The following is a 1,132,923-nucleotide window of genomic DNA, read 5'->3' as shown; positions in this document are numbered from 1 at the left end:
TGTAGATAAGAAACTGACAGCAGAATTCATCAAAGGGAAAAAAAAACCCAGATAAGTTAGACTTCACCAAAATTACAAGCCTTCGCTCTGGGAAAGACACAGTTAAGAGAAAGAGAAGAGAAGCTACAGATTTCCGATTACAAATCTGACGAGGACTCATATGGAGAACAGGTCAAAAACTGGCCAAAGAAACAAACCAAAGACAATGAACCCATTTAAAATCAAGAAAAGAAACCCAGTTCCAAAAGGAAATAAGGACTAGCACACAAACGTGAGCAAGCAGGCCATACGACAGACAGACGAGCGTGCCAAGACGCCGGGCGTGGCGGGGCCCCATGGTGCTGGGCGCCGTGGCCCAGGACATCACCCCAGCGGAGCACGCGCCCGCCTGTGCGTCCTCACCCCGGCGGAGCACGCGCCCGCCTGTGCGTCCTCACCCCGGCGGAGCACGCGCCCGCCTGTGCGTCCTCACCCCGGCGGAGCACGCGCCCGCCTGTGCGTCCTGGAGCAGCTGAGGACGCAGCAGTGTCTGTGAGTGGCTCTGCGTGGAGGGCACTTTCCAAGGCACGTCTGGGACTAAGGTGAGCGGGCCCTGCCTCTTCCCTGCCTGCTGACCTGGGACAGTCGCTACCCGGTCGGTGCCAGCCTCTAAGCGGCCGCCCAGGTTAATGCCCCCTGAGCAGGCACCAGGTGGCCGGCCGTTCTGCGCCGACCCTGTATACAGTCGTCTCGTTCCTCCTCACACAGACTCGGTGGGCTGGATGCTCACGTACCCTCCGGCGGGTGAGATGGCTGAGCTCAGAAAGGGGCAGCTGGCCCGATGGCCCAAACGTGACTTCTGGGCTGTGCTCGCACCCCGTCCTGTGCCGAGCTGGACTGAACCCTGCCCTGCAGCCTCCCTGCCCCGGATACACAATCTGCCTGGGATCCCAGACCCCTATAGGGCAGAGCTCAGCCCCGAAAGAGCCACCTACCAGGACGGGGGCTCTATGTGTGGGGCTGGAGGGTTGTCCCGGGTCCAAGTCTGTTGGAAGACGGGTACCCACAGGCGGACACTCCTCAACTCAGACTTCAGGTGTGGTCACTGATGGTGGCTGTGGGACCCACCCGACACACGGGGGCCCCAGTCTGGGAGTGGAGCGGGAAACCTTCTGGGATGGCCGGTGGGTGAGAAGCGTCCGTCTGGTGGGTCAGGGCTCAGAACGGTGACCCACCCTGCGGGACCCTCCCTCTGGCCTGTCGTCTAGGGGCACAGCCCTCCCTTTGTCCTGAGAATGTTCCGGGACGGACGGTCCCTCTGGGGGTTCTCCAGGACCAGGTCTCCAGAGCTCAGCCGTCCCCTCTTGGTGGCCTGGGAAAACAGAGCCATGTCTCCTGACGTGCTCAGAAGTGTGGAATCCACTGTCCCTCCAGCCGAGGACATGGTGGCCACCAACACAGAGGCTGGTTTAGGGCCAAATAGACCATCCTTGTCCCCAAACCAAAACCCCTTCCTGCTTGGCTGGTGTCATTCTTTAAGCTGGTTCACGGAGGGGCCAGGGTGAGTTACGATGTGAGGAGAATGGAACAGTCTGGAGCAGGGGTCCTCAAACTTTTTAAACAGGGGGACAGTTCACTGTCCCTCAGACCGTTGGAGGGCCGGACTATAGCTTAAAAAAAACTATGAACAAATTCCTATGCACACTGCACATATCTTATTTTAAAGTAAAAAAACAAACAGGCAAAAACACTCACATGTGGACCATGAGCCATAGTTTGAGGACTCCTGGTCTGGAGATTTGAGCACCCCGTGGTGCGGCTCACTTCCTTAGGTGGAGTCCATCCTGCCCTTCCCGCCAACCCTCTGGGCCCCCCGGAAGCCCTGGCACAGACCTGGGACTGCTGTGTCTGGGGGCAGCGGCTGGTTACCGCCGGGGGTGTGTGAGAGGCAGACAGGGACACGCAGAGACAGGGAGATGTCTCCCGAGACCACGCTCAGACTCCTGGTGGCCGGAGACCCCCACAGAGGAAAACACGAGAGTCCGTGGATGGTCCTGGCAACACCGAGGCCTCCACTGTCCCCCATGGCTCCCAAGAGGGCTCGGTGGTCTGAAGCCCGAGCGATTTCTCCAGGACCAGACTCTCTGGGGCAGGCCCACCTCCCGCACAGGCGGTTCCTGTGCTGGCCCCAAAGGAAAGAGCCAGGTGTCTGCCCCTTCTCTTTCCGACCCCATTTGCCCAGGGCTTTCAGGGTCCTCTCACCTGCCCTGTCCATCACTTCTTCCCACACTGCCACTGCTCGGTCACGGAACCCACCGTCGTCTCCCTGCGTGCTGGACTTGGGTCTGACGTCTCCATGGGGACTCCCGCTGCCTAAGTCCCGCAACTTCTGTGTATGGGACTCTCCAAGTAGCCAACACATATTCTCTGTCCCCTCCCCAGCCTCACCCACCCCAGCATCCTCATCCAATTATCCATGGAGCGACTTGTGCCATCTGCAGGAGGGCTACACGGCACGGAGAGACAGGACACAAAAGTCTGAAATGGGGCCGCTGCTGAAGCCAGCAGCCTCACGGCTCCTCATAGGAGTGGCCTGGGTCCAAGGATGGGCATACCACAACAAAGGTGGCTTAAACAACACGGTTGTTTTTATTTTGATTTTTTGCTTTTTACTCGCATTCCATATCTGTTGCAGGATATACTGTAACTTAGGGACCCAGGCTGATGGAACAGCTGCCGCCTTCAACAGTGCTGGTCAGAGCAGGAAGGAGGCTCTGGAAGGCCTCAAACCAGCAAATAAGGCCCCGCCGGGCCCCCCGCTCAGAACTCATCGTTCGGAACTATTCCCACGGCCCTATCCACGTGCAGTCTTACCGAGTTCCAAGTTGTCAACTAGCGCGCATAACCAGCAGGAAATGGATTTGAGGTGCTACGGCAGAATCAGGGAACACGGGGGAGGCGTTCATCGGGTGTGGGACATCAAGGGAGGGGCAGGAGTCAGTCACAGGAACAGCTCACACCCACCTCGGCATGCCAAACGCACCCTGAGTGCTCTACACGGAGTGGCTGCGTGAAGCCTCACAAAGCCCACGAGGAGGTGACATGGTCACCTTTACCACTATGCGTCAGCAAACTATGGCCAGGGCCCAAATCCCACCTGACACCTATTTGTGGATGGTCCACGAGACGAGAACGGTTTTACATTGTAAGCGGTTGGGGAAAAAACCCAAAGAAGACTATTTTGTGATATGATACATTATATGAAATTCAAATTTCATCCCATAAATAAGGTTTTAGTGGAACACAGCCATGCCGTTTGTCGCGTGTGGTCTGTGGCTGCTTTCTGCTACGGTGGTAGAACGTTCTGGGCCGAAGCTGCCGGGAGCTGGTCTGGACTGGACGCACCCATGACGCAGAACAGGAGGAAAACCCCCTGGCTGGGGCCCTCACACATGCGCAGGGAGCCCTGGGCTCTCCCTGGGGTGCCCTCAGGCTGCCTTGTCCTTTGAGTGACATGTGTCGGCCAGACGCTCGGAGGGCTTCCCAGCAGCGGGGGGACAGGCTGCTGCTCATCTCAGCTCTCAGGCCGGGCGAGAGGCTTCCTGGACTCTGAACAAGCTCTGGGCCTGATGCCAGGGGACAGTCCCCTCTCCAGGAAGGAGGCTGGTCCTCTCGGTGTTGGGGGCTTAGGACAGAGCCCGGGGCCCCTCGGCAACCTGCACACAGCAGGGAGGAATGCACAGCCTCTCGCTGGCCGAGCTGTGGTGCTGACTTCACTGATGGGCCACTGCCCGACCAATGGAGGGACATTGTCCTGCAACTGGAGGGACACTGCCCTGGTGACTGTCCTACACTGGAGGGACACTGCCCCGTCACTGAAAGGACACTGCTGTCAGTGATGACTGTCCTATAGTGGAGGGACACTGCCCTGTCACCGGAAGGACACTGCTTTGTCAGTAGTGACTGTCCTATAGTGGAGGGACACTGTCCTGTAACTGGTGACTGTCCCACACTGGAGGGACACTGCCCTGTCACTGGAGGGACACTGCTGTCACTGATAACTGTCCTATACTGGAGGGACACTGTCCTGTAACTGGTGACTGCCCTGTCACTGGAGGGACACTGCCCTGTCACTGGAGGGACACTGCCCTGTCACTGATGACTGTCCTATAGTGGAGGGACACTGCCCTGTAATTGGTGACTGTCCTACACTGGAGGGACACTGCCCTGTCACTGAAGGGACACTGCCCTGTAACTGGTGACTGTCCTATACTGGAGGGACACTGTCCTGTCACTGGAGGGAAACTGCCCTGTAACTGGTGATTGTCCTACACTGGAGGGACACTGCCCTGTCACTGAAGGGACACTGCCCTGTAACTGGTGACTGTCCTATACTGGAGGGACACTGCCCTGTCACTGGAGGGACACTGCCCTGTCACTGAAGGGACACTGCCCTGTCACTGATGACTGTCCTATAGTGGAGGGACACTGCCCTGTAACTGGTGACTGTCCTACACTGGAGGGACACTGCCCTGTCACTGAAGGGACACTGCCCTGTAACTGGTGACTGTCCTACACTGGAGGGACACTGCCCTGTCACTGGAAGGACACTGCTTTGTCACTGATGACTGTCCTATACTGGAGGGACACTTCCCTGTCACTGGAGGGACACTGCCCTGTAACTGGTGACTGTCCTACACTGGAGGGACACTGCCCTGTCACTGATATCCTATACTGGAAGGACACTGCCCTGTCACTGGAAGGACACTGCTTTGTCAGTAGTGACTGTCCTATAGTGGAGGGACACTGTCCTGTAACTGGTGACTGTCCTATACTGGAGGGACACTGCCCTGTCACTGGAAGGACACTGCTTTGTCAGTAGTGACTGTCCTATAGTGGAGGGACACTGCCCTGTAACGGTGACTGTCCTATACTGGAGGGACACTGCCCCGTCACTGGAGGGACACTGCCCTGTCACTGGAGGGACACTGTCCTGCAACTGGACACTGTCCTACATTGGAGGGACACCGCCCTGTCACTGGAGAGACACTGCTGTCACTGATGACTGTCCTATAGTGGCAGGACACTGCCCTGTCACTGGTGACTGTCCTATACTGGAGGGACACTGCCCCGTCACTGGAGGGACACTGTCCTGTAACTGGGCACTGTCCTATACCGGGGAGACATTGCCCCTGTCACTGGTGACTGTCCTACACTGGAGGGACGCTGCCCTGTCACTGGAGGGACACTGCCCCGTCACTGGAGGGACACTGTCCTGTAACTGGGTACTGTCTATACTGGGGAGACATTGCCCCTGTCACTGGTGACTGTCCTACACTGGAGAGACGCTGCCCTGTCACTGGAGGGACACTGCCCCGTCACTGGAGGGACACTGTCCTGTAACTGGGCACTGTCCTATACTGGGGAGACATTGCCCCTGTCACTGGTGACTGTCCTACACTGGAGGGACGCTGCCCTCTAACTGGGGACACTTCCCTATTACTGGGGGGCACTACTGGAGGGTGCACGTGGGTGGGAGGACAGGGCTCCTCCCTCCGTTTTCTGCTCCGGAAAACCCCTCTGGCCTGGAGGCTGCTGTCCTTGCTCCGGCTGCAAAGATGCAGCCCGCCGCGCCTGGAGGCTCCTGCTCGCCCAGCGGCTTCCCGTCGAGCCACCGCTGTGGCACGGGCGGGGAAAGCACACGCCGCACGGGAAGGCTTAGAAGTCGCATGAGATTTATTGCAGCCTCTTCCTAAGGAATCGTTAATGGAATGAAAAGATCCCTCTCCCTCGAAATGGAAAGCAAAGCTTGCGGGACGCGCCGCGCTGGATGGGATCGGCAGAGGTCCTCGCTGTGGCTGCGGTCGACGCCGACAAGGTGACCTGGGGTCCTCGAGGAGAGGGGGCGTCCGGGCAGCATCGACCCTCAGTCCCCTGCCAGGCACCGCCGCTCTGCCGCCTCCAGCTGCAGAACCTGGAGAGAGAAGCCCGGACACCACGGTCCGTGCGCGGACTCTCGGCAGCCGAAACACGCCAGGGGGGTGGAGCGCCCCGGGGCCGGAAAAGCAGGCTGTCGAGGCGTCTCCCCAGGGCCCGCGGGCGTGTGGGCTGGAGAAGGCCGAGGGGGCCGAGTCTCGTCACGGGCTCGGTGGTCACTGCAGACGCCGGGGCGCAGGTGTTTCCGCCTTTACCTGCGTGTGCATCTCACGTCTCCACCTGTCCTTTTCCAGGCCACACAGCCTCCGGACCCCCTGCCCGGTCTGGAGAACCACTCTTGCTTGACTCACCTGGTTTTCTATGCACCGAAACTGCCACGGCCAGCCGGTGTTGTACAGAAACGGGCGCAGGTCGAACCTGTTGTCGTCGGGACTGTAGTTCTCGGCGTGGTAGGCGGGCGTGAGCGTGGTCATCTTGTGTCTGTTCATGGCGTACTTGGAGAAAAACCGCTTCACTTTGTCGGCCACCTGGAGGGCGCGCAACGCACGGGCTTCGAGTTAGCAAAGCTGGAAGGGCCACGGCTAGAGTTTGGACGCTGCAGCAGGCAAGCCAGCGGCTGACAGGTGACACCCCCGAGTGTGACCTTCCCCAGCGGGAGTGGGGAACGCCAGTGCCCAGTCCAGGGGGCTGTGGAGCCACAACACCGAGGACTCCCTGACTCCAACCCCATGGCACACTGGCTGCTTCAGGAGATCCGTGGCGAGCCCACAGAGTCATTTTGTGAGGCTTCTGGGAGGTCCCGTGGGACCACCCTGTCTGTGGGCTTCGGCCCTGGTGAGACCCACAACTAACAGAAAAGCCATACTACTCTGACCTTGAACTTGAAGTTTGGGTTCTGCCCGCAAAAAGAGGAGAGGGGCTTGTTTCATGTCCTGCTGCCCTGGGGTGGCTGAGCCACCGCAGGGCAAACCGATGACCCGAGCTGGTAGGGAGGAGAACTGGACAGTGTTATTGAGAGGGACAGTTTCATTCTGTGAGGGTCACGTGGTATTTACTTGCCCCCACAAGTCAGATGGAGCCCTGCAAAGGCGACTGCACCTGACGGGTCCCCCTCTGTGAATCGTCACCCGTGGCTCACCTGTCGTGGGGAGCAGATGTCACTCCACAAGGTGAGGAGTTTGCAGAACATGCTGTAGGGCCCCGCCTTGGCGACCTTCCGGAGTCTCCCAAACACCGAGAGCTCCTCGTATGTCATCCCCATGTCCTCCTGCAGAGGACAAAAACCCATGGCACAGGGTGACCCCACGTTGGGGCAGGAGGAGAGCTTAGAGCTTCTACCGGAGATGGGAACCCGGGACCCGGGGGCGAGCCTTCCCCAGAGAGATAGGAGCTGCTGCTCAGCCTGTTTCCCCAGCACTGATCGGCCAAGAAGGATGTGACAGTCCAGAAAAAGTGACCAAGAGCTAGACATTTGGTTTTGAGGACTGCACTTGGGTGACCTTAACCCCCGGAAGCTGTGACTGTGATGTTATTTGGAGAAAGAGTCTTTGCAGATGTAATTCAGTTAAAGATCTTGAGAGGTGATGACTCTGGATGCACAGCGGGCCCTAAATCCAGGGACAGACGTCCCTAGAAGGGGTAAGAGGAGAGACAGGAGAAGCCCACGGGAAGACAGACACAGAGACTGGAGCGTGGTGGCCACTGGCCAAGGAGCACTTGGAGCCACCAGAAGATGGAACAGACGGAAGGAGCCTCCCGTGGAGCCTTGGGGGGACCACAACCGGCCAACACCGTGATCTCATGTTTCTGGCCTCCAGAAGGGTGGAGAAGACAGTCCTGTTGCTTTAAGCCATCCAGCTTGTGGCCATTTGCCACGGCAGCCCCGGGTGAGGCTCGGCATGCTGAGCAGCCGGATCCTGCCCCCGCCCTCCCAGCCCGCTCCCTGGCTGTGTGGAGGGTCAGAGAAGAAGGAACAGGGCTCACTGAAATCTGGGCCATGCAGAAGGCCCCAAGACGCCACTGGCGTGACAGTGCCAGGCCACCAACTCCTCCAGCAGGGCTCAGGAGAGTCAATTTCACCTTGAGGCTTACAAAACCCAGACCCATCTCCACTTTCAATACCTGCTCTGATTCCCTCTCGATTCCCTCAAACCCCTGAACCCTCACACCAGACGCAGAGCTAGAGCTGTCATCGGAGATGACACTGCCAGAGCCACCATCAGAGACATGGCCAGGCCATTATCAAGGCAGACGTGAATGCTGGCATTTGGGATCCACAGCAGTGTGGCCCTTACCTCCAACCAGGGTGTGCAGGACCCTCCGTGACGTGGCCCCTGCCCCACGCCCCCATCCTCCCCACTCGGATGTAGCCGCCCTGGCCTTCTCTCAGTCCTTGGCTCATCCTGAACCCTGTCTAAGGGACGCTGCCACTCCCGGCCATCTCTCTCTATTGTGTCTCCCTGTCTCTTTTGTTTGCAGCACTCCTCATGGTTACACTCTTCTTCTCTGGGCCCTCCAGGGGACTCTACGATTTTAAGAGCAGTGGCCACACCTGTCCTGTTCACAGTGGAGTCCCTGGCACCGGACAGGTTTGGGAACACGAAGCTGCTTTACTGGTTTCTTTTGTGTGAAGTGAATATCTTCTAGTGTAACATTTTAATTTCTCCAATTCAACGATAACGGCTGGAGTCTTCACTACCCCACTTGCAGTGATGGATAGAACTAGACGGAACGTTAAGGAGGCAACAGAAGATCTGGTCGAGGCTGCAAACCAGCGAGACCCAACAGACACTGCAGAACTCCCCGCCCAGCGGCAGCGAACACACGTTCTTGTCAAGCGCACACGGGGCGTTCTCCTGGACAGGCCACGTGCTGGGCCCTGAAGGAAGCCTCAGAAAACTTTAAAGCTTTGAAGTCATACAAAGTAGGCACTCTAACCACAAGGGGATACAACTAGAAAGTCAATAACAGAAAGAAATTTCAGAAATTCACAAACATGGAAATTGAGCAGTGCACTCCTAAATAACCAATGGATCAAAGAAGAAATCGCAAGAGGAATCAGAAAAGACTCTGGTGAGTGAAATGAAGACACAGCACCCAAAAACACGGATGCAGGGAGAGGCTCGCTAGGAGGGAAATTAATAGCTGCAAACACCTATGTTAACAAAGAAAAAATGATCTCGGATCAATAACCTAACCTTCCACCTTCAGATGCTGGGAAAAGAAGAGCAAACTAGACATAAAGCAAATAGAAGGAAGAAAATAACAGAGATTTGAGGGGAATTAAAGAAATGGGGCATACAATAATAAAAGAGGAAATCAACAAAACTAAAAATTGTTCTTTGAAAAGATCAAAAGAGGCCGGGCGTGGTGGCTCACACCTGTAATCCTACCACTCTGGGAGGCTGAGGCAGGTGGATCATTTGAGCTTAGGAGTTCAAGACCAACCTGAGCAAGAGCGAGACTCTGTCTCTACTAAAAATAGAAAGAAATTAGCTGAACAACTAAAAATATATAGAAAAAATTAGCCAGGCATGGTGGCGCATGCCTGTAGTCCCAGCTACTTGGGAGGCTGAGGCAGGAGGATCGCTTGAGCCCAGGAATCTGAGGTTGCTGTGAGCTAGGCTGATGCCACAGCACTCTAGTCTAGGCAACAGAATGTGATACTGTCTCAAAAAAAATAAATAAATAAAAAGTAAAAGAAAAGATCAAAAGAAAAACCTATCCATCCATTCACCCTATTGGTTCTTTCTGGAAAATGCTAACTAACACAGACACAAACTGATTGAGGAGGAAATGTGAACAGGCCTTTAACAAGAGGTTGGATTAAAAATGAAGACACTTCTCACAAAGAAAAGCCCAGGTCAGATGGCTTCCCATGAACTCTATCAAAATTGTATAGAACAATACCAATTCTTCACAAACGCTCCAAAGCACAGAAGAGGAGGGAACACTTCCTAACTCTTTCTACCAGGCCAGTATCTCCTTGATATCCAATCAGACAAAGACATCACAAGGAAAAGAAACTACGGATCGATATCCCTTGTGAATACAATCCTCAACAGAATACCAGCAAACCAAAGCCAGCAATATACGAAAAGGATTATACACCAAGACCAACAGGGAGTTATCCCAGGAATGCAAGGCTGGTTTAACATCCGGAAATTGTAGAAAGAGCATTTGACAAGATCCAACACCCTTTTATGATAAAAGCACTCAAAAAACTAGGAATAGAAGGAAACTTCATGAACAATATAAAGGACATGTATGAGAAATCTGCAGCTAACATCACACTTGCTAGGGAAAAAAACTGTACCTTTCCCCACTAACATCAGGAACAATTCAAGGATATCCCCTCTCATGGCTTCTATTCCATATTGTACTAAAGGTTCTAGCCTGGGAGATTAGGCAAGAAAAGGAAATAAAAGGCATCCAGATTGGAAAGGAAGAAGTAGAATTACCTCTATTTGCAGATGGCACGATCTGGTAAACAGAAAATCTTAAGGAATCCACTAAAAAGCTATTAGAACTAATAAATGAGCTCAAGAGAGCTATGGGGAATAAAAGCAACATATAAAAATCAATTGTGTCTCTATACACTAGCGATGAACAACCCCAAAATGAAATTAAGAAAAGCATTTCGTTTATAGTACTATCAATAAGAATAAAATACTTTAAAATAAATTTAACAAAAGAAGTACAAACTTATATTCAGAAAACTAGAAAACACTGTTGAAAAACACTAAAGGAGAGTTAAATAAATAAGAAGACATCCCATGTTCATGGTTCAGCAGACTTAATATTATCAAGATGGTAAACCCTGCCCCAACTGATCTACAGGTTCAATGCAATGCCCATCAAAATTCAAGCTGTTTTTGTTTTTTGCAAAAATTAACAAGCTGATCTCAAAATTCACATGGAAATCCAAGAGATCTAGAGTACCCAAAATTATCCTGAGAAAGAACAAAGTTGGAGGACTCATAGTTCCGGATTTTAAAACTTCCTACAAAATTATAGTAATCAGGGTAGCATGGTACTGGCATAAGGAAAAACACGCAGATCAAGGTAATGGAGTCCAGAAATAAACCCTACGTTTACAAGAAAGGTGACAAGATAATTCTAGGGGAGAAAGAATAGTCTTTTCAACAAAAGGTGCTGGGTCATTTGGATATGCACATGCAAAAGAATGATGTCGGACCCTTTTCTCACACCATACATAAAAGTTAACTCACCTAGATTATAGACTTTCTAAATCTAAGGACTAAAAGTATAAAACTCTTGGAAGAAAATAGAGCAGTAAGCCTTTGTGACATAAGGAGGCTGGAGGGCCATGTGTCTTATGATAAAGGGCAATGGCCACTCCAGCACCTGCTGAGCTACAAACCACAGCTGTGGCCCTGATCACCACGGGCCAGTGTGAAATGGAGAAGTCAAGAGAATTCTTCTCTGAGGTCACTCAAGCTCCTGGAGAGACTCCCCTCCTGCTAGCCAGGGACCTGTATTTCTCAGCTCGCCATCCGCTCTCCCTTCCCACCTGCCTCACCCCCGCTTTCCCGGGCCCCAACCAGAAGAAAGCTGGATCGAGGTGTCACAGGTTGACAATGCGACGGACGCGGAAGCCTGAGCACCAGGCCAGGAGCCCAGCAGTAGAGCACAGTTCCGCAGGGCAGAAAGGAGGCAGGAAGGGGGCACCACCACCATGCAGAGGTGGGCAGGAGAAGAACAGGGACCACGAGAAGGCCACCACCATTACCTCGTCAGTCTGGGACACGTGTCCGTCAGCCAAGGGCTCCAGCTCTGCGGTGGCCGGTGCTGACAGGATGCTGCAGCCAAGACACACAGAGGTCAGTCACTGCAGCTGCTAACGTGCTCGTGAGCTGTGGGAGAGAATCCCCAAACCACCTGTCCCAAGCCCGCTGGCCACTTTGTCCTGTTCACCACCAGCAGAGCCACGCCGAGGGGCGTCCTAACCTGAGACTGGGAGGCACAGCACAGGGACACCCCAGCCTTACCTGGGGCTAGATAATTCCCTGAAGTTGGGACCGTAAGTGTCCTGTGCGCTGTGGGACAGTCAGGAGTGTCCTTGGCCTCTATCTCTACTGGAGGCCAGTAACAGACCCCATGTGAAACTAAATGTCTCCAGACATTGCCCAATGTCCCCTGGGGACACAAATCACCCAGGAAGGACAAAGAGGAGAAAGGACATTCCTACTACAGGAAGTGATGCAAGCAAAGGCTAGGAAAGCTCTGGGCATTACTCAATTCACTCGCTGCTAAAGTCCACGACGCTCTGCTAAGATGGACCACGCCACCACGTCGGACTTCCCCGTTAGGACGGCGGGAGGAGGGAGGCCAGGGCAGGAGGGCGGCAGCAGCTCCCTGTCTGGCCAGTTCCTGGGGGCTGTGGAAGCACCCCCAGGAAGAAGGGGGTGGCCTGGTCACGGGACTGCAAGTACCCAGCCTGGCTCAGGGGCAGGGCTGTCTTCATCGGGTGGTAGGGAGCTCCGAGGGTGGCCAAGCAGGGACAAAGGTGGCCGGGCTGTGCTGGGAGAGGGACCCGGAGCCCTGGAGCACGGCCCGGGCGCACTCACCCCCGGAGGGCGGGAAGCTGGAAGCGCTCGACGCACAGCTGCACGAAGGCTCTGAGGTCCGTCTTGCTGATGCCGCCTATGGGGTTGATGTCCGCGCTGGAGCAGTCGTACTTGGTCAGGTAGCCGAGGAGGCTGCAGCAGGACAGAGAGCACACGGGCCCGAGGGCTGCAGGTTCCGCCATCCCTGGCCATCCCAGAACCGGCTCCCTCTATGAGCCCGGGAGCCACGGTCCTGGCAGACTTGAGGGTCTGGGGAAGTCTGGTACGGGGAGCAGACCGCAGAGCGGGAGGGGCGCAGATGACTGTGGAGAGGGGCTGGGGCAGAGGAGACGCCCGGGCGGGGAAGTGGGTTCGGGAGTCTGCAGCGTCCAGCTGGAGCAGCCTGTCTGGAAGGCGGGGCCTGGTGAGCGGAGCCGAGGCACAGACGTCCCAAGGGGGAGGGAGGACCCTGGTGCACGTGGACACTCAGCCTGGGCAGCACCAGGGCCCCTCTCCTCCCTGTCAGCTCTAACTCCGTGGTCGGCAGAAGAATGCCCCCCAGAGACGCCCCTGTCCTGGTCCCCAGAACCTGAGAGATTGCCACCTCTCGGGGCAACTGGGTCCAGGTGAGTGCTGGGATGGGGACATGATCCCGGATTGCAGGGGGGCCCGAAATGCAATCACAGGGTCCTCAGAAATGGAAGAGGGGGTGAGAGGTGAGGGTCAGAGGAAAGGCCCGGAGATGCAGCACTGCTGGCTGTGCAGACGGACGAGGGGCCATGGGCCACAGAAGGCAGGGCCGCCAGAAGCCGGACCAGCAGGAAGCAGATGCTCCCTGGGGCCTCCAGAAGGACCCAGCCCGGCCCACACTGTCGCTGGAGCCCAGTGAGCGCCCAGGTGGACGTCCGTCCTACAGAGCCGTGGTGCTGCTCGAGCCACAGGCTTTGTCGTCATTTGTCACGGCAGCCACAGGAACCCCCCACCTCTTCTGGGGACCCTGCCCTAAGCACCTCACCCTGCCACAGCTGCATGGTGGTGCAGGCCCCTGGATCCCTGCCCATCACCTCCACGCCAGGTGCCCCCATCACCTCCATGGTGACTCTCGGCTGGGCCCCCCACTGCCTGGTCCCCTCGTTGGTGCCCTTGGCCTTGCAAGGCCTTCTGGGCTGGTCCCTGCCCATCTCACCAGGCACGATCCTCCCACCCCAAACTCACACGGCAACGCCTCCTCACCCCTCCTGACGCTCACCATGGAGCAGTGCCTGGGCGTGAGGCCCTCAGGGCCAGCCGGCGCTGCGTCCAGGCGTGAGTGTGGCCGGACGGCACCCTCCTTTATACACCCCGGGGACCCCCATGGTCCTGCTCCGAGTGCCCCCTCCCAGCACCACCATTCAAGTGAAGACCCTGGACAGGTAGAAGCCACAACTGAATTACAGTTAGAATCAGAAGCAATGAAGAAAACAGAATTAGAAGAAATGGTTTTGAAAACCAACACCACAAACCTGAGATTCTACCCCAGAATGTAAAGGAAGAGAAGGCGTGGCTGGGATCGGTGGGGAGAGAGCAGAGGGTGGGAAGGCAGCCGGGACAGAAACAGCCGGGACAGAGAAGGCAAAATTAACACATGGGAGAATAAGTTTCCTCGACTGCAGGTAGACCTCTGTCTGTTGATGAGGAACGCTGAGCAGCAAGAAGTGATGAAAGAGATGAACACCTAGGTCTGTTTATTTTCTAAATAGACACCTAGAAACCTTGAGGCTCCCAGAACCCGACCCCACCGTGGGAAAAATTTTAAATACCAGAAAACAATGGACAAGAGTTGTGAGGGGAAAATGTCACAACAATATAATTTGATAACAGGTCAAATTCTTGTTCATCTACAAAAGCAAAACCAAACAAAAGATCAATATTCTTGCCTATGCCAGAGCTTAAAATATACACCAACCATCACACCCTTCCTGAAAAATCAGTTCCTTACAAAAGCAATGCAGGCAACAGAAAAACAATGAAAAGTAACGAAATATACATGGGGAAGGTGGGAGTTTTTTTTTCTTCCAGGTATAGAGTGTTTATTTCAAATTATTGTCATCAGAAAAACAAAATAAGGTTTAAATGTCAAAAATAAGATTTAAAAGAGAACACATTCGCAGACATGCAAAGATGTAGAAAGATTAAGACACTCATGCCATAGATAAAGGGAGGGACTGATGGAAAGAAGGAAGGAGGGAGACAGGAAGGGAAGCATGGACAGATGGATAGATGGATGGACAGGTAGGTGGATGGATGTACAGGTGGACAGATGGGTAGATGGATAGACAGGTGGGTGAATCGATGGACAGGTGGACAGATGGGTGGATGGATGGACAGGTAGATGGACGAGTGGAAGGATGGACAGGTGGGTGGATGGATGGACAGGTGGGTGGATGGACAAGTGGACAGATGGGTGGAAGAATGAACACATGGGTGGACAGATTGACAGGTAGACAGATGGGTGGATGAATGGATGGCTCAACTGATGGATGGATGGATGCAGAGATAAGTGGATGAATAAATGACAGATGGAGTATCTGAAATCCCTCAGCTAATAACGGAGCAGCTGGGAAGAGTGAGGAGAAGAGCTGAGAGGAGCAGAGGCTCACCTACGGGAAACGGGGAGCCCAAGCCTGGGAAAGAAGTGCTAACAGCCTCCACCGCTGGGCTTGAAGGGCAGCTTGAATTTTATCTGGAAAACAACAGGGAGTCTGAATTTCTTTAACAGGGAAGCAGTATGAGAAAGGCAGTATTCTCAGTTCACATGGAAAACGAACTCTCTGGTTTAGAGGTGAAATCTAGGTGTGGAGACATGAGCTGAGACGCCGAGGAGAGGCCAGGAGAAAGGGCCTGAGCGTGGAGCCGGGGCGGGGGCCGGCCGCAGGGCACAGTGTGGCTGCGGAACCCCAGGGCCGGGTGGAACTGCGCAGCCCTGGGGCGGGGGTGGGGGGGCAGCCATGCACGACGCTGATCCAATCCGCCACTCTCGTCATTAAGAAATTTTGGAGGCATGATGCTGCCCTGGGTACCACATTTGCCACGTGAGACCCAGGAGGACAGGAATCTCCTCCCCACGTCTCTCCCAGACACCACGAGAGTCACGAATCACCGCCTCCCGCAGCAAGTCGCCCTCAGGGATTCCCGACGCCCAGGAGCCCGCCACCGCCTGCCACCGCACCGCGCTCACCTCTCATCCACGTTGGCGGATCCCAGCACGAGGAGCCCACCGCGGACGCCCCGAGACCAGAGGCTCAGCTGAGCAAACAGGTAGGCGAGGACCATCCTTATCCGGGCCTGGACAACACGAGGGGGACATGAAGGGTGACCCTGGCCAGGCCACGAAGCCCCGTGGCCAGTGTCTCCAGCCCCGCCCCCCGCGGGGACGGTGGCCCGGGCGGAGGCACCTGCACGTTCTGCAACGCCAGGTTCTCCCTGCTGCTTCCTCCGTGAGCCGCAAACAGGGGCCTTTTCCCCGTCACCAGGCTGAAGATGCCCACGACGGCCCTCACGGCTGGGTCGATGCTGAGGCCGAGGTGGTGGCTGGGAGGAGAAGGGTGAGCGTGAGGGCGACGTGTGTGTGCGTGTGTGCGTGCTCGAGTGTGTGTGTGCAAGTGTGTGCACAGAAACACACGACAGGACACCGCGGCGACCACGTTACGGTGTGCGGTGCAGCGGTGGTCAGCACATTCACGTTGTACCGCCATCGCCACTAGCTGGTCCAGAACTTTCTCATCGCCCCGAAGGAAATCCCGTGCCCTTTAGCAGTGTCTCCCCATCCTCTCCTCCTCCAGCGTCCCACAAGCGCTAATTACTTTCTGTCCCTGGGGATGTGCCTGGTGGGACATTTCACAGGGAGGAAGCACACGCTGTGTGGCCTTTTGTGACTGGCTCCCTTCGCCAGCATGATTTCTGCAAGGTCCACGCGTGTTGCTGAGCGTGGCGTTGCGTCACTCCCTTTTATGGCCAAGTAATATTCCGTTGTGTGGACGGACCACAGCCATCCACTCATCAGCTGACGCACACTTGGGTTTCCACCTTTTGGCAATCGGGAATAACGCTGCCACGGACATTCCTGTGCGAGCACCTGTCGGGTCCTTGCTTTCGATTTCTTTGGGTGCGTATCTAGAAGCGGAATTGAGGGGCTGGGGCAGCTTTTAGCTGAGCTCATCCAGTAGAACAGGCGGTTCCTCCTCATTTCCTCCTAAGAGGCATTATGAATGGAAAATTGCAGAAGGAACTTAGCGTCCCTTCTCTGGAAACAAGCCCTCTCGCCACCGTCCTCATATAGAGACCTGCCCCGTGGAAAAGGCAGCTGGGCATGAGGCACACTGCCGCCGACCTGCTGAGCACCCAGGGAGCACATGCCACCTGCCGCCTGCACCTGGGGTGCACGATGACAAAAAGAAGGGTGGAAATCCTAGACACAGTCCAAGACTTGGGGGTTGGGAGGACCGACGTATAGTTCCCCCGAGATCTGCCTCAGACCAAGAGAAAGTAGAAACCTGCTCAGCTCCTAGACGCACATTCAAACACAAATGCAGTCACAGGTGGAGTTTTCGGCCGCTCTGATCTTTGTCATAGCAGCCTGCCCGTGCCCAAAGCCAGGGACCAGCTCTACCTTCCAATCTGCTGGGCCAACTCTCTGGCCCTGTCGCGAGTCTCCTGGGAGGAGTTCTCGCTGGCCATGTAGCAGGTTGTCAGTACGCGTCCACAGAGCTCTCGGGGGTCCTCGGGGGTGTAGCTGATCTCGTTCACGATGGTCTGGACATCAGCCAGCACTTCCTGATCTGAAACCACCAGGACAGAAGGGATAGAAGCTACAGGCCATGTGCGAGGTGCCTGCATGGCTCCATCCCAGGTTACAGCCCCAGGTGCATGCATAGCTCCACCCCAGGTGCCTACACAGCTCCATCCCAGGTTACAGCCCCAGGTGCATGCATAGCTCCTCCCCAGGAGCCTGCATGGCTCCATCCCAGGTTGCAGCCCCAGGTGCCTGCACGGCTCCATCCCAGGTTACAGCCCCAGGTGCATGTATAGCTCCACCCCAGGAGCCTGCATGGCTCCATCCCAGGTTACAGCCCCAGGTGCATGCATAGCTCCTCCCCAGGAGCCTGCATGGCTCCATCCCAGGTTACAGCCCCAGGTGCATGCATAGCTCCACCCCAGGTGCCTGCCGGCTCTATCCCAGGTTGCAGCCCCAGGTGCCTGCACGGCTCCATCCCAGGTTACAGCCCCAGGTGCATGCATAGCTCCTCCCCAGGAGCCTGCATGGCTCCATCCCAGGTTACAGCCCCAGGTGCATGCATAGCTCCTCCCCAGGTGCCTACACAGCTCCATCCCAGGTTGCAGCCCCAGGTGTCTGCACGGCTCCATCCCCATTTTTGTGCTGCACCCACTAAGGCCATGCTCAAAGTCAGAATGGAGAGGGGAGGATTTCCATCTCCCAAGCCTGTGTTCTTTCCACTGGGCCACACTGTGGACAGGGCAGCAGGTGTATGCAGCTCTGGAGACAGAGCCACCTCAGATCAAAGCTCCAGGAGGAGGCTTTGATGGCCTTGCCGCCCCAGGACCTGGGCATGCTGCCGTGACATGCTGAGCTTGGCCACAGCCTCCCCCAGCCACGAGGCCCATGAGCTAGGTTTCGCCTCTGCCCTCTCCTGGGCTCCCCCCTCCCTTCCTGGGGCCCTCTGGTGTCACCTACTTCCACTCTTCACAGCCTGGCAGACCTGGTGGCACATGGAGTAGACGAGGCAGGCGGTGGCCGCGCTATCCACCCCTCCACTCAGGGGCAGGAAAAACCCCGCCTGGAATGGGGCAGCCAAACACCAGTGAGCAGAGCCATGGGGAGCGCCGTGCCCACAAAGATCAGCCCAGCTCCGCCCGACAGACCTCGGTGAGGCGCCCATGGAAATGCACGTGGGTGTCGGCGCCTTGAGGGGAGGCGGGGAGAACACCCACACCTGCCACAACGAATGGGCTTTCCGGAGGGAAAAGAGACCCTTTGCTCTGGGCGTGTCTAAGGCTGACTCTCCGCCAGGGAATCATGGACACACAGGATGACACCGGATGAGAGGTGGCACCAGGTGACACTCGCATTAAAAACTCACTGGCCTGCCCGAGAATCAAACCGACCCGTAGAACAAGCAAACTGAGCCGGCGGGAAACTGGGCAACTCACCTGTTGGCTTCGTCTTAAAAAATCCCAGAGCCAGCAGGCGGGTCCCAGGCTGCGGGGCAACGGGAGCGCTGAGTCGGAGGCGGCCGGCCTTGTCCCCGGCGCGCCTGACCAGGCCCCAGGCTCTGTTTATAGCACTTCATGAAGTGACGAATTTTAGTTCTACGAGTAACCCTGGGGGTAGGTGCTACCTGAGACACAGAGGGACAGCACCCTGGGGCGCAAGGTCGAGGCACAAGGCAGCAGCAGAGCTGGGGGCGAACCCAGGCAGTCTGGCCGCAGCCTCCTCCTGGCCTGGTGTCCACCCCCGGGCGGGTTCTGAAAACCCACCGCAGAGCCCTGTGAGGCCCCCGCCCCTCCTGGAGCCGGGAGCCGCACACCTTATCTCCTCCTCGGGACTGTGGTACTTCCACGCGACGGGCTCGGAGACTGGCTCCAGCAGGTCCTCGTGGCACGAGAGGGCGAAGTCCACCTTCACGCGGGGATAGGGATTCACCCGGGTGGCCTGTTGATGGAGATTCATGACAAAATGCCATCCCTGGGCTGCGGAAACCCTCGAGGTCCCTGGGGCTGATGGAAGAGCAGGGCCCGCCAGGCCCTGAGCAGCGCGCAGCACAGCCACGGCCCGGAGGACGGCCAGAACCAGCGACGGCGGTAACAAGTGTTGGCGAGGGTGTGGAGGGACCGTGCCCTCCTATGCCGCTGGGCGGGGCGGTGCACAACGGTGCCGCCTGCTGGGAACCAGTCTGGTGGCTCCTCAAAAGGCTAAACACAAGTCACCACAAGACCCAGCGATTCCACTCCTGGACAGACACACCCAAGGGAAATGAAAACAGGCGTCCATTCAAAAACCGGTACATGGGCCGGGCGCGGTGGCTCAAGCCTGTAATCCTAGCACTGTTGGGAGGCCAAGGTGGGAGGATTGCTTGATGCCAGGAGTTCAAAACCAGCCTGAGCAAGAGTGAGATCCCATCTCTATAAAAACCTAGAACAATTAGCCGGGCACTGTGGCGCATGCCTGTACTCCCAGCTCCTCAGGAGGCCGAGGCAGGAGGATCACTTGAGCTCAGGAGTTTGAGGCTGCTGTGAGCTAGGCTGACACCACTGCACTCTAGTCCTAGTGAGTGAGACCCTGTCTCCAAAAAAACAAAAAACAAAAAACAGGTTCATGGCAGCACTATTTAGAACAGACAAAAAATGGAGACACTCCAATTTTCTGCCCATGGGTGACTGGATGAACAAACATTCCGTTCAATGGAATATTATTTGACAGTACAAGGGAAGGAATCACTGACACACGCTACAACATGGATGAACCCTAACAACAGCATGCTAAGTGAGGAAAACCAGGCACGGATGACCACACACTACTATGTCTCACGTGGGCAACTACAAAAAGTGCTCACCGCCAGGTTTCGAGATGAGATCTCTGCCCGGTAGCTCCTGACGTCCTCCAAATCCAGCGTGGCCGTCAGGACTTCCTGGTCAAGGAAATTTCAAAGAGAAACCGTGATTTCCCGTGTTTGCTACTCCCGTGTGTAATGCGATCACTGTCACAGGTGTTGCATGTGAACGAGTCACACCTTCTAAAGCGGGGGCTGAAGACCTGTGGATCATTAGGGGCCCAGGGACAGGGGACAGACAGCGCTGTTGCCAACCCAAAGCCCTTCCCCTGCTGCTGCCACCGGATCTCCACAGCATCCAGACACTTGTCAGTGATAAGTAATTACTGCACCAGATGGAAGTCTGTCAGTGTCTGCCAGGGCCTTCTGGGGAATCTTTTCTCTTATTAAAAAGACACACAGGGAGCAAGGGCCTCTTTCCTGCCTCTGAGCATAACTGTAAAGATGAGATGGCTGGAGCTGCTGCAGCCATCCTGGTACCACAAGGAAAGGCAACCTGAGAATGACGCCAACCTACAGGAAGGTGGAACCCTAGAGGAGTGACCCTCCTACTCACATCGACACTGGGGCAGGACTCAAAATTACTTTTTGTTGTATCAGTGCAACTAAAATTTATTTCCATTTTTGGTAATAATAGCCCTCTTTTCCTTTATGTTTCAAAAAAAACAAAAGTGAGAGCCATACAAATCTCTCCAAGGATTTTTTCACCTATTGTCTCTTCTTTGAAGGAAATTAATATCCAACGTGATAAAATACATTGGAGAAAGTCTGCCCCTACGGTAACACGCATCTTGAGAGGTAGGTGGAGAGTGCGTGCTTTCATCAGCTTCTCAAAGGAATCTGTGGCCCCAACAAGGTCATGAGCCCCCTTCCAGGGGTGGCTCAGTTGCCGGTGAGGATCATGCAGTTGTGATTCTTGGCTTTGTCCTCTTTGTCACCTGTCCAATCCCTGACCCCTCACATCCCTGTGCGACCTCGGCACATAGTGGCACCTCCCAACTGTAACAGCTCTGCTGGGTCCGTCCCTCAGCCTGCCGGCCATCGCGTGTTCAGAGAGTCCCCAGAACAAGGCCTCGCCCACTGGAGCGTGCCCCGGTCAGGGGGCAGTGCGGGGTGACCCCGCCTCCCACAGCCCTGGGCTGTTCAGTCTGTGCCTGTGCCTCCCGCCCGCCCCCGTGGCCCTGCGTGGCAGGAGTCCCCCCAAGGCTGAGCGCACATGCGACTGGCAAACTGCCGTCACCCTCATCTGTCCAGTGCCGTGTGACCTGTGCCGTGTGACCTGTGCCGTGGGTCCGGCCATGCCCGGAACCCTAGGACGGGCATTCCTCCCTCCCCAGTGAGGTGCAGAGGCGGTGACCAAAGCAGACGTGGCCCGGGGCAGCGGGGGCGCCGCCAACGCCCGCTCCTTACCACGCTGTCCAGAGAGAACTGGGAGCCCTGAGCAAAGACGCTCCCGTTCATTGCTATCATGGCGCAGCCGTCGTAGTACAGCCGGTCCCCGTCACAGCCCTTCTGGTTGGCCAGCAGGTAAATCCCACCGTTCTGGAAGAGGCAGAGGCGACGGGGAAGTGCCAGCCGTGGTCCGTCCCCCTCACCTGCCACTGGCCACACGCGGGAAACTTGGCCATGCCGGCCAGGCCGTCTTCAGAGTTTCTCCCCGTCCCCCACCCCACTGTGACATCACCAACGCCCCACCCAAACGAGGCGCACACGCAGGGCAACACAGAGCCGCGGCTGCGGCGTGCTGGGCCTTCCCAGGCACCAGGCGTTAGGTAACGTCTCCTTTTGGTTCGTCACCACCCTACAAGGAGGGCCCTGTCATCTCCGTTAGACACGATGAGATTCAGAGAAGCCAAATCTGTGCCAACGAAGCCGAGATTCAAACCCAGCTTGGCTGCGTCCACACCCGCCTCGTGAACAACTAGACGGCACCCCCTGTCACCATGTCTCACTGCCCAACACAGCAGCAAACACACGGGCATTTCCTATGCCCCACCTCTGCCCCCCAATGGACAAGTGGCCCGTTCTGGTTCCTGGTCACAGTGGAGACGGCGACAGGGCCCACTTCACAGGGCAGCCGTGCGGGTATAAACCAGGCCGTGCAAGGGGAGCCCCAGGAGGGCAGTCAGGGCGTGCTTGTTGAGCACAGGATGTAACTGCAAGCAGGAATGTCCATCACGCACGAGCCCAGCCCCGCACCAGGCGCTGAGGGCTTGGGAATGCTCAGCACGAAGCCCCCACCCCATGGCTCACGCTCCAGCAGCCTGGCCCGACACCCACCTTGGTGGTGGCCATGGTCACCAGGTCCACCCTGGCGTGGGCTTTGCGCAGCACGTGGTGACTGCCCGAGGCGTTGGTCACGATCTCCACGCCGTCCAGGCCCATGTCGATGTGTGGGCTGCGGGCAGAGGCAGGTGCGGGGAAGAGACCACTGGGCTCCTCCAACCCCCTCCCGGCAGCCGTTCACTCTGCCACAGCATCTCCACGGCCGTGGCCCCAGGACATCAGCAAAGCCCAGGTCCTCCAGCTGGCCCGTGTGAGCGGGACCCGCACGGCACGGGGGAGCGGGCTGACCTGTGGGGCGTCCAGAGCTCCTCGCAGATCTCGCTCCCGATGCAGGTGTCCTGGGTGGCCAGCACGGCGTCTCCGAAGGGCACCGTTTCCTGCCGTCAGGAGGCGAGAGAGCACAGACTCACTGGGCACGCACTGACCTGGGGCCCCAGACGCCCTCAGAGCCTCTCGTGAGGCTGTCACTGTGCTCCAAACCCTAACTCGTATCCTTCCTCCACCTGAACATTCCCGGGCCAGGTGGCCCGGTCCTGGCTGCCCCTGCTCGCTGATACCTAAGGGCTTCCGGTCACACGGTCCATGAGCCACAGGCCCTGCTCTGAACTACCACGGAGCTGACGATGGCTGCGACAAACTGTGACTTAGCTGTGAGGTATCTGTGCCTGGGCACGAACCTCCATCTTCATCATCATGAATAATAATAGCTCTCATTTATCAAGTGCTTCTTTATGCAACACAGAGCTCAGCACTTTTTCTGCTCTCTCGACAGCATTACTAGGTAGCCGCCTCTTCCCTATTTGCAGAAATGACAGTGACAAAAGGTCACCCAACTCCTGAGTGGCAGGGCCAGAGGCAGAGTGCAGGTATGTCCGTCTCCAAGAGGCATATTCACACACCAAGAGTGGTGGGGGCTTCTGGGGCAGGGACAGAGCCTTCTCCTGGGGGTGCCATGTGGGCCTAACGAGGCACTGGAATTAGGGGGCGCAAACGGGGCAGCATCAGGGTGCGACAGCCTGCTTAATACACATACTGACACCTCTCGCACGTGCCAGCGGGAGCCCAACCTGGCTACCTCTCTCAGTGCCAAGGTCACAGTGCCGTGTTGCTTCACTCAGCCAAGAAATCCCCTGGTTGGCCTCGAACAATCCCCAGAGCTCTCGGTTGGGGCTCCTCGACAGGTGTGAATTCAACTCCCTTTATGGACAAGGACAGGAACTAAGAGGCAAGCCTGTACCCTTTCCACCAACAAAGCCACTGTTCGCTTGTGGCCACAAGGAAGGCCCTCAGCCCAGGGCCACAGCACTCAGCCCACCTGTGGGCAGGGCCGGAATCCTGCCTCTGTCTGCCGCCCGCTGCGAGTGAATGGAGCCCCGGGATGTATCCGCGACTCGGACTGTCTCTGCTGCAGCAGTGACGGCTGTCCTTGCTGTACCTCTTGAAACCCCCCTTGAACCTTAATCTCCATTCGACCCGGGGCCAATTCGTGCAAGCTGAGCCTCGATCGACCAGACTAAGCAGAATCGCTCATCTGCGGTCTGCACCTTCACGTCAGTTTCGAGGGTCGCCAGCAGCATGGTTTTCGGTACGACAGGTCGGGAGACGCGCTCCACTCTCCTTGCTGTCTCTCCCGGCCACAGGGCTGCAGCTGAGACGTGCGTTCCACTCACGCACGCACACCTTGTGTTCTGGGTCGTGAAGATGTCACACCGTGTGCACTGCTGTGGTCCCAGCCAGAGAAGCTTCCAGGTCCCCTGGCAGAGAGTCAGTCCCTTCCCCAAATGTCACCTGGCCATCCCTGGCTGCCAACACAGAAGGCCCCGAGCCCAAGCTGTCCCTTCCGCGTGCCCCTCTCAGGGATTCGGAACTGGTACCGCACCTGACCTGGCTCCTGGTGGAGGCAACCTGAGCCCAAGCGCCTGCGGCAGACACTGCCGGCCAGGTGGGCGAGGGGCACAGGAAGACCCCACGGCAATGAGGGAACGGGCTGGTGCCCGGTTAGAGTCGGGCGGGGGTGTGAGACCCTGTGGCTCCGGCCCACCGATCCCTGCCCCCCTGCTGTTAGAAAGACTCGGTGAGTCCCTGTAACAAAGGATGCCGCATTCATTACATCCCTATGACATATCCTCCCCACCTTTTTATTTTGGGGGTTTATGTTAAAAGAACCACATCGCATGGTGAGGTTGGTAACAGGTGCTGAGATCAGGAGCCCGCAGAGAAAGGAGCCCAGAGGGGCCCTGAGTGAGGAGCAGGCTGGGGGGGTGCCCTCCTCCCCAGGGGGGTACGGGGCCTCACCCGGGCTCAGGCCTTAGACCCGCCCCCACCAAGGGGAACAGAGTGGGGCCAGAGAAGTCCAGCTGGCCGTGGGGTAGCCTCGCAGGCCGCTCAGGCGCCAAGAGGCAGAACCGCCCCAGGCCACCGCTGCCCCCAGAGCAGGCTGCGGACAAAGCGTGAGAAGGAGCCTTCGTGTAGGGCGCAGGCCCCTCGCCACGAGCTGCAGGCTGGGGCAGGTCACTGGACCCCCTGTGCCTGCGGAATGAAAACAATGCCTGCTGCTTTGGGGACTAAGTCAATTCGAGGAGCTGCTGGAAATGTCCCCGGCGTCTACCTGCCTCGCTCAACTCCCTCTCTGCAGCGCCCCTTCCAGAGCCCTTGAGAGCCATGATCAGTGGAACCGAGACCTGGTGCTACAGGCCGGGTGTGCAGCCCACACCTGCGCTGAAGACCTCGGCACCGCACCAGGCGACTCACTGGGAAACGGGGCCGGCACAGAGGTTCCCACGTTTAAATGAGGTCGGCAGGGTGGGCCATGATCCCGTCTGGCCGGGGGCCTTCAGAAAAGGTCAGGACACGGACATGCAGAGGGGTGGCCGGTGAGGGCGAGGGGAGAAGGCGGCCGTCCGCAAGGCAAGGGAGAGGCCGCAGGGGGAACCAGCCCTGCCCACACCTTCGTCTCCGACCTCTGGCCCCCAAACCGAGAGGAAATAAACGTCTGCTGTGTGAGCAGACTGCGGCACGTTGAGACGGCAGCCACGGTGACCTGGCACACCTAGCAGCTAGAACGGAAGGTCAGGCAGGAGCCAGGGGGCTCAGGGGACACCCTCTGTGCTCTCGACCCCCACCACAGGGAGAAGTGGATGGGACAGGGCCTCACCGCCCACTCCACCCCTGCCCCAGCAGCTTCTGCGGGGGGCGGGGTGGGGGAGGACAGACAGGGCCCCCGGAGAAGGCTGCAAGGCCAGAGACCTTGGACCAGCCAGCCGGGGGCAGGACAGGGGGCCAGGAAGGTCCCTAGTGCTGGGTGTTCACAGAGTGGACACACAAGTCTCCCCTTAGTCACCCTAAACCTAACCCTAACCCACTGGGAAAATAAACAACCTAAACTCGGCTTCTCGGGCAACCCCTTTCCAACGGGAGACAGCCTGCGAGGACGGGGCAGGGGACACCCCTGCAGGCCCCACCAGGAGTGGCACTGAGGAACCCAGGGCCAGGGACATTCTCCCCACAGGCAGAGGCTGGGACACAGACGGCCAGCCGGGGAGCTCATGCCATGTCCAAGGTTTGTCATTCTTTCCTTTGTTCGCTTGCTCGACCAGTGTCCACTGGCACCAGGAGGGTCCCCGCAGGTCAGTGGGAAATGGCAGAAACCCGGCCGCTGCCCAGGGGCTTCCTGCCAGCCAGGGAGGGGGACGCAGAGTCGTAAGTCAGCGGGTGCTCTCACGTAAGGTGACACAGGCCGCTGGGGCCGAGAAGGAAGACAAGGCAGGTGGGGGGTGTCTTAGAGGGGGTGACGGGAGAGGCTCAGTCACTCGGCACAGGCCCCGATGACACCCAAGGAGGTCCAAGGGAGTTTCTGTAACTGCCCCCTCCTTCTCCACTCCAGAGCTGGGACTAGGCTGTCACCCTGGGGTCTCGAGCTAAGGTGGCCGCCCTGGTGCCAGTGCCCGGGAACACCAGCATTCCCGGTAGCTCAGGGGTGGGATGTCACCCTCAGGACAGTCGCCTCTGGAGCCACCTCCGTCTTGTGATCACATGGTGACAGCTGCTGACCGCAGGGGAGTCAGCCATGCCCTCCACCCCCAGCCACGGGGCGGTGGCCGGAATGGGGACACCAGGGTCCCTTCCCTAGTAATTTAAAGTTGGGAATAGGACATTTGGCTCTCACTGTAGGTAACCTTTCAATCTGGGAACTGTGAGCGCTGAGGGTGGGGAAGGCCACCTGCTGCCACGTGAGGGAAATAGAGAGGAGGAACCAGTCTTTAATACCTGTCCGAGATTTCAGGAAACACCTGAGGCTCAGCCAGTCTCTGGAGCAACTACCAAAGCAGACATTCCTCTAGAGATATCGGGACAGGCCAGGCCTCATAAACCCTAAAATAACTCTCATCATACCTTACTTGCTGTAAAACATATAGCTTAAAACCCTAAATGCTTTAACCAAGACCCCCAAGAGGTTATTTGAGATCTATAGTATCTCCCTGGTATAAGTTTCTAAATGGGAATGGGTATGAATTTCCCTGTTAAATCAGAAAAACATTTTACCTATTCACCCTCATTCCCATAATCTCCTCTATCTGCCTCCCATACTCCTTCTCTCTTCAATCCTAAAACCTTCTCCTGGTTCCCTACAAATCTCACCAATTGCCCTAATAGTCTGACTCAGAGCAGGATAAAATAAAGGCCACTAAGTAAAACAATTCTACTGTGAATATTCTCTGAGGCGCCCCCTTTCCAAGACACCTCTATTATAAGGTCCTCACCAAATATGCCCTGCAGAAATATTTGCCTAACAATGCCTCAACAAGATTACTGAGGGGGTCTGATCAGTTAGGATACTGCGTGACAATAGATATTGGTGATGACAAGGTTAGACAATTTCCAGGATGTGATGGAAGAACCCAGCTGTCCCCTGTGTAAACCACTGCAGCACAAGCTGCCCGAACGACCACCAGCTCTGTGCGTGTGGCTGGACACCCTCGTCCAGCACCAACCACACCGATAGTGCCGTTAAAGAACTATTTATGGGAGTCAGTTGGTAGACAGAAGTCCCCGACAGTACAAATTCCACCCTAAGGCAAGGGCACCTCTAAAAAGCCTCATAAGATACCCAGACAAGGGCATACTTGGGCATGACCTCTGCTCACCCCATAATCATTTGGGACACCTGTGGTTCTAGGTTGACTCCATTTATCCAAAATTTGCAGATGCCTTTAACTTGCAATGGCAACAACATTCCTGGTAGACACACAAAAACTAGCCAATCAAAAGACTAAAACGTGACCTCGTTAGAGAAATTAGAACTGGGCTAGGTATATTGAGACAAGCAAATTCACTGCTAATGAAGAGAGACATTCTTTAGAAAAGAAATCCCTCTCAAAAATAGGCCACGTAGACGGAATACTATTCCAAAAAGAAAAAAAAAAAGAGATTAAAAAACTATGCTAAAAGATATAACATAACACTCATCAAATGAATAAAAGAGACCAGACAAGCCATAACAACACACTCCTAAATCCAAAGATGAGAACATTTATCTAACCCAACAAAGGGCTCTTGTCCACACTATTACAAATGAAATCTAAGAAAGCTGTAAAACAATGGCCTGCAATGCTCAGTGCTAAGACATGATATAAGGATCTGTATAAAAAAATACATGGTCCCCCAAATTTATAAAAAATTTTAGATGGCAAATGTAACCTCAGACATTATATTCTTGAAGCTCAAATGCCTAACTATAGAAAATATTCTACAGTTCAACTAACAGACATTAGGACCACAATAAATAGTAGGAAGACAGTCCCCAAGAAAAGCAGATGGGCTATTCTAGCTAATAAAACACAAGCACCCTATCTCCTTCTCAGATAGTAAATATACAAAATGGAAGGGGTTATGTCCTCAAACCATTTAAACACCTGATTTCTCCCAAATTTGACGTCAAATATGCACTGTCATGGGACATAACAATTAATGTATGAAAAGGGGCCATTTTGGAGGGATAATAAAACAACACTATAAAATTATTTGATTTCTCTTGTAACAACACTTCTTTTTCTCTCCCAAATACTAGTATATGATACAACACAAGGTGGTGGAAAAAATAGATTTGTCAGCTATAAACAGGTCCTATGACAATTTAAAGTCCAGATATTTCTCAAATTTGATTTATACCTTCAAGATGTTATACCTGTATAGACCAATTGCCCCTCCCCCCAATTAAATTTGTTAGATTCTAATTTGGTGTTGGTCTTCCAATCCTCAAATAAGATTCACTATAAGGTCCAAATGACCATTGATAAAAAGGATAAACACATTGTAAGTCTGATTAAAAAATACGACAGTAGGCCGGGCGTGGTGGCTCATGCCTGTAATCCTAGCACTCTGGGAGGCCAAGGCGGGTGGACTGCTTGAGGTCAGGAGTTCAAAACCAGCCTGAGCAAGAGTGAGACCCCGTCTCTACTATAAATAGAAAGAAATTAATTGGCCAACTAATATATATAGAAAAAAATTAGTTGGGCATGGTGGCACATGCCTGTAGTCCCAGCTACTCAGGAGGCTGAGGCAGCAGGATTGCTTGAGCCCAGGAGTTTGAGGTTGCTGTGAGCTAGGCTGACGCCACAGCACTCACCCTAGGCTGGGCAACAAAGTGAGACTCTGTCTCAAAAAAAAACCAAACAAACAAACAAAAAAAACGACGGTGCACACAAGAGATTTTCCAGCTACTTGGGTTGTTTACTACCTTCTGAGTCTACCTATAACTTTCTTAACACCTAATCTTCACTAATTTTAGTGAAGTGACATTTTATACAGTGACATTTATCACTGTATTACCATTATATTAATATATCTCTTATAAATACTATGTCAGATTAAACAAAAAGATACAATTGAAGACCCAGATCATGATACCTCATAGAATAGAGCTGATCCCAGATGTTTTTTCAGACTAAACCCAAGGCCTGACTCTCGCTGGCCCCTTAAACAACTATTAAATCAATCAAACCATGTCCTTCCCCTAAGATCCGACATTACTCGCTATTATTAAAACCCACCTGATGCCCAGATACACAGCTCTGGGAATGAGCCCTCCTGGCACCTGAGCCCTCCTGCTGGCTGCGCATGCAACCCTAGGATGACCTTGGCCAAGGGGGAACTGAAGACTGAACTCTGACCTTTTTTTTTCTTTTGCCCAAATTCCTTTCTAAGAAGCCTGGTGAACCACACCTACAAATGATAAAAATCTCCTTAAATGGGCTTTATTAACCTGGTATAATGTGGCTTACTTTCCCACCTCATTCTGGTATAATAATCACATGACAGATAAAAGACTCCCTGATCTTAACTCGGACATTCCTTTCTATGACTTTAGGTCTTAGACAAAACTTAACTCTTTCAACCAATTACTAACTAAAAAAAAAATCTCTAAAACCCACCTATGACCTATAAGCCATAAAACGTCCCTCCTTTTCAGACCCCACCAATCTATACTCTCCATATATTGATTTCTTTATGGTTTTACCTGTAACTCCTGTCTCCATAAATATGCAAAACCAAACTATATAACCCGGCCTGCCTCACATACACTTTCCTAAGACCTCTTGAGACTCTATTGCCCGGGCTGCAGTCACAAACACGCAAAGAAACTTCCTTAATGTGTTTTACAGAGTTTGGGTCTTTCCGTCGACAGGTTCCTGCCCCCCCCCCCCCCACGGTCCGCCATCGGCCTGGAATAGCAATGCTCGACTGAAAAACGGTTTTACACCCGAGGACTCACCTGCTTCGTGAGGTCCTGTATCATCCGAGGGAGGAAATACTCCTCTATCTGCCTGGAAAGGAAGCACACAGATCTGAGAATGGCCATCTCAGGAACGACGGCATCTAAAGGCAAACAGAAATCAAACTCCAAAGCTTCAAATCGACGCATCAGCGCAGGAACTGCCCACTGTCCACATCATGCGGTAAACTACGACTCTAAGGGAAGAAGAGCACGATGGAGGCTGGATGAGACCCCCGTGCATCTGGCTGCCTGACACCACGGGGCCTCGGGCTCTCCTAGGTCCTGCCGCCCCTGCTTCCCCGACAGCTGGTGTGCAGCTTCTCTGACACACCTGTCGCAGGGGGATTTGCCGAAAACAGGCCACGCTTCCCTACAGGGAAATTACTGAACCAGAATCTTGGGCCCACATTAAATTAATTTCTTCTCCTGAGTCTCTTTAGGCTACACAGGTAGAGAAAATTCCAACACCTGCGGTTCCAAACTTCTGGGCAACATTCCTCCCTCCCCACCAAGCGCCGGTGGAGCCAGGCACGGCGTCCAGCCTTCCCTCCGTGCAGCAGGGCCGTGTCTCGGCCTCTCTTTTACCGCGGATAGAGCCCTCTGAAGACCAGCCTTATGGGGGTGTCTTCTTTCGGATCCACACTTTGGGTGGTCTTTGGGCCTTGCCCCCGTCCCTCCCCACCCACACTTCCAGGAAGTTGTCAACACTAAAGCTGAAGGTCTCCAGGTTTAGAAAGACCCCCAGGGAAAAGCCAGCTGTGCACTCACTTATCTCCCAGGGTACCTGGTTTCGCTTTGTTTTTAGGCTCAATTTATTCCACACTTCCATGCCAGCTCAGTGGTGCATACTTGGAAATGGGAACACATGCCGACACTCTATATCTAGCACGTTAATGGTGTGAGGGTCATCCAGGGACCTGAACTGCCGAATGTCCAGAAAAAGTGAAGCCGCAAAGGGGCAAACAGCAGACAAGGGTCGCCGATGGTTCTGTCTGAACGACGGGAAGTGAACTGCTAGGGTGGCGAGACACACCCTTTCCACCTCTGTTGGCAGACAGCACTAGACTACAACCTCAGCGCCCGCCAGTCACAATGAGCGGCGAGCTCGCTCACCCTGCGGAGACCCTGAGCAGTCCAGGTCAGGCAGCACCAGGTTCTAGAGGTGGGTTGGAAGTAGCTGATACCTGGACATCTCCCCATCGCTGCACGCCAGCCCACCAGAGACTACAGTCTGCACCAGGGAGACGCTGGCGCCAGTACACCAGGCTGGGGAGAGCGGGTAGGGAAGGGGGTCTCAAGGCTGAAGATCAGGGTGTGTATTAAGTTAAAAGTCCAAGTAGCTGAGTATGGACGCTCAGCCCAAGAGATCCAAAGATAGCTTTTTCTGGAGAAATTAAAAAGCAAAGATTTACGCTATATTCACCTCGACACATGCTAAAAAGACATTTGATAGACTCAACATTCATTCTCAGTTCATTGAGAAAAGCCCAAAATAAAAGCAGCTAGAGATAGACATAAATCCGAAACCTAACACAGAAACAGAAAGAGCCTTCCAAGTCAAGTCAGGAAAAAGACAAAACTGCTCAAAGAATTTTGTTCTAGAAATGATGGAGAACATCGTTCTAGGAATGTTGGCCAGTATAAACTAAGAAAATGAACTGAGAGGGGTAAACATTGGAAAGGAAAAGTAAAACTGGTTGCTCATTATATAATTTCCACTTGAAAGAAAAACCAAGAAAATCTACAGAATATTAATACTACGATACGATAAAAGAATTTATTAAGGTAGTCGATTTTAAAAGCAACACACAAAAATTAAAAGCTTTCCTACATAAAGACATTAACCCCTTAAAAAATATAATGTTAAGATCTATTTGCAATATCAACAGCAATAAACAAGTAGAGATAACTGTAATAAAAATATAGAGCACGGTTCCTTAACCGTGATTTTGGGTGATTTTGCCCCTCCAGGAGATATCTGGTAATGTCTGGGGACATTTGGGTTGTGGCATGGGTGGGCACCTACGGGGGACCAGGGATATTGCTAAACACCTCACGGTGCACAGGACGCCCCCCTCTCCCATAACAAAGAATGACCCACCCCCACGTGCACACTGGGCTGGAGGTGAGAAGCCCTGATACACACGATCATTCAAGATGGAAGTGACACTTCCCTCAAAGCGACTGCCAATCGCTGACTGATGACTGGGAGAGTTTGTGATCTGTGATGGATTCAGCTGCAATTTAATCAGCAGCACCAAGACAGTCACGTCCAAATGACAGGCACCAGGGGCCAGGAACCTGCTCTGGTGGTCCCGTGTGTCTCCTCTCATGGTGTGGGACCCAGGCTACATGCAGTGAAAATGCTTAATAAACAGCCGAGGAGCAGCCAGAAATCACACTCCCGTGCACCTGCGACTCACCGACTCCTGCACCACGGGGTGAACCAGCGCAGCTCGCGGTAGTTGGCTTCGTTGGCCAAGGCCATCTTGGGTCTGATGAGCAGGATCCTCCTGCAGGCAGGGGACAGGGTGGCCCACACCGAGCTCCTGAGAGGCATGTGCCACTGCCAGTGGCCACCACCATCAAAGGACCAGGTGATGCCACACAGAGATAGCTCAGAAATGGGGCCTTGAGCAAATCTCTTTGCCTCTCTGGGCTTCAGCTTTCTGTCTGCAAAATGGGTCCCCACGGCTCCATCCACCCCTGACTGTTGACGATGACAGCAGCTCAGACCCATAGGTGTACACCTTGCTGGCAGCTGAAGACAGGTCTGTAAGGAGACCTTGTTCACCTAGACTGGCTTCTAGGCAACAAGGGCCTACGTTCCCAAACCCCACCCTCTGGGCGTCTCTTTGCAAAATCTGATGATGCCTGTGGTGGCTGATGAGACCCAGAGAGGCAAAGTCACTCGAATCACCTGCCTGGTACATCGGTCCTTGCTAAGAGCTGAGTATTTCTAGAAGGAGCCTCCTGGCCAAGGGCTCCCAGGGCATCAGCAGAGGTCCCCCCAGCCCTCCAGCTAACAGCCAGGGAGAGGCACACCTGTCACCTTCAGGGGCAGGGGGACACTTACCTGTTGAGAAATATCACTCTGCAGTTGTAGCGGACATTTCGGTGCATCACAGGCCTGCAGGGGAAAGGGCAGGTGCATACCTGTCTGCCCTGCTAGAGCTAAAACTCTAGAATCAACCATCCCAATTTAATATGCAGCTTCCTCAGACACTTTAAGGGAACAGCAAGGCTCTTGTGTGGCATTCTCAAATCAAACTTAAAAATAAGCCAAATGGTTCTTCTACCCAGTGGCATGGACTCTGGGACTGGAAGACATTCTTCTCAATTAAGAGCAAAGTCATCTGCCCTCAGGGCCCCTCCCACTCTTCCTGGACCATTTTCAGGCCTTCCATGGCTGCCACCTCTCTGCCCACAGCTTGGCTGCTCCTCACCTTTCCCCTCCTAACCGCCTAGTGTGCCAGCCGCCTGCCCTGGTCCCCTCCCCTGCACCTCTCCCGCCTGAGCTCTCCTGCTCACGGCCTGGCCCATCACGGGCTCCTGGGTTGGCGGCGCAGGCCCAGGCGTGGAACAAATCAAATTTATCCACTGCTCTGATTGTCCCCTTCCTAGACATGATGCTTCGAGATCATGTCACCTCCCTGACAACCTGGTATCTCCCACCTGCAGATGAGGGGACCCACGCTTGAGCCTGGCCCAGAGTGAACGACAGGAGGCCCGGGGCAGAGTGCAGCAGGCACGGGGAAAGACAACTCTTCCAGGAGCACTGGGGGATGCACGGCCAGAGAGCAGTGAGGACAGCACGCCCAGGGATGTGCTTAAACACATCCATGGGGGAAAGAAAACCTGGGACCCAGTGTAGACTACACAGTCAGGTTGCTAGGGTTCAGATCCCAGCTTTTCCACTGGCTAAGGAGCCCTGGCCTCAATTCTTCCCCCAAAAAATAGGGATTAAAGGGCACCACCCCCGCCCAACCCCTAGTCCTGCCCCAGCACACGACAGCCATCGTGAGCGGCTGGATCCACACGGCTTCCATACCTTGCCAGACCAGAACCCATCGCAGGACAAACACAACCACGCTCTCCTTTGTACAAAGTGTGCACAGAGTGTGAGAGAAACAGATATTTTAAAGAAAACACAGACCCTCGGTAAATATCTGCTCTCTAACTGAAGTAAGCCATTTGAACAAAACCAGAAACAAACAGAAACTAAAGATCACAGGGAGTTTCACTGCATAAACACTTTAAAGCTTAACACATACAACGAATTTCAGTAGCAAACAACACACAAGGAAAAATAATTTTAGCCTACAGAGCAACGGGTTAATATCTTTCCTATATAAAGAACTCTTCAAATAAATTAGACACAAACAATTGTAGACAAAAGAAAAGGCAACTCTCAAATGCGTTAGAAAGGACTAACAAACAGAAAAAAATGTTCAACTCCATAAACTATAAAAGCAAATAAATAATAGAGTGTTGGTTTTTTTTTCAATTATCCACCACTCTAAGATTTTTTTCTATGTATGTAGTTTGTAAAAGCTAACCCCACGTCGGCCAGTGCTAAGGACAGGAGGCGAACCTCCAAGCGCAGAGGGACTCAGCACCCTTTTCCTGGAGGATCGTTTGGAAAAAGAATTCAAATGGAAGACATTGATGACATTATAATTCTTGTTTTGTCCGATGGAGCTTCAAAAGAAAAATATCCTCAAATACGAGTGTTACCATTTTAAGGGTAAAAACTGGAAAAATAAAAACAGGATTATAAGTTCCAAGCCAGCAGACTTGGAAGTTTGAACCAAAATAAACAAAAGGCAAAAGAAAACCAGTAACAGAAGCTAATGAGTAGGAAACTTATTAAAAGGACCAGAACAGTCTGTGTGTTTGGCTGAACCATCCATGGCTCCCCCAAAGATGTCCATTTCCCAATTGCTGGGGCCTGTGAATATGGGACCTTATGTGGCAAAAGGCACTTTGCAGGTGGAGGAACCTAAGGACCTGGAGAGGGGAGATGACCCTGGACAATCGGGGCAGCCCAGTGTGACCACAGGGTCCTTATGAGGGCAGGGCGGGAGGAAGAGACCTGCAGACAGAAACGCACGGGCCGAGGGGCTGGCCAAGGTGAGGATGCAGGTCCCCTCAGCGCCTCTGGAAGGAGCGAGACTTCCTGTTGACCCACTGACCTCTTGGCTTGACCTTCAGAACCACCCGATAAAAAGTCTGTGTAGCTTTCGTGTTTGTGGTAATTTGTCACAGCAGCAACAGAAAACTAATACAGTCAACCCTCATCGATGTGACCACATTGGATTAAAAATCCCATCTAGGGGATTTTAGCAGGGAAGAGACCCTACTGAACAAACGTCACGGCAAGATGAACACGAAGTGGCAGGACAGTACCCGCAAGGCAAATGTTAAGAAAAAGCAAGCGAAGGTGCCACCCCCACACCAGACAACGTGGAGCTGAAGGACAGGAAATGGACACGGTGTAAGGCCCAGCGGCAGGGCCCTGGCTACACACAGTGTGGCGCAGACCCACACCAGAACAGCGCGTGCAAGTCCTGCCGGGGAACCTACGCCCCGGGAACCAGGTGGTCGAGCAGATGCGGAGGACGTGGAACCGTCCCTGAGACTCGCCGTGAAAGAACAAAGCTCTCTGCGTGCAACGTGCAACGGGCTGAGCCCTGAGCCCCCATTTGTGCAAAGTGTGCTCAGGAGCGTCCAAAGACTGCTTCCGGGAGCTGCCTCCGTGGGGGGGAGTCGGGGAGGGGGCTGAGAGAGGAACAAAACCCACTTCTCCAACACCCGGCTTCTGCGTCTCTGGACACCCGCACCTTCCACACCCGAGCGCAGGACGGCGCCGGAGCGATCTCGCCCTCGCGCTCGCCTTGCTTCTGAGCTTGCCCTTCCGCACGCTCACGCTGCCACTTACATCCCCACGTCGCAGATGATGTCCTGAGTGACAGGCGAGTCCAGAAGGGCCGCCAGGACTTGAAATGAATGCAACAGGGTGTCAGACTCGTAATAATGATCCCAACATCCGTAGCCACTGCAAGAGAGCACAGGCAGGTGAGGCCCACACTCGACCCAGGTAGCCGGGGAGGGAGGGCGAGGCCTGTGGGCCAGACAAGTTGGAAAGTGTGGGGGATAGGCGGGGGCCGGGTATCAATTCTATTGGGCAGCCAGAGTTAGAAGCACTCTGCAACCAACAACATATTTCACCACTACCTGCCTGTGTGTGTGTCTGTTCTCACCATATTTCCAGCTCTGGTCCAAGCCTGTACCTTGCCCCTCTGCTTTTGGCAATTTCGATACCTATATGCACAGACAGAGAAAGAAGGGGGAGGGGACAATTTCAGCACCTACAATACGTTCAAAGGCAGAGGCTACAGTAGGTATGATTAAAAAACAAATCAAAACACCCTGTGACCTCCCTGCCCCGATGCAGCCAGTCCTCCTGTTGATAGCCCGGCAGCAGAGGACACACCTGTACACACCTGCTTATGCCTGCAGGAAATGAGAAACAGGGAGGACTTGCAGGTCCGACCCTTAGCACCACGGAGGAGGTGGAGGAAGAGGAAAAAAATCACACCCTGGTAGTTTATTAACAAGTAAATGGCCAAGATCATCTAGAGGAAAAGGCCAAGGCGTGAAGGATTACAACCCTGCAGGGGTAGCAGTGTCACGGTTTGGGTGGCAGCTTCCAACATGCAGTCTAGGGAGGAGAGGCCACCCAGCTTCGCTTCACACCACCCTGATTTGCTCTGAGCTCTGGTGAGATGAAAGTGGGTTGATATTTAAAAAAGAAAAAAAAAAAGATGAAGGACCAAGGCACATGGCTGATAAGAGTCCAGCACTTGAGGTACTCTGTTCATTTGTGCTGGCAAACACTCTTGCAATAAGCAGCCCAGCGCCAGACAACATGGGGTGACTGCACCTGCAGTTTGCCCATGGCAGCCCCAGTTTAGGTATGGGTATAATAGTCTGACCTTTCACTCTCCAAGGTGAGCCGATATGAACCATAATTAAATGGTGATGCCTCAACAACCACACTCTGGTCTGTAAGCTGGCAGCTAGCTCACCCCTCATTCTACTTCCCTCTGGGATGCCTCCTCCCAGTCCCACCCACCAGCAAGGCGCTGGGAGACTAGAGACCATCCAGTCTCTGGTCTCTGCACGACAGCCTCGCCGGTGGTCAGCCATCGGTCCAAACACCTCTGAGATTGGCAGTTCCGCCCCAGCTATGCCACGTGGGACCCCGACGTATCTGAAGACAGGTGCGTCCTCGGCCCTCCCACCTCCACCTCCAGACTTTTCCTACCCGTGCCTTATATACCGCATGTCCCCAGAAACTGTAAACACCCCTGGGCACTTGCCACGGCCGTGGTCATTTTCCATTATCTTATCTGACCCCACGCCCACAGCTCCGAGTTTCTGCAGGTAAGGCTGTGCAGGTGCCAGCGGCAAGCCGCGGCCTGGCCAGAGTGGGCGCTCGCCACCGCCCGCCCCGAGACCCACTCACTCTTTAAAATCCTTTGCAAATTGCCCTCGAAGTCCAGGGCCCACTGGTTGAGCGCGCAGGTGGCCACGGTCACCTTCCGGCCCATCCTGGCCGCGGCCTCCCGGACAGGAGGAAGGTCGGAAGATGGTCGGCCCAGCGGCACTCCAAGCGAGGAGAGTAGCCAGTCCCTGGACCTTCCGGGTCGCCCCGCTGTCGCCCCGCCCGTCCGGGGATCGCCCCGCCCTCGCCCCGCCCACCCGGCGAGACGGACCCCGCGATCGCGGCTGCGCATGCGCAGCGAGGGCCCCACACCGCTTACAGCCGCTGACCCTTGCCCGCGCGCAGGTGGAGAAGGCCCCGCCCACCCCCTTCTTTTTATTTCACATCCTCTCGGCACAGCCAGCTTAGACATCTTTTATTTTCGTGCACCGGAAAGCCTTCCAGATACACCAAAGGAATAAAGCGACAGACAAAGAACACTTCTGCTCTACCTGCCCGGCAGCGGGCAGAAATCATTAGCCCTAGGGCCAAAAATGTGCTGATGCAACTTGAATTTTGTCCCCTGTGGTAAGACAGCCATTCTTTTAATTATTTTTCTGCAGTCTGGTATTTGATTGTAGGAATAAAACACAGTGCATCCATCCAATAACGGTTGGGCCTTGAAGTGATTAGCAGCGCTTTGCCAACACGTGGGCACACACCCGCACACCGCTATTTCCGTTCCTGCGGGGTTCGCCTTCCTTGGTGGCCGCCTTGCCAGTTTCTCCAGCAGCCTTGCGGAGCAGTAGGCTACGCGCATGCTCAGCCTTACTAACTATTGCCAAATCTCTTCTCAAGGCACTTGCAGCGACTCTCTACCATCAGTTTCTTGGGGGGTGGGGGAGTTGTTTTTTTTTTTCATCTTTCATCTGTAGTCTACCCAGGGTAGGAATCCATTTTCCCATACGAATAAGGAGCTGTCTCGCCAACCTGCTAGAGCAATTCATCCTTCTTCTCTGTTATACATATGCTTGTTTTCACATTTTAATCACTTTTTCCCTGTCTATAACGTAACGCTTGTTCATGACAACACAATTTGAAAACTCCAGTAAAGCACAAGAACATTATATGTGTTAATTTATTTAATTTTCACATCCTCCCCTTCTGGTAGTTTCCATCCCTACTCCCCACCCCAAAATCCACAGGGCTGCCCCTATTCCTTCAGGTCTTTGCTCAAATACCTCCTGCCAACAATGGCTGATTCCAGCCCTGGTGCAGAGAACACGAGGATCCTGGAACATTTGGTTATCTCAGAAAGTAAGTATGTTCTCAAAAAATGATGGGGACATGCCACTTGAAAAAAGGAGCCAGTTTGAAGGGAGTCCCACTGGCCAAATAATAAGACAACACAGTACAGGATCAGAACTGAGCAAGTTAAAAAAACTTCTGTAGTCCATATCAATAAAAATGAATAAAAGAGGAATTTTTTACAGAAGAAGGCTGGCTGACAAATAATACTTTATTAACAGATGTTGAAGGAATGATGAAATTAGAAAATTGACACTTTGCACCAAGAAGTAAGTGATTCAGGTGGGAGTCCTCATTAAATGGTAGGTCACTGGGTGACAGGTTGTTTGGGAGCATCATATTTATACAGTCTCAAAGTATTGCTTCACCAATTACTCATGAATCACAATAGGAAAAATGGAGACTTCTGGCAGAAACCACCCCACGATCAAACTTATCAACAATAGGACGAAGTGACATCGTGCTGCCTCCTGACATGATGCCCTGAACACACAACATGCTGGAGGCCAAAAAGAAAAACGCATAACCTAAATGCGTGGTGTGGTTCCTGATTGGGTCCTGCGGCTTTAAAAAGGGCCACCAAGGGCATTTACTGGGACAATTGTGGGAAACTGGAGATGGGTATTAGAGAATAGTTTTGAATTGGTGTTCAGTTTCCAGAGTGTGGTCATTTTATTTTGGTAACATAGGAGAATGTCCTTGGTGTTAGGAGACGATGTTAAAGTATTTAGGAGGGGGGTATATTATATCATGGTATCTGCAGCTAATGCGTGGTTCATGGGGGTAAAAAAGGGAAAGAGAAAAATACACACGTATGGAGAGAGAGAGGTAGAGCTACGGAGGGGTTAATGAAATGGGGCAAACTGTTCATAGCAGCTGAGTCTAGGCCTGGGTGTTTACTGTATGTCCAACTTGTTCGTATGCTGGACATTTTCAAAATAAAAAGTTGCAGGGGAAAAAAAAATGTCTCCATGAGGGTAGCAAAGATGTGCAGACCAGATCCCTCTGCCAGTAAGGCCTGTTGCCAGGGCTGCTGGGAGTGTAATCAGCAGACACCTGGGCTGCCCACCCCTCCAGGGGCTGCCTCGCCCAAAGTCCTGTCTCTGCAAGGGTGGCCCTTGTCCAGTGACTGATGGAGGCAGGAACATATGGCTGGCCATCCCGGTCCAACAGCTCTCAGGGGCTCCCTCATCACTGGACTGTCCCCAGGGGCTGGGCCGAAGGCCTTGCCTGCACTGTGGCTCAGCTTCTCTCTTGGCTCTATCCTGAGTCTTCCCCTCCCGCCCCTGCACAATAAGCACCCTACCCTAAACTCTGTCTCAGCGTCACTTCCGGGCCCAGCCTGTGACTGTCTCCTAGCAGCGAGCCTTCCCTGCACCTCTAAATAAAGCTGGCGCCTGCCACACTGGGGTCTTCTCATCCTGCATCGTTGTTCTCCATTCCGCTTGTCACCTTCGGACACCCTGAGTGTTTACTTAAGTGCTTACTGAGGATTCCCTTTCCCCCAGAACGTGAGCCCCAAGGCAGGCATTTTGTCTGTGTGCTCATCGCTGTGCACCCAGTGCCTAGAACAGCACCTGACACTCCAGGTGCTCAATACCTGTGTGTTGCGCGCCCCTGAAGCCCCAAGTGCACGGGAGGAAACTGAGGCATCAGGCGGCCCACCCCCTCCCAGTATATGGATGAGCGTGGCGCCTCCCCCTCCGCCGTCTGGTCCCGCGTGTCCTCAGCCCTCGCCCTCCCAAGCCCCCGCACGCAAGAGGAGCCCGGCCCTCCGGGAGTCCGCGGGGGAGGAGGAGGGACCCTGCTCGGGGCAGGGGGCGGGAGGGCGAGGAGGCGGGGTGGGCCGGGCCGTCAATCTCGCGCAGGTCGCCGCCGAGTGGCTCCTGCGATGGGCCCGGAGTCAGCTCAGGCGCCTCGGCCAATCGCCGCGCCCAGGGCGGCCGGGCGCGCAGGGCCCGCCTGTGATTGGCCGCCGACCGCTCATCGCGTCAGGCCGGGGGCGGGGCTTCAGGGAGGCCACCAGCGGCGGTGGCCCGGGGCGCGTCTCGGCGGAGCTCTGCGTGGCGCGCAGGTGGAGGGGACGCAGGTGAGGGAGACTCAGGTGAGGGGGATGCAGGTAGGGGTGTCGGGGGGCGGGGAGGCGCGCACAGGTGAGGTGGGGAACAGGTGCTCAGAGGGGCAGGGGGCGCGTGCGCAGGTAACCGGCCGAAGTGTGTGCGGGGCGGGGGGTGGGGTGGGAAGGGACGCGTTCACTTTGGGGCTGGAGACAGCGCTCAGGTGAGGAGGGAGCGCGTAGGTGGAGAAGGTCCCCCTCCTCTCCATGAAGAGCAGCTGGTGCTCAGGTGAGGCGTGGTTAGAGGTGTAGGGGCGCCGGTTGGCCCACCCCGAGATGGCCCTTCAGGCTGCCATGTTCCCGCGGCCGGGTGGGTCGGCTCCTAGCTCCCGGCTCCTGGATGGAGTTTGGGTTTGCAGAAATTACCCCTCTTCTCGCCTAGAAGCTGGGAGCAGGTGGTAAAGTTGAATTGCTTTAGTAGGACTGCATCAGGAGGCCGGGCTCCATGCGCAGTGGGAAGTGCAGCGAGGCCCACAGAGGCGTTCTCAGCCTCCCAGGCCCCCAGGCTAAGGATCAGGGTTGGCCAGACAGCAGAAATTCCACACTGACCTGGTTTCTTTTGAGTAAAAGTTTGCACTTGGCAACTGTGACTCTCTGTCCTGAGCGAGCAGGGGTGGCAGCAGGCAGGATAGTACATCATTCCACCTGCAGGACACCTTTCCCTTGAAAAACCAGGGTGATTGACAAGGCGAAGCACAACTAACACTTGGAATACTTATAACAAAACTTTGTGAAGCTGCTTTTATTTAAAAAAAAAAAAAGGTAGATTTATGCAGTAGGTTTCATAGTACAAGCTGGCAACAAGGTGTGACAAAAATCAAGAAGTTAAAGTGCAAAAGAAGTTGGATTCGAACCGATTTTCGAAAAGAAATAGAGGGAGAGTGGATGTATATTCTATAGTAACTCATGGAACAATCTAGAAGAAGACACATCAAAGTTTCATGACTCCTGGGCACGGATAGGAGTTAGGAGAATAGGACCTTTTCTTTTTCACATTTGACTTTTAAACTTTGTGTTTCAATGAGCATACACTTGGTGACTTCAGAGCAGAAGCCCTGTAGCTTCAGTCAAAACCTGAGTTTACCTTTTAGAATCAGGGTCTCTGGGTATTTCCTTCCACCTTGGGGCTCATGGCTATTTCTAGAGGCCTCAGAAGCTGCCACTCCCCAGCAGGAACCCCCCGCCCCCCCCCAAAGGTGAGCCAGGCCCCAGAGTCAGGTCAGAGCTCTCCAGCTCCAGGTGCTTGAAGGGGCCACTTCATAAAGGGAGCAGCCCTTGCATTTAGCAAATGAGGCTCTGGAATAACGTGAGAGCTGAGTGGCCACAGAGCCTTTGGGGGCAGTGGGTAGAAACGCTGCAAGTAAACCCAAGGATCACCCCAAAGGCTGGCCTCACCATGCCTTGGGTATTGGTAACCGTACCCTGGTTAAAGCCACCAATGTTCCCAGAATTATGGCTCTTAGGACTCTAAGAGCTGTATAAAAACCTTTTTTTTTTTTGAGACACAGTCTTGATTTGTTGCCCAGGCTAAAGTGCTGTGGCATCAGCCTAGCTCACTGCAACCTCAAACTCATGGGCTTAATAAGCAATCCTCCTCCTGCCTTGGCCTCCTGACTAGCTGGGACTACAGGCACTCACCACCATGCTTGGCTAATTTTTTTTCTATTTTTTAGTAGAGACAGGGCCTCATTCTTGCTCAGCCTGGTCTCCAACTCCTCAGCTCAAGTGTTCCTCCCACCTAAGCCTCCCCGAGTTTTAGGATTACAGGTGTGAGTCACTGCACCTGTGCATGGCCAATTTGTTATTGTTCTATTTAGTTATTTTACTATACAAGTACATGTGTAATGGAAAAAGTAAGGAAAAATAGAGGGGAAAACACCTATACAAAGACACCTATACACACCTATATAAAGTTTTGGTGTGTAGCCTTTTTAATAGTCTTTTTAATGATACAGTATATTGCAACTCGCCCTTTTGTTGTGACACATCAGAGACTTCTTCCTTGTTGGTACACACAGAACAAACTTGTTCTTTTTTACGGTTGCTGAGTATTATGTGTAGGCGTATCATTATTTATCTGATTTTTCTGACTGATAGTCATTGGGTTGTTTCCATTATTTTGCAAGTGTACGCAGCAAATTGCCATGGAATTTCTTTCGTCTGTGCATTTGCACAGCCCTCAGAGTATTTGCCAGGATAAATTCCTATAAGGACCTGCTGGGTCAACTCCTAGGTCTCCCTGGCCTCTAGAAGTGTCCTCACACCAGGAGGGCAGCTCCTCTCTCCCTCACTGACTCTGACTTGTGTCGTTCTTCTTCATCTCAAAATCCAGTTGGGGGCATGTCTCTATTTTTCAGTCTCTGCCACTCTTAGGACTAACACACTTCTAAAATGGACTCCCCACTGTTCCCATGACGTTCCAACTAAATCTGTTCGTCTGTATAAGATCCTTAGACTAGTACTCCACATGGCACTCAAAAGTTAGCACATGTCATCATTATTCCAAATTCCATCCCACAGCCTCCCAAGGGTGTCACAGAAGGTGGAGTTCCCACAGACGTGGCTCTGCCCCTAGGTCAGAGTGAGCTTACTACCATAGCAGCAGGACCTTCTCTGTCCTTATCCTCATCTGTGAAATGGGCGAACAGGTGCTAACTCTCCAGGGTCGGTGTGAGAATCCAGGGAGGTAACTTGCGTTTGGCCCTTGGGAGATGCTAAATAGAGCTGTCTGTGACAGGCTGTGTCATGCAGTGATGGCCCCAACAATAGCTCATGTCCTGATACCTTGCCGCTCCCCCAGCAAGAAGTGGGGTCTGAGCCCCTTCCCTCGAATGACGGGGTGCCGTGACCAGTGGGATCTGGTGGGAGCCATGTTACGTGCCTGCTGAGGCCAGGTCAGAGAAGGTGACACAGCTTCTGCCTTGTTTTTGGAACCCTCACTGGGACCCTCCTTGTAAATACTTGGATGGCCTTGAGGCCATCGTGCTGTGAGGAAGCCCAAACCCCGGGAAGAGGGAGCCTCAGCAGTGCTCAGCGGCTGGTCCCCAGCATGAGACCACCCGGCTGCCCAGGTCGTAGCTGCCTAGCCTTCTCTTCCCAAATCCTGACCCGCAGAAGCCACGAGGTGACAAAAAGACTTGTGGTTTTAAGCCACCGAGTTCAGGGGCGATTTGCTGTGCATTTGGTGCTCTCTGGCCCAGCACTGCAGGCCGTTGGGGCCCGTTGGTTTTGCAGCCTTCTCTGCCTGTCTGAGTCTCCTCTGGGTGAGCCCCGCTGAGCCCTGGCTAGTGCTGATGGCAGCGTGGCACACTCAGGTGAACACTCGGGCTCCAGTGTGGCTCTGCGCCCTTGGCACAGGTTACCGCATTGACTCCTCATGCGGCACAGTGGGTGGCGAGGTTACTTTGCAGTGAGGGAACTAAGGCTCAGCAAGTGTCAGTGACCGCTCAAGGTCCCATGCCTCAAATAGGAACTCGTAGCCTTTGGTGGTGACCCATGGGGACTTCTGGGCACTCCCCATGCCGGCCGCCACCAGCCGTGCCACAGTGCTGGGTCGCTGCTGCATCCCCGAATTACTAAACCCTGGAGGTGCCAGAAACCTGCCACAGGGTCCAGTCATCCCCGGACCCCTTGGCTTGGGTCTGTGGGGCCTGGAAACCAGTCCAGGGGGCTGAGCGGGCTGCTGGGCGCCCCACCCATTTCCCTGGCTCCTATTCCCCCAGGTGAGGGCGCAACCGCCTTTATCCGTCTTCAACCACCGTCATCCTCACGGGCATCAAGACAGGCAGGAAGGTCAGCAAAGCCCCAGGGACTCCGGCCCGGAGCCCAGGTTGTTCTCTGGGCTGCTCTGAGTCCTTGGGCTCTCTCTGGCTCCGAATGTGCAAGCTCTAGGGGGCTTCATTCGGGCTGAGGCATTCCAGACACACGTGGCTGCCTGTGGTCAGTGTGCAAAGAAAACCCTCTGGGTTCGTTGCCGCTCGTCGGGTCTGATCCGCGTATGACCTAAAGGCCCATGGGCAAGCGCGGCCTGCGTGGAGACCCCGTCCCGTGCCAGCCGTGGGAGTTGAGTCCTTACTGATTGCCAGGTGCTGAGCCCCGCGGAGAAGCTGCGATGCGGGTGCCTTTCAGGGCGCATGCGCACACAGACACGCACGCCCACGCGGGGCCCCTTCCGATTCTGGGCTCCCGGGCGCGAGCTGTGGCTCGCTCGATTCCAGCGGGGGCTTTGTCTGCCGTCCACCCTGAGCTGTCCTTTCCCTGAGGGTTTCCCTCTTGGTGTCCCTGCAGGACCGTGCTCAGCGTGTGCGGAAGCCGCGCGGCGTGCTGGAGCGCGCAGTGCAGACGGGGCCAGCTCGGGAAGGAAAGCGTCCGCCCCGCCGTGAGGCCACTGGACCCGAGGTAAGCGTGGCGCAGCGCCCGTGGTCCCCGGCACAGGCTGTGACTTTTCAGCTTTGAAAAAGTAGGAGCAAACTGGTGCATCCGCTCTCGAGCGCGGGCTGCGTCTCAGGAGTAGAATGCAGTGCAGCCGGAGCACCTGCCGCCTCCCTCCCGCGCCTGCCGCCAGGGCCTGCTCACCTGCCCATCGCAAGATTCACTGCTTGTGACGGAGGACCCGACTCCTGGGCGATGAGCTCTGTGATAAGCAGGAAATAGTAACTTTAATCCCTGGAAGATACTCTTTTCCTCGTTGGCCACATTCTCCACTTGGCTTTTCCATGCTGTTCTGAGGCCACGCATTCCCTGGCTGTTTGCAGTCCTCCGGCTGGCAGATAGGAGGGGTGACGCTGGTTACAGGCATTGCCTCCGCGGGGCTTGGCTGTGACTTGGGCCAGAAGAAGGCCAGCCCCCTCTGCCTCACTGTCCTGTAAGGCAGGTGTGAGTGAGCATGGGTGCTGCAGACGGGCACAGTCAGCGTGGCTCAACTCTCTCCCTCCTTCTGACGGTGGAAGCCGGGGATGTTGCCGCTCAGCAAGAAGCAATCTGAGAGCCTCGGGGAAGGATCTGGAAAGCGAGCTGCCCTGGCCAGGTGGCTGCGATCCCCACATTGTTTAGGGTGTAAAATACTTCTCAGGGGCAGTTTTTTTTCCCATCTGCTTCAAGTCTGCAAATATGAGTAGATTGACTGCCGGGTGCCGGGCTCTGTATTTGGTGTTCGGGGCTGTAGACAGGTGTGGTCCCTGCCCCTCGAGAACTCTCCACCTTGCCTTGTACCTCACAGGCTCTTCATAAACTAACCTGTGCTGAGACTCCAGCTCTTACACTACACAATGAAAATGTCTTTCATCATGGAAATTTGTTAAATGAATGTAAATTTTTATTGAAGTAATAGATGCTCGTCACATTTTTAAAAAAATCAGAATGTAAAAAGGTTTGCCAGAAAAGTTCTTCACCGCATCCTACATCCGGCTTCCCAGCAGCAAAGACCTTTCATTCTTTTAGCTATGTTCGTGGTGGTGTTTGTATCTGCTTATTTCTAAGCAATTTGCTTTTAACACACCCAACTTTGCAATTTTCCTTCTGCACATCTAGTAGTCAATCAATAGCCAGAGTTGATGTTGATGAACCAAGTAATGTCCTATAATTATGGTTTCTTTTTTCCCCTCGGATGACTTTTTGTTTTTCCTGGAGTTAATGGGTTCCTCACTTTTTCCACTTGGTGAGGTTTCTGCATATCTGTTGTTAATTTTTTCTGGGTGCTCTGGCAGAGCTGCCACACATACCAATTGCTCTGCCCACTCAAACACAATGGAATTCATTTTACCTCCACTCCTCCCTCGCCACTCATCCTGTCCCCATGTGGGCTGGTTCCCAGCGGGTCCTCGGGCACAGCTGTCATCCTGGGACTCACCCTTGTCCTTTTGCTGGTCGTCCCTTTAGCAGTTCTCTGGGATCCCCACTTTCCTGGACCTCATGTCATCTTCTTTAAATAACAGTTCCCTTGGAATAGACTTTACTTCTAGGCTGGAAATAAGGCTTCCGTTAGAATGTTGAAGTTCTTCATCATTGTCTTCTAGGATTCATCTTGCCATTGAGCAGTCCAGGGCTACCAGGACTCTTTTTTTTGAGACAGAGTCTCGCTTTGTTGCCCAGGCTAGAGTGAGTGCCATGGCGTCAGCCTAGCTCACAGCAACCTCAAACTCCTGGGCTCAAGCAATCCTCCTGCCTCAGCCTCCCGAGTAGCTGGGACTACAGGCATGTGCAACCAGGCCCAGCTAATTTTTTCTCTATATATTAGTTGGCCAATTAATTTCTTTGTATTTATGGTAGAGACGGGGTCTCGCTCTTGCTCAGGCTGGTTTTGAACTCCTGACCTCGAGCGATCCGCCCACGTCGGCCTCCCAGAGTGCTAGGATTACAGGCGTGAGCCACCGCGCCCGGCCTACCAAGACTCTTAATCCTGGTTTTTCTTTGAAAGCCTTTTAGATCTTTTTTTTTTTTATCGCTGTTATTTTAAAGTTTCACAGTTATGAACTTGTTCTAGAAGTGAGGGTGTCGCTACTTCCCCAAAATTAAAGCATGTAGAGCAGATGTGGGTACCTAGAGAAATTCTCTTTCCTCCCCCTGTTTTGTAGGGTAATTATTGAGCACCCCATATGGGCCACTGCTCTAGGCCCTGGTAGTGAGCAATGCAGGGGACACAGGACTCCTGCCCTTGGGTGCCTGTATCCTAATGGAGGGGGGCCAGGGAAGCAGACTATACCTATGTACAGAAATCAATAAAATCATCCTACATGGTGAAGAGAGTTATTAAGAAAATAAACTGCTGGGTGGAGTGTAAGCCTTTGCAGGGAAGCTGGGGAGCAGCCACTTTAAATTGCCTTGGAGGGAAGGTCTCCCAAAGAGGGGACATTTTCCATGATCCCTGAACAAGGACATACAATCGTGTTCCAAGCAGAGGAAGTAACAGGTCCCATGAACGAGGGTATGGATATGGACTTTAAGGGCAACCGGTTCTGTCTCACTGCCCTGGGGGTGGGATGTTATTGTCAGGGCTCACATGAACGAGGTGAACTATATTCAAGGAGAAATAAAGGTCCCCGGGTTCCTGAGCAGATGGGACGAAGGGAGAATGGTGTGCGGGAGTGGGGGAGGGGAGCTGGTCTGCACTGTAAGAGGTGTGGCTGTTCTGCTGCCCGCTAGAGAATGAAATGAGACCAGCAAGAGCAGGTGTAGGAAGGCCAGGTGGGAGGTGGTTGCAGATTCCAGGAGGGAGTCGAAGGTGGAACCTGCTGTTGGGGACAGGTACTGGGAAGGTGTGCTCAGGAGGCCAGGCCCCTGAGCAGTGGTGGATGCACAGGGGGAGGTGGTGTCTGTTCTTTGTGGAACAAGCTGAGCAAGGTTTCTCCTTCCTGCAGGGCCCGATGGCTGCAAAATCCCAGCCCAACGCTCCCAAAACCAAGAGCCCGGCCAGCGTCACCAATGGCAGGGCTGCGTCTCAAGGGCAGTGGGGCCGTGCCTGGTAAGGATTTGCCTGTTTTCCCAGTTGGAAAATACAGTGGGCTCTTAGAGGTCTCCAGCCTTGGGGATTTTATGGACCCAAAGGAATGAATGACCTATTAAAAACTTTTTTTTTATTGTCAAGTCTAACGGAAGGTAAGCAGTTTTCTACTTTATAGAGTAAGGAATTTAAAAAAAGAAAAACGAGGAAGCACTGTCCCCAAACAATATAGGAGGGATATGGACTTACGGGCAACTGGTTCTGTCCCAGGGCCCTGGGGGTGGGACGTTGTTGCCATAGAGCGATAGAATTTGGTGTGGGTGAGGGTCTTCCTTGGCCTGGCCGTGGGGAAGCCGCCGGCCTTGGTGGTCGTGAAGGGCCCTCCTGCGTCCACGTCCCGGGCCCCGGGCTTGCCGTGGGCACCCACAGGTCATCGGGCTGCCCGCCAGTCTCGGTGGCGCAGGCACGGTGGGTGGGTGGCTTCCTCGGCAGCAGGAGGGCTTGGCGCTGAGAGCTGTGCCTTCTCTCATGAGGTGCCGGTGGGCTCGGACAACGGGTCCCACCTGCGAGGCCATCTCGGAGCCCCTGCGTGGGGTCGGGGGGCGAGTGGGCCCCAAGTGACTGCCTGCGCCTGTCCCCGCAGGGAGGTGGATTGGTTTTCCTTGGTGAGCGTCATCTTCCTGCTGCTCTTCGCGCCCATCATCGTGTACTACTTCGTCATGGCCTGTGACCAGTACAGCTGCGCTCTGACTGCCCCCGTGGTGGACATCGCCACCGGCCGTGCTCGGCTCGCAGACATCTGGGCCAAGACCCCGCCCATGACAAAGAAAGCGGCCCAGCTCTATGCCCTGTGGGTCACCTTGCAGGTCAGCACCTCGTCCTTGTGGTCCCAGCCTCGAGCTGGGACAGTCCCTGCCGTGTGTCTGTCTGGGGCGTGGGGTCCTGACTCAGGTTGACTTACAGGTTCCAGGACTCAGCAGGGTATTACTTAGATGTAAGTAGCAGATGAAGGGCAGGAAGCACCTGTCGGCATCCGTGTCCCCCACACCTTGGGGAGTGCCTGGATGAGGTTCCAGGGAGTGCCCAGCCTCGCATGAACAGGCTGAGGATGGGGGTGAGAGCCGGCGGGAGGGCGCGGCCCGGCCCAGAGAAGCCCTGTGCACAGCAGGAGGCAAGTCTTGCACTAGCCTGTGGGGACGAGCGTCCCACCCTCGAAAGGCACGCTCTCAGTGGCCAGAGACACTGCTGGGCAAAGCCAAGGCCTGCATTTCCCAACAGGCTGTGGCGCAGTCCTGGGCAAGGACATCTTCGCTCTGCTCCCCTCCCCTGCCAGCCTCCCTGCACAGAGGAAGTGCCCCAGGCAGGGGCTGTTTTCACAATAAACTTGGCAAATGCAGCCGTGTTGCTCATTGTCTGAACCCTGGATGAAGTTTCCAGGGAATGGTGCCAGGAGAAGGCAGGCAGGCCCCGGCTTCCCTCCCAGGGGGAAGGCTTGAGCCATTATTTGCTGTTTCTCCCCAGGGTCCAAGATTTTGGGCTTCAGAATCCGCCACAGTTCAGGTCTCTTAGTCCCTTTGGGGGGAAAAAATGACAGGGGCAGCTGAATCACAATAACCGAAAGGTTACGTGGCTTTGGCTCAGAAAAAGAAAGAAGAAAAAATAAAAAAATAATAAAAAATACAATAGCCCGAAAGTGGCAGCTCCCCTCTGTCCGTCCACGGATGGTGGGTACGCAGCGTGCGGTCTGCCCCCCGTGGGTGCTGTTTGGCAGGAAGCAGGAGCGAAGTTCTGATACATGCTACGGGTGGAGGAAGCTGGAAAGTACTGCGCCCAGCGAGTGAGTGGTCCTAAGGGACCACACACCGTGTGGCTCCATTTATATGAGAAGCCCAGAGTGGGCAACTCCACAGAGACGGGGGAGCAGTGGTCATCAGGGGCTGCAGGGAGGGGGACTTTGGGGTGACTTTGAATGGGAACGGGCTTCCCTTTTGCAGGGACCACAAAGTTCTGGAATTGAGGTAGTGGCAATGGTTGCACAACCTTGTGACTGCACCAAATGCTGCTGAATTGTGCACTTTGAAAGGGTGGATTTTGTGGTATGTTAGCCATATCTCAGTTTTTAAATACCTCCCTCCCCCAGTGAAAAGTGACTGGGAAGGACTCGTGTGCTCTCCTGAGGGGGTGAGCGGGGCTGGGGTGAAGGGGTGTGGGGTGTGGGTGGAGGGACACTTTGGTGCCTTGGCTGGTAGATGAGCTTCCTGTTCAGGAATCCATTCAAAGCCCCAGTTGACCTGCAGTCTGCGCTCCCAGGAGCAATAATCTCTTCCGAGTAAGGCCATGATTCCAGCCTGAGCTAGAGGGAGACCCCATCTCTATTAAACATAGAAAAATTAGCCGGGCATGGTGGCGCATGCCTGTAGTCCCAGTTACCTGGGAGGCTGAGGCAGGAGAATCATCTGAGCCCAGGAGTTTGAGGTTGCTGTGAGCTAGGCTGATGCCACGGCACTCTAGCCCAGGCAACAGAGTGAGACTCTGTCTCAAAAAAAAAAAACAAAAAAAAAAAACCACAATTAGGATTTCTCAAGTTCATGCTATATCATAAGACGGGTGTGCCCTCCAGGTCGTGGGCAATTTTGCATAACATTCTTTGTTGCAGGTGCTTTTGTACATGTGGCTTCCTGACTTCTGCCATAAGTTTGTGCCTGGCTATGTAGGGGGAGTCCAGGAGGGGGCCGTGACGCCTTCAGGTAACCCCCCACCTGCCCTCCCGGGCTTCCCTCTGGGCTGCTATGCCCCTCCCTTCAGCCCAGGGGCTGCCCGCCCTGTGGCCACTTCTGTCCCAAGGCCTCTAGCAAAATAAAAATGAGTTTTGCATGGAGATTTTTCAAAGCACCAGGCCTCAAAAGGATTGAGGGCAGCCGGGGCCGTCCGAGGCACAAGGCTAAACATCACTTTGCTCCTTAAAGAGGGGACTGATGGGCCAGAGCCCGTTCTCCAGTCCCACAGCAGGTGATGTGGCCGGCTCATGGAGCAGTGGCCCGAAGGACTGCCACACCCAGCCCCAGCGCCGCCCACGTCTGCGGGGAGGCCTCATCAGCGCATCCCATCGCTGAGAACCCGAAAAGAGCCCAGCTTCATGCTGTGTGGGGTGCAGACTGGAAGCTCACGCCGTCTCTGCCTGCAGAGAGCTCCTGGTCTAGTGGGGAACAGAGAGGCTCTCCGACAATTGCAAAGGGAGTGTGGGGTACCACAGGCATCTCACCTGCTTCTGCCACTTGGCCCCAACCTCCCTAACCAACCGCAGACCTGTCACTCCACCTGTGGTCACTTAAGAAGACTCAGTGCCCAGAAAATAGTCAAGTCCTTTCCCTCTTCTGGGGACTCAGCCAGTGGTGTGAGGGGCGCTACCGGCCTTTTGACCCAGGATCTGGGATTGCTGCAGACACTGACCGGCCTCTTCAGGGACGGCGCTGGGGCCCTGGGCAAGGGTCTGAGCAGCCCCAAAGGTCCCGAAAGCGAGTCACACTTTGATTTCTACGTCTGCCCTCCGCAGGGGTTGTGAACAAGTACGAAATCAATGGCCTGCAAGCCTGGCTCATCACGCACCTCCTCTGGTTCGCCGGCGCCCACCTCCTGTCCTGGTTCCCGCCCACCATCATCTTCGACAACTGGATACCGCTGCTGTGGTGCGCCAACATCCTCGGCTACGCCGTGTCCACCTTCGCAATGATCAAGAGCTACTTCTTCCCCACCAGTACCAAAGACTGGTACGTTCCTAGCAGAGGCCACGCTGGACACGCAAAGTGCCGTTCTTGCTCCTTGCCCGCCTCTGCTGCCTCGGATGGGAGGCTCGGAAGCTGCGGAGGAGGAGGGGAATGGAGCTTGTTTGGCCCTGGGGATCATCCTAAGTGTCTGGTGGCTTCTCTGGCCTTAGGAAGAATGTAGCTGACAGTGGCCGTCATGTGAGCAGGAAAGCTGGAAGGACAACTGCTGGCTCAGGGCAAAGGCAGCCCATTGCCTCTTTGGAGTAGCAAGTGTAACCTGAAACAGTCTTAGCGAAGAGTCTTGTTGTCTTAGCAACTTTAACATAATAGCTTCCAGGAGAGCCCTGCTGGTCAGTACCTATTCTCATGGACCTTGGGCTGAACGGTGGTTAGACATTCATCTATCCACCTATCCACCTGCCCATCCATTCATCCATTCACACACCCACCCAGTTGTCTACCCAACCATCCACCTGCCTGCCCATCCATCCACCCACCCACCCATCCATCCATCCATCCATCCATCCATCCATCCATCCATCCATCCATCCATCCATCCATCCATCCATCCATCCACACACTCACCTAGCCGTCTACCTACCCATCCACCTGCCCATCCATCCATCCATTCACACACCTACCTAGCTGTCTACCCAACCATCCACCTGCCTGTCCATCGACATGTTTGGTGGGGTTCTCTTGTGGACAGCTGCAGGCAGTGGGGCTTACGTTTAGTCTGGGAGACCCAAACAAAGCATGTTTCCTCTAACCATTATGCGTAGGCTCTTGGGGAACGTCTTTGGAGGATGATACTGTCTACCTTGTGTGTCATCAAGTAACGAGGCTGGCCTATGGCTCATGGAAGTCACTCTCACTGCCTTGCAATCACATCAGCTGTTTTAGACTGTGTTTGGCTGCTTTCTGTTTAGCCTAACTGAAGGAACTGGACTCGAAAATAGGATTTTCTAACCCAGAAATCCCTGTGTATGCACAGCAAGCACACGGCTTTGGGAAGGGTGCGTTTTTTCATCCTCTACTTAGGCATAATTTATAACATCACTTGCCCATGAGGGGCCCAAATGCCTGAGTTGACTTTATACCATGTGCTCGGGCTTCAGCAGCACGCCCAGTCCAACGGAGCCAGCTCTGAGCTCCCCTGCGCCGCGCGCCGGCGCCTGGAGTCTCCCGCCCTTCCCGGAGCAGAGCGGCCGTGTGGCTACCGATGTCTCTGCTCAGCTGTAGCCAGACAGAAAGTGAGAGTAACTTTGGGTGTTGGGGAGCCAGCCGGTCTGAAGCCGCATGGGTCCTGGCAGCTCACCGCAAGCCTCGCCTAGGCCGTCTCACGTAACCGGTCGGGACCCCAGGCCTGTGCCGAGCACCCGCTAAGCAAGGCGGGCTGTGTGTTGGGAGATGTGCTTATCTGCTAAAGGTATCTTTTCTTTATATTTTTAGCAAATTCACAAGCAATTTCTTTTACAACTACATGATGGGCATTGAGCTTAACCCCCGGATTGGGAAGTGGTTTGACTTCAAGTTGTTCTTCAACGGACGCCCCGGGATTGTGGCTTGGACCCTCATCAACCTGTCCTTTGCGGCTAAGCAGCAGGAGCTCTACGGCCAAGTGACCAACTCCATGGTCTTGGTCAACGTCCTGCAGGTACCCGTCGTGACCAAAGAAGGCGGGAGCGCTGACACCTGCCGGGCCCTGAGAAAATCCAAAGCCAGAGAGTGAATCCATTGCCTTTCAAAGGGTCAGCCGCCCTTCCTGGGAGTCTTGGGCAGCAGGGCAGCGGGGACGTGGCGGGAGAGGCCATCGCTGCAAGCCTGGCGCTGCGCCAGCCAGGGGTTGGGGGGGAGGAAGCAGGTGCCGCACAGCCTGGCCCGGCCCGGGAAGGTCTCCCTTTTGGGGATGGCACTCGGGGGAGGGTCTGGGGGTGAGTGGGCATTAACCAGGTATGGTGGAGGCAAGAGGGGTGCTCCAGGGAGAAGGAACAGCCTGTGCAGAGTCCCTGTAGTAGGCGGCGATGGCAAGTTGGAAACTGAGGAACGTCCCAGGTCCTGAGCAGAGAATGTTCGGGAGCTCGGAGCCAGGTGGGGCCGGAGATAGATAAGGCCGTGTCATCCGGGCTCCGTAGGCCTCATGGCATTTTTAGTCTTTACCTTAAAAGCAGCAAGGCCCTGCACACGTGTGCTGGGCAGGGGTGGGGGGTGGCGGGGATCAGGTGTGTTTCGAAGGGCCCCACAGGAGCTGAGGGGAGAGCCGGCTGGAAGGGCCCCGAGTGGGTGAGGAAGGCCAGTCAGGAGTCCTGGACGTCGCTGGGGTGGGGTGGGCAAGAGGGCAGCACTGGATGGGGTGAATGCACCCCTTCCTCATGCAGGCACCGTTCCAGGCCCCGAGAGCCTGGGCTGGATGTGACCCCAGGGCCCTGGGCTTGGGGGGAGTAAGGACAAAGACTCCTTTACTCCCCCATCCCACCCCCATCCCCCAGGCGTGGCAGGAAGCTACCGTCCTTGCTCCAGGAGAGCCGGGGTCGGTCAGTGGCTGCCCTGTCTTGCAGGCCATCTACGTGCTGGACTACTTCTGGAACGAAGCCTGGTACCTGAAAACCATGGACATCTGCCACGACCACTTTGGGTGGTACCTGGGCTGGGGCGACTGCGTCTGGCTGCCGTACCTTTACACGCTGCAGGTGAGGAGGGGCAGGGCGGGTGGGGAGCCCCTCCAGGACATGGGGACCGGTCCAGCAAGGCGTTCTGCAGCTCAGTCCACAGGCCTGCCCCGGGGGCACCCTGGGAAACAGCCCGAGTGCTGGGTTTGCAGCCCAGTAGGCCACCGGCCCGCCCAGAGCAGCCCTGCTGTGATCTGGGGTGTGCTGTGCTCCCGCGTGTGGCAGCCGCTCGGGGACCCTGACGGATGCCACCAGCTCGATTCACAAGTGAGGAGGCCCGAGACAGAACACGGCCGAGGGCACTGGCCTCTGGCAGCATGGCGGGGCTGTGCAGGAGGGGAGAGAACCGTGTGGACAGGCTCTGTCACTGTTTGGGACGTGGCTGGTGAGGCGTGGGGTGTCACGGCGTGTCTGTGGGTGACGGCGGCTCGGGCTGAGGACATGGAGCTGACCGCCTGCCCGGAGACGGGGAAGAGCCCCGGGCGCCAGCCCCACACTCGCACCACCTGCAGGTCCTCAGGGGCCCTCGAGGTCCACCTGGACCCCTTTCCCCACCTGGCTGGCTGCAGGCCGCTGGGTCCCCGGTTCTGTGGGCTGCGTTTCCCGGGCGCGTGAAACCGTGGCAGCAGGTCTCGCGTGTATAGCTCTTGCTGTGTACGTGTAGTATGTATGCACATTTCCCCATGCTATTAGCACATATGTATTAGGGTTCTCCAGAGAAGGAGAATCAAGGGGGGTGGTGTGTGTGTGTGTGTGCATGAGAGAGAGGTTTGCGCTCAGGTGGTTGTGGGGCCTGGCGAGTCCAAACTCTCCGGGGCAGCCGGAGGCCCAGGTAAGAGCTGATGTAGCGGTGTGTCGGGATACCGTCTTTGGGCAGAATTCCCTCTTTCGGGGGAGTTGGCCTTTTAAGGCCTTCAACTGATTTGGCGCGGCCCACCCACATTGCGGAGGGCGCCTGCTCTACTCAGTCTACTGATTTAAAGGTTCATCTCATCTGAAAAAACACCTTTACAACAAGTCATGTTTGACTAAATATCTGGGCCCCGTGGCCTAGCCACGTTGACACACAAAACTGACCATCACAACATCGTTTTCAAATTATGTTTCTTATGCGTTTTACATTCACACAATACACGATGTGAGTGGATATGCCTATACACGTACTTAGGTAGGTGGGCAGGTGGATTCACTCATTTGAGGCCCACAACAGCCGTCGAGGTAGGTGCTTTTACAGAGGAGGAAACCGAGGCACGGCATGTGTCAGAGACAGAGCCAGGCTTTGACCCCACACCGCCACGCTGCTGCCCGCCCCCCGGTGAGGCACCGCGTGACGCCCCCCTCTTGCCCCCCAGGGTCTGTACTTGGTCTACCACCCCGTGCAGCTCTCAACCGCCCACGCCGCGGGCGTCCTGCTGCTGGGCCTGCTGGGCTACTACATCTTCCGCATGGCCAACCACCAGAAGGACCTGTTCCGGCGCACGGACGGCCGCTGCCTCATCTGGGGCAGGAAGCCCAAGGCCATCGAGTGCTCGTACACGTCTGCCGACGGGCAGAAGCACCACAGCAAGCTGCTGGTGTCGGGCTTCTGGGGCATGGCCCGCCACTTCAACTACACGGGCGACCTGATGGGCAGCCTGGCCTACTGCCTGGCCTGCGGGGGCGGCCACCTGCTGCCCTACTTCTACGTCATCTACATGGCCGTCCTGCTGGTCCACCGCTGCCTGCGGGACGAGCACCGCTGCGCCAGCAAGTACGGCAAGGACTGGGAGCGCTACACCGCCGCAGTGCCCTGCCGCCTGCTGCCCGGGGTCTTCTGAGGCAGCTGTCTGTCCCCAGCCTTCATGGCACCAGGGATGCGTTTCGTGGAGCCGGGGAGCGGCTGTCGACACAGATGATACAGATGGAAGAAGCTTCGTCACTCGCCCGCTGCTGTGTCCCCCGCTCCCTGTGCCTAAGTTTCATGGAAAACTATTTCTCCCAGACAGGGGCCGGGGGCCGGGGGGCGGGGGAGGGCGTGTGACGGAGCTCTGTGGCCTGGTCTGCAGGTACGGGTACTGGTCTGCAGCCTGCGGGTTGGGGACCGCAGTTCTAAGGGAGGAGTCCCTGGGGGGCTGTAGAGAGCCAGGTCCATGGGGGCTGGCATCCCAGCTCCACCCGCTGGTGAGCCTCAGTTTACTCATCTGTGATAGAAAGAGCTTGGCACTTGGCAGGTGTCTATAAGCAATGGTGCTCTTTCCTTTCCCTTGTCCAGAGGGGACTTCTGAGAGTTTACACCAACTGCTTTTGCCAGCAGAAGTGACTTTCTCTGTTCAGTGTCCCGAGGGCAGGAGGATGACCTGCAGTTTCTTTGTATTGAGAGCCCAGGCTGCTCCACTGCCTAGACAGACTGGTGTCTGACACTTAACAGGGCGTCTTCCAGCTCCCTGCGATTAGGACTGCACTTATTCTTGCTAAATAAAAATTGAAATGGGATATATAACTGGTGCACCAGTTATCAATGTATTGCCTTTAGCAGGCAGGGCCCTGATAAGGTTTCTCTTTTGCAGCCCGCACAGTGTTAAATTGGCCAGTAGAGGGCGCTGGCGGGGCGGTGCAGGAGGGAGGGGATTCTTGCTCCTTACAGCTCAGCTGCCAGAAGTGTGGTGTGGGGACCTCCAGGGGTCTGGGTGGAGATCTGGGCAGGGTCGTAGCCCCCACTGTGGCCTTTCTGGTGTTAGACAGGTGGGTTCTGGTCCCCCCCCCCTCGAGCCCCGCCCGGCAGCCGCGGCCTGCCTGTCCCCCGCAGGGCCGCCTCCTGCTCGCCAGTGCCGTGCACAGGCTCTGGCTCCGGCTGCCCAGCGAGCCCCACTGCCTAGGGGCTCCCACGCCTTCCCACGAGATGGTCTGATCCCAGGCTCGGGGAGGCGACCCCCTCACATTTTTGCTTGCCTGGGAGCCTCTCCGTCAAACCCAGGGATTCTGTAAAGCTCTTTTTAAACGTTAGTCTTCTGGTAGAGTTAATCTTTACATTAAACTTTTGTGTGAAAATAAATGACTCTGCGGTTTCTGTCTCCTGACTGGTACACGAGGGCTCCGGTGCCCAAGAAGCATGTGGTTAGGTACGTGGGTGCAGCATCCGATGTTTGGGGTGTAGCATCTGATGTCGGGGGCCACCCTTCCGCCTCCCCTACATCAGCCCTTTGCTGGGGCCAATTTTGGGCTGGGTGTGGAGTCGCCAAAGGGGGGAAGCCCAGCTTGGCCACCTGCCCTCAGCAGTGAACAGAGCAGCCAGAAGGATGGCGCCAGGCTTGTCTTTCTCCCGCAGAGACCAGTGAGTGAGACCGGCAGTGAGCCCGGGCCTGCGCCCAGGGCAGGGAGGCAGAGCTTGGGGTGGCTGGGCTGCCTCAGCTCAGGCCTGCTGTCCCCCACCTCCACCGGGGCTGACTTAGAGCCTCAGTTTCCAGACACTGGGGCCCGCCCCTGCCCAGGTGAGAATGTGGGCCCCAGGGAATGCCAGCCAGCCCGGGGACCACTGTCCCGGGTGGCGCTGAGCAGAGTCGACCCCTCCTTTTCTTCCCAGACGTTGAGCAAATTAATTTTATGGAGGCTGGGCGTGGAGCCTGTCAGCTCGGATCTGGGGCCCCTGCTGGCCCTTGAATTCTACCTCCACGGTTTGACAGCTGTGTGGCCTCGAAGAGGTGGCCTACCCTCCTTGTGCCTCAGTGTCCTCATTTGAAAACTGAGGGTGATTATTGTCTTCCTGCTTTGATGGGAGAAGGATGCATGCAAGGGAGAGCTTGCCTGCAAGGGAGAGCTCAAGGTTCAAGCCCTGAGCCTGCTACTCTCCATTGGCTGAGGCTCTTTTCTTTGGTTTGCTTTTTCTTTTGGCCTCTCTGAGCAGGGCTGAAGGCCTCTCTTTTGTGAGTGTGTGCCGTGGCTGTGGCAGTTGCCTCCCACTGGCCCCCAGACCGTCTGCCTCTGCTGAGACTCAGGTGAAGCCCCTTTCTCCCTTCGCAGGAGAGAACAGGCTGAGCCCGGGAGCCAAGCTCAGACAGTGCCAGCCTCGGCCATTCAAAACTCTCCACGAAGCCACAGCCCCCGGACCTCTGGGAAGCCGGCCCAGCCCTCCGCCTCCTTCCAAGGTCCCATCCAAGGTGAAAGGCAGCTCGGATCTCATGGCCGTGGGGCACGTCACTGCTCTCTGATAAGGGGAAGGTTATCAGGCACAGACAGGGCCAGAACAGGGACCATTGTCCTCAGGAGGTTACAACTGATGCGTCCCACCCTCTCCTACCTCAGCTTTGCGACACAGTGCAAGGCCTGTCTCCCAGAACCCAGCCCACTGGCTCCAGCAATGTGCGTGAAATGTCACTTCCAAACCTGCTTTCTGGTCCGCAGTTAATAATCAATTGCAGGCACTATCTCCGACGGTAGAGCTGATCGTCTCGGGAACCAGAGGCCCAGGGTCTGAAGCAACTCGCCCCAGATGATGCAGCTAGCAAACCCAGGAGTCAGTTCTAACCTTGCCACTCGGGATGGGGAAGGGAGGTGTTGGCGGAAGGGTGTAGTTTCAGTTAGACAGGAGGACGCAGTTTTTGAGATCAATTGCATGGCGTGGCGACCACAGTTGATGTATTATACATTTCAAAATTGCTAAGAGTAGATTTTAAATGTCCTCAGCACAAGAAAGTAAGGAAGGGAGGTGAGGATGTGTCAATTAGGTTGATTCTGCCATTCCACAATGTGTACACGTTTCAGACCTCACACTGTGCCCCATAAATATTATTTGTCAATTAAAAATAAAACTTACGAATGACTGATGAAGATCTGAAAACTGCTCAATTTCTCCACTAGAGGAATGAACATGGACATCACGTGATCCTCTGTCTTGACGACATGTCACACTGGCAGCTTTATCACAATAGCGGCGCCTGGCATGGCCGAGGTTAGCAAGAGGCCGGCGACCCCTGGCCAGCTCGGAGGGTACGGACAGTGCAGGCCTTCTGGAAGCAACCTCAGCACGTACCTGCAGACACTCAGGAGACAAATACTCTTTGCTCCATTAATTCAGCTCAAGAAATTGCCTGAGAAATTCAACGAAGGAGAAATACATTTGCCAATAAGGACGTTCATGCAAGTCTACTTAATACTAGTTAATAATAAAGTTATTCAAATGAAGCATATCCAGGAATGAAGGGCACACGCCAAAAGTTAGCACTGCCGATAGCTGCGCGGCGAGGCAATAGGTGGTCAGTGTTGTTTGTGTTTCTGTGTTTTTCATTTTATTTATTTTTCAGTGACGACTCTGCAGGAGTGTATCACAGGTTAGGAATGCTCATACTACCAGAGAGATGACAGGCATTTGCTTTTAATAAAGCAGACCTTCCCATCCTAGGCAGGCCAAAGAGAAAGGGCCATTCTGGCTGGCAGGACGGTTTCCACACAGGCTTTCGTGCCACTGAGGGCCGGGTGGCCTTGGCCTCACTGCTGTCATCTGCTGGGACAACTATTCCAAGAGGGAGGCCAAGCCGTGGGTCAATCCGCTTCTGCTCAGAGCATCCGCCTGGTGGAGGGCTCTGTGGGACGTGGTGTCGTTCGCCAGTTAGGCCAGGCCACGCCCAGCCAGATTTTCTGGTTAAGGGGCCTAATTCAGTAGAACGTTATGTGCAAAATTTAGGTCCAAGTCCACCCACATGTCTCTTTTATTGGGATGGGCAGGTGGTTCTCCCTGAATGCCTTCTCTGCCCGTGGACCCACCTCCCCCTCTTACCAAACTCTGATCTCCAAATCTGTCAGGAGATATTTAACACATGAACTGCCGTGTGAGTTGTATTTAACTCACATCAGTTTTGAGCCCGAGGTCTCATGAAGCATGTGAAGAATTAATTCTCCAAAACAAATTCAATAAGTGTGTCATGAGTCACATACAACTCACGACATGCAGTATAAAAATGGATTCTAGTGCCGTGTGAGTTGCATATAACTCACACACAGAACACAATAAAAAATAACAAATTTTTCATTAAATTAGAAAGGATCATTTTGTCAATTGATCAATTAGAAAGGATCAAACTTTTGCTTCTTTTGCCTCCAATGCATCTACAGCCCGGAGAATACTGCCTGCCACGTGCTAGCAGCTAAGTCTCTCCCAGCTCCTGCTGTGTGCCCGGCACAGCTAGGAGGACGTCATGTGCACTAACTTATCCTCATAATGATTCCATGTGGTAAGTAACGCTATTATCACCCCCATGTTATAGATGGAGAAACTGGAGCCCAAATCCGTAATAGTGGAACTTGCCCAGGGTTACAGTTAACAAACTTCAGACCTGGGACTCATACTCTACCTAGCCCTTCACCACCCTCTCCATGCCTGTCTGGCAGATCTCAGTAGGCTCTTAAGTACCTAGAAAAAGCTGTGACATGGGGTTGGGCCGAATGCATAGCTCTCCAAGGAGGCTTCTCAGACTGTGGATTGCAGCCCATCCATGGGTCATGAAACCTTCCCTAGAAGGGTAGGGTTATGAACTATCCATCACCGTGTTGTAAGTTACCCCCGCAAGATGCTGGCCAGGGCTGCAGTCTCACCCAAAGTTTGGACTGGGGCTGAAGGGTCCACTTCCAAGGTAGCGGCTCATATATTTGGCAAATTGGTGCCTCAGCTTCTCCCATGTGGCCCCTCCACAGAGTTGCTTGAGTGACCTTGCAACATGGCGGCTGGCTGCCCCTGGCACAAGTGATCCCAGAGACACAAGGCAGAAGTGCGGTGTGTCCTATGCCTCGGCTTGGAAGTCACGCTCCGTCATTTTTATTGTGTTCTTTTGGTTACACCGGTTGACACTATTCATCACTCCTTGTAGCTCCTGCCTGGCTTCTGCCCTTCCAGCTTAGCACCTAGATAATTCTCTATGAACATTGCTGGATGAAGTGAAGACAAAGGAATTGCATGAGTACGAGAGCATGGCAAGAGGGGCCGGGATGTGGGAGGCTGGCATGAGATACGGAGAAGCCTCCAGAACCCTCGATGTCTTCTGTTTCTGGGCCTAAGATGCTCCCAGTCTGATTATGAAGATGCAGTGGGCTCAGCTGCATGTGAAGGAACATTGCAAAGTTTAAAACACGAGTCAGAAGTGGGAGATTTTCATGATAATGTCCGTGGAGGCAGCGTGGGGGAGGCCGGCGGGACCCACAGGGAGGGGTGTGGCGCTGCTGAGACCGTCCAGGAGGCAGGGCCAGGGGGCACCTTGTTTGTTTTCTGCATGGCACTTTTTTCATATTAATTTTTATAATATGTAATATGCCCAGGGACCACCGTTGTGGACATTTATCCCAGAGAAATGGAAACTTAAGCTCATACAAAAACCTGTATAAGAGCACTCACAGCAACTTTATTCACAGCTGCCAAAAGCAGGGGACAGCTGAGAAGTCTGCCGGGGGCAAATGGCCATCCATGCCACGGCCCCTACCTGGCAGTACGAGGAATGCACCGTCGGCACGCACGCAGCTTAGATGAATCCTTTGGGAATTCTGTCCAGTGCAACGATAAATCCCCAAAGCTCACATGCTGTATGAGGCCATCTCTCCAGAGTTCATCTCTCTGAAATTCTTGGAGTAAAATTATACAGCTGCAGAACAGATTGGAGGTCACCAGGAGTTTAGGGCAAGGGCGAGGTGGAGGAGCGGGAGGAGGGGTCACTATAAAAGGGCAGCGTGAGGGACCCTGGTGGTGACGTCCTGTGGCTTCGCTCTGGTGGTGGACATAAGGCTGGTGGCGGCCCCCTCCTCTCCCTAGATCACAAAAGAAAAGGCTCACGAGACCAGACCCGCCAAGCACAAACTGCCAGGCCCTGCAGAGAGGAGCCACGCCCAGTTGTCCACCCGGATGAGAACATTTTGGCTTCTGGGTTCCGCAAATACCGCCAGCCCCTCCTATTTTTCAATGACCACCAAAGTTCGCCCCAGCTCTTCCCGCCTAAAGTCCCTAGCCCAGCCTATAGGGTATAAAAGGCCGCACCCCCTTCAAACAGAGGCGACTTCTGGGGTCCCCTTCTCTTGGGGCCCCAGAACCTCGTCCGGGAGCACTAAATAAAGCTATGTTGTTTGGCTCCACTCTCTCTCTCTCTGTGTTTGTCTTTTCTATTCGCCACCGCCGAAAAACCTTACAGTGGATACATGAACCTGCACATGTGGCAAAATTGCATGGACTTAAGCACACACAAGTGCAAGAAAAATCGGGGAACTGTTATCTTAATAAACCTGATGGATTGTATCAATGTCAGCATCCTTGGTGTTGTGCTATAGTTTTGCGAGGTGTTGCTATTGGAGGAAACTGAGCAAAGGGGTGCGTAGGATCTCTCCATGTTACTTTTTTAATTTTTTGAGACAGAGTCTGGCTCTGTTGCCAGGGCTAGAGTGCCCTGGCATCAGCCTAGCTCACAGCAACCTCCAACTCCTGGGCTCAAGCAATCCTCCTGCCTCAGCCTCCCGAATAGCTGGGACTACAGGCATGCGCCACCATGCTGGGCTAATTTTTTCTATATATATATTTTTTAGTTGTCCAGATAATTTCTTTCTATTTTTAGTAGAGATGGGGTCTCACTCTTACTCAGGCTGGTCTCGAACTCCTGACCTTGAGCAATCCTCCCACCTAGGCCTCCCAGAATGCCAGGATTACAGGCATGAGCCACTGGGCCTGGCCCCGTGTTACTTCTTATAAAATATATATGGAGATGCTAGTATTTCAAAATGAAAAGCCAATGAATGAAATAGGTAATGTGTCACATGGCCTCCCCTGGTCCCCAGCCAACCAGTTCCCCTCCCCAGTGCCAGCCACAGCCACCAGCTTCTCATGTGTCCCATCTAGAGATATTCTGTGTCTGTTCAGGCCTGTGGGTAAATTTGTTTTGGAAACATGAATGGCAGCTTACCAGATACACCGTTCTGAGACTTCCTCTCTGCTCTTGAAAACACATCTTTGTCATTCCCTACCAGTTGACTACCCTATTTTTTTTAGAACTTCATACTATGCCATCATCATATGGATGCACTTAACCTAATTATTAATCACTAGTCCTCTACTGATTTGCATAACTGGTTCCCCATGTTTTTCAGGCTTTTGCACAGGACACTGCAATGCACAGCCTTGAACATGAGCCATTTTGCACATGGCAGGGTGTAGCCGTGGGGACATTCCTACCGGTGGGATGCTTGGCCATAGGCCCCACCTTGCCCTGGGAATCCGAGTATATTCCGAGGCACAGAGGGCCATGGGGGTGTCCTCCCTGCAGCTCGCTGTGTCCCTGTGCAGGGGCCCAGCCCAGGGGCTTCTGCAGACGCCTTTGCTGCCCCCCAGGGTCATGTCCAAGGCTCAGTGGGAACGCAACTGCTCTGGTTTCCACTCACCCTCCATAGCAGGTGCCTAATCTGGAGGCCAAGTCTGTGATGCAACAATACTTTCTCAAGACAGAGTGGAGGAGTTCACATCCGATTACAGAAAAGAAAAGGAACATGCAATCCAAATGCCTCCCACGGCCTCCTCACTTATCAAAGTGCGCAGCCTCCAAGTGTGCTCAGGGCCAGCCGAAGTGAGCAAGGCCACAGGGAAACCGGCTGCACAATTAGAGCTGCCGTTAGAGCTAAATATCATAAGGGACCCTGCAGCCGAAATCCCTTGCCACAGAGCTCGGGGGTCGATGTCTTGATGACATTGGCCGTGGAGACCCCTGACATCAGGAATTTTATTTGGGCTTAAATCGGTGGGAGCTGCCCAGGGATGAGAGGTCAGCAGGGTCTGAGTTTCAGCCCATCTCGTGGGTGATGAGGTGCCTTGGAGAAGGTTTTGGGAGAAGGCCCGGGGAAGAGCAAGCTGAGACGCAGGGGAGGTGACATTGTCGGGCCCCAGCCAGCTCCAGGCTGAGATGTCAGGCCCGGGGAGGAGACGGACACGCCATGACCTTGAAGAAGCTGTTCTTGCCAGACGGGAGGATGGCAGTACTGCTTCTGGGCCCAGACCCCGGGAGGTGAGGCCCGAGGGTTTGTTCATGGCAGGTTTCACATGTGGGCGCCGTGCCGGTCTTGGGAAGGAGGCAGCAGCATCCTCCTGTGGCCAAACCCCGAGGCCTTCCGAACACCGCTCTGGGGTCAGCCCTGGAGGATGAGAGCCGCCTGTGAGCTCACGTGTGCACCCTGCCCCCACGCACTCAGGAATGAGCACGGGGTCCGGGTGGTAGGCGCAGTGCCCAGCGTCCGCATTCGTGTGGGTGGAAGCTCAGGTCAGCCCCATGCAAACGTCTGCCGTTCCCACCCGTGCCCAGAAACACCTTCCTCCTCCGAACAAAGGCCGGCAGGCCAGGGAGCGACACAGGCCAAGGTCACTGCACCCTGGAGAGAGGCGCCCGGCAGTGGAGCTGTCACTGCCTTGGCAAAAGCTGCTCAATTCTGGCGAGTTCTTGGTCTTTCTGACCTGAGGCCTCCAGGGCTCTCCCCGTGGGAGGGGCAGGGGCTTGACGGAGTTCACTTCCAGCTACCAGAGACTTGTTCTTCCAAGTAAGGAACGGCCCAGGCGTCTCTGGACCTGCCGTCCCCTGGGGCGTTTCCACCTGCTAGCTGTGCGGCTCTGGGAGAGCAGCAGCCTGCGGCTCTTAGCTCTGTCGCCAGCAGCCAGCAGAGAGGGCGCGGCCGTGCCAGGGGAGCCGACGTGTGCAAAGTGAGGGGCGCAGACCTTGGTGTACTCAGTGACGCGAGTGGGGAATGGTATCACGATTAGCTCCCAGCATTCACACCGAGAAGGATCAGAAAAGGGAGCAAGGGAGACCCCCCCGCCCCACCCCAACAGTTGGGCCGTACCCGGCAGCCAGCGGCAGAGCAGCGAAAGCCCTTGTCCGTGTTCCGTGTTCCTGTACCCGGTGAGACACGTCATTGCCAACAGTCTGCCTCCACTCACTCACAGGTAATAAAGTCGCACGCGTGTGGGGTGCACCAGTGTGCGGGCCATTTGCTGCGTGACTCACCTCCGTCGTCACCTACATCACAAGCATTCTCCGGGAGAAGGAGGCTGGCAGGTGGGAAAGTGATTCAGGTTACAGGGGCGACAGAGGACACAGCAAGACGCAGACGAGGCCTGCTCGCTCCAGGGAACACACTTTTTAAGCCCGACCCTGATCTGCCTCTCCTGTAGTTCCCACAAGGGGAGAAAAAGAAAAGGAAAAATAAATTCTGAGTGCAAACTAGAAATATATATGGCGCCTGGTTTTCCCATACTGAAATTCGGCATCTCCACTCTGAGCTGCCCTTGAGCCCGTCCACACCCAACCGGCGTTGTCGCTTCAGCCACAGTGCTGGGCCGTCCGGCACGCTTGGGTGACCTGCAGCTTGCTCTGTCCCTGCCTGGTCCCGGCCAGACCACCTGGGCCCTCCTGCCACAGCCTGTGCGTGTGCGGCCACTCCTCCTGCTCCCCCACCGCACTCCCAGCGCCTTCCCCTGCGCAGGGCTGAGGGCAGCCACGCCCCGTAGTTCAAGCTCGTTCTCCACCACCCAGGCCTTGGGTCCTCTGTTGTCCTCGGCAGAACAGATCCCCGGAGGGTCACATGCTCCATGACAACCGTAAAGGTGGATATGGAAAAGCTAGAAGCACGAACATAAAAACAAAAAGTCACGTTCTGGGGCCATTTTAGGCAAGACTGATGTCCCTGCACAGGGTGAGGCCCCTGAGGTCACAGCTGTGTCACAGCACAGTGTGATTGTTGTGCAAAGTGATGGCCCCGAGCCACCAAGGACAGGTGACCATACACCCAGCGTCTGCGCACAGGAGGGCAGAAAGGTTTGTAACCCCCTTTAGAGACGGCGGTGTGTCTAAGAACGCCGGGCTCTGCAAAGCGTTTGTTGACCGGGTAGTTCGGCCACATGGAAGGGTCTGTTCCCTAATGAACAACAGGAAGGGCATGCGCTGCCTTGCAGGGGTTTCACACGGTCGGGTCAGTAGCTTCGGTAGCTGTGGTTTGGCCTAGATGTTTTCACTGCTTAATTACAGTCTTTGGGATTCTTTTTTTCTTTTTAATAGGAAGTAAGAATGTCCTGAGCGAGACCAGCACTTGCTGAATCAATGCAAACTCCTTGAGCACCGAGCTGACACAGGCTACATCTCTCCCTGGGGACACAGGTAAGAGGAGGGTGGCCGCTTCCCAGGTGTTGGGAGCAACACATGCAAGGTGAGCGCTGGGAGTTCTAAGTGTCTCCTGAGTTCAAGTTCACGGTTTATGCTTTCTCTTTTTTTTTGTATTTTTTTTTTTTTTTTGAGATAGAGTTTTGTTTTGTTGCCCAGGCTAGAGTGAGTGCCGTGGTGTCAGCCCAGCTCACAGCAGCCTCAAACTCCTAGGTTCAAGTGATCCTCCTGCCTCAGCCTCCCGAGTAGCTGGGACTACAGGCGAGTGCTACCACGCCCGGCTATATGTTTTCTATTTTCAGTAGAGACGGGGTCTCGCTCTTGCTCAGGCTGGCTTCGAACTCCTGACCTTGAGCAATCTGCCCGCCTCGGCCTCCCAGAGTGCTAGGATTACAGGCGTGAGCCACCGCGCCCGGCCTGTGCTTTCTCTTGATGTTTCTTTTTACCTCTTCCTCCAGCTGTTAAAAAGACTGTTTTTTCTAGATGGAAATTGAACCAAATTAGTTCCATGATCTCCTTCGATTTTAAAAGCGCCTGGAATTCAATGGCTTCCGTAGGTGTGTACACACATGCAGGTTTCAAAGTCCCAGAGTCAGGGACTCCTGGGCAGAAGGCTTGGGACAGGCCTGGCTTTCTGGAACACGTGTAAACACAGACTGGGACGTCCACAGCTCAGCCAAGGCTACGTTTGTGGAGAAGGCTCAACCCTGCACTGCTCGTGGCTGCTGGGAATGGAAGTTATGTTGGAATCTTCTTCTAGATATATATTCCACATTCACAAGCATTTGCATTTGTCACCAGCGACACAAACCAGGTGCCACCGGTGGAAATGAGGAGAGCCCAGGTCAAGGTGTAAGTCCTGGGCTGAGCAGGAGTGTAACCAGGTCGAGATTTCGCCTACACGCTCTCTCCTCTCCCCTCCTGCCCGGCCGGAGTTCCTCGTTGGCGTCCTCCACAGCACACAGATTTGGCCTCCGGAGTCAGCAGGAGACGCAGGTGAAGGTGCAGGTGGGACCTGCGATCAGTTTACGCCCAGCACAGAGGGGCCGTCCGTGCCACGACGACCACCTTTCGTCCTGGATGGCGGGCTCAGTAGGAGAAGACACACACGCACACGTATGTAAGAAGCTGTTTTGGGTAGAAAATGCTAGTAACTGGTATGCCTTACTGTCCTAACTGAAAATATTGATGCTAGACCTCTCCAACTTAGAAAATATCAAGAATCTTTTCTGGCCGGAAATAATGTCTGACACGTGGTGGGTACGCAACAATTGTTTGAATGAATGAATGAATGAGTGGAAAATCAAATCCAAACAGGAAGCTTCTTTGCAGGCTAAGTCACCGTGATGGGTGTCTCTGTCGACACACTCAGCCAGGAGTGGGAAGACTCTTTCAAAAAAGGGCCCAGTTGTAAATATCTTAGGCTTTGTGGGCCAGGACGTCTCTGTTGCAACTACCCAACTCTGCTATGTGCTGAGAAAGCAGCGACAGATAATATGTAAACAACGGGTGTGTTCCAATAAAACTTTATTTACTGAAACAGACGGCAGGCCAGATTTGCCAAGTGAGCCATGGTTTGCCAACCCTGCCCTGGACGGACTCACTGCTCCTACGGGACAGACTATAGGTCTTCATAGCCTCGTAGGACCCAGAACTGGATGTTTTAATTAAGTATATACGTATTAAAACTGCCTCTCCCTTTACTATGTTTACTAATAACTCCCTTTATGATGTTATAGGAACTTATTAAAATGTTGTAATATTATTACGTACTATGTTAGGGGTAAGTTTAAAGGCGGGAAGTACCAACTTTGCTTCAGAAGGAACAGTACATGAAAGCAACTTTCTTCCTGGAACCTGAATTTGAGACAGATGCGTGAGAATTGCGTTCTACTGAACAGCCACAAGAGGGCACCAGCACACACAAGAAATTAAACTGCTTTGCAGAAAAAGAGAGTCTCAAATCTAAAATCTAGAGTCTCAAAGGTGTATATCATTGCTGGGCTGTGTCGCACACACCCTTGGAATACAGGAGACTTCAGAAGGCTTTGCATTTTTGGCATGTGCATGTATCACTCACGCAAATAAATACTTAGTTCTAAATATCTGTGTGTGAGTGGCATCAAAGGAGAACAAACTGCTGTCCTTTCAATCTAAATTACTTAAATAATTGGCCAACATTTGCTTGGGGGACGGGCTGAGTGCTATGCGGGAGAAGAAGGGAGCTCAGCCTCACCCAGATGCCCCCAGAATTCAGTTCTGGCCCCATCTGCACATCCCGCCACGTCCTGGAGAGAAAGATGTCACTGTCCTCACAGGACAGTTTTCTGCCGTGTGCGGCTATTCGAGCACATCCCACAGCTCACATGAACACACATCCATACAGCGGAACCGGGACTACTATACAGCAGTGAAAAATGAATCACAGCTACGTGCATCCACGTGGGTGACCCTCCAGAGGACGAGTGAAATGAGCAGGTCGCTATAGAAACACACGGGGTGATTATTCCATTTGCAGAAATCTCAGAATCAGGCAAAACCAAACAATATCTACTTTAGGGGTATGTGCAGCCGTGGTAAAACTGCAGCGGAGAGCAGGAGCACCGTGAGCTCAAACTTCGGCGTGCTGGGCGCCCTTGGGAGGGAGGGAGATCCGGCCCGTGGGGGTGCACAGAGGTGCGGATAATCTCGGCGGGTTATTAACTTATTTATTAAAACAAACAGTCGTCGCTACCGTGTGGGTTTACGCTACATATATCTTGTTATATGTCACAATAAAATAGTATACGATTAAAAAACGAATAATCCCTTCCCCGTGTGTGTCTCAGGGTGCAGTGCTCCGTGGCAAGGAGGAGCAGCTTAGATCTGGGGCATCTCTAGCTCTGCCCATTAGGGTTTGCAGGATGGTTTTTAAAAGCTGTAAGGGAGAATGAGCTGCAAAGGCTCATCCCAGCCCAAAGAACGGCACTTTGTGCAGAAATCAGACTTCTTGATTGAATCAGAGGCACGATAGCCAACAGCTGTGGTGACAGAAACAGGGCTGTTGGGTCCAGAACACAGCCACCGAAGGCAGAGGACCCTCCCGGGGGCACTTGATCCTGTGGGACGTCCCTGCACCGCTGGGCCACTCCCAGGACTCTCGGTCTGTGGGAGGCCCACTGGAGATGCCCCACGGGGGGTAAAGGTTTGTACCTGCCTCACCACTACCCACGGCTCCCTGAGCAGGAGCCCTTCCAGCTCTGCACCTGCCGGCCTGCAGGGAGCATTAGTAAACGCTCGGCCCCCGCTCAGCAAAGCCTGGCCTTTCACCTCTCAGACATAGGACCTGCCCCAATTTTACCAGGACTGAGGGGTTTGGGGGACATGGTTCCTTCAGTGTTAAAACTGGGAAAGAAACAGGCAAAACCGAGATGAGCTGGTTATTGCACCCAGACGTCAGCACTCACATATAAGGGCTTGGGTCTTTTGCAGTTGATTTTACATCATAAGAGCACTCCACTCCAAACCTTCTCTTGTACACCTTTTGTGAACATTGAATTTATTTTGGAGGGGCCAGGAAGGAAGGCTGGGTGTCATCCCCACTGCCCTCCGGAGCCTCCTGCCTGGAGGGGCTTCTGGGGGCTGCAAGGGTTTGCTGAGCGACAGCCAGTCTCCCACCTCGCCAGGGGCAGATGAACTCAGGACAGTAAGACTCGAAGGCAGTGATCACTCCCCAAAAGGCTGGGAGTCAGAAAAAAGAAATTGCTTTTTTTTTTTTTTTTTTTTTTTGAGACAGAGTCTTGTTTTCTTGCCTAGGCTAAAGTGAGTGCCGTGGCGTCAGCCTAGCTCACAGCAACCTCAAACTCCTGGGCTCAAGCGATCCTCCTGCCTCAGCCTCCCGAGTAGCTGGGACTACAGGCACAAGCCACCATGCCCAACTGATGTATATATATATATATATATATATATATATATTAGTTGGCCAATTAATTTCTTTCTATTTTTATGGTAGAGATGGGGTCTCGCTCAGGCTGGTTTTGAACTCCTGACCTTGAGCAATCCGCCCGCCTCGGCCTCCCAGAGTGCTAGGATTACAAGCGTGAGCCACCGCGCCCGGCAAGAAATTGCTTTTTAGACCAGAGAATCAACAACCACAGCAGGTTTCTGTACCCAGGGATGGTTGTTTCTTGTTGTCTCACCTGGAAGCAGTGGTGTGGGAAGCCCCCACAGGGCTCCTCAAACTAAGATTGCGGGACCCCACCCCCAGTGCTTCCAATTCAGCTGATCTGGGATGAGGACCGAGGACTGCATTTTCAACAAGTGAAGCTAATTCTGCTGGTCCCGGGGACCACACTTGGAGAACTGTTGTCATGTGTCAAGAGTGTTAACTCTAGATGATGGGTTGCCAAACTTTTCCCGTAAGGGGTGAGAGGCTCTGTGGGCCACATGTTCTCAATGTGTCAGCCGTGCCGTGGCGGGCAAGAGCAGCCACAGACAGTATGTAAACGAGCGAGTGTGGCTGTGTCCCAGTGAAACTTTGTTTACAAATTCATTGGGCCAGATTTAGCTTCTGGGCGTAGCTTGCCCAATCTCTGGTTTAGACCATTGCAGTGAGACTTTCAGTAGTCTCCTTAGCTGCTCTGTGTTTGCTGCCTTTGTACTCATGAGTGAGCAGATGACTTTGAGCCGGTTGAAAGCAGGTGGTGGAGGTCTGGGAAGGACCGTTTATTCAGAGCACAGAGGCAGTGTAGCGGAGTGTATCAGTCAGCTTTTGCTACATAACAACCATCCCCAGGCTTCATGGCTTACGACAACCACCATCTTATCATATTAATACCAGTCTATTGGCCAGCTGAGGCTTTCTTCTGGTCTCTCTGGACTGTCTCCTACATCCAGGGTCACCCAGCAGGTCACCTGGAGGTGGATTATCCGAGATGGCCTCACTCACATGTCTAGCAGGTGGCCGGCTGTTGGCTGCGCACATCAGTTCTCTTCCACCCGGCCTCCTCTTTTCCAAGAGGCTCGCTCCGGCTCTCAGCCTGGTGGTCTTAGCGTAGCAAGAGAGGAACTGCAGCTCCTCCTGTGACGACATTCAGAGCTCACACAGGGTCACCTTCATCCCATTTTATTGGTCAAAGGGGTCACAGGGCCAGCTGTGACCCAAATTTAAGAGTGGGAAAATAGGTTCCACTTGGTAATAGGAAAAGCTGCAAGGAATTTCTGGCTGTTTGCAATTTACTGCTCAGATGGAAAGGTAGGATAGGGAATTAGGCTGCTTGGCACTGGGTTTTAGCTCCAGGTCTCACCAACTGGAGATCTCGCTGCATCTCCCCGTGCCTGTTTCCCCACTGAAAAAAATGAGACTGACAATTTCTTACCTTGAAGAGCTGCTGGGAGGCCTAACTGGGTTAACCCAGAACGGTGTCTGGCACAAGCAAGTCCTCCCCACGTGGCTGCTGGTATTAATGTCCCAGTGAACCCCCACGGATGGGACAGCCCTGAGGGCATAGGAATTGAGGACGCGCAAGACCACTGGGATGTCCTTCCACACGCGGGTCCAAGGACAGCTCCGCCCTCCCCCACTCTGGGCTTTTGCTTATCTGCGCCCCAGTCTGGAACCTGTTACGGTCTTCCAAGGTCAACAGGTCAACTCACAGTGTTGCCTCCTTTTTACAGCCCTTATCACATTGAATTAAAGGGATTTCATTTTTTTTTTTTCAGTTGTATTTCTCCTGTGATCTGGGAATCGCAGAAACAGAGTCTTGCGCAGGGTCCGCAGTGGTGCCTTTGGGAACATCTAGTTGCAGCCCCTTTAAATCGGCTGGGGTGTGTCTCTCCCTGTTTTCCATCAGGGGCGCTGGAAGCCAGCCAGCACGACTTCTCAGTGAAGGAAGGACTTTTACCAGGAGGTATAGACAGGGCACATTCTGTTTCCTGACAGCTTTTTGTGGTCTCTCTTCTGGGATCTCGCCTCGCTCAACTCCGAGTATCATTTGCTTAAGAAGAACACACGACAGCCACATTGTATCAGTCCTATCTGTATCACATGAGAAAAACAAATCCTGCCCTGAGGGCATCAGTGATATTCAGGCTCTGTGGGGTGAGAGGGAGGAGAGTGGGGGAGTCCCCCAACTGCGTCTCCATGAACTTGGAGAGATGCAAGAACTTGCTTAAGTACTGTAATGAGATGTATTTCAATACACGCTTGCAGGAAAAGATTGTGTTTTGTTGTAAAAGGGTGCCAAGATTGTAGAAAGTTGGCAAAGGCAGCGGACAGATACATCTCTCCTTCTGTAAGGAACATTTTGAGATAGATTCCTTGCTAGCAAATGGATTAGGTGAAGACAGTTGTCTGAACTGAGAGAGGTATAAGAGAGGCAAGGATAGAAATGACTACATCCGTCTATCCGTCTACCTACCCATCCACCCACCCATTCATCCATCCACCCACCCATTCATCCATCCACCCATCCATCTATCCTTCCATCCACCTACCCATCTACCTGCTCATCCATCCATCCATCCATCCATCCATCCATCCATCCATCCATCCACCTACCCATCTACCTGCTCATCCATCCATCCATCCATCCATCCATCCATCCATCCATCCATCCACCTACCCATCTACCTGCTCATCCATCCATCCATCCATCCATCCATCCATCCATCCATCCATCCACCTACCCATCTACCTGCTCATCCATCCATCCATCCATCCATCCATCCATCCATCCATCCACCTACCCATCTACCTGCTCATCCATCCATCCATCCATCCATCCATCCATCCATCCATCCACCTACCCATCTACCTGCTCATCCATCCATCCATCCATCCATCCATCCACCAACCCATCTACCTGCTCATCCATCCATCCATCCATCTATCCATCCATCCACCTACCCATCTACCTGCTCATCCATCCATCCATCCATCCATCCATCCACCTACCCATCTACCTGCTCATCCATCCATCCATCCATCCATCCATCCATCCATCCATCCATCCACCTACCCATCTACCTGCTCATCCATCCATCCATCCATCCATCCATCCATCCATCCATCCACCAACCCATCTACCTGCTCATCCATCCATCCATCCATCCATCCATCTATCCATCCATCCACCTACCCATCTACCTGCTCATCCATCCATCCATCCATCCATCCATCCATCCATCCATCCATCCACCAACCCATCTACCTGCTCATCCATCCATCCATCCATCCATCTATCCATCCATCCACCTACCCATCTACCTGCTCATCCATCCATCCATCCATCCATCCATCCATCCATCCACCTACCCATCTACCTGCTCATCCATCCATCCATCCATCCATCCATCCATCCATCCATCCATCCACCCATCTACCTGCTCATCCATCCATCCATCCATCCATCCATCCATCCATCCACCTACCCATCTACCTGCTCATCCATCCATCCATCCATCCATCCATCCATCCATCCATCCACCAACCCATCTACCTGCTCATCCATCCATCCATCCATCCATCCATCCATCCATCCATCTATCCATCCATCCACCTACCCATCTACCTGCTCATCCATCCATCCATCCATCCATCCACCTACCCATCTACCTGCTCATCCATCCATCCATCCATCCATGCATGCATGTAGCCATCCATCTACCCACCTATCCATCCTGGGCTCATAAAACTCTTTACAAATACTTCAGCTTACCTAACACATTTCCCAAGTCTAAGCCCCTCCAGCATTCCCTACACACACAAACACACACACTCTCACATATTCCAAACTCTCCCATTTGTGAAATTCAAATTACTCCAAGTATCCTAGGGATAACTCCTTGATGTTACTATAATCACCCCTTAGGCACATAGAGCACTGTAGGGTTTACAAAACACGAGCCTTCACATTAACTCTCTTCTCTGCAGCCGCACGACTCAGGCAGGCACAGGACCCATCAGACAGACCGGAGTCACGGGCGGGAAGAACTTCCCCCTCGCAGCCGTGGGTGGTGAGGTGTCAGGCGTGAAGTGAAGGGAACCGGACCCTGTCAGGGGATGACCCGGACATACTGGTCTTTCTGACTTTTGTCTTCTTGTGTTGGAGTGGTTTAGAAGAAATGCTTTTGGATAAAAATAAGGTGAAACAATGATAGCGTCACATCCATTGCGATGGTTGCGGTGAGGAAATTATTTCGGGGACTTGGAAAATCTGGTTCTAACTGTTTAAACCCTTGGAACTGCCCTCGCACCTGGCTTTGACCGGTCTGTGCCACGAAGGCCCCTCCCTCCCCACCAGTGGCTCCCACCAGAACCGCGGTGCACACCCCCCGCCCTGGGGAGTGGCTGGGCCCTCTGCCTGTTGCCAGGGTGAAGGAGACGCCACTCAGCCCAGCATGTCATGAAGGGGACAGAATGAGGAGGGAGTGTGACGGCCGAGTGTGACCACTGGGTGCCATATTCCAATTACTCGTCAGCCTCATAAACAACGCACTGCAGGGTTGGCCACTCTGTCTCATTTTCTCATGGCTGAATACCTGCTGATTGATCGTGAGCACCGAGGATCTCAAACCCAGATGCCTGCAGGAGCCGTGGGAGCAGCACAGAGGAGCAAAGTAGCGGCCGCTGCCTGGGAATCTGCAGCCTGTCCACCGGGGACACCTTGACACGGCTCCAGCCACGCTGCCACGGGACAGCCGAGTCCTGTGCTGTGGCTCCTGAGTAAACCAGGGATGGACTGATGGATGGATCGATTGATTTCTAATAAGAAATCATCTCATGCTTGAACGTCGAGCACAAAAAAAATCAAATTTGTTCCAGACAAGGGAAACAAGGCTATAGGCCAGATTCAACCCAAAGGCAGCCAGGTGGTCCTCCCTGCCCCTGAGAGATTGTTCCGGTCCAGCGGGCCTCCTCGCCGGGCCCTGGGGACTTTGGATTGCATCCTTCGTTCCCAGAATGTTCATTTCTCGGCTCAGAGCCCTGACCGCAGAGAGCCGGGCGTCATGAGCAGCGTAGTTGCTCAGAGAACAGCCTTTCCGGGTCAAATCCACACGGACTGATCTCCATGCCCTGGCCCTCTGTCTGCCTGTGCCACTGGTCAGTGCAAAGCCCGCCTCAGTTGGTCTCTCTGTCTCTCGTGCGTCAGGGCTCATCCGCTTTGGTGGCTGTGCTGCCTTCGTGGGCCCCAAGTCAGGGCGTCTGGCTCCTTTGGCAGCAGAGTCCCTTCCTTCCTGTAGCCCAGGCTGAAAGTGGGTCCCCCTGAGCTGCTCCAACCACTTCCTGTGTCACGGCATTAAACTTCCCTCCCCACCCCCGGAAAACTAGCTAGTAGGGATGATTGTTTAGAGACTTAACATGTAATAGCTTATTGGTGACATTCATAAAATTTCCAATTCATAATTCATTAAATAATGAGTAGTCGTTTATTGAACACGTACTATGTGCCAGGCATGGCGCTTACTTAATTCATTATTCACGTTTTATGGAGGAGATGGCTAACACTTGTCAGCGTGGAATTACTTGCCCAGGAGTTTAACCCAGGCCTGCCAGACTGGAAGACCCGTGTCCTTTCTGACCAGTCTGCACTGTATCTCCGCTTAACAGCCGATTCTGCGGCCACGTACGGTTGACTCTGCACCTGGTTCGAATCTCACTGGTCTCTTGGTTGTCTCTACGCTCAGCAATAGTCATGCTGCGGAAATATAGGTTAACCTTGAATCATCTCAATAACTTCACTTTATTTTCTTAAAATAATTTCACTTTCAATTTGCAAATATCGAGAGCCCGAGAGGTAGCGTGCCAGGCAGCGGCTGCAAGTCAGCTGTGGAAGAAGGTCCCATCCCCACTCCCAGGCGCCTGGCCCGGGCCCCACCGGCTCCCGCCTGGGCAGGTGGGGAGGGTGGCGATGTTGCTGGCCTCTGTGCACGTGCCGATGAGAACGAGACGAGGCAGAGCCACAGAGGCTCAGGGCAGGCAGGTGCGAGGTGCGGGTTCAGCACGCCCCCAAACCCTGTGCTGGAGCTGAGTCCTGCGCTTGCTGGAACCTCAGGTGGGGTGAGACGGGCGCGGCCTGTCAAAGCCTGGCGCGGCCTTGTCCGGGGGTCCTCCAAAGTGGTTCTCCTAACGGATGCAGAGGCGTCAGGTGCCCCGTGTAGTAGAAGACGACAAAGGCGGCGCACGCGTGCTGGGAGAGGATGGCGGTTCTGGGGACTCCACAGCTGATGGTCACGACAACTTCTGGCGAGGTGGAAACGCCATCCTTGAGAATTGCACTTCACAGAAGCTTCGAACGTGAGGAAAAAAAGATGGTGGCAAATCACACATTTGACAAGGGTCTAGAATGCAGAATTCATAAAGAGCTCTTGGGCCGGGCGAGGTGGCTCACACCTGTAATCCTACCACTCTGGAGGGCCGAGGTGGGAGGATCCCTTGAGGTCAGGAGTTTGAAGCCAGCCTGGGCAAGAGCGAGATCCTGTCTCTACTGAAAATAGAAAGCATATAGCCGGGTGTGATAGCACTCGCCTGTCGTCCTAGCTACTCGGGAGGCTGAGGCAGGAGGATTGCTTGAACCCAGGAGTTTGAGGCTGCAGGGAGCTGGGATCACGCCACTGTACTTCAGCATGGGTGACAGAGTGAGACCTTGTCTCTAAAAAAAAAACAAAAAAAAAAAACAATGCTTCCACACAATACTGAATAACATGAGACTGTCTATAAGGCTCAATTGAAAAGTCTAATACAAAACCGTAAGTACCGTACATATTACATGTAATGAATATAATGTGTGCATGTGGTAAGCAGCAACACTACACCTTGGCCCCTCCTAGAATCGTGGCCCAAACATGGCAAAGGCCGTCTATGATTGCAGGACTTGGGAAGGGTTCTGCTTTTTCTCACAGTTTTCTCTATTTTCTGCAACGAACATGTAGTCTTTCTCCCTCCAAAGAACTTAAAGTTGCTTTTAAAATGAAGAAAACACTTGTCATGGTAAATATTTAACGAAAACACGGTATTCAAAAGAGAAAATGGACTCATTCATTTCGAGGGTAATTGACTTTTTAAAAATTTATATATCACATCAAAATCGGTTGGAAATAGAGACACCAAAATGTCGCAGGGACAGCCGTGGGGGTCGGTGGCGATTGTGAAGCCCTTTATGTTTCCCCTTGTTTCCCAAACTTGCAAAAGTGTGGAAAGGTTCTCTCGAAGCAAAGCAGAGGGAGAAGAGTTTGCCCGGGGAGGGGGGCCCGCGGAGCCTCCCAGGCGGGCTGGGCGCTGGGAACCGGCACTGGCCGGGCCCACAGGCGTGCAGACCACCAGGGCCCCAGCTCTACGGGGCCCTCCTGCCAGCCCTGCCCAAAGCCCCTTTCTCGATGGCTGGGAAGGGGCTACTCCAGATTCAGATGAGGCCCGTGGAGCTGGAAACAGGTGGAGGCAAAAACCTTAGCCCAGGGCCCCCCATGGCCCCCTCTCCAAGGCCGCCGAGTGCAAACGGTGGTCGTTGGAAAGAACCTCTTCCAGCGACCTGCCCGTGACCTGCCCGCAGAATCCAGAGCGTGGCTCCCCCTCGCTCTGCCAGCTCAGGCTGTGGGGAAGCCACCCACGCCGCCCTGGGAGCCCTGAGCTTGGTGCCTGGCACCATGCTCGCCCTGGGGGCCAGCGCCCTGCCGGCGGCTCGGGTAACCGTGTGGTCTCCCCACAGCCTGCTGCGGGATGGACAGTGTGCCCCTCATCTGTGACTACGGCTCAGGCTTCAGCAAGGTGGGGTTTGCAGGAATGGACGGCCCGGCGGGCGTGTTCCCAACTGTCATCGGGCTACTTCGGCATGATGTGAGTGACCTGGGGGGGGATCCTTGGGTGCTGCTCAGCCCCTCCCCCACCACTGGGCGGGTCACAGGGCTGGCCATGGGAGCGGGTGGCCGGTGTGAGCGTGCATCGGGGTCAGGGGGCGTCTGGCTTGGCGACACACAGGTGGCCAGGCCCGCCCAGGGGGTCTGGGTGCGAGGAGGGGTGGGCCAAGGACTCTGCGTTTCTAGCCACTCTCGGGTGTGCCCCTCTGAGACGCACAGACCACTGACTCAGCTGGAGCAGGCCGCTACACAAGTCCGTAAGTGGACCAGCTGTCAATAATAAATCACACTGCCCATCGATGACCTTTGCTCCTCCCACTTTTTGGAGAGGCGTGGACACAGAGAGGTAGAAGCCCGCCTTTCAGATAACAGAACCCATTAGAACTAAGTGGCGACTGACACTCTGCCTCTGTGACTCGAAGACAACAGGGCGGGCGGGGACTGGGGCACCTGCCTGGCCCAAGAGGGCAGGCTCTGGCATGCGGGCGAGTGGACCCAGTGTGGCCGGATCTTCCTATTTTTCAAGAGAATTTAGAAATCCAGATTGTTTTTATTGTGGCAAAATGCACATAACATAAAGTTGACCATCTTAACCACTGTTGGGTGCACAGTTCAGTGGCGTTAAGTATATTCATGTTGTTGTGTAACCGTCAGCACCATCCAGAACATTCCATCTTCCCAAACCGAAGCTCTGCCTCTATCAGACGCTAGCTCCCCACCCCCTTCCCCAGCCCCTGGCAACACCCTCGCAGAGTAATCGTAGCGGGACAAGTTAGCCCTCCAGGGAGGTGCTGTGGCCCCCTTCCCCCGGAATAGGAGCACCAGCTCCAAGCGGTAACTCCCCCAATCTGCCGAGGGGGCAGAGCTCACAGCCCACGCTACAGATCATGGAACCCCTCCTGGGAAGTCACATTCATCTGTGACAGGGAGCAGCGTGGTGACATTGGGGGATCTCCACGTCACCGGATCCCGCGGTCATCACTCCTGGGCTTTGAAGAACTCGGAGCAAATTACCGGCACGTTTCTAATGACCCAGGTTAAACTGCCATCCGTACCTGAGGCCTGACACCCAGGCCTGTGACAGAAGGTGACAATCCCTGTCTCCCTAAGTGGATAAACTGCACAAGGATCTTTGGAAGCCAGCCCATTTCTTCCTCGCTGTCCGAGTGGCAGGGACTGCAGCTGGGACGGCCCTAGCGGGTGCCTGCGCCCAGACTGGCTGGCCAGCACGTTGCTTGGAGATCCCAGGGCTCGGTGGTCAAGAGCTGGGGCTATTGGGCCAGGGAGACGCAGGTTCCAATATCAGCGCTGCCACTTAGACGCGCGTGGCTCTGGGCAAGCGTGCCCTCATGGCAAAGGTGTCTTCCTTTGCATGATGGGACTAACCAAAGTATGCATCTCCTAGGTCTGGCTGGAAGGTTAAATGAGATGGCAACTGTATGTTTAGAACAGTTTCCGGCCCAAACGGAGTGTTTAACGGTGATGAAAATGATGACAGTGATGGATACGTTAATTTCCTGTGGCTGCCGTAGGAAGACAAACCAGGTGGCCTATAACAACAGAAATGCATCCCCTCACGGTGCTGGAGACTAGAAGTGCAGGTGTCAGCAGGTCCCCGCTCCCTCCGAAGGATCCTTCCTGCCTCTTCCAGCTCCCGGGACCTCAGTCCTTCCTTGGCGGCCTCCGTCTTCACGTGACCCTCTCTTTTCCTTCTCTCTCTAATCTCCCCCTTATAAGGACACCTGCCTTGAATTTAGGCCCACCTGGGTAAGCCAAGATGCTCTCATCTAAAGAGTCCTAACTTGATCACGCGTTCCAAGACCGATTATCCAAATAGAGTCCAGGCGGGCACAGCCTTTGGGCGGCCACCGCCCAGCCACTGCAGTCACACGAGGGCCTCCGTCTCAGCTCCCCCCTGCCCCCAGGGCCTGTGTCTGCCCGGAGCACGAGTTCGCTTAGGGAGGGCGCGTGGAGGGGCCTTTGCTGAGGGTGACGCTCTCCCCTCTCTCGCAGTCCAGCCCGCACGGGCCTGGGCCAGCAGAGGGGCCAGGCCATTCTCAGGAAGGAGCTCAGTGCTACCACTGGGCACAGAGACCAAGACTCGGGCTGTAAGGCACGGAGCACGGAGCACTGTGGAACTTGCTCCCGGCCCCGCCCTGGGCCCGCCAAGCAGTGGTCTCTGGCACGGAGGCGGGGGGGGGGGGGGGGGGGGGAGCAGCAAGCTGGAGTGGAGCGAGCTTTCCGGGTCATTTTGACGCATCCAGTTCACGCCAATGGTGGATCTGCGCCTGTCACTGCGGCTCTGGGGCCCACGCCACTTTGCAGGTGAGGAAGGAGGCTGAGGCCCAGAGGAGGCGGGACACCTGCAGAGGGGGCAGCTAGGGAAGCCAGCGCTCACAACTTCGGTCCCTGAGTCCCGCCTCGGGTGGCTTCTGGGTCGCTCTGCAAACTCTTTCTGTTAGAGACCCGAGTGCACCGGCCATCAGTTCTGCAGGCCACACGGTCTCTGCTGCAGCTACCGACCCTGCTGCTGTCCCACGAAAGCAGCCAGAGACACTGCGTGTGTCTGTCGGGGCTGTCCAGAGACACAGAGCCCGTGTGATGTGTGTGTCCGTGGAGGGGGAGGTTTATTGTAAGAGCTTGGCTCACGTGACTGTGGAGGCTGCAAGTCCAAACTCTGCCCAGCAGGCAGGCGGGAGCCACAGGGAAGAGCTGATGCCGGATTCCTCCCTCCCCGGGGGAACCGCAGTCTTGTCTCTTAAAGGCCTTCAACTGATTGGGCGAGGCCCACCACATTATGTAGGGCATCTGCTCTGCTCAAAGTCAGCCTATTTAAATGTTAATCACAGCTGAAAAAGAAAAATATCTTCACAGAAACATCTAGGCTGATGTTTGGCCAAAGAAGTCCGTGCCAGGGCCCAGCCAAGTTGGCACACAAACTTAACCACCACGGTACATGGACAAATCAATGTGGCTGTGTTCTAATCGAACTTCATTTGGAGGACAAATGAAATTTGAACTCTTTCAAGTATTATAAAATTGGATTCTTCTTTTGACCTTTTTTTCTCAACCAATTAAAAAATGTAAAAAGCATTCTTAGATCCTGGGCTGTGCACGAAGGTGCGGACCTGGCCCGTGGGCTGCGGTTTGCTCGTCCCGGTGTGGGGGTGGACCCCTGCACCCGCCTCCTGCCCCTCCCACGCAGACTCCAGCTCCGTCCCACAGGCCCCTGAGTCCCGCCTCGGGTGGCTTCTGGGTCACTCTGCAAACTCTTTCTGTTAGAGACCCGAGTGCACCAGCAGGCCCTCCACCGGCTCTGGGGCCCCTCGGAGCCCCTTGGTCTACAGTCCGCCCCCCACCCATGGGTCCCCACCCCAGCAGGGGGCTGCTGCCTGCGGTTCTACTCTCTGGAGTGCCTCAGCCCGCCTTGCGCCTTGCACGCCCTTTCAAACTCCCAGCCCTGCGATCAACTCCCTGCATTCAATCCCTCTGTCGAAATGTGGCATCTCTTTTCCTGATGGCTACGGGCATTGGTTGCGATGTCAAAACTTAATATGGGTCGTGCTACGAAAACATTCTATAGCCCCAGGGGGAAAGAAAAGACACACGTTAACTGTACCCAGAGTGGCCCACAGGAAGCAGAGCAGGTCACCTACACGGTGAAACACAAGAAAAATCAAATTCCTCACCAGAATAAAATGAGTGACCAAGATGAAGTATAAGAACAGCAGACCGACTAGCTGAACCACACAGATTGGGGCTGTCGGTTGGGTTTGGTTTTTCCATGAGACACTCGCCTGCCAGCCCCGTGGGCTTAGGGACTGGGCCCTGGGAGGCTGGCAGTAAGTTCCTGTGTCTGAGAGAGGTCCCGTTTCCTTCCAGACCTAAGCTCCACGGCCCCCGCCCAAGTGCTCCGTGCAGCGCCCTTCACTTCCCAAGTCCCTGAGCCCCAGGCATGGGGACCCAGGCTGTCCCTCGGGGCCCCTCCCACCCCCCGTCCAGGGCTTCAGTCCAGCAGCCAGGATGGCCGAGAGACCCTGAGTCCCTCGGCCCCTTCTCACGGAGCACAGCCACTCTGACCCGCCGGCCCCCGGCGACGGGACACCACGCCAAGAACCATCTGCCTCACTGTTTCAGGCAGCGACTTCAAACCAGGACGGCTTTGCTCCCTCCACAGCCCCGCAATTGTCCTTTGTCCCCCAGCCGCTCACATTCAGATTTGGGTGGCCGAGAAACGCCAGGGGCGGCGGCAGCAGCGACAGTCCTTCACGTCGCTGTGTCCTCGAGTTTACGGAATGTGTCCCCGTCAGTCGGCTCATTTCACGTGATCCCCAACAGCGCCGCGGCCAGGGACGAGGCCACCGTCCCGTTTGACAGAGAAGGGGGCGCAGGCGCAGGGAGGGCCGGCAACCGCCCGAGCTCCAACAGCTTGTGCTTCTCGCCCCAACTCCAATTCTCTTCTGCCGAAAAAGACACTCTGCTAAGGCAGGGAAGGTCGCGGGGTGCCGGGGCCACCTCCAGAGCCGGCCCTGGTCTGGCCGCACAGCTTGTCCCTGCACCTGGCACCCTGCGAGTGCCTCCCTAGACCGCGCGGTGGCCGGGGACAGCCCCACCCGGGGACAGCCCCACCCGCCCCTCGCTCCTGCACCCAGGCTCGAGATTGGACGGCAGCCTGGCAGCTCTGCTGGCCGCGTCCGGCCCTTCCCTAACAACACCCTCGCGCCTTCGTCCTGGCTGGCGCCTGTGTCCCGGGGGCCCCGAGTGACACCGAGCCAACTGGAATGAACAGATTAATCTGCCATGGAGGCAGCCGGGTGTATCTTCCTAGAAGCTAGCGGCACCCGACCGCACTGCAGACCCTTTCCCTGTCACTCCTCCCCAGCAGATGTGGAGGGCGGCGCCTCTCTCCACACCTCTCCTTCCTCCACAGCCTCTCCCGCCCCTCAGTTTCCCCGTCCGCGCAGTGGGCGAGAGGGGTGTCCTAGCAGTGAGGCCTCAGGTGACGTGCTGACGCCTCTTACGGCCAACTGTGAAATGGCCCACAGGGTTCCAGGCGGTCGTGGGTGCCCACGCGGTGACGGGAGCCTCCCCACGGCCACCGCGGCCACCGCAGCCCGCCAGCCACACTCACTGTGCGCCCACGGACGAAGCCACGTGTAGGCGGGTCCGGACCCCCCCTCCCTGCTGCTCCTAAGAGCGGACCTGTCCCGGCCTGTGTTTTCCAGAAGGTGCTGGTGGGTGTGGAGAAGGAGGACTGCTTCATCGGGGACGAGGTCCAGAAGACACGAGAGAAGGTCAACCTGCTATACCCCATGTCTGGGGCCACCGTCACCAACTGGGACCACCTGGAAAAGGTGGGCCCGGCGTCTGCGGGAGGGACCCGCTCCTACGAGGCGGGTGTGATCGTCCCTCCCACAGGCCCTGTCCTGGGGGTCAGGGGGTGACGGTTAAGGAGTCCTCAGTCCCAAGTAGTCAGCAGTGACACACTTGGGCCTCTGTCACTAACGCAAGGCTCTGACAAGGCCTGTGTGCACGCGGGCAGGCCGTGCGCTGCCTGGAGGGTGCCCATGTGAGTTACCATGGCCTCGTCCGGGGCTGCAGTGACAGGGACCGCAGGCTGGCAGCGCACACAGCAGCCTCCGTCTTCGGACGGCACCTCTGTGCACACTCCCCGCTTGACGAGGACGCCGGTCACACTGGATTAGGACACACCCTGCCCCCACTCCTGCCGGGGTCCCGCCCCCCTCCCCCCCCCGTCTGGGGGTCATGTCAGTCCCTCCATCAGACCACGAGGGACTCTGAAAACCACTGGGCCCGTCTCCACCGGCCCCACTTCCCAGCTCCAGGCTGGAGCACAATCGGAGGTCACCTGTCTTGCCCAAAGTCACACTCTGCCTCCCCAGCGGCCTCCTCAGGTCAGGGCTTCCCTAGCTGTGACTCGGGCTGCAAATGCTGTTCATAATATTGCCTTGTCAAATAAGTGGCATAACGTAAATAAATAAGATAAAACCCTGCCCTTTGTAGAAGGCCCTGGTCCCCGGGGATGCTCACCTGCGTCCCTGTCTCCCCCCAGATCTGGCATCACTCCTTCTACGAGGTGCTGCGTGTCGCCCCGGAGCAGCACCCTGTGCTGGTGACGGAGCCGCCGCTAAACACAACGTCCAACAAAGAGAAGATGACGCAGGTACGGGGAGGTGGGGCCGGGGATGGGGGGTCGGCTTCTGGTCTACCCGAGTGTCGGTGTTGGAGCTGCCTCGGGCCGACCTTCTCTCTGCTCAGCAAGGCGAAGATGAAGATGAGAGGCAACGCCAAGGATGACCGTGCTGCTGCTGGGGGCTCGCCGGGGGCCGGGCACTGGCCGGGCATTGATGCGAATGATCCCACTTAGGCCCACGACCCGGCTCCCTCGGGCAGGGTGACTATTGGCCCCTCTGTGCAGGGCAGGGGTTGGAGCTTACGTGGTTTGGCTGAGGTCACAGGGCGAGCCCCCGGTAGACTCGCCTAGCCCCCCGTGGTCTGGCTCTGTGGCTCTGCTCTCAGCCGCCATCCTCCATGGGGGTCTGATTCTGATTTAAAACTCCCGAGTCTCTTCTCTGAGGCTGGCCCTGGGCCCGCCCGCCAGGAGGGAGGTGGGGCGTGTGTGACTGGGCTGCCCTGGATCGAACCGGATGGCAGAGCCCATCCAGACAGGTGGAGAAAGGAGCTTGCGGGGTCCTCCTCGGGGCTGGAGTGGCGGCCCGGAGTGGGGGGTGTGTGCTTCGGGAGCCGCCGCTGGCCACCCACGTTCCCATTACATCATTAGGCTGTTCCTAATGAGGACGCCGATGAGCTAATTAAGTAGGCAGCAAGGTTCGGCCACCTGGCCCAGAGCCCCTGGGGCTCAGCAGTGTGTCCTGCAGTGAGCAGTGACCCCGGGGGCGGGCCCAGGGCTCAGGGCACCACCTGCTCCCAGGAGAGGCCCGCGCCATGGCCCAGAAACCCCAGCCCCGTCCCCCACAGCCAGGTGCAAGATCCCACCTGCGGCGGCCTGTGCACCTGGATCCCAAGGCAGACAGCCTTGAGGAAGGAGGGGCTTCTGCAGGCAAAGGGGACAGCCGGCTACCGGCGCCGTGCAGAAGGAAGGCCACCTCGCAGCAGGAACAGGGGCATTCTCGCACCTGTGGCCCTGCCTTGACCTCCCCATCCTGCATGCCCTCCCAGCAGGCCTCCCTTCCCTGGCCAACCACCAGGGCTCCCCCAGGACCTCGAGCGGACTGAGGGGTGCAGGGCCGGTTTCCTCCCTGTAGTCAGTCTGCATCACAGCAGGGTTGGGGGGCCGTGCTCCAGGAGACGCCACTGCTGGGAGCGGCCCAGAGTACAGGGAAGGGCCTGGCCTGGCATTAGGACCCTGGAACCCCCAGCTCTGCCAGCACGTGTGACTTGGACAGATGACCTTTCCTTGCTGTGCCTCAGTTTCCTCAGTTACCCTGAGAAGGGTAACAACAGTACCTCCGTGGTGGTTGTGGAGAGGACAAAGTGTGTTAATCCCGGTAGTAGCAGGAATGCTTAGGGCACACAGAGCATCCAGCAAATGCAGTCACTTACAGTTCCCTGGCCTCAGTGTTCTCATCTTTAAAATGGGAGTTGGACCTCAGGAACCCTGAAGACCCCTCTGAGCCCTGTGACCTTCCAGCCCTGCCCGTAGTAGGCTAGTGAAACCGAGGTTGGTTCTTGTCTTTGTGTTTTTTGAGGGGAGGGACCTCCGGTTCAATCACAAAACCTGCCCTCCCACCTAGAGGTCATGCCCCCTCCTCCACTGGGACCCAAATTCCAGGGGCACGGAGAGAGGCGCAGACTCAGAGGTGCTGCGACGTGGGCTGCCCGCCCACGCTGTCTGGCAGTGCTTTGTGCCCCTGGAGCCTCCCACGCCTCACCTGCGCGTCCGTCCACCTGTGCACACACGCCGTGGGGTTCCCAGCACGGGGATCTTGCAAGCGCAGCTACCATGAATAAGCGTGAGCTAGTCTTAGTATGGACCTGCGTCTCCATTTCTCCGGGTAAAGACCCAAGCCCACCTGAATGCCACCCCCTGGAAACAGGCTAGCAATGCGTGTTATGAGCAGCGTGCGCAGTGGTGTAACCAGCCATGTGTAATGTTGTTTTGTAAGAACGCTGTCGTGGCCCAGTTCTCAGGCCCTGGTTGGGGCCGGTCAGTCCTCTTCCTGGGCAGCTGGTTAAGCCCACACTCCACCGTGCGCCTGCCCTAATCGTCCTGGGGCCAGGTACCGGACAACCAAGGGCACAGCCTCTGTGCCCAGGAGCCCATAAAATGATTCAGGCGAGACAGTCCACAGGGAGCCCCCCAAACCAACCCGACCCACCCCTGCTGGCCACACCCGAGCTGCCCAACTCAGTTCCCGGAGCAAACCCCTGAGCGGCGCTGCCCACAGCCTCCTTGTCCAGAGCTGCACACAACAGGCCTGCCCTTTACCTGTCCCGGTGACAGCGTGTTCGGTCCACCGTCAAAAGAACCTGCAAGTCCTGCAGAACGCAGCCCCCCCATCTTGCAGGCTGGTCACTCACTTCCCTGGCCAGCTGTAGGGACTCACTGCATGCCTGGAGGCTGCCAGCCCGTGTTCTCACCCCAGCTCTGCCACCTGCTCGCATTCCTGTCCCCTGGTCTCCTGTGTGGACAAAACAGCACAACCCCAGGAGGGTCCACCATGGACAGGAAAGCCAGGTTGTGTCTCACTTGTTCACTGCTCTGCCCTGGTATACAGTTGGCATCCAGTAGATACTTCTTCTTCTTCTTCTTCTTTTTTCTTTTTATCTATTTGTTCATTTAATATTTTTTAATTTATTTTCTTGCTCTGTTGCCCAGGCTGGAGTACAGTGGTGCAATCATAGCTCACTGAGGCCTTGAACTCCTGGGCTCAAGCGATCCTCCTGCCTCAGCCTCCTGAGTAGCTGGGACTACAGGCACGAGCCACTACACGGAGCTAATTTTCAAAATTTTTTTGTAGAGATGGGGTCTCACTATGTTGCCCGGGCTTGTCTTGAACTCCTGGTCTCAAGTGATCCTCCCACGTCAGCCTCCCAAAGTGCTGGGATCACAGGCGTGAGCCACCGCACCTGGCCCAGTAGATATTTCTTGAGCAAAGGAGGTCTCTGGCATGCAGCTAACACACGACCAAGTTATGTCTGTTATTGTTGTGTCTGTTATTTTGGAACAAGGACGTCATCCCGAGTCAAAACGTCGGACTTCTGTTGAGTCTCCTTGCCACCACGAGGGCAGAAAGGAACGCGCATGCAGCGAGGAGAACAAAACGTCCGCGAGGCCGTGTCATGCCCTAAGCTAATCCAAGTGTCCCCGCAGTCCCAGGAGGTAGCTGGGAAGGGTGCGAGCCCATTTTAGAGACCGAGAAACTGAGAGCGTCCCGGAGCCGGTTAGGGCAGAGCTGGCACGAGGAGGGCCATGCTTCTGAGCCCCGGGGTCTGGATCTCTCTGGGGCGGGTGGGCCTCTGGTTGCCTGGAGGATTAAGGAGCATCCCACCCCTCCTCTGTCTGCCGGCCTGGCCAGCAGGGATCGCTGATGTTTCTCCGTAGATCCTGTTCGAGACCTTCAACATACCCGCCCTGTACATAGCCAACCAAGCAGTCCTTTCTTTGTACGCCTCCGGCCAGACCTCCGGTGAGTGGCCCCACGCAGCCCTGCTCTTTCCAGCCCACCCGCCCCGCCCCTCCCGCTGCCTGGTGACACCCCTCTATGGTAGGAGCCCACTCCCTGTCCCCACCGAGGGGTCATAACAGGAGAGAAAGGACCACAGAACCCACACGATCCAGCTCCTTCCTCACCTGCTTCCCTTTTTACTCCTCTGGGTTAAACAGCTCACTCTCAGACGTTAAAGATTTGTCAAACTCATTTTTTTCTTTTCCTTTTTTTTTTTTTTTTTTTTGAGACAGAGTCTCCCTTTGTTGCCCAGGCTAGAGTGAGTGCCGTGGCTCACAGCAACCTCAAACTCCTGGGCTCAAGCCATCCTCCTGCCTCAGCCTCCCAGGTAGCTGGGACTACAGGCATGCGCCACCATGCCCGGCTAATTTTTTTCTATGTATATTAGTTGGCCAATTAATTTCTTTCTATTTATAGTAGAGACAGGGTCTCGCTCTTGCTCAGGCTGGTTTCGAACTCCTGACCTCGAGCTATCCGCCCGCCTTGGCCTCCCAGAGTGCTAGGATTACAGGCGTGAGCCACCGCGCCCGGCCTCATTTTTTTCTTAACAGCTTTATCGAGGTGTAATTGACATACACTAAACTGCATGTGTTTAGGGTGCACAACCTGATAGTTTTGCACACAGATACGCTCATGAAACCTTCACCACAACCAAGATAATGAACATAACCACCACCCCTAAAAGTTCCCCACCCTCTGCCCCACCAGCCTGTCCCCAGATAGCCACTGCTCTGTCCCTACAGATGAGTGTGCATTTGCTAGAATTCTGCATAAGTAGAATCATAAAGTATGTACTCTTTCCGTGTACTCTTTTTCACTCGGCATAGTTACGTGGAGATTCATCCGTGTTACTGTTTGAATCCATAGTTCATTTTTTATTGCTGAGTAGTATTCCACTATGCGAATGCATCCTGTTTTGCTTATTCACCCACATGGGGTCTATTATAAACAACCGACTGGGAAAATTCGTGTACAGTACAAGTCTTCATATAGATAGATGACTTTATTTTGGGGGGGGTAAATACCTAGAAATGACGGGGTCATAATGATCAGTGTACATTTAACTTTTAAAAAATCTGGCAAACTAGCTGCCGAAGTGGTTACACCATTTTGCATGCCCACCAGCCACGTGGGAGGGTCTGGTTCCTCCACATATTTGCCAACACTTGGCGTGGTCGGTCTTTTAATTTTAGCCATTCTAACAGGTGCACGTTGTACCTCATTGTGATTTGGGTTCGCACTCCCCTAAGAACCAGTGATGCTGAACATTTTTCATGTGTGTGTTTGCCATTCTTAGACCTGCTACAGTGAAGTACTTGTTCAAATGTTTTGCCCAATTTTTTAAGGAGTTGTTCATCTTTGTGTTCTGAGGATGCTTTTTATGTCCTGGGCACAAGTGTTTCATCAGGTGTATGTTTCGCAGACATTTGCTCCCTGTCTGTGGCCTCCGTTTTCACTCCCCTCACAGTGTGTTTTGTGGAGCCGAAGCTTGTAATTCCCGTGAAGTCCCATTTACCAATTTGGTTTTTGTGTGTGTGAATCATGCTTTTGGCATCACATTTAAGAAATATATGCCGACCCAAAAGGCTTTGTGCTATATTTTCTTCTAGGAGTTTTATAGATTTTAATTTTATATTCAGTTCTATGGTCCATTTTGAATAAATTTTTGTGTATGCAATAAAGTATAAATGAAGTATGTGTGTGGGAGGGGGCAAGGGGAAAATATCCTATTGTTCCCACACTATTTATTGAAGAGACTACCTGTGCTTCATTGAATTGCCTTTGCACATTTTTGAAAATCAGTTGTCCATTTGAGTAGGTGTATGTATTTCTGTGCTCACTATCCTGTTGCGTTAATCTATTTGTCTGATCTATTTGCCTAATCCATCTAATCTATTTGTCTATAGGTTGATGTCACATTGTCTTAATTATTGAAGCTTTATAAAAAGTCTTGAAGTAATATAATGTTAATGCTACCACCACTTCAGTCTCCTGTTTCTGAAAATGTTTTGGCCATTCTAGGTCCTTTGCATTTCCATATGAATGGTAAAATCAGTCTGTCAATTCCTTTAAAAAAAAAAAAACTTCTTTAGGTTTTGATTGAAATTGTTTTGAATGTATAGATCAATTTGGTGAGAACTGACATCTTGAAAATACTTAGTCTTGATCCAATGAATATGGTATATCTGTTAGGTCTTCCTTTATTTTCCTTGGTAATGTTTTATAGTTTGTAGTGCACTGGTCTAGCATCTCTCTTTTTGTCAGATTTCTCTCTAAGTGTTTCCTACATTTTGATGCTATTGTAAGTAGTATTTTTATTTCAATTTCTGATTGTTCATTGCTATCATAGAAATATAATTGATTTTTTGTATATTGATAGCACTCCAACTAAACTCATTTATCAGTGCTAGTAGAATTTTTGTAGATTTCATGCCGTTTACTACTTAGGCAATTGTATTTTTTATAAATAAAGAAAATTTTTCTTCATTATTTCCAAATGGGGTGCTTTTCATTGTTTTTCCTTGCCCGGTTGCACTGGCTGGACCCCTCCTTAGCATGGCAGTGAGAAGAGGAGGTGAGCACAGACATTTTTGTCTTGTTCCTGATCTTAGAGGGAGATCATTCGGTCTTCAGCATTAGCATTAGGTGCTACGGTTGCTGTAGGTTTTTCACAGATGCCCCTTATCAATTTGAAGAGGTTATCTTGTATTCTTAGTTTGCTGAGAATGGTTTTTTTTTTTTTAATCAGGAATGTTGGATTTTGTCAAATACATTTTCCGCATCTGTTGATACGATCACATGGATTGTCTTTTACTTCTTTAATATGGTGAATTACATAGAGTGGTACAGCAACCTTGCATTCTGGAGCAAAACCCACTTGTTCATCATGTATTATCCTTTTCGTATGTCGTCGGATCCACTTTGCTAAAATTCTGTTTGGAGTTTCGTGTCTGCGTTGGTGAGCGGTCATGGCCTACCGTTTCCTTTTCTCGTAGCGTCCCATCTCTCAGGGATGGCTAAGCGTTGTTGCCTCATGTCCCTTATCTTGAAGGTAGACGTCGTCCTCTCTTTCACTTGTTTCAGGTGGGAGGGGACGCTCCCCATTGTGCAGCTCAGCCGGAAGCGGAGTCCTCCTGGGGCACAGGGGGCCCTCGTTTAGACTCACGGTTCTGGCTTGTTAGACGTCAACAGGTGAAGGGCGCCAACCACCCGGACTCCTGCTCAGTCCGGACGGCTCCAGAGGCTCCTGTGTCACACAAAGTGCGGCCCTGCATTCCCATCACGCTGCATCCTTGGGACTGGCGCGAAGAGAGCTAGTTCGGCTTGCCAGCTAGAACGCGCACCTGCTCCACTGCACGCACACTCTCCAGACACTCGGTGCCTGCCCGGGAACCCCAGTGTCCACATCCACGCACAGAGTTCTTTAGGGAAAAAGTGTTAAGATCGTGAGATTCTTCTTCTTTTACTTCTCTGGCAACTACTGCTAATTCCTGCATGTCCTGGTTTAATAAGAAAGCCTGCAGGCTCCTCTCCAAAAGAGTCGGCCCTTTCTTCTAGCCTAGCACACTCCCCTCGGAGGAGGAAACTCACTCCTGAGACCCTCCGCCTTCTCCTCCAAGTATTGCCCCCTCCACCTGCTCTTCTTGCAGACCCAGTGCTTTGTAAGGGATGCCATTCACCCTGCGCTGTGATGCCAGCGTGTTCTCTTATCTAGGAACAACTATCGAATCTGGAGAAGGAGTTACGTACTCCGTGCCCATCGTTGATGGCTGTCCTTTGCACCAGTCGATCTTCCAGGTGGATGTGGCCGGCCAAGACCTAACCTTATACCTCTGCAAACTCTTGGCGGACAATGGGCACCTTTTGGTGGGCACAGGTAGGCAATTGCCATTCTTGCCCAGGTACACTAATCCCTGGGGCACAATATCCTTCTTTGCTTGTTCAACTTACAGCCGTCAGTGTGGAAAGCTGAGGCTACTTGACTTTTATCCAAGTTCTAAAAGCAACCCTATCTATATAGAGGGACATTTCATGGGCTGTTGACAAGGGCAATGATGATGATGTTGATGGTGGTGGTGATGGTGATGACTATAATGATGATGGTGGTGATGGTGATGATGGTGATGGTGATGGTGATGATAGTGATGGTGGTGATGGTGATGACTATAATGATGATGGTGATGATGGTGATGGTGATGATGGTGATGGTGATGATAGTGATGGTGGTGATGGTGATGACTATAATGATGATGGTGATGATGGTGATGGTGATGATGGTGATGGTGATGATAGTGATGGTGGTGATGGTGATGATGGTGATAGTGGTGATGGTGGTGATGGTAGTGATGGTAATGATGGTGATGATAGTGATGATGATGGTGGTGATGATAGTGATGATAATGGTGGTGATGGTGGTGATGGTGGTGATGGTGGTGATGATGGTGATGGTGGTGATGGTGGTGATGGTGATGGTGGTAGTGATGGTGGTGATGGTGATGATGGTGATGATGGTGATGGTGGTGATGATAGTGATGATGATGGTGGTGATGGTGGTGATGGTGATGACAGTGATGATGATGGTGGTGATGATAGTGATGATAATAGTGGTGATGGTGGTGGTGGTGATGATGGTGATGATGGTGATGGTGGTGATGGTGATGGTGGTAGTGATGGTGGTGATGGTGATGATGGTGATGATGATGGTGGTGATGATAGTGATGATGATGGTGGTGATGGTGATGATGGTGATGATGATGGTGGTGATGATAGTGATGATGATGGTGGTGATGGTAATGATGGCGATGATGATGATGATGATGATGATGGTGATGACGATGAAGAGCTAAGCTTTATAGAGAACTTACCCTATTCGAGGTATTGGGCCAAGTAAACATTTCCCATATATTCTATCATTTCTTCTTGATATAATCCTAATAGAAGAAACAGTCATTTCCATCGCAAGAAGCGGCTTAGAAAGGTGAGGACATCTGGCCGACATCCCAGAAGCAGTAGGTTTAGCAGCTGGGATGTGAACTCAAGGGCACCAGATGAGGCGATGCCTGTCCCACTTCTCACCCAGTTCCTGGACTAGACCCCAGCCTGTGTAACCTGCGGGGCTCCCACTCCCAACAAGCCCAGGATTCTGTGTTGGCTGTTTGGTCTTCCCAGGCAAGAGGTCTGTGTCAAAAACAAGCAAAATGGGGACCCTAAAGAATAACAGGTATTAGAGGAAAGGTGAGGGTTGACCGGGACAAGGTCAAAGCACATTATGGACACCTCACACTCAGCGAGATCTTTATGTGCCTTACCTTCTCTCATTCTTACAACAGGCCCGTGAGTGAGAATTAATCTCATTATTGTAGAGGAGGAAGGGGAAGTGTAAGAGGATAATGTAGTTGCCTAAAGCCAGGAATTTGGTAAATGGCAGAGATGGGATTTGAACCCATATTTGTCTCACCAAAGTCCCAGCTACGTGAAAAAAGGAAAACTTTCAGGGAATGTAGCATCCCAGAGCCAGGGAGAGGGAAGGGAGTGATTAACAGCCTCCATTGGTGGAGGGAAAGGGGTCAGGAAAGGACTAAAGAGTGTCCCCAGGGTCTTGAAACTTGGGGGACAGAGCAGCCCCAGGCGAGCGCAGGTGAAGCGGAGCGAGCGAAGGTAGAAGCCAGACATCAGTGGGCTGGAGAGCAGGTGGATTTCAGGTGAGCAGTGCCGGGAGTTCCCTGTGGTCCATGCTCAGAAACAGTGGCCGACAAAACCATAACACCGAAAGACACAGCTAGGTTTAAAACCTGTTGTCAGCCACCCAGAACGGGGAGGGGCAAAACCTTCCAGAGATTTCTAGGTGAGGTGCTGCGGGCAATTTCCTAGAGCAGCGGGCCGCTGTGAGCGGTCAGTGGGTGAGAGAGTTGAGTCTGACTGTCCAGCCCCTGAGACACACGCCACGTCCAGTAGCATCTCAGTTTACAAACGCTGAACCGTCCGAGCCCTCTCGTCTTAGTTCAGGACATCCCCATCCTACTGTTTTCTCCTGCAAACTGGGGCCTCCACGCCCGGCCCAGATCAAGAGAAACTGGACAATGGGACGAAATAGAAACAGCAGCTGCCACGGTGCCATCCCGTCCCGGCCGAGAACTCAGCTCTTTCCTACCGTGTCCCACTTGTCACTTCTCCTGTGCTCTACAGGTGACCGGGAGTGGGTCCGGGACATGAAGGAGAACTGCTGCTACGTGGCCTTGGACTTCGACAAGGAGAAGATGAAGACCGACTCGCCTTCCCACCAACAGAAGTACCAGCTGCCCGACGGCCAGGAGATCACCCTGGGGCAGGAGCGCTTCCTCTGCCCCGAGGTGCTCTTCCAGACGGACCTCGTAGGTGAGTCCGCGGGAGGGGACAGAAATGAGCCCAGACGGGGCGGTGGAGCTGCTGCGAGGAAGAAGGGATAAGGGCTGCCAGGAGCGGATTCTGGTTTGAGCAGCAAATTTGAAATGGGCAGGCGCTCATTTCGAAAGCTCCTTTGATATCAGCCACTACTTACTAAGCACCTACTGTATGCCTGCTGCTTTTCTGACCACTGCAGGTAAGTGAGATCCTTGCATCCTTCCCCAAATCTTGTATTATCCCTTTTTACAAAGGAGAAAACTCACTGATGAGTAGTAAATCATTTTCAAATGTGATTAAGTCCCACACCAGACTGCTCATCTCCCCAAACTCTCCTAAGGTATTGTTTGTACTCTGCCTACATGCAACATAATTTGAAATATAAAAATGAAGACAATTGAAACAGGAAAGTAACAACCCTAGATTGGGAAGGAGGCTTAAAAATGTGGCTGACCCAGAGATTTTTAAATGAAAGTTGAGTTGACTGAACTCTCCGGCAGAACAGGAACAATGACAGACCATAGAGCCCCTATGCATTGGGAAAATGACATCTGCTGGGAAGTCATGGAAAACCAGATATTGCCTGGAAACAAATTCTTAAAGTATAATACTTTGTCACATTCACAAGGGACAAAGGGGAATTCAGCCTGGGGAAGGAGCCATGTCCCCAGGATGAGGACCTGGTAAGCACATGGCACCTGTGCGAGTTAGCTGGGTGGGTTGTCGTTTTCCCCGTTAGACTGTGCAGGGGACGCCGTGGCCTTAAAAACCAGGCATGTGCACGAAAACTATCCAGGGGATGAATGGAGAAGTAACGGAAGTCCTTCGCTCACCCAGCCCCAGATCCACGGCTCTCGAGGACATCCCTGCCGGCCCGTCCCCAACACCCCCCGTGGTTAGGTCACCGGGCAGGTTTTCCCCGGAGATGAGCACATGGAGGCACTGACAGGCGCCACCTCCCCTCCCGAAGCTCACAGCGTAGGACGGGAAACAACACGGCACACGCGTCTTTTCAGGGCTGTTCTTATTATACTTGAGTTGATCTGTGTGGTCAATTGACTCAAGGAAATGAATCAGGGTCGTTTTTCAAAGGCCACCTGAGCGAGGACGCTGCCTCTACAGAAATCCTTTCATAAAATAACTGACACCAAGGCATGAAACATTAATAATTGTCCGTAACATTGGAATACGGATTCTCTGGGGTGGGAGAGGAGAATTAATATTTATTTCTTTGGTCTCGAGAGGTCGAGTCCTGCAATGGGGCTGGCAGTCCACGCACTTACCGTGTTGACACGCCAGGGGCCTTGCAGTGCTGACGTTGTCCGCTGCCCCGCTGCACTCGGAGCCACCTGAGACCAGGGATTGGGGGGGTCCCACCAGCCCAGCACCCTCAGGGGGCAGGAGGAGCCGGGGCACAGCCCACCTCTGGCCTCCAAAGCTCTTTCTCTCTCTGTCCATCCCCACAGGGAAAAACACCCTTGGCATCCACATGATGGCCTTCCGGAGTGTCAGCTCCTGCAAGCCCACCCTCTGGAAGGTCCTCTTCAATAACATGCTATTGTCTGGAGGGACTGGCTCCTGCTCCGGCCTGGGCTGCCGGATGCAGAGAGAACTATCTGGCCTGGTGTCGCCTGGGTTATCCGTGAAGGTAAGGTCCTGCCAACCCCTCCTCGGGGGGCTCCCGAGTGCATTCCACAGGTATTTCTAGAATGCCTCAGATGTGCTTGGCATGGTGCCTGGCGCTTGGGAAGCATCAATAAACAAAAGGATCAATAATCCTTGGGGCGTTGGTTCTAGCGGGGGGAGGAAGCAGTAAGCCGTACAGGTGAGCACGGCGTGGCGGTGAGGCCACGTGGGAGGGGGTGTGAGCCGTGGGGGGAGGCGCGGCCAGGGAGGGAGGGGGCAGGGTTGGGGTGCTCAGTGCAGGGCGCTCAGAGTGGGTCTTGTCCAGCAGGTGGCAGTGGGTACATACTTGGGGTGAGGGTGAGCGGGGTGGATGTCTGGGAGGCGCGTCCAGGCAGGGCAACAGCTGTTCGGGACCAGGGCCTTGCTTCCTGGAGGAAGGGCAAGGAAGGGCCGCTGGGGCAGCGTGAGCGAGGGCTTAGAAGCTGCGTGAGGTGGAGACCCCCGGAAGGTTTGGGCAGTGGAGGGACACGATGCAGGCGGGCCCTGGAGGACAGCTCAGGTTCCACGCGGAGCATGGCTGGCAGGAGGTTGGGACCGTCTGGATGTGGCTGGCTGGGGGCAGGAGGGACGGGGCCACCCCCACTCCCAGCTGAGCTCAGCAGCTGCCCCAGTCTCTTCTGGGTGACTAACAGTGTTTTGCCCCTCGGGGGGCCCGCACCAAGAGTTGTCCCCCACGTGCCTCCCCTTCTCTGGCCTGCTCTCCGCCTGCCTCTGCCACTGCTGGCTCTCCGGGGGCAGGAGCTGCACGGCGTCCCTTGTCCAGCCGGACCTGAATCCTTCCCGTCTCACCAGCTGGCCCTTGAGCTGGCTACAAGCTCCGTTGACCAACCTCGTGGTGCTCTGTGTGGTGATCTGCTGCTGCTGGCCGGGCAGGCCCCAGCCTCCTTGGCCTGTCGGCCACAGTCCTGCGCCGCCCTGTGCAGCCCACGTGGCCCAGGGCTTCTCTCCCTGTCTCTAGACCTGTCTTGGCCACTGTCATTGTCCTCATTGCCATTGTCTCCTCTGCTTCTGCCACCCAGCTCTGGAAGAGACACTCTGCGAGGCGACTTCCCCCAGGGTCCAGAACCAGGAGGCACGGACTCGCTCCCTTGGCCCCCAGAGCCCCCGACTTCTCTGGAGGATTCTTTCATCCTCCACCCTCAAGCCACCTGGGGTTTCAGGCCGGCTGCAGGCAGGGCCCTCCCGGAGAGGACTCTCTGGCTCACGTCCTTGGTGCGCCCCCCGGCCCTGCTGAGATGCCCCACCCGCCTGGCGGTGTTCCCTGACGCTTCCCTCCCACTCCTTACAGTGTCCACTGCATTTGCAGACCAGGGTGACACGTGAAAGTGACCACACGGCAACGATCCTTGCTCCAGAGAATTGTCACCCCTCCCGTCTTCCCTCTCTCGGGTCTTCGGCTCTCGTCACGCGTTCTGTTTCTGGTTTTCCTCCCCTCGGCTCCCCAGGTCTCTCAAGGCTTTTATGCGCCATGAACTTTTGCTAAATCGGAGTGGAAGGCCACTGCTTAGCCCAGTATGGAAAACGAACCAGAACTGAATATCGTACTTCTGTAAGTTTCTCGACCACATCACAAAGGGGAATTCTTGGGCCAGCTTTGTCCACCCAGCGTGTGGCCGGGTGTGTATTGGTCCAAGCTGGTGGAGGGTACCTTTGGTCCTCAAGGTACCCTCCACCACCCCCAGCTGCCCCAGTAAAACCTGCTTTATACGGAGCCTGCTAGTAACACCTGTTGCCTGTAACTCTGTTGTGATTTAGCTTCTCTGCCTACTTTCTCTCCTGTCTGACCCATCTCTGGAAGAGGTAGGGAGGTGGATTCACCTGTAATCATCCATAAAGCTCATTAAATTGTTCACCTAAAGAAGGGAAGATTTCTCTCCCTCAGGCGGATGAGCCCATCCACCTTGAGGGAACAGCGCGTTCTAACGGGGCCAACTTTTCAAATAATTGTTTCTCCCAACAACCTAAACCACACTGTGATGAATGTTCTTGAGCAAAAATTGTGGCCATTATATCCTCTTATCTCTTTAGAGTAGTTCCCCCACCTTAGAATCCATTTCTAGAGGTGGATTTTCAGAGCCAGAAACTCACGCACAATTTGAGGCTTTTTGAACATCGGGGCCAGGTTGCCCGTGGAAACATCCGGCCTCTCGTCACATCCCGGTGGGGGTGAGACGGCTCCGGACCCCCGTTCATGCCAGCACGGGACCAGCATCTTTAAATCCCATTTGCCAACCTGAGAAATGGGGGCCGGCGGAAGGTTTGTTGTTCTTTTCTGTTTTTATTTAAAACATGTTTTGAAGAAAAGCTAGACCAGAGGCTCCCGGGCGCCTGGCGTCGGCTGGCTACTTCTCTACCTCATGTACGGACCCTACACATGTTTTCCCCCCTTTCTATTTTTCTTAAAACTCTTCCTTTCTGTTTTTCTTAAAACTGTAGTGACAAATCTCTTAATCAATACCAGCAAGCAGTTTCCAAGCCAAGCCCAGTTCTGTGGTGCAACAGAGCTGCTGGGCACAGGGCCAGGGGTCTGAGAACTCGTCTGCCCCACGCACAACCACTTGGCCCTGGAGCTTGGGTTTTCCAAATCCCGGTTCAGAGCTGTGTCCCTGCAGGTCACCGGGTGATGCGTCTGCCTCCCTACGTCTCAGAATGACGCACACATTCTGCTCTTATATGCCCAGCACCTTAAGAAAAGTGAGTCAATGGGCAAGAACGGCAACTGTCTGACCTTGAGCGAGTGACCTTAACCTTCCTGAACCTCTGCGCCCCTGAGGGACAAACGGGTGTAGAGACTTTGGCCTCCTCCCAGCCCAGAGATGACCTGACTTGGTGTGAGAAAGGCTGCTCTCTCTCCTCGAATGGAAGCCGGAAGAAATATATACTTATAGATTTTGGCATAAAAAGAAGAGCCAAGCAGAAGTGAGAGAAAGCCTTCAAAGCTCCACAACATGACGCAGAAGGAATTTCTCCAGGGTATCTGATTATCGGCCATTGACTGATTTTGCTTAGCTCTGTTTTCTAATTTTTCTACAGAATACAATATATGTGTAAAATGTGTCATTACTTTTTTAAATGCCAAGAGTACAAGTCTTCTCTGCTCCTGTTCATTCTATCTGCTAGTTCAAAGCCGCAGGAAGTAGGTGCGGACTGCTCGACATCTCTAATGGGAAATAATGAATTGTGTTTGCCAGGAGGGGAAGCAACTGCCCTCAAAGTTCTCTCAGGGTGGACATTTTGCCACCCCAGTTTAGAGTAGCATTTTGATCTCGGTTTCTTCCCTTTTCCCCACCCCCTTCCCCCTCCCTCCCCTCCCCTCCCCCACTCTCCTTTGCCCTCTGCCTCCTCAACCCCATCCAGGTGTCCACCTGCCAGTATTCCCTCTACGGCGCTTGGGTGGGCGGTTCCATCCTGTGCTCGATATCTAGCTTCAAGGACATGTGGGTCACCAGAAGTGAGTACGAGGACATGGGCTCCTCTGTCGCCAGTAGAAGAAGCTTCTGATCTCTGCCATCGTGGACCCCAAGGCCTGTGCCGCCAACACCAGCTCCAGGCTGAGCCTCAGCTCGGCGACCCGATCAGAGCTCAGAACCAACTCAGATGCCAGGCCCCTTCCAACCCCCAGGTTCAATAAAAAGGTCAATAAAGGACGGACTCTGCCTCTTTGTCTGGGCAGGGCTGGCAGCAGTGTCCCAGGGCCCTCGCGGCATTAACGCAGGGCGGTGAGGGAGAGGGGATTCCCACCCCTCCCCGTGTGCTAGTCAGGAGGGCGGCGCTAGGCTGCAGTAACAAACATCCCCCAAATCTCAGTGTCACAGACCAAAAGTGTCCTTGTCACTCATGCCACGCGTCCATGGAAGGTCGGGCAGGTGCTCCGTCCCGCACCATCCACACTCGGAATCCTCTGACAGAGCAGACGCCACCTGGAACTTTGCCATTCGCTGTGGATGAGCGTAAGAGTGCCCTGGTGGGTCTTACCTTGGGAACTAAATGCGTCAGCCCCAAAGGGACACGTGGCACATCCCACAGTGAATTAGCCAGAACAAGTCACACAGCTCCACCCAGCTACACGTGGCCGGGAAGTGGCATCTCGCCATAGGCCCGACACACCCACGTGGGCAGAAGGGCGTGGACATTCTAGCTGCGCAAGAGCACCGTTGGGGGAGTCCAGAGCAACGCCGTGCCGAGGGCGTAGTGTGTAGTGTCCTGCAATTAATTCACTCCTCGTGACGCTGTGTGGGACTGGTTCTGTGAAAGCCAATCTCAAGACGGACGCAGGGACCAAACAAAGACAAGAAGGGTTAGTTAACTGGATGGAGGTTAGTTAGGTAGTAACAGGCGGTTTGAATCCATAAATAACATCTAGTGAGAGTGCTGGGGATAAGCCGGAGAGAACTAAGGAGAGAAAGTAACCAAACAACAGAGAAGTTCCCCAAACTGCAGATACACACATTTTTGGGGAGGAGGGGCCGGAGGCAGCCGCGCAGAGCAATGGAAGATTCCCGCATGCAGACTCTGTCTCATGAAATGTCAGAACATTAAAAATAAAGAATAAATTCTGGAGGCTTTGAGAAAAAAAAACAACAAAAACAGGTTACCTATAAAGTAGAGTCACCAGAAAAAAATCCAGCATGCCTAGTTAAATTTTAATTTCAGCAGTATAACAAATAAATGTGTAGGGTAAGCACAGCCAATACTGCACGAATCTTGCTAAATACAGCAGCCTGGCTACAAAGGAAACAGCCTCCAGTTGCATCGGAATTCTCGTCTGCAGAATTGTTGTAGAGGACAAGGGAGTAAAACCATAAAGATGAGAGGAAGGATTATTTCCCACTTAAAATCCCATACCTAGTACAACAGGTTGAAACGTTAGGAAAAAAATTATTCGAGGAAAGGCAAAGGGTCCAGAAACTTACTATCTACAAGCTCTCTCTTAAAAAATAGATCAAAGACTATTTGCAAGATGAATAAACAAACAAACCAAGGAAAACAAACAGCAGTGAGTAAAGAAGCCAGACCAAACTCAGAGTTAAATCTGAATAATTATTGATATAGAATTTTATTAAAAAATTAGTAACACTATGGAACAAAAAAATCTCAGATGATCTCAAAATTGGGGTGGGGGAAGGTGAGAGAGGAGGGAATGAGGAAGGAAGTGAAATCATGGAAAATACAGGCATTGATGAACTCTAGACACTTAAAGAAAAGAGCAAGTTAGATGTGTCATTTCTCATTAAGGACAGAGGGACAGTGTCCCATGCAGACCCAGTCCGCACCCCCAGGTTCTGCTCAGACTTTCCTCAGGGTGAAATGTTGGCACACATGATCTTCCTGGACCCACCACCTGGCCCAGGTGGCTCGGGTAGGGGAAGGTACCATTCTAGCAGCCATTGCTGTATTCCAAAGTAACATTTTTTTATTTTTTTTATCAATGGAATGTCATTATAGTTGTCAAACATTGGGTTTTTCCCCCCAGTCATTTGGGCGTTTCTAAATTTTTTTTCTGGCCTGAAAACAAGTATCATTATTTTAATAAATTTGGAAGTGTTGGCAAAGTTCCTTGTCATTATCATTCCGTTAGCCACTCACCAGGACGGAGTAGACAATAAACCTCTCACTCCACTGACCTGCGGGCTGAAGACCACACAGACATGCATCTTCTTGATAAGTAATTTCACTTCCGATAGCGGTAGTTAAATATATAAATCAGGATACTTTTAAGGTGGCAAACCTCTATGTAAGGCATTTGTTACTTATCAGTGGACAACAGACTCTAAATGACAGGAGCCTAATCTAAAGTGTTGATATTCCCTATGCATTAAGCTGTACATTTTTTAAAAAAACAACTTAAGTGTAACCACTGGGAAAACAGCAATGCGTGGGACATTCACAAAATGAAATTACGTAATTTATAAAAACGTAAAAGAACTATGGTGCTTGGTAAAACTGAAGAACAGAAAAAGAAAAGTAAAATGAAATTACGAAGGAAATTAGTGGAAGAGTGTACGCCAGAAAAGCGAGAACAAAGATAATCAGATGTGAAATAAACAGGATCAAAGCAAAATCATGTTAAAACATCAACGAGATTTCATTCGTGCAGGGGAGAGGCCGACCCTTGAGAACGCACGTCATGAATCTTCGCCGCTCGGGTGCAGAAGCTGCAGGACACGGCAGGCAAAGGGAGCAATTACCTGGAGCCCATGGGAACTCCTTCAAATTGGGATGAACGCGAGCGAATCAAACCCTTCCGACTTGCCCTCCCGCCAACGCCCTGCTCCCCCCCCCCATGTCCTGTGTCATTCGAGGCAAGGCCACTCGCTCTCTCTGCTGCCCAGCCAGACCCTCCAGGTGACCGAGCGCCGAGTGAGCTGCAGAACACAGGCGAGATCACGTCGCTCCCCGGCGGGAACCCCCAGCGGACCCACAGTGGGGTTGGCTCACACCACGAGGACAGCCGCCATCAGGAAACCGGAATGCAAGTGCCGGCGAGGACCAGGAGGCGCCAGAACCCTTGTGCCCTCCTGGCGGGAATGTAAAATGGTGCATGCAGCCCCTGCGGAAAACAGCGAGGCGGTTCCTCAAAAGATTAAACATAGAAAAAGTGCCGTATGATCCAGCATTTCCACTTCCGGGTGTACACCCAAAAGAACCGCGCGCAGGGTCTCCAAGAGATATCGGCGTAACAACGGCAAACAATGATGCCATTATCCCCAGCCCTAACGAGAGCACAACTTGCCTTATGGCGGCCCTAAGTGCCCCACATAGGCCGCTTCCCTCAGTCCTGACCCCGAGGGCAGCAGAAGAGGCGCGATGGTTACCCCGTCCCAGGGGACACCAGGGGGAGCGCTCAGGGCCACGCGGCTGAGCAAGTGTGGAGCCGGGGCTCGGCCTGGGCTGCTCCAGAAGTAGCCAGGGCCATCTGGACAGCGACAGACCAGTGTGAGCGACAGCCCAGCTTGCCGGCGGCGGGGCGGGAAGAGCAGGGTGAGACGAGGGCTGTCGGCTTGGCCGGAAGCAGTTGTTGGGAAAAGGATCCCTGTTTATCTCCCAGTAAGTTAACAGTCCTCAGTAACTGGCGTGCGCACACGAGCCCGGAAACCTGGCTTGCCTGGTTTCTCCAAAGGAGCGTGATAATCGGCATTCGGCAAGTGATTTACACTAACCGCTCCACGGTGAGTTTCTTCTATTAAAAACACAACAATTAGTGATCTTAATAGTCCATTACGCTTAATCAGATGCCAAAAATTGCTTCATTAAAAGCCAATTGAGAGATTTGGGTAAATAACCATAAGCCCAATCCCCGATGGCTTTTCCGTTCTGGAGAGCTGGTCTCACAGTTGGCTGAGTTTCCAACCCCAGCCCAAGGTGTAGCCGCCAGGGGCAGCCCAGGCCCCAGGGATGATCATTGCTCACGAGGTCATTTTGACCCAGGTCTCAGATTTGGGGCTCATTGCGCCCCAGCCTGTGCCGCAGCAGGGAAGGAGGGTGTAGAAGGGCTTGCTGGGGCCCCTCTGCCACCCCGGGGCTTCCTGACCCACTGTGGTTGCAGCTGGTCCATGCTGGCTGCCCAGAAGCACAGAGGCAAGGCCACAGGTGACCCAGGGCTACACGGGCTGACAGCACCAACCCCGGTGTCTGGATGGGTAGACGCATGAGCGGGGGGCTGAGCACAGCGGGCTCCTCCGTGTCTGAGGGAAGGAAGCAGCGAGTGAGTGGAGCAGTGAGCCAGGGCCGCCGTGACACCTGTGCGCACCTGTGCTCAGACCAGCCCTGGACTGGGAGGCTCTGCCACCATGGGTCGTTCGGTGCCTGTGGGGCCTGGCTCCCTCCCCATCGGGGCAGCCCCAGACCTCTCCTGGCTCCCTGGGCCTCCCCATGGCCTCCTGCCCCCCTCCTCCCTTCGTGCCTGTCTCCAGTGCTCCTGAGGAGAAGGTCCTGCTCGCCTGGGCCCCTGGGCCTCAGGGCAATGCCACACCCTCAGCCCAGCCGCGTGAGGCCGAAAAGCCCTGAGCCCTTGGGAGCAGCAGCCGTGGTCCACACCCACTGCAGGGACACAGCTCCCGAAGTTCCATGAGCCACCCTTCGGGGTCAGGACACACAAACACGTGGCAGAGGGGAGCCCCTCTCCCCAGCAGGGTCTGGGAGCAGAGAGCACAAAGCAGCTGCCACCACAGAGAAGCATCTTAAAATCTCGTGTCTTCTCTTTAAAATGCAGATTAGTCTGCACAACACAGCTGTTTGTTTTACAGTAAAGTGTTTTAAACCGCTCACCAATTAGGTTATCTAACTCTTCCCCTGAAAGAAGGGTTGGAGGGAATTGATGTTCCAGGAAACTGTGCCCCATTGTCCTGTGTGTCCAGGCATCTGGCTTCTGCCAGGTGCCACCAGGGCAAGCGTCTCCCCATCTGGGCACAGCAAGGGCGCAGGGTCTCCTCATGGCCCCTCCAAGTCGGACACACAATGACTGACATCTAATTTATGCTCATCGTATGGTTTCAAACTCCAAATCAGGCAGAGGTGTTTGTGCTGGTGCAGGTGGCAGAGGGAGATGGGGCGATGCCATTTGGAATTGCAGGGGGGTTTGTTTGAGAGTTTGGGGGAACACCTGGCAGCAGATTGGACAACTGGCACCAGTCCGGGTGGCCTGGAATATCCTGGGCATGTCTGCATGATCCTTGCCTTTCTCCTCACTTCTCTCCCTGTCCCGGGACACGCGGGGATCAGGGAGCAGCCCCCGCCCGCCCACACTGTTGGAGAAAGTTGTCAGCGGCCCATTCTCCCCGGGAAAGACAAAGCGGCCACTCTGGCCACGCGAACAGGCTCGACCGCGCCAGCTGTGCCCAAGCCGGGCTGAGCACGAGCCGCCGGGGGCCAGCGGGCCCAGCTGAAGCTTTGCTTTTCTTTTGCGCGGGGCTGATTGGGCCCTGAATGAGGGTGCAGTGAGCTCCCGGAGAAGCGGGTGCAGCATTAAGGCACATTTTACCAAGAGGATTAATTGCAGGCCACCCGCTTGTTCTCCTCGGCACTTTCCACGGTTTTCTGTGAGGCGGAAACTTCCTCCTCCTCCCTACAGACCCGGTGCTGCAGAGGTGAGGGCGGCGCTGGGCATGGAGGGGCCCTCGTGGGAGGGGAGCGGTTAGACAGGGAGCCCACAGTGCAGGGAGGGGACCCAGTGCAGGGAGGAGCACCGTGCCAAGAGCGTCAGGCTAAGGAGCATCAGGCCAGGATCGTGGACACAGAGAGCCCCAGCTGGGAGCACTCACTGCCCCAGGAGCACCAGGTTGGGAGCACCGAGGGTTGTCTGCGAGGCTGGAGCTCTTTCCCGTGGGCCCTCGTGGGGCCAGGCCTGCTGCTCCACCTCGCAGCCCTTGGTCTGGGTGTCTGAGGAAGCCTTGGTCCTGCCAGGCAGCAGGCTCGGCTGAGACAGCACAGCCCCACGGCCCCATGGCCCCACGGCCCCATGACCCCGTCCCAGCCGGGGGACCACGGGGGCCGGAAGTCAGTGCTGCCGGCCTGGTTCAGCACCGCTGCGCATGCCTGGCCCCGTGGGGCTCTTCTGGGCTGTGCTGCCACAGCCGTGTTGCACTTTGCCAGCACAGGTTAGGAACAAAGCGGTGGAGTGAGGCTGACTGTATCCCAATCGTGCCAACTTTTGGTCCCAGGACGTATTACTGCATAGCAGATTGCCCCACAACGTAGCAGCTGGAAATGTTTGTTAGTCGCCGTTTCTGTGGGTCTGAATTCAGGGCAGTGGTGAGGGTCTCTGCCGAGGAGGATTCCAAGCCCCAAAGGCTGGCGGCACCTGCAGATGGGGAGCCCGATCGCCACACGGAAGGCAGGCTGCTGACGCCTGAGAGCAGAGATTTGGGGGTCGCGTGTCCCAGCAGTGAAGCTGCCCTGACAGATCTGCTATGTCCCCTCCTCCAGGAAGCCTCCTGGGACTGCCCCCACGGTAGGCAGGGAGTGGGAGTCTCCCTGACCTTTGTCCTCGGTGCAGGGGACAGGCACCAGGTGACAGGCACCAGGCCTCGCTGTGGCTCTTCTTTGGGAGGCAGCTGAGGTGCAGACTGCAAGCAGCACAGCACGAGCCCAGCCTCTGCAGGCCTGGGTCTGGCTCCTGGCCCTGCCACATGCCTGTCCTTTGAGCCTCAGGTTCCCCATCTGTGAAACGTGCAGGAGGGTCCCTTTGGTGAGGGTCCATGTGGTGACAGGTGTGAGAGGTGGGTTGTCACCTGCCCAGAACTCTGAATGCAGGGGTGAGGGAGCAGAGCCCACACCTGATCCTGCCTCTGCCTGCAGAGGTGTCATCCAGGTGTGCTTTATGGCACCTGCACCCCTGCAGGGGGTCTCTCCCTCCGCAGTGAGCCTCCCACTGGGGTCTGGGCCCCTCCCTCGGCCCCCAAGGTTTGGCATCGGCCAGTCGATGTTGCCCTGACACAGGTTGGCGGGTCGGGCCCCTCGTCCTGACTGTGAAGCTGGAGACGGTTCTGCAAGGGGCAGCCAGCCTGTGCCCCACCACCCCGAGGAGGGGGTGGGTCTGCGTGAGCTCCTGCGTTTGGGACGGAGGGGGCTGCCCTCATGCATCCCTGTGGAAGATCCTGAGGTCAGAGCGCCAGGCAGGGGCGTGGAGAAGAGTGGAGGCTGGGCTGGGAGTCCCCAGACGGGGCTCAGCACACAGGACACCCGCAGGTCACCAGCCAGGCCGCTTGGGCCAGAGGCTCTGCCTTGCCAGGGCTGGGTCTCCCAGCCTTGCAGTGAGGCCCGCGGGGAAGGATGCTGGGAGCCGTCAGCGTTGCCCTCAGGAGCGCGCGGTAGCCGTGTGGCGCGGCTGCTGCTGTCACCTGGCACGCAGCAAACTTTGCTGAGCACCTGCTAAGCACTGGGTGCTCCACCCGTACGGGTTCCCTCCATCCTGCCCAGACCCTTCCAGTAGAATCTCATCATTCGAACTGTTTCAGGGTAAATTCTGGTTCCGTGGAGGACCCTGCTGGAGGCAGCAAGTGGAACCGGTCACGTTTGCACTTCGCGATGACTTCCCGCCCCCCCCTTGAGGTCCGGAGGTACAGGAAGCTGCGCCAGGCGCGAGCCACGGACGGTGTTAGTCCTGCTTTGTGGGTCTGGTCAGCGTTCTAGGAACAGGACACCGGAAGGGCACAAACCAGCAAGTTCAGCACACTCTGCTGCCCAGAATGTTCCGGTAGCTTGGGATTTTCCTCCAAAACGAGCAGGGGAGAGTTGCTCGCTTCCCCGAACACTGGACATCATTCATTTCCTAGCAGGAAACCCACGACCCCACAGCCCACACCCTCCCGCCTGGCCCTGGCCCTGGCCCCGGCCCCGGCCCAGCCCCGTCACCTGCCGCCCAGCAGAAGCCCTGACCACGTGGTGGGCGGGGACCGGGCCCGGGGGCGGGAGGGCTCACTCAGGAAGGCAGGCCGAGCTCCGGAGCAGCCTGCGAACCATTTCTGGCGTCCCATGTCCGGGCCGGGGCCACTCTGGGGCCTGGAGCACAGGTACTTCCAGTCCGGTGTGACGGTCCGAAGCCGGGAGCCCTTTCTGGATAGAGAAGGTGAAGATTCTGTCACAGGCCAGGGAGCAGCCATCCCGCCTTCGACCCGTGGCTTCTCCTGCTGAGAGGCGGGACGCTGAGGACCTGAGCCCCTGGACCCTCGGCTTTCCCACCTGCAAGCTGGGGACGAGGTCAAGAGGTCAAGCCTGTTGAACGCCCAGCAGGGCCTCTGGTTCTTGGGGAGAGCCTGGGGGGAGGGGGAGGTCAGCATGTGGGTTTCTTTCCTTCTTCTCTGGGAGAGAGAATCCGCCACCCCAGTCAGCAATCCCCGATGCTCACATGCGCCCCCGGCGGTGAGCCATCGGCGATGATGATGATGATGATGATGATGATGATGATGATGATGATGATGATGGTGGCGGTGGTGGCGGCAAAGCTTCATGATGCGGGTGCTGACTTTATCTGTTGTGCGAATCCAGGCGGGGCAGACACCCAGGCTGGAGCCGGGAGGAGGCGGCTCTCTCCGCACGTGCGCTGGTGGTGCTGAGTCCGTCCATCATGCCCTCGGCACTGCCAGTGAAGGCACAGCGACACCAACGAGGACAGGAGGGACATACGGGTGGTGGGAGGAGACCCAGGCTGGCCTGGCTGTTGGGGCCGCGAGCGCAAGTCACTCCCACCCTGACCTCTGGGCACCTGGGGCAGGTCTGGGGCCTCCCTGGGACTCAGTTTCCCCAGGTACAAGTGAGGCCGATAGACTTGATCTCCTAGACCTCATTCTGTGTTCACAGAATGTCTCTACGAGACTTAGGAGTCAGGCACAAAACCCCAAAGGCGGTGGGGCTGTATTCGGCAGGTAGGAGCAAGCCCTGTTGGCCAAGGCTGGGGGACAGCCAAGGCTGGGGGGTCCGCACCTCCCCCAGGGTGCAGGGCACTGTCTCCCCAATCCGGCCCGACCCTATGGAGAGCAGGACAGAACCATAAATGGGGACAGAGTCTGAGAGGACAACAGCGAGGCCAGGTCCAAGGAGGACCACGTGGAGGGTGGGAAATACCAGGAATCGGACAGGGCTGTCCCAGGTCCCAGAGCTGCTCTGCACGTGGCAGGGTCCAGCCATCCAGAGCACAAGCACGTTCGGCCAGGGCCAGCCCAGGGCATGGGGATGCGGGGCAGACTGGAAGCCAAAACCGTGTTCTCTGAACGATGAATGAATGCGTGAGATGCTGTGACTGAAGCAGCAGGAAGACAGAGTCTGGAGTGGGGCGAAGGCAGGCAAGGCTCCGTGTCATAGTGTCATCATGCAAACTAGAAGATGACACCCCTGAAAGACACTGTGCTCCCCCCATTGGAAAACAGTCATCAGTTTGCCTAAAGCCTCGGTGACAGCAATGTCACAGTGCAACACTCAAGTCTCACAATCATCTTCAGGAGGCCTCCTCCTCGTGCTGTCCTCAAGTCATCAGTCCTGCCTTTCCAGAGAGAAAAGCCCAAAAGGCCGGAGGGAGGAAGGGCCAAGGCCGGGCCACATCTGCTCAGCCGGGCTGGCCAGGGCCTGCTGGATGCCGAGCAGCTGCGTCGACAGCTGGGCCTCAGCCCAGGACAGCAGAGGCCAAGCCTCCTGCCTCGGCCCTGGCTGGGATGGCCAGACATGGGCTCTGCAACGGCCCTCCCTGCCCCAGCCGGGCCTGGCTGGGACACAGAGCTTTGGGCCTCCCGGATTGGAGGGCCTGAGCCAGCGGGGTCCCCAGGACAGGAAGGAGGCTCAGGAAAGGCAGTGAGTGGGCGGCACATGTGGGTGGAGAGAGAGGCACGTTTGCCCAGAGCCAACACTCGGCCCCGCCACGTCCAGATGGCATGGCTTTGAACTTAGCCTCTGACCTGTGTCCTCATTGACGGACTGCAGACAACAGGACCACCCTGCCAGGCTGCAGGAATGAGGGACACGTATAGAATGTGCACCATGGGGGCCCTTGGCCACAGCAGCTCTTGCTGCCATGGCAGGGCCCAGGCCTCGGGCACAGCGCTGTGATGGCCCCGCCAGTCCTGGAGCCCACGGCCCACCCCTGCCTGCTCTCTCAGCCCCTGCCACGGCTGGGCCTGTCCTCTGAGACCTGGGCCAGAGCAGGGGCCTGGCCTCACACCTCCCGAGGCCAGCTCTGACGGCCCTGCTTTTCAGACACTCAGACCACCTCAACTCCACGAGGACCTGGGGCCCAGGGGCCCCAAGATCTCCTAGCTACTGAGGACGTGGAGGCAGACGGGACAGTCTGAGCCTTGTCCCAGCCTCTCCTCCCGGTCACGGCCATCTGCAGCCAAGAGCCGGAGGGCACTTTGTGATTCTGAACAGCTCAGCGACGTCGGGGGCACCATCTGTCCCTGCCCGTCCACGGGGAAGCTTCTCGGGCAGCAAGGCGGGGCCGTCCAGCTGGCCCTCCCTCTCCGGGGACAACCTCAACATCAGCCTGCTAGGGCCGGCGCCCTGGGGAACTTCCCAAATAACTCCAGCAGCTGCCTTGGGGCCTCTGGGAGGACCTGCAGGCTCAGACTGGTCTTTGTTTTAAAAGACAGAGGTTTTAACTATTGAAAGGGGGTGCACACACCCCCACCTCCCTAGCCTGCCTCCTCTGCTGGGCTGTTGAGCCAGCTTCAGGCCAAGCCTCAGGAGGATCTCGGGCTGGGCTCCCTGCAGTCCCTGCGGCCTTGGTGGCTTTTGGCAGGGCCCCACGTGACTGGCTCAGGCGATGCAGGCACGGGTGCGGGGGGACAGGCTCCTGGCAAGCTCACCCAGCTGCTCCAAACCCGCCCATGGAGTCAGAATTTCTTCTCGTCATGCTCCGGGCTCAGCTAAGATTAACCTGCAACAACCACACTTCTGAGCCTCCCTGAGCACATTTCCTGGGAAACAGCAGCTGGGTGTGTTTATGTCTCCTTCAGTAAAGTCATCATCCTCCGTGGTCTGGAGGTCAAGCCCTTCCTCCACCTGGACGGGTGGCCTTATGCTTTACTCTGTGACCCTCTTCCCCAACCCGACGTGGAGATACCTGTGCTGTCCGGGTACGACAGAGCTTGAGGTCCCCTGGGGTGAAGCAGGAGGCCCTGGGGCACCCTGGGAAGACGGTGAGCATCAGCTGACACTGACATGGCTTCCAACTGTGGACTCACTCACTAATTTACTTATTCATTCACTCATTCACTCACTCATTCAACCAGCACCTACTGAGAACCCTCCGGAAACATGGAATCGTATGCCACGGAGCTTGAATGTAGTGGGAGCGGCAGGCAGTCTAGTCCTGGGTTGCATATTTGCTGAGTTATTTTAATGGGAGAAAACCAAAATTTCATATGGTTCATACCACTGTTATTTTAGTTATTCTGTTATGTTAATGAAGCCAAAGCTTATGCTAAATGAAACAATGGCTAACATTCATTGATGGCTTATTTTGTACCAGATGCTCTTCTAAGAACTTGACATGCATTGATTCTTTTAATCTATGTTAGTATTATTTTAATACCTAATCTACTTCAATATATTCATCCCCATTTTACAGATGAATAAGTTGAGGCCCAGAGAGGTTAAGCAACTTGCCCAAGATCGCGCAGTGGCAGAGCCCAGGCTCTCAAAGATGACATTAAACCAAGCTGCTCAGGAGCTAGAAATTTCTCTTGTTTATGTCTTGTAAACTCTGTTCCCTTTTGGTTTTAAATGTAACACTGTGGAGTCTTGCACTAAAACTTATTAGGAGGACTTATATTTTTATGATAACTTCTGGGTGATACCTTAAAACAATTTTTTTTCTTCTGTCCTTAACCCTCCTGAGTTTACTCTCCAAAGATCTAGGATTGATCTCCTCCTACCCTGGTGTTTGCAATGCACAGAGCAGGCTCCAAGCTCCCTCCTCCAGAGAATCTCCAAACCTCAAGGTCAGGGAATGCCCACTCACTGAAAGCCCGCCAGGCCCCGAGTGCCGACCAAAGGGTCTCCAGGGTTCCCAGCCCAGCCGCACCTCAACTGCATCAGCCCCCCACCCACCTCCTTCCCGCCTGGGAAAGCTGACTGTCCAGAACCCCCTCCACCAGGGAGTGGCAGTTCCAAATGCACAGCAGTGCTGCCGTGTTCAAGCATGAGCTGAATTCCCTTTATTTAAACTGGATTCCTCATCTTCTCACATCCCCAGTCTCGCCGATAACTAAGGAGAGCTCCATCTGGTCCACCCTAGAAATCTCTTTCGTGCAAATACTAAGTCATGTCAAAGCCAGACTTGCTGTTGGTGTCACGTCCCCTCCCTCAGGTCTGACCTCCTCTTGGGGCACGGTACCTACTGGCTCATCCATTTCCCACAATAATCCTGCAGTGGGAAAATGGGAGGGGCCTCCGCACAGGCCAGGGGGGCAGGGCTGCTGAGGATCTGGTTCCAGAACTCAGGACTTGCAACCCTACCACGTGCTTGGGCAGGTGTGCCGGGTGGTGGGGAGGGGGGTCACCCAGGGAGCAAGGGCTGGCTGCAGGAGGTCAGTGGCTGCCCACAGCCTCCCCGGACCTCCCTGGAACACGGCAGAGTCGAGGTTGGGTGGAAGGGGGGGCACAGGATGGACAGGCAAGAGATTTGACAGAGTTAGAGAGTTGACAATAAATCAGTGATCTGATGGATGGATGGATGGATGGATGGATGGGTAGATAGATAGATGATGGATAGACAGATGGACAGGTGGATAAATAGATTAATGATGGATAGATGGAAGGATAGATAGATGATAGGTGGATGGATGGAGGATAGTAGATGATGGATGAATAGATAGGGCTGACAGATGAATGAATGGATGGATAGGTAGCTAACAGACGGACAGACGGATGGGTGGGTAGATAGATGAGAGGTGAATAGACAGACAGGAGACATGCTAGGAGACAGATAGAGAAGCTGTGCAGGGACCACCATGGCCCCAGGCTCCTCCTCCCACCACTGCCCTTTCTGCAGACTCGGGTGTTCTTGCCGAGTTTCCCCAGGGCGAAGCTTGTCCCCATGACTGTGATGACAAGGCACCTTCCGGAAAAGTTGTGCTCACTGATGATCACTCCCTCCCGCCCAGGCTGGGACTCGTGGTGAGCAGGAGCTAAGCAGACAAGTCCCACTGCAGGCGTCTGTGCGGCGGCTGCCCTGCCCGGGGTCTAGGCTGCCCAGGCCCGGGCTTGGGGACAGGTCACGCCAGAATGGCATCTGCCAGCTACTCTTGTCCCAGCCCTACTGCTGTGTGACCTGGGGCTGATGTCCAACCTCTCTGAACCTCAGCTGTGCCCCAGCCACCAGCTCCCAGTGTGCCGCCAGAACAAAAGCGAACAAACACACTGTAAACTGCTAGTGTCTGATAAATTAGGGGATGTTCATCATTACTCCTCCCAAGACCAGTTATAAGAACCGTGGCAGTGATGATGGTGACTCACAGTAGGGATGATGGTGGTGGGGTAACGATGATGTTAACAACATCGGTGGTGTCTCCCGTTACTGACCGTGCCGATGGTGAGGGGCTGGGCCGAGTCTGCTCTGCACCGTTTCATTCCACCCCCGATGCAGGGCGTAAGTATCGGAGCCGGAACTTGGCCCTGGGGCTGCCGGTCTCCAGAACTGGGTCTTCCTTCATCACTGCACCTGTCTTCCTCCCTGTCCCAATGGCCCCAGCAGGCTGAAGTCCAGCACAAGACTCCCAGCCCCAGGGAAGCCAGCCTGGAGAGCCTGCCGTCCCGCCCCACGCTTGGGATTGGCTGCCTCGCCCCAGACAACCTGGCAGGCTGCAGGTGGCCACCTGCCGTGTGGACTACGGAGCTCTCCCCTCCAGCCTCTCCAGCCAGCTACAGCCCTGGCTCCATCCTCGGGAGTGGTCCCACCTGGGGGTGACACAGAGCCACAGAGAGCAGACAGGTGGCCAGGAGGGCAGGGGCAGAGGAGCGGATAGGAAGGGCCCCGGGGGCCACATGCACGCTTCTGCCCTGGGGGAGCTTGGCTCTCATCCATGCTGGGGCATCTTCCTCCTGGTTCCCACGTTCCCAGCACCTGGGGGAAGCTTCCTCTTTGCCAGGGACCACCCACCTCAGCCCGGAGTGGAGCCTCACACCCAGGTTCCAAAGCTGCCTGCCCGGCGTGTTCTCCCGGAGGGCTGGCCGCCACTCTGGCCTTAGAGAGCCCTGGCCTCTGGGCCGCAGCTGTGGACGCCCACTGGGAGCCGGAGCGGCAAAGGGCCATTCTGAGACGGAGAAGCAAGTGTGACTTTGGAAGCCATGTGCTGCGGCAGCCTGGGGCAGGTGGCCGTCCTAGTGCCCCGACCCTGGTGGCCTCCAGTTGGCTTCCCACCAAGCACAGCCTCCACTTTGTGACCCAGGCCATATCTCTGTTGCCTGGTCAGCCCCAGCCCCCACAGGCCCCCGGACGGTCCCACTGGCTCCCTGGGTCAGCCCTCGTGTCCATTCCCGGGGACCAGAGGGTGCCACGGAGAAGCCCTGTCCTTGCCACTGCCAGGCTGGGCATGCTGCCTTTGGGAGGGAAGCAGAAACGACTGGCCCCCGGGGTTGCGGCCCAGGACTGGCCGACCTGCCTCGGCCACAAGGCTGGACCCCACCCCACCCCACCCCACCCCACCCCACCCCACCCCACCCCATCCGCCGCGTTGCTGGGCGGGGCCTGCCCCTCACAGGCCTGGACGGCGCCCCGCTCTGCAGCTCCTCCCCGCAGCTGAAGGTAGAGCCAGGCGACGTAGAGCGGAGTCACCATGATTAATTGGTGAACACGGCTCGTCCCAGAATCGGAGAGGAAATGGGTCACCCTTGGAGGTCTTACCAAGAGCATGCACATGTCACCTCTGGGGCTGCACGTGTCACCAGCCAATGGGGAGAAGCTTCCGGAAGGTGTCAGGAAGCAGGTGACTGAACGAGAATCAGCCCAAGACCAAAGAATGGTGATCATGGCAGACTAAACCGCCAGGCACCGTTAGCAATGGCATTAGGGGCAAAGCCAAAATATTCTCTCTGGTTCGCTGTGTCCGCAGGACCCACACCTTGAGCAGTCTAAGCACACTGTCGGCCTGCGAACAACGCGGCGCCAGGGCCAGCATCCACCCAGCCCACGCGCACAGCCGCAAATCTACACGTTCCTTTTGACTCCCCCAAAACTTAGCTGCTAAGAGCCCGCTGTTGACCAGAAGCCTCGCCGACAACACAAACAGCCGGCTAACACGCACTGTGCCTATGTGGGAGGACAACGCAAAGCACCTGTCCCTGACACCCTGCCGCCAGGATCGGGGCGTCCCGGCGTGGACTGGGCTGTAGCGAGCGTGGGTAAGCCTTCGCCCTGACTCCCTTCAGCCCTCCGCATGGCAGGGGCCTCAAGGGCAGGAAGGGGACTTAGGGGCCATTCAATCTGAGCCCTTAGCCAAGCCTCGAAAGCCCCTATCACATCCCCAAGTTGCCATCCAAGCACCACTTGGTTGCCACCAGCCACGGGCGGCTCTCTCATTCCCAAGGCAGCCACGCCATCTTGGGAGAGCTGCTGGGAGCCTGACGTGAAGGAAAATGAAGTGCTCTGGGAGCGAGGCAGAGATTTCTCATTACACGTTCAAAGCTAGGAAAGAAGGCGCTTTTATTTTTCCAAGCATACCTATGCATGTATAAGAAAACTCTGCATTTTTTGTTGTATTCAATAACTTCTCATAGAAGCCAACCAAGCCTCCTTCTCCCGAGACCCCGGAATGAGGCCATTGCCCCAGCCTGCCTCGCGGAACTGGGCAGCGCCGAGGGCCCCTCGCGCGGGCGTGGGCAGAGCGTCCAGTCGTGTTGGAGGTGGCGACAGGCGCCGTCCCGGACCCAGGGGCCCCACCGGGCAATCTGGGCCGGCCCGACCGCTCACACGCCACTATTTTGAGAAACGGGGACATCGAGAATAGAAAGGCCCTAATTCCCAGCTCCTCTCCGAGCTGGGTAATCAGCGAAGGCAGTGGCTCCTATTCTTATTCCTATTCCTATTCACAATGGGAGCTTTTCTTAAGTGCTTCACAGTCTTTGAAGATAAAACAAAAATTGGCTAAATTGTCTTTGACAATGGAACAGAAGGTACCGGCAGCCTTGGAGGGCTGCAGGGCGAGGCTGGCGCTGAGGGGCAGAGACGGTCTCACGGCATTGTTGGCAGAAAGGGAGCTCGGCATTGTTGGCAGAAAGGGAGCTCGTTTGGGGAAATTCTGGGAGAAATGACTGAGATCAAACATGTTTTGACTTGTTCTTAATCAACAATGCCCCAAACCAAGGCAGAGTTTTTTTTTGTTTGAGATAAGTGATCAATATCGGAAAGCCAAAAGTTTTGCTAGTTGTATGATTCAGGATGTTTCTGAGATCTTTTCTCCTTATCGCAAACACTTCCCGGGAGACTTGTTTTCGGCCAAGGATAGATGCACATGGAGGTAACCATGGCCAAATGAAAGGCGTTTGCCAAAACCTACAGGAAGGAAGAGCCTCCTTTGTCCTTTATTCCTGATTTCTGAGAGCACCATCAGGGTCGAGGCTGCTTCTGAAGCTCAGTCACCACAGCATGCTGGAAGGATATCAAACACCGCTCGTGAAATATTTATCAAATACGGGCTTTGGGCAGAGAATCGTGATGGAGGTTGCCTTGGCTTTTGACAGCTCGAGCCCCCGAGAGGAACGGCTGTAAAACCACATCAGGCCGTGCAAGGCCACAAGCAGGCAGGCGGCAGCTCAAACAACAGGGCCAGCTTCGTTGCAGCAGTGTGTACAGCTAGCAGTACAGCCCTTGTTACAGCTCTTATTCATTTGACCAGGAAAGAACCGAGTGGCACACGGAGAACAGCCTTTATTCTTCCACAGCAGGCTCAGCACCCCTAGCACTAGAGCTCTCTTCATGTCTTCAGATGTTCTTCCCTTCCTGCCCTTCTGCCCCTGCTTTTATACCCTTGGTAGGGCTCAAGAAGCATCCAATCAACTATAAGCTTTAACATCCAATCAGCAACAAGCTTTAACATCCAATCAACAACAAGCTTTAACATCCAATCAACAACAAGCTTTAACATCCAATCAAAAACAGTGGGATTCAAAAATTACCCAATCAGGATCACGCAAACAGCGTGGCTGGAAATAGGCAGCGGCACGTGGGCCTGGGGGTATTCTGGCACGCGGGGGTCCTGGCGGCATGCGGGGTTCTGGGGCAGCTGTGTGCCTCTAACTAGCCATGCGCAGCACTGGCCCCCGGGGAGGCAGCAATTGGCCTCGGCCCAGTGCCCGACATTTTCCGCATCAGCCAGACGTGGGAAGGGGCAGAGCCCCACTGCCGTGGGGAGAGGACCTAAGATCTCTGTGGGCAGGGCGGAGATGGGCAGGTGGCAAGTGCGTGCAGCAAGTGTGAGTGAGGGTCAGAGGAGGCTGTGACCGGCCACTCCCTGGCATTGCTCAGAAAGTTACCTATTTGTGCCAGAGCAGAGCTTACTGTGTGGAAAACTATTGCAAAAGTGAAAGAACAAGGCAGAGGTGAGGAGGTACGCTGAGCATAGCGCCCATGGGGTCTGCATACTGAATGGGGACCCCCACACACCCACAGACCTCTGTTCCCATCCCGTCCACGGGACTAGTCTCGGAGAGCAAAGATCCAGACAGAAGCAAGTGGCCGGAGGGTTCCCGGAAGAAAGGGGAAAAAAAATGGAACCAAGGCGAATCTGGGAAAACTGTGCAGAGAGGTTTCTGGGGAGACTTAGCCATGGGAAAATATAAAAAGTAAACAACTTGAAAAAAAAAAGAGCAAGTATTAATTTAAGGAAAAATAAAAGATTACATAAGGAAAAAAAAACCCCTTAGTTATATTTGACTCAAAAGTAAATAATTTTCCTACTTGCAGTAACATAAATACTGAATAATGACTTGTCCGAAATCTGGGAAGCTACTAACTGGAGAGGACTGGGGAAGGAGACGCTTGTTGAAAGACAGGGAAATTCCATTTTGCAGCAGTCGTCCAAGATTGATGAATTAAGAGATTATAAAAAAGCAATATATTGTTTAAAAACACAGATGAGGAAAATATTAAAGACTTAAGAGCATGGAAGAAGCCGGGTGTCGTGGAAGTGGGGCCAGCCGTTTATCCCTAGGAGTCCTCAGGCGCTATTAGACACACGTGTGTATACGCGAACATGCACAGACACGTGTGTGTGCGCGAGTCCTACCTCGATTTTCAAAAAGACTGAAATGAGAAAGAAAAAGATGGACCCCGTGCCCCCAGGAGGGCAGTGTGGTGAGGGCGGGAGTGTGGCGGCTGGCATGGTGCTTGCAGGGCACCTCGGGCAGAGCCGGCGACGCCTCCGGAGGGGAGAACGCCGTGTCTAAATCCTCCTTCTTCCTTGAGCTTTCAGAAGAAACCAGAGGCTGGGGAGACCCAGGGGTCGCTGGAGATTTGGGCTCACACTTTTGTCTCCGTGTTGCCGTCTTAGCTGGGACCCGGTCACTCGGCCCACGGACACCTTTGCCGCCACCGGCGGCCACCAGGGGCTTGTCAGCTGCTGTCTCGGCCTCCTCTGGCACCTGCCTGCCGTTGCCTGCGTTTCGTCCACTCTCCGCGCCGGCTGCGGTGAACCACGGTAACTTGCACGTCACACGGGTGACTCTGGGTACCTGCTCAGGAGAGAGAGACGGCACGGAGACCTGTTCTCTTTTTGCAGCCTCCTCTCTCGTACGCTCCACGCCTGGCTGCTGCCCACTGGCCTGGGGTCCTTGTCCCCTGGGCCGCTCTCAGGCCCGTCCCCACCATCCTACTCCCGAGAGTACAAGGCCTGGCTCAGTCCCTGGCAGTGGGTCCGGATCCTTCTGAGTGACCGGTCTTGCTTCTGCTCAGCCCTGACTCGCTGCTGGGGGGAACCAGGGACCCCAAGCCTGAGCCTTGGATGGATTCAGGGCCGGACAAGGGTGATCACTGCCTGTGGCGGCAGCTGCACCCCAAACGTCGTCCTTGCTTAAACCTGGAGGATGACCTGGAGTCCCCGTGGCAGGATATTTACTGGGGGGTGCAGCCCCTGCTGCTGCTGTTGGTTCTTCTGAAAACCACAAAAGCAAAAGCAGCACTCTTTTATTTCCCACTTGCCTCTACCTCTGCTCTTCCTGAAAATCCAGCCCCACGCCAAGTTCAAAGGCAGCACGGCCACAGTCACAGCCCTGGCCAGAGTCACAGCCCCTCGGGGGGCTGCGGTAGGGCCAGAGAGCTGGGGTTTTGCCGCCACCCACATGCCTGTCTGATTCCCAGCTCATGAAACTCCTGGGGCCTCAGTTGCCCCCGTGGGAATGAAAGTGGGCATGAAACCCACTCCCACAGCGTGTGTTGGGAGAGGATCCGCCAAGCGCGAGTGCCAAGAGGGGACAAGTCAGGAAGGCGGCCAGGGGCCCCTCCCCGCACACACCAGCCCCAGCCTCCCACACTCCATCCTTTCCTCTTCTTCTTCCTCCCTCCTTTTCTCTTGGCCTCTTCCCCCCTCTAAGGTCATCCTCGGTATGATCTTTAATTCTCAGAGGTAACTGCACAGGCAAAATCTCACATTTACACAACACAGTGCTCCACCTGGGGGAGGCACGAAGGTGTTTGCTAACACGTTTTCTCTCGCAGAAGGTGTAGCTGCTGCTGCTACAGGAGCAAAGGCTCTGGAGCCCCGCTTGAGGGTGAGAGTCCTGCTGTGCCCCTTAATAGCTGTGAGCCCCAGTGACTTGTTCTGAGCTGGCATGTGGCTTAACAGCTCCAGGTAGGGGTGGGGAGGAGCAGGGGGGAGGGAAGCAGGGCAGGAAGGGGACCTGGGACCCAGGACCTGGAGGGTGGAGGCAGCAGGGTGTTGGGAGCAGAGAAACCCTGGCCTGGAGCCTAGAAAGTTGTTGCAGCCTTTGGGGGCAGGCGCCGACATCCCAGGTCCAGAGAATGCATGCTTGGGAAGAGCGGTGGTATGCGTGCTATTGCACTGTCTGAAACGAGTTCTGCTTTGATAATAAGGGGTTTTGCTTTGATGCTGACCCCTCTCCCACGGGGTAGGTGGCTTGTGGCCACTTACATTAGAGTTTGTCAAGGGAAGAAGCAAGTTCCTGGGGGTGGCCTCACAGGAACCCACCGAGAGAGCACTGTGGGGCTCTGAGAGTTTTCCTTCTCAGCCCTGCTCTGCGCTCAAGCCCTGGAGGATTTTGTGGCTGAACTCCCCGAAGGTGTCTGTCTCACTGTCGCCAACGTTCTGCCTTCTCTGGAGCCCCCTCCAAGCTGAGGTTCTTCCTGCCCGTCCACCAAGGCCACCATTGTCAATGTCCCTCCAAGCTGAGGTTCTTCCTGCCCATCCACCAAGGCCACCATTGTCAATGTCCCTCCAAGCTGAGGTTCTTCCTGCCCATCCACCAAGGCCACCATTGTCAATGTCCCTCCAAGCTGAGGTTCTTCCTGCCCATCCACCAAGGCCACCCTTGTCAACGTCCCCATGACTACCACATTGGCAGATCCGGGAGTCACTTCCCATCTTCCTTCTCTGCACCTTGGACACAGCTGCTCACTTCTTTTTCTGGAAAGAGTGTAACCCTATGAGTTCCAAGATGCCCTAGTCTCCTCTGTCAGGAAAGCTTGGGGAAGACTTTAAAGTGGGAAGAACCAAAAACTCAAGCAGATTTACTGGCATCCCCATCCAGTGCACCCCGGGTGCTCTCTCTCTCTCTCTCTCTCTTTCTTGCAACTACTTTGTAAGTTGTAGAAAAACCGAGAACAACGCAGAGGGCACCTGTCTATGGAGGTGCAAATGACCTGTGTCTGCTGGAATGCAACTAGTGACTGTCCCATGGTGAAATTGTCCTGCATCTGCTTGGAAATGCATTTCTGGATTCCTCGGTGTGTCCAGGATGGTGGGTCTGTGAATCCTCCCTTAAACTGACGTCTGACTGAGTCCCTCATTGGTTACTGAGTTAAATAGAAGCTTAGGGACCCATTTTATGTTTGTACGAGAGTCTTGATTGTGCTTTCCGGGAACATTCTTCTTTAGTGCCTCTCTTTGCACCCACCTTCCAAGTCATTCCTTCTCTGCCGTCTTGCCCCCCCCCTTGTCCCCAGCTTTAAATGTGGCCTCAGTCTTGTCCTCAGATCTCCACGCTGCTCCAGCAGCCGCCTCGCCAGGTGATCCGGTCCAGCCTACTGGCTTAAAGATCACCCACATGTCAAAGACCCTCAAACTCGCGTGTCCAGCCCCGTCCTCCACCGTGGACCCAGACTAGTAAGTCCAATCTCCTCGACGAGTCTGTTCCGTGTCTAGCAGGCATCTTCAAATGGACGCGTCCAAAATACAGTGTGGGGTTCACACTTTCCACACCCTCAAATCTGTTCTGCCCCCATGGCACCTTCCTTGACACCCCTGGGCCCAAGCTACCATCGGCTCTCACCCGGTGTCTTCCTAATTAGACTCCGATGTCCACTGTCACTCCCCCACCCAGGCTACTCTCTGACTGTTGGCCAGTGTGGGCTTTTTGAAGCACAGATTGGACTTTTCTCTGTCCTGCTTAAACCACCCTGGCTTCCTTTCCAGCTCACATTGCAACTCAAACTGCTGGGCCAGCTGCCTCTCCACCCTCCTCCCTGCATTCCTCCCCTCACTCCCTGTGCTCAGTCACACCGGCCTGCCTGCTCCTTCCCACCTCAGGCCTTTGCCCTTTCTGTTCCCTCTACTGGACATGCTCTTCCCCCAGATATCTGTGCGGTGACTGTCCTCACTTTCCTCAGGGCTCAGCTCCAATGTCACCCACTGGAAGATGCTTTTCTCTACCTCCCTCTGCAAAAGAGCATCTTCCATCATGCCCTAACCCCTCTCCTTGGTGTGCTTTTCTTCAGAGCATTTGTCATCAGCTGAGATCACATTACAACTTACTGCATTTTTAGCGTCCTCTTGTCCACTGGAATGTCCCTCCGCTTTGTCCATCGCTGTGTATCCAGAGTCTACAAAAGTTCTGGCCGGAGTCAATAAACATTTATTAGGTGATTGATCACTTTCCCTACATGCAACAGCTCTCTCCCAGGTAGGTACAAATATAAGTTATGATATAAATATAAAGGTGGGATTCAAAAAACAAAATAAAACCCTGCAAGAAAATGAAGAGAGTATGAGCAAAATCACAAGGGCAAGAAAAGTCTATGATTCAATGCACTTGTCTGTCTGTGTGCAATTGGGCAAGTCTCTTTCCAAGGCCTACCGTGTGCCGGGCACCGTAATGGAGCTGGGATACACAGAGGAATAAGACCTAGCCCGTGAGAAACTCCATGTAGGGAGGGGAGTTTGGTATGCGGACAACTGACAATCAAGGCATTGCTGCTCTGTAGAGGCACCATGCAGGGAAGAGTGGAAACACAAGGTCAGTTCAACTTGGGAAAGTCAGGATGGGCTTCCCAGAGGAGAAGTGACTGAGTCTTGAAGAACAGACAAGAGTTTGATAGGCAGATTATGAACAAGAAACAATTTGAGGGAGGAAAATGTCCTTTTACAGGATTACAGTAGTTGCTGAGAGGATGCTGTATCAGTCAGCATCATCAAGGTGATGCTGCAGTAACAAACATCCCCCAAGTCCCTAGGGTTTAAAACAACACCAGATTATTTCCTGCTGAAGCTGTATGTATATGACGTGTCAGCAGGCAGCAGGGACAGTGAGCAGGGTGGCTCTGTGCATAGTAGTTCCTCGGGGCCCAGGTTTAGGGAGCAGCTGCCGTGCAAAGGGAGAGAGAGCTATGGAGAGTCATATGCCATTCTGGCATTTTAAATGTCTCACCTTCTTCTCACTGCAATCCCTTGATCAGAACTTTTACCCTGTTTCCCACTCCCTGCAAAGGAGACAGAACAGGACATCCTGCCATGTTCGTGGCAAGAGGAAAACCACAAGACTAGCCAGCAAGCAGTTCCAGGGACCACGACTGGAGTACAGCAGATGCTAACGGCACCTGCCCAACACCATCCTTCTGCAGCAGGAACCTAGCAAAATTGAGGTTGGCTGCAGCCCAGCTAAGAAGCTGTATTCCCAGCCGGCACCGCTGCAAGGTGTTGCCGAGCAGCAGAGCTGTGAATGGGGTGTAAGTGGATGCTGCTAGGTGGAGTTTCTGGGAAAGTGGCTGAAAGGGGCTGACCGGCCAGCAAGCTTCCCCAGCTCCCTGCCTGGGATGTGTATCTGTTCTAGAAGTGGAACACGAAGCCAACCGGTGGCAAGCACACCAATGAAACCTGCACACTTGGGTGGCCAAGTCACCCCTAGGATGTGCCGTGCACCCCCCTCCCTCAGACCGGACCGTGCGCCTTGCACTTCTTGTTATGCAGGGGGAGCAGCCCTCTCCCTTGTTTAAGCCAGTGCCTCCCAAACTAGAGTGTGCATGAGAATTCCCAGGAAACCCAGATTCCCAGCCCCAACACCCCGAGATCCCTATTTGTGGGCCTGGGCCGGGATCAGGGATTTCTTTCCTCATAAGCTCCCAGGGGCTGCCGCTGACCCCAGACCACACTTTGAGCGGCAAAGTCACTGCTGGGGGGAGGGGCCAGGAGAGGAAACCGAAGGTCCTGGAACATCCCGTGAGTCGTGGATATGACCCAGTTAACCGATGCGCTCTCCAGGGGCAGGGCCAGGTCTCACCATCCACGTGCTCACCTCCCGCGGCTCGTCTCCACGACCCACCAAGTCCACACCGTACTCCAGCCCTTCCCAACACCGCCCGTCACGGGATGGGACGGCATTCTTTGCTCTCGGTGATTCACGAAGCCCACCGTGTGCTGTGCCCGCCGCAGGCCTGGGATCTCCTGACAAGCTCCCGCGTGATGCAACGCTGTTGACCACAGGCCACACGTGGGCTCTCCTGGGGCCAAGGGCTTCCCCTCCCCTCCCCAGCACGAAAGCGGGGGCCGACAGCAGCTCGTGCCCCTCTCTGGTGCCAGGTGCCGACAGGTGGGAGCAAAGGCGGGTGCTGTCAGGAGAAGCCCCCCCAGCCCGTGCCGCCGCCAGCCCTCCCACACGCGGGATCTGTCCACTCCCGCTGGGATGACTCACAGCAGTTTCTCGAGTGAATTTCTCAAAGGAAACAGCTCAGGGCCACCTCATCTCCTCCTCTAAATCGCAGCACCCCTGCACTCTTTACGGGCGTCCTGACCCAGGACGCTTCGAGGAGGCGGCCGCCCCGCTGGGCACCAGCTGGCCGATGGGGGCCTGCAGATGGGGCACCCCTGTCCTGCTAACTGGAGGGTGCAGCCTCAGCTTCCTGTTGGGGAAAACAGCACAGACCCTTGGGCCTGACAGCACAGGTCCTGGACCCTGTGGGGTCTCAGGAAACGGCTGCACCCCCCCAGGCGGGTGGGGAGCACCTGGGAGGAGATGCCCAGGCAGGGGGGAGGAGGAGCAGGCTCAGCCTCAGGGATGGGTGGGCACGGGACTCCCCCGTCCTGGCCAGGAGCAGCAGCCCCCACACAGCTGGGACATTTGTAGATCTGTAGAACGGGACAGTGAGCTTCAAGGGAAGGGGCTGGGAGGGGGGAGGGGAGAGCAAGTGGAACCGGAGGGAGGAGGAGGAGGAAGAACGGGCAGGCCCCACTTGTCCTGCGTCTGTGTCTGGTAGACTGCAGTAGCCCAGCAGGAAGGCCGATTTCCTATCCTTATTTTACGGAAAAGGGGACTGAGGCTTAAGGGCAGGCCACCCAGTCCTGACAGGCAGTGCTCAAACTGGGGCTCCACCAAAACGCAAGCTCAGAACCCACAGAACCCGAGGAGGCAGGGGACGAGGAGGCCACGGGTGGGTGGGGCAGGGGGGCAGGGGAGCAGGTGCGCAGGGCTCAGGTTCCCAGCCCTGCAGAGGAGCAGGCGGGCCGGAGGGCTGGGGGGTGGAGACGGGAGTGCAGTGGCCCCTGGGCTTCCGCGGGGGTCCTCAGGGTGACGTGGCTGCTGTCCCGAAATGGAGGGTGTGGGGACGCTGGGAGAAGGACGGGGCAGGCCCAGGTGTGAGCGTGCTCGGTCAGGAACGCGGACTGCAGACCTGGAAGAGACACCCTGGCTGGGGGTCTGCACAGGGAAGAGGGCGCCAGGAGCGACAGCATCTGAATGAGTGGAAGGATAGATATGCGAAGAGGGACAAGCAGAGAGTGACCTTCGACCTTCGACCTTTGTGGTCGGAGCTGCCAGAAAAGAGAATCTCTGGGAGGAGCAGGACAGGAAGTAGGGGGATGGGAGCTCTTCCGGAAGCTCGGGCTTCTCCTCTCCCCTCCCTTCCCTCTGTCTGTCCCCCCTGGCTGGAGGTCAGTGTAGTCGTCTGCTAGGGCTGCCGTGACAGCATAGACGGAGCCTTAAATAACAGAATTATTTTCTCTCCTTTCAGGGGTGACCACTCTCCTTGGCGTGTAGACGGCCGTCTCCTCCCTGTGTCCTCACACGGTCGTCCCTCTGTGTGTGTCTGTGTCCCAGCCTCCTCTTCCGATAAGGGCCCCAGTCCTACCGGATTATGCCCACTCTAGTGACCTCATTGTAACCTAATAGCCTCGGCAAAGACCCCACCTCGAGACCCAGTCACATCCTGAGGTGCTGGAGGGTAGGGCATCGTCGTGGGAATTTAGGGGGGACACAATTCAGCCTGTCCCCCAGTTGCAGCTTGAACTTGAGCTCTAATTTAGCGTCGGTCTGAACACCCTGTATTCTTCCAGCTCTGGGATTTTTGGTGACATTATCACATCGCCCACCCAACTCCTGAAGTTCTCCACTGGGATGTCCCACGCACCCCTCCAGGACCGGGGAGCTGTCCCTGACCCCTCCTCCCTTGCCCAGGCCCCTCGTTTCTTGCCTGCACCTGCACGGTTGCGGCTGCGACTCCCCTAGTGGGTCTCCCGGCCCCTCTAGAATCCCTCCCTCCCACCCCCCACACCGTAGCCTCTTGCAAACGCGGATTGACTCTCGCCACTGTCTTCCTCAAAGCCTCTGGCGCCTCCCCACTGCTCTTTGGGCAAAGACCAAATCTCAGAGCCTGGCCAGCAGGGTCCCCAGGCACTGGCCTCTCAAGCCGCATTTTGAGTGACCGACTGTGTATGTAGTCATACTCTGTCCCTGTCGGTCATCTTTTCCATCTGTTGAATGCCCCAAGCCATCTCCCTCATTACAGATTTGGCAAACGCTGTTGCTTCCTCCTGGGGTGTCCTCCCCCCATCCCCCGCACCTGCGGGGTCAGCCTGGAGCAACTTCACCGAGAAGCTTCTGTGCTCCCTCATCTAACCCGCAGGCTCACCTATGCACGGAGCACCTGCTCCACTGCAGACAGCGTTGTGGTGGTTGCCATGGAGCGGCCCAAGACCGACATGGCTCTGATAGGGGAAGACGGGTAACAGACGGGTAGATAAAACACACACACCAATGTCTGGTGCTGCTGTGCAGAGGGAGGCCACTCTCGGAGGAAGTGGTCTTTTCGCTGAGACCTACATGACAAGAAGGAGCCAGGCATCCGAAAACCAGGGAAGAGCACCCCAGGTGCAGGGAGCAGCTTGTGCAAAGGCCCTGAGGTGGGGAGGAGTGTGGTGTGTTGCAGAATCAAGGAAAGTACAATTACTGGAGCCAGTGGCAACAGGGCAAAGTGTGTCCCCAGGGAGGATGGAAACTGAAGCCTGCAGGGTTTGTCAGCCCAAGCCAAGAGTCTACAGTTTATGCCATTGTAGAGTTTTAAGTAAAGATGGGATGTGATATGGTTCATGCAGTTAAAAGGTCACTCTGGCTGTCCTAAGGAGAAGAGAGTATCAACAGGGAAGAGGAAGGCAAGAAGACCCATCAGGAGGTGACTGTAGAAGCCCCAAAGGAGAGTGGACAGTGACCAGGACTCAGGTGACTGAGTAAAGCTGGGGAACAGGCACACACTAGTCTATGTTTTAAAATTCTGTTTAAGACCAGGTATGGTGGCTCGCACCTGTGACCCTGGCACTTTGGGAGGCTGAGGCAGGAGGATCACTTGTTGCCCAGGAGTTTGAGGCTGCAGTGGGCTATGATGATGCCATTGCATTCAAGCCTGGGCAACAGAGTGAGACCCTGTCTCAAAAAAAAAAAAAATTGATTTAAGAGAACTTGCTGAGGCTGAATAAAGGTGGCAAGAGGAAGGGGCTCAGGACAACTCTGGAAGTTTGACCTGAGCATCTCGGTGGACCATGCTGAGAGGGGGAAGGCTGGGCCAGGGCGGGGACCAGGCTCGGGTGGACAGGGGGCAGGACGGAGCACTGCTCTGCAGCCGGCGGTGCTGGAGCTGCCCGGTGCCCCGACGTGCACACGGAGCTGACCGTTTCTGTCGCACACGGGCTGTATGTGACCTCCTGCCTCAGGCGCACCCCTGCGCCTGACTGTGACCTGCACACTGGGACTCCTGTCTCTCCTGTCCCCAGTCACCCCAGCGGCCCAGCACCCAGAAGCCCCGGCACATGCTGGTGCGGGGCGAGTGTTGTGGCCGCACGTCCGTGAAGGACAGCAGAAGACAGACGCAAGGGACCCTGGCGCTCGTCCACAGCAGGAAGTCGGCAGCCCTTGGGCAACTTGCTGCCTCGGCTTCCCCCAGAGGCACCTTCAACACCAACTACAACGGGAACTCCTTTTGGAATGATCGTCTACGTGTTCTATGACTAATTCTAAGAAAGCAGCATCCCAGAGCCCGGCATCCCAGGCAGCTACAATATTCACCCCAAATCGCCCTCCAGGACAACTCAGCCCCAGCCAGCACCGCATCCGCCTGGCACAGGAGCTGCAGCCCCGGGGAGGGCGAGGGACGAGGACGTGGATCCTCTTCGCTCCCAGACACATCCGTCCCACAAATGCCTCAAACCACAGCCACGAATCCCGCTTTGAGTCGCCAGCTCTTGGCGCTCGGGAGAAAGCCACGTGGGTAGCTGCTCCCTCTCTGTCACCTGGGCCTCGGTTGTCCTCCTGGCTACAGGTGACCCACGAGGCTGCATCAGGCTCTGCCCCCTACCCCCGCCTATTCTGGGCAGCTCGATTCGGGGAATGGTCCCCGTCACCCTTCCTGGGCGATGCACTGGGACTCACGAGAGGCTCCCGTGTCTGTCTGGGCGGGAAGACCAGGATGCCAGGACTTGTTAAGCGAATGTGTTTCCTCTTTGGAGGATGGCCGTCCCTGCCAGCTCCCCGCCTGGACGGAGCGAGCCCGTAATGGGCCTCCGCTGAGCTCCGGCCAAGCAACGGGAGGGCCGGAGGACCGAGAAACATGCTCTTTTGAAAGTGAAAATGAACCATAATGACCCAGAAGTGTGTTTGTGCTTCGTTCCAGACTCCTGGTGGTGGGATACGTGAGAGCGCTTTCAATTTTGTTATTGAGACGCCGCTGATGCGGGAACATGCTGTGTGGGGCGTGCTCTCCAGCGCTGCGAAAGTGGCTTGTCTTAATAAGCCCTGGAGCTGATGCGAGAGGCGTGCTGGGGCGCGTTGCAGAAAAGCCATTTGGCTGGCGGCAGAGCGCCCCCAAAGCGAAGCAGACGCGGGGTACAGAAGTCAGGGGACGGGTTCCAGAAGAGACCAGGGTGCGAGGCGGCCAGACTGACCACACGCAAGTGCAGGATGCCTCGTTACATTGGAATCCCAGATAAACAACCAATAATTTTTAGGTATGAGTATGTCCAAATGGTGCAGAAGACACACTTATACTAAAATAAATACCAATAATCGGCTGCTTATCTGGGATTCCAGCGTAACTGGGCATCCTGTGACATCCGGCAACCCGACCTGGGAGCAAAGCCCTCCGTGCAGGGTCTTACGTAGGTTTGACGTATTGTTTCTGAAGGTTGACTTTTTGTTTCTGCAAAATTTAACCTCTAGGCAGAAAGGAGATTAGTTTAGCAAGTAGTTTGACAAGTGATTCACGGGACAGCCTCACAGCCGGGCCCCTTCAGCCCTCTATGCACAGGGCACTGCAGCTGCTCCAGGGCCACTCCTTTGTCTTTACCAAACCCTGCGGGGTAGGGATTCTTGTCCCGTTTCAACGATGACTGTGTAAAGCTCAGATGATGGCAAGAATCACCCAAGTCCACACAGCATATCAGCCAAGTTTCCTTCCTTGTCGGCAAGAGAAAAATGGGTTCTGTCTAGTATAAGCAGAAAAGAAATTTATGAGAAGAATAAAGGGCAGCGCACGACATTGCAGGAAGGGAGGGAAAACGCTGCTCTGAAGCTCTGCAGACAGAGCTGCAGAACCGGCCAGGGGAGGGGGCTGCAGACACCGGCACTGCAGGGCCCCAACATGGTCCCTCCCCTGGTCCCAGCCTCCTATCTCCACGGTTCTGAGCCATGGTTCAGGGCAGACGTCTGATTGGACAAGTCAAGAGCGGGGCATCTGATTGTGCCCGAAGTTTAGGGCAGGTGCATCTGATTGGTCAAAAAGTTCAGGGAAAGAACATCTGATTGGCCAAATTATTCCAGGAGGGCGCATCAGATTGCCCGAGTCAGGCCACTCTCCCATGCCTGCGTCCAGGAAGGCCGGGCAGGCCGAAGGGCCGGCGCTTGGGGATTCTGCCGTGGAAGGGCGGGTTCTCCTCGCCAAGGCGTCAGAGGGCAGGTGGTGGAGAAAAGCAACAGCAGCGGCCAACGTCGTCTGTCCTCAGCTGCGAGCCAGGGGCGGGAATCCGAAGTGAGCCCAGGTTGGCCCAAGTCCAAGCTCTTGTTCTTCCCCTCCCCCGCCAGCCTCTGCAAACCCAGCTCTGGCTGAGCCTGTCGCGCTACGAGGCCGGAGCTCGGATGGCAGAGCACACCTCGGAGAATGCCGCCGTGAGATGAATAAATTAGCTTCAAAACATGTCCGCCATGACGACAGTCTCCTCGGTGTGGCTCCGACCCCGGTGCTGCTCTAAGTCCCAAAGCCGTCCGTTCCCACGACGATCCTCGTTGTCCCTGCCAATCAGTCGGTGGCACAGATAATCGCTGCGGCCGCATGCTCCGGTTGCCAGGACGATCCCGTGTGACACCTGTTGCCCAGTGTCATCGTTGACAGCGCCCGTCCTCGTCCTCACGGCCGCGCGGGGTGGGTGCAGTTAGTCCCCCGCGGAGGGGGAGAGGACGGCTCAGAGACGAGGAGCAAGACAGGGCGATTGCACGAGAGAGTGCCTGGAGGCGGCCTTCCTCCTGATCTTTATTCTCGTTTGTACATCAGTATTTCCTGTGTTATTTTTCCCCAGAAACATAAATCAAGATTAATAAAATAGACGTCTTGGCCTCTGGCCTCTTGGCCACGGTCACATCTTCCTGGCCGGGTTCCTGTGGCCCAGGGTAAGCCCAGGTGGTTTCCTGCAGTGTTCCCCGCACGGCAACACCTTCCCGTCAACTCTGCCTGGCAGCAGCGCCAGGAGGCAGCTAGAGCTGACGCCCGATGGCTAGTGACGGCGTTCCCCCAGCCCCACGACAGGTAAGCACAGAGCCACCTCCAGCGCCCAGAACTCTCCAGGACCGCCCTCCAACCTCTGGGTTCTGTTTCGAGTCGGGAACACAGAGGCTTTGCAGCGTCCAGGTGTGCAGCTGGTGTGCAGCTTAGCAGATGAACTGCAAGCTCTGGGCCATCAACCATGGCTGCCCCAAACCTAGGCTGCATTAACAGGAGTATGATGTCCAGGACAAGGGAGGGGAGAGCATCAGACCCCAGAAGGGAGGTGGAGTTCTAGGAATGGATCCCGAAGAAGTGGCCGCAGGAGCACCTGAAGGCAGGGGCCGTGCAGGGTGGAGAAGAATTGCCTCGTGGGGGAGTGGAAGCCGCTTTCTCCTGGGGAGCGTTCCCCGTGAGGGGTGACTCGGCCCGCCCTGCACACCCTAGATGGCCAAGCTGCAGGCCGGCGGTCGTGTCGGCGTAGCAACCGCTCCCATGCACTGGGCACTTGCCGTGTGCCCGGCTCAGAGACGACCACTGTGCTCAGCCACCTTCTGAAGGCCGCGGCCTCCCCAGGCTGGAAGTCCTGCCCCCTCGCCACCCCCGCCCGCAGAGGCCTGGGGAGTGTCTGGGACTCACCCGCGTCATGCCTCCAGAGCCTGGAGTCCCCTCTGGCTCAGGCCTGGTCCGTGCTCCGAGCCACACATGCTTCTCTGCGCACAGAACCTTCTGGCACTGAAGCAGCCGGTCTCTCATCCCGGCAGCTGACGGGTTGCACCGTTCACCCGCCGCGTGTTATGGTCCCTGGGGTGACCAAGGAGGTGACCAGCCCCACCCTGCTTGTGCCGCTTCCGGGTTGTCTCGGGAAGCAGCGAGTGCCCGGAGGAGGATGAGGGCTGCTCCGCAGAGGCCGATGATGGCAGTGACTGGGGACAGGGATTTGCGCAGCCTGCAGGGCCTTGGCACAGGTGGCTTCTCTGAGCCACTTCCACATGGGGACCCTCTGAGAAGCTTCTAGAGAACAAAAGAGCTCCCATTTCCCAGCCAAGGACAGGCCCGCAGGTGGGTGCACAGAGGTGCTGCGCCTCGCTGAGACCCGTCTGTGGTTGTCCTTCAGCAGCGCAGCCCGGGAGGCCGAGTGGCTCAGGGAGGCTGGCTGATGGCAGGTGAGAGAGCAGGGCCAGCAGGTGGAGGCCAGGCAGGAGGGGACTCGGCGCCTAGGGCCCCACTCAGGGGCTCAGCCCAGCACAGGCCTGGAAATGGCATCCTCCCCTCTCAGCCCAGCAGGGCAGGGACGGGTGGGGGTGCCGTTCTCCCCCTCCGTCCCTGCCCAGCCCGAGCCCTCTGCCCCTGCCCCTGCCCCGCATGTGTGGGTCCTGCTGGGGCCTTGCAGCCATCGGGCTCCAGTGGCTGTCTCACATGTGGGAGAAAACAAGGAAGGAACTTCCTTTGGGACATAGTGCTGGTCGGTAACTCTGAAAGGACCGAACCCCAGGTCTGATCCCCCAACCAGCCCTCTGTCCAGTGCCACGGTGACGCCCCCTCCCCATCCCTTTTTCCCTGCATTTACTGAGCACTTGCTGCATGCTGGGCCCTGGGTGAGATTCTGTGAGCATCGTTCCTTGAGTTTCCCAACTGCTCTCTGTATAGATGGTCTGAATCCCACCTCCACCATAATGGGGCGGGGGTGGGGTGGGTGCTGAGGTTGGGGAAAATCTGTAACATGCCCCAGGAGGCAGAGCTAGGAATAAGTGAAGACTGCATGTGTCCCCAATCCCAAGTCAGACTGCAGAGCCTGGCTCCCCCACCACCCTGCCCTGGGTGGCTCCTGTATCCACGAGCAAGCATCATGCAAGGAAACACCCACCTTTAAGAGCAAAAAGAGCCAGCAAGAGGAGTCGAATCAGCCCCTTGGTGGTCTGGCCAGGTGCGGTTGGCCTGGTGAATTAACCTTCTGAGGAGGCTTCCTGTATTGCAGAAGCCAGAAAGCTAAAAACTACATTTCCCACATGCCCCTGCAGGGTGGGTCCTGCATGCAAATTAGGCACTGCATACAAATGAATTCCTCCAATCATATGCCTGGGTGAGCCTTGGGCACTCACATTTCTGTGATGAGCACAACCGTGGGGATGTTGGGTGTTTAGTGCTAGGTGGCTGGCCCCTGGATCACAGCCCCATGGAAGTTTCTGGAAGTCATCTCTTCCCAAGGGCAGCCTCCTGATCCCCATCATCCTGCTTATGGCCAGAATTTCCTGGAGACCAGCCCAGGACTTCAACCCTAGCCAGTCCAACGTTCCCTGTCTTAAACCCTAACTCTAGAATGGTAGCTAACTTGGCTGACAAACATGGTAAATTTCATTATAGGCAGAAAGGAGACAAATGTTCAAATTATGCCCATTTTACAGATGAGGGTACTGAGGCACAGAAAGGATAATCAACCCAGAGTCCTGCCAAAGTCCCTCATGGTGCTGAGACTCCTGTCCTGCCTCTTAGCTCTGGGCAGGAAAGGGGTTTGGTGCAGACACAGAGTAAAATGTACGTGTTAACCTTTGGACCCTCCCACTCTTGCATCCCATAGTTTCCTTCCCCGAGGAGCTTTCCATCAACTCTCAGTCCAGTCAACAGTGCACTTCCATTGTTGAATCCTACAATGCTACTAGGTAATAGGATTCATGTCATTTGTAGGAAATAAATTTTAAAATGCAGGAAAATAAAAACCAATTGTTTTGAGTTGATTATGCAACTTGTGATCCATTGTAATAGATGCATATGATATGCAGATTTATGCACATGCTTCTGAATGTGAAATTGCATAATCTCATATCTTGCCCTTCTAAATCTCTTTGACAAAATGCAGGCTTTGCATCGGGGTGTGTTTGGACACCAAATTGAGCTTGAATAAAGAGATTACAGAAAAGGGAACCTCTGGCCCATCATTTTCTGCCTCATTTCAGCTACAATTTCATGGCTCTATCTTCAGGATCAAGCCAAAATGCTTTTAATGGCCTTAATGCAGGCTAAGAGTCCAGGAAGCACCGGATCGTCCCACCTGCAGCTGTGGCCCTGATGACCAAGGCCCAGGGTGCCCATCAGGTCTGACTCTGCCCAAGCTCCCACTGGGCAATGAGCCTAAAAAGGCTGAGCCTCCCTGTCCCATGCTGGGGTGTTTCCCATTAGGGAGCCGGGGAGAGGAGTAGGCAGGGATGCTTGGCGTGACGGCCCAGCATGTGCACAGAACCCAGTGCCTCCCGGGGCGTGGGCTGGGAAGAGGCCACTCTCTCTGCTCCAGTGTCCCCAGGCTGAGTTGAAACCAGGCAGGAGAGAAGCAGGGCCTCTCATCTGCTAGCCACCCAGCAACAGCCTTGGACCTGCAGGCCTCCAAGGGCGGTGCTGGGGACCCACCTACGGCCCCTTGTAGGAAAAGGGCTCCCCTCCAGGGTTAGGGCGGGAAGCAGGAGGCAGCCAGGCGAGTGAGCCCCGCCCCTCCTTCTATAGGGGGAGAGCCCCACCAGGGCGGGGTGGCCTGCCCAGGTGTGCGGGGCTGGCCTGGAAGCTGGCCCCCAACTCTGCACCCAGGCTCCGTCCCTGCTGCCACCTGCCTGTTCCTTCACAGAGATTTGGGTTCTTCCCCTTCCCCGCCTCAGGTGCCCCAGGCAGCAACTGCCGGTGACTGACCGTCCCTGCAGTCCCCTGTGGCAGGTCCTGGCACTCTTGCTGTTTGTCCTTTCTGGCCACACCCAGCCCTTTCCTGAAGGCCCCTATCCAGGTGAGAGGGACAGCCGCAGGGAGCCCTGGTTCTAGGACACCAGCCCTCGCCAGGGACCCAGGAGCCCCGTTAGGTGCCCATGTCTGCCAGCCCCCTGCGGGTCCCTGGGTACCTCAGTTTCCTGAAAGCCGGAGCAGCTTTTCTCTACAGTTATATCAGAGGTGTGAGCCTTTTGAGGATCGTGAAACCCTTGAGAATCCGATGAAAGGAACTGACCCTCTTCCCAGGAACGAGAAAATCTGCATTAGCATAAAGACCCTCTTCCCAGGAACAAGAAAATCTGCATTGGCATAAAGAGTAGACAGAAGGTGGCGGGGGGGAGGGGTCCCAGGCCACCTCCACCAGACTTTGCTCAGGGAATGAGAGCCTGGGGTGGCCTGGCCCGTGACCGCTCCCCTGTGACTGACCCTGCAAGCCAGGAGCAGGTGGTGGTGGGGGAGGAAACGGAGGAGAAGGAAATCTGCAGGTAGCAGAGCCTTGGAAGGAGACCATCGAGGTGCCTCACCTGCCGCTGCTCCCTCCCCAGGTGAGAACTGCACCTGCCTCCCCAGGGAGACTCACTGGGGCTCTGCAACAGGGAGGGGACATCCCTCCTTCTGGCCTGAGCGAGGTGGCAGGTGACAGGGGAGTTGCTCTGCAAAAGCTGCCTCCATGCTCCGCCCTCAGCACCGGTGAGAGATCCAGAGCGGGCGTTATCATGTCCGACTGCCCGAGGACAGGCAAAATCCCCACCCTGCCATCTTCGATGGTTTCCAATGCTGTGGTGCTCAGCTTCACGATCAAATATTCCATTTTGTTTACACATGCAATATTCCTTTGGCCATTGGTGGCTGTTTTGGAAATTAGATTTCTCATTAGCATTTTCCAGATTTAAAAGCACTTCATTATGAAGCAGAGCAAGCGTGGAATGGAGATGTATGTGCATGGCAATAAGATGTCGCCGTCAGCAGTGTGTCCTTTCGGGGGTTCGCCCTCCTCCCTCTGCTGCGGCACCTGGCGCTGCCCCCCTCCAACTGTCAGCGTGGGGTGGTGAAGGGTTGTTTGAGGGAGGTGAACGGAGACACTAGGCTGCACACCTGAAAGAGGAGGGGTGGGGACGTGCTCCTGGCCACACTGTGCAGCCAGAGAATCAAGAGGCCAGCTCACCTGTGGTCGTCATTTTAGAGTTCCATGTAGCACTTTGGAAGTGCTTAAGTAATTAACACAAATCTGCAGGCTATGTCATGCATGACGACCCCTCTCAGAGGAGCTACCACTCGACAAACTTCCATCCATCCCTGCCACATGCCGGCATTCTTCCAGGCGTCTGGAGCACATTGAGGTCGCAGGGGCTAAGATCCCTGTCCGAATAACCCTGATACGTAGGGCTATTACCCGACCAGTAGGTAAGTTAACAAGGAATAGCTGCACCGCCAAAAGGAGATGACACTCAGGGGACCCAGTGTGAGTGTTCAGGTGCAGATGCCACGTTTGAATACAGTGGTCCCCTTGTTCTGAAGGTGACACGTGAGCTGTGGCGTGAGGTGGCAGTGGGGGACCAGGAAGCATTCACACTGGGGTTCGCCTTCACAGCAGAATTATCAGAGTCCACGGACACGTTTGCTGGGGCGTGACAGTGGGAGGGTGGCGAGTTTCCATCTGAGCAACTGACTGCTCGGTCGGAAGTGCCACCGCCCAGGACAGGGGCGTCGGTCAGGTGCTGAGCCAGGTCCCGTGGAGATGGCAGGCGGGTCTGCACAGTGGGAGTGTGGGGCCACCTCTGGGGGCAATGAGCCACGGGCTGGGTGACAGTGCCAGGAAGCAACTGCCCTTAGATCTAGAGAAAAGGCCATGTCCAAACGGGCTGCTCGGCTTTAAGAGGAAGCAAGAAGGGGAGGCACCTTGATGGCTACGGGGGAGACCAGGATGGCGTGGTGTCCTGGGGGCCGACCACGAAGGGGCTAGCCAGGACATCTTCCTGGGCCAGCGAGATGAGGAGTGACTGGGCATTTGGCGATGCTGCGGCCACTCGCTGGCTCAGAAACATGGTCTAGGTCATGCATCCGGGCAGTGGGGTCTGTGGGGTCTGCAGTGGACGCCTGTCCCCGAGGTGAGCTGAGGTTCAGAGCCCTGGGCGGTTCCTCGTTCACCATGGTCAGGATGGAACAGGTGAGACCAGCCTGACATGCACAAGGGCACAAGGCTGTCCCTTCGCTGGGTGCAGAAATGCAGCCCCAGGAGTGGTGCCCTGGGGGACATAGGTGCAATTCTACAAGGTGCCACCTGTGCCAGGTAGAGGGGAGGTTGCACTGAGTCTCCTGGGGACAGGGAGGAGGCCTCACTGCTGGCTTTGTGTCTGCACTGCTCTTGTCTGGGTCCTGGAGCTGACTGAGCCACCAGGGAGCAGGGACCAGGGGCAGGGACATTCCAAGTTTGGAAGCCAGAGGCCGGAAAAACAGGCCAAATCTATGTCGCAGGTGGGTCCTCAGATGTTTTCTGTTTCCCTGCATCATATGGACCAGCCAGAGCAGGAATAAGGGGTGGACCTGTGACCATCTATCTGCACTTTGGCCCCAGCCCTTAAAGGAGACGCCCCCACCCCTAAATGCGGTAGTTTGGGAGAGGAAAGCAGGGTGTCACCATCCTGTGGCTTGTGCCCAAGACGCCCACATCCACGTCGACCCCATGGACTGTGGAGTTGCACAGGACCGAGAGGTGGTCACACTTCTCCAAGCCTCGGGGCTTGCACACGCCATGCTGGGCAGGCAGCTCATTGCCTCTTGGGCGTTGTCACTGGGCCACAAGCAGGACGGCCACCTGAGTCGGCCCACGACCCTCCACTGCGTCTGCTTCTCAGGTGCCCCACATCCTCATAATCGCGACAAGCAGAAGCCCAGACCAAAGTGCAGCCGAGCCCTGCTGGGCGCCCCGCGGGAGGACAAGCCTTGCTTTAATAAAGGAGCAAGTCACCAAGAAGCCACAGCGACCTTTCCCCAGGGCCCACGTCGGACATGGCGGGAGAGCCGTGGACTCGTGCTGTGGCCGGCTCCTCCCTGGGTCTGGGTCTCCAAGGGGAACCAGCCTCTGGCGTGGCGGGGAATCTAGGAGTGGGCTGTGCTCTTGTCACCTCCAAGGGGCCCTGGGCAGGCAGTGCTGCGGATTTGCGATTTGATGGGGCTGAAACCCAGAACAGCCTCACACTCAGCAGGGAGACGGCTCCTTCCTGGCCCTTCACAGCTCCGTGAACTCAATTTGCCAAGCTCTCCCAGCAAGAGGGGAGCTTCCTGCGGAGCTGGCCCTGGCGGAAGCCTGCGGCTCCCCCGCCACCCCTCTGCAGGCGCTGGGGGGGGGGGCTCCGGCAGCAGAGGTCCCAGGACGAGGCTCATTCTGGGGACAGATGAGGACGGGCCTAATGGATTGAGAGCTGCCTCCCCAAAGCCTGGTGTCCTGTGTGCCTGGTCCCTTCCTGGTCCAGTGGGGTGCGGGCGCAGGCTGGCTGCCCCTGGGCCCTGGGAAAATGGGCACAGAGTTGCAATCCCTCTGCATTCCTTCGCCAGGCCTGCTGTGACAGAACACCACACACGGGTGGCTTACACAGCAGACATTTATTGGCTTCCCGTCCTGGAGGCTGGAAGTCTGAGACCAAAGTGTCGCAGGGCTGGGTCTCCCGAGGCCTCTCTCCTTGGCTTGCAGATGGCCACCTTCTCCCTGTGTCCTCTTACGCTTGTCCCCCTGTGCATGGCTGTGTCCTAACCTCCTCTTCTGATAAGGACCTGGTGCTGTGGGATTAGGGCCCACCGTCGTGAGCAGAGCCGGCCCTGTGTCCTGCTGCAGCCGCTGCTGACCGTGATGTTCCTCACACTCCGGCCTGGGATTCGGATGAAGCGGTTGGTAAAAACAAAGCAATGTCTACTGCTCCTCAAGCTGCCCGGATGGTGTCCGACAGAGGCCAATCCAGGCACGGAAGCAGGAGGTCCTTTAAAATCCTCCACAGGATGACTCAAGTTTATGCTCTAGTCTCAGACCTCTGGCCTGGGGCCTTTCCTGGGAGGTGGCAGCTGTGAGTGGTCCTGCCTCCAGGAAGCCTTGCCGTAAGGAACCTGGAACAGGCTACCTGGGGGGGGGGGGCAGCTGGGATAGGCCAAGGGCGTTGGATGGAGCAGAGACAGAGCTCCAATTGGAGAATGGGCTCAGTGTCAGCCTCTCTAGCCAAGGAATTGTCCCCTCCAGGCAGGTGGGAGCTAATTATGCTCAGAAGCAAACCTACCGTCCGGAATCGATCTGCTAACTCGACAGCAGTCGCCCATGTCAGATGTGTCCAATCTGTGTGACTGGGCTCACATGAAAACCAATTAAAAACTTCATAACCTTGAGGTCAGCGCCTTGCTTCTGGCCCTGTCACTACGATGAGTTTGCATCTCAGACTGTGATTTCTCCCAGAGAGGTTGCCATTTGCTGCAGCAGTGAGTACGCAGGTGAGAAAGGGGAGAGATGGCCTTCCACACAGAGAGCTGGCCTGGGATGCCCTGGGTCACCCCACGATGGTCCCACTGGATGACCAAGTGAGAGTGCTACACCCTGAGCTTCCTGGGCACAAGGCCTGCCCGTGTCTGATGTCACCTCTGGCTCCGCGGAGGACCCAGGAGCTGGGCATCAGTACACACCTGTGTAGCAAGCTCAGCACTCAGCCTGGCTCATAGAGTGTCCCGTGACCAAGAGATGGCACAATTTCTGCTTCAAAGACAGGGAAACTGAGGCATAGAGGTTAAGTGACATTTCCCAGGCAAGGTGGGAAAGTGGTGGATTCTAACTTTGAAGCCCACACTCTTCCACTTCAACCTTCTGCAGGGACACGATTACCCTGTACCCACCAACCTTCCCGTGATCAATGATGGAGAGCTGCCACGTGCTGAGTGCGAATCGGGCTCTTGCACAGTGATCTCACCTAAGCCGCTCTGCAAACAGAGGGTCACTGCAGACGAGGACGCTGAGGCTGAGAGAGGCTGTGGGTTTGCTGCAGGCGGGGTGCCTCGGGGTAGGAGAGGGGAGGTGCAGGCACAAGGAATGCCGAACCCCCCAATCCCAGCATGACCACTCACAAGCGTGGGTGTAAGGGTGCCTCATGATTTTGTCTCTCCTCACTTACTCTGCCTTGTGATAACTCCTCGTAGAATAAGAGGGGAAGGTGTTGGAGAAACAACAGTGAACACACGGCGGTCCCTGCCCATGTGGGACTTGGAGCTAAGATGGGAAGAAGAGGTGGCAGATGTTAGTGAGAGGCACTCACAGGGTCAGCACTGGTGCAGTCTCGTCCTGAGCACCCGGTATTCTTTTTTTTTTTTTTTTTTTTTTTTTTTTTTTTTTGAGACAGAGTCTCACTTTGTTGTCCAGGCTAGAGTGAGTGCCGTGGCATCAGCCTTGCTCACAGCAACCTCAAACTCCTGGGCTCAAGCGATCCTCCTGCCTCAGCCTCCCGAGTAGCTGGGACTACAGGCATGCGCCACCATGCCCGGCTAATTTTTTATATATATATCAGTTGGCCAATTAATTTCTTTCTATTTATAGTAGAGACGGGGTCTCGCTCTTGCTCAGGCTGGTATTGAACTCCTGACCTTGAGCAATCCGCCCGCCTCGGCCTCCCAAGAGCTAGGATTACAGGCGTGAGCCACAGCGCCCGGCCCCGGTATTCTTTAATTAGCAATATTATCATCAGCTTTTATCGCATACGTCTTAACATATGTTAAGGAGCATGTTCTGAATATTAATATTTATAGAACACTTGCATGCACAGAACCAGGCTTAGGAGGTTTAGTCTGAAGCCCATTTCTTCCTGCAGTGACCATCCCGGGGCTGATTAAGCAGCTGCAGATGTGGTGTCATTGCAGATGGTCGCAGGTGCACTGGTTTCCTCGCCGTATGGCTGGAGCTGGGATAAATACAGCAAGAGACAAGGACAGGCAATGATCAGAGGGACCACGGGCTTCCGCCCCAGCACAGGGCTGCCAGGGAATGAAGCCTCAGACCTTCTCCTCCCCTCCCATGGGTAAGGGTGCAGGGTTTTGGGTCAAAGCCCAACTTACCACTTACTCTGTGACCTTGAACAGGTTACTTAAGGTGACCTGTGCTTATGCTTCAGTTTCTGTGAAAAAGGGCAGTAATCATACCAACTTCCTGGGATTTTGATGCCAGCTATGGGTGCAGGAAGCTCAGGACATGGCACTCTTGCTTGGTCGTCCAGTGGGACCATGGCGGGGTGACCTGGGCCATCCTTCAGCTCCTTGTGTTGACAGCTTCTGGTGAGTCTTTGGCCCCAGAGCCCACGGAAGGTCATCTCTCCCCTTTCTTACCTGTGGACCGACTGCTACAGCAAATTGCAACCACTGTGGAAGAAATTACAAGTCTAATATATAAACTCATCACAGTGACAGGGCTAGAAGCAAGGCAGTGACCTCAAGGTTATGAAGTTTTTAATTGGTTTTCATGTGAGCCCAGTCACACAGATTGGTCATGTCTGATGTGGGTGATGGTTGTCAAGTTAGACGATCGATTTGGGAGGATGTGTCTGCTTCTGAGAGTAACGTGAGTGCCTGGCCACCCAGTTAGCGCCATCCTCACATTTGCCACACCAGTGACAATTCTCTCTGAAGTTGTTGGAGACAAAAGCGATGACAGCAAACTCATTCTCCCAAAGCAAAGGGTGCTGGAGTTTTAAAAATTTCTTTGTTTATTTTCAGATTTACTGGAAAAGAATACAATATAAATCATGTCAGCACCTGTGTCTGGCTGAGTCTTAGTCCCTCCCTCCTAGAATGCAGGTGGGCTTCAGACTAAACCTCCTAAGCCTGGTTCTGTGCATGCAAGTGCTCTATAAATATTAATATTCAGAACATGCTCCTTAACATATGTGTCAGGTAGGTGTGGCTGGTCAACCAGCTCTCTCAGGGAAAGTAGCAGAGGTGTAGCATTGGCCATGAGGCATGGAAAAGCCCAGTCTGAAGAGACAAAGAAGTTATCAGAGCAAAACTCAAATATGACACAGGTGTTAGAATTATCACCCAGGGAATTTAACAATAATTAATCTGTTAAAGGATCTAATGGAAAAAGTAGATGACATACAAAAACAGATGGGTAATGTAAACACAGCGCTGGGAACTCTAAGAACCAACTAAAAAGAAGTGCTAGAAATAGTAATAATAATTAAAAAAGAAAATGCCTCCATTGGATTTATCAGCACACTTGACACAGCCCAGGAAAGAATCTGAGCTTGCAGATAGAGCAATAGAAACTTCTCAAAATGAAATCCAAAGAGAAAAAAGGATTGAAAAGAACAGAATATAGGAGAGCTGCAGGGCAATATCAAAGATATCACACACATGTAACTGGAGTACTAGAAAAATACGAAAGAATAGAGAAGAGAAATATCTGGGAAATATTATAATGGGAAAGAACTTTCCAGAGTTGTTGAGAAACACTAAGTACATAGGCAGAAAGCTCAGAGAACACCAAACATGATAAATACCCACACACACACACAGAACACACACACACACACACACGCATATCACGTTAAAACTGCAGAAAACCAAAGACAAAGAGAAGTTCTTGGAAGAAGCCAGAGGAATGAGACCTGCCTCCTATAGGGGAATGAGGATAAAACTTACAGTGACTTCTCACCAGAAACCATGCAAGCAAGAAGAGAGTGCTGTCAACCATTTCAAGTTGAAATTTAAAAACCACGAAAATACAAGAATTCTATATCTAGAAAAATTATCCTTTAAAAGCAAAGGAAAAATAAAGACTTTCTCAAAGGGGATGGGGGGGGGGGACATGAAGGAATTTATCCTCAGCAGACCGGGTCTTCGGGCAGAAGGAAAATGGTATCATTAAAGATGTGGGTCTACAAAAAGAAAGGAAGAGCATCAAAGAAGGAATAAGTGAAAGTAAAATAAAATCTTTTATTTTTCTTATTTTTAATTGACCCAAGAGATAACTGTTTCCTTAAAGCAATACTAGTAACAGTGTATTGGGTTACTGTTCTCTCTAAGGAGGAGGGGCTGGGACAGGGGTTTATACTAAATGGATTGGCCAAGTATGCATATTCAACAGGTTATAGGAGGGGCTATGAATATTCATGAAGATGGCCCTGATGCATGCATATTGAACAAACATGTTACATATGACCCCTGTCCAATCTGGGGTGGAGACTTAACATTTAAATGTGTGACAATTAGGCCATAGGTCTGTTCAGGACACAAAGACACTCAAGTGTGCCTACTCTCTAAAACTGGCCAGAATCAGTCTGTGGCCAGTGGGTGGTCTTACCAAGAGAAAGTTCCTGAAGTCAGTCTCTTGTCCAACTGGAGTTTTGGCTCGTGGAGCAGGCGGGGAGGGTCTGCAGCAGTAGATGAGCTGCCCTTGTTTTAACCTTGCTTGCCTCGAGGCCGGCATGTTTAGCAGCTAGAGAAAAAGAAAAACCCCGGGGCAGTTAGAATGTAGGGCATTCTTGAAGGGCAGAGGTGCGTGACCTGACTCCTGCTGGCATTGGGTCCTGTTTGTAATTCGGTATCTTATGCCACAAAGGGTCCCTCTGTCAGTCTTATGAGCTCTGTTGTAACATGAATGCTGGTCAGTTGTTGTGCCTACACCCCCAAAAGGGAGGGGTGTGACTAGGTGTGTCCAACCTTCCCTCCCATCATGGCCAGGAAATCAGTTTTAAAGTTTCTCTGGGGTTCCCGTGGCCTGGAGGGGGTCCATTCCGTCAGCTGTGGGCTTAGAATTTTATTTGTAGTTCACGATGCTCGCTGAAAACAGCAAGTAGGAAAACCAAGAAAATTTTAAAGAAGAAAATACCCATCACGTATCAATGCAGTGGATTTTTTGTTTTAAGCAATCCTTAAATCCAGTGCAATTTTATATTCCTTTTTTTTGACCCAGGGCAGAGTGAACGACTGGTGGCACAGATCCACAGTGCCCCACGGACCGTGGCATGGCACAAGGGCATTTAAGATGTGTGTGGCTCGAGGCCAGCGTCATCTTGAATGGCCTGGTCAGAGAAGGCCTTCTTCCCACCAGGGTGTGGATTGGGTCGAGGCCAGTTCCCAGGATGGGAGTGGCTCCCAGCCAGCTCATGACATTCCAGAAGTAGCTTCTCAAAATGAGAATTGGGAGCAGGTTTAGGGAGGGGGCCCAGGCAGCCTGAGGGTTGGAAGAGACCTCTAGCCCCCTCACAGGGTCTCAGCTTTCTTTAGTCCCTTTCAAGTCCCACCGTGTGGACAAAGGAAGATCATAAATCCCAAAGGCTGGAGCGAGGGGGCAGCCACCAGAAGGCTGGGAACGGAGGCTCTGGGCCAGAGAGGCCCATGAACACGGGAGATGCTCACCCAGCTAACTCCTGCTGTGTGCCTGGCCCCGGGCACACGGAGATGGTACACGCCGGCCCTGCTTTGGAAAACAAACAAAAACAAAGCCCGTAATAGCATCTACTGGAGGGAGTACCGCCTTTCTTTGTGACAGCCTTTTGATACTCAGTACCTATTACTTACCATCCCAATAAACCCAAAGAGTATTCATATCCCTGTTAGGAAACCCAAGGCTCAGAAAGTTCCAGAACAGGCACAAGGTCCCACAGAAGGTCAGTGCAGACCCCTCGAGAGTCCAGGATGTTGGGCTGTTTCCAGCGTTCCTTGCAGCTGTGATTCTCAACGGGGCTGTCTCTGTCCTCCAGGGGACTGGGCGTTGTCAGGAGATGTCTTCCATTGTCACAATTGGGTGTTGTCACCAGCATTGAGTGTGTCAGTGGGCCCGGGATGCTGCTGAGCCTCCTATCACACCCCGGGTACCCCCTACAAAGCATTATCTGGCCCCAAAAGTCCGTAGCGCTGATTGAGAAACCGTTCTGCAGCCTCACTGCTGCTGAGCAGCGTCTTTGAGAGCTTGAGGGCTGCTGAGCAGCACTGGAAAAGGCACAGGGAGAAGGAGGGCCTTTCTGGGCCTGGCATCGATTTTTGGGGGGTGCCGTATGAGCATCGTTACCCAGCAGGCTCCGGCTGGAGAGACGCAGAGCCGCTGTTCCTGCTGCAGCCCAGGAGCAGCCTGGCACCTTGCTCGAGAGTGCCCGGCACGGCCCGTGGCCGAGATGGGGGCCGGGCCAGAGTGGGTTTGGGGGTGCAGCTGAGTCCTCCTCGCAGGGCTCAGCGAGGGCGATCAGCAATTCACTGCTGTGGGGGGCTGAAGTGTGTCCCCGCCACAAAAGATATGTCCGTGTCCTACCCCTGGAACCTGTGAATGTGACCTTATCTGGGGAAAAGGTTTCTGCAGGTGTAATTAAGGATGTCAAGATGAGATTGCCCTGGATCACCACCCTGGGCCAGTGTCCAAATGAGAGACAGAAGAGGAGAACACACAGAGACACGGGAAGGCCATGTGAGGACGGAGGCAGAGACCGGAGTGACGCATCTACAAGCCGGGCAATGCCAGGGCTGCTTGCCACCACCAGAAGCTGGGAGAAAGGCAGGGGACAGACTCCCCCTCTGAGCCGCAAGCAGGAGCCAACCGTTGACTGCAGACCGCAGGCCCCCGAACTGAGGGAGAATGCATTTCTGTTGTTTTAACTCACCCATGTGTGGCATAAAGCCCCAGAAAACTAGTACAACTGTCTTGGCCTTTTGGTTTCAGATCCTTAAAGGGAAACTGCCCAGGGTACCATGGATTCCAAGACATTGACAAGAATCTTTGATCTGGGATGCCAGGGCCCGGATCACAGAGCCTTTCTAGCACCTGTGGGGTCTCCAGGCACATCACGCAGGGCGAGCAACGTGCAGAACAGCCGGCACGGAATTCGTAAGAAGGCCTTCCCGTGAAGTCGAAACAGATGCTTGCAGGTGAAAAGAAGAGTTGTTTTATGTAGTGCCTTTCCCTGCTCATTTGGACTATGATCATAGTGACAATCTGATAAAGAGATGTCCATATATTTATATATTATATATATATATATGCACAATAATTCCTGACGTTTTTGTTGTGCATTTTGGCTGTTCACAAAGCACTTCTACACTGTCAGGCAGGCACTACCCGACAGCGCAGACGGGGAGACTGAGGCCCAGCAACCAGGTCAGTCCTTTGAGACTCCTACTGCAAAGAGCATGAGACCCAACTCAGAGGGCTTCAGAGACGGTGGCTTTTGCGGCTGGAAGCACAGAGCAGGGCGCTGGAGGGGGAGGTGTCACTCTGCACCCTATTAACCCTTCCCTTGGATTCCCCCAGCTCTGCCCACTCTGCTTCTCAGCTCTGTCCTTGATCTGGGGACCTTCCTCCCTGGGCACAAGGTGACAGCTGAGTTTCTGCACTTCCTTCCTTTTTTTCTAGCCTTTTTATTTATTATTATTATTATTATTATTTTTTTTTTTTTGAGACAGTCTTGCTCTGTCGTCCAGGCTGGAGTGCCATGGCATCATCATAGCTCCCTGTAACCTCAGACTCCTGGGCTCAAGCGATCCTCCTGCCTCAGCTTCCCAAGCAGCTGGGACTACTGGTGCATGCCATGATGCCCGGCAAATCTTTTTATTCTTTAGTAGAGATGGGATCTCGCTCTTGCTCAGGCTGGTCTCGAACTCCTGAGCTCAGGTGATCCTCCCACCTTGGCCTCTCAGAGCGTTAGGATTACAGGCAAGAGCCACTGCGCCCGGCCTGCACTTCCTTTCTTATACCCAACTTCAAGCGAGCGCAACGCTTGTTGTCACACAGGGCCCATGCTTAGAAGGGCCCAGTCTTGGTTTAATGTCCTGCTGTTGCCATCTTAACATTCTTAGTAATGTATCTTTGAACTTGGTGTGTTATAACTGAAGTCCGTGGGATGGTGGAGCTTCTCTGTGACCGGAGACTGGAGCAGTTTGTGTGTGCACCATCCCGTACTGTCCCCCTGCAGTGTTTGTGACCCCCCTATGAGCACAGAACTCTCCCACAATGCCTGGGAGCTATGCTAGGCTCAAAGAGAGTGCAGGTCAGAGTCCTGTGTCCACAAACGAGTGAGCGTGGCACGGCCTAGAGAACTCGGTTTCCACTTAAGCCAGAACTTACCTCAAATGCAAAGGGAAGACAAGGGCCTGCTAAGAACAGGAACAACAAAGAAATCTGTCTTAGTTTGAGCCGCTGCAATAAAACGCCACTTACCGAGGGCCTCACACAGCAGACATTTATTGTCTCACATTCCGGAGGCTGGAAGTCCAAGATGAAGGTGTCCCAGGGCTGGTTCCTCCCGAGGCCTCCCTCCTTGGCTAGTAGACAGCCACCTTCTCCCTGTGTCCTCACGTGGTCAGGCCTCTGTGTGTGTCTGCATCCTAATCTCATTTTAAAAGGACTCTAGTCCTGTGGGGTTAGGGCCCACCCCGAAGACCTCATTTTTACATAATTACCTCCTTAAAGTCCATATCTCCAAATACAGTCGCAAGCTGAGGTCTTGGGAATTAGGGGAATGTGGAGGAGTGGGGCACAGCTCAGCCCATAACAGAACCATATCACATTCTTTCTTACCCATGTAACTTCCCTGTGTGAGCCAGTCATTTGTGCTGAAAATTATGACACAGAAGGAAAGGAAAAGTCCTTCCTTACCCACCGGTACGTGGCAGGTCGAGAGTCTAGACTGTGAGCATACTGAGGAGTAAAATAAAAACAGTTGATTTAGTTTTGTCTTATAAGAACAAAAGACATATGTGGGTGTGAGCTATAAAATACAAACTGTGTAACCTCTGCAATTCCGCACTTGAGTGTGACACTCTTATATGTGCATTTAAAACCAACATCACAGGGTATAAAGGTGAAGGGGAAATTCATGCTAATAATTTGAATTTAGATTTTTTTCTTTACTTAGAACAATATTAAAGTGAAAGTTAAAAAATACTACAAGGGGTCCAGAGAGAAAACGAGGAAATAAAGAACAAGTTTTATCTTTGAGTGCCTTTAATGGCACTTTATTCTTGCTTTTTACACAGGAGGCTCTGCATTTTCATTTTGAACTGGGCAAAATCATCAGGTAGCCCGCCTTGCTGGGCCTGACCAAGCACTGGCTCAAATTCCTAGGCACACCCTGATTGGATCATCTCCAGACCAATCGCTGCAGGAGAGAGTGGATGCCTTGTGATGATTGGTGTAGGTCTGGGTCATGTGCCCTGTGCTGACCAATCACGGAGGGGATCCTTGCCAGAGCCCACCCTGAGCTGGGGGCAGGGCCAGTCCCTCCCACCCCAGGTCTGCGTGGTGGAGGGGAGGTTCCCAGAAAGATGTAGCTGCTATTGGGAGAAGGAAGACGGGGTGGACTCTGGGTAGACAGCCAGTCCATATCCACTCTGTGGTTTTCTAAGGCCTTGGCCTACAGAAAGAGGCACTATTAAGATGCCAGCTGTGTACCTGGCCTCACTCTGTGGACAGGCTGTATTTGACTCACCATAATGGCCGGACTTGATGGCACAGAGCAGTACCTAATTATGGAGTTTTACTAAGACCCTACTTTTTCCTTCTAGATGATTCTACAGGTCAGCCTTATTCTCATTCCAAATAAGTGCATCAGTCCTCCACTGCGGCATCAATTTACCCAGCTTGGTGGGAGAAGGCGTATACACAAAGGCTGCATTATAATTTCCCCAGCGGATATTTTGGGGCCTGCTGAAGTTGGCTGCGTAGCAGAAAGGACCCCAGAGCTGCTGGTGAATAACAGGCCGGCGCACTGGACAAGCACCAAGTCGCTAAGCACTCCAATAGTGCGCTTCAGGAATTAGTCAATAATGACCCAAAATTACCCATTTGCCAGATAATGGGCCTGCACAAAGCGGGAAGGGGGCTGATTTCCAACAACCTGCTCCTTAACCAGAGTGAGAGGTGGGGCCTGTCGGGGTGAGGGGAGAGAGAGGGGCTGCCCCTACTCTCACTCCGGCATCCTCTGGTTACCTCGAGGGGTGGTCAGTGAGCCCCTGTTGCAGGCCGGGGCGCACAGAGGGAGGGGAGCCCCCCACCAGGTCCTTCCTCATCCCTGCTTCAGGGATGTTCCTGCTGGTTGTGTAACCTGGACCTTGAAGAGGAAGGGCTGGGACTGGCTCGGCTCCCCAGGGCCCTGCACGGACCCTACAGACCTGCGCCGTGGCAGCAGCCGGCAACAGGATAAAAGATGGCTCTGGTCCCTGTGAAGCCAGAGCAGATGACCAAGAGCTTGGTTTGATTAAGATAAAAATGTAGGTATAATTAAATTCTGAGCTCTATTTAAACCCCTAGGACCATGGGGCAGAAGATGCTGGCAGTGTTTTGAGGGGCGGGTGCCGATGTAGGCTCTAGGGCAGAAAGGACTGGGTTTGGATCCTGGACCTGCTGCCTGCCAGCTCCTTCCACCCCACAGACAGAGAGGCTGAGACTTGGGGGCCAGTTCTCCCCACCCCACAGGGGAGACTGAGGCAGAGGGGCCAGGTCACCCCAACCCCATAGGGGAGAAGGCCGATGCTCAGGGACCAGATGGGCCCACCGCACAGGTGGGGAGAGTGGTGCTGGCGAACAGACCACAGGGCAGCATCTCACAACTCGTGGGTGCTCCGCTTGCACGAGGCTATGCTCAGAGCGCTGCACCGTGGGTGACAGCCAAGGGGTGCATCCCCGGGCCACCAGCCCACCTCCCCCACCCAGAGGGAAAAGGTGCTGGTTTCAAAACACAACTGCAAATTCTTCAGCACTCTCCCACCAAGAGGTGGAGCCTAATTTCCATCCTCCGTGACTCACTTCTAACAAACAGAACGTGGCAAATGCCATGCTGCACGACTTCGTAGGCTAGATCCTAAGACGTGACAGGGCTCGTGCTGGCGCACGCTCCACTTCCTCTTGGAACCCGCTGCCGAGCCTCGGGGAAGCCCAGGCCCCGAGCAGGAGACTCGTGTTGGAGTCCCGGCCAGCAGCCCCAGCCAACAGCCAGCAGCACCTGCTGCCAGCCAAGGGAGGGAGAGAGCCTTCCACGTGACCACAGCGAAGCCACCATCCGGGACTGCAACCACCGGAGGGCCCCTAGAGCAGCCCGGCCACCCCCAGTCATGTGAAAAATGGAAACATACATGGTCTTGTTGCTTTAAAGCCACTATGTTCTGGGGTGGTTTGTTGCTAGAACACAGAACAGAGTTCCGACACGACTCGCCAGGTCCCAGGGGCCCAGCCTGCAGCCCTGTGGGGGCCCAAACATATAAAAAGTGGTCTCCATCCAATCACCTTCTTCACATCTCTTGCATCTGCCCTGCAACAGCTTTCATAAATGCCACGTCAATGCGCCACCTTCAACATTTTGCTGTAAAGGCGTCACCTTAAAAATGTGTTCACCATGCAGCAGGCAGGTGGGGAGGGACTGCCCGGGGGTGGTGGCTCCCTCCCAGAATGGGCCGCCCTCCCTGCACTCCTTCCCTCCCTGCGTTTTTATTTGCACACAAGAAAGCCAAGGCAGGGTCTTTTCCAGGCGTCGGTTCATAGCGCTGCACGGAAGTTCAAATTATGCAATTGCCACCTCATTCTTGGCTGCCGCTACCAGGGGAATTGTGTGCCGCAGACAGGGGCTATTAAGTTGTCTCCTCGGAATGCATCTCCCCGAACCCGGGCCTGGCTCCCATTCTTCCCGGGGTGGCTTCGCCGTGTCACGGGGCACGCTCCTTTGTTTCCAGTGGGTGGGAATCCCACGCTTCCCTGACACCCCCTGTCCCCACCCCCACCAGAGCCGTTTGGTGTCACTTTCATGTTCTCTAGTCTCCTGGTCCCTCCTCATTCTTTCACTGAAAAAGAACATTCTGGATAATTCTCAGCACTGCTCTCCTGCATCTGAGGCCATGCGTTGATTCATTCTGGGGCCAGCCCTGGTGGGGGAACAGTGATGTTTTCGCCAGTGTCCCAAGAGCCCTAAGTACCTGGGGCATGTAGGGTGCAAAGACCCACAGTCCTCCCATCTGCTCGCTTTGCCTGAACGTCCTCCCTCTCGGAGGCAGGCACTGGTCAACCTCTACCCAGGTTGCCCTGGCAGTGAGCCAGCTGGGGCCACTGCAGGAGTGACACTATGTCTTTAAGCTGCCAAAGCCACCAAGGCCGGCTAACCGATGGAGGGAGGTGCCCAAACCCAGGCCTCTAGGGCATGGGGGGCTTTTGCTCACTCTCACTCTCAGTGGTCCCCAAGCACCTCTCTGGCCCTGTGATTTCCCTGCCATGGGGAAGCCCTGGGGACATGGAGCCCTGGGGACACCCTCTGACGCAGCCTGGCAGAGGTAGGACTTGCCACAGCAAATGGCGTCATGCTGAAAGGCTGAGAGCAGACGCCCAGGAAAAATTTCTCTCTCTGTTCTCTAAGAAAACGCACACGGCCCCCAAGAATGCTTCTCTCCAGGAAAGACCGCGATGCAGATACAGTCTAAATCTTCATTCCTGCATTTTCTCTAAAACCTTCAGTAAATCTGCACGGTCAGCACCTGTGTCTTTCATTTCCCTGGTGGCAGCTGGGCCTCACTTTCCCAGGGTCGCGTTAGAAACCGCCCCTGCCTCCCTCCCGGGTCATCAGACATCAGCCGTCTCCAGGGCCCCGCCGCCTTCTGGAAGGCGGGGGCCACTTGCCTGGATGCCGGGAGAGCTTGAGAGGCTGTTTTCCTGCCTCTCTCGGGTCCCTAGGAACCTGAGCTTATGCAACATGTTCTTTTGGGTGGAAAAAAAGAAAAATCCTCATCGATCACCAAGTCTGGGTGGTAGAACAGGCAGAATTGCGAAACAGAACATTTTTTATGGTTTTATCTGCCCTATGTGGCCACTTCTCCCTCTTTGTTCTGGAGTTTTCCTGTTGTGATAGACAGCATGCACATTTCTAAGCCTTGCTCTGTTCTCCAGAAATGCCCCCCCCCTCCGGTTTGTGCCAGCCAGGGCCGACTCTGGACAGGAACTCCCCGTACCTGGTTTCTCCTTGCTCGTCGCAGCCCGGTGGAGTTCTCAGGGCTGCGGGAACCAGGGGAGCACCAACCGGGGGCTACACAGCAGACATGCGCTGGTCTCACAGTCCTGGGAGATCCTTCTCGACTCTCCCCACTCCGGGGTGGTGGCCGGCAATCCTGGGTGTCCCCGGCTCGTAGACGCATCGCCCTGTCTCTGCCCCCGTCCTCCCTTCATCTCTGCTCTGTGTCCCTCCCTCACTTCCGTTCTAAGGACGCCTGTCGCTGTATTGGTGGCCCACTCTCATCCAGAATAATCGCACCCTCGATTTAATTACGCCTGCAAAGAGTCTTTTCCCAAATACAGGCACGTGCATGGATTCTGGGTGGACACATCCTTTTGGGGGGGGGGCCTTTGAGGCAGATTCTCTTATCACCCCCACTGAATTGATGACAAACCAAACACGTTTAGAGACAGCCATGCTGGGGGAGGCCACGCTCGAGGCCCACCTTCCTCACTCCCTGAGTTCCCCCCCAGCTCATGTTCCTGCCAGGGCCCCACACACCGTCCTGCGTCAAGTCCCTCAATGCCACGTGCTGAGCTCTGAGTTCCGGACGAGCCTGGAGGGTGCCACCAGCATGCCAAGCAGCCAGCCCCCCGCTGCCGCTGGCCTGTGCCCCTTCTCCCTCCTCTCTCACCTCCGGCCCTGTGGATCTCGTCCCCGCCAGGGCTTTCAGTATGGCCTCTGCTGACACACTCACTCCGTGTCCTGCAGCTGTACCCGGAGTCTCATCCTCCTCTGATGTGTAACAAGCCCGCGGGTGAAACTACAGTTGATCCTTGAACAACACAGGGGTTGGGGGCGCCAACCCCCCACTCGCAGTTGAAAACCCATGTGTGACTTTTCGCTCCCCCAAAACGTAACTACTAATAGCCTACCGTGGACTGGAAGTCTTAGCGGTAACATAAACGGTAGATTGACGCATATTTTGTGTTATACCTACTATACACTGTATTCTTACAATAAAGTAAGCTAGAGAAAAGAAAATGTTATCAAAAATCATAAGGATGAGAAAACACATTTACTCCTCGTTAAGTGGGAGTGCGTGGTCACCCGGGTCTTCATCTTCACCGTCTACACGCGGGGTAGGCTGAGGAGGAGGAGGAGGCGGGGGAGGGTCGGTCTTGCTGTCTCAGGACTGGCTGAGGCAGAAAATTCACATCTAAGTGGACCCGCACAGCTTGGACCTGTGATGTTCAAGGTCAACCGTACTCCTTCGTTTTCATCGCGACCCTGCTCCTTCTGCCGTCTACCTGTCCAGGAACTGGCAGCCCCAACCTGTTGCTTCCAAAGCCTCCACCCCTTGAAGCCGAACTTGACCCCTTTCTCCCTCCACCTGCATTCTCTAAGCACCTGTCGACAGCAGATTCTGAGGCTCCATCCTCGAACATCCTCCTAATTCTCACCCCTTGCCCTAGATCCCCTCACCGGAGGCCTCCCTGCCCCCTGCTTCTCAGAGTCCAGCCCCAGGCCTTTGCCCAGCTGGTCCCTGTGCCTGGATGAGCTGTCGCTTTATCCAGTGATAATTCCAACGTCCAATCAGGCAGGACTTGACCATGACGTCCGTGTATAAGGAGGGACATGACGGGTCCTTGGAGCAGAACTGCCTATTGCTGAGATTTTGAAGCCAAAGTCTGGGGCTCTGGCCTTGCCCTTGTCTACACAGAAACCTGCAACTCCTGTCTGGGAAGGGGAAGCAGATGGCAGTGCGGGTGGCCACATCCCTCCTAGGAGAGGGACACCATTGGTCTGACCCCTCTGGCCTCTGATCCAACGAGAAACAATACCCATGCTTCTGATTTGCTACCTCTTCTCACATCTCTCTCCATAGTAAGCTTGCCAGAGAATGATTTTTTTTTTTTTTAGTATACGTATGTCCCAAGTATGGCCAAGGATATACTTATACTAAAAAGATTTATCCATTGTTTACTTGAAATTCATATTTGACTGTGCATGCTGCATTTGAAAAAATATCATCGATAGTTCATCTCTTTTTTTTAGAGCAGTTTTAGGTTCACAGCAAAATTGAATGAAAAGGAAAGAGCGTTCCCACACACCCACTGCGCCCACTCGGCTCTCCCATTACCAACATCCCCACCGGAGCGGTGCATTTGTTACAAATGATGAACCTACAGTGCCTCGTCACGATCGTCCAAAGTCCAGAGTTTGCATTAGGGCTTACTCTAGGTGTTGTATATTCAGTGGATTTTGTCAAATGTATAATGACACGTACCCACCATCGCAGTATCCTGCAGAATGGTTTCACTGCCCCCAAATCCCCTGTGCTCCACCTGTTCCTCCCTCCCTCCCCCAGCCTGTGGCAACCACTGAACTTTTTACTGTCTTCGTGGGTTTTTCTTTTCCAAAATGTCATGGAGTTGGAATCTTACAGTGTTGTGTAGCCTTTCCAGGCTGGCTTATTTAACTTAGTAATATGCATTTAAGATTCTGTTACTGAGATAACTGGGTTTTCCCCAAAGGTGGGATCTTTCCAGTCGGTGTGGCGGAGCCAGTGCCGGAAGCTGGAAGCCCTGATAGGCAGGGCAGGCGTGTCCGACCGCCCAGGAGTGGAGAAGTGGGCGCGTGGCTCACAACTGACTATGGGGGGTTAAAATATAGGATTTCTTTTAATGCAGGGGTTGGGTATTAAAAGCAGAGGGTGGAATATTCATGTCTTTTCTGGGAATGGGAGGAGAATTTCTCAGAACCGGAACACCAGCTTCTCCTTGTCCTTTCATGGTCTCTTCCGGTTGTTACCATGTGTTTGTCAACCGTCAGGGCGCCGGTGGGAGTGTCTTTTTAGCATGGACATTAGATTATAATGACGTTAGGGGTTTCTAGGGCCAAGTGGACCGTAATCTTAGATCCTGCCATTTCACCAGTTCTGACCAGTCAGGGCACGAGGGTCCCAGGCATCCTGCTCCTTAGAGAGAAGGGGGTTAGGCAGGCAGAGTTGGGGGGCAGGGGCAGTGCTGAGCCATGTTAGGTAGAGTTGGGGGATAGGGGGCAGTCCTCAGCCTTGTTAGGTATAGTTGGGGGGCAGGGGACAGTCCTCAGCCCTGTTAGGCAGAGTTAGGGGGCAGGGGACAGTCCTCAGCCCTGTTAGGCAGAGTTGGGAGGCAGGGGGCAGTGCTCAGCCCTGTTAGGCAGAGTTGGGGGGCAGAGGGCAGTCCTCAGCTCTGTTAGGCAGAGTTGGGGGGCAGGGGGGCAGTGCTCAGCCCTGTTAGGTAGAGTTGGGGGGCAGAGGGCAGTCCTCAGCTCTGTTAGGCAGAGTTGGGGGGCAGAGGGCAGTCCTCAGCCTTGTTAGGTAGAGTTGGGGGGCAGGGGCAGTGCTCAGCCATGTTAGGTAGAGTTGGGGGGCAGGGGCAGTGCTCAGCCATGTTAGGTAGAGTTGGGGGGCAGGGGCAGTGCTCAGCCATGTTAGGTAGAGTTGGGGGGCAGGAGGCAGTCCTCAGCCCTGTTAGGCAGAGTTGGGGGGCAGGGGGCAGTGCTCAGCCCTGTTAGGCAGAGTTGGGGTGCAGGGGCAGTCCTCAGTCCTGTTAGGCAGAGTTGGGGTGCAGGGGGCAGTGCTCAGCCCTGTTAGGCAGAGTTGGGGGACAGGGGGCAGTGCTCAGCCATGTTAGGCAGAGTTGGGGGACAGGGGGCAGTGCTCAGCCATGTTAGGCAGAGTTGGGGGGCAGGGGACAGTCCTCAGCCCTGCTAGGCAGAGTTGGGGGGCAGGGGCAGTCCTCAGCCCTGTTAGGCAGAGTTGGGGGGCAGGGGGCAGTGCTCAGCCCTGTTAGGCAGAGTTGGGGTGCAGGGGGCAGTCCTGAGCCCTGTTAGGCAGAATTGGGGGGCAGGGGGCAGTGCTCAGCCCTGTTAGGTAGAGTTGGGGCATAGGGGGCAGTGCTCAGCCCTGTTAGGCAGAGCTGGGGGGCAGGGGGCAGTGCTCAGCCCTGTTAGGCAGAGTTGGGGGACAGGGGGCAGTGCTCAGCCCTGTTAGGCAGAGCTGGGGGGCAGGGGGCAGTGCTCAGCCCTGTTAGGCAGAGTTGGGGGACAGGGGGCAGTGCTCAGCTCTGTTAGGCAGAGCTGGGGGACAGGGGGCAGTGCTCAGCCCTGTTAGGCAGAGTTGGGGGACAGGGGGCAGTGCTCAGCCCTGTTAGGCAGAGTTGGGGTGCAGGGGGCAGTGCTCAGCCCTGTTAGGCAGAGTTGGGGGACAGGGGGCAGTGCTCAGCCCTGTTAGGCAGAGTTGGGGGGCAGGGGACAGTCCTCAGCCCTGTTAGGCAGAGTTAGGGGGCAGGGGGCAGTGCTCAGCCCTGTTAGGCAGAATTGGGGGGCAGGGGGCAGTCATCAGCCCTGTTAGGCAGAGTTGGGGGACAGGGGGCAGTGCTCAGCCCTGTTAGGCAGAGTTGGGGTGCAGGGGACAGTCCTCAGCCCTGTTAGGCAGAGTTGGGGTGCAGGGGCAGTGCTCAGCCATGTGGGCAGTGCTAGAGGGGGAGGTCAAAGGCTCAGTTCCACGGGCATCACACCTGGTTCCTCCAGGCCTTTTCAAGGCTTATAGCTCATTTCTTTTTATTGCTGAATAATATTCCACAGTCTGGATGTACCACAGTTTATCTTTCTGCTCTGCTGGACAACAACTCGGTTGCTTCCAAGTTTGGTCAATTATGAATAAAGCTGCTATAAACACCTGTGTGCAGATGTTTGTGTGGACATAAGTTTTAACTCATTCGAGTAAACACCAGCACTTAACACCAGAGTGCGCAGTTGCTGGTTCCTGCAGTAAGAGTGTGCTTAGTGTCCTAAGAAGCCGCCAAACAGCCTCCCACGGTGGCCGCGCCACTGCGCATTCCCGCTGGCGGTGAACAAGAGCACTGCGGCTCCACGTCCTCACGGGATGTGGTGTCACCAGGGTGTTGGATTTCGACCATTCTAATAGGCGTGCAGTGCGTCTCATCGCGACCATTCTAACAGGTGTGTGATGCGTCTCATCACGACCATTCTAACAGGCGTGCAGTGCGTGTCATCACGACCATTCTAACAGGTGTGCAGTGTGTCTCATCACGACCATTCTAACAGGCGTGCAGTGCGTCTCATTGCGACCATTCTAACAGGCGTGCAGTGCGTCTCATTGTTCTTGTAATTTGCCGTTTCCTGGTGACATGTGATGTGGAGCATCTCTTTGTGTCTTGCACGTTTATGTGCCGAGTCTGGCAGCCCTCGCCACAGAAAAGGCCACCAGCAACCACGTTGCCCTGAAACGGTCTGTTTCCACATTTGCCCGGCCCGCCAGGCTGGACTTCCTGAGGCAGGGCCCGGCGTCTCCTTCTTGTCTGCGTCTGGGCAGAGAGGGCGTCGTCTGGGTTTCCAAGCCACACGTGTCTACCCGCCAGCCAGCTGTGTGCCGCAGGACACCACCGCCAGGGTGGCCTCCTCCCTGCCCTTTACACGGTCACTTGGCATTTGTGTCCAGAGAAATGGCTCCACGTCCTAACAATGACAAGGAGGTAATCCGCCAAAGAAGCGTCTCGTGGTTTGTGGCTAAAACTTCAATCTAGAATCCACTTGTGGCATCCCCCGTCCCGGAGAGCAGCCCCGGGCGGCGCCTCTCGCTCATCAGCAGTGGAAGGCACAGCTGCGCCGGCCACTGAGTGCGCGTTGAAAGAGCACAGGCTCTCTCCAGCTGGCAGCTCTACCAGGGCAATAAAAGTGACGCCAGGAATTGGATGCAAGGGCTGCAGACAGCTGTGTCCGTTGCCACCAGGCCCAGACTCGGGGCTCCCTTCTGTGGCTGCATCCCGAAGGCCACATGCCACGCTCACCACGCTGTGCCACAGCGACGGAATAGAGAGTGCGTGGGAGGACCGGCAGGGCCAGACCTGGCCTTCGCATGCACCTGGAAAGCCCCTGCTGCCACAGCCTGATTTTAGTTGGAAGTGACCAATTTTGTTCCTATTTAAGTGACAAAAGGCAGAATTTTTTTTTTTTTTTTTTGAGACAGAGTCTCAGTCTATTGTCTAGGCTAGAGTCCCGTGGCGTCAGCCTAGTTCACAGCAACCTCCAACTCCTGGGCTCAAGTGATCCTCCTGCCTCAGCCTCCCAAGCAGCTGGGACTACAGGCGTGCACAACCATCCCCGGCTAATTTTTTCTGTATATTTTGAGTTGTCCAGCTCATTTCTTTCTATTTTTTGTAGAGACGGGGTCTCGCTCTTGCTCAGGCTGGTCTCAAACTCCTGACCTTGAGGGATCCTCTCACCTCAGCCTCCCAGAGTGCTAGGATTGCAGGCGTGAGCCACCGCACCCCGCCAGGATTGTTCTTTAAGGCATAACCCGTAAAGGGGAAAAGCCAACCCCAACAGGCAATTCACAGAGGGGAGAATGCAAATGAAGCAGACAGCAATGAGAACCGCTCAAACCCAGGAACAATCAGAGAAATGCAAAGTAAGACGCATGAATTCCCTGCACACCCACCAGGTCTGCAAGAGAGAGCCTGCGACGCGCTGGCAAGATGGCGGGAAGCAGAGCCTTCGGGACTGCGTGGGCGGGAGACCCGGCCCCTGCCTGCCTGGGGAGGCTCCCACAGGGCTTTCTGGGGGGCCGCAGCCTGCAGTCAGGCTCGGGAATGCAGGCCCAAGAGGGGCTCTCCTGCGTCCCTCCAGAAGGGCACCCCGCACCCATCCAGCACTGTTTGTGGGAGTGAGGGCAGCCCAGAGCCCAGCAGTCGATGACTGGGTTAGCCAAACATCACGGAATTGGAACCCTTGTGCATTGCTGGTGAACAGTGCAGCCCCTGCGGAAAACAGTGTGGCCGCTCTTAAAAAAAATTAAACAAAGAATTACCATACGATCCAGCAACTCCATTTCTGGGCACATACCCCAAAGAATTGAAAGCAGGGTCTCTAATAGGAATTTGTATACCTATGTTCATAGAAGCATCACTAGCTCCAACAGCCAAGAGGTAGAGACAGCCCAAGTGCCCATTAATAGATGAATAGCAGATAAGCAAAATGTGGTCTATACAAACAGTGGAACATGATCCAGCCTCAAAAAGGAAGGAAATTCTGACACCTGCCACAATGTGGGTGATCCCCGAGGACACTGAGCAGGGTGAAATCTGCCAGACACAGAAGGACAAATACTGCGTGATTCCACTTATATGAGGTCCCTGGAGCCAGTCAAGTTCATAGGGACACAAAGTGGAGTGGGGGAGCCAGGGGCTGGGGGAGGGGGAGAGGGAGTTTGTGAGTAGTGGGGACGGAGTTTCAGTTTGGGAAGGTGGGAAAGTTCTGGAGATGGATGGCGGTGATGGCTGTGCTACAATGTGAATGTGCTCAACGCCAACGAACTGTACACTCAAAAATGGCTAAGAGGGTCTATTTTATGGTCTGTATATTTTACCATAATTTTTTAAAATCCTGACAACAACAAAACAACTTTGAGAGAAAAAAGTACAAAACCGAGTGGGCTCTGGGGCACAACAGCGTCTACCCCAAACGCTCATGGAAAACAGCGTCTGTGTTCTGCAAGGAGGTGCATGCATCAAACCTCCTGAACAGGAGGGGAAGGGACTGGAGTTGAGGGTGGCAGCAGGGGCCCTGCACAGTGGAGGGAGGAGGGAAGAGCTCGGTCCATGCACCCCCGGGGCCCCAAGATAAAGGAAAAACCAAGAGTCAGCCACAGGCCGGGCTGGGAGGAAGGGAGGGAGCGACCCAGGCCTGGGTGGACCCAGGGCATGCTGAGTGCTCCCTGCCCTGAGCAGCCACGGCAGATAGGGCCCATCAGGGCCACAGGTCACTGCTTTGTCATCAGTCACTGTCACGCCTGCACCGGGGTCTCTGTCTCACACTCGCTCTCGAGCCTGCGGATCCTGCTCGGGGCTCAGAACACATGTGCACGCAGACGGCTGTTGGCTTTGGCCGCCTGAAGTCTGCTGTTTTTTTTTTTTTTTTTCTCTAGAAAGAGCACCCAGTCCTTCCTAGAAAATCAGGCTGCCCTGCCTCCTTCCACACTTATGTCCCCAGAGGGCTCACCCCTCCCCGGCAGCAGAAAAAGGCAAGTGACCGCAGCTTGGCCTAGCCGAGCACCTGCTCGCCCTAGCAGGGGTTGGTTCGCACATCAGCACACAGCCAGGCCCATGGTGGTCAGTGTGGGAGTGGGCCTCACGTTCCGGAACGTTGCCGAAAGCATTGGCAAAGAGAGGTGCTCTTTCGGCTGAGTCCAAGTCCACAGGCGGGAGAAGACGGGCGTCCTGGCTCGAAGACAGCCAGGCGGAGGGAAGGGTTCTTTCTCACACAGCCTTTTTGTCCGTTCAGGCCCTTACCTGATTGGACGGGCCCCCCACCCACAACAACACGGAGACGCTCTCTCCTGGCCCGTCCGTAGCTCGCCCCATCCAGAAACGCCCTCACAAACACATGCAGAAGAGTGTGTGACCAAATGCCTGGGCGCCCTGTGGCCCCGTCAAGGTGACACATAAAATTCCCCACCACACACGGTGAGACCACCGACCACAGAATTAAAGAGACGCGCCCGCTCTCTCTGCCAGAGCAGCACCCGCGCCAGGGCGAGGTCTCAGGCCGTCCCGCGTCCCCACTCCCGTTCTCCCTCCCTCCTGTCTGCGTTCCCAGGCCCTGCATTCCTGCGCAGACCTCTCCGGCCAGTGGGGTCTTTCTCATGGACGCGGGCTGGCATCTCCGAACAATCCTGCCCTCTGTTTTATTGTTTGTTGGGTAAACGAGCTGGATTATGAAGGACAACCTTCTTCCTGATTCTTCCTCCACACAACCAACCCGACCAGCCCGGCCTGTTCCGAAGCCTGGCGGCTGGCACCCCGACAGCTTCCTGGGGCCCCTCCTCCAGACACAAGCCTCCGACAGGCTCCCAGCTCCCCTCTCCACAGGTGGCCGTCCCTTCCCTCAGCTGCCCCCTCTTCCCGCTTGATAGGTGATGTCGGAAAGTCCCGTAAGAAGCCCGTTTTGTCCCACCTGTACGGAGCGGGCCTATTCAGCACCCGGCCACTGTGCCAGGCGCGTGCCTGCTCCCAGGACGCAGGGACACGGAGGCAGGGAGGCAGGGCTCCTCTCTGAGTCTAATCAGGGAGAGAACCCGCCAGGTAAGGTCAGCACCCAAAGTCAACACCACGGTGGGAGCAAAGGGGGCTGCTTGGAGCCCAGGGGACAGAAATGTCACCCGGCCTCAGGAAAGACAGTCTGTCCCATTGGAGCCCCGAGGACCCTCCAGGGTTAGAATTGCGCAGGAAAAGTGGGGGCATCCCTAGCAGAGGACAAAGACAGGATGCTCCGGGCATATTTGGCTCCCGTGGGGCACTGGGCACAGGCCACGGACTGTCCTAAGCTTGAGGCAAACACCTGGAGGGAGGTAGGGCCACACGGACAACCTTCCCTGCCATCGTGAGGCACGTGCGGTTTGTTCTGCAGACGGGGAGGGGTCCTCGGCGTGCTCAGAAGCGAGACCTCCTCTCCTCACCCCAACGGACCTGAAGCAGCCCTGTGTTCCTGGAAGACCACAGTCCGGGAGGCATCCTGAGTTCTCCGGAAGCCACTCCCACCCCTGCTGTCGGGCCCAGCTGCCATGATTTGGAGAAAAGCGATTGAACGTGGAGACCAGGAGCTGCGTGCGCCCGGCTGTCTCTGTGAAGACAGCTCCTAGCAGACCCCGGAGCCCAAGGGCGCGCGAAGAGCCACCAGGTTGTCACAGCGGCGAAGGTAAACCCGGTTTCCCAACCGCTGCGTTCCAAAGGCCCTGCCACCGTGCGAGAGACAAAGGTGTTGTGTTCTGGCTGCCAGAGTAACGCTCCCTTTCTCACCCTGTGGGCAGAGGGAACAAAGAGCTGATTGAGGATTCGGGATTCCTGCTCCCTGAGCTCTCCCGTGCATCTTCCTCAAGGTGCAATTGGACCGCAGGACCCGGCGGGGATAATGGCATGATTGCTGGGTCTCAAGCTAAACCTAAAAATGTGCGCTGTCATCCGCGAGACGGCCCCCCAGGCGCAGAGCCCAACCCCGAGGGTGGCCTGGGAGAGGTGGGCTTTGATTTAAGAACCTTGCGTCTCTTCAATTTTCTTGAGTGTTTTTGTGGCTGGAACCCAGGGAGTGATAACCTCGGGAGGAAAATAATGTATGAATTTTTGGTATTTTAAAATGAACCATATCCGAGTCATACTTCCTTTTGGGGTCAGGTTGAAAGCCAAGCCCCAAGGTCACCTCAAGGTCCCTGTTACCCACAGGTAACATGACTTGTAGGCTCTGTCTGATGTTTCCTCCTTCATCCCACAGGCCTGGGGCCATTGCCTAAAACGCAGAGGCCGTTTTCACTCGGTCTTTTGTGTCTCTAAGGACTTTAGCCCAGTTGAAGTGTCCTTTCCACGGATAGTGTTATCAAGTTCACCTGACAGCTGGGGTCAGTTCCAGCGGCCCGGGGAGGGAGCAGCCAGGTGTGCGCAGGAAGCCGGGCTGTAGGTTTCCCTCCTTTTCCTCTGTGTAGTATCAGGCTCACGCCTGCGGGGCCCACTCAGTGCTAAACAGTTCTGGGAAATAAATGTTACTGCCCCCGGGTTGTCAGAGTGGGGACAGGCTCGGAGAAGTGGAGTGAATGACCCAACATCCTGCAGCCAGCAACTGGCAGGGCTGAGATTTCATTGTTCTACAACTTTACTGATATATAATTGACGTATAATAAACTGCCCGCGTTTAAAGTGTACAGTTTCATAAGTTTTGACGTATCTGCCTACCGAGGTTGTCTGACCTCAGCACTGTGGGCATTTGGGGCCGGATGATTCTTTGTCCTGGGGGCTGTGTCCCAAACTGCAGGATGCTAAGCCGCATCCGTGGCCCCTACCCTCTAGATGCCGGGAGCAACCCCCCAGATCTGACGACAAAAATGTCTGCCAACATTATCAAGCAGTCTCTGAGGAGCAAAATCCATCCCCAGCTGGGAACTGCTAGCGTGCACCACAATCAAGCGATGAATACGTCCATCAACCCCCAGTATTCTCACGTCCCCAGCAACACCCCCAGACGACTGCCGGTCTGTTTTCTGTCAGTATAGGTTTTGCTCGAATTTTCTAGCGTGTGTTTTCTACACAGCATGTGTATCTGGGGGCGTCTGGGTTTCACTAAGCATCGTTGCTTTGAGATGGACCCAGATCGCTGCACGTTTCAACAGCTGTTCCTTTGTGTCGCTGAGTTGTCCTCGTGGCACGGACGGACCTTGCTTTACTTCACCTGTTGATGGACTTTTGGGTTGTTAGCAGTTTGGGGCTAAGATGAGCAAAGCTGTTACAGACATCCATGCACGAGTCTCTTTGTGGACATGTGCTTTAGTTCCCCCTGGGCAGGTTGCTGGCGGTGAGATGGCTAGGGCACACGGAAAAGGGGTGTTTACCTTTATGGGACACTGCCACACTGTGCCCCAAAGTGGCGCATGGCTTCTGACTCCAGGTTCAGTTCTCTCTGGTTCCCACTCAGTGGTTTTCCAGATCCAGAGACCAGGAGGAGGAGAAGGCAGACCAGGTGGGTGGGATTCCTGGGTAAGGGAAGACTTGGGATCATTTAGAAAATGCAAAAAGAGGAGTGGAAAAGGAGAGAAGGGAGCACCAGACCCCACCCACCCAACGGGGGTCCTCGCCGCCCAGCCGGGCGTGGCTGCCCTGCCTGAACCCCTACCCCTTATCCCACCCTTCTTACCTCTCACACCCTAAATGCTAACACCTCTCTCCTGGGAACCTGGGGCCTCTCTTGGCCCCAGGACTGGTCACATTCCATGGAAATGGTAGTCAATTTCGAAGCTTTAATTCTTTCAAACCAGCAGGGATGCTCCACTGGAAAAAGAACTCCCCTCTTCCTGGGAAACTTCCTTCTACACATCAGCGTTCACAGGGCTGCTTTATGTGTTGACTGCTTTAGTGTCAAATTCTATTCAACTTTTTCCCCTTGGTTGCATCTATGCATAACATACTTGGATCATACAAATCAACTTCCAAAAAATCTGTCAATTTATTTGTTCTCCATACACATGGCTTCAGATCTTAACTGCAAATTCTGCTAAAATGGAAGTATTTTGAATCTACAGGGCAGGTCTGGAAGGGCTGGAGAACTGGTCAGAATCTTTATGAAATTTTTTCCTTTCTTTAAAATCGTTTAATAAAGATTTAAAGAGTGATCTCATGACATACTGTATAATCCTGAATTCTTGCATTTAAATCAGACTTCTTTTCCAAAGCTAAATATAAACCTTTCAACTAGGTAAACAAATAAATAAGACTACAAAGACCTTTTCTTATTTCTAGAAATGTGAGGATTAAATTTTAATCCATAATTTTAATGAGAAACAGATTAGCTCTATGTAATACATGAAGAATTTACCCTGGATAGAATATTATTTTAGGTCATTATGATTTTTGACTCAGAGATTGGTTAAACTTTAGGTTTTTGGCTAGCTGATGAATCAGAATCACTTGAAAATCTGGCTGTTAGAGAGCATTTCTTTTTTTTTTTTTTAAATGTGGCTTTTTTTGTTTGTTTTACTTTATTTTTTTATTTCAGCATATTATGGGGGTACAAATGTTAAGGTTACGTATATTGCCCATGCCCCCCCTTCGAGTCAGAGCTTCAAGCGTGACCATCCCCCAGACGGTGCACATCTCACTCACTATGTATGTATATGCCCATCCCCTCCTCCCCCTCCCATCTGCCTGACACCTGGGATAAATGTTATTCCTATATGCCCACTTAGGTGTTGATCAGTTAATATCAATTTGCTGGTGAGTACATGTGGTGCTTGTTTTTCCATTCTTTGGATACTTCACTTAGTAGAATGGGTTCCAGCTCTATCCATGAAAATACAAGGGGTGCTATATCACCATTGTTTCTTAAAGCTGAATAGTATAGGCCGGGCGCGGTGGCTCACGCCTGTAATCTTAGCTCTTGGGAGGCCGAGGCGGGCGGATTGCTCAAGGTCAGGAGTTCAAAACCAGCCTGAGCAAGAGCGAGACCCCGTCTCTACTATAAATAGAAAGAAATTAATTGGCCAACTGATATATATATAAAAAAATTAGCCGGGCATGGTGGCGCATGCCTGTAGTCCCAGCTACTCGGGAGGCTGAGGCAGAAGGATCGCTCGAGCCCAGGAGTTTGAGGTTGCTGTGAGCTAGGCTGACGCCACGGCACTCACTCTAGCCTGGACAACAAAGTGAGACTCTGTCTCAAAAAAAAAAAAAAAAAAAAAAGCTGAATAGTATAGACAGCATTTCTAGAACAATGCAAACTGTCATCTCTGATAAGGCCAGAATGGGAGAAATACTTTTTTCATCGGATATCTATTTTATAGTGTCTGAATTTTTTTTTACCATTTGTGTAATAATGTTATTATTTTAAAAGAATGCAAAACATGATTTGTGAAGAATCACCCATAATTCCCAATATTAAGGGACAAATATTGTTAACCTTTTAGCATGTATTTTCACGGGTGAATTTTTATGTGTTTATGTATGTTATGTATGCATGTATGTGATGTTATGAATAAGTGTATAATAGCAAAAGCATTGTCAAACCAGTCGCTTTTCAATCTATTAACAAACATATTAGAGACATAGCCCTGCATTAATAATATACAAACGTATCTCTTTGGGCTCAATTCCAGACCACTACAATAAGACGGATGTTGCAATAGAGTGTGTCATGTGATTTTTTTTTTTTGGTTTTACAACATAAAAGTTATGTTTACACTATTCTGTAACCTGTTAAGTGAACAGTAGCATTCTCTCTGAAAAATGGATATACCTTAATTAGAAAATGCTTTATTGCTAAAAAATGCTAATGATCACGGCCATCAGGGAGTCATAATAATCTCTTTGCTGGGGCAGGGTCTTGCCTGATGTTGTTGGCTGCCGACTGATCAGGGAGGAGGTTACTGAAGGCTGGGGTGGCTGCGGCAGTTACTTTAGTTAAGACAGTGATAGAGTTTGCTGCATCAGCTGGCTCTTCCTTTCATGAAAGATTTCTCTGTAGCATGTTTGATGGCCTTTTGCCCACAGTAAAACTTCTTTTACAATTGGAGTCGGTTCTCTCACACCCTGCCACCGCTTTATCAATTCAGTAATATGTAGTATTCCAAATCCTTTGCTGTCATTTTGTCAATGTCCATAGCGTCTTCACCAGGAGGAGATTCCATCCCCAGAAACCACTCTCTTTGCTCATCCGTAAGAAGCAACTCCTCATCCATTCAAGTTTGAGGATGAGGTTGCAGCAATTCAGTCACACAAGGTTTTCAAGTGACTTTGCCCAGATCCATCAGAGGAATCACTATCTATGGCAGCTATACCTTTACAAAATGTATTTCTTAGATAATAAGACTTGGAAGTCAAAATGACTCTTTGATCCATGGGCTAAAAAGGATGACGTGTTAGCAGGCATGGAAACAACATCAATCTCCTTATACATCTCCATCAGAGTTCTTGGATGACCATGTGCATCTTTTTCGGAGCTCTTGGATTATCAGTGAGCAGCAGTAATATTTTGAAAGGAATCTTTTTTTTTTTTTTTCTGAGCAGTAGATCTCAACAGTGGGCATGAAATATTCAGCAAACCACGCTGTAAACAGACGTGCTGTCATCCAGGCTTGGTTGTTCCATTTCTAAGAGCACAGGCAGAGTAGATTGAGCATAATTCTGAAGGGCGCTAGTGTTTTCAGAATGGTAAATGAGCATTGGCTCCAACTTAAAGTCACCAGCTGCATTAGCCCCTAGCAAGAGAGTCGACCTGTCCTTGAAGCTTTGAAGTCAGGCATTGCGTTCTCCTCTCCAGCTATGAAAGTCCTAGATAGTATTGTCTTCCAGTAAAAGGTAGTCTTTCATCTGCATTGAAAATCTGTTGTTTCACATAGTCACCTTCATCAGTGATCTTAGTTAAATCTGGATAACTCGCTGCGGCTTCTCCATCAGCACTCGCAGCTTCGCCTTGCACTGGCATGTTCTGGAGGCGGCTTCTCTCCTTAAACCTCATGGACCAACCTCTGCCACCGTCAGACTTTCTTCTGCAGCTTCCTCACCTCCCTCTGCTTCACAGAACTGAAGAGAGCGAGGGCCTTGCTCTGGGTTAGGCTTTGGCTTAAGGGAATGTCGTGGCCGGTTTGATCTTCGGTCCAGATCTCTCAAACTCTCTCCATGTCAGCGATAAGGCTGTTTCACTTTCTTATCATTCGAGTGTTCACTGGAGTAGCACTTCTACTTTCCTCCAAGAGCTTCTCCTTTGCATTCATGTGACTCCTGCTTTCACTTGGATACTTAGAGGCCATGGTAGGGATATTAACTGGCCTAATTTCGGTATCATTGTGTCTCAGGGAATAGTGAGGAGAGGGAGAGAGACGGGAAGGGCTGGTCAGTGGAGCAGGCAGAAGACACACACATTTATTGATAAAGTTCACTGCCTTATGCGGACACGGCACACGGTGCCCCAAAACAATTACAATGGTAACGTCAGAGAGCACTGATCGCAAATCACCAGAACAGATTTAATAATAATGGAAAAGTTGGAAATATTGTGGGAATCACCAAAACATGAGGCAGACATAGGAAGTGAGCACTGGCTGTTGGAAACAAGAGTGTCCATTTATCCCACTGAATTCTCACCAAAGGCTGATGACATATTTGTCTGCATGATCCCCATTTCAGAAAGGAGAAAACAGAGGCTTAGAAGATTATGTTACTCGTCCCATGTCACACAGTGCTGGGTAACAGGCAGGACTCAAATTCAGGTCTCTTTGATGTGAAGCCCATGCTTTTCAACAGTGTAGACTCCAATGCTAGTGTTTCAGGAGTGTGTGTGTGTGTGTGTGTGTGGTTCTAATACTCTCCTCCTTATGGACATGGGAGGACAGGGACCATGTGCTCTCAGGGAGCAGGAATCACCCATGTCAGTGCCCTCCCTCCACTGGTGGCGGCTGTCACCAAGTGCCAGTCCCTGGGAAATCGTTCCCGCCTTTCTACGTAAAACGCGGCCTCGCTGTCAGCATTGCTGAGCCCAGTCCATCCTACTTCTGCTTCTCCTTGCCTCCTGAGCAGGGAAGGAACGTGCATTTCCCACCCCCTTGCGCTTAGGCACGGCCACGTGGCTTTCCTCAGCAAGGAGGCTGAGGGGAAGTGGACGCGTCACTTCCCGGTGGACTCGTTTAAGAGCTGGCTGGCGGGCGATTCTCGTTGCTCCCTCTTCCTGTGCTATGACAGTTTTGGAGGCACAGGGAGGACAGCTGCTCTGGAGAGTCACCCTGGTCCCCAGTGGTGGGGAAGAAATAAACCTTGTTACGTTGAGCCACCTGCAGTCGGGAGATGTTTGTTACCACGGCACACCCCAGCCCACGCGGGCTGGTACAGGTCTCCTCTGGCTGCGCCCTGCGCCTCTCCTGTCTCCTCTTTGGGAGGCGACCGTGAGCCAGCCTGCGGTATTCTGCACTCTGACTGTGGCAGCCCCGTCTCTGCCCTTGCTGGTGCAGGGCGGGTCTGTGCCGTGAGACGCACAGCAGAATCCCCGGACCGCACCAACAGCTGCCCCACCGGCCGTCTGACCCAGCAGGAGGGGGCCCTCTGTGCAGATGACGTGTTGCATCTGTACCCACGTGTGAGACTTTGTGTGTGAAGCCCTGGCCTTTAATGGGCCGCTGTGGGACCTGCCTGTCAAGCCACTGCAATCCAATTAGCTCCAGCCTCCTCCTCTAATTATCACCAGCACTTTACCGCAATTGGTTTTGCAGGCTGTTTTACGGCTCTTAGCAGTTATTAATCCCAAGACACAGAGAGAGGTCATGTTAAAAATAAGGCCACCAGAGTGCTGAGATGAAGTCTTTGGAAGCAAGGCAGAGCTCCACATGGAACCGTCTTTCGTGGTGCCACCGTCAGACGCACACGTGGCAGCCCCACCCCTCCCCCACGGCGCACATCACGCCCCAGCTGCGAGAGGAAGTAGCCATCCTCCTCCTGCCATCCTCCTCCCGCCGCTGGGAAGCTTCTTAAGCCAGACACAGCCGGCTAGCACTTTTATTTCCTGACCATGCCTTCGGTGTAACTTGCTATTTTTGAGAACACATGTGGCAACAAAAACTCATGCCCACAGATGTCTATGAGGCTATCTAAGCTCTCAGTACAGAATTAAAATTAAAACAAAAAGGTTTTAGGTATGGAATTAATCTGTATTTAGTCGTTATTAAGATTATTTATTTCATATTCCACAGTTGTCTTTGCATCTTTATCCTGCCTTTATTGAGGCCTAATTCTTTTTTTTTTCCCTCTGTGCCTTTTATAGCAGCAAAATATGGTCACCCCTTGGCCCAATAACACACTTAGGGAAACTCAGCAGCGGTGCTCACGTTTAGTGGCACTCGGCAAAGGCACAGAGAGAAGCTGGGGACAAGTCACTCCGTGAGAGACTGTGGTTAGAGTTCTTTGTAATGTGCGGTCCGTAATTAAGTTATTACTGGGCCAATTAACCTTTAATGCAAAGGGCCTGTAACACAAAGCCTTGTTTAATCACTGCTAGTTGGGGAGGGTCTGCAGGCTGACTACCCCCAGGGTTAAGCCGGAACCCCTCCTCTGTCTCCAGCGCCCACCTGCTGGGCTGGGAAGAGCTCAGCTGCCTGTCTGTTCACCCTCCAGCCAACGCGGCAGCCGCGGTCTCCACGCTGGCCACGTGTCACCGCTTCCCGGACACGTCCCACGGCCACGTGCACTCCCTTTGAAACAACCCTCAGTGTTCCTGCCCCAGCCCAAGGGACTCGGGCTCCCAAGGGACGTGCCCAGGTGGCCCACGGGAAACCTCCCCACACAGGCACCACCAGCGTTTGCTCTTTGGTCCAGCCGAGAGGACAATGACCTTTTCCTACGGCAGTGGGCACGGGAAAGGTGCTATCCTCCCTTCACTTGCAGAATTTTCATTGAAACGGGCCATTCCTGTGGAGGTGACCAGAACACAGCCCGGTGGCTTCCGGAGTATGCCAGGACGTCTGGGCGGGGCAGATGGTAGTTTCACATCAGCACAAGTGGGGGGAGATTTTGTGCTTGTTCTCAGGTTTCTGAAACTTCCTTTAAAATCAGTCTTAAGTGTTGTAACCCCTCCGTACCTGCCACCGAAATTCTTGAATCTGAGCGAGTACTTGGAACGCAACACGGTCGGGGCCACCGACCTTGCGGCATTGAAACTGAACCCGCATCCCCACCCCAGCGTTCCATGGCTGTTCCTCTCCCCAACAGGAGCCATGCGGGGGGGTTGAATCCGACTTCCAGGGGCCCTTTCTTGATATGAGGTGGCCCCCACGCCACCTCCGGCCTTCTGTTTCCAGATAAAACGTCTCCAGTTCTCTCCACCAGTCCTGATAAGAGCAGCAGCTGACGTTTGCTGGGCATTTACTTGGTGGTGGGCTCTGTGCTAAGCCGGCTCTGTGTGAGATTTCATTTACGCTCATTTCGTAAAACCCCGTGAAACACATGCGATCGCCGTGTGTTTGTCCAACAAGGAATGTGGGGCTGGGCACACCCGTCTGAGCCCCCCAACATCTTGGGCTGGTGCAAAAGGCGGTGCAGGCATCAGAGAGAGGGCCAGGGGCGCCAGGTCACCGCTCGGCCTGAGCCGGGTCTGCGTTCCACTGCAGCGGCCGGGCCAGCGGCCACACGCAGGCGGGTCCCACTCTGGGTGGACCAGACATTTGAGACGTTCTTCCGCCGGCCAGGCTTGCACATGTACAAGGACAGCATAGTTTTGTGTTTGTCTCCTTGAGGGCGTGCAGGTGGGGTGGTTTTAAGGTCCGCAAAGTTGCAAGGGCACAATTACCACCAGTGAGGGTCTAAACTGGAGAAATTCTGGAATCCAGGAAGCCTGGCTCAGCCCTCCCCCTCCTCCTGCTCCCAAACCCGGGCTTATCCCCAACCCCCACCTCAGAAATGCGGCTGGAATAAAATCGGATGGGGGTTGAGACAGGGCTTGTGCTTTTTGCTTATTTTTAGAGTCTGTCTTGACAAAAATTCGTTATCCTGTTACGCATTATTTTAATAATAGTTAGCAACGTAACTGTTAGTTAATAATAAATAAGTGATAATATAATTATACCAATGACTAAATTAGAATTAAAATGAAAAAGCCTGACTATAGCATCACATTTGCAGTCCTATAATATCGCCCGTAGTGGGGACAACGTAGTGGGACAATGAAGGGGTCACCTGGTGATGGGGGTACCCTCTCATGCTGCCCCCAGTCTGCGTGTGACACAGGAAGAGACAGGGACTGAGAGAGGTGAGGGGAGCCCAGACCACCTAGATAATATCGGGCCCAGGCGGCCACCAGGGGCGGGCAGAGGGGCAGGATTTGTGGTTTGCAAACGGCTCCAGCAGAGAAGACGCTGGTGGGTCCGGAGCTTGGGGAGTCCCTGCTCTCCAACTCCTGATCTTGTGCCTGGGGGCAGGGGCCTGCCCTAGGTGGGCAGGGGGTGGTTATGGCACTCCTGGGGCACAGTGGGGCTGTGGCCAAGCTTAGAGAAAAGGGGGAGCAGGACCCCATGTTCTGGGGATCCCTGCTGGCTCCCATCTGTACAGCCCCAGAAATGGCCTCTGGTCTTAGGTCACCAGGCCCAGCCCCAGCCAGAGGGCAGAGAAGGGGCCGAGTAGGGGCTGCACCTGCTTTCTTAAAACATGGCAAATCCCGCTCTGAACCCCGTAGTTAAGTACCGTACATTCTGCTCTCTAAAGAAAGGAAAGTTTAGTCGCCTTAGGAAAATGATCCCCTTGTTACGCTTTGCATTGGGCCTACGGCTAGATTCCTGCAAGGAATTAGAGGCTTAAGGAACCCCCACCTCGGGGAGGCTGGCTGTGGGAGAAGGTCTCCGTCTCCTTGTCGGAAAAAAAAAAACCAGGCAGATAATTTACCACTTGCAATTCTCTTTTGACTTTTATGTTACTTATTCCATCTAGAATTAATTTCCTTAACTCTGACCCAGGAAGGGCGAAGGAAGGCTTTTTCAAAGTGGGAAACTTACCAAGTGGCTCCACACGCTTGCCAGACAGCGGCAATAGACCAGATTCATCGCTTTATCGATCATGTGCGTAAAAAAAAAAAAAAAAAAAGACAGAAAGAAAACCTCATATTGCCTTTAGAGAAGTCAACGCATAGGAGGCGACTCTTCTAACGGAACCGGCTATACAGATTTGGATAAATTCAACTGCTGTGCTTCCAGAGAGATCTTTCAGGCAGTGCGTCGTGACCCTGTGCACGTGTTGCCCGTGAGAGTCTGGCCCGCCCTGGCACTGCCTCCTGCCACCCCCCACACAGCGTCCAGCACTGTCTTCTTCGCAGGGGAAGCAGGAGCGCTCGCCTTCTTTCTGCGTCGCCCCGTTCTGCGCTCCCAGGCCGGGATGTGTGTGCAGCGCGGCCCGCCACCTCCACGGTGCTGGGCACGCCAGTGTCCCTAGGAGCAGCTCCACCGTGTTTCTTACGCTGGATGGATCTGGAGACCTGGACTCAAGATCCAACACTGGCTGACTCCAGTCCGCAAACATCAAGGGTGGGGTGTTGGGCTCAGGAAACACCATCCAGGTAAAATACAGCACCCCCTTCCCCCGGGGATTTGCAGCCCTGCCTGGGGGAGCAAGTGCTGCTGAGGGTGGAGGGTCCTACCTGGGTGGGGCCACAGGAGAGCCAGCAGCAGGACTGGAAGGTTCTCTGAAGGGAGCTGAGGTGCGGAGCTCATCTACCCTGAAAGGATGAGGAGGGAGCGGGGCTGAGAAGGTAGAGACGTCCACGGGACAGGTTTACCCGGAGGAGGGGTCTGGACCTGACCTGGAGGGGATGGACACCAGCCAGGAGTGAAAGCAGGTGCAGTTTGGGGCTAGACCAAGCCCTGGTGAGGGCGGGAGAGCGAGGGGCAGGGGTAGAGTCACAATTAGCCAGAGACGATGCAGGGCAGGACGCAGAGACACGCTGGCCCCAAGGCAGGTAGAGGAGGCTGGCCCTGCGGGACTGGAGATGTGAGGGCCTGGGCGGGAACAGGGTGCAGGACGCCTCCTGGCGGGACACTCGGCAGAGGATGCGGAGCAGATGTGGGCCTGGACAAGGCCACGGAGGAGCACTGGGGAGTGAGAAAAGGGAGAGGCCAGGGACGGAGCTGGGGTGGCTCCAGTGTTTGAGGGTGACCCACAGAAGGGTGCTCAAGGTGGGCGGGGGTCAGACAGGCAGGAGACCCAGGACGCACTGGAAACTACTGTCGTGGAAGGCGTGGGTGTGCATGCTTAGGGAGCAAGGAGGCAGCCACGCAGACGCCATTGAGGAAACCGCCCCCTGGGAAATCTCTCTTGGTTGATCAAACGGATGTCGCTGCGCCAGGCACATCCAGCTTTGCTCTGCGATGGCATCTCCGCAACGGCAAAAGTATTTCCGGATCCCGATAGGGCACATCCCTTTCTGGGCAGTGTTAGGATTGCACATGTCACAGTAACATGTGGAAGAAGGGTGTCACAGCTCTCTGTGTGCACGGACGCCCGTGAGAAGCATGTACACGCGCACTGTTTCGTACATGGAATCGGACCATACATGACAGTTGAAGTTGCACTTTTGCCACTCTATTAGGGATCGGGACCATCTATTTTGGGTCTATAAATTTAGATCAGGCCGGGCGTGGTGGCTCACGCCTGTAATCCTAGCACTTTGGGAGGCCGAGGCGGGCGGATTGCTCAAGATCTGGAGTTCGAAACCAGCCTGAGCGAGACCCCGTCTCTACCAAAAATAGAAATAAATTAATTGACGAACTAAAAATATATATACAAAAAATTAGCCGGGCATGGTGGTGCATGCCTGTAGTCCCAGCTACTTGGGAGGCTGAGGCAGTAGGATCGCTGAGCCCCGGAGATTGAGGTTGCTGTGAGCCAGGCTGACGCCATGGCACTCACTCTAGCCTGGGCAACAAAGTGAAACTCTGTCTCAAAAAAAAAAAAAAAAAAAAAAAAAAAAAAAAAAAAAAATTTAGATCATTTCTGCATTTTTATCAGCTGCATAGTATTCCATGTTATATGTGTGCCAAATTTTATCTGTGCCGAGCATTTATATTTGTGAGATTAATCCATGTTTCGAGCTTAATGCATGTGCTGTATAGCAATAGTGCATTCTCTGTGTTGCCATGAGTACGGCATGATTCATTCATTCATACCACTGCTGGCAGGCCTCTGGGTGCTCTGCTAGCCAGGGTTCTCCAGAGAAACACAACCAATGGGAGACTTTATATATATTAATATATACAAAGTGTCCCCAAAGGCTCCAGACAAAGGAAACATTTTGTAATGAATTATTTTGTAAATAAAGGTACATTTAGCTACAATTTCGCATTTTCCCTATGTATGGTGATTTTGGGGGCACTCTGTACACACACACACACACACACACACACACACACACACATATGCATGTACACATACAGACACGGAGAGAGAGGGGGCGGGATTTCTCAGGGGACTTGCCTTACCCGACTCTGGTGGCTGACAGTCCCACAGTCTGCCCTGTGCGAGCTGGATGGAGAACCAGGAGAGCTGGTAGCCTGGTCCAGTCCAAGTCCAAAGGCCTCCGCGCCAGGGGAGCCCACAGTGTCACTCTCAGTCTGAGGCCAAAGAAGAGGGGTGTCGCAGCCCCAGAAGAGAGAGTGACTTTTCCCAAGCAGCCATTCTAACAGGTGTGCTGTTTTCATTTACATTTCCCTAGTGGGAGCAGATGTGGAGGTCTTTTCACCGGATTCTTTGCCATCTGTCTATCTTCTTTGGTGAGGAGGCTGTCCGAATCTTTTGCCCGTTTTTTTTTTTTAAATTGGCTAGTTGTTTGTTTTCTTATTGATGATTTTTGAGAGCTTTTGAGTACTGTAGATCCAAGCCCTTTGTCAGATATGTGATTTGCAAGTATTTCCTCCTAGTCTGTGTCTTGGTTTTTCCTTCCTTTTATGCTATGTCTTTCAAAGAGGAAAAGTTTTAAACTTTGATGAAGCCCAATTTATCAACTTTTTTCTTTTATGAATCATGCTTTTGTTGTCATAACTAAGGACTCTTTGCCTAACTCAAGGACAAAAAAGATTCTCTTTCTTTTAAAAGTTTTATAGCTTTAAATATGATTTTTTTTTTTTTTTTGAGACAGAGTGTCGCTTTGTAGCCCAGGCTAGAGTGAGTGCTGTGGCATCAGCCTAGCTCACAGCAACCTCAAACTCCTGGGCTCAAGCAATCCTCCTGCCTCAGCCTCCCAAGTAGCTGGGACTACAGGCATGCACCACCATGCCCGGCTGATTTTTTCTATGTATATCAGTTGGCCAATTAATTTCTTTCTATTTATAGTAGAGACGGGCTCTCGCTCCTGCTCAGAGCTGGTTTTGAACTCCAGACCTCGAGCAATCCGCCCGCCTCGGCCTCCCAGAGTGCTAGGATTACAGGTGTGAGCTACCGCGCCCGGCCTTTAAATATGTTTAACAGATCCTCTCACACCCATCTTGCTTGATTTCATTTCTTTGGTGGTTGTTATATACGAGGTCCCAATTCACATGTGGTCAGACTTCATCTTTTCCTGTAGAATGTCTGACATGCTTAGAAAGGCCTTCCAGCTTTCTCCACCCCAAGAAATAAGAATAATCATCTGCGGCTTTTCTCTAATGTTTTATTTTACATCTAATGGTTAAATCTTTAATTCATCTGAAATTTATTTTGCTATGAGAAGTGGGTTAGAGATTTAGCGATATTTTTCAAAAATTGCTAGGCCTGTATTGCATTATTTATTTTGAACAGTCCTATTTTATTTATACATTTTTAAAAGCACACTTATGATAAATTCCCTCTTAGATTTCTTCCCCTCCTTCCCGCCCTTCCTTCCTTTCTTAGTTCGTTTGCTAAAAGCATATGGAGCACGTAGCAAGTGCCAGGCTCTGTGTGTGCTACAGGTCAAGGTGAGCAGGAGAAAGCTGAAACTTAGTGACTGGCAAGACCCTCCGAAACACACGGCACCAGCACACAGATCATATTTTAGCTGTGTTGTAAACGATGAATAATAGATAGTCAAAGAGGCGTGGTGATGTTACCTTCCCAACGGAGGGGTTCATTTGCTTGGCGGATATTAAGTCGACACAGCCACATCGGTTATAGCAAGGGGGTTTGTCACTTGGTACAGGTAGGAGCACACTGGAGACAGTTCCCAAACAGGGTGTCCCGGAACAAGGGGGCTGGGCTGCTTTTATAAGCATAGGGTAATGAGGTGTGATCCTATTGGATCTTGTAACAAAGTGATGCTGAGAAGCGTGATCTGACTGGGCCCTGCCGTGGGTAATGCCAGGGCTTGATCTGATCGGATCCTGGATCCTGACATCTGAGGTCTGCTTCTTAATTCAGTCCCCACTCCTCCATCCAGGGACAGAGGTTCCACCCATGCATGGTTGCACACTTGGTTCGTCTGGGCATGCCTGACCTTCAGCTTGGGGATCTATGGCAACCAGAAAACTCACAACTTTGTTACATAAAAGTAGAGCCAGATTGGTCTGGTGTGGTCACGGTGGGAATGGAAAAATGTGGAGGAAAGAGAAAGCCTAGTGTAGCAAACACTTGAAAGAAGATCATTATGTGTAGTGTGCAGGTCGTTGTTAGGTTAGTTTTATTTCTGTATTGGTTGATTGCTTTATCAGTCTATACTTATGCCCATAACACTTGGTAATTATTGTAGCTTTCTGGTATATTTAAGTTTGAATAGAGCAGTTTCTTTTTTACTAGTCTTTTAAAAGGTTTTTCTTGTTATTTTAAAGTCAATTTTTATTGCAGTCTAGCATATCTGTAACAAATGCATAAATCATAAGTGCACAGCTGGATGGATTGTCCCAAAGTGAACACATCCATGTGAGCAGACCCAGGTCAAGACACAGAACATTTCAGCATATAGACATTTCCCCCAGGCTCCCTCCTAGTCCCAAATTCCAACACTACAGACCGTGCCTGCCTGTCACTCAGCTTTGTATAAATGGAATTATATAGTGTTTTCCCCTGAAGCACACGGCACTAGCTTGCAGATCATAATTATAACATGTGTATAATATGTTGTGCTTCTTTCACTCAACATGGCAATTGTGAGATTAATGCATGCTTTTGCATGGAGCAATAGTTCATGCATCTTTATTACTGACTGGTATTCCATTCGTTTATTAATTCGTATCACTGTTGATGAACCTTTGGGTGGTGGTTTGGTACTTTCAGGCTGCTATTACAAAATACCATGGACTGGGTGGTTTGAACAACAAACGTTTATTTCTTACACTTTTGGAGGCTGGGGAATCTGAGAGCAAGGTGCTGGCAGATTTGGTGTCTGGTGAGGACCCGCTTCCTGGTTCACAGATGACACCTTCCCACTGTGTCCCCTTCCCGAGGAAGAGAGCGGAAGCAGGCTCTCTCCAGATTCTTATAAGGGCACCGATCCCATTCATGGAGGCTCCATCCTCCTGACCTCATTTAATCCTGATTACCTCCCAAAGACCCCACCTCGTAATACCATCACATTAGGGGTAGGATTTCAACATATAAATTTGGAGGGGACATCAATACTCAGTCCATAACAGGTGTTTCCAGTTTTGCCACATAATGAATGCCATGTGTCTTTATAATGCACCCATACACACATTCCTCGGGAGTGCGCCGCTCAGAATAGAGCTGCTGCGTCATAGTAGATACTGCCGAACAATTTTCCAAAGTGGATGTGTCGATTGGCACTCCCCCAGCAGGGCGTGGGTGCGCCTATGGCCCCACGTCACGTCCAGCGCTCGATATGGACTGCCTTCTCTATTTTAGCCAACTAGACTCGAAGGTCGTCTCATTGTCAACTTATTTGGCATGTCCTCGGATGACTAGTGAAATTGAGTACCTTCGCACACACGTGCAGGCCATCTGACAGCCTCTTTTGTGAGCTACTTGTTCAAGCCTTTCACCCATTTTATTGGTTTGTCTCTGTCTTTTCTACTTATTCTTTTATATATTCTACATACAAACATACTGCATTTTGAATGTTTATCCCTTCAGATAAACTGCATGTTAAGCTCTAAAAAAAAAAAAAAAAAAAAAAAAAAAAAATTCCCGCCATGATTTTGTTCAGGATTGCGTTGAACTTGATGCTGTTTTGAGAAGTCGTGCCCTGACAGTAGCGAGTCTCTCTATTCGAGAACAGCAAGGTCAGCGGGACTTATGTAAGTAAATAAGCAAGTGAGAAGCGCCACTTCTCGCAGGGTGTGGTTCTGAGTAGATTACATAGGTCTGCTCTTTTTAACTCTCTCGGCAACACTGTACTGCTTGTATTCCCATGTTGGGTACCGAAATTGAGAAAAAGTGAGGACAGGAAACTTGCCTAAGTTCACCCAGTTAGTAAGTATGTGGGAGAGCTGGGATTTGAAACCACACAGTTTGGCTTACCAGTCCCTGTTCTTACGCAGCCCTGCGCTAGTTCTTTGTTCATTTTACCTCTCTTTCTTTTCCCCAATAGAGTCTATAGTTTTTTTTTTTCTTATAATTTTAGCAAAGCTCTCATTATGTTTGTCTTGGCATGTTTTTCCCCCTTGTTCTGTTGATACTAGGAACGGTATTGTTTTTCTTCTTGTTTCCAACTGGCTGCTGTTCATATGTAGGAAAGCTACTGGTTTCAAACAGACTCCTTGCTAAACTCTTCCATGAGGCTGCAGTTTCAGTGTATATCCTTTTAGATTTTTCATCAGGAAAATCATAATGCTTCCCCAAATGGTAAATTTTCCCCGATCGCATTGACTAGCACTGTAGGGAAATGGTAAGTAGTGGTAATGCTACCAGGTGCACATTTATTGTTCCTGAATTAAATGAGAATGATTCAGTATTTCATACTGAACATAGCGCTGGCTTTGGTTTGATATATACAACCGAATAATACTAAAATATTTTCAAATGATTCCTTCTTTTGCCAAGAAATTTTGTTTGATCAAACATATTTCCTAATAGATTTGCTGATATTGGAACATTCTGGCATTATTGGAATAAACCTCACTTGGCCACGGTGTGTCGTTTTTTGTAAAGCTCTGCTGTGTTCTGTCTGTTGATCATTTTAAAGATTTTGCTATTTTGTTTGCTTGTCAAACAAAGCCCAAGGGTGTATGAGTTGGTTATAATGCCTCAGCCTCCGGAGTTGCTGGGACTATAGGTGCATACCACCACTCCTGGCTAGTATTTAAAAAAAAATTTTTTTTTTTTGTAGTAATGGGGGTGGGTCTCACAGTTTTTCCCAGGCTGGTCTTGAACTCCTGGCCTCAAGTGATCCTCCCTGCCTTGGCCTCCCAAAGTCCTGTGATTGCAGGTGTGAGCCACCAGATTGGGCCAAAAGATGGTTTTTTCTATAGTGGTTCCCCCCATCCACGGGTTCACTTTCCATATGGCTTCAGTTATCTGGGGTCACTTGTGGAATGAAAATATTAACTGGAACATTTCAGAAGTAAATAATTATTAAATTTTAAACCGTGTGCTGTTCTGAGGAGTGCGATGACATCTCAGGCCATCCTGCTCTTTCTATCCCACCTTTGTCCAGTGTGTCCACACTGCATGTGTCACATGCCTGTTAGTAGCATCTGGGTTACCAGGAAAAACATAGGATTTTTTTTATTATTATGAAGGATAATTTAAATATTATTAATTAATAATAATTATTAAGGATAACTTTAATTATTAATTAATAATAATTATTAATGTTATTAAGGATAACTTTAATTATTATTAAGGATTATTATACAAGATTCAGTACTACCCAAAGTTCTGAGCATCGTGGGACTGCTGTATTATTTTGGGTTTCTTCAAAAGCTTTGCCAGAAGCAAGGACTTGGATGGAGGCTGCTGCCCTTGAGAGTTGGCCCCAGGAAGTGGAAGTGAGAGAGGAGAAAGCAGACCCAGAAGGAGGAAATCCCCACATAAAGGTGCTTTGTCCAGGTCTCTGCTGTAAGCAAGTGAGGCTCCAAAGGAACTTCTTAGAACCGCAGAATGTGCCCTAGCAGGATGGCTCACCTGCCTGGTGGAGGCTGGGCACCTCCCTCTCCCAGCCTCCAGCTCTGCTTCCACCAGGATTAGCAGTTGCCCCTGGGGGCACTCACCTTGGCCTCTCTACAGGCTGCGCCACTCCAGGGGGCTGGGGAAGCAGCCTCCTGCACCTCCTGTGGCCCCCAGGCCCCGCTGCCTCCCCTCCTGCCCACTGCCCCCCACATCCACTCTGGTCCAGCAGGAAAGGCTGCAGACCAGCCCCTCTTATCATCTCAGATTCCGAGAAAAATGAACTCTCCCTCCACTTTCCCGGTTAGCAGCCCTGACACTTATGTTCAAAGTCCCAGGGGGCTTTTCTAACAAATCCATGGAAAATAAACTCATGGAAAATTAATAGAGAGTAATAAAAGTCCACGTTAAGATGCAGAGGTGAAACATGGGAGGCACTTCTGCACGGGAGTTGGGGGGTTTGTAAAATCTGGGTCTATTTATATCACCAGGGTTATGTGACTGAACTAGTAGTTGTCAGGAAATCATGGAGAAATGAGTGAATTTTCCAATATTTGATGTGTGAGGGAACACGGGGCAGGGGGGGCGCATGGACCTCTTCCTGTAATGGAAAGTAAGTAGAAAAAATGGCAAAAACATGAGAATCTGGCAAGGATGTGGGATTGGGGCAGCCTTGCTGACCGGAGCAACGACTTATACCTGTGCACACTTAACCTTACCTGGCCTCACCTGTGCATGCCGGCCTGCCTTTTTGTGGCTCTGACCTTACATCCTTGAGCAAGCTGCACCCTCTCCTGGGTCCTCAGCATCCCACCTGTAAGATAGGGGTTGGGTTAGCTCGCTCCCACCTGGGCAGACGCAGCGCCCTGCTCAGAAGAAGTGCTGGCCCCCAACAAACATGCCCCGACCCCGGGAGCTTCCCTGTGGGAGACAGACAGGGACAGCTGCTCAGCGCAATGAGCATCTGGGTTAATCTAAGCTGCGAAATATTTATAATGCTTTCCCCAGGACAGAAAGGGTGGTTATGTCTCACATCCCTAACGGTGTACTGTGTCCCAGTTTCTAGTTCTCTGTAAAATAGTTACTCTTTCCAGAAAGCCCTAGCATGCTCAGGAGTGCGCAGGGGGGCCGTCCTTGTCCGTGGTGACTGACGGCTGCATGCTTCAGGGTTTACAAGAAAAAAGAAAAGACCGTCCAATGGAAGCGTCATCTCTTCCTGCAAGCTCACTGAACTTCTCCTTTCGCATCACCAGGCGTGTCTGGGGAACCCAGGGGATCCTGGGGAAGGCAGCTCACAGAAACAAAGACAGGGGAGTCCTGAATCCAAGAAGCAAAAAGGATTCTGCCTCCTCTCCCTAAACTGAAACTAAAACAAGGTGCTCAGTGATGTGCACAGGTAAGGTCCGCCGGAAAGAGGAATGCCGAAAGAAGCCCTGCTTCAGAGAAGCAACGACTTCGTGTTGCTTAGGGGGGCCAGGGAGAAGGTCCCCCCACCTGGAATACCTTCTCTGGGCATTCAAGTGTGGATAAAGGCACAGCTGCAGTTTTCTGATCCCAAACCTTTTCATAAGAGCACTTTCTGTTTGCTTTTATTTTTAATTGATATATAATAATTGTATGTATCCGTGGGGCCCAGTGCGATATTTTGATACATGTAAACAATGTATAAGGATCAAATCAGGGTGCTTAGCATGTCCACCACCTTGAACCGCCATAATTTCTTTGTATCAGGATGACAAGAAGTCTTTAAAGATTTGAAGGATGTTGTTTAATCCGAGAACAAGGCTGAACTGGATGTCTCTAAACAGACACAAAGAAACTGGGACATAAGCAGGATACTGTCCTTAAAATGCCAACTGATGGGGAGCTCACAGAGCACTCTTGTTGGCCAACAAACAGATCAGAGGGACCGGAGGCGGTGGCCTAAGCGGTGTTCACTTGGGTGGACAGGCTGGCGGAGGCCTGGGTCCCGAGGGAAGGGTTTCTTGGAGACAGCAGAATGGCACTGGCACTTACACCTTCTTCGAGGACAGCAGGGAAGTGCTCACAGCTGACTTCTGCCCGGCTGCCTCCTTTGCTATCTGCAGTGATGGTTCTAGAAATCAGGGAAGGAGCATTAGGCAGGCAGGAATCTGGTCAGAGGAGGGTAACAACTTGGGGATGGGTCTTCGAGCTGGGTTTGCAGGGCAAACACACCACTTTAGCTTAGCTGACATGCTTTCTTTGGGCTGCGGGGTACCGACAGAAGTTATGGGAAGGTAGAGACCCCCCCTTCACTCCTTGTAATTCACATCTGGGACCTGCCACTGGCAAACCCACAGGGTGTCAGGATGTTCTCTGGCCACCCCTCCCAGGACCCCCGGCTTCCAAGTCAAAGAAACTGTGCCCGCCAGGTCCTGCCAGGGCTTCTTTCTCCCTGTTGCAGGGATTCTTATCTGTTTCCTTGATTCCTTCAGAAAATATTTTATCCAGTCTCATGCTCAAGGATGCAGAGGAGAGAAAGAAGTTTGCATATGGCAGCTGCCCTCAAGGAGTTACAATATTTACTCTGTGTGTGTCCTGAAATATTCACGCCCCAAACACAACTTTTTTTTTTTTAACCTAAGTGGTTTTAAAGATTTCTTTGAAATGTGGGACAATTATGCAAGCAGAAAAAAAAAAAGTATCTAGAGCAAATATTTAACTTTGCCTTTCGTATGTTGAAGCCATCAGCCCATGCAGATCTCTCAGGCATGTCCTATAAGATTGACTTAAAATATATATATGTGTGTATGTATATATTCTTCATGCAGGTGGGAACACAGATTGGGCGTTTGCTTCGTGTCTGGCTCCAGGGTTCTGGAGGCAGTTGGCCCACATCACCTCCTGGACACCGGTGTTTGTCCCCCGTCCCACCTCCCCGCCCCTTTCCGTGCACCCCCTGCAGACTGCAGATCCTGTTGGCAGGAAACACACTCCTTTCGCAGAGGATCAGAAAACTCAGGACACAGAGACCTCAGCAGATTACTCAGAGGCACACAGTTTGTACGTGGTGGGATTACTGGTGAATTATTAGGGTCTTGAGAAAAGTCACTAGCCGATGGCTCATACATCATTGGGCACGAGGAAATCGCCCAAGCCACAGCTGGGAGCTGGCACCTGCCTCCTTCCCTCCCCCCGCCCGCCCCCCGTGCTCCGGACAGGCCCCTTGGGGCTTTGGCAAACCTAGCAATTCCCCAGTCCCAGATAATAAAAGGATTCCTGGCAGTCTCCAGAGGGTGCCTTTTCGCCTGTAGGATTCACTCGAGCAGTTGGCTTTTATGCCCCCCACTTGCCCCCACCCCCAAATCTCACCTGGGCTTGGAGGGCAGCTGGGGGAGACACAATTTTGCTCGCCCCGGGGTGGAAGGCCCCCTGGAGGCCTGGGAAGCAGGTGTGGGCGTATTACCCAGGTACAAAGTTTTCATTTGCTGTGCAAACATTTTGAAGTGCAGTTGGTCACTGTATTTCCGAATCCTATTAAAATACTCTGGGGTGGGAGCCAGCTGCGTTCGGGATAATCGTGCAGAATGAACAAGGCTTTACCAAATTAAAGGACTTTCTCGTCCACTGGGTTTCACGTGGTGGGGGCTGGGGGAGGGAGCCGCGCAGCGGGGCGGGGCGGAGGCGGCCCTGGGCACCCGCGGTCTCCCGGGGTTGCCACAACAGACCCCACACGCCGTGCCACGGTCACAGCCGCGAGCCGGAGCGCGCTGGGGGCGACGCACCCGGGCGGGGCCCAGAGATCCTGGGCGAATTGCCCGCACGCGCCCCTTCTGCGGCGAGAGAACCCCTCCCCCACGCTCGCCGGTCCGCGGGGCGGGGCCGGCCCCTCCCCCTCCCCACACCTGAGCGGCGGCGGCTCCCGCGCTCGGGCAGGGCTGGGCACGGCGCCGCTCGGGTTCCCGCGGCCCAGCCAGGTGCGCGCGGACGCCGGCGCTCCCTAGGGGCTCGGGCCCGCCCCCGATTCGCCGAGCGGCCGCCCGAACCAGGTGAGGCGGCGGCAGGGGGCGAGGGGCGCGGGGCGCTGCGGGCGCGGGGCGGGGACGGCTGGGGCACCCCCTGCGGGCCCGGAGGGACAGTAGGTGGCCCCCCGGACACCCGACCCTGGTCCCGGACGGCATTTTGGGTGCGTCTGGATTCCGGGAGCACCAACTACCAGGTAAGCGCAGTCCTGGACCCATAGTGGATGGGGGTGGGGCGGGGTGAGGAGCGGGATCCGCGGGTCCAGGTGGGGGTCGATCCTCTGAGGACGACCTTCCCCCTCCCCCAACAGCTTTCTTCCAGGACGGGGGCCGGTTTTAAAAGCTCTGCAGGCGGCGTGGGCACAGGGCGCAGGAGCACCCCAGTCATCCCCGCGCAAGGACCCTAGACACCTCTAGCGCCTCTGCCCCTTCCCCTGGGCAGCGCAGGTGGACCAGTCTCGTGCCCCGCCGGGGTCTCCTTGCGCCGAGTCGCCGTCCGGCAGCCCGAGGACTCGGGCCAGCGAGCCCGGCTGAGCCGCCAGCGCCGGGCCGCCAGGGGGCGCGCGGGAGGCGGGGACACGCGCCGCTGTCGCTCGGTCCCCGGGGAGCCCCTGCGGTCACTGTGGCCCCGCGCCCCCATCCAGGCGCGCGCGGCTGCGGCACTGTCTCGGGGAGGCCGGGGCCGGCGCACCCGGTGCGGCCCGGAGGTGGCGGGTCGGGCGCCCGGGTCTCCGGGGGTCGCGCGGAGCCCCCGCCGGGTGCCCGACCCCTGCTCGCCGTGCCCACCAGCTGGGGTAGGGGGGCCCGGCGGGCGCAGCCCTGCCGCCACTGCCCGTGAATTATGCAGGAGGCTGGCACCGGCGCGCCGGAGTTGCTCAAGTTTCCCTGGCAACTTTCACCCGGACATCCCTCCTCCCGGCGGCGGGGCAGCTCCGCCCGCGCAGCCCGCTGCCCGGGCGCCTCCACCGGGCGGCCTGGGCGCTGCGCGCAGGGCGCGGGGAGCGCTCGCGTAGACGCCGACCGGACCGCGCAGTCTCCAGCTGGGCTGGGGCTACCGGACTGAGCGAGCAGGTGCGACCACCGCGGCAGGCTTCGCCGCCCGGGTTCGGTGTGAGGGGAGGGACTCGGTGGACCTCTCTGCTGGGGTTCGGGGGTTCGAGGTCGGAGCTGGACCTCGCCGCCGGGATTCGGGGGTGCGGCGTCGCAGCTGGACCTCGCCGCCAGGGTTCGGAAGGTGCGGGGGCCGCGGTGGACCTCGCCGCCGGGGTTTGGGGTGTGCGGGGTCGGAGCTGCACCTCGCCGCCCGGGTTCGGGAGGTGCGGGGTCGGAGCTGGACCTCGCCGCCGGGGTTTGGGGGGTGCGGGGTCGGAGCTGCACCTCGCCGCCCGGGTTCGGGAGGTGCGGGGTCGGAGCTGGACCTCGCCGCCGGGGTTCGGGGTGTGCGGGGTCGGAGCTGCACCTCGCAGCCTCCAGGCGGGTCTGCGCGGGGACACTCTGCCCCGGGTGGGCGCGCGGGCGAGGTCCGCATTTCCGTGGGGCTGGGGGCGCCCGGCGGGGGAGAAGCTGGGGCTGGTGACTGTGGGTTTTCGCCGCCGAGCTTTTAAGGGGCCCGGGACGGCTCAATCCCCGAGAAGGCGCTTGGACCCTGCAGGTGGGGGTTCAGGCAGAAGTACGCGGGGCCTGGGGGCTGGCAGCTGCGAGCACGGTCCTGCGAGTCCTCGGAGGACATCCAAAAATAAAGTGGTTTCTGCTTGGAGATCCGAGGTAGTAAATTGGGTAGTTGCGTGACCTCTTTTTCGTTTGAAACTCAAGTTCGAACGTTAATGAGGCCAATCAACTAATTAAGTTAAGCTTCAGGAGACAGGCAATTTGGGAAGTCCCCCGTTGGGGGGGGTGGTTTGCTCTCTACCTGGGATTTGACCCCTGACTTGGCCGAGGGGACCAGGGTTCTAAGCCTGGGGAAATGGCTTCAGCTTGGGTCCAGTCCATGATTAGTGACTAGCCCCGCTCCCCGGAGGCAACTGCTTTTGGAGACCGGGAGTTTACAACCACTTGTAGGCGACAGGTGTGGCTCTGGCCAGGTTGAGCCTTCGTTTGCCTGTGGGGAGCAGAGTGAGGCGGAGACTGCGCTGGGTTCAGTGTTAATTTAGGGGAGAGAATCTGCCACGTGGCAGCTGTCAGGGGGTGGGGTGATGGCTGTGGGTTTTTACCCCAAGGAGGTCAGTGTCCTTAGAAGAGGGCTCGAGGGAGACCCTTGCGTTGATAGGAATTTGCTGTTCTAACGGTGCCTGGGTGTTAAAACTCCTGGGGAGCAATGTTCCAAAGACTGGAGATTGCGTCATCATGCTGAGGAATTTGTTGGTTTCCGAGCAGGAAGAATTGGATGGGAAGCTGGTGCTACTTTGGGCCCCTGTGGATGGAGACTGGGATCCAGGTGTCAAAGGAATTCTGTGGATAAGGTGGCTTTGCCTGTAAAGGCAATCCCGGTGGGCACTGTGGAAAGCACTTGCCTGCTTTTAGCAAATTAGGTCCCATGGTGGGGCGTGGTGAGGGGGTGTCTATGCTTCACAGAACCACTGGGTAAGTTTCCAGGAGATTGCCATTCATGCATTTTTTTTTAAATTCAGAAGGTGCTTTGGGTTGTGTGCCCAGCCCCATGCTGGCATTTGGGGCGGGGAGCCCTGTGCAGGTGATTTGGTCCAGGCCTGGGGGCTATCCAGGAGGCTGGACCACCAAAGGGCTGAGGTCGGGTGTGAGCAGAGCTGCCCGAGGAGCCCAGAGGCATCCGGACGGCACTGCTTTTATATCTTGTCAGCGATGAGGAAAAACACAGAGGAAAAAGCGTGAAAGTAAGACAAACATGGCAGGACTTGACCAATGTACAGGAAAAGCCTCCTAAAAATGGACTTTTATGGGACAACAGTTCTTTAGCAATACTTGCTCTGTTTCCAAATATGTAGTAGAGGTCTGGTGTCCCTGGCGGACAGGGTGAGCAGTGGGGCCTATTCCAGAGTGGGGCTCAGTTTGGGAGTGGGTGCGGGGGCTCAAGCATGTGCCTCCTACTCAGAAAGAAGGATGTGCCTCCCGATTGGATGCCAGCTCCTGACCTCTCGTTTGTCTGGAATTCCAGTCTCCCGCTTGTCAACTTAAGGCCCAGGGAGGGAATGTTTAGGATCTTCCTTCATCCAGGTGACCTCTAGCAAATTTCCTGACCCTCTGTCTGCACAGACTGGGGAGGGGAGGGGAGCTTCAAACACAGGCCTGTCTTTTTTCACCTTGGGGCCCCCTGCCCTTCCCCTGGGCTCTGGGAGAATGAACCTGTTGAAAGAATGCGTGCAGACTGAGTGAAGGGCTTGGAGCCTGGAACCCTGCCCTGGGCTGGGTGACCTTGGTGACCTGGCTGTTGTATCTGACCCGCCTACCTAAAACGAGAGGCCTGCCATTCTCTGCTGGGCAGAGGTGATCTAGGGTATGTTTGGTTTTCTGTGCATGTTGCATAAAAACGAGCTCCACAGTCATCAAAGGCCTGCTGCCGCCTGCTGGGCCTGGACTGGCTGTAGGTTGCAGCCCCAGGGAGCTTCCAGGTTAGTGGGAGGAAGAGGAGTGACTGGACAGTTAGTGCACGGTGCCACAGGGTTTGTGAAAGAGGTGACCACCGGGTGCTGCCCCCAACCCTGGGTGGAGGGAGGGGGAGATATAAAACACCTGGAAGAGGGCCGAGGGGTTTGAATGCCCCTGGGACTGAACATAGGCCCTTGGCAGAATAACCTACTTCTTGTTCCAAGGGTGGGGACACAGCCCCCACAATAGTCACAATAGTAGCAGCAACAGCAATACTCCAAGTGTTTCCTTTTGGTTGGTGGTAGTGACACACTCTCGCTCTATATCCCCTCTTGGAGTCTTACTCCCATTTCACAGATCAGGAGCCTGAGGCTCAGAGGAGTGAAGCCACTTGCCTTAGGACACCCAGCTAGTGGAGGGGTGGAGGAGCTGGGATTGCACCCCAGGCAGCATTGGGGGGCCCAGCCCTTCATCCCCACACTTGCCGTGGCTCAATGCACGTCACCCAGCTGGAAAGAGCAACCAGGTGGCAGTTAGAAAATTAGCCAGAATTCTCGTTCCTGTGGTGTGGGACAGAGCTACAGTCAGTGGGTGAAAACTGACCTCTCTGATGAGACTTCTTGATGGGATGCGCACTTCGCCGTTGCTGCTGTTGAAATCATAGTCAGGGGACGGTTTGATTTCATTGGCTCTAGTGTAAGGCTGACGTCCGTCTTTGGGAAGAGGATGACTCGACACGTGCCTTCTTCTTTTTTTTTTTTCTATATGATTTTTTAAAAAATTTATTTATTTTTTTATTTCGGCATATTATGGGGGTACAAATTTTAAGGTTTCAATAAATGCCCTTCCCTCCCTCCCCCCACAAGTCTGAGTCTCCAGCATGACCATCCCCCAGATGGTGCACATCTCACTCATTTTGTATGTATATATCCACCCCCCTCCCCCCTCCCACCTGCCCAATACCCTATTACTGTAGCACCTATGTGTCCACTTAGGTGCTGCTCAGTTAATACCAGTTTGCCGGTGAGTATATGTGGTGCTTGTTTTTCCATTCTTGGGACATGTGCCTTCTTTCCACTCGGAGTTTCCAGTCTTCGTAGGGTGGGGGAAGATGTGCCCACACCCAATACCCAGAACCCGCCCTGGGTGTAGGGACGGCTGCCTGGGTCACTCTGGATGTACGTGATCCAGGGACAGGTCAGCTGCGGCACAGGTCACTTCCTGGGAGATTAAGCTCTTAAAAGCCTGCTGGGCCACCAGGAGTTTGTGAGCAGCAGCAGTGCTGTGCTGGGCTCCCTGATTGGCTGCCAGATGTCAGTGCAGAGCGGGGGACTGGCACCCGCAGAGGACCAGAGATGGCGTTTGCAAGTTGTCCTTGTTGGGTACGGCAGCTCCTCTGGGGGTGGCTCCGGGAAGGGTGTGCTGGCTACATTAGGCCACAGACTCCTGATCCGAGTTCGCAGGTTCTGAGTGCTGGGCCCAGGGGTGCAGAGGGCCCGGGCCCACCCCCCAGAGAATCTCATGTGGCAGGAAATGCAGGACTGGGGTTCTCCAGAGAGAGTTTGCCCTGAGGAGTTCTGGGAGCACATTTTGAGAAACACTCAAGTTCTTAGGAGGAGGAACAGCTGGGGAAAGTCCTGGGTTGCTTAGCTTAAAAAGGCTTCAGCTGGGAGACTGTCTGGGCGGCATCCATGGGGGGTTGTCATTGCACACCTACCACGGCCCTGGGTAGGGCTGGGCTGGGCCAGGTCTCTTCCAAAACATTTTTTCCCTCTCTCTAAAAGTGTTATTTTTAAAAGACTGTATGTTCTTTTACATAGTCCTTGCAACATTTTCTCATGAAAAATTGAAATATCCAGCAAAGCTGAGAGAATTACACAGTGGATTTCTTTATCCTCACTTACAGATTCTGCCATTAATCATTTACTAGCCTTCTTGCGCATTTTTAAGTCAACATCTAAAATTTTTCTTCATAGGTTTAAATATTTGCAAAGGATGCAGTACCTCCTCTGTGAAGTAGATATCGACATTTTAAAAGTAACCATTGCCCAACGCTTTAACTCTCCACTGGGATACAACGCACCGTGCTGCCCATTTTTCGCGGAAAAAGACATAAATGAGCTTTAGGAAATTCTCATTGTTCTTTTCCTGAATTTGTACAGCCACTCTTCCCAAAGAATTTTATCCTAATGTAATAGACTTGTATGCCCATGAGTCGTTTATTAATTAATCTAGCATACTTCTCTGCAAGAAAAATATACATAATTGACTTTTATAGAAATTTCCTGTGACTTCAAGTTGCTAATTATTTTTTTTTAAAAATTACGTCTGAATTGAAAAAGCTGTAGAGTCATTGCTGGGGCACAGTTGATCAAAAACTAGAAATATTAGAGATTTGTAGAAATGGTTTTAAGGGAATTACCGAAGAAGACAGTGGGTGTTTTTGGTGTTTAACTAAAGCCATAGTTGAATTACCCCCCTTTTATTTGGTATTAGGAGGTCCCATCACCTGGGTTGTGCACGCCCCCAGCTTCACTCTGGGGGTTTCAGACGTGGGGCCAGCCCCATGGCTGTGCTCCGGTCGGGCAGCTCAACGCCACGGGCCACTGGGCTGACGCTTCCCCGGCCGGCGGTGCGGAGCCCCTGACAGCCCCAGGATTGCACTCCCGGGATGTTTACCAGGGCTGGGCGTGGGCAGGTGTAGGATTCGGGGCCGTGGTTAAGCAACGAGTTTTCTCTTGAACACGGAGTCCGAGTAACGCTGGGAATGGAATTCCTGCAGACTGTCCTGGCAAGGCCTGGCCTGTGCCGCTCCTAATTCCCCAAACACAGGGACACCGCAGTGCCACCTTCTGGGTTCCAGAGAGCTCCAGGGCTCACTTGCTTCCCTAGGGCAACCGCGTGGTCACCAGGGCTTTGGAATCAGGAAACACTGCCGGCTGCTGAAGGAATAGGAAGGCTGTCCTGGCACTTTCTGTCCTGCAGCGCCTGCCTCGGGCTTGTTTTGGTTCTTTGGCGTCTCCGTGGGGAACGTCCGGGCTAAGCAACTCGGGCTTGGTGGTAATTGGGACTGTTCTGTCTCTTTTGAGTCTGCCTGTTTGTGACAAGGCTCTTTGAGCTGCAGGAGACGGACACCCACTTCAGACTACGCTAAGGGGGTGGCAGGGCTGTGCATTTCGGGAACATGGGGTGGGGGGGCAGCCCTGGACCCCACGGCCAGCTACACGCTCAGCTTGTTTCAAAGCTCCCAGCGCCTAGTCTAAGGCGGCGGTGGCGCGGGGACCACCTTCCCCGAGACGAAGTTTCCCATCCCTGGTGGGACTCAGGGGATGTGCCCAGCCACGGGCATGTCCACGGGTAGCTGGGGCCAGGGTGTCGGGGGCGCTCCTCCTCAGGGGAGGCAGGGTCACCGAGGCCCAAAGGGGCCCACAGAGCTGTCTCCCTCCATCCCTCCCCCTCAGTGGGATCCCAGTGACTTGGCAGCGTGAAAATCACAGTGATGGTGAGTATCTGGGCCACGCTGGTCCCCGAGTGCTTTCCAAGCACATACACACGCCACCCTCCCCACAGCCCGGAGAGGGGGCGCGGTGTCGTTGCCCCATTTTCCAGGCGGGTAAACCAGGGCGGAGTTGTTGGCTGGACTTACTGAGGGTGGTGTGGCCGAGCTGGGACCCACGCCGGGCAGCCGCCCCACCGCCGTGCAGAATAGCGGAGCCGTCCCTTCCCGTCTCCTCGCCAGCTCCTGCGTGGCACGCCGGTTTATCTGTCACTTTCACGGAAAGCAGACGGGATAGCATGTGGTTCTCAGACTTTAGGCCTGAAGGGCCCCTTTACTCTCTTAGGAGAGTGTTTAAGGACTCAGCTTTTTGTTTATGTGCATCGATGGATATTTATCCCATGAGAAATTAAAAGGATGAATTTAAAAATATTAAAATCGTTGACCAGAAAGCTTAGTCAAAGAAATAATGGCTGAAAACTTACAAATCTGGGGAAGGAAATGGGCATATAGATACTGGAGCCCAAAGAATGTTCAAAGATGAACCCCAGCAAATCCACAGCAAGATACGCTGTAACCAGATTGTGTTAGGTATGCGGATGTGACCAAAAGCTAAATTGATGGCAGTGCCAGGGAGCCAGACAGTTGCTTTGCCGACGCTGGAAGGCAGGAAGGCTGTTTTCAGGTATCTGCGAGGATGTTTCGGAGAAGGCTCACAGGACAGAGGTGGCGTTGATGGAGGCTAGGCCCAGCGAAGCAAAGGCTACCTTCTGGAAGAAATTTCCGGCGGCTCTCAAATAAATGCTAGAGTGGGCTTCCTCGTAGAGATGGGCCGTAGGGTGCAGAGAAGGGAGCCGTGGGTGGACGATCCCTCTGGGCCTTGGCCCGACAGCCCCCAGCACGTGGCCTTTCTGTCACTCTTGCTCTGTGACCCGCCGTCCAGAGAGGGCAGATGGTGCCACTATTCATAACCACAAGATGGGGACCTGGGGCTCAGAGGGGGGAGTTGGCTTGCCCAAGGTCTTGCTGGCAGACAAGGCAGGATCAGCTGTCTGGGACAGGGTGGTGGAGCCACGGTGACCTCCTGGGCCATGGACCATGAGAAGCTCCCGTCTTACCAGGTGCTTGACACCTCCCTGCACTCGAGCAAGGCCCAGGCGGGCAGGGATCTTGTCCGTCCCATTCATCGGGATGTTCCCAGTGCCTGGAGCAGCGCCCGGCACTCACCAAGCGCTGAGAAACGCGAATGTGCCGACGCTGCCTTTGGCTCTTTAGAAATGTCTGTACGCCACGGTTTTATTGGGGTTTCATTTCTGTACATGCACATCACCTATTTGAAGAGTACAATTGTGTGGGTTTTGGTATAACACAGTCACAGAGTTGTGCAGCTATCACCGCACTCACTCTCAGAACATCTTCATCACCCCAAGAAGAAATCACATACCTGTGAGCAGTTACTCCCCCTCTCCCAGCCCCTGGCAACCGCTGATTACTTTCTGTCTGTGTGGCTTTGCTTGCTCTGGACACGTCACATAAATGGGACCATGCACGGCGTGGGCTTTTGTGACTGGCTTCTCTCACTTGATATGTTTCCAGTGTTCATCCGTGTTGTGTGTATCAGTACTACTTTGCTTTTTATTCCATTGTACGGCTCCGTCACATTTTATTTATCCTGTCATCAGTTGACGAACCTAAGGTTTTTTCCACCACTATTTGGCTGTTACACATCATGCTACTGTGAACGTTCACTTACAGGTCTTTGTGTGGACGTGTGTTTTCATCTCTCTGGAGTATTAACACAGGATTAGGATAGCTGGGTCAGGTGCTCTGTTTCACCTTTGAGGAACCGCCACACGGCTGTCCAACCTGGGTGGACCATTTTACAGTCCCACCAGCAGTGTTTGAGGATGCTAATTTCTGCACGTTCTCACCAATACTTGCTAGTATCTGTCCTTTTGATAAAAGCCGTCCTCGAGGTGTGTGGAGTGATATCTTATGGTGTTTGGGATTTGTATTTCTCTCATGGCTAATGATATGGAACATCTTTTCAGGCGCTTATTCAAGATTTGTACATCTTCCTTGGAGAAATGTCTGTCGCTGATTTTTTAATTGGGTTATTTGTCTTTTTATTAAGATGTGAGAGTTCTTTATATGTTATTAGAGAAAGTCCCTTGTCAGATACACAATTTGATAGTATTTCCTCTCATTCTGTCATCTTTTTCACTTTGTTGATGGTGTCCTTGGAAGTATGAAAGTTTTAAATTTTGATGAAGTCTGTGTTTTCTTTTGTTGCTTGTGCTTTTGGTGTCAGATCTAAGAAGGGTTTGCATAACTGAAGGGCATTTACACCTATGTTCTCTTGTAAGCATTTTATAGTATATTAGATCTTACATTTGGGTGGATGATCCATTGTGAATTACTTCTTGTGTATGGTTTGAGGAAGGGGTTCAATGTCATTATTTTGCATGTGGTTTCTGTATCCAAATGCCATTTGCTGAATAAACTATACTTCCCCATTGAATTGTCTTGGTGCCCTTGTTGAAAATCAGTTAACCAGAGAAACATGGGATCGTTTCCAGACCTTCAGGTCTAGTCTTTTGATCTGTCTGTCCATCTTATGCCACTTTGTGTTGTTTACCGTTGCTTTGTAGTGCGTTTTGAAATCAGGAAGCGTGAGTCCTCCAACTTTGTTCTTTTTTTTAAATGTCATTTTGACATTTAACATAATGTATGTTATGACATTTTGACATACTCTGGGTCAAAATGACATTTTGACATACTCTGGGTCCCTTGAATTTCCATGTGAATTTCAGGATCAGCTTATCAATTTCTAGAACGAAGCCATCTGGGGATTGTTTTCAATCTGCAGATCATTTTGATGGAGATTTTTTTTTTTTGGAAACAGAGTCTGGCTCTGTTGCCCAGGCTACAGGGCTGTGGTGTCAGCTTAGCTCACAGCAACCTCCAGCTCCTGGGCTCAAATGATCCTCCTGCCTCAGCCTCCCAAGTGGCTGGGACTACAGGCATGTGCCACCATGCCCGGCTAACTTTATATATATATTTTTTTTAGTTGTCCAGATAATTTCTTTCTATTTTTCAGTAGAGATGGGGGGGAGGGTCTTGCTCTTGCTCAGGCTGGTCTCGAACTCCTGACCTCATGCAGTCCTCCTGCCTTGGCCTCTGAGAGCACCAGGATTACAGGTGTGAGCCACTGTGCCCGGCCCATTTTGGAGAATATTGCCATCTTCACAGTATCGAGTCTCTGATCTGTGAGCATGAGACATTTTTCAATTTAATTAGGTCTTTTTATTTCTTCAAAAATGTTTTCTAGTTTTCTGATTTTAAATTTTGCACTTTTGTTTAATTTATTCTAAAGCATTTAATTTTAATGCTATTATCAATGAAATTGTTTTCTTAATTCCATTTTAAACTTGTTCATTGCTAGTGTACAGAGATACAATTAATATTTGTATGTTTATCTTACATCTTTCTGAACTTGTTTATTGGTTCTAATGATTTTTAGTGGATTCTGTAGGATTTTCTATGTACAAGAGTATGTTATTTGCTATAGATATAATTTTACTTTTTCCTTTCCAATCTTGATGTCTTTTAGTTCATTGTCTTGCCTAACTGCCCTGGCTATAACCTCTAGTGCCATGTTGAATAGAAGTGGTGAGATGGGACATCTCTGCCTTGTTCCTGATCTTAGGGGCAAGCTTTCATTTCAGTCTTTCACTATTAAGTATGACGCTAGCTATGGGCTCTTTATCATTTTGAGTTCACTTGTATTCCTATTCTGTTGAGCGTTTTTGATGATGAAATGGTGCTCAATTTTGTCAAATGCTTTTTCTGCATCTATAGAGATGGTTAGCTGCTCTCTGCATCTATAGAGATGGTTAGCTGCTCTCTGCATCTATAGAGATGGTTAGCTGCTCTTTGTCCTTTATTCTATTAATATATCACATTAATTGATTTTTAGATGCTAGGCAAATCTTTCATTCTTGGGATGAATCCCACTTAGTTATGGTTTATAATCATTTTTATAGGTTTCTGGATTCAGTTTGTTAGTATTTATTGAGGATTTTTGCATCTATGCTCGTAACTGCTATCAGTCTGTAATTTTCTTGAGGAGATTGGTTTTGGTATCAAGGTAATATTGGCCTCATAAAATGACTTGAGAAGTATTCTCTCCCATTTTTCTGAAAAGTTTGTGCAGAATTGGCATTACATTTTCTTTAAATACTAGGTAAAATTCACTAATGAGGCCATCTGGGCCTGAGCTTTTCTTTGTGGGAATTTTTAAGATTATTAATTTGGTCTCTACTTGTTATAGATCTATTTAGATTTTCTCTTCTTGAGTCAAATTTGCTAATTTCTTACCAGAAATTTTCCCATTTCAGCTAAGTTTGATTTATTTCCGTGCAGTTCATAGTACTCTCTTACCTTTTTGATTTGGTAAATTGGTAGTAATGTTACTTCTTTCATTTTTTTCATTCCTGAGTTTGGTAATTTTTGTCTTCCCTTTTTTTTCTTGATTAGTCTAGCTAAAGTTTGTCAATTTCATTGACATTTCCAAGTAACCAACTTCTGGTTTCATTGATTTTATTTATTGTTTTTCTCTATTCTAGATTTCATTAACTTTAACCCCAACCTTTGTTATTTCCTTCTTTCTATTGCTTAGTTTTAGTTGCTGCTCTTTTTCTACTTTAGTAAGGTAGATTTTGGTTATTGATTCGAGATTTTTCTTCTTTTTAATGTATACATTTACAGATACACATTTCCTTTTAAGTACTGCATGAGTTGTATTCCATAAGTTTTGATACGTTTTGTCTTCTTTTTCACCCATTTCTAAGTGTTTCCTAATTTCTCTGTGATTTGTTCTCTGATTCTTTGGCTGTTTAGACTTGTTTAATTTCTACACATTTATGCATTCCTAAGATTTTTGATATTGATTTCTAATTTCAGTCCTTCATAGTGGGAGAACATTTTTATTTGGTATAGTTTATTCCTTTATACATTTTTTAAAAACATTTCAGAATATCATAGGGGTACAAATGGTTATAGGAATTGCTTTTGCACAGTTTGAGTCAAGTTATAAGCATGTCCATCCCCCACATGGTGTGCACTGTATTTGTTAGCCTGGCATGTGGTCTCTCCTAGGGAAGTGCACTTGAGAAGGCTGTGTGTCCTGCTGCCTTTGAACTCCTGACCTTGAGCAATCCGCCCGCCTCAGCCTCCCAGAGTGCTAGGATTACAGGCGTGAGCCGCCACGCCCGGCCTGTCCTGCTGTCTTTGGATGAGTGTCCTGTGGATGTCTGTTAGATTGCTCTAGGCCAGGGGTCCTCAAACTTTTAAAACAGGGGGCCAGTTCACTGTCCCTCAGACCGTTGGAGGGCCGGACTATAATTTAAAAAAAACCTATGAACAAATTCCTATGCACACTGCACATATCTTATTTTGAAGTAAAAAAACAAACGGGCAGAAACACCCGCATGTGACCCGCAGGCCAAAGTTTGAGGACGCCTGGTCTAGGCTCTTGGGGGTACAACAGTGATCCAGACAGACCAGTATTCCTGCCCTCGTAGGGCTGACACCCTAGCCAGGGTTGACGATAATTAGGAGAGATCAGAAAGAAGCAGGTACATACACAGTGTATGGAGCAAAGGAGAGCCTGGGGGGGGGGGAGGCTGGAGTACAGGTGGCTGCAGCGTTACGCAGGGTGGTCCAAGTGGGCTTTGTCGAGAAAGTGGTACTTGAGCAAAGACTTGAAGGAGGTGAGGGAAGCCATAAATGATGAATGAGGAATTTAGTGGAAATTGATGTGAAAGCACATTTTTTTTTTCACTGAAGATTTAAAAAATTGTGCTAAAATACCTATAATATAAAAGGCTACCCTTTTAACCATTGTTAGGTGTCCAGTTCAGTGGCTGTAGTTACATTCATATCATACAACCCACTGCCATCCACCTCCAGAACTCCTTCCTCTTGCAAAACGGAAGCTCCATCCCCATTAAACACTAACTGCTCCTCCCCCAGCCCGGGCAGCCACATGCAGTATTATTCTTTCTGTAACTGGCTTGATTCACTCAGCGTGTCGTCCTCAGGCATCATCTGTGTTGTAACATGTGTCAGAATTTTTCGTTTTTAAGGCTGAACGATATTCCATTGTGTTGATAGACCACATTTTGTTCATTTTTCTGTCAATGGACACTTGAGGTGCTCCCACCTTTTTTGTTTTTATTTCAGGGTGTTATGAGGGTACAAACATTTTGGTTATATTTTATGTCTTTGCCTCACCCAAGGGGAGGGTTCGAGGCATGCCCTTCCCCTCTACAAGGCTCACCGAGTCCTTTAGTTGTGAGTTTACTCATCTAAACCCCCCTAATCCCTGGAGAGTATCACCCACCTTTTTGCTGTTGTGGATAAAGTTGCTGTGAACATGGGCATAGACATGTCTCGGGTCCCTGCTTTTAGCACTAACGCAGCGCCCAGTCCCGTCTGTCTTGGGTTCCAAAGCGAGGTCTCCTGCCCACTCGCCCCATGCCCAGCCGCTTTCCCATGGAAGGAGCCCCCCGCCTTTCTTCTTGGGTCTCGGGACAAACAAGGGTGACCCCAAATGTGGGGGAAATTGTGGGGCGTGAGCCTTCCCCATGTCCAGTGTCCACCAGTGGGGCAAGGTGTGGCTCCCTGGGAACTGGGGGGGTGCGTCCCACCGTTGTGGGCTCATTTGAGGTGGGACTGGCCTGAAGACAGCACTGGCCACAGAAAGCAGGGCACAGAGTGTCTCCTGCAACACGGAGCTCATCGACTAGTTAGATGCCTTCTGATCTCCTCCTGATCTTGGACACGGGCTGGTTGTGCAGCGTGTTGTTTACGGATCTCATGTGCAGTCTCTGTTGGTCCAGTGGGGCGGGGCAGCCTGTGTGCGGCAGGGGGAGGGGGCATCAGGGCACTTCCTGTTACTTGGGAGCTTTGTCTTTATAGCACCTTGATTAATAGCTACTTAAAAGAGTCCACACTGAGTTGATCATGTGGCTCAAGTTTATACACTGTAACCACTGAGTCTATTTCATGGAAGGGTTAACCCCATTTCTCCCATCTCCTCCTGTGGACGGCGGGCTGTTTTCATCGTCTTGCTCTTTCAGACGGGGGCCCTGCAGGGAACACTCGTCCTGCAGGGCCAGCACTTCCCTGGGTGTGTTGTCCGGGGAGAGGTTGCCCCCTGTGCCTTCCGCGTGCACAGGTCTAGCGTGCTCGGGTGTTCTCACAATCTCTCCGGGGGGTTGTACCAAGTTATCCTCCCACCTGCTTCGAGTAGGAGCTCCCTGTGCCCCTCACCTGTAGCTAGATTTGGTGTCGTCTGATATTCACCAGTCTGATGGGTGGGGAAGGGTGTTTCATTTTAACTTGCATTTTGTCTGATTCCTAGAGAGTGTGTCTAGCAGTTCGTCGGCCGCTCAGCTTTCTGCTTTCTGGATGTGCCCATCTTTACGACGGGTCCTAGTCTGCTTCTTACTGATCTGTAGATGTTCCTTATATATTCTGGATGTGACTTTGGCCTGACTGTACTTTTGCTTGCAGTGAGTAGCCTTTTGCTATGCAGAAGTTTTACATTTGGATGTGGTCAAATTAATTGTGTGTGTGTGTGATTTAGCGTCTGGAAATCATTCCTACCCCATTGCCCTAAGGTGCTCTCCTGCATTATCTTCTAATAATTTTAATGTTTTGCTTTTCATTTTTGTTGTTGTTGTTTGATCCGTCTGGAGTTAGTATTTGTGCCTCGTGTAAGGCAGACGTCCAATTTATCCCCTGCACGCGGTGACTGGCCTGCCTTCTCCTGCCTGGTCCATCCTAGATCCACCCGGCTTTCAATTTGGGGTGGGTTCGGGCTCTCTCTTCTCCCCTGTTGGTTTACCGATCCCACCTCTCAGTCCACACTGTTTATTCGCAATTGCTTTAAAATAAGCTTTGATACCAGGCGGGTACCATCCTCTAAACTGCAAACAGCTGTGCCCCAAACTACTCCGGTTGGTGTTAAAGGAGCCAGCTTAGAAGGATTGGTTAGCGCAGGGTTGATCCCCAGTGTGGGAGAAATTGTGGGGCGCGGCCCTTCCCCACATCCAACCAGCACGTGGCAGCAAGATGAGGGGACCAGCACCTGGCCTCAGACGAGGGAACCCCGGCGCAGGGCAAGTGGTTCGGCGCGGTGGCCACTAGGCACGTGTGGGTATAGAGCGCCCGGAATGTGGCTGGTGCCGCATATTGAAATGCTAATATTTTGTGTATTAGGGGTTACGTAAAATATAGTATGAAAATTAATTTCAGCTGTGTCTTTGTAGTTCATTTTTTAAATGTGGCTACTAGGAAATTTAAAATAATATTTGGTCTCATGGATTCTTCACGGTTTCTGTCTGGGAGGAGGTATATTTTTAAGGTCCATTTTACAGAAGGGGAAGCTGAGCTCCAGAGAGGTGCATTGACTGGGGCTTTGAGCCTAATGGGTGCATTACGTATTTTACCGGAACAGAAAGGAACAGGAGCATTTTGTCCCCCTTCCCCCCAGCGAGGCCCCCTCCTGGTGTGCCCAGCGGCCCCTACTGAAGCCCTGTGGGCCTCTGCGAACAAGACCACTGTGTAAGGCTCAGTAGCCTCTTCCCTGTCAATGAAATGTGCACCCTGTGACTCTGCATTTGACTAGCCACTCTCCCAGCATCCTCTGGGGCAGGTTGAGGCAGCTTGGGAGGGCCAGGGAGGACGCAGAGGTCCAGCTTTTCAATTCTTCTGCTGATGGACTCGAACAGCCCCAGAACCTGGACTGCGCCTTTGTCTCCACAGAGAGGAGTGTCACCATGCTCCAGCCCGGTATTCTCTAGGCTGTGGTGGAAGGTGAGCTGCCTGGAGAATTTTGCCCTGGAATCTTTGGGCTTTGGGGAATGTTTAGATTCATTCCTTCTTAACTGCATGCTGCATGTCCTGTAAGTAGATGGGGCATTGCAGTTGGCCGCTAGCACTGCCAACATAACTGCTGTGTGACCTCGGGCAAGCCAGTTGATCTCTCTGGGCCTTGGTTTCCTCATCCTTATAATGTGGATAATAACATATCTCAGGTGACTGAACATTGAATAATTTATATGCGGTTGAGACTATGGTAAGCATCCACATAATGTTGACTGCTCTTATGGTCTTTGTTGGTGATACATGCGTTGTCTGTGTAGATACGTGTGCCACATGTGGATTATTGAGTTCGTAAGGTCCCTGTCCTGTCAGGGACCTGACCTGATACAGGCAGAGCAGGGGATGCTGGGAACCAGGTGTGCGTCCTGGCCCTCACCTGTTCTCTCAGGCCCGAGGTCCATGGTGTGCCTGTTCAGGGGCTCAGGGTGACGTGACGGGGTATCTGGTGGCACCCCTGCATCCATCTATTGCCTTTGCAGGGGACATGGGTGGCTTTGGCGCTGATCCCACGTGTGCAGGAATGGGGAGCAGTGAGTGTGCGGCACAGGGAGCGTCCCGTAGGAAGGGCCCCGTCCCCTGGGACTCCAGGTGGCCGGGCTGCTCCTTCCGTCTGTCACCTGAGCCTGGGCGGTGGAGTGTGTTATGCCGTGTCGGCTTCCTTGGCCCTCGCTGGCTTTTCCTGGCATGGGTGCTCTTTTGTTCATTTGAAATTTTATGCTGCCATCTTTTATTGACGAGGAGGGGCCCGGGAGGTGGAGATGGAATGTTCGCTGGAGGTATTGATTCAGCATCGTGGTCGGGGGCTGGGCCTTTGGTGTTAGACACACCAGGGTTAACCCCTGCTGTGCCGATACTGCCTCTGCACAGCGCTGCGGGACCTTGGGCAAGTTACTTGGGCCTTCACTGCTCCGACCCGGCTTGCTGATCTCCCGGAGGGAGATAAGGACACCACCTTACAAGTAGCTATTAAACTGAGGGTTGCATTTGTTAACCGTTGCTGCACAACAGACCACCCCAAAACCAAGGGTAAAAACATCGACTATTTATTTCTGGCCAGATAGTAAATATTTGTGCCCGGCGTGCCATATGCTGTCTCTCCTCCTCTGCTGTGATAGCACAAAAGCAGTCAAAGGCAATGTGTAAATGAATGGACATAGCTGCGTTCCGATAAAACTTTATTTACAAAAACAGGCTTGGGCCAGGTTTGGCCCGTGGGCAGTAATTTGCCAACCCTGATTTATACAGCTCATAGTTCTGCAAGCTGGCTGTTTGAGTAGGGCTCCGTTGGCTGGCCCAGGCTTGGTCACCTGATGGCTGCCGAGAACAGCAGGAGGGCAGGCTGCAGAGTGCCACAGGTCTCCCGTCTCTGCTTGCGGCACGACCGCTGTTGTCCCTTTGGTCTTGTCAACATGGCCAGAGGGAACAGAATTACCTGGTCCAGGGCGGTTGTGGGAGAAGACTTACCAAGACGGGACATCCAGGGAGGCACAGGCTGACTGGATCCGTCACTTGACAGCCCGCCAGGATTCCGGCGCAGTCTCGCCTATGCTAAGTCCTTCCCCGCGGCTGGCCTCGTGGCGGGTTCAGAAAGATCACGCTGGACAGTGGAGTCTCCGTGTTGGGCTTGGATGCTGCAGTGTTTTGATTTTGTTCCTGAACAGTTTTTCAGGGTAACTGTTACTAAGCCAATTTCAGCCCCTGCTGTTGCCCTCTCTGGTCACCGAGCTGGGGGCAGGGAGATGAGGAGCCCTGCTGTGGGTCCCAGGCCCACGGTGACCGTCCCTCTCGGTCCTGCCCGAGGAGCAGAGGAGTTAGGGCCGCTGGTCCATGGTGACTGTCCCTCTTGGTCCTGCCCGAGGAGCAGAGGAGTTGGGGCCGCTGGTCCACGGTGACTGTCCCTCTTGGTCCTGCCCGAGGAGCAGAGGAGTCTGGCCGTCGCCTGGTCCTGGCTGTGCCACCAGCACTTGCTGGTCTGGCCTCAGTTTCCTTATAGGAAGATGGGAAGATCCAATAAACTCATATTTCTTGGCGCACAGGCTTCAGGGATGGCGTAGACGGCATGATGGCACATGTGTGGGGGCAGCGTGTGCCCGTGTACGATGGGCCACCCCGGCAGGCTGTGTCACGTGGGCCTCCGGAGGTGGCTTTTGACCAAAGCGGAAGATCAGAGGCCTTTCCCTCCCCTCTGCGTGCCCAGAAATGTTGGCCTTTTGCCCTGGTGTCAGTTTTTTTCCCCTCACTCCATGAAGTGGATTCTGAACCTTTGTGAGCTATTCAGAATATGTTTTTTTATGGAGGCCTAACATTGACAGAACATGAAATTAACTGTTTTAAAGTGCACAATTCAGCGGCATTTGGTATATTCACCTCATGGTGCAGCCGCCACCCCAGGCTAATTGACTCCGAGAGTTCCAGGCTTCACCCCAACAGGAAGCCCCAGGCCCGCCAGCAGTCGCTCTGTCTCCCCACCCCCAGCCCCTGGCAGCCGCTTTCTGTCTCTGTGGACTTGCCCGTGCCGGCCACGTCACATCAGTGGGGTCCTACGGCATGGGCCCCGGGGCGTCTGGCGGCTTTCACGCAGCATCGTGTTTTCCAGGATGGGAGGAACACACACGTTTGTCTTTACTCTCATGCTTCTGACACCGGACGCCAGCCGGGTGTCCTCTGATTCCATTTGATTCTGAGCCTGTCTACCTGGAGATGGCGTCAGTTCCCGCAGGTGAAGTGTTCAGTCCCACGAGACTGCCCCAATTCGGGTGCTGATTGCAAGTCCCCTATCTCCTGCCTTCTGACCGATCAGCTGTAAATCGGCCCCCCCACCCCCCCTGGATTCAGTAGTTTGCTAGGTGGCTCTCAGAACTCAGGAAGACACTCTACCTAGGTTTACTGGCGCATTAGAAAGGAAATTATAAACGATGCAGGTGACCAGCCAGATGAAGTACTGTGTGGGGCGAGGTCCAGAAGGGTCCTGAGCACAGGCGTTTCTGTCCCCGTGGGGCTGGGGTGCGCCACCCCCCTGCACGTGGGTGTTCCCACCCGCTGGGAGGCTCATCAACCCTCCTGTGTGTGAGTTTTCCTTTAATACGAAGCTTAACGTCCAGCGCTCCCTGCACCCCGTCTTTCCCAGAGGCCGGTGGCTTGGCCTTTCTGGTGACCAGCCCCATCCCAAAGCTGTCCAGGGGCCTCACCGCAAGTCACCTCGTCAGCATAAGCTCCGGTGGGATCGGAGGGGCTCACTCCTACCACTCACGAAGTTCCAAGGGTTTTCGGCTCTCTGTGCCGGGAACCAGGGACAAAGCCAGTGTGTTTCTTGTTATATTGATACCACAAAGGACAGTCCACATTGTAGCGTGTTTCGGTTCTTTATCTCTTTTTATGGCTGAATAACATTCTGTTGTGTGCACAGACCGTGCATGTCCTTCCGTCTGTGGATGGACCTTTTTGCTTGTTCCCACTCTCGGGCTGTTGTGAGTGGTGCCGCCGTGAGCATTCCTGCGCAAGTTCTTGAACGTTTGTTTTCTTTTGAGAGAGTTGGGTTCTCAGCCTGCAGCCCGGGCCACTCCAGCTGCCTTTCTGGACAACGGAGGGTGTTGATGTTTCCTCTGTTAGTGGGGTGCCCGTGGGGGTGGCAGAGCCCACCAGGCATGCTCATTTAATCCCCAGGGCTCCGGGGGTGAGCACGGCCATTCATTCCCTTTACAGAAGAGGATGCAGAATTCGCTGGAATCTGCAGACACTGCTAAGGGGCAGAGCCGGGCTGCAGTCAGGCAGGCTGGCTGCAGAAACTGTGCTCTTGCCCTGACTTCTGGCAAAGGGCCCCGAGGCTCGGGCAGGCTGGGTCTGGCTGGGTCTGGCCAGCACGTGCAGACAGACCTCCTTGCTAAGAGCCCAGAACGCGGGGGACCACTCCGTGCCTGGGATGTTTTCTTAGGGTTGCCGAGCTGTTTCAGAATGCTTCGTAGTTATGATTTCAATCTCTGCAAGAGTGATGAGCCCTTCTAAAAATAGAGACGGATATCTGAAGGCTAACCTTTTAAAATAGTTCAATAATTTAGCTATTCTCTGTTGGGGGAGGAGCATTGCTCTTCAGTGGACGCCGTTAGCATTTCCTAGAACGAGTCACCGACTTCTTACACGATTTATTGAGATGCAATTCACACACCGTTGTGACTTGCCCTTCTAAAGCATGCAACACGGTGTCTTGTAGTGTAATTCACTGGCTTGTGCAGCCATCAGAATTGATTTTGGAGCAGTTTCATCCCCCCGCCCCCCAGACAAACCCGTAACCGTCAGCGGCGCTTCCTGGTCCCGTCTCCCCTCTCTGCCCAGCCCTGGCAGCCGCTGCGCTGCTTTCAGAACCGGCCAGCTCTGAGCATTTCTCATAAAACGCGAGAGGAGTTCATTTGTGACCGGCGTCTCTCCCTTGGCGTAGCGCCGCCAGGGTTCGTCCGTGTTGTGGCGTGTGTCAGCGCTTCGGTGTTTTGGTGGCTGAGTAATACTCCACTGTGTGGCTAGACCACGCCGCGTCTCATTCATCAGCAGGTGGACGCGTGGGCAGCGCTGCCTTTTGGCTACTGTGAATACTGCGGCCGCGGACACGCGCGCATGCATCGCTGTGTGGACGTGTGGTTTGTGGTTTTAGGTGTATGAGTGGAATTGCTGGCCCATGGTGCACCTCTGTGAAATGTTCTTTTTGTTTGTTTGTTAGTTTGTTTTCCACCGTGTATTTTTAACAATAACCTTTTTACAGTTAACCCTTGGACAATGTAGAGGTTAGGGACACCAACCCCTCACACAGCCAAAAGCCCATGCATATTTCGACTCTTCCACAACTTAACAGCTAGTACCTTGCTGTTGACTGGAAGTCTTACCGATGACATGCACAGTTAACTCGTGTTTTGTATGTCACATGTGTTATATACTATATTCTTACAATAAACTAAGCTAGAGGAAAGACTGCTATTAAGAAAATCGTAAGGAAGAGAAAATATGTTAATTTTTACTATTTATTGAGTGGCAGTGGGCTGTCATAAAGGCCTTCATGCTCATCGTCTTCACGTTGGGTAGGCTGAGGAGGAGGAAGAGGAGGGGTTGGTCTTGCTGTCTCAGGGGTGGTGGAGGCAGAAGGAAGCCCATGTATATATATACATCAGTGGACCTGTGAGGTTCAAACTCGTGTTATTCAAGGTCAACTATATTTTTAAGATCATTGCAGTTGTAAGAAGTAATACAGAGGTGTTCCCTGCACCGTGGACCTAGTTTGCCCAGTAATAGTATCTTGGAAGACCATGCTATGGTAGCACAAGCAGGATACTAACACCAATACAGTCAAAATACAAATATCGCCATCAACACGAGCATTCCTCATGTTACCTTTTATAGCCACACACACTTCCTTCCACCACCACTAGCTCCTTAAGCCCTGGTACTCATCTCTTCTCCATTTCTGTAACTTTGTCATTTTGGTAGTGATAGAGAAATGGAATTGCACAGGAAATAACCTTTTGGAATTGGCTGTTTTTCCCCCCCTCAGTGTAACTCTCTAGAGATTCCTCTGGGCTGTTGCGTATCAGTATTTCCTTCCTTTTTGTTGCCGAGTAGTATTCTATCTCATGGTGTGTATGTGTCAGTTTGTTTAACCATTCACCTGTTGAAGGCCATATGGGTGGTTTGCAGGTTTTGGCTGTTACAAATAAAGCTGCTATAAACATTAGTGTATAGGTTTTCGTGTGAACATAAGTCTTCGTTTCTCTGGGATAAATGCCCAGGAGTGCAATTTTTGAGTCACGTGGGAGTTACATGTTTAGATTTCTAAGGGACTGCTACGCTGTTTTCCAGGGAGGCTGAACCATTTTGTGTTTCCACTAGCAATGTCTGAATGATCTAGATTCTCTGTCTTCTCACCAGCAATTAGTGGGACTACTTTTCATTTTAGCTGTTTTGATAGGTGTGCAGTCATGTCTTGTTTTAATTTGCGTTTATTTAATAGCTAATATGTTGGACACCTTTTCATGTGCTCATTTGCCACCTGTATATTCTTTTTTTGTAAAATGTTTTTATCTTTTGCCTGTGTTTTCATTGGATTGTTGTTTGTTTTTTATTGTTGAGTTTTGAGAGTTTTTTTTTTTTTTTTTTTTGAGACAGAGTCTCACTTTGTTGCCCAGGCTAGAGTGAGTGCCGTGGCGTCAGCCTGGCTCACAGCAACCTCAATCTCTAGGGCTCAGCGATCCTTCTGCCTCAGCCTCCCGAGTAGCTGGGACTACAGGCATGCGCCACCATGCCCGGCTAATTTTTTGTATATATATTTTTAGTTAGTCAATTAATTTCTTTCTATTTATAGTAGAGACGGGGTCTCGCTCAGGCTGGTTTCGAACTCCTGACCTTGAGCAATCCGCCCACCTCGGCCTCCCAAAGTGCTAGGATTACAGGCGTGAGCCACCGCGCCCGGCCTGAGAGTTTTCAATATAGTCTAGACACAGATCCTTTGTTAGACAGTGGTTTGCAAACACTTTCTCTCACTCTGTGGTTTGTGTTTTTATCCTCTTCACAGGGTCTTTCATGGAACAAAAGTTTTGAATTTTGATGCGAGATTCTATTCATCAAGTTTTCTGTTTGTGGTTTTCGATTTTGGCATCGAGTCTCAGATCTTGTTGCCTGTCACTAGATCCTGAAGATTTTCTCCTATTTTCTTTCTAAAAGTTCTATATTTCACATTTAAGTTCATGGTTCATTTTTAGTTAGTTTTTGTGTAAGGCATCAAGCCTAGGGTGATGTTCATTATTTTGCAAATGGTTATCCAGTTGCTCCAGCACCATTTGTTGAAGAGAGACGGTCCTTCCTTCACTGAATTGCTTCTGCACCTCTGTCCAAAATCAGCTGGGCTTATTCGCGTGTGCGCGCGTGTGCGTGGGCATGCGTGCATATGTACACGTGTGCTTTCTGTAGGCCCTCTGTTGAGTTCTATTGCCATGTCCCTGTTCCTCCACCAGAACCACACCCTCTTGATTACCGTGTAATCTTGAAATTGGGAACACTGATTGCTCTCACTTTATTCTTCCTTTGCAAGTTGTTTTGGTGATTCTAGTTCCTTTGCCTTTCCATGTGTATTTTGGAATAATCTTGTCTATGTCTACAAAAAGTTTAGCTGGAATTTTGGCTGGAATTGTGTTCAACCTGTGTGTCAGTTTGGTAAGAGTTGGCATCCTGTGTTGAATCTTCCAATCCATGAACAGGGCACATCTCTCCATATATTTAGATTTTCTTAGATTTATTTCAGCAGCATCGTGTGGATTTTAGCATCCAGTTCCTGTCCATGTTTTGTTAGGTTTACATGTAAATATTCCATTTTTTTGAGCAAGCATAAGCGATATTGTGTCCGCATGTTCATTGCTGATCTACGGGAATACAATCGACTTTAGTATGTCGATCTGATGGTCTTGTGACCTTGCTGGACTCATTTATTATTTCTGGGAGGGTTTTCTTTTTCTTTTTCTTTTTTTTTTTTTGCAGATTCCTTGTGAAATAAAATAACTTTCAGTTATTGTATTTTTTACTCTTATCATTTCCATTTGGCGGTTCTTTATATCTTTGACTTCTTTGCTGAGATTTCGTTTTCTTGCTGAGGGTTTCTGTTTTCTTCGTCCGTTTCCGGCGTGTTTGTAATTGCTCACGGCATTTTTATCACAGTGGCCTTCAGCTCGTCAGATAAGGTTCTAACCTCTTTGTCACCTCGTGTTGGCGTTCAGTGACACCTTTTTAAAGTTTGAGATCTTCCTGACTCTTGGTACGAGGAGTGACTTTATATCCAAATGTGGGCATTTTCGTATTGCCTCATGAGACTCTGGATCTTATTGAAACCTTTCTTTAGCCAACTTGGTCTGATGCCAGGTGGGGGTAGAAGTGCAGGTTCCCCAAATGGCCCCCATTGATGTCCAAGTGGGGAGCTCCTTGTTATTGCTGGGGGGGGGGCGGGAGTCTGGCTCCCTGCAGGTCCCCATCAACACTGGGGGGGGTGTTATCACTGGGCAGTCCCCACTCTGCACCCGTCTTCCTGGCTCAGACCAGTGTGGTGAGGTCGTACCTTGTTACTGCCTGGGGGCCAAGGAGATCCAGCCCCCCACGCTGCCTGCACTAATCGGGGTAAAGGGGGGATTTGCTACTGCCTGGTGGGATGAACGTCCCAGTTTCCTCCTCCGACACATTTGACACGGCCCTGGCAGGGATTGGGTGCCTGGTCACAGCCACACGAGGTGGAGACCTAGGCTGTCAATTCAGCCTTTTCTGCTGGGGCCACTTTCCTGGTCCTTCGACTAAAAGCACACACTCCTGGTGTGGTTTTTCCCCTGGTCCCGTTGGTGTTTGGGCTCCTGGTGTGGTTTTTCCCCTGGTCCTGTTGGTGTTTGGGCTCCTGGTGTGGTTTTTCCCCTGGTCCTGTTGGTGTTTGGGCTCCTGGTGTGGTTTTTCCCCTGGTCCCGTTGGTGTTTGGGCTCCTGGTGTGGTTTTTCCCCTGGTCCCGTTGGTGTTTGGGCCACTTCTGGGGTGTACGAGGCAAGAGGAAAACCCAGAGACCTCACGCCACGTGCCCCGCTGCTCTGCCGCCTCCCGTCCACCTCGCAGGGTCTTTCGTTTGTTTTGTGTACAACGCCCCGGTGTCCGGCCGTACTTCGTGTGAGGAACAGGGAGAAGTGCGTCTGCTCCATTTGCCTGGAAGCAGAACTGCAGTGCATGGTTTTTAGCTCAGAAAAATCAGGATGTACACGGAGTTTTAACAGGTGCCTCTCGACGGCCTCTGTCTGACCACGTCTGGTCTTGTCTCCTCTCAGGTCCGGAAGTGCCTCCTGTTGCCCTGGCCTGGCCCGCCCGAGCGCAGACCATTCCTGTTCCAGGAGGCCTTTCTGCGGGGCTCCTCTGGTGAGTGAGGGCGCTTTCCTTGTCCTTGTGACCTGTGGTCCGCCTCGCCCGCTTTGTGCCGTGGTCAGGGGACAGTTAGTTCCTGTGGCCAGGCCCCATATGCTCGTGTTTGGGTGGGGAGAGGGTGGAGGGACTTGTCCTTGGTGCTGGGGAAACAGAGCTGCCCGTTGGTGCAGCTAGTGGGACCTTGAGGGGACTTCATGGCATGGCGGCTCAAGACCCTAGCTCTGGCTCTGGTCTCTGCTCTGAGGTGCCGGAGCTGCCGTGCCCACGCTGGACCCGGGCAGGGGGGCTGCAGCAGATGAGTGGTGGAGCCACTTGAAGCTCCTGCCCACCGTTTGCACACGGACCAGGTTGCATTTGTTGGCGCCTGGGTGTGCTCTGCAGGGTCCAGTTCACTCTATGCTGCTGCATGCCTTTTATTGAGCACCTACTGTGTGCCTCACTGGCATCATTTCATCTGCAATACGTGCCTGCAATCAGCATTTGCCGAATATCTCATCAGTGCCCACCCTTCTCACCACCCACTCTGTGCAGAAGGTGACATTGTCACCGTTTTCAGGTGAGGAAACAGGCTCCCAGCAGCTCGATACTCATGCACGTGTGTGTTGAGTGGCTGGATCCGACCTGGCTGACAGCCCGGGCTCTTCCCGGTGCGGGACGCCGCCTCTCAGCATGGCCTCGTGTGCCGGGACCATGGCGGCAGACACCGTGGCCCAGATTCCTGGGCAGTCTCTCAGCCCCGTTTTTTCATTTTCAACTGCCCTTGAGGCTCTTTCAGACACTTGCTCCTGATTATCCTTGGTGAAGTCTTCCTGCCGTGGAAATGCTCATGTCTGTGTATGTGCTGACTGTGTATCTGGGTTTGCCCTCCGTGGGCCTGCATGCCCTGGGGATAATTGTACACGAGGCAGGCAGGCAGGGGCGAAGGTCAGAGCTGCTGCCCCAGGGCCACCCTGGTGCTGGTCACCCTGGGCGTTGGGGGCATCTCCTGTCCCACCACCTACCAGCCCCATCTGAAGTCTAGTTCGGGTCCTCTCCTTCCCCCTGTTCAAGCCCTTTTCTGCACCCCAGGTTCCCCCAAGTCTCTGAGCTCTCTCTACCCTCTGCTGTCTCCCGGATCCCGTGTGGGCAGGTGTTCTCCTTGGAGGGGATGCTGGCGGGGCTCCTGCTACCCCAGCTGTCCCGGCTGAGCGGGCAGAGCCTGCCTGCCACGTGCTCTCATATCTCCGGCCAGTGCTAGGTGCCGGTCCCTTGTTAGGAACCTCCTGGCTTGACACACGATTCCTGTTCATCGTGGCCCTCGATCAAAGATGGCACATGGGTGTATATGGGAACGTGTGACCCTAGTGGACAAGGTGGCCCGCCCCTTTATTCTAGAGGAAGGAGCAGGTTCAGAGAGGGGAGGAGATTTGTCTGTGTCCACCGAGGGGAGGGAAGGAGCGAGTGTCCAGCAGGCACTAGAACTGCAGGTGCTGTCAGCAATCGACGGCCTTTGACCTCCTTTGAGCCTGGACTTGGGACTTGCTGTTTGTTCCCAGCTGGTGGTGGGACACAGAGCTCAGAGTCCCTGCGGCGGTGACTGTTTCTGCACCTGGAAGAGCACCTGCATCCAGCCTCCCGGGCCTCTCCGTTGGGGCCCAGCCCGTCCCACCTGCTCTGCTGGCTTCATGAGTAAGGACACTTGGCCGCTTGGTCTGGTCTTTCGCTTGTCACCACGGTGGGGTCCCTGATAACAACACTTGCTGTGCTGCTCTGTTGCTCTTGAAATCTGTTGTCAGGGTGGGGCCTCGGGCGAGTTCCTAGGGAACTGCTGTCGGGCGCGCTTGGTTCGGAGTGTCGTCCCTGTGACGGCCGTCTCTGCCCTGAAAGCGGCAGGAGGAAGGGAAAAGCGGGTCTGGGCAGCTCGCGAAGGCTGGGCGTGAGTTTATTTTAGTTTTGGTTTTCTGGGCAGCACCTCTTTGGGCCGCACAGTCGGCGATCTCAGGAAAGGGGGTGGTGTCCACTGGGAAGATAAGTTCCCCAAGGAGCTGCCCAGGGCCTCCTGGCTTGAGGACGGACGGTGGCTTTTGTGGTGGGGGGTCATTCTCTGGGGTGCTGAGGCTCTGGGAGCCCCGGCGGTGAAGACTGGAGACAGAGATGCCGGCTGGGCGAGGTCTCTCTGGGCCCCGTTCCTCCCCTCAGCTGCTTCTCCTGCACGCGCAGGTGTCCCGGTGTGGCCCCAGGGGGAGCCACCAAGGTCCTGCTCCTCAGGGTCTGCCCAATGTGCTGAGGCCGCCGTCCACCACGTCCGGCCCCCTACCAAGGCTGCAGCGTCATTTTACAGTGGATCCTGCATTTCAGACCTTGTGTGCTGATCGCCTCCCACCGCCACTCAGGAAAAATGGAAAATTACCCTTGAGGGGTAGTTCAGTTGGTAGGCGGGATGTCGCGAATTAGCGGCATGAGGGTTCTTCTGTGGAGTGACGGAATTGATGACAGTGTTGCACATTCTCAATGATGGTTCGAGACGTTAGATTAGGTGAATTGGAGGATCTGGCTTTCTTGTTCTTTGTTATTGTCTCCAATTATTTATTCCACTTGCAGTGGGTGTAATCAGAGACCCCCAGCCGATTAATCAGGCAGCACAAGAGGATTTCAGGGGCCTTAGGTGACCTTCCGGGCGGTGATGCTGATGACTGCAGGGAGGGGTCTGCAGGGAGGAGGACTCTGCCCCCCACGCAACCCCCCCCCCCCGTGCGGGCACCCACGCATGTCATTGTCTCCAAACCCGGTGCAAGACCTTCACAGTCAGAGATCGGCAGCGTGCGGCTTGAGGGTCAAATCCTGCCCGTTGCCTGTTTTTGTAAATACAATTTTGGGTTTCTTTTTATTGTGGTAAAACACATATAACATAAAATTTACTGTTTTAGCCATTTTTACGCGTGCAGCTCAGTAGTCGTTAGCACATTCACTTGTCGGACAGCCATCGCCACCACCCACCCCCAGAATTGTTTCATCCTCCCAGACTGAAACTCTGTCCCCGGTGAACACACCAACTCCCCGTTTCTGGAACCCACCCCCGGCACCCACCGGGCTACCTTCTGCGTGTGTGGGTTGGGCTGCCATGGGGGCCTCGTGCGGGTGGACTCATACGGTGTTTATCCTCCAGGTCTGGCTTGTTTCAGTCAGTCGCTGCCTTCAGGGGGATCCGTGTTGTGGCACGTGTCAGAACGCCATTTCTTTTCTAGGCTAATACTCCATCCCACAGGTAGACCCCGTTTTGCTCGTTCATTCGTCTGGTGGTGGACGCTTGGGTCGCTGCCACCTTTTGGCTACAGTGAGTACTGCTGTTACGAACGTGGGTGTGCAAATACCTCCTCAGGTCTCTGCTTTCATTTCTTTTGGGTGTATACCCAGAAGTAGGATTGCTGGATTATATGGTAACTGCTTAACTTTTTGAGGACCTGCATACTGTTTGCCACCGTGGTGGCACCATTCTACACTGCCACCCACAGTGCACAAGGGGGCCAGTTTCTCTGTCCTCAGCAGTACCTGTTTTCTGCTTTTTTGTTTGTTTTTTATATTTGCCATCCTAGTAGGTGTGAAATAGTATCTCAGTGTAGTTTTGGTTTGCATTTTTCTTATGATTAGTCATTGGGAGCATTTTTTCATGTACTTATCAGCCATTTGGATATCTTTTTTGTAGAAATACCTATTTAGGTTCTTTGCCCGTTTTTGAATTGGGCTGTTTGTTATTTTGTTGGTGGGCCGTATGGGTTCTTTATATATTCTTGATAATTAATCCTCAGTCAGATGTGTGATTTGCAGATATCTTCTGCCAATCTGGGTTGCCTCTTGTAAATAAAGCTTTATTGGCACACAGTGGTGCTCATGCTCTTGTAAATAAAGCTTTATTGGTACACAGCTACATTCATCCATTCCATATTGTCTGTGACATTGTCTATGACAGGGTTGATTCCTTGTGACAGAGACCATGTGGTCTGCAAAGGTGAAGGTAGTTACTGGCTGGCCTTTTGCAGAAAGGTTTGCCGACTCCTGTCCTAAAAGATCTCAGTACGTCAGAGTGCTGAGAACCCGGCGTCTTTTCTCCCATCTGATTCTGAGAAATTGCTCCCTCTTCATCTGGCTCCTCCAAATCTCAGGGCTCAGAGCATCCTGCGTGGTGGTGTCCACGTGCAGCTCGTCCAAAGAGTCTGGGTTAAGCTCTGCGACTTTCTTTTGTGATGTCCGTGTAGGATGCTGGCCACATATGGGGTTGCACAGACGCCATCCTCTCTGGGTGCCCTGCAGAGAAGGCTACTGTGGGGGCTCCTCCCTGCTGGGGGTTGCAGAAGAGGGAGGCATTTAGGCACAGTCTCTAGCGATGCTGGAAGAACAAGGCTTGGTTGTTTGACAAAATAGTGAGTTTGGGGCTTTCTTCCTAGATAGTTATGCCTCGTGCTCTGGTTATACCTGTACCGTAACGTGATCTGATTCAGGCGGTCATTGGCTTCTCATGTGATCCATTCTCTTCAAGAGATCTTGGAGTGCATGGAGATCAGGCCCCAGGGGTGCTGTGTGATTAGCACAGGTGGTTGGTGAGTGGGTGGCGATACTCGAGCCAGGCCCTGCCCCCACCACCAATAACTATTAAATAAAAGCACACATGCAAACAGCCTTATTGAGATATGATTCCCATGGTATACACTTCACCTGTTTGCAGAGCATACAGTCCAGTGGTTTCAGTATGCTCATGTGTTGCTTAACAATGGGGATACTGAGAAACGCATCTTTAGGCAACTTCTGCGTCGTGTGAACGTCCCAGAGTGCGGTGCACAGACCTACATGCTACAGCCCGCTGCACACCTGGGCTCTCTGCGTAGCCTGTGCCCCTCGGCTGCACACCTGCACGGCATCGAACTGTGCCGGATACTCTAGGGGATTGTGACACTGTGGCATGCATTTGTGCATCTAAACATAGCTAGACATAGAAAAAGTCCAGTAAAAATGTGGTTTAAGAGATAAAAAACGGTATACCTGTATAGGCACTTCCCATGCATGGAGCTTGCAGGACTGGAAGTTGCGCGGGTGAGTGGTGAGTGGTTGTGAAGGCCTCGGACATCACTGCGCACCACCGTAGACTCTGCAGACGCTGTGCTCTTGGCCTGTACTAGATTTATTAAAACACTTTCCTTCTTCAATAGTAAATCAACCTTTTGACCTTAGCCTACTGTAACTTTTTTACCTTACAAACTTTAAAATTTCCAAAAATTTGACTGCTGCAATAACACTTAGCTTAAAACACAAACACATTGTTAGCTGTACAAAAGTATTTTTCTTCATGTCCTTATTCTATAAGCTTATTTCTAATTTCAATTTTTTAAACTTTTTTTTCCTTTTTAAACTTTTCTTTTTTTAAAAAAGAGCTAAGACACGCTCACACACACTAGCCCAGGCCTACAGAGGGTCAGGCCCATCCCTGTCACTGTCTTCCCCTTTGCGTCTTGTCCCACTGGGAGGGCTTCAGGGGCGGTAACCTGCAAGGAGCTGTCCTCTGTGACAACACGCTGAGTTCTGGATACTTCCTGAAGGAGCCGCCTGAGGCTGCTTATATATATAGTTAACTTTTTTTTTTTATTAAGTAGGAGGAGAACACTCTAAGGATAACAACTGTAGTAAACACAGCAACCAGTAACATAGTCGTTTATTATCATTACCAGGTATTACCTCCTGTACATATGCACAATGCTGTCCCCCGGGGGGCTCTTGTTGGGGCTGGGGCGCCCCCATTTATAGCCGTGTGTGCCAGAGGTTGAGCTGGAGGGGGCTGCTCATCTATGTCATCATCTCTTTGCTGCTTCTGTGCCTTATTTGTACCCACGGGACTTTATGGAAGTCCGTGCCATAGAAAGATTTCATTGCTTACATCGCCTGAGAGCAGGGTGTGGCACACCACGTGGGGCCGCAGGGAAGTCCCGAGTTAGGGCAGGAGGCAGAGCAGGGCTGGGTGGAAGCTGAGACGGAGCCTTTATGGGGCTTTCTGCAGCAGAGACAGGGCTGGGCACGGGAGTTCGGGATCGGGCGGCGTGAGCAGTCCTGGTGGGCTTGGGCCAATGGGGCAGCCTCCGGTTGCCTGGTGCCCGGCCACGGGCTGCTTTAGGGTGTTGGGGGGTGTTGGCTTGGTGCATGGGAGTTGGGGGGTGGGCGCTGGCTTGCGCATGAGAGAGGTGTGCTCCCCAGTACTCCGCTTACTGTCATTGGGAGTTACCCAGCCTTTGGGAGTTACCCAGCCTTTGGGAGTTACCCAGCCTTTGGGAGTTACCCAGCCCTGGGAGGGGTGGGCTCTCTCCCGGGCTGTGAGGTCCCCCAAGACGTCACAACATCACAAGACACAGAAAATGCAAACATGACTGATACCGTGTGCTTACCGCAAAGCTGCTCCCCCGTGGGTGGGAGGTGGCAGGCTCACCGGAGCCGGCGAGGGCAGGCGGCAGGTTTGTGGAGGGAAGCACAGGCGGCGGCTGGGTGTGTCCGCGGGGCGTCTGCCCGCGGGGCGTCTGCCCACGTGGCGTCGGATCCGAGAACAGAGACTTCCAGCTGAGAAAGGCTGTTTAGGTCTCGTGCCCCGTGTGGTTCCATGGATGATCAAAGAAGAAATTCTCAGGCCAGGAGTTGATGCCTTCCTCTTGCCTGTGTGGTGCTGACATCTCTGTTTTAAGGGAAAATGGTCACCTCTTTGATTCAGAAATCTACCCCTGGGAGTTTACCCCGAAAGAAGAGTAGTAAGGTGCAGTCGTGTGCGTGAAGACATGGTGTTACCCAGGGCCGTGAAAGACGGGAGCGAGCTGTGTTTCCTGGTTCGAGGGATGGAGGAATGAGGGAACATGGTGTTTACGGAGTGGCACACGAGGCCGCTGTTCAGAGTCTCGGCCGTGCCGCTCCCGGCCGTGCTGGGAGGCCTGCAGTGCAGCGAGTGAACGGGACGGAACCCGAGGGTCCAGCTGTGAGGGGATGGCCTGGGTGGTCCCTGCTCCTGCAGGGGTGAGTGGGAGCCGGGAGACACCTGATTCTGCATTCGTTGATTCCTGCACGAGCTCCTTCACCATGGACCCGCCAGCATCTCAGGTGTCGTCCTTGCCTGGCGGGGCGGGGCGTGGGTGCATGAGTATGAGAAATCACAGCAGAGTGTGGAGATGAGAGGACGGCGCCCCGGGAGGCCTGTGTGCCTCTGTGCATGTGTGTGTCTGTGTGTGTTATGTCCGTGGGTGTCTGTGCAGGTCCATGTGTCTGTAGATTGCATGTGAATGTCTGAGTGTGTCTGTGTCTACATGTGTGTTGATGTGTGCGTCTGCCTATCTGTGCGCGGGAGTGCGAGAGACAACATAACCACCTGGGGACCTTCCTCAGGAGGAGGCGTCTTAGGCAGTTCCCAAAGCAACACTTCAGGGCCTGGAAGAGCCTCATAGCCAGAGGCCGGAGTGTCTGCAGAGCTCCTTGCTGCCTGGAAGGGCTCAGAACGTGGACTTTTTCCTGGGGCAGGGGAGCCATTGATGATATTTAATGCAGAGGAGGGCGGGATGAGCTCCGGGTTTGAGCAGCACCCCACCGGACGGAGGGGTGAGGTTGCACAGAGCCGGCCTGCGGAGGCTGGTACCTGCCGAGCCGTGGCGCTCGGGCTGCCGATCCAGGTGGTGCCCGTGGAGGGGTGAGGCTCGAGACCTCAGGGCCTGGGGTCAAGTCCAGGCCCCACTCCTTCTCCCTGCACCCGAGCCTGGGTGTCTGCACCCCTGCCTGCAGAGCAGGGTGAGGGGAGTCCTGTCTCGGGGCAGCTGGGGGAAACCCCCAGGGCTGCATTCAGGACTCGGGGGGCTGGCTTGGGGTGGCATTTCTGCTGCCGTTAGATCGGCAATTCCAGAGTGTGAGGAGGTTTCTTGGGTGCGGGGAGGGAACAGGGAATCCACGCCTTGGAGTGGGAGGCACAGCCAGATGCCGAGCTGGGGGTGGCGGCTGCGCCTTGGGGGAGGTGGCCGGGCACGTGCGGGCAGCGCTGTCCACGCGGCAGTGGTGGGCGAGGAGGGTGTGAACCACAGAGACTGCGTCTTGCGGGGAGAGGGTCCTGGGAGTCGCCTGCTCGCTCTGCCTAAGACTCAGCCCTGGGCCAGGTGAGGCCAGATTGCAGCTGGGTGTGATGGTGGCCTGGGGGCTGTGGGTGGCAAAGAGGGACCGCTCCCCTGCAATCTGGCTCGAGGGGCACACACCGTCTGTTCTCACTGTCCTCGTGCTGTCTGCCTCTGAGCAGAAGCCCTCCAGCGTGCACTCTCTACCCAGAGTCCAGACTGAGGTCTGCCGTGCAGTCCAGTGGACAGGGAGTAGGTGACCGTCCCCTCCCTGGGGGGCCGTGGGGCAGCTTCAAGTCGGCTGGATGGCAGTGGCTGAGCCGTAGGCTGGGTGAAGGGGTTGCAGCTACAGAATCTGGCTGCCTCTGGGTTGTGCTCGCAAGGTGACCTCCATCACTGTCATCTCCCAGAAGGGACCCTGCAGGTACCAGGAAGAGCCACCAGTAAGCGCAGGCTGACAAACGCCCCCGAACACATCAAGTCTGAATCCCTGGAACCTGCCTGTTGCCTCGTGGGGCAGGTCTTTGCAGATGCGATTGAGTTGAGGGTCTTGCCGTGGGGAGATGACCCTGGACCGTCCATGTGGGTCCTGAGTGCCGTCCCTGGGCTCAGGGGGAGGCGGAGCGCGGTCTGACTGCAGAGGGAAGACGGGGGAGTCAGAGGCAATGCCGGAGGCCCCAGGCTCTGGAAAGTACAAAGTAGGATCCTCCCTGGCGTCCCCGCTGACACCTGGGTTTCAGGCCAGCAGAACGGATTTCAGATTTTGGCATCCAGACTGGGAGGAGTGAATTTGTGCTGCTCTGAGATGCCCCTTTGCGCGGTTGTTCATTCCAGCAGCCGAGGGAAACTCGCACACAGCACCATTCAGTGTTTCTCCTCGTCAGGAAACAGGTCACTTTGCAAGTCTTTGCCACGGAGAAAGGAGGGAGGTGGAGTGTGTCGTGTGTCTGGGGCTTGGGTTTCCAGGTGTTCGCCTCCGCGGCGGGCTGCTCACCCAGGGAAGGCGTGGCAGCGTTGGCATGAGCGTGGGCGCACTCGATGCCATCTCCCTGGCAGGGCTGACGTCCCAGCTGCCCACGGAAATGCCCCGGAGTATTTAGGGCACGTGAGGTTTCCCGCCACCAATGTGCATGTCACCTCAGCCACCTGGGTGGCTGGGAATGGCTTCACCCCAGCTTCCTGGGGAGCGGGTGGTGGGGTACCCAGAACACCTGCCTCTTTAACCCCTACAACCCCTGCCTTCAGTCCGCATTTTTGATCTGGTAAATTGTCTCCTGTTGTTGACTTTGGCCACCCTAGGATTGGCATGTGAGGAGCTTGACACATGGGTCATGGTCCCCCGATTTTAACACTGGAAATCCTTTCCCTGATGGTCACACCAAGACTTGGGTTCTTGCCCCTGCTCTGTGAGCCACCCCATGCCTGTCCCCTCGGGGACTGGGGTTCCTGCCCTCCCACGAGGTTCTCCGTTTCCACCTCTGCATGTTCTCTGTGCAGAGCCACGGCCGTGAGCTCCCGGGACCTGGCCTTGGCAGCAGGGCCAGCCTTGGTGGCTGCGGTGCTGTAGAAGTGAGCTCGGTGTCCCTAGGTCCCCCTTCCCGCTCTCTCCCTGCGCCCCGGCCCCGCTAGTTTACACCCTGTTGCCCAGCGAGGGAAAGGAGGAAAGAAAAACGTTCTCCCGCTGGAGCAGGGGTTCTGATGGCGGGGACGTCCTAAAACTTTGCAAGGTCCCCCGCCCTCACCCCTGGTGTTTGATGTCGAGGAGGTGGCACGGGCCGGCGACAGACTGGATTATTTGTGGAAACTGCTGGAACCCTAAGATGGAGTTTATGAGGTCTAGGGAGAGGGACTGTGTTCTGTCTGCTCATTATGCAAATCCTCCCGTCCCAGCCAGGGGTTGCGCCATCGTGTCACGGCAGTAACTGCCCGCCATGCATAATTGGCACGCCAGCCGCCTCCACCGCGGCACCTGCAGGCAGCCCTGAAGTGCTGGTGGGTGCTAGCTGGAAGGTGGAGACGGGGGAACGGGAGGAACTGGACTTCTTTCTCCTGAAAGGTCTTCTAAGTGCTAGGAAAAGGGCTGTGACATTTTGCTTTGGCTTTAAAGCCAGACCTGAGAACATTCGAGGGGCTCTTGTTTAAATCACAGCCTAAGCTCTCATCTGCAGGAAATCCGATTCTGTCTTTTTAGCTGGCTTTCCAAGGGATTCTTCCCCAGGCCACACTGTAGAACTGCCCTGTGCCCGTGAGGAGACCCTAAGACCAACCTGTTAGGATAAGAACATTTTTTACCGTTACACGAGGTATTTATTTCTGAGCTTCCTATCAGTCAGGGCAAAAAGGGAAAGACGGGATAACAGAATTCTCTTTTCTGACATCAGTTGGGCGGGAGAGCAGATTTTCTTTGTGCCCTCACCTAGGAATGTTTTTTTCATGTGACATGACACAGTGCTTTTGGGTGGGGGTTTGCAAAAAAAAACAAGATGGTTTTCAAAAAAGGCTTTGAGGTGGACACTAATCTAGGGAGATTCGGGTGTGTGGCTTTTTCCTATTTGGAAGTGATTCACATGTGGAACTTGAAGAACCAGGGACGGACAGAGGTGATTTGGACAAGGGCAAAGTTTTTCTCGAAAGAGAAGTAAAAAAAAGAATGAGAGAGAATGGACCCACCGCATATTGTGCGATTTCACGGATATGAAATGGCCCACACTGGCAGATCCGTAGAGACAGGAAGTAGATGAGTAGTTTTGGGGAGGGGGAGGGGAGATGGATAGATTGACAGGTGAGGGCTGAAGGTGTGGGGTTTCTTTTTGAGGTAATGCAAGTGCTCAAAAATTGACTGTGAACTTAGTAAAATCCACTGAATGGTACACTTTGCATGGGTGAATTGCGTGGCGTGTGAGCTCATTTCAATAAAACCGTTTTTTAACAAAGAGAGGAAATTGACCGAGGTGGCTGGCGTGTGCTGGACTGAGTCCAAGACTGGGTGCGGGGGTATAGGAGGGACTCCATGTCTGGGGCAGCTTGGGAGCTGTCATCGGGGGGCGAGGGAAGGGAAGCTCCCAGGGCCCCCGAAGCCCTGGAGAGTCCCCCGAAACAGGACCCAGAGGAGTCGAACGTCAGTCCTGTCGCTGCTGCTGGATCCAGCCGGACGTGCGCCCGCCCGAGCCTGGACGCAGCTGTTTCCTCCAGTCCCCCGGGGCAAGGAGAGTCAAGGTGCCCAGTCACGCGAGCTCTTTGCCGTTCCTGGAGGTATTTCTACCTGCAGCTCTGGGGCCAGTGAGCTAGTTCCTAGAGCAGGGGGAGCCCCGACCAGTACGGAACGTGGTTTCTCAGGATGGAGCTGCAGTGACCTCTGTCCGTTCTTTCGACAGGAGCCCGGGTCTCTCCTCGTCCCCTGCACCCCGGGCCACCTGGGCGGGGTGAGTTCCCATCTGGTCTCAAAGGTGGCCAGATTTCCAGAAGCTTGCAGATACAGTCTGCCAGTGAGAGAGAAATGGGATGAATGTGACTACTGATATATTAATGTAAATATAAATGTTAATGTCTGTCCAATGAATCTATAGATTCTATTTCAAATGAAAAGAACCAAGTAGCAAAACCAGGACTTCTCTAGGCTGGTAAGACGGGTGTGAACCACAGACTGCCGCAGATGGTTACCCCTAGGACTGAGGGCTGCAGTCGGAAGCTCTCTTGGAGAAGATCTGAACCAGCTGTTTGTTCTTCCTACTATGGGATCACAGACTCATTCGAGAAGCTGATGGGAGTCTTTCATGGGGAATGGATGTCTCGGCGTGTGCCGGACCCTGTGTAGAATTTCTGGCTGTTCGCAGCCCCTCGCACAGAGCCGTGGGCCAGGCAGGCCCCGGGGATGGAGCCCTGGCTCTCGATGGAGCTGCATCCAGAGCAGGTGTGCTGTTAGGTAGTCCAGGGGCACAGGCAGCAGACGGGGCAGGCCAGACCACCCAGGAAGTCGGGGCTGGTGCAGAACTGGAATCTGGTACTTGTTCTGCCACGAGGGATGGCTGCTGCGTGGGTTTATAGCTCTCCTGGGAGTTTGTGGATTCTGGGAACAAGCACACGATTTAGGAACCGAGTCTGTGTGTAAGGACGCGTGTGTTGGCGTGTGCGTGCATGGGGTGGTGTGGCCTCACGCACACGGGTGTTCTAGAGGCAGGGAGTGGGCGGCGTGCTCTAATCAGCCCATGCCAGGTGTCTAATGAAGGTGATTTCTTGGTTTGGACAATCATCACAGTTACAGTCCTTGCCGGCCTTGCTTCATTGTCAAGTCCTTTTTGGGACTTAACAGAGAGTTTTGTCATGCCCTGGGGATTGGGTTGGCACAGCCGTTGGGCTCCCAGGCTCAGCCCAGTGCGGGCTGTTCCCGACCGGCTTCCCCACCCCCTGGTGCGGTGAAATGAGCAGAGCCAGAACCTAGGAGTGAGTTTTTAAGCACTGAGGAGCTCATTCAAAGCACTGGACTTTATTTTGATTGTCCCCTGATACTAGGGCCAAGTGTCCTTCCTGGTATGGAGTGGATGGTGGCGGTACATCTTACTTCTTAAAATACCCTAATCCTGGAAACATAAAATGTGTGCAGTCACCTTGCATTGGATTCTAATTGTCTCAGATTATTATATTTATTGTAATAGATGCAATTTATTGAGCGCTTATGTCTCAGGGGTGTGCTGAGTATCTTTCCAGGCTATTTTGTTTAAGCCTCCAACCTGCCTTTCAGGGTAAGTAGCATTAAACCCATTTGACATATTAGGAAACTGAGGCTCAAGATTCAGTAACTCACCAAAGATGACACCTAGAGAGAAGCAGAGTCAGGCTTCCAAGCTGGTGTTTCTCATCCCAAAGACTGTCCTTTGCTTCTCTTTGCCATGTTGACCGTCTGTCCCGAGGGCTGTTTTATACCTGTCTGTGATATCCACGGCAGCTGCCAGGACTGGGGAAGGCAGGGTGGGGAGACATGCTTGGGTGCTCGGCAGAGTAACATCCTTGGAGCTGTCTGGGGTTTGGAAAACAGCATCGGGTTAGGGTTGTGGGGTGGCCTGGCTCCTCTCTGCTGTCTCCTGACACCTCTGCTGGGGCCACCCTCCTTCCTGGGGTGGCTGTTCCTGCCCTGGCACATGCTGCCCACCCGGTGACACCTGCCTCGAGCCCAGGTCCCTCCTGGGCACCTTCCCGCCACACCTGTGTCCCGCTTGGGTTTAAATAACAATAGCGCTGGAACAGTTGGATGTTCAGGGCAGCTTTCTTCACATTTGGATTTTAGCCTTTTTAAGGCCTTTAAGAGCTTTGCTCAGGAGCCTTCAGATGGCTCCAGCATACCTGTAGGACTCCAGTCTTTTTCCCAGTGGAATTCGTTGAGATTCAGGCAAGCCAAACTCAAGAGCAGACAGGAACGCCGAGGAATTATTTTTACTTGTCCTTCAGCTCTCGAGCCTGAAGCCACGAGAGTGACTCCTGTCCACGTCACCTCCCAGAGAGGCCAGGCACGGAGCCGGCCTCCAGGCTTGGTGCCTCGCTCAGGCCTGGTCAGGGCTGTGCAGGTTTCGGACGCTGAGACTAGACGACCTGGCTGAGGGAGGGACGTGGGTCACCTGGGCGGGTGGCTCTGGTATCAGCTACTGCCCTTTTCTGTGGATGCGTTTTTGCTCCATGGATAAAAGTTTGCTGGCGTTTCAGCAAAGCACCGAAAGTAGATGGGGAACTTGCTGGTTTCCCCTTTTCTTGGAAAGAACGGGGGAGAAATCAGAGAGAACGTAATTCACTAAAACAAGCGGGTAAACCTTCTAAGGTAGGAGGTTTTGCCCGTCTCAGACTGTCGGAAATAAAACTTAAGGTGTTGGCTGAATCCAAATCGTCCTGGTTTTCTTTCTTTCTTGCTGAAACTGTTGACATTTTTATCATATTACAAATTATCACCTAGGTGGCAAAGCTGTGTAATCTTGCTGTGTCCCGCAGCTGCGGATATAAAAGTAATGTCATTTACTTGTCTGTCAAAGGCATCGGCAGGGAGGCGGGGAGGGGCTGCTGGCTCCCCGTTTTTTCTGGGTATCTGTGCGTTTGCTACTCTTTGCTGTGATCCCGCGCACGCCACACGGCAGGTGCACGGCGCCTTCCAGTGCTGGCCCTCCCTGGATGTCTTCGGACACCGCCGTGCAGCTGACGAGAGCTGCTTAGCAGTCGTGTGATAAGCTGAGTGACATGTAATCGGCCGCTCAGAGGGGATTCCGGGCCACGCCAACGCAGTCCTGAGCGTGGGGACGTTGTTCCCGCCCTCTCGGTGTTGTCCTGTGAGTGTGACCGTCCGGAGAAGGGGTCCCCGGGGAGGAAAATCGCTCGTGGATGTTGCAGAAACAGACAGTTCTGTGTGGACAGCCCTCTCCTCACTTCAGAGCGAGCAGGCGTGCTTTGGAGCGTCCGTTTACTTACCCTTTTCACTTCTGGAAACACGAGGGTCCCACGCAGGGACGAGGGTCCCACGCAGGGCTGGTGCGGGGCACGCGGAGAGGAGCTGGACCTGCTTCCTATCTGGGTGGGGACTGGACCAATAAGAACTCGGCGCTGATCGGGGGTTTTTCTCCCTAGAAGACCCCAGCCCGGGAGGCATCGGGCTAACGGGGCCTTTCTCTCCTCCTTAGCGTTGGCTGACACCCGTGGGTGACTTTCGATGTGGCCTGTGGGACCCCCCCTGTTCCCGGTGACCCTGCGCACCCCCCTCCACCCAGCAGGGTGCACATTAGGGTGGCCTGGGAGGTGTGGGGAGGGAGCATTATTCTGCCTCTTTCTGGAACTTTCCTCCTGGTGAAAGTTGGAGGTATGCTGCTTTCCACCTGCATGTCAGAAACCTTCAGACAGCCGACTTGACTTCTTCAAGCCGAGTCCTAACAAATGGGGAGAGAGGACCAGGGGGTGCTTCCTCCCTCGGGGGTCCGGACGGGCTCCCCCAGCCAAGCTCTCCCTCCCGAGACACTGGCCTCCCAGTGCTGCTCCCCGACGCCGGCCACCAGCGCGGGAAGCCAGCGGGAGGAGGGGACAGCGGCCGGAAGATCCGGGTTCCTGCGGGAGGCGGAGCTCCAGAGCATGGCTGGATTTGTCACTGAGGGAGGGTCTGGACGCTGGCCTGGCAGGTGGTCCCGGTCAGCATCCCCTGACCAGAGAGAGGCGTGACAGTCGGGCTTTCAGATAACGCAGAGCCAGCGCGGGTGAGGACTGTGATGCGGCGAGGAGACCCTGCGGAGGTGGCCGCCCTCCCGGAGGGGCCTGAGCCCAGGGGTTCTTCTGCGGTCAGGCCTCTGGCCGCTGGGACAGGTTCCGGCAGCTCAGGCCAGAAGGGCACACGCAGGCCCTGGGGCTGGGACTGCCGAGAGCCTTGGCCAAAGGGCTCCCTGGGGATTCGGGTCTCCCCAGCCCTGGTGTTTCTTGCAGCTCCTCGTGGGGCTGCCCTCGTGAGGAAGAGGAGGGAGGATGGGGTGCAGACCTCAGTTCGATGTCATTTGGGGCCGGCTGTCCCCTGCCTCCCCTTGCTCTGTCCTCAGGGGGACTCTGGCCCGTGTCCCCACCGCCTGGGACCAGGTGTCCATTCCTCTGCCCAGCTGTTGTCAGCGTCCCGTGGACAGGCCAGTGGGGAGGTAGTGTTTCCGGAGCGCCTGCATCTGGCCCCTCCCAGGGGCACTGGCTGTGCCTGGCTCCATGGTGGCCCTCGTCATTTTAACAGTCTTGGGAAAGAGAACCAGTCTGTCGTGACGGGAAGCGCACACTTAGTCTTGTTTTCTGCATCTGTGGTCAGGCTCGGACTGCAGCCTCCTGGAAGGAGACAGTGGCCCAGCTGAGACCTCAGGGCCCTGTCCTCAGGAGTCCTGTTTCCCCTAAAAGTGTGTGGGGTGGCTGGCAGGGAACGGGTATTGGGGTGCAGTGCACCTGCCTTGGAGCCCGGGTGCCGCGGACTCCACCGCGGTCAGGAGGAGCCCCAGCAGGGCCCCGTGCTGCATCTTCCCTCCGGCGCTCGGGGACGTGGGTCCCTTCCCGGCACAGCTCGCCTTACAGGGGAGCGCAGACGGGAGGCGTGTCGGCCCCGTTACCTGCCGTGGCCTCTCCGGCAGGGGCGGCACCGGGAGCCCTGGTCCCCTGGTCACCCTGTGGGCCACCGTCCTCCAGATCTTTGGTGCGGCTTGGGATTATTTCTTGGGTCTACGTTCTTTTACTTTTATAAAAGCAGCTTACGTTCTTGCAAATCAATTCAGACGTCTGTTCCCCCACCCCTGGCGTGCAGTTCCCCTCCGTAGAGCTATAGCTGCTTACCGGACAGCTGCGCTGGACAGGGCTCCCCAAGGCCACCTGAGGCTCGGTTCACCGGAAGGACGCACAGGGCTCAGCAGAGCTGTTCTCGTGACACGTGTGGTTTGTTACGTGGAGAGAGTGGAATCGGCAAAGGCAGAGGGCACGGGGGCGTGGCCGGGCTGCCCTTTCTTTGTGTGACTTCACCAGAGGGCTGGGCTGCTCCGCTCCCAGTCTTCTCGCTGACCTGTCTTCTGCGGTGTTGTGCTGCCACCACCCCTCAAGCAACCCTGTCCCCCTACAGGACAGAGGTCCCTGGAACCTCAAGCGACCCAGGCCACTCAAGTCTGTGATTTCTCCTCTGGTAGCCTGCAAGGGCCAGGAGGCAGTTGGCAAGATCCAGGGTGACTTGGATGGGGACAAAGCAGTTGGTCAGGGCCTGGGAGACTGGTTCGGTGTAGGAGGCTGATGAGGCTGGCGCCTTGGCTTACCGGGCCGCTGAGTGATTAATAAAATCACCCCGGCATTGGCCAGGCACACACTGCCTGCCCCGAGAGCTCCTCTCCAAACAGGCAAGACCCTCAATTTCCAAGGTTGACCTCACCCGTGCAGGTGGGGCCTGGGGTCACTGGTGCTCTGGAGGCCACCTGCTCCCAGAGCAGCCTTGCAGAAATGACAGCAGTCAGTATCCAATAGAACCGGGGACCCCAGCCCATTCGGGGGCTCATGGAAGCAGCCCTGGAATTTGGCATCGACAGAAGCCACGGGCAGGTTCCAGGAAGGGGTTTATTCTTCACTTCCGGGATGACAGGGAGGAGCTAGAGTTGCAGCCTTCTCCCTGCCTCCCTCCCACAGATTCATTCCCACCTGGCAGGAGGTGACTTGCTCCTTCAGGCCTTTCAAGCTGGGCCCCTTCCCATGGAGTCCCTCTGTGGGGTGTGCATTTGTCCCTGTCCTGTGCCCACGCTGTGGCCATGAACCTGTAACCTGCCCTCCCTGGGCCTTGCTTTTCTCATCTGTAAAATGGGAACAGTCTTACCGTGAAGCTGGACTTACCACGAAGCCGTGATCGTCTGTGCTGGAAACGGAACCTGCACACGACGGACCCCCATCCGCCAGCCCCTGCCGTGGAGGTCACCACCGTCGTAGCCAAATGGGTGGCAACAGCAGCAGCTTCAGCCACCGTGGCCCCAAGCGCAGTGGACACCAAGTGGCGAACAGTGTTTGTGGGACATCCAGCGACTCGGCGCAGTCCCGGGCAGGCGCCGCGGCTCGGCTCTCCCGGGGGGATGGGAGGACACGCTCTGTCCTGGGATTACAGCCTCGTACCCAGGGAGGCAGGGACGCCTCTCGCAGCCGAAGCGTCTCTTTGTGGCGCCTCTGATGCCCATGGTTTCGTCAGGCTGGACCGTTGGGTGGAGGCGAGTGGTCGCTGTGGAAAAGGGGGGTTTAGCGGGGATCAGTGAGCCTTGAGCCCGCAGGCTGTGCACACGGACTGATTTGGTAATCAACTTAAACTTTTGAGCGCCGTCGACTTTCTGGGAAGGTCACCATCGGATGGCTCTGGGAAGGCTCTTAATTTTGCTCCTGGACGCCTCCTCGGTCCCCAGAACGGGCCCCGCCACGTTGCAGGTGCGTGGTGACTGTGTGTTGAACGAGTGGCTGCACAAAGCTTTGAGCTCACAGCTTCGTTGACAAATAGGCCCCCCCCCATGTGGCGGTCACAGAAACAAAGATCTCAAAATAGGTGCATAGTAACTGAGACGTGACCCCCTCTGTGGTCTGATGACCAAGGGTGAGTACATCCGCCCACAATGTGACGTCCCTGACTGCACAGACGACAGAGTGACAGTCGTGCACAGAGACTGCCATCTGAGCCGCACCCATGGTGTCCATTGGCACGCGGCTGCCCTCCGGGGAAGACGGTCTGGCAGTTCCTGGGAAAGTTAGACGTGGGGTTGGCGCGCAAGCCGGCAGTCCCCCTGCGGGGCGTATGCCTGGAGAGGTGGCCGCGTAGGCACACGTGAAAGCGTGTACGTGACTGTGCCTTGCAGCATTACCGTTCACAGCCGGAACATGGAACCCACCTGCTGTGCCTCAGCTGAGGAATGAACACGCGTTGGTGGTCACTCGCCCGAAGGGGGACGGGTCACTGACACGGGCCGCAGTGTGGACAGACCCTGAGGACGTTGTGTGAAGTGAAAGAAGCCCGACACGAAAGGCCCCGTATTATCTGATTCCATTTATATGAAACGTCCAGAACAGGCAAATGCATACGGGCAGAAAACAAACTGGTGGCTGCCCGCGGCGGGGGGGCGCGGTGAGGAGTGACTGCTGGCGGAACAGGACTTCCACGTGGGGTGGCGAACATGCTCTAGGACCAGAGGGTGGTGAGGTCCCACCACATGGCTAAAAACCATGGAATTGTTTAAAATGGTCAATTCTATGTTATATGAATTTTATCTCAATGCAAAAAATCGTTAAGGAAATAACCCCCTAAAGGCAAACCCTGCCTGGCTTTAGGAAGGCTGATCTGTTTTGAAGTGAAGCGCGTATCTCTGCCACAGGCCTCCCCACCTGCCACTTGCTGTCGCCCTGCATCTGCAGTTGCCCCGCTCTGTCCCCAGCAGCCGGGACACACAGCCCATGGCTGTAGGGCCTGCGCCTCCCGGCCAAGGTCACCCCCTGTCACTTCCAGTGCAGGGATTAGGATTCTGCACGGAAAGGCGTGGTGCCCACGTGGGCAGCTTTCCTTCTGTGGTCCCTGGTGACCTGACTGCTTCGTGTCCACTGGGGGCTGGTCTTGGCGACAGTTGCGACTCGTCACGTCTCTCCTGCTCCCTCCCAGAGGCTGTGGCCGCCTCCTGCAGGCTATTCCTTAGAGAGCCCGGTCTCTTCCTGGGGCGTAACCACGGAAGACGTGGCCATGACCTTCATTTTGACTGAAGGGTCCCCTGCAGCTGGAGGACAGATCACATTTCGTTCAGGTCTGGCTCCCACCTGCCTTGTTTGCAGGAAGCTGCAGACCCTGCCTGCTTTTACCTGGTGATGCCAGATTGTTGCTGAGTATCTTGTGATTTATACGTATGTTGTTTCCATTGATAATTTTATGTCTCTCTGAGTCTGACTTTGGTCGTGGCATTTGCTCTGTAAGGTGCAAATTAAAGCTCCTGTTTTATGGGCGGAGGGTTAAGGTTCAGAGAGGTCTGGTGACTTTCTCAATGCCACCCAGCAAGTGGCAGAGCTAAGAAGATTGTTCTACGATTCCTGCAGGCAAGTGATGTACTTGCTAGCCTGTTACATCGTCTCTGGTCACTGACACTTTCTTTGGGTCGTTCCTTACTCCCCTGGCCTGGTGCCTCACTGGCGGGACGGGCTCCGGGCCACAGCATCGAATGAACCTGGGCTGAGCAGAACGGGATGGAACACAGGCACATGGGCCCGGACACAATCACCGATGCCAGGCTGAGGGTCACACACAAGTCTCACAGCCCCAGCCAGATGGGCCGGCCATGGGACACGTGGGCATATACCAGCCACAGCCGCACCACGGGATCCAGCGCCACCTCTGCCCAGAAAATCCTCCTGCCCTGGCGACCTTGCTTACCTACACACGAGGCTTCTGCCTTAGATACTTCCACCTGAACTTTGAGTCTTGCCCTAGGACGCTGGGCAGGAGGCCCCTGTGTCGCCCGCCAAATCTGTAACACACGGAGGCAGACGTGCAAACTTGATCCCGTCTCGGTGTGGGCCGACCCGAGCCAGCGCGTGGATTGGCGCTGTGGCAGCTGCAGCTGTCTCTCTGTCATCAGCAGTTGTCATCCTTGTGCCTACACTCGGACTTCCCTGACTTCAGAGCTCACGGCCAGGTACCCGGCTCCCTCCTTCGCTGGCTGCGGTTGGTGACTAAGTCCCTTTGCTTTAAGTGCCCTTTCCTTGGGGCCGAGCGGAGGTGGGCCGCGTGGCTCAGGAATTGCCTTCTAGTTAATCAAGAGTTATTTGTAAAACGCCTGCCAGGCTGCTCTTTAGAGGATGCAGACAAGATCCAACACCAACAGGGCGCTCCCCGGGGCTTATCATGCCATGGCGCGGGCAAGGTTCGCCCAGAGGGAGAGACGGAGAACAGGCCAGTCGCCTGTGCAGGGCAGCGGCCCACATGGCCTGCCTGGCGACGCTGGGGCCTGCCGGGGTCGGGTCGTGTGTGGCAGCTGGCCCAGGCTGCAGCGCGATGCCCACACCCTCCTCTACCCCACCCGGGAAGGTCTGGCAATCCGCTCAGGCCGCGCGGCGTGGGGAATGGAACGGCGGGATGATTCCCTGGTGCAGCACGCAGCATGGGGTCACGCCGAGTCACCTTCACTTAGACCCTGCTACGGTTCTGGCAGAACGGAAGCTCTGCCAGGGCGGGGACTTCTGTTGGCTCTGCTCCAGGCCGGCCCCCAGGCCCTTCGGAAGCGAGCGGGCGTGTGCTGGGCTTCGGCAGCCACGTGCTGAGGAACGAAGCGGAGGTTTCCCTGAGGTTCCCGGGCCAGCCCTGGTTTGCTGTGCGGGGAGCCTCAGGACTCCTGGGCACCTGCTGGTCTCGCCCTTGTTGGCAGGAAGGGCCAGAGGCAGGCTGAGCGCCTTGCGCCGATGAAAGTGCTGGGCTGGAATGTAGTCACCCTCACGGCTATTTTATGGCTGGCTTTCCTCGTGGCAGGCAGCTCTCCGTTGTCAGTTTCTCATTCCTCGAGGGAACCCTGCCTTCAGAAAAGAGTGTTTCCAGTTCCTTGTGATTTTAGCATTAACATTTTAGTTTATTAGAGTGATGCATTAAACAGCTTACTTTTATTAAATTTGTGAGTTTGATTTTATGGCTGTTATTTATACTTCTGGTTGATTTTCGTGGTCCTTTAAAAGTGGGCTTTTGATAAAAGAGTGATCTCATTTACAAACTTGAATTCCCTTAAATTCCAACAAAAATCTGGTTTGTGGCATGCAGGTAATTCTCATTAATGTCATCGTATTAAAAATAGGGGGGATCTTAATTTCTCTGAAACCTCCAAGAAATGTTTTTAATTTTCTTAAATTATACTCTCAGTGTAAAACCTTATGTCTAAATCAATCATTCAGTTGCACGTTTTGGCTGGGATGACAAGTTGCATTGGTTGCAATTCCTGAATACCAAATGTAAATCAGCCCAGTATGGAAACAGGAGACCTATTTCTAGATTTAACGTACGCTGCCAGTTAGGTGGCTTTGGTTTCTTTATTCATAGTTACCCTTAGGTTTAAACCTTTGCATTACAGAATGTTGACCCATAGAGGGAGCAGACAGAGCCAGGCAACCTGGACCTTCCATCTCGGTAGCTGGGTAACCCTCGACCAGGCAGGAGAACTGCTGGCACCCGAGACTTGCTGCTTCCTCAGCGTCCCCGCCCCGCGTGGGGCTTCCCGCCGCTTAGCAAGTCTTGCATGATTTGTAGCAGTCTGGGTCCTGCTGTCCACCTGCCCAGGCTGGCCACTGCTCAAGTTGCAGACACCTGGATTATTCCGTATGGCTGTAATCTCCAAGCATGTTTGTTAGCAAGCTTACAGCTAACTTCCATAAAGGCTTGGGTCTTTTGTTTTTGTTTTTTGTTTTTTTTGTTTTTTTGCATTTCTTTGACTCTCTTTAGACATTTTAATTACTTCCAGGTTGGCTCTGAAGACACTTTGCAGCCATTCCATCAGATCCGTCACACCTGGGTGAACTTAATTCGCAAGTGCCTTGGTTGCTGCGATGCTGCGTTCTCCGCAGCTGTCCCGCTGGGCCTGTGTCTCTCTCACCTACCTGCCCTTTGGACCCAGCAGTTACGTTATGCTTAACAGCTCGGTTCTGGTGTTTCTTTTCAAGTAAAATGTGGGTTAATGCAAAGTGAGGTGATTTGAAGAAGAGCCAGTGAGTGGCATCAGGGCACAAGGTCACACGGAGAGGGTGGGGCTGGGGCAGTGTGCCACGTCATCTTGCACCCCCTGGGGTCCCTGCTTCCTAGTGATGCTGCCGCAGCTGACGGCGGGCATGTGCCCACCTCTTCCTGGTACCTGGGAGTAACTGTGGTCTCATCAGACCAGCCACCTGCAGGTATGGTTTCAAAGGGTGCCTTGAAGTCAGGTTTTCCCTTGAGTTACCTGCACACCTGCCTGCTCACCCCCTCTGGGTGGCGGTGGTATGTTTGGTGTTGGTGAGGCTTGGAGGTTCTCTCTGTGCCTTGGTTTCCCTGTAAATCAGGAGTGATCTTGCTCTTGGCCCAGGCGTTCCCAATTAGGGTGCTATTAGGGGCCTGATTGTGCCCCCTGCCAATTCATGTGTCAGAGCCCTATCCCCCAGTTCTCAGAGTGTGCCCTTATTTGGAGATGGTGTCTTTAAAGAAATAACCAAGTTAAAATGAGGTTGTTAGGGTGGGCCCAGTCCAGTGTGACTGGGGTCCTTATCAGAAAACAGACATGTAAGGACACAGGGAAAATGGCTCGTGCACAGGAAGACAGTCTACAAGCCAAAGAGAGAGGCTGGAACAATCCGCCCCTCCTGCGGATACCTGGAGCGCAGACTTCTGGCTTCCAGGAGTGTGAGACAGCGTGCGTCTGCTGTTGAAGCCACCTGGCCTGTGGCACTTCGTCACAGCAGCCCTAGCAGACAAGCCCTGGTGCCGAGGGGCCAAGAGCAGGCTGGAGACCTCCGGGCAGGGAGCCAGCGGTGGCCAGAGGGAAGCAGGATGGAGACTCCCGCACCTCCCTCGGGTGGGGCCAGGCGAGGTGCAAACGTCCAGCCTAGGCTAGGTCAGGCCCTGGGATACGGAACAGCTCTGCTGACCGCACGCGAACCCAGGAAACGAGTATCTCCAGCAGGAGAAATTAAAACATCTTCTTTGACGAGGAATTGCTGTAAGGCTGTGTTGGGGTGGCCCCAGGGTCGTGGGCTAAGGTCCAGGCAGGCCAGCGCAAGCCCTTCCGCCTCTTCCTGGCGAGCGAAGCCTTCATCTGGGGCCTGTGATTTGGTGGCAGTCTGGCTTTGGCACAGCCGCGACTCAGGTGTGTCTCAGCCTTACCTGGAAGTGGTCTGTCTCTCTGTGCCCCTAACATGGCGATGGCGAGGCGAAGGATTTTATTTTCTAGTACTTTCCGGGATATCAGGCTTGGTTTTCGAGACTTTTTTTTTTTAAAGCAGGAAGAACAAGGTACACAGCCTTCTGTTTGAATTGGATGTTTACCTTTGACAGGGAATGTTCCCGCATTGAACTATATAATACTTTGCACGAAGCACTTCATTATTTCCTGAGGCACCTGCACATGATTTAATTAAGCTGGCGTGATTGCATCCTCTGGTTCCTGCTTTTCTCTGTCACCTTTGTGAGCTGATGGCCTCCTGGTAGCTTGATAAAATCTCTAGGAAAAGACGGCTTTAATGAATGTAGATATCCTTGCAATTTGCATCTGTGAGTATTCTAGTAATGACTGAAGACAGAAAATATAAAATTGAATTGATTAAGTCATTTCCCTGATAAAGGCAAGACTTTTCTACCCAGGTGGTACATGCTGTTCCATGAACCTGTACCTTGCATTTCTTTTCATTTAAAATATCTTCCTGGAGGCTCAAGCTCTGGTCTTCGAGTTTACAGTGGGGACAGTTTGGGATGGTATAGCGTCATCCTTCTCCATTTAGGAGACTGGATTCCAGCTAGTGATTGGGGCGCAAGCATCACATACATTGAACTATGACATAAAAGTACAAGTTTGGGGCTGGGTGTGGTGGCTCACACCTGTAATCCTAGCACTTTGGGAGAATCGCTTGAGGCCAGGAGTTTGAGACCAGCCTGGGCAACATAGTAAGACCCTATCTCTACAAAAAATAAGAAAAATATAGCCAGGCATGGTGCCACGTACGTATATTCCCCGCTACTCAGGAGGCGGAGGCAGGAGGAGCATCCCTTTAGCCCAGGAGTTTGAGGTTGCAGTGAGCTCTGATGACACCACTGCACTCCAGCCTCGGAGACATGGAGCAAGACTGTATCTCTAAAATACATGAATAAAAAAACCCCACAAAACAATAGCAGTTTTGTTTGATGTGTTAGCAGATGGGCTGTCATAGATGCAGTCCAGCAGTTTACAAGGAGCACGTCATCATGGGTATGAAAAAGGACTGGAGTGTTGATGTGGGTGGAATGGTGTCCACTCCCCAAGCCCCCAAATTCCTAAGTTGAACCTCTAATCCCCAGTATCTCGGAATGGGAGTGTATTTGGAGAGAGGGCTTTTAAAGAGGTAATTAAAGTAAAATGAGGCTGTTAGGATGGTCTCTCACCCAGTGACTGGGGTCCTTATAAGTAGAGATCGGGACTCAGACACGCACAGCGGGACGGCCATGTGAGGACACGGAGAAGGCGGCCGTCAGCAAGCCAGGGAGGGAGTCCTCCGGAGGAGCCAGCCCTGGCACTCCTTGATCTCCGGCTTCCACCTTCCAGGACTGTGGGACCGCAGATGTGTGCGGTTTAAGCCCCGCAGTGCGTGGCAGTCCGCACCTGAGCTAACTCATGCAAGGGCCGAGACAGCTGAGGCGACATGCACAGCACTCGGCCTCCCTAACAGCTCACGATCACGTACGTATTGAACGGTTAAGGAGAACCCGCGGTGGGTGAGGACCGTGCACGGTGTGTATTTCTCGTTTACTCTCCCAGCTGCCTTGTGCAGCGCCGCTGGGGGTGACACCCAGCTTCCGGATGAGGAAAGTGGCTCAGGTGCAGCCCTGGCATCAGGCCTTGGCTCTGGCCGGGGTGCAGGACCCTCCTGGTGCCTGCACGGCCCTGGTCCCACGTCCTGGCGTCCTGTCACATCCTGCTGGCTGGCACGTGCGGCCCTTCTGCATGTCCGCTGTCAGGAAGGGGAGAGGCCTCGAGAGGCCAGTTCCTGCGGCAGCCTCGCCCCGCAGAGCGGTGACACACTTCATCTCGTCACCATCGGGCATCTGTCGGTTCTGCGGCTTGCTTTTCCAGACGGCAGGAACACGAGGGCTCTTCCCCTGGGAAGGAGCCCAGGGGCCGCTTTCTCCCCACCGGCTCCGGGGTTGGTTTGGGAAGGGGGCAGTGGGGCGCCGACTTGCCTGGGCGTTCGGATGGAGCCACAGGTGTTTCCTGTTCCCTCGCTAGGCACTTGGCGCCGCCGTCTCCAGGGCCTGGGTGTCGATTCCCTGGGAGGACACGAGAGGAGCGGTGGCCTTCTGAAGCTGCGGTCAGCAGTGCCCACCGTTGCCGACTTTGGAGCTAAGAAAGCATTTCTCCTTTCTGGGACTGAGTGAGGCCGGCTTGGACAGCGGGGTGGGCTAGGGTGGCAGCTCGAGCAGGGACAGCTCTGCTTTGCCGGTGTGTTCTCTTTCGTGCCACGCCGTGGGGTTCGTGCCCTCCATGGTCCTCGGGGCTAAGGCCTGGGGCTCGCCCACCAGGCACCAGGGACGGGGCAGTGCCCTGGGCACCATCACTCTGCAGAGGGAGACAGAAGCGGCGCCTGGGAGCCCTTAGATGGGGGGGGTCACGTGCCTGCTGGTGGACAGTGGGAAGCCAGGTGTGACCAAGAGGAGGCTCAGGAACGAGGACCTAGAGTGAAGGGAGTGAGGGAAAATGAGTGTTTGGTGGCTTGGCCACATCCGTTGCACACCCAGAGGGCCTATTGGGTGGGTCCCGAGGGCCCCATCTTCCCCGGCCGTCTGGGGTGGCTGGATCCTGGCCGTCAGCTGTTGCTCTGTGTCTCGGCGGCTTCCAGGGGCTCAGACTCCATCCGGGTGGCAGCAGGAGGCCACGGCACTGTCACTCACACCGTGCCCCAGGAACCCTGGCGTTTATTCCCAGCCACCTTGACCCGTCACTTGCCTGAGACAGGGAGACCCCCTGCTAGAGAGAGGGCGGGTCCTGCAGAGCCCCTTAGACCCGAGCTCTCTTTGGAGGTTCACAGGGACACGGGGCCCCTGGGCAGATGAGGGGAGTGGGGAGGAGTGGACAGGGCACCTGGGTGCCAGCACATTGCGTCCATACCCCATACCGCAGCTTGTCTTGACCTTTGATTCCAGGTATGGTTAATTTTGTCACCGTCACTGCTGTACCTGGTTGCCAAGGCGATTCATGTGGCCTCGTTTATTTCTGTCTTTCAATTATTCATATGCCCGTGCCTTTTCATATGCCAGCTATAAATATTAGCTGTGTTTTCCTGTTACCTGGCGCTGAAGTCCCCTCCCCAGGCGGAGAGTCCTGTTTCTGGAAGGGCCCGTGCAGGCCCTGGCCGAGAGCCCCCAGCTGAGATGCTGAGGGATGGGGGCCAGCGTGGGCCTTTCTGGCCTTCCTGCCACATCAGGCCCAGGGAAGGGGGTGCGGGGCCTGGGTGCTGGGGAGGGGGCTGCTCTTCTGCTTCTGAGGCGCGCTGAGGAGCTCTCGAGCCTGGGGCTGGTGGTCCCGGTGGCAGCTTCTTGGAGGTGGCCCGGACGTGAGAGCCTTGTCTTGTCCTCCGAGGACACACTGGTTGAAAGCCCAGTGCTGCCTGGCAGTTATTGGAGACGGCCTGTCGCCTCTCCTGAGTGGGCTGGAGGGGCGGGCGCACCCCCGAGGGCGCCAGTCACCTGCGTTGCGGAGGAACCTGCACTGAAACGGAAGGACGTAAAGCAACGGCCATTTTCCTCCTGCTTCTGTGGTCAGGAGCTCGGGCAGGGACAAAAGGCATTCGGTGCAGCCCGGGGACCTGGGCCGGCGCTCCCCTAGGGCCGGCTCTCAGTGCGGCCCCCTTGGGTGTCCTCTGGCGGTGGACGTCTGACAGGGAGGGAGCCAGGAGGTGGGAGCGCAGACGGACGCCGCAGGTCTCCCAGGGCTCAGCCCAGAGGTGTCCTGGTTTCGTTTCTGCCACAGCCTGTCGGTCCTAGGAACATCGAGCAAGGGCTGAGAGGACAGAACGGGCCGGATTCAAGGATGCAGGACATAAGACCCCGCCTCTGGGTGGAGGGAGTCTGCAGAGGTCCGGCCACTCGAATCCCGCCGTGTGCGTGGCGGGTGTCTGCCTAGCACAGGCCAGTGGGTGGGAGGCAGCGCAGGGCGAGGTTCAACCACACACTCTCCGGAGTTGGCCACCGGGCTTGCTCCTGCCACCACCAGCAGCTGTGTGACCACAGGAGGGACTCGGTCCTGCGGCAGCTCTTCACTGTGCCAGCTCTGCAAGGTGGGACAGCGACTCCTGCCCCCGTTGGATTGCTGTCTGGTTAAGTGAAATAGCACATGGATGATGTGGCCTCAGCTAGCGTCGGTGACAGCCGGCGTCCGCTGCGGGTGGGGAGGGGACCCCTGATGGCACACAGCAAAGGGGACTGGTGTGCACCTGGTTGGTGACGCTTTCCCGCGGGAAGCAGGTGCAGGCTGTGCTGTGGCAGGCCGGGATCGCAGGCCGCTGTGGGGGCTTAACGCTGACGTCAGACGTCCCCTGGGGGTGGCTGGGCAGCAGCGACAGGGAGCTAGCAGGGTTCCTGAGAGAGGAGCAGGTAAGATCGCCAGGTCTCAGGAGTGAGCAGGATGAGGGGGTTTAGGCGGGGAGGGGAAGTGTCGAGGGTGATTCCTCGGTTTCTAATGGGGGCAGGTGGATGGTGTCCGCAACTGAGCGGGGCCTGGGATTCGGCCCTGTGGTCAGCCTGCCACGGTTCCGCGGAGCCCGGGGAAGACACGAACCCCCCGGGTCAGAGACGAAGAGCAGTTCTTACGGCAACGCCGGGAGGCAGAGTGTCAACCGGCTTTCCGCAGCGTGACGTGCTACAGCGCGGCGAGTGGCGTTCGGGGGAGGAACGCCGCGTGTGGGGAGACGCCTCTGCAGTGGGCAGGGGCACCTGCCCTGTGCTGCACGGGGGACAGCGCCGCTGCCCACACAGCCTCGAGAAGGCAGTCCGAGTGAGGCCGCGGGGCCTCTGCCCACGGAACGCATGGAAACATGGGCAACCCGCGAAGACCTGTCCCCCGACATTGTCTACCGCTCAGGCCTGTACATTCATTCCTGGTCCGAGAAACCCATGAAGAATTGTCCTGGGCAAATTACGGCAAACCCACGGAGAGCTGTCCTGAGCTCCGTCTACCCCACGCCTGTACTGGCCCGGCAGTTTTCTGGAGGGTGCTGTTCCGTCGGCCGCGGAGACTCACCTGACAGACGGAGGTGGAGACCAAGCCGTTCCGTATGTGTCACGCGGCCTGCAGTGACGGGGCTCTCAGCAGGCCTGCAGTGTGATCCTCATCCAGACGCCCAGGGTTCCGGATCCAGCTGGCTGAGCACATCCCATAGACCTTCAGGTTTCCCTTGGAAACCAGGCGATGTTCTCCCAGAGTTTGCATCGGCCTTTCCTGCAGGTGTCACTAGTCCAGGGACAGCAGGGTGGGCTGGCCCTAGCACAGACTTCGCCTCGGCCCCCAAGGAAGGCGTGGAGGGTGCTGTCATCCGAGCCGAGCCTGGACAGTGGGCGAGGCTGATCTGAGTGCCTTCCAGGGCTGGGTGGTGACACCGATCACAGGGGCACCTTCCTCCCCGTTTTCTGACCAGACGTCTGCCGTCCACCAGTGCCTGCGGCATTCGTGTAGAGGACGAGCCAGCTAACCCTCCAGGAGGTTACCCGAGACCTGGGGGCAGCTGCATTTTGGGGAGAACTTTGCAGTCATCTGAGGGTACACAGTGGACGGGGGCGTCTGCTTATACACTCGAAGGGCTCTCGTGACCCCTCTCAGGGGCAAGCGTCTGTGTCCCCAGGAGGGAAGAGAGCTAACGCCTGGCTTTTGCCCTGGGTAGTGCAGGGTGCCTTTGGGCAGTACCAGTTACTTACCATTGTTGGAGCCCCCCAAGTGGGACTACCCTCATCTGGGGGACAGAGGTTGTCGGTGCCTACAAATGGCCTCCCAGGTGGCTGATAGACCTTAAGGTTCCCGGTTCAGTTAGAGCAATTCAGTCCAGCCCGAGGGTCCAGCCTGTCCTGTGTGTCCCTGGCTGTGACATTCGTCTGCCTCATCAAATGCTTGACCAGCGGCCGTAGGAGTGGGGGGCGGAGGCATCAGCAGGTGTGGACTGCATTTTGCACGGGAGGTGCAGGGACGGAGGTGTCCCCCGCGAGTCCCCCGGTTTCTCACTAAGAGTGAGGCGAGTGGCCATCACACTGTGGTCAGAGACACCTGGCATGGGGTGGCAGACACAGCGGTCAGTGGAGGTCATGGTGCTCGCAGCGCTTTGTGCCAGTGCATTGTCCTTCTTGCGGAATGCTCCAGGGTGACGCTGAAGGATGAGGGATTGTCACCGTCCCCCTGCCTCCCCAGGTTCTCGGGTTGCTGCTCCACAGCCACAGAGTTGGCGTCTCATCACAACGCCTGCAGCGCCTCCTTCTCCCCAGTCACCCCTTACCTGTGTGCAGGTTGTCCATTCTGAAGGGCCAGGAGCAGGAGGGATGGGGCATTTCATAAAGCTCGAAGACCCGTGTGTGCCCCACTGTGCCTGCTGTGGGCGGGCCTGGTGAGCGGTGTCCGCTCCCTGCCAGGTGCGTGTCATCCTGAGGCCCAGGACCGCGTCAGTCAACGAGAGAACCCAGGAGGATGAACTTGAATCCCGTGGCTGGGCCGTCACCTGGCGGGTGCACCAGCCGACCTGGCGTTGCTGCTAGAGGAGACAGGAGGCATCGCGCCCAAGAATGTCGGCGTGGAACCCTGAGCTTCCAACATCGGTCTGTATCCTCCCTCACCCGCCTCTTCCTGGCCGTTACTCAGGATGTGGCCAAGGGGACATGGCCCCTTCCTGGGGACAAGCCACATTTGGTGACCAGACTTTCCTACTAGGGACCAGGAGGGGTGAGGGAAGGAGAGTCAGAAATCCTTTGAGCTGGGCTTTGTCGCGGCCGTTCCAACGCCCCACAGTCCCTGTGGAGGGGAGGGGTGCGGAGGGTCTGTCGAACGTCTTCAATGTCAGCCCACTGCTGCGTGGCTTTGGCGATACAGGTTGCACCATCGTCATGGCCAAGCTGAGGACATGTCGCAGGTTAGTTTTAGGAGCCATAACGGTGTGGCCAGAGTTGGCCGATCATGTTGGAACAGCAGTGTTGTGGTACCACCTGTAGCCCCAAGGGGTGGGGCAAGCACAGCCTCAAAGTCATCGATGCGCCCAGAGTGGCCAGGGCGCTGAGCCTGCCCTCACTGAGGGACAGACGTGCTGGCTCCGGGCAGGAGGCAGCCTGGCGTGCCGTGGTGGCCCCTGCCTGAGGAACGTGGGGTGCTTCGCTGGCGCCCAGACGCTGATGGACGCGGTACAGGCCCAGTCAGCAACTTGTTCCAGCCAGTCTCCTAGAGCTGTGGTCCCCAACCCCCAGGCCGAGCGCCAGTACCGGGCTGCAGCCTGTTAGGGACTGGGCTGCAGAGCTGCCCACCCCGCCCCACTCCCAGTGCATGGAAAAATTGTCCTCCGTGAAACCAGTCCCCTGTCCCAGGGAACAAGTGGGACCTTAGCGGGGCACCTGCTTGCTGACCCAGACAGCTCCGTCGGCCACCAGGACGGGCGGCCCCAGAGAGCCATGCTTTGATCTGCTCATCTGTCGGGTTCCAAGGGGCAGACCGAGCAGCGAGTACACCGAACCAGTGGTGGCCCCTCAGTCGGTAAAAATGAAGCAAAGTTCGTGGAGGGGAGAATGGGCCGAGGGTACGAGAGTGGCCTGAGCCCTGCCCACTGAGTGGCATCACCGTGTCCACTTCTAGGTCTGCAGAGCTGCCCTGGGGCCGGACAGCCTCAGCAGCCCAGGGGGTCCTGGGCTTCAGCGTGGCTGAGCCGCCAGCGAGCCCCGCCCAGCATGAAGGGGGGGACTCTGGCTCGAGGGCCCAGTTGAGCCAGCAATGTCTGAGTGACGATGTGAGAGCTGGGGGTTCTCGTGGGAAGCCACGATGCCCTGTGGCCGGCGTGGCTCAGGCTAGAGTGGACCGTTACCGTTTGGCAGATGAAGTGTGTGGGCCCTTCCTGTCTCTTTAGCTGTTGAGTCAGAGCTGGCTCACCCGAAAATGGGAGCATCAGGCCTGAAAATCATGGGGCCTCCGTGGATCAGGAATTCAGTCTCGAAAACAGCATCGTGGTAGAGAGGCCTGGATCTCAGACTCCTGGTCTCCCGGGCTGTGAGATGTCAGTTTCTGCTGCTGCTGCTCCAACTCCAGTTTGGGGGACTTTGTTCTGGTGGCCCAGGACACTGACACGTCTTCAAGTGCATCTCTTCTCTTGGGTTTGTCGCGTTCTCCGCAGAGGCCTGGAGTTCTGGGATCCAGAGAAGGGTGGGGGGCAGGGGAGCAGAGATCTGCCTGTTGCGTGCATGGACTTTCACCTACCTCCCCGGTGTCTGCAGGGTCCCGCATCCCCGAGTTCAGGGGCTCACTGCAGAAAGTCACTTTTCCTCCTCTCACCTGGGCACAGGGGCGAGGGCAGTCACCTGGCTGCTGAGATAGAGGACCGGATGCAGGGATCCAACTGCTGCCTTGACAAACTTTGCCCCCGTCTTCCTGCCTTCAGCCCGCTGCGGGGAGCGATTCAATTCCCGAGCTTTCCTGGAATTCTGTGCCACAAAGGGACTGGCTTCTGCACCGTCCCCTCGGTAGCCTTGGGACTGGGTGTGTTCAGGACGGCCAAGGCTGTCGTACTCCGAATCCTCTACCATCTTGCTTTCCCTCCTCTGCTTTTCTGCCTGTCCTTGTGTTTATGTGCATCAAAAATAAGACCCCTTTGCCACGTTTTGTGTGTGTGTGCAGTTTCGAGAGGGAGCAGGGGTGAGGGCAGTTGCCACGTGGACATGGTAGGCTGCTTTGTAGCCAGAAGTAAAGCGGACACGGGCGAGCCTGGGCCTGCAGGTGCTAGTGGAGGGGTGGGGGCTGAGTGATGTTCTGTCCCTGTCCTGTGACCTTTGGCTCCCTCCCTTCTGGTCTGCTGAAGCCTGAGAGGGGGCGGCTGGCGGCAACACCGACCTCACTGGGTCGTAGCTCCTGCACTCCCTGAAAGTTTCATTCCTGGGCTGGAATTAATTTGATCCACGTGGGCGTGTGGGCTAGTGCTGTGACAGGTGTTTTTCAAATATGCCATCTGTAGGTGTTTTCTAGAAGCTTGCATCTATTTTAACTAGGAATTGAACTTTTTTTTTGTCTTTTGTTTTTTGATATATATATATATATATACATATATATATATATATATTTGCAACTGGGCTTTCGCTGTGGACTTCTCAGTGTTGTACAAAGCGTTGTTGGATGAGGTCAGGGTAAGGAACTTGGGGTTTTGCTTTTCCTCTACTCCTACCCTGGTAAGGAAAGCTACTTTAACTGCCCAGACCATAAATTAACAAAGCTAGTCACTTCCTCCACGTTTTTCTGTGGAAACCGCTTCCTCTGTTCTCTTTCCATCCTGTGCCTGTGATAAAGACCACCAGCAGGTAGGGGCGTTTAAATGGAGAACAGCACAGATTCCGTGCCCTGTGGTGCGTTCTCATAAATAACAAGGTGTTGGCAGGTGCGCCTGGAACGAGACGTCGTCATGGGTACGTCTGGAGTGAGGCCACCCAGAGCCATTTGCCTCTGAGTAACTTTTTCCTGCAACTGCAGAAAGAAGATAATGATGTTTGTTCCCAGGAAAGTTGGCGAAATGCTTCGTCACTCCCACGTGGCAGGCAGGGGACAGAGTGGTTGCGGCTGTCAGCTCCGGGGAAGTCCTGCGCCCACTGGGTCCCTAATTGGCCAGCAGAGCTTTGCATGAACTTGGACTTGAGGGCTCTCGTCCAGAGGTGGCCTCTCAGTTATTGAGGTCATCTTTAATTTCTCTCAGCAATGTTTCGCCATTTTCAGTGCATATATGGGTCTTTTGCCTGTTTTGCCAGATTTTTCCCTAAGCATGTTATATTTTTGATTGGCACTTGTAAACGGTATTGTTTTTAATTTTCAATTTCCAATTATTCTTTGCAGTTATATAGGAACACAATTGATTGTTTCATCTTTATCTTGCATTCTCCCATCTTGCTATCATCACTTAACTAGTTTTAGTAGCTTTTCAAGGATTGCCATGAATTTTTGACATGGAATAGCTGTGCTGTCTGCAAATTAAGATAGTTTTATGTCTTCCAATCCGGAGGTATTTTGTTTACTTTTCTTGCCTTGTTGAGGAGAAGCTCCGAGAGTGGAGGGCGTGCCGCACAAACCATGGGAAGGGAGGAGGGCGGGGAAGGGGAGAATTCCAGGTGGAAGGGACATTGAGCACAAAGGCCGTGTGCCCACGGTGCCTGAGCTACTCCCCCAGGGAGCTCTGGCACTGGCGTTCGGTTTCATGTGTCCCCTTCAAAGCCCGTGTTCCTAGCGACCGTTTCCAGCTGTAGACCTTGCTCAGTCCTCGGCTTGCAGGGCCTCTGCATAGATGTCAGTAGTGATCGTTGCCATGAGTGTGTCCTCGTTCTGGAAAGATGCCAGGATGGGACTTCAAGTGTGCATGTTACCCAAGGAGGAATAAGTTAGGAACGATTTTTAATGGTGCTACTCGCTTAAGCGTAAATCCTTGGTGCATTGGTTTCCTGTGCACACCGAAACAGAGAGAAACTAGTGGCTTAGAGCAACAGAGGTTCATTGTCTCACAGTTCTGGAGATGAGCAGTCTGAAATCACGGTGTCGTCAGGGCCCGCTCCCTCCAAAGGCTCTAGGGGAGGGTCCTTCCTGCCTCTTCCGGCCTCTGGGCGCTGCAGGCGTTCCCTGGCTTGTGGCCGGATCACTCCAGTCTCAGTCTCTGTTTTGTCTTCACCCGGCATCTTCCCTGTCATCTCTGTGTCCTTTCTCTTCTCACAAAGAGCCTCGTCGTGGATTTAGGGCCCGCCCGCCTCCAGTGTGACCACATCTGAACTAATCACATGAGCAAAGACCCCATTTCCAGGTCAGGGCACATTCTGAGGTTCTGGGTGGACAAGGATTTTGAAAGGACACTCTTCAACCCTGTACACTTGGGCATGTTGTCGGAGGAGCAGCATGACAGCATTTTCTGGAATGGTAAAATCTCTGGGCAGAAGTTAAGATTGTGGGGGTGGAAGCCCCCCTGTGCTCGTGGATGGATGGGAAGGAACATTTCCTGGGGGGGGGGAGGTGTGTGCATTTGCCTGGATGGTCAAGGAAGAGGCTTAAACCAGTTATTAGCTTTCTGTGCCAGCAGCCCGAGTAGCTCCAGGAAAGTGAACCCATACCCAGGGTGTGTGAAATGGTGCAAATACAGAGGCCACCTTCGCTGGCCCGGAGGCATTCGGGTGCCTCCTCTCTCCCGTCTGCTCCAAGGCAGGTGGGTCACAGCCCTGCCCAGCCCCTGCTCCCAGCCAGAGGGGAAACCTGTTCTGGAATCGATTTCTCTCTTCGTTTTCATGTTGTCCTCCTTGAGGGCTGAGAAAGGTTTTCCTTTCATCATTATTGAAGCCTACAAAAGTCCAGTGGCTCGAGAAATAAATTTAATAGATCTATAAGACACTTCATCAAACAAGTCACCCCCGCTCCCTGCTCAGGGACGACCTTGCGGAGTTGGGTGGCCGCCAGCAGGCTCACTTCCCAGCCCCGGTCAGCGTGGTCGCCCGGGAGGCCAGAGCACTTTGAAATACAGCCCCCGGGAGCGTCTTTGAAGCATTCTGAAGCTGCCGTGATCATTCATTTTTTATGGCGTCTCCCTTCCCGTGGTCGAGGGACTCGGGAGGCTGTGGGTGATCCCGGGGTCTGAGTGCTTGCCGTCCCCTGCTCCGGCGGGCTGGGCTGGACCGTCACCCGCCCCGGCGCAAATGTGCGGCCTTCCGGGCAGCAGTCTGGTGGGCTGTCTCGTGGGGCAGCGTTAGGGGTTAAGGCGAGCGCTTGCTCTTCCCGTCGTTCCGCTCTCCAGAACCTTCCTTTCCCGAGGAAGCCGTCTGCTCCCTTTGCACAAAGCACGGCGAGGAGCGAGGAAGCACCATCACACCCTGGCCCTGCGTCCTTGGGGGAGAAGCCTTTCTGGGGTGCTCCTCCTCCCTGGTGGCGTCTGGGAGGGGGCTGGCAGGACCACGGGGTGAGGTCAGTGATGACAGCCACTGCCACCATGTTTCGAGGGCTTCCTTTGTGCCACACTGTGCCTGTCACGTTGGGGATCCTGACAGCCGCGTGCCCCGTTTGGACACGTGCTCGCTGTGTCTAGGGCGGGGCCGGGCAGTGAAGCCCGTTGTCTCCTCGAGGCCCTCCGGCACCTGCTGCTGCCCCGGAGGAGGCGTCACAGCCAGGGGCGCCGGTGTGGCCCGGGGTTCTCAAGACCAGAGCTGGGTCTCCCCAGGTCTGTGGACTGAATCGTGTCCCCTCAACATTCATATGTTGAAGCCCTAACCCCCAGTGTGACTGTCTCTGAGGACGAGGCTTCTCTGAGGAGGTGCTCAAGGTTAAATGAGGGCGGGGGCCCTGATCCGATGGGGCCGGTGCCTGTGATGGTCAATTGTAGGTGTCAGCTTGACTAAGGAACACCTAGAATCCTGGCAGAGCCTCAGTGTGGGTGTCGGGGGGGTGTCTCCAGAGGAGATCAGGGTGTGAGTCTGAGTGGGCGAGGTGGGGGAGAGGTGTCCCCAGTCGGCCGGGCCCAGGGAGAGCAAGCACAGAGTGACTGTGGTGGCCTGTGGGAGCTGGGCCACATTCTCTCTCTCCTGTCCTTGGCCACTCCGGGCTCCCTGGCCTCTGGCCTGCACCAGCAGCCCTCAGGTCCTCAGGCCTTTGGCCTTGGACTGAGAGTCACATCATTGGCCTCCCGGGCGAGGAGGCCTCCGGATTTGCACTGAGCTGCATGAACTCCCGGTATCCCAGGTCTCCAGCCTCCAGGCGGCCTGTGCTGGGACTGCTCAGCGTTGTTCCAGGTCCCAGTGGTGTGTAGACGCTCACGTTCATCTGTCACTGCAGGAGCTATAAGAGCTGCTGTCCCCTTGAGTTCAGCAGGGGACACGAGGGAAGGCTTCCCGACAGAGTGCTCACGGACTAACGGACGACACTACGCGAGTGTGGCCTGGGCTGGGTCCTGAGCATGGGTGGGGTTGGATGGTGAGGTCAGCCGGCGGGGGGGGTATCCCAGGCTGCTGGAGGGTGAGACATGTCCTTGCTCCTGAGAAAAAGTTCTGTGACAATGGAGATGTCACCAGTTCTCAACACTGGCTGAGCACCCGTTCCACTAGGGTGGCACTTGAGAGTGAGAGAGTCCCGGATCCCAGCGCAGCCTCCTGCACCCAAACCTCCAGGGCTCCGAAGCTCAGGTGGGGCCGAGACGTCCCCAGGAGGGAGGTCTCGGGGCTGGACACTCTGTCGCCGTGGGGTTTGACCAGGCTGCGCTGGAGGAAATGAGAACTTGCTTCCACTGTGGTGACGGAGCTCCGTTCTTATCCTGGGAACTGGATACAGTGGGGACAGGCACGGAGACTTAGGGGGCATCTCCTGGGGGAGCCTTCGAGAGATTCCCCGGCCAGCAGGTTAGCTTGCCACTTCAAAACTTCCCACAAGACAAAGGTGTTCCTTCAAGATCCTTTCTTAAGAAAACAAGACAGGAAAATCGAAGTTAAGGTTGCAAAGGCAGCGGGGTTCCCGCACCCATTCACAGGAACTAAAGGACCCCACCCACAGCTTAAATCCTGTCATTACAGATGGTGGCAGGACGGGAAAGCCACAGCCCAACCCACCGTGCAGTCCATCCGTCCCAGCAGGTGACGGGAGAGCTGCCTTCAGACCAGGGGACTTGGCATCCCTCCTACCGTGTGTCCCCAGCAGAGACCTGAGGCCACTCCCGATGGGAGTGAGCACAGCACCCAAAGTTGTCAAGAGTCCCGACCTTTGACTTGAAATATATTTAAGCATTTTAGAAATAGGCACATCTTAGTTTTAATATCTCGATGACATTCCATCTCTCCATAGAGGTCTCAGAGCTCTGTGATTTTACTGTGTGCTGTGCCCAGTTCCCAGACAATAATTTAATTGATAAATAGCTTCTGGTGACCCACAGTTTGGAAGGTAGAGAGCAGCCCCCGTAAGGCCCCCGTGCGAGTCGGAGGTGCTGTAGGTGTGTGACCCTGCGGCCAGCCCCTCGGTGTGGAGACCCGCCCTGCTGGGTTATTCCGTGGCCGGTCCGGTGTTGGGTGGGGTGCTGGCAGTAGAACCTCCTCTCTAGCGGTCACGGTCGTTGGTCTGTTCAAGGCCACGGCACCCTCCGCTGAGCCAGACACTGTGGAAGTGCAGTCCGCCATGGGGCTGAATATTCTGAGGGCAGTTAATCCCTCCCAGCCCTCCGCCACACGGTACTGGGATTTTAGGAGCGTGGCTTACACGTGGGGGCGGTTTCCATGCCCCTCTGTTCCCTGTCGGCCCCCAGACCTAGTGGCTCTCTCCTTGGCCACCACACATCCCCCCTGCATTTGAAGCCCAGGGGCCAGAACTCACCTGACGGACCCAGAGTGACTGTGGACAGGCTGAGAAACAGACGCAGGGCACCTGGACGTTCAGAGAGCGCTAGCCATGTGGGCCGCAGAATCGTGTTTGGATTTCACATTTCATTTTGGATCCTACATGCAACAGGCTTGTCAGAGCAGGCAGACTACAAACTGTGCACTAGGTCAGGCTAGAGGTCCTTTTTCCCTGTGTCCGCCATGGACCGAGGGAGAACGTGCCTGAGGCTTCCCTAAGGAAGAGATGGTCTGAGAGTTTAAAAGCGATTTTTTAAAACTGAGCTTGGGGACAGAGAGAATATATGGGAACTCTGTAAGTCTAAAATTGCTCTGAAAATAAAGCCTTTTAATTTAAAAATAAGTAATAAAAAAACACATACATTTTGCATTCTGCCTTCCTTCTTCCTTCCGCCTCCCTGTGGAATAGGACAGGACGTGTGCTTCTTGAGAAAGGACCGGAAGCGGATGGATCTGGATGTCCCTTCTGCAAGGGACCACGCTGCGATCTCCTGGCTCCTTTTTGCACGGAGCAGGCTGTCTTTTGAAAGTGTCGTGGGAGAGGGTCCGGGGAAACACTCTGCGGTCGGTCCTGCTGGTTTAGATGGCAGAAGGGACTCCCCTTCCCTGGTGTCCCAGCTGCAGTGCCTCTGCCCCGGAGAGTCCTGAAGGCTGAGGGTTGCCGGGTGGGGCTGGGGTGCTGCCCCCCCGGGAGAGGCTCCTTATCTCCTGTCATCCTCCCAAAGAGATAACAAACACAGTAAGCCTCCTAGAAGCATCAGCTCTGCCCCGCCCCCCACACTCGCCCACTAGGACCTGCCCCCATCACATCTGTCTCTTTTTAGCATTAAGAATGCATTTGGTTTATCAAGGTCTTGCATTGAAAAGACCATTGCAGGCCGACCCTGTGCCACAGTTGTTTCATTTCTAAAGCTTTTAGTTAAAAAACATTATAAATGTATAGAAAAGTAGATAGAACATAACAACTCTATCCCCCACCATCAGAATTAAGTATTTTAAGATTTTGCTCTGTTTGTGTATTACTTCAATTCTTTTTTTTTTTTTTTAACTAATTTTTAAAAGTTTTGAGACAAGTATGCTTGACCCTCATCAGTTTTCCCTGTCTACTAGCAGGGACCCTTGTTCTGAAGTTGGGTTTTATATATCTCTATATCAAGATAGCCATCTATATTATTAACTTGTGTATAAACATTTTAATGCAAATGTAGCGTCTATTCTTTTGCAAGTTGATTTTTCTCCACTTCATTGTCTCATGTCAATATATGTTACTTGAATTGATTTGTCTTCACTGCTCTATAATGTAGTTGATAGGGATATAGGATCCTTTCCTTAGGTTCCTGTTGTTGGCTGCTGCGGTTTGAATGTGTCCCCCAGATTTCATGTGTTGGAAACTAAAACCCCAAATTCCTACGTTGATTAGAGGTGGGGCCATTGGGAGGTAATTGGGATTAATTAGGGTCATCAGGCTGGGGCCCCCATTGTGACACTCCAGAGAAAAACGCGGAAAAGGCTACAGGGGTGTCTCATTCGGCATAAGGAGAGGCTGCTGCAGTGGCCGGGGGCCCCCAGCCTGTGCACCGGGTCTGAGGATGCTGCCCTGCAGTGGACAGGGTGCAGAGAGGTTTCCTCTTGTGTCAAAACCACAAACCCTTTAAAGAAGGCTGTGTCTGCAGATTTAGTTTTCAGTTTTGAAGAAATCAGTCTCCACTGGAAGCTGTGGTCCTGGGGACAGACACATCCCGGAGGCTCAGCAGCCCAGGGATTCAGGTTGCCGAGATGGATGGTGATTTAAAGGGTTTAATCTTAATCACCTCCTGAAGGTGCTACCTGCAAACACCATCACACTGGGGGTGAGGGCTTCAGCACGTGCATGTCGTGCATGTCAAGGGGACACAGTTCAGCACAGTGGGGCGGCTGTGAGGACTGCATGCATGGGCCGATGGCAGAGCCCCGAGAGCCTCCCTTTGCGCTCCCTTCCCCGTCCTGGGCCTGCATTTTATCCTGGGCTTCGGCATTGCTTGTGTCCCTGGGGCCTTGGGGGATGTGTGTTCCTGTGTTGTCCTTCAGGAGTCCCCTGCAGTGGACTCTGTGCTCACGTCCTTTGCACATTTGCACCTGGAGTTGTTTCCTTTTTGCTCTGTAGGATTCTCCCCAGAGTCTCCCCCCACCCCACTCCCTCCTACGCTGCAGAGGTCTCTTTCAGGGCTCTGTTTTTTTGCAGCAGGATCTTTTCCCAGTTGTGTCTGATAGAAGTTTTAATTTTAACTATGCTGAATTTGTCTTTTCCTTCATGCTTTGCGCTCAGTGCCTTGTTGAAAGAAAGGCTTTTTGCTCTCTTTGATTTAGTTATCAAATAATAATGTAACGTACTGTGGTTGGCTGGATGGTAGTCCCCAAAGATATCCAGGCCCTAATCCCTGGAATCTGTGCAAATATGACTTTATACAGCAAAGGGGGCTTTATTGATGTGATACAGTTAAAGACCTCGAGATGGGGGATTATTTTGGATTGTGCAGGTGGGGCACAAACTGTAATCTCAAGGGTCCTTATTTGTAGGAGGGAGACTTGACTGCAGAGAGGAGAGGGTGAAGTGAAGGTGGAAGTGGAGATTGGAGAGATGCACTTTGGAAGTAGAGAAATGGCCACAAGTAGAGGAACGGAGGCCACTACTGAAACCTGGGAAAGGCAGGGCGTGGGTTTTTTCACAGAATCTTGAGAAGGAAACATCCCTGGCTGCATCTTGGCGTCAGCTGAGCGAAACTCGCTGAGGACTTCTGACCTCTTGAGCAATAAGAGAATAATACAGTTCTGCACATTTATGCTGTTTTAATCCTTCACAGCAAGCAACCAAGCAGCATTTATGGAGCATCCAGAATTCCTTGCTCTGAGGGATCTTGTGTTCAGCTACTGCCTCTCATTTTCTTCTAGAGGTTTGTCGTTTTGCTTTTCCCATGAAAGCCTTCAATGCACCTGGAGTGGATTTGTGTGTAGGGAGTGGCACGGGGCTCTATTTCTTATCTATTTTCTTAATGAAACAGAATAACCATTTGCATGAGTCTTGTATATTTATTAATTCTTCCTTTTCCCCAAGACATATGGGCAAGGCATATGTCCCATATTTACAAGGGCTGTTCCAGGGTTCTCCACTTTTTCATTATCTATTTGTCTTTGTACAATACCATACTGTTTTCATATTGTAAAATTTTAGTAAGTCCTGGCATCCTAAAGAGCAGTGGTCCCCAACCTTTTTGGCACCAGGGACCAGTTTCATGGAAGACAGTTTTTCCATGGACTGGGGGTGGGGAGGGGATGGTTTCAGGATGGTTCAAGTGAATTACATTCGTTGTGCAGTCAGACCTCTCTGGTAACGATAATCTGTATTTGCAGCTGCTCTGCAGCGCCAGCATCACCGCTCAGCTCCACCTCAGATCCCAGGCATTCGATTCTCATAAGGGGTGTGCAACCTAGATCCCTCAGGTGTGCAGTTTAGAGTAGGGTTTGTGCTCCTCTGAGAATCTAATGCCCCCACGGATGTGACAGGAGCTGGAGCTTATGCGGTGATGCGAGTGATGGGCAGCGGCTGTGAATGCAGATGCAGCTTCCCTGCCGGCCCACCGCTCACCTCCTGCCATGCAGCTCTGTTCCTAACAGGCCACGGACCGGACAGGGGGTTGGGGGTAGGGATCGCAGTGGTAGAGTGGTCTTCTCTTAGTCTCCAAAGTTTTGGCTTTATCTGGCTCTTTCTCCTCTGCTGTAAACATTGAAATCAGAGTGTTAAGTTTTGTGAATGGTCCTATCAGGATTTTTGTTGGAAGTTACATCAAATTTATATTTTGTGGAGAATTTCTATCTTTAAGGTATTAAATCCTAATATCCATGGCCATTGTGTATCTCACCATTTATCTGGGTCTTCCTTCATTTCTCTCTTTCGTTCCTAGAAGATAATGCTGTAGAGTATTACTTTTCACCATAAAGACCTTGCATATACTGGGTTAGATTTTTTTTTCCCCATAGGTACCTTTGTTTATTGCGGGTGTTATTAAAGTATGTTTTAATGTTTTTCAGTTGTTTATTGCTAATGTAGCAGAATTATATATTTCTTATCTAGTATTTTGCTGGACTTTTTTTGTACTAGTTTTGCTAGTTACAAATTATTTAATTTGTCCCTTGATTCTCTTGGATTTTCCATATAGAGAAGCATCTTATCTGAAAGTACCAATTTCCCCCCTTTCCTTTTAATCTTTCAATAATGTATTTATCTGTTTGCTTGTTTATTTATTACAGATGTTGCTCCAGGATGTGGGTGAATGCTCTGTGCAAGTTAAGGAGATCCTCTTCTCTGGCAGGTTTCCCAAGAGTTAGATCCTGATTGGAGGCGGCTCGTGTCCTTGTTCCTTGATGGCTAACCTCAGGGCTGTCCCGGGTCTGGGCCTCAGGTCCCTGCTGGGCACAGGGCCTTGCCCAACACGTGCCTGAGAGCTGCGAGCAGGGCAGGCCCGGGAGGGGTGTGTTGACCTGTTGTCCTTGTTCATCTGCTGGGCTGGGCTGTGACCGGGGTGGACTGTTCTCCCTGCAGCGGGAGCAGTTCCTGCAGAAACACCACGTGGATGGCCAAGCATGTCACGAAGAGGTTAAGGGTAGGGTTCAAACTGGTGGGTCAGACCTCTTGAGTCCTGCTCTACGGAAACTAAAATGTGAACCTATGATAAAACCGGATGTTCTTTAGAAACCACGTGGCCCGTCTGCGGTAGGAGCCTGTGGGGTCCGATTAGACACCAGCTTGTCCTGTCCAGGACCCGAGGGACTGCTGGAGGCTGTGCCGGGTCTGTCTGGCCAAAGCGGGGCGGCGCAGTTTCCAACAGTGCCGAGCAAGCAGCCGCCGTGTGAGTGCCGCGGCATGGGGGAGAAACAGACCTTCCCGGGAATGTTCCTTCTCACCAGTCCTCCTCTTACTTGGAACCCTCCTCTAACCAGAACCCTTCTCAAGACCCGGACACCCCAGTGTCTTGCCAGAATGCACCATCTGGGATTGCGATTCATCCGGGGCCGTGGTCTAAAATGGAAATGTCATCTTGATTCAGGCGCCTGGTTCGCCAGCAGCTCGTGCTCTGCTTTGGGGACACTGGTTTTGGCATTCAGGAGGCGCCAGTGGCTGTTAGATCCCTGGGGTCCTTTGCTTCTGGTTGGAGAACCATTTCGGATTTCTTGCTGTCAGCATCTCTGAGCCAGGCAGTCGCCCTGCAGGCACTTAGGGTGACCGTGCTCAGCAGTGTGCTGGCCGGTGGGCAGCGGCGCTGTTGCAGGTGTGTGACGGGACTCCTGCCTTCTACGGTCACCTGCGAGCCGTGCTCAGACCACCACCTCCTGTCCTGCTGTGGGGCATCGTCCACCCGCTCCAGGGGAGGCTGTCCGGAGCAGGTGCGTGTGGGAAGCGCGGCCTCGGCCAAACCCTGCCTGAGAGATTACCGCGAGGAGCGCTCAGAGAAATTCAGCAGCAACATGACCTGTGCAGTTTTTGTTCAATCTGCTTATTTTTCCCAAACGTTTTTGCCCAGGAAAGGATTGGAGGGTGCGTGTGTGTGTCATGGAATTAGTCCTCAGAACGCTGGCTGGGAAGTGGCGGCTTGGGAAGAATTAGGTGTGAACGGCCAGGCGTGGACGCGGGCACTCTGAGGGGGAGGAAGGAGTGTTGGTGTAGCTGGGACAGTCGGCTCTGCCCCGGACTTCCCGGACCACGCTCCTCAGTGGCCGGGGTGGGGCTGGGGTTGGTGCCATGGAGAACGTGGCTGGGAGCCCGGGTGGGGTAGGCTTGCCCCTTAGGTATTTGGGTGCCACGTCCAGAGCAGCCCACCGCCTGACCAGAGCCCTGACGTGTTCCGAGTCCTCCTCAGCTGCAGGGCTGTGCTGGTGCGGGGCGGAGAAAGGTAGATTAAGTGTAGCGCGCAGAAGCGTGGCCGCCTTTCTCTCTCCTCCCGCCGCCTGGCCCACTCCGCCCGAAGCCCACCTCTCTCGCACGCGCTCTCAGCCTGTGCTCACGTCGGCTCTCAGGACAGGGTTTTGCAGCATCTCCATCTGGACGGAACCTGGAGTCCTCTGACATTCCGTTCCAGTTCTGCAGGTTCCGGTAGAGGCTGCTCTCGGTCCTGTGGCTGTGACCTTGACATTGAGCTTAAATGTCTGTACCAAGCACCCGGGCAGCCTTGAGGTGGTCTCGCTGCTTTGAGGACCAGCAAATGTGACAAATTTGAATGCACAAAATAAACGTGCGGTCACAAAATCTTACTTCCTGTGCGTTTAACATATAAGGTATCTCCCTGAGGTTCCACTTGAATAAAAACCTTTTCATAAAAGAAAAGCTTTCAAAGCAGAGGTGAGCCAGCGTAATGAGGTTTTTGCAGACTCCAACCTTGACAGAGTCAGCTTCAGCCGGGAGGTTTCTGTTTGTTTATTTTCGGCATGTGTCTCCTCTCCCCCGTCAGCTGTCATCGCTTCCGCTGGGGCTGCAGGAATGCAAGAGTAGGGACATCTGCCCGCCTTTCTGTCACGGGCGTTAGCGGACTAATGGGCCAGTTTAAGATTTTACGTCTTCTCCGAGCACTCGAGTAGCAAAATACTGTACTGAGTCTTTGCTGAAGTTGCTTCGACTGTGATTATTATTTTCTTTCCTCCTTGCTAATAGCCACCCCACCAGGTGGCTGAGAGGAGCACATGCTCACAGTGAACTTTATTGACCTGGGTTTTTATAGCTTGTTTTTTTTCCCCCTCTGAGCGATTAGTTATTCTGGAAGGGTTGCCCGGGCCAGTGCGTGACCTTCCCCTCCGCTGACCTGGGGCTGACTTTTCCTCCGGGATCCAGAGGTGGTCTTTGCTTCCCTCCCTCTCTGCAGAGCCTCCCTGAAGGTTCCCTGGGGTGTTAAAGAACCAAATTCTGCCCTCTCCACTCCCCCATATCAGATATATGGCAGGGCCCCCAGTTCTGTTTGAATTACCGATGAACAACAAATAGTTTTTAGCGTGAGTATGTTCTGTGCAGTTATTCGGGGCACACCTATGGTAAAACTTCTTCGTTGTGTACCTGAAATGCAAATGTCCCTGGCCGCCCTCTGTTTCACCCTGCAGAGGCCCTACCCAGGGTTAATAATTAACTGCTTTCCCAGGCATCTGCATCGGGTGTCAGCTGTTCCCACGGAGCTGCTAATCGGGTTACTCAAGCCCCTTATTAAGGTCAAGACCCTCCCCCGTCAGGTCTCTACCTTGCACTCCCAGGGCCGTTCTGGAAAGATCCAGGGTGACGTGGCCCAGCCTTGTCCCCACTTCTGCCTGGCCTGCTCCTGCGTGTCGCCCGGTTCCTCCGCAGACACGGCTAGCAGGGCCCCGTGCACCAACCTCTGTGGCAGCCGTGCCCCCGTGTGACCATCGTCCCCTGAGCCAGCACTGGGGGACGGCGAGTGTCCTCTGCTGGGCAGGGGACGGCCCTTCCCCCCGTGGGCTGTCACTTTGTTTCCGGACTCAGGTCCAAATGTAGACATGTTGTGTGTGGACTGCAAAGGTGATCCTTAAAAAACAATGAATTTGCAACATTTGTGTGTTTTGCTATTTCCCCCCAAATCTGACCTATCTAGGAAACACCTGCAGGCCTGGTGACTCTGGGCCTGTCTCTTGTGTATCCTCGCTGGCTGGGGCTGAAACGCCGCTGCCTGAATGATTTGGGGCCTGCTCTGCCAACTTCTCCGTTTCTGTGTCCTGCTGGCTCCCTCCGGTGTCCACGATCCGGAGTCCTGGCCTCCCATCCAGAGAGTGTTCACCGAGTGCCAACCCGGGCTGTGGACGAAGGCTTCCTGTGCTGGCCCCCCAGGAAGCAGTTTGGGGCCTGGGGAGCCTCTTGCCTGCTCTTGAGAGTCGGATATCATCTGTCCTGGGCAGGGACGGAACCAGTGTGGCCCGGGCCGTGACTGCTGGTGCCAGGTGCCCAGCTGGGGCTCTTGCGCTCATTTCTCAGGTGCCCACATGGAGGCTCCTCCCACAACAGCACCAGGTGCAGGCCTGCACTGTCCTGAAGGCTGCGCACTCTTGGGGTATTGGGGGCTGACAGAGCAGCCCACGCTCACCCTGCGTGGGAAGAGCCACGCGGCAGCGGGTGTGCCTGGGACCGTGTCCTTAGTGGTGTCCCTGCCTCTGCTGTAGGCCCTGCTGCCCAGCATGCCCATGGCCACCGCTCTCATCAGACACGGACCCTCGATGTGGGTGTGATGCGCCCCATTCCGTCTCTGGTCTTTTTCTTTCTCTCAGACCCAGCTGGGACCATAAGGACCCCTTCTTAAGTGGAGCTGAAGCCACGCTGGGGTCATTTATACCTGTTAGCACAGAAGGAATCTACTGGAACCCCAGAGTAGCAAAACCAGCAGTGGGGGCCTGCTTGGCTGCCCCATGTCCATCATGACCACTTAGGCAGCGCACCCCATGCCATGCCTCTCGTGCTGTCTTGGGCAGCTCAGGACGTGGCCCCCCTAGCCCCAGGGGAAGGCTGGTTCCTGTTCACTCGGGGTCATGCTGTGTAGCTGCCGCATCCTTTAGGGTTAGACCTGCACACTTGGCTCAGGGTTGATCCAGAGCTGGGACTCCCATCTACGATGCCCACTGGATCACCTGGAGAACTTTGCAAAAACAGTGTTGACACTGGGCCTCAACCCAGACTGATTAAATCAGAATTTCCGGTGCTGGAATTTTTTTTTTTAAAGCTCTTGGAGTAACTTCCCTGTGCAGTCAGGGTGCAAACTGGACATGCTTCATCAGAACCTGAGGCTTGGCTGGAATTAATGACAGTTATAAATATTTCACACCACTTGTATACCGGGCACTATTTTGGCAGTTACACGTGTTAACTCACATGTGGAGGGTGATGAATGAATGAATGAATGAATGCGTGCGTGCACGAATCAGCTACTAGACGTTGCCTTGAGGCCGGGGCCCTACTGAAGGGGCCAGGCCTACCCACAACCTGCCTTCAGCCTCCGCGCCCTCTTGCCTCACCAGGTCTTGCACATCTGCGGTTGTAAAAACTTAAAGCTGAAATTATAATACAAAGGCATTTGGACAGCAAATGCAGGAATACTCATTTGCCCTGGGATTTTAATTCAGAATTGCACTGGGGTGAACTTCAGAATTTTTATTTAAAAAAAAAACAACGTCCTGGGTGATTGGAATGGTTGCTCAAGACGTTTTTTTGGCTCGGTGGTTCTCCCTTTGGCTGGGCTGACGGAGGGGCTAGAAGGAGACAGACAAGGAGCCCAGATCTGTGGTCCGGGGCTCTAGCTCACAGCCGGGTGGGACGGGAACGCCAGTGAGGAGAGGGGGTATGAAGGCAGGTGGTCTGGAGTCTCCGCACTTCTCTGAGGACCTGGTGGGGCTGCCCAGCCCTGGGAGGTCCCCGCAGCTCCCTGCTGCCCTTGTTGCCACGTGGCAGCCTCCCGCATTGCCAGGCCCTCCTGACGGTGGAAAGAAGCCAGAAGTCGGGGTTTGCATGCGAAATCTCCAGATTAGCAAACACTCGGAACCCTGTGCGGGCCAGTGGCGGGTTGGTCACACCAAACAGCCTCTGTGTCTGTGGCCCCAGGAACTGGACCCCCCTCTGCAGATGTCTGGGACCTCCTTGGTGGTAATGGAGCCTCTGACCCCGGTCGGGGTCTGGCGGTTCCTCGGGGAGGGGCCTGGCTCTGGAGTGGCTCCCTTGTGGCTCTCCTTTGTTGTTCCGCTTGCCGCGGGTGGCTGGTGCAGAAGCGCCTGCACGGGGTCACGGGCGGAGCTCCCTGCGGCGTCTGTTTGCTGGTCAGTAAACTCTGGAAGTAGGCGGTTGGCACCGGCCTTCCTACAATTAAAGGTCGAGTGTTGGCATCGGTGAACCAACCGTGTCCTCCCTGGGACGCTCCTGAGGACTCGCAGCCCCCACCTCCGTCATAAAGCGCTAGAGCGGGGTCCACGAACCCGCACCTCTGCTGGGGCCCGGGGTCCGTCTGGCTGCTGAGCTGTGCCCAGAGCCAGCAGCAGCGCCCAGATGGTGACGGGCAGCGGCCCCGAGTGTGGGGGCGATGGCGGCCGGGGCTGGGCGAACTCCGTCCCTCTGCCCCACCAGGGGCGCAGTGTAGCCCGGGGCCCGAGTGGCTGCCAGGTGGCAGGGGTGGCGCCGGGGTGGCTGGGCCTGGAGACCGAAATCCCAGCATTCACGTGGGAACTCCTGAGCATTCAGGATGTCTGTAAAGCCCACTCCCCCTGTAGGCACTAGAGGGGGGGAAGCGGGTGTCCCTTGTCCCCTGCGTGTGCAGTCACACTGCGGAGGATCTAAACCAGAGGGTGGGGTGTCCTCCTCGCCCACCCCGCTCCCCACTCTGAGCAGGCCACGGGTCCCAGGAGAATGCGCAGCGGAGATTGCGTTAGGGGAGCCCGGCTGTAGCGCCTGGAGTCGGACACCTGGGCGTATGCCCGCGGCTGATGCCGCCGCCCAGACGTGCGCAGCTGCTGCTCCCGCGCTGTCCCGAGGGGGACGCGGAGGGGAGCAGACCCTCGGGCCAAGGTGCTGTGAAACGGTAGGCTGCCGTCCGCACATGGCACAGAGAAAGGTGTGTGTTGGCGATTAGAGCCGCGCCCCACCCCTGGTGGGTTACTCCTGTATAATTGGTGCACGGTGAATGTAGTTTAATTTATAGCCAGAATCTGAGTAGAATTTTAACTTTTGATTTTGGATCGTCATCAATGCCATTGTTCTCCCTGTCTGCAGAGTTATCTTGTATTACAGAGGGTCTTGTTGGGTTTCCTTGTCATTCCTGCTCCCGTCCGTCTCCCACTCACCTGCCCACCCACCCCGCTATTCATCTGTCCGAGTACCACCCTTCCATCACCCCCCTTCTCTCCTTCCTTCCTTGCGCAGAGGAAGAAAAATTATTTTTCCTAGTACCCTGCTAGGTTCTCTGGGACCCTGTGAATTGAACTGGCCAGATTGAATTGAATTTCAATTGAATTGAAAAGCCAGATTCAGGAGAACCGTCTACCAAGGCGTGCAGCGCACATCCGTGGGAGAAACCTCCATGAAGGGCACCCTGGAGGGGCGGTTAGAACTTGGGCTTGGGCAGACGGGACCTTGAGCTACTGGAGAGGCAACTCGTGGGACGGCAAATGTTTGGAGAGGATTGGTGGATAAAGGCCCGGTAGTGAAGTTTGCTACGCAGATTCTCTGTGCCGTCGTCTCTCTGGGCCGATAGGGTTTAACACCGTCTCTGGTGATGACCTTTTGTTCTTCCTGGGGGGGGGGGGCACTTTTGAAAGTTTGCCTCCTGCTTTGAGGCCTTCGGGGAGGACAGGGAGCTCTTCTTGCAGCTGCTGCTTCTTAGTCGTCTTCGTCTCAAAACAGTCCTCGTGCCAAAGTGGCATCTTCTGGGGTGGCAGGCTGTGCTTCCTACACTTCATCACCCCTTCCTTCCTTGCTTCTACCATGAAAGATTTGCAACACAGAGAGACAGAAGCATAGAGAATAATACAGCAAACACCTGTGTCCCTAACGTTATCAAAGTTTGGCATTTTGTCAGATTTTCTGGCACTGTTTTGAGGAAGTAGATGGTTCCATGCACCGTGGCAAGCTCTGCCACACCCCTTCTTCTTCTCAAGAGGGAGCCCTTCTCCTGAGTGGAGCATTTGTCTTTCCAAAGGTCAAAGGCTTCTACGCCATGACGCCAGGTGAAGGCGTCCATGTACGATCTGTGGAATTGTGTTGTGTCTTCCTAGCTGTTATCTAGACATGCTATGTTATTTGAATCATTCTGCAAATTGCTTTCCTTTTGCTCAGTGTCATGTTTTTGGGATCATCCGTCTGTAGCTCGGGTTCATGCATTTGCAGCCCCATGGAGTTTGTGGGAAGAAGAGACCACGATTTGATCAGGCAATCCCGAGATGATTAGGGTGGCCACGAGACCCCATTTGCCTGGGACAGCACTGTATAGAATTTATGCAGAAGTGAAATTACTGGTCCGATGTAGCACCAGGTCCACGTGGCACCTCCACCAGGTCCCTGGCACCCCTAGTTCAAACTGACTTTTATCTGGACCCCTTTCCCACAGAGATGGGGTGGCACAGATGCGGTTCCCAAACAGTGGGCAACCTTTTTGCAGAGTTCTGTGTCCTTTCGATGGTCACTTTAAAGCTCTGGTCCACGGTGGCTTCAGCAGCTTGCCTGGGCCTTTGCTGGGGCACTTCCATTGCACTTGACCCCGAGGAAGCTGCATTCCCAGCCGCCCCCACCTCGCGGGGACCCCAGATCTCCCGCTTCAGCCTGCTCACGACTTTGGGCTCCACTCCGCTTTTGGTCCCAGAGATTCTCTCATTTCTGAGCCTGGCCCTGCCTTTTTGTTCTATTTTTACACAGTACCTCTCGTTGCTCTGTGTTTGAAGCAGAGGGGGTTATTATAGCATGAACTTGCCACGGCTCTGACCCGGAGCCTGCCTGCCTTCCTCTCCTGCAGCTCTACCCTCAAAGGAAAACAAAAGGCAGCCTTTTTCCTCGCCTTGGGAAGTTTCAAACAGCCCCGGCGGCCGTTGGCTAATCCTTGTAGGCTGTGGTCATCCGCACGGTTAGTCTGGGCTCCTTTTAAACGCCGAGTTTCACGGCATAGGGGCCAGAGCTCTCAGGGTCTCCCCGGGTCCCGGCTGCCGCAGCTCCAGGCTCAGGCCTGGGGAGAAGCGGGCGGTGCCAGCTTGTTGCTGCCTTCAGGGACCTGTCTGTGCACACACAGGTGGCCCTGGGCCGGCGTCACACCGATAAACAGACTGTGAAAACGCACCCACGTTCATCTGTGAGCCAGTCTGCACCGTGCCCCGGGTTGTCTTGAGTTTTCACCTTCCCTCTTGCCTGTGTTCTTCCCTCCCTACCCCGCAGACTCGGGCAGCCATGCCGCGCAGCCCCACGTCCAGCGAGGACGAGATGGCCCAGAGCTTCTCCGACTATTCCGTGGGGTCGGAATCAGACAGCTCCAAAGAAGAGACCATATACGACACGATCCGGGCCACCGCGGAGAAGCCAGGCGGCGCCAGGACGGATGAGAGCCAGGGCAACACGCTGGTGATCCGCGTGGTCATCCAGGACCTGCAGCAGACGGTGAGCCTCGGGCCTGTGCCTCGCTCTGTCTCCGCCCCTCGCTTCACGTCGGGGCGGTGGCACTTGTGGCTCAAACGCCAGAGGGTGCCTGCGTCCCCCCAGACACGAAGCCCCAGCCGCTCTGGGCACGCCGTGCTCCCTCCTCTCTCCACACCTCTGCCTTGCCCACACCTCCAGCTCCCCGCCTTTCCCCACCCCCTTCCCTGCCTGCCACCAGCCTTGCGTCATGTCCTCCCTGTTCCCACCTCGGTCCACCAACATCCGTTGAGCACTTGCTACTTGCCAGGCCCATGGCCGGGGTGAGAGCCACAAAGGAGCGTTTCAGAGCCTTGAGGAGGAAACCAGGGTGGTGGGCGCGCCGGCCAGCAGGGCTTCTAGCCCCGCAGTCGGGGGCGGGGGGTGGGGGTCCTCAGGCCCCGCCCTGCCTCTTCCTGGTGTCTGAACTCTGCCATGTGGAGCCCCGGTGGTCTCTGCTCCCCCACTTCCAGGGGTACAGCTCTGTCTGAGCACCTTGCCCACGGTGATGCTGGCCAGCTCCCCAGTGTCACCCTGGATGCCCCAGAGCCCTTAGTGTCTGTCCCCGTGTCTGTCCCTGTGGCACACTCCCTGTGTCTAGGGTCCTGCCGGGGTGTTTGCCTCCCCTGGGAGGCCGGGTCGGGGCAGAGGCCCGGTCGGGGGGTGGGCCCTGCTGCACGAGTGACTCGGGTGGGTGGCCGTGGACGTGAGGCGCGCGTCCTCCAGTCACACCACCACGTCTGTCCTCGGCTGGCACACGACTCGATCAGCACGCGACTCCTCCATTGTTCCCCGAGTTTTTCTTCTGAGCCTCATCGGGGCTTTCTGATGGCATCGGAGACTGCTCCAAGTGGAGACGAGCGCTGCCAGTGCAGCCTTTCTCTCTTCCGGCCTCTTCCTGTCTCATGAGAGGACGGAATTCCGGGGCGGGCCTGGTTGCTCCTTGTCGGGGCTTTGCTGGTCCAGGGCTGTCGGGGCTTTCTCCAGGCCAGGGGCGTGGGGTTGGGGCGTGGCTCCTTTTAGGGTTCACTTGCTCAGCCTCAGTGACCAGCCAGGGCCCGTCCTAGGCACTGGGGAGGGAAGGCCAGTGAGGAGTGGCTGGCGGTCCTGTGTGGCGGGGAGGGCGGTCCGGGGTGGGGGTGGGAGGAAGCGGGTGGGGTGATGGGTGACGAGGGTGGGGGTGATGGGGCGGGGTTTCTGTGGGGCTGTCAGAGGACCCCACTGTGAAGACAGAATGCGTGGAGAGGCCCCCTGTGATGCAGCCAGAGAGTGGTCCAGGTAATGGTGGTTAGGGGCGGGGCCTGAGATGGGGGTGGGGCCTTGGGGGCGGGGCCTGAGGTAAGGTAGGAGGCGGGGCCCAAAGTGAGGTAGGAGAAGGGACTGAGGTATGGGGGGACCTGAGGTTGGGTGGGAGGTTGGCCAGCCTCTGCAGATCAGGAGAGGAGTTTCACTTGCGCTGCGACTACGTAAGGAACCGTCTGAGGCCTCCGGCCAGGTGTGCTAGAGTCTGTTAGACAACATGTGATTCCGTCTTCTGGTGCGTCCTAGGTGGTGTTTGCTTCTGCCTAATTAAGTCGTGTTTAGTTAGACACAACGGTATTTAGGACCCTTTGATCCCATGCACTGGGGGTGCAGAGGTGGACGGTCCCCCCGCCCGGGCCCCAGCATCAGACAGAGTACGGCGGTGGCTTTGGGGCTGAAGGGGCGTCCACAAGTCGCAGTGGCAGAGGGTCCAGGGGCTGGAGCATGTCCCCTGTGTGGCCTTGGAGGATGAGGAGTTTCCCTGAGGGGAGGGCAGGGTGAAGGAGCCTCGCTGGGAGTGGGCCTGCCTGGCTCACTAGGGAAGTGGCGGCTCGGGGCAGGTGTGTGGTGGGGGCGGGGCCAGCTTGGGGCAGGCTGGGTTTGAGCTTCCGCGGAGTCTCACGTCTAGTGCCCGGAGCGGCTGGAGAGTCCAGGGCGTGCAGCAGGAGAGAGGGTGACCCCAGAGCGGCTCTGTCAAGGCTGGTGAGTCCCAGGCCACGGCCAGGCATGGCAGGAACCTCCAGTGGTGGGAATTCTCCTGTGTCTCCGGGCAGGTGACCTCTGTGTCACTGCCTGGCTACCTGGCGTCTGAGCCCCAGGCCCGGGCTCCTCCTTCCCGCGGGGCCCTCTGTGAAGGGGGCCCTTTGTGTGCAGAGGGGAGAGCAGGCCTTTGTCTTCTGCCTGACCGCGCCAGAGCAGGCTGGGCGGTAGGCCACCCGGCAGTGTCCCCCTGGCTTGTGGCAGGGCCTGTGCCACATGCACTGTCGATCAGAGGTGCACGCAGAGCCGGAAGCACAGAAGAGACGTTGGGGGTGGCTTGCAGGCCTGTCGGTGCCATCTGTCCACCTGCAGGCGGGGCAGCGGGAGTTGGGGTGTTTGGTGAGAGGCCCTCTTGCTGCAGAGAGAGGACATGGTGGCCGCCCGAGAGTCAGGACTCTGACTGTCTCCATCTGTGCTTCCTAGACAGGTCTCCTCTGTGGATCTCACTGTGCTGGGTTAAATGAAGTGGGGGAGGTGGGCTGGTGGTGTAGACGGCTCAGAGATGCTCACGGTGGGAGGCCCAGCACCTCCACCTGCCCCTTTGACCTCAGTGTGCAAAGTCCCCGGCACAGGCTGAGATTGTGCCAGGGATCAGGACAGACAGTGGCTCTGCCTCCGGCCCGTGTCCTGACTCCTCACTGTGTGCCCATCCAGGGTCTCATCTCCTGGCACCGTGCATGAGCTAACGGACCTCCTTGGTTTGCCGCCTCCGCAGGCCGGGTCCCAGCAAGGGCTGACCGCGTCTTGTCTTGCCCCAGCGCAGGCAGCTCTCAGCCCAGCAGGGACCCTGTGCCCAGCGCGCCCACCACTCTCTCTGGGAGGAGGCACTGACCGGGCTGAGGGCGTGGTCGTGCTGACACTTGTCCTCTGGGAGCGAGATCAGCCAGGTGGCTTCACCTTTTAGGGAGAGCTTGGGGGACCTGCCCCAGAACTGACCTGGCAACGCCACCGCAGGCCCCAGGGGCCACCCTGGTAGCACCGAGTGGCTTTTCAGGAGGGTGGGTGTGGTGTTGTGGTGGTCTTTCTTCTGTGTCACTTAATATCTCCTACAAAAGCTATACACGACTATGATAAGGAATTTAAGTCCCGCAGGAGGGTACAAATGCCAGCCCCAGCCATGGCGGTCACCGTCTACGTTTGGCGCACGCCATTCCGACAGCCCTGTCTGGACGGCCGCAGGTCGTGTGGGATGTGCGTGGAGACGGGACGCACTGGCCGTCGCAGATGCAAACCACACTATTACTACCTGGGCATCAGTAACGTGATTTTATTTGAGTATAAAAAGAGAAAAAGACAGCGAAGGAAATGCTGAACTTCAGTTGTCTGTCACTCGAGAGACCATTTCTAGGTACGTATGTAAAGTTAAACGATTATGAAACACTGGAAGGCAGGGATTTGCTCTTGTTTTTTTATTGCAGTTTTTTCCCACTGTGCTCTCTTCCTGTATTATTTGGGGTAAATCCGGGCAATTGCGGTAATAAACAGACCTCCCGATGACAGGCTCTTGACGCATGGATGTTTTATTTCTTTGTTCTCAGTCCGCCGGGGTAGGCAGGGTGAAGAGGTGGGAAGTTCGGATCCACGCAGAGATTCAGGGACCCAGGCTGTTTCCACTGGGTGGCCGTGCTGTTCCCTGGAGCTCCGGAGTCCCTCCTGGGGTCCTCTGTGTCTGCCCGGAAGGTGAGGGAGGGGAGGGAGAGCTCAGGGAGCACGCCACCTCCCTACTCTCCCTGGCCCCCGCAGGAGGCTGCGCCTGACTACAGGGGCGGCTGCAAGGGCCGTTCAGCTCGGAGCCCAGGAGCGAAAGGGCAGAGGTTTGGTGAACAAGTAGCTAGTTGCACGTGCACGTACACACCCTTCTCTCCCCCACCTGCTGACTCTCGCTGGGTACAGAACTATTTGCAGGCGGTCACTGTCCAGACACTTGGTGCCCCTCGTGCCTCCCCAGCACTGGAGTCACCTCGTCTCCTTCCAGGGGTACATGCCCACTGCCAGCCTTTGCAACCGTCTTTGCTTTTTGCAGTTCCTTATTTTGTTTCGCCCCTTGGTTGGATGGAGTTAGATGTTAGGAGGAGTCCTGAGGGCAGCAGAGCTTCCTGGGTGGTTCTCTGCCGTAGAGAGTACTGACCTGTCGCTCCTAGGGTCCCCCTAGGGTTAGGTTCTGCAAGCCCCTGATCAATGTTTCCACAACCGGTCAATGCATAATCTTATTTTATGTGTGTTTCTCTTTAAAGGCACCTAATTTAGCTTGTATTGTTGATTCACTAAGGCCGAACTGATGGCCGATACTGTTGTCACTCATGCCTAAACGAAGCTTCTCCAACACTTGCATTTCGCGTAGGAATACTGTGGACGCCTCAGCACCTCCCTGTGGCCCTTGTAAATGGTGACATCACCAATGGAAAGCACAAGAAGCGTGACAAATGTGTCACTAAGTAGACTCCAGTGAGGATGCTCGTTTGTATCATGAGCCAAAACCAGGAGGCGGAGCGGTGCCTTGTTGGGCCTCACGTGGGGACGTGTGCAGGGGGTCCTCACAGTTTTTGCTACTTTGTGCGTGTCTGTAGATGATCACGAAAGGGTGTAAAGCATTGATTTGGGGGTTACAAATGGTAGGCACGTCCCCAGTTATAGCATCCGTGAATAATGAGGATGGAGGGTATTTTGAACATGTTGAACGTTCAGCTTGAACACTCCTTGTTCTGTTTCCTGTCTCTGAATCACAATTCCCTTTCTCCTCCCATCTGTGGGGGGTTGGATTACCTTCTTGCCCCCAAACGTTGCTTTGGCCACATCTGAGGCCACCTGACTTGTTTTCCCATCTTGTAGATGACTGTTTTGGGGGGAGAGGGGTCTGGATTCCTCAAGAATTGGCTTCAGTCTGCCAGACCAGGAAGTGTTTAGCGATGGCCATTCTGGGTTTTTCCTATAAAAAAAGCTTCCAACCTGCAGGCTCTATTTGTCCTTTGTTTTGAAGGCACTTTTCTTGTATGCTATTACTTTTTGGATGGTAATTATTCTCCTATTGGTTTTCCTTCTCTGTCATCTTTTGTCTCATTGCTTTCATTGCTTCTAATTGCCTGGCATTTTCCTATTTGCTGTGATTTTCTTCAGCCTTTATTTATTGTGTTTCAGTTGGATCCGTTCTGTTCCCTGTAGTTCCGAATTCATTGCAGCCGTGTTATTTTGACTTTGCATTTGTTTTTATAGCTGTGAGCGCGCTCCCTTTTTGAAAATTATTCTTTCAAGTTGTGGTTTGGCTAGTAGGTTTTGTGTCGTCTCATTCTCCTCCTCGGCATAAAGCATCTTGGAGACTGTCTTCTTTCGGCCGCGGCGTATTTCACGCAGACCAGAGATGGGTGTGATCTTTGCATGCCGTTTTCCTTCCCCTTGTGCATTTCTGTTTCTGTGCTGCGCCTTTGTTACTTTCATGTCATGTTTCCCCATCTTGCTCCAGTTGACTTTCAGCAGCGTGGTCCTTCTCTCTGTCCGGGTGTGTGCGAGCAACTTTGCCTTGGCTTCTTGCAAAGCTGGGCCTGGTGGTCTGTTTGCCTTTTTTAGATGAAGAGGCCCAGCGCTGGGGACGTCGCGTGGACTTGGGCGGCCTGGGCTCCCTTTCTCCTCTGCAGTGTCCAGCATGCTCTGCGCCGGACTCACCCTCGCTGATGGGGAACTGTCTCATCTCGCGGAGGGACGCCCTGTACCTAGAGCCTGCCCCGTTCAGCCAGGAGCCCTGCCAGGAGGCTCTCTAAGATAGCCCCAACGTCCCCTCCTGTCTCCCTGGTCCCTGCCTCATCTGAGGAGGAAGAGAGAAGGACCCCGTGTTGCCATCAGTCCAGATTTAGGCCCTGGCCTTGCGTCCCTCACTGGTACCACTGCATGGAGCGAGGGTGCAGCTGGGAGTGTCCCCGCCAGGGTCTGCTGCCCTGTGGGCTGAGACGGGTGTTTCTGGCTCTCGCTGTGCCCATTTTCTACTTGGGATACTTTTTGGGGTGGCTTTTATATTTTGGGTCCCTTGGCCCGACCCTCTCTGTCCCTGGACGCTGCCCCTCTCAGTGGCAGAGACACCTGCAACCACCGTCAGTTTGAGCCTCCCTTGCGCTGCGGGTTTTAACCCTTCAATCCCCTGTCCTGGTGGTGCTCATGGATAGCGGGGGCAGGGGCGGGGGGACTGGGAAGCTCTCCTCTTCGGTCCCAGACCCCAGGCCTGACGGTCCAAATTGGGAAGCCAAAGGGAGTGGCTTATGTTGGGCCCTGACCCTAACTCGGCACGTCCCTGCGGGCACATTCCGACATGGGGAAACCAGCGTCCTGCAACCGTGCTAAGAACTCCCGGAACGTTACCACGTGCGAGACACTGTGCCGAGGTCTCTGCGTGCATCGTTTCCTGGAGTCCTTGTGGCAGCCTCGAGGTGGTGGCTTCTGTGAGCCTTCCTCTTGGAGCACGGCACACCTGTACAAGGGCGTGTGTCTTCAGTGCCAAAGGGGACGCGGCGTGTGACCCGCAGCTAGATGGAGAAACGGACGTCAGCCGGCCCCCAGGGGCTGCGCCTCCTCCCTCCCAGCACGGGTAGGTTTACAGATGTTTGCGGATGGGTGCGCGAAGGATTGGACTCCAGAGCGAGTGAGAGGCACAGCAGGTGTCTTGGGGACACACGCCTTCGGCCTCGGAACCTGCTGGAAGGCAGCCCGGATGTGGCGTTGGGTGTGCCCACCCCCTGCCTGGCGCCCGCGCCTGACGCACACCTGCAGGCTGAGGCCACCACAGGAAGGTGGCAGCGGGGCGGCAGTGCGTGGGAGACGGCACCGTCGTCCTGGCGGGTCACAGTCGGGTCCCCCACTGCTCACCGAGGGCTCTGGGTGAGGGTCTGCAGTCTCTGGGTCTCGGTTCCATCTGCTGCGGGGAGAGACCCCACCTGTGCAGTGGGCTGCAGGCCGGTGTCCTGCGGCGCTAGGTGCGCGGCGAGCGCCGTGAAGTGTCCGTCCCATTGCCTTTCTCCCAGAAGGGTGCCAGCCCTTCCGCGGGCGCTGTCCACACTCGGGAGGCTCCCACAGCCACGAAGGCCGCCTGACCATCGAGACGAGGTCGGGAACTGGGGGAAGGTTCCTCCGGCCGGCTGGGCCCTGAGGGCGGCGCAGTGCGGCCAGAGCGGCTGCTGCACCTGCAGAGAGTGGCAGGTGGAGGACGTCTTCGAGAAAGGAAGCTGAGAGTTCCTTCTGGGGGTTTAGTCTCTACTCTCTGGAGCATCACTGTTTCTGGAACCTTCTGGAGACCACTTCTCTTCGCTTTGTTCAAGACAAACAAAGCCCCTGGAGGCTGCGACCAGGAATCCCACGGGTGTGAGCTGTCAGCAACAGAGCAGGCATTGTTCCCGCGTGAAGTCCCTTGTCGGGCTGTGTCCCCTGTGTAGCTGGGACACAGACCGTTCCTGGAATCCTGCCCGGAGGAGCGGAACGGGAGCTGCCGAGCGAGTTTGGCACCGCGGCCCTGTGCCCGCCCGCCAGGGAGGGTGCCCGAGGGGCTGCTCCTTGAGCGACTGCAGTTTCCGAGTCTCACAGCCCGGGTGGGACTGAAGCTTTATGCTTTTGAGTGGGAGCCTCCTGCAGTCCCCGACCTCGGGCACGCTCGGGCCGGGCAGGCGGGCTTACCAGGCCGTGGGGGGAGGGCGGTGGGCTCTGGGCATGTGGAGGGCGTGTCTCTGCGTCATCTCAAGTGCAGCGTGTGGCAGACCACCGGCACCCAACATGCAATTAGCATTTAAAGAAAAAAAAGGCATGTGCCCAAACAGATACAAACTGGTGAGCCCTGTTATTTATGGAGGAGCGAGAAGGAGGCTGGCACCGAGGCACACGGCAGTTGGGTCTTTAACCTGAGCGGAGTGTCACGTCAGGAGCACAGCGCCCCCTCCGGTCTCCTGGGGTGTGTGTGATGTGGGCCCCGTGTCTCCTCTCCTCAAGGATTTGCACCCGGGGCTCAGCTGAAGCCTCGGCCCAAGTGTCCGAGCGAGCTGACGGGGCCGCGGGGGCCTGGCCCTCCTCTGGCAGAGGCTTCAGGAAATTGAGTGTCCCCTTGTATGCTTTAATCGAAGCTTCCATTTATTAGATAAATGCATCTTCAAGCTGGATGTTTCATTTAGGAAAAAGCGTTTCAGCCGCTACCCTGACCCCTCGTAGACGGTTTAGTGCCATCCCTCCCCCACCCCCTTTCTCTCTAACACACACACTCGAAGTCTCCCCACCCCCAGCAGCAGCCCCCGCCTGGCCACATGGGGGCGGGTCTCTGCCCCCTCCTCCCAGGGCCTGCCCCGCCCCCTCGTTGAGCACCTGCTTCAAGTGGATGCTCGGCTACGCGTGATTCTCACGTGACCTTGGCCCCTCTGCTTGTCGTCAAGGGTCAAGGTGGGGCTCCAGGAGCAGAGTGGTTTGGTCTCCGCCTCCAGGTTTTAGCCCCCTGGTTCTTTCTGTCGCAGGCACGGCAGTGTGGTATCTGCTTTTCGTATCTCAGGGTTTCCTGTGCTTTTGGCTGTGGGAGGACCCCACCGTCTTGGCGATTGTCGCGCCCTCCCCTCATCCTGTCCGGGTCAAGGCCCTCCTGCCGGTCCCCGTTCTGCAAAGACCAGCGGGCACTACCTGTCGTGAGAGAGGGTTCTGGAAGGCCGGTGCTGACACGGTTGGTCATGTTCCAGAGCTCCGTGTGAACACTTTGCTGTGCGTGTGTCTGACTCATTACTCTTGGCCCCTTGGGAGGTGGAGCTGTGTGTCACCTTCCGGGAGAGAATGGAATCCACGCTTCCGGAAAACTGGCAGCTTGGGTGGCCATGTGCTGTAAGTGGCGGCCTCTCAGTTCTGCTTCAGGAAGGTTTGTCCTGGGCTCCCCAGGATGGATTTTTCCAGGTAGAAAGCCGGCTGCGGTCAGGTTTCCTTCTGCCACGTTCTCTGCGGCATCTTCTGGGTAGGCGGTAAGTGACCAGCAGGCAGGCTCCGGGCAGAGGAAGACTCATGGTGGCCGCTCCAGGCTCCCTACGACCAGAGCCCCTGCGCCCAGACCCTGGCTCCTGCCTGTGCCTCACCTTGCACCCCAGCAGGATCCTGTCTCCAAAATCCCTGTGTCCCCTTCTCCGTCCCTCTACCGGCTGCTCATCTCTCACCCTGCGGCTGAGGGACGTCCCTGACCCCCCACTGCAGGCGGCCCGGCTCTCCTCCTCCGCCCACACCCAGGGCCTCCAACCACACTTCCGTCCAAGTGGCGTCCACGGCCACACCTCCAGCTGTGACGTCCCCTCTGGGGGCCAGACCCCATCTCTCTCTCTGGACACCTTGTCAGTTGGGGCTCAGATGCTCCTCAGCTCACGCTGTGCAAAACCGACGCCGTGGCCCTGCCCTGGCTTCTCTCTGAACCCCCACGCCTGGCTCTGCTGTTATCTTCTCTCTCGGGTAGTAGTTACCTTTTTAAAAAACAAAACAAAAAACCAAATAAACAGAAAGCTTTGTTGAGTTATAATTTACAAACCACGAGATTCACTTCTTTTAAGAACAGAGTTCAGTGATTTCTAGTAAATCTGCCGAGTTGTCCCACCGGCTCCACCATCCAGCTGTGGGATGTTTCTGTCACCCCGAGAAGCTGCCTCCGGCCTGTTCCTGCCTCCAGCCCCCGAAACCGCCAGCCTGCTCTCTGTGTGCCGCTTGCCGCTCGGACGTGTCCTGGGAGTGGGGTTGTGCGGGACAAAGAGTGGGGCGGCTCCTGTCTGGCTTCCTTCGCCCAGTGTAGTCGTTCTGAGTTCCGTGCCCAGCAAGGCGGCTGTCCAAACTGCACTCCCTGTTATTGCCAAGTAGCATCCTGCCACACGGCCAGGCCACGTGCTGTGAGTCCACTGCCCAGCTGGTGGTCTGCGGGCTGCTCCCCCTTCTTGGCCGCGAGGACCTTCGGCGCAGTCGTTGGAGCAGAACGCAGGAGTCACCGTCTCCCCAGCCCTAGCCGCCAGGCGGTTCCATTCCCAAGTCTTGTTCTTCTGTCTTCCGACTCCCTGCCGAGCCTGCCACCCCCCGTGCCCACGTCCCCGCCCTGCCCCTCTTACCATCATCCTTCTCTCAGACAACCAAGACAGACTCTCTTGTCTCAGGAGTTTTCCGTAGGACGCTGGAGGTGATTGTTGTCACGTGCACGCCATTGCCACCACGTGTGTGCAACCCTCCAGTGACTCCTTGCAGGTCTGAGGATGCAGATCACAACTCCCACCCGACCTGGGCGGACCCTCCCGAAGATTTTCCCAGCCGCTTTGCTTTTTCTCGGTCTCTTTCTTCACAGGTGTGTGTTCACAGTTAAGTGTCCGGGGGACTCTGGGTCAGTGCCTCTCTGAGGGCGTCTGTCCCGTCCTTGTGCCCTGTCTAGTGGTGCTGCTGAGTGGACACTAACTGTCTGGCTAGGGAGTGAATCGTTCAAGCCCTTGCCTCTGGGGGGTGAGGAGGGGACAGCCAAGCTGAGCCCGGGTTGAGGAGCCATCCACTTGGCGAAGGTCTTTGCCCGGAACCTTCCGAGCAGAGAGTGTGTGCAGCGGCCTGAGCGGGAATGAGCTTGGTGCGTGGAATCAGCAGAGGAGGCTGCGGGCTGTGGGCCGGAGGAGCAGGTGCACCTGGCAGGGGGAGGTAGGAGGGGGTATCCAGGTGCGCAGGGTCACGGCAAGGGGCTGTCATTCTGCTTGTCGAGCAGAGGTTTGGTACAGAGCACGTGACCTTATTCATATTTGGAAAGGATGATCTTGGCTTCTCTGCAGGGAAGAGGGAAGGACGTAGGAGCTGTGGGGAGGCCCCTGCGAGAATCCGGGGAAGTGGGGGCTGGGGCTGGGAGTGCAGGGAGAGGTGGAGACCCACGGACGGTTCCCGACCGCCTTCACCCCGACCGGGAGGCTGGGGAAGGCCTCAGGTCTTGGTTTGATGCTTTTAACAGGCCGTGTTTGTGTTTCTTTAAATTTAGAAACTATTAGAAATACAGAAAAATATCAAGAATAAATATCATAAACGCTAGTGTATCTGTCACACACAATCGACAGTTGTTAATTAACACTTTGTCATTTTTTAATCATAAGATTAACACGTTACTGATACGGTCAAAATCGTCCTCATCCTGCTCCCCCCGGCCTCCTCCTCGGAGGCAAACGCCGCCGGGAATTCAGTGTGACTGTCTCTGTCTCCTGTTGTCTTTTTGTGTGTGTCAGTTACAGCTATGTAGCATTGTGGTGTCAAGTGAAAGAGAATATATATGCATGTAAAGATACTTGTTTTCATACTGGGCATGCCATTGAGAACTGGCTTTTTCATTTGGCATTATGTTTTTGAGATTTGTCTTTATTGATACTGTATTGATATTATTGTTATATTGGTATTATCCATCATCCATCCCTCCTTCATCCAGCCAGCCATTTCTCCATCCACCCACTCATCCTTTTGGTTACAGAAATACTAACGTGCCTAGGATCTTTGGGGTCTACTCTGAGTGACCCTGCTGCGTCCTTTGTGGTACTGTGCACTTGGATCACCTTTTGGAGGGATGGAAGATGTGACATCTTCTTTTTTTCTTTGTGTTTTCAGTAGTTGGTTGCTAAGGCCAGAGAGAGAGCTCCCCGCCCCCACTCAGACCTTACTCTGTCTCCTTTTTCCCTGTAATGTGGCAATAATAGCCAGCCTTACTGTCCTTACGTGGAGTGCTTTACCCTTTGCAATTTTTTTTTTTTTTTTTTTTTGAGACAGAGTCCCCCAGGCTGGAGTGCAGTGGCATGATCACAGCTCACTGCAGCCTTTAACTCCAGGGCTCAAGAGATCCTCTTGCCTCAACCTCTCGAATAGCTGGGACTACAGGCATGCGCCACCACGCCAGGCTAATATTTCTGTTTTCAGTAGAGACGGGATCTCCCTCTTGCTCAGATGGGTCTCAATCTCCTGACCTCAAGCGATTCTCCTGCCTCGGCCTCCCTGAGTTGCTAGGATTACAGGCGCGAGCCACCCTGCCTGGCCTTACACTTTACAATTTTAATCCGGAAATCGGTGAGTTGTAAAATGTTTAAAGCAAAGTGTGAGGCCCTGGCCCTCCCCTGAGAGGTTCCACGATTGTCACGGTTCATTCCGTGGGGCACGCTTGCTAAAGGCTGAGGAGGACTTCCTTTGCATAGGTATCATTTTCCCAGAGCAAAAAACAACTTAACCAGAGTTGGCTTTGTGTGCCGTGAGGGTTCTATGCTGCACCTTCCTCTGTTGGGCGTTAGGTTAAAGTTTTAGGCCGGAGCGAGATTGGCGGGTGTGTGGGGCCGCGGTCTGTCCACAGATTTCTGCCTCGGTGCGCTCGTCTGTTTGGGCTTAGAGTTAATGCTACTTAAATCTCTGAGAAAATGACGTCCGGGGAAGGTGGCTTTGCTCTGGAGTTACTGCGTACCCTGTGGGATTGCTCTGTAAACCCCGCGTGGCGGGGAGGCGGCTCCGGGTCAGGGGCCGTGCTGCCCGGGAGCAGCCGTGTCCTGCGCTGGTGTCCCTGGCTGATGAGGGTCACCCAGAAGGTGGCACTCCCAGGGCCCTGACTCGTCAAGATTTAATTTCCTGCGCTAAATCCGAGGGCGAGGCTTTTTCCCAGCGCCTTTCTGTTGGGAAAATATGGTTGAGGAATTAACAAGATATAGCTCATAAGATCATTATTTTATTGTATAACCCAGTATTGCTGTATTAAAGCCAGAAACAGGAGTTTGCAGGGTTTTGCCCTGAAGGAATGTGTGGTCTCAGTGGTTCACTTATTAGAGGCTGCTATCATGGGAGAGCTCTCAAATCTCCAGTGGGGATGTTTTCCAGGAAGGCTTCCCAGTATCTCAAAATCTGTGAGTGAGCTTCCCTGTGTCTCGAAAGACAAGACAAGGCAAATATGGCCCACAGGATGGGAACCGGAGACAATGAGTGCCCTTTGCCCAGAGATGCACCCCGGTGGTTATAAACAACCTGTTTTATAGAGATGGATTTCCTGTTCTCTCCTAAGTGTCTACCTTTAAGTCCACCATAACTAAATCAAAGAAATATAGAGTCACTATGCCTCTTTTGTTATACCTTTGTTAATTGACAACTACCTCTTATAACTTAAAAGTTAGCCTCTGAAAGACTTTGTACCTGTTTGTTCACCTAGATAGATTAGAAGCCCCTTGAGAGGACTTTTGACCCCGACCCACTACCTGTATCCCATAACAACTGCATTCCATGATATACAAATATGTTACCCTGACAACTGATAAGTGATGTCTGTGATTATACAAACCTATATAAATCTAACCATATTGCTGAACATTCATAGAGATATGTCCAGTCTCCTGAGTAACCCTGCTGTTATATCTGATCTTTTTATATAAAACTGTAAACTATATCTTAGTCTCTGTGTATTCTTTTATTCTATTTCGTATCAATTTCCTTTTCGTCTATGGCGACCTGAATCTTAGAGACTTAGCTCCACATAAAAAAAACAGCTGATCTCCTCTCGGGCCTGCCTCAACTACTCCCCACACCTCTGCTCTGCAATTGGGTGTCCACGGCTCCTCCGCCTCTCTCTGACTCAGCTTCCCCCAGCTCGGACCCCTGCCCGCGTGCCCTCATTTGTGGGTGGACACAGGGCTGCATCATCTCTGATCCACTTCGTGACCTCCTTCCTGCTGGGTTAATCTTCCTGATCCGTGGCTCTGTCTGGGAGGGCCCCCCCCTCCCCCCCCCCCCCCCATCCAGGGCCCAGAGCTGGAAACACAGAGCCTGGAGAGAAGAAAGATCCCAGATGGAGCTGAGACTCCCCAGCTCGGCCTTTGGGGCCCCCATAATCTCAGCTCTATGGCTCTGCAACCATTCTGAAGTCTTTGGAGTGTCCCTCTCTGTGCCCGGGGTGCCGATACCTACCGCACCGAGAATGGCCTGGGAAGAGGCTGCGTTTGATGCGCGTACTGAGCCGGCCGGGCCGCACGCGCACAGTAAGCGCTTTGTGTTTGCAGTCACAGTTATTTGATTGCTCCCCGGCCCCACGCCTGTCTGTCACTCTGCTTCAGTTTATTGCTTCTGAACTGACTTCTCCGGCCGGCGCCTGATCCTCTGCTCTGTGATGGCTCTGTCTGCAGTCGGCACTATTAAAATAGGAAAATTAACTGTCCTCTGAGGCGAGCACGGGTCGCTGGCAGAACCCAAGCTGTGTCTTTCGGTTCAGTGTCACCTTGACGATAGCAGAGACCACGACAACGCAGCCACATAAAAATCGCCAGGAGATACGGCCTGTCTCCCGCTGCGCCTCGACACCCGCGGCTGCTGTTTGCAAAATGTTCTAATTGGAAAAACGATTCCACGTCTGTGTTATCCTTTATTAGTATTTACACAAGCAGAAGTACGAGCTCGACTCTGGGACCTCAGCATCCTCCGGTCAGGCTGTCCTCGATCAAGGTCACCCGGCATTTCCCGTCACCCCTAAACCCCTGGCTTTAAGATTCATGCGTTTCGGTGTTTGCCACGATGAGTGCTAGTCTGATGGGTCTGTGTCCACAGCGAGGAGCATTATTCCACTTGGACAATTGCATTTGGAAAAAACCCAACTACAGTTTAGGCTGACCTTGGTGTGGGCTATTTTTCAGAAGGGTGCAAATACGCAGATCGCCGATGAACAGCTACGAAAGGCCAGAAGACTCTTAAATGCGCCTTTAGTGGCTCCTGCTAAGCTCGTGTTTATTATGGGTCCTTAAAAATGCATCGTGGAGAAGCTGGTGGAGACACAAACCGTAGCCGCAGTGGAGGGTTTGAACGCGGAGTGCACGTCTTGGTAACAAACGACCTGCTCAGAGCTCGGATTGCTTTCAGGGTTTCCCGAGTCCTTACTGAGCGCTGCTGTGGGCCTCCGCGAAGCTGGGGTCTTTATTCTCCTTGTGTTTCCAGCTCCGGGTCCTGGACGGGGAGGGTCCCCTCGGGGCCATTCCTCCCAAGTGCTCAGTGCCCCCTGCCCCATCGTGTGGCTTTTGCAGGGCTCCATGGGTAGAGTCGAGAGCGAGGTGGGTGTGAGTCGCCCCTGAGGAGCAGGGATCACGGATGCAGTGGGGGCGGGGGCCTGAGGACGCCCCAGTGATCCTGGCCTGTGCTGTCGATGGTCCTTTATGGCCTTCAGCTAACCCGCCGTGGCCGTGGCAGTCCCTGTTTTACATAGCGCGACACTTACATTCCTTACAGCTTCGTCTAGACTCTCTTGCACCCTCATGACAACTCACAGCAGAAGTGTCAGAACAGGTTTGGCAAGCGACTCGGTCTGGTCTCTGGTCTCTCAGGTGACTTCTCTGCCGCCCTGCTGGGGTCAGGCAGCCTCGGCGAGAAGCCCCTGCTGCCCCGAGGGCAGCACTTGCCAGCGTAGGTTCTGTGAGCCACCATCGTCCGTGTGAGTTTGTCATCGGCACAGGTGTGTCCTGCTGGGGCATGTGGCCCTCGGTGGTCACGTAGGGTTGTGGGCTAAGTGCATGCTCTCCCCTCCCCCACTCCTATGAAGAAGCCCTACCCCCAGGGCCTCAGAGTGAGCCTTTATGCGAAGCTGGGGTCCTCACAGAGGCAGTCACGGGAAAGCGAGGTCACTAGGGTGGGCCCCAGGCCAGTCCGACGGGTGTGCTTATAAGAGAGGAGGTCAGGACATGGACCAGCACGGAGGGATGACCACGTGAGGACATGGAGGAGGCGGCCGTCTGCAGGCCAAGGGGAGAGGCCTCAGAAGGACCCCACCTGGGACACTTGAGCTTAGACTCCAGCCTCCAGGATCAGGGGTGGTAAGTGCCTGCTGGTAGCTGTAGGGCAGCCGGGCTCGCTCATGCACTCTTCTCACGGGGCAGACCCGGGCCCGGCAGCTGCCTCTGCCTGTCCTCGATGCCAGCCTCCTGCCCGCTGTCCGGGTGTCTGCTGTTTTTACCTTGACATCTCGCACAATACCCATGACTCACATTCACCAAGTGTGTGAGCACTTTCCCCCCACCCCGCCCCTTCATTTTTCATTGGAGCTTAACCATGAACCTTATTCCCCGGAGGGCCAGGATTTCATGACGTGGCCAACCCTAGCTCTGTGGCTTACAGCTCTGCAGGCTTTGGTGGTGGAGTGTCCCCCCTCAGGGTCGTTGCTGTAACGAAATGAGATGACGTGTGCACAGTGTGGTCGGTGCAAAGCACGTCCTCAGCAAGTGGTGGCCTTTGTCATACCCATCGTTTTCTCGTTATCAAGTCCACACCTTCCTTCCTTGTTGGATTGTACCGCCCGGCAGTGTTCCATACCGCCCGGCAGTGTTCCATACCGCCCAGCAGTGTTCCATTTCTGGAGTTTTGGCCAGCGTGTTCAATTCCATCAACACTTATAAGCATCGGTTATGGTTCTACAGAGAGAAAGACGTAAACGCTTGTCCTCGGCAGCTCGGTGTGGGGTAGGAAGGAGCGCTACTCAGTAGAACGTGGCAGTGGGCAGAGACAGATTGTGGGGAGGAGGAGGGCTGGGAGAAGGCACGCCTTGGGGAAAGATGTGGAAGGTTTACCTGCGCTAAGCGCCCCTCCCGTTTGTGGCCGAGGGCCTCTGGGGTGCAGAGGGAACTTGCAGGGAGCTGAAGCTGCCGGAAGCACCCGTGAGACGGTTCCTTGCTGCATGTCATTATCTTGAGGCTGGTGTTGGCCGAAAATCCATTCTCCCACCGTTGGCTCTGCAGTGCCGACCACGCCAGCCCTCTCCCGTCGAGCCACCCCCGGTCTTAGGACATGCCCGCTCCCTGTGCAGGGATAGCGAGAAGCTACCCAGTTTGGGTCTTGGAGATGTCACCACATCCACCTGCAGGTTTCCTGTGTCTGGAGCCACCCAGGTTTGCCCAGATACGCCAGAGGTTCCAGGTGGATCTGGACATGGCGGTGTTGGACGTGCCGCACCAGGAGGTGGACAAGTGACAGTCACTGCCTCCTTCTTTCAGTAGAAAGCGAGGATGTTCTGATGCAAAACACACAGTACGGTGCTCCCAGGAGACAGGAAAGGCAGGTGGGGAGGCTGCGCCTCGCAGACTGGACGGGGCAGGGGCAGCGGGCCAGCTGGCCGTGGGCCCTGGGCAGTCGGACGAGCTCCCTGGGTTCCAGCGAGGGTGCCGGTGGCAGCCCAGCCTGGCAGGGGCCAGAGAGATGTCACTGAGACAACTGGCCCCGCGGGGAAAGCGAGAGTGTAGCTGCAGGTGGAAAAGGGAATGGGTGGAGCGGAGAGCGGAGGTGGCGCACGAGGTCACGCACGGCCTGGCGTTGCCAGAGCATCACCAGTGAGCGGTTTGCTGTAACTAGGACACGTGTGTTTGCGTGTGTGTGTGGCTGTGTGTGTGTGTTTATGTTTCTGTGTGTTCCTCTGTGTGCTTATGTGTGTGTAGGTGTTACTTTTTGTGTGCTGTGTATGTGTTTTTATTTGGTTATATGTTTGTGTGTCGGTTTCTGTGTGTATATGTTTCTCTGTGTGTGTATGTTTATGTGTGTATTTGTGTATGTGGGTCTCTGTGTACGTGTTTCTTTTCACGTGTGTATGTGTGTGCTTCTGTTTGTAAATGTGTATGTGTGTGTTTATGTGTGTGTGTGTATGTGTGTATGTATATATGTGTGTGAGCATGTATGTGTGTATGTGTGTGTGTGTGTTTGGGGCAGGGAGGGGACCTTGGCAGACAGGACATGTCCTGAGGAGGAGACAGGGCCAGACCACGGTAAGCTCTTCCCTGTGTCCCTGGGGCGGGGCAGGTGCTGAGCCTGCGGCAGAGGAGTGACGGGATTGGGAAGGGACTGGGGTCCAGACTGTGGACAGGAGCGGGTGGGCTCTGCCACTGGTGCTGGGACCCGGACTGTGGACAGGAGCGGGTGGGCTCTGGCACTGGGGCTGGGACCCCGACTGTGGACAGGAGCGGGTGGGCTCTGCCACTGGTGCTGGGACCCCGACTGTGGACAGGAGCGGGTGGGCTCTGCCACTGGGGCTGGGACCCCGACTGTGGACAGGAGCGGGTGGGCTCTGCCACTGGGGCTGGGACCCCGACTGTGGACAGGAGCGGGTGGGCTCTGCCACTGGTGCTGGGACCCCGACTGTGGACGGGAGCGGGTGGGCTCTGCCACTGGGGCTGGGACCCCGACTGTGGACAGGAGCGGGTGGGCTCTGCCACTGGGGCTGGGACCCGGACTGTGGACAGGAGCGGGTGGGCTCTGCCACTGGGGCTGGGACCCCGACTGTGGACAGGAGCGGGTGGGCTCTGCCACTGGTGTTGGGACCCCGACTGTGGATAGGAGCGGGTAGGCTCTGCCACTGGGGCTGGGACCCGGACTGTGGACAGGAGCGGGTGGGCTCTGCCACTGGGGCTGGGACCCCGACTGTGGACGGGAGCGGGTGGGCTCCAGTAGCGGGTGGGCTCTGCCACTGGTGCTGGGACCCGGACTGTGGACAGGAGCGGGTGGGCTCTGCCACTGGGGCTGGGACCCCGACTGTGGACAGGAGCGGGTGGGCTCTGCCACTGGGGCTGGGACCCCGACTGTGGACAGGAGCGGGTGGGCTCTGCCACTGGGGCTGGGACCCCGACTGTGGACAGGAGCGGGTGGGCTCTGCCACTGGGGCTGGGACCCGGACTGTGGACGGGAGCGGGTGGGCTCCAGTAGCGGGTGGGCTCTGCCACTGGGGCTGGGACCTGGAACCATGGAGGCCCCCAGGTGAGTTGTTATCCTTGGCGTCATCAGCAGACGGTCACCCCTGGAGTGACTCCCTTGGTAGCTGGGTCCAGGTCCCCTTGAGGCCCAGGTCTGTGTTCAGGGTTGACGGTCAGCAGGTCCCTTTGTGCTGAACCGCCCCGGTTAGAGTGGCCGTCCCACCACGGCCGGGCGTGGGAGCTTGTTCCAGGGGGTTCTTTGTCCCAGGGTGAGAATCTTTGTTCAGAGTGCTTTTTCATTCTTCTGAGGGTTTCCTTTCGGACGGACTTGCTGAAGCCCGGTTCTTAGATGAAGGGACACTGCTTTTTCTCAGCCCTTCCCTGCATTTTTCCCCGGGGAGATGCAGCCACGTTTAATGTCTGCAGCACTGCTCCAGGTGCAGCTTGTGCTGCGTTACTTGTTTTTATTTTTAAATGCTACTGGCTCTTTAGAGGCTAGACTTTACTTCTTTGGGAAAAAAAATTTTACTCTCCTAAATTTTGTTTCTGGTTATGGGGATTAAACGATGTCCCCTTTACGTGTAAATGTTCAGCACAGGCGAATTTACTAGCAACGGGAAACTCTGACACGGCGGTATTCATCCTGATGCAGAATGACCTGAAATAGCCTCTTCCGTTTTCTCAGGGACTGTCACATGCAGGCCCACGGCGGAGACCTTGCGGGTTTGGTTCCAGACCACCACCATAAAGCAAATACCCCAATAAAGCCGCACACGAATCTTCTGTTTTCCCAGCGCATATAAAAGATGCTACACTGTACTGTTATGTGTGCAGTAGCATCATGTCTAAAAAACAGTGTATGTATTTTAAATCAAAAAAAATATTGCTAAAAATGCTGACGATCAGCTGAACCTTCAGAAAGTCCTGACGTTTGTGGCATGAGTGAGCAGGGTGGCACTTGCTGAAGGCTGGGAGGCTGTGGCAATTTCTTAAAATATGACAACAGTGAACTTTGCTGCAGCGACTGACTCTTCCTTTCATGAGATGTCTCCGTGGCGCCCGGAGTAGTTTGGTAGCGTTTTACCCACAGCAGAGCCGCTTTCAAAACTGGAGTCTGTCCCCTCAAATGCTGCTGCTGCTGCTGCTTTGTCAGCTGTTTATGTGGCATTCTGAATCCGTCCTCGTCATTCAACAGTATTCATGGCGTCTTCACCAGGAGTAGCTTCCATCTCAGGAAACCACTTTCTTTGCTCATTCATAAGGAGCAGCTCCTCATCCGCTCACGTTTGATCATGAGATCGCAGCAGTTCAGCCACAAATTCCGGCTCCGCTTCTAACTCCAGTTCTTTTGCTATTTTTGCCACATCTGCAGTGACTTCCTCCGCTGAAGTCTCAAACCCTTCAAAATTATCCAGGAGGGTTGGAATCAATCAGCTTCTTCCAAACTCCTGTTAAAGTTGGTGTTTTGACCACCTCCCATGCTTCACAAATGTGCTTAATAGCATGTAGAATGGTGAATTCTTTCCAGAAGGTTTTCAATTGCCTTTGCCCAGATCCATTAGGGGAATCACTGTCTATAGCAGCTGGAGCCTTATGAAATGTGTTTATTAGATAATAAGACTTGAAAGTCGAAATGACTGCTTGATTTGTGGGCTGCAGAGCGAATGCTGTGTTAGCTAGTGGGCGTGAAAACATCAGTCTCCTTGTTTGTCTCCGTGAGAGCTCTTGGGTACATTGTCAGTGAACAATAATATTTTGAAAGGACTCCTCTGAGCAGTAGGTCTCAACAGTGGGCTTAAAATATCCAGTAAACCCTGCTGTAAACAGACTTGCTGTCATCCAGGCTTGGCTGCTGCATTTACAGAGCACAGGCAGAGTAGATTTAGCGTAATTCTTAACAGCCCCAGGATTCTGATAATAATAAATAGGCATTGGCTTCAACTTAAACTCATGAGCTGCATTAGCCCCTAGCAAGAGAGTCGGCCTGTCCTTGAAGCTTTGAAGCCAGGCGTTGGCTTCTCCTCTCCAGCTATGAAAGTCCTAGATGGCATCTTCTTCCGATAGAAGGCTGTTCTGTCTACCTCGAAAGCTGTTATTTCATGTAGCCACCTTCATCAGTGATCTGGATAGCTGGATCTTCTGGATAACTCGCTGCAGCTTCTCCATCAGCACTTGCTGCTTCACCTTGCACTTCTATGTTCTGGAGACAGCTTCTCTCCTTAAACCTCATGAACCAACCTCTGCCAGCTTCAGACCCTTCTGCAGCTTCCTCACCTCCCTCAGCCTTCATGGAATTGAAGAAGGTCAGGGCCTGGTTCTGGATGAGGCTTTGGCTTAAGGGAATGTCGTGGCTGGTTTGGTCTTCTGTCCGGACCACTCAAACTTTCTCCACATCAGGGTTAAGGGCATTTCACTTTCTTATCATTCATGTGTTCACTGGAGTAGCACCTTTAGTTGCCTTCAGAAACTTTTTCTTTGCATTCACAGCCAGGCTAACCCTTTATAGCAGGCGTCTTCAAAATACAGCCCGTGGGTCGTGTGCGGGTGTTTCTGCCCGTTTGTTTTTTTACTTCAAAATATGATATGTACAGTGTGCATAGGAATTTGTTCATCGTTTTTTTTAAAACTATAGTCTGCCCCTCCAACAGTACGAGGGACAGTGAACTGGCCCCCTGTTTAAAGAGTTTGAGGACCCCTGCTTTATAGCAGAAGAGGCCCAGCTTTTGCCCTGTCTCAGCCTTCGACGTGCCTTCCTTACTACGCTTCATCGTTTCTGGCTTTTGATTTCAAGTGAGAGACATGTGCGTCGTCTTTTCACTTGAGCACTTTAAGGCCACTGCAGAGTTATTGGGGGGCCTAGTTTCAGTATTGTTGTGTCGCATAGGGAGGACCTAGAAGAGGGACAGAGGGGGCACAGTGGCCGGTCGGTGGGGCCGTCAGACACACACCAGTTATCAGTGAAATTCACTGTCTGACATGGGCCTGGTTCTTGGTGCCCCAAAACCATTGCGGTAGCAATCAGAGATCGCTGCTCACAGGTGACCAGAACAGATATAATGAAAAGTGTGACATATTATGAGAGTTACTAAAACATGACACAGAGACAAAGTGAGCACATGGTGTTGGAAACGTGGTGCCAACAGACTTGCCTGTGCAGGTTTGCAACAAACCTTCCATTTGTAAAAAAATGTAGTGTCCACGAAGCACAATAAAGTGAACCACCGTCAAATGAGGCATTCCTGGCATGTATGCTCTGCCTGCACTGAGGTTGGCCGTGCAGGAATGTAACGTGTCGTGCCAAACAGGGAGGACCGGGAGCCAAGCACACTCGCCCTGGTGTCAGTCAAGCCTCCACCGCATTCTTCAAGTGTGACCTTGGCGTGGGAGACTTGGAGCCCTGAGGCTCAGCTTCCTCACGTGGAAGATGGAATAATAATATTATCATCATTATTATTATAACAACAATACTTATGTTTGTGGTGGGGAGGTGAATACAATTATCATAGTTTCTGATATATTACGATTTAATAAATGTTAGCCATCACTGTATCGTGGTCAATATCACCACCACCATCATCGTCATCATTACTGCCATGATCACGATTACCACCATCATCATCATCATCTTCATCATGTCCCAGTAGACACTGAGCTCCTCAAGGATTAAGGTCCGGTCTTGATCATCTTCATGTCTTCCCAGCCAGTGCTGGCACAGGACCCTCTCTGTCGGGACAGACAGGAGCTTGAGGAGGCGGGAGGTGTTTCGTCAAGCAGGCCTTCAGAGGAGCTGGCGGGGGCTGGGACTCGCCACCCCAGGGTGTCCTTGGCATCCCCCCGGTACTGTCTGGGCGCCAGCACATTGCCCACTCTTTCAGAGCATCTCTGACAACACGTGTAGGGATGCCCATCTCGCAGGGCTGCAGTGAGGCAGGGTTGATGCAGCGCTCCTCCCCACGAACTTCACCGAGCATCGCGATGGGAAAGCTGGGAAGAGGGTCACTTAAGGCACGGACTGTCTTGGGCGCCCCGCCTGGCACACGCATCACTGTTCCATCTTTGCCTCCCTGCCTCTCCTCCTGCCGGGCCCTCAGCCTGGAATTGCCACCCCAACTCACACACGTCCCTTTGTGCCCGTGGGCAGCCGTCTATGGGGTGCACACCCTAACCAGGTGGCGTCACTCTCCCCTCGCTCTGAGCCCCCCAGGGAGCTTGCCGTGGCATTTATTTTTGCCTTTTCTGTGTCACGCGACTGTCACGTACGTGTCTTTCACCACTACACACAGGGGCTAGGGCTGGTTTGCTCACTGCTGTCTTTGTGGCTCCCAAGTCATTCATTCATCAGCACGCGTTGATCAGCTGGGCTGCGCCGGGCCTGTTCCTGGAGCCGGTGCTTGCCTGACGGGCAGCGGAACCCTCGACGGTGGGTACGGGAGGAATGGAAGCCGCATTCGTCCAGCGTCTTCCCGCATCCTGGGCTTCCCTGGAGCCGCTGAACACGTGGGCAGCACCCATCACGCGTGAAAGGAAGGGCGCCCCTGGGAGCCGGGGCTGCCCGCCAGCGGAGGCTCCTGTCTCAGAGACGGGCTGGCGCTGTTCTGCTGGCACAGTCGGTAGCACGTGATTTTGCATCTGTGTGAGTTCCTCGTCGCCACAGCTGACCACAGCCGACCACAGCGGACCACAGCCTGGGGGCTTAAGTGGCAGGTACTTATTGTCTCACGGCCTGGAGGCTGGCAGTCCAGATGCAGGTGTCAGCAGGCGGGTTCCCCTGAGCCCTCCAGGGAGGTCGTGTTCCAGGCCCCTCCCCCAGCGGCTGGGTTTGCTGGTGATCTCGTGTGTGGATCCATCGTTCCGAGCTCTGCCGTCCCCTTCACTCGCCGCCGCCCCGTGTGCGTTTGGCTGCGTCCGAGTTCTCCCTCCACGTAAGGACGTGGTCGTTGCGTTAGGGTCCGCCCTGCTCCAGCGTGACCTCGCCTTAACCTGATCACATCTGTCAAGACCCTCTTTCCAAATAAATCACATTCACAGTATAAAGCGGGGGTATCGGGGCTTCAGCATCTTTTTAGGTAGGGTGCGTGATTCAACCCGTAACGTGTATCAGTCGCATTCTTTCTGAGCCTCCCCGAGGCCCTTTGAGCTAAGTGGCGGCCGTGGTTTTCATCCAGGGAACAGGACTGCCTGGTCAGAGGGTTTTCCCCGGATCACAAGGCCGCTCGTGCAATTGGGTTGCAAACCCAAGCCTTTCTGGCCTCTGAGCTCCTGTTCCTTCCAGGAGTTTGTTGTTAGGCTGCTCTTGGCATGTTTTGGAGCAGAACGGGTCTTTGCGGGGCAGGGCTGGCCCCCGTCCTGCACGGGCGCGGCACCTCTGGCCTGCCTGCTGAGTGGCAGGGGACGCCGGTCTCTGCGACCACCCGAAGCGGCACGCAGGCAATTCTGGGCCCGCTGCTCCCTGAGGCCGGTGGTGATCCGTGAGACGGGAACAACGGGTGAGTTAGGGGAGGCCCCGGCTGGTCGTGGCTGATGTTGCTTGCTTGTTGTACCAGGACTTTCCAGAGACTTCTCAGCTGAGCATGGGGGAGGCCACGTGACTACAAGTTACCAGAATGAACAACTGGCCCCACCCAGCCGTGTGGCCTGGTGGGAGCCTGAGAGTCACCCTTGAATCCAGCCCTTGACACTGGAGAGGGACACACAGGGGCAGCCGTGTGCGGGCGCCGCGTTTCCCGGGCAGGGGTGGGGGTCCTGGCTGCCCGCTGAGCCCGTGCTCGTTGTTGGCAGCCGCAGGATCGTCTTCCCGGCAGCGAGGAGCTGCCCGGCCGCCGGGGAGGTGGCAGGGCCTGTGGGCGCAGACAGCAGCACCCCCCGGTAGAGAACTGGTTCACCCTCGTCTTCAGTCAAGCCTTGTTTTCCCTGAACGCTTTCACGTGGATAAAGCTAATTCTCGCGCCCGTGCTGATGGCTGTCCGGTGCAATGTCATTTTAACTCAACAGAAACTAGCAGCCGCGGTCAGAAGCGGGTCTGCCTGGCTTTTGCCTTTCCCGGCGCACGGCCGCGTTGTGGTCTTTCCGGCTCTCGGAGGCACCGTGATATTTTCGACGCGTCTGTGACTGGTTCGTAGGCCCTGCCCACGCCACCGTTTAACTTTTTCAAAGGTTGGCTCTGGAGGTTTGATTTTTCATAGTCGCCTTTCCTTATCCTTCGGGAGGGTGGCATCTGTGTTTCCGAAGCTCTCCTGTTCCGAGGCAGCGTGGGTGGCGCGGGGCCGTCCGGTCGGCGGGGTGACGGGACAAGGCATCCATCCCCCTGTGGCGGGAGGGGCCGAGAGCGACGGGTGTTAAAAGGAAGCCGCGGTATGATGTGCCGAGCTGCGGCTCTCAGAGCGTGTTCCCCGGACCCGCAGCAAGAGCACGACCTGAAGTTGGTGGGGAACGCAGGTCCTCGGGCCCCACCCAGACCTGCGAGCCAGGCGCTCTGTTTGGCGGGGTGCAGGGCCTGGGTCACCTGCGCCTTAGCAGGTGCTGAAGTCTGAGGAGCGTTGGGCAGGCGGTAGCTCCGCCCCAGGCGACAGGAGGGTGCTGGTCACCAGGAAGACACCGCGAGTGCCCAGGAGGTGATCCATGGTGGGCGCAGCTTTGGCGTCTCTGACCACGTGTCCCGCGTGGGCGACAAGGGCCGGGGTGGGGGCGGCGCCACTCACCGTCCGTCTCTGTTCTCCCGGCAGAAATGCATTCGCTTCAACCCGGACGCCACGGTGTGGGTGGCCAAGCAGCGGGTCCTGTGCACGCTGAGCCAGAGCCTGAGAGACGTCCTGAACTACGGGCTGTTCCAGCCGGCGAGCAACGGGCGGGACGGCAAGTTCCTGGACGAGGAGCGGCTCCTGCGGGAGTACCCGCAGCCCCTGGGCCAGGGCGTCCCGTCCCTCGAGGTACCGCAGTCCCCGGCGTCACAGCCGCGCGCGGGGTGCGGGGGAGGCCTCACCTGAGCTCCCGGCTCCGTTTGGGCTGGGAAATTAGCCTCGGGTGAAAACACGAGTTTGGGGTCTTGAGGTTGCGCCTGATTTCGCTGTGAATTTCAGGCTGTCGTGCAGTGTTTGTGCATTTGCTTTCTTACTAGAGATTCAAAGGATCTGTTGGAGAGAAATCTTGGTGCGAACAAACCGTGGGTCTGGGAGTGTGGGGCTCCCTTCTGCCGCCTCGAGGGGTTTCCCCCTGTCCTGACACCTGATGCACCGTGTCCTTCCCAGCTCCACCTTTCCAGCCTCCAGACACCAGCGGGGTGTAAGGGATTAATTCAGGTCTGACACTCACTGCAGGTTAGGGCCCGGCCCCACGGGACAGACGGCCCTCACGCAGGTGCCAGTGGCCAGTGCCGGGTCCCCAGGTCACCCACACTCCTGTCCAACTTGCCTGTAACTCAGGAGTTCCCGCCACCCCTCCTCAGGTCCGTCCCTTTGCTGGAGCAGCTCCCAGAACTCAGAGAGGCGCTTTACCTCCTAACGCTGGCTTACCGTGACAGACACACACGCACGGCAGAGGAAGACGGGCCAGGGCCCCGAGTGCAGGGTGTCATTACCCCGGGGAGTTGGAGGTGTTTGCCAACTCAGCTCTCCAAACCCTATTGCTTTGGGATTTTTGTAGAAGTCCCCTTCCATAGGCAGGGTGGATCAAATCCTTGGCTGTCATCCGTGATCAGACTGGGCCTCCAGCCTCTCTCCTCTCCCTGGAGGTCAGGGGTGAGGCCGAAAAGTTCCAGCCCTCTAACCTTGGCCTGGTCTTTCTGGCCACCAGCCCCCGTCCTGAAGCTACCTAGGAATTGGGAGCCATCTCAGTAGCATACCAGAGAGATTCCAAGGGTTTTGCGGGAATCAGGTGTAAAGACCAGCCTCCCCACACCCGGGTAGCAGGTGGCCCTGCCCTGCAGCCTCCTTTCTGCTTCTTGCCCCGAGATGCCCAGTGGCCTGTTGAGCTGCTTTTGCCACCACAGGGTCTTGGGCTTCCCTTGTGAAGTGGTTGATCTGTCCCATGGGGTGGCCTTCCACGTTTCTACGTAAGGCATCACCCCTGTCTCTGCCTTGCTGCCCCCAGGTTTACATGCAGGGCCCCCAAAAGCATGCACATGGTGTCAGTTACACGGAGTGTAGCCGTAGTGGTTGTTTCTGCTGCCGCACGGCACGTTGGTGCCCGTTTCAGCTTAGCCAAACGCCGAGAGGCAGCACGTGTGAGCCCGCAGCGGGCACGGAGCAGGTACAGTGGGTTCTCTCTACTCGGCCGCTGGAGATTACTCTGAAGTCCAAGATGTCATGGACACCAACCCAGAACTAAGGTGAAACCTTGTCAGCACACTTCCAGGTTCCATCATGACTTCGAGGCTGAGGTTATTGGGGTCCCCATTGTGGATCGTGTGTTGGACCAGGAGGAGGAGGGGTTTCAGTGGAGGAAAACACAGGGTGCCCTCTGGAAGTTGTGTGGTTTAGAGTAGATCATTCAGCTGTTCTGACCTCAGTTTGCTTATCTGTAAAATGGGTATCCATTGGGAAGAAATTGGCCATTGAAGGCCTGCTGAGTGCCAGACACTTGCCAGGCATATCCACCTTGCCTAGTTTTACTTTGATAGTTAAGATTCTGGTCACTTGGCACTTACATTCCGTGGGGAGGGGCAGATCGGGAACAGGAAATCAGCACAGTTCGTTTCAGGGGCTGGTCACTTCCATAACAGTAAAACTGTACGGGAAGACCACCAATTCAGAACCCTGCTCCCAATCTGGCCCTAGTACCTGCAGCTACACAGCCTTGTGCCAGCCTCCCAGCCTATCCGAGCCCCAGATTCCTGGTATGAAATCAGGAATGTTAGTAGTGACTTCCCGGCGTGGCTGTGGGACTCGGGTTCTCTGGAGCAGTGTGCTTGGGCAAGCCCGGCCGCCGGCAAGTGCCCCACAGTGGGGTGTGGGTGTTGCTCTGATCGATTCATTTTCGTGAGATCATTGCTGATCTTTGCATTAACTCATCTCCCCGGGCCACCATCCTGCCAGGTGATCTCCCTCAAAGGGCCAAGACAGCCCTGGGACGGCCACATCGGGGCAGGCATCCACCTGAGTGCTTTGCCTCTAGTGATTTCAGTAAAATACGAATGGCTACATGTGCAACATGGAGATGCGGCAAGAGAAGCGTTTGTGGGTCCGAGTCTCTCCCTCTGTAGCCGTGAGCTGTCCCTCAGTGTCCGAGGTTCCGGAATAAACTCCTCCTGGGCACTTGCCCTCCTGCAGGAGGTGTTAGGGGCCCTCGAGTTTTTCTCTTAGAACTGCGAAAAGGGCCCGTTGTTCAGTCGAATTCCTCGAGACCTTTCAGGTTTAGCCAGGTGGTCATGAGCCGGGGGCTGTGCCTGTCATCGCTCCTGGTGGCTTCTGAAATCAGGACCAGAGGCGTGCTGTCCTGAATCTAGACCCAGGGTGGAAATCCTAAGACAGGCCTGGGGCTCCTCCCGCAGGTTCTGTCCAGGGAGATGGACGTTCCAACCACACTTTATCCCAGAACGCTGTGCAGCCTCCTGGGTCCCATAGAACTTTCTGATTGCACAACTTATTTATTTTGACACTTAAAAAAAAAAAAACAACAAGTTTCAGTCTGTGCAAAAAGAGAATTTTGTCTCCTGTTGAATTACCGTTTTGTTTGGCACGGAGGAGAGAGGAGAATAAGGTCGTCTCCTTGGAAACGCTATCTGGGGTTAGAGCTCCAGTTTCGGGATTAGCTCACCCGCTCACTGCCCTCACTGTCCTTTTATCCGGGGGCGGTTTTGCTCGCCCTGAGCTCATGTGTAACCTCGGAGGGTGACGGCATCAAGGGAGGGATGAACGGGCACTCGTCCAGGGACAGTTCTGTGCCCGGCAGCTCGCATCCGACCCTCTGGGCCACCCGTGGACAGGTAAGGAAACCGAGGTGTGTCTGGAAAGGTCCAGCCCCGGTGGCCTCCCCAGACCTCCGCAGCGTCTCCGGCACGTGTGGGGACGGAGGGGCACAGGGCGGGTGGTGTCAGGCGGAAGGTGCCGGAGACCTGCGCGGCGGGCTGACGGTGTGGCTTTCATCTCGCTCGCAGCTGCTGCACCGAGGCCCGCGTGCTTCCCGGTGGGCGCGGCGCGATCTCCAGTTCAAAGGAGGCGCTGCTGCTTTGAGGGGATGAAGGTCGCCCCGCGGTGCCGGGCAGAGGTTGCAGGCGTGCGCGGAGGCGCGGGCTTGACCGGGGCCGGATGCCAGTGCGTGTTTCGGTGGCGGCCGGGGAAGCAGCATCCTCGCTTGTCGGACACGCTGTGCCCGGGCGGACGGATGTAAGGAGCGGTCATCCCCTCGGCAGCCGAAGGGGAGTGGGTCGCCCGGATCTTCCTGCTCCTCTTTCCATTGCTCGTGTTTGTTTTTGTGGCTCTTGAGCTGAATTCCTGCAGAATCTCGGCAGAAGCGATGCTTAGGACGTCGCAGGCTCCGCTGTACAAATACAAGTAGTTTATTTAAAACTCGAGGAGTTTGCTGCGGAGTTCCCTGCCGTCGGTGAAATAGCCGAGCGAGAGGCCACTTTTCCTCCGAACGGCCCTGCGAAGTATTTACTCGTTTGTTTTCTTTCTTCTCTGTTTCCGTGCCAGTTTCGATACAAGAAGCGGGTGTATAAGCAATCCAATCTCGACGAGAAACAACTGGCCAAGCTCCATTCAAAGGTACGCAGGGAATAGGGAATGTCCGTTTCCTTGCCGGGGCGCCTGGCGTGGCTGGGATGCACAGGTGCATGGGCCACCTCTGCCACCCGGCCACAGCGGGTCTGCTCAGTGAAGCCACAGGGGTTCGGGACGGGGTTGGTGAACCCGCTGGGTGCTCCGGAGAGGTTCGGGGCAGCGGCTCTGATGAGGGCAGGATCTGGACACCGAGCAAAGTGGAGAGACGACAGAGCCTGCCAAGCACCGTGACAGTTTTCCACTGTTGTCGCATCAGCACAAACCTTATTAAAGTGCTCTTGACATAAACTACCCCAGTAAGACTGCAGGTATAAGCAGTGGGTGTCTCCCAGAGCGCTGGGCACCCGGCGGAAGGCAGTGTGGGTCCCCGTGCGTGCAGCCTCGTGCTGAGCCCCAGCACCACATTTGTGCCACGGACACCCCGCTCTTTGTCGGGGGTGCTGTGCCAGCTGAGCAAGTAAGGGTGTGGGCAGACCCCTCGCTTAGTTCACACCGAGGAGGAACCTGGAATTCCTGAGGAGGCTGTCACCCCCGGCCCAGGCGCCCTGCAGAACTCAGGTGCAGAGGGCCAGGTGCTCCCCAGGTGAGCACACCTGCGCTGGAGCTCCCAGGGCCTTCTCAGCCACAGGCCGCTCCTGGGGTTGTTTTCTCCCCTCCCCCCATTTCCATTGGACGATGCAAAGATTTTTGCTGTGGGATCTAATGTGTCATTGTCATTATCTGTCTTTGTGCTCACGTCCACATGGGGTCGAGCTTCCGCCTGCTCCCTGCCCTGTGGCAGGGCCCCGACGCACCTACCTCTTTCTGGTGTGACAGGATGCTCCGGGCTCCTCTCGCGCGTTCCCTGCCTCGGCCCGGGATCCGCCCGGAAAGCGGTACTTAGACCGCCAGGGTTTGGGCCTCTGGGTTGTTTTATAACTAAATTATTCTCTGATGTGTAGATAAAAATGTGTTTGTGAATTTTTTAAAAAGTGTCCATTCACAGATAGCAGTGAAGGTTTTGGGTGATACCAAGCACAGGTCTTGCTTTTGGGGGCATTTGTTCAGTCCTGGTTCCGGAAGGGACATAAAATGATCAGGTGGCAATCCAGCTTGAGTCAGGAGGCCGAGGGGCCTGAGAGCCGCACGTGTTGCAAACCGCCATCGGTCCCCTCGGTGCACCAGGGCGTGTTCGGAGCAGAGGCGGAGGCTGAGGCCAGCGCGGGCGCCTGGACTGCTTGGGTGGAGGGTGCCGATCCTGCAGCCCTGGGCGGGTGGCCAGGTTGAGCTGCTGACCTCTGGGATTTCCTAAGAGAGGAGCACCTCCCTTCACCCTGAACCTCGAACCACTGGGTGAGCAGGCATCGCTGTTTCTGCCCGTGCTGCCGCAGGGCTCGCCAAAAAGTGGGTTAACCCGAGTGAGCGGCTGCCCTGGTGGCTCCCATCACAGCTGCCCCCTTAGACATTAGGGGTGGAGGCAGAGGGTCTAGGGTGCCCCCTGGAGACCCCAGCTCTTTAGGGTGCTCTGGGCGGCCCAGCTCATCTTTTCAAAATTGAAGGAACATCTGTAGCTCTTAGCAAGGTATCTTTGTCCATTTAGGCTGCTCTAAAAAATGCCTTTGGGTGGCTTACAAACGACAGAAATGTGTTTCTCACTGTCCCAGAGGCTGAATAGTGAAGGGTTTTTAAAACACTTGTCCGGGACAGGCTGATGGTGTTTGCCAGGTGCGGGACTCCCTGCTCAGCCCTGGGCCTCCAGACACAGCCGCTGCCCGGCCAGCCGCAGGGTGGGCGCAGGGCCCGGCCGGGGGAGGCTCTTCCTCCGTGGGAGAGGCCAGAGGTCACCCCAGCAGGGATCTTGTAAACACGTGTCTCATGGAGACCTTTCTGTTTTATTATTTTTCATTTTAGACCAATCTGAGAAAATACATGGACCATATTCAGCACCGCCTGGTGGAGAAAATCGTCAAGATGCTGGACCGAGGCCTGGACCCCAATTTCCACGACCCGGAGACGGGAGGTCGGTACCCGTTAGACGGGACTTCACTGAGCTTTGCTAGAGTGTGGGAAAGTCACTCTGTTCCTCGGGGTACACGTGAGCTTTGTTTGGGTTTTAGAAGTGTGTTCTCCTCCCGTGTGACTTCTCAGCCAGAGGGGCTCACCCCGTCTGCTCACGCGGTGTCCCCATCACCCAGCACAGGGCCCGGCGTGTGGCAGGTCTGCGGTGCGTGACTGTTGAGTGAGAGAGCGAATGAATGAATGAATGAATGAATGAATGAACGAACGAACGAACGAACGAAGGAACGAACGAACGACATGGGCTGTCATTTGATGTGTCAGATGACACGTCGTGCTGTGACGTGCCAGCCCCGAGCGTGCACACTGACCTCACAGAGCTTCTGTTTTGGGAGACGCCTGTTTGTCAACGCCAGGGCCAGGTGTCTGGGCCGGGCGGGCGCCCTCGCAGGCAGGTGCAGACACGCAAACATCTCACGCCCCCTGCTGGAAGCCGAGCGCCATGCGCGTGAGCCCTTCAGCGTGTGTCGGAAACGCACGGGGTCTTGGCGGCTCTGTGGCGTGAGGGCTCTCAGCCCCGGCGCTGTCGCCCGGCTCTGCCTGGCTCTGTGCCGTGGGGCCGTCTGCGTCTGCACAGGGCTCCAGCAGTGTCCCCAGCCTCACTCACTCGATGACGGTAGCAGCACCCTGTTGTGACGACAGTGTCTCAGACGTTGCCCGGTGTCCCCTTGGAGGGGCACAGTTGCCCCCGGTGACAGCCCCTGCCGGTGGGACGGCAGCTGGCGTGGGCAGGCCCAGGTGAGGACCCGTGGGGAGCTCAGCCCTCAGGTGAGCGAGCCTGTGCAGCAACCCAGGCTGTCCGTCCCGCCAGGGGCGTGACTCTGGGCAGGGGACGTCCCTCTTGGACTGGGGAGTGGGGACCACCACCCTCCTCCTCCTGGTCTGTGTCGGCCCTGCTCCTGCCTCCCTCGGGGTTTGGTGCCCTCGTCACAGACAGGCGTCATCCCTCAAAATTATTACGCACACCGCAAGCGTATTTGTCAACTGAAGAATGGAACTTTCTTATCATTGGTGGGAGGCCCATGGGACCCCTCACGCTGGGGCGGGACCCCCCTGGGCATGGATTCCGTCTGCACACCCCTAGCTGAGCACTGGTTGGGGGGCTGGCATCGCCTCTTGGCGATTGTCTGTGTCACTCAGGTTTGGCAGTGAGCAACACGAGAGCAGGGCACGGGCTTGCTGGTGGCCGCTGCAATGCCTGAGGTGTCAGGAGGTGGAACCGCAGGCTCCAAGGCGGGGTGGACGGTGTGCCTGGGGGAGGGGTAGAGGTGGGGGTGGAGAGGAAGAGCCTGACTCCATGTGAGCAGGCACGGGCCCAGCGTGGACACAACGCGAGGACAGGAAACACCCCGAGTGCGTGCGCTGAGCAGTGATGTGCACAAAGCCGGGTGTTGCCGGGGGTCCGGGGGGTCAGGTGGTGCGGAGCAGGGGGTGAGGGTGGGCACGCTTGGCAGATGAAGAGGGAGGGGTGTGGAGTGGGGCGTGTAGCTGGCAGGGTGGTGGAGCCCCCAGGCCTGCACGGCAGTTTGGGGCAAGGGGACAGCGGCAGAGTTCGATATTCCGTGGCTGGGTGACCGCTGGCCGCGGGGCAGCAGGGAAGGGCGTGAGTCGAGCTGAGCTAAGAAGCAGAGAGGTCTGAGCCCCGGGGTGGGGAGGGAGGCTCACTGTAAGTGGGGTGCAGGTCGGCAGAAGGCTCATGAGGGCCCAGTCCTTCCCTGACGTGGACACGTCCCTGCTGTGTTGATGCAGGCGGCTTCTCTTCCGCAAGGTCCCCCGTGCCGGCGCCCACTCCGAGGGCGGGAGCTCTTTCTCTCTCATCTGAGGAGTCAAAGCTTCCTGGTGCCTGGGCTGTAAACATGAGGGACCCTCGGATTCCTGAGTGTGAACTTGAGCCTTCAGTGCATTCACAGGTGGCTTTCGTTCGGACCTGGCTTCTGTCCCGGGCCAGCCTGGGGCCTTGGCTCCCCCCGGCCTGGGGAGAGCTGCGTGCGTCTCTATCTTGGCCTTGTCCGTGCCTATTTCCGGTGGATTCCGGAGGTCCTGGGCCCGAGCAGTGTCGGCTGTTCCTCTGCCCGAGTCCTGGTCTGTGGGGTGCACTCTGAGCTGCTCTGTTCCTCCTGGCGTGACCCCTCGGGTTGGTGCTTTCCCATTGTGCGCCAGTCCTCCCCCAGCCCCCTCTGCCAGGCTGTTGCTGTCTTCAGACATTAAGGTTTTGGAAGGACTGTTATTCCAGAACAGACCCTAACTTTGCTTCCAAAAGCACACTGACTTGCCCCTGAGCTGTGAAACAGGGACATGGCCTGGAGTTAAAGCTGCCTTCAGGGTAATCCTGGATTGAGTTGGTACCCAAGTGCAAGAGCCTCGATTGCCGGGAGCAGGCGTGGAGCGGTGGGAACTACAGACAAAGGCGGGAGAGGACCCCTGACACTTGCCCCAGAACCCAGCCTCTGCGCTCGTTACTCGTGCAAAAGACCGAACCCCGAGGAGGAGCAGAAACCCCTTCTCACCAGAGCGGGGCGCGGCTGCGGACAGAGCACAGAAGCAGGTGCAGGTGTTCTCCGGTCTCCAGCAAGGGTGGCCGGCGGGACCCGGCCAGGGACAGGACCCCGTCGGGTTGGGGTTGAGAGCAGGAGGCAGTGGGGCAGGTGGCTTCTTCCCTGCAAGACTGTTCCCTGTCCCACCCAGGAGTTCACAGCGATCAAGCTTTGTGGTTTGGGGTTTTCTTTTGCTTTGGGGTCTTGACAGAAATAGTTATTTTCAGTTTTAGAATTTAAAGCACAGTGATTCAATCAGTTCTCACACGATAGTTTTCTACATCGGGTTTTCTTCTCGCAGTGAGTGAAATTCCTCGAAAAAGCAGAACTTTCTTCCCCCTCCCTTTTTTTGAAATTAGTGGGATTTATCTTGCTGAGCTATCTTTTAGAGCAGTTTTAGGTTTATGGGAAATTAAGTAGAAGTCGGGGAGCTGCTGTATTAACCCCCCACCACACACTGTTTCCCTCATTATGAACATCTTGCATTGGTGTGTGGCATTTGTTACACTTGATGAGCCAATACTGATCCGTTGTTATGAACAGAAGCCCATAGTTTACATCAGAGTTCACAGCTGGCGTTACACGTGCTCTGGGTTTGGACAGATGCGTAACATTACGTACCCATTGTAGCGTCATACCGAATGATTCCACTGCCCTACAACCCCCCGGGCTCCCTCCTTCCTCCCTAACCCCTGGCAACCGCTGATCTTCTTACTGTCTCCATAGTTTCATCTTTTCCGGAATGTCCTGTGGTGGGACTCTCACAGTCTGCAGCCTTTTCAGACTGGCCCTGAGTAATATGCGTGTAAGTTTCTCCCTGCCTTCTCACGGCTCGGTAGCTCATTTCCTTTTAGCACTGAGTGATATTCCGTTGTCTGGTTGTGCCACAGTTTGTTTATCCAGTCACCCCCTGAAGGACATCTTGTCGCTTCCAAACTTTGGCAATCGCGGATAAAGCTGCCATGAACATCTGTGAGCAGGATTTTGCACAGATATAAATAACAGTGATCAAGCACAGTGGGGTTTTCTAGGTGCCTCTCTCTCTTTCTATATATGTATATGTATTTACAGCAAGCAAAAAAGGGGAAAGGGTATAATTAATGCAGAAAGTTCTGAAATCGGAGGCCTTTGGGAGGCGATTAGGCTCCCAGGTGGGATTCATGCCCTTATAAAGGGGCCCCAGAGGGATCCCTTGCCCCTTTCACCACGTGAGGACACATCCAGAAGGCACCATCTAGCAGCCCTCACCAGATGTCAACTCTGCCAGGGCCTCGATCTTGCACTTCCAACGTCCAGAACTGTGAGATACTCTGTCGTTTATGAGGCACCCAGCCTCTCTGGTATTTTGTTACGGCAGCCGACACTAGGACAGTTGCCAAGTCCCCAGGGAAGGGGGAGAGAGAGCCTGGGGTCCCTGGCCCTTTGGGGTCCCTGCTTTCATCCCCTGGCTGAAAAGGAAGGGGCTGGGGTCAGGGTTCTGCTCCCACGCCTGTGCCTGGCTGGCCGTGGCCGTGGCCCTGACTTGGGTGGGGGCAAGTCCAGGTCCTGATCCAGGGTTGAGCTGCCTCTGAGGCCTGGGACAGTCCCAGGACGGGGGAGGAGCGTGCCCCCTGTCCCTGTTCTTCCAGACACAGCGCTTTCCTCTCAGTGGCCTTGGCAGCCTGAGCATGTTCCCATCCGTGCTTTAGTGGCTCCACGCTGAATTTGGTAACTTTTTCAAAGCTCACCAGCAGGCAGCAGAATTTGGCTGAAAACCAGACTTCTTCATTCCTTGTGCTTAGAATTGAAAGCAGCCTCTTTCCTAAGCTCAGGAAATGCCATGATGCTGCAACCCTGGTTCCAAGTCCCCGTGTCGGGGCTGCAAGTGGGGCCAGGCAGGGGGAAGCAGCCCTCTAGACTGAGCCGTGCACAAAAGATCATCAAATGCCAGTGGAATGAATTGTCAATTAAAACCAAACTGCCCACGCTGTTGATGCAGCCATCTGCTACCTGTTCCACATGTGAATTGCATTAAGTGACAGTGATGAAACTGGTATTGAAAAGAGGCTTCTCCCACCAGGGTCTTGGGGATCTTCTCAACAAGTGGTGCTTCCAAACCCCAAAAAGGAAGGAAAATTGACAATCCGAGTGTAACCTAGTCTAGTGGCTTTTATTCCCACGCCGTTGGTTCCAAACTTGAGAGAAGCCCCAGGCACAGCAAACGAGGTTTGGTTAATAAGCTAGAAATGCCTTTCAACTCTTTAAACATCTTGATGGGAAATGAAAAAGAGAATTTTCCTTTACTGAGCCAGACTGTGTGACGCGCTGAGGATGTGTCTGGACTTCACGTATGAGATCCGATTCCCGAGCCGGTTTCCAGGGCAGTGGTGCTCGCTGCTGGCCGGGCTGGGGCTTCTCTGGGTGGCCCCGTGGCTCCGCCCTGGCTTGGTTGCAAGTGGGGCTCCCCCGGGAGCCCCTCCCGGCTCCCACACGGCCCAATTAGGAGGTTTCGAGGACGCTCTGGGTCCCGGTACACGGAGTGCCCCACAGAGCGTTGTCTCGAAGATCGGAGGGGCTCGTTTGACGTCTGCAGTGACTGGTGGTCCGCACCGAGCTGTCTCACCTCCGCCCCGATGAATCACGACATGTAATTCCCCAGGAATGATGGCGCCTGCGAGCCCGGGGCCACCAGAGAGAACGCAATTCCGGGACCTCGTAAACCTCCGTGAGAGACACACAAATCACCCGATGCAAATGAAGGCAGCCTGGAGAGCTCAGCGAATGCATTTGAGGGCCTTTGGTTTGCTGGGTACAGTTCCTAATAAAAATAAAAGACAGACTTGTTTTCCGGTGAGAGCTCAAAGACAGTATCCAATTATTTCAGGATTTTTTCTTATTTATGTCCCACCAGTGTCGAGAAGGGAGTACAGGAGGCTTGTGAGGGCACACAAGAGAGAACAAGGTGAAGTACATTAAGGAAGGAAAGTGGGGCGGCACAGGTGGGGGCCGGGACCGTGTCCACAGGAGTGACACCCCGGGGCGGGGCGCGGCGCAGAGCCAGTTTGAGGTTTACGGAAAAGTCAAACAGTCAGTACAGAGAGTCCCTGTACGTCCCCCTGTTGTCAGCAGCTTGCGCTGGTGTGGGGACTGGTTACAATGACTCGAGTGCATAGGTGATGTTGGTCCACTCTCAGTGCTGCACGTTCTGTGGTTTGCACAGATGCTTACTGTCCTGTGTCCACAGCTGTAGCATCGTACGGGATAGTGTGACTGACCTAGAAGTGCTCTGTGCTCTACCTGCTCTCCCCTCCCCTCCCCCTCCCCTCCCCTCCCCCTCCCCTCCCCCTCCCCCCTCCCCCTCCTCCTCTCCTCTTCCTCCTCCTCTCCTCCTCCTCCCCTTCCCTCCCCCTCCCCCCTCCTCCTCTCCTCCCCTCTCCTCCTCCTCCTCTCCTCCCCTCCCCTCCTCCTCCTCTCCTCCCCTCTCCTCCTCCTCCTCTCCTCCCCTCTCCTCCTCCTCTCCTCCTCCTCCTCTCCTCCCCTCTCCTCCTCCTCCTCTCCTCCCCTCTCCTCCCCTCTCCTCCTCCTCCTCTCCTCCCCTCTCCTCCTCCTCCTCTCCTCCCCTCCCCTCCTCCTCCTCTCCTCCCCTCCCCTCCTCCTCCTCTCCTCCCCTCTCCTCCTCCTCCTCTCCTCCCCTCTCCTCCTCCTCCTCTCCTCCCCTCTCCTCCTCCTCCTCTCCTCCCCTCTCCTCCTCCTCCTCTCCTCCCCTCTCCTCCTCCTCCTCTCCTCCCCTCTCCTCCTCCTCCTCTCCTCCCCTCTCCTCCTCCTCCTCTCCTCCCCTCTCCTCCTCCTCCTCCTCCCCTTCCCTCCCCTCTCCTCTTCCTCCTCCTCCTCTCCTCCCCTCTCCTCCTCCTCCTCCTCTCCTCCCCTCTCCTCCCCTTCCCTCCCCTCTCCTCCTCCTCCTCTCCCCTCCTCTCCTCTCCTCTCCTCCCCTCCCCTCCTCCTCCCCTTCCCTTCCCTCCCCTCTCCTCCTCCTCTTCTCCTCCCCTCTCCTCCTCCTCCCCTTCCCTCCCCTCTCCTCCTCCCCTTCCCTCCCCTCTCCTCCTCCTCCTCTCCCCTCCTCTCCCCTCCTCTCCTCCTCCTCCCCTTCCCTCCCCTCTCCTCCTCCTCCTCCTCCCCTCCCCTCCCCTCCTCCCCTCTCCTCCTTCTCTCCTCCCCTCCCCTCCCCTCCCCTCCTTCTCCCCTCCCCTCCCCTCCTTCTCCCCTCCCCTCCCCTCCCCTCCCCTCCCCTCTCCTCCCCCCTCTCCTCCCCTCCCCTCCTCCCCTCTCCTCCTTCTCTCCTCCCCTCCTCCCCTCTCCTCCTTCTCTCCTCCCCTCCCCTCTCCTCCCCTCCCCTCTCCTCCCCTCCCCTCCCCTCTCCTCCCCTCCCCTCCCCTCTCCTCCCCTCCCCTCCCCTCCCCTCCCCTCCCCTCTCCTCCCCTCCCCTCCCCTCTCCTCCCCTCCCCTCCCCTCTCCTCCCCTCCCCTCCCCTCTCCTCCCCCCTCTCCTCCCCTCCCCTCCCCTCCTCCCCTCTCCTCCTTCTCTCCTACCTTCCCCTCCTCCTCCTCCTCCTCCCCTCCCCTCCCCTCCCCTCCCCTCCCCTCCCCTCCCCTCCCCTCTCCTGCGACCACTGATCCTTTTACTGTCTCCATGGTTTTGCCCTTTCTAGAGCGTCGGAGAGTTGCAGTCGTACAGCTTGTAGCCTTTTCAGACCAGCTCCTTTCACTAGGCGATGCGTGTTTAAGCTTCCTCAGTCCGTATCTCTCCATGGCTTGGCGGCTCATTTCTTTTTAGTGCTGAATAGTATTTCTTGGAATGGCCCACAGTTTATCCATTCAGTCACCGAAGGACATCTTGGTGGTTCGCGGTTTCTGACAGTTAGCAAGTGAAGCTGCCGTAAACACTAACGTTTAGATTTCCGTGTGGACAGAAGTTTTCAGCCCGTTCTGGGAAACGCCTAGCAGCGCCGTTGCTGGATTGTATAGCAAGAGTAAGCTTAGTTTTGTAGGGACCTGCCAGACGGTGGCACAGGGTGGCCGCACCAGTCTGCACCCCCAGCAGAGGAGTCCCTGTGGCTCCACATCCTCACCAGCGTTCGGTGGTGTCGGAGTTCTGCGGTTTGGCCGTTCTGCGGGATGCGTAGCGGCATCTGTTTTAACAACTGTTTTTACAACTGTTTTAATCTTCAGTTCCCTAAGGACATCTGACATGGGGCATCTTTGTGTGTGTTTATCTGCCGCCTGCCTGTCTTCTTTTGTGGGGTGTCTGTTCAGATCTTTTGTCCACTTTTTAATTGAGTGTTTTCTTGTTGAATTTTTAAGAGTGCCCTGAATATTTTGGACACAAGTACTTTATGTGTTTTTTGCAAATATTTTCTCCCTGTCTGTGGGCAGCAGCATTTTTACATTAAACTCACTACCCAAAGCAAGAGCCACGAGACATCTTTAAAAATAAACTTTTCACTTTAGAACGGTTTTGGATTTACAGGATAATTGCAAAATGTGGAGAGTTTCCATATACCCTGTATCCAGTTTCCCCCGCTATTAACATCTTGTTTTATTAATAATGTGGTATATTTGTCACAACTAGTGAACCAGTGTCAACACGTTATTATTAACTAAGCCCATACTTGGTTCAGATTGCCTTAGTTTCCCCCTGTTTTCCTAGTTCTTTTCTAGGATTTCATGGGGGATCCCACAGGACATGTAGCTGTCCTTGTCTCTCTAGGTTCCTCCTGGCTGTGACAGTTTCTCAGACTCTCCTTGTGTTTGATGACCGTGACAGTTTGAAGGGGGACTGATCAGACCTTTCGGAGGATGCCCCTGTATGGGGGTTTGTCTGCTGTTTTTTTCACGATCTGCCCAGGTTGTGGGTTTGGGAGGAAGAGCCTAGAAGTGGCGATTCCTTCTCATCACGTCCTATCAAGGTCCAGACTGTCACCATCACTTGTGGCTTTTGATGTTGCCCTCGATCACCTGGTCGTGACTGGCAGGTTGCTCCACTAGAAGGTGTTTTTTTTCTCTTTTCCACACTGTGTTCTTTGGAAGGAAGTTGCTGTGTTTAGCCCATGATGGTGGGGTGGGGAGCTCGGGCCACCTCCTGGAGGGCAGAGAGCTACATAGATTGGGGTGTGTCTGCATGGGGGATCTGCCCTTCCGCCCGGTACATTTATTTATTCATTTGTTATTTGGTGACACATCAGTGTGGACTCATGGGCATTTGCCTTCTGTTTGGGTTGCTATCCAGCACTGCTCCATTGGTCCCTGAGCCTCAGTCCTACGGACTCCACTCACTTCCACAGTACCTGGCTGGTCCTTAGTGCCCCAGCCCTGCCGTGAGGTTCTTTCCTACGTCTGTGTTAACACGTCTGCCGTCTTCTCTGGCATCCTGGTTTCCATCTGAGACTCCCTCAGCCTCCAGAATTATTGTTTTCTAAGAAACCTGCGGGAGGTCAGGGGAGGAAGCAGTTGTTACTGCCATGAGTCACCGTCACTGCCTGTCGTAGGAGGAATCGCTCTCCAGCCTCGGTCGCTGTGGCCCGTCTCTCTAGGTGCGTGGATGCGGCCAGGAACAGCCCACGCCGCAGCCTGCGCGGCTTTGCCCCCGCCGGGTCACGGTGGCCGTCTTGAGTGCTTCCCCTCCTCCCGCCACGTGCCCTCCTGACATCACATCCCACTGTCAGGACAGATGGCCGGGGCTGGTGCCCTCCTGCTGTGTTCCCAGGGGACCCCTTTGCCACCCCTTCCTGTTGGCACCTTTGGAAACACATCTTGGTTGCTCCCTAGAGCCGTGAGTCTCTGGCCTGGAGGGTCTGTGTGTCTTCAGGGTCATCTCAGGCTATCCCAGGTGTTTCTACTCCAGGCAGTCTTCCAGGCTGCGGCAGACGGGGGCCACCTCTGAGCTTATGCTTGTTGAGGTTCCGGTATAGTTTGAAAACTAAAGGAATTTCAAAATGCAGAAACCGAGGCATGTTTCTAAGAATCGTGGTGCCAGGTGGCTGTAGCGTTCCCACGCTCATTAGAGGCGTGACGACAGTCACTGGCTGCACAGACAGGGCAGCCCCGCGATGTCTCGGGTTTACAGCTGATAGAACAGCCTCTCTCTGGGGTGGCTCCATCAGCCCCAAATGTGGCGCCTCACGGGTTGCCCCCTTGCAAGCGTGCTGTCGCGGCCGAGGGAGCGGAGGGCTCTCCTGACGTCACCGGGGTGGGTCCTGGCTAGCCGTGAGTGTGGCAAGCCTGGAACAGCATCTGGGGAGGGCCCCTGGAATCCTTGGGAAGGCGTCCGTGAGCCCTGTGCCCTGGATGTCGGCCAAGGACCGAAGCTGCCCGTCCCGTGAGAAGACACAGCCGTTAGCTGCGGGGCATGGTTTCCTGCGCCTGCGCGTCTGTCCAGCCAGGGCGCGGCTCAGCTGCAGGGGTCCGAGATGTGGACTCGGAAGTCGCAGTTCAAGGCCCAGTTCCGACCTTTCTGCTTGCCATTGGCTCTCCCTGAGACAGCATTCTCACGTATAAAAGTCACGGTCCTCAGCTATGAAAATAGTATGGGATGATTTTTTTTTTTTCCTAAATCTACTTTGGACCAGCTAACTTTTGCACTGGGCATGTATGGACAGCCACATAGGGAGGAAAACTCCTAATTGTCCTGAAGGTTCACCTTGGCCCAAATGAGCATGGACATACTCATTACATTGCTGTAGGAGAGTGGGGTTTTCAGCTTTGATGTTGGTGGCTCTCGACGGCCCATCTTTTATGCCTTTTGAGTGTCAGTCGCTCCCCTTACCCACCACCCTCCCTAAGCCGCCTCCGCTGCAGGGAAGGGACCCTCGGATGCCTTCGGACACCGTGTCTTGGCCTGGGAAGCCACTGGGGTGAGGCAGAGAGAGGGGCTGACCGCTCATGTCCCTATTTTTCTTTAAAACTTCTGCATAAGAAGGTCCCCCTCGTGGGCACACAGCAGATCTCTATGCGGCGGCGGCATGAGCGTGTTGGTCGTCACTGGGGGAAACGGGCCGTGTGCTGGTAACGTCAGGAGAGGAGGCACGCACGCCTATCGCAGACACACGCCCGGATGCGGGCACACGCGGCACGCCGGCAGTCACCGGGAGCGGGTCAGGCCTGCGCGCCTCACCGAGAAAAGTCAACACGCAGAGTGGATCCTACGGCGGGTTTACGAAGCGCTCAGAACAGCGCCCAGGCGTGGATGGACAAACGTCAGAATGGAAAACAGATGGCATGTTCAGTCTGAGTCACCACGGAGGTGGCCTGTCCAGGGACGGAGGTGGCGGACAGTGAGTGTCGGAGGGCGCTCACCTCAGGGCAGTCGTCCCGGGGCTTTACCCTTAGGGCGTGCTTGCAGACGGAGTGGCCGGTGACCACGGGGGTTTCTGGTCACGGGGGCTTGCGTGCCGTCACGGGACCCTTGGTGCTTTCCTGTGACGCGGAAACCTCTCCAGTAGCCACGACAGAAAGGCCGGACGAGTGCACCTTGCACAGCGGTGGGCCGGTCGGCGTGGCAGGAACGTGAGGAGCCAAGGGAACAAATGTCAGCATCTCCAGCCATCTGCAAATGGGTCCAGGGCCATGCGCGTGGGGCGGGGGGGCCTTCTTAACCCTTGTCCCCCCCAAGGCAGGCCTCATCCTCTTCCCTCCAGGGTTGCCCCGCACTGCACTGACAATGAAGGTTCCAGCTCCCCCTAATGGGGAGCTCCCTCGGGCACGGACCCCACGGCTTATTTGCGTGTGTGCCCTTGCAGCCCAGTCCCGGGTGCCCACCAAGATGTGGACATTGAGGAAAGGCGGTGTCTGCCTCGCACATCTCTCATCAGGGCCCTGATGGATCAGTCTTTAAATAGGGGAGACCCAGATGGCACCTCGGAGGCTGTGTCCAGAGCGAAGGGGGCAGGGGGAGCCTCCTGTGCTCACAGCCACGATGCAAACCTGTTGACCCCCCACCTCTGCCACCATAGTGGTTTGCAGGTGGCCCCATGTGTCACGACACCGCACTAGGGTTGCCTGAGCCACACCACCCGGGGACCGTGGGGTCCACAGGTGGGAGCTGTAACACCCGGGGGCAGTTGTTAGGCTCAGTTTTCGGCATTTGAACAGAGCTCAGTGAGCAGTGTGACCTGGTGGCTTTCCCTAGAGGTTGGTTCTAAAGTGCATGTGTTTGGGTCCCTCAGAGACGCCCCTGACCTTAGCCGCCCAGCTGGACGACTCCGTGGAGGTCATCAAAGCTCTCAGAAACGGCGGGGCTCACCTGGACTTCCGTGCCAAAGACGGGATGACCGCCCTGCACAAAGCCGCCCGGACAAGGAACCAAGTTGCCCTCAAGGTAAATCCCGGAGCCCGGCTTGCACGAGGGACACCCCCTCCCCTACCTGGTCCCCTGCAGCTGCCCCCGTCCCATCCCATCCCCACGGTGCCCAACCCCGAAGGCACTGTGAGCCAGGTTCCAACTGCAGCAGGCTCCAGGCTCTCCTGGGTCTCGTTGCTGTTCTAACTCACTGTTAACAGAAAGTTGTCTTTCTCCTGTTAGTGCAGTCGACGGGCTTGTCTTTTCACCCCACCCATGGGAGGAGGCTGCAAACCCAGCCTTGCTGCTAATGCCGCCTCTGCGTCTTTGCAAGCCCATCGTGGGTGTGGGTCCCTCGTCTTCCTCTGGTCGCTGGCCCTGTGCCTGTTTGACCTGTTCTAACGCTGTGTGCGGGAAGCGCCCAGATAGAATGGCGGCCGCCCCAGGCCCGGTCTCCACGAGAGCCTGAGTGAGGAGGGAGCGGGGTGCGCCGCTGCAGGCTGACCCGAGGTGGGGGCTCCTCCCTACGGTCTGGAGCTTCCCACCTCGACCGCAGCGGCACCTTTCCTGGCTTCCTGGGAAATCGGACGCGTCACAGCGACGCCGGCGGCCAGGTTCGCCAGGCTCAGGGTGCACGCGGGGAGCGTCTCCTGGGTGAATTCAGGCTGGATAGTACGGCTTTCTCTTTGCCGCAAATGTCGCCTTCATGTCATTGCTGTCCACGATGCACCACTGGGCCGGGCTGAGTGCCGCAGGTCTGCGTCTGCTCGGTGTCCCCTCGTGTCCCGAGTGCCAGCCTGTCCTGGGTGCCTGGGCACCGTTGCCATTTCAGGGCCAGAAACTTCGCGGTCTACAGTCAGCATCCTTAGTTCTGGGGACTCGGTGACAGCAGTGGGAGTCCACGTGCAGGTCGGCCTTGGCCCGGGGGACACTGGCTCCTGCTGGTTTCCTGAGGTCTCAGTCTGAGCAAACGGGGTCATGATTCCAGTGACTGTAACGTCAGATTTTCTTTCCTAGACCCTGCTAGAGCTTGGAGCGTCCCCGGATTACAAAGACAGCTACGGCCTCACGCCCCTGTACCACACGGCCATCGTTGGGGGCGACCCCTACTGCTGCGAGCTCCTCCTGCACGAGCACGCCTCTGTGTGCTGCAAAGACGAGAACGGCTGGCACGAGATCCACCAGGTACGCAGGCCGCCTTCCCCTCCCATCCTGCCCGCACGCCCGCCTCCCCTTGTGCTGCAATCCCCGGGCCGGGCGGGCAACGCATAGGTCAGGTCCTACCTGGAATTCCTAAAAAATGTGAATTAAAAATGTGAGCACCAGCATTCAAAACCAGACACATTTATCATAGAAATAACCATTTCTGACTCCTCCGGAGCAACCGGAAGATTCGGCGAGGCTGTTGCAATGCGCACAGCAGCAGGGCACTGGAGCTGTGGGGTGCACGCCTGCTTCCTAGGGGCCCCGTTCTCTCCAGGTCCCCACCGTCCTGACGGCAGGTGCCAGGTGCCTTCTGAGCACAGGGGACCCAGTGCGAGGCCTGGGCAGCATGTTTTTCAGACTCCACCTTGTGCCAGTGGGGTTAGGGCGTGTGCCAACCACAGTCTTGGCCTGAAACACGATCCACCTGATGTCTCCAGTGAAAAGTCTTTAATGGACCAGGTACAGGTGTGGCCAGGGTTAAGGTCGAGCCCCATGGACAAGAGCACTGGGGAGGAGATGGTGTGTCTGGGAGCAGCAGAGCCCGCTGAGGAGGTTGGAGCCTGGCGGGCACATGTCGGGCAGGGCGGGAGAAGAAACACCCACCTCCGTCCTCTTGGCTGAGCCCAGCGGTTAGAGCGGTGGACTGGGCCGCCTGGTTTGGGGGTTTCTGCCCTATATTGTCCTGGGAGGTCAGATCCGGATTCGGTGCCCCCACCTTGCCCAGCAGGGTTCTGTTTGGAGAAATAAACAAGGCCACCTTTCTCCGGGGGTCTCCAGGGGAAAGGAGGACCACTAAGGTTCAGCCCAGACTCCTGAAGGGAACAGAGGAGAGCAGGTGGGGGTGGCAACCTGAGACCAGGGTGATAGAGGGCCACCCTGTCCCCCTGTCAGGTCTAATGACAGAGTCCAAAAACTCTGCAAGGGGCTGTGTAGTGACAGTGGCAAAGACCTGGCTTTCTGTGTCAGGACCCTGTCTTCAAATTCAGTCATGTTCCCAGGTACTGGGGGTTGGAACGCCAACGTGTGAAGGCTGTCAGGACACAGTTCGGCCCAGAAACTGATCAGAACAGAATGAGCCACTGTCTGGTTTGCACCACAGGCCGTACCCTGCCTCAGTTCCCAGACTGCTCCACGTGCCTCGGTCCCCTCACCGCTGGTCCGGCGGGAAGACCACACCCGGGCTTTGAAAAACGTGGGATGTGGGTCGTGGAGCAGCCGGCAGCTCAGGCCCAGCAGGGGGTGTTTGCATGTGTTGGGACAAGACGTTGTCCCTTTGCTGACGGGCAGGCTGCCTCCTGACCACATGGGGCTGCAGTGACGAGACCTGCGTTCTGGTAGGCTGCGGCTTCCACCCCGCGCTATAAGGCTCGTGCTGGAGGGGAGTGCCTGAGCGTGGTTTGGACTGTCACGGTTTTACTGGGGCACGGGCCACGCAGGAGCAGCAGTGGGTCCACCTGAGCGGGCGTTCGCTGCTGGTCTGCAGTGCCGCCAACTCCACGCTGTTGTAGCCACTGCGCTGGGCGCCGCACAACCCCAGGGGGCGCCATGCCCCTGGCTGTGGTATTGGCATTACGTTCATCACAGCTGTCCAGCAGGTGGCAGTAAAGTGCCTAAAGGAAAGAGCACCCTTTTTTTTCTGTGTAATTTATACCAAATCGTGTGGTTGCCAAGCGGTGGGTCAGATGCTAGGCTTAGTTGGGGTGAACTGAGGTTCTCTGGGGAGCCTTATCCAAATGTACCTGCCCAGGCCTCACCTGCAGGTTCAGAGGCGGCAGGTGTGGGTGGAGCCCCCCACATGCATTCTCCCAAGGGCACCTCAGGAGTGGGCCAGGGTGCGAGGGGGTGGGGGCAGGGTCTGTCCTGCACGCAGTTGTTCTCCAGCCTCTTACCCGGCCCTCCAAGCTGTCTGTACGGCCAGAAAGCACAGCGCCCTTTCAGAACAGGAAAGAGGGGTGGGCATTGCTTATCCTGGGGGCGGACGGCTTTCGTACTTCCGCACTTCCGGAATCTTTGTGTCACGCAGGTACTTTCTTTTTTAAGATTGTAAATGACTGTTTTATTTTGAACTCACAGAGGAGTTGTAGGAATAGCGCAGGGAACGCTCCTGCGCCCCTTGCTCAGAGACCACGTCCGAGCGCTGCCACTTGGCCCCATCTTGTTCATCGCAGCAGAAGGGTTCGGTCTGGGACCCGAGTGCCTCAGTCTCCCCTCGTCCTCGGGGCCGTGACGACCCTTTTGAAGAGTGGTCGTTTTGTCTCAGTTTGGGTCCGTGCAGTGTTGGCTCACGAGATCGGGGGCACACGCTTCGGCAGGACTGTCTTAGAAGCGAAGCCGTGTGCTCGGCAAGGCGTCCCTCATGCCCGCGGGGGCGCACGGTGGCCGGCTGCCCGTTACCAGCAACGTCCACGCTGAGCTCCTGACCGCCGGGCTGCCGGGTTTCTCGAACACAGCTCCTCTCGTCTCCTTTGTGACCAGTAGGTCTTTTGTGGTGGTCTTGGCGCCGATGTAAAAATCCATCCATCCCCTCTCACCTGCTGGTTTTGGGATCCACTGGCTTTTCTCACCTGAATTATCACAGTCACGGTTCCCAAATGGACACTTCTGGATTCCTATCATTGCTTCCACACTTATTAGTTGGCTTTCTGTTATATAAAAAAGTTTTTCTTCTCGTTTATTCTTTCATCTGTAACATTCCAGACACACCGATTTCTGCTTATTCTGTGACGATCTGTTTTCTCAGTTTTAGCCAATGGGCGCCCTGTGAAGATGGTGCCCATTGGCTATCCCCGTCAACTTGGGGACACTTCCTTTTTTCTGGCACAACGAAGCTGTATTCCAAGCTCTCGTTCTTTTCCTGCCTCAGCCTTGGGCTCAGCCATTTCTCCAAGGATCCTGGTTCTGCGTGGCGCAGAATGGTGTTTAGCGAGGGAGGTCCAGGTGCCAGGTGTGCTGGCCGTGGCGGGGCTGCCGCTGCCCCCACGCCTTATCATGGCCAGAGTTAGGGACATGTGTATACATGTGTACCCACATTTCATTTTTCCCTGTGTTGAGGAATGTGGGGTCATACTCACCCCCATCCCAAGCCAGTGCCAAAGGTTGGTTCTGGTTTCTGCTGTGCCATTTCGTCACTTCCTTCTCCCTTCATGGGCTCACTGGCTCTGTCCCCCTGGCCGCAGCCACCTGCTGGCCTGTCTGGCTGCCACCTTGCTGGGATTCCCTTTACACCCTGCCAGCGGCCTCTTCCTCGGCAAGCACCACCGCTGGGCTTCGACAACCCGGGATTAAAGACGAGACTAACTGAGATGATCCTTTAAAGAAAACCTGCTGGTGGATGCAGGACTGTGGGATTACGGGTGGTGTTTGTTCTAGCACTTTGCTGTGTTTCCTGGCTTTGCGTGTCGTAAAGCGACAGTCACGGGGACAGAAGACACAGGGAAGGACGCTCTTGAGGACGAGTCTCTGAAACCGTCTGTCCAGGGCGATGGCTGCACTTTGTCCCTTGGCTCTGATCGTGTTTGACCCCTGTCGAGAGGAGAGTGCTCAGGGCCATCCCACTGGTATAACTGAAGCCTCATCAATTTAGACTAATCGGGGGAAGGGGGATAATGAGTGTGGATTAATTGTGCAGCGTTTTTATGGTAACAAAGTTCTCGTCTTTATTGACTATGGAGCAATTAAATTAAGCGGTAGCAAAGTGCTGCTACAAGTCCTTTGGGGAGCGCTGAGTAGCCAGAGATCCTTCTTTTTAGGGAGCAAAGATCCCAACTCAAACTGGTTTTGGGGGCGCATAGTGGGGTGGGGGGTGGGAATTAGGCCTGGTGTTTTTGACCCTGAGAATCCAGACAGGGCAGCTTAGATGGGCTTGGATAGTGTCATCCTGGCTTAGTCTGTGTGTGTCTCTCGTCTCCTGGTCTCTCTGGTTCTCCCTCTCGCACTAGCATCCTCCCGCGTTGACGGGCCCCGGGCAGCTCCAGGGTTCTGTGGTTTTCCTGCTGACCGTCCTGGAAGAACACAGGACTTCTCTTTCCCATAGTTCTGACGGATGTTCCAGCTTGGGATGTTGCAGGTTCCCCAGGGCCACACGGGCATCCCTGAGCCATGCCTGGGAGAGGGACCTCTGGCGCTGGCCTGCGTCCTGTGCCCCAGCAGGAGCAGGGTGGGCCGGCCTTCCCCGGACCTCTGGCAGTGGAGCTGGGCCCCCAAGTGCAGGTGCTGCTCCAGAGGAAGGGGCGTGGGGGCAGGGCAGGTAAAAGCAGCAGTATCTACAGGAAGGATCTGCCTTATAAATTAATGAGATTTTGCGGGAGGCACTGCTATGAAAATGGATGTTTCTTGGGGTTTTTTTAAAAGCTCATGAAATCAATTATTTCAGTATCTTTCCTACCATCTTTCCTCCTTGTTAACTGCCCAGGTATAGGTCTTTTTCCTAGATCCTGCAGAGGAGAAGTTCACCTCCATCCGTCTCAATGATCAGAAATGCGTGATTAACCAGGGCTTGTGCTGGGTCTGGCCTGGAGCCCCGTGCTCTGGCCACCCAGTGGCTGCCTGCCCTCGGTGTGGCTGTCCTGTTGCCTTCCCTACCCTCAAGGGGAGAAGTGTGGGCTCAGAACCCATGTTTCTCACTGCCTGAGGCTGCAGCCCCCAGTGTCGAGCAGCATGCAGGTGGACAGAGGCACCCTTGTCACCTGTGCAGCGGGGACCTCCCTGCTCCCTGTGAGCTGGGGTGGAGACGGGTCGCACAGGCTTATTGAGCGCTGCTGGGTGCCGGGCCTCCTGTGAGGCCTCGTGGGGTCACATGATTGTCGTACGAACCCTGCAAGGTGCACTGTTGCTCCCGTTTACAGATGACAACCTAGGTGGACTCCGAGGTGACAGTTCTGATAAACTGAAAGTCGTTGGCTCAGGCCCGGATCTGCCTGACCCCAGCCCCTGGCGGTTCATAAGTCGCACACATTGCCCCCCTCCTTGCCCCAGAAGGGCCTGGAGGGGTCGATCACGTTGGGGGCTGCCCTGTCGCTGCCTCCTGCAGCCTGCTTAGGGGCTGGATTACGTTGAAAGTGACAGCGGAGCTGCCCCGGCACGTAGAGGGACAGACACGGGCCCACCCCCCGGGAGGTGGCAGCAGGAGGAGGCTGCGAACCCCTCCCTGGAGAGGGGCTTGGAGAACCTGGCTTGCATTTCGTAGAGCTGGGCACCGAGGTTGGGGTACAACCTCCCTTGTGTCTCTGGGCTTCTAAGCCGCTGGTCTGAATGGAAGGAACTTGGGGACCCCTTCCCAGACCCTCTAACAGCCAAGTGGAAGTGCCCAAACCAGTTGTGAGGCTGTTTCGCCCCGATCAGCAGCCGGGGGTCTGGGGGTCACCCCGAGCCTCGGGGTGCAGCAGGTGCTGATGCGTGTGGGCCCTGGTGCAGGATGGTGGGGGGAGGTCCACACAGGCCCTGCCCGCCCCGGGGTTCTGTGTGACAGGTGTGCCTGGTGCGTGAGCGCGGCCATCGTGCTGGGGCTGCCGATTCACAGCTGGGCTCTCTGTTGCAGGCCTGCAGGTACGGACACGTGCAGCACCTGGAGCACCTGCTCTTCTACGGGGCGGACATGGGCGCCCAGAACGCCTCGGGGAACACGGCCTTGCACATCTGCGCCCTCTACAACCAGGTCAGTGGGGAGCGCGCACGCCCCGCCCGCCCCGCCCTGGGGCCACCGGCACAGGGCCGAGGGCCTCTCCGGGGGGCGTCTCAGGTGACCCTCACCTGCCGCTCTGGCGGGAACGGTCCCGCTGTTGTGGAAAAGAGGACACAGAGCCCCAGGGGAGCAGGGCGAGCAGCCCCTGCTCACGCACCTGGTGCCCCCAGCGCTGGGCTCGCGACTCGGGTCTGTTCCAGTGCTGCACCTCCTCGCCATGCACCTTCCAGAAGTGCACGGAGCCGGGGTCCTCCCGTTCCCACCCTCGGGAGCTGGGCGCAAACTCCGCTGGGTCCCGGAGCCTGTGAGGGCGGGTCTCTGCGTGGGGCAGGAGAGACGCTGACCAGGCCGAGAAGTGGGCAGGGACGTGGCCGACAAAGCCGGGGTGTGGTTTGGCACCCACCCCCACGAGAAGTCTGCCACAACGTCACGTAACAAAAGCCAGCTTTTCACTACTGCACGTGACAAACGTGCCCTGATGTGCTCTTTCTTTAAGTGGTAAAATACCCGTGACAAAGTCCACCGTCTTCACCGTTTCTGAGTGTACAGTTCGGTGCCGCAGGCACATTGGCGTTGCCCTGTGGCCGTCACCGCCGTCCCCCTGCAGAACATCCTCGTCCCCCAGCTGAGACTCCGTCCCCGTCACACGCTGACTGCTCCACCCCTCCCCCAGCGCCGGCACCCCCACTCCCCTTTCTGTCTCTGTGGATGTGCCTGTCACAGGGAGCTCCTGTAAGTGGAACCACATGGTGTTCGTCCTCTTGTGTCTGCCTGCCTTGACATTTTCGAGGTTCCTCTAGCACGTGCCAGAGCGCCCTTCCTTTTTACGGCGGAGCTCTATTCCGTCGTGCGAACGTACTGCCGCGCGTTTTGTTCATTCCTTCGTCTGTCGGTGGACACTTGGGTGGCTTCCCCTTTTCACTGTCGTGAATGACGCCGCTGTGGACGTGGTGTGCAAGCGTCAGTCCACGACTGTCCCTGGTCCTGTTTGGTGCAGGCCCAGGTGTGGAGCCTCGGTGTGAACACATCGCAGCGCACGCTCTCCGCTGTGAGACCGGCCGCGAGGGCCCAGGGCGGCAGGCGGGGAGAGTGTCTGGGAAGCGGAGTGGGCTGTGGTCTCTGCCCTGGGGAGAGGGGGCCCCGAGCGGCAAGGGGGCGCCCCCGCTGTGCAGGGTGTGCATGGCTGGGCGGGAGGAGAAGCCACGGAGCTGCAGGCCCTGCAGGGCGGGAGGAGAGGGAGGCTCCCGGTGGATGCACAGGGCGGAGGCTGCCAGTTTCCTGGGTGCTCAAGCTCAGGCTGATTGATTCCTGGACGTCACTATTGAGGGACTCCTCTGCCCCTTTTTTCTTTTATTCTTCTCTTTCTCTGAATTCAAGGACCCTCCAGTCCGGAGGGTGGGGAGATGTGGACGCTGTACCAAGCAGGGATGGGAGGGCACGTGGCTCTTCCTCCTGGAGGGACAGAGGGAGGTCACAGAGGAGGGGCTCTGCTGGAGGCCCCTGGGCTCTTTGCACCTGGGTCTCTGTGGTCCATCAGCATCATCTTCCCAATCCAAAGCAGTGCTCCCACCCTGTTGGCCCACTGTGCCCTCCAGGGTAGCAGCTCCAGCCTCACCTACACCCAAAGCCCTCCCGGGCCCCTCCATGGCTACTCACCAGCCCATCCCCCCCGCCAGCCACTCTGCTTCAGTCCCACTTTGCTTTTAGCTGTTAAATTTTCCTGGATTATTTCCTCTGGAAAACTCCTATGCATCTTTCAAAACCCAACTCAGGTATCCCATTCCCCAGTTAAGCCTTCCCCTGATGACCCCTTGATGCAGTTAGTTGTACGTTTTGCTCTGCAGCCCTTTGCAAGACATAGCCAGGGTGAAATGTCCAGGACTAAGTGGAGACTGTTTTCCTTGCCGACGTTCCCTGCCCCTTGGGTCCATCTTCTCAGGGGCATAAACTACCGTCTTTTGGCGTCTCCACTGTGCCTGGCGCGGGAAAGCAGCAAAGCCGAGTGAGGCCGGGCGAGCGGTCCAGCCGGGCTTTGAGGAGCATTTGCAGAGCTGCCGCTTCCTCCTGGAGGAAAGCACGTTGATGGGATCCGTGAGCAGCTGCGGGCCCGGGCGCCGCGGCGCTCAGACGCCGGCTCGCCTTTGTGAGCCTGGAGACGCGTCGCTCAGCTGCATCAGGAAAACACAGCACGGGGCTTGGCTGTCGCGGGTAAAACATCTGCACGAGCATCTGCTTCCTAATTACTGCTTTACATGGGAAAGACATTCCTTAATTTTCCCCAGTAGATTTCAGGCATATTTTATCTTGGAAAAAAACAACAACCAGGAAAAGTATGTTTTCTGTCACTTGAAATAATTGCAGACAAGATGGTCTTGCAAAGAATTGATTTTTTTTTTTTTATTAGCAAAGGTTAACACATTTTGGTAATCTGCATCGTCAGTTACTTACGGGGCTGAGCGTGACGTGGTGTCGTCCCAGGTGCCACACCTGTGCCCGCCCTCGGCTGCTGGCTCGGGGAGGGTCTGGAGCCGGCCAGGACTCTCAGGAAAACCCCTTCCCCGTGGGCCTCGGGTTAGCACAGGGGTCGCCGGGTCAGCCAGGTTCTGCTATAAAAGGCCAGTCAGTAAATATTTTAGACTCTGAGGACCACGTGGACTCTGTCGTAACTATTTAGCTCAGCCATTGTAGTGCAGAAGCAGCCAAGACAATACAGAAATGAAAAAGTATGTCTGTGTTCAAATAAAAAACTTGACTTACGAAGCGGGCAGTGGGCCATTCTGGCCTGTGAGCTGTGGTTTGGGAGCCTTGGAATCAAGGTGGCATCTGCTGCTCTCCCCGACCTGGATTGCAGACAGACCCCCCTCCCGGGGCTGAGCGGCTTCCCCGCAGGCCAGGAGCGTCTGTAGCGTGGGGAGAGCCGTCCCCTCCAGGGTCCTGGGGCCGCCAGAGGCAGCCTGCTGCTGCCCCAGCTGCCGCCTGTGTGCCCCTCAACTTCTGGCTGGGTACAGATGTCTGAGCTGACACCCCCAGTTTTGACCCCCTCCCCGGCGATGCCTCCAGGGGCCATCGTGTAGGGCCACAGGCTCTGGGCTTGTTGTCCCTCTTGGCCTCTGGATGCCACATCCACTTGGCATGTCAGCGAGCATTCTAGGATCCAGCTCCACGGATCCTTCACGCCTGTCCCTGGGATTCTGGGGTCTTTACTGGCCTCCCTGTGCCTCCCGCAGCCTGTCGGAGGGTCTCACAGACATGGGAAAGAAGCCAGTCTGAGCTGCGGCTCAGCATGAGTCCAGGAGAGGCATGGCTCCGTGCCCGTGTCCTCCAGGTGCTGGTAACGGCTGTCTGGGAGGAACGGGGACCCAGCCTGTGTCTAGGCAGCGCACACTTGACCCAGAGCTGCTGTGCTCCGTCTCCCCAGCGTGCTGAGCACCTTGCTGCAGCCACTTCCCTGTCTACACACGTGTGATGTGTGGGGCTGTGTCAGCCGAGCCTCAGGTGCAGACAGCAGAAACCACGCTGGCCATGCTACAAGGAAACGTGTCCTACAGGGTGCGCTGGAGAGTGACATAACAATAGACTGTCCAGGGATGGGATAAGGGTGCCTTGGAATCAGGACAAGGCAGCTTTGGTTTAGTGGAACACAGTGCAAGGAGGTGTGGCTGTTGGGACCGTTCCCTTGCTGTGCCATCCTGGGCCACCGATCGCCACTCTTGGGCCCTGAATTCCCTTGTCTGTAACATGAGGAAAGTTATACCCAACTCAAGGGTTTCCAAGGAGCCTAAAAACAGAAAACGAACATGGTGTGGCTGGCACATAGTAGATGCTCAGTAAGTAGTGGCTGTAGTGATGGTGGAGAATGGTGGTATTGATGGTGATGGTGTTGATGGTGGGAGTGATGGTGATGGCAGTGATGGTGACAGTGGTGATGGTGGTGGTGGCAGTGATGGGGATGATGGTGGTGATGACAGTGATGGGGATGATAATGTTGATGGTGATGGTGATGCCATGATGGTGATGGTGGCAGGATGGTGATTGACAGTGGTGGTGATGGTGGTGGTGATGATGGTGGTGACAGTGATGGTGATGATAGTGATGGTGGGGGGTGATGGTGGTGGTGGTAATGGTGGTGGTGATGATGGTGGTGGTGGTGATGTTGGTGTGGTGATGGTGGTGGTGGTTATGGTGGTGGTGACAGTGATGGTGGTGATAATGTTGGTGGTGATGGGGTGATGGTGGTGATGGTGGTGGTGACAGTGATGGTGGTGATAATGTTGGTGGTGATGGTAGGGGGTGATGATGGTGGTGATGATGGTGGTGACAGTGATGGTGATGATAGTGATGGTGGGGGTGATGGTGGTGACAGTGATGGTGGTGATAATGTTGGTGGTGATGGTGGGGGTGGTGATGATGGTGGTGATAGTGGTGGTGATGATGGTGGTGACAGTGATGGTGGTGATAGTGATGGTGGGGGTGATGATGGTGACAGTGATGGTGGTGATAATGTTGGTGGTGATGGTGGGGGTGGTGATGATGGTGGTGATGGTGATGGTGGTGGTGATGGTGGTGATGATGGTGGTGACAGTGATGGTGGTGATAGTGATGGTGGGGGTGATGGTGGTGACAGTGATGGTGGTGATAATGTTGGTGGTGATGGTGGGGGTGGTGATGGTGGGGGTGATGGTGGTGATGGTGATGGTGGTGGTGATGATGGTGGTGACAGTGATGGTGATGATAGTGATGTTGGGGGGTGATGGTGGTGACAGTGATGGTGGTGATGATGTTGGTGGTGATGGTGGGGGTGACAGTGATGGTGATGATAGTGATGGTGGTGATAATGTTGGTGGTGACAGTGATGGTGGTGATGATGTTGGTGGTGATGGTGGGGGTGATGGTGGTGGTGGTGGTGATGGTGATAACAGTGATGGTGGGAATAGTGCTGATGGTGGTGATGATGGTGATGAGCAGAATAAATGAGCTTCCTAGTTGAGTTGTTTGACTCCACACTGGAATTACCTAAGGAACCCGTTGATAATATAGATAACCAGGCTTCCAGCCCAAATCCCAGGATCCCAGCAGTGCTGAGCGTCTGCGCAGAGGCAGCTGGGTCCTCTGTGGACCCGGCGCCAATGTGCTGGGCTCCATGCTCACTAAGCTCCCTTCCCATTCTGCCGCGACGGATCATGACCAAAGTCATATACATCACCAAACCTGGGCAGCCACCACTTCACCATGGTATCTGATGGTGGCTCGAGGCGCCTCCTCCCTGGACGTTGCCTGTGGTCACCAGATGCACACTCACAGCTGGAACGTTCCCTCATGGAGCTGGGGAAATTGCCAAGCGAGGGCGTTCTGTCTCCCTTCCCTGGGTCCTTGGACTCTTCCAGTCTCTTTAGACGAGTCTTCCAGCCCCTGAGCTTTCCTGCCACAGACGCTGAGGCCTGGGAGGCGGCCGCCCTCTACTGTCCAGGACTGTCCCGAGCGTGGCAGGACATTTAGGATGAGCATGCTCCAGGCACTAACGTCCAGGAGTGTCCGCCAGCCACTGGCCGTCAAGATCGCTTGCGTACGTTGCTCCTCCCCCTTTCTACGAGGAGACTCATTCATGGTCCTAATGATGGTGACGGTGATATTGCCACTGATGGTAATTTGCCGCAAGGAGCCTCTTCTTATCAATTCCAACAGCATCTAGGTGTGTGTACTGATACATGTGACACATGTGCTTTATCAATTCTACGCTGGCTCTACGCTTCCAATAAAATATACTGTGATCAGAATATTCTCTCTTCTTTTATGAAATCAGCTAATTAGGGCTTTGACTGTAAGCAGCAAATTGTGTCTAATCTGTCAGCTCCCTCCCCTGGCGCTGGCTTTCGGAGAGCTCCGGAGGGAGGGAGGCAGCCTGGCGTTTGTTTTTCTGCCCCTGATAATGAAGGAAAGAAGGGAGTTTTAAATACCAAAGGTTATTAGGCCAGGCCAATTTGTCTGGAAAGAAAAAAAAAAAAAAAAAAAAAACCAGGAAGCAGCCTGCCTCTCAGGGGCAAGTGTTTTGATTTTAGTGAAGGCCGAGGTGGGAAGAGACGGAATGTTTTCCGTGGGCATCCGTGGCCCTTGCTGCTGTCCCAAGCTCGGTGGTGGCTTCCACAGGCCCCTGGGGGCACTGATGTCCGGAGCCTTGAGCATCATGGATGCACCCTTAGATCCCCCGAGCCTTTGGTGGGTACTTCGTTTGGCTTTTCCTTTAAGCAGGTGAGACGATCCCTACTAGGTCCCAAAGTAACTCACTTAGCAAGTGGCAAAGCTGGGCTTCCCACGTGCCCTCCCCAGGCTTTGGGGACACGACCCCATGACTCTGGGGAGTCTGTGGCTCTGGGGAGGGCTGTGGCTCTGCCGGGCACAGGTCGGGCAGAAGCGCCCCTGCCTGATGGCATGTGAGGGGTGTGGTGCCGCCTGCCCTGGCCCTTCTGGGGCGCAGCTATCCCCGGGGAGGGTCGGTCTGTGGGACCTCTTTTTTTTTAAACTCTGGATTTAGTTGTACCCCAAATATGAACGATTTGTTCGCTGAGAACGTTTATATCTTTTTGAATTGTATTTTTTATTGCACCCAAAGCAAGACATGTTCATGGCAAAAATGAGAAGAGCATAGAAATCCCAGAGTGAAACCCGGAAGTCCACGTCGTGTCTTTCCCAGGGGTTCCTGCCCTAAGCCCTCGAGCGGGTTGTCACACCGCTTGGACCAAGGCACGTTCTTGCACATCCACATCTTTGCTTTCAAGCACGGGGGCTCCTAGCAGTGTGTCCCTCTGTTGCTTGCTCTTTCCAACCCGATCCCTCATCTCCAGTGTCCTTTGTGCCACCTGGAGTGAGCGCACTGGCTCCTTTTAACCGCCGCGCCCTGTGCCCCAGGCTGAGGTTCCACCTGCATCAGCCCACGCCGCAGAGGGCAGCCTCTGTGTCCCTGCCTTCCCAGAACGGCCAGCGTCTCCTGCGAAACCCACGGGGCAGCCCCTGAGTCCCAGCACACGTCTTCCGGGAAGAGACTCAGTATCCCTGTGGGGCTGGGCCAGCTGGGGCCAGAGGCAGGCGGGGGTCGGGGCTGCGGGCTTCGTGCAGAAACCTGCGCTCCTGTGCTCCTGAGCCCGTCCTAGGGGTCCCTGCTGCTCACGGTGGACACCCGCGGTTAGTAACATTCGGAGTCGTTCCGGCTGGGCTTGTTCCCCTCAGCACCACGGGGTGGGGGCAGGATGACTCTGTGTTGCTGGGGCCGCCTTACGAACTGGGGGACACTTCACACCATCCCTGGCCTTCACCTGCTCAGTGCCAGCAGCCCTCACCGTTGGGACAGCCAAATGTCCCCTAGAGGGCAAAATCACCCCCAGTCGACAACCACTGCCCCAGGGTATAGGGAAACTCTTTTGGATTTGCTTCTCATTAGAATTGGGGTACACAGGCTCTGGCGAGGGGGGTCTCCTGACCAGCCTGACCTTCCTGCAGGGGGGCAGGGCAGGATTCTCAGCACAGTCCGGGGGGTGGTGGTCCACTCTCACTTCCTACGTGGGTTCCGTGGCATCGCAGCCAGAGCCCTTCTGCACAGAGGTGGCCTCGGATGGGGCGTGAGGCAGAGTGTACCCCCACGCTCACAGGTGACTGTTCACTCAGACGGTGACCAAAGCCAGCCACAGTGCAGCCGAGGCCCGGGACGCTGGCAGCTTGGGGACACAGCGGCTGGTTGGTCTTTGTCCACGTGACCCAGACCTGCCCTTGCCTGCGTCCCGTGTTCTGGCCCCGAACAGAGTCCTGCTTTGGGCTTCTGTCTGCTTGCTCGCAGTTGGCTTCCTCGTTGACAGTCACCGTCCGGGGTGGAGGCCCCTCGGGACCCTTGCCTGGGTGGCCGGGACAGGCAGCCCTGCGGCTCCTGAGAACTCGCTTCCCCTCTGTGCACAAGGCTCGTGCGGCCCGTGTGGCTGGGGATGTGGACTTTCTGCCCGTGTGGCTCCCTTTCTCGCTCTTTCTTTTCAACGTGGCACCTTTACTGAGACTCAGTCCACACTCCGTACCGTTCCCCCTTCCAAAGCTCGTGTTGCCGTGCTGGTCGGTCCATTTGCAGAGTGTGCAACCACCACTACCACCCACATTAGGTCATTTTTGTCACCCCAAACAGGAAGCTTGTGCCTGTGTGCAGTTGGTCACATGTCCCTCTGACCCTCCCAGCCCTGGGCAGCCTCTCCTCTCCCCCTGTCTCTCTGGGTTTTCAGCTTTCTCCTCCGATCTGCTGGCCCACCAGGTCCTGTGGCCTGAGTAGTGCCACTCGTCTTGACCCCGTGCTGCTCCCCAGGGTGGGCTTCTCCTTCTGGTCGGGGCTGGGGTCTGTGGCCTGTCCAGGTGGGAATCCCTGGTTGGTTATTTCACTCATTGGTGACCTATTCGATTGTTATTTTTCAGGTGTCGTGTCTGGGCAATCTTGCCTGTCGTCATCTGGGTGCTAGACTGTAGGTAAAGATGGAGTGGCCAGGACACGCCCAGGGCAGGGCTGACAGTGGCTCGCGTTGGGGCCACCAGCACAGACCCTGTAGGGGAGGGTGCCCCAGCCCGGTGGGGGGCTGCCTTGCAGCAGGATGCATGACACCGGCCTGTCCTTTACTTCGTTCATTTGATTTTGAGACAAGGTCTCGCTCTGTCCCCAGGCTAGAGTGCAGTGGCATCGTCGTAGCTCACTGCAACCTCAAACTCCTGGGCTCAAGTGATCCTCCTGCCTCAGGCTCTCAAGTAGCTGGGACTACAGGCTTCAGCCACCACGCCTGGCTAATTTTTAAATTTTTTGTAGAGATGAAATCTCTCTGTGTTGCTCAGGCTGGTTTCAGACTCCTGGCCTCAAGTGATCCTCCTGCCTTGGCCTCCCAAAGTTCTAGGATTACAGATGTGAGCCACCACGCCCGGCCCCTTGACCATTTAAATACTTTTCCAAAACCAGAATTTACTTGTTCAAAACAGTCAACGGCATTTGCTAGGCAAAATCACATATGCATACATCACTTTTCTACCATCTACCTTTTTATTTGTAGCTATTTGCCCTGTATTCTTCCTGGGAGCTTCAAGGGGGGGGGGGGCAAGAAGTTCTCCGTCTGCCCCACAGGCAAGTGGTAGGTGCTTAATAAATGGACAGGCGTAGGTCTATTTTCATTATAAAAATACACAAGAAATAAGGTTTGCCTGCTTTTAACAAACAATAAAAAAAAATTAAATCTCCATATAAAGAAAGATTCCTGCTGTTCTCTCCCTAATCTTTTTTCCTTCCTAAGAAGGTAAATACTGGGAACTGGGTGCGTATCCTTCTAGACATAATCTTTGCTTTTCTGTTATATAGACTTTAAGCTTTTAAAGTGTAAATGTAAAATTTCCTCTTCCTTTCTTTCTCTCTATATTTTACTTACAGTATTTCACTTGTTATGTATTTTATACATATGTGCAAGACTTCTTGTAGCATACAGCCTTGAAAAGTGGAATCGTTTGGCCATGGGGTGTATATATTTTAAATTTTTATAGACTCTGCCGAGCCTCCGGCCAAAGCATTTGCAGCAGTTAAGCCCCCGCTGGCTGACGGCGTGCGGGACCCGTCCCCCTCACGCCCGCAACTCTGACGAAGCGACCGCCCCCCCCTTTAACCCTGAGTCCGTATTTCCCTCGTTTCTCGCGGGCTTGAGCCTCTGGACGGGTTTCTCTGGAGACTGTCGATGGCGCCGTTTACAAGCAGGTGTCTTCTTTTCCCCTTGCAGGACAGCTGTGCCAGAGTGCTGCTGTTTCGAGGCGGAGATAAGGAGTTGAAGAACTACAACAGCCAGACTCCGTTCCAGGTACAGACAGCTCTCAAAAATCAGCAAGGCCCGTGTGCCAGTTATGCGGGAGGCAGCTCTCGAGTTTCTGCACGTCGTGTCTGTGTGTGTGTGTGTGTGTGTGTGGCTTGAAGTTGGCTCGTGTTTTTGGTGGACGTGTCCTGTCGCGAGGCCGCACCGTTGTGCCTCCCTGTCTCAGTGTTGAAGCTGCCGGCCTGTTTCAGTTGGCCTGCTCTGCACGCCTCGCTTGCTCGCAGCACCGGCGTGAACGGGGCAGAGCTGCGTCGGTGTGGGGCGCGCAAGGGAGCGGCTCTGCAAGGCAGCCGAGACGTGGGCGCTTTTAATCGTGCGGCCGTTGGAAAGCGCCGGATCCTCTGCCCGTCCCCGGAATGGGGCAGGCTTCAGAGCCTGTCACGGGAGGTGGCTTGTCATCCTTTGGCACCGCCCCACCCTGGGTCTGCTGTCCCAGAGTGGAGGGAGGACAGCCTCAACCCCGCGTTGGTCGGTGTATTCCATGGTAGAATACACAAGCCCCGGTCCTAAATTTTTTTTAAAAAATTGTGGTGAAATACATAAAACACATACTTTATCACTCTAACCATTGTGACATACACAGTTCAGTGCATCACGTGCATTCTACATTCATGGTGCTGTGCACCCATCACCGCTGTCTAGTTAGGAGCTATTGTGTTACCTTAAAGGAAACCCCACGCCCGCTGATCAGTCACTCCTCATTTCTCCTCCCCTCAACCCCTAGGCAGGGGTTGCAGGGGCAGCAACTACTCACTCTCTCTCTCTGTGGATCTGCCCATTCTGGACATTCCTTGTAAGCAGAGTCATGCGATACGTGACCTTTCGTGCCAGGCGTCTTGCACTCAGCATCGTGTTTGCAAGGTTCGTGCGCGTTGTAGCAGGTGTCGCTGTTTCATTCCTTTTCGTGGCTGAATAATGTTTTACGGTGTTGGGTGTGGAGCTCGTCTAATTTTGATGCTGCTGAACAGATATCAGGTAGTTTAGGGTGAAAATACATTTTTTTAGCTAAATGCTCTAAGTTCTAGAAATGCTTTGCGATACTGTACATAGTCAGATAATGGTCACTTGAGCTGCAAACTGATGTGACCATGAATCTCCCTGTTTGAAAATAATTTTTTTTTTTTTTTGAGACAGAGTCTCGCTTTGTTGCCCAGGCTAGAGTGAGTGCCGTGGCGTCAGCCTAGCTCACAGCAACCTCAAACTCCTGGCTCAAGCAATCCTCCTGCCTCAGCCTCCCAAGTAGCTGGGACTACAGGCATTCGCCACCATGCCCGGCTAATTTTTTGTATATATGTTAGTTGGCCAATTAATTTCTTTCTATTTATAGTAGAGACGGGGTCTTGCTCTTGCTCAGGCTGGTTTCGAACTCCTGACCTCGAGCAATCCGCCCGCCTCGGCCTCCCAGAGAGCTAGGATTACAGGCGTGAGCCACCGCGCCCGGCCATAATTTTTATGTTTTGTTTCACCGAGAGGAGACTTTAGAACTGGTTTCTGTGGATGACTTTACTGATGCTCTTCTTAGACATTACTAATATATGGATCAGGCTTGATGTATGGAAAACGAATGAGTTCAGTCCAACTGCTGGGCCCAGATGTCTAACAAGGACTGTTAAAGAGTTAACTTAATTCTTCCATTGCGGGGAGCCTGGATTCCAGCCTTGAATCTTGCAGTTTGCAAATGTTTAATAGAAAATGGATTGTGGAAATGGGTTCCTGGGTTGCTAATGGGTCTATAAAGATCGCAGTTGCTCTCTAAGAGAATTCGCTCTTTCCAGCGGGGACTGTGAAGGGGGTGTCATGTGCTACATCTGCCCTGTGGGGTTAGCTGTGCATTAGTGGGCTTGGTTTTTTTTAAAAAAAAACAACGCTTTTCTTGTTTTGGCTGTTAAATAATAATTTCTCTGGTCCTTTTTTTAAACAAAAGCTTAAAAGTTGCTTAAATTGTTGAAAAAACTAATTGCTAATGCCCTTTGAATCGTGGCAAGAATTTGGATAACACAGAGGGCCATTTCTGACTCTTCCGGGCCGTGGCTTTTAACTGACACATGACGTTCCAGGGAAGCCAGTCTTCCGTGGCATCTGGGCCCGAAGGCCAGTGTCGGTGGCCTGCCCCTCTCTGCCAATCCCCCTACTGTCCCATCACCACTAGCAGGGCCCTCCTGGGATGGGGGCGCCCCTCCTGTACGAGTCCCGGCAGGATGCTTTGCCCGCCCTCATGGCAGCCGGACCGCACCTGCGCAGCCAGTGCCATCGCCCTGGTTTTTGCTAATGGCGGTGAGTCAGGTGCCACAAATGGTCTTGAAGGAAAATGGTACAAAATACCATGGCACCAACTGGGCTTTGTGCCCTGCAAACACTGCTTGGGTAGCCGGCGGCATGTGACCCCAGCCAACCCACACGGCCAGAATGGGCTCCAGCTGCTGGCATCAGGAGCCGGTTTCCTCCTTCATATCTTCCTGCCTCGAGTTTCTATAATACCTGCGGGTCCTCGCCCATAAAATATCCCCAGCTTTCACTGTTCATTCACAGTTCTTTCTCCCCTCCCAACCGCGCAAAATGAGTTATACGATATCGGGGTGGGGGTGGGGGGACGCTGGCTCGCTGCCTCCCTGAAGAGAGATCAAACACGTTCACCTGGAAATTGGGGGTGAAACAAGGAACATCTCCGGCCGTTGTGGAGTCAGGCTCATGTAAGAAACCTTAGGGTGTTTGGCAGAATTCGCTGGCCATGCCCTTCCTTAACAGTGGAACCCCAACGCCGCACGAGCCGGATCTGAGAACCTGGGGGAAATGCGGGTTCCCAGGCCTCACCCCGGTCCCACTGGCTCAGGGCTCTGGGGGAGGCCTGGCGCTCTGTGTTTACTAAGCCCTCGGGGATGCTGGTGTCTGCTCAGGTCTGAGAATCAAAAGATAGACGTGAGTGCTTTGTGTGAGGAGAAGGAAGAGGAGGAGAGGAAGCACTTAAAATGTTGCCTGGGGGGATCTCGAATAAGGATGATGGTGATGGTAGATGGTGGTGATGATGGGGACAATGATGGTGGTGACAGTGGTGGTGACGTTGGTGATGGTGGTGACAATGGTGGTGATGGTGGTGATGATGATGGTGATGGTGATGATGATGGTGACGATGGTGGAGGTGATGATGATGACGATGGTGGTGATGATGGTGGTGACGATGGTGGTGGTGATGGTGGTGACGATGGTGGTGGTGATGGTGGTGACGGTGGTGATGATGATGGTGGTGATGGTGGTGATGATGGTGGTGATGGTGGTGATGGGAACAATGATGGTGATGGTGATGGGTACAATGATGGTGATGATGGTGGTGGTGACGATGGTGGTGATGATGACGGTGGTGGTGATGGTGGTGATGGTGGTGACGATGGTGGTGATGATGGTGGTGATGGTGGTGGTGACGATGGTGGTGATGATGATGACGATGGTGGTGGTGGTGGTGATGGTGGTGGTGGTGGTGATGGTGGTGGTGGTAGTGATGGTGGTGATGATGGTGGTGATACGGTGATGGTGGTGGTGATGGTGGTGGTGGTGGTGGTAATGATGGTGGTGGTGATGGTGGTGGTGGTAGTGATGGTGGTGATGATGGTGGTGATACGGTGATGGTGGTGGTGATGGTGGTGGTGGTGGTGATGATGGTGGTGATGGTGGTGGTGATGGTGGTGGTGATGGTGATGGTGATGATGGTGGTGGTGATGGTGGTGGTGATGATGATGATGGTGGTGGTGATGGTGGTGATGATGGTGGTGGTGATGGTGGTGGTGGTAGTGATGGTGGTGATGATGGTGGTGGTGATGGTGGTGGTGGTAGTGATGGTGGTGGTGATGGTGGTGATGATGGTGGTGATGATGGTGATGATGGTGGTGATGATGGTGGTGATGATGGTGGTGACGGTGGTGATGGTGATGATGGTGGTGATGGTGATGATGATGGTGATGATGATGGTGGTGATGGTGATGATGATGGTTGATGGTGATGGTGATGATGGTGATGGTGGTGATGGTGGTAATGGTGATGGTGATGATGGTAGTGATGATGATGGTGATAATGGTGATGGTGATGATGGTGATGGTGGTGATGATGGTAGTGATGATGATGGTGATAATGGTGGTGATGATAAGAGCAGGACCAAAACATGGCTGTCAGGAAGGTGGCCAGGAACCCGCTTCTCCAAGCTGGGCCGGCCCAGCCCCAGAGCTGGATCCAGCCTTGGGCAAGAAGGGTAAACACAGCCACAAATGAGAAGGAAGGTCACAGAGCTGCGAGTGATGAGAAAAGAAGCAGGGTAAGGTGAGCAGAGAACAGTTGGGGACAGAGGTGGGGCTGCCGTGGGGACCTGGGCGCCGCCACCCCAGGACGAGGGGCTGCAGGTAAACCTGCTTCCTCTGCTGCAATGGGCCTCTCCGGAGTTCACCCCTGACCCCAGATGTGCGGGTCTCTCCCCAGAAGCCTCCTGACAACAGCTGGTGTCCTGTAACTCAACCCGATTCTGACCCCGTGGACTGGGCGGTGTCAGACCCCGCAGGCTAAGGACTCAGGCCCACGAGATGCCCGCCCAGTTTCAGACGCCAGCCACCAGACCCGGTTTTCACCTGTGCTTCCGACTGACCGGCTGGAGGTTGGGAATTCCGGCGACCCTGTCCTTGGATTTGGAAATGTGCTAGAATGGCTCTTCCTGGGTGGATACACACGAGTAAGGAGGCGGCGTGAAGGTGGAGACAGCGGGTGGGGTCAGAGGTCGGGGTGGTGCTACCAGGAGCCGTGGAAGCCCCCAGAAGCTGAGAGAGGCAGGAAGGACCCTCCCCTAGGAACGTGACCCTGCCGACACCTCGATTTTGGCTCAGCGATGCTGCTGAACCTCTGGCTTCTAGGACTATGGAGAAAATACGTTTTTGTCGCTTGAAGCCACCCAGTTTGTGATCATTTGTTCCAGCAGCCGCAGGAGCAACCGCAAGAAGCCGCTGGTGGTGTCTAGCAGCGAGCTCACAGATTCCTGCTGCCCGGGTCTCTGGGGCCGCACGGAGCCAGGACCTCATCCTGGCTTGAAAATCGTCACCAGCTTGGGTGCACCTCTGCTGTTTGTCACCAACGAGAGCCACCTAGGAAAGCTGTGCTGTAGGAGCCAACATGAGAACGTCTCAGTGGATCACGGTGCTAGCTCTGTAACCACCCAGAGACGGCGTTTTGCACTTACTTTAAAAGGTTTGATTAAAAAAGCGTTTATTTGAACAAGACAGCCAAGTCGCTAGACAGCTTGCCTCTATTCCCTTTCAAAGTACAGGAGGATGCAGGATCAGCCAGGAATTGACAGGAGGCGGCAGCTTCCACAGTTCATCCTTGGAAGAGTCTGTGTTGTCTCCAACACTGTTTCTCCGAACAAGATGGAAGTAGTTTCCAGAATTCTCATCCTGGTTCTCAATCATCCAAGGAGATGGTTTATTTTGGGTCTGGGTTTGCGGAGGCACAAGGCCTCGGCCAGGAGCGCTGCCCGAGGACGCCAGCGCTCCTCTGGGGCCACCGGTCCAGCCAGAGGGCACGGCAGGTGCCTGGCACTCCCGCCTGCCTTCTGGTTCCTTCTCCGCTGTGTGCCCTTGGGCAAGCCCTAGGAGTCACTTGGAAGTTTCCGAACTTCCCTGCACGGAGCTGAAGAGTTTCCCCTCCCCCACACTCATACCCGGACATCATTTGGAAGCAGGGCCTTTGCAGATGTGATCGAATTAAGGTGAGGTCACGCTGCCTTGGGGAGGCCCTAATCCAGCGACAGGTGTCCTTTTAAGAAGAGCAGACAGAGACCAGACCACACGGGGCGGAAGACCATGCGGAGACGGAGGCAGAGATTGCAGGCAGGAGCCAGGGCGCGCGGGGACCCACGAGAGACGAGAGGAGGAAGGACCCTGCCCTGGAGCCTGCCCTGGAGGGAGCGTGGCCCTGCCGACACCTGGACTCCAGGTGTTGGGGACGTCGCGTGGCCCCCGAGGGCTCTTCTGTCCACTGCAGCCCCCGGCGCCCCAGTTCCGTGGGCAGGAGAGCCTCTCCGCTCCTGCAGGACGAGTGGGCTGGGGTTCCGGTTGATTTCGGCCCTTCCCGTTGCGCGTGTGAACGGCCAGCCGTGTCGTCGGCCTTATTTCTGTTTCCTGCTGCTGCTGCGTTTCTCTGGCGTGCTTAGAAGCAGCTCGCTGAGGCGGGGGCCGGGCGCTGGCGGGGACCTGCCGAGCATCTGTGGCCAGCGGCCTCCTGAGGGGTGGGCGGCGAGCCACGCCGGCGCCCGGCTCCCTCGCCGCGGCAGACTGAGCAGGCCGGAGCAGGGCCTCCTCCTGCCGGCGGGACGCGGGCCTGGGCCCAGAGCTGGGCTGTGGTCTGCACAGAGTGTCGTTTCTGGTCTTTGACCCTCTGGGAATTTCATATAAAAATTCAGTTTTCCAGCTTCATGTGAAAATCGAGGATGTGTGGCCACACCCAGGCACGTTTGTGCATGCGGACATCTGGCTGGGGTTGGGGCCCTAGTCCGCAGTCCTGGCCACAGGCCGCACCCCTCCTCACAGCCCCTCCCTGGCCTGCCCGGCCCCTCGGAGCACAGAAGCCTGCTGTCCCTGCTGTCCCTGCTGAGGGCCTGCCCCTGGGGCGTCCGCCACCGATAAGTAGCTTCTTTTAAAAGTTCTTCTGTGGGTCTTACTTGGACTCAGTCTCTGTGTTCCCATAGAAACAGGGAAACAGAAGTCGTATTTCTGGATTAGGGCTTAGCAACCTGGGAAGCCCAAAATGGGGCTGGCATTCCGAGCATGTCTGTGAGGAAAGGTAACCGGGTCGAGTTCATGACTTCAGCCGCCCCGTACACACTTGCGTTCTCTCGGGAGCCAGGGGAGACGCTTCGGCGGGCCCGGCACCCTGCTCCCAGGGAGAGCACGCCTGACACTGAGCAGATAAACACGTGACATGTTGATGTTGGTAAAAACACGACAGAAAATAAAGCGGAAAGAGGGGGTGGAACAAAGTGGAGATGGTGCTGTGGGCGCGAGGCTCTTTTATGGACGAGGAGGACGCTTGAGCAGAGACAGGGAGGGAGGGAGGTGCTGGGCCTTGGGGATGTCTGGGGGAAAGGCAGTTCAGAGAGCGGAACTGGCAAGTGCAAAGGTCCTGGGGTCAGTGCCGGCCTGGGGTGTGTGAGGAGCAGCCAGGAGGCTGGGTGGTGGCCAACACGGCGTCCAGGAACGAGGCCAAGGAGGGGCCACGTGGCTTCAGATTTCACTCCGGGAGATGTGGGGTGCAACCAGGCAGAACGCGCTAAAACAGAAACCAACCGTGCATCCCACAGCCCGTCACGACCCCGTGTGAAGGCAGACACCATCCGGGAGAGAGACTAGCGTTGGTGAAACCGCACGGAGGTTGTGAGCGAGGCATCTGCATTCGGAAGAATATTCTGGATTTTGCTGTCCAACACAGTAGCCACAGGACACGTGTGGCTACTTCAATTTAAATGTAGTTTTAATTTTAGAAAGTGTCAAGTTCAGTTCCCGGTGCCTATATTGCAAGTGCCGGCAGCCAGACCACGCTGGACGGCCTTGCTGGAGAAGCCGGTGTGTCCCGAACCCAGAATGTCAGTGTTTTCCTTTGCGCCTGTGTACCACAAGGCTGGCTTTTAGCCTGGAAATGGCACGTGTGTGCGAGTGCGTGCATGCGTGTGTGCGTGCGTGTGTGTGGAGGGCTCCTCCCGAGTCATACCGGGTTGAGGTCAGCACCAGGGGAGGGTTCGCTGGTTGATCGAGCAGGGCTGGGGAGGGGCCTGGTTAGGGAAGGGGAGGCTGCGAGGGAGACCTGAGGCCACCTTCACGGACCGCCGAGGGCTGCAGACCCAAGAGGCCACAGCTCTGCGGGCTCCTTGTGGGAGGGAGGAAGGGCGAGTCCTCGGAGCTCCTCCCCGGTGCTCCAGCCCCAGGCACCTGCAGCCTGGGTGGAGACCCGCAGTCGCACAAGTCTGAGGTTACTCTGTTGTGCCCCTGAGCAGAGCGGCGCACAGCCGGCCTGGCCCGCCCACCCGCCCCGGTGCCCGCAGGCAAGTCTGTGGCTGGTGCCCGGCGAGGTCGCCGCTGCCGTCCACACGCTCAGGGTGGCCTATTCGAGAGAGTGCGGGCTCACCTGCCAGGCGTGTGCACAGACGGCACCGTGCCCCGCTATGGGAAAGCAAAGGAGACGCCGTCAGCCGTCAGTTTGCAGAGAGCAAGGAGGCCAAGGGAGTTCAGAAGGTGGAAGGCCAGGGACGAGCTCGCTAGCCGCCTGGACAAGACCCTCCCCGCCTGCTGCAGGGCCGAGCGGGGAGCCGGCACGGCTCAGGGTGCCGGCGGCCCGGCTTCTCTGTGCGAGGGCGTAGACGGGGCTGAAAACGGGCGGTGGCGGAACATGGCCGACCAGGCCTGGGTGAGAAGGCCAGCGGGGACCTCGTTGACCCCATGAGCTCACTCTCTCCATGTCCTCCCTCTGCTCCAGCCACCCCGTCCTCTGCTTTTGCTTTTCCTCAAGCACACCCAGCACACTCGTGCCCCAGGGCCTTTGCACTGGCTGTCACTTCTGTGAATAGGACACTTCCTCCAAGTCTCCTGTGTTCACCCCCCAGGGAAAGCCCCCTGCGGGAGGTCCTCCTGCTGACAAGCCCCCCCACACACAGTTTGCGTCCACCACGTGCAAGTGCTTCAAGCGGGAAATGGAGACAGGCCGCTGAGAATCACCTGTCGTTGAAGGGAAACCATCGGCTCGAAAGGCAGATGTTAAACAAGTACGAGAGAAGATGCTGGGCAGACTCTGCGACAATTTGGGGAACAGAGGAGACTTTCCAGAACGTGTACCGTGCCTCGTGTCCTCAGTGTGATCAGAGAAGATAATGACATCCGTGGAACAGCTCTGAAGAGGCTCTTGGAAATTAATAATAATTGCAGAAAAGATGATAGCGGCGACGTTTGACGCACACGGGGAGTTGGAGGAAAGAACTGGCATGGGGCTGGAATTCAAGGAGTCACCAAGCAGATTCAACATCCGGATAATAGGGCTTCTGGAGGGAGCAGGGAATAAAAGAGGAACCCCGTAGAGATGGTGCCACCGAGCCCGGGACGTGGATTCCAGCTGACGGGCCCCCGGTTCTCAGCATGGCGTGCGGGGACATGCCCACGGCAAGGACGAGGGTCCTGGGCGCGAAGACCTCCAGGGACGGAAGTGAAGATGCAACTCTGAAAGTTTCAAGAGAGAAAGTCAGGTTCCAGATAGCGCGTGGGGCCCAGGCAGGTCAGCAGCCGCGCGGGCTCACTCGCCGCGGACTGGGCGGCTCCTTCCGAACTCGGAATCGTCGCGGGAATGGACCCGTGTGCTGGCACACTGACGCCAGGCCGTTCCGAAGGCGTTTTCCGACGTGCACGTTCTCGAGATGTGGCCTTCCTGTGCTCCCTTCCCGTGAAGCTGCTGGAGGCGGGCTCCAGGCAGACGGCGGGGGAGCTGGGGCGGGGAGGCCCTGCGCTCCGCACGTGGGCCCTGGCGCCGGGTGGGGCCCGGGAGGGCGGGCGGCTCCAGGAGGGCCGTGGTTCAGGTGCAAGGGAAACAGGGTCAGGTTGCTGAAGTGTCTGCACCTCACGGGAGAAGAGACCTGCACTCCACAATTTACTGGTGGTAAGTTACTTACAGGTAAATGGAATAGAAAGGCAGATCTTAAAACGTGGCCATTCTTCACTCGGGGTCATGGAACGTCGTTGCCTGCCTGTCTTGCTATGGATAAGATGCGGACAGCCCTAGTGGTGTGAACCCAGGTGGTGATTTAACCAGAGCCCGGGATGGGACTGCGCTGGGCGGAGTGATGAATGAGCGAACCCCCGTCTTCCCTGGCAGGAATTCAATAAGTAATATTTAAACAGAAGGAAATCAAGACGGATCGCCAGACGTGTGCTATTTAGAAATAAAAGGCAAACACCTGCAAGAGCAGCGGCTCAGCGTGGAATGTGGGGGGCGCAGGGGGGTGTGGAGGGGGGTGATGGGGGTGGGGCAGCTCGTACCCAGGGTAGGACGATCTGACTTTGTAAACCGTCCGTCCAGATGTATGGCATTGAAAAAAGTAGAGATTTGATTTCATTTTTTTTTTTTAAAGACAATCTTTACTAGCACCTCTTCCCCTCCTCACCATAATCCGGCGCCACGAGGCTGCAAACCAGACTGCGTTTCGGGGTCAGGGCGCCACGGTGGCCGGGGCTCGCTGTCCCTCTGGCCCAGGCTCCCCTCGGGCCGCCTCTGCCCCAGTGCCCAAAAGGCGTCGGCACCTGCTCATCCCCCGAGCGTCTGCTGTGCCCCAGATCCGGACCTGCTGTCGTCGCCTCCTGGGCTGGCGCAGCTCCAGTCTCCTCCTGGGTTTCGGCCTGCTTGGCGGCCTGGCCCAAGCCCCGGTTCTCAAAGGACAAGCCTGGGCATCCAGGCCGCCCAAAGGCATCCGAGTGGGCAGGGGCGTCCCGGCGGGCTTCCTGTGGCAGGGCTCCAAGGTGCCCCCAGGCCACGGCCACGCTTCTCTTGTCAACTTTGTCTATGCAGAAGTGCCTCGGTTGCTCTCCCTCCCGGCTGCCATTCTGCCTCCAGCAGGGGCCGTGAGCCCCCTTAGACACAGAAAAGCCCCTTTAAACACGCCGGTGACCGCGCACCATCTTCTCAGTGACGCGGCGATGTCCAGCAGGGTGACCGCTTGCTCCACCTCCGCCAGCTTTGCTGGGCAGACCCGCTCAGACACTGCTGAGCTGATGGGCTTCCCCTGCGGGAGCATCTCTTTTGGGTCCTGTGTTTGTTACTTTCGTATGCGCCTTTTATTTATTATATTCGAATGGAATGGTTCGTGTGTAAGTCTCCCAAGCTAAACTGCAAGGTGCCCTGAAAGGACCGTGTCTTCCAGCGTTGCTGTCCTGCTACCCGCACCGGGCCTGGAGCCCCCGCGGACTGGGGTTTAAGTGAACAGCAGCTGGGCAAGGGGCCGGCGGGTCACACAGCCCCTTGTGGTTTCCCATGCTGGCCACCGGGTGGCAGCGTTGACCCAGTGCAGCTTGGCGCAGTGCGGGTAAAGGAAGAAGGGGTTTGTGAAACGCAAAATGTGGGGAGGCCAGCCAGGGTGCGGCGCATGCTCGGTGTGGGATATTTACGAAGCAGCTGTTTCTAACCCGAAGACATTTCTGTCCCTGGTTTTAAATCCTCAGGTTGTTCACCAGTTAGAAGTGACGCAGAGACCGCCCCGTGTTGGTCTGCTCGGTCGTGCCGTGGTCTGGATGTGGTTGGTCTGCCCCCACCTGAGCTCACCTTGAAGCTCCGTCCCAGTGTGGCAGTGGCGGGAGGTGTTCGGGTCACAGGGGCGGCTCCCTCGAGACTGGCGTGGTGTCATTCTCCCAGGAGAGGGCGAGTTCCACTGGTTCTGGGGGATTAGGAACAACCCACAGGAATGGGCTGTCACAGCCAGGGCACCCCTCGGATGTGTGCATACTTGTCCACTTCCCCCTTGACCTTGTCTGCAATGGTGTGACACAGTGCAAAAGCCCTGGCCAGAAGCCAGGGTCATGCCCTGAACTTCATAGCCTGCAAAACCGTGAGCCAAACAAACCTCTTTTCTTAACGAATTACTCGGTCTCAGGTAACCTGTTAGAGCAACACAAAGTGGCCCAAGCCAGGCTTGCAGAGCACAGTGCCGCAGGCCGGGTGCTTAGACGACAGACATTTGTCTCTCACAGTTCTGGAGGCTGGAGGAGCGAGATTAAGGTTCTGGCCGATTCAGTTTCTCGTGGCGGCCACTCCCTGGCTTCTCCCTGTGTCCTCACGGGGCAGAGAAAGAGTGAACAAGCTGTCTGGGGTCTGTCCTTAAACGGACACTAATCCCATCACGAGGATCCACCCTCCTGACCTTGTCTAACCCTAATGACCCCCCCCAAAGGTCCTGTCCCCAAATGCCATCCCACTGGGAGTCAGAGCTGCAGCAGGCGGGTTTGGGGCGGGCCACGCAGACATCCGGTCCTAGCAGACCAGGATAGCAAGTCGGAGACGCCTCAGCCGGGTGTGAATGGGTTTCTCAGTTTACTGTAACACGTCTGTAATCTGCGGTTTCGCAGTATTTCCCTTTCAACGTGTGACCTGCGCGTCGTCACCTTCAGATGTGGTTCTGGGAGGAGCCGTGTGTGTGCGCGTATCAGCCCCGAGCTCGTGCTGTCTGTCTGGTTCGCGAGGAAGCATATCCTGAGGCTTGTTAGAAGCCGGGGCGGGGAGAGAACTCACGTTCATCGGGCATCCACCCTGCACGGATATGGGGCTAAATGCTTTGCTGGGGCAACGTGGTCCTGGATGGCTCTGCCTGCTTAAATATGTGGGTCAGTCTTGCAGAGCCTTTGGTGAGACGGGATTGAAATTTGGGGCTGTCGCTCTCCAAACTTGTATGCCGCCGGCCCCTGTGCATCCGGGGAGGAGTTCAAGCTGACGGCGCTCCCTGCCTGCCACCAGAACAAATGCAGCCCCGGGCCGCTGTGATCACAGTCCCACCAGGTAGCACGTGTGGGGTCTTGGCACATGTTTGGTGGCCGAAGGAAGGAAGTGCCTGGGGACCCCTGCTCGGTGCCGGTTCGTTTAAGTTGGTGTTTCTCAGCCGTCTTCTCCTGACGGCCTCCTCCCCCGTGGAGCTCCAACGCCCCAGGTGTGCGGTGAACCCTTGTGTGCTGCCTGCATAGCTGGGCTTTATGCGTGAAAAGAGTCAAACACCCCTCCCTCCAAGAACCAGTTTCCACCTTCTGCGGAGGGAGGTGATACCGGCCCCTCTGCGAATGGCTGAGGCCTTTGTGCTTTCTGCTCTTGGAAACAGCCCAGTCTGGGTGTAAGGGAGTCCCTTCTGTTGGGGAGCGTCAGAGAGGGAAAAGGAACGGCAAGGAGCAGGAGGGTAGGGAGCGAGCGTGTTTCCTGGGGCTGTCATGTCACGTGGCTGCAGCTGGGCAGACAGGAACAGTGCAAGTCCGTTCCCTTGTGGCGCCGGAGGCAGGTGTGGGGCATTGGGGTGTTGGCAGGGCTGCGTCCCTGCTGGAAATGGGCAAATGCATTCCTGTCTCTTCCTGCCTCGGGTGGCGGCTGGCAGCCGTCTCGGCGCGGCTTGGCTCGCGGCCACGTCACACCCGTCTCTGGTGCCCTCGTGCCCTGCCCAGCCCTGCGGTCACGTCACCTTCCCTTCTGGGTCAAGTCGCCCTCTTGTAGGGACACCCGTGTTTGCGTTTAGGACCCACTGGGATCATCTGAAATCATCTTCGCTTCTCAAGATCTTTAACTTAACAGCGTCGTCTTTGCCATGTGAGGTCACGTGTTCACAGGGGCCAGGGATTCGGACCTGATATCTTCTAGGGGCCGTTGTTCTGCCAGCCACAAGAGGCAGGGTATCCCAGCAGAGTCAGGTCCTGCGTGAGGCTGTGCCTCCCCCGGCCCATCACAGTGAAGGGAGTGAGGGGTGAGGAGTTCTGTGGGGTCCGGGTGGGCCAGGGAGGCCCTGGCCAGCAAACCCCAAAGGCGTCGAGCTGTCGGACGGACAACCGAGCCCAGGAAAGGCCCTGCCAAGTGCCGCCTGGAACACCGGGGCGCACACCCTGCAGCCGCCTCTCCGGCTGGAGTGCACCAGGCCCTGAGAAGTTTCCAGCTAAACCAGGCAAGGAAAACCGGAAAGAACAACCTGGTCCCCGTCATGTTATTTAGGAAAGAAAAACCGCCGCTGGGATCTGTTGTCTTCTCCCCCTGGGAGGCCTCTCAGGCCATCTGTCCCCCTCTGTCCCTGTTGCCACCTCCGCAGTCCTGGTGCCCTGGGCGTCTCTCCTGGGGCTGTGCTCCCACTGCCTGCGGCTGGCGTCTTTCTGGATCCCACATGGGGTCCCCTCGCTCCCTGCAGCCCCCCGGCCGAGAAGGGCCCCCAGAGCACGGCCGACCTCATGTCCCCTCCCTGCCCTGCCAGGCGGCCCGACACTGACCTCTAGCGTTTCGTACTCCCTGTGCCCTCTGCCTGGAACTCCCACCACCCAGGCGCCAGGGGGGCAGCCCATTGCGCACCATCCTTGCCCCCTGGGGCTTTGTCTCCCCGACGATGGTGTTTCTAATACACAGGGACTTCCTGTGGGTCACCATGTTCCTCGAGATGGACCCGGCCTAGGCGGCCATCCGTACATGTCTGTTTCTTGGTTAAATTTTAATGAGCAAAACGATACATATACAGATTTCTGTACATCTTCCGATGGCCTCTGTGCCCTGAGCCTTTTGTTCCAGGGATCCCTCGAGTTGACCTGCGTGTAAGTTTTTAGGAACGTGCCCTTCCTCGTCAGGGAGGGGATTGCATGTTAGCATTCCAGTGCAGTCACAGAGTTTTACCTGATTGGTGGCGATCACAAGCGTGTCTGCCTTCGTTCGCTCGTTCAGTGTTGTCTCACCCTCAGAGCGTCCCCTCCGGGCTCAGCGGGGTTGAGGACGTGCCCGGGGCACCCCCACTCGCACACACGGCAGTGCCGGCCCTACGGAGAGCCCTCTCTGGGTCCTGTTCTGACCCTCACCTCTTGTCACTTGTCACTGTGCACCCCTGTCCTCAGCCGACTGACCGATTCTGGGTCAGTCCCACTTGTCCCCTCAGAAATTGGGGTTGGGCAGAGACTGAGTGTGCGGGTGTAGTTCCGCCATGCTGTGGGGACCCCGAGGCAGCCGGGACCCTGTGGGAGCAGGGAGCTGGGGGGGGGGGCGAGTCAGAGAAAAATAGAGTGAAAAGGTGACGTGGACCTGGAGAGAATAAGGTGGGTGGACAGATCACATGCACCAGCACACACGCACATGGCACACCCGTGCACACACATGCACGTGCAAACACAGAGTAGCCCTGGAGGCCATTCTGGCTCCAGATAGGCCATGTACCCTGAGCTAGGTTTTTATGAGATTCCCCTCAAAATACTGCCTTCTAGTCGAGCCCATCTGAGTGGGTTTATGTCCTTGAAAACAGGCAATTGCCGAGTAAACAGGAACAACGGCAGGGCTCCAGGCAGACCAGACCTTTTCTCTCCAAGGTCTGCCTTTTTATCTGTATGTTCTACTGCCCCTCAAGAACAATTAAAATATATGCATATATGCGTAAAATATAAAGTGCTCAAAAGATGGGATGGCCACCGTTACTTTCGATGCGCAGAATACGTGCACTACGGCGGCAGCTACTCGCAGCTCTGGAGCCCCTGCCGCGGGCCAGCCCTGCCGAGCGCTCGCTGCACCACGGTCACCGGTTGACGAGAGGTGGATGTTGTCTCCATTTGCAGACGAGGAGACGGCACGTAGGGCAGGTCACGAGGTCATCGCCACGCCCAGTTTCAGGTCTCTCTGGCCACACGGAAGGTCTTTCCAGGACGGTTCCCGGGCACCTGTGCCGGGCACAGCTCGCAGGGGACACCCGTACTGCTGGGTCCTTAGGAGCTGTCAGGTCTGGGAGATGCCGGGAGCTGGTGATGACACCGTCCCCCGTCCCCCATCTGAAGGCCATCTCGCGGGAGGGTCTCACTGGGACACTGCGACCCTGTGTCACCCAGCAGGGTCAGCCGGGGGAAGCCTCCGTGAGAGGGTTTGGGGTTTTATTTTGGGCATTTTCCTTATTGCCGCACGACTTTGGGACTTTTGCAGAATTTTTGTGCTCCCCACTGCTCTTCCCTGTGGGGGCCCTGTTCTTCCGTCTCCGAGTTCCGAGAGCTCCGGTGCAGCTGCTGCTCGGCGACTCTTTGGGTTTTCCTGCAGACGCGAGCAGCCCCGACCCTGTGACTCTGTGAGGGCCAGAGTCCCTCTGTGCAGCGGCTGAGCTTGTCCGGGGCTGGCAAGGGACACGTTCCGAGTCCACGCAGAGAACCGGGTGGAGGCAGGATGGATGGATGTGACAAATGCTGCAAATCCCAGGCTTCCAATTTAAAAGCGGTAGCCGGCAGCGCCGTTTCAGAAAAGGCCACACCAGGCGGGAAATCTCAGGGAAGGGAGCGAGCAGCCAGTTCCGAGGATGCAGGACGCCCCTGCCGGGACACTGGCACTGAGGACTGTGGTCGGCGCCGAGTGCTTTGCCCACCATTGGGGACGTTCAGACGTTCCCCTTGCTCGGTCTCTGGTCTTTCCTTAAGACTATCGGGCACCCCGAGGGGGCACGTGGGCTGGGGGCCGGGAGGCCAGGGAGCACCAGCCCCTGTGAGCCGCATGCCTCGGGTGCGAGTGTGGGTTTCAGTTGGCCACGTGGTTATCAGAGGCCAAACGACTGTCGACAAAATAGAGAAATCAGGAGCCAAAACACACACACGGACTGACTTCTTTTGCCTGTTGCTTTGGAGGTATTTGGTTTTAGTACTGTGATTCTTCTTCATGTATTTTTTTTTTTTTAATGTTTTGAGAATAAGCCCCAGAGTGTTGGCATTTAAGAAATGATATTTACTCAAGAGAGAGAAATCTCGGGCAGCTGTGACATGCATGAGGCCAAATTGATTTGAGTCAGCTGGAGACCTCAGCCGCTGGGGTCCGGGCCGGCACCCACCGTACCCTAGCCTGCCAGGAGCCGGCGCCGCAGGCTGGGTGGAGGCGACAGGTGCTTCCTGTTGGACGTGACTCCCAGGCTGTCTGCGACGGGCGCCGCCAACCTGCGCTCTGTTGGGAACAATTCACAGTACGGGGGTGTGGGCGCAGTTTAAGGTACTTGATAACATCACAAAGACGGAACTCGGGGCAAAGATTCGTTCTGCTTTTCGAAACCTGGAGTTTGACAACATTCCCAAGCTGCCTTCTCTTGGGGGAGGCCTTCCTGGTCTTGGGAAGTGTCTGTCAGTTAGGACAGTCTGTTTTGTTTGTCTGCTCATCAGAGTCAAAACCCCAGCTCGGGGCCTGGCACATAGGGGGTGTGTTTGCTGATGAAGTAATTAAATAATAGCTTAGCATCCGGGGCAGGGACGACCTCACATCCAGACAGAATAGAACGGGTCGGGTCTTGGTGTTGGGAGGTTTTCGGGTGTTGGAAAGATCAGCGTGACCCACAGTGAGTGGCCTCCCGAGATGGATCCAGATAGCTCAGCAGGGTCCCTAAACCTAGCGGCCTGGCGGTCACTCTTGCTTTCACCCATAGCTGACCACGTGGCTGGGGCCAGTTTCTAACTTAGGACTCGATTCTTCTGTCTGCAAAATGGGAGTGTCATAGTCCCCCTGGTCCGAGGGGGTACATTCTAAGACCCACTGTGGATGCCTGAAATTGAACCCTATACCTACAACCATACTCTGATTTTTTGATCTGGTAACTGAGACAGCTGCTAAGCGACTAGCGAGTGGGCAGTGTGTACATGCTCGGGACAGAGGGGTGACACCCGTCCCAGGCAGGACGGAGTGAGACAGGTGGAGATTCCACACAGCTGACAGTGGCACACGATTTAAAACTCAGGAATTGTTTCTTTCTAGAATTTTTTGTTTAGTATTTTTGGACTGCAGTTGACTGTGGGTAACTGAGGCCGCGGGTGAGGGGACTGCTGTCACAGCATAGTCATTTAACTGTCACTGAGAACATAGGCAGGGCGGCTAGCACAGAGCCTGCCCCGGCCCTCCTCGCGCTGCTGCTCCGTCACTTTGGTCCCTGGCACAATGCAGGCGGTTCAAGAAAAGAGCGAAATCTAGAAGTTAAGCCCAGTTGTTGAGTTGACTGCCCCTGCTGAGTCGGACCTGCTGTCTCCTTGGTGACTTCTCTGAGCCTCAGATCCCCGCCTGCTGTCTCCTTGGTGACTTCTCTGAGCCTCAGATCCCCGCCCGTCACACAGGGGCGGTTCTGCCCTCTCGGGCTCTTGTGGCCGCTGGGATCAGCGTGGAGGATGAATCACTGTCGTCATGGGCCTGGCACGTGGGTGGGGGACGCCGTTGGCTTCCACGCTGCTGTCGGTCCCCAAGCATCAGTGGGTTCTCACGAGACCCCCTTTGGAGTGCTAGGAAGCCCAAGCGAGCTCTCGGGACTTTTCTGGATGCTGCACCCTGGTGGGTTTCCACGCCTGGCCTGCTGGTGCCACACCTGGCCACACCTGTTGTCTGAGGTTCCTGGTTCATCCACCACCCAACAACCATTTATTGAAAACCTCTCCAGACAGGACATTCTGCAGTGACGAGGTCCCCAGGGACGAGGCCCCCAGTCTCACAGGATGCCCACACTGGCCTCCCGCTGGAAAATCCACACGGCTAATTACTTAATTACATGCTGTTTCAGCTATCCTAAGGGGTCCCCCTGTCTTGCATCTTATATGTCATAATCAATAGTATTTGAAAGGTTATTGGCAGCTTTTCTATCATTGAGCACATAAAATAATGGGCATCCTTAAGTGTTGGTGGCTCAGATTTGATAGAATTTGGTTGTCACAATTGTGACGAATGTCAGGCAGTCTGGGGGTGACTTAATCGGGGACCCAGCAGGCTTCCTGGGGAGCACATTTCATCTGACTCCTGGAAGCCAGGAACTTGCCTTGCAGCAGGGGGGTGGTGAGGGGTTGCTTCTCAGGCAGGGACCCCTGTGTTTGAGGCGCCCACCACTCCCAGGGCGGGTCTGAGGCAGGGCAGTGGAGGCTGGCCAGCTGCACGGGCCAGGCCTGTGGGGCGTGGATGACTGGGGACGGATTCTGGCTTTGCAGTAAGAAGTGACCGCCTGGTTTTAATGTGATATTTGTATTGCTGTTGCTGCTTTTCTAAAAGTTACTATAAATACACATACCCATTGTTGCCGTATCTTCCTGCTTTTCAAGGGAATTTAGAAATTCAGACTTATTTTCAATTGTGGTAAAATGCATTTAACATAAAATCTACCATTTTAACCATTTCTAAGTGGACAGGACACTGGCATTGAGCACGTTCCCATAGTTGTGAAACCGTCACCACCATCTGCCTCTAGAACTTTCTCATCTTCCCAAACTGAAACTCTGTCCCCATCAAACACTGACTCCCACGCCCCTGCCCAGCCCATGGCTACACCGCTCCACTTTCTGTCTCTGGAGTTGACACCTCCAGGGACCTCATACAGCGTGTGTCCTTTTGTGCCTGGCGTGTTTCACTCAGCACAATGTCCTCAAGGTTCACCCGTATTATAGCGTGTGTCAGGATTTCCGTCCTGCTGAGGCAGAACAGCATTCCATTGCATGGCTAGATTGCATTTTGTCTGTCCGTCCATCCATCGACGTGATGGACACTTGGGCTGACACCTTTTGGCTACTGGCAGTGGGTGTGCAAACATCTGTGTGAGCCCCTGCTGTCAGTTCTTTGGAAAATATATGCGGAAGTGGAGCTACCGGATCATATGGTAATTCTGTTCTCAACTTTTAAGGCACTGCCGTACTTTTTCTGTAGCGGCTACACCCTTTTCCATTCCTCCCAACACTTGGCAAGGATTCTAGTTTCTCCACAGCCTTACCAGGACTCGTTTCTTCTTTTTCTTTATGTAGCCATCCTAACGCGTGTGAGGTGGTGAGCTGTGTGTGTTTAAATAGCTTCTGTCTCTGTGGCAACCACCGGGACAGTGTTGCGAGGCGGGTGCAAGCCGAAGGAGGTGAAGCAGCTGAGACCCCTGCCCCGGCAGGTGGTCCCCGGGGTCTTCCAGGCCTGGCTACCTCTCCGCTGCCTTTGACCCGTGCTTTGGCCAGTGCTTGCCGAGGACCGAACACTCGAGAGTGGACTCCTGCTCACAGCATGGGAAGGGTGACCTGGAGACCTGACTTGGAGATGTGGCTCTAATCTTTGGGAAACAGAGATGGTTTCCTGGAAATTAGCCTGAAACCTTGGGGACTTGGATCTGCCTGTCGTCTGGGCGGTTTCTCTGTGTCTACTCCCCCCAGCAGTTCCTCCTGGCTCCCCGCGTGTCTAAGACGAGGCCTCGCTTCATACAGCCCTGGGTTTTGAGATAAAAACAGGTGCATCTGGAAATTAATATTTCCTGTGGCTCTTATTAGAGACAATGCCTTTGTTTCCTCAGAGGAACTTTGTTTTAGTTCAGATTTCCAAGCGGAGGATTTCCATGGCTGGGGCAGAAGCAACGCTTTTGTCCAGAGCCAGATGTCTGCAAAACGTTTTCTTTTCTTCTAAGAAGATCACAGTTTCAGCTTGAAAAAGACGTTTCCACCCGTTTCCAATGGAAGATGCCTTGCCATAGAGATTATGGTAATTTCAGAGAAGTTTAGAGTGGGCTTATGGAAATTGGTAATAAATATTGCACACAGAGACTCTTTCAGAGTTTCTTTAGAAAATATTTGTTATGCTAATTTTGAATTGCCAAGATTTCTGCAGGCTTGAAAACGGATGATGTTTCTCTTTCTCTTTCAAACATGTTGTGAGGATGATTTTCACTTTGAAAAATAATAAAGGTCGTTGAGGGGGTGTGTTTGTGCAGAAGAGATGAGCCCGTTCAGCGACAGGCAGTGACATCAAGGCGGCTTCTCTTGCTCCTCTTAAAGATGACCTGCAGAAGATGCCCCTGGTGACCGTGGACAACGTCACCACCGGGAGAGGGAACACGAAGCCAGGTGATGATGCGGCGTCTTCAGTTCCCCTTGTCCGGAGTTGCTGTGGCCAGGCCAGCAGCTCTGACCAGCAGTCGGGGGCCCAGTGGGAGTGAGGAGGTGGACGTGCCTGTCCTTGGTGTCCCAGTGCTCCGTGCTGTCTTTTTGTAAAACAACTGCTTTACTGAGATAGTCCGTATGCCATACAATTCACCCACTTGACACGTGCACTCCAGTGGTTTATGGTATAATCATATAGTTGTGCAGCCGCCACCATAGTCAGTTTTAGAACATTTTCATCACCTCTAAGGGAAACCCTTTGGCTGTCATCCCCCTAAGCCCCTGTCCCCAGCCCCTGGCAGCCGAGAGCCTGCCTCTGTCTCTGTGGGTTTTCCCGTTCTGGACGTTTCACACGAGTAGAGTCACACAATACGTGGCTGTCTGTGTGTGGCTTCTTTCACTGAGCATCATGTTTTCAATTTCATCCGTGTCGTGGCGTGTCCCAGTGCGTTAGTCCTTTGTGTGGCCGAACAGCATCCCATCGTATGACTTGCCACGTGTGATGTGTCCATGTATCGTCGATGGTGTCCGTGCTTTCTTGCTGTTAGAGAATGCGTTTATGTTTGCAAGATCAGCCCCCGAGGCCAGTCACCTCCCCCAGACCTGGCGGTCACCTGGCAGTGGCTTAGATTGAGGGTCCTACATCAGCCAGGTGGGGTGACAGAGAAAAAACTATAATAACGTTAGCACAATAACTACAGTAATGGTGACCGGCATTTGCATTGGTCAGCTGAAGCTAGGTTACGTGTGGTAACAAACATCTCCCTGCTCCCAGTGCCTTCCAGGCGCCTGGTGCCTGCATCTGAAGGCGGGCCGTGGCTTGGCCCCAGTTTCCCTCTGTCTCAGGATCCAGCCGGAAGGAGACGTCAGCATTCTCTGGGCAGAGGGAGCGGAATGCAGGCAGAGCCTGCCGTCGTGGGGTGGGACGGACACGCCTCCTTCCGTAGGGAGGCCCTGCTGGCCACAGGGCAGCGGGCAGGGCTGAATCAATGGAACCAAGAAAACACTGTGCATCAGGGTTAGCAAAATAGGGCCCCGTGGGGCCCACTTACCTTTTAAACAAGGTTTCTCTGGGGCACAGCCAGCCGTGCCCACGCGTGTGCATGGCGTCTGTGGTTGCTGTTAAGCAGTGACAGCAGAGTCGGGTAGCTGTGATCCAGACCGCGTGGCCCTCAAAGCTGAGAGTGTTTCCCTCTGGCTTTCTACAGGGGGGCAGTTGCTCACCCCAGTGCTATGTGCACGTCTGTGTCCATGTCACTGTTGTCACCACGGTGACTGTATGTGGCATTTACAGCTCATGTCTCTGTAGCCAGCTGGGGTCTGAGGGCTTTCCGTATCACAGTTGCTGGAACAGCGCCTCCCCGGCAGTCTGCATCCTCATCCCCCAAACCCGTGCAGGGCGACCTTACAGGGCAAAAGGGACGCTGCAGACGTGAGGAGGTGGAGGGTGACCCTGACTGTCTGTGTGGGCCCCACGTCATCACGGGGGGCCTTGCAAGAGGAAGGCGGGAGGGTCAGCGTCACAGAAGGTGACTCGATGAAGGACGCAGGGGCGGAGGGAGGGGAAGATGCCGTGACGTTGCCGTGCGGGTGGAGGAAGGGCCGTGGCCAGAGAGGCAGGCGCCTCTAGACCTGGACAAGGGGCGGGAGCGGATTCTCTCCCGGAGCCTCCAGAAGGAGCGCAGCGCTGGCCACACGCGTCTTTGTTTCAGGGCCGTGGGCCAGCCTTACCTGCCAGCACTACCCACCTGTGCCAATGCTCTCGTCTTGCCACTCTTGCAATTTTTCCCTCCATTGGTCCGGATTCTGCCCCATGGACCCTCTTGGAGGGGCCGGTTCCCCCTCCAGGGAGAGCATCCCGGCCCCACCCAGTCTTCTCTCCCCCTGGGGATCAGCTTTGAAACAGATGCCTCTGCCCAGCTTTCCCTGCATTCCAGAGCCCCTGACCCCGGCTCCTGCTCAGATAAATGCAGGCAGCAGATGCTTGCGGCCCTTTCTGGGGCGGGTTGCCCTGGCGACTGCACTCTGCCTGTCCGTCAGTGAGTGTACTCCGGGACCGTCCCGGCAGCCCTCGATCTGTGCCCCGGATTAGGGTTCACGGTGGGTCCAGCAGCTGTCTCAGACCTCCGGCCTCAGCTGGCCCTCCCAGCAGACAGCCTTTCCTCCTAGACGCCTTGGGGACACGGCGGCGGAAGGGGCAGCACCGGGGTTCCCGGGCCGTCTCTGCAGGTGGGAGCAGGTGTGGGTCACAGTGCCTCGCCCGTCTGGGTGTGGGGCGTGCAGGTTGTGCGGAAAGGCCTTGTATGAGGGTTCTTTAGACGAGAAATGGAACCAACGAGATACGTGTGTGTGCAGAGAGATTTATGTAAGGAATTGGCTCACGTGATTACGAAGGCTGAGAAGTTCCACCATCTGCCGTCTGCAAACGGGGGACCCAGGACAGCCACTGGTGTAAATCCCCGTGCAAACCCAGAAACAGACCCGTGTTCCAGCTCGGGCAGGCAGCCACTGGGAGGAGTCCCTCCTTCTGCCTTTTATGCAAGTCAGGCCCTCCAGGGCTGGAGTGAGGCCGTCACTTTACAGAGCCCCCTGCTTCAATCCTAGTCTCATCCCGAAACACCCCATAGACACACCCTGAAATAATGGTTTAGTCTGGACACCCAGGGGCTCAGCCAAGTTGACACATAAAACGAACCATCACAGGCTAGAAGAGCACCTGAGCCCTGCCTGTGCCTTGATGGGAACTACCGTCTCCTTAATATCTCTTCCTCCTCTGCTTGATTGCCTGTGGAGACGGGGAACTCACTCCTTCTCCAGGCGGCCTGCTGTCTCTGGTCACTTCCTTGCATTTGCTCACCCACTCCCTCCCTTGTCACCCATCCTTGGTGGGTGACGCAGCACAAGCTCGCTCCCCCCCATCTCTGACAGCTATTGGGTCCGTCGTTCCAGGCAGTGAAATGACCCTGGGCTATGCATAGCCAGAGGGTGGCACACACGGAATATTTAACAGTGACATCTTATCTGGAGGTAGAGTTCAGAGTCTTCATGAATATTTAAATGGAATTCAGACTCCGTGTGCAGAGATTCTTATTTGAACACCACGGGAGGTATTATTGTTTATAAAATAGATACAAAGAATCTTTTGTCTCCATGTGTTTCTTCTGAGTCTATTTCTTACTGTTGTAGGCCCTTATTTTTTTTTTTTAAACAAAGAAGCAAACATATTGAGATGGCTTAACAAGCATATGACATGTGCCTGCTGCTGCTCTTTTCCCACCGTGTCACGCAACAGAGATGCTAATCGCTGGTCCTGGCCCTGCGGTTTTAAGCAGTGGGGGGTTGGTGGGGGACCAAACGGGAGTCAGAGGAGAGGTCAGTGATTAATGGTAGAAAGTAAGCGTGGGAGGCCTCCTTAGGCTAGAGTGGGTCAGACCAGTGGGTCTAAGCTCCTCTGTATAATCTATCTTCATTATCTGCAGATTCCGCGTTTGTGAATCTGCCTACCCCGCTGAGATTTATTTGTAACACCGAAATAAACACTCGCACTTTTGAGGTCATTTGCAGTGATGCACACAGTGGTGGGGAGTTTGAGGCACCCACCTTGCAGATTTCCCGCTGAGGTTGAGCAGAGCGACGCTCTGCCTTCTTGTTTCAGCTCCTGTATTATAAACAAGTGTCCCTTCACGATCCACCGAGTGCCATAGCCTTTTAACTTTCGTGCATTTTGTCGGTGATTTTGCGGTAGATAACGGCCCCCATTGCGATGCTGAAACACCATGCAGTGTTGCTGGGTGCACGGAGGTGTGATGTGCCCTAAGGAGAAGGTGTCGGAGAAGCTTCATCCGGCACGGCTCTGAGCGCGATGCTCACGGGTCAGCCATACGTAGCAACAGACACGAAAGCAGGGTATGCATTGGTGGGCCGATTAAAACGCTGTGACCAGAGGCACGTGGGAGCCCGACCCCGCATCCCTTCTAGGAGCAGCAGCTCGCTATTCGCTGGCCCTGTGTCCGCGGCAGCTTTGTGCAACGCAACCACGTGGAAAACGAGAGCCGCCTACCCCGTGCGCGTGCCCGGGCAGCACGAAGCTAGTGCGGTGCGCGCCTTGCAAAGCACGCAGGGAAGCCCTCAAGTTCATGTTCACGTAACGTCCAGTGGGCTCACCTTGGGCGAGTTGGCCTCTCTTCCCGCCAGGGTAGGCCAGAAGCCAGTCACGCGTGGTGGGTTTGCCTTTATGTTTCAACCCTGACAAACATGCGAAGCCCAGGTGGGATGGTTTGCCTCCCACGTTTTCTCTGCCAGGTCGTCAGGGTCTGGCTTTTGCGCAGGTGCGGCTCTGCTTGGCGTTGATGGCAGATGGGCGGGGCGGGGCGGGGCGGCAGGCGTGGGGAGGGATTAAAGGACACGTTCCGTGGACATGTCATTTCCTTACTAAGCGGCTTGGTTTCCAGGCGGTACCTGCCGCTGTCAGGCACCTCATCTGCAAGAATTAATTGGGTGGGTAGTGTTTAATAGAAACGCATGTTTTTCCTAGCTCAGAGTCAACATAGCGGGGTATCACTGAAATATTCATTCCATAAAGTGGCTGGTGAATGAGGCATGTGTTTAGCCATTGCTTTCTTAAACTCAAGGGAACCGGTTCAGCTTTCAGAAACGGCCAAGGGCTGCTGATTCACTTGGCCATGAAGCTGCCCCCCGTGAAACCCCCACACGCTGTCCCCTCCTGACGCAGACGGTCGTGGGTATTGGCATCTGGCTTCGCGTGTTTCCTGACGGGTCGATGCGGAAGCTTAGCGTGGCGATCTCTAGTGAGCAAGGGAGTGTACATCCGGCCTCCTGTGAGCCGGAAGGGTGGTGGGGGAGGGGGCTCGGGTTTAATCTGTAGGATCGGGCAGCACCCAGATAACAGAAACCGTAGGAGATGTCACCTGTCCTCACAGCGTCGAGTTTTGGGAAGGACGTAAGCTGGACTTCAGCAATGTCGGCCACGGGCGCCGTTGGCAGCCTTCCCGCCTGGTGACGGCACGGCGAGGCCCACCCCCAGAAGGAAAACAGAACGGGAAGGAGACGAGACACCCAACGTACTCGGGCTCGAATCTCAAGTGAGAAAGAAGGTGCTGTGTTAGAATCTCAGGCCGTCTCTCTCCACGTCTGCTCAGTGTGGCTTTCGGGTTTGGCTGCCCCACGGAAGCCCCTCGATAGAGCAGAAGACACTTCCGACGTGAAGTCGGCAGGTTCAGCCTCGCTCTGTCCTGGAAGCGGCCGGCCCTGGGCCGTCCACGAAGCGCTTCCTTTCTTCTTTTCTCTCAAATAAGCCCCATCCCTCTTACGAGTCTTGTGGCGCTTAAATGAAGTAATAAAGTCTTTTTAAGGAAAGGATAAGGTGAGGGCTTAGGCTTCCCTTCAACCCCACCAGTTCACGGGGCCTTGGAAAGAGCCACCAGGCGTGAGGCTCGCACACCTGGGGCTGGCCTTGCCTCCTGGGCGACAGGACACAGGTGAGACCGGGGTGCAGCACCTCCCCCGGACCGTGGACCTGGCTCCTGTGCACAGAGAGACCTGCTCCAGGTCGCCTCTCCCTCCAACAGGTGTGACCGATCGGGGGCTACACCATCAGCAGAGTTCTCGGGGACTCCGGCAACAGCACAGGGCTTGGGGGGAGCATGGCGGGAGGGACACCGAGTCCAGTGCATTTGAGAAGCAAGCGTTTCGAGACGGCACCCAGGACCTGGCTCTCCCTTCCCCGGGATGATGATTGTGTCCGAGTAGTCAGTTGGCTGTCTGTCCTCCTGCTACTCCAGGGCAGGCACAAAGCTCACTGCCGTGTCTCACCAGGGCACTCGGTGAACGGTCCCCGGGCAGTGACCGGCGGGTCTGCGTCCTTGTAGGCTGGATGCCAGCGGCTGGCAGGGAAGAGCCACTGCCTGATCAAGCTGGTCGGGCCAGGACGGCGTGCTGGCACTCAGGGATACAGGCGCGAGCTGGGGGTCCGGCAGCCTCTGTGGGGGGGGAACCCCTCTCCCCACGTGCGGGAAGACGGGGGCTCCTCTGCTCTCACCCCCTCCTGGACACACCGCTGCAGGCTCTTTTCTTCCTCCTGGCACCTGGTGCTTTCACCATCCATGGAAATCGCAGGTTGGGTTTTGCCTGTTTAGGGTTAAAGTCTGGGTCTCTTTGTTGTACGTTTGCAATAGTGTAACAGGTTGTGTAACTCTTATCAGTCATAGGTTACAGACGTGTGGGGCTCTTTCAAATTTATCTCCTTTCTCGTTGCTCATAGTTTTGTGTAAAGCATAGGAAATATTGTTGTATTTTGTTTATTTTTACGTCACCAGGTCAACTTTTCCCCCGCATCTCCTTGTTTTGGTGACACGTTTAGAAACTCAGCAATACGTTTCAGTGCTCTGTATTGCTTGCACGTTTATTTTCCATTCGCTTTTTATTCCTTCCCAAATTTCATTACTTTTTATGGGATCAATTCTCTTTTGCTGGAAGAAGTCCTTGTTAGAATTCATGCTGGCAATAGATTCTCTGGTTTGATTTCTCTGGAAATGCCTTTATGTGGCTTTATTATTAGGAGAAGAATATTTTTGTTAGGTATAGATTCTAGATTGGTAGTTATCTTTTTCCTTTGTCATCTCACTTCCCTAGTTTCTTTTGAAAGACCCCCGTCAGTAGAATTGTAGATAATGGCATTTGCCGTGGCTGCGTTAGAAATTTTCTCTTTGTCCTTGGTTTTCAGTGTTTGTGTGCCTGGATGCACTTTTTCCTGTGTTTATCATGCTTGTGATTCATAGACTTTTTTGAGTCCTTGGGTTTACATGTTTTATTGGTTTAGCCTTACTGTATTTTTTTTTATCTTGTTATTTTATGTATGTTTCTTTGAGTGGGCCCAGAGCATGTTTAGGCTTAATGTAAATGGTACTTCTCTATTTTTCGTCTTCTCACCATCTGGGATTCCAATCACACACAGGTCAGAGCCTTTCCATGTGTCTGTTGTGTACTTTCTGTATTTTCCATCCTTTTTCCTCTCTCTGTTCGTCAGATTGTATACTCTTTACCGACCCATTTTCTAATTTCTTTATCCATCTTTTGTATGTAATTGGATCTTAAACCCACATTTGAGATCTTTTATTGTAGATACTAGATTTTAAGGTATGATGTTTACAGTTGATTCTTTTTTCTGCATTCCAATTTTTTGGTGAAATTCTCCATCCTTTCAGCTATTTCCTCCAGTTTTTCCTTTACTTTCTTGATATTTTAATTATTTTATGTTTCTTGGCTTCTGACTCTACTATGTGGATCATCCATGAGTCTGTTTCTATTGACTGACTTTTCTCTTTGTTTCCCAACACATGGTGCTGCTGTCTCTGGGAATGACTAGTTACTATTCATAGGCTGGCAGGCATTGCATATATTTAAAAAATCATGGAGACTCTGCGTAACGTTATTTACTCTCTGAGAAGATTACCCTTTCTTCTGCTGGATAGACAGAGTGGCGGCTTGTCACTCAATGTGGTCAGAGACTGAGCCGAGTCAAGGCTGGCTTGTAGACTTGAGAGGACTCATTCTGCCTCCAGTCCTCCTGTCCTTCTAAGATGAGAGTCTGGCCCCTCTTACCAGGTCCCTCTCCCTGGAAGGTCCTGCTGTCCATTCTCACGCTTAGCTTTTGCTGCCTTCTTCTCCTACGAGTTTTAGAATCCAGCACATGTCTGGAAGGAGAAGCCTTCTTTCGAGTGCACTCCTCTCCCTTACCCAGACCTCCAGCCCTTCAGGCCTGCAGTTTCCACCACAGGAGCCCTTCCTGACTGCAAGAAACTCCGGCGGTTTCTCTGCCCCTAGCAGGAGGGATCATCCCGAGAACCAGTTCTCAGCCCTCTCCCTGGTCTGGAATGGGCCCACGATCCCAGGGCTCGCTCTGGAATGCCAGCTCCCCCTTGACAGCTGTCCCCTCCCAGAACCTTGGCACCCCCTTCGTGGCTTCGGTAGCTCCCCGATGCCTTGAAGGCAGGCTTGCTTTGCTTTGCTTATTCTCTTTCTGGTGGGGGCTTTCGTCTGCCGCAAGCCGCCTCATCTGTGCCCAGTGGAGGCTCATTTGGACTGTTTCCCCGAGCCCTTTTGGCATGACCTCGTGGTCACTGACGGCTGGCGGATTTTCTGGCGTGGCCAGACATTTCATGCTTCTCTAGTAAACTTCTTGTCTCAAACATGGAATCGGCCATCTTGCCAGGGAAGTCTGGTTTCGTTTTGTGGAATCTGGTGTCTTGTTTAGGGGCCACGTGTAAGTACAAGGAGGGCTTATTTTAAAGATATTATACATCATAAGTCATATTGAAATCGCCCACTGTAATTCAGGATGTGTTTACTTACCCTTCTTGATCTTAATGTCTGTGTCTCTTTTCAACCGCGCCAAAACCCTCAGCTTTTAATGAGCAACATCACCCTAATCTTGGTTTATTATTCTACCATGCACAAAATTCTCCAAATAATAATGCCGATACTTCCATGGCAATATGATGCTGGAATGGTTTCAGATTTTTGTTTGCAGTTATGTTTTGTCATTGGAGTAGCAATTAAATCACTGCGTTTGAAAGTCATTCGGAATAATTTCTCTCTGTTTGTTTATGCCAGTGGCTGTATATGCATTTAGGTTCATTTGTTTAATTTCATTTTTGATTTTCAATGATTGCTATTTTAATTTTTAATTTGGATTTGTAATTATATAACATGTTTGCGTTATTCTAAAGTCAAATCTCTAAACCATGTTATGCACAAAGAAGTCCAGGATTCTCTGTCTCCTTTCCATTCTATTTTCTTCCCTTGCCATGGATAATAATTTTAAAAATATATCTTTCTATTGTTTATAAAGAGTGCTTTTAAAAAATAATTATTATTGTAGTAGCTACCCTTTTATTAAGTGCTTGTATATCCGGAGGCAATATTAATTATGCTCTACGCTTTGTCTCATGTTAATTGACAAAATACCTAGTGGGTAGTATCTGTGATTACCTCTGTTTACAGACGAGGAAACTGAGGCTCAGAGATGTTAAGTAACATGACTAAAACCACACAGCGAGAAAACTTGAATCTGGGACTCGAAGCCTTAGGCTGTGGTCTCTGTAGCTCTGGTGGGCTGCTCTTGTTTAATGAACCTGGAGAAACAATGTTAAACGAAGTCAGGCACAAACACCACATGATCTCACATGTCTGTGGGATTTTAAAAAGTGGAACCCATATTCTTGTCTCCCCTAAATGCTGCCCCCCTCTAGTTATTGTATTTGTCTGGGCTTTGTAGGACTTTACTGAGTTGGTGATTGCTAGGTGGCCTAGTTTGTGTAAATATAATGTGGGTTGGTTTTCATGTTCTTTTGGGGTTTTATTGTTTACAAACTTCTTTTTGTATTGAGAGAAAAATAGCCAAAGCATCTTTGACAGAAGGTTCTGCACCAGGCAAAAGGATCTGAAACATTAGTGTGGGGAGGGCCTCTTCTTCAAGTGGGGATCTTGAACACCAACCTTTTTCTTTTGTGTTCCCCATGCCCTGTTTCCTATTTTCCACCAGATCTTCTGTCCTAAAAACTTGTCTCCTACCCTACCCTCTTTCCCATCCCCCCCAAAAGAAAACCTACACACCCACACACATAATGCATTTAATTCTTGGGATGCCTCCACAACTCTTCAATGATTTATGCAAAAATCCTGAAGAAGCTAGGAACCCTCAATCCCTTGTTCCCAACCTCTTAAGTCAAGACCATTTCTTGATGGTGATTCATGCCAAACACTTGAAACAACTGCTGTATTTTGGATGGATCAAACCTACTTAATCTGTAATCTGAAAGTAGAGAGATGCAATTGGGGGCCTTCCATATAGAAAGTGAGGGCAGGAGACCAAGAAAAGGATTATGAATGTATATCCAAGTCACTCAGGAAATTTTATTATACAGGTGCAAGAAACTTATGTCAAAGTGGCCACAAGATTGTTTAATAGGAGACGGACGAATGTAACTCCATGTTTACTGCTAGAAACCAAAGCTTTGTGTGAAATCTTGAATTTATGGGGAGGGAGGGAGGGTAGGAAAGTCTGTACTTGTCTGTTCTTTTCCTGATCCCTTCCCCTTATTCCTGAACTGCAGGAGACTGAGCCCCCTTGGGCTTTGGTGACCCCATCCTGGGGTATGTTTATTTGATGGTTGATTTTGCTGTACTGGGTACTTCCTTTCCCATTTTCTAATCATTTTGTAGCACACATGCTGACTCTTTTCCCTTCCTTTCTACTTTCCCTGGGAAAATACAATGAATAAATAAAGACTTATTGGTACTGAAAAAAAAAAAAAAGTGGAACCCATAGAAGCAGAGAGTACAACAGTGGCTGCGAGGGGCTGGAGGTGGGGAGATGTGGACAAAGGATACAGAATTTCAATGCCACAGGAGGAGTAAGTTCAAGAGGTCTGCACTCCGTGGTGACTACAGTTTGTAACAATGTATCATGCCCTTGAAAACCACCGAGACAGTAGGTTTTTAAGTGCTCTCACTACACAAAATGGTAAGTGTGCGAGGTGATGCATATGTTAATTAGCTCGATTTAGCCATCCCACAGTGTATATGTATTTCAAAACACCATCTTGCACAGCAGCAATATATACCATTTTTTATTTGTCAATTTAAGAAAACCAATTATAAGATTTCCTCATAGACTTTGGCACATTTTTCCCCAGTTACTCTTGGGTTGGCAGAGCCACCTGGGCTGTACCCAACATTGCAGATGAGGCTAGGCGTGGGTGGTTGGTGACCTCGCGATTCCAGGACACAGTTGTGTCAATAAGGTTGGCGCCGATCGGCTTCTCTCCATAGAGACGGGAAGGCTGTGACTATTCATTAGGGACCGCCTGGCTCACATCCGTGTAGCCGATGCAGGGGCCTGTTGGGGAGTCTATGGGCGGCCTGTGTTACAGCAGTTGCTTTTCTTTTCTGGGTCAGGTTCTCGCAATAAAATAATTTATCATGTGGGCTGCCTTGAGATGTTCACCTGGTGGCCTTTTGACACCCAGGGGACCTTACCTGTGTCTCGTTTGCAGCAGGCTGGGGTGTTCAGCCGTCCGCAGGGCCAGAGCTGACTTGCCCCCTCCTCTCGAAGCAGCTCACTGCCCCTCTGCAGGTGGCTCGCCCTGGTCACTTTCCCTCTTCTCGCCTCACTTTTCCAGTTTTTGTTTCCTAATAAAAATTAAACATACTGCCCCAAGGTAACAGCCTGGTGTCTCGAGCCTCCCCCCGACCCCCACGCATACACACCTGGCCCCAGGCTCCAGGTACCATGGATGCCGAGAAACAGGGCGTCTGCTTACCGAGGGAGGACAGTGTGTGTGCAGCACCAGTGCCCTTTGGGGCTCTGTGTCTCCTCGGGCTCCGTGTGGTCCCAGCTCACCTTTTGCCAGGCTACTCACACCTGGGCACCTGCACCTGCAAGCTTTGAGGAGAGAGACCCTGGGGTCACATCAGCATTTCACAAATCTCCCTTCCGACGGCGGGGAGGTGCTGCGTGCTGTGCTAGCCGTGGGGTGGGCAGGGGTACTTATTGCCGTTTAAGCGACACAGGTGGATAATTATGTCATCGTCCTCTTTCTAGTGAATCGTGCTCCATCAGAATTTTGGAAGTAATTTCTGAAGGCTGCTGTGCTACCACAGGAAAGGGTGGCGGGGGCGGGGGGACCAGCGGTCGGTGCTAGGACTTGGTGCTTCTGCTCTCTGCCAGCCTCGAGTTGGGGACGTGCTGAGAGCACCTCATGCCCCCCCCCCCGTCCGCTCTGTGGACGCGGGACGGGTCAGCAGGTGGGCGCGAAGGGGCCGCTCTGTGCTGGCTCCTACCCTGCCTCCTACCCTGGCCTCCCAGCTCCCCTGGCCTTTCCCCAGGACAGCTCCCCTGGGTGTTCGCCCCAGCACGACATGTTATGTGGGGCCCGGGTCGTCTCAACTCTGCCTCCCCCAGTGAGCAGGGGTGGCCAAGAAGGTCATTTGCCCCCGGGACGCACAGGAAGGCACGGCCTCAGTGTACAGGGATTCCGGCGCACCGCCGAAGGGGGTGTCTGTCATCGCTCAGCCTTCTCTAGCCCTTCCCTGCAGAGGACACGGGACCTCCCGAGACACACGCCGCTCCCAGAAGGCCGGGAAAGGTGATGCAGGCCGGTGGCGAGTGCCACCATGGGGGGCGGGTAGTGTATGGAAACACACGTCTGTGTCCGAGGGGAGCCATTGGCGTGTTCTGGAATAAGAGGGGCCACGAGGACGCATGTCAGCGTTGATAAAACAGGAAACGTGATGTTTTCCTTGAGTGTCATTGGTCAAGTCGCCCAGAAGTCTTTAAAGCGTGACCTTGATCTCACAACTGAACAAAGCATCGTTCTACTCCCCAGGTGCAAGCAGGCCCCAAGGGGGTACCCTTCTCACAGCCCCCCAACCCCGCCCCAGCAGGCAGGGGAGGGGTGGGGTGGCCCTCGTGTGGGTGCACGTGTGTTAGTTGCGTTAGTTGCCTTTAACCCTCTCTGCGACTCGGTGGCCATGCCCTAGTTGTCCTTGGGAGTTTGAGGACAGCTGGGGGCAGGTGTCACCAGGCGGGCTGAGCAGAGACCTGCTAGTCCACTTTGCTGGGTCGCCTTCGGGCCACGGGTGGAGGGCGAGGCGCCTCCCGGTGTGGCACGTCCCTCCCGTAACTTGGCGCACCGGTGCTGAAACCCGCTGAACAAGCGCCTGGTAGCTATTCTTGGATTATTGTCTCTCATTATCTGTCCACAGATGGCACCATGAATCATAACCGAAAGAATTAAAATGTGAGGCGCCAGGATGTAGTTGCTAGGGGGGTCTGGGCGCAGGGGGTGTGCAGTCTGCCAACGTGTGCTGGCGGGTGTGGGAACGGCAGCCCGGCACGCTGGAGATGAGATGCCCGGTGACAGTGACGAGTCTCCAAGGGGCCAAGTTCTGTGTTTAGAAGAAGACATCAGTGCTGTGGTTGGTAACCTCAGGACCCGAGGATGACCTTGTCACACGAGTAAGCGGTACCCAGAAAGCACGCCAAGGGGCATTGCCAGCCGGTACAGAACCGCTGGCGAAACCCACAAACGTGCTACTGACATCGAGGAGCCGGGAGCCGGGACGAGGCGCGCAGCGAGTGAGGGCATGTCAAACGCGGGTGGCCCCTGTGACCCAGAAGATTCCCGACGTTCACAGTTAAGGACTTAGAACAACCGAATTTTCTTCCTTTCCATGTGTGTTTTCAGCCTCTCGTGTTTGCTTACGGGGTAGTTGTATTTTTGAAAGGCCCTTCTGTGTTGGCTTGGAGTTTGCCGCCATCACCCGTGTTCCCACGCGTGCTCCCTCACGGCAGGTGAGGTATGGCGGGGGGTGACCTTCCTCGAGCCCCTGCCCAGGGGGAGCACCAGGCTGCCAGGAAGGGAAGGCTGGCAGTTGCTCATTCACCTGGTGGCAGGTGCATTGTGCCTAAAATGGCGGCCAAGGGAGTCGGGAGGGCGGGCGCCGTGGTGGCGTGGCACGCCGTTACCGTCAGGTCCTCGTGCCCGAGGCGCCCGGCGAGCCCCCCGAGCCTCATGTCGGGCAGTGGGCTGTGGGATGCCGCTGCGCGAGTTGTGCCTTCTCTGGGCTTCTAGAAAAAGATGCCGCACAGCCAGTGTCATCGGACGGGGTCCTGTTCACCTGCTCGAAGGGCCAAGAGCCCCAAACAGAAATCCTGCAAGCCACGCCGTTCTGTTTGCTGCGCTGGAGTGTGCGATATCAGAAAGGGGATTCATGTAAGAGCGATGAGCATTCACGTCGCTGCTCTGATGGTGGCGCCTGGTGCCAGCCGCTGTCCCCGATGACGAGCGGTGGCACTGCCTGCACAAGTAGGAGATTGCTCCTGGAGGGCGGAGCGGCACTTTCCGAGTGGGGTGGGAACTGCTCCGGCTAAGACGCAAACGCGGCAGGGCCGGTGGGTCCCGGCGCGGCGTCCTCCCTGCGAGATCCCCTCTCCGGGAAGGGCTGCCTCTTTAGGGCATGCTTCAGCCTGAAGTCTCGGGCACGTTTGGGAGCCAACATCTAAACTCAGAATCATCTCTTTTAGCCCCCAGATCCCAAAGTGGGAACTTGGAGTCCTTGGTTTATATTTTTAGTGGTTTTAAATTATTTACAAGGATGTTAAAAACCCATGTAGGAAAACTGCTCCCTCCTCCTTGCCGTGTCCTTTCCTCTCTTCCTGCCCCGCCCCCCTTCTCCTTCCTCCGTTTCCTTCTTTCTCCTAAACTTTACCTGCTGGTCACAAGGAGCTTAAATCACTGTCCCCAGGCTGTTCCTAATAAAGTAAAATGTCTTTTTATTTCTTTTTTAATTCCTAAAGGCATTGAAATGCAATTTTATGTTATTTAGTCGTGCTGAATTTAATTCACGCACCTCCCCTCCGTTTTAGCAGATAGACTCTCCTGGGTGTTCGGTGCGTTCCCTGAGTGGTCCGAGTTAATAATGGGGACTGCCATTCAGGATGAAGGAAGGAAGAGAAGGAAGACAAATCTCTTTACATAATAAGTTTCTTCTGTAGCACTGGGACTAATTATAAGTTTGAAATCTTTCTTTTCTGAAGGACGTGACCTTGGCTGGTTGTATTTATAAACACTCCAGGAGGTGGTGAGAAGATGAGGAGGGGGGGAAGGGTGTTTTTTTTATTTCCTTTTCCTTTTTCCTTTTCTTCCCTGGGGAAGTGAGGAAGAAAATACCTGAATCAAGAACTTGGCTTGGACATCTGCAGTTCGGTTCCCTGAGGCTGTGATAGGAGGAGACCACAGGACAGACAGAAAAAAGGCAGTTTCCACCGGTGATCTTTGTTTTTACGGGCAAGACCACTTTGGTTCATGTCTCAGAACTCGTTCCCCACCGTGACACCTGAGGGATTTCAGTGGCATTGCTGGTTTGGTTTCGTACAGGAGCCGACCAGATAAAATCCTGTATAAATACACAGCTAGTTCCCGTATCCCGTTTCTACGTGGTTGCGTGTTGCCACACGAGCGTGGTCGTAGCTTATATAGTTGGTTAAACTTCCTCCGCGTCACGGAATAAAGTAAAACGTTTACTGTGTGCGTAAGATGCGCCGGCATCACTGCCGTCTTCGTAAACGGACCGCTTGAGCGGCCATCCTCGCTCCTGTCATTTGGGGTGGGAAGTGGCGTTTCCGAGTGAAGGACGGTGGCTGTTGTGGTGGTCCCGCCCTCGGCCCCGGGGAGGCAGTGGGTGCACTCAGCGGCTTGCTGGCAGCTTTGGTGAGGTGGGTTTCTGCAGTTCTTGGTCCGAGTCTTGGAATCATTGCTTTTTCCAGCTTCTGGGAAAATTGAAATTAATTTGATTTTAGGGATAACAATGATAAGATTTAAGAAATAAAGGGGGGAGAGATGCAGGCAGATGAAACTTAAAGCCATCTACTTCACTCACACCAGAATAGCCAAAATTAAGAGGGTGGACAATGTCAGACGCCAGTGAGGGCTGGAGCGGCGAGAACTCTCCCACGTCGCCGGCGGCAGCATTAAGCAGAACCCGCGCTCGGGAGAGAAGGAGTTTCTCACAAAGCCTGACACGCACGACTCCGCTCTCCCAGCTAGTCCCCGTCCGGGGGGTTGGCCAAGAGAAAGCAAGGACACACAGCCACAGACGTGCTTGTACGAGAATGCTCAAAGCCGCTTGTTCTTTGTAGTCCCAAAAGCGAGACAAGCCAGGTGTCCAGGCGAGTGGCAGGTCCCTGGTGGTACAGCCACACACACTGCTGAGTGACAGAGAAACCGAGGATGCCCACGGCAGCACGAGCGACTCTCAGAAACACCATGTTCAGCCAAAGAAGCCAGACACACATACGGGAGCACGTAACATGCGATGTCATCGTACGTGACGTGCAGCAAACTGATGTGACTCATCAGTGGTGAGAGAAGTCAGGTCACCTGTGGCCCCTGGTTCTTGGGGGTTGGTGGTAACGTGGTCATGTATGTTCATCAAGACTCATCCAATTGTCCCTTTAATGCCCGTGCATTTCACTCTGTGGACATTGACCCAAATTGACACAGGAAATCAGGGGACAGAGGCGTTTGCAGACCCGTGAGTATCGGAGGGTGTGTGGGGACGAGTGCCCATCGTCTGGTCGGGACACCGTGTGCAAGGGGACGCCCTCCGTGTGCAGCTGCCGAGCTGTTCAGAGAGGGAAGTGGCGCCGCGGGCGGCAAAACTCAACTTGCGTGCCCCCGCGTGTGTGCGTACCACGCCACGCCAAGCAGCAGGGGAGTGACTGTGCCATCCGGTCGGAAGGGGCGGATTTTCATCGCGCCGTTCTTCCAGCTTTGGGGGATGCGCGGAAATGCTTCATAACGGAATCTAGAGGGTGGGAGAAGGAGCGGTTTGTTTCTGTTTCTGCGTTTCTGTCTGTGACAGTCACATGCGCAGGTGCCCATTCCCGCCCTGCCGCCTGGGAACCGGCCAGGGGAGGGGGGACTCCCACGCCCCCGTGTCGGTCCCAGACGCTGCCAGCCTGGGGGTCTGCTGGGGACGGTCGTACAGGCAGAGAGTCCCCTCACTCGGGCTTGGCAAGTCGTCACGGGCTACGTTGGGTCCCCCTGAATTCCCATAGTGAGGCTCTAACCCCCAGCACCTCGGAATAGGACTGTATTTGGAGATGGGGTCTTTAAAGAGATAGTTAAGTTAAAATGAGGCTGTTAGTGTGAGCCCTAATCAGGTATGACTGATGTCCTTCTAAGAAGGGAGCACAGGGCACAGCCATGCACAGAGGGACGGGCGACCACGGAGGGACTCCGGGAGAGGCGGCCGTCTGCAAGCCAAGGAGAGAGGCCTCAGGAGGAGCCGCCCTGGAGACACCTTGATCTTGGACTTCCAGCCTCCAGGACTGGGAGGCGGTAGATTTCTGCTGGTTAAGCCGCGCTGCCTCAGCTGACTGATACGGAGCATGCCACAGTCTCGGCTGTCCTTTCCTGCTTTGGTTGCCATCCGGCAGAAAATGGTACTCGGTCTTTGCCTCTGAATCAAATCTCATTATTAATCTCCCTCTTGCCTTTTATCAAGCAGGGAGGGTGTGCTTAAACCGAGGTGCCGGAGAATTTCCTGTGGTTGGAGCCTCTCGAGGCCGCGTGTACAACACCGGCCTCACCCTAGGCTCTGGAGCGGGAGGAACAAGGTCTACCTTTAGGGAACGTGGAAATCCAACTTCCTTGAACTCGCGAAGCCTGTTTTCCAACCTGCAAGAGGAGAGTCGCAGCAGCTCCGCTCCCCAGGCGTGGCGTGAGGACCGAGCCGGGCACCGCGACGCGTGCCCGTGTTGGGTGAACGTGAGCAGTCGCCGTCCTTGTCAGCGCCATCACTCTCCGCGTTCTTGCAGCGTGGTGGAAGCCAGTCTGGAACATCTGCAATCCCCAGAAATCCCAGCCGCGCACAGCGGAGTGGCGCCCTCGCTCGGCCCCGTAAGGCGGGAGGGCCTTCCGGCCACGCAGAAAGTCTTCCCTGCCCCGTGGGCTCTCGGCTCTCCAGCCTCAGGCTCCCGCCAGAGCCCCCGCCTTGCAGACTGTGGCTCTGCAGACACTGAAGAACTTTCTATTAAGATTTCTGGGAACAAATGGTGTCCTTCAGCAAAGCCACTGCCATTTCAAAGGAGAAATGTACATTCTATTAGCAAATCCATCTGGGAAAGGGAGGATGGCTTTTTTGTCCACATGAAATAATTACTTCTCATTCTTTTATGTGTTTGTTAAACTTTTATGCAAAATGCTTTTTGAGGTGTTCTATTCCCTTGACTGCTGTAAAAATTTCAGAGGACAGAGAACTGGACAGTACTGCCCAGAGGCCTCTTCTACCCAAGAGGATTGGCACAGAGCCGGCAGGTTTTTTAATGGGTCGATGTTTGCAAGTGTCCACTGGAAGCTGAGCCGCTGAAATGCAGGTGGATGGGCCGGATCGTAGTGTGACTTGGCCTGTCGATTGGGTCAGAAACTTCTAAACGTCAAAGATGATTTTCCTCCTCCAATACGATCTCCCAATGCCAACTGCTAGTTCAACATCCCCCTGTAATTAGGAAGTAACCTTGGTGCGGAACACCAGCGTCCCCGGGAGGTAGCTCGCCAGTATCGATGAGTCTTAACCCGGCAGCATGTGTCGTACAGACTCTGGAGCCCGGGCTCAAGTCCCAGGTTGCTGTGTGACCTTTGGGACGTCCACAGGATCCCAAGTCCAAAAGGCCAAGGCCGACCAAACACCTGCTGATCCCAGTGAAACGTGCCCATGCTGAGGTCACCACGCAGGCGCAGTTTGGAACTGCATTGGGCTGGAAAGTGCAGCCCCTGCCATCCACAGGTGGAGTCTGTGTGCCCCACACCTGGCGTCTGGTCACGTGCATCGCCAGCAGGTTTTGCCAGAGGTGGTGGTGGTTGCACGAGATCCAGAACCCAGCGTCAGGGAGCTTTGAAGCTTCAGATGTCCGCGTGCAGCATGAATCCGGGGCTGCCATGATGGGAGGCCAGTCTGGTCTCCAGGGGAGTGGACGGATTCATGAGAAAAAAACACTTGAGCCCCAGCCGACAGCCAGACCTGCGTGGAGGCTGTCACACCCTGCTACTCTCCACTCAAACTCGGTCACGGGAGTGCACCTAGAGCGAGGTCCTCAGGATCCTGCGTTACTTAGTTTTCAGCTGGTTTTTTTGCAGTGATAGGTATTTAATTGCTGCACTAGCAGACTGAGTTCACTTTGATTCCCAGTCTATTAGATTTTATCATGAAGCTGCATTATTATATCCGATGTGTTTTGATAAAACATTTATCAAAACTGAGATCCGATCCCTCAGCCATCAAAGATAATTAGATAGATTTCCTCCTTTTTCTGCTACATGATGAATTATGTTGATCCATTTTCTTGTTCCTGAAACAAGCTCACCCAGGTGATGGTACTGTCTCCTTTAGAAACAGATCTTCGTTCCATTTGCTGATATCAGATGATGCTGCTTTAAGCCACTAACCAATATTCATTATTTAAATTGTCACAGTAGTCATAGAATATCACGCGTGTATTATGACCCTCGGTTACAGAGGAGGAGACACAGGTACAGAGGGAGTGTTGGCCTGTGTTCCCTGTGGCTCTGGGACACGGTGCTGCCGGAGCGAGGGCTGACCGCAGCCCGGGGTCCCTTCCCTTCTCAGCCGTGGGAGGGTGGAGGGGCCTGGACCTGCTGGGCTTTCTAGGGGCCTGGGGGCCATTTGATCCCCAGCCTCTGGGTACCAACAAGTGGAGGCCTTGCCTAGGGCAGTCTTGTTTAAGCACCGGGGCCCCCTGTCCCCGGGGGAGGGGCCCACTGTGTCACCCGGCACAGAGCCGCCCACAGAGCAGACTCCCAAGCCCTGGCTGCTTCCTCTGGCCCAGGGCCCAGCCCCCAGCACCCCTGAGTTGGCAGTCCCTGGAGGGGTGGGTGACTGCTCCTGTCACCGAGGGGGTCTCAGTCTAGTCAGCCCCCTTGGGTTGGCATAAGGTCCAGGAGAAAACCAGGGGCCTTCGGGTAACACACGTGGATTTGCAAAGGCTCCTGTCCCCGCTGGGATTCTGGCAGAGCCCCAGGGAGCTGCTCTCTCCGGAACCTGCAGGCGTGTCCCCTGCCTCTCCACACCCCAGGGGTTAGCCTAGAGCCAGGCAGAGACTCTCTTGGAGTTTGCCTGGTAGAGATCGACCTCTGACCTCACGGAGCCCAGTCTCCCGCCCGCCATGCCTAGAGGATGCTCAACCTTCAAACGCGCCTCCCAGGCTCCCCAGGCTGTGGGTATCGGTCACTTCCTGAGCTGCCCAGGAATCTGAAACAAGACTCAGTATCTTGAAGGAGACGAGAGATGGGGACGCAGCGAGCCCTCGGTTTCCCTCACTGGCTCTTCGAGGAGCCACTTTCTCGTTGTGGCAAAGAGGTGTCAGGACCATAGAGCCGCCTGGGTCCGTTTGGGAAGCACATTTCGTTTTGGAAAGAGAAGGATGCTGCGTTCGGGGCGGGGGAAGGTTTCCTCCGCAGGTGGCTGCAGCTGCCAGGAGCGGGTTCAGGAGTGAGCAGGGGCGAGGCGGCCGCTTCCCTTGCTCTGACTCTCGGCGTGGGCAGAGCAGGCCGCGCTGTGGGCATCACAGCAAGGCAGCAGCGTCCCCGGGGTCCTGACCACCCTCCCCAGAGCCAGGGAAGCTGAGAGGAGTGTCCAAAGGCGATGGTGCGGCTCCCGGGCGCTTTTATTGCTGCAGAAAGTTCTCGTGTGCCGCCACTCCCCTGCGCTGAGCGGGAAGGCGCAGGTCTGTGGGCACCTGCTCTGGTCCCAGCGTCAGCTCAGGTGACAGGCGGGACAGGTTGGACGTTGTCTTAGTGTGCTCAGGCTACACCGGGTGGCTTCCAAACCGCAGACATTCCCGCCACAGTTCTGCAGCCTGGGGGTCCAGACCAGGCGCCCGCCGATCCGATGTCTGAGTAGGGTCCGCTTCCTACCCCGCCGTCTCCCTCTGTTCTCGCATCCCAGAGGGCACAAGGGTCTCCCTGGAGCCTCTTTGCTAAGGTCACTGACCCCATTCACGAGGGCTCCACCCTGGCGACCTGAGCATCTCCCAAAGGTCCCGCCTCCTGACACCCTTGCACTGGGGCGTAGGTTTGGACATGTAAATTTGGAGGGACACAGACGTTCAGACCGTAGAAGCCCACGTGACACCTGGGTTCAGGTGCAGTCGTCACCTGACCCAGCACGCAAGCTCACACCTGCAAATGGAGACGTGCTTCGGGGCCGGCTGCACTCGGTGCCAGGTGCTGTGGGGTGTGGCTCGTCCTGGTGCTCAGCTAACGGTGGGTCGGTGGGTGCACGGGTGGGTGGGTGACTTGAGCCCAGAGGTGTCATCTGGAGTTGTCCAGGAAGCCGTCTTGGAGGGGGCTGCCTGATGTAAACAGGAGGCGTCAAATTTCGATCTGCAGAGAGCTTCAGCGGGGACCAACCTTGTGGTCCCCCATCTTCCTCCCTTGTCCGCCAGCCGGGTGCTGTCCCTCCTCCAGATCTTCCCCAGGCCCCAAGTCCCCACGGGGGACCTTGGCCCGCCTCACGCCCCCCCTCCATCCATGCCAGAGCCGTGCCTGAGCGCACCGGGCCGTTCCTCACACGTCCCGTGTTGGTCTTTACGCTGCTCAGAGGCTGGGGCACGGCATTCATGCCCCACACTCCCCGAGGGACCTGGTAGACAGCTCCGCCTGCTGCACCCACACAGCCCCCCAACCTCTCAGGTACCTCTGGGCAGCTTGGGCCTGTGGGCGCATCCAACACGGGCCTCTGGCACGAGACTGGGATCGTTGTCAGGCTCCTGCAGGTGTGGTGTCCTGATCCTCCTCACTGCGTGTTCCTTGAGGAGTTCGTTCCTGGTGTGTGGGGTACACCCACCCGGGCACTGAGCAAGGGCACGATGCCCCCAGGCCTCCAGGTCTCCCTGACGGGGCGGGTGCAGGCGCTGGGCGCACGGAGGAGCTGTCTGATTCAGTGCAGGTGGGGATGGGAGGGTGCGGCAGACACGAGGGGCAGGCTGGGGATTTGGGGTGCGCCTCTGGCATGGGTCTCCACCTGCTCCGTGGTGAACGTGGGGGTGGGAGGAAGACTTGGTGCTCGGCAGAGTGCAGTGCCTGGGCGTTGCTGTATCTTCACCATCATTCGCGGTGCCGTTGCTGATACGTACACCCGGAACCGGAGGAGACAGCCCCGCACTCTGCCTGCCCTATGCATCCAAACCCGCACCGAACGCCGGCTCGACAGCACTGAAATGCCACGTCGAACCTGGTCCCCTGTTCTTCCTCCAGAAGACACCTACCAGGCCTGGGCCAGCAGTGGCAGAGGGTGGCAGGTGGCTGCTTCCTGTGCAGTTATGACAAGTAAATGCACATTGTTCTCATGTGCATTATAAGCCGGGATGTTTTGGTTGGAATGAAGCAAGTGGCCTTGCTGCTGTGTGGGTGACCAAGTTTGAGTTCCAAGAGCTTTTCTTTGGAAGCGTTAGCCTGGACTCACTGCTAGATGGCCCTCTGTCAGGTTATTTTCTGCAGCTGTCCTGGGTGTGCACTTGTTTGTGTCTGATTGTACATTTATGTGGGGGGCTTAGGCGACCTTCACGGTGAGCAGTCTGCTATTTGCACAAAGGTTGTAGATAACTGTTTTTCCAACAATAGTAATCCCAACAGTGAAACGATGTGCCTGGCACTGCTCTGAACCTTCACACCAAACCCATTTCACAGATGGGAAAACCGAGGCCCACGGATTGAACATATAATGCCCAATATCACCCAGTACAAGTCTGGAATTTGAACCAGGCAGCCTGGGCCCTCCATCCCTGTGGCAGCACCCCTCCGTCGGCCTGCCAGGTTCACCTCAGGTGTTCAGCCAGGGCCGACCCACAGGAGTGGGGGAGAGACACCCTGCCCTTGTGTGCACGGAGGCCTGGCTCTGCTACGGAGGCAGCACAGCCATCGGGGCCAAGAGAAGGGGGTGTCTGGCTCAGCCCGGGCAGCCACAGCATGGGTCGGAGAAGTTTTGCTGAGCCCACACCACTTAAGTCGAGCGCTGAAAGCTGAGCCAAAGGTGGGCCGTGGCGGGAGGAGGCACTTCGAACATCTGCCTCTCCGACCGAATATGGTCAGAGGCACACCTGTCCCTAAATACCTCCTTCCACCTTCACGCCCAGCAGAGCCACAGCTCCAGAGCTGCTCACATGGCTTTGGGCAGAGGCCGTCTGGCTGCTGAAACCAAGGTGGTCATCCTGATAATCTCTGAGTCGCCTTCAGGGTCATTTTTTCCCTCTCCTTGAAGACTAGCTCACGCCCACAGCCCTAATAGCTCCATCACCTGCCCCTGTCAAGTCCGACAGTCGTCCTGCCTCTTGTCCCATCTCCGTCCTGTCAGTTTGAACTGGCTGTGTTGCTGCTTGTGTGATCCCACGCTTGTGATCTGGTGACACTCCAGCCGCACCCTCGGGGTTTGTGTTTTGCAGCAGGGGTAGGCTTGCTCACCTTTTGCCACACGGACAGCCCGAGAAATTTCCAGATCTTCAAGTTCCGGTTCAGAAATTCCTTCTTCAATCCATCTTTCCTTTTGCCTTTTACTATAAGCAGTCAGGAAGAGCCGGCTGCTCCCGCCACGCTTTGCTTAGAAATCTCCTTGGCTAAACATCCAATTTCATCCCTCATAAGGGTCTATCTTCCACAAAACGCTAGAACACAATTCAGCCAAGTTCTTTGCCACTTTATACCAAGGATCACTCTTGCTCCAGTTTCCAGTGAGATGTTTCTCCTTTTCCATCTGAGATCTCACCAGAATCACTTCCACATGCGCGTTTCCAGCATGGACCTCCGATCGCTTCCAGCCTCTGATTCCAGCCTCTGCTCGCCCGTTACCTGGTTCCAAGGCCATTTCCACATGGCTTGATGTTTGTGACAGCAGCACCCCACTCCCGGTACTGAAACGTGTATCAGTCAGCAATGGATTGTAAGGAACTGGCTCGCACGATTGTGGGGCTGGCGGGTCTGGGATCTGCAGGGCAGACTGGAAACTCAGGCAGCAGCTGATGCTGCAGTCTTGAGGACGGATTTCTGCTTCCACAGGAAACCTCAGTTTTTGCTCATAAGGGCCTTCCAGCTGATTGGCTAATTCCACATTATCATTCGACGTCAACTCGTAGATGTGTGTGTTCCTCCAGACTGGCATCAGAATGCCTGGCTCTTCTTTGGGTGCCTACGTGTTGGCTCTGAGACCAAAATCTTCCCCTCTGGGGCACTGTGAGCCTTGCCCATGTGGCCCCTGGTTCTGGCCTCCCTTTGGGGCCTTCCGGGGGCCCCTGGCTTCACCTACCGGGGTGTTTCTGCATGTCGAGGATCGTGATGCATTAGGTAACAGGTCTGTAGGGCCTGGGTTAGGACAATTTTCTGTAGGTGTTGGTTTTGATGCCACCCACCGGGCTGAGCATACGTCTGTGGGAGGAATTTTTCCCACTGAACTGAAATTTGAAGAGTTTTAGATGCTTTTTTGAGGTTTCCCCCTCTCTGCATTTATGGGGTCTGGCTTGTATCTAATCAGACAAAGGAGACTCCCCGGTGGTGTGAGACTCAACCAGTTGAGGCTTGTGGGGAACACAGGACATAGTCGATTGGGGGGAGGGGCGTTCCGAGTTCTGGCTTTGCTGAATTCACTGCCACCGTATAGATAGTTTCCTCCCTATGCCTTCTGCACAGAGGCACTGCTCACATAGGTCCTAGTGCAGTGATAGCCGTGCCATCGTAAAATGACCAGGAGTTTTGCGAAAAGCAAGTGTGACGTTTGGCAGAGCGAGAAAATGCACCTGCCATTTCGAGAGCTGCAACTGTGCTCCTTGTGGCATGAGGCCTTCAGTGATGTAAAAGTATATTTAAAAAAAAAATCGTCGTTCTGCAGGTGACACTTCATTTAATATGATTTCTGCTTCACAGGTGGCGATCATCGCAGGCAACTTTGAACTGGCAGAGTACATCAAGAACCACAAGGAGACGGACATCGGTGAGTAGCCTTGCTGATCGGAATTCGGTTTGGCTAAGGAGACTTCACCAGCTTTTCAACATTCTCCTAAGATTGGTTCAGAGCCTGCTTTCTAGCAGGACTTAACGGAGAGCGTTTTGCATCTCAGTCTTGCGTTTTTTCAGCTTATGGTAGGGATGGGGCTAAGGAAGACCCTGGAAATCAGGCCGTTGACATGTGCAGCCTTCTTCTGCAGGTGAGGTTCTCATCTCCGACAGGCCGCGTTTCCAGGTCTTTCCACACTAAGATCGTTGACTTGGCGAAGTGGGCAGAGGAACAGGAAATGCTTAATTTATGCTAAGGGTTGGCTCTGGGATTCTCTCTCCGATTTGTGTATCTGATTTCCCCAAATCTTGGTAAAAACTGATAGGTGCCCAGACTCCTAGAATGTACGCGCCCAGGAGTGAGCCCTAAAGTGCACGGTGGGCTCTGGGTGCTGAGGGGGGCCATCGGCTGCACCAGCCGCTGTACCAGCGCGTGGGGGGGGTGCCGGGAGGCCATGCATGTTGGTGGCGGGGGTGGCGTTGGGTACATGGGCAAGCTCTGTTCCTTGTGTCCAATTTTACTATGAACTTAAAACTGCTCTAAAAATGTAGCATCTTTTTTTTTTTTTTTTTTAACAAAATATGAAAAGAAATCAGGCGGGAGAACTTGCTAGGCGTCAAGGGATGTAGGCATTGCTCTTTGATTGGAGAATTGTTTGTTTGCAGCTGACTTAGATGTGTTCCTTGGAAGAGTCTGTAACCTGCACGCTTCCATCTAGGCGAGAGCTGGCGGCTAGGCGAGGAGGGGAGAGCCAGCACGTCCTCTCCCTTCCCCTCCGGTCGCCTACGCTTCCCCTCGATTGATGACCGCTCCCCTTTCTAGTACCTCTTGTGCCGACCAGGAGGGCAGTCTCTGGGGCTCGCCCTCCCTCCCGTCGCCCTGCCGTGGGCTGGGCCCAGTCTTGCACCGTGGACGAGCCCGCTGGCCTGCTTCCTCCCGCCCCGGGCCTCCACCGGACCTGCAGCGGGGAGCAGTCCCGTTGGACCAGCAGCGGTGAGCTTTCGAAGACGGCACCATCCCATCCACGGGGCCCGGGGGGACCTCCCGGGGGCCTTGAGAAGCAGCCACACGGCACCTGCCTCTTACTGCCTGTGTCCCCACCCTGTTTTTGGCATTGGGGGCGAGCGAAACCATGTGTTTGGCTGTCACGTCTGCACCCTGTCGAATGTGTGCCTGGCATCGAGTCTGGCTGGCACCCGCCCTGCTTAGAGCACCGCACGGGCCACGGGCCAGATGCTTCGCTTGCACCACGGCGCGCCCGTGCCGGGCATCGGGGCCTCCGGGAGGCCGGGCCGATGCTGACACGTGGGCCCTCCTGTGAGCCAGGGCAAAGCACTTAATTGCTCTGAGATCCGGGGTGGCACCAGGGCCGCGTTAGCGCCTCTGTGAGCGCATTAGCGGGATTGATGGGTGAAAGCCTGCGGTCGTTTGGAACATGAACTGAGCTCTCGGAACGCAGGCGACTGTCTTCCTCCCTCCTCCCTGACACCTGAGAGCTTGAGAGCGGGAAGATAGCTTTGGTTAGATGTTTGCTACCTACGACAGGGAACGGGCTGTCTTAAGCAGAGGCGCACAGGAGAGAAGGGAGAGGGGGGAGCCTCAGGGCGGGTCCCGCCCACGGCTGCAGGGAGGGCGCCCCTGGATGCAGAGCCCCCTCCGCCCCACAGAGTTGTCTGCGGGGGTTACGGGCTCTGGGCTGCCCTCAGGAAGCTTGCAAAGTGCTCACCTTGACCGGGACCTGCACGGCAAAGAGGGAGGCGTGAGGTGTCGTCTCTGTCCTACTCTCTGGTGGAACTCAGAGAGATCTGGGGCTGCCACCCCCCTGCCCCTAAGCCACACCCTTCAAAGTCACGGCACCCCCCCACACCTGCCACGGATACAGGGACCAGCCACTGAGATCCCCGACTCAAAAGCAAGACACCTCTCCTTCCCTGGAAGCCCTGAATTGATTTTAAAACCCACCCCGGGGAGATGTATTGTCTTTTCAGTTTTGAGTTAGGATTATTATCTTCCTTATCTGTGATACAAGCACCTCTTCACAAACAAAACCTGTTTTGCTAATATAATAAAAGTAACACCCATTTTGGGGGGTGGATCCATATTACTCGCCACTCACCCATTCTGAGCAGTGGTGTATTTAAGTGACAGACAGCATCCCTGCTAAGAGGAGGAGGACCTACAGCAGGCTCGGGTGGCTGCCGTGCCTCCCGGTGCTGGGTCGAGGTTCGAGGTCTCTGGTCTCTGTACGCTTGCACGCCGCTCCGGTCTGCGGCGAAGACGTAGGGCTGGCGTCCGCGACCAGTGATGCGGGAAGCCCATGTCCGCTGTTGTTGGACTTGGGGCTTCCCCAGGGCCCCAGATGGGAAGGAGAGAGAGTCTGCACTTCCCCACGGGGTTTCTTCTGCATATCTGAGTTGTCCAAGGGTTCGTGATCATGAACTAGCGCACTGGTGTCAGTGCAGCCTGTACCTTCTGAATCAACTTTGCTGGCCATTTCCCAGAAAGAGAGAGACAGAGACTAAGGAAATTAAGGGCACAAGGCCGAGAGTCCCCTGCAGACTCAGACACCTCTCTGTGTGTCGCTTGATCGAAGCACGGTGAGTCATTGTGAGGTCCCTGTTCAGCTAAACCCCTTGGTTTGAACCCACTTGACTCTTCCCTGTCCTGTGGCCACCCCCACGTTGCGTTCTCACTGTGTCCTGGGGGAGGGGGCAGGTGTTGAGCGTGTGGTGGGCACAGTCCCTGGCTCGTGTGTTTGCCTGCCCGGGTCGTGGCAGCTCCTGCGTGCCAGTCTGTGCCCGCTGTCTAAGGAAGCTGCCCCACTTCTGGGTGAACGGATAACCACGGTGAGCAGCCGATTCCTCGGCCTCTGAGTCATGGGCCCTCTGGGACGCTGCAGAGAGCCTTGGCATTGCGAAGCAGTTCGTGTGTCTCCCACAGGTCTCAGTTTGGGTTGGTTCTGGCCTGCGCCGCCACGCATGCTCCTTCCAGGGTCCAGAGAAGCGCCGTGCGGGGTTGCAGGTGCCTGCGGGGTAAACAGCAAGCGCCCAGGGGACACCGGCAGGGCGTCGACGGCATCTTGCATTCAGGACTTCTAAACCCACATGCTAGAGTGGCTGGCGAAGCCAGGTTTCAAACCCAAGTCCGTCTGGCTCTGGGGTGCTTCCTTCCCTCGATGAAGCCGAGAAGAGCCTTCCGCTACACGCAGGGGCTGCGGGCATCAGCGTGGGGTGGGGCGAGGCAGGCTTGGGTGTGCACACAGCTGGGCCTGGGGCCAGGGCGAGGTCGGTGGGTGGAAGGAAGAGGAGGCTTCTCGGCCACAGACCACCGACCGGATGGGTCCCTGCCACAGGTAGAAGGGGCTCTGCTCTCTGCTTCCTCTTCCAGGCTCCTCCACTCTGGGGTCACCGGGGCTAAGCACCTCCCCGCTCTGGGCCAGCTCCCCAGATGTGCTCAGAGGGGAAGGGACAGAGCTGGAGGAGGGCGTCCCAGCGGCAGTGCTGGGCCACGCCTGGTGCCTGCAGAGGAGTGGTCTGAGAATCGGTAGGTGGAGGGCTGCGGAGCGGCCCCACCGCTGTGCAGGCAGCTCACGGGGGGCCTCTCCTGGAGGTTCTCGACTTGCTCATCTTCCACGTGAGAGAGAAGTCATATTTTAGACAGAACCGGTCCTGGCTTCCCCCTTCCTCATGGGGCGGGGGGGACCTGCAGGTCTCACCTGTAGGATCAGTTATTTTCCCTGCAACTCCTGGATTCTTCTTCAACTTCCACAGTCATTTCTAACATTTCAGAGAGAGAGAAACGTCTTCCTTGACACTGGTCACCCACCATGACATATTCACCAGGCGCCGGGGAGCTCCTTCCCAGGGTGCTGTCTGCAAGGTCAGGGCCACCCAGGAGGCCTCGCAGGGGGGAGGTGCTGCCCTGGGCAGGGGGGACAGAGAGAGGGAGCAGGACAATGAGCTTTCAGGGCTGCTGTGTCACCTCCGTGGGGTCACAAAAGGAAAGAATTCTGACCTCGGAGGCTGCCATCCCAGAACTCAGCAGAACTGCGCCTGGTGTCTTCCAGCCGAGAGAGGAATCCCCACATCCCAAGGAGAGCGGTCTGCCTCGTGCTACCGAGGGGCATCCTTTCGGTGGGCAGAAGACCATGCTGTACTTGAACTTCCTTCAGCGCCAGGTCCCGGCGATGCCTGGGCTCCCGCCAGCTCCCCCACCCACCCGGCACCACCTTCCGGGGACAGCTCTCCACGAGCTTCTCCCCTGCAGCCCCTGCAGCGTGCTGGGGATTTGGAGCATTGGCTCATCTCTGGCCTCTGGGAGGGGATGACCACGGAGGGCAGTGTCCTTCTTGTCCTCCCCCACCCCTAGATCTGGAAGTGGTGTTGAAAGAACTGCAGGCCTTGTGCACCCTTCTGGGTTGGAGCGAGCTAGTCAGTTGCTGTTCAGCAAGAGGATGGCACATGCCTGTTAGAAAATGGACTCTTCCACGGACCTGGTCTCTTTGCCTGTTGCAGCCCCCACCCCTTCCTTTATGACCGGCCCCCACTTGTCCAGCTACTTCTTCATCCCCTGCCCCCGGTGAGGCTTCTGTGTTGCGGGCAGTCGACCCCCGAGACAGAGCCCGAGAGCCGCTCGCTCCTGTTCCTGATCCCGACTCTGCTCTTGACTGGCCTACGTCAAACCTCCAAGGCTCCCAGTGTCCAGCAGTGCATGTGAGGTTTGGGGTGCATCTGAGTCCCCAGGAAGCTGGTGGGAATGCAGGTGCCCAGCGCCACCCCCAGAGTCTGACTCAGTAGGTCTGGGGGGCCCCTGGACTCACCGCTCACTTCCCTGCCGTGGGAGTGATGCTGGACGTCCAAGCCCGGCTCCGCCTTTGCCTCCCGCAAGGCCAGCTCAGAACCTAAGGACGGGCCGACTCATTTCCTGGGGCTGCCGCAACTAATGACCTCCAACTGGGGGGCTTAAATAAAACCACCGGAACTTACTGTCCCTTGATTCCGAGAGCCAGAAGCCCAAAATTAAGGTGTTGGCGGGTTAGTTCCTTCCTGAGACTCTAGGGAGGGTCTTTCCTTGCCTCTCCCGGCTTCTGGTGGTGGCCGGCAGTTCTTGGCGTTCCCTGGGTTGTAGACACGTCACCCCAGCCTCTGCCCCTCTTCACGTGGCCGTCCACTGTGTGCTTCTATGTCTCAAGGCTCCTGCCCCTCTCTCTTATAGGACACCAGTCTTCAGATTTAGAGCCACCCTAAACCCAGGAGGAGACCCTATTTCCAAATAAGGTCCCAGTCACAGGTAGTGGGGGTTTGGACATGGGCACATCTTTCTGGGGCCCCCACTCAGCCCACGGCAGGGCACTCACGTCGCTTTACGGCTGTTTGTCTCTCCGGGCCGTCCCCCCCTCGTGGCAGGCGCTGACTCTGACTTCCCCTTAGCGACTCCCGTGTCGCGGGCCTCGGTGAAATGTGTGTGGGGTGAGCGGCTCCTACCCCGGCCAGTGTTCCCCCTCCAGGGCCAGCGCCCCCATGCCTGTCTTCTTGACGTGAACCTGCCTCCCCGGTCCCCGGTCCTGGGTGCGGGGACAGAGCACTCACCAGCAGGTCCGTTGCGGGGTTGAAGGTGTTTGCCGCAGGGCAATGTTCTCTCCCTCTTCAGCGTTTCTGGAGTCCCAGGGAAGCAGAGCTCAGTGGGACACGGGCGAGGAGGCGTTTGGAGGCGGTGGGTTGCGGTGGGCGTGGTGCCGTCTGTCCTTACACCAGGTATTTCTGGGGCCGTACTCAACTGCGGGGCCGCTCCGCTTTCTGATTCCGGTCTCTGTGGCTTGGCTGCCTCCTCCCGGGATTCTCTCGGCCTTCGCGGGTGCTGCGCCGACTGTCGCAGTCACGGCTCATCTGTTGTCCGTGCCTGGCCCCTCGGCCGGTGGCGAGTGACCTGCCGGATGGTCACCACCAGAGGACTTCAGCGTGTTCTCCAGGTGCCACTCGCCTGCTACCCCCAGCCTGAGGATCGCGTTGTGTCTCGATGATCTTCAGCGAGGCTGGCCTTCCGAGCGCCGTCACGGCTTAGGGGAAACGTGTATGGATGGGGACCCGTCCCCTGGACCTGAGCCCTTGCTCTGTGCCGGGACAAACCCTCGTGCTCACGAGCAGAGTTCTGTTCATCACACACTTGGAGCTGCGGCGCCGTTTCAGAGAACCCAACCTCAGCGCCAGGATTCCGAACTCAGGGGAGACGGAGGTCAGACGCCCGCCCGTGTCGGGTCAGGTCGAGTTTCCTAGTGCAGGTTCCAGGGAAGGACCTCCGAATTCCATGCCAGGGCGGGTGGGGGTCGACTTGGATGCTTCAGAGTGAGTAAGTTGGAATGCTAAACGTTTTCCTGACTTTCCATGTGCAGCCTGATCGGCGGGATGTTTTTCTTTAAAAAGTCCCTTTAAAAGATCAAATAGCCTCCGCTCCTGGGAGAGAGGGAGCCTTTGTTTTCCAAACACGGAAGGGATCAGTGGCAGGAAATAAGCACACTTAGGATGCGCACTTAGCACACGTGGCTTTGGGAGACAAGATGGTGAACGTGCCGAAACACAGCAGCGTGATTAATGGGCACGCGGAGGTCTGTGGAATCCAGAAATGGATCTGGAATGCGGTGTGGGCACCTCTCTATCTCTTTAAAAGGGAGACTTCATCCTGTCGGGAAACACTCTGTTCGCAGCCCGGCTAGCATGTGTGTTGCTGCTGTCTGCCTCTTCGTATGCCCCCTCCCTCTTTAAAAACATTAAATGTGACCTCCATTTGGTTATTTTATTTGCCAGCTCGAAGAAAGTGACGGTTTAAAAGCGCCCATGAACAGCAAAGTTAATCCCTGCTTGCTGCCATCCGCTGTTTAGCAGTGGCTGAGCAAATGAGCCCAGCAGGTTTTAGAGGCTTTTGCTATAGAGCATTTACAATGGCTCCTATAGGACGGAGATCCCCAAAATCAAGACCGCTGGGGAGCCGGAGGGCTCGCGTCCGAAACAGTCATGCAGATATTAAGCATGTTGCCAGCTGATAAGCTCTGGACTGGGATAACCTATTTTCTACAACCTCTGTTGTTTTTGTTTTTGCCTGGCTTTGTGGGGAGATGCACTGTCAGATGGATTAAATGACATGGGTTGTTCTTCTTCAGCCGAACAAGGTTTGTTTTCGTACCTCTTGTCCTTCTGCAGCCATGGAGAGAGAAGCAAGCATTTGTTTTTTTTTGTTTTTTTTTTTTTTTAAGATGAAGCACATTGAGCTGATGTGTGAGTTTGGGTGCCTGATTAGCCGACTGAGGAAGGCTTGGATACCGTTGCTAGGTTTCAGGACCGGGTGCCTGTGTAATTATGCGTTAGATATGTATAGATGATGGCTAGAGAGTGGTGTTTTCAAACAGATTTCTTAATGTAATATTTTGGGTATGTGTGTGCATATGTGTATTTCTGTGTGAGAATGTAAAATTCAGGCTGGTTTTGAGTGATGATTCTTTTAAAAAATATACCTATTTGGTAGATACCACCTGCTGTGAAATAAAATAGATCCGATTTGAAAGATTTCAGGTTACCTGGCATTTTGACTGTGAAATGTGCTACAGGAAACAGAGATGATGATATTAAGTAAACACAGTATCCTTTGTGTTTGCAAGTAGGAATAGCAGATGGGGGGAAAGCCCCCAGTTCTAACCTGTTTCATTTAATTAGATCGGATGGACTGGGGTCCCCCTAGTTGGGTCCCTGTTCATGAGCGTTAAGAAGAAACCCTCCCAGGAAAAGTCAGGATAGCATTTTGCTCAGAATTCTGCAGAAATCACACAGCTATCGACTAGATTCCATAGGACATTTTCAAAACAATTTACTGAGAGGAGCAGGAGGACATCAGCGCCAACAGATACAGCAGTTCCTAAGCGGATATGAGCAACCAGCCGCCACCATGACCTGTCACCGGGGCTGCCTGTTCCTGTCTTGTCCCCTTTGCGGGAGAGAGCGAGCTGCGTGAGGAGTGTGTGGTTTCCGGTCTGTCTGTGTGCGGGGCTGACGCCTCTCCGGGGCTGGTGGTTTTATCTGACGTGGCCCGCTCTGTTGTTCCGTGTGCCGTTCTGGGGTCCTGGTCGGTCTCCGTGTTGTGTCTGCCAAAGGGATCGGTCACATGCGTGTTACTGTGGGTCTACCCGCACCCCCCCACCTGTTTCCCTGTGCACATCCGTCTAGAAGTTTGTTCCGAAGTACAGAGCGTAGCTGTCAGGCCAGGACGTGACGAGAGCGACCGCCTCTTTGCCAGTGTGTCAGGCTGGGAGTGTGTCTTTGTATGTGGCCGACTTCCAGCACCGATGCCTGGGCGAATGTCCACGGGGGGACCCGCCGTCCTGTGTGGTGTGTGTACACACGGTTTTGTCCTGACAGCACGAGGCCTTGGCCTCCTGTCCCACCTGAGTCTCCGTGTGCTTTGTCTTCGTGGCCGAGTTCTGTCCACGTCCTCCCCCGTGCCTGCTGGGCAGCCCCTGCGCCCCCTCGGGCTCACCCGTGGCCTGTCGCCCTTCAGCCAGTGGACGCTGCTGCCAGAGGTGGCGTGGGTGCCGTGCTGTGTCCATCTGCGGTGCTCCTCGTGGGGTCCCTGGCCACGCCGCCTACACACAGCAGACACGCGTGGCTGCTGCAAACCGTTTCCTGCAGCAGATTTCCCGACAGGTGCGCACAGATTGCCACCTTTCTCTCCTCTGGGTTGAACCTTTCCCCAGCCCCCAGCCCTGCTGGCTCTTTGTTCCCCCGTCCCGGGCAGCTTGGGGCCCCGGGGAAGAGCCCACCCCCTGCGTGCCCTGTGAGTGGCGGAAGCTCCGGAGACCCGCCGTCACCCCCCAGCCCGGGCCTCGTCCTCTGCACAGTTCCCTCCAGCACAGAGACACCCCTGTCCCCTGGTTCCCGACCACCTCAGACCCCAGGCCCTTTCACAGCGGATACTGTGTAACATACCCGTCATCCTCAAGTGAAACTCTCAGATAGCATGACCTAACACATGCATGTAATTTTAAAAAAAAATCGACATAGCATCCTCACCGTGTTAGGCGGGAAGGACTGGACCGTGCGCTTGGTCTGTGCTGCAGGGGGAGGGTGTCCGCCCGGGAGCCCCAGCGCGAGGGCCGTCGCCCCGGACGCGGTCACCGTCAGGCCCAGAGCTCCTCGTGCGGCTGAGACGCTCGGCCCTCGGGGGCCGGATTTCCCCAAGTGGTCAACGCCTCTTAGTAAAGTTCTGAACCAAACGAAACAGACGTTTTCTTTCATTGACGTGTTGGGTCACGTTCCTTGGAAATTCAGGGGATTTTAAAGCTGCGCAAAGGTATGCCGTGCTTAGCGTCAGATGGGGGAGGTTGTGCGAACCTCCTGTTAGACGAACAGGTGTTGCCTCTGCCTCGATGTCTGGTGGGTCATTCAGAATCGATGTGGGACTGTCCCCCAAGTCACTGGACACCAAGCACGCCTGGCCCTGCCGACCACGCGTGAGAAGCTCCCCCAACCACACTTACTACAACGGCCCGGAGCCACCTCTGGCGGGGGCTGCCAGCCCCTGGGAACCGGGGTGCCCGGCGGGGCAGTGGGAGCCATGCCTTGGAGCACTGCACCCCCCCTCTGTTCCCGTCTCGGCTGCGTTGTCCCAGGATGCTGCTCGTGAGCCCGAGCGCCAGCTGCTCCTGGGCCCCTCGGCAGAGCCCCGTGCTCACCCCTCTTGGACCCGGGCTCTGGGCCCCACAGGCTGCCTGCAATTCTTTAGCTCCGATCCTGTCCTCGAGCTTATTATGCTCCTGGCCTCCCAGGGGGTCCCTGGCTTTCCTGCGCTGTCCTGCCCCACACCGCTCCCACCAGGGCCCCGCAGGTGGGTGGAGAACCCCAAGGTCGAGGCCAAAGTGGACTCTCCCCTCCTGAGGATGTGGCCCCCATGCCTCTGGCTGTGGGGTTCTTCCCACCTGTACCCCATCTTCACGCCCTCTCCTCACACCAGGATGCCCCCATCCGTCCCCAACCCTGTCCTTCCTGTGCGGCACAAGTCCCGTCTCAGGTAGAGGCTGGTTCTTGCTGCCCCAGAGTCTTGCCCACCCTCTGTCCTCGGTCTGTGGCTCTGGCTTGGGTCCCAGAAGGGGTAAGTGTGCCCCAGACCTCCCGGAGTCCCCTCGCTTTGCTGCACCATCCTGCTCCACTCTGCCGTGTACCGTCTCGGTAAGGCTCCTGACGCCCTGCATGGCGTCCTCCTCCTGTCCCGACCCTTCCCATTCATGCCTACCTTGGTATCCGGGCGAGGGCTGACGCCAGCATTAGGGGATGCCAAACCCCAATGGCTGTAGAGTCAGGATGGCTTCTTGGAGGAGGAGGCAGCAGCTGCCTTGATCTGAGCTACAGAAATAAAGCTCATGTGCATTCGGCCCCTTCCGTGCTGGGGTTGTGCTCAGTGCTGTGCATCCCGTCCTGGTGACAGGCAGTCCTGTTAGGGAGAAACCACTGCCACATCCTACAGCCCGGGAGGGCGAGGCCCTGGGAGCTCAGACGCTTGTCGCGAGTGCGAGAATAGTAAGAGGGAGCCGGGCTGGAGCAAGGTCCCTGGGCCCAGAGCCACTGCTAACCACCAGCGATGTTGCCCGTAATCCTTTGTTTTCTCTCCGCCGTCTTGACTTCCTGGGCCCTCGCTCCTGCCCGCCCCCTTCCTTGGGCCTCAGAAAAGCCTCCTCTGCGCACGGCCCCAGCTGGAACAAGATCCCGCAGCTGCCGATCGCTGTTCACCTGGAGCGGCTTCCTCCAACTTCCCCTCGCCTCTGCGGCACGCACGTCTGCAGCTCTGCCCTCCTGCGGGCCGGGCGGCTGCTCGGCCTCCCCTGCACCCTGGGCCCGTGACACAGAGGTGGCCGTTCCCATGGACGTGGGGATAAGCCACCACCGCCTCTCAGCGAGGCTCCGGGGGTGGCCGTCCCCCTCGACACCAACCCCCTCACGCACACCAACCCCCTCCCCACGCTCTTGGCTGGCTTTACCAGCAGGTCTTGCGTTCTGCCCGACCTGGCCCACGCCTGGCTCCGCACAGACTAGCCCACCGCCCCTCGGGTCCCGTCCCGGAGCCTCTTGCAAGGGGAAGAGCCCTGGGCTGCTTCTGCCGTGGCCTTTTCGTTGGGCCATCTCTCCAGGGAAAGCTGCTTCCCCGCTGCTCTGGGGTGCACATCGAATCCCTCGCTTGTGGGCTGTGGGCCCGATTCCCAGCTCCCCGCACAGGCGCCTGGTGACCTCCTGCCTGCCCTCCCCGCTGCAGCCCTGCCACCCTCCCACCTGCCTCCCCTGAGCTCTCCTGTCCTGGAGGTGCTTGTGGAAGGGCCAGGCCTGCACAGCCATGCATTCTTCTCCCCCACCCTCCTCCTCCTCTTCCTCTTCATCCCTCCTCCCTCTCCCCTGCCCCATGCCACTTGTCCCAGTGGCCAACAGCACTCCAGTGACCTGTCCCTTAACTCACATTCTCGCTGTGTCTCTCTGGGTGGCTGGGGTGGGGGGTTCACTTTGAGGTTTCTCAAACTTCTCTCCAGCAAGGAAGCCCTTCTCGCACGTGAACCAAGTGCGTTTTCACAACAGACAGGACCTGCTGCGGTCCAAGGAGACCTGGGTCCCGGCACCCCATGCTCACTCGTCCCTGTAACCCCAGCCCTGGGGAAAAAGGCTGCTGGGACCCCCCAGGAAGAGAACAGGCTAAGCTCCCTGGACATCGGCCACTGTTTAAACATGTGTCCGTCCCGTCCCTGCCCCCATCTTCATGGTGGAAGCTGTAGGAGGTGTTTTCAGAAGTACCTGTCTTCTGGAGATTCACAGTTGGTGACCCCGGGGAGCGACTGGGGATGTGAAGGAACCCCCAACCCCCGGTCTGTCCTGGGACTCACAGTCCTGGCCGGAAGCCCCCCCTGGAGGTTCTGCACCTGGTCCGAGCGTGCGCGGTGTCCCCAGAAAGTTTGTCTTGGCAGGATGGGCGTCACCGGGGGAGAGGTGGGACCCCAGCCCGGGCTGGCCCCCTCGTCCTGTGGACAGAAGTCTGTGATTGGGAGGGGTGGGGGCTCTGGCAAGGCCACGCAGTCTGGTGGGACCAGCACCGTGTCTTCCCACCAGCCCAGAGCCTCCGTCCCCAGTGTAGGGAGCACTCCGGGGGAGGCGGGGAGAGAGCAAAACCCAGACGACGGGATCGGCCACTATCTCCCCGTGGGCACGTGCCCCGGCCACGCAGAGAGCCCTGTGTCTGCTTCCGGTGACTTGAGTGGAAGTCCCGGAGGCTCCTTGGCTCCTGAGCGGCTCTCACCGACCTGTCCGCCCCTCTCCTTGCCCAGCCCCTTCCAGGCAGGCCCACGGCAGGGCTGTCCCCTCCACCCTGTGTGCTCTGTTCAAGCTGTCCCCTTTCCCCACGCTCCTCTGCCTGTGTCCCCGGACTCCTCCCAGCCGGCCACAGCCCTTGCCGTGGCGTGGACGCCCAGTTCACAGCACCGCCTTCCTCCATCCCGAGTAGGGGCTCATCCCGTAGCAGTCAGGGTACGCAGCTTATCCCCGGGCTAGACGGGGGGTTCCGCAGGCCAGGCTCTGGTCCCTCACCATCGCAGCAGCCGCTGCTCCTAGCTCCCGGGATTTAGGTAGGATAGTCGCACAGCAAATAATTCCTCTGCGAACGGCAGCAGGTGGATGTCGGCCCCGTGGTTCGGTGACGGCAGCTTCACAAACGTCTGGCTGCCCTTGAAAGCTGGCGGTTCCTTTGCCATCCCTGGGAGAGTGCTGAGGTCCCTGTGGCCTCTGCTCCGTCCTGACCTCTCACCTATGACCTTCCCTTGTGGTGTCCCCAACCTCCCAGGCCTGGCCCTGGGAGCAACTGCAGGAAGCCAGACAAGGCCCCGACAGGGCCGGTGCCAGGAGAGAGGTCCCCACCCTGGTGTCCCGCTGAGGGACCCATGGGCCCTCGGCAGGCCTGCGGAGCCCTGCATGACCTTTGGTGGAAGGCCCTTGACCCCAGAATTCCTGGACTTTTCTGCATCGATCCACTGGCAGCATACGTGCTGGGGTCAGGAAGTAGTGAAAGAAATCTTAACTTTTGTTAGTGTGCAAAGGCAGCCGGGCAGCGCAGCAGGGGAGAAAGCATTAGTCCAAGGCCGGGAGGACGAGGGCTGTGGTCCAGGGCTCTCTCGGTGACCGTGGGCCAGCCGCAGGGCCCCTCCAGCCTGAGCAGCCGCTGCAGACAACAGCGTCTCTGTGCCTCCCTCCCTGCACCCAGGCTTCTCTCTTGGTCAGAGCTGAGCCCAAATTCAAGCAGAGAATAGCGTCCTTTCTGGAAGCTCTTTTTGGGATTTTAGGTATTTGAGCCTCATCAAATTGGAAGAATATGCGTGGTGAAATTCAATTGAAGAGAAAAAGAGAAAAGGTTTCTAATTCCGACCCTAATAAGCATAAGTGGAGAGGCATCAGGAGGCTCAGTCGGGAAGGGCGGGTTTGTGCACACGTGCACCTGAGCAGCGCCGGCGTCGGCCACACCAGGGGAGGGCGCGGGCCGCTGACGGAGCAGCAGCAGCAGTCAGAAGAGAAGATGGTCACCCCGTCCTGGCCCGTGGGGCGCTGGGTCTCAGGCTCGCAGTGGGGCCCGGTGCAAGACAGAGACATCAGTGTGCTCTCGTCTTTGAGGCCACTGCCATGTGGGCCACGGAGGCCACCAAGGAGGGCAGCTGCAGGAGAGGGTGATAAGTAGCCCCCGGAAATATCTTCCTTCCCCTGCTCCAGACCCTTGGCATGTCCCTCGGGGTTCCCTGAGGGACTGCTGGAAGAGTGACATGGCCGGGAGGGACAGAGAGTTTGGCTGGAGCTGGAGGGGAGGGTGGGACCCCAGGACCGGGACCTTCTCTTACATCATTCAGTCAGCATTCGTGGGCAGAGCTCTCGGGAGCCAGAGGACAGGACGCTGCTTCCAATCCTGGCATCCCCCAGAGAGAGCTGGGCAGAGGATCGAAGGAAGCCCCCCTCTCCAGGCAAACTCTCGGGACTCGTTCACCAGGCCGGGGCAGGCTCCAGTCCCCCGCCGTCCCCTGTTCACAAGGGGATGCCGTGAGTTTGGTGGGTTGGGTCATGCAGGCGTGTCATGCAGCCCGTGGGGACCCTGGGTTCTTGCGTGCTGAAGTGAGGGTATGAACCCCACCCCACTGATACGGTAAATTGTCCTGGACAGCACCCTGGGGCAGGAGGCTCGCATGGACGCCCCGTACCTTTGCTCTGAGTGTTCACGTTTGGAGGAGGAGTTGGGGTTGAGAGGCACGGCCCGGCGTTGGGACTTTATCAGAGTCTATCCGGGGACCCGCTTTTGGAATGACTGGGTCGCCCGGCCCCCGATTCACAGTTCTCCGTGGAGATCCGTCTGCACGCCAGCTCAGCGAGAGGCGGCCGCGTGTGCACTGCCGTGCAAAACATGGGTAAAGCGCTGCGGTGCGTTTCAGGCGTGTCGTAGGCGTGGGGCCACCTCCAGCGCCGTCTGTCTTCAGCAGGGTGCGGTTCAGCCTGGCCCGGCGTTCCTTCCTCCTGCCCCTGGGTGTCCGGCAGCCCAGCTCCCAGGAGCCGGCGAGTCGTTCTCAGAAAAACTGACCGACTCTCCCTCCTGTTTCTCTGCTAGACTCCAGGCACCCTGCGCGAGGGCGGGGCCGCGATTGCTCCACTCGCCAGCACCTGGCCCACGTGGCGCCTGGTATGTAGAAGGCGCCGGACAAGTTCTTGTTAAATAACTCGCCAACTTTTCAGACCCGTCCTTTCCTGCCGCAGGAGAGAAAGCTTCGTTTCTCTCTGTAGTCAACGTTCCCAGAACGTATCCCTCTCTCCATTTCTGAACTCGACTTCCCTCTGGCCGGCTCCGCCGTGGGCGAGCCCCTGACTCGCTGCTGCTCTGATCGGAGCATCGGGATTTCAGCAGGTGACAGGGCTTTGGATCAGCCCATCCCCGAGCCAGTCACGGTGGCCAAAGGTGATCATTTTCTTTCCCTTCTACCAGACTCCTGGGGTCTCAGAAATGCACAACACCTGGAAAAGTGAGGAAGGGGAAATAGCACAGGATGGAAGGACAGAGCTCTGCCGAAGCCTGGGTTGAGGGCAGGGAGCTGGGATCCTTCCCTTGAGTCACTGTCCCTTCATTCACGTCCAGGCCAGTGGCCGGTTCTAGCCACGTGGTTGTCCTACAGCAAGCAGGCAGGGAGGGTGTTACGCAGAACAGAAGGTCAGGAGACCAGTGCTGGGAACACGGCAGGTGGTCACTGTAGACGTCCTCTCGGGAAGCCTGGTGACTTAACCAGATCACACGGCCACCAGCCCGCAGCGAGGCCAGGAGCCCCGGTCCCCCTGCCCTGACCCTGGCAGGTGCCCATCGGGTCCCCTCCTTGCTGTTGGAGCTCTCAAGCCCGAGGAAGACAAAAACCTGGTGTCAGTGTGCTCTAAAAAGGAAAACAAAATGTAAGAACACTGTGTGTTGTTCCTTTTGTTATGAATTACCAGTATTCTTTTGTGTGCCCAGAAGAGAAATAAAAATATCAATGGGGAAGAGATAAGACAAAATTGTGTGTCCGGAGCAAGGAGTAATATTTACTCATTTCTTCTTGGGCCGTGTCTGTGTTCTAGTTGTCAGGGTCCCAGTGGAACTGAGTCCCTTTTGGAATTGCCCACAGCCTGGCCCGTGAGGACCTTTGTCAGCCAGCACCCAGAAGGGCCAGGCGGAGATGCGGACCCCGGGGCAGGACATTGGGTCAGCCGCTAGGACAGGGTGCCTTGCCTCAAATGCCAGCTCGTTCCGCTGGAATTCCACCTCTGTCGCTCAGAGCTGCGGTCCCCAACCCCCGGGCTGTGGATCAGTGTCCCTCCGTGGCTTGTTGGGAACCGGCTGCACAGCAGAAGGTGAGCAGGGAGTGGGGGGTGGGGCAAGCAAGCGAAGCTGCATCTGTATTTACAACCACTCCCCATTGCTCACATCCCGGCCTGAGCTCCGCCTCCTGCCAGATCAGTTGGCGGCATCAGAGGGCTCTAGGTTGCTCTCCTTAAGAGAATCTAAGGCCTGACATCTCAGGTGGAGCTAAGCGGTGATGCTAGCGCTTGGGACCAGCTGCAAATACACATTGTCATTAGCAGAGAGGTCTGACTGCACAGTAAATGTGATGCGCTTGGATCATCCTGAAACTATCCCCCACGCTGGTGCATGGAAAAATTGTCTTCCATCAGACTGGTCCCTGGTGCCAAAAAGGCTGGGGACAACTGGCTCAGAGCATCTCCCGAGACCCTACTGTGTGCTCAGAGCAGCCGTCTGTTCCTTTGGGGAGTTTCCTTTCTCTCTCTCTCAAATTGCACAATCCCTGAGAGACACCGTCGCCTGCTGTGACCTGTCTTAGTAAAACATCCCCTCCGAACCTCGGCTTCCCGGTTTATGAACAGACACACCATGTCAACGCTTCCATCGTGTGTCAAAGGCAGAGCTGTGCCGAGGGCAGGTGGACAGGGCTGTCCGCCAGGTGCAGAAGATAAAGAGGACTCCTTGTCTCTAGAGAGTTCCAAGCAATGATAAAACCAGCTACATTTCTGTTTCCTTTTTATAATCATCACCCCCCACACACACTTCTGTACATGCCCAGTAATAAAATTCTCCTCTCAGCTGTGGTCTATGTTCTAAGCAATTGCTACAGTTGCAGTTGAGTTTTAATAATGTAGCTGTCAACTTGAAATTAGCACCTTGTTGTAACTCATCCTTCAGTTGGAGAACTCTGGTTAAGGTCACATGGCAGTCCTCAGGGGCAGGTGGGCTCAGCCACCGCTGTTGGGGGCAGGGGTTAAGTCCGCAGGCTCCACAGTGCCTGGGCTGGCTTTTCCACAGTTCCGGTCTCTGCCCTGTCATTTTCGGCATTCCTGCCGCGGAACGGCAGATTGGAGACAAACGTGAGCGCTGGGTGACTAGAAGGACAAAATGAGCTTGCACCTCCTCCAGGCTATTGTTCTAGTGGCCACTTGGAGTTTGCATTTGTGTTTAAAATTTAACACATTGGCCGATGTGAACTGCAAGGTGGAATGATTTTTTTTTAGTCAATGCAGTTCTTACATGAACTATTGAATTGGGATAATACCTTTAAAATCGACATCCATTCTTTGAAAAAGATTTGTTTTAAGATGCATGGATCGAGTAAATGAGGGTTGTTACATGACTGTTATAGAAAATAATTTTGCAGTACAGAAGAGGGGTTGTTTGATGTGGTCTGCTCTGGGCGTCAGCCACGCTGGGGACACCCTGGGGCTGGAAACTCAGTCACAAATGTGAAGTGCCTGGTACAGGGTGGGCATTTGGTGACTAGCAGGTGCGATATACATATAATGTACATGTGTGTTCTTTGGTCCATTCAAAAACATGCTTTGCGTTGGAGCCTGCCCCAGCCCGCCCCACACTGTGCCACCCCTGGTCACCCGAGTCCCTGTCTCTGACCGCCCGTGGGCTGTGGACCCTTTGCCCAGCGTGCTAGTGACAGGTGGCCGGCACTGGGAACAAAGGGTGTTTGGTGTCCTAACTGGCATCACCAGTTACTGTCCCACTCCCCTGAGATAGTCACAAACGACAAAAAAGATTTTCGCGAACTGGCAAAGATTTGGCAAAGCGGGAAAGCAGAGGGCGGCTGTGAGCAAGGGGTCCGGGTGTGCAGAGCGAAGAGGCTGGGTTGGGCGGTCGCTGCGGGCTCTGCCCTCTGTCTCGACCCTTGCCGCGACCCCGAAGAAGAGAAACGTCCCGGACGGGGCTGGAGAGTGTCCCTCCGGTGAAACAGCCCCAAGGGGGGTGGTGGCGCCTCCCGCTGCACTGAGCCGTTGGGGGGAGGATCGGGGCTCCCGCCCGCTTCCAGCCTCATCTCTGCCATTCCCCACTTTCTATTTTGCTTGTTAAGAGTGTCTCAGGTCGAGAGTCCCCTTGTCTGGTGAACGCACGTGACTCCTGGGAGCAGCCCGTCTCGGCCTCACGAGCGCCGCCCTCTCTCTCCCTGCACGCGGGTCGTGTCGGGGGATGGGAGCGGGCGCTCCCCCGGCTAATGGCAGCGACTCCATTCGAGAGGCAAAACTCATTGTTTAGCATCTCAGAATAGCCTCTGCGTTCTGGGATGCTGCGGTTGCCGTGGCAACGGTGCTTTGTTTTTAGGGAACCACAAACATCATCCTATAAACTGCCAGGGTCGAAACTGCAGGTTTCCCCTTCCTTGGGGACCACCAGGCAGCCAGGCAGGGCACCAGGATGGAGGTGACAACTGTCTCTCCTCCTCCTCTTCCGTGGCACCTGGAACTGTCCCCAGCCTGCCTTATGTTCCGTGGGGGGCGTGGAGGGGCAGATGGTGGGATGTGCTCCTCCTGCCCCGCAGAACTGGGCTCCTGGGGGCGTCACGGGCGCCCTGCCTCCCGGCAAGCTCTGCCGTGCTCGAGCATGACCCCAGACGGCAGCACCAGGCAAAGGAGCTCCCAAGACTCTTCAGACAGCAAGGGGTGAGAACTGCCACATGCCAGTTTTCAGTTGGCCAACACGGCAGTGAAGAGGGACCCATGGGTGTGCGGGGAAGAATGTGGTCCATGGACAAATCTCCCATCCCACGTGGCTCTGGGACCCCGTGTGCCCCTGAGTGTGGCGTGTGGAGCGCCCCTCGTTCTGGGGGTCCCTCCTCCCTCCCTCCAGCTGCTTTCACGTGTCCACCCTCCATGGCCACTGTGAGCTTCCGGAGAAGGAGGCTGTTCTTCCTGCCCCGCCAGGCCTCCACCTCAAAGCCTGTCCTACTTAGCTTTCCCCTCCATCACGGCTTTCTACTTCCTCGTCCCTGTGTGTCCTGTCTCCTCTGCACACTGTGAGCTGGGGACTCTGTCTTCACCCGCCGGCCCCACACCTGCAGCACGCACAGGCGCCGAGTGCCCGCCCCCGTGACGGCCGCAGACGGATGCGGGCCCACAACCCTTCATCTGCGAAGAAATCTGAAAAGTGAAAGCTTTTCCATAACTCATTGGCAGCCAGGCTTGACCTGAACTGCTTTGAGGCTATTTATAGTTTTTATTTATCCTACTTAGTGTGATTATCCATCCGTCCCCTGCAGAACCCTCCTGTGATTGGCGAGGGGACGCTGCCCAGGCCCCCCCGGCAGTGTGACGGAATAGGCAGCATATGCCCCGTGTTGTTGTCACAAAAGCCGGCAACGTGCACACACCAAGACACCTCTGGCCGGGCGGTGGTTGGCAGGGACGGCACCGAGGCTCTGTATTTGTTGAATGAACAACAGAGTTCTTAATCCAAAAATAACCCTGGGCCTACGTTTTAAGTAGTTCAAAGGCTTCTTCCAAGATGGTGTTGTCATGGAGGATGGGATGCATCTTGCTTTAAATATTAATAGAAATCGTATATGGGAATCTCAGATGTCTTCAAAGAATCTCTCAGTCAAGTTCAAACAGGGACTCTGCCTCTTTCCCAGCTGCTCGCCCCCCCCCCCAGCGCGGCTGCTGCCTGCCGTGGAGCCGGCCAGGCCCCCTGGGCACCTGGGGGGTGTCCGGCCATCCTGGTCTTTCATCGTGATCTCCCGGGTTTCTCTCCGTCTGGGATGTGGTCGTTATTTGTCTCAGCCTCAGTTTCTTTTCTTTCCTTTCCGGGCTTGTTCAGCAAACACGCTGGGGAGTCCACGGGTCCCAGGCACAGCCCCTCCCTCCAGGGGCTCTCGGGTTCCCTGGGTGACAGGTGTGGCCTCAACACCCAGAGGGTGCTAGGACAGGCTGTGTGGTCCCTCTCGGTGGGCGGGGTGGCCCCCAGGTCCAGCTACTGCCCTACTCTGCTCCCTGTCCCCTCCGCGTCCCCCTCTGCTCCCCTGGCTCCTGGGACCCCCTGTGCTGGCAGCTGGTAGCTTTCTCCCTGTGACCTCTGCTCGGAGCCTCCAAGCTTCCGACTTCCCTCCTGCAGGAGCCGCCCAGCCAGCCAGCCCCACCCCTCGGTGTCCGGGTGCCGTCTGCTATGGGATGAATCGTGTATCCCCCAAATCCACAGGTTGGAATGTAACCCCAGTATCTCAGAACAAGACCTTATTTGGAGACGGGGTCTTTACAGAAGTAATCAAGTTCAAATGAGGTCATTAGGGTGAGGCCTAATCCCGTAGGACTGGTGGCCTAAGAAAAGGGGTCAGTTCGGACACGGGTGCGCTCGGGGAGGACTCCAGGCAAGACGAAGGCAGAGGTCAGGGTGACGCTTCTACAAGCCGAGGGAAGCCAAGGATCGCGGCAAAGCACAGGAGCCAGGAGAGGAGCCCGGAGCAGGTTCTCCCTCTCAGCCTGGAGGGCGCACGGGCCCCCAGCACCGTGAGATGATGCATTTCTGCTGTGTGAGCCCGCAGGCTGTGGCGGCGACAGCCCTAGCGTCTCTCCTGGCCGGCGGGCCCTCCTTCCTGGGCGCCCTGTCTCAGTGCGGCACAGAACCAGACCCACGGCCTGCCTCCATCTTTCCTGGCCCTCACCTGCGCCTTCCCCAGCAATTCGGGACCAGACCCTTCCATTTTCCCTCTAAGTATTTCGTGAGGCCGCCCGCCTTCCCGCTGGGGCTCTCGTCTCTGCTCGCCTGGCCCGCGTGCCGCAGGGGGCTCGGGGGTTCGCCCCGGCTTTGTGTCCCTTTGCTCCGCGGAGCGGACACGCTGCTGCCAGAGTGCACCTCAGTACGCAGACTCTGCTGTTGCACTCGCCCTAAAACCCTTCCAGGGTGTCCCGGGCACCCCATCCGTGTCAGGACACCAGCTGTAGGATGTAGGATCCACCCTAGCCCGGCGAGACCCCATGTTCATCTCACCAGTCCCACCTGCAGCTCCGTGCAGCCCCACGTCCCCTGAAGGCCCCATCCGTGGGTCCTGGGTGGGGATGGATTTCGGGGACACTGTTGGCTCTCCTGAGGGGTTCCTGAGTGTGTGAGGAGGCAGAGCCTGGGGGCTTCAGGCAGAGGGAGGCCGCACAAATAATCGCAGTAAGACCCTGTGCACTGACCCGGCGGTGACGGAGCCGCCAGCGTGGCTGTAAGTGCTGTGACAGTTCCGTCCTGTCTCCCACCACCACGGCCGACCCCCTTGTCTGGGGCAGGACGACGCACGAGCCTGACAGAGACCGGCCACTGTGTCACACAGCGGTTACTGACCGGAGGGTGGCCCCTCCTGGCAGTCAGTTTTCCAGCCCCGGACGCCGTCGAAAGCTCCGCACCCGAGCCCGGCAGGCCGGGAGAGCCAGCGGGGGGGGGGGGTGCTGAGGTCTGGAGGGCTTTGCCCTGAGACACGAGCGGGGCGGGAGCATGGACCACCCAGCCTGGGGCGCGTGGAGCTGTGTCAGTCCCAGTGGGTTTAATAACGTGCAGGTCAGCGTGTGCCCTTCGTCCTCTGGCCTGAGGGCAAGGGACGCTGTGGACACCTGCTGCTCTGGAGGACTCTGGGGCAGGTCGTAGGGTTCTTTGTGTGTCCGTTGGCCCGGCCTGCCGCGACAGAGCAGCGCAGACGGGCGGTCTCAACGACAAATGCTTATTGTCTCCAGTCCCAGAGGCTGGACGTCTGAGACAGGTGTCACGGGATGGGCGCCCCCCAGGCCTCTCTCCGTGGCTCGCAGTCAGCCGCCTCCTCCCTGTGCCCTCACGTGGCTGTCACCCGTGTGTGTCTGTCCTGATCTCCTCTTCCGGTCAGTGCACCAGTCACCCGGGATCAGGGCCCACCTTAACGGCCTCGCTGTAACTTAATCGCCTCCTTAAAGGCCCTGTCTCCACACACAGTCACGTGCCGAGTCCCTGGGGGTTAGGGCTGCAGCACACGCATTCGGGGGGAGGACACAGCTCAGCCCCTCGCACCCAGTGCCCGCCTGGACGCGGCCTCTGCCAGTGGGCTGCTCTCAGCAGCGTTCCCTGGGCGGCGGTGTCCTGGGTGAGAGCCAGACGGCCCTGCAGGAGAGAACCGCCGAGGACGAGAAGCAGGTGCAAGCTTCTCAAGGCAGCTGCTGCAGAGCCCTGGCCTGGAGGGGACGGCTGAGGACTGGCAGCGGCAGCTCCTGTGACCGTGCTTCTGTGTGGGCGAGGCCCTGGGCCGCCTCCTCAGGGTGTGACAACCGGTTGTGTCAGGTCTGGGCACAGCTATGGCCGTGCTCAACACACAGGCTATGGCCTCCATGGCCCATGTTCTTGGTTTGCATCTTGACTCTGTCCTTCACGGGCTGTGCGGCTCTGAACGAGTTACTTAACCTGTCTGTGCCGTAGCTGCCTCCTCTGTGTCATGGGATAAGTAACAGCCAACAGCCTCATACGGTTCAAGTGAATCGCCAGGTCTGGCTTACAGCAATGGTGATTATCATGGTGTTATCCCCATTTTGCAGATGGGGAAACTGAGGCCGGGGAGTTGATGTAACTTGGCCTGGCTTCTCATAGGAGGTGCAGGGTGTGATCCCAGCCATGTCTGGGAGCAGCTCACACAGCTCCAGGTCCACGCGGGCTGGTGTCCGTACACCCACCCCAGCTCCCCTCCTGACCCTGAGCAGCCTCGGTTTCCAAGTAAGCCACCGTATTTCTGAGCAGGCGCGCTCCGGGCCAGGCTGTCAGGAGTGAGGGAGTGGGAGTCTCCATCCTATTTGTGTTTTCAATTACGCCGTCAAATGCTAAGGAGTGTAGACGCTTCCTGCCAGCGCGGCCCCTGGTGACAGGCAGGCGCTATTTGCATAATGAGCATGGGCGGCCCCGCTGGAAACTCCACCAAACTGTTTGCCCAGAATTGACACCGATCAATTTAGAGGGAGGCAGCCGTCGAGATGGAATTAGGTGACGGCAAATACACTGTCAGTGCGTGAAATCCGGGCGAAGGCAAACAGCCCGCAGCCGGGCGGGGGGGGGGGGGCCCACTTGTGCGGGAGGGCCGGGCCGTGGCCCCGGAGCAGCCGGGCTCACCACTAACACGCCTGCCTGGAAACCTCACAGAGAAGCCCCGGCCATAAAGGTCAGAGCAGTAGAATATTGTCACAGAATAATGACTCCGTGCTGCTGGGTAAATGTTAAAGCTTTTACTGGGGTGAGACGCGACGTCTGCCTGGCCCTGGGTTCCGCAGGTGATGAATACAAAGCTGTAGGGCTGTTCTCCAAAGGCAGCGTGGCTGTGTGTCCCCACACCTCGGGCCAGTGGCCCGGGGAGGCGTTCTCGGCCGGAGGTAGCGTGAGCCTGAATGCAGACCGGGGATGAGTCGCCCTGGCTCGCCCTGTCCCTCGGCCACCGCCACCTGCGCTGCACTCCCCGGCAAGTGCTCCTGCCTGTTGTCCTCTGTGGGCGGGACCCCGGCCCCGGCCTCTCCCAGGGGGCTGAGCCTCTAGCGGCCCCCTCCCCTCGTTGGCGACCTCCATCTGTTCCGGGTTGGTTCAAGGACTTGGGTGATAGAGTCCTTTTGCTGGCTCCCGCTCCATGTCCCCTGCCTGGATGGGAAACATGTGAGCTTAGGACCAGCACATTCGTGCTCTAGAACGTGGGAGAATCCGAGTGGGGAGCCCCTCCCCTGAGAGACCTCCCTCTCTTTTTTAAACACAGCTGGTCTGATTCGGATCCCTCTGGACGACAGGCTCCTGGTCCCCTCTGTGCTGTCTGCACGGGGGTGTCTGTGACAGTCTCCACCTGGCGTCTGGCTTCCCGAGTGTCAGCCCCAGGTCTCGTATCTGCTGGGGCATCCCGGTGAGAGAGTGGAGGAAGCCGCTGGGGCTCGTGGATACGCCCTCCCCTCCTACTTGGAGATGTCTCAGGGCCGGCAAGGGCCTGGCCAGTGCCCGTGCTGTGTCCAGAAACTCGTGTGGAGGGTGGCTGCCCGAGGGAACCACTCGTGGAAATGTCTCCTTGAGGAAGGGCCCTCGGGCCCCCGAGAGCTGACCGGCTGGCTTTTGGAGCACAAGTCCCCAGGTTGCAGGCCTCTCTGCATCACAGGATCAAATGTGACCTTCACCTGGAAGTGATTCTCTGGGGACAGGGGGAAGGTGTGAAGGCTGCCTGGTTGGGGCTCCATGGTGGCCCCATGGAGGAAGGAATGCAGAGAGAGGTTTTCTCCAGGGATCGAGGGCGTGGGGTGGCAGCTACTGGGAATGGAATGTGCCAGGCCTCTCCCGCTCCCCCCCCCACTGGTCCGGCATGCCCGCCCTGGCTGGGACCCAACTGGGGCTTCGTTCTCTAGTCACATGGGGACGCTCGCTGCCCCTCTTGCACAGAAACTCTGTGATGTTGAGCTGCATCTGGTGACCGGGCGAAAATTTCTGGGTAGACACAGGAAAACTCCAGGAAAAACAGACCCTTAGAAATAAGCGTCCCGCTTGTTGGCCTGTTTGTGTCTGGCCCCTTTCATGAACAGATAAGAGCAGTCTTTCCTGCTGAGATAGGACTTGCGGTTTCATCCTCACTCCCTGTCAGTTGCTGTCCTCCGATCCCAAGTACAAACATCGAGAACCTTTGGTGCCGGAAGCACTGACGTCACAGCAATTGCAATTTGGACTTTCTGGGAGATCAACACAGAAGAACACTTGGGAGCTTTCTTCGTAGCCAAATGTCATGTCCCGAATGTTTCTTGGTCTTATCTGCTCTGTTCTTACGTGGGTGGCACCTTGTTCTCCCTGTGGCGGCCACGGAATCCTAATTTACCCAGGTGTGGCTCTTCTTTTACCATTTCTCTCAAAAATGGAGCTAAGTTCCTGCCTTCCTGTCTCCTTGTGTCTCGGCCCCTCCGAAACCATTCCTCTCCCTGCCCCCTGCCATTTGGTGACACAGGGAGCACTGGGATGTGGCCGCTGGATTTTATTTACTGTGTTCTGCCTTCCGACAGCAGGGAGTGACTCGGGGCTGTCACCTGGGGTTGGTGCCCGAGTCCCGCCGGCAGTGTGCAGACCCAAGCGGGCTGTTCCCAGTGGTGTGTGGGTGAGAGCTGGTCCAGAACACAGGGACGCCCCCCACCTTTCCGACAGAGGGGTTCAGCACACGGAATTCAGGGCTTGTGTGCTGGGCAGGCTCTGGGAACAGGCAGGTGGCGCGGCACTGGGAAACTGAGGCAATCAGGGAAGAGGGAACGGAAGGGGAGCGGCAGGGACCTGCATGCCTGGGGGTGAAGCAGCTGTTGCGCTCCTGGGGGGCCATGCCAGTAGTGGCTGGGACTGCCAAGTCCCCACCCAGGGAAGCCAAGTGTTTTACCTGGCAGCTGAGGTCACGTGAGGGTGGAACCTTGGGCATCTTCTGCCGCGAGGCATGCTGGGGCAGAGCCGTACCTGTACGGGACAGGTGCTTGTTTCCGCTGAGCAAATGAAGGAGTGAACCTGGGCTCCTGTGGAGAGACGGGGTCTGGTTCAGCGCTGGAGGAAGACAGCAGGTCCCGTCCGGCTGCAGCAGAAGGCGGTGCCTGCCAGCACATCCGCGGCCCTCACTGGGGTTTCAGGGTGATTTTGGGGATGAGTGACTTCTGCCTCACCTTCCGCTGCTGAGCCAGCCTGCCCCCCGCCACGCACCTCCCTCAGGTGGGTTATTGGGGGGCGAGGTGGCCCCACCTGCCACGTGCTGGGCCACGGAAGCTCCGTGTCACCGGGTCCTTCCATCCACCGACCTCCGCACTTTCTCAGAGGGGCCACCCGAGTTCACTTACTCTCAGACGAATTCCGTCCTCCGGTCCATTGTCTTCTCTCCTGCGGCCCTTCAGGATAGTACTTGTGTCGCGTGCTCTAGATTCTCTGTCGGGCTAAATTTAGACATCACCTAGTTCTGTAGCATCTTTCCTTTTCTCCACAGCGGCCTGTCCGGTGGGAAAAGTCGAGTGCCGTGAGCCGGCCCCCGGGTGTGGCTTCCCTCCCTGGTGCCCGTGACGGTGCTGCAGGTCCTTTCACAGGCATCCCGGGGGCCGCGCCAGCCCGCTGTGGCGGCGCCATCATGGGGTCTGGAAGGAAGGTGGTCCCGGTCCACCCGGGCCACGGCGCCAGGGCACCACAGACGGGCAGCTTAGGATCAGCAGGAATTTGTTCCCACAGGTCTGGGAGGCTGGAAGTCAGACCAGGCTGCCAGGCACCTCCCTGGGTATCTTGCATAAGGGCACTCCCCTGTTCGAGAGGGTTTCGTGAAACCTCCTGACCTAATCACCTCCCAAAGTTCCTCCTTATAAAACCATCGCATTTGGGGTTAGCATTTCAACACGCGACTTTAGGGAGGCGGCACAAACTTCAGGTCCGGTGTGAAGCTAGAGACTGTCCCCCAGTGTGGCCGGTTTTACCTGGACACACCCCAAGGTCACAGGGTGGTCTTGCCTGGGATGCTTCTCCCTGGGCCTCAGTTTTCCCTCTGACCATGAGGGTCCTGGGCTGACACCTGGCTGGAGCCATACGACTTAGTGTGGGAAGTTACTGAGCACCTGGGTCCTGCTGCAGCCCAGCAAGCACAGACACGGCCACCCATCTGAAGCCGGATTTTCCTTAAACTTCTCTTGCTGCTTCTCCTCCGTTCTTTTACCCCGGACACTTCCATCTCCCTCGTTTTTCCTCCCCCCTTTCCTTTCTCACTTCGCCCTTCCAATTTCAAAATGTGCAAATAGCAAGAGTCCCAGCGGAGTTGCTACGGCAACAGAAGCTGGGTTTCACTTTCCAAATGACGGGGCCCCGTGCAAGCACCTCTTCCCTCTGCCTTCCTGGTGACCAGATCTCAAGGAAGAGCGTGGACACAGGGGTGTGGTCTGGGACTGCACGGTGCATCCCTTGCTCTCGGCAGGTGCCTGGGTGCAGGTACCCAGGCCCAGGGACAGGTGATGCCGTGGCTCCTTGTTTTAGTTTGCTAGAGCTGCCATGACAAAGTACCACAAACCAGGTGGCTTGAAACAGCAGAAATTCATTCTCTCACAGTTCTGGGGACCAGAAGTCCAAGATCAAGTGTCATCAGGGTTGGCTCCTTCCAAGGCCTCCGTCCCTGCTTGTAGACGGCCATCTCCATCTCAACATGGCCCCTCCCCGTCTGTCCAAATCTCCTCCTCTTAGAAGAACAGTCGTGTTGGATCAGAGCCCACCAAATGATCCTGCCTTACATCCATGGCCTCTGTAAAGATTCCATCTCCAAGTGAGGTCACCTTCTGAGGTCCTGGGGTTGGGCCTCAAACATATGAATGGGAGGGGCACAGTTCTACCCTAGCCCTCCTCTTAGTTGGTACCAAGAGGCCAAAATGGGGTACCTGGTACCTCTTCTAGTGGCTCCAGCCCAGAATGTCCATGTGGCGTCTGAAACGGGACACCAGGGCAGGCCAGAGCCGTATTTCCCCCAGCCTGAGTTATTTTGGACTCTGAATTCTACCTTTATTGGGACAGGATTTGCCGTGAGAGCAGGCGGATGAGCCCTGGACATGGGGAACCCCTGGGAACCCGTGTCCTCCACCTCCCAGCCATGCTGGGGTCCCAGGGGAGTGAGCAAGGGACACTCGGGGCTCATCCAGGCGTGGCCAGCATTGGATGGGCGAGACTGAGGCCAGGCTGTGTTGGGTGGCATGGGGGGAGCGTGGGCATCCGGCACATGTGACATCAGCTAAGGGGCAGGTGCTCAGGTCAGCTGGGACAGGAACAGGGACTTAACCAGCAGTGTGGGCAGAGCTGATGGGGAGAGGTGACCCTCACAGAGCCTGTCTAACTGGGTGGCAGAACCCAGGCCACTCCCTGTGACCGGAGGCCTCTCTCACCTGTCGGCCCCCACATTCTTTTTATCTGATTTATCCCTGGAATGGGACAGCACTCAGGCTTCTACCCAGGTGTGAAGAGCCCCACTCAGACCCTGTCTAAGGTAGATGTTTCCTGATCCTTGAATCCTACAGGTGGCCTCTGCCCCGCTCCCCAGCTCTCACCTGTTCCGCCACGTCCCCCTGAGTCTCTGCGTCCACCTGAGTCCCCGCACCCGCCTGGGTCCCCGGTTCTGCCCGAGTCCCTGCGTCCTGAGACCAGGCAGCTCATCTCCCGCTGAGGCCAAGGGCCTGAACCAGGCGGTTTAGCAAAGGCAGCTCCGTGTCTGTGTCTCCCAAACTGCTACCTCCAATTCACTGGGCTCTAGACTCTGTGTCCAGCTGCCCAAGTGACCCCTCCTGTGGGGCCCCCAAAGGCCTCCTCTAATGCAGCGTGTCCAAAACCAAACTCCTCCCCACCCTAAAGCATGTGGATTTCTCTTTCTCCACGGTCCACCCAGTGCCCCAGGGTAGAAACTCGAGTAGCACCTCTGTGGTTCCCTTTCTGTTACCCCCTGTTCAGCCATCATCCTGTCCCCTCCTATCTCCAACTCCAAAACTCTGCTAGTGCATCCCACTTCTCTCCATTTCCACTGTCTCGACCCAAGCCTGCCTCTGTCTCGACCCAAGCCTGCCTCTGTCATCCCGTGCACAGACTACACGGACCAGTGCAGTAGCCACCCAGCTGGGCTCTTTGTCGCCACTCCTTCCATCCACAACCCAGGCTCCACCCCTGCAGCGGAGGAGGGATCTTTCCACAAAGAACGTAAATCAGATTGTGTCACACACACCCCTCCCCGTTAACTCACTTCACCGCGGTAGGTTTAGTATCCGCTCCAGACTCCTCCTGGCCTGGGACACCCTGTGCGACTGGAGCCTCCAGGTCCTCGCCTGACCTTGCGCCTCTGCCCCTGTGCCCCTTCTGCTCCTGGGCCACCCTGTGCAGAGCGGGCTGCCCCTGTTCCTCTTGGTCACAGCTCTCTGTTGGTCCCGTGGTTCTCCCCCGGGTTGGATCATTCATTCGTCCCTGCACTTACTTACCAGGGGCTCGTTCCCTCCTGCAGCCTCCACCCCGGCACGCCGCGGCTCTTGGCCCAGTCCGTGTGGACGGGTGAATGGACGTGTAGCTGCCACTTGCAGACCTCTTTTGGGTCGGATGCAGGATCCCCGGGGAGCGCAGAGCGCCAGCCTGCGGAGGGGCGGGGCGCCGTGCTCGCACGGGCGGGAGCACTCACAGAAACACACCCCATGCTTGGGCGGCAGGGCCAGCCGGCTTGGGGAAGAGGCCCGCCCGGTGCGGTGAAGTCTGGGAGGGCATTTGCACAAGCCTTTTATTTATTTTTTTTTGAATATGAAATTTAACCTAAAAAACTTGTTTTCTACCAAATGAGACTTTTGAGGACAATTTTGATTGAAATCATGTTTTGATGCAAGTTCAGGTGCAGGTCGGGCCGGGAGTGTTTTCTGTCGGAACGCACAGTTACTCAGAGCTTGGCTTGCAGTGCCGTGCGGCGTAGGGCAACACGCGCATTTTCATCCTAATGCGCCTCTGAGGCGTCCTCGCCGTTCCCGCCCTTGTTTGATGGTGTTTTAACACCGTTCGTCCTTCACGACCCGTTTTAAGAGGACAGGCTGGGGGAGCACAGCCATTAGTGGGTCTGAGACTCGTTTATTTTCAGTTGGAAGCAGCAGTGTGATGGCAGGGCCCGCCGTTAGACGTGACATTGCAACCTCGGGGTCAAGGCCTGCAGGGAGGTGGCGGGATTTGTGGGCCTGGGGCCTGATTAGAGGCCTGGCGGGAGTCGCCACCTTGGGCTTGCAAGTCAGCGCCGTCCCTGCATATGGCGACACCAGCGCCTGCCGTGTGGCCGGCAGGCCGAGGGACGGACGTCCTTCCGGGGGTCCCGGGAAGAGAGCGTCGCCTGGGCCGCGCACGGCTCCGAGGAAGGGAGCTCGCGGTGCAGCTCACGCGCCTGTTCTCACGTGGCGGCCACGTCTCCCCTCGAGGGCAAAAGCTCCTCGGGGCTGGTCTTGTGCATGGCTTTGCCCCACGAGCCCGGCCACCGTGGGCACTCGCCAGTGCTCCCCACGTGAATGAAGGGGAGGACAGAGGGAGGGAGGGAGGGTGGGAAGGGGGGGAGAAGAGGGCCGGGTGGGAGGAGGCCTGTCGGTGACTCAGCTGCGCACAGGCTGTGTGGAGGACAGGAGGAGCCCGGAGAGCCGTGGCTGGAGAGCATCCCCACCTGGGCGTGCCTACGGACACGCACGCACACGCAGACCACACACGCCATGCGCACCGTGTACACATGCCACAGACCCACACCACGCAACACACCGCACGCACACATCACCCCCTCTGCACACACTACACGCAACACACCCCCACGCAGACCACACACCCACAGCACACATACACAAACGCACGCACACGACACACACACACACCGCACAGCCCGCATGTGAGCACACCACGCACGCACACCACAGGTGCTGCTTTGTGGTCGTGGACCTGAATTAAGCAGCCGAGATCTCGACTCGGTGCCTGTGCCTTGCACACCTTTCTCAAACTACAGGTGCGTGCTTCCGTGTCCGTTTTATACTTTTCATGACGTGGTATTCCTCCATTTCTTCGGGGAGACCAGCGAAGGCAAACGTGTTTGGCCATTTCTCTTGGTTCCTTCTTCCAACTGGTAGAAAAGCAAAACCTTGGGTCCTGATCCGTGGGGACCTGGCACTGTCCCCCTCTGGGTGGGGACGAGGCCTGGACACTCTGGTGGTCTGATTCTCACCCCTTGTCCCCCCGCCTCCCAGGGACCACGTCTCACTTCAAAATGCCATAGTGTGGGGCTCACCTGCGAGAGCCCATCACATTTGTGGCCAGTGGGGGAGGTATGGGTAGCACATCTGGTGACAGCAGCGTGGCCTTGAGGGGCGAGAGGGCCCGTGAGGGGACAGTCAGGCTGATGTGCATCTGGGGGTGTCGAGCACAGAGCCGAGCAAATTCCCCAAACCCGAGCTCAGCCCAGGGGTGCTTGGGGCAGGCGCAGAAGTGGCTGGACCCGGTGTGGTCCAGCCTGGGCCCAGGAGGCTGTGCTCGGCTCGGCTGCACAGAGACGCTCTTGAGAGGAAGGGACTCCTGACCGTGTGGTGGGAGCAAGGGACGGGGCAGATGGTGGGGCGGGGGCCACGGGGACATTTGCTCGCAGGGAGGGAGAGCAGCAGGGGTCTCTGGAGAACACTCGAGGATGCGTGCCGAGCCTAGGTGGCGTGAGTTGCTGCAGAGCTGAATCTGGAAGTCGCTGGCATCCCCTCGGCCAGCCCCGACTGTGAACTGGGCTCAGGAGCTTGGTTCCTGGTCTTTGCTCGGAGCTCTGCCGTCTGTCCTTGCGTTTGGCCCTGATGGAAGGAGAGGGCTGAGTGCATCTCCCCGCCTCTCCTGGGCACCAGCTTCAAGGGTAGGTTCCAGTGTGAGCTGACAGGCTTCCTGGGCTTGCTGACTCACTTCCTGGAGGCCAGGCCAGCTTCAGGGGCAGGGATGTACCCTGTTTTGCCACTTGCTGGCTGTGTGTCGTCTTAAGTCAGAGAGTTAAGGTTCTTAACTTCTCTGAAGAGATTTCTTTGACCCTATCTTGGGGGTGATACTATCTTCCCATCTACCCATACTGTCATCCATCCACTTGTCTGCTTACTCATCTGTCCATCCATCTATCCATCCATCTGTTTGTCCATCCATCCACCCACCTACCCACCTTCCCATTCATCAAGCCACCCACTCACCCATCTGTCCATCTATTCATCCATCCATCTGTCCATCCATCCACCCACCCATCTATGTATGCATCCACTTGCCCCCCTATCCACCTATTCGTCTGTCCATCCATCCATCTAACCACCCATCTATCCATCCACTTTCCCATCCATCCATCCATCCATCCATCCACCCACCCACCCACCCACTTGCCCACCTGTCCATCTATTCATCCATCCATCCATCCACTTGCCCACCTGTCCATCTATTCATCCATCCATCCACTTGCCCACCTTTCCATCTATTCATCCATCCATCTATCCACCCACTTGCCCACCTGTCCATCCATCCATCCATCTATCCATCCACTTGCCCACCTGTCCATCTATTCATCCATCCATCCACTTGCCCACCTTTCAATCTATTCATCCATCCATCCATCCACCCACTTGCCCACCTTTCCATCCATCCATCCATCCATCCATCCACTTGCCCACCTTTCCATCTATTCATCCATCCATCCATCCACTTGCCCACCTGTCCATCTATTCATCCATCTATCTGTCCATCCATCCACCCACCCAGGTATTCATCCACTTGCCCACCTACTCACCTATCCATCTGTCTGTCTGTCCGTCCATCCACCCACCCACCTTCCCATCCATCTAGCCATCCACTCACCCACCTGTCCATCTATTTGTCCATCCATCTGTCCATCCACCCACCCACCCATCTGCCCATCTATGTATCCATCCACTCACCCGCCTACCCACTTATCCATCCATCCATGTATCCACCCACCCATCCATTCATCCAGAGCAGTTATGTGCTAAGCTTTTTTGGACAGCGTGCTCAGCACTAGTGCTTACAGTGGAGAAAGGACAGCGAGAGTCTTGGGAAGTGGACTAACCCCCCAATCAAAAAAAAAAAAAAAATGCTCAGGAAAGCCTTTCCGGGGGTGTGGCATTTGGGCTGAGGGCTGTGCAGTGGGAGGAATCGCCGTGTAAAAATATGTGAACAGCATGTTCCTGAAAATGCTCTTGCCGAGCCCCATGGTGGGAAAGAACTTGCTTGGGGTCTCCCAGGCACTAGGGGTACCCAGGTGGGGCTTGGGGGTGCCTAGTCCAGGAGAAGAGGTGGGGAAGTTAGGCTGGCGGCAGCCGGGTCCACTGAGCCTCATGGTCCTAAATCTGAGGTCTGGGTTCTTTTTCTAAATGTGAAGACCCTTTGAGGGATTTTCAGCAAAGGGGTTGCCACGATTTACATTTTTGAGAAGAATCCTTTGCTGGGAAATGAAGGAAGCGGGTTGCCTCGAGAGGCTACAGCCACGTCCACGGGAGATGCGGCCACGGGCACTAGACGATGGGCCGTGGCCGGGTTGGGACCCGCCTTGCTGCTAGGTGCAGGGTCAGCCCGGATTTCCGCCTCGGCCCACTGGGTGGATGTTGAGGGTGGGGGGAGGACACAGGCCTCGTGGGGTGCACGCCGTGCTGTGGCTTTAGGCGTGGTGTCCCGTGCCCCCTGCCCACCCATGGGGCTGGTTCGGGATGAAGGGAACACGCAGCCCGGCCACACAGCGCCGTGCATATTTAGCAGCAGTGGCTGCTGTTATTTTATGTGCACATGGCAGTGAATTTTGATGACTCCATTTAAAGCGAATCATGAGTGGCCGCGGGGAGCAGATGCTCTGGGCGCTTCTGAGCAGCTCCGCGCTGCCGTGACAGAGCGCGGGCTGGGTTCAGCCCTCGCCCCGGTTTTAGCTCCCGGCACATTTGGGCTGGGATGAAAGCTGAGAAGCACAGGTCACGGGCGTGCGAGGACTTGAATAATTCCCTCTCCAAATGGTGCCTCGAGGCTCGCCACGGCCCGAGAGCCGTCCGCGCTGCAGCACCTGGGGTGGGTGGAGGCTGCGGCGACACCCCCGTGCACGGGCCGGGTCAGACGTGGCTCCGGGGACCCGGCCTCCCAAGTGGTGCGTGTGAGCCACGGAACGCGGCGGGTGGCTCATGGAAGTCCCACTTCACTATTACCGATGTTCTTCAGCCTTCGGGGGGAGTAGCAGGGTCTGCTAGCCTGGGCAGTCACGCCGTGGTGTCTCCGTGATGTCATGACGGGAGAGAGTCCCCGCCACATGCCAAGGGTGCTCTGTCGGCTCCTGCAGGAGGGTCTCAGACCTCTCGGGCTGACACCCCCCTTGCGCTCTGTGCTGCCCTGAGAAGGAAGCAGGGGGCCACTGCATCCACGGGGTAAAGTGCTGGGGGTGACGAGGCGGACCCAGGACCATGAGTCACCCCCAGTGCTTGTGGGTGCGACCCAGGGGCTCGGCCCCAGCAAGTTCTGCAGAAGACACCAGAGTCCTCACCAGGAAACGAAGCCACGTGAAGAAGAGGCAGAGGACATCCAGGATCAGCAGTCGTCTGTTGGGTGTCGCACACAGGACCGCGGCTTGTGCTGGGGGGTGGGGTACGCCTAGGAGGGGCTCAAATCCCAGCTCTGGCACTGATTCCTGGATGGGACTTTGTGTAAGGTCTTTGCGACTCTCAGCAAAGCAGGATTCAGGCGCCTCCCTTGCAGGACTGTTGATTTGTCAATGAGATAACACGCCAAGTGAGGCTTAGACTCACACTTCACAGAGACGGGGAAGTGGGCGAAACGGCCAGAGAGGGCGTCCGTCCATCCATCCATCCATCCTCCCATCTCTCCACCCATCCATGTATCCACCCCTGACTCTACCCCCCCACCCATCGTCTTATCCATCCTCTTGTCTGTCCACATATCTGTCTACCCGTCCATCTGTCTACCCAACCACCCATCCATCCATCCATCCATCCATCTGTGCACCCATCCTTCCATCCATCCATCCATCCATCCACCCACTCACCCGTCCTGCCATCCCTTCTCATTTCTTGTGAACTCACCACATGCCAGACCCCAGGCCATGGGAGGCAGCTTCCCTGTCTCAGGACTGCCAGTTTGTCTTCCCTGCCAGGATTTGAACGCAGGGATTCCTTCACTCCTGTTCTAAGTAGTGGAGACTGTTGATATCCTGATTAGAGCTGCAATCTGGGGGGCTCAGGAATCAGGAAGGGGAGGCTGGCTGGACACCCGCCTGGAGATTGTTGGAAGAGTCGGGAGGATACGATCTGAGCGAGGGCGTGGGGGACAGAGAGAGGAGGGACCCACAGTGACTTGTGACCGAGATGGGCCAGAGTCGTGGGCAACTTGCCCACACACCTGGCTTACTCCTCAGCTGCTAAAATGCCCGTCCCGTGGGGCTTAGAATGCATCGTGTGTTTCCTCCGAGAGCTTGCATCACGTGACCATATTGGATTTGGGAGGGGAGGGTGCAGGGCGCACGTTTTTAATTACGACTCCTGTTGACGTCCGTGAGTAGCAGCGGGCCTGGGTGCAAGCAGCCAGAGCCACTGGGACACCTGTCGGCCTCTGGCCAGGTGGCCGCCCTTTCTTACCAGTGGGTCACCTCTTAGTTCGTGGGACGATCGTGAGAACATTGGGGCTGGGTTTCATAGCCGTGGGGGAAACGTGGCTCTAAACTTCCGCAGAAACAGAAGGGAGTGCGGCCCGGCTGCTGTCCGCTCCCCAAGGGCAGTGCCGGTGCGGGACAGCAGGGGGAGACTGGAGCCTCATCCCTGTTTGGTGGAGGACCGGGGTGGGGACTTGCCCGGGCCCCAGGAGGCCAGGGGCCGGGGGCTGTCACAGCCTGGCAGCTTCTCAAGCCCTGGCACCTGTTGGAGCCTGGGCATCCCTCCTTTGGGAACCGGGAGGGCTTCTTGTCGGCCGTCCTGTGTCTGTCAGTGCGTGGCAGGGCCTTTTGTTGTGTGAGCTGCTGTCCTTTTCCACTTGGGACACGTCTGTGTCTCCCTCCCTGGGAGCCTGTCCTTCCCGGTGCCTGAACCGGAGCACGAGGTTCACCCGCCGCACCCCCGCCTGCCTCCCCAGTCGGCCTCCACGCTGCTGGCTCGCGTGCAGAGCTCCACGGCTGGACTGGGCCCTAAGAGCTGAAGCGCTCGCTTCTTCCCACTCCTGCTCCTGACCCGGGGGCTGCCGGGAGCAGCCCCCACCACGCTTGCAAAGCCCCCCGTTTTCGTGGGCCGAGAGTTGGCCGCTGCCCCTGGCTGGGCTCGCCAGGTTCGAACTCAGCGGTTTTGGGAGGGAGGTGACTTTCCTACCCACGAGGTCAAGCAGAGTCTGTGAGATCTTAAATAATTTTGTCTTTCATCAACAACATCTAGTTATTTCACGTTTATTAATATTTATTTGTCTCTCTGAATACACTAGTGACATTTGGTCTTCGTAGCAGTGACACAAAAGCAGTTGATAAAAAGTATGCACATATGAAAATCACCAAAGCCTCCATCTCCCCAACTTAATCACTGTCGCTGCCGAGCTGTCTCCTTTCCGAGTTGAAGACTGTCCACTCAAAGTCACATCCTTCCGGAGCCCCCGAATGTGACCTTATTTGGAGATGGGGTCTTTGCAGTTTGGTGGGTTCAGCTAAAACGGGGTCATCCTGGGTCGAGGAGCCCTGACTCCAACGACCGTGTCTATGTGGGCGGAAGGAGGGGAGTCCAGCCAGGCCCCAGGCACGCGGGAGAGGAAGGCGTGTGACGCCGGAGGCGCAGGTTGGCGTGGGCGAGGCAGGAAGTTCCCTCCCCAGAGCCTGGACGGAGGGGGCCAGCCGGCACCTGGATTTCGGACTTCTGGCCTCTAGGCCACCGGGAGAGGAGGCTCCTGTCGTTGGAGTCGGCAGTTCGTGTTAATCTGCAACGGCAGCTCCTGGGAGCAGACGTGGTGCCTGTCCGCTTGTCCCCCGTCTTCCTTTTGCCTCCCTCCCAGAGCTGGGTGTCGAAGCCCACGTCCAGAAATCTCTGCGCCCCTCGAACTGCGGCGGCTGGTGGGTGGACACGCGCGCTCGCCAGGGGGCAGCCTCGTCGGGCCCCTCGGCCATCAGGAAACCAGGGGAGGCTCCTGAGGCTGCTCCCCGGAACCGAGCGCCAGTTTTGCTTCAAATTTTTGCGTCTTCCTGCCTTGCTTACTGTGTGACCTTGGCCAAGGCACTTGTGGGGTTCCTTGGGGTTCACAGGGAGGGAGCCGGGGCTCCATGGTGGCATGCAGCCCCTCCAGCCCTTGGCTCCCCAGGAAGTGCTGCTCCGGCACCAGCACCCGTGGGAGGCACCAGGACCCTCGGTCCAGCCCCGCCCGGCTGGGGCTTCCCAGTCTGCTCCCCAGAAACAGCCTGGCTCTGTTTGCAGAGCTCTGGGGGGGGGGGGGTTCTCGTGTTGTGTTCCCTCTCCCCCCTCCCCCGGCCATGGGTTTGCCAGCGTCCTGGTGGACCCCACCAAGGCTCGCTCCCGCTGCACCAGCCCAGCACCAGACTCGGAAGGAGCCTCTGCAGCGGGCACCCGGGGGGCCCCTCGAGTGGGCCTGGGGTCCCTGCCTCCCAGGGCAGGGCCGTGGGTGCCCCACAACCTTCCCCGCGTGGTCTGCTGGGTCAGAGAACCTTCACTTCATCTCGCTGACGATGACGTGGAGGTCTTGCAGAGGCGACCCCTCCCCGGGTCCCACCTTGGGCCCATTCCTAGCACCCCAGCCGCTCCGGTTGTGGGTCTGCAGGAAAACACGGCTCCCCGGCAACCTGGGGGCCGTCGCAGAGAGCAGATTGTCACGCTGTCCTCACGGAAATGGCCCTCCACCCACTCTTCCTGCTCCTCCGCTGCGGTCCTCCCCCCCGCGTCACACAGGCAGTGCCTCGACCCCCACTCGTGGCATCCTGAGGAGGCTGGTCCCCAGAGCGTGGCCCTGAGACGACCTCGGGTTGGTCGGCTCCTCCGAGTTGCCGTTCGGATGTTCTTTCTCTCGAGCGTCGACGCAGGAGTGATCTCTCTTGCTGTCCATGCCGGGTGGCACTGCACAGATGCAGCAGGACGAGGGGCTGTGAGCCCCCACACCAGGCAGGGTGTCCTGTCTGACTCGGAGCCCTCCGCCACCCGTGCAGACCCCACACCTGCCACCCCCGGGGGCAGCGGACCCCGGGAGGGTTCCTACATCCCCGGGTGCAGAGTGGCCGAGAAGGCCTTGCCTTTAAAAGGGACTGTGTTTTGTTGCTTTAGAACCAGGCAGGACCGGGAGCAGACTGCCTGGTAGAGTGCTGTGGGCGGTGGCTTGTGTTGGTCGTTCACATTCGGTTGCAGTCACTGGGCTGTTAGCCTGTCTCCCCACCAGGCGGGGTCAGGGGGACTCTCAGCCTTGCACCCAGTCAGGGTTAATAGGGACACTTTGAACCTCTCCACCTGGTCCCCAGGCTCTGTGTCCTTAATAACTGTGTCATTGCGCTCTCATTTATTTCTAAATGGCATTGCCAGCCTCTAATTGTCATGGTGAGGTTTGGCTGTAACTAAAAAATCCCGAATTTAAAAAAAAAAAATGTGTCTTTTCCATAAACGTCTGATTAGGTGGTACAGGGGTGGGGCAGTGTCCTCTGGTGTCCGAGACCCGGGTTCTTCCATCTTACTGCTGCACCATGTGTGGACACCATCCCCCTTCCCCTCGTAGTCCAAGGTGGCTGCTTCAGTGCTACCCATTGCATCACCATTCCAATCAGCAGGAAAGAGAAAGGAGTGGGGGAAGGGCGTGCCCTGCCCCGTAAGGACACTTTCTGTAAGTGGTCTCATTGCTTTTATTGACACCCCATTGGCCAGGAAATTATCACCTGGCTCCCTTACCGAAGGGCAATGCTGTCTTCTCTGTGGGCAGCCAGGTGACCCGCTGAAGGGCCAGGCTGTTACAGAGGAGGACAGGAGGACGGACACTTTTCCTTTGCCTTTGGTGGGGAGAAGGTCTACTCTGGAGGAAAACCTGTCTTGTTGCGTGAAGCTCTGGTGTTTGGGTCGAGGGGTGAGGGCTCGGCGGAGTGGAAAGTCCGTCCAGAGACAGGCGAGTGATCCACGCCGTGGGCCGCTGTTGGGTGTAGCTGCTCCCATTTGGGTTCCCTCGCTCCACCCCCGCAGCGAGCCCGGGCCGTGGCTGTGAGCCCGTTTTGCAGGTGGAGAACGTGCAGCTCCGAGGGCGAAGGGACGGACTGTTGGGTCGCCAGAGCCCGGCGGCACGGTTGTCGGCCCTCCCGAGCACCTGTTGCAGCCCTGTCTGGGCCCAGACCTGAGTCGAGGCGCTGAGTCGAGGCGCTGCCTCTCGAGTGCTGCTTGTCCAACTTCTCCCGCTTGCCGATGGCCCCTCGGGGCCCGGTGCTGACCGGGAGGTCCAGGTGCCCCAGAACGCTGAGTTACGCGGTCACCCTGAGTCGCCCTCCCGTGAACGAACCCGCAGGAACCGCAGGCACGTGGGTCTGAGGCCCACGCCGGAACTCAGAGCCTGGAACCCGGCAAAACGCTCGCCTCCAACGAGATGGCCAGGCCCCCTGGGTCTCGGCAGGGAGGGGGGCGGAAGAGCCTTACACACCGTGTCCCCGAGAGCTCCTTGCAGGGGCTCGGGGCGTCGCCTGCAGGGCAGGAGCGAGAGACGGTGGCGCGCCCCGAGCCTGCCCCCAGCCAGTGTGGGCCCCTCCTTTGGGGAAAGGTCGGGCAGTTGCTTGAAAATCCACGAGAGCCGCTGCTGCCTCTGGCTCCTCCGTGGCTGTGGGGGCCGGAGCGCAGCGCCGTGGCCAGAAGTCTCAGGGGCAGGCATCTTCAGGTGCAAGCTCCAGGCGGAGCTGTGTGGCCTGGGGCACACCGCCTGACTTCTCTGAGCCTATCTGGCCGTCCGAGTGCTGACCACCTGACCGCTGCGGAGATTAAAGGAGGCAATGTAGGAGCAAGTGCTGACACACGCGGCAACACGGATGATGTCTGAGGACGTGATGTCGTGAAAGACGCCAGACACACGGGAACAAGCACCGTGGGAGTCCACTGAGGTCCCTGGGGTCGTCCAGTTTGCGGAGACAAAGCTTGGCGGGTGCCGGGGGCTGGGGGCGGGATGGGGAGTTGGTGTGTAGTGGGAACAGGGTTTTGCTTTGGGAAAACGACAAAGTTCTGCAACTGCAGGGTGGCGAAGGCCCCACAACTGTATGGATGTGCTTAGTGCTCCACAAATAAAATTAATCTTTTTTTTAAAAAAAGGAGCTAACATAGGGAAATCGTTTACCCCACACCATCACCCAGAGGACTTGATAAATGGCAGCTGTCAACAGATTTGGCATGGTGCTTCTGTCTGCATATTTTTCACTGCGGTTTCATTCTTACGAGATAAATGCCACCAAAAAGAAATTCTGAGAGAGAAGAGCACAGCCACCAAGCGCTGCCACGTGCGCTAATGCGTGCAGGTCTCACACGAGGAGCCCTTGCGTTCCCATGTGACGGGGTAAACCGAGGCACCTGCCTGGGCTTGTGCTGCAGTACCGTTGACACCGCGGTTTGCCAGTTCACCAGGCCTCAGCCTCCTGGGCCCCACCGGGCAGGAGGACACCCGGGTCTCGTGCCCTTTTCCAGGCCCTGCCCACTCGAAGCATCCACACAGGCGTGGTGGAGGAGGAGGATGGTGGGGTCCGTCTGTTTGCCCACCTCACTTGCAGCTCAGCCACCGCGTGTCTATCTCTTCGTACCCGTGTCACGGGCCCTGTGGGGGCCATGCCCTGCGTCTGACCGTTCCTGAGCGCCAGGTCCGGGCTCTCTCCAGTGTCTGCCGCCCCTGCCCACGCCGCACAGCCCCTGCCGTGACTCAGTACGCGGTGGAGGGCCTCGGGGAGGCCGCCCTGCACCAGGCCGGCGGCCTGGCATCTGCGTGCTGCTCGGTTGCTCTCCCGGAACTGCGTGCCGGGTCCTGTTCCTCAAGGCCTCCGAACGGGCGGGTGTCGGGCCGGCCACCCCCGGGAGGAGCCCGGGCTGAACGCGAGTGTACCCAGAGTGTGCCACCGAGAGTGGTGCGAGTGGTCCTTGGAAGCGGCGAGCCTGTCGTTTCCCCGAGTCCCTCGGAGCTGTGTCCCCGACCTGCACCCTCAGCGCCTGCCCCTCAAGGCAGAGGTGCTGCTGCTGGATTCTAGTGCGTTCCAAGGGCGCTCTGCAGAACTCCGGTCTGGGGGCAAACCCCGCTGGAAGCGCTGCCTGCTTTGTTCCCGTCTTAGACCCTCAGGATGGACTTCGTGGCATTCTAGGTCCTGGTAAGTCCTGCAATAAAGAAGCCCCGGAGTCGAGTTTGACCTGGCGTTTCCCAAACGTGACCGTGGCACCTGTTGTGCACACTCATCCTCAGGGCCCCCCAGGGGTCCCGGGGGACTCACTTTGGGAAGCAGCTTGGCGGGCGTGCCTGAGGACGGGCTCGCAGTGCCGTCTCTCCCTCCGTGGGGGTGTGCGCAGAGAGAGCTGGTGCGTCGGCCGCCCCCACCAGGCCCTGCCAGTGCCCGTCTTTCAAACCCCCACCCCCAAATTCCTGGCAGCTCACGGACAGATTCTTTTAGCCCATGCTGTAAGGCACATTTTGATAAAATAGGAACTAGTCGCTGGTATTTAAAATCAGGAGATTTCACATAAAAATCCAGAGTTCTGGCTTCCTTTTTAGGAAGCAGCAATAATATCGCTGTAGCTAAGACTCCATGGAGAAGCGGCTGTCCTGAGAGAGCCTTTCGTCTTCAGTTTTATTGGCTGTAAAATGAAGACCAGCGGACCTCAAACTCTCTTTGGCACTTGGGAATAGGTGTGGAGCCACCCTCCATACCCCGGGCTGTGCCATGCCTTCTAGCAAGATAAAGAAGCCGCCGCCCAGCTGGCTGGTCCCCCTCCAGCCGCCCGCTCACCCCTGGCAGCGCGGGATGCTGCCTGGGCCCCCGAGGCTCCCGCAGCCATGAAGCCTGGAAGGAGGTGGTCGCCCGGCGGGTCCCCCCTGGGGACGTTCTCCAAGCCCTGCGCCCCGCCGTTGGTCCGGGCCTTCCTGGGCAGGCCCTGGGCCGGCTCCCTGCCCACCCCTGAGGCCAGATTACGGGGGCTCAGTGGGTGGGGGTGCCCCCAGGCAGAGCCGAGCTGGTTCATCTCGCTGAAGACCGTGGGTGAGTCTGCATGGTGGACTCCGCTTGCGAACCCGGGGCCACGGCGGCGCTCGGCGGGGTCGAGAGAGGGGAGTGGGCGCTGGAGGGGCACGGGTGAGGGGCCGGCGGGAGCGGCTGCGGAGCGCAGGTTTTCAGCACCGGTCCCCTTTCCAGAGCGATTTAAAATCAATCCGAGATGCCGAAGCAGGGTAGGGGGCAGCCCCCTCCTCAGCGGGGGACCTGGCAGCCAGGCACGTTCTCCCCTATTTTTAACACTGACGGCAGATTCTGGGATTGACAGCTTTGCTTCCTGGCATTGCTTTCTCGCTTAAAAACTCAGAGGAGGCCCCGCTGCTGCCAAAGCCGTCACCGCCCTGGGAGACCAGGCCGCATGTGGGGACCCCGTCTCCCTGGAACCTAACCACGATCGCGGCGGCGGAGTGCCCGGGGTGGGTGCGTGGGAGGGCAGCCTCCCGCAGGGTGCCCTGGCTTGGCAGGATCACACAGCCGAGGCCCCGCACACAGACCTGTGCCTCAGTCTCCCCAGGAGCACCCTAGAACCCTGCACTGGGCCGGGGGCATGGGGCAGTGAGGGGTCCTAGAAGGATGGAGGGTGGGCCATCATGGGGCCCCCTGCCCCGCAACCGCTCTACACCCTCACCCCTAGAAGGAGGCCGTCTCACTAGGTGGGGACGTGCTCACCCTGCTGGGGTCCTGCCCCTCTCGGAGCAGAGAGGGGTGAGCCGGCCTTGGCCAGTCCTTTTGTGCACACAGATCGATTCCTAAATAGCGCCCTGCACAGCGAGCGTCCCTGCGCCAGGGCCCGAGCCAGGGCCCTCTGGGCTGCGTCCGTTGGCGCTCACAGCACCCACTGGAGGCAGGTCCCGTTCCAGCCCTGTGACCAGAGTGGGCCGGAGGGTGCGTGTGGGCTGCGGGGCTGTGTGGCCTTGGGCAGGTTACTGGACCTGTCTGGGCTGACGTCACTGCCTCAGCACCGTGGGGATGACTGCACCAGCCTTGCCGTGGGGCTGTGGCAGCGGAGCGCTGACGCACAGAGTGGGGGGACCAGCCCGGGGTGCGGGAGCGGGTGGCCAGCGTGCGCCAGCGTGGCCATCCCCGCGGTTGTGATTCACAGGTGATGTCCTGAGCTACTGAAGGCTCGGTGGCCCCCCAGAAGCCCTGAGAAGGGTGGTGCCTCAGTTTCCTGCCCTGTCTTTCCCGCAGACTCTGAGTGGGGCTGCTGTCCCCCTGCAGGGCACGTCCCAGACCCTCCAATGTTCCCCAGGACCCGGGCGCAGTCTCTCGGGTGCCCTGCACCGGGCGTGGGGCAGCCTCGAGTGCACCCTTGGCCACTTGTTTTTCGGGGGGCATGGGGACCATCTTCGGGGTTTCTGGAGGCGCTTCCCCTGCCGTGGGCTCCCCGCCTGCCCCCCCCCCATCGTGAGCAGCTTGTGGTTTAATTGCGGGAAGCTCAGAGGCAAACGCTGGTGGGTTACAGCCGCACCGCACGCCTGCACGCCCACTGTCTATTTTCAGCGCTTGCTGCGAACAGCTTGGAAAGGGGCCGTCCCCCCCTTTGTTCCCGCCGCTCCCTCCCCACCTCTGGGTGATTGTGGGAAGTGTCTATTCATTCACCAAGGGCCGTCCCTTTGATTCTTGTATTCACGGGGCTTCGCCTCTTTCTCATCACATAAATCCCGGTTTTGCTGGGATCTCAGTTTCCTCTGGTTCTCCCTGCCGAGACTCCTCACTGAGCCCTATCTCGGTGTCTGTGGGTGGTTCGGGAACCCGCGGCCCCGTCTTCCGGCTGCCTCTGGCCGTGGCACCCGATAGACCCCGCCCTGGCCCCGGCCCCAGCCCCAGCACACGGGCACAGCTCATGGAAGCTCGTGCAGCCCAGTGGGGGAATTTTGTGGCCTGGGGCTTGACGGCACCAGTTCTGCTGGAGGGAGAAACTGTTCTGTGCCGTCGGGTCGTTCAGAGTGAAACGGGATCTCCCTTCTGGTCCGCTTCTGCAGAAAGCACTGTCATTAGCCTTCTGATGTTCTCGCTCTTCCCCGTTGATCGTTCTCTGGTTAAAGCACATTTTCTTTATTTCTCACTCTAGGAGGGAATTTTACTTTATGTTTTGTAAGAGAAAATCGGTTCCCGTGGTGTGGCCCTGCGAGTCAGTGTCACTTCGCAGGGAAAGGGGCCCCCAGAGCGTGCCCCGAGCCACGGACACGCGCAGCCCTCTCGACCTGGGGCTTCCACTCCCGGGGACGTGCGTCCCTCCAAAGGAGGAGGGGCGAGACGTTCGCCACAGCGCCATTGATGGTGGGGAAAGCCAGCAAGCGTCTCGGCTCGCCCGAGATGGCTCCACGCTGAGGCGTTTGTCGCGGGAGAGCAGCGTGCTGCCTCTAGGAATGTTACGTAACGTGCGGATGGATTGCTCAGATGCCCTGGCGGTGGGGCTGAGGGCTCGTGCCAGCGTGGGGAGAAACAGGGTGGGCTGCAGAACCCACTTTTCCGACTTTCCGGATGCGTCTCTGAATCCCGTGGTCCCAGCGAGCTTGTGCCCCGTCGGGAAATGTGTAAAGCATTTTTAAATGATCTCCACGGGGGAGGGGGGACACTGGCCATGGAGGCGAGACCAAGGGCCTAGGGAGAGGTGTCCATCCCCCGCGTGGAAAAATGCCCGGCAGTGTCAGGATGAGCGGCTGAGCGGCTTGGATGCTATTAAAGGCGTGCTCTGCTGACCCAGTTAGGAAAATGGGGCATTCATTAGATTTTCGTTTTAAGCAGAGTACTAACAAATTGAAGCAGTACCTTGGAAGTGCCTTCGGTGGAGGTAGCAGCGCCGCTGGGAGCGTGTCCCACCCAGAGGTGCAAGGGCGGCAGGCGAGGTGCTGGCCGGGGCCGGGTGGAGGTGTGGCCTCGGCCCCTCCCCGGGGAGTTCGAGTCTGCGGGGACTCGGACAGGTGCTCGGACAGGTGCTGGGTGGCTGCAGCAGTGTGGCCCCTCCCTGGGAGGGCTGACAGGCGTTGGAGAGCAGCTCTCGGGGGCCGCATCTCCAGCCGAGGAGGGCGTGTAGGTGGTACGGCCATCCACCCGGGAGACGGGGTTTCTAGGCCTCCAGGTGAAAGCTGCAAGAGACACTCGTAAACCCCCCGGCACACACGCCAGGTTGGGAGGGCTGGAGAAGTTCTGTTTAGGAAGAGTTGAATTACGCATCCTGTAAGGATCGGCCTGCTGGGCCGCCACTGGCCCTACGGCTTAAACAACAGGTATCTATGTTCTCACAGCCCTGGGGGCCGGGAGCCCGAGATCGAGGTGTCAGAGGGCAGGTCCCCCCAAGGCCCCTCTCCCTAGACTGCAGACGGCCGCCTCTCCCTGTGTCCTCACGCGGTCATCCCTCTGCAAGTGTCTGTCCTGACGTCCTCTTCTGATAAGGACTCCAGCCCCGTGGGATTAGGGCCCACCTGGCGACCTCGTTTTACTTTGACCTCTGTAAAGGCCTTTTCTCTAAATATAGTCAGGGCTTTGAAACGTGAATTTTGGGGGGCACAATTCAGTCCATAGCACACCTGTCCACGATCCCTCCCCGAAGGCCAGCCGAGGCTTGTTTCCTCTCTTCCTCCTGGGCCGCGGCCTCCTCTGCTCCCGAGAACCGCCCCCGGGGTGTCCCACAGGCCCCCGGCCTCCTCTGCTCCCGAGAACCGCCCCCGGGGTGTCCCACAGGCCCCCGGCCTCCTCTGCTCCCAAGAACCGCCCCCCGGGGTGTCCCACAGGCCCTCCCCACATTCAGGCCTCGACCTCAGGCCCTGACACTTTTGCCTTCAGCCTCGGCCTGGGCTCAGGGCCCAGCCCTGCACGTGCCAAGAGAGTCCAGGGTCTGCCCGGCTGCTCAGGGAGCCCGTGGCCCAGGGCATGGGTGCCAACAGCTCTGTGCAAACGGTCGTGCCCTGTGCTGGGGTGGTAAGGTGACATCGGAACAGCCGTCCAGCCCGGCTGCCGGCTTGTGCCATGGGGGGTCCCACTGACTGTGTCATTGTCATGGTCAGGTGTGGGATCATGAAAGGGAACGTCAAGCTGGGAGCCCTGTTTGCCCCCCACCTGCCCACTCGTCTCCTGGCGGCCTTTCCTTCAGCTTAGGACAGGGCTGGGCTACTTCGCCGAGCCCCACTTCAGCCACGCTAGAACCCCGCTTGGCACGGCGGTGCCCACGCCCAGCTGGCAGACCGGGACCGGGGGGGCCTGCGGCTCACATGCTCCACGGCAGAAGCGTACGCCACAGGTCCGCACACCCTCCCCTGTGTCTGATGCTCTTCTGCGTTTGAGGCTGAGTGGGCCCCCAAACAGGATAAGTGCGGGTGTGGCACAGAGCACCATTTGCACGTGGGGGGAGGGAGGCCCGGAGAGGGTGGGGGCCTGGCCAGGTTGCACAGCTTGACCTCAGCGCAGATGAACCCCTGTGGGCAGATGACAAGCCTCCCACGGTCACCACCAGGACTTGGGCTCCTGCTAGGCCACCTCAGGGTGGCCACAGTGCTTTGGAAAGGTCTAGGAGCCACCCACGCTGCCCCAGGGTGGGGAATATGCTTTATTCCCTGGAATGTCTGTCTCTTTCCGCTTTGGGTTTTGGCCCCAAGTCAAGGGAAGGGAAACCATCCTCTAATTTTACCAAAAAGTAATGAGTGAAATTTTAACATATTTTCACAACACAATGAGCTTTTGCATAGGAGCAGACAAATTATCCGTGAGTTGTCGGGGGCTGTACAACTCTCCCCGACGTTGTACATGTCCCGTCTGTGATTTGAAGAGGCATCGACTGAGCGGCAGCGAGGCCCAGGGCATGTGGGGTAGGAAGACGAGGTCCCACCCCGTCCTGCAGGGGCCACAGTTGCAGGGGAGGGAAACATGTAGACGGTGACAAGGTCCCAGTGGACCTGAGAGAGGGTCCCTTCTCTGGGCGTAAAGAATGGGTTGGGGTGGGTGAGCTCTGGGGATGGCTGTCCAGGTGGGTGATGGTACTGAGACGTGGAGAAGGATGGGGCCCAGGTGAGCAGACACGACACTCGGGCTTGAGGCCGAGGCATGAAGGTTCTTTAGGGTAAGAAGTGGGGCCATGCGCCTGGGCCCACCCCACACAGGAGCGGGGAGACCCAGCAGGAGCAGTGGTGGGGCCTTCCCGGCCTTGTGGGCTGAGGACGGGACCCCGGTTCTGCAGGAGCTGGTGCACCATTCGTGAGTGGGTACAGAGGGCCCGGGACCCTCTTGGAGGCCATTGCAGGCCAGAATTCAGGGTGCCAGGCTTAGGTTTCAGGGTGAGCTGCCAGGTCAGTGACGGTGCCACAGGCAGACTGCTTGGGGTCCAACCAAGCCCTATGAGGCCTGGCTGTGTGACCCCTGGCAAGTTACTGAACTGCTCTGGGCCTCAGGGTCTTCCGGAGAAGGGAAGTGTAGGCCCTGCAGTTGTTGCTGTTCACGCTTGGCAGATGTCACTGGTGCTTTTGTGGTGGTTGCTGTTATTATTGCATTCTCATATCTTTTACACATCACTGAAAGGGGTCAGGGCAGGCCAGAGCCTTTTGGAGTGAAGTCTCGCCAAGCTCCAGCGACATACAGACAACTGCCCGACCTGCAGCCCTTAGAAGTGCCCCAGTGCCGGGGTGGCCACAGCGTAAGACGCACCCCCCCACCCCAGTGACAATTCCTTGCCCTTGTCTTCGGCACCCTGGTGGGAGCCCTGAGTCCCTAACTCCGGCCACCCCTGGGCCCCCTTCCAGAGCAGCCCTAGCGGCTGAGTCCCAGGGAGAGACCTGGCCTGGCAGTGCCAGCGCCCCTGTAATCCTGCCAGCCAGCCCTGGGGAGACTCTGCTCCTCCCAGGGACTCCTCCCGGACAAGGGTGCTCCTCAGAGCTGACGGGGGCCCTGGATTTTGCCGTCTGGAGGACTTTCAGAGGGCGTGCCCTCCTCTTTGACATGTGGGAAACTGAGGCTCCAGGGAGATGGGAGTCACTATCCAGAGGGCTCCCCGCACGACTCCTTCCCCGTCTGGCAGTCAGGACATAGCCGGTTAGCCTTGACATGGCAGTGGTGGCCAGAGTGAGGCCGGTGCTGCCCTGGGCAGCTGTGAGGGCGACACTGGGGCTGGTGTCCAGTGGGGACCCAGTGCTGCTGTCCTGCAGGCCCCTCACTCCGTTACCGCGATCGCTTGCGCTGTTGCCTGCGTGGAGGAGGCGGCGGCCCCGCTCCCCCTCTGCCTTCACTTCCGTGGCCGCATGGCTGCCGCCAGCGCAGCCCGCCTGGCTTGCTGCTCCCTCCTCGCTGCACCCCTGCCCGGCGGGGCCGGCTTTTCCCTAGGTTTGGGGTTTTCCCGATGCAGGGGGGTGCCCGGCTCACCGTGCTGCCGGCTCGGAATCTATCTGAAGGTTGAGTCGGTCACGGAGCCTTCATTAGTTCCCAAAATACAAATCTGCGTTTGGAGCCGCTAACTAGGTGAGGGGCTGAGGTGGAGAGCCGGCCTCTCCCTGCAGTGGCTCGCGCGATGCGTTTCCCCGGCGGCCGGGCGCCGTCCTGAGTTTTCTCCAGCCGACACACTGATCTGCGGAGCGGGGTCCTCCCCTTCACCCTGCCCTCACCCGCTCAAGGTGTTGACAAAGCCTCCACGGCTGGGGACCTTCTGAGGGGCTATCAGGACGTCCTCGGTTGGTCCGGGAGTCCGGGGCCCAGGAAGGCCGCCCCTGCTGTCCGCACAGGGCGTCGAGGCACAGCCGGCCTCCTCTGCCTGGGCGTGGTCGCCTCCACTGCAGGACTGCGCTCTGCCTCCAGACGGGGGGCCACTCTAAGCCGAGTCACCAAGGAAGACCCAAGACACCTTCAAACTCACTGTCTCCGGTTCTGGAGCACATTTTTTGTGCCATTGCTCTCATTTTTGTTTAGGATGAGAGAGCCCCTTGGAGGAGCCTGTTCGACAGCTCCTCCTCTACTTCACGTGTGCAGTTGTGTTATCGAGTGTGATCATACACGTACGTGTGAGCCCGTGACTTCCACTGTCCCATAACGGCGGCGTAGCTCGTATCAGGCTAACCCTCCTTCGGGGAACAGACACCAACTACGGACAGAATATATGTGAATTCCGACAAGAGCTGCTTGATGTCTTTGGCAGGCAACCAAAAGCGCAGAACTGGAGGTGCTGGGACCCCCGACAGACACAGAGCTCCCCCCACCCCCGGTGAGGCCCCTGTTAATCAGGGATTCCTCACTGGGCTGAGGATTCAGAGGCTGGAGTCAGAGCTGCCCGAGTAGCTGGTGTCAGGGGGATCCTGCAAAGAGGAGAGCCCCAAAGCTTGCACGTAAATTCTGTAATTCCCCGCTCTGTGTAGGGTCTCGTGTTGTATCCTCGGCGCGGAAAAGTATATGATGGCCCCTCCCCTGCCCCAGGCCTTGCAGATGGCCCCAGTTGTTGGAGGCCGTGTTCATGCATGGTGGGAAGAGTTCTAGAAACTCTTCAGATAGTGAGGCAAACACAGTGAAAGTTCAGGGTGGGAGGTGGGAGAGTGCCTTCCGTTTATTTATGCATTTGTTGGACGAAGATGTCAGACATCCTCGAGAGGGGCTGGGCTGGGCACTGGTGACGCAGTGGTGGTGAAGACAGACTCGGCCCCGTCCTCAGCGTGCGGACGTTTTACTGGGAGGAGAAAGACCACATGAGCAAATTCAAAAATGACACGGCTTCAGGTGCAATGAAGGAAAAATAACGGGGGGCTAAGTTAGAGAGTAGGAGGGTCACCTCCTCAGACAGGATGGCCCAGGACAGCCCCTGAGGAGGTGGCCTTAAAATCGAGGGCTTAGGGGCTGGAGCTAGACGTGGCAGCCACGGGCAGGGGGGCAGAGGAGTTCCGGGGAGGCCCAGCAGGGGCAGAGGCTGTCAGCGTGTCCAGGTCACGGAGGCGGAGCTGGGGGGGCCTGTGGGAGTAGGGGGCAGGTGGAGGTGCAGGGGTAGCGGACGGGATGGCTTCAGTCCCCGTAGGCCTGCCGGGGGACAGTGGCATGCTCAGCTGTGCCTGGCGCCTCCATCAGTTCATGCCCCTTTAGCAAAAATACACAGACTGGTGGCTTGAACGACAGAAACGCATTGCTCGCAGTTCTGAGGGGAGTCCAAGATCGAGGACTTGATTGGATCTTGATTTGGTGGCTGGGGAGGGCTCTCTTCCTGGCTCGCAGACGGCTGCCTGCTAGCTGTGACCTCGTGAAGCAAGAGAGAGAGAGAGATCATCTCTCAAGTCTCTTCTCACAAGGACACCATTCCCATCACGGGGCCGCACCTTCATGACCTCATCTAACCCTAATCGCCTGCCAAAGCCTCATCTCCAAACACCACCGCCATGGGGGGCTAGGGCTTCCATCAGTGAATCTGGGGAGGCATCAACCTTCAGTCATCAACCCAGGACATGGTCACTCTGGTCACCCTCCAGTGGTCTCGGGGGCTGCTGTAAGTAGGTCCCTCTGCACAGTGTGGGGCTGGCGTTGAGCGTGTCCTGCGTCACCTGGCCATTGCACAGCTGCGGCGGTTCCCTGTGTGGTCATGGCCTCTGAGGTCTGGTCCTCAGTGCCCTGGTGGTGTCCCGGCGGGGAGCCCACGCACAGTGGGCGGTGGCGTGCTGGAGGCCGGCGGGGCCCAATGGCATCAGCCACCCCGGCGACTCACGGGGAAGCAGAGGACAATGAGAGGGTCCAGTCCTTGGGCTCACAGCCCTGGGGTCACCCACAGAAGTCCCTCTCCTCTGCGCCTGACACTCCGTAATCACCCGGCGACGTTGCTGTTGGCCTCTCGAGCCCCGACTCCCTCCAAGGGGGCCGCTGCTGGTGCGGTCTCTGCAGCGTGTGGCCTCAGGCAGGCAGGCAGCGCGCCAAGCGCTCGGCAGGGCGGAGCTGCAGGACCCTCACCCACACCCTGGTGACCCCTCTGCGCCCCGCTGCAGCCATGTTGAGCCGGCCCGGGGGTCAGGGCTGAGCGCTCTGCTGCCCAGGAGGTGGGCTCGGTCTCTAGCCTCTCCCGAGAGGCCTGGCAGCCGGGCCTTCCCCGAGCCCCGTGGGTGAGCAGGCCGTGCCGAGAGAGGGCCGGCTCTGCCCCATCCTGGGCTCGCCCACAGACCCTGGCACGTGGGCGCCCTACTCTGTGGTTGGAATCCAAGCGCCTCTCCTCCCTGAATTTCGGGGGCCCCCTTCCACCTTGCTCGGCGGCCTATGGGGGGAGAGGTTGGCAGGCAGCCCACTCCAGTGTGGCTCGAGACAGGAGGGGCCGCTGCACGGCACGGGGTGGGGTGGGGCAGCGTGGGCCCAGGGGCTGCTCCCCCAGTCTGCACCGAGGCCCCAGAGTGAGCCAAGTCTGTCTCTCACTTTTAAAGCCTCCCCTGCCTGGGGTCCTCTGGCCCAGGTCAGACCCTCAGAGACCTCCTGAGACCAGCAGGGTGGGGGATGGCCGGCCCACTCGACAGATGAGGAAACTGAGGCCCAGTGTCCCCGCTTGTGTCCAGGACTGACCGGGACTCACATCTTGTACAAACCCAGGTTTCATCACTTTTGACAAGGACCCCATCGGGGTCAGCGTCTGCAGAAAGAGGGCGGCCAGCGGCGATCGGGCTCCTCTAATCAGCGCTGTTGGTAATTGGCGTATTCCCCGAAGGCAGCTATCTTTGTAACGCAGAGCCTGCACGGGAGCCTTCGGGCGTCCTGCCATTTCGGGGGGCGGGGCCGTCCTGGCAGTAACTCTCTAGGACTCAGGGCTGACACTGGGGACGGGGGTGGGGAAGCCAGCTAGCTGTGCCGGACAGGGGGCCTGATGCTCCCCCACCATGAGGTCGCCCATCCGGTCCACCAGGGGCTGCCCCCGGGCGCTCAGAGACCTGCCTGGTTCCCGTCCAGGCGCCCAGCAGAGTAGAGCAGTGGGCCTGGCCCAGTCCCGAGGGCGTGGCCTGAGGACTCAAGCTTAATGACAGCTACACCACACCCAGGAGGGCCTCAGGGAGGGACATGCGCCGACTGGTCCTGGGAGCTGAGCACAGACCCCTTGAGCAGACAGGACAGGGTGGCTGTTCCGTCCCCGGGCAGGGTGGACCTGGACGTGGGTGGCCGTTCCCAGCATGAAGCAACAGGCTGCAGCCTCAGCAGCCACAGGTGGGTGTGGCCTTGACTCCACCAGATCTGGGACCCAAGGGCTCGGCAGCTGGGCTTCAAGTCCCCAGGCCAGGGCGTACCGTGTACAAACCTTTCAAGGTCACCTTGAAGCCCAGGCGGCCTGGGGGCAAGCGGGAAGGTCCATAGTCCGTCCTTGTTTCTTAATGAGCTGTGAGGTCCCTTGGACCCATCCCGGAGGTCCTCCGAGTGGATTTTTAGGCAGCTAGCACTTCTGTCCCTGTTGTGTGGCCGGCCCAGGCTCCAGGAGCAGCAGTGGCTGTCCTGCTGCTGTCCTCAACCTCGGCCACCTGCTGCCTGCAACGCTGTTTCCCTGTGTACGGGATGAAGCCCTTGGGCCCGTGCCAGGCTCCCTCTCTCTGCTTCCACCTGGGCTCCCGAATTGGCCTCGTTGCCTGTGATCACGGTGACAGCTACAGAGCTGGCCTTCATGGAACACATGCCGAGCCTCGGTCCTGCACCCAGTGAGCACCACATCCCAGCACGGCTCTGGGACGCGGGCGCCCTGGCTGTGCTTTGACAAGTCTGGTGTCTCCTTTACAGATGGCAGAGGTGCCGGCCAGGAGCCCCCCTTTTCTGCCATGGTGCCCCCGGGGACTGTCACTCGACTTTGGTTCCTGCACACTCACCCTGGCCCCTTGGGGTCCTCCACGAGCCCCCAGCCCATTCAGCCCCACGTCGAGGCCCCTGGGTTTGCTCCCTGCCTGAGCGGCTGATGTCCTTGAGTGTTTGGGTGACTCGTCCCAGCACTTGCACCTCAGTGTCCCCTGTGGGAGGTCCAAGTGTCCTCAGTCTCTCAGCTCTCGAGAGGGCTGCCCCTGAAGCAATCGAAGGCCACCTGCCCCCACCCCTTCCCCGGTGCCCTGGGGCACGGCCGGGCAAGGCTTTGCAGGGAGCCTGTGGCAGAGGCTGGAGCTGCACAGAGGGAGGGCAGGTTTGGAGTCTCTGATCCTTCTAGAAAGTCCCTTGGAGACCCCCGACCTCTGAGGTCGGCCCCATTTTCACCCTCCGGAGTCCCTCCCCATTCGCTGGCCATGGTCTTGGACCTAAAGCCCAACTCGGGGCTAGAAAATTGGTGAGTGGCGCCTTGCAGAGCCCCTGTCCCAGCCCCCTCGGCACTCTGTCCCGCCGGGGACATTATGCAGCTCGCTCCTCCGCGCCCCTCGCCCCGATTTTCCACGGGCTCCGCGGCCCCTGCAGGAGCAAAGCTCCCCTCAATGACTCCAGCGACGGGAACATTACACACGCCACAGACACCTACATCTCTGTGCAAAGATAACCCCGCATTATTGCTGAGACGCCTTTTTATATCTCGCGTTATTTATAAAAGTATGATTCATTTAACAATTATTGTGCGATGGAGAAACGTTGCCTACTAATATTTAAATCGCACTTATCTACAGCTACGCTGGGAAGAAGCAGGTCTGCTGCTTGAGCTCGGCGGGGGCTGGGCAGGCAGGACCCAGCTCTGGCTCGTGCCTGCTGGCCCCTGCCGCCAGGGGGGAGGCCAGGCTTGCTCTGCCACTCCCTTTCTCAGCACTGCGCTTTTTGTTTCTGCAGGATAAAGTGGAGGGCGGGGCTGGTGGGCCACTGAGACCCTCTGGAGTTTTTTTCCTCCCCACGGGCTCCCCATCTGACCAGAGTTAGTTCGTGTTGAGGTGGAGACAGGCTCCGGTCCCCCCTGTGTAGCCACCCTCCTCTCTGTCTCCTCCCCCTGAAGTGTGGGGTGCGGCTTCAGTGCACGCTCAGGCAGACTTGGGGAAATACCGCCGGGGGGTGGTGGGGTACCCGCCCCAGAACCCCGAGGTTTGCCAGCGTTGCTTCCCGTGTCCCCATGTCCTATCTTCTCCTCTTCTGCCTCAGTTGTCAGCACGCCCGGGTTTCTGGCCAGGGTTTAAGTTGAACGCAGAGCTCTGTGCACATCTGCCTGGAGGGTGCAGCCCAGTTCCGGGCTGGCCTTTGTGCTTCTGGAACGTGGAGCTCCTTCCCGGCAGGGGGCCCGGGGTTCTGGGGGACCACCCTGTCCCGGCGCAGGTCGGGACCCTGTCTCCAAAGGCCCCATTGATTTCCACGGCCCAGAGAGACCGTGGAGGCCCGTCAGGACCCCCTCCCCCAGCAAGCTGTTGCAATGATCAAACGGCGGGAATGGTCAGCCAGCTTCGGGCGTGGGCGTGGCAGTGGCGCTACCTACTGCACCCCGTAAGCGCCGGTCCCCAGAGCAGCTCTTCAGGGTGGCCCCGTCGCTGCGCCGGCTTTGTTCCTGGAAGTCCAGGGATGTTTTGTGGACAGGAACCCAGCGGGGTTTGAACCCAGAAAACCTACCTATGGCCCTCGGGGATGGCGGGGAGGGGATGCTCTCGGCATCCTGAGGCCAGAGGTCTCCCCGTAGAGATGCCGGTGCCGGCTCTGGGCGGGGCCTCGGGGCTCTCTCTGCCGGCTGGGGCTTGGCTGCGAGCAGCAGGGTCCGCTCTGGCCCGCCGATGCAGGGAGGGCAGGACTCTCCGGCGGGCATGGTGCTCCGAGGGGCCTCGAGCCAGAGCTGGGTGCTGTGTGGCTGCTGGGGTGTCCAGCCACCGTGGGCCGCCCCGTGGAGCTCGCTGTGCCTTGGCACCACAGAAGCTCTTGGATGGTTGGCACTGGCAGGAGCCAGACCTTGTCCTAGAGCCAGTTCCACACCCGCCGGCTCCCTCGGGGTGATCCAGGCCTGTGCGTCTGACCCGCTCAGACCCCAAAGCTGCAGGATGAGCCTGGGTGTCTCCTCGCCAGGAGGCAGGACTCGGGCTGCCGGGGACCACAGGTGCAGCGGGGACTCTGAGGACTCCAGCCTGACCAACGTCTGGGGCACCTGTTCATGGGGCAAGGGTGGGGCTGGCATGGAGCCCACACACAGGCTGCTGCCAGGGTCCGGGTTAGCCAGTAGCTGGCAACATGGCCGTGGTTTAGCACAAGCCCTCACTTGGCCTCTGTTACACTGTGCAAGGCCCTGAACAGCAGCAGAGGTGCGGGCAGGGGCAGGGCAGAGATGCGAGGTGGCTTCTGGCCTCAGGTAACCAGCTCAACTGGAGACCAGCCTGGTGTCCCTGGTAAAGTGACTAGAAGCGAGAGCTCACCACCTCCTGTCTTTACTGGTTCCCTCGTCCATTCGTTCAGTCCGGAACATTAGGGAGCACCCAGGTTGCAGGGTAACGGGGGGAGCTGGGCATGGAACCCGTCTACCTTCAAGGAGCTTGGAGTGTCCTGGCACCAGGAAATGCCCGAGGCTGACTGCTGCCCCGGCAACCCGGAGCAGGGGTCACTCCACGGACTGGGTCAGTCAGGGAGACTTCCCGGAGGAGGCAACACTGGAAAAGATAACGTGAACGCCTTCAGAGGAAGTGAGGGGGGCTTATTTCTTACAGAGATGGGGGCGGGGCAGGAGGAGGAGGAGATTGCTTTGCTCTCCACATGCAGATTATTTTTAATTAAGTGCATTTATTAGTGCTCACCGACAGCCCCAACGTCCAGGTGCTGTTGCAGATGCTGATCCACTCTGCCCTGGCAGCCCCCTGCGGAGCACTCCATTAATATCCCTATTTTTCAGACGAGACGGGGCCCAGGGCGACCACGTGACACTTCCAGGGTCACAGAGCTGGGACTGGTCCCCGGAAGTGCTCACTCCAGAGGGTTTCACGTGCAGAGCCCCCATGCTCTTCGCGTCAGACCCGAGCTCGGGCGGTCCCCGAGGCCAGCACCGGGATAAGTTGTGTCGTCCCCACTTTACAGATGGGGAAGCTGAGGGATGGGGGTGCCGGACCAGCCTGCGGCTGCAGAGGGCGTGAGACGCAAAGCCACCGCCGGCCCCAGCCCGCCTGGCTGCACGCCCCCGTCTTTGCAAACCGCACGCGCGCCGAAGCCCCGGTGCATTGTCATTCCCACCTGCCCATCTGAGACCCGCTGGCCTCCGCGTCTCGCCACGCACGTTTACAGCACCTGGCACATCCTCCCTGCCGGGACCTCAGACACCCTGGAAGGTTCCGGCGTGAGAGAGCCTTTTTTAATACAAGAAGTGAAATATTTCCAGCCTGTTGTCAGGCAGTTGTCGAAAGATGCAGCAAATAAAGGGCTTAGTGAGTCTGTGGGGCGCTTCAGTGCACCGGGCGAGTCTGTGGGGCGCCCACGGGGGATGGGCTGGCGCGGGAGGGGAAGAGGGGCCTTGGCCGCACGGCCCAGCTCGTGTGTCACCAGGGCAGCGTTGGGGCTGGGCTGAGCGCAGCCGCGTTGGTGGCTAACGGACCAGGCTGGGAGGCTGGGAGTTTGGGGTTCAGTTTGGGGTGACCCTCCCCCCCTCCTGCAAAATGGTCTGACTCGGGAGCCTCCCTCGGATCTTTTCTTCCCGGTTCTCACCTGCCCATGGATAAGGGACAGTCCCGGCTTTGGGGTGGGCGGGTGGGCGGGCAGGGTCCGATTCACCACTAAGCGTGTAGATTCCCGCTCTCTGCCACCCCTCGCCCCTCACCCGGGCACCTGGCGCAGACCCGGAAGTCCTTCTTTGCCAGTCGCTCCCTCTTCCGGGATAAAATCCATTTGAAATAAACCCATCTGCACTCACAGGAATGTGGCAGAGGTCCGGGGTCATTTCAGGTCCTCCACGAAGGACCCGTACGGGACGGAAGGTCTGAGGGTGGACGGAGGAAGAGCTCTGCTGTCCTTCGGGCTGACGCGGTCACACCTGTGCGTGAGGCGGGGCTGTCCAACCCCGCAGGACCCCTGGCGTCTCATGCACGGAGCCTCGAGCTGGTCTCGGGGAGCCCAGGGGGAGATTCCACAGGAACTTTCCGAAGTCCGAGGCTCCATCATGGGGTGAAATACACGGAGAAAAAGATCTCCGGAAGCCGGGAGGATTGGGTGTTTAAATTTCATCTTCCATCTCTATCTTAATTTTTTTTTTTTTTTTTAACCACTAACTCTTAGTTGTCCTCAGTATCCTTGTTTTAGAGACGGAAATGGTGTTAGCCCGTGCCTGGTGCTCTGTGGGGGCCTCCGCCTTTGCGGCCCAGCCCTCCAAGGGCACCTGGGTCAGTGGTGGGCCTGTGGTCTGGAGGGTGAAGAGCCCCGCACGCGTGCTGGTGGCGGGAGAGAGCAGACCGCCGGCACGGGCGAGCTGCTCTCCCGATGGGACCCAAAGCGGCCCAGACCCCAAACGCGTGAACGTTTATTCGTGCAGAGCTTCCCCCAGCCGAGCAGGCAGGGCCGGCTGCAGGCTGCAAACAGGCTCGTGAAACATGGGCCAAATAAGCGGCCGTGTCCCGATTGCCACAGCCCGAGGCTCGCTGACCGGTGTTCCCACGGGAGAGTCCGGGCCGGGGCGCGGGTGGAAGATGCCCTCACGGGTGCAGAGGGCCGTGTGTCCATTGGAGAGGAGTCGGCGCTTTCAACGCCGCCGTGCTCGTGTCAGATCGGGGACTGGTCTGAGCCGGCGTTCCCCTCCAGGGGGTGCTGCTGCCTGCCAGTCCCACAGTGTGCAGCTGCAGTCCTGTGAGGGCCCAGACCCCAAATGCTCACTTGCACGTTTACTCTGACAGTAGTAGTGGTGAGCCCCCTGTCACTGGAAGTATTCAAGGAGAGCTTGCCTGCACGTGGCCAGGAAGGCCGTGTCAGGAATGGTCCCACTCCTCCGGCAGGATTTCTGCGGGGTTGACCACGAGACCCCTCGTGGCAGCCCGCCCCAGGGCCGGGCACGCGGTAGGCTTGCGCTCGAGTCTGACCCAGCTGCTGCTCCTGATCTTTGTGAGTGGTTTGCTCAGCTTCCTCCAGCTGTGGGTTGGAAAATGTCTGCTTATTAAAAGAATTGAAAGGAACCCTTCAGCATAGGGGTGTTTCCTGGGGTTCCCCAGATTGTCTGCATCCAAAGCCTCACGGTATATCCCCCACCCTGCCCCGTGCAGTCTGAGGACACCTGGGTTCTTTTCCATCTTGCACCCTGTGGACCTGCAGAAGGTTCAGGTCCCACACCCTGCTGGGACGTCGGATGCAGGGGTGGGGCGGCGAGGTTCCTAGTGACGGGGCCGAGTCTTAGAAAGGCTCCCTTCTCTTCTCCAGCAGCCACGGCCCCATTCATCCCCGGCTCTGCTCCTGCTGCGGGCAGACGAGCAGTAGGGTATAGCTGCTCCCTATACAATGACAGCGGAGGGTTTTCCCACCCGGGCTGCCTGTACGTGCCACTGCATGGCCCTGTTTGGGGTCTCCCGGTTCTTCTTTGCTTTAGACTAGGTGGGACCTCTCGTGGGTCCTTCAGCGTGTCTGAAGGAGGGGGCCCCAGCAAAGGGAGGAAGGCTGGGTCTCCTTCCCGCCACCTTAAGTTAGAAAAGCTGCGGGCGGCCCCTCGGCCCCCGGGGAAGTGGTTTCTTCCCCACGTCCTCCACCCAGGGTCACCTGCGGCCTGCAAAACTGCCAAAGATGGAGGGTCACCACTGGCTCCGGCACGGGGGCCGGTCCCCGACCTCGCCCACCCGGGGCCGTGCAGAGGCAGCGGCGCTGAGCCGTGACTGGCACGCGAGCTTGGCTTGGGCGGAGGCTGCGTGCTTTGTGGGGGGGGTGTCAGTCACCGACCACTGACAGATGGAGGCAGCTGGGCGTCGCTGAGCCTCCCGGAGAATTCCCTGAGCTTGGCGAGTTCTCTGGGCCCGTGTGGCCGGGCACGTAACTGGCCGGGTCTCCCAGCCTCTGGAGGCTTCCCCTTTGCACACTTGCACCGTGGCATCCCTGTCCCCAGCCCCCAGCGCCCCCCAGCCTAGGCAGCGGCCGGGCCTCTGGCCAGCACACGGTGGTGAACTGCATGCCCACTGTCTCTTTGAGACCCTCGGCAAGTCCACCTGGAGGGCACCTTGTCTGCTCCTCTCAGGTGGGACAAAAAGCAGATGTGTCCTTGTTGGTGGCACCGTGGGCATCCCAGGAAGGGTTTTCTGGAAGCCCTTCAACCTTGCCCCAAACGTCCAAGGAGATGGGTGCATGAACCGCGCGTGGCGCGTGGGTGGTGGCTCTCAGTGCGAGTGTCGGGCACGGCTCCAGCGAGGTCCTGTGGGTTGGGGACGGCAGGGGCAAGGAAGTCCCCAGGGCAGGGTTCTGCGGGGCTGGCGAGCCGTGGGAGTCAGCTGAGGGACGGTGTCTACGTGCTCAGCTGGCACGGGGCACACACCCACGCCCGTCTGCCCTCCCTGAGCCGGGAGACCCCGCCGCAGCGAGGTGTCGCCCGTACCGAGCGTGCCGGCGAGGCGAGGCCCGGGCCAGCTCCTGACGCAGGCTCGAGCACGCTCGCTCTCACGCTGCCATTTTGTTGACACGAAGCGTGTCGACCATATGGAATCCGACTTCAGTGTCCCAGTCGCTTTCTCCTCATCTTGTCTCGTGTCTCTCCCCACACTTTTTTTTTTTTTTTAATTTCGGAAGCAGTTCTCTTAGCAACCGAAAAACCGCACGCTTAATTACAGCCCCGGCGACAGACGCACGGAGCAACAGAACCTTGCCCCCGGGATGTTCCATTTAGCTTGCGAAGACCTTGCTCCTCGCGCAGAAATAACCGTCCCACCTGCCGCAGAGCTGGCGGCGAGCGCCCGCCTCTCTGCGTTTGCTTTGCAGATGCGACTGTCTCCTGCAGCGCGTGCAGGGGTGGTCTTTCCACCTCTCGCCTGGACTTCCGTTGGGTGGGATCGCTAAAGAAACGCGAGGAAGGGAAGGGCTCGTTTTGATCAGCTGCCTGGAGAGTCAGAGCCTTGATTGAATTATTTTCTTATCTCTTGCTTTAAAAAAAAAAAGTGGGCGGGGTGGACTCCTGTTTTTTGCAGGGTAATTACCAACCACGTGGGGGAGGGCAGAGGAGTAGCTGGTACCGTCTCCGATCCTTTCCAGCGGAAATATGGGTCGCGTTCAGAAATGCCAGCACGCTGGCCGTGCCTGCCTGGGTGACGTGGGGCTGGCGCGGGGCTCGTCTGGTACTTGGGTGTTTGTTCCCTTTAACTTTCTTGCCACATCTGCTCGCTGACAAACAAACTTGGCTTTTTCTTCTAAAATTAAAAAAAAAAAAACCAGACAAGCACAGAGGGTTATTTTTAGCCGCAGGCGATGGAGCGCCCGGCAGCAGCCCGGCGTTCCGCGGATGAGCGGGCCTCCGGCTCACAAATGCCTCCCGGCGTCTGCCGGCCGCCCGCGGCTTGAGGACGCCCGCGCGAGCCCTCCGCCGCGGCTCTTCCCCGATGCCCCAGCACAAAAGCGGAGCGGCCGGGCTCACATGACGAGCGCCGAGAGAGGTAGCCGGCTCTGAGCAGCCCCAGTCTACGCACAGTTGGTTCCCAGCTGACAGACGGAATATGGGGTGGGCTTTGTCACCAGCGCGCCGGGGCTGGCGTGCCCAGCTATGCTCGGCAGTGCTCCGAGCCCAGACGCCCGCCGCCTCTCCCCGGGTCCCCGCCGCTCTCCCACCGAGGGGCCGGGCCGCGCGCCTGTCCTTCCTCCCGTCCGAGAAGGTTATATAATGCGCGGACCACCGCCAAAGTCAGAGGGAAAATGAAGTCTTTGTTAAATGCCTTCACCAAGAAGGAAGGTAAGGAAGCAGCCGCAGGGAGCCGGGCGCGGGAAGCAGCCGCGTCTTGCTGCTGCTGCTCGGGGGCAGGGGGGTGGGGGGACGCCGGAGCCTCCCGAAATTGCCGGGTGTTAATCCGTGTCATGCGAGGGGATAATTACTTCTGCTCCGGGATGCGGCTTTGTCGGAGTTGGTCTGGAATATTAACAGGGCTGAAGGTGCCGTTTTATTGTATGAGGCTGTCAAGCCTCGGGCGCCTTGCGGAATTGCATTCCAGAATGCCCGTCCGTGGTGACCAGAGCTCGTTAGGAACTAAGTCCTAACAAGGAATAAAGGAAGTTTCTACCCCAGCCTGCCGGTTACCGGAGGGCCGCCAGGCACTCGCTGGGGAAGGTCGGGCACATGGCCGGCTGTGCCGAATGGGCGGACGCTTCCCGGGCCACGCTCGGCTCTGCCTGGCCGCCCCTGGGTTGCTGTTGCGGGGAGTGGATGGGGAAGGCGGCGTGGCAGACTTTAAAAGTGCATACGCTTTTTGTCATACCTTGTGTGATTTTTATTGTGGGGGGGGGAGAAATAAACACATGTTCAGACAGCTAAGAAAATATCCACCCACTTAAGAGTTTGCAGATTGCCTGAAAGAAGGAAACAGTTGGGTGGAATATTAATCGTTTTCAGACAGGAAAAGAGTTATTTTTAACCCTTTTCACACACACAAAAAAATCATCTTTTCCGTGGATGGCTCCAGTTAGATTAGTTTTGTCAGAGAGCTCTCATTGTGTGAAGCCTGAAGACTGATGAAGATGTCACTTTAAAGAAATTAGGAAGGTATTTCCAAGCCCAAGCTCATCATAAAATGAACACTGAAGAAATTTCAGTGCTCCAGAAACTAATTTAATATGAATCTTGCTAATTAAGCGAGGTAATTTTCATTAAAATGTTCGCCCTAATGTCACCTATGTGGTTCCATGTGAGCGAGCTGCAGGCTGTTCAGGGCAAATGTCTTTGAAAATGCCCCAGTTCTCGTACCCTTTAATCATTTGAGGGTGTCCCCCACCCCATGAATTCTTCTCCCTCTGCAAGTCTCCATTCTTCAAACTGATTCTTTGGAATTTATATGTTTAAAAAAAAAACCAGTTTTTGATCTGTACCTATTTTCTGACATTATTCACCAAAATGTACCATCTGGGACTTCAATTTTTATAAGCCATGAACAGCATGAAAATTTCACCTGGGGCTTATGGTGTTAGGTTAATTCTGTGTGTGTCCTGTTGTTTCGTAGACTTTTCTTTGCTGGTGTGTTTATCTTGGTGGGGGAGAGGGCGGGACTCTCCCCAGGTGTCCATGCTTGGCTGTGAAGGGTGTTAGCACCTTCCCCAGGTACATGGGCCAGAGAAAGAGAACTGGCTGCATTGTCAGGGGCCAGGGAGGCTCGGCGTGAGGCAGTGTCAGTTGTGGGAGGCAGAGTTTCCTTGACCGGGAGCCACGTGGGGGCCCTTCCACGTGGTCAGGGAGAGCCCCAGCCTTGTCCGGGAGGCCGGGGGGCTCTGGGCCTGCCCTCCGCTTGCTGTTTCTGCTTGTGGTTCTGACTGTCACACCGATGTGGTCCCCCAGCCTGTGGTCTCTGTACATGACAGACAGCTGCTCTCTGAGACTGTGGGCTCGCCAGCCCTTTGCAAGGTCCTTCAAGCCACCCCACCCCACCCACCGTGGCAGGCAGTTCCCGGATCACCCGGAAGCTCTCTTAGCCAGTTGCGTTTTCCAAAGCCTCCATGGACGCACCATCATTCCACAAGTTATTTTTTAGCCTCTGCCCTCTCAGAGGGAGGGAAACTGATGTGGTTTTCACTCGTGACCAGCAGAACACAAACTTAGGGACCGTCCCCAGGAGGAGGTCTTTCTCAGGGTGACCGCTGTGGACCTGGCCACGCTCCTCGAGAGGTGGCCTCTGGCCCTGAGCTGGAGGCATCCAGGGCGGAGGCTGCCAGCCTTTCCCTCCCCTCGGTGTTCGGGAAGCCCTGTGCTTGGAGGAGCGGAGGGAGGATGACAGTCCCCGCTGAAGAGCCCAGGCGGCGTGGCGGCGTGTCCTCCCAGACAAAAGGCTTCAGAGCAAGCAGATGAGAGTGCGTGTGCCGCTCCCTAACTGGGGAGGCTGTGACCTCCCGCACGCGTCACTTCCAAATTCTCCCCAGCTGTGCTGAAGCCCGACTGTGTGAGCCAAGCGTGCGTCCCCAGGGAGCCTGTGCCTTTCTCCGCGGCCCCCAGGCTCGGCCGCGGCTCTGTTCTCCTGGGCTGCCCTCACTTGGGGAGGTGGGGAGGGTGCGCTGGGTCACGGCTGTCTCCCTCGAGCTGTGCCAGTGCCACCTCTGTCCGTGAGAGCTGTGCCGGTGCCACCTCTGTCCCCATGAGCTCTGCCGGTGCCACCTCTGTCCGCGAGAGCTGTGCCAGTGCCACCTCTGTCCCCATGAGCTCTGCCAGTGCCACCTCTGTCCGCGAGAGCTGTGCCGGTGCCACCTCTGTCCCCGCGAGCTCTGCCAGTGCCACCTCTGTCCCCTGTGAGCTCTGCCAGTGCCACCTCTGTCCCCGCGAGCTCTGCCGGTGCCACCTCTGTCCCCGCGAGCTCTGCCGGTGCCACCTCTGTCCCCGCGAGCTCTGCCGGTGCCACCTCTGTCCCCGAGAGCTCTGCCGGTGCCACCTCTGTCACTAGTGAGCTCTGCCAGTGCCGCCTCTGTCCCCTGTGAGCTCTGCCAGTGCCACCTCTGTCCCCGCGAGCTCTGCCTTTGCCACCTCTGTCCCCGCGAGCTCTGCCAGCGCCACCTCTGTCCCCGAGAGCTCTGCCAGTGCCACCTCTGTCCCCGCGAGCTCTGCCTTTGCCACCTCTGTCCCCGCGAGCTCTGCCAGCGCCACCTCTGTCCCCTGTGAGCTCTGCCAGTGCCACCTCTGTCCCCGCGAGCTCTGCCTTTGCCACCTCTGTCCCCGCGAGCTCTGTCAGTGCCACCTCTGTCACTAGTGAGCTCTGCCAGCGCCACCTCTGTCCCCGCGAGCTCTGCCAGCGCCACCTCTGTCCCCGCGAGCTCTGCCTTTGCCACCTCTGTCCCCGCGAGCTCTGCCAGTGCCACCTCTGTCACTAGTGAGCTCTGCCAGTGCCACCTCTGTCCCCCTGAGCTCTGCCAGTGCCACCTCTGTCCCCCTGAGCTCTGCCAGTGCCGCCTCTGTCCCCTGTGAGCTCTGCCAGTGCCACCTCTGTCCCCTGTGAGCTCTGCCAGTGCCACCTCTGTCACTAGTGAGCTCTGCCGGTGCCACCTCTGTCCCCGCGAGCTCTGCCTTTGCCACCTCTGTCCCCATGAGCTCTGCCAGTGCCACCTCTGTCACTAGTGAGCTCTGCCAGCGCCACCTCTGTCCCCGCGAGCTCTGCCTTTGCCACCTCTGTCCCCATGAGCTCTGCCAGTGCCACCTCTGTCACTAGTGAGCTCTGCCAGCGCCACCTCTGTCCCCGCGAGCTCTGCCTTTGCCACCTCTGTCCCCATGAGCTCTGCCAGTGCCACCTCTGTCACTAGTGAGCTCTGCCAGTGCCACCTCTGTCCCCTGTGAGCTCTGCCAGTGCCACCTCTGTCACTAGTGAGCTCTGCCAGCGCCACCTCTATCCCCGCGAGCTCTGCCAGTGCCACCTCTGTCCCCATGAGCTCTGCCAGTGCCACCTCTGTCCCCCTGAGCTCTGCCAGTGCCACCTCTGTCCCCCTGAGCTCTGCCAGTGCCGCCTCTGTCCCCTGTGAGCTCTGCCAGTGCCACCTCTGTCCCCATGAGCTCTGCCAGTGCCACCTCTGTCACTAGTGAGCTCTGCCAGCACCACCTCTGTCCCCGCGAGCTCTGCCAGTGCCACCTCTGTCCCCATGAGCTCTGCCTTTGTCACCTCTGTCCCCGCGAGCTCTGCCTTTGCCACCTCTGTCCCCATGAGCTCTGCCAGTGCCACCTCTGTCCCCATGAGCTCTGCCTTTGCCACCTCTGTCCCCATGAGCTCTGCCAGCGCCACCTCTGTCCCCGCGAGCTCTGCCTTTGCCACCTCTGTCCCCATGAGCTCTGCCAGTGCCACTCGTGTCCTGAATTACTTGTGACATTCTTCTCCTTGGAGGCGTTAAGGTCTCTTCCCCGGTTCACGCCCCCTGGGAGGACGTGGCTTTCTCTTGCCTTGCAGCTTCCTGTTGGCCGAGTGGCAGCGCTGGCCCTGGGCAGTGTGAACGGCAGAGCCAGTGGGGCTTCCACTCCCGGGGTGTGAATCCCGTGGCCAGTGGGAAAAGCCGCCTTGGGCATCAGAGAGCCGGGAAGAGCCTGGTGTCCCAGGCAGTCAGTGGCACCTGCCGTTGCCCTGCGGCTCGGAGGGCCGAGTTCCTGGGGGTGCTCTTCTTGGAAAGCGTGGCCGCTGTCCCGGGCTCCAGCCCTCTGAGCAGCCCAGGCCGGTGTGACGTGGCTGCCACCCCTCAGGGCTCCTGGGGGCTGCCGCCCCTGTTCTGAGCCCCTGGGCACACTGAATTGGGACAGCGAGGGCGCTGTGCCAGCTAGAGCTCCGCTGGAAGCCAGATGAGGCGTGTCCACCCCGCCCTCCCCCGTGACCAGGCTGATGGCACAGGGGAAGGGGGCACTCGTGGTGAGGGGGAGGTGGCCTCCCGGTGACCAGTAATCCGGAGTCCGTGGGTTTGCTCGGGCTGCCGTGACGGGCACCACAGACGGGCGGCTTGAACACCAGACATGCACTGTCGCAGGGGCCGGGGGCCGGAAGTCGGAGATGAAGGTGTCTCAGGGTTGGTCCCTTCCGAGGCCTCCTTGGCTTGCGGATGGCCACTTCTGCCTGTGTCCTCTGTGGCCATCCCTCTGTGTGTGTTTCCTCGTCCTGACCTCCTCCTCTTACAGGGACACCAGTCCTCTCAGATTAGGGCCCACCCTAGTGACCACCTACCCTCGATCCCTCCACGAAGACCCTTCTCCAAATACCGTCGCATTCTGAGACACGGGGGGCCGGGGTCAGGACCTAGACAAATGCCGTGGGGGCGGGTGTCACAGCTCAGCCCGTCACAGGGGCCAAGCTCAGGAAGAGGAGCTTCGCCCCAGCCCAGGGTCCCGACTGCGCTGTGGGATGGGGCGGCCCATCTCCACACGGGTCGGGGCTGGCAGCGGCGTCCGCTGGGCTGCCCGGGTGGAAGCTGGGACCCCGCGTCCCTTCCATGTGCAGCGCTGGCTTGAGTCTCCCTGCGGCGGGGATGTGCCGGGTCCCCACCTGTCTCTGCTTCTGTGTCAGGGCTGATGAGTTCTGGCCTGGTGGGGTCCCGCTGGGGACAGGGCACAGAACTCACAGCCCCCTCCCCCGGCTCGCATGGGGGCGTGGGCGCGTGCAGGCGGGCGCCGACCGCCGCTCAGAGCCACTCACCCACCTGTGTCCTCTCCCCACAGTGCCCTTCCGAGAGGCGCCGGCGTACTCCAACCGGAGGCGGAGGCCCCCCAACACGCTGGCCGCCCCCCGGGTGCTGCTGCGCTCCAACAGCGACAACAACCTCAACGCCAGCGTGCCCGAGTGGGCCGTCTGCCCGCCGGCCGCCTCCCACCGCAGCCTCTCGCCGCAGCTGCTGCAGCCGACGCCCGGCAGGCCCGATGGCGCCGTGAAGACCATCGGGAACTACATCCCCGGGCCCCGCAGCCGGTCCCCCTCGCTCAACAGGCTGGTTGCGGGCGAGGATGGCAAGAGGCACCGGCACGTCGGGTAAGGGCGGCAGCCGGGCTCCCGTGGGGACGAGGGGAGGGGCCCTCCACCTGCCACCTGGGTCCTGGTCCTCCAACCTGGGGCGTGGACAGAGGTCGAGCAGGAACTCTGCTTTATTCCAACCCGGATGTCGAGGGAACTTGAAAGGCCAAGTCTGCCCACCGCGCCTGCCTGGACCTCCTGAGCCGCATGCCACGGGCGTGGCTCCGGGCAGGCGTGGGAGGCTGGGCCGAGCTTCCCGGGGTTGTCGGGGTGCCACTGGTGTCTGGGCCCTCGTTGCCTTTCCTTGTGCATTGACTTCTTGGTCCCCAAAGCGAAACATCAGGAGGGGAGGAGGCCAGGCCCGGAGCCTGGTATGTGCTGCACACTCTCCCAGGTGCCACGTTTGAAGCCTGCAGGCACTCCGTGACCAAATTGAGCGCGCACATTAGTAGCAGTGAGAGTCTCTGGCACAGATGAGAACACTGAGGCTCAGGCCAGCCCAGGGCACTGGAGACGGGCTGTCTCCGTAGTGCTGTCGTCGGGGACTGTATGCCTGGCACGGCAGGTGCACGGAGGGTGACTTAGTCTCTGACGCAGCCCCAGGTGATGGGCACCCCATTTCCCAGTCTATAGACAAGGACGTGGGAGGGCAGAGCGGGGCCCTGCCCGTGGCGTCTTGGGCAGCACCCACCCTCGGGCGTCTGACCCTGGGTCCTGGGCCTCCCCCGACTCTCCTGCCTCCTAGACGGCTGGGATCTGGATTCGCACTCAGAGTACCAACTCCCAAGCACACTTTCAGCCTTGTCATGCTGCCTTCCAGAATTTCCAGGCAAGGAAGGGACTTCCCAGGAGTCAACTCATTGTTGAGCCTGGAGGCCGGGTGGGCACTGGTCTGGGCTGGGAAAGCGTCAGCAGCAGGGACAGTCTTCGTTGCTGCTGACACCTCCGGGCTCTCACCCGGGCACAGCTGCTCCGTGAGCTCACTGTGCCAGCTCCTGGGTCAGGCAGACTGGAGGAGAGGGCGGACTCGGGGCCCCTGGTTCTGGGGTTCGCAGGCGTGGTGCTCACTCAGGCGTGGGCCTGCAGGCCTGTGTCGTCCGGGTGGGCACAGTGTGTCTGGAGATGGTGGCACTCAGTGCTCAGCCCCTGACTCTGCCCCGTCGGCCTCCTCCTCATCTCCTCCTGGCCTCTGAAGCCACCTGGGGTCCCGCGCCTGGCTGCAGGGAATCTTGCTGAGATCAGGGATGTCAGGGAGGTGCCCCGAGGAGGGCTCCGTCCTGCCCGCCCGCCGTGAGTTCCAGGCAGGGCGAGTGCCTCTTGTGGCCCGGGAGGGGCTGATTGCTGCGACCACGATGGGCAGGCCAGGTCTCGGGACTGCGGCCGGGGAGGGAGCAGGGGGACGTCCCCGCAAGGACCCGGTTCTCCCTGCCGCTTGGCGGGTCGAGGCTGGCCCTCAGCCTTGCAGCCCACGGACGCTTCTCACGGGCGCCCGGCGAGGCGGCGCCCCGGCTCTGGTCTAGATTCTCACTTGGAGTAACCCCGGGGGAGAAGGCCCAGGTGCTAAGAACAGTTGAAAGCTAAATTGAAGTATTCCCCCGAGGAAGCCAATTCCACCTCGCACACTTAGCCGGAATCATGACTATAATTTTAAAAAGAGCGAGTCCCCTTCCCCCAGCACAAAATCTAATAAGGCAGCGAAGGCAGCGTGACCAGGGACCTGCGCCAGCTCAACAGGGAAAAGCTGTGAACAGAGAAAAGCAACTGGGCTTATTGTGGGGACCCCGTGTGAGTGTCCCCGATGTCCCGTGCAGGTGTGTGGGGAGGTACGTGTGTGCGCACACACGCAAACGTGCTCCCGCACGGGCCATGGAGCAGCCCAGTGACCTCGGGCAAGTTGCCCACCCTGTGTCTCATCCTGGTCAACTACGAACTAAGTAAGGAGCCCGCAAGACCAACTCCAGGTTGTGCTCGAGAAGAAACCACCGAGTTCAGGCCACGCGCCTGGCGCAGGGCCTTGCCCTAGTAGTGAGTGCTCAGTGCACACTGGTCCCTAGAGCTCACATCCAAGTCCAGCCCAAGGCCCAGAGCTCGGCAAGACTGTCCCCTTTGTCACCCAGGACCATCGGGTAGGGTGCCCAACTGTCCGGATTTGCCTGGGATATGGGATTTTCAGTGCAAACCTTAGGGTGGCTGGTCCCCTAACTGTGGGCTGCTGCCTGTCCCAAGTCAGTGAGTGCTGTCCTTGCTGGGGGACCCTGACCTGTCTGCCTGCCTCCCTTGGCTTGGTCCCCAGCTTCCTGCCTGTCCCATGTCCTCTGCCTCCTTGTTGGTGACAGTGGCTGCACCATGAGAAGAGCCCTTTCGGGTAGGGGGTACTGATAAGCTGGCGGGTCCCTCCCACAGGGCACCACTGTCCCAACCGGGGCCTGCTGGCAGCCCTGGCTTCCCCTCTGATGGGACCACATGGGGGGCGTTTGCCTGCAGGGCGGGTAGGTGGGATGGAGCATCGGAGGCAGCGGCTGCTCTAGGTGTCACCTGGAGGCCACCCCAGGATGAGGGTGGGGACTGTGGTGCTGCGCTGGTGCACAGGGCCATGTGCCCTGGGGGTGCCGATGGGTCTTTGCACAGAGAGGGGGACAAGGGGGCGGGTTCCTGTGGTGCTAACCACTCAGGCAGCGGTTACCTGAGCACTTTCCAGGTGCCAGGTCCATGTCAGGCACATGGGCGTCGGTGGGCCATCCAGGGCAGGTGGGCCGGCACGCTGACCGCACTTGGGTCTGAGTGTCCTGCAGGCCGGGCACAGCATGGGGCTCGCACTGGAGCCATCTGCTTCCTGGCTGCAGAGCCAGGGCCTGGCTCTTCACATCTGTGCCCAGGCACGGAAACAGCCTTAATTCGGGCAGGGCAGTGGCCGTTCAAGGTAGCCCAGGGGATGGGGGCTATGACACAAGGCCTTGCAGCACAGCCCATGGCCTTTGGGGGTCCAGGAGGTGGGCAGACCCCTCTGCTCTGGTTTGTCCTCGAAGCTCTGAGCCAGCCCCTCCCTCGTGGGTCTCCCTGCTCTTGCAGAAAAGCCAACTCTTTCCTGGTTCCTGGGGCAGAGTGGCCTGGCTGACCGCTGCTCAGGGGACACTTGTGGGGAGGGTGCCCTGGGTTGTCGTCAGGACTGGGAGGTAGGGTTAGGGGATCCTCTGCGCTTCCTCCTCCTTCGGGCCCTGTCATGGGGTCGGCCCCCATCCGCCCATCCCCCAGCTTGTGCCAGCCTCTGGGTCTGCCCCCAGCACTGCCTACATGACATGTGGCTTTGGGCAAGTCACCTGACTATTCTGTGCCTCAGTTTCTCATGTGTAAAACGGGACCGAGTGATACACGCCTCCATCCCAGGTCTGTGAGGAGGGTGAAGTGGGATCTCACGCCTGCCGCGTGCTGACGTCCGTATCTGGTCATAGGAGCAGTCACAGGCTCTGCGCACATGTCTGCCACTCTCAGGAATGCCACACTGTCATCACGGATGATTCAGGAAGACCATAACCGGCCACCTCGGGGCAGGGGATGGAGGCAGCGGGTGCCACCGTCCAGGTGGTGGATGCCAGCTTGGGCTAAGAGGCGGAAGCCGAGACAGCCAGGTGGGAGAGAAACATAGTGTCCAGGGCAGGCGGGCGCTGGCCCAGGCCCGTGTCCCCTCCGTGGGTTCTCTGCTCACGGGGAAGACCGGCCGCTCCACACACATCACGGCCAGAGCCTGCCGGCCCAAACAGCCGCCTGAGGTGCAGACACGCAGCCAGGAACACAGTGGACGCGGCAGCGAGGCCTGATCCAGCCTCAGGCCAGGTCCTCAGGTGCAGCCGAGATGGGGCCGAGCCCACCCAGGGCCCCCAGGCTCCTCCCAGCCGGGCTGGAGGTCTGGGCAGGGCCCACCTCCCGCGTAGAGGAGCGCCCCAGCGCGGAGCAGGGGTGGGTCACCCACAAGGGGCCGAGTGGGCTCCACGGAGCTTGCCCGGCCCGGCCTGTCCTGGGAGCTGGCGTTCCAGCAACGTGCCCCCAGGAGGGGCTCCAAGGGGTCTTGGGGGCCGCCGTGTGGGCTGGGCACAGGCACGCCCCTGGAAGGTGGGGGCTCCCTGGGCCGTCCCGGGCGAGCCGGAGCCTGTGGCAGGGCTGTCCCTGCGGGGTGGGGGAGGACGCTGCACACCTGCCCGAGGTCCTGTCTTCCCCTGAGGTCTCTCCTGCCCATGTTTTCATTTCCCACAGTTCTTCCATCCCTGCGCTGCCTGTCTCTTTCTTCCTGTTTGATTTTTACAGTTCTGTCCTTCTCCCTGGGCTCCGGGGAGGGTGGGAACCACTGTAGCTGCACATGGTCTGGGTCTTTCCCCGCCCGCCCCTGCTCCCCGGGCTGGGCATGGCGCCCTCTGGTGGCGCCCACTGGCATGGCTGGGCCACCTTTCTGAGAACTTTCCCGGAATCCAGGAGTCCGCCACCCTGTCACCCACAACCAGAGGTCCCTGCCAGCTGCCAGGTGGCGATGGGCCCCGTCCAGGTTCAGAACGGCTCTTGACGTATTTCAGGACCTGCAGCCAGCCCTGGGGGCTGCCCCAGCCTCACCTGCCAGGAGGGAACGTCTGGCCGTCCCGCCATCAGAGGGACGTTTCCTGGGTGGGTTTAGCTGGGCAGAGAGGAGAGCCTCCTGCCTTGCTACCCGCTGGCTGTCGGGCTGGACGCTGCCGCCCTCCGGGGATGGGCCGGCAGCCCTCACCTTGCACAGGTGGGGGCTGAGCTGGAGGGTCCGGCCATGTCTGGCAGAGCCCAGTGGGGCCTCTGGAAAGTCTGTCATTTACCCAAATTGCTTTTGTTGCCCTGAACCCCACCGTGGGAAGCTGAGGCGCAGCTGGCGTTGGGGGGTCCAGGTAGATGGAACGGGCGGATGGCCTTGGTATTGGGGGGATCGCAGCAGCTTCGGGCCGGTGCCCAGCCCCCTCTCCTGGGGAAAGTAATGCCAGCCTTGGGGACCCTCCCGCCCCAAGTGGACGGCAGCCAGGAGACAGGTGCTCACGTCGACAAGGAGGGTCGCATGGAGATGGCAGGGCCTTCTAGACTTCAGTGCACCGTGTGCCTGCTCAGGGCATGTGTCATTCCTCCTCCTGCGCTGGCCGGTCTGGTCCCTTGCTCGGGCGGGTGGATCTGACCATCTTCTCTGAAGCCCGCTAAAGGCTGCCCTGCGATCGTCCCAGCCAGCGCCCCACGCCCCTCCGCACAGGAGTAGCTGCAGCCAGCGAGATGGGACATTCCTCATAGTCCCAAGTCCCCCAGGTGCCTCCTGAGGGGTGCCGTCACCAGGACAACAGAGGCAGGGCGAGCTGTAAAGGACACGTGTGTAGGCTGATTTGCGTGTCCTCTGCGCGGTCCCGGGAAGCTGGAGAGGGAGCCGACATTGGTGGTACGGGGAGGACGGCGGTCTGAGCCTTCACGTGTAAAACACGACCGTCAGCCCGGCCAGTAAGGTGTAGGGTGGCCAACCTGACGCTCAGAGCTCGGGGCCTCCTGTGCTGGACGCCACCCGGGCCCCAGGCCAGCAGCTCTCACCTCCTTCCGCTCATCCTCTGCGTGCGCCCGTTTTCTGCAGGTCCCCAGGTCTGGGTGATCCAGCCCCCTGACATCTCTAATTCTCCCATGACTCCGCGCATCAGCCCGCCCCTCTGTCTCCCCTGGGGTGGCCACGGGGGCCCGTGCACAGGCTCCCACCCGTGCCTTTGTCCTGGTCCAGCCCTGAGGCTGCAGCCGGGGCCACCCGGTGCCCGTCCAGTTGCATCGCTGGTCTGTGTGGCATCAATTCTGCCCCGAACGTCCCCGCAGAGCTTTCTCCGTGCCTGGCCAGTGGACACGCAGCAGTGCACCCCACGGTGCTGCTGCCCTGTCCACTGTGGGCTCCTCGAGGCCTGCGTCTGCATCTCGGGTTCTCAGTCTGGAGACCCACACGGTGCCCGGCTCACGGCCCACCCACTCGGCCCCTGGAGAACAAATGAATGAATGGAGAGAAAGTTCAGTGTGTAGGCCAGTCCCTCTCGCCCGTGATGGCTGGGAAATGGCTCAAGTCACCCACATACCACTTTAGTGATGTGGAGAATTAAGCGATTTGGCCCTCGCAGTAAGGGTTGGTTGGAATTCCATCTGGTTGCTCATAGCCGGAACACAGGGAAGACGTGGGCAGCTGGCGGGGGGGGGGGACTTCAGACTCGTCCTCCCTGTGGGGCGTGGGCACGGCCCCTGCCGCCTCGCCTGCAGGAGGGCGTCGTTCTGAGATACCGCAGGCATGAGGCGCCTTCACGCAGGTGAGGTCTTGGGCACCTTGCTCTGGCCCCAGATGGGGCAGGGAGCCCTGGGCTGGGAGTCAGGAGCCGGGACGTGAGTGCCAGCTCGTCACTGTCGTGCCCAGGCACCGTAGTGGAGCCACTGTGCCCACCTACAACGTGGCGGTGACGGTTCCAACTGCCGCCTCGGGGGACTTTGTGGGGTTCAAGTTAACAGTGAGTAAGAAGGTGCTCTAGCGTTTGTGGGACCGCACGTCACTGCCGGTGCCCAGGACCACAGCCGTGCTCTGGTCTACAGAGCATCCGTCCTTCCGGTTAGACAAGGCCTTCCTGGGCCCTTAGTCGATGGGCCAGGGAGCTGACCCCAAAGAGGATGACAGCACGGAGCTTCGGGTTGGAGTGCTGTCCAGACGGGAGCCCTTTGACGTCCCTCTCCCGTGACACACACACTCCGGCACCAGTGAAGCCAGCTGGGCGAGGTGGGCATTTTGTCTCCCACGTCCCAGCTGCAGCAGGGTGGGGTGGGAGTGGGGTGGAGCTCACACCCGTGCAGAGAGGGCTCTCTTGGCCACCCCACGTCCAGTGGGGAAGTGAGGCTTTGAGAGGGTAGCTGACCTGCCCAGTGACTGATAGCAAGTGGCCAGCTGGGCTTCAGGCAGGGCCCTTCTGAACTTTGGGCAGATGAGTGACAGATAATGTTCAGATCAATGATAAGGTAGGTGCGTGGGAGGGTGGGCTGGTGCGGTGGATAGATGGTGTGCGGATGGAAGGGTAGGTGTGTGGATAGGTGGGTAGGTGAGTAGATGGGTGGGTAGATGAACAGATGGATGAGTAGGCATGGAAATGATACATACAAATTCAGCATGATGGTAACTTCTAGAGAGGGAGAGAGGTGAATGGGCTTGGGAGGGATACAGAAGGGTTTCAGGATCAATAACATTTCGTTTCCTTACAAAAGAAATATCTGAAGCAAATATTTAAAAAGTTGAAACTTGATCAAAATATGTATGGATAAATAGGTGTTTGCCATATTATTCTTTCTTTCTTTTTGTAAATAATTTCTATTATAAGACAACTTTGAGCAAAGATGCATTTTTTTTTTTAGACAGGGTCTCCTCCCGTGTTGCCCAGGCTGGGTAGTTGAGTGGATGGGTGGGTAGATGAATGGATGGATGAATGGATGGGTAGGAGACTGGGTGGGTGGGTAGGTGAATAGATGGATGAATGGATGGATGAGTAGGCAAGTGGATGGGTGGGTAGATGAGTGGATGAGTAGGTAGGTGAGTGGATGGATGGATGGATAGATGGATGGGTAGGAGACTGGGTGGGTGGGTAAGTGAGAGGATGAATGAATGGATGGCTGAGTAGGCAAGTGGATGGGTAACTAGATGAGTGGATGGGTGGGTAGGTGAGTGGATGGGTAGCTGCATGGATGGATGGATGGATGAATGGATGCGTAGGAGGCTGGGTAGGTGGGTAGGTGAGAGGATGGATGAATGGATGGATGAGTAGGCAAGTGGAGGGGTGAGTAGATGAGTGGATGGGTAGGTAGGTAGGTGAGTGGATGGGTGGGTAGGTAGGTGGATGGGTGGGTAGGTGAGTGGGTTGGTTTCTGACTCTGATGATAAGGATGACTTCTCAGCTTGGGTGGGCTCAGCTCCCCATCAGGCTGTTGTTGAAGATGGGCAGTGGGGCCTGGGGTTGTGTGCTGAAGCCGTGTTGGAGTGGGGGTCCTCTAAGAAGATGGGCTCCCCACTTGTTTCCAAGCTCCTGGCTTGAGCAGCTGCTACATCAGCCAAACAGCAGTTGAGAGCGGCCCCTGCAAGCCCTGTGACACGGCCTACCCCCTGCCCTGCCCGGCCACCATCAGCAGGGTCCCTGCTGCTCTTCCCTCTGGACTGTGCCTCACCCGATCCCCCTCGGGTCAACCACTCTCCTGGTGCTTCAGCACTTGTGGGGCTCAGCTGGCCTGGCAGTCTGCTTGCTGTCCGGGGCTCCGTGCAGCCCAGGGGCATCAGAGCCCACCTGTAACCGTTCTGACAGTGTCCGCACAGTCCTGTGTTTCAGCCTGGCAGACAGAGACAGCAGCTGCCTTTCGGAGCTGAGCCCTCTGCACACTCGTTAGTCCCCAGCAGCCTCTGCCCTCCTCCACCCATTTTATAGATGAAGAAATCAAGGTTCAGAGAAATAAAGTGACTCACTCAAGGTCACACAGATGCCCCCGGGAGTGAGTGGTGGTTCAGACTGTCCACAGAGCCACGACGTGGCTACCGGCCTTGCTGCCTCCTGCATGTGACACCTGAGGCAGGTGTGGGCAGGTGCGTTAGGGCTGGGCCAGGTGCTCTGTCTGGGGGGGGCTGGGGAGAGGAGGAATGTTCACCCTGGGGTGCTGTGCTCTCCCAGAGCCACCGCCCCTCCTGACCCCTAGGCGCCAGGTGGAATAGTCAGGTGCCCCCGGGGACACGTGTGCTACTGCAGAGAACCGCGTCCCCTTGGTTGCCAGGACTCACCTCCGCCCCGGCCTGGGAGCCAGACGGCAGACAGCCGGGGACGCTCAGGGCCGGAGGAGGCGGTCGTCTCTCCCTGGGCTCGTTTCTCTGCGCTCCGTCCTGGGCCGGTCCAGCCCGCGTCAGCCCGCATTGAGGTGATCGAATAAATGAGCCGAGATGCCAGGGCGCGCAGACGCCTTGGTGGGCCTCGCCGGTGGGGACCTGGCAGGCTGTCCTTGCATCTCCCGCACCCTCTCATGGCGCAGGCAGGGCCTGGCGTCCTTCCTCTCTGCAGGCACCTGGCTCGCTGAGCCATACCTGGGGACGGGGGGTCGCACGACCTGCCTCTTGCAGGAGTTGCCACTGCAGGAGCTCTGAGGTGTTTAGGGATAACGGCATCATCGAAGGGGAATCGCGGCTTCTTGGGACAATCCCAGGGTGGATTTTCCTGGCTGCGCAGGTTGATGTGTGGCGGGTCGAGCAAGGAGGGGTGTGGTGAGGCCATGCCCTGCCTGTGGGTTCCACCTTGTCTGCTTGGAGCTGACAGCTCACACGGGCCACCTGTGCGCCCAGGAGTCTGTGGCCTCCGTGTCTATGGCTTTGACTAGATTGGAGAAAACCCTGGGAGGGGGAATGTCGTCCCTGGGGACAGGTGAGTCCCAGCTGCCCTTGGCCTGCCCCCGCCCAGTGTTCTGGGAGCCCAGGTATGTGTCCGAGCCTCCCACATGTCATAGAAGAGGTCAGGTGGCTCAGCCCAGTGTCCTACCCTGTCTGTGCCCCACGTAGGCCAAGGACAGTCCTGGACTGTGGGGTCAGGCGGACAGACCTCATGTTCGGTCCCGGGCTCCCCCTGCCAGCAGTGGACAGTCGGCTGGAACTGAGCCTGCCACGGCCGAGTTCACCCGCAGACCGGGCTCCTCAAACACATCCACGCGGGTCCCGTGGCCAGACCTCACGGTCATGGTGCCGAGTAGAAAGCAAGAAGCATGACAGAGCAGGGCGCTGTGCGCTTCTGTGGATTTGCCAAGCGCAGACGCGTTTATGGTACAAAGGGCACGTGGGCGCTTGCGTCAAATACCGAAAGTGCCCGGTCTCATCAGCCTCTGGAATTTTCCCTGCAAGGCTGTTTCATTGTGCGCTGGTGCCCGTGCCCACCTCCTGTCCTCCTGCAATGATTGAGGCTGCCTCCCTGGTCCCAGAGGCCACAGCACCTGTGGTTTGAGAGGAGACGCAGTCGGGGACCCCACTCTCGTGGGCACAGATTCGTGGCATGTGTCCACCCTCTCCCTGGACTCAGATGTGCTTCCAATTCTGGAACCTTCCATCACGTGCCAGGTGATACTAATCTTCCACTCACGTCCTCGAGGCTGGATGCCCTCTTAGAAGACACCAGCCACAGGTGAACGCTTTGCTTTTCTTGCCGAGCAGAACACTCTAGAACGTTGTCCTGCAATCCCTTGCAGCTTCCTCCGTGAGGCTGTGTTTCCTGAGACAAGCAGCGAGGTGATGCCCCCTGGGTCTCACCGGCCCAGGGCGGGCGGTGGGTGTGCCCTCTCTCCCTGTCCTGGGAAGTCAGCCCTTGCCTCCCGTCCAGCCGTGTCGTTAGGAAAAGCCCTTTTGTGGGCTTATCTGTGAAAGCCTTTGTCTCGCGCGTCGTGCCGTGGGCTCAGGTAAGGCGCGTCTTGCAGTCAGGTGCGGAAGGCGGCCTGGAGATGCAGGCCCTTTGCCAAATCGATGGCACAAAGCAAGAGCGGATATAAGTTCCTCTCGCGTGGGTCCCCAGTGGGTCTAGGAGTGGGTGGTGCGCCACGATCCCGACCCGCTTTGATAGAAGGTTCTGGTGTCTCCTCGCTGGCGGGATGCGTGCTCACGGTGAGGCGGACAAAACGTCTTCTGGGACAGGCGGGAGGCGGCCAGGGCTCGCCTTGACGGCTCCTCCACCCGTCTTTCTTCCTCGGTTGCAGTTAAATGCACGTAACGCAGAACCTGCTACCTGAACGATTCGCAAGCGTGTGGTCCCGTGGTGGTCAGCACATCCACATCACCGTGCGGACAGCACCACCAATCGTCTCCAGAACTTTCTCACCTTCCAAACCGAAACTCTGTCCCCATTAGACACTTACTCCCCGTCCCCTCCCCGTCCCCTGGCAGCCACCCTTCTACTTTCTGTGTCCACGAATGTGACTGCCGTCCGTGTCTGTCCGTGCCGTAGCACGTGCGGGCATCTGCTTCCCTTTGAAGGCCAAGTGACATCCCGCCGTCTGGGGGGACGGCGCTTTGTCTGTTCATTCACCCGTCGATGGGCGCTTGGGCGGCTCCTGCCCTGGCTGTTGGGGACGGCTGCTATGAGCGCAGGCGCGCAGGCGTCTCTCTGAGGCTCCCGTTCTTCCGCGGATCCACCCGGAAGTGGGATTGCGGGATCCACTTAAGTCTTTCCACCACAGACTCAGCCCCTGGCTTGCTCACGTCCCCGTCACTGTCCGGCGTCTCCAGTTACGGCGTGGCAGCTGGAGGTGCAGCCACGTTTGCTGAGCCCACTGGCCGCAGCTCCCGGATCGTGGCCTCTGACCTCCTCTCTCTGCCCTCTGCCCCACCCAGGTCGCCCTTCGCCCCTGGTGCCAACAAGGACCCGCTCTCGGCCTTCGAGTACCCGGGGCCCAAGAGGAAGCTCTACAGCGCCGTGCCCGGAAGGCTGTTCGTCGTCGTCAAGCCATACCAGCCCCAAGTCGATGGCGAGATCCCCCTTCACCGCGGCGACAGGGTCAAAGGTCAGTGTCTGCCGGTCATCCTCTGCTTCTGGGGCAGGCCAGGGCCCCCAAGGCTTTTCTGACTTACCTCCCACCCCCACAGCTGGCCTGCTGGGGGGACTGTCCAAGGCGTCTCCTCTGCAGGGCCCCCATGGGAATTACAGAGCCCTGGGAGGGCAGGAGTGGGGGACAGAGTGCCCTGTCCCCAGTGCCGGGTCTGTCGGGGAGGAAGGACAACACACGCAGTGCACGTCTGGAGTGAGATTCCGCTGTGGGAAGTGCAGGGAAGGGTCGGACGGGGGCACTGATGGCCAGAGCTCCTCTCCAGCCAGAAACCGCCTAGAGCCAGGAGGCACCGCGTCGGGGCAGGCCTAGCATGGGTCGGTTTGGGGTGCCCCGGTAGACGGTCCGACGTGATCCAAGGCCTGGAGGCCTGCAGCATTCAAAGGAAGGACGTCTACCGGCTTGGGAGAAGAGATTTCCAGAGCAGGACCCTGGGAGCTGTGGCTAAAGAGCCTCCTGAGGCCGCCATAAATGCCAGGCCAGGGAGGTAGACTTCGTTCCCAAGGTACTAGGGAGCCAGCGACGGTTTCTTTCCCGGGGAGACGAGGTATGTGATGTGAGGCATCTCAGGAGGTGGACGCCGTGGTGGTGTGTGCGGGTCAGAGGGAAGTTGGTGGTGGGGGGTCTCAGGCCTCAGCTGAAGCTCCACGGGAGGGAGCCAGAGAAGAGCAGCTGTGGGCTGCAGGGGCCTCCCAGGTGGTTGGAGCTTGCTGGGCGGAGCAGGAAAAGCACAGTGTGCCCAGCGAGCTTGGGCTCCGCGCTTGGAGGACGGCCTTCCAGGAGATGCTTGGCACGGGGTGGAGAGCGTGCGCCTTTGGGGTCGATAGAGCAGGCTCGAATCCTGACTTCCCCGCCGAGTGGCCGCTGTGGTGGTTGACTCAGTTCCCCTCCCTGTTCCAGGCGCTAATCAGGCCGACTTTACCCGGACTAGTCTGGGGAAGGGAGAGCCCGTTGTCTCTCGACTTCCGACATTCCAGCTGCACGTATACGATCGTTTGATAGCATCCAACACGCCCCCGGAGCCCTATTTACTTTTTTCTCAATCAATTTTTCCTCACGCTAGATCATTTTTATCGATCTGTGTCTTAGTTCACTTCCTCCTTCCTTTGAAACGTCCCTTCAGCTATTAAATCCATCCATGAGGTGTCGGGGCAGGCCTAGTGAGTGAGTTTTGTAACTGAGAACTTTTGTGTTTGCTAGAGTTTCCGTCTGTATTATACTATTGTTTCCTTTTATTTGCCAAGACCTCCTATTCCTGTTGAGACGTTTTGCTCACCGAAAGCACGTGTTCGACAATGTCGTAGAGTGGCGTAAGCCTCACTCTGAAGTCCCTGTGTGTCGGTCCCAACGTCAGGTTCGTCTTGGGTCCGGGCTCAGTTGATTCTCTTCTCTTGAGAACACGTTTCCTTCTCTCGGGTCCTCGCGTGTCTGGTGATTTTTTGTTGTGTTCTGCACATCAGCACGTTGCGTCGTAGAGATTCCAGTTTCAGATATTCTTCCTCCATGAGATTCTTCCTGTCCTTGCAGCAGTTTGCTCAGGTGACTGCTGTATATGCCTGGTCAGGTCCCGCAGGTTTAGCTGAGCCACCTCTAGCCCGTTCTGTGCATGTGTTGTTCAGGGGTCTGTCGGGGAGGCGGGAGAGGGGTGTGAGTTTGCAGCCCCCTCTCCGCCTGTGTCCCTGTGAGGACCTCTTCCCCACGCTCTTTGGAGTGCGTGGCTTCCTGGCTCCACCTTCCCACCTCTCCAGGCTGTTCGCGCTGCAGGGTTTTCCCGTGTGCCCGTCCAGCGCTGGCCCTGCCGTGCGGACTGTTCAGCCAGGTTAAAGGCCGCGGAGAAGGGACTTTCTCGTGTAGCTCCCTCCCCTCTGCTCCGGGCACGGCTGTGTCCCCACCAGAGTCCGGCTGCTTCTGTTCGGTTCCAGCCCCTTCAGGCGGCTGCTCTTTGCATCTCGTTCGGGTTTAGAGCTCTTTTCAGTGGTGGTGCCCATTACGGTCTCTGTCCATCGCAGCCATATGCGAAAGTGCCGGAATTGCCTCGATATGGTCTAGCATGGTGTTTTTGTTGGTTTCGAAATTATAAATGTAAAAATGGACACGACCTACCATTTTGAACTTTAATAATAAAATCACAGAGTAGACTCCTTTCCCCGCACGTTGATCATGTCCGGTGACATGACGGTGTGGTGACTCGCCAGTGGTGTCCAGGTCGCTGCCGTGTTAGACGTGGTTGGCTGGTGGCCAGCGAGGCACCTCATTCACTAATGGTGTTTAAAATGCGGCTGCCGAGTGCACGGCTTTCCCTGGACCGGAGCCTGTTTTTATAGCTCCGTCCGCCCCGAGGGCTGCGTGGGGAACCGCCTGCCCAGTGCCTGCCGCCTCTGCTGTGCTTTCCCCTCACTTCCCACGGGCCCGTGGGGTGCAGGAGGGCGTCCGGGGGGTGCAGCCGGGAGGCCCGCGTCAGGCTGAGCTGGTGGTACTGTGGCCATGCTGCTTCTGTGAGCTCCTCCCAGCCTGGGAGTGGAGCTGGCAGGGCCGGGCCAGGGCAGGGGGGCAGTGGAGGCTGGGGGAGCCCAGGCTCAGGGACCTTCCTGCACTACCCCGCAGAGGCCTGTGTCTGTCCTCTAGCGGAACTCAAGCTCAGCCATCACTGGAGCGGGAGCAGACACTGCTCTGAGAGACCTGGGGAAGGGGCAGGTCCCCAGCGCTGCTAATTAGCTATTGCCTAATTAGCACTGGGTAGCTATGCCGAAAATAACCGCAGCTTTTCCCGGTCAGGCAGCCCCCTGAGTCAGCGTCTCTGCTTGGGAGGCCAGCGAGGTGGGGGTCGTGTGAAGACTCAGCACAGGCTGCAACCCGCTCTGACCTCCACCATGTGGCCCCCTCTGCCATGTGACCCCAAAACATCACCCGGTTCTCCCCACCCAGCCCAGGCTCCAAAACGGCTGAGCCCCTGGCCCATAGCCCTGGGCCTTCATCCCCCGAGGATCCCCCTGCCGCGCACGCCCCAGGCCCATGTGGGTCTCCCGATCAGAGCCAAGCCTTCCGGCAGGAGCCTATAAAACCCCCTGGTGACCTGGTGACCTGGTGACCAGGGCCAGTCACTCTCCCTGGGGCTTTGCATCCTTCTCCATAAACCAGGGATGGTGACAGGAGCGGAGAAGGGAGGAGACTGGTGTGACTGAGCTGCTGGTGCCAGGTGTGTCCTCGGGCCACGGGGAGGGCGGGGCCGGGCGGAGATGGAGACCCAGGACTCAGAGGGCCCAGGGTGGGCGAGACCCCCATGGGAGACGGTGCACACAAATCTGCACCCCACGCCTTTTCCCCAGCAGTTTTGGGGGCCCCGGAGTGTCCCCAGCTCCCTGTGCTCCCACAGAATGACCCCAAACAAGGAAAGACGCACGGTCTTGTGACTCCTCCTGGCCATGGCCAGGGTCTGGGCCTGCCTGGCTTCTCCTTGGGCCTGGCTGCTTCCTTTGCACCCCACACCAGCACGCTCGGGCCCAGCAACCCCCTCCCCAAACTCCAGACCCAGCCCGCAGCCCACCCCTCGTTGGAGGCGTGCGGAGGTATGGGGCGTGCGGGGCGCCGGGCCTGTCTCCGGAGAGAACGGAGATGATGGAGCTCAGCTCCAGAGCTCACACGGCAGAGGGTGATCGCGGAGGACTGCTGTTCTCAGCAGAGAGCTGCGTGGGCCGCGCAGGCCATTTGCACACGCTTGGCACGGGGCCCCTTTGTGCTGTCGGCTGGGAGCCTGCGCTTCCTTCCTGCCAAGCTGTCAGCACCTTGTCTCCGTGGTGGCCCTGCCATCCTTGCTGCCTGCCTGGCAGTGCTTAGTGACAGGCAGGCTGAGATGATCTCTGCCTGGGGGGCCATGGTCACCTTGCAGGCATCTGTCCCCTTGACTTCAGAGGAGCCACCGCAGGGGTGCAGCAGACCCAGCTTCCTGACCGCAGGGGCAGGGGCTATGGCAGGGCTTCCAGAGAACTGCACGCGCTCCTTGCAGGGGAAGCTGGGTCCTGGGCGGCAGGTGGGCAGGGCGGCTGTGATAGGCCTCGGTGGCCCTGGGGTCCTGCCAGTAACACAGCAGTTCCCTGCTCCAACGCTGGTCTCACTTTGTTTGCCTCTTTTCCACTCAGCTCCACAGGGGCAGAGGTTAATGTCCCAGTGGACGGTGGATGCCGGGTACCTGGGAAAGCATGCCCCCGCCTTCTCCTGACACAAGGGGTGTCCAAGAGCAGGGAGGACCTACTCCGTTCCCCCAGTGGCCCTCCTTCCTTGTGACTTCTAGGGCTCTTCTTTGTCCCTGCCTGTGCCTGGCACGTCCTTCCCTCCCGCCCCGGTAGTTCTTGTGCAGGGCCGAGCTCCCGAGCGCCGTCTCAGCCTGTGCTGCCCCAGCTCCCTCGTCTGGGCCACGCCGGGAGCTCAGTAAACACGCAGCCCTCCCGCCCTCCCGAGACCCGCAGAGTCGGAGCTTCCAAGGACAGGGCTGGAATCCGAACATTACAAGCTCCCCAGGTGATTTTGCCGTGTTCCCGACTGTGACATATCGCGGACCCCTCGTAGTCCAGGACCGCTTCCTGTTCTTGTTTCGGCAGCACGTGGCACAGGGCTTGGAAAGGGACAGATGAACGGACGGACGGGCGGATTCGTGAATGGATCAATGAATGAATGGGATGGGCGGGTGGGTGGATGAATAGACGGATGGACGGACAAAATGGGTGGGTGGGGGATGGAAGGATGGGCGGGTGGGTGGATGAATGGATGGATGGACGGACAAAGTGGATGGGTGGGGGGATGGAAGGATGGGTGGGTGGGAGGGTGGATGTGCACACGACCTGCACTTTCTGAGCTGTGGAGTGTGGGCTTTGGGCCCCACATCCTCTCACGCTGATGCCTCCATCCTGCTTCTCTTCCCAGACCAGCAGCTGTCTCGTGTCTCCCATTGCTTGGGATTGGGCCGCTACGTGTCCCTTCCCTGGGAGTCGCCACACCCCCTCTGCCTTCTGGCGCAGCACATAACACAGTGATGGTGCCCGTTTGGGGGTTAATTTGCAGACACACAGTGAACCCCTGCAGTGCCAGGCCATGTGGGGGCCTGAGGAAGCCTCGTTATTGTCCCTGCCTGCGGGGGGCTCCCACCCTGGTAGGCAGGAAACATGAGCCCACGACACAGCACGGCAAATGCCAGGGTGCTCGGGTCCCCAGGGAGAGCCCCTCACCCAGCCCTAAGGTATGATGGGAGCTTCTCAAACCAGGTGACCTGTAAGCAGAGTGTGGAAAGTGCTAGAAGGAGTAGGGCTGGGGGACAGGACGTTGAGCACAAGACGGCAGGACAGACAGAGCCCAGAGCGTGCCCCGCCCCGCCGGCCTGGCTGGGGAGGTGAGGGGGCCAATTGGGGGGCTGGAGGACCATTCCCTGAGGTGAGGACATTCCTGAGAGCTGGGGACACTCAGCCGCAGGCCCACAGCCGTGGACACCAGGTGCTGTGTGTGCCGCAGAAAGCCCCCTCCCCTCTGGGCACCTCTTCAGTCGAGAGCCCAGCCTTGGGGGGACTTAGAGGCAGGTTGATGGGGGGCGGGGGGCTTGCCTCATCACCCGGGCAGGAGGGGCATGGAAGCAGGGTCGGCATCTGGAGAACTCCCTGGTGGGTTGTCTGGGTATAAAGGGGGGCAGTGGGGCAAGGTGGCTCTGGGCCGCCGGGGGTGGCCAGCAAGGCCATCTTCCATTCCCAAGAGGACATGCTCAGTTTGGGGAGCATTTGCTATGCCAGGGCTCGGCACAGTTGAAGCCCAGGGGAGACCTGCATGCTCTCAGTACTTGGGACTTGGGTGTGGTGGCGCCCCTGGGGTCGCCGAGCCTGGCAGGAGGGGACAGAGCGAGAGCAAGGGTGGCCCGGGAGGAGGCAGGGCAGCAGGCATTCAGGAGCCTCCCCAGGCTGCTCCTGCAGGCGTCCGCCCCCCGCCGGCCACCGAGCCCCGGCCCACGTAAGTCCTGGCCGCGTTTAAACTGAAGACCACAGACATACAGAAAGCCCTGCGTGGCTTGAAATTGAAGACGGCCCAGGGCTGCATTCCAAACAAGGAAGTGTGGTGCAGGGCAGGGGAAAGGGTGGGTGTCAGGTCCTCCCAGCTCCTCAGGGGCCTGGCTGGTTTCCATGTCCAGGCGGGGTGGGCTGGCGTGGACCCCTTGTGGCCAACACTGGGTCTCACTCCTGTTGTGGGAGGAGGAGGCGGAGCACAGCAGGGTGCCGGGCAGTGGCCTCTGCCCCGGCTGATCCAGTGCAGGGGGTTAGTGTTGATTTCCAGTTTGCAAGCGAACTTGTGTGTCTTTGTCGGGGAGTGGCATCGTCTATGCTGGAATGGACATAGCGTTGGGGACGGTCCTCACTTCCTGCAAGGTTCATGGGGGCCCCAGACCATGCTGTACGTGCCCCCCCCCCCCCAGTGGCAATGCTTTGGGCATGGTGCTTTCACCCCATTCTCTGTCCTGCCCTTCGGAGCACCTGCCTCTTCTCCTGGAGCTTCCTCAGCCTCTTGAGACCCATTTCAGTCATTGCCCTGCCCCCGCCTTGCTTCTCAGCCTGCCTCTGCCCCCCGGGCTTGGCTGGGACAATCCTCGCCTGCTCCTTTGCGGTAGAGCCAGTCCTGCGGGTCCTTGCTCCCCTGCTCATCTGGGGGCCGGGGACAGAGCCCTCTCTGGTGCATCTGAAGCCCGAGGGGGTTGCAGTGGGGAAGGTGGAATTCCAGAATCCTCCTGGCCTGGCTCTCTTGTGCTGCCCAAGGAGAAGGTGAGGCCACAGAGAGAGTGGGGGACCCCGCCCCAGGTCCCTCAGCATCCTGGCGGTGGACCCAAGTCTCTCGCCTCCCGGTCCGGAGCTCTTCCTTGTTCCACACCATGGAGAGGACGCCTCTTGTCCTGCACCTCTCGGTGCACGGGTGCCAAGCTTTCACTTTTCAATAGGAGCCACACCTAGCTCCGTCTTCTCCGTGTAAGGAGCAGCCCTTCCTACCTGCATGCAGGTGTTCCCATCAGGGAAGCATTTGAAACCTGCCCTGCAGGCAAAAACGCGAGTGTGAGAGCCCAGATGTGCGCCCCAGGGCCCAGCACATGTGTGTGCAGGACTCACGCGTGGCTACTTAGGAGCAGATGAGCCTGTGAAATGCTGCCTGCTGGAGGCACAGGATGCTCAGAAGGGGACCCCAGAGTCCTGCCTCCACGTCCTCTCCCCACCCCCACGTTCTTCCTCCCCGTCTCCAAAGAGGACACCAGCTGCCATTTGCACAGCCAGACACCCAGGAGTGGCCCCTGGCCTCCACATCCCCGGTCCTGCATCTGGTCTCAGCACAGATCCTGTTTTCTCTTCCCCCATGTCCCCGAAGGTAACAACTCTTTTCAGGGCGTCCCCTCTGCTCTGTTGCGTGAATCTCTCGTGCTCTCACGCCACTGTAAGCAGCCTTTCACGTCTGCTGTTGGTCTCCTGACGGCAGGAACACGCCCAGGAGCCTGTGCTGGGTAGAGGTTAAACATGGAGCTAGAGTGCATTGTTCTCCCGGGGAGGGAGTTGGGAGGAAGCGAGCAGGGGTGATGCAGTCCTCTTCCCATTCTGGCTAATGTGCCTGTTCTACACATAGCAATGCTGTGAGCTAACATCTGACAAATGAGGAAACCGAGGCACAGAGCGATTAAGAAGCTGCCCCAAGTGTCACATAGATAAGGTGTGGCAGAGCTTCCACCGAAGAAGATTTTAATCTCTACCTGCTCGGTCCCTTCTCCCCACCCTTGTAAAACAGCAGAATGACCTGCCCGCAGCCTGGGCAATAGGAGGGCGTGTCTGTACGTGGGTACTAGCTCATACGGCCCAGGGGCGGGTCCCCGACCCCCCATCGTGGCCCCAGGCTGTGCTCCGATGACCCTCTCAGACTCAGGACTCTGCTGGGACTTCGTGCTGGGCAGCCAGGCCGAGTGGAGCCTCAGGGTGCAGCAGTGATTTGGGGAGGAAATGGCTTCAGGCGGTTACGATTATCCTGGTCACCTGGGATGCTGCTTGTCTATTTCAGTAAGGTCGTTTCTTTGGATTATTAGGCAAGAACTTACAAAGCCAGGATTTTCAGTTCCATTAACTTTCAAAGTCGTGGGCTGAGTGGTTCTTTATCTGGCCTCTGAGGTTAAAAAGAGGCTAGAGGAAAACACTTTCGGTGCCCTGATCCCTCTTTGCGCAGTGGTGCCCGCAGATCTGGAGTAATTTAGAGGAACGTGGAGCTTGGAGAGATTATATTGATTCTCCATTGCACATCTGGGGGGCCAAGGGTACGAGGGGGGGTCCCCAGCACCAGAGTCCCAACATAGAAAGATCCCCCTTTTCCTGCATTGCCACCACAAGCTCTGCCGTTACGGCCAAAGTGTTTGTCACAGTGGGGCGAGGGGGCATTGTGAAGGGTCCTGGTGACATTCCCCCACCCCCGGTGTCTTTGGGCTTGGGTTTCCCACCCCTGCTCAGCAGCCGAGCGTGAGAGCAGATACGCTTTGTGCTTCCAGCTGACATTACCACGGTGGCGCCGGGCTGGGGGGATGGTTCTTCCTGGTCTCGCCAGCCCCCCACCCTGCAGGCTGGGGTGGCCGCACCTGCCCAGCTGTGCACGAGGGTCCTCCAGGACAGGTTGCTAGGACACAGCCATCCTTGCTGTCTAAGCAGATTGGTTTGTTTCAACCACAAATTGGAAAGAAATCCCCCATCCTTGCCAGCAACCACGTAACTATGAAGCCGGCATGGCACGACGGTGGGCCAGGACTTCCAAACGAGCCTGTCAATCAGCCCTTTCCGTTTGGAGTCAAGACAGTATCGCGCGGCTGCTTCTCTGCCTTTCGCTGGGATCTCGTTCTTCAAGCTGGGTTCCAGGACCCAGACCGAGCGGGACGGCGGCTATTCTCCCTGGCTCTTCTGCCCCGGCCCTCCCCAGGCTCTCGGGGCAGGCGTGACCTCGTCGTCTCCTCTCCCCTTTGAGGTGGCCCCACGTTTATATCCGGAGTCAATGGTGGTGGGGACAGCCAGTCACCCCTGTCCTGTCCCACGTGGGACACCCAGAGATGCCACATGGCGGCCGCAGACCTCAATGCTCTGGCACGAGGCGTGGGACGTGCATGGCCACGAGGACGTCAGTGCTTCGTTCTCTTCCCGTCACCTAACGGGCGAGGGACACCTGTGGGCTGGAGGGGACGCTCTGCCAGGGCCCCTCCTCCTCCTCCTCCTCCTCCTCCTCCTTGGCTGAAGGAGGCGTGGTCAGAGGGCGGGGCTTGGCCAAGGAGACGCTGGCACTCCTGCCTCTGCCCGACCCCCCTTGCGCTGCTCGCCCCTTCCCCCCACCCCCGGCCCCCACTAACTCCTCTCCCTTTCTGTCGCTCTAGTGCTGAGCATCGGCGAAGGCGGCTTCTGGGAAGGCAGCGCCCGCGGCCACACCGGGTGGTTCCCGGCCGAGTGCGTGGAGGAAGTCCAGTGCAGGCCCCGGGACGGCCAGGCAGGTAAGGCGGGCGCCGCGTTGCTGGCCCACCCTTGCTGCGCCGGCGCCGTCCGCGACGCCAGCGCCTGTGGCAGGACACGGCCGCCGCGCCGTGGTGGGGGGCTGTGCCGCAGACCCAGGGTTGCTCCAGATCTTTGGAGGCAGATTCCATTCCCCTGGGCTCCGCCCCAGCCAGAAACGCCGTACAAGATGGTGTGGAAGCTTTCAGTGAAAAGGCTGCTCTGCGCACGTCCCAGAAAACTTGGCCCGTGTGTTCCAGCCGTCAGGGAGAGGCTTGGGAGGGGGTTGGTTGAACTTCTTTTCCGATCTCTTGTGGCAATGTCGTAAAACAGGCAGCTCCCCACTTGCAGGCGAGAACCTCCCGTGCCTCCCCGGGAGCCGCACCTTGAACGCCCCCGTGAAAACTGCTCGAAAGACTTGGGTGTTTCGAGGCGGGAAGCCGTCCCAGCATCTCTCTGAGAACTTCCAGATATAGCGCTTGCTGAAAATCACTTTTAAATTGATTGCCAAAAGATTGCATTGATTAAAATGTTAAGAGGAGACCACTTATGTAAAGCGGTTACCGAGGAAAAAAAAATATGCATGTGAGAGTCGGGGAAAAGCGAAGCCCTGTCTTGTGAGAAGAAATCGGTGCACGTGTGTGTGAGCGGTTTCTGGCTTTTTGTAGAATCCCAGGCTCGCCGTGCACGTGTCGGAAGCAGCCACATGCACGCTGTGGTCACTGACCTTGCCGTGTGTCCTTGGGCAGACCCTGTGGCCTCTGAGCTCTGCTCAGATGTGTCTTTTGCCCCGTTTTTGAGGTTCTCAGTCTAGGTGCTCACCAGGTAGCCCCCTGCCCCCGATCATCTGCTCTGCAAAGCCTGGCGCTGTCTCCCAGTCCACTGGGTCTCCGTGGACCTGGCTGGCTTTGCAGTCTTTGTCACGGGGCTCGACAGGTTTTCTGTCTGAGCTCTTGACTTGAATTTGGGCAGGGGGGGTGTACTCTTGCAGCTCCTCACCTGCTCCCTGCCCAGGCTCAGACTGCAGATGGTACTGTAGGGGTACGGAGGTAGGACATGTCCCAAACTCAACCTTGCAAGGGACACTGGGACGTGCTCTGCCTGGGTGGGTCGATGGTCAGCAAGGAGTGTGAACATGTTTCTCTGGGTGTGAAGCTAAAAACACTGAGCCCCCCCATGCAGACTGGACCTCCTGGCCCTGCCAGTGCCCACCCGCCCTCTCCTGGGAGCGGCCTGCCCAGCCCCTCTTCTCTGTGAAGGGCAAAGCCTGTGAGCTCAGCCCTCCACCCCTGGTCGCCTGACGCACTGTCCTGTGGCCCTCCTGACCCGGAGGGAAAGCCGGCCCTCCTCTTCCTGAGCTGGCCCTGCACCTCCCCCGCCCCAGCACTATTTCAGAGCTGCGCTGGACCGCCCCGCCCTCCACTCTTTCGTGGTGTTGCGGGTCCTGCCACGCCTGGATCTGGAAGCCTTGGGGTCTTCCTGCCGTCTCCATCCCCTGGAGAAGAGCAGCTCCCCGGAGAGCGGGCAGGAAAAGGCGGGCCACTTGGAGCAGCCTGCCGCCTCCTCTCTGTCGTGGGCTCTTCCTGCCCACCTGCCAGCGTTGCCCCACGGCCCCACTGATTCTGTGCCTGCACGGGGCAGGTGGACCAGGTGGAGCCTGCCAGGCTGGGGCACGTCCTGTGGAAGGAGCTTCCAGAGGGGTGGTGGCTTGTGTTTGTTGTGGGAAGAAGTCATCGTGGTGGAGCAGAGATTCCTAGAAGGGTGTTCTTGCTCCTGCCCACGCTCTGCTCTGCAGGGCAGCATCCGCGATAAAGCAGATTCTCCACCTGGGCGATGCAGGCGTGGCTGTCACCGTGGCTGATGTTGGGTGTCCACAGGGCTGTGTTCCTTTCTGGAATCTCTAAGGGAAAATCCATTTTTCTGTGTTTTCCAGCTTCCTGGGGCTATAGTGGTCCTTGGTACGTGGCCCCTTCGTCTTTCTTTCGTGTGTCTCTCTGCCTGTCCCTTCTTCCTCCTCCTTTTCCACTGTGCGGTTAGCCCCACCTGACTCATCCAGGACAGGTCAACTGATTGGCAGCCTTGATCTCCTTTTGTGTCTAGGTGACATGTCCACAGGTTCGGGGGATTAGGACGTGGGTATCTTTGTGGGGAGCCATCCTTCTGCCTAACACAGACGGTGAGAAAATGAACATAATAACTCTACTGTCACTCGGAGGCCGTGAGTCAGATGGGGAAGGCTTCCCTGCACCCTGGGGGGAGCCAGGTCCCCCCCCCCGGAGAACAGCACAAAGAGACAGGAGGGTAGGGAGGGCTCCAGAGCGGTTCCTATTCACCCTGGGCTTTCTAAGATTATGACTTAACACCACCTTTTTTATTAACATCTTTTATAGATGTACGATCCACATACAGTAGAATGCACAGATTACAAGAATAATCCATTTTGACAAATGTACACGCCTGTGTCTCCAATGCAGTTGAGCTATACAAAACATTTTCCTCACCCCGGGAAGTTCTCTCAGGCTGCCTCCCAGCCAGAGGCAGGCACGATTCTGATTGTTGTCACCATAGATCAGCTTTGCCTGTTGTTGGATTTCACCTAGATGGGACCCCACAGCTTGTTCTCCTGGGCCTGACTTCTTTCACCCAACCTAACTCCTGTGCTGTCGGCTGTTTTACTGCGGGCACCAGTAGTTTGTGAATTTGCATTGCTGAGAACACTTCCGGTTCCCCGTTTATACCGCAGCTTGCCCGTTCTCCGGACGATGGGCGTGTGGATTGCTAATACAAACAAAGGGGCAGGGAAGGTTTTGTACGATTCTCTGCGGACGTAGTTTCCATTTCTCCAGGTGGAAAACTGCTGGGTCACATGGGAAGAGTGTGTTTAGTTTTATGAAAAAGTGCCACACGGGTCTCCAAACGGCCGTCCCATTTCATGCTCTTGCCAGCAGCATAGGAGAGTTCCAGTTGCTCCCTTTTCTCATCGACATTTAATAACATCAGCCTCTTTAATTACAGCCATCCTAATGGGTTTGAAGTGGCATCTTATTGTGGGAATAATTTGCATTTTTCTGGTGACTAGTGTTATTGAACACTTTTTATATGCTTATTTGCTATATGTTTAGGTTCTTTCAGTTTTTGTCTATATTTAACTGGGATGTTTATCTTTCCCTTACTGATTTGTAAGAGTTCTTTAGATAGTCCGCTTATAAGTACTTTGTCAGATATGTGTTGCAAATATTTTTCCCAGTCTGTGACTTGCCTTTTCATTTTCTACCTATTGTGCGTCGGTTCCAGGACTGCAACCCCCACCTGCCCCCCAAATGCTGAAATCTGCACATACTCAAGTCCCGCAGTCAGCCCTGTAGAACCGGTGTAAACAGAATCAGCTCTCTGTACATGCGGGTTTTATATCCTGCGGATACTGTATTGTCAGCCTGCATTTGGTTGAAAAAAAATCTGAATATACGTGCACCTGCACAGTTCAAACACATGTCTTTCAAGGGTGCACTGTATGTCTTTAATGAGTAAAAGGGTTTTTAGATCTTAAATGAAGTCCACTTCGTTTAAGATCCAAAAAAATGGACATTTTTTTTCTTTCACGCTAGTGCTTTTTGTAGCTTTTTTGGATGTTGAAATTAGCAGACCTTGAATACACATGGAATAGGTAAGATGGTACAAAATATTTTTTAAATGTTTTCAATTAGCAAGCTCTTTTCTACACAGCCTTGTTTGAGCCCTCGGAAGTTGTTTCTGTGTGTGTGTTTCTGTGGTGTGTGGCACCACCGTTTTATTGTGGAGTGAATATTTAGTTGGTAAATCCCATTCATGGACATTAAATGAAATACGTCCATGATTCAAGGAATGAGCAACACAGTGAAGAAGTGGCTGCTCGGGCAGTTGATGCTTGTGAATGGGGCCAACTGAGTCCTTGTCACCTGGTGACGGTCATTAGACAGGGGATAACTAACAGCAGAGTCAGATGGTGACCCTGGTGGATTGGTTGATTCAGTGATACAAGTTCAGGCTGGACGTGGTGGCTCACGCCTATAATCCCCGTAGTTTGGGAGGCCAAGGCTGAAGGATCACTTGAGGACAGAAGTTAAAGACCAGCCTGGAAAACATAGCGAGACCCCATCTCTAAAAAAAAAACAAAAAACTAAAAATAGCTGGTCATGGTGATGTGCCTGTAGTCCCGGCTACTCAGGAGGCTGAGACGGGAGGATCATTTGAGCCCAGGCATTGGAGGCTGCAGTGAGCTGTGATCCTTCCACTATATTTCAGCCCGAGCGACAGAGTAAGACCCTCTTTTAAAACATGATGCAGGTTTGGCTCAGTTCCACGACAGTTTGGTAGTTACGCCTCTAATGTATAATGTGCTTACTGACCTGAACCTTAGTTCTGACTTCTTCGGACGGTGTGCGTTTGGGGCTTCACTGTTTCCAGCGGGCTTCCCGCGCGCTGTCTCACCCGACTGTGGGGAGCAGGCAGAACAGGGATTTTCACCCCCGTTGGGCACACGAGCACCCCCGTCTCAGCCCCCAGGAGCACCCAGACAGGGAGTCTCCAGGCTGGGACTGTGACTCATTCTTCGTGACTCCCCACACCCCGAGCTTTGCCCTGTAGCAGCCTCCTGCACGGGGTGACCGGGGCGGCGGTCCTGGAGGCTGACCGCCACGGCTTGGCCCTCACGTGTGTCCGCCCGGAGCTGCAGAGGAGCAGAGACAAATCCAGGCTTCTCAGCTCCGCAGCCTCCGGCGGGCTCCCCCACACGCCAGCAGCAGCGCTCAGTGGGCTTCTGCCTCCGGAACGTGCAGGCTCCAGAGGATGCGTGTGAAAAGTCGGGGGCAGGTTGTGACTGTGGCTTTTGTTTTGACTGTGCATGAGAGACAGGTGTGCCCCAGTTAACACGATCTCACCTCTCTGCGTGCACCAGCCTGGAGGCCTGACGGCACAGCGCCACGCCGGCCGTGTGCTGTGCACGTGAGGAGTGCTGGCGGGGGGCGGCGCTCTGGGAGACTGCTGGTTGATGACGAGCATGTCCCCCGGCCACCCCGGCCTGCCAGAGTGCAGGCCACTTGAGGGCAGGGACGGCACCTTGCTGTTCTGGCTCCTGCCTGGTGCCTCTCCAGGACGGAGTTCGTGTCGGACGGTCCACTGTGCTTGCAGAAAGGAGACCAGGCGGTGCTGCTTTTGTCTGGACTCCGCAACTGCCCACGCATGTGCGTTGGTAGCGTGAGGTCCGTTGCTGTAACAAATAAGCCCTCGACCTTGGCAGCTTACTGCAGCGCACGTTCCTTTCCTGCCGGGCAGCCACCAGCGTGCTCTCCCTGGTCCGCAGGCTTTTGTCCACTCTGTCACCGAGGCGTCCAGGCCCTTCCACGGAGTGGCCCCGTCAGCCCCAGGGGTCTTAGGGTCCTCTGCCTCCCGCCGGCAGGTGCAGAGAGAGAGCCGGAAGAACCCCCGCCCTGTCGTGTAAGGCTGGGCACAGAGGAGACACACGTCACGGCCTGTGGAGGACAGGCCACGTGGCCTGCACGCTGCAGACGCTGGGCCGCGAGGTCCCCGGCCGGGAGCCAGGTCTTGTGGCGGCGTGAGGCAGGCTTCTGCGGAGAACTGGTGGGACACAGGTGCCGACATCGACACGGAGGCAGCGTGCATGTTAGGAGGTTCGTTTCGAGGAACTGGCTCACACGACCGTGGGCAGGTGTGACCCCGCAGGGCAGGGCAGCTGGGGCTCTCGGGCAGCTGCTCGCGCGGCAGTCTCGGGGCAGAGTCTTCTCCCCAGTGAGACCTCGGTTTTGCCCTTGAGGCCTTTTAACTGATTGAAAAACGCCTGTGTACGTTATTGAGGAAGATATTTACTTAAGGTCGATGGATTGCCAGTGTCAGCCGCGTCTACAAAGTACGTTCCAGCCAAACCTGGATCGGCGCCGGCTGAGTGGCAGGGTGCTGCAGCCGGCAAGGCTGCCCCGTGACGCTGGCCCCGACAGGAGGGTCACTTCTGCCCCGCCGGCGACCGTAGGCCCCTTCCTCCGTCTCCCAAGCCGCTGCTCTCCCCGTGTGAGCATTCAGGGTGATGGATTGATCCTTTCTCCTTGGAGTTCTGCAAACGGAACTGAAATCGGGGATGCCCTGAGGGTGGATCTCCACTGAGAAACAAAGATAAAATATCCCGTAGTATCCCCGACCCCCAGAGATGGCAGATCTGGTCACCCGGGAGCTGCCGAGGGAGGAGTGACGGCCTCGCGGCCGGGCAGCTCGGACCTGGGAGCGAGACGCCACGTCCCTAACGCCCGGCGTGACGCGCAGTGCTGTGAGCCGTAGACACCGCCAGGGCCCGCGGGGGTCAGGATCCTCCAGCGGCAGCAGTGACCACCAAGGAAGTGACGGGGGGTAGGGGATTCCCTGTGCAGTGGCTTCTAGAATGTTCCAGCTGGGTCCCCGGTGAGGGTTCCTGACTGGGTCACGGGTGTGTGTGTGTAGTATTAGCCGTCCCTCCCTTGACTGTCAGGAAGATGAGGCAGGGCTGTGTGTAAGAACCGGTCCCCGTGGCTCTCTGAAGTTTCTAGAAGCTATCCCCAAGGACGAGGTCTAGATCAGAGAGGGCACTGACGGGAGGCGTGGTGGGTGATGTGTCCTGGCTGCTTTTCCGTGGAGCCCCAGGGAGAGAGGAGAGAGACTGCCTCACCCCGGCCTCCGTCGTGATCCGTGTCGGTCAGGGAGGCGACGCATGTCACATGAGTCCAGGCTGGGACGCGAGCCGACCCCTCCCCCCAGATTCCCGATTCCCTCTTCCCACAGGCTGTTCCCGTTTGGGATCCCTACCGGGGACCCCCCTTTCCAGCCACTCCCTAATTTGCCAGAGTGGTGGCCGCTCTCCAGGAACGTTCCCATTTACGCTGAGCAATGTCCCCCGACTGCCCGAGCACCGAGACTCGCGGGCTGACGGTGTCCGTTCTTGGTCTCCCTCAGACCCTGCGCATTTCTGGCGGGCTCGCTCCTCCCCCAGGAGTCCCGCATGAGTGCTGAGCACACACACGGCTTCCCTGCAGCTCTCAAGCTGCCCCTTCCTGTCCCCCGTAGGACACCCCTGAATGGCCTTGTCGGGGGCTCCAGCAGCCACTTGGAGTTGAAAAGCCCTGTCCCCAAATCCAGCCAGGGCTGAATGGGAAAATGATGGTGACCTGTGGTTTTGCTGAATGTTTTGTGACTGCCGCGGTCCCCTGTCATCCCTGGGGAACATGTTCTTAGACCCCCGGCAGATGCCTGAACCGGCTGGTGGGACCGAACCCCCCACGGCATGCACTGAGCTCTTCAGTCTCATAACCGAGCCCGCTGCTAAGCGACTGACGGCAGGTGGTGTAGACAGCACGTATGTGCTGGACCGACGCACAGAGATGTCCCAGGGGGATGGAGCAGGAGGGTGCAAAAGTCCACCCTACTCGGAATGGCACACGGTTGAACACTTCTGAAGTGTTTTTTGCTGGACTATTCCATTTAATATTTTCGGACCATGGTTGACCAAGGTAACTGAAACCGTGGAAAGCAAAGCCACAGCTAAGAAGGGGCCACTGTGTTCACGAGTGACTAGTGATGCTGTCCTTTGAGCTTCCTTGTCCGTGGCCATAGATAAGAGGGGATAGTGAGGAGGGAACACCTCAGCCACACCCGCCCCAGGCTGGGCGCCTGTCCCCTTGGCGGCCACGACTTGCTCTTCAACACCAGGTCCAGTTCTAAGATCCGCCCATCCTCGCTGGCAAGCCGTATGGAGCCCCTGCTGGCTCAGCCCACACCCGTGCTGCACGCATGTGACGTTGTCGTTCCGGCCTTCTCAGGGCAAACCTTGTCCCTGCAGTCACGTCCCCTGACCTCTGACCTTTGGTTTTTAGATAACTCGTGTGACCTTCACGCGAGCTTGGGAGGAGGGGACGGGGGATGTTTGCCCGCTATAGCGATGACGGTCAGAGATGGTGAGTGACTTGCTCGGAGAAGCACGTTTCATGGGTGGCCGAGCTGGGACCCAAACATAGATACGTCTGAGCTGAGGGTCCGTTCCCTTCCTCCACTGGGCTGGGGTGGCTCCAGGGCGTCAGCCCGCGTCCGGGGTGCTGGGATTTGGTGGTGTTGGAGTTGGGGATCAGGGGTGGTGATGCTGGTAGGGGTCCTGCTGATGGTGGCGGCCGTAATCACACTAGTCACGGAGGTAATGGTGTGATGATGCCACTGTTAGTGATGTCGGTGACAGTGGTGGTGAAGCTGGTGGCCATGGCAACGATGCTGATGGTGGTGGTGTTGATACCAACAGTGGTGACACTGGCGGTGGTGGTGGCCATGGTGGTGCTGTTCACGGTGGTGACGCTGATGACGATGCTGTTGTAAGTGGCATCGGTGATGGTGGTCAAGCTGGTGGCCGTGGCAACGATGCTGATGATGGTGGTGTTGACGCCAACAGTGGTGACGCTGGCAGTGGTGGTGGCCATGGTGGTGCTGTTCACGGTGGTGACGCTGATGACAAAGCTGTTGTAAGTGGCATCAGTGATGGTGGTGAAGCTGGTGGCCATGGCAACGATGCTGATGATGGTGGTGTTGACGCCAGCAGTGGTGACGCTGGCGGCGGTGGTGGCCATGGTGGTGCTGTTCACGGTGGTGACGCTGATGACGATGCTGTTGTAAGTGGCATCGGTGATGGTGGTCAAGCTGGTGGCCGTGGCAACGAAGCTGATGATGGTGGTAGCAGTGGTGATAGTGGTGATGCCGGTGGTGGTGGTGGGTTTTGGGGAGATGACAAAGGAATGACTCTAATCACGTCTGACACTGCAGCGTGGTAAGCCCGACCGGCCTGGCCATAGGCTGCGTGTTCTTACTCACCCCGGCCCCCTGCAGCTTCCCTTCCTTGCTAGCTACCTGCCGAACCGCGCCTTCCAGTCCCTGCAACTGCACTTCGTTCCTCAAATTCTCCTCTTGGCATAGAATCGACGGCACTGGGTGCTCTCGAGAAAAATCATTTTACTTCGATTGTCTCAATTTTCTCATCTGTAAATTAGTTTTGCAGCAATTCCAGATGAAGGTGTCCCACGGGGTCACCGTGAGAGCTCATTGGGAAGAAAGCAAAAGTGTAAAACTCCATGCAAGAAAGCAAAAGTGTAAAACTCCGTGCACGGCCCAGGGTGTGTCACCGACACTGTTGCCGGATGGGTGTCCGATGGTGGCCCTGGGAGTGGCGGCACTGTCCGGGCTCCTTGGCGTGGGAGGGCACTGTGAGAGGCGGTGCCCAGTCACTGGTTTCCCCGCTTTGCCCACCCCCAGCCCCTGCCCGCCCACTGCCCGCACTGGGGCTCTTGACCTAGCGGACTGCCCAGCCCCACCTCGCCAGGCCAGAGACCGCCAGGTGGAGCCAAGAACAGACAGGGAGGTGGAGACTGGGCCACGTGGCTCTTGGCCCCAGCAAGCCGCACGTCTTCCTACCAGTTACGTTCCCCACTTGGAGGTTTCTCTGGTGTTCGCCATCCTGCCGCCCGACCTCCTCGTGGCTGCGAGCACCGCGTGGCCCCTTTGCCCTGCAGGAGGCTCGGGCTGTGGCCTGGGGCCCTGCACGGCTAGAGGTCTGGTCCCCGGCCCTCTTCACACGGCAGGTGGGGACACCAGCCCATGGGGGTGCCCAGGGTGCCAGCCCTCGGCTGCCAGCGAGGCCCCTCCTCTTCGTGCCCCTGCTCGAAACCGCTCGGTCCCTGAAGCGGGTGGGGTGTTCACATACCCAGTCCCTCAGCCCTTGCACATGAAGTCAAGCTCGGCTCTGGTTCCAGTCGCTGGGCGCCCTGGGTGGGCAGTGCCGAGGCCGCTGTTGCATCTGCAGCTTGTCACAGTGTGCCCCTGTGACCAGACCCATGTGAGCCCACCCCTTTGCGTGTGAAACGGGATCTTGAGCCACCTGGACTCCCCTGAGCCCCCAGGACTGCCTTCTGGAGCCCGGCTGTGGTCTCTGAAGGCCCCTCTGGGCCCAGGGACACCCTCCAGAGACCCCCAGCAACCCCCCTGGCAGGCCCGCGCCCGGCCCTGGGGAGCGCTACAGAGACTGGGGGGGCAGAGGTTCATTGGGGGACAGAACTCGCCATGAGCCAGGGGCTGTTTTCATCCTGCCGAATGGACAGGGGAGGTTGGTGGGTTCTAGGGGCCAGAGCCAGCGGGTGGGAAAAGAGAGAGAGAGACGTTTAGGGAGAGAACAGGGAGGGGGGGGGGACACCACCCTGGACAGGTGAACTCTAGGGGACGTTTGGGGCACATGGGTTTAAAGCCGAGGTTTGCTCTGATGACTGAGGTCCCCTCCCCCTCGTTCACCCTAGCACTTCAGTAGCCTTGGGCCTCCGCAGTGTTACAGGTGAGATGATGTGTGTGGACGTGGGGCAGGAGGGGGCCCAGGCACCCCCAGAGTACATGTCCCCTGCCCCCTCCCTGCCATGCCCGTCAGATCCATGGTCTGGGTCCCCCTGGAAGGCCAGGGGCTGCGCAGAGATGTGGTCTGGCCGGGCAGCTGTGAGCACGGGGGCCCTCGGGCACACAGGCCCCGGGACATCCCGTGAAAACCCGCAGACCACCTGAGTGCAGCCCTGGTGGGGGGGCACCGCATGTGCTTGGACCCTGGAACCGAAGAGCTGCACGTGGCTCCTCGTGTCCGTGGCTGTGACAGGTCAGCTGCAGAAGGAGCACTCGCAGGGGAGGCAGGACAGCTGCTGCCAAAGGGCCAAGACCCGTTGGACACAGGGCTGGCTGTCGTGTGCCTTCGCCCCGGCACTGCAGACTCTGGGCAGAGGCTCCGACTTTGACCGAGAGGGAGAAGCCCAGAAAGCCCCAACTCTCCCATCCAGCGTCTCCCTGGACCCCGCCCACTCCTCCCACGGGAGCGGACTGTGCTCTCCAGCCACTTCACGGAGGAGGACGGGGACGCACAGGGACACCACTCAGCGGGTCAGCGGCAAACGCCGAATAGAACTCGGAGTTTCTGGGTGTTCTTCGGGGGCCCCCGTCCTTGTGCCACGTGAGCCCCCGCCCAGGCAAACAGGTGCCCGTCTTCCTCTTGCAGCCCCTGAAGCGTCTGGGCTTTGCCCCCAGCTGCGCGGGCATGTTCGGGCAGCCGCCCGTGCCCACTCCCAGCCTGCCCCCACCGCCCCCCACCCTGGCGCTTTCAGCTCCGTGCTCTGCTGGGCTGGGCGTGGCGGTAAGCTGATTTCCAAGAAGCGAGTTGCAGGTGCCCGGGCTGGGCGTCCGGGAGATGACCTGGCAGCAGTTCCCCTTTGCTCCTCTCCGAGCCCTCCCAGTAGATCAGAGGATTCCATTTGGTGCTTGCGTGACTTTTGTTTTGGTGTAAAATGTAACAAACCTCCAGGCAAGTTCACAATGCTCAAACGTGTCACTCGGCGCACGGCCGTGAAGCAGACCTCCTGGCTCATCACCCCCATGTCCCCCGTTTCTGCCAGTCGCTCTGTGGCTCCCTGCACAGGGCGGCTGGGTTTTGCCCGCTCTCGAGACATACATAAACAAGCCGGGCGTGTGCGTTGTGCCGCGCCCGGTTTCTTTCCAGGCTGTGAGAACGGATCTGGGTCACCCAGTTTCGCTGTCAGGTCGTGCATTTGGGTTCCGTTCGTCTGTCCTGCCGTGGGCGGCAGCCTGGGTCGCCTCCAGCCTGACGCTGTCACGGGCAGCGTGCCACAGACGTCCCTGCGCTCCTGCCCGGCTGTACACGCGTGTGCACCTTTGTTGCTCGCACCCCAGGAGCGACTGAGAGCCGGGGGCACATCCCAAGGAGGTGTCTTTGTCGGCCCAGGCTGCTGTGCGAAATACCAGAGACCCAGGGGCTTCCACAACGGTTCTGGAGGCTGGAAAGTCCAAGATCAAGGTGCCAGCGTGGTCGGGTCCTGGTGAGGCCTCCCTTCCTGGCTTGTGGACGGCCACCTTCCCACTGTGTCCTCGTGTGGCAGAGAGACACCGCGAGAGGGGGCTCGCTTGGGTGTCTCCCCTTATAAGGACACTAACTCCACTGTGGGGGCCTCACCCTCGTGACCTCATCTAACCCTAGTCACCTCCCGACAGCCGTACCTCCTGATAGTATGACATTAGGCAGGGGGAGTCGGTGAATTTTGGGGGACACAGCCTGTAGCAGTAGGGGTCCCCATATCTCACCAGCATTCATTGTGACACCCTCCCGCAGCTGGCCCAGCGTGCGCCATGACATGATTTCGGTTTGTGCTTCCCTTGCTGCCCGTGAGGCTGAGCACCTTTCTGTGGGTTCGGTGGCCCTTTATTTGAGTGTCCTCTTTTACCAGGCTCCATCCGGGTCTTTTGTCTTTTTCTTTAAGGGGGTGTGGGATCTGGTCTATGTTGATGTGTGTTCACTCCTTGTACACCCAGAAGCAAGCCCTTTGTTGGCGATACACGTCTGCAAACATCTGTTCCCGGACCGTGGCTGGTCCTTTCCCGGGGGTGGGGGAGGGTGGGGACTCGTCCAAGCAGCTCTGGTGGCCGCCGCTACTAATCCTCTTTATAACTCGGACGCAGAAGGCCTGGCCTGGCGCCGCCTGCAGACAGCGGTGCCAGCTTGGCTGTGATCCTGTCGCCCCATGCCTGCCGCATTTCATGGGAGGGCTCCCCCCCCCCCCCCCCCGGTCCATGCCGGGGATGCTGGTTTCCCATTTAGAACGGCCATTTAAAGAGCTGCTTTTAGAAACGAATGTATAGGGATGGCTATGTTTGGAAAACTCTGTCCTGCTGCTTTGGGGATAGCCAAGCAGTGACCCCTTTTTCAGACAAGGTCCTTAACTTGAAGGCTCTCAGGAGTGCCTGGGCGGGGTGGGGGGACTTCAGACGTGCGTGCTGGGGGTGGGAACGGGGGCTCTGAAGGCTTCATCCATGCGCGAGGCCCGTCCCGAAAAGCTGTGACAATGATCCTGACCCAGATACGCCAGCCGGCGCCAGACGAGAATCGCGTGTCTTTCCTCTAACCTCTAAACAATCCTGAACTGCCTGCGATTGCTCCTCTTTTGAGCATAAGGAGGCAGGGCCCGGAGAGACAAAACGGCGTGTCCGGGGGCTCAGGGCCTTGTGAGTTGCTGCCTCAGGACTCGAATCTGGGTCACCCGACCAAAGGAACCCATCATTCCTCGAGCCCACAAACGGAGAACCAGCGCAACACGGCACCCAGAGAGGGCGAGAACCAGTAGTTACTGCTTAGCTCAAAATCTCTCCTATGTTAGCAATGCATCCGTCACTTTCAAGAGGGAAGTAATCCCATGTTAAAAAAAAAAAAAACAAACACCCTATTATAAAACTGAAGTTCTGTCTATGAAAATGTAAATTACCAGGGCAAAACAGTTTTGTCCTTGAAAATTTATCGCCTACACAGAAGGACCCAATATAAGAAGATTCCTGCAAACTTGAGGTGCCCCTGAGATGACTTGGGGTTTAGACCCCAGTTTGAGAAAACCCTGATTCAGGGCTTAGGCCTCTGCTTTTCCGAGCGGAAGTCTGGGCTGGTGTTTGCTCAGGGTGGAACAGCTGGGTCGTGGCAGAGCCGGTGTAGAGACCTGACCTTAAACTCCTGGCCTCTCTCTGCCCCGTACCAGCTCCCGGCTGCTCTGGTCATTTTTGCTCTTTTAATTGGAGGTGACAAAACCCCAGGGCTCCCTCCAACCCTTGTCCCCAGAAAAGGAATGCATTAGTTTACATAACTGAAAAGCCCAGGGCCATTGGCTTCAGGCATAGCTGGGCGCAGGTGCTTCAGAGGATGTCCCCAGGAAGCTCTGTCTCCGGCTCTAGTCCCTGATTTCTCCGAGGAGGCTTTATTCTCCCAGCAGCTCACCTCTCGGGGTGGTCCCCGGCGGGCCCAGGGCTTCTGTCCTCATGGGTCCAAGTCCACGGCTCCTGCTGGCTGCTTAGCGAAAGTGCGCAGATTAGCCCTGGTTGGGCTGACTCCGATCATGGATGTGTCCACCCTGGACCCAGTCACTCTGGCTAGAGGGTGGGTGCCCTTAGGAAGTGTGCCCGGCCGGGCCTGGGTCGGCGGTGTAGGGAGGACGGCATGCCAAGGACAGCAGGTCCCGTGACCTGCAGAAGGCAGGGAGTGGCAGGGCCTCTGCACACCACGGTTACAGGGGCGCCTTCCACGGGGAGGCCAGGCGTCTGGGCCCTTTGGAGATGCGAGAAGGGCACTGCCGTGACCTGCTTTCCCAGGCGCAGGAGCAGCGTCCCAAGGAGACATGGGGTGGGGGCCGTCACCCCGGTCTCTGGGCAGCTGTGGTTGGGCCGCGGCGCAGGAGACAGTGGCATCCTGCGATTGAGCAGAAGTCCGTTAGCCGCAGGGCGTGTGCATCCTCTGCAAAACATCACCGTAGCTGTGGTGGGTTCTTCCAAAATAGAATGTTTTTGTTATCTTTAGAGCGTTCAAAAATATGGGCAAATGACTCTATTAGCACAATTGTAATCTAAAATATTAATAAGCAACAAAAACCGGCTTCCAAAGGAGTTACTCGCTGTTCCCTCGTGGAACATAAAATAAATAGCAGGACTCGTGGTCCTGCTGCTAATGGTTATGACTCTGTTAAACAACCGTGGCAGGCTCACGCCTCCCTCCGCTTCCCTATGCGCCATTTTATTAGAACACACCCGGAGCCACGCTGCCGTGAGGCGTGTGCGTTGTTCCTTAGCGCTGCTCCGTGTCTCAAATACCAGCCTCCGGGCCCCGGCTCACCTGCAAACGGAGTTCTGAGGGTCCCTCTGTGGTCCTGGGTTCCGGGGAGAGGATGCAGGCCTAGGCTTTGCTGCGGGACCCAGGCCTTCCCCGCCCCCTCCCAGCAGTGGTGGTGGCCTGCTTTGCGTTACCATGGCAACCGGTGATGCTGGGTACCGACCCTGCCCTTTTATTCTCACCGCCCCTCCTGCCACTGCAGGAGGTTGTGTCTGCAGCTCCTCTGTCCAGAAAGTCACCTTGTGCAGCCATCGCTATGGGTCGGGGGCTTGGAGGGAGGGGGCGATGGCGTGGCTCAGATTCTCGCGGGGATAGGGATGTTCTTGCTGCGGCCCTGGGCTCCTGGAGTGGCCAGCAGTAGGCAGGCAGGAGTGTCCTACTAGTCAGCTCTGCTGCCGTGACAGAATGCCGCAGACTGGGGGCTGAAGCACCAGAAATTGATTGCCTCACAGTTCTGGAGTCCAGAAACCCCAGCCCAAGGGCTTGCAGACACCCGCCTGCTTGCTGTGAACTCACGTGGTCTTTCCTGGTGCGCACACATCTCTTCTTACAAAGACACTGGTCCCGCCGGACCAGGGCGCTGCCTTACGGCCTCGTTTAATCTTAATTATCTCCTTAAAAGCTCTTTTTTTCAAATACAGTCACACTGGGGTCCAGGGCTTCACCATGAATTTTGAAGGAGGCACAAACCTTCAGTCCGCAACAGAGTGAAGAGTTACAGCCGTAAACCAGGCTCTGTTCTGTGTAGCATTTTCTACAGATGACTTCTCAGTTCTGCCCCTTCCTAAGGCACAGTGCCATCCTCAGTGGGGCTGGTCTTCGTCTGAGCTGAGGGGCAGCGACTGTCCTGTGTCCTGAGACTGCTGCCTGAAAAGCTGCACACCAGCCGTCAGCATTTGGAATCCCGTTTGGGTCAGTCTCAGGGCCTGGCCTCTGTTCTGGGGATGTAGCCAGGATCCCCAAGTCCATCTTATCCATCTTGTCCATCTGTCCAAGAGCAAACATCAGAGTCCATGGACTCTGCTGTAAGGCAACGAGATCCACAGCCTCCACCGTCTCCTTGCTGTGTGTCCTAGGGCAGGTTACTCAGCCTCTCTGAGTGTCTGTTTCCTGCTCTGCAGTGGCACTGCCAGTAATGTGCTCACCGCAGGGCTGCTGTGAGGGTGGAAGGGATTCATCCTGGAAAGCACCTGGAGCCGTCTGGCTCTCCTGTCGTTATCATGCCATGTGCCACATCTGCAGAAATCCACGGAATGTGCAGCCACACACTTGGGCGTGGCCCTCATCCCGGCCCATCTGAAAGTCATGCTGATGCCAGGGCCCCACCTCTGCCTGACGAGCCAGAAAGTCTGGGTGGGACCTGGGAATCTGCCTTTTTAAGCAGCTTCCCCGGCGTGTGTGGTGAGCCGGGTCGGGGACGTGTGTCGGAGCGGAGTGCGTCGGTGCAGACGGCGCGGGCCAGGGGCGAAGGCAAGGGCCTGAGAGTTAGTTTGTAGATGCCTGTTTGTAAGGTGAATCAATTAAGGTATACAGCCCTGCAGGAGGATGCAACTGGCTCGCATGGGTGTTCCCCACACCTCACACGGTGCCTGGGGTGGAGTAGGGGCTGAGAAGGCTCCCCAGATGGATGGATGGGTGGGTGGATCAGTGGATGGGTGGATAGATGGATGGATGGATGGGTGCATAGATGAATGGGTAGGTGGGTGGGTGGATAGATGGATATGTGGATGGATGGGTGGATGAATGGAGGGGTGGGTGGATGGATATGTGGATGGATGGATGTATGGATAGATGCATGGGTGGATGGATGGATGGGTGGATGTATGGATGGATGGATAGATGGATAAATGGGTGGGTGGATAAATGGATGGGCAGATGGATAGATGGATGGGTGGATGGATGGATGGATGGATGGATGGGTGGATAGATAGATGGATAAATGGGTAGGTGGATAAATGGATAGGCGGATGGATGGATAGATGGATAAATGGATGGGCAGATGGATGGATGCATAAATGGATGGGTGGGTGGGCCTTGCAGGGGGTGGTTGTAGATACCCACTCTACTTCTCATGCACAGCTCACCCCAATTCTAGTTGTGTAGCTCCGCCTATTTTAAATCTCCACAGCATTACCCGATGAGATGTGTTTAAACCATCGAGTGTGTGAGCAGCAGGGAAGGCAGTGGGGTGTGTTTGAGCCTGGGAAAAGCTCCAGCAGCGTCGCCGGCATCCCAGGCCAGGTTGCCTGTGGTCATCGTTGCCTAGAGATTGATAAGGGAGCTGTCCCCTTCAGCCAGCCCAGAAGCACGCTGGCCTCAGATGCTGCCTGCCTCTCCTGCCCCCAAAGCCACCTTGCAGGCCTCACCCCCAGCCCCTGTGGAGCCAGAGGAATAGCGCTGGGGCTTAGGCATCCCCATGGGAGAGGTGGCTGACCTGCCCTCCCTGCTCTTGCCACGAGTGTCTTGATCCGTGGGTGTTCCAGAAGGCTGATGTTGTCATGCTCTGAAAAGGTGGGAGGAATAGGCTGCTCCTGAGATGTGCCCACCACTGATGAGCCCCACTGGACAGGAGTCTGGTGAGGATGGCCCTGAGGTCCCTCACTTGGCACTGGGGGCCCCAGATTGTGGCTGGCTAGCAGGGCCAGGAGCCCCCGTCTAGCTGGGGCAAAGATGGGATGCACCCCCACCCAGAGTGTGCTGCGGCTCATTTTGGAAAATGAAAGCTGTCATATGGTGCTCTGTTATTGAATGAAGATGTTGTTTTTGGCTCCTCTGAAATAGACGATAGGAAACAGATTCGGGGATTATGAATAAACATTGGCTTATGGGGGCTGCATGCTGGTAATGATGAAATCGCCACATTTGAGATTAAATTTAAGACATGCATATGTAAAGTGGATATGTAAAGGCCAGGCTCCTGCTCCAACGGGAGACAAAGCCAAGAGCACCTCAGACGACGCTCCCTCCGTCCCCTGTCCCCAGCCTGGGTCTGCGGGCTCCGGGGCTCCAGGACAAGGAGGAGCCCGGTTAACGGGCGACGGCGCGGGGGAGCCAGGAAGTCAGGGCAGGAGGCGGCGGGCTGGGCTCTGTCTGCACATTCGGATCCAGAGTCAACACTCGTCTTCAGCAAACGCAACTTCCAGAAGCCTCAGAGTGGTTAATCAAATCAGGTTGTAAAGTCAGTTTTTGATGGTTAGCCATCTCCTGTTTAAATTTCACATCAGTCTGTGATCTGAAGGACCTCAGATAGGGAACCCACCTCTTTTGTTTCCTTAAACTGAGATATAATTCCAATACCATAACATTTGCCCTTTTAAAGAGTGCAGTTCAGTGACTTTCAGCCTATGCACAGGATTGTGCAAATGTTACCACCGTCTAACCCCAGAATATTTTCATCACCCCAAAAGGAAACTTCATACCCATGAGCAGTCACTCCCCATCCTCCCTGCAGTCACTCCTCTGCTTTCTGTCTCTGCGGATTTGCCCATCCTGGACGTTTTATGCAATGGAATCATACAGCATGGGGTCTTCCGTGACTGGCGTCTCTCCCTCCACACGGTGGGTTTGAGCTTTGTCCGTGTTGAGGCATGTATCTGAATTTCATTTCTTTTTATTGCATGGTTATATCATATTTTATTTATACCAGTCAAATGGACACTTGGATCGTTTCCACTTTTCGGCTACTGTAAATAGTGCTGCCGTGAACATTTCTTGCATGATTTTGTTGAACACCTGCATTCAGTTCTCTCGGGCACATGCCTGAGAGTGGACTTGCTGGGTCACGTGATGACTCTATTTAACCTTTTGAGAAGCTGCCGGACTGTTTTGCATGGTGGCTTCATCCTTGCGTGCTCCCACCAACGACACGTGAGGATTCCAGTCTGTCCACATCCTCACCAGCACTTAATTCCTCCTCCTCCTCCTCGTTATTCTTGTAGTGTCCTCGTGGTATGAGACAGCACCCCGTGGTCTCGATTTGTGTCTCCCCGATAACGGTAATGATGTCAACTTCTTTTCATGTGCCTACCAGCTACCTGTGTATCTTCTTCCGAGAGGCATTCACGTTTAAAATTAATGTTTTATTATACAAGTACAGTCTAGTCCTGCAGCAAATTTGGGAAATATAGAAAAGTACAAGGAAGAAAGTAAAAATCACTCACAATCCTACCCCATGTTAATAGTCACCATCGAGATTTTGGTCCTCCTTTGAGGACAAAAATCCTTTGAGCATAAATGTGTATTAAACAAAATCCAGCACCGTCTCTGTAATTATGAATCCTGCTTTTTCTCCAAGTGAAAGGGCATCATGTCATGGATTGCAAATATTCTTGCAAAACACCGTTTTCAGTGGCTCTGCAAGTCGTCCTGGATGTGACCTGGTGGTGTCATTGACGTGACATTGGCCGTCTGTTCACCACTCCTGTGTCTTGCATTATTGCAGTAGTTCCCACATTTCACTATTACTCGTGACACTGCAGTGAATGGTCTCACACATTAAAAGCTTTTCGTTTGTCCTTGGGATACAAGCCCCGTGTGCCACATGCCCGGTTACTTTGCCCAGCGAGGTGCCCCATTGTCTCTGTCCTTAGCCCGAGAAATGCAGACATGCGCTGGCACCCAGGGCAGGAGCGTGGCCGCCTCTTCCCCAGCTCCTCTCTGGGTTCTGCTCTCTGCAGCTCAGTAGAGATAAGAGCTGCCCACACCCTGGGGGCGGGGGCCTGGGGATGTACCGGAGCCAGAGACCCCCTCCCTCCCCACCTTTTAGCTCTTAGAGACTCCTCGGCCAGGTCTAGAAACCAAATTGACAGCGGGCAGATTAATAAGGGAAAAGCACACAGATGTCAGTAGTTTTACACCTTCGTGTTATCTTCACAAGAGAGTGACGCCCAAAGAAGTGGCCAAAGCAAGATGCTTTTATTTATAGTGTTTAGACAAAGCCACAAATCCGAGAAGACGGAACAGTACAAAGAAACGTGGCTGGGGCAGCCACGAGGGGCTGTAGGAGGGTGTGGACAGGTGGAACAGGTAGAAGAGGGGGGTTACTCCGTCAGCCGTTTGTTGAGGTCCCAGCCTCCAGCGCGGAGTCTCTGGCGACAAAGGGGTGGGCCGGGAGCCCCTCCCGGAGGAATCTTCGTGGCTCGCCGCACGCAGGGAGAGACGGGTCGGCCGGTCCGTTCTGAAACCACAACTCCTCCAGTGTTTTGAACTTGGAATAGCCACTGCCCCAATCTGGCGTGTTTGGGGATGGCCCATCCTCGGCTGCTTCGGGGCCGTGAGGTCTACTCCTCAAACCAAGAGGGCTGGCACGCACTGTCACCCGGGCCATGCTTGTTTAGCTCTCTGGTGTCCCCATCCTGAGATTCTCAGTCATTTGTGAGCAAGGGCCCTGTGTTTATTCTACCCCGGGCCTCACAACGGACACAATGGCGTCTTTGCGGACCTGAGCACACCCCGGGGACCTCACCCTCAGAGCCCGTCACCCTCCAGACTTCGGGGCTCAGCCACCTTGTTGTGAAACTCCCAGGGCGGGATTCCCTGGCTCCCTCCTGCCGAAGGCGCAGGAGCGGGTTCAGGAGCCCTGCAGCTCAGCTGGGGGCTGGGATTTGGCGCAGTCATTATTCACTGAGCCCCCAATGTTCACTGACCCCCCCAGATCCCAAATCCGTCAGTGGCAGAGGGTGACCAGAGCAGGGTGGCTGGCTGGCAGCCTGGCTGCTCTCAGACGGGCTCAGAGCTGCCCCCTCCTGGCCGAGGCTGCGGGAGCCCCTTCCTCGCGTTATCTAGGTGAGCTTGTTTGTCTTGGGAAATGACTGCCAGAGGCCGCCGGATCCCCCGGGAGTGTCACCAGCCCAGGTGCAGCTGCCCCATTCCCACCCCTAACCTCCCAGGATGTGCCCCAGGCTCTGGCTCTGCGCCCGTCTGCCCCAGGCACCCTCTCCTCTCGTGCCCGGCCGGCAGCCCTCCAGCCTCTGAGACAATGGGGGTGGGTGGGGGTCACGGCTGAGATGTGGGGAGATGCCCGACCCTGGCCCTCCTGCAGGGCCTTGCAGAGGTCCGCCCTGCTGACCCGCGGGGCGCCGGCCTGTCAGAGGAGGGTCCGAGTTCAGAGCGGGGAGGACTTGGCGGGGCTCCCGGCCTCTCTTCCCAAGGAGAGAGGAGGCCCACGTTCCGGTTGATTCTGTGAAAACTGAAATGGGCGTCACTTCCATCGTCACCGTGCGCTCTTTATGTACGGAGGTCACCACTCGTCGAGGTGCCGAGCCGCTTTCCCAGTGTCCTCCGAAGGAGGGTAGGGCCGGTGTTGCCCGCGAGGGCCCGTCTCAGGGACAAGGCGCCGGGAGGTTAAGTGACTTCCCTGCAGTGGCCTCTGTCCCCAGGGGTCTTTGGGGGCCATCCGGGGGCCTCAGCAATGATACAGCGGACGGCCGACTGTTTCCTTGCTGGGCTCACAGGTTCCCACGGGCAGGTGAGTGGAGGCGTGAGGACCGCAGGGCTGTGGCAGTGTCCCCAGTCGCCCACAGTGGCTTCCCCAGCCTGCCACGTGTACTGCTAGACCCTGTTGTCAGAGGCCGGGCTGGGCTGGTGGTGCATTTCCCGGAGCACATCAGAGGCAAAGAGATGACATGGTCGGAGTCTGAGTCCCGCTTGGCGTGGACTGCAGCAGCGACTTTCTTCCCTAGACCAGAGCTTCAGCTGACCAGGCTACTCAGCTGAGAAGGATTTTCATCTTCCCCTGGGTGATGGGACCAGAGGTCACACCGTGAGCTGCCGTGGACCATCCACTCACGCAAGGTCCTCCTCCGTGGCCCGGGGATGGGAGAGAGTGGGAGATGGGGCAGGAGGAGGGTGGACGTCCGTTCCAGCCTTCTACGTCTGCAGGACTCGTGTGTGCTGGCTGGTGTCCTTCCCACTGGGCAGGGGGTCACAGGCCTCCCTGAGCACCAAGTGAAAGGTACACATGCACACCCAGGAGCACACGCACACATACCTACACGTGTGTACGCATGCATGTACACAGATGCACACGCCCACCCAGCACACACATACACATTTGTACATGTGCTGCACACATGCGTGGAGGCACATGTGCACACATACACATGCTTACACAGACACGCATGAGCACGCACGTTGTTTCTTTCAGGAGGCTCAGGGAGCCCCCGCCTGTGCCCTGGGTGCACAGTGTCCCTTGGACTACCTGTGGCTCTAGCATTGTTTTACGGACATCCTCTGTCCTTGAGCTCTGGCACAGATACAAAACCCCAGTGACAACCTGACCTACTTCTTGTCCTGAAGCTCCTGGCTTTTCTTGTGGGGAGTCCTAGAAGGAGTCTGATTGCTGGGGCGACCGCATCATTTATCACCCAAATGGGGACACGCCTGGGAGCCCGGGAGGGCAGCGGCATCCTCCCCGGGCTACGCGTGCATCGGGCTGCCCTACTTACCGCCGGGGCCTGGCACCGGCCGCGCTCCCTGCCGGAGGAGACCTGGAGCCGGAGCTTCGAGGCTGCTCACCACCCACCACCCACCCGGCCACTCATTCATCCATTCACCCCTCCCCCCGCCGCCACCCTCGTACTAGAACTTGCTAGAACTAGGATGCTGGGCCCTGGATTCCAAGGAGGAAAGCCTGTTGCCGGATTGCCTCTGGGGAGGAGAAGTGGCTTATCTCGGTGTGGACAGACCCCCACGAGCGAGCCCCCGATGCCGACGTGAGCTTGGGGAGGGTTGTCCGGGGACCGTCTTGGGGGACGAGGACACGTCTGCTCGCTCTCTGTGGTGTGCCTCTGGCCGCAGCCGCATCTGTGGTGCCGGGTCGGCCTCTCCCGCCGAACGGGCCAGAGACAGAACCGAGGTCCCAGCCGCCAAGGGCACCGCCTCTCCCTACACCTTGGCACCCCCTGCTGCCTGAGGTTCCCCTGCAGCCTTGTTTCCCCTGATGATGGGCCGCCTGGGAACCCCCACAAATGGCTGCTCCTGCCCGTGGCTCGTAAATAAATGGAGGCTCAGGCTGCGGCACGGCGCCAGTGGCTGAGATACCTGGGAGGAAGACGGCCCCTCCTTCCCGCCCCTGCTCCCACGGCCACCCCGCCGCGCTGCCCTGGCGCGCTCCCGTCAGGGCCTGGACAGCCCAGCCCCAGCCCCAGCCCCACCCCAGCGCCGTCCTCCTCCTGTCCCGTGGAGCGTCCGTGGCCCTGATTACTTGACTTGTCTGAGAAGATCTGTTCTTGCCCGTGTCTCTCGTGGCGTCATCCTGGTTCACAGCTTCCTCCGTCAGGGGTTCCAGGTGTGGTGCCAGGGCCACGCCCAGCGGTTACCCAGGGGCTGGGTGTGGCCCTGCCCCGTGGACAGGCAGGGAGGGGACTCCGCCGGCCACGTGATGTGCTGCCGGCTCCATCTGACGCCAGGAAAGCGAGGCTCAGAGAGGTGCGGGCGCGTCCTCAGGTGGCCCACCTGCAGGTGGGCCGTGCGTTCCCACCACCCTCCGCAGGTCCCTGCATTGTCGGCAGGACACGCCGAGAGCATCCCAGAGAGGGACCCAAAAGTGGAGGGGCAGAGGGAAGGCAGCGGTGGTCAGTCTGGGCCCTGGCAGAACATTCTAGAATGCTTTTGTTTTTTAATTGAGCTGAAATTCCCATTAATCATTTTAAAGTGCACAATTCCGTGGCATGTAGGTACTCACAGAGCTGTGCGGTCACCGCTTCCACCAATCCAGTCTGAGCTAATTTTGCCGCCCCTGAAGGAGACACTGCACCCATTAGCATGACTCCCCAGCCCTGGACGCCACTAATCCACTTCCTGTCTCTCTGGACACTTCACATAAGTGGAATCGTGCAGCGTGGCCCTTCGTGTCTGGCTCCTTCCACTCGGCATCGCGTTCGCCGGGCTCGGCCACGTGGTAGCAGGTGTCGGAGCTCCGCTCCTTTCGGGAGGCTGGGTAACGTTTCGCCTTGTGACAGGCCACGCCGCGTGCGTCCGTTCCTCGGTTAGCGATGTTCGGTCACCTTTGCCCTTCGGGCTACTGTGAGTAACGCAGCCGTGAACACCGACGTGTGAGGATTTGTTTACCAATTTTTAATTCTTTGGGGCGTTTACCTGCGTGGGAGTGGAAACAGGGGTCGTATGGCAGCTCTGTTTAACTTTTTGAGAAACCGCCAGACTTTTCTATATTCTGAATCTCCAGCGCAAAGAGTGAGGTCGGTGTGGCCGGTGCCCCCCGGGGCTGGAGCAGCAGCTTGGTGACGATCTGGCCGCCGGGCCTGGCATCCCCTCTGCAGCCAGCGTTCCGTGCACAAAGCCCAGCACCCCTGTCCGTCTGTGCTCCCCCAGTCCCTGTCCTCGTCCCCGACTCCCCAGGGGCAGGGACCCTGCCTGACACCTGCCCGTGTCCCCGCCTGGCGCACAGAGCAGGCGCTCCCCGCTGGAGCTGGCAGGATGGACCTCGCACCCTTGAGACCGCTAGTTATTCTCCGAGGAGCACTAACCAGCCCGAAACAGATTTAGCATTCCGTGTGGTTAAAAATCATCCGTCTTATACCGTTTAAAAATTGCTTGTCATTTTGTATGCCAAGAGCTCTTCCAGCAGCCTACTTTTCCAAAATGATCGCTGATTGGAACAAAAACATTGCCACTAAAATTAGAGTGACAAAATGGAGTTGTTATGAAACAAAAAGAAAATCGGCAGGTACGTTTTAACTGGCGCGGAGCCGTTCCTCCCTGCCGGCCGCAGCGGCGGGGCGCGCCCCTGCCCCGGACGCTCCCAGGGGGCGTTTGTTTCCACGTGCGGTTTCTATTGTGCGGTGAAGCCCTTGCTGTGGTTGCTTAGGAGTAGAAACTATTTTAGGGACTTAAATCAGGGCCTGGAGGTGTTTGAGAGAAATGTTCCTGTAAAACTTAAATGAGATGCTTTCAAATTAACGTAAAACTCCAGACGTCCCTATCTTGAAAGAAGAAGCCGGTCCTTCCTCTCCGCCATCTCCCTCCTCCTCGGCTGGAATAGCCGAGACGTGTTTCCTGTTGCACCACGGGAGGGTCAGCACAGATTCACTTCAGCCACACGTGGTAGAACAGCGCTAACGAACGTGGCTTGCGTGAGACCGAGGGTTATTTCTCTGCCATGTTAGAGGATGACAGTCCAGGGCTGTTACAGGGGCTTCAAACTCACGGTAACCTAAGCTCACCCTTTCTTGCTGTTCCCACGTCTTTAATGGGCTGCCTCTTAGTTCAGGGTGGCTGCTGAGGTTCCAGCAATCGTATCCACATTCCAATAGAGGGAGAAGGAAGGGGTCCAAAAAACATACTCCCTCATTTTAAGGACATAAAAATTGTTCACTGTGCTTCCAGCTGTAACAGGCATAACATAATCTCAGAGAAGGCCGAGAGCGGTTGCCTTCACCCCAAGCAACCTGCTCTTCAGAATAAACGTAGAGCAGATGTTGGGGTAGGCAGCCGGCCACCTCTGCTACAGTACCTCCCAAGGAATGGCTTTCTTCCCATTTCCACAGTGCCCACCTGCTCCGGATGTCCCCTCCCCCCCAACCCCCAATTCCAGAGCAGCTGGGGATGTAAGGTGTAAAATGTCATTCGAGGAAAGGGTTGGGATGCTTAAGTGGAAAACAAAATTTATGTCGTGCATGGGGAAACTGAAGCCCATATAGGGAAAGGGAGTTTGTTCCTGCTTGATGTTGTCCCGGCCACCCTGGGTCCCTGGCAGAGACCAGAGCCCCGTCAGTTACTGCCTCCTTGGGAGCTCCTAGACCTCTCACTGGGTCACAGCCTGCACCCTGCCGTATCAGTACGGCCTCATAGTTGCAAATGACAAAAATGCAGCCTAACCTGGCTGAAGCCAAGTGGGAATCGAATGGATTTAAAGTTCAGGAGTAATAGCTTCAGGCCTGGCTGTCTCCAGGTGCTCAGAGGGCCTCAGGGAGCTCTCTTTCCACCTCTTTCTCTGTATGAACTCCACTCTCAGGCAGGCTCTCCCATGCCATGTGGAGATGGTCACTGGTGGCCCCAGGCTAGCGTTCAGCTATTTTAGCAGTCACTTAAGGAAGAGAATGCCTCTCTCCCAGTCATTCTAAGAGAAGGATCAGGACTGAGTGTCACTGGGCTGACTGGAATCATCTGCCCATCCCTGGCCCAGTCATACTGCCCAAAGGAGCAGGATAAACCCTTTTTCCAGGCTTGAATCGTATGGCCATCTTCAGAGGGGGTTGGCAGTGCCACTCAGGGCAGTAGACTAAGTTTAGGCTGTAGGTGTTTTCCCAGAAAGTGGGACATGGATGCTGGGCCGCCTTTGCTCACTCTTCCCTTCCATCCCAACTCCTGCACCCCTACTTGCGACCCCGACCCTTCTCTCTGCATTCAAAATAGAGCTGTCCTAGTCGCATTCCCTCGAGGCCTTGCCTAGTGCCTTGTCTTTCATTTACTGGTCTCCTGCTCCTGGGGTCCGGGAGTCTGTTGGGAGCCGGGCTGTATGTAACACCCTCTCTGAGTCATCAGTGCCTGCCCACCACAGGGCGCGGCATGGATCAGGTACCAATAAAGGTGTGGTGACCAACCGGGTGGATGGATGGATGTTGGGATGGAAGGATAGATGGAGGGATAGATGGATGGATGGATGGTGGGATGGAAGGATGGATGGATGGTGGGATGGAAGGATAGATGGAGGGAGGGAGGGAGGGATAGATAGATGGAGGGATGAGTGGGTGGATGGATGGATGGTGGGATGGATGGATAGATGGAGGGATAGGTAGGTGGATGGATGGATGGATGGTAGGATGGATGGGTAGATGGAGGGATGAGTGGGTGGATGGATGGATGGTGGGATAGATGGAGGGATAGGTGGGTGGATGGATGGTGGGATGGTGGGATGGATGGATAGATGGTGGGATGGATGGATGGTGGGATGGATGGATAGATGGAGGGATAAGTGGGTGGATGGATGGATGGATGGATGGTGGGATGGATGGATAAATGGAGGGATAAGTGGGTGGGATGGTAGGATGGATGGATAGATGGAGGGATAAGTGGGTGGATGGATGGATGGTGGGATGGATGGATAGATGGAGGGATAAGTGGGTGGATGGATGGATGGATGGATGGATGGATGGATGGATGGATGGATGGATAGGTGGATGGATGGTGGGATAGATGGATAGATGGAGGGATAGGTGGGTAGATGGATAGATGGATGGTGGGATGGATGGATAGATGGAGGGCTAGGTGGGTGGATGGATGGATGGATGGTGGGATAGATGGGAGGGATAAGTGGGTGGATGGATGGATAGATGGTGGGATGGATGGATAGATGAAGGGATAGGTGGGTAGATGGATGGTGGGATGGATGGATAGATGGAGGGATAAATGGATGAATGGATGGATGGTGGGATGAGTTGATGGGTGAGTTAATTAATAACCAAATGATTAGCTGGAGCGATGGAACAGTTTGCTCTGTGGGTCCCACAGCTCTGATTAAAGACATGCAGTTTGAAGTGGCGGTATCATTTCATGCCAACACTTAACTTTCATACCTTTCACCCCTTTAAGAAGCAGTTTAATATCAGGGTGATGCCAAATCACACCCCTTGTGTTCCCAGAAGCCAGCTCAGCCAAGCGTCCCTCAGAGTGAGCGTGAGTTGGGGCTCAGGCTCAGGGCACCTTCGAGCACAGGATCTTTACGGTCAGAGTCTGGGCGTCCGAGAAGGCAGTGTTCCTGGCCCAAGGGTGGGAGGGAGATGCCCAGGCTCGGCTTGGGAAGAGTCTCTGCCTCGCTCCCGAACCGGCTCCCGGGGCAGCCGAGGGTGTACCGCGTACCTGCTCGTGCCAGGGCAGCAGGTGTCAGCCTGGACCCGACAACAGGGCTCCATCTCCACTGCGGCCCGTGAGGAAACAGGCCCAGAGAGGGCAGGTGATGTCCCCAGGATCACGAGGGCCCTCGGCCCCACTGCGTGGGCAGGGGACAGCACTGCCGCGAAGCCGGCTGGGTCCACGCCTGGTTCTCTGCAGGGGCGCGGGGCGGAGGTTGTGCTTATTCACAGCGCGATAACTGAAAGCCGTCGTGTGACCTGGAAGTAAACCTGCGTCTCTGAGACTCTGAGTGCGACGCAGCAGCTGTCTCACTGTGAGGGACACTGTGAGGGCCCCTCAGACAGCTCCGGTGTCCGGGGACCCCCAGACTCAGTGGCCTGGCTTGCATTGAGCGTCACTTGCAGCCCTGTTGGGAAGTCGCTTCCCTGCCGTGCGTGCCTGGCGGCGGCCACTAGATGGCAGCCGCTGGGTGCGGGAGCCGGAGAGGAGCCGTCTCTGACAGCGTGGCTGGGCGAGCTCGGCCCTCACGGGGAGCCTAGCGCCAAAGATGCTTTCAGTCGTCACATTCTGAGCAGAGCCCGCCCTGGCCTGTCAAAGGCCTGTGGTCACGTTGCCACCTCTGCAGGCCCAGGCCGGGCTGGGGACACAGCAGGAAAGCCACCGGCCCTGCCCGGGGATGGCAGCGTGTCCGGGAGGCCAAGAGGACGGGCAGTTATGGTACAGTGGGGGACAGGGGCTCGAGGGAAGAGGGGACAGGGGACCCCTCCTGCACCCACACATTCTGAAGGAAGCCCGCGGGAGGATGGATGTCCAGGTTAAGAGGCTGCCGGAGGATGTTCTGTTTATTCTAGACTTCTCCGTGACATCCAGGGCTGGGCGTCCCCGTGGCCCCCTGAACAGCCCAGCCCCACCCCCGACACAAATGAGGCTCGAGCTGCACAGAGCTCAGCTGACCTTGGTTTGCTTCTTGGACTGGCACCGTGAGGCCGGGTGCGTGGGCCACGCAACGTCGCATGGGCCACGTGACGTCACGTGGGCAAATTGTGCAGCCCTTCCGTGCCTCAGTTTCCTTGTATGTAAAACAGGGAGGGCAATGGTACTTGGTAGTTAGGATAAGCTGATTTAAAAACCATGAAGCAGTTAGCACAGGGCCTGGCACAGAGGAGGTGGGTAAGACTGTTAGTACTACTGTTACACATTATGTGGTTAATGATTCTTAATTCGCTATTAAATGTGACTATTGTGTTGTTGATGTAAAGCTGTATTTTATTTAGGCTCACATGATCATAACCAGCATTTTCACACACCTGGGAACTGTGTGGGACATTTCGAAGTACTCCTTGTTATTACTGCTGTTATTAGAATCTTCGTGGGGACCCGAGTACCCCCGTAATCAATGTCTCTGTATGTCTGGGGCCACGTTAAACCCAAACATCCGAAGCAGCACTTCCCAGCCCTGGCATTCGGCCAGCATCTCCCGGGCATGGGCCATGCTGGAGAGGTGTCCGGCACTGCCTGAGCACCTGGGTTTTTCACCTTTGTGCTTTCTCACCTGCCACTGAGGCTCCTCCACTGGCCCTTGTGGGTCCATGCTGTTCAAGTAAATGAGATCACAGAGCTCACATTGCTGCCTCCTCCTGCCTCAGCCTGTCCCAAGCTGCTTAGACCCCAAATCTAGCAGTCAGGGGACCTGGTCGCAGGCCCGGCCATGCCAAGAGGCTGTAGGAAGGGATGCCCCTCTTGTCGACATGTTGCGTTTTCTCAGATACTTTTTCTGCATCAGTTGATTCGATTATGTCTTTTTCTTTGTTTATACGGTGGTTTACGTCCATTGGTTTTTCAAATATTGAACTAGCCTTGCATTCCCAGGATCAAACTCTCTTGGCCATGATGTGTTTATTATTCCTTTTATGTATCGCTGGATTTGTTTCCTGACATTTTGTGGAGGGCCTTCGTGTCTATGTTCCTGAGGGATATTGGTCTATAATTGTCTAGTGTTGTCTTTGTCTGGTTTGGGTGTCAGGGTAGTGCTCCCGTCGTAAATTAATTCGGGAAGCAGATCCTCCCCTTCTCTTTTCTGGAAGAGATTGTGTAGATTGGTGTTGTTTCTTCTTGCAATAATTGGGGAAATTTGCCAGTGAAATCACTGGAGTATAAAGATGACTTTTTCAAATTTTTTTCTCAACTAGGCATTTCATACCTTTAACAGGTACAAGACAGTTTAGGTTATCTCTTTCTTCTCGGGTCAGTTCTGGAAGTTTGCAGATTGCAAAGGATTAGCCCGTTTTACCTAAATTGTCGACTGTATCCGAGCAGGGTTGTTCACAGTGTCCCTTCATTACCTTCTCGGTGTCTGTGTGTAGTGATGTCACCTCTTCAGTCCTGACACTGGTGACTTGTGTCTCTCTCTTTCTCAATGACTAAAATTTTATCAGTTTTGTAGATGTTTTAAAGAACTCACCGTTAGTTTCATTGACTTTTCTCTGTTCTTTCTCCCATTTTTTTTCCAGTTCATTGATTTTTGTCCTTGTTCTTATGATTTTTCTCTCTCCTTTGAATTGATTTGCTTTGAATTGATTTTGCTCTTTTTCTGGTTTTATGACTCAGGATGTGGTCTATCTTGGGGAACATTCCATAGGCATTGGAAAGAAAGTGTATTCTGCTATTTATTGTTGAGTGGAGTGTTCTATAAATGTCAGTTCGATCCTTTTGATGGTATTTTTAAAAATGTTTATAGGCTTGCTGACTCGTGCTCTGCTACTTCTGTCGTCTGCCGAGAGAGGAAGGTTGGAATTGTCCCGTATTATTGTATACTTGTTCGTTTTTTTTTTTAATTTTAAGCTCTGTTCAGTTTTTGCTGCATGTATTAATATTTTGGTTCTGGCATTATGTGTGTAGCACAAACTCACTTAGGACTGTTACGTCATCAGGCAAATTGATTTATTATTATCCAATGATCCTGTTTATGCCTGGCAATTTTCCTTGCACTTAAGACTATCACGTCTGATATTAATATAGCCACTCCAGACTTCTTTTAACTAGTGTTTACATCTTTTCCTGTCTTTTTACTTTTACATTATGTATAAATTTTATTCCTTGTATTCTGCATGTCATTGTGTGTTTTGTTTGTTTGTTCGAAGAGACGGGGTTTCACTATGTTGCCCAGGCTGGCCTCAAACTCCTGGCCTCAAGCGATCCTCCTGCCTCAGCCTCCCAAGTAGCTGGGACTACAGGCACGTGCTGCTGTGCCTGGCTGTATAATCTTTTAAAAGTCAATTTGGACACTTCCTTTTATATGATGTGTTTAGACCGCTTAATTAATTAATGTAATTATCAATGTGTTTGTATTTGTGTCTATCATTTTGTTTCTTGTTTTCTATTCTCTCTGAACTTTGTTCTTTTTTTCTTTCCTGATAATTGTGGGATTATTTCAATATGTTACTTTTCCATTTTAATTTATCTATTGAGGCTTTTATTCTATTTGTATCATTTTTGTTTGTTTGTTTTTGAGTGGTTGGTCTGGGATTTTAATATACATGCTCAACTTTTCACATTGTATTTAAAATTAATACTTCACCACTACAAGTGGAATGTTAAAATCTTATCATGATACACATCTCTTTTTTCTCCTCCTTTTATGGTGTAGCTGTCATATGTATTAAATCTGCATATATTCAAAGCTATCATAAAATGTAGTAATTTTTACTTTCAACCACTCTAAATAAAGAACATGGGAGGTGAAGGATAGGCTATTGCATAGATAGTGTCTGTTTCAGTTGTACTTCCTTAGTTCCTGATTTTCAAAGTTTCTCTCTGGTGTCATTTCCATTCCATTGGAAGAATTTCCTTTAGCATTTCTCTTAGACTTGGCCAGCTGGCAAGAAATTCTCTTGGTTTTTCTCCCTCTGAGAATGTCTTGATTTAGCCTTTATTCCTGAGGGGTATTTTCACTGGATATAGAGTTTTGGGTTGACAGCATTTTTAAAATACTGTTCCACTTCCTTCTGACCTCCATGGGTTCTGATGGGGAGCCTACACTTATTCAAATGGCTTTTCTTCTATATGAAATGTGTCATTCTGTCTACTCTCAGGATATTGTCTGTAGTTTTTAGCGGTTTGATTATGATGTATCTGAGAATGGACTTATTGAGTTAACCATCTTAGGGTGCACTGGGCTTCTTGAATCTGTAAGTTTATGTGGTTCTTGCTCTCATTCAGATGGAATAATTTCTATTGATCTGTCTTCAAGTTCTCTAATCCCATAGAACAGCCCTTGCTCTCCAAAAAAAAAAAGTTCTCTAATCCCTCCCTTTGTCTTCTACGCGCTGCTTTTGAGCACATCCAGTAAATTCTTTCATTTGCTGTTGTTTCCCTTGAGAGTTGGCGTATGTCTAGTTCTTTGTATGCCAGGTAAGTTCCGCTCATATCCTGGACATTTTGAATATTTTATTGATACTCTGGGTCTTATTTAAACCCTTTAGGACAGTTTGATTTAAACACTTACTTGGCTGGGATTGGGCCCCAAGTTTTAACCAGCTTTTCATGGGTTGTCATTCCAGCGTCACTTTGGTTTCTAAACCCTTTGCTTGCTATTCCCGTCTGCCCCCTGTATGCACAGACACTGGCCAGGCTTGGAGACGGTGGTGGTTTTATCTCTTAGTTCCATTCTCAGTGTCATCGGTGTGCTGGTTAAGGTTGGATCCACAGGTGCACAACTTGGAGTTGGGCCCAGCAGTTCATACACCATTTCATACATTCCCTCTCCTGCTACCTCCTCACCACAGTCTCTCTGACAGTTTTCACATCACTGGGGATCTGGGGCCCCTTTGGTGGGGGTGGGGCTTCTGGATGAAAAGCTGGGACCTCAGTTTCCCTGCTTTGCCATAAACTTACTGCAAATGTGACTTCACCCACAGCCAGGTGGCAGGAGGGTGACAAGAGGGCAGAGGCAGTGGGGGTTCACCCACACTCTTGGAACCACAGCCCCTCCCCCCCCACCAGTGGGAAGGATTCCCCTCCTCCAGAGTTTTAGGTGCCTGCCCAAATCCTATGCCATGGCAGGATCGCCTGGGGCCATGGGTGAAAGAAAATACAATCAAGAATAAAAGGAGATTTCTCCCCATGTTCTCTGAACCTCAGGGCTCCATTTTCCCATTCCTTGGGTCAAAAAACAAGGGCTTACCTTGAAGCTCTTTTATCTGTACTTGGTGTCCACATATGGCTTTCAGTATCTGGTTTCTTTCCACAACTTGCCAGCTACTGTCCATTTTCTGAACTGCTCGGATAACTGCCCGTGCATCTGTCCAGGTTTTATAACTACGTTCGCTGGGGGAGAGTAAGAGTGCAGTGTGCTTGCTCCATCCTTCCTGGAACTAGAACCAGTTGCTAAGCTTCTTGAAACTATACATTCATTTCTTTCATCAAATTAGGGAATTTATTATTTCTTAACATAGTTTTTCTGCCTCATTCTCTGTGACTCTGATTACTCAATTCTTAGATGCTTTTTATATTGTCCTTTGGAATCCTAAAAGTCTCTTAATTTTTTTTTCTTTTTTTCCTTTCTTCTTCAAATTAGATAGATTCTATTGATTTATCTGCAAGCTCACTGAGTGTTTACTTTGTCATCTCCATTGAATTTTTTTTCAGATTTTATATTTTTCAGTTCTAAAATTTCCTTTCAGTTCTTTTTCTACGAAAATGTCCACCACATTTTTCTTCCCTTGTTGAAATAGTTATAACAGCAGCATCAAAGTCATTACCTACTAATTCCAGATGATCTGGACTCACCATCTGCATCATCTCAAGCTTGGTTTTCTTGATTTTCTCTTGATTTTCTTTTCATGTCAAAGGGGTCACATTTCCTGGCAATTTCGGATTGTTTGCTTGATATTATGTTGTGTAGCCTGTGTGTTCTGTTATATTCCTCTGAAGAATGATTATGATTTGAGCTGACAGTTACGTTGGACTCAAACTATAAATTGCATCTCCAGTGGTTCAAGTCTCAGTTGAGTTCTTTAAGCTTTTGCTGCACTCCTCTGTTTCTGTCCCACACAGGATGATTCGAGGTCAGCCTGAGGCTTTTGCAGGTGCGTACCCAGAACTGGGGACTTCCTGCCTCTGGTTTTTTTTCCCCTCCAGGACTTTCTTCTCACTCCCCACTACCAGCTACAGTTGTCCAAGCTTATTTCCCTGATTCCTTCAACCTGAAAGATGGGCAGTTGTCTAACGGGGTATTAGCTGCCTGCGCTGCTGTGTGCGGTGTGCATTCAGGGTGAAATCCCACAAAATGGAAACTCTTGTTTACTCTCCAGAATCCTTGGGTCATTGTCTTTTTCAGGGGGGTTGTTTTGGGTCCAGTTGTGCGCAGTATTCTGATCATGAGCAGTGGGGGGCCCGCTCTGAGGCAGCTCTGCGCCAACACCCCGGGAGCAGAGCTTTCTGGGGCTGGGTTTTAATTTGGAACTTTCCCAGGAGTTTTTCTCCTCTTTGGTGCTAAGCAGCGGGGCTGGTGGGAGGGGTCACCTGCTGTTCTGCACTTGTGGTTTTCACATTCATGATGACTCCCTCTATATATAGGCATAAGCATTTCATATGAGAATGCAGATGATTTTGCTGTAAACTACTTCCTTCTTCTAGTTTGCCTGCACCTTACAGTTAGAAGGAATTACAGAGAGGTTCTGTTATCTGCCAACTTCATTTCAGGGTAGGAAAGGGGTCGCATTATAAACTATTTATTTTAAAGCTGGTCTCTTGGATCTGAGAAGCTTAGGAACTGAGGGATTAGATGCTGACGAGGCCCTGTTGAGCACTGGCTCTCTCTGATTCTAGGGTGTGTCTCTTCCTGCCCCTCTTGGCAGTGCCTCCAGGGAGCAGCGGACACCAGCAAGGTGTCCACCCGTGGCTGTGGGGGCAGGAAGGGAGCACAGCCCCCTTTCCTGGTAAATGGACACTTGCCCTCGACATGCTCTCTCTTGCCAAAAGAACCCCATGCTCCAGGGGTTCCATCCTTGGGGCATTTGCTTTCTGGCAGCTTCAGGAACAGCAGCGTCTCCTGGTGGCTTCTGTCTAGGGCAAGGCCACCACTGCTGGGCTGTTCCATGATAGCTGGGAGCGTCGTCCTGTCTGCTGGTGGTGTCCTGCACGCAGCTCAAGTTCCCGGGAGCAACGAGGGCCTTCCTCCCAGGCAGAGTGGTGCAGCTGGCTGGCCGGGCAAGTGACTTAACCTCTTTAGTTTTCCTAACTACAAAGTGGACTGGGCGGGCAAGATGACTCCAGATTACTTTCAGCTCTGAGATTCTGCACAGCAGTTCTGTCAACCACCTCCTCCCCTCCCTTCTTACTTCCTCTGATATTTATTATTCATCGTCCATGTGTTAATATACAGACACACACATGTTCACACATGTGCACACACTTGCATGTATACTCAACACGAGTGCTACAGGTACATGCACCATGCATGCCACACATGCACACTCACACACATATACTACAAGTGCATGCACCATACATGTGTGTGCACCACAATGCACACTCACACATGTGCTACACCTGCATAAACCACGTGTATATACATGCACATGCACTCACATGCATATACTACAAGTACATGCACCATGCATGCATGTACACCACAATGCATGCTCACACATGAGTGCTACAAGTACATGTACCATGCAAATGTGTATACCACAATGCATACTCGTGTGTGCTACACCTAAATGTATCACACGTACATAGGTGCATATGCACACATGCACACTCACACGCCTGTGCACATTCATGCTGTTGTCTCTGCTGCTCAGCATGGATTTGGGCCCTGGGGACATGGAGGGAGGGCCGGGGCAGCCCCACCCAGATGGCTACATCTCCATCGAAAGCAGTGGCCGCCTGACGGTGACAGGTCTAAAGGCTGCCCTGGAAGGCGGCTCCCAGATTCCAAGGCTGGTCTGTGAGCTGATCCCCAGTTATGTAGCCGTCCTGCCAGGGCTGTGACAAGGAAGCCTGGCTGCCACGGTTTCTGGCCACACTTAATTAGGAGCCTGAGTAGCCGGCCTGTGAAAGGACTCTCCCATCAGGAGAAAACAAGAGCATGCTCTGCGGGCAGCCGCTGGTAATCGTCCAGGCCTCCCCCACCGTCCCCACCTCCCAGGGCTCCCGCCGGCCCTCCAGAGCAGAGCAGTGCTGGCCGTGGGGCTGTGCTCGCCCCGCCGCCTCCCCCCTCCCTTGGCACAAGCTCTGCCGCTAGTTTCTACCTGGCCCTCTAGTCACCTGCCTCCTGGACCCGATGGAGTCTCACCAGCCCTGGAATGTCCTGACCTGTCACTTGAGGGCACCGTGGCTGGACCAGGGGAGAGAAACTGAGCAGGGGCTGCAGGGGAGCAGGCGGGGCACCCAAGTCCCCAGGGTGGCAGCAGAGGGATCCAGGGAGCCCGGCCCTGAGGCTGGGCAGGAGGATGGGAGGGCCCAGCCAGACAGAGGGGTGTAACGGTGCAAAGGCACTGAGGTGGGAGGAGGTCACCATGAACCTGGGGACACGGAAGAGTCACCAAAGGCCACCTGTGGGTGAGAGGACCATGGGAGGGTGGATACAGAAGGTCCCTCCACCCCTCCTGGGGCCTGGACATAGTGGAAGATGAGCCCTGTGAGCAGGGACTGGCCTCCGTGCCCCACCAGAAGGGAGGCCCATCCTGGAGCGGAGGCGGGAGAGTTGGTGGGAATAAGCTGCTCTGTGCTGGCAGGTGTCACTGGGCGCTACTGAGTCCTGGGCACTGTGCTAAGTCTTCAGTGACCTCACAGCCTCCTGGACCAGGCCCAGATCCCTTTTGAAGCCTCCATCTGAGATTCTAACCCAGAGGGTCCTCGGCATGGTCTTCAGCCACATCTGTGTAATCTCCCTCGGTAACTTGCATGAGAGGCCCCAGGCCCTGGGCGCCCGGGCTCCGATCTGGTCTGCGGGAAGCGTAGGGAGGCTGGTGCCGCGTGCATGTGCTCATCTACTCTGGGGAGGTTTGTGTGTTCCATAAATAGGCCGGAGGCTTCGCACCTGATGGTGTTTCGAAGGCTGGAAAGGATGCAGATGGAGGGAGGATGAGGATGGGGGAAGGATCAACGCTCGCTGGAGACCTAACCTGTTGCAAATAGCCACAAGGCAACCTTCTGAGCCAACGCCGCATTCCCGCCTTCAGGGGTGCATTTTGCTCTAGGGCCTTGAGTTTCTGAGGCTGCAGGAGACCAGAGGCCACTCCGGCCGGTCACCTGAGGCACAGGGAGAGGGCAGTGCACAAAGGCGGGGGAGCAGGTACCAGGCTAGGTGGGGCCGGGACAGCTTTGTGATGCTCTGTCTGGCCGGGCTAATTCTGTCCGAGACCCACGCTCCCAGGAGAGGGTCCGGCCCTGCTGGTCCGGTTCCAGCTCACCCCAGGCTAGGGCAGGGCAGGACAGAGCCGAGGGGATGGGGGCTCCATTTCCAGTACAGTAGGAGGCGGGGGCGAAGGCCAGGTTTGCGTGCAGGGGCTGTGAGCCCCAGGCCCCGGACACCAGATGTTCCAACCCAGAGAAGTGAATGTATACGAGATCTTCGTACTCACTGCTGGTGCAGAAACCCCTGAAAACCCCCCAGACAAGAACAAGCAGAGGGGCTGGGCATTCTGAGCTTGCTCTAGCCAGGGGGTCGGCACAGAGCTCAAAGGCAGGCAATGAGGGGGATGCTTTCTAGTGGAGAAGGGAGGGTTCAGGTGTGCCCTGGGGGGACTGCCAGCAAGAATGGGGCTGGGGGCTCACTAGCTGCAGCCTCCCGCGGCACTGGTTAGGAGAAAGCCGTGGCTTTCTCTGGTTGACGCTGGAATTGAAGCAAAAACTGGGGAAGTTTGGCCGATCACAGTGGCTCACATCTGTAATCCCAGCACTGTGGGAGGCCCAGGCAGGAGGATCACTTGAGGTCAGGAGTTTTAGACCAGCCTGAACAAGAGTAAGACCCTATCTCTGCAAAAAACAGAAAAACTAGCTAAGTACCATGCTGTGGGCCTGTAGTCCCAGCTACTCAGAAGAAGGAGGCAAGAGGATCGCTTCAGTCAGTCCAGGAGTTTGAGGCTGCAATGAGCTACAACGATGCCACTGCACTCTAGCCAGGGTATGGAGTGAGACTCTGACTCAAACAAAACCACATAGGGGAAGCTGGCAGTCATTGATCAAGTAAGCCCCACCGTCTGGGGCAGGTTGTCGCGGAGGTTGTGGTTTGGCTTCCTGGGGGGCGCTGCAGGTTGCGGGTCAGAGCGTGTGGTCTGGCAATGCCACGAGATTAGGGAGTACAGAACGCACCTGCCACTGCTGGGTTGGGGGAGTGGTTACCTGACACCCAACCATGGTGGGGGCACAGGTGGTGCTTAGGGCCTGAGGGGCCCTGCGGGGGACTGGCAGCAAGGGGGCAGGCGCTCGGGTGTCTGAGAAGGGCAGTGGCCCAGCTGGGGCTCCCACCACCCCAGGCTTTGGCTCTGAGACACCTTGGCTGGCTCAGGTGGGCAGCAGGTGCACTGTAGGATGCTGAGGACCAGAGCTACGTCAGCTGCCCTAGAGGGACGTGGACAGGAGTAAGGGAAGGGGAAGCTGCACCCCCTAGCCTTTGAGCTCCTCTGGCTCGTCTCGGGGGCAGATTCCAGGGGGAAGCCCGTGGCGGTCAGGGAGCACAGTGGGCCACACTGGCCGGGGCTCATGGAGTGGAGAGTGCGTGAAGGAAGGGCTCAGAGGTGGGAGCAGGGCCCCAGGGTCCCGGAGGTCTCAGCCCCATGGGTGCCACTGGCGCGTCCCTCGGGGTGTGACGGCCCCTGCTGCAGCCGTGGACAGGCCGCCTGGACTCCACTTGCCCAGCCCTGCGTGGGAGCCCAGAGGGCAGCGCCTCCCCAGGGGATGCTGGAGATGCCTGCTGGGCCTCGAGTGACTGCCACAGGGTGGCACTTGCCAGATGCATGGACCAGGGTGTCCTGGGCCCGCTGCTCTTGGTGCTGCCGTCTTTTCTCCGCTGGCGCTCCGTGTATCTGCCGCAGGCGGTGTGGGCCGCGGCCCAGCCTCGTTCAGACGGGGAGAGATGGTTGAGGCCAGGCGGGGGGGCTGAGGGCTGGGCAGAGGGGAGATGTGGCGGACGGGCGTCTCGGGAAGAGGACTGTGCTGGCCATGGGGGCCAGGGAGGGCAGTCTGGGGTGTCGCACTAGCCCCGTTGGATGGAGGGGGGAAGATTGTATAGAGAAAGAGCCAGAATGTACAGGATTTCGTGGCCAGGGAACACAGCGGTGAGCAGGCTCTGAGGCTCCCCCTGGGGGAGGGAGGAGAAGGATGTGGGACAGGACATGCAGCTGCCTCTCCAGGGTCTCCTGGCCTCTTCCATGTGGGATAAACACTGGCGTCGGCTCTGCGAAAAGCTCCTACCCCTGGCTGTACCCAGCTGTGTGCGTGTTCCTGAGAGTCCTGTCGTGTGCACAGTGAGCACTGGATGAAGAAAGGGCGGGACTTTAATCCTGTCTCCTGTCCGAGTCAGCTCGGGCTGCCGTAACAGACACTGCAGACTGGGCGGCGCACACAACAGGAACGCGCTTCTCCCCTCCCGGAGGTGGGACGGTCCTGTTCGTGGTTTGCAGCCACCTTGCTGTGTGCTCACATCGGGGCGGGGGCTCGCCGGTGTCTCTTTTCACAAGGGCACTGGTCGTGGCGCCCCACCCTCGTGACCTCATCCTCATCGCCTCCCAAAGGCCCCACCTGCACGTCCCTCACTCTGGGGACGGGAGCTTCAGCATACGGACGTGTGGAGGCGCAGACGTGCAGTCCGGAGCACCTCCTAGGAGCGTCCTGCAGCCCCAGCGCCTGCAGCTCTGGTTTCCCTGGTCTTGTCCCGAGGGCTCCCACCCCACCCCGCCCCGCGAGACTCCGCATCTCCATGGCTCAGCCTGGGCTGGCGCCCGCTGGTTCTCAGGGTGCTGCCCTGTCCCGGGTTCTCTTCCCTCGCATCCCTGCATGGTGCGCCTGTCGTCCTCACCTGCGCGGCAGCCACGTGCACACGTTCGGGCAAAATACGCGTGAAACTCAAGTCCGAGAACTCCAGGCCAAGAACTGGTTTAGAAAATGCATGCCGGTGGCCAGATAATTTGCATTTGTGAGTCAGAACAGGTTAGAGCTGACTTAGGCCACTCTGTCACGCTGGGAAGTTCTGGATTATGGGATGGCAAAGCCAGACGGTGAGTGGCCTGGAATGGACTGTGTGTGGTTTCTGAGGTTGGGTTTCCCAGGCCCCGTGATGCTTGGTCTTGGGTGGTTCCTAGTAAAAGAAGCTTGCCAAGAATCGGCCTGGACCTGGGCACAAAAACCATGTTCTTCCCCTAAAAGAGAGCATCCCAAACTCTACTTGTGAAGTGCCATGAGTGGCAAGGGCCCCTCGGCCTTTTCCTTCAGCCTGTGGGTTCAAGAACAGACTGTGAAAACCAAGAGAGAATATAGGGCCTGGAGAGCTATGATTTCTTCCTGGGTTTTGAAGGATGAGTAGGAGAGCGCCAGGAGGGGAGGGGGCAAAAGGAGAAAGGGGCTGCACTACATAGAGACCTGCAAGCCATGCCCTTCTCTGGTCCATGAGACCACAGAGGATGTGGCTTCGGGACAAGGCAGTGGCCTCCAGGGCTTGAAAGTCGTCAGAATTTGGAGTTTCTGGGCGTGGTGGCTCATACCTAGAATCCCAGCACTCTGGGAAGCTGAGGCGGGATGATCACTTGAGCTCAGGAGTTCAAGACCAGCCTGAGCAAGAGCACAACCCCATGTCTACTGATAACAGAAAAAAATTAGCCGGGCACGGGGGCGCATGCCTGCAGTCCCAGCTATTCGGGAGACTGAGGCAGGAGGATCGCTTGAGCCCAGGAGTTTGAGGTTGCTGTGAGCTGCAGTGACTGACACTCTGGCCTGGGTGACAGAGCAAGACTCTTTTGGGGGTGGGGGAAGAATTTGGAGCTTCCCAGGTGGACAGCAGAAGTAGCAGCAGCCCACGTTTTGTTCTGTGAGGTGGTTATCATCCCATTTTACAGACGAAGAAATGAGGACTTAGAAAGAAGCAGTCCTTTAGCTGGGACAGTGGGGGAACCAGGGAGGGATCTGGAACTTTGGACACTGAGTCTGTCCTTAGGACCTCCACCACCATGAGGGCTGCTTCCCATGGGCCCGCTAGTGGGTAGCAGAAATCCTGAGTCCATAGTCACACACGCCTTCTGGTTGTGACCCTACTCCTTGCCAGTTGTGTCTCCTTGGGAAAGCAAGATGGTCCCTTAGGGACTGGTGATAGCTACTTAATGAGAAACAGAGGCAGCTGTGCCCAACACAGAGTCGGTTTCCTGTTAGTTTCCTTCCTTCTCTGAGGGAGTGAGTATCAGCCACATAAGTTATGGTGAGGGGCGGGGTGGAAGGGAGGCCAGAAACCTGGCAGGGGACCAGCCAAGGGGCTGGGAGCATGCAGAGTCCCCCAGAAGCTGGAAACAATGAGCAGGTGCCACCTCAAAGAAAGTGAGCAGGTTTAAAGGTAGAAAGTACCTGGCAGGTGCTTAGCAAAGCATAGATGAGTGTATGGGATAGGTGGGTGGCTGGATGGATGAGATGAAGGGGTAACTAGGCAACACCGCTGGTAAGCTGAGTGGGTATGAAAGTAGGAGAAGATACCTTCTTGGTGCTCACAGAGTGATGAATGAATGTAAGGGATGGATAGGTGGATGATTGGGTAGATGCATGATTGGGTAGGTGATTAGAATGATGCAGGGGTGCATGAGGGTGGATGATTGGACAGATCCATGGAGGATGGGGTGGGTGATTGGATAGATTCGTGGATGGATGGGGTGGATGCATGGATGGATGAGGTGGGTGATTGGATAGATGCATGAATGGATGGGGTGGGTGATTGGATAGATTCATGGATGGATGGGGTGGGTGATTGGATAGATGCATGAATGGATGGGGTGGGTGATTGGATAGATTCATGGATGAATGGGGTGGGTGACTGGACAGATGCATGGATAGATAGGGTGGGTGATTGGATAGATGCATGGATGGGTGGGGTGGGTGATTGGATAGATTTGTGGATGGATGGGGTAGGATACTGGACAGATGCATGGATGGATGGGTGGGTGATTGGATAGATGCATGAATAGATGGGGTGCGTTACTGGACAGATGCATAGATGGATGGGGTGGATGATTGGGTATATACATGGATGGGTGGGGTGGGTGACTGGATAGATGCATGAATGGATGGGGTAGGTGATTGGGTAGATGCATGGATGGGTGGAGTGGGTGACTGGGTGGATGCATGAATGGATGGGGTAGGTTACTGGACAAATGCATGAATGGATGGGGTAGGTTACTAGACAGATGCATGAATGGATGGGGTAGGTTACTGGACAGATGCATGAATGGATGAGGTGGATGATTGGGTAGATACATGGATGGATGGGGTGGATGATTGGGTAGATGCATGGATGGATAGGGTGGATGATTGGGTAGATGCATGGATGGGTGGAGTGGGTGATTGGGTAGATGCATGGATGGATGGGGTGGGTGATTGGGTAGATGCATGGATGGGGTAGATGATTGGGTAGATGCATGGATGGGTGGAGTGGGTGATTGGGTAGATGCATGGATGGATAGGGTGGATGATTGGGTAGATGCATGGATGGGTGGAGTGGGTGATTGGGTAGATGCATGGATGGATGGGGTGGGTGATTGGGTAGATGCATGGATGGGGTGGATGAGTGGGTAGATGCATGGATGGGTGGAGTGGGTGATTGGGTAGATACATGGATGGATGGGGTGGATGATTGGGTAGATGCATGGATGGGTGGAGTGGGTGATTGGGTAGATACATGGATGGATGGGGTGGGTGATTGGGTAGATGCATGGATGGATGGGGTGGATGATTGGGTAGATGCATGGATGGGTGGAGTGGGTGATTGGGTAGATGCATGGATGGGTGGAGTGGGTGATTGGGTAGATGCATGGATGGATAGGGTGGATGATTGGGTAGATGCATGGATGGGTGGAGTGGGTGATTGGGTAGATGCATGGATGGATGGGGTGGGTGATTGGGTAGATGCATGGATGGGTGGAGTGGGTGATTGGGTAGATGTATGGATGGATGGGGTGGGTGATTGGGTAGATGCATGGATGGGTGGAGTGGGTGATTGGGTAGATGCATGGATGGGTGGAGTGGGTGATTGGGTAGATGCATGAATGGATAGGGTGGATGATTGGGTAGATGCATGGATGGATGGGGTGGGTGATTGGGTAGATGTATGGATGGGTGGAGTGAGTGATTGGGTAGATGTATGGATGGATGGATGGGGTGGGTGATTGGGTAGATGCATGGATGGATGCCATTCATGTACAGGCAGTCCCTGGGTTACAGACAAGATAGTTCCTGAGAACGTCTTTAGATCAGATTTGTATGTAACTCGGATCCCTGATGAATAGCACATGTCCAGCAATAATAATAAAAGCAATAATACTATAATGGCTCATATGTGGCAATAATAATACAGTGTAACACTGTAATAATAATACCCCTGTGCTGTAATAAGTTATAGAAACTATTGTGCTCTTTCTTTTAATTCAAATAGAATGAAAAGAACACAACATAAAAACAAGCTCATACGAGTTTAGATAGGAGATGGGAGACGTTTCAAAGAAGAATATTGAAAGTTAGCACTCACCTAATGCTGCATCAGCACCAGGCTAATGGAAAGGTTACCCTAATTTTGATCTTCTAACCAAAGCAATAATAACTTTTCCACGTCAGTAATTAATCCAACTGTGCTACTTAGTAATAACTGACGTTTTCACTGGAGCATGCCTTTCACATGTTCTGTTATTCTCATGTTATCCTTTATAATTATCCCGATAGTCGAGCGACTGAAGCCTGATGCTCTGCCGGTGAATGATGGCTTCTGGCCTTTCTCCAAACACTTAATTGATTCTACTTTCATTTCCCCTGCCATCACCTTTCTCTTCGATTCAGGCTCACCTGGGCCTGTGGCGGACTTTCACTCTGGAGGCAGGGTCATGAGGGTGAGCACGGACTCACAAAATCGAGTAAGAAAGTTAAGACAAAGCGATGCTGTACTTACGGGACCATACAGACGAGACTGGCCACTGGTGTATGCATGTCGCACCAGAGAACCGTGTGTGCCGTGCGGGTGTGTTTACACGTGTGGAAGAAACTAGTTCTGCAAGTATTTATTTAATTATTTAATTACAAATTACCCTCATGCGGAGCCTCTGGAGCCCGTTCGTGAGTACGGGGCGCTGTAAGTCTGTAGCCCGGGGACTGCCCGTGGAGTTGCACAGACGGGCGCCTGGATGCGCCATGCGGTGACAGGAGAGCCGGCGGCACCTCTGGGTCTGAAGATAAGAGAACACACCTGGGAGGGGGACAGTGAGCAGCGACGAGCGCATGGGGCAGTGGTGGACGGGCAGCTGGGACGACAGGGTAGTTAGTCGAACGGAGGGACAGTCTAGTGTGAGATGACGCTGGTGACTCCACCCCTCCGCGTGCTGCCCATCGAAACAGTGTCTGTCGCGATTAGTCCCCACGGCCAACACTCGTGGGCACCGCCCGTCCTGGAGCTGCAGGTCCTCGGGGGCGTCCCTCTATCTATGGAGGGACTGGGCTCTGCCCCCTCTGCCCGATGGGGCCAGACTGGCTTTGGATGCCCGGGACTCCCTCTGGGAAGGGGCTGGCTCTGAGGACAGGCTGCCTGTGTCCACGGCCGCAGGGACGTCCCAGCTGACACCGCTTCCGGAGCTCTGCCGTGGGAGTGCCGCAGCTCCCAATTAACTGGGGAAGTGACAAAAGGCCCCGGGTAATCATGTGATTAAAAATAAACCTGGGCTGGCCGACACTGCCTGCCAGAGCCTATCAAACCGGGCGGGGGCGTCGGGGGAGGGGATCTTCAGTCCCAGGCCGCTGACGCCATCGCCTGGGGTGGGGGCACCTCTGCTGCTCCCCGTTCACGACTCAGAATGCGTGAGACCGAAGAAAGACCGCGGGGGCTTCGGGGACTCCAGGCAGCCGGGAGGTGGTCCCAGCTTGGGGGAATCTCAGGCCACAGAGACACGGCAGGGGTCAGGATGAGCGGGCTCGCATTTATTGAGCACCTACTGTGTTCCATCCCTGCATGGGGCCGTTTCTCACAGGTGTCACGAGAACCCAGTGCAGTTAGTCTTCGTGGTTTTCATTCAGACGAACGTGGGCGGAGGTTCAACCTCCTTTTGTTCAGCACACGTGCGCTGCGCACTGCTGTGTGTCGGGCACAGTGCTAGGTGCCGGGACAGAGCAGCGAGCAAACCAAAATGCCCTGCCCCCACGGAGCCTCTGGTTTGGCCGGTCACGATTGTCCAAGGTCTCCAGCTAGCGGAGGGGCCGAGCTGGGGTTCTGTCCCCTGCCGGTTTGCCAGTGAATCCCAGGGCTTGGGTTCATGACCCGAGGCACCTTCTCCCTGTGTCCTCACGTGGCCGTCCCTCTGTGCGTGCACCCCTGGTCTGAGTTTTCCTGCCTCATAAGGACACCGTCCTATTGTCTTAGGACCTGCCTGTATGACCTCATTTTAACTTCATTGCCCCTGTAAAGACCTTGTCTCCAAGTACTGCCACATTCTGAGAAGCCGAGGCTTAGGGCTTCAGCGTATGAACTTGGGGAGACACAGTTCAGCCCTTGACAGCCGCCTCGGGACCCACCTGGCAGCCCTTAGCTCAGAATCCGGAACCAGAGCAGAGCACAGCATGGGCACGCTCTGGCTGGGCTGGGCAGCCACGGTCCCGAACCAGTGTCCCCAAACGAGGAAAAGACATGCCCCGCTCCCTGTGGGCACGGAGGACCTCTTGGAGAGGGAGGGAGCGGGTAGCCTGGGTCTAAAGGCTGGTGTCTGTGTCCTGCCTCAGTGGCGGCAGTTTCTCTCCACTGGGAGGTGGCGACTGGGACCGAGCGGGGCATTGTGTGTCTCCCAAGTATACACGCCTGGTCCCCACAGCCTCGGACCCTCCAGCTGAGGCTCGGTTGGTGGCGCGGGTCCCCTGATGGGGCTGTGTCACGCCGCTCACGCTAAGTCATTGCCAAAAAGCAAAGCGGGGTGCGGCCCACCAGCAGACAGGGTGGCAGGAAACGCAGCCTCTTGGCTGGAGTCACCAGCAGCCCTGCTCACTGGGGTCCAGGCTGTCCCAACACGGAAAGCCCTCGTGCCAGGCGGCAGACCCCCTCCCCGCTTGGGAAAGTTCCGTCCAGTGACCCCTGTGGTATTCGTCCCTGGGCCTGGATCACCACTGGGCGGGGCAGCAGAGCCCTCCGGGGCCTGGCGGGCTGACGGGCAGCGCGTGGACATTGCTGGGGGTGTGCGATGGCTCCCTTTCTGCTTCTGCTGTGGTCTACCACCGCCCTGCAGGCAGCGGGGTGTGCCCTGGCAGGCTGGCGTCCGGGCTAATCGGTGCCACTGTGCGGGGACACGGCCGGGGGTGGTCCGTATTGTCAGGACTGACGGGGTCGTGAGAATGGGCACAGGCGCCGCAGAAAGACAGGAGGGGCCTGTGGGTGGCCGTCCTTCCACCTGCGCCTTGGTTAGCGGAAACGGCGGGATTCTGAACAGGCCAGAGCACGGCGGGGCGGGTTTGCACGTTCCAGGGGCTTCTGCGTGGAGCCTTGCGCCTTCGCTTGGGGCTCTAGGAAGGCACGTGCGCACCCCACACGGGGGACCCCCCTCCCCGCAGGCGGCCTCTTCCTGTGCAACCTGCGCCACGCTGTGGACCTGCTGACACTCGGGCATCTGGCCTGGGACCTGCAAGCAAGGACTCGCTCGGCGGGGCTGCTGCGAAGACCTCACGGGACAGTGTGTCTGTGTTTAGGGCCCGCAGAGGGGCGGCAGCCGGCGGGGTTCTGCCAGGCCACCGCGGGTCCCCTCCAGGGCGGCCGTGTTGTGAGGTTTCAGGATCCACCTGGTTTCTTAGCATCTTTGAAATCCATGGCCCTTGAAGCCCCTCCTGGGACATATGCTGATTGGGTTGTGCGATGCGTGGTTGCCGTGGTGCTGGGACGGATTTCGGGGCTGTCTTCCAGCCGCCCGGCATGCGGACGAGCTCCCACTGCCAGCCTTGCAGGGCCCCGTCAGGTGTCGAGAACTGGTGTCATTAACTGTCACGCCTGGCACGTGGCGTCTCCAGGCCCGCGTCCGGCTTCTCCGTGGGCTCCCTCGCCCCCAGCTCACCGTGTGGCGTCGTCGTCGTCTACGTTGACTCTGGAGCCTGATCAGCAAATGCATTTTTTGTTTTTTCATTTAAGTGCAAGTGACGGCTCCCTCGCCGTCTGCGTGGGGGGAGAGCCAGCCCTCGGCCTCTGTCCCGGAGTCACTGCCCTGGTGAGGTCTGCAGGGGAGGGGTCTGCGCTGGAGCACGGTCCCGCCTGCCAGGCACGGGCTGAGGCCACCCGGGTTGGCCGGCCCTCACGGCCCTCCTGCCGGGTCCCCGGCTGCCCTCGCTGGCCAGGTGGCACAAGGGAGCCCAGGCAGGTGGTGTCCTCCAGAGGAGGGGCTTGTGTGGCTTTGGAACCAGTGCGGGCAGGTGGCCAGGGGCCTCCAGGGCGAGACGGGAGTGCAGTCGGGGACTCGGCCAGGGTCTCACAGTCCCTCTGTGCCTGGCTCATGTTTCTGGGCGGGTCCCCCAAGGTGGCCAGGCCTCCCGGGGGGGCTGGCACGTGCCAGGTGCAGAGGCCGCAGAGCTGTCAAAGCTGGAGCTGGGCACAGAGGCCTCCCAGCCAGGACCCTGATCTCAGCGGTGACCGTTTTCACAGCTATCGGAGCTGCCGTTTAATGGGTAACTTGACAGGCGGATTGATCGCCCAGACACGGTCTCCCTGAACTTCTGTTTAAACATTGAGTCGGGAGGGCGTGGGCGTGTCCGGAAACAACCGTGAGCACGGCAGGACCAGGCCTGGCGCCCACCCTGCCGGGCCGCACCCAGCCCGCTCAGGACCTGACCCCGCAGGGTGGACGGGCAGGGCTGGCGGTGTCCGGAGTTCCCGAGGGACGCAGCCCTCGGTCAGGACTTTAACCCCGTGTTGGCAGTGGGTGCAGCAGGGTGGGGCAGGTTCCCCAGGCCCTGGGACCACACACGCGTAAGAAATCAGCACGGAGCCTGGAGTCCAGAGTCACATTTCCGACCCCGAGTCCTCGCTGGGAAGCGGCTTAATTAAGTTCTCATTTCCCCCCCACCCCCGGCCCTGGCCACATCCTCCGAAACCTCTGGGGACACGGAGCTTGTCCCTTGCTTCGTCCCTGGAATGTGGTGTCAGGGCGGCGGGGGCCGTGTCGGGGGCAAGCGCGGAGGAGACTCGGGGGACGGTCCCTGCGTGAGTCTCCGGCGGCTGCCGAGATGGGCGAGCACAGACTGGGTGGTGGAAACAGCAGAAACGTGTCGTCCCTAGTCCCGCAGGCCAGACATCCCACCCGCAGCATCGCAGGGCCGCTCCCTCTGAGGGCTGGAGGCCAGGCCCTGCCCGGCCCTGCCCGGGACCCGCTGGTGTGCGGCCGCGTCACTCCAGCCTCTGTCCCTGTCTCCACGCTGCCTCCCCTCCTCCTGTCTCGTAAGGACGCCTGTCGTTGGATTTAGAGCCCACCCGGGTAATTCCCTCTTCTCAAGATCCTCGACTTAATCCCACCCGTGAGGAGCCGTTTTCCAAATAAGGTCACACGCATAGGTCCCAGGGTCCGGGTGCAGGCGTGTCTCGTGGGGACCCGTCCAACCCGCCTGCAGTCACCATCCCACTGCTGGGCAGGGGTGTTGGGGGGGGTTTCAGAGCCAGCCAGGGCCCTCGGCCCGCCCCTGCCACTGGGCTCAGCTGGGTCCTTGTCCACGATGCGCAGACCTGGACCAGGTCCGCATCCTGCTTGGCCACGCCTCAGGAGGCCTGCTGGTGGGGAAGCTTCAGTTTCATGAAGGTGGAGGCTGCTCTGGTGGCTGGGGAGCAAGGCAGATGGCCCAGGTCAGGAGAACGTGGCACGCACCAGCATCTGAGGCCACATCATAAGGAGTGTGTGTCCAGAGCAAGGGAGGCGAGAGGACTTGGAGCTTGCAGAGGTGAGCGGCCAGGAGGGTGATGGGTGTGAGCCTCATGGCCACAGGGTCACCTGTCTGAAGGATGCTCATGCTGAAGAGAGCTCTGAGAACCCGAAGCTGGGCCCGTGTGTGGACCTTCTGGGAACCCGGCGGGCACTGGGAGAAGCGGTGCTCAGCATCCCCCCAGTCTCTGCCTCTGCACGTTCTCCCGTCCTGCTGGGCAAGGCTGGCCTGCGGGACCCCAGGGAGCCCCCACGGCCCAGCTTCCCTTCCAGGCAGCCGGCCTTCCCAGGACCCCGCCCCACTGTCCAGCGTCACTCGGGCTCGTGCAGAAGACACACCCAGACACGCCTCCATCCTCAGCCCCTCTGCTTCTCCAGGCAAGGCGGCCCCGGCGTCCACAGGGCAGTGGGGCCCTCGCAGAGCTGGGCAAGGTCCCCGCAACCAGCCCACCCAGGGCAGCCACGGCCACGCCCGCCCTCCCACGCTGACCCCGCGACGGAGGGGCCTCTGCCCCAGCCCAGGCGCAGCGCAGGCCTCTCGCTGAGCGCAGATGTGCCGAGGCCGGCCTGCTCGTCTCCAGGGTAACACAGAATCCCCCTCGCGCTGCTTAAAATATCCTGCCGTTCCAGCCGCCGGGGCCTGCACTCTGTTCTTAGCAGAGCTGCCTCCCTCGTTCCTGAGCCGGGGGAGGGCAGTGGCAGGGAGACTGTCCCCAAGGGTCCCCCTTGTCCAGGGTGTCACGGTGGAGGCCCCAGAGGCCAGCAGCCCTCCCCGCGGCTGTCTGACCTGGGTTGGTCCCCGGGCCACCCCTCAGCCGCAGGACACAGGCCACCGTCTCTCTGCTGGAGGCCAGGCCAGGGCAGCCTCCGGCTGGTGGGGGGATCAGTGTGGGCCCAGGACATTGGCTGTGCCTCTGCCCCCCACCCCAGCCCACCCCTCGGCCCCGGCCACGGGATCCTCAGCAAGGACTCAGCAGAAGGACCCCGTGTGCTCTGGGCTCCTGGCCTCCGCCCACCCGCTGGATCTTGCCCGCCCACCGGCAGGCATCCCGAACCAGCAGCGTTGGGCGTCTGCGTCCGGCAGGGAGAGCCAGGCTGCCCCTTCTTGCTCCCGTCACGTGGCAGGAGGTGGCCTCCAGGTGGCACACGGTCCTCGTCCTCTCTCTGATTTTGGTTGCGCTGGCTGTTCAACCCTGCTTGGAGGGAAGCATCAGGGAAAACATTCGCAAACAGCAAGTTAAAGTGCCTTTTCGTTTCACAAATACCCCGGTCACCGTGCCTCGCAGGGGTCAGGCCCCTGCCAGGCACCCCACCCGCCTCTCCCCTGCACACTCAGGCCTTCTCCCTGCGCCCGCAGCTAAGGGGGGCGGCTCCTGCCTCCTGAGCCCTCGCCCCGCCACCTTCCCCTCCCCCCACTCACTTTCCACTCTCCGCGTGAGCAGCGCACGGGGCCACTTTGTTTCTGGGTCCCCCATGGCCACCCTGGCACTGGCTGGGCCCAGCAAAGGCCCTGAGGGGTAATGTTAACACCTTTTAGGGGAGACACCCCCTCCCCACTCAGAGGCTCTGTGCTCCTCGTCCTCCTTGTGTCCTGAGCCTTTGGGGACAGCTTCACAGGAGTGGAGCCCTGCCCTTCCTCAGCTTTCTCTTCCCCAGACCCTCCTCCCTGAGCCCCTCTCCTCGTGGGGCACCACCTGCCCCACTGACCTGTCTAGCCCGTTTCCTTCCCCTAGGCCAGAGCTCTGCACCCTTTATCCCTGAAGGGCCGGAGGGTCACAGTTTAGCCTTTGTGGCCACATGCTCGCTGTCTCCGCTGCTCAGCTCTGCCCCCGTAGCGCGAAAGCAGCCGCAGCAGCCGCAGACAGCAGCTAGCAAGTGGGAGCGGCAGTGTGCCCGTAAAACTTTATCGACAAAAGCAGGCCGCAGCCCTAGTTTTTAGGCCCCTGGGTTCCAGTCCCCACGGAGCCACACGTAGCTGTGAAGCCTCCAGAAAGGGACAGAGCCTCTCAAAATCTGTTTCCAGATCTTTAAAGTGATGCCGGTCACTGTCCCCACCGCACAGCGTTGGAGTGGGTGTCGGATAAGATGATGGGTCCACGTTGTGCGTAGTTTATACCAGCCCCCCGACTGCTTGCTTCTGTGTCAATATTCCAAGCTTTTCCACACCTCTGGGCCTTTGCTTGTGCTATTCCTCCTGCCTGGGGTGCCTTTTCCCCTCACCTGTCCATCTGCCTAACTCCTACTCATCCCACAAAACCCAGCTGTGAAAGTCCCTCCCTCTCCGTACTTTCAGCGAAGCCCTCCCGGCGCTGTCAGCTGCTCCCGTAGCCCGTGACACGCCTCCCGCCGCGGGCGATCCCACTCAGTTGTGGTGCTCTGTTCCGCGTCTGTCTCCCCCACCAGCCTGTGCCCTCGTCACCGCTTAGTCATCTCTCCACCGGCAGCGTCTGACATGCGGAAGACGCCGGGAATTCATTCACTCGGCGGGGATCTGTCAGTGCAGGCTGTGTGAGCCAGGCGCCGTTTCGGGAGCTGGGGTTACAGTGGGGAGCAGAGCGGAGTCCCTGCCCTCCTGGAAGCGGCACGCCTGTGGCCTGCAGGGAAATGCAAGCGCCGGGGTGGAGCAACTGCAGGGTCGGGAGTGCCGGGCGGAGAGGGGCAGGCTCCGCACGGCGTGGTCAGAGACGGCCCCGGAGGTGGGAATGTGGACACAGAGACCCGAAGGAAATGAGGGTGTGAGCCGTGTGGACGTGGGGCGGGGCACTGCAGGCAGCAGGAGCTGCAAGTGCAAGGGCCCCGAGGCAGGAATGGACATGTGTGGGGGAGCAGCGTAGCATCATGGGGGTGGGGAGAGTTGGGGGACTGTGCAGCCAGGTTGGGCCTGGGACCACGGGAGGTCTGGGTTTTGTTCTGAACTCTGGGCTCTGAGCAGAGAGGCCGTGTGACGGGCTGGGCTCAGGACGGCTGTGGGGCCGAGCAGAGAAGGGGCAGAGCAGGAGAGAAGCAGGGAGACCAGGCGGGAGCAGGTACAGGACCCAGGAGGTGCAGGTGGCTCAGGCCACAGCCGTGGTCGTGGTGCGTGGCGAGAGGGACAGAACCGACAGGCTTGCTGGCCGGCTGGCTGCGGCACGTGAGAGCAGAGGAGGGCCAAGGTTTGCACCGAGCAGCCGGGAGTGGAGCCGGGGCAGAGGTGGGGTCGCCGCCGGCGACTGATGCTGGGCGTCCAGCCGGAGCGGAACGTGTGGGTCTGGACTGGGGAGGCGAGTGTGGGTGGGGGACGCCGAGGGCAGTGAGCTCAGAGGGGGGGGAGGAAGCAGCAGGGCGGTGACCCCGAGCACCCAGCCAGCGAGGAGGGAGGAGCCCCGCCCAGAGTCGTACACGCAGGCGGGCCGCACCTGGCCCTTCTCTCACGGCCGGGGGCTGCGGGCACCTTGCCGGCAGCTGTGTCGCACCTGGTTTGTGAGCAGGTGCCCGGAGACGGCCCGTGGGAGAGGTCTGCAGCGGCGCCGCCCGCAGGGGCCAGGCAGGGAGGGCGGCGGGTAGACAAGCGTGCCCGGCCCTGCGAGGGGCGTCGTCCGGCCTTGGAAGGGAGCGAAGGACTGGTGCGTGCGGCGTGGTGAGCGCGGAGACGTGACGCCAGCGGAAGAGGCAGACACGGGCCTCTCGCCGCGCGCCGCATGGTCCCATCTCCTCCAAACGTCCAGAACCGGCAAACCGCAGAGGCGAGGGGTCGGGGTTACCAGGACACGGGGACGGGCCGCATGTCAGTCACCTTGGGCCGTCGCAACAAAACGCCACCGGCCGGGTGGCTGGAGCAGCAGCCACTCGCTCACCGTTCTGGAGGCTGAAGTCCGGGCTCACGGTGCCGACAGGTTCGGTCCCTCTGAGGCCTGGCTCCTGTGAGGACGGGACGCTAATCCTGTGGGGTCAAGGCCGCACCCTCGTGACTGCATTTAACCACACTGACCTCCGCAAAGGTTCTGTCTCCAGATATAGTCAGGTTGGGGGGGGCCTTGGCATATGCGTTTTAGGGGGACGCAGTTCAGTCCGTGTCAGGGAGCAACTGCTTAATAGGTGTGAGGTTTCCTTTTTGGGCAACGGAAGTGTTCTGGAACCAGACGGAAGTGGTGGACTTGCACAGCATTGTGGGTGCATTAAACGCCTCTGAGTTATGCTGTTTAAAATGGTTAGTGTTCAGTTTTGTCGATTTTATCTCTAGTTAAAAAAAAAAAAACAAAAAACCCAAGAGGAAAGGATGGAGAGGAGAGGGCTGGGGTGCGGAGAGCAGAGGCCCCATGGGAAGGAGGGTTGCTGACGTGGGGGCTGGGAGTGAGGGGTCGTGGGCCGGGGAGCGTGTCTGGGAGGATCTGGGGGCCGGCCACCCTGGTTCAGAGGCCCCGCCTGCAAGGAGGGAGGGAGGAGTCGCCGGCCTGGCCGGGAACCCGGCTGTTCACCTGCGAGGCCACGTGGACAGGGTGAGAACCGTCCGGGAGGGCAGCGGTGTGCCGGGCAGCTCTGAGGGCCAGGCCGGGAGGGCCAGGAGGGGCCGTCCAGTCAGGAGTGTCCACAGCCTTAGGGCCAACGGTCCAGGAGTCCTGGGCATCTCGTGCCGATGAGGGTCTATAATAATAGGAACAAAAATGGCAGCAGTTAGCAGGAACGTCCTGCTTCCTCCTCCCTCTGCAGGCCCCACAACGTCCCCAATGGCAGGTACCATGACAAAGGAGGAAACTGAGGCATGGTGACGCTGATTGGCCAGCCTACCCGGAGTCATGAAGCCATAGGTGGTGGAGCAGGTTTGGGACCTAGGCCATCTGGCATGGGCACCCACCTGCTTTTTGGGGTTTTTTTTAAATAACATTTTATTGAGATGTCATTCAAATACTATAATATAATCCCCCTTTTAAAGTACATGACTCAGTGGTATTTAGTGCATTCACAGGGTTGTGCAACCATCACCTCTGTCTAGTTCCAGAACATTCTTATCACCCCAAAAAGAAGCCCCATCCCCATTAAGCCATTGCTCCCCATTTCCCCTCCCCGCCCCCGCCCCTGGCAACCACCAGCCTGCTTCCTGTCCACGTGGACTTGAGCTTCTGGACGTGACACGTACGTGGCATCCTGTAACACGCGGCCATCGCGTCTGGCTTCCTTCCCCGGCGGTGATGCTTCTGCGGCTCTCCCGTGCGGTCCCGGGGCCGGAGCTGCTTCCCTTCTTAGGCTCCGACGCCCTCCAGCCCGTGCCGCCCCATCTCCCGCTGGGAGCAGCGTTTTCCAGAGCCCCTGCCACGTATTTTTAGCTGCAGGCCTCCTTACGTGATCGCAGGGTATGCGTAGGAGAAAGTGTGAGTGTAATTAAAAGTGTTGGGAGCTCATTTTTTGTTTTTCTCTGAAGCGAGCCTGCATCTGGGGTGGCATAGTAACTCCAGCACAGCACCTTGGGCAAAAGAAACACCACGCGCATCCGAGGCACGGACGTGTGCGTCCGTCTTTCCCTTGTTTGCTTCCAGACAGCCGCTTGATTCCGTAGGATCAATTATCCCTGCCCGTCAAGCTAAGCGAGCCCCTCCCCGCCCCGCTCAGACGGCCTGGAGCTGCGGTTCTCATTTCCGCTTCCTCGCTTTCCTTTCGCGTACACGTCCGGAGGCCGTGCGGGGAAGAGGCCGGCCGCTGCGGATGTCTTGAGTTAACTGGCAGCGAGGGGGGCTGCCTTCCACCAAGCGAACTGAGTGTGACGGTTCCCAAACCCCCGGTGCCTCGGGGCACCCTGCAGGCTGGGGACAGCCCCCTGCCCCTTCGCCCATCCCGGAGGAAGGCTGGGTGCCGTTACTGGGGACTTGGCAGAGTCCCCTCTGCGTCCGTGGAGGCGTGGGACCCTCTTGTGTCCTGCCCGAGCAGATGGAGCGTCCCGAGCGTCCGCTGGGCTCCAAGCGGGAGCATATTTCCCCGTGTCAGTAACCAAGCACCACCCTCCCGGAGAGTCGCGCGAGTGCCACGGCTCGGTCTCTATGGTGACGGGGAGCAGGCTGCTGGAGGGGAAGGCGAGGCTCCGCGTGCACCTGCCCTTTCTTGCCCTGACACGGGGCATTCGTTTATTCTCCTCGTTTAAGGCGTTTACAGCATGGAACCGTAAACACAATAAACACCTTCATCGAGCTCTGTAAATAACTTCTGAAAAATGTCAGCCAACAGAGAAAACCTCCCCGCCGCCTTTGCCCGCGTAAAGAACATCACCTTGTTGCTCCGTTGGTTTTGCTAACGCAAATGTTTGTGCGCAGAAACCCAGAGCAGCCCGTGGCCCCCACGGAGCGCCACGGCGGAAGAGAAGTCTGTGTTGCCGCCAACCCGCGTCTGAACGCCTGCCAGTGCGGCCGGCCCTCCCGGGGTCTCGGAGGTCGTTCCTGCTGAGCGGTGACCCACCGTGGTGCGGAACTGTGACATGGATCGTCTCAGTCCCACCTTGCGCCTGCCCCTGTGGGATGCAGCACGGGAACACCACCACTTTCCAGAACAGTCTTGGCCAGGGTTATAAACCATGAAACCGTAGGGCCAGAATCCCAACACCTTGCCCAGGACTTGGCTCCGAGAATACTGCAGTGCTATGCCACGCTGCATCAAAAAGCACACTACTGCCACCTTAGCAGCCAGCAAGCCTTGGAAACTACCCAGGAGTCAGTGGACGCTCAGCGTGCCCAAGGCAAAGCCTGTGGGGAGCTCTGCCGTTCTCTGGAAACAGACCCCGAATGCAGCAGTTCGTAGCACACATGCACAGGAAGTGTCGGCCGACCTCCCACCCTCCACTTTCCGACGAGCCTTCTGGCGGCAAAGCTTCTACCCCAGGCGCCTTGTGCTTTAAAATCACAATGCTATAGTTACCCATGTGACTGTTATAGCTGCTCTGTGCAAGAGGCAAGACTTGTCTTCTCCATCTTGCAGGTGGTCAAACTGTTGCTAAATTATCAAGTGACTTGCCCAAAGTCACATAACTGATGTACCAGTCAGCACGTGGTGCGTAACAAACTACACCCTAACCGAGAGACTTAAAGCAACCACCATTTATCTCATGATTGTGCAAAGCAACTGAGGCTGGGATCTGCGGGGAGCTTCTTCTATCCTCGGCTGGATGTCGGCTTGTGTCTGCCGTGGCCGACGGTGAGCTCTCAGCAGGTCGGCGGCATGGCTGCGGCACGAGTCTCGTCCCCCAGCAGGCTAGCCCGGGCCCACTGCCAGGGGACTTTCCAAGACTGAGCAGAAGCATGCAGGCCTCTCGGAGAACTGGCACACGGTCACCTGCACCACGTGCTGCTGGTCAGCGTCACAGGGTTCAAGGCCTGGGCAAATAGACTTTGTCTCTTGGTGGGGGAGCTGCAAAGTCACATTGCAAATGGGCGTGGGTGCAGGGAGGGGAATCATTTTAGCTGTTTTTGCCCTCTACTACAGCCAGCTTCCACCTGCCTTCCCACGCGAGCTTGATTTCTCCTCCTCTGAAAACCTCTGATCCCCATGGACAGAAACGCCGACTCCTGCCTTTTGGGTCCCACCAATTCTGTCCCCACCTCTGCTCCAGCCCTGGGGAGTCTGATTTTACCTGCCCTCCGCCGGGCCACACTTCGAGCTGCTTCACGGCAAAGACCCCCGTCTCCAGCCTCTTGCCTGCAGCCCGGGACGTGGGGCCCAGGAGGCCTGGGCGGCTGACGCAGCGCGGCTAGAGCGTGGGTCACCACGTGCCCTTTGGTGCCAGGCCGCCACGTGCCCTGCTGCTGCCACGGGCGAGGGCCCTGCAGCTCCAGCTCCCAAACCCTGCGCCGGGGAGCCCGGCCCCTCCAGGATGCTGGCGGGAGGTGAGCGCACAGGGCCTCTGCTGCCACCTGCTTTGGGGTCAGGTTCTGGATACGATTTTGTTGAGGAAGAGGCACCATCCTTAAAGTAGGGGGAGAGGTTTAAAAGCCCTCCGGTTCTGAGCGTAGAAGAAACCGCCTGGAGTCACCCGACGACGGCGCTTCTGAGTTGAGCTCCAAGCCCCACTGGCCGTGGGACCTCCCAAGGGCACGTGGCTGCCTGGAGGCGGCTTCATGGACTGTCAGATGGGACCAGTCGCGAGGACGAGCCTGCCCTGCTGGTGAGGAGGAGCAGAGGTGCGCAGCTTAGGGGAGGCTGCTGTGTGCTTCCCCGCCCGCTTCCGGGCATTTTGCACCCGATTTCCTTTGTCTGTGAAGACTAGGAATAAAACTGTACCCACGACGTGCGGACAAGAGGTGGGCCGTCAAGAAATGGCCGTGCTCTCTCTGTCGCCGTGTGTGTTGACTTTCCTGCACTTGGCCGTGGCCAGCAGGCCGAGAGGCGATGGTGCTGACCTTCCTACGCGGGCATCGATGCGGCCCCTGCCCACGTCCTCTAGGGACGGTGCTCGTGTGGGGCGACGTCTGTGTCCCAGGGACTCAGTCCGCAGAGAGCCTCGCCGGGCGCCAGGCCCTTGCTCCGTGACCTCGCACGCCCTGGGCACCCGCCAGCTGGTTGCGGCCGAGACCGGGCAGCTGACCAAGGCCTGAGTCCCCAGAGGTGGATGGCTCGGGGCGACCGCACACGCTGGCAACCCCCGTCGCTGTGTGTATTCCTATCCTGGTATCCAAGGAAATTCCTCCCGCCACGCTCAGCTTTTAGGAGTCTCCAAATGCTACGAAATGATTCATTTTAAATATGACACAGAACCAGCTGCAAATAAGTTAAATGTTGCTGGTTTGGGGTGTTAGTGGCATTTATGAATATTGTAGGAAAACATTTACTCACTAAAATTCCGCACAGTAGGAAAAACATCACTCCCTTTCGTACACTCCACAGTACTTATTTTTGCCTGTGTTATTTAGGCTAATGACAGCCTTATAATGGCCTTAGCTTAAGTATTTTTCCCCCTAAAGAATCAAGCTTTGCAACACTGCTTCCTAAAAGCACAATAATTTGTAACTGTGTTTTCTTATCTGCGAAAGAAAGCTCCTGGCACGCAGTAGGTACTCAGGAAACGTTGATTTCCGTCCGTTTAGACCGACATTCGGTCGGGACTGGTGTGTACTATTTTCAGGACTTTATCTCCCTTAGCTCATGCAGCTCAAATGTCTGCTCCCCGTGGGGTTCGTGGGCACAAGCTCACAACTCGCTTCCTCTGACGCACGCTCCCCACCCCATCAGCTCGTCAGACCTTGAGAGAAGTTTCCACTCCCGACCGCCGAGCAGGGAGCGTTCCCGAACGCAGAGTCGGCGTGTCTTCCTCCGGCCCCTGAGCCGGTGTTCGTACCCGAGGCCAGCCGGAGAGCCTGGCCACCAGTGTCGGCACGGCCCTGTACAGGTGTCTGTCTGGTCCCCGTAGCTCCCGAGCCTCTCAGCTCAGAAATTCGGGACCTCTGGCTGCCCCTGATTCGAACACTATCCGGTATTTCCAAGGGGACACCATGTTATGAGATCCAAGCAGAGAGCAGGACTTGGGAAAGGTCTGAAAGAGCCGAGCTCTGAGAAGGGTGCTCAGCCACACGGAGTCTTCTGACAGTAGTTCCTGGGAACGTTTTTACATCTGCGCGCACACGCGTGTGAGCGCACACCCACACGCTACCCAGCCTGCTCCGTGATGGTTCCGATTGAGTGTAAGAATGGACTTTGGGGCCTCCAGGACACGCCTCTTGAGGAGCTGGGCTTTGATGTGGGTTTTTTTCCCCCATTTGTCAACTGATCCGGCCAGGTGCTCATCTGTGAAAAAGAGCCTCCTCTTACTTCTGTCCCCAGCGTGCTGAGGACAGTGCCCTGCGGGATGCCGGCCCCATAGCTGCTCGCAGCGCGGAGAGCTTGCTCTTCGTTTCTCTCTTCCGTTTGCTCCTCCCGCATTGCCTGTCTGCAGCCTCCTGCCCAGGTCTGGAAGAGAAAGTCTCACCCGTAGAATACTTGTACAGGGTCACGCCAAGTGAGGCCACTCGGGGTATGGCTCCCGCGTCTGCGCAGCGTGGGGCTTGATGACTTACCTGTCGCCTAGTGGCAGCGTTACCGTTGACTCGGTGGCTTCAACAACGTGCATTTGTTACCTGCCAGTGTCCGAGGGTGAGGAGTAGGGTGTGGTTTAGCTGAGTCTTCTGCACAGCTTGCCCGGCCTCTCGGCTGGGCTGCCTTCTCACCAGGGCCCGACTGGGGAGGGACTCACCCCCAAGCTGTCTCAGGCTGCTGGCAGAATTCGGTTCCTTGCACTGGGGGGCCAGAGGCTGCCTGTAGTTCCCTGAGCCGGGGCTCCCTGAGACGGCCGCATGCTTCTTCAAGCCGGTGAGAGAGAGAGAGAGAGACTCCAGCAAGAAATTGCTGCAGTAGTACATAACATAATCATGTATGATCACGTATGTGGAATCACATACATCCTGTCGTCTTTGCCATGTTTACTGGTAGAAGCAAGTCTTGGCTCCAACCCACACTCATGGAGGAAATCACAGCAGGATCTAAAGACCAGAAGGTGAAATCAAACCACCTTATTGGTCTGTCAGCCACATGGGGCAGGTTTTTTCTTGGCATGTTTTTTGTTTTATTGATACGTAATATTTTACATATGGATGGGGTACATGCAAGTGTTTCATGCATAGACTGTATAATGACCAAGTTGGGTATTTGGGGCATCTATCAGCTTGAGTATGTATCATTTCCACATTTTGGTAACATTTCAAGTCTTCTAATTACTTAGAAATGTACAAAATATTAGTGATGAGCATGTTTTCTAACCCCACATGGGGTCTGAGAGTGCTTTGTAAAATGTCCCAGAAGGGCAAGGAAACCAGGGACCAGGCAGGAAAATTAAAGCCAAGGCTTATTCCTTATCATCAGTGAGATTTCTAACTATTTAGCTTTCTCATGAAAGATTTTGGTGTTTCCAAAACCTCTTGGTCAGGAGGCTTAGAATCTTCCCAAGTAAACTAGCCTGCCACTTGTCGTAATACATAAGTCCTGCTTTTGAGCTAAGAGATTTTTCTTTAATAATTCTCCACATGGAACCACTGGTCTTAGAGGCACATGACAGTAGGTGGTGCTGGTTTTGACTTTATTCCTAGCTCTGTCATTCTCAACCCTTTACGAAACTATCTCTCATGGTAGCTCTGTGCTTCTGACCTCTAAGAGACACAATGCAGCCATTGGAAAAACAATTATATACAAAGATTCCCTTATTATCTTTTAATGAAATTCTTATGGAGAAAGTCCACACTACATATAATTTCCCTCCAAAAATCAACATAATACTCTTTTATTTCCCATCAGAAAAAAAAAAAACACCTCTGTAGGTATGTCAAACAGAGGAGATTGAATACAGGAAATTGTCTTCAAAATAGGTGATGTCACCCACAGATTGGTCGCTGCAGGAAGCCACCCACGGCCCTTAGGGTTACAGGAGCAAAGGGAACCAGCGGGTGCAGCTCAGAGCACCCTGTCCATGTTCCTCAGTAGTCATCTCCGCCAGAGAACAATGTCATCTCCTTTTCACTGGCTTTACACAGGTCCTCCCGTCAGCAGAGCTGGACCGTCGTTGCCCCTGGCGGGAGAGCCTGGGAAAGGCAATGTGCTCACTTACCCCCGAGAGTATACCACAGGAACGGGGCAGAGTACCAACAGGCGGCACAGTCCCAACTGCGCTATCAAGGACAAAGGATGGGACCTCACGACAGAGCGGAAAGGTGATTTCAAGATGTACGTGTGTGGGCGCCACCAGGTTAGCAAAGGAAGAGTTAGATGGGTTCTCCTGCACAGAGAGTCGCCAAGAACACTGCAAAGGCCGACCCAAGCACCTCCAGGGCCCCGCCGCTGGGGATGTGGCTTTAGGGAATTGGTGAGCTGTTCTTTAAAAGCTTCAGATAAACAAAGGACATTCTTCCCTTGATGTTCAAGTCATTGGCATTTCTGAAGAACTCAGTGTACGTTCAAGCCATGCACAAAGGCTTTGTGCATTATGTGCAAAGAATTTAGGATTTGAGCTCAGATGGTTATAAAAAGACACTTCACCTCCCTGGAGTCGGGTGGGTCCTTGGGAAGTCGAGGGGTACAGGGTGACTGGCTGCCGACTGTCCTGAGTCCCAGCTCTGCCCGAGGCGTGCCAGTCGTCCTGACCCTGAGACAACGGCAGCTGCCCCCCAGCCTCCAGACCGCCCCCCGGGGGCAGAACCATCCAGCAGATGTGGCTCAAACCTGCAACGTTCACAAAGTGGCGCCCTGGACCCAGTTCCCCCTGCAGCTGTGTTGAGAAAAAACAAGCCTTTCCCTGAAAGTTGGATTTGCACGCCTTTAAGAGTCAGTTGACCCCAGACCCCGCCACTCCCCCGCGTAGTACACCAGCTCCTTCACGAATCACGGCTGCCTGGAGGCATGTGAGTCCGTCACTCCCGCGGCACGCTGACTTGGGAATTGAATCCGAATGGACAGGTCCTCACTGAGCACCGGCCTCTAGGCAAGCCGCGTGGGATGCTGGGAGGGAAGCCCAGGGTGTGCCCGGGGGTGGCTGTGGTCACTGAGGAGCCCCACACGCACACCCTCACATGCCCACACGCCTCGGTGTGACACGTGTGGAATGCAACTTGGGGAGAGACGGCAGCCTCTTCCGGGAAGGAACAGCACGGCCTGCCGGGGAGACCTTGTCTGCGGGGAGGCGTCCCGTGTTCTGGAGCCCTAACTGGAGGAAAGGGGGGACGTGGAAAGAGGATGCCCTGGGCTGCCGGTCAGCGAGGAGTCTGACGTCAGCCCTGCCCGTGCGGCACTGAAGCCTGGGCTTAGCTTGTCCAGGGGACGAGGACTGGGCTCTCTGCATTCTAGAAGAAAGGAAAGCTTTGAGATTTAGATCTTTTTTCCAAAGAAAGGAATTCCAAATCCCTAGCCTGTCCTCTGTTCCTCCCCACTGTGTGCACATGTGTGTATGCGTGTGTGTACATGTGTATACATGCATGTACGTGGATGTGTTCGTGTGAGTGTGCATATGTGTATGCAGGGTGTGCATTGCATGAGTGTGCATATACATGTGTGCATGTGTATGTATTGTGTGCATGTGTGTGTTGCGTGCATGGGTGTTTGCGCATGTGTGTGATGTATATGTATACCTGTGTGTGTGCGTGTGTGTCCATGGACAAGAACACACCGTGTCAGTCCAGCCTGTTTCCGGGTGATCAGAGGCAGGTATCAGGCTGAGCCTACGCGGAGCCGTCCCGGCGCCCCCATCGATTCCGGCCAGTCCTCCCCCGGTTCTCACTTGCCTGCTTTTCCTGCTGGGCAAAAGGAACCTCAGAGAGGTTGAGAAACTTGCCCGGGGCCACGAAGCAGGGAGGGGCCTGCCCTTTCACTTCTGAACTGAGCACTGGCCTCCTCCGGCCTGCCTAGGTGCCCGACTTTGGGGTTTAAAGACTTCGAGGAAGGCGGAGATTTGCCGTGTGCAGCCGTGAGCTCCTCACCTTCCTGGCAAGACGGGGCGTCTCGGAGGACGGGACCCTTTTAGAGGCCGGTGCAGAGGGATTAGGGGGTCCTGTGTGCCACCGTGTCCCTCTGGAGAAGGGGCGTGTGGAGCAGTTGTGGAAACCCTCACTATTTTTGCCTCCTGTCTCTGCAGCGTCTGCCTCCCACTGAAATCCGAGGGCGGCGGCAGCGGCCCCCTGGGCCCCTGGCGTGCCAGGCACAGGCTGTTTTTATGACCCTCCTGCTTGCCGTGGATCTCGTCAGACCACGGGGGGCAGGGGAGGGCTGCAGGGAACCGGGACCCATGCAGGCGGGCCGGCCGGCAGCCCTCACTGCGCTGCACGCGGACAGGGCTCGGGAGCAGTTGGAGATGTGCCAGGCTGCCCAATAGGAGACCACTCGGTGTCTTCCAGGAGCGACGCCCGCCTCAGCTTGTCCCAGCTGCACGCCTGTGCACGTGCCACGACACTGCCCGCATCCGCGGAGGCGCCAAGGCAGGAGGCGTGGTCGTGGACGGACGCGGAGCCGGCTTCCAGTCCCAGGTCCACCCCTCCCTGGCTATGTGACTTTGGGCCAGTCACTTAACTTCTCTGGGCCCCGTTTTCTCGTCTCTGAATCTTTGTAGAGCGTCCATTCCAACACGAGTAGGCTAACAGCGATGGAAGGAGTGAGTTGTACCCCTCGAGCCACGCGTAACCACTGGGCGGCGTTCGCTGAGCCTCGGCGAGTGACAGCTTTCTCTGTGCTCTTCACGTTGGCTGTGAAAATGAGAATGGTGACAGAGCTGATCTTTCCTGAGTGCCCACTGTGTGCCGGGCACCCTCCTTTAATCCATTTTATTCTGGAGACCACCCTGAGATCCCGTCTCTCGGGCGAGTCGTCGTCACCCCGTCTGACAAATTCGGAGCGGTGGAAGGGCGCCAAGGTCGCGGGGCGAGTGAACGGCAGGGCTGGATTCGCCTGCGGGCCACCTCCCTCCCCGCACATTCTCCAAGGGTAGCAAGGACGTTCCTGGAGGATCCCAACCCCTTCCCACCCGCGCTTTAACCCGCCGGAAGCCTGCAGCCCGGGAAGGTGAGGGCTCTTGTCCGAGGCCACGTGGCAGGCTCGTGCCAGCCATCCAGAAAAAGAAAGGAGTGACAAATGTCAGGAAGGAGAAGTCCCCCTGGCCCTCCTGTGGCTCTCCCCTCCTCCAAGGCGGCCCAGAGCAGGGAAGTGCTGCGGGACTGCAGGGCGGCCTTGTTGGGCAGGGGACTGGCTCGGCCCCCAGCCCAGACCACAGCCCTGCTCCCTGACCCCGCCCCAGGCAGACGGCGTCTGCGGGGTGTCTGTGGATTTTCCCCCAAATCCTCCTGTGCCACCCGAGGTCCCGGGCCCTGGGAAGGATGCGTGCGCTGTGGGGCGAAAGGCACCGAGATGCAGCCCTCCGCTTCTGCGTTGCTTCAGCCTGGCCGTGTGCCCAGAGGGGACTCGGCTGCCCGGCTGCCCACTTCACAGAAAGCAGGGCTCTCAAACCGCCAGCACGGAGGAAACAGCGGGCGTTGCAAAACGAGAAAACAATTGCTGGGGATGAGGACGGCAGCAGCCGCTAAGTGACACCTCTGCCCCGTGCTAATAGCCGGGTTGAATCATTCTCCTCTCCCTGCTAATGGCATGCGTAATTGCACTGGTTTCTCAGGCGTCCTTCACCCGTACTTATTTAGACTAGTGACTGATGCATTGCCATGGAAACCGGCACTGGGAGGAAAAAAAGTCCCTGGTACAGTGGGAAGTGGAAGGATGCGGCTGGCTCCAATCTGGAGCTCACAACTTGTGTGAAAGAGCCGAATTTTCGGCTGCTCCTGCTTTGCGGTCCCCAAAAGTCAAATTTGTGAGCCTCCTCGTGGACTAAACACTTCGGAGCCACCTGCCTTCTTCGTCTGATATTTTTTTTTTCTCCTTCGATTCTGACCCCGGAGGGCTGCAACTTTTTTTCTCTCTCCCCCGCTGGATTAACAGGCAGTAGTAGATGAGGCCGGCCCCGTGGACTTCGTCCCCGCGAGGACCCAGGGGACCGCAGGACCCGTCTGAGTGAGATGGTCACACCCAGGTTAGGAATGATGGCTGAGCATTCACGGTTCAAGAAGAAAGTTCATTTTGGAGGTACGGTGCCACCTCCCGAACCCGCTTCGGGCTGGTGTGCGGAGTCTTTGTTCTTTCCCAGAGCGGCGGGGACGGCTGAGTGTCGGGACTCGGGCGAGCCGGGTGGCGTGCCGTACCGGCAGGCGCCTTGCACCGTGTGTGTTTTAGGATTACTGTGTTTCTGGTTGCTGGGTTTTTCCTTGAGGCTATTGTTTCCAGAATGGCTTTCTTCTGCTTCCGATGCAGAGTGGAAATAAAGGCAGCCTTCAGATCCTCTGGGAGGAGGATGCGGGCATCTCAGTGGCTGCTAGAATCCCAGGGGACCTGTCTACAGTCTCCGGAGTCCCTTTGAGCAGCCAGTGGGTTTTTAAGACAGGCTCGAACGTAGATTCCTAGTAAGCGCTGTGGTTAACCTCAAAGGGAGGTCGATTGCATTAGGAGGTGTGCTGTGACTGAGTGCACCAATCGTTCATTTTCCTGTGTGCTCGCTCTCACCTGACAAACTGTGTCGAAAGTCCCCACGACTCTGGCACGGGGCAGCGCGCCTCCTGACCGGTGTGGTTTGCGCGTCTGCAAAGAAAGTGTGGCCGCCGGTTTGGTTTTGGTGGATGTTTTCCTAACCAAGTGGACGCTCTGCCCCTTCGGCTTTGTATTAGTAACAGTCGAGGTGGAGGAAATACCATATGCATTTGTAGGCTGCACTGCTCTCATCAACTCCAGTGGGCTGTCACCAACTGCTCCCTGGTGCTCACAAAGGCAGAGGACGGCAGGAGACGGCTAGACTGCAGGGGTCTGGTGGGGGGGGGGGTGCCTCGGGGACCGGGCTGGGCAAGGCGCCTGCCACCGATGGAGTGTCCCTCCCAGATGTTGCTTTGAGATCTAAGGGATTAATGTGAGCCATGAATTGCCAAGATTCTCATGACCTCCGCCAGGTCCTACCAGGCTGGTCCTGGCAGCCCTGGTGTCTGTCAGTGGAATTGTGGAATATTTGGGAGTGCTAGACCCCAGGGCAGGTACAGCCCAGGTTGGTGGATTGCAGGGAGCCTGGCCTTCCTTATTAAGGCCATTTCCAGGAAGGGTCTTTGTGTTCTCTCTTTGTGCCAGTAGGATCTGCCTAATCCTCCCCCAAAACCCACCCTGACGAGGGATGAGTCCAGTTACCCTTTGATCCTGAACTCTGGTGAGCCAAGGTCTGGTTGCCTAAACCGTAAAGATTCAGCTGTCTTCCCACACGATCAGGGCGGTCTCCGTGAGCTCAACAGGTCTCTTTTTTTTTTTCTAGATGTCCTATTTCCTAAGCCTCAGCTGCCAGAATCCTTAAAAAAGATTATAGAGCTAAAAAGAATCCTCCCGCCCCCAGTGCATTCCTAGATTTAAATCCAGGCTCTGCCGCTCACACCTGTGTGCCCTCGGCCGCTGCAGTTCACCTTCCCGGGCCTCGTCTCTGGGTGGTGGGTGCTGATGCCCCCCCACCGAAGGGCACTGTAAGGAGAGAGGGGAGAAAGCCCGTGGTCGCTGTCACATGCTGCCCCTGCCCTCCACTGTGACTCCAGCCCTGGGCTGCAGGGGCCAGAACAGGCCGGCCTGCCCGCCAGGTGTTCCCTCTGGATGGAGGGGGGAGGAGGGAGGAGAGAGCCGCCTTGGCAGGGACACTCCCAACCGAGCTAATCAACAACATGCAAATCAGGCACAGATTCCTGCATTTACTCTAATTTCCATTTAGACTGCTGGTTTGGCTCGAGGTATTGGTATACATGCTTCCACTGCGCTCTTGGGCTGGTTTTTTTTAAACATTCTAATTACTACAGAGTAGAAACCAACTCATTGACAGCCAACAGCTTTATTCATTTGTCCAACCAATTTGGGAGGGTGGTAATTGGGCAAGGCCGCCAGAAACAGGAGCATCGCTTCCCCTTCAATGGTGTCCCCAGACCGGCCTGGCCAGAGAGCCGAGAGGACAGCTGAGGTGGGCAAAAGAGAGCTCCGGAATCGGTCCCCAAGAGCGCTCAGTGCCCAGGGCAGGAGGTGGCCACTGAGCTCCAGTGCGAAGGATTTGAGTGAGTGCCGGCTGTTGACCTTGGGCGAGTCTTGGCTGGTTCTCAAATGAAGGGAGCGTCTTCGGGAGTCCTTCACCCGAGAGCCTGTGATTCTAGGTTTTCCCTGTGTGTCCCAGTGGTTTCCAGGGTAGCATCAAAAAGAGTTCTAGCAACTGGGAATGACTCACCCCTGAGATTTTTCCCTTAAAATTTGCTGTAAGGAGGATGCAGGCAGATGCCCAGGACGACCTTGACTCAAGGAGCCAGGAAACCCGGGTTTGGATCCCAGCTCTGATGTTCACCAGCCAGGTGACCTTGGAAATAATCAAATTGCACCTGGCTTTCTCCGGGCAGAAAACCTGGAGTGTCTGTGTGTGTTGCTGCAGGACTGTTGGGATAGCAACAGGACCACCAGTTCCCCCACTCACCAGCTGTTGGGCACGGGAACGTCACTGAGCCCCCCTGTGCCTCAGTTTCCTTATCTGTTAAGTGGTTATTATAGCAACAGTACCTGGCGTTGTTGGTGGCTAAACAAAATAAGGGGTGGCTTTGGGCTTAGCACTGTGCTTGGCTAGCGGAAACAGAAACCTTAGAAACCATTCCTAAACTCATAGGCCTTACCAGCATGAGTTGGGGGCCAGGCTTTCCTGCGGTGCCATCTCTCTTCCTGACCCTTGTCCTGGGCATCCTGCTTGTGCATTCCAGACAGGGAGGAGGGAAGTGGCTCCAGGAGGCTTGGTTTGGGGAAGGGAAGCCCCTCCCAACAGATGCCTGCTCCCTTCTCATTGGCTGAGACCAAGGCGCCCACCCCCTCCTGGAAGGAGGCAGGAGATGGGGCTTGGCTCTCCAGCCGCTGGGGCAGCAGAAGGAGATGGTGCTTGGGAGGAGCTGTTGAGTGAGCCAAGGGAGCTAAGAAAGTGCTTAGCTCGGGCACGGCGTGTGCTCCCCACTCCCAGGTGCAGACAGTGCAGGGCAGTGGCTCAGAGCTGGGGTGCTGCACCCTTCGCCCGTGCGGCGGGGGCTGATACTGTGCTCGCCCTGGGTGACTGCCGGGAGGGCATGTTCCAAGGCAGGCGTGTTCTGCACTCAGAAGGCACACGTGGCACATGGTGAGAGAGGACGGATGGTGGGCACAGACAGATCAAGACCGTGATGGCGGCCGTGATGGACACCCAGCAGCCCCCATGCCGCCTGGGGACGTCTCCCTCCCATCCTCATCCTCAATCTGTGCTCGGGGAGGCTCAGTCCTCCCTCCTTTGGGTTCTCTGCGTTCTAACCATTCAGTGAACGCCCAGCAGGGGCACAGCATGGCCTTCGTGCCTGCTGCCCGTTGGCGCCCAGGCGTCTGTGCCCTCCTCCCCCTCACTGCAGCACGCAAAGCTGCCCCCCAGGTGGGGGGCCTCGGCTGGTCCACACCCAAACCCCACGCCGTGGGGGGGGGATGTCCCTGAGGGTGTGAAGCTGCAGCCAGCAAGCGCACTGCTTTGTAAAGTGACAAGTCGGTAGCACAACTCGCGTGTGTTCTTAAGGTATGTTCTGCCGTCTTATGGCACAGCCACCAATTTCCTGGGATGACTCAGAGCAAGTCGTGCGGGGTGGCCGGCTCTCTGCAAGGATTTCTGTGTATCAGGGGAGGGAAAAGCAGCCCAGCACGCTGCCCCCTTCTTCCCGCAACTCTGGTTTGTGGACTCCGTAGCTTTGGCCACTGTGGGGTGCCAGAATGTTGGGGCCCCTCTGGCATCTGCCTGGCAGGGCCGGCACCTCCCGCACACACCCACTGCCTGTGTTAAGGAAGTCGCAGCACGTGGCCCTTCCAGCAAACCTCCTGCTGCCCCTCGCTCCCAGTCCTTCCCCAAATGTGCGGCGCAGGCTGGTTCCCAGCACCGCCAGGGAGGCAGAGCAGGGCCGCGACACACACCCACACGCATGCGCACACGCCGGCAAGACCGAGCGGCGCTCCAGGAGCTGGCAATAAATAGAAGCCATGACTCAGTTGCTAGTCGGTTCCACCGCCCGAGCGGCTTCGGAGACTGGAAACCAGTGTGACCCGGGGACGAGCGTGTGGTCCCTGAGCACATGGCGTGCAGGCCAGGGAGAGGGGTCAGTGCGGAGCCGGCTTCCGTTAGCGGAGGGAAGATTCGTCCTGCAGGGCTGCCGGGCACACAGCAGACGCCCGGCGCCTGGGAGAAGCACGCACCGCAGCCCCCGCTGCCCTCGGCTTATGTCTCGCCAACCGCGGCAGAGTCGGGATTTGAACACAGTTTTGTCTCGTATCTGGGTATGGGGAAGTGCATTTCCCGGAAACCACTTCCCTGTCACTCGGCCGTTTCTGGCCTGCAGACGAAGGTCTGAGTTCCTTCGCCGGTGGGACCTAAACGGTTTTCTGAGCCAGGCCTGCCCGGCCGTGCTGTCCTACGGCCCCCCCAGAATGGTCACATGCCCGTCCTCAGAGGCTGTGAGCGTGCCACCCTAGCCACCCTTCGTGGCCGAGGGGAACTAAGGTCACGGAGGGAATTGGGCTGCTGTCAGCTGACTGTAAGATGGGGAGATTATCCTGGATTACCTGGGTGGGCTCAGCGTGATCCCAGGTCCTTGGGTGTGGAGAAGGGAGGCGGAGGTCAAGGTCAGGGGGATGTGACGTGGGGTGAGGAAGGCCTCCACCCTCCTCCTCGGCTCTGGAGGTGGAGGGAGGGCCCCGGATCCAAGGGACGCAGCGGCTCTAGACGCCGGAGCAGGAAGTGGCTTCTCCCTGGAGCCCCCAGCAAGAAGCAGCCCTGCGGGCGCCCTGGTTTTAGCCCAGCTAGACGGGCGTCGCCACAGAGCTGCAGGGCGGTGCATTTGTGGGGTGCAGGCCCCTGAGCCCAGTCCCCGACAGCGCCAGGTCAGCGTGGTGTGGGCGTCTGCCTGTGTGTTTTCACAGCGGGGCCCTTATTTTCTCCGCCTCCCCTGCAGGGTCGGTGCTGGGCGCCCAGAAGGTGCTGGCTGAGCGACCTGCGGCTGAGTCAGTGAAGGACCGCGTGGCCAAGCCAGGTGGTGGCATTAGTGTGACACGTGTCTCTTTCAAATCGGAGTTCTGTGCCTCTTGGTTGAGTGAGGTCCTGACCTTCTCCCCCTTCCTGGGGGGCCAGTGTCCCGTGAGCTCGCCGGAGCGGTGAAGGTGACCGGCGGGGGTGGCCCGGGCTGAAGCCTGGTGTGCTGACGCAAGCTCCGCGCGCTTCCGGGCTCCTGTCTGCGCTTCTCCTCCTCGCAAGGAGCCCGTCCGCAGCTTTGGTTTTAAAAAAGAAAAGTTATTTCTGTCTTTCATCCCCATCGGTAATTTCTTCCTCCTTGCGGCTCTGATCCTGCGTTTGGCTTGGCAGCTCGGGTGCAGCCCGAAAGGCGTCTGATTTAAACCGCGCAGGGATCACGGGAGGCTGCGTGGGAGGGCGGGTGTGGGGGTGCGGCGTGCCGGGGGGCGGGCTGGACGGCCCGGCCTCGCCGCCAGCTGGGTGACCCCAAGTCCTCTGCACGGCAGGAAGGACGCCACCACGCGTGACCGCCACAGCCGTGGCTCTCTCTGGGCCTGCACGTAGTACGCCCGCAGCAGCCATGGCGGCGATGGCAGGGGCATGCGGGGGTCGCCCGCTGCGGCTGGGCCGTGAGGTTCCCCTCTGCGGGGTGGAGCGCCCAGACGTTCAGGGACGGCCCTCCCCCAGCTGTGGCGAGACGCAGATGAAATCTTCACGGAAACAAACGGAGCCCTGAATAGCCCGCGGCCCCAGCTCTGCCGGTCCTCTCTGCTGCTCAGCGAGTGACCACGGGCTCAGCCGCTCACACCCCGCCTGCCGGTGGCTCAGCCGGGTCCCACGGAGCCACGTCAAGGTGGCAGCCGACCGGGCTCGGCTCTGGAGGCTCCATGGAGGGGATGCGGGTGTGGGCAGGACTTGCCTCCCTGGGGCTGTAGGACTGAGGTGTCCCCGTTGTTCGAGTCTCTCTGGCTGCCCGTCCTTCCGCCAGCCAGAGGAGCGACCGGCTTTTAAAGGGCTCATGAGACTCAGTTCATCCGGCCAGACACATAACCTGACACGGGCATAGAACGGGAGGGCAGGGGGCAAAGGTCAAGGGGCTGTCGTAAGCCCCGCCCATCTTGCTGGCCTCACGTGCCCAGGTGGAGTCTGCTTTCCTCCGCCAGGTCTCTGGAGCCCTTCCTGGGCTTCAGACGCCTCTCCCGTCCCATTGCATGGCCACAGGGGACAGTGGGACGCAGTCCTCTAAGATGACACCCTGCAGCTCAGAAGTCGCGTCCACCGCCTGGTCTGGAGGGTCTACGTTGTTCTGTGGCTCGCAGGACACGGGAAAGAGCAGTGGCCCCCTGGGTGGATGCCACGGCCCCCAGGCATGGGGGCACTGGGAGGGGAGGCAGACAGGGAGGCTGAGCTCACAGTCGTCTCGGGCTGGGCCTGTCCGGCACGGAGGTGGCGTGGCTTTTGAGCACCCGCAGCTCCTGGGCAGCCCTTCCCACTGCCCCGTCGTCTCCTGGCCTCGGAACCAGATCCAGCGCAGGGAGCCTCCATGTCCATCCTCGCAGGCTCCTCTGAGTGCCCTTTCTCCCCATCCCGGCCCCCGTCGGTCCTCGAATGTGCAGACCCGGCTCTGACGACTCCCTTCTCGCCTTCTCGGGTCCCCGGGAGCCCCCTGCCCCGTGGGCGTCCCTAGGCTCCTTCCGCCCTGCCTGTGCTGGTGGCCTGGTGGCCTCACCACAGGGTGTCCCCAGGCCTAGGTCTCGTGGTGCCTGCGGGCATTTTCCCAGCGGGCTCTGCCAGCCTCACGCCGAGCGCACGGGCCTTCCCTGAGCCTCGTCTGCCTCGGTGTCTGCACCTGTGACGCTCGCGTCCACAGCTCCTCTCAGGGGTGCTCTGAGCACCCCCGTAGCACACTCGATGGCAGCAGGCGCCCAGCCAGCCCCCCGGCAGTGTCACCTGCGCCTTACCCTCCCCCGAGCCATCTCTGCTGTGACTTCCTGCTCCTCCCTGGGCTGGGCAAACACGACCTCGGCCTCCAGGAAGCGCCCCTGCACCCCTTCCCAGCGAGCCACGACAGCCACAGCCGTCCTCGGCCAGAGCCCTGCCGTGGGCTGCGTGCGTGCGACTTCAGGGCTTTAGCTGATGCGGCGCCGCTCTGCACGGCCACCTTCGGAACTGACCTGCTCAGATTCGCACGCGTTCGGGTTTTTGGTCTGCAAAGGACGAGTTCATCAAAACGCCTCAGTCTCATCTTCTAGACGCGCGGCACCGTCTTAGGGCTCTGCCATACTCTCTGTGCTTATCGTCCATATAAAAATTGAATTTGGGACCTAGCCCTTGGGGATAGGAATGCAAAAGCTCAGCATGTGACTGCACGTGACCCTCAGGGGGCGTGCAAGGGCGGCTCCCGGTCTCCACGGCGTACAGACCGAGGCCACCTGGCCCGGAAGCGTCTCTTCGGCATTTGGAGTCAGGCTGAACTACGTCCGCGCTCGGTCCCAGGGCTGCGCTGTGCTTCTCATGGAGACAGGAGAGGTCTGAGCCCCTCCTGCCCTCTGTCCTCTGTCTGCTCACGGTCACTGCTGTCGACAGAAGGAAATCTGGAAACATCTGCAGCCAGCGGTTCCCACGGTGGCGGGGCACGCTGCCCCTGGGGTGTTACTGGTTGTCACGGTAAATGCCAGTATTTAGGATTGGGGGCTGGGTGTCCCACCGAGCAGCGCTTTCAGGGCGAACGAGCTGAGATGAATCTGTCACACTGGTGAGTGCAGCTTCTACCCAGTGTGACAGACGGGCTGAAAGATAGCACTCTTGTGGTTGCAAGAAACGCAGAGCTTGCCAGGGCTGGGTGACGTGAAGAAACAGACTCCCATCTTAAGTTGCCGGGGCCTTCCTTGGACGTGGAGGGCAGAAGGTGTGGCCCAGCCTCCCGGGGTTCTCGAAGCACCCGGTCCCTCCACTGGTGTGGTCACAGCGATGGCCTCATCTCTCAAGTCGAGATGTCCTCGGTTTGGACAGGGAGCGGAGACTGGCCACGTCTGTTCCACATTCCCAGGAGAGGGTCTGATTGGCTGGGCTGGGCGGGGCCTGGCACGGTGCCGTCTCCTGTCCCCTGTGCTCTGAGCAGGTGCGAGGTTATGCGGTGCAGGTGTGGTCAGCGAGGGGGGCTTCTTCAGAGAGGCTCGTGGGCCAGGAGGACCAAGGCGGGTTCCTGGAGGAACAACAGTAGCCATATTCCTTGACAGCTTCCCTGGGCCCGGCAATGTGGAAAAGATTTACTTAGAAGTGTGATTCCATTTCACCCTGTGATGGAGAGAGGCTGCTGTGGGCCCATGCTACAGATGAGAAAACTGAGGCTCAGAGAGAGGTTGTTTCCTGCCCAGACTTGTGCAGCTATCAGGGGGCTCAAGCTCAGTTTGCCTTGTGAGTCCTTAGAACGTGGCTGGGGTGGGAAGGTGCCAGCATGTTCACGGGACCCTGTCCCCACTTCCTGCCTTTTGTCCCTAGCCCTGGAGCCTACTTCTCCCCGCTAGTCCCCGGGAATTTGGTTTTGGAATTTCAGAGTCTTAGTAAATTTCCCTGAGAGCTTCCTCTCTTCGTCTCCTTCTGCAGAAACGGTCACGGCCCAGGGTCAGCGGACGGTCTGGTCTCCCCAGACCCCCACCCTGGCTCCCTCCCCAGGCCGTGTGCCGTCCTCCTCCAGGCGGCTCTGCTGAAGGGGCTATTTTAAATGCTGACGGTCTGAAGCTTGTCATGCAATCTGTCACTGCCTCTCGCGAGTCCCGAGGGGTATACGAAATGGGATTTCTAGGTTTGTGGGTTTTTTTTTTTTCTTCCTTTTCAATGCAGATTTTTCTAGGCCATACTCGGAAAACAGCTATGAGGGTGCACAGCTCAGATGCGTAGTGTGCCAGGTGCCCGGACTCACGGCCCTTTCCTGGGAAGGGGGTGGGTCCCCAGCTACTCTGCGGGGTGCTGAGACATAGGAGAGCCCAGGACCTGCCCGTCCCACTGTCCTGCTCCACAGCTGGGACGGGGAAGGCCCAGAAGGCAAAGCAGGAAGGTCGCACGTGGTCACTGCCTGGGCCGGGACTAGCACTCCCGTTCCTCGATGGGTGGGCTGTGTCTGCCCCTCGCCAGTCCCTGCGAGGAGCTAACAGCACTCCGCGTTGTGCCTTCGACTCGTCACGGTCAGACCCGTGGAGACAAAGCTGCCAGCGTCGAGTAGGAGCCCAGCGTCCACGGGCGTGTGGTTTTGATCCACTTCTCACCCATTCCGTGGCTACCGAGCTCCCGCCGTGCACCAGGCTGTCCTGTGGTGGCTGGCAGTCGAGCCGGGCGTTGAGATTAGAGCTGGGGAAGGAATGTTCCAGAGAGAGTCTAGCAGGTACAAAGGTCCTGAGGTGTCAGTGAGCCCATCCTGTCCCAGGGACAGCAGGGAGGCTGACACGGCTGGAGCGGAGTGACGGGTTGGGGGAGATGAAGTGGAGAAACAGAGCCACACAGCAGGGCCACGTGTGGCCACCTGTGTCACTGAGAGGTGCCTGAACACAACTCTAATTGCATTGAGAAGCCTTAGGAAACTGTTAGGCAGCAGAGCTTAAAATCACCTGGTTTATGTTTTAAAAGCTCATCCTATTTGCTCTAAGCGGTGTGGGTCGGTGAGGGGAGGCACAGGCGTGGAAGCGGACAGACAGGAGGCTGCTGCACCAGTCTCACCATTCAGACTAGAGTGATGGTGACTGCTGGCCCCCAAGCTGTGGGCCAGTACACACATTGCCAAGCACCTGCTGTGTGAAGCGCTGAGCCTGGCACTGGCCAGTGGGGGGCCTGGTGGGAAACCAGGTCTTGACTTCAAGAAGCCTCTCCCTGGTTGAGGTAGCAGACGGGTAAATACTTCCCTCTCGGATGGGAGCTTGTCTTTCTCCACGATCACAAGCAGAGGGGCCTCTCCTCTGAGACACGTGAAGGTGTGTGCTGCCACGCCGTGGCCTGTCCATGTTTAATGGGTTACTCCTTACTGACCATTAGGTGGTTTTCTACTTTTCTCCTGGAAAGTACAGGCGTTCTCCCACGTGAAGCCAAACTCAGCCTTTGCCTTTTGTCTGGTCTTCCCTCCTGGCCTCGCCAGGACTCTTCTGGTTGGGGTGACGGAAACCCGGCCCTGCCTGGGATGTGACAGGCTCTCAGCACTGAGAAGGCCACGCATGGCCTGTGTCAGTCAGCTTAGCCTCAGTGAAGCCGCAGTAACAAGCATCCCCCACATCGGTGGCTTAGAACAACAGAGGTTCATTTCTCATTCGTGCCACATGTCCATCATGACCCCGGCATCACAGCCTTCTCTGCCCGCCTCTCCCCTACCCCGGCTCTGCCTCCCGCTGTGAGCTGCTTCACTCCTGGGCTCCCTGTCTTCCTGTGGCCGGAATGGTGGCCACTAGTGGCCACAGCCCATATCCTTCCGCCTTGTCTCCAAAAGGAGACCGAGATCACCTTCCTCAGCATCCAGGCCGTAGGACATCTCAGCAAAAAGTCCAGTTGGCCTTGCATGGGCCATGGGTCACTCCCTGCTAGTGACAGGGTCCAGCAGTGTCCAGCCTGGGCCAGACCTGTTTGTCCTGTAGGTGGGGTGGGGTAGCCTCGCCGGGACCTTCTTGTAGTGAAGGGAGCAGCGTGTCCCCAGGGGAGAAAGGCAGGCAGGGGTCAGCGTGGGCACCACACCTTGCCACAGGGCACAGTGATTAAATGCATCACCACGTCATTCATCCTAGGCTCTTTGTGTTATAAACAAAAGAAAGCTAAGTTGTCTTACGCCAACAAGGCATTGGTTTGTGTGAGTGAGAAGTCCAGCGAAGCTGTGTCCAGGGGTTCCAGCCGTGCCGTCGGGGCAGTTGGGCCTTCTCTCTGGGTCTCCGTGTCCGTCCCTCCCTCTCTGTACCTGTTCCTGTGCTGCTGTGGGTGTGGCATCGTCCTCAGCCTATGTCCCTGGGTGGCCTCAGACGTGGGACTCCCAGCAGCAAGACTGGAGCACACTGGCCCAGCAGGGATCGGGGAGGCCCAATCCTTGAGCCGTCACTCACTGTGGTCAAAGCGACAGTCCAGCCATGTTCCTGTGCCAATACAAGAGCCCAGGGCTGGGTGGCCTCAGCTGACTGCATGGCTGGGGTTGGGAAAGGGCTGGTCCCCCCCAGAGGACTAGGGGAGCCCATGTCCCACCTGCCGGGCTGGGCACAGTGGCATGTGCTTGGGTTCTCAGACAGCGGAACCTGGACCCCACCGCCTGCCTGGGGAGGGGACTGCACAGCTACCTGCAGAGTTGACTTAGCAGCAGCAGTTTCTGCTGAGGCCGCAGAGCTCCTGCTGGGAGGAGCTCCTAGCCGCAGGGAGGCTGGGGCGGCTCTGACATACTGCTCCTCCGTCTTGCCTATTTCAAACTTGGGTGTTCTGCCTGTGACCCCTGTTTGCACTGTGCTGTCCAGCAAGCCTAGGGAAAGGCCGTGGGTCACTCATTGCTAATAATGGGGTCCAGGGGCGTCCAGCCTGAGCCACACCTGTGTGTCCCTCTGGGTGGGGCAGGTGTCAGCATCCCTGCCTCCCTGCACAGCGCACAGCAGGCCCCAGGGAGGCCAAGCCAGGGTAATATGAGGTGCCTGTCCTAGTGGTGGGGGCAGGGTCCCGGGGACTGTCTCACCCACTCCTCCCTTCCCAGGTAGGAAACTGAGGCTGGGTGAGGGCAAGTCCGTGGGATGTGGCAGGGCAAGGAGGCCACCTGGGTTTAGGCAGTTCACTTAGGAAATGCTCCCCGCCCCCAGGAACCCCAAGTGACATGACCCAGGAGGCTGTGCTGTGGACTGGCTCTGCCACTTCCTAGCTGGGTGACTTTAGGCAACTCACTTAACCTCTCTGAGCCTCACCCTCCTCATCTATAAACAGTATTGAGCTCACGCAGGTGAAGCTGTTAAAATATATGTGGCCCCACTGAACATTCCAGAACCCTGTCGCTGTCAGTTGCTCTCTGCACAGGCTGTGGAGCCACAGAGTCTGGGGCCGGGGGGCCCACACTGCCACTCACAGGCTGAGTGACCTTGAGCGGCCACCTTGGGAGGCAGGGCCTGCTAATTCAGGTATGGCAACCATGACAACAATAGCTAGTGTCCATGTGCCATGCTCTGTCCTAGCGTTTCCCACGTGTTCACGCGTTGACTCCTCAGCCGCCCCTGTGAGTGGGAACCGTGTCACCCCTGCTCTCCAGGCGAGGAGACGCGGACAGCCAGCGCCGCCGGTCCGTGGCAGGGCCGGGCCTGGGTTCAAGCCCGCCTGGCCTCCGAGTCCACGTCCCTCATTGTTGCACCTGCTACTTCTGTAAAACTCCCTGTAAAACAGGAAGTCCACCTACCACGGGATGTCATGTGAGGACCAGATAAGGTCAAAGACTTCGTCTTAATGAAATGAGATGATTTAGCAGAGCGCACCACACTTCGCAGTAAATAATTGTCTTCTGCTGCAGTGACGATGATGATGACAAAGTTGGTGGTGGTGTCGGTGATGATGATGGAGATGATGATGGTGGTCATGATGGTGATGATGACAGTGATGATGGTGATGATGGTGGTCATGATGGTGATGACAGTGGTGATGATGATGATGGTGGTGGTGGTCATGATTTTGATGTTGACAGTGATGATGGAGGTGATGACAATGGTGATGATGGTGATGATGGTGGTAATGGTGATGATGGTGATGATGACAATGCTAATGGTGATCATGATAGTGGTGATGATGGTGATGACTGTGATGATGATGATGATTATGTCCCTCAAGACCTTTCCCTGCCCCTCAGGGCGTGTCCCAGCACAGAAGCGTGAGTGTTTCTGGGAGCCAGGGACAGGGAAGGCCTGAGCCATGCGAGTCTTTCATAAGACGGTCAGAGATGATGTCTTTTCTGAAGGGTCCCTTTCTCTTATAAAACAGAGATAGGAGAGAGGAATTTAATGTTTTAATGTCCTTACTGAGCCAGATTAAAAACTTAGTAAACCTAGTGTTGGTCTCCTTCCCTACTGCGTTTAAAATTTTACTGGTCTGTGAAAATCCTGAAGTCCGGGGACCACCAGCTAGCTGACCCGGCCTAGAAGTGGTGCCTTGCCTGAAACACAATTTTCTTCTAGTAAACACGTGCACGTGCACACACACCCTCCACTACACACTCCCCTCTCTGCTCCTGGACCCTGCAACCCCTGACCTCAGCAGGGAACCTGCTCTAGTTAGCTCCAGCGCCCAGCCGTTGCCTAGACAACCAGCACAAAGCTGCTGCGCGGGGGCCTAGGGGACAGAGGTAATTAAGAGTGATAATAGCAATTAACAGCCAGTCCCTGTGGGCCTTCGCTGGCCGCAGGAGCTACTCTGCTTAACCCCGCGGAAAGGCGCAAGCCTCACTCATCCTTCCACGTGGATGGCCCCAGCATGGATGCATCTCCTGGCCACGTGCTCCTCCACATTGCTGACAGACTGCGGGGGCCCCTCGCCCTGCCAAGGGAGGGCCAGCAGCATCCTTGGGGCCCTTCTTCACCCGCCTCCGAGGTGCTGGGCCCCAGAGAGCAGAGCCTGAGGCCCCACCCTGCTGAGTCCTTCCAGTCCCTGCACCTGGGGCACAGGGCCTGGCTCCCAGGGGGACCTGACAAATGACAACTGGAATTGGACACATGCGCAATGCAGGATGCCAGTGCAGAGGGGGAGGAGGACACAGCATCTGAGCACGCGTGGTCCAGATGCCCAGCACAGGGGAGGTGCGTGTGGCTTGACTGGAAGTGCCCAGCCTGGGGAGGGTCCGGTGCACTCGGGCCACCCTGGTGGGGTGTGGTGGGTTTTTATGTGCTGATCACACAATGTGCCCTTTCCGTTAGGTTGGCAACCATTGACATGGGATATATCTGCTAGGGGTTAGGCAGCAGAGAAACAAGGCCAGGTCCCCATCCCTGAGCATGTGGCGAGGACGGGGCATCTGGGGGTCAGAGAGCGTGTGGTGTGGTTACAGCCGCGTGGGCACTGGAGCCCGTCTGCCGGCCAGGCTGCTAATCCTGGCCGGCTGTGTGGTGGGTGTGTGACCGTGTCTTGGCAGCCCTCGCTGTCCTCATCCACGGCCACAGACCCGGGGAAGGACTCGGTGAATGTCACCGAGGATGAAGATGGTGGTGATGCAGAGAGATGGAGCCAGGCAGAGGACCACAGCTCGTTAGCTGTTTTAAGTCTGCAGTTCGATCATTGTGCATCTCAGTAACCTTTTTTGTTGTATAACAAAGTGACAGAAATCTATATTATTGGCAACCTTATTTTTGGCAGTCTATTTACATATAATGCATGACTTTTCTTGAAACTTAAATTGCTTATTTTGTTCACATAATGTCATTCTTTTAATTAGCTCTGGGAAAGGAGACCAGCGTTAGTCAGCGCCAGGGCGTGCTGTTGACGGCCACCACACCGTGGAACTGTCACACCTGAGTAAGGAGCAGTGGGTGAGCAACGCAGTGAACACAGGCAGACGTTTAAGATAGCAGGATGTTTTAAACGTAGATGAGCTGGTTCTTTTAAATCACAGGTGCCTCCCGGGGGCACCCACAGTCCTGAGCAGGGCTTTGCAGAGCGGCACTCATGAGTGGGAGGGGCACGGGCTGCCCCGGATGTCCCCGGCTGGCCTTAGGGGGCCTGCAGAGTGGCGTGTGCACCCCCACGGGGTGGCCATGGCCACCGAGTGTCGAATTCGAGAATGGCGCCTACAGCAGGACCTGGTACGCAGCGAGCACTCGATGAGTGTCAGTGGGGATGGGGACGATGACGCAGTGGCTGTCCAAGGACTCATGAGTGTTGTATCGTCCAAGCCTCGGGGTTTGTTGGGAGCCAAGGGGAAGGAGTAGCGAGGTAGGTGGGGGCTGAGTCCCAGGGGACCCATCTGCCCCGCAGGGCAGGTAGGGCAGTGCCAGCTGCTGTAACAGAGACATGCCAAGAGCACAGCCTAATGCAATAGAAATTCAGTTCTTGCTCATGTAGTAGTCTTGTGCACGGAGACCCAGGTATCTTGAATCTTGGATCCAGGTGTTGACTCTACCATCCTCCGGGGCCTAGGAGGCCTAAGCTGTGAGCTGGTGGGAGCTACAGGAGAGGGCAGGGAAGGTGCACTGGCTCCTGCAGAAGCCCAGGCTGGGGGAGGACCCTTCTCCTCCCCAAGTGTGCTCGCATCCCATTGGTGAGAACCGCTCAGGTGGCCACACCCAGCCACAAGGGTAGCTGGGAAATGTAGTCCTGGGTCCAGGACACCTGCCTCCTCCCCACCCCAGGGCATCCACGGGCTGTACACAAAGGCAGGCACTTCCAGGGAGCAGCCAGCTGCGTCTGGGCAGTGAAGGAGCCGAGACCTCGATACCCGTAACTGTTCACTTTTGAACTGCACGGGTGTGCATTTTGGGGTTCAGGAGAGAAAGAAGCATATTCACCTTAGAATATGGATGGAGGAAGCTGACAAAGGACAGGGTTATTTACAGAGTTTAAATCAGATTTTGAGCCATTTTCCTGAAGTCAGTTGCATAATTTCTCTGAATTTTTTGCAGGGCTTAGGAAGGAGATTGTGCAGGAAATCGGGTGGAAAATGTCTAAACAGTAAATGGGGAGCCGCCGTATTTCATGTATTTGTGTTGTGGGTTTTTTCCTGCCTCTAGCACTGGGTCATCTATTAAATCTAATTACATCGCTCACATCATTTCCAATGAAATTTACGCTAAATCTGCTGAGTAAGGGAGGCAAGCAGAGGACTTAATTAGAAACGTTAATCATGTTTGTTTGGTGCTTTTTTTTTTTTAATGGAGAAGGCAACTATAATCAGGAAAATAACAATAAACATTCTTTCTTTCCCCAAAGGCAGCCATCTGCAGGTTGTCAGATTGCAAGGGGGCTCAGTGGCACCACTTCAGAGCAGTGTTCTAGCAGCTTCCGCGTGCCAAGGGGGCTGTCTCCTCCCCACGGTGCCTCTCCCGCCTCCTCCCGGAGCCAGGCCTGCAGGACTGTGGTCAGCGCCAGGTTCACACGCGTTTCCCAGATTCTGCAAAGTCACACCCAGACCAGGCCTCATCCTCCTCCCAGACCATTCCCAGGAGACCGGACATCATGCTTCGTAGGGATAAATGAGAGGCCCCGCCAGCCTCGTGACGGTCCAGCATTTGGGGACCGAGACTTTTCTAAACAGTGTTTCTCTTTCCTTTGTGTACAGAAACCCGGGCAGACCGCAGCAAGAAACTCTTCCGGCACTACACGGTGGGCTCGTATGACAGTTTCGATGCCGCCAGGTGAGACATGCTTCTTTCTCTACCGGGACCCTCCGGCTAAAGATGCTCCTTCGTGCCGCAAACGGTCTAGACCCTCTTGCTTCCCGACCGCGTGGCTTGCTTACCCTGTGTGTCCACTGTCCTCTAGAGACCCTGCCTGGCAGGTGGTCTTTGGGTCCAGCCGAGCACACCTGTGGTCCCAGGGAGGGGGTGGCTGGCGTTGTTTGGGGGGAAAGCGGCACAGATGTGCAGGTGCCCACAGGTGGCCACAGGAGCCGGGAGGCAGTGTCAGGGTAGTGGTATCCCACTGGGGGAACGTTTAGGAAGCCTTGGGTCTGGGTTTCCACCTCAGCTGCACTTTCCATATTGCTGTGCCCATTCCTCCCCAGGCCTGACACCAGGCAGGCAGATCTAAGCACAGCGGGTTTGGACTTGCTGGTTTGTGCAGAGCCCTGCGCCGTTGGCGACGGCACCAGCCCCTGGGTTGGATTTGCGTACGGAGCCACACTCGTGCGGCACACGCTATGGGACACCCTCGGGTCCTTGTGTCCCTCTGCGTCCAGGGGAGACCTGGCTAGGGCAGGGGCCAGCTGGGGGCGGGGAAGGGCCCCCTCCGTGCGGAGCCTGTGACCCGACTCAGACAGAGGGTTCTCGGTGGATGCTGAAACGTCGGCACGGGAGTAGCCTGCGCCTGGCCCAGCTGTCCAGCTGTGGCGCCCTTTCCGGGGGGCCGGCTAGGGAAGGTCCGACGCCCTGCCCGGATTCTTCCCCAACCCCAGGGAGTCTGTGATGAGAGCTCAGACCTGCCCCCTTCACTCTCCCCTGCCTAGTGAGGGCCCAACCTGGGTGGGTTGGTGTTTGTTTTGTTTTTCTTTAATTGGGATAAAATGTACATAACCTAAAAGTTACCATTTTTAAGTGCACGATTCAGGGGCGTTTTAGTGCATTCACAATATTGTGCAACCACGCCCACTGTCTGGTTCTGAAACATTTCCGTCACTCTCTGGCCGTCTCTCCATTCTCCTCTCCCCGCGGCCCCGCTTGCTCTCGGTCTCCGTGGACGCGCCTGTCCCGACGCTTCGCCCAGAGGAGTCCCACGATACGTGGCCTTTGGGTGTGGGTCCTTCCGCTCGGCATCACGTGCTCGGGCTCTGTCCCCATGGCAGCGCGTGGCAGCGCTTCCCTTCCTCAGGCCTCCACGCCCGGCATTTTCCCGCCATGGCAAAGTCCACATAACGTGGTTTTCTGTCTCAACCGTTTTGAAGCGTGCAGCGCAGTGGCGTCAGGAACATTCCTATTGTCGCGCTACCGTCACCGCCATCCGTCTCCGGAGCTCTTCTTTCTTGCAAGACTGAAACCCTGTCCATATCTGACACGGACTCCCCATCCCCTCCCCCGGCCCGGCACCACCACTCTGCTTTCTGCCTCTGTGGATTTGACTGCGCTGGGGACCTCGTGGAAGCAGGATCACACGGTATCTGTCTTCCCGTGACCGGCTCCTTTCACTCAGCACGTCCTCAGGTCCCCCCGTGTTACAGCCGGTGTCAGAACTTCCTTGCCGTTTATCATGTTCCACGGCAGGGATGGGCCACGTTTTGCTTGTCCACTCGCCCGTCAGTGGCCCCGGGGTTGCTCCACCCTTTGGCTGCTGTGAATGGTGTCTGGCGTGGACATGTGTGTATACGTGTTTGAACCTAGCAGTGGAATTGCTGGTTGGACCTGCTGGCTTGTCAGTACCATCTCTCTCGTAAACAAGATGTGCTATGACAGGAACCCCATGCCCAGCAGGGGGCCGGGACCCCACGTTTTGACCTTAAAGCCAGGTTGTGATCTGTGTCCTGGAGCCCAGCCCAGGTCTTTATTTGGGCCAGATGAGTCGTCTCTGCAGCAGCAGAGACCGCCTGTCCAGGTGGGCCCTGCACAGGTGGCCGTGGTCACTTGGCTGTCACACTGTGCTTCCATTCTAGCGAGGAGGGCCTGGTGATGCCAGTGGCCCACAGTGCCTGAGGCTTGGGGAACACAGGGGAGCTGTTGCCATGGTCACGGTGAGGGCTGCCCAGGTAGGGCGTGGGGTCCAGGTGAGATGTGCCCTCCCAAAGCTGGACAGGTCCAGGCGCAGCCTTCCCTCAGCCTGTGGCTTGCGAGCGGCTGTCTCCCCACCAGGCGGCGTCTCCAGGACAGGGAGGCGTGTGCGTGTGCGTGAGGGTGGCGTGCACACACACAGCATTGAGAGGGGCTGCTCCCCACAGAGGGGCATTGGAAGGACCTGACCCGATAGACCCAGGACAAGAGATGACTGAGGGGTGGGGCTGGCTGGGACCACGTCACCAAGGGGTGACCCTCGGCTAACAGCAGGGGGGCACCGACACAGGCCGCAGCTCAGCTGACGGGAGATGAGTGGCTGTTCAGTGACAAAACAGGCTGCCTCGGGGGGTGATGAGCTCCCCGACATTGGAGGAAGTCAAGCAGGGTGGGGGATTCTCTTGCCAGAATGTCATAGAAGGTGGGACTGTGTGACCCCCGTGACCCTCCCCAGCTCTGCGTCCCCGGGTTCGTGGCGCAGGGAGGGCTTTGTTTCATGCACACAGAGCACCTGCCCTGTCCCAGCAGCTGGGACCGCAGAGGAGAGGGACGTCCGGGCCACCCCGGGGTCCTGGCAGCTCGTGAGCAAACAGTAAACCGTTCTGTCCTTGAACGGAGTGGGGACCTGGGGCCTCCTGTCTCGGGGGGAGGGATCAGACAGACCGCAGGCCCCCCATGACTGATGACCCCCCCCCCCCCCCGTGACCGGTGACCCCACCCCCCTGTGACCGATGTTTCAGCAAGAGGAACCGAGTCTAATGGCGCCCTTTGTCCATCTCCGCCCCAGTGCGGCACCTTGCACTGACCGCAGCTCTGCCGCTCCAGGGCCCGCCGTGACCTCGAGGAGGACACTTACGTCGCCCTAGAGGGAAGGACGCTGCGGCTGAGACGGGAAGGCCGAGCTAAGGAGCTGGCCTCGGCCCCAGAGCCAGCATCTGCCCGAGGGGAGGCCTGGCCTGCGGCCCACAGGGCTTGGGGGGGACGTCCCTGCCCCAGCTGCTGATGGGGACGGAGCCGGGTGGGCTGTGGGGCGAGGTCGTCACCTTCCCCTCTCTCACTGGGGGAGGGGCGATGGCGTTGCCTGGGTCAACACCCGACCACTGAGCTTGCTCGTGAGGGTGCAGAGTCAGCCAAGGGCCCGCTGGGTCCGGACCAGAGAACTGGCCTTGAGCAGACTGTGACGTGGCAGGGACGAGAGGGTGGCGGCGTGGACGGAGAGGCGGCTGGTCTTGCGTGCCACTGTAACCCTGCGACCAGCCTGGCCGGGGGGGGGGGGGGGTGACAGGGTGACCGAGTGTGTTTCTGATGGAGCAGGAAGGTGTTGGAGGCACGGTCACCGAGGTGCAGGTGTGGGGCGGCGGGCAGCACGTGAGCCTGCTCAGAATTCACACTGGAAGTGGCCTAATGAGCAGCGGGGACCTGAGTGCCAGCCAGCCCCGAGGGCCAGTCATCCTCTGTGGGCGGCGGGGTCTCGGGCTGGGCAGGGGGGCCGTGGGCAGCTGGGTCGCGGGCTGGGCAGGGGTGCTGCGGGCTGCAGGGTCACAGGCTGGGCAGGGGCGCTGCAGATGCGGATGAGCTGAGAGAAAGTGCAGTGGGAGACCAGACTCAGTGGCGACATCTCTGAACCAGTCGGGTTTCCCCTTTCACACCCCCTTTATTTCAAAAACTGCTCCGAGCGGAAGAGCCGATTGCTGAGCACGCCCGCTCGCTGGGGCCGCGTCCAGTCGCTCCAGCTGGCTCTCTCCGGGGACTCCCTCCACCTGCCCAGAGGCAGCGACAGAGGGGTCTGGACACGCCGACAAGGGTCGGGCAGCAGAGGCCCTTCTGCATGGGACTTCACAGACGTGTCCGTATCATGTCAGAAAACATGTCGCAACGTAGGAAAGGGAATCTGAAGTTCCTGTTCCTCTTTAGTTAGATCCTCAGCCCTGTCAGCCTGGACCACCTAGGAGGTCTCTAGGGACAGGGGAGACCTCAGGGTCTCACTCTAGGATGAACAGACTCCATCTAGCCATCATCCACCCATCCACTCATCCATCCATCCATATACCCGTCCATCCATCTATACCTGTTCACCATCTGCCCGCCCATCCATCCACTCATTCATCCATCTACCCATTGTCTGTCCATCACCCATCCATCCACTCATCCACCCATCCATCTACCCATCCATCCATCTGCATTTATTCACCTATCCACCCACCCGTCCATCCACTCATCCGCCCATCCATCTACCCATCCATCCATCTGCATTTATTCACCTATCCACCCACCCATCCATCACCCATCCATCCACTCATCCACCCATCCATCTACCCATCCATCCATCTACATTTATTCACCTATCCACCCACCCATCCATCCACTCATCCACCCCATCCATCTACCCATCCATCCATCTGCATTTATTCACCTATCCACCCACCCATCCATCCACTCATCCACCCATCCATCTACCCATCCATCCATCTGCATTTATTCACCTATCTACCCACCTGTCCATCCACTCATCCGCCCATCCATCTACCCATCCATCCATCTGCATTTATTCACCTATCTACCCACCTGTCCATCCACTCATCCGCCCATCCATCTACCCATCCATCCATCTGCATTTATTCACCTATCTACCCACCTGTCCATCCACTCATCCGCCCATCCATCTACCCATCCATCCATCTGCATTTATTCACCTATCCACCCACCCATCCATCCACTCATCCACCCATCCATCTACCCATCCATCCATCTGCATTTATTCACCTATCCACCCACCCATCCATCCACTCATCCACCCATCCATCTACCCATCCATCCATCTGCATTTATTCACCTATCCACCCACCCATCCATCCACTCATCCGCCCATCCATCTACCCATCCATCCATCTGCATTTATTCACCTATCCACCCACCCATCCAACACCCATCTCTCCATCTGTTTGACCAATAAGTATCAAGACCCGACTATTCCAGAATAGTCTACACTGAAGATGTAGCAGTAAACAGGACAAGCACAGTCTTGAGCTCATGTAGACTACAGTCTAATAGTAAAGATAAATGATAAAGTTAGCCAGTAAAGAAACCAGAGAATTTCGCTTTGTGGTTAATGCTTCAGAGCAAATTTGCTAGACTGTCGTAGAGTCTCTTGGGCAGAGTGGGCCAGGCCAGCTTTGGGCCCAGAAGCCAGGGAGATCTCTCTGAGGAAGTGACTTTGGACTTGAACCTCTAAGAGAAGGCCTGGCGAGTGCAAAGGCCCTGGGGTGAGAGGAGGACCTGACCTTGCAGGGACAGCCGCGAGCTGAGAGAGTGGAGAGAAGACGATGTCAGAGAAAGACCTCGAGTCAGCTGAAGTTAGAAAGGACAGGACCACTGAGGCACTGGACGTGGGGTGAGGGGAGGGCGGAGGTTCAGCTCGCACCTGTTCTTGGATTGTGCAGGGAGAAGCTTCCTGGAAGCAGGTGGGCCTCAGACTCAGTCCTCACTGGCAGGGAGACCCTTGTGATCCCTCTCGTGACAGGTGCAAAGCCGCACACACCGCTCTGGCCTGCTGAGGAGGACCGTGCTAGTGAACACCACGCGAGGGATGGGTTCAGGGTGGGCCGAGCCTCCGGTTTGGCTCTCCCCTTTCAAAACCGATGTTCTCTTAGAGAGTGAGTTAGAAAGGTGCCCAGTGATGCCTGTCCACCAGCTGCGTGTCTACCATCCATGGCTGCTTACTTTCATGACTTGCAAGCCCAGCTTCATTTTCTAACTTGGTGATGGGAAATATATAGGCCTGGTTGGAAAATTCAAAATGTGCAGGAAATGGTAGAGTGTGAAGACTGCCTCTCTCCCCTTCTGGCCTTCCAGCCCCCGAGTTCTTCAACCCAGAGATAACCTCCGTTGCCAGTTTCCTGGGGATCTTTCTAGAGGCAGACTCTGCACGTAGAAGCATATATGTATATTATCTGAAGCCTTCAAAGCCCCTGAAAAATAAGCTGCCCGAAGTTTTCTCTCTGACTTTCCAACTGTGTGAGCTTGAGCTGTTCACTTCCCCTCTCTGAGCCTTCTGCTCCTGTTACTTGCAAAGTGGAGATGCTTCAACTCATCCTGTATCTCCAGTCGTGTCTGTGTTAAGAATGAATGAGAGGCCGGGCGTGGTGGCTCTCGCCGGTAATCCTAGCACTCTGGGAGGCCGAGGCAGGAGGATCACTTGAGCTCAGAAGTTTGAGACCAGCCTGAGTAAGAGCAACACCCTGTCTCTACTAAAAATAGAAAAAATTAGCCGGGCATCACAGTGCATGCCTGTAGTCCTAGCTACTCAGGAGGCTGAGGCAGGAGGATGGCTTAAGCCTAGGAGTTTGAGGCTGCAGTGAGCTGTGATGATGCCACTGCACTCTACTCAGGGCAACAGAGCAAGACTCTGTCTCAAAAAAAAAAAAAAAAAAAAAAAGAATGAATGAGAAAATTGTTCAGTGCTCGCAGCGCCTAGGAGGCATGTGCTATATAAATGCAGAGGGGTGCTGAGCTGTGAGCAGCGCGTGTGGGTAGCTGGTTCCTTTGACACCCTAACTCTGCTCCAGAAGATCGCCTCAGTGTGTAGGGTAAGAACTGAACAGCAAGAAACACTGGGTTTTCCCCCATTCTGCCCTCACCATTATTTGGTATTTATATATGTGTGTGTGTGTGTATATATATATATATATTTTTTTTTTTTTTACCATTTCTTAGACTTGAAAAAGAGGGACCCATCTCTGAGCGTGCTCACTGGCTGGACGTGGGAGGAAACAGACTCCCTTTTACTCTCGGTTGGCGGGGGCGGGGGCGGGGGCGGGACCTGGCCATCAGTCACAACCCGCAGAACCTCTGGGGCATGTTTTGGGGCAGAAGAGATGATTTCACTTCTTATACATTTTTGCATTTTTATTTTTTGCAAGCATGTGGTGCTTTTGTAATTTTCTGAAACAGAAAGAGGGGGGCTCTCTGGGCGCAGGCACGGGAAGAGGTCAGGACCACCATAGACCCCCTTCTGTCTCGGCGTGGTGCAGATGGTGGTGGTGGGGGAGGGGGCCCAGTGTCTAACCGGGGGAGTCACTCCCAGGGAGTGCTGCTCTTACCCCTGTGGTCTGCATCTTGACAGAGCCTGCCCGTGCCCAGGCTGGCCTGAGGGTCCTCCTCCCCGTTCTCCTCCCCCCTCTCCCTCCCACCCCCGCTCATCCCATCCCGGGTCCAGGAGTCCTGCCTCCTCCCCACCCTGCTGCTGCTTCCCTGGGTCGCCCCTCACCTGCTCCATGTTCTCTGTAGCCCCCCTACCCTCTGGCTGCCCCAGGGCCCCAGCCCTCCTCCATTCTGAGCAAACTCTTGGTTTTACATTTTCCTCCCTCCATAAATTTTGATCCAAGCACTGCATGGGTGCAATAAAATTAATTGATTAAAGGAAACCACACCGGCAGCCCTAAGGATGGAAAGAGATACTGCCTGCTCACTCCGCCCAAGCCTCGGCCGCACAGCCCTGCTTGGCAGAAGAGCCGCTTTTCAAACTTTTTCTGCTCCCTTCCTCTGATGGTTACCTCTACCATCACCCCCTTAGTTCTTAATTTAAAAGTGTGAAACATCCTTTCTTTGCTAGAAGAGGCTTTTCATCATTCTTTCCCCACCTGCATTTGTGAGTAGCTCCTGCCAGTCCGCAAATTGATTACCTGTAAGTCACACTCTCCGATTCGTCTCTCTCGTTTAACAAATTTTAGGCAGGATTGCTTGACCCTTTGTTGTATTTATATTTAAGTCTTCTAGGTTCCGTCTGTAAGTTGGATTCAAAAGTTTAAATCCGGCCGGGTGCCGGTGGCTCACACCTGTAATCCTAGCTCTCTGGGAGGCCGAGGCGGGCGGATTGCTCGAGGTCAGGAGTTCAAAACCAGCCTGAGCAAGAGCGAGACCCCGTCTCTACTATAAATAGAAAGAAATTAATTGGCCAACTAATGTATATAGAAAAAATTAGTCGGGCATGGTGGCGCATGCCTGTAGTCCCAGCTACCCGGGAGGCTGAGGCAGGAGGATTGCTTGAGCCAAGGAGTTTGAGGTTGCTGTGAGCTAGGGTGACGCCACGGCACTCACTCTAGCCTGGGTAACAAAGCGAGACTCTGTCTCAAAAAAAAAAAAAAAAAAAAAAGTTTAAATCCGGCAGAAAGCATTATCATTTAGTATCATCACTGAGATACAGTATAAATGTTTAGTCACCCCAAGAACGGGGCTAGGACTCTGCTTCCCCTTTACAGACCCCCAAGCGGAAGGGTCTTCCTAACATCACAGCCCAGAGTATCCTTTTCCTTCCACTCTATCAGTCGTTCGGAGTAATCTCACCTTTTAGCTGCGTTTTAGGATCATGATTTTCACATGAGATTTTTGTATTTCCTGGAGTTTCTGATAGCCTTTCTTTTTTCTGTTGGGGTGAGAATTGTGTCTTCTTTAGCCTGCCTCTTACATGTCGTCCTGTTTTTCACTTGTTACCGGAATCCACCCATTCTTACTGGGGAGTCCTCTGACACTCTGCTCCAAACGACTCCGGTTCCCAGCACACACCTGCCACTCTGCAGGCTCCCTTCGCTGAGCTCCGGACAGGCAGGTGTTTGTTGTCTTTGCCCTTGTTCTGCTGGGGCACATCCTCAAGCAACACCCTCAGCAAAAGGTATCTGGAGTGTAAACTTCTGCATCTGAAAATCCTCTAGTTATTTTATGCTCTCAATGTCCTATAATTCTAGGTTCAAAATAGTCTTCCCTCTTGAACTACTGAGGCATTGCTTCATTGTCACCATGCCTCTGCATACCGCTAGCGAGAAGTTGTGATGCCGTCTGATTCTCATTCCACCGCACGCGACGGTGGATTTTGTTTTATTTCCCTCTCGGGATTTTGTAGGAGTGTCGTGGTTTCTACCTGTTCTTCATGTTCTGGAACCTGATGATGTGTCTGAGTTTGGATCTCGTTTATCTGACTGCTGCAGATAAGCGGCAGACTAAGCAGCTCCGGCTTCATGGGTATCCTTGACGCCCTCACTTTGTCAGTTCGGTCTTTCTGGATTTCCGGTTGGACCGTTCCCATTCATCCCACTGCCACTTAGTCTCTCTAGTTTCCTGTCTCCGGCTCTGTGCTCTGCATTCTGGGAAATTCTCCCTCACCTTCCAACCTGTCTGTGTAGGCTATTACTGTGTCAATCACATTTTTATTATCCAAGAGCTTTTCCCTTCCGGGATGGGATAAGCTTCTGAAGCTTGAGCGCAGTCGTTTCTGGCTGTCTTTGGGAGCAAACCAGGCAGGCGTGCAGGCGGATCTCTGCGCAGAGCCGCTCTGAAGGCAGAGCCCAAATCGCCTGCGAGCTCCCTTAGACCGAGCACCAGAGAGGCAGGAGCCCTGTTCCCAGGAGCTCATGAGCAAAGACAGGCGCGGTTCTCGTGCACACCTGTGGGACAAGCAGTCACTGAAAATCGAGGGGCTGATGTGTCTTGTGTTGAAGTGAGCGCGCACGGGTGACCAGGTGGCCACACAGTGCTGAAAGGAGCAGGTCCCAGGAATGCCATGTGCACGCTCAGTCTCGAAAGCGGAAGAGGCTCTCGGGCCAAGGAGGGGGCGGCGAGGTGCAAAGGGCCCTGACTCAGGAGCTGTGCAGGCCTGTGTCCCTTCCAGCCCGTCCTCCCACCAGCCCCGGGACCCCAGACAGGGTCATTCACACCTGTGCCCTCTTAGAATGAGCATTTGCGATTCTGCCTCTGTCACAGAGCTTTGAGATTCAGGTGTGACAGGTAATAATGCAAGGAGCCGCCCCTTGGCCCTCAGTGCTCCCCCAGAGGCCAGCCGTGCTCCCCGCTGTGGGGGGGCCCAGCAGAGCTCGCAGGCCCACAGCCCACAGGCACCTCCTGCCCCCCACATCCCCGAGGCTTTACTGGAGTCCTCCCTAGAGTCCTCCCTGGTCGCAGGTGCCAAGGTAGCCTCCACCTCCCCACAGACCCACACCATACCTGGCCCCTCTCCTGCCCCTGGCCTGTCTCTGCCGTGCTTAGTTGCATTTGCCCGTCTCCGTGGTATGAGCAGTCCCACCACGGCCGTTCCACACTGCTGGCCTGGGGTCACTGAGCCGCGAGTGGGGAAGGATGCCCACAGCCAGCCCCTGCAAGCTCTCGGGAGCCCCTGCCAGCACGCCTCGGGCCAGCATCCACACCGCTCTGCTCCCTCCTGCAGCCCCGCACTCTGGCTCGGGGGCGGACGTGGGCTTGGCTTGCAAATGCGTGGCAAAGTGTGCCAACCTGAGGTTCCAGCGGGTGGGCTTCACACCTGATGGGCCCAGGCCTACGAGTGCAGGTGCCAGGGGGTTCTGGTCTCCATTCTGATACCTACTTCCTGCATGGGCCTCAGTTTCCCCACCTGTGAAATGGCTACATCATCCCTAAGTTCTCTTCTGATTATAAAACTCTATACATTGGGCTTGAAACTGCCATGACCACTGGGCTGGTGGCCACCATGAATGAACGTGCTTCGCATAAAACTGCAGACCCTGAGACAGGCCGGGCAGGGCTGGGACTCCAGGGCCTGACGCCGAGTGGGCAGGGGCAGCCGCAGGGCAGCCCAAGATGGGCAGAAGTGCTCTAAGCCGGGGTCCAGGCAAGGGCTGCCAGTAGGGGCACCACTCCAGGGAAAAGATGAGGGGATCAGTTGCAACGATCCTGGTGCTCTGGGCCCTCTCCTAGGAGGCAGGGGGAGTCTTTGGTGCCCGACCTGGGGAGGGATATTTGGGGTCCCTTCTTTTTTCTAATGGGTACACTGAGGCAGAGGGAGGCCTGTGATTATCTGTGAGCCGCGGCCAGTCAGCTGGGGCTGGGCTGGGCCAGCACTCACAGGCCAGGCAGCGCCGGGGACCTTGTCTGTCCCGCCCCGCGCTGTGTCCTGGGCATGCAGTGGAGACAGTGGCAGGGCCGGGCTGTGCCTGTCTCCTGCCTCGGGGTTCTTTCCGCAGCCTGTGCCTTGGCCCTGGCGGGGCACAAGACGCCAAACCGGATTCTCTTAGGAAACCACGGAGCAGCCTTTGATCATTCCTGGGGAGCCACTTCCCACGTTTCGGGAGTGTTGAGTGGGAAGGAGGAGGGGGTGACAGGGACCCTGGGAGGGGCCGTGGATACAAAGAGGGAGGAGCTGGGCAGGGACCACAGGGCCTTGGTGTGCTCTTCTCATTCATTCATTCATTCATTCATTCATTCATTCATTCATTCAACAAGTATGTGTGCAGTGTGCAGAGATCCTGTTGGCACGTGTGGTCATTGCATAACAGCCCCCAAAAGGTGTCAGTGTCAAACCCCTGGACCCCATGAATGTCACCTTATGTCGTGAAAGGGGGTCTTTGCAGGTGTGATTAAGTTCAGGATCTTCAGACGGGCAGGTTTCTTGGCCTACCTGAGTGGCGGGCGCTAATGCAGTCGAGTGTCTCCTTACAAGAGGGGACATGAAGAGGGGGGGCGGCCACGTGACCACGGAGGCAGGGATTATTAGAGAGATGCGGCCACAGGCCAAGGAATGCCGGGAGCCCCCAGAGGCCGTAAGAGGCAGCCAGGACCCTCCCCTAGGGAGCGCGGCCCTGCCCGTGCCTCAGTGTCCCCGCCCGTGCGTCGGTGTCGTCCCAGCGACTACTGACAGTGGGCCTCTGGCTCCTGGGACTGTGAGAGACGACATCCTGCCGTGTGACGCTGCGGGCGGGGGCTTTGTTACAGCCGATGGCGCAGGTCTCGGCACGCGGGGGAGATGCGCGGTCCGCGGGAGGTGACAGGTTCTGTGGGAGAAAAGGAGTGTTGAGGGCAGTGAGGATGGGCGAGGGCAGGTTGTGAACTAAATGGACCCGTCGTGGTCACTGCGAAGGTGCGGGCCGAGGGGGACGTGCAGAAGGCTGGGGACCGAGGGGGAGGAGGGGGCAGGGCTTGTCGAAATCTGAGCCACCAGGGAGCCTGGGGGGGAGGCCATGGGGGAAACTGAGGCCAGAAGGGAGATGTCCCCTCACAGGGGACATGACTCAGAGGTCGTGCCACCCCTCTCGTCTGGGTTCCAGCTTTGCCCCTCTCCAGCGGATCCACCTAAGACGTGTCACCTAGCCCTCTGTGCCTCGGTTTCCTTGCCTTTGAGGTGACACCTGCCTGCTAGGCCTCGGTGAGGCCACGAAGCCCCCAGAGCGACCCCAGCCAGGGCGGCCGCTATGAACAGCGTCACTACCTGGCCCCATGTTCACGATATCCTCCTGCAGCTTGGGGTTTCCTCGCGTTTTCGTCTCCTTCCAACACGCTTCTCCTGGGTCCCTTTAAGCCCACATGTGCCGGGCACCGCTCCAGGCTCCAGGGAGTGTGGTCAGCAGGACAGACGACACCTGGCCCTCCTGAGGCTCCCGTTCCAGTGGGGTGCCCCGAATGTGCAGGAGAACGAGAGACCGTTCCGGATGGTCATCGGTGCTGTGAATGGGCAGACAGGCTCGTAGGGTGGGGCAGGCAGCCGACGGTCGCCGGGAGAGGCCGGGGCCTGGAGGGACAGAGGATCCACTCCTGACACCCTCACGGGTGGAGGACTAAGGCTCTGGTCCCTCAATGGGGCCTTTGCCACTTCTCCCTGAGCCCAGCGTGGTGGGACGCAGTGGCCCTTGGTACTCATGCTGGGAGGCAGCGGGCAGGTCCAGTGCTGGCAGGTGCACGCCCTAAAAGGGGCTGACCGGCTCCTGGCAGTGAGAGCTGGGCTTTGCCGCCAGCTGTGTGACCTTGAGCTGGTCACTGAACCTCTCTGAGCTGCAGCTTGCTTGTCTGTAAAATGGCAGGGAGAACAGGGCCTCCCTCCAGAGTTTGTCAGGCTGCACACAGGGCTGGGCGTGTCGTGAGTGCTCGGCCTCGGCGGCCTGGTGGGTTCCCCTGGAACCTTGGGGCTCGCCAGGGTGCCTGGCATCATTAACTACTTGAGGGGGCACCTGGCGTCGGCGGGCCTGGTGTCGCTGTCCCGTCTGTCTATGTTTGCGCCGGCGACCCTGCGCAGCCCCAGCGTTGGCCTGTCGTCCGGGGAGGGTGTCCTGGCAAGCATGTTTCCGCTGACATCTGCTGTGATAATGCCGGACGCCCAAGTCCCGCCGGCCGAGGGGCACGAGTGTTGCGGTCGGGGCAGAAGGGGTCTGTGGACGATGGCGCGGTCATGCCGCGTGTCTCCGAGGGTGGGGAGGGCGGGAATTCCAGATGGATGAAGCCCGGCCATGGAGACAGGCGAGGAGGCACACAGCCAGGAGGATGCCCGCTGGGGGGGTCAGGAGAATACCTGCGGGGGGGGGTCAGGAGGATGCCTGCGGGGGGTCAGGAGGATACCTGGGAGGGGTCAGGAGGATGCCCGCTGGGGGGGGTCAGGAGGGTACCTGGGGGGGGTCAGGAGGATACCTGGGGAGGACCAGGAGGATGCCTGCGGGGAGTCAGGAGGATGCCTGCGGGGGGTCAGGAGGATACCTGGGGGGGACCAGGAGGATACCTGCGGGGGGTCAGGAGGATGCCTGCGGGGGGCCAGGAGGATACCTGGGGGGGTCAGGAGGATGCCTGCGGAGGGTCAGGAGGATACCTGCGGGGGGTCAGGAGGATACCTGCGGGGGGTCAGGAGGATGCCTGCGGGGGTCAGGAGGATGCCTGCGGGGGGTCAGGAGGATACCTGGGGGGGGTCAGGAGGATGCCTGCGGGGGTCAGGAGGATGCCTGCGGGGGGTCAGGAGGATGCCTGCGGGGGTCAGGAGGATGCCTGCGGGGGTCAGGAGGATGCCTGCGGGGGGTCAGGAGGATACCTGGGGGGGGTCAGGAGGATGCCTGCGGGGGTCAGGAGGATGCCTGCGGGGGGTCAGGAGGATGCCTGCGGGGGGTCAGGAGGATACCTGGGGGGGGTCAGGAGGATACCTGCGGGGGGTCAGGAGGATACCTGCGGGGGGTCAGGAGGATGCCTGCGGGGGTCAGGAGGATGCCTGCGGGGGGTCAGGAGGATACCTGGGGGGGGTCAGGAGGATACCTGGGGGGGGTCAGGAGGATGCCTGCGGGGGGCCAGGAGGATGCCTGCTGGGGGTCAGGAGGATGCCTGCTGGGGGTCAGGAGGATGCCTGCTGGGGGTCAGGAGGATGCCTGCGGGAGGTCAGAGGGATGCCTGCGGGGGGTCAGGAGGATGCCTGCGGGGGGTCAGGAGGATACCTGGGGGGGGTCAGGAGGATGCCTGGGGGGGGTCAGGAGGATGCCTGGGGGGGTCAGGAGGATGCCTGGGGGGGGTCAGGAGGATACCTGCGGGGGTCAGGAGGATGCCTGAGGGGGGTCAGGAGGATGCCTGAGGGGGGTCAGGAGGATGCCTGAGGGGGGTCAGGAGGATACCTGCGGGGGGTCAGGAGGATGCCTGCGGGGGGTCAGGAGGATGCCTGCGGGGGGTCAGGAGGATGCCTGCGGGGGGTCAGGAGGATGCCTGCGGGGGGCCAGGAGGATGCCTGCGGGGGCCAGGAGGATGCCTGCGGGGGCCAGGAGGATGCCTGCGGGGGGGTCAGGAGGATGCCTGCGGGGGGTCAGGAGGATGCCTGCTGGGGGTCAGGAGGATGCCTGCGGGGGGTCAGGAGGATGCCTGGGGGGGGGTCAGGAGGATGCCTGGGGGGGGTCAGGAGGATGCCTGCGGGGGGTCAGGAGGATGCCTGCGGGGGGTCAGGAGGATGCCTGCGGGGGGTCAGGAGGATGCCTGGGGGGGGTCAGGAGGATGCCTGCGGGGGGTCAGGAGGATGCCTGCGGGGGGTCAGGAGGATGCCTGCGGGGGGTCAGGAGGATGCCTGGGGGGGGTCAGGAGGATACCTGCGGGGGGTCAGGAGGATACCTGCGGGGGGTCAGGAGGATACGGGCGGGGGGGGGTCAGGAGGATGCCTGTGGGGGGTCAGGAGGATGCCTGCGGGGGTCAGGAGGATGCCTGCGGGGGGTCAGGAGGATGCCTGCGGGGGGGGGGGTCAGGAGGATACCTGGGGGGGGTCAAGAGGATGCCTGCGGGGGGTCAGGAGGATGCCTGCGGGGGGGGGGTCAGGAGGATACCTGGGGGGGTCAGGAGGATGCCTGCGGGGGGTCAGGAGGATACCTGTGGGTGGGGGGTCAGGAGGATGCCTGCGGGGGGTCAGGAGGATGCCTGCGGGGGTCAGGAGGATGCCTGCGGGGGGTCAGGAGGATGCCTGCGGGGGGTCAGGAGGATGCCTGCTGGGGGTCAGGAGGATACCTGCGGGGGGGTCAGGAGGATGCCTGCGGGGGGGGGTCAGGAGGATACCTGGGGGGGGTCAGGAGGATGCCTGCGGGGGGTCAGGAGGATACCTGTGGGTGGGGGGTCAGGAGGATGCCTGTGGGGGGTCAGGAGGATGCCTGCGGGGGTCAGGAGGATGCCTGCGGGGGGTCAGGAGGATACCTGCGGGGGGTCAGGAGGATGCCTGCTGGGGGTCAGGAGGATACCTGCGGGGGGTCAGGAGGATGCCTGCGGGGGGTCAGGAGGATGCCTGGGGGGGGTCAGGAGGATACCTGCGGGGGGGTCAGGAGGATACCTGCGGGGGTCAGGAGGATGCCTGCGGGGGGTCAGGAGGATACCTGCGGGGGGTCAGGAGGATACCTGCGGGGGGTCAGGAGGATACGGGCGGGGGGGGGTCAGGAGGATGCCTGCGGGGGGTCAGGAGGATGCCTGCGGGGGTCAGGAGGATGCCTGGGGGGGGTCAGGAGGATGCCTGCGGGGGGGGGGGGTCAGGAGGATACCTGGGGGGGTCAAGAGGATGCCTGCGGGGGGTCAGGAGGATACCTGCGGGGGGGTCAGGAGGATGCCTGCGGGGGGGGGGTCAGGAGGATACCTGGGGGGGGTCAGGAGGATGCCTGCGGGGGGTCAGGAGGATACCTGTGGGTGGGGGGTCAGGAGGATGCCTGCGGGGGGTCAGGAGGATGCCTGCGGGGGGGTCAGGAGGATGCCTGCGGGGGGTCAGGAGGATACCTGCGGGGGGTCAGGAGGATGCCTGCTGGGGGTCAGGAGGATACCTGCGGGGGGTCAGGAGGATACCTGTGAGGAGCAAGCCGGAGCCAGGCAGAGCAAGAGGGCCGAGAGCCCTCGAGGACCGCGTGGGAGGATGGCGGCGGATGGCCGCCATGTGCCGGGGCCTGGCCTTCGTAGAACATTAGGAGGAAATTGGGAAATCTGGTACAGCTGGGGGAAAGTTAAGGAAAGAACGTGGCTGGGGCTGAGTCCCCGGGAACCGTGGCTCGTGGCAGCCTCAGCCCAGGCGGCGCTGTGTCGGGGAGGAGTGAGCGCCAGGCCGCACTCACCACCGTCTGGACTCCGAGGAGATGAGCCACAGCAAGTCGGGGTCCCCTGCCCCACCCCACCGGAGCCGCGTGAGGGTGCAGCGCCTGTCCAGACCAGGAGGGAGCCTGACTTCCAGAACCCTGGCAAGGCCGCGGGGGCCCGTGCTGTGAGTGACCCTGCGCTCCCACGGACCCCACCCACGCACTTCTTCAGATCACCTTGGCAGCCGGTGCACGTGCCACGTGAACGGTGGCCCTTCTCGCGGGGACAGCAGCGAGGGTCCCCCTCCACCGCGTGCGCTGGCGCAGGCCGCTCACCTCCGTGCCGCGCCTGTCGTCCAGAGAGGGGAGCGGTAACGGCCTGTCTCCCAGGGTCGTGCTGCAGATTCAATTAGTTCAACTCTCGAAACATTTAGAGTGGTGCCCGGCACAGCGAAAGTGCTCAGAGACCGTGAGTACAATAATTATAATAATTACTCTAATTATTAATTATTGCTCATTAAGCCAGAACTCAGGTCTGTCCCAGCTTTGAGCCAACCTAGTATAAGCCTAGACACAGTGATGGGGAGGGGGAGGTTTCTCTGTTTTCTAGAAAGGACGCTCGGAGTGACCTTTCTGGACCTTTCTAGGGCGGCTCGGAGTGACCTTTCTGGACCTTTCTAGGGCGGCGCACAGATGCCCTCCTGTCTAAAGCACATTCTCTGCGCACCTTTGCTGAAGCGCAGGTGTCGTGCCAAGCCCGGCGCACCTGTACACAGTCATGTCCGCGTGGCTTCTGCAGAAGAACTGAGACTGTTCTTAGCTCCCCTTAGACGTCACTGCATGTCACATATCGTGTATTGTTTATGTGGATTCAAATGTCTTTGGAACGTTTAGAGCCTATCTTTAGACACGCCAGCCCATGGGATAAATCTGCCCCGTCGCCTGTTTCTGTAAATAAAGTTTTATTGGAACACGGCCCTGCCATTGTTCACATATTGGCCCGTCTCCCTCCACCCCACAATTGACAGAGTAGTTACATGGGACCAACTGTCTGCCCAAAAAGCCTGGAATATTTATTCTCTGGGCCTTCACAAGACAAGGACTTTGCCAGCCCTTGGTCTAGAATGTTTGCAGAGCTCCTTTCAAAGGACTTCAGTAAAGTGCTCCACATTAAATGCTCCTCCTTCACGCTTTTAGAACTGTCCCTTTGGTGAAGCCACCCTCTCATCTAAGCACCAACCCTTGGGGCAGAAACAGACTGTTCCGTGGACCTTACATGGAGGGAGGCTGGTGGTCAGGGGGGACTGGAGCAGTGGCCGGGCCTTGCCCTCCGGCTGGGCCTGGCCTGGGTGTTCCGTGGCCTCCTGCCATAGACGTCCGTGCCGTTGAGTCCAGGTTGGGCAGGTGGGCCTGGTGGGGGACTGCAGGCTCAGGCCCCGGCCCCCCACCCAGCCCTGGGCTGGCCTTCTGTCCAAAGCCTGGGGTACCTGGCAGCTCACCGCCACTGAGTCTGATTCCCGTGGGAAGGAGACGGTTTTGGTTTTTTAGCTGTGGAGGGCGTCTCACCCCCAGCCCCCACCAGGGAGACTTGGGAGCTGGCCTTACAAGCCGAGCGCAGTGGACTGTCCCCAGCCCACTCGGCTCAGTCCTTCTGGGCAAGCTTGGAGACCAACAGATGGGGCCGGCCTGGCCTGTCATTTTAATTAACGAGTGGAGGAAAAGTCGCAAACAGCCCCTTCCTGCACTTGCAGCAAAATGCCAGGCAGTTGTACTGTTCCCCTGGTCCTTTTTTGTTGTTGTGCTAAGAACATTCAGTGCAGAGTTGAAGGCTGAAGCTTAAGGGTTGGCCCTGCCACTGCCCGAGCCACGTGGCCCTGGGCAAGCCCTTCCCCCACCGCGTGGACTTTCTGATGAGATGGCCCCACCAGCCTGGGGGTCAGGAGGGGCACAGAGCTGGAGGCAGAGGCGGCCTCCCGACTAAAACGAGGGTCGTGGGGGGCAGCCGGCTTACCCCATTTGCCCAGGACCATCCTGCTTTTATAACCGAAAGCCCCGTATCCCAGAAAACCCCTGTGTCCTGAGCAAACCAGGACAGTGGGTCACGCAGTCTGCATCACACCCCGCACACAGTAGACTCTGGCGCAGGTTTCATTCACTGAGTCAGTGGCACCAGCGAAGCACCTGCTCGGATGGCCCCAGCTCTCACTTCACAGACAGGAAAGCCCAGGCCCAGAGTGGGCGGTGGTCCTGCCCAGGGTCCCACCACCGGTTCTTGCCAGAGAGAGCCAGGACCGCAAAGTGGGTCCTCTCCACCTGGCGCAGTACTTTGCTTTTACTCAAAAACTAGCGGTGGTGGCAGGTGCCGTGTGGCGGGCAGGACCAGATCCTGCCTTCGGGGGCGCTCACGTGCCACTGCGGGAGTCAGCCAGTAAACAGAGGGATCCCAATTCCAAATAAAGCAAGTGACGAGAGGGGCTGGGGACGTGGGGACACAGGAGGGCTGCTGCTACCAGGCAGGAAGGCCCCTCTGTGGGGGCGACCTCAGAGACCTGCACGGCGACAGCAGCAGCATGCTGGGACGAACGCAGGCAGTGCAAAGGCGGTGCGGTGGTGATGAACTTGGCCCGCTGCGGGAAGAGAAGACAGCAGTGTGGCTGGAAGAGGGGGAGTTAAGAGGAGAAGGGGGATGGTCAGATCATAAAGGGTCTTAGCCCCCCTCCGTGGTGGGGAATTTGGATTTTATCCTCAATTATCATGGGAATCTATTGGAGTATTTTAAGTGAGAGAGATACATGTTAGGTTTTAATTCAGGGGAGACTGTCAGTAGACTTTCATGGTGCCCAGGTGAAAGAGGTTGTTGGGGGCTTGGAACGGGGGAAGTCGTGGACAGGTGTGCAGATGCCAGCTCTGCCTCGGTGCTCCAGCTGGTGGCACGTGCGGTAGGTTGACTGTCGGGGAGGGAAGAACTCACTCCAGGACTCTTCCTTGGGCTTGGACCAGCACGTGAGAGTCCCACGCCGCTCTACAGACTCCGCACCGTCTTTGCAGGCTCGGGGAGCTGCCGGGTGCCCCTCCCCCGGCCCCTTCACGGGCCTGCCTGCGTCCCACCTGCCCACGGCTCTGTGTGCCAGGATCCCCTTGCCTGGGAGCCACAGCGTGGGGACTTCCTCCTCTTCGCCTTCCGGCACTCGGGGGCGTCCTGTTCTGCACAAATGCACCTGCAGGGCGCCCTCTCACAGGGAACGACACCTGAGGGCAGGCACGCTTTATCCGTGGCGTTTCCAGAATGAAGCAAGCTCTGTAGCGCACAAGGTGCGTCCCCACGACCCGCTAGAGCCCTCCAGCCCCGGCTCTACACCAGATCCTGCCTTTTTTAAATAAGTGTTTTCGGGCCCGCTGTGTTGCTGCAAGGCTGCAGTGGGCACTCACGTTGGGCAGGTGAGGATGCAGGTGTTCAGTGAGGTTCGGCAGCTTGGCCAAGGTCGCGGAGGCCGGGGTCCCACCCGGTGGCTGAGATTCCAAGGCGGCAGGCCTCCCTCCCGGCCTCCCTCCCCCGGTCTCAGCAGGGAGCCCGGCCGCCCACCTGCCTGTGGTGAACACGTTTAAGCCCCATCTTTGTCTTCCCCGCCGGCCGTCCTTGGCAGGTAACACGCCCGGTAGCGCTTAGGAAACGCTCGGGGGTGATTTATTATGAAGTAATGAGACAATTTAATTTGAATCAAGTTCTTTGCCCATTATTATTTCTATTAGGAAAAACTGGTATTGCTTATCATGTTAGCAATGAGGAGGAAAATGGTCGTAATAAACGCCGGGCAGGGTGTCCTCATAATTGCTGACTTGAAAAATGGCTCCCATGAACACGCATCTCGCAAGGCAGGTGCGCAGGCTCCGCGGGGACGGGCGTCGTCCTCCCCAGCACAGCGTGGAGCGGCGCCGTCCCCGTCCCCTGCGCGTCAGGTGAGGGAGCTCCCAGCAGCCGGAGGAAGCGCCCTCCGTCAGCAAATGACCCGCGTCCGTCCCTCCCGCACGTGACGGCACAGCGGCCCCGAGAGAGCGCGGCTGGGGCTGTCCCTCGCAGCAGCACCTGATGGCCCTGGGCGCTGGGCTTCATTTCCCCCGCGGGTTACGGAGGAGGGCAGCGAGAGAGAGCAGCGCTCCAACCGGGAAGCAGGTGCGGGATGAGAGGCCCCCACTTGGCGGCGGCAAGTGACAGATGAGCGGGGAACCCCTGTCCTCCTGCAGCCCGCCTGCCTGCACAGTGGCCCTGCGTGCCGCCAGCAGCCAGCTCTGCCACAGCGAGCTGGGCGGGGTGCACGCACCCGGCAGCGCAGGGGCCCAGGCTGGCGTCTCTGCAAGGCGGGGACACCTGTGGAACCCCCCACCCCCACCCCGACCCCGGCCCCCGTGACGGGGAGCTGACAGCTCTCTTCTTAGCCTCATCCTTCCTGATTGGCAGAGCCCGGAAATTTCTAGGACATCCGCTGGCGTTGCCTTTCCCTGGAGGCACCTCTTTCTAATAGTGTCCCAGTTCCTGCCTCCATCCGGCCCTGCCTCTGAAACGCGATCACACGAGGAGCGATGTAGAGGCGCTGCTCTGGGCTCTGGTCACCTGCCCTGGAGAGGCGGCTCCCCCCCCCCCAGTCCCGGGGAAGGAGCTTTCAGGGGCAGTAAAGGCGCCTCCCAGCCTCTCTGCGGGAGCCCCGCCCCCCGGTGCCACTCCCACCCTTGGGCCTTGCCCTCAGTCCCGGCGTCCCCTGCCAAGATCCAGCAGACGTGCGTAGTCAACGCACCCACAGCCCACGTCCAGTGTACCTTTTTGCCATAAAAAAATTCTGAAATGATTTTGATAATTTTGCTTTTAAGCCCGTTTGGCTGCAAGTAGCTCACCGTGATCATTCCCCAGCGGCTTCTGTGACTTCTTAGCAGCCGCCAGCATGCCGGGGGGTCCCTCAAGGTGAGGGGCTCTGCCCCCCAAGCGGCTGCGCGGTGGACGGTACGCTGGTGGCTGCAGGCTTAGCGGGTCAGCGGGTGGACCCCGCAGTAGACTTCAGACACGCCGAAGGCTGTTTGGACTCTGGAGCCAGAGAATTTCATGCCACAGGTCGCAGGTGTGTTGGCGGGTCCCCTGCCCAGTGCGTGGGGATGGCTGGAGCCTGGGCCTGGGAGGCCGAGGTGTGGAAATGGCCCTGCCCGCCCCGCCCTGCGGCTCTGCACTGCCCTCTCCACGCACCTGCAGGGGTGCCGTGCCCGGCGTCTGGGCCACCTCTGACGGCCACTCCTGCCGGAGGGCCCAGTGTCCTCCAGTGCCCACCCTGGCCTCGGGAGCCCCTGCAAAGAGCTGCGGGTGGGAGCTCTGTCGTCTGCCTCGGCCCCACAGGCCACTCCCCGCTGCTTTCAAGGGACAGCCCTGGCCTCTGAGCGGGGCGACATTCAGCCCTTGCGTACGAATTGCTTAGATGGAAGCACGATCGTTGGGTGCAGGTTCCTGCCCCGAGGTGCAGGTCAGCCCCGGGTCATCCCAGCAGGGCTCGGCCTGGCCGGGAGAAGCTGGAGGAGTAAGGGGAGCGATTGCTTTGCTATCCCTTTAGCCTTCTCGCCGACCCTGGGGGCCAGCCCAGGCCCCACTGACGCGGCACGCACACATCTTGCCACCAGCTGCGTCCCTGGACCGTGCCCCGGTGTGCAGACAGCCGACACCCACGACCCTGTGCGCTTGCTCCCTGTGCTCCAGTGGGCCTCTGTCTGGAATGTTCTCCCTCTCGTCCGCTCCCCAGCCCCCACCCCACTCACTCCTGCACACGCTTCAGTCCCCCCCCCAGGAGGCCTTCCGGGTCCCTCGCAGAGCACGTCCTGCGCTGCTGAGCGCAAGCCGTGAGGCCATTGGGTGAACGCTGGCCTTCCCCGCTTGCCTGCTGTGTGCTCTTCCTGTGGTGCTGTAACAGATTAGCATAAACAGGGTGGTTTAAAACAAGAGAAACCGATTCTTGTTCTGGAGGCCGACGTCCACAATCGAGGTGTCTGGAGGCCGACGTCCACAGTCGAGGTGTGGCAGGGCCGAGCTCCCCTGGCGGCTCTGGGGGAGGAGCCTTCCCGCCTCTGCGGCCTGGGGCGTCTGCCCCCATCCTTAGCGCTCCTGGGCGCTGGCCGCGTCTTTACAGTCTCTGCTGCGTCTCCACGTGGCCTTCTCCCCTCCGCCTCTGCGTCTCGGTCAACCCTTCGCCTCTCCCTTGTGAGGTTTTGGGGCTCTCCCTAAAGCCAGGGTGGTCTCACCTCCGGATCCCTAACCAAGCACAGCTGCAAAGACCCTGTTTCCAAACGAGGCCACAGTCACAGTTGCCAGTGTTAGGAGTTGGACACATCTTTCAGGGGGGCGGGGCACCTTTCAGCCCCTACACCTGGCATCTCCACAGGAGCCGGCTCGTCCGCCTAAATGCCCGGCCCCCGGGCGTCCACCACCTGGCAGTAGGTAGCTGTGAGTAATGGCTGAACTGAGGCACTGCTTGACATGGCAGCTGGACACTGGCCCCAGCCGCGTCTGAACTTCAGTCCTAGACCGAGACCCAGTCCCAGCTGATTAAAGAATTGTGTCCGTTAGACTGGACAGGGCCACCGTCCCAGCCGGAATCCTGAGAGCTGCTGATGAAGCTGTCTAGTCCACCCTAGAGACCCTGGTGGTCACAGTTCAGATGCCCACGGGGACCCTGTGGGGTAGGGCCGACACGGCCACCCAGGGCCCTCGAGCTCACACGACTCGGCCAGCTCAGGCCGGGCTTCCTGTGGCTCCGAGTTCACGCCTCCTCCAGGATCAGGGGCCGCTGCCAAGGGAGCTTGTTCGGAGACTGACAGATCCCAAAAACGCCAGCTGTCATTGCTGGCGCCTGCTGCCTCCCGGACCACATGAAGCGCGGCCTTCCCTGTGGGCCGCCGGCTGGGGACAGTGAACCCCAGGCCACGCTAAAAACCACTTGACGCTCAGCCACCTGGTCTTGCGAGGTAGACGGCAGGAGCATCGCCGGGCCTGCCAGTGGGGTGACGCCTTGGGGCCCCCTGCGTGGCGGACCCGGAGTCCCCACAACCCTCCCGTCTTGCTCCTGGCTACAGATTGCCGCAAGTGTGTCCAGTAAGCTCTTTCCTGTTGGGTGCCGTGAGCACAAACGAGGAAACCTTTCCTGGTCCCTGCCGGCTGGCTCCCAGGAGAGTTTCAGCACGGAGTTGGTTGTGTCTCCCAGAGATCTGTGTGGTTCCTATAAGGACTGCTCTTGCATTGTCCATGGCGGGCGATGGCTTATGCCCCATCTTTGTTTGAACTAGCCAAGTGTGCTTGCCCCTTTCCCAAGACACTTCGCTTCCATCTGTGCTGAAATTGCCACTGTAAGCACGTGGTTCTGTGAGGGCCGCGGTGTAAGTGGTGTCCTCTGTAGTTGTGCTGTGCACAACCTGCACGGCTGTGCTTGACAGGGCTGCATGCCCACCCTGTCTGCTTCCCACAGCTCCTGCTGCAGGCACAAGTTGGCAAAGGAAGGCACATGTGGGGTACGTCACGGTGGCCTCCCACCCTGCTCAGAAAGCACATTTGGAGAGAATGCCACTGGACTGCATTCTGGTCCGGTAACAAGTACAGGGAGATGTCGTGCCCTGGGGGCGAGGTTTAGAGAGACAGGGCAGGGTGTTGCTCCCAGGGAGCCCACGGTGACCATGCAGACACGGGATCCGTCAATGGTTGGGGCTAGAAGGGCCCCAGCAGAGGCTTGGGCAAGGCTCTCCAGGAGCAGCGAGGGGGCGTGCAGGGGCCTCCTCAGCTGACCCCACGCCCGTGAGGTCGGATCAGGGTGCACCGGGCTGCATCTGACAGCAGATAAGCTGGTGTGGGGCCAGCGCGGGCTTGGCCAGGGCGGAGGGCAGCAGGCTGCAGTTCGTGGGGGCTTCACTGCAGTTCAGGCGGGGGCAGCACACAGAGACCGTGTCTCAGTGCCACGACTTCAGACGTGGCCAGGGCTGCCGCCTGGGACAGATTTTAGGTTCCTAAACCGGCAGAAGGAGCTTCTGAGAGTTTTGCATCTCCAAAGAGGCTCCTTCCTGAGGCCCGAGGGTGGGGTTCTGATTCCGTGGGGCTGGCGGGATGTTGCAGACCCAGGGCAGAACCAGACTCGGGTCCTGTTTTAGGGGAGCGGCTCTTCTAGAATGTCCCATTGCTCTTCGTGAGTTGCTCTAAGGAGTGAAGGTTTCTGAGGGCCTGAGGCTGCCTTTCCTCTTTCCTCTGTGGCTCCCTGGCCCACGCCAGCCGCCTGAGTTGGCGCTGCCCAGTGCTGAGCTGTGCCTGCCCTCTGGTGTGGCTGCCCACTGTCCTGGAGCCTTCCACACTCCAAACCCTGTGGTCACCCTTTGGCCAACCCCTGCCCAACGTCCATTCTCTCCCTGCTGCACTGCTGACTCGAGTTCATGCCCATTTTACTTCCCCTCTGGGCACACATGGGGTGCCTGGCCCATGCGGGGTGCTGTGGTCATTTGGGGTGACCTGCAGCATGAGGTCCCTGGCCCCACGAGTGCATGTCTCTTCGGGCAGAGGGACATTTGCTCCTTGGTTCCCCAGCGTGGGAGGGTGCGTGGGGACACCAAGAGCAGCATATGCTGGTTAGGGGTGGCCTGGCCGCACACAGGGCACTTACTGGGCATTGTCTCAATTGCTCCTTGTAAACCTTACAAGGCAGATGTTTTTGCCCCCACTTTGCACATGGGGAAACTGAGGCTCTGAGTAGCGGAGCCGGTAGCTGTCTGAGTCAGGATTCAAACCCCAGTCTGTCTGCGAATGAAAGTGAGATGGGGTCACGCTGGGTGGGGGACAGGGGACTGTTTAGATCCTGAGATAGTGCAGGAAAGAGAAGTTAGAAACGGTCCTTCTCAACACGAGACTAAGGAGTGTGGTGTTTGTTCAGTAAACAGGATGGCGCCGTTACACTTTAGCAGCAAGACAGTTGCACAGTCGCAAGTACGAGCTAGAAGGTTCTGGGATGGGTTAGGAATGGAGGAGAATGTTTGAACCTGGATGGTGGCGAGATCGGAGGGGTTCTTACGGGAGGAGGGAGTCGGGAGGGACTGGACGCAGACACCAGTCTGCTCGCAGTCCCTGCTATGAGTGCACACCTGGACCGGGGCGGCTGGCGTGCTGGAAGGGTTAGCTCTTGCACGCCTCTTGAGGGCCCGGTGACATATCATTGGGATTCTCATTTTCCAGAGCGGGGCTCTGAGGCTCGGAAGGTCATAGTGACCTTGGGTGAGAGCAGAGCTGGGCTCCGTGTGACGCCACAGGGGGTGCCCCCACCCCCCACCCTGGAGCACCTTCACCTCATGTGGTCAGTAGGAGACGACAGTGGGTATCTGGGCAGCCCCACTGGTGCTGAGAAGTCCCCTGTCTGGGGGACAGCTGGCAGGAAATGACCCACGTTTGGGCAGCGTTTGGTCCTGCGGGTGGAGCTGCCTGGCAGCTGGAACAGGGCCCCGAGTACACGACAGGTTCCCCTCGGAGCCGGGCAGAGGCGGACATCGCAGGGGACGGCACAGGGCAGCGAGCCCTGGACCCCCGGGTCCGGCATCCTTCCAGAGTTTCGGGGGCTGCAGCTCCTCATGCAGAGAGGAGACATACGGTAGGATGGACCAAAGGCCCTTGGCCTTGGTGGTGGGGCCTTTGGAGAACCTTCCATGGCAAAGGAGGCCCACAAGCAGGTTGCAGGTTTGCACCTGCCCGGCCGCTTGTGAGCCCCAGGGCCGGGGCGAGCCCACTCCCCGGTGAAGTTCTGCCCTCGCTGCCTCCCCGGGGCCACAGGGCCCTGGCTGCCTGCCAAGGCCACTTGCGGCTACTCACAGCCATCGTAGGGACGGCTCCCCGGGGCTTCCTGTTACATCTCGGCACTGTGGGCGCGGCCTCTGACCCTGCGGTAATTATGAGAGGCTTGTTCTCGCCACCTCTGGATGTGTGGGGAAACTGAGGTTTAGAGAGCCTCTTCACTTACTAATGGCCACACCAGCCATGTGACACCACCCATGGGCTTCCAGGACCCTGGACCTCTGCCCATGCTCCAGCCGTAGTCTGGGGGCTCTGCGCAGGGCAGGTGGGCTTCGGGAGGCTGGGCCAAGTGGGGCTCACAGTCCTGGCCAAGCTCCCCCGAGCTGGGGCTCCCTGCACGTGGCCAGGTGTTTCTGGGGGGGGGGGAGGTGGAGCGAGGGCCCAGAGACCGAGCTCCCCGCCAAGTTTTTGGGCGCCCGACCAGTCATGCTAGGTTGCCCTGGTCTGCGGCCATGGGGGTGTGCCTCACCCCCCGTGCTGGCCAGCCCTGGAGGACAGGGTCCCCCGGGGAGTTCCTCTGCACAGCCCTCTGAGGGAGGGTGCACGGGGGTGGTCAGAACAGGTGCGAGCCCCCCCCGGCTGTGTCCTTCAACCTTCCGAACCTCATTGGCCTCATCTATAAAATGGGAACCTCTAGGGGCTGCTGCCTGTCCCTGTCCTCTGTCCAGGACACTCGAGGCCTATTATACACATCTCCCCCCTCCCGTCCCAGAGCCACCTGGTCCAGGCTGGCTGTGCTGTCACAGCTGGCTGTGCATGTTTCTCCAGCTGCTCGCCACTCATGTCCCTGGGCCCGCTTCTCTGGGACGGGTCTGCCGGCTTCTTCAGGGCCCGTCTGCAGCCCTCTCTGTCTGGGCCTCTGGCAGTCGTGTCCTTTCTCCGCACACGGCCCTGCAGGACCCCGGAGAAGGCCTGTCTCCACGCTGCCTCCCTCCCCTCCCCACTCCCCCCTGCAGCGGCCTCCCCGGTGACTTGGGGCGGCAGCAGGCTCCCGGGACGGGACGCTGGCAGCCTTGGGCGCGTGGCCCCTGCCTCTGTGGGCCACCCGGAAGGTGGGGGTGGACGACGGTTGCGCCACGGCCTCATGGCCCGCCGGGCAGTGCAGGTCCCCCCACACAGCCGGCTCCTCGGGGACGGTGTGTGGCCGAGTGCCGTCCGTCTGCACAGACCAGGGGAGGCCTTGGCAGCGACAGCAAAGTTGGAGCTCTGCGGTTTCTCTCCTTTGAGAGAGAGAAACGCCGTGCGAGAGGCAGAGCAGAGGGGCTTTGGGTTGTGGGCTGGACGCCCCCCTCCCGGTCCCAGCAGTCCCTCCCTCATCCCCAAGGGAGGCTGTGCTGTGGCTGCAGGATGTGAGCCGCCCGCCCGCCGCCGGGAGGCTGCGGCCGCTCCCCCTCCCTCCCTCCCTCCCGCGCCCAGCCCAGCCCCGCCGCTCCTCCGGGATGACGCCCAGGCAGCCGCCGGCGCGCCGTGGGCTCGTCAGATGATCGTGGGGGCTCCTGCCACGCCACAGCCGCGCGGGACGGGAGCGGGAGGGGGCGCTGGCTGCGGAGACGCACGGGTCCCTGCGTCTGTCCCCGGCGCCTGCTGCCGCTCCTGCGCGAGGAGACAGGATTCGATTTTTCCCCTCAAACCCTCTTCGAGGAAAAGCAAAACAGAACTGCTGCCTCATTTCTCCGCTGGCCGCTCTCGCTGGGCTTCCCGGGAAGATGCGCGTGGCCGGGGCAGGCCCGAGGGGCCCCCTCACCTCGCCGCCGCCGAGGCCGCTGCCGCCGCCGCCGCCGTGCGGGCCACTTACTTTCTTCGCTCTCGGCGGCGTCCTGGCCAGCCCCCCTTGAGCCGGCCGCCCCACCATGCGTGACTCCTGCCTCGGGCTGGCTCCCGCTCCGCCCGCCCCCTCCGAGCCTCATTGTGCCGAGCTCGCCTATCCTGGCAGCCGCCCCCCTCCCTCGCTCCTCCCGCACCCTCGCGCCCGGCTGCCTCCGTGGTGCTGCGGGGTCCGGCGGCCGGGTGATTAGTTGGCTATGATGATGAACGTGCCCGGCGGAGGGGCAGCGGCCGTGATGATGACGGGCTGCGGTAATGGTCGCTATCCCCGGAATTCTCTCTACAGCGACTGCATCATCGAGGAGAAGACCGTGGTCCTGCAGAAGAAAGACAATGAGGGCTTCGGGTTCGTGCTCCGGGGGGCGAAAGGTAAGAGCACCGCTCCCAGCCTGGGTGCGTTCACATGTTGTGTGTGTGCGCGCGTGTGTGTGTGTGTGTGTGTGTATGTGTGTGCACGCCTGTATGAAAAACATTCCCCGGCTCAGAAACAAGCATGAAATAAGCATTTTTCCTGAGGGCACTTGGTTGCTAGACAACCATGTTCTTTAACATTCTGCCTTACTCAGAAAACGCTGGGGCTTCCTTTAGGAATATTTTTAATTTTCCGTACACAATATTGCTCTGAATAGGCTCGCTCTCGCCTCCCCATCCCTCCCCCACCTCTCTGTTTAAATGGTGGAGGTGATCGATATTTTGTGGGCTGGTTTAGCCAGATCGGGGCTGCCTTTGGAGCTCCTGGCCTCAGACACCCAGAATTACCCCCTGTCTGAGTTTCAGGTGTCTGGAAACTGCCCCATTCTGGGAGTGGGCTTCGGCTCCAAGGCCGGCAGGCACCCGTGTGCTCGCCTCTAAGGTGACTTTGCAAAGGAAATGTGGCAAGATGGTCCCCTCTGCCGTGGACTGAGCCAGCAGCACACACGTTACGTGGCCCGTGTTGGGAGGCTCAGGGGTACAGTCCCTGGCAGCGTGCCCACCCCCTGCCCTTATCTTGGGGGCTTCCCTTCCAAAAGGAAACAAAATGGCATCGCCTCCCCAAGAGAGGGGACGCCTTCCCACCGCGTGTGTGGGTAAGCCATGTGGAAGTTTTCGTCTCGGAGCGTGTGCTGTGCCAGGGAGCCTGCACCTGTGCCTCGGGCCTCGCCGCCGGCCTCCCCTCCTGCCCCGGGGATCCTCAGGCAGTGATCTGTGCCCGTGAGCATGTCCACACCTGTCTCTGTGCTGTGCTCTCCACTCCCCCAGCTGTGTCTTCACCCCACACACATCCACCCCCAGCCACTCACGCCTGCTAGGGAAGTCCATCTCTTGCCCCGGACTTGCATGTGGCAGCATGTGGCCCCAGCAGCTGAGCCTCGCCATGCTGAGGCCCTGTGGTCCAGCCCCCCCGTGGATGAGGTCACAGAGGGCCGGGCTGCCGTAGGGAAGACTCGCGAGCAGATTCCAAATCCGCAGCCGCCCACTGGGTCAGCATGATGTTCCGTCCATGTTCCAAGTTGAATTCCCTTGGTTGCGAGTCTACGTAGATGTAAATTTGGCAAGTGGTTCAGTGTGGTGTTTCTGTAGCTCCGTGTGGTAGGGGAGGAACTTTTCCATTTTTAGAACTGAAAATGTTTAGTCACTGATGCTTTTAAAGAAAATGACAGGCATGTAGACATGTACCACGGAGCATGCTATCCGTGGTTCCAGCAGAGAGGCCAAGAGCCATGATGGTGGCACCAACACGCAGTTGGTGTCGTGGCTTGGGTTGGGGGTGACCCGTGAGTTTGAGGCTTAAGCCTTCCCTGGGGACAAGTTGGCCTGGACCACCCACTTCCAATGGGAGATGCTTGGGGCCTCTTCCTCCCGGGGCCCCGTGGGGAGGTCAGGGGCTGTTCGCGTGGAAAACCATCTCCCAGGCTCCTAACAAGGCGCTCCTTGTCTCTCCAGCGGATACGCCCATTGAAGAATTCACACCGACGCCGGCGTTCCCGGCCCTGCAGTACCTGGAGTCCGTGGACGAAGGCGGGGTGGCGTGGCAAGCCGGGCTGAGGACAGGGGACTTCCTGATTGAGGTAGGGACCCCGGTGTCTGCATCTCTCTGCTTGGGGAGAGCGCCGACTCTCATCGGGAAGCGGGGCGTGTTCTTGGCAGCACGGCCACAAGGCCTGGGGTTGCCGTGAACGTTTGCTGCGTGGTTGTTTCAGCCCGCTGTGGACCCCTCACCCTGCGGACGTGTGTCTGGTGGTCTTTGAGGCCTGGGCTGCAACTCGTTGGAAGGAGGAAATGAATAGCATATGTGGAAGTTGGCCGTTGGGCATGAGTAGCAGGTAGAAGGAGACGTGTGGTCGCCATGATGCTGGGGGCACGTGTGGATCTGTGGGTTGCTTAGTTATGACTCTACAAATAGACACCCAGAGGTGTCACCCCCGCTGTCGTGTCCTGAGGGCACGCTGGCGAGCACTCTGGTGTGGCGTCCGCTGGCATGAGGTCTGTGGTGCTGGCAGCTAAGAGCGCATTGATTTGCGGGTTACAGTAGTAGCCCTCTTGGACAGATGGATGGTGGCTTTCAAAGACCAAGGAGCCTGAGCAAGAGGGGTGGCTGGTGTGGATGGCACAAAAAGGACACTTATATAAATGCAGATGCTTTGAAAATGAGCTTGTGCCAGTACATAAGGGGATTGAACGTTCTCTTCATTTAAGGAATCCCGCTCGATGGGCTTGCCGGTGTTTTGCAAACTTCACCTGCAGTTGGCACGTGAGTGCGTGTGAGGTGTCCACCCAGCACATCGGAGTGTCTTGCCTTTTGCAAGTTTAGGTGTTACTTTCAATCTTGTTGTGCAAAGGAGTGTGTTACTCTTTGGAAATATGAAGGTTGGAAAAGATCGTTTTAAAAGGTTCAGTAGACACAAACGGCACTCGTCCGGAGTTCATATTTCTCGGACAAGCGTTCCCCAGCATTAACCCTGAGCCCTGCCTCAGCCGCTCGCAAGGGATGGCTACGTGGTATCCAGCCAGCCACGTGGTGGTCCCTGCCGTTGGGCCAGGCCCAAGGCCCCAAGGATGCTTTGGAGCTGTGGTTCTGTTCATGATCTTAGTGCTTCTCCAGACTAGTACAGGGCCACAGAACCAGAGGGAAGATGCTATTTATTGCAGGGGAGAGAGCCAGGTAAGATGGAGAAGGTGTTTTAACTTATTCCACGTACCTTGTGCTGATCTTACTTGCTGAAAAATGCATTTAAATTACCGTTAACCAATAGAAGCCTGGTTTGAATGCGGGGTGAGCTCGTTTGGATTCTCGTGTGTTGAAACTGTCGGATGCGCATCTAGAATGACAGAGACCGGAGCCCACCCCGGCTCTGTGGGTTAACTCGGTTTGTAACCTTCGTGGAGATGCAGAGACTGGGTTGAATCATCTCCTGTAGGTTGCAGTTGTGATGTAAGTCCCCTTCCTGTGTGTGTGCGTGTGCGTGTGTGTGTGAGAGAGACAGGGGGTGTGGTCTCGGGCTGAGAGGCGGGGCTGAAGTCCACGGGTGGAGTGTGTGTGACCGAGACGGGCGGGGGTGCCAGTGGGTGGGAAGAGGCTGCTGTTGGCTCTTGGTTTTCAATAATAAATGAGGACTGCAGATGCAAGAGCACCCCCGTTGTTCAGCTCACTGGATTGTTTCCGTGGTGAACCAGTCAATAAAAGACATGTGGGGCAGTGCTGGGTTAGCCACGCTGCCGGGCGCGGGCCACGCCGGGCTGTCCTGGCCACGCCGTCCTGCCGGATGGAAGCCTCTGTGGCAGTGTGGAGCATTGAGAGTCCCTGCACTTCCGTTGTCAAAGCACCTCCTTTGACATTGCTTTTAACCTCTGAGATGCAAATATATTTGCCATTTTGGAGCAGGTTTTATATGCTGGGTGACCTCTGGTTTTTGGGATCCTAGGAATGGCTGGCCCTGAGATGTGGCCGCGCTGTGTTGGCACTACGATGTCCCCTGTGGCCTGAAGGAACGCTGGGCCCTCCGTGGCCACAGTCCTAAGAGGCCACTTACTGCCGGTCACATACTGACGGGGGGACGGGACAGGCGGGTTGGAACCGAGCTCCTCCCAGGTCATTTCCAAGGCCGCCTTGGGAGACCCAGAATTCTCCTTTTGGTGCTTGGATGTGAGACGGCGCAGTCCCGGCGGAGCTATTTTCCCATCCTGGGTTTCGCAACTGGAATTAAGTTAGAGTCGTGGCCTTATAGGAGCATGTTCTTTCCAACAGATGATTTTTTTCTATCTTTAGTGAAAAGCCTCGACCCCAGAGGGCTCGTCTTACACAGGCTCACGTGTCCGGGGTCGGCGGGGTTTCTGAGTCCTTGGCGAGGCGCGAGGTGGCCGCGTGAAGAGCCGCCCACCTCGCAACACGCTGTCTTCTTGCCCCGAGCTGCCCTTGACCCTCTTTTCTCCCCGCTATGTGAAAGAGCCTCCAAAGTATGTCAGATTTTATTTTCTCTTTCAAAATGCATGCTGTGGTTTGAACTTCTGGACCAAGGGGCACTTTTTGAAGTGAGTGTTGGCTTTTAAAGTCCTTGGCATCTTCAGAACTTGGTTTTCCCGTCTAGCTTTGTCAGAACGCCCCAACATGGTCATCGTGCTCGGCGTCGGGCCCGTAATGACGGGTTTCCCGTCGTGCGTGATTTTCTCGGGCACTTGCCTTCCAGAATTTCTTTCTTTCCTCCCTGAGCATTTGGGAAGAGTTTGTTCTTTTGTTGGTGTTATTGTTTCTTTGCTGACCATGCCTCCACCCCCACTAGAATCGAAAGCTCTGAGTATAGTTCCCTGTAAAAAGCCTCCAACTGGGAACTTTGCTGAGACGGATAAGCGTTAGCGTGTGAATTGTCTTGTTACAAAACATTCCTTGTTGAGAATGGGGGTGCATGCGGGGAGGTGGGCTCAGGGGCAGAGCTCCTGTCCCTTTTGGTCACAAACTGGTTTTCATAATGATAGGAGCTTTGTCGGGGAGCTGAGACCCAAGCTTTCGTGGTAGAATCAGCCTCCCGGGATAGTTCCTGAAGACTGTCGGCTATCTCTTTGGCATTATTTTGGTTTGGCACCCACACTCCCACAAGATGCGGCTGGAGAGGTCAGAGGTCGCTTCCAAAATTCATGATGCGTCTTAAGGAGGGTGCGGGTGGCGGGTGGGTGACAGACGTGTGGAGTAACCGTGGAGACCTGGAGGTTGGGACGCCATGTGGATGTCCCGCAGGGCTCGCCGTTGGCCCGGCCCAGTGACCCTGGCTGGGCATCAGAGTCACCGGAAGGCCCGTTAGCAACAGAGACCCGGTCCTCGGCCCGCCCGCACTGAATCAGAACCGTGGGGCAGGCGCTCTGGCATCGTGTTTTTAGAAAGCGGCGGTGATGCCGCAGGGGGCCTGGCGGGCAGGCAGGATGACGCCCTGCTGGCCTAATCCGAGCTGGCATTTTGCACCTCTTCATCTGGCATCTAGCTACGGTCTGCTCAGCCCACATGGAAGCAGGAACTGCCCTCATCTCCTTGTCTGCAAACCGGGCCTGTCTCTGCCACCAGCTCCCCACATGGAAACCTAAGTTTCGTGCCTTGAGTTACCTTCATGAACTAAAATACTCCCTATCTGAAGAATTGTTCATAGGCATCTCAGGAGTAAACACCAAAAGGAAACAACATTTGCAACAAATACCCCAAAAGGCTTGTGTCCTTGTTTATAGTAATGGAGCGTGTGTCTGCCAGGTACCGTACTTCCTGTCCGATCCTCACAGTAATCCTGTAAGACAGCATGTGGTGTCACCCCCATTTCACAGATGAGGAAATAGGCACAGAGAGGTTCCCCGTAGCTGGTAAGTGCAGAGGTTGGGATTCCAGCCCAGGCTGTCTTGCTCAGTAACCCCACAGCTCAGGGATTCATGAGAGGTACTTAACATGTGCTTCGTGCATCAGTGGGCAAAGGGTTAGAAGAGAAACACATGATGAGGCTCCATCATGTGTTTTTATTTTCAAATTAGCAAATACTTGCTTTTTCATTCCTATACCCATTACCGGTGACAACATGCTCGTGTTGTGTTAGGTAAAAGAATTAAATTGCAGTGAACTTTTTGGAAATCCATGTGACAGTACGTAATACGAGCCATACAGCAGAACCAGGAATTTTATATCCAGGAATCCATCCTAAGGGAATCATCTGAAAAATGGGCAGAGATCACAGCACAGCCAGCACACAAGGGAGTCGGGGTAGGGAGGTGGTGGTCGGGGCGTGGTTAAGGGGCAGCGAGCATCTGTTGTGGGTTTGGAAAAAAGCGTTAGACGTCATGTTTACAAGGAGTTCTTAATGTAATACCAACAGGAAATGGTCACGTTCTGTTTAGTAAAGAAAGGGAGAATCAAAATTATCTGCACAATGTTACCTAAATAATATTACCTTCCATAAAAGACAAAAAAGAAAATGTTAAGCCCTAGAAGATAGGATCATGTTATTTTTTTCTTCTTTCAGACTTGTCTCTAATTCTCAGATTTTCTAGAATGACAGTGCTAACTTTTGACATAAGTAGGGAAACGTTTCTTAGAAGATCCAGGACAGTGGCGTTCCCGCCTCCCTGGCCACGGTGGTGCCATTCGTTTGCTCTCGGAGGAGGATGCCTTCCTGCGTGTTAATTGTTTGCCTGGGGGCTCCTTCGCCAACCTGGTGCCATGCTCCGAAGACTCCTATGGCTTTTGTAATTGTTTTCTTAGCCCTGAAGTGGCCCATCTTGTTTTTGTGTTCATTTCCCTAAATAGGTTTTCCCTGGCAATGAAAACAGGCAGCAATATCCTTCATCCTTGGCAAGTGATGCTTGATTGCTAATTACTCCTTCCTGGTATTAAATGCTTGCGGTAGAGATGGCCTGGAACCGTTCTGTAATCTTTGTTTGTGTTTGCATGAGGACGCTGAAAGAGATGCCCTGGCGTTTTCCTCCGAGACTGTTTGAGTAGCTCATAAACTGCTACTCAGGCTGGTACTGGAAAACCGGACCTGAGAAACAGTTAAGGCGCCTCCGGCACGTTTGCCCAGACCATGACTTTCAACCCAGCTGGCGTTGATGTATGGCTGTTACAACCTGCCGGTGACGGGTCAGCCTCCCCCAGCTTCGGAGTTAAATATTACTTGGAAGAAAGAAAATGAAGTCCGGGTTGTCCCGATCAGTCACTATGCCCACGTGCACCCCCATCGGTGAAGTGGGCAGCTGTGAGAATCGATCACCTGGGCTGGCACTCGGTCAGTATCTGTCGTTGATCACATCTTGTCCTTTGTCATCATTAGTGCTGCCTGACTAAGGAGATGAAGCCAATGAATGTTAGGTGAACAAATAGTAATAATAAAAAGTTATAATGACAGATGGTTGTTACCAGTCTTTGCATGCATGTAGCCCTTACAGAGCATGCCCTCCATGTGCCCAGCACATACAGTCAGGTGTGTCCCGCCGAGACGAAGGAGCTGTAGCTTCCTTGTGCCTCTGTGGAGAGAGGACATCAGATAATACAGGCACCTGCCCTGCCCCACCCCCAAGCCAGGGTCCCCGGCAGGCGTGCCTCCTACTTTTGCTTAAACCTCTGCTCCCAGGCATTGCCCGCCCTGCATAACTCAGTGTGGGCACAGGTCTGGCTTTCAGATAATCTTGGAATTCCTATTCATGGTGCCTGCTTAGTCTTCTAGCGAACAATCCCAGAACTGAGGTCAGAGCCCCTATAGTGGCTCCCTGGGTGCCAACACCCTTTGGGTCCAGTTATTCAGCCACACCACATAGCTCACAGCGCTCTGTCTTGCCTTTTGGACTATTAGGAGACTCTGTCATCTGTCCTGCTGTTGGTCCTGAAGGCCAATTTAGGAACTCTATCCACCCCACCTTACCCCCCCCAAATTCTTCATAGCTTATTTAAATGGTTTAAAATGGGTATTTAATTTAGTAACTAAGTTAAAGACCAAACATTAGCTGATGTTAGCAGAAATCCAGGGTGACTGCTGAATTCTTGACCGGGTTCACATTGGTGCTTTGGTTGTCAAGGCCAGTGCTTTGCTGGTTTCACATCAAAAACGATCAATGGTTGTCCTGATTCCCTCTGACTGTGAAGCATTTCGGTTCCGATAGCCCTGCAGCTTCTCACTGTGCCACTGGGATCTGCTCTCCGAGGCTCATAGCACTGGGGTCTTTGCTCTCCGAGGGTCGTAGCCTCTGGGGTCTACTATCCGAGGCTTATAGCAGGGTCTTTGTCCTCTGGGGCTGTGCGGGGGCTTCTGTGCTGAGGGGAGCCCCTGGCTGGCTGGGAGGTTGGATCCCTTTTCCTCATGTGGCCCTCGTGGGCCTAGGGGATCGTCCCCTGTGTCCTCCATGTTGATTGGGACAGGTCAGGCTGAGGGGCAGCCCAGGAATCTTGCAGAGAAGGCGGCTGCAGCTCAGCTATTGCAAATCTGAAGTCTTGGCTTGTTCCTTTTGGGGTTCTAATTTGAAGCATCAGTGATTTCAATTTCAGGCTAAAAAAAGATTCAGAATCACTTCAGGGGACCATGGCTGCTGTGCTCAGATGCCGTGGGACTGGCAGATGGCAGGGCTCTGGGTTGGGGGGAGGTGGAAAGGAGCCACGGTCAAGGGCATGGGCTGCACAGTCCGATCTGGGTTTGAATCCGGGCTCTGCCTCTTCTTAACTGCGTGAACTTGGGCACATTGCTCATTTCTTGGCCTCAATTTCTTAAGCTGTAAATAAAAATGTGTGTGAAGCATGTAGCACAGTTGCTGGCATCAGGCACTCTCAACAAATGGTAAAAAAGTTTCATGTCTGAAACTTCATTTCTGCAGCATACACTCGGTGCCCACCAGGTGCTGGGGTGCAGGAAAGACATGAATCAGACACAGTTCCTTGGGGAACACACAGTGGGGAAAGGGGGCAAAATCACAGTGTGGTGAAGACCCCAAGTTAAACCAGATGAAAGAGATGGTCTTGGCACCAGAGATTTGAGCAATGAGTGGGGTTTTGTATGCAGCACTAGGGAGGGATGCCCAAGCAAAAGCTCAGGGGCTCCAAACATTCAGGGTGGATTTGGGAGTGGTTGGATCTCGTGGAGCTGGGGTGACTGGGCTGGTGCAGTGAGGGCCTGGAATGTCAAACGAAGTAAGTACAGCCCTGTAGGGCTGGTCAGCAGTTGGGAGGAACCGCCAGAAGAGGTGCCCACGGCTGGCTCTCTCCAGGGTGCTGAACCTCTCCAGGGCACTGGCGCTCTCCAGGGTGCTGAACCAGAGAGCTGGGAGGAGGGAACCTTCCTCAGAAGGAAGCCTGGAGGAAGACCTCAGCAGTCCCCACCTCCTTCCCTGCACCTTCCATCCCTGCCCTTGTGCCCTTGGCCTTTCTGAGCATAGAGGCTCATTACCTAGCAACAGTGTTCATGTGTTTGGCAGAGAAATCTCTTCCGTGAGGAAGGTCCAAGAAATCAACATGGTTGAGCATCTGCTGCATCTGTGCCCACCATCACCTCCCCACTGGGGTCTCAGCTCATATGCCTCCTTCTCCAAGAAGCCTCCCTGGGCAACATCTGGCTGCCCCTGATTCCTACACTCAGCACTGTGTGCTTTCATGACCATTGGGGCCATCTCCCGTGTTGGGTGGTTAACGTGCTGTCTGTCTCCCTCACAGAATGTCCATCCCCGTGGTCCAGAGAGCTTGCCAACCCAGTCTCTGCTGTGTCTCTAGCACCCAGCACCGCACCTGGTGCATAACAGAGGCCCCAAAGCATATGTTCAGTGATGGCCACCCTGGGAAGTAGGTGTTTTGGACCCATCTTGTAAGTGTTGAAAATGAGCCTCAGAGAGATTAAGTAGCCTCCCCAGGGTGCCACAGGGAGTCTGAGTTTAGGGAGACTCCAAAGCTTGTTTCTTGCACTTTGTGTCTTATTGATGCTCTGGGTAAGTCCCAAGTCACTGGGATGTAATCTCATAGCCATCTTTCTCTACTCAAGGATGCTGTACACCCAGCCCCAGGCTACATGGGGTAAGGTCTGCAGGGGGCATGGTGAGCTGACATCTGCATATGAGAAGCTTCTGGCACAGGGTCCTCAGATGCACTCATTAGTGAGTTCCCCTGAAAGGAGGACCCCTGGGTCCTCTCCACCTGCCCTTCCTTCCCTCCCATGTATCTGCCTCCCGCCTCCCAGTGCACTTGGCAGGCTCTTGTTAGCAATGATTTGTCTCTGTCTTTGGTGGCCTTTTGTGGGGAGTTTCATGATACAAGCAGTTAGGTTGGCAAATGAGCTGAAGGGAGGCCCTGTGCTGATGCACCGTAGGATCTTTTAATTGATGGTTTGTTGGCCCTGAGAATTAGGGTGTGTGCTGGCCAACAGTAAGCAGAGTGGAATGAGAAGGAGGTGGAGGGGGACTAGAAAGCTGCAGTTACTGTCTGAGGCTACTGCAGAGCCCCAGGAATGTGCTCCCTACTCTGGTCCCATGAGACCACCCACCCACCAGCAAGTTCTCTGCTTCCCTCCCCCCAGGACCTTCATTCGGTTCCGTTTAGCAAACTTGTGTGCAGCTCCTCTGTGCTCATCCCCCTGCGGGCGGGGCCCAGGGAGGCCAGGGAGGTAAAGAGGCATGCAACCCTCCCAGGGGACTCTCTAAGCTGGAGTGGCAGAGGGAGGAGCTGGTTTCTCAGCTGAGCAGGGAGACAGCGCACATGCCCAGCCAGCAAGAAGATAGATGTCACCACCCCTGGTCTCCAGAACATGCCACACACCCCTGTCCCCAGGCACTTGCCCACACTCTTCCCTCCTCACCCTCCCCTACTGGAGTACCTCCTGCTCCTCCTTTGGATCTCTTCTCCCTGACAGTTGCCTGTGGCACCCGCTCACAGTGCCCTGTCACTGTCTGTCTTGAAAGTGTGCACTCCCTGAGATAAGGACCACCCAGGGCAGAGCACGTGGCAGGCGCGCAGGAAGTACGCCTTCTATGTAGGAGGGCCCGCAGGAGGAGGGCACAGCCAGGATAAAGCCGCCTGTGCGGGGAGAGGCGGCTGCTCCCTCCCAGTCCCCCCACCCCCTGCAGGGCCAGGAACTGCAGGAACTGAGGAAGCAGGTGGAGGTAGAAGGATTGCCTCATTTACATCAGAAAGAGCCACTGTGAGCTTAGCCCTTCCTGGTAAAGCTGAAGCCTCCTCTCCCCAGGCCCACTGGAACACCCCGGAATGTGGCCCCTCCTCTGGGGAAACTTCAGGGATTTAGAATAAACTCTACCCCCCATATATATGCCTGGTGACCAGCTTTTAGGGTAGTATTGTTTCATTATGGTTTGAGGACCACGCTTGTCTGCTGCAGATAAAACTGGGATGCAGAGAAGCCAAAGGAAAAGTCAGGTGATGCTGCTGCCAGGAGACAGTGTTAACGTGATCATGTTCATCTTTGTGGATTTTTATTTTCTTTCTCAATACATTTTGTCATGTATTTATACAATTTTTTTTCATTTAGGTATGTCTTTTTTATTGGGGTAAACTACACGTACCATAAAATTTACCATTTTACCCATTTCAAAGTGTATAATTCAGAGGCATTTGGCACATTCACAGTGTTGTGCAGCCATCACCTCCGTCTAGTTCCAGAACATTTTCATCACCCCGCAAGGAAACCCTGCACCTATTAGCACTCACTCCCCACGTCCCTCCCAGCCCCAGGCAGCCACTAATCCGCTCTGTCTCTGTCGATGTGCCTGTTCTGTCCAGTTCATATAAATTTAATCATGCAATATGTGGCCTTTTGTGTCTGGCTTCTTTCTCTCAGCTTAATGTTTTTGAGCTTCATCTGTGTTGAGTTTCTTATGTCCGCACTGAGTTCCTTTTGTGGGCGAGTAACATCCCGCCGCAGGGATAGACCGCATTTAGTTTATCTAGCCATCAGTTGAGGGACACTCGGGTTACTTCCACCTTCAGGTTGTTGTGAATAACGCCGACACGAATGTTTTTGTACGAGCCTTTGTTTGAGTCTCTGCGTTCAGTTCGTTGGGGTGCATAGCTAGGAGTGGAGTTGCTGGATCACTTGGTCATTCCATGTTTATCTAAACTGCTGACCCAAACCCCAGAGCCTCATCCTGGGCTGGGTCGGCAGGTGTTCACTGAGCAAAGGACCCTCACTGTACGAGGCCTGGGGAGGAGGAGGACTGCAGAGGGAAGGGAGCCCAGCCCAGGCTCAACCCACTGAAAACTTCACTGCCGGCAGCACGGTGCCGACCACAAGTGAAACTTGCAACGGCGATGATGATAACTGAGTAAAATGCTTGCGTTTTGAGCATCTCCTATGTGCCAGCACCTTTTTTGAGATTTCACATCCATGAACTCATTGAGTGTTCAGTTTCGCTTAGATATTTCTATCAGCTCCTTTTTCTGCATGAGGAGGCTGAGGCCCAGAGAGGGGGACTCATTTGCCTGCAGATGCACAGTGAGCAAATGGCAGGGCCAGGCCGTGCCCCAGGCAGGCGGCTCCTTCAGAACTTCCCCACCATATGACCTTCATCAAAGAGGGAGTGGGGTGCAGAACCCAGCCCAGGAGGGGCTGCCCGAGGGCAGGCTGGTGGGGAAGGCTTCGTGGGGTTGGGGATAGCAACAGAATGGCCTCCAGTGCTGGCATGAGCGTGAAACCCGACAGCCACATAAAGAGTCTTGGCCAGCATCCGGGACACAGCTAACCAAGCACCAGGGTCTCAAAAGGTGGGTGAGACAGGGGACGGCAGGGCGGGGACAGGGTGCAGGCTCAAGGGGCCCCAAAGCCCCTGGGAAGAGGCATCTAGGTGGGGGGTGCTGGGCAAGAAGGCGGCAGGGATGGTTCTGGAGCCCGAAAATGAGCTCCTGAGAGTGGGCCTCCGAGGAGCGAGTCTCCCGGGCAAGTGTGGAGGGAAGGAGGGAGGACAAGCCAGGAGTCGGTTGGCCGGGGGCAGCTCCCAGGGCTCTGACGTCACCCAAGCCAGGCGACTCCGGCATGCCTCTTCACCTAACTGGGCCTCAGTGTCCTGTCTGCACCCTGGGGACGAGAGTCCATCCGGAGATGGAGAAGGTAAACTGCCTGTAGCTGGAGGCCCATGGGGAACCCTGAGGCTGAAGCTGGACTTCACGACAGATCGGACGTGGATGCAGGGAGAGGAGAAAGGAACGGCATGTCCAGGGGTTTGGCAGCAAAGGAAGGCAGGAGAGTTGGATTCAAGAGTGGTGTCAGAGAAGGTTCTCATAACGGGGCACCTGGGACCTGGAACTTGAAGGGCTCTATGGGAGGGGTCTGGGTGGAGCAGGGGGTTGGCAGGGGAGGTGAGGAAGACCGCTCTTGGATCCAACTCTCCTGCCTGCCTTTGCTGCCAACCCCCAGAGGTGCTGTTTCTGCCTCCTCCCTGCGTCCACGTCCGATCTGTCGTCTAGGGATGGATGTGAGCACAGGTGGGTGTGTGGGTCCTCGGTGGCTGATCACCTTGGAGGTCGTCGGCGGGTCACCTGCCCAGAGGCTGGTGGGCGGGAGGAGCCTAGGAAAGAGGTGATCTCCAGTGATCGCTGTGTGGGCTACGGCATCCTCAGGGGTGCAGGGGCTGGGGGCGCCAAGACAGGGAAGGCTGGCTGCAGCTTCAAGTGATGGGCTTTCTCCCATGCATTGGGTGCATGGCCGGGCGTCAGACTGTCCACCTGCTGCAGGGGTTGTCGTGATCACAGATGGAGCCACACCCTCCTGACTTCCAGCCCTGCCTGATGTCCGAGACGCAGTGGCGGCAGCAGCTGCTGGTGGTGGTGGGTGGGTAGCGTGTGCTGGCCCCGGGCAGGGTGCTTTATGTGGATGGCTCATTTCATGCTCCTACTAGCTTTGTCATTACACCTATTTTTTAGATGGAGAAGCCAAGCTCAGGAGGATCATGTATCTTGCATGGGGTCACTTGCCCTTATCACGGATTGCGGTTGGGGCTTACACCCTGGGCTCTTACCCCAGGACTGCTGCGTGCTTTGCAGTGTCACACACGGTTGCCCATGTTGTCCAGCCTGGAGGCCACAGTGGAGACAGTGACAGGACAGGGCCTGAAAAGAGGTGCTGACTGAGCAGATTGAGCATCCTTGAAAATCAGAGGACCTCACTGATTGGAGGATCCCTGGGGGGTTTCCTGGAGGAGGTGGTGGGCATGGGCTCTTTCACCATCAAGTGGAGTTGGTTAAGAATGGAAGCCAAGTAAGGATGCCCATCTGTGTGTATTCTAGAACATTCTGTACAACCAGCAGTGCTCCATCCACACTGGCTCTGTGTGCAGAGGAAACTTACTGGTTCAAGTAACCGAAAATGCCAGAGATGTCTGGCTCCAGGCCCAGCTGGATCCAGACACGCACCAGTGTCCCCAGAATCTCACTCGCACTCTCCGTTCTGGTGTTTCCTATGCCAGCTTCACTCTCAAGCTGATCCTCCCACAGGGGTTGTGGGCGTCGTCCCCATCAGCTCCGGGTTCCCATCCTGTAGGTTGAGGAACGGCCAGAGAAAGAGAGCATCTCCGTGGCCTGCCCTGGACCGAATGTGCATCCCTGCGCCAGGGACTGGCTGACATGCTCTCCCCAGGGATGGTTAGGTCAGCCCCCCTCGACCACAAGACTGAGAAGGGGGGCGTCCCGCAGGAAGGGTGGGGGTCAGGCATGGCGAGGAGAAGGTGGGGTCGCTGAGCAGGCAGGTCCAGCAGACGGCACTCCCTGCCGGGCCACGCAGGGTGGCCCGTGGGGGGTTTCCGCCCCACCACGCCCGCTGTGCATGCTGACCCTGACTGTCATAGGGACTCCAGGTTCTCTGAGGGTGCAGAGCTCTGACTCCCACAGGCCTGGGGACACAGACCCTGTGACAAGCTGGGCTAAAGGGGGCCCGCGTTGATCTGTGTTTTGCACAGTATCCAGATGTGGTCCCAAAGACAGGTAGGGGCACGTGACCATCTGGCACCTTTTAGAGACTTCCGGGTCCCTCCCCACCAGGCTTGCTCGGGTGACATCTCTGTGTTCAAGGACTGAGCACGTCTCTGCCCTGGCCCCAGGAAACCTTTTGATTGCAGCTTGTGTACAGGGCGTCATCTTTGACGTCCTGACTCGCCAAGCTAACGTCAAGTTCCTCGACCACTGTTCAGGTCCAGCATAACTCGGTCTTGGCCTTAGAGACAAAATAGATCAAGTGTCTAGGAATCCAAATGGTGGCTTCAAACTTCCACGCTGCAGTTGTCAAGAGCACCAAGTAAAGTGCTTGGTTGTAACGAAGTGCAGAAAGTAATGTAGTCATTCATCCTTCACTCATTCATTCCATCCGTCAGTCAGTCGAGGGGGGGTGCAATTTACTGCTTCCCACCTGCCCCTTCTGCCAGAGAGAGTCTTGGCCAAGTTGACGTCTTCTGCGATGCAGGTTCTAGAGGAAGGGCAGGGAGGAAAACACGGACACAGAGGGAAAGACGGTGGCCTAAGCATAAGGCTGGAAGGAGAAAAAGTCACTCATGGACAAGGCGGGAAGAGGGACGGGGGCCTTACCTTTACTCGCAGGTTGTGAAAGGCAGGGTTGTAAAAGGTGAGCTGTAAGTGAGATTCCTTGTAATAGCTGGAGAAGGGCCATTAAAGACCGGGAATCCTGCGTACCGTACGTCTACTTGGTATCTGGACTGTGATTCTTTGAAAATCGTTCTCGGGAAGGACTGGGCCACGTGGGGCATAGTGTCTATCTGGGTTACACATCTACAGACTTATTCTGAGCAGCTATGATGTCGTGCCAGGCCTGGAGCTGGTGACGCAGATTTGAATGAGATCTGGTCTTTCTTCCCCAAGAGCACGGAGCTCGGGTCCTGTGCTCCCCCCACGGCCACACGCTCCAGCCAGCCTGAGCAGGGGGTGCCGTGTAGCCCTGTCAGCACTTTCAAAGTGAAGGAGGGAGTGAAAACACAGACTGAGGGGTGGGAGGGGCGGCCTTGGGGATCTGTGTATGGGGAGAGGTGAGGCGTACGTGAGCTTTGAGGGTGGGGAGCCTGGCTGGGCACCTTGGCTTGGGGATCCACAGGTGTCATGATGAACGTGCTTGGGGACCAAGCTCCAGGCACCTCCCACCCGCCGTCCCGGGCTCAGGTCTCAGACACAGCCCTTCCAGCCTAAGACTCACGGTCACGTACACTGAACGGCCGGGGTTCACGGGGCACAGAGCATGGAAGATCAAACCGCCACCATCTCCACGGTTGGCCACCAGCGTGCGAGGTGCTGGGGTCCACGCAGTGTGGGAGTAATGGCAGTGACTGTTTCAGTGACGACCTCTGCCAGTTTTTGAGCACTTACTGTGTGCCCAGGTCTCCTTCCACCCTCCCCTGTCTGCGGAGGGAGGTGGCGTTAGTGCCATATGGCACATGAGGCAGTTGGGGTTTGGTGAGCGTCAGGATGTCAGAAGTCACTCGAGGTGGTGAGGGTGTGATGGGGCAGGACAGGAACCCAGGTCCGGCTCTGGACCCGTCATTTCCGAATGCTACGGCTTCCTTTCCCCGGGACGGGGAAAGTGGTCAGAAGGCTCGGGACGTCTAGCCACCCCGGTGTGGGGTCCCAGCCTGGCTGGCTCTGCCGTGCCCCAGGACGCCAGGCCACCTCCTGGAGAACTGGCAGAACAGGGCAGTGTTGGTCACCGAGCAGGGAGCGACTCAGCCCTGAGGACCTGGTGGCAGGTGGTACTGCCTCCCAGTCATGGCATCACCCCCTTGTTGTTGACACGGGAATTTAGGGTCTGCGGCACCCACGTAGGGTCGGCACCCATGTTGTTTTATTTAATTCCTGCGTTTGGCCCCGCTGCCTCCGTCCCAGGAGGAAATCTTGTTTGTAGTCAGTTAATTTTCCCAGAGTGTTTTCTGATGAGCTTTCTGGGTAGAAGGGCCGCATTTGTTCAGTTGTTCTTGTGTTTCCTGGAGAACAGGCTGTGTGCCCAGCAGCCCTGTGGCCAGCCCTGTCCCCAGCCGGTGACCCTGCTCCCAGACCCCTACCTCAGCCCAGCGACTGCGGGATGCTGGTGTCAAACAAAACAGAGCTGTGTCCACCTATTTGCCCCTCAAGGTGTCCTCGCCTTTCGATTAATGACATACCAGACCCCACTCCCTGCCAGGCTGGGGTCATCACACAGGGGGGTCCCCCTCTTCCTCCCTCGCTCATCTCAGGTACAGGTGTGGGGCTTGGCAGCAGGCTGGGGCTGTTGTTTGGTGAATAAATGCGGAAGGAAGGAGTTAATTAGATGATCATAGCGAACAGGTACTCAGCGACGGGAGGCTTGGCAAGCAGGTCTGGGGTGGATTTCGATGCCATCCGTCCTCACACCTGGCTTTGCCTAGATTAGCACCGTCTCCGGGAATACCCATCAGAAAGGTGTGTCCTTCGAAGGTCGACCTCCCTCTGCTATTCGCAGCAGGCAAGGGGGGCGTCGGCACCTTGCTCCCAAAGCAGGAGCTGCGTGCATGAGGGTTGCTGCCCGTGCCCTGGGGTGGGGCCCCTCTGGGTTCTTGCCACTGTCCCCCAGGGGTGTCCAGGCTGGGAAGTGAGGAAATGGACAGACGCCAGGAGTTGCCAGGTCTGGTTAAAAGGAAAAGAACGCTGTAGATTCCACTCATATGAGGTCCCTAGAGTCCCCAAACCCGTAGGGACAGAAGGCAGAACAGTGGGGGACAGGGATGGGGAGTTAGTGTGTAATGGGGTCAGAGCTTCAGCTGGGACGGACAGAAAGTTCTGGAGATAGATGGTGGTGATTGTCACACAACAATGCGAATGTGCTCAATGCCACTGAGCTGCACGTGTAAAAATGGTTAGATGGTAAATTTTACATTACGTGTATTTTGCCAGAATTTTTTAATTAAAAAAAAGAAAAGCAATATTCTTGACTGTTTAAAAAGCTTTTTGAACAACAAGGCTTTACTGTGAGATCCGGGGCAAGTCCCAGCCTGGTTCTTTAGCTCCGAAACAGGATCAGCAGTGACCGCTGCCCACCATGTGGAGTCCCTGGGCCAGCTGAGACTCGGGCTGTGGCCCCAGCTAGGGGGGGGCCTCCACCCTCGCTGTTCCTCCCCCTCCCATCTCCAGCCCCTTCCTCTACTTCCTGCCTGTTCACCACACTGACTGGCGGGCACACGGCTTAGTTTCTCCCTGTGCTTGGTCTTGACTAGTCTCTCACCCCAGACCATCGCTCCGTGAGAGCAAAGATTGTCTTTCTTGCTCACCTGCAGCAGAAAGCACCTGGCACACAGCAGGTGCTCAATAAATCCTTGTGAAAGGAAAAGAAAAACTATGTAGAAATTAGAAAGAAAGAGGAGAGTGTGTGTGAATAGACACAAAGCGGTCCCCAAGACATAATCCTGAACACCAAGTGCAGGTTGTAGAACAATCGCTATAGTACGATAATAGTTCTGCCTTTCTTGAAAGTACGCGAAAACACTATATTTATCCTCCATATTCTACATTTCTCAAGGGAACATAAATGCTGTGTTTATGTCTGGAAGTTTCCACACCAACGTGATAACAAGGTTGCCTTGGAGGAAGAAACAGGGTAGGGGTGAGTCAGGTGGGACTCAGCTCCTTTTTTAATGGAAACATAATAACTGTACTTATTTATGGGGCACAGGTGATATTTTGATACGTGCATACAGTGTGTAATGATCAAATCAAGGAAATTAGGATATCCATCACCTGGAGCATGTAGTATTTGTCTGTGCTGGAGCAACCTTCCAGATCTTCTCTCCCAGCCATTTTGAAATATACAATATATTATCCTTAACTGTAGTCACCTCAGCACTTCTGTAAATTAAATTTTCCCTTTTGTAACTTGTATTCCTCGTCTAATGAAGGAATGAAGGCTGGGCATGGTGGTTCATGCCTGTAAGCCCAGCACTTTGGGAGGCCGAGGTGGGAGGATCACTTGAGGTCAGGAGTTCAAGACCAACAATGTAGCGACAACATAGTAAGACCTGTCTCTACAAAAAATAAGAAACATGAGCTGGGCGTGGTGGTTTACGCCTGTAGTCCCAGCTACTCGAAAGGCTGGGGTGAGAAGATCGCTTGAGCCCAGGAGTTTGAGGTTGCAGTGAGCTACGGCAATGCCACTGCTCTCCAGCCTGGGTGACAGAGAGAGACCCTATCTCTTAAAGAACCAAAAACAAGCAAAAAAGAATAAGCTCCCAAGCCTGAGGGCCGGCGGCTGCAGCATCCTTGTCACTCTGAGGCCTTCGTCACCATTCTCCACCTTTGGCAGGTGCGGCTCCTGAGCGGGACACAAATCTCCAGGAAATCTGTGTCCCATTTGTGTCACTTGCTATTTTCCAGAAGATGTTGGGAGGTGTCAGGGAAGGAGGGAAGTGGCAGCCCGGCCTCTGTCCCTGGGTAGGCAGTGCCTGGTGGGCACGGATAGGGGGGAGACACCCCTCAGTTGCAATTAGATGGGCTAAGCCGCCGTCCCCCTAAACCAAACAGAACTGCCGCTCTGCTCCTTAAAGCAGTCCACAGGGGGTGACCCAGCGTGCCGGGTGACCCACCTGCTGGGGCCCCCTGCCACTCACTGGTTGCTTTGTTCACTAGGACACTGTCTTCGTCCCCCCAGCACTGCAATTGTGGATTTACATTCGAATCGAACGGAAAATCAAAGTTATGAGGCCCGTGGGTATTTTTAGCCAAGAAAATGTATCACGAAGGCAGCCTAATTGCCAGTTGCTAGGCAGATAGTCTGGGGTCAGGGCGCGTCGCGGGAAGTTTTGGCTTGGTTTCGTCTGGTTTCCTTTTAAAGAGACCTCGCCAGCCAAGGCTCCATCAGTCGGAAAGGCCAGTAAAATGCAGACTCCCCGCGGGGAATGCCAGCGACTCGCAGCAAGCCCCAGCCCCGTCCTTCCGACCTTGCCCACCCTGGCGTCCAGTCCCCTGAGGCTTTTTCTCCAGCCCCAGGAAATGCCGAGAAAGACAGTGAAACTCGGTCGCCCAGAAAGAAGAGCAGTGCGCAACGGGAATCGCTAGTGCAGGACCCTCACCTGGGGAGACGCACCCTTTTTTGCTTAGCAGAGCTGCGAGCCGTGTCCTGGGGCGGGGGCTTGCACGCGGGCTCCGCCGCCCGGGGGTGACCGTCGCAGGTGCGCTTTGCAGAACTTTAACCACATCAGACACCGGGTCAGTTACAGTAACGCTGGACACTCGCCGCTGTGACGAGCAAACCGGACTGAGCAGGGGCGGTCCCGGGAGCAGGGGGCTGTATTTCTTGCTCCCCTCAGGTTCGGCTGGGCAGGCAGCGCCTCCAAGCTGGGATCCGGGCCCTTTCTGTCTCCCGGGTCCTCCGTCCTGAACACGCCGGCGCCCGGGTCGCCCGGCTCCGCCGCATCTGGCTGGCAGGAGGGAAAATGCGTGTCGCTTCCACTCACGCTCCGTTGACTGGAATCCTGGCTGGCCGGCATCCCTGCCGCAGGGGGGCCTGGGCCAGGCGGTCCCGCCGCGCATCTGGACGGAGAGCGAACGGTCATTCTCTGCTGCGGATCTCGCAGTGCCCTGTGCGAGGTCCTGGTAGACAAGCCGAAGCGCGTTAAAGAAAAATGCTCAGTAAAGAAAACGCACGGTTTAAAAAATTCTGGGTGTGATCTGTTGTGACTTTTCTTTAGGGAGAAATGCTGTGTTTCCAGCATGTGTTTCGGCTGTCTGAAATTACAGATCCCTAGTGATAAGATTCTTCTCCTCTCCCTAAATCCCAGGTGGTAACCTCATGACCTGTGCCGTTCAGCACTCACTGTGCTGAACAGACTACCTGAATGCTTGCCTCGATTCTTCCCGGGAGCCCCATAGGGTGGATTAGCATCACTGTCCCCATTTTATAGATGAGTAAATTGAGGCTTCGTGAGGTTGAGCAGTTTACAGAGGATTCCAGAGCCCCTAGCCTTGAGACTGTTCTAGGGTAGGGGGCAGGGAGGGATCCTGGCCTGGGCATGGGCCCCTCTCCCCCCACCCCTACCCCTGCCCATGGCGCCCCCAGCTCCGTCAGGCTTCTGTGCTCCGGGTCAGGGCCCGGGCCTCAGCTTTGTGCAGGCCCCTCAGAAACACAGCTGTGCCATGTCCTGTGGCTGCTGTAACCAGTGACCACAAATTAGCTGGGTGGAAACAACAGCGCTGGAGACCAGAAGTCTCAGGTCGGGGGTGGACAGGCCGTGTTCTCTCTTGGGGCTCCAGGGGGGGCCTTGCTTGTCTCTTCAGCTTTGGTGTCCCCAGGCACTCCTATGTCAGGGTCACACCATCCCAGATTCTGCTCCTGTCTCCACGGGGCCCTCTGGTCTCCGTCTCTTGTAGAACGACACTTGTCATTGGGTTTGGGGCCCGCCTGCGTAATCCAGGGTAATCTCCCCTTCTCAAGGTCCTTAACTTAATTGCACCTACAAAGATTGTTTTCCCAAATAAATTCACCTTCCCAGGTTCCAGGGCACAGGACTTCTGTTTGATTGCCACTACTCAACTCACAGCACTGATCTTGATGGACCTGTGGCTGTCTGCTCGTTTTGGGGGACATACCCCAGCCCCACCTCCATGTCCCCAAACCCCCCAGACCCCTAGATAGCCTGGGCATGGCCTCGGGGGCCCATGGGCCTGGCAGTCTGTCCCCTCCCCCTCATGTCTAAGCCCCAGCCCCTCCCCCAGGCCATCCCTGGGCCCCAGTCCCAGCCGCTCGGAACCCCACTACTGAGAGGCCAAGAGCGAGCCCTCACCAGGCCCGAACCCCAGCCTCGGGACTGCGAGGAACGGATTTCTGCCCTTTTAACCCACCCAGGCTTTGTGCTACTGCAGCCCAAATGGACGGAGACCCTCTCTCAGGTTATAGAGGGCCACTTTCACCCCATGGCTGTCACCTCCGACAGCCACTGTCTGGGTCCCAAACACAAAGGCCTCTAGATGCCATCGGGAGAGATACGGCCTGGCTGGGGGGGGGCATCTCTGCGGGCGGGGCCACCCCTCCCAGGCCAGCCCTCGCTTGCTCCGTGCTGGTGCCTTCCTGTCTCCCTGCTTGCGCCCTCTCTGAGCAGCGCCGGAGCAGAGGCTTTTCTAGGAAATCTTCCCCGTGTAAATAGTGGTGATTATTCAGATTTTTAAATGCTGCCCAACAAGCTCTCAGCAGATAAGCACGCTGGGCTACTGCAGCTGCCTGACGGGCGGGCATCCCGGGCAGGGAGGGCGGCTCTGCCTCCGTCCCGTGCTGGTTCTGGGCTGCGTCAGGGAGAGGAGAGCCGTGGGATCAGGGGAGGGAGGTGACCCCAGGGAGGGTCCGCACGGCCTCAGCTCCCCATGTGTAAGTGGCACGTGGGTGTGGTATAGGCCACACGTGCAGCGCGGCGCATGGCCCTTGGGGGCTGCTGTTGCTCCGTCGCCAGCTCTGGGGCCTCATTGCCTGGCAGCGTGCTCTTCACGTCACCAGTCCCGGTCCCCTTCCACGCCAAGTCCGCTCCCCCTGGGCTCCGGAGCACATAAGCTCCGGCGCCGAGCAGCGCGGCGACGATTAGTGTATTTACCAGATTACGGGATCAGCTTCTTTGCAGGAGAAGATGAGCCCCAAGTTGCCGTGCGTCTTGCAGCCCACCGTGGGCTGCCGGCCGTCCCCAGGGTGCCCTGCGGCTTCTTGCTGGCCAGGAAGTGGCTGTCCTCCAGTGGGACCCGCCGCCTGCGGGCCTGTTGGGCAGCCCCAGAGAACCCGTGCCCAGCAGGCCGAGCTGGCCGCCAGGGCGGAGGCCACCCTGTGAGCTGCGGGCGGCCCGCAGACCCGAGACGGCGCTCCAGGCCCGCCGCGTGGTGGGCCCACGGGTGGCTGAAGGCTGGCGGTGCCGAGGCGGCAGCTCCTGGGCACTTCCCCGGGCTCCCTAGAGTTGGGGGTGCAGGAGGGAAGGGGGTCCGGAGCCTGGGTGCGGTCAGACTGCTGGGGTCTGGGGACGCAGGCCTTCCCTTTCCGGGGTGCCAGCCACACCCCAGTGCCCTGTGTCCCTTCTGCCTGGATTCACGAGCACTGGGCCGTGTCCACGCACACGTGACATCCTCTCTGCGGTGGCAGCTTCCCAGTGGGCTGGCGGGGGGGGGGGCTGAGCACCCGGGCACCAAGCACAGCCTCACCTGCCCCCGTCTGTGGATAGCAGGGCCCTACCGACAGCCTGACAGGGGCGTCCCATCAGCAGCAGGCCTGGGCGCTTCTGGGGACGTGGCAGAGTGAGACCAGGCCCTGCCCTCATGGGGCCCACGTGTGGGAAACAGGCTGTAGGCGCGTCAGCAGGTGCCGCGACAGGAAGTGGTGGTGTGGTGTGAACGGGAACACGCGCACACACACGGATGAACACACACATGTGCACAAATACACGTGCACATGCACATACACATACCTACACGCACACGGTGTAGTAGGCTGCATAACGGCCCCCCAAAGAGCCTCATTTCTGGGACCTGAAACTATGACCTCATAAGGAAAAGGAAGACCCTAAAAGGGTCTTTGGAGACCCGGTGAACTTAGGGGCCCTGACCCGGGGGGATTGCCCTGAATCGTCTGGGCGGCCCCGGCTGCCTCCACGCATGCTTGTGAGAGATTTGAGACTCTCAGGGGGAGACGGCCACGTGGCCACAGAGGCAAAGATCGGAGTGACGCAGCCACAAGCCAGGAAACACCAGGAGGCCCCCTAAAGCTGGGAGAGGCAGGTGGGACCCTGCCCTGGAGCCTCCGGAGGGAGCGTGCTCTGCCCACCCTTGATCTCAGAGTTCGGCCTGCAGAGCTGTGAGAAGAGAGAGCCCTGTTGTTTCAGTTTGTTATGACAGCCGCGGGACACTGAGGCCACACCGGGAGGCTGCGTCACTCCCAGGGCGGGGACGGAGCAGGGTGGCCCGGGAGGGCTCCCCGGGGTGCGATCCAGGCGGAGCCCCAAGAAGAGGGGCCGAGGCGGGGGCGGGGCGTGCTCAGGCCCTGCCCAGACCGGTGCTGCGTGCTCCGGAGCTCGCACTGGGGCAGGCGGGGTCCGAGGGGAGGGGGCCTCACCCAGCAGGAACTCTCGGGCCGTAGTGAGGCCGGGGGCCTCAGGGAGCCACTGCAGGCTTTTGGGCAAGGTAGGAATGCATCCGAGACTTCATGGACACCCTCGCGGAGCGCTGGCCTTCAGGAAGCTATAGCTCCGGTTTGCTCCATTCATCCAGTTTTTAAATAATTACATCTTTTATTATTTTCTAAATTATGGTCAAGGGCACATGACATGAAGTGTGTGGTTTAGCCATCTTTAAGTGTGCAGTTCAGCATCGATCGCACTCGCGTTCACCGTCACCACCGCCCATCTCCAGAACTTTCTCGTCTTCCCAACAGAAACCGTGTCCCCAAACAGCAACTCCTCATCCGCCCGCAGCCCCTGGCAGCCACCATTCCTCAGGGTGTCCCGAAAGTCGCCATTCGTAGGGAAAATGGGAAAGTACAGCTAAATGCACCGTTATTTACAACATGCTCATTAGAAAATTTTTCCTTTGTATGGAGACATCGGGGACACCCTGTACTTTCCGTCTCTGTGAATTTGGCCACTCTGGGGACGTAAGAGGAGTCACTCACAGTAGTTGTCCTTTTGCGTCTGGCTTCTTTCTCTCGGCAACGTGTCCTCGGGGTCCCTCCATGCCGTAGCCCGTGTCAGAATTTCCTTCCTGTGAATCCTGAGTAATGTTCCACGGCGGGGATGGACCACGCTGTTTAGCCACGCCCACACACGGCCGGCGAGTGGCTTCCGCTGCGCGGCTACTGTGAATTAAGGTTGCTGTGAGCCTGCGTGTGCAACCGGCTCGTCCAGACCCTGCTCCCAGTCCTCTGGGAATGTGCCCAGGAGTGGGATTGCCGGATCAGACTCCAATCCTGTTCTTGATGTTTCGAGGACCTGCCCTTCATGCCGTTGCCATGGCAGCCGTACCTTCCCGCATCCCCCCAGTGGTGCTCGCGGGCTCCAGATGGCTCTAGGTCCTTGCCGACACTTGTCATTTTCTCTTTTGTTAACAGTGGCCACCCCGATGGGTGCGAGGCGGCACCTCCCTGCGGTTCTGGTTTGCGTGCCCCGTCGGTCGGTGACACGGAGCGGCCTTCCGTGTGCGCTGGCCGTGTGTGCCACTGCCTTGGAGAAATGCCTGCCCACATCCTCTGCCCACTCTCAACCAGTCGTTTGTGCCTGTTGTCGGGCGGCATGAGTTTTTACACGTTCTGGGTATTAACGGCCCCGCATCAGATACGTGATTTGCAAGTATCTTCTCCCGTCCCGTGGGCTGCGTTTTCACTCTGTGGATTATGCCCTTCGATGGCCAGAAGTTTTTAATTTTTATATAGTCCAGTTTTTCTATTTTTTTTTCCTTGGGTTGGTTGTGTTTTTATCAACTCCAAGAAATCTTTGCCACCCATCCACTTCTTTTTATTCTTTTTGTTTGCAATTCGGCAGATCCCTGGCACGGGTCACCTCCCCTCTTTCGCATTCTAGATGCCATTCGAGAATGGCATCGTTCTCACGGGACCCGGGGCTGCTGTCCCACCCGCACAGCAGCTGTGGTCTCAGGGTGGAATCAGAACCCCACCATCGTAACATTTCCCCGATTGTCCCAGAAATGTCCTTTCACCGTGGGGACTTTGACTTGGGACCCCACATGGCCCTTGGCAGGGCTGTCCCCCAAGTCGTCTTCCATCCGAGCCGTCTCCCCTCTGTTTTCTGCTGCCTGCATGTCACAGGGACGGGGTCTGCTGGCCCTCCTCGTGGTGGCCTTGGCCCGTCCTTCAGTCCCTCCTCCTCCTCCTCGTAGATGAAGATGAGTTCTCGAGGCTCCGCTGCCCCGGTCCCCAGTAGGGGTGCCGTGTGCTCCATTCCCCCCCTTATCCAGGCAGGGATCAGGCTCCCCACCCAGGTGACAACAGCTGGACCTGGGGGTTTGGGCGGTGACAGCTGACCCCTTCATCACGAGCCTCCCTGCCGTGGGTCACCCGGGGTCTCTCTCTCCATGGTGGGCAGTGAGGGGTCCATTAGGGCTTGCCAGGGGCCACTTCCTGGTCCTGGCATTCCTTCTGCAGTCCTGAGCTGAGATTCTTTCATCGAGAAGAACATTCTTTTATCAAGGAAAATGATTCAGTTTAGCCAAAACACTATTTGTGCAAGAAGGCAAGATAAATGCTTAATTCTTTCTCCCTATCAAGTCTCTCCGTAGGGAGTCGACGCTTCAGTGATCCCCATTGATGGCCAGCGAGTGGTTTTCCTCTGCTTTGCTGGGGGCAGGGCGGGTCTCTTTCTCTTCCTCTCTGTCTCTCACATATATATATCATCACGGATCACGGGCTTTTATGTGTTCAAGGTGTCCCCATGCGTTGCAGACGTGATTCCCTTTGGGGCTCGGGTCGCCCATCTCTGCCCATGGACAGCGCCTCATGCCAGGGTCTGGGAGCCCAGGGTCTCCTCCTGCCCCTTTGCAGTCACCTGCTCTGTGCCAGGGTCTCACTGGGATTAAAGGGGCCAGAGACCCAGCTTCTTCTGTCCCCTTTCTCTTCCTATTTTCTTCCCTCGCCCCCTCTCCCCAAATTGCCCTCCAAGTCAATACTACCTTATTTCAAGAAACAAAAACGTTAATTTTTTCTGAAGCCCGGGTGTGCACACCTCTCACGCCCTTTGCTTTTGGTGGCCTGAGCGTCATCATGTCTGTGTTCCTCAAGTGCTCGGCGTGTGCAGGACCCGCCCTGGGCCGTGTTTGCCCACGTCCCTGGGAGACGGGTCCCAGGCAGCGTCCCGTGCAGGGCAGGGACCCCACCCTGCTGTAAACGGAGGCTCTGTGAAACAGTGAAAATGTGGATTTTCGTCAAGTGAAGGAAGGAGGCTCTAGTTGAACCCGGGATGCGGGTTTGACCCAAAGGCATTTTCCAGCGTCTTCCCACACCTGTGGGAAGAAACCAGGAGCGCGAAGTGTGGAGCAGGTGCAGTCCCCCTTCCTGGACCGAAGAGCGGATCGCGTGCAGATGTTTAGCGCCTGCATGAAGCTTGTCCCAAGAGAGTGAACGTTTTCACTGCACTTTGAAAACATTTCAAAAGTGAGAGGAAATCTCATCAGTCAACTTCCACATGTGATTCTGAGAGACGTAACTTAGGAAATTACCTGTGGAAACCGCTTTCCTCTTCTGAGACTCGCATTTTCCGTGATGGGCCTCAGAGGGTGGATCAGATCCGGCCGGGGAGGGGCCGGTCGCGGGGCAGATTTCAGACGCCCAGACTCGCGCCCCGGGGGCCTGGCGTCCGCGGTGAGGATGCCACCCCGAGAGGCAGGTGAGCTCAGCAACCCCGACTCCTACGGTCCCGGCTCCGCCCCGCAAAGGATTTGTGTGATTTGTAACCCCAGCCCCCGAATGAGCTGTCGTATTCCTGACACCTTTTAACCACTGGAGGCCCCAGAGCCCTGGCCTGTGCCCGCTCCCAGCACTCAGTGACTCACCGTCCACCCCAGACACTGCCTGGTAGATCAGGGGCCGACGCCGCAGGATGATGGAGAAGTTGAAGAATGAACCAGAACTGTGGTTTTATTTGGAGAGGGCAGGTGGGCTGGAGGTGCATGTGTGTGTATGTATGTTTGTGTGCGTGTATGTGTGTGTATATATGTGAGTGCATGTGTGTATATCTGTGTATATATGTATGTGTATGTGTGTGTGTGTGATTCCAGGAATGTTCTGGCTGGCATGGCCCCGAGCAGGCGCCCCCCGGTTTCCAGCTAAATGTGCCACTTGCCCAAATCAAAGTTGTCTCGAGTCTGGGCAAGCCCTCGGCCACCCTCCCCTGTTTTAGACAACCTGGGCTCTATTTGTTCTAGAAAAGTCAACTCTTCTGTGGCTGCGGCCCCACGGGCGGGGGGACTGCCCCCTTCTCCTGGCAGTTTGCGGGTACGCCTGCAATTTGCTTCCTCTCGGCTCCCGGGACGGGACGGGCTCTTGCTGCTGCTTGAATCCGCTCCTGCGGGTCTCCCATCCGTCCCGCGGATGCCGGCACCCTCCGTGGGCCGGATGCCGGGTGCCGTCTTCCTCGGCGCCCCTGCTGCCCCGTGCTCTGTGCGCAGCCCCGACCCCCAGTCCTAAGAGACGGCGGGTGCCTGACGGAGGGGCCAAGAACGTACCAGTGCCAGCCGCCACTCTGGCGCCACGGGACACAGGGGACACTTGTCCTCTGTGCTAGTGTCCTGGGGTTGCAGGCACAAAGCCCCACGGCGGAAATGTGTTCTCTCGCGGTTCTGAAGGCAGAAGTCTGCACTCAAGGCGTCGGCAAGGCCAGGCTCCCCGAGCGCCCAGGGGAGGGTCCTTCGCGCTTCTTCCAGCTCCCGGGGTGGCTGGCGGTCCTCGCTGTGCCTCGGGGTGCCTTGGTGTGTGGCCACATCGCTCCAGTCTCCACCTCCATCTCCAGGTGGCCTCCCTGCGTGTCTTGGTTTTCTACTTGTAAGGGCACCGGCCGTGGATGTAGGGCGCACCCTGCTCCAGCCTGACCTCGTCGGGACCCGTTACATCTGCAGTGACTTTATTTCCAAGGAAGGTCACGTTCTGCGGTTCCGGGTAGATGTGAATGTTAGGGGGACACAGATCAACCCACAGCCTTCTGTTTGCTTGAAATGACACACGGTTTCGGAAGGCCTGGGCATACGGACTGCTCCTGTGCCCCGGCCTCGCATGGACAGCGGGCCCGGGTGTCCTCCACTTGCTGCCCTCTGTCCCCGGCCAGTTGCACCTCTGCGCCCTCTGGCCCCTCGGCCCCCGTAGGGTCGGGCCAGCCCTTGGGTCCCGCTCACCTTTCTCTTGCCCCAGCCCGGCCCCACCCTGTTCCGCCCCCCAGGAGCTGTCCAGTGTGGGGGGAGCTGGCTGGGGGCAGAAGCCCACCATAGTGCGTCTCCAGGCTCAGGGTCAGGGCCAGGGCCGGGAGCAAAGGGGTGTGCGGACTGGTTCTGTTCCTTATAAAGAGCTTTCCAGAAGCCCCTCAGGCAGCCTCCTCTCATACTGACGAGGAGCACTGTGTCTCTGTCAGCCCAGCCGCAAGGGCAGGCTGAGAAAGGGGACTTTGTAGCTGAGTCTGCTGCTCTGTCCTCCCACCCACATGGGGTCTGCTTGGGATCTGGACCCTCATTTTACACTTGGGGAAACTGAGGCACAGGGGTAGAGTGGGACTTACTAGAGTCAGGGCATGGGAATGAGAGGGGCTCCTCTGGCCCTTCCTTTGATCCCTGAGGGGGCCCGGAAGCTTCCAGGAACCAGGGGACAGCTCCCATCCCCTCCCATCGTCTCCCACGCTCTCTGGGCATGGGAAAGCCAGCAGGGGTGAGGGGCTGACCCCCTGAGTAGCACGGGACAGGTGACTTGGGGTGTGAAAGGATGGAACAGGCCCAGGGAGTGGCCAGCTCAGCCCCGCCTTTCCCGCCTCGAGTGGCCCAGGGCTGCAGTGACCTGTGCGTCCTGGAGGGGAAGCTGGGCCCTTCCGGATGCCGGCGTCCCCTCGCCACAGGCATGGGGCCCCGTGCGGCCACAGGCACGGGCCACACTCCCTTCTGCGTCTCGCCACCAAGCACAGGGTCGAGTGACAGAGGACCAGACCCCCCAGGGCACTCTGGGGAGGCGGCTTCTGTTCGGCCTTTGCCCCTCTGCCTGTCCCCTCCAGCCCTGGCCGGTGGCAGCCTGTGGCGTGGCTCAGGGGAAGGTACATCGTGGGTGGGAGGGGGCTGGCCTCTTCTGGCGGGGCGGTGGGGGGCGCAGTAAGAATGCTGACCGAGAGGAGGCCGGGTCCCCAGGGCCGAGCTTCTCCGCCGAGCCCAGGCCGCAGCGGGCACGTGAGCACCAGCGCACGCACGCCCCAAAGCAGCCCTCTCCCGGTGTTGGCGTTTCCCACCCAGGCTGGAATCAACTCCAGGCTTAAAATTAATTTCTCTTCCGCTTCACAACAATGAAGCCTCTCCCCGAGTACATCCTGTCTTTGATTGCACAGAACGCACTCTGCCTCGCCGAGCCGGGGCCCAGAGCCCCAGAGCTGGGAGCATTTACCCAGCCAGCGCCTCGAGTGTTCCCACGGTCCTTTGGCACCTGTTCCCTCTGCCAGCCAAGAGGCTCTTCACAGACACTCGGCGTGAGCCTGTCCTGGGCGGGTGGGCGGAAGCCGCTGCAGCCCGCCCCTCCCACGGCCAGGAGCTGGGAAGTCGGAAGTTGGGGGCGTGAGCGGCGGCAGTGGCAGCGGGGTGCTGGGTGTGGGGCTCCCGCCACACCCGGCTCTGCCTCCTCGGGCCGGTGCCCCCACCTCCGTCTCCACCTCCGCGCGGTGAGGAGCTGGTCCCAGGGGAAAACGCTCTGTGCATACTGAGGCGCCGCCTTAGTGTCGCATGGTGGTGCTCGGCGGCTGCGAGGAGACCGTTCCACTGGTCCTCCCCTGGCTGTGTGCTGAGCAAGGAGGACTAGTCCCACTTTGCAGACGGGGAAACTGAGGCCCAGAAGTAAAGTGATCTGACAGGGATGGGCCTGGACAGGAAAGAGTGCACGTGTGTACCACCACCCCGCTTCCATCACGTCACAAACATCTCTGCCACCTCCACCCATGACCTCGGTCCATCTCCCGGTGCCGTGCCCACCCTGTGCTTCCCCAGAGCCCTTGCTGTGGGCGCCCCGGTCACTCCTCCCAGCACTGCCGCCCCATCAGAACCTGTGTCCCAGCTCTCCTGCGCCGGGACCCTCCCAGCCTGGCCGGCGGACCCCGCCATACAGAGAGGCGCCCGCCTGCAAGAGCTGCGGTTTCAAGAGCTTTCTGCTCTGCTGGGGGTGCTGCCCTTCGAGGTCCAGTACGGGCGGAGCACCCCCAACCCAAAAGTCCTGAAACGCTCCAAAATCCAAAACGGCCTGAGTGGCAACAGGACACCACAAGTAAAAAAAAAATCCACACCTGACTTTATGGGATGAGTCACAGTCAAAACGCCGTCAAAACTTTGTTTCGTGCACAAATGTCTTTAAAGTTTGTAAAATTACCTTCAGGCTATGTGTATGAAGTATGTATGAAACAAACGAATTTTGTGTTTAGACTTGGTCCCAGCCCCAAGACCTCATCATATACGTGTGCAAATAGCCCCAGATGCAGAAGGCTGCTGGCGCAGGCGTCTGAGATGCAGGCTACTCGTCTGTGCCCGCCCCGTCTGCAGCAGTCAGGACGGCCTGGGCTGGGCTGCGGCAATGAACAACCCCAAGGTCGCTGTGGCCTTGAGAGCAAAGGAGTATCTCCCACCGCTGTCCCTGTCCCGAGCCGTCCTCACGTGGGATCCCTCACGGGGAGCCCCCACCCGCCAGCCCATCCGCTTATCAGTAGTCGCGGCAGCTGGGTTCAGGGGCAGCATGTGAACGGCGTGTTGTCCCCCAGGCGTTCCCTGGAGCCACGCACACCCGTGTTGCTCTTGGCTTGCTGGCCACTTGCAGCTCCAGGACGGTGGCCACTGCAGCCCTGCCTGTGACCAGCCCTGATGCCACAGGGCCCGAAAGCAAGAGCCTTCAGTGCTAGGGCGGGCCTCGAGAGCAGACGCCCCAGGGGCACAGTGCCCCCGCTGGGTGGCCGCCACCCGCACCCCGGGCTCCTGTCCGACCCTTGTGGCTGTGCCAAGGCCGACCAGAGGGCCTCCGGGGGTGCCCAGACTGGGTGCCAAGAAACGAGATGTGTGCTGGCTGCAGAGCTCTGGTGACCACCGTAGTCCCTGCTGGGGTGGGGCCTGCCCTCTTCCTGCCCCCACTCTGGACTGTGGGGTGTTGTGACGGGGCTTGGTGTGCAGGATTTCTCCGCTGTAGCAACAGAGACCTCCTGCCCCTGCCCGAGGGCTGGGGCTGCAAGTCTCTCTTGTTTCTCCAAGCCCAGTGGGCTCGGCGGCATGAAGCTGGCCGCCTGGGGCTCGTGGGATTTGACCAGATGACATGTGCCCCCCAGTCTCCTAAAGCGCCCAAGAGCACCCCGCTCACCAGTGGCGAGAGGTAGGATTTTTCCCCCACGGTGTCTCCCTGCTTCTTGCTCCTGGTACGAGGCTTCATGCCACATTTGATGCAGATGCTGTGGGTGACATGTTTGTTTCATAACCATTCCTAAATATAGAGTGCATGCTAAGTGATACCTAGGAGCCATGTAAAAGAAAACGTTTGAAATGTTTGCAAAGAGGGCGAGGCATTGAGTGGACCAGAAAACGTGTCTCCCTAAATGGGCCCGGCAAACTGTGTTGCTGGGGGTGTTTTCCGTTGCCAGCTGAGTTGTGACTCTCGGCAACGGTCTCCTAGCAACGGTGTATGCGGGGTACCATGCTCAGCCGGATGGGAGGCTGGGACAGAGGCTGCGGGGAGCGAGAACGAGGCGGCTGCGGAACTGGAGGCGGGGAGGCCCGGAGGCCTGCAGCCCTCGGCTCTCGGAGGGAGGGGTCCCAGGCTTAGGGAATTAGGGCTCCAGGGCCTACGCGGTCCTGGTGGTTTCCACGGGGGCGAGTTAGCGGGGACTTCTCGTCCTCTGTTAGCCCTCCATTGCATGCGTCTCACACACCAGCCTTCCTGCCCGTCCATTTGCACACAAAGGTCTAAAGGTCCTGTCCCCACGTCCTGGTCTTGTTGGTAAGGGGCTGGACTGAGATTGCTCCCTTGGCGCCCTCCAGAAGGCAGGGGTGGGGAGTGGAGGGCCCTGAGTGAATGAGCAGGGCTCAGAGCCCACCCCACCCCTGCTGCTCAGAGCCGGGTTCCCTACGGTTTAGACCTCAGTTTCCCCATCTGCAAAATGGACGCAGGTCTGTGTGGTAAGGAACTAACCTGAGCCAAAGGGAAGTCTGGCCTTGGCCCTCTGCTCCTGGGAGGTCCTGCCTGACAGGAGTGTCTCTGTGCACCTGGGGCCTTTGTCCCCGGCACAGTCTGACAGCGTGATTTGTGCGGGGGCTCGGGGCCACAGGGCGTGGGCTTTGACTGGAGAAACGCAGGCTCAGCCCAGACTGGGAGGGCTGGACACGGAACCTCAGCCCTGCCGGCAGCACTCGGGAGCTTCCCGGTTGGCGTGCTCACACGTGTGGGCACCCGTCCACACAGGGAAGCACCACAGCACAACTCCACGGGAGAGGACGGCAGACGCCCCTGGTGGGACCCCCCTGGGCTCTGCCCCGCGCCTCCCCGTCCTGGGCTGATTGGGCCTGGCTCCTTTCTCTGTGATAAACCGCCCCATGCGTGAGCGCTTCTAGCGAGTTCCGTGAGTCTTTCTCACTCAACATGGAGCCTGCGGGTGGTGGTGTGGGGCCGTTCTCTCCGACTGTAAGTGGGCTGAACTCCTCTTGGGGCCCAGTCCCTCAGGGTACCCCCCGCCCCGGGTCACCAGGCAAGAAAGCGGAGCAAGACCACGCTCGGGGTGTGACGTTAGAACTGGCCTCGGGGGTGGACCTGAGGCTGTGTTTCTCCACGGGGCACCGTTGGCGCGGCTGGGCGGGCCACTCTGTCGGGGGTCGTCCTGCACATCCTGGGGTGTCGGGCAGCACCCCGGCCTCTACCCACTTGATACCAGTGGCATCCCCTCGTCGTGACAACCCAAATGTCCCTAGACATTGCCAGGTGTGCCCTGGTGAGGTCTCTGCCTCAAGGCAAAGACGGTTTGATGTTTGCTTTGTTTTGAGACAGACTTGCTGGTGGTGGGAGTGATTCGCTGGCAGGGCAGAAACGGGTGCCGAGGGCTGTTAGGAGTGTGTCCTGGCCCTTGGGCAGGCAGTGTTGCAACAGGTGTGGTGTCCCCAGGCCTGAGAGCCCCAGAGCTGGCAGGAATGCCCCAGGGCGCCAGAGGACCAGGCAGCCTCAGGGGGGGACAGGACCTGCCAGGGCGTGACTGTTCCCGGCTCTTCCATGGGGAGAGGAGTAGGGTGCCAGCCCCCCTCACTGGGACCGGGCCCAGGGACTAAGATGAGGGCGCACCTCCGTCGGGCCTGTGCGTTGGTCGGTTCTCAGCAGACGGGCGGGCGGTGGCTGTGCGTCGGCCCTGCACACTCCTTCAGCCCCTCGGTCCCCCAGGGGCAGCGCAGGGGGGACGACGCCCGCCGTTGCTCTGCACGGATGTCCCGGGAGGTTCTGGGCAAGCGGAGGCCAAGCCCACCCTTCCCGAGGGAACCCAGGGCCTCTGCTCCCAGCTGCCTGCACAGGATGGAGGCCCCTGGCGTGCACTGAGGCAGGGGCCCGGCCTCACCCCAGCTCCCCAGCGGTGTCTCTTTTGGGGTCCCACGGCTGGAGGGGAAGCCTGGGGCCCTCGCAACACTGATGGCTTCGAATTCTCTCTCATCTGTTGGTCTGGAACAACACTGCCTGGTAGAACTTTCTAGAAAGGTCCCATCTGCTGGATATGGTACCACTGGCCACCTGTGGCTACTGAGCACTTCAAATGCAGCCAGTATGACCGAGGAACTGAATCCTTAATTGTATTTAATGTCAGTTAATGTGCACTTGAGTAGCCAGGGTGGCTGTGGCTACAGCGTGGGACCTTCCATCTGGTGAAGCTACTTTCCGTTTGGAAAACGAAGGTGCTGAGAAGAGTTTCCAGGCCCCTCTCTCCTTCCTCTCTGCCTCCCTTCTGGTCAGTCCACCCCTGTTTCCCCGAGTACCTGTCCTAGGCCACATCCTCCCGCCCCGGGGTGGGGGGATGCTTTGGGGCACAGCCAGGGCCTGCTCTCACTGTGCTGAGTGGGGGTGGGCTGGGGGTCTGGCTGAGTGGGGGGCGGGCTGGGGGGTTCTGGCTGAGTGTGGGGTGGGCTGGGGGTCTGGCTGAGTAGGGGGCGGGCTGGGGGGTTCTGGCTGAGTGGGGGGCAGGCTGGGGGTTCTGGCTGAGTGGGGGGCAGGCTGGGGGTTCTGGCTGAGTGGGGGGCGGGCTGGGGGGTTCTGGCTGAGTGGGGGGCAAGATGGGGGGTCTGGCTGAGTGGGGGTGGGCTGGGGGTCTGGCTGAGTGGGGGTGGGCTGGGGGTTCTGGCTGAGTGGGGGTGGGGCTGGGGGTTCTGGCTGAGTGGGGGTGGCCTGGGGGGTTCTGGCTGAGTGGGGGCTGGGCTGGGGGTCTGGCTGAGTGGGGGTGGGCTGGGGGTCTGGCTGAGTGGGGGTGGGCTGGGGGTCTGGCTGAGTGGGGGTGGGCTGGGGGTCTGGCTGAGTGAGGGGCAGGCTGGGGGTCTGGCTGAGTGGGGGTGGGCTGGGGGGTTCTGGCTGAGTGGGGGTGGGCTGGGGGTCTGACTGAGTGGGGGTGGGCTGGGGGGTCTGGCTGAGTGGGGGTGGGCTGGGGGGTCTGGCTGAGTGGGGGTGGGCTGGGGGGTCTGGCTGAGTGGGGGTGGGCTGGGGGTCTGGCTGAGTGGGGGTGGGCTGGGGGGTCTGGCTGAGTGGGGGTGGGCTGGGGGGTCTGGCTGAGTGGGGGCAGGCTGGGGGCCACAAATGAACAAGCAGGGTGCTCCTCCAAGGACAGGTGTGTGAAGGAGAGCGGGTCGTGGCCCCAGGCCTCTGCGGGGAGCTCAGGGACAGCGGGACTGGAGAAGGAGGGTCCCGGCCACTGGCCTTCCTGGCAGAGGGAGCCACAGTCTCAAGGGTTCAGAGACCGGCCGGGGGCTTCCAGGGGCGGAAGGTCGTGTGCCCAAGTGTGGGGCACAATGGGAGGAGGAGGCAGGCGCAGGCCTGCAGGACGCAGGGAGGAATTTAGATTTTGCTTCCGGTGTGGCAAGGGTTTGTGGTCGGCAGCAGCACATGCGTGCGTGTGGGTGTGTGCGTGTGGGTGTGTGCGTGTGGGTGTGTGCATGTGGGTGTGTGTGTTTCCGTTGGCTTGACGTCTGTTCGGAGAAGGGATTGGAGAGTGCAGTGGGCCGGACAGCGTCTGCCCAGAGCGCGTGTCCCCCGGGAGCCTCACTGGAGGCAGGTGCTTTGCAGGCGTACCTGGGCGAAATCAGTGAGGGGTCTTGAGGGGAGATCGTCCTAGACATAGGGCAGTCCCTACACCGCCGGCGGTGTCCTTACGAGGAGAGGGGCGCAGAGGCAAAGGGAGGAGACGGGTGCAGAGGCAGGAGGGGCGCAGCTGTGGTCCAGGACCACCAGGGCTGCCGGCAGCCCCTGAAAGCTGGGAGGGGCTTGGGGCAGACTGTCCCCCCAGAAGGCTGGCTTGTGGACTTCTAGGCTCCCGAACTGTGAGCGAACAAATTTCTGTTGTTTTAAGCCACCCGGCTTGGGCGCTTTGTGGGGGCAGCCCCGGGACACACGTGCAGAGGGGCAGGAGGAGCACGGTTTCCATGCCTAGGTGCTGGCGGGGAGCCGTTTGCGGGCAGAGCTCACGCACGGGGAGGGCGGAGTGGGCAACCCTGGACCTTGTCCCACACTGCCAGGCGGCTGTGGCCCTTTGCTGAGACAGAGAGGCCTGGGGCTGGGGTGGGGTGAGAGACGGGGAGCCCCACTGCGCCGTGTGGGACTGGAGAGGGCCATCAGAGATCCTGCCGGGTTCGGATGGTTCCAGAAGGTGCCAAGGAGCGGTTGGCCACCTGTTCTTGTCTGGTTCACCACCCCAGACCAGTGAGATGTGGACAGGCCTGAGGGCAGCCAGCCCAGCAGGGTGGCCAGGGCCCCTCCGCGTGGGCGCTGGGCTCAGCTCTGGAAGCTCAGCATGGTGTGGACAGATCTGGGTTCAGAAGTGGATCCTCTCCCATGTGGACGCAAGGGCTGGCCGGCCGGGCCTCCCGCCGAGGCTGCATCAGGCCGGGGCCGCAGCCGCCTTCCGTGGGCAACACCTGTCAGTCTCACTTCACCTCCCTCTGCCATTGCGCCACAAACCGTGTTTCTCGGATATTTTATGGGCGTCACCAGGGAAGGCTCGCAGCAGCTGGCCGTCCGCATCTGTCTCCATCGTACCTCTTACACCCTTCCTGCCCAGTCTCCGCCACCTGCGACAGCCACTGGCCTGGGTTGTCTCGGGGACGTGGGCTCCAGGCCTGGGGGGCTTCCAGACTGGCTTCGTGTATTCCCACCGGGACCCTGAGCGGGCTCCTTGGCAGCCCCTGCCTCAGGGTCCTCGTCTGTAAAGTGGGGGTCGGGACGGAGGGGCCTTGTCAGGGTTGACATCTCAACTGGAGTAAGGTGCCCAGGGCCCCGTTGGACACGCACAGCCCGGGACGCGGGGTCTTCCTGGGGCGCCCGGCCGACCGCCGTCGGCAGTGTGAGCGTGTGGAGGGCAAGTCAAGACCGAGGCCTCCCTGAGCCGGCGCCTCCGTGCCTGGGCTTTCACTTAATCCCCCACAGCTCGCACCAGGCAGGTGCCGCCGCCACCCCCATCCACAGACAGGGAGACTGAGGCCCACTGGGGTCTCACCTGGCTCCACAGACGCTTTGACCGGCTCAGGCTGCCGAGTGACGCGAGCTGGGAGGCTTAGAGGGTAGGGAGCCGTGTGTCTGCGCCCAGCTCTAGGGGCTGAGGTCCGAGTCGCGGAGCCAGCGGTTCACTCTGGCGAGAGGGCAGGGGGAGGGAGGGCGGGCCGGCAAGCTCTCCGGTGTCTCTTCCTGCAAGGACACTAATCCACCTGCTCAGGGCCCCACCCCCAGGACCTCCTGCAGCCTAAATCTCCTCCGTAGCGTTATTGCCTCGGGGGGATTGAGGCTTCAACATAGGAACGGGGTGGGGGGAGGACACGAACGTTCTGTCCACAAAACAAACTTGTCACTTGGTCCGAGGGCAAGGCAAGCGTTAATGAAGCAATGGTAGTTGTTTCGGGGCAGGTGGGCAGGTTGGGGACCCGAGGCAGGTGGGGACCCGAGGCAGGTGGGGACCCGGGGCAGGTGGGGACCCGAGGCGGGTGGGGACGGCGGGAAGGGAGGCCCGGGGCGCAGCGACTCCACAGCCGTGCAGCGCCGCCCGTTCCCGGCAACGCCAGCGGGATTACCTGTTCTGCTTAATTAAGTGCTTCATCGACAGCCGCCAAAGCCTCCGTCTCTCCCCACCCAGGAGGCTTCTGGACGGCACAGAACGATTACGTTGTTGTTCCGGGGAGGAAGGTGACGATCCTTCTGCCTCGGGAAGGGTGTGAGCCAGCCCGTCTGGGGAGACCCTCTGCACGCGTGTCGGCCCGGCGGGTGTTCATCGGGCCGTGCCGTGGCCTGGACATCCGTGTCCTCCCCACACGTGGAGCCCGAGCCCCCCTGCCATGGTCCTGGGCAGTGGGGCCTTTGGAAGGTGACGGGGTTCACTTGAGGTCATGAGGGTGGGACCCCGCGATGGGATTTGTGTCCCCTGAGAAAAGGGACGGAGAGGCCAGACTCCGTCTTCCAGAGCGGACGCTCTGTCCCCGTCTTCAACACGGCCATCCACGTTCTCATGCGATGCTTCCGGCCACCCTGCGGTTCTCTGGAAACTCTGCCCTGCCAGTCCCCAGGCCTCAGATGGCAGAGCGGGAGAAGGCGGCAGCCCCAGGCAGGGGCTCGTCCCGGTCACTGGCCACAGAGGTGGGTGGTGTCACACTCAGGGAGTTGTCCTTACGGACGCCGCCCCTCTGGCAGCCGCGTTTCGGCAGCATTTCTCGCGCAGCCTCGCGACAGGGCGGCCAGGCCCCGCCCCGAAGGTGACGGGAGGAAGCGGGGACAGGGGGGCCCCGAGGTGCTGCACGCGGGGACTGGGGCAGGTGGCCTCCCTTCCACGCCCAGGCGCCGCCTCATACAGCAGTGGAGCCCCCGTGCTCAGCCGAGTGGGGGTCCCGCCATGTCCGAGCCTGCCCCCCGGGACTGCAGTGCGCGCCTTCCGTGGAGAAGGGGCTCGAGACCAGGAGAGCGTCCTGGTCGTGTAGGGAGCCCTAAAGGTGGTCACGTGTCCTCGCACGAGGGAGGCAGAGGGATTTGCCACGTGCGGGGTGAGGCCACGTGCCCACAGGGGTTGTGGTGATGCGGCCACTAGCCAAGGAGCGCCGGGAGCCCCCGCACTGGGAGAGACGGGGGACCCTCCCCTAGAGCCTTCAGAGGGAGCGGGCCCTGACGACACCGTGAGTTTAGCCCAGTGAGGCCCGAGCCAGACGCCTGACTTACGGAATGTGAGATGGTCACGTTTTTATTGTTTTAAGACACTAGACACCTGGTAGTTTGTTACAGGCAGCAATGAGAATCTAACACACGCCCCTTCGAGTGGTCGTGAGGCTGAAGTGCGGAGCACGTGCTAGGTGCTTGAAACTGTGCCTAGGGGTGCAGATGGGGTGCTCCTTGCAGAAGGGGGGTGGGGGGTGACGGGTGCGCACACCCTGCCCGTCTGCCAGCGTCGGCCCTGGCTGGGTGTGGACGTGTCTCCTGTCCCCGGGAAGCCCCACACCCCTGGACGTACGTCTCAGGGTTGGTAGATTTGTTCCATTTTAGCACAAAGGCCCTGGAGAGCCGGCCTCGGGACGGTTCTAGGCCTTTCCGTGGGTCACCTGCCCAGTTTTCCAGGCCCAGGTTTATTTTTATTACGCACAGTGGAAAACATCCATCGCGGTGTGATGGGGGTAAGTGACAGTCAGCATGGAGAGACGGGCTAATTTAGCCCAGAAGTGCACACGTTGCTCTCTCTGAGTCGGTGTTAATTAAGCGGGATTACTGTATTCATCCGCGCAATGCCTTGTAATTCTTCGCTAAGCAGCCAGACTTGTGTTTTACGACTTAATTACTGCATCCCAGCGAGCACGCTGCCTGCAGGCCAGGCCGGCCTGGCGTGGGGAGCCAGGGCCACGCCAACTCTGGGACGTGGCCCCGCCCCGCGGAGGTTTGGTTTCACCGTCCGAAATCACGCCCACCCTGTGTCCGCTCAGACCCAAACATCTCTAACGTGCCAACGTGGAGAACATTTATTCAGCAAAACCTGTTTTTGAAAGTTTTGGTCGTATGTGCTGGGGTGGACCCCACCTTGACAATGAAAACTTTATGTCCTTTATTCCAGCACCTGCCCCTTCTCCGCCCTCACTCTGACCTTGAACTGGCCCCACCCTTGCATGCAGGGGAGGGGGGTCCTGTTTCCTCTGGTCATAGCTGGGTCTCCCTTTGCACTTGGCCCCAGGAATCCGGGAACCAAATTTCAGATTGTCCACACAGCCCCTAGTTTGGATAATCCACCCTTACTCAGACGTCCTTGCTCGGGCTTTGAACGTTTCTCCCTTGTAGGGCAGGATGTGGCAGACTTGGCCTAGAGGCCACGTTCCACCCATAGTCTGCTTTTGTGCACCCTGCATGCTGAGAAGGGTTTGTGCATTTTTAAAGGGTTGTGAACACATACACACACACATATACACACATGTACACACGCACTCACACGCTCATAGATGCTAACACACATGCACACGCAGAAACGTGGCTCCAGACCCTAAAAACTCTGCTACTCTCTGGCCCTTGGCAGGTGGCACTTGCCATCCCCTCTTTCATGGTGGCACCTGTGGGGTCAACGCCCTGTGCTCACCTGTGTGCCCCATGAGGGGCCAGCCTGGCGGGAGGCCCACCTGGGCCACAGCATTCAACCCAGCAGCCCCAGAGGCCTCCCCACCCACCCTGCTTCTCAGGTAGGAAGGTTTTTACCCGGGAAGACTGGCACGACACCCAGAGCTGGGCACTGGGGACCCGGTTCCAGGGCCTGGTCCTGCCCCCAACACTGGACTCTCGGCCTCTCAGGCTGCCTCTGCCTCCTGCGCAGAGCCCCACCTTCCTCCTCGGGGTGTCCCGACACTCTAACTGTTAGTAATACTTACTTACCCTCTGCTTGGCTCCCCCCGCCAGTTTCTGTGCAGACGGCCCCAACGCAGAGATGCCACCAGACCCCTCCAGGGCTGGGGGGCCCTCCTCCCGGGTCCCCTGAGCCAGTCCTGACGCTGCTTGCCCCACCGAGGGTCACCAGAGGGGCAGGGCCTCTGCTCCCTGGGTCGGAGTAGGCGTTTGTGGGCGCCCTCAGTCGGGGGTCTGTGAGAGCCATAGGGAGCCGGCAGTCGGTCCTTAACTGTGTTTGCCCTACAGAAATGGCACCTCCCCGAGGCTCCATCTAAGGCGAAGTTGAGGCCTTGAATCCAGGGGAGGGGGACGGGGCCAAGGTCTCTGCCCGGGTGCTGGACAGCAGCTCTGACCTCGGGCTGCCACACGCTGACACCCCTGCGCCACCCACCCCAGGAGGCGTGCTGGTCGGGATCTGCCGCCCACCCACACCCCCACGCCCAACCCAGGGGGAGACAGACCGAGGCCGCGAGAGCAGCGAAGAGCAAACTCTGCCCGCGTGGCTGGCAAAGCCAGCGCTGGTCCAGGTAGCTCAGGTCTGCGGGCGGGCGGCTTCTTTCTGGCACCAAACCCCGTAACTGGCTCGACGGGCCAGGCGGCTCCAACCCAGGTGTGCTGTGGGTTCTCTGTGCTGGTTACCAACCACCCCGGTTGGGTGACACAGGTGGCCCAGGACGTGGGTTTGCTCCTTACAGATACGCGGCAAGGCACAGCGGGACCAGCCCCCGGAGACTTGGGAAAACTGGCTGCGTCCCGACTGCTCGTGCCCTGCTCGAACCACAGCTGAGGGGCCCTGAAAAGCAGGAGGGTTTTGTGCCCCAGTGATGTGACTTGCTGGGACATCCTGGTTCTAGGGGGAACTGGGACTGAGCCCAGGCTGTCCCCGAGAGTCCCTCCACCTCTCGGGACGTTGTGTCCCTGCATCTACAGTTATTCTCAAGAACCACAAGCACAAAGTGGGGAGGAGCCTGGGTTAGTCGAGGGCCGTGCAGGGAGCTGTCCCACACAGGGCCAGGCCCTGAGCTCCACACCAGCCAGGGGGAGCCGGCCGGGCCGGAGGCACTTGGCGATGTTCAGCCCCCCAACCCCAAGATGCACCAAGCGATGAGCCTCCCTCCCAGCTGGCTCTAGGCTCAGAGACAGGCCAAGAGCATTGAGCTCGTGGGTGGCTTCTGCCCTCTGCAGACCTCTCCCGTGGAGGGGTGCAGTAGCACACCCTGAATGCGTTCTGTGCAGGGGACGAAGAAGGCAGAAGCCCACTAACGCGGGCCCCTGGGACCACAGCCCCTAGCCAGGAGCAGAAGAGCTGCCCATTTCCTCTTCCCTCTCTGGAAGCCTCTAACACAGGGATGGAAAACATCTAGTCCCTCCTGCCCGTTGAACTAGTAGGTAGAGAGGCCTGCGGCACTGTGTTGAGAAGGATTCAGATGCTCGCCCGGCTCAGGCGAGCATGCAGCCTCTTGAGGATCAGCGGAGGGTTTGGCCATCCCTGCTGTCATAGCAACAGACCGAAGGCCTGTCCTGTCTCCAAGACAAGGGCTGGGACAGGGGAGGGCCTGCCACGCTGCTTGCGTTCATTGTGAGCAGGGCTGCTGTAACAATACCACAGACCGGGTGGTTGAAAACAGCAGACGTCTATTGTCTCCTTGTGTCGGGTGCTAGAAGGTGGAGATCAAGTTGTTGATGGGGCCACACTCCATCTGAGGCTTGGGGAGGGGCCTTCCTTGCCTCTTCCTGCTCCTGGTGGTGGCTGACATTCTGTGGCACCCCATGGCATTTTGTAGCACCCTGTAGGATTCTGTGGCACCCCGTGGCATTCTGTGGCACCCCATGGCATTCTGTAGCACCCCATGGCATTCTGTGGCTTATGGCTGCACCACTCCGGTCTCTGCCCCTGCCACCACACGGTCTTCTCCTGTCTGTGTCCAAATCTCCGTCCCCTTAGAGGACACCGGTCATATCGGATGAAGGGCCCACTCCACTGGGACCTCATCTGCATTTATGTCTTAGTTACATCTACGGTGACCCCACATCCAAATGAGGTTACACTCTGAGGTGCAGGGGGTTAGGACTCCCAGTATCTTTTGAGGGGACACTGTGCAACTTGGGACCCAGCTGCACAGGGCCAGGCCTTTCAGAGCCTTTCCAATTTCTACGCTTTGTTCTAAAAAAGTAGAAAAATGAAAAAGGTCCCAAATCACAACTGTGTTGGAAAACAGCAGTTATTGCCCACTAGAATTAAGGGTGTGTCTCCTGTGCAAACCAGCACATCACTCTGCGCACAAACCCCGGGCAGGCAGCTCTGCTCGTGGCAGCAAAAGGCCGGAAATGCTGCGAGGGTCTGTTAGCAAGAGGGGCCAGGACTGTCCCTGCTCACGCGCCGGTGGCTGTTCAGCAGGGCGAAGGGGCGAATGGCGGCTGCGCACGTCCAGGTGATGAATCTCAGAAGCGGCGCGGAGAGGGACAGCTCAGCCACTGAGGACTGCAGGAAGTATGATACAGTTTACGGAAAGTTCCAAAAAAAAGGGCAAAATGATTTATGTAAAGTTTTTCTTTTCTAAGAAAAAAAGTCAAAATGAAATCAACCCATTATTTAAGGATAGGAACAGGTGATAATGCTAAAAAGAAAAGCCGGGGCCTGGGAAGCACAGACTGAGACCCCAGTTAACTCGCGGGAGGGGGCGGCTGGGAGGGGCAGCTGGGGCTTCAGCAGAGCTTCCTTCAGCCTGTGCGTGTGTGTTACGCGCTTATTTAAGTGTATTCCTAATCGTGAAGAGGGAAGCACACCTCCCAGAATGTGTGTGCATGTGTGTGTGTGTACATGTGTGAGCATGTGTGCATGTGTGTATACGTGTGTGTGTGTGTATATACGTATGTGTACACGCATGTGTGTGCGTGTGAAGAAGCCACACCTCGATGCCTTCACCTGCGCGGCCATACTTGGCGAGAGAGGTGGCTGCTGGCTGGTGGACACAGGTGCGTGTCCGTCCTGCGCTGCCGGAGGCGAGGGGTTATGGGTGGGCTTCCCGTGCCCTCGGAGTTTTCCTGCTCAGTGTCCTGCCTGGAGCCCGGGAGTCCCGCAGTGAGCAGCGGGACAGCTTCAAAGCCCTGCTAAAGGCTCTCTGTGGAAATGCAGCTGCAGGTACCCCACCGCCAGCAGGAGCCCAGGTCCCCGGGCGGGAGTGACAGATGGCCCCCCATCACCCCTTCCACCCCTCTGCCTGTGACAAACGCAGCCACCACCTCCCTCCTAGGTCTCCAGCAGCACTGCCCCTTCCAGGGTACAGTCTCGGTGTTCACAGCCCCACCACGCGAGGGGGGACAGGGGCTGTCATCGCCGCCGCCGGCCAAGTGCGTTTGGAACAGGCTTCTGGCTCCCTTTTAAAGCAGCAGCCCAGCTCACGTTCCCAAGTGCTATGAGAAGAACTGAAAATTGCCTTTTTCCTCCATTTTCAGTAGAAATGAAGGCGATTTTCTTAACTCCCCAGTCTGTCCTGGAAAGCCCAACCTGAGTGCCTGGCTACTGAGAAATTCTCCCTGAATGGCAAAAGGAGTGAAGGATGCTCGGGCGACACCTCCCCTGGGATGCCCTCCCAGATTGGCCCCGGGCCAACGGGTCCCTCCCTTTGCACGTGTGTGGCCTTTCCGAAATCTCGGTTCGATCTAGGGCTGCAGTGTGGAAAGATCCGGGTCATGGGCTGGTGACCAAGTGCCCAGGGCTGCTGTGGGCCAGCGCGGGGCAGCCAGGGGCTCTGGGGCGTCCGAGTGGCCTTGAGCCGGGTGTGACGCCGCAGCCGGGGAGCCTGCCCAGCCCAGCCCACCAGCCCCACGAGGCGCGGGACCAGAGCCGACGGCGTCTGTGAGCTTGGCCTGGGCAGCGCTGATAAACCGGCCGCCGGGGGCTCTGCCAGTGAGCCCGTCCCTGCGGTTTCAGCGCCAGCCCTGGGACGTGGCATTTCTGCTTAGATGCAAGACGCTTGGAGCTCCTTTTGAAAGGACACTGCTGCTGTCGCGTTCTGAAGCTTCGGCACGTGCGAGAAGAAAGGCTTGGGGTGCGGAAATTCCGAAACCCTAAATAAATCCGCCTCCCTGCGGCTGTCGTTCCTGGTCCCGCTAGGTGTTCCGAAGGATCAGGCGCCTGCCTCATTGACTGGGCTCGAAAGAGGCGGGAGCTCTTCTTATCGGGGTGCCCGAGGGTTGCGCGTGGAAGAAGCAGTCTCCTTTGAAGGGCCATTTGTTTTTCAAAACCAGGGAGTTTTAAGCCGAGAAAGATTTCAGTAGTTCTTGGCGTGAGTCCTGCGGGTGCCCGCGGGCCGTGGGATGCAGTCCCTGGGATCTGACGGCTGCTTTAAACACGCACGGAGCCTAAAAGTGGCCGGCAAGGTCGCTCGGTGCCTGGTTCCGTGTCCAGGGCTAGACCTGCGTCGGCTCGCCCACGAGATCCTCCAGATCCGCCCTGCCCGCTGGAGCCCGCCTGCAGCTCTGGCTGGCAGTCATGTTTGTCTTTAATTAATATAAAATGGAGAACTGGGCAAAGCAATTTCCAAGTGCAGCCTGCTCGGAAAACCAAGCATCCTCACGCCAGGGAGAGGGGAGAGCAAAGGCTGTCCTTGGGCCAGCTCTGCGCTGGCATCGGAGAAGCTCAGGCTCAGGGACTGGCCGAGGTCACGGCGTGTCTGGTGCCACCCTGGCACGCCCCGGCCTTGGCAGCGGAGTGGGGGAGTGCCATGAAACCAGGTACCCAGGCACCGGGTCATTCCTCTGCAGCTGAGCCGCCAGAGGCCTCGAAGCGGAGTTTGCACGGCTTTTGTTACGAGGCGAACGGGCCCCTCGTCCAGATCCAAGGGTGGGCTGCCGTGCTGAGGGGCTTCAGGGACACCTGTGCCCCCATCGGCCCTATAAGTGTTTTCTTTCATTGGAGTAAAATAGGTATTAATATAACATAAACTTCGCCATTCTAGCCATTTAAAAGTGGACAATTCAGTAAATCTAGTGTGTTCACAAGGTTGTGCAACCGCCACTACCTGGCTGATCACCGAAACAGGAAACCCCGCACCTGTTGGCAGTCACTCCCCGTTGCCCCTCCCCAGCAGCCACCAACTCGCCTTCTGTCTCTGTGGACTGGCCTGTTCTGTGTGCTTCCTGTAAATAAAGCCACACGGCACATGGCCGTCCGTGTCTGGCTTCTTTACTCGGTGTTAGGTTTTGAGGTTCATTTGTGTCGATTGGAACTTTGTCCCTTTTCAGGGCTGAATAGTATTCCACAATATACACATGTCAACGGAAAAAAGCCAAATGCTGCAAAATAATTTTAAAGAGATTTACTTTGAGCCAAATTTGAGGACCATGACCCGGAGCCACTGCCAAGAGGCCTTGGGCAAGTGGACTTGTTGTGGCTGGGTTACAGTTTGGTTTTTATACATTTCAGAGACAAGGGTTACGGGCAAAGCCATCAATCAATACATGGGAGGCATACATTGGATTGGCCCAAAAAGGAGGGGCATCTCCAAATGAGGCGGGGGTGGGGGGGGGGGGAGGCTTACAGGTTATAGGTGGGTTTAAAGATTCTTTAGAATATAATTGGCTAAAGACATGAAGCTTTGTTCAAAGGCTTGGAATGTTTTAACATAAACTGTTTACCAGAGATAAGCCACCATTTGTTGCATAACTTGAGGACCTGCAGGCTTGTCTCGCATGCCCTTAGGCCTGTTAATGGGTTACAAAGGAAGTCTCCAAGAAGGGAGGGGGGCATGATAAGGCATGTCTGACCTCCCTCCTCCTGGTAGGCAACTTTGCCCTAGAATATTCCTTTGGCCACGAGGGGGTCCATTCAGTCAGCCGGTGGGTGGGGGAGCATTTTAGTTTACACACACACATATAATTCCACATTATACGTATATATTCCATTCTCTCCTTATATATAGCATATTCTGTATTATCTGTACATACCACGTGTTCTCCATCCATTCGTGAGTTGGTGGACATTTGGGCTGTTCCTGCCCCCTCTTGGCTACCGTGACCGGTGCTGCTCTGAACACGGCTGTGCGTGTGTGTGTCTGACTCCCTGTTTAGTGGAATTATCGGGGCACGCGGCGGCTGGATGTTTAACTGATTGAGGACCGTCCAGACTGTTCTCATGGCCCACGGCTGGTTCCCTCACGCCCCGGCTCATCTCCCTGGGGGCTCTGATTCCAGCGGACAAAGCCGCCTCCCCGGAGCTGTGGCCTCTCTGCATGCCCAGCTTCTCTTCGCTTCCTTCCTTCTCCTCCAAACGCAGTCCAGCTGTGTGTCCCGTCCCGCGGGCCCTCCCCGGGCCGAGCCAGTGGCCGGGCGTTGTCTGGGCCGGGCGTTGTCTGAGCCGGGCGTCCAGACGCGGGAGCCGCTCGGGCCCTCTGGGGGCCCCTCCTCCTGCGGGTTCCCGAGCAGCCACGACACAGTCACCTGTCCTTACTCCACGTGGCCAGGTGCTCCCGGGAAGCACCTCGTTTCGGCCCAGGGTTTTCTTGCCTGAGTCCCGCTGACCGTGGCTAACCGAGGAAATAGCCCTCTCTGAGCAGTGAAATTAATTAGCCTCGGTTTGTGTTTCCATTATCCTGTTATTCAAAACTGTGCAGCATCTTTCCAGAGAGTTCCTGGGGACCGCGTTGTGCGGGTTATTTATAGCCGTCGGAATGAGGTTTTGCGTAATAGACCGCGTTCGGTGGAGAGGATTGTAATTCGAGATCAAGGGCTGCCACGGGCTGTGAGCAGAGGAGACCAAATCAGATGGGCGTTCGGTTGCGAATGGTCCCCCTGGGCCTGGCCCCGCTGCCCCTGTGGGTTGCGTGGGCAGCTGAGTCCTGCAGGGAGAGCCTGGAAGCGATGCCCCATCACTGTCACAGCAAGACGTGGCCGGGAAGGGGAGAGACAGCAGCCCAGGGGCACCGTGCCCCACTCACCCGCAGGTGAAACACCGCCCATTCCACAGACGGGGACACCGGGCCCCAGGGACAGGTTGGGTGGCCTGCCCCCGACTCCCCATGGGCCCCATCAGGAGCTGATTTTTCTAAGAGGGTAGGTCATCATCCCCAGGTGGCCTTGGCACCTCTATGTCCATCTGAGTAATTCCTCACATAGCCTAGACAGTGCCCGGAATAGTAGCTCTTTTCACAAAGAGAGGCAAGAAAACGTCCCTTGCAAGTGAGGGAGAGATTTCCAGCAAGCACGTTTCCTGTGTGACCCCGGGCGAGTCACTCAGCCTCTCTGGTCAGGGTCAAGTGGGAAACTCGAGCAGCTGTTCACTCTGCCCCACAAGAACACAAGGACGGAGCTAGCAATAGATTCTTCTCTCTAGAAGGGGGTTAAAGTGCTAAGAAAGAACACTCAGAGCCGGGCGCGGTGGCTCACGCCTGTAATCCCAGCACTTTGGGAGGCTGAGGCGGGCGGATCACTCGAGGTCAGGAGTTCGAAACCACCCTGAGCAAGAGTGAGACCCCGTCTCTACTATAAAAATAGAAAGAAATTAATTGGCCATCTGATATATATAGAAAAAAAAAAATTAGCCGGGCATGGTGGCGCATGCCTGTAGTCCCAGCTACTGGGGAGGCTGAGGCAGGAGGATTGCTTGAGCCCAGGAGTTTGAGGTTGCTGTGAGCAAGGCTGACGCCACGGCACTCACTCTAGCCTGGGCAATTAAGCGAGACTCTGTCTCAAAAAAAAAAAAAAAAAAAAAAAGAACACTCAGAGGCCTCTTTCTGGCCGCCGTGCTTGGCTCCCACCCTTCACCCCAGCCCGACTTCCACGCTGGACCCGCCAGCTGAGGCTGAGCAGTGCTGCTGCTTCGGAGCTGAGCGGCCCGGCCGGGCCTGCGGCAGACGGCAGCGTGCCCAGTGGGCTCCGTGCTGCAGGGGGCCGGGAGTCGCCAGTTCCCCTGGACAGGCCGGGAGTGTGCAGGGAAGCCAGCCCCTCCTCCAGCTGCTCTGCTCTGTGCCCTGGAGGCACCTGCTTTTTCTGAGGAGTCCCTGGACCGGCGGGCCCGGGGAGCAACGCTGGCAAACTGGTCCTGCATGCACAGGGGGGCTGGCACAGGAGGGGAGCCCTCGGATGTGCTGGGCACGGGGCAGGCACGTGGGGAGAGAGGACCCGAGAGTGACCAGCCCCTAGGTCCTCCGCCTCTGCCAGGTGGTCACCCCTGACCTTCCAGGGGGGCCAGGACCAGAGTTCAGCCCAGAAACAGGTTCGTCTGGTACAAACCCCCTGGGGCCAGGGTATGCAACCTGGGTGATTCCGGATACCCAGAGCCTGGGGCTGCGTCCTCCTCGGGTTCCAGGGGGGACGGGTCCCCGTGGGTGCCTGGGAGGAGGTGCATGTGTCCGGGAACGTCAGGTCTGAGGGGAGGTGCCGAGGCCTCAGGTCCGCCGTGCGTTGTGGATTTCCGTGGACTCCGGCTCTGGAGAGGCCGGGCCGGCACAGGCACCCTCGCCAGCCCCGCCCCACCCGGCACCTGTCTTGGAGCTGCAGACACAGACACTGTGGCGAATCGTGAGCCTCGCCCGTGTCTGGGCTGTCAGAGATTGGAGGGCTTTGAGTTTCGGGATGAGAACATTCAAAGAACAGAGTTGCGCTGAGAAGCTGCCCCCGTCCTCCCTTCCCCATCTTCCTGCTGCCTCTGGACCCAGCAGGGGGACCAGGGCCTGAGCGGGAGCACACGGGCCGTTCCATCTCGAGTGCACCTGGGCACCTCCTAGCCTCGCACAGGGACCAGGAGGTCGCAGAGGTGGCGAGGCGCAGGGCTGGGCCTCCAGCGTGAGGTGGATGTCAGGGGTGTAATGGTAATCCCCCCCCCCAGGACCTGCTAACTCAAACTCTGGAGTCTGCTGAGATCCCCAGCGGTCGGCTTGCCCGTTAGGTTGTGGATACATGCTAGGATCTTTGAAGAGGGGGCAGGAGTCTCGGATAGACACGGTAGGGGAAGGACAGTCAGAGGAGCCAGAACAGCATGTGCAAAGGCACTGGGGCTGCTTTACCAGGGAGCTTGGTCCTGATGGGCAGTGAGGAGAACCTGGAACAACGGGAGATGATTCTCAAGCATGAGACAGGCTGATTTTCAGATGGGCCTTTGGTGGTGTGGGGGTGGCTCAGAGCGATCCTACAGCTGCCATGTACCAAGGATGCTTCCTGGCAATGGGGTTCTTAGAAGCAGCCCCAACCTGCTGTGTCCACCTGGGGACCCGGCTCCAGGGTTCCTAAGGGACGGTCCTTCATGGCATCTTCTTATCCTGGAGGGGAGAGAACGATAGTTATTCCAGAGGGACCATTTCAGTCTTGCGCTCCCTCCTGCTGGCTCCAAGCTTCCAGCAGCGGAGGAAGTGGGGGAGGAGAAGGATCACTGAGTGGCGACATTCCTCATAAATCCAGTTCCAGACGGGAATGTGGCCTTGGTGCCAGCCTGCCCGGGTCTCGGGGCTGGTTGCTCAGGTTTCCTTTGCTCTGGCTCCAGCAGGAAAACATCAAGAAATGGGTCGGAAATTTGCGGCTGTAACACAGTTTGCACGATGAATCCAGAGTGAGCTCCGTGGTCCTTCCCTCCCTCTGCCTCTTACAGAGAGAGAGAGAGAGAGAGTGAGTGTTCTGGATGTGGAGAAGTTCCTGGTGTGGCTAACACAGCGGAACTCTCGCTGAGCGCTCATTGGAGTGGAAATTGCTAAAAATAAGGTCAGAGGCTGGAGGTCTGGAGGCCGCCGGGCATTAAGAGTCGGCAGGTGCTCTCGTGGCTCTCGGTCCCAAGGTGCAACTCGCTGGTGGGGGGCGGAGAGACCAGCTGCATTAGGAAAATTCAGGTGTCGAGGGTCCACCCCAAAAATGGGTGGTCGTGGGGGCTCTGGACGAGGGGCCCTCCCGTGCTGCCGTCTCCCGCTGCTCTGAGGGTTCACGGCTCACTCCGGTGCGCCCACCCCCGAGGCTCACAAGAGCAGCTTCCGGAAGAATCACTTTTACTTTAAGATCTGGAGGGGTGGGGGCATTTCTCACGTACAAAGAAATGCGGCTGCTGGGAAGTGCCGTGGACAGGATTCTTGAGAGGTTCTGCATGCCTCAGCACGGTCTTGCCCCGGCCACTGCCCCACGGCCCGCGGGCCTGCTGTCACTGCTGCTGATGCCTCAGCCAGATCAACCCCGAAACTGCCGAGCCTGCCCTGTAGCCCGTTCGCATTCCACACGTGTGTGCATGTACACGTGTGTACACGTGCACCTCCTCTGCCCAGCACCCGGTGCATGGCAGTGCAGACAGGGACTAGGAGAAGGCCAGAGCCAGGCCGGCTGGGTGTGAACACGCGCTGTATGTCAAGTTTTGTGTGTGCGTGGAGGGCGTGCACGCACACACCTGTGTATCGTGTATGAGCGCGTCCTGTACGGTGTCAGGGAAGCTTTGCCGCTGCTGCTTCCGGAGTTACCATCATAGTCCCCACGCAGCGGCCGCTGGCCAGGGGGCCCCACACCTGCCCTCCCTGAGCTCAGTGTGTCCGTGCAGTGTTTGATCTTGGCGGCCACTCAGCCCAGAGTGCTGGCATCACCTGTCCCGGGCCACCGTGTGGCCTGCCACTCACTGTCCAAACCCTTCAGAGGCCAGAGCGGTCCAGAGCGCCCCGCAGGTAGCTGTGCACCTGGCGGTTCCAGCCGCCGCGTGCAGGTGGGACAGAGGGGCTGCGGTGCTTTCACTGAAAGAGAGATTTGCTCTGCAGTCCCCGCTGTAGGTGGAGAGCCGTTCATGGGTGTTTATTTTATTTCATTCTATTTTTTAGAGACAGGGTCTCACTCTGTCGCCCAGGCTGGAGTGCAGTGGTGCAATCATAGCTCACTGCAGCCTTGAATTCCTGGGCTCAAGCGATCCTCCTGCCTCAGCCTCCCAAGTAGCTGGGACTACAGGTGTGCGCCACCATGCCCACCCAGCTAATTTTTCTATTTTTTTAGAGCCTGGGTCTTGCTATGTTGTTATGTTGTTGGTCTCAAACTCCTAGCCTCAAGCAATCCTCTTGTCTCAGCCTCTCAAGTAGCTGGGGCTAAGGCATGTGCCTCCACACCTGGCTAATTCTTTCATTATTATTATTATTATTTTAAGAGATGGGATCTCACTGTGTTGCCCAGGCTGATCTCAAACCCCTGGCCTCCAGTGATCCTCCTACCTCAGCCTCCCAAAATGCTGGGATGACAGGCATGAGCCACTGTGCCCAGCCTCATAGCAGAAGGGAGTCTCTCTCTCCCTGAGCAGCTGGGCCTGGGCCTGGGACTGAGAGCAGAGAGGCCGTGGGGCAGCAGGCTGTACTTCCCTCCCAGCTGGCTTCAGCTTTGGACTCCCTTCCTGGTGCCGCCGCCTCCTCCCCGGCCCCCCCCTCCTCCTCCCCTTCCTCCCCCGCCCGGCTGGCTTGCTGCCTGCTCGGTGTGCAGATGCTCGGGGCTGCCGGCAGCTAATGTTTCACGTGCCCCTGGGTTTTATTTTTGCACTGCCGCGGTGCCCACGGTTCCATATTTGCATAAGTCATTTTACTGGGTCACTCTGCTTCCCCGACCCCTCTCCTGGGTGCGGGGCACCATCTGCTCAGCGTCACGGCACTGCCAGGGGCGTCGAGGTGGGTCTCTGCGTGGCCCTGGGTGGGGCCTGCGTCCCTGTGAGCAGAGGGCTCCGTGGACGTTTCCTCCCCTGCCCGTTAGGCTGCGGTGGGGACAGTGGGTGGCCCCAGCCGCTCTTTGTTTTCCCTGTGCCCCTCGGGTTTCCATGGAAGCAGCAAGCGTCTTTCTGGGGAGGGGGGAGCAGGCCCGGCCCAGGGAGGCGGCATTCCCAGGTCCAGCTCTGCGCCTTACCAGCTGTGTGAGCGTAAGTCACTCGACCGCTCTGTTCCTTGGTGTCATTATCATTTTTAGGGGCTCATCTGCTCAAGAATGGTCTGTGTTCCTGCAGAGTAGAGGTCCTGCTAGACGCTGGGCTTTCAACAGTGACAGAAACAGAGGTATTTCCTGTGCTCAGTTAGCTTATCATTCACGGAGGCAGAACATACAAAAGTAAATTCTTTACCGATCGTGAAAATGCCACGACAGCAGCAGACAGTGATTCCCAGGACCTGGGTAAATTGGGTGATCCTAAAGGGCTTCCTGGAGGAGGGGACATTTTGACTGGGACCTGGCTAAGGGCTAAGCAGGGCGTGAGCCAGGTGAGGTCTGGAGCCGAGCGTCCCAGGCCGGGCGGAGGGGGCGTGTGGAGGTCGCGGTACGATGGCCTGCGCCGCGGGGCTGGGCGGAAGGAGGATGACCCGTCGGGCGGTGGCCCAGCTGCCAGCCTGGATCATGGCCAGGGTGGGCGGGGCACCTGGCTGGGTAGCTGGTAGGATGGGGGGCCGTGCAGGTGAGGAGGGGAGGCTGGAGGGGCATGGCGATGGCTGCGGTGTGGCGTTGGTCTCGGGACAATGTCCAAGCCTCTTTCTCCCCCTTTCCAGACTGCACACGTGGCCTGAGCTTCAGGCCTGCCCGCTCCCAGGCCTGGACGCAGCTGGTGGACGTTGCCACCGGCGACAGCTTCCTCCCCACACCCTGCCAGCATCAGGGAGGTGCTGGGCTGAGCCAGGGGACAGTTTGGGGACACAGTAGGGACTTTGGCTGTGAGGGCCCTCCCTGCCACGGCTACTCCCGGGCTTTCCTCATGGTGTTGCCACTTGTGTTGCTATCACTGAACAAAGCTGAGTGTTCCCTGTGTCCACCTCTGCAGAGATGGCATTTTGCTGTCACCTCTGTAGACATGGCATTTTTGCTGTCACGGCCCCCGCCGTCTGCATGCCTTTGCGGGGCCCCCTCCCCGACGAGGGGGGCCTGTTTGTTCACTTTCCCGCCTGTGTGGGATTCTGTCGTATGACCAGACAGGTCCCTGGTCCCTTTTCCAAACTCTGCGGGCCCAGGTGCACTTCAGAATAAAGGTACGTCGTGCATATATTTATTTTACACCCTAAAAACAATAAAATTTGATATTATAAAACATACCATTAAATAAACTTCATAGGATAAAAATGTCCACGTATCTTGTGTATCATTCCGGTCAACTAGCGCCATGTATCAAGCACCTTGACTTTAGGCGTCAGAATGTCCGGGTATTCAGTGGGGTGAACACAGAGGAGAGTAACTGCCCTCGGATCTGTCTGGGCCGGTTTTGCTGCCCCAGCAAAGGAGAAATGCGTTTTGTTTTCAGGGCACGAGAATTTGGAGCCTGGTGCTGTGGGTTTCTCCTGTCCTTGCTGTGTTCATCACCTGCCCGTGGGGTGGCTCCCGTCCTCTGTGACTGTGAACAGATGTGCTCTGAGCACCCCTGAATGTCCCCTGGTGTCCAGTGTGGATGTCAGGAGAGTCGCTGCTACATCGTTGGGAGCCAGGTGCTCAGCTCTGCCCGGTGGTGGCACAGAGCTTCCCGTGGCAGATCCCAGCTACCTGGGTGGCAGGTCCCATGTCCCCACAGAGCTTCCCGTGGCAGATCCCAGCTACCTGGGTGGCAGGTCCATGTCCCCACAGAGCTTCCCATGGCAGATCCCAGCTACCTGGGTGGCAGGTCCCATGTCCCCACAGAGCTTCCCGTGGCAGATCCCAGCTACCTGGGTGGCAGGTCCATGTCCCCACAGTGCTTCCCGTGGCAGATCCCAGCTACCTGGGTGGCAGGTCCATGTCCCCACAGAGCTTCCCGTGGCAGTTCCCAGCTACCTGGGTGGCAGGTCCCACGGCCCCACAGAGCTTCCCGTGGCAGATCCCAGCTACCTGGGTGGCAGGTCCATGTCCCCACAGTGCTTCCCGTGGCAGATCCCAGCTACCTGGGTGGCAGGTCCATGTCCCCACAGAGCTTCCCGTGGCAGATCCCAGCTACCTGGGTGGCAGGTCCATGTCCCCACAGTGCTTCCCATGGCAGATCCCAGCTACCTGGGTGGCAGGTCCATGTCCCCACAGAGCTTCCCATGGCAGATCCCAGCTACCTGGGTGGCAGGTCCCACGGCCCCACAGAGCTTCCCGTGGCAGATCCCAGCTACCTGGGTGGCAGGTCCATGTCCCCACAGAGCTTCCCGTGGCAGATCCCAGCTACCTGGGTGGCAGGTCCCACGGCCCCACAGAGCTTCCCGTGGCAGATCCCAGCTACCTGGGTGGCAGGTCCATGTCCCCACAGAGCTTCCCGTGGCAGATCCCAGCTACCTGGGTGGCAGGTCCCACGGCCCCACAGAGCTTCCCGTGGCAGATCCCAGCTACCTGGGTGGCAGGTCCATGTCCCCACAGAGCTTCCCGTGGCAGTTCCCAGCTACCTGGGTGGCAGGTCCATGTCCCCACAGAGCTTCCCGTGGCAGATCCCAGCTACCTGGGTGGCAGGTCCATGTCCCCACAGAGCTTCCCATGGCAGATCCCAGCTACCTGGGTGGCAGGTCCATGTCCCCACAGAGCTTCCCATGGCAGATCCCAGCTACCTGGGTGGCAGGTCCCACGGCCCCACAGAGCTTCCCGTGGCAGATCCCAGCTACCTGGGTGGCAGGTCCCACGGCCCCACAGAGCTTCCCGTGGCAGATCCCAGCTACCTGGGTGGCAGGTCCCATGTCCCCACAGAGCTTCCCGTGGCAGATCCCAGCTACCTGGGTGGCAGGTCCCATGTCCCCACAGAGCTTCCCGTGGCAGATCCCAGCTACCTGGGTGGCAGGTCCCACGGCCCCACAGAGCTTCCCGTGGCAGATCCCAGCTACCTGGGTGGCAGGTCCCATGTCCCCACAGAGCTTCCCGTGGCAGATCCCAGCTACCTGGGTGGCAGGTCCATGGCCCCACAGAGCTTCCCGTGGCAGTTCCCAGCTACCTGGGTGGCAGGTCCATGTCCCCACAGAGCTTCCCATGGCAGATCCCAGCTACCTGGGTGGCAGGTCCCACGGCCCCACAGAGCTTCCCGTGGCAGATCCCAGCTACCTGGGTGGCAGGTCCATGGCCCCACAGAGCTTCCCGTGGCAGATCCCAGCTACCTGGGTGGCAGGTCCGTGGCCCCACAGAGCTTCCCGTGGCAGATCCCAGCTACCTGGGTGGCAGGTCCCATGTCCCCACAGAGCTTCCCGTGGCAGATCCCAGCTACCTGGGTGGCAGGTCCATGTCCCCACAGAGCTTCCCATGGCAGATCCCAGCTACCTGGGTGGCAGGTCCATGTCCCCACAGAGCTTCCCATGGCAGATCCCAGCTACCTGGGTGGCAGGTCCATGTCCCCACAGAGCTTCCCGTGGCAGATCCCAGCTACCTGGGTGGCAGGTCCATGTCCCCACAGAGCTTCCCGTGGCAGATCCCAGCTACCTGGGTGGCAGGTCCATGTCCCCACAGAGCTTCCCGTGGCAGATCCCAGCTACCTGGGTGGCAGGTCCATGTCCCCACAGAGCTTCCCGTGGCAGATCCCAGCTACCTGGGTGGCAGGTCCATGTCCCCACAGAGCTTTCCGTGGCAGATCCCAGCTACCTGGGTGGCAGGTCCATGTCCCCACACCCGCAGCTGTACTTGCTGTGGTGCACATCTGGAAGTTTTTGCCAATCTAGGGATGCTCAGTGGTTTCGTGTTGACATTTGAATTTGCGTCTCCTGATTGCTAATGGATTGAAGCATCTTTTCCTGTGTTTCTGAGCCATTTGCAGTCCCTTTGCTATAAAACGCTTGTTCTCATCTTTTGTCCAGTTTTCTCTGGGTTCTTCCTCTTTTTCTGCCTGATCTGTGTTCTTTCTAAATTTTTTTAATTAATCCTTAGCTTGTCTCTTCACTCTTCTTATCACAAGTAGTTCCTGATTTGTTGATTGATTTATTTTTTGAGGCAAGGCCTCACTCTGTCACCCAGGCTGGAGTGCAGCTGTACAATCATAGCTCTCTGCAGCCTTCAACTCCTGGGCTCAAGCCATCTTCCCGCCTCAGCCTCCTGAGTAGCTGGGACTGCAGGTGTGCACCACCACACCTGGCTAATCTTTCTGTTTTTTAGAGATGGGATCTCGCTCTTGCTTAGGCTGGTCTTGAACTCCTGGCCTCAAGAGATCCTCCCACCTTAGCCTTCCAGAGTGCTGGGGTTACAGACATGAGCCGCCTAATTTAGTGTACATAAATTTATCAAACTTTCCTTCAGGGTTTGTGATTTCTTGTCTTTTTGAGGAAATTCTTTTCTACCAAGAGATCATAAAGCTACATTCCCATCTTATTTTCTAGAAATTTAGTATGTTTGCCTTTCATGTAAAAGTCTTTAATCCAAGAATTTGGGGGGGGGGGGTTTGGAATGTGTATGGTGTGAGGTAGGGGTACAATTTCATTTTTTTCTCCTCTGGATAACTCATCCGTCCATCATTTGTGGAATATGACACTTTTCTCCTGGGTCCACAGTGCCGGCCCAGTCACAAACCATACTTCCACGTGGCTGCGGGTCTGGTGCTAGGTTGTCTCCTTGTCCACGGTGTCTTTCCCGACACCACCTTCATCACATCTGAGCCACTGTCCCCTCCCCTCCAATCCTGCCCCACCTACTTTGTTTCTCCTCAGGTTTATTTCAGCCATTCTTGGCTCCTTACTCTTTCATACACATATTTAAATCAACTCATCAAGTTTCACCAAAACAAAATAGCAACAACAACAACCAAAAAAAAAAAAAAAACCCTTTTGGGATTTTGAATGGAATTGCATTGACCCAGAATAGACCAGTTTGGGGAAAATTAAAAACCTTTGCAATATATAGTCTTCCTCTCTAAGAACATGATATATTTCTCTATTTTGTGTTCTTTAATGTCTTTGAAAAAGGTTTCTCAGTTGTCTCCGTAAAGAGCTGCTGCAGTGTGTTTAGATTTTTTCCTGGGTAGTTGAAGTATTGTCGCTTCACGGCATTCATGGTATTCCTTTCCTTTCTTTCTTTCTTTTTTAGGTAGGGTTTCCCTCTTTTTTTTGGAGGCAGGGTGGTCCTTGGTCACACAGGCTAGAGTGCAGTGACACAATCACAACTCACTGCAAACTCGAACTCCTGGGCTCAAGCAATGCTTCTGCCTCCGCCTCCCGGGTAGCTGGGACTACAGGCATGCACCACCATGCCCGGCTAATTTTTAAAAAAATTTTTTGTAGAGATGGGGTCTTACTATGTTACCCAGGCTGATCTTGAACTCCTGGGCTCAAGCGATCCTCCTGCCTCAGCCTCCCAAAGTGCTGGGATCACAGACGTGAGCCACCACATCCACGGTATATTTTTCAAAATTACATTTGCCGCTTGTTGCTGGAATGTAGCAGTGCGGCTGACTTTGCTATGTTGATTTTCAGTTTATCCAGCCACCTTGCTAAACTCTCTTATGAATTCTCTTTTGTCTGTTGATTATGTCTTTCCTTCCTTTCCCTTTTCTCTCTCTCTGCCAGCTCAGACCTGCAATAAAATGTTGAATAGAAATGGTGATAGTGGGCATGCTTGTCTTGTTCCTGATCTTTAAAAAAAAATGCTTTCAGAGTTTCTGTTGACTCAGGAGGTTTTTTGGACATGCAGCTTTTCAGGTTAAAGTATTTCATTCTTTTCCTAGTGGGCAAGAGGTTTGGGTTAATTGCAAGCAGATACTGGATTTCATCAAGTACTTTTTTGTGTCACTTGCGAAGATCATATGGCTTTTCTCCTTTGCTAATTAATTGCATTCATTGACTTTCTACCAGATCAATCTTAGGTTCCTAAGATGAACCCAACTTAGTAATAATCTTTTTAATACGTTGCCAAATTCCATTTGCTAATATTATGTTTAGGATTTTTACATCTAAGTTCACGAATAAGGTTTGCCTGTAATTTTCCTTTCTTTATACTATTCTTATTTGAGAGTCAAGCTTTTGCCAGTCTCACAACAAGCTGGGAATGTTCTCTCTTTTTTTCCGGAAGGCATTGCTTGGGTTAGAATTATTTGTTCCTTCTGCGATGGGTCGACCCTGCTCAGAAAGCCATCTGGGCCTTTATGAAATGATCTGCAATTTCTATTTCAATTTCTTTCAAGGGTACAGGGCTCCTCAGGTCTTTATTCTTCTTGAGTCACTTCTGCTAAGTCTGGATCCATTTCCAGCTCTCTCCCCAGGTGTTCAAGGCCTGCCCACCAAGCCTCTGTTTTTAGCCTCTTCCCTTTTCAAATACCCTTCGCTGCAGCCCAACACGGCTGCTCAGAGTTCTGCGTGTGTGTCCGTCAGTCATTTAACAAACATATCGGACGTCTGATCGCTCATCTTGCTTCCCCACCGGCTCACCCGCCCCTCCCTGGGGCCACGTCCACGGCATGTCCCCCTGCGGGCTCCCGACCCCTCCGGGCCCCAGCCCCGGGCGCGGTGGAGCTCTGGCGGTCCAGAGGGGCAGTGGATTGACAGCCTGGCACCACGTGGCTCGCAGAGGCGCAGCGTGGCCACGGGAGCCGCAGTCAGGCTCACCTGGTCGGGGGGTGCCCAGAAGGCCTCTCGAGAGAGGGGCGACATCTCAGGTGGGATCTGAGGCGGGGAGGAGACTCTGCCGGTTGAAGAAGAATCTCTCCTCCCGACGGTGCGAGTTCCACCGGCCACCTCTTACGTGGCCCTTCTAGCCACCCGTGGCGCGGTCGAGAGGCATCTCCTTCTGGGGGCTTCTTCAGGCTTCCTGTGCGTGCCGAGGACTGGCTGTTGCTTGGGGTCCTCGCCGGTGGCACGGGGCGCGTGGGCTGTGCGCACTGGGAGGAAGCGAGGGGAAGGGGAGAGGGAACGCCGGGCGGGCACCGCCTGCGCGAGGGCCGGGAGGGCTGAGCTCGGGCCTGGACGCAGCGGCCACACCCGAGAGCCAGTCGTGTGAGCACTCGGCCTTCGTCAGGGGGCCCGAGGGTGTCTGTTGGAGCTTTCAGAATAGACGTAGGACACAGGCACACAAGGGCCTCCGTCAAGAGAAAGGCCACCAACTGCAGCCTGCGCCCCTACGCGCTGCAGCCTGACGCCCCGTCCCTGTCCTCTCCCTGCGGAGCCCTTGCTTCCTCCCCAAGAAGCTGCCATCGTCCCTCAAGTCGGGTGACAGCCCAGCTCCAGGCAGCCTCTAAGTGTCCCCCCTAAGCCCCGTGACCCCAGGGGAGAGTGAACTCTTGGGGTCCCGATGGGTGGGGCCCGCACTTCTGTTTACTACATGGGGTAGCAGGAGGCCCAGGGAATGAAGGGGTGGGGGCAGGGAGGGGTGGGGGCAGGTAGGGGTGGGGCGGGAAGGAGGGGCAGGGAGGGGTGGGGGCAGGGAGGGGTGGGGGCGGGAAGGGGGGCAGGGAGGGGTGGGGGCAGAGAGGGGTGGGGCAGGGAGGGGTGGGGGCGGGAAGGAGGGGCAGAGAGGGGTGGGGGCAGAGAGGGGTGGGGGCAGGGAGAGGTGGGGGTGGGAAGGAGGGGCAGGGAGGGGTGGGGGCGGGAAGGAGGGGCAGGGAGGGGTGGGGGCAGGGAGGGGTGAGGGCAGGGAGGGGTGGGGCGGGAAGAAGGGGCAGGGAGGGGTGGGGGCGGGAAGGAGGGGCAGGGAGGGGTGGGGGCGGGAAGGAGGGGCAGGGAGGGGTGGGGGCGGGAAGGAGGGGCAGGGAGGGGTGGGGGCGGGAAGGAGGGGCAGGGAGGGGTGGGGGCAGGGAGGGGTGGGGGCGGGAAGGAGGGGCAGGGAGGGGTGGGGGCAGGCAGGGTGGGGGCAGGGAGGGGTGGGGGCGGGAAGGAGGGGCAGGGAGGGGTGGGGGTGGGAAGGAGGGGCAGGGAGGGTTGGGGGCGGGAAGGAGGGGCAGGGAGGGGTGGGGGCGGGAAGGAGGGGCAGGGAGGGGTGGGGGCGGGAAGGAGGGGCAGGGAGGGGTGGGGGCGGGAAGGAGGGGCAGGGAGGGGTGGGGGCGGGAAGGAGGGGCAGGGAGGGGTGGGGGCAGGCAGGGTGGGGGCAGGGAGGGGTGGGGGCGGGAAGGAGGGGCAGGGAGGGGTGGGGGTGGGAAGGAGGGGCAGGGAGGGTTGGGGGCGGGAAGGAGGGGCAGGGAGGGGTGGGGGCGGGAAGGAGGGGCAGGGAGGGGTGGGGGCAGGCAGGGTGGGGGCAGGCAAGGGGTCGGGGCGGGAGCGGGTGGAGGCAGGAGTGGATGGAGCCTTCCAGAGCGAGGAGGCAGCTGGCCCCTTTGCCACCCACGGTCCTAGGCAGCCGCCAGCCGAGCCCTCCCCACCCACATGGGGTTCTGCGGTCGGCGGTTTCCATTTCGGTGAAGTCCTGCCGGCCTCTGGGCAGAGCGGGGCCTGGGGTCCCGGACCAGGAATAAAAGTATCAAGGCCACACGTCTGGACCCTGGTGCCTCTTCCCGCCCCAGAAACCTAGAGCCTTGAGGGGCGAGTGGGGCTCAGAGCCTCTTGCCCTGTCACCCTGCCCAACCCCGCCGGCCCTCAGCAGCACCTGGCAGTTTCCCACCCCACCCCCTCCTCCTTCTGGAGCCTGAAGCTGGGCGTCCACACACCCTTCCCTCACGGTTCCCGGATGTCAGCCCACGTGAGGGAAACTAAGTGACAAGAGGCAGAGTTGGCACAGGGAGGTATCGAGGTCCAGCCAGGCGCCCCTGCAGCCTTCTGCAGGCCTGCGGGGACACCTGCCGGGTGCCGGGTGTCCCACGGCGCGGGTCCGGATGGGAGCTGGCCTGGGGCCGCCGTGACAAATGACCGCACGCTGGGGGGCCAAAGCAGCACAAGTGTATTCTGTCGTGGTTCTGGAGGCCGGGATTCCAAACAAGGTGTCAGTAGTGTCGGTTCCTTCCGTGGACCCTGGGGACGGTCCCTCCTTGCTGCCACCAGCAGTCCTTGGTGTCCCTTGGCTTGGAGACGCGTCCCCTCATCTCTGCCTTTGTCGTCCCGTGGCGTGTCCGCTGCTCTGGGTCTGTGTGTCACGTCCTCCCTAGCTTCTCTTCCGCGGACGGCAGCCATTAGATAAGGGCCCAGCCGAATGCAGCACGACCTCATCTTAACCAATTAAATCTGCAACGGTCCGAGTTCCCGGTCGGGTCACATTCCGAGGTTGCGGGGGGACGTGAATTCGGGGCAGACACGGCCCAGCGCGGCACAGGGAAGCTCAGCGGGGGGCAGACCCTGCCCTTCCCGCCTCCCCTCGGCCCCCCGTGACTGGGGCCTGTCGGCCACACGGGTGGGATGGCTTTTCTCTCCCACCCTTGCAGAGGTGTGGCCGGCCTGCGAGCCCTTCTCAGAGAGAGGGCGGCGCTGAGCCAGTCTGGGTGCTTCCTATGGGCCTCAGAAGCCTCATCTCAAAGATAAAAGCTCATCTTTAAAACAAGCCTCAGTCGCATTATAAATAAACGTTATTAAATTACAAGTCGCTGCAGATGGTGCTGTGTATCTGTGACAAACGCAAGCAGCCCCAGCCGGCCCCAGAGATGCGCGGAGGGTGGCGCTGGCATCCGGGCGTCCTGAGAGGTGGGCAGCCTCTGCCATGCCTGCCTGGTCACTGGGCCCGGAAGGCCAGCCCCGCTCCATCCGGCGGCCGGTGTGATCGAGCAGCCTGGGGTTTTGCCTGATCCTTGGCAGAAGCAGGCATGGGCACGCTGGCGGTGAAGGGCGAAAGGGCAGGGGCTGCGGGCTGCAGACCCCGCATGGGGCAGCTGAGGACCCTTCCTCTGGCTCAGCAGCCTTGCCGCCCGAGCACACAGCCCCTAGGACTGCCTCGGGCTGCCGGGCCCTTCCGCACCGCCCGGGGCATGCACAGGGCCAAACAGGCGATCCACCAGGACACGGGCTCAGAGAGACCCGGCCCCCAGCCTCGAAGCCCTTCTCTCACCATTTGTCCAAGTTCGCTTTTTTTGAAATTTTATGAAAGTAAAAATTAACCATTTTTTAAATTTTAGCATATTATAGGGGTATAACTGTTTAGGTTACATGTGTCACCTTCCCCCCCGCCCCGCCCCCAAGTCAGAGCTTCAAGCGTGACCATCCCCCAGACGGTGCACATCGCACCCATTATGTATGTATATACCCATCCCCTCCTCCCCCTCCCATCTGCCCGACGCCCAATAAATGTTATTCCTGTATGTCCACTTAGGTGTTGATTGTTTAAAACCAATTTGCTGGTGAGTACATGTGGTGCTTAATTTTTCCATTCTTGGGATACTTCACTTAATAGAATGGGTTCCAGCTCTAACCAGGAAAATACAAGAGATGCTAGATCACCATTGTTTCTTATAGCTGAATAGTACTCCATGGTATACATATACCACATTTTATTAATCCACTCATGTATCTATTGATGGGCACTTGGGTTGTTTCCACAACTTTGCAATTGTGACTTGTACTACTATAAACATTTGAATGCAGGTGTCTTTTTTGTAGAGTGTCATTTGATCTTTTGGGTAGATGCCCAGTAATGGGATTGCTGGATCAAATGGTAGATCTACTTGTATCACTTTAAGGTATCTCCATATTGCTTTCCACAGAGGTTGCACTAGTTTGCAGTCCCACCAGCAGTGCAGAAGTGTTCCTCTCTCTCAGCATCCACGCCAACATTTATTGTTTTGGGACTTTTTAATAAAGGCCATTCTCACTGGAGATAAGTGATATCTCATTGTGGTTTAAATTTGCATTTCCCTGATGATTAGAGATGTTGAGCATTTTTTCATATGTTTCTTGGCCATTATTCTGTCTTTTGGAAAGTTCTGTTCATTTCCTTTGCCCACTTTCTGATAGGGTTGTTTGATTTTTTTCCTTGCTGATTTTCCTGAGTTCTAAATAGATTCTAGTCATCAGCCCTTTATCAAATGTGTAGCTTGAAAAAATTTTCTCCCATTCTGTAGGTTGTCTGTTTGCTCTCGTGACAGTTTCTTTGGCTGTGCAGAAGCTTTTTAATTTGATCAGGTCTCATTTATTTAAAATTAACCATTTTAAAGTGTGCAGTTCAATGACATTTAGGGCATTCATGGCATTGTTCAACCACCACTTCTACCTGGTTCCAAAACATGTTCGTCACCCCCAAATGAAACCCTGCACCCATGAAACACGCATGCCCCATTCCCTCCCCCTCAGCCTGGCACTAGTCTATTTTCTCTAGCGATTTGCCTATTCCAGATGGTTGATATACGGTTGACCTGTGAACCACATGGGTTAGAACTGCCCAGGTCTACCTACACGATGACTCTTTTCCATCAAACGCAGATAGAAAATACAGTATTCACAGCGTAAGAAACCTGCATGTGTGGAGGGCCAACTGTCCCCGCACATGGGTGCCCAGGGGCCGACTGCAGGACTTGAGCACGCAAGGATTTGCCCCAGGCTGTGCAGGCTGAGAACCCTGCTCTGAGCTGCCCCAGCCGCTGGCTCCACCTACAGTTTTTCGACTTTACGATGGGTTGTTCGGGACACAACCCCATTGTGAGTCTAGGAGCACCTTCACCTCCCTGAGTTCCCAGGTATATGCGGGGGAGGGTGGGGTGGGGTGGGGTGGGGTGGTGGTCCTGGAACCGACCTCGGGTGTACCCAGAGCCGCCTGTAAATGGGAGCCCATGGCGTGGCCTTTGCGCCTGGCTTCTCTCACTTGGCGTGACGTTGTGAGATTCGCCTACGTTCGGTGCGAGTCGTTGCTGCGCTCCTCTCCGTGGCTGAGTGACACTCCGCCGTGTGGACGTTTTCTTTATGCATTTATCTGTTGGTGGACATCGTTTACAAAGTCAACTGAGACACAGTAAGTTCGTTCCTGCTGGAAGGTCCCTAGTTACATAATGACAAGTTCGTTGGCTGCTTCTGATTGGCTGGGCTTAAGTTCTTTTTTTTCTTTAATACGGGCATTTACAAGAAATGGCCTAATTTCCACTTTTGTTTGCAAATCAAGCAAGGTCGAGGTCACTTCTGAGGGCTGACTGGCTTTGTCTGCTCAGGGATTCTTGAGGCCCGGTCTTCATTTTAATTTTCTTTAACGTCAAGTTCACTTTTTAAAGGGACCCGTTTCCCGTTGGCACAGGATAATGTTCTTCTTCGTGGCAGAAGGGGGGCAGGGCCAGGCCTGGGATCAGGACACGCCTCTGAGGATGTGCGGGTTCGGATGGGACAGGGTCACAGGCTGAGTGCACCTGGTCGGCCCTACCTGGTCTCGGCCCACTGACCACGGGGTGTCAGGTGTGGCCGTAGACGCAGCCTAGAGAGGTGTGGCCACCGCCTTGGGCTGGGAACTCAGGGAGGTGAAGGTGCTCCTAGACTTACAATGGGGTTGTGTCCCGAACAACCCATCGTAAAGTCGAAAAATTGTAGGTGGAGCCAGCGTGAGTTGGGGACCGTCTATATCTCCTGTGTTCTGGCCTCTCCTGGTGCCCGGCGGCTGGGGCAGCTCAGGGCAGGGTCCTCAGCCTGCACGACCTGGGGCAAGCTCCTCGCCTTGCTGACAGAGCCCCTTTCAGGACAGTGGAGACAGGCCCTCCCTGTCGGACTGCAAATGCCGGGCCGGGGTAGGGGGGCGGGCTGAGTGCAGAGCTGTACTGTGGCCAGGAATAGTCCCCCGTGCCTGGAGCCGGGAGTCGGAAGAACAAACGGCACGGCCCCCGCCCTCCAAGAGGGATCTGGCCCTGCAAGAGGCCCCTGGGGACTCGAGGTGATGAGTGTCATTGCCATGGTCACCAGGCATTGAGCCCCGAGCCCGCCCGCGCCACCTCGCTGCAGACCTCAGTGCGGCCTCCTGAGCTGAGCGGTTGGTCCGCAGGCAAGGAAGGGCTTGCAGCTGTTGGCGGTGGAGGCCAGCCCTGCCCGTCTGCAGAGCCCTGTCCTAGGAAGGTGACGCAGGCCAGGACCAGGGTGGCACTCGTCTGCCTTCCGCCTGGGGGCAGATGGGGCTGTCCGACCCCCGCCCTTAGGCAGAGGTGGGGGTCTGGGGGAAGTGGAGGGTGCCGTGGGGTGCCCAGGTACTGCACAGTCTTCAGAGTCCCCAAACCGTGGCTGCACGTGCCACGACCAGGATGCAGAGCCGGGTGCGTCTGCGCGTGAGTCTGTGTTGGCCGCGCCAGATTGCTGACCCCATAGCCTGCGTGGAAGCCCCAGGCAGCACAAATCCTCCCCTCCCTCTGGGCGGGAGCTGGCCACATGCCCTGTCCCGCCGGGCCAGCCTTCCCTGACACCCAGGGCTCGCCCCGCCCCCCGCCCCGCGTGCACAGGGAGGACGGAGCCCAGGATGGTGCCCCCGGCAGCGCCCATGCAGAGCCCGAATGGCCGGAGAACATTTGGGACCTGACGGGGGGACAGGGACCGTCCCACACTCTCCGTTTAAATTCAGTCTCAATGTCTCTGCATCTTAAAAAATGTTTCAGGCAATTGCCGCTGCCCAGGTCTGCCCTCGAGAGAAAACACTACTATTTCAGGATGTTTTAACATGATCTTCCTGTCCTTTTATGAGTCGTTGAAATGTAACATTTCCTTTGAAAAGACAAAAATGGAGCTCGGATGTGACTTTTTTTTTTTTTTTTTTTTTTAAGAAAAGCAAATGTTGTGTCTCCGGAAGAGGAGGAGACAGTGTTGAGTCCAGGGACCGCCCTGTCCCTCTCACCCACCTGCAGTCTCTGTCTTTCGCGTCTTTCTTTTCTGCCTCCCTTTTTCTGTCCCGTTTCTAGGCCTTCTCTGTCCCTCCATCTCTTTTGTCTTTTCCTTTTTTGAAAAATAACATCTAAAGGGGACAAGGATCCTCATCATCAGAGCAATGCCTCCCCCAGGTGCAAGGGTCTCCGCCGTGGGAAGCCGCTGAGCCCCAGGAGGCCCCTCCGCTCCTGTTTCCTACCCAGGGAGGCCTTGCGGACGCCGCGGGCTTGATCCCAGGCCACTGCAGTAAGGCAGATATTGCAGTAAAGCGAGGCACAAATTTTTCAGATTCCTAGAGCATATAAAAATTATGTTTATATCGCGCTGTAGTCTATTAAGCGTGCAATAGCATTATGTCTTTAAAAAGCAATGTACCTGGCTTAATCAAAAAAATGCTTTATTGCTAAAGAATGCCAATGATGATCTGAGCCCTCAGCGAGCTGTCATCTGTCTGCTGGTGCGGGGTCTTGCCGCGATGTTGACGGCTGCTGACCCATCGGGGTGGCGGTGGCTGAAGGCTGGGGCCGCTGGGGCAGTTTCTGAAAGCAAGGCGACAGTGGAGTTCACCGCATCAGTGGGCTCTTCTTCCCCAGAGTGTTCCTCTGTACAGCGCGCGATGCTGTTTGGCGGCATTTCACTCCCAGCAGAACTTCTTTCATCGTTGGAGCCAGTTCTCTCAGACCCTGCCGCAGCTGCATCAGCTGAGTTTGTGGGACATCCTACATCCTTTGTTGTCATTTCAGCAATGTCCACGGCGTCTTCACCAGTAGATTCCATCCTCAGAAACCAGTTTCCTTGCTCATCCACAAAAAGCAGCTCCTCATCCATTCACGTCTCATCACGGGGTTGCCGCGATGCAGCCGCATCTTCGGGCCCCGCGTCTATTTCTGGTTCTCTCGCTGTTCCCGCCACACCTGCAGCGACTTCCGCCACTGGAGTTTTGAGCCCCTCAAAGTCATCCCGGAGGGTTGGAATCAGCTTCTTCCAAGCTCCTGTTAATGTTGATATTTTGGCCTCCTCCCATGAATCATGAATGTTCTGAGTGGCATCTAGAATGTGAATCCTTTCCAGAAGGTTTTCAACTGACGTTGTCTAGATCCATCAGAGGAATCGCCAGCTACGGCAGCTATGGCCTTGAGAAATGTATTTTTTAAATACTAAGACTTGAAAATCAAAATTACTCCGCTGGGCTGGAGAAACATACACTGTCAGCAGCCACGAAAAAAAAAACATTCATCTCCTCGGACATCTCCACCAGAGCTCTTGAGCGACCAGGTGCATTGTCAGTGAGCAGTAATATTTTGAAAAGCACCTTTTTTCCTAAGCGGTAGATCTCAATGGTGGGCTTAAAATATTCAGCAAACCGTACTATAAACAGACGTGCTGCTCTCCCAGCTCTGCATGGTCACACTAGGCTTCACTCGTGTGACTTTTGTGATGTGGAGAGAAAGAAACGATCTCCTCGGGACCTCGGATTAGCCTTACAGTGGCTTCTCTTTCCCTGAGGGGTGCAACAGGTCCTGGGTATAAAAAAGAAAAATAGAACAGACGTGCTGTCATCCAGGCTTGGTTCCATTTCTAGAGCACAGGCAGAGTAGATTTAGCATAATTCTGAAGGGCGCTAGGATTTACAGAATGGTAAATGAGTGTTGGCTCCAACTTAAGTCACCAGCTGCATTAGCCCCCAGCAAGAGAGTCGCCTGTCTTTTGAAGTGTTAAAGCCAGGCATTGACTTCTTTCTAACTGTGAAAGTCCTAGATGGCATCTTCTCTCAATACAAAGCTATTTCATCTGCACTGAAAACCTGTTGCTTAGTGTGACCACCTTCATCGATGATCTTAGCTGGATCTTCCGGATAACTTGCTGCAGCTTCTCTGTCAGCGCTTGCTGCTTCACCTTGCACTTCCATGTTCCGGAGAGGGCTGCTTCCCTTAGATCTCATGAACCAGCCTCTGCCAGCTTCAAATTCTTCTTCTCCTGCAGCTTCCTCACCTCTCTCAGCCTTCATAGAACTGAAGAGAGCGAGGGCCTTGCTCTGGACGAGGCTTTGGCTTCAGGGAATGTTGTGGCCGGTCTGCTCTTCTATCCAGACCACTCACACTTTCTCCATGTCAGAAATAAGGCCATTTCACTTTCTTGTCATTTGTGTGTTCACCGGTGTTCACTTATAATTTCCTTCAGGAACTTTCCTTTGCATTCATTCACACGCTTGACTAATGGGAGCAGGAGGCCTAGCTTTCGTCCTGTCCTGGTTTTCGTCATGCCTTCCTCACCAGATTTGAGGTTTAATCATTTCTAGCTTTCGATTTAAAGTGAAACATGTGTGACTCTTCCTTTTTCTTGAAACACAGAGGCCGTTGTAAGGTTATCAGCTGGCCTAATCTCAGTGCTGCGGTGTCTCGGGGCATAGGGGGCCGGGGAGGGGGGAGGGACGGCCAGTCGGGGGGAGGGGGCAGGCAGAACCCACACGTTGATCGATGGGGTTGGCTCTCTTATGCTGGCGTGGCTCGTGGGGCCCCGAGACAGTTACAGTAGTAACGTCAGAGATGGCTTTTCCCGGATCACCAGGACGGATGCAGTAATGATGAAGAAGTTTGAGATGTGGCGAGAATGGCCAGAATGCGGCACAGACGGGAGGTCAGCCCCTGCTGTTGGGAAAGTGCTGCGGATAGACGTGCACGGCTCAGGGTCGCCACCGACCTTCAACTTGTGCAAAACACAACATGCGCAAAGCGCACCACAAAGAGGTTCGTCCATGTGTCTTTCCCACAAACAGCTCTTCTCTTTGAAAATGGGACTCATCGCCACGTCTTTGTTGTAAGCGGCTCTTCTTTGAAACAGCACGTGGAGAACGACCGTCCCCGTGAGCGAGGCGTCCATGGCCGGCGGCTGCTCAGAGCACCCCAAGCCCGCCTCGCTTCTCCTTGGTTTTCGCCTTCACAAATGTCCCTGCAGTGCTGCTGCTGTTGGCTTTTCCTGGGGTCCACCTTCCCCTCCCGTCTCCCTCGGTCCCATCAGGACTGGCCTAATCAGGGTTCCCGTTGGCCAGTTTGCCTTTAGAGAAAGCGTTTAGACAAGGGACCAGGAAGTACCTTGCTTTCTCAGCGACTCGAGTGTCTGTTTCCAGTCGGGCTCCCTGGAGACAGTGCTGGAGCCCAGAGGTCAGAGTGCACATGGGTCTGTCCATCCATCCGTCCGTGCCTCCCTGTGCCCCTGGGACAGCCGCACAGCGCCGCCTCGGAATCAGCTCCAGGGTCCCATGGAGACCCGCGTGCCCAGCCTGAGTGACCGGCCAGGTGGCTCCCTGGGTCCTGCTGTGGGGCCAGCCGCCCAGCACCCCCACCCGCCCTAACAGAAGCAACAGATGCAGAGGACTGCAGCAGCCTCCTAACGGGACCCCACCCCGGGCACCTCCGCATGCCCACCTGCCACCCCGTGCGACGGCAGCCTCTCTGAGATGAGGGGAGTATTGTGCCCCAGCCTTTAGGAACCCCTTCAGAGGCTCCCCGAGGATGAGCCCGTCCACACTTCCTGACCTGCCACGGTCCACCCCGGCCCTCTTGCCTCGTGCGTTCTGCCCTTCCTGGCTGACTCCTGGGTGCCATTCAGGCCCGATGGCCACGTCCTCAGAGAAGCCTTCCCTGGACCCCCTCAGTTAGAAGAGCCCCCACCACTCGCACCCCCCAGGGCAGGCGCCTGTGCGACCCTCCAGGAACTTCACTACTCGCACCCCCCAGGGCAAGCGCCTGTGCGACCCTCCAGGAACTTCACTATGCTGAGCTGCTTGTCCAGTTGTCTCCAGGTTGGGAGCTCCACAGGGTTGGGGTTCAGTCTTTCCCCTGTGGGAGGTGGTCAGTAAGGAGTTCAAATAGCTGTTGGATGGACAGGTGGATCCAGAGATGGGTGGGGAGGTGGGGGGTCAGGTGGATAAGCACAAGCCTGTCCTTATCAGGAACAATAAGAACAGGGGCAGGTGCTGGCAGTTCTTGTTAGATGACAAGTGGGGTTGGAGAGCATTGTCGCAGTGTGTCCTGGGACGTGGAGCTGTGAGGACCCCGGACAGCGTCCCAGAGTGGCTCACTTGTCCCTCCCTCATGCTGTGCCAGCCCCTCTCTGCCTGTCTCTCTGCCTGTCCCCAAACTCTCTGATTCTAAAAGCAGCCAGTCTGACTGGTTCCGCTGGTCACTGCTGCCCCAGCAACAAAGCCCTTTGCGTCAGATCTTGGCATTGGCTCCCTGCAGCCAACAGATGGGCCGCCCAGTGGTCAGATGCCCACCCTCGGATCGGTCTGTCTGCCGGGGCCCAGAGCATGGTGCCATTTCCCATGAGCCAGGCAGGGGAGCTGAGGCCTGGGCCCTGCCAGCTCAGAGGGGCCGCATGGTGGTATTCACCCTGCCCCCTGTGCAAAATCCACTGCAACCCGAATCCAGCCCAGGGCGGTAGCCATGGAGCTCAGGGGCTGGTCCTCCGACGCTTAGGCCTCCGCGTGTCTGCTGAGCTCTGGCCAGGCACCAGCGAGCATCAGGCAGTGCCCGGCATGGCCCCTCTGGGCAGGACGTTTGGTGGGGCAGGACAAAAGGAGACAATCGCCTTCGGGGACTTGCTTTCCTGGGCCCTCTGTCAGGCAGGTCCTGTGTACCTCCGTGCGCTTTTGATTTTTTTATTTTTTATTTAATATTCTATTTAACATTTTTACTTTATTTTTTTATTATTCTTTTTTTTTTCTTTGCTAAGAGGAATAAGAAGATACCTCAGTGTTTTTTAAATGCAGGTTTAAACATAGGGGCAGGGAACCTTTTCATGTGGGAAAGGCCGCATTGATTCAACTGTAAGCAAATAAGGCCACATTCAAGAAACTTCAATTAGATATACTTTAAAATGTACATTATTTGGTAAAAATCTAACTATTATCTACTTAATAGTTTCAAAAAAATGAAAACCATTTGTTAATTTTAAAGTGAACTGAGCTTTCAATGACTTTGTTTTGCCTGCTTTTCGTGGGAGAGCATTTGAATGGCTGGTCGCAGCAGGGAAGGGCGTCTGGATTCGGGCGAGGCAGGAGAGCGCAGATCTGCAGCAGTAAGTGGCTGGCAAGCAAGAAAGCATTTTCTGAGCATGTTGCCGAAGGAGTGGGTGTTCGATTCACACCAATTGAAATTCACATTTCAATTGGATCTCTCTTAGCATCAAACAATGACTTTAGAATGTCATCTACTGAGAGCTCAATCAGTTCCACCTGTAGTTCTCTAGGTGCCTTGGTGACATCAACTGGGCGAGGCTGAAACGCCGATTTGAGTGTGACGTCAAGATTCTCAAAGCCAGCGAACCTTTCATTGTGTTCTCCAGTTAATAGGTCTGTAACCCAGCTGTGCGTTCCTCAGATGATTCACACGTCTCATCCCCACCAGTGACCTTTGCTAACTGGGGAAAATGTTCATCCAAAATTTCCTTCTGAAGAAGAAATGTTTTGAAAAAAGAGAGCTTTTTCTTTGAAATGCTTAGATTTTTTTTTGCCACGTGCCACATATATAGACATAGTTTTACCTTGCAAAGAAATATTCCAGTCGTTTTGATTTGACATGATATCGCACAGAAATGCTGCACTCCTGTAAAAGTTGTTTTTCCATAATTCACGTTGCTGATTCTGTTCTTCATAAAATTTAACTGCCTGTTCTCACAGAGATAAAATTTTGGCTAACACCTGTCCCTGCAGTAGCCAACACACTTTAGAATGATAGGGCAAATCCACACTGAATTCCTCGTCATTCAACTTTAGCATGTTACAAAACCGACAGTGCCATGTTGCATTTTTTTCTAATATAGTTAACTCTTTGCACTCGGATGTCGAGTGTGGATAATGTCTAGTGGATAATGAGAAAAAGCAAATGAGTGCAAAGGGTTAACAATACGTATAACTTGTTGCAAAGTGTCACTTGCGATAGTAGCTTTAGCACAGAGATTTTGCTGATACTAGATACAATGAAAAGAAATGAGAGCATCTGGATCTGTTAATACTTTTTTTTTTATCTATGCAATAAACTCTTTTATGTTTTCCTGTCATGGCAGGTACACTGTCTGCACATACACTCACTAAATTGACCAAATTCAGTCCAACTTCACAACATTTATCTTGAACGTTGCTGAAGACATCTGTTCTCCGTGTTTTGTTCACAAGAGTGCCCAAAGCGAGTAACTCTTCACAGCAAGGAACAGCTTCTGTTACGACCCGAAGTGTAAAACTTGCGCCCAGTCATTAGTATCAGTAGATTCATCCAAAGCAATTGGATAACATGTATTTTCTTTCTGAAGTATTGCATGGAGTTGTTCTGTTAAGTTGAAGGCTAATTCATGCTGCCAATCAGTTATGGTTCTCTTTGAAAGAGGCAGCTGTTTGTACTTTGAAACTTTATCAGGGTCTAAGCATCCTACAACCTGGACAATGCACACTTTCACAACTTCTACATCACTGAATGGCTTCCCTTTTCCCCCGAGTGTAGAAGCTACTTTATAAAGTTGCTTCAGTGGCGTTATTTCCAGGTCTTATTGTTGTTCAAAAGAATCGTCTTTGCTTTTGCTTTTCATCTTTTAATTTCAGCAGTACGACCTTTCATGCCTCGCCCTCTAATTTAAAATATTTGTGGTCCTTATGAGTGCTACAGTGCATTGAATTTCTTTAGTGTTGATATTGCAGCATCACAAAGCAAGCAAATCATCTTATCTTTCACAGAAACAAGACAATACTGCAATTCCCGATTCCCATTTAAAAATCTGTTTTCTTCCTTCGGTGTTCTCCTGGTCTTCTTTGACATGCTGGGCTGTTAAGCAGACAATTAAAAAATACTGTCGAGCTGTGCAACTATTCACAAATTCTACCTAAAACGGAAACCCACAGTGCACCATTGTCAAAAGCTGATAGCAGCCTGGCATTCCTGACCCCCATAAACTCTCACCGACCAGCCTTGTGTGACAGTGGCGCACGCCAGTCAGGCGGGGGAGGTTAGCACTAAATCATGAGCATCAGCCCGAGTCAGTTCAGCCTTCTGGCTTACTAGCGTTCTAATTGTGCTGGTCAATCTGGGAGGATTATTTTTTTGCAACTTATTTTATTCTTCGGTATTTTAAATATGCTCATTTTAAAAATAATATAAAAATGGAAAAGATAAACAAAAATGCATTAGTGAAAATAAAAGGATTCATTCTGTAAAAATTTGGATTCAGTCAAAAGGCTGCACTTAAGGATGTAGGAGGCCACGTGTGGCCTCAGGCCTGCAGGGTGCCCCCTCATTATTATTCAGGCCTGGGCTGCCGTTAGAAGTTGTTCCCTCACAGCCCCCAAGAGGAGGGGACAGGCCACAGGGCAGTCCCTCCAGAGTCAGCAGGACCCCAGGCGCCAGAGCATCACGAAGACGGAAATGAAAGGCGTGGGTAGCAGACCCGCCGTGGGGGACTGGAACCTGGACTCAGCCCCGCCGGTGGCTCGAGCCCCTGGAATGTCTGAACTCATCACCGTCTCCCGCCTTTGGACTCACCTGTCCAGCAAATGCTCTGGCGTGCCTTCCCTGGGCGACCGGTCTGGGTGACCGGCAGAGATGAGGCTGCAGGGAGCATGGTCAGAGTGGGGGTGGGGGCTGCAGAGTCACACACGATGACTACAGCAGCCCAGTGCACAGGCGAGGGGGGAAGGGGTCTGGAGAAGAACATTCCAGGCCCTCAGGTGGGCCCTGCCTGGAGGTGGAGCCCAGCAGGAGGGCTCTGGGTCTGGGCCAAGGCAGCTGGGGGGAGTGGCAGGTGGCCAGATGAGAGGCGTGGCCGGGCTGGGGACAGCGTGGACCACTGGGCAGTGCTGGGTGCTCCGGCTGTTGGGCTGAGAGTGGACTGCAGAGGGGAAGGGTGGCCTTGGGGGCTGTTAGGAGGTTCCTGCGAGAGAGAGAGACAGACAGACAGACAGACAGTCAGTGCCAGCGGCTGCTTTGAAGGGGGAGCAGAGCTGGCTTGTGGATGACATGGGAGCGAGTGCAAATTGTTAAAGGGGACTCCGGTTTCTGTCCTGCGCAGCCCAAGACAGAGGGGGCTCAACCCTGGTGATCTGGAAGTTCTGACCTCGAACATCTGGCCCCGGCCCTGTCTGGGCAGTTGGTGTTCAGCTGCAGTTTCCTGGCCCCGCCCTCCTCCTAGGCAGGAGCTGGCCGGCACCTTGCAAGGATCGCAACCATGGCAATAACAGCACGGCATTTACCTAGCGCCTGCCGGGCTGTGAGTGCTGGGGCTGGGCCCTTCCCGCCCGCACGGCAGCCCTGGGAGGCCGGGGCACTGCCTGGATGTGTCAGCCTTCTGGCTCCTCCCCGGGAAGGGGGGCAGGGCCAGGGAACCGCTGAGCTGAGCCCATCTGTCCGCAGCACGTCCGGCTCTGGAGGCTGCCTTGAGCCCTCGGTAGCATGAGCCTCTGGAACGTGCTTTGCAAACGCTTCCCGGGGCTCGCCAGTGTCCAAGTCTGCCCTTACCAGACACTCAGACCCCACTCTAGGCTCGGCCCAGACCCGCTGGCCCCGACCATCCAGAGAGAGGCTAGGGCTCTGCGCTGGTCCAGAGCATCCCCCGAGGGTGGTTCTGAAGATCCAACAGCAGCAGCGCAGCGCACACACGTGCCACCTGCGGCCTGTCTGTCCGTCCGCCGTCTCTCTGGGCTGAGACCCCTTCAGGGACCCCGACAGCGTCAGGGGCGAGAGGCTGCGTCCCCACAGCCCCAGGACCAAGGAGGGCCTGTCCCTGCAGGGCCACCAGGATGCACCAGGAGCTCTGGGAGAGGTTCACGGTGCCCCACCGAGACCAACGCGGGACCCATCCTGTGCCCGCTGCCTCCGCACGAGCACGGGGACACACTGACTTGGGGGCTCCAAGGGGACAAGGAGAGGCTGAGCGGGTCCCATCTGCTGGGTGTTCTGAGCAGACGGCGTCTCACCCCAGCCCTCCCAGTCACGTCCAGACGTATGTTCACGCGCTAAGTGGACCCGGGCCGGGGCTTGGCGGGGCTCCACTGGCCTGGCTTGCAGCGATGGGCTTAGGGGCCAGGATGTTGCAGGGCCAGGATGTTGCAGGTGCCATTTAGGAGACACCAGGCCCCTTCTCGTCATAGAGACGGCGGCATTTGGCCCCTGGTGTGATCGTCCCTTCTCTGTTTTCTTTCTGAGGCCTTCTCTGGGTGACGCACACTTGACTTTCTGCCCTGGCTCTGTCCAGCCCCTGCTCTGGTCCAGCTCTTTGGCAGGGAGGAGAGGCTGGGCCTGACCAGGACCCGGCCCCTCCTGTTGACCGGCAGCTCCCGGAAGCAGGCAGGGCCGGCCGGGTGGGCGTCAGGCTGGGCCGGGCCGGCAGACCATCGCAGCCTCGCCCCGTGGTGCCGGGAGATGGCGTCAGGAGCTTTGCTGCACGGGAAGTTAAGTAGAAACCCAGAGAGGTCGAGCGGCCTCCCAGGGGCCACACAGCTCGGAGGTGGAGTGCTCAGAGGGTGGGGACCGAGCAGGCTCCTCACGTGCCATGTGACGCCTCCGTGCACCAGGCCCCATATTTAGTCTTTTCCCTCAATTAGCTTAAAAAGTGTAGTGAAGTCATGGTGAAGTCACAGTGAACTTACGATGCCATCTGGAAGTAAAAAATAATAATAAAAACTAAAGTGCCCAGCAACTGTACCGTAATGCACAAAACGCTCTTCAGCGAGAGAGGTGACGTCTGTGGGCCAGACAGGGCCTCTCCCAAGGGGGCTGAGTGGCTGATCAGGTTCGAGGTGTTATTTCAGTGACTACGGAGCTTTCCTCCCCTTGTCCTCCCGAAACAAGACTTGCTTTCGCCAGTGTCCCCGACAGGTCTCCCTGCTGTCTCTTCTCTGGGGAAGGGGCGCCCTGAACCCTGTTCGTCCTTCATTCAGGCGCCTCTGGTCCCGGCCCTGCCATCTTCCCACCGGTGGCTCCTGGGGAGGCCCCGGGTGATGCAGCCTGGAGGATGGAGCCTGATGGTGGGGAGGAGCCTGGGGCTGCGGGAGTCCCGGACACGGTGGCCCCTGGCCAGGGCCGAGCAGCGGCGGTGCGTTCCTGCACGGCGCTGGGGGAGGGTCCCGGGTCCTCGCTAGACGTGGCCGTGAGCTGTGGCTGCTGGCCTCGGGTTCCGGCCGCCCCAGCTCCCGCCCAGGTGCTGTCGTAGGTCCTGGCTGAAGACCAGCTGCCTCCTCCTGCATCTCGAGCCCCCGTCGGAGCCACCAGCTGCCCCGTGCGCTCCGCTGGCAGCGCTGCGCAGATCCCCGGTTGCCCGGGTGAGGCAGAGCCACCAGCGGCCCAGGCTTCTGGCCCGCGCCGCACAGCCGTGGCTCGCTTCCTTTCTGTGGGCGGATGATGGATTGACCGGGCGTTCTGGAGGCCGCCAGGGCCGGCAGTGAGGAGGGGGTGTGCAGAGACGGCCTGCTGGGGGTGCCTGTCGGGGTGCAGGGCCGAGCGCCTGGCTCATGCCTTGTTGCGATGTGTTCAGTCCCTCTCAAGATGAAGCCACAAGCTGGTGCTGTTCCACGTCCCCGTCAGCCCCAGCCCACGTTATCAATAACCAACAGGGAGGGCAGTGGCAGAGCCCTGCATCAGCCCCGTGCGGTCCCCACAGCGTCCTGCAGGAGCCAGCTGTGCGCGGTGGCTGCTCCCTGTGGCTGCCGTGACAAGTCACCAACACCCAGTGGCTTCGAGCAACCTGGGCTGATTATCTCAGTGTCCTGGGAGCCGGGTCTGAGATGGTCTCGCTCAGCTGCAGTGGAGGTGCCACAGGGGCTGCGGCCCAGGGACGGGTCCTCTTTACGTTTTCAGGTTCAGGAGGTGCCTGGCCCGCGCCCCTCCTCCATCTCGAAGGCAGCGGTGTGTCCCTCTGACCTCCGCCCCCGCCCTCATGGCTTCTCTGACGGTCTCCTCCTGCCTCCTCCCCCACACCCGAGCACCTTGGGATTCAACTGGACCCTCCCGGGTAGCCCAGGGCCATCTCCCATCCCAAGGTCCTTCACGTCGTCTCCTCCGCAGAGCCCCTTTTGCCGTGTAAGGTCACATAGTCACGGGTCCCGGGAGTTAGGACGGGGACATCTTTGAAGGGCTGACCGTGGAGGACAGGACCTGGAGACGCCTGGGATCAGCCAGGCCCTGGAGGTGCCGCCCCAAGTGCACAGCTCAGCCAGCCTCTGCCTGTCTCACTTCTGTGACATTGTCCGGGCCTGGGCTTTGCAGCTCAGGGTGGCCTGCGGGCCCCCTCTCCGGGGCGGAGGGACGAGAGGGATGCAGCTCCCAAGAGAGCTGCAGCCTCTCCTGGCCACCCTCAGAAGCAGCCACCGCTAGCCTGGCCCATGGCTTGGGCACAGCCACCCCGCGTTCCCGAGAGTGAGTCTGATCTGCTTTTGTTTAGGCGCTAAGTCAGTTCACTGGCTACAAATGATTCTCGAAAAGCGTGCTGACTCCCCCACGTGCAACAGTGCAGAGCGGGGGCTGGGGAGGCGTCCACACCCTGGGGCTGGGGTGGGCCTGAAGTCTGACAAAGAGGCGATTCGTGAGTCCGAGCACGGCCACGGCCGGTCAGCCGCGCGCCCCTGCTCACCTGTGGCCCGCAAGGCCTCGCGCCCACCTGCGCCAACGCTGCTCCGCGCTCCGGGTCCTCCTCCGGCGTTCACGAGGGCTGGCGAGAGCGGGTTGGCCTGGCGGCCCCCTGCGTGGGCACGGGGTTGCCTCCTGTCCTACGTGGAGGCGAGAGGAGGGCCGAGAAGGCCCAGCAGGTGGTCTCCCAGCTCACGGCCTCACGAGTTGGAACTGGCACAAATAAAAAGCGTTTCCACGGGAAGGACAGTCATTTCCGCTTGAGAAGAAAGTCGGTCCCTTGGCCGGCTCCGCCCTGGGCTGGTAGCCTTCCCTGGCTGCTCTGGTTGCTCCGACCTGTGTAAGTTAGCAGATGGGACGTTGTGACCAAGGCCACCCCCTTGCTGATGAGCGATGGTTCAAGAAATGAAGGTTCGGCCCGTGAGACCCTCTGCGGGGCTCCTCCACCTTCTCAGGGTCACAATGTCCCCATCGCCACGGTGGGGCTGCTGTCACGTGCCAGGTTGGCGCAGATTAGGGACATTGGCCTCAGCAGCCCGAGGCACGCGCAGGCAGGGCTGGCCGGGTGGTGTGGCCCAGGCTGGCAAGCCCTGTGTGCTGTCGTGGGTGTGTCCTTCCTGAGACCCCGAGTTCTGTGCTGCCGACATCACCATCCTCAGGGGAGCGGGGAGCGTGCCATTCCTGAAACCAGCTCTCATGCCGCCGGACTGAAAACTCATGTGACATCTCCGTGGCTCCCTTCTTCGGGACGCAGGAGTCTGTTTCTTGCAGCCTGTCGCGGTGACAGGAAGTGTGAGCACATCTGCAGGCGGCTGTCGGGGTTCGAGTCCCCCCTGGGACAGGAGCCCCACACCTGTGAGCCCCTTCCCTGTCTGCGCGACGGAGCGTGCCGTGCGAGCTGACCGGCGCTGCCCTCGCTGTGCGTGCTGGTCGTCGGCTCTAGCTGCGGAACGGCACCGCGGCCTGGTGGCGTAACCAGCGCACCTTCCCTGCAAGCTGGAAGTCCCAGAGCAGGGTGGCTCAGAGTCGGCCCCTCTCTCCTTGCCTTGCAGACCGCTGCCTTCTTCTTGTGTCCTCGTGCTGTCGTCCCTCTGTGCGTGTCTGTGCCCTAATCTCCTCTCTGATAAGGACTCAGTCCTATGGGATTAGGGCCCTCCCTGGGGACGTCCCTTTAACTGCGTGACCTCGTTAAAGGCCCTGTCTCCAAACGCAGTCACATTCTGAGGTCGTGGAGGACAGGACTCCAACATGAGTTTGGAGCACAGGGTTCAGCTCCCCTTCAGCAGGGGAGGGCTGGGCTGCAGGGCTGCAACTCTACCCCGAGTGCTCGGGCCAGGGCCCTGGGGCAGGAACCGTCCCATCCCTCAATGCAACTGCTGCCCTGTACCTCGTGCAGGTCAGGAGCGGAGATTCCCCTGCACTGGGAGGGGCCTGGGGGGTCACCTGCCGGGGGCTGCACACTCGTTGCCTGGCTTAATTCTGAGAAACAGTTGTGGGCTTTTGACTCCCGTTTATGGGTGGAACCGAGGCTCCTGGGGGTCGAGTGACTTTCCACAGCTCTAGTGCTGTGTCCACTGGGGAGCCGCGTCCACTGGGGAGCCGCGTCCACTGGGGAGCTGTGTCCACTGGGGTGCCCTGTCCACTGGGGTGCTGCGTCCACTGGGGAGCTGCGTCCACTGGGGAGCCACGTCCACTGGGGAGCCGCGTCCACTGGGGAGCCGCGTCCACTGGGGTGCCGCGTCCACTGGGGAGCCGCGTCCACTGGGGAGCCGCGTCCACTGGGGTGCCGCGTCCACTGGGGTGCCTCGTCCACTGGGGTGCCGCGTCCACTGGGGTGCCTCGTCCACTGGGGAGCCTCGTCCACTGGGGTGCCGCGTCCACTGGGGAGCCGTGTCCACTGGGGTGCCCTGTCCACTGGGGTGCCACGTCCACTGGGGAGCGGCGTCCACTGGGGTACCGCGTCCACTGGGGAGCCGCGTCCACTGGGGAGCCGCGTCCACTGGGGTGCCTCGTCCACTGGGGTGCCTCGTCCACTGGGGAGCCGTGTCCACTGGGGGAGCCCCGTCCACTGGGGTGCCGAGTCCACTGGGGTGCCGCGTCCACTGGGGTGCCCCGTCCACTGGGGTGCCACGTCCACTGGGGTGCAGCTCTAGTGGTGGAGCGACTCCACCAGTGAGACAGGTGCAGCCAGGGCCCTGTCACCCGCAGCACGTTGATTGTCCCTGGTGGCCTTAGCGTCTCTGGAGTGAAATCACGCCCCACGTGGAGCTCAGGGTTCTGACACTGACATCCCTTAGTGTGCCTCCAGAAAGGCGTGGTTCTGAGTCACTCTTCCTTCCTCGAGCCAGGTGGGGATGACGAGTCCCCCTCAGGGGCGTCTGGGCTCTGCGGTGACACGTCTGTGTCACAGTCTCCAGACGGAGGGAAGAGGCTGGCACCTTGGTGACACGGGTCGGGGGTGCTGGAGTTGCTGGCTTTGTCCTCCCGGCCCGGCTCGTCGCTGGGGAGGGCAGGAGTGGCGGTGGCCTCTGTGGCAGGTGCAGCAGCAGCGTCCTCCTGGGCACCCGCCTCGCCCTGCAGGGCCTGGGGCCCTGTGTGAGAAGAACAGCCGACCCTGCCACTAGCTGCGTGACCGTTCCTTACTGCTAGAGAGCTGCCAGTGTTCCGCTGGGCACGGGACCTGCCGCTCTGTCCCCAGACAGACTCCTGGGCGCCACCACAGTCCCAGAAGGATGGCGGCACTGCTGCCCCATTTCACAGGGGAGGAAAGTGAGGCGCAAGGAGATGATAAAAACCTCTTTTCAGGGACTCTGTTGAGCCTAACAGTGGCCCCAGGGATCCCAGTCTAACAAATGGGTAAACCGAGGCTCTGGGGGGACTTGGTCCCTGTTCACGCTGGCAAAGGCAGGGTTAGGGCTGGGGGTCTGGGCTTTTGACTCTGAGTCCAGAGCTGCCCTGCTGGCATGGCGGCCCCCCGGGGGCTCGGCGCCGGATCTCTGCCTGCAGCTTCAGTGCCCCGTCCCACCCCACCCCTCCCCGTCCTCAGCCGTGCGAGTCTCAGCGTCTGTAAGAGTAGAGGCTCCTGAGGGGTGCCCAGGCACAGGAGGTCCCCGGGGGGCACAAACCGCCTGGCGCCCAGATCGCAGGAGTCCGTTTGCCAGAATTCCAGCCCCTGGGACGCTCGGCAGAAACACCTGCACCGACAGCGAGGATGAGCTGGGAGGCAGGTTTTGAAGCAGAAAAGGCCCCTTTGTCTGTGGATTCTGCACGTGCGGGGTGGGCCGGGGTGCTCGGCCGCAGCACGCGTGGACTCTGGGCCTCTCCCCCCAGGGTCAGGACGTCTCACCAGGAGGAGGAGGAGGAGAGGGAGAGGAAGGACAGGACACTCACGGGACAGCAGGTTTGGGGGCAGAGTTTTACGAGGCTGCCAACCAAACGAGCTGGAGAGGGGCTTCCGTTTGCTGGGCGCCCGGGTGCTACGGCAGATGCGGTGGGAGGCCACGAGGGGTGCCTGTCCCCCTTCACAGACGCATGGACTGAGCCCGAGACCGTGCTCCACGTCTCCTGCGTGACTGTGTCCCCCAGCACACGGGCTGGGCTCCCTCAGGGCCGGCCCCTCCCTGGCTGCCGGCTGGATAAAGGGCACTGGGACCGTCCGGCCACGCCACCCTCGTGGGCAGAGGGACGAATCCCCTGGCAGAGTGCAGACGTGTGGAAATGGGCGGTCCCCAGGCTCGGGCTGGGAGACAGATGTGTGTTGAGTGGTGAATGGAAGGCGGGGGCGTCAGGTGACGTCACGGTGCAGTCACAGCTGCAGTGTGGGTGCAGAAGCCGCAGCACGCTGGCTTGATCGTGCGTCCACCGCAGGGAGAAGGGGGCTTTGGCGTCCTGTGACATTAGTTCCCAGGCCATGTGGATGGTCCACACCAGCTGTGCACCAAGAGGTCCCCAAGAGGCCAGGACAGCCAGCCTGGGATGGGGTTCAGAAGAAAGAAAGGCCCCCAAGAAATGCGTGCTGACCTTGGGCCAGACCTCAGCAGCCCGTCCCGGCCCACCTGGAGGTTGATCCGCCAGGGTAAACTGAGACAGGACCTAAGAGAGATTGGGCAGGGGCCGCTGTGGGCTCTACAAGCTGTGCAGTTGTAGGCAGGAGGGGCTGGCTGGTCTCCGTCGGCACCAGCTGGGGCTTGGAGTGTCCAGGTGGGGAGACCAGGCTTCCAGCCGCAGCATCTGTGTTTGCAGAGCTGTGCTGGGCGGGGCGCCGGGCAGGGCAGGCCTTTGGTGAGCAGGGTGGGCCTGGTGCTGCCCAGGACTGCGGTGTCAGCCCAGCCACTGGGGCTACCAGCAGGCTCCACTGTCCCCAGTGTGGTGGGTGCCCCCAAGGCCCCGAGTGAGAAGCACTCTGCAGACTCAGTTAGGATATGGATGTGGTCTTCCGCTGAAGTGAGGTGTCGGGTTTGGGGAGCATCAGCTAGCACCCCGTTTCCCCTCCTCTTCCCGGGGAGCAGCTGGGGACTGGCACAGCCCATGGACTTGGGTACCCACCGTCTCCCAGAACCTAAAACCTGATCTGGTCAGTGCAGAGGGGCTGTTGGGAGGTCCTTTCTGTGTCTCGGTCCCAGTAACGTGTGTTTTCTTCACGTCGAGTGCCACCTCCCCTGCCACCTGCAGACACGCGGGGCAGGCTCCCTGCGGCATCCTGGGGCACGGGGCGATGTGCTAGAGCTTTGCTGAGACATAATCAGTATACAATACACTTCACATATTTAAAGTGTGCAGTCTTACAAAGTTACACGCGTGTGCCTTTGTGAAACCATCACCAAGATCAAAGCGGTGAATCCATCGTCAGCCCAGAAGTTTCTCGTGAACCACCTGGTCCCGCCCCCCACCCTCCTGCAGCTGTGGCCCAGCCTCCTGTCACTCCAGAGAAGTTCGCAATTTCTAGAATTTCTCATGAATGGAATCATACAGTCTGTGCTCTTTTTCTGGTTGGTTTCCTCCACTCCGCGCAATCATGTTGAGATTCGCATGTGCTGGTGGCTCATTCCTCCTGTCACTGGGCGACACTCAGTTGTGTGGATGGACCACAATTTGGAAGCCATTCACCTGTCTGCAGGCATTTGGCTGTGTCCACTTTGGGGCCACTACACATGATCCCGCTGTGAACATTCGTGTGCTGGTCTTTGTGTGGACAGAGGCTTTCGCCTCCCTTGGAAGAATCCTTGCAAGAGAGAAGGCCGGGTCACGTGGTAGACGGCTGTGTAACTTTAATTTATTTATTTTTTCAAGGGTCTTGGGAGCTCTGTGTCAGGAACCAGGGACAAAGACCAAATATTTATTTTATTATACCATAGCGTAGGGGCCCTAAAACGTTTTAAACGGGGCCAGTTCACTGTCCCTCAGACCGTTGGAGGCCATTGGAGAGCGCGGTGCACATTCCACACATGCGCACTGAGGGCCCGGGACCAGTCGGCTGCTGAGCAGGACAGGCAGCGGCGGCAGAAACACCCCGTGGGACGGATGAATGTCCTCGGTGGGCCGCATGTGGCCCTCGGGCCATAGTTTGAGGACGCCTGCCATAGTGCATGAGGAGCAGAGAGTTTCAGGAAGCCAGCGGCGAGAGATGAGGTCTGAGAGATGAAGACCTGGTGGAGAAAGAATTTCTACTTTGTATTAGGGCAGGCGGGAGCCACTCAGGGCTCAGGTAGGCAGTGGGATTCGCGTGCTATGAAGATCACTCTGGTGGCCTTGTGAAGAACTGATTAGAGCACAAACCCGGAGCTGGGTAGACGGGGAGGAAGCTGTTGCGATAATCTGGGTGGATGTGGTGATCTTGGGGGTGGCCCCGAGGTGGGAAGAAGTGGGTGGGGTCTGGCCGTGTAACTTTTTAAAGAAACTGCCCGACCGTGTGCCCAAGCGCTGCACCGTTTTGCGTCCCCCCAGCCGTGCGCAAATCCCGCTGCCCCCCTCTCGCCAGTGCTCGGCGTGTGCGGACTTTTTCATCTCAAACATTGTCACGGGCGTGAGGTGCCACCGCACCGTGGCTTTGATTTGCATTTCGGGTCACGCGCCGTCCCTGCATCTTCCTCTGTGCATCTAGAACTGGAACGTTGTGGGGAACACAGGGGTCTCCTCTCCCTTTCCCCTCTCCTCTCTCTTCCTTCTCTTCTTTTCCTTCCCTCCCTTCCTGAATGAGCTCAAGCTGCTATAACAAAAATACCTCGGACTAGGGGCCTAAAAACAAAGGGAATTTTATTTTCTCGCAGTTCTGGAGGCTGAGGTCTGAGGCCAGGGTGGCGGCAGGTGGGTTCTGGCGAGGTCTCTTCCCGGGTTAGAGACGAGTGCTCTGACCCGCAATTGCGGCCCGGCTGTGTTGTGCACGAGGGAACCACAGGATTCATGAAATACGTCCACTCCCAGCCCCACCCACATGGGTCCCGCCGTGGGTTGGGTGACAAGCAGAGCGTGTGTCTCTGCAACTGCACCCGTAGCTCCAAGAAGGGAGCCACACGTGAGGCCCTGGTGGGTGGGGTGAGTGTGCCCTGGTTCCTGGGGGGTCTTGGTTTGTGGCACCCCACTCCCCACTCAGGACACCCACATCCTCCAGCCCCCAGTGCTCTCCCACCCCCGTGATGCTGGCCCGGCTGAAGGATCACAGCCCCGTCCGAAGCCGGGCCCACACCTGCCGTGGCCAGCAGCTCCCATGGTGGCGGCAGCAGGCCTTTAGCAGAGCAGAGAGGGGCCAGCCCTGCCCACGGAGATGTGGGGCCCCCTGTTAAGGCAAGGCCTCCGTGGGGAGCCTGGTGATGGGACAGCCCAGGCCAGTCCTGGCCCAGGGCAGGCTGGGTGTCCTCAATCACAGCTCCTGGAGAGCCAGGCAGCACCCTCCTAGGCCAGGGCCACCTGAGCGTGTACCCCAAGAGGCGCTAAGACCTGATGTTCTACCATTAGGAATTAGAATCAAAGCCTTTAGAAGATTAATCATTGAGGCAGGAGCATCCTGGGCCTCTTTTGAGCCACCAGACCTGAAAGAGGGGTGTGCTTCACTGAGGTAGGGCCCTGCAGCCCAGCAAGGCCACCCCCACCGAGACCACCAAACCCAAGACCCACTGCAAATGACAAAAGTCCCCTCTCATCATTCAGTCAAGCCACGTGAACCTACCATTTTTATAGGTCAAAAAAAAGTCAGATGGCAGCAGCTTATAAGGCCCAGCGGAATGGCTGAAATTTAAAAGGCAAATAATGTGCAGGTGGCTAAATAAGTGGGGGGCTGGGCTCCATGTTGCACAGCTGGATACATGGGTCTACAGCTGGCTGCCATCCGACTCTCTGAGTGTCTCTCTCTGTCTTTGTATCTCTGTGTATCTCTGTCTCTGTCTCTTTTTGTCTCTGGCTCTATCTCTCTTCTGTCTGTCCCTCCTTCTCCCTCCCTCCTCTCCTTAACCTCCTGCCCTTGCTGCCTCTGTGTGCCAGCCTGTCTTTCCCACTACTGAGGAGTCCCACCCTCCTCACACATCCTGCCAGCATCACTGCCCCCCAGAGACAGGAGACCATATTCCCCAGAAGATGTAGAAGAAAAACCCAGGCAAGATTCTGATTGGCCTAGCTCGGGTCACATGACCATTCCTCAGCCAATGAGGGATGACCTCAGAAATGGGGGACTCAGATTGGCCAGGAATGAGTTACATGGGCCCTCCTGAGCACAGAGAAGGTATGTCCTCCTAGCTTCCACAGTATCTTGAGGACTCCATGGGAAGGGCCCCCCAAAAGGAAAGAGAGCAGTTATCAGCAGAAGAGGGATGGGGAAGTTGGCTGGACAAACAGAACTGGAGCCAGGTCGCTCCATCACTGCCACCAGTGCCTGTTCTCCTCCTGGGGTCCAGGTCCCCTGGATCAGCCCCACTGTCCACCACTGCCCAGTGCGGACGCCTGGGAATGGCCTTCTCCTTCCCATGGTCCAAATCCTGTCCACTCCCCTTCCAAACAGCTCTGGGGCCAGTTGGCCCTGGAATTCCCTGCTACGCTGTGCCTGGAAACCAAGGCAAGGTGCCGTCCCACCAGGGAGACAAGCAAGAGAAAACCCAGGCGCAGTTCCCAAGCCACGTCACCTAGGAGCCCCCAGCGGCCATGGCTTAGCCCTGCACTAAGCCTCTCCCAGCGTCCCGGTGAGCATTGGTCTTTCTGGAAGGGCCCTGGGCCCAGGCCCACCTCTGTCCTCTTGGCGCAGATCTGGGGCCTTGCTGTCCACTCTTTGGCCTCCCCAGAGGACCCGGGGCTGGACTCACTTTCCTTTGCCACTTTTACTCCTAGTCGAGCAGAGGGAATGGAGCTGAGTGCTGTGGGCTCAAATGTAGAGAAATGGCAGGCTGGTGACCTTGAACGTCTTCCGAGAACGTGAGCCATCGCTGGGGTGCAGACGCTGAATCCACTGGCCACACAGCTGCACTCTGGCTGGACACAGGGGCAGGGGTGCCAGCCATCCCATAACTAGCTAGAGTGGCGGCGCCAGGGACTGAAGTCCCCTGCCAGGAAGGAGGGAGGGGGCTCGCCTGCCAGGGTAACTCAAAGAGCAAAGTCTTGGAGGCCGCACCCTTCAGAGTGGGCTTTGCCCTGTGGGATTGCCTCCGGAACCCGGGCTCCACCCGGACTGACGGCTCGGCCCACCCGGCCCGCTCCCGCAGCACGCTCGCTGCTTTGCTAAAAAGAACAAATGGCTCTGGGCTGGAGGAAGTGGGCAGGCTGGCAGCAATCTGCTGCCCACGCAGGACAGGAGGAGGTGCTGGGTGGATTCATCTCCCGGCAGGAACAATGACTGTGAACCGGCTTTGGAGAAATTCGAGCACTTTCTCTCCAGCCAGAGGTTCTACCCACATAAGAAGTTCCCCAGCTTCACAGAGCTCTGAGGATTTCGGCTCCTCCAAGAATCCATTAAATGAGTTCCTCGGACTCATTTTTAATGCTCTTTCTAGGTTATTAAAGTGAGGAGTTCCCTGCAAGGAGCTTTCAGGGAGCCGAGGGTGAGAGGGAAGAAAGCTTAGCCCTCCGTGTCCTTTCCCGGCACTGCTTTGACTGAGCTCTGTCCTCACCTTCACTGCCGGGGCGTTTGCAAAGAAGTTAATGTTCATCCTGGGGGTGGAGACAGCTCTGCCCCTCAAAGGACTCCTGGGCCGGCCTCCCCAGGTGTGTCTCCATGGCAGAGGCGCAGCTGCAGCCCCCCAGGACCTGCCCTGTGGGTTCCTCCTGCTGGAAGGTCTCCCTGAACCCTCGCAGAACCGTCACAGGCAGGATCAAGATCACGCTCCGGCCTCCTCCCTGGCCTCACGGAGGCCTGCAGTTGGCCATAAACTAACCGCCTGGACGCATCTCGCCTCCACTCTCACTGCGAACTCTTTTGTGGCCTGTCTCCTCGCTGTGCTTTGGCGGCATGCTCAGTCCGTTTTGAGTGCTGGGATGACCGCACGGCCGTGTCCGTCCCTGCAGCTAGCGCAGAGCTCAGCACCCGTCTTAGCTCAGGCACGGGGCCAGAGTGGGGTCTCCAGACCACGTCTCCGGCAGCCGCAGCCACGTGTTTGCCTTAGGGGAGAAGGACACCGGCCTTGTAAGTGGCGGTGGCACTCGGCAGCAACTGAGAGAGTCCCAGAGCATTCCGCCATCCGTGAGGGAAAAGGGCACGCCTGGCAAACCGAGGGGTCGATCAAAGCCAGGTGGGGTTCCTTTGGTGGCATTTAGCAGCCTCATGGCTGAGTGGACGCTCTTCCTTCCTCCCGGCCAGGTAATTAATGAGGGCTTCAGAGGCCTGAGGCTTTTCTGCTCAATTCAATTATTCAGATTGACACACACAAAGTTCTCTGAACAGGAAATAGAGAGAAGGCAGATCGCTAAGTGGTTATGATGGAGACCAAATAAATTGCCTGTCAGCCGCCGCGTCTGATCTCGTGCCGCCTGTGCCAGGACAGCGGCTCGGGCACCCTCTCCGCCAGCGCGGGAGGGGCAGGTGGGGTGAGTCGGGGTCTCCCAGGAGCACAGCAGTGTCTTCCTCTTCGGGGTCAATGACCTCTGGTATCCGTGTCAACTGTGACTGTGAACCTTAGAACGAGTCAAAGCGGCTCGTCTCGGCATCCGCGAGGGTGTCCAGGCCGTGGGAGCCGCCCTCCTGCGAGAGCCTGGGGGTGATGACGGTGTGGGCAGCCCTGGGCGTGGCGGGGGGCTGTCACCGCCCTAGGAGGGCCGCAGAGCCACGCTTCCACTGCTGTTTGGGGCCAGCTCCTACAAGCATCCCCGAGACACGAGGTGGCGTAGGTCAGAGCCAGGGACACGCGCTCTCGTCTTGCCGAGGCTGATGCCGCTGGAGCCCCAGGGAGGCTGGGGCTCAGCACCGTGTTCCTCTCCCTGCCGTTTTAATTTCCCATTAAAGAAAACAAAACTCAAAATTCAACAGTGCCTGTTTCTACTTCACTTCGACCTTGGCCAAGATGGAAAAACAAACTGTATTTGCCTTTCAGCTAAAATATGTGAAACAGGAGATTTCAAGACGAGATGTCGGGCAGCAAGCGAGGGTGACCGTGGAAAGGCGGGAATCAAGTGGGCAAGCCCCGCGGTTGCCACGGCTGCCCGCACGGAGCGTGTCCAGCCTGCGGTACGGGGAGAGCGACCCCAGGCCCCGGAACCACGCGCGCGCCAGAGGAACGGAGCTGAGCGTCTGGGGAGACCAGGGGCGGCCAGAGCCCGCGGCAGGAGCACCAGCGAGGAAAGAGCAGCTCGGCGAACCCCGGACGACGGCAGAGAGTCCCCACGTCGCAGCCGAGTACGGATCAGCGCGTGTGTGAGAGGAAACCACCGAAAGCCAGAGAAAGTGTCACCCCGAGGATGAGAACACCGCGTTGCCCAGGGATGCCGTCGGGAGCTGACCCCCAGTGGGAGTGGAAAAGCGACGCTTGCTATCATGTCGAATTGCAAATGACCCGGGTCCGGTGGGCTCCGTGGGATCCGGGATATTCTGGCTCACTCAGGATGCACCCCCGGAGTACGGGTGGTCTTAGGTGGGGAGAGACAAGGGCTCTCGTGTATCAGGATTCTGTTGTTGAAGTCTGGTCACCTACCGTTGGGGCGATAACAGTGTCTCCGCCCACACAGGACTGGGGTACGCCTCTTCCCACCCCCAGCCCCCACCCCCCGCTGGAGAAAACCTCCTGTTTTATGGAGCAGTAGGTAGAGTACTCAGACGGGATGTTCTTACGTGGTGCAGAATAGTCAGTCCTAGCCTAAACATGACTCGGGGCCCACCTAACAAATCTTTTTCAAAAAGATACGAAAGGATCAGACTGCTTCTAGGTAACTTAACTACACCCAAGACAAAAAGCTCCAGGGCATTTACAAGAATACAAAAATACCCAGTACCCAACAAGGTGAAATTTATAACATCTGGCATCCATTCAGAAATTCCCAGGCTTCACAGGTTCTCGGGATTAGCTGGGGGGAAGAAGAAAGAAAGAAATTCCCAGGCACACAAAGAAGCAGGAAAACACAGCCATAAAGAGGAGAAAAATCCATCAGTCAGAACTGACTGGGGACGGACACAGATGTTAGCGTTAGCAGACAAAGGTATTAACAGAGTCGTTATAACCGTATGCCTTATGTTCGAAAAAGTTAAATGGAGGCATGGAAGATTTATTTTTTAATTTGGGTAAGTTTTAGGGATACAAGTGCAGTTTTGTTACGTGGATATACTGTGTAGTGGCGAAGTCTGAGCTTCTAGTGGGACCATCGCCCAGATAGTGCACATTTACTCATTAAGTAATTTCTCACCCCTCAGCCCCCCACTCCCACTCTTCCGAGGCCCCAGTGACTGGAGCACACGGCCTTCGATATTTTGTCTCTGAGCTGTTTCACTTAAGATAATGTCCCTCCAGTTCCAACCAGTATGAAAAATATTTTAAAAGCCCACTGAGATGTACATTTGCAAATGGTTAATATGGTAAATTTTATGTTTTGTGTATTTTACCACAGTTAAATTTTTTTAAAAAATGTTAACCCAAATCAAAACTGCAGAGACGAACATTATAGGGTCTGAGATGAAAAATACACAGGATGGGACTAACGGTGGATTAGATGTTACAGAAGAAAAGAATAGTGAGCTTGGATAAGTAGCAATAGAAACTATCCCAAATGACACACAGACAGGAAAAGAAGAATTTTTTTGTGAAAGAGCATCTGTGAGCTGCAGGACAACTTCTGTCGGCCCAATATACATGTCAGTAGATTCCCTGAAGTGGGGATGATTATGGTGGGGAGGTCAGAAAAATAGTTGAAGAAATAAGGATGGAAATTTTTCCAAATTTGAAGTAAATTGTGAACACGCAGATCCAAGCCGCTCAACAGACTCCAAGCACAAGACATGTTAGAGAAAAATAAAGGCCACCAGGGCACATAATTTTCAAATTGCTCAAAACTAGCGATGGTAGCAGATAATGTTGTCAGAAACAAAGCAAGTGAGAAGATAGTTGAGAAATATCTTCCAAGTCTTGAAAGGGAAGATGAAACAGAACTATTTCAAAAACAAAGATAAAGACTTTTGAAAAACACAGAAGGTTTAGTAATTTATCACCAGCCAAGCACACTATAAGGAATGTTTAAGGGACGTCTTTCAGATAAAAGGGAAATGAACACAGTTGGAAATCCACAAAGGAACGAAGGGCTTAACTGCATGAGCAAATATGTAAAATTTGTTATTCCTTAAATCCCTTCAAAAAACAACTGCCTGTAAACACAAATAATAGCAGAGTGTGGTTTGGGATTAAGACATGGAGACGTAATACGTGCGAGAACAATGTCACAGAGGCCGGGAGGGGAAGAACGGAAGTGCAAGGTTATTATACCATGCTCGAAGTGGCGGACCATCACTTGATTACAGGCAGCGATAAGTGTGTTCTGATGCAACCACTGAAACAACAAAACAAAGAATGATCGCTCATAAGCCGACAGAGGAAATAAAATGGAATCACAAAAAAAAAATAACCCAAAAAAAGATAGAAGATGAGGGAACAGAGGGGCGGACAAAATATGCATGGAACAAATAAAAAGCAAATGCAAAGAGGTTAGAGTTAAAACTAACCATATCAACAATCACAATAAATGTAAATAGTATAAACATCCCACGTAAAAGGCAGAATTTTCAAATTGGATGAATGCTTTTCTCCAGGAATAACTTTAATTATAAAGACACAAAATTACTAAAAGTAAGAGGGTAGAAAGGAATATACTAAATTAACACCAAGCGATAAAAACCTGGAATGACTATATTAGGATCAAAGTATATTTTAGAACAGGCGTCCTCAAACTATGGCCCGCGGGCCACATGCGGGTATTTTTGTCCGTTTGTTTTTTTTTTACTTCAAAATAAGATATGTGCAGTGTGCATAGGAATTTATTCATAGCTTTTTTTTTAACTATAGTCCGGCCCTCCAACGGTCTGAGGGACAGTGAACTGGCCCCCTGTTTAAAAAGTTTGAGGACCCCTGTTTTAGAACAAAGAGTGTCACCCAAGTTAAAGAAGGTTGTTTCGTTGTGGTAAGGGGTCAGTTCTATAGGACATAAAAACACTGAACATTTATGCACCTAATAACAGAGTGTCAAAACACATGGAGCAAAAACTGACAGACTTGCGAGGGAAAGTAGATGTTAAAAACTACAAGCGCAGTCACCTCTTTCAATAACTGCTAGAACACATAGAAAGAAAATCATCAGGGACGTAGGAAACTTCAACAAAACCGTCAGCCAGCCTGACCCGCCAGTTCCAGAACCCTCTGTGCTCTCCTTTCTAGTGCACTTGGAACCGTTGTTAAGACAAACCATGTTTTTTTCATCCACGAAACAAGTCTCAATGAGCTCAAAACTGTTCAAGTCATACAGATGTGTCCTCTTACCACTGTGGAATCATATTAGAAGCCAATAAGAGAAAGATCTCTGGACAATCTACCAAATACCTGGAAAGTAAATAATATTATTATTCTAAATAACACACGGATCGGAGTAGAAATCAAATGGGAGATTAGAAGATATCCGAACTGAATGAAAGCACAACACACCAGGCTGTGTGGGAACTCACTAACACAGTCCTTAAGGGGAAATTGTGGTGCTAAGTGCCTGCATTAGAAGGAAAGTTGGTGGCCTCAGCTTTCACCTTTGGACGCTAAAGGAAGAGAGCGCGTGAAAACTAGAGTAAGCCGAAGAAAGGAGACGGCGAAGATCACGGCAACCAATGAAGTGGAAAATAGAAAAATAATAAGGGAAAATGGAGAGACCAAAACCTGGTTCTTTGACAACATCGATAAAATCAATGACCCTCTAGCCGGGCTGATCCGGAAATGAAATGGGGAAGGCACAGCGTTGCGGGTAGCAGAAGTGAGCGTCCAAGGGGAGGTCGCCCGCCACGTGACCAGCAACTGTTCGCGTGTCCCGGGCTCGGCTCTGCCTCCGAGCCCTGTCTGCACCTTGTCCCCTCGTCTGTTCGTCTGTCTTGGTGCCACTGTCTCGACTGCTGTGTCTTTATGCCAAGCCTTGGAGTCAGGACACATGAGTCCTCCACCTTTGTTCTTTCACAAAGCCGTCTTGGCTGTTCTAGATATTTTGCATTTCCATGTAAATGTTGCAGCCAGCCTGTCGTTTTCTACAAAAAGCCCGCTGGGATTCTGAGCGGGATCGCAGCGACTCTGTAGATCACTCTGGAGAGACGGAATCTTCGCCGCACGGTCATGGAAAACGTCTCCGTGTATCTAAGTCCCCTTTCGTTTTGCTCAGTGACGGTTTCATGTTTTTGGTGCATGAGTCTTGCACCTGCTTTGTCGGATTTACCCCTATTTCATGTTTTTTTTTTTAAGATGTGACAGAGGCATGTTTGAATTGCTGTTTGTTTGTGATGATTTCTTGCTATTACATAGAACGACAAATGATTTGGGCCCAGCGGTCTCCGCGGAACCCGGTGCCTTCCGGTCCTCTCCTCGCGCAGCCCGGGGCGTGGGTGTGGGAGGAGGAGAAGAAGGCTGCTCTGTCTCCGGGCTCCTTCTTTTTGAAATCCGGTTGCGGCAAGAGTGGAGGGGCACTGGGGGTTCTCTCACGTTTGGGGAGAGGTGACATTGGCCGTCACCGTCCTTGAAGAACAACTCATGGATTCCTACTAAAACGTGAGATGCAAACACCCTGGCACCCAGCCCTCGCACGCCCAGGGCTCTCCCTGGCTCTGCCTGCCGGGCGCGGCCCCAGCAGGGCGTCAGTTGGGTGGCCCGTGGAGTGCCACGCCGGAGCATGAGGCGGCTCTGGGTGTCCTGCTGGGGAATGATTAACTGAATCACAGATTCTAAGTGAAGAAAGCAAACGGCAGAACAGCTTGCCAGCTGTCCGCGTGAGAAGGGGTGTGGGGTATGGAAACTGCCCGTACTTTCTCTATACTTTTTCTGTATGCCTAAAACCGCTTTAAAAAAAAAAAAGTTTATCAAGTTAAAAAGTTTTACAGGGCATGTGTGTGCACGTCTGCCTAGACCTGCAGATGTGCCCTGCGGGCGGCTCCGACGGCCACGTGGAAGGTCCGTGGCACGCTGGGGGCCGCCTTCTCCCCAGGCCAGACAGCTGTGCCCAGTGTCTCCCCACCAGTGTCACCATTTCTTTCCCATCATCCAGGATGCTGGGGCCACCTCTTGCATTCCTTGTAGCTGCTCTCATTCCTTCCCCCCTCCATGCTGTCACCGTGTCTCTCTGTCCCCCGCCTGCTCTGGACAGCGGTGACAGTCTACGTCTTACTCGGCCCCTCGTCTCTGCCCAGCGTAGAACCTGGTGCTCTCTGCAGAGCTCGGGCTGCAAGGAGGAGGCAGGGAGGGGTCCAGGGTAGGTCCCAAGTGCCAGGCCCGGGCTGCGTACCTCCCTGCATGGTCTCGCATCCTTGCGGTGGGGGTCAGGGATGCTGACATTGTTCCTGTGTTATAGATGAGGAAACTGAGGCACACAGAGGGGGTAAGCTGCTTACTTGTCCCTGGCTGCCCAGTGGAGGCGTGGCCGATCTGGGATTTGAACTCAGGCAAGCTGGCTCCAGCCTCAGCTCTAACCTCTGCCCAGGTGCTGCTTTTATTGCCAGCTCTGCAGTGGTGACAGGCATCGGCTGTGCTGGGTTGTACGTGCTGAATGGGGCAAGCCCAGTGCTGGCCCAGAAGGGAGCCTGCCACACCAGTCCTGTTAGGAGCCCCGGTGGCACTGTCCAGAGGGCAGGTATGGGTGTCCCCCGTATGGCATCAGGCCAACAAGCCCACAGCCTGACGCTCCTGCACAAGCCATTGTCGTGAGCCTGCAGATGGGGCCGAGGGGCTGCAGAGGAGAAAGTGCCTCTTCAAGAGTCCCCAAGGGACCCAGGCCTCCCGGGGGACCACCATACCCCTGCCACGTGGCAGCCCAGGAGTGGACCCGGGCTCCCTTCTGTGGTTCCAACTCATCTGCCCTCTCCCTGTGGCATTTCTCTGCTCAGAAGGTGAAGGATGATCCGAGTCCCTGGTGGCGTTTGTTCTCAGTTGGTATTTAGCATATTTGCCAAAGACTGTCATTTTGAAGGGGAAAACGTTCACGTAGTAGCCGTGACTCAGACCGAGGCCCAGCACGCCTGGGCGCTGTGACCACACAAAGTGCAGCTGGGGGGTCCAGGGTGGCTCTGCTTGCCTGGTCGCTGGGCAGCTGGGTGGCCAGAGAAAGCTGCTGGCCCACGTGGGAGATTCCAGGCCTGGCTCCCTGGGGGTCACTGGGAACCTCAACTCCCAGATAGGCTTCTGCTGGGGGAGGGCTTTCTTCCTGTCCTTCGGGCTGTGGGACTCGCAGGGGCATGGCAGCGGGAGCCAGCCCGCCCACACTCCTGCCGCGGCCCCTGCCCTCGCCTCCCTGCGTTGCCAGCCTGAGCCTCCCAGGGGCCACGTCAGGCCTCAAAGCCAGGGCTGCTTAGCTCGATCAGGGCTGCCTCACCCACTGCTCCTTCACAACATACTTCTGGAAGTTTCTACACGGAAACCTTTCCACGTCTGTCTCTCCTTTGGGGGAGGTGACAGCAGCAGGGGTGTCATGGTGGGCCAGCCTGGCTCAAACCCTTCCCCAGAACTCACCATATGATGATGTGTTTCTTGCTTTTTGTCTGTCATTGATGAGACCCTGAGACTGTCGAACGGCTCTGTCCCCAGCAGCTGGGACGGAGCTGCACGCGGGTGGCACTCAGTAAATATTGCGAGAGTGAGCAGACGAGCACACCTTTCGGTGCCACGCCTGGTGGAACTCAGCGGGCACTTGAAATGTGGACGCTGTTAGGTCCCATGAGTCACGGCAGCGGTGCCAACACGGTCATGGCCCTGGCCTCGCAGCAATGCGATCAGACTGCACACAAGTGCTCGTGCAGCCTCACTCCTGATCGCCAAAAACTGGATGCAGCCAAGACACCTTCACTAGCTGAGCAGACAAACTGTGGTACATCCAGACCATGGGACATTATTTGACAATAAAATACAAAAAAAAATGAGCTGTCAAGCCTGGAAAAGGCCTAGAGGAACCCTAAGTGGATATTAAGTACAAGAAGCCAATCTGAAAAGGCCGCATTAAAAATCTGCTTAGTGTAGCCGCCTTTATCAGCGATCTTAGGTCTTCTGCATAACTCGCTGCAGCTTCTCCATCAGCACTTGCTGCTTCACCTTGAACTTCTATGTCCTGGAGGCGGCTTCTCTCAAACCTGCTGGACCAACCTCTGCCAGCTTCAGACTTTTCTTCTGCAGCTTCCTCGCCTCCCTCTGCTTCACAGAACTGAAGAGAGCGAGGGCCTTGCTCTGGGTTAGGCTTTGGCTTAAGGGAAAGTCGTGGCCGGTTTGATCTTCTGTCCAGACCACGGAAACGTTCTCCATGTCAGCGATAAGGACGTTTGGCTTTCTTATCACCCGCGTGTCCACCGGAGTAGCACTTCTCCTTTCCTTCAAGAGCTTTTCCTTTGCATCCACAGCTCGGCCAACTTTCTGGCACAAGAGGCCCAGCTTTTGGCCTGTGTCAGCTTTCAACGCTCCTTCTTCGCTAAGCTTCATCGTTTCTAGCTTTTGATTTAAAGTGAGGCGTGTGCGACTCTTCCCTTCTCCTGAACCCTTGGCGGCCGTTGCAGGGTTACGAACGGGCCTGATTTCAATCTCGTTGTGTCGCAGGGAATAGGGAGGCCCGGGGGGGGGGGGGCAGAGCCAGGGGAACGGCCAGCGGGTGGGGCAGTCAGGACACACGGAGCGTTTATAGGTGATGTTCACCCACTAACACGGACGTGGCTCGAGGAGCCCCACAACAGTCACAGCGGCAGCATCACAGATCACTGTCACGGGTCGCCATAGCAGGCACAGTAATAAAGAGAAACTTCGAAATACTGTGAGACCTGCCGAAATGTGACACGGAGACGTGGAGTCAGCACGTGCTGTTGCAGAGATGGCAGGGGCAGACCCGCGCGACGCGGGGTGGCCATAAACCTTCCATTCGTAAAAGACGTGGCGTCTGAGGAGAGCCGTAAAGGGAGTGCGCCTGCATGTGACTCGGAAAAAGATACGACTGTGGCGACAGTGAAACGATTAGCACGGGGCTGGGGAGGGAGGACGGCCAAGCTAAGGGTTCCACGGGGACGTTCCGAGGGCAGTGGGCTGCTCCGCTGTGCTGTGGTGGTGGGGACGCGTCTCTATGGGTACGTTAAGACCCAAGCAGTGCCCGGCCCCAGGGCGAGCCCCGGTGTGCCCGTGGATTTAGTTAATAATCACGGGTCGTGTCGGCCGGTTCATCACAGCTAACGTCCCGCGCCAGTGCAAGATGTTAGCAGTCCACGGACCCGGGACTCGGAGGGAGGGGAGTGTACGTGGGGACGCCGAACTTCCGGTGCTGTTTCTCTGTAAACCTACAACGTTCCAGAATATAAAGACTTGATGAAAATAAGACAGGATGAGGTATAGCCTCCCAAGTTCTCACTCATGGTAGGGAATAGGATCCTTAGGGAACCCGTTACCCAAAGGGGACAGAATGGATGGAGGAGAGAGGCGGCTCTAGAACATTCCTCGAAGCTCCGCAGTGGTAATGATCAGAGCGTGTCACTGGCCTCGAGGCCGTCTGGGGGAGCACCCCTCCCCCCTTCAGAGTCCCCCCATCAGAGTCTAAGGGGGGATGTGGAACGTTCCAGAAGTGTCCGAGGGGTCAAGGAGGTGCATGTGATTTCTTATCAGGAGGGTGGGCTGCAGACGTGGCGTCTTCTCCTGTGCAGCTCTGGGGGGACCGTGGGCCCAGGAGTTTGTCGCATACCAGCACAGGTTGCTTGCATGCCCCCCCCCCAGGAGAAGCCACTTCGAGGTTGTCCCACACACTGGTGACTTCCTGTGGCCGGGGCATCAGAGGCCCCGGGCTGTTTCAAGTTCTCTCCCATGACTTTATTCAAACGGCAACCTCCCTGCCACCACCGGCGTGCCACCCGCCAGGCCGCAGCCTCCTCCTCTGCGGCACATGCCCGGGGCCCTGAACTGCCCCAGGAAGTGACCTCCCCTGGATGAAAAATAACTTGTGATGTGACCGAGCTCTTACTCATCAGGGACTGTTTGTTTTAGCAGCCGCATTCACTAATACCGGGACACATCAGACATCCTGACTTGTGACCCTCCGTCACCCAGAGAATCACACGAAGCCCGAGTGGCAGAGCAGAAGCCACCTCCGGCGCTGTCTGGTCCAGCCACTCGTTCCCGCTGAGAGGGGACACGTCCTGCTGAAGGTCACCGAGGGCCCGGGTGCCGGGGTCCTGACCCTGGTTCGTGGCGCTTCCCACTGTTGCAGGCCACACGAGTGCGTGTCCCGGTAACGGAGCTGTCAGGAGAGGAGCTGGGACAAAGAGGATAAGAGAGGGAGCTGCTGGGGGTTGTCGTGGCTGAGCTGTGTCCCTCCACGACCCACGTGCTGGAGTCCCAAACCCCAGTACTGCAGAGCGTGACTGCATTTGGAGACAGGGCCTTTAAAGAGACGGCTGAGGCGGCATGGGGGCCTTAAGGTGGGTCCTAATCTCATAGCACTGGGGGCCTTGTGAGAGGAGAAGATCAGGGCACAGACACACACAGAGGGACGACCACATGAGGACCAGGGAGAAGGCGGCTGTCTGCAAGCCAAGGAGAGAGGCCTCAGACGGAACCAGCCCTGAGATGCCGTGGTCTCGGCCTTCCAGCCTCCGGGACTGCGAGAGAATAAATATCTGTTGTGAAAGCCACCGTGGCTTTGTGACAGCCACCTGAGCTGAGCACCACGGCTTGTTGGAACTGGGCCACACTTAGAGCCACGGGGCACCAGACCCACCCTCCCACCCGCTGGCCTCGGAGGCCGCCTTGCTTGGCTCATGCCCCTAGCCACGTGCACGCTGTGGCTGCCCGAGCAGTGGAGAACCTCCCAGCCTCAGGTTAGTGAAGGCCCAGCAGTCATCCCCGGGGCTGTGAGCAGCGGCCCGAAGCGTGCCCAGGGTCAGCCTCCGCCCAGGGTCGGCCTCTGCCCAGGGTCGGCCTCCGCCCACGCCCGTGTCATCCTGGGTGGAAGGTGATGAATCACCTTCCCGGCAAAAGCCTCGGAAATGAGGCATCTCATCCCCTGGAGGAGTTAATCGTTTGCCGTTGGGATTAATTTTTCAGTTGTTGTCTGCAAGTTGAAGTACTCAATAAATTACTTGCCATGACGTGGGACATGTGGGAACTAAATTGAGCCATAAATCTCCCCAGGCTTGGCGTGCAAGCCGGGCCTTGGCCCACACTCGCTGCGGGAGGGACTCGGGCAGATCGATGGAGCCGCTGCGGCCCGCTGGGCCGTGCCGGGCGCACCTCGGAGGCTGGGCCTGGGCTGCAGATGCCCCGGCATGCCCTCGCATGTCCCCTCGTCCCGGGAAGGGTCCACCCACTGCTCGCCTGTGTGTCTGTTCCCACTCAGGGTGGCCAAACCCTGCAAACGCAGTCTGTCCCTCCCACTGTCACCTCACCCCAGCCACGTCATCCTTCAAAGCCAAGGGCAAGGCCCACCTCCTCCGTGCAGCCCTCCTGGGAATCCCCCTGACCTCGGGCATTGTCGCCAGTAGACACGGCTTTGGATGCTGCCTGCAATTACTCGTTGTGCTTAAGTTTTGTCCACCCTCTTCCATAAAACATGCAGACCCCGGGAGGGCAGAAGCCCATGCCCCGTCAGCTCCCTGTGCCCCATGCTGGGAAGGTGGCAGCACAGGCCTGGCATAGGGAGGGTCTCTCGGGACCCCAGGTCAGTGCTCCCGTCCGTCCTCCTCTCAGAACGCGGAGTCCAGCACCTTTGGGACTCAGCATCTCACCGGGTCTGGAGCCAAGTGCACGGGCAGAGATGCCCTGTCCGCTTGGGGCCCAGAGGTGATGCTGAGTGGCATCCAGCCCACATCTTCATGTTGAGGGGACCTATTTATTTTAGCCTATAGCTCAAAGACGAACCAGCACATCCTTGTGTAATTAAAGCTCTGGCTTCGGTGGAGGCGAGTGTTTTTGAGCGCAAAAATCCTAAATCACTCTAAGGAAATAATAATACATATGGCACTCAGGCTAGGGGGCAAGAATCATGGTGGTGGTACCCAAATGCTGAAGTTTGGGGGAAGTCACATGTAGGAAACATGATTATTTTCAAAGCCCAGATGTTTGGGGGAAAAATCAGATACAACAGTCTAGATGAAGGATTTTCGAGAATTCTGTCCACAAGTTTAAAGTGAGAGGTCGGGCTGCAGTGCTCAAGGCAGACTGGCCATTGGCTGGAGGGCGGGGGACGGGCTGAGGACGATGGCAAGTGGGGAATGGGGGGGCAGGCAGGACACAGAGCAGAGAGGAGGGTCCCAGGACTCCCTACCATGGCCACGGGAAAGAACCTCTGCACGCCTCTCATGAACTTGAAAGAAGCAGGTTGCAGGAAACAGAAAGGGAAGCTTTCTGTATTTGCCCGGCCTTTCCCCCAATGAGAACGCTGATGCACAAACAGAGTGAGTACAAGTCCCACATGCACATCCAGCACCTTGGCAAACCCCTGGTGAAGCCCCCTGGCGAACAGTGTTTGGTGACCCAGTGGGCGTCTTGGGCTGAGGTCTGGGGGTGGGGAGGGCCCCTCCGCTCCCTCCCGGGCCCTGGCGGTGGTGCCCACTGTCCCCCCGTCCTCAGGCTGTGAAAAAGCAGCAAAGACCCTCTCACACAGGAGGGGGGCTGGAGCGCAGCTGGCCTCGGACAGACGCCAGCCCCCCCCGCTGTGGGCACACCTGCCCGCACGGCCGGGGCGGGGTGTCCCCAGCCCTGGCAAACGCTGCGTCACTGACCCCATTACTCTTCACCAGGGTCTGTCTCTCCGAGGCAAAAGCGCGTCCCTCTGCCGCCCTCGCGAATCTGTGAAAGTGCCATCTGTGGGGTTAAAGCCTCGTCAAGAAGCAAAAATCAAGACGTCCACGGCGTCACCCACGTGTGGGTCCGAATCCCGAGTTGGTGGACGGGCTAAGAACTGAGCGATGGTGTTAGCTCTCGGCCCAAATGCGGAGAACTAGGGGAGGGCACAGTGGGGAAGTTGGGGACCGAAGCAGGTACCACCGGCCATCCACACCTGCTGGGAGGGCGTCTGCCCGGCAGTCCCAGCCGAGGACGAGCAGGAAAGCCGGTGGCCGAGCTCCTTTGCAGTTTCCGAGGCCGTGTCTCGGGGCTGTGGGGACACATTGCCGGGGGGCTCACCAGCGTATCTCGCAAGCGCCACTCGGAGGTGGCGACCTTTGCCGCTACACCGGACGCGTCTGGGAGGGAGAGACCGGGGCTTCTCCTCGTTTTCCTCTGCGAGCCCCTGCCTGATGGGAGCCCGAGTGTCCTGATGTGGCTGGAATGACGCGGACACTGCAGTTGTGTCCTTGACCCCTCTGTGTTGGTGTGAACTGTCCAGGGGGTGTCAAAGCCAACAGTGCTGGAAATTCCCGCTTTCTCGCTGGCCGGATGAGGCAGCTCCAGGCAGGGGACAAAGCCCTGTGCCCAGATGCTGGACCACGGGTCCCCTTTGGGCTCCCCCACTCCCTGGGGCAGGTCACGTCTCAGTGGAGCCCTGGCCCCTGAGAGGGGAGCCACAGCCCTGGGCTGCCCGTCTTCCTGCTGCTGCCTTGAGCACCAGCGGAGGGGACCGCGGTGGCGACCCTGCTTTGCAAACGTCAGCGCGGGAGCCGGGCCCCTCCCCCGTGCCCGCGAGCCTCACACTGGGTCCACGTTGAGTTTGGTGTAAGCACCAGGTAGTTTGAGGGCCCCCTGGGCTGAGGTCTGTGGGGAGTATTTCTGCAGGTCGGCAGCAGCCCCGTGCCAGTGTGGTCGGCCTGGGCCTGCCCGGCGGGCGCCCCGTGTGCACAGCTGTGCGGGAACCAGTCTCCCAGGGCCACTGTAGCGGGGCCCCGCGGGCCACGTGGCTGGAACCACAGGACGCAGTCGCTCACAGTTTGGGGCCGAGGTCTGAAATCAAGGTGTGAGCAGGCCGGGCTGTCTTTGACGGCCCAGGGGAGAACCGTTCCTCATCCCTCCTCCCAGCTTCTTCCAGCGTGGGGGAGTTCCCGCCCAGCCTTGGCTTGTGGCAGCAGCATCAACCTCTGAGTCTGTCTTTGCCTGGCTGCTTCGTCCGTGTGTCCTGATTTCCCTCTCGCTGGATTCGGGCCTATCATAATGGCCTCCTCTAGTCTGATCACATCTGCAAAGACCCTGTTTCCAAGTAAGGTCATATTTACAGGTTCTAGAGGTTAGAACATGGATATATCCTTTTTGTTCTTTTCTTTCTTTCTTTCTTTCTTTCTTTCTTTCTTTCTTTCTTTCTTTCTTTCTTTCTTTCTTTCTTTCTTTTTGTTTTGTCTTGTCTTGTCTTTTTAAGACACTTTCGCTCTGTCACCCAGCTGGAATACCATGGTGCAGTCTTAGCTCACTGCAGCCTCGAACTCCCAGTTTCAAGTGATCCTCCTACCTCAGCCTCCAGAGTAGCTGGGACTATAGGTGGGTGCCACCACGCCTGGCTAATTTTCTTTTGTACAGACAGGGTCTCACTATGTTGCCCAGGCTGGTCTCGAACTCATGGTCTTAGGCAGTCCTCCTGCCTCAGCCTCCCGAAGTGCTGGGACTATAGCACTAGCCACTGTGCCCAGCTGGACAGAGACATATCTTTTGGGGGGACACCTTTCAACCCACAACAACCTACGATCCCAGCAGCAAGGGTGGAGCTGGCACCAGCTAGCCTCTCCTATAGGGGGGCGAGAAGTGACCGAGCCCCATCCTGAGGACTCTGGAAGGGGAGGGACAGATGTGCAAACAGCCATGACAGAGAGCGGCCCCGTGTCGGGGACCCATCACAGGCTCCTGGCCAGCCCCCCACCAAGCTCCAGGTGCTGCCGTGGCAGGAACAGCGGTGGGTGGGCTGAGATCGGAGCCGGGAATCGAGGGGAGGACAGGGCAGGACACAGGCTGGGCAGTCCTGGAAGCAGAGTCCCCTCCCAGGGATCAGGGTGTCCAGGGAGAAGGAAGTCTAGCCATCGGTTGCTGGAAATGGTCTCACGTGCACATCTGTGCCCCAGGCTCTTTTCAGAAAGATTGTAGCTGTAGGAGAGAAATGGGAGCAGCGATTTCAGGCAGGGAGAAGGCAAGTGGTAAGGGCAGCCCCCTCTGGAGGGGGCCGGTGTTTGGACACAGCGTACCCAGGACGCTGGAGGTCCCCACCTGCCATCCTTGGGGAAGAAGGTGGAATGAGGGTGGGGGCTCCCACACCTGCCCGGGACGGGCCCCAGACTTCAGCACCTCTGACACCCAGGGGCCGGGCCAGGCTGCTCTGAGGATGCTCAGGCCAGCCACGCTGCCCACAGCTCCCCGCCGCCGTCTAGGGCATTCTGTGCGGCTGGCAGGGAGACAGGACATTTCCAGGCCTGGGAGTTCATCGCTGGTGAGCTTCTCCTCACTCCGATGCCATGGGGCTCAGACTGGGGCTCACCGGGGTTTGATGCGAGCTTTGAAACGCCCTGTCTTGCTTGTCTAGACAGTTACGGGTACTCTGCCGAGTATTCCTTTAGCAGAGATAATTTGCATTTGGAAGCCAATGACATAGAGCAAGAACTTAGTCTTCAAGTGAGCCATTCATTCAAGCGGGATCCCCGAGAAGTTGCTTTTCTGTCTAGAGCAGGTCTGCCCCTTCCTCCAGCTGGAGAAGTCACTGTTTAATATGCAGACACGCTATTAGGCCAGAGCCGCGGGGCACCTGCCCCGTGCCGCACCCGTGTGGTGACGGACAGAGCTGGACAGAGGTTAAGCAAGAAAGACAGGTTGTACTGAGGACTGCTGCGACCGGGACGTAGGGGGAAGAAAGTTTAGTCGGGAACGGGGCTTCCTTCCTAACACACAGCAACACGCGGGAATTCACGGCCAAGGAGCAGGGAGAGGGTCTGCGGCACGTGGCGAGCACAGAGCCGGCCAGAAGTGTCTGCAGCTGGAGGGGCCTCAGGGGCTGCTGGGAGGCGCACAACACGTGTTCTGTTGACCAGGCCTGGGGACAGTGGGGACAGCGGCACCCCCACCGTGGCCAGCAAGTGTCCACACCAGCCCGGCCAGCAGTGTGGGGCTCGGGCAGGATGGAGCCGAGTGTGAGAACTCCAGACGTGTGGCAGGAGGGTCCAGGAGGCACCCTCAAACCAGGGAGGGTCTCGCTCTGCCGAGTGAGGCCGGGCTTCCGGGCAAATAATAGCTGTGGAATGGTAAACAAGTCCGCATCTGGTCTTTGTCCCCAGAAATCCTACAGCCTTTGGAATTTACTGTCTTTTATACATTAATGAGCTGACTCTGGGGGGAGGCCCTAGACAGCGTCAGGAGAGAAAAGCCAACCCCACAATGAGGGGATTAGAGGGCTTGGGGGAGGGGCTGGAGACAGTGCTCAGTGGCCACTGGCCAGCGATGGCATCATGGCTGCCTAACAGAGCCGCCACTGCAGGGCTGAAGCCACAAGGCGAGGGGAGCTTCCGGGCCGTGGCACCCAGAGGGGGCGTGGAAGCTCTGCACCCCCACACCCTGCCCCAGGCATCTCTCCCGTGTGTCCTTGTTACTACGTGACCACCCTGAGTGAAGCACTTTGCTGAGTCTCGTGGGAGGGTCTGGTGAGTTCCCGAAGCGAGGGCGTGTGGGAGCCCTCGCCCGTGTGGCTGGCCGGGCAGGAGCCGGGCCGCCTGAGGTTGGCAGCGGGCAGACGTGGGGGCAGTCTTGACGGACTAGGCCTTCGGCTGTGGGGTCTGCGCTAACTCGGAGAGCTGCTGTCGGAATTGGATTGAGCCTTGGGACGCCAGCTAGTGTCAGAGAACTGGAGGATTGGTCGATGTTGTTGGAACGACATATTTGGTGTCAGGGAAAAACAGGACAGCGGCTGTTGATTGAGCACATACAGGTTCAGGGCACCGTGCTGAGCGATTGCATGAAGTCCCCCATCCTGGCATCACAATAGCCCTGAGAGGATGTGCCATGGCTGAGCTGCTCTCAGGTGAGAAACTGAGGCTAGGGTCAGGACCCTCGGCTCCATGGTGGGCTTCGTGGCAGGCACCCCCAGGAGGGAGCGTGCAGCGGCTGGGGCTGCCCAGCCTGTGCCAGGAGCCAGTGAGGACGAGGTCCTGGGGCCGCCCAGCCTGTGCCGAGAGGGGCAGGAGTGGAGGCCGTCAGGAAGAAGAGGCGCATTGACCCTTAGTGGTCAGCTCAACCTTCGGCCTCTGTCCCCTCCCTGGAGGTAGCAGGGGTGGGGCTGATGGTCCCAACCCTCCAATCACGGCTTGTTCTTCCCGGGGACAGGCCCCCAACCTGAAGATGCCTCAGGGTGCCAGCCATCAGGCGTCTCATCGGCATACACATGTCATTTGGAGATCCCCAGGCCTCTAGCAGTTGTGTGCCAGGCAACGGGAGGAAGAGCAAACGCACATTCGCAGCATCGCAGGCTGCGCGTGCCCACCGAGCCTTTCTCCAGCACGGCATCCCCTGAACTCGGGGCTGCCCGGCCAGCGGACTGCAGCTCCCGGGGAGCCTGGCTGGCACCCGGGCTGGGCAGTCTGGGCTCTGCTCCCCTTCCTCATCCACCCAGCGAGGCTGCCCCGTCCCCCCGCCTCCCACCCTGCTCACCTGGTTCTAGTTCTCACCAGCGGGGTTAGTCAGCCATCCTTGGGGACCCACTTCCTGCCAGGATCTCCAAGTGGACGTATTGTCACCCCTGAGATCCTAGAGATGCCCTCCCCAAACATTTCCTGCCTCTCTCCCTGGTAGTGGGGAAACTGAGGCTGTGCTGCCCAGGGGGATTGATGAGAACGCTCATTGGAAGTGTGGACGGGTTTCAGGCAGGAATGCGCATGAGTTGATCAGATGAAGCCATTTCTTTAGGAACCAGTGTGCAGGGGTGGCCGCTGTGGCCCACGTGACTTCTGAGTCATTTGCAGACCTTCCTGGGCCGCTGGGTCCGTGCGCTAGCGAGTGTCAGGGGGCTGCTTAGCACGGAGGTGCTGGGGAGAGGAGTCCCGGACACCTGTGGGCTGTGGGCCTGAGCAGGGCGGAATGTGGCCTGCGTGGTCCCCTGGGGCTGCCACAGCCAGTGACCACAACCTGGGCAGCTTCCAACAGTCGACAGTGATGATTCTCTCACAGTCCGGGAGGCCAGAAGTCCAAAACCAAGGTGTCAGCTGGGTCACGCTCCCCGCAGGCCCCAGGGGAGGGTCCTTCCCGCCGCCTCCAGCTCCGGAGGCTGCAGGCGCTCCTTGGCTTGCAGACAGTGCTGTGTTGTGGAGGACTGTCCCGTGTGCGTTGTAGGATGCACATTGTAAGTGTGGCAGCACCCCTGGCCTCTACCCACAAGACGCCAGGGGCAACACTAGTTGTGACAACCAAAACTGCTGACCTGGCCGAATGTCTCTTGTAGGGGTGCAGTGGGCCCTACTTGGAAAACGCTGCCTTAGGCTATAAACTGGGCTCCCAGCCACGTTGGAAAGCAAACCCAAGCCCTGGCGCATCTGCCATGCCTGCTAGCTCTGCCGCGCCAGCCTGCGGGCCCAGGAGGTGACCCTGGTTTGGCCCGTTGTCCCCTGCAGAACCATCCATCAATTGACCCTGTGCTTGTTGGCTGACAGCCTGCCACGATGCGACCAGGCCAGGAGGGCACACTCAGCAGCGGCCACGCTGGCACGGCCAGCTGTCCATCTTCTTGATGACGCCGAGGGCCACCAGTCTAGGGCGAGCGGATGCGGCTTCCTCCCACTGCACTCGGCTGGTGGGCGTGGGAAATCTAGGGGCACAGCAGGGCTGGCTGGAAGGGACAGGTGTTCTCAGGTAAAGAGCCAGCCCTGCGCCAGTGCCCATTACGGGTGAATGGAGACGCAAAACGGGGTCTATCCATAAGCTGGAGTAGAGGAGCCTTAGACATGGTGCTGGTGAGTCGGCCCCACGACTTTCCTGGACTACTGCGACTGTCCTAGCTTCATCCTCTCTCCTGATCCACTCAGCTGTCACCCTGTCAGCCCTGGAAACGCTTCCCCATCTGCCCGCCACCCACAGGACAGGCACCGAGGCCCTGACACTGGCTCTGCTGTGCCACCAGCCTCCGCGAGCCCTGCTGCTGCCCACCTGTGGCATTACTCACACTGTTCTTCACTCCCAGCACCTCGCCGCCCTCCCAAGTCCCCCCACCCCACCAGACGGCCCCTCTGGCCTTCTGTGTCTTCACCGCCTCCCCTGGCCTAGGCCGCCTGGGCGCGTCTCCTCTGCGTGCCCCTGTTCCAAGCTGTGAGCAGCCCCTGGGGCCGGCTGACACTCCGGGAATATAGTCAGTGTGACACGCCCGGCCCAGTCGTGCTGGCATATCCTCAGGGGCTGCAGAGAAGGGACGTGTGTCCGTAAGGAGTCCTCGCTTGGTTTGCCCGATGGGGGTGGAGGGAGCGATGTGGACGGCCTGGCCCTGGCTCACAGCACGGACCCCCGCAGGTCCCGGAGGGCTGCCTTCTGCTCCCAGCCGGGCGGTGGGTCTGGGCCCAGCGCTCCTGAAGGGCCGGGGTTGACTGGGGATGGATCCCTCGACTCCTCATCAGGGCTGCGGGGACATGAAAGGAAGCAGCATCCGTGGCGCAGGGACATGGAAACTGCAAGCTCAACAGTACCTTCCCAGGGCTGTCAATTAGGGACTGGCTTCCACTTGGAAGATGACCTAAGCAAACAGCCTTTTTAAAATTTAGAGGTTATTTTATCTTTAAATCTAGAGGTCAATGGTTAAAGGCATATAAGTTCAACAGGTCAAGGATTCCGTAGCTTAAACTCTCTTGGCTGTAACCTCCCTGTCATAAGATGGCTGCTGAAAGTCCGGCCTTCACATCCATACCCCAGGCAAGAAGGCCACGGAAAGTGACAGGTTTGCGTCTGTGTTAGAAACACCAGTCTCTACTCAAATCCCCAGCAGATAGGCGTCTGCATCTCACTGGGTTAGAATTGTGTCACATAGACTCTGGGGGCATTGCTACCCCAAACATCATCCAGATCATAGCAGGAGAGAGGGATGGAGGATTGGTATCAAGTGGGTGCCTGGCAGTGCCTGCCCCTCGAGGCTTCTGGGAGCCCAGACATCTTCAGGCTGTGTCACCAGATTCCCAGTGCTTGGGGATTCCTTCCTGCACCGAGGGAGGGAAAGGAGAGTGGCAGGCCACACCCCTGCCCCTCCAGGCCTCTTCTGGAAGCTCATCTTCTGACTGGTTTACAGCCCAGCTTGGCTCTCAGAGGGGCTCGGAAAGGGCTGTGTTTATTTCCCTGGGTAGGAAGGTTCCTCTGCTCTGATCTAACCCCTCGGTTCCCTGCGTAAGAAGTGGGAGCCAAGTCTGGGGCACCTGCCCCCGAAGCCACCCTGAAGGGCACGGGCAGGCCGGAACCCCAGGAGCTCACGGGGACATGGAGCGTGGGATCAGGCCCCTAGCAGTGGGCTCACAGTGGCCCTTTGGGTCCACACATTGCCTCTGCTCGGGCGGCCGTTCTGCCCCTGGGATTCCCAGGGGGTGGCGGCCAGCTCCCTGGGGACGGCTCGGCCACCCGGGCAGAGATGGCCCCGGGCCGCACAGCCGCACTTCATCAGCTGCGGAGCCGGCCTCCAGCCCGCAGAAGCAGCCCACACACTGACGCAGCTCTGGTTTTATTTTAGACCAAGCCTCATGCTCAGCTCAGTCCAACAGACTTGAACTTTAACAAAGCAAGAGGCAGGACGAGCCTGGCCGCACCCTGCCATTTCCAGCTGGCCCAGCCCCCAGCTCTGCGAGCTTCCGAGCACGTGGGTGGCCTCGGTGCCAAGCCAGGCAGCGAGGCCGTGGGGCTGGGAGCCCTCCTGGGCCGGTGCCGCCAGCAGGCACGGCTGGGCTTCAGGCCAGGGTGCGGGGCTTGGGCCACAGTCCCTGGTCCCGGGTGGGCAGGTGCGGTGCTGCCTGATGGCCTGGGCCCGTGTGGGTGCTGGGCGTGTCCAGATGCCTGGGCAGTAACATGTGTCCCTGCAGAGAGTCAGGCCCCTGTGGGGCTGCCAGCTGCAGGCCCTGCCGCCACCCAGCCCCCTTCAGTCACTTAGCCCCTGGTGAGCTGCGTGTCCAATCTGGTCTGTGCCCTTTTCCTGGGGAACCCAGCAACCGTGTCCTCCCCTGACTTACCATGGCCTGGGGCTCCTTCCCCATTCTTCTCAGGCTCCCAACTCCCAGAGTGTCTGAGCCCTGCCGCTGCTGGCAGAAGGCCCTGGGCTGCCCACCTGGACCTCTCGTGCCCTGGTAGAGCAGGGTCGTGGCCCTGCTGCAGGGCCGGCCTGGGCTCCCCTGGTTGGCCATCCTCCTGCTGAACACTGCAGCCCTAAAGGCCACATCATACGTTCCCCAGCATCTAGCACAACGTGTGACCTCACAGATGTTGGGTGGCCCAGTGGATGGGTGGACTGTCACATACTGGAGGGAGGGAAAGAAAAGGCGTATCTGTGGCGTGTGTCCCTGGGGCCCTTCACCCCTTCCTTAGGCGGTTTCACTCAGTGACACCCAGCAGCCCCGCCCTCATGGACTGTCGTCTCTCTTGGCCCAAAGTGGCTCTGAGTCCCGAACTACACCTTCAGTGAGGTGGACAGTCCAGGGGAGGCCCTCGGGCAGGTGCCGAGCCCCTACCTCATTGTGTCCCCACTCAATTCTGTGCTCCTGGGAGTGTCTGAGGGGCCACCTCCACCAATGAGCTGTGCATCGCTGTAGCTGATGGGAGAAGTGACAAGCTAGAGCAGTCACCAATTCGGGACTGCCCAGCAGTCCTAGGACATGGTCCTTCTTTATCCAGCTGACACTCGTCAGAAGCCAGCCTGGTTCAATGGCTGAGCACACACCGCAGAGCCGGGTGCCTGGGGCCACATCCCAACGCTGTGCCCTGACCTGGGCCCTCCAGGACAGTTCCCGTCAGCGACCAGGGTGGTGACAGCACCTGCCTCCCAGTGCGAACAGGATCCAAGGTATCGACACCCGCTAGGGTGGCACCCGGCTCATCGTCCTGCACGGAGAGGCACGGGCCGGGGCGAGAGGGCCCAGGCGAGGCCCCCAAGGAACACTCGCGAACACGCACGCTGTGGTGCGCTGCGTGGCCGTGGAAAGGAACGGAGCCTGGCCGCGCCACAGTGTGGGTGGTGCGGAAGACGTGGGGCTGAGTGAGAGAAGCCAGACACAAAGGCCCCGGGGGTGTGGTCCCCATTGGGAAAGGTCCAGAACAGGCGAATCACAGACACAGGCAGCAGCGTGGTGCTCGCCCGGGCCGGGGGAGGGACTGTTGATGGGTGTGGGGTTTCTTTTGGGGTGGTGTTCACACGGCACTGGATATACTAAGTGCCATCGAGTTGCGTGCTTTAAAAGGGTGAGTTGTTACGTGGACCCATCTCAAAAAATAGACATACACAAACCACGACGGCAAAGCTTACAAGAGCAGGTCGTCGGGGACGAGGAAGGTGCCCGCGTGGCCGAGACAGAGGGGGTGCCGGAACAGCGGGCGGCGCGCGGGCAGGGGTGTGGCTGGAGCTGGGCAGGGTTTTCAGCGGTTCTCACACTGGGATAAGGATGTTGAATTTGTACCTGGGAGTTGTGTATTTGAGCCTTTGAACTGATTGCTTTTTTTAAAAAATGGGGGTAAAATATATGTAACATAAAATTTACCACTTGTAAGTACAGGGGGATACCTGGCACAGTCACAGCGCTGTGTAGCCGTCACCTTCCTCCAACTCCTGAGCGAGTCCCACCAGCCCAAAGGAGCTGGAACTGCAGGCAGCTGCGCCCACTCTCCCTCCCCCGGCGTGTGGCAAGCACCAGTCCCTTTCTCCCTCTGAAAATTTACTGTTGTGGACTTTCACATCAACGGGATCAGGCAGTACGTGGTCCTTCGTGTTGGCTTGTCTCACTCAGCGTAATGTTTTCAAGGGTCATCCATGTCGTACGTAGCATGCGTCCCGACGTCATGCCTCTCGTCTGAGTGACGTTCTGTTGTTGGCTGTGCCGCCGTCCCTTTACCCATTCGTCTGCCGCTGGCCGCTGGGTTGCTTTCTGCCTCGCGGCTGCCGTGAGGACGCTGCTGCGGACGTTGGAGTGTTCCTGTCGGCTCCTGCTTTCGGTTCTCTTGGGGACGTAGCTAGGAGTGGAACTGCTGGGCCATGCGGCAGTTCCGTGTGTAACTGAGGAACCTTCAAACTCGTTTCCGAGGCAGCTGTGCCGTTGGCCATTCCCACAAACGCCCCCCTTTGCTGCATGGAAAATGGGCCATGTGGGGGCTGGCTTCACCCGGCTGGGCCTCTTCCTGGGGTGTGACTCTGTTTTAGAATCTGTGAAGCCCAGGGACCCTCCCTCTAGGAAAATGCACAGAAACCCACAGTTCTGCCCATAGACTTAAGGCGTCTGTTGACAGGCCACCTCTGAGAGCCCATGAATACCTTTGTGCAAATTGGAAAAGACACCCTCTGGGCGGGCATGCCAGTGGCTGAGCACAGCATGGAGAGCAGAGCATAGGCTGGACTCACGCACACCCCCAGCAGACACCCTTGTGCAGTGAACAACCTGTGCAGTTGTACAGGGCAGTCCTGCCTACTGACACCCGGAAGCACATTCATCTTGCACAGTGTGGGAGTCCCTGCCTTATGGAACTGCCACATTCCTAAGAGCAGCTGCTGTGATAGAAATTTCAGTTCAGCACACCCACTTTCTCAATAACTGGCAAAAGAATCTAGGAGAGATTTCCTTGGGCCTTTCTGCCCAGGTGATAGAGCCAGAGGGAAGAAGCCCAGGTTGGAGGAAAATGCTCAGAGCTCCGTGCCCAGCCTCAGTCCTAGAGAGAGGCCACATAGCCCAGAGGTGTCACTGCACAGCAGGGCCCGGGAGGACGAGGAGCTGTCTGGTCCCCACTGGCAGCTCCACGAGGGTTTGGCAGAGGCAGGCCCCAGGGCCCCGAGCTGCTGGGTGGGAAAGAAATGCACAGCTGGGCAGATACACAGGGTGATGTGAGGGCCCTGTCCCATCAGCAGGTGACCAAGTGTGGACAAGCCACTGCCAGCCCCAAGTGATGTGCTGGGCTGGGGGCTCCCCAAGGCTCCCAAAGTCTCTGCACTCTTACCTGGTCCCCACACCAGCCTGGGAGGCACTGCTTGTTTTCCTTCCTGGTGTGGGACAGAGAGGGCAACCAAGTGCCCGTGGCCACACAGCAGGAACTGGGCACGCTCAGGTGAAACCTCAGCCCCGTACCCATGCCCGGAGCTGTGCTCCATCCCACAGGAACCTGCCTGCCCTCGGCATGGTCCCCAGGCCCCCGGTGCTCCCTCCAGCCATGCCATGGGAGCAGTCGCCCCTCCGTAGGGCGGGCAGCCTGAGTGTGAGAGGAGGACCGCCGCGCATCCGCCAAGCCGGCGCGCGCACCTCACCCACGCAGGTGCCTGTGAGACCCTGGAAAGCAGCCCCTGCCAGCCCCACAGATGGTGCAGACGCCCAGACAGCTGCTCATGGGGCTGGTGGGCAAGCCGTAGGCCCTGCCTTTCCCTTTCTAAAAGCATAGGTGACATAGGTGCTACAGTAATAGGGTATTGGGCAGGTGGGAGGGGGGAGGGGGGCGGGTATATACATACATAGTGAGTGAGATGTGCACCATCTGGGGGATGGTCATGATGGAGACTCAGACTTTTGGGGGGAGGGGGGGAAATGGGCATTTATTGAAACCTTAAAATCTGTACCCCCATAATATGCCAAAATAAAAAAAAATAATTATAAAAAAAATAATAATAAAATAAAAGCATAGGTGTATGTTTAATCATGGTAAAATACACGCAACATGAAACCTACCACCTTTGCCATTTTTAAATGTCCACCTCAGTGCTGTGAGGATGTTCAGATTGGTATGTGACCATCACCGCCACCATCTCCAGAACCTCCTCATCCTCCCAAACTGCGACTCTAGCTCCCACCCACCTCCCCCGGCCCTGGCACCACCACTGTCCTTCCTGCCTCTATGGGTTTGGCCACTCGGGACCTCACGCCAGCGGAATCATGCGGCGTTTGTCCTTTTGCGACTGGCTCAGCTCGCCAAGCAGAGCGTCCTCGGTCCATCCAAGTTGCAGCCGGTGTCAGAGTCTCCCTCCTTTTTGTGACTGAGTGACCTTCCTCTGTGTGGATAGACCACGTCTCGTTTCTCCCGTCACCGCTGAGGGACACGCTTGCCTCCCCAGCTGGCCGCTGTGAACGTGCTGCGGCGAACACAGCCGTGCGACGTCCGTTTGGGTCTCCACCCAGAAGCGGCGTTGCTGCTCACATGGTAATTCTGTCTTTAACTCTTTGGGGAGCCGCCGTACGTCTCCCACGGCAGCCACCTTTCGCCACCCTCCACCGTGCTCCGTGTTCTGTCGGGTGAAAGGTGACTCACCCAGGGAAGGGCCAGTGTGACCTGCCCCAGCTGTGTCTTGGCCTGGACTCTGGCCGTGCTCGTGTGAATTGAGCCCAGAAGTCCACTGCTCCAGTGTGGTTGCCCCAGATATTCACCGTATAAAAGGTCTACATGCGCTCAGCGTCACTGCTCGTCAGCAAATGCAAACCAAACCACAGCGAGGGGCCGCGTCACGCCCTCTTGGTAGCTGTGACCGCAAAGACAGAAAGTAGCAAGTGTCGGCTGCAAGTGTCCTTCCTGGTGTGGGACAGAGAGGGCAGAAGCTGGAGTCCTGCACGCTCGGCGGGAAGGGATGACAGTGCGACTGCTGCAGAAAACGGTTTGACAGCCCCTCCAGAGCCTGGACAGCCACCGCATGCCCCGGCAGGGCCACTCCTAGCGTGTACCCAAAGGAAGTGGAGGCATGTTCAGATAAAAGCTCACACACATGTCCACAGCAGCGCTACTCATGACAGACGTGAGGTAGAAACAACCCAGATGCCCGTAGCTGAAACTAGAAAAGCCGCATGTGTCTGTGCAATGGCGTATCACTCAGTACGGCGCTCTGACGCACGTACAACTCAGATGAACCCGGAAGACACACCGTGTGAAAACAGCCGGGCACAAAAGGCATTGTGATGTCTGACTCCATTTGAGTGAAATGCCCAGAACAGGCAAATCCGCAGACACGGAAAGTAGATGAGTGGCCGCCAGCAGGGGGGAGGGAGGAGCCACTGCCCCCGGGCAAGGAGTTTCCTTTCGGGGGTGACAGCCGTGTTCTGGAACTAGACTGAGGTGGTGGTTAGCTGCAAAGTGTTGTGAATGTGCTAAATGCTGTAGTGGTATATTTAATGCTATGTGTATTTTACTGCACAAAACACAACGGTTTATGTAGATCTTGGAAACCCTCTAAATCGAAGGAGGACCCTCGAGACTGTTCTAAAATAACCCAGAACCTGCATGTGCCCCACTGCGGGCTGCCTGGGTCCCACAGCACTTCGGAGGGGCCTGTGCTCTCGAGCCAGCCGCTTGCTTCTGCTGTGCCAGCTGCCATTACAGCTGTGTGGCCTTGGGCAAGTCGCTCGCCTGCTCTGGGCCCTGTCGCCCACCTGGAAGATGGGGATGATGACGGTTCCTGCTGACAAGGTAGTGGGAGGATTCTGTGAGATTCCGCACAGTAAGCACCAGCCTGGTGCCAGCACACGGTAGGTGCTGTGGTTATTTTCAAGGGTGACCCTCAAGTCTGACATTCTGGATTGGGGAGTGGCCCTCTGGCTCAGATTTCTTGCCTCTGAGGTGCTGGGTCTGGGGCCCGGAGGCCGCTGTGGGGAGGTGTCAGGCAGGCGGTACTGACGTTGGACACGCCATGCCACGGGCTCCGTCGGCACCACCACGCAGCCTTGCTGCCTTGGACCGGGGTGCCGGATTCTGAGAGCGCACCCCACCCCCACAGAGTGGGCGCAGCTGGGCCCGGGGACACCAGGTACATCTGGGGCCAGTGGAACACGACCCTGCAGTAGGACCTCGGACACAGCTCCACGTCCACACCAGCCTCTCTGGAGCCTACAGGGGACTCGAGGCGTTCTGGACACCTGCCCAGGGCTAGGTTGCAGCCACACATGAGGATAATCCGGGAGGCCCTCAGTCAAAGGTTCAGTACGTGTCCTCTGGGCCACTGAGTGCAGACAGGTTCCAGAAGGCAGAAGACCCCACCCTTGAGCTAGGAGGGAACTAGAAGGAAGGTTCTAGTAACCCCACTTTCCCTGCCCTCCCCTAGGTGGGTCTTAGTGCCTGGCCCCCCACCGTGGTTTATGCCAAGGCCCCAGAAAACTTTCTGATTCGGCCTCTGTGACTCCACTGTCATTTGGGGGCTTTGTGTGGGGCCGAGGTCACCCCGGCCCGTCTAGCCCCGTGCACTGTTGGCTTCCAGCACCTGCTCCTTCCCCTCCGGCCCACAGGGGGTGAGCGACCAGGCGTCTGCCCCCACAGTCACACCTGAAGGGGGCCCTTCTCCCCTGGGGGCGGCTCCCTCCACAGGCCGCCAGTGGGGGGGACAGCACAGCCACGAGCCCCACCAGGACCTTTCATTTCTAAACAGACAAGCCCCACCTGGCAGCTGGGTGTGGGGCCCAGAGCGGTGGCCATCACCCTGGGTTCCCGCTGCAGTGCTCCCCAGCTCACTGGCACCACAGGTGGCCCCGAACGCAGGCGAGGAGGGCTGGGGACACTTCCCTCCACCCTGCCACGTGGCGAGTTGCTCCCCCTGTCTTGTCGGGCACAGAAAAGACAGCCTAGGAGGGTGCCTCCAAGCCTTCCACGGCATGGGCCCTCGGGAAGTTCCACCACTCCCATGCCAGCTGACCCGGGCGGGTGAAGGGAGCCCTGGGTGCCTCGGATCCATGGACCCGTGTGTCTAACAGGAGAGAGCCCTGCCCAGCCCCCTCCCGGGTGCCACAGGGGCCGTGAGCTGAGGGATCCTGTGAGGCCCCCACGGCCGCCCTGTGGCCTGGGTTGCACCAGCTCAGGCACTCTGGCAGAGCGCCAGGTCAGCCTCAGCCCCACGTGGCCTGGAGAGGCCTGAGTGGTGCCCCGAGCCAGGTCCACCCCGTCCCGATGGCCCGGGAGGCTGAACAGCCGCACAGGACCTGCTGAGCCCTCCTGCTCCTCCCCGAAGCCACCACACCCAGGACAACCCATGAGCCACATTCATCCCAGCCAAGGGCCACTGGCCCTCAGACTTGGGGACACACCTGAGGTTGGAGTGTGGGAGGACCTGCCGCCCACCTCCTAAAGCCCTGGGCCAAGTGGGCAGCACCTTAGGCCCCCCACCCAGGGGTACCCAGTGGGGTCGATTTCTGCCACTGTTGGCCTTATTTCTGCCTGTGCTTCCGCCTCCTGCTGCAGCTTTTTGGTACAGTTTGTTTGCTGGGGGTGACGATGACCAGCGATCTCGAGCATGTATTTGCCATGTGTCCAGCACTGGTCTAAGTCCTTGATGTGCACTCAGCCTGCACCTTCTGTAACTATCCCGTTTTGCAGAGAGACACTGAGGCTGGGAGGCGATGCCCAGGACACTTGCGGGTAGAGCGCAGACGTGACCCGAGCTCTTGGCCGTCACTCTTCCTGACCCCAGGACCGGCTGCCTGGCCCTGGCCCTGCAGCCTCCGCTCTGCCCTTTGCCCTGGTCAGCCACTGTCCCCAGCTGCCCCCTGCCCCCAGCAGCACAGCCCGTTGATTTGTCAGAGGGGCCTTCTCCACGATCTCTGAGTCTGAGTCACTGTGTCCCCAGCCTCGGGAATGGTAGGGGACTGGGGGCCGCTGCTTCCACGCCGCCATGGGGGGCCCAGTGAGGAGGCGCCTCCGCAGGCCCAGGCTGGCTAATTATATGCATTAGCGCCGTCTCCGGGCTGTTGGAGGCCCTTTTTTAGCAATTGCCCTTCTGAGTGAAGAGCAAAATGATTATTTTAAACACACCAGGAAGTCAAACCACTTTAGGATTCCCCGACTGGAATCGGGCCCCACCTGAGCCCACGTGGCTCCCTAGGGCCCACTGGGAAGCTGGGACTGGGGCACTTTCCAGAATGATCCCCAGGCAGCTGCAGGCTCTGCCCCACAGGGACGGGGCCAGGGTCGCCACCAGCCCATCTCCAAGATGGGTCAGCAGAAGCCCGGAGTGGGCTTTATGTTGGGGGTCCTGGGGTGGGGGCAGGGGTAACCCCAGGTGGAATGTTCTGGAGGGTTTGGTCAATGAAGGGGGCTGCTTGTGTCCAGGACCAAGGCTCTGTGGTCTCTCTCCCTGCACGGCGCCTGCCCAGACGGTGGCTGTGGGAGCAGAGCCACACCGGGGCTGGGACACCAGTGGGATGCAGAGGGGCCAAGGCCAGATCAGAGGAGGGGTGGCATGAGGAGGGGTCTGGGATGTCAGCACGTGGGTAGCATTGGGGACCTGGGAGTTTCTGGTCTGCAGCTGAGGAGACCTGGGCAGTTGTCACATCTCTGAGAGGGAGTTGCCCGAGGGGACAGCCAAACAGAGCGGGTGCAGGGGCTGGCAGGTCCCGGTGGGCTCACTGGGGACACAGCGCTCAGGAAACAGTCCCCACGGGAGGGCCAGGGAGCGGCTGGCATTTGTGTAAGGGTATTCCAGGTTGGGGGAGCAGGAAGACCCACACCCACACACAGCACTGCCTGGCGGGGGGCTGGACGACCCGCTGAGCCTCGCACCTGTTGCTGTCCTGCGCGATCAGCTGCGGAGGGCGAAGGCTGAGAAAGAGCCGACGTGCGGTCAGCCCGCACCGTGCCTGGGCCAGCCCACAGCCGCCTCATCTACGGGGAGCCTGGGGGCCTGGCCTTCACACGTCCGGCCCTGACATGGGCTCACATCGCCTTGGCGTCCCACGCCTCCGTCACAGTCGCACCAGCACGGGGAGAAGCCTGGACTGGGTTCTGCAAGGCCCGGCTTCCCTCTGTCCACGGGAAGGCAGGCACCTCAGCTCGACCCCAGCTCAGGAGCATGTTCCCCACTCCTGGGGATCCAGGCCACCAGACAGAGCGGCCACCGACATGGGGGGCTGTTGTGCTGCCCAGGGCCCCACGCAGCACCAGCCACCCCCAGCCCCGAGCTGCGCTCACCTATAGCACCTGCTTGGCTCCTCTTGGAGGGACCCGGTCCCGCCTGGGCCCCCACACTGTGCAGGCCCCGGCCAGCTGGTCTCTGAGGGCCAGGCCTCCCCAGGAGGCCACAGCCAGCTCCAGGGCAACAGTGTGTCCCTCATCAACAGCCCACCCCCACAGAACCAAAGGACCTGGGGTGGTCTGACGTGCAGGGCTCCCAGATGGGCTGCTCTGCGTCACGCCGAGGCAAGTGTGGCTACCTGGCATGAGTGCTCACCTGGAAGCAGGTCACCTCCCTGGAGGTGCACAGCGCCAGGGACTTGTCCGCTCTTGCTCTGTTGCTGCCAACCCCTCTGTTTCCATGAAACAAGCCTGTTTTTGCCCCTTCCTCGAGGCTCATTTCCAAATGCTGTTTCACTTGCCCCTCTCTTAGTCTGTCTGATGCTCCAGGCAGAAGGCAGGAAGAAAACCAAGGAAACCACCACGTCCTGCCAGCGGGGTCTGCAGAAGGGGGAGTGGGCTGTCCTAGTAGCTGGGGGCTGCTGGCCTCAGCTGTCGGAGCAGGGGTTCCCATCCACAGAGAGTTCCTTGGCTGATTTGGGGGCGGGTATACAAAGCTAACAAAAGCAGTATGAGAAAACGCTTGCGGCCACCTTGCCAGGCGAGTCTCAGGCAGGTTGTACACTGCTCAAGGCCCAGGAGCAAGCCGGGGGTGTTTTGCAGAAAGAGGACAGCCGTCTGCAGAGAAGGACCTAGGTGTGCTCCCAAACCCTAGAGGTCCACACTGGGACTCTCCCGCCAGTGCTGGCCAGAGGCTCCATGCCGCGCCCCTATTGCACGACACTGTAAGCATCACTGAATCTTCCAGACCACAAGGCCTAGTGGCGGAGGGATCCGTACTGCAGCTGGAACCTGCCTCCTGCTCTGGTCCCCACTCAGAGCAGGCAGCCTTGCAGAGGACTTTGTAGATGGGTGGGGAAATGCTCGAGTGTGGCCTGCATTCCAGAAAGGCCACCAAGTATCACGCCCAGAGGGGTGTGTGAGCAAGAGTGTGCGTGAGGTGGTATGAGAGGAAGCAACTTGTCTTCACCTCGGAGGGGCTGTCTTTACACATTCCAGGCCACTGAGGCCCCTGGCACGTCACTGACCTGGGGGTCCCTGCGTTTTTACGAGGTGTCGCTCTCCCCCTGCAGTTTTCATAGAAGGCATCTGAAGCACTTGCCCTCCCTGCTCATCATACACAATTCCGTAACGTCATCACGTAGTGCCCGGCGTGACGTTTTCTGGAATGCCAAGTTGAGGAGGCCCTCTGAGGGCCTGCGACGGCAGAGAGCAGTAGGCCCACCAGGGCTCCAAGGCAGAGTGTGTGTGTGTCCTGTTGGCCCCGCCAGAGGCCCCTCCTCTTCCCCAAACTCCTCCTGAAGACCAGTTTGGGGAGGAGGAATTAGCGAGGCCGTCGCTGCTTGCCAGCTGTCCGGGGTGGTGCCAGCTTGCTGCATCAGGAACAGCAGCTGCAATTGGTGTCACCACCTGATTAAGCTCAGGATGGTCCACACCATTCTCCAGCAGCTGTGCGATCCCGTGCTGTGTAGACGGGTGAGGTAAGCAGGGACGTGACAGACGCAACTGCCCTGTTCTTTCCAGTCTCTACTGGGGCATTCACCTCTGCACTGCCCCAGGGTGCAGGATGGCTTCTGGCTGACTCTGCTGGTGGCGGGGGGTGTTCCAGGGCTCCCACTCTGACTCCAATCTCTCGTCTGTTAAACGGGACACACTCGCCATCTCGTTCACAGGGTGCATGTGAGGACTTAATGACACAATCACGTTTAAGGTCCGTAGCACAGGGACAGCCACAACACTGGTACTCAGTTATCATCAGCTCCAGTATTGTGTTGCTAGCCACACTGCAAACATGGCCAGGCCCCTGCAGGACTCCAAGTACTAAGCCTGGGGCCTAAGCCCTCCCCTGGGGCCTCGGAACCAGCCCGCAGTGGCCATGCCGAGCGGGGGCGCTGGGGAGGGCGGACAGCTCTGGGAAATGCGGGGACGAGGGATGCTGCAATATAAAGTCACCCTGGCTTTCCGACTCGGCCTCTGTGTGACGCTCTTGCACTGCTTTGAATGGAAATGATGGAAGCTCATCTGGAGAACTACAAGGTAATGGCTGAGAGCCCCCAAAGCCCCCGAGTCCTGCGCAGCTCAGTCCCAGCTGGAGAGCTCTGCTGACACAGGAATAGTGACGTCCTGCCCTTACAGCACCAGCTGCCGCAGAGGGGACCTGGGAGGAGTGACCAGAGACACGCCCGTTCCAATCAGAGGCGCCCACCTGCGTGCCCAGCATCCGCCCGGCGGGGGCCATCGGGTGCCTCTGGCTTTGCCCCCATCAACGGCACCCACCTGTCCTCACCTCACAGAGACACCATGGGCCCCTCGTCTCTGTGGTGCAGACAGAGCTGCTGAGTCCCGGAGCCCCACTCTAAGGTCACAAACTTACTTGGGAAACAGGAGCCGAGACTTGAACCCAGGCATTCCCAGCCCGCTCCCCATGTTTGCCACGGTTCCAAAGTGAACTGTTCAGCAGCATTTATGCAGCACCTGCTGTTGTATGGGGCCAGGAATCTGCATTTGTAACAAGACACATGCTGAGGGGTAAGGCCAGCCCCCTCCTGGAGCCCAGGGCAGGAGAGGCCCCCGCCAGGCACACAGCAGAGCTGGCCTAGGCGAACACAGCAGCACACCCCACTGTGCTGCTCACGCGCCTCGCCGCTCAGGAAGAGGCAGGAAGAAAGCAGCAGCCCCCCACACCCACGCGGGGCTGCAGGGGTGGGCCCGCAGGCTTGCCTGGTGCAAGGCACCCTCTGCCTGAAGCCTCGCAGTGTGGTGTGCAAACACTTACAGGGGGGCGTGGATTGTCGCTGCGGGTCTGGAGGGAGGTCTCTGCGTGAAGGCAGCCTGCCCACTGCCACCCGTTGCCAGGGGCAACGGTGGCTGCTAAGAGAGGAACTGCAGTATTTAGGGGCCCAAGCGCCTGGCCAGCCCGGGGGCGGCTTTTCTACTTTTGCAGGAGCCTCAGGAATGGTGCCACCTGGTTGGAGGTGGGGACTGCGCCTTTCTCTTGCTGCTTCCCCCTCCTTCTGTCCTTTCTCCCCTCCAACAGCTGTAGTAGCTGAGGGACTAAGACATGCTCTGAATGGATGGTGAGAGCAGGCTAAAAGCGTCCTTGAAAAAACGTCGACAGTGTGAGCAGGTGGCAGCCACCCCATGTCTGAGGCTAGGCACAGCCCTGGGGCTGGCGCCCGGTGAGGGGCTTTCAAAGACCCAGGTCTGGAGGACTCAGAGTCCCTAGGTAGGATGAGAGATGGCATAGGGATGCGTTCAGAGGGCTTTCTAATAAGCGGAGGAAATAAGATCTTATTGAATAAACCATGATTAGAGACGAGCTAAGAATTAATTACAACCCCTATGCCTGCGTATGTTCACACAACTCCAAAAGAGTACCCAAGAAACTGCTAAGAGTGGCTGCCCCGGGGGAGGGCAGCGATGCCTAGACAACCATGGTTGGGGCCCACCCATTTGGTGCCTTCTTGTGCCTTTAGAACTGTGTCCCCTGTGCACCTTTTCCAAGAATAAAGGAGTTTTTAGAGATTTCATTAGAGACGTCCAGTAAAAGCAGCTTTAGACTTGCACTCAGCCTGGCTTTCTCCTGGAGCCCATTGACACAGCAGCAAGGCCATCTTGGAAGAGGTGTGGACCATCAGTGACAGAGAACAGGGACAAACAGACATGGCGGCAGCACTATTTTGGAAGCCACATGGCAAGTTATCATGTGGGGCCCCTGAAAGCTGGGTCCTGGGCTTCTGTGGGGAAGCGAGTGGAGTCGGAGCCACGTGTAGAACTGCAGCGGGCTGCGGCGCCAGCCACCCCTGGAGGCGGCAGAAACCTGGGCCCCGGGAATGCAGAGCTGGCAGAAAACCTGGATTAGAAGCCATGAGCTTGCAACCCGCTTTTGTGAGCATATCCCAGAGATACACTGAGAAAATTGGGAAAACGTGCATGCACGTGACTGTTCATGTCAGCTGTTTGTGACAGCAAAAGACTAAAACAACCAGATCCACCAGTAAGAGACTGGCTGAATACACCACGGAACAGCTCACTGCAGAGGACATGCGGCTGCAGTCAGGCCAGAGGACATCTCCGTGTGCTGCCACGGCACTGCCTGCAGGATGTGTTGTTAGGTAGGAAAGGCAAGGACGAAAGACTGTGACCAGCAGCCTGCTGTTTACCCAAAGTGAGGAGAGGACACACACATACACACATGTGCACACATACACACAGACACTTGCACACATGAGCACACAGGTATTTGCTCATTTCTTCTTTTTAATAAAAAGATAATCCACCAAAATATATTTTTTTAATTTAATGTTGCCTTGGGGTACAAGATACAAGAAGAAAAAGTAGATTTTTCTGAACACAAACTATTTTGTAGATTAGATTGTAAAATTGAGTAAGTCTGCCACACAATCGTAAAACATAATTAAGTCAAAATTATAAAAATCTTTGAGAATCCAAAACAAAATTGTATAAATGAGCATTAGTTAAATTAATGGCAGTAACAAATAGAAATTATTTCAAGTGACAATTAGTGTATCATTGCAAACTACAAAGAAATCTTAAGTTCTGTTCAGTGATCATACTGTTAGTAGCGAAGTTGGTTTTATTAGTCTGAAACGATCTAATGATGGACTAATAGGTGATGGATTAACAGATAATAGGGCAACTAAGTCAGTACCTTAGTCACTATGAACCCATATTTTTAGTGAAGAGAAAAAGACACAAATATAAAAGCAAAGCAGTAAAAACCTTAGCTTCCTAAATTTCATTAAAACTATCAGCATAAACTCATGAAGAATCTGGACTATTTTGTCACACCTGAAAGCAAGGAAGTTATTGAAGATACAAGTCATATGCGAAGGGCTCAGGAACCAGGTGAAGAGGCCCACTGAGCAAATACCACACAAATGCAGGATTTGAAAGAACAGAAGCAAAATAGTAGCTTGCAGCATCTTATAGAGCAGGAAGGAAGTGGTCAAAACACAGAAGGCTGGAGCCATTCCCAGGGACACAAGAGCTCCCAGAGGCTGAAGCTGGAACAATTGGAGCAACAAAATAAGTAGTATTAGGTTATAATTCAGAGTACAAAATAATATCCATGAGTCCATACTGATATAAACAGCTGAATAAATAAAGGAGGAGAAAAGACAAATGTCCCCTGCAGAATGCCTAAAGTTTATACAGATACTCTGTCCTTAAGGAGGCAGCACAGAGCTCCCCGCTCCTTAAGTGTGGGCTGCGCACTCTGACTTCTTTCGAGAAGCACAGTGTGGAAAGGAGGGAAAAAAGAGTAACTTTATGGTGGAGGAACCTGACAAGCCCAGCCTCAACCCGCCAACCAGGGCCAACACCAGCAGCCCTGAGTTACGTCGATAGCAGTTGCCCTTGAGGTGACACGATGAGAATAGCGCTTGGCCTCCATCGTCTTCCTCCCAAACCCATACCCGAGTCTGACCATGAGAAAAAATCCCAGCTGAGGGACAGCACAGAATACCCGACCAGCAGTCAAAACTGTCAGGTCATCAAAACCAAAGAAAGTCTGAGAAACCATCACAGCCAAGAGGAGCCCAAGGAGACATGATGACTAATGTCACATGGGCTTCTGGATGCGATCGTGGGATAGAACATGGACGCTGGGTAAATATTAAAGAAATCTGAATAAAAATTGGGCTTTAGTTACCGTATCAATGCTGGTTCATTAACTGTGACAAACATACCGTGCTGATGTAAGATATTAATAACACGGAACAGTCTGGACTGCGTGGAAACTCCCTGCACTGGCTTCACGATGTTTCTGTAAGAATAGTAATTACAGTGCATTCAAAGTTATCAAATATGTTTTTTTTTAAATATCCCTGAGTTCACAGTGACACTTTTTAAAGAACTGGTCACTTTTGAAGGAGCCCATTCGTTCATCTGAAAACTGGTAAAAAGAAAGCCTTCTCATACAGCCTGTAATCAAACAGCCAAGAGAGAAAGTTTCTCTTTAAAAATTATCCCAACTGGTGTGTGGAGAAGGAACAGTAGAAGTAGACTGTCACCCTTTGCAGCCCCCAATGGGGAAAGATCTAGGCAGTGACCATTTGCCAGTAGCTGCTGAACACAATAGGGACGGGCTAGTGGGGAATGGGTGAGGCTGGCATCACGTCATCGTGTCACAGCAAGACCCAGACGTCCAGGGGCTCCGGCGTGGGGGTCCAGCACTGCCCATGAAGTCTCCCGCCACCAGTTAATGATAACAGAGAACTGAGGCACACTGTTAAGTGGTACCACAGGGATACACACGACTTAGTGTCTTCAGCACAAGAACTGCGAAGGGATAAAAGAGGACTAGGTAAAGCCTATAGAAGAGATGAGCCAGCCAGATGCAATGTGTGGATCTCGTTCTGCTCAGGATTCAAATAAACCAGCTGTGAACTTGGGGACAGGCAGGTAAATAAATCTGCAGCGAGGTCTTTGGTGGTACAAGGAATTTAGAGTTACTTTAGGTGTGATAACGGTATCGTGTTTGTTTTTAATAAGAGTCTTTGTCTTTTAATAAAAAGCACGTGAACTGTTTTCAGGTAATGCAGGGAGATACCTGGCTTCCTTCGGGGGCAGGGCGGGTGGGAAGGAAGCAGGACTGCGCATTAGTAATCGCTGACGCTGCCTGAGACTGCCCTGCTTCCCAAAGCTCTCTGCGTTTGTGCAACGTTGGACTTTTTCTATAATAAAAAGCTATACAAATGACCTTTTTAACTAGTAGACTTTATTTTTTAAGCAGTTTTATAGAAAAAATTGAAATGGAAAGTACAGAGTTCCCATACATTCCCTTACCGACCTCCCCACTTCCCCTGATTAATATCTTGCTTTAGTGTGCTGCAAATGTTAATGACCGATAAGCCAATGTTAGGAAAAGGCCCTAGTTTGCATTACAGTTCACTCTTCGTGTTGTGCATTCTGTGGGTTTTGCCAAGACAAATGGTGGATATACAACATCCTGTACCCACCACTGTAGTATCAGACAGAACAGTGTCACAACACTAAAAATCCTCTGCCTTCCATCTACTCTCCTCTCCTTCCCTCCCCCTGCACCCCCCGCAACCACTGATGTTTTCACTGTCCGCATAGCTTGGCCTTTTCCAGAATGTCATGTAGCTGTAATCACACGGTCTTTAGCCTTTCGGATTGGCCTCTTTCACTTAGTAAATATGTATTTAATACCACCCCCTGAAGTCTCGCGTCCACTGGCAGTCATTCCCCATCAATTCGCCCTGCTTTTTGGCTGGATGAATGAATAAAGCTGCTGTGAACTTTTGTGCGTAGGTTTTTATGGAGACATATGCTTTCAGTGCTCTTGGGTATATAGTTGGGAGTGGAATTTCTGGGTCATATGGTAGCTCTATGTTTAACATTTTGAGGAATTGTCAAACTGTTTTTCTAGTGGTTGAAGTCTATTTTGTCTGATGTTAACATAGCCACTTCACCCAGGGGCTATTTTCTTCTATTTTATTGACTGTCAATCTCTCAGTGCCCTTGTATTGAAAGGGCATGGACAGCATGTATAGGTCTTCTTTTTAATCTAATTTTGTAAGATCTGCTTTTTAATTAGAGTTTTATTCCATTAACATTTAATATGATTATTGATGTTCAATCTAGGTTTACGAGTTTGTTTTCTGTTTATTTCCTGATTGTTTTCTTCCTTTCTCCCTTTTTCTGCCTTACTTTGGATTATTTGACTATTCTTAGAACTCCATTTTAATTCATCTGTTGGCTTTTAGCTGTACACACTCTTTACATTCTTTCACTGGTGGCTCTAGGATAACAGGATACATCCTTAACAGTCTACTTAGAGTTTGTATTTCACACTTCACAGCAAATATAAAAACCTGGCAACCCTATAGGTATATCTTCTTCACTCTTGCCTGACTTTATAATTGTCATATGTATTATATATCTATATGCTTATTAACTCAAAAAAAGTGTTATTTTACCTCAAATAGTCATATCTGTTTTTAAAAATGGAAACTAATCTTTTTCTATTTTACCCAGGTATTTACCTTTTCTGATACCCTTCATGCCTTCCAAAGATCTAGTATCCTTTTCCTTCATTTGGAAGAACTTCTTTTAGCATTTCCCATAGTACAGGTCTGCTGACAACAGATAATGTGGTTTTCATTTATCCGTAAAGGTCTTTATTTTGCCTTCATTCTTTAAAGTTATCTTCACCAGATACAGAATTCTAGTTGACAGTTCTTTTACTTTCACATGTTAAAGATGTTGCTCCAGTATCTTCTTCAAGATAAAGTCCTCCAGACTTTCTGATGCAAAGTCCAGTTATTCAAATCATTGTTCTTCTACAAATAATGTGTCACCTTTCTCTGGCTTAAGATTCCGACCTCCTTGTCTTTGGCTTTTATAAGATTAACTATAATGTGCCCGTGATTTTCTTTGTATTTATCCCGTTTGGGATTCACTGAGCTTCTTGAATCTGTAAATTTATGTCTTCCACCAAATTAGGGAAGTTCTTGGCTATCATTTTTCAAATATTTTTTCTGACCCATTTCTCTCTCTCTTTGACTCTAATTTTCTCCCCTTCTTAAACCTTGTGATATTGTCTGGTAAAGTCCTTAAGACCCTGTTCTCTTTTTAAAATCAATCTTAATCTCTTTCATGCATGCATGCGTGTGCGCGCGCTCTCTCTCTCTCTCCCCTTCATACTGATGTAGTTTTTTTTAAAAACAAAGCCTTACTCTGTCACCCTGGCTACAGTACAGTGGTGTCAGCTTAGGTCACTGAAACCTCCAACTTCTGGGCTCAAGCGATCCTCCTGCCTCAGCCTCCCTAGTAGCCGAGACTACAGGCACACACCACCACACCCAGCTAATTGTTTCTATTTTTAGTAGAGACAGGGTCTTGCTCTTGTTCAGGCTTGTCTGGAACCCCTGAGCTCAAGCAGTCCTCCCACCTCCAGCTCCCAGAGTGCTGGGATTATAGGCGTGAGCCACTGCACCAGGCCCTTATTGGATTAGTTCTATTGTTGTAACTTCAAGTTCACTGGCTCTGAGCTCTGCCATATCCATTCTTCTTTAAGCCTACCCAATGCATTTTTTAATTTCAGATATTGTATTTCTTAGTTCTAATAATTCCATGTAATCTCTTTTAATTTCTTTGCTGAGATTTCCTATCTTTCATTCATTATGAGTATCTTTCCCTTTACCTAATCGAGTATTGTTATAATAGCTGCTTTAAAGTCCTTGTCTGATAATTCCAACATCCAGGTAATCTTTGGGTTTATTCAGTAGGTTTGAAGTGTATTCAAATACTGTGAATGTTATGCTGTGGCAACTCTGGATTCTGTCACATTCCTTTGATGAGTGTTGATGTTTTTGGTTTAGCTGATAACTAGCTTGGTTAGACTCAAATTGCAGACTCTGTAGCCTGCAGTGGCAGCAGCTCAAACTTCAGTTCAGGTGCTTTAGCCTTATCTGCAAGCTTCTTTGAGTCTGTCCTACGTATGCACAGTTCATACACCAACCAGAGACATGGGAAAAGTTTACACACAGTTCATGGAACTACCCTTCTCTGGCTCTCTCTCTCTCTTCTGGAATTCTCCCCTCACTTAGGCAGCTGTGTCCTCTGATTTCCTAAGCCAGACAGGCTGCAGTTTTCTGCAGGAGCTGCACGTGGCTCACTCCACACTGTGTCTATGGCCCAAAGCTTCTAATTTTCAACTCCCATTCAGAATCCGCCTGCCTTTGTTCACTCTCTAAAGCCTTCAGAGAATGTGTTTGCATTTTGGGGTAGGGATTGTATTTTGTCCAGACTTTATAGCTGTTCCCTACAGAAGGGTTAATCTTAGAAGCTTATTTTATCTTACCCTCCAATCCCAAATGTTATACCCAAACAAACTACCCATAAAGTGTGCAGGTAAAGCCATTTTCAAATAGGCTATGTATCTCCAGACTCCTTTTATTGGGAAGGAGTCTTGAAGATGTCTTCTACCAAAAATAAGGTCTTAAACAAATAAACGAATACATACACAAAGTCTGGGATTCAGGAGACCTAACACAAGAGAGAATCAAAGGAATCCTGAGCATAGCCGTAATGGGGACAGCAGGGGAAAACACTGAATCGGATTGTTCAGAGCAGATCTTCAGGAAAGTCTTCAGGAAGGATTTCCTCAAGAAGACAAAATACTTAAAGTATTGGAAGATTTTGAAAAGAGATTTGTGTAATTAGGAAAGTGTTTGGATTTGAATTACTGTTAAGTACATAGAAAATTAACAAACAAAATTATATTGCTCCAGAGAAAACAAAACATACAGGAAACGACAAAGTAATCATAGTATACTGTATACTTTTAGCTATGAGGAACTACTGCTTAGTCAAAATGTAAATCCCAAATGTTGATCTAGTTAAGACTTTGACATATCTGGATGGTGGTGGTACTGGGAAAACAGAGGGGCCAGATAAAGGAAAAAGAACTGCATTGGTGGTTCTCAACGGAAGGCATCTTCCACACGACACTAGCCAATGTCTGGAAACGTTCTTGGCTGTCACACGTGGGGGCAGGGACCGTTGCTGGCCTCTAGTAGGTAGAACTCAGGTATACTGCTGAATGCCCTACAGTGCACACCCATAGCAAGGAATTAATTGGTCCAAAGTCACAGTGATGCCACTGTTGAGAAACCCTAAGCTCCAAATCATCTCCCACAGTGGTGTATGTCAGCAGATAATCCCATGTAAACAGCAAGGCAGCAACAGACAGGTGTTTAAGATGGAGTGATAAATATAAAAATAATCTACTGAAGGCTTTGAGAGTGAGAAGTGGGCTGGGGGTTGGGAGGTACTGTTGTAACAAGGCTTGTAGAACTGTTTCTTTAAATTATGTGCATGTACAATTTTGATATTTTAAATAATTAAAGCGGAAGGAGAGAATGGTTTACAAAGGCAGGCATGTGTCCCCACTCTTCACACAAGTTCCCTGAACTGCGGCTGGTGCCAGGCTTGGGTTCTTGCCATCTACCTGGATGGGGCTGTGAGTCACTCCTGCTATAAATATCTCCACGTCTGTACGTAAGGACAGTGCATGGAAAGCATGTTACTGTTTTTTGCAGTTAACTAAATCTGTGATTTGCGAGCAGTTTTCTCTCTACTCCACGGTGGTAATCCCTAGGCGCCTTGGTCCTTACCTTACCTGAGCCTCGTTCACCAAGTGACCAAGTGCCTCCCCCTGGTGGCAGCATGCCAGAGTCACAGGTCCAGGCTTTTTAGGGGGCACCGAAACCCCAGGAAGGTTCAAGACGCCAGCCTGAGCATATGAGGAAACAGCAAGCATTTCAGCTATTCTGGAGTTGCGGCCACACCACATGAACAATTTGTAGCATCTGCTGTAAGGACTGTAGTTGGTTCCAAAGTCCCATTGCAGGTTAAACTGATTTTAGGTTTGTTTAAAGGCTGAGAGATTCCAAGGATTCTAAGGCACTTTGTTCTTCAGTCCCTGCTGTACCAGGAAGGGGAATGTATCTGAATCTCCCAGTCCTGCGTTGGTCAGTGCTGGTCTTGCCGGTTAATTCCACGATGAACTGTATCGCCACTCACGTGCCTTTGCCCAGCTCCTCTCGCGGGAGTGTCTATATAGGCGTTGGGGCACACTCTGGTTGGCATCCTCGTGCCTCACGGATAAAGTGCTCACCTGCACACTGGTAGCAGATCCAGGAACCCAAAGCCACGCAGCCCACAGCTATGACCTTGGTCTGTGACATACCGTCTTCTTGGGAAGGACGTCATCCAAACCTTATTTATTTCACAGAACAGGATGAGAATTTAAGACTGGTGTGGTTGACGGGAGGATGGAGCAGCCTCTGTGGTCAGCTGGCTCTGAGGCAGCTTGAGAAACCCGTCCTTCTGTCCAGAAAAGGGGCTGACGCTTCATCCTCGCCAGGGGAGGGGAAGGCAGCTGGAGGGCGGGCTCCGACTTGTGTGCCCTAGAGACACTAAAGATGGAAGAAGACAAGTGACATAGACCCTGCTGGGCAGGTCACTCAGCCCCTGGACAAAGGCGGGAGGAGGAGGAAGGGCCAGCATCCGGAGCCTCACGCAGAGCTGAGTCCTGCGGCAGAAGGGGGTGGGAGGCTGAAAAGACAGTTTGTTCTCAGGGACTTCACATTTTAGTAAGGGCTCCACTACAAGGGACAGGACCCCTGTGGGGTGAGGGAGGGACAGAAGTTCTGTACAGGACAACCGAGGGAGGCCTGTGAGCTCCTGCCTGCAGTCTGTTCCCTCCCAGGGCCCCTGCAGTCATCTTCTGATGGCAATGTTCCCCCACCCTCCAAGGTCCCACTCACAACCTGCCCCCACCCCAGGAGGCCCCAGCCACGGCCCTGGCCCTGGCCCTGGGCTGGACAGCAGCTAGGGTTGGGGTCTTTGCTGGCCGGAGCTGTGTCTGCCTCTCTGGACTGTGGCCCAAGGGTCTGCTCCTCGACCCCTGCCTTTCAGCTTCCCTTTAACCAAAACCAGTCACTCCTGGGTCACCACTGACCAAAATACTTCCTCCTTCCCCCAGCTCAAGCCCAGAGCAGCTATGTACCTACAGAGGCCAGGAAGTAGGGGACCAGTCCCCAAGGGCGGTGACCAGACTCCTGGATAAGTGAGCCCAGCTATGGTTTGTCCCTTGAGTTACGTCTTAGTCCATTTGGGCTGCTATAACAATACCCGAGACCAGGTGGCTTGAACATTTATTTCTCCTAGTTCTGGAGGCTGGAAGTCCAAGATCATGGCACTGGCCAGCTTCCTGTTTCACAGACAGCCATCTTCTCACTGTTCCCTCACATGACAGAAGGGGTGAGGAGTCTCTGGGGTCCCTTCTATCTAAAAGGGCACCAATCCCCTTCATGGGAGCTCCGTCCCCATAACCTAGTCACTTTCCAAAGGCCCCACCTCCTGACACTATCACACTGGGTGTCAGGGTTTCAACACACGGATTTGGGGGACACAAACATTCAGCCCATTGCAAGTTCCCGGCTTCCAGTGGCCGGCGAGGTGCGCGGCGTCTACACTGAAAGATAAGGAGGGAGCGAGGGAGCGGAGGGAATGGCTTGTGCGGAAAGAGCAGCGGAGATTTGAAAACTAAACCAATGCTTAAAACATGAAACTAAACATTGGGCACAGGGCACCCCCCCGGAGGTGGACAGTGCCAGGGACCTGTCCATTCTGCTCTGTTGCTGCCACCCCCATGCTCGGAGTGCCCGCGTGGAAGCCCTGAGCACAGAGCTCCAGGTTTAGAGCCCTCCTCACAGGCTGAACAGGACTCAGGCCATCTTTGCTCAAGGCCAACAGCCAGTGTCCCCACACTGGGCCTCAGGGGGAGGTCATGGGATAAGGAGGCGAGGCTCAGGCCTGGTGAGTGTCTGTTCACATCAGGCAGATGCTGGCGATTTGTGCAGCCGCGTGGCCCAGGGGAGCACAGATCTCAGCATGGAAGCTGGCGCGGCCCTGGCCCTGTGACTAATGCCACAGATAGCAGCTTCAACTGCAGACAGGACTTCTCTCACAACCCCATAGGCTGGAAGGCCATGATCAGGGCGGTGGCAGGGTAGGTTCCCACTGAGACTGAGAGAGAGACACTATTCCAGGCCTCCTCCTGCTGCCAGGGCTTGTTTAGCTTGTCTTGGCTTACAGAAGCCTCACCCCTGTCTCCGCCTTCATCTTCACGTGGCATCCTCCCCCCGTGCACGTCTGTGTCCAAACTTCCCCTTTTGAGGAGGACCCCAGTCAGCTGGGTTAGGGCCCACCCAAATGGCCTTGACTGTCTGCAAAGACCCTCTTTCCAAATAAGGTGACACTTTGAGGCACTGGGAGTTAGGACTCCAACATGTGAGTTTGGGAGGGACACAGTTTAGAACAAGAGTGTCCGGGGACATGGAGAGCGCACATGCGCTGGCAGAGCAGAGGGCAGCTGGGGGGGTGTTAGGCAGGGGGGAAGATTGGGGCCAGGACGGGGTCTCTGTGCTCAGCTGAGGCAGGTGTGGGCTCCACCAGTACACAGGCACCCTAACCCAAGCCTGGCACTTTCGGCTCTCCTTGCCCAGGGTCAGAGCCAGGCACAGGCTGTCAGCGCAGCCAAATTCTTCACCAGGGGCTCCCTGTCCTGAAGTCCATCTGACGGGGGTCCCCGCAGCATGCTCTTGTGGTCTGTGCCCCGGCAGCAAAACCCAAGCCACACAAACATGCACTGCAGGCACCGTTGGTCTTCAGTAACTTGCAGGGCCTCCACAAGCCCCATCGCTTTGGGAAAGTCGATGTTTTTAATGCTTTGACAGTGTTTGCAGTGTAATTACAAATGCGTGTCACCGCCATACTTGATGCTAGAACTCGCTTTTCATTGGTGGAAACACTGAGGTTTCTTTATTGAATGTGAGATTTAGGAGCTACTTTTACTGGCTTTCGCCAGCATAAACAAGGAGTTCACCCTAAGGGACTCTCCAGACCTCACATCCATGTCCACCCACTGGGTGTGTACCTGTAGCTCAGGGTAACTTGCAGAGTGGTGACAGAGTGGCCACAGGCCTCTGCCCATGCAATATGCCACCTCCTCACGGTCAGAGAGGCCACAGCAGGCCCCTCGCAGACCCTCCTCTCCCTCTGCAGGGGAAAGACCTCAGGCATAAGGTCAATGTTCTGTGTGATCCGAGCTCTGGCACAGGAGACTGAACCCTGGAAGCTCAGACGGTCACTGCAGTTTACCAAGCAAATCAAAATTAATTTCACGAATGGCCCTGGACTGATTTTGAGACCATCAATGTGCAGAGTTCAATCTGTCCCTTTCCAAAATTCTAAAAGCAGATGGCATCGAAGGCAGCGATCATCATTTTGTGTTTCCATGGTGGCTGGCAGGAGTCACAAATCCAATGGCTCCTCTGGCTGGGAAGGTGCCATCAGGGCCGGGGGAGGCTGCCATGTGGGAGTGGGAGGCCCAGGTCCCGGGATGTCAGGTTTTTTCAATGAAAACTGAAATTCTGGACTTTTATGTAAAGGTCTCATACTCTTTGGTGACAGCTAAGTTAAAGTTGATTCTGTACCACGTGGCAGCAGAATTTGGCCCTTGGCAATCTCAGGTTTACGCAGATGGGGACTGAGGGGGGAACATTCTGGGATGTGTGTGGATGGTCTGAGACATCAGTTTTCAGAGAAAGCCAGGTGGCATTTCTGGGGCTGGGCGGAGCATCATTTCCTCCCTGCTGTTCACTGCAGTCTGCTGGGGGGGGGGGCGGCTCTCTTAGGAGGGCATGGGATGGAAAGCTGCCTGCAGGGCTGGCATGAAGGCAGCGCTGCTAACCAGGAGCTTAGATGGAAAAGCAGCTGCTGCAGAAAGGATGGACTGGAGCACCTCAGGTAGGAGATGCTAAAGGAGAGCACACCCCCAGAAATGAAGAAAACACCCCCAGGAGGCTGGTCAGCATGAACACGGCAGTACTCACTTTTTCACTGGAGTCCCCTCAGCACCTGCACTGGGGACCTGGCATCGCAGAGCAGGGCAGTGTCCTTGAGAGGGACTGACCCTCTGGGGCCTGGGGGACAGGCACCTGGAAGCCCTTTGCTGCCATGTCGTCTTGTCAAAGCCTCTGCGCTGGCCTCATGGCGTCTGAGCCCAGGCAGCCTGCCCCCCATCTGTTTTGTGCCCTGGGGATGCCATCGTAGTTCCTGTTCTCACCACCTCCACCACACCATTGTCCCTAGCACTGATTCTGTCCCCAACCCAGAGTGATCCATCATCCTAAACCCGACTCCTCATCCTCTCCTACCCCGGCTACCACCAGGCCATCGCACTGTCCTCTGCTCATGCCTGCCCATTCTGCCTCGGGAACTGGCCCAAAGCACACCTCCCCGGTGAGCCAGGCCCCACAGCTGCTGCTCCTGCTCCCCTCTGTCTTCTCAGGCAGCACTCAGCACGCCCGAGGTTATATTTGTTCACCTCCTGTTTGTCAGGACTCCCCAGGGCAGGGACAGCTTGGCATTAGTGGGTGCTGAGAACAAAAATACTGGTTGGATGAGTGAGTGAATGAGCGAGCCGCTGCTCTGCTGTGCCGGTTGGAGGGGCAGCGAGAACACGGCCTGATATTAAGGGCGGCCAGGGTCCAGCGAGCTGGGGTCTGGCTGAGTTGGCCCGTTTTCTGCCCTCAAAAAACTCTCATTGCTCTCTTCCTCCATCGGGTTCCTTTACTTCCCAAATTCATCTGGTTTCCCAATTATAGTCCGAGACAATCAGTGAAAGGGAGAGCCCCCCAGGAGTCCCTTTGCAGTGACCGCCACTGCCACCCTGAACTGGGTGGGCTTGGTCCTGCCAGAGACGACATTTTCAGGGCCGTGTAAGGGGACCAAGGGTGTTTATAGAACCAGACTGTCTGCAGTTAACAGGGACAGGCTGTCCCACAGCAGTGGGGGCTGCCCCACCCCAGGCTCCTCAGAGCTCTGCAGCCATCTCGGTGGTGACCAGACCAGCACACCCTGTGCCCAGCCTCAGCACGGGGAGCCAGGCTTGGCTGCACAGGCATTAGATGGCAAAAGTTCACTAAGCAGCACACTGGTGCTTTGTTAACTTTTCTGTTCAAAGTTTTTAAACAACCCACCGCAGAAATGATGGCTTGGGAACACCAAGGGGCATGGTCTCAAGGCTCCGTATCTGTTTACGGTCGAGGTGGTTTTGTTAAAGATGGTGCGGGTAGTCACAGGGAACTTCCCCGTCCCATCAAGCGCATTCTTCCTGCGACCAGCTAGAGGCAGCATGTGCTGGGCACAGGTGCCCTCGGGCTGGCGCTCACACTCAGAAGCTACAGGGATGAAGGTGCCAGAGCCCACCTGTCAAGCTTGGGCACTTTCATAGCAAAGTTTAAGAACTACCCCCAGGTTGGGCACGTCATATCTAGGGCCAAACACCTGCCCAGTCCCCCACCCTCCAGGGACTGGTGTGGGGCAGGCAGCAGAGAATGGTCTGCTGCCAAGCTTTGCTTGGGGAGTAAGAAGAGCACGTGGCAGAGGGTCAGCCCCGCCCCGGCCTGTGGGATGCCACCTCGAGTCTGTTTCTGTGCCACGCATGTTTGCCGCAGGGGAGGTAACAGACTCTGAAAGGGGCCACGAGCCGCCAGCAGAGGCCGTCGTGTGGCAGCTGTCCAGGCACCTTGTCAGGCCAGGCTTTCGTGCCTTCTCAGGTCTCCGGTGGGAGAGGAGGGAGCAAGCACAGGGGGGGAAATGGGCCATGTCAGTGTAACATGTGTTCCCAAAATACGGGAGAAGCGATTCAGTGCCGTGATTCCTCTTCACTGTGAGTGGAAAGCTGGAGTCCCGCAGCCTGACCCTGGGAACCTCTCACCTCTTGGCAGGTAGTTGGGGCCGTGAAAATCACTCTAGGCTGGCATAAGTGAGCACCTAGGAGTGCTCAGATTAAATAAGGGCTGGTCCGTGCACTCTAGCAGCTGCAGGGCTCTCAGTGGAGGCCACCGTGGGTCAGAGGAAGGGCCAGGCTCAAGGAAGCTCTGCCTCCCTTGGCCTCCTCAGCCACAGTGGCATTTGTTCTGCTTCCTTAAAAGCACTGTTGCTTCCAAAAAGACTGGTCTCATGACACTTCCCTGCGTTTGCCCTCTTTTTAGGAGACCACACTTCTGTCTGCCTTGGGTGGGTGCCGTGTTGCCTTTCTCTCCCGTTGGCCCTCACTGACGCCGCCCTCCCCGTCTTCCCACAGGTTAACAATGAGAATGTCGTCAAAGTTGGCCACAGGCAGGTGGTGAACATGATCCGCCAGGGAGGAAATCACCTTGTCCTTAAAGTGGTCACGGTGACCAGGAATCTGGACCCGGACGACACTGCCAGGAAGAAAGGTACGCACCTGGCCGAGGTGGGAAGGGCAGCTGTGGGGCAGTGGGCCTTCTCTCTAGCTGAGCCTACTCACCTCAGAGCCCGAGCATAGGGCCAGGGCTGGAATTTGCCACCAGGGCTCACAGGCTGCCAGAAGCATCTGTGCCCCCTCTGTCACCAGCAGGCACATGCAAACAGCCGGACAGTGTCCCTTCTGTTGTGCTTCCCACTCATTGTCCCTTCCCCACCCTCCTCTGGCCAGACGGCAGGCCCTCCTAAGTGCCCACCCTTCTCCATCCTGGGCACCTGCACAGTCCCTGATCACCTCAGCCCAAATTGAGCCTGCAGGAACACCTGTCATGTGACATGCCCACAGAGAGGTGTCTGCCTGGCCTCCCCACAGAAAACTGCAGGTTCCAGGGCCAGGGTGGGCTTGAGACAAAGGTGGGAAGGGGGTGTGCTGCAGCCAGGCTCTCACGCCTGTCTCCATCTGCCATCAAGCTCCCCCGCCTCCAAAGCGAGCGCCGACCACAGCCCTCACCCTGCGCTCCAAGTCCATGACCTCGGAGCTGGAGGAGCTCGGTAAGAGTCGCCCGTCCAGCCCTCCCCAGACCCACGCTGTGGCCAGTGCCCCTCCCTGCACGTGCTCCTGTGCCTGCTTGCCCTAGCAATGGTGTCAGCGCATGCCCTACTGCCCTGTGTTTGGCCTCTCCATCGGGAGCCTTGTGGGGTGGTGGTCTGCCTTTCCTCTTTTCTGTTTATCTAACATTGTTTTGTTTTGCATTTTTGGGCCTCTCACTAGTGGATAAAGGTAAGCAGCTCCCCCTGACACCCCAACTGACACCAGCCTCAGGGGCTATGCAAGCTCCCCCTGTGGCCACTTGGGCCTCAGACCAGAAGGCCCCAGCCCCAGAGACCTGGCAGATCTATCTGCCCACCAGGCTTAGGAAGCTCCCAGCACCTTCTTAAAAGGTCTGCAAGGAACAGAGAGGGGCTCTGGCTCTCAGTCATGGTAGCCCAGGCTACAAGATGGGGCCTATTAGCCGCCTGGGCCGTATTGGCTGTTAAAAAGAGGGATGACTTTGGGGTTGGCTGCATGAGCCTCCCAGACAATGTTAAATGCCTTGTCAGGGAGTTGCCATGGAGCCCAGGAACATCCTCTGGGAAGAGGATGTTTATGAAGCAGAGCTGGTGGGGGTGGAGATGCCCACCCCACTGAAAGCAGCCCACATGGGCACAGAACCAACCCCAAGCTCGGCGGGTTGGTGGGCTTCCTTCCTCTTCTGGACAAGGGGCAACCCTTCCGAGGGGTCTAGTGCACACTGTGGGCGATCAGGTGGACATGCTTCCCTGGCCCAGGGCAAGGAAGCTGGCTGGGTCACCTCTCCCAGCTTCAGGGGCTAGAATCTGAGGATCAGCACAAGGCCTTGGTCTTCTAGAAAAGAGAAGCCCTGCTATGGTGCCCCCCAAGCTCTTTCTGGCCCCTGCCTTGACCTCATCTTGTTTAAACATGACCTGCAAGGAAGACCCCAGTTTCCACATGCCCCAAACCTTATGGGCAACAGAAGTGTGGATTGCCACCTGCTCTTCTCTAAAGTGAGATGGCATGTGTCAGGCTCACTCTTCCCAGAGGCCCGGCATGAGGCTCTTGTTTATAAGTGGGCCTCCAGCTCAGCCATGCAGGGTTATCCTGAGCCCCACTGCTCTAGTGGAAACCATGTCCCACTTCGGCGTGAGAGTCCCCCTCTCCTCCGCCAGGCAGGCTTACAGCAGGGTACAGGGGAAGGAGCCACCGGGGCCAGGCTGCTGGAGACAGTGCAGCCCCGCCCCCATGCCAGCCCCCGTGTGGGTGTGGGGGTGCCATCCACTGGCTCACAGCGCTCCTTTCTGTTTTCAAGCCTCGGTGCGGAGGAAGAAGGGTAAGGGAGGAGCAAATGTCCGTCTAGTCCCCTGCCCGTCACACCTGTGGATCAGAAACCCCCTGTGTGACTGCCACGTGGAGTCTGTAGTGTGCCGCCAGCCCTGTGTTGTCGCCTCCATTTCCCCAGCCCCGGAACACATCCTGTTTCCGTCTGCTTTGTTCCTGTTTGTGATTCCTCCCTACGTGTCCTGTTTCTTCCCTGAGCTGTGTCTACATCATCACAACCACGAAACCCGCAGGGACCCTGTTCAGGCACAGCTGGGCCTGCCTCAGGCAGGTGGCCTCTACGCTCTGAGGCCTTGTGGGGGATGGAGCCACAGGGGAATCCCTGGCCAGGGGTGCAAGCCAATGGAGCCCCTACATACAGAGGCTGCCTCCCTTTAGCACCCAGAAAGCCCCTACTCTCCAATAGGCCATCCCACAGCAAGAGTGCCTGGCGCTGGGGAGGGAAGGGAGCTATGTGGGCCCTTTGGCCACACCTCTCCAGCTGCCCCTCCAGGGCTGGGAGGACTAGCAGTGCTGACAGCAGGCCCCAGAAGGAATCAGATGCCCCCTTCCAAGTAGCCACTCACATGTGGGGCTGCTAGAGACAGATACCCCAACATTAAAGAAGCACTCTCAATCAAGACTGCTTTGCCCAAGGAGTGGGAGGGGGCCTTAGACACATCTGCACTCTATCCCAAACGCTCACATGGGCGATGGGTATGGGAATTCCCAGCTGGCTTGCTAGGCTCCATCACTGCATGGAGGATGGGGTAGATGCCAGGGTAGAGAATCCCCTTCTCTCTAAAAGTCATGGGATTACATTTCTATATGAACTCCCCTTCAATCCAAGGCCAAACCCCAGCTCACCAGAACAGCCTCTCTGTGTCTTCAGGAAGGTCTCATGAACAGAGATGGCTGAAAAGAGTCTATCGTCAGGGAGAACAGCTCAGGACTCAAGGCTGGCCGAGCTTCCGTGGGCAACAGGGGCCTGCTTGAACCCCGGCCCCATCCACTCCACCCTCCCCAGCCAGCAGCACCTCTGGTAGATCAGAAAACAGATGCCAAGGTCTGCACGGCCAGGTAGAATCCACCAGAGGACAGGCAAGAGGCCCAGAGAGTGGATATCCACATTCCATTTGAACAGCAGAGAAAACTTTGTGATGAAATGCCCCTGGCCCCCACCCTCACGCACACAGCCAGGCGCTGAGCCTCAGCGCCTCATCCGCACAGGGGAGTGCTTCTGGTCCCCACTCCCAGTCACATGGGATCACACCTGGAAAGTGTGTGGCACACAGCTGTGCAGTGCATGCTCCAGCTCAGCCTCTTGAGTGGTTCCATCATATTCCAGAAGGGCTGCCGTGGGAAAGGTCAGGCCACTATGGTTGTGCCAGGTTGAAAAGTGTCCTCCGAAAACTCATCTCCACCTAGAATCTGTGAATGAAATCTTATTTGGAAATAGGTCTTTGCAGAGGTAACCAAGATGAGGTCACACTGGGTTAGGGGCCTCCCTAAAAGGAGGAAGGACCGAGCCAAGGAACACCAAGGATTACTAGCCACCACTAGGAGCTGCAGAGGCAAGGACACTAGATCCTTCAGAGAGCTTGTGGCCCTGCCCATACCTTGACCTTGGACTTCCAGCCTCTAGAATGTGAAAGGACAAATTTCTGTTGTTTTAAGTCACCCAGTTTGTCATCATTGGTTTTGGCAGCCCTAGGAAATTAATATAATAGTGAAACAGCTCAAATCCCAGCTCTACCCCTGCCCTAAGCGACACCCTGATTAGTGATCCCGAGTTTTCATTTTTCTGTCTTAAAAACCCCTTGAAGACTAAAGTATTTACTGAGCTCCTGCTGAGCCCCCAGATACCATGCTGGGCTCAGGCCCCAGGTGAGTGACCCTCATATGCTGACTTATTGATTGCACCCTACCCTAGGACAGCTGTGGGGGCACAGGCAGAAGCCACCTGGAGGCAGAGGTGGGCAGACCTCTGGCCCTGGGCACATGGGTGACTATGGCCTCCTCTGCCTGCACCCAGACCTCATCCCTTGCAGGCCAGGACCAGTCCACCAGCATTCAGACATATCCTTCCCACTCCTTCACTGCCTCTTTGGAGATTAAGCCAACAGGCTGGCCAGCTGGCGACAGCCGCTGCTTCTAACACGTGTGGCTTCTGTCCTCTAATATCTGGTGCTGTGTATGTTCTTGTTTGCCTTTTGGAAATGGTGTTGCAGAGGAAATCCTGCATTTCACTCTCACCTGAGACAGGGCATGGTGGTGCTGCACCTCCAGAGGTGAGCAAAACCACAGGTTCAAGTTCACACCAGGGGAGGGAGCAGCAGCAGCACTAACAGGTCCCTGTGCATCTCTGCTCATCTGAAGTGTTTCACAGATCTGATTGCCAGAAAGCTGAAGGGCTTGAGTGGCTCAGTTCTGGTCTCAGTGGATATTTCTGGGGGGTCTGGTCTGGACTGCTCCCCCCAGGATGGTTCTGAGTGGCTGGGGAAACAGCTGAGCACCTGGGCTCACCCTGCATGTGGCCACATGTGAAGGAACTCACAGGATATTGGGCCTAGAGTTGCTTCAGTGGGACCCTGTTTTCTACCTAGGGACCAGGAGACTAGTCCTGGTCCACCTTACCTCAGCATGGCCGCTGGGGGGTGGTTTCGTTGCACAGTTTGTTGACTCCTTGTGATTTGCTGAGTGCGTGAAGGGTGGTGGCAGGATTTCTCCAGTGTGAGGGTGAAGGGCGTGCTGCTTTCTCGGGGAGGCAGGGGGTCTCTTGTTGAAGTCAGTTCACAGGCTGGGTGACTGGTGACAGGCAGGTGACAAAGCTACCAGCTCCCCTCCCAAAGTACACTCTTCCCTCTGTCCAGAAGTTGGCAATTTATGGCATCACATCTGTCGTCTTAAGAGAATGTAAGTTTGCTTAGAGAATCAAAAAGCAGGGTTACTGCTGGAGCATTTCCATCAGCTCATTACTAGATTAAGATTTGACAGATGTCTAAGGATTGTTTTCAGTCACCAAGTACTTCATTTTAAGACTGCAGGGGGCTGGATTCCCTAATCCCCTTCATCCTGAGTACCTGAATAGAGATCCAGTTCCTGGCTGTTATAAATCAAGCAGAATCCTTAGATGCCTAGAATGAGAAGCACGAGCCGCAGTCTTACGGCTTCTCTTAAAAGCCTTCATGTTCCAGTGCAGATGTCGTCAAAGACGGGGCTGAGCTGAGTCAGGCCACCAGGTTCCCACTGGCCAGTGCATCCAAGAGACAAGGGCCAGGAGGGGACCCACACAGGAATTTCCCTCTTCTCATGTGAATTGCACAAACACCACAAATTCTAACTTAAAAAGGAACTGTGGCCCCAACCCTACCATCCCAACAAACCAAGTTGCTCTCACATGGTCTGGTTCAAAAGAACATTTGTGCTGAGGGTAGAGGCAGGAGGGGGAAGGTTTAAAACAGAGACAAGGACATCCATGATCAAGGTGGCCACTGCTGCAGGGGAAGTACCTTCAACACCATGGCCAGGCCCACCCCTGTGATAGGGTGACTCTGATGTGAACAGCATTCCCTCCCCTTCGCTGTTCAGTCAGCCAAACAAGGCAGATCATTCTGACAGTGACCCTAGAAATTTGCAAATAAGTGTTCTGCTACTGTTGCCCACCAGGGCTGGGCACCCCTATCTGCATGACAGGAACAAGGGTTGGGTGACCTCAATGCTAGCTACAGCTCCTACCTGGTCCCACAGTTTCCCGACTTTAAGCATGAGACCCTCGATTTTTTTCTCTGCAAAATGGGAAGAATCCCTCCCCTACAGCCAGGTTCTCAACAGTCTCACCAAGGTAAGGCACTGTTAGTGACCACACTGCCTCTGCCTCACCCAGGGCATGCCCTGAGATCCTAAGATCACAGCCTGCTGTGGCTAGAAGTGAACCAGCCCATCAGCTTTGGGGTTTGTTAATATAAAAGAAACAGACTCATGGCTTCTGAAAGGGCCCACCTAGAAACAGGAGCTGCTGGAAGATTTGGCTGGTTTAAACCTTAATCACAGGAGAGCTGTTCCACCCGAGAGTCCCTCACCCTGATGTGTCTAGCCCATGCCCAGGGCCTTCCCTGCAGGGCGTGGCCTTCTGCCTTACGGGTCTGACACTTCCAGCAGTGTTCAAAGCTGACAACCTTCCCTTGCCCCGCGCCCCAGCTGCCACCTTTACCCTCTGAGCTTAAAATAGAGGTTAGCCCAGGAGGGATGTCCCAGTGTTCCTGGCTCTGATGACCTCCCCCACATTTCGACGGAATCTAGCTATCACATGAGCGAGAGGACAGCCCTGGTTTACCTGCATGGCCAGGAGCGCTCCCTTCAGTCAGCAGCTGTGCGCAGTACCGGACAGCACCATTCTGCAGCTGCCCACAGAACTTGCCATCTGAAATGGCCCCATGAGATGTCTTGTTGGGCTGCAGCTGTTCTTCCCGTAACTTGACACATGCCCTCCGCTGGGGTCAGAAGAGGGGCCCAGGCCAACTATGGGGAGGAGCTGGCAGTTCCCAGAGTAGCTCACTGCAGTTGTGGGCTGTAGCTCCCTAGGGCTGGTGGGAGATCTCACCCTCCCTTTGCTGGGGGCCACCAGCAGCCACACTTTAGCCAACAGCCACTGCCAAGGGGCCCAGCTTCTAGGGACAGACCAAGCTGGTCAGTCAGCTCGCCAAAGCAGGTCACGCAAACATCACCTGAGCGAAAGGGGAGCAAGGCCCAGCTGATGCAGCTGGGCTGGAGAAACCTACACAGAAATAAGTTCAATCCCAGCCCAGATATCTGAGGAGAAAAGCTCCTTAGAGAAAGCAAAGCGCTGGGATTGTGGCAGGTGGCTATGGTATATATAGCCCAGCGGTAGGGACAGGGACTCTAGCCAAGGGAAGAAGGTAGGAAGAGGCTGCAAGTAGCACAGGGCTGAGATGAAAGCCTTGAATGCAGGTAAGAACACAGGTGGCTGCAGGTGGGGTGTACCACTGCCAGGTGCAACGAGAGAGTCAGGTGTTTCTTCTCACTGTGCCTGACCATCCATAGAGGGGACAAGATGCCCCCCATGGAGGGGCATCAGCCAAATCAAAGAACCTGGAGTCCCAGGAGAGGTGCCAGCAGGTGGGAGCAGCAGTGGGCCTGCAAGTGGAGCGTGCGTGGCAGGGGCGGGTGCTGAGATGTGGTGCCCAGCGTCATGGCCGGTAGAGCAGCATAGAGGTGGCCTCCTTGCTCTGTGTGACTCCTCAACATCCTGCTGGTGAGGAAACTGCAATAACAGTCCAGAGCAGGGGTCGGCAAACATCTTCCATAAAGGGCCGGGTAGTAAATGTTCGGGCTTCGCAGGCCATGTGGTCTCTGTTGCACATTCTTCTTCCTTTTCTTCTCTTCCTTTTTACAACTCTTTGAAAATGTAAAAACCACCCTGGGGCCAAGGGTCATACCAGAACAGGCATAAACCAAGCCCGGGTCTAAAACACAGGCCTGGCATCAGGCACCTTCACCTGGAATTCACCATGGAAACATTTACTCAAGTGTCAGGACTACGCATGTGTCAGCTGCTCTGAGGTAGAGGGGTTGTGGTGGGGGCCCAGCTCCATCCTTCCCTTCCTTTCCCTGCTCTTCCACTTGGGGGACAGCCTCTCAGGAGCTGGTGCTTTCGTGTTGGGTGACAATGAGCAGTGCAGTGGCTCTGGAGGGCTCTGCCTGTGGGTCAGGTCCTTGTGAGAAGCTGCCGTTACAAGTGACTTCCACTGTGTTTTAACTGGAAGACGTGGGCCTCTGTCCCTGGGCTCTGATTAGTTCCCTGACTCTCATGCCAGCCCCACAGCGCAGGGTCTGAGCCCTTTCGACGGCATGTACTTCACAGGGAGCTACTGACCGCAGGAGTGGGATTAGGGTTGCCTAGGAAAAGGCTCCAGGCTTGTAGCAGAGTGTTCTCCCGGGGGGCAAGGGCTGTGCCTCAAGGATCCAAAATGGGATGTGTACCCACCACCACCAATTTAAATTTTTCAATTTAAAAAGTAAATATTTTAAATTTCTATTTTTAAATTATTTTTTAATTTCTAGAGATCGCTTATAACTGAGCTTTGGCTTTCTTTTTCAAAAAGAAATGGAATGTTCTGTTGGGAGAAATAAATGGGGACCTCCCTGTGCACCACATGCTCAGACTTCTGGGGGCTCCTAAACACCCGCACTGTCCAGGTGGCCCTGCTCTGGGTGTGGGGTCCTCACATCTTGGCATCTGCATTTGGTTGCAAAAGAACCACATTTCTGAGTCTTAAAAAATTCCAAAAGTTGGTTTAGTGAGCACTACACCAAGAATAAGTACCATTAAGAACAAAGTGATTCCAACTAAAAGACAACCTAAAGTTTCAGGACCCGTGATGGGCTGAGGACTTCCAGAGGAGGCTTCCAAGTTGCTGGGTGGTTCCGCCCTGCCTGTGTCAATGTGCACCCTCCCAGGGCAAAGTCCGGGGAACGAGATGATGCTCCAGTGGGAAGCCTGTGGCAGAGAGACACGGGCACGGTGCCAACGCCCACCTGCACGATTTCGGATGCTGAGTGGTCGCTGCACTTTTTCCTTTTCCTTACTAAGCATCGGTCTCCGCTGACTGTGGGGGGCCTGCTCCAATCCCCATGGTTGTGTTGCAGATAAACCTGAGGAGATAGTCCCAGCCTCCAAGCCCTCTCGAGCTGCCGAGAACATGGCCGTGGAGTCAAGGGTGGCGACCATCAAGCAGCGGCCCACGAGCCGGTGCTTCCCGGCTGTCTCGGACATGAACGTGAGTGGCCATACCCCGCAGGGACTCTGGGGGTGGGGGAGCTGGGAAGTGGGAGGAGTAAGCAGGAACAGAGATGGCTGTCTCAGCAGCTGAGGTTCACACTCCCTGTGCCATCCAGACAGAGCCAAATCTAAGTGGCCACAGCACACGCACCCTGGTCCTGGTCCTGCAAGCGCAGACTTGCAGTGGAGGGCACAGCCCACGCTAGCATCCAAGCCTGGCCACTCCTCTACCCACCACCTTGGCCTCTGCTAAGTCGCTCTGTGCCCTGAGTCTCAAGGGCACCCAGACTACATGCCCAGCTGAGGATCTTTGAGCACTTGGCTGTGCTCTTCAGACAGAAGGGACCTTGGCTCCCCGTCCACCACAGCACAAAAGCATTCCCGTGTGGAAGGAGTGTAGTGGCCCTTACAGGCAGAGGCCTTCACACAAACACTGGGCCACATGGTCAGAGATCTGGGCGACAGTTGTACTCAGAACTGTAACTGCCAAGAAGGAAGTGCTTGGGCTTCAGAGCTTGCTGGGCGCACCAAGTGCCCAGCTCAGAGCAGGCGGCCCCTTCCCTCTAAGGACAAGGGCTTATCTCTGTTTTCCAGATGCAGCTGTCTGTGCCTGGTGCCGGATTCCAGCACTACCTGTTACTATTACTTACTCTTCTCTTTGAATCAATTTCAAATGGGTGCATTTTGTTTAATCTAGCCTTTTCTTAAAAAATAACACCCATAAATATCATAAATTTGATGTCAATTCCATGTAATATACATTAAAACAAACACATCTGTTAATGATTAAAATTAAATGCTCACCCTCACACCTCCTCCCCTCCCCTCTGCAGCTCTTCAAAGCACACCCCATACTCAGAGCTGCAGTCAGCCCTCCCCTCTGGGCCCTGCCCCCACCCCAGCTCAGATGCTCCCTTGCCCTGACTAACCTCATGGGACAACAGCCCTTGACCCCTCACAGGACCAGAGCCCTTTCCCTCCTGCAGTCTCAGGGCTGCAGAGCCCAGGTGAGAGTACACCTCCAGTTGGAGTCAAAAGCGTGCATATGAACGTTTCCAGTGATCTACATCTGACGTTTTTCCAGAGTCACACTGACAACCTCAGTTTTGCGGACAAAGCCTGCCCCAAAGCTGCAGCCTGGGGCAGGGATGGAATTGGGCAGACATTGCACAAGGAATCTGTTTCCAAGATGGTGAAGGGAAGCTCTAGGCTCCTCCTAGAGCAGGCCAAGGAGGAAGAAAGCTGGGACAGCCCACTGCTGCAGACTCAGAGCTGTGTTCTGGAGCAATCTCAAAGCTCGCCCACGCTAACCGGCACATAGGGCTCATCCAGGCAGCACCCGGTAGCCGGTGCACCTTCACACATGCTGTGGGGCTGGCGCTATTAGCCCATTTTATAGGAGGAAAACAGAGGCTCCCGTTTTAAGGCCTTGACTAGGTCACACAGCACGTGGGGAGCTGGGGTGTGGACCTGGGTCTGACACCCCCCACCCCTGTGCACTGCTCTGTGCCCTTCCCACAGGACATCCATTCTGGCCCCATTCTCTCAGACTTGTCTGCGCAGCTAGTCTGGTGAGCGGTGTCACTGCAGAGCCCGGCTCCGCGGAGCAGGGTGTGCTGTCATCTAAACAGCATGAGAGGTTGATGACAGCAGGAGCCAATAGGAAAGACAGAGAGGAGCTGCAGTGACAGACTCAACCTTACTGCCCTCTGGGCTTTGTCACCACGGGTGGGGGTGGCCTGGGCAGAGTCTCACCCTGGGCTCTGGTTTGCAGTCCGTGTACGAGCGCCAAGGCATTGCTGTGATGACGCCCACCGTTCCTGGGAGCCCAAAAGGCCCGTTTCTGGGCATTCCTCGAGGTACGATGCGAAGGCAGAAATCGATAGGTAAGAAACGTGACCCGCACCTGCAGAAGTTGCCCCTTGGCTTTCCAATGCAGCCTCAGAGCCCCTAGGGAGCCTGGCCCACTGGGCCCGCCACAGCTGCCCCAGCACACCCACCCCCCCCGCAGCAAGTCCCTGCCAGCCCACCCATCAGAGGGCAGGAACCTGGGTTCACCCACCAGGCAGCCATTTGAACATCGTGTGGTGTGAAACCTCCCTACCCCCATGGATACAAACTCCAGGGTGGTTTCTCTATCCTAAAGCCAAGTCACTTGTGAGAATACCCTTGGGTGAAGGGGCCACATGCCAAGAAGGAAGGCGGGGGGTGCATGGGGTGATCTAGGCCAGCCCCAGCCCACCCTGCATGGCTCAGAGTGGGCAGGGCCAGTGGACTCCCACCTCCCCCGGCCCCTGCCACGTTCTGGAGGATGAGCTTAACGGACACACTTCTAAGGGTGGTTGGGTCAGGTTCTTGAACTGCAATGAAGTAATGTACTGTGTGTTGTAGCAAACTGCTTACCTTTCTTGTTAATGTCACAGTTATTTCTACTGACTCTGTTACAGGCAAAGGTAAACTTGACCTTTTAAGACTGTCCCTTTGTGAGATAATCCGGCACTGTTTTTCCCATGTAAATTTTCATGGAAGCAAAGGCCCCAGCGGACGCCGATGGGCCCTGCCCTGTAAAGAGCCGTGCGGCAGCCCTGGGGACCCCGGCTCGGACTGGACCTGCCCCAGGGTCGCTGCTCTGGGTGTTCTGGAAACGCTTCCTGGCTGCCGTTTGGAGGCATAGCTTGCGTGTTACTAGTTTGAGTGAATGACAGTAGGCAGTTACTAAACAAGTGACAGTGCAGGTGGTGTCTGCTGTGTGTAAAACGCACCCAGCGCCAGCGAGCTCAGGGCCCCGGCAGAGCTGCGTATGCGCCATGTTGAATCCCTGGCTCTTTTACTGGTTAATAACAGTCGATTTCCTCCTGTCAGACAGCAGAATCTTTCTATCAGGTCAGTGAATCCTTACAGTTTGGAATCTGTAATTTGAATGTAACCTGATTTACTTTATAAGGTGTATTCTCAAATTATTACTCCTTGGGAATGGAACTGTCAGGCAACCAACATGTAGTGAATGGCCAATGCAGAATGCCTTTAGCAACCATCTTTGCAATGCCAAAAGATCTTCCCACAAGGAGTATGTCAAATTTGGAATACCCTTATCAAATTGAAGTTTTCATTGGAATAAATTATTGTAGTTTGTCCTAGGAATTTTTTTTTTATTTCAAGTAATTTATTTTGAAAAACCTGCATGCCCCTGACGTGAGATCCTGGTACTATCTGTCTGTCGGTGTGTCTGTGCGTGTTTTGCCCCTTCCCCTGGAGTGCCTTCTGTTAATGTTTCTGTGTCTTGGACTACTGAGCGGTCTGTAAAGTCACACCCAGGCGACACACCCAGGCAACCCTCAGGCCACAACCTCAGCACATCCTCACATGCTCAACACCCACAGGCTTTCATTAGGGCAATTCACGGAACCGACTTTGTGCACCAAGTCAGCTGAACCTGGACCCTGGTCAGTCATGGTCGTGGCAGCCTAATGCTCCCTCAGCCCCTGCTCCAGAGGGTCTTAGATGGGACCAGTTCTGGAGCTTCCATGATAATCCAAAGGGGGCTCACTGAGGCCCCTCAGCTGAGGGTTTGCTTGGGATCCTGCTCCTCGCTTGGGCTGGAGTCTTTGATTACAGAGGAGATGTGGGCTCCCTCCCCTCAGGGGCATGTCCCAGAGCCAGTGCAACCCTCTGAGCTGCCACGCATAGCCATCCTTCCCAGGACCCAAGGAGCTCCGACACACACAGAACACTCAGTGTAGCCCAGAGAAGTCAGGTAACAAAAGAGGTTCATGTCACCCTAGAAGATACCCTCAAGTGACATACAGGGCCACCAGTAGGCAGAAGGCTCTGCGGATGGGTAGCAGGCCTCCCTGCAAGTCTGAGCAGGAGCAGAGTCCTTGGCACTGCCACTATTTGTGCCACAGGAGCAGATGCAACAGCACCTGCAGCCCTTTGCCCTCATTTCAGATGGGCAGGTGACAGCCTCAGCTCCCCCAGCCCTAAACCCCCACCACAGAGGCAGCTCCCACTCACTCTCGTGCACACAGGCCTGGGAGAGCACCGCAGAGGCAGCTCCCACTCACTGCACCCTCGTGCACACAGGCCTGGGAGAGCACCGCAGAGGCAGCTCCCACTCACTGCACCCTCGTGCACACAGGCCTGGGAGAGCACCGCAGCTGCAGCTCCCACTCACTGCACCCTCGTGCACACAGGCCTGGGAGAGCACCGCAGAGGCAGCTCCCACTCACTGCACCCTCGTGCACACAGGCCTGGGAGAGCACCGCAGAGGCAGCTCCCACTCACTGCACCCTCGTGCACACAGGCCTGGGAGAGCACCGCAGAGGCAGCTCCCACTCACTGCACCCTCGTGCACACAGGCCTGGGAGAGCACCGCAGAGGCAGCGCACACTCACTGCACCCTCGTGCACACAGGCCTGGGAGAGCACCGCAGAGGCAGCGCACACTCACTGCACCCTCGTGCACACAGGCCTGGGAGAGCACCGCAGAGGCAGCGCACACTCACTGCACCCTCGTGCACACAGGCCTGGGAGAGCACCGCAGAGGCAGCTCCCACTCACTGCACCCTCGTGCACACAGGCCTGGGAGAGCACCACAGAGGCAGCGCACACTCACTGCACCCTCGTGCACACAGGCCTGGGAGAGCACCGCAGCTGCAGCTCCCACTCACTGCACCCTCGTGCACACAGGCCTGGGAGAGCACCACAGAGGCAGCGCACACTCACTGCACCCTCGTGCACACAGGCCTGGGAGAGCACCGCAGCGGCAGCTCCCACTCACTGCACCCTCGTGCACACAGGCCTGGGAGAGCACCGCAGAGGCAGCTCCCACTCACTGCACCCTCGTGCACACAGGCCTGGGAGAGCACCGCAGAGGCAGCTCCCACTCACTGCACCCTCGTGCACACAGGCCTGGGAGAGCACCGCAGAGGCAGCTCCCACTCACTGCACCCTCGTGCACACAGGCCTGGGAGAGCACCGCAGCTGCAGCTCCCACTCACTGCACCCTCGTGCACACAGGCCTGGGAGAGCACCGCAGAGGCAGCGCACACTCACTGCACCCTCGTGCACACAGGCCTGGGAGAGCACCGCAGAGGCAGCGCACACTCACTGCATCCTAGTGCCTTTTCATTTCATTTCTTTCTTTTTTTCTGGCTCAGAATGGGCCACATAACTAACCACTTGGCATCGTGGCTTGTGCTGTGTCTCATGAACAAGTGCACATCATCTCTGTGTGTGAGTCTGTGGAGCTGTAGTGTATGGCTCAATCCTAGGAACTTAGTGGGGTTTTTCTATTGTTGTGATTTAAAACTGTTTTCTACTTGTAGGAATAACAGAGGAAGAGCGACAGTTTCTGGCTCCTCCAATGCTGAAGTTCACTAGAAGTCTGTCCATGCCAGACACCTCTGAGGACATCCCCCCGCCGCCGCAGTCCGTGCCCCCGTCTCCGCCACCTCCCTCCCCCACTGCTTACAACTGCCCTAAGTCCCCAACTCCAAGAGTCTATGGGACCATTAAGCCCGCGTTCAATCAGAATTCTGCCGCCAAGGTGTCCCCAGCCACGAGGTCTGACACGGTGGCCACCATGATGCGGGAAAAGGGAATGTACTACAGGAGAGAATTAGACCGCTACTCCCTAGACTCCGATGACCTCTACAGTCGGAACGCCGCCCCCCAGGCCACCTTTCGCAATAAGAGAGGCCAGATGCCGGAAAACCCATACTCGGAGGTGGGGAAGATCGCGAGCAAAGCCGTCTATGTCCCCGCCAAGCCGGCCCGGCGGAAGGGGATGCTGGTGAAACAGTCCAACGTCGAGGACAGCCCGGAGAAGACGTGCTCCATCCCCATCCCCACCATCATCGTGAAGGAGCCGTCCACCAGCAGCAGCGGCAAAAGCAGCCAGGGCAGCAGCATGGAGATCGACCCCCAGGCCTCAGAGCAGCCAGGCCAGCTGCGGCCCGACGACAGCCTGACCGTCAGCAGTCCCTTCGCAGCTGCCATCGCCGGGGCCGTGCGCGACCGAGAGAAGCGGCTGGAAGCCAGGAGGAACTCCCCGGCCTTCCTCTCCACAGACCTGGGGGATGAGGACGTGGGCCTGGGGCCGCCTGCCCCCAGGACTCGGCCCTCCAAGTTCCCCGAGGAGGGCGGGTTTGGCGACGAGGATGGCGCCGAGCAGCTGCCGTCCCCAGTGCCAGGGGCAGCGCCCAGGGAGGCCGAGAACCATTTCGTGGGTGGTGGCGAGGCCAGTGCTCAGGGTGAGGCCGGGAGGCCACTGAATTCCACATCCAAAGCCACAGGGCCTGAGAGCAGCTCGGTGGCGCCCTCCAAGAGCAGCGGCGCAGCCGGCCCCGAGAATTACGTGCATCCGCTCACAGGGAGGCTGCTCGGCCCTAGCTCCCCGCTGGCCCTGGCCCTCTCCGCAAGGGACCGAGCCTTGAAGGAATCCCAGCAGGGACCCAGAGGGGAGACCCCCAGGGCTGACCTCAACAAACCTCTTTACGTCGACACCAAAATGAGGCCCAGCACAGAAACCGGCTTCCCTCCGGTCACCAGGCAGAATACCCGGGGGCCCCTGCGGCGTCAGGAGACGGAGAACAAGTACGAGACTGACCTGGGCAGGGACCGGAGAGGCGACGACAAGAAGAACATGCTCATCGACATCGTGGACACGTCCCAGCAGAAGTCGGCCGGGCTGCTGATGGTCCACACCGTGGACGCCGCCAAGTTGCACGACTCCCTGGAGGAAGAGGACGAGAAAGCAGACGTGGACACGAAGCCGGACAACTCGCTGTCTGAGGTGCCAGAAGGTGTTTCCGAAACCGAAGGTGCTTTACAGATCTCCGCTGCCCCCGAGCCCGCCGCCGCGCCCGGCAGAACCATTGTGGCGGCTGGCTCCATGGAAGAGGCGGTGATTTTGCCATTCCGCATCCCTCCTCCCCCTCTGGCATCCGTGGACTTGGATGAGGATTTTATTTTTACAGAGCCATTGCCTCCTCCCCTGGAATTTGCAAATAGTTTTGATATCCCCGACGACCGCGCTGCTTCTGTCCCCGCTCTCACGGACTTGGTCAAGCAGAAAAAAAACGACACTCCTCAGTCCCCTTCATTGAACTCCAGCCAACCGACCAACTCTGCAGACAGCAAGAAGCCAGCCGGTCTTTCAAACTGTCTGCCTGCCTCATTCCTGCCACCCCCTGAGAGCTTTGATGCTGTCACCGACTCTGGGATCGAGGAGGTGGACAGCCGGAGTAGCAGCGACCACCATCTCGAGACGACCAGCACTATCTCCACAGTGTCCAGCATCTCCACCCTGTCTTCTGAAGGTGGGGAAAACGTGGACACCTGCACAGTCTATGCAGATGGGCAAGCATTTATGGTTGACAAACCCCCAGTACCTCCTAAGCCAAAAATGAAGCCCATAATTCACAAAAGCAATGCACTTTACCAAGACGCGCTCGTGGAAGAGGATGTAGATAGCTTTGTTATCCCCCCACCCGCCCCCCCACCCCCACCGGGCAGTACCCAGCCCGGGATGGCCAAGGTTATCCAGCCAAGGACCTCTAAGTTGTGGGGCGACATCACAGAGGTCAAAAGCCCAATTCTCTCAGGCCCAAAAGCAAATGTTATTAGTGAATTGAACTCAATCCTGCAGCAAATGAACCGAGAGAAATCGGCAAAGCCGGGGGAAGGTCTGGATTCACCGACGGGAGCCAAGTCCACCAGCCTCGCTCCAAGGTAAGTCCCTTGGTCGGCTCAGGCACACGGTGCTGTGCGCACACGCTGTCCAGGGCTGACCGGGAAGGCCCTCGGGGAACAGCCCCCGTGGACGCGAAGAGGGATCCGTAAAGCCTCTTTGTTGGCCACATCTGTTACCCAGTAACTGCGCTGCGTTTGCTCATGTTCCCGGACTCTGGGACAGCAGAGTGATGACCACAGGCATCCTGACAGGACGTGGTGCTCCCTCGTACAGACGTGTAAATGAGGTCGCACAAAGCCACCTCCACTTTGGCTTCCAAAGAGAAGCTCTGCCTGTCCTCTGTGCCCTCCACATCTTTGCCTCAGGACCACCTAAAAGGCCATTTAGAGCCGCACCAAGGCCCAACCAAGCTTGGTTGCAGGAGCCACCACACCACCTGGGGGGGGGGGCAGGTGGGCGTCTGCACATGTGGGTTCTTCCCTCTCCCTTCTCGGGCAGGCTTGAGGGCTAGGGAGGTGCTGGGCCTGGGCTTTACTGGTGAATTCAGGGTAAAATGCGTTCCTCCCTGCCAGCCCCTCCCATTCCAGGGGCAGACACTGGGGAGGAAAAGCCTGGGAAAACCACTCGGGACTGGTTGTCCCGAGTCGCCACTCAGAGCATCGTGCGGGTTTGAGTTGTTTCCATGGGAACTGGAGGGGGAATAAAGGAGGAGTCATTTCTAAGCCCAACCTGGAGGCCCTGTCTGAGGCTGTCTGAAATGGGCCCCTCACTTTCTGCAGCTTCTGGGGAATCCCCACTGGAGCCGCATCTGCTCCCGAGATCGCCGGAGACGTGCGCCACTTTGCTGTTCCCCAGACAGCAGTGTTCCCCGGTCTTCCCCTCCGATGTTTGATCTCGGGTTTCATCATGTTGACTAATGAAGTCTTTCTTCATACTCCTGCTGGGCAGGCATTTAAGTCAAACAACTCAGTCCATTAATCAGTGATATCACACTACAGTTGGGTCTTGAGATGCAGGCTGAGAGCCACAATTTTCCCAGCTATCTTCAGTGTGGATGTAAATAAACTACTCGGATGGCTCCCATTACTCCCACAGGAGTATTGACGGGCAGCCTTGTTAGAGAAGATGTTGATGCCGCTATCTTTGAATGAGGCACCCGCCGCCAGCTGTGACATTCACATAGTACCTCTAGTTGAAGAGAAATTCTTCAAAAATTCCCCGTTTCTGGTAGACATGTACATACATAGCTACAAATATTAATGTTATATATTCAAAAGTCTCAAGGAAATCTTAAAAACCAACTAGTTTTGCCCTTTCCCATTACATAATGATATGGTTCTTTAGTCATTACCTTATGTGAAAATAACAATTAAGAGGACTTATCTCAGTGTTTCACATTTTACGACTTTCACATGGGTGAATAATCCCTATGGTGACTGGGGAGCTGGGAGGTGAGTAGTAATTAGACCCATTTTTAAGTGAGGCTAAGTGGCCTGTCCACATGCATGGCCAGTAGGAGATGGAGCCAGGACTCAGGCTAAGGTTTTCTGACTCCTGCTTCCCCGTGTTAGCAATGTCTACAGTAAGGATGGAGGTGGAAGGGCATGATTCTGAGGCTGGAGGAAGGAATTCAGTGTGCAGGCCAGTGGGGCAACCTGTACCAAGCCGTGACCCCCTAAGCACTCCCACCTGGTGAGCACAGGAACCTCTTCCATGGGCCTGTCTCTCAACGCAGCTTGAGAGCTCACCCCCTCTGATCACTTTTGGGCTGGACGAGCTCCTGGGGTGCTCGCAGAGTAGGATTCCAACTTGCACATGTCTCTAGGGCTTCCCTGCATTTCTCTAGGTGACACTGTGTAGGAAGGGGTTCAGAACAGACCTCATGGGGCAGAAGCCTGTTGGATTTCTTAAGGAGAATAGCTGCATGACCACCTCCAACTAGACTGGTGCTTGGTTGCCAGGGACAGCCACTTCCCAGCCATCCTATTATTTACAATGCAGCTCACTTACAATGAGATCATTAGCTGACACCTGCTAAACACTCACCAAATGCCAGGCATCATGTCCCATGGGCACCATGGAGATAGGGTCTGTGCCGATTCCCACCATGCACACAAGGAAACAGAAGGGCAGAGTGATGAAGCCCCTGGGCCAAGGGTGCTTAGTTGTAAGGCACAGAACTATCCGTGCAACTGGAATGGCTTGGGGTCAACTCCTGACCTCTGGCAGGAGGCAGGGATCACCTGGGAGAAAAGGGCCGACTAGCTAACTGAACGTCTGCAAGGCTGATATTGCCGAGGGCAAGATAGCTCTCAGGCCGTCTAACTCCCCTTGAGCTGGGCTGAGCGTCGTGGCTCTTTGGTAACCCTGGGGCTAATGACAGGCAGGCAGGCTTAGTCACTAGGGGTCACCCACACTGCCAAGCTCCCAGAGGCCGTGTATGTTCCTCTCTGCTACTGGCTGAGGGTTATACTCAGAGTTGGAGCAGGCACAGGATGGCCCTATGGACGGGGCCAGAGGATGAAAATGGAGGTCATTCACTCTGGACACTGAAATAGGCACTCTAATCCTTGCTTTTTGGATCTTATGACCTCACCATGTTGAGCACCTAAGGCAAGACCATAGTGGATGTGATGCTGACAAGGACAAGTTGGAGTGACAGCACAACCACCAGTGAGTCCAGGACAGTTACCAAAGGTGTGACGAAGCACTCCCCCAGCCCAGAGTGTTAGTCTTTCTCATGAACAAGCAGCACTCAACGCCCTTTTCCCCCAACACAGATGCATCCCCGGCACGTCTCATTTGCTGGGGCGTTGCCTTCATTGTTAGGCCTGGTATCTGCCCATTTTGGATTAGACAGAACCTGGTGTGCTCCCACCTGGGGCTCACCACCCCTTCAAATACATCTAAAAATTAAGAGCTGTGAATGGCCATGGGCAAAATGAGGCACGAAATTAGATGAAGGGAATTCCTACTGAGGAAAAAGAAATGAGTTTTTCCAGGGAAAATTGAAAGCCAGCCATGCTTTTTGAAATGACAAACAGTGATGCAAAAAAACCATTTCCACAGGAACAAGTTTTGATTGCCCAAGAAAGGGACTATTTTCAGAGTTGTTCCGTAGCTACTCATTCACTAAGTGGGCAAAAACCTCAGCTGAACTTGACCCTTTTAAAGTTACTTTCACCCTTGGATTCTTTCTCAACAACTCTGAGGGGAGATTGTTTTCTTTTTACTTCTTGCTAGAACACAGGATCAAGGGAAGAAGAAGAAGAAAATTAAATGACTAGATCCTTGCTTTCTTGGGCACATTTGATTTAACTTGAGCAACGAATGTGTTTCTGCTGCTAAAAGCTCTTCCCTGAAATCAGGGATGAGGTGGAGTTTGGAGATGTCTTGATTACAAATATGTTGTTGAAAGGAGTCCAATCAAGTAGTTTTCTTCAGTACGTAATGCTCGAGGCATCTCTTAGGCCTAGTCTAAAAACACCCTGCCAAGAATGGAGTCAGCGGTTCTGGGAAAAGCATCCCCATGGCCACCCAGCCTGATCATCCGTCCCAGGAGGTAATCTCATCTTGAAGAGAATCGCAAACCAGATCAGTGCAGGAAGCTGTGGTTTGGAAAAAGTGTGAGTCTCCCTGAAGAGTCAGTGGACTCTCCCTCTGTAGCCGCTAGCCTGTGGGCTTCCCTGCCCACCCCCTGCAGTGCCGCTGGCTGGGGCTCCCAGCACAGGACACTGGTGCTCTGCTGCCCCTGTCCTCCCCCCAGAAGCTCAGAGTCAAGAGGGTGAACCTATAGTACCAGCAACAGCCTAGAGCTCTCACACTAGGATGGGCGTGTGGAAATATTAACCCCAACTATAGAATCCTTCACTTGAACTATGCTTTTTACTTTTCAAAGACCTTCAGTAATCTATTGATGCACTTGATTTTCACAACCCTTGAGGTGTTGGGCATTGACTGGTGTTCTCGCCGTTTTGTAGACCAAGGAGCAGAGCACTTGTTTTGGTTAAAGTCACGGAGCCAGGTGCAGACCTGGGAGACCACTGCACACTCAGTCCTCAGGCTTGGATCCACAGCCCAGCCCCGTGGTACCCTAGTTCGCTGAACTGCTGCTTTCTGGGGTGGAGAGTAAGAAGAATACACCAACAAGGATGCCTGGGCCCTCCAAAGTGAGGCAGCAGACTCTGTCATTAATCATTCATTCAACAAATAGTTATTGATTGCCTCTTATGTGCCAGGCACCATGCTGAGCCCAGAATTTATCACTGAACAAGGAAAACATTCCAGGTCTCTCTTCCCTTGGGGAGCTCAAATTCTTGAGGGGAATAAAAGGACAATAAATAATGAACAAGATAAACCCCAATGTCACAAATGCTGCCAATGAGCTAAGAGGTGCTAACAGGTTAGAGGGACCATGTGCAGAAAGGAGCTAACACTCTTTAAGGAAGTGACATTTGAATGACCTGAAATACAAAAAGGAGCTAGCTATGCAGAAAACCAGGCACGGGCAGCTCAGACACAGGCCTGCACTCTACAGACAAGCAGGTGCATTCCAGGGATAAGCGCCTCAAGAACCCCAAAACTCACAGCATAGTTCGCCTGGCTTTGACCCAAAACGAACTAGCTACAACCCGGGAGACCTAAGCATCATTTCCCCCAGCTTAATAGAGACATAATTGACAAATACCAGACATTGATTTTACAGCAAAGTACCCTGTTGTTCTCTGCCAACACATCATGGAAAAGGTCAGCTTCACTTTCACCCAGTGTGTGTGTGTGTGGGGGGGGGGTGCGGCAGGGCAGTGAGTGCATGCTATGGGGGTCCCCTGTGGCTTCTATCAGAGGGCAGGGCATATGTTGGCTCCCTCAGGGTCCCCTCTAGATCACCAGCCTTTCCAGTGGGTCCAGAAGGGACCTTCCAAGGCATGGCTAGGCTTGGGGGAGGATGTTCCTCCCTGGAACTCCAGGTGCCAGGGGGTTCAGGCTGCCTGGGGGCTGGGCCGGCTCCCACAGCAGTCACTCTCAAGCCCCGGCTTCCCATCCCTGTGCCCACTGACTTGCAGCACCTGCGTCCCCTCCCTCCCAGTGCCTCCGGCTCTTCACTGGCTCTCGGCAGTGTCATCCTGAGCGCCTCTTGATTTTAAAATAAATCAATTTGGGTTGTTAAAAAATTATCTCTGCCCAGCTGGTCCCAGAGCAGACCTCAAAGCAGACTCAATAATAGAAGCTGCCTAATGACATCTTCATAACCTCAGCACCGTCAGAGTGGTTTTATCATTTCGTGGCACCAATTGAAACATTAAGATAATGTCAGTGAATGAAATTGTAGATAATTTGGTGAACACTCATTAGAGTGTGTTTTCTCTAGATTAATATTTCGAAGGGGCTAGTCTAGTTTGGTGGGAGCACTTTGTCCTTGCATATCAAAGGTCAGGTCTCCAATCAGATGCTTGCACATGAGACACATTTGGCAAGAACATATCACAGGGTGACCATTTCCCCCTGAAAGCTGGGCGCCTTGTTGATCTTAGACGTGAACCTCCTAGCACAAAGCCCTGGATTCCCAGAATGGCTGCTGAACCCAGGGCAGCCCAGCCCACTCCTGGGTCTGGCTCTGTAAGCTTGGTCAAGTCACTTAACCAAGTGATCTGGGACAAGGACATAACATCCCTTAACTGTTCATTCGACAATGATTTACTATGCCCCCATTCTGGGCCAGGCACTGAGGACTGAAGACAGACCAGGGCCCCTCACCTCGCTCAGAGCCCGCAGATGGCAGCAAGGCCTGAGCGTGCAGAAGCGCTGGCACAGCCCAGCTGCCAAGATGGACATGAAGCACAGTACAAGGGAGCTGTGCTGACTCCGCTCCTGACACTGAGGCCTTGGGCAAACCAGTTAGTGACTCCGCAGCCCCAGATCCAAGTCTTCAGTGCCCTACTTACCAGGAGGCTGTAAAGACAGAGTAACTGAATTAGAGAGCAGTTTGGAAATCGGCGCTATCTTACATGCAGGATGGTGGCTCAACACTAAAACGAAGATGTGTGACTTGGTGTGCGGGAGAGAATTTTATGCTGACAGGACTCTGAACCCAGCACCAGGGCTGGGCTCTTGCCAGGCAGCCTGTGTGGGGGACAGAAGGAGCAGGCCCAGTGGGCCATGCTGAACAGCCCTAGCCCACTGTCAGTTACTGTCCAAGAGCCAAACTGGATTCGTAAGCACAGTGCAAAAGCCGTCTGCACGTTTACTTCCCCCACCCCATTTAACTTGTACTGACTGATGGAATAACAGCACATCTCTGAGTGTCTCAATTACCTCTTGATTTTTTTTTTTAATTCTCATATTTCTATATAGATTTGATTTAAAAGGCAGGCTAGAGAGTGATAGTCCAAGAGAGGGTGTGTGTGAGTGTGTATGTGTCTGTTCTAAATCAGAGCATCAGATTCCCATGTGTTCCGCCTGGGAACCCAGTGGTTGCTTAGCAACGTAACGATCTGTGCAACCGGGAGGATCCAGTGAACATGGGTGTGATGAAGCAGGAGAGAATTGCGCACTGAGGAGGAGGGTGGGGGGGCCAGCCCAGGGCAGGCTTCACTGGGCTTCCCGGACTCGCTGGCTATTCTCTCCTGTAGCCATGTTGGACAGGGCACCAGCAGGCCCCAAGCACGTGGCCAGGATCTGCCTGCCCCCATGATTAGCTGCTGGCTATCTGTCACCTCGTCTCTGTAGGGTGGCCTCCCCCCTACCCCACTGGGAATGTTGGTTTATCCTCCCTAAGCTACAGAAAAGAGAAGATGGCTCAGGCCCGAGTTAAGGAATTAGCAGTAAGCTGGTTCTCAGAGGGCTTCAGGCAGAGGCTAACGGCATTCCAATGTCACTATTTTCTCTTTCTTAACTTCTTCCTGGATATTTTTCTTCTTTTTAAGTGAGTCACATTATCCCAAGCTAAAGAAGGCAAGGTTGTTATTTTCCTGTTCTAAATATGAAAGTGATGCCCATATTGATTTTCAAAGTGGACCACCAGAAGGGACCACCTTGGACGGATGCTCAGCCAATGTCTGTACCACTGTTTTCATTCCATCCATCGAAAGATGCTTTTTTTTCTTTCTTAATTTTGCAGTGTTGTCTCAAGTCATTGCATTTTGTCATTTTCATTTGCTCTCATGATGGGTGTTAACAGAAGAGGGTCATGCTGAACAGAAGTAAGTGCCGCCTGCAGTAATGCCGCGTGCTCTCGTGTGTGCCACTGTCTTTCGCTCCTGCTGCCCACGAAGGTGTTCGCAGAGCCTCCTCTTCACTTCCCACACACACACCTGCCTGTAGAGTCCTTCCGTGCCTGTGATTGGTTGGGGTATTTCCACAGCGAGGCTAGTGTTGCTGCCATCCCCTGGGCCAGAGACACCCACTGTTAAATACTGCCCAGGTTTGTAGCAGTCGCTGTCACTTGGGGAATTAACTTGCCTCCGCTTCACAAGCCGAATGGGCAACAGGGCCACTCCCCAGCTGTGCTGCCTCAGTGGATCCACCAAGAGCCAGGGTCATGGGCACAGTCACCAAGCGAAGTCAGCTTCAGAGAAAGCACCAACCCCACCCCAGTCATACCTGAGCAAATGTGTTCTTGCAGGATGTTTTCCCACTTAACAAAAAGCATGCCTTTTTCCTCAAAGGCCCTGGCCCTAATTAACACCACAAATAGCCTCTGAATGCAGTGGCTTTACACTTTCTCATTTTATTTCAATCATCTTAGCTTATTTTACCAAAGTGAAAAAAGTGAGCCTTCTCCAAAACGCACACACCTATGGCTGTGGCGCACAGAGACAGGCTATCTTGATGGGACAGACCACGACACTCCCTGCCAGTTTTAGCTTGCTCAGGTTGGAACTGGAGCAGATCTTTGGATCCTACTTGAGCACCAGAGAGTTTTTTCTTCTAGCCTGTGTCCACATTCCACCTCTCTCTTGAGAATCTAAAGCTAGACACCACAGAGTGCTGGCCCTTTCCCCTGCACATGAAGCCCAACTGGGCTCCAATTTCTCAATTTTGAACAACTGAGCCTAGCAGTAGTGGCAGTCCTCAGTCTCAGCTGGGGCTGCCTCACACCTGTCGCTACACACAGTCCACCAGCACCACCAGTGACCCGCACCCCCTCGGGGGGAGGGGATGGGCAGGCTCCAGGTAGGAACGCCCTGTTGGTAGCAAGTCCCACCGGGGACGCCCAGCCCTCCCGGGAACTGCATGTGAGCACCCTGTGGGTGGAAGTGTGCCTGACCCGACAGCGTGCACCTCCCAGCCCCTGGAAACACTTCTCGGGACAGGATGGACACTCGAGCCCACAGCACTGGCTCTTTCCTTTCATGGTGGAACACTCCATACTTGGAGTAACAAGGACTAACATCAAATGGAGAAGTGTCACAAGGCTTGGAGGCACCTAAGTAACCAATTGGTGGTTTTACCCAAATACACAACAGTGGTAAAGAAAACAAACAGCAGCAAAAGAAAGGAACAGACGGGAGCCGGGCAGACCAGACTGGCAGCCTTGCCTGTTTCCAGCGCACGCCCTTCAGTCAGCTTCCGTACAGGTTCTGGCCCCTTAGCCTTTTGCACATCCTGGAAGAAAAACCAGGGCCTGACCAAGTGGTTTCTAAAGTCCAGTGTCTATCAGAATGTCTGGGGTTTGGTTAATTGCAGGCACCTGGTCCCTGTCCCCAGCCATCCTATTTCAGTAGGTTCGAGAGGGGCTCAGGAGTCCTCACTTGACTAGTGTCCTGGGTGACTTTTATGAAGGGTCTGTGGGCTCCTCTTTGAGAACTGCTGCTCTACCTAGGCAGCAGCTAATCCCCAATGACAACTGCGATGCAAAATGACAAGACCGGCTGATAGCAGACATGCAGGGCTTCAGTCTTGTCCTTGGAGAGTCTCCCCACACATGGATGGAGCACTCCTCCATCCACAACCCTTCCACTGAGGCGCCGCGGCCACCCGCCATCACTCACAGCCACGGTGCTGCTCCAGTGCCGCTCCTCGCTCAGCTGTCCCGCCACTGAGAAGGGAAGGAGCCTATTTTATAAATGAAGACATGTAGGCTCATGGGCCAATATTTGGCAAAGCCAGGGCTCCAAGAGACATCTCTCGAGTCCAGATGCTGAGGAGGGGCTGTGGTAGGATGGATCTTTCCAGAAGGGGGTGGGCAGTCCATCCACAGCCATGTGAATGAGCCGAAAAGGCAAACACACACCTGCTCTTGTGCCTCCCCAGCAGCTGTGGCTCTCCCAGAGCCAGTGGGATGAACATGCCTTCCGTCTGGAGAAAACAGAATGTGCACCAGGCCTGGGGGGGGGGGGGTCCCTCTCTGGTGTGGTGAGAAAGCCCGCCATTGGGCCTTGGCCAAAACCAGTGTGGCAGTGGTTTATGAAAAGACCATCCCCACATAGGTGAGCATGGGGACTAGGGACTTCTGTGGGGAGGAGGTCACAGCTCAGTGCTGGAGAAGTCATCCAGCCACCTCACTGGGGCCAGTCAAGGTTGGACCTGGAGTTGAGCCTGTCCCCTCTCCAGCTCCGGGGATTTTACCTGCCCAACCAGAACAGAAGGGGCCCAGGGGACTGCCAAGGACTGCCAGGGCCACTGGGAGAACTGGGCTCCTTTCGGAGTTCTGCTTTTTGATAAGGATTGTATATCCTAGTAATGAATCTTTCCCAGGAAAAGGGCTAAAAATCACCTAGAAAACCCTGAGTGCCCCAGGTAGCCATGCGGCTTTCCACTTACTGAAAGAGGGCCTGGGGACGTCCCACCCTGCACTTGTCCATTCCAGCCAACAGGCGGAGGACGGCTGGGCAGCTGAGAAGAGGCTCTCTCCTCAAGGGTGTGCCTCCTGCTCGCTGACATGGGGCGTGTTGTTTCCTCAAGGGGTAGTGATGAGGTCACTGGGCACATCCCACTCAGGACAGGACTCCATTCTGGCCCTGTCTTCATGTCCTATTCGAGCCTTACAAGGGCCTCACTGGCCACCTTGCAGCAGGCCCTCCCCTCCCACCTAGCCAGGCACACCCACCCAGCACCTCCATCCTGGGTTCAGGGGAGTGGGCTGCCTGGTGTCTCCCTAGAACTCTGCCTCTGCTCCTTTCCTTCCCGTCCTGGCATGGCAAATCATTCGCTCACTGCCACGTGAGCACATCTGCCACTAGATGCTCTGGTGTGGTCTGGGTGTCCTCCTCGCCTTCCTCGGTGATCTGCATCCTGCCAAGCTGGCTCGGTAACCTGCCTTGTAATGATTTTCTCTGTTGTTGCTGTTTCAGAAGCCCAGAGGTCATGAGCACCGTCTCAGGTACACGGAGCACGACAGTCACCTTCACTGTCCGCCCTGGCACTTCCCAGCCCATCACCCTGCAGAGCCGGCCCCATGACTATGAAAGTAGGACCTCAGGAACAAGACGTGCCCCAAGCCCTGTGGTCTCGCCAACAGAGATGAACAAAGAGATTCTGCCTGCCCCTCTGTCCGCTGCTGCTGCCTCTCCTTCTCCCACTCTCTCAGATGTCTTTAGCCTTCCAAGCCAACCCCCCTCCGGGGACCTATTTGGCTTGAACCCAGTGGGACGCAGCAGGTCGCCATCTCCCTCGATACTGCAACAGCCAATCTCAAATAAGCCTTTTACAACTAAACCTGTCCACCTGTGGACTAAACCAGATGTGGCAGATTGGCTGGAAAGTCTAAACTTGGGTGAACATAAAGAGACCTTCATGGACAATGAGATCGATGGCAGTCACTTACCAAACCTTCAGAAGGAAGACCTAATCGACCTTGGGGTGACTCGAGTTGGGCACAGAATGAACATAGAAAGGGCTTTGAAACAGCTGCTTGACAGATAAGGATGGCTGCGCTTTACCTTTATAGACTTCTTGTTATAAGTAGAGATGGGCTTGCACTGAAATACTAGAATGGCCAAGCAAGTCTATGAGCATCAACCCCGTTCCATGGGTTTGTCTCCTGGTACCCAAAGTAATACTGTGTGTGTCCACGGTGTGGCTGAGCAGAGGCCTTGAGACCCTCAGCTCTCTAGGGGTTTCTTGGGCAGTTTCTGTCAAACGGGACAAGGAGAGAGTGTTTTTCTAGCATGGAAAGAGATTCCCAGCCTGCCTCCCAACATGCGGGTGACCTCACTTGCCGGGTCCAAGAAGCTCCCCGTCGATTTCGCACGGGATCCTTGCTCTTGTAGGCAGACACCAGTGTGTTCTAGATACCTCCTGAGACCTCCCTCCTCTGCGTTCCGGGCAGCTCTCACTACCCTAGGCCCCAGCACGAGGCCTTCCTCAGTCCTGTGGCCTCTCAGAGGACACCCGATGCTCACTTGCTCCTTTCTGTCTCCTGCACTTTGCTTGCAGTGAGATGCTCCCAGATGTGTCTGTCCGGTGCCCTTTCTTGGGCCTGAAAGGTAGAGAAACTTTTTTCCCTATACAGATTCTTTACCCCATCTCATCCTGTGATGAGTATCCATGGCTCTTTGGCCATGAAGTTCTTGGCAGTGGTGGGGAGTTTGAATGGGATCGTGCCCAGCTTTGCTTAGCTTTCTTTATTTCTGCAAATCTATTATTAGCATAATTCCAAGGTGGCCAAACAGATGTCACATGGAGTTAGCCAAAGCACAAAGTCACGATTCCAAAAAGGAGAGGAGACCTGGCCATGGAAGCAGCCAGTGTGCAGCTGCCTTGGTCCTAGGTCTCCTCAAGGACGAGCGCTGCTATCTGCCAGAAGTATCCATCCAGGGTGGAGAAAGGGGTTCTCTGCCTCTCAGAATTCTTTTTCATGAAGGTATGTTGAGCTCAGCAAAGACCAGAGCAGGTGAGCATCTATTCTGACATGAAGGACAAGAAGATGCACAGTTCACAGTGGGCATCAGCCCTGTGAGACGGTGTCTTCTCTGGGAGCTGGGGGGTACAGGGCCCTCAGTTCTGAGCCCGGCCACGGGTGAGCATCTCTGCTGAGACAGTCCTTTTGCTCTCAGAGGCCAGGGAAGATGGTACTTCGGGGCTTTCCCCCTTTTTCTCTGGGTGTCTAGGAACCCCACCAGCTTGTCTTAACAGTACAGCAGGTCCTCTGAGGACCCAGTGGGTATGGAGTGTAGACACAACCCAGGATTGAGAACACAGGTAGGCTGCAGGATCAGGGTGAGCAGCAGATGAGTAAGGCAAGGAAAGCAGGGAGGTCTCCTGGAGAGCCGGCCCAGCCTCTCTGGCGAGGCTTCCTTGAGCATCCCAGGCTCTCCCCTGCAGCCCGCTCCCGGCAAGGATACATCTGATTGCCAAGGGAGGTCACCAACTGCACATGGGCTGCAAAACATCCAGTCAGGCTTCCAGCACATTCTCCCACATTTGGAGGATACTCGAATGTCAGGTTTTTGGTTTTATTATGATTTCAGAACTAGCTCAGCCCATCTCTAATTATAAAACATGATTTTTTTTATTTTTTCCTTTATGCTCACGACCAAGTGTCTGGTTAGGTCTGGAACAGCTCTAGAATGAATACATAAAATTTAGAAATTTAAAATCTCTTTCTTTACTGCAAGTTTAAATAGTTGTACAGATAGTTTATAAGCACAATATTTTAAGAAAAAAAAGTGGCTGGTCTACTAGGCAGCCTTTGTGCCACTTCAGTGCTAGAAAGTTAAAGAAAAAAAAAAAAACTTTTGTGATTTAATAATACTATTTCTGTGGAATAATTATAAAAGTATGACCTTTTTAAATCAACCTTATTTGGATGCATCTGAACCAGCAGAGCTGTGTTATATTTTCTATCTTTGCTAGAACTTCATCATTGAAGGACAATTTCTTCAAAAGTGATTATAATTCACAATGCAGCAGTTTCTCTAAAAATAAAACCAAAATATACACACACCACACACACACAACTTTTCCAGCTACACGCCCCTGATTTGGAAACTGAGTCTTTAGACCTTCTCCTGTTCCAAAATGTTTTGCAGGTCAATCTTTATATTTGAATGATCCAATCCAACTTGAAACAATTGAATATTAAGGCGCTTTACTTTCGTGTACTTTCAATTTTTCCACTGGGGGATGAACAAACATTACTCTAGAGAAATTTCCAGCCAAGATACTATAGGTGGCCTGCTGGGCTGCCCAATATTTTAGGAAAAAATGTAAAAATAGTGGTTTGGCCATTAATTTGTCTTCCATTTGGTGACAGTACAAAATTTAGTAAGCCCACCATTTCACCATGGCTCTTTTTGCTTTGCCTCCTATTGGTATTACCTCTGTGCTCAGTGCCAGGCAAAATGCTAGGTAAGAGGAGAGTAAAAGAAACCTCTGGTAGATTGTAACCAATCACAACATGGTGACTTGGGGTTCATTAAACATTGGCAGCCAGGTGGTGAGAGCTGGCTGTTACTCCCTTTCTCAAAAGACTTTAAGCCACATGCCACTAACCAGAAGCAAGCTGGCTAAACAGCTAATAAAATAGTTTGTTTTTACATTGCTTTTTATAGAAAAGTAATAAGACCTATCAGAACCTGCACTCACCAATCAACATGTTGCCAAGATGAATCGGTCTCTGGCTCTATTTGCTGATTTTGCTACAGAGAGCAATATAGTTCCTCATTCAAATCGCCACCCACTGTTCTCCCCTCTAGGACATGTAAGGACCAGGCCCTATTCCATGACCCTCTTTAATGGTGGGACAAATGTTAAACTGCTCATATAAAGATGTTAATACTATTCCAGGTTTTAAGATCAACTTTTGTTATATACTGTAATTTAAATAAACTGCATTTACATACCTAGTTTCTGTAATATCGTGTATACAAAACCCAAATCTATCAAGATGTAAATTATGTATACCTGCCAAGATACCTTCTCCAGGGTGTCTGTGCACATTTTAAGTTAATTCATATAATATAAAAATGACTCAATGTGACTGTTGATTTGCTGAACTTTACATATCACAAAGTGAATTATTTGTGATACTTTAGTTAATAAAATGGTGGATTTTTTTCTCAGTTATTGAACAAGCATTACCCAATTGATCTGGCAATGACTTTTTGTGTGTGGGCCACAAATATTGATTTTCCCATTAACAATTTTTTTTTGTTTTTTAAATACTAATATGTTTCACACTATAGTTTGTGTAACAACACGTGTTCGCATTATCTATGTTGCTGTTACTTTTGTGCTTTTATTCTTTTTAGACTTTATTAAAAAAAAAAAACAAAAACAAAACCAAGCTCCTGTAATTTGCACTTTCTCCCAATCCTTTAATCTCTTGTATGGCAACCAAAATTACTGTAAAAAAATAAATATACTATTGCACTAAGGTTGTGGTTCTGATTGCAAACAGTAAAAACTGTCTGAATTAAACAAACAAAAAGTTGCCAAACTTGCAATCTAATGTAGGTTATTTGAAGCATCGTAGCCGGCTTTACCTCTATAAAACTGACCAGATAATATCTTTCATCAAAGAGTGAAAATGCTCCTCCCACTGAGCTAAAAATATGCCTTGGTTCCATTTCCTTAAAGTAGTCTAAATATATAAATGGAAACATGTATATTAGTTCAGAATTGTGAAAAATGTCAGAATTGGCTTTCCTTTTTGTTTTGGGGAGGAAGTAGGGATGCCACGGAGGTAAGCCAGATTTGGGTCTCTCTCCTCGGAGTATAGGGCTACCCTCATCCCCAGCTGGCTGCCTTCTAGCCATGGGAGTTGCAGAACTGGGAAGCCTCTCTGCTTGACATAAATCTAACAATGTTTTGAGAAGCAAACAAGGTACTAAGGCTTGGAGCAAGAGAGCACTTGTGTCTTTTGGCAAAGAACTGAGCCAGGAAGACATAGGCCACCCCTTCCACTTTGGGGAAGCAAATTTTAACTTAAACATTGAACCTCTTCTTTGGCCTCATCAGTGAAAACTTGTCTTTAGTTCCTGAATGGTTTCTTCTATTTTGGCACATTCTCCATTTGAGCAGCAGTTTGAGCAGTATGTTTCCATGTTCATGAAAAATTTGAATCCACTTATCTTTTATATTTTACAAAGCCCTCCTGCCTCACTATCCAATAGCTTCTCCCAAACCTTAACATGTCCCCAAACTTTACTGTCCAATGGTTTTTTTTCCAGACCTCTTTTCCTAGATGAAGATATTAGTTTGTCTTATTGGGGGAAAAATATTGGAAGATGTTTTCTTCTACTTGAGCTTTATTTGAGGCATTTTAACAGCTAGTGAACTGGAATGTGCTTCTGTATTTGTAGATATCCACGAACACATGCAAGTAGGTGAAAATTCCACCATGGCTGGGTGACCACAGCAGTTGCATGCAACACGGGACTGCCCGGGCTTTGTGGGAAATCGGATAATTTCCAAACTTGTTTCTCAGACTTCAGAAGATCTGATCACTTCAATTTTAATCCATGCTGTATCAGTGATGTTGTTTCTTTATTGTTCCTGTAACATGTTTCTACATTTCACAGTCTTTAGCATTTCATGTTTAAAATTATAACAATCACTGTCCATTGCTTCTACTCTGGAACTCTCTGTTCATAGCAATTCTGAAACTTTAATATGAGCCTTCAAATAAATACATAAAAAAAAGGAAAAAAATAAAGTGTGTGCCTTGGGTGTTTTGAACCTGATCTGCATAAAACCATATTGTATTCAAATGCTGTATATTTAATGAAAGGATAAATATATCTTCAATGTATTAATGTAGCTAATAAAATAGTTATAGTGCCTTGTTTTCTGAACTGAGAAGCCCATATCAATGCACATCGTAAAGAAAAAAACAATTCGATATGAAATGTTGAGAAGACCTAGACATGATTCTGAAGCCTTTCTCATCATAAGACTGTGGAATATACACAGTCATTTAAGTTAAAAATAAAAGTAAATTGAAATAACATTGTGTTATCAATTAATTTTCCATTAAAAGTACTCTCTACTATATCACTTCAGTATTTTCATTTAATTAAAACATTCTGACCCAGAGTCCTGGGCTTTCAGACCCTCCTCCCTTGTGTTGTGTCGTCCCCTGGTGGCACTTGTTGGTAATGCTTACCCAAGTCAGCAGCACTGATCATTTTCACATTTTGTTAAAAATACACAAAATATTTGTTTTTAGTGATTGAGGGCACTCATCATAGAAAAACTACTTCCATTTTTGACAAGGAATGGCAACACACGTTTTTCTTTTAAAAGAAAAATGACATAAATGTCTCAACGCCGTCGCACTCCACTTAACATTAAATGTCAGCTTCCCGAGCATCCTTTCCCATCCTAAAAGATGAGCCTGGGGTGTAGCACACACATCAGGAACCCATGTCTGCCTGTGGACCAGAAAACGGCAGCAGCAGTGAACGTTTGTGGGACTCTCCGGCCAGATGGGAGCAGCAGCAGCAGCCGGGTCTTCTCAGGCTGTTAACATGCCTAGAGGCAGGGCAATACCACGTGCGGTGTCTGTCAGCATGTCCTTGAGTTGTCCTGCCACACATATCTCAAGGGAGCAAGGAGCTGCTCAGATCTGGAACTCTACCCTGTGCCTGTTGACCTCGCCAGACGACCAACAGTGCTATTCGCCAGGCCAGAAGTCAACTGGATATCTGGATTTTTCAGTTTCAGGCAACAGACATATCCAGTGATCCAAGAATCTGAAGGGGTGTTCAGGGAGAGGTGGCCAAGGCTTCTCAGCCACATGCCATTGCCTCTGCTCAAAGTATGTGGCACGTGCCCAAGAGTCAACAGGTGAGCTGGAGCACTGCCCGTGTCCACTGGGCCCTATATGAGGTGGGGATCATAGGAACAGACTTAGCCAGTCTACTCAGTGAGCCAGACTGAGTGTGGAGATAGCTCATCAGCCACCTGCATCTGGTGACCAGCACCCCTGTCCTGGGGCTCCTAGAAGGCAAGCCATCCTGCCATTGCCCACCTGTAGTCTTCCCTGCCCAAGGACTACAGAAACAGAATTAAATGTGTTGTCCAAACCCCAGAGCGTGGGAGGAGCACACAAGCACAAGGCAGATGTCAACTTAGGTCTGGGTGTGAGCCCAAGAGGTAGTACAGCTGGAAACAGAAGTCAATCCATCCAGTGCCATGTGCCAGAGTACTGACTGTTCAGAGTACTGACCCACGGAGTATCTGACAGCTCTGCAAGGTAGAAACTAAGAGCCCCACTTCACAGATGAGGAAACTTAAGTCTTGCCAAGGTCCACAGCAAGTAAAGAAGGGTTTGCCGTACAGCTACCCTAAGTCTGTAGGAGAGAACCCAATCAGCGGGTCCTGGGATCCGCTGCTGGGTCAGAATCTGTCCTGCTGACAGGCCACTCCTGCACTCTGCCCCCTTCAGAAGCCATCTGCACTGGGCCTCGGGTTCAGGAGGCTGGGCAAGGTGCAGGCGCCCCCTGGCTAAAGGACCTCAGAGTTGTGGAAAAAGGAGACTTAATTTGGTGGGAATCTGGTTACCTTAATTTGTTCAACTGAGATCAGGATAGCAAGGCCTAGGGAACCTCTGATTTTCAGAGAAAGGACCCAACATTTGTAAAAGGCTCCATGGCTTAGAGAGCATGTGACATTTGCTTTAATTCTCATGAGGTAAGTATCGCCACAGTGATCATCCCCTTTACTGATGAGGAAACTGAAGCTCCAAGAACCAGATGCCGTACCATGTGGCCTACAAGCAGCTAGAACAAGTCACTCTGAAGACTGAGTCCTCAACACAGGAGCAGAGCTGCCCTGGGCCCCATCTTTCCCTCCTGTTAAACTCTTCCCCTCATGGCTGTGAATGACCCAGAACACTCCCAACATGTGCCTTAGGCCTCCCAACGTGGCCTAAGTCAGCCAGAGCCCATTTCTGTTGCTTGCAACCACAGACGCCTGGCGCAGCTCCTGACCCAGATGATGGTGTTTTCTCCCCCAGCCCACAGCCTCCCTCTGCCAGTTATTATAAAACGAGGCAGCCCTTTCCTCTCCCTCTGCTCTTACCCTCAGTGGCAGAGAGGCCAAGCAAAGGAAGGATGAGATAAGGAGCCCACGGTTACAGAAGGAGTCTGGAAACAAGCACAACAGACCCACACAGCTCTGAAGCTTTACCTAAAGCCGAAGGCAAGGAGCAGCAGCAGCCTTCCTTGGCCTGGAGCCTGCCATCTGGACAGGCTAAAAATAAAGGCTCCGTTTTCAAGCAGGAGTTTATAAAATGTGACTACAAAGGCCCTGACAGAGACATGGGGCCAAGAGAAAACCACACAGCCTGAGACCTTTAGCACCCCACAGGCTTGCTGGGAAAGACCAGCTCCCCTCCCCCTCACAGGCATGTGACCAGCTCTCTCTAGCCGCAGCCGGGAGCACTAAGTGGGGAGTGTGGTGGCTCCTTATGATGGGAGGAAAGAAGACCACAAAATAAGAGGGCTGCACATAGCATGAAACGTAAGCCACAGCTGACCAAGCTCTGCCCCATCCTGAGAGACCTGGGCCTGCCCTCCTCACCTTGCTCCAGCCACACTGCCACTCTGCTGGCTCCTCCTGGTACCTGGGATGTTCTTCCCCTGTGCGTGCATGACTTCCTGGACCACCAGATTTAGAGAAGGACTCACTCTAATCACACACTCTCACATCTCCCCATGGCACCTGTCAATACCCACAAATGGCTTATTTCTTTACTTACTTGCTTACTGATTATCACCGGCCTCCCACTGCACTCACCCCCCTGGAAGATGAGCCTCACCAGGGCAGCTCCGCCAATTCCACGCAGTGCGATAGCACTACCCAGCAGCCCTTCACACCAGAGACAGCCCTTCCGCCTCCCAGAGGCCGCACTCGCCCCTCACAGCTGCAGCCACTGCAGCTCCTGTGGCCTCCATCTAGCCCTCAGACACCCGGCAAGGAAGGACTTCCTCACAGGCTCAGGGACTCATCCTGTGCGCTGCCTGCCCCTATGCTGACCCTCCTTGTCCTCTGCCTGGAAAGTTACTGGGAATCCTCCACTTGCCCTAACCCTTTGCTCTGTGGCCCCTGCTCCCCAATACCACCTCTCCTCTGTGTAGAGCTACACACCTCTCCTGTCCTACCCCGGGTGTGGCAAGGGGCACTTCCTAAATCCCTCATCAGTGGCTGCAGGATAAGCAGATTGTGTCCTGGGAAGACAGACACCTGGGCTTAAACCCTCCAGACTCTCCCTCACCCACCACAGGCCTCAGTTTCCTGGCACACAGGGATGGGCCCCATGAGGGAAAGACACCTGCCCAGACCAGCCCTGCTTCAGCGAGTGGCAAACCCCACAGCTCCCTGTGGTACCAAGGGAATGTTAGGAGGAGAGGGGATTCGCACGCAAGGGGCCACCACAGAGGACGGGCAGGGAGCACAGCCATCCTCCCAGAATCAGGCGTTTTGGGTAACTTATGCCAGCGCCCAGCTTCTGGGCGAAGGCACGCATTTCTGCTCTAAGCCCTCCTGAGAGAGGCTTCGAGGACCACAAAGACATCCTTGGCCAAACTCTAGCCAGGCTTCTCTGAGCTGTATCTCCACCAGGCCTCAGCCTCGGCCTATAAAACTACCGATTCCCAAAGCAAATGATTCTGTCCACCCCTCTCCCTCAACTTCAGAAGACTTGAGCACTAACAGGGTTTCCAACAGCTCAAAGCCGCAGCCCCGGGAGGACCGCAGCCCTCCTTAACGCACCAGCCGGAGAAAGTTCCAGGCTGCCAGGAGAGCTGACCCCAGGCCCGCCCGGCTTCCTCGGGGCATTTACCGGAGAGGGCTTACAGGTGTGCCGCACGTCCCGCCGCTCAGGCCCCCACGGCCCCGGAGCCGTCGCCCGGCGACATGCCCACCAGGACAGCGGCCCAGCGGCAGACCCGCCGCCTCGCCACGCACCCTGCCCGCGCCCGCCGCCTCCCCTCGGGCTCCGTCCACCACGCAGGTCGCCCGCCCGGCGCTGCCCCTTCCCGGTGCCACAGCTCGCGGGCGACCAAGTCTGTCCTCACCGTGCGACGTCCGGGCTCGTCCCCGACGTTGGGCCGCGCGGGGAAAGGGCTGGAGGACTGGGTGGAGAGCGGGACCACCTTCCCTCAGGTCCCCAACCCCAGGCACAGCCGGACCGCGGCCCTCATCCCACCGCCTCGTCCCGCGGCCTCAAGGCAGCTCCGCTGGCGCATCGCATTTGAACTAGGCGCGCAGGGCACGCTGGGACTGCCAGTCACGTGCCCCACGTGGGCCAATCTCTGGCAAAGATCGTGGACCTATGATTGGCTAGGCTGGAGTAGGAGGGGCATCTTCCAGCCAATCCCAGAGCCAGGAGGTGGGTCTGGGACTGGGTTCGCCGCATGCCCCAGCGGCAGGTGTCAGCGGCTGGGCTCCCAGCCCGGGGCGGAGGTGCCACCGAGGCTGCCCTCGGACCCGTGTGCCCTGCGCTGTCCCGAGCGGGTGGAGAGACACCCCATTTTCCCGCTGGGAGTGTGCGTGTTTGGAAGTTGTTTTTCAAATAGAGTTACCGACGGGCGCGGTGGCTCACGCCTGTAATCCTAGCACTCTGGGAGGCCGAGGCGGGCGGATTGCTCAAGGTCAGGAGTTCAAGACCAGCCTAAGAAAGAGCGAGACCCCCGTCTCTACTAAAAATAGAAAGAAATTAATTGGCCAACTAAAAATATACAGAAAAACTTAGCCGGGCATGGTGGCGCACGCCTGTAGTCCCAGCTACTCGGGAGACTGAGGCAGGAAGATCGCTTGAACCCAGGAGTTTGAGGTTGCTGTGAGCGAGGCTGACGCCACGGCACTCTAGCCCAGGGCAACACAGTGAGACTCTGTCTCAAATAAATAAATAGAGTTATGGTTTTGGATTTCAAAGCCACAAAACCACATTAGGCGCACACCGAGAAACAGAGAGGTGCCCACAGCCCTGCCCCCAGCCGGTTTAGCGTCCAGCCACGCGAAACCCTCCCAGTCTGCCGGCGTACGTCTTCCCCTACTTGAGCTCGAATCGTGATGCACGTACACTTTTGTCCTGCTTTCCTTTACACGCTAAGCCTGGCTCACGTGGCTGCCTGTGTCCCCAGCCCTCACGGAAGCGGTGGCCCTACAGCCCATTGAGTGGGTACGCCCTAATTTCCTTGAAGGTCCTCTTTTAGTTGGACGTGTAAGATAATTTCCAATTTTTACTATTACAGCGTCGTCCTACATCAGGCTCTCTGAGGCAGTGGTGTTCCCATCACCACCGTCCTGCTGCCGCACAAGGACAGACACCGGGTAGGTGCTGTGCAGAGAGGTGGGGTGGATATAGGAAAGACTTGTATGGGAAGTGCAGTCTGGGCTCCAGCTCCAGAAACTTCTTCACATCCACGTTGAGGGACTTGTTAGCTGTGTGGCCGGGGCACCTTAACACAGATGTGAACATCTTCACTCTCACCCCTGGGAGTAGATCAAACGATTTTTTAAAAAATGGTTGTATCAGTTAATACTATTAATATAGTGTCGCGCCCGCCTCGCCAGCAAGGAAGACGCAGCAACCGGAGTTCTTCTGACAGTGCTTTAATGGGGTTCCCTTTAGACTTACATGATGCGGAAGACCCAGCCCGGCAGCGCGCAGGCTGTTATATACCCTAGAAGCACAACCCCTAAGCTGGGATAGGCCGCTCAGCTGTCGAGCCACCAAAGCATTAGTCCATAGCAGGACCCTTCGTTTGCATGCCTGCGCCACAGGGCAACCGACAATTGCGCGTGCGCTGAACTTGTTTGCTGCTCTAGGCAAAGCCGGAAACAGGCGCCATCTAGTAATGGCGTTGACACCGCGCCCCACAATATAGTTGGCTGCAAATAACAGAAACTCCAATTAAAAGTGGCTTAAATAGTGGTTTATTTTTTTCATATGACATGAAAATGTCAGTTCCAGGAAGGCCTGGATTTTGTCTGCCTTTGTTCACTGCCCAGCACCTAGAACAGAAAGTTCTCACTCAGCATGTGCTGGACAAGAGGTGGGTGGTCCCTGGCTTTGGTCTGACAGGTTCAACAGTGCCCAGTCCAAAATTCTTTCAGCCTTGCCCTCAAACTTCTCACCTCGTGACAACAACAGCTGCTGCTGCTCCACACATCACATTCCCTTTCAGGAATTCCCCTTCAGGCAGGAAGAAGGGGCAAGAGTATTCAGCTGTTTCTCTCTTTCAAAAGAGAAGCCAGTGCCTTCCCAGAAATGTCTGCCAATATGTCATCAGCTACAGTGGTGTCCACAGCCACCCCTAGAAGCAAGGCAGACTGGGAAAGTGTGCAGTTCGGTACAGTGCTGCCAGGAACAAAGTCGGGGAGGAACAAAATGTGAGCCGGGCAGAAGCATAATGGAGAACAGGTGGGAAGGTGACAGATACTGGCAAGAGTGCGTTCAGGTGGAGTGTCTTCAGTGAGCATTGTTTTTTTGTTTGGTTGGGTTTTTTTTGTTGTTGCTGTTCTGATATATAAAGAGCTTAAAACTGAGCATTGTTAAGTATACAATTCAGTGGCACTAAGTACATTCACACTGTTGTACAACCATCACCACTATCTATTTCCATCACCCCTAAGAGAAAACCTGTACCCACTAACAGTCACTCCTCATTCCCCCTCCCTGCCCCCAGCCCCAGGCAACCACAAATCTACTTAACCTCTCTATGGATTTGCTTATTCTCGGCATTTCATAAAAACAGAATGAGGGAAAAACACGAGTTCCCCATCACTAGCTTTTGACATTTAACAGAACTCGTGCAGGGCAGGCAGAGCCTCACCTGGGAACCAGCCACCAGGCAAGGAACCCAGAAACCCATCTGCAACTCAGGGTTCTCATCCGAACGCTAGGATCTCGGGAGCCCCAGGACCTTAGTGGAGGGAATGAGGTTCTAGATGGGAAATTGCCTGGCAAAGCAAAAGGGAATATATATAAATATAAGGTTGGATTATTTTTTAATTAATAATTAATAATACATGCAATACAAAATTCAAAAAGTGTCAGGGAAAGGTGTGTCTCCTCTCTACCTCTGGTCCCCAGGCCCTGGGCTCTCCCCAAATCCTGGGCCTATTAAGGGTTCCTTGTGATCCTTTCCAGGGCTAGTGCATGCATCTGCAAGCATATACGTATGAATCATTTTAATAACCCCAATATAGCTCACTCCATACACTGTTCTGCATAGCCTTGCTCTTTTTAAAATTATTATGAAATAGATCAGGCACATCACAAGGATGGAGAATAATGAACACCTACAGCCACCACCCAGTTTAAGACAACAAACATCACAGGTACGATCGAAGTCCCTTCCTCCCACTCTGATTCCACCCTCTTTGCTCCCACCCCAGAGGGAACCACTGAGCCACCTGAACTTGGTGTTTATCATTTCTATGCATGTTTTTATACATTTATTGCATACGCACACTTCCATAAACAATATGTAGTATTATTGTGCTCAATTTAAAACCTTATATAAATGTTCTCTACTGCATGCATAATAAGTCAGCAATCCCTATAGAGGGAACCGTGCCTGGCACATAGTCACCGCTCAATTACATGTTGGCCACGACATCATCGATCCTATGATAGTTATTGGCAATCATGAATTCTTCTGCAGCTGGCTTATTTTGTTCAATACTATTGAGATTCATCCAAGATGACAGATGTAGCTCTAAATCATTCATATTCACAGTTGAATAGTATTTTGCTATGTGAATCTATCAAAATGTATTTCTCCATTCATCTGTAGATAAATCTTTAGATTTCCAGTTTTTCACTATTATAAACAATGCTCATTGGGGGAAGTGATGAATAGACAGAGCACAGATTTTTAGGGCAGTGGAACTATCCCATGTGATACCGTAACAGTAAATACATGTCATTACTCATTTGCCTAAACCCATAGAATGTACAATTCCAAGAGTGAACCCCAGTGTAAACTGTGGACTCTGAGTAAATGATGTGTCAGTGTGGGTTCACGGATTGTAACAATGAGCCACTCTGGCGGGGGCTGTGATAGCTGGCGGGGGCAGGGGTGTATGCAATATATCTGTATCTTCTACTCAATTTTGCTGCAGACTTAAAACTGCTCAAAAAAATAGTCTCCAATAAAAATTTAAAAGCAATGTTTTTCAACATTATGCTAAGTGAAAGAAGCCAGTCACAAGTGACCACATATTACATGATTCCGTTTACATGCAACGTCCAGAACACGCAAATCCACACAGACAGGAAGTAGAGCTGTGGTTGCCAGGGCTGGGAGGGGGGATGGGACGTGAGTGCTAATGGGTAGGGATTCCCTTTGAGGGTGATGAAAATGTTCTGCAATCAGTAATGATGTTTCTCTAACACTATGAATACACTCAAATCCACTGAACTGTACACTCTAAATAGGTGAAGTATATGGTATGCAAATTATATCTCAGTAGATCTATTTTTAAGAAAAGAAAAACCCAGTGTTTTTCTAAATGTAATGTGGGATCCTAGGTTGGATCCGGGAACAAAAGAAGAACATTCATGGGAAAATTTATGAAATCCTAATAAACTCTGTCATTCAGTTAATAACATTATTCCAATGTTAATTTCTTAGTTTTAATAAATGTACTGCAGTTAAGTAAGATGTTAATCAAAGGGGAAAACCGGGTGGGAGGTATGCAAGAATTCTCTCTATTGAATTTGCAATGTCTTTGTAAATCTGAAATGATTCCAGAATTAAAAGTTTATTTAAAAAGTTGCCGGGCGAGGTGGCTCACTCCTGTAATCCTAGCACTTTGGTGGGTGGATTGCTCAAGGTTAGGAGTTCGAAACCAGCCTGAGCAAGAGCGAGACCCCATCTCTACTATAAATAGAAATAAATTAATTGGCCAACTAAAAATATATAGAAAAAATTAGCCGGGCATGGTGGCGCATGCCTGTAGTCCCAGCTACTCGGGAGGCTGAGGCAGGAGGATCCCTTGAGCCCAGGAGATTGAGGTTGCTGTGAGCTAGGCTGACACCACAGCACTCACTCTAGCCTGGGCAACAGAGTGAGACTCTGTCTCAAAAAAATTAAAAAATGAAAAAATAAGAAAAATTACCTGGGTGTGGTGGCACATGCCTGTAGTCCCAGCTACTCGGGAGGCTGAGGCAGGAGGATCACTTGAGCCCAGGAGTTTGAGGTTGCTGTGAGCTAGACTGATGCCACAGCACTCTAGCCCGGGCAACAGAGTGAGACTCTGTCCCAAAAAATATTAAATTAAAAATAAAAAGCAGTGCATCAGAGCATCTCTCAGATGCTGTCAGGAGTGGGACTGCTGAGTCACCTCCTGCTCTCCTGGGAAGCATCAAATCACTCCCCGCCAGGCCCCGTTCTAGAGTTAACGTCCTCGTAGTCTGGCCATGGTGCCCAGGCGGTCACTGCTCTTTTTAAGCTGTCCAGGTCCTTTGCACGGATGTTCCACAATGGATGGAACCAGTCCTCTGCGGAGGGACACTGAGGTTGTCTCCTTTATGCAACATGCAAGTGTGCTAGGATCAATCCTCAGAAGCAGAACTGTGGGCTAAAGCACATTCTAGACGTTTCAATGAATATTTCATTGAAATATTCATTGAAACTAACTGCCCCCCTCCGAGGTGGCCTCAGGGCACCCCCATCAGCACAGTGACGTCTGCGTGGGAGCCGTGCCCATTCTTTGCTGGATTCCAGTGAATTCCAGCATCTCTAATGGTGACCTACTGCTGCCTTATAAATTGTTCCCAAACTTAGTGGCCTAAAACAACCCTAAATATTTATTATCTTACGCTGTCTCTGAGGATCGGGATTTTGGGAGTGGCTCAGCTGGGCGGTTCTGGCCCAGGGTGTCTCATGAGGTTTCAGTGGAGACGTCGGCCAGGCTTTGCAGGGATGGAGGATTTCTCTCCAAGGCGGCCCGCTCACATGGCTATTGGCGAGTGGCCTAAGTTCCTTGCCACTGACCTCTCCACAGGATGCCTGAGTGTCCTCGTGACAGGGCACTGGCTTCTCTCAGAGCAAACGAGGTAAGAGAACGAGGCAGAAACCGCAGCACCTCCCACGGCCTGGTTTGGAAGTCACACTGAACCGTTCTCACACTGTCCCCTTGGTGACCCGGTCAGCCCCATTCCCCATGGGAAGGGCTGTGAGAGGGCGTGACACGCGGAGGTGAGGACCATGGGACAGTCTTGGAGACTGGCTGGGACAGCAACACTCAGTTATGGGTGACAGTAGGGATGGAGGAATATTTAACATGCTGTGTTATAAAAGGGGAGGGCAAAGGGATGTAACGAGGACAACAGGACAGACTGACTTCTCCGACTCGATAAAAAGCATTGCCACGGACCGAAAGTGCCCCCCAGATTCCCGTGTGGAACCCCTAATCCCCGACGTGATGGCATTACGAGGTGGGGCCTTCGGGAGGTGATTAGGTCATGAAAATGGAGCCCTCGTGAACTGGATTAGTGCCCTCATAAGAACAGACACGGAGGAGGCTGGTTGTGGTGGCTCCCGCTGTAATCCCAGCACTCTGGGAGGCAGGACAACTGCCTGAGCCCAGGAGTTCAAGACCAGCCTAGGCAATATAGCGAGACTCTGTCTCTACAAAAAAAATTGTTTTAAAAACCCAGCCAGGTGTGCTGGCACATGCCTGTAGCGCCAACTACTCTCAAAGATGAGGGAGGAGGATCCCTTGTGCCCAAGGGTTCGAGGCTGCAGTGAGCTACGATCATACCACTGCCCTCCAGCCTGGGCAACAGAGCAAGAATCTGTCTTTAAAAATAAAAAGTAAGAAAAGAATAAACACAAAGGGATGATCTCTCTCTCTCGGCCATACGGAGGACACAGTAAGGCAGCGCCTGCAAACCAGGAAGGGGCCCTCGACAGGCACCAGACCTGCCAGCGGCTACTCTCAGACTCCTCAGCCCCCAGAACTGTGAGCAGGAAGTGTTTGCTGTTCATTCCACCCAGTCTATGGTACTGCTGTTACAGTAGCCCAAATTAAGACAAGGGTCTACATAAAAACCTACAGGCAACATATACCTAGTGGGAAAGACCAAATGCTTTCTTGCTAAGATTGGGAACAAGGATGTCCACTCTCACCACTCTTACTCAGTATGGTGCTGTGAGTACTAGCCACCGAGATAAGGAAAGAAAAGGAAACCAAAGATTGGAAAGATACAGATTGAAAAGAAATAAAACTGCCCTTGTTTGCAGAAGACACGACTGACTGTCTATGTAGAAAATCCCGAGGAATCTATAAAATAAACTTTGTAGAAAACTTTCTACAAGAAAACTCACGAAAGTTTCGGGATACAAGATAAACAAAAACCAATTGTCTGTATTCCTATAGACTAGCAGTGGATATGTGGACACTGAAATTAAAAATACTATGCCACTGGTTTATTTATTTAAAAATAAATGAAATACTTAGATGTAGAGCTAACATCCAGGTACAGTGGCTCACACCCATAATCCCAGCACTCTTGGAGGCTGAGTCAGCAGGAGGATTACTTGATAGTAGGAGTTTGAGACCAACCTGGAAACATAGCCAAGACCTCAGCCCCTATAATATATATGTTTTTAAAAATGTAGCTGGGCCTAGTGGCACATGCCTGTAGTCCCAGCTGCTGGGGAGGCTGAGGTGAGAGGATTGCCTACACCCAGGTATTCAAGGTTACAGTGAGCTATGATTGAGCCACTGCACTCCAGCCTTGAGCTCTGCACTCTAGCGTTCAAGCAAGAAGCTGTCTCCAAAAAAATAAAAAAACAAAAAAAATGCAACACACACAGAGGACTTATATACTGAAAACTACAAAACACTGATGAAATAAATGAAAAGAGATCTAAATAAATGGAGAGACATACCATGTTTATGAATTGGAAGACAACATAGTGAGGATGTCAGTTCTCCTGAAGTTGATATACAGGTTTAACACATTTCCTATCAAAATCCCAGCAAGATATTTTTGTAGATACAAACAAGATTATTAGAAAATTTATACAGGAAAATAAAAGAACTAGTATAGCTAAAACAATTTTAAAAGAGAAGAATAACATGGGTCAGGCACGGTGGCTCACGCCTGTAATTCTAGCACTCTGGGAGGCTGAGGCGGGCGGATTGCTCCAGGTCAGGAGTTTGAAACCAGCCTGAGCAAGAGCAAGACCCTGTCTCTACTGTAAATAGAAAGAAATTAATTGGCCAACTAATATATATATATAGAAAAAATGAGCCAGGCATGGTGGTGCATGCCTGTAGTCCCAGCTACTCGGGAGGCTGAGGTAGGAGGATCGCTTGAGCCCAGGAGTTTGAGGTTGCTGTGAGCTAGGCTGACACCACGGCACTCACTCTAGCCTGGGCAACAAAGTGAGACCCTGTCTCAGAAAAAAAAAAAAAAAAACAGAATAACATGGGAGGAATCCATCCACCTGATTTTAAGACCTATTATGTAGTCACAGCAATCAAGACTGTGTGATTTTGGTGGAGGGACACACAAATAGATCAATGGAACAAAGGAAAGCCCAGAAACAGACTCACCTAGACATACCCAGCTGATGATGATTATCATTATTATTATTTGAGATAGAGTCTCACTCTATCGCCTTGCCTAGAGTGCAATGGCCTCATCACAGCTCACAGCAACCTCAAACTCCTGGGCTCAAGTCATCCTCCTATCTCAGCCTCCCAAGTAGCTGGGACTACAGGCACATGCCATGACACCCCGATAATTTTTCTGTTTTTAGTAGAAGACAGAGTCTCACTCTTGCTCAGGCTGGTCATGAACTCCTGAGCTCAAGTGATCCTCTGGCCTCAGCCTCCCAGAGTGCTAGGATTATAGATGTGAGCCATCACACCCTGCCCCAACTGATTTTTGACAAAGGTGCAAAAGCAATGAAGGAAAGATGGCCTTTTCAACAAATGGTACTGGCGCAATTGGATATCAGTAGACCAAAAAATAAACCCTGACCTAAGTCTCACACACTAAAATTAATTCAAAATGAGTTGCAGTCTTAAATGTAAAATGTAAACCCAAAACCTAAACAACAAAATAGGAGAAAAATCTTCAGGATCTAGGGCTAGGCACACAGTTCTCAGACTTGACACCAAAATCTCAATCCAAAAAAAAGGAAAATTTGATAAATTGGACTTCATCGAAGTTAAAAATGCTTGCTCTAAAAAAAAGGTCCTGTTAAAAGGATGAAAACACAAGCTATAGATAGGGAGAAAACATTTATAAACCACATCTGTGACAAAGGACTAGGATCTAGGACGTCTAAAGAATTCTCAAAACTGAACAATGAAAACAAACAAACAGTTCCATTAGAAGTGGGCAGATACCTGAGCAGAGATCCCACTGAAGAGGCCAGGAGGATGGTGAAGAGACATCTGAGAAGATGCTCAGCATCACTGAACATCAGGGAAATGCAAACGGAAACCCCCGGGAGACATGAGCACATACTCATCACGATGGCTAAAGTAAGAAACAGCGGTGAGTGTGCAGAAACACCTGGCGATTCACACCTTGCTGGTGGGAACCTGTGAGGGACCTGATACAGCAGCCACTCCGGAAAACACCTCGGCAGTTTCTTACGAAACTAAACACGCGAGTCCCAAGCCACCCCGGCGGCCGTATCCCAGAGAAGCCGGAAGACTTATGTCCCTGCAAAAACTTGTGCAATAATGTCCATGGCGGCTGTGTCTTTAATAGCCCCAAACTTGAAAAAGCCCAGAGGTCCCTCAAAGAGTGAGTGGGTGGAATATTATTCAGGCTTAAAGCGGAAGTTCTGACACCTGCTGCCACACGGGGAGCTCTGAGGACGTGCGGAGCGAAGGAGCCAGTCACAGAAGGACAGACACTGTCGGAGCCCGCTCACAGGAGGTCCCTGGCGTCCCTGTCAACTCCATAGGGACGGGGAGTAGGGTGGGTTGCCAGGGCGGAGGGAGGGATGGGAAGTGAGTGGGCAATGGGGACAGAGGCCGTTTGGGAAGATAAGAAAGTTCCGGAAGTGGATGGTGGCGGCGACGGTCGCATAGCAACGTGAACGTGCGCGACGCTGATGGCCTGAGCACCTAACAAAGGTCGGGGTGGTAGGTTTCATGTTGTCTGTATTTTACCACAGCTAAAGATTTTTAAAATATGAAAACATTGGATTCAAAGGGTAGAAACTCTAGAGCAGCCTTCTTCTCACACGCTCAGTCGGAAGGGCGGTTCCGCCGCGGCTCCTTCTGGCGCCGATGGCGGGAAGCGCCGCCTAAAGCCGACACTGCGCGCTCGCCCGGAAAGAGCCGGAAAGAGCCGGAAAGAGCCGGAAAGAGCCGGGGGCAGCCCCTCCCTGCTGGCTCTGCGCCGCCACCGGGCGCCAGGCCTGTCCTCGCCATGGCGCCCCGGGTGGCCCGGGGCCGCGAGGGGACGCTGCGCAGCGGCGGCAGGCAGAGACGCTGCCGGGACGGCGAGCTGGAGGGCGCGGCAGTTCTCAGCCCGGAATCCGTGTGCGAGTTCCCGCGGGACGTGCTGGCGCCGAAGTCCTCGGAGATGGATGTCGCCCGTGAAACTAGGCTTTCGGAATGCCGTCCTTCCCGTTTCGGGGGTTATTGCCATTTACTGTGGGTACTCCAGAGAGAAAAGGGGGAGTTTCATATTTCATTTACTGAAAGCAAAAAAAGAAAAGAAAAGAAAAAACCCACATTACTGTTTATATTGCTAAAAAAAAAAAAAAAAAAAACACATTTTTAGGGGCCAGGAGAGGCGGCTGGTGCCTATAATCCTAGCACTCTGGGAGGCCGAGGCAAGAGGATTGCTTGAGCTCGGGCGTTCAAGATCAGCTTGGGCAATATAGTAAGACCCTGTCTGTACAAAAAAAAAAAAAAATAAGAATGCTTTGAACTTTCATTGAGGTAAAATAAATAAATAAGAAAAGTTAGCCGGGCGTGGTGGCGCATCCTTGTAGTCCAGCTACTCGGGAGGCTGAGGCAGGAGGATCACTTGAGGCCAGGAGTTTGAGGTTGCTCAGAGTTATTATGACACCATGGCACTCTAGCCCAGGCAACAGAGCGAGACTCTGCCTCAAAAAAATAAAAATATAAAAACATTTTTCGGTTGGTGAGTGTGTGGGATTGGACTTGATGTTGGTCCCAGTCACAAAGTTCTGACCATTTCCACATCCCTGCGCACACGGGGGAAAGCCCGATGGCCACAGCTGGCGTGCTAAGCAACTCCTGAAGAGTATGAAAATCTAACCAAATAGCCCAAGGCAAGCGGAGAGGACCCCCGGTCTCTGCCTGCCACACATGTCCCCTCGGGCTGTGGGTGCCCGCCCCCATGCTCAGGCCCCTCTGCTAGGGGTGGGTGGCCCAAGTGGCCAAGCCTGGCCAGTCAGTGTCCTCCACCCTCAACTACAGCGATGGGTTCAGGAATGGGTACGTGAGCAGTCGAATCAGTGAGCCCAGATCCCAAGATCTGCACTTGAACAACTGGGTCAGAGAAGCCCCCTTGCTGAAGCCACCCCGCACGTGCCTGCCGTGCGGATGCGAGCTGTACCGCTACAGAATGCCTGTCCCTTCCTGGGGACCGTCTGCTCTGGAATGAAGCAACATAGGACAAAACAGGCCCATGGGACAGAGAGACCAAAGCCTGAGAACACAGGAGAGATCCTGGATCCAACCCTACCTGAAGCAAGAATCTACCTCTGGCTTCAAGACACATAAGCCAGTAGATTCCCTCCTTTGTTTGCCTCAGCCGGTTTGGTTGCGACTTTGTCAGCCGTTTTCTAAGTTGGGAAGTTAAGTCTCCTCCACAGTGTGCCAGCCTGGGGCTCCTGGCATGCTTACAGGAAAAGAGCAGTGATTTCAACACAGATGCTCTTACAGCTGGCCCACACGGCCCGGGGGACACTGGCAGACCCAGCCTGGCTGCCCCTTGTTTAGATGGCGCATATGTCCATTTTTAAGGTCTCACCACAGCACCTGCCCTGGTTATTCACTTAACATGCAGACCCAGACTTAACAGCTGCAAGGCCAAAAAGGCCACGTGCACACTCCACCCTCCACATGCTCACCTTGCTCGTCCTGAGTCCCAGTTACACCAGAAAAATCGTACAGCCATACGAACGAATGCCGTGGCAAACGCGCGATCTACTCCTGGAACTAAGATGTGGTCCCCGTGTTGCCGGCACAATATCCTCGTGCTTCCTGCAGAGGCCACCCTCCAAGCAGGACTCTCTGCCACCAGTTTTGGGCCATCCAAATCTTCCACATTGCTGCCTGAACGAGCCTTGCAAAATACAGATTGGATCACTTCTGTGCTTGAAATTCTTCAAGAACTCCGCACCGCATTTAAAATGAAATCCAACCTTCTTCCTACGTCCTATAAAGTCCTTTCTGACCTGCCCTTGCCTGTGTCTCTATTCTCTGCATGCACCTGATATTTCAGCAACATCAAAACACTCATTCACACACGTTGAGCTGAGTCTCGGCCCCTTCCTCTCCTGCTACGCAGAACACCCTGCTTCTCCTGGTTTGCTGGAACTTGTTCTTCCAGACTCAGCTCGCACCTCACCTCATCCCAGCATCTTTCCCTGACTCCCCCCAGTGCCTGTGGCCTCCGTGCCTTCTGTGTGGTATCACGATGGCCTGCTTGTCCTCATGTCCGCACACTGCAGGACTGGGTCTCTCTCTCCCTCTCTATCTGGTTTCAACAATGAACCATTTTAAATGCACAATTCAGTGGCATTTAGTACACTTACATTGTGTGCAACCACCGCCTCTACCTAGTTCCAGAGTATTTTCATCACCCCCAAAAGGAAATCCTGAGCCCATTAGCAGTCCTCTCCCACTCCCCTGTTCTCCCAGCCTCTGAAAACCAGTAGTCTGCTTTCTGTCTCTACGTATTTACTGAGACTGTCTCTTTTGTCCTTGCATCACCCATTCTTAAGCAAAGAGGCGGGAAGAAAGCGGGAAATGCATAGTTTGCACAATAAAAGAGGGCAACCAAGCTGTCCTGAGTTAATGGCGCCATCTAGTGGCTAGTTTGGGGAACTGTCTCACTGACCCTGTCTTGCCCTTCTCAGTTCTAGCCACCTGTTAGGTGATGCTGGTCCTGCACGGCCTTCCCATTTCCTTTCCTCGGTCATCAATCTCCTTTGAGCAAAATCTTGTTCAAATATCACACGATCTCTTTTTCCCTATTCAGACCTGAGGACTAGGCAGACAAATTATGTCATTGTCTCCCTTAGGCAATGGGCATATTTTTACTCTCCCACCCTTTCACCCAGCCCTACGTAGGTTCCTTCTTCCAACTGCATGGCCTGCAGGGCCAAAAACATTACCTCCTGCCCCGTGTGTCTGTCGGACCCCGACCCCACGGCTCTAAGTCCCAAGCACTGACAAGTTGATGATCCCTTGGCCATCAAGACTTCAGGGCTGGCTTTCCATTCCGAGTCCTCCTTTCCTCCCTTGTTTTGTCCCCTGAAGATCACATACAGATTGGATCACTTCTGCGCTTAAAATTTCCTGACCTTCTTGCAAGCTCAACTCTGCGCGTATGCATGCATTCATTCAGACAGGGTCTCACTCTGTCGCCCCAGCTAGAGTACAGTGACATCATCATAGCTCACTGCAACCGCAAACTCCTGGACTCAAGCGATCCTCCTGCCTCAGCCTCCTGAGTAGCTGGGACTACAGGCATGCACCACCATGCCCGGCTAATTTTTCTTATTTTTTGCACAGATGAGATCCTGGTATGTTGGATAGGCAGGTCTTGAACTCCTGGCTCAAGCAATCCTCCCAACTCAGCCTCCCAAAGTGCTGGGATTACAGGCATTAGCCACCACACCTGGCCTCAACTCTACATTTAATAGATGTTTATTACAATTTATCTATAATTTTTAGTGTTTTATGGCAAAAGGGTTTTCATAATGTCTAGCTCCAAATACTTCAAGAATTGAAAGTCCCTGTTTGAATTTTACCAAGAGCCTTTAATGAGTAACTCGTGCATTTGTAAGAAAGGAAGCAACAGAAAATAAAAAAGAGAGAAAGGAGGAATGAAAGAAGGGGCCATTAAGTAAAATTAAACATAAGCAACAAAAATAATATACATTTTCACCTCTTAGATTAGCAGAGATTTAAATTTTTTTATAATCCTTGAAGTTAGCAAAAGTAAAAAGAAACATGCCCTTGTGTATAAGCTAATGCAAGCCATCTGAGAGGGAAATTTTATATTCATTGACCCAGTGAATCAATTGGGAATTGTTTTTGCACTCACAGCATAGACTGAAAATAACAATGTTTCAGCTAGAATAAAAGTTTATTTCTCTGATTCATTAAAAAAAATCCTAAAGCAGGCAAGACAACTGTAGTTGTTCCATGACATCATCATGAACCCAGGCCCTATCTTTTTGCTCTATCATCCTCAGAAGATACCTCATTGTCTAAAATGGCTGCTAGGGCTCCAGCCATCACACTCACATTCCAGACAACAAAAAGGAGGAATGGGAAGACTGGCAAGGTCAAAGGATACTTGAGCTGTCTGTCTTCCTTTTAAGGGCCATTCTCAGAAATCCTTAACAACTACGTTTGGCTTCCAGAATAGTCAGTCACATAGCCACATCTGATAACAAGTGATAGAAAAATACAGTCTTTCAACTAGTTGCAACTCTGAAGAAAAGCAGGGTCTTAGGAAGGAAGCAGGGAAGGGATACTGATGTGAACTAAAATAAAATTTTAAGGCTCACCCCCCACCGCTGACTAAATGGATCCCCTCATGGCCAAAGGAATATCCTAAAACTAAATTGCCTGCCAGGAGGAAAGAGGTCAGACATGCCTCAGCATGCCTCCCCTCCCTTCTTGGGGACATCCTTTATGACCCATTAACAGACCTAAAGGTATGTAAGACAAACCTGCAGGTCCTCAATTTACCCAACAAATCTATGTCCCCTGGCTTATCTCTGATAACAGCTCCTTATGTTGAAACATTCCAAGCCTTTAGACAAAGCTTCATGTCTTTAACCAGTTACAAGCCAAAGAATCTTTAAACCCACCTATAACCTGTAAGCCCCCCAGCTTGGAGATGGCCCACCTTTTCAGGTCAAACCAATGTATGCCTCCCACATACAGATTTATGACTTTACCAGTAACCCCTGTATCCCTGAAATAAACCAAATATAAAACTAAACTGTGACCCTGGGAGTGGCTCTGGGTCATGGTCCTCAAATTTGGCTCAGAAGAAATCTCTTTAAAATTATTTTACAGAGTTTGCATTTTTTCCATTGACACTGGGGACCAGTAGTCTGTCCCACTGGGCAATCCCATCTCTGAATATTCACCCTGCAGACAAAGACTCACGAGTGTGCCATAAGGCACAGGACAGCGCTGTGATAGCAGAAAAGCAGGGAGAGCCAATAAATACCTATCGATGGGGCTGACTGAACTCTCACACACATGAAATTCTATTAGAGGGTGCAAAAAAAATGAGGCAGAGAAAGATGGACAACGTATATATCATGTTGAAAAACCACGTTGCACAAGGTGAAGTACAGTATGGTCCCCTAGTATATATAAAAAACGATTTGCACATTATACATTTGCATTCATACACACAGAGAAGATTTCTGTAAAATCATTCCATAAATTGTTGACAAAGTTGCCTCTAGGGAGGGAGACAGAGAAAAGAGAGGGAGAGGGTTTTACTTTTCACAGCAGACATCGCTGTACTGTCTGAATTGCTTTTGAAATGAATTCCTATTGTTCTCATAATATTAAATATGTTAATGTTGTGAACTAAAATGCTCACCCCTCTCCGCCACCTGCGGACTGAATGGACCCCCTCGTGGCCAAAGGAATATTCTAGGGCAAAGTTGCCTGCCAGGAGGAGGGAGGTCAGACATGCCTTACCATGCCCCCCTCCCTTCTTGGAGACTTCCTTTGTAACCCATTAACAGGCCTAAGGGCATGCGAGACAGACCTGCAGGTCCTCAAGTTAAGCAACAAATGGTGGCTTATCTCTGGTAAACAGTTTATGTTAAAACTTCCAAGTCTTTTTTTTTTTTTTTTTTTTTTGAGACAGAGTCTCGCTTTGTTGCCCAGGCTAGAGTGAGTGCCGTGGCGTCAGCCTCGCTCACAGCAACCTCAAACTCCTGGGCTCAAGCAATCCTCCTGCCTCAGCCTCCCGAGTAGCTGGGACTACAGGCATGCGCCACCATGCCCGGCTAATTTTTTGTATATATATTTTTAGTTGGTCAATTAATATCTTTCTATTTTTGGTAGAGACGGGGTCTCGCTCAGGCTGGTTTCAAACTCCTGACCTTGAGCAATCCGCCCGCCTCGGCCTCCCAAAGTGCTAGGATTACAGGCGTGAGCCACTGCGCCCGGCCTAACTTCCAAGTCTTTAGACAAAGCTTCATGTCTTTAGCCAATCCCAATCTAAAGAATCTTTAAACCCACCTATAACCTGTAAGCCCCCTCCCCCCATGGCCCTCCTCTTTGAGCCAAACCCATGTATGCCTCCCACGTATTGATTGCTGGCTTCACCCGGAACCCTCATCTCTAAAATGTATAAAAACCAAACTGTAACCTAGCCCCAACGAGTCCACTTGCCCACTCTTGGCAGTGGCTCCGGGTCATGGTCCTCAAATTTGGCTCAGAATAAATCTCTTTAATATTAATTTGCAGAGTTTGGCTTTTTTCCGTTGACAATGCAAAAACAGTAACAAACACAGAGTCCCTCTGAATCTATTCTGGTTTGGGGGGCCTCCTGATTCTCTGTATTAAAAAGAAAAGGAGAAAAAGTAGTAATAACTAAAGTGAGTTTATTTTATCGCATGTAAATTGTATCTTTAAAAAACTGCGCAACAGGCCCTTTTGGTGCAACAGGGGGCCCGTGCGCCTTTCTGTGGCGAACGCGTCTGGCTCTGGCTCTGGAAGCCTGGCTTGTCCTTCCCCGGTGAGCTTCGATTCACACTGGCCTGGCTTGTGCTGTGTCTGGTCGCTCCTTGGCCAAGAGCACACCAAGAACAGAGAAGAGGACAGACAGGGCTGCGCCGGCACGCTCGGATCGCAGTCCAGGCAGGCAGCTCACCTTTCTGCAGCTCACCGCCTTGCAGCCAGCGCTGGGGGCGCCGTCCCCGCTCACGCTTCCCCACCCTTCTCAGACCTCAAGGCTGCCCCGTGTGTGATGGGGAGTTCGGGGACACGTCCCTGGCGGGAGGGGAGACGCTGGCTTTCATCTTGCTTCTTTCTCTCTAGGGACGCGGGCTGTGCGCTGTACCTCGCTAGCGCGTCCGGGCTTCGCGTTGGCTCTGACGGTGTCCTTGTCTTGCCGACGTGACGGGGTGCTTACCCTCCCCGCGTTAAGGCTAAACCATGTTTCCTCCTCGCTTTTATCAGGCGTTTCTCCTTGGCCTCCAGGCTGCTGCTTCCGCTCTGTCCCGGGAAGCGCCTTCCCTTCGTGGCCGGACACCCGGTGGCCGGTGCCAGACGCTTGGAAAAAGAAACGTTTAACCTTCTGCTGCACAGCGCCTGGCCCCGACGCGCTGCCCCGCGGAGACAGCGGCCGCCACAGGGACTCTCAATCGCCCCACTGCTTACCATTGCACCTCTTCTGCAAAAGGGAAGGAAAATGGGCCAAAACACCGTATGTACAGCTTTCTATTTTTTTTGAGACAGAGTCTGGCTCTGTTGCCCAGGCTAAAGTGCCGTGGCGTCAGCCTAGCTCACGGCAACCTCAAACTCCTGGGCTCAAGCGATCCTCCTGCCTCAGCCTCCCAAGTAGCTGGGACTACAGGCATGCGCCACCGTGCCCGGCTAATTTTTTCTATATATATTAGTTGGCCAATTAATTTCTTTCTATTTTTAGTAGAGACGGGGTCTCGCTCTTGCCCAGGCTGGTTCTGAACTCCTGACCTTGAGCGATCCTCCCGTCTCGGCCTCCCAGAGAGCTAGGATTACAGGCGTGAGCCACCGCGCCCGGCCTGTACAGCTTTCTTTTGCTTCTGAGGATTCGGTGGTGCAGGGGGTGTCAGAGCCCAGCCGTTAAGAGATCCTCAGGCTCCCGCCTACCCAGCGAGGCCTGGGGCCGACCAAGGGGAGCCGGCGCCGTCTCTACCCTCACCTGGGAGAGGCTCCTACCCTTGGTGGAAGCAGCAGGGGGAGTTCAGACCGACCCTGGTCCCTAAGCCCTTTAGATCAGTAGAGTTAAATAAAACAGGAAGGATCTGGGCGTTAACAGAAGCACAGACATTTGCCACCAGATTGCCCCTTTCAGATCCTAGATGGCCAGTGGGTGCAACAGCGGTGTCTGTGGCCGACCCGGGTGAGATGATAGGTCCTCGGAAGAGAGGCGGGAGAGACGGCACTTTCCAGCGTGCGTCCAGGCTGCCCTCTGGGCCGCCAGCGACAGGCGGTCAGTTATTCCAAGGTCTCCGCCACCGCCCAGGGGCCGGGGAAAGCCCCCGGCCATCCTGGATCAGCTCCGGGAGGCGACAGAGAGATGCCACTCTCCATCCCAACTCCCACGAGGCATTAAAAGACAAATTCCTGGCCCAAGCAGCGCCAGATACTAGGAAAAACTCCAGAAGCGTGTGCAGGACCTGCCACCTCCCTGGACCACGAGGTGGCTGCGCCGATTCTGCTTCTGTGACAGGACTCAGAGCTCCAGTCCCAGGCGCGGGAGACGGAGCGGAGGACGGAGGCTGGGCAGGCCCAGGTGATGGCAGCGTTGACACCACGTTCGGACCAACCGCCAAAGCCTCCACCAAAGGAAGGGAACTCTGGTGCCACCTCTGCCCACAGGAAGGGCATTGGGCCACAGACCGCCCCACGTAGGACAGGCCACCGAGGCGCAGGGATACCTGCTTGGACGCATCGTTCCTGAATGAAGCCGTGGAAGGACCACAGTGAGACGCCCCCGGCCCCACAGAGGAGCACGCCCGCACAGGGCAAATGCTCGCGACTCCCTTGGAGGATCTCCCGCACCTGTTCCAGCGGACTCCTCCTGCCGTGGCTCCTGCAGGTGAGTGGCACACACTGTCTACCTGTGGGCGGGACACCTTCCCCCTGGCAAACCAGACTGCACATGCCCTAAGGCTCAACCAACCCTGCGGAGACGGCCGTCCACCCTTTTCTGTTAACAAGTCAGGACAGGTTCAGGACAACCTTGGTGCCGTCCCAGAGTCCATCTCCAATCTCCAGGTGCGAGGCCGACCTCTAGGCCCTCGTAGATGTCCCTGGTAATTCCCTTGATCACCCCATTACTTTGCATCCTGGGAATTCTAATATTGGGTCTGACCGTCATAAATTTTCTAACTAAATTTCTTTCCTCCCGCCTAGAGGCCATCAAATGGTCCTAAATTCTCTGCCAGCCTCAGCACCTATCTCCTCATCACACCTACAACTACAACAACCTACCAAGAACATATACCGAGGTCCCCTGGAGAGACCCCCAGAGAACCTGCATGAAGCCACCCTGGTAAGAATCACCACCCCCACGCAGCAGGAAGCAGCCAGATGGGCCAAGGCCCTACCTGGTGATTTGGGCCTCTAGAATAAAGTGTGCAGTGTTAGGTAGACAGCAAGGGACCTCCGAGTCTCTCCTAGGAACAAAAGTGGGTGCCTTGCCTTGGTGCTGCCTCGAGCAATTGCCCCACCTGGGAAGGACAGGGCAGCACCCGTCTTCGTGCCGCCCCCCCTTAATGCTGCCCAGCAGCGGCCCCGCCTGGGAAGAAGGAGACGCCCCTGCTAATCTGCAGAACGCACGGAACCCCAGCCTGCAGCCCCGGCACAACAGCATTTGGAAAGTGACCTGGAGTAACCTAACGCTAATTATCACGTCGTTAACTGTCCATCCAAGTGGTTCCACGGTGACAGTGATGTCTGAACCACGAGGAGGGCCCAATCCAGAGAGTATACAACAGGACCCCAGACCATAGTCAGGGACCTTCTGCGTCTCCTTTTGTCTTCCTGAGGCAAACCTGTCTTGTCCTTCCTCAATAAACTTCATTTCATGCTTAAAAAAGAAAAACACAATAATTAAATATGCACAGGACTGGTGCATGACCGGACAGATTGATTAATGGAACAAAATAGAATGCCCAGGGACAGACACAAATATGCATAGAAATTTAGTATATGACGAAGGTGACATTTCCAATCAACAGCGAGAAGGCGGATGTCCAGCAAATAGTGCCGAGAGAGACGGTTTGAGACCAGTTTGTCTCAAAATAAATCCCAGACAAATGAAAACAAAGTACAATGTAAGAAGGAGAGACAGGTGGACTTTTTAAAAAATCTCCAAATAGGGAAGGCCATTCCCAGGAAACCAGAAAGAGAAAGATAGATTAAACCACATCAAAATTCTAAAATTCTGTAGGAAAAAATATCCCACCATAAACAAAGTAAAAAGACAAATAGAAAAATGGCGGAAAGACAGGAAACTAATAGCTCACAGAGCAATACACATTGTTCCTAAACAAATGCACAGCCGCTGCTCTCATTTATCATTAAAGATACGTGACTCCATCTCAATCTACCGGCGAAGATTTGTTTACGCCGCTAACGCACGCGCCCACCTGCAGAAGGCAGGCGTCCCGTGGAGGCAGCTGTTGATGTCCACCCAAACATGACAGGCCCCAGGACTGAATCAGGAAGGCTGGGGCGAGAGTCTGAACCCAGGCTGACTCCTGGGCTGAGTCCCTTGGTCATCTTTCCTGAAACCAAACCCTGTTCACGGTTCTCTGCTCTTGTGAGCAGATGGCACTCTGGCCCACCCCAAGGGGGACGGAGGTCTGGACCTAGGCTCCCAGAGTCACTCAACCAAGAGGCACAGAACTCTGATTTTAAAAGAGACACGTGTCACACTAATGCCACCACCTGGCTTGGCCACGCGGTCCTTCACTGACTCAGCCACAGGTCGCTCAGCGAGCGCCTTCTGGGCGCCCAGCACCGACCCTGCAGGGGAGGCGGAGAAAATAAGGACCCCGCTGTGAAAACACACAGGCAGACGCCCACACCACGCTGACCTGGCGCTGTCGGGGACTGGGCTCAGGGGCCTGCACCCCACAAATGCACCGCCCTGCAGCTCTGTGGCGACACCCGTCTAGCTGGGCTAAAACCAGGGCGCCTGCAGAGCTGCTTCTTGCTGGGGGCTCCAGGGAGAAGCCACTTCCTGCTCCGGCGTCTAGAGCCGCTGCGTCCCTTGGATCCCGGGCCCTCCCTCCACCTCCAGAGCTGAGGAGGAGGGTGAGGCCTTCCTCGTGTCACGTCACATCCCCCTGACCTTGACCTCCGCCTCCCTTCTCTACACCCAAGGACCTGGGATCACGCTGAGCCCACCCAGGTAATCCAGGATAATCTCCCTGTCCCCCCTCCTTTTTTTTGAAACAAGGTCTTGCTCTGTTACCCAGGCTGGAGTGCAGTGACCTCATCATAGATCACTGCAGCCTCCAACTCTTGGGCTCAAGTGATCCTCCTGCCTCAGCCTCCCCAGTAGCTGGAACTAGGAGTGTGCACCACCATGCCCAGCTAATTTTTATTTATTGTAAATACAGAGTCTCCCTATGTTGCCCAGGCTGGTCTCGAACTCCCAACCTTGGCCTCCCAAAGTGTTGGCATTACAGGTGTGAGCCATTGCACCCAGCCTCTCCCCATCTTAAAGTCAGCAGATATCAACCTAATTCCCTCCATGACCTAATTCCCCTCAGCCACGTAGGGTGGCACACTCACAGCCTCTGAGGACTGGGATGTGACCATCTTTGGGGCCATCATTCTGCCCATAGGACAGCACGGCTGGGCAGGCCTGGGTCAGAAAACCATTTAAATCCCATAGAAAAGGAACTCAGACCTTTGTCTGCAGGTCAGAAACCACCGAGTGACAGAGAAGTGGTTTCTGGGAAATGCTGGCATTCTAAGCCAGCAAAGGTGAGTCAAGTCACTCTGACCTCTTCTACCTTGCTCTCCCACTTGTAAGGACCCTTGCAATTACAGTGGGCTCATTCAGATAATTGAAAGCAATCTCCCTAGGCCAGGACGGGTACCTCACGCCTGTAATCGTAGCACTCTGGGAGGCCAAGGCAGGAGGATTGCTTGAGCTCAGGAATTCAAGACCAGCCTGAGCAAGAGTGAGACCCCATCTCTACTAAAAATAGAAAAATTAGCTGGGTGTGGTGATGTGTACTTGTAGTCCCAGCTACTCAAGAGGCTGAGGCAAGAGGATCACTTGAGCCCAGGAGTTTGAGGTTGCAGCGAGCTATGATGACACCACTACACTCTACCAAGGGTAAGAGAGTGAGGCTGTCTCAAAAAAATTAACTGTGGTAAAATATACAAAGCATAACATTTACCATTTTGACCATTATTAAGTGAACAGCTCAGTGGCATTAAGTACACTCAGATTGTTGTGCAGCCAATCCCAGAACTTTCTCGTCTTCTGCTACAGTTTGAGCATGGTTGGTTTGTCTCCTCCAAATCTCATGTTGAAATTTGATCCCCAGTACTGGAGGCGGGGCCCCGTGGGAGGTGTTTGTGTCGTGGAGGCAGGACCCTCATGAAGAGCCTGGTGCTGTCCTCAAGGTAAGGCGTGAGTTCTTGCTCTATCAGTTCCTGCCAGGGCTGGTTGTGAACAAGACCCTGGCACAGCCTCACGCACCTCCTCTCTCGCCATGCGATCCGCACACGCCAGCCCTCCCTCACCTCTGCCGTGAGCAGCCTGCTGCCCTCCCCAGGAGGAGATGCAGGCGTCATGCCTCTCGTACAGCCTGCAGAACCGTGAGCCACATAAATCTCTTTTTAAAAAACATTACCCAGCCTCAGATACTCCTTTACAGCAACACAGACTAGGCCAGAAAATTGGTATCAAAGACTGGGGTCTTGCTATAAAGATACCCGAAAATGTTAACGGGAAAAAAGCCTGAACTCTTTAACATAATTTAAAGAGGTTTATTCTGAGCCAATGTGTGTGACCATGGGCTGGAGAGCCGTATCCAAGAAGCCGCGATCAAGTGGTCCCAAGGTGGCTGGGTTGCAATTTGGTTTTATACATTTTAGAATGACAGGAATTACAGGTAAAGTCATCAGTTAACACATGGAAGGTGTACACAGTTTGGCCTGAAAAGGCAGGACGTCTCAAATTGGGGGTTATAGGTTATAGGAGGGTTCAAAGATTCTTTGATTTGTAATTGGTTAACCACTTTGGTACCAGCGTTGACTGTAGTCGATAGCCAGAGATGAACGCGCACAGCCCAGCGTCGGCTATAGTCGACAGCCAGATGAAGGTTCACAGCGACTTTAGCCGACAGCCGTGATATGACTTTTCTAATTTTTCATTTATCAAAATAAAATTGTGAACATTTAAAAATAACATAATGTAGCCGGGCGTGGTGGCGCATGCCTGTAGTCCCAGCTACTCGGGAGGCTGAGGCAGCAGGATTGCTTGAGCCCAGGAGTTGGAGGTTGCCGTGAGCTAGGCTGACACCACGGCACTCACTCTAGCCTGGGCAACAAAGCGAGACTCTGTCTCAAAAAAAAAACCAAAAAAAACAAAAACAAAAACAAATAAAAATAACGTAATGAAAACACATATGTATATGTTACCTATTCTAATTTACATTACAAGTAAAGCTGCCTGTAAAGTAAAACAAGCTTTCAGTGCTTTAAAGCTTTCCTCATCACACAAGAGCAAAATGGATTCGTTGTCAATGCACAGCACAGACTACCGTGCGGACTGTGAGTCCGGCTGTGGGTAAGGTTTCAAGGCCGCTGAGTGCGGTCCCGAAGTGGTTAAAGATATAAAGCTTTGTCTAAAGGCCTGGAATGTTTTAAGCTAGGATAAAGAATTCTGTTAATCACGGCCAGCTGCGGTGGCTCACGCCTGTAATCCTAGCACTCTGGGAGGCCGAGGTGGGCGGACTGCTCAAGGTCAGGAGTTCGAAACCAGCCTGAGCAAGAGCGAGACCCTGTCTCTACTATAAATAGAAAGAAATTAATTGGCCAACTAAAGATATATATAGAAAAAATTAGCCAGGCATGGTGGCGCATGCCTGTAGTCCAACTACTCGGGAGGCTGAAGCAGTTGGATTGCTTGAGCCCAGGAATTTGAGGTTGCTGTGAGCAAGGCTGATGCCACGGCACTCTAGCCAGGGCAACAGAGTGAGACTCTGTCTCAAAAAAAAAAAAGCAAAACAAACAAAAAAAACCAGCACTGAGATCAAAAGATGAAGGAATCCTAAAGTTTCAGGCAAAATAAGTATAAATTACTTAAGTATATTGCTAATATACACTTGACTTGGTCCATGAAATTTTTAAGGTGTATCCTGGCAATAAATTTCAAATGCAAGTAGGTAGAATGACTCCTGCAAGCATCCAACTAGAAAGAGGGTTATTTCATCATTTGCAGAGGAGGTGAAGCTGAAGATGGGCAAGGCACAGCAGGCATCACAGACAGTGCCCGCCCTCCGCAGCGCATCTGCAGGGTGGGGAGGCAACCGGGAGAGACCTCTCCTCCGAGCAGAGTTCCCTGGCCGACCCTGGCCATATTCTCAGGTCTCCCTGCTCTCCTTTCAGAACTTTCTCTTCTCCTTGGTCAGAAGTAGACACAACGGTGGAATGACGTATTTCCTATGTCGCCTCCCCCATTCCACCTCCCTCATTCCACATTTCACCTCCAGGGCCCAGCACCTATACGTGTGCTCAGTTAAAACCACGTGGGCACCTCTCTGGACGTCTTGGGCTGAAGCACTCGCAAGCAGATCCTCCAGGCAGGAAGCCCTCTTCATTCTGTGCACGCTTCTGAGCTGCCCAAAGTGGCCGCAGCAACGCAATGCTCCTTGGCGACCACTGCTTCTTGTGTGCCCCGATATCATTCTCCACGTCTCGGATCCATAGAGAAAAGCACGTCCACCCTCTGACCTCCACGTTCCAGGGGTCTGAAGGCAAACTGCTGCCCAGTGAGCCGGCAGCTGGGTTGTCCCTCAGACCAGAGGGGCCCTGGGTCTGAATCTGACCTTGAAACAGAAGTGTTGGTTGGTTGATTTTAAAACAGCCACAGCTAAAAGAAAGCAGCTAGGTTAAGGTGGGTGACTACAGGTGCACAGGCTGCCAGACCGTGCTTGGTCACCAAGACAACAGGAACACAGACCCAAGACATCTGATTCCTGCTGAGCCCCACCGTGCCCATCCCTCTGTAGTCCTACACTGGGCAAACAGTGGGTCAGTGGGGAAACTTTCTGCACAACACCATCCCTTTGTTGGACCCTGCATCCTGGCTCCTCGACCCTATCCACCTCCACCCACCCTTCCCCTTGTGCAGAAACCTCCTTGCCCGTCTTTCAGGACTGGCCTCCCTGCAGGTGGCTGCAGCCTCTCACCCAGCAGACAGGTCCTTCCACCCTCTGTAACCACGTGTGGTTCGGCCTCCTTGCTGGGCCCCCAAGCCCCAAGTACAGGACCTGTGCCTGCAATGTCATGGGAGATCAGGGCCTTACTGGGTTTGGATCACGTGAGCAGAGCTGGCAAGGGGGCGTTTGAAAAGCTGAAGGCAATGACGGCTAAAGGGAGGATGCAGTGCCCGGGAACACTGGGGGCAGTCTGTCACCACCCAGGCTGCAAAGGGGGCCAGGAGGTGTGTCAGCACAACTGAAGGCTGGTGGGAAGGCCCGACAGGCAGCGGGTGTGAGCCGGAACCAGGCTCTCCAGAGCCCTGTTCCCAGCCCCTGCAGGCATATCCAGGTGCCCCATGGAAGCCACCTGTCACCTCCCTCCAGATCAGGGCAGGTAGGGATGTGTGGGGAGCAGACCTGGGGGTGGAATAGGAGAGCCAGTGACAATTCACTAATCCCTGATTTGTAAGAAAAACACCACCATACCCCTGGGATTACAGACAGTCCTACAGTTTCAGCTTGAAAACAAAAGGTCAACACCACTCTGGTCCCCAGAGAGAGAGGGCTGAGTGGAAGGTCTGGGACGCTCCCCTGGCATGGGCCAAAGCCAGGCTGCTCAGGGGGCTGGAGGCTGCTCTGGCACCTGGCTCACCTGGAGGGCTGTAGGGACCCCAGAGGACAGGGAGAAGGGGGCCACCAGCACATGGTCCTGGGTGCCAGAGAGGACCAGCAGGACACAGGGCAGCAGGGTGTCAAGGGGACCTGACAAGGCTTAGGAAGGGAAGTGGCCAAAGCTGGGACCTGGGGTTTTAGGCCTGCCCTACCATCACCTTATGGCGGCCATGGGCGACACCCCTTCCCATAACTGGGAAACATGCACTAGTTTGCCGTGTCTGTGATTTGCTTCGCTCCCCCATTTCTTTCAGGGATGGTGAGAGGAATTCTTCCTGAAGTTTCAAATTGTTCTACCACACTGTCTGGGAGCTGCCCATGAAAGGCGCACATATCGCCATGGGTACCACGGAGCTGAGTCCAGCCAGGTGGCGGAAGCACGAGGCCCCTCTGCCCCATCTCGGGGGCTCCAAAGACCTGGCCTGTGTTATGGAAGTTGGCCTTCCCGCCACTTCCCCGTCCAGGTGTGAGGTCCCGAGCCCGCCAGCTCTCTGCTCAGTGCCACCGTCCCCCCAGACTTTAACTTGCTGTGCCTCTAAGGAAAATAAGACATTCAGCTACATCACAGCTAGCCCGGGATTTACGGTGAGAACTGTACTTCAGAAATGATTTTTAAGCACCTAATTTCCTATTCTGCTTGGAATTTTTGTCCAAAATATTAATGATCAGAGAGTAAATACATTTTACCTTACAAAACGTGCATTTTAATGAGATGCCTCTTTCAAAGGAGTCTGCAGCTGTCTAGAAGTAAAGCAGAATGCGGGTGGCACGCATGACAGGAGGGTCTGCCCCTCGGGGCCGGGAGAGCGCGGCCCCCATGCGCCATCTTCAGCTGCAGAACAGAGTAACCAAAGACCAAAGCAAACCAAGCAAGTGGATCAAAAAAAAGTTTATTCTGAGTATTTAATTTAAAAAAATCATATCTATGAGGTGTGCTACAGGAATTCAGATACAATAAGTTGCATATAAAACCTGACCTAATTGTGGTAAAGCAAGGATTATGCAGAAATGCACTTCAGGGAAGAAAACACGTGCATTACAATCACTAAATGTCCCGAATACCTGAGACATTTCTACATGATCTTTTGGAAAGACACACTGTCCACCAGACTGTGCATGATCAGATTGGTCCAGCCCCTGATTTCTTGGGAGGGAGATGCGTTTCCCCGGCAGCAAGTGGCCTCAGTGCCCAGGCACAGCAGTGTCAGAACTGCCACGGGGCACCCTGGGTAGGAACACTCACTCATTTGCACTTATTTTTAGCTGTCAATTGATCAACTTTTACAGTAATTGAACATATTTTGGCAAAAACAGCACAACCCCCTCGATGGGAAGGATGTTTCTGGCAGTTTACAACACAGAAGGCACCTGCCTTCCCACAGCTGTGTGGCTAGTTTGCCACACAACGGACACACGCCATCCCAGGCTGCCCAGAGACTGTTCAAGTGACAGTCCAGATATGAGCCTCGTGCCAGCAAGTCAAGCCCAGCACGAGCTGCAACCTCACCAGTAAGGCCCCAGAGCCTGTCGCTGTGGGCCATGGTCTGGAGGTGGCCAAGGGAGGGGTGTGTGAAGACTCAGAGCCACTGCGAGGCAGGGCACAGGCCCCACGGCAGCCCCACTGGGGCCTCGGGTGGTGGGTGGGGTGGAGACAAGGACCAGCCGAGCCACCGCAACGGGAGAGTGGTGGGGTCCCTGGGCTGTCACAGCATGACATGTGCAGGGTTACCTCTCCTCCCTGGCGGGGCACCTCCAGTCTAACTCCCACAGCCCCTGCCCCTTCCTCCAGACACAGGGACCCCAGAGACCCCTCACCCGACAGCCGTTCCTGCCTGACAGCCGCAGACACTGACCTGGAAGAGCTCGTGTCCGTCCTGGGCAATCGCGGCTGCCCACGAGGACACGCGCTACTGAGAACTAAAGGCCCCTGAAGTGGCTGCACGTGACAGTCAATTTGGCAAAAAAGGAAATACCTTAAATGCATAAAAACAATTACCAAAGTCCTCCTAAGGAACATGATTACAATATATTAGCAAATTCTGTGGCATAAACATTTTCAAAAGCATCAGCAAAAGTATTAAATATAAAAGCAATATGTATATTCCCCTCCCCACCATCCAAAAATAAAACAAACCAAAAGAAAAGAAAAGAAAAAGAACCACAAAAACAAAAAACAATCAACCGAGGACCGAGGACCGAGGCCCGAGGCCCAAGGAAGGCCGATGTGTAGGGTGAGATGGCGGGCGCCGCCTACTGCCGCAGCTCCACGTAGTTGGCCGGGAAGAGCCCGTACCTGCCCTTGCACACCCCGCGCCACCAGCCATCGTCGATCATCTCTATGTTGGTAATGATGTCGTCGGGGTCAAAGGAGATCTCGTCGTCGCCCGCTGGGGGAAAAGGGCAAAGAGAAAGGCGCTGACGTGCATGCACCCTGGTCGGCCGGAAGCGTGGCTCCGGCAACAGAGCCAGGCGGTGACAAAGATTCAGCAGAGCTAGTCTAAGAAATCCCTGCCCCGACCTGCACTCACTTCCTCAGGGGCGGTTTCTGCCACAGCAATTCCGCTCCCGCCCACGCCCCCTTCCTGGCAGCAGAGAGGAGGTGGGTGTCCTACCCCCCAAGGACGGCCTGGGTGTGTGTGACGCGGGCGCAGGGACAGCTGGAGAGGCTTTTTATGAGGCCAGGGTCTTGCTCCGTTGCGCATACTGGAGTGCAGTGGCTACATCACAGCACATGGCAACCTCCCAAGTAGGACTACAGGCATGTGCCACCACACCCAGCTGACTATATATATATATATATTTGTAGAGACAGGGTCTCATTATGTCACCTAGGCTGGTCTCAAATTCCTGGGCTCCAGTGGTGCCCCTGCCTCCCAAAGTGCTGGGATTACAGGTGTGCACCACCGCGCACCACCAAGGGTTCTTACAAATACGAAAAGGGGCCACCTAGAGAGAAGCCAAAGGTGACAGGCCAGGATGGGAGGTGGCAGGATGAAGCCACAGCATTTTATAAAGTACACAGGTGCTGAAATGTCCCAGGACCCACAAGTGCGTGAATGAATGCGCATGTGAAAGGGATACAGACGGCAGGGGAAGCTCCTCCAGCCGGGATGGCGTCGGCTGCGTGAGTGAGGAGGGATGTGGCAGGAAGGCCACCATCAGGGTGGCCTCGGCAGTCTAGGAGGACAACAGGATGGTGCATCCTGAGCCACCCACAGACACTCGTCCCCGCGGAGGGTCAGGGGCGACTCTGTGAATCACGAGATGGGCTGGGACAAACGGACAGACAGACGCCATGGAGCCAACGTGAGCCCCAGGGAGAACCATATGCTTCCCTGGCCCTCCTGCCACTAGCGCACAGCCCAGCGCGGGACGTGAGGCCACCCTTCTAAATTGCCAGGGCCTCGAAGGGCAGGAGGAGGGGACTGGCAGGGACAAGACAACTCCGTGGCACCTGTGGGGCGGTGGCCTTGGTCCCGGGCAGTGCAGGCAGGGTCTTTAGGGGCGGAGGAGCAGCCCTGCACCTCTCCGAGGGTTCAGGGAAAGACTACAGATAACAGGGGTGCGTTGTGTGCAGAGGACGGAATCAGGCTGGGAGAGAGAGGGGAGCTCTTGGCACTGCACTTGCAACTTTTCCATAAATAATCCTGAGACTATTCCCACAAAGTACTTCTAAAAATCGTAATAATGCACCAAAAGTCGATTCTCATAAGAGAAGTCCCTAGAAGACGCGCAGGGAGTGTGCGGCAGCCCCGACTCCACGCAGCTCACCGGCCTGGTAGTCATAGAGGGCGATGGCCGTGATGCCCAGGTCGTTCTCGTACTCGTCGTAGGCGTTCTCCTCTGCAAGCAGACAGACGGCCTGAGCGCAGCTCAAGTCCCACCCGTCCACTCGCCCGTCTTAATGTTTTTATAGATGACGCTTGCTAAGACTAGGGGTGGGGGAACCGGTCAGGAAAGAAACTGCAGTGTGGGCCAGCTCTACTCCGAGGCAGCCTCTAGAAACAGGAAAAGGTCTCCAGCTTTCAGGGCAGGTTCCCAGAACTCCAGTGACTATGGTGCCCTGGTGGGTACTGCAGCCATCCTCGCCACATAACTCCTACAGCAGGAGAACTCAGCATCCTTAGGGAGGGCCTTTGTCATGGAAAGTGAGGTGAGAAATCTCATCACCTGAGGAGGAAGGTAAAAGGCCCCGCCCGCCCTGACGCACCTTCTCTGCCCCTCCTACCCACCAGGGACTACGTGTCACTGGCCTGCTCGCCAAAGGACCAGCTTCTCAGTTCAGTGCCGGCCAGACAGTGCAAGGCCTCTTATCACTAAGTGACAAGCTATGAGGCCATGGCCGCATCCGCCTGGGGTCTGGCGGAATAAAGCACAGGCAGAGGACACAGCAGTGAGAGCTGAGAAAGGGGATGAGACCATGGCCCAGCTGGGGGCCAGGCCCTGGCCCTGGCCACCTCCACAGCTCTCCATGGGCTCGAGGACCTCCTCGGGACTTCAGCTGGTGTCCCCTGCTAATCACTGACTCCCAGGTGAGAGATGGTGACTGTGTGGACCAGGACAGAGGCTGCAGGGGAGGGGCCAGGCCCAGCTGGACGTGGTCACAGGTGGCAGGGGTGGTGGGGGCAGCTGCACCCATGGGGACGGGGGTCTCAGAGCCTGAGGACACAAGACTTCAGGCAGTCAACCTGCCTAGCCAGGCAGCTAACCCTCTCTGCTACCCACTTTCACAGCACTCCAAGTGGGACGCAGTGCTTACGTTAAGCCTAAATATATGAAATGAAACCTCATTTTTAAAAATAAAACAAGACCGATTTTAGTGTCTCTCTGCCTGAAATAGCTATAAAACCTTCAAAGCGTATAGAAGACCTTAAAGCCCTCTTGGAGCACCCCGCCAGGGACAGAGGCCCGAGCCGAGGCAGGGCAGGTGAATGAATGGGACACTCTTCACAGGGGACACACAGGCAGCTCAGGATAAACCCCACCCCAGGAAGAGCACTGGAATGTGGGACAACCATTACCTTCTGGGTAGTGGCCAGGGGCCACTGTGCTTTCGTAGACGGCCTCTGGGGCGTAGGCCAGGCCCTGTGGGCTGCCAGCCTCCCGATAGTCGGCGGCCTCCATGCTGTACACAGGCTCCGGCTCCGGCTCCCTCCCGCTCTCAGGGCCTCTGTAGCTCGGCTCTGCCTTGAATGAAACTGCGTCCTGGGGAAGTGGCAAATGGACGTTTCGTGCGGCCCATGCTGGCCTCTACAAAGCAGCAACCACGCTGCCCCCGCTGACAGAAACACACGGACCATCTTCCAGCCCCAGTGAAGACGGAGGAAACAGACATGGGACGAGGAGGCCAACCCACAAGCACACTGAGCATGCTTGGATTTTCAACATGGAAACTCGTGCTCAGAGTCCCAGTGCCATCTCCTCCTGAGGATCCAGACCTCCCGCACAGCCCAACCTTCCCCAGCCCTGGAGTAACGACAGCCCACGCCGCCTAGCAGGAGCCACGCCCCTTCCTGTGCTGTGGCCTGTGGCCGAGAGTCTCTTGGGTTAGATTTGGCACTTTCTTTTTTCAGATCGCTGAGGCCATCAGCCTTCCTGCCCTGAACTGCCCACCCCACCCCTGACGGCAGCTTTTCCATGTCATCCCAGCCCTGCCTGAGCAGCCAAGCCTGCAGACGGTATCTGTTCGGGCCAAACCCTCTGTGCAAAGAGCTGCATTCAAGTGCAAAGGTTCTCTAGAAATAAACACCTCTCCACTTACACCCCGGTAACTTCTGAGCCCTGAGGACATTCTGATCTGCCTGCCCATCTCCAACAGGGCTGGCATCCATGTTCTCACCAGGGGCTATGGGAAGGACCCTCCAAGGGTTAGAGAAAGCACAGCAGACAGCCCAGATCTGCACACATGGGGCTCCTACAAGAGGCAGCGGCCAAGAGCTGGCTGTCTATGGGTGTAACCAGGCAGGAAGAGCTGCTGCAAGTCCATGCAGAGTGCCGCCACCCCCACGGCAGGCACTGGGGACCGCAGCAGGGTTAACAGCAGGCAGCAATAGGGTCAGAGCATCCCTTGGGTAAGATGGCCCCGGCTGCAGAGGGGAGAGGCTGTAGGCCAAGTCACAGTGTGGCAGCCCAGGCTGAGCTGCGACCTTCCAACATCAGCATCCCCATCACGTGGGCCCCTCCTACCCACCAGGGACTACGTGTCACTGGCCTGCTCGCCAAAGGACCAGCTTCTCAGTTCAGTGCCGGCCAGACAGTGCAAGGCCTCTTATCACTAAGTGACAAGCTATGAGGCCATGGCCGCATCCGCCTGGGGTCTGGCGGAATAAAGCACAGGCAGAGGACACAGCAGTGAGAGCTGAGAAAGGGGATGAGACCATGGCCCAGCTGGGGGCCAGGCCCTGGCCCTGGCCACCTCCACAGCTCTCCATGGGCTCGAGGACCTCCTCGGGACTTCAGCTGGTGTCCCCTGCTAATCACTGACTCCCAGGTGAGAGATGGTGACTGTGTGGACCAGGACAGAGGCTGCAGGGGAGGGGCCAGGCCCAGCTGGACGTGGTCACAGGTGGCAGGGGTGGTGGGGGCAGCTGCACCCATGGGGAGGGGGGTCTCAGAGCCTGAGGACACTAGACTTCAGGCAGTCAGTTTAGTCACTCAGGTATGAGGAAAGAACACTGGGGACACATGTGAGGGAGTCACTGCACACCAATGACCACACTGAGAAGGGCCAGGCGGCATCTGGAGAACACTCCTTCAGGAGGTGGGGAGGGAGGAGTGGGGTGAAGAGCAGCAGCCGTGGGAGTGGGACCGCGTCGGGGCAGCATCCTGCCACCCAGGGAGGACGGGATTTCCAGAAGGGAACGTGGCCAGCATCCAACAAGGCGGAAAGCAAGTGAGAGGCAGACCAACCGTTCTCATGAGGTGGTAGCAGGTGGCCTCACAGGGACCGTGTGAGAGGCAGCCAGACGGCAGCGGATGAGGAAGGACAGTGGCGGGGGGCTTGGTCCAGGGCCACGGAGGGGGGAGGGTGGCACGTGGCCTGAAGGACTACCCCTCGGACAGCGCTGAGGAGAGCCCCTGCCCTGGAGACACTGGCGGCCACCCCTCTCCCAGGCACAGAACGGAGTGGAGAGGCCATAGCCTCCCCCTCTGCACGGCCCAGCAAGGCTTCTGCTACGTGAAGGAAACCTGTCTTGGACTAGTCGGAGACTCACGGGAGACCAGATGGAGACACCCACCTCATAGACAGGGCTCGGAGGCCGCCTCTCCTCGGCCGGCTGGGGGGCAGGGGACGCAGGTGGCGTGTGCGCTTTGGCTCGGGCTTGCTCCTGGCAGTGAAAACAAATGGCTGTCAAGACACCACCACGCTGCTCGGCAGCGACAAGAGTCCCGCTGAGTTGGGGAAGCCTCGGGCCCCAGCTCTGGAGACCCTCCGCGGTGAAGGAGCAGAGACACCGAGCACCAAGGCTGAGCACCCAGGGGACCTGAGGGCGGGTGCAGTCAGCCAACAGCCTCAAGGAAGAGGACTATGGTGGCTCACTGCGTTGCTGCTGCCACCACAGGCCCGAGGGACGGGTGGCAGAGTGTGGTCAGGAATGCACCAGTGCAGTCACCGAGCTGTGATGCTGAGCCCCAGCAGTACCTGATCTGCGTGGTGGAGATGACTCTGGGCCTTAAGCTGATGCTGCCACGGGCTGAGACATTTAGGACCTCTAAAAAGGGTGCATATGTTTTGTATGTGGGATGAACATGAATTGGGGGGGCCATCCAAGGGTGGACTGTGGTAGGCAGAATAGTGGCCTCCAAAGCTGCAGATCCTGTGAACACGTGGCCTTCCACGGCCAAAGGGACCACAGACATGATAAGGCGAAAGATTCTGAGATGGGGGATTCCTGGACTGTCTGGGTGGACCCGATGTGACTCTAGGTCGTGGTAAGGGGGAGGAGTGAGAGAGGCAGGGCAGACATGCTGAGAGAGTGGAGGCTGGAGGGGCGCGGGGAGGGGCCACAAGAGCCCCCAGAACAAACACAACCCTGCCGGCATCAGTTAGGACGTCCACCTCCGGACCTGTGAGGGAACCCATGTGTGGTTTCAAGCCACCACGTCTGTGATTTACCAGAGCAGCAACAAGAAACACACACTGACAGCCTGCTGCCACCACAGAGGAAGCGGAGGCCCACAAGAGGTGAGGCGGCATGCCCAGCGCCACACAGCTGGGCAGGCAGAAGCAGGGTCTGAGCCCCATCCGGCCATCACAAACGCTCCCACTGCTCCCTCTGCAGCAGGCCAAGACTGGGACGGCCACAGCGGCGTCAGTCTTGTTAAAAAGAACACTGCAAGGGCTGGAGACCCCAGCACACTTCTTGGCATCTGTGCCCATCCCTGACCTGCACATCCACCAAAACCGTCGTAAATCCCCACTCGCCAGGAACACCCACGGTACCAGCGTGTCCCATGTGTGCCCCTAGAGGAGCAGGACCCGGGCTGGGCAGGAGAAGCTCGGGTGTCCGGACACCCGGGCCCACCAGCCACAGTGCAGAGGCCCCTGGCTGCGGGATTACACGCGGCAGCTTCACCAGCACAGCTGTATCGCATGGGTTAGATTCCCCGCCCACACCCAGCGAGGCACAAGGAAATGCCTTCCCAGTGGCCAGCCACCCAGACGGGGGCAAGCACACATGGATGCATGCCGGTGTCCCCCAGTGACAGTCATGAACAGGGCAGTGCAGCGGGCCGTCACCAGGGGCTGGATCGACCAGGCCAGAGACCATATGTACAGCTCCTAACTTGCAGGAGAGCCTCAAATGGGAGCTAAACACACTCCCCAGTGAAAACCTTCTGACCTGCCCAGGAAAGAGTAAGCGCAGCCCCAGAGCCCCCACCCCCTTGGCGCAGGTCTGCGGTCGAGAGCACGGTGGGGACCCTCCTCACGCACCTCCAGCTTCCTACGGGCCTCTTCCTGCTCCTGCCTCTCCTTAGCCATCCGCTGGGCTCGCTCGGCTTCTGCCTTCCGTCTGTCCTCCTGTTCTTTCTCCTTAGCGAGGTTTTCAAAGTTCGCCCTGATGTTACTGGTTTTGCTGGTCACTACAGAGGGAGGAGAGAGGACACCTGGCCTCAGAACACCTAGAACCCACCCCAGTCGCCCCCACTGAGAAGGGAAAGCTTCTCTAAGCTACTGCTCAGTCCGCCACCCAGAGCCAGCCCTCTGTGCCTATCACGGTGTGCTACATGCTTGGTAGGACAGAGAATTATTATAAAACTTGAATCTAGAAAACATTCATTCATTCATTCATTTAGAAACAGGGTCTTGCTCTATCGCCCAGGAATACAGCAGTGCCATCACAGCTCACTACAACCTTAAACTCCTAGACTCAGGCGATCCTCCCGCCTCAGCCTCCCGAGGAGCTGGGACCATAGGTGTGAGATTCTCAGATACAAGAATTCAGCCATCTATTCAAGAGATTTATAAAAGGTAAAATATCCCCACTCTCCTGTTATTTAGAAAAATGTAGTCATTTTTTCATTAAGTGTCATGTATACACTTTTCTTATTTTTCAAATAAATTAATTTAAAATTTTCCTCTAATGTCTACTACAGTAGATATCAACAAATACAACCGACATCAACAAAAGCTCTCCGAGGCCCTCACTAATTTTTGCGTGTGTCAGTGTCCTGGGCCCACGAGCCCTGAGCCTCTCGGATCAGGGCACCCACGGCACAGAGGCTCTCAGCTTCCTATTGTGAATTTAGCATTTGCTATCATGTTTCATGTTTTCCCCAACTAAACGATTCTCTCTTCAGGGCGAGGCCCACATCTGATTGCACTGTGAGCCTAGCAGACAACCGAAAGGAAGGATTTCGAGCTGCCTGGTCAACGGCCCACGAGTGTGAAGCAGAGCAGACGTCTCCTGTTGTCTGTGCACAGATGTCACAACACCTTCCTCCGGTCGTGGCCATGGCTGCTTGGCTCAGGGAGCAGTGGGTGTGCCCGAGCTGCTCCCAGAGCCCTGTCATCGGCAGTGCAGGCGTGCACTTAGCCCTCTCTGACTTGAGAAGTGCCTTCCAAACAGACCCCACTGAAACAGCCCCACAGTGCTGTGCCTGCAGATGTCCCTTCACCTCTCCAGGAGCAAAGAGCATCTTCGTCAAAAGGATTGTCAATTTCTTTCCCCAAAATATGCAGCAACCACCACGCTCTCCAGGAACGCCCCGTCTGCTCCTGGCTCCCTTTCACAAACTATCCCTTTCCCCTCGGCACTTTCCTGTGCAGAAAAACCACACAGCGTGGACTTTCTTCCTGGGAAAACCACGCAGTGCTTCTGGGGGTCTGCTAAGACTCACCAGCTTCAACAGGCACTGTCTTCTGGTAAGCAGGGGACACCTTGGCGACATCCTCAAAGGTCGACGCGTTCTACGGAGACAGGAGAAGGAATCAGGAAGGCACTTTTCTCTTTCCGTCATGGCCCCCCGTGGCTCCTACCTGACGCAATGCTTAGGCCTCCCGGATCTTCCACGAGACCCAACCAGACAGCCCAGCACACTCAGCTCCACCTCTCCACTCCGCAAAGCAACTGAGGCATGACAAACATTACCACACACACCTGCTGGTGACCATGAGTGAGCGCGAAAATAAAAACCACCCCTCTCTCTCTCCATCTGCTCCATCAACAAATCCGTCCTGAGTACTTCCTTAAGCCTTCCAACTCCCTCGCCACCAAGAGAGGCCTTGAAACTTAGCGCCTGGAAGGACACTCGGGACACACGTGGGCCTCTGTTGGACTGATCCTCCGCTTCCCAGCAAGCACGGTCATACCTGCTTGCTGTGCAGGGCCATGGCCTGACACGTACCGGCCGATGCAGGCGCAGACCAGCAGGGGCCTTAGAAACCGACAGCTGTCCTCAGTTGCATCCTACATCTCATTACTTCTGACCGCAACATTTAGGGCTCAAAAACTGCAGCAGTCCCACCACCCAGGCCCCTCCTGACCAGGACGGTCTGCCCAGAGGCTCACCCGCCTCTCAGGCCTTCTCTGCTCCGACCCTGCCGCCTTCCCTCTACCCGCACCAGCCCTCTGCACAGCTAGCACCTATGTCCCTGTCGGGCCACGTCCAGGCCCTTGAGTTGCTCACACCCATCCGAAGGCAAGGCCACCGGCCTCTCCGATCCTGCACCTGCCAGCACACCCCTGCAGGGACCGCTGCAGGGGACTGGCCTCACAGCATGGATGGAGGCAGACCACAACAAATAGCAAACCTCCTCCCAACACCGAAGGTGGCCCCTCACACACTTCCTTCCCTGTCTTTGTGAGGTCAGCGGTCACTGTCATTACCATCAACTCTGACCACAGACACCCACGATATAGACACTTCCTCAACTTCTGGCCACAAAGTCATAACCTCTGACTCACCCACAGTTAGCTCCTTCCCTCCACCCGTTCCAGGCCACCTCCCTGAGCCCTTTCCCCCGTGCTGGATCACTTTACCCAGTCTCCTCTGACCATCTGATCACTAGCATCATGGGGGTGCAGACCCGGAGCCCCCCACTCTGCACGCTCTCCCTGCTGTCCCAGTTCCGTCTACGTGCTGGCCATATGCAGACTCACCCAAGTCCCTCCTCCTAAGTTCCCACCTCGCCAGCTGCCCCATGTCCACCTCAGGTCACCCTCACTCCTCCCTCCCCTACTCCCCTCGAAGCCTAACACCAAGCCCTGTCACTCTGCACCTGGGTACCTCTGGCATCTGATCTTCTCTCCTCACAACTATATCCGGGCCAGGCCATCCCCACGATCCAGTCTGCTCACTGGCCGGGGGCTCCCGCTAGTGTCCCCTGCCCGCTGACCCCTTCCAGGGCCGCTCACATCCATCACCTCATGCAGCGCAAAGCCTTCCATGCTCTGTGGGGCTCTCCAAGAGACCACTGAGCCCCTCACCCCTTACTGAGCTCTGCAGCTTGGGCCTTCTTCAGAATCTGTCCTAACTGGGTCCCCACCCACCCCTCAGGACTGAGTCAGGCTATCACTCCCCCACACTCCTCAGCCCAGCTTCCTGCCCTCCTCTGAGCCCCCAAGACCCACATCAGGAGCCCTGGCCACGGGGAGAGTCCACTGGGCAACACTGTCTACGAGGTCAGCAGAGAGCCCAATGGCAGCAGAGCCCTGTGAGGGCAGCCCTGCCGCCTGTGACCCCAGGCCACACATGCATAGGAGTGCGCACGGCGGGGCTCGAGTCTGTATGGCTAGACGCAATACAAGACAGACAGCAGGCACGGCTCGTCACACAGGCAGATGACAGTGTCCAGCCGGCCAGTCTGGATAACCCCACACACAGTCTAATGATAACTCTAATATTTTTTAAAGCATTGGATTACGGATGAAAAAAAAAAAAACAAACATTTCATATGCTTAACATTGACTCACCAAGGCTATGAAACCAGCCAAAAGTGAAAAGATAAATGAAGGAATCCTCGATGGGAGAGAAAATGTTTCCATAGAAACATCTTTTGGTGATTAAGATGACAGCCCCAGGTTGGCAGTGTCCCTCAGACCTGCCATGAGAACACTAACGGCTGAGATCTGCACTGTCCATGGACGGCAGCCACCAACCACAATATGGCTCTTTATGATGTGCCTGATGTGACCCGAGAATGCAATTTCCAATCTGACTTGAAGTTCAACTGACCACATGCCTCTGAAGCACTCACATTAAACACCTGGGGCCCAGTGGCGGCCAGCCACTCATCACTGTGCTGTGGCCGGGGAAGAGGGACGGTGACAGCACTTACCCCACAGCACTGCCCCAAGGAGCACAGGACCATCTGTGATAGGAACAGTGTGCACCCGGCAACTGGGTATACTTCCAGAACCATGAGCCACCCAACATCCAGGAGACCACAGGCTGATACACCAAGAGTTCCATAAATGCCGGAACTTGGCAGAAAATACTTAACCCCGGGTCTGAAATATTTACCTTGTCCATCCGATCCTTCTGCACCCCGTATTTTCCCCCGAATCCTTTGGAGTAGTCTGCAATGTGGCAAAACACAACCTTTACTCTGAGCTCGAGGACAGGCATGGGGCTGATGGCCGATGCATGCAGACAGACCAGAAACAGCCCAAGAGAGAGCACCCCGGCGTGGAAAGAAACAAGGACCGCCAACGCTGTCTTTACTGGCAAGGCAAGTTTCGCACGTGACACCGGCCCTGGGCACGCAGGCGGGCGAGAGGCAGAGCGCAGGCCTGTGGCATGCGTGGGCATTCTCCTGAGGAGCAGGGGGGTGTCGGGCAGCAGGCAGGGGGACTAAGCTGAGGGAAGGGCATGGGACAGGCCTTTGCAACGCGCCACTTCAATAGCACAGTCTTCCGCACCAGCACGGGCTTATTCTCATGATTCCTGTGCTCCTGCGCGACTGAGCGCTAAAAAGAGGCTCAATCGCAGTTTGTTCTCTTGCTTTTTGAAAGAAAAAAAAAATCCATGTGGAAATTCTGCCAGCCAAATACTTCTGTTGCAGCAACACAGATCCACATGAAAGTCACACTGTCATGCAGTGGTAATGCCACAGAGATCCAATGGCCTCCTCCATGCAGCTCAAGGGACCCTCCCCACGTGTGTTTACCTTCCCACGGCAGAGAGCTGCCGTGTGCTTCTAACACTGCGGGCTCAAAGCCTAGGCCTGCCCTGTAAGGCTGGGGACTCCCGCTGCTCCAATTATGTGTCCAGGCTCTAATAACCACCTCCGAATCTTGAAGGTAATGGAACAACTGCTCTAAGGAAAGCTGCACTGGCTGGCTTTGTGTCCATATGCATGGCTCCGTGTGGGGATATTACATGGAGACAATGTCACCAAACACACCCAAACAAATAAAAAATAAAAAAAAAAACCCATCCCTGGGAAAAACACCACCACAAATGCAACACAGAAACCACACGGAACGTGCCTGTGTCCTGGCCCTCCCTGCCATCAGCCTCGGCTCTGCAGGTCAGTGGTTTGGTTGAACCAAACGGGTCTCTCCTCATCTCAGTGACTCAATGACTCACAGCAGCCACGGTCAAGAGCAGATCAGAGATGCCCCATTCCAGAAACTGGACACGTAGTGGGGTTAGAATGATAAAACTTGCAGACTAACTGCCACGTTTTACCAAACACAAATCGTAAAGGCCATAAGGGAAAAAGTGCATGGGAAAGACAGGAAAATTCCCAAGGTTACTACACCTAACACAAAAGTGGGTTTACTACACCCGGCAGCCCTGGCAGCATACAGTTGGTGACTTAAGAACACTGTGTTGCAGGCTCTGATGGTGACCCTGAAGTCTGTGCTAGAAGTGGCTGCACTCAAAGGGGGGAAGGAGGAGACTGGGGGGCGACTGTGCCTTGCTGGGACTCGTGCTTGGCCAGCTTCTCCTTGTAATCAAACCCCACAGCAGAGGAGTCCTGCCTCTCGGACTGAACACCAAATTTGCCTCCGAAACCAGTCTTATAATCTGAAAGTCCACAAGCGACAGTGGAGAAAACAACCAAGAGAGGAAACACAAGCTGGGTTAGAACTATCTGAGCATGGCAATGATCAAATACATTGTTTCCAGAAAGCAAGAGCTCTGCTGAGTTTAGGGCCTTAAAGAACCTGCTCCCAGCCTCACAGTCAGAAGTTGGCTTTGAAGGTTAAGGTTGAAGAACAAACTTAACATCTGAACACTTCAGCCATGATCCGAAACAGGCTAAGCACTATATTTTAAGTGATTCAGTAAAGCCACTCCATGCTTGGAGGGTCGTTGCTAGGGTCCTACCCACGCTGCAGAAAGAGAATGCACCCCCACGTCTGCATAGAGACACACAGACACGGCCACACAGGGGAGCCCCCACCCCGCTGTGCTGGCTTCAAGGATGGGTGTGCCTGACCCCTGCTCAGGTCCGGGTTACACTGAAAGGTTTTCAGTCCCCTAGGACTCCCTCTCCCAAGGCAGGGTCCCACAAGGAAGAGTCTCCTGCCACTTTACAAACAAGAAACCATGGACCAGGACACTGTGGCTTTTGTGCCACACTCTGAGGGCAGCAAACAAACAGCGTGGCAGAGAGTGCTGCAGGCGCTGGCCCAAGTCTCCTGACCCCAGGTAAACCCATCCCCTGTCGTGCAGCCCTGCAGGCCTCCCATGTGAGAGGGCAGGGGTCACCCCCACGCTAGCTGAGGGGTTTCTGACACCATAGAAGGCACAGGACAACTTCAAACAGTGAAGCACAACACTGTGACAACAAAGCAAACACAACACATATCAATTGACCTAGGAATGAACGAAAACACACTTCTAAACTGATCTTGAGTACGAGTAGTCAAAGTGAATGTACCTTTTTGGGATTCATGCAGCTGTAATTTCTCCTGGTGATCCCAGCCAAGGGCACATTTGTCTTGTCTGTCTGTTTGCACACCAAATTTTCCTCCAAACCCTTTCACATAGTCTACATACACATAAAAGGCCACAATCTATCAGTAACTGGAAGCCTGGGTCACAGGTAGAAAGTATGTTCAATGCAGTTAAATACACACAACTCACTAAATCTATCCTTTCCTTCCTGGATCTTTGGTGAAGCTTCAGGTAATATCCAGTAAGAGGGCCTCCGTGCAGTGGCCAGGAAAAGAGCCTAGAATCTCAGTATTGTGACTAGACACAGATGGGACCCCACCCCCAGAAGCAGTTCCAATGCATGCAGCTTCTGCCAGCACCGGGAGGCGGCACCGTCTCAACACTGACAACATAGACGTGCGGTGCATGGCCACTGTCATAAGCAACTCTGCTGGGGTCTGCCAGCCAACGAAAGTGTAAACATTTGACTTCTTATTGCACAGCTATGTTCTGGATTTGCTGTGTTAAAGTTGAATACTTAATTAAAAAGATTATCTACTTTAAGGGTTGTTTTCCTTTTCTATTCTGGCTAACACCTGTCACGTTAATAGCTGCTAGCTGGAGAATGACATAAAACTTAAGGCACCTTTCTGGGATTCGTGCTTCTCAGTCTTCCCCTGATACTCAAAGCCGACGGCACTCTTGTCCACTTTGTCCTTGTCAATACCGTATTTGCCACCAAAACCTTTAGAGTAATCTAAAACGATACCAAAAAAAGCACCATTTAAAAACGAGCAACAAAATCAGTCAACATGCTAGGGTCTTAGCAGTCTTTAAGAAAGTACTTTTATCGCTAATTAAAAAAATAAAACAAAAGTCCGGCTCACTGTAAGATCACTGAGCAACCTGGACAGTATTCAAGGGTACTACTTATGTATAATAATACAGAGTGGCAAAGATAACAGATTAATAACTGCAGCATCATCCTTCACCCCGAGAGACAGCCGGCGTTGGTCACTGTAACAGGGCTTCTGGGATGAGGATGACCCAGAGCAGCAGGGTGCCGGGAAGGGTCCCCGAGGAAAAAGGCTGCGCAGAGTGCAACTTCCAGAAACATCATTCTATGGAGAATGGAGTCATTTAGCATGTTATTTTGACAATAAAGCATGACTCTCTCCTGGACCTTTAATGGCATAGAACCCAGAGATCAAGTCCCAGGAGGGAAGGGCCAAGGCACCAGAGGAGCCTGAACCTGCCGCGGCACCTGGGCCTGGGCGCCCAGACTCCCCAGAGATGCGTCTGCACGGCTTCCCTGCACGCCACCCGCTAAGGCCCTGCCTCGCCCTGCGCAGACTAGCAAAAGAGGACGGTTCACTCCCCGGGAAGAGAGAGAAGAGAAAGCAGAGCAAACTAACCTGCCGCAGCATGGGCCCGGGGAGCCTCACAGCGGATTCCAGGCTGAGCTGCCCCAGGCCCGCTAGCGCTTTCCTCGGGGAAATGTCAAGCCCGCGTGGCCAGAACTTTCAGTGGTGTTTTCTTAAAAAAAAACCTGGACTTTTAAATATCGAAGTTCTCAGTTTTCAAATGTTGGCTGCTATTTTTAAAAATGTAAAGGTGTAGGCCAAAGAAAACAAACGGTGCAGCGGAACCAAGAGGTCAGGACTACTGCAGCTCCAGGAAAGGCTCTTCGAGTGACCGTTCATTCACAGGGCATGTCATGGTGAAGGGACAGAGCAGCACAACCTCTGAGGACAATGTGGCAGTATCTCTCAAAACTGCAAATTCACTATGCTTTGACCCAGCAATTCTACTTCTGGGAATTGAGTCTTCTGAATATTCACTCATGTGTAAGGCACAGGCATGAGAATATTCACTGTATTCAATATTCACTGTATTCCTCAAAAAAGTGGAAATAACCTTAACTGCACATTCAAAATAGGAACACTTAAATAGACTACAGAATCTTTGTGGGGGGGGAGGTGAGCAGCCATTAAAAACAGGAAAAGTCCATATATTCTGACATGAAGAGAACTCCAAATCAGTTAAGTAAAGAAAATAAATAAATAAGAGCACTTATACATGATGAACGTGACCCAGCTTACATCAGGGAGTACATCCCTTTGTGTCTGCAGACACATGAGCAAAGACCGGGCAGTGCCCCCATACCTCTCTGTGATTCATGCTTCTCCGTCTTGCCCTGGTAGTCAAAGCCCACAGCACTCTTGTCTACACGGTCAGCCTGCACGCCGTATTTACCACCAAAGCCACTCGAGTAGTCTGAGGAGACAGGGCAGCAGTCAGCATGTGAGGCTGAGGACCAACTCGATCGCCCCTTTTTGTTAAATTATGCAAAACAGAAGCGTCTGGAAATTGCGACTCCCAGAGACATCAAGCACACATTTTAAAAACACACAAGCCACCCACTGTACCACACAGGTGACAATGTGCACGAAGGAGCACTGGTCCCTTTCCACTGGTGCAGGGCAGGCCCTTCGCATTGAGGGGGATGAAGCCGAGGACCCACTTGAACGTTAACTGTTCAAGTACAGGTTAGAGTACGAAGAAAGCTCCGCAGCTGACACTTTACAGAAAAGTCCTGAGTCTTCCCCCATGCCCAGTGGCAGCTACCAACACCGAGACTGCACCTGGACCGTTTGAGCGCTGAGAGTTTGTGTCCCGGATTACGTGATGACACACGAGAGGCAGAATTAATGAAGCTTGCAAACCACACACAGAGGACTTTCAGAAAGTGATATGCTTTCGTTCTTTAAAAACGGCTTTAGAGACTAGTATGACATGATAAAGATTCATTACCACCATGGTAAGATCAGATGGTACCTCTATAACGAAAACGAGAATTTAACAACTCTGGTTTCTATCCTTGGGAGAGAAGGCAGTTTTTTGCCACCCAAGCCAGAGTGATAACTTTTCTAAGAGCAGAGCTGCCCAGATGGAGGGAGGGCGGCTTCTGCTGCAGGTGGGAGGCGCACCATGACGCCGGATGCCAGGGCTCCACGGGTCCGCGCTGCGCTACGGGAACATACACATCTTATGGTTTCCTGGCAACCCAGAAACTTAAAGGAGAAAGAGTCTTTGCTGTGGCCACGGCCCATTCTCCAGAGAAACAGGCTCCAGGTGACTGTGGCTCTAAGGCCCAGCCGACCGCAGGTGCTTTCTGCACCTTCCATGCCTCACCTTTCTGGGACGCGTGCTTCTCGGTCTTCCCCTGGTATTCGAAGCCCACGGCAGACTGTGGTCACCAAAAGACAAAGGAGGACAGGACAATGCATTTTTAAATGTCTCCAAAACAATCCCTCTAAGTTCGCAACATACATGAAATTTTTAAAAACACAATGTTATTTCTGGCCTGTGGTTTCCTGAGGCAAACACAAGTGAAATTAATGCAAAAGCTCTGGTGCTTTGAGTTTATGTGCCCCAAAACATTCCAGAAAGCCCAGTGAGCTACATAGGCCAAGCTGTCCCCACGGTGACCTGCCCTCCCAGCACACTGCTGCAGAGTGTGCTCAGTTGATTCATTTCAGCCACACAACGCCAATCTGGAACTATTCCGTACGCCACACATAAACTCCCTTTTCAATAAGCCATGCTAAGAAAAAAATGTTAATTCAGCAAGCAAAACAGGAACAGCTACTGTGCACGCCACCCGCAGGCCAGGCGCCAACACGGGCAAACACAGTCACACCCACTTGCACACGGACCCGTGAGGTAGGTATCATCACCGCCACATCATACACACGTTAATTCAGAACACAGCTAATGTGTCGCAAAGCCAAACGCAAACTGAGGTCTGTCCAGGTCTGCTGCTTGCAGTGGCTCATTCCAGGATCCTATTTCATTAGAAAACAAAGGGGTTGACAGCCCCAAGCCGAAGAGAATCCGAGAACAGGCTCAGGCCTGGAACAGCCACATCTGGATGCTAAGCCTGAGCCCAGGACACCCAGTGTGCATCACGCTCCACAGCACAGGCTCTGACTGTCACCTTGTCACAGCGACACACGTGGGAAAGGAGGGCAGAGCTGGTCCCCGCTGGCACATTTTTGGACAAATCTAAGGCTGTCCAGGACCGGGGGCACTCAGAGAAGAGTGACCAGATGGACCGCTACAGCAAACACGTCGCTGTCCTGCTTCCCCACCCAGTGGCCTAGGCTCCCAGAGCATCCAGGGAGGGGAAGGGCCCTGGAGTCCCTGGGTCTGGCGGCCCCCACGTAGTCCAGGGGAGTCGGAGTGCACCTATGTGCTACTGCATGTGGCCCAGAGGACATGCACGGCAGTAGCATGTCATGCAGATGGTAGCTCTGCTCTGCGGAGACATCCCCTTTCCCAACTGCCTCCCCCTGCACATGCTCACCTGATCCACTCTGTCCATCTGCACGCCGAACTTGCCTCCGAAGCCCCGCACCGAGTCAACTTGTGAGCAGTGCTTGGAAAGTTTTGACTGGTACTCATGGCCGACAGCTGACTGGAACAGGGTCCAAAAACACAGCATTATACACCAAACAGTAGCACGGCTCTTCATCTCCTCCCATTGCAGGCACTAAGGAGAAAGCCACCCACCCAACCTAAGAGCTGACAAAGGGGCACTCAGCTCTTGGAGGGAACCGCAGCCTCGAGCTGTCCAAGCCCCTGCAGGTCCACTGCCCACCCCAGCCCTGGGTCCCCTAGGAAGCCACCCACAAACCCCAGCCATAGGCGGAGGCTTCTGACACAATTGATCACTGTGAAGAAAGGACACAGAGTCGGCAGCCTGCGACACAGTTCATAAGACCCGCTTATGTGGAGACGGTTGGCAACAGTTGCCCTACTAAACTGAGAATTTACATACCACATGACCCAAGAATCAGGACAAAAAATATTTATTTTGCTAACAAACTGAAACACACACGTATGCTGCAGTTATAAGCTAGATGCACGTTTGATATCTACTGAGTACGTGCCCCATTGAGGCAGCGAGCCAGCTGCTGCACCAGCTCATTCCAGCATCACCAACAGTACCGTCAGCCCCCATCGGAAAAGGGCACAGGTTCAGGGACATTCTGGTCAAGGTCACACATGCACCAAGCAGCAAAGCCAGGAGGTGAAGCTTTCCACGTGGACTCAGCCACCATGGCCTTGGGCCAGACCCTGTGTCCAGCTCTTTCTGTAAAGCAAGCTTTCTGGAACACAGCCACATCTATTCACTGACGTACTGGCCATGGCTGCTTTTCTGATTCAAACACCAAGTTCAGTAATTTCGACCAACCATGTGGTCCACAAAGCCCCTGGTCCTGCTCCAGCCCCATCGGACTCACCCTCGGGCTCAGCAAGGCCCCAGGCTTCGAGGCTCCCTCCACACAGTGGCCCAGAAGTCAAGGGGCTCCTTCATGGATGATGAGAACACGTGACCCAGCGTGGGGCGTGGAGAAAGCCCACAGCACGTGCAGAGCTTTTTTCTTGCTCCACCTCCTGTGTGTCCCCATCGAGGCTGCCCCACAATGAGCAGCATTCAGCCCCACCCTGACGCTCCGCAGGGCACTCAGAGCGTCCACTCTCTCCTAATGAATAAGGCGGGTTTGCTCTGAACTCCGGAGCAGTGTTACTTTCTCTTCTTCCCACATTTGTTCTGAGGTCAGCAGCTGTCTGACTGTCCACACGAGCCACCACCTCCAAAACCTTCTGTGGTAGAGACTGCCCACTGCGGCCTCCAGGGTCTTCCCCAGAACACGCAAAGAAGTGGCCAGAGACAGCAGGGCCAGAGGGTTTCCCTGGCATCAGTTTCCACCAGAGAGAAGTTATAAGAAAATCGTTCTAAAAATACGGCCAAAGTGACAGCCTGGTAACATTTCCAATTTCTGATTGAAACAGATTTATCCCCAAAATTGTCTTTGATCTTATATCGACAAAATCACACTTGTTACTAGATAGTCAGTGAGTGTTTGGATTCAGGGTTCTAGAACACAGAGACGAGGGAGGAAGAGGAAGCCGGCCTGATGGAGGGTGCAATGTGCATAGACAACAGCGGAAACAGAACCCCACAGCTCCTGGGCAGGCTCCTCTTGCAAATGTGTGCCTGCCCCAAAGTGTTTTATTCTGGAAGTCTCTATTGCATATTCCTGAATTCTTAACACACGGATCTCAATTTTTTTTTTTTTTTTTCAATTTCTGGAAAGGGCAAGTCACAAATACCTTAAGCCATTTCTCCTTGGGTTTGGAATCTGAGTTATTTTTGACTACAGATTTGCCTTGTGGTGCTCACCTGAACTGAGCGCTAACCTTTACTAAATGCTTAATGGGGTGGTGAGTGCTGTCAGCTGGCAGGGACAGTGGTGACACCCCTTGCTGGATTCATCCTCCCAGGAGAAGCAGCATGGGGCCCTCAAAAAACCCACCCCAGAGAGAAGTGTCTCAGTAGAAAGGACGGCACAATGTGCCAGTGACAACCAACCGAGTTGGAGCAGAAGCTAAGGTGGAGAAGACACAGGGGACAGGTGGCCTCTTAGGGCACAGGGAAGGGCTGAGCTCTTCAGGGAAGCTTCCTGGACTAGACAAGGCTTGCGCTGTAGGTCAAGGATGAGTGAGAGGCAGGCCAGCCAGGGGTACCGTCTGGGCAGCAGCAGAGAAGCCAGATCATTACAGGTTCATTACCAGGCTCCTCTTTGATATGTGTTTATTAAGCTCCTCAACATGTAATTTTCCCAACCCAGAGAGGGGTCCAATTTTTAGAATAGATTTCTCTTTTCTCTTTGCTGTAACTCCCCACAAGCCTGGCGAGCACAGAGCCCATCTCAGCTTGGAATGGAAAAAGCTTCTACCTACTTGATTCTTTCACCGCCCTGAACACACTTAGTTTTGTCTGTTCATGTGCATTCCCAAAAGCTACCAGACTTTTTTTTAGAATCCGAAGATGATTCCTCTCTGCACACTGTCTCAGTGTCAGGATATCTCTGTGGCAGTGGCACAGTGACATAGCAACACCCATCTCTTTCCTGCAGACGGCCCCGCACCCTACTCCATCTCCAGCTTACGTGGGGACGTGGATTGGGGTGCTCCCTGGCTGGCCACGTCAGCTAATCTGCTGAGGGACAGAGGGACGTGCAGCTCACTGTGGCACAACTACGCTGTCACGTGCCCAGGTGAGATGTTAATGTGACCCGTGGGTGCGGGACAGGTATGAAATTACTGACTGGAATCCGACACTGGCTGATAGTTCACTTCCATCCACAGAGAAAAGGCAGACGTCTATCAGGTCAGAACAATCTCGTGTTGCTCACACTTGGAAATTCATCTCTACGAGATGTCTGCAGAATACAAAGACCTGCTCTACTGAGGAACACGCAAACACACTGCGGTCTACAGCGTCTTTTCTGCAGAGGGAGCAAATAAGCCCTCCTTTCTCCTAAGGTACTGGCAAAGGCAGCAGCTTCAATCAACATCTGCTTGGCAGTCTGAACTCCAGCAAGGACTACTCACTCACAAGAGGCTTGCCTATTGCTTTCTTTGCTTTTCTTTTTTTCAGACAGGGTCTCACTCTGTCACCCAGGCTTGAGTGCAGTGGCATCATCATAGTTCACAGCAACCTCAAACTCCTAGGCTCGAGTGATCCTCCTGTATCAGCTTCCCAAGTAGCTGGGATTGCAGGCCCATGCTACCATGCCCGGACAGTTTTTTATTTTTTGTAGATACAGGGTCTCACTATGTTGCCCTGGCTAGTCTCGAATTCCTGGCCTCAAGGGATCCTACCACCTTGGCTTCCTAAGGTGCTAGATTACAGGTGTGAGCCACTGTGCCAAGCTTCGCCCATTGCTTCTACATAGAGTGAGTGTTCTCCCCCAGGCTTGTGGGCACAGATTGTACACTGAAGGCCAGATCCCTCTGTGAAGGTCACCACATGCAGGAAAGACATCAGCTATGTACTGCTGGCTGATTTTCCACGTGTGCTGGGAACCAAGGGCCCACAAGTTTGGTCTAGGTCTGCAGATTGGTACAACCCAGGCTGCAAGCTGGACCTGCAGGCAGTAACGACCACATCTGCAGTCAGATGCCTCTGGACTGCTGTCCTGATCACATAGCTGGCCTCTGGGGGACAGTCTCGCCCTCTGGGACTCCCCACACAACACCCACACTCCAGCACCTCTAAAATTTTTTAAAGAGCTTCTTAAATACCTCGAGCACTTTATGTCTAAATCCAATCAACAAAGGACTACTTTGGGTAAGTCTCATCCTAAACCAATGTAACCGCTACTCTAAGTGAAGTCTGAGGGATGGCTCTGCCAACCAGGCAAGGGACCTAAGCTCACCAGGAGCCTGGCACAGGCAGCCATTGTCCACTCACCTTATCCATCCTGTCTTGTTCCACACCAAACTTCCCTCCGTAGCCATGAGAGGCTTTTGGTCCTGTTTCAAGTTCCTTCTCCTTGAGGGTCTGATGTTCTTGGAAAACATTCTCCCTCAGCTTGTGTATGCTTGAAGGGGAGAGATGAAAATAGGAACGAGTCAATAAAATACAATAAATGAGAATCCCTGCCTTCCAGTTGAATAAGGAGAGGTGACATCGTCTTTGCAAATCTGTGAGTTTGGTCATCTGAGGCTCATCCAGTTCCCTGCCTTCAGTGTGCTTTCCCGACTATTCTACAGCTGGTACATCCGCCTCGGTCACTCTCAGAGTCAGACAGAAGCTTCATGGAAGAAGGAATGCTAATCTGAACATGTGCAATATGATCATCTCAACCACCCCCCAAAAGGAGCTCTACTGAAACTTGAACTTTATTTCACATGGAGAAAAGATTCTTGTTTTATTAGATGGATGAGTTAGCTCGGTCCAGAGGGAGGGGTTGCAAGTCACAGGTCCCTTACTCCAGATGTCCCAAGGACACCAGCAGAAGCCCAGTGATACCAATCATCTAGGCAGTCTGTCTTTAGTTGAAGTACTCCAGCTTTTTATACAAAGACAAGATGAAAGTCTTTCAGAATTTACCATCTAAAAGCCATTTTAAAATTTTAAATATAGGGAATAATGAAACAGATCACAACATGTGGTAAAAACCTGGCAGGCCAGGAAGCAGCTCTGCCCAAGAGATCCCAAAGTGCTATGAAGGCCACCTGAGTATGTGGCCTTTCTGCCTGGGAGAAACTAGGCCCACACCTTCAACATCTGGACAATAATCCCAGAAATGTAGAAGAAATGCAAACTAGGCTTGGAAACCACCAAACCCCCTTACGAGCAGGGAAAAGAAAGACACGGCTCCTAAAATCTGCGAAGGACCACAGGGCACCAAATATGGTCCTGTCCCCACGTGCTCCCTTTCTGAATCCTAATCAAATCACAGGCTGTTTCCACCAGAGTTCCTTCTGTACTCCAACCTACCCTCTCCAACACGTTTTGAAGTCACAGGGAACAGAAGAGATGGGAAGGCATGTGATGACATCACCAATGTGAGAGTCCACTAGTCTGCCTAACCCCATAGCAAATAAGCCAAGGCTGCACCAGCCTCCTGGGTCAGCCCCCATTTCAAATTCCTGCCCCAGCTGGCCCCAGGACCCTCTGCGTTCTCAAGCTGCTTCTCTGGAAGGGAGTGGACTGAGTGAGTCACGCAGGGACTAACACTTATGTCTAAAACGCCACTGCTGCCCAAGTGCGTTGGCTCATGGCTGCAGTCTCAGCTACTTAGGAGGCTGACGAGAGAGGACTGCGTCAGCCCAGGAGTTTGAGGTTACAGCGAGCTATGACAGGACCTCTGTACTCCAGCCTGCATGACAGAGAAGACCCTGTCTCTTTTATTTCTTTAAAGAAATAAAAATAAAAAGCCACTGTACAGACTTTGCCTTCTTTTCTAGATGATTTACTGAATTTTTCTCACCCAAAGACACTGCGGCCAAGCAAGTCAGAGTCTTCCCAAAGTGGCAGAGCAGGTCATCGGCCAGTGGCTCTGCCTTCGCGGCAGGGAACGCAGGATAAACTGAGCCCAGCCCCACCTACAATAAAAGTCTGAACACATGTTTAAAGTTCCTTTTATCTACACTTCCTGACAAGAAAACAAACTACCCTGAGAGCTAGCATTTTAGATGGTGCCAAGTCAGAAACAATGACATGGTCCACTAAGTTCTCCTATTTTGGGCTTTTCATAAGAACAAAGCTTACAATTCAGTTCACAGTACCTATTAAATTCTGCAATACACAATACTTTCAGACAATAATGAAAATAAAGGAAGGAAGGCATTTAATGTCTAAGTTATTCAAAGACCTCTCACACTTTAGAAACCTCCCACTTGCCAGCAAGTGCGAGACCTGTCTCTCCTGAAAATAGAAAAATTAGCCTGGCGTGGTGGTGCATGCCTGTAGTCCCGGCTACTTGGGAGGCTGAAGCAGGAGAATCGCTTGAGCCTAAGAGTTGGAGGTTGCAATGAGCTATGATCACACCACTGCACTCTACCCAGGGCGACAGCGCGAGACTCTATCTCAAAAAAAAAAGAAAAAGATATCTCCCACTTGTAGAAAAAAGAGCTTAAGTAACTGTGTTGCCTGATGAAAAGTAGACTCTCTAGAACTACAGATATAAAACTGTTTGCAAACGGAATTTTAAAACTACTGAGCATATATGCATGTAAATATGCACATAAATGCAGATGTTAGTGTATCAGATCTCATACTCATCTACCGTGTGAACACGAGGCCAAGAAGACAGACAAAAGCAGCCCCACACAGCAGATCAGGGGCACGCCCCACTCCACCCACGCCCTCACACACCACGTCCCATTCACGAGGGTGGCGGCGAGGTCTCTTACTTGATGTGCTCCTGGTGCCCGGAGCCCTGCACAGTTTTGGCGCCCCATCTCTGTTCTTTCTCGCTCACATCATTCTGCAAAGAAAAAGAACCAGTAAACTCCAGCCCTGGATTATAACACAAACTGCCTGATCAAACAATAACCTGGGAAAGACACTTCTAGAAAAACAAGAAGCAAAAGGCTGGTGGTTCCTACCACAAAATCGGGGTCGGTCTCCCAGTCGTCAGCTCCCCCATCGTCCTGGGCGATAGACACCGCGTGGCCTGCCGACGCTTTCCACATCTGAAAAAGCAGCCCCGAAAGGGTCATGGAGACCTCGGAGGACCCATCCGTAGGTTTATTTATTTATTTTTGAGACAAACTGTCTCCTTGGCTAGAGTGCAGTGGCATCGTCATAGCTCACTGCAGCCTCAAACTCCTGGCCTCAAGTGATCCTCTCCCCTTGGCCTCCCAAGCAGCTGTGATTACAGGCACACATCACCACGCCCAGCTAATTTTTACTATTTTTAGTAGATATGGGGTCTTCCTCTTGCTCAAGCTAGTCCCAAACTCCTGGACTCAAGCAATCCTCTTGCCTTGGCCTCCCAGAGTGCTAGGATTACAGGTGTGAGCCACCGTGTCTGGCCCATCTGTAGTTTTTTATCAAAATTACAGACTCTAAGCACAGAGAGGGTGGGAGCTGCACAAGCAGGTGATCTTTCATGACCCCTATGATGACCACTGCAGGCATTAAAGCACTTAGCACTGAGGATTCTAACACTGTTGTCAACCGGCTTCAGAAAGACACTGGAAACCCTCTGTTGCTTCCAGTGAGAGAGAGAGTGAGAAAATTTTCTGGAAAATAAAACAGTTGGCTGTGCATCTACTTTATTCACTAAGAACAAATCCCTATTCTGCTAAATCTTATGACAACACTATTTGCCAAGCAAAAAAAAAAAAAGAAAAGAAAAGAAAAAGAAAAAAGCAGGCTGGGCGTGTTGGCTCATGCCTATAATCCCAGGAATTTGGGAATGCAAGGATTGGCTTGAGGCCATGAGTTAGAAGCCAGGCTGGGCAACATAGCAAGACCCTGTCTCTAAAGAAAAAAAAATTAGAAATTAGCCAGCTGCAGTGGCACATGCCTGTAGACCCAGCTACTCAGGAGGAGGCTTAGGCGGAAGGATCTTTCAAGCTCAGGAGTTCAAGGCTGCAGTGAGCTATGACTGTGCCACTGCACTCCAGACTGGGCAGCAGAGGCTCCTTCTGTAAAAAAAATTAAAAAGAAAAAAAACACATACCATTTGGGGTTGCACATTATAAATATACTAAACATCGCTAATAGTAAACTTCATGGCACACATATTTAAGAAAGAACATACACTTTGATTTCAAGTGCTTACTGGAAATATAACAATGATTTTCTTAATTCACACTGACAAATAAATGTTTCAAGTAATTTATTAGCTGACTGCATTACCATCTATTTCAGAATAAATAGGGTACATAAGATGCCAACTTTTCCTCTAGTGGACAGTTCTGAAAGTGGATAGTCATCTTTCTTCCTCAGCACTTTAAGCCTATAGGTTTTATCTATTATAGAGAACAATGGCACATCTGTAGACACTAACAAGACAATTATTTTTGTAACTACAAAGGTAAACTCTAACCTTTAAAGGTTTAAAAAAAACCTCTGCCCCCTCCAGCCCGGCTGGGTCTCAAGTCCAAGTCCAAGGTGGTAGAGTGAGGCTCTCAAATTTCTAAATGCAGCTCCTGCCACTGGGTGGGGCGGAACCAACAATACCCCTCAAACTATGGCCACCCTGAACCTCATTTAAATGCCCCAAAGTATGGCAAGAATTTCCCAGACATGATCTGCCTTTGACAGGATTTTAGAGAGCAGATAAACTAGAATCTCAGCACTGAAAGGCAAAACCAGACAGTCTAGTCACAATGCGCCCATTTAACAGATGGAAAAAAAAATGGCTACAGGAAAGTTAAATGGTCTGCCCAGTCTCGAGTCTGCCTTATGGCACCTGTGCTGGAGAGGGGCCTGCCCATGTGCGGGACTTCAGCTGCTTATAGTTTCAACCACTGAGGAAACAGTCATAGGCAAGGATGGGGGTCTTTGGGGACCAAAGAGGCCAGTTATTACCCCACATCAAAGGCGAAAGCAGTTGTCTTTGCCTGTTACTTTTTCAGATTCATCAGGGAAAGATCAGCAAAGCATAGTTTTCACCAATCTTTCTGGAACTCAGCTTCACCAGTTGGCAAGGTGGGCATTTCTGCACACTTCATAACATACCCTGTGGGCCTGCCCACTTTCCATGGAACACGCTGGAAAGAGGCCAGATTGCCTCTTCTGAAAGGACAGAAACGCTTCCTATTCCTTCATCCCTGAGTTTTCTGCAATTCCCTCCTCTTTCTAAGTCATCAGCAATACCAAAAACTTGACTTTTTTAAACAATGAAATTTCCTTCCAGAAAATTCTCTCCCTGCAAACTCACAGTGAAAGCAACCTCCTCCTTTCTTTGTTAAAGGGATGTTACCCTCGCCATTCACGTGGAAAGAATATTAGTGTTCACAACACACAAACCTTTCTTTCTGGTTGAAGATAAAAGGCTGTTCACAAAACTCCCTTTAAAACACTGTTATCCAATGAGGAATTTCCGGGCATTTGGGAATGATTCTGTCTGTAAAAAGATTAAGAGTAAAAAGCTCAGAAGGACATCTGGTGACAGGCTCTCTGGGCAAATAATTACATGTTGAGATCTTTTTAGAATACCTCAGAAATGCTCCTAAACGTAACAAGATTTTGTACAGAAATGGGAAAGGAGGATGGAAAGATTTACATCTTACTAATCAAAAAGGTCAACCTAAAGAAACTAAGGCAATAAGTTTTAAAAGATTTAGAACTACGTGATGTTTCTTCTTAGTGCAAGCAGAAATTATTGGCTCAATTGCTAGCACAGGTTTCCTGTTTGCTACACATCTTATAGGTCTTCATGTTTCACTCATTCTATTAATAATTTATGACATTACTAAAAACAAAACAATTCTACTGTGAGATATATATACACACCTCACAATACAATAGTGTATATATATGTGTGTGTGTGTGTATAGAAATGAAAGAAAAACACTCCATGATGTGGCTGGGAGGAAAAACTAGTACACTGACTATCAAGACGTGAGCTCCGTGGCTGGAGAGCTGCGCAGAAGTGGGCTGCATTCCTAATGAATGTATAGGGTTACTGGGCAGAGAAAAACACTCCAATTCCCCAGATGGTGGCCAAGCACACAGCCTCCTCCCTAAGACCCTACATCGGCCTCAACCGGACACCGCACTGCTAGACATCACATATCAGATGAATAAAACCCCTTGTTCCCTAGCAACAAGCCAGTTCCAGGCAGAGAGCCATGTGCATCAGGATGCAGCTTTTCATGCATTAGGAACTACAGGGATGGTGGCTGGCCCACTCTATACTTAATGAATTTCCTTAGTCCCTGTTTTTTTATTAAGAGATGGGGTCTTGCTCTGTTGCCCAGGCTGGAGTACAACGGCCCATTCATAACTCACTGCAGCCTCGAACTTCTGGGCTGAAGTGATCTTCCTGCCTCAACCTCCCAAAGTACTAGGACTACAGGTGCATGCCATCACACCCGGTCCTCTTTAGTTACTGACCCAACTATTTGCTCCTTCTGTCTCCCCAGTCCCCTCTGGAAAGCCTAACTCCCGTGGATTTCTCAGTACATTCTGGATACTGCAGTTATTGGTGTCATCAGCAAGCATCTACAAAGATCTACCCGAGGGCAGCCAGTGAAAGCCTCTAATCCACAATAATTTATCATCCCCTCGATATTTAAAATTTTAAAAAATTATAAAAATAACTAATTGAAAAATAAGCTTAAGTATCTTATGGATCCAAAAATAATGCCTCTAAACCCCTAGCTCAACACCGTATGCAAAAACTAAAAAATGAATTAAAATCCTAACTACGTGTAATCTTGATTTTGAATTTGGCAATAGTTTCCTAGGTATGATACCAAAAACAAGAAGAAAAAAATAAATTGGACAAAATGTAAAATTCTGTGCTTCAAAGAACATCAAGAAGGTGAAAACACAATCCATCGAATAAGTGAAAACTATTTTCTAACCACATATCAAGAATATAGAAAGAATTCTTACAACGCAATAATAAAAAGGACAAACAATCCCATTTAAAAATGGGTGTAGGATCTGAACAGAAGATATCTTTCTCCAAATAAGATATAAAAATGGCCAATAAGCTCATGAAAAGATGTTCAATGTCATTAACCATCAGGGAAATGCAAATCTAAACCACAATGAGAAACTACTTCGCACCCATCAGGACAGCTAAAAGCTAAAAGATGATAGCAAGCGTTGGTGAGAGTGTGCAGAAACTGGAACCTACATATACTGCTGGTGGGAATGGAAAACAGAAAACAGTCTGGCACTTCCTCAAAAGGTTAAAGAGGTACTAAAAGACTGAGATCCCACTCCCAGGTACATGCCCAAGAGCAATGCAAACATAAGCCACATAAAAACTTGCACATGAATGTTCACAACAGCATTGTTCATAATAGCCAAAAAGTAGAAACAACCCAAATGTCCATCAACTGAAGAGGAGATATGTAACATGTGGTCTATCCACACATGGCAGGTCATTCAGCCATACAAAGAATGAAGCACTGACACATGCTACAACATGGATGAACCTTAAATACATTATGCTAAGTGAAAGAAGCCAGTCACCACAGATCATGTATTATACGATTCCATTTAAATGGAATATCCAGAATTGGCAAATCTATAGAGATAAAAAAAAAATGCTTTAGTAGTTGCCCAGGGCTAGAGGGATGGTGGGTAGAGGGTGAAAGTGATGGCTAAAGGGTACAGGGTTTCTTTTTGAGGTTATAAAATTACTCTGAAATTGATTATGGTCATAGTTACACAACTCTGTGAACATACTGAAAACCACTGAATTGTACACATTAAATTGGTGCATTGTATATAGCATGTGAATTACATCTCAATGCTGCTGTTACAAAAAAATACTGTTCAAAAAAGATAATGCCTCTATCCAGCACCATTAATATTAAACCCCCTTTGCAAATGTCACTTGTACAAATCAAGATTGTACAATATGCAGCAACCTTGACCTGTATAAACAGAGTGATAATCTCCTCTATGGAAGAACGTTCTACATGATGGGACAGAACCACCCATCCAGAATCATCTTTACATTGAGCTCACTATCTACAGCATAGCAGAAAGCCAAAGAGAACCAAAAGGCTTTTGAGCAGCCAAAACAGATACCCCAAGGCCAACTCCGGACACCACACTTGCTCCAAGGAAACCCCCTCCCATTCTCACCCTGAGCACTTTCACTCACAGTTTGCTCAAAGCAGTGCCTGAGCAGAGGGGAGTGGGCTTGCTTGCACAGAGACAGCAGTGAGAGACAAGACTCTGATGGGACACATGCAGTCCCCTGCTCTTGGCTGGCCCAGGACATGGGAACATTGCAGTACAAGGCAGTAACTAATGGTCACCGTGACATACCCATTCAACTGACTCACGTATTCAACCACACGTGTTCTGAGCACCTACTGTGTGTAAGGGACCAAAGGTCTGCATCAGCAATTACGCTCACTGTAATTTAAAAAGTGAGTTTTTAGTATGTTTACAGAGTGGTTTTAGTATGTTCAGAATTGTGTAACCACCACCACCATCAATTTCGGAGTCATTTTATCACCTCAAAAAGAAACCCTGTACCCTGTAGTCATCACCTCCAATCACCGCTCCCATCCCTCCAGCCCTGGGCAACTACTAATGCACTCATAAAGCCAAGTCCATCAAAATGCTACAATTAAAGCCAGCTTTATTTAGCAAGCAAGGTGGTGGCACCTGTAGTCCCAGCTACTCCAGAGGCTGAGGTGGGAGGATCTCTTGAGCCCAGGGAATAACCGTTGCACTCCAGTCTGGGCAACATAGCAAGACCCTGTCTTTTTCCAAAAATGAATTTTTTAAAAGTCAGTTATAACAGAGTGTAAACAGAGTGTAAACTTCCAATACCAAACAACCTGATATCAAAACAACCCTGCCTTCCCACCTCTTTATTCTGTTAGGCTTAAAGTCCCATTCAAGAAATTTTCCCTTATTCCTTGACTATCTGGCAAATACTCCTCTAACCAGAGGAGAAATAGATTGACTCAATGTGCAAGAGCCAGTGACTCACCCACACCGTCAAACACGGAAGGGAGGCACAGGCATGCGGCCACTCCCAATCCAGGCCCTGGGGCCCACCCAGGCTTCACAGGGCCAGACTGAATCCCACCGTAGGGACCTAGAGGGTGAAAGCCCCCTGACAAAGCACTGTCCAGCCAAGTCAAAACGGAGCCCAAAGGAGCGTGGGCACAATCTGGCACAAGATCCCTGGGAGCGCTCACTTGGGCCGCCTCAAGAGCTGTGTTCAGCAGAAAATGGAATTCCTCCCCAAGTGGCCAGACACGTCTACAGATTCCAGTCGGAGGAAGCCCTGTCCACGCTCACCAGAGACCCGCCAGCACGGGGGAGCAGGCATCCGCTGAATAGCCAGGCGATCACAATGTAAGAATCAGAAACCCCAAAGCACCTTTCTGGTGATTTCAAACATTCAGAAGGAAGGACGGTTCCAAATTTAGAGCCTCACGACTAGCAGCGGCTGCTGTGTCGCCGCATTCCCACTGACCTGATTGCTGACTGCAAAACCTCCCCTTAGGTGCGGGCCAGGTCCCCAGCTGCCCCGGCACTGGCCCCTGCAGAGCCCGTCCGGGCCCCTCGGAGCCCCCGTGCCCTCCCCCTCGGACCCCACCCCCGCCCACAGGCCCCGGCCCCTCCATTCTGACTTCCCAACTCCGAAGGCCCAGCGTCCCTCGCCCTCGGACCCCCGTCCTCTTCTCCGATGCCCTCGGACGCCTGCCCCTCCCCTCGGACCCCCAGTCCCTTTCCCCTACACCCTCATACCCCGGCCCCTCCATTCTGACCTCCCAGCTCCGAAGGCCCAGCGTCCCTCGCCCTCGGACCCCCAGTCCCTTTCCCCTACACCCGCATACCCCGACCCCTCCGCTCCAACCCTCACGCCTCCCCCCCATGCCCCCTGACCCGGCCCCTCCGGCTCCCCGGCCCCGGACCCCCAGCACTCGAGGCCCAGCGCCCCTCCCCCTTGGAGCGCAGCCCCCTTCTTGGTCTGGCCTCTCCCGTCCCCTCACGCCCTCCGGGCCCACGCATCCGCCTCGGAACCCGGACCCTCCCAAGCCGGCCCCTCCAACCTTCTCCGCCGAGCCCCGGCCCCGCCGGCCCGCCCTCCCCCGCGCACCCCGCCCGCGCCCCGGCCGGGGACGCCCCGCGCTCCCCGCCCCGAAACCGCGGGCGGAAGAGTGGCGAGACCGCTGCGGCCGCCGCTTCCTTCCCGTTTCGGGGCAGGTGGCGCCCCGGCCGTGGGGCGGAGAGCCCAGCCGCCCGCCCGGGGACGCCGCCTCGCTCACCGCCGCCGGCGTCGGTCCGGCCCGGGTCAGCCCGGCTCCCGCTGCGCCGCGAGCCCAGGCGCCAGGCTCCACTTCCGGTTCCGCGGACGGGGGCGGGGCCGCATCCGGGTCCGGCGAAGCCCCGCCCCGCGGCCCCGGCTGCGCCCCGCGCTCAGGTGCGGCGGTCCCGGCGGCGTCGCGGGGCGCGCGGCTCTGGGGTGCGAGAGGGGGTGCGCCTCGCGGGGGCCGGGGCCGCGAGCCGCTTCCTCACCCCGTCCCTCCGCCCCGCAGGCTGTCCCTCTTGTCGCCGCTCACCGTCCGCTCGGGAAAGGCCCCTCCGCGTCCGGGGAGTGGAGAGCGGGACGGACCGGGCTTGCCCTCGGGGCCCGTCCGGCCCGCGGGGTGACTCCGCGCCCCACCGCCTGGGTGCAGACGCCGGAGGTGAGATGAGGGCTCTGCAGAAGCCAGAGGTGTCGTGAAAGTATGCTGGGGAGAAGGCAGGGCCTGAACCCATCTGGGACTTCAAAGGGCTCTTCGGCAATGCGCATTTTAGCCAAGATCCAGGGCCAAGTCGGAGTAAACAGGATAAGAAGGGAAGAATTTTCCCAGCAGAGAAATGGCTGGTGCCAAGGCCCTGAGGCAGGAAAGGTCTTTCCACAGAGGACCTGAAGGAAACGTGAGGGACGGCTAGGCCATGTGGAAGTTGAACAAGCACAGCAAGGACCTTGGCCTTTACTCTAAAAGAAATGGGAAGCCCTTGGAGGAAGTTAAACAGAAAAGAGACACCGAAAAGATTGAATGGTTGTCTGGTGGCGCACGCCTGTCATCCCAGCACTCTGGGAGGCCGAGGCAGGAGGATCACTTGAGCTCAGGAGTTCTAGACCAGCCTGAGCAAGAGCGAGACCCGTCTCTACTAAAAATAGGAAGAAATTAGCCAGGCGTGGTGGCCTGCGCCTGTAGTCCCAGCTGCTTGGGAGGCCAAGGTTGTAGAATAGCTTGAGCCCAGGAGTTGGAGGCTGCAGTGTCACCTGGGGTGACAGAATGAAAAAAAAAAAAAAGACTGGTAAGGAGATTACTTTGGCTGCTGTGTGGAGAATGATTGGGAAGAGGGCCAGGTGGGAGCCTAATGCAGCCAATTCAGGCAAACTGGTGATGACAGGTAAGAGAGAAGTGGGTAGAAACAAGACACCTTTAGAAAGTTATCTTGTCAGCTTTGAGGGTGGATAAGGGGTGGGGGGTGGGGAAGGAAATGTCAGGTGTCAAAGATAACTTTTTTAAAGGTAAAATCATATTTTCACACATACATCAAATGAAAACATGTCAAAGGTCTTATTTAATTCAATAAGGAATAAACCAATAAGGTGCTACAACTGGTTCAAAGGGGAAGTCAAAGGAATGCTAAAATGGATTTGCAAAAACTAGTCCATCCCTCCTGGCATTTCACTGCACACAGCTAGTTTGCATTTCTATGGGCAAGGATCATTTATGTTGCTCCCTGTTTTCTGGAGGTTAACTTCTACCCCTATGAGGTATGAAATGGTGTAGTCCAAAACAAAGGCCTATGTCCCCTATGATAACTCGATCATCAGAGGCTCGGGCGTTCTAGTGAATAACCAAATTTTTTTTCGCGTTAGAAAGTCTGAAATTTTTTCTGACAATAGGATGTCTCCTCGCACCTGGGGAGATGTTCGGACTGGGAAAAGGAGGGTGGGTAGGGAGCTCGGGTAGAGATGCACCAAGACTGAGGAGGGACAGCGAGTGTGAGTGTGGTCCTGGACTGCTGCATTTGAGTGACCTGTGGCAATCAGGTGGAGAAACCAACCTGCCAACACTTTGATCCAGACTTCTAGCCTCCAAAACTGTGAAAAAATAAATATTTCGTGTTGTTGTTTAAGCCCCCTATTCTATGGTACTTTGTTATGGCAGCCTCACCTCAACCAAGCTTGTTTCCTGTGTCCACCCCCTTTGCCATGTGACATCGCTCTTGTTCCTGTCAAGAGATGCTGTCTGTTTCTCCATCTTCTTAAATCTGGGCTGGCCTTGTGACTTGCTTTGCTCTATAGAATGCACAGAAATGAACTGTGTGAGTTGTGGGGGCTAGCCCTTAAGAGACCTTGCAGCTTCTGATCTTGCATCTTAGACCCCAAGGCTGTGAAGCTGTGGGGCCCAGCCCAGCTACTGGAAGACAAGAAGCCACTAGAAAGAAAGCTGAGGCACCCCAGGCAGTGGCCAGTACCAGCTGCCAGGCATTTGGCTGGGGCCAAGTTGGACCTTCCAGCTCCACTCAGATGACTGCAGTCACGAGATCCCAGGACAGAGCAGCAGAGAAAAATCACCCAGATCGCCAAACCACTGAATCAAGAGAAACAATAAAACATGTTTTTTTTTGTTTTTTTTTTTTTTACCACTAAGTTTTGGGGTGGAATTTAACACAGCAACAGATAAAAAAGAACATAGCATATGGTGGGGGAGAACACAGCATAAAAAATAGAAAACAGCAGACAACGTAAGTGCATACACCCATAAGATTGTCCCAATTATCTATTGCTGTAATATACCACCCCAAAAGTCTGTGGTGGAAAACAACCACAATTGTGTCATGCACACAATTTCATGGATCCAGAAATTCAGACAGGCCACATTGGGGGTGGCTCATCTCTCCTTCCAATGGGACCTTGGTTCTGACTGATCCAACAGACAGAACCAATCATGTCTGCCTGGGCTGGCATGTCCAAATTGGCTTCTCCACTTACATGTTTGGCATCTAGAATAGGATGGCAGGAACAGCTGGGGACAACCACCAGCCATCTCTCATTTTCCACAGTCTTTCCTTGTGGCTGGTTGGGCTTCCTTACAGCATGGTGGTCTTGGGGGTGGTGGGACTTACTGCTGGGTAGCTTGTTTCTTTCAGAGCAAGAGTTCCACAAAGCCCAGGTGGAAGCTGCCAGGCTTCTTCTGACCTAGCTTCAGAGGTCCCCAAGCATCGTATCTGCTACATTCTTTTGGTCAAGCAAGTCAGTGAGGGCAAACCAGCTTTAAAGGGTGTGGAATTAGACTCCACCTTTCAATGAGAAGAGTAGCAAAGAATTTTCAGCCTATCTTAAATGTGATGTTTTGTCTAAGATGTCATTGCTTATAAGAATGCACCCTGATTCCAGATACCAAAATGCGAAAAAAAAAATGTCATATAGAAATGATGAAACAGTGTGTACATGTTGGGTTGTGATGTAACATGTTTCCACTGTGGATTGCAGTCCAAGTTTGAAATTGGGCAAAATCATCATTCCAAAGTGAGGGTCAAGAAGTGATCATTTCCAGACATCTAGAAGACAGAGAGAGAGTTTATCACACACAGGGTCTCCCTGAGATAACTATGCAATTTTTTTCCTTTTCATTTTTTCCTCATTTGCATGGGAGTATATTCAATTTTTTTATTATGGAAAATTTCGCATAAATGTGAAACTAGAATAATATAATAAACCCTCATGAATCCATCACCCCTCCTTCAACAATCATTAAGCCATTGTTTGATCCATACATTGAGCTGTCCCTCCCCCAAGATTATTTGACACCAGATCCCAGACACCACATTAGCTCATCTGTGAACATTGGGGATACGGTCTTGCCATGTGCCCTTTGTGTTGTAATCAAAGTACCCCACTTGGCTCAAAAATAATATTTATAGTCTTAATAAAGGAAATGGTGAATGTAGATTTAACCAAACTCTGTAAAATGATTGAAAAGAGTTTTATTCTGAGCCTAATGTGTGTGACCGGCCTGGAGCACATGGCTTCAAGACGTCCTGAAAAAATGTGCCTACAGTAGCTGGGTCACAGATTGGTTTTGCACATTCCTGGAGACACAGATCACACTTAAGATCCCGTGTCACTATGTGGAGGGAATGCACTGGTTTGGCTTGAAAAGGTGGGATGTCTCCAAGGCAGAGGGTGGGAAGGGGCTTACAGGTTATAGGTGGGTTTAATGATTCTTTGATTTGTAATTGGTTAAAGAAATGAAGCTTTGTCTAATGGGTTGGAATGTTTCAACTTAATCAGAGACAAGTCACCCAACATTTACCAAAACCCCAATGACAGGTCCAGTAAACTTATGGCTTACAGGTGTGGTTTAAGCTTTGTCTTGCACGGCCTTAGGCCTATTAATGATTTGGTATCTTACGGTTGCAAAGAATAACTCGAGAAGGGACAGGACATAACTAAGCACGTGTGATCTCTTTTCTCATGTCCGGCAACTCAGCTTTATGGTTTTTTTGGGTCCCCTTGGCCAAGAGGGGTCCATTCAATTAGCTGAGGGGAGCCTAAGATTTTAGTTGAGTTCACAACAATAGCCTTGGCTTACCTTTGCTAGGGGATACAAAGAGAGAAAGGGAGGTTCCAGGTATGGTAGCACGCACCTGCAGTCCCAGCTACTTGGGAGGATCGCTTGAGCCCAGGAGTTTGAGGCTGCACTAAGCTCTGATAATGCCATTGCACTCCAGCCTGGGGCGACAGACTGAGGCTGTATCCAGCTCTATGGACAAATTTCAGTGACCTCTATGTATTTTTTGTAATCTCCTCCCTTAACTACCTGAACTTTTTGCGTGGTTTGCCAGAAATGGCAGAAGTTTTACAAGACAAATGAGTTGAGATTCTGAAGTCCCCTGAACAAGATTCCTGATGCCAAGAATGACCACCCCCTAGGACCTGACCCAGTGCATGTGACCCCTCCTTAAAAAGCCCATGTTCTCTGCTGGTGGTGGGCAAGAGGGTCTGGGACTATTACTCCTGTTCTCCCTACAGACGTCACTCGCATTAAAACTCCTTTCTTCCTTGGCAATCCTTGTTGTCTAATAATTGGATCTCCACCCCCCCTCCCCCAAATAATTGGATCTTTGAGAGGCAAGCAACTAGATCTAGGCCGAAACTCTCTTGCAGTTTTGATAATAAGTCCTCATCTCAAAAGAACACACAAACAAAAAATTCTCATTAACCACAAAGAGAAGCCAATAGGGCCAAAAATGGATGGATCAGGAGACCACACTGAGTACGGTTTACTTAGGAGTAGTGACCCAAAAAGTGACTGAGGCAAAAACCTCAATCAATGGAGGTTTATTAAGCTCACATTGAGGATGCCCCAGCAAAACAAAAACCACAGACAGAACTGTGGTTGTTTTTCTGAAGGGGAATTTGGAAGCTTCAGCATCTAAAGGCACACAGAAAGAAAAAGGCAGGCGGCCCTGTGGTGAGGCAAGTGGTTACATTCCTTTTCTTTTTCTATTGTTTTTTTTAAAAAGCCTACAGCACCTGGTATTCCCAAGTGGTCTCCCATCCAAGTACTGGCCGGTCCTGAACCTGCTTAGCTTTAAAGACATCAGACAACATCAGAGCATTTAGCACTGCCAGGCTGTCCTTGTGACTTAAAACTCTCCTGCTTTCTCTTTGGTTCCTTTGCCCCACCCCATCACGACACTTCACATGGGTCTGGAACACTCCTGCTTCCTCCCATACCCAAGCACAGGCCCTTATTCCCTGGGTGTCATGGCCAGGCTGTTGACAGCTCCCTCCTCGCTGCTCATATTGCCCTTCCTGCAATCTTAGCAGTCTGTTCCCACCAGACAGTGGGTGCCTTGGGGACAGTGACCTGCTTGACCCATTCATCTATCTCCAGGACAGGGTGGGTCCTCTTCTTCAGAGAAATATTGAAGAGCATAGTGGGGTCAGTGATGGCCCTCAAAAGATGTGTCTATGGGCCGGGCGAGGTGATGCACACCTATTAATATAATCCCAGCACTTTGGGAGGCTGAGGTGGGAGGATCACGTGAAGTCAGGAGTTCAAGACCAGCCTGGGCCACATAATGAGACCCTGTCTCTACGAAAAACAAAAAAGTCAGCCAGGTGTGGTGGCATGTGCGTGTAGTCCCAGCTATTTGGGAGGCTGTGGTGGGAGGATCCCTTGAGCCCAGGAATTCGACATTGCAGTGAGCTATTATCACGCCACTGCACTCCAGCCTGGGCTACAGAGTGAGACCCTATCTCTATAAAGAGAGAAAAAAACAAACAACTGCAACTTATGATGACTTTTGTTTCATTTTGTTTTTTCAGAAGCTTTTAAGATACTTGAAGGCCTGCCTAGCTTTATTCAGCCAAAAAGAACTATGAGGTGGAAAAAGCTGGGAGGCACTACATTAACATTTCAAATCTCACACTTAACCCCACCAACCAGGAAATGCAGAAATAAGGCTGCCCCCACATTAAAGGGAAGATCAGCAAGCAAGCGCAGGTTTTAAATAGGAAAGCACAACATGCCCAGAGCTCTGCAGAGATAGAAACCAGCTAGAATGCATTGATCCACAAAATAAACATGTCATTCAGGAGTCCTCAGCCACGGAGGGGCAGAGAGAACAGAAAGTGAAAACCCCAGCGAACACGTCAGCAGTGGCATCCAAATACCCCAAGGTGGGGTGGACTGGACTGCTGGGCTCTGTGCAGCCCCAGGCCTGGTGACAATACTGCCTCTGCCATGGGAAATCAGGGGAATGGCTCTCTTGTCCTAAGGCTCCTGGCCACTCCAGTGCCTGGCTTTCCCATCTGGGGAATCAATTCCAGCCCTATGGCATGGAGGTGGGGGACTGAACTCATGCTCACCTCCAAGGGTGGGTCCTGCATGAGCAGTCAGGCAGCTAGTCCCCTCCCCTCTGCCCTGGTTCTCCAGGCAGGACTTGGTTTGGCTTCCTGATTCCCGAGGCCTGGGCAGGGAGAGCAGGCAGGGGAGTATAGTCAACATGGAGGAAGGGAGCACAGCTAAGAGACAGTTAGTTGCAGGGACACGCACGCGCGCTGGCACACAAGCCACCTCCACGGCGCCTCATCTGCCTAGTCAAGGGCTGCCTCAGGCCAGCCCTCCCCAGGACTGTGCGTGGGAGCCCACACACTCCCTTCCTGGGTGAGACCACCCACCCATCTCCAGCGTTCCCCTCGGGTGTGGACGGGACGCAGTCTCAGGGACCCGCCCAGCACCAGGTGTGATGACACCCTGAACCTACACTTCATCTTCCAGCTTCTTCATCCTATCGACTGATTCCAGAATGTAATTGCCATGTGGTCACTTCAGCGACATAAGACAGAGCAGCTGCAGCCAACTGTCAACATAATGACAGCTTAGTCTCAGTGTTTTTTATTGGCAGTGGAAAATGCTTCAGTACTTTATTGAAAGAAAGCAATAAATAATACTGTGATAAAAATAGTTCAAAAGTAGACTGTACATACTTTGTTACATGATCAGGAATTTCACAAAAGATTAATAGAAAAACAGAACAGTAACAATGAATTGTACAAGTAAATTAGAAGCAGAAACCAAATGTAAAAAGACATGCCGTCTCTATCTGTATCAGCTGCATAATAAATAACGCACCGTGACCTGACACATTGCTTGCTGGCTTTTTAATATGCCGCTTAAAAAGGAAAAGTTACATTTGCTACTTATACAATCCAAAATGGCTATATCATCAAAGTCTAAAAAATGTTCGACTAGGTTCATTCTTTAAACATGTTTACAAACAAATGTAAAAAAGATGATTTACATAAGAAACATAAGGCCTTTATGAGAGTTGCACGACACAGTTCTCAGGATCTCCTGCCTTCATCTGTTATACGCACGAGGTCTGTGAGATGAGACCACAGTGCTTGGTGATTGGTCCTCGAAGAGTGGGTGTAAGGGCGCCGCGCCCCCTTGCTGGGGAGGGAAGCAGAGAAGGAGGCTCCCAGCGTTGGGGCCAGTCCCAGGTTACCTGTCTTTCTTTCCCGCTGAGAAAACTCTTTCCAGTTCCCAGCTCCTGTCAGTCACTGAAGACAAGCTGCCCAAGTCCAGAGACTAGGCTAGGAAAGAGTTAACCAGTGCTAAGATTTTATAGTGTTCTGATAATCCTTTCAGTCCAAATTATTAGAGGCTGATATTTAATACCAGTTATTTAAAATCTGTTCACGCTGCAGAAAAAAAAGCATTTCTTGCTAGAAAAAGTATAGTTAGGGTCAGTCATTAAAATACAACAATTGCTTGAAATTAAGTATGCTTATTTCCAAATGATTGTTGCAGAGCTAGGTTGCATTTGTAAAGGACAATGCACATTGCTTGTGTCATGATACTTTTATAAACATAGTAAAATCCTTTATCATGGTTTATCATTAAAAAATTAAACAATGATAATTACAATAAATGCACAATTTACAAAAGCCCTATATTTATTCATAGCATTTATACATACAAGCATTACAGTACATTCTTTTGAAAGACTAAAATTAGGTATAAGAACTTGATTTGAAAGGATATTTATAGCCTGGATATACATGAAAAAGTAAGTAACTATATAAATGAAGAGTCATAAGTTTACATAAATATAAGAAACATTAAATTCTAAAATATTTTCTCTATGGTATTCATGAATTATTTTACTAATTAAAAACTCTGTAATAAAATATCTTAGGGTCCATATAACAATTATTAACAGATTAAAGATTCCACTGGATTCTAAAATGTAGTCTTTGTCGGATTCAAAATGCTGCATAATCATCTGTAGAAGTAGTGTGGGTAAACTGGAAAATAAAAACAAACAAAAAGCCACCCTTAATACAAGCCACATGGAGAAAGACCCGTACATACCCCTCAGGTGCTTAGGGCCTGAGCACCAACCCACACCAACTCCCCAACCTATGCTTTTAGCTGCTTTGAGAATCACTAGAGAGAACATTAAGGACTATGCATATCAACGAAAGAATTTGTTGATTGACTTCATTTTGGCATATGTCTAAGTTACCAGTTAAAAAGCCAACCAAATCTCCCAGCTGAGACATTAAAACTAAGTAAGTGGAGGCCAGGCTTGGTGGCTCATGCCTGTAATCCTAGCACTATGAGAGGCCAAGGTGGGAGGATCGCTTGAGGTCAGAAGTTAGGGACAAGCCTGAGCAATAGTGAGGCCCCGTCTCTACTAAAAATAGAAAAACTTAGCCAGGAAACTAAAAACAGAAACCAAAAATTAGCTGGGTGTGGTGGTGCGCACCTGTAGTCCCAACTACTCAGGAGGCTGAGGCAGGAGGATCGCCTGAGCCTAGGAGTTTGAGGTTACTGTGAGCTAGGCTGACACCATGGCACTGTCTCTAGCCCAGGCAACAGAGTGAGACTCTGTCTCAAAAACAAACAAACAAACAAATAAAAAAACCCAAGTGGAGCAGACACACCTCCACTGCAAGAGCAGTGACAGAAGAGGACAGGGCCAGCCGCTCCCTGCTGGGGTGAGCAGAGGCTTCCTTCCAAGCTGAGGCCCCAAAGCAGCACGACAGGGACAGGGTGGGCTCTCAGCAACTAGAGCCTATAATGGCAACACAGGAGTTTGTTTTTAAAAATCAATCTCCCAGGCTAGGCACCATGGCGGCCCACACCTGTAATCCCAGCACTTTGAAAGGTGGAGGCAAGGAGGATCACTTGAGGCCAGGGGTTCAAGACCAGCCTGGGCAATACAGTGAGATCCCATCTCTACGAAAAATAATTTTTAAAAAAGCCAGGCCTGGTGGTGTGCACCTGCAGTTTCAGCTGCTCAGGAGGCTGAGGCAAGAGGATCACTTGAACCTGGAATTCGAGGTTACAGTGAGCTAAGATTGTGCCACTGTACTCCAGCTTGGGCCACAGAGTGGGACCCCATCTTTAATAAAACAAAAACAAACAAACAAAAACACCATTCTCTCCAAATTGAAAGGTTATTAAGTATCATGCAATTATACAGCCTCATAAAACTTAATACGTTATTAACCACAAAACTTTGGAGCTTGTTTCATTCAAGAATGTGTATTTGTAACAACATAAGGTTAGGAATTTTATCAGTGTACGTGAAAATGTCAAGGTGGCAGAGCTATCCCCCATGCTCTTGGCTACTGGGCAGTCAGAGCTGAGTTATGCTCCCTTTTGTCATGTCCTGCTCTGCTGCTCCCACCCATGACATCAACAGACACTTAAAATGAGCTGGCATTTTCAGGTGTAAGGGAAAAGTGAAAATATGAAAATATATTTTTTCCTTAAAAAACAAGGACACACTAACATTTTTATGAGCAATTGTAACACCAAAATCATTTTAATGAGTGCAGAGAGCTTGCATGTCTATAGTTCTAAAATTCCCCAATGAACTGGAGTTGGCTCTCATGGGCCAATGCCAACAGTCCCAGTCTGACACCGTGGCTCTGTGCTCACCAAGGGCTACACCTCTGAACAATCTCCAGGGATTAAGTTGCTCTCTACTCACCAACAGGAGGCTTTAGCAGGAGTAAGTCCTGACTGTAGCAGAATCCAACCTCTGCGTTCCTGATACATTGCCTGTTTTGACAACCACGAGAGGAGGCGTGCAAACACAGCGTGCAGTTAGTCTCAAACGTCACATGAGGGCACAAGCACAGACACACATCCTCACACCTACAGCGGCGCCTACTGAGGGGTCTGAGGGGAGTCTGCTAGAGGGGTGGGACAGAGCCAGAGAGAGAGAATCAAAGTGTCACCCAGTGGTGGCCTTCCCCAACTCCCAGGGGGCCCTGGGCGTCACCTGAAGATAACTCTGAAATAGCAACGGAGCACCAAATGATATAAAAACAACTTCAAAATGTACGTCTGCACCAGTGACAACTACTTAGCACTTGTTTCATTTCTCCTTAAACTCTACGTTCACAGACCAGCTGGGCTTTTCTTTCTGCCCTGAGGACTGTGTCTCTGAGCTTGGCACCAGGGAAGGGACCGCGTGGTGCTGTACGGTGTTCCGCAGCCCCAGCGAGGGCGGAGGCAGCTGGGCTGCATACGTTGCAGGGTGGTGGCAGAGCAGGTGGAGAGGCCCGGCTGCAGGGGTGGGGCCTGGCGGGTAGTTGGGTGAGGACAATGGCTGATGGAAGAAAACTGAAGCCCAGTCTCAGTTTCTACCAGAAATAACGGAGACCACTGATTTTCTGTTTCCTGTTCAAGAAACACACTGCCTGGCCACAGGTGAGCCTGATTCCCACTCACTTTCAAACTCTGCAGCAGACATTTGCCGCTCCCAGTTATGTGTGTTTGCTTTCCCACAGGCACACCAGGAATACTTTCTTGCCAACATCTCGCCATGGTTCTAGGAAACAGTAAGACAGCTGGGACTGCTGGTGAATGGACAATCCTTACAGATCCTTCCAAGAGCCCAGGGCACCTGCTGGATTTTACCTGACATTCCCTTATTTACAAAGCCATTAAAGTAATCCATTTTGCCTGGTTTGTGCCTTAGTAAAAAGCCATCTTCTGTACAATATATTCCCTATAGTTTTTTCTAGGTTTATTTTTAATCTATCTAAACTCTCATAATTAATATTGCTGTTAACATTTAACAGGGGAAATGTGACTTACAATAAAAAAAACTGAAATTGAAGCTACAGGGAAATCAAGACGGTGCTCACTTGGACCACCCAAGAGGCTGGCAGAGTAAGCTGAAGGCCAAGTTACACTTAAAATTTGTAAGGATTACCTGCATGCTCCTTGGAAGAGAAATGCTGATTTTTCAAAAGTTAATAGTTAAAAGACATTTTTAATTTCCCCCCTCAAGTATATTACTAAACTCTGGTACAGCTTTTTATTAAAAGTTAAAAATGTTGCCCTGTAATCCATTCTCACTAAGTGTCCAGCGTAACTAAGGTTTATATAAAGGCACTTTTCATTTTTATGTATGTGAGAGAGAGCAAACCTACTATGGGAGAAGCTAACAGAAAACACTGTAAAAATCCCATCAGTACAGTTCTTGATCTTGCTTACTTTCTGAGCCCACCCGTCCACATCAGAAGTGAGTGTAAACTATCTACATGTAACACGGGGGTTGCCAAAACACCCTGACAGCCAACACTGACTCAGTGCTCAGAACTCTCCCAGCTCTACGAAGGACTCATTTAATCATCACAACCACCCTATGAGGAGGATACTACTGTGATGACCATTTCACAGAGGGGGAAACTGAGGCACAGTGTAGGCAGTCTGGTTCTTAATTGTGTGCACTGCCCTTCATCAGATGAGTACGAGGTCAGAGCTAAGAGAGCCATCAGGAAACCATGGTCAACTCTTAACCAGCTGCATCTTCAAATCAAAGTGGCTGTCAGCCTGAGCAACGGCAAGACCCCGTCTCTACAAAAACATAGAAAAAGTTACACGGGTGGTAGTGGCGCATGCCTGTAGTCCCAGCTACTCGGGAGGCTGAGGCAGGAGGATCGCCTGAGCCCAGGAGTTTGAGGTTGCTGTGAGCTATGATGATGCTATGGCACTCTAGCCTAGGCAACAGAGTGGGACACTGTCTCAAAAAAAAAAAAAAAAGTGGCCATCAAAGGGAAACCCCAAGCTTCCTACGCACTAACACTTGTATTCCAAAGGGCTGATCCAGTCTCCCTGGTGACTTCCCCCAGGATCACCTCCTTTTCCTCTGTCCTTCTCTAATGGATACAAAGGGAGTTAGGTGAAAAAATAACAGCAGGGAGGGAAGGAACATAGGAAAAGCAGAGCTCAAAGAGGTTGGAAATTGTGTACTTAAAGTTTACTCAGTAATTTTGACAGTGTGGAGAGCAGTCCCGAGAGTGAATTATGCGGTTTGACACTACGACTGCCATTTCATGAAAGAGCTGTCCCGCACGGCCTGTCACGCACACGTGTGCAAGTGTGGATGTCACTCTCACACTGAGAACACAGACAAATACTTAGCTGTATTAGTTGTAAGAATATGCTAAGATTTAACCAGACAGTAACTTTTTAAAAATTCTATTATTATTGTTAAACTTTTAAAAACAAACAGAGTTAAATTGTAAAACATTTATATCGGGGCATGCAGTCATACTCAAATGCCTTGTAATGTAGTAAAGTGCCATTCTAGGTCATTATCCGTGTTCCAGACAAGAAGCTGCTCAGGCTCCCAAAAAGTGGCAATTAGCACATCTCATCACATACCGTCCATCTGCATCTTCTTTGGCTGCATAGAGGGTGAAGACATAGAAGAAGTAACGCGGAAGTTTGCAGGGAGAGTCTCTGCTGACCCAGCAGCTAAGCCACGAATGTCCTTTGGTCTAAATTTTTTTCTCCATGAAGGTGCTCTCCTAAAGCTTTTATCATCATCCTGGTAAATTAAAGAACAGAAAATGATTCATTTAAATATAAAAGACATCAGCTGAGCCCAAGGGTATACACCTGTAGTCCCAGCTACTCAGGAGGCTGAGGCAGGAGGATTGCTTGAGACCAGGAGTTTGAGTCCAGCCTGAGCAACATGGTGAGACTCTACCTCTTTACAACAATAAAAAATAAAGGACAGAGATGTCAAGTTAACTGATCATTGGAGCAATGATCGAGTGATTCGCTGGATCCTGTCTATTAGTCTTAAAGAATATGCAAACAATCTCATAGAGAGTGGCGTTCATGGTGCACTTCTGGCCTTAGATGAAACCTTTGATTTTGACGCACTGGCGCTGCTGTTACAGATCCCGACGCAGAACACACAGGTGACACTGAGCCTGTCCCTGTCTGCACTCAGCCTTTAAAATAACTGCTAAAATCAGGAATGTATTCTTGATCACGTGTCTTTAACCTCTTCTTGATGACCATGCAATTTACTGCCCAAACTGGAACTTCATGGAATTTCAGGAGGCATGGTGACACTCCTCCTGGGCCCCAGTGGCATAAATGAGGACACGCTGGGCCACCCAGGGGTGCATTCCTTCTATCATCACATTTCACTTCTTATCTTGCAGGAATCACTTTCTTGCTATATAATACATTTTTATTTGTCTTATAAAGTAGTTTTAAAGCTGTAAACATTTCTGTCTTGGAGGGAATCAAGATGGCGGACGAGAAACACAGCCAGCCAGAGTGTCGCTGCAGAAAAGACAGATTCTAGCAGAAATTGGAAGAAAGAAGCAGGAAGACGTGCATACATCGGATGAGGGTCAGAAAGAGGGGTACCTGAGACCACGGGAGACTGCACAGGAGGAGGTTGCGGAGGAGAACTGGAAGCAGAGACCTCCTGAGCAGCCTGGAGACCAGCGGGAAGGGTAGGTGGGGGTTCAACTTTCCCCTCCCCGGCATCTCAGATTGCGTGTGGGCTCCCCAGCAGGTCGAGAGACCTGTGGGCACCAGCCTAGAGATGGCCACCGCCAGTGAGCGGTAAGCCAGTAGCGGACGCGGCACCGGGCTCCCAAATCCCTCAGGGCACCTCCCTGTGTACAGACCCGAGCCTCGAGGCAGGTGCCATATTGCCTCATTCTCCCCACCTCCACCCTACCCGCGGCTGCACAGAGAGACAATATAGCCACCAGCCAGAGGCACCTACAGGCAACGGGACCTTCCCTTTTGGGGCCCTACAGCTGACTGAGGGGAACTCAGACTGTGAGCTCCCCACCCACCAGCCCTCCCAGGTGCTGCTGGCCCAGTGATCCCAGGAGAAAGGGGCAGACCCTGAGGCTGAGAGAGATAGACCCAGCTTGGACTCCCTGTGGGTGAATTGGGACCGGCACTCCTCTCCCTGGTGGGGATATAGCTTGAACTCTGGGGCCAGAGATCAGACCTGCAGACCAGATCCCGTGCACCCAGGTCTCGCATTGCCAGGGGCAAGAAGGGATATACGGGAACAGCCTACTGAGGTGTGTGTGCCTTCAGGGGCATATCAGCATCCTAGAGGGCAACCCACCTCCCAACAGGAGGCCGTGCGCCCAGCCCAGGTGGCATTCCTGCGCAGGGAACCTCCCTGCCGGCAGCACAGCCAGGCGAGGCCCAGTGGCACGAGGTCTGGCCTGCTGGCAGAGGCCCAGGAGTAGCTGCGGAGTGGGGGAGGGTGGAAAGAAGCGAGGCCCGCTCCACACTGCAGGTCTCAGACAGCTCCACCCCCACAGGCAGACTCTCTGACTGAGCAGGGCCATTCCGGCCCCTCCCTGTCAACTTTGCCTGGAAGCAGAGAACAGAACTTTGACCCCTGCTAACGGCATTGGTGGTGGTGCCTGAGGGCAGGCTTACCCAACCCAGCTCGGCCCAGATTCACTCCCTGACCAGCCCTCACTGAGAGGGAAAAAAAGGACACACCTGGAAGTCCCAGAGCCCCACCAACCACCTGAGGCAATAGAGTGCCTCCCTACAGGAACAAGAACTGATAACAGGACACAAAAACAACAGCGTAGCCTGTTACTCCAAGCAAGCACCATCTACTGACAGGGAGAGCATCCTACACAGCCTTTTATCGGCACCTACTGACTCATTATACAGGGAGTGGTCGAATCTCACCCACAGACACCACCTAATGGCTCAGAAACTAAACAAGGCATGTGAATACCCAAACAAAAACCTAAAGGAAAGAAACAACAACTGATCAACATGGGAAGAAATCAGTGAAGGTACTCAGGAAATATGAAGAACCAAACGGAAAACACACCCCCAAAGAGGAGCACCAGCCCCCTAGAAACGGACACCAACCAAAATGAGGCAATCAAAATGACAGAAGAGGAATTTCATATGTGGATCATAAGAAAACTCAACGACCTGCAAGAACAACTCAATAACCAACACAAAGAAACCACAAAAAGCCTCCAAGACCTGGAACAAAAATTCACTAAAGAAATCCATACAATGAAGAAAAGTTTAACCGAACTCCTGGAAATGAAGAATCAATTCAGGGAACTACAAAACACAGTGGAAAGCCTCAAGAACAGGGTAGATCAAACATAAGAAAGAATCTCAGAGATTGAAAATAACACCTTCCAATTAAATAAATCAGTCACAGAGCAGAGAAACAAGAGAAAAGAGCAAAGCCTACAAGAGATGTGGGATTATGTGAAGAAACCTAATGTGAGGGTCATAGGGTTACCAGAAGGGGAAGAAGACAACACTCAAGGGTTGGACAAGCTATTTGAAGATATAATAGAGGAAAATTTCCCACGCCTTGCTAAAAATCTTGATATGCAAGTTCAAGAACCTCAGAGGACCCCTGGGAGATTCAATGCAAACAGGAAGACGTCACGACATGCAGTAATCAGATTGACCAAAATATCAACTAAAGAGGCCCTTCTAAGAGCTATAAAACGAAAAGAAGCAAGTAACATATAAGGGAAAGCCAATTCGAATAACACCAGACTTCTCTACTGAGACTTTACAAGCAAGGAGAGACTGGGGCCACATTCTCACTCTTCTGAAACAAAATAATGCCCAGCCTAGAATCTTATTCCCTGGAAAACTAAGCTTCGTTTATGAAGGAGAAATCAAGACATTCTCAGATAAGCAAAGACTGAGGGAATTCACCAAAACAAGACCAGCCCTTCAAGAAGTACTCAAAACAGTGTTACCCACGGATCAGCACAATAAACACTCACGAATGTAAATCTACTCAAAACTAAAGATCAAAGCCCAGACACTACAATGACTCAAGAGAGAAAACAAAGCAACAAAGTTCAACCCAACATAATGAACAGAATTCTGCCCCACCTATCAGTTATCTCAATAAATGTGAATGGCTTGAACTCCCCACTCAAGAGACATATGCTGGCCGAATGGATAAAAAAAACACAAGCCAAGTATCTGCTGCCTTCAGGAAACACATCTAACCTGCAAGGATGCAATTAGACTAAAGGTAAAGGGGTGGAGAACGATATTTCAAGCAAACGGAAGCCAAAAGAAAGCTGGCATGGCGGTGCTGATTACAGATAACATAGTTTTTAAATCAAGAAAAGTAATAAAAGACAAAGAAGGTCACTATATAATGGTGAAGGGTACAGTTCAACAAGAAGACATAACATTTCTAAATATATATGCACCCAACCTTGGTGCACCCAGATTCATAAATCAAACTCTACTGGATCTAAACAAATGGATAAACAACAACACCATAATAGTTAGAGACTTTAACACCCCACTGACAGCACAGGACAGATCCTCCAAACAAAAAATCAACAAAGAAATAATAGACTTAAACAGAACCCTAGAAAAAATGGGCCTGACTGATATTTACAGGACATTCTACCCCAAAACCACTAAATATATGTTCTTCTGATCAGCTCATGGGTCATTCTCTAAGATTGACCATATCCTAGGACATAAAGGACGTCTCAAACAATTTAAAAAAAATAGAAATTATACCATGTATCTTTTCAGACCACAATGGAATAAAAGTAGAAATCGATCCTAATAAGAGTCCTCATTTCTACACAAAGTCATGGAAACTAAACAACCTTCTGCTGAATGATCACTTCATAAACGAGGAAATCAAGATGGAAATCAAAAGATTCTTTGAACTAAACGACAAAGGTGACACAAGTTAACAAAACCTGTGGGACACAGCTAAAGCAGTCCTGAGAGGAAACTTTATTTCCATAAATGCCTATATCGAAAAGTCGAAAAGATCACAAATAGACAGCCTAATGAATCATCTCAAAGAGCTGGAAAAAGAAGAACAGAGCAACCCCAAACCCAGCAGAAGAAGTGAAATCATTAAGATCAAATCAGAACTAAACGAAATTGACAACAGGGAAACTATAAGGAAGATTAATAAAACAAAAACTTCCTTGAAAAAATAAACAAAATTGACACACTATTGGCTAGACTAACAAAAAGCAGAAAAGAAAAATCTCTAATAAGCTCCATCAGGAACAATAAAGGAGAAATCACAACTGATGCCACGGAGATACAGGATATAATTTATGAATACTACAAAAAACCTCTATGCACACAAACTGGAAAATGTGGAGGAAATGGACAATTTCTTAGAAACGCATAGCCTCCCTAGGCTCGACCAGGAAGAAATAGAATTCCTGAACTGACCAATATCAAGTACTGAAATTGAAACAGCAATAAAAAATCTTCCTAAAGAGTCCTGGATCAGATGGTTTCATGCCCGAATTTTACCACACCTACAAAGAAGAACTGGTGCCTATCCTGCAGAAAGTATTCCACAACACTGAGAAAGATGGAATCCTCCCCAACACATTTTATGAAGCGAACATAACCCTGATACCAAAACCAGGAAAAGATGCAACAAAAAAAGAAAACTGCAGACCAATATCACTTATGAATATAGACACAAAAATTCTCAACAAAATCCTAGCCAATCGAATCCAGGTGCTTATCAAGAAAATAATTCATCACAACCAAGTGGGCTTCATTCCAGAGATGCAGAGATGGTTCAACAAACGCAAATCTATAAATGTAATTCACCATATAAACAGAAGCAAAAACAAAGACCATATGATCCTCTCAATAGACGCAGAGAAAGCATTTGACAAAATTCAACACCCTTTTATGATAAGAATGCTCAACAAAATAGGCATAGACGGGGCTTACATAAAAATGATATAAGCCATATATGACAAACCCACAGCCAATATCATACTGATATCATACCAATATCATACTGGGAAAAAATTGAAAGCATTCCCACTTAGGACTGGAACAAGACAGGGTTGCCCACTATCTCCACTTCTGCTCAACATAGTGCTGGAAGTCCTCGCTACAGCAATCAGACAAGAGAGCAGAATTAAGGGCGTCCAAATGGGAGCAGAAGAGATGAAACTCTCACTCTTTGCTGATGACATGATATTATACCTAGAAAACAGCAAGGATTCAACCAAGAGACTCCTTGATCTGATAAATGAATTTGGTAAAGTCTCAGGATACAAAATCAATACAAAGAAATCAGAGGCATTCACATACGCCAACAACAGTAAAAGTGAGAACCAACTCAAAGACTCAATTCCCTTCAAAATAGCAACAAAGAAAATAAAGTACCTTGGAATATATTTAAGGAGGTAAAAGACCTCTACGGGGAGAACTATGAAACACTGAAGAAGGCAATAGCAGAGGACATAAACAGATGGAAGAATATACCATGCTCAAGGGTCGGCAGAATCAACATTGATAAAATGTCTATACTATCCAAAGTGACTTACACAATCCCTATCAAAATACCAGCATCATTTTTCACAGATATAGAAAAAATCAATTTACACTTCGTATGGAACCAGAGAAAACCCCGTATAGCAAAATCAATCCTAGCCAATAAAAACAAAATAGGAGGTATCAATTTACCAGACTTCAAACTATACTACAAGACTATAGTCATTAAAACAGTTTTTTATTGGCACAAGAACAGGGACATTGACCAGTGGAACAAAACAGAGAACCCAGATATAAAACCATCCTCATATAGCCAACTAATCTTCGACAAAGCAGACAAAAACATACACTGGGGAAAAGAATCCTTATTCAATAAATGGTGCTGGGAAAACTGGATAGCCACATGTAGAAGACTGAAACAAGACCCACACCTTTCACCTCTCACAAAAATCAACTCATGCTGGGTAACAGACTTGAACCTTAGGTGTGAAATTATTAGAATGCTAGGGGAAAATGTTGGAAATACTCTTCTAGACATTGGCCTAGGCGAAGAATTTATGAAGAAGACCCCAAAGGCAATCACAACAGCAACAAAAATAAACAAATGGGACCTGATGAAATTTAAAAGCTTCTGCACAGCCAAAGAAACTGTTACGAGAGCAAACCGACAACCCACAGAATGGGAGAAAATTTTTGCAAGCTACACATCTGATAAAGGGCTGATAACTAGAATCTATATAGAACTCAGGAAAATCAGCAAGAAAAAAAATCAAACAACCCTATCAAAAAATGGGCAAAGGACATGAACAGAAACTTCTCAGAAGACAGAATAATGGCCAACAAACATATGAAAAAATGCTCAACATCTCTAATCATCAGGGAAATGCAAATCAAAACCACAATGAGCCGGGCGTGGTGGCTCACGTCTGTAATCCTAGCACTTTGGGAGGCTGAGGCGGGCGGATTGCTCAAGGTCAGGAGTTCGAAACCAGCCTGAGCGAGACCCCGTCTCTACCAAAAATAGAAATAAATTAATTGACCAACTAAAAATATATATAGAAAAAATTAGCCGGGCATGCCTGTAGTCCCAGCTACTCGGGAGGCTGAGGCAGTAGGGATCGCTGAGCCCCGGAGATTGAGGTTGCTGTGAGCCAGGCTGACGCCATGGCACTCACTCTAGCCTGGGCAACAAAGTGAGACTCTGTCTCAAAAAAAAAAAAAAAAAAAAAAAAAAAAAAACACAATGAGATATCACTTAACTCCAGTGAGAACGGCCTTTATCACAAAGTCCCCAAACAATAAATGTTGGCATGGATGCAGAGAGATAGGAACACTCCTACACTACTGGTGGGACTGCAAACTAGTTCAACCTCTGTGGAAAGCAATATGGAGATACCTCAAAGCGATACAAGTAGATCTACCATTTGATCCAGCAATTCCACTACTGGGCATCTACCCAAAAGATCAAAAGTCACTTTATGAAAAAGACACATGCATTCAAATGTTTATACCAGCACAGTTCACAATTGTAAAGCTGTGGAAACCACCCAGGTGCCTATCAATTCATGGGTGGATTAATAAAATCTGGTATATGTATACCATGGAATACTCAGCTTTAAGAAACAATGGTGATATAGCACCTCTTGTATATTCCTGGATACAGCTGGAATCCATTCTACTAAGTATCTCAAGAATGAAAAAACAAGCACCACACGTACTCACCAGCAAATTGGTATTAACGGATCAACACCTAAATGGACATATAGGAGTAACATTTATCAGGTGTCAGGAGGGTGGGAGGGGGGAGGAAGGGACGGGTATATACAACCACGAGTAGACAGAGTCTTGCTCTGTTGCCCGGCTCATAGCTTACTACAACCTCAAACTCCTGGGCTCAAGTGATCCTCCTGCCTCAGCTTCCCAAGTAGCTGGTACTACAGGCATGTGCCACCATGCCTGGCTAATTTTTTCTATTTTTGCTCAGGCTGGTCTCGAGCTCCTGACCTCAAGGGATCCTTCCGCCTCGACCTCCCAGAGTGCTAGGATTACAAGCGTGAGCCACCACGCCCAGCCTGGTCTTGAACTCTTGGCCTGAAGTAATCCTCCTGTCTCAGCCTACCAAAGTGCTAAGGTTACAGACATGAGCCACGGTGTAGCCAACATGTGATGTTTTTAATACTTCTGAATCATTTCCCCAGCAAAGCAAAAGGGCTCTGCATTGGAGCAGGACATTCAGTGGTCCCCAAAATACCATTTACAGACTCCATTCCTAACCTGAAATCAATGTTTTATGACATAAAAACCATTTGTGAAGAAGCAGCCGGCAGAGTGGGAGGCTAAGGCAGGAGGATCGCTTGAGCTTAGGAGTTCGAGATCAGCCTAAACAAGAGTGACACCCTGGCTCTACTAAAAAAAAAAAAAACAGAAAAATTAGCTGGGTGTGGTGGTGGCACACACTTGTAGTCCCAGCTACTCAGGAGGTTGAGGCAGGAGGATTGCTTGAGCCCAGGAATTAGAGGTTGCAGTGAGCAATGATCAAAAAAAAAAAAAAAAAACACCTAACAACAAGAAAAAACAAACTATTTTTGAGGAATATCAAAAATGAAATCATGAAAATGAAAACAAAACTGTCTTATTGACAATATTAGTCTCCTCCTCCCCCCAAGACAGGGCCTCATTCAGTCACCCAGGCTGGAGTGCAGTGGCACAATCACAGCTAACTGAAGCCTCAAATTCCTGGACTCAAGTAATCCTCCCACCTCAGCCTCCCCAAATGCGCTACTACACCCGGCCCAATACTTTCTTACCAGCTGATTTGTTAATAACTATGTAAGAGCAAAGCTTAACTTGTAAAATAAAAGTATCTCCACATTTTGAAGAGACAGCCTAGCTACATGGTTGTCCTGAGTATAATAAAATAGCTTATACTGAACATAAATGTAAAGAACATTAGGCCAAAAACTTACTTCATCGAACCTTCTGTCAGTTCCCATGACCAAAAGGTTGTTAAACTCTCTTTCCAAGACAGCACGAGCCTGAAATAACAAAACAACAATCAAAACTTTCATCAATTTAACTTGAAGGATGTTAGCTTACATTTATACATACATTTATTTATTTATGAGTCAGAGTCTCGCTCTGTCACCCAGGCTAAAGTGCCAAGGCATCATCCTAGCTCACAGCAACCTCAAACTATGGGGCTCAAGTGATCCTCCTGCCTGAACCTCCCGAGTAGCTGGGACTACAGGTGTGCGCCACCACATCTGGCTAATTTTTTCTATTTTTTAGTTGCCCAGCAATTTCTTTCTATTTTCAGTAGAGATGGGTCTTGCTCTTGCCCAGGCTGGTCTCAAACTCCTAAGCTCAAGTGATCCTCCTGCCTCGGCCTCCCAGGGTGCTAGGATTACAGGTGTGAGCCACCTCGCCTAGCTTCACAATTGTTTTTTAAACCAAGACTTTAAAATAGAAGAAAATTAATAAAACCTCAATATGGCATACCTAAAATATTTCTTTCCCTGAGAACTAAATATATACCACTCTTAAAAGCATATGGACTGGAAAAAAGACTCTCTTTACTTAGTTTACTGCAAGACTCTCATGCTTATAACAGAAATGGAAAGATGAGACACAAAAAATAAAAAAAGAATGCTAAATTTTGAAGCATTGTATTACAGACTAGTTATGAAAGAGATTACTAGTTGTCTGAGGTTCTTCTCTTTTCTCTCCATTCAAGTGAACAACTATATGGCTACAGTCAGGAGAACCGACTGAACGCTGTGGCTGAGTGCAGACAGGGACAGGCTCAGTGTCACCTGTGTGTTCTGCGTCGGGATCTGTAACAGCAGCGCCAGTGCGTTGAAATCGAACGTTTCATCTAAGGCCAGAAGTGCACCGTGAACGCCACTCTCTATGAGATTGTTTGCATATTCTTTAAGACCAATAGACAGGATCCAGCGAATCACTCGATCATTGCTCCAAACAAGGACATCTGAAAAGAGTAAAAATTATTATACAAGTGGCTTCAGAAAGCCATCTTTGTCACATACACCCTATAACACAAGAGAAAGATCCCTACTGACGTCCCTAATCCTTTGGCTCCGGACAAGGGGCATGATCCCCCCAAGTGCTGGGAAGAACTGCTAAATGGACAGCCTTTGCCACACTTAGACACTGGTGTCCTGGCCTTGCTCCATTCTAAGGGAAACTCTCCCATTAGAACTTGGTCTTCAGGGAACACAAGAGGAATGAAGGTATCATGTACACTGTATTTCTAGAGAACAGAAAATGAGGAGGATCCAGGGATCAGAAACCAAAAGGACTGTAAGAACTTTAAAACCTGACATGCACAAACATGTTTTATAGACAGCAGAGCCTCTGGAAATACTTCCCTCACAGGAGTTGGCACAATCTAGACACCTTATTCAACTCAACATACACCACTTATGTCTAATTTCCATGCCTTGTTCATGTTGTACCATTTTTCTTTTTTTTTTTGAGACAGAGTCTCACTTTGTTGCCCAGGCTAGAGTGAGTGCCGTGGCATCAGCCTAGCTCACAGCAACCTCAAACTCCTGGGCTCAAGCGATCCTCCTGCCTCGGCCTCCCGAGTAGCTGGGACTACAGGCATGCGCCACCATGCCCGGTTAATTTTTTGTATATATATTTTTAGTTGGCCAATTAACTTCTTTCTATTTATAGTAGAGACAGGGTCTCGCTCTTGCTCAGGCTGGTCTTGAACTCCTGACCTCGAGCAATCCATCCACCTCGGCATCCCAGAGTGCTAGGATTACAGGCGTGAGCCACCGCGCCCGGCCCATGTTGTACCATTTTAAAAAGAGAGAGACTTAAAGATTTTCTCCAGCTTATTAGAAACCTTGGGGTAAGGCATTAGGCAAATTAATAAATTATTAAATTTGTTCTACTAGATCTAAAAATAGCCACTCTGTAAAAAATACATTCAGATGATCACCAATCACTGCCAAAGATAGTTTCTGTTAACTGTAAAAAGATGTAAAATGGATATAGAAAACAAATGAAACAGATTGACATATTTCATTGCCAATGCCCTTTTCTGGATAAAAGCCCACACTTCCCTACATATTGTATAAATGTCAATTTACAATATGTCTCATGATTCATCATTAACTCAATCATGAGTAAACAACTCTTTAAATGCACCATCTCCCAACCACATCTTCATCTTTCTTTAGTTTCTTTCTTTCTTTCTTTTTTTAAGAGGCAGGGTTTCACTCTGTTGCCTAGCCTGAAGTGCAGTGGAAAGATCAAAGTTTACTGTAATCTCTAACTCCTGGGCTCAAGAGATAGTCCTGCCTTAGCCTTCTGAGGAGGAGGAACTAATCTTGTAGCCACTTGTACACCACCACACCTGGCTAATTTTAACATTTTTTATAGGGATGGGGTCTTCCTATGTTTCCCAGATTGGTCTTGAACTCCTGGGCTCAAGAGCTCCTCCTGCCTTGGCCTCCCAGAGTGCTGGGATTGCAGGTGTGAGCCACTATACCTGGCCCTCTTTAGTTTCTTTCTTAGTAAAAACTGGGGATGAAAACACTACTTACGGGGCTGTAGAAAGGATTAAATAAATCAGTCTATGAAAGTGCTTAGAACACTTCCCATCACCTACTGACTATTCAATAAGCCTTGCTTTTCGTCATTATTATTGTTATTATTGATCTCCTTGCATTCTAAAACTTCTTGGAGACTTGACTTTGAGCTTAATGTTTAGAGTCTTACTTTAAAAGCAAATTACTACCTTTGGTCATTCAGAGGGGCACTGAAAGGCTCACCAAGAGAGAGGAGAAGCCCATGTCCTCTGGGTGAATGTCCCATATACTCTTACACCTCCCTGGCCTCTGTTTTCTAACTGAAATGCCTTTTCCTTACCCCACCCCACCCTCAAGAAGCACCTGCTCCTCCTTCAAGGAAGGACCAGCCGCCATTCAAACTCTACGCCTCTTTCCCTCCAAGCTGGGAGCCGAACTGCACAGTGTTCTTTTGTGCCCTGGAAGCCCTTGTACAAACCCTCAGAGCCATTATTTTTCACACTTAAATCAAGTGAGCACACTTTGCTCTGTTGTTATCTAACAGCGTGGAACAGCATCTCTGAGCAAAAGAGTACACAGGTCATAACAAAAGGAAAACTCTGAAGTCACAGGCAAAATGCCGGCCCTGAGACATCAGCCTGCTGACTGATAATGAGCATAACAGGCGCAAGTTCTCCGGCCACAGAACAGGATCTCAAAACCATTCATTTTCATCTTTCCCTCCTCTGCAATAATGCCAGACTAGTTTTTTCCACTTAAAGCTTTTCCTGATTTTTTTAACAATAGGAAACCACTGACGCTGCTGCCACGCCAACAAGCAGGAGTATGCCAAATCAATTAAACACTGTACTAGCCTTTTATTTCATTCTGGCTTTCTTCTCTTTTTCTTTCCAGTTCTTTTCGGTCATAATTTAACCTTCGCAGGCACATAATTCCACACTGGAAACTGTTTCTAATACAAAAAAAGAGAGATTATTTAGAGATGGCAACAGTGAAAACTTTCTTCGTTGAGTAATAAGAACTATCTGCACAGAGTTACCTGTGGAAACTGTCAACCATTTTCAGCTGCCCGCGGAGGTCCTTCTTGGTCAAGTGGTCCAGCATGCGGGCATCAACAAGGCACTCCATGAAATAGCTGCGGTACTGCGGGAGGCCCAGGCTGGGGAGCCACTCGTTGCCAATCCACTCGTGGTTCATGTCCCCGTATGCAAGTGTCTGGTTTTAATGAGTAAGATGAGTTATGGAAGGAGTTACACAATTAGTTGAAATAATTTTTAAATAGAATTTTTAATCTACTATTAATATAGATATTCTCAAAGGTTAAACTAATGACAACTTTATAATTTCAAAATAATTAGATTTTTCTTTTCCCGCCTTTTAAATTTGTTAGTAAAATTTTATACAAAAGGAATCATAACATTAAAAATCTATGACTCACTTGTGATAAATTTAACTTATTTACTAAACTACAATAAGCCTGGAACTGGCTACAAATTTCTTTTCGGAAACGGTTTTTAATATAGTAACAATGATGAATGATCACGACTCATGAACAAGTTTGAAGGCTCAATTTGACTCTACTCATTAAAATTATTTCAGGATAGTTTTAATTAATTAGTCAGTTATTATTTTTTAGAGATGGGTCTCCATCACCCAGGCTGGAGTACAGTGGCACAATCATAGCTCAGATAGCAGTTTCAAACTCCTGGGCTCAAGCGATCCTCCTGCCTCAGTCTCCTAAGCAGCTGGGACTACAGGTATGCGCCACCACTCCTGGCTAATTTGAGGTTTTTTGTAGAGACAGAGCCTCACTATGCTGCCCGGGGTGGTCTCCAACTCCTGGGCTCAAGAGATCCTCCCACCTCAGCCTCCCAAAGTGCTAGGGTTTTAGGTGTGAGCCACCATGGCCAGCTTGGTTTTAATTTTATCTTTAATACTTTGTTTTCCTAAACAAAACATCTGTATATTTCAAAATCAGTAAAGTGACTTGAAAAATAGTTTTAAAAAAGAGATATAAAAAAAGCAACAACCAACAGTACTGAATGGAGAAATATATATAAATCCACAATTATACTTGAAAGAATTCAATACTTCTCTCTCATAACTATATGAACCAAAAAAAAAAAAAATCAGGATATAGAAAAGATCTAAACAACACTTAACCAGTTGGACCTAATTGACATTTTTTAGACTACTGTACCAAATAATAGAATATACATTCTTTAAAAGTATATACAGAGCACAGCCAAAAAAATCTGTCAAGAAAGCAAATAGACAACCCACAGAATGGGAGAAAATTTTCACAAGCTACATATCCGATAAAGGGCTGATAGTAGAATCTATTTAGAACTCAGGAAAATCAGCAAGAAAAAAAATCAAACAACCCTATCAAAAAGTAGGCAAAGGACATGAACAGAAACTTTCCAAAAGAACACAGAATAATGGCCAACAAACATATGAAAAAATGCTCAACATCTCTAATCATCAGGGAAATACAAATCAAAATCACAATAAGATATCACTTATCTCCGATGAGAATGGTCTTTATTAACTCCCCAAACAATAAATGTTGGTGTGGATGTGGAGAGATAGGAACACTCCTACATTGCCGGTGGGACTGCAAACTAGTTCAACCTCTGTGGAAAGCAATATGGAGATACCTTAAAGTGATCCAAGTGGATCTACCATTTGATCCAGCAATTCCATTACTGGGCATCTATCCAAAAGAACAAAAGTCACTGTATAAAAAAGACACCTGCACTCGAATGTTTTTTTTTTTTTTCTTTTTTTTTTTTTTGGTTTTATCCTTCAGAGTACAAGTATGCACTCGAATGTTTATAGCAGCACAATTCACAATTGCAAAGATGTGGAAACAACCCAAATGCCCATCAATACATGAGTGGATTAATACAATGTTGTATATGTATACCATGTAGTACTATTCAGCTATAAGAAACAACGGTGCTATAGCACCTCTTATATTTTCCTGGATAGAGCTGGAACCCATTCTATTAATTGAAGTATCCCAAGAATGGAAAAACAAGCACTACATGTACTCACCATCAAATTTGTATTAACTGATCAACACCTAAGTGGACATATAGGAATAACATTTATCAGATATCGGGCAGGTTAGGGGGAGGGGATGGGTATATACATAAATAATGAGTGCCATGAGCACCAACTGGAGGATGGACATGCTTGAAGCTCTGACTTGAGGGGGAGAGGGGGCAAGAGCAATTTACGTAACCTCAACAATTGTACCCCCATAATATGCTGGAAAAAAAAGTACATCCAAAATATTCTCCAAGACAGACATATCTCAACATATTTAAAGAGACTGAAATCATACAAAGTATGTTCTCAGACCTCAACAGAATTAAATTAGAAATCAATACTGGAATGATGTCTAGAACCCCTACCCCAAATATCTGGAAATTAGCATACTTCTAAATAACTCACATGTCATGAAATCACAAGGGAATTAGAAAATATTTTTTAATTTAATGAAAATGAAAACATATTCAAAAACTGTGGGCCGGGCGCTGTGGCTCACGCCTGTAATCCTAGCTCTTGGGAGGCCGAGGCGGGCGGATTGCTCAAGGTCAGGAGTTCAAAACCAGCCTGAGCAAGAGCGAGACCCCGTCTCTACTATAAATAGAAAGAAATTAATTGGCCAACTGATATATATATAAAAAAATTAGCCGGGCATGGTGGCGCATGCCTGTTGTCCAGGCTACTCGGGAGGCTGAGGCAGGAGGATTGCTTGAGCCCAGGAGTTTGAGGTTGCTGTGAGCTAGGCTGACGCCACGGCACTCACTCTAGCCTGGAAAACAAAGCGAGACTCTGTCTCAAAAAAAAAAAAAAAAACTGTGAGAAACAGATAAAGGAGTTCCTATAGTATTAAGTGATTATAAATTCAAAAACATCTCAAATCACTGACCAAAGATTCTACTTTTGACAACCTGAAACAGAAGAACAAATGAAATCCAAAACAAGCAGAAGGAAGAATGTATGAGAGCAGAAATCAATGAAATATAAAAAAGAAAAATAATAGAAAATAAACCAATGGAACTAAAATCTGGCTCTTCATAAGTATCAATAAAATTAACAAACCCTGCCACATTAAAGAAACAAAAGACACCAATGACCAACATCAAGAATGAAAGAGGGGACATCAGTACAGATCCAACAGACACTGAAAGAATCAGGGAATACTGGCCAGGCAGTGGCTCACGCCTATAATCCTAGTACTCTGGGAGGCTGAGGCCAGCAGATCATTTGAGCTCAGGAGTTCCACACCAGCCTGAGCAAGAGTGAGGTCCCGTCTCTACCAAAAATAGAAAAAATTAGCCAGGCATGGTGGCGCATGCCTATAGTCCCAGCTATTCGGTAGGCTGAGGCAGAAGGATCCCTTTAGCCCAGGAGTTTGAGGTTGCTGTGAGCTAGGCTGACGCCACAGCACTCTAGCCGGGACAACAGAGTGAGATTCCGTCTCAAAAAAAAAAAAAAAGAATCAGGGAATACTTAGATAAAGCAACTTAGATAAAATGAACAAGTTGCTTAAAAGATAAACTGCAGAAGCAACCCAGTATGAAACAGATAATATGGATCTATTAGATTCTGAATTTGTAGTTATAAATCTTCTCTCTCTCTCTCTCTCTCTCTCTCTCTCTCTCTCTCTCTCTCTCTCTCTCTCACACACACACACACACACACACACACACACACACACACACAAATCTACCCCACACAGCTTCACTGGTGAATTCTATCAAATCACCACAATTTTTATACAAATATATTTCTTTTCTTTACACATATATATGATATATATCCCCACAATTCTACAAAAGCTATTACAAAAAAGTTGAGTAAGAAATGTCTTAACTCATTCTATGAGGCCAGCATCACCCCGAGTGCAAAACCAAAGATATTATAAGGAAAGAAAATATAGATGGAAAAATATTTAACAAAATATTGGCAAGTCAAACCAACAATATATCATTATTTTTATTTATTATTTTTTTTAGAGATAGGGTCTTGCTCTGTTGCCCAGGTTGGTATGCAATGGTATAATCACAGCTCACCACAGCCTTGAACGCCTGAGCTCAAGTGATTCTCCAGCCTCAGCCTCCTGAGTAGCTGGGATTAAAGGCATATGCCACTATACCTGGCAATTTTGTAAATTTTTGTAGAGGGGGAGGGTCTCGCTATGTTGCCCAATTTGGTCCTGAACTCCTGACCTCAAGTGATCTTCCAGTCTCAGCCTCCTAAAGTGTTGGTATTACAGACAACATGCCACAGAGCCTGGCCCAAATTAGCAATATATTAAAAGAATAAGATATCAAGACAAGTACAGTTTAGTATTCCAGGAATGTAGGTTGATTCAACATTTGAAAAATCAATGAAACTCACCATATCAACAGACTGAAAAAGAAAAACCATAACATCATCTCAAAAGATGCAGAAAAAGCACTTGACAAGATTCATCACCATTCATTTATGGAATGAATAGAATGGAAGAAAAGTGCCTCAACCTGATAAAGGGTATCTGCAAAAAACCTAAACCTAACATCATGCTTAATAGTAAAAGACTGACTGCTTTTCCCCTAAGACAAGAACAAAGTAAGAATGAACACTCTTACGATGCTTATTGAACACTGCACTCAACATTCTAGGCACTGTAATAGGGCAAGAAAAAGAAAGGCACATGAATTGGATAAATCTAACAGAATATGTGCAAGATTCACACAACAAAAAAACTAAATACATCACACACACACACACACACACACACACACACACGCCAGAGAAAGGCCCCGATGCTCTCCAGTGGAGGGAGACCAAGTTGTGTTCACAGGAGTACTGTAGTTGCACTACGGGATACCCGGAAATAGTAACTCGCAACTACCACCATGTTTCATCCTGAAGCTATGGCCTCCAATTTCATTTGTTATTTGTCCCAATCAAGCTGGAAATAATGACTCAAATTCTAACAAAGAATGTTGAAATTCTAACAGAAAAAAATGTTTCACCACTTTCTCTAAACAACCACAAGTAAGAAATATACTAAATATTTTAGGGCCACCATCAAGATATCTCATAATATCACCATGTTTCTTCATTCTTCCAAACTTTACTCTCATAGGCCTGACATTTATTTCATTAATATCTGGTATTGTTTTCTTGCCTGCTGATTATGTATTCTTAAATGGGTAGAAGTAGCAAAGAAATTATCTAAATAGAAAACTGCATAGAAGCAGAACCCTACTTACTTCTGCTCACTCAGTATGTACTCTCTTCATACGTTTGAAGTGGCTTGCAACATACACTTGCGGGAGGAGCAGGCTCAATTCCAGGGAGACGCCCCTCTTCTAGGCTGCCTTAACAGCCTTCTGAAGACACATGTAAAGTGATCTCTTGGTCAGAGAACATTTGGGCTAGAGGAGACACCCACTGCACAGCGCTTACTTCCATCATTACAATGATCACAAATGCAACCCAGTTTTGTGAACTCAAAATGTGAGCTCTGTGATGGGAGGGACTGTGGCTGTCCTGCTCACAGGTGGGTTCCTGGCAGGCAGCACAGTCTCCAAACAGCCAGCAATCTCTTACTACTTGCTAAATGAAGGTATATACTGCATATATTTTCACTGTAAAGAGCAAAGGATAAGCTCATTTAATTTATACTTCATGCCTCTGACGCACGCAATTTCGCACTAAGTTACCAACAAAGTTATGTTTCTTAGAACAAAAAACATACTGAAATTTAAGTATTTACGAAATGAACCCTATTTAATTTACTGATGATCATTACTGCTCCTGTAAAGAGATATCTAACTAGGTTAACTAATTAATAAGGTTATTTATCTGGAGGAGAAGCAAAGCCTAAATCAAAGGAAGGAAAAACCCACAGTCATTCATATTATGGCTACTCTCCTTTTTTGCTTAAAAAAAAAAAAAAGACAACACACCTGGCTATACTTTAGGAGTACAAATAGAAGGAAACAGTTGTTTCAACCATCACCTTATAATCAGGAAAATTCTGATTTAAAATGATTTTGACTTTTTTCAGATACATAATGATTCTTACAAAGTCCTTGAACACCATGTCATTAGTGAGAGTCTCTAGAAGAACTGTCTGTCCATGCCTCGTAGCCACGACGCGCCACTGAGACACACCTGGCTCACAGCAGTACTGGCGGAACTGCACGTAAGGAGCCACTGTTTAGTCAAGCCGTCTGAACGTAAAGGTCACAACACAATTGGAACGGAGCTTTCTGTGAGTTTGGGAGCGGAAAATTCAGACGTACATTACTTGAGAAGAGGCTTAATTTCTTAGAATTCCATTAATAAGAGAACCTTTAAATGGACACAATATTAAGATAGTACTCAGTAAAATGCTGACACAAAAGACACAGAAGAAAAGTCAGTATGAAATTATTATTATTATTTTAAAAGACACAGGGTCTTGCTCTGTCACCCAGGCCGGAATGCAGCAGACTCATCATATCTCACCACTCACTATAGCCTACAACTCCCGGGCTCAAGCGATCCTCCTGCCTCAACCTCCCAAGTAGCTGGGAATACAGGTGATCACCACCATGTCTGCCTAATTTTCACAATTTTGTAGAGATGAGGTCTCACTGTGTGTTGTCCAGGCTGATCTTGAACTCCTGGCCTCAAGGGATCATCCCACCTAGGCTTCCCAAAGTTCTGGGATTATAGGTGTAAGGCACTGCAACTAGCCCACTATGCCAATTTTAGTGTTTGGAAATTTATTAAAATACAAGTCTCCCATCAGTAGATCTTGCAACTGAAATTACCCCAGCAGGGCATTATGTATATAATCTCAGAAGCTGCCTAAGCCACAGGACTTTGTATAAAAAAGATCACATGTTAAACGAAGTGATCTATGTCAATTAAAAATAACTACCACGGCTCCATATGAAGCATGTTCAAAATTGTCCATGAGACGTACTCTTTAATCCTATAATTTGCCTAATGCTTTCAAATCATGTTTAAATCATTAAATCACTTATTACTCTGAATAAATTAAGATGCAAAAAACATCAAAAAAGTAAATTACACAAGTTTTCATATCCAATTGCTTTTTGCTGCTGTACATGCACTGAAGAATATATTATAGAAAGACTCCAACCTGAGCCCAGCTTCCCTCCTCATCTTCCTGACGTTACGTGTTAGGAATGCAAAAGAACATAACCATTAGTATTGGTGAGTTTGGTAATGCAAGCAAATTCACTCTGTAGGGAAAGTGTAGCTTAAGTGAGTGGAAAGTTCAAAATATCAAAGCATCATGCAAAACTCATGCAAAACGAAAACTTTTTCTCATGCAAGGAGCAGATTCTTCCCATGCCAAAAACATCCACAAAAGGAGAAAGTTAGAGTTAGACAATCACAACAGGGGAATAAAAACAGGTCTTTCCAAAAGGAGAGATGAATTAAATCTATTCTAGAAAGTCTACCAACTTTAAACTCCTTTAAAAAATCTAAAATAAAATATAATATAAATTCTATTTACATATTCAACCTATAACTAAAGGAAACACTTATCTGGAACAATTGAATGAAAAATAACATTTTTGTTTTCAAGAAAAAGGCAAAGAACCCAGGCGGTCGTAAGTGGAAAATGCACCACAAGGAGTGTGGCCTGCGGCGCATGACTAACCGTTTGCGGCGTGGCTGCGAGCGTTTCCATCTCTTCGTGTGTTAACCAGACATTTCCTGTGGTCTAAGGTGACCCCAGTGCACCAACCACATCCAGGTCAAGGGAAGCAGTGACAAAGAGGAAAGGGGCACACACATGAGCCACAGGCACAAAGAAAGGGCCATGGAGACAAAAGTCGCTCTTCTCACTTTTTCAATTCAGATGCCCATACAGAAAATGACAGACATGAACACAAGCGCATTCCGTTTTTAAAGAATAAACACGCCCTGTTATTGCCACGTCATCAATAATCAAGGACAATGGCCCACAATTTCCAGAGACTTGGATGCCATGCTCACCCCAAGGGGTACATAAAATATAAAGAGAAGAAGACACATTTTGTTCTTCTGGAAATTTTGAATAATTCTCAAGTAACTACTGATTCAATGTATTTAAAACAGCCTTACCCAAACAAAGATTAACAACAAAGAACACAGCATGAAACTCTTGCTTTGGTTCTTTCAAGAGTATCTGCAGCAGGTGCTCTACAGTGATGGGGCCCCTCTACCTGGACAGCCGAAGCCAGGGAAACTGGGGAGGCAGGAGCAGGGTGAACCACAAGAGTGCCACATGCCAAACAGAAAGGCCCCACGGAACCATGTGAACCAGACTTGAGACAGAGGGCCACCCCACTTGTTTGCTATAAGCTCCTTGAGGAGGCAGATTTAATCCTTGCGTCCAACATAGTGCAGAGAGTGAGGCCCATTCTTCATCACTACTGAAGAAGACAGTTCATAAAAACTCTGGAAAAAACCACACAGCCCCTTCATTTCTAGAAAGGCCACTCTAACATGAAACAACCGGGGAAAAGATCAGATACTGTTAACAAAGCATTCCCGGGGAAAAGAGCTCTCTGAGCAACAGGTAAGAACAAAGGCTTACTGTTCATTACCTAATGTTTTTCACTAAGGAAAAACTAAAACAAACAAACAAACTTCAAAACTTTTAATATAAAGTAACTGCAAGCCCCAGATCTGGCCTTGCCCTGCTCCGTGGAGAAATGTGTCTCCGAAGTCCTTAGTCTCTTAACAGGAGCTGGTTTCTCTCCAGAGTAGACTGAAAGCAGAGGCTGGGATCTAGCCCATGTAAAAAGCCTGAATTGCAGAAATTAGGTATATCGGCTTGCCCTCACCTCCCAATAACCACTAATGTTCTATGAGCATCATTTTGAACTTTTTCAACCAGGAGAACCCCTTTCAAGGACTTCCCACGTGGAGAAAAATTGTACTAGTTCAGATAATGCTTGCTGAACATTTGTGGATTTGTGAACTGCTTAAAATCCTGAGCTCCCAGGGTCTACAGCTCCCAAAATGGAAAGCTCCTACAAGCCAAACAAGTCAAATACAGTAAAACACTGGTTACAATGCAACCAAGGGGCTAATTTCTCCCCCTTTAGTGTTAGAAAAAAAAAATACCCCACAAACTGGAATTACGGAGGAGGGAGAATTCTTTAGGGACCAGTTTTGATGGCTGGATAACAACCATCTCCTACTAGTATATCAGCTAGTAACAATCATCTCTTCCTAGTATGTTAGCTAGCATGTCAGCCACCTCTTACTAGTATGTCACCATGTACCAGTGTGTTTAAATGAATGCTACTAAGGTACCTGGAAGAGCCAGTACTCTGCAACAGACAAAACAATTTTACTCCTTAAGATCCTACTTACACATGAAATGATATACATGAATTCACAAATATAACAATAAGTAAAATAAGCCAGACACAAAAGAGTAAATACACAACTTCATTTATATACGTAAAGTACAAAACAGACCAGTCCATGCCTTCAGGAGCATGCATCGCCCCCCAGGGAAGGGAGCAGTGACTCGGAAGGAGAGAGATGGGCCTCTAGGGCCCCAAGCAAACCCCATTTCTCAGTGTGAGTGCTGACTACACAGAGTGCACAGATTGAACAAATTCCCTCAAGTGTTACACTTACATCTGCATTTTCCTGTATGTATGTTACCATAAAATTTAAAAATATTTAGACTATCATTTGCTCAGCAAATATCTTCAGGTATAGTGCAGATGCTAGTCACTCATTCAGCTTAAATCATGAAACAGGAAATTAAATTCAAAAAGTTTAAGTATAAATTATGTACTTAAATGTTAACTATTTCCTTCCTTAAGATGCCCTAAGACTGATTCAATTTTGAAAAATTCCTACCTAAAGTTGTGATAACTACTATTTTACCTTTAAAAAAACCTCATGTTTTTATCTTCTGATGGATCCTAACCTATCTTTCACAGAAGTATTTGATAAAGTTTCTTCTGACTATCCAATTCCCACAGATTAAGAGTTCTAACGTGAACCCTAAACCTTTGGACTAGAATTACACTAGCTGTGTCCATAAGGAACTGGAGAAGCAGCATAAGGGACGGCTGCCTTCCAAGAGGCGCTCCCTCTTCGCAAAGAGGAAGGGACTGCCCCTGGCCCTACCGTTCTGGATGTGGGCGGGGCGGACGGGCTGGTGAGCGACATGATCTCCTGGATGGCCAGCCGCAGCTTCAGCCTGTGCAGGGGGTTGCTGATGCCGATCTCCCGCTGGATCTCCGTGTCCGACAGGGCCGACATGATGGCGCCGCTCTTCACGTTTGCTCGGCAGGCGGCCACGTACCAGGCTGGCATCCCCACCCACAGCTGGAGACGGGAATGGCAAGGCCAGAGGTTGGGTTTGGTCTATGAGATGGATTGATAAATTCACAAAAAGTAACACACTCGACTGAGTATTAAAAGAACGTACCTCCAGCCAAACGACAACAGTTGGTCCATCCCACTGGGCAAAAGGTAAACCTTGTCTCCGGGCTTCCTCGAGCAATTCGTGCCTATAAGTAAGAAGATACTCAAAATTAAAGAATCATTATGACATGCATATATAAAAAAGTTAACAGAAGTATATTCTTTGAGCACATCCAGAAGTCTAACAGTACAGTCTGCCCTCCCTCTCTACAGTTCTGCAACCACACATTCAACCAACCGAGCATCAATACTATCAGCGGAAAAAACCAATACAGTATAGCAGCTGTTCATACAGTGTTTACACTGTATTAGGTATCACAAGCCAGACAGAGGTGATTCAGTTGTGCATGAGGATGTGCACAGGTTAAGCATAAACACTACACCACGTCATACAGAGCACTCCAGCCTTGGATGTTGGTATCTTTGAGGGGTCCTGGAACCCACAGATACTGAGGGACGACTGTATATTCTCATCATTTTCCTTTAATCACCTTCAGTTTTAATATTATCAACATCTTCTATTTCATGCTAGTTTCATACATACTACAAAGCACACCTGAGTGAGGAAATGCTACCTGAGCCCCTCTGACTCTACACGATCACCAACTCCTTTCAGAATCAAAGAATTATTACCAACGTAAAAAACACCAGCAGAGTCTTCCTCTTCACATCCAAGGTAACAGAACATTAAAAGGAAAACATAATCACTATTCCCTTCTCAAACAATGAAGAAAAACACTAGGAAGAGGAAACCATACCTAGGTCTGAATAAGGAAGCTAATCTCTAGGAGAGTCTTTAAAAATGTTAACATTTAACCAAAAAAACAAAACCCCAAAACGGTGCACACTGCAGATTTTTTTCCTTTATTTTTTAAAAAGGGGTCTTGCTACATTGCCCAGGCTGCCCTTGAACTCTGGTCTCAAGCAATTCTCCCCACCTCAGACTTCCATGTAGCTGTGATTAATAGGTGTGCACCACCATGCCTAGTTTAGTACAGATTTTTAACATTAAAAATGTTATATAATCTAATAAGGCAAGCAAGTAATGGATGGCTGTTTCTATTCTACACTCCTATTTCACTAGTATCTGCTAAATTAAGTCACTGGGTCATCCCATGGTTTAACCCACAGGCTTCCTACCCAGAAGATTTGAAATCCTAACAGCTCTCTCAGTGCACAGAGTAGATCCCGAGCACGAGAACTGACACAAATGCAGGGGTAACCCCTGGCCATGCATTTCTTTATCATCAGAAATAGACTAAAGGCCTTATTTTCAAATACCCAAGGCATGATTTTATCATATTAACATCTTTAAAAATGATTTTGTCTCACATAGGTATTTGAAAGATAACACTACCAACTTGGTGAATCTCACCTTATTTCTCAAGTGTTTACCTACAAAGCTTTCAAAAAGAAACTACTTCAAAAAATGAAAAAACTAGGAGAGAAGATGGCATTAGAGTGGAAAGGACAGGTACATTTAGTTTGCATGCGTGGATGTCCCCAAGCCATTTTTAAATTCCTAGGTTGCTTTTAGACATTTTTCTACAATAATTTCTGTAGGTCATACCATAGAATCTTTTATTTATAAAGATTAAATATTAGAGCTTCAATAAATTTCAAAAGTAGTAGACTTTTCTAAGGACTGTAAAGTCTATGTACAATTACAGCCAATCTTCCTAAGCAACATGTTTCACATAAAATTTCAAAAAAGTGGTCCAGGCCGGGCGCAGTGGCTCATGCCTGTAATCCTAGCTCTCTGGGAGGCTGAGGTGGGCGGATTGCTCGAGGTCAGGAGTTCAAAACCAGCCTGAGCAAGAGCGAGACCCCCGTCTCTACTATAAATAGAATGAAATTAATTGGCCAACTGATATATATGTATATATAAAATTATCCGGGCATGGTGGCACATGCCTGTAGTCCCAGCTACTCGGGAGGCTGAGGCAGTAGGATCGCTTGAGCCCAGGAGTTTGAGGTTGCTGTGAGCTAGGCTGATGCCATGGCACTCACTCTAGCCTGGACAACAAAGAGAGACTCTGTCTCAAAAAAAAAAAAAGAAAAAAAAAAAGTGGTCCTGTTTCCAGGGGATAATAAATATAATTATCTAAGAGTAATTATACCAGAGAATGCAAAAAATGTTTTAATATCACAAGTAGGACAGGTGCAGTGAAACACACCTATAGGCTCAGTGCTATGGGAGGCTGAGGCAGGAGGATCATTTGAGGTCAGGAGTTTGAGACCAGCCTGGGCAACCTAATGAGAACTACTCTGGAGACTGAGGCAGAAGGATTGCTCGAGCCCAGTAGTTTGAGGCCATCCTGGGCAATACAGTAAGACCTCATCTCAAAGGAATGAAAAAGACCAACAACAAAACAACAACAACAACAAAAAGAAAATTCTTAGAAATGTATTTGGATTCTTAAATCAATAATGGCATGAGTGTTAAACTATATTCACACAATACTTCTTCCAGATAACTCAAACTTTTCTTATTTCCAAAAGACAGGGTCTGGCTCTGTCACCCAGGCATAATCATAGCTTACTATAACACTGAATTCCTAGGCTCAAGTGATCCTCCTTCCTCAGCCTCCCAAGTAGCGAGGACTAGATGTGCATGCCACTATGCCTGGCTATTTTTAAAAAAATATTTTTGTAGAGATGAGGTCTCGCTATATAGCCCAGGCTAGTCATGACCTCCTGGCCTCAAGTGATCCTCCTGCCTTGGCCACCCAAAGCCTCAAATATTTTCTCATATTTATAAATATAGTATTTTTCCTGAAATCAATTTTATCTCAGGTTAACTTATAGAAATGAAATTAAACACTATAAGCAGACAAACAACCTTTGTACTTTGAAATTTCTCTATTAAATTGCTAGTACATTTCAGAACTTACACACGGATCCCATGTATAACCATAAGGTACAGAGAAAGACCCACTCTTGGACACTTAGTTTCAACTATGACAACAGAGTTAGATGTTTTAAGCCAATGGCATAAATTTGAACATCACAGCTCCACAGAAACCTACCACTAACACACACACACAAAACTGGCGTGAAATTTAATCACATGGTCAAGGCAAATAATTCAAAGGCTGCCCTATTACATCTAAGTGCTCAAACACAGCTCCTGGGAATAACAACAACAACAAAAAATTTAAAAACAGTGAAAAATTTGGGGCAATTTATATACTGTTTTTTCTCCCACAGGAAACAGAAACTTCTGGGGCTGGAGGTGGCAGGACCAAGTTGCACTGCTACATACCTTGCTGTTTTTATTACGGTAAGTATGAAGATGTGAACTACAACACAGCAGCAGAATCTAAGAGACAAAGTCTTCCTAGCATGGTTCCAGGAGGCAAAAGGCCTAGTTTTAATATTAACTTTCACATACCAAATGGCAACCACCCAAGTTACTTTGAAACATTTTTACACAGTTCAAAGACAGCAATGTTGAAATCAGATTTTGCTGTTAAACGTTTTCTACAAATTTCCCTTTACAGGGAACCAAAACACTGAGTGTTCCTACGGTATTCACACAATAGCATTTCACCTGAAATACAATCAGTGATAGATGTACTCATTATGTTTCTGAGAAGAGAGCGCAAACAAGGTAGGTTCCACAACAGAAAAACCACCTGGCAACTCCAGGGGCTGAAGGCAAACCAGCCCCCAGTGGAGAGGGTCCCGACGGCTCCGGTGCCATACAGGGGCAGCGCCGCCTGGCCCTGAGCTCTAGACCAGTATGGGCACACAGAGCAGCAGAACAGCCTTCCCCATCGCCCGGCTCCTCACGGGACCTGTCGAGTCTCACCTTGTCTCAGGCCTTATTCATCTCATCATCAGTTTTCCATCTTCCCCACTCTCAAGTTCACCTCTGACCTCTTTATACTTACGGCCCATTTTGTTTCAGAAGTGGGTTTAGTTTTAGCTTTCATTTGTCAGTTCACTGGGATATTGTCTCAATCTATCTAGTGCATCTACTTAGCTCTGGTTTGGGGTAAGGCCAACCAACACACAGCTCACTCTGCATCAGATAAGAACCCAGAGATGTGCGTGCACCCGAGTGCTTACCCTGCAGCACCACCATGCCAGTGCTCCTATGCCGAACGCCGAGACTTAGTTTAGAATTAAAATTTAACAAGCAGACTATAAAATCTAGAGACTATTTGAGATAAAAGTACAAAATCTACAGGAAGAGGAAAAATGCAACACAGCCAATGTTTCCAGACAGATCACTAGTATGAATAGCAAACTGTTTCTTTCTTTTCCTTTTTTTTTTAAATATGGAATACTTCACATATTTGTGTGTCACCCTTGCACAGGGGCCATGCTAATCTTTTCTGTATTGTTCCAATCTTAGTATATGTGCTGCCAAAGTGAGCACTGAATAGAAAATTCTTTTTTTGTCCCAAATTTTATTATTATTATTATCTTGAGACAAAATCTCACTGTGTCACCCAGGCTAGAGTGCTGGGGCATCAGCCTAGCTCACAGCAACCCCAAACCTGGGCTCAAGCGATCCTCCTGCCTCAGCGTCCTAAGTAGCTGGGACCACAGGCTTGAGCCACCACGCCCCAGCCTTGAATAGCAAGTTCTGAAAGCTGGCAGGCAACAATCACTGCAGTGGCCACAGCTACAGCTAGTTTACGACTTGTTAGCCCTGTTTAAAGCATGTTATGTATAACATCTCATTTAATACTCACAAAGGCCCTACAAGGTGTATGCGCAACTATCACCCTCATTTTACAGATGAGGAAATTGAAGCACATGGATGCTAAGTCACTTTGCCAAAGTCACAAACCTAACCTGAGCAGGCACCAGGATTCAGACTGCAGTGCGACCCAGCACCCTCCACTTTCTACTTCCCAAAGTGGACTGAAAATCCATGTGTGATTTCTTTCAGAATGTCACAAACGCTTTGTCTTCCAGGAAGTATGGCTTAATAAAGGCTGGAGGTTAATCTTTCAGGAAATAATGTATATACATAGCTAGATATTACATTTAACAAGCATTAAACAGTAGGACAACTGAAAACTGTTCAGTGAGATGAAAAAATAATAGACAGCTTACTTTTTTTGAAGTTTACGATTTTTTTCAGCCTGTCCTCCCAATTTGCTAAGTCCCAAGGCATCTGGAGATGAGTTCTCTGTCTCTGAAACACCAGCTACGAGGAAGCAGAACAACCCCAAAATAAGATCAACATGGCAAAGCTGTGCCTTTTCATAAACAGGTGGCTGCATATTTGCAGGCTCGGTGTTAATTTCTTGGGCTAAGTTTCCGAATAGGGCACCAATACACAAACACTCCAGACAGTGAACCTGTTATATCTATGAGTGGCCAATGAACTCACTGTGCTCTTTAGTTCATGCCTTCGCAGCTTTTGTTCCCTGGAGAGCATACAGCCTCGACCACCCCAGGAAGGAGCTGCTGGTCCAGCACATAGCAGGCACACAAGTGACAGTCCCTTCCTCCCCACAATCCTGACCGTTAAGATGTTTCCAGGAAACCGACCAACCTTGCTCTAACGAGGCTTTGCCAGCTGGTCCAGGCCGGCCCTTTTCTTTCTTGCCAAACAAGCGGCCAATAGAGGACTTGATGCCCTTCTTCTTTGGGGCTTTGTGCAGCGAGTCCTGGCTGCTGTTGCTGCTGCTGGGATTGCTCACGGGGCCATCCTGGGAGCCTGTGGAGCTTTGAGGAAAGAAAGGGATCCTTACCACCTTGCCTTATCATGACAGAACATTCCGCTCATGTGCATTACAGTTCTTTGTCTTGCTAACACTTGTTCTTCAGGCTTCCTAACCAATACTCCATCTCTTCTACACCTTCATAAAGTGTGCTCTGCCCAGCACAGGCGGCTCGTGGGGTGCTAGCACAGAGACCTGTTTCTGGGACGCCGAGATTCTCTATGAGTGGCGCTCCCTTCAGAGTGGGGCTGGACTCCAACCATTAGACTCTGGAGCCCAGTGACCCGAGTCAGGGGCACCTCCCAGCTCACAAAAGCAGTGCTCAGGCCGGCTGTGGGAAGCAGCAGCAGCAAGAGCAGAGTCCTGGGAAACAGGACAGATAGGGCCCCCACCTCTCAGCAGTTCCCACAACTGCCCTGAGCTTGACTCCTTGAAACCAGGGCCATATCAGCTGCCTGCAGGGAACCCGCATGCCCTCCACCGCGTACTGCCTGGTCCAGAACAGAAATCCAATAAATGGTAGTTTGGGGATGGGTATATTCACACCTAATGGGTGCAGTGTACACCATCTGGGGGATGGACACGCTTGACACTCTGACTCAGGTGGGGCAAAGGCAATATATGTAACCTAAACATTTGTACCCCTGTAATATGCTAAAATTAAAAAAAATAAATGGTACTTTGAAAAACGATAGTATATTAGTAACAAAGTAGTTTATCTGTTTTCTAAGAGGAAGCACTTAATCCATGGGTAAGGATGACGGGGAGCTCTCAACAGTTTCCAGAGGCACAGCAGGTGCCTGAGAGGCACGGACGGACTGCCCTATGCAGCAGCTCCAACCAGAAACTGTCGTCTGCCTGGCAAACTCTCTACCAAAAATAGGAAGAAATTTCTCAAAGCAGTCAATCTGTACGTTCTGAAGAAATGAAGTTTTTCTAAACTTTGCGGATACTTAACTCCTTTCTTTCCAAACTGACTTTGCCCAATGGACTTCACTCTAGTCCCCTGAGCAGTGGTGGGCATTCAAGGTCCAGTATTTAAATAAACTCAACTGAATTTAACCAGTAATTCATTAAAGTCACTGTTTTGTTTTTTCAAGTAAAGATGAGCAGGTTCCTAAACCTGCAGACAGACAGACAAGCACATTTCATGGGGGTCACTGGGATGGCGCCCGCTCCTTACTTCCTCATGTCCCTGATGTCCTCATGGCTGACTGTGTGCAGCGCTCCTTTCTGTGGCCTGTCTAGCCGGAGGGACCCGGGGGAGGCAGGGGGGGAGGTTTCACATTTTATTGTTGTCTTGTCATCTCGTACCTCTTCTCTGGAATATGGCAACTGAGAGGTGAGAGAAGTGCAAAGTTAGTTAACAGGGACCATGAAAAAAAAAATCACAGAGACCTTAAATTATAACCACGAACTTTTCCGAAAATCTGTCAGCTACGCTTTCTGCCAGCACAGAAAGTCTCACTTTAGTGTCACGCCGTCTGAAGGACTGCCTTGCTCAGAGAAGCAGGGCCATGCGGCACCGTGTGCATGGAGCACCCAGACTCCTAGCCCGCCCCCCACGACTGGCAGCAGGGCCTGGGCAGCACACAGGAGCACCCTTCAGCCTCCTCCACGTCAGGTCCTGCCCTCGGGAGTCCTAGGCACATCCTGAGGACGATCACTGAAGGGGAGCAAAGATCTAAACGACTGCACCATCATAAAGTTTTGACAGCATTAACTTACACTTACACAGATCCCACAACAAATATGTCTATCTCCTGGCCCCAATCAAAAGAAACACTAACGTGGGCAGAAACTTCTTGGGCAAAACTGTCAATTTCTTTCTGTCTGGGGAGGGGGAGAATAAATATGGACTAGCCCAGTGGTCCCCAACCACTTTGGCACCAGGGACTGTCTTCATGGAAGATAATTTTTCCACATACTAGGGAAGGAGAGTATGGTTTTGGGATGATTCAAGTGCATTACATTAATTGTGCACTTTATTTCTATCATTATTACATTGTAATATATATAATATACAATGTAATTAACATAATATAATGACATAATTATACAATTCACTATAGGTTGGGGACCCCTGGAATAGCCCATGACCCAAACACACATATGTACAGCTTCTATTTATTTCTCAATAATGTTTGGACTGAATGCTATAAACAGATGCACTTATATGCAGCTCAAAAACCTCTGTTCAATATGGTTTACATAATCTCTGTCCGACTCCATGTTTTCTTTGTTTGCACTAGAATGTAAGTACGCCATGTGCTGAAGGATGCAGGATGGTATAACGGCAAACAGATCCACCCCTTCAGGGTCTAGGCAGGTCTTGCTTATGCATTGTGTGTTTTGCTTTTGAGCAGGACTAGCTCTCGTGAAACATAAAGAGCAAGCATCTGTATAAACAATAAAACTTGAATAGCAAACTTCTGCTTTTCAGTTTTATTTTTTAAAAATCTGTGTTTTAGAGAGGAAGTCTCACCATGTTGCCTAGGCTGGAGTACAGTGGCTATTCACAGACACAATCACGGTACACTGCAGCCTCAAACTCCTGGGCTCAAGTGATCCTCCCTCCTCAAGTGCCACTGCGTCTGGTTTGTACTTCTGCTTTTTAAACGGACTTTGTAAAGTACATCAACCTCATGGGAGCCCAACAGTGGCTCATTGAGAACCAGGTAGACTAGTGCAAAGAAGGGCCGAGGTCATTGAGGACGTTTTTTTTTGTTTTTTTGTTTTTTTTTTTTTTGAGACAGAGTCTCGCTTTGTTGCCCAGGCTAGAGTGAGTGCCGTGGCGTCAGCCTAGCTCACAGCAACCTCAAACTCCTGGGCTCGAGCGATCCTTCTGCCTCAGCCTCCCTGGTAGCTGGGACTACAGGCATGTGCCACCATGCCCGGCTAATTTTTTATATATATATCAGTTGGCCAATTGATTTCTTTCTATTTATAGTAGAGACGGGGTCTCGCTCTTGCTCAGGCTGGTTTTGAACTCCTGACCTTGAGCAATCCGCCCGCCTCGGCCTCCCAAGAGCTAGGATTACAGGCGTGAGCCACAGCGCCCGGCCGAGGACGTAATTTTAATTAGCAGTTAAGATGCAGATAAATCCTGCATCCTTTCTCAACTTCCAATTACAATCATAAAACAACACAAGACTATTATGGCTAGATATTGTCAGTATGAAATTTAACAGTTTCGAAATTCAGGTTAAACAATCATTTGTTTATAAAAGCAGAAACAAAAAATAGCATAGGCAGCAATACATGTGATCAAGCCGACAATACGACATTATCGTAAACTACCAGAGGTCGATGAGGAGAGCCCAGCCAACCCAGCCAGCAGCTCCCTAGGGAAGTTCTCCCGCACACCCAGCCCCCCCAAGCTCTGCCCTCTGTACTCCAACAGCAAGGGACAGCACTGTGACCCACCAGATTTTTGCCTCTATCTTATCCTGGATGCTACTAGAAGGCAGGGAAGTCATCTTAGTCTACACGAATAACATTGAGGCAGAGGAGGAAGGCGACAGTCAAATGTGGGCTGTGTCTGGCACCAGGCCCGGCACTCTGCACATACAGCTGGCTTAACCCTCACAACAACCTGAGAACAAGGTTCCTCAAAGCCACCAGCAGCACGCTGAAGCTACCCGTGAACACTAGGTTATCAGGCCTGAGTACAAATCAACACACTGCTTCCCTCATCGAGAAAATCTTGCTATCAAAAACAAACAAGCCCAAATACAAGTCAGCAGAACTAAGGGTATGCTTTGTGTCTTGCTGCGGCTGGTGATCTCACTGCAGACGCACACAGGTCTGCGGCCACCTTAAGTGACACCGTTCTATTATTATCTTCATTTGTCAGGAGCACAAACAAAGGTACAAATGGGGCAAGTAATAAACCCCAGGTCACAAACTAATCAGTGACTGAACAAGCAGTGTCACTAATCACACTGCTCAGCCCAACTGAGCAGCTCACACAGCGACAAGTCACGTGCTTTTTCAGAGAACAACTGCTTTTATGTCTCTGGAGGGCTGTCCGGTCACTGCACCATCAGGCAGGTTTTTTGGAAGGGGTCACAGAATACAGACTAGAGTGTGAAAGTTACAAGGCAGAGGTTTTGGGTCACCATAAACAACAGCCACCGACCAGCACTGCGCCTAATGTCCTCCGAGAACAGGAGGCCCAATCTACAGTTATCTCCCAGGAGAAGTGGCCTCCCTGGAACCTCCCTCTGTAGGGGCGCTGCCAGGGAGACCAGACTACTAATGTCTGGAGAAAAGGCCAGATGGTAACATGGCCAAGGGTCCAGGTTTTGAAACCAGGCAAATCTGAACTCAAGTCTACAGTGCACATTGTGTGAACTCTCTAAACTTCAGGTTCCACACCTGTGAAATGAGGATAACAGTAACCTATATATCACAGGAAAGTGTGTGAGGATTAAGATACAAGGTGAGCATCTCGAATCCAAAAACCCCAAATTTGAAATGGTCCCAAATCTGAAACTTTCTGAATGCTGACAGGATGCTCAAAGGAAATGCTCATGGGAGGATTTAGGATTTCTGATTTTGGATGCTCAACTGTTAAGTACAATGCAAATTCCAAACTCTGAAACACTTCTGGTCCCCAGCATTTGGAATATGGGATACTAGACCTGTAACAGATTAGTAAGGCACTCAGCACAGAGCCTGGCATAAATCAAGAGCTTATAAATGCTAGCTATTATTGTTATTAAAATCGATTTTCCTCAAATCTAAAATCTATGCCTTTGCTTCAATAATTTATTTTAAAAAATACCATGTCTATGATAAGTAAGCATGCAATGATTAGAAGACAAAAAAAGTGGGAGAATGGCAAACTCTTACACTTGTCCCAGTGTTCTATGAAACCACTGATGAATAATTTTCAAGAGGATGATCACATGTAAAGTGCCGGGTGAGATTAAACATTTTCTTTAAAATTTCAATTATTCATTATTATATAATTATATAATGTCACATTTATATAAAATGATAGGTACTCTTCAATGTGTTACAGACATACAAAAATATGTTAAATTACTAAGTAATTTACCTTTCTACGATGTTTCCTTAAATCACTAGGCTGACAGATGCATGCAAAGAGATGAAGAGAAACCAGATTTACTGCACACTTGAAGTTAAAAATTCAAGGATCAGTACAGGCAAATATATCAAAATGGGAATGACAGGATAGATACAAGTACAATAGGATTTAGAGAAAATTTAACTGTATATAGAACATTTTTTCACCACAAAATTTAAATAAAAGTTATTCAAGATTTACTAGAAAAACACTATAAATTATTATTCAGAGAAAATTCTATTTCAACACATGTAATTGTTGTAGCATTTTGTATAACAAAAGGCCCTAATAATTGTCTATTCTAAGACAAACCTCTCTATAGTTTAGTTTTCTTTAATAAAAAACATGCTATAATTCAAAATATTCTAATTGATGAAGCTATTACAATACGCCTATTATAAAATTAAACAAACCTACTTTTATACCTATTGGACATTAACGCAAAATCCTTACCTAGAATTTGATTTACAACTTCTCAAAAACATATATATTGCTTAAAGCAAGGTACCCTGTGAAAATATATAAGAACAAAAACTAGCATATCAGGTAGAATCTTTACATCCTATGATTTACGTAAGATATTTTAATAAAAAAAATCAGAGACAGTAGAGTATGTTCAGTAAGTTGGTGAGATTTATAGTCTTGAATACAATCATCAAAACTAGAAAGTATATTGTTTGCGTAAAGCTTCTATTAATTCTACACTTAGCAGATTATGTAGGAAATATTTCATGTATGAATTATACAGATGCTACATAAATTGAGTAAAAACACTCTTAATCACCTATATTGTGCCTGTATCCACATTTATTATACAATGATACACTAGTTATAGTTTATCACTGTTGAGAAAAAATACATTTTTTACTGATAAAAAAACCAAAGCTCCACTAATAAAATCATAATCTAGCACAGACTCACATATCATCGGCCACCTGGGTACCTGCGTGCTGTGAAGAAGCGTTATATCGTGGGTGGCCCTGGGGGGGCTGGAGGAACAACCTAGAGGCTGACGGGGACCTGAGGTGTGGATTAGAAATGAATCTGGAGATGGCTCAGATAACACAACAAAGAAAAGGATGACGCAGGAAATCAAAGCCAGCAACTGTCGGTCAGCATATGGAATTATAAAACCAGAGAAAAAAACAGACACAGTGGTTTTACAAATGCTCTGGAAGGAAATAAGCATGAAACCACAAATGAAATGGTCAGAGTTCAAAATATTAGCTAAATAGCTAATGATGTAAATTACGAAAAAAAATATGTCAAAATACTGCAAAGTAGACGGACACCACTTCATAAGCCACTAACATGATTTATTGTTGAGTTAATCACACGCTGGCTAACAACACAACTAAAGATGAAAATGGAGGGTAAGGCCAAAGAAAAAAATTATAGAAATGCAGTTAAAAGCAGAATGTTGTAAGTATGATTTCACATGAAATATGATTTCCTAGGCAATGCACTCACAAAACCTAGACTAACTACATGAGAAAGTTTTAAACATTGTTCAGATCTGCACACTTTGTCACCAAACACCACAAGGCCATCAAAATTCCAGGTAAAGTGACCCTAGGCTGAGGCCCTTCTGCTGTACCCTACACAGCTGCCTGGGCCAACAATCAGAAAAACAAACTATAGCACACTAGCCTGGTCATCCAAATATTAGAATCAATTTGTTATAGTTGAATAACATAGTTGAAAACACTAGTTAGGCTTTAAAATCTTCAACCTCTTAGAATGACAAATGTACTTGATTTTCTGCTGGGTAAAAAGAAGCAAGTTCACAGTGCCCAAGAATTCAAACAGGTGTGTGGGGTGGGGATGCCGCGAGGAAAGGGTGACACTTACTAGAGTCATGATGCCCAGTCTGTCCACCTCCCTGGCTGGGCTGTGCGGGATCCTCCTTGGGGTGGAGCGACCGCTGCCTGGGGGGGAGGAGCCGCCAAGCGAGGAGGCAGGATATGGGGGAATGGAGCTCATTGATCTAAAACGACCAAGATTGTCTAAACTTCCACTACCAACTCTACTTTCAATCTCCTCTGCTCGCTGCTCTGTGTTTTCCTTTTCTTCTTGTATCAACCTATAATAAAAACAAAAGCAGTCATCCTTCCTCTATTAGCAAACAGATTAATATGTTTGGATGAAAAAAAATCTGCTTATACTCTGTAGTAGTATTAGTAAATTCCAGTAATAAGTTGCTCAAACATTTAACACTGCAGCAAAAATGTTTTGCTTTTAATCTTTTAAAATATATTATATCTTAGGACAACAAAAAGTAAATCTTCTGTTGACCCTGGTTAAGTTGGTTCTGATATTCATGCTTGATTTCACTTATTTACACTAAAATTTTGAAAGAAAAGTTGGCAACTTTTTCTACGGTTGCAACCAAGCAATGAAATACTTAAATTTTACAACCCTCATCTCCCCTATTCTTAGAGCAAAGCTGTACCTTTATCTACAGATTTCATCAACTGGAAACTCGAAATTCTAATACAAAGAATTGATCCACAAAGCCATTTAAGAGTTTCCAAACACTTAATTTTTTTTTTTAGAGCCTGTCACCCAGGCTGGAGTACACTGGCATCATCAGAGCTCACTGTAACCTCAAACTCCCAGGCTCAAGCAATCCTCCCGCCTCAGCCTCCCACGTAGCTAGAACTATAGAAGCACACCATCACAGCCAGCTAATTCTTTTAATTTTTTATAGAGACGAGGTCTCACTATGTTGCCCAGGCTGGTCTCGAACTGGGTTCAAATGATCCTCCCACCCTGGACTCCCAAAGTGCTGGGATTATAGGCGTGAGCCACTGTGCCTGTCTCAAATACTTAACTCTTCAGACTACATGAAAATATCAAGTTGATTTTTAAAGTTTAAATTCAAACAAAAGTGTCACCGATAGAATTCTCTACGAGCTTCATCTGAGTTTCCGGATTCCTGTTAACCATGCTACGTTAATTTCAAATTCAAGATTAATGCTCTTCTATCCTAAAGTGCCGTGGATGACTAAAAGGTGATTTTAACATCTGACTATGCCAATAATAATTATTCTAATATGAAAATACAGAAACCTTGTAGTAACCCTTCCAATTAGAGTTCTACTTACGTACTCTAAAAATAGTGTTTTTTTGGTCATTATTAACAGAAGAAAATCTACAAGTCAGTGGATAGAACTTACCATTTATACCACCTTAACTTGCTACATAAAGAAAAATCACTTTTATCTAGCAATACATTGTAAAAAACAAAAACTAAAGGTATATATTTCCCATAACTAGATAAGGAAACACCAGTTTTCTGAGCTCTTCACCAGTTTTAAACCTGGCACCTGAAAAGTCAGTGTACAAAGTGGAAAACATATGCAGCCCACGAACATCTTACTCTGGAGCCTACAGCTCTCCTTAGCGCTTGTTTTCTCCTTCTCTGCTCCACCTTGTGCCCTCTCTGAGCAGGACAGGCAAACTCCCCTCTGTGTTAACTTTACAACAAAGTCCCCGCAGCGGCCCCACCCAGACCGCTGCAGGACTCCATGCGTGTGGCTGCTCTTCACTTGGACTCAGGCTGGCTGTATGGCCACGTCAGGCATGGAGCCACGGGCACTCCCGGTCACAGTGCTATGTCCCCAGACCAAGCCAGCACGGGCAGCAGTGACCTAAGGCCTCTTCATCACTACACCTTAGTTTCTACTCCATAGGTGGCCCACTGTTTTATACATTTCCCAATAAAACTACTGAGTTGCTAAATAAAAAACCCTTTAAAATATTGAGGAGACTAAAAAGATTCACTCACTGACCACTCACTGGTCTATGGAACAAATTTTCACCTCATGTTAATTTCACCTAGTGAACGGCAAGAACAGTGGGAATATACAAACCTGAAAACTTCCACCATTCTGTGCCAGGCTGGCGCCGTGGGACAGACACCTGATGGTGTGATGCTCTGAAGGGCACACTACGACAGCCCCGCAGCGCTGGGGGTGCACAGGCAGCAGGTGATGGCCACGTGCTCCCTTCGGAATATAGTCAAGGGGACACTCAGGCTGGCGGGGGTTCACAGGCAGCTTTTCCTCTTACTTCCTACCCCCTGCCTCGCCTCTCAGGTGGCCTGAGCTCCGCCGCCTCTCCCTGCGAGTTGCACTGCTGCCTGGCACTGGCCTGCGCAAGGCACCTGCTGCTTCTCGCCCACAGCACGCTTCCGTCAGTCCCTCTTCCCGGCTCCCCACTGTGCTCGTCTTCCCTCTGCACTGGGTCAGGGAGGTGGGGCCACCACCCTTCTCCCACCTGTGCTAGCTCCTCTGCCCCTCTAGGTGCAGCGCTCAGGAGAGCAGCAGTGGCTGAACTGGCCCCAGACCCCCGGTCACAGGCAGGCACTGAGCCCCTGCAGTGCTACCCAGAGACGGAACACCTCTCACCTCCTACCACATCCTACACAGGGTACCAGTGCCATGGCAGAGTGCCCTGGTTACTTGAATTTTATAAGGAAGGGTAATCTTGGAATTTGTTTAAGTAAGTCTAGTACTGTGGAACATTTGGAAAATGTTAACAGTATTTGTTCCAGACTTTTTCAAGTGGAACACGATTCCTCAGAGACAGCATGTTTTATGTGAGTGCTGTGTGAAGTCACACATACCTTATCTCTTTGTTGATGGCGTCCAGCTGCTCCTGAAGCATCATGGCTAACGTCTGTGCATCGGCCTGCCCGCTGGGCGACAGCAGATCAACCGAGCTGAGGAGAGTGTCTCTGTCATCCTCACCATCAGACACATCGACGTCGCTCTCAAATGCTTGCGCTACATTTGCCAGGACACTAGCTTGCTGGGCACGTTCCCAGTCCTGCTCATTAAGAGTTTGTACCTATAAACAAGAAAACCAAATCTTAGCAGACTGAAAGCAACATTAGTTATAGGAACTTTTTTTTTTAAGACAAAGACTCCCTCTGTCACCCAGTGTAGAGTACACTGGCATCATCATAGCTTGCTGCTACCTCAAACTCCTGGGCTCGAGTGATCCTCCTGCCTCAGTCTCCCAAGTAGTTGGGACTACAGGGGTGTGCCACCATACCTGGCTAATTTTTCTGTTTTCAGTAGAGACGGGTTCTTGCTTTCGCTCAGGCTGGTCTCCAACTCCTGACCTCAAACAATCCTCCTACCTTGGACTCCCAGAGTACTAGAATTACAGACATGACCCACTGTACCCAACCAATATTAACATCTTAATGTGTATGTGAGGCATTTCTAGGATGCAATTCACAATAGAGAAATGACAGAGTGAGAAATAAAAACTAAAAATCAGCCAGGAAGGGAGAGAGAGAATGAAGAGAAATCTGGCATTCAATAAATCAGTAGGGTGACTCTACTTAACTATTGACTGTACATTTCAAAATACCCAGAATATTTTAAATGTTCTTAGAATAAAGAAAAGATAAATATTTAAGTGATAGAAATTCTAATTACCCTATTTGACTATGTGAATTGTATCAATTATTACATGTGCCCGAAAATATGTGCATCTAGTATGTAATCTATTAAAAAGCACGGGCCGAGTGTGTCTGTGAGTTTGGGGTTCTGTTGCAGGGTTATCTTACAGCCCCCTGTGGATCTGCCAGTCCTGGCAGCCTGAACACGGCCAAGACTGGACTCCAGGTCTCCCCCAAACCTGCAGTCTCCCTCATCTCAGGAAGCAGACTCCACCCTGCCAGCTGCTGGGGCCGAACCCCTGAGCTGTCTGGCTGTTATCCCTCCTTTGCACCATCTGCAGTACCCTAGCAGGGCTGGCTGGCTCCACCTAACAACATACCCAACGGCTTTCTCTTTCCTCCTCAGGCCCTTGCTCACATGTCACCCTCAGGTGATGTGTCCCTATCCACCCACTTGAAATTCTTATTCCCCGCCTCGCTCTACAACAGGGCCCCTGGGTCCCTTCCCTGCTTATTACCATCTGACACAGCGGATGGCTTAAAGATATGTCCACAAACTCTTTGACACTCCTCCCATAAGAGGCGGAGGTGGTTCTCGCCCTGCCACTGAGTGTGAGGACTTAGCGATTCACCTGAATGAACAGAATAAAGCGGAAGTGAAAGTGTGCACTAAGACCAGGATGCAAACGGCTCGTGGGTTTTCTTCTTGCCCCCCTCAGAATATGAGCTCTGGGGGAAGCCACTGTCACCCTGGGGGAAGGCAGCCTTGTGGAAGGCCCACATGGTGAGGGATCAAGGACTCCCTCCCATAGCCATGTGAGTGCTTCTGGCAGCAGAGCTGCCAGCCCGCCCAGCCTCTCAAGACCCTGAGCCAGAGCCACCCTGCTCTGCTGATCGGAAGTCATGGAGCTGAGAACTATGAAACGCTCCTTGTTTTAAGCCACTGAGCTTTGTAGTGATTCATTTCCCACCAAGAAAAACTAATACGCACACACTTACTCAATCTGTGCACTGCATGCTTGTCCTCACTAGCACATGCACTCTGGGGTGTCGGCGCCTGCGTTTCACACGCTGCCGCAGCCCTATGTCTATAAGGGGACCTGCCCCACACTGGCTGCCCCATGCATATGGGTGCACAAATTACACCCAAGCACATCAAATACGTGCTGCTGGAAAAATCAAAGCAAGAAGGTACTTAAACTTAAACTTTTCCAAATGGGAAGTCTTTCCACTAAATGGTGAATGCATGTATTCACTTATTTTAAATTATTACTTCAAATCCATACTGATTAGCAGTATGGGTAATACTGAATAATACAGTATTATTATTATATTATATTTCAGAATTATTATTATTATTTCAGAATCTCTTTTCAGAATTATTTTGGAATAATTATTATTCTGTATTATTTCAGAATCTCTTTTCATTTTTTTTAAGCCCTAATTAAAAGTAAACTCTAAGCCAGAAAGAGCCAGAAAAAGGAAAACAAGAGGAGAGCAAGAAAGAGAGTGACCCATCACTCTTTCCCTGCAGAGCGTCTCAGAGCCGCAGGGTGACGCAGGGACTTTCGCGCAAGCGGAGATTCCACTCGGAGGCCTTGCCTTGGAAGGCTCTTCCCTCAGGGCTGCCAGGCGGCCTTTCTGGGGGCGACGCAACACCACGCTGGTGCCATAGGAGTCTGTGTGCCCGTCTGCCACTGGGAACCTGAAATCTGGGACGCTGCCCAGGTGGGGTCGGCTGAAACATGAAAAACAAGAATGGTCGTTATTAGAAGAAAAATAAACTAACTTTCTGACTTCTGGAAAACAGGTTTCCCACATAAGAAAATGCCTGCGAGGCAGTAGCTCCGCGCTGGCTGCTCCGGGCTGGTGTCCGGTCTTTCAGCCCCACCAGGCGGAAAGCTCGCTGTCCAGGAAAACCAGCGCAGACTGCCATGGCCGCAGAGATGGGCCAGGTGGAGTCCAGCTCCCTAGAATGTGTAGAGACCTGGGTCCCCTCAGAGCCCTGCTCTGCGTGCAGGTGTCCGGGCGGCATGTCTGCCCTCCTTCCCACAGCTGACATCACATGCCTGGCCCGCAGCCACTCTGCCACTTCCCCACCTGGGCCAAGACCCGTGGCAAGAGACCTGCCCGGCATGCCCTCCCTGATCTTCGACGCCATCTAAAGTGCTGCCATGAGTGCCCGAGAGGCACCCGCGGCAGAAGCCCCTTTCGGCCAGAGCTGGGGCTGCTCTGAATTGGATCTGCCAGCTCACTTGTATCTGAATCAAAAACACAGACTTGTGTGCAATAGATTAGCAGGAAACCAACACCCTTGGCTGAAGAACTGCCTGAAGACACGAGTGCGGGCTCCAGGCAACCGAGCTGGAGGTGCTGGAGTGAGCCACTGCCCAGTCCCCATCAGCAAAGGCCCAGAGAGGAGCCGGGCGGCAGCAGGGGCAAAGGCTGCCACCACGAGCCACAGGCACGTCCCCTGCCACTTCTGTCTGCAATGGACTCATTTTCGCTTACTCTAGGAACTCCTAGTTCTCTGTGAAAGAGGGGTGGCTACCTTCGTTTCCAGAAATCCTTAACAGGCAAAGGTCTTGGGAGACAGAGCCCACTAATCTGAAGACAGTAGTTAAACAGAGGACCCCTCACGAGTCTCCACACGACGTGCCCAGCGTGCCGACTCACCTGCCTCTGGCTCGCACCCGTGCAATGTGTGTGAGAAATGGCTCTGGGGACTTACACGAGACTAGTTATCTGCGTGTCAGATACCAGAGCCCGGAATTGTCCCTTGCCCCCAGCTTGTCTTTTGCTCCCCTTTCCCTCGTAACTAAGGAAACTGCTCCTTCCTTCCCAGCATCATTTCTAGCTTAGCTGCTCTGGGTTGTAACACATTCCAGAACTGCTTCACATACACAGTATCCTGCGTGTACTTTTGGGGGGCTCACGAATCCTCTGAAGCCCGTCAAAGCTTCCTCATCTGGACGCCCTCTCCTGGGCTTACCTTCCTCCAACTGAGCCTAGCCCGCAACCAGCCATTCCCAGCCGTCCCTTTCTTTTCAACCCCTCACTTCTCTTGCTGGATCAGATCACAAAAACAAGATGACTGATGTCACCGTCAGGGCATGTGGAACAAATACATGCGCCAGGGAGCCAGCCCTCACCTCACCCCTCCCCAGGCCCCACGCCACCCCGCACACTCACCTCCTCTCCACCTTCACAGCCTCCTGCTGCGAAATCTCTAGGTCTGCCTCCCTGAAATAAACCCTGTCCTCCTCACCCAGCCTCTCCTGCCTCCGGTCTTTACGCCCACAAGGCCAATTCAGACCCACTGCGACTCCAACGGCCCTCCTGCCTCCTTGGGGCTCTGGAGCAGCAGCTCCTCTCGCTCAGCAGACCTCTGGCTGGCACACACGGCAAGCCTTCTCCACCTCAGAATGCCGCCCTTAACTGTGCCACCCTCCAGTCGTGGCAACAGCTCTCTCCTCCCCTTCCTTGCCAAAGCCCTCCATTCAGGACGGCGACACGCACTGAGTCTGCTTCCTCATCATCTGCTGCTCACACTATTTTTTACGCACATCTTATTGACTCTGTCTCTGCGACACTAATGACACTAGCCTTTCGGCATCGAGGATCTCCGTCTCCAAATCCAGTGACTTTTCTCTTGCCTCATCTTCCTCAACATCTCGTCTGTGAGGATAAAAACTCCCCCTGGGAAGCTCACCCTCCACTGGCTTCAGAGACAGTAAGAGCTCCTGACTCTGACTCTCTATAATTCTGTCTTCACTGTTTTTTTTTTTTTTTGAGACAATGTCTCACTTTGTTGCCCAGGCTAGAGTGAGTGCTGTGTCATCAGCCTAGCTCACAGCAACCTCAGACTCCTGGGCTCAAGCGATCCTCCTGCCTCAGCCTCCCAAGTAGTTGGGACTACAGGCATACCCCATCATGCCTGGCTAAATTTTTCTATATATTAGTTGATCAATTAATTTCTTTCTATTTATAGTAGAGACGGGGTCTCGCTCTTGCTCAGGCTGGTTTCAAACTCCTGACCTCGAGCAGTCTGCCTGCCTCGACCTTCCAGAGTGCTAGGATTACAGGCGTGAGCCACCGCACCCAGCCTTCACTGGGTTTTCATTCTTGCTTTCCAAGAGTAGGTTCAGTGGGGAAGGGCCACAAGATACCCTAGAGCAGGGGCCCTCAAACTTTTTAAATGGGGGGCCAGTTCACAGTCCCTCAGATCGTTGGAGAGTGCACACTATGAGCCCCAGACAAGTCGGCTGCCAAGCAGGAGAGGCAGCGTCGGCAAAAACACCTGGAGGGCCGGATAAATGTGCTAGGCGGCCCGCATGTGGTCTGCGGGCCATAGTTTGAGGACGCCTGCCCTAGACCTTCATATTACCATAAATTTGCAAATGTAGAAATGAGTATATAGGTCCCAAGCTTCTCCTAAATCATGTTCCAAGCAGGGGCCTGTTTCCTGTAGACTAATGTCACCAGCTCATCATTTCAATCATGTTTGCTAAAAGTTAACTCTCACTTGATGACTATCTTCTACAAAGAAACAAAAGAAGAATTTTAATACCTTAATTAGAATGACTACCTATAATGAGTAGGAAAAAACTAAGAATGCTGGCAGTCCATATGGCTAGGCTATTTGCTAGATGTATTACAAGCCAGGTGGTTCACTCCTGCATCAGCCAACTCAAAGTCATATTTCAATAGATTTAAATCAATATATAAATTAAATTTTTTTAAAAAGCCAGATATGGTGGCATGTGCCTGTAGTCCCAGCTACCAGGGAGGCTCAGGCAGGGGGATTGCTTGAGCCCAGGAGTTTGAGGCCAGCCTGAGCAACACAGTGAGACCCCATTTTTAAAAAAATAAAATAAAATCACATGCCATGAACCTTCAGTATCTCTTAAAAAATATCAAAAACTTCAAATAGTGTACTAAATCCATGAACGCCAAAGTGTTTTTCAAACTCCAGCTGTGCAGCTCCTCCCTGAGCAGTCTCCCCTGTGGGTGCAGGCGCCCTCCCTTGAATCCGGCATCTCTCATTTCGGAATCTGTCCTCCTGTCCCTGTATCATCAGGGTCATACTCCACCGGGTACCTAAATTAATGTATCCCAATACTGACTGATCATTTCCCACCTCCCCAACCTCCTCTTGTGTTTCTGAGTTTTGCCAATGCTGTGTCTCCTAGAGACCAAGCTCTAACCCTTGGACTATGCTACTCTTCCTTCTTGCCTGCTACTAAGCTACAGGCTCCTTGAGGTCAGACCGTGAGCTACATCCAGCGATACTGCCCACATGGCCAAGAGCAGGCCCTTGCAGACGCACAACAGGCGCTAAAAACATAGTTCTTAGTTGGTTAACATCATACCCATGATGAAGTGAAGCACCTCTTAGTCTCATCTGGTCTAGTTCGGCCCTCAACGCTTCAATGTTGAGGACAAGCTGATCCTACAAAACAGGAAAAGACTTACATTACAGCTATCTCTTTTGAGTTTTAAAATGATTTGCTTCAAATGTGCTCAGATGTTGAACATAACCATAACAGGTTAAACCAGCAGTTGAAATACCAAACACTTTAATTCTCTTAACAGTACTGTGGTAAACATTAACCCTGAGACTACCAAATTAACTTTGTAAACCTTCATGAAGAAAAACTTGTGTCTTAGTCATAGAAAAGTTTAGAGGAGGGCAAACACCAAACCATTAACAATTATTAATTCTGCAGAGAGAAACAACTCTTTGGGGGCAGAATGGGAACAATATTCACTTTTTACTGTACATCTGTATTTTTAATAGTCTCCTACCAAGCATGCATTCATTCCTGTGTCACCTGCACATCTGACCTCCCCTCTAGGTCTGTGCTGTCCAGTACACTAGCTGCTGGCCACATGTGGCTGCTGAGCCCTTGATGGGCTGGCACAAACTGAGACGTGCTGTGACTGTGAAACACACAGCGGATTTCACAGACTTAATGGTAAAAAAAGAGTGTAAAGTAGCTCATTATTATTTTCTATTAACACATTATGAAATGATACCATTTTGGATATATTAGGTTAAATAAAATTAATTGTACCTATTATTACTTTTTATAATGTGGCTACTAGAAAATTGAAAATCATATATTTAGTTCACATTGTATTTCTCTTGGACAGCACTGTTACGGATGAAAGGCTTACACTAATATTTTAGTTTCAAATAAGCCCAGAAAGGACACAGAATTCTGAACCATACACATCACCAGACTCAAAATACATCTAAAATACAAAGACATTCAGTGTAGAAAGCTAGGAGTACTATGAATCTTATGGCAGTGGACTACGAGAGCCATACAGAAAGTTTTTCTCAACTTCTGCCAAGTGTCTGTAGTAACTATAATTATAATAATCTCAGTTCGATTCAGCTCTGAACCGTTTCTAAATGAATTAGAGAAGATTTTTTAAGTACCTTATCATGTTGCGTTTCTTCTAATTGCTTTTTTGCATTTTCAACTTCTCGTAATAGAGAATTCTGAAAAAGACAGACAGTCCTTTAGGTTTTTTTTTTAAATGTTGCAATACACAGCCTGGCTACACTCACTTAAAACACAAAGTGCCACAGCAAGGGAGTGGATCAGAGGAGCGCACTAATGAGCCATGTCATGGAGTCAACTCTGATAGTGAGGCTAGGAGCACTTCTAATTGTTTCTCTTATTAATATAAAACTTACTCCTTCACTGACCCTATTTTCTAAATGTAGGTATGTCAGGTTCATGGTGCAAATTTATTTTAATCAGTTAAACTGGTTTATACTAACTCCTAGGCTTTACAATTCACTGGTCACTTGGGAAACCTAAAATTAAGTTTCAAATGTATAATTAAAATCAAAGATAAAAATATTCCTACCTTAAGGTTGATCCACTGACCAAGGAGTTAACTGAGCTCTATGTGTTCTCTCACTCCACAGTCAGTTTTTTTGTTTTGTTTTTTTTTGTTTTTGAGACAGAGTCTTGCTTTGTTGCCCAGGCTAGAGTGAGTGCCGTGGTGTCAGCCTCGCTCACAGCAACCTCAAACTCCTGGTTCAAGCCATCCTCCTGCCTCAGCCTCCCGAGTAGCTGGGACTACAGGCATGCGCCACCATGCCCGGCTAATTTTTTGTATATGTATTAGTTGGCCAATTAATTTCTTTCTAGTTATAGTAGAGACGGGGTCTTGCTCTTGCTCAGGCTGGTTTTGAACTCCTGACCTCGAGCAATCCGCCCGCCTCGGCCTCCCAGAGTGCTAGGATTACAGGCGTGAGCCACCGCGCCTGGCCCACAGTCAGTTTTGTGTAACATAATGTATCATATAATGAGTAGTAATCATTAGTCTCTCTCAAACGAACACCACCTCAACCCTAAGAGCCAATTTCAAGGAAGTTTCTGAGCCTTCTCTCTAGGGACACTGGTGCAGTTAGGACAGGCTGTATCCCTGTATCAAATGTGAATCCAACTGCCACCTATTAGAACTTCTCTGACACAGGTTCTAGGATATCCCTGCACTCTGGTGACAGGTAATGCACCTCTGTGATAAGAGTAGTAAGTCAGACTGGGCTTAGACGTTTTCCAAAGCAAACCAGAAAGAAGGATGGTGGGGGTTGAAATGAGAGAATGTTTGGTTTCAGCTGATCAAATCTTTCTATTATACCACATTCTTTAGTGTTTTGCTTATAAATGAGACAGAAATTAACTTCCAAAGCAAGAGTAATAAAGGGGAGAGGGGTGAGCCAAAGGAAAAAAAAAAAAGATTCTAGTGTAGGGGTTGACCAACTAGGACCTGCCAGCCTAATCCAGCCCACTGCCTATTTCTGTAAATAAAATTTTATTGTAATAGTCACACCCATTCACTCACCTGTCATATATGCTTACATTTGTGCTAATTATTGATTAGCACACAATTATTTAATAGTCATAATTACTAAAAGTCTAAAATAATATCTGGTCCTTTATAGATACCATTTACCTCCTCCTGCCCTAGAGAACGATACACAATTTTCCACACGTGCGAATGAGGCAAAACACAGCAAACAGGAAGTTAATTCAAGGACTGCGTAATGGTCTGTACTTGTTCCAGTCTAAAGAATAATTCCCATTTTGTTCATGATTGCTAACAATGTCCTGTGTCATTCCTCAGGAGAAGAGGAACGATCTCTCTGTGAAGGGGGTGCCTGCAGGGTGACCAGGCTCTCTGCCGTACCTTGTCTTCCAAAGCAGCCATCCTCTCCTTCAAGTGGAGCTGAAGCCGCTCGTTAGACTCTGAGAGAAGCTTGTCGACAGTGTCTGATAAACGTTTATTATGTTCTTCATTCATTTTTTCTCTCTGCCTTGCCTAAAACAGGAGAATCAGAGACTTAGAAACTTCAATGAAACGTTTGATCATTCTTGTAGAAGCACAAGGGTCAAGGGGTGGGCCAAGGAGACCCGTGGGCACCGTCACCCTTAGATACCCGTCCCCTGCCCCCTCAGTGGCCTTCCGTGCCATGCTGCAGGGAGACACCACCAAAGTCTTAGACAGATCGGTAACTAAAAGGTCAGATTGCTTCTGGTGAACAAAGTACTCCTGGGGCCTTGGGAATGTCACCAGCCACTAACTGTCAGATGGACTCAGGGAGATTTATACCCAGGAACCAGCTTGTTAATGTACTAGTAGAGGAATTTTCCCTTGTGCAAATAAAACCTTGGGTCTGGATTCATGGGGAAAAATTAAATTTGTTAGGTTATTAAGTATGAAATGTTCGATTTCCTTAATCACTAAGTTTGACAGTTGATATCTCTGACATTTCACTTTGACACTTCTTGTTTTATTTTTATTGTGAAGGTACATCCCCAGTCTTTCAAACACATGGTTTGCCTTATGATTGTCCAATTTTTTTTAGAGCCATTTTTGTGAAACTATGGATATAAGTAAAAAATGAGTGTAGTCTCTGAATATGAGCTCTGTCGTGGAATCAAGGCAGTGCAGATAGCTCGAAATATCAACAAAGTGTTTGGAAAGGATGTAGTTAATGAACACACGGTATATATTCATGGTTTAAGAAGTTCCGTTCTGGTGATTTTAATCTTGAAAATGAGCCATGTAAGCCTCCTGAGAACAGGTGGATAATGATGAGCTGAAAGCTGTAGTGGAAGTGAATCCATCTCAACCTACGTTTGAATTAGCAGCAAGATTTGACATTACTATTCCAACAATATTGGACCATTTGAAACAAATCAGCAAGGTAAAGTAGCTGGATAGATGGGTATCACATGAATTTAAAAAGCATCAGAAGAGAAACTGTCTTGAAGCTTGCCTTTCTTTGCTGCCACAACATAAAGGCAAACCAGTTCTACGCTGTATTGTGACGAAAAACAGATTCTTTTTGACAATCACCAGCATTGGGCACAATGGTTGGATGAAGATAAAGTGCTGAAACGCAGTCCAAAACTGAATGTTCATCAAAAAGCTAATGGTGTCTATCTGGTGGTCCAGCTCTGGTATTATCCACCACAGCTTATTAAACCTGGTCAATCGACTACGGCAGATGTCTACTGTAAGCAACTGGACAAAACGATGAGGATGCTTGCGATTAAACAGCTGAGACTGGTCAACAGAGACAGGCCAATCCTCTTGCAAGACAACACTTGACCACATGTCGCACAAACAACATTGCTCAAACTACAGAAGCTGGACTTGGAAACTCTGTCATCCACCATATTCACCAGACCTTGCACCAACTGACTACCACTTCTTCCAGGCTTTAGACCACTTCTTGCAAGGAAAAATATTAAATTCTTCTGTGGGAAATGCCTTTCTCAATTTCACTGCCACGTGCTCTGCGGGTTTCTTCACTGCTGGCATATACAAAAGCTACTGTTAAGATGGCAAAACTGTGTTGACAGCTGAGGCACATACTCTGATTAATTGTACTGCTTCTTGTTTGAGATATAAACTTTTGATTCGAAATCGGACATTTCATATTTAGTGACCTAATACAAAGCAAAAGGTAAAAAAAAATCTGTTTTGTGACATGGTCTCACTTTGTCACCTGGGCTAGAGTGCAGAGGTATCATAATAGCTCACTGCAACCTCAAATTCTTGGGCTCAAGTGATCCTCCAGCCCCCCAAGTAGCTGAGACTATAGACATGTGCCATGATGCCCGGCTAATCTTTCTATTTTTCTGTTGAGACAGGGTCTTGCCCTTGCTCAGGCTGGTTTCAAACTCCTGGCCTCAAGCAATCCTTCCACCTTGGCCTCCCAGAGTGCTAGGATTACAGGTGGAGCCACCACACCCAGCCAAAACATTTGCTTTTAAAAAAAAAATCAGTCAATTTAAGAAGACTCTCACATATTTTTCTTTATATACCTACACTGCTTGAATTTCTTATAATGGAAATTTATATTCAAAAATTATAAACAATTAACAAGTAATTTTCAAAATGTGATAACAAATTGACAAGTCTGTTTTGTAAAACCATAGTCAATTGAAAAGCTTTGCCTCCACCCCATATCCTGAATGAATACAAACGACAGGTAGAAGGGAACAGGAAGCATTAGCAGATTAGCAGGCAGCACCATCCAGGTGGCACCTTTGTGCACTCTTTATCCTAGCGGCTCTGCAGTGCTCAGGAGGCCCCTCCCAGGCAGAGGGTGGCGGGCACAGGGGCTACATTGTGCACTCAGTCACGCTGCCCAGGTAGCGGGGCTGGATCCACAAGGACTCACCATGAGCCTCAGCAGTGTGTCCAGCCCCTGTGCCTTCAGTTTCCTCACTGGTAAGACGTGGGCAGCAGCCTCTTCCCTCTCTCATAAGGTCATTGTAAGGATTAAATATGAAGCACTCAGAATATACCTGAGCAACTAACATTTAAAAAGGGTCCAAAACCTCCTGCAAGATACAGAGTATCTAATAATCCTTCTTTAGAAAATTATGCTTATTCTGTCAGCATTTATGTATTTTAAATGCAAATTAGCTTAAAGTTTACTTTTAAATGTCTTAGTTATAAACACCCCTATCATAACACTTGTCCTTCATAACTCCATAAACCAGCTGTAACAGTCATGAAGTATGTAAATGTAATTCTCTGCTACAGGGTGACAGTGTGTGTCTGCATCATGGGGTGTCTCTGCATATGGGGAGGGGGAGGGGGATTGCTTAATATGCAACCCACCCTGGGAGTCAGAATCTTCCTGGAAGCCCGTTTGATTCTCCACAGTGTGTGGCCAAGAATACAGGTTTCTGCTGAAAACAGTATCTAATGGCCTTAGTGTCATAAAGCTGGCTGACCCAGGGGTACGAGAGTTCTACAATTAGATGCTCCAATGCTTCCTCCATCCACCCACTTGTTAAAGAGAAAGCCACCCCAAAATACCAGGCAATACCAAAATACTGACATCTGCCCAACTCTTCCAGGGAAAACTCTCCTAGAGTTCAACTGACAGGGCCACCAAATGCCATGCTCTCTTAATGTTCTTTTTATTGCGGCTCAACTACGGGGTTCCTTGTGGTCAGCAATAATCACTGTTTGGATTATTTTATTTTTGGATAGAAGTCAGGGCACTGCCCTGGATTAGCAAGCAGACTAGTCATCTAGGACAATGGGCTTTCCTCTGCGTTTCAAGGGGGATTCCCCAGTCAAGCAAAACAGGTTTGTTCTAGCAGGAACCATGAGGTCCCACTTGTACCTAGGGCAGTCCCCCTGACAGGCTATTACATGAACAAGAAACCTTTCTGGACACGGAGATCCCATCTGCTCCCTACAGTACTGCTATGATCACAGATTTCTTGTGCTGCCACCAACACTGACAAAAAGCTGCCAATATGTGAGATGTACGTATCAGTGGACAACTTACAGATGAAGCCACAAAGTAAGTGCACAGGACAAGAACCGAGCTGTGGGGCCAGTGTCTCAGCTGGCATGGAGGCAGCAGAGGACCAAGAAGTGGAAGACAGACCCCGACCTCCCCTGAGCCACGCCCTCAGAGCACCCAGGCTGGGCGCTCCCAGCCCTTCCGGCCGAATACACACCCGCTGCAGTTCTTGATTCTTTTCCTCTAATTGCGCTTCCATCTGTCGTAACCTTTCTTCAATGTTGCCGTGTCTCTCTTCAGCCTGTCAGCAAAAAAGAAAAGAAAAAAAAAAAACCTGTAAGCTGACCTGGTACTCACACTTCACTGACGACATGCTGTATACTACTGCAGCAGCAACAAGCACAACATGCTCTGCGTGGACTGTTTCCAATCACAGCACATGGAAAGCATTTGCTACCATCTATCAACACATCCTACGTGGCTTCGCGTGCTCAGCCCTCTCGAGTTGGTGCTTCTGCAGCATGGCTGGTGCTGGCCACTGACTCAGTGCTGTTCCCCCACCCCCACGCCCGGTCTCTGCGGATTCGTGACTTTCCCATCCTCAGATTGCTTCTGGTTAGTCAGCATGGAAAGCAGAAAGCAGCAAGCACAAGTAAGGAGCAATGTACAAATTCTACCTTCCTAAGCTTGGAAGTAAGTTCGAACAGTTTAGCTTCCTTAGCAGCAGAGCTCCCAGAAGACAAAAGGTCAGACTACAAAGCCGACAAGGGACAAGAAAGATAACAGGGGAGAAAAGAAACCGAGACTTTAATAGCAGATCAAGGAGAGGGAGGAAAGGTTCTGTTACAGCTGCTGGCAACAAACTTGCTCGAAGGAACAGGTCTGTGGGCCCCAGATACCACCTGACTGGCCCAACACTCCCCTTCACCAGCCAGACGCGGGTCGTGGTCCAGCACCTTCTCACTGTCCCTCCCCAGAGGCTCAGAGCGAGGCCTGCCCTGTGCCGGGGATGCTGCCAGTTTGGTCCCAGAGCCTCCCCTGTGGGTCACCACATCCCAGTACCTGTCACACCATCTGACACGGCCTCTACCTGCTTTCTTCCCACCTGCATGGTGAGAACCTGAGAGGGCAGGGAATGTGTCTTAAACACGCATACCCAGTGGTGGAACAAATCAATCAATATTACTTAAAAACATATTTTTAAGTCATTTTCAAAACAAAACTACTTAATCAGTTTATTACTTATTTATTTTAATTATCATTTCCTATTTGAGAAAAACTACCCTTCTTTTTACATGGAGCTTCTAGCCTATGCTTTCAGATGGTGACTAAAATGACTCTAGGAAGCAGTAACTCCTAGGTCACGCGGACGGTGGACAAACAGCATACACCTGACAAAACTGCAGGAGATATAGGGGAACAAAAAGGGCCATGTCGCACGCTGAAAAAGCATCCCAGTCTCAGAGAAAACAGCGCTAAAAACAAATCAACAAATGCGAGCTGCTCCCCGGGTTCAGGTACGCTGAGCAACAGTGGTGAGGCCCGGGAACAAATCACAGCACAATCACAGCCCTGCCATCTGATCCAGAACCAAGCCCAGGACACCACCTTGGACAGGGCGGCCACCCTCTGGGCCAGCTCGGCCTCCACCTCGGGGAGCGTCTCGGCTTTCCTCAGAGTCTGCTGCAGCTTCTGCTCCGCCAGCTCCAGGCGCTCTTGCAGCTGGCGGTTCTTATCTTCAGTCTATGGAATGAGAGCAAAGATCAAAATGCAGCAGATCCAGCCATGACTGTTTCTCACAGACTGACACAGACTGAACGCAGACACGGACTAAGTTCAATGGAGGCATCACTACAGTTCTGGTAGCTGCTTCCAGGTGAGGCTTTTCTTGCTGCCAGGAGTCCTTGCCCACCTTCTAGAGCTTGATTCCAATGAGCAAAACATCTCTTGCCAAAGTATCTGCTTTTCCTAAATATCTTCAAAGAAGCTTTAACAAAAAAAATCAAACAAAGGTTCCTATGCACTAAGAAAAACTAGTTTTCTGTAGAAGCTTGCTCATTTTTATTTTCTTCCTTTAAGAGACAGAATCTTGCTCTGTTGCCCAGGCTGGAGTGCAGTGGCAGGATCACAGCTCACTGCAACCTGGAACTCTTGGGCCTGAGCGATCCTCTGCCTCTGTCTCCCAAGCAGCTGGGACTAAGGGTGCCCAACACCACGCCCAGCTAATTTTTAAATTTTTCATAGAGACAGTTTCTCACTCTGTTGCCCAGGCTAGAGTGAGTGCCGTGGCATCAGCCTAGCTCACAGCAACCTCAAACTCCTGGGCTCAAGTGATCCTCCTGCCTCAGCCTCCCGAGTAGCTAGGACTACAGGCATGCGCTACCATGCCCGGCTAATTTTTTCTATATATATTAGTTGGTCAATTAATTTCTTTCTATTTTTAGTAGAGAGGGGGTCTCGCTCTTGCTCAGGCTGGTTTTGAACTCCTGACCTCGAGCGATCCACCCGCCTCAGCCTCCCAAAGTGCTAGGATAACAGGCGTGAGCCACCGCACCCGGCCTGTCAAGTTATTTTTTAAGTGTATAATTATTCTTTTAAAAAAACCTTCTTACTCTAAAACTTAACAGAAGATTATAAAGCTGGGTTTAACAGTGTGCACCTGTAGTTGCAGCTACTTGGAGGCTGAAGCAAGGATCTCTTGAGCCCGGGAGTTTGAGGTCAGCCTGGGCAAAAGAGTAAGACCCTATCACTTAAAATGATAATTTAAAGAAAGACTAAAAAAAAAAAAAATCCAGGGCTGAGCGTGGTGGCTCACACCTCTAATCCCAGTACTCTGGGAGGCTGGGAAGGATCACTTAAGGAGTTCGAGACCAATCTGGGCAACGTATCGAGACCAAATATCTGCAAAAATTAAAAAAAAAAAAATCAGTCGGGTTTGGTGATACATGTCCATGCCCCAGCTACTTGGGAGGCTGAGGCAGGCAGATCCCCTGAGCCCAGGAGTTGAGGCTGCAGTGAGGTATGATCAGGCCACTGTGACCCTGTCTCTTGTTAAAAAAGAAAATCTGAAAACTATCTGTAAGTCCAGGTTCCTGAGAGGTTACCATTTGTTATAGGCAGCTTTCCTCTTTTTCTGTGTGCATTTATCTCCATATATGCAGATAACACAATATGCTTTAAGACTCTCAAAAAATATGGCCAGGCACAGTGGCGCTCACACCTGTAATCCTACAGGTGGGATCACTTGAGTTCAGGAGTTTGAGACCAGCGTGAACAAGCGTGAGACCCGTCTCTACTAAAAATAGAAAAAATAAGCCAGGCGTGAGGGTGCAGTATCTGAAGTCCCAGCCATATTGGAGGCTGAGGCACAAGGATCGCTTGAGCCCAGGAGTTTGAGGCTAGTGAGCTATGAGGAGGCCACTGCACTCTAGCCAGAGTGACTATCTCAAAAGTCAGTGAGACAGTGAGGCTGTCTCAAAAAAAAAAAAAACACCTCAGAAAATATACCACACTGTACATACTATTAATATTTTATAATCTGCATTTCATGAATTATACACAAAAGTGTAACAAATATACTTCATGAAATAACAAACACTTTATTTTCAAGAAGCCTGATTTAGGTTTTTCTTGCTAACTTCTTTTTGAGACAGAGTCTCACTCTGTTGCCCGGGCTAGAGTGCCGTGGCATCAGCCTAGCTCACAGCAACTTCAAACTCCTGGGCTCAAGCAATCCTCCTGCCTCAGCTTCTCGAGTAGCTGGGACTACAGGCATGCGCCACCATGCCTGGCTAATTTATATATATATATATATATATATATATATATATATACACACACACACATATATATATATATATATATATATATATTTTTTTTTTAGTTGGCCAATTAATGTCTTTCTATTTTTAGTAGAGACGAGGTCTCACTCTTGCTCAGGCTGGTTTCAAACTCCTGACCTTGAGCAATCCACCTGCCTTGGCCTCCCACAGTGCTGGGATTACAGGTGTGAGCCACCGCGCCTGGCCTCGCTAACTCTTGATTATCCCAGACTACAGAGAAACAGGACTGAGTATGTTTACCAAACCACAGGAGGTACAAATTCTTATCACAGACTTCATTTCTGACTTTGCCACTGATGGTATCATTCCCAGCTACTAGCAAGTAGCCCACGCCTTAAAGTTCTTTGCCACTCTCTGCTCCTTTGGTAAAAATGCTAACAAGCAACAGACTAACTTTTAATTAAAACAAAAGAAAGAACCAATGAGTGTAGCTCCACAAAATGGTTAAATCAAATCCTATTAATAAATAATCAAAACTTGTAAGTTGTAATAACCCACACTTCTTGAACATAATATTCTAAGGTTACAGACATTTTCTTTGACTTAATAATTAATGAAAGCCAGACAAAGGCACATAAAACCCATTACCTGTCGATGAATAGAGTCTTTATTTGCAATTTCATTTTCAAGTCTGTCGTTGAGGTCATGCACAGATGTGGCTTCACGCTGTGCGGCGAGGTAGCGTTTTTCAAGAGTGGTGATTCTCTCTTCCATGTCTTCCTTCTGGGCCATGGCCTAAGATAGGTATTTCAGAGGAGGAAAAAAGGTAGGTAATTATTACATAACACATTATTATACTTCAGAGAGAAAAAACTGGAATAAATCTTAAATTTCAAATCAAATATAAAATCAGTGTCCTCAAAATTAAATTGATACAGATGTTAATTTTCTAAAATCTGAATGAAAATGTACCTAACTCCTCAAATGTCATAAATATTCACCTATAAAATCAACAAAGACTTGTCTGCCTTAATACTAAGCCACTCAGTTTACCAAGCTTATCCTTCTCTACACAGTAATACAAAAGAGTATATAGAACAAAATATCCCAATATTGCAAGGACTCAAGGAGGTGAAGGTATCTGCAATGAAGATGCAGCCTAGGTCTGCCTTGTGCTATATAAATGGTCTCACGCAGGACAGGGATAAAGTAGTAAGACAGGACACTCATTTTCTAGGGAAAAGGTTGGATGAAATCTCATACAATCACAACATACAAGCATATTAACAAATGGAAACAGAAATCAAAGTTTAATTTAACTGGATGGAACCACCTAATGTCTGCAGCAAAATTAAAGTTAATCCCACACGTATGAACCCCTAGAGAGTAGGACCATAATGTTTTGCTTGTAGAGTACTTCACCACCACCCTGCAATTCACTGATTTTTAGGTCCTTCATTGTTTACCAAGGGACTAAAAAGAATTTCAAAATTCTCTGTATTGATCTCTGCCACATAATCTTCTGCTACAGCCAAATAATATAACTTAATAGGTTACATAATATATGCAAATATCCTTCTTTGTTCTGAATTCTTATATAAAATTCTCACATTAGGCTACCAAACTGAAAGCCAGCCTGTTCTATGATATGAAACAGTCCAGAGGATGCAAAGGACAAGAGCGTGACTGACAGGAGGAGCACCAGAGAAAGCATGCAGCCCTCATTTCTTTCATGACCGAATATTAATAGTTTCTCATAGACAGTTATAAAGGCAGACATGTTTGTCAGAAATGAATGTGTTTCACCATATTTTCACATCATGATCCCGACTACTGACATTCACCACTACACAGTCTGTGAAGGAGAAGTCAGGAAAGTAGAAGGGCACCAAGGACACCCCGGCACAGGGCCATGCTCACGGCACAGCCACTACCAGCACCTGCCAGGGTAAGTGTGTGTCAGAGGAAATCTGAACATGACGAACAAACCAGACAGCCTAGAAGCCGTGCAGACGAAGACTGCACACGAGGGCAGTAACTAACCCCGCCGCACATGGCGGTGCCCGCTCTCCAGCCACAGCGAGGCAGCGGGGCTATTCTCCTCTACCTTTAAAGGGACAGGGGACTTCACCACAAAAACGGGGAGGCAGCCTGTCACAGTCTCCCAGCAATCTCTTTTTGATATCACTTATACAATAATCCAAAGCTTGACAGTAACTGGGAGAGGAAGGGACCAAAGGAGCCCCCCACACACACACACAGAGAAAAAAAATCAATTAACCAAAACACCCCAAATATTTCATTTAATGACAATACTGCAGTCTCTATTATCACTTACTTCACGGACATCTCGTTGCAATTTTGTGTTCATTTCTTCAGATTTGATGAGATCTTTTCTAGCAGTGTCAAGATCCTCTTCCAGCTCTGCCACGTGACTGGACAGAGCAGCCAGGCGCTCCTTCATCTGGCTCTGCTCCCTTGACTGCTTGCTTATGGTTTCCTGCAGCTCAATTACCTTAGCAAGGTCTTCCTCATGGCTCAAAGACCCATCAGAAGATCTCTGCTGGAGGAAAAATATCCTTAGTCTTGTTTGGTTAGCTATAAAATACCTCCAGAAAACAGGTAAAATCAAAACTGACTTATACAGTCTGTTGGATTACACAACTTTCATGATCAGTCGAGCTTAAGCCAGTGCTTTAGCGGCAGCTTTCCAAAACAGCTGACACACTTGTCGCGGACAAATGAAATTGGAATACAGAGAAAGCCTGAAGACTTGCCTTTCCGTTCGTACTCGGCGTGCTCTCTTGTTCATGGTTTATGTCAACCACTCCATCTGTTAGTGTTTTCTTCTGATTATTCTGTTCTTTAAGAATCATTAGCTAAAACCAAAAAATTAAATATGAAAGTAAAACACTTTACATAAGCAACATAAGACAGCAAAATTCCTATTGGAAAAACACTACTATAAACTGCTAAAACACAGTATAAAAGTATAAAGCATGTGGCAATGTTATCCAACCAATATATAGCCCGATCATTAAAAATGGAATTTATGATCTGCTGTACAAATGGGTATTTAAGAAATCAAAGTTTAGTTTACTAGTACTTAAAATGACCTGGATAGGTTGATCCTCAGTCAAAAAGATAAATATCATCTGATATCCACTACTACAGTCCTTATACTTTTTGTTAAATTTAGGGATAAAAATAAAAATCTCTCAATTCACATCACATGGTATCTCAAGCTTACCTCTTTGTGTGTGGCACCTAATTCTTCTTCTAACAAACTACATCTTTCAAGTGCTACTCGTAACCGTTCTCTCACCTGAAAATAAAAGGGGTTGAGTTTGCATGCGTTTGTTTGTTTGTTTATTTATTTATTTTCCTCTTTTTTGTCTTTTTGGAGACAGGGTCTCCCTCTGTCACCCAAGCTAGAGTGCAATGTTCATCATAACTCACTGCGACCTCAGACTCCTGGGCTCAAGCGATCCTCCCACCTTGGCCTCCCAAGCAGCTGTTGCTACAGGCACATGCCACCACACCCAGCTTAATTTTTTTCTTAATGTATAGTTATCCTAATATTAATGGACTAAAACATAATAGAATATCATTACTTTCTGTTACTTTTTTCTTTTGTCGAGACAAAGTCTTTCTGTTGCCCTAGATAGAGTGTAGTGGTCTCATCATAGCTCACTGCAACCTCAAACTTCTCTGCTCAAGCAATCCTCCTGCCTCAGCCTCCAGAGTAGCTGGAACTATAGGCAGACACCATGCTGCCTGGCAAATTTTTCTATTTTTAGTAGTGACAGAGTCATGTTCTTGCTCAGTCTGGTCTTGAACTCCTGAACTCAGGCAATCCTCCCTCCTCGGCTTCCTAGAGTGCTAGGATTACAGGTGTGAGCCAATATACCTTGCCTGAATACCATTACTTTCTTTCATTGATCTTATTGTCAAGAAAACATCCTTTGTTAAAACATCCTTTAAATTTTAAGTTTGAGAAAAGCTTCCCCCCAAATAAATTAGATTAACCAATTCTTAGCAATTCAATATACAGAATTAATCTTAAGATATTTATGACAATTAGTTCTTTTCAATGATATAGAACCCTTTCATCTTAGAGAGAAAATCTGTCTGCAAGAATTCAAGAAGCTCCAAAAATAAGCATTCCTCTAACACACGTGAAGCCTGCCCAACACCCAGAATGCGCACAAACCAAGACTTGCTACGTGTCTGATGGCACCTTTTCATCCAGAGCTTTGTGGTGTTCAAATAATGACTTCAGTGCTTTAAGCACTTCCACTTCGCTGGACACGCCTGCTGGGGACTGAGCTTGTCTCTTTACCACGGTCATCCTGAGGGACCGCTCGTGCCTAGAGACGAGGCATTCCAAGTGCTCCAACAGCAACTAAAACAAAAGGCCAAAGAAAGACATGTTTAAAAAGCACTTGTATTAGGTTAAGTATGAAATGGCCAATTTTCTTAAGTACTAAATTTGACAGTTGATATCTCTGACATTTCACTTTGACACTTCTTGTTTTATTTTTATTGTAAAGGTACATCCTCAGTCTTTTAAACACATGGTTTGCCTTGTGATTATCTTTCAAATTTTTTTTAGGGCAATTCTGTGAAACCACAGATAAGTCCAAAATTAGTGTGATTTTTGAACATGAGTTCTGTTGTGGAACAAAGGCACATGGACAGCTGGAGATATCAGCGAAGTGTTTGGGAAGGATGTGGCTAATGAATGCACAGTATGTTGATGTTTTGAGAAGTTCCATTCTGGTGATTTTAATCTTGAATATGAGCCACATGAGCAACCTGAGACCAGGGTGGATAATAATAAGCTAAAAGCTGTAGTGGAATCAAATCCGTCTCAATCTACGTGTGAATTAGCAGCAAGGTTTGATGTTACTATTCCAACAATATTGGACCGTTTGAAATAAATTGGCAAGGTAAAGAAGTTGGATAGATGGGTTCCACATGAATTAAGAGAAACTGTCTTGAAGCTTGCCTTTCTTTGCTGTCACGACATAAAGGGAATCATTTCTACACTCTATTGTTAAGTGTGATGAAAAATGGACTTTTAAAAATAACCATAAGCATTCAGCACAATGGTTAAAGATGAAGTGCTAAAACACAGTCCAAAACTGAATATTCATCAAAAAGCTAATGGTGTCTGTTTGGTGGTCCAGTGCTGATATTATCCATTACAGCTTATGAAACCTGGTCAATTGATTATAGCGGGTATCTACTGCAACCAATTTGGACGAAACAATGAGGATGCTTGCGATAAAGCAGCCGAGACTGGTCAACAGAGACAGGCCAATGCTCTTGCACGACAACGCTCCACCACGTGTTGCACAAACAACGCTGCTCAAACTACAGAAGCTGGACTTGGAAACTCTCCGTCATCCACCATATTCACCAGACTTTGTACCAACTGACTGCCACTTCTTCCCGGCTTTGGACAACTTGCAAGGAAAAATATTCAATTCTCAACAAGCTGTGGAAAATGTCTTTCTCGATTTCATTGCCACGTGTCATCCTGGCTTCTTCACTGCTGGCATAAACAAGCTGCCGTTAAGATGACAAAACTGTGTTGATAGTTTAGGCATATATTTTGATTAAATGTACTGTTTCTTGAGAGATAATAAACTTTTGATTCGAAATTGGACATTTCATATTTAATGACCTAATAATTTCACATTTGAATGTGGTGCTAATAGCTCCTTTATAATATGTGGAGAAACAAATTTGAATCTTTTCAGTTCAGTAGCTTACAGAAATTTCCCTCAAATGTATTAAAATATCATTAATTTTCATCAGAAATTTCAGGCAATATAAGCTAATGCTGAACTGATCAACCCAGTTGCTCAGTAAGGAACAGTATGAAATGTGTTTAAAACCAAACAGTGCTTGTCTTTTCCTTCTCAGACATCACCACCGATCCCGATACTGATTCCAGAGGCAAATGATGAACGGTAAGATCTGCCTGCTCACCCTGGTGTTGTTCCTTTCTGCTTTCAGTTCAGCAATTTCTTCTTCCCTTTCAAGGAGCTGTTCCCTGCATACATTGAGTTCTTTAGTAAGTGCTGCGAACTCCTAGAAAATAGCAAAATTAATACATAAATAAAAAGGGAACCTCTCGTGACAGACTTCCACACCAAGCCTCTACAGTCTTCACACAGAGGCACCGGCACAGGGTGTAAGGGAGGATCCCTGTGACCCTCCAGAGGATGAGGGGATCAGCCGACTGGCCTAAGACCACACCTGGTATCTAATAAATCAGAACCCGACTCAATCTGACTTCCCTCCATGCCAGGCGTGGGCCCGGGCCCTCAGACGGCAGGGGACAAAGGGCAATCCAAGTCACCTTCTCAGCAGCCAGAGCAGTCCGCAATATTTTCCTGAGCAAGGATCCTGACATGAAGTGAATGAATACATTTTTAAGCAACTCCTAGAACTGCTAAGGAGAGCGAAGGAAAGAAGGTCTAGGATGTCTCTACCCTGGCACGGCCTCCTTTTCCGTCTGTCCTGAATCTCCTCTGGGGAAGACCACTGGCTTTGGAGAGTCCCCTGGGAAAAAGACTGATGGTTCCCCAAAGCCACTCCTTCAGCCTGAATTAAACTGCTCAGAGTCAGCTGTAAAAAATGGACTTAGCACAAATGCTGGTAAGCCTTCTGCAGAGAGGAAAGGTCTACCAGCCAAGCAGAAGAGTTCCTAGAGGATGTGACGGAGAAGAGCCACGCAGACACTCCCCAAGCTGCCCCTGTGTCCATCTCCAACCACAACATCGAGCCCCCTCACGTGGACACCACGGATGAGCTGAGTCAGAAGAAATGAATTCGTGTTCTTCTGCCAGTTTTTCAATGGAACAAAACCGAAATAAGTAAAATCATCTGCCATGTTTCTTTAGGTGGTAAGTATTTTTTCTTTAAAAGACAAAGGAGGGATAAAGGCTAACCTGACAATCAACATTCAAGATATGAAAAGTAGTTAAATTAGGTCATTCTAGAAAATCAGTTTACTAACAGGTGGTATGCTTACAGCGCATGTATAAATTAATCCTTCGCAACTCAAAGTCAGCTTTACTACAGAAATTACCCCTCCCGTCGGTTTGATTTAACAAGGCTAACCCACAGAAGCCTGTCTGAGCCATAACACAGAACTGACACGCTTATTCATGGGGACAAAAGCACCAAACAGTCCTGTTACAGTCAACGAGGGAAAAGAGTGACATTAAGCATATTCATTTTTCTTACATGCTGTAATTTCAGGGTAAGAAAACTAGAGAGGGGTGAGGAGGCAAATAAGGAACAGATTTTTCAGGGGACTCAGGAACACTTTCACAGACCTTGTAAGCTCACGGCCACTTTAATTTACGTAATTTCTCTTCTAAACTACTATTTCTTCTGTGGGAATCCATAACTGTGGGTGATCAACTTCTAGCACGGCAGTGTAACGAGCTCCGCTGATCTACTCATGAAGAAAACTGGTGAACGTGATAAGAAAAACTACTATTCAAAGCCTTTGGAAATGGTTCGAAGGGCATACAGCAAATGAAGAAGTATCAAAAAAAAATGAAAATGAAAAATCTATGAAAATTCAGCAAGACAACGTGAGAGTTTGTGGTATTCAAACCAAGACTGCTCTCTGCCTCCCCCTCCCAGGTCAACACAGAGACTCTACTCCAGATTATGCAGCCAACAACACAGGGCCCCCTGTCCCCTAAACCAATAAAACAGAGTCCCTTGTCCCCCAGACCAACAATGCAGGGCCCCTTGTCCCCAAGATCAATAATGCAGGGCCCCCTTGTCCTCCAGAAGAACAATGCAGGGGCTCCTTGTCCCCAAGACCAACAATGCAGGGCCCATTTGTCCCCAAGATCAACAATGTAGGGTCCCCTTGTCCCCAATATCAACAACACAGGGACCCTCTCCTCCAGCTCCCAGCTAGGCCTTCTTTCTGGGAGGGGAAGGACTTCAGTGGTTCCCACTGCCTCAGCTGCCTGGTGCCAATGCTACATCCTGGCTAGTGTAGTTGAGGGCGGGGGCTTCCTACCTCTGCCCACCCTCCACTCTGGAAGAGGCTCATCCTTGGGTAGGGCAGGCTGAAATCACTGGGGCTCTGATTGTCTGCGCCTTGGTTCTATGAGGCAGTGGTTCCAGGGCTGGAATGGCAGCTGAAAGGACCCCCGGCTGCTCTAGTGCTCAACAATTAGAGCAGGCATGTCACTCAGAGAGAAACCTGCCACAGTTCCTACCCCCAGCTCCAAAGCCCTTCAGAGATTTTTCCCTGGGAGGAGAAGCAGGTAGAACAAGAGATACCCCTTAATTTCTTCCCAAGGGCACTAACTTCATCTGCAACAGTGTAGTAAAGTTCAAACCTAGGGGTGCATTCAAGAACAGTGGAGTCCTGGTGAAAGGCAACTGGGACGAGATGTGTGGGTTTAATGAAGACACAGCCTAGTAGACTGCAGGCTGGCTAGTTCACAGGAGAGAACCACAGACTAAGACAGCTAAAAGGAGCCCTCCTGGGGTGGGAACAAATCTCAAACACGGACTTTAGAAACTATTCCTTGGAAGAAACCACAATTTGACCTGGTTTGTAATTACGCCAGCATGGTTGAAAATAACAGAACAATCTGTGGGGGTTCACAGTTGCCTAGTGGTCAGAGAGTGGCAGAGAGCTGCAGCACCAACACCGCTGCTGTGGCAGGGCACCGGGCACACCCACAGCTGTGCCTCGTTGGGAGCTGAACATGTGGACGGGGAAAGAGAACACATTTCACTAAACTAATCCAGCCACTCACTGAACTGGTTAAATTGGTAAGTTTTATGTCATGTATGTTTTACTGAAATTAAATATATATATTTGTGTGTGAGTGTGTGTGTATATATGTCATACAGTGAGCTATGGAGACAAGGCTGCTCCTGAGAACATAAAATTGGCTAAAGAATACGAGCAACTCTTCATTTCAGTATTTCAATGCATACCTGCAAACATAACAAAATACGGTAACACTAAATTAAAAATCACCTAAATGTGTCTTAAAACCCGATAAAGATTCTGTCTAGTGTTGACACATCCTTAGAGACCTAAAAGTGAGCATTCAGAAGGGGACTTCTTGGCTTGGGAGTAGTGGGGGAGAAGGAGCAGAGACGCAGACCAGGTATTTCAGTCCGTCTGTGTGGCTATAAAAGCATACTCACCGGAGGGTGAGGAATTTATAAAGAAAAGAGGTTTGTTTGGCCCATGGTTCTGCAGGCTGTACCAGATGCATGCAGCCAGCACCTGCTTCTGGTGAGGCCCCCGGCTGCTCCCCCTCGTGGAGACGGGGAGCCAGTGTACACAGAGATCACGGAGAGAGGAAGTGGGGGTGCTGGTACAGGCTCCTTTAAACCATCTGTTCTTGCATAAAGTAACAAAGAGAAAACTCACTCAGGACCACGTGGAGGGCACCGAGCCATTCATCAGGGCTCTGCCCCCATGACCCAAACAACTCGCATGAGGCCCCACCTCCCACACTGGGGATCACATTCCAACATGAGATTTGGAGGGGACAAATATCCAAACTGTATCCCTAGGTCCCCTTTCCATGTTATCCCTTCAAGTTCATCTTCCTTCCTAAGTTTCAGAGATTTCTTTCATTTACGCCAATACTAATCATATCAAATGCTCTGATTTACATCTCTGGTAATTATCTCTAGTTGACTATCAGATCACCTAATACCTAATGTTAATGAGATAGTGTCTTCTTATTAATGGGATCTTATATCAAAAGATTCTTTCTGTTGCAGGTGAAAAAAAAACTAGACTCAAACTAGTTTGACTTAAAAGGCAATTATGACTCACATAACTGTCCAGTCAAAGCACAGAGCCAGCTCGAGGACCGCCTGAATGCACAGCCTTGCATTTTTATTACTTTGTCCCTTCTGTGCCTGTAATCTGGGTCAACTTTGTAAAGTAACTACCAACTCACTAATTCTGTCTCTGACTATGTCCAGTCCAGAGTCTATCATCCTAGCTAACACCTTCTTCATTCGCTAGGTTTCCATTTTTATTTTGGTCATACCATCCTGCTCTTGTTCACTTCTGGGTTTTTTTTTGTTGTTGTTGTTTTTCTGTGAGGATGTCTTAGTATTAGATATTTTTAAGTATTGTGGAATTTGGGTTTTAGGCTCATCTTAACAGGACTTTATGTTGCTGGCACTCTCTCTGCCTAGCTGTCCTAGTCCGTCTGGGCTGCTTTAACAAACTCTCATAGACTGGGTGGCTTATAAACAATAGAAATTTATTTCTCATACTTCCTGAGGCTGGAGGATTCTGTCTGGTGAGGGCCTGACTACAGACCTCTGTGCCCTCATGTGGCAGCAGGAACAAGGAGTCTCTCTGGGGTCTCCTTCTAAGCACACTAATCCCCTCTACAAGAGCTCTACCCTCATAACCTAATCATTTCCCAAGGGCTCCACCTGCTAATACAGTGATATTGAGGGTTAGATTTCAGCATGACTTGGGAGGGGATTTCGGCATGACTAGTGTTCTGTGGCTGTTGTACTCTAAGCCTTCCAAGGCCTCAGTCCAGAACTAGGTTTTCCATGGTGACTTAGGGGTCTTACAGATAGTGCGGCTCCTGATGGAGACCAGTGAACAATGTGGCTCATCCCAGGCCGTGCTTTCTCCTCTCCCTAGGACTGCAACGTCCTTGTAACCTCCAGCTTCAGGAAGTCTCTCAATCTAGTTCTAATCCCACTGACCACTTTAGTACCTATGACCCTTATGCTGCAGGAACCAAGTTTCCTACTAACGCTGCCTTCTTGGAGCTTGGAGCTCAGCAGGCCAGTAAAATCCAGCCACCTCATGCTCATGCTAGGTTCCCAGTCTGTTTCTGTACTAGAGGGGATTTACCTTGTGTGGAGGCCCGGCTATGTTTTCTGGTTTGTTTCCCTATTTTCATTGCTATGTTTGGAGGAGAGGCATGAGTTTATGCCTCCATCTTGAGTGGATATGACAATCCATTCAAGAAATAGTCTATGTCAGCCACTGGAACAGGGAGGCAAGGCCTGTTCACACCGCAGGGTGATCTACAGACCAGACAAGCTGGCCACAGCCCCCATGCAGTGAGTGCTCTGAGTGAGAGCCGAGTGGAAGCCGTCTGTGATGGGAGGTGGGCATGCTTCTCAGAAGGTCTGCTGAAGGAGACAGCACTTGAGCTGAACTCTGAACAAACTACCTAGTCAGGGAGAGCTTCTTTCACAAAGGCATCAGCTAAGTGGGAAGGGCTTGAGCAGGGCTGGGGCACAGGCACTGTGCATGGAGGAAGGAGGAGAGGCTAGAGGTGGGCAGCCCCTCACAGACCACAGTTGGAGTCCGGATTTCATGTTGAAGGCTGCAGGAGTCATCCTATCTACAGACTGCGAGGGCCCTGAACAGGGGGTGGGCAAAACTCCTAGCGTCTCAGTCAGTGCTTGAGCACAAGGAATGTGTTTAAAATGGGTTCACTGGAGAAATGAAAGGCCCCTAGAAGCAGCACTGACACTGGTCTGGAGGAAGAGATTAAAAGTAGGAAATCAGGGCCGGGCATGGTGGCTCACGCATGTAATCCTAGCACTCTAGGAGGCTGAGGCGATGGATCGCTCAAGGTCAGGAGTTCGAAGCCAGCCTGAGCAAGAGGGAGACCCCATCTCTACTAAAAATAGAAACAAATTAATTGGCTAACTAAAAATATATAGAAAAAATCAGCTGGACATGGTGGTGCACGCCTGTAGTCCCAGCTACTTGGGAGGCTGAGGCAGAAGGATCGCTTGAGCCCAGGAGTTTGAGGTTGCTGTGAGCTACGCTGATGCCACGGCACTCTAACCCAGGCAACGGAGTGAGACTCTGTCTCAAAAAAAAAAAGGAAGAAACCAGCTAGGAGTCCATAGCAATAATCCCGGGAGAAATGAGGCTCTGAATTAACATCAGAGGAGGAGAAAAAGAATTCTCAAATGCTATGCCCTTCATCAGTTTTGAAAGAATTCCCCTAGATGCTGTATTCAGAAGAGCCTGTGAGAAGATGAGGCCGGAAGAGGGGAGATCATTAAGAAATTACTGCAAAGTCTGCAGGCAAGGCCAAGGTGAGCACACTGCAGGTGTCGAGAAGCTGGGATTCCAGACCTGCTTTATGGTACAGCCAGGAGGATCTACTGACAAATCAAACAGATGAGAGAAAGGAAGGCCCAAGGACACCTCCAAGGACGCTGGCATATGAAGAATGGAGTCATCAGTTTCTGAGAAGGGAGTGGTTAATGGGGAGAGAGCATTTTGAAGGAAAGATCTAAAAATTCTGTTTTTGAGATGATTATTAGACATTAAAGGGGCAATGTTAATTAGAGAGCTACATTTTGCAATCTTCTTGGAAGAGGGGGATATCAACTTCATCCCATGCAAATCAACAAGGTGGAGACAGGAAGAGATGAGGATCAAGCCCTGTAACAGCCTCATGTCAAGAGGCTAGGACTGGTGAAGGACACAGGAGGAAAACCGGGAGGTGGATCTTTGAAGCCACATGTTTCCAGGAGAATAGCCAACTGCATGCACTGACGCTGGCGGACCACATTAGCTGACCAATCCTTGATAGTTGAATTTGTTGACATGGAGGTCAGTGGTGACCATGACAACAGCAGTTTGGCACAGTGGTGGGTTTGAAACCCTCACTGGACTGAGCTCAGCAGAGAGTGGGAGGAGAGGAAGCAAAGTAATGAGGATAGAAAATTCTTCCGAGGAGTTTTGCAGTAAAGGGAAGGGGAGAAATGGGGCAGTAGCTGGAGAAGACATAGGTCTATAGGACCAAGCAGACCTTTGCATATGGATGGCAAGAATCCAGTGGAGAGGTGGGACCTGAGGGAGCAGACAGGGTCAAGTGGCAAAAAGGCTGGTCTCTACTGGGGGCACACAGCTCACCCACAGTAAAAGGAAAGGTGGCAGACTACATGGGTGCAGAGATGCGGTGCAAGTTGGTGGAAGTTCTTTTCTGACTGGTTCCATATCCACTGAGAACAGACACAATGTTGTTTGCACTGGGGGCTGGGAGGGGGAGAGGGCATGAGATGTTGCTGGGCTGAGAGTGGGAAGGGAGAAGGGACCCTCCGGAGAGGTTGCAGTGCTCAGGCAAGCTCGACCACGGGGAAGAAGCGAGGGGTCTCGGCGCCATGCAGGGCTGTGCACTATGATGGACCCTGAGACTTCAGGGGGCAGAAAGAAAGGGGGATTCGGGACAGGTGAAGTGACATACCAAGGTAGGAAGATCCCAGGACTGTGGTTTTCAGGACAGTGGAATATCAGTGTTTTATTTTACAAAGTCTATCTATTATGAACAAATTTCATCACCTTTGAATGAAATACCTAGTCCAAGCATAACAAGAACTTGAAAGCAGGGCGGAGAGCTTCAAAACAAACTACGCATAAGCAACATGGCATAGTTACTACAGACTTCTCTTCCAAGAGGAAGGATGACTGCCTGCCTGGCCTCCACTCACCTATAAACCCTTACCTTATTCCCATCAGCTCGCTTTTCCTTTAACTCTTTCAGTACCAGAAGCAAGCCTTTATCTGTTTCCTATAGTTTTCTTCAGATTTTCCTAAGATCCCCAAATTATCTCCACTCCCCCACTGGGGTTTTAGATTCGCCCTCTAAAACCTAAGAGAATATATTTTACTCCTTTTATCTTGGTTAAATATAAGTATTTCCAAACCATTCAACAGCCAAAAATCATTCAATGGTATACTGCTCTGGCTATGGTAGAAAATAAATTTATAGAACTTGACGATTAGTTTACTCAAAGAAAGACCTTTTGTTCTGCTCGAAAGAGAATTAAACTGAAAATATATATCAAAGCAAATTTAAACTCAGGAGTTTAGAAACATTGGACAGGAAATTCCAAAGTTAAGATTCTATTTATTTATTTTTAATTGTATTTTATTTCAGAGTATTGTAGGTGTACAAACGTTTTTGGTTACATAAATTGCTTTTGTGCATAAGAATGGAAAAACAAACACCATGCGTACTCACCACTAAATTGGAACTAATCAAGGTTTGAGATTCTGAAAGCATGTTCCTTTGTGCATTGTATTCATTATTATTATTGCAGAAAAAACTAGTATGAGCCCCAAATGTGTGCCATAAATGATCTACTTTATTACTGTCATAGGAATTTAATTGTCTGCATACATTTTTTCCTCTGTAAAAACATGTTGATTTTAAAAATATTATAAGCCAACTACACCACTAGTGTAAGGTGACATTCTATTTACTGATATTTATTATAATTAAAGTTTCAAATATTTTCTAAAACTGAATATATAATATATAATTACCAAAGTATTTTCATACAAAATATAAGTCTAAGCAATACAAATTTGTGTTTCCATTTGACATTATCTAGGGTTGAAAACAGGGGAAAACATCCATCACTAAAACCAGTTCAAGAACTTGGTTTCAGCGGGATGTGGTGGCTCATACCTGTAATCCTAGCACTCTGGGAGGCCGAGGTGGGAGGATCACTTGAGCTCAGGAGTTCAAGACCAGCCTGAGCAAGAGCAAGACCCTGTCTCTACTATAACATAAATTTAAAAAATTAGCCAGGTGTTGTGGTGCACACCTGTGGTCCCAGCTACTCTGGAGGCTGAGGCAGGAGAACTACTTGAGCCCAGGAGTTTGAAGTTGCTGTGAGTGAGGCTGAAGCCACTACACTCTAGCCTGGGTAACAGAATGAGACTCTGTCTCAAAAAAAAAAAAAAAAAAAAAAAAAAGAACTTGATTTCACATGGATATTTATCATTTCTGGACAAAAGGTTCAGATCAGGATAACAGGTTCAAATTATATAAATGCAGAATATTAACCAAAATCCACAATCAGGCCAACTTTAGATGAAGGCCTATGGATCAGAGGTGACATTTATCTCCAAAGGCAATAAACCTTCTCTCTTCCTGTCACTTGATGGCTCACAGCATCCCCCAGAGAGGAGGCAGGAGACAGTAGTGCCTCACGGCCCTACCCTCACATGGGTCCCTGGGCCCCACCCCTTCTCCTACCCTCTTCCTGTTGTCTTTACATGGTCACAACATGTCATATTTTTACATCTCTTACTCTCTATAATCTCCATCCACAGCTCTGTTTTATTTTTTAATTATCTTTCATGTAACCCTTTGCTGAAACTGGAATAAAACTTCACTAGATGGAATATTATTCAGCTATAAAAAGGAAGGAAATTCTGATGTGAACAGAACACAGGTGAACCGTGAGGACATTACGCTGAATGAAACAAGACTGAATACTGTAGGATTCTACTTACGTGAGGTTCCTAGAGTAGTTGAATCCATAGAGGCAGAAAGTAGAGTGGTGGTTGCCAGGGGCTGGGAGAGGGGGATGGGGAGCTAGTGTTTAATGGGGACAAGGACAGAGTTTCAGTTTTGCAAGACAAAAAGAGTTCTGGACATGAATGGTTGCAGTGGCTGCGCAACACTGTGAATGTGCTTAGTGCCACTGAACGGAACACTTAAAAATGATGAAGATGATAACCTTTATGCTATGTGTATTTTACCACAATAAAAAAATTGGAGAAAATGAACTTTACTGGAGGCAAAAGTCTATGTCCTCCTAGTCTAGGGACATGAAATGTAAAGAAATGGAACAGGGGTCTAATTTTCAGCAAATGGAAGTTACCACCTGAAAAACTGACTGACTGACATTATTTTTAGTCAGTAGAAGCTACTTGCTTTAAAAGCATGTCAAATTTGAAATAAAGAGAAAATTGGAAGTTTATACGTTAAAATGAATGAGCAAATCATGTTTTGAAACCCTAGTGACGAAAAGAACGCTAATAAGCATCCATCTATCTACCCATCTACTTATCTTGCATCCTAATGATGGGAGCAGAGAGACAGAGGGATACTAGGAAACAAAACCCCAAACTTTACATTTTTGTCTACTCTGATCCGTGGTCTCATCTTCTCACTGAATTCTCAAAGCTGCTGTGATTGAAATGGCACCAGCTTTTCAATCACTGGGCATTATTTGCAAGCAAGAGACAATAAACATTTTTAAAGTTCCAGGCTGGGCGTGGTGGCTCACGCCTGTAATCCTAGCACTCTGGGAGGCCGAGGTGGGCGGATTGCTCGAGGTCAGGAGTTCGAAACCAGCCTCAGTGAGAGCGAGACCTCGTCTCTACTCTAAATAGAAAGAAATTAATTGGCCAACTAATATATATAGAAAAAAATTAGCTGGGCATGGTGGCGCATGCCTGTAGTCCCAGCTACTCAGGAGGCTGAGGTAGAAGGATTGCTTGAGCCCAGGAGTTTGAGGTTGCTGTGAGCTAGGCTGGCGCCACGGCACTCACTCTAGCCTGGACAACAAAGAGAGACTCTGTCTCAAAAAAAAAAAAAAAAATCTATAAAAAAATAAAAAATAAAGTTCCAATATGTCTTATTTCTTTTCTCTATAAGAAATATATGTTGACAAAATGTATGGTCATACCTAGCATTAAGCAATTAAATAAATATTGAATTTTAAAAACATAGTACAGAACAGTATTTTAATAGGACCCTATTTGGGTTAAAAGCAAACACATACTTGTCTGTATTAGATAGATAGATAGGTAGGTAGGTAGGTAGGTAGGTAGGTAGGTAGGTAGGTAGGTAGGTAGGTAGGCAGGCAGGCAGGCAGGCAGGCAGGCAGGCAGGCAGATAGATAGATAGATAGATAGATAGATAGATAGATAGATAGATAGATAGATAGATAGATAGATAGATAGATGGATGGATGGATGATAAAATATAGAAAGTGCACGCCAAACTGCTGATGCTGGTTACTCACTATAGTTGGGAAAGGGGGTTGAAAGTGAGACAATTTATATGTTTGTTATTTTAATTTTTAAGTAGGTATTACTTAGTACTAAAAAAAAGTAGTCCTCCTTCAAACAACGTTAAAACTCAAGGACATGACCAGAATATAGATTGTGCAAATGTCACATGACTTGTTCAGAAACCTCCCTCCAGAGCCTGTCCCTCAGGCCTCGGTTCTGCTTCCTGCGTTCTGAGCCGTGGGCCCAGCGCTGCAGCTCCACTGCTCCCCTGAAGGAGCTCTGGCCACACCACCGCCCATTTACTGTTTGCTGCCGCCCTCACCCCGCCTTCCCTACCCGCAGATGCTGCCTTCTCCTGCTCTGCTCCCACTGCTCACCCTGTGCTTGCTCTCGGTGCCTGCCTAACCGCTCTCTGTCACGGCTTCTGTCTCCCACTTCGGGTGATGTCCCACTGCCCATTTTACATCTCTACTCGAACCAAGTTCCCCACACTGAGCTCTTCATCTTCCTCCTGCCCAATCTCCAGCTCCTCCGACGCCCTTTTTCAGCGGACAGCAGCATCCGGCTGTCCCAGTCAGGCACTCGGACAGCGCATGCCTCCCTGCTCTCCCACCACCGTAACCAAGGGCTGAGGACTGTTAATTCTACCTCAAGCACCTGTCTTCTGGGACCATCCACTTCTCTACACCCACACCCTGCTCACTCCAGTCCCTGCCACTGTGTCTCCTCCGTCCACTATAAATGCTATCTAACTCTTCCCTGCCTCCATTCCTTCTTCCCTCTAATCCAATCCCCAAACCATCTGAAACAAATTAGACCTTGTGACTTTTCTGCTTAAGATCCTTCTGAAACTCTCCAGGGCCCTTCAGGTCAAGCCCAAACCTCCTCTAATACCTTCTAATAGTAATGAGAATAACAAACACTAATGTAGCAGTCACTCTCTGCCAGACTTCCCAGCACTTGACACTGATTATCCCGTTTAATCCTCCCAGTCCTACAAGGTGACACAATGAGCTCCCCATCCATGCACAGGAGATGGCAGGGCAGTGGCTCGAGGGCTCGAGGGGTCAGCTCTGCACATTCTGACCCTGCTTCTCTTGTTACTTTGGCCTCAGCCTCAGCTCCTCAGTTGCAAGGAAGTCTACACCTCCTTCAACAGGTCCTCCGTTCCTCTTTGGGCCCTTCATACCATGGCAGTCCCCCTGCCATGCATCTGGGAATCTGCAATCTACCCTGACCAGCTTCCACCCACCCTTCCCTTCACAGCTTGGGAGCCATTTCCTGCAGAGGCCTTCTCAGCCTCCTGCACGCATGGACAGGTCCCCTGGATAGGCACTCACATCCACCCACCGCATTCTGCACTTTCGGTCCCCAGTGCAGCCGTCTTTCCTGCTAGACGACTTCGAGCACTGGATGGCAGAAAACCATGTCTGCAGGGGGCTGCTGGGCACACAGGAGGGACCCAGTCAATGTGCACAGCCTGAATGACAGCAATGGTACCAAAGGAACACCCCTGAATGTCGCCTACTATGAAAAACTACACACTGCATGCACAGGCTCTGGTTGTAGCCAAACATACTGACCGGTAGGTGCTCGGGCAGCACTGGCACGAAGCGTGCCGTGCAGACTGGCCATGAGAAACCAGCTGGGCATCTCAGGTGGGCCTCTCTCTCCTGCATCAACATTTCTGAGGTGGAACCTGGAAGAATCTATTTTTAAAAGCTATCTTTCTGTGTTTGAAAACAAATAGAAGACGTCACTTAAGTTGAGTTATTCCCTCTGGTTTATTAATCTATAAGACCTGCGTAACCATACCTTCCCTTCATTCTACCCACACACAACTGTAACAACCAAAAAAACGAGCAAACTGTCCACATGCCAGACCACTGAAACAGGAAAGCGGCTCCCACAAACCTCCTTCCACAGAACTGCCAGTTGCCCCTCTGCTCCTCAAAAGCAGGTGGCTGACAGGCATGGGGCTTACTGGCTGATTTTTGCCATGTTACTAAAATGAAGTTACTTAATACTTTCAAATATTAACTCAGGTTTGTTTTTTTTCTTTTTGTTTTTTTGAGACAGTCTTGCTCTGTTGCCCTAGCTGGAGTGCAGTGACATCATCACAGCTCACAGCGACCTCAAACTCCTGGGTTCAAGCAATCCTCCTGCCTCAGCCCCCCAAGTAGCTGGGACTATAGGGGTGCGCCATCACACCTGGCTAATTTTTTCTATTTTTAATAGAGACGGGGTCTCACCCTTGCTCAGGCTGGTCTCAAATTCCTGAGCTCAAGCGATCCTTCCCGCCTTGGCCTCCGAGTGCTAGGATCACAGGCGTGAGCCACCAGACCCGGCCAATTCAGTTCTCAATAGTAACATTTTCTTCAAGCAAAACCATTCCAGCGCACAAAGTGGAAAATGATCACACATGCACTCATGGCTGTCAGCAGGGGAAACTTTCTAGATCCCTGGTTACCCTGCGCCTGCCTTCACCTTTGCCAACAGAATTCTTCCCAGAATGGTCTCTGTGCTCAGCCTCCGCGTCCTCAGGGCCCAAGGCCTGCTTGCCCCTCTTTACACTCACAAGCTCTTCTCAGGGATGAACAAACCTGAGCACCCTAAGGGCCTGTGTGACCTCATCCTCTCATCTCTCCCAATACTGGGTCCTTGTTACTAACACTTGGCCTCCAGGCTTGGTCTTGTCTCCTGGAACTCATTCAGTGTCTGCGAAACGATGAGGAGCCCACCACCACTGCTAATGGCAGCTTGAACTTATTCTGTCAAAAACCAAATGCGATTTTCCTGTGGAACAGAAAAAAAGCGGGGGAGCCCTTATTGTTCTTTAAATATATGGATGAACAGGTTAAAAATGCATTGTGCCACTCTCCTAACTTTTGCCTTAGCAACTACGGAGGACGAATTTTGTGTGTTTCTAATTTCAAATCTGCATTCTTAAAGGCCAACCTGAAAACCGTGATGCAGGATGTGGTCTGTTTACCAGCTAAAGTGGCACTGCCAGACAGCAGTAATGTAAATACAATTTATAATCCACCTGGCCCATGAGCTCTGAGATTTTATCATTCTTGAAACTTTAACTGTCTTTTTTGACTCTTGGAAGTTTTATTACTTTATAGCAACTGAATAGTGATATGAATATTTTATATCAGTATTTTAAATTAACATGATTCAAATTCATAAAAAAATATGACCATGCTACTTTTATGTTTTAAAACTTCTACTGAGATAAAAGCCACATAAAATTCACCATCTTAATTTTAAAGTGTACAATTCAGTGGTTTTTAGAGCACTTACAATGTTATGCACCATTACTACTATCTAATTCAGAACATTTTTGTCACCCCAAATGGAATCCTCACACCTATTAGCAATCATCCCCAATCCTCTCTGCCCTCAGCCCCTGGCAACCACCAATCTGCTCAGTCTGCATGGATCTGCCCATTTTCACACTTCCTGTGAATGGAATCATGTACTACGTGGCCTTTTGTGCCTGGCTTCTTTCATCACTTCACACAGTATTTTCAAGGATCATCCATGTTGCAGCACGATGCAGCTTCATTCCTTTTTCTTTCTTTTTCTTTGGAAGACATTTTCTTTTAGGCAAAACTGTGATTTCATAATTTTTGCTTCATGGATTTTTATATTTCTGCTAAAGAGCAAACCAAACTGTTTTTGCTTTTATTTATTTATTTTAGCTTCCCATTAACCAAAGCCAAACCAAACTGGTTTGGGTTGTTATTAGGATTTTAGTACTTAAAACACAAACCATTCCTTAGATTAAGCAAAACAATTTGAAATATTAGCATGTATGTTTCAAAGCAACCTGAAATATTAGTGTGAATGTATCTTTCATATATTTCAGAATTCAAGTATATATTATTAGTGAAAAAGAAAAAAAAAAGCATTCTAATTAAATTTTTTACTGGGCACAATGGCTGACACCTGTAATCCTAGCACTTTGGGAGGCTGATGTGGGAGGACTGCTTGAGGCTAGGAGTTCAAGACCAACCTGGGCAACACAGCAGGATCCCCGTCTCTACAAAAAATAAAAAAATAAAACTAGCCAGTGAGGTGATGTGCACCTGCAGTCCCACCTACTTGGGAGGCTGAAGCAGGAGGCTCACTTGAGCCCAGGAGTTTGAGGCTGCAGTGAGCTATGATCCATCCACTGCAATCCAGCCTGGGTGATAGAGCTAGACCCCCATCTCTAACAAAAAAAAAAATTTAACTCAGCTTGAGAGGAGGGGGAGAATGAACTAACAGAGGGCAGAAACCCTTGATTCAAATAGGCATGACAGCCTTCCGCAGTCACATTAAAAAAAAAAAAATTAGCTTAAAAGAGATTCAGATAAATTAAAAACACCAGAAAATAAAAATTTGAAGTACACTGACATCCAGTTTATATTTATAGTATTCCTCAAACTTCCAATAAAGCAAGTATGTGATTGTTGACATAGTTCACGGTTACAGGAGTATAAAATATTTTTCATTTTTAAATATCTCATTTCATAGATCTATGCAGGTGCCAAGAAATTACTGAATCATGTCTTCAAAGTATGAAATCAGAAAATGCCTATTTGAACTTGACAGTCTAAAGCCATCAGTAGGACAGTGTATAACCCATATGTCTACAGGCATGTTTTGGTCCTAACAAGCTTTAACAACAGTGATAGCAGTAAGGGAAAGGGGCTTATGACACATCATTTTCTTTTTTTGCACAAATCTTTATAAAAATTATTTAATTTTTTTGGATTGCTAAAAAAGGTATACATATAAAAGTCTACCTTCCAGCCCTGTTCATTCTTCTGCATGGTAGGTAACTAAAGCTAAGTTATGGGTTTCTCGTTTACCCAGAGTTTTAAAAAATGCATATATGAATAAATATATTCCTTCCCCCTTGTTTTTCTTCAGTTAAGGATATATAACCTGAAGGTGTTTCCCTATCAGTTCATAATGTCCTCCTCCCTTTCTACAGAAGCACAGAGTATCACTGAATACAAATGCCATCATTTAATTGTTCGCCTGTTGATGGACGTTTATGTTCCTGCTTCCAATCTTTTGCTATTACAAATAACATGGCAAGGAACAACCCTGTACATACATCATTCTGCACATGTGACAAGTATCTCCGTACGATAAAAATCTTAGAATCTCTGAGTCAAAGGATATCTGTTGTGTATGTACATGTGTCTGTGTATATATATATATTTTTTAGAGACAGGTCTCACTCTGTCACCCAGGCTAGAGTGCAGTGGCACTGTAACCTCAAATTCCTTGAAAGGAGCTCAAGAGATCCTCTCACTTCAGCCTCCCAAAGTGCTGGGATTATAGGCAGGAGCCACTATGACTAGCCCAAATATGTATTTCTTATTATGTCATAATATCACACTGCCACCACTCAGAAACTGCTTCACAGTTTACAGGTTAGCAATTCTCTTTAAAAACCTTAGGGTTTGCACAAGGCTTCTCTGATTCAGTTCCAATTTTAGTTAGCATTTTTCAGGCTTGTCATGAGTTCTTATGAGCACATCGATTCTGCGAAGAATGCCACAATCAACTCTTTCACATGTGATTAAGCAATCTGCAAAACTATTCCCATGCTGTTAAATTGGAAATGTCCAGACATGTGAGCATTCTGACCTCACTTTCCAAGGTTCTTCGTCAAGCACAAGTGCACAGAAAGGTTCTGCAGACAGGACTGGGTGCGCAGCGCTAGACCAAGTGCTACTGAGAGCAGCAGCCTGACGTGCAACAGGGTGCCCAGCGCTGCCGCGGACTGGGGTCTAGCGCACAACGCGGTTCTGAAGGAGCGCGGGAACACTGACACAAAGTGCTAGCCGCCACCTTCACAGATGCGGGACCACAGCGGGAAACTCAACCCTCAGCAGGCACAAGGCCAAGGAGAACTGGGCAGGCTGCTTTCCTTTTAGTCTCTGACATGGTTTAGGTAACATCACGTCAAAGATGGGGAGCTAATTGATAAGCAGGTATTTCAGGATGAATCAAAGGTCTAAGTATGAAAGTATCTGAAAGGTTCTTTATGAGGGGTTTCCTCTCGAAGCTCTATTATGCTTAATAAATACGAACACAAGCTAAAGAAAGAGGGTCCACAGTGTCCACGGCTACATTTACAGGTCCTGATATTCTGCTGACAGTTAGAGAAACACAAATGCTCTAGTGTTTACGACCATATAGTTAAGGCTGAATGTAATAAATATAACTGGACTTGTAAAGGCTTTTGATTCCCTCTCATGCAGTTTTCATAACTGCCTACCAGAAAACGGCATAACTGATTGGTGGAAATAATAAAAAGAAAGGATTTACTGCCAGCCAAGGAAGCGTCTCAAGTGCCCCATCTCCCAGCTCTCGGCTCTGTTGCTGCAGTGCCCTCCCTCTGTCTGTCCAGCCTCTACTGTCCACCCTCATCCTCCCACAAGAAGGTTCTCAGGGAACTCACTTCCAGCCTCACCACCCACTTGCCTGTGAGCTCACAGCCCTCGATGCTTCTCCCACAGCCTCCCTGGGGAAGCATGCCCCTTCCAAGGACCAGCGCAGTTGCCCCACACCCCCTGCGCTGGTGTGTGCCCTCCCATGGAAGTCTCTAGCCACTGCGGCCCCGCCCCAACCTCCTGCATGCTGAATGCAGCCTCACAGCCTGCACTCACCACCCACCTCTTCTGAGAAGGCTCTCTGCACCCCCGCAAGGGCGACCTGGCCAGTTCCTTCCCTGCACTACACTGGACACTGTCTGCCTGCGCCACAGCACTGCCAACGCTTCACTGCACTCTCACGAGTCTACTCATGCTTCCTAGGGGAGAGAACTGTCCCCATCACCATCAAAACCCTAAGCCCTGGCAAACAATTTAGCAAAGTGTAGTGTTCACACAACGACGTATGGAATTAACTCAGTAATATAGTACCTGTGACAGGTAATATTACTGCACTATAGTCTTCTTAAGCTCTCATGGGTCTGTGTGCTTACGGCTTGCAAACCAGTCTGACAAGAGCCCTAAGTCGTAAACAGTATTACCCTCTAATTTAACAAGAAGGTATCTCAGAATGAGTCAGAGGTTTAGGTGCAAAACTATTACTAGAGGTACTTTATTAGGAATGTTCTCACTGTGGCTCTGGTAAGCTTAGTAAATAGAAATACAAGCATAAGAATGAGTAGCCCTATTAATTCAAATCATTTGCTGAACAACAAAAAAAAATTTCTAAGGCACTATGCTAGGTACTCATAGATGTTAACTGCAATAACTTTGCATTTGTTTAATGCTTTATGGTTTTCAAAATACTTTCATATATTTCATTATATTTATTCTCTCAGTAACCCAGTAAGGCAAACATAATTACCTCATTTTACAAATCAGAATACAGACCCAGGCAGGTTAGAGAGCAGCAAAGGTCACTCAGTTAATAAGTGGCCTGAGACTCAGAATCCAATGCAGATGGTATTATCTTCAGGGGAAGATACCATGGTGAGGACCAAAACCTAGTCCACACAGAGAATGAATTAGCTCAGTCCCAACAGTGCTGGGGAGGGGCTGTGGTAAGGGGTTTGTACGCAGATGCCTCAGAGCAAATGAGTGCCTACTTTGTGTGGGGTACTGTGGTGGGTGCTTTATGTTAGTTCTCATTAAATCTGCCTATAATATTGGGAAGTAAATAGTATTCCTATTTTATAGATGGCAAAACAGTCTTAGAGGCAAAATATCTTGGCCAAGATGAGAAATTTGGCGAGCAGAGGACCCCAGACTTGAAATGGGTATGCAGGGTAGGGGGAATGGTGAATGGCTAGGTAGAAAATAACAGAATAGCACCGCGGCAGTGAGCAAGACACAGGGGACTGCTGACATCGTCAACCAATGACCCTAAATGGAAAGAACATGCGGGCCACATCCCCCAGGTTATCCTTTTGTATTTTCTTTTGCCTACTCAAGACTGATCTGGATATACACTCAATCCTAATATTTCATGTGTTCATCTTAAACCTGGTGGCATTTTAAAAAACTAGAATAAGAATGAAAGGAATAAAAAGTAAAATCAGCCACAGGCATCGGCCCCTGACCTCTCTGGGGATTGGGCCAGGCCCTGAATCCCAGCAGGGCAGGGAGGGAAAGAGCACCTGCCTGCGAGGGGTGACCCTGCAGGTCGCACTCTGGCCTCCAGCAAGGGGCTGAGGGGCAACTTGGGAGGGGGGAATGCCGTGGGCCAGGCTGCAGGGAGGGGCAGAGTGAACAGACCGTCTGGCCAGAGGGAAACGGGTGGGGAAGGAGAAGAAAGCCAGAACAGGGAGTCATGAAAGCAAGACTAACCAGGTTTAGAGTTTGTCCCTCTGCAGAGATCAGTGCTAAGCAAACATTCCCAAAGCCACAGCCGAGCTTAAACTGGTGGCAGTGTAAAGTGCGCAGGGTGGACTGGAAAGGGGAGAGAGCACAGGCACAGCCTGGCACATAGGCACGAGGCGCTGAGGGCCCAGCTTGGACACTAGAACACAAAAGGGGCGCGCGTGGGGGTTAGAGGAGAGGAGAGAACTGTGCCGAGCGGCACTGGAGGAGGAGAGGAGTGGGGGTAATGCAGACTAAGGTGTGGATGGGAGGCCCAGGACAGAGTGAGACACTGACTTCACAGGAAAGGCAAACCAGGCTCTGGACATGAGGTGTGGTTGTGTCTGCAACACTACAAAATTCAGGGCTGAGGTTCCTCTAGAGCAGGGGTCCTCAAACTTTTTAAACAGGGGGCTAGTTCACTGTCCCTCAGACCGTTGGAGAGCTGGACTATAGTTTAAAAAAAACTATGAACAAATTCCTATGCACACTGCACATATCTTATTTTGGAGTAAAAAAACAAACAGGCAAAAACACCTGCATGTGGCCCACGGGCCGTAGTTTGAGGACGCCTGCTATAGAGTCACAGACGTGGTGAAGACAGGCAACTCCACAGAAGGGAAAGAACCTCCGGGCTGAGGACTGCAGAAGGGAGCCGAGGTGAGGCTGCCAGTGCACTGCTTAGTCACAGGCACAACACTGTGTGCAAATCAAAGTCATTGTCCAAGAACAGCATCTTTGCTCCCTTGCCCTCCATTCTTTCCACAGAGATTTTCCTAATGTGAAAAAAACCCAATGTCCACCAGTGCAGCACAGCAAATACAGAGAGACGTGAATAAGAACACAATCATGATAACGTTTTATTCTAAAGCTGCAGCTAACAAAAGGCCTACCCCGAGCCTGTTTCTTTAAACAAAGGACAATGGTAAAATTGTTTAATGAAGAAAGAATAACTGTATCTAGACACTTGCCCTCTAAACTACTGACGGTTTTTAAACTGATTTGAACTTAGTATTGTAAGTGTCAATATCTCTTTATGTACTATTACTCTAAAACATCCAACGAGAGAATCTTAAAGAGGAACTTATAACGGAAACAATACCAACAGTGTCTCGAAACATAGGAAAACATGCATTCTAAGTTGAGACACCAAGTCATCTCTTCATGAGCCCAGCGAAGCCCTCTGATCAGCAGCTGATGTTTTCAGGCCAGCACAGTGGGTGCATCGGTCTGGAAGCTTATTGTATTAACACTTTCAGGCACAGTCTAGGAAATACCACTTCCTGGCAGCAGCTGGCCCTTTCAACAAGAATCAGTTATAGTAAAAATATAGTTTAGGAAACATCCAGAAGAAAGCATTGGGCATTCAAGAGCTTGTAAAAAGCAACCAGAACCTAGCAACAGGAACCTGCTTTCAAGCAATCTCTTCTTAATTCATCGTTAAACTTTTTTGGGAACAAGTATTTCTATGGTTTGCACAAGAAAACAGCCTTGGAATGTACATTCTTTCCAATTTAAAAACCTTTATTCTAACCACCCACTACTTTTTCTTACAGGGCCTTTCCATCAATCAGGTGACTATCAGGCACCCTACTATACACACACCAGAAAGGCAACGTTTCTTGTTTGTGCAACTCTCTCCTACTCTTTCTCACTGAAATGGAATACAGATCAGGCATAGGAATAAAAATAAGAAGGGCAGCGATATTGCAGAAAAGCTGATGGAAGGACAGAAGTCTAAACACATAATTTGGATTTTCGCTTCATATGTGTTCTTTTATCTTTCTACAGGAAAGTTAGGGCAGAAAGGAGAGTCACATGGCAATTTTTCCTGGTAATTCCAACTGGGAAGTGGCATTACCACTTGCCATGTAAGTAAATGCTAAACTGCTTTCTTCAGTTTTATAGGCGTAACTGTCAATAACTTTCGTCATACTGTTGCCATCTGTCATACGTTCTGGCCACCGAGCATCTGAGCCCCCTTCCTGTGGTGGGGAAATGGTCCACTCATGAGGAACAGCAAGTGGCCCAGAAGAGCCACTTGTTCTGTGAGCCTCTCCTGCATCTGCGGATGACACCCTCAGAGTCCAGACTTTGGGAAAGCAGGGCCTGGCTAAGCCGGTGTCCACAGGCAGTCATTTCATCCACAGACAGGGCCAAAGGTGCACAGGGTGCAGTTTCCAGGACAGGCAGCTTCGCCAGACCGTTTTGCAGCAGGACATGACCCTGTGGCCTCCAGGCCTGGTTCTCCTGCCCTCTCAGAGACGTTGTAACCTAGTCAAAATCCTTACCATAATTTACAAATCACACAGGGAATTTATAACTAAGCCCCTTGACTTAGCATGCTGATTTACTCATTAGCTGTGCTTTCAAAACCTAGAATCTCAGCAAAAAGTGGGAACGCACATGACGAGTGGGAACACATCTTTCAGATAACAGCCCCCACCGTGGACACACGGGTGGAAGTAGAGACTGTCACTGTGGACACCACGCATTTCTGTATCGGTTTGCACCTTCTTTTTAATTTCTCTCTTTTTTCTACTCTTCACAACTAACTTTGGGAATCACAAAGAAGCATTCTTCACCATAACCAAACTTCATTGCCCCATTCAGTAATGACTATCAGAATAATGGCTAACATTTACTGAATGCTCGTTAAATACCAGGGACTCTTTTTTTTTCTTAAAGAAATGGGATTTGCTGTCGCTGAGGCTGGAGTGCAGTAGTGTGATCATCACTCACTGTAACCTCAAACTCCCGGGCTCAATGATCCTCCCACCTCAGCCTCCCAAGTAGCTGGGACTACAGGCTCATACCACCATTTCTGGCTAATTTTTCTATTTTGTTGTAGACACGAGTCTTGCTATTTCGCCCAGGCAGGTAAAGAACTCTGAAGTCAGACTTCCTGGGTTCAATTACAGACTCTACCACTTAATATCTATGGGATTCTGAGCAAGTTTCCCAACCTCTCAGTGCCTCAACATCTTCACCTATAAAATGGGGTACATAACAGTACCCTGCTTTATAGTCCTGTAATGAGACTTCAGTGAGATCATTCCTATAACGAGGATTAGAAGCAATAAACATTAACTATTATCTCATTTACTCTTTCTTTTTTTTTTTTGAGACAGAGTCTCACTTTGTTGCCCAGGCTAGAGTGAGTGCCGTGGCGTCAGCTTGGCTCACAGCAACCTCAATCTCCGGGGCTCAGCGATCCTACTGCCTCAGCCTCCCGAGTAGCTGGGACTACAGGCATGCGCCACCATGCCCAGCTAATTTTTTGTATATATATTTTTAGTTGGTCAATTAATTTATTTCTATTTTTGGTAGAGACGGGGTCTCGCTCAGGCTGGTTTCGAACTCCTGACCTTGAGCAATCCGCCCGCCTCGGCCTCCCAAAGTGCTAGGATTACAGGCGTGAGCCACCGCGCCCGGCCTTCATTTACTCTTTCAAACATCCATATACCCAGCCCCGTGACAGTACCTAACATACGGTAGACACACAATAAATATTTGCCCCCAAATAACCCCAAATAATTGTGATCCCTAATTTGCTGATGAGAAAACTGAAGGCTCAGAGATACGAGGGAACCTGACAGAGGTAAGTGGCACCCACGTCCAGCAGACTCCAAGGCCGCGCTCTGCAGGGACAGACGGCTTTCTTCCCCATCCTCGCCACTCACTCACCTTGGCCAGGGCAGAGGGTGGGGCGCAACATGCCTACAGAGACAGACAAGAGGGGTGGTGATGCACACTGCGTATGACCTGCTTTTAAACCATTCATTCCAGTCGGTAGGTCTCCGTCAATCACAAAAAGGAATGGAGAAAAGGAAACGAATTATTTTTTGTAAAACGCCTTCAAACAGCAAGAAGAATGACAGCCTCCCTTTGACGTGAACACACCGGCGTCTGTGGTGGAGGCGAAGAAGCTGAGCCATGACACAGCAAGTCAGATCCTACACAGAACTTCTTTAAACCTTTATGTCAACTGCATTTCACATTCAGTCACAAATGAAGTCCTTTATATTTTAATTTGCATGAAAAGAAATACCACACCAGACTATTCACATTAATACTCAGACTATTCAAAACAACATTAGCCTACCACATTTGTCTATTTTAGGGTACATAAGACACTATGATGACCTCACCTGTCATTCACATTTTCCTGCATCAACTATTTTTAACCTAGAAGGAAGAGACTGCTCTGGCTTCTTAACATCATCTTAAGATTGCAAGAGAGAACAATCGCTCAGAAGTATTGATTAGTCTCAAGTAAAACTTTAACTTTTCTACACATGATTCAACAAATTCAGCATGCTGCTACTTGAAATCAATTTTTCTGTTAGTACTGGCAAAGGTTTAAAACTACAGCAGGAAGGATAATTAACCCATTTGCAGCACAGAAAAACTCGGAAATGCAGGATATGCTTCAAGCTTCCAAATTTATTTTCAGAGCAAAATGAAATTTCCTCCTCCGAATAAGAATGAGACTCTGTGAAAGGCAAGAGTATGAACTCCATGAGTGGATCTCCCTGCCAAGAGAACCACAATCCAAAAGTCTGCAGGATTCAGCCAAGTGCTCATTTTTAGCTACAGGGGAAAAAATCTACAAAGTGGAAACATTTTGTCCACATCTCTAAATTAGCATTAGCAGGCGCCAACAAAGCTCTAGCTACGCTTCATTTCTGAGAGTGAAAGAGGGCACTATCACTAATTGCTCCAGGATAAAAGGCAAAACCCAAGACTGTCCCCTATAACCCGGGACACGTGATCACACCACCTAGAAGGGCTGGGTGGAGCAGGGCTGGGAGTAAGACTTTTGAGGATACATTTTTATACAGTACTGTCTTTTGAACCATGTAAATATTTCATGTATCTGAAAAATATTAAACCTAAAAAGAAAAATGTAAACCCTGAAAGAATAAACAGTAACAAATGAAGCTAATGGTATATCAAATTGATAATTACTTTATCTGTGTGGTTATATCAAGTTGCTTGAATATTCATAATCCTAACTGCATATTCTTAAGAGATATTAATTCTAAAATCCAAAAGAATTGCTAAGAAATCCTAAAACTTCACTCAAAAGGTTGATTATAAGAACAGGGTATCAAAATATTGAAACCATTTCAGGTATATCACAGGATAAAGAAAATAAATCAAGATGAGTGTAAGAAAATAAATATAAAATAAATTAAGAAAAAAACTAATTTTTAATTTATCAAGTAATATCAAATGAAACTGGAGTTTTTCTTTTTCTGAACTTTTTCCTAGCTCTGTCCAATGACAGATGTTAACTCCTATGACAATGAGTACATCTAGCTCCCAAATACTGATTTCTAAGTATCACTTTCCCACTGAAAAGAACCAGGGCTCTCCAGAGGAATGATTTCAGATCTGAGTCAGGAAAAGCACAAGTGGGCCTGGGACGGATTTCTGCGCCAGGAAGTAATGAAGCACTCAAAACTAATGGGGTCTTGGCAAAAGGACAGAGGAGCCCATCTGAAGGGGACAGTGTGAACATCCAAGGAATGATGACTGAGTGTAATACGCTGAATAAATACACATCCAAGTGTCTACAGAGATTGAGAAGACAGAAAGAGAACAAAGGAGAATACTCTTATTTAGGTAGAAGGATAGACAGTTGGAAAAACTGCCACTTTGCAACTTTCAACATCACAATTAATTTGGGCAGAGGACACTAACAGAGGCTAAAACTAGTTGGTTGAAAGTCACTGGGGAACAAGCAATTGCAGAGAAAGCCAGAGGTGGGGTCTGCAATCTCCACCTCAGCCAGGTGGCCCCACTTCATACCACCAAGAATGAGACCACCGGGCCCTGGAAGCCTCTCCAAGTGACGCTAAAAGCAGGGGAGAGATGGACAAGGCAGGAATGCAGTAGAGATGCTCGACCACACAGTGCAATGAGAATTTACTTCGCACATATTTGTACTTTAACTCCTATCATTGTCTAACCAATAAAAAGTGCAGATATACAAGTTTTTGGGGTGAACATCATTATGCATGATGTCTCTTCCAGATAAGAATCGTTTCCTTAGCAGAAGTCAAACTGCTGTGTCAGAATGTGAGCATTTTTGAAGATCTTTAGACACAGGGCAAAACTGGTTCTCTAAATGATGTGCACCACATTACTCAGCTGTAGCTAGCAAGAGTCAGCAAGCAGAAGACAAGATAAGAGAGGCCTAATCTGAAAGAACAGCATATTTACAAAGAAGCTGTAAGAAAATGAGGAATCTGCACATGGGAACTAACTACAGCTGGGGAGAGACCAGACCAGGAAAGATGGGAAGAGACTGGAGTCTGGCTTCAGCCTGAAGGGAGATGGAGAGCTAAAGCATTTCAAGCAAAGGAAAAGCAATCAGATTTGTATTTTAAGATCATGCTGCAGCAAGGGGTTATGAACTGGAGGGAGCTATGGAACTGCAAGAAGGCCACTAGAGGGTCCAGTCTGGCCAGTGGGCCTCAGAGGTCACCTCTAAGGAGTGGGGAGGTCTATTCACAGGACCTGGAGACGGGCAGGGCACAGTTAGTGCAGAAAAGAAAGATGGATATCTCCTTAGCTTCTGGCCTACCTGACTAGGGAGAAAACTGTACCATCCACAAGAGGAGGGACAGATCTGGGGAAAGACGGTTTTGGCCAATGTTGAAGTTAAGGAGACTGGCAGCCATCCGAATGGAAGTACACAACGTGACATGCAGGCTAGGCATCTGTGAGGCAGAGCTGAGAGAGTGAAGGAGTATCCTGGGTAGCTGAAACTCCCAGGAAAACCCCCTCCCTGAGCTCTCCCCACACAAACACAGACGGAATATGGAAAGCATTCCCACATTGCACCATCCATGCATTTCACCTGCTCAAACCAAACACCACAACTTCCTCCCCCATCTCTTTACACAACTAAAAAAATATGTAGGCTATATAACCCTTACTACAAATTGAATATTCGGCACCTAGAACAGTGCCTGACACACAACAGGCACTCAGAATACTTAATAATGTACACATTATTCACATATATGTAACACATTATGTATACTGCATTACGGCAGTATGTATTTATGTATATAATATTAAAATATATATATCATTCTGTTCCTTGTGGGATGGCCCTGGATGACTGTGCAAGACCCTGTCTAAAAAAAAAAAAAGGTGAGCATTCTAACCAATGATTTCTATCCAAGTAGAAACCCACTCTTGTGGATTTCTTGCCTCTACCTCCAACCCATTATCCACATAGTATGATCTTTTAAAAACTCAACCAAATCATGTCACTCTCTCCCACTGAGGCCGCAAGGTACTTAAAACAAAAACAAACAACTCTTAACTCTTACCCGTGCAAGGTTCTGTCTGATCTCATCCCAGCCTACCTGGCCAACCTCACCTTGTTCCACTCCTCCCTCCAGGTCCAGGAACAATGGCCCAGTCCCCAGCCTTGCACCAGCTAAGTCCTTCCTTACCTTGGCCCAGGTAGCCCCACTTCTGAGACAGCTCTCACAGCGGCTCATCTCAGCCTTCAGATCTCGGCTCAAGAGCGATCCCCTCAGAAAGCCCTGCCTTCCTGGACGACAATGTATTAGGCAGCCAGCCACACTTGACCAAGGTCATGGCTTTCCTTTTAACCATTTCGTTCTGTCATTCACAAGCCGCCTTTGTCTCAAGCAGGTTTAGTATTAAGTAAGCCCTCTGAGGGCAAGGAGTCTGTCTGCACAGAGGACTGATAGTCACACAGGGCTCAATAACAGAAGGGGTGGTTCTGTCACCTTGCTGATGACTAAGAGGTATAGAGAAACACAAAAACAGGTCAGCCACAGAGGCTCAGGCCTGTAATCCCAGCACCGTGGGAGGCCAAAATGGGAGGATCACTTGAGGACAGGAGTTCTAGATCAGCCTGGACAACATAGAGGGACTCTGTCTCTATTTATTAATATTATATATTTTTTAAAAAAGGTATGGAGAAACAGAGGAAGGCAAGACAGGGCTGCTTTCAAAAAAATGGCAAAGTGAGTGTGTGCAAAGAGAGAAGACATAAATGGTCCAACAGTATTTTTAAAGGATATATTTAACTGTTTCATAAACTAAAAGCCATGAAAATAAGCATGGTATTTTAAAAGGGGTTTTACCAACTACTATAAAAAAACAACATTGCAGGGGACACCATCTAAACTCAAGGAGTAGTTATTAGTATCTACCCTCAGGGAAGAGTCCTTTAACTAATTTTGCTTATTTTGGATTAATTTATTTTGCTAACTTGAGTTTAGCAAGTAATAGAATAAATCCTACTGGTGGTACTTAACAATTAAATTACAGTAAATTGCTGTAGCCAACTTTGCATTATAGCAGTAACTGAGAAAAGCTTGTGATTTTTTATACCAGAATTTTTCAACCTCCAGCACTCCTGACATTTGGGGCCAGATAATGCTTTGTGGCATGGCCCCACGCAGTGTTTAGTGTGCTGCTATTGTCAGCATCTCCTGTCTCCCCATCCCTCCCCCAGGCTTTACTCTGGCATCTTTCACCCCACTCTGTCAGGTTTTTCTTTGCTAATGCTCCTCCCCTTGTAGTCTAGCACCCTAGTTTGGGCTAGTAACACTTCATGCCCACACTGCAGAAACAGCCTCCTGCCCAGGCTGCGCATGTGCTTTCTTCCCTTTCCAATCCAGCCAGCGCATTTTATACCACTACTGTTTAATTTTTTATTTTTTATTTTTTTGAGACAGAGTCTCGCTTTGTTGCCCAGGTTAGAGTGAGTGCCATGGCGTCAGCCTAGCTCACAGCAACCTCAAACTCCTGGGCTCAAGCAATCCTCCTGCCTCAGCCTCCCAAGTAGCTGGGACTATAGGCATGCGCCACCATGCCCGGCTAATTTTTTCCTCTATATATTAGTTGGCCAATTAATTTGTTTCTATTTATAGTAGAGACGGGGTCTCACTCTTGCTCAGGCTGGTTCTGAACTCCTGACCTGGAGCAATCCACCGGCCTCCGCCTCCCAGAGTGCTAGGATTACAAGCGTGAGCCACCGCGCCGGGCCCACTGTTGTTTAATTTTGACAAGGAACACAACTGACACAGGTAGATTTATTTTTCATTAAATTTTGATTTGAAGACATCATTCCTTAAGAATATTCTGAGCTCTCTACCCCTGTCCGAAGGACTAACAGACTGAGAGAGACACAGGCAAACTTTGAGGCCCCACCCACAACTCAACTGGAACATATTCTCTTTTCTAGGTCTTATATGCTAGAGTTCTCCAAGTGAGAGGTCTTTTAAAGACAGTAAAATCACAACACTACAGTTTAGAATAAAATCTGCATTTGAAAAAGCAGTTGAAACTTTAAAGTGGAGGCCTGGGCCCTGGCTAAGGAGGCTGAGGCTGAGGATAGAGCTCAGGAGTTTTGAGAGGAGATGGAACCAGAGCAAGACCCTGCCTCTACCAAAACCATAAAAAATTAGTGGGCACGGTGGTCCCAGCTACTCTGGAGGCTGAGGCAGGAGGATCACTTGAGCCCAGGAGTTTGAGATTGCGGTGAGCTATGATCACGCCATTGCACTCCACCTAGGGCAACAGAGAGAGACTTTGTCTCAAAAAAAAAAAAAAAGAAAGAAAGAAAGAAACTTTAAAGTGAAATTAGAGGGAAACCTAAAAGCAGTAATTTTTAAAAACAGTCAAAAAGAAAACTCATGTGTGATAGATTCACAGAATCTATCTGTGGTATCTATCTGTGGTGTCTAATCACATCTAAGGTTATGTGGTGTTAACCACATAACCTCTCTCACCTCCCTAGCCTTCTTTGCCACTATCAGATTTGTCATCACAAACCCTTCCCATATCAAATAATGATGACCAATATATTTATTATGACTTTTATATGTTTCTACAGATGAAGAGAGCACACCAGGTTTTTAAATCCACTTCCAGTTATAAACATGGGTAGCTTGTAGAACATCAACCCACCAAGAACTAGAAAAGTTGAACACATTTTTAAAGTCTTTTTGCAGGCATCAAAGCGATAGCTAGGCAGCCACAATAGGCAGGCCAAGATTCCAAACAAAAAGGAAGCCCACAGAGAGCCCCACTTTTTCCCTCAGGGCATATGACAATTCGGAAGGATTTGGGGCAGTGCACTGATACGGTAGAGGGAAAACACAGCAGAAAGTAGTGGCTAATGGAGCTTTGGATGGCTTCACGGGGGATGGGAAGACGAAGCTGGAGTATAGGCTGGACAGCTAGGAATTCAGGGGCCAAGATCCCAGAGAAAAGGGAGACACAGAAAATGAGCCCAGCACTCTGCAAAACCTGGCCGAGAAGCTGAATTTTCAGTAGTCTCATGGTGTTAGGGAGACAAAAATTGGGCTTCAGGACCTGCCAAGGAGGAGGAATCCTGGGAAACACTTTGGGGTGGGGGTTGGGGATAAAGGCAGCTTAAGGTGAGGTTTACAAGACTGAATCCTAGCTTCAAGTCACTCAGTCCCTGACTGAGCTGAGAAGATCTGTCCCTACCCTAAGAGTGTGTCAAATAATAAAAGGAAACTCCCTTAAGGAAGATAGTATCACCTACCACCTCCAGATTTTAATACATAATATCTAACACTCAATTAAAAAATGAAAATGGGCATATCAACAAACAGGACCAAAAGAAAAAAGAAAAACAAACAGAAACAGACCAGGACATGACCCATATACTGCTGTTATCTGATGTAAACTTCAACTGTTCGAAAATATACTTGACAAAAAGAAAAATTTCACTGGAGAACCAGAATATTAGAAAGAATCAAACAGATTCTAGAACTGAAAAATACAGTAACTGAAATTAAGAACTCAAGTGATGGGCTAAACAGCAGATTAACAGCTGAAGAGAGGATCAGTGAATTGGAAGATAAGTTAGTAAAAAAAATATCTACACAGATATACACAGAAAGCCTAGAAAATATAGAAATGAGCATAAAAGATGTGTAAGACATGGTAAGAAAGGTCTAATGTGCATACAAATGAAGAACCTCAGAGTGGAGGAAAGATAGAATGGGGAATAAGGAATATTTACAGAGAGAATAGTTCAAACTTTTCCAAAACTAATTAGAAATCAATCCACTGATACAATGAAGAACAGTAGCTTTGCTGATGCCTAAGGCAAAAAGAATATGTTAAAAGCAACCGGAGGAAAAATGTACTGCCTTTTTCAAGAAAAATGAAGCCAGAAAATAATGGACAGATAGCTATAAAATGGTGAAAGAAAATAACTTGAATTCTATACCTAGCAAAATCATTCTACAAAAGTGAACACAAAGACTTTTCAGACAAACAAAAATGACAATTCATCACCCATGGATAAGAACTAAAAACAATATTAAAGAAAGTTCTTCTGGGAAAAGAAAAATAATCTCTGGCAGAAACATGAAAAAGTAATAAGGAATGAAAAGCAACAAAAAGGGTAACTATGAGGATAAATCTAAATAAATATTAGCTGTATAAAACTGATAATGTGGGGAGGCTGAGGCAGAAGGATCACTCGAGCCCAGGAGTTTGAGGTTGCTGTGAGCTAGGCTGACGCCACGGCACTCACTCTAGCCTGGGCAACAAAGCGAGACTCTGTCTCAAAAAAAAAAAAAAAAAAAACTGATAATGCCAAAAACATATCTAAAATTAAAATGTATTAAAAATGACAGTATAAAACAATGACATAAAAGGTGGGAGGGAGTTAAATGCAGTTCAAGTGTCTCAGGAAACAGCAGTGTCTCAGGAAATAGCACTTTCCAGGAAAGTGCCTGGAAAGCAGTAAAGGTACTAAATCAGGCTTAAATTTAAAATGCATCCTGGGCTGGCAACGTGGTGGCTCACGCCTGTAATCCTAGTGCTCTGGGAGGCCAAGGCGGGAGGACTGCTTGAGCTCGAGAGTTCCAGACCAACCTGATCAAGAGCAAGACCCTATCTCTACCAAAAACAGAAAAAATTAGCCAGTTGTGGTGCCATGTGTCTGTAGCCCCAGCTACTTGGGAGGCTGAAGCAGGAGGATAACTTGAGCCCAGAAGTTTAAGGTTGCAGTGAGCTATGATGATGCCACTGCACTCTACCAAGGGTGACAGAGAGAAACCCTGTCTCTAAATAAATAAATAAATAATAAAATAAAATGTATCCTGTATCTGTTAATGTGGCTACTAGAATCTGAATTACATGATTAGCAAAGTTGAAATAACTGATAAATATCAAATACTGCATTCCCATAAATATATATTATTTTTAAGTGCCCAGGAAACATTTAACAAATTTAACAATACTAAATATATGCTGGACTATCAGGCAAGTCAACACATTTCAAAGGATTGAAATAATGCTGAGTATATTTAGGTAACTAATGGAATTAAGCTAGAAATCAATAAAAAGATAACTCTAGAAAATCCACTCCCAAACACTGGAAAGTTAAGACATATACTTCCAAAATATTTTTGAATAAAGATACTGCAGTGAAAATTAGAAAAATTTTTACATAGATGATAATGACAATTTGACTTATCAAAACTGTGGTATGCAACTAAAAGTGTGCTTAGAAGGAAACTTACAGCCTTAAATACATATATTAGAAAAAAAGAAAGGCTAAAATAAATTATCTACTCAAGAAACTAGAAAAAGTTGGTTCTTTGAAAGAACTTTAAAAAATGACAAACTCCTTACAAGATTGATTAAGAAAACAAGACAAAGCAGGAATTACCAGCACCAAGAATTATTAAAGGGGACATCGCTGAACATAATAAGGACATTATCACCCATTGTATACTGACAAATTGGAAGGTATGGGCAGCCTGATCAAATCGCTAGGGGAAAAAAATGCCTGACCTAAACAGACACACAAAGAAATACTAAAAATCTCATTTCTACTTACAAAATTAATTCTGAAATTTTTCCTTTTCACAAAGAAAATTCTATACCATCTGGTTTTGCCAATTCTTCTAAACATTTAAGAACGAAAACACCAATTTCACAGGAACTTTACTAGGGAACAGAAAAACAAGGAACACTTTAAAGACCAGCATAACCCTGATACCAACACCTAGCAAGGACAATACAAGAAATAAAATTACAAGTCAATCTCTCTTATAAGTATAGATGCCATAATCCTAAACAAAATATTAACAAATATAATCTAGCAAAAGAATTCATTGAAATCAAGTTAGAATTGTTCTAGAATTGCAAATAAAAGTTAAATCATCACATAACAGAAAAATCACCTATTTCAAAAGATGCAGAAAACACATTTAAGAAATTTAAATTTAGGCCGGATGAGGGGGCTCACACCTATAATCCTAGCATTTTGGGAAGATGAGGCGGGCAGATTGCTTGAGGTCAGGAGTTCGAAACCAGCCTGAGCAAGAGCGAGACCCCGTCTCTACTATAAATAGAAAGAAATCAATTGGCCAACTAATATACATATAGAAAAAAATTAGCCGGATATGGTGGTGCATGCCTGTAGTCCCAGCTACTTGGGAGGCTGAGGCAGGAGGATTGCTTAAGCCCAGGAGTTTGAGGTTGCTGTGAGCTAGGCTGATGCCATGGCACTCACTCTAGCCTGGGCAACATAGCAAGACTCTGTCTCAAAAAAAAAAAAAAAAGAAAAAAAGAAATTTAAATTTAATACCCACTCATGATTTTTAAAAATTCAAACTTAGAGGAGAATTTTTATATTTTGATAAAGAATATCTACAAAAACCCTACAGTTAATTATCACACAAGGGTGGAAACAGTGAAAGATTTCCCCCTGATGCTGGGAGCAAGACAAAGACACCTATTGTATTCTACACTGTACTACAGATCTTAGCCAGTGCAATAAGGAAAGAAAAATAACAATGGTTATAGCACTTAAGAAAAAAAGAAACTCATTATTTGCAGACATAACCATGCACACAGAGAAAAAACAAGTATTATTCCTATAAATAAATTTGGCAAGATGAATATGCAAAAAATCAATTCTATCTCTATAATACTAGTAATAAACAATTATATAACTTATTTTTTAAAAGATATAATTTATAATGGCATCAAAAAAATCAAATACCTATGAATAAATCTAATTAAGAGATGTATAAGACCTATATGCAGGAAACTGAAAAATATTAAGACAAATTAAAGAAGATCTAAATAAATGAAAGGCTATTTTGTGATCATGGATTATAAGGCCAATATTAAAAAGATGTCATTTCTCCCCACATTGGTCTATAGATTAAACGCAATACCAATTAAAATCCCAGCACATTTTGGGGGGCAAGATTGCCGAATGGACTTTAAAATTTATCTGAAAGTAAAAAGGGCCAAGGCTAGCTAAGGAAATCTTGAAGAATAAAGGTGGAGGACTTAAATTACCAGATATCAAGACAGACTACATCTATGGTAATTCAGACAGTGTGCTATTTGTGCAACAATAACTAAAACATCAACAGAGCAGAAGAGAGTCCAGAAACAGACCCATACCTTTATAGTCGCTTGACAGAGATGACAATGCGGTGCACTGGGGAAAGGATGGTCCTTTTAATAAAGTATGCAGGTTAACTGGATATTCATATACTAAACAACAAAAAAAATAGGAATATTGGCCCCCATTTCACACCATAAATGAAACAATTTCAGATGGAAGATAATTAAAGTTTTTACCAGACAATATAGGATAATACCTTCATGAACTTGGCCTAGCAGATTTCTTAAACAGGACACAAGCATTAAACATTACTGAAACAATTGATCAACTGGGTTACATTAAAAATTTAAAACTTCTGCTTATCAAAAGATACCACTGAGAGAGTGAAAAGGCAAACACAAGAGCCTAAAAACAATCGACCATACACATATGTACTCAGAACATATAAAGAACTCCTTCAGATCAATAAGAAACAAAACAGACAACCCAAAGGAAAAATGGGCCAAAGACAATCATTTCACAAAAACAACATCCAAACGGCCAATGGAGGCCAGGTGTGGTAGCTCACGCCTATAATCCCAGCACTTTGGGAGGCCGAGGCAGAAGCATTGCTTGAAGTCAGGAGTTTGAGATCAGCCTGGGCAACATAGCGAGACCTCATTTCTACAAAAAACAAACACAAATAGTCAATGAACACATGCAGAGAAGCTCTACCTCTGCATGTTACCTGTCATTGGGGAGTAGCAAATTCAAACCACACTGAACTAAATACCCATCAGAATTACTAAAATTAAAAGAATGGACAATACCAAGTGTTGGAGAACATACAAACTGACTTCTCATACACTGCTGGTGGTAGTACGAACTATCACAACCAATATGTACTAAGGCTGAACAAATGCACACAGTGTCACCCTGCAATTCCTCTCCCTTCTATACACCCAACAGACATTTATATATATCTGCACCAAAAAAAAAAGCATGAATATTAGAGCCACATTTGTAAAAACTAGAAGCAACCCAAATGTTCATGAAGGGTAGATAAAGTATGGTATATGTGTACACTGGATTACCGGACAGCAGACGAGAATGAGCACAGCTATATGAGACAACACAGATGAATCTCACAAACATAACATTGAATGAAAGAACCAAGGAACAAAACATATGTATTATTTTATTTCTCTCACATAAAGGCAAGAATAGGCAAAAGTAATCGGAGGTAAAATGTGAAGACCGTGGTTAGCTTTGGGGACAATTACTGCGAGCAATTAGGTGGCGCTTCTAGGAAGCCGCTTAGGCAATATCCCACCTCTTGATATGAGTGGTGGTTATACAAGTGTGTTAACTTTGTGAAAAGTTCACTCAGACGTACACTATGATTTGTGAATTTTTCTCATGTATGTTAAATTTCTTGAAAGTATACTCTGATTTGCCTACACAATGTGCCAGGAGTACAAATGCACTTACTTGATTCATTCACTTATTTTGGTCGTACTATTAGCCACCAAAATGAGCCAGATTCCAGGAAAGGGAAGGGTCCAAAACAAATTTACTTACTGGTTCCCCTGTTTCTGAAATGCTGGGATCAGGTGCTCAGGAGGTGACGTGAACTCTTGGCACCATCACATTATCCACTCGACTAGGCATTTCCAGGCTACTACGCTGAGCAGTAGCCAGAAACAAATTACCGAGCAACCATCTCACCAGTGGGTGTGACAACCCCCACTGCTGAGACTAACTGTACAAAATTCCTGTCCCTTCCCTGACATGTCCTGTGTGCCCATGCTTTCCAAAACCTACCTTATTGAATACAAAAGTATTTGATATACACCTAAGTATATGTACCTCAAATTATATTAAAACAAACACAAAAAAACCTACTGAAAAGATTTGCAAATGCAACAACATCACAGCAAAACATAAGCTGGCCAACCCTTTTAAACTTGTGTTAATAAAATATAACCTAAACAAACTTGCTAATTTACATGGCTCAAATGAAAAAAATTTTAATGATTCTCTAACCCAACAAAGAAGGAACATATAACATCAAATTATTGTTGCTAAAAAGGAAACCCAAATGCTTGGCTTATCAATCTTTCAGAAGAACTGACTATAGCCAAGAAATGCATTAAGGCTAGTAATTACTCATGTACTAATTTATCACTGCAGACCCATCATGAGAGTATAATGTATGCTTATATAGGTCTACCTGAAGGCACCATATGGGCACCTATTTTGAATAAGTAAAAAGGCCCCTAGACAACTCCTAAGTAACACCTAAGTAAAAACCAAAGTAACCTCCTCATCTCCTACTGTGCTCTGCATCATGCACCTTACACTATTCTAGTTTTAACACTTTCTCTCTTCATCTACCATTAAATCCTCATTTGACTCAATAAGGCTTTGAAACACTGGTACAAATGTAATATACTTAGAGAAACAACTTCAGTTGTTCTAAGCTTTAAAATTCTTATCTGCCAAGGAGAAAGTTCCTAAGGAATCTATCTCCAGTCTTCTATTCCTTAAAATAAATTTGACTTAGAAAACACAGGTGTTCTGACAAAGGTAGACTGTAAAAAATTTTTTTCTGTGAAATCAATATTATTTGTCTATTAGATTTCAACAGGAAAATGGATATACATGAGATACAATCTATGGGAAAATAATACACATTTAACAATAAAAGGCTTACTACAACAGAATGGAAGGCACCATGTAACTTGCTGCTTCATGGTCCTTTTTCAAAAACTCTGGAGTACTTCCCAAATGTAGGCAGTTCCCCAAAGAAGTGAGAGTAATAAGGTATTTTCACATGACTTTAGAGTACAACAGTTTGTTCTCCTTAAGAAGTTTAATCCTCAGGAACTTTGTCTGTGACTTATAAACACCAGAAGCCATAATTTCACAAATGGTTACACAAAACACTCATCTAAAATATTAACAAAAGATGACACTAATGAAAAACATTTAGTGGGAAAAAAACTGTGGAGTTTCAAGTTAAAAGAACTCATACCTGTGGAAGTGCAGTGTTGAGCTGTCTCTGTAAGGAATCTCTTTCATGACCAACCTCGTGTAATTTCCCCTGGGTTAGTGCCAATGTTTCTTGAGTCTCTCTGAGTGTGTCCAGAAGACGATCCCTTTCTTCTAGCATGGAGACCATCAACTGTTCAAAATGTGAATCTGCATCTGGCTGTGAAGGGGAGCCGGATCCATGGCTCCCACTTCCTCCTGGGGGGCCTTCTGCTTCACTGATGGTCGGCATCACCTCGCACATCATCTTGAAATGAAAGACCCAGGTGAGAGTCATTAAGCGCAGCATACAGGTTCCTGCAAATCTGCAACTTTATAGGTATCTGTAGCTAATGAACAAAAGGTTGGCAGCCTCATTTTTCTCTCATATCTGTTATGCTTTCTACGTAAATAAGCGGGAAAACATACACAGGGAAATATTAAGTGCAGGAACACACATGAAGACATTAATACAAACAATAATCAGTGAAGGGGTAAAAACCAACAAGACTACCTCTCACATAAAGAGCAAACCCCACGGTACTTTGCAAAGTTGTACTTTTCAGTTGTTGAAAACAAGTGTGCTTCTGTTACCTAATTTTTCTATTTCCCGGTGGGGGAGACAAAGTCAAAAACACATGCCACCCAATCATTTTTCAGGAAAAGCACAGCAGCAGCACAGAGCCAGTAAAACTGACAAGTACAAAATCCATCCGGCATCTTACAGGAATGTGTGCAGTCAGCTCCTGAGAAGGACTGACGGCTCCCTGAATTCTTGGGCTGGATTTGGTGAGCACTAAAAGGAACTGGACTCATTAAGTGCTGGGAGAGGTGTTTTTCAATGGCTGCAACGGTTGGTCAGTCAACCTAACTTACGTAAGTTTACTGCTTTAAAAAAAAAAAAAATTCCACAATGGAAATATAGCAGGTCGATACAGCCTGGGACGGCTAGGAAGGAAGGAAAAGTGAAAGGTGAGATTATGAGAGGCTATTAAGTGTCTCAAACATAAACACGGGGAGAGGGGAAAGGGGGCCGCTCCTGAGGCTTCCGGGCAGCATCCCGGGTCCGGCGGCCCCCCAAGGCGATGCCCAAGTCAGCGCCCCTGACTGCGACAACGACCTGGTCTAACCCAGTCGCACCGCACCCCTTCCCCTCCCACATCAGGTGCCGCAGAAGCCCCCGGACCCCGGGGTGGTGCGAACCCCTGACACCCGGCGCCCGCCGGGGTCGGGGCTTCCCGCGACCACAGGTCTCCGCCCCTCGCCCCAGCGCCGGGGTCACCGGGGCGCCGGGGGCAGGAGAGGGGCGGCGCGCAGCCCCGGAGTCGGTCCCTCCGGGAGCAAGGGGAGGCGCGGGGGTCCCGCGAGGCGCCGCGGGGCTCTCCCACGCCGGCCCGGCGCCGCGGGCCTCGTCCCCAGCCCCCGCCCGCGCCGGAGCGCACCCTTCCCCCGGGGTGACATTCGATCGGCCGCGCGGCCGCCGCGGGAACCGGGACTTGCGGGAGCCGGGGCGCCCCGAGCCCCGCTGCGCCCGGAGCCTGCCTCAGTCTCCCGCTCCCTTACCTTGCTCGCCGGCGGCAGCGGGCGAGGAGGCTCCGCGGCGGCTCGCGGGCGGCTGCTCGCTCCGGGCGAGCTCTAGGGCCGACGAAGGCAGCCCGCGGCCGGCGTCCGCCCGCCGCCCCACGCCGCGGCCCCGGGGCCCGCCGCCCCAGTCACTAAGGCCGGCCCGCGGCCGGACACTGGCGGAGCGGAGGAGCGGGCCCGGCTGCGCGTCGCCGGCGTCAACGTGCCCGACGTCGGGCGCGTCGGCGCGAGCGTCAGCAACGCCCCGGAGGAGGGGCCCGGGGCGGGGGGACCGCCGGGGCCCGAGTGCGCAAGCGCCGCCTCCTCAGGAGGGGGCGGGCGGGCGAGCGCTCTAGGGCGCTGATTGGCTGAGCGCGGTGTGGCCCCGCCCAGGTGCCCATCCACAGGTGGGAGCGCCGGTTCTAGCCCGCGACGGCGTCTTAGTCGTCTGGCGACCCCGAGCCTCTTCCCACGGCCGCGAGGACCCCAGGGGCCTGTCCTGAGCGTCTGCTGGAGCTCGGGTTCTGGGCCAGACGCTTCCCACACGTCGCGTCTACACAGCCCTCCGAGCGGGGTTCGCACCTTGCGGACTAGCGAGCCGGGGCGGAGCTCACCGCGTCGCCTCCCGGGCCTCCTCGGCCTGACCCCTGCGGGCTCAGGAGGACGCGGTTTGCACGCGGGACCCGCTTACCGAGCGCTGCCTGCCGTACCTGGGAGGCGGGGATGGGCAGCGCCGGACGCAGGCTTTGCCGCCGGTTCTGCTGCCCTGCCCGGCGGGCCTGGGCAACTCGGGCAGCCCGCCGGGACCCAGGGCCGCGCTGTGCGTGGGAAGATGCTGCAGATCTGCCTGCCTGGCTTTTTAAGAAATAGAACGTGTGCGAAGAGCAACCTGGCTGCGGAGGCACTCAGAGAGTCGTGCTCTTTTATGTCCTTTCTGCAAATATTTTTAAACACCTAGGTGGCAAGTCCTGCGCCAGCTGTTGCAGATACACAGGTTAATAATTACACCTGTAATGAAGTAGGTGGTCCACCCTCTCCCCCAGGATTTGGCTCCTGAAGCACAAACCAACCTGTGAGGACGTCATTGCTAGTCACCACTGGCCAGTGGTCTGTTGTTGATGGGGAGGCAGCCAGAAGCCTCTGAACTGGTGAAGGCCAAGGAGAGGCTGCGTGAGGATAGGGGGTGGTACAGGAGAGCCCTACCAAGGTGAATTCCTTGATTCCCCATTATGAGTTCACCAAGAACAAGCACTACCTCTGGCTTTCTGACTTACCAGGGTTGGTACACCTTCCTTCCATTCATTTATTCATTCAGTAAGTATTTATTAACTACACAAAAATATGAATTTGCACCTCTGGCTAAGTTTTTTGCTATTTTAAAATTGCAAAGATGATCACTTGGTTCTATGAGGTGTTCTGCAGGGACCATTTGCCACTCCACACACCAGTAATTCCCCACAAGTCCTGAGTTTCCCTAATCCTTGGGTCTGGAATAAATAACTTTATGTCATATATTCTTTATCTAAATGCAAACTTTTTCAAATTGGGGCTCATACTTTATATACTTGTTTGTAACCTGCTTTTAAAAAACAATTTAGTAGTAGTTACACTACTATATGTGTTTGTCAAAACTTACAGAACTGTACATTAATATGTAAAGTATGCCCTAGTTTTTATAAATGGAAAAACATTTTTTAAACTTTACCTGCTTAATTCATCCAGCCCATATTTGCACCATGCTCATAAAGTACCTGTCTCCTAAGAAATCAGCACAATACCAAAATTTAGCTCAACAGGGTAGAATGTTGGTTCATTTTATGATCATTTGTGAAGCATGTATGAGCTAAACATAGCCTTAGTTCTGGGAACACAGAGCTGCCCAAGACATCACTTCTGTGCGGAGCTTACACCCTAGAGTTGGGGAGAGAGACTGTTGCAATGTCTATCCAATCAACTCTCCAGCTGGCATCCTGGGGGCTTCACCCAGGAGACAACATGTAAGCCGGATATGGAATGATGCGAAATTTTCCCAGCAGAAAAGGGAGCCCATTTGATACAGCTCCAGAAAAATGAGAATCCCAGATTTCACTCATTCATTTCATTCCCCTAGATTTCAAAATCAGTAAGAGGAAAATTATAAACAACCTAAACAGAAAAAGAGATTGGTTAAATCATTATACTTCCAAATGACAGAAAACCTAAGTGACATTCTCAGTGATACATTAGATGATTTTCTAATGACAGGCAAGATTCTATATCCTGATTGTGGTGGTAGTTATGCTATTATTTGTGTTTGTCAAAACTCACTAAACTGTACATTAATATGTAAAGTATAATTAGGTGTGACGACATAGGCCGCCTACTTGGGAGGCTGAGGCAGGAGGATCACTTGAGCCCAGGAGTCTGAGGTTGCAGTGAGCTATGATGACACCACTGTACTCTAGCCAGGGCAACAAAGTGAAACTTTGCCTCAAAAAAATATGTAAAGTATGCCCTAGTTTTCATAAACAGGAAAAAAATTTTTTTTCAAAAAGCAAGTTACAAACAAGTTTACACGGTGTGAGCCCAAATTTGAAAAACAGTTTGTGTCTAGATAAAGAATATATTGCTCTCTGGGAGGCTGAGGCGGGCGGATTGCTCAAGGTCAGGAGTTCAAAACCAGCCTGAGCAAGAGCGAGACCCCGTCTCTACTATAAATAGAAAGAAACTAATTGGCCAACTGATATATATATTAAAAATTAGCCGGGCATGGTGGCGCATGCCTGTAGTCCCAGCTACTCGGGAGGCTGAGGCAGGAGGATCGTTTGAGCCCAGGAGTTTGAGGTTGCTGTGAGCTAGGCTGACGCCACGGCACTCACTCTAGCCTGGGCAACAAAGCGAGACTCTGTCTCAAAAAAAAAAAAAAAAAAAAAGAATATATTATGTAAAAGTTATCTTGTATATGAAAAGCTCTAGAATGTTATTAAGGTGATAAAATTTTAATAAAATTTGTTTTATATGAAATTAAATATTTTTGAAAAGTGAAATTTCATTTTAATTTCAGATTTGTAAAAGAAAAACATGTCTACACATGAAAGTATTGTTACTGTGTTCAATTAGTTTATCTCTTTCTCTTTCCGTGTGTATATATATATATATATATATTTTTTTTTTTTTCCTGGAAAGAGATATATCAGAGTGTTGGCAGTAGTTATCTTTGAGTAGGATGTGGTTAGAATTTTCATTTCCTTCTTTGTGCTAGTCTATATTATCTAGATACTTTATCATGGATGTGCATTATTTTTATCATTAGAACCCCACTCCACACATAAATGTTAAACACATAAATGTTACTTTAATTAAACCTGGACAAGAAAGAACCATGGAGAATTGCTTTCAGGAAGCTAAATGACTTGTAGGTGTATTAATAGTTGTCCATACCACCCAACTAAACCACTTCCCAGAGATACTGATCTGAAAAGCATTTCTCAGAGTTTGGGTGGCATCCTTAGAAGGTTCCATCAGGAAAATGATGAAGGTGGAAAATGTTTTCACTCCAATTCTTTGGTTAAGACTTGATGAAGAAACTATGGTCATGGGGGTGAGGAGGGAGCAGGGAGTTTCTGACCACACCCAGGATGCTGTTTTCACGGTGAGGACACCTGCATTCCAGAGAGGTAAGCAGTCCAAGGAGGATCCCCCCAAGATCAGGGTGTGGCCCAACATCCGTAGCAGGCATCAGGATGCAAATCTATCTAGGACGCGGAGAGCAACCTCATGATCCCTGCTGCTCCGATATAGTTCAGGGCAAGGTCTGAGCTGCCCTGCTCAGAGTCCTGTGGGGGGTGAATGAGCCCTGCGGGGGGTGGGGGGGGCGCCCTTTAAGAGAAGGAAACTGAAACCCAGAAATGCAAAAAGGGTTTTCCCACAGACAGAGCTGGTTTGGGACAGAGCTGGGATTGGAACCTTGAGTTAAGGCAGGACTCTTTTTTTTTTTTTTTTTTTTTTTGAGACAGAGTCTCACTTTGTTGTCCAGGCTAGAGTGAGTGCCGTGGCATCAGCCTAGCTCACAGCAACCTCAAACTCCTGGGCTCGAGCGATCCTTCTGCCTCAGCCTCCCGAGTAGCTAGGACTACAGGCATGCGCCACCATGCCCGGCTAATTTTTTTTTATATACATATCAGTTGGCCAATTAATTTCTTTCTATTTATAGTAGAGACGGGGTCTCGCTCTTGCTCAGGCTGGTTTTGAACTCCTGACCTTGAGCAATCTGCCCGCCTCGGCCTCCCAGAGAGCTAGGATTACAGGCGTGAGCCACCGCACCCGGCCAAGGCAGGACTCTTGATCCCCGGTCATTTCCCATGTTGTGACCAAAGAGTAGTCTCTTTAATGAACAACTGAAGAGAGAGCATTGTATCAGTGGGTCTGCAATACAGCCCAAACAATCCAATCCCCAGGACAGAGAGCTACCATTTTACTTATTCATCTTATTTCATTCTTAATTTGTTTTAATTTTTATTTTTTTAATACAGACGGGATCTCGCTTTTGCTCAGGCTGGTCTTGAACTCCTGAGCTCAAGCCATCCTCCAGCTCTGGCCTCCCAGAATGCTGGGATTACAGGCATGAGCCACCTCGCCTGGCCTCATTGCATCCTTAAAATAGTTCCCCACTTGACTGTTCCTGTATTCTTCCCATTTTGCAGATGAGGAAACTGAGGTCCTTGTGGCCATTGACATCTGCCTGAGTGTTCTGGATTCTATGACAGTTCTATTTCTCATGGTAAACCAATTAGGTAAAAGTTTGGTCCATTGATGACCCTGTCCAGAGTTTGGTTTGTTCAGGTCAGTCCCAAGAGCATGGGCACTTTTGGGTGAAATGATAATAAGAAAATCACATTTGAAGACCATTTCACAAAGAAGCTCCTACCTGTAAAACCCCACAAATCCTCACAAGTGTATCCTATGTCCATCCACAAATGAGCACACTAAGACCCAGAGGTTAGATACCGCATCCTACACCCTACAGTTTATGATCTGGTAGAAGCAGGGACTTCACATTAAAACTCTCCAGCTCCAAATCTGGTGTTTTTGCTGCTACATCACAAAGGCATCTCTAGGCCCCCAAAGCTGGGGTCAAAGGGATCACCCTTCGATCCATGATGAGCCACCCAGGTACTGACCTCTAATGCCCACTAAGGTCTATGGTTCTGTCTCCCCAACATCTTGTCAGAAATACTCCCTGTTGCCCCCAGCACAATGCCAAGCACAGGGAGGACACTGACTCTTAGGGCATCTCATGGCCTCCTGCTTGGACACAAGGACTTTTGTCTTGTTCATAATATAATTTATGTGTAAAATTGTATTTTAAAAGCAAGTCATGGCCGGGTGCACGTGGTTACGGGCTCATGCCTGTAACCCAGCACTCTGGGAGGCCGAGGTGGGAGGATCATTCAAGGTCAGGAGTTCGAAACTAGCCTGAGCAGGAGTGAGACCCCCATCTCTACTATAAATAGAAAGAAATTAATTGTCCAACTACTAAAAAAAATATACAAAAAAAAAACATTAGCCGGGCATGGTGGCACATGCCTGTAGTCCCAGCTACTCGGGAGGCTGAGGCAGAAGGACTGCTTGAGCCCAGGAGTTGGAGGTTGCTGTGAGCTAGGCTAACACCATGGCACTCTAGCCCGGGCAACAGAGTGAGACTCTGTCTCAAAAAAAAGAAAAAAAAAAAGAAAAAGCAAGTCATAACATTTTGCAACTTCTCTTGACAACTTCATCGTGTTCATCAAACGGAGCCACCTATTTAAATGTTCAGGGAGACAGAAGTAGTCCAACCTTTCAGGGATCTCAGCCGGATTCCCAGCTCTCATCTTTAGTAAGGAGCTAATCTATACTAAGCCTCAGTCTCCTCATCTGTCAGATGGGGTTAAAAACACCCACACCACCACACTGGGACATTCATCGTAAGATATGAGAGGTGACCTCGGTAGCATCCTCAGCTGGCTCCCTGCCGGTGTCCGTCCCCCGTTTTGGGGGGCCACTTACCCACACACAGGAGGTGTAAACTCTGGAGCTGGGAAGTCTGGGTGGGGTCTTGGCTCTGCTGCTTCGCCACTGCCCACTCTTGGGTGAGTAGCTCGTTTGTAGAGCACGGACGACGGCACCACCTCATAGGATGGCTGTCAGAGTTAAGTGTACTGGCAAGCCTTTTGTCAGCGATTGTTTTGTTTTGTTTTGTTTTTCTTGACACAAGGTCTCGCTCTGTCATCCAGGCTAGAGTGCAGTGGCATCATTACATCTCACTGCAACCTCAAACTCCTGGGTTCAAGCAATCCTCCTGCCTCAGCCTCCCAAGTAGTTGGGACTACAAGCATGCGCCACCACACCCAGCTAATTTTTCTATTTTTTGTAGAGGTGGGGTCTCGCTCTTGCTCAGGCTGGTCTCAAACTCCTGGGCTCAAGTGATCCTCCAGCCTCGGCCTCCCAGAGTGCTGGGATTACAGGTATGAACCACCACGCTGAGCCCCACGTTATTATCACTAACTGGAAGTCCTCTTAATTTGGGCCATGCCAATTGTCTCAGAGTGAATCAGGATTGGTTCAGTTTTGCTATTAATAGCATCTCATTTCCCTTTGCCCCCGACAGGCTGGCCATGGGACCGGGCCCTGTTCTCTTCAGTGACGCATGGTGGAGGCAGTGGGCAGAGTCTCCCGGGATTTCCCTCTCTGATAAAAGAGCAGTAGAATGGCCCTAAACCTCTGCCCTGTTCTTTCCCTTTGGGACTCTATCCTAAGGACTGGGGCTGGGGACTGTGGCAGCCATCGTGAGACCACAAGGAAAGATACTAAGGCCCATTGTGTTTCCAGGAAATTCCTTCCCATCATTTCTCAGGAAATTTTATGTTTTTCCCCAGTCCCAAATGCAAGAAAAAGTAGCCCAAAAGTTGAAAAAAAGGGAAAAAGTATGATAATCCTCTTTGGAGAATTAAACATGATCAACACAGAGAGGCTGTCAGTTCAAAGGCATCCACAATGCCAAGTTAAAAGCAGGGGCAGGAAACAGGATGCACAGGGACCCAGGATGGGTGTGTGTAGGAGAAAACCAGAAAACCAGCCACCCTCATACCAGTCAGCCCTGCCTGCGGCTGCGCCTCCCTGTCAGCGCCTGCGGCGGGCCCTGCCTCTGTCTGCGGCGTCATTCCTGCAAGTAGAATCGATGTTACTGAGTTTGTGCACGTAGTGTACTTGGTACGGATCCGTGAGTGGTGGTCTAAGGACAAGCAAACCGCGTCTGAGGATTCAGTGTGATTCTGCATGGCGCTGTTAACCGTGCTGAGACATCTGAATGTTAGCGGCATTGGAATCCCACCCGGTACACTTGCTGCTCTTTCCCAGTGTCTGAATATTCACTGGAGGTTTCAGTTTTTTTGTGAAGCAGATGAAATTGTTTCCCCATTAAAAATGTAACCCAACGGATGAAGCTCCAAGACATTATGCTGAGTGAAGAAAAGCCAGACACAAAAAGACACATACTGAATGATCTGATTTATAGGAGGTCCCTGCAGAGTCAAACTCACGGAAACAGAGAGTCGAGTGGTGGGTTCCACGGGCCCCTGGGAGGGATGGGGAGTCAGTGTTTAACCGGGACAGAGTTCCAGTTTTGCAAGATGAAAGGAGTCCTGGAGAAAGATGGTGGTGACAGTTGCACAACAGTGTGAAGGTACTTAATGCTACCGAATTGTGCACTTAAAAATGGTTAAGACGGGAGGAAGGAAATAGCAGAGGACGTAAACAGGTGGACAACCATACCATGCTCGCGGGTTGGCAGAATCAACATTGTTAAAATGTCTATACTACCCAAAGTGATCTACAGAGTCAATGCAATCCCTATTAAAATACCATCATTTTTCACAGATATAGAAAAAATAATTTTATATTTCGTATGGAACCAGAGAAGACCCCGTATAGCAAAAGTAATCCTAGGCAATGAAAACAAAATGGGAGGTTATCAATTTACCAGACTTCAAACTATATTACAAGGCTATAGTAATTAAAACAGCTTGTAACTGGCACAAGAACAGGGACATTGACCAGTGGAACAGAACAGAGAACCCAGATATAAAACCATCCTCATTTAGCCATCTAATCTTTGACAAAGCAGACAAAAATATACACTGGGGAAAAGAATCCTTATTTAATAAATGGTGCTGGGAAAACTGGATAGCCACATGTAGAAGACTGAAACAGGATCCATACCTTTCACCTCTCACAATAATCAACTCTCACTGGGTAACAGACTTAAACCTAAGGTGTGAAAGTATTAGAATCCTAGAGGAAAACATTGGAAATACTCTTCTAGACATTGGCCTAGGCAAAGAATTTATGAAGAAGGCCCCAAAGACAATCACAGCAACAACAAAAATAAATAAATGAGACCTGATCAAATTAAAAAGCTTCTGCACAGCCAAAGAAACTGTTACGAGAGCAAACAGACAACCTACAGAATGGGAGAAAATTTTCACAAGCTACACATCTGATAAAGGGCTGATAGTAGAATCTATATAGAACTCAGGAAAATCATCAAGAAAAAACCAAACAACCCTATCAAAAAGTGGGCAAAGGATATGAACAGAAACTTTCCAAAAGAAGACAGAATAATGGCCAACAAACATATGAAAAAATGCTCAACATCTCTAATCATCAGGGATGCAAATCAAAACCACAATGAGGGCCGGGCGTGGTGGCTCACGCCTGTAATCCTAGCTCTCTGGGAGGCCGAGACGGGCGGATTGCTCAAGGTCAGGAGTTCGAAACCAGCCTGAGCAAGAGCGAGACCTCGTCTCTACTATAAAACAGAAAGAAATTAATTGGCCAACTAATATATATAGAAAAAATTAGCCGGGCATGGTGGCGCATGCCTGTAGTCCCAGCTACTCGGGAGGCTGAGGCAGGAGGATCGCTTGAGCCCAGGAGTTTGAGGTTGCTGTGAGCTAGGCTGACGCCACGGCACTCACTCTAGCCTAGGCAACAAAGTGAGACTCTGTCTCAAAAAAAAAAAAAAAAAAAAAAAACCACAATGAGCTATCACTTATCTCCAGTGAGAATGGCCTTTATCAAAAAGTCCCAAAATAATAAATATTGGCGTGGATGCAGAGAGACAGGAACACTCCTACACTGCTGGTGGGACTGCAAACTAGTTCAACCTCGGTGGAAAGCAATATGGAGATAACTTAAAGAGATACAAGTAGATCTACCATTTGATCCAGCAATCCCATTACTGGGTGTCTACCCAAAAGAACAAAAGACGCTCTATAAGAAAGATATCTGTACTTGAATGTTTATAGCAACACAATTCCCAATTGCAAAGATGTGGAAACAACTCAAGTGCCCATCAATACACAAATGGATTAATAAAATGTGGTATATATATACCATGGAGTACTATTCAGCAATAAGAAACAATGGTGATATAGCACCTCTTGTATTTTCCTGGATAGAGCTGGAGCCCATTCTACTAAGTAAAGTATCCCAAGAATGGAAAAATAAGCACCACAGGTACTCACCAGCAAATTGGTTTCACTGATCAACACTTAAGTGGACATATAGGAATAACATTTATCAGGCTCCACTTGGTTTTTTTGTTTTTGTTTTTTTTTTTTTTGAGACAGAGTCTCACTCTGTTGCCTGGGCTAGAGAAAATGCCATGGCGTCAGCCTAGCTCACAACAATCTCAAACTCCTGGGCTCAGGCTATCCTCCTGCCTCAGCCTCCTAAGTAGCTGGGACTACAGATGCACGCTACCATACCTGGCTAATTTTTGGTTTCTATTTTTAGTTTCCTGGCTAAGTTTTTCTATTTTTAGTAGAGATGGGGTCTCACTCTTGTTCAGGCTGGTCTCGAACTCCTGAGCTCAAACTATCCACCTGCTTCGGCCTCCCAGAGTGATATGATTACGGGCATGAGCCACTGCACCCAGCCCTTAAAAATTCTTTAATTACTTTTTTGGAGTTTATCTTTTGCTAATATTCCTTTCTTTCAATATTTTCTACTATCAAATGTCTATTATCAGTTACAGATCATTTTTATGTTATTAAAATATACAATGTCATCATAATGTATTGGCTTATAATAAGAAAACATGCACTTATGGCTTTTTTTTACTGAAAACCTCTGAACCTGTTTATTATGGTCACCCATTATTACTTAAAAGCATGTAAATATAGTGTTTTGAAAAAATACAGCATAGCTTAGGGTTTGGGGAATTCTGATTTCTCATTCCTAAGATTGATATCTGTGGGGAATTTGGAAGCTGTAGCGGCTGACAGTTCAAGGTGAGACCGTGCCAGAAATCTGCACCCGACCGGGAGCTGCCCCCAGCAGGCTTGCTAAGTGGGTCATAAACGTCTGCGTCGCGTGAGCTCCTTCAGTTGAGTGTCTGACCCTGCAGGCAACACCCTTGTGTCTTTCTTCCCGACACTTCTTAAAATTACTTTAACTTTTATAGCTGATATTAATATGACAACTGTTAGACACTGAGATTTTGTACTTTTCCTCCATTCAACAGACATCATAGCACGGAGCCACTTTATGCCAGGCACCGGGCCGGGCGCTGCGAACACATCAGTAAACGAAAGGTCAGAACGCGTAGTCAAGCTTCCCGCGGTGGCGTATATATCATAGCCAGTGAGGTTTATCCGGGGCGTGATGATTGCTAAATTGAAAACTTTTCCCAATTCCCCACCGAGACGGTCGGCATTGGCAATTTTTGGCAGTCTCTACGGCAACTGTATTTGAAAAAGAAAGAAAAAAGCACGCATGGTGTAGGTATTGAAATGGATGAACAAAGAAAAATTTGCATATGGTTTAAAAAGTCACGTGTGCCTTGGCCAGTGACAGCTCTTGGCCTGGGTGCACAGTAACTGGATCCGCGTGCTGCTCAGTCTTCCCACGGAGGGCGCGGCCCTCCTGCTCCTCCCCGTCACAGGGGAAAGGAGACGAGCTTTGCCCGGGAAGCCAGAGAGAGGTGGACAGCTGAACTCAGGGTGGCTTAAATGATCTCCGCTTGGAGAGTCTGGTGCGGCCATCTTCACGCCAGGTTAACTTGGAATCCAAGGCTTAGTGTTTCACGTGGAAAAAGTGAAAGAGCTGAAAAACTTTGCTCGAGACTGGCAGTGTGTCAGTCTGCACGAGCTGCTGTAACAAAGCACCCGGACAGGCGGCTTAAACGCAGACGTTTATTCCCTCACAGTCCTGGAGGCTGGAAGTCCGAGATCAGGTTGTCCTGGGGCCGGTTCCTTCTGGGTCTTCTCTTTCTGGCTTGCACCTGCCATCTTATCCCTGCGCCCCCACATGGCCGTCCCTCTGTGCGTGTCTGTGTCCTGATCTGCTTATAAGGACCCCAGTCAGGGCTCATTAGGGTGGGTCAGGGCCGACCCTAATGACCCCGCTTAACTTAATGACCTCTGTAAAGACCCTGTCTCTAAATACAGTCACGTTCTGGGGTAGTGGAGGTTGGGGCTTCAACACCTGAATTTGGTGGGGAGGGGCAACTCAGCCCACAATAGCCTGCCTGGCTGTTTCCTCTGCCACCTGTGATGCGGACCAACTGGCAATCCTCCCCCACCTTCTCCACTGTTTTCTTGCTACCACATTTCCCTTTTCAAGGTGTGATAACTGATGAGGCTAGGCTAGAGCCACCAGGGACTAGACCCAAGGATCATAGGGTACATTTTACCCTACCGAGAGACTTGTGTTAAAAATGAATCTGAGGGCCAGGCGCGGTGGCTCACACCTGTAATCCTAGCACTCTGGGAGGCCGAGGCGGGCGGATTGCTCGAGGTCAGGAGTTCGAAACCAGCCTGAGCAAGAGCGAGACCCCGTCTCTACTATAAATAGAAAGAAATCAATTGGCCAACTAATATATATATATATAAAATTAGCCGGGCATGGTGGCGCATGCCTGTAGTCCCAGCTACTCGGGAGGCTGAGGCAGGAGGATCGCTTGAGCCCAGGAGTTTGAGGTTGCTGTGAGCGAGGCTGACGCCATGGCACTCACTCTAGCCTGGGCAACAAGCGAGACTCTGTCTCAAAAAAAAAAAAAAAAAAAATGAATCTGAGGCGCCAGGTGCAGTGGCTCACACCTGTAATCCCAGCACTTTGGAGGCAGGAGGATTGCTTGAAGCCAGGAGTTCAAGACCAACCTGGGCAACATAGTGAGATCCCATCTAAAAAAAAAAAAAAAAGAAAGAAATCTGAGAACCCCCAAGTTGGAAGTAGATTCTTAAGCTAAATCCCCACTTTTAAATGCTATTTTTCACTGTCATGCCTAAAGAATATCTAGCATCATTTCTTTATGCCACATTTGTGGAGTTGTGAATTGTTAACGACAGTTTGCCTTTGTGTGTGGTTGGTGTCAGATTTCTTTATCCTGGCTCTCATCTTTCTCTAATGGTGTGTTCATGCCGTGTTTAGGAAAGAATCTGTGGTTTTCTTATGCTTTATAGATTTTCACATATTTGGTGCATTTTACATGCCACTTCTTTATGGAGCATGTAAGTTTAGTTCAAAATAGTTGGGTGGGTGTGATCAAATGTGAAAAGAAAAAATGTCCCCACGTATCAAGCCAACCTATTTCCCATGAGCAGAGCTCTAAATGCCTCCCTGGGGCCCTCACCCCACCCTCCTCCTCTCCCCCTGCCCAGAACCCCACTGATGCCTGGTGTCCGGGACCCTCCGCGAGCCGCACCTTCCTGGGGTGCTGAAGTGATCGCTCCCGGCCTGGCCAGGGCAGGCGGAGAACGTCCCCATTGTCCCTCTGGCCCAGCATTCCAGGAACTCACGGGCTGTGATCCAGAACACAGGAAGAGAAGTGAGGCCTGTGTCGTGGGCAGTGGGAGTGGGGTTTTTCCTCTCTTTAATTTGGATCAAAATTGCTAGCCGTGAGTAAGGCTTCCCTTGTGCCGGGGAAGGCGGCACCTGTGCACGCTGGTGAAGCCGCCGAGCAGGGCCTCGGCCGGGTGCTAGGAGCTGCTGCGAGCAGCCGGGCTGAGAGAAAGGGCCACCCAGCTCCTGGGAGAGGTGAGGCCCGAGTCACGCCACGCAGCCAGCCAACAGCAACCCCAGGTGGCTCCAGCCGGACACAGAAGGAGCTCATGGTGGTACCAGGAGTTGCTGCTGCAACAGATTTCCAAGAGCTGCATTCCAGAGAGAAGCCAGGCAGGGCTCCCAGCCGGTTCTGGGAAGGCACAGGCGGGGAGTGCCCGGCCCCCTGGGTGGCGTCACAGCTTCCTGGAGGGGCCTGCCCGTGGGAGTTCATTGCACTTGCTGGTTTGGGCTTTGACATCAGGCAGGATGACAGTGTGTGGGATGTCATTACGGGGATTCTTCAGACCTCTCTCAGCGTGGTAAAGCCGTAGACCCTGTGCAGCGCTGACAAAAAGCGGCCGCAGCCACGTGGGAGCACAGCGAAGATGATGAACAGTGCAGGGCCAGCGTGGGATGGGAGAGGGGCTGAGGGCCTCCCTGGGGTCCGCAGGCCGGATTCTCGTCCTCACTGTGAGCGGCACTGGGGAAGCAGGCTGTCCCTGTGTCTGCCATCTATCTGTGTCTCGTCCTCCAGCACTAAGCAGGAGCTTGGTCATCATTTGAGGAGCCCCCGCTGCCCGGTCCAGGTGGCGCAGCAGCGCTTTGCCCGAGGCTCTTGGCTGCTGTGGGCCAAGCAGCGCTCAGTCCACTTGGGGCACAGCGACTCCTTCCTCCTGCCTCGCTGTGACCCAGCCCGCCCTGCCACTCCTGTGGCCAGGCCAAACAGCGTCCGGATCACCCCTGCTGGGCCTGTGAGCTCACCTTTGGGGAGAGTCACGAGGGAGGGAACGAGGGCCGCCCTCCTCCATGTGCAGCTGCCTCCGACGGACCCACGCAGCGGCCGGAGTAGCCTGGACACCTTCTCCTGCAGCCCACTGGGCAGCTGGGGTTCGGGAGTCATGAGACGCGGCCCCGCCTGAAAGAGAGGCAATGCCAGGAACGTCCCTGCGCCCTATGGGACCCTGAACCTTTTTACCAAGCTCTCTAATCACTAAGTAAATTTCCAGCACCTTCCTGGATGTAGTGGGTGCATGAGTAATGGCCCCCCAAAAGATGTCCATGTCCCAACCCCTGGTACTCCCAGATATGACCTTATTCAGAATAAGGATTTTTGCAAGAGTAATTAACGATCTCAAGACGAAACCATCGGGATTTAGGGGGGCCCTAAACAGAATGTCTGTGTCCTTACAAGAAGAGGAGCGGACACAGAGACACGCAGGAAAGACCAAGTGAAGACAGGACAGAAATTGGAGGGACATGGCCATAAGTCAGGGACACCAAGGATGGCCAGCAGCCGCTGGACACTGGGAGGGTGGCCTGGAACAGACTCTCCCTCTGACCCCCTAGAGGAACCCACCCTGCCGACACCTTGGTTTCAGATTTCTGGCCTCCAGAACTGTGAGAGGATAAATTTCTGTTGGTTAAGCCACCCAGTTTGTGTTCATGTGTTACGGCAACCCCAGGAAATAGTATGCTCCCATGTATACGTATGCATTTATACGCTAAACATAAGCACTCCCCGTTAATACCCTCCGAGCCCTACAAGCCACAGAGCAGTTGCGGTGAAGCAGGAGCAGCACGGGGCAGGTGAATTCCGGGGTCCTGGGCGCCCGCGGGCGGCCTGGCAGGGACGTGGCCCGTCAGCAGAAACAGGGGGATGGTCGGCCCCAACACGTTTTATTTCCTACGCAGGTGATAGCGTGTGGGTGTCCGTGTTCTATGATCATGATTTTCACCCTGCAGAACTTCACCTCTATTCTTTTGTGTGAAGTGTGAAGGAAATATTCATAATAAGAGGGTCTTTTACAAAGGCCCCGGGGTTTGGGGTCAGGCACTGAGTCCATCTGCATGTGCCGGCCTGTGGCTGAGGTAGGGCTCCAAAGCTCTCTGAGCCTCAGTTTCCTCCCTGGTCGAGTGGGGGCCAGGAGGGTGCCCCCTTCCAGCAGCGGAGAGGTCAGAATGCCTGGCTGTGGTGGGCACCCCCTGTGGGCCCCACGTATATCCAGGCACGTGGCTGGTCCCTATGGCAGCCCGCTTCCATTCCAATGAGAAAGAAAAAGAATGGCCCCTTTTGTCATAACCCAATGCCTTCTTGTTTTTGTTTGTTTGTTTTTTTTTTTTTTTGAGGCAGAGTCTCCCTTGGTTGCACAGGCTAGAGTGAGTGCCATGACGTCAGCCTAGCTCACAGCAACCTCAAACTCCTGGGCTCAAGCAATCCTCCTGCCTCCCTAGTAGCCGGGACTACAGGCATGTGCCAACATGCCCACCTAGTTTTTTCTATATATATTAGTTGGCCAATTAATTTCTTTCTATTTATAGTAGAGACGGGGTCTTGCTCTTGCTCAGGCTGGTTTCGAACTCCTGACCTCGAGCAATCCTCCAGCCTCGGCCTCCCAGAGTGCTGGGATTACAGGTGTGAGCCACCTCGCCCGGCCCCAATGCCTTCTTCCAACATACCTTACGCCTTTGTGCAAATAAGTTAAACCCAGGCAGGGGATGGCCACGCTGCCTTGGCTTAAAGGCCAGAATGCTCCCCGTGGGAGGCTAACAAACAGGTTCGCATCGCCCCTGCCCTGTTTCTCACCGTCTAATGTTAACTCCCCCAACTGGAAGGTGAGGCGTGCTCTGCTGCCCCAGACGCTGGGCACTCCCCTTGCCGCACCTGCTGTGAACATTTCCCAACGACGGTGAAGGCAGCTGGGGGAAGGCCTGACCCTACCAGAGCCACGCCGCTCTGCCTCAGTTCATTAAGCCATCCTGGCATCGAGACAACCTCCCCACAGCAATGCTGGCTCAGTCAGATCATGTTCCTCCCTGGCTTCCGACACACTTGGAATAAAACCTGTAACTCACTCAACTCCGCTCACAGTGGCCTCCTCTGTGGCCCTCAAACCTGCTGGGCTGGTTCCTGCCCCAGGGCCTTTGCACGTGTTGCTCTCCCTGCCCGGAACACTCTGACCCAGCCCTTCACTTTGCTGACGTCTCCTGGTCACTGAGTTCTCAGGCCTCGAGTCACCTCTTCCGGGAGCCCCCTTCCTCCAGCTTGTCTCTTTTCCCGGTCTCTGTGCTCCTTGCTGGCTGGCCTTGGTCCTGGTGGGGAGGGGAGAAGCCAGGACCTCAGGCGGTGAGTGGGCGAGCCCGCTTCTGGCAAGGGGCCAACGCCTGTTCCAAGAGCTGCAAGCCCACGATGCTCTGTGAGGCCAGGCGCTGAGGACATGGGGTGGGCAGAAAGGCACGGCCTCCACCCTCAGGGAAGCTACATTCCATCATGGGAAAGGCAGAGACGGGGTGGTGGAGTGTTCTAGAAGCATGCGGGATGGAGGGAGGCACCACCTCTGCTCTGGGGGAAGCTGGGAGGTCTTCCTGGAAGAAGCCACTTTGAAGGTGAGACGGGAGGGCAGGGTAAGAGTGAGCGCGTGAGCAGAGCAGGGCCGAGGCTTCCAGGCAGAGGGACAAACAGGCACAAGGCTGGGAGGAACGTGTCCACTGAGGCCCGGGCGTCCCCTCCCCTCCTTCCCAAAGACGTGCTGCTGCTCACATTTACTCTGCCTCAGGGACCAGCAGCTCTGCCAGAGGGAAGAAGGAAGTCCCTTCCTCCCGCCCCTTCTCTTCGGGAGCAGCCTGGGGCCTCTGGGACACCCTGGAGCAGCAGGGAAGAGCCCCCGGCCTGGCCGGCATGGCAGCGACCCCCTCAGCGTGGATACTTGGGGCGCCCCTCCGTCCCCCCTTTCCCACGGCCGCGGGCGGGGCCCTTCCTCCGGGTTGTGCCAGCTCGGGCTGGGGGTGTGGGAGGAGACACGCGGGCTCCCACCCACCGCCAGGCCGGAGCTCGCCTGGGGCTAACAGCCTGCACTGCCTGGTGAGAAAGATAATAAGACCTCTGATGGCAACCGGCGCAAACAAGCCCGAGGGTCTCGCCACCTGGTCAGGGGGCCGGGAAGGCCGGCGCGTCTCTCCTGGGCTCTGGGCTGAATGAAGCAGGCGGGAGACGGGAAGGCGGAGAGCAGGCTGCTGGCCCACCTGCAGGGCCAAGGGCTCGGGTCGGGCGGGGACTCGGCAGGGAGGACAGTGTCTTCTCAGCACGAGGACAGCCTTGGCCACGCTGAAGCCCCCGGCTTTCGATCCACACCTGCCCATCCGGCCCACAGAGCTCAGGCCCCCGCACCCTCTCTGGCCCCCAGGAAGCGAAGAGCAGAGGATGTAGCCAGGGCCCAGGTGAGGCCGGGCCTGCCACAGCTGCGGGAGCCCAGGAGCAGATCCGAGCCTGGCCTGAGATCCGCCCATGCACCTGGAGCCCATTCGGTGGCAAAGGAGCGTCAGTGGTCAGTCCAGAGCTGTGCGCTCTGCGGGCACTGTAGAGACCTCTGGGGCCCAATCACCGAGTCTGTACCCTGCCTCATGCACTTCCTGTGCAACTCGACCTCTCTGTGCCTTGGTTTCCCCATCTGCTATGTAGGAGTAAGGACAGTGCTGCTGCTGTACTGCTAGTGCTACGGTACTCTAGTACTCCTGGAGGCTGCTGCGGGGTTTGATGAGTGAGTCCACGTGTGAAGTGCAGCACCTGTCACAAACGACGTGGTTGACAGGAGCCAGCTGGCATCGGCATCTTCCCGCCCTGGAAGGGACCCTCTCCCCACACAGGTGGTGGCTGTCCTGGGACAGACGTGCTGAGGCTGCTGGGGTCACAGATGCTCTTGGGAGGCTGACGGCCCGCAGGGGGCTGGGAGTGTCACAGAGGACACAGTGGGGGAGGGGGGCCTGGTCTGGAGGGACTTGCAGCCCGATGGGAAGAACCGACAACAAGACCGATAGGTAAGAAGAGCCACTGTTCCCCTTGCCGCCCAGAGCTCTGCGAGGCCAGCAGATCCTCCCTGCCCAAACCAGATCCTCCCTGCCCTCCACCCCCGAGATCCAGTGACTCATCAAGCCCTTCACATTCTCTCCTGGAGACTAAAGAGACAGGATCAGATGCAACACCAGAACGCTTGATGGGAGCCCAGCTTTCAAAGCAAACAAAACCCAACCAGAAAAGGCAATCTTGGAACAATAGGGAAAATCTGAACACAAACTGAACAGCAGGTGCCATTCTTGTTGGATTTCTAAGGTGTGACACGGGCCTTATGGTTAAGGAGGAACATGTCAGCCAGGTGCGGTGGCTCACGCCTGTAGCCCTAGCACTCTGGGAGGCCGAGGAAGGAGGATCGCTTGAGGTCAGGAGTTAGAGACCAGCATGAGCAAGAGTGAGACCCCCCCCATCTCTACAAAAAAATAGAAAAATCAGCTAGGCGTGGTGGTGCGCATGCCTGTAGTCCCAGCTACTCGGGTGGCTGAGGCAGGAGGATCGCTTGAGCCCAGGAGTTTGAGGTTGCTGTGAGCGACAATGACGTCACTGCACTCTACCTGGGCGACAGAACAAAACTTTGTCTCCATAAAAAACAAAACAAAAGGGAGGAAAATGTCCTCCTTTTCAGGAGATGCAGCTGAGGAACTCAGGAGCGAAGTGTCAGCATGTCAGCAACCCACTTTCCAATGGTTCAGAAAAAGAAAACCCCCCTACCTTACTATCTGTTAAGAGAAAAACAAAGAGGAGACGCGTTAATGATTGTGGGATCTAAGTGGAGATGGGTGGTGTTCATGGTATTGCTCTTTCAACTTTTCAGTAGGGTGGGAATTTTTATAGTAAAGAGTGGGAAATCTTTCGACCCCTCCCCCGTGCTCTGCCCTCACTGCCCCCACTCTGCTCTGGGCCCCACCCCTCCCACCCGGGTGTCTGCCCCATCTTGCCAGCCGGGTCCCCGACGCCCAGCCCGTGGTCCACGCTGCAGCCGGAGTTCTCTCTCCAAAAGCAGAGTTTATCATGCCCCTCCCTCCTTGAAGCTCAAGTCTGCTAAGGGGACAGGAGTCAGCGGTGACCTGTGAGGTCCTTCGTTACCTCCCCAGCCACTCACAACTCAACGTCAGACTCAGCATCCCAGCTGCTCTTATCTGCTCCACTCGCCCGCTTATCCCTCCCCCTCGCATGGAATGTCCTTTCCTCTCCCTCTGTCCTGTCCCGGCTTCAGGTCTCCACCTAGACGCGCTGTCTCTGCAAGTCACGGGCTGCACCTGAGCTCGGTGGAGCACACTCTGCACGCGACCTCTCAAAGCTCGTGTGTTGTGTGGCAAATACTCACTACAGGGGGCATCTTTCCCCACCTACAGGGGTCTCCAGGAGGGAAGGACTGGAACTGTTTCCCTGTCACCTCCCGCCCACCTGCCAGGGGACCTGGCACACTGCAGGCACGTCCTATGGTTTGAGTGCATCCCCCAAAGTTCATGTGTTAGAAACTTGATTCCCGAGTGGCAGTGTTGGGGGGTGGGGCCTCACGGGAGGTATTTGGGTCCTGGGGGCATTGCCTTCATGAGCGGATTCATGCCATTATTGGGGAGTGGGTTCCTTATGGAAGGGCGAGTTCGTTCGGCTCCCCTTGTCACGTTTGCCCTTCTGCCATGGGATGCCAGAGCCGGAAAGTCCCCTCCAGATGTGGGCCCTTGACCTTGGCCTCCCCAGCCTCCAGAACCGAGAGCCAGTCAGTGTCTGCTCATTATCCACTGCCCGGTCGGTCTGCAGTGTCCTGTTACAGCCGCGCAGCACGCGGTAGGGAACTGACGAGCGCGTGAATGCACGGGTGACGGAGGGGTGGACAGACGGGCCGGTGGACGCGTGGACGGAGGACCAGTGGGCGGATGGAATGTGGGTGCATGAAACAGCACAAAGGTGCAGCAACGCCGCAGAGGGGGTGAGGGTCAGGCTTAAGAGGGGGAGGCTCGTCAGAGGAGCTCAGAGGGTGGCATTTTAGCGACAGCTGCTGGTAAGTGAGCACTCCCCTCTGCTGGGCCCAGACCCAGCACCTGGCCGTGTGGCCTCCCGCCACCCTCACGGAAGCCCTCGGAGCGAGATACTTCCCCTCTTCTTAAGTCTCATTTCATTGGTAAATGGTATTTTAATACAATTTAAAAAATAAGTTACACGCGCACACATGGTACAGCATTTAAAGGCACAAAAGGGTAGACAGTAACAAACCACCTTTCTCCACTGCTATGTCCACAGACTGTCATGGACCTAGTAGGAGCTCAGTAAAAACGGGTGGAATTGAAAGGCATTTTATGCACAGAGAAGCTGAAGGTCCGTGAGGTTCCGGAAGTTGCCCAGCGCCTCCCAGCGCGACAGGTCGGCAAGGTATGGGGTTGAAATCAGGTTGTTCTGACCCCAAAAGTGCCCCGTCCGCCTAGTGGGGGACAGTGGTGAGCAGGGCAGGCGCGGAGGGGGAGCGCAGGCGCCGGCTCAGAGGAGGGACAGTCACGGCATGTCCTGTGGCCAGAGTGGAGGGTTTGCATCAGGAAACGGGGGTCAAGCTGAAGTTGGCGCCGAGGCCTTGAGTGCCGGCCTAAGGAGCAGGCGCTGGGTGGCTGCAAGGGTGGGGCTGACAACAGTGGCAGGGCAGGAAGGCAGGAGGCACGGGTGAGCCCCTGGGAAGCTGATGCCCGCATTGCAGAGAAACGAGCCAAACCTGCTCTTGCAGCCTTCAGCGAGACTTCCGGGCCTCGTTCTACCTGCTCGTCCTTATCAAGTGCTCATGAGTCACCTCCTGGCTCATGGAAGGAAATACCATCCTGCCCACGCAGGGGGCCCGGTGGGCCATGGCAGTGCCCAGCAGAGCCCTGGCTGTACCAGGGCCACCACCCCGCCTCCTCCCGAGTGCTGACTCCGACTATCCGGGTGCAGGGCCTGGCTTCTAACCCTACCACAGCCGCTGTAGATGTCAGGGGTGTCCCAGCCCCTCCATCCTTCTCCGGGAAGGCAGGGAGGGTGTAGCGACTCAGCATCAGGAGGCCCATGTCCTGGTTCTGGTTCTGCCACTAAATATGTCTGTGATGCAGAACAAAGGTCCTTGATGCTCTGAGCCTCAGTCTTTACGTCTACGAATGGGATGATGCCTTCTCTCTGCAGGATGCCGAGGGCAGCGAAGACTCGCTGCGTGGAGCTCCTGCAAGGCACACAGTAAACATCAGGCCCACTCTCTACTTCTTTCTCGGAGCTTCGATTTCCTTATTTTTGAAAGGAGGGTGATTGCTAAGGAGAGTGGCAAAGTTGTGGGGAAGACCCCCCCCCCCCGGGCTAAGGCAAAACTGGGGTCGGGCATAGGGCTGGCGGCCGCCCTGGCAGCCCTTGCACCTGTGGCTTGGAAGACAGCCACACTCACCACCATAGCTGGAAATGCTCGGCATTCTTTGGGTCACGGACGCTTCCCTCTGGTCTCTGCCTCCGTTTTCACGTGACTTTCTCCCTGCATGCGTCTCTCTGTCCAATTTCCCTCTTATAAGGACACCAGTCATTGGATTGGGGCCCGCCCTACTCCAGAATGACCTCATCTTAGCTCAACTGTATCTATAAAGACCCAGTTTCCAAAGAGGGTCACATTCTGAGGTTCCAGGTGGACATGAATTTTGGGGGGCTATTCATCTCAGCACAGGGAGGACACGGAGGGGACCCCAAGTGAGGGCCCATTGCCACTGCGGCCTGTTACGTCGGCTGTGATCAGCGATGGCGAGCACCGGCCAGACGGGTCCCAGGAACACGTCCGGTACACACACACGCTGGCCCCCGCTGTTCACACAGCTCGACGTCAGCCAAAACTCTCTGTGGAGTGCAGCTACGTGGGAAGGGAGATGAAATCAGGCAGCAGGGCTCTGCCAGGACCTGGAAGAGGCTGCCGGGATTCCGAGTCTCCACACTGGTGACGGAGACGCAGCACCGCAGGGGGAAACCGGGAGCACAGCCCCCACGGGCTCACTGGAAGTGCCCCTTGTGAATGCCCAGCTCCGCGTCGCACCCTCTGCTGGCCCAGGTGCCTCTCCCTGCTCACCTGGGCTGGGCTGAGCGCCCACGCGCTGACTGCTCTCTGCCCAGTGCTTGGCCACTTCAAGTGCACGGGCGGGTCCTTGGTTTTTCCAGCTGTCTCTTGTGAGTTGATTCCTATGGGCCATAAATGGGGGGTGGGGAGGGACCTGCAGGAGGGTAGGAGCGAAGAGGGGAGACAGATGTGGAGAGCCAGCCAGGAATAACACATCTGTCACTTATTGGGCACTTAAGACATCCCAGGCGCCTTACACCCAGGTCACAGGTCTCCCGAGAGGAACCCACCCTGTTAAGCTAAGCCCGCAAGTGAGACCAAGTAAGAGAGTGGCAGATAATGACTGATTCGGGTGACAATGGCTGAGGGCCAGCACAATAGACCTGTTAATAGCGTATGGCAGGAAAGCGGTTCCCTGAGCTCTCGCCTGGCCAACTGCAGAGTCCGCCTGCGCCCTGCTGTCTGCCCTGGCGCAGGGGACCGGGCACACCTGGGGCGAAGCAATGAGTGAATGCACGGAGGGTCACCTCCTGCTGTGCCCGAACACTCTCCAGCTGGAGTCCCTGGGAACAGCGCCACACCTCCCTCCTGCAGGCACACTCTGGGGTGGGGGAAGGGTGGGTTTGATTTTCCCAAAATAAAAGGGTGTGGGGACGGGAAGGGTGGCTCTCTGGCCCCACCCGACTGCCCTAGGCATGAGCCAGCAGTCAGGTTTATTTTCAGCAGAGTATTTTTGGAGTGTACACAAGCCTCATTTTAGCTCTTGGGGTTGCTCCTGTGCAGTGTGAAGTCACCTGTTTGTCACTCACATGTTCCCCGGTAACTGCCTGCCGAGAGACGAGGACAGCGGCTGGGCAGCCTTCCCAGGGACCACGGACTGGGATGCGCTTTGCCCCGTCCCGAGGCGGGACGATTTCTGGGCCTGTTGCAGCCGTCTGGGAACCAGAGGGTTCTGCAGGGCAGGCTGGCTCCACTGGTCTGGCACAATGTCTAGACCATCCGGACCCAGACCCTCACTCCTCCACTTCCTACGCAGACCACCCTGCTAATCGCAGACCCCTCCTCCACTTCCTTACCTCTCAAATGGGACTAACAGTCTGTAAGTACAGTTCAAGGTTCCTGTGAGACTAAAACAAGATGCTAGCCCTCAAAGAACTTTGGGAGGAAAATTAACCCAAACCAAAGCTACCCTACAGCCGTAACTAACAGACGACTTTCTGCCCAGGTGGTGGTATGCATTGTCACAGCCCCCAGCTGCAGTACAGTATCTTGGGAATCTGGTTGTTTTTGTTTTCTCATTTTCCAATGAACAAATACTGAGTCTCTAATTCAGTGGTGCACACATATAATCATGCCATCGTCCTGCTTAAAACATTTTGCTGGTTCCTTTTTGTATACAAAATCCAGAACATTCTCCCAAATCTGCCAGGAACAGCCTCACCAAACCATTTGTTGCCCTCCGATTTCACACCTCCTGGCCTCTACTGCTTGCCCTGGAGAACTCCTGCTTACCCTGAGAAACCAACTCAAAGGGCCCCTTCTCTGAAAAGGCCACGTGGTGTCCTGGAACTGCATGGGCCTCGGCGCCAGAGGCCTTGGGTTGAAGTCCTGGCTCCACCTTGTGACTTGCCAAATCACTCCAGCTCTCACTAGGGTGACTCATGCCAGTCTGCTTTACAAATTGGGTGGCAGAGCCTCTCAGATTAATCTAAAGACAAAACCAAAGAGCCAAACCCACCACTTGACTCTCACTAGTGTCACTGCCAGGCTGGAGCAGGACAGGTTTTAAATCTGGGGCTCAGCGTTCCCAGACACTCAGTCCACTCTGGAGCTGCCCAACTGCTGCCAGAGAAACACACCCTTGTGCCCCCTGGGGTGTCAACTGGAGGCTTGGTGGTGGCTTGGAGTGTCACTCTGCGGGAGTCCAGACCACCCCTGTGGCCCTGGGCTGTAAAACCTGCTTTGTCACCAGTGCTCTCTCCAATCTGAGATCAAAGTTGAGTTAAAAAGGTCCCAGCCTGTCCTCAGCAATTTGGTTGGAGAGGCAAGATGGTTGGGGCAGATAGAGCAGAAGACAGTAGCACTTAACAGCTGATGATTAAGTAGTCCTTCTGCCTGGGGCAGTACTAGTACTGGGACTAGTACTAGTCGGTACTGGCTCCACCAGCTCTGAATCTCAGGAACAAGGACCCGGGTGCCTGCAGTCTGGACACTTTTCCAGAAGGTCCTTCCACAAGGATGATAGCTCACTGCAGTCTCGAACTCCTGGGCTCCAGAGATCCTCCTGCCTCAGCCCCTGAATAGCTAGCTGGGACTACAGGCGCTTGCCCAGATACCCAGCTACTTTTTTCTATTTTTAGTAGAGACTCGGAGTCTCGCTCTTGCTCAGGCTGGTCTCGAACTCCTGAGCTCCCGCCTTGGCCTCTGAGTGCTAGGATTACAGGCGTGAGCCACTGAACCTGGCTGTCTTCAAAACGACAAGGAAATCCTCCCAGGTTGGCAGCTTCTCCCTCTCCCCCACCATTCACATCTTGCATCCATTTTTTTAGTAGAAGGCAGGAGGTAGGAATGCAGCAGCTCTTCCCAGTTGTCTCAACCCCATTTATCAACTTTTTTCTAATTTGAAACTCCACTTTTATCATAAATTTCTCACGTCTCTAATTGGAGCCGGATTCATTATCTTCCTGTGCCATGATTCACTTCACATCTTTCTTTAATCCAACTATTTCAAGCTTTATTTTTTTAATTATGGCAAAATATACATAACAATTTATTTTAACCATTTTAAACGCATAGCTCAGTGGCATTAAGTACATTCACAATGTTCTGCAACCATCACCCCCACCCAGCTTCACAACTTTCTCTTCATTCCAAACAGAAGCTCATTCTGTTTAAAATTAAATAACATGTGATGTTTTGCTGAAATAAAATCATACCCTCATGCCTATGGAGTGCCATCAGGTAGGTTTGGGAGGCCTTGTACCTGCCCTGTGCCTGGGGTCACTCAAATGGCCCATGACATTCTTTTTTCTATTCAAGTCACACCATGAAAACCTGGTTCATATGTCACTTGGCTTTCCCTGGATGAAGACCCCATTCATGCGCTGAATTGGCCTCTGTTCCTTGGCGACAATTAATATGGTTCATATACATGATTCTTGCCACAGGGTCTCAACTTGGTAAATGACTCATGAAACTAAGGGGGAAAAAAAAAAAAAAAAAAAGAAGAAGAAAAGAAACTAAGGGCTTCTTTGAGGAAAATGGCTTTCAATTGCAAATCTTCCCTGGAAGAGAAGCCTTGCCTTCAGATCAGCAGAGTAGTGGTGACTGTGGTCATTTTGGCACGAGCACATGCTGTCCTCGTCATGGTCTGGTTCCAGACACAGTTCACACAGGAATGGTGTGGTTAAAGAGTGATCAGCAGGATGACTCAGAATGGTCATCTGGAAATAAGAATATAAAACTAAAAAATGTGTACAAAGTTCATGGTTTCCAAGAACAGAGTCAGGGTCTACAGTATTTGTCTCCTGTTGCAGGCAGGGTGGGATGGGAGAGGGGGTGGGGGGAAGAGGCCACAGCAGAGGGAGGATGAGTTAGGAAGTCACGTGCTGAGGCTGTCTGGAGAGCAGGGGCCAGGCCCTGCAGGGAGCCGGGTGGCAGCAGGGCAGGAGGAATGCTCCCGAGGCCTCAGGCATACGTGGGGGGAAGAGTGAGCACCAGTGAGAGGAAGGAGGGTCTGTGGTGTCAGGCACGCAACTGGGCACAGGTGCGGGAGACGGCGAGTCTCAGGTGTGTGGTGGGCAGAGCAGGCACCCTCGCCCGTGCCCACATCCTCATTCCCAGGACCGCTGAACACTTTCCTTCACGTGGCAAAGGGATTTCACAGATGTGGATTTAAGGATGCCGACATGGCGAGATGATCTGGATTGGCCAGGTGGCCCCACGTCATTACAAGGATCTTACTGAGATGCAGGCAGGAGAGTCAGCCAGAGATTGGAAGATGTTACAGTGCGGGCTTGAAGATGGAGGGAAGGGCCATGAGTTAGAGGCAGGTGGCTTCTAGAAGCTGCAAAGAAGAAATGTATTTTCTTCTACGTCTTCGATGTGGGTCTGCAGGCAGGCCTAGGAGAAAGACCTGGGCCAGGCAAGGCCCAGGAGGGAGATAAGAGGAAGGCTGGCGACAGAATGGTCTCGAGAAGTGCCAGGGGCCCAGTGGCTGAGCAAGACAGAATGAAAAAGCACATGGGGCAGAGGCAGCCTGGGACTGAGCAGGGGCAGTTTGTGGGGAGTGGTCTCAGGAGTGCCGGGGGCAGAAGGCAGCTAGAGGAATGTGAGGGCCCGAGTCCTGGAGGGGCACAGTGTGAGGCAGGCGGAGCAAAGGCACCTGGAAATCCAGGAGCCTGAAGACATGGGATTGTCCCTTTGTCCCAGCAAGTGCTGGATCAAATTCCCCAGCACAGGCCCAAGGTTCCCTGCAAAGAACAGACATTTGGACTTTTTTTTCTCAGGGGAAAGACTAGGAGAGCAAGATGTGGCTCTTTAGTTTTCAAGAAAACCCCGTATTTATGTGCACCTTTTTCAGAAACATAAGTTTTAAGGGATTGCAAAATAAAAAAGAGGAACATAATTTTTGGAGTAAAGTTGGTACAAGAAATCTTTGTCCAACAATCATCCCAACTAAGGATGGCGTGTGACTGAACCTGTCCCAAAGGTCATGGTGCTGAGTGGATACGGTCCCATCTGTCCCAGGACAGGCTGTGAAGATGTTCCCCGTGCGGCGGGGCCCAAGTCGGTGCTCACAAGTGCTCTGCCTCTGTGGATCTGTCCAGATGGCAGGCAGGAGGGCGGGGCCCCACGACCACAGGCTGCTGCTGAGCTCAAGGGCTCTGAGTGAACCACAGAGAGGCAACAGAGTAACCTCTGGACTGGCCCCTGGGGCTCTGGGTACAATCTCACTGCCTGCTTCAAGGGCACCTGAGAAACAAGTCACCCCAGATTTTGACAATTTTTACCTACTGGCCCCTTTTGGAGGGATGGAGTCACGAGGGGCAGAGCCAGGACGGGACCTCACACGCTCGCTGCTCTGGGAACACTCCCCACCGAACAGTCCAAGTTGCATCTATTTCAGTATCTGGTGGGTCATTTTTTAAAAAAAGCACCATTACAGAAATGTGGAAAATATAAAGTATACACAGCTTATCATCTTGCAAACCATCAGCTACATCAAATACTTATCGTCTCTGCACTTTCAGCAATGATGTAGGCATTTATGCTATTTCAGACACTTGTGCATACGTTCTTCGCTTTTCCCCTTGTTTTATGACATTGGGAACACCCGGTGCTTCCTGAGGACAGTTGCCCATCTTGTTCTGCTGCGGCCCCAGCGTCTGGCACCGTGCCCCGCTATGGTGGCTGCTTCATGGATTGGCTGAACAAAGGGATGCCTCTGGCCGAGTCCCATCTTCCTGGGGCAGTCTCCTGCACACGTCAATGTTCACCTCCTGGGGCAAGTGTGCCACATGTCACCATGCTCTGTGGCTTTGCTGTCGGGGTGGGGCCAGCCCCCTCCAGTCCTGGAGGTGGACAGCAAGTGCGGTCGGGCAGCGAGGACAGGGAAGATTGAGGCTGGGAATCCCGCCGCGTGCCGCACCCTGGGCAGGGCTTGATGGGGCTGGGAGCAGGGCCCAGGTCTGCTGTGAAGCCCGAGTTCCTCTCCCTCACCCTCAGCGTGGGGAGATCCTGGAAGGTCAGTGCCAAGGGCAGGAGACCCAGCGCCCTCACCCAACACAGGACTGCGGGACAGGCCAGGAGTTAAGCCAGCAACAGACTGGGGACTGAGCCTGGCCTGGCGTTTGCTCCAAGCAATGGAAAATTGCAGGTGCACTAACGTCACGTTCCCCAGACCCCTTTCAGAACACCTGGTGTGATGGAGGGCGGACTCCTGCCAGGTATGAGAAGCACCAAAGCAGACGTAGGACATTTCCACATTATAGCAGCTGATACCATAAACTTTTATGGGAATGTAGAACCTCTGCCTCCGCTCGAGAGATATCGATTCTTTTTCCCTCCCAGAAAACTTATTCCCCAAAGCCAAGCTGCCCACACTTCAGTCCGTGAGAAATGACGTTCTTCTTTACAGAACTAGCCCTGAGCTGAAGCTTACAGCGAGTAACACAGGGGCGGGCTCAGCTCCTGGGCAGCACCCCAAGCTGGTGACGACCTGTGCTCCTGGCTGGGCTTTCAGCGCCAACAGGGCAGGGCCACTTCTGTCTCACTCACTGCCACGGCCCCGGCTCCCAGCATGCTGCCTGGTATCCAGAATCATCTGGCCAACGTGTGGAGGAGCTCCAAGGCCGAGGTCCACAGCTTAGTGGAGACAGTGCCCCCACAACCTTGGCTACGATTTCAGCAACCAAGGTCAAGATGGTTTAGTAAGGCATGAGACTGTCCCAAGGTCACAGCCATGGAGTTGGGACAAATGGATCCTGAAAGTGGCAAAAGACCCGACAGCTGACCGCTGTGTGCCTACTCGTGGCCAGTGAGCTGTCAGGCAATCCAGCTGCCACATTCACAAGCTGAGGCCACGACAAGGTGCAAGTAACGCTGTAATTGGCTGTTGGGGCTTCAGTGTATTAAAAGGCATGGAAAATTTTTTGTAATTCAGGTTTCCACTGTAAAGGCATTTGCTTTAATAGGCTTACCTTAGAAGCAAGAAGATTTGAGGATCCCACCTCCTTGCCCATTTTGTTATCAGAAAGATACTGATTTGGATACAAAACAGTAGCAAACTTAAGAACCGCAGGAATCATAATCCTCATAGGGACATCTACAGAGTGTGACTGTGAGCACTCAGCAGACATCTCAGCTCATCCTCGGAGACTCGGCCCCTTCAAAGGCTGAGCACTGGCCGAACCAGGCCTCCAGACTTCTGGACTGGGACGCGTCTCACCCTTCACGCCATCTGGTCCTCGTGTCCAGGTCTGCCCTGACGGCCCACGAGGAAATGGGCTAAAACGTCCTTTTTGCCAACCATGTGGGCAGAAGAAGACACAAAGACTAAAGGCGTGGCGTCTGGGCCAGAAGGTGTGGGCTTGGACACCAGCTCTCCTGCTACTACTCGCAGACTTTGCTCCAGTTCCTCGACCTCTCTGAGCTGGTTTCCTCACCCATTGAGTAAGAGGAATAAGGGCCAATTTGTACAGATTCCTTCCATGTGCCAGACAGTTCCAGCTTTCTCCTGCAGCAGGCTGTTTAGTGGAGATGACAGGATCTTGCTCTCAGAGCGACGGTGAAGAATAAACAGAAGTATCTGTGCAGTGTCTGGGCCCTGCCTGGCATGGAGGAAGCACCGGCACAGCCTGAATTCAGAAGCGGCCAGTCTGTGGCTCTGAGAGTGGGGCTCACCTCAGCCTGGCTCACTGTGTCTTCAGGGGGCCGGGCACAGAAGGCACCTGGCCACCCTCATGGAAGACCTGAGGTCCAGCCTGTGCAGATGCCCACCGTCCACTGGGGCAGAGCAGCACTCATCAGGGCACTTCCAAGGCAGACGTGTCTGAGTCCCATGACATTGGGGACATGGCCCCACTCTGGTTCTGGAGGCCCTGGGCCTGCTGGGCCTCCTCTACGAGGTCGGCCACTAGGTTCATCCGGCAGGCCCTGAGCGCCTCCACCAGACGGGCCACCGTGGCATCTTCCTTCTTCATATTCTTCCAGATTCTCAGGGACTCCCTTACCCGCTCTCTAAGGTTACGGGGATATCTCTCCTCGATGCCATCCATCTTCGCCTCAGAGACTTTAAGCTGACGAGCCAGTCTTTTCCAGTCCCTCCCCACATTGTCACATATGATGTCAAACGCTGCACTCAGGTCTAAGGAGAGAAAGGACAAAATGACTTACTAGAAGTTTGGGGAGCACTTTAGGAAACAGGCAACCCTAGAGCCCCCCCCACAATGGGCTTCTCAGTGCTGATATGAGTATTGGTAGATAGAAGTGCCCCCCATGAGGTCCTCTGCAGAGGCTATAGTCAGCCAACGCAGAGGGGCTGTCAGAGAATGGCCTCCAAACCTGCCCCAGCCAGGCCCCTCCCCTAAATTACCACCCAGAGAGCTATGGCCCACTGAAGACTTCATTGCTAGAGCTTAGGACAGAGGAAACTGAGGGAGGAGCTGGGGGGCTGTCAGAAGAAAGGAAATGGGGCTGCTCCCACATCCTACCCTATTCAAAGATGGCATACCCCCCTACCCCCCAAAGATCCATTCACTTCAAATCTCTAGAACTGTGAATGTTAACTTATTTGGAAAAAGAGTCTTTGCAGATGTTAATGAACTTGAAAATCTTGAGGAGATTCTGGATTACCTGGGTGGGCCCTGAACCCAATGACACATACCCTTAGAAGACACACCCAGAGAAGGCCTTATGAAGACAGAGGACACTGGAGTGACCTGACCACAAGCCAAGGAATGCCTAGCAGGAGAACTATGGCCCACCGAGGACATTTATCCAGCCTGCTGGGTGTTTTTGCCACCGCTGCCTGTCCTGCTTAGCAGCCGACTCATCCCGGGCCCACGATGTGCATGTGTAGAATGTGCGCCGCACTCTCCAATGGTCTGAGGGACAGTGAACTGGCCCCCTGTTTAAAAAGTTTGAGGACCCTGGCCTAGAGCCACCTCAAATTGGAAGACAAGGAAGAATTCTCCTCTATAGCATTCAGAGGGAATGAGGCCCTACCGATACCTTGCTTTCTCAGATTTCTAGCTTCCAGACTGTGAGAATAAATTTCTGTTGCTTTAACCCACCAAATTTGTACTAACTTGTTACAGCAGCCACAGGAAACTAGTACACACCCCAGTCATTATTTTAAAGCTGCCCCGACTGACCAACCACCAGTCTTTGGTCCCTGGCTCCCACACTCCTCACATGAAGTCACTACCGAGATCAGCAAGCTGGCACCAGAGACCATAAAAGGCTGTTTCTGGGATGTGCGGAGGGGTAAGGAGAGAGGCAAGACAGGATGCTGCTTGGAGGACTCCTAGAAATTCTGAGACACTGCAGACAACCCTATGGGCTGGGCAATGGTGTTACTAAGACCACCTGTACAGATGAGGAAACTGAGGCACAGGGAAGTTAAATGACTTTCCCGAGGTCATTCAGCTAGACAATAGCAGAGCTATGATCTGAAACCTGAAATATGGTGCCAGAATGCAACTTAAACACTGTACTAAACTGCTTTTGGTAAAGGCAAAATACAGAATCACCCATTATCAACTTGCCCATACCTGCTGTTAAGCTTCTTTTGGTGTACTGCCGCTAACATACTGCAACTACGTAACTGTAGCCAAACACCCACAGATATACACATAAATCTAAAAAGACAAATATTTTGTAGTCTGCCGGTTAAATTCATCAGTGTTTTTCCAGTCATTAAACATCCTTGAAAACCCAATTTTTCTTTTTGAAACACAGGTCTTGTTCTGTTGCCCAGGAATGGAGTGTAATGAAGTGATCACAGCTTAATGCAGCCTTAAACTCCTGGGCTCAAGTGATCCATCCACCTTAGTCCCTCAAGTAGCTGGGACTACAGGTATGTGCCACCATGCCTAATTGTTTTTTCTTTAATTTTAATTTTTTGTAGAGATGAGGGTCTCACAATGTCGCCCAGGCTGATCATGAATCCCTGGCCTCAAGTAATCCTACTGCCTCGGCCTCCCAATGTGCTGGAGTTACAGGTATGAGCCATCAAGTCCAGCCAAAAGCCCAGTTTTTCTATGTTCTGTTCTGTTTGTCCAGTGATGTTTAGGTATTTTTTAAAATCTAGACTTAAATGCTTTCAGGCATAGCTGTACTGTCCATCTTGTCACCAATCCTTACAGAGTGACAACCCCGGTGTCACATGTTTATGCCCTGACTGGTTCAGTAACTGAATGGCTGATTCAAGGCCACAACTTGAAGCCTGTGAGGGGTGTCCTGGAAGCATTCCCTAAGCCCCTTGCCCTGGGCTCTGAGAACATGGGGATAGGGCTGACAAACCCTGCTGCCGTTAGGTCTCATTTTTACTTCCGGAAGTAGATGCAAGCCACAGGTGACAGTGGACAAAGCAGGTGACTGAGAGGAGGGCAGGAAGACACTCCAGAATAAACTCGCCCAGAGAGGCAATATAGCCGCTAATACCACCACACTGCACACTGCCTTGGTCAAGCCTAGCTCTTATCAGCTGTGCATTTCATCAAGCCACTTAACACTTCTGAGCCACAGCCCTCTCCTCTGTAAAACAGAAATGATAGACGATAACATAACTCCCAGCATTATTGTGGAAATCAAATAAATCAAATGCTTACAACAGTAAGTGGTACACTGCAAGCTCCTGGATAAGAGTTACTGAAAGATGATATTATTCTCAAGACAGCTATGAAAGGCATATTCCGAAACAGAAAGTGCAGCAGGCTCACCTAACCTCTGCCCCACCTTCTCTGACTCTTCCCCTTCTCCGCCCAAATGCTAGCAACACCATTTTTCTTATTGAGAATGAGTCTAACTAGCTCAACTCGCTGGAGTTAAGTGAAGTCTTCCTAGATCACTGACCTCAAATTCCTGGGCTCAAGCGATTCTCCTGCCTCAGCTTCCCAAAGTGGTAGGATTACAGAAGTGAGCCACCACGCCCAGCTGATCTTTCTAGTTTTTGTACACCTGGGGTCTCACCCTTGCTGAGGCTGGTATCGAACTCCTGGGCTCAAATGACCTTCCGACCTCAGCCTACCAGTGTTAGGATTTACAGGCGTGAGCCCGGCCTGCGACACCATTTTCCTCAGTGACCTTTCTAATTTACTGGAGACAGTGGGGTGGTGGAGAAAATACTGAGGATCGAGAGTGGGTGTCCAGGCTCTGCAACCTTGAGTAAGTTAACTCTTCTGAATTTTGGCTCTCCCATTTGCAAAGCGGGCCCGCCCACCCGCGTCCCAGGGTTATTCGGGGAAAATGCCCGCAAATCAAACCAGGCAAAGCCTGGGCGCCCGGCAGGCTCGCAACAAGCACAACTGGGCCAACAGCCCCCGCCCGCCCCGCCGGCCCGGCGCCCACCTTCCTCCCCGGGCGCGGCCCCGCCCGCGCCGCCCGCCTCGAAGTCGTCCAGGCGCTGCAGCAGGTCGCCGCGCCGCAGGGAGGTGAGCAGCTCGCGCAGGAAGTCGGTGCGCTGGGGCTCCAGGTCGTTCTGCTCCAGCAGCACGGAGAAGAGGTCGACGCCGCTCTGCACGCGCTCCAGCTTCCGCTTGCCCACCCGCTCGCGGCACAGGAACTTGAGGTCGCTCAGCTCGCTGGCCGACAGGCCGGCCGCCACCGAGTGCAGCAGCACCAGGAAGCGGTCCATGGCGGCGACGGCGGCCTGCGGGGCTCCGACGCGGCCCCCCGCGCGCCCACCACCCACAGCTCACCGCCCCTGGCCGGGCCGGACCGCTCGCACCAGGGCCTGCCGCCTTCCGGTCTTCTGCCCCGCCAGTTCACATCCGGCACCCTAGCGCCCACCACCGGAAATCCGCCGCGGAACTCTCTTTCCGTTTGTGTTGCGAGATCTCCGGCCCGCGCATGCGCCCCGAGCACAGCTGTAGCCGTTTCCGCCCGGGCTTGCGGCTCCAAGCGTGGGGCGGCCTGTGCGCCTGCGCCTCGCGGATACCCTTGTTTTTTTCCCGGGTGGAAACCTGGTGGCTTTGTGCGTCCCGAGAACCCACTCGGTGCTGCCGGGGAGGCTCCCGCCTCTGCTGAGCTTGTCCTTTCGCAAAGCGCGGTGCAGCCTTACTGCGTGCGGGGCCGGTGCGGGGCCTGCGGTTCCTAGATCCCACTGAATCGCATACGCTAATAGCTGGTGTTAGGGCCACGTTAACATTTACAAACAAACGTCGGGAATGTTCCTTAGTGCCCCCAGGGACGTTTTGTGTGTGCAGGAAACACAGAGGTTTATTGTGATTTTAAAGTATAAATAATGTTTTTAAACCAATAGTCATTTACTAAAAAAAAAAAAATTTATTGAGCGCCTACTGTGTGCCAGGCAGTAGGTGCTGGGGAAAAATCGGTAAACAAAGCACGGATGGTCTCCGCTGGTCCTCAGTTTCCATCCTACAAACAGGAAAATCGCGCAGTATGCAGGAAGTCCGTGAGAGCCAGGGAAAAGGGAGTCCCTACTCGGGGTGGGAGCGGAGGGTGGGGAGCGGTAGGGGTGTGGTCAGAGGAGGCTGCAGAGGTGCTGGGGTGGGGGCCAGGTGTGTGGGTGGTGGGGAAGGGTCTGCCGGGCAGAGGGAACAGAAGAGTGGAAGCAGGGGGAGCTGAGGTTCCAGGCGCAGCAAGACCAGTGGTGGTGGGAGGGGGGCTCGGGGGCGCGGACCAGAAGGGCCTCCCAGGCCAGTAAGTACCCCGGTTTACTGCAGTGTGGGACGGGGTGACGCCAGCTGAGCTACCATAACATTTTAAAAAAAATTGAGATACAGTGCACATACCATACAGTTCACCCTTTGGAAGTATAAAATTCAGTGGTTTTTAGTATAGTCACAAAGTTGTGCAACCCCTCGCCGCTGTCTAATTTTAGAACACTTTCATCACCCCCAAAAGAAACGCAATACTTGATGGCATTTACTGCCGCCCCCGCCCCCTCCCCCCAACCACTAATCTACTTCCTGTCTCTATGGATTTGCCTGTTCTGGACATTTCATGTACGTGGAACCTTTTGTGTCTGGCCTCTTTCATCCTCCCTCATGTTTTCAACTGTTCATCCATGTTGTAGCATGTATGAGTACCTCCTTACGTTTTATGGTGGAATAATACCCCATTGTAATGGACATGCCACAATTTGCCATTCATTGTTGGAAGGGCATTTCCTTTGTTTCCACTTTTTGGCTATTACGAATGATGCAGTTTACAACACTGAGTTACACTTTTAAAGCATCACTCCTGCTGCTGGTTAGAAGCCAGAAGACTGCAAGGAGATTGCAATAATCCCAATGGGAAGTAGGGTACTGGGACCACAGGACAGGCAGCAGTGTGGGTGGTGAGAAGGGTGGAGGCTTCTTTAGACTCCGGGGTTGTGTACGCGAGAGGAATTGAGGATGCTTTGTAAGGTTTGAAGTCTGGAGTGTCCGTTGACTGAACCAGGGAAGGTGTGGGCGGGTGTGTTTGGGGGAGGGGCAGGGGTGGGTTGGGGACGTGTGAATGTGAAATGCCTACTAGATGCATGGGATGGGGGACTGGGCCAGGGATCCGGGTGGGAGATGTGAATTTGGGAGTCCCCTGCAGACAGATGGGATTTAAAGCACCCATAGAATGAGGTCACCTATGGAGGAAGATAGATAGAAAAGATGACCGATGGGTGAGCTTGGGATGTCAAACTTTAAGGGGCTGCGAAGACATGGAGGAGCCGTTGAAGGAGGCTGGGAAGCAGCTTCCAGCAGGTGGGGGGTGAACCAAGGAGCATTAAACCACGTTTTCCACCCACCTGACCCCTGTGCAGTTTTTTTCTTTTATAACTTGCACATGACACCTGACATGTAGTATAATAAAGTTAACCATGTACCATATCATTTTCCTACTTTACTGTATGTTTTTTGTCTGTGTTTCTTGCCAGAAGGTAAGCTCTTTGAGGGTGGGAACAACAAGCACCCTGAACACTGGCTGGCATTTAATAGGTGCTCAAAAATATTCTTGAGTGAATGGGTTTTATGCAAGGGATGATTAATTTGCACCTCTGTTACTGCAATTATAGCTATGTCTGACCCACTGCCTCTGAGTCTGCACCTTGTCTTTTCAGCCTTTTTGTTTTGTTTTAGAAACAGGGTCTCAGGCTGGAGTGCAGTGGCATGATCATAGCTCACTGCAGTCTTGAACTCCTGGGCTCAAACGATCCTCCCTCTTCAGCCTCCTGAATAGCTGGGACTACAGGTGCACACCATCATGCCTGGCTAATTTTGTATGCCCAATGTTCATGGGGTCTATTCATGGTGACGGGGTGGCCAGTCAGGTTCTTGTGTTGTGTCCCTGTGCTGGTTCCCTGAGTGACCCTCCCCAGGGGAGCACAGGGTTCTAGTCAGGCACCCTCCAAGGACCCTCTGGGTGGGGCAGCTGTGGAGGAGGGGTGGAACAGCGGCCCCAGCCCTCATGTGGCACCATGTTGGTGCTGAGGACTGTGCCTGGGGGCCCCTTGGACTCTGCCCCTGGAAGCCAGGCCAGGCTGTGGACCAGCCGCTGCTGAGGAAGCCTGGAGTGCCCTCCAGCCCCTTCTCATCCCCCCGAGAGCCCCCACCCCCACCTCCTGGAGCACACAGGAGGGGACTCTCTACCTTGTGTTGAATCACAGCAGAAGTCCCTTTCTCCTTGCTTCTGAACTGGAGAAAAAGTCACCTCAGCTTCTTCTTCATCCCTGACGGCCCCGAGGCCCCCTGTCCCTGGGGTGGCAGAGCTGAGCGGTGGGTGAGCTCCTGCCTCATTGTGGACCCAGGGGAAGGGGTGGGGTGAGGTGGCGACCAGGCCCCTCCTCTGCCGGGCCGTACAGGCCAAACCTCCACCACAGCTACTGGGACTCTCCCCGGTCCCTGGGAGAAACCTCCATCTTGCATCTTCTGGGAAATTCTCCTGGAGAGGAGATGGTGTCCAGGCTCAGAGGTCGCAGCCTTGAGTGGCGGCTTCCATTCTTGGGAGTCCCCACGCCTCCTGGACAGCTTTCTGGTGCGCTGGGCTGGAGTCAGGCACGGCCGCCTTCAGCTGGGAGCTGTGGCCACCCTAGCGCCCTCGGGGAGAGGGGCCGGGCCTCTGACATGTGCGCCCTGAAACTGGCCCCGTGTGTTTGGCTGAGCCTGGGAGGGCGGAGGGCGATGGCAGTGATGGTGAGTGTCGTCTGGCTGACCTCTGTCCCCAACCTGACCTGCCCTGGCCTCTGGTTGTCCCTGTTTTTTTTTTTTTTCTTTTATTGTGGCAATAAAACAAGATAACATTTACCGTTGTACCCATTTTTAAGTGAACAGTTCAGTGGCATCGAGTACTTTCACATTGGTGTACAGCCATCACCACCATCCGCCTCCAGAACTTTTCATGCTGAGAGGCTGAAACTGAAACGGTACCCCTCAAATGCTAACCCCCAGTTTTCCCCTCCCCCCGCCCCGGCCACCACCGTTCTGTGCCTGTGACTCTGATGACGCTAGGGACCTCACTTAAGTGGGATCATGCAGTATTTGTCTGTCTGCGACCGGCTTAGTCATTCAGCATAATGTCCACAAAGGTTCCTCCATGTTGTGGCATATGAGAGAATTTCCTACTGTCTAAGGCTGAAGTATATTCCATTGCACGGCCAGACAGGATGTAGTTTATCCATTTGTGTGGCGGCAGACGGATTGCTTTGGGTTGCTTCCATGTTTTTTTTTTTTTGAGACAGAGTCTCACTTTGTTGCCCAGGCTAGAGTGAGTGCCATGGCGTCAGCCTAGCTCACAGCAACCTCAAACTCCTGGGCTCAAGCAATCCTCCTGCCTCAGCCTCCCGAGTAGCTGGGACTACAGGCATGCGCCACCATGCCCGGCTAATTTTTTCTATATATATTAGTTGGCCAATTAATTTCTTTCTATTTATAGTAGAGACGGGGTCTCGCTCTTGCTCAGGCTGGTTTTGAACACCTGACCTTGAGCAATCCACCCGCCTCGGCCTCCCAGAGAGCTAGGATTACAGGCGTGAGCCACCGCGTCCGGCCTTGCTTTCATGTTTTTGCTACTATAAATGCTGCTGCTGCGAACGTGGGTGTACAAACATCTGAGTCCCTGCTTTCACTCCTTTCAGGTATATCCCCAGTGGTGGGCTTGTTGGATCGTATGATAATTCTGTGTTTAATATTTTGAGAAACCTCCAAACTATTTTCACAGTGGCTGTACCATTTTACAGTCCTACCAGCCATGCATAAGGGTTCCAATTTCTCCACATCCTTGCCAACCCTTATTTTTTTCGTTTTTTTTTTTAATCGTAGTCATTCAAATGGATGTGAGATGGGGTCTCATAGTGGTTCTGATTTGCATTTCCCCTAAAGCCTAATGGTGTTGAGCATCTTTTCATGTGCATATTGGCCATTGATACCTTTCCTTTGGAGAAATGTCTTATTTATTTATTTATTTATTTACTTATTGAGACAGAGTCTCGCTTTGTTGCCCAGGCTAGAGTGAGTGCCATGGCGTCAGCCTAGCTCACAGCAACCTCAAACTCCTGGGCTCAAGCAATCCTCCTGCCTCAGCCTCCTGAGTAGCTGGGACTACAGGCATGCGCCACCATGCCCGGCTAATTTTTTCTATATATATTAGTTGGCCAATTAATTTCTTTCTATTTTTAGTAGAGACAGGGTCTCGTTCTTGCTCAGGCTGGTTTTGAACTCCCGACCTCTAGCAATCCGCCCGCCTCAGCCTCCCAGAGTGCTAGGATTACATGCGTGAGCCGCCTCGCCCAGCCTTTGAGAAATGTCTATTCAAGTCTTTGCCCATTTTTAAATTGGGTGATTTGTGTCTTTTGTTGCTGAGTTGTAGGAGTTTTTATGTTCTGAATATTAATCCCCCCATCAGATGCATATTTATAAATATTTTCTCCCATTTTTTGAGAGCTGCCTTTTCACTCTGTTGATAATATCCTGTGATGCACAAAAATTCTTAATTTTGACAAGATCAGTTTATGTATTTTTGTTTCACTTAGCACTGTGCCTTAAAAAAAGAAAGAAAGAAGATCTTGTACTGGTTTCATGGAATTAAACTCATCTTTTATTTGTGAGGAGGGTGGTCAGAGTTCTTTTGTTTTCTCTTTTTCCTTGTATTGCCTCAGTGTTTTTCACGTTTTTCTCTTCTCTTTTTTCTTTTCCTTTTGTTTTGGTCTTTTTTTAAATTGATTTTGAAGGTTTGCCTCAAATACGAAGGAGTCCTTGGCTTTCCCTGGGGGTAGTTCGGTGTTATTTTTTTCCAAAGAGAGAGACTCCTTCCTGAGGGGCGGGTGGGGGTACAGACAGGACCCGCCCCCAGAATGTCCACGTCCTAGCCCCCAGGCCTGTGACCTTGCTCGTGCACAAGGCAAAAGGGGCTTTTCAGCTGCGATGCAGATTAAGTGCTTTGAGAAGCGGATGATCTCCCCGGACCCCATCTAATCCTGAGTCCTGTAATCAGAGAACCAGCGAGGCGAGAGGGGACCCGCCAGCCCGGCCAGGGGAGACGACCGCTGGCCTCTCCCCGCGGAGAACCGGCCTGCTGACACCTCGCTGTTAGCCCGCTGACACTTAAGCCACTGAGTTTGTGGTCATTTGCCACCACCCCCGCCCGCAGGCCCAGGTGGGGCTTTTCCTTCCCTGCGTGCAGCTCCCCGGGCAGCCAGCAGAGGGCGGCAGCCACCCGCCGGAAAGCCAGGTGCGGCCAGGTGCGGCGCTTTCTGCAAGCCAGGTGCAGCGGTTTCCGCGAAGTGCAGCGATTTCCGCCGCCCAGGGCAGCGGCTAGGGGGCGGGCTGGGGACAGTGGGACCCTTCCGAGTCACGGTGGCATGTGCTCCTGAGTCCCCGCTTCAAGGGTGTGTATTTTTTGTTGAAGTTGACTGTGCACTTACAACAGGTGCAATTTTGTGTGTGTTATACCTTAATAAAAATAAAAATCTCTGTGTGTGTGTAAGAGAGAGGGAGGGAGGGAGGAGGGAAAAGGGGAAAGGGAGGGGGAAGAGGAAAGGGAGACAGGAGGGGGAGGGGACGGGCAGAGGGAGGGGAGGGGATGGGGGAGAGGGGATGGAACAGCTGTAAACAGTGAATCGCTCTGCAGTGAGCAAATCAGACCCCAGTGTCTGCAAGGGCGCCGCCTGCCTCGTGTCTGGGTCCCCAGCGGGCTCCTGGCAGGGGCGGCGCCCACCAGGCCATCTGGGGAAACTAGGCGAAAATGCCCAGGCTGGCCCCAAGTCAGTGTTTCTAGGAATATGCTACAAGCTCTTCTGCCAGACACTGAGTGAGCGGTGGTGCTTGGTTTGCCGTGGGCACGTCTGCGGCCAGAAGCATCGAGCTTACCTTCCACAACCTCCTACCTCTTCCATTAATGCTGGGTTGACCCTGAGGTCCACTCAGCTCAAGGCAGAAAGGCGCAGCTGTCAGTCCATTTGTCGCTAATCTACCCACCCACCCACCCATCCATCCAAATATCCTTCCATCCACTCATCCACCCATCCATCCACGCATCCACTTATCCATCCATCCATCCATCCACCCACCCATCCACCCATCCACCCATCCATCCACCCATCCACTTATCCATCCATCCTTCCATTCATCCATCCATCCATCCATCCATCCATCCATCCATCCATCCACCCACCCACCCACCCATCCACCCACCCACCCATCCATCCATCCATCCATCCATCCATCCATCCATCCACCTATCCATCCATCCATCCATCCATCCATCCATCCATCCATCCATCCATCGATCCATCCATCCATCCATCCATCCATCCATCCATCCATCCATCCATCTACCCACCCACCCATCCATCCACCCACCCACCTACCCATCCATCCATCCATCCATCCATCCATCCATCCATCCATCCATCCATCCATCCACCTATCCATCCATCCATCCATCCATCCATCCATCCATCCATCCACCCACCCATCCATCCATCCACCCACCCACCTGCCCATCCATCCAAATATCCTTCCATCCACCCATCCACTTACCCAACCATCCATCCATCCATCCCTCACTTGCTTATTCATTCATCCCTTCAGCACTCTCTGGGGCCTCCTCTGTGCCTGGCCCTGTGCCAGGCGCTCCTTCCTGGCCTGTGTTTTGGCTAGTGTAAGCACTTTGCTGTGGGTCTTACAAAACACATTAGGGACAGGTAAGTGGGTGTCGCCTGGTGTGTGAGGATGCATATCATCCGTCATGCAGGGGGTCACTTTAGGGGGCACACGCGTGGCTCCCAGAGACCTGAAGATGAGTGTGTGGAGGGACGTGGATGCCGTGGGACAGGGTTGCTGAGTCCAGCGTTGGGGTGGGGACAGCCCTGTCCCAGGTGCAGACTGTGGCCAAGCTCTGTCCCAGGGAATCCCACAGCTGGATCTAGATCTGGGTACAGGGACCTTGGCCCGAGGCTTGTCTGGAACAGCCAGTGACTCCAGGGGCCACGGCCTCAGCTGCCCCACGGCCATGGGCAGGCTGTTTGGGAGGGTGGGGCTGGGCCGTGGGGGGAGAGCAGGCGCACCACGAAGCAGAGCGGGTGCCACCCGCTCCAGCCGATGGGGGAATGCGACTCGGCCAAACGGGGCTGGGCACTGGACGTTGGGATTTCGCAAGAGAACATGCAAATCTGGATCTTGAAATGTGGATTTACCTGGTTTTTATATATTAAATTAACTTCAAAAATTAACAAACACTGAACCTACCCAATGGAGGTAGCTTTGGCCTGGATGCTAGTGGTGCCACCACCCTCGGGGAACAGAAGAGCCATGTCACAGGTCTTTGTGACGATATGGGTTTTTCTGTTTTTCTCTACCCCTCCACTGACGATAGATGCTTGTCTAAGCTCCACCATCACTTGCCTGGATTTCTGCAACATCCTCTTCTCTGGCCTCCCATTCTGCTGCGTCCACCTCACCACTGCCACGACATCAAGTGCAAGTCGGGTCCCATCGCTGCCCTTGATAGCACGTCCAGCCCCCGCCCACGGTGCTTACCACCAAGCCCAGTCTCCATGCAGCCGCGCGCCCTCCTACCCCAGCTCCTGCCGCCTCCTCAGCCTCCAGCACGCTGCTTCCCCAGGGCCTTTGCACATGCAGTCCCCCCCCAACCCACCCTGTTTTGCGTTTCTGGCTCCTCTTGCTCGGGTCCCAAGGGGATTCCCTGAACAATGTGGTCACACCCACTGTTATGTTTTCATCAGCACCCCTTTTCTCTCTGAAGTTATCCTATTCTGGGGTTCATTTTCTAGTTCAGGTTCTGACTTCCTTTGTGAGAACGTCATCCCTGAGGGAAGGGGTTGTGTCTGTACTGCTCACTGCTCTCTTCCTGGTGTCTGACTCGTAGTAGGTGTTCAACAAATGCTTCCTGAATGTTCCATGAATAAATATTTATGGGGTCTGGGTTCCAGACTCAGCTTTCAGGTGCTAAAGAGCTCTCTGATCTTGGTCACGAGCATGTTCCCTCCTGGGCTCTGGAAGGACCCATGGAGACAGGAGGGTCGCAGGGAGGGAGTTCTGTGGTGCCACTTGGGGTACTGTCCTCCCTGGGCCCTCCTTACTGGATTAGGGAAGGGGTTGCTTGGCTGCAGAGAGCCGGCACTGGGGGGCGCCCGAGGCTGGCAGCTGGTTCGGGCGAGGCGCTCCCTTGTCCCTGGTCCCAGAGGTTCGAGGAAGTCAGAGAGTGTCCTACCCAGGACGTCAATATTGGGTACAGTACTGTTGGGCTGTACTGTTGTGCTGACATTTTGGTGTTAAAAATATCCTTCTTTATATGCAATCTTAGTGATTATAGGTGGTGGTTTTAACAAAATGGCCCCACTTGCTCAAATGAAAACACTGGCAACCCCAGGTAGGTCCCCAAAAGGTTTTGGAGAAATTTTAGGTCCATGAAATCCTGAATACTAGTATGTTGGGTTGGAGACCAGGGGTCAGGATTTGGGGGTTGCGGAAGATGCTGCTTAGAACACACACATGGAGGAATACATAGCACACGTGTGCATATACACAAACCAGCACATGCAAACACATAAGCACATATGCACACAAGTGAAGGCAAACACACATACATGCACACTTGTGTGATGAACACAAACCATGCAAACCCACAAAGACATGCACATGCACACCAAATACACATGTGCATGTGCACAGAAGCATACACAAACACAAACACATATGTACATGTGCACAAACACCTACATGCATATTCACACAAGCAAATGCATGCACACGTGTGATGTACACAGTACATGTAAAACACAAATACATATGCACACATGCATAACACAAGCATGTGCACACAATGCATCCATGCATGATGCACACAAAGCACATGCAAATAAATAAGCACGTGTGTGAACGTATAACACAGACATGCATATGCATGCTTATACTGGCACACTCACAGAGAGATGAAATCCCAGACATATCTAGAACAATTCTCATCTGGCACCAACGGCAACAGATGCCTGTAGGTCATTTCTGAATCTGCAGTGTCAACCATGGGACTCTGGGGACAGCCTCTGAGTTTCCTAAGGCAAAGGTCACGCAGGCAGTATGCAACTGAGAAAAGTGTCGTGTATTCAAATTTATTTAAATGAATGTTCAGCCACAGTCCTCTGTGGATTTGTGTACATTCACTTTTAAAAAAATGGTTTCCATAAAAGGATTTTTGGTAATCATCTAATACAATATTTATATACAAAAACCCCATATCAAACTACTTACTGTACAAGACAAAACAGAAGCATCGGATTGCATGATTTTAGCCAGTAACGAAAGCCTGTGACACCCATGGACTTGGATCACAGGCAGCGCATTACGGGAAGGTCAGCATCACACCAAGGATACGTTCAAAACAAATATATTCATGGTTTTTCTTCCCACCTTTGATGAAACATTTTTTTTATGTTTCTCTTGGTGCTTGAGAAATTACAGATAATTGGTTAGTGTATTTGCTGCAAATTTAGATTGCTCATAGCACGTATGAGACTTGTTTTTACAAGCTTTTTAAATGATAATTGTCCAACAGTGACATTCCTGTGAGTAAAAATATAGAGAAGTGTTATCAAAATAGAAGCCTTTATTAATAAAAATCTTTGGTAGTAACAGTATTTTAAATTCCTCTCAATGATATTTGGTTATCTAATAAAATAAGCTCCTTCCACCTTTGAGCTACAGAAAAAAAAAATCCTCCAATCTACTAAATAATTGGTTTAAAAAATACCAATAAATATTCTAAAGCTTCGAAGGAACCCCCCACCCCCGGAAGCCTTAAGACATCTTGAACACTTAAGCCATCCCTGAAAACGATTCCCAGGCCACCTCTCCCTGCCCATTTCCCGTCCACCTGGTTTTGTCCCACAGGAAGATGAACAGCTCTGAGGTCAGCTCGGTGTGGCGGGGCAGGGGTGCGGCTGGCGGGGGCCTGCAGGGGCTGCATGCCAAGGGTGCTGTCACCTGCCTAACAGGACACCCACGCCTGTCTAGTGCTCTGAGAGTAAACTGGACACTCGCACACCCCGTGTGGACAGGGACGGGGTACTTCTCTCTCTGACCTGGGTGTCTCAGCTCTGAAATTTCCGAAATTTCGAAGCTGATTAGCAGTCCTCCATAGGGGCAGGTGACGGCTTTGGGAACTAAGGTCAACATCGTCATTCCTTCTCAGTTTCTCGGTCCTCCCTGAAACATCGCCTCGCTTTTGCCCCATCCATGCCCTGGAATGCCATTTTGCATCTACCTTAAGGCAACAGAAGGGCTAAAAAGGAGGATTTCCAGGGGCCTCTGCTCACCTTCCACCACAAAGAAACTCAAGGTTTCCAAGAACTGTTTCTGCAAAGCACCTGCCTTTGCTACGTGTGATTATTGCCCAATCACCAGCCATCATTTTGATTCACCTTGAATACTACAGATAAAAAAAAAAAATTCCCTGCATAATGGTTTTGTGCAAAAACAAAGGGGAAAAAACAAAACAGAAAGGAGAAAGAAAAATGTCCTATCAGAAAGGGGTCCTCCATGTTTGCAGAAAACATAGGGGCCACCGGGCCCTGGTGGGGGCCAGAAGCTGCCTGCCCGGGGAAAAGGGTGCCCACTAGGTCGGATGGCGGCTACAGGACGCCGCCGTGGTACGTGTGGTCGGGCGCCGGGCCATCGCCGAGGCTGTCTGGGCAGGCTCTGGGGGTGTGGTTGTTGCACGGCTCGTCCTTCTTGCGCTCCTTGTCCATCCAGGTGTCCAGCAGCTGCAGCTTGCCCTGCTCCTCCCGCATGAACAGCTCCACCATGAGCACCTTCTCCTTGTGGATCTGCTGGCTGATGTCCTTGGGGATGTCCGGGATGACCCAGTCCACAAAGTCGCTCATGAACATGACCAGGTTCTGCAGCGAGAAGAGTCAGCACGTGGGGGGGGGGGAGGAGGACGCCCGGATGGATGCCCCTGACAGCCCCGCCAGGCCCCTCCCCGCCCTGACACGCCCCAGCCCCGTGACCTCGGCCGTGCCCTGTGGCCACCCTGGGCCGCAGTCTCCCAGAAGGTACGATCCATCGAGGCACAGGACCATGCCACCAGGCCCTTGGGAAGTGCTTGCTGACTTTCTTGAACAAATCTGAACTCAGTCATTGGGAAAATTCTCTGAATAATCCTGGATTCCTTTGGCCAGGAGGCTTAAGTTATCCAATGAGTGACGTGTCACCAATTATAACAACAAGCATGGGGGCTTTAAGGAAAAGAAGTAAAATTATAGAAATAGCACACACGTGGGTCAAACTTCAACTGGCCCCTGAGGACTCGGCAGGCCCTTGTGCCGTTTGCAAAGCCCCCCAAAGTCACCCTGAACACCTGCCGACCCGGTGGGGAAATTTCTGGTGGATGGGATGCGAGATAAGTCGATTTTCATGGAAAAACCAAAACCTTGTTTGCTAAACTTCTGTCCGGAGAGCACTGGCGAGACCCCAGCTGGGTTAGTGGCTCCTGCCGTGGACAAGGCTGGCGTCCACCCAGTCTGACCTCCTCTCCCGGCCCAGCTGTGCTCACGGCCGCAGAACTTCTGCCCCTCCCGTCTCCCTCCTCCCAGCCTGGAAGCCCCTGGCCAATGACTGGCCCGTCTCGGCCGACAAAAGGGGCTGTTGGGCCTCCAGGGGGTCCCGGGTCTGGGGTGCCATTCATGCTCCGGAGCTCCCTCGGGACAGGCAGGGCTGAGGCTGTCTCCGGCCAAGACCCCTCCTTGCTGAGCTCTCAGGCTCTGCTTCTGGGGAACCCGGGCCCAGACACCTTCTGCACCCATCGCTGGGAAAAGCTGACAGTTGAGGCGAGAGGCAACTGAGAAGTGGAAGGACCTGCCCCAGGCCACACGACGTAAGGGACAGAGTTGGGACTTGAACCCAGTCCCAAGGATGCCAGATTCCAAGCTCTTGGCCCACAGCCTTCCTTGTGTGGACTTACTCGATGCCAGAGGGACACGTGTGGACAGGACCTTGGCAGTGCCCATGCGGCTCGGGGTGCTCTCTCTCCCCGGGACCTCAGCCGCCAATGCGCCAGCCGGCTCCCCAGTCTGGGGTCCTGGGCCCTGGAGTCCCTCTGGCCTCGAGAGCTGGCCCAGTCCCCACCCCCGAGACTGGGCAGGGGAGGGTCGGATCTCCAGAGTCATCTGATAGCCCACCACCCTCCCGTCTGGTTCTGCCTCTGCCCAGAGAGAGTGAGACACCAAGGCAGGGACGGAGGCAGGTCCCCCTTCCTGCACGTCCCTTTAGCACAGACACTTCTACCGATCAAGCCCACCCTCCCCACAGAGCCCAGACCCTCCGCCAGCGCTTGCCCGGGCCCTCCCTTTGCCTTCCCTTGCCCGAGACCTTCTCCCGGGTCCTCACTGCACAGGGCCTGGGGTTGGCCCAGCGTGGCGTCTCCAGGCCTGACCATGGGCACAGAGTGCTTCCCACGTGTCCCGATCCTAGAACCTTCTGGAAACTAGAGGGACCCAGCGCACCTGGAAGACGATGACAAACGCCAGCCGGGCTGCCAGCACGGCCCAGAAGTCCTTGGAGATGTCATACTTGTGCTCCGACCACGGGGGCTCTCGGTAATCTTTGTACCTGCAAAGGGAGGCCTGGGAGTCAAAGGCGGGTTTCGGCGGAGCCCAGGGCGCCGGCCAGCGCCGGGCACAGGCGGCTGGAGAGAGCAGCAGGCAGAGCCTCGGCCTGGCTCTGCGGCTCCCCCAGGAGGGCTGCCTCCCGGGGCCAGCAGCCCCCGCCCAGCCGTAGTGGGGGACGCTGGTTGGGACCCACCCCAGGCTGAGCAGGGCCAGAGCCGCTTCACGTAAGAGACAGAAAGTGTCCCTGCAGGCAGGCCAGCCGTGGGCCCACAGAACCGAGTGCTGGGACCCTCTGGTCTAGGGGGCCCCAAACTTTTTTTTTTTGAGACAGAGTCTCGTTTTGTTGCCCAGGCTGGAGTGAGTGCCGTGGCGTCAGCCTAGCTCACAGCAACCTCACACTCCTGGGCTCAAGCAATCCTCCTGCCTCCCTAGTAGCTGGGACTACAGGCATGCGCCACCATGCCTGGCTAATTTTTTCTATATATATTAGTTGACCAATTAATTTCTTTCTATTTATAGTAGAGACGGGGTCTCGCTCTTGCTCAAGCTGGTTTCGAACTCCTGACCTCAAGCAATTCGGCTGCCTCGGCCTCCCAGAGTGCCAGGATTACAGGCATGAGCCACCGCGCCCGGCCTGGCCCCAAACTTTTAAAAGCAGTGGATCCCTTTTCCCAAAAAGAAATATTACCTGAAATTCTAACAGGTACCAAAGACAGTAGGGCCTGGGTGAAGTGGGGTGGGGTGGGGTTCCCTAAGCCTGAACCCTCCTGATTTCAACCCAACCCCCCCATCCTCCACAAATCCCCAGGATGTGTTCCATGGAACACGGTTTGAAAACCACCTCTCCACTCTGTCCCTTTTGGGACGACATTATTGAAGAAAAAAACCAAAACATCTCATTAAAGTAGGAAAAAGCCTAAACATTTGATCCAAGTAACCTAAGCGATCTACCAAAGACTCACCCAAGTACGAGGCTAACCACACAGCGGTGCAGGCCAGAGCCTGTCTGGCACCGCCCGGCTGCCCACCCCGCCCTGGCCCGGCTGCCCGTCCTCTCTTCCAGCTGCCACTCCTTGGTGTCACCTCCCTACCTCAGCTCCCCGTAGTTGCTGAGTTGTCAATTTCAGATGTGGCCTATTGGTGTGCTCGGGGACACAAGCTCATCACACGCTCTCTGGGAGGGGACTGGCCTGTCCACAGGGCGATCCGTGAGCCCGCCAGGCCAGCGGGAGGGACAGGCGCCCGCCTGTGCCTCAGTTCTCCCCGCTCCCTCCTCTTATCACAGAGACGCAGAGATGCCCGGGGTCTGTGGGGGCAGGGAGAGTCTCTACCGAGGTCCCCCCGCCCCCACTGCTCCCCGAATCTGGGCGATGACACACATCCACTGGGGCTTGGCTTCAATGGAGATGACAGCCCACGCTGGGTCAGAGACGCTCCCTAAAGCCGGTAGGAAAAGCCCATGCCAGGGGCAGGTGTCCAGGGCTCAGCTGCAGGTGCACCCCTTGTTCTTCGCTGGAAACTGAGGCCCAGTGCCTCGGCTTTGTAGGCACAGACCTGGCCTGGACCACAACCCTGGTACTCAGCGCACGTGAACACCACCTTGCTGTGTGTCCCCCAGGGCAATGACTTTGCCCCTCTAGGCTCGAAGTCAAGGTAGGCTGCTCTGGGCAACCCCTCACTTCCTCCTGTTGCCAGCATTTACTGAGCAGCTACCATGTGGCAGACCCCATTCCAGGGGTGAAGATTCAGGAGGGAACATGACAGATAGGGCCCCTCACCCGTGGAGCTTTATTTCTGGAGGGAGCCGGAGACTGAGGGCCTGTTCAGTGCCAAGCTGCCAACCCCTGAGATAGGATCGGGCTGGGAATACACGCTCCGTGCCAGCTGCCAAGCCGTCAGCAGTTGCATAACCCGCTTTCTGATGGGAACCGGCAGCCCCTGTCCCCACAGTGTCAGAAGCTGCACGCACCTGTTCTTCCCTTTCCCTTATTCCATACTCAAGGCCAGCTGCACTGGGATGCTGGGAAATGGGTTTAGGTCACCTGGCAAACTCATATGCATCCCTGAAAGCCCATTGCAACTGTGCCCAGATGCCCCCGCCCACCACCTATACTGACCTCTATCAGAGATGACCTTCCTTTTCTTTCCTCGACTAGCTCTGGCACCCGGCTGCCCCAGGGAGGATGTTACGCCCTGGCTAGGGGAGGATGTGACGATTAAACGTGGCAATGCTCGCCTCAGCACAGGAATGAAGGGGAGCCAGCAGTGATCGCAGCTCTAGCTCTGCGGCTGCCGCCTCGGCCACACCTGCTGCCCGGGCTGGGCTGGGCTGGGAGCCGTTCCTCTGGGAGGTGGCTTGACAGGGGTGCAGCTGGCAGAGGTGGGGACTCAAGTACGCGCAGCACAAATCACGGCCAAGGGTTGGCGGCAGAGGCCAGGCTGAAACCCGGAGCGTGGGGAGGGGAGCGGAGCGGCGAGACCCGCGGTCTTCTGCCTCCATGGAGCTCAAAGCAACAAGACGCCTGACAGCAGGGGCTCTGCCCTGTGCCCTTGGCCTGCTCTCCGTGTGGGCGGGACCCCAACGTGTGTGACGTGAGAGCTGCTTCCCCAACCAGCGCCTGGGCCTGACAAGTGTGTCCTCCCTGACAACCGAGGCTGACCCGCACCCTACAAACAGCAGCATTGAAAGTGCTGGGGGAATGTTTAGTCAAATGAACCATATATTTATCTGTCTTCTTCCTTTTTTTTTTAAGACAAGGTCTTGCTTTGTTACCGGGCTGGGGTGCAGTGGTGTCGTTATAGCTCACTGCAGCCTCCAACTCTTGAGCTCAAGTGATCCTCCTGCCTCGGCCTCCCAAAGTGCTAATATTAAAGGCATGAGCCACTGTGCCTGGCTGCCTTCTTTTTTTCTTAAATATTCTTCTAAAATTCATTTTGAGTTAAACATGTAAAGCTTCAGTGTGTTCTTTGTGTGGAGAGTTTAAACGATCTGAGGAAGGTGTCGTGCCGTCTGACAGGGGAACGGCCTGGCCTGGAAGCTCGGGAGGTCGGGGTTTTGCAGCCCAGAGCCTGGAAGGGGGCTCTGCAGTCCCCCCACCGCCCCGGGGTGACCATGTGGCTGGCTGGAGGCCACCACGTGGGCCGTTCCTAGGGAAGAGATGTCCACACACGTGCACGCTGCAGCGTGTGGTGGGTAGGGTTTTTAGAGGTGGACACTGTGTCGTGCTGATGCCGTGTGTTGCCATGTGCCCTTGTGGGCGGCGAACCTGGCCCCAGCGTGTCCTTCTCTGTCACCGCTGTATGGGGTCCCAGGGTGGCGCTGTCCCTGCCCCGACGCAGCACACGTAGGACACTGTGTTCTTCTTCCTCATGGCGCTCCCTGCTGCTGTGAGCACCCCGCACCCTGGCTGTCTTCCCCACCGCCCCTGGCTTGGTCAAGGCTGCGGGAACATGCAGGTAAGCTCGGCAGGACTGTGTGTAAAGCAAGAGCAAATAGTCTGGGAGTGAACAGCCTCCCTGGGAAGAAAGGGCTGAGGTTTATTGCATGGGCCCTGGGACGTGTATTTTGGTCGCCGAGGTCTTTGTGTTCTGAACTGCAGCTGGGTTCCAGGTCACCCCGGCCGTTACCAAGTGCCAAGCACTATGTGACCCACGGAGCCCCGACTTTGCTTCTCTGCTCTCAGCCCCCTGCAAACCTGGTGGTCCTGCACATGGTGGTCTTTCTCCTGCTGGCCCCAGGGTGCAAGGCCCTGCCTGCCCCTTCGTGTCACCCTCGACACTTGACACTCTAAAGGAAGGAATGGCTGCAGGTGCCCGCGTGCAAACGTGAATGCTCCAGCTCAGCTCTTGCCCGCATTGCCCGCTCCTGCACCGAGGGCCCCGGACAGCAGGGGCTACGCCACCACGCCCAAGTCCCCAGCCCCCGACCCCGGCTGGCACACGGAAGATGCACAGCAGATGGCCAGGCCAGGCTCTGCCTCTCGCCCCTGTCCTGGCCTCAGTCTTTGCTGGGGAGCTCCCTGCAGGCCTGAGCAGCTGGCCGGGCACGGCTGCTGCAGGGGAGGCTGACGCGGCCCCACAGCTCCTGTCTGCCCGGCATCCCTCACCCCTTCTTTGGGTCATAGCACCCTAATTTTCCTTAGGATCTCCCCATTCTCTGACCATGACCTCACACTCCGGCACACAACCCAGGCCGAGCCAGTGAGAGTCCTCCAGCCCTTAGCAGCAGCCATTGGTCAGGCATGGGCATCTGACCCGGGACAGGCCAGGGAGACTCAGTCCCGGGATTTTTGCTGACTACTGGGAGAGAGAAGGTCTTTCTCCAGGGGCTGCAGAGCAGAGAGAATGTGAGGCAGGGGTTTCTGGGGATCCTTTCTTTCTGCCAGAAAAAGATTCAAACACAGGAGGAAGCGAAGTGGAGAAGCAGTGCCAGAGAGGAGCCTGATGGCAAACTGCAGCTCCTGGATCCAGCCGTGCCTGAAGCTACTCTGGACTTCTTAGTTCCAGGAACTAGTAAATCTGGGGCAGATGCCTTCCCTCAGGCATCTTTAAAACATCCTTTTTTAAAGCAAGTTTGAGTTGTTCCGTCACTTGCCCCTGACTTGAGCCCAGCCCAAACCCAGGCTTTCCCCGGAAACCCAACACACGTGGGTCTTCAACACACGTGGGTGCCGAGAGCAGTACCTGCAGATCTGCACCTCGTAGCCCAGGTCCAGGGGGTCATTGGGGGCCGTGCCGTTCTGGAAGTCGCTGACGTTGAAGGAGGACAGCGTGTGGTTGACAAAGCCGTGCATGGTCCCGTTCTGGCTGTACATGTAGAGGTACACCAGGCGCGGGATGAAGTCGGACGTGAAGGAGATCACGAAGGCCTGGCGGGGACAGTGGGGTGAGACTGGGCACCCGGGCTGGGCGGGGGAGAGGCCACCACCACGGGGAGTGACCCGGGCACAGCCCCACTGGGCCCTGGCCACGCAGCACTGCCCCGGAGGTGAGCGTGGCCACGTGGCCCGGGCAGGCTGAGTGAATGCGTGAAGGTTCGGGTGCCCTGGTCAGCCCCTCAGGCAGGCCGAGGAGAGGGCCTGGGGCCGGGAACAGCACGCTCCTGAGCGGAAGGCTGGGGCTGGATGCTGGCTGCCTGTTGCTAGCTGTGTGGCCTTGGGCAAACCGCCTAACCTCTCTGTGCCGCTGTTTTCTTCTTGTCCAGCAGGGCTAACAACATTCACCCCACGTAGGGACTGTGCCTTCTGGGCTTGCTGGAGAAGAGAATGAGGCAGGGCGAGGTATTCTATAAACTGTAAGGCCCTCGCCCAGCTCATTCCATTACATAGCTGTCTCTGGGGACAGCACAGCTAGTGACAGTAGAAGAGCAGGGACCCGACGGCTGGCCGGCACATGGCTGTGTGGCCTTGGGCAAGTTGACTGACCTCTCTGTGCCTTGAGTGTCTCACTTGTAAGATGTGGCCATAACAGTCCACGCCTGCAAGGGCCGTGTGTGGACTAGTGGGTTGGCACGTGGGAAGAGCCGAGAAGGGTCTAGGCCAGGGGTCCTCAAACTTTTTAAACAGGGGGCCAGTTCACTGTCCCTCAGACCGCTGCAGGGCCTGACAACAGTTAAAAAAAAAAACTATGAACAAATTCCTATGCACACTGCACATATCTTATTTTGAAGTAAAAAAACAAACGGGCAAAAACACCTGCGTGTGACCCGCGGGCCGTAGTTTGGGGACGCCTGCCTAGGAAGTTCTAGATGGCCCACGAATGTCGGCTGCTGTTATTGTCCGTGCCGCTGCTGTTGGACTCAGGAGATGTCGTGTGTTCCCCAGCCGCTCCCAGCACCCCCTTGCTCCAGGCTGGTCCTGCCCCGGTGTTCCCAGCGCCCCATCAGAAGGTGCCCCCTGCCTCCAGGCCCAGTGGGGCTGGGGAGCGGTCACCATCCCAGTGCGCATGCTCTGCCTCAGTCTCCCTGCCACCTGGTGGGGTGGGTGCCCGGCAGAAGGGGGCGGGGCCAGGAATGGGCGGGGGCCTGAGGGCTGTGAGGGCCCCTTCCTCTGGGCGGGGATGGGAGGCTGGAAGGTGAGGCCCTTGGCAGAGCTGTGGGGTGGGGGCTGCGGTCTTCTCCTCCCCTGGCCGCTGTATTTCGGCATTTCCCAAACTTGCTTTAAAGAGCAAACGTGCACTTTATCTAAAGATGAAAAATCACCTTACCAAACAGAGAGCAGAACGATTGCCAATGAGGAATCTCTGTCTCTCTCTTTCTCTCCTTGTCTCTCAGTCTCTGTGTCTCTCCAACTCCCTCCCTATCTCTGTCTCTTGATTATTCTCAGGACTCTGGGGAGGGGAAGACTCAAAACAAAAGAAGTGGCCATCCCTACCCAGGGCTCACCCTCCCCACCCCACGTGATCCAGGGACAGTTATAAAGAGAAGACAGTCCCCGCAGCCTGGGCTGCACTGTGGCTGGAGGGGGGAGACCCAGGCCCAGCTCCGGCTCAGGCAGGACTTCTGTTCGGCTGAGGTCCCTGGTGTCACTTACGTTGATAATGACGGCGAGCTTCCCAACGCCTCTGAGAATGTTGTACCAGATGCCTGGGGGAAGAAGAAGACACAGTTTTAAAGACCCCTCTTGGACTAGACCCTCAGCCGTCCCAGCTACCCTGCGTTAGCTTGAGCAGGTGCCAGCCTGGCAGGGGCAGCTTTGCTCTTTTCCGTGGCAGGCAGAGACTCGTGGCAACCAGGTGCCCTCTGTGGAGGTCCCCGGGGGAGCCAGGACAACGCCAGGGCCCCGGTGCACACCTGGCTCATCAGCTGTTTGTGAGCAAATCAGAGCTTCTATAAGAGGCACTGAAAACAGCTGCTCCCTAAGTGACTCTGAGCAATCCTCCTGTGAACCTGTTCATGCTACTACTGGGCTTAGGGGAGACAGACTGGACTCTAGCGCCTGCCCGTGCGCAGGGCCAGGCCAGACGTGGCGCCGCAGTCGAGGAGCAAGGCCAGGGCCCCTGTCTGGGGGGCCGGGGGCTCACCTGGAGGTTCTGATGCGACAGCGCTCTGCAAACCGTTTCCCCTCTGGACACCCCTCGATTCCCGCACCCCATGGCACAACCTTGCGCCAAGTCACAGATAAACAACAGGATCATGACATGGTTGTCTGCCTGCCACCAGACAGGATCATGACACAGTCATCTGCCTGCCACCGGACAGGGGCACGACATGGTCAGTCATCTGCCTGCCACCGGACAGGGGCACGACACGGCCCAGCAGGAAGCTGCTGCTCCTTAGGGCCTCAAGGCTGCAATTCCTGGGCAGGGGTCAGACAACAATCACACCTTGCTGCCACCTGTCACTAGCCCCTGGGCCGAGGGCAGCTGTGGTCTCTTCCGAGAGGAGGAGTTTGTCACAGCTCTGTTTGCTCTTTCCTGAGAGCAGGGTTCTGCTTCCCGCTGGAACGGGGGCGGGGCAGCCACGTGGCTGCTCTCGGGCTCCAGGGCCACCGAGCGCTCTAGCAGACTCCAGGCTCCGGCGGCTGCGGCCCGCCCGCACACCCCTGTATCTCCTGGGTCTGGCGCAGCGCCTGGGGGCCGGGGCTGCGGGGGAACCGTTTGCTGAGCGGCTGCGTGAGCGCAGACAGCCCTGCCCAGCCAGACGCTTCGCGCCAGAGCCGAGATGGCAAACAGGCAGCCTCGGGCCGTCCCGGCTGCACGGCGGACTTGCCGGCGTTGCCTGCCACTTAAAACGTGTTGACTGGCGTTTAAAAACCGGGATGACGTGTTTGGAAAATCTTGACTCACGGGGCTTCAAAAAGATCCTCGGCTCTGGTCTGTGGCTAGTGTGTCTCCATGGCAACAGCGGGCTGCGGCTGGCGGTGGCGCCCCCTGCAGGCCGGGCTGCTCCCTGCACTCGGGGACCCACAGCGGCCTCTGTCACCCAGCGGCCCCCCCACAGCTGCCCCGGACCTTTGTCGTGGAGCAGAGAACAGCTAGTCCAACCCAGATCCCCACTGAGGCGGGGACAAAACACTCAGAGGGCAGACGGGGCTAAGACACGGGAACGGCGCTGCCCTGCGTGAAGCTGGCCCGCCGCTCTCACCGGGCCCTCTGGGCGCTGAGTTGGGGTGCTGGGGTGTGCGCGAGCCCTGGGCGGGCGTGAAGTCTCTGGGCGTGGGGGTCCCGGGGAGGGGCATCTGGACTCAGCCCCACGGAAGGGCAGGACCGGGCAGGCGAGATGGGCGGGTGGGGAAGGGCTTCACCCGCCTTCTGGAGTCCTCCTGCCACACCTCTGTGCCCAGTCCCCGCAGGTCCATGGGGCGGGGGTGGGGACGGGGACGGGGTGGGGGCGGGGGTGGGTGGGCTTAAGAAGATGCAGAGCCAGGCCCGGCCCTGGCTGACGAAATGAACTCTCCTGGGGTGGGGCCCGGAGCCCCCAGTTATTCCCACTCACTCCAGGCCCTAGGATGTCTAAGTGAAAGGGGAATGTTCCTTCAGAAAACTCTCTGGGCTTCTTTTATGAAAATCCCTTAAAGGGAAACTGCCTCCTTTTTTTTGTTTTTTTTTTTTTTTACTTGGCTGCTTCTTCAAGGCATTTTTTGTCATTTGCTTTGCGGGGACTCTCAGCCCCGTTTCCAAGAACACAGCAGGGAGGTACCTGGCAAAAGCCAGGGGTTGGGTGAGGCCGCTGCTCCCGCCCAGGGGCCGAGAGAGCAGAAAGCAGGCTCTGAGCAGCGAGGGGAGAGCAGGAAGTGGAGTCCGGGGCTGGGGGTCCGAGCCGTGACCCGCTGCACCCCCCCCCTAGTGGACGGCCACGGCAGGGGGACCGGGGCACCTGCCCTCTGTGGCACAGCCACCTGCAGCCGCCCAGGGCACAGGTCCCAGGGGCCACTGGGCCCACTGTCCCCGCAGGGTGTGCGCCTGGAGGCCCTGCACGGATCACAGGAGGAAGACAAAAGCCTCTTGAACGAAAGGTTACAGCCCGGGAGCCGTAAACAAACGCGGAGGGAAGGCGGATTATGCCTTCACCCAGGCAGGCAGGAACCAGGAAGTGCGGCGCTGATCCGTGAGAACCAGCAGAAACGAGGGGCAGGAACCCAAGGGCGCTCGCTGGCTCGCTTGTGGGAGCCCGCTGTGCCCGGACGCCTGCTCCCTCCGTGGGACTGCGGGACGGGGGCCGCCAGCCGCTCTTTCCCAGGTGGTGGGTCTGCAAGGTCTTGGATGCCACCATCTGGGGAGGACCAGAGCTCGTCCTGAGAAGGTGCCAACGCAAACACACACCTGCCGTGACACGGCTGGGCCCTCCTGAGGAGGGAGTGATGGGGCCACTGTTCTTACTCCCACGGGGCAGGGAGCCCCGGACGGTTCGGGAAGCCCCTGGCAAGCCTTCCCCGGTGCCCCGCAGGGGCTTTGGCGTGCGATGTGAGGCTTCCCCCGCAAACCCTGCAACCGCTTGGAGCCAGGGCCTGCCTGCTCTGGCTCCGGCTCAGCTCTGTTAACCGCCTGAGTCTCAGTCTCCCATCTGGAAAGTGGGACCGAGGGTTTGCCCAAGCTCCCCCTCCCCCAGGCTCCTTGGAGGCCCCGACGACAGGCTGAACATCCAGGAGAAGTCAATGTTAGACACAGCTAATGGTTCTCCGAGTGGCCTGGGCTGCAGTCCCACCTTGCTCCTGGGAGGGGCTTTGCAAACAGTCTGAGGTCCAAATGCAGCCCCCAGCCTGTTTACCGCCTGGCCACCAGCCACCGGCTAATCACGACTTCTTACATTTTAAATGAGAAGTGAGAAATCTATAAATGACTGAGCCTTTTGTTGAGAGTCATTGCCTGGGACTTGAGGGCATCACCTCTTGGCCCACAAAGCCTAGAACATTTACTCTTGGGCCCTTCACACAACACGAGTGCTGACCTCTGACCTAGCGCGCCGGCGGATCAACGCTTTGCGTGGGCATCTGTGAGGCCAGCCCCAGCCCTGTGGCCGCCGGCGCCCCCGGCCGGTCAGGGGTGTGGGGTGAGGGGCAAGGGGCTCACCACGGCTACGGACGGCCAGGAGGTTACTTTGGAGGGTCAGTTAGTTTAGGTGCTCTTGAAACCTTTCACATTTGTAACCAAAATCTTACAAGGCCGCTGAACATGAAGAGTGTCTGTTGAGTCTTCATTGTCCAGGTCACCTAGACAAGAGGTGACATAGGGAGGCAGAAGTGTCCAAACACAGGGCGACGACCTCTTATGCTGGAGCTCTGGCTGGGAGGCCCCTGCCTACAGAGCACCTGTGTTCCAGGCCCTTCCACAGCACCAGCCTGAAGCTGCAGGAAACCAGACAGGATCGCAGATATTTGACAGTGTTTGACCCGTGCCAATGGCCAGAGTTCAAGTCACCTCGGAGTCGGGTAGCCGAGAATTGGCGCATCTGGTCACCAGGGGTGGGTGGTGGCCTTGCCACCCGAGGCCACGGAGGGGACCCAAGAGCTTCTAGCCAGGGCAGAGCGCTAGCAACTTACGGAGGGAACATGGACCACGACGGGGTGATCCGAGGGGTGTTTCCAATAAGAACGACCCAAATAGCCAGGAACGGAGAAGCCCCTGGAAAGGCTGACGAAGCTTCCCACACCTTTGGCAAGATTACGTTTGGCCTACGAGAGCCCAACCCAAAGATATCCTAGCACGCTAGTCTGTCACCTTTATTTCAGCAAAATGACAGCTAATCACCCCTAACATGTAATTCCGTCTTTTTTTGTTGTTCCAAGGATAGCACATAGGTGCTATTCTAATGAAAATTGAGTTAAATAAGAGATAAAGTGAGTATACATTTGTAATTTTGTTTTCACCCTGCAAATTGGATCCTGCTTTAAGACAAGGCGGTGCTGTCCTTGCTGGGGAGGGCTGGCTCCGGGGCTCCGCCCACTGGGCCTCCCCAATCCCTCTCCCCTCCTGGAGGGACAGTCACCCTGTTTCTGCTTACATGCCCCTGGTGACAGGGCGCTTTCTACCCCACAGGAGGTCTGCTCCATCCCTGACACCTGTGAGTGTCACAGAGCTATTCTTTCCCCGGGCCTTCAACACGCACCCCAGCCCCGTGCGCCCCCGCTGCGAGGATGAGGTGCGCCTTAGACTCGGGGCTGAGAAGCCCGAGCCGAGTTCACCCTGGCCTCGACCCCACGGGCAAGTCGTGCCCTGTGTCAGGTGCTCTTCCCTGCTCTGCGGAAGGGGGCTCCTTCCCGCTTCTCCTCTTCTCCCACCACACATGACGAGGGAAGGCACCTTCCCCGACAGTCTGGTGCTGCGCGCAGGGCCACACAAACGTTGGGGCGGGGTGCTGGGAGCCATGAGACAGCACTCGTGTCTCCCGGGCCTCCTAAAGACGCACACTGACATTCGGACACCCAGACTTGCTCTTCCCGCTGTCCTCCGTGGGGCAGGGGTCAGCGAGCCCTGAGGTCTTGTCCATCCGGGACGGGGGACGCTTGGCTGGCCCTGCTCTACCCTGGCGCGCAGCAAGCCCCTCCGCAAACCCCGCACGCGCTCGGAACCCCGTCCCGCTGGCCCCTGGGGTCGGCTCACTCACCGATGTCCTTGGCTCTGACGGCCACCGGCCTCCGGAGCTCAGTGACGAACTTCTTGGCGTCCAGGCGGATCTCGATGATGTTGTTCAGCAGCGCAAACAGCGGCGCCAGCGGGAAGGACGCGACGAACAAGGTGACGAAGCCGAACTGGATGACTGTGGGGACGGCCGGGCACCGTCAGCCCCGGCCGGTGGCCTCGGCCTGTGAGGGGGCCCCCACCTGCCCCCACGCCAAGCTCGGCCTGACAGACTGCCGTCTGCTGCCCTGCTGCCTGCCGCCATGAGCCCACCTGCACGGACACCTGCAGGTGCCTGAGAGGGGCTCCAGGGACGGACCCGCCGCGACCCTGGCCGGGAGGAGGCATAAGAGGAATTCCAGACTGTGCCCCGGATCTCCGTGTTTGGCTCCTGAACCATGGCAGTGTTCACTTAGCATATGTCTAATCCTGAGAAACCATCACTAATAGCAACAGAGACCCCAGAGCGCACGGAGGCCCAGGCTGCGGTCATCCCCGGGCCTGGGCTGGGGAGGGACGTGGGTGTGGCCCTGCTGCTTCCTTCCCTGGAGGTCCCTGGGACCTGGGGCCTGCCCGCGTCTCGGTGTCTTGGAGAGCCCACACCTCCCTTCCACCAGGCTCCCTGCCGGTACCGCTGGCCAGGACGACGTGGTCCCTCCGCCTTAGGCCGTGGCCCACGCTGGGCTCTCCGGCCTGGGATGCTGCGGCCAGCACAGGGCTGGGCTGCGAGAAGGTCAGGAAAAGGGTGCTGAGCGGAACCGAGGAGGGGAAGCTGGTTCAGGACCTGCACAGCAGGACCCGGTCCAAGGGCGCCCGGTGCCAGGTGGTAAACAAGGAAGCCGGGAGAATGTCACCTGTGCCTGGCGGCTGACAGCGGGCATTGTTAGCCTGTGGGGCGGGTGGGGGGGGAGCTCCCGGCGCTGCGTCTCGGTGGGCCTGTCCCTCGCCTGGGCGGTGGGCGTGGTGGGCGTGGTGGGATGTCCCTGGACGCTGGCCCTGTCTGAAGTCTGGCGGCCTCGCAGGGCTGGGCAGCGTGGGCCACACGTGGGGGCCGGGGCTACGAGGCACCAGGCTGGGGGTCGCTTTCGGGGTGGGTTTCCCCACTTCCAAGTGGTGCTAATGGGGGGAGTGGGGAGCGGAGGGGAAGCTGGCGACGCCACTGGGGCTGGGAGCAAGACAGTCCCAGCTGGGCCTTTTCTTCCAGCCCACATCTGTGTGCTCCGGGCGCCCAGCTTGGGCCTGCCCTCGAGAAGACTGGCACCCCTGGGTGGAGAGAAAGCCGGGCCTCGGTCGGTGGGGGCCGGGTGGGGCCCGGGGCGCTCCCTGCGTGCGTGGCAGGCACGGCCTGCTCGGGGAATGCCCCTTCTCCACCAAGTTAGAGCACAGGGCGTAACTTCCAGCCACCAGGAAAATAAGTCTGGGGAAGGGGCTGGGGTCTCGTGGCCAGTCACAGGCCATGCTATTTTCCTGGTACCTGTTCTCCCGGGGGTCTCCCAAGAAAGGCTGGGCCTTGCGGGCAGGGGAGGCCCAGCTCCCAGAGCCCTCCCCGCGGGCCTCGGGCGCACGCTGAGTCTAAACCGTGGGAAGGAGCAGCCGCCTCTGGGTCAGCTCGGATTTTACTCCAGGAGGAAAGAGAAGAGTTGCTGGCACACGACACTTAGGATTCCTCTCCTTCTGAGTCAGGGCACTAACGCTTCCTGCATAGTCATCTGGGGATCGGAAGTGACTGTTTTGGACCGATCGGGCCAACAGGAGAGCAGCAGAAGCTGCTGCTTGTGGTGCAATTAAACAGCAATGCTTGTGGCCGTGCAGGGCAGGCCTCAGCTGCGCCCGCTCCCAGGCTTTTGTTAAAAGTGCAGACTGGGCCGGGCGTGGTGGCTCACGCCTGTAATCCTAGCACTCTTGGAGGCCGAGGTAGAAGGATCACTCAAGGTCAGGAGTTCGAAACCAGCCTGAGCAAGAGCGAGACCCCCGTCTCTACTAAAAATAGAAATTAATTGGCCAACTAAAAATATATAGAAAAAATTAGCCGGGCATGGTGGCGCATGGTAGTCTCCACTTCTTGGGAGGCTGAGGCAGGAGGATTGCTCGAGCCCAGGGGTTTGAGGTTGCTGTGAGCTAGGCTGATGCCATGGCACTCTAGCCCGGGCAACAGAGTGAGACTCTGGCTCAAAAGAAAAAAAGTGCAGAGTGCAGGCCCCACCCAGCACGGACTAGGGATGGGCCTGGGAACCAGCATTTCAGAAGCTGCCCATGGTGGCCGGGGCGCTGCCCTCTGGGTGCCCCTCTGCACGAGTCTCCAGACTGCCTTCGCTCATCCACTCAGTCAGCAAGCGCACACTGAGACCGCTGTCTACCTGGACCTGCTCTAGGGGCAGGGCCGGGACTGAAGAGCAAGAGGGAAAGCGCCTGCCCTCACAGGCTTCCATCCTACCAGGAGGGACAGGCAGAAAGGTGGTGAGGCCCAAGGTGTCAGCTGGTGATCAGAGACACAAGGTGGGGGAGGAGCAGAGAGGCAGGGCTGTTCAGGGGAGGGGCTGGCCCTTTTAAACACAGTGGTCAGGGAAGACCCCTTGTTGGGGGACATTCTGAGTAGAGGCCTGGAGGGAGAGAGTGAGTCATGCAGGTATTTGGGGGAGAGCATGCCAGCGGGGGCACAGCTTGTACAAAGGGCCTGGGGCAGGCCCGAGCATTATGTGTTTGGGGAACAGCAAGGAGACAAGTTAGCCGGGGCAGAGGGAGGCAGGAGGGAGAAGTAGGTGACGGACCAGGTCAGGGAGACTCCAGGGGGCCATGTAGGCCCCACCTGGCCTGTTCCCCTTTGCCCCACCCCTGACAGGTATGTTCCAGCTCTCAGCATCCTCCTGTCCAGCAACAGGATTGGGGCAACAAGGCTCAAGGCACAGGTCTCCGTGGGCACCTACTGTGTGCTGGGGGCCGCAGCCAGCCCACAGGGGAGCCAGCCCCCGCACTCGCGACTCAGGAGCTCTGCCAGGATGAGCCACAGATCCCAACAGGTTTCCCAAAGGGCTCTAGGGTTTGTAGGAGGCACCCGGATTGCCGGGGCCCAGGGCGAGGCAGGGTCTTGCAGCTCAGAGGGGCCAGGCCTCTGGCGGCGGTGGGGAGGGGGGAGAGGGAGAAGGAAGAAGAGCTGCTCGTCCTGTGCTGTGTCCGCTGGGCGGGTGGGGACCGTGCCTGGGGATGTGGATGCTCGAGCCGGGCCTGGGAGGACAGGCCCAGCCCGGAGGAACCACACTCACAGACCTGGGGGTGCAGCGCCGGAGCACCCCTCCGCCCGGGCTTTCAGTGTGGCGGGCACTGCGTGGCCAGGGGCTTCGCTGCCCCCCGCCGGGTGGCCTGTTTCTCTTCTGCAGCCCCCTGCCTGCCCGCAGCGCCAGCCCTGCCCCGGCGCGACTCCTGCGACTCACTCATCTCCATGTACTCGGGCGTGAGGCCGGCGAAGGGCTCCAGGTTGTAGTCCACCTCGTAGCGCTGCTTCCTCTTCACGTGCTCCTCGCACTCGGGGGGGCTCTGCCGCCTCAGCTTCAGGTGGCGGATCAGCTTCTTCATTTTCCTGGGGACACGGCCTCGTCAGGTGTGCGGGAAGGTGGGTTTGGGGCCGTGTCTGCGTCTCTAAGCTGCATCTCCGGTTTTCTGCATTAAACCCTGACGAGCCCGTCTGCAATCCTTTCTCTGCCCGTTGTTTCCTTTGCCCGTGGACCAAGAGGCAGGGCCGGGCGGCGAGCCTCTGTCTGCTACGTAAGGAAGGGCACAGGCCACCCACAGCCACAGGGGGGACGTGGATCAAGGACAGTAGTCCCATGAATGCCTGACTCCAGAGAGCCACCGCCCCTGGGGAGGAGGGAATGGGGACAGGGTTCTGGAGGGCACAAGGTGAGGAAGCCAAGCCCCTGGCCCTCCATCTGCCGGCCCCCGGGGCCCGCACGAGGGTTTGGCGCCTGCGGTCACCCTGCGTCCTGAGCCAGCCTGGGGAGTGGGACATCATCAGCGTCTCCCTGTCCGACGTCCACGATGGGACGCCTCTGCCCGTCTTCCTCTGTCCTCCCCCCCCGTCCTGTTTCTGGTGCCCCCCTCCTGGGCGAGGCCCTGTCACCCAGACCGCCGCGGGAGCCCACCCGAGCACCAGGCCCCGCCCCGCCGCCACTCACGGGATGCCGATCTCGAACAGGTTGTTCTGGATCAGCTGCTTCCCTAGCATGATGATGCTCAGCTGGATGCACAGCTCCATCAGGCAGCCGCCCGGCGCGCACTGCGGGCACAGAGCGCGTCAGCCCCGGCCCGGGGGCGGGAGAGACCCCCGGGGACGGGAGGTGACCCTCTGCTGTGGGCTGACTGTGTGCTCCCAGGACAGATGCTCCAGTCCTAATCCCTGGGGGCTGGGAATGCGCCCTTAACTGGGAAAAGGGTCTGTGCACACGGAACCGAGGCGAGGTCATTCTGCAGTGGGGGGTGGGGGTGGGCTCAGACCAGTGACTGGTGTCCTCGTAGGCAGGGACGACACCAACACAGAAGAAGGAGCAGTGAGAGGACAGAGGCCGAGCGAGGCCCAAAGGAACAGCAGGGGTTCCCAGCCCCCACCAGGAGCTGGAAAAGGCGGGAAGGATCCCCCCCTCTAGAGCCGTTGGAGGGAGCACAGCCCTGGTGACACCTTAATTTTGGACTTCTGGCCTCCAGAACTGTGAGATAATGAATTCCTGGTGTTTTAAGCCACCTAGTCTGTGGTGTTTTGTTGCGGCAGCCCCAGGAAAGGCAGGAAAGGAATAATCCTCGTCTGCAGGCTGTGGGGCTGGAACCAAGGCTCGGGGAGGGGAGCGCGTTGCCAGGGAGTGGGTCTCGGGCTCCCCTCCTTCCCCGGGCCGGTGCTCTGTCCCGCACGCAGGCTGCCTGTCCACAGACCCTGCAGCTGGCAAGCCACACGGGAGGCAGCTGTCACCCCTCCGAGGCCACCTTAGGCCAGGGACTGGGCAGGCAGGTGACGTTTAGACACCTTTGTGGGCAAGAAGCTTGACTTGTCACGGCAGAGGAAACGCAAGGGATGCCCGCTGGCCCCTGGGGCACAGTGAATGCTCTCTGAGTCCCGAGCAAAACTTTATAGACAGTTACTAAAAGAAAATCTGTCTTGGAGAGCCCTCTTTTCATAAAAAGAATTTTTGAAAGAATGAAAATTTTTGAAAGAATGAAAAAATTCCATTTTTTTTTTTGCTCCATTCTATTCTTTGCTCCATTCTATTCTACAAAGGCATTTCCCCATCTTTTCTAACTATGGATAGGCTTCATAAGGTGTCATCTATGTCACGTAAAAAGGGAAGAGCCCTTCATGGGCTTTCTGCAAGCCCCCGTGACTGGGGATGACACCCACGTCTTGGGACGGCCAGGGCCCTGCCCTCGGGTGGCTGGACCTCTGGGCTGCCCCCCAGGTGGCCAGATCGCCCTGCTCTCGACGTCCACTCCAGCCCTCTCCACCTGGTTTCGTGAAGTCTTTATCAGGAAGGCCCAGCCCCTATTTCCTGCCAAGTGCGATTGCTCTGTGGGCCGGAACTGCCGACCGGTCACTCTGAGACCTGGGCTGCTCTGCTCATGGGCCTGGAAGCCCCGGCGTGGTCTGAGGGAGCCGCCGCTCGTGGGACACACACAGAGGGGCACGTCACAGGCCGTGACTCACAGGGGGCGGTGGGGGGGGGGTGCCCCGACCAGAGCCAGGGCCAGAGCCGCTGAGCAGAGGCCAAACGTCGCCAGCCTCGTATGTGACGGCAGAGAGGTGGGCGTGCCGGTAAAAACACGCAGCTGCATTCTGTCCTGCCCTCATGAAAGCAGCTTAACCAGAGTGAGAAATGGTCAAAGTCTCACCGGAATAAAAGAAGAAAAAAGAAAGGAAAACGGTGTGTGATTTATTTCCCCTTTCGTTAAACTCCGAAGAGCTTTTGTCCCTTTAGGGACACCCTATAGGAACACACTAGTAAGATCAAAGCCCCAGCACCGCAGGAGGAGAACAGGAAAGAAGGGGCTCGCTGCTTGCTTAGCAGACATGCACCACGTGCTGCCTTCGGGCCCACTGTGCGGCAGCCTGGGCCGGGAGGGGCTGCAGCCACGTCACTCACCTCCTCCATGCGGAAAGAGCGGAAAATGTACACGTAGTCGCCCGGGCGTCCCACAAACCTGGAACGGTTGGGGGAGGCCGTTAGACAGCAGGCGGGTCCCCGCTGGGCCTGGGGAGGGCCCCCCTGGGGACACTGTGCTCGCTGTGACTCCCGAAGGCTGAGCCTCGAGTGTGTTCACAGGCTGCTCCCGAGGACCTGCGTCACCTGCTGGAGCACGGCGCGGTGGCTTTCCAAACATCCGTTTGGTCCCCGTTCCCAGAGAGGGGTAAGACAACGTGCGGCCGGGGGACAGAGGGACGGGAACCTGAGAGGGGACTAAGGTGAAGTCCACGCCGGCCTGAAACCATGTGCTTCTCGGCCGCCAGGAATTCCGGACGTGCCGCCCACCTTGGGGGGCCACGAGACAGCCAGCACGGGGTCACTCTGGGACCTCGGGTGGGCAGGGGCAGGTGGGGGCCAAGGCCGCCCTGAGTGAGGACAGGCAGCCTCCCAGCTCTTGGGGGCTGGTGCGCAGGGGGGGCCTCTGAGAGCCTGCGCTGTCCTGGGGGCTCTCGGGCTGGGCTGGGCCCCTGGGTGGGGCTCTCGGACCCCGGGCTGGGCGTGCGTGGCTCTTGTAAACCACGTGATGCTGAGGAAGGGGCCTCTGGGAGGGGTTCCCAGATCAGACCTGCCAGCCCCTGGCCCAAGGGTGGCGTGGGGCATCATGGTGGGTGGCCCGAGGCCCCTCCACAGCCTGGATGGTCCAGGTATGGGGTTCCCCCACCAGGAGCCTGGGACATGGCTCAGCTGGCCAGTGGCTGCGTTTCTCTGCCCTCCTGGCCTCTCCTGGTCTCACTCTGTTGACTCAGCCCTACCTGCTGTGGGGACGGCTGCCCACCTGGAGCTTGCCGCCTGGGGTCCCGACTGCCTGGGGTCCCCCCCGCCCAGTGTCCCTGCCGCTCTGGAACCTCAGCAGGAGCCAGGCCTTTCCCTGGACCTCAGCAGCTGCAGGAGCCGCAGCGACCGCTCTGCCCTGGGCCTCTAGGTGCCCCCACCCACACAGGTAAGGGAGAGGGTCGCCCTCCCAAGCACTTGGGAGGAGCAAACTGGGGACAGGCTGAAGAAGTCCTCACCGGCCTTTGAAGAAAGCCACGTAAAAGATGGGCGTGTAGGAATTCACAAACTTCAGCAGGAAAGCCTTGAAGATCAGCCTCTCCTCGAAGCTCTTCTCTGTCTTTGGGACCTCTAGAGGGAGGAGGACGGGGTTGCTGAGGCTGCGGCTGGGACGCCCCAACACCCAGGTCCAGCCTTGGGCTGATCACTGGCACCATCACGTTACGAGGCTCTCAACGCTCGGGGTCCCCATTCACAGACAGGGAACCGGGGCCCAGAGAAGTTAAGCAACAAGCCTGAGGTTGCACAGCACAAGGGAGGCAACCTGGGCTGCCTGAGTGCAGGCACTCACCGATCTTGGTGAGCCACCTGGCTATGCAGCCGTAGACCTCGTCCAGGAGGATGATGACCACCAGGTTGATGACGACCGCGGTGGCCGTGACCGTGACCCTGATGTTGGACCGCACGGAGGGGGAGGAGTTCATGGCCAAGGCGGCGGCCGTGGAGATTCTGTAGATGATGACGCCAAGGACGATGGCAAACGTCACTGCGATCTGCGAAGGGGAGGGCGCTCTTGGCTGGGGAACCCCCGGGTCCCGCACCTGCCTCATCTGCCCCCCTGCCCAGCTCCCCCCCAGCTCTTCTGCTTCAACACAGAGACTGACGTTTCGTGGCCCCTCCAAACGCCAGGCTCTGCACGTGTTGGCCCACCGCAGACAGAGAACAGGGGCGGCTTCCTGTCTCGGGGAAGAGGACACCGGGGCTCAGAGAGGTTGCACGGGCAGGCCGGGTGGCCAGCGGGATTTGCCAGGTCGGGGAAGAGGACACCGGGGCTCAGAGAGGTTGCACGGGCAGGCCGGGTGGCCAGCGGGATTTGCCAGGTCGGGGAAGAGGACACCGGGGCTCAGAGAGGTTGCACGGGCAGGCCGGGTGGCCAGCGGGATTTGCCAGGTCGGGGAAGAGGACACCAGGGCTCAGAGAGGTTGCACGGGCAGGCCGGGTGGCCAGCGGGATTTGCCAGGTCCACCCAGGCACCGCTCCCAAGCACAGTATGCTATGGGACACGGCACGGCCACAGCCCCAGTGGCCGTCCTGGCTGGCCCTAGAACAGGCCAGCTGGGCGGGGGCTGGTCGCCACAACCCAGGGTGGCCCTGGAAGCGGTGACATCCTCAGGTGGCTGCTGGGCTGAGGTGTGCCGGCCTCCCGGCCGCCTCCCAGAGACCCTGCCCTGGTAAAGGAGGTGCACGGGGCCTGGGGCGGGGCGGGTGCCGGGTCTGGCTGGGAGATGCAGCAGGTCCTTTCTCCCAACCTACCCAGGAGCAGCGGCACCCTCTGGCTCACCCACGAGAGCGAGCCCCTCCTCTTGCCAAAACCACTGTGGGACCAGAACATTCCATGAAGCTGGGGCCGGCGGTTGCCTGAGAGATGGGGGTGGAGCTGGCTGCAGTGACAAGCCTGTTCCACACACAGCGTCTATCTGTCTGCCTGGGTTCCTCTTGCTTTGTCTTGTGGGCCTAGCTCAGCCGGGAAGCCCCAGTCCCTGCCCTGCCCTGCCCTGCCCTGCGCGGGGGTGTGGACGCTGAGGACAGACAGAGGGACGGAGGGTGGACACGCAGGAAGCGCTCGGGAAAGCTGGCGTTTCAACCTGCCTGAGCCCACCTGCCGTGCAAGGCTCTGTCTTGCCCCCGGGACACCACACGCCTGCAGAGCGCGGACCTGTCCCCAGTAGGTCACATGGTCACACGTGGCGCCCAGGACAGGCCTGGGAGGCCTGGGCTGTGCCGTGTGTCCCCCAGCTACCGCTCGGGCCGGATGCGGCCTGCTCACCTGGAAGGAGGCCGCGGCATTCAGAAATCTGCCCCTCAAACTCCTATTTTATATCTCGGGCCACTAACTCCTGCCACACGGCGCGAACGCCGGCTTCTGCACACGTCTGTCAGGGACCGCACCCGCCAGGGAAGCGCCTGCAGCCCACGGCACACCCAGACCAGGGGAGCCTGGCTGAGGGCGTGGGGGCCGCTCCCCGCCAGCCCCAGGAACGAGGCTGTCCACGGAAAACCCCTGCGTCCTGCCAAGCGGCCCCTCCTCGGGGAAGGCGTCGCCTGGCCTCGAAGACGTCCCTGTGCCCGTCTGCCGAGGGGCAGACAGGGCCAGGCCTGCGGGGACCCAGCCCAGGGGACTCCGTCCAAGCAGACGCCCCCCTGCCCTGCGAGCGGGCTGCCGTGCCCCCACGACAGGCCCCCATGGTGGCCGCCCTTCCTGGAGGCGACTCCCCTCGGAGCACGAGTGCCCAAGGGCCGGGGTTTGGCTGGTGGCCCACGCCGGCCTTCAGGCTGGGGCACGTCCCGGGTGCTCAGCCACCTTTGTTCACTGAATGGAGCTCCTGAGCTGGGGACAGAGCTGTGTCCTCATCAACCCCTTGAGTGTGAGTGTGATTTACTTGGGACGGGGGTTTACCAGGACATGGAGGGCTGGGAAAGGAGAAGCGGCTAGTTCCCCGCCCGACATCCCTCTGCCCTTCCTCTCATCCGTGCCGGAGGGCACAGCGCTCGTTTCTCAGCCTCGCGGCTGGTTGGGGCTGCCGTGTGACCCGGCCCTGACCCTGGAGACGCAAGCAGAGGTGGGGGCGGGCCTGGGAAGGCGCCTTCCAAGAGCGGGGGCTTCAGGGCCCATCTCCTCCCGGCCCTGCCCCTCTTCCTGCCTGGAGAGCAGAGGCGAGGGTGGAGGTGAAGCAGCCACATTGTGACCAAGAAGGACCCGTGCAGAGGACGGGTGAACAGAAGGTTAAGGAAGCCAGCAGTCCCGGTGGCATTGCGGAGCCGCCAGCCCAGCCCCGGACGGCCACCTCCTCCCCGCCCCTCGGCAGCCCTTCTGCAAGGACGCTGCTTTCTCTTCGCCGGGAGCGGCAGAGCCCGGGCAGAGGTGGCTGCCCGAGCGCCTGCCTCCAGCCCCACCTCCCGCTGGGTGAGGGCTGGGGGTGCTCTGGGGCAGGGACCGTGTCATGCTCCGGCTATCCCTCAGCACTGAGCCTGGTGCTGGCCAGAGGGACACATCAGCCTCCAAGTGCGGCTGACCCCACTCCCACCCAGCTGCCGGGAGAGCGCAGAGCCTTCCCCGCACCACCGCGTGGTCCCCTTCTCCAGGGCAAGGGGAGGTGGCCTTGGGGTCCCCCCATTGAGGCCACTCTTCTCTGGATTGTCAGCTGAGATCCCTCTCACTGTGCCTGAGGGCACGAGGAGAAACTGAGTCCTCACACTGCTTTCCTCGGCCCCCACGCAACCTGGAAAACTGAGGCAGTCCTGCCGCCACCTCCCAAGTGTGTCCAGAACGCAGGGTCTTGGTTGGGGTAGACCGCCTGACCGGTTCTCCTGGCTGGCCTGGGAGAGGGTGTGGCCCTTCTCGGGACCGGCCAGCGGTGGGGATGGAGTGAGACTCTCCCGCCAGGCCCTCAGCGCCCCTCGGCGCCCGGCTGCCAACCGCGCCCTGGGTACCAGGCCTTGGGCTGGGCGGTCACATGAGGCTGACCCAGAACTCCTGGGCTGGGTGGGGACACTGTCACTTCTAATGTGAGCAGGTGGCCCTGGCCACTTGGGGGATGATGGGAGCACAGCCAGCACACGGCAAGGCAGATCGATTTGGGGTTGAAGTCCCTGGGATTGAAATCTTCCCTCTCCCATCTTAGGGGCAGTGCTGGAATCCGCCCCCCACCCGCTGCCCCGAGGAGACAGGGCCACCAGGCCCAGGATGACCGGCACCGCGGCGTCCAAGGCTGAACCCGGTGTGGTGGGCGCCAATCACCTCCCAGAGTTCCTCCCACCTCAGCCTTCCGGAACTCACCATGAAGATGATGGACACCAGGTTGGTGAAGTAGGCGGGGAACCGGTCTCTCCAAGTCAGCTTCACCTTGTCCGTCTACAACACGAAACAGTGCGGGTCACTCTCGGAACCATCGCGGGGAGACAAGTCCGTGTGTGCGTGTGTGTGCATGTGTGTGCGTGTGTGCTCATGGACCACCTGGACGACAGAAATACTCAGAAAAACCTTACAGAATGCCTGCAGGTGACAAGCCCATGGGGATGCCTAGCATTCAAAGCAGCATCCGGGCCTCATCACCGAGGACCTGCCGTGTACTAATGGAAGCCACAGCTGTTTAGAGACGGGACTCCCCGGTGTCCGGGGTGTAGAGGTGTCCAGCGCCTTCTAAGGACCACTGGACCCACGTCTGGGAGAAGCCTGCATCTGGAGCCCACTTCCTCAGCTGGAAGCCCCATTTTTAGGGCTAGAGGATCTAACATGTTTTGCCATTTGCCACCCAGACCATAATAGTTATTTTTCCTTCGAGGAGCAAGTCGGAACAAGCGACTAGCGCTACAAGTTGAGATGTTGTCTGCCGCATAGCAACGCAGTCTGGGTGACACCGGCCTGGAGGCTCCCGGGGCCGAGGGGGGCTTGGTCCGGAGATGCCCCCGGCGGGAACTGTCACCGCCTGGGACGTTCCCACCCGGAGCGGATTTTTAAACAGGAAGATGCACGGATCACACTGTGACGGGAAGCTGTCACGGACATGACACCGGAGGCCACGCATGCCAGGGGTGGGTCGCATGCGTGTTAAGGAGAGAACCAAGACCGGCTTGCAGGCAGCTGTGACAGGCAGGTTTCTCGAGCTCCAGAGAAAGCCGGGGCCACCCGCGCACACGGCCGCCATAGCCATGCAGTGCCATCTCCACACGCGCCGGCGCGCGGCAGGCAGGGAAACACGGTGTGAGTGTTAAGATAAAACACAGCAGCGCCTGCTGAGCGGAAACACAGTCGACGTGGGTCGCCTGCGCGCACAGTCAAGCCTCGCGTTGCCCCCGAGAGAAGTACCAATTTCACCCCCGCCATGGCTGTCTTAACCCTCTGCTTCCATTTGTTTGTCGACTCCTCTGGAATGTGCCGGCGCTTCTGAGGGCGGGTGGGGGAGAGAGCACCGTGTGGTGAAGCACCAGGAGGCGCGGGACCCCGGCCGGGGGCGACACCCCGGGCGGCCGCCCCTCCGCGTGGCCCCTCGCCAGCGCCGCCCAGGCTGACGTGGGCTCCGCGTGTTTCGGACACGTGGGCGGTGGCAGAGACCCGCCGTCGGCAAGAAAGGCTGCCGCCGCGGTCGCGGAAACCCGAGACCGAGGATTTCGAGACAGAGGCTCCAGCGTGACCTCGCCGCTGGGCTCCGTCACGGCCCGTCACACGCGGCGGCTGCCGGGATGTCACCGGTACATGGCGTTCGAGGACACGGGTCACCACGAGCATTTTATGGTGGCGTGAAGGAGGCCGCACCCAGAAGCCCAAGTCAACGAGCCAGTGAAGTGGCTTATCTTTCCCTAATGAACCGATTGAGTGCCACGGCCGGGGGGAAAAACCAAACCCGAAAAGCAGCCGCTGGAGGGAAATGAAAGGGAGGAGAAAACAAGGGGCACGGCCCGCCAGAGGCAGGCAGGGCCTGGGGCTGCCATCTGAGCCCCGCAAAAATAATGAACCTGGTACCTTTGTTGTTCTGACGTGACCAAAGGGGTCCGCCCAAAACCAAGCCACAGAGGCAGAGGGGCCACGTGTCCCAAAGGTGGCTTCTGGCACCCACTGCCCAGATCCCTTGTTTCGGCTTGGTCAATTCCCTGGCCTTAAATGGGCAGGCGTGTGCCACCTTTGCCCCGTAGGAAGCAGTGAAGCGCCCATCCACGCTCACTCGGAGGGGTGGGACCACAGAGCCACAGGGTGGACTCTTGGGGCCCTACGCCGACTCCCGAGACCTGACCCAGGCCTGGAGCCGGGGACACTGCCCTGAAAACACCGAACGCTGCTCAGAAGACAGCCTGCCACGGGCCGATCTGTTAACCTGGTCAGACGGCCTCTTTATTGTAGGGTAACGACTCCTGCTTTCCCGGCTACGTCCTTCATGCCCTCAAACCGTGCTCAGACACTAAGGGGGGTCAGGAAGGGGCACTTTCCCCCTGACTGCAGGAGGACGGGCTGCACCGTGGATTTTCGTTGCATTATAGGAGCTGGGCCTTTTATGGGGGGGGCTCCTTGGAGCACCCCCTTTGCCCTCCAGACGGGATTATGGCAACTGTGACCCCTGGCCGCCGGGAACCAGAGGGCTCTGTCCCCTGGCACCTCAGACAAGGACAGAGAAACTTAGGGGTTTGTCCTGCCCACTCCCGGAGTCTGAGAGCACAAATGCGACAGCAAAGTCCGGGAACCTGGAGCAGCGTCCTTCACCTGTTCCTAATCCCTTCCAAAGCCGGGGCTGGCTTCTCCTGCCTCCGTCGGAGGCCTGCAGGGCCCGGCGGGCTCCACGCTTGCCAGTCCCAGGTCATGTGGAAAACCACCATGAACAAAGTAGCCAAGCGCCTCTAGGGCACTGGGAGAATTCAGGCTGTGAATGCGACTGTCAGTTCGAACGAGAGGTTTGAGGAAAAAGAAAGGCATTTGTTACAGAGTGAGGGTGGCCTCAGGGACATCACAGAAACATTTCTCTCCCTTACTCTTATGCTCGGAGTGACACAAGGAATTGGCCGTTTGCTTAGGGACCCTGGCTTGGCAAATGCTTCCATTTCATTGCTTAACATAGAACACGGCGGGGCAGACAGGATGGATGGTATGCGCACCGCCAGAAAGCCTCAAAGCAAAATGTTTGCTGAAGCCTGACATCACCCTCAGGTTACATCAAGGAGACAGAAATAGCAGATTTGATAAGCTACACCCTTTCTGCCAAATCTGGCCCCCTGCCTGTTTGTGTAAATAAAGTTTTATTGGAACACAGGCCCTTTTGTTTACCTATTGTCTACGGCTACTCTTGTGCCACGATGGCAGAGTTGACTAATTGCAATGCAGGCTTACAGAACCTAAAATGCTTATCATCAGGGCTGAGCCCTGGTCTATGCTGTTGTACTGCAGGGAAAGCTGACTGCCAGGGGCCACCATACCTCTTTGTTTTTGGACTCTTTCCTCAGAGACTTTTCCAGGACTCTGGCTTCATATTCGGCTCTGGGATGATCCTGTGAAAGAGACCGAGTCAGGACGGAGCCCCGTGAGTCAGAGACCCTTGCGTGAGAACTCGTGGCAAAGCGGCCTGTATATTTGCCCCGGGCACCTTCGGGGCCAGTTCACAGTTGGCTGCTGGTAGTATTTCCAATTTAAAGTCCCTGTGTTTGGTCTGGACAGTGACCCAGGATTCTCCCACTTGTCGGGAACCCCAGCCCACCGGGAAGGAGACAGAATCTGGCCTCTGTGTCCCCGGGGGTGGGTCGGGCTGTGCCGGGCCTCGGCGAACACCCAGCGGTGAACTGGCCCCGAGACATTCCACCGAGGAGCCGTGGGGTCGGAAGAGACGCGCCAAGAGCCAGCAAGCGCGGGCAGCCCAGAGGAGCCAGGCCTCGGGGGCCCAGGGCAGGTCAGCGAAGGGCGCTGGAACGGAAGAACGGGTTGAGAGAGGCCCGGAGGTGGGGGAAAGCAGAGACCCCGCCCGCGGGGAGGGGCCGCAGGGAACTGCGTGGTAGAAACAGACAGGTCAGGCGCGTGAGAAGGTCCCTCTCCCAGCGAGACAGGCGGTGGGACGATAGAGGAGTGACAAAAAATTCCAAACCTTGACAGCCTCCTTCAGGGAACCAGAAGAGTCAAAACAAACAAAAAAACACAAAGATTTCATTACTTATGTTGTTTTTACAAATTAGGACCCATCCGCTAGAGGCGCTTTCCTTAAGAACCGGGGCGGAGGTGAGTGGGGACACGGGGCGGGCCGGGCCGGGCGCTGCGGGTCCGCTGAGGCCACTGCTGCTGTGGGGCGGCCGCGTGGCTGTGGCTTTGTAGCTCCCGTGGTTTGGGAAATTCTAAGCCGGTGCCAGGCTGAAATGTCTTAGACTCCGCTAAGGAGCACACAGGCCAGGAGCGTCTCTGTCTGCCGTGAGTGCCCAAACGTGGGGTTCAGACATGTGGGGGGCCGCCCCCGCACCCGAGGTCTTTAACTCCCTAAAGAGGCCCCGATCGGCCGCAGGGGGCACAAGGGCGGCTCACTCTGGGGAACCGGGGCCCCTTGGGGCTGCACGCCCAGTGGCTTTGGCTGCCATTCCCGAGCAGCCAGGGTCAGGAGATTACTGGATGGGTCCCCAAGGGGATGAACGAAGGGGACTGGTCCCCATGGAAAGGTCTCCATGGAAATCGACTTCTAGAATAAGGTGGTGGCCTTTTGTTCTAGATGAATCTTTCTGATTGAAACAGCAAGGAAAGAATCTACCCAGAGAGGCCGCTGCCCCAAACCCTGCCACGGGGACAGAGCTCTGGGGTCCGTCCCCGGCTCCGTCCCTGAAGACCTGCGTGCCGGCGGACAGGCCACATCAGTCCCGGTCTGGTCATTTGAGAAACAGAACAAAGGGACCCGCTGTGGAAGAGGATTGAGACTGTCACCGGGCGAGCGCGGTGTGGCCCAGCAGTGGCTACGCTGGCGGCTGTTCACGGGGCGCGTGCCGTGTGCGGGGCCCTGCGGTCAGCGCTTTGTATCTATTCACCCATGGAGACGCCCCCGCAAAAACAAAGCTATCAAGTGAGGACTGCTCCTCGGTGCCTATTTGAGAGGGGAGGACATTGAGGCACAGAGATGTCAAGCAACTTGCCTCGGGTCACAGTGAGGGAGGTGCCAAGTCAGGGTGGAACTTGTGCGGCCTGGGCCCAGAGAAAACGATGCAAGAAATTTCCACGTTGCAACGACAAGGCGTGAGAGGTTTCTCTTTAAAGAGCGAGCATGTCTTATGACATTCAATAGCGGTCGCGTGGCCGCACCGCACGGCAAGCACGCGAGGCCATCGCGTCGGCTCTGCGCCAAGGCTAATCGCAGGGACTGCCATCTCCTTTCATTCCCACGTATCCCACCGGGAATTCCCGCTGGAGTCGGCAGCCAGGGGAACCCCGCCGTGAGCGGCCACTGGTGCTGACTGTCCCTCTCCTGGCGGCACTGGTTTTCCCTGTGTGTTAGTGGGGGACTCACTCCCGCCTCTCGGCCACGCCCGGCTGCAGCAGAGAGCTGGCTGCGAGGAGCGTGGCTTTGGCACCTGGGCAGGCAAACGCTCACTGCCGCCTCCGGGGACCCCCGGGCAGCGTCCACTCCCTCCCCACATCCCCCCGGCTGCGCCGACAGCCCCCAGACGCCGTGAGGTCAGCGTGGCGGGCCTTGGCGTGCGTCCGAGACCACGCTGGTGGGTGGTGTGTCCCTGTGAGCACTGCGATCAAAAACACTGCAGCAGACACAAAACTGTCGCCCTGGCAACCGAGGGTGTTTGGAACGCCAGGGAGACGAACTGAGAAGCGGAGGGGAGCGACCTCGCCTGGGCTTGGGCCCAGAGCCCTTTACGCCCTGGCCCTCCATGTGTGTCGGGGAGGGCGGGGGCAGGGGGCAGGGGCACGTGGCGGGAGGGCGGGGCGTGCGCAGTCCCAAACCCACTGACCTCCTCCTCCTCGAAGCCTGTGAGGTCCCACAGGTAATTGAGCCGCATCTGTTTCCGCTTCCAGTGCTCCATGAAGGTGGCAGCTGCGGGCAGGGAGCAAAAGCAGAGTCAGGGCCCGGGAGGTTCCCGGGGACAGGAAGGCGCCTGCCTTCAGCACCACACGGCAAGCAAGGATGACACGCGGGGCCAGGCACCGCACACGACTTAACTTGTTCGGCCCTTCCACCAACCCTGTCAGGCAGGGACCATCCTTCTCCCATTTTACAGATGGGGAAACCGAGGCCTGGGGCCATCACGTCCCAGCCAAGGTCACTCAGCCAGTCAGCGAGGAACGAGCAGGTGGCCCCAGAGTCAGTGCCTTAACGACCCTGCTCCCCTGCTCCCGGGGACCCCGGATCACAGGTGGGGGTCTGGAGGTCAGAAAAGATAAGGCCTGGGCCAAGGCGGCTGCATCCTGCTTCCTGTTCCCAACATACGGAACGCAGTTCAAACGCCGCCTCCTCCAGGAAGCCCCTGACCATACCCCTCAGTGTGAGGAGAAAAAGCAACTCCGCCTGGTACGCCTCCTGCTCGCAGTGCCCCCCTCACTGTCATCCCTGCCCCATGACGGTGGCCCTTCTAGTGCGTGGGGCAGGGACGGGGCCTCGTTCAGCCGTGGCCGCGGTACCCGCCGGGGCCTGGCCCAGACAGGTAGGTGCTCAGGTGCGCACTGCACGAATGAAGGACTCTCCTGAGCACACAACTTGGGAACGAAGAACGGAGATGCACCTGGCTGAGTCTATCATTAACACGCCCCCCCCCCCCCCCCCCGCCAAGGACTCCAGCAGGGGCTGCGGGGAGCGAGAAGGACGGTCCGAGAGCGAACCAGGGCCCAGATTCTCGAGCCCTGTGCGCCACTGTTCTAGGAGCCGCCGCACGGGGTAGTTTCACTCAAACCTCACAGTAATCATCGGAGGCGGGCGCCATTTGCCCCCATTTTACAGAGGAGGAAACTGAGGCTCAGTGGATGGAACGGCCTGTCTGGGAAGCGGCGGCACTGCGGCGGCGATAAAATGAGATGCACGACCGGGGGTCTCCAGTGCGACTCACGGATGTGGTTCTTCACGCAAGGCCACGCGTGTTGGGAAACAACGCAGGCTTTGGAATCAGCGAGTCGTGGGTCTGAACCTCTCGGGGTGGGGGGCTCTAGTCTACGCAGAACATGCCCCCCAGGCCGGTCAAGCCGCGGCCAGACCGAGGCCTCCGAGCTGGCGTGTGTCTGTCCGTGGCACACACGCTTTAAGCACGGACCGCGGCGCCAGCCAGGCCGGGCAGGAGACGAAGGGGAGCCGGGCCTTCCAAACTGCGGCCACGTCATCCCGGGAATGGGTCTCATGGCCTGGAGAGCGAGCAGAAAGCCAGGCAGCGTGGTGAGGCCACCCAGGCCATCAGCAGCGGGTGCTGGCATCGTGTGGGGTGGCGGGAGGGCGGGAGGTGTTCAGAGCCGATGCCACAGCCCGAGAACGGAGCTGCCCCGCCGGGGCTAGGACCACGGAGGGTTCCCAGCGGGAGAAGGCTCGGTCACCGTCAGGACACCCCAGGAAGCGGAGGGAGATGGGAGGGACCCCCCGCGTTTCCCTTCTTCCCACCTTCCGATTTCCCACGGGGCTCCTCCTGGCCGAACCGGGAACCGGCGGCAGAGGGGGAGGCAGGGAGCCTGCAATCGAGGTTCCTGACACGTGGCATGGCGGGGGAGGGAAGGACCCTGCTCAGACCCTGCCCGCCACCCGCCTGTGCGCGTGGGGGGGCCGGCCTGTCTGCGGCGGGCGCCACCCCCCAAGGAGGGAGACGCGGGAGGCCTCTGCGTCTCTCAAGCCTCGCTTTGGCACTGCAGTTGCCTGGCGCAGCGGGGGACGCCCTCCTCCTCTTCCCCAGAGGAGCCTGGACGCCGCACAGCAGGTCTCTCCGCTGTCACCCCAGCCCGCCGGCTCAGCCCCTCCGCTAGCCAGCTTGGGCGTGAAGCTGCCGCGACCGTGTCCTGAGGACTCGGGTGCCACGCACGGCGCCACCGCTTCACAGGCGCCAGTTAGCTCCTCCCAACGACTGCAGGCAGGACGTGCTATTTCCACCTGTAAACCTACGGACCAGGACACGAAGGCTCAGAGGGTTGGGCGCTGTGCCCAAGGTCAAGGGCAGGGAACGGCAGCCCGACTCCATTGACCCCGGAGTCTTCGCTGAACCCTTTTGCTAGAGTGACTCTGCGCAGATATGTGATTTTCCTTAAGGAAATAACAGTCACAGTCACAATAAGACTGGTTATTGGAGCACGCCATTATATGGATGAGGAAACAGAGGCACAGAGAGGTTGAGTAACTTGCCCCAGGTCACAGAGCTAGGCAGTTCGTATTGAACCCAGGTATTTTTGCGCCAGACTTTGTACTGTTAGGCGTCTTAAGATAGAAACAAGGGCCCTGGTCCCAGAGGTATCTGCAGGTTGACCGGGACCAAGACTGGAGCCTGGAACATAACCTGGGGAGGCTGGGGAGGTAGAGAGGATACATAGACATGGCTTGTTTGGCTCAGCCACGCTTAAAAAATAAAGACATTTAATAAAAGTATGAAGTCCTTGCTTTTCCTTCAAAAATCAGAAGCATTGGCGGCAGGAGGCAGGTAGGTGATCATCCCTTTGTCAAGAGCCGGGCACGACTTCTCCACTTGGCCACAGACCCCACCACCCCTCTCGCCTGGACTCTGGCGCTGAGTTAGCCAGGCCGGCTTCGGAGCCGAGGTGGTGGAGTTGTGGAGCCCAGGCTTGGCCAGCAGGAAGGGAGACGTGAAGGCCCACGTCCCATCCTGGGGGACGGTCCTCAAAGCTGGACGTCGTGAGCGGTGAGAAAAACCACCTTCTACACGGCTGAGCAAAGGCAGGAAGAAAACCAAGCACCCATCCTTCCCGAGATGCGGCCCTCCCTCCTGACAACGGCCACGTGGGCGGCAGCAGGGCCCGCAGGGTTCCGACTGCAGCCCTCTGAGGTCCCAATCGTGGCTCTCCTTGTGCCAACTACATCATATATCACACAACGTCGAGCTGGCATCGGGGCTGGACTTGGTGCTTTCTCACGCCTGATCCCCTTTGATCCTAACCCTGAACCCCTGAATGCAGAGACAATGTGCTCCATTTTACAGACGCATAAACTGAGGTTCTGAGGAGTCAAGTGACTAATTTATAAAGGGCAGAAACCTGGGCCCGGGCCCTCTGACGCCAAGATCAGCTGGGACCATGGGTGGTGGCTTCTGACCCACATGAAGACAAGCTGATCAATGAAGACATGGCCTTGGGCTCAGCAGTCCTGCAAGGCGGCCAAAGAGACAAGACCACCATCCTGAGATCTGGAGCCTCGAAGACAGTTCGGCACAAAACACAAGAGACAGGGGACAGAATCCTGGCCGGGGTTGAGACAGGTGGTCGAGCCGTAATCTTTCTTCAACAGTTATTGTCACGACCCAATGTCACACAAACACCCTCTTGCAGAGGTGCCCAGAGGCAGCAGGTAGTGAAGGACTCTGGATCTACATGGGGTCAAATCCAGGGTGATCTGATCACCCGGACATCTGCCCGCACCTCGGCCAGCCTCAGTCTCCACATCTGTCCAGTGGGCTTGTTAATAGGGCCTGCCTGAGAGGCCCATCACGGGGTCTCGGAGAGCTAATTCACAAGCAGTGCCCAGGGTAAGGGCGTGGCGGGACTGTTCTCAGACCTGGCCCACTGGCAAGGACCTCCACTGTGTCTGCTTCGGCCCAACTTACGACGCTTCGTTAGATGCTCGTTTGGTTTAATTTTCTATTAGTAGCTGTCTTGCAAGCTGGCTGCAACACGCTCTGCAGCTGGCCAGCGAGCGTCCCCAGTGAGGTCCATCTCCTTGGTGGTGGTGTCTCCCCTTCCAAACCTCTGCCACCCACGCCTTAGCCCACCGGCCCTGGGATGCAGGCAGGGCTCAGTCACACGACCACAGGGCAGGGGCACGTCCTGCCTTGGCTCGTGGGTCCCTGTCCATCCCCCTCCTTCAAATGGGGCCGACTGCTAGGGACAGCATTTTGTCCCACCCACCCGAAATTCACGTGCAAGCTCTGACCCCCAGGGGGATGGTGTTTGGAGGTGAGGCCTTTGGGAGGTGGTGAGGGGCCAGATGAGGTCAAGAGGGTGGGGCCCGTGATGGGACTAGTGCCGTGTAAGAAGAGACAGGAGAGAGCTGGCTCTCTGTCTCTGTCTCCCTTTGCCAGGGAGTGAAGGCACAGCGAGAAGGTGGCTGCCTAAAAGCTGAATTGCCAGCACCTTGATCTTGGACTTCTCAGCAGCCAGAACCGCAGGAAATAAATGTCTGCTGTTTAAGCCGCCCAGTCTGTGGAACTTTTTACAGCAGCCTGAGCTGACTAAGACGCGTGTAATGCTATACATCGTATTTAATTATCTTGTCTATTAGTTTCTTGTTGTCGCTTGCTACAGACCGCATATTCCTGTGCCTCCAAAATGCGTGTGTTGAAATCCTCACCCCCAGAGCGATGGTATCAGGAGGTGGGGCGGGGGCGGGGTGACTAGGTCACGAGGGTGGAGCTCTCATGAAAGGGATTAGGGCCCTTTTAAAACGGACCCCAGAAAAGAGCTCCCTCGCCCCTTTCACCATGTGAGGACATGGCGGGCAGGTGCTGTCTAGGAACCAGGCACCGGGTTCTCACCAGACCCCGACTCCCGGCCTCCAGAACCGTGAGAAGCACACGGCAGCAGACCGAGGTGCAGCCCAGGCTGACTAAGACAGCCCCTGGGGACAGAGGCCACCTGCACTCGCCTGGGGCACACTCCGTTTTCACGACCCGGAGATCAGAGGTGGGTCTCCCGGGAGTGGCCGGCGGAAGAGCTCTCGTCCTACACATGAGACGCATGCGTTCGCCATGGAGACGGGAAGGGCGGGGTGGGGCTGCGGCACAGAGGCCTCTGGCCCCTCGTTTTCGCCCTGAGTCACCGGCACCCTGTGTATCTGTCCCCTGAACAAGTTTAATTCCAGCAGACAATTGCAGCGCCACCCTGGCGACCTGCCCAGCCGGCCGGGCGTGGCGCAGCTGGGTGACTGTCAACTCCATGCAAAGTCTCAGGCACGGCCCCCGGGAGGGGCTCCGATCACATCTCTGACATTTCATTAAAGTTGGGGCCGGTCTTCCTCCAGCTTTTTGCAACCGGGCTCAAATCAAATAAACTCCTTTGTTCTGTGTCGAACTGACAAGCAGTTAATACCCCATTATTATGCTACGATTTCAGAAAATTGATCCCCGCGAATAGCTAAATAGGGCTCAAAGCTGCTTAACGTGACATCTGAGTGGAGGCTTTCAGCTGTCAGAAACCCCAGGCAGCAGCAGGCCCAGGGCTTGGGGACGGCCCGAGGCCCAGTGGAAGCAGAGATTGAAGCAGTGGGCTGCAGGTGATTCATCGAGCCCCGGCCCCTGCGGGCGTGACAGCCAGGCTGCCAGGCAGCGGCGGGTTCCTGCTGCTCTCTGCAATCGTAGGAGCAGCCACGTGAACAGCTGGAGGCAGGAACAGAAAGGACGCAGGGGAGAAGGAACAGCGGAGGGAAAATAATCCCTTTGAGAGTAAAGAACAAATAATTGAATAAGGGATTAAAAAAAACACAAGAAGAGATGTCTGCTAATTGCCCTTGACAGCTAGAGTGAAAAGGGCCCCGGGAAGGGCTTTGTCCTCTCACCGCTACCCTGCCCTGCGGTGGGCGGGAGTGGGCGGCCCAGGTACCTCTGGGCCAGCAGGCCCTTCCCTGCTGTTCCCGCCTCCATTTACAACACCCCCCTTTCCCCCACAGTGGGGCTGGGGAGGCGTGAGACAAACAGCAGAAACGTCCGGCTGAGTCGCCGGCACGGATCTGCCCCTTCCCGGCCACTGTCCCCTGGGAAGGGCGCGTTGAGGGTGCACAGTAGTCATGCTCTGCACAGAACCCCAGGCCAGCCAGCTGGCTTCGCCCCGCGGGACGCAGGGAGTTTAATGAATGCCACCGCAGCCCCGTGGGGACCGGCCAGCTCAGCGGCGTCCTAGGTGTGGGGCGGGGTGCAGGAAGGCACACCGGCACACACGCTTCGGCTCGGTGACCGCCAGCTACCGACTCTAAATCTGTATGCAACCCGGTCCCCCAATCAACACCCAGAGCTAGAGCGTGGAGCTGGGAAGCTGCCCGTAAGCCCCGGGACCTCGGGCCACGCACCGACATCGCCTCCCCGTGCTCTGCGGGACGGGGGTTTGAACGCGTCCCTGCCCGGGCGCTCGCCCCTCCCTGGCCGGCCCAGCCCGCGCAGGGTCCCGCTGGGAGTCGCCGCCTTGTAGCTGCGCTGGTGACCACGACTCCCATGCTCAGCCTCGCTGGGAAAGCCGAAGGAACGCGTCTGCCCACGGGGAGAGACGGCGGCGTTTGTCCCGAGGCCACGCGTATCTCTGCGCGTGTCCACCTCCCGCGCCCCGCTCTGCCCAGACCCTCGCCCCGCAGAGTCGAGCACGCAGCCCGTGGCCGGCCGTCCTCGCGGGTCCCACCTCACAGGTCTGACCTCACGGGTCTGAACACAGCTTCCATGTGAGCGCTCACGCGTGACTGTCAGCACCACAACTGCCGGGACGCCCCTCCTCCCTGCTGTCCCCGGGCCCCTGCTTGTTAAGAGGGCTGTGGGCTCCAGCCGAGGCTTCGAACCCCAGCAGGGAACTCCCGTCTTCCTCAAAGACATCCCACACAGAAGCCCCAAATGTAAAATGGGCAAAAGGGCTGCTGTCCCTTTAAATTAAGGCTGGGACCAGGGTGAGGCTGGGCAGCCGGTGCTGCAAGGTTTCACAGAGGCCACTCTCTGCTCTCCCCTCCACCCTCGTCCTGGCTTAAACCTCTTATCTAGCGGGGAGCCGGGCAGGGGCCTGGGGGACCCAGTTTGAGAACCACGGGGCAACCACTGGGTTTTAGACGTTCAGGCCAGACCCTTTGCTCAGACAAGTGGGAGTGACAAGCCCAGAGCGTCTGCCGCTGGGGAAGCGGGGCCAGGCCCAGGGCCTCCTGCAAGGGCTCCCGCAGCTGGCGTGGGTGGGCCGGCGCAGGTGCTCGCTGATATCCCGGGGTTCACAGCCTGGGGGACGCAGAGCTGCTGCCCAGCCCGGGGTGTGAGGGGTCAGACTCTCCTGGGTCTCTCCCCTAACAACCAGGATGTTGCTGAATTCAACGGGTGAGCGGCAGGAGGAGCCCCCAGGAGCAGGCCGGGTGAGAGGCTCTTGCGGTGACCAGACCGCAGCGGAGCGTTCCAGGCTCCCCAAGCGAGGGCCAGCGCAGGCTCGGCACAGAGACCCCCACTGCCAGGACTGTCGAGCTGGAAGTACGCTGATTACAGCCTGGGATGTTTTATTTCTTCATCCGGGCTCCCCTGGCCTCTCGGCTCCCTTCCCCGGGCCCAGCTCCCGCGGGGCGGGCGTAACAGGAGGAGGACCCGAAACCCAAGCGCTTCCCTGCAGGGGGGCCCGGCTCCGGGCACCTCGGAACCACCGCACGGCCCTGGGGAGTCCCACAACGGAGGACACGTTTGGAGGCTCGGTTTAGAGAGGAGGTCGGCGGGGGCCCTCAGACGGCTGCATCCTTCCCCAGGAGGGCAGAACTCGGGGAGGGGCAGGGCCTGGAGGCTGGTTTCTTTCAAAACCCTTGTTCACATTGGGGGAGTGGGGTGGCGACTGGATTCCTGTGCTGCTCAGGAGCTGAGTGACCCCAGGCAGCTGCCACCAGCTCCCTCTGGGCCTGGGCTGCTCACCTGTCAATGTGCGTGTGGAGCCGCCCAGGCCTGGCCCAGGCCCGCTTCCCCTGCAGGGTGTGGGCTCAGGCAAAGAAGCTGAGCCGGCTCCCTGTTCAAAACCAGCTGCCCTACCTGGGGATCTCCTGGGGGGGGGGCTCCTGGCTGGCTCAGAATAACCCCCTGCGTCTCGTGATGCAACGCAGACCCTGGCAACCTGAGCACAAAGTGCGGGGTCATTTCCACCGGCACCCACCTCCATGCTTGTTCCTGCAAACCCTGACTGCGGGGGACGGCACGAGACAGACGGGGGACGTGCAGGAGACCACCCCTGCGCTGGCACCCAGCGGGCCGAGGCCCTGCTTACCCCACAGGGCCATGAAGACGGAGAAGAAGACGGTGGCCGGGTTGTCGAAGAGGTGGCTGGCCCTGGCGGTGGCGCAGGCGGAGCTCATCTTCCAGTAGCTGCAGGTCTTGTCGCAGAGTGGGCACATGGTGACGTTGTGTCTCTGGTCACACATCTCCATGCTGGGAGAGAGAGCAGGTCTGGGGGTGCTGGGCGCAGGACGGGCGCTGCCTGGGAGCCTAGCCCGGGCTGGGGGTGGCGAGGGTCCCCTAGGTCCCCGGCACGGTGGGCAGCGTCAGCCATGCCCTGTCCCTCCTTGCTATCCGGGCGGCCTCACGGGAGCGACTCCTGCTGCTGCTGCGGCGGCCTGAGCTCGGAAGGGCCCCGCACGTGGCTAACGCTCCACTGCTGTGCACGGCGGTTTCTGGACAGACGCCTCACACTTTCACTCTGCATGGGCCCTGCACCCCTGTAGCCAGCCCTGGACGTGGACCCCTCCAGGCTTGCTTCGTGGCTGGAGAGGGGCCCGAGAGTATTCGCCTCTGGGGTGACGCTCGGGCAGCGACACCCCCAGCCTGTCCTCAAGCCGCCTCTAGGGGAAGCCCAGCGATCTCTGCAGGGCCCTGCGCAGCGGGCAGACAGGCGAGGCGGCGCCCGGAGCCCAGCTGCTACGGGCGGGACAGGGAGCCTTGCAACGCCCAGGCCCGTCTCCCACCTCCTCCTCCCCAGCACCCTCGCCCGCTAGTTCTAAAGCATGCCAGTGCTTCACGGCCACCGGTGGCATGAGAAGCAGCTACACCACTGGCCTGCGTGGGTCTCCCACCTGGCCTGGACCAGCACTGCGGGCTACTACACTCCCATCTCCACGGATGAGATAATGAGCCCAGAGAGGGACAGCAACTTCCTCAGGGCCACACAGCAGACTGGGAATTGAACCCTTGGTCTGCGTGCGTCTCAGAGCCGGTGCACTGAACGGCTCTCACCTACCGCCCAGAGGCCATGAGGGGGCTCCCTGCTGAGGTTGGGTGGCCCAGACCGAGTCCCTGCTTGCTATTCCTGCCCTCTGCGACCCTGGCCAAGCCTTTCTGGAGAATGAGGACAGGGGTCAGAATAAGGTCGTGCCCCAAACCTTCTCCCCCTTGCTACCTTGGGCAGGGCTCAGAGCTGGACGGCTCATTCCCAGAGGTCGATGCTTATCTGGGAGAGAGCGGAAGTGGGTGTTTTCTTCGGTTTGTTTTTATTTTACCTCTTAAACTTCTGCCTACACGTGAACTGATGCACAGAATCACACCCAGCCCACACAGGTGGTGTTCAATAGCCGTCTGCGGAAAGGCTCCACGGGACCCTCCTCTGTGCCCAGCGCGGTGGGCACGCTGGCTCAATTCTCTGCTCTCAGCAACAGTCGCTAAACGTTCACGTAACAATTGCGTGTGTTCGGCACGCGCCGGGCCCTGTGTGGCCCTGAAGGTGGACAGATGAAGGAAGGACTGACCACAGCCAAGGCCGCCGTCCCGGGGCGTCTGGGAGGTGCGTGCGTGCGTGTGCGTGAGAGCACGTGAGCGCGTGTGCATGAGCGGCAGGTGAGCGGCACGCACAGGCGCGGGGAGCGTGCACTCTGGGCCCAGCCAGCTATGGGCTTGATGCTCGGCTCCAGCACCTGTGACCTGCGTGGCCCTGGGCAGGTGACTCGAGCTCCTCGTGCCTTAGTTTTCCCTTCTGCAGCATGGGGTGTTGATAGCAAAGAGCCCGTGTTGCTGGGCCACCAGGAGGATTGGAGACCGGTATGCGTGGAGCCCCTGGGACATGGCCTGGCACGCCCCAGACCCACATGAGGGTACCCACGTTGTCGTTACTGTTGTGGGAACAGCCAGGTGCCTGGCGACAGCTGTGATTTCACACAGAAGCCCGGGAGCCGGCCTTGTGGGGTTCTGACCCTCACTGAGTCTCGTCTCCTCTGAGGGCCTCTCTAGGGAGGCAGAAGGGGACAGGAGGTGTGAGGGAGGATGTCCCCAGCTGGGTGTGACCTGCAATCCTCTCCCAGGGAGCCCGTAGATGGAGTGCCACCCCTGCCACCATCAGCATGTGGCCCAGGGCCACGGTGACCACCTGGCCTGAGGGTGGCCTAGAGCCCTAAGGGCTGGGACTAGGCACAGAGAGGGCCCAGGAGTACCCCTGCCTGCTCGACCCTGAGCCCTGTGGCCCTTGAGCCCTGTGTCCCCTGAGTCCTATGGCCCCCGAGCCCCATGGGCCCCGAGCCTGCCTCCCTGCCAGCCTTGGCTTCCAGAGCAAACACCACCTGCCAGACAGAGCCTTTTCCTGCCGGTTTAAAGCCCTGCGCCTCTCGCCCCACCACCTTCAGCCACGGTGCAGACAAAGGGCAGGGAGGTCTGTCTGTCACGAGGGCCGGTGGCCCCAGGCTGGGCGCTGGCCCCGGCGGGAGGACGGACTCCACGGGGCGTGTGCACCGGGGCAGAGGCCTTGGGGCCGGCCTTGTCTGTGCCCTGCCGCGGCTGGATCCTGAGTAACTGCCGCTGGCATGTCCGACCACGTGACGGAAGGCCAGCCAGCTGGCAGGACCAAGGGCCGTCCACACCCCGGCTGGCTGAGCCTCAAGGCCGCCGCCGTCCGCGGGAGGGAGGGAGGAAGGAAGCTGGAGACTCCCAGCCTCCTCCAGGGGCCACGGGGACTCCCCACCTTTCACTGGCCACTTCCCTCCAGCTTTGGGCTCTTTTAGCCAAAAGTCGCCTTACAATCCCCACCACGGCTGGGCTACTCTGCTCTTTGCCACAATGGAGCCCCAGTGCCCGGTGACCTCATATCACATCAGCAAACAAAGGGACAGGCTTTCTCCTGCCGAGGACCAAAATAACACCCAGGGGAGATAAGCCAGATTCCTGCAAAGCTTTGATTCCGGGGGTGGAATAGTTTAGGTGTTATTCATGTGTGAAAACATCATTTCAACAGAAATTGCCTGGATATGGTCTTTCTGTGCTGAGAGCCGTTCGCCCCCAGCTGAGACTCGCAGGAAGCGTGGGTGAGTTTTCCAAACTCTAGCTGCTTTGGAGACGCCTGGCAGCGTCGTTAGGGAAATAGCGGACTGATACACTGGGGCTTCCCAGGGCCAGCTACACCTTTAGGGTCTCAGCGGAGCGATTTGATAAGCACTGAGAACACGCAGTGCCCCTGACGAGGCTGCGGCCCGTGGTTACCTCTGGGCTAGCGTTGGGGCACGGAGGTCACACCCACAGAAGGCCGGGGACTGCCACGCACACCGAGGGTGCCGTTCTCAGACCTGCACCACTTGACTGCTGTCCTGGCTGCCACCTGGGAAGAACTGCCCCCTCCCAGTGGGGCTGGGCACCCCCCAGGTCTCGAGAGCCCCCCTACGTGTGACATGCACCTGGTGCACAGCGGAAGGCAGGCCAGAGCTGCGTGCAAAGGCCTGGGTATGCTGAGCGATGCTACCCTCTGTTATGGCCTTGCTCCTGCAACGTGTCCCCAGCCGTGGGGACGACAGGAGGGGACGTGGGCAGGCCCCACGGAGAAGACGGAGCAGGCGGAGTTGCCACACAGCTCCTGAGCGCCAGACCACACAGAGGTCTCGGAACACTCATCTGTGTCGCTTCCTGAGCACGCCACAAAGCCGTGAGTTCTCTGGTCGCATAATGACCGAAAATTAAAAGGAAGAAGCAAACCCAAGAAAATCTTTTTCTAAAGCATGAAAACGGGCCAGATATTTAGGTCTTTCTCTTGACAATAAGACATGTCCTAGGATGACCGTGCCCCCAAAGGGCAGCCACACTTTTAGATGGCAAATGAGCCCTTCGGACGGTGCCTTTGGCCCTGCCAGCCTGGGCGTGGCACGAGATTGCCCGGGCGCTGAGCACGTGGGCAGGAATCCGTGCGACAGGCCGGAGCCCCCGTGAACCCCGCCTGGAACTGCAGGAAAAGGACGTCTTCCCGGGAGGGGCGAGTGCCGGGGGCGGGGCTCTGCCTACCTGGGGATGTTTTCGTCCACGGTGGCGCATCCGTACAGGAACACGATGATTCCCACGACAGAGGCCGGGATGAGCATTTGGGTGTACACGCCCAGCCAGGCGAAGTACAGGCCGATCTTCTCCCCGAAGTACTTCCTGCACGGCGGGGCAGAGTCAAACGGAGACAAGCTGGCTCTCACTGTACACCACGCCGGGTCCCCTCCCCAGCAAGGGCCAGCGCAAACTGGGGCCACCAGTGGGAGGTGGAAAGGGGGGGCTGGGGGCTGCCCCACCAGGTCTGGGGGTGCCCTCTGCTTTCCCTATGCCTGTCCCCTTCTCCTCTGGGCCCAGGGAGGGTGGGAGCCTTTCTGTGGGTGACGGCCCACCCTGGTGGGTGCAGACCCTGTCCCCCCGGGAGGCTGTCGGCTCCGAGTCCTGTTCAGCAAAAGGACTGGAACGAACCTCAGCATGTAAGAGCCAAGAAAACCAGTCACTCCTCACACCAAGAGTTGCTGGCACCTTGATGGCTTAACTGCATTTCCACAGGCCAAGCCAGAGGCTCCCAGGCCCTGCAAGTCCCCACAGGACACATTGCCTAACCTGGCTGCCCCTCCTTCCTGCCCCCTGGGGACAGAGATCCTCTTGGGAGAGGCCAAATTCTTGCAAATTTTGAGGCAGCTCTTTCCTTCCCATCAATACCGCAATGCAGGAAATCCCGCCAGCCCCCGGAGGGGCCGGCCCTGGTGGAGAACTTAGGAGTAGACGGGAAGGTGATGGGGAAAGAGCCCGTCCTCTGGGGAATTTGAATAAACTGCTTCCCCAAGGCTGGCCCAGGCTGCCGGGCCTGCGGGGAGGCCGTGGGTCTCCCTGCACAAGCTCTTCAAGTTCAAACAGGTTCCCAGGTACTGACCATTCGGGGCAGTTGAAATGCACGGGGACACTTATCGACTGACATGGACTAGGGCCGGATTCCCGCAGCCTTCGGCGCTGGCCTGCCCGGGCCGTTCCTACCTGATCAGGTCGATGGGCTGGTACTTGTAGAAGACGCCGTACCGCGCCCACTCTTCGTACAGGAGCTGGGAGAGAGGCCGTGGTCAGGACAGAGAGGTGACACTCCGAGGGGGCTTCCCCGGAACCCAGAGCTGCCCGGGACTCAGCCCATAGCTACATCACTCATCCATTCAACAAACCCTTACTGAGGGTTGGCTGAGTGCCGGCAAGAGGAAGGACACCAAACCATTTCTCAGAAAGGGCACAAATCCACCAATTAAAAAAAAAAAAAAAAAAAAAAAAACCTCCCGGGATGCAAAGATAGCGTGAGGTTTGTCTCCTGAGGTGGGCTGTCTGATTAACAGCGCTCAGCGAAATAAATGAAACCGACACTCGCCCAGATCCCCCCAGGCTCGGCAGGGATGGTAATAAGTTTGGGGGATTGGAAGCTGCCAGGTAAAAAAAAAATCCTGTCCGTGCAGGTAGTTAAGGCTTTATCAACTTAACGCACAGCCCTGGCTCATCCGCATGCACTCCCCGCTGCGGGCACCTCTCAGGGTGGGCAGGGGCAGGTGCCCACCAGGGGCCAGAGGTGAAGCCGGCTGCACGTGCCCGTAGTTTGGAGCCCATCTCCTGGGCCAAGGCACCTCCCAAACTGACAGCTCAAGGTCATGGCCGAGGGGCGAGGGGGCCGCTCAGAGCCGTCACTGCTCCCCGTCCCTGGAGGCCAGGCAATGGGGGTGAGACGTCTCGGGTGTGACGTAACCAGTGTGTCTGGGCTTCTCATTTGGGGACATCTGGAGCCGGGCGCTACAGGCATCCCAACTGACGCAGGGAGGAGCAGCACCCCTGGGTGCCCCCATCACTGCCCCCACCAAACTCAAAAGTGAAGGGCACAGTCCTGAAATTTGCAAAGGGGCCACTTTTCCCTGCACAGCACCTCGAAGCTGCTGGTCTCCCCCACAGCCGAGGACAGCAACGGTCGGAGGGGCTGTGACTGGCTTGGGTCACTCAGCAGGTCCGAGGGGAGCCGGGGCCCTGGGAGACCTCTGTGCCACCCTGCAGAGGGTCAGAGCGGCCGGCGAGGGCTGGATTTGCCCCTAGAGATGAACGATAGGTGGGACCCTGACCCACCAGGGTTACTGTCCTTGTAAGAGGAGGAAGGAGGCCAGCGCTCGCCCTCTGCCCCCCACGTGAGGACACAGCAAGAAGGCGGCCGTCTGCACGCCAGGAAGAGAGTCCTCGCCCGCAGCGGGAGGGGCTCTGGCTTCCAGAACTGTAGGAAAATACATTTCTGTTGATTAAGGCCCCAGCCTGTGGTGTTTTGCTACGCGGCCCGCTATGCCTAAGACTCCCGCTCGCTGACTGGGAAGACCCGGAGCCCGTTAAGGGGACGCTTCCTGCACACAGGCACTTTCTCAGGCAAGTCCTTGAAAATTAAGACATGCAGGAGGCTCACTGGGGGCTCGGCCTCCACAGGCCAGGCTGTCAGGGCCCCGGACACCACCCTCGGGAGAGTTTCTCCCTGTCCTTGGGGCTCCGGAGAATGTAAGTTCTGTGTTTCATCAAAAGTCCAGCATGCACGCCTCCAAAAACCAGGGGAGGAGGAAGTAACTTAGAAAGGCTGAACGCATTCTTCTAAGTTAGAAGGCAACCTTGCTGTCAAAGCCCTGGGCTGTGCCTGCTCTGCTCTAAGAGTGGCTTTCTCTCGGTTTAAGGTCCCTCTGTAGGCAGCACACGCAGGATGCGTCCCGTGGGATTCGGGCCCTGAAAGAGCAGCAGCAAGGCCGGCCGCTGGTGGGCGAGGAGCCGGATGCTCGGGCTCCCCGGGCCGTCTGCGAGGGGGCGGGTCCAGGAGTTGGAGTTCGGGGTGGTCCCGGGCAGACCCCTCCCTAGCCCTGTCCCCTCCTTCACAGGGGATGCAGGTTGCTGTCCTTCCTCCCGGCCACCAGGTAAGCCCAGACAGCTCGTGCGGGATTGTGACTTGCAGAGGGCAGAAGGCCGTCGTCCCGCACCAGCGCACCTGGCCGTGCAGATGAGGGCGACAAGGCGGCAGTTCCGCCGTGTAAACAGGGGGCCTGGGCCGCAGACCTCGACGCGGCCGAACCGCAGCTCTGGAAACGCAGGGCGGCACCACCAACCTGCGCCAGCTCCCCCCGGAACCAAGTCACTGGTCTATACCACAGGCAGGCGGGAAACATGGCCCGGAGGAAGAGGAAGGGTGAGAGAGACAGACAGACAGAGACAGATGGAGGCAGGGAAGGAGACAGGAAGAGAGGGAGAGAGAGAGGAGAGGTGGGGTTGGGAAGAGGGACAGAGACGGAGATGAAGGGAGAGAGAAGGAGAGAGAGACAGAGAGGGATAGAGAGAGACACAGACAAAGACAGAGAAAGACAGAGAGGGAGAGGCAGAAACAGCAGGGAAGGCCCTGGCAGGCTCACCACCGTCCCCCGACATGGCGCACACCCTGTCCCCCCCCAGCCACCCCCCCCCCCCCCCCCCCCGCTTTCTACACAAACCACCTGATCTCTGGACTTTTGTTCCTGCCAAGAGGAGAGCATCAGTCACCTGAACTGTCAGGGCAAAGAAATCAAACTTCAGATGCTGCTGTTGCCGCTGGGAGCAGTCCAGGGACTCCCCTAGCCTGGGTGAGCACGGGGGAGGCGTCGGGGCACTGGGTGGGTGGGCTGCAGAGCCAGGCCAGGTGGGTGGCTCCAGCCAGGGAGACCAGAAGCCTTCCAGCTCCTGGAAAGGGCCTGGGGCAGTCTACAGGGTTTTAGTAATTGTTGAATGAACGAATGAATGAATGAATGAATGAATGACAGGTCAGGCCCCGTGGCTCTCAGTCCAGCATAGCGGCGGAGCAGACTTCAGTTCACTCCTGGGGTAAGTCCCCCCTGACCCCAGCAAGCCCCTCTCGAGGGGTCTTGGCTGTGCCCTGCCCCACGGGGCCCAAGCTGACCTCCTCTTCCAGAGCCCTGGCAGGAGGAAGCAGCCACTGCCCTGCCCGCCAGAGCACCCCCCAGCGTGTCCAAATACAGTCCTCAGAGCGCCCCTGTGCACCCAGGCTTTAGTTCTGTGTAGATCTGAAACCACCCTTGGCCCAGAGGGAAGGAGTGCTCACCCCAAGGGCCCCCAAGTTTGTGATCCCAGATCAGGCGGATGGTTGTGACAGTTACAGCTGTGTCCAGCCTCGGCCCGGATGCCTCTCCCTACACGTCCCTCCTCCACCCCCGCGCTCAGAACGGGGAAGTGTCCTTGGCCACGCTTTTCCTTCCATCCTGTGAGGTGCCCAGGGGCCAGTGCTCACCACTGACAGCAGCAATAATGGAAAAGCCACAGATTGTGTCACCAGAAAGACAAAGCACTCAGTACCAGGCCACTTCGTATGGAGCCACCATGGGAGGACGAGAAGTTCTCCAAGGCTCTGAGTTAGCACCCAAACACCTATCTGACCCTTCCTCCCTCCCTTCTTCCCTTCCTTCCATCTACTACTACCATCAACCTGCTCGCCCATTCACTCACCCATTATCCATCCATTCTTCCATCCATCCCTCCACCTGCCCATCCACACATCCATCCATCCATCCATCTACCCACCCATCCACCCATCCATACATCTATCTACCCACCCATCCACACATCCATCCATCTACCTACCCGTCTATCCACCCATCCATACATCTATCTACCCACCCATCCACACATCCATCCATCTACCTACCCGTCTATCCACCCATCCATCTATCTATCTACCCACCCATCCACACATCCATCCATCTACCTACCCATCCACCCACTCATCCATCCATCCATATACCCACCCATCCACCCATCCATCCATCCATCCATCTATCCCTCCATCTATCCATCCACCCATCCATCCATCCATCTACCTACTCATTCACTCATCCATCCACCCATCCACCTACCCATCCATCTGTCATTACTCCCTGACTACCTTCCATGGGCCAGGCCTCGTACCCATTGTTGGGACATAACATTAAGTGGGGAGGGGGCAGCATTCCAGGTAGCAAAAGCAGCTGTGCCTGGACAGACCTGGAGTTGCTTGCTGGGCTGGCACACAGCAGTGCCCAGTAAGTATTTCTCGAATAAGTAACTGAATGAGATAGTCCTGGCACTGACGTGGCGTCAGCCAAACAGTCTTGAGATCAGAAAGGCGGCCAGAGTGGCTGCAGCATGGTGGGGGGACAGGGCAGAGGGCCCACGATTAGGAAGGCTGAGCTCAGCCAGAGGGGTTTTCTGGTGTCCAAGGAAAGCGCATTCCTAGGTCAAGGGGCAGAGAGGCACAGAGGGACAGAGGGACGCAGGGGACTGGACCGTGAGGCCAGAGCTGGTCAGGGCAGGCCTGTGGAGGGGATGGTGCTTCTCTAGCGAGATCGGATGGGGGAGTTCTGCAAGTCACAGGGTCTCAGACGAATGCCAGATGTTACACTAAAAATAACCAAATATGCAATTTTGTGCTAAATCAGATAGCATCTTCAGTTGGGTTCCCGGGCAGCAGGCAAGTTGTATCAAGTACCAAAGGTTTAAAAACATGTACGAGGGGCCGGAGGGAGGCTGAAATGAGGAACATTCCATACACAGAGGTCCTGGCCCCTGGGATTTGGGACAAGGCCACCATTGTGAGGCTGTCAGGGCGGCAACTCCCCCCCCACCTGTGGAAGGGTCAGCAGTGGGGGCCAGGGCAGGACAGGCAGGGTCCAGGGCCACCCCTGGCGGATAAACATGGAAGCTGGGAGGGAGGCTGGTTAAGGGTGTGGGCATGTGGGGGCAGGAAACGGCCTTCTAGTGTGTGGGGGTGGGGAGAGCATGTGGCTGTGGGCGGAGATGCCCCAGTGGGGCAAAGCTTCCCGGGGAGCCGGGGGGAAGGAGCAGGGACCGTCTGCCTGGGGTGAGAGTATGGGAAACTGGCAACAGCCACTGAAGAACAAAACATCACTTAGTGTTTCCCAAAGTGTGCTCTGTGGGACACTAGCTCAGTAATGTCTCCAGTAAAAAGGGTTCCACGTCAGGCAAGTTTGCAAAATATTTCACTGAACCCCATTGAGGGGCTCTCCCCAGGGTGCTGCTGGGGACTCTATGCGCCTGGCCACAGCGGTGCCCAGGTTTATTTACCCGGAGCTGTGTGGGATTAGGCCAAACGCCAGCGGAGACTGCTGGAGGCACAGGCGTGGTTGGGGTTGTCCATAAGGTAAGGGTTTAACCCCTGTGGGTTCAGCGGAGGAAGGGCAGTGTGGAAGGGGCAGGCCCGGGGGGCACATCCCTTCCTTTCTCGCGTTCACGAGCATCTGCCAAGGATGCTTCCGAGAGTCAGAAAAGGAAAACCAGAGTTCCCCGACTTGGAGGCTCTGCTGTGGCCCCCCACCCCGGGCCCCCTCCGGACCTCACGGAGCCGCCTTCCACTCCCGCCTGGGTCAGCTTACCTTCCTGTCATTGAACTCCACGTTGTCACCTTCATAGTCCCCCTGTTTAGAAAGAGAAAAGGAAAATCCTTATTGCCGGTTGGAGCTTGTGAGCGGCTCGAACTTGCAATGAATGAAGACATAAACTCCATCTCCCTTCATTGACACAAATTAAGATAATCCTGGGGCAAAGTTTCGCGCAGAGCACAAAGGTCACCAGGTGCCCCTGCCCTGCTGATGGACAGTGCTGTGCGGGTCCTTGTTGGCCGCCCGAGCCACCCTCGGCACAGAGGGGACTCGAGGACAGGACCCAGGGTCAGGTCCTCGGAACTGGGAACACGGACGTGAGGGGGCTTTCAGGGGCGGGAAGAATCGCATCCGTAGGGTGAACGTGTGTCCACCCTGCTAGGACCGTCCCAGTGCCGGGCCCCCAGTCCACTGCTGAGCACCCCAAGAGGGACAACGAGTCACACGGTCGCTGCACGTTGCGATCGGTGGGCCCAGCACTCCCACTTCACAGATGGAAACACTGTGGCTCAGAGAGGCAAGCCGACTGTCCTGAGCCAAGTGTGGGACTTGATCCAGACCTCTCAATCCAAAGGAAGAGAAGGGCCCAACGTTGAAAACGAGCCCCAAATATGAGTGGTTGACACAGATAACTAAACGGCAGCAGCAGGAGGGAGGCTGTGCCACGGCCCGGGGCTGAGACTTGCCGGGAAGACAGAGCCCTGGGCCTCCCCGGTGCCCGCTCCATTCACGGGCAACTCCGTGACCCCTCGCCGCGCCCTGCCTCCCCCGAGAGGCGGGGAAGGCTTGACCACGTACCCAGGCAAGCAACGTAGCCAACGGCCTCCACGTCGCCAGGGGACCTCACCCTCCCAAGCTGACTTCTTTCAGCATTTCCCAGTGTTTCTTTTCACACGGTTCTAGCAGCGCCTCGTTTGTACCGAGGTCTGTTCGCTGGCCACCTCGGGTGGGTAGATGTCAACCAGGAAGGAAGCCAAAGGGCCGCCCAGCGGCCAACATAAATGCCAAAGTCCTTTCTGTGCAGACACCACGCTTTAATTACAGGAGGCTCCTAAGGGTCCCACTTGGAGCATTCCGCACGGTCCTAACAGGCTGCTGTCTGGTTGGCAACAGCACCCAGCACCCTGCCCGGTAGATGTTCTCCCACCCAAGTACTAACCAGGCCGGACCCCGCTTAGCTTCCGAGAACAGACGAGATCGAGTGCGTTCCGGGCGGAATGGCCGTAGACCTGGCACATGTTCTTGATGAACGAATGGATCCAGAGGCACAGGATGGGGAGGGGGTGCTATGGCCGTGTGCTGAAGGCAGTCGCAGTGACGTAGGACAACGCCACGGTGAGGAAGACGGATGTAGAGAAAGGCAAAGCACTACACAGCACGTGGCCCAGCCTCACTGAGCCTCCCCAGGGGAGGCCGAGCCTCCTTCAGCCCGTGGATGCACGGGACTCAGAATGAGTTGTCTCCCCAAGTATTTAAACATCAACTTTGGTGCTTAACAGGGTGGGTGCCCTTCAGTTGCATGGGAAATTTATGGATGTAAAAGTCCCTATTCCTGGCCGGGCGCGGTGGCTCACGCCTGTAATCCTAGCACTCTGGGAGGCCGAGGTGGGCAGATTGCTCGAGGTCAGGAGTTCAAAACCAGCCTGAGCAAGAGCGAGACCCTGTCTCTACTATAAATAGAAAGAAATTAATTGACCAACTAAAAATATACAGAAAAAATTAGCCGGGCATGGTGGCGCATGCCTGTAGTCCCAGCTACTCGGGAGGCTGAGGCAGGAGGATCGTTTGAGCCCAGGAGTTTGAGGTTGCTGTGAGCTAGGCTGACGCCACGGCACTCACTCTAGCCTGGGCAACAAAACGAGACTCTGTCTGGAAAAAAAAAAAAAGTCCATATTCCCTAAAGTATGCCCTAAAGTGTGCCCAAAGCCCACAGGCCAGGTACAGGGTTTCATGCCTCCTTGGCTGTGTGCTCCTGGGCAAGCTGCCTGAGCTCCCCAAGCCTCAGTTTCTCCATCTGAAAAACGGGAACAGATCCCGCGCGCGTTGCGGGCTTCCCCAGGGCTGCGTGAGGCCCCATGGTGATCGCAAACAGGTTTTCCCGAGTGGGCCTCGGTGACGCTTTGTGCGAGGGTTAGAGGCCGTGATCCAGCCAGGGGACGGAGCAGCAGAGTGGCAACCAGGGGTGGCTCCTGGCTCCAGCTCCGACCTCAGGGAAGTCACTAAACCTCTCTGAGTCTCCAAGTCTGTGCGGAGGTAAAACTCCTACTGAACACAGCGCTGTGCACACAGCAGGTGCTCAGGCCTGCTGATCCCTCCCCTTTCCCTTCTGAGACTTAAAGGGCTGACTCCAAACAGGCGGGAGGCCCTGAAACATTTCGGCTTCCATGGTCCAAGCCCTCTCGGCAGGGTGCCTGCTCAAAGCCGTCCGGAGCAGGGCTGTGGCCCAGTCTGCCTCCTCTGAGGGTGCCGGGCTGCTTTCCCGGCAGAGTGGGGCTGGATGATGAAACCCCCCGGAGCTACTAGGGGAAAGCCTGATGGGACGGACGAGCGAGGCCGGGAGTGGCGGCCAGGACCAGGGTCCGAGGTCTGCCGCGCAAACATCCGCCAATGACAGGTCACCGGCTGAAGCAACCCAGCTCAATCCAAGCCAAATCTACGCCACGCTTGCTGGGCACCTGCTGAGTGGGGAGTGCCAGGGCTCCCCGGAGACGACAGGCACAGCAAAGGGCAGTGAGATAGCAGAGCCTTTGTGGGACGCAGAGCATCAGAGGCCCAGGGAAGGGAGGAGGAAATCAGCTGTGGCGGGGAGGAAGGAAGCAGGAAGGCCGGTGGGGGGCTTCGGTCTGCCTGTGGGGAGGAGCAGCGAGGGACGCGCCGGCAGCAGGAGGAACAGCACGAGCTGAGGCACAGAGTGAGGACGCAGGGTCAGTCGGTCCCAAGCCCCTGGCCCTGCAGGGGAGGAGACGGCAGCTGAGCGGCCGGGCATCTTTCCTCGAGGGTCGTGGTCTGGGGGAGCCCCCCTCGGACCTTCATCTGGCTGGACCGGCCTGCGCCGTTCGGGTACCTGCGTTCATCTAATCTGGTGTCTCCTCCTCAAAGCCCTTTCCTGTCTGCGCTCCCTCTGACACCCCTGCCAGCCTGGCAATCAGCCGGGGCGAGTGAGCACTCCTGACCCGCAGACGGGGACACTGAGGCTTGGCAAGAAGGCACTGACTCTGCCCAAGGCCCACAGGAGAGAGTGGCCGGGTCTCTGGACTCCCAGACCCGTCCCCACGTCTCTCCTGCTTCTTGGCTCCCAGTCTTAGCAGTAATGCACATTTGGAAAGTTCCAGAGATCTTCTGCCTGGGGTTCCCACACTACTCAGGCCCCACGGCCCACGCCTGGTGCCCTGTTGAACTTGGGTCTCTGTTTCCATAGAGACAATCAGAAGACAATCCTCTCTCTCCTCCGTCCCGAGCCAACGCACAGCCGCGGCCGCGGGCTATATTTGTCAGGGGAGACCGGTGGGATTTGGAGAGCCGGCTCGGGAAGCCGGCCGCTCGCGCTGCAGAAATAGACACACACAGAGCCCGGTCACCCTGCCAGGGCCTGGGGCGGGCGGGGGCGGGGGAGCCCGGCCAGGAAAAACACTGTGCAGACCAGCTGGCCGCGAGGTTCAGGTGCAGCCAGGGCAGGGTGCCCTCCACAATGCCCCTGTCTTGCCGAGATTGTTCTGCGAGAAAAGATGGCCCTGTGTGTAAGTTCTCCGTCCCCTCGCGGGGGAACAAGGAAGGCCTGTGTATGGCTGACATTTACAGTGACAGCTGAGCAGGAAGCCGTGACCACAGGATAATTAGAGCTCCCCGGGATCTGGGGAGCCGAGTGACACGGAGATAAACCGTGTGTCAAGGTTACTTACGTCGTGCAGCGGGTACGCGGCGGAGTACACGCCGTTGGCCAGCAGGCTCGTGATGCCTTAAAAACAGAGGCGGAGAGAGGGCGTCAGGGACCGGGCGGGCCTCCTGTCCCACTCGGTGGAGTCGGCGCGGTCTCGGGGCTGTCTCGGCCGCCGAGAGCTTCTCGAAGCCAAAGGAACCTGGCTACGCAGAGCCCGGCCACCTTCCTGGGGCCACCTCCCCGGGCACGGCGCGGCTGGGTTACGTATCTACAGACTAGGAGATGGTAAACACATGCTCGATTGGCAGAATTAGGAAGGCACAGAGGAAACCCCAAGGAGAAGTTTCGTCTCGGAGGAGGGAGGCGCCAGCGGCCCGTGACGCCGCTCTGTCGTCACCCCCAAGCCTCCGGCTCGCCAGCTACCCCCACCTGCTCCAGGGCAAGCCTGCAGACCAGAAAGGTGGATTTTAAGTGGTTAGAAAAGCTGAATCATGAGAAGACGTATGGATGGGGAAATTGATGGTGTCAGAGAACACACATACAATTTGGAATTAGATTTTAGGTTGATTGGGGGAGCCCAGGGAGGCCCACACTTACCGTGCTGCCCACATTTCCGCCTTTTACTTAGAAGGGCGGAGTCCTTCTTTCTTCCCTCGCCTTGCCCTGTTTGTACATCGGCTATTAGTTACGTGGAAGGGCCTGGAAGGATCAAAGCTACATCGGGGAGCGAGCGCTGGTGGCCAGCGGGGGGCTCGCAGCCGGCCAGTGCTCCTGGGGGCGGCGGGAGGGCGGGGGCCCCTTTCCTGCTGGCCCCAGGGCCGGCACTGGGCCCACGATGAAGTCGCCACACCTGCACCTCTTTGCGAGCGCGAATGCGGGTGCCCAGCCCCGGGGGCTGGAAGCGAGGGAGGGACGGCCAGGCCGTGTCTGGGAAGGGGGTTCCTGGGGTTCTGCTCTTGCTCCAAACACATCCTGGGGGCCCAGCGCCGCTGAGGAATTTCCACGAAACCCTCTGCTGCTCATGGAGCCCCCTGCCTGGCTGAGGAGGCTTCCCAGGTGGTCAGAGGGACGGGGGTTTCAGTGGCCCGAGCGGCCCTCCTTGTGAGATTCCACTTGATGCCGGTGGGAAAATGACCCCCTGAAGCCTCCTGAAAACTGGACCATCTCCTCAGTGATCTGAGGGGGTCAGGGGACCTGAGGGACACTTGGAAATCAAAACCAGAGGAAGTGGGAGCACATGGCTGATGCCACACACAAGGGAAAGTGTCACCTGCAATGCAAAATGGACGTGGGGCTGATCTGGGCTTGTTGTCCCCCTGACTGCTCTTAGAATGCTCCCAGAGCAGAGCTGCCACAGGGCCTTTGCACAGGCTTCTCCCTCCATCTGGGAGGCTCCCCTCACTTTCTTTAAGCCTCTGCTCAAATGTCACCTCATCAGAAAGGCCTTGCCTAATCATGGCTCCTGAATCCCCCGGCCTGCCCCAGCCACCCTCCTCCTGCCGCACTGGCTTCTGGTTTATCTGTTTATTTATTATTTGTTTCCTTCCCCTAGAACATAAACCCCCCGAAGGCAGGGAGCTCCAACACCTGGGACAGACCCTGGCAGGTGACAGGAACCCACCAGTTCCCGCTGGAAGGGGAATAAATGAATTTGGAGGTCAGGAGAGCTCTCATCAAGGCGCCAGCGCGAAGCAAGGTGGAGAGAAGGACTCGTTCTCTCTGCTCCGTCCCCAGGTGCGGGGACCAGCCCTGTGGGAAACCGGACGACCCGGAGCGAGGACTCGGCTCGAGCCAAACAGCCCAGACCTGGACTCTGCACACCTCACGGCAGCCACACATGTTTCCACTGGAAGGGGCGCTACAGAGACCCAGTGGGGAAACTGAGGTCCGACACCCAGCCCTTGGACTAGAGCCACGCTTCCTCCCTACCTCTAGTGACCTTTGCAAGGCTTTGCCCTGGCAGCAGTGACCCACAGTGGCACTTGCAAAAACCCAAACTCCCGACACTACTTTTTTCCTGCCCCTCCTCGTTAGAGTCACTCAGACGAGGACGTGGCCATCCCCAGGTTCTTGCTCTTGTTGGGGGGCTGGGCTGATGGGGACGGTTTCTCTGGGCTCCTCTTGGCCACTGGGTGGGGCCTTGCCCCAACATCCCCATTGATTTAGGACATGGGCCTACAGATGTCAGGCCCAGAAGGGTGTCCCCGTGACCGACCATGGCCGTGCTGGCCAGGGCCTGAGCAGCCCGCCTGAGCCCTGGGGCATCCGTTCACCTTTCCTCTGCACCCCGGGCCTGCACCCCAAGAGCTCAGGTGCCGAGCCCCTTGCTCCCTCTGCTCTCCATGTCACTTCTCCTGGAGGCACAGACTCCGGCTCTCACCCGCCTAGCTGTGTCCCCCGGGACCACAGCCCGGTCATCGCAGTGCCACCGTGAGCCCGGCTCTCGGCGGGGCGTAGCACAGCTCCAGAGGAAGGGGAGGGAGGGGCCGGGCGAGGCCTCCTTTCCTGCCGCAACGTCTGGACTTCATTCAGCAGACTCAGCCTGCAGCTGCGGGCGAGGGACCACCGCGGGGCTGACTGCCACCCCCGAGATCGGGAAGATTTTGTATCTGCGGCGTAAGGTGTCCTGGGAGACGGTCCCCGAGGAGCCCCGTCGGGATGGTTTTGTGGCGAGGACTGCAGTCCGGCCGTGCGTGCATGGTGGTGCCTGGCCGGGGGACGCTGCTTTCTGTGAGCCCCGAGGGGGCCACATCAGCCCGGGGACCTGCCACTCTAGCGCCTGCTTGTCTGGCCGCCTGCAGCCGGGACGGCTGCTCCCAGTGGCTGGGAAAACTGCGTGGGCTACGTGCACCCCCCCCCCCAGCACTGGCCACCTCCCGCTGGGCTGTGAGGGTCGAGAGAGGGTCAGGGACCCTCGGTCACACCTGATGCTGGTCTGTCCCAGCCGGACTGGCCACCCCTGCGGCAGAAGCCCATCCAGGCTGGCACGGACACCTCGGGCCAAAGCGAAGGACGCCTTTGTGTTTAAAAGTGCCGGCCATAAAGCTGCCTGGTGCCCTGGAACGGCCCCGCTCACGGCCGTCCTGTCTGGAACTGCGGCACAGCCTTAAATCAAAACCCTCTTAAATGAACCCCGGCCGGCGGCCCACCTCCCACGGAGACGCTTTGGAGGCGAGATTCCCACTTAGGAACCAGCGCTGATCTCAAGCACCAAAAATGTCCTTACCCATGCTGTACTTGGCTTTGGTACATGTCGTTCTCTTCAAAATTTCATAGACCTGCGGCAGAGAGACAGGGAGGAGGGTGAGGCACTACCTCGGGCACCTCCCGCCAGCAGAGAGTACCCCGCGACCGCCGGGAAGGGCTGGCCAGACACCGGCGACGACCAGCTCCTCCAGCTGCCCCCCAGGGAGGGCGGCAGATGTCACCGAGGCACCGTCCATTGTGCCCGGGAGTCTCAGCCACGTCGCAGGCTTGGGGCTCCTGGGGATAAGCAAGTGCAACCGGCAGAGCTCCCATCTCTTGCTCCCCAAACGGCAGCGAGGGCGCTGGCCCCGGCCAGGCACTGCCGTGCCCTCCTGGGCACTGGGCTGGAGTTAGCAACCGTCCCACGTGCCCTCACGGTGGGTGTACTGTCCCTTTTTGCCGAGAGATGAGATGGAACAGGGCCCTTCCTGGACGTGGTGCCCAGAGTTCTGGAGACGCGGGGAGGGGTGGGGTCCGTTCTGCACCGGGTCAGGAGGCCGCCTGGCACCAGCACCTGGGCGCATGGCGCCTGGGCAGAGCCATCCCGAAGGGATCCCACGCCCGCCCATGTTCCCTCCACGAAGGAAGCGTTTTGTTTGGTGGCCTCAGGAGCTCTGGCCCAAGAGTCTGTCTGTCTGCATCTGAGTGTCAGCTCCACCCTGTGTAGCTGTGTGAGTTGGGGCAAACTACATCACCTCCCCGTGCCTCGGTTTCCCCATATATAACCTGGGATGAAAATAGCATAGACACGCACTTGGGAGCACGCTGACTCTGCTCCCACTCTCTCGGGCAAGACCAGAGTCATCCTGATGGCCCCCTGGCCTATGCCATCTGGCCCTGCCACCGCCTGCCCTCGCCGGCTCTGTCTCCACCCGCCCCGCTGTCCCAGTAGGCCCGGCCTCCTGCCGCCCCTGTCGCCTCCAGGACCCGCTCCCACAGCCGCAGAGCCTATGCCCTGGCTGTTCCTTCAGCGGGAAGCAATTGTCCCCTTCAGACGTGAGTAGCTCCAGGGTCACCGTAGCAAAGAGGCCCGTGAAGGTGCCCTGTCCCTCTGTCTTCTGACCCCGCTGGCTTCGCACCATCTGCCTTGTCATAAACGTGCTCCGTGCCTGTCCACGCCGCCAGTCTTGGGACACAGCAGGTGCGCAGTAAATACCTGCTGAATGAGGAGGCACCACCCACGCAGGGGCTCTCAACAGCCCCCTTCCTGTCATCCTGATCAGTCCCGACCCTGCCGACTCTGCTGTAACCACCTCCTCCCCTCCACAACAGTAGTCGTGGTCCCCATTCACGACCACTGCTGTGACCCCACATTCGGCCTTCACCTGCCTTCCTGCAGATCACTGGCAGCCATCGTTCCAGAACAGATCTGACCATCCTAAACCTTGCACTACAACCTTCTGTGGCTCCCCAGTGCCTATAGGCTAAAGGTCTAAGACCCAAGATCAGCACATTGGGCCCTTCCCCATGGGGTGCTCCTGCTCTCCCACTCCTCCACACTTGCACCCTGTCCACCCCAACGCCAGCAGCAGAGTGGCCTGTGTGGAGGGGAGGTTGGAGGGGAGTGTGGAGGGGAGGCTCGTGGGGAGGGGCTGTCACTCCCCACCTTTGCCCACAGTGACGCCCCCAACCCCGGGGTGCTGCTGGGTTTTGAAGACCGTGAGACCTGACTGACGAGGGCAAGGCCGCGAACCGTCAGAGTTTCTCTGCAGCACGTTAAACTGGCCCCCAGGGTCTCTGGGAGACAGCGCCCCTGCCCCCAGAGGTACGTGGAGTCCAGGGCCACTCGGTCGACATTTCCTGGCCCGGCAGGATGCTTTCGGTGACTAGGTGGTAGTGTGGCCGTCACCCCAGGGATCCAGGACTAGCCCCGATTTCACAGCAGATCCCAACAACACGGGAATTAGCACTTCCAAGTCACATACGCCCCCTCACCTTAGCCACCCCCCACCCGGGCAGCACGCCTGAATCTCCAAACTTGCACCCTGCCTCTGCTTCTGGAGTATTCTGGCAGCCCCATGGAGTGTAAGAAATCAGGGTGCACATAATACCGAAACATGAGCCCTGACTCAGTTTGCCCGGCTGGCTATTCTGGTTTTCTCCTATGGCATGACGATGTGGGAAAAGTCAGGTTGACGCCGTGGTGGCTCTCCCAGTGGCTGACGTCCGAGCGCGAGGAGACTGCTCGTCCGGACACAGGTCAGCCCTGAGCGGCCCGCTGGGGGGCTGACGTCCTGGCCCCAGCGAGCTCCCGTTGTTTATCACCGCGAGATCTAATCGCGGAGGCTAGTCAGTAGCACCAGGGATAACAGAACTCGCAGCAGTGACCGGGTGCCCAGCACTGCGCCCACGCGGCTGTCCGGATGGAGGGGCAGGGCTGCCCTCTTAGGAACATGCCAGAATCGTCTCTGTCTTGTCGGGGCTCAGTGGCTCCCCCGAGGTCACAGAGCTGGCGGGGTACGGAGGGCAGGCGAGACCTCCCTGTGTCTGTCACATGTTGGTGCGACCTGCACCCCGTCCTGCAGCTGGCCGCCTGCCCGTCTGGTTTGGTGGCCGTTAGTGATAGCTGTGTGGACAAGTCTGGCGGGGCTGCCTGGTCCCGGCCCTCCACCTCTGCCCGCCAGGCCAGGCTTTCTGGGCAGGGACCAGGGAACAACAGCAACGGCTTGGCTGTGAGGTTAATTTCTTGTTTAGATAGAAACTGGGTCCCGGGCCATGCGCAGCCGGCTTGGCTGGCGGACAAGTTGGCGGCTGAAGGGTAAACATTAAGCCAGTACCTCGCACGGGGCAGGGCGGCCTGGTCGGATTTCAAGCCTCAGTTTGCTGTCTGGCAAAGGCCTGGACATCTATCCTACCCCACGCGCCTTGGCTGCCACCACCGTGTGCCCCCCGCCCTGCCTGCCCGCTTAGAAACCCCCGGCCTGGGCCTGACAGCCGGGCGTGCACAGACCCTCAGGAGCGAGTGGCGGGGATGTTCCCAGTACCTGTCGGTAAATAATCCCTCCTCCTGCCTCCTGCCGCTCTGCTCTCCTTCCCTTCCTCTGAGCCGTGGGGCCCCTCGCTGCCCTCTCCCTGTCATTATTCTAATTATTTCGGTCACAGACAATTAGAGCCGGCTTCCCCCCCGCAGGAGTTTCACTGAAATGAAATTATCATCGGCTTCCCCAGGGACACCTTGCCAGAGAGCCACCCCACCCCCTGCCCCCACGTGTACAAGACACTTACTATTGTGCTCCGGGTCTTGCTGTCGAAGAAGGAATCCTTATCCGACAGGTCAAATCTGTTGGAATATTGGGAAGGAAAGGAGACACAGCTCAGCAGAGCTGGCAGTTCTCCGGGTTTCAAGGCCCTGGGAAGCCACACTGTCCCCATGAGCGGTGACCGTGAAATGGACGTGGCTCTGCCTGCACACCAGGTATGGCCTGCCCAAGCCCTGGGCGCTTGGCACGGTGTGTTTCTTTGCTGCCAGCCCCCAGGCAAGGCTCTGAGACCCACACAGGTGGGAGGTGGCCCGAGAGGCAAGTGTGGTCACACGGCCCTCCCCGCAGACCCCTGCTTCCTCTGCACGACGTCCCCTGCATGAGGTTCTCACAGCCTCTGCTTCAACACCGCGGGGGACGGGGACAGTGTCATGCCCCCATCAGACAGTTCCAATCTTGACAGCAACCTCCCTGTAACTCCCAGATGGCTTGGGCTGCAGGGGACTGCCCACGGCTTCCTGAGGCAGAGGGATATCTGGGGGACACACTCTCCACTCCCCAGGGAGCTTAGGGGGCGCTGGCGGGGGTCTCTGTCTCCACAGATGGGGGTGGGGCTGGCAGAGGCCAGGGAGGCCTCCTGGGGTCCTGGAAAGAGGGCAGCTCGCTCTAGCGCCCAGGCCCCCGATCTGGAGCTGGACAAGGCTGGCTTAGGGGCCGCGTCCTGCACTCTGGTGGCACGTCTAGCCTCAAGCCCCCTCTAGGGCCGGGTAACAGCAGGGGAAACTTCCTCTCAGTGACATCTACGGGACAGAAACCCCAGCCCTGAGCCCCAGCACTTCCTTCCACCCCCAACCCCAACCCCGTGTGGCAGGAGGTGTCTGGGAGACCCCCTGGAGCTCGCCACCCAAAGTCCCTCTGGGCTCCCAGCACCCGAGCTTCTTATTCCAGTCTCTCTCCACGCTCCAGCTCTGCCCAGCGAGGTCCACAGAGGCCTTGCGGCTGCCACCGCCCCAGGTGGCTACGCCCCACTGCCCCTTGGGAGCAGAGGGGGGAAGGTTCCAGAACAGGCGTGGCCCTGCCAGGCAAGCCCGCTGGCTGTGAGTCTCTGGGGCCTCAGGACTCTGGCCTGGGGATACATTTCTGTTTCTGCCTTTGGGAATGCGGCTCCCCCACGCCTAAGGCTGCCGGGGCTGCGGGAGGCTGGTTACCCAGGCCCTCGGGGGATGGAGATGGGCAGGAGGGAGGGGTGCCCAGACCACTGCTGGGGGCCCCCACCTCGGGCCTACCAAACAGGACAAGATCTGTGCCCCCCTAACTCCCCAGTTAACAGTGACCTCAGCAATCACTTCTACGGCCTCTTCTGGGCTCAACAGCTACAAAGCTCTTACAAGAATACGTGGTCCTTTGGGGACAGAGACTCAACCTGTGTTTCTTATGCTAGAGGGTTAAGTCCCCACAGAGCAGGGCCCTTTGGGGAGCAGGTGGGGTTCCCCACTCACAGGTGCTGCTTCTCCCGGGAGAAGGGGTAGGAGAGCCTCTTCATGGTCTGGGGCCTGTGCTCGGCCACCCTGGGCTGGATGGGGTCCGTGATCTTCTGGAGCACGGAGTTGATCTTTTTCAGGAGGCCACGGGTCTCATTGATGTGATACATCTGCGGGAAAGACCGGGGTTGGGGGTCCGCGTCGTGCCGCGGAGCCGTGACCTTTGGGATCTGTTCTCGGCCGGTCCGAGAACCTGCTCGGATGGGATGGCACATCCCGGGGACAGTGAGCCCCGGGGGCGGGGGCAAAACGCCCCCTCCACTCTCGGTTTCTGGATCGACCCTGAAAACTCAGAGTTTTGGGAGAGCCGGGCCAACAGTGCGATTATAACACGTTCCAGGGAGCTTTCCCCAAAACGTTACTTTTGTTTTGAAGGAGGTTACCCAAAGGGCCTCGGGGGACGAGAGAAGCCGAGGCTGACTTATTACCGGGCATAGCTTCGTCCCGGCCACACGCAAAAGTGAGCACCGATGCCTGCCTAGCTAAGCTTCGGGGCCCACGCTGTCAAACTGCGTCGTAATCGGGAAGTTTTCAGAGATTAAAAAGAAAACTCCCAGCAAGCTAGGAAATGTAATTAAAATGAATCTGATAAATTAGCTGAGATACCACAAGCAGAAAAGAACCAGCGCCCGCGGTCTAACTGTATTTGTATTTAGGAAAGCTCCCGTGGCCGGGAGGTGGGCTCCTCTGCTCGCAGCCGTGTCCTGGTGGGGTTCCCTCTGGGGTCTCTACAGAGCCCCAGGCGGGGTCACATTCTCCACAATCGGGACGCCGGCGCCCTGAGGCCTTGTCCCATCCGAGCTGCCCTGCCCTCGAGGCGTGGGCCCGAAGGCCACTCAGCTTCTCTGAACGACCGAGAGCCTCGTGGTGGTGACGTCTTCCCGCCGGGCGTCTCTGTGCGTCCTTCGGACGTGGCGCTGTATTTTGGAGTAAAACCACCCACCTTCTTGGTGGGCATCTTCAGCTTCAGAAACTCGGCCTCTCTGCACAGCACGTTCCAGGGGGCGTGGATTTTCACAAACCCAAGTCCGTGGATTTTAGTCTGGAAAGAGGAGAGAAGTGCCCAGTGAGGGTGGGCGGACACCTGCGGAAAACTGATTCCGCCTTCAGATGCGCTACGGTTTATCGCCCCTTCCGCAGCGGCTGCGTTTAGCCTCTCACCCCACCCTGAGGACACCCAGAGGCACGGCCGGAGTCCCCTCCTTGCAGGTGGTGGTGTGGGGTGCAGGGCGTGGGCTTCTCCAGGTCACATGGGATGTTTAAGAGCCAGGGGGGCCTAAAGGGGGATCCCAGGGACTAGGTATTCCAAAACACTGGGAAGTTTTTTTTTGGGGGGGGTAACTAAAGACCCCAAAGCAGCCTGGGCCACAAGAGAGAACCTGCCAGGACACAGAGCCCAGGCCCCTCGGCCCCAGCCTGGGAGTGCCATGGGCCTTCTGGGTCCCCGAGCAGGGGTGTGGAGGCAATGGCTAAAGATGGTCTCCCTCTGGGCATCCTCCCTTTGTAGGGTCGGGGCCACCCCTCTGCCTGCTCCTGGCCTAGCCCCAGGTTACCTGCGTCTGCACAGCCTTTATCCTAACAGGAGTGGGCAGGCCCTGGTTCAAGGCCAGCCGCCCCACTAAGTCGCTGCAGCACTAAATGACAGTACAGAAGAGCTGAGGTCTCCGAGTGCTGGCTAGCAAGGAGGCGGCATGAACTGAGGGCTTCGAGACAACTGATTCCAACAACCTTCACAAGCAGCTCCATGAGAAAGGCACCACCATGGGCCCCCCCTTTACAGATGGGGAGATTGAGGCTTAGAGAAAGTAAGTCGTCACGGCCCGGGGCACCGTGTTCCAACACGGCCGAGCTGCCCAGACACCCCCTCATGTGCAGGGATGCCCCAATGTCTCTAGCTTTCTCTATTCCCTCTTTGATTTCAATTCAAGAGAGTCCTTTTATCAAGTGCAGTGTGTACGCAGTCGCAACACATTTCCCCGTCAGCCACACACAGCATCAGTCGCCACTTCCCATAGCCCCAGACAGCGCAGCTGCCTGTCCTGCTGGTGCGATCGCTGCACAGAGAGAGACGGGTGCCCCCCTGAATCAGAGCCGCCTCATGCGGAGTGGGGTCCTCCGCCCCCAGGGCTTGGACGCCAGCCTGGGGCTTCCAGCCTGAGCTCCCATCAACCCCTCCTTGCCACAGTTCCGGGACCTAAAGGAACTGACCGGAAGTCTTGGCGAGAAGGAACCAGGCTACTGGGAGGGAGAGGGCCGGCCGGGACCCGGTGCACCCGCTCGGGGCGCAGAACGGCCCGGCTCAGAGACACACGTGTGTAGGTTCACTGCAGGTTGTCGACAAAAAGCAGCGGAGCCTAAGCCATTTGGGGATGAGTTTTAAGAAAAAGAAATCTGAAGCGGGTCAAGTCCACGTACCCTGCAAGAGTCTGGGCTGAAGTCCACGAAAGTGATGTTCCCAGCCCGGCCAGGCGCTTGGGCTGAGCTTCCAGGCCACCACCTTCAGGCGACCCACCCCTCGTCCTTCCCCAGGAAGGGGCGGCCGCCCTGGTGCCCAGCTCCACTTCCTGCTCTTCCTCCCCCTCCTCCTGCAGCCCACCGGTGGTCGCTCACGTGAACGGCGAGGCCCACGGTCACTGTGCCACACGCCTTATGGAATGAAGGAGTAAAGGGCAACACACGGAAATAATAGTGGTAGCATGGGCGGGGGCCGAAATCCGCGGACAGCCTGTTATGTGCCACGCCTGCTCCGTACATTTTATGTACATTAATTCATCTAAGCCTCACAGCCAAACAAGACTATGCAGTAGGTCCCATCACTGCCCTCATTTCACAGCTGGGGAAACTGAGGCACAGAGGTGCACACGTGCTAGCCAGCTCCCTGCGTTAGCTTCCCAGAGCTGGTGCAGCTCACACAGCAGATCTGTGTTCTCTCCTGGTGCCGGGGCCGGAAGTCCAACATCAAAGTTTCACCGGGGCCTCGGCCCCCCCCCCACTCCCCCGCCCCCAGGCCCTAGGGAGGCTCCTTCTTTTTCTCGTCCAGCTGCGGGGGCCCCAGGCGGTCTCTGACTTTCGGCGGCATCACTCCAACCTCTGCCTGTGAGGTCACGTGGCCCCCTCCCTCTGTGTATCTCTGTATCGGATTTATGGCCCACCCTAAATCCAGGGTGATCTCATCCAGAAATGTTTAACTTAATTCCTCTGCAAAGACCCTTCTTCCAAACAAGGCCACATTCGAGCGCTGCAGGTTGACATGGGTTTGGGGCCACCCTTCAGCCCACTGCTCCCGGCCTGGTGCTGCAGGGCAGGGTCCTGCGCGGCTGCACGCAGTGGCCTCCCTGAGCGGTTAGGGGAGTGTCACAGACGCACGGACCCAGTGGCTGGGGCCTGAAGCTGCCTCAAGGAGCCAGCAGGACAAGGCAGCTCCAGGATGGGCCAAGACTCAGGGCTGCACTGGCACAGGGCACCCTGGTGGGGAGCCCGGAGCCCAGGGTAAAGGTCGTCGGGCAGGGGCTTGGGCCCCCTCCGCAAACCCCACATCTCTGCATGGGCTAGAGGAGGCAGCCCCAGCGCTCGGTGCAAGGAGCCCAGATCCTTCTGTGGCCCTGGAGGAGCAGGTCGAATGGGCACTGGGTGGGGCTTCGTGTTTAGAGGACAGGGTTTGGGAGGCTGGGCTGGAATCCTGCCCTGGCCCCGTGTGGCCTCCGGCAAGTGACTTAACCTCTCTGAGACCCCGCTTCCTCATCTGCAGACTGGGCAAAATGGGAGCCCCGGTGCTGTCAGCAGCCCTGGTCCAGCACCCCGAGACGGAGAGGTCAGTCTGGCTCCGGCCCGGGACCGCTCCCCCGACAGAGGCCGCTGAGACCGCGCCTGCCGCCCTGCATGCCACCTCCCTAGCCCTGGGGAGCCACGGAGGGTACCTACACCCGAGAGGTGGTGGCCGCCCAGTCCTGGTGACTCACAGGTGCAACGTGGACACCACGGGGCAGCCCGGAGTCAGGAGAGATGACCGTTGGTGGCCCACGTGAGGAAGAGCCTGTCTCTTCCTGTTACAGACCCAGATTTATTTTGGGGCTCTGCTCACCTGCACGCAAAGACCCAAAATACATCCTCGGAGTCCGTGGAGAGTTCTCTCGCAGCGGTGGCGAGCTGCCGCGCCGCCGCCCCCCTGGGAAGCTCGCGCCCCGTTCACTGAGCAGCGGCGCTTCTCCCAGGGACACAGCTGGAACATGGAGAAAGGGGCCGTGGGACCAGCTCGGCGAAGACACACTTGGGATGCTTTAAAACGTGGTGCCCGGCCTGGCCACGGCCTGCCACGGCAGGAAGACACCGAGAGAGGCGGTTGCGTGCTCTTTACCCAGCCGAACGCCACAGGACGCTGGTGCTGGGGTGTGTGGAGGTCACACCCGGGGCCCTGGGCACGGGGAGGGCCAACCTGGCCAGGGCCGGACCCCCAAATAGCCCCCAACCAGGGCAGGTGGGCAGCCCAGAGATCCTCCCCTCGGTGCAGAGCACACGCTAGATCCACCTAAGCTCCATTCTGAGCCCAACTCCAATTGTTTCTGGCATTTTCCTTCCGGCATTTCTCCGAAGGAAGGAGAAAATGCATAGGAAGAGGGAAGGAGCCCGTCATCATTGCGCACCCACTGTGTGCCAGCCGAGGACAGCCCTGGCACTCAGACCCTCGTCTGATCCACTCCCGGACCTCCGGGAGCTATTGGTGCGTCCACTGCCATAAATACGGGTGAGGGGGCAGGGAAGGCCTGGAGCCACTTGTCCCGAGCCCACGACGAGCCATGGACGTGGCCTGGGAGCTCGGCCTGGGGCTGACCTTGTGACACTGGCTGCTGCCCTCCACCCGCATGGCTCCCAGAGGGCACGGCCCCAGGCCCCAGGCGGGTCTGTGTGGGGAAGCCACCGCCAGCGGGCCTTTCCCAGGCTGCAGCTACTGCCGACCACGTCCATGCTGCACAGGAAGACCCAGCTCCCAACCACGTGGGCGTGAGGACTTAGCCACGCCAGCAGGAAGGAGAGGTACTTTTCTCGGGAGCAAACACACGTTCCGCATCATGTTGACCCTGTCACCGCACTCGCATCTCAGGAGAGCTGGGGACTCAGCAGATACGGTCTTGGCAGGTGGACCCGGCACGATTGCTCTTCCCCAAGAACGTGGCAGGGGTGGCTGTGGACATCTTTATCCCCAGCCCGTGGCATGGGGTCTGGCCCCAACGCCTGCTCCGTGACGGCTTGTTGCAGAAATAAATAAGTCAGCAGAAAACACAGACTCATATTCCTGCTCCTGCTGAAGCTCCTGCTGTAGATTACTCGGATCAACCCTCCCACGGAACACAGTAAAAGATGGGGGGACAAGAACAGAAACGTAATGGCCTTAAAGATGCCAAAGAACTGAGAAGAGAGTAGGAAGCTGCCAGGTCATGTTTTGGAGGAAAACCCAGACCCGGAGAAATAACTAAGACAGTGTCTTCCCTGGTGGCATCTAACAAGGTGGCCACGGGGCTGGCTTCCGTGGGCCAAGGAGGGAGGAGTCACAGTTTCAATGTGGGCCTGTCCAAGGCGAGGAGATCCTCCTCCCTGGGCTGGGCCCCCATGAAAAGACACTTTTAGGTGACCCAGAAAGGAACGGCTTTCTTTCCCTAACCCCAGGGCATTGCAAGAAGGTGGCCCCAGTGCCCAGCAGAGCAGGGGATGAGAAAGGGGAGAAAAAAGAGGAACAAAAATCACCCTGAGAAGTTCTGGCTCCTACAGGCCATGGCCACCTGGGGCCTTGACTTGGGTTCAAGGTCATTCCCAGCTGTGATCACCAAGCCTTTCTGGACAAAGGCTCCTTCATCCCAGCCCTTGGGAAACCCCACAGGTTACATAAGGTCCATGGCCAGCGGGCACGAGAGCCAGACCCACCAGGACCAGAGACAGTCTCGGGAGGGAAAACAGCAGAAGTGGCCGAGATAGAAACCGGCCCGCTCGGCTTGGGATTATGAAAGTATCAGATGGCTAATAAATCAGCTATATGCACCTCGTTTAAGGAAATAAACCTCGAGACAGAAAAGATCTGCAAAGGACAGGAAACTATTAAAACGTGACATAGCTGACCTGGAAAAGAACCAAATAGAACTTCTAGAAATAAAAAACGGTCATAGCAAGAACTAAAAACTCAATGGATATGTTTGGAAATACTCCACTCCCCCAAAGACAGGAAGGCACGTGGTCTGGGCGGGGAGACGCTGGCAAGGGGCTCTGGTGGGGGAGGCGAAGGAAGCCCCGATGGCAGCGTCTGCCCATTCCCGTGGTGAAAATGCTCCCACCATGGCCTGCTGCAAGCTGCCAGTGGGCTAACGACCGGCTAGCAGAATTCCTGACGAGCTGGGAAGGGCTGACTCCAGCACACCACGGTCCTGGGGACAGATGACAGTCTCAGAACTGAAGCCAGAACAGCAAAGATTTCACCCTGGCCGCCTGGGACCCCCCAGGCAGAGCTGTGCAATGGTCTTGGGAGCACTTTAAAGACATGGCCTTAAAAAAAAAAATAAAACTCTGGGATTCACTTTGAAAGAAGGATGTTTCCATAAAACCAAGACAAACCTGCAGGAAATCAGGCAGTGATAAAAGTCAGGCAATATGCTTTGGGCCTCGGCGGAAGACGCAAGAGACATAAAATCCTCTGGGGCCAAGGAAATAAATCTGTAACGGTGGAGTTACGAGTGGAGAAGGATCTTCAGGCGAGACCAGAGGTCCCGCAGCCCACCCTGCAGGAGTCTGTTCTCCCGCCCAGGGAGGAGGCTGCTGCGACGCCTGGGGGTGGGGTGGGGGCTGGGAGCACACGTGTTGGGGCGCAGGCCCTGCGGGAGGGGTTCAGAGCCAGCTCCGAAGGCCAGTCCCGCCGCCCTGGGGCCACCCGGTGGTCTGGGCCCGCTGGCCGCAGCTGTCCGAGCCTCGGTGCAGGGTCCAATTCCTGCCCACCTTCTCATGGCCCTGGTAGGAAGCCACACGGGGCAGGGAGGTTTGCTTCCGCGCTGGCAGCCCTGCGAGCATGTGTATCCATTGCTCTTTTGTGTCCTGAAGACGGGACCTGAGACCCCCCGGCGCCCAGGGCTCCTCCCCAAACCCCGAGCGCTGGGCTGCCTTGGGCCCGAGGCCCGGCCCAGCATCAGCCAAGCCCAGAAGTGGGAGCGTGAGAAGCAGTGTGTGCCCAGGGCTGCGGGCAGCGGGTGTTCTCAGCCCAGGTCGGCGGCTCTCTCCTGTGCCAGGCCCGCGTGTTAACTCTCATGACTCTCGCCCGCCGCCCCCTGCAGCAGGTCGTCTCATCACCTCTGCCGGACAGATGGGAACACCGAAGACCAGAGAGGTGAAGCCACTTGCCCAAGGTTGCTCAGCCAGGAAGCGGCTGGGTTGGGTTCACATCCACACACTCGGCGCTCAGAGGGGCTGAATGGGGTCTCGGCCTGCGCTCGGAGCTCCGAGACCACGTCTTCCCCCGCCCCCGCCAGCCCTAGGCTCATCCGAAAGCAGCACGCAACCTCCCGCAGAGACCACCCTCACTCTCTCTTCAAAAGCAGCCTCCACGAAGATGGGGAACAGATGCCGCGGCACGCCCGCCCGGGACTGCTGGGGGGCCGCGCCCCGAGAAGGAGCGCCCCCCCGCCCCCCCCCCCCCCCCCCCCCCGTGCACAGGTGAGCCCGAGCGGCGGCATGAAAGCAAACGGGCTTTTACAAGGTTCCAGTGTCCTCGGCCTTCATGGGATCTGCCGAAGCCAGGGTCAAGTTCAACATTGGGCCGGCGTGGGCCTGGGCCAGGCCGCCGCACACGCAGCCAGGATCTCGGCGTGTGGCATTCCGGGCAGCGACCCCGCGGACATAAATAACGGCCGGCAGGCTTTGAGGCTGGGCTTCAAGAATGCCGATGGGGTCAGCTGCAAGAAAACACGTTGGCCACAAATTTCCCTTGTCCCTGTAATGGGAACCCTGCAAGCTGACCCCATGGCTGTCAGAGGGGGAGGGAGGTGGGGGAAGAAAGAGAGAGGGGGAGAGAGAGGGAAAGAGGACAGACAGAAGGGGAGAGGGAGACAGAGCGAGGGAGGGGGCAGGAAAGCAGGAGGGAGGAGAGAAACTCGGGGCCTCCTGCCTCAAGGCCTCCCTCCTTCCTGCCATCTCTTGTCCCGCAGTGCCATTCTCCGGGTCTCCCAGCCCCTGGTGTGAAATGACCTTGAAGGCCGTCCTGTGGATCAAAGTGACACAGCCTTTCTTGACCGCCCAGGGTCTCTCTTCAAGGCGTCTAGGAGGCATCTTGGGGACCTGCCCTCTGCCCTCCCACAGGCTCACGGGAGCCAGCGCTGCGGTCCCCACCTGGGCTTCCTCTGGGGTAGTGAGGAGTGGCCCGTGGGCTTGTGTGGACAGTGGGGACCTTGCTCTGGGGACGCTTCTGCTGGCTCGAGGGTAAAAGGCCTCCACTCATACCCCTCATCCCTCCAAGTATGGTCTGGGACCAGCGTCTTGAGCACCCTGGTGGCCAAGTGCCCCCCCCCCCGGGGCTGCCAAATCAGAGCCTGCGTTGTGACAGGACCCCCAGGGACTTCTGCGCACATCCGGGCCCTGCAGTGAGGCGGCCAGGACACCGTTGGGCTCATACTTCCCCCAGACCATCTGCCTTGCCCCCAGCCACGACCCCACACCTCGTGCTGGTTCCTCTAGCACGAGGCTCTGGCCTGCCCCATCCCAGCCACCCCCATCCCAGCCACCCCACTCCCGGACCCGCCACTCCGGGGAGGCATCTCAGCCACTGCAATGGGCCCAACTGTGTCCCCTAAAAAGACATGTTCTGGTCCTAAGCCCTGGTGCCTGTGCGTGTGACAGGGTTAGGGTTAGGTGTAACCACGTTAAGATAAAGTCATACTGGACTAGGGTGGCCCTGAACAGAGCAACTCGTGTCCTGCTAAGAGAAGGGCATGCAACAGGGGAGAGGACAGCGTGTAGACGGAGGAGGAGACTGGAGCCATGTGGCCGCAGGCTAAGGAACGGCTGGGGCCACCAGAAGCTGGAAGCCGCAGGAGGGAAGGGAGTGTGGCCCTGACGACACCTTGGTTTTGGACTTCTGACTTCTAAAACTGTGAGAATATATTTGTGTTGTTTTGGCCGGGCACAGTGGGTCATGCCCGTAATTCCAGCACTTTGGGAGGCTAAGGCATGAGGATCATTTGAGGCCAGGAGTTTGAGACCAGCCATCTCTACCCAAAATAAAAAAGTTAGCCAGGTGTTGCGGTGTGCACCTGCAGTCCCACCTACTGAGGAGGCTGAGGTGGGAGGATCACTTGAACCCGGGAGTTGGAGGCTGCAGTGAGCTATGATGAGGCCACTGCACTCCAGCCTGGGCTACAGAGTGGGAACTTATCTCTAAAAACACCAAAATAAACTAACTAACTGAATAAATACATTTGTGTTGTTTTAAGCCACTACGTCTACACGGCAGCGGGGGAGGCTAACGCAGCTATCTGGTTCCTAAGGACTGGCCCCATGTGCGCTCAGCCAGGCCCGCCCCCAGGGCACCACCTGCCCGCCACGCATCATCACAGGCGGCTCCAGTCCAACCTCCCGCCCCAGCCAGGACGGCCAGCGCAGGGGGACTCCCATCCCGGGAGGCTCACAGCCCACTCTGCCCAGGGGCGACACAGCGTCATGCACTGCCCCGTGGGAACCGAGGCTGGGACCCATCTGTGGCTGGTGACCTCCATGAGGCTGCCTGGTCCCCTGCAGGAGGCGGCCCGCAGGCAGTCCCCAGGGCTGGCTCCCACCAGGAGAACTTGTTTATCCACCTCTTGCTCGCCCTCTGTTTTCCTTTGCCCTTGTCCAGCCTTTAGAGCAGGGATTCTCAACTGGGGGCAGTTTGGGCCCCCAGGGACATTTGGCAATATCTGGGGACATGTTTGGTTTTTAAGGCTGGAGGTGGGTGGGGAGGTTGAGAAACCAGCTTTAAAGTCTTAATTTGAGTCTTAATTTGAGCCGTGGCCTAGGGTCATTGAGTATTTGAATATCTGATAGATTCCACAGATTTTTTCTTCCCCAAAAAGTGCATGTAAGTCTCAAATTTTGCTTCAAATTGGGTAGGATCATGCAACTGTGTATTCTTAGAGGCTACCTTATGCCCTTCGCTCCTTGTAATCCGAGCACGCCCCCGGGAAAGATTCATTAACAAGAGCTTCTCTTCCCCCCCTGAAATAAATACCGCCACAGCTCTGCCTGCTAATCGCCCTGGCAGGGCCCTGTGCACACCTCGCGCCGCGCTGCGTGTGTCCACACAGCCTGTTAACAGATTCTGGCCCCGCCCGCCCCTGGGACAGCAACAGGCTGCCCAGGCGCTGGCTCCTGCCAGCAACCTCGGGGGCCAGCCCATCTCAGCCGAGAGCTCCGGGGGTTCCAGCAGGCCCTCGCGAAACGCGGTTCACCGTCTGAGAGGCTCCAGCAGGGACGTGGAAACATCTCGACCTCAGCCACTTCGAAAGCTTGGATCGACTCACCTACACTGCAGTCATGCTTTCGTTTCTGACATGGCCAGAATTAACTGCTGAAAAGCCCCTTTTAGCTCTCAAGCTAAATCACCAGTGAAATGTTGAGGTCACTCACTGGAATGACCCTTTTTTTGTGACAGCGACAAATATCCTCAAGTTCGCTTTTTATCTCAAAGTCACAATATAGACTATAAGTTTTTTAAAAAAGATATTTACGACAGCATTTAATTAGACTCGGAAAGGTTCTTTCCTCCTTGGGCACTGCTACCCCTACTTCGGTACAAACAATAACGCCTGACATTAATATAGTATCAACCAAACAGAATTTGCCACATGCCACACAACTCCGAGTTAAGCACTTCGCAAGGGTGACTTCTGATAACCCAGTGATGTAAATACTATCGTCATCTCCATTTGCCAGACGGGGAAACTGAGGCCTGGCAGTTCGTTAAGGCCAGGGAGGAGGCGTGGGATCTGGCCTGGGTCGGTTGGAATGGACAGATGTCAGAGATGCCTGTGGAGCACGAGATGTGAAGGTTGCAGCCAGGGGAGAAGGACATTGGCAGAGTGTGAATCCCCCGGGGCCCAGGCACGGCACGCCACGCCCGCTCAGCTCCCAGGCCGAGCCTCCCCGGCCTCTCCTGCCTCTGACGGAGCTGGTGGTCCCTGCACTTACAAAGTGACATGCCACACGCACTCTGCGCGGTGGCAGCATTGTTCATAAGGCCGTAGGGCCGGCCAGCAGAACGACGGGAAAAGCCAGCGAGAATCAGCCGCCCGTCTCTCCCCGTGGCACCTGCTGGGGTCTAAGACCACGTGAGAGGGAAAACTCCGGCAGGTATTGCTTTCTGGCTGCTGCCCTCAAAGGCCACGGAAACTCTTGGAATCCTTGTTAGGACCAAACCATCGCTTCCAGATTATGGAAACTTTTTAAGTCCCCTCCCACCCCCTCCAAGCTCCCGCAGGTGCCCTCCCCTGCTTTGGGGCTCACAATCCGGAGGACAGTGGAGGCCCGGAGAGATGCTCCGTCCTGGGCGAGAAAGAGGCCCTTGAGCGTTCTGGTCATTTCCAGGGGCCAGTAATGTCTACTTGGCATGAAGCAGAGTTTACACACTGGGTTCCCTAATTAACTCGCCTTTTGGTCTCAATTCTCAGAAGGCATCCTTATCACAAAGGCATTCACTACGGAAGGACACAGCGGTCCCGGTGGCTGAAATATCACACAACGCCAACTTTTATCTTCAACATTCACAGTTGACTCAATGGCTTCCTAAGTTAACCTGTGGACTACTTTTTTTATGCTTTTCATATGTTTTTGAAACTTTTGCTGATTCTTGACTAATCTGCACAGTAGCTCTCTAGGCTAGGGCCTTTCCATCAATATTCACATAAGGAATGGCACTCGTGCACAGACAGGTTAAGATATTGGCCGGGCGGTGCACAGCAATCAGTGGAGCGGTGGCAGGAAGCACCGCTACGCCAGGCTGTGACTGTCCCTCCCTGCCCACGGCTGCACCCTCAACCACCGTGGCGGCCAGGCATGCCAGGCGGGTCCACCTTTCGTTCTCTTCAGAAATCTTTCTTTTAGAAAGATTGTTGGGCTTTGCTAGGGACAGGAGCTCCAGAAAACAGTGTTAAGAGGCACTGAGGACTTCAGAGCACCAGGGACACCCCCAGGGGTCGCCGGACCCATCTCTTCATTTTACAATCGAGAAACTGAGGCCTGAGCAGGGCCGAGCCCATCCGGGGAGAGAGAGACCCCCAGGACAGCTTCGTCCTCCCTGTGGGTGGGCAGCTCTTCCCGGGAGAGGAAGTGACCGGAGCAGGAAGTGCCCTGACCTGCAGGTCGTTGCTGTGACAGCCGGCCCCTCTCCCAGGGCAGATGTGACCCCCAGGGGTGGTCTGGGACCCCCCAAGGCTGTTCAGAAGCAATTTCTACCCCGCCTTCCTGAGAAGGGCGGCGTTCTCATCTGGCCCTCCCTTCTCTAAGAACAGCGCAAAGCCAGAGCGAGACCCCCGCCCGCCCCCGCAAACCACAGCGCTGGGATAGTTACGTCCTCGTCCCGCTCCAGCTCCAGGCCGGCCTCCAGGAGGTTGCCCTCGTACTCGTCCCTGCGGAACTGCTTGTCGTCCTCGTGGTAGTCCACCGCGGGCTCTGCGTCCGACGGCCGGCCCTTCCCGGGCAGCGGGTGGTCCTGCTTGACGCTGCGCGCCCCTGGGGCAGCGTCCCCGTGCTGGGCCCTCCTGGCCAGCGTCCGGCTGCCCGAGGCCCTCTTGTGATGGTACACCAGGATGTAGTCCACCTTGCGCTTGCCGTCCCGGAAGTACAGGCCATACTTGCACTCGGCATCCGGGTCCACGGACAGGGAGTTCAGCAGCTAAGGGCGGAAGGAGAGAGAGACGCGGTCACTGTCGAGTGGGCAGTGACTGGCGGGCGTCGAACCGGTGGACCTCATTCGTCCACTCGCCAGCTTGCCGATGCCAGCCACATGCCAGGCACCGTCCCGGGGGCTGAGGCCCAGCCGTGCACACAGTGGGCGGGGCCTGCCTCGGTGGACCTGACACTCCAGAGGGACACATTCGCTGCTGATCTCCCACACTGGTCACCCAGGGGCCTCCTGCTCTGCAGAGCGCGGCAGCCTGGACTGCAGGGAGCCGCCTGGCTGCTTGGGGAAAGCTGCCGTAAAAGCTCCCAGGCGAGACCCGGCAGGAAGGGCTCCCTCGGGCTCTCGGGCAGAGCAGGGCCAAGCGTAGGTTGCGCACCTGCAAACCTCAACCTCACGGCCGGCGCCCAAGGCAGTGTCATGTCAGGGTGGCCGAAGGGCCACTAACGAGCTGTGTGGCCAGAGGTGAGGCCTTCACTGCCTTAGTCTGGGTTCTCCCAAAGCAGACCGGAGGGAAGGGTTGAGGTCGAGTATTTTACCTGGGAGTTGGACGCCAGGTCCCAGGGTAGGGCGAGACGGACGGACGGAGGCTGAGAGAGGCGGGTTAGCAAGCGGTCACTGCTGCGGGCAGTGGTCCCTCCCTGGCTGGGGGTCACTCCTGGGGCATTAACTCCCCCACACGCCCCCCGCCCTGCATGTGCTGCCTGTGTGGGAGGACGTTTGGGTGCAGAGGGCAGGGAGCCGCTGGCATGGACAGGTGGGTGCCCTGGGGTGACCGAGGCCGGGGCGCGGGGGAGGGCTCCAATGGGGTCTGCCTCATCTCAGATTCCTTATTTGCCTAAAGGACTCTGGGAGGCCAAATGAGGTGCGGAACGGCTGGTTTAAAAGGCCAGAAATGCCATATGTTCACACGACTGCCTGTGGCACGGCTGCCGCTAAGGCCAAACCTGAGTTTCTAGAACTCCTGTGGAATGTTGCTGGTCGTGGAGAGCAGACAGGTCAAGCAGCATGCCGGGCTCCAGAAATAAGAAAGAATAGATAAAACCTCGCCGGATGCAGCCCAGCGAACAGCTGCAGACCCGTGGCCATCCCTGAGGCTGAGCCTCTGCCTGGACCTGGCCACCTGGCCTCCAGCTCGGTTCTTGCAGCTGTGCACAGACACCCCCTCCCGAGGGTCCCACCAGCCCCTGCAGGCATCCGCCAAGAGCAAGGTCCTCCCTGATGGCGTGCAAGGCCGGCGTACAGCTCCAGGCAGGGCCCCAAACACCTGGGGCTGGTGGAGAGAGCTGCGCTCGGGCCTCGCTGGCCTGCAAGGTCGGTGCAGGTGCACGTGGAACAGCTTCAGGCTGCACCAGGTCGCTAAAGCGCCGGGCATTTGGTCAGGAGAAGCGGCAGGAAGAACCCCTCACTTGAGGGGTGGCAGGCTGTGTGCAACTGAAAGCACATCGGGGAAGCTGGAGGGCTGAGGACCCCCGACCAAACACTCGGCATTAAGGGTGGGGGGACAGGGAGGCTGTGACTACATCAACGCAGGGACCAGCCGTCCTGGCGACCCCAGGAGGGCCTGGATGCTGCGCGCACGCCCTGCCCAGGTTGTTCGCTGCGACTGAAGTCTGCAGGGGGCTTCTGGGCCAGGACCACACCTGTGGGGGGCAGGCAGCCTTGGGAGGGCGCAGGGGCAGGCTGGGGGAGCACCTGCTCCTGAGGGCGGCGCACCCGGCCTACAACGGATGGGCCGTGGGAGACGCACGGCCTTCCCCATCTCACGTCTGCAGCCAGTGCTGCTCCCGCATGCCTTTAGTGGGAAAAGCACGCAAAAGCTGTTCTCAATTTGCTAGTGAGGGGAACTGAGGCTCACTTGGGCGAGCTGTCCGATTTGCAGTTTGGGCGATGCAAGGCCACAGGCCCGTCAGGGACAGCTGGGCAGCAGGTGGGGCTGGCACAGTGCAGGGCAGGAACTTTGCGGCAGGCCCTGCAGTTGGCTGGACCTGGGTCTGCGTCTGGCTTGGCCCCTGTCCAGCTCTGAGGCCTGGGGGAGGTCCTCGACCCTCTGAGACTCCGGGTCTGCCCCTGTCCAGCAGGGAGGACAACACGAGCTGCAGCGCCGGCGGCCGGGAGGATTAATCGAGTTGGTGACCATCTCCGCTGAGCACAAGCTGGTCCAGAACGTCCCAGGACAGACTCGCCATCTAATTCCAGGGCCAGGTGCCCGGGGGCCATCCCACCACCCTGAGCTCCACCTGACGGCAGGCGCTCACTCTCCTCAGCATCCCAGGAAGGTCCGAGGGGTGCAGGGTCACGGGCTGCCCTTGGGTGGCACAGGCCCGTGCTCAGGGAACGAGCCGGCAAAAGGCAGGAGGTGGTCACACCAAGGTGGACAGGTAGTCTCAAGGGGGCAGAGGGCACCCTGATGGCATCCTGGCACACCAGGGGCTCACACCTGTCCTCCAAGTGGGGAACTGCAGTCCCACAAGGCTGAGCCGGGGCCCGTGGAATAGCTGCTGCGGGCTCAGACTGTCCCCTGTATCCTTGCTGTCCCTTCTCCAGCTTCCTCTGTCCTTACCAGGGGCCTCCGTGGGAGCCAGGCCATCCTCTCTGACGGGACGTCCCAGGCCCTGCCTTGCACGTGCGGGGCGGCCGCCTGCCTGCGCTCACTGTCCTTCCCAGCCCGCACAACTGGACCTGGTTTCCAGGGCACGGGGCAGATCCCCCGTGTGCCGGGATCTGAGCGTGGCTGACCACGCAGGCCCATCCGGGTCTCCACGAGCTGGGACCGTCTCCGAACCATGCACCTTCAGGTTCCTAACTCGCAGTGGTCCTGACACCGGATGGCAGGACCCCTGAGGCCTAGCCTGGGACTGTCCCTAACACACCTCTATCCGGTAGGACTCAGCACCTCGTGGGGGCCCCACAAATGCTCGTGGTGGGCAGGGATGTGGGTGATAGTGAGCAAGGAGGGCAAACAGACTCTCAGGGAAAGAGAAGGACATCCAGAGTGGTCCCTTCAAGCCAGAGAGCAGCGAGGGTACCCTAGGGCGCAGCCAACAATTCTCTACCAAGGCGAGACAGGAAAGGTCACCAGGTTCACCGAGAACAACTGCCACCGGGGCCTGGCGGAGGAACCGCCTACTCTCAGGCCCTGATGATCTTCGGGAAAGCTGAAACAGTGCCTGCCTTCCCGAACACGGAGCAGGGAGAGGCAGCACAGAGCTGATCGGGAGTGGGCATCCTCCCTGGCCACTGCCTGCCACTCACCGGCTGAGAGAGCCCTGGCACAGAGCCGAACCTCTTTGGCCCTCAGTATCCCCTGAGATCCCCCTCACGTACGACACCTTCCCTCGTGGGGTTGCTGGCGGAATTCAACGTGTCAATATGCGCTGTAAAGCAGTGGCCCCTGACCTTTTTGGCACCAGGACAGGGACCAGTTTCACGGAAGACAATTTTTCCACCATGGGGGGCGGGGGCGGAGCTCAGGCCAGCCGTGATGGGCGGCCTGGTTCCTAACAGGCCATGGATCGGTACCGGGCCGTGACCCGAGGCTGGGGACCACGCAGTTGTAAAGAGTTCTCAACAGGACCTGGCATGTCTACAGTGAGCCCTCAACACGAGTCTGCTCTAATTGAGAGCGGAGACACACGCGAATAAAGAACTAGAGGAGGACGCTCTGTAGTCTCATGGTCAGAGCAGACCAAGAGTGAAAGATGGTGGCAGTGCCAGATCCAGACGTTAAGTCACACCAGGAGCTGGCCGTGACGCCGGGCCCAGCAGCAGGCAGCATGGGGCGCAGGTGCGGCGGCTGGCCTCACTCTAAGCCAGGCTCCGGGGCCTGGCTCCCCAGCTGCTTTGCCTGTTCGGGTCTCAGCTTTACACGTGGGGTGAGCCTACGTGGGTAAGTGTGAGCGGGCAGCAACCTTTCAACAGGAAGCGTGGGCTGTCTCCCAGCTACACGCCACACGGGCCCCAGGTCTGGAGAGCAATTTCGAGCTGGGCTTAGGAACAGTTAAGCAGGTGGACACACAGCAAGGACCATAGTCGCCCTCACAGAAGGCACACGTGACTCCACGGAGCCCTTCCGTGGAGTGGCGGAGGGGGTGCTTTTCTTGTGCAGAATGGGGCAAAGAGGCCAAGACTCAAACTGCTTTGAGAGAGATGTAGGTTGGGTGAGACTCTGTGCATAACTTGCCAATGCATGGGCTCAGGAAAGTTTGGGAATGTCTTTTCCAGGTTCTTAAGAAAGGGGAGGCGACCCCTTGGTGGCCCTTTGTTGAGCGTACGGGGTTTCCTCTTCCTCACTGTGATGGCTGGCACTGAGCACGTGGCTGCAGGAGGAATGAATGCGAGTGTGCGTGAATGAACGGCAAAGGCTTGGTCTTGCACACTGTCTCAGGTAGTGGCCAGGCCGTGGCTGTCACTGTCTCAGGTAGTAGCCACTAGCTCCCAGGACACAGAAGCTGAGGCTCAGCCAGCCTAGCTACTTAGACATGACACCTCCTAACTCTGCCCGCCCCCCTCCCCCCGCCCTCGTCCCCCCTGTCCCCTCCCCCCCCCTTGCTCATCTGTGAGATGTAGACAAAGACATTTTGATTTAGGTCACAGGATTCTCATGGGTATAAAATGTGAGACGAAGGGCCTGGCGTGGTGGCTCACGCCTGTAATCCTAGCACTCTGGGAGGCCGATGCGGGAGGATCGCTTGAGATCAGGAGTTCAAGACCAGCCTGGGCAACAGCAAGACCACGTCTCTACTAAAAATAGACAGAAATTAACCAGACAACTAAAAAAATATATAGAAAAAATTAGCCGGGCATGGTGGCACATGCCTGTAGTCTCAGCTACTCGGGAGGCTGAGGCAGGAGGATCGCTTGAGCCCAGAAGTTTGAGGTTCCTGTGAGCTAGGATGACGCCCCAGCCCTCTAGTCAGGGCAACAGAGTGAGACTCTGTCTAAAAAAAAAAAAAAAAAAAAAAAAAAGAAATGTGTGGTGGAAGATCTGACAGTGTTTTGAATGTTACTCCCTGACTCCCTATTTGCAGGGGGTGATCCTGGAAAGAGCTTCCCCAAGGAAGATAGGAAAATGGTGGAAGAGAAAAGTCTTCCTGAGGTCACATGGGAAAATGTCAGGGACAAAGGTCCCTTCCTGGCAAGCAGCCCTGTCCCGGCGCGAGCGGTGAGAGGGCAGCCTTCATCTGGCCCACACCCACCTCTACAAGCCTCCCCCCCAAACTCGGGAAAAGGTGGGGGCGGAGCGCCGCGTCCACGCCTTGTCCCGCCTTGAAGGCCGTCCTGGGACCCCATGCGTTCATTTATTCTGCAGTTATCTGGAGCTGGAGCTCCAGGAACTGAACTCGCACATCTGAATGACACATCGCGATCACTCAAGGGAATGGACTACGCCCACCTTCTCAGAAAACGGGGGCAATGAAATCAGAGACCTGCAAGATTTCTTTTGGTTTGGGGACTCCTTGAGTTAGAGATGAGAGGGGGACTTCAGTTTTAAACTGCACTATTATTCCAAGCAATGTTTAAATTAGGTCACCGCATGTCAATTCGCGATTACTGAGCACACTCCGGCATCTACGAACGGATCTTCCCCAAAGGCGGACAAGCAGGGAAACGCTCTTATCTCAGCCGCTGCGCAGATACCGGAGAATCAGGTATCCCCGGGATGTCTGGGCTTGTTCGGGGCACACAGATCCCAGGCCAGCGACAGCCACCGGTTTGAAGGAAGAAACACTCAAAGATTAACACGAAGAAAACCTAACAGAATAAATCGCATCCAGCCTGGCCTCTGGCTTTCGCTTCTTCTTATACCTCATTGTATAGAAACAACCAAGCGACTTTTATCCTTGGACCTGGGGAGGGAAGAGGGAGGAGAGGCCGGGGACACAGCCTGGGAACTGCGGCCTGGCTGGGCTGGGCTTGTTCCGTGCCTGATTTATGCACGGATGTAGTGCCCGTCGGAGAAGAGGACAGGAACTCTCGGAAGTGCAGCCCACGCCCTCTGGTCTTTGCTGGGTGACTCAGGGCAATGAGTGAGCAATAATCGCTGGCTCGAGCCGCGCGGGGGATGCCCTGGGAGGCTCGCCCTGCCGTGCTGCCTGCCCTGCACCAACAGGCCCTGGCTCCAGACCTGCTGCTTCCAGCCTGTCTGTGGCCATGTCACTAGCAGCATGCTTCTCCTCCCGGCAGTCCCAGTCCTCCACACCCACAGTGGGTGCTGTGCGCCCCTTCTGGGCCAAGCTCCCGCTTTGCAGACTTTGTGGGCCTCACCTGGGTTTGCCAGAGACTGATGATTCCTCAGTCTGGATAAGCAACGGGTCCCTGAATTAAACTCCAGAGCCCAGGGCCTGTTCGCTAAGGGCTCTATTTCTTATTGTACGTCGAATTCGCTGTCAAGTCTCACCTGGTCAACCTCCTTTTCTCCATAACCTTGGCCACCACCATTATCTTGTGCCTCCTAACTGGTGCCCCATGTTCCCACCTCTGGGCCTGTATGTGATTTCTCTGGAAGGTCCCATCCCTACCCCTTATGGGTATAGCTAGCTCCTTCCCCAGAATGTCCATTCTTCAGGCTTTCTGTGGCCCTTGTCTCAGGCCCTTCCTAGCTGTCCTGTTAGTTGGTGGGTGACTTGGAGCAGGTCACCTGTCCCTCCGGGCCTCAGTTTCCTCACCTGTATAATAGTACCTGCCCCACATGTTATGAGACTTAACTGAGCTAAGACACAGCAGCTGGCCCAGCACTATGGAATGTCCCTGTCACTGTCGTGGGTCATCGGTAATGTCCACCCCCACTCCTCAAGTGAGCTCCAGATGGGCAGGGCCTTCGCTGCCTCCCTGTCTGTGGGTGCCCAGCATGGCCTGGTCCATGGCTTCGTTCAAACGACGATCCCTGAGCTTCTGAGGCCAGTCCCATCTGTCACAGGCAGACCCTCTCCCCATTCACACCCGTCCCAATGTCCCCTGCAGCTCTGTGCAAGCTCCATTCCCCAGGAGCCCCCCACTGCCCCCTGCAGCCCCCCACTCCCCCTGGAGCCCCCCACTGTGACTTGAGCAGTGAAGACCTGAGTCCCTGCCTTCCCTGGAACTCTGGGACCCGAAGCAGGAGCCTGGCCCCTGCTCCACCCTGCCTCTCTCTGAGTACAGCCCCCTGAGGGCCCTCTGGCCCCAAGACTAGAGGGACAGGCCACGGCAACCCCATCGGGGTTGAACAGCCCGCTGGGCCTGACGCCTGGGGAGAGGCAGGCTGGGGCTGTAGCGGAATGAGGAAGGGGGGGGACTGTGTTCTTAGGTTCCAGAAGGTGCTGCTACAGAGCCCCTCCTGCCAAGAGCAAGCCGGTTCCACGTCTCTATCCTCTTCAGACAACTTTTGTCCTTTAAGCCAAACCCCTCGTGGATGAATTCTGCCCTCCCAACCCAGGGATTTCTATGACCCCTGGGTCTGGCCCCAGGGAGGGTGGTGGGGGTAGGGGACCTTAGGACAGGGGTCCCCAACCACGTGACTGGCTCCCTTCCAGCATCCTGCCCCCAGCCACCACTCTAGCCAGGCCTGGGTGCCCAGGGGAGGCAGGGGCCAGCGCCGAAAACAATCTCGACTGACCGGCGCCCGCCAGCTGCCCCGGGCATTGAGAGTTCTGGGCTGGGCCCAGTGCCCTGGGCACAACTCCTGCCCCTGGCAGGTGCCCCCCCCCCAAAATGGGGGTGGGGGTGCTGGAGTCCCAGAGGATGGTGCCCAGTGGCCTGGCGGCTAGCACTTTCCTGGGGTGGCCACCAACTTGGCCTCAGCCCAAGCCCCCCACCCCCTCTCTGGCTGCTTCAACAGGCACCCCTGGCCTCGGGCCAGGAAGAGTAGGTCCTGCAGGGGGCCCCAGCCATGCGCTCCCACAGGGGCTCTGAACCCAGGGTGAGGCGGCTGCGAGCTGGTCGCTGACAGAGCCCAGGAGGGCATGCTATGCCCGGCCCAGGCGCTGCGTTCGGCGGCTAGGTGGTCGCCGCGCCCCGACCGCAGAGTGCAGGCGGAGTGCATGCACTTGGCCCGGGCAGCGGCAGCGCGCCCTTCCCGGGGCACACACGCGTGCGGGTGGGCGCCTCCAACAGGGCGCCCCCGTCCCCGGGAGGCTCCGCCGCCGCCGCCCAGCTCCCTCCCTCCCTCCCCGCGCGGCGCAGGTGCGCGGCCCTCCCGCCCGGGTCGCCGCCGCCCGCCCTCACTCACCGTGCCCTCGGACGGCAGGTAGCCGATGTCCTCGATGGCGCAGATGTTGATGATGTGGACGCTGCGGTCCTCGGCCGGGAGCGTCGAGTATTTCTCGTTGACCCTCATCGTGGGCGGCTGTGCGCTGGGACCGCCGGGCGGCGCGCCCTCCCCATTCACGGCCCCGGCGGCCTCTGCAAGCGGAGACGGCAGCGTTCGCGGCGCTCGCTCGCAGGGGGCCGGCCTTCCCGCGCCCCGGCCCAGGGACGTGGCCGCCTCCCGCTCCGCCCGCCGCCCTCGGCCCGCCCGCCCCCGCGCGCAGTGCTGGGTGCGGGGCACGCCCACCCTCCCCGGCGATCGCCACTCGGCTGCTAGTCCCGCGCCGCGCCGCGCCGGGTCGGGAACTTGGACACCGCCCGACTTTCTCCTCCTTAAAGATATAAGCGCGGTCTGCCCGCGCATGGCAGGGGCGGCGGCCACGCGGGTCAGATTTTCCGTAGAAATTTAAACACAGGAAGCAAGGATTCCGTTCTTGCGGGGGCCCCTCCAAGTTTTATTTTTAACCGGGGAAAGTGCCCCTTGGATTTACTGAGGGCGGAAAGGGTTTTCATGGGGGGGGCACACTTCCAATAGCTTCTGCTTTAAATAAAAGTCCCCAAGTGGTGCGCACTTGTGCCGTGGGTCACCTGGGCAGGGAGAGACACTTCAGAAACTGAAGTCGGGAATGTTCTCCCTGGCTCTCTCGGGTCCACACTGGCAAACTGCAGCCGCTCAGTCTGCGCCTCGGGATCAGCCTCCGGATCCTGCAGACCCGCCCCTCCAGCTGCCCTGGCTCTTGCCCGAGCCTCCCCAGGGATTCTCTCTCTGGAGCCCACTGAGGTTACCCTGGCACCGTGTGTGGAGCGCGCAGGCCCCTGTGACCAGGCACATGCAGAGTCCCTGACACACGGTGTAAGCATGCATCATCTCATCTAACCCACACCTGCCAGGGCAGGACGCCGGGTGTCCTTCTGCCGAGGAGACCTGGGCGTGGCAAGGCCAAGGAAAGTCCCCGGCCCTCTGAAGCCTGCAGGGCTCGAGAGTTGCCCCCACTGCTGGCAGGAGGGGCCAGGGCTTTGAGCGCTCATCCTAGGACCCAGCACCCCCCCCCACACACAGTAGGCCTTCAAGCCTCCATCTGGGCAGGAGGAGGAGGAGGCAGGTCCCTGAGGGACAGTCATACTCAGGTTTGGCCCCCAGGGGCCATGCTGGCAACCCCGCCCAGTAGGAACACAGTCTTCCTCCGCCTCCACTCGCTGTTCGTTCTTCATGGCGTGCATCCCATACCGCCTCCTACAGGAAGCCGTCCTGGACTCTGCCTCTCTGCCCAAAGCACCTGCCTGAACCTCTGGTGCAGCCTTTCCTTGACTCCGTTTCACAGTGGGTTGTCTACCAGGTTCATACAGCTGATGCTAGATAATTGCTTGTGGAACGGCCACTTAGGAACGTTCAGGTCCTAGGGGGTGATTGATTCTAAAGTATTACAAAGTTGCCTTTTGAGGTCATGACGGTACACCATGGTTCTGAGAGTGGGATCTGGAGTCAGAGGGGATGGGGTGGGGGAGATGGGGGTTCGAGGTCCAGCGCTGGGACTCCATCCCTGCGACCTTGTGCCAGCCTCCTTAGCCCCAAAGCCTCCGCCAGGCTCAGCTATGGTGACTGCTGTCACTACCATTGTCATCTTGTCACTGCCGCGATCTCCCCTCTCCTGGGGCCTCAGTGAGACTCCCCCATTTACGCACAGGTTGGTGAATTCCTTGAACTTGGAAAGGTGCAGGAAGGCTACTCAGTCCTGGGGCTGGCGGTGCCAGTGGAGCTGAGTGACCCTAAAGGATCCTTTGTCTGCACCTTGGACAGCAGGAGCGGGTTTGGAGCAGTGCCCCGGGCTGGCCAGATCCTCCCTGGAAACAAACAATCCTCCTCGGCCTCTGCCCCCAGAAGGTCAAGTTTTCAGGGCTGGGAAGAATTCCACTCACACACAGAAGATTACGTAACCGCATCCTCTCATCCTTGTTGGTAAACAACCGGCACTGTGTAACCCTTGTGGACTATCTTTCTGAATTTATGTTCAAGGGGCAAAGATTTTTCCAGAACTCTACAAGGTGTAATTTGTGAAAAAAGAATAAAAATATAATGAGTCAATTCTGGATACATTGGTGTCAAACCTTTAAGTGACATTCCTGACTTGAGAGGGCTGTGGGGCTGGGGTGGCCCTTATGGCTTAGTGCTGAAACCCCCCTGGGGACTGCCCAGTGGGGAGACAATCTCTTAGGCACCCCACCTTCTCCCCGGACAGCGCCCCCCTCCCTGCGGCTTTGCTCAAGAACCGGTATAACCTCTTGTTTCTGCAGTTCGTGCCTGGCCCATAAAACACCACTTTCTTTGCTACCTATCCAGTCGCTGCCTTTCTGTGGCTCCCGTCCCTGCATTCTTTTTCTTCTCACCTGCCCCTCCCCCAAGTCTCTCTCATAGAAGGTGGAGAAACACTTGAGCCAGAGCAGAGGAAATGCAGGTGGCCCCATGCACGGCAGGGCAGGGCCTTAAGCGAAGGGAAGAGCCACAGAGGGTCGGTTCAGCTTCCCCACCACTTGTGGGCTGGGTGGGGGGATTCTTAGATCTCAGGATTTCAGGGATCAACAAAAAGTAAAAACAATAGCTCCTCCCCCCCAAAAAAAATGAGGGAGAAGAGAATATCCCTAAGTGGAGATATCTCCTGAGTTGTGACCAGTTGATGGGGTCCCTTTGGTTCTGCAGATGTTCACCTGCCCCCGCTGGACTCCTACAGCTCATTTTGTCGGGATTCTCTCTCTCCACTCTGGGTTGCTAGTTGCTTATAGATGTGCCCTCTGCATAAACTATCGCATTCACTTTTCATCTTCCGCTTTTTGACTCAGGGATTTTCATCCCTAAAAATCCAAAGGGACAGATTTCATCAGCAGGATTAATTCCCTGCTCATGAATTAGGGAAAGTCCAGTCTAATTAGTCTAAATGGTGCATTTTATTATGGGAAGTTCCGGACTTCACAGCTCACCTGTTTTGCCACAGTGCTGCCCGTCAGTGCTGTGTGATGGCACTGACAGACACCGTGTCTTTGCTGACATTTTAACGGTCACTGGGGGCGCATGTGTCAAGGCACAGAGAGTGCAGACTGCAAGGCTGTCGGGGGGGACTTCCTCCTGAGAGGCTGGGCAGGGGAGCCCTTTCCAACAGCATTTTGTCATCGTCCCCTTGGCATCGCCCACAGGGAAGGACATCTCCCCCCCTGCCCTGCCCCCGGGCACATGTCTGAGCACTCACCTGGCCATCTGCAACTTAGTGGGAAGTTGAACAAACCAAACCTTACAAAGCGAGACAGAACAGGCTGCTCCGAATTACAGGGATGCAGGGCCTGGTGATCAAGACCATGAACCTGGCTCCAATTGCACGGCCTCCGTGTGCCTTGGTTTCCCTTTTTATAAAGTGAGATGATGAAACACCTCCCTTCCAGGTGGGGGTGAGGCCTGAGGGTCCCAGCACCTGGCCACGGTGAGTCTGGTCCAGGGAATGTTCCGGTGATGGCCTCTTCTTACATGGAGCTCTAAGGTGGGGTTCTGAAACCCGACACCATGGACACTTGGCGCTACACCACTCTTTGTGGCTGGGGGCGTCCTGAAGGACGTTTCATAGCCTTCCTGGGCAGCAGCACCCTCTCCCCCATCCCCAGTGTCACAACCAAAAATGTCTCCAGACATTGCCAATTGTCCTCTGGGGGCAAAATCACCCCCGGTTGAGAAGCACGCTCCCAGGCTTGCCAGCAGCCTGCACCTGCACTCTGCAGAAGCCCTTGGAGGCTGATTTTATCACCCCACGTTTTGCAGGTGAGCATACCTGGACAGGTGATGTACTTGGCTTAGGGTCAGGCAAAAGGGCAAACTTGGCTTTGAATCTAGGTCTCCTGACCTCCCCAAACCGGAGCTCGCTCTATGAGTTCAACACACACACACACATACACACGCACATACACACCTGGACCTAGACAGGCAGGAGGAAGGAGATTCGGTTTCCCTTTACAAAATGAGAATACACAGGTGCCCCAGGCCGCCACCCTTTGGTGGAGGTGGTGACGTCAGCACAGTCCCGGCTGCACCGAGCCAGCTCTGGCCCTCGGTCGGCCGGCCCTGTGCAGAGCAGCTTGCTGCCCAGTACAAATCTCCGTATTCAGAGGGGCCTAATAAGTGCTGATGACTCACCACAGCCCCAGGAGAGGACAAGGAGCACGGAAAAAGTGAGCCGCCGTGACTCAGGGCCACTGTGAGTGCCAACAGCGGCTCCGGCCCGGTGGGCAGCCGCGTGGGACCGAGCCCGAGGCCACACAGGCGGATGAAATAACCCGCTCACCGCGCCTTGGGCTGTGGTCATCCCCGGGGAAGACCCGGCTGGGGGATTTACATCTGAGGTGCAGTGGGCGCGGGACGGGGCCCCTGTCATTTCCTTCCTCGCATGAGGTCAGCGCCCGAGCAGGGCCGGCCAGCTGCAGCGTGACGGGAGACTGCGCGGGCTCGGAAGCCGCCAGCCGGAGTCCTGAAACGCGGCCAAGGCATGAAGTGCTGTCTGGGGGCATTTTTTCCCCTCCGACAGAACCCATGCATGCTGTGTTTCCATAGGAGGGTTTCAGATTCCTAATGTGTTTCGGGGACCCAGGGCCTGCCCGCGGAGTTCCTGAGAACTCGGCAAGCACGCGCGGGGCAGGTTGGAGCCCGGCCGGCCGCCTCCTCCCCGAAGCCCTTCTCGTGGTCCGGCTCGGGAGGTGTTGCTCACCTCTGCCCTGCCAGCGGCTCCAGCAGCTTAGGGTCCCTCTGTCCTGCCGTCCTCATTTTTCCCGCTTCCTTTCTGCACTCTCCTCCTCGTGTTTGGCTCACTGTAGGGTTTCCCATCTATGTTTATTTAACAAGCAGTTGTGCGGCGCTTACAATGAGCCAGCGCTGTGCTAAGCTCTTTACAAACATTAACTCGCGGGGTGTGGGGAGGACAGTCCCAGCCTCAAACCAGTCCCTCCTCCCGTGACTCTGCGGGAGTCCCTGCGCCAAGGCCCAGGGTGACAGATGCCTTGGCATCAGAAACCCGGCCTTGGGGGGCAGGGTCAGACTCCTTTAGATGCCCCCCCATAACCCCCTGCACAGGCAGAGAGTGGAAACTCCGCGTCACAGCCGGGCGGACCCCCCCTTCTCAAACAGAGCGAAAAGGAGCTTCAGACCGCCGGCCGTTCCCTGTCACCAGTGGTCCCCACCTCCACCTCGCTTACGCAGACCCCTCAACCTGAGCTCACGGCACGCTAGAGAGGGGAGCCTTGCATGAGTGACACGTGCATGACTCCTCTGCACCCCTCCCGCAGCCGACTGCGTCTCAGCTGCCAGGACGCGGACAGCACCGTCCTCCTGCCTGCCGTCGGGGGAGGGGGGGCAAAGGTGACTCGAGGCCCCAGGGCCGAGGAGCGGGAGGGAACTTGGCGCTCCTGGCCTTTGGGAAGGTGTGAGCCCGACAAGAACTGCTGCCACCCACGCAGCCTCCGCCACGGACATTTTATGGTTTCTTTTTTTATGGTTTCTTTTTTTCCCCCGCTAAGTATTTGAAATCTGGTGTGTGTTTTAGCCCGATAGCCCATCTCAGTTCAGACACGCCACGTTGCCAGGGCTCAGAGCCACGTGTGGCCAGGAACGGCCGTCCCAGCAGCTTAGCCGCACAGCCCGTTACTGTCATCCAGGGAAAACTACTGGGGTGGCTTTTATTTTCTGCTTTGCAGTTGTCTAAACTACTGTGATGCACATGAAATAGGTCGGTCCCGGGGGGAGGGGTGACTGGTACTCAAGACGCCGCCCTGTGCTGTAGCCTGCGCCTTGTACCGGACCCTTCTGTCATTAATATTTAAGTGAAAATGGCCAATTTACCAGATTTTTACCTGTACAGCACAAATTTAGAGAAAATCCTCTTTGCCTAAAGGCCAAGTGGAGGCGCATCCCTGGACTATTTTGACAGAGTAGTCTTTAATTACAAAACCTCTCTGGTTACACAGCCGGCCACACAGGCGGCTAGACGCTGGAGGTGAGACAGATCCCGTTTCATACCAAACAGAAATACACCCGGACGCCGGAGGGTGTCCCCCACGGGCCCCTGCTGTGACGGGCTCACCGTAACTGGGCTGTCCCCCTCGCCACGGTGGGACCGACGCTCTCTGGCCAGGCGGGGATCCGAGACAAAGTGCCAGCTGGGTGGGTTGGGGGGGGCGGTGTAGCCAAGCTGCCTTCCCTGAGAAGTCCTGGGCGGGAGGTCTGGGCAGGCGGGCCCCGGAAGGAGACACCCCGGCTCCTCACCCTGGCTTATCTGGTAGGTTGGGGGTTCGTTGATCCACTCGTGCATTCATTCCCTCACCTGTCTGTTCGCTCCTGCATTTGCTCGTTCCCCTGCCCACTCATCCACGCGCTCACCTGTTACGAATGCCGCCGCCTCCCCAAACTCCGCCCGACTTTGCTTTTCTCCGTAGAGTTCACCACCTTCTCTGTCCCTCAAAAGTCACTTCGCTGTCCCGTTTTCTGTCCCCCCTCACCTGCCTCAGCTAGAACGTCAGCTTTGGGTTACTCCGTTCCGATTTGATGGCTCCACACTTCATGCCTGAAAGTGATGTGAGCCACAGGGACCTCCAAAAAGGCACAGAATTGAGTCGGTTGCTCAACAAATTTGGGCCCCGACGCATTTGCTCTTACAAAGTGAACTGCTTGCAGGAGGGGACAGTGGGAGGGAGAGTGGCCTCTGTGACCGAGGGCAGCCGCCTGTCTTTGCAGAATGCACTAGTGACCGACAGTGACTTAAGCCAGACCTTCCAATCCCTCTGCTTTTGTAGATAAACCCCGGCGGTCTGTGTCCTATACGGTTAGTAAGTACATGTGTGCCACAGGCAGCCTCCGGGGGCCTCGGATGCACCGTGAGTGTCACTGACAGCGAGGAGGCCGGCCGCATCCCTGCCCCCGACGGTGCTCTAAACTCCAAACTCCGCTGGAGAGCAGAGGTCTCCGTGCCGCCTCCCTCCCCACCAAGCCACCAGGGAGAGGGGGCAATGTGGCCTTGACACGCAGCCGGTGCTCCGCAAAGGGTTGTGGACGGGATTGCCCCAGGGGACCGTCAGGCGCTGTTGACTTATCTATCAAGATGGAACTTTCCAGAGACTCCAGTGAGCAGGGCCAGGCGCAGGCCCCTTCCTCCTGCACCCATGAACCCTGCAGGGCAGGGGGACTGTGGAAAAGGCTCATAGGCTCCGGGACCCCTGTTTCCAGCTGAGTCCCAACAACCGCCGGCCGGTCACCGGGGCAACGGGAGAGCAGCTCGGCGTCTGGCCATCTGCTCATGCTAGCTCTGTATTGTCATGGTGACCACAGACGCGTTGGTCCAGGGACCCCCAAACCTGGCTTCCTAGCACTCATTCATTCATACAGTGACATTCATTCATTCACCAAATGCTTCCACGCTCCAGACACAGTGGGAGCCGGTCACGGAGTGTGCACCGCAGGCAAGTCCTGCTGGCTGGGGCTGACGTTCCGGGCGGAGGCGGAGACCAAAGGGAACAGAGCCCGCACGGGAGCGCCAGGTGGCGAGGACCGCTGTGGACAAGGGATACAGGACGGCGGTCAGTGAAGGGGGGTGGCGATGTGACATGGCCGGCATGCAGGGCCCTCCTGGGGAGGTGACATCCGAGCAGAGGACCAAATGATGAGAGGAGCCAGCCCTGAGAAGTGCACAGGGCCGCAGGGGTGGGGCCCCAGGAGGGAAGAGCTTTGCCTGGTGGGGACGAGAACCGAGGCCAGGAGCCTGGAGCACAGCGGTCGGGGGCGGTGACGGGGATGAGGGCTGGGGGACAGGCCTCGCAGGGACTTTAGGCCGGGAAGGAGCCCAGCTCGATCCTCTGGGGACGGACGAGAGGAGCTCAGAGGTGGCTCGGGCAGGGGACTGGCGCAGCTGACTGTGGGAATGATCCCTGGGCTGCCCCCAGATTCTGGCGGGCTGGGGAGGGGCCCGCCCGAGCATCTGAGCCGGCGCAGCCCTGGCAGAGCGAGAAGCCCCCTCTGATGACGGCTCAGTCGGGAGACCTCACCACATCCATCCGGAGGCGGCTGATCACTGCTGAGGCAGCTCTGCCTGGCTCAGAATCTGCTCCTCAAAGCCGGTCCTGCTTTTAGGTTTGCAGTCACACAGAACTGCTCCTTCACAGAGACAAAAACAAAGCTACAGAGTCAGCGCCTTAGAAATCTCCCTGTATCTTCTCCTTGCCAGCCAAGCAGCCCCGGGTCCCTCTACCCCCTGCTCTTGGGGAGACTCCGAATCACTTTCAGCCATGTATTTTCAAAATCCTTTGTCCTGGACCACAAACAGTAGCAAACCAATCGAAGACTTGGGATTAGCAGCTTACATGTGTGACTACCCGGACTTTGGAGGGTCCCTTTAAGGTCAGCCCCCTGCATGCCTCACTCCCATTCCCCTGTAATTGCCCCAAATGTCTACAATGCAGCTTGTCATTTGCCAGTGAAACTTAGCAAATATCCTGAGAAAAGGCAAACTGTTGATTTAATTCATACTAAAGTGTAAAGGACTCCCCCACCCGATACTTGCGATAGGTGAACAGTGCAAGCAGCATCAGGGCCACGGACAACTAGGGCTGGGGGAAGTAGAAAAAGGGAAGAACTTCCCACAGCAAAGGGAAAGGGAAGAAGGAAAAGCTTTAGGGAAGAGAGACAAGGAAAACCTTTATTTCCTGCTGGTTTGGCCTGAACTAACCCAGCTCTTCCCTGCCATCTTCCCTGCTATTGAGGCCAGCACTGTCAGGGAGGGGGGCACTATCTGATCCTTGGGGTGATTTTAAAGTTCACCTGAGTCCAGGGCATCCATCTGAACAGTCTCTCCAGGGCCAAAATAGGACCAAGAACAAAGGAGAGAAAGGTTGAGACTCAGGAGGTACCACATGGGGACTGAGAAACCTGTCTCCCAGGTAAGCATCTGGCTTTGGAGTTTTCCTTCTCACCTGTGTTACTGGGGCCAAAGAACCAGCACCGGGAGGGTGGGGTGAGGCACTGAAGAAGAGACTTGGGGCCGGGCGCGGTGGCTCACGCCTATAATCCTAGCACTCTGGGAGGCTAAGGCTGGTGGATCGCTCAAGGTCAAGAGTTTGAAACTAGCCTGAGCAAGAGTGAGGCCTCATCTCTGCTAAAAAAAATAGAAAGACATTAATTGGCCAACTAAAAATATATAGAAAAAATTAGCCCGGCATGGTGGTGCATGCCTGTAGTCCCGGCTACTCGGGAGGCTGAGGCAGGAGGATCGCTTGAGGCCAGGAGTTTGAGGTTGCTGTGAGCTAGGCTGATGCCACGGCACTCTAGCCTGGGCAACACAGACTCTGTCTAAATAAATAAATAAAGATAAAAAAAAGAAGAAGAGACTTGGGACCCTTCCCGGCAGGTGCTACTGTGCGCGGCAGCATGGGGCTGGCTGGGAGGCCACCGGCTTCTAGCGCTCCAGCCCCGTGCCGGGCTCCAGCACGATCTAGGAGACCTGGCGGGGCGGGAGGAAGCTGCCTGGTGTCCGTGGCTCCTCTCTCTCCAGCAGCTGCAAACCCACCGGGGCAGCGGAGAAGCCTCTTAGCTGCACCCCGTCAAGGAAACCATCTCCGCACTCCGCGGCAAAAATGACGCCAGCAGATTGCACCCCCAGCCTTGCTCTCCGACCCACTCCCAAGTGTAAAGACTTTTCCCCCAGATAAAGAAGAAAGAGGAACCAAAGAAGAGAAAGGAAGGGAAGAAAAAAAGAAGGAAAACTGAGAACAAGATTCAGAGACAGCAGAGACCCGAGTCTCGGAGGGAAGGGGAAGAACACGCCCTCCCGGGCCGGCGCAGGACCCCTCCGTGGCATGCTTCGGCGCTGGAGTGACCTGATTTTGACTCATCAAAAAATGATCAAAAGAGCAGGGGAATAAGAAGACTTGAGACGGGCAGGTCTTGTTTCCCCAGAACAAAGGGGGTCTGGAGAGCTGGGCGGGGGGCACTGGGAGCCCTCGTCCCTCAGAGTGGCACCTGGTGCTTTTAGGAGACTGGCATCTTGTTATCGTGTGTAAGGAGACACCGAGAAAATAGTGGGCCAGACACTTGGGGACGGCTCGGCTTCCAGCGGAGTGTGGTAAGATGCGCATTAACATAAATTTAATCTTCCGTCTAAGAAAGGCCAAAGCTGCTCAGCTAAAAGGCAGCTCCTGCTGCAAGGCCGCTGGGCTGGGGTTGCTCTGGTAGGGTTACAGATCCTGGCGGGAGGAGACCGGATCACGCCTTCCCATGGGACTCCCCCCTCCTCCCACATTCACTCAACAAGCACGCGGGCACTCTTGCTGCTGGCAGTTTCCTGCCCCAGGGAAGTCCAGTGCCTTGCCCAGTGTTTGCAAAATGCTTGTCTAGACACTCACTTCTGCACCTGAGGAGCTTAAGAAAATACAGATTCTAGAGCTTTTGGCCACAAAAGAAGGCTGCAAGTCTGTTATCTAAATTTGTATCTCCTGAGTCTGGGACAGGGCAATACATTAAACCCAGAGTAGCAAGGAAGCAAACAGTAAAGAGAATGGCAACCAATGACTCAGAGGACAGGTGCGTGATGGAGACCTGGACAAAGCTAAACATCGGTTCCTTAAAAGACTACAAAATTGATAAAACTCAATCAAGACTCGGGCCCGCTCCCAACGAGGAGAGGCCACGTGTCTAAATAGTTAAGTTATAAATCAAACTAATAAACTGTTACATGAAATATTTTCTATCTTCTTTGGCAAACATACCTTTATACAACAGAGAAGGCTAAGTTGGAAGTCTCAGACTCCTTGAGAGGTGTGCGCTAGCAGACAGGGTGAGGGGGAGACAGCCCTGTCCCCTGCCCTGACCACAGGCAAGAGGACCACCTTTCTAATACATGGCATGGAGTCGTAAGTGCGTGGACAGCCATAGGGGAGAGGATGAACCTTGACCTCCTACCTTGCACCATACACAGAGCCAATTCCAACAATAAAGCTTCTAGAAGATACCGCAGTAGACTATCTTCAGGACCTTAGGATGGAAAAACATTTCTTAAATAGGACAGAGAAAACAGCAACCAGGAAGGAAAAGACTGAGAAATCTCCATTAAAATTAGGAACTTCTGTTGATCAAAGGGCACCACCAATCGTGCGGCACGGTGAGTCACGGATCGGGAAGAGATATTTAGAATACACGTAAGCCTCGAGGGACTTGTATGCAAAATACAGAAGTTACTCTTACAAAGGAATAGAAAAAGACAACCCAATTAATACAAAAAATACTTGTACGAGCCTTTCCCCAAAAGAGGTTCTTCAAGTGGCCCATATGCATACGGAGCCGTGACAACCGCCATCGTTAGTCCCCAAAACCACAAGGAGACATCATGCTACACGGTCACCAGAGTGACTCAAAGCAAAACAAAACCTGGCTCCAAACTGAAACCTGCCGGTGCCGGGTTTCGGGGTGGGGTGGGGGTCCCGTTCATCGCACACACGAGTTCTGATTGGTCCGACCGCTTTGGAGAACCGCGGGCAGTAACTACGGGTGCAAACATAAGCGTGTCCCGCGACTGCGATTCCACCCCTACGCGGGAACCCAGCAGGGCCCCGTGCGCGCTCACCAAAAGACGGGTTCGAGGTCCCGGTGGTGTTATCTGTCATAGCCCACCCGGAAACAGCCCAAACGCCCGCCAAGGGGACCGCGGAGTGTCTGCACAGCGGACTGCTCTGGGGCAAGGAGAGTGGACGGCCGCTACGTGCAACCGCACGGAAGGATCTCACAGATGCAATGTCAACAAAAGCCAGACTGCATAGAATCCGAAGGCCGGCAAATTGAATCCATAGCTGATGGGGGGAGGTCATGACTGGGGATGCGCCATGAAGGGGACTTCGGGGGGCTGGTAATCAGCAGGTGCGTTCGCTTTGTAAACGTTCATTGAGCTATCGAGTTATGATCTGTGCGCTTTTATTCCTGTGTGCTTCACCTCAGTAAAAAAAATGTCCCCCTCCGCAATAACAAAGTGGCTAGACAACGGCAGGGCCCGAAGCAGGAACAAGTCCGGGTAAGTGCTGGCGTTGCTCATGAGCCAGGCGTCACATGGCTTCCATCCTCGTAAGAACTTCCGAGCGCAGCCTGTCTCTTGGTTCCCATCTGCATTTTACAGATGAGGAAACCGAGGACAGAGATGACAGGACTTTCCCTGGATCTCACAGCTAGCGAGCGGCAGAGAGCAGGATTCAAACCCAGGCCGTCCACCTTCAGATACCACGTTCTTTCTGCCTCTTGGTTTAACTGCCCCCAGCGGAGACAGAACCAAGAGCCCCAGCAGGAGTGCCCTGAAGCGTAGCATCGGGGAGGACTCGCTCCCCAACTTGGAGAAGACAGGGTGAGAGGGTCGCAGGCAGCCACAGACCGCAGGCAGCAGGTGCCTTGCGGGTGGGGAGGGCTAGGTTCAGAGAGAAAGAACAGCACCAGGGAGGGGATGTCAGAGGAGGCTCCCAGAACAGCACCAGGGAGGGGATGTCAGAGGAGGCTCCCGGGAAGGAAGGGGAGCCACAGGCCTGGCTGGGGGCTGGGGAGGGAGCAGAGGAGGAGCCCCGAGTGAGGGACAAGCGGGAGCAGCGCCCCGACACTGGGGTGGGGACACTGGGGTGGGGACAGTAGCTGCATTTGTGGGGAGGAGGATCCAGGCCCTGCAGACCCTGTGGGCGGAGCCTCCCAGCTGACACTTCTGTGTCAACAGTCACCAGATTCAAACCTCCCCTGCAACAGGCACAGCTGTGTCATCACAGCTGCCACAGAGTGGAGATTTTGCTACTTTTGTCATTATGTAACTGGCTTCTCAAGTAGCACACGGGTTTCCGGGTGAAGAGACCACGCGAGGAGGAAAAGCTCCAGGCGACACTCCGGTGGTTTTCCCAGACGGCTCCGTGTCCTCTCCAGGGCGGGGGAGTCTCTCCCGAAGGAGCGGGCTGCCCCCTCTGTCGCTCGACACGGACAGTGCGCAGATTCTCAGGGGGCCGCGGGCACGGTGCGTGCTCAGCCATTCGTCCATTCATTCGCTGGCTTCAGGGAGTGGTCGTCCCTACCGCTACCTTTTAGCATTTATCTAGAGGGCTGAGCCCAAGGCTATTTTACAAGTCCATCCCCAGTTCTCACAAAAGCTCCTGGAACACAGCAGGTGCTCAAAGCCCAACCACAGACGGAATAAGCCGGCTGTCACCTGGTCCCCGCCACCACGTGACCGGCATTGCACTTCACGCTGGCTGCTTTGGTCGTTTTTGAGACAACCTTCGAGGCAGGTACTACCTTTATCCCCATGTGATAGATGAGGAAACCGAGGCATGGAGAGGTGAAGTCACTTGCCCAAGGTCACCTGGCCGTGAGCAGCCAAGTCGGGATCTGAAGCCTGGTCTGTCAACCGCCAAGCCAGAGCATGGGCCGCGAGACCACGAGGACCCCTGGCGCTGCCGAGGGGTGACGTGGGGTCAGTCGCAAGGCGCAGCAGCGGGAGGTGAGTCCCGGTCCCGTTTCACGCCTGCTCACGGCTCATCCTGCTGAGCTGGGCTTTTGGCACCTCTGTGGACCTCGGGTTTCCACCTGCGAGGTGTCACGGCCAAGTCCACACGTCATCAGAAATCAATCAGAGGCTGTCATCAGTGGCAACTGCTGTGAAAAACAGTCGTGGTTCAGGAAGAAAACACATCCTGCTTGTCCGGGAAGCACATGCCCAGGTGTTCAGGGACACACGCACAAACCCGAGGAAGCCAGGCACAGCCCTCGACATTCAGGAAGAACCTGTTTCTGCCGGCAAGCAGGGCGCCCGGGATCCCGTCCACCAACTTTCTGGTGTGGCAGCTTGGCCCCCAGGTATATAATTTCACACATGAACCAGCACCCAGTGGCCGAGACAGGTGATGGCATACCAGGACCCGCCTCTGGGGCAGGGCAGGGGAGGGGAGGGGAGAGGGAGAGAGAAAGGGGGAGACAGAGATACACAGAGAGACAGAGAAAACTAGAGAGAGACACAAAGGAAATGGGGGAGAGGAGTGGGGAGAGAGAAAGGAGGCAGAGAGAGGAGGGAGGAGGCATCAGGACAAAGTGTATTTCAAGGCTTGGATTTCCTGACCTTCAACCTTCCATCTAATCAATAAGCCCCACCCCCTACTCATTGCCTAACCTCCCAAACTGGATTAAACACAAGCAGAAATGACTCCATCACCATTTTTGAAGCCAGTTGGGGAAGGAAAGAATATAAACTGATCTTTAAAAAAAAAAATTCTGCGTGAACCTTAAACTTTATCCAACCTTAAAAGAAGCTAAACCATCTGATAAATGGATAGAGTTTATAGAAACTAGATAGATTATTAAATAGGAAAATGTTTACTATGTCTCAAAAATTCAAATCCACCAGTTCATCCATTGGGTAAATATTTATCTGAAGGTTCAGGGGCAAAGTTAAACAGTTGAAATAAAATTGAATTAAGCCTTAATATTTGGTTTTACTTTGAGTACAGATGGAAGACAAAAATATCATCTCATAAAACGGAAAGTTTCTATTTTCACCAAAATATTTGGAGAAGCTATTTTATTTTTCATCTGGATACCTAGATTCATTGTAACTGTCGCAAGGGAGGTTTCAGCAGAATCCTGTGAGCGGGGGAACATTTGGAAACTGGCCTTGGTCGTTATTTAAAACATTCTTGTTCCGCAGAGGTACAATTTGTTTCAGAAAGTATCATACCAGCCAAAAACTGCTTGTAAATGCAGAGCTTGTAAAATCTCAACGGCTCCAGGAGAAATTCCATCTCCCCTCCGTTCATTCGGCGGCGTCTCAGGTACAGAGGCGCGGGCCTGCACCTTCCCACCTGCGGGCACCGTTCTGATTGACGGGACTCCTCCGTGTCCGAGATTTCCCCGGGTCTCCTTTTCTGGGGAGGTTGGGGGAGGAGGAGGAGGATTTTATTATGCCACGATCAAAATTATTCTAAAGAGTGTCAGGCGGACGCTCAGTGACAAAGTCGTTATAATTGAAGCGATCGCATAGAAAACTTTGTCTTTGTTTTCAGTTGAGACTAAGTCTTCAGAGGCCTAAAAAACCAATAAGAATAACCAGAAGTTATTCCTGGTAGGGAGTGCTTCTTTGCTCTTTTTCCCCTACCCGTCTGCAGGGAAAGTGTTCCTCAGCAGTTTTCGTACCTTCTTCGTGCTCGGCCGAGCCTTGGCTTCTCACGCTAGCGTGAGCTCCTCTCTCCTCATGCACAGGCTCTTGCATCTTCAACATGCTCCAATCTAGTGTAGCCATTATTCTTATTTCTCCATAGAATTAAACTTTTTAAGAATAGTTTTAGATTTGCGGAAAAATAAGGAGACGGCAGAGAGCTTCTGCATCCCCCATCACTGACATCTTACGTCATTAGCACGGTGCCTGTGCTCACAGTTCATGACCCAACCTGGGTATATTATTAGTAAAGTCTCAGACTTCAGATTTGATTCGTTTTTATTCAACATCCTTTTCCAGGATCCAACATCACGCCAGTATGTTTTGACGCTCAAACTGCATCGTCTCTGGCCCAGGGGAGCCCCTGTGTGCCTGACCCAGCCCCTTAAGCTTTGAGGGCTCCGTCACCACCTGGCAGAAGACACTCCGGCCTCATTTTGGTCCCTTCGTGCCTGGTGACCTGGAATCTGCCATGTCTTACAGCATCGCAGGTGGTCTCATTCACCTCAAATTGTCATATTCCTAGAAAATCTTGAGACACAACAATTTATATTGCATTTATTTCTCCCAAACACTCGACCTGCTTCTGTAATATTCTGAGCCACCTTCTTCGTGTTCTTTCGCTCAGGTAAGTTCTGCTAAGCTCTCCCTGAGCACATGGTTGCTGGGACACAGAGGTCCCTTGTTAAAGGGCACCCCCCGCCGAGATGGAGTCTTAGACTGATGGCAGGTGACGACCGGCAGGCATGTGCCATCCTGGCATTGGCATGCCGAGGCTTGAATAAACAAAAAGAAAACGGTGGATTGTTCCATAGGGAACCACATGTACTTTCACTGAAAAGAACAGAAAATTGGCACCGTGATGTAGACTGGCTCTGGGCGGTTCTGCTGAGCCCAGTGAGCTCAACCTTCTTTGTGCACCTTTGTCTCGCATTCAGAGTCTCTTCGCTTGTCCCCGTGTGGCCCAGGTTAAGTGGCATCAAGGTCAGACTCACTAGAGACAGAGGCCCAGTGAGCCGAAGGCCGAACTCCCCCTTCTCTCTCGCTTAGTTTCTGGACGGAGTCATCCACTTCGACACGTCTGAGAAGCTTCCACAGCAAGCAGAGCTTGACTAGGGAGGTGAGGTGTGTTCCTTCCTCTCTAACGGCGGGTCCCCAAATGGACGACCCCTCGCCAGCCTACATTCGTATCTGTGCGGGTCTCCGTAACACAAGCACACTCTGCACCACGCAACTCGGGGTCCTGCTCTCCACCTGCAGGCGGTGGGGTTCCGGCTCAGGCCGGGAGACTTTGTCTCGCAACGCCTTTCACGCGGGTGTGAGGGAGGAACCCTCGCAGAGCTCTTCCCCTGAAAACCCTGCTCAGGAGATACTGAAAAAAAAAAAAATGAGCTGTGTACATCACGACCAACCTCACATCCCGGCTAATCAGAAGCTCCATGGACCGATGAACTGACTGACTGAGCACTTGCCTGGAATGTTCTCTGATCATCCTTTTGCCGCTGTTCCTCAACGCCACCGGTCATGAGATTTTAGGGCCCAGTGGAGGATTACTGATGCTCTTTTGCCCTCGAAGAGCCTTATTCTTGCGATTTGCTCTCTTTCTACACAAACAGCCTCTTAACATCCGGGCGGTTCCAGCAGAGCACGTTTGAGTTGGACCCCGCCAGTGGGAGGGGAAGGGTAAGTTCCCTAGTGCTGGATTTTTAAAAATGTATTCGTCATGTTCCTGTTGGGCAACTTTCTATACTGATGTAATTTCAAGCATATAAAAAAATTGCAAAGATTGTACAAGGAATGCAGGTGCACCCTTGCCTACATTCACTAGCAGCTCATGCCTTGCCCCAGTTTCATATCATTTTCTATCTCACCTAGCTCCACATACCATTTCTAGCTCTATCTTTATATCTGTATATAGCAATACATTCTTTTTTCCCTGAACCATGTGAGTGTAAGTTAGAGACTAAGTACTTCAGTGTATGTGTGTGTGTGTGTGTGTGTGTGTGTGTGTTATTTTTGGAAACAGAGTCCCACTCTGCCACCCAGGCTGGAGTGCAGTGGTGCAATCACAGCTTACTCGAACCTTGAACTCCTGGCTCAAGCATTCCTCCTGCCTCCCCCTCTTGAGGAACTAGCTGGGACCACAGGCATGTGCCACCATGAGCAGCTAATTTTTCAAAAACTTATTTTGTAGAAACATGGTCTATGTTGCCCAGCCTAGTGTTGAACTCCTGGGCTTAAGTGATCCTCCCACCCTGGCCTCCCAAACTGCTGGGGTTATAGGTGTGCGCCACTGCACCTGGACTTCACTGGACCCTTCTTTATGCTTAAAGACAGTCTCTTTTATAGAACTATCAAAATCAGGAAATTTATATTAATATAGTACTATTATCTAATCTATAATCCATATTCAAATGTTATCAATTGCTCCAATACTGTCCTTAATAGCTCTGTTTTTCCAGGTCCGGGATTCAATCTCAATCTAAGAACAAACATTATACTGAGCTGTCATTTTTTTTTTTTTTTTTTTAGATATGGGGTCTCACTATGGTGCCCGGGGTGGTCTTAAACTGATGGCTTCAAGCGATCCTCCTGCCTCAGCCTCCCAAAGTGTTGGGATCACAGGCGTGAGCCACTGTGCCCAGCCCAAGTTGTCATGTCTCCTTAGTTTCCACTGATCTGGAACAGTTCCAGTCTTTCTTTGTTACGTGTGACCTTAACAGCTTTTAAGAATATAGGCCAGATACTATTTTTGACCTTTGTAATTAATAGGGAATTGATGGGGAGATACTTTATGACTATGTAAAAATCCTATTCCTCATCAAACATTCGCTATCAATACTAGCTTTAGAATCTACTGATTTCCTTCTATACTTATAAATTGGCATTCTATTGTAAAGAAGAGCTTCCCTTATCTATTATTTATTTATATTTGGAATCATGGGCTCCTATTCTACAATGGTTTACTATCATTATTTATTTTGATGCTTAAATTGTTCCAGATTTGCCCCATGGTAGCACCTTCAAGCTGACTTCTCTGTCCCTTTTGTACACAGCGTATAATTGGGACTTGCCTTTGATTCAAATTGATAATGTCTGCCTTTTATTAATAATTGGAATATATAGCCCATTTATATTTAATGTAATTATTAGTAAAGTTGAGTATAAATTTACCATTTTGATATAAATAATATATATGTATGTGTGTGCTTTTTTTGGTATTAAATGAGTTTTTATAGTTATTCCATCTTATCTTCACTGTTGGACTATTAGCTCTTTTTGTTTTATTTTACTTTAATAGTTGCTCTTGAGTTTGCACTATGCATTTCTATCTTATGACATTCTACCTCCAAATAATATTATACTGCTTCACATATAGTTTAAGAATCTTTCAGCAATATGCTTCCATTTCTCCATTCATTCTTTGTGGTACAGTTGTCACACATTTTATTTCTATGTATGTTACAAGCCCTATAATACACTGTGGTTATATTATTTTTGCTATAAGCAGTTAATTATCTTTGAAGGAGGTTAAAATTGAGAAAATATTTTATATTAATCCACCTATTTATTACTATGCATTAATTCTGATGCTTTTATAATTTTGCGTAAATCCAAATGTCATCTACCACTTTCCTTTTGCCTGAAGAACTCTCCTTGATCCTATCTTGTGCTAGCAATAAATTCTCCTAGTTTTTCTTTTTCTGAAAAAGTTTTTATTTTACCTTTATTTGTGAAATATATTTTTGCTGAGTATAGAATTCTAGGCGGACACTTTTGTTTCTTTCAGTGCTTTAAAGATGTTGCTCTGGCCGGGCGTAGTGGCTCACGCTTGTAATTCTAGCACTCTGGGAGGCCGAGGCGGGTGGATCACTCAAGGTCAGGAGTTCAAAACCAGCCTGAGCAAGAGTGAGACCCCATGTCTACTAAAAAAATAGAAAGAAATTAATTGGCCAACTACAAATATATAGACAAAAAATTAGCCGGGCATGGTGGCGCATGCCTATAGTCCCACTACTTGGGAGGCTGAGGCAGGAGGATTGCTTGAGCCCAGGAGTTAGAGGTTGCTGTGAGCTAAGCTGATGCCACAGCACTCTAGCCTAGGCAACAAAGCAAGACTGTCTCAAAAAAAAAAAAAAAAAAAAAGATGTTGCTCCATTGTCTTCTATCACATACTTTGATGAGGAGTTTGCCAAACTCTTAACTTTGTTCATTTTTACATAATGTGTCCTTTTCCTCCGACTGATTTTAAGATTTTTTTTTTCTCTATCACTTGTTTTCAGCAGTTTATGACAGTGTGCTTTGGTGTGTTTTCTTCCTGTTTCTTCTGATGGAGATTTGTTAAGCTTTGTAAGTCTGTTGGGATTATCATTCTCATTAACAACAAAACATTCTTGGTCACTTTTTCTCAAACACTTTCTCTGCATCCACTCCCATTTCTTGGACATCTAGTACGGGTATGTTAGACCACTTAATGGACTTATCCCACAAGTCACTGGTGTTCCGTGCGTCTTTCATGGTGTTTCGCCTCTGCTTTGTTCTGAAGAGTTTCCGTTGTGACTCCACCCACTTCATGGGTCTCTTCTTCCATAGTGTCCTGCTGCTCATCCCGTTATTTCCCAACTACAGGAGTTCCATTTGGAATTTTTAAAGCAGCTTTCATTCTTTCCCTCACCTGTTCATGATTCCCTTTTACTTTCTTGAATATATAGAACACACTTCTAATCTTTTAAACGTTCTTTTCTTCTAATTCCATCATCCGTCTCATTTCTGGGTCTGTTTTTATTGATTGGTTTTTCTCCTAGTTACGGGGAATATTTTCCCACTTCTTTGCTCGCCTGCTATGTTTTGATTGGATGCCAGACGTTGTGATTTTATGTGGTTGGGTCCTGGATTTTATTGTTTATTCATTAGTTAGTGTTAGACTGTGTTCTGGCATGCAGGTAAGTTGCTAGAATTAGCTCAATTCTTTCAAGTTTTGTTCTTACACTTGGATCATGCAGGTCCAGAGCAGCCTCAAATCCAGGTGACACCCTTGTTAGTACATTGCTGTGGGACGCCCCATTTATTACAGGCTCTGTTCACTCTAACTGATGGGAACGGGAGCTACTCCCAGCTCTCCGTGAGCCCCCAGAGCATTGGATCAGTGCTTTCTGCTGGTTCTTCCCCCAGCTTTGGGGAGTTTCCTCTCATGCCTGCATAGATCAGTCCTTGGCCACAGACTCAAGGCCACCTGTCTCCAGCTCTGTGGAGACAAAAGTGACTCCATCTTGGATGCTAATTTGCCACGTTGACTTCCGATGAAGCCCAGTCCCAGGAACACCTCCTGGTTCCCGCTTTATTTACAGTTCTCAGTGTGAGAACAGGTTGCTCACTATAAATCCTACCTTTAGATCAAAGCAACCTTGATGTTATCACACAAATTATAGGCTCTGACGCACAAAGCAATCTTGCCTGTCCTGGAAGCTGGCCTTTAATTGTCACTGGAGAACAGGTACCCTCTTTCCCTGTGGGACAAAGCCCTGGGGCTGGGGAGCAGGTGTGGAGACCTGCCTGCCTCACTGCCACCTGTAGGGTCCCCAATAAGCCATGCTTTACGACAAACTGGATCTGTCCGCCTCATCCTCTGGCTTCTCAGCTCCTTTGGCATTTGGGGACCACTGGGCACACATGGCCCTGGAATGAGTGCACTTGCTGTCTTTGTGCAACAGGCACGGTTTTTATCTGCAGCGTGGTGAGGCTGCTGGGGCGTCTGGGCTTCGCTCCCCGTGCTGCGGCCTGAAAACCACCTCTAGGAAGGAAGACTGAACGGTTCTCATGCATTCAGCTTGGTTGCTTCACTCTTCTGAGTCAAGCACGGTGCGGAGCTGCCTGTTTTGCAACCCTGCAAAGCCGCTGTTCCTATACACATCGCGCCTGGCTCTCTAGCCGTTTAAGGCGGAGGGAAGGGAGGGGAAGTCTGAGCCCTGCTTCTCCACCGTGGTCAGAACCGTGAGCTCCCCTGTGCCCTGCATCCTCCCCACCTTTGCACATGTCCTTACTTTCCGGGGCAGTAGGACGCTCCAGCCTCGGTCTGTGCTTTCCCTGCCTCAGCCCCAGGGTCAGCACTTCTCTGAGGAGCCCTGGTCCTTCTCAGTGGAGGATGACACTTAGAAGAAGCCAAGAGCTGGGTAGCTAGCTGTGCTCATTGCTACTGGTGTGTTGGCAAGTTTTTAACGATAGAAATTAAAGACCTATGTCTTTAACCTACAGCAGGAAAATCACCAGGAACTCAAGAAGAGGTTTCCTATTTCTTTTTCTCGAAATGAAAACATTGCAGAGTACAAAAAAAAAAATGCCTTCAGCATCCTCCACTCATGGAGAAGGAAGAACAAGGGAATGTCTGTTTTTTCACCATATTTTTGGTGAAACCTCCTGCTTGCCAGGATCTGTTCTAGAAGCTGGGGATACAGCAGCTACCAACACAGACAAGACCCCCTGCCCCAGTGGAGCTCACACTAATACCTGCTGCGATTGTTTTGCTGTTCTTGCTGTTCCCTGAGTTCATACTTTCTTTTCATGACACTCAATGTGGCCCTTTTTACATAGCTCCAGCGTCGGGGTGGGATGTGGCAGTCTAACAATCCCTTTTTTTTTTTTTTTTTTTTGAGACAGAGTCTCACTTTGTTGCCCAGGCTAGAGTGAGTGCCGTGGCATCAGCCTAGCTCACAGCAACCTCAAACTCCTGGGCTTGAGTGATCCTTCTGCCTCAGCCTCCCGAGTAGCTGGGACTACAGGCATGCGCCACCATGCCCGGCTAATTTTTTATGTATATATCAGTTGGCCAATTAATTTCTTTCTATTTATAGTAGAGACGGGGTCTCGCTCTTGCTCAGGCTGGTTTTGAACTCCTGACCTTGAGCAATCCGCCCGCCTCGGCCTCCCAAGAGCTAGGATTACAGGCGTGAGCCACAGCGCCCGGCCTAACAATCCCTTAAATGTGTGTGTGAGTGTAGAGGCCGGGGTTTCCCAGCCTAAAATAGCTGGGCGTGCATGAACTCAAATCCCAAAACTACATGTGTAAATAAATGCCCCACTGAAGAAATCAGTCGCACAAACCCAGATGTCAAATACGGAGTGAAGAAAGCAAATACCTTCACGAGGAGCAAACCTCGCTTTGTTAGAGAGGGCCAAGGGTCACGGAAAATGTGAATTCACTCGCTCTCTCGTATTTGTGACTGCAAAATAGCACTCACAAGATCCATATTTTTTGGTGGACAAGTTGAGATGTTATGGGAATGCAAACGTTGCTTGTGATTTAAGGGATGCGTGAGGTCAGCATCCCCTCCCCCCACTGGGGTTGGGAGACCAAAGTGCCCCGGCTTCCTGGGGTCTCAGGGCTGGAAGGGGATTGGGAGCCCCCCACGTTAACTGTTTATCCATTGCCTGAACCCCCACCGCCAGGCTCCCCACCAAGCTCCCAGAACCTCTCGACTGACCCGGCTCGACAGCTGTGACATTTAGAAAGTTCTTTCAGGCCGGGCACGGTGGCTCATGCCTGTGATCCTAGCACTCTGGGAGGCCGAGGCGGGAGGATCGCTCAAGGTCAGGAGTTTGAAACCAGCCTGAGCAAGAATGAGACCCCATCTCTACTAAAAAAATTGAAAAAAATTAATTGGCCAACTAAAAATATATAGAAAAAATTAGCTGGGCATGGCAGCACATGCCTGTAGTCCCAGCTACTCAGGAGGCTGAGGCAGGAGGATCGCTTGAGCCCAGGAGTTTGAGGTTGCTGTGAGCTAGGCTGACGCCACGGCACTCTAGCCCAGGCAACACAGTGAGACTCTGTCTCAAAAAAAAAAAAAAGAAAGTTCTTTCTCTGTTCAGTTTGACCTGTGCTGACGGCCTTATCACTTACACCTTTTCTTCCTAGTTCCATTCTGAGGCCCGTGTGCAGCTGTGCTCACGGCCTCCAGATGGCTTCAGTCCTCTTTCCACGGCAGCTCCATCACTTCCGTCACCAGCCCTTATGGAACCTGCCTCCGCGGTCGATGTCCCCAACCAAACTCCGAACATTTTAATCCTCACCCTCACTCATCTCTTCTTTTGCAGCAGGAGAAACGGTTCACGGCTTTCTCCTTGGGTCGGAATCAAGACTCTGCCGTGGAACAAGACAGGTGGCTATAGACAAGTTTCTCACCTGCCTCGGTTTCCCCATCTGCAAATGGCGATACTCCTGCTCATCCCAGGGGTTGATGTGAGAGTCGGATTATCACGTACTGAGGTGCTGCACGGAGCCCAGCGCCCCGTAGGCACGCACCAGCTCTCAGCATCACGGTGCCTTCTGGCGGCTGCCATACTCGGCGCTTTGGGTAGAGTATTGCAAGTCTGCAAACAGCCTTTTCAGGGGTCAGGACTGCGGCTCGGGGCTCCCTTCCCAAGGCCCGCCGCTGATACGTGCAGAGGCGGGTTCACGTCCACGCTTGGTCCACCTTAAAGGATTTGCTTTTCCCACCAGGTCACCTGGGTCCTTCCTCGGCTTCTGTGACCTGCTGTCATCCTCAGGGCCCATCGCCTCGCTGACGGCTCCCTCTCCGCGCTCTCCTGCTTGCCGTCACACGTGGGTGTCCCCGGGGCACGAGCTCGGCCCTCTCGCCCTCCACCTGTACGTCCTTCCTGCGTAACCACATCTCTCCCCTGTTCCAGCTGCCCCATATGTGCATCATCCTCAGATCCAAGCTCTCCCCTTGCCCGGAGCCCCTGGGCTCTTTCCAAAGGCCTCCCCGGTGGCTCCGCCTGAGTGTCCACTGGTCCCTCTCGCCGGTCCCTTTCCTGCCCGTCCTGCGAACCTCGATCGGGAGCAAGGCAGGCCCAGACACCTGGGCTGGAGCTGTGAGCATGCGACTCTGAGAGTTGTCTCCCGCTCCGTGTACCTCCGGAGGCTGGGACGTCTGCGACGGGGACTTCTGCACCGGGAACTTCTGCACCGGGGACTTCTGCACCGGGGACGTCTGCGTTGGGGACACCGAATGGCACTGAGGGCTGTGTGCTGTGAAGGGGAAGGAGTCCTACGGGTCACTCTCCTGCTCACCGCACACGTGTTTACTGAGTGCCAGCAAAGCGCGGTCCCGGCCTGACACGCTCAGCACGCAGAAGTGCCCCAGATGGGCACCCACCCCCAGTGGCCACCAGCTGCTGACGCTGTGAGTGGACGAGAGCCTCTTGTGGGCCCAGACCCAAGGCACTTGCTCCTGCCCAGCTGCCAGGCGGCTCTGGGGTCACAGCCCTGGCACCTTGCTTCCCCTCTGCTGCCATCCCTTCGGGCACAGCTCGCTCGGGAATTCCGGGGAGAGGGGAGGAGGCTCAGCCTGGAGGGGTTCTGGCCCCACCGGACCCCTGGCCATCAGAGTGTCTGATGGCACTCGAGTCCCTCAGGGGCCCCGGCGCCAGCCCCTCGGCCGAGGAGAGGAAGGTGTGGCCGGCTAGATCCTGTTGCCTCTCCTGGTCTGGGATGCAGCAGTAACAATGCATTTGTCAATTCAGCAAATACTTCTGAGCAGACAGTTTCCCTCCTGGGCTTTTCTGGCTCTAGCTGCACCTGCATCTTCAAATTTCCACTTTTGTCTTTGCATAGATGCAAAAGCCCCAATCTTTTAAACAATTACTTATGCAGAAGAAACTCGAGCTTCTTTCTGTGTACGGTTGGGAAGAGTGTCTTGGCCCTCTGCTCATCTGCTCAGGGTCTTCTCCTTTGGATGTGTGACCTTTGTCTACACCTGCAAGCAGCGCCTTTAGCCGGCCACTCTCCTGCAGTGGAGACCATTGGCTTGTGGCTGTGACATTGAAATAAATGCCAGGGCAGGGGGACAGAAATAAATGCATAATTGTTCCTTTTCTCTTCCACGGTGAATAATTGATGTCGGTTTTTGACATACTGTGCATTGATCAGGGAAGAAGAAAAGTTGACTTTCCATCCTGGCATGGGGGTGTTTGCACTGCCCTTGTGGCCTGCGTACCTCGTGTCCCCATCTGACCCCCGGATGCACCCAGGAGCCAGGCTGCTGCAGGCACTGCATCCGGGAAGCTTCCTGAGGGATTGCTCTGTCCTCCTGGGACACCATGCCTGCCCCTCACAGGCGGCTGTGACACGTTTTTACCTTGAATTTATCATGAGTCAGGCGCCTGTTTTATTTTCCAGACCAGGCATCGGCCAACTTTTTAGGCCCTGTGGGTCACACAGACAGGACCAAGTCCATAACCGATGGGGCTCAGTGCAGAATGAGAATGCAGGGGCATTTGTTAAAAATCAGTAAGAATTTCAAGACGGTGACAGCCACCAGTCAAGATGGTGACATGGAGCCCCACACGACTATACAGGCCGCATGCCCAGGAAGCAAACCCACACAGGGCGTCTGCAGCAACGGCTCAGCTCTGTTGCAAACGCAGCCACAGACAATATGTAAATGAATGAGTGTGACGCTGCGTTTTAATAAAACTTTATTTATAAAAACAGGCCTATGGGTGGGAGTTTGCCAACCTCTACTCTATGCAACTGTGAGTCCCTTGAAGGCAGGGTGTCCACCATCCCCACACTCAGGCTTCCATCCGTCCAAAGCATTGCCAACCCCCCGTCACACACCAGGCCTGCGCTAAGCACGGGGCTCCAGAGGGAAGGGAAAGCTGCACCCTGGCCTCACGGACATCTCGGACTCTAGGAGACAGGTAAGCACCTTGGTACAACACGATGTCAGAGCCCAGGGTGGGAGTCTGGAAGGGACCAAGGAAGAATTCATCTTCACCCCCTCCAGCCCTCATAGGTACGATCGGGGACAAATACGCACTGAACGATTACGCAGATAACAGATGAAAGCATGTTTTGCTGACGTCCACTCTTGGTCTAGATTGGTTTGTTGGAACCACAGAGAAGAGCTGGAACCCGTGTCATCTGCACCTTCTATGGCTTTGCGCAAATGACTTGGTCTCTGATAACGCAGCGGGCAGGTCCCCTGGCAGGGACCACGAGAGGACTGAGTGGGATGCCCAGGAAGGCCCCAAGCACAGAGCCTGACCTGGGTGTCCTTAAAGGGACCGAGTATATCTGCTCATACACGGGGAAGAATTTGGAAGGGAACCGGCACACTGTGTGCTTGGTCCTCACCCGGGGACACGTTCACTTATTTCTTCCGCAATGTTTCCGTTTCTTTTCCTTCCTCCCTTCTTTCCTCCTTCTCTCCTCCCTCCTGTCCATCCATCCTTCTTTTTTCAATCCTTTCTTCCCTTTCTCCTCCTCTGCCCTCTCTCCCACATGCGTGCTGTCTCTTTTCTTTTCTAAGGAGCCAGCATCATCTTCCCAATTTGAAGGAACAAAAGGCAGCCCTCTTCCATCCCTGGTCAGGTCACACCGTACGTGGCAAAGGGGACTTTGCAGATGTGATGAAGTTGAGAACCTTGAGACAAGAGACCAGGAGATTACCCTGGGCCAGCCGGGTAGGTCCTAAACGTAATTACAAGAGTCACAAGACGGGGGCAGGGACCGGAGTGATGCAGCCACAAGCCGCGTGCGGTCAGGGACCCACAGGAATCTGGGAGCAGCAGGAGGGACCCTCCCCTGGAGCGTGTGAAGGGACCAGTCCTGCAGATGCCTTGATTTTAGCCCCCTGAGACTCACTTGGGACTTCTGGCCTCCAGAGCTGAGAAGAATGAATTCCGGCAGTTTATACCACCAAGCTCAGGGTGATCTATCTACTAGAGCAGCACCAGGAACCCAGCGCGGCCACTCAGAGCTACGGCGTCAGACTCGAGGGCTCCGGTCTGGGTGCTGAACGGTGAAGACCTGACTCCACGGCCGACCCTCAGCCACGGCCACCACATCTCCAGCTCTGGCGTGCCTTGGCTCCAGCGGCTGCTATGGGGCATCCCAGCAGCAGGAGGGGGCCCGTGGGGGGGGGTGGACCCAGTGCTTTGTCCTGGGGCGACAGTGTGGACTTCAGAGTCAGAGACTGGGCGTGGTGCCCAGACCCACCCTGAGGGGCTGTGTGACCTCGGACGGGTCACTCAACTTTCTGGGCCTCAGTTTCCTCATCTCTAAGCGGAGACGACGCTCTGAAGACGGCCAGGGCAGCAGCAGTTATTACTATTCGCAGTCACACGGGGCCACCCCAGCGCCGCCATGGAGTTTCCTCCCGGCTCTGCCCCGGCCCCCCTGCCCGGCTGCACAGACACCGGGACCCCAGGCACTGGAGTCTCTGGCTCGGAAGCAAAACGAAATACCCCCCCAGCCAACCTTGTTCTTTAAATGTTGTCATTGCACCAACTGAGGATTTGCAACTTGACGGAATTCTAGATCCTATCACACGACGCAAATTTCCACAACAACCTAAACTAAGGCAAAGAAGTCAGGAGCAGAGGGGGCTGATGGGACATGGAACCCCTGCCTATGCGTGTGCACTGTGCACACCTGCACACTCACATGGACCGAGGGGCACACGCACCTGCCCTTAATCTCAGCTCAGCGTCAGAGAAAGATATGGAGTGAAGTGGAGGGGGGCAAGATCCTACAGTCACCCCTAAAACAAGCACGAAACCCCAGGCACCGTCGGCCGATCATCAAGGGCTGCCAGGGCTTCAGTGTGACAGACCCGTCTTCAAACACACCTCATTTTACACGCGACAGATTTTAAACCACATCAGGGTCCCTTTGGTAAGCAGGGCTGCTGTGCATTCTGATGTATTTCTCCTAAGGGAAATCGGTCGTACCTCAATTTTTAGTGAAATAATCTACTTTTTTAAGATAATGAAAATAAAATGCTTTAAAAAAACCCATGGGTATATTTAACTTAATTATTTTAAATACGAATGAAAACCACAGCCGTTTCAAAACCCAGGTGACTTACCGCGATACGGAATGACACGACGCGGGCGGGGATCTTAGAACCGCGCTTTGGGAACGTGCGGCGACGTTGGGCGCTTGGCCACTTTCCCTCCAGGCGGGCGCCGTCACGCCTGCCCCGGCCGGGAGCTCACCCGTGTCCGAGCCCCCTGGGATCGCCCTCCCCGAGAGCCCCGCACGTCCCGCCCACACCTGCCTGTCGTCCCTTCCCGGTGACAGAGGCGGCGGCCCTTACGGATCAGCCCCAGGCTGCGGGCCTACTGCGCGCGGCCCGTGCCCCGCGCTGGGGAGAACGGTCCCCGCCCCTGTGCTGTTACCCGTCAGCGGGGAGAGGAAGGACGAGCCGCTTACTCCCGTCGCTCCCGAGAGCAGCTTGCGATGTCCCACCTTTAAAGGACGCCGGAGGGACCCGCGCTGGGTAGAAACTGTGCTTCGAGGACCCATGTGACCACTGTTTCCCGCGTTCAGCGCAGCGTCCGGTAAGTGACACGAGACACGCAGCACTCTATCGTGAGACGGGCCTGTGTCAGCGACCTTGCCCCACTGTGGCCAATGTCAAGCTCTCTGAGCATGTTTAAGGCAGGCCAGGATGCTCGGTAGCTTGGCATGTTCCATGCATTTTCGACTGACAGTAGTTTCGACTTATGATGGGCTGTCACCCCGTCGCAAGTGAAGAACATCTTGCACGGTTTGTGTGGGAGTGATGAGTGCCGTGAAGAAAAACACAGCAGGGAGCACGCGCAGAGCGTGTCGAATTGGGGTGCCAGTGGGGGTGCCGCTACCCTACTCAGAGTCGGGTGCCCCTCGCCAAGGAGGTGCCGTTCCAGCAGAGACCTGAATGAGGGGCGGGCGTGAGCCACATGCAGACGCGAGGACAAGTGCTCCAGGCAGTGGGAACGGCAAGTGCAAAGGTCCTGAGGTAGAGACACCCAGGGAGTCTGAGGACCCATGAGGCGGCCGGCAGGGCTGAGTGGTGAGTGAGGAGGCGGGCCCTGGAAGGCGAGGCCAGCGCCGTGGCAGGGCCAGACCAGGCAGGGTCCCCGGGGGCCCGAGAGCTGGGGAGGGGCGGGGGCTGCAGCTCAGAAGGTCTCCACAGCTTGCTGGGAAGCCGGGAACGAACTCCGACCCTCTGTGTGCTCACCCCAAGCCCTGGTCACAGCGTGTTTTAGGAACACGCTGTGACCCTGGCCTCTTGAGTAACAGCAGCAGGGGTGAGATCAGTCACCATGCCACCACCATCATCATCATCACTGGCGCCCTCACCACTATCGCTTTCATTTCCGTCATCTCCATCATCGCCATTGTCATCACCACCATCACCGTCCTCCTCCTCATTGTCATCATCCGCAGCACTGCCACCTCCACCGCCGCCATGACCATCGCCGTAGAGGGTACCAAGTCCTTCCGACACGCCACGCCGGTGCTAAGGTTCCGGATGCTGCTGTTTGACCCTCACAAGCACCTACGAGCCTGGATCCTCTGTCACACGTCCTCGCTTGGATGAGCAGCCTGCGGCTCAGAGAGGGGAGGTCAAGGTCACGCAGCCGGCAAGGAGAAGGGCCCAGATCCGAGGACAGAGCCGGGCGGGGCAGCACCACCGTAGCCCGTCTGCTTCCCCGAGCGGCCGTGCACGGCCTGCATTTTCACCTGTCTTTTCCCCTCCAACAGAGACCCCCCAGGTGCTCAGATTCGTTGGAGCCCAGCATTTCAGCACCGAGTCCCGGCAGCTCTGGCCCCTCCCTCGCTTGGCAGACTTCCCTGCCGCCCTCCTCGTGCCTGTGTGGTCCCCGGGGGGCCCGTGGCGGTCCCTGCCTCACAAGCTCACAGTCAAAAGGAGGAGCAGACAAGTGTCCCCCCGTGCAATCTGGGGACCCCCGCCGGGGCCAGGCCCTCCCCTCAAGGGGAGGCAGCCCGGGCTGCGGGGCCCACCTTCCCCTGTCCAGCTGTCAGCTGGGCCCCCAGCGCAGGTGCATCTCAGACAAGGTGCTGTGGGCGGCGGCGGTGAAGAACTTGGGGCCCTGAGCCAGAATGGGCGTCTCTGAGCCCGTGTCCTCCTCTGTGAGCTGGGGACGCGCCCACGAGCCCCAGCCCCCCAGGTTGTTGCGAGGATGGCAGCAGACTGGGCCTGGGAGCTCCTGGCCCAGTGCCAAGCCCGTCGCCAGGCAGGAGCACTCTCAGGTGTCACAGTTCTTTGGGCCACTGTGTGAGCAGCCCCTTGAGGAGGAGCTGTTCTCTGTGGGGTGGGGCTGCTCCCGGGGGTGAGTGTCCTCTGCCCGGCACCCACTGGCTGTCTTCTGCTCTTGGTGCCCTGGTTTCCCCTGAAGAAACACCACTGGCGCCTCCCAGCCCATGCAGTTTGGGGGCTGGCTCCAGGAGTGGCCACGTGGTCTGCTTCCGGTTAGTCACAGCCTAGCATCCCCCAGGCCGTGGCAGCTCATTTAGGGACAGTCACAGACATACACGTCAGGACGAGCAGAGCCAACCCTGGAATTCCTTGGCTCTAGGCCAAGTGCTCCCTGTCCACCGGGGCTCCCCAGGGTGGAAGCCGGGGGCTGTGCCTGCTATTTGGCCACGAAGAGAGAGTGTTCCTGAGGGTGGAGCCAACACAAAGCACAGCAGAGTGGAGTGACGGAGACAGATGGAGCTTTGGAGACACTGGGCCCCTGGATGCAGCCATGCCTGAAGCTGGTCTTGGGTTTCTGTCATTTACAACCAAACACTCCTGAGTAGTATAGGCAGGATGCACCGAACCACCCGCGTTCTCCTGTTACGAGTCTATCTGGTGAAACGCAGCTTCCCCAAATTCCCGGCACAAAGTAGCCACAGGCCAGTCTTCCTCCCCTCCCCCGTCACACTCCTTCTTGGTTTGACTCAGCCCACAGCCAGCCTGGGAGAAAGACACGCGCTTTCCTGCAGGTTCTGGGAAGGAACGTCCTACATAAATTCATTAGCGGAGCCTTTATTATTTTAAGCCATCTAGCGACAGTTTAAATATTTGGCATTTCTTAAAATAAACCGAGATCTCCCCAAATGGGCAGACTTGTAATCTGAGCGCAGGGCCGCGGCTCCGAAAGCAGAACAGAGTGGAAGCGACCTCCCTAGTGCCTGAGGGCGGCAGGGACTGGGCCGTCTCAGCGCCGCGTCCAAGCCACCCACCCCGTGGGCAAAGGAAGTGGCCGCTGCCCCCAGCCACAGCCACGGGGCTCCCTGCGCTCGGGGCGGCTGCCCCCACGCCTTCCTGGCCAGCGCGCGCGCCGTTAGCCTCTGGGGAGCCTCTGCCCAGTGCGGTGAAGAAACCCCCGCCCGGCCCAGTGCAGGCCGCCTCCGCCTCGGCGGCTCCCGAGGGCAGGGCCCGCCGGCGGCCACGCTCCCTGTAAACGGCCACGGCAGCGCTCAACCGCCCTGGCGCCCGAGTCCTGGGTGTCCCACGGCTGCCCCAGCAAGTCGCCAGGAGCTTAGTGGCTTAAAACAGAACAAACTTATCTTAAAATCCCTGAGGTTCAAGGTGGGTCTCAGGTGGCCGCGTCCCTGTTGGAGGCTCCAGGGAGAAGCCGTTTTCCCGCCAGTTCCGGCTTCCAGGGGCCGCCTGCGTCCTGTGGCCCTCGGCCCTTGCCCCATCTCTAGGCAGCACCGCTGCCCTCTGCCCCCGCCTCTGCCCTGCCGCCTCCACACCTGAGCTCCCTTCCACTCCATCGGGCCCACCTGGGGGCCCGGTCGCCTCCCGTCTCAGGGCCAGCTGGCGAGCAGCCGTAATTCCACCTGCAACCCTAACTGCCCTGATGGGATCCGACAGGGTCACGGGCTCCGGGGACCGGGACACAGACACCTCTGGGAGGCTGCTGCTCTCTTCACACCCAGGCTTGGGGAGCGCACGATCTCGAAGGGCGCTCATTTATGCACTCACTCCTGCATTGCTTCGTTCAGTAAGTATTTGTTGTGTCCTACTGTGTGCCAGGCCCTGTTATGCGCGCTGCTGGGACACATCAGCTAAGGGGCCAGACCAAGTTCCTGCCCTCAGGGGTCTTTCAGTTAAAATAAAGAGGCTAAAGGAGGCAATGAACCCATCTGAGTGCGTCCCGAGGCCACGCTGGTGCCTGCCCACCTCTGAGACCATCGGATCTTCCCTCCTCCCGACTTCCGCCTCCAGGCCAAACGTGAAAGGCGCAGGACAAGGAGAGAGGAGGGAAGGGGCCATTTCCCCGAGGAAGAGCAGGGCTTCCTCAGTCTGTGTTTGACAAGGACAAGGAGCCGCACACCTCGCCTGCTCCTTCTTCCTGACATTTCCGTCTTTTGGGAGAAGCAGCTCTGGTGTGGTGGCGGGTCGGGTCTGAAACACCCCGGGCGGTCTTTGGGATCCGGTTCACATGCCCTTGACATTTCGGCGCCAGCGCGATGGGAACCGGAGGGGGTCCTGGCCGCGCACAGAGGGACAGCCTCTCGGGTTCTCGCCCGTCTCTGGAGCCTTCCTGGGCAAGAGCCTGGCTCCCGAGGCCTCACCCAGCCCCCGGCCGAGCTTTAATAAATGTCACTGCTGGGATTTCTCAGACGATTAACATGGGAAAAACCGAAGAGGAGAGGCCTGAGGAAGTGGACGCATTAAAAATAACGAGGCCGTTTTAAATGGACCCAGGTTCCGGGGAATGTGAACCGAGGCCTTGGTTTATTTAAAAACATACTTTATTTTCCATTCTGTCTCTGTTTAATCTCTTCTAATAGAGCTAAAAAAAAAATCCCTCCTATTCTAAAAACTGAAGTTTATCTAGAGCTTAAGAAGGCAAAGAAGCGGGGGCTAAACATAGGCCAAAATCACACCCTGCAACAACGACCTTGCAAACAGTGGGGCCTAACCAATGCGCAGCGCGTCACTGAGCACATTTCACCTGGAATTCACGAGGAAGCAAGTCCTAGCCTCAGGGGGCGACGGCATCCGGCAAGCCCGGGCGTTCCACCAGGGCTCTTGCCCTTTTCGCAGCCCGATGGCATTTTCTCTCCCTTGGGTGACTCTATGGGGACACGAGGGTCTCCGTGTTTGCAGAGGAAGCCCCAGCGCCCTGCCTGGCGCGAAGTCCCTCTCGGTAACCAACTCCATCGGCAGTGGCTATGCCGTGAGGACTCGAGATAACCTAGCCTGCTTTTCTGAAAGAGTTAGCTCTCGGCTGCTTTGAATGTCCATGTCTTCTAAAGCACGGAGAACGTGGGGCTTGTTTGGTGCCTACTTCTGGGTCCAGGTCTCAGCTCAGACATATCCGACAGGCCTCCTCTGGACCCTCCCCAAATGTCTAGCACGCACCCCGCACCCCTCCTGCACCCCGTGCCCTTCCCGGGGGTCCACGTAACAGCAGCTGTCAGGGCGGACGAGGAGGGGCTCAGGCCGGCCCAGCGCTCTCAAGCGGCGGCAATCGGGGTGCAGACCATCTCCCCAGCCAAGGAGCCCTTGGGAACCGTGAGAAGGGAGAGGGGACTTCCTGGGAGAAAGTTGTTTCCTCCCGGTACTCCCCGGTCACTCCCCGGTCACCCCCAGGCTGGGAAAGTCTCCAGGAGACCCTCTGGGGGTCCCAGAGTTGGGGAGGGTGGGCTGGTCTGACCTGCCCCTCGAAGGCGAGTCTGGCAAGAGGCTGGCCAGAGCATCCAGGCGGTGGGGCGGGGCTGTGCTGGAGGGACTGACCCCAGCGATGGCAGAGGTGCAGGGACAAGGGCGTGCACAGTGTCCCAAGGATGGGCAATGCACCCTTGGCAGGGCGCTGGCCGGGAGTGCGGGGACCCCAGTCTCTTCCCGTCAGCTCCAGACACTCAGGGGCTCCGTGCAGGATGCTTTCATGGCCTCTGTGTCTGAAAGCCACAAAACTACCCTCACAAGAGTCAGCTTCGAGCACCTGCCCCAGCTGAGGGACACCAGGCCAGCCAGGTCACGCTGGGGCCTGCCGAGCCAGGTCCCCCCCCCTTCCCCTGAGGGTCCAGAGAAGCCTGGAGACCAGGGTGGAGCCATTGGGGTGAAGCTCGGCAGGGGGCACCATGCCCCTCCCCATACTGAGGCCTCCACCTGGGGCTCGCCTGGGGCTGGCTTGGCTGCTGGAGGGGAGAAAACGACATTTCAGTGAAGTCTCATGTGGGACTGGACATTTAATTGCCCACGTGAAACCATGTTTTTGTGATTAAAAGTGGCTGGGAAAGCTTTTATTATGAGATGACCAGAGGGTCATGGGGCCTGTCATGGAACTCCCCGAGGGACCCGGAAGGGCCAGCCCCAGACAGTGGTGGGCGGGCAAATGGGCTGCTGGGAACGAAGCAAACCAAACCTGATTTATGGTGTTTGCCAGTTGCCGTGGTGTAAACATTCCCACCACGGCCTATTTCAAGCCACCAGCGTGATGTCACTGGATGCAAAGTTGGAAAGGTACACATAGTTGGCTTTGCAAGCCAGTGTGAGCTGGTGTGAGCCGGTGTGAGCCAGTGGGAGCCTGTGTGAGATAGTGGAAGCCAGTGTGAGCCAGTGGGAGCTGGTGGGAGCCAGCGGGAGCCAGTGTGAGTCAGTGTGAGCCAGTGTGAGCCAGTGTGAGTCAGTGGGAGTCTGTATGAGCCGGTGTGAGACAATGGGAGTTGGTGTGAGTTGGTGTGAGCTGGTGGGAGACGGTGGGAGCCGGTGGGAGCCAATGAGAATCAGTGGGAGTCAGTGGGAGCTGGTGGGAGCCAGTGGGAGCCAGTGGGAGCCAGTGGGAGTCAGTGGGAGCCAGTGGGAGCCAGTGGGAGTCAGTGGGAGCCAGTAGGAGCCAGTGGGAGCCAGTGGGAGTCAGTGGGAGTCAGTGGGAGCCGGTGGGAACCAGTGTGAGCCAGTGGGAGCCGGTGGGAGCCAGTGGGAGTCAGTGCAAGCTGGTGAGAGCCAGTGGGAGCCAGTGGGAGTCAGTGGGAGCCGGTGGGAGCCGGTGGGAGTTGGTGGGAGCCGGTGGGAGCCTGTGGGAGTCGGTGGGAGTCGGTGGGAGCCGGTGGGAGCCGGTGGGAGCCGGTGGGAGTCCGTGGGACTCGGTGGGACTCGGTGGGACTTGGTGGGAGTCGGTGGGAGCCGGTGGGAGCCTGTGGGAGTCGGTGGGAGCCAGTGGGAGTCAGTGCAAGCTGGTGGGAGCCAGTGGGAACCGGCTGCTGCACACCCAGAGAGCAGGTGTGAAGGGGCAGTGGAGGAGAGAGGGGGACGATTTCCTGCTGTACCTCTAGAGTCCCGCTCTGTTTGTGTAATGACTTCCTTGCTTAATTTCCTTCCAGAACACCCCGCCCCCCCCCATCCATGCATGCGCATGCGTGTGCAAGGGCCTGGAGTGTGCGTGGTGTGGTTGCACGTCCGCAGACACAGGGAGTGAAGGTGTGTGGGGTCTTCTTTCTCTCCCGGTACACCAAGGAGCGCGAGAGCAGGCACACTCGAGATCACAGCAAACCCCTCCCACAGAGGCCTGCGGAGGCCCGGCTGAGGACAGGTGCTCAGCGTTTGTGGAATGAACCAGTGAATGAATGGGGCACCTCCTCCGAGAACCGCCCCCCACATCTGCACAACTATGGGCTTCGCACTTTGCAGAACTTATTGCGACATCACTGCAATTCCATGGGCTCTGGCTCCCTGTGTCCTGCCAGGAGAAAGCTCCTTGGTGGCAGAGACCAAAGCTGCCTATTTATAGCCACATCCTGAGATCCACGCCCAGCACTTAGCAGGCCCTCAATAAATATTCCCAGACAGACGAGCAGATGCATAATTAATGTGTGGGCTGCTGTGGGTACGGGCTCAGGGGCCGGCTTCAGTTTGAGTCCCAGATCTGCTGCTCAGTCTTCCAACCGCCCCAGGGTGTCCTTCAGCCGGGCCGGGTCCTGCCGCTGTAACAACCAAGCCCCCGCGCTTGGGGGCTTCCAACAGCGCTTTGTTTTTTGCTTGTGACCAAAGTCCAAGCCAGGCTGGCAGGGGCTCTGCTCGGTGTAGCCTGGCAGGGGGAGCAGACACCATCCCCAATGTTGCTGGGTGCAGTGCCGACGGACAGAGAATGCCGTGGAGAGTCTACAGACAGCAAAGACATGCGCCAGCCCAGAAGCCACCGTGCCATCTCCACTCACAGCTCGAGAGCTGGGAGGAGCCACGGTCCACCCACCCACCCGCAAGGGGCCGGGAAGCACCATCCATCCGTGATCCCAGAAGAATTTGGAAACGCTTCATTGTTTTTGAACAGAGGCTGCGTTTCTGTTTCAGGCCGGGGCCCAGATTCCGCAGCTGGCCCTGGTGGGACGGAACGGCCGTGAGAGCCGGCCTTTTGCGGGGGAGAGAGGCCAGCACGTCACCAGTGTCTGGAAAGGGCTGTCACCGCTGGCAGGTGGGAACCAGAAACCAGAGCCCTGCCCTGAGCCACCGAGGGCAGGCACCCGCCTTTCCATGGAAATGGCTAAATCCAACTTGGGAAACACCCTCGGGGCCTAAAGAGAATCTCGTCTCGCTCCTGAAGAGCTCGCTTTTATGAATCATCACTGCGTAGCTGTTGTGCAGTTTTGTTGGGGAGGGAGAAAGAAACCACAAAAACTGTTCTGCTTAAGTTTCTAAGAAAACATCAGGGCATTTGACTTTAGTCCAGCCGGCTAGACCCCACCCTGCCCTGGGTCAGGATGGAAGACACCTCTGGGACTGCGCGGGGCTTCGTGCGTGCACCGGACATGTATTTGTCGGGCCCGGCCCCGGGCCAGGCGTCTTTCTAAGGAAGCAAGCAGCGAACGGTACAGACACCAATTCTCGCCCCCAGGAGCTTGCATTCTAAGGGGAAGAAAGACTAGGAAAAGAAAAAAAGTGAAAACTACAGTAGGAAACGCAGCGATCCGTGCCGGGCAGGAAAGCAGGGTCAGGCCACTTCGGGGGAAGCGGGGCTGCGGTTTGGGAAGGGCGGCCAGGAAATGGCCTGGTTTATTAATAGAGCGCGGTAGGAGCCTTGCAGGCTCCCTTTCTCCCTGGCCCACGGGTCCAGGGCACAACCAGAGTGGGGGTGAGCCTCCCGGCCCTGGGACCCCTCTTACTCCTCCACAAGCCCCGCCGTCCTGGGCAGAAATCGTGCAGGGGGACAGATGGACGGAGGCTGCTGCCAAACGCAGACCCTGCTCCCCCAGGGCCCTACTTCTTGCTCCCATCCCAGGCCTGCCTCTGCCCGTGGCCATACTCGAGAGGCTGAGGAGGGGCGGAGGGACGGGCTTGGCCACCTCGTCCTCTCTCGGGCTCTGGGTCCAGAGTGGAAGGCATGGACGGCCGTCACGACACCCTGCCACTCGTGTCTGCTCCCACAACTCTCTCTCGAGCTTCATTTTCCTTTTGCCGAGATGCAAACTGCAAAAGCAGGTAGCAGAGCACTCATCACCCGTCCCGGCCACGGTGGCCGGGACTCTGCCCGAGGAGACGGCTCCACCGGTAGCGGTTCGTCCCCCTCCTGCCACCTCGGAAGAGGAGAAGGGTCCTTGTGGGCGTGCGGCTGCGGACACGTCTCAGAACCTCTCTGTGCGGGCAGTGTGGACCCGGCCTGGCACCCTCTCCCAGGTCCTTCTGGGCCTGGTCCCCACGGGGCTGCAGGGCGCTGTAGGGCCCAGGGAACCACAGCCGCCGTATCCCCGATGCCGTGAGCTTTCCCAGCCAGGAGCCAGGCGCGGCGGCGGCAGTGAGCTCCGAGTCAGAGTCCGAGACGCCGAACTCGCGCGCACATGGCTCTCTGGCCGGTGGGGTCGGCCGTAGGGGTTGCGACGGCAGGGCGCTGCCAGGAGCCCGGGGCTGAAGAGACGAGGAAAGCGAGGGCCCAGCGCCCTGGGAAGTGCCAAGAACCTGGTCTGCTCCAAGCCTCCTGCCCAGGTTCTGCTGCCCCCACCGGCAGGTGAACACACCGTGCGACAGTTCTCGCCGCGAGGCTGGACTTCTGCCGGGCCGTGTCCCGGCGCCCCTCTGAAGACAGGAGCACATTCGAGTCACCTGGATTATATATGCCTGCACACTGTAGGCCCTCCATAAATAAATACCTAGTAATTAGGCCAGAAGAGGAGGCGAGAAAATGTCCGAGAAATTAACTCCCTCTTATTCAACCTGCTTTTCCCCTTGGCTTGAGGAGTTTAAGACTTTTCAGAAAATAATCAGGACAACAGAAACCCCCAGCAACGGCTCCAAGAGTGGGAAATGAAAAGACAAAAGAGACGGACACTCGTGCAAAACCTTTGTAAGCAAAAAGGGCAGCTGGGCCTTGGGTGAAACAAGGCACGCAGGGCCCTGGGCACAATGCTCACACTTTGTCATGGGTCCATGAGCCTGGATCCCCTCGGCTGCCAGCCTAGACCCGGCCACCACCTCCCCTAGTGGGGTCCCCACACCTGCCGCCCAGTGTCCATGCTGTGGCCAAGGCGATCCTTCCCCAGGACGGGAGCTCCCAGACTCCCTCACGGTGCTGAGGGAGGGTCGGCCGGAACAGCCGTTCTGGAAAACAGCGAAGCATCGACCATTAGAGCCGAAGCTGCGCGTGTCTATGATCTGTGATTCCCTCCCGCCGTGCCCTCGGCCAGTTTATTCACCAAAAGGCCTGCCCGAGGACAGCCGGAGCATGCTGTTCCCGACAGCCCCAGTTCCCGCATGCTGCTGCAGTAGAAGAAAGGCCTTGGGGGTAATTAAACGAGGTCATGAGGGTGGGGCCCTGACCCGACAGGACTGGTGTTCTCATAAGAAGAGGAAAAGGCACACGTACAGAGAAGAGGCCACACGAAGACACAGGAGGAAGGTGGCCATCTGGAAGCCAAGGAGAGAGGCCTCGGCAGAAACCATCCCTGGCGGCACCCTGACCGCAGACTTCCAGCCTCCAGGCCCGCAGGACAGAACATGCATGCTGTCTGCAACTCGCAGTCTGCAGGGCTCTGTTAGGGCAGCCCTGGCAGACCAGCGCGTGCACGTTTAGAACACGTGCACTTTCCTCTATGTGTGACGGATGCCATTAAATGGTCATTAAGAAAAGGCGAGTCTGGTATGGCCCAGTTGTTTGCAATTCTTTCCTGGCTTCTTGTCTGCTTTTGAAGTCCACATCTGTAATGTGGCCTTGAAGACCTGGCATGGTCTGGCCGCTGCTGGCCTCTCTAGCCTTGGACCACTCCACTGTGGCTACGCCAATCTTGCTTCAGCTGCTTGGACATGCCAAGCACCTTCCTGCCTCAGGGCCTTTGCACTTGCTGGCTCCTCTTCCTAAAACACTTTCTCCATGTTTTTGCCTGGCAAGCTCCTACTCGTCCTTCAGGTCCCAGCTTAAACATGTGTTTTTTTGTTTTGTTTTGTTTTGTTTTCAGTAGGAAGGTATTCCTGATCCCAAGCTGGGTCAGATCCTTCTGGTGTAAACTGCTCAAAACACCTGCTCTTCCTTCATTGCAACTGTTCCAGTTAGAAACAAATGAAATATTGTTGCCTACTGACTGTCTTCCCTACCAGACTGTGAACTCCCTGAGGACAGGGTTGGTCTTGTTCTCCAGTGGGATCACGGCGCTCACTGTCATGAAAAGATAGATGGATGGATGAATAGACAGACAAAAGAACGGATGGATGAATGGATGTGTGGATGAATAGATGGACAGGTGAATGGAGGGATGGATGGATGGAACAAGCAATGGATGGATGGGTAGATGAATAGACAGACAAAAGAATGGATGAATACATGGACAGATGAATGGAGGGATGGATGGAATAAGCAAGGGATGGATGGGCAGATGAATAGACAGATAGATGAATGGAGGGGTGGTTGGATGAAATAATAAATGGCTGGATGGGCGGATGAAAGTAGATGGAAGAATGGATGAATGGATGGGTGGTTGGTTGGAGGAATGGATGGAGAAATGAATTTATGAACAGGTGGATTGGTGAGTGGATATCAATCCCGAGTACACATACCTTCGACAAGTAACAGTTCTATTTACAACTGTGCCATCATAACCACCTACTGAGCCTTTGAGGCGCGCCAACACTGCAAGAATGAGTCAGCGCTCCGTGCTCTGCTGGTTTTTAGGGAATGACCTAAGAATACACTTCCGAGGCTTTCATCGATGAGGCAAACGGTGGACTTCTTTAAATATTTATGTTCTATAAGTGCTAATATTTGGAAACACCTAGAAAATACTCCTATTACACATTTGTCTTAGAAGGCCTACTTGAGGCCAGCTATATGGAAAGGGGGGAAACAAGAATTTATCGAAAGAGGAGGAAGGACATGACCCCAGCATCAGAGCGAGTGATGTGGAATGGTTCCGGTCCCTGTGTCCTGGGTGTGCGGGCAGCGGGCACCTGCCAGGGCAGTGGCTGTCGTGGGCACCAGAAGCCCAGGGGGTTATAGAATTAGATCCTCTATAAATGTCAAGGTCGGACTGGCAGAGGCGGGGGTGGGTCCCCACCTCCTCACCTGGCTTTCGAGGCACTGAGATCCCACACCTGCATTGCTCCCGAAGGGCACTTTCCGCCGCCCTCCCCTGCCCTACCCCGGCCCAGCTCCACGTCTGCCAGTTCCTCCAGCCTGCTGTCTACCCCGCCCAAGGCCTTTGCACATGCTGTTCCCTCCGCCTGAACACCCTTCCTGCCCCTCTCTGCCTGCCCCTGCTCGCCCTGCCTGTGGCCAGGCCCCCCGAGCCCCTCCAACGCCGCATGCCAGACCTCCTGCCGCTCCATGGCAGCCGGCACCTCTGCCATACGTTTAATCTGCATTCACAGAGCGCCTACTGTGTGCAGATACCAGTCTAGGCACCGGGGTGCGCGGCGAGCAAGACAGACAGTCCCTGCGAGCTTCCGTCCCAGTGGCGGCCGTGGCAACGGCGGCTGAAGCACACAGCAAGTCCTGTGGGCATGAGAGAAGGGGGAGGCCCTCAGAGGGCGGGAGGTTGGGGGCGTCTCTGAGGCCGTGCAGGGCAGGGTGGGCTGTGCCGCTCACCCGAGGAGCACGCCCTGCAGAGGGGCAGCAAGGACCAGGACCCGCCCACGGGGCGGTGAGTGTCGGAGGGACCGCATAGAGCCTGTGGGCCTCCCCCCACCTGAGTCTCTTGCTGCTTGGGTGTCTGTCTGTCTGTCTGTCTGTCTGGTGACAGTGCGTTTTCCTCCAGGCCGTGACCATCCCAGGCCTCCCTGCAGCCCCTGCCCTGGGCCCAGCTTCCTGTCTGTGGCTGGGTGCGGGTGGAGGCAGAGCGGGCCGGCTGGGGGCGTGGGCAGGGCTCCCGCACCTGGGGCGGAGCCTTGCTGTGGTTTAGGACAAAGGCATCTGTCCCTCCAAACTCAGGTTGACATGTGACCCCCGCTGTGGGAGGTGGGGCCTTGGGAAGCTGTTTTGGTCTTGGGGGCAGATCTCTCATGAATAGATCAATGCCCTGGGGGGAGTGGCTGAGCTGTCCCTCTGTCAACTCCCCCAGAAGTGGCTGTAATAGACCCCAGGATCTCCCCTCCCCTGTCTCTTGCCTCCTCTTTGCCGGGTGATCTCTGCACACCCAGCCCCCTTCACCTTCCGTGAGAGCGGAGGCGGCCAGAGGCCCTCCCCAGGCACAGATGCCCGGCTTGAACTTTCCAGCCACCAGAACCGTGAGCCACACAGACCTTTTTGCTTTGTAAAGTACCCAGCCCCAGGCATTCCTTTGTAGGAACACACAGCGGCCTTTTCATCTCCAGTTCCTTTCCTCCCCCGCCCTTGGGCTCGGTTGGCCCCTGTGGGGTTGGAGACCTGAGCCCAGGGAAGGACGAGCTCGCTGGGGTCAGACAAGCAGCAGCGGCGTCTGTCAGAGGACCCGGTGCTGCCGGAGTGTCTCTGATTTCGTGGCGCGGCTCACCCGCATCCTCTGAGAGTTTCCGGCTCCCGTCTGGCAGAGCCGTTCCCGTCTCTCCCGAGACGGAGACGCTGCCCTCACACACTCGGGAATGCTCCAAAGGGCTCGTGCAAACGCAGAGCCTCCCTGGTCCGTGGGCTCCCACGACACGTGGCGGCACAGGGCAGCCACGCCACTGCGCACCTTTGGCCTGTGCTTTCCCAGCTGGCGTGAGATCTGCTGGGAGTTAAGAGGGGGAGATAATGTAAAGCCTGCCCGGGACGCGCCGTCATCTCCAGGCGAGCGGGACACGTGTGGGACACGCCTGCGGAGTCCGTTCCCAAGAGACGGCCGGGGCCCAAGGCCAACCTCATGCGGACGCGCCTGGTCTCGCTGGAGACCCGCGGCTGGGCCACGCTAACCCTCCGTTGCACGCCCAGACGTGCGGGACACAGGGCAGGGGTGCTGTGCCCACGTGGGGTTCCGGGCACCGTGCTCTGTCCCGGAGAGGCCAGGGAGCCCTCACTCCACGGGGCAGGGAGCGTCGGCTCCCACCAGGGGCCTGGGCGGCAGGCTGGCTGGCACAGGCTCCCTTCGAGAGGTCTCCGTGGCCACCGTGTGCCGCCAGATCTGAAGGGCATTTGCTTCCTTCAAAGTTAGGGGAAAAGTTGAAGCAGCTTAAGACACGTATTGCCAGAGGGAAGGCAAATATCACAATCTTTTAAGAAGAGCTAAAGGAGTAGAACAGTTGGTGCCGGCATAAAGGCCAATGGAGGAAAAAATCAGCCCCAAATAGACGCCTACGTATGCAGTCAGACGGTCTCCGGCAGGAGGGCCCAGGCTGCACGGTGGGAAAGGACGGACTCCCAGCAAACCGCGATGGAAACCGGCTAGCCACGGGCGGAAGAACGAAGCTGGAGCCCCACCTTAAACCACGTGCAAAAATTAGCTCAAAATGGATGAAAATCCTTAATTCTAAGAACCGAAGCTATACAGCTCCTAGAAGAAAACACAGGACAAGAGCTCCATGACACTGGGTCGGGCAGTGATTTCTCAGATATGACATCAAAAACACAGGCAGCAAATGCAAAACTAGACAAATGGGACGACATTAAACTTAAACACTCTGCACAGCAAGAGAAATAATCAACAGAGTAAAACGGCAACTTACAGAATGGGAGAAATATTTGCAAACCATGTATTTGATAAGGGGTTAATATCCAGAAATATCCAGAATATGTAAAGGACTCCTACAAGTCAAAAACAACAACAACAACAAAAAACTAACATTCTGATTTAAAAATGGGCAAAAGAATTGAATAGATATCTGTCTTAAGAAGATAGACGAATGTCCAATAAGCATATGAAAAGACGTTCAACATCACCAATCATCAGAGAAATGCAAACCAAAACCACAGTGCGATACCGGTTCACACCCATTAGGACGGCCACCATAAAATAACAAGTGTTGGTGAGGACATGGAGAAATTGAAGCATTCGTGCGCTGTCAGTGGGGATCAAAAATAATGCAACTGCTGTGGAAAACAGTACGGAGCTTCCTCTAAAAATTAAAAAGAGAGTGATCATATGATCCAGCAAGCCCATTGCTGGCTATAAATCCAAAGGAACTGAAAGCAGGGTCCTGAAGAAATATCTGCACACCCGTGTTCACGGCAGCATTGCTTGCAACGACCAAGAGGTAGACGCAACCCACGTGTCACTGACAGACAAACAGATGAGCAAAGCGCGAGATACAGACACGCCCGCAATGGAGTATTATCCAGCTTTAAAAAGGAAAAAACATTCTGCAATATGCTACAACTTGGATGAACCTTGAGGACGTTACGCCAAATACAATAAGCCAGACACGAGGAGACAGGTACTGTAGGATTCCACTTATGGGAGGTATTTAAAGCAATCAAACTCTCAGAAACAGAAAGTAAAAGGGTGTTCGCCAGGGGTTGAGGGAGGACAAGAGGTAAGTTGCTCTTTCAGGAGTGTGGAGTTGCAGTGTTGCAAGATGAGAAATTTCTAGAGATCTGCTGCAAAACACTGTTCATGTAGCTAATACTACTGCACTGCACATTTAAAATGGTTAAAATGGTAAATTTTGCGGGTTTTTTTAACCGTAATAATTTTTAAAGGAGCTAAATAAAGGCCCGTAGAGGGATCCGAATTTATAGTCAAGGGTCGGTGCAAGGGAGCTGGGACGCTGTGCAGAGATGGGAGGGTGTGAACCTTGCAGTGCGCCCCCTGCAGGACGTCCTTGGACTCGCAAGATCTCTTAACAGGGCGGGGTCCGGTTCAGATATGGGAGAGATTTAGGCAGGCAGGAAGAGGCCAGGAGGGATCACATGAGATGATGGCAGGGAGAACAAGGCTGACGACTGGAACACGGGCTTGGGTGCGAGAGAGTTCTAGCATCAAAGCAGATGCCCAGCTCCCCGAGCACCAGCTGCCTGCTGGGCATGGCGCACAGGTGGGAAGGTTGCCCTGCAGGGACACGGGTGGGTGTCCTCACCTCCGAGATGGCTCAGGGGACAGACAGTGTTTAGGGACCAGGGCTTGTCTACGTGCAGGTGAGAACTGAAAGTGTCTCTTCCCAGGAATGCAATCTTTGGCGGCCTCATCGGTCACACTGCTGGCCCAGAGCTTGCAGATCTCGGGGGTTAGGGGGGGAGTGTTGGCACTGACCCCACGCTGGGACAAACCATCTCACAGACCGGAAAGCGGAGATGGATTTATCACCTGGGCTACAGTTGTTCTCAGTTCAAAAAGCGCATGGCTGTCAGGTGAAAGAGAAACAGCTCCTGCGTGGTAGCCCCCGCACACGATCATCGCTAAACACGATCGAAGTCCTCTACCGGACAGGATGGACGCTTGCTCTCAACAGGGAGCCTCGAGTCCTTAGCGTGGAGAAGCACTCTGGGGACCAGACTGTCCCTTCTCGGTCACTGACGGAAACTTTCCATGCGGAATTCTTTGGAGCTGGCGAGCTCACTCGATTGGTCCCCTCACTTGTGAATCGTGCACGGGAAATAAAACGAGAGGGGGAAGCCACGGCTGTATTTATAGAAACCTCGTTTTGCTATTCATCAAAAAAAATAAACACAACCCACCTCGCACTAAAAATATGCATCTGAAGATCAACAATGAGGCCATGTTCGGCTGACTCCACAGAGCAGTGGAGATTTCAAACCATAAGAATTTCTCACAGATGTGTCCTAGAATAATTCAGGACAGTGTGCCAATAAGTACTTTTAAAAAAAAATTGACATTTTAAACAACATGTCCTCTCCTCCCTGGTTCTGAAGCTGGCAAAGGAAAGCCTTATGGTGATGTGTCAGAGCAAGCTGTGTGACCTTCGCCTTGTTACTTAACCTCTCTGAACCACAGCTGCTTTACCTGCAAAATGAGGATAATGACACCTACCTTTGAAGGATGCTGTGAGGAGTAAATGGGATGGCAAACCCATAATAAAGTTCTACACACTAAAGAGGCATTCAGTAGCCAGCGGTGGCAATCATAATGCACTCACAACGAGAATTTACTCTAATTCCATGAGTCGAGGGCTGTGCACAGACCTGCTGGTGGAAGTCAGCCTCCCTTGGGCCCCCCATGTTCAACCTCTCCCGGCAGCACGGCAGGATTGTTTGCTAAGTCTGGGAGAGACCAGGGCAGTCGCAAAACGGATGTTTCTATTGCTGCTTGGCACTTTTCGGGGCAGCCCCGTGCAGCCCATGGTTCCAAGCCCTAGGAACCAGAGGAGGCCACGCAGCGTCTCGACACCTTCTCTCATAGCGTCGTCCCAGAGTGCCCTGCAGTGCTGCGAAGCGAGTGACCCCGCCTCGTGGATTTGGACCTGACCCCACCACTTCACAGCCCTGCGACCTTCAGCGCGCCCTCATCTGTAAAACGGGGAGGTAGCTGCACCTCCCTGGGAGGGTTCAATCACAAGCGAAGAGACGGCCCACGTACGAGCGCACGTGGAAGTGTCTGGCGTGTCCTCACACACACAGATGTGAGCCGTTATAACTATTAATAACGGTGGCATTTTACAGTCTGTTCTCTTTACTCACACTCTCTTCCTCTCTCACTGAATCGTGTTCTGGACCACGTCTACTTTACTCACCGCCGTCAACCCCGTGTCTAGCGTGAACCAGATGCTCAGTAAACATCTGGCCAACAAGGCGGGAACACAGCCCTGCCCACGTGGAGCTCCAGTCTGGTGGGGTGAAGGGTGGCGAGGCCACCACGGGATGAGTGTCCCACCGGGGGACCTGGGGCTGCAGGGACCAGCGAGGGAGCCCCTCCCGGGATCCTGGGTTCGGGGAAGGTGTTGGGAGGGAGGAGCAGAGTGTCCGTGCAGAGGGAAACTCAGCTCAGGCAGAAGGAGGAGCCTGGGGGGTGGTCTGGACAGGGGACTGTGCCCAGATCCATCCAGAAATGGGGAGAGCCCCCATGGCCGGCACATGGAGGCTGGGAGAACGGGGCAGGAGCTGAGGGCCAGGATACAACAGCCTCACACTGTTCCTTTTAGGGTGTCTGCAGGGAGTCACTCAGCCCCCACTGGTGAGTGCCTAGGTGGCTTCCACCTTTTTACTCTTCTATGTGAACCATTCTTTGCCTACCTGCTTAATCAATTCCTTAAGATACATTTCTAGGATTGGAGAGATTGGATCAAGTGGTAAACATTTGTTTTATTCACTCTATCTGCCCAACCATCCATCTATCCATCCACCTGTCCATCCACTCATCCACCCATCCATCCATCCATCCACCCATCCAACCATCCACCTATCCATCTATCTATCCATCCACCCACTCATCTGACCATCCATCCACCCAACCTCCCACCTCCTCACCTACCTATCTATTCACCCAACCATCCACAACCATCTATCTAAACTTCCACCCACACACCCATCCATCTATCTACCCAACCATCCACCCATCCACCCATCCATCCATCCATCCACCCATCCAACCATCCACCTATCCATCTATCTATCCATCCACCCACTCATCTGGCCATCCATCCACCCAACCTCCCACCTCCTCACCTACCTATCTATTCACCCAACCATCCACAACCATCTATCTAAACTTCCACCCACACACCCATCCATCTATCTACCCAACCATCCACCCATCCACCCATCCATCCATCCATCCACCCATCCAACCATCCACCTATCCATCTATCTATCCATCCACCCACTCATCTGGCCATCCATCCACCCAACCTCCCACCTCCCACCTACCTATCTGTTCACCCAACCATCCACCTAAACTTCCACCCACCCATCTATCTATCCATCCATCCATCCATCCATCCATCTATCCAGCCACCCATCTATCTACATGCCCATCCATCCATCCATCCATCCATCCATCCATCCATCCATCCATCCACCTATCCATCCATCCATCCATCCATCCATCCATCCATCCATCCAACCATCAATCCAGCCACCCATCTATCTACATGCCCATCCATCCATCCATCCATCCATCCATCCATCCATCCATCCATCTATCCACCCATCTATCTACATGCTCATCCATCCATCCATCCATCCATCCATCCATCCATCCATCCATCCAACCATCTATCCAGCCACCCATCTATCTACATGCCCATCCATCCGTCCTCCAACAATTTCCTAAGCCCTGGCCCTATGCTAAGCGCTGGAGGCAGGGTGAGAGGCTCAGCTGACCACCGTCCTCCCAGCACAGGTTAAGCTCCCCATGGCCTGGGGAGGGCTATGGAAGAGAAGGTTTTTCCTACAAGAGTGCCCTGCTCACAGCAGCTTCACGACAAATCTGTGGGGAAGTAATGATGACACACTGCCAAGCTGTCCCTAGACCAATGGGCCACGTCAGAGCCAGGAGCTGTTTGTGAAAGAGCTCATTTTCCACAGGGCCAGCCACCGGGAGATGGATCAGTTTCACCAATTTGATGGGCAAAAAAAGACATCTCAGATGCTGTCATTTGCATTTCTCTGATTACTAGCAAGGCTATCTTTTCTAGATATTTAGCCTTTTGAAGGGTAAGTTGCTTATTTTGGTCTTGTGCCAATTTTCCAATGGGTATGTTGGTCTTTTGGTTTTTCAATTGATCTGTAAATAGGTCTATTTTAGAGTGACAAAAACAATTCTTTATTGAATATTTGGCACATAATTACCCTGTCTCCCGCTTGAGACAGAGTCTGGCTCTGTCACCCTGAGTAGAGTGCAGTGGCATCATCATAGCTCACTGCAACCTCAAACTCCTGGGCTCAAGCGATCCTCCTGCCTCAGCCTCCAAGTGGCTGGGACAACAGGTATACATGGTACAACCACCATGCCGGCTAATTTCTTTTTTCTTTTCTATTTTTAGTAGAGACTGGATCTTATTTTTGGCTCAGGCTGGTTTAGAACTCCTGGCCTCAAGCAATCCTCTTGCCTTGGCCTCCTTATTTTTCTTTATATTTTGTTTAAGGTGTTTTTTTTTTCCTAATCTGCAAAAATTAAAGGGTTTTTGCTCTACAGTTTTGGGGTTTAATTTTCTGCTCAGAAAAATCTTTCTCCAAGATAACATAAATGTCCATCTTATTTTATTCTAGAATATTTATGATTTTACTTTTTACACTAAAATCTATAATTTGTCTGGAACTCACCGTCGTGTTTGGGGCTATGGTGTCAGGGGTGGAGGTTTGCTTTTCCCCCAGTGGTGGTCGGTTCCCAGTTGATGACGTATTGATACTCCACCTCCCCCAAAGTTTCTTGAAAGCTGTTTCCCAAGCTGTATCTTCCATTTGAATTTGAGAACAGTTTAAATATCCTCTCCAAAAAAAATTTTTTGTTCCCTCAGTAGAACTGTGCAGTTTTGTTCATGCTGGTATTCTAGTTCTCTACAGTTTATTGCTAGGGTATTTCTACTTCTTTCCCTGCTCTTCTGAATTAGGCCTTTTATTAAGATAATTTCTAGCTAGCTGCACCTGTTCAGGCCACACGCCCACTCTGGAGAGCGATTTAGCCTCTGGCCTCACTCCTGAGCCCTCCTTTCAGTTCGAGCTGGGTTCTGCCAATTCCTGGGCATTTTTCAGGTAGGCCATCCTGTCATCGTCAACTGGTGATCATTTTATTTCCCTCTTTAAAGAATTATAATTTAATTTTCCTGCCAGGTGGCACATTCTAGAACTTTCAGGTCATTGATGAATGGCAGAGACGGCCAGGGCACCCTTGACTTGTTCTGGACTTGAATGAGGCTGCCGTTAACGTGTCGCCATTGGATGCGGGGACCTTGGCCATGGGTTTGAGACAGGTGCTGTGTGAATCCCATTGCAAAGGCACCCTTTTTTAATTTTTAGAGAGTTGTCGGTGGGCAGGAGCGCTGAGTTCTAGCACGCATCTCTTTCAGAATCAAGCCCGGATCACAAGTGCAGCCAACTGCAAAACAAGGCCGCAGTTCTCCCACGCCTTCTCCTCTCTCCACACCCTCAACACGTCACTGTGTGGCTCTTCCCATCAAGAGACAGGGCACTCTGTCCCCCGAGTCTGGGTTGGCCTTGTCACTTGATTTGGCCAAGAGAATGGGGCAAAGGGACAGGTCTCAAGGGACCGTGGCTGCTTCTGCTCTCGCTTAGGCACCGCCCCTGCCATGGGAAGGAGCCGGGCCTGCCTGCTGGAGGACAAGACACACATCACCCCGTCACCCAGCCCACCCATCACTGAGCACGGCCACCGCGGCCAGCCGGCCCCCGCCGACCCGCCGCTGACCCCAGGCACGCGAGCCCGCCAGCTCCGCCCGGCTCACCCATGGCCCGACGAGCTACAGAACACGGTCGTTGTCTGAAGCCGCTAAGTTCTGGGGAGGTTCGCCGTGCAGCGACGGACAACTGCTGCAGGTGGCTTTTCTCTTTTGACCTACTTAGCGCGGACCAGTTTCCTACACGACCCTCCCAGCAACCGAGGGATCCGTCTGCCTTTGTGACCGCACTCACTCACTCCCGACACCCTGCCGAGGCGCAAATGCCTGAGGAAGTTCGGTGAGACGCTTTGTCAGACTTGGCATCTAAAAATGTCTTAGTGCCTCAGAAACCTTGCCCATGCCACACCCCGTGGGAGAGGATGAGTGTGGCCCGGACTCTCCCATGAGCCCAGGCCTGGGCGTGCAGCGGTTACAGGGGGTGACCCTGAGCGCCCCGAGAGGGGCCATGGTGGCCGACACCCAGGAGGTCCTAGGGCTCGCAGGGACAGGCCACCTGCTGGTCTTGGTGGTCACAAGGCCACTCTCTGACTGGATCCAGCCCAGGGACAGTTGGTTCTGTCTTAGAGTTGGCCACAGCCTCTAAGCCAAATGAAGCACCCAGGACTGGCTGTCCCCGGAGCTTTTTGCAGGTGGTTTCAAAATATCCCCACAAATTCTTCGAGACTCCTTCATCCCAAAGGTGGAGCCCAGTCCCGCTGCCCTTCAGTGTGGGCTGGACTCAGTAATTCACTTCTAACCGATAGAATGGGGCGGAAGTGACAGTGTTTGACTGTTGAAACTGGTTCGCAAAGCATGTCAGCCACCTCCTTGCTTTGTCCTGGGCGACTGGCATTGGGGGCAGCCAGCCACCAGGCTGTGAGGGCTCCTAAGTGGCTCCCTGGGAGGGCTCCGTGAGGCAAGGAACTGAGGCTTCCTGCCCACCAGCCGCAGGAGTGCACCGTCTTGGTGGGGTGGACCCTCCTGCCCCGGTTGAGTCTTAAGATGACACTGCAGCCCTGGCCAACATCTTGACTGGAAACCTCGTGAGAGACCCTGAGCCAGAATCTCCCAGCTGGGCCACTGCTGCATTTCTGACCCACAGAGAGAAACTGAGGTAATAAATATGTATTGCATTAAGCCACTAGGGTTTGAAGTCCTTTGTTACACAGCAAAAGCTAACTAATACACTTTGAGTGGTGGCCCTGGATGGTGAGAGCTCATTCCTGCCGATGTGTTCTCTTTCGCGAACACAAGGGACTGGCACGGTGTCCTCATCCCCAACTGCCCATGAGCACGTAGGCCTCCTTGTGCACTGCACATTCTGCGTAAAGTGCGTTCCAGCCACTGCCCGCCGAGGAGCAGCCTGTTTTGCGTTCTGGCCACTCTGGTGGGTGTGTGATGGCATCGCAGGTGGTTTCGCTTTGCATTTCCCGATGACTAATACACTTGAGCGTCTTTTCAAATGCTTATTAGGCCCCTTCTTTTAAAACGCTCTCTAATGGCCTTACATGACTTTTGGGCTGATGGGGGGCACGCCTCTCCCTCTTGAGAACTCACCGACAAACGGTCCCCCACGAAGCAGGGGACGCATTCCATTTTCCTAAACATCTAGCTAACTACTGGCAGAAAGGAGACCTATTGATCCATTTTTTCCAAGGGCTCGTTTTGTGCAGCCGTCTCCTCACTCCGATATCTCCGCGCGACAAGTGCTCTCACTCAGGTACAGTTACAGAAGCTGTCTCGGGGGAAGTCCTCTGTGAGTTCCTTCCTAGGACTTTATCTTGGCAGGAGGAAGCATCTGGTTACACCTGGCGCAGACCCTTTTCAGAATGCAACATTGTGGCCATGCCCTGCAGGGCACAGTCTGGGGCCCGCCTACCCCTTGTCCCGGGGCCAGGGGAACCCCGCGTGTTATCAGACACTTTCCAGGGTGTCCCAAGTGGACAGGTGATAGCCTTCCTTCTTGCTCCCACTGTCTGTACTTTCACAAAAGGATAGGGACCCCAACCTGCTCGATCTCCAGCAAGGCGTGTGGGAGAAATGGCTGCAGGGAAAAAAGCTGCGGTACAGAGACCTCATTCATGCAGCCAATGGCTGCCGAGCACCCACTACGTGCCAGTGACCAACAAAAGGGTCACGGTCCTTTTCCACCTGCCGTTTATAGACTGAAATCGGATTACGATTCTCAGATGCTGCCGGTGGGCACGAATGTGGTAAAGGACCCCGGCAAACTGCCCGGCAGTTTCTCGAGCATCCAGACCCACGTGCACCCCACGGCCCAGCAACGCCAGTCGTAGGGGTTTATCAGCGGCGCGAGAGCACCTGCCCACAGCACGCTTTGTTCCCGACAGCCTCATTTATGACGGCTGCAAACTGAAAACAGCCGCGGCGTCTTTCTAGGAGAAGGGACACCCACACGGGCACGTGGTGCCGTGGGCACACTCGGCATAAACAGGAACACGTGACTGCTGAGCGCCAAGACACTGCGGTGGACAAGGAAAGCCCATACCACGTGCTTTCATTTCTACAAAGTTCCAGAACAGACATGATTATGCCGTGGTGATGAACAAGTGGGGGGCTTGATGGGGAAGGGCCAGAGGCTGCTCTCTGGGGTGATGGAAATATCCTATATCTTTTTTTTTTTTTTTTTTGAGACAGAGTCTCACTCTGTTGCCCAGGCTAGAGTGAGTGCCGTGGCGTCAGCCTAGCTCACAGCAACCTCAAACTCCTGGGCTCAAGCGATCCTCCTGCCTCAGCCTCCCGGGTAGCTGGGACTACAGGCATGCGCCACCATGTCCGGCTAATTTTTTTTCTATATAGTTTTAGTCGGCCAATTAATTTCTTTCTATTTATAGTAGAGACGGGGTCTCGCTCTTGCTCATGCTGGTCTCGAACTCCTGACCTCGAGCGATCCACCCGCCTCGGCCTCCCAGAGTGCTAGGATTACAGGCGTGAGCCACCGCGCCTGGCCATATTCTATATCTTAATGGGGCATAGGTTACGCAGATGAGTGGATTTGTATTAAAATTGACTGAATCATTCCATTGGGATCTGGGCATTTCACTGTATGTAAATTACACCCCGATTTAAAACGTCTAATTACCCAGTGTGGTCAGTGCTGTGAAGGAGAGAAACAGGGGTTGGGACGGTGGCTGATGGACACTGCTAGCTGGACAGAGTGAGCCTGCAGGGTCTCTCTGTTCAGGAGACGTTTAAGCCAAGAGAAGGAGCAGACGTGGAGGAGAGCGTGCTCAGAGGCGGGAGAATGCTCGTGCAAAGGCCCTGGGGCCGCTGTGGGGTAGTGGCTGGGGAGAGGCTCTCCTGAGCCTCGGCTCCATTTTCACTTCGTGGCTCTGTGGCCTGTGGGTGCAGCGGGCCGGGCCCCTCGGAGCCCAAGCGGAGCTCTGCCTGCCGTGGGCCTGGGCCCTCCTGGCCCCTCTAGCTCCTTCCTTGGCATCTTTCATTTTTTTTTCTTTCATCTTGTTGTTAACTTAAGCTATTTTCTTGCATATTACCCACATGTATAGCCTGGCTGTAACCTTTGATGGGGGTGGACAGGCAGGGTCGTTTGTAAAAAGCCAGAATGAAATGAAGTATCAAACACGAACCAGCGCAGGGCGTGTTTTGGGGCCGCCCACAGTGTCCCTGCGAGCGCGGCGAACGTATTCAGATCTCGCAAAAATGGCTGCTTTCTCCCGCAAGGACAGTGACAAAAGCAAAACTTCAAGCGTTGCAAGTGGTTCCGCCCACCACCCACCACCCACCACCCACCACCCACCACCCGGGGAGTGGATGCCCAGAGGCACCTGAGCAGAGAGGGGACCCGCTGTTCCCCATTAAGCTCCCATGCCCTGGTGCCTCCCAGCATGGGGACAGCACCCCACGCCCGCCATCCCCGTGTTCAAGCTGCCCTGCGTGGCGTTTCACACGCAATCTGCCCTCCAAACCCAAGCCTAGAACGGCACCCAGCTGCGGAGGTGGCGTCTCTTCTAAGGCAGGAGGAAACTCGAGGTGCTGGACCTATTTTTAAAGGTCGATCTCCAATATGGCCTGCTTAAGGGGTTTTCAAAGATAATAATCCTTAGACCTTAACCTCCCTGGTCAATTTGGGAGTAGAGGAGAGAGAATGCTGGACTTGGAATCAGCACGTGCATTCCTGCCACCAGACTGCTGTGTGACCTTAGGAACATCACTCAACCTCTCTGAACCAACACAGGGAGGAGCTCGGGCCTGGCTGTCTCATTCAGGGGTCCCTGGAGGGGACCCAGGATGTTCATTAGCCTCTTTAAAAGCAGAAAAACGCTGGCTCCAGTGACTCTTAAAATCAGTAACATAATTATTTAAATATTTCTCCCTTTGAAATGGAAGTTGGGGACCCTCTGTGGGTGTACCACGTGGCCAGTTGAGGTCAAGACTCAGCTTATCACTCAGCCGAAAACGTAGCCGCCCACAGAGCTTTGGCCGAGGGAGAGTTTCACGTTGTTTTTCCTCTTAGTCATATGTTGTTTAATCTGTAACCACAGCGAACCGTCGGTAGCATGGGGCACGCCGGGCGAAAGCGCTGGCTAGGGAGGAGCCCGGGACGGGGAGAGCTCAGCAAAGTCAGCCGAGGATGGTCTCGCGTTTCACAGATCGATGGTTCTGACCTGAAACCTTCGACAGCCCATTAAGCATCTCCAGGACTTCAAACAGCGGCGTTCAAAAGGGCAGCAAGTGAGACTGCGGTGGAGGGACCCGACGAGCCCTCCCTCCGCCGGGTGACCAAGGTCAACCCCAACAGTGACAGCAGGTGCCCTTGATACGGCGTGATGACAATGGCTTTCACCTCTGTGGTCTTCCTGCCCCACACGGATAATGCCAGCCCGTCCCGGGGAGAAGGTTCCAGCTGAGGGCCAGTCTGCAGAATGCCTCGCGAGCACCAGGGAAGTCTGAGCGAGCCCGGAGAGACAGGACCACTCAAGGTGACATGGCCTTCTGGAGGGGGCCAGGAGCGGAAAAGGACATTAGGCAAAACCCCCAAGCGCGTCCTCATACCCTGCGGGCTTTAGTTAGTAAAAATGGGCCAACTTTGGCTCATTAGCTGTGATAAATGTACCACACTAATGTAAAATGGGAAAAACAGGGGAGACTATAATAGGTGTGGGGTACATGGGAATTTTCTGTGCTAATTTTGCAATAATACCGCAAACCTAAAACTGCTCTAAAACAAAAAGGTTATTTAGACAAAACTGGAGGAACGGCGGCGGCGATTATAGTCTGATGTGCGTGCACACCGGCGGAGAGTGAGCCCCGCTCGCACCTGCTGTTTGTTCCCCAGGTGGGGGAGGAGCCCGGGAAAAGCAGTCTGAAGCCACCCCTCTATGTCACCATGTAGAAACAAGTCACAAAAGATAGAAAACGAGAACCAGCTGGCTGATTTTGAAAATGTAACATGCAAGATGATGGAAGTGGTTTGGGGGCTATTTTTGATGTGATCATATAACCCCAAACCAGTCCTAATGTGAGTTTTCCTGCTTGCAATTGACAATTAGGCAAACAAGAAATTTACCAAGTATTACGGGGAATTAGCACCAGGCTTTACTTGCTAAATGGGCGAAAATAAATAATCGTCATCATAGAGATTATATATATGTTATACAGAATATAGAGAGGTTTCTCTTCCCCCACCCCCTCCTTCCATCCACCTATCTCCCCATCCCTCCATCCCTCCATCCATCCATCCATCCATCCATCCATCCATCCATCCATCCATCCATCCATCTGAGGAGAGGGCAGTGAGCACATCAATACGCATCTTTCAATCATAGACCAATATCTGGAATGAAATATTTATCACTTAAAATCACTTTATCGTATAGCATAAAAATGAAATGAAATGGCATGTTTATTTCCCAGGCGGTCTTCTGAGACCAGATCACTGAGCTAGCCCGTGCACTGCTGGGTCTCCTCCAGCTCTGGTTGTGGGGGTTTAAGGACAAATTGAGGGTACAAAATCAAATTGGCAAAAACAAGCCTGACCCTGCCTTTTGGAACTTGGTCGGGTGCAGGGAGAACAAGACTGACCCAATACTCATGAAAAAATGTGGGAGCTGCCGTGTAAGCACCCAAGTTCAAGGAGACCAATGCTGAGGACACTGGCCACCAGGCATCAGGGAGGGCCTGACGAGGTGACAGATTGCAGAGAGGGCCGGGGAGCTCCAGGCTGGGGGGCTGCCTCTGCGGAGACCCCGGGGAGCAGGACGAGGGGGTGGAGGGCTCTAGCAAGGGCAGCGAGACCGAACAGAGAGGGCAAAAGCAGAGAGTGAGACGGAATCTGGAGGGGCAGGTGCACCTCACCTGCAGGGCTGGGCTGCGGGGGGGCTGGGGGAGGCCAGGCAGAGGGAAAGGGGTGAAATCATCGTGTTCGTCCGTGGGCACGGGGAGCAGTGGACAGAGTAGAGACGCGTGGGCAGGGCACCCACCGGGCAGTGGGCTGAACGTGGGGGCAAAGCCAGACAGGGCGTGAATGCCGCCTACAGTTCTGTGACTTAAATAAGGGGTGGGGCGGGACAGATCTGAGGGCAGAGCTGGGGTGAGGAAGCAAAGACTGCTTTGGAGCCCAAACCCAAAGTTTGCAAGCAAGAACCAAAATCCAGCCCATTCCCCTTCACCCTGAACTCCCAATCTGCTCTAATCGCCAGCTGTTTGCTTTCCAGGAACTCAGCACCAGGAAATTATGCGCGATTCTGCCTCCTAACAGCTCACATCAATAGCTCCCTTTCCACCACGTTCAGGATTTTGTGCTGGAGTGCCACGCACACGCACTGAAAAATCACTGCACCCCAGAGGGCGTATGTGGGCAGAAGCGGTTCTAGTTGAGCGTACAGGGAAAGGATTAGGGCTTCGGCGTCCGGGGCGGGCAGGGTTTGCAGACCACGCCCGGAGGAGAGCAGCTGCGGCTGGAGATAGGGCCCGTCCTCGGCGGCGGCTGCTGGCCCCGTAAGGGTGGGGTTGTTAGTCCCAGGCCCTTTGGGGTTCGGCTCTGTGTGGACACCCAGGGCCTGTCTGAATTGTGGCAAAAGGCCCAGAGGGGAGCAAACTGTCCCCATGAGCTGCAACAAGAAAGGAAGCTGAAATTACCAGGGAGGCATCTACTGTACATGCCAGCCCCCTTCAGGGGCTCAATACGAAACCAGCAATTTGTCTACCTAATGGCCATGTGACCATTGTCAAACGGCTCTGTGAGGCTTGGGAAGGCTTTTAATCCTTCATTACACAGCGTGAAAACCTGGCACACGTGCCCGGCGCTGACGGCTGAGTGGTGAACAGTGCCAGGCAGAGGCAGGCGTGGGGAGAGGTGACAATCTCAAGAACCGCTCTCTGGTGCAGCAGCCAGGCAGTCGGAGGGACCCGTCTTCTCCCCTGAGAGATGGGCGGACCCGGGCCTGGAGCCAGAGGCAGTGCCAGCTCTCCTGCCACCATCCCTCGCTCTGGTGGGCCTTGTCTCTCAGCGCCTGAGTCTCGGGGTCCCCCCCGTCCAGGACGGCTTGGCAGACACATCCAACTGAGTCACAGAGCACTCTTGGCTGTGTGAGCTTCAGCACGTGCCTTGCTCTCTCTGTGCCTCAGTTTCCTTGTCTGTCAAAAGAGACTACCAGTGCTACCAGTTTAACAAGAGAGTGTTATAGGAGGAGACATTAGTAAAGGGCTTACAACACTGCCTGGAACAGAATGAGTTTGGCACAACTTTCAGCTATGATCCACCCATCCCTCCCTCCCTCCCTCCATCCATCCATCATCCTTCCACCCGTCCATCATCCCTCCATCCATCTACCCATCCATCCAACTTTCACCAGGCCTGGCATGGCCAGGCCCTGTGCTAGGGCTAGAGAAATGCATGAGACATAGTTCTTGCCACCAAGTGGACCAAGTGCATTAAGGGAGGCAGAAGAGGTGGGTGCAATTAACTAAGATCCAACCTGCTGCACGATGGAAGGGCAGTGGGAGCTGAGCCACCCATGGCAGCAGCACAGAGGTTAGGGGGACTGGGCTATTGGGGTGGACCGACCCTCAGCACACAGAGCTTATTTAGCCAGAATTACAAACCTTCCACAACACACATCGTAATGTAAATCTACGTAGACTGAACTTCTTGAGAGCAAAGACTGCAGCTACTCTGTATCCCCGCTGCCTGGTCCTGTGGCTACATTACATCTCAGCTCCTGGCTGTATGTCTACACTGCATCTCAGTGCTGGCACTGTGCTACACTATGTCACAGCTTCTGCCACTGCGGCTACACGGTATCCCCAGCACCCGATGCTGTGACTCTCCTAAGAAGGAGATGCATCTACCTCTGTTTAATTACAATTCAGTTACGCATCTGACTGCAGAGATAGATGATAGTTTCCTCAATTATTTACATCTCAGTAAAGAAGAGAAACTCACTGCGCGACCATGTGCACAGAGCATCAGGTGCTGTCTGCAACTGAGACTGGCCTGCAGGTGCAGATGGCGCGGTGTGTCCAGGGCACTGCACCACCCAGCCTCTGCATTTGGCTAGGAGGGCAGGGGCGGGTGACCCTCTGGATGGGTCATTCCTAGCCCTGCTGTCAACAGAAGAGTCTATCTCTGGCCTTCAGGTTAGCACTGAGTCTCTGTGTCCTTGTGAATGTCCTTAGGGCATCTCTCAAACTTCCCGAGTTAATATACCCCAAGTGCTCTGAGTGAGAGCTGGTGTGCAGGGCGCGGCGTCCCAAGTATCAGCTTTTGGGGCTGTCGTTATTAACACGTGCAGATGCAAACGCCTAAAGGATAGTCTCTTCAACAACTGCTGCGGAGGCAACTGGATATTCGCATGGAAAAGAACGAAGTTGGCCCCTTCCACCACACTCCATACACAAAGATCAATTCAGAATGGATCGATGACCTGCATATAAGAACTAAAACCATAAAACTTCCAGAAGAAAACATAGGGGCACGTCTTTAAGACTTTGGATTGGGCAATGGATTCCTTAGAGGTGACACCAAAAGCACAAGCAACAAAACAGAAACTAGATGCAATTTTTGTGCATCAAAGGACATTTTCGAGAAAGTGAAAATAGAAACTACAGAATGGGATAAAATATTTGCTGGTAAGTTTTGAATATCCAGGCTCTATAAAGAACTCCTACAACTCAAACCAGAATAAAGATAAACAATGCAATTAAAAATGGATGAAGGAATTGAATAGACACTTCTCCAAAGTAGGTACACACATGACCAATACATACATGTAAAGATGCTCAACCTAATTGCATGGTCATTAGGCAAATGCAAACACACTCACCAGGATGGCTGTAATTAAAAAAAAAAGACAAAAAAAAATAACAAGTGCTGCTGGGAATGTGGAGAAATTGGAACTCTCATCCCCTGGTAGTGGGAATATAAAATGGTGCCGCCTTTGTGGAAGACAGTTAGGCAGTTCCTCAAAAAGTTAAGTGTAAAATACGATGTGATCCAGCAATTTCACTTCTAGGTATATACCCAGAAGATTTGAAGATAGGAACTCAAACAGATACTTAGATGTAAATTTTCATTAGAGAATTATTCAAAATAGCCAAAAGGTGGAAATAACCCACGTGTCCGTTGATTGGTGGAGGAACACACAAAACATGTCCTACACATGCAATGGGATGTCATTCAGGCATGAAATGAATGAAGTACTGATACATGCTGCCACATGGATGCACCTTGAAAACATGTTAAGCAAAAGAAACCAGACACAAAAGGACAAATATTGCATGATCCCGTTCGTATGAGGTATCTAGACTCGGCAAATCCATAGAGACGACAGAACGCAGAACAGACGTTAGCAGGGTCAAGAGACGGGGAGTGACCATTTGATGGATACCGAGCTCCTCTTTGGGGTGATGAAAATATCTGGAAATAGGGGTGATGGTTGCACAACAATGTGAATGTGATTAATGCCACTGAAATGTACATTTAAGGTGATTAAAATGTTATGGTGTATATTTTACCACAATTTAAAAAAACAAAAAGCAAACCCCTCCCCTAACGCCACCCAGACCTGCTCCTTGTAGACTCTTCCTTCTTCTAGCTGCTCAATCCCAAAACCCTTGGAGGAGCCATCCTCGTGGCTTTTCCTGCCCACAGCCCCACCCGCTGCGCGTGCAGTTCCCGTGGGCTCAAAACAGCCCCAGGGGCTGGGTTCCCATCCCCCGTCCCCGCCACCAGCACCTTGCAGGAGCCTCTGAGCGGCTTCTGCCCCTGCTCCTTCAGCCTGCTGTCCGAGGGGCGGACGGACGGAGGGATCCTGCCCAAACCCGAGTCTGCTGAGGCCCCTCCCATGATCCAAACGTCCTGGCAGGGAGGGGGTCACTGAGCCCAAGTGGTTAGAGTGGCCTGGAGGCCCACAGCCCCTTTCCTGCCCTGCTTTGCTTTCCTGGGACACAGTAGCAGACAACACATGGGAGATTTGCTTACTCCATGTGGTCGAGAATGTTCCATGGGGGCCAAGACTTGGTCTGTTCTGCCCCGCGCTGAGTCCCGGCACTGAGGACACAGGGTCAGCACAGAGGAAGTGCTCGATGACGCTGTCGAACGGGGTGCCTAAAAGCCTCAGCGGGGACAGTGCTGCCCACCCCCCGCCCCATGGGTGGGACAGCACAGGAGTGAATGCACAGCTGTCCACCTGGGTCCCGATCCTGCCTCTGCCGCTTTTCTGCTGTAGGGTCTTGAGTCATCACTCTGTGCCTCAGTTTCCTCATGTGTATATGAGCAGAACAACAGGGCCCACCTCATAGGGTGAGGATTGCAAGCGATGGCTCAGGTCCCAGGGCTTTGTCTATGGCTGTGCCACCCTGAACATGCCCGACTTCATCTGATCTTGGAAGCTAAGCAGGGTCAGGCCGGGTCAGCGCTTGGACGGGAGGTACTAGGGCTTCCGCAGGTGCCTGGCACACAGCGAAATGCAAGCATTAGCTAGCTTCATCCTCTCTGCCTCCCTCCCTTCTTTCCTCCATTCCCTCTTTCCTTCTCCTCTCCCTCCCTGCCTCCCTTCCTTCCTCATTCCCTCCCTCCCTCCCTCCCTGTGCAGAAAGGCACACGGGCCGGTTTCCAAGAGGAGAGGATGTCCTAGCCGGGCTTTGGGAGACGAGCGGAAGGGAGCCGGGCAGGCGTGCCCCAGAGGAGAGATGCCGCAGACCTCACCCCAGCTCTCGTGGGAGGCGCAGACCAGGAGCTTGGGGATAAACAGCGTGTAGCTGCGAGAAGGCAGAATGGGAGATGGCAGCAGCACCGACTGACTGCTCCCTGGGACTGTGGGCTCGGGGTTTGCAGGGGAGTGAGAACAAGCAGGTATTAGGATAAGTTCCAGAACATTGGGTTTGACTTCACATCTGGACTGTCCAGACTGAAGCTTGTAGTGATGACGATGATGATGATGATGATGATGGCAACGGTGACAGTACTCACAGGCGCACAGAACAGAGCCAGGCACCTTGGAAAGGCTACAGACTCATGCCATCTTCACAGTAGCCCTCCGGGCTTCGCAGATAAGGCACAGAGTGGCAGCCAAGTTGGCCAGGGTCACAGGGCTGCAGGCGGCAAAGCTGGGATTCAGACCTGGAAGGTCACCGCACGGCAAGTGGCTCCCTTCTCAGGCTGTCTCACCCCATGCCAGAGTCAGGACAAGGGCGGGGGAGGCATTCAGACCTCTTTCTGTCCTCCAACTCTATCGCTTTTTTTGTTTCCTGTTTACTCGAAAGTGCCGATGACACTTCGGGATCTTAATGACATCCGAAGAGCCAAAGAGTGGTGTGCCACTCTAAGGGCTTGCCAAGCCATCTTTTGCATGCGTTGATGCACGTGGTGGCAAAAGGAGAAATTGAGGCTGGGGCCAGTCCCAGGGTCTCCCTCCTGACCCTGCTGATACCCAGAGCGAGACCCGACCCACCACACGGCCAGGAAGCAGGGGAACAGAGCAGAGGGGCCTGCCCTCCAGGGGTGGCGGCCAGGTGGCCATCTGTCCCAGGCGACCACTCAGCCTGGATGGATTAGATCCTCCATGAAGGAAAGTGCCAGAGCGTCCTGTCTGAGACGCGGCCTGTGCCCCGGTCTAATGACTGCGAAGACCAACGCAAGGGCCCCGGTGGGGCACTCTCGTGCACAGGGAAGTTTCCTTGAGACTCAGTAGTGTCGCCGGCTGACTCTCCCTGCAGTGGGGGCTGGTGAGGGAGGGGCTGCGCCCTCACAGGAGCTGGACTCAGACATCATTTCTACGGGTGAGGTTGAGGAGGCCGTTCAGGATGGCAGGGTGGCCCGGCCACTCCACCCCAGGCCACGACGCTGACCTCTCCTGGGCCCAGGTCCTGCCCCTCCCCCTGGTTGGCAGGGCCCCTCTGTCTGCTCCTGAGCCTTTAACCCGATGAGCACACACACAATGCCACTTCCAGAAAGAAGCCAAATCAGGCTGTTTAAAAGGCTCATGTCAGAATAAGTTCCTCCATGGGAATCCAAAAAGAAAAGAGGGGAGGAAGGGAGGGAGCAGATAGGAAGGAGGCTCCGGAGCTATAGTTAGCAGCCCGGGTTGGCGGTGGCACTCTGATTGCAGGGCACGCGTCCTAACCCGGGCACTCCAGCAAGGCACGCCGTGTAATTAAGTCAAACCAACTGCGCGCTGTCGACCCCTGTCCCTACCCCACTCCGAGATTTATTTAATAACCTGTGAACTGGGAAGGAAAAAAATCATCCAGGAAACCTTGCTCGGGTCATTTATTTTAAAATTATTGGTATAAAAATATCCCGGGTGGTGATTTACGTGCAGGGAGTGGCGGAGGAAGTCAGGGACTCCCCTCCCCGACCGGCCAAGCCTCGTTTGTCTCTCGGGCTCGGCAAGTTCCTCCGCAGTTTCCATTATGATTTCAAGTCATAGTCGCTACTTTATATCGCAAATAAATCTCCATAATAGCTCGGAAATATTATGTGTATTAATAGCGCCTGTAAAAACATCCGAAAAGCTCGCATCCGCTGGATACGCTCCCCCGGGATTCGGAACAGCCCGGCGGGCCCGCAGATGCCGCCTGGGGCCGCGCAGGGGCCCCTCGCCGCCGCCCCCACCCCGGCCCAGCCCAGCGCTGCCGGCCATCTGTCTGTCGCGCCCCAGCGGCCTGCGACCCACGGACAAAGGCCCTCCCCTCGCACCTGCACCCCGGAGCAGCTCCGGACGTCCCACCACCAGAGAGCGGGGTCCCTGTCTCCTGCCCCTCGCGCGCCCCCTAGTTCTCAGGACTCCGCAGCCCCCCTGCGTCCCAGACGCAGCTGCAGCCGCGCTCACTGTCCCACGCCCTGGATACTCACGGGCTGCGGGGGCTTCCTCGGGGCACAGCCCCTCCAGGCCGATGTCGCCCTCCTGCATGGCGCAGTCCCCTGCCTGGGTCTGGTGCGTCCCAGACGCACGGGGTTCAGGAGCTGGAGGGACGAAGTCACCTCTCGACGTCTGCAGCAGCTCCGAGGGCCAGGGTCCGAGCCCGGCTCCAGAGGGGACGGTCCCCCTCCTCCGCAGAGGCAGGACGCAAAGCCGCCCGCGCTGCCAGAGCCAAAGCCAAACTTGGCTGCCCTAGCGCACAGCCGCGCCGCTCCTCCCCCTGGGCTTTTTGGTCTGGGGGTCCTGGCGACCTCCCCGCCCCCCGAGGTTACCTGCGGACACCGCCCTCGCCCCGCCCCGCGCACCTCCCCCGCGGCCACCCGGACGCCGCCGCGGAGCCAGCGAGCAAGCGACCAGGTCGAGCAGCCTTGCGCTGGGCCCGCGCTCCGGCCCTCCCCCGGCCTCCCGCGGCGCGGGGCGCGTTTCCACGGCTGCCGGACATCTTATCAGTCTGGGCAGGCAATGGGGCCCCGAGCGGCCCAGAGCCGCGCGCCCCCAGCCAGGGCCCCAGGGGAGGGTGTTGACTAAGGGGGGCCGTGGGCTTGGACGGCCCCTGAGAGACGGGGCGCAGCCTTGGGCGCCAGCAGTTCCGGAGGTGGCCCTGGTGCCAGCATCTGTAGAGCGTCCTGGCCCTGCCCTCAGGTGGCAGGACCCTAATTAATTATTGTCAATTTGTCCTATGCAGGGGCTGAAGCCAGGGTGGCAAGGAGCTGGAGGTTATAGGGCTGTGCAGGGCCTGACCTGTCACCCCACCCCCATCCCACAGCCCGTGCAGAATTTAGGAGTCTGCACAAAGTGAGAACTGCTCCAAAGTAGCAGCAAAGTCCTTTTATTTGAAGATCCCAGCTACCTGAATTTGGCCAGGGGCAACCAGGGTCCCAGTCAGGGATGTCACCCACATCCCCCTCCTTTCCTCCTCCCCACCTCAGGCCACATCCCTGCAGCCTGGCTCAGGGCAGGGGGCCAGGAGGACCCCTCTCCAGCCCTGCCAAGCTCAGAAACTGAGGTCTGGACAATTCGGCATCCTCCCAGACGGCAGCGATGTGGGCACAGGGGAGGGCGTGGGGAACGGCAGTGACGGCGCCTCCTTGTGTATCTGCAAACGCACACCCCTGACATCTCCAGATAAATACAATAAATTCTCAGGCAGAACCACGGTAAACAAAACATTAAGCTGCTCCCTGCCTACAGGAGGGGAGGCGCGGACGGGGCCAGGGTCTGAACTTTTGAAAGGTCATCTTACAGTTTCTGCGCCCCCAGGGAGGAGCCAGGCTGGTGCCGGGGTAGGACCAGCGTGTGCTGAGGACCCATGGAGCACCCATGGAGCACCTGCCGAGGTAACACAAGGTGCCCAACTTCGGCTGGACCCGCAGGAAGACAGACCCGGCCATCCCACGGGGCACAGCCCACACCCACATGGACATGGAAGGGACACTGGACGGAGTGTGAACGTCCTCCCTGCTCCCCGCCGGGCCTGCTGGGATTGGTACCCACGGCTGCGGCCCACCCCTGCGTGGAAGACGCGGGTAGCAGCAAAACCACAAGGAAATATTTCCTGCCCAGTTCGCCATCCCAAAGCCTCCTTCTTCTAGACGAGTCAGCCCTGCGTTCTCCTCGGGCATTGTTTCTTTGCAGTGTGGACTAGGAGACTGGGAGCCGGGACACCTGGTGGGATTTCTTATTCGCTGTGGACGCAGGGCGCCCTGTGCCCGCTTGCCGAGAGGCCGAAGCATGTGCCACGTACCCCGGACGCCTGCCCCAGGAGGGGAGAGTAGGCTGGGTGGGAACTGGGTGCTGTCGTGGGCCCCTGGGGAGGCTCACGGTTCACAGACCCTCTCCATCTGACCATTGTTGTGCAGGAGTCAAGATAAAAACCCATTTTTCTTGGAAGGGTCTGATCGCCAACGTGATACATAGCAATTGCTCAGTTATGTAAATACGCAGGGAAAATTTTAGAATTCTTACCCCTGGAATGATGAACTATAAGCCAAAAAGGCTCAGGGTAAAAAAAATGTAAATACCTACGGAGACTATTTTTAACTGTCATTGTTTACCTTTTTGGGACAGAGATGGGCTATTGTACATTTAGCCGGCTTTAAAATGCACATTGTTTAATGCATTATTATTAGCAGAAATATGTTAAACAGCCATTAATAGATGCTGATTCATTCTGATTAAAGCCACTTTTTTCTTCTTTTTGTTTTCCCGGCTCCAATTAGGCTGCGTTCAGATGAAACCCTTTGGCTGTGTCCAACATATGCAAATATGCCGGTCCACAGACCCAGAAGTTGAAAAAGATATTTTAGTAAATACCTGAACCAGCTCATTTTAAAAAGATTCGTCTCGGCTGCTATTTTGGAAAATGCTGTCACGTGAGAGCGATGTCAAGCTGGGGAAAGGCTGGGTTGCCCATGTGGCCCGATGGGGACAGGTGGCCCGGAAGAGGAGTACCTGGAGTCCCCAGCCCACTGCCGGGGAGCCCCATGGCTCAGCCCCTCTGAGGCTGAGGAGCTCCCCGCACCCTGCGCATGCCAGGGAGATGTTTATGTTAAGCAGAGAGGGGCAAGTGGCCTGGTTCGGGGAGGTGGCATGCCTGTCATTACAACACACAGCCATCATTACGGAGTACAGCGGAATACAGTAATCTCGGCACACAATGCTTGTAATTATGGAAAATGGTTTCCCTTTTCGGTGAAGGAGGGAGAGAAGGCAGCTCTTGGCGAGGCCGGGGCCAGCGCTCACCCCCTGGGCTTGGCCCGGGTTTAAAATAGGCTTTGCAGGGTGAGGCCCTGGCCCAGCCGCTGGGACAGGCTCGGCCCTGTCCGAAGCCAGCCTGCCCGAAGCCCCGGCCTCATCATACACGGGAGCCTGGTGGCGACGCTGAGCTTGCAGTTGACTCTCCAAGGCCACCAGCAGCGGCACCCGGGTCTCCCCTGCTCCCAAATGTTGCTCAGCCTCAGCAGAGGCCAGAGGCCAGAGCCGATTGATGACAGTCACACCACCTGTGGCCACATCCCTCTCAGGGCATCATCTGCTCAGGAGACACCCAGATTGTCACACACCCCGGCCCCAACTGTCACTGGTCATCACAACACACACAGGGGCTCAGGGCGCTTAAATGCCGACTTCTCCTGGCCTGGGAAGGCCTGTTGCCAGCTCCACTTGGCCCTTTGAGCACCTGCTGTGGGTGGGCCCTCACCCAGGTTGGCGGGGGGATGGGAGGCGCAGATTGAGTAAGGCAGAGCCCCCCCCCCAGGGCTGGCCCACCACGCGTGGAGGAGCCAAGCAAGGGGAGGTGGAAGTCGAGTGGAGCCCAGGGCCTCAGCAGTTGAGCAGAGAGAGTCCCTGATCCTACCTTGGGCAGGTTACTTCTCGGCACCTCAGTTTGCACGTCTGTGAAATGGGCCTTGGCAAAGCTGTTGGTTGGAGTTCCGTGGAGCTAGGACAAGAATCCAACTTCCAGCCCAGAACCTGGCGTGTCACAGGGTCAGGGCATAGCTGTTTGCATCATCCTCAGCTCAGTCAGATGGGGCAGTGTGGCAGAGGGTGACACGCCAGTGGAGTCCACCCCTAAGGAGCAGATTGCAGCTGGCAGTGTCCCCTGACCTGGGGCAGAGCGTGGGTGAGTTTTCCAGGTAGAGGGTGGCTTTCGGGGGTCCTGGCAGAAGCTGGGTGGAGACACAGAGGTGGGGACCAAGGCACCGGGCAGGGATGGGAGCACATGGCGGGGCTGGTTAGTGATGGGGGGGCCCCAGGCGGCTGCACTGGGCAGGGCTGGGGGAGTGTCTTTTTTTTAAATTAAAAATATTATTGAGGTGAAGTTTACATCATATAAAACGAACCATTTTAAAATGCACAATGTAGTGGCATTTCGCCGAACCTTCACAATGTTGAGCAACCTCATTTCTATCCAGTTCTAGAACATTCCATCACTCCAGAGTAAAAACCCCAACCTACTGGCAACCCCTTCCCATCTCCTACCCTCCCCCAGCCCATGGCAACCACCCATCCTCTTTCTGTCGCTGTGGATTTGTCGGTCGTGGGCATTTCACAGGAGTGGAATCACACATTAGATGGCCTTTTGCCATCCTCTGGCTTCTTTCAGTGTCTGAGGTTCATCCGCACGGCGGCTCGTATCAGAACTGCGCTTCTTTCTATGGCTGAACGCCGTTCTATGCTGTGTGTGCGCCGCAGCTTGTTTGTGCATTTGTTCGTGGCTAGACCTCGGCCTGTTTGCAAAGGGTCCTCCGAAGGGATTAGAGAGAGCCCACGCCGGTGCGTGCAGGGCGGGGTGGGGCTGGGCCTGGCCAGCAGGGGGGAGCAGGGGGGCTTGGCTCCCAGCTGGGGACCTCCCTGGCCCAGCCTCCTGGGCAGCTGCTCGCCCCGGGTACCAGGGGCTCCCGGCAGCAGAACGCGGTTGCTGGAGTGACGGTCCCCCGCTCTGACCCAGGGGACCCGTAGCTGCAGCAGGCATCCGTCTGTGGGCTGGACTTGCGGAGGGGCCCCCGGACAGACGGGGCAAGCTGTCTGCCTGTGCTTGTCCTCGGGGAAGTCTGTTTATTTAACAACACTTAGAGAGCACTTATTGTGTGCCAGGCCCCGGGCCAAACACTTTATAAACCTCAGCTCATCGGATCTGTGCAGCAAGTCCGCGTGGTACGTGCTACCATCATTCCTGCTTTACAGATGAGGACGCGGAGCCTCAGAGAGGTGAAGTTACTTGCCCGAGGTCACACAGCAGGTAGTGAGAGATCCGGGACTCAAACACCCTGGCTCCAGAGCGTGCTCCGCCTGCTCTGCTGGGAGCTAGAAAGCCGACATTCCCGGACACCAGCCACGCGAGCTTCACGTCTCTAATTGGAGCCGGATTCGTGATCTTCCTGTGTTATGATTTCCTTCATATCTTTCTTTGATCCAACTCACTATTTCAAACTCCATTTTTTAATTCTGGCAAAGCATACTAACATAGAATTTATCATTTTAACCATTTTGAATGTATAGCTCAGTGGCATTAAGTACAACACGTGGTCATGCAGTCATCGCCATAATCTATCTGCAGAACTCTCTTCATCTTGCAAAACCGAAACTCTGGCCCCGTTGAACAATAACTCCCTGCCACCAGCCTCTGGCACCTGCCACACTGCTTACGGTCTGCACGAATTTGACTGCTCCGGGGACCTCCCTGGACTCACTCAGGGTTTGTTCATTTTGTGTCTGGCTTAGTAGCATAATGTCCTCGAGGTTCACTCACGTTGCAGCATGCATAAGAATCGTCTTCCCTTTCAGGGCTTATCAAACTTCGGTTTTAAAGAACCCAGTGTCATTATTGGAAATGAAGATAAGAATCCCCGACCGTAAACAGAAGGTGATCGTGTCATAAAGCACAACAAAAATGCAATGATGCTGCTCAGTTCTACCTGCAAACACTGGGGGGTCCTGAACCCGACCCCACACTGCCGGCTGGGGGGACTTGTGTGGGACGGAGGGGTGCGGGACCTGCTCAGCCCCCCGAAGTCTCCAAGAGAAGTGGACATGGAAGCCCGTTCTCGCCACGTGCCGCCAGCCTCCTATGGGGCAGGTCCTGGCGCCACCTGAAATCGATTCCCTTTGCACCTAAGAGAGTTTTGCAGGACGCCAGCAGCTGGGCCGTGCATTAGTGGGAAATGCAAGCGTGACGCTGGCTTCTGTGTGGTACAAGGGTTTTCCGAGCTGACACTGTGCCCCTCACGTTTGTTACCTGCCTGTTAGGAGGCAAGGAGGTGGCCCTAGGCTCAGAGATGTCGGGCCACTCGCGGCACCAGAATTAAGCATTCACTTTAATTATTTTTATCTGTCTCTCCTCAACCCCAGGAGGTATGAAGTACTCTTCCCATTCACAGCTGAGGAAACTGGCACAGAGAGGGAGAATGGCGTGCCCAAGTCCACACAGCTGGCAAGTGGCAGAATTTGGATTCAAACGCAGGTGCAACTGATTCTAGAAGTTTCTAATCAGCTCCAGAACTCTTTCTGCAGTACCCTATCGACCTTCCATTTATCTCTCTGGAATTCAGAATTAGCATGGACGGACTCAGTGCTCCAGTTGCAACACATTAGTACCAGGAATAACAAGACAGGTATGGAAACAACAGGAAAACACCCCACGTTCAGTCCCTGCGGTTCGCTGCCTTCAAACCTGGACGCTGGGCTCCTTGGCCTCTCCTCAACCTTCAGCTTGTTTGTTTGCAGCTGGGGCAGGTGAAAGGCCTGCGGGAGGCCTCTCAGCTCCGAATCTTCCAGGGATGACTAGCATCTAGCCGCCTGTTTACCCTCGAGGCCGCACATGGCTCTCCAGGATTTGGAATTAAACGGACTCTAATTAATGGTGCAAATATTTACGCTCAATATGCGAGCAAAGAAAACACAGCCTGGTTTATTTCAGAGTAAATAGCACCGATGCCAGCGCTCTTGGCATAAAACAGAGGTGAGATTACGAACTCTAAATATGTTTCTAAGTTATTTGAAGATGGCAGATTCATAGAGAAAGTCCCTTCTGTAATTGAAAGCACTTGGTGGCTTTTCTCCTTGGAAGGTCACAGGGACATTCAGGCGGCCCTGAATAGAACTTTCATTCAGGAGCGATGGGAAAATACCTCTCGAGAGAAGGGTAACCTCACACCGAGTGTCGTTTAAAAATAGGGCGATCGAGGCGGCATTTGCAGTCACCCGGTGAGTCTGCTCCTCGGGCCGGCGCTTTGAGGTGCTCTGCCAACAAAAGCATTCCCCGTTGCCACTGGGCGGGGGTGGCGGCCTGGCGAACTGACCCGAGGGTCGGCTGGCAGTGCCCGGCTTCCCGGAACCCCCAGGCAAAGCTCAAAGTCGCTCCGGTTCTTTGGTCCAAGGGAGCGGAGTGTCCCACGCTCCTCCCCCTCTTCTTTAATGTGGGTTTGGGGGTGACAGTTCCCAGGGAAACAGCCCGCTCGAGCTGCCCGTGGGGACGCCCAGCCCCGCCGGCCAGGCCTCTTCCCCGGAGGGCCCTGGGCAACCCTCCTCGAGTGTCCCTCTGGGAAACTTTCCTTGGCCCCTGCCAGCCACCGCATGCAAATGACAGCCCCTGAGAGAGGGGGCTGCTCACAAACGCTCTTTGGAGATATCGCTTTCCTCCCGTCGTCGTTTAAGGGAATCTGAGAAGCAAAAGCAACACCCGACCTCAGAAATCTCCAAAGGGCCCAGAGCAGTGGCGACTTCCCGCCCACGGTGGCTCCGGGCGGGGGTCCCCGGCGCACAAAGCCACGGGGCTGCAGCCGTCTCAGGGGACAGCCCTGCTGAGGAGCTGGCTTCCTTTGTCCTTGAAAAGGGAGGAAAGTCTGTGTCCCCAGGCCACCCTTACGATGACACAGGTTTGGCTTTGCAATCTCAACTAATGTCCGTGTCCCCAGGCCATGCTTCCAACAGGGAGCTGCCGGCCACTCTTAGTCGTCCGTGCAGCCCAGGGCTGGGGTGGGCTGTGCGCCGTCCCCTGGCCCGCCCCGCTCGCAGGTGGTCGGGCAGGTCGCAGAGCCAGCCTCCCGCCCGGCCGGCGCTGGTGACGGGGAGCCCCGGCCAGGACATTTCGTGGTTTGGGACAAGATCGGCCACTTCCAGGGTCTTTGAATGTGGCAGCGGGAACCGTCTTGGGATGGACTGGCCTCTCCCACTGTGACGGCACACACGGAACACGACTGTCGTGTTGTCACCTGTGCCAGGTTGCTTTGACTAGTGGAGTGACGCCCGGTGGGTACATCCGGCCCCTGTTTTAACTTCAGCCATCTTGGGCGAGCGGGGCGGCCACCCTCCCATCCCGAAGGACGGTGACAAGTGTCCTCCACGCGCCGGGAAGCAGAGGAGAGCGGGTGTGGGCCCACCCCCGGGTGCGGGCCGGGCCTCACCACGCACCACGGGACCGGGCAGCGTTCTCACGCTAGCCCTGCTTTCCTTCCCCGTCTTCCAGGGGTGACGGCAGCCCCGGAGCACCCACTCCTGGGGTGAGCACGCAGCGCGCCCTGCAGGCCACGCCGGACACCAGCCAGCCCCTCTCCAAGCCCGGATGTTCGCGGCCGTCCTCAGTCTCCCGACACGCGCCGGTAGCAGGCGGGTGGCCTCTGTGGGGGTCAGGCGGCCGGGACAGGGACTACACCCCTTGGACAGCAGACACGTGTTGTCTCCGCCCTGCAGGCTGAAGTCCACGATCACCGTGTCATTGCAGGGCTGGTTCCTCCCGAGGCCCCTCTCCGGGGCTGGCAGCCGGCGTCTCCTCCCTGTGTCCTCACATGGCCGTCCCTTGTGCCTGTCCGTGTCCTGACCTCCTCTTCTTGTAAGGACACCGGGTCTGTGGGATGAGGGCCCACCCTGGTGACCTCATTTTAACCTGACACAGCCACCTGGTGGGGGGCGGGGTTAGGACCTTGGCGTGTGAATGGGGAGGGGGACACAAGTCAGCCCGGAGGAGACAGTTTGGTGAAAGGACTATTACGGAGACTGGGGTATCGACAATGCACCCGCAACCCAGAGGGCGACGGGGACAGGGGACGCAGTCCGTGAAGACCAGGCCTGGGGACTGAGGAGGGGCAGAGCACAGCAGATGAGCGCCTGGCCCCCGCTATGCGGGCAAAGTAATAAAACAAACACCATAGGAACTGTCGGGCTGCCGCGGTCCTGCCAGTCCCTAGGGTCACAGGGCTCCGGCCCTGCTGATCTAGAATGCCAGCTGCGCCGCGGGTAGACGAGCCCAGCTCCCGTTGCGGTGGACACGTGGCCCCGGCCGGGCCGGTCAGGTGCTCTGTGAGCGGCTCGGCGCCTGGGCCAGGGAGGGCGGCCGGCACTCTCCTGGCGCTGTCCGGGGGCCGGGGCTGCCGCGTGCAGTGCCAGGGCTGTCCTGCGCCAGCGTGCGGGCTGGGCACTGGCCCTCCTGCTCGCCGCTCTCCCAGACTGCCTTCGCCCCTGCGTGTCACAGAGCCTCCCACCCATCCCGTTCTTCTTCAGACAATAGCCGGGCCCCCTTTCTGTTGGGGACCGGCTGGCTGTCGGTCACAGGCATCTGCCTTCTGAGCCATGGGCGTGGTCTGATTTCATGGACACCATAAACTGTCAAACGGCGACTTGGGGAGGTGCTCTGGGCAGATGCTTAAAGCCCCCTGGTCCCCTCAGGTGGCCCCCGTGTCCCTGGGTCCAGGTGTCGGGGCCAAGAACACGTGGTTCTGCTGCGTAAGAGACCAGTGATTCACACCTGCCTGCCTTCGACCAGCCCAGCCATCTTGGGCAAGTGCCTTTTCCTTTCCGTGCCTCAGTTTCCTCATCTGTACAATGGGCGTCCATTACAGTGCCTCGCCCAAGGTTTGTCATGGAGAGAAAGTGACCAAAAACAGGTGGAATAGCCTGCCTTGCCCACAGCAACCATCTATCAGTGCTAAATATTGTTTTTAACATCTCACTTTCCAAACCGTACTTTCCCTGCGCCACTTTTTCCTTGTGAACTTCCAAATGGTTTTAATTTTTTGAGGAATTTTAAAAATTTGGGTGAGCTACCTTATAATCTTTTTAGAACAAGATGGGATCTAAATGCATGTGATAAAGTAGGACACGTGCTGGGACTTCTTACACTGCCCGAGAAGAAGAACTCCCCGGACTTGCTAGACTTGGGGAGGGAAAGTATTTTTCACCTTTAATAGAGCCTATATCAGGGCCAGTAGAAAATATTTAGAAAGGTCGAAGCGTTTCTTGAGCACTCGGATCACCTTGGCACATGCACAGTGCTGAGGGTACAGTGATTTTTTTTTTTAAGTCTCTGCTATGATGGAAATTATATTTTTATGGGGGAGAAAGAGAATAAGCCAATGTTATCATGCCAGATAGTGAGGGGGTTTTAAGGAAAAATGAGGCAGAGTGAGGGGGCAGAGAATGACAAGATGCCAGAAGGGGGGCTGGGGAGGGCCCTGCCAGGGACAGGAAGTGTGTCATCCGGGCTGGAGGAGGGAGGAAGGACACTCAGGCCCAGGGAATGGCCGTGGAAAGGCCCTGAGGGCTGCTGGCTGTCCCTGACCCAACTCGCCAGCTCTCTTAGGAATGCTGGTGGGGGCGGAATCCTCTGGGATTTGTGAGCCGAGTCTTCAGGCTTAACCCCAGGGATATGTCGATACAGTGTATTTACGCAGAAATGCAACAAAGTACAGAGTGGGAGGGCCAGGAAAAACATCCAATTGGTCATGAATTGTTTTAAGGCTCCAGGAAGATGATACATATGATATGAATTACAGCAGTTTACAGTTTCCAAAGCAGGAAAAAAAAAATACACAGCGGGCGCGTGCAGGTGGAGCTTACACAGGAAATGCGGTGGTTCCCTTGTTGGAGAGGCAGTCGTCTCATGCCTGGGCCCACTTAAAACTCTGCCTGGGCACACACAGACCGCCCCGTTCGCTTTAGGCTGAGATCTGCTGGCCGCTCCAAACAGCCTGCGGGGCAAACACTCCGCCTGTCAATCTCTCTGAACTCGCCTTCGCTGTCCTTTCTCTGGGTGACAGTCGACGGGGTGACAGTCACCTTTTTGAGAGCTGAGAGAGGAGGGACTCCCGGGCGCACACAGGGAGGGCCGCCTGCACCGGGGCGTCAAAGCCACTTAGCATCAGCCCCCCCGGCCTGGGGCTCTGCAAACGCAGCCTCCTCCGAGACCCAGGTCTGTGGTCCGGGAGGCACGACAGGCAGGCGGCGGCCAGCGGGGTAGGGCTGGGGGTCTGAAAAAGGAAAAAGGAGGAGAAGGCAACAGAAAAGGCAAAAAGGAAACGTTTTATTAAAATGAAGAAGAAGAGAAGAAAAAAAGAGTGAGTGGCCCCTGGTCTGCCTGTTAAAACACCAGTCATCATTCAGTCACTCAACAAACACACAGATCGTGTGCCAGGCTCCTGGGAAATAGCCGTGAACAGAGCACGCAGAGCTCCTTGCCCTGGTGGACCCTGAAGTCTAGAAAACTCCATGGGGCAAATTGTGTGGAGCATAGAGTCACATGCTGTCTAGGCTGGAAAGAACTCAGAGACCACAGGGAGCAAACATCCCATTTTATAGATGAGAAGACCAAGGCGCTACAGACTGACAGTTCTCCTCCCTGCCTCCCACATTAATTCTTTGCCTTTTTCTTAATACGAGATTCCCCTAATTTTTAGCTGGCACGTGACCACTGAGAACCCAAACTGCACATCCCGGCCTCCCTTGCAGCTAGATGTGGCCCCGGGACTAAGTTCAGGCCCGTGCAAATGAGTGAAACTATGTGGACAACTTCTAGGAAGTTGCCTTTGCGCTTTCTCTCTCCCCTTTGCTGGAATGCAGGTCTGATGGCTTGAGCTCAAGCAGCCATGCTGGGCCATGAGGTGAATCTTTCAACTTCTCTCATATGAGGGAGAGTAATTTCCACCTTTGGGAAGATAGCATTTCTGCCTCTCGCTGCTGAGTCCACAGAAGCCCTTCCTGGGTCCCCTCTCCCTGCAAGGTGGCCGCCGAACTCCTCCCTCCTCCCAGCGGAGAGCAAACAGCCCAGAGGAGCGCGGCCTTCCTGGGAAGGCCACAGGGCTCCTCGTACATAACAGGCCGCTTCGCCCTGGGGAGCAATTGCCCAAGCACGCGGCCCCGCCCCAGGGTGCCGGCCAAGGCCGTGGCCTCTCGAACATTTCCCAACAGACGATCGCATGAGGACACATGGATGAGGCTGGTGACACTCTGAAGGTCCTCGCCACCACGGCGGCTGCCAGCCCAGCTCCGTCCCTGCCTCCCTGTGGCCGAGCTGCTGCAGGGCTGGGGCTGGGGCTGGGGCTGGGGCTGGGGCTGGGGCTGGGGCTGGGGCCCTCGCCCTGAGCCGGGCGGCTGGTGAGCTGACCCCGCAGAGCTCTGGTCGGCCCTCTCATGGCAGCGTCACCGTCTCGGCCTCAGGAGAAAGACCTTCCTTCGGGCCTCCCTCCCGCGCCCTCCTTCCCTTCCTCTCTCCCATCTGTCTGCGCGGCCTGCCCGGTTAACACAGACTTTCCCGCAAACCCTGGGAACAGTGCGCCCCTCTGACTGGGGGACCCCTTCCCTGACTCGCCCTGGCCACGGTCCGGCCATCCCGGCCTCCCGAAGCCCCCGGGCTGCCTTTCTCCCCGCCGTGAGCACCCGCAGCCGGATCTCACAGCTTCTCTCGGCAGAGAGAGACGCGGTTTCCCGGCGGGGTTGGGCGCTGAGGTTCTCCGCCTAAAGAGGAGATGGAGGCGGTGGCCAGAGAGCGCGGCCTTTCCCGCCTCCAGCATCAGACCTCGACTGTCGCCGGGGAAACGCGGCCACGTGCGTCCCGCCCTCGCAGGCATCTCATGACCATCTTACAGATGAGGCAGCTGGGAACCGAGGCATCGACTTGCCCCGGGTGGGTCCCGGCACCAGCTGATCTAGCTGACCCAGCTCGGCTCAGGTCCCGCGATCTTCCTGCCACCCTTCTCAGCCTCCACCCTGGGAGGAAGCCCCTGCCCACGGCACTGGAAGAGAAATATGGGGTCTTTGGTGGCAGCTGGAGGAGGGGCATGGTTTACCACTGGCAGCCACGCACCTGCCCCTCGTCGGGGACCCTTCCCACGGCCTCGGCACCCCTTGCTGGCCCATGGCTGTCCAACACCCTGAAGTGGAGCCCACTCCCATTCAGGCAGCAGTCACCAGGAAAGACCACGGCTAACCTTATTTATACTAGAGTGTGACTGACGGATACATGTCTAAGTACTGCCCTTTGGAGCTGCTGGAGTTATTAATATAATCGAGGGCCCTGAGAACCTCAAGCTTAGTGACAAAGGAATGAAGACCAAGGATGCAGCTTCCAGCAGCACAAGGGCCCCTCCTAGGAGACTCCCTCAAGTTACGGCCCTGCCCTGCCAGCACGAACTGAAGGCCAGGTCCAAAGTTCATGGGCTGTGCAGTTGGCATAGGAGTACCGCTCACTGCAGCCCCTGGACGGAGCCCTGCACAAGAAGGCTCCTGGGAGAGGTAGAGATGGCCTCTACCTGGAGGCCCAAGTTCGGCGCCCTCTAGAAGTACGTACGGCCAGACTCTCCGGGGAGAGAGGCCAGTGCCGTGGAGTGACAGAGCCATGCTGCCACGGCGCCCTCCCCCGTATTTGGCGTGGCCGTCCGGGGGGACATGGCCGGGACCATCTCGGCGCAGGGACCGCAGACACCCGGCACCAGCGCGGAGCCGCCGAGGGCCCCTCTGTACCATCTCACTGCTCGAGTCGCACTCCTCCCCGTCTCAGCTCTCTGACACTTCCAGAACAGACCAAAAACAAAAGTTAGCCCTTTTCCAGCGACTTTGCTCATTCCTGCAAATCCTTGCTCTGCGCCCCCTCTGCCCTTGGACTTGCTCCCAGTGGAGGCCAGAGGGCGGGAGCCGAGGCCAGCCCGGGGCACGTTCCAGCCTCCGCCCGGGGACTCTCCAGGAGGCGGCCGCCCCGCGGGCTCCGGACGGCGGAGAGTGGGAGCCGCCACGCAGGGCCCCTCCTCCCTCGCCCTGCCGTACGGGAGGGGACGTCCCAGCGGCGTCCTGGCGTTCCCACGGTCGGGTGCCAGGGGAGGCCGGTCGGCCTCCTCGCTGCTCGTGCGTTCGTTCACGCATAGACGGAGGGAAGTCGTGCGTCCGCTCGCTCGACCAGCACGGGATAAAGGATGCGCGGGGCAGACGGACGCACGGCCCCAAAGTGTCCCCCCGCTGGTCCCCGATGCCAGGAAGGCCGTCGGGGCCCCCACAGAGCAGGCCCTCCCCAAGGCAGGTTGGCGTGAGTGACGCGGCCCGCCGTGTAGCCCAGTGCCGTCTAGAATGGGACCTGCCGGTCTAGCAGGGAGCGGGGCCCAGAGAGGGGAGGGAACCGCACGAGGCCACACGGACGGGCTGGGGCTGGGTCTCTGCGTGCTCAGCCGCCGGCCCCTGCACAGGAGGCTCTGGAGAGACGTCTAGGGCCCTCGCAGCCCCGCCCGCCCGGCCGTGCGACCCTCCGGCGAGTGCCTTGCTTTCTCTGGGCCTCGGCTCACTCCTGTGTAAAACGGGATCGCAGCAGCGTTCAGCGGGCGCCGGGCCCTGTGCTTGGAGCCCTGCCGCGTCTGAGCTGGCGGCCTTTCCTTACCCAGGGTGCTCTGGGGCGGACGGCAGCCTCAGCCCCACGGACGGAGGAGTGAGCCACGGGGCAGAGAGGTGAGGCCACTCATCCTGGGTGGCCCCGCTGGCAAACGACAGGTCCGAGATCGAGTGCAGCGGGTCTGGCCCCAAAGCCGGAGTCACCCCCAGCGTGGGACCAGCGTTGTAGGCCCCGGGAGGCCGGGCTGTGTCGAGGCCTGGAGGCTGTGCTCGGAGCCGGTGCTCGGGGCACGCACGCAGGGAGGGGTCCCCGATGGAGGAGAGTGGGTTGTGCCCTCGGAACACACTGTGGCCGCATTTTAGAGTCGTCACAACAGAGCGTGGTGCGTTACTGGTCTCAGAGGCCACAGCTGCTGCCAAATACTCTACCACACACAGGACAGCCTCCAGGGCAAAGAGTCGCCGGCTCCAGGTGTCAGCGGTGCCAAGGCCGAGACGCCCCGGGTTCGCGATTACGGCAGGTAGGCAACGTGGCGTGCCGCGGGAAGGCAGCCGGCGTCGGCCTGCCCGCCGGGCCCCGCCCTGCCCTCTCCCGGCTGGGCTGGGCTGGGCACGCACCGAAGCCGCTGCCTGGGTCCACCCCACACCCTCTGCACGGCCACAGAGTGACAGACTGGGTGTCCCGCCTGGGTGGACGGGCAGAGAGTGACGGTCCCCTGGTCCCCCATCCCCAATCCCGAGCCCCCCTTACTGGCCAGCAGGGGGTCCAGCGCCGTCTCCTCCATCAGCTCCTCTCCCACGTGGCTGGCCTCGGGCTTCCCGGTGGCGGGTCTGAATGCCGGGGCCACCCCGGCTGGCTGTGTGACACCTCCGCTGCTGGAATCCCAAGTGAGGCGACAGAAGCCGCGCCCAGGGCGAGCGGAGTTTGCAAAGTGAGTCAGCGGCCAGAAGGCTCGAAGCCAGGTGCTGCGTGTGGGTTAATCATTACTGCAGGGCACTTCCCCGGGAGCACGACCGACCCCCACGGCGGGGCCTTTCCAGCCCTGCCCCGGCCGTGAGCGACCCAGGACCAGCTTAGCCAGGCGCCCACGGCGAGGCGCAGTGTCCGAGGGCCCTCCCTCCCCCCGTGCATGGGGCCCAGCTCTGAGACGCTGGGGTGGTGGAGGGAGAGGGGCCCCATCCCACAGCCCTGCGGGTTCGCGCTTTGCTCGAGTCTCCGCGTGTCCGGCCGGTGCACGAGGTCCGCGGCCGCCTTGCAGAGCCGCGGTGAGGATTAGACGAGGACAGGCAGACGAGCGCCGAGGACGGGGTCCCGGCACACAGTGGGTGCTCATTAAATGCTGGCTGTTTGTCACGCCCCTGCTCTGTCTTGGAAGACCAAGGGTCCCGCCCTGGCTCGTTGCTGCTGTGCCAGCATGTGGCTGGCGCTGGGCGGGTCACTGCTGGATGGGTGGTTATGCCAGGGGCAAGCAGAGGCTCAGCCCAGCTGGGTCTGACGCTCGGCGGGGCGCGCCCCTAAAAAGTCACACTAGGTCCGTGAGGTATGAATCACCTGGACGGTGAAAGGCACTTGTTTCAGGTGAGTGGGTTTGGAAGCAGCAGGACCCAGGTGTGGCCGAAGAGCTCCGACCCGCATGGCCCCCTGGGCCACCTGCCCTGCCTGGTGTTCAGCCCTCGGTGCAGACTTGGGGACCGCAGAGCCCCAGCAGCCGTGACAATGTAGCTGCCCGGTACACACCCTGTACCCCCAATGGGAGAAGGTGGGGACGTAGGGGCAGGGCCTTGAAAGGGACATGGGAAGACTCCTCGGGGGCATGGGGGCAGCTCTGAGATGGCAAGGTGACCATCAGGGGGCAGCCAGGTGGGGCGGCTGAGGACTGCACCTGTCCACACAAACCCGCCCTCCGAGACCTCCAGAGAGATTGGAGGGAGGTGAATTGGAGACTGCCGTTGGCAAGAGATGCAATGATGCATTGCATTCACTAATTCGCCCATTCCCCCTTCCAGAGAACATCTCCCGCGCACCTACGAGGTCCTGCAAGGACGCTTTGGGGCAGAGAGCAGAGGGCGGTGGACCTCTTTGACTGGGTCCCTGACACCAGGCAGCGCCCGTGGGCGTCACCGGGTCTCGTGGAGAGGAAGATGAGTCTGGAAATCCTGTTTTGAGGGCGAGGTTGAGGCGGAACTGTTTCCTCTGCCTTGTGAACCTGCGCCCTGGTCCTGGGCTCAGGAAACCAGGTCTACGCGGACAGTGCAGAGAGCTGCACCCAAGCGGGGAGAATTGCCCTGGCGCTACAGTTTTCTCAGCTGTCGGGCAGCCTAGTCCCCACCCAGGGTGCAGATGCCAGCAGGTTGAAGCTTTGTTTAGCATTTAAAGCCTCCTAATGGGTTTTAAACATTTACACTTGTCTTATTATTAATACCAATGAGTAAAACTCGACCCTTCCAACTGTGTCTGTCCTTGTATAAATACCGTCGGGACAGAAAGGTTGGCCGAGGCTCTCAGCAGCAGCAGCAGCAGCAGCAGCAGCAGCAACGAGTCTTATTTGCAAAAGAAAAATCGCAATAAATTCTCAGGAGAGGAAAAGGCACCTCGCGAACGTAGCTCTAACGTTCGCCGGCTCAGAAACGCCTCTGTTTTCACTCAAGCCCTGGAACGGGTGTCTAGGGGCTCCCCCGGCTTAAATCACGGGTGTGGAAGTTCAAAGCCAGGTTCTGCCACTCAAGGGAGTCGACCGCCCGGAGCTGAGGCCGGGTCACCCCTGCTAGTGTGTGTTTTAAAAGTGACGAACGGTCGTTTCCGCAGGGAAGTGACGACAGGCTCTGGACGGAGCCCTGGGCGCTGGGGCCGCAGGGCCGGCGCGGGCTGCGTCCTGCGTTCCTGCCGGTGCCCTCCTCGCGGGCCGCCGGCCGCTGTAAACAGTGAGATGTAATATTGCCTTATTTGGTCACAGAGCCCAGTTATCACTTGCGGAGGCCTTAGCTTTGCCTTTGACTTTGTGAGAAGCCGTTAATCCCAGGACCCCGCCTGCCGGGCAGTGGGAATGTGGGCGCCGGCTCGGTCTCCCTGCCCCGGCGCCGGGACCCCCATGCGGGCAGAGCCCCCCGGGGCCGTGGCTGACGGGCTTTGCGTGCAGTTTTCTCTCTCGAAGCTGGGGTGCTGCTGCGCCGGGGAAGCCCAGTCCGGAATTCCGGGCCCCTTGCGGTCCTCATGGGACCTGGCGGGACCGGGCCAGGCGTCGGAAGAACCTTGCTCGCGTCTTTGCAGCGTGCACGGAGCTCGCACAGGCTCTGCAAAGCCAAGCCGGGCGTCTCGGAGCAGGGCGGGATTCCGGGACGGCAGGTGTCCCCAGATCCCAGAGGTGTGCAGGGAATGCACCGAACCCGGCCAGGGCAGGCGACAGGGAGCCGGCCGGGCGTGGGCTGGGCACTCGCAGGTGTCCCGGACAGAGCTGCTGGGACAGAGGCTGGACGGTGGGCTTGTCCTGGAAGGGTTGCATGGGGCCCTGGGGCTCGAACCTGGAGCCTGGGGTGCCGAGCAGAGGACCCTCCGTCCTGTCCAGGAGTGCCGGCTGCTCGGCGGCTGTCCAGAGAGGCCCAGGGACGTTTCCCTGTGACCCAGCCGCCCGATCCCCATGGTCTGGGGGCAGGAGTGTCCCCGGGGCCCCTCTGCGGGGGGCCAGCCCCAGGAAAAGCCGTGTGTCCCCTGGGGGCCGTCTGTGGGGGCCTGTTGCTCAGGGTGTTCTTCCCCCACGCTGGCTGAGGCTGTCGGGGTGGGGGCTCTGCGTCCCTACGTTTCCTCTGGGGCGCCCTCTGGGGCGGACGGGGCCGTGTGAGTCACAGGAAGTGGCCACAAAGGGGCTGTGACTCACCAGGTGACCCAGGCCCGGGGGGAAGCCCAGGTCCTCAGCACAGCCGGAGGGGTGGTGCCTCCGTCTGCCAGCCCTGGGCTCAGGCTGCAGCCTGGCCCTGGCCCTGAGCCTCAGTTTGCCCATCTGTGCAACAGGCTTGCTGGGACCTCCTTAGAGGGTGGCTGCGAGAAATCCCGGAGATAGGTTTGTAGAGAGGCCAGTGGTGCCTGGCATGTGGTAGGTGGTCACCTGAGGGTGGGATCAATTAGTATTTTAAATGAGAAAACATCACCTAAATTTTCCAAAAATACTCACATAGAGTGTAACTTCCAGGAAAAAGACCAAAGAGAGGGGCATGCCCTTCCCTCTCCTCTCCCACTGCCTCTGGCCGAGACAGAGCTGTGAGGGCTGGAGCAGGAGCAGCCACGCTAGACCATGAGGTGGCTCCAGACACGGAGGCTTTGCAGCGCCACAGCAGAGGAGAAGCCGGGTCTCCGAGACCCGAGAGCATCATCCCCATCCATGGCCCCGGCGTTTGTACGTGGGAAATGCACTTCCATTTGCTTAAGGCCATGCATACAAGCACTTTGGGGGCTAGGAAGAGCCCTGCAAAAGTGAGGCAATGACTCAGATCTGACTCCCGGGGTGAAGGGCGAGTTAGTCCCCCCCTGCTGTCTGTTTCTCACCTCCTGAGAGGGGTCTGGCGTTAGCGACTGTTCAGCATCCCTTCTCCTGCCCGCTCCCTGCAGTGATGCCTCCCAGCCACTCCCACTGTCCCGCGTCCTCTCTCTGGCCCCGCTGGGTGCCCGGCCCTCCCGCCCCTCCCTGCACGCTGCCCTTCCCCCAGGCCAGTGCCCCCGCTGTTTCGGCGTCCAGAATCCTGCAGCACCCCGGGATTGCAGGGCTTTAGGCAGCGTGGAAGGTGGCGCTCACCTGTGCGTGTGCCACGCGGTGACCCCAGCCTCTGCGGTGACCCCAGCCTCTGCGGTGACCCCAGCCTCTGCGGTGACCCCAGCCTCTGCTGAGACGCCAGCCTTCTCCCACGTGGCCTGGCCGCTGTTGGCCAGCGCCCCACCCTGCAAAGCAGTTCCCGGCGCTAAGCTCCAACTGTGTGCCATGGTACTTCCCCATCTGACCTGGATCTGCCCCCGGGGCCAGGGAGACCCGGCCTCCTCTTTCTTTCGTCGCACACGGCCTCCCTAGCACCAGGCTCCACAGCCAGCGCTGGGCTGGGCACGGCGGGGAGGGCGGGGCAGGCAGGGAGGGCCCACTATGGCATGAAGAATTGTGCAAGCAATCAGCTAGTTAGCGGTCACTGCAGCGCAGCCCCTGGAGCCGTGACGTGTGGAATGGGGGCCGATGCCACCTTGGGGGCCGGACGGGACAGCCAGGGTGACCCGCTGTCCTGCTTTGTCTGGAACGGTCCTGGTTCCAGCTCTCAAAGTGCCACATCTCGGGGAACCCTTCGTTCTGGGCCCGAGGGTTCGTTTCCTGGGGCTGCCGTAACAAACCACAAAATCCGGGCAGCGTAAAGCAACGGGAGTTAGTTTTCTCACAGTTCTGGGGAACAGGAAGCTCAGAATCAAGGTGCTGGCAGGGCTGGCTCCTTCTAGAAGCTCTGCGGGGAAATCTGCCCACGCCTGTCTCCTGGCTTCTGCGGGCGCCCCGCTCGGGTCTCCGCCTCCGTGGTCACACGGCTTCTCTCGTATGTCCCCGTGTTGTCCTCTCCTTTTCTGTCTCTCACAAGGACACTCACTATTGGATTTGGGGGCCGCCCTAATCCAAGGGGATCTCATTTTGTGAGCCTTAATCACACCTGCAAAGATTTCCAAGTAAGCTCCACTTTCCAAGTACGGTCACATTTACTGGGACAGGGGTTGGTGCTTGAACGTCTCTCTTTGGAGCCGCTGTTCAGCCTGCCACGCCAGGGGCTGGAGCTGGTGCTGGGACTGAAAGGACATACGTGACTTTGCTGGGTGAAGCGGCGGTGAGACAGTGCAGGCAGAGAAACAGCAGGTGCAAAGGCCCTGGGGCAGGAAGGAGACTGGCACGTTCAGAAAGCAGCCCAGCGTGAGTGCCGTGGGGGAGAGCAGGCTGGCGCAGGGCACCATGCAGTGCCCTAGAGGCCGCAGGGAGGAGTTTGCCGCTTTTCCTAGCAGAAAAGGGAGCCCCCACGTGTACCCCGGCTGCTCCAGGGCTCGAGCCTTTGTCACATCCCCTGCACCCCGTCTGCAGGCCACGGTGGGTGACAGGTAAGCGAAGCTGCCTGGACCACCCGCTCCTCCTCCTGGCGCCCACTGTCCGGGACAGGTGAAACTCGGGCTCCGGGGGCTCTCCAAGAGGCAGCCCCACCGCCGGGGAAGAAGCTGGCCCGGCCACCATGTCCAGGCCAGGGATGTCCCGGGGTCTCAGCTGCCGGCCCCCGTCCCTGCTGAAGCCAGCTCTGCCTCGTCCCCTTTCTGATGGTGCTGGGCTGGCCCGCGGTGTCAGGGCAGAGAGGTGAGCTGCCTGGCCCACATCCTTGCTCTGTCCCTTACGAGCCGTGTGGCCTTGGGTGGGTTATTTACCTCCCTGTACTCAGGTTTCCCGTCTATCGAGTGGGGTGGTGTGCGGGTCCCCATTGCTGTGGGTGTTGCCATGATGGAGCAAGTGGGCATGGCCCGGGGCAGAGCCAGGGCCGGGGGAGGGCAGCGGGGGAGGGCAGTGGGGGAGGGCAGCAGGTGGGGGGCATCGGGGGAGGGCAGCGGGTGGGGGGCAGTGGGGGAGGGCAGCGGGGGGAGGGCAGCGGGTGGGGGGCAGCGGGGGAGGGGAGCAGGTGGGGGCATCGGGGGAGGGCAGCGGGTGGGGGGCAGCGGGGGAGGGCAGTGGGGGAGGGCAGTGGGGGGGCAGCTGGGGGGCAGCGGGGGAGGGCAGTGGGGGAGGGCAGTGGGCTGGGGGCGGGGGAGGGCAGTGGGGAGGGCAGTGGGGGAGGGCAGCGGGGGAGGGCAGTGGGGGAGGGCAGCGGGGGGGCAGCTGGGGGCAGTCGGGGAGGGCAGCGGGGGGAGGGCAGCGGGTGGGGGGCAGCGGGGGAAGGCAGCGGGGGAGGGCAGTGGGGGAGGGCAGCGGGTGGGGGGCAGCGAGGGAGGGCAGTGGGGGAGGGCAGCGGGGGAGGGCAGCGGGTGGGGGCATCGGGGGAAGGCAGTGGGGGAGGGCAGCGGGTGGGGGGCAGCGGGGGAGGGCAGCGGGCTGGGGGCAGAGCTGCGCGGGTCCAGGCCGGCCCAGGCGTGCAGAGCCGCTTCGTCTTGGCGCTGGCACCTGCCGCCGAACCCCCTTGTCACATGCGAGGCAACCTTGACAACGGCCAGGACGGCAGACGCTGGATGTTCCCAACAGCCGCACGACGGGCCGGCCCTTTTACAGCCCTCACTTCCCTGCTGGACGTTTAAGTCCGTCTACACCCATTTCGCTGGCAAGAAAACTGGCAGCTGGAGAGATTAAGCAACTTGGCCAAAGCCGCCTCCTGGCTAAGAGGTGGCACCGGGACGTGGCATTTGGGTCCCCCAGTTCCCGTCTCTGCGTCGAGCTCCTGTGGGGGTGTCTGAGCCCTGACACCCCTGCTTTCTTGGAGGGGAAACTGTAAAAATCCGCAGTCACTAAAGGACCCAGCGGAGGGCCTGCGTGATGTCAGCGCCTGATCCCAGGGCTGCTCCTTTCCAACAGCCCTCCCAGCAACTAAGAACGGCGGGTCTCACTCTGCCCACGGAACCCGGCTCCCGCGTGCCGCCACCCCCCACGTCCCGCCGCTGCTCTGAGCCGTGGGCCAGGACGCCCGGAGCGGGAGCCCGGCAGGCGCCCCGCTCGACGCCTTCGTCTGGGCCCGGAGATGCGGTCGTGGCTTACACCGAGACCCGAGGAGCGGTGAAGAGTGGCGTCTCTTCCCTGCGGAGATGTGCTCTGGGTCCCGCCGTCTGGGCCGCGTTCCTGGGCAAATGCACAGGAGACCTTATTTGGGAGTGTTGAGCTCCTTGGGTTTTATGGGCGTTAAACACTCGCTCCAAGCGCCACGTGGGAGCTCGCTCTCCGCGGCAGATGATGCCCGGGAGGCCGAGTGCGGAGGGGAAGGAGCTAGCCACCCTGCCCACAGCTGGGGCTGCTGTGTGGCCCGGGCAAGCCACACGACCCCTCTGGACTGTCCCCTCGCCTGCAAGGAGCTGGTGCTGATGGCAACAGTGGCAGGATGAGGTGAGGTGAGAGAGAGAAGCCTCTGGTGCTGGCGTGCTGGGGAGAACAGAGACGGCCGAGGCTTGCCCTTGCACCTCAAACGCTCATCGAGCCCTTACTGCAGCCCTGCGGACAGAAGAGGAAGGCAAGGCTCAGAGAGGTTAAGTAACCTGCTTGAGGGCACACAGCAGTGAGTGGCGGGGCTGGAGCTTGAGCGCTCCGCCGCCCCCAAATGCCTCCAAGTGCGGGGGCTTCGGTCGGTCGCTCGCAGCCTTCCCCGCAACTTTGCAAGCCAGCTTTTCAAACGCCCCCTCGTGGCGCTGTGACACGGCGCAGAGTCACCTGCAACCCCGCAATTCTGCTCCGAGGTTTCTGCCCCAAAGGAGTGAAAGCCGGCGTCCCGGCAGAGCCTTGTGCTCGAGTGCTCAGCCGGCGCCGCGCACCACAGCCGAACGGCGGGAACAGCCCAAAGGCCACCGGCAGAGGACAGACGGCGTGTGATCCGTGCCTGCCACGGGACAGAGAGGGAAGGGCGCGCAGCCGCACGCCGCCCATGCGTGGAGCCTGAGGACATTGTGTCCGGCGAAAGAGGCCGGTCACGAAAGACCGTAAATTGCACGATTTCACTGATATGAAATGTCCAGAATGGGCAAATCCATGGAGCCAGGAAATGGGTCAGCAGTTGTCGGAGGCTAGGGGAGGGAGAATGGGGAGTGACTGCTATGGGAGATTTTTTTTTTTTTTTTTTTTTTTGCGGGGATGGAATGTTCCGGAATGGATGGCGGTGATGGTTGCGCAACATTGTGAATGCATTCAACGCCACTCAATTGTGCATTTTAAAATGGGTAACATGCTGTGTTTTATGTTATGTGAATTTCACCACTAATTAATTTTGCCATACATAGAAATCCCTTTCAGATTTGGGGAAGCTGAGGCCTCACCCATAACCGCAGCAGTTCGGAGGAAGGGTGGGAGGGGCCGGTGAAGAGGACCCCGGGCCGACTGTGGAGAAGGAAGCGGAGAAGCAGAAAAACAAGTCTACCTGGACCCCAGCGGGAACCCCGGTGTGTGATGTACGCACGCCGGCTCTCCCCGGAAATCTCAGCGAGGGTTTGCCTTGCCCATTCTGTGACTCGGGCCTTTGTCCTGAAGGGCGGGAGGTGCTCAGGGCCAGGGAAGGCAGAGCCCCTGTCTCCAGGGGCTGCACTGAGCTCGCTGGCGGGGCCTCAGCCCGGCAGCCTGCTCACCTCCTGGCTCCTCACTTACTGGCTGTCACCCCGCCGGCCTTGGTTTCCCCATCTGTAGAATGGGGGTGATGAGGGCGCCTCCTCCCCAGGGTTGCCGTACTGCAGAGATGAGTGCGTGAGTATGAGCGCTCAGACAGCCAGGCACCCCTGGGCCGATGTCACTGTCCCTGGGCTCTGGGACGCTGGGCACGGATGCTCCTTCTACATTCAGCACCCCCCCCTCCACGGCCATTCCAGGAGTCAGAGGTGGCCAGAGCTGGCTGGCTCCCTCCAGAGCGGACCAATCTGTCACCTGGTGACAGCTATGCCTGGAACCCTCGCCTGGCGCTCAGCCGTGATGCCAGCGTCCAGGAATGCGTGGTCCCACCGCCTCCAGTCTGCTCCCAGGGAGCGCGTGCCCCGCGGCCGGCAGGATAAACAGATGCCGTAAGCTGGCCGGGCCTCCTGCCCTGCAGGCGCAGGCGGCTGCGCACACAGGGGGCCTCGAGCCGGGAGCTGGTGCCGCGCAACAGATCTGACGGCTCGCTGTTAAAAATGGGGTGTGAAGGAGGCCCAGAGCAGGGCCTGGCACCGCCCGCATGTCCTGCTGGGCACGGGCACCGGCCCCGCCCGGCCCAACCCGGCCGGAGTGTGTCGGCTTCTGCGGCCCCTCCCCCGGCCTCCCCCGGGACCCCCTGCCCTGCCAGGACCAGCCTGCGGGGACAGCCCCCACCGCGTGCTGGTCTCTGCCAAGCGAGTTGCTCGCCGCCCGCTGCTCTAGCCCCTTCCCCCTCTCCCCACCCCCTCCAGAGCTTGCCGGAGATGTGGGCCGCTCTCCTCCTGGTCTCCGGGGACTCGGATAAAAGCAGATGGAAATTAAAATAAGAACGGACTAGGTCTAGAAGCCTCGATGTTAAAGAGAAAAAAAGAAAAGAGAGATGTTAAGTGGAATCCGTGCCCCTAATTTTACCCCGGTGGGGAGTAGCTGTGCTCATTAACCAAGGCGCCAGTCCTTCATAGGCTTTGACCCAGATCGGCTGCAGAGGCACGCGGGTCTCAGGGGAGCCGCCGGCCCGGCACCCGCACGGCCAGGGACCCCAGAGGGGAGGGGAAGCCCGATTTCAGGGCGGGCCCCGCGGGTCACGCAGGGCCCCGCGCTCAGGCCCTGCGCCTGGTTTAGTGCGCTTAAAATTCTGCATTATTTGTCGTCGACCCTGTGTTTTCAGCTGAGATCTGCCTGCGCGTGCAGGTGGGCAGAGGACGAGGGTGGTGCCGACCCGTGACCTTAACCCTTTGCTGCCACCGCTCGTAGGCAGCGTTGGCCACACCAGTGTGCACAGGCACCGAGTTCCGCGGGCCCCGAGGCCTGGGTGTCCGCTGGAGCTCAGAGCCAGGACGAGGTCGGGGGGTGACGGCTACCTGGGGGCACCCAGGGCCCACGCTCGGGTTCAGGCCAGAATTTGCTTCCGTCACAGAAGGCAAGGCTGCTCTACGACGGCGGCCCCAACTTTTTGGCGCCAGGGACCGGTGCCACGAAAGACAGTTTTTCCACGGACAGGGATGGCCAGGAGGCGGTGCTCAAGCGGGGATGCCAGCCATGGGGCGCGGCTGGAAATACAGATGAAGCTCCGCTCACCCGCCCGCCCCGCGCACCTCCCGCCGCGGGGCCCGGCCCCTGCGTTCCGTGGAAGACAGTTTTTCCACGGACCAGGCTGGGTGGGGAGTGAGTGGGAGGCGGAGCTCTGCGGCCCGGTTCCTAACAGGCCACGGGCCGGTCCCAGTCCACGGCCCGGGGGCTGGGGACCGCAGCTCCAAGACGCACCAAAACCCAGGAAACCATCCCACGGGTTCTTACTGTGTCAGCCGAAATGGTGATGTAGGGGAACGGGAAAGGAGGGAAATAAAAACGGTTATGATAGTTTCCTGCCGAGGTTCTGCTGCTCTGGTAAAAACAAAAATAGAGTGCCTGTAGTCCCAGCTACTCGGGAGGCTGAGGCAGGAGGATCGCTTGAGCCCAGGAGTTTGAGGTTGCTGTGAGCTAGGCTGACGCCACGGCACTCTAGCCCGGGCAACAGAGCGAGACTCTGTCTCGAATAAACAAAAAAAAAACAACAAACAACAAGAACTAAATACCCCAAAATACAGAGACACGTGCGAGCTATGAGCTACGAGAGTGTAATTCCGGCGATTCTGCACACGTGTGACATGCGCCTGTACTTGCCGCTCACGAGGGAAAGATGGGGGCTAGGAATCACGCTAATAAGTTAAGATTTTAACTGTTCCCTGCGTTACAACAACAGCGAAGGCAAATACAAAACGCCAAGACAAGCTGAGAGACAAACTGCAGGAGAAAGGAAAGCCGTGTGGGTTAGTGCCCCGAGCGGAACTTTCCCTGCGATTTGCACAAGGGCCGGCGTTCGCACCCGGTGCTGCGCCTGCAAACCGTGCAGCCGGCTCTGGCTGCTTTTCCTTTGCGTCTCTTAGGGGCTTTCTTTGCTCCTGGGCGTCTCTCCTGTAAACGCACGCATTGGTTCCCGCCATGAGTCAGGAGACCTCGTTGCTACCCGGATGTCCCTTTGACAGGCAGGTCGCCATGATGTCTGCGTGCTCCCACCTCTCCTCTGCCCCGAGAGTGGAGCTGCCCGGGTCTTTTATCCACCAAGACTTGTTGCCTTTGATTTGGCACAGGTGTGAAGCCCACCAATTAGTGACTAACGAGGCTCTGGAACCACCTTTTAAAAAATGCTCATAGCTCTTAAAGCAGGGGACCTCAAACATTTTAAACGGGGGGGCCAGTCCACTGTCCCTCAGGCCATTGGAGGGCCGTTGGAGAGCGCAGTGCACATTCCACACATGCGCGCTGCGGGCCTGGGGACCAGTCGACTGCTAAGTAGGACAGGCAGCGGTGGCAAACACACATGGCAGGCTGGATAAATGTCCTTGGGGGGCCGCATGTGGCCCATGGCCGTAGTTTGAAGATGCCTGTCTTAGAGGGTTAGCTGTCTATCAGCCACTCTCACTTTAGTGTGAATTGGGTTATGGAGTGTGCTTTCCTACTAACATTCAAACAAAGATGAGCTGCACTGAGAGGACAAGATCTCCTGGGGGTGCATTTGGGATCCCAGGACACTGTGGAAGGCGGGCGCTGACCCGTGGAGCTTGGAGCGAGGGGGTATTGGGACGTACAAAGCTGCCAAAAGCAGGAGGAAGAAGGACAAAGTCCCGTTTCTTCTGTTTCAAAATTTTCCCAGTAGCCTGGTCCTGAGTTGAGGAAAGGGGATGCTACCCTCCCTCCTCTCTCTCTCTGTTCCCCTTCCCCCTTCCCCTCTCGCTGCCCGGCTCCCCACTCCTGCCCCACCTCAAGTGCAGGGCCCCCTGCTCAGGACTTGGAGTTCAAGCAGGTGCTGTTAGCACCAGAGTCCAGCTCCACCGGACAGGTGTCACCTGGGGCCAAATGTCGCTTGTCATGGGCGTGAAGGCTGGGAAGGTGCCGTTTGCCTTTCTGGCTGTGTGAGTAAAGGGAGTGGTGTCATGGGCTCTGGAGGGAGTGAATAGCGGAACGTTCTGTGGCTTGACAGTCTCTTTCCCTCCAGACCTTCCCCTGAAGGGCTGGTTGCTGAGCAGGACGTGGCCGATATGTCCACAGAGCAGGAGCCTCCCTGGGAACAGGGGACAGGAGCCCTGATCCCCTTGGGAGACTCTCCGATGGGTGGAACGGTTCCAACTGAGGTTCAGGGACTTACACGTGTTCAAGGGGACCCCACCCCCCAGGCTCCCCAGCCGAGCCCCAGGTTGCAGGGAGCTGGTCCCGCCAAACTAGCCGGTGGGGGCTCCTGAGGGGGAGCAGTGACACGCCATCGAATCCACACACCCTGTGGAGCCAAGCCCGGGACTCCACGAGACACGAGCAGGTCTCGCCGCGGCAGGGAGCAGGGCTGCGCCAGCCCCGTGTTCCACAGCGGCACCCTGTGGTGGCCGCAGAAACAGCCCGGTCGAGTGCAGGCTCTCTGGGGACTGATGGCAGGTCGTCCAGCCCCCTAGCTTCCACTTGCAAGTAAGACTGAATCCTTCGGGCTGCGTGAGTCTTGAGGTTCCCAGACAACTTACATTAGTGGGTGTGGCTTCCCGAGGAAGATTCTAGGCTTCCAGCTAAGATAGGCAATGATGGAGAACTAAAAGGGAAGCAGCTGCCCCCCTGTCCAGGTGGGCCCTCGTCGTGCTGGGCGTGTCCTCATGGGCTGCACCTGTGTGTGGGCACCTGCCTGGGCAGCCATTCTCCTGCCGAAGAAACGGCTGTCCCCCAGTGCCGTGTGGCTCTCTGTCAACCCCCCAGCTCTCTGACCTTCCAAAGTGTCTGACAAGGCCCCTCGGTCACTCTCGGGACTGCCCACCTCCCCCAGGGCGAACCCTGGGCCCATCCACCTCCCTCCCCCCCACCCCCGCCTCCCTCCGGCTCCCCTGGGGACCACTGCGGGCTCCTCCAACGCTGAGGCACCCGGGGCAGAGTCAGTCACCTGTCGCCTACCTGGCCTTGCACTTGGGAGGGAAATCATTCATTCCCAAGAAGGCAGGCCCTCGTCATCTCATTATTCCTGTCCAGTTAGTCATCAAAGACCCGCCTCCCCGCTCCCAGACAGGGCTGGCCTGTGTGAGTCACCTGGAAGTCCCCAGTGGGGTCCTGCCCCTTAGCACTGGGGGCAGCTGTCACTTAACAAGTGCAGCCTGACCGACAAGCCCTGATGGCCAGTTCCGGGGTGTGAGCTCGCTCCCGGAGCCGGCCGCGTGGGGGAACTTCTGCAGAGGCACCGGCCGGCTTGGCACCCCGAGCCCAGTGGAGGCAGGACTTGGCTTGCCCCAAATTCTTCCCCCCAGTGGACTTGACAGGGTGTGAGGGCAAGGCCACCCCCTGCGTCCCACGGAGCCCCCTCCCCGGCCAGCCCCGTGCCCTGGGGCGCTGACCAGCAGGGGGTGCCGCCCCGCCCCTCCTGGCCCTGCGCTGTCCACTAGGTCGGGCGGGAAGGGGAGTGGTGGGCAGGGGGACAGAGGCTGAGGAATGTGTCCCTGGCTGCTCCTGCGCATGGCCTTGTTCCTGTGGCCAAGGGGGCGCTTCCTCTGGGTGGTCCCTCCCGAGGCCCGGCTCATCCTGCTCTGCTCACTTCCCGTCTCGGGGCTCCCGCCTGCCGCTGCCAGTGCTGGGCCGGGGCGCCCTCGCTGGTTTCCCTTTCCTCTACGCACGCCTTCAAACAGCCCCTCACCAACGCTCCTGGACACACGCCCCCGGGCGGGTCGCCGGCGCCTCTCTTCGTTGGCGCACTGCTAGGGACAGGAGCTCAGCCCTCGGGGAGGCTGGCGGCACAGGCGGCCACGGGGTTCTTTCCCTAACTGTTTAAAGTCTGTCCCTTTTCGTGGCCACTCCCTGCGGCGAGGGCCTGCGGGCGCTGCTCCCTGGGCCGTGAGTCAGCCCGCAGATGTCGCGCTCCTGGACGTCTGGGCCGCCGCCCTGTCCCACCCCTCCCCGCCGGGTCTTTGTTCTGCGGACACGCCCCGTGACTCAGGGTCACCTGACGAGGCAGGCCCAGGGTGGACTGGTGCCCCTCTCCGGCGTCAGGCGGGGCAGGGGCTCACATCCACAGGGAAGTCCCTGCACGTGGAGGCTGGGCGAGGACAGGGCTGGGGGACATCCCTTCTCACTCCCGAGGTTGTTGCCGACTGCGAATTCCCTGCCCAGCCATGCAGCGCAGCCTGCCCGCCTCGAGGGGTCAAAGCTGTCCTGGCAGCCCAGAGGCACCGCTGCCCCACCCGGCTGTGCATGGAAAACACCGGAGAGTTTAAAAGCACTGGTGCCCAGGGCCCTCCGCAGACCTGCGGAACCAGACGCCCAGGGATTTCAGGAAAATTCCTGAGGGGCTCTGAAGCACAGGAGGGCTGGGCCGTGTTTCCCGGGCAGAGCCGGGCTGAGCCCGTCAGCTCAGGGGGCCGGGAGAGGGGTGAGGCCCCGGGGATATTGTCAGGAACTATAGTGCTTGGAGCACCAGGGCCTGAGGGTTCTGGAACGTTCCAGAATGTTCCATGTGCCCAAAGGGACCACTGGCCTCTCTGGGTTTTCATCTCTTTTTTAAAAAAATAATGTAGAACACTGGCAAAGAAAAGGATGGAATCTGGACCTATGGGTTTTCCCTCCCCCAGGCTACCCACCCATTCACTATTCATCACCCACACATCCATCCATCTTCCACTCACATTTCCTTCCTTCCTTCCTGCAATGCTGGAGTGGCTGGTGCTGCCCCAGGTTAGTGCAGCTAGAGCCTTGGCCTCCCAAGTGCTAGAGAACAGCAGCCTATCATGAACTTTCCCTGTGTGTGCCCCTTGTGATCACTGGGCCTCTGCCTCAGTTTCCCTTAGTGTTCCAGCCCCTTCCCCCACTTGGGCTGGGAGCCTTTCCCTGAACCTTTCCCAGCTTAGCTGGGTTCTGGGGTCCCCACTCACCTGCCAGGCCTTTCCACTCCCCAGATATTTTATTAAGTATGACATGTTCGATTCCCTTGAGTACTAAGTTTGACAGTTGACTCCTCTGACATCTCACTTTGACGCTTCTTGTTTTATGCTTATTGTGAAGGTGCATCCTCAGTTTTTCAAGCACTCGTTTTGGCTTGTGAATATCTTTCACATGTTTTTAGAGCAATTTTTGTGAAACCATGGGTAAGTCAAAAATTCGTGTCGTTTTCAAATACGAGTTCCGTCGAGGAGCCAATGCAGCGCAGGCAGCTCAAAATGTCAATAGAGTGTTTGGGAGGGACGCGGCTGGTGAATGACGAGGGTTCAGGAAGTTCCATTCTGCTGATTTTAACCTTGAAAACGAGCCGCATGGACGGCCTGAGACCAAGGTGGGTAATGATGAGCTGAGAGCTGCGGTGGAAGTGAGTCCATCTCCACCTGCGCGTGAATTAGCAGCTAGGTTTGATGTTACCATCTGAAACAAATGGGCAAGGTGAAGAAGCTGGATAGTTGAGTCCTGCATGAATCCAACGAGCATCAACAGAGAAATCGCCTTGAAGCTTGCCTTTCTTTGCTGTCACGGCATAAAAGCGAACCGTTTCCACACTGTATTGTTACGTGCAGTGAAAAATGGATTCTTTCTGACAGTCGCAAGTGTTCGGCACAGTGGTTGGATAAAGATGAAGAGCCAAAGCAGAGTCCAAAACCAAATATCCATCAAAAGCGAGGTAGTGGTGTCTGTCTGGTGGTCCAGTGCTGGTGTTATCCACTGTGGCTTCCTGAAACTTGGTTAGTCGATCACAGCGGGTGTCGACTGCAGCCAATTGGATGTAACGATGAGGATGCTTGCGATTAAGCAGTCAGGACTGGTCAACAGAGACGGGCCAATGCTCTCGCAAGACAACGCTCCACCACATGTTGTAGAAACAGCGCTGCTCAAACTGCAGAGGCAGGACTTGGAAACTCCCTGTCATCTACCGCATTCACCAGACCTTGCACCCACTGACTGCCACTTCTTCCAGGCTTTGGACCACGACTTGCAAGGAAAAACATTCAATTCTCAACAAGCCGTGGAAAATTCTTTTGGAGCCTCCACTTGCTCTGCAGGCTTCTTCACTGCTGGCATAAACAAGCTGCTGTTTAGATGGCCAAAAAAATAAAAAAAAGAAAGAAAATAACCCGGGTGGATAGTTTAGGCACATACTTTGATTAAACGTACTGCTTCTTGTTTGAGATATAATGAACTAAACTTTTGATTCAAAATTGGACATTGCATATTTAACAACATAAATATTGAGCACACGAAACACGACGGGCTGGGCAGGTGACCCTCCTGTCCTGGGCACACCTGGAGCTGAGCAGACAGGAGGGCCCTGCTGTCACATGCAGCGCGATGGCTTTATCAACAGGGAGTCGGCGTTGCCAGGGGGGCGTCTGTCTGTCAGGAGACTGGAGGTCTGAAGTGACCATAGCTGGGATCTGCATCGCGGGGCGAGACCGGGTTCCTTCTCGCCGGGACAGGCTGTGTGTGACCGTGCGCCTGGCCATGCAGAGAGAACAGCACGTCTCTGTGCCGACACCCGCCCGCCCGCCGCTGGCGCCGGCGGGGCTCACAGAGGCCCTCACCTGGTTCCCGCCTTCAAAGGACCCCCAGCCCCCACGGGGAGCGAGTTGCCCCAGTCCTTTAATGGCAGGCCCAACGCTGTGAGGAGGGACACGGCTGTCGGGGGCCTGAGGCCGGGCTGGGGAGGAGCCGTGTGCCAGGACCGGTGGCCGCTGCGTCGCTCAGCCTCTCAGTGGGGGCCGTCCCTGCTGTTCTCACAGGGCCGGTCCTCAGAGACTCCCGCGCTGCCTTCCGGGTTTCGCCGGGGTCAGTCCCTGTAATAGCCTGCCTCCTGGGACCGGCCGTCCCTGCAGCCGGGGAGGAGGCGTGGGAAAGGGGAGCAGGGGGGCGGCCTCAGGGCCTGCGGGTCGCGGCCACCGCGCTCAGGTCGGCTTCCCCGGGGAGGCAGGCGGGCCCTGGGCGCCCCCGATCCTGTCCTCTCCGTCTCGTCCACGCGCCGTGGCAAGTGCCCTCCCACGCTGTCCCCACTTCCAGGGGGGGCGCACAGAGGCTTCGCAGGAACCCCACACGCCAATCCCTCCTTTCCTGGGGCCACGTGTTCCACCAGCTCCGCCTGGTGCCCTGAGTTCCCGCGGCCTCCCCTCCCCTGCCCTCCCCTCCCCTCTCCTCCCCTCCCCTGGGGCAGACCCCTGGAGGCCCAGGCCGGCCCAGCCTCAGCACCTCACTGGGACCCTGGCTCCCGCCAGCCTGCAGACGGGGCCTCCAGCCACCGCTGGCCCCTGGGCTCTGGCTTCACTCACGTGTGGAGGAGAAGCTGCCTGGGGCGCCGTGGCTGGGCTGGCCCTGCCCTCTGCGGCCACAGCACTGGCAGCCCTGTCCACGCCTGTGTCATCCACCATTCACCTGCCAGGCAGCTGCCGAGTCCCGCCTGCCCGCAGTTGCTGGGCGGGGCTGGAGACAGACGTGAGGGCAAAGCACACCGCCCTGCCCTCCTGGAGGTCACAGTCCGATGGGGAGGTGGACGTTGATCAAATATCATGGAAACAGATGAAAAACCATATCGGAGAACCGGGAGGTCCCTGGAACCTCGGGGGTATGTCACACGGGCGTGGGCTCGTCCTTGCCGGGAGGGACAGTTCGGCCCAGTGTGGTACCTGCTCTCTCGGGAGCAGTGGAGGGCAGCTTGCCCCACCCTGGGCAGACTCTTCAGCAAGGAGCTGGCTCTGCCGGAGGACACAGGCTGCGGGGTGGGCGGGCGATCCGGCCGAAGGGCACAGCACGTGCAAAGGCCCTGGGGAGACTCCTGCAGAGGGACAGGCGTGCCCTGGGGCCCTGGGAATCAGGCCTGTGACTGCTCTGTTGGGGACCCTGTCCTTCCCTGGGCACCCTGGGTCCCCAGCTCACAGTTACCCGGCCTTCGCACTTCACTATCTCTGGGGGAAGAATGCTGACGCAGCCGACCATGACCACAAACTTAAAACAGGAGAAACGGCAAATCCTGGGGTCACTGCCCCAGAGGCACGGAGAAGTGACATGAAAGAGGACAGTCCCCGTTCCTGCACGGGGGCCGGAAATACTCCCCGGAGGGCCGTGCTAACGAGCCCCGGAGTGGGCCCCGCGCCCTGGCCCCGGCGTCCCACGGTCTCTCCCAGGGCTGTGTGAGCCGTTCGCACGGCGCTCGGCGTGGGGAGGGGCCTGGCCTAGGGGACCCACACCCTGCCCCCTCCTGGGGCAGCCAGAGGGCCCGGGGAGCGAGGGAGGCCCGGCCGGAAGGACGGGCACTCTGCAGAGTCCACTTGCTGCGCTGCGAGCCCTCTGCAGGCCGGCGGATAAACCTCCCACGGAGTAGCATCCCGGCAACCTCTCGCGGCGGCTGGATGCAGAGCTGTTTACACCGAGCGGCTCAGCACTGGACAGCGAGGCCGCTTCAGAGCTGGAAGGACGGTTGTTCAGAACTCCCCGAAGTCCAGCCTGGGGGGGGGGCGTGGGATAAGCCTCCGTCTCGGCAGTGGGGAGTCTAACCTGCTAACGCACCTTGGGCGTCTGGAGGCTGCCGGCCCAGGAGATCTGGATTTCTCTGCAGAGTCCCTGAAGTTCTCTGAGGCTCCCTGGACGTGGCTGCCTGGGCTCTGCCTTCCCGGGCTCTGGGCCCTGGACTTGTGTGTGGCTTCGTGTCGCGGTGCCGGGCCCCCTCGCTGGGAAAGGCGTGTGCACTGGGAGGGGCCTCAGGTGGGGCCAGAAAAAGGAGCGAAAGTTTCTGAGAGCCCCGGCGCTGCTTCTGAAGCCGGGTCTGGCACGCGGCAGGGGCCTGGTATTTGTTGAAGGAAGAACGAGTAAGTGTACTTTTGATAATGGTGACAATCATGATTAGGATATGTTTGTTTTTGTTATCTTACTGTCGTTAATATTTTGAAGAGATTCAGGGAAATGCCAAAAAAAAAAAAAAAAAGTAGACAAAATTCCGAAACCATCAATCATATCTCAAGTCCCATCCAAGCCCGAAAGTTCAAACAGGAGGCAGGACCCGGGCTGGCGCTCGCCCCGCCAACACCGGGCCCCCAGGGCGCAGTGCGGCGTTGGTCATGCGATCCGCTACCCGCGACGCTTTCGACGCTTTACACTTGTTCTGAGTAGGTGGCGCCTAGGCTCAACGTTCAAAAGACACACAAAAGCAGTTTAACAGAAAAGGGGGCAGAGCAGGTGGCCTGCGTCTCGGAGAAGGGGAATCGGGGACCGTCAGCAGGGGCAGCTCCCGAGCGGCAGGAGAGGCCCACCCAGGCTGTGGGGACTTCCGCTTGGCACCAAAAGGCGGCTGACAGTTAGCGAGTCTGCCAGGGTCAACGTTCGACGGCATCCCTGTGAAGCACCCGGAAGCTTCCACGTGAGGGGCGGAGGGAGGATGGGGGGAGGGCTCGTGCAAATTGGAAGACAAATTGGTGTCCGCTGGCCACAAATGGCCACAAGGCCTACGACCCAGCGATTCCCAGGAGCGCACGGCCACGGCAAGGCCTTTCGTCGTGTCTGTGTTTGTGACCACAAACGCCTGTGAACAACCCGTGGGAGAAGAACGGGCACACACAGCATGTCCTCGCCCCGTGGTGGGGGCGCCGTGCCACGTGGCCTCATCCCGTGGTGGGGGCGCCGTGGCCTCCTCCCATGGTGGGGGCGCCGTGCCACGTGGCCTCATCCCGTGGTGGGGGCGCCGTGCCACGTGGCCTCATCCCGTGGTGGGGGCGCCGTGGCCTCCTCCCATGGTGGGGGCGCCGTGCCACGTGGCCTCGTCCCGAGGTGGGGGTGCCGGGCCGCAAGGTAGCGAGGGTCGTTTGTGAGCTCCTGTTGGGAACAGGAGATTGGGTTTAAAAGCCCCAAACAAACAGCAGAAGAACACGCATGGGGTATTTCCATTTGCAGCCATTCAAGTTTGCAACCAAACTCTGCTGTCTAGGGAGGCGAACTTACACGGGGTCACGACGAAGGTGTCACGACCGGGGTGAACACGTCGGTGACAATTTGAGACCCTCAGAGCTCTCTCTCTTCTCCGCCTGGCAACGTTCGAAAGCATCCCTGAGCAGCCGTGAGCAGCCGTGAGCAGAGCACGTCCGCGGGCCCCAGACGGACACGCGACGAGCGCTGGAAAGAAACCGTTGGAACTTTGAAAAGATAAATGTTGGGAGTGACGAGTACCCTGGTCACCCTGATGTGATCATTACACGCTGTATACATGTATCAGAATCACAGCTACCCTGAAGTGTACAACAATGATATAGAATAAAAATTTTAAAAATACCAAAAAACACACAAAAACCCGTTGTTTTAAGCCCTTGCAGTTTGGAGGGCCGTTTTGTTACTGCAGCATATTCTATCTCAGATTGACTTGTATTTTTCCTTGCTGATTGATAAAGCTCTTATATACTAAGGAAATTAGCCCTTAATCTATGATATAAGTGGCTTTACATAGTTTACATTGGAGAGTTGTTTGCCGTTATAATTTTTGTATAGCTAAAGTTCTCATTTTTTTCTCATGGATTTTTTCTTTTTTCACATACAGGAAGCCCTTATGTACTCCAAAGTTAAAAAAAAAAAAAAAAAAGAAGCTCTCTGTTCCTTTTTCCTTTCATTTTCTTTTTATGGCTTCTTTGAGACATAATTCAAGTTCCATAAAATTCACCCATTTAAGTTGAGAGAGTTGAACAAAATGACCACAGTCTAAGTTTAGAATATTTTCATCACCCCAGAAGAAACCCAATGCCATTAGCAGTCATTGCCCCAGTTCCCCTACCCCTGGCTTTAGGCAACCTTTCTGGCTCTACAGATTTGTCTATTCCAGACAAAATGGAATCAGACAATTTGTGATCTAACCCTAACTGGCTTCTTTCACCTGCCGTCGCGATTTCGAGTTCATCCCTGTTGCGACTCGGATCGGAGCTAACCCCGTCCCTGCGAGGGCTGAATGATGTTCCGTTTTATCAGTGGACGGACACCTGAGATGTTTCTGCTTTTCGGATATTATGAATCATGCTGTTACGAACATCCATGTCGGCCTTTGTGTGGCTACGCGCTTGACTTCTCCGTGGGCACGGAATCGCCGGATCACAGGGTAGCTCTGTGGTCAGCGTTTTGAGGCACTGCCAGACTCTTTGTGAAAGTGACGATTCCACTTTCCATTCCCACCAGCAATGCATGGGGTTCCAGCTTCTCCACATCCTCGCTGACACTTGTGAGCGTCTGTCCTTAATTTTAGCCATGCTAGTGGCGGGAAACGGTAGCTCACTGTGGCTTTGATTAGCAGTTCTCTAAAGAGATTCGGTTTCTCATGATGTTAAGCGTCTTTCATGTGCATTGGAAAGTTGTACGTCTTCTTTGAAGAAATGTCTTTTTAAATATCTTGCCCATCTCTAAATTGAATAATTTGCCTTTTTATTGTTGAGGGGTAAGAGATCTTTATATATTCTGGAAACAGGTCCCTTACCAGCTGCGTGATTTAAAATTTTGTCCTCCTATTCTGTAAGGCACGTTTTCACTTTCTTGGGGGTATTGTTTCCAGCACAAAGGTCTTTTATTTCGGTGAAGTCCAATTTATCTATTTTTCTTTTGCTGTCAAAACTAAGAAGGCTTCTTCTAACTCAAGGCCATGAAGATTTACTCCTATATTTTCTTATAGGAGTTTTATCATTTCAGCTCTTACCTTCAGGTCTAGGACCCACATTTAATTTTTGCATAGGGTCCAAAAAATTCATAATAGATTAATAAAGAAGGATCCAGCTTTGTTTCTCTTGCATGTGGATGTCCAGTTGTTCTAACACCACTCATCAGAAAGACTTCTTTCCCTGGCTGAGTGGTGCTGGGAAAAGCAGTCTCGGGCATTCAGTCTGGCACCTGCTGGGCCACATGGGAAGGGGCCTTGAGACAGAGGGAGACGGGCTTGTCACCTTGTGTGGGATTGTCTCTCCTCGTCTCAGAATTAATCTGTCCTCCTTTGTTCTGCCTAAGTGTGTGTCTGGCTCCTGGCCAACCCCACTGCTATCTCTGTCCCCTGTGGGGAGGGGCCAGGTCCTTCTACTGCAGCACAGGAAAGCTTTCTGTGGCTCAATTGCCCCTCGGCTGCTGGGAGGGACCTGCTGGCCATGGGGGACCGACGCCCCCCATGACTTGGTCCTGCTGTGTCCCTTCCCCACGAGAGTGAAGTGCCGTTCTCTCCGGCACTTGACTGTGCTGTGTTCTTCTTGATACCTCGACTACCAGGACTCAGTGAGCAGAAGTGCTCGGCCTTCTGTTTCTGGTGACAGGCGGCAGGTGTCACTGGCTTGAAATGGCCTGTCATTGTGGTTATTCTGCGTCCACATGAATGTCAGAGTCAGCTCGGCAGTTTCTGCAACAGCAAAACGCCCAGCTCCGATTTTGATGGAGATTGCTCTGAGTCAGCAGCTCAGTTTGAGCAGTGTTGCCATCTTAGCAACGCTGAGTGTTCTGATGCATAACAAGGAATAGCTTGCCACTTACTGAGACTTCTAATTTCTCTCATTTCAACGATGCCTTGCAGTGTTTAACATGCCAGTATTGCATTTCTTTGTTAATTTTATTCCTTTTGCTGCTATGACAGATGAGGTTGTTTTTCTTTTTTATACAACGGGAACACTTTTCTTATCGTTATTCTTTAATTGACAAACAAGATTGCATATATTTATGGTATACAAAACGATGTTTCGAGATATGTAGACGTTGTGGAATGGCTAAATCAAGCTAATTCACATATGTATTACCTTGCATACTAGGGTTGTTCTCTTAATGTTATTTTTAGATTGTTCATGGCTAGTGTATAGAAATTCAATTAAATTTTATACATTGATCTTGTTTCCAGCAACATTGATGAACCCATTTATTAGTTGGAATGGTTTTTCAATGAGATTCCTTAGGATTTTCTGTATATAAGATCATGCTATTTGTAAATGTAGTTTTACTTTTTTTCCTAAACCGGATGCCTTTTCTTTCTTTTCCATGCCTAATCACCCTGGCTAGAACTTCCTTGGTGAGAGCAAACACCTGCCTTGTTCCTGACCCGGGAGGAAGGCAGCCAGTCTCTCTCCACTAAACGTGGTGTCAGAGGTGGGCTTTTCATAGACGCCCTTATTTATAGGAAGTTTTATTCCTAGTTTAGTGAGTGTTTTTTATCATGAAAACATGTCAGATTATGTTAAATCCTTTTTCTGCATTTATCAAGTGATCTGCAGTGTTCAGTAATATTTTATTTTAGATTTTTATATTAATAGTCTTAAGAGGTTGGTCAGTAGTTTGTAAAGTTTCTGTACTATCTTTATTGAATTTGGTACTAGTGTTGCACTATATTTTTCTAAACACTTTTGAAGCTCTTCTACTGTTTCCGTGCCCAGAAACAACTTAAATGCTATTAGAATTATCTGTTCCCTCAAATTATGGTAGGATTTCCATGTGAACTCACTGGCCGCGTGCTGTTTGGGCCCAGGACAGGTGGATTGATTTAAGAACTTAACTATTTTTTTAAAATGGTAATTGGGTTGTTCTTTTTTCTGTTTCTTCTGGGGCTAAGTTTATAATTTACATTTTCTTAGGAAGAACCCATTTTATCCCAGTTTATAAATTTGGTTGCATAGAGCTAGCTGATCAAGTCATTCTCTCATGATTCTTTTAATTTTCTCTGTTCATGTTTCTCTATTTGCATTTTCTTATTCTGTGTATTCCCTTTGTTTCTTGACCATTTTAGCTAGTCTAATTACTTTTTTCCCCTCCGAAGAGTCAGGCTGGCTGAAGCTCTGTGGAACTGCACTGCGATTTGTGATTCTTCTTGTGCAGTCCTCTCTCCTGCCCTCTGTCCCTCCATGAATCAGGCCCTCATGGCAGTCCGAAGGCTCCTCCACTTCCTCCTCCTTCCTCCCCGGAATCCCTCCCATGCCAAATCCTGTCTTCATTCCGGCTCCCAGCAGACCCAGGCAGGCCCCAGCGGCCCAGCGGTGAGGAGTGGGCAGGGGTGGGAGGGAGGAGGGGAGCACCTGCAGGCAGGGGAGGCGGTGGAGGGAGGAGCGGAGCAGGAATGGGTCTGAGAGCTGCTTAGGATCAGCAGGGTTTGGGGATCAAATTGCACGGCTTTCATTTTTCCGTTTATTGCCTTAAACATTCCTTCCCAGAGTCAGGGCTCAGGCGAAGCTACAAAACTGAAGACAGAGCTGAAATGTTTATTCACAATCTTTCAACTCTGCCTTAAAAACCCTGCCAGATCTCAACAAGATCTTGCATGAGAAAGGAAGAAACGGGCTGCAGAGGCGGCAAGAGAATGTTTCTGGAACAGCCCGCAGGGGCCAGAGCCCAGCTGGCCCTGCTCATGGGGGCCGGGGGCAGTGGTCAGCTGCGGGGGAGCCACTGGGGGGGTCTGGCCAGCTCCAGCGTGGCCCAGAAAAGGTGCCCAGACCCAGGCCAGGCTGTTGGCTGGAAGCCTGCCTTCCCCCAAGATGTTAAGAGAAGGGAAAATCCAGAAAAAGCATTTCTTTTCAGATTTCGTTGTTTGTCTTATTTTCTGAGTGTCCTGCACTTTGTCTCCCTGCTATAGGCACTGAACTCATTGTGCTGTGACCACCAGTTCACAGGGCAAGATAACCACTGTGATTAATCACTCCAAAACATCGATAACTTAACACAGAAGGGGTTATTCTCACCCGTGTCAAAACCCAGTGCAGGCAGGTGGTGGGGAAGGGACTCTGCTCCATGAAGTCACTCAGGGATCCAGGCTCCTTCCAGCTTGTGGCTCTCTTAGGGCCTCAGAGTCCTCCCTGGAGCCTCTGCAGACTCGAGAAGAGACAGGCATGGAGATTGCACGGTGTTCCCTGCAGGTCAGACTTGGACCATTTCCAGCCACACCTGTGGCCACGCTAA

At 54.9% G+C, this 1,132,923-nt stretch overlaps 8 protein-coding genes, 4 long non-coding RNA genes, 2 other non-coding genes and 1 pseudogene across 37 annotated transcripts; 6 read left to right on the top strand and 9 right to left on the bottom strand.

The window, feature by feature from the left end:
• Positions 1-5,697: 5,697 nt before the first annotated feature.
• NADSYN1 (NAD synthetase 1) lies at positions 5,698-37,876 on the bottom strand. 3 transcript variants are annotated; one of them, XM_076001729.1, is made up of 21 exons: positions 37,684-37,876; positions 36,416-36,476; positions 36,094-36,210; positions 33,229-33,282; positions 32,576-32,718; positions 30,150-30,253; positions 22,667-22,755; positions 22,373-22,490; positions 21,503-21,634; positions 20,096-20,170; positions 19,070-19,194; positions 18,693-18,741; positions 18,217-18,319; positions 17,134-17,302; positions 15,920-16,055; positions 15,703-15,809; positions 12,507-12,638; positions 11,669-11,738; positions 7,055-7,183; positions 6,267-6,443; positions 5,698-5,953 (listed from the first exon to the last, which is right to left on the bottom strand). In XM_076001729.1, exons 1-21 carry the CDS (start codon positions 37,766-37,768, stop codon positions 5,906-5,908), a joined length of 2,223 nt encoding a protein of 740 aa, XP_075857844.1. In that variant the 5' UTR covers positions 37,769-37,876; the 3' UTR covers positions 5,698-5,905. The 3 variants fall into 3 exon arrangements, with proteins under 3 accessions (XP_075857844.1, XP_012613084.1, XP_075857845.1); XM_012757630.2 differs by having other exon boundaries at positions 30,150-30,201; positions 32,576-32,665; XM_076001730.1 differs by lacking the exons at positions 36,416-36,476; positions 37,684-37,876 and having other exon boundaries at positions 30,150-30,201; positions 36,094-36,118.
• A 3,075-nt stretch (positions 37,877-40,951) lies between these two features.
• Positions 40,952-56,903, top strand: DHCR7 (7-dehydrocholesterol reductase). 2 transcript variants are annotated; one of them, XM_012757628.2, is made up of 9 exons: positions 40,952-41,038; positions 45,353-45,463; positions 48,421-48,524; positions 49,147-49,369; positions 51,160-51,250; positions 52,057-52,270; positions 53,720-53,924; positions 54,826-54,957; positions 56,289-56,903. In XM_012757628.2, the coding sequence occupies exons 3-9, from the start codon at positions 48,427-48,429 to the stop codon at positions 56,751-56,753; spliced, it is 1,428 nt and encodes a 475-aa protein (XP_012613082.1). In that variant the 5' UTR covers positions 40,952-41,038; positions 45,353-45,463; positions 48,421-48,426; the 3' UTR covers positions 56,754-56,903. The 2 variants fall into 2 exon arrangements, with proteins under 2 accessions (XP_012613082.1, XP_012613081.1); XM_012757627.2 differs by having other exon boundaries at positions 40,959-41,053.
• A 9,744-nt stretch (positions 56,904-66,647) lies between these two features.
• On the top strand, positions 66,648-100,329 carry LOC105867498 (uncharacterized). Its single transcript, XM_012757625.3, has 10 exons — positions 66,648-66,731; positions 66,972-67,070; positions 78,758-78,885; positions 84,131-84,259; positions 84,979-85,089; positions 88,492-88,576; positions 92,331-92,492; positions 94,802-94,990; positions 96,463-96,644; positions 100,040-100,329. Exons 3-10 carry the CDS (start codon positions 78,769-78,771, stop codon positions 100,181-100,183), a joined length of 1,119 nt encoding a protein of 372 aa, XP_012613079.2. The 5' UTR covers positions 66,648-66,731; positions 66,972-67,070; positions 78,758-78,768; the 3' UTR covers positions 100,184-100,329.
• A 39,666-nt stretch (positions 100,330-139,995) lies between these two features.
• On the bottom strand, positions 139,996-144,019 carry LOC105867549 (uncharacterized). 2 transcript variants are annotated; one of them, XR_012918824.1, is made up of 6 exons: positions 143,853-144,019; positions 143,691-143,748; positions 142,633-142,767; positions 140,658-140,690; positions 140,391-140,449; positions 139,996-140,236 (listed from the first exon to the last, which is right to left on the bottom strand). It is a non-coding gene; the product is annotated as an uncharacterized LOC105867549 (long non-coding RNA). The 2 variants fall into 2 exon arrangements; XR_012918823.1 differs by lacking the exon at positions 140,391-140,449 and having other exon boundaries at positions 140,475-140,690.
• Positions 144,020-183,242: 39,223 nt separating this feature from the next.
• SHANK2 (SH3 and multiple ankyrin repeat domains 2) lies at positions 183,243-729,151 on the top strand. 6 transcript variants are annotated; one of them, XM_076001724.1, is made up of 24 exons: positions 183,243-183,314; positions 208,122-208,209; positions 258,998-259,216; positions 284,664-284,867; positions 288,570-288,641; positions 290,547-290,655; positions 302,442-302,593; positions 303,572-303,739; positions 309,297-309,413; positions 319,211-319,288; positions 364,407-364,473; positions 430,245-430,551; positions 441,923-442,092; positions 451,538-451,651; positions 532,163-532,238; positions 560,536-560,618; positions 562,173-562,297; positions 695,526-695,661; positions 696,140-696,220; positions 704,214-704,344; positions 706,121-706,232; positions 707,209-707,229; positions 709,673-712,079; positions 722,334-729,080. In XM_076001724.1, the coding sequence occupies exons 3-24, from the start codon at positions 259,010-259,012 to the stop codon at positions 722,902-722,904; spliced, it is 5,508 nt and encodes a 1,835-aa protein (XP_075857839.1). In that variant the 5' UTR covers positions 183,243-183,314; positions 208,122-208,209; positions 258,998-259,009; the 3' UTR covers positions 722,905-729,080. The 6 variants fall into 6 exon arrangements, with proteins under 6 accessions (XP_075857839.1, XP_075857838.1, XP_075857840.1 ...); XM_076001723.1 differs by lacking the exon at positions 183,243-183,314 and adding an exon at positions 184,267-184,358; XM_076001725.1 differs by lacking the exons at positions 183,243-183,314; positions 707,209-707,229 and adding an exon at positions 184,267-184,358.
• On the top strand, positions 627,885-628,018 carry LOC142870809 (small nucleolar RNA SNORA64/SNORA10 family). The gene has a single exon (XR_012919140.1). It is a non-coding gene; the product is annotated as a small nucleolar RNA SNORA64/SNORA10 family (small nucleolar RNA).
• LOC142870572 (uncharacterized) lies at positions 633,237-634,820 on the bottom strand. Its single transcript, XR_012918905.1, has 3 exons — positions 634,736-634,820; positions 634,029-634,094; positions 633,237-633,314 (listed from the first exon to the last, which is right to left on the bottom strand). It is a non-coding gene; the product is annotated as an uncharacterized LOC142870572 (long non-coding RNA).
• A 29,729-nt stretch (positions 729,152-758,880) lies between the features above and the next one.
• CTTN (cortactin) lies at positions 758,881-791,737 on the bottom strand. Of its 7 annotated transcripts, none has more exons than XM_012757658.2 (18): positions 791,643-791,737; positions 786,691-786,787; positions 784,314-784,400; positions 784,119-784,192; positions 781,669-781,798; positions 777,709-777,819; positions 776,535-776,589; positions 775,506-775,616; positions 773,986-774,096; positions 773,344-773,454; positions 772,374-772,484; positions 770,973-771,028; positions 768,348-768,417; positions 766,942-767,090; positions 765,245-765,334; positions 763,028-763,211; positions 761,778-761,849; positions 758,881-760,393 (listed from the first exon to the last, which is right to left on the bottom strand). In XM_012757658.2, the coding sequence occupies exons 3-18, from the start codon at positions 784,398-784,400 to the stop codon at positions 760,257-760,259; spliced, it is 1,659 nt and encodes a 552-aa protein (XP_012613112.1). In that variant the 5' UTR covers positions 786,691-786,787; positions 791,643-791,737; the 3' UTR covers positions 758,881-760,256. The 7 variants fall into 7 exon arrangements, with proteins under 7 accessions (XP_012613112.1, XP_012613108.1, XP_075857837.1 ...); XM_012757654.2 differs by lacking the exon at positions 772,374-772,484 and adding an exon at positions 771,619-771,744; XM_076001722.1 differs by lacking the exons at positions 772,374-772,484; positions 791,643-791,737 and adding exons at positions 771,619-771,744; positions 791,427-791,445.
• Positions 791,738-799,042: 7,305 nt separating this feature from the next.
• PPFIA1 (PPFI scaffold protein A1) lies at positions 799,043-903,739 on the bottom strand. 8 transcript variants are annotated; one of them, XM_012757576.3, is made up of 32 exons: positions 903,502-903,739; positions 901,943-902,206; positions 865,326-865,427; positions 863,566-863,730; positions 862,576-862,650; positions 862,103-862,204; positions 861,664-861,885; positions 859,974-860,120; positions 857,152-857,286; positions 856,221-856,295; positions 855,761-855,844; positions 851,952-852,083; positions 850,186-850,248; positions 849,110-849,189; positions 845,340-845,475; positions 842,952-843,175; positions 840,173-840,404; positions 838,292-838,321; positions 834,410-834,561; positions 833,058-833,230; positions 832,613-832,706; positions 827,544-827,625; positions 827,240-827,440; positions 824,760-824,822; positions 824,232-824,258; positions 817,107-817,282; positions 816,922-817,019; positions 814,319-814,494; positions 813,473-813,541; positions 804,594-804,759; positions 801,904-801,974; positions 799,043-800,206 (listed from the first exon to the last, which is right to left on the bottom strand). In XM_012757576.3, the coding sequence occupies exons 2-31, from the start codon at positions 902,204-902,206 to the stop codon at positions 801,916-801,918; spliced, it is 3,804 nt and encodes a 1,267-aa protein (XP_012613030.1). In that variant the 5' UTR covers positions 903,502-903,739; the 3' UTR covers positions 799,043-800,206; positions 801,904-801,915. The 8 variants fall into 8 exon arrangements, with proteins under 8 accessions (XP_012613030.1, XP_012613033.1, XP_012613032.1 ...); XM_012757579.3 differs by lacking the exon at positions 801,904-801,974; XM_012757578.3 differs by lacking the exon at positions 838,292-838,321.
• LOC142870732 (U6 spliceosomal RNA) lies at positions 831,820-831,926 on the bottom strand. The gene has a single exon (XR_012919077.1). It is a non-coding gene; the product is annotated as a U6 spliceosomal RNA (small nuclear RNA).
• A 10,392-nt stretch (positions 903,740-914,131) lies between the features above and the next one.
• On the top strand, positions 914,132-914,280 carry LOC142870707 (uncharacterized; annotated as a pseudogene).
• Positions 914,281-923,544: 9,264 nt separating this feature from the next.
• On the bottom strand, positions 923,545-925,989 carry LOC142870450 (uncharacterized). Its single transcript, XR_012918822.1, has 3 exons — positions 925,841-925,989; positions 925,470-925,611; positions 923,545-924,590 (listed from the first exon to the last, which is right to left on the bottom strand). It is a non-coding gene; the product is annotated as an uncharacterized LOC142870450 (long non-coding RNA).
• Positions 925,990-928,158: 2,169 nt separating this feature from the next.
• Positions 928,159-936,969, bottom strand: FADD (Fas associated via death domain). 2 transcript variants are annotated; one of them, XR_001152328.2, is made up of 3 exons: positions 936,531-936,969; positions 932,159-933,324; positions 928,159-928,900 (listed from the first exon to the last, which is right to left on the bottom strand). XR_001152328.2 is itself a non-coding variant. In XM_012757710.2 (2 exons), the coding sequence occupies exons 1-2, from the start codon at positions 936,814-936,816 to the stop codon at positions 932,984-932,986; spliced, it is 627 nt and encodes a 208-aa protein (XP_012613164.1). In that variant the 5' UTR covers positions 936,817-936,969; the 3' UTR covers positions 932,123-932,983. The 2 variants fall into 2 exon arrangements, 1 of the variants encoding a protein (XP_012613164.1); XM_012757710.2 differs by lacking the exon at positions 928,159-928,900 and having other exon boundaries at positions 932,123-933,324.
• Positions 936,970-946,727: 9,758 nt separating this feature from the next.
• Positions 946,728-1,108,048, bottom strand: ANO1 (anoctamin 1). Its single transcript, XM_012757662.3, has 28 exons — positions 1,107,939-1,108,048; positions 1,029,999-1,030,171; positions 1,021,463-1,021,786; positions 1,009,838-1,009,936; positions 1,008,853-1,009,004; positions 1,007,379-1,007,433; positions 1,004,134-1,004,185; positions 1,001,505-1,001,570; positions 1,000,930-1,000,985; positions 997,025-997,066; positions 991,599-991,663; positions 990,609-990,743; positions 986,632-986,792; positions 978,480-978,562; positions 976,628-976,639; positions 975,969-976,040; positions 973,876-973,953; positions 972,847-972,921; positions 969,361-969,562; positions 969,029-969,140; positions 967,917-967,974; positions 965,967-966,067; positions 965,226-965,371; positions 961,784-961,936; positions 956,772-956,824; positions 954,925-955,109; positions 950,137-950,242; positions 946,728-948,531 (listed from the first exon to the last, which is right to left on the bottom strand). The coding sequence occupies exons 1-28, from the start codon at positions 1,107,970-1,107,972 to the stop codon at positions 948,265-948,267; spliced, it is 3,117 nt and encodes a 1,038-aa protein (XP_012613116.1). The 5' UTR covers positions 1,107,973-1,108,048; the 3' UTR covers positions 946,728-948,264.
• Positions 1,105,481-1,109,636, top strand: LOC142870571 (uncharacterized). Its single transcript, XR_012918904.1, has 3 exons — positions 1,105,481-1,107,708; positions 1,107,976-1,108,119; positions 1,109,195-1,109,636. It is a non-coding gene; the product is annotated as an uncharacterized LOC142870571 (long non-coding RNA).
• Positions 1,109,637-1,132,923: the final 23,287 nt, after the last annotated feature.

Source organism: Microcebus murinus, chromosome 4, assembly GCF_040939455.1.
Source record: "Microcebus murinus isolate Inina chromosome 4, M.murinus_Inina_mat1.0, whole genome shotgun sequence".
Lineage (NCBI taxonomy): Eukaryota > Metazoa > Chordata > Mammalia > Primates > Cheirogaleidae > Microcebus > Microcebus murinus.
This window is presented reverse-complemented; position numbering and strand designations above follow the sequence as displayed.

Bases quoted from the DNA above. Each gene is read 5' to 3' on its own strand.
- NADSYN1 (XM_076001729.1), bottom strand. From the start codon at position 37,768: ATGGGCCGGAAGGTGACCGTGGCCACCTGCGCGCTCAACCAGTGGGCC. The intron at 32,719-33,228 runs GTAAGTGTCCCC...GGCCACTGGCAG, and splicing joins AGAGTGATATTTCTCAACAG to TGGCACATGCCTCTCAGGAG. The intron at 18,742-19,069 runs GTGTGCGGCTCC...GTTGCCCCGCAG, and splicing joins AGTCCCGAGGAGGAGATAAG to CCTGGGACCCGCCTGCTGGC.
- DHCR7 (XM_012757628.2), top strand. From the start codon at position 48,427: ATGGCTGCAAAATCCCAGCCCAACGCTCCCAAAACCAAGAGCCCGGCC. The intron at 48,525-49,146 runs GTAAGGATTTGC...CTGTCCCCGCAG, and splicing joins GGGCAGTGGGGCCGTGCCTG to GGAGGTGGATTGGTTTTCCT. The intron at 52,271-53,719 runs GTACGTTCCTAG...TTATATTTTTAG, and splicing joins CCCACCAGTACCAAAGACTG to CAAATTCACAAGCAATTTCT.
- LOC105867498 (XM_012757625.3), top strand. From the start codon at position 78,769: ATGGACAGTGTGCCCCTCATCTGTGACTACGGCTCAGGCTTCAGCAAG. The intron at 85,090-88,491 runs GTACGGGGAGGT...GTTTCTCCGTAG, and splicing joins ACAAAGAGAAGATGACGCAG to ATCCTGTTCGAGACCTTCAA. The intron at 92,493-94,801 runs GTAGGCAATTGC...TGTGCTCTACAG, and splicing joins GCACCTTTTGGTGGGCACAG to GTGACCGGGAGTGGGTCCGG.
- SHANK2 (XM_076001724.1), top strand. From the start codon at position 259,010: ATGCCGCGCAGCCCCACGTCCAGCGAGGACGAGATGGCCCAGAGCTTC. The intron at 288,642-290,546 runs GTACGCAGGGAA...TTTTCATTTTAG, and splicing joins TGGCCAAGCTCCATTCAAAG to ACCAATCTGAGAAAATACAT. The intron at 532,239-560,535 runs GTGAGACATGCT...TTCTCTCTACAG, and splicing joins GACAGTTTCGATGCCGCCAG to CGACTGCATCATCGAGGAGA.
- CTTN (XM_012757654.2), bottom strand. From the start codon at position 784,400: ATGTGGAAAGCGTCGGCAGGCCACGCGGTGTCTATCGCCCAGGACGAT. The intron at 776,590-777,708 runs GTGAGCATGTGC...TGGTGACCACAG, and splicing joins AGATGGACAGAGTGGATCAG to TCTGCCGTGGGCTTCGAATA. The intron at 761,850-763,027 runs GTAATGGTTGTC...GTCTGCTTGCAG, and splicing joins CCCTGGCCACTACCCAGAAG to AGGAGAACGCCTACGACGAG.
- PPFIA1 (XM_012757576.3), bottom strand. From the start codon at position 902,206: ATGATGTGCGAGGTGATGCCGACCATCAGTGAAGCAGAAGGCCCCCCA. The intron at 817,020-817,106 runs GTAACTCTGTGC...TTTTTGTATTAG, and splicing joins ATGGTTGACAGTTTCCACAG to AAACAGTTTCCAGTGTGGAA. The intron at 813,542-814,318 runs GTGACACTGAGC...TTGTTATTTCAG, and splicing joins TCCCGACGCAGAACACACAG to GCTCGTGCTGTCTTGGAAAG.
- FADD (XM_012757710.2), bottom strand. From the start codon at position 936,816: ATGGACCGCTTCCTGGTGCTGCTGCACTCGGTGGCGGCCGGCCTGTCG. The intron at 933,325-936,530 runs GTGGGCGCCGGG...TTCTCTCCTTAG, and splicing joins GGCCGCGCCCGGGGAGGAAG to ACCTGAGTGCAGCGTTTGAC.
- ANO1 (XM_012757662.3), bottom strand. From the start codon at position 1,107,972: ATGGAGGAGACGGCGCTGGACCCCCTGCTGGCCA. The intron at 1,009,005-1,009,837 runs GTGGGTGGTTTT...TCTTTCCCGCAG, and splicing joins TGAAGATGCCCACCAAGAAG to ATGTATCACATCAATGAGAC. The intron at 990,744-991,598 runs GTAGGAACGGCC...CCCGCCGTGCAG, and splicing joins CAGCCCATCGACCTGATCAG to GAAGTACTTCGGGGAGAAGA.